General features: G+C 44.7%; 6 protein-coding genes, 2 long non-coding RNA genes and 1 other non-coding gene across 35 annotated transcripts; 3 read left to right on the top strand and 6 right to left on the bottom strand.

Moving 5' to 3' along the window:
• The first annotated feature begins 9,063 nt into the window (after positions 1 to 9,063).
• PGAM5 (PGAM family member 5, mitochondrial serine/threonine protein phosphatase) lies at positions 9,064 to 34,594 on the top strand. 4 transcript variants are annotated; one of them, XR_009556911.1, is made up of 7 exons: positions 9,064 to 9,548; positions 19,043 to 19,221; positions 22,137 to 22,262; positions 23,724 to 23,812; positions 24,470 to 24,603; positions 28,969 to 29,799; positions 30,361 to 34,594. XR_009556911.1 is itself a non-coding variant. In XM_035099328.2 (7 exons), the coding sequence occupies exons 1-6, from the start codon at positions 9,271 to 9,273 to the stop codon at positions 29,117 to 29,119; spliced, it is 957 nt and encodes a 318-aa protein (XP_034955219.2). In that variant the 5' UTR covers positions 9,064 to 9,270; the 3' UTR covers positions 29,120 to 29,164; positions 29,660 to 34,594. The 4 variants fall into 4 exon arrangements, 3 of the variants coding, with proteins under 3 accessions (XP_034955219.2, XP_060125492.1, XP_060125491.1); XM_035099328.2 differs by having other exon boundaries at positions 28,969 to 29,164; positions 29,660 to 34,594; XM_060269509.1 differs by having other exon boundaries at positions 24,473 to 24,603; positions 28,969 to 34,594.
• On the bottom strand, positions 30,726 to 56,673 carry ANKLE2 (ankyrin repeat and LEM domain containing 2). The gene is made up of 13 exons (XM_035099326.2): positions 56,182 to 56,673; positions 47,539 to 47,985; positions 45,709 to 45,900; positions 45,178 to 45,371; positions 43,759 to 43,947; positions 41,841 to 41,963; positions 41,501 to 41,567; positions 40,832 to 41,028; positions 38,074 to 38,180; positions 36,316 to 36,509; positions 33,818 to 34,553; positions 33,570 to 33,701; positions 30,726 to 32,842 (listed from the first exon to the last, which is right to left on the bottom strand). Exons 1-13 carry the CDS (start codon positions 56,456 to 56,458, stop codon positions 32,620 to 32,622), a joined length of 3,078 nt encoding a protein of 1,025 aa, XP_034955217.2. The 5' UTR covers positions 56,459 to 56,673; the 3' UTR covers positions 30,726 to 32,619.
• Positions 56,674 to 58,434: 1,761 nt separating this feature from the next.
• On the bottom strand, positions 58,435 to 116,436 carry GOLGA3 (golgin A3). Of its 8 annotated transcripts, none has more exons than XM_060269507.1 (26): positions 116,247 to 116,436; positions 114,790 to 114,864; positions 110,276 to 110,626; positions 108,915 to 109,187; positions 106,510 to 106,622; positions 105,021 to 105,474; positions 100,058 to 100,277; positions 97,719 to 97,830; positions 94,222 to 94,528; positions 93,198 to 93,400; positions 91,627 to 91,764; positions 88,279 to 88,440; positions 85,228 to 85,596; positions 84,743 to 84,820; positions 82,822 to 83,085; positions 81,576 to 81,670; positions 78,655 to 78,871; positions 77,960 to 78,103; positions 74,018 to 74,215; positions 72,632 to 72,748; positions 71,727 to 71,866; positions 69,424 to 69,556; positions 68,713 to 68,835; positions 68,236 to 68,400; positions 65,681 to 65,844; positions 58,436 to 64,160 (listed from the first exon to the last, which is right to left on the bottom strand). In XM_060269507.1, the coding sequence occupies exons 3-26, from the start codon at positions 110,394 to 110,396 to the stop codon at positions 63,953 to 63,955; spliced, it is 4,518 nt and encodes a 1,505-aa protein (XP_060125490.1). In that variant the 5' UTR covers positions 110,397 to 110,626; positions 114,790 to 114,864; positions 116,247 to 116,436; the 3' UTR covers positions 58,436 to 63,952. The 8 variants fall into 8 exon arrangements, with proteins under 8 accessions (XP_034955214.2, XP_060125490.1, XP_034955205.2 ...); XM_035099319.2 differs by lacking the exon at positions 114,790 to 114,864 and having other exon boundaries at positions 58,785 to 63,230; positions 63,916 to 64,160; XM_035099314.2 differs by lacking the exon at positions 114,790 to 114,864.
• A 16,497-nt stretch (positions 116,437 to 132,933) lies between these two features.
• LOC118075701 (uncharacterized) lies at positions 132,934 to 175,372 on the top strand. Of its 2 annotated transcripts, none has more exons than XM_035097859.2 (7): positions 132,934 to 133,144; positions 161,251 to 162,230; positions 167,990 to 168,041; positions 168,154 to 168,256; positions 169,604 to 169,767; positions 173,185 to 173,430; positions 174,248 to 175,372. In XM_035097859.2, exons 1-7 carry the CDS (start codon positions 133,055 to 133,057, stop codon positions 175,007 to 175,009), a joined length of 2,397 nt encoding a protein of 798 aa, XP_034953750.2. In that variant the 5' UTR covers positions 132,934 to 133,054; the 3' UTR covers positions 175,010 to 175,372. The 2 variants fall into 2 exon arrangements, with proteins under 2 accessions (XP_034953750.2, XP_034953751.2); XM_035097860.2 differs by lacking the exon at positions 132,934 to 133,144 and adding an exon at positions 133,440 to 133,942.
• Positions 175,373 to 178,141: 2,769 nt separating this feature from the next.
• CHFR (checkpoint with forkhead and ring finger domains) lies at positions 178,142 to 213,176 on the bottom strand. Of its 4 annotated transcripts, none has more exons than XM_035097858.2 (18): positions 212,737 to 213,012; positions 211,951 to 212,104; positions 209,298 to 209,397; positions 205,296 to 205,405; positions 204,127 to 204,186; positions 203,728 to 203,940; positions 202,905 to 202,997; positions 202,295 to 202,451; positions 200,755 to 200,909; positions 191,881 to 192,043; positions 190,368 to 190,510; positions 189,445 to 189,564; positions 188,631 to 188,714; positions 187,366 to 187,436; positions 187,120 to 187,207; positions 186,599 to 186,706; positions 185,658 to 185,730; positions 178,142 to 184,547 (listed from the first exon to the last, which is right to left on the bottom strand). In XM_035097858.2, exons 2-18 carry the CDS (start codon positions 212,090 to 212,092, stop codon positions 184,505 to 184,507), a joined length of 1,923 nt encoding a protein of 640 aa, XP_034953749.2. In that variant the 5' UTR covers positions 212,093 to 212,104; positions 212,737 to 213,012; the 3' UTR covers positions 178,142 to 184,504. The 4 variants fall into 4 exon arrangements, with proteins under 4 accessions (XP_034953749.2, XP_034953745.2, XP_034953744.2 ...); XM_035097854.2 differs by lacking the exon at positions 212,737 to 213,012 and adding an exon at positions 213,051 to 213,176 and having other exon boundaries at positions 178,143 to 184,547; positions 202,905 to 203,120; XM_035097853.2 differs by having other exon boundaries at positions 178,143 to 184,547; positions 202,905 to 203,120; positions 212,737 to 213,010.
• Positions 213,177 to 248,867: 35,691 nt separating this feature from the next.
• Positions 248,868 to 1,057,772, bottom strand: FBRSL1 (fibrosin like 1). Of its 13 annotated transcripts, none has more exons than XM_060269604.1 (21): positions 1,056,528 to 1,057,772; positions 824,024 to 824,224; positions 690,904 to 691,005; positions 675,733 to 675,768; positions 538,354 to 538,383; positions 415,411 to 415,464; positions 349,932 to 349,977; positions 300,212 to 300,608; positions 299,416 to 299,669; positions 291,529 to 291,755; positions 288,220 to 288,270; positions 284,401 to 284,496; positions 276,334 to 276,405; positions 276,184 to 276,222; positions 274,597 to 274,668; positions 274,189 to 274,272; positions 271,475 to 271,607; positions 261,345 to 261,428; positions 258,221 to 258,304; positions 255,365 to 255,593; positions 248,868 to 251,209 (listed from the first exon to the last, which is right to left on the bottom strand). In XM_060269604.1, the coding sequence occupies exons 1-21, from the start codon at positions 1,056,819 to 1,056,821 to the stop codon at positions 249,973 to 249,975; spliced, it is 3,822 nt and encodes a 1,273-aa protein (XP_060125587.1). In that variant the 5' UTR covers positions 1,056,822 to 1,057,772; the 3' UTR covers positions 248,868 to 249,972. The 13 variants fall into 13 exon arrangements, with proteins under 13 accessions (XP_060125587.1, XP_060125589.1, XP_060125588.1 ...); XM_060269606.1 differs by having other exon boundaries at positions 261,351 to 261,428; XM_060269605.1 differs by having other exon boundaries at positions 299,416 to 299,666.
• On the top strand, positions 292,806 to 301,493 carry LOC132591341 (uncharacterized). Its single transcript, XR_009556919.1, has 2 exons — positions 292,806 to 293,797; positions 300,832 to 301,493. It is a non-coding gene; the product is annotated as an uncharacterized LOC132591341 (long non-coding RNA).
• Positions 486,158 to 523,918, bottom strand: LOC132591340 (uncharacterized). The gene is made up of 2 exons (XR_009556917.1): positions 507,734 to 523,918; positions 486,158 to 501,915 (listed from the first exon to the last, which is right to left on the bottom strand). It is a non-coding gene; the product is annotated as an uncharacterized LOC132591340 (long non-coding RNA).
• On the bottom strand, positions 511,700 to 511,772 carry TRNAK-CUU (transfer RNA lysine (anticodon CUU)). Its single transcript has one exon. It is a non-coding gene; the product is annotated as a tRNA-Lys (tRNA).
• Positions 1,057,773 to 1,076,138: the final 18,366 nt, after the last annotated feature.

Here is a 1,076,138-nt window from a genome sequence, read left to right as displayed (position 1 = left end):
AATAGGTACTGCTCCGGCAGGAAGGTAAACGGCGTTTCCGTGCGCTGCTCTGGTGTCAGTGTTCCATTGCGCCAGAAGCGGCTTAGTCAGTCATTCTGGCTACATGACCCGGGGAAACTGTCTGCGGACAAACGCCAGCTCCCTTGGCCTGTAAAGCGAGATGAGCGCTGCAACCTCAGAGTCGTTTGTGACTGGACTTAACTGTCAGGGGTCCTTTTAAACTGAGAAAGTACAATATGACAGCAACAACAAAACCTGTTATATATTCAATAAAGCTGGACTAGACGGGCCTTTGGTCTGGTCCATATCGGGGCTCTTATTATGTTAAGTCAACTTTGCATAAGGAAGATCTTTTCGCCCCTGCAGCGCTAAAATACAGAAGCTGATTCTTCTAAAATCCCCTCTCCTGAACAACTGTTAAACCTACATGTTCTTAATCACAGCATCTGGTCCTCCTATTTGCAAAGGAGTCTTGCATCCTCGTCCTCCACCGGCTGTACTCCCATGCAACTTAATTGTGAGCACATGCTACTGAGTTCAGTTGAACATCTTTCTGAATAGATCTGTTCTGGGTTATGCCACAGTGCAGCCTTACAAGCATTTGAGCAAGCCCCACTGAAGTGTAGTGGACTAAGCCCTGCTGGACAAGGGTTCAAGTCTGCTCTCAGACATAACACTCACTGGGTGACCTCGAGGCTGTTACAGTCTCTTGAGCTAACCTACCTTGCAGGATTGTTGTGTGGAGAAAAAGGTGGATTATGGATGCAATGCAATGTAATGCAATAGACGTCAACGAGGCTTTTGAGCAAATGTTTTACAATTTTTAAATTTTGTAAGATGCTTTGTGGGATAAAGATAATACATCTAATGGAACAGGCTCATGCTCCACAGCTTCAGTCTCATGCATGCTTACCTGGGAGTAAGCACTATTGGACTCACCAAACCTTATGCCCCACCTGCTCCTTTCCGAATTCCTCTTCATCACAAAGCCCACTGTGATGCAACAGGAAGCAAAATTTAGCTAAGTACCAACCAGTTGCCCCCATTTGCCATAGCAACAGACTGCACCCCTTGCTTCCTACAAATATGAAAGGGAATGAACCTCTCTTTCAGATAAATTGGAGGTAGTAGATTTCACACACAGCAAAAAGTCCTTCTGAATATTTTCCCTCTCCTGTTTGCAATACACAGTCCTCCCCCCCCCCTAAAATAATGTTTAGCAGTACTCTCATTTTCCTACTCATATTGAAATACTGCCCCTCAATGAGGGCAAACTTAGATTCACAAAATGTTTAGGGGCTTGCGTACCTCCAGAAAAAAAGCACTGGCAAATCCATGGGAGTTTAAAAGGTAAAGGGACTCCTGACCATTAGGTCCAGTCACGGACGACTGTGGCGCTCATCTCTCTCTACTGGTCGAGGGAGCCGGCGTACAGCTTCCGGGTCATGTGGCCAGCATGACAAAGCCGCTTCTGCTGAACCAGAGCAGCGCACAGAAACGCTGTTTACCTTCCCGCCGGAGCGGTACCTATTTATCTATTTACACTTTGATGTGCTTTCGAACTGCTAGGTTGGCAGGAGCAGGGACCAAGCAATGGGAGATCACCCCGTCGTGGGGATTCAAACTGCCGGATCGGCAAGCCCTAGGCTCTGTGGTTTAACCCACAGCACCACCCGCTAAATTTAAATTGTTTATGTGGCTGTTAAATATCAAACCTCTAGGGGTCACTGTTGTTTTTAAAAAGAAGCAAGCGAAAGGAATTCTATAATTCCAGCTGAATTAAGCTAGCCTCCTGTTATGGTTTATTTATATACTGCTTCTTATTCCAACGCAACGCTCCTGAATAAAGAAGATCTACAAAATGGTTTGATCTTAGAAAACCACTCCTCTTGCGTCACCAGTGTTTTGTCATCATCTCTGGTACAGACTCTCTCTCTCCCAACCCTGTGTTTCGTTTCACATTCTTCATTTAAGGAAGTTCCAACATTAGAATACCAAACAAGAGAACCTGCAGCAGTAACCACCCTCTCTGGGTATCCTATATCATATTCTTGAGCCCCAAATCCAGCAAAGGTAGAAAAAAGGAACAGTAAGAAAGAAAGAGGAGGAAAGGTGAAGCAAGCCACAAAACACACTCAGAAATGCAGGGGGGGGGGAGAAGAGAGTTGGCCACACCTGCACCATATATTTAAAGCACTCTTATATCAAGGCTTCCCCAAAGGTACCCGGGAACTGTATTTGTTAATATTTCCCATGACCTCTATCTGCATTCTTTAAAAGACTACAGTTCCCAGGATTTTTGAGAGAAACCAGATTGTATAAGAGTGCATTAAATGTATGGTGTGATGTGACATGTTATCATCACACCTGTAAGATACTATTTGTTCTTTCACAAGCGCTGCAGCAAAATGTTGCAGTGCAGAGCACTCCTGTTCAGCTTATTCCACTCAGGCTACTGCTTCTCTCTCTCTCTCTCTTTTTAAAATTTAAAAATAGCTTTATTAAGATTCAACTTGAAACATGTAATACAAATAATACATCAAATTTAAATTATAACAACATAATCAAAACCAAATAATACAATATCAATAATGCATAATAAATCATAATACATAAAACATATTTCTCTCTGTTCTGTCACTTCCACTTGTTTACAGTTCGGTTATTTAGTAATTTTCGAAACTGCTATGTTGTTGTTTAGTCGTTTAGTCGTGTCCGACTCTTCGTGACCCCATGGACCAGAGCACGCCAGGCACTCCTGTCTTGCACTGCCTCCCGCAGTTTGGTCAAACTCATGTTCGTAGCTTCGAGAACACTGTCCAACCATCTTGTCCTCTGTCGTCCCCTTCTCCTAGTGCCCCCAATCTTTCCCAACATCAGGGTCTTTTCCAGGGAGTCTTCTCTTCTCATGAGGTGGCCAAAGTATTGGAGCCTCAGCTTCACGATCTGTCCTTCCAGGGAGCACTCAGGGCTGATTTCCTTAAGAATGGATAGGTTTGATCTTCTTGCAGTCCATGGGACTCTCAAGAGTCTCCTCCAGCACCATAATTCAAAAGCATCAATTCTTCGGCGATCAGCCTTCTTTATGGTCCAACTCTCACTTCCATACATCACTACTGGGAAAACCATAGCTTTAACTATACGGACCTTTGTCGGCAAGGTGATGTCTCTGCTTTTTAAGATGCTGTATATATATATATATATATATACTGCTATATATATATATATATATATATATATATATATATATATATATATACACATACATACATATATATATACATACATGTCTTATTCTCCTTTCGTATTCCTCTATTCGTTGTTTCCGGTGCCAATCTTTAGAAGTAAATCCAGGACTTAATTGTGGGGCATTGTAGTTTCATGTAATTTTTTCCAACTTTGTTCAAATTTCTGTTTGTTCCCTCCTCTTATTACTGCTTCTCATTCCTTTCTACTCCCCACCCCACCTGCTCTAGAATAAGGTCTGTGGTCTGTTCTCACTGAGTCCTCATTGGGCTGTTCTTGGGTTGTCAAGCTCTCTTATCCTTCCATCGAGCACTTCTGCAAACCTGAGGCCTCTTTCAAGGCTGCTGGTATCTCCCTCTTGAGCGTGGGTGGTGCTGTTTTGGCTTCACGAGCAACCACACCAATGGCACTCACAACCTGAATATTGGGATTTGATGAAATGATTTATGATTGGCTGATAAAGTGGCTGGGGAAATCCAGTCAGATGGGTGGGGTATAAATAATAAAATGGTTATTATTATTATTATTATTAGAGCTTGTTGACTGCATACACACCACAGATTCAAATCACAAACCCCCCAAGAGCCCTTGGGAAGTGTAGCTTGTTGCAGTTGCCTTGGAACTGTAGCTCTGGCACAAGTAAGTTATAGTTCTCAGGATTCTTCTGGGGGTGGGTGGGAGGAAAATCCCTTTAAATGTATGGTGTATATCAGGCTTCCTCAACCAGATGTTTTTGGCCTACAACTCCCATGATCCCTAGCTAGCAGGACCAGTGGTCAGGGATGATGGGAATTGTACTTTCAAAAAAATCTGGAGGGCCAAGGTTGAGGAAGCCTGTTGTATATAATTTCATCTAATTCCACTATTCAGCCAAAACCTTACCTGTGTAGTCTAGAGACTTTTCTTGTGTTTAGTGTCAGACATTAATTAATGGCAATCTTGGGTTGCCAGCTGCATTTTATTTATGATATAGTGGTTAGAATGTCAAACTAGGAACTGGTACACCAGGGTTCAAGTCCCCACTTGGCCATGAAGCTCACTGGGTGGCCTTGGGCCAGTCACTGCCTTTCAGCCTAACCTACCTCACAGGGTTGTTGTTGTGGCGGTGGTGATTAAATGAGATGGGAAACAATGTATGCCACATTGAGCTCCTTGGATGAGAGGGTGGGATATATATGCAACAAATAAATGCATTGACATTACAGTATTACAATTTTACTCTTTTATCGTTTTAACTTGTACAAGCCACTGAGACAGATTTGCAATACAGTAGTTGATATATGGTTTTTTTCTTTAAAAAATATTTAGGCATACTCTCATTTTGACGCAAGAAAATCACCATTTTATAGTTCAAATCGGGGAAAATAAATACAGTAAATGGACAAAAGTACAAAGATTCAAACAATGTTTAGGGATTATGCGTACCCCTGCGTACCCCCCAGGGAAAAAAGCACTGGGTATATAAATTCACTGATAAATAAATGCAGAGAGACCATAATTACCCAAGGGCCACCCTTACAGCTGTTTTTCTTACTTTTTGTGGGTTTCGCAAGCAACTGTAGCTCTTCCCACAAATGGAAGAATAGAAGAACTGAAAATAACCATAAGCTTTTCAGTTCTCTTTATTACACATGTACAATTCCACACCTTTGCAAAACAGAAAATCTTTCGCTCACGGAGGAAGGAGAGGGTGTAGAAGTTGTGACAAGCTGTGGAAAAAGAGTGAGAATATATTGAATGGATTGCATGCACAGCATTCACATGCCATTTTGCAAAGCTCATTCACAAAACAGTTTGCAATATAAAGTCAAGAATAGGTAGGAACAGTATTACAGTAATCTATTAAAATCAGGATAACAAATGCCACAGAGTATCCACGCTCTCGTAAAATCTCCCAGTTGGATTACCTGGAGTTGCTTGTGAAAACAATCTGGAGACTTGAGACTGGTCCAAAACAGGGTAGCAAGATTGGTAACCGAGACTGGAAGATACATCAATCTTTTGCCATCTGCACTGACTTCCTGTTTATTTCTGGACTCAATACAAAGTGCTGGCATTAACCTTTAAGTCCGCCGCCACCTGGTGGCTAAACTGTATATGACACGAACTGCACAGACTCAGTTTGCCAGCCCAAAGTACTTTAACTAATTTGACAGCCTGCTGGATCAAAGAGCCATTTCTCTAGTCCTGCCTGCAGTGGCGAAATAGGTGCTTATGGGAAACTCGCAAGTAGGACCTGAGTGCAATAGCACTCTCCACACTTTTAATTTCAGGCAGCTGGGACTCTCTGACAGTGGAGAGAGATGGCCTTCTTTTAAAGCCATCCAACTTGATGAGCATCATAGCATCCTGTGGCAGAGAGTTCCATAGCTTAACTAACTACCGGTACGTGCCCTTTTGCCTGCCCTGAATCTTCCACCATTCAGCTTCATTGGAGTTTCTACTATTATGAAATAAAGAGAGAAACTTCTCTCTAACCACTTTCTTGCTTAATTTTATGCACCTCTATCACCTCTATCACCCAGGTGGCGCTGTGGGTTAAACCACTGAGCCTAGGGCTTGCCGATCAGAAGGTCGGCGGTTCGAATCCCTGTGACGGGGTGAGCTCCCGTTGCTTGGTCCCAGCTCCTGCCAACCTAGCAGTTCGAAAGCGCGTCAAAATGCAAATAGATAAATAGGAACCTCTGCAGCGGGAAGGTAAACAGCGTTTCCATGTGCTGCTCTGGTTTGCCAGAAGCAGCTTTGTCATGCTGGCCACATGACCTGGAAGCTATACACCGGCTCCCTCGGCCAATAATGTGAGATGAGCGCAGAACCCCAGAGTCGGTCACGACTGGACCTAATGGTCAGGGGTCCCTTTACCTTTACCTTTATCACCGAAAAGCCACAAATGTTACAACAGTGAACAGAACTGAGCACAGTACTGTTGGTGTAATTTGGGGGCGAAATTACATCAGGTGCTTAGGGTATGTCTTAAGCATTCCACCCCCGTACACGCACGTCTGGATTCTGCTTAAAGACCCAGTTGCAACGGGGTGGCTAGAAACAGTTGAAGGTTAATGCCTAAAGCATGGCTCATCCACACAACCTTTCTTTAAGCAATCTGTGTACATGCAATATCATTGGCAAGAGTGTGAGGTATTTGCTTTGTGCAAGGCATCAGCAGTGAAGCTGAAGGTTACAAGCTATATGGTAGAGTATTGTGAGCTGGTATGGTAAAGTGCTAGTGGATCTTTCTGTAAACTTGTACATTTACAAGCTTTATTTCTAAAACCCAGAGGCGCCAGCTTGCGAAGGTTATGTCATGCACGTGATGTCGGGAGAGTCAGGGGAGGGCTGGCCCCCACCTTAAAAATATTGAGGGGGTCCAAAAGGGCTCGGCCCCCAAGAGCCGGCGCCCTTGCTAAAACCAGAAGAACTGTGCTATAGGAGATTAGTTCACGATGTACCAGCACCTCTTAAAGTTTATGTTGCTAGTGTGTTTTAAACTTGTCTTAAACACTTTATACTTTGAAGTGAACTGAGCAGGCAAGGAGTTTTCTTAACCAAGAACTCTGTACAAAATTGACTACTATACTGGAAAGCAGGGGCGAATCTACACTGGAAAGAACCACAGCAACACGTGGCTGGGTCAGCTAGTGTGTTATAAAAAGGTGACACCGGAGGGTGCTGTAGAACAGCGATCCTTTAACAATGGGAAATTGCTTTGAGAGCTACTGTATATTACATTGTTGTTTTTTACAGCATTTTTTACAGATCAGTGTAGATCCAGCCCAGGAAAACTCTGGTGTTCTGCTGGAAAACTCTGCTGGAGCTGTGCATGCACCACTGATCACAGTGGTTGAAGTGTGGCGTAGTAGCAACAGCAGACGATGGGCCTAGGTTTAACAGGTTATGGATCAACAGAGTCTAACAAATATTGTATTCCAAGAGCAGTCACACTTCGTGTAAGGCCATTATGATAGGGGCAGTCTCATTATCAATCACTTTTGTAATGATCCCTACCACAGAATTTATCTTCTTTGAAAAAATTACAGCTGCACATTGGGTCAGCATTTTCATTTAGCCATGAAAATTCCAAGTTGTGAAGTTCAGATTCTTTTGCCCCAATGTGCAGTACTTTACACTTGCTTACATTTCATCTTATTTGTTGTTTTAATTGCCCTTTCACCTACTTTGGAAATAATATTTTGGGGCTATATGTTATATATATGCATACATATACACATGGCAAATGAGGAGAAAGTACAGGATGGTGTTAATTGGCATTGAACTGCTAGAAGTACAGTCTATGACCCTGCAATTGAAATACTTTTCACAGCAGCAACAATTGTCAACACAATTGTCTTAGCATTACTGGAGTCAACCTTTAAAACCCAAATAAGGCATGGAAACCTTTCTTAGCCCTGTGGATTGTTGAGTAAATGCTGTGGCCATCACCTTCTTAAGCCACTTATCTGAGGGGAATAGGGGTTTCTCAACAACTTACAGCACCTTTAAAAAACTAGAGTTCCCAAGTCTTTGGAGAAAGCCATGACAATTTAAAGTGGTATGATATTGCCCTAAATCAGGGTCCCCAAACTAAGGCCCGGGGGCCAGATCCGGCCCAATCGCCTTCTAAACCCGGCCCATGGATGGTCCGGGAATCAGCATGTTTTTACATGAGTAGAATGTGTCCTTTTATTTAAATGCATCTCTGGGTTATTTGTGGGACATAGGAATTTGTTCATATTTCTTTTCAAAATACAGTCCGGCCTCCCACAAGGTCTGAGGGACAGTTTGCTGACCCCTGCCTTAAATGTATAGTGCTGATAAAGCCTAGAGAGGGGTTTTTGTTGCTGGTTCTGCTTTTTGTGTGATTTTTTATATTAGTTTTGCACTAACCATGCAGATCCACACGAAGCATTTAAATCACATTCAGTGCACGGTAATTTTCTGTCATACACATTTAAAGCAGAGGATTTCTCTCAAAGAATCGTGTGAACTGTACTTAGGAATGCTATGCATTGCAGCTGTGAGGGGAGAAACTACAGTTCCCAAATATTCTTCATGTTGTGTGCATTGCATGCATTCGAAACGCATGGCGTGGCTACGTTAAGTGTGTTTTGATGTACATATAGTACTGTACAGTAAGTGCTTTAAACCTACAGTAACTTTGAGAAATGTCGCCCAGAAAACTCCTGTTAGGAGGGGGAAAGAGCAGATGCAAATAAAGCAAGCAAACACGCTGGTAGAAATTCTTCGGGAAGTAGCTGAATGCTAACTTTTGTTTTTGAACAGTTGTTATTTTTATCTGCGAGCTGCCTCGAGTCCCGTCCGGGGAAAAAGGCGGCGTATAAAAGAAAAAAAATATAATTTCAACAACTAGTATTTTCCTGACTTCGGTTCCCCCCCCCCGGTCTTTTTCTCACGATTCGTTGGGGTGTGTGTGTTTTATTCTTTTTATCCTTTTTTATTTTGCTTTTCCAAAGTGTATATTCAGGTAAAACCGGTATTTGCGCTCACCCAACCACGCACCCACCCACTCCACCTTCATTTTGCATGCGCACATGACGTACGCGAGGCGAGGTGAGGCGTTTGGTCCGTTTCCTCCGATTAAAATAAAAGAAAAAGATTGGAGGACGAGTGTAATATAATAGAATGAGAAAAGGAAACGCGCAAAAACAAGAGAGGATAAGAGCGCGTGCGCGAGGAGTTTGGCGCCTCCCTCCCCTCCCGTTTCCTTCAGAAACGCTTTTCTCCTCAGGGACGGAGCAATCTTGTCCCACGCCGGGCACCGTCGACGGCGGGAGTCAGCTTGCCTGCCTGCCTGCCTGCCCGCCTCGGCAGGGCGGCGCTGTGAAGGGGGCGTGTGACGCCAGCTGCCGGCTGCTGCCTTTTCCTCCTGCTCCTTCCTCTCCTTCAGTCCGCCTTTCCTTCTCCGCTTATTTAGGCTCGGTCGCCGCTTTTCCGCGCCGCTTCCTCGCGCGCTTTCTTCTTCGTCGCCGCCTCCCTCCCTCCTTCCTTCCTCCCTTCATTCCTTCCATGGCATTCAGGCGGGTTGTTGCGGTGGCCGCGGCCGCCGCTTGCGGTTTGGCGGGAGGCTCTGTCTTCTTCTCTGCGGTGCCTCTCGGGAAGCAGCAGCAGCAGCAGGTGGTGGGTAAAAGCTCCGGCGACGCCCCGGTTCCCCTACCTCCGTCCGCGGCTCCTCCTCCGGGGCTGCTGCTTCTGTCTTCGCCGGCCAACGCAGCCTCCTGCCCCGCCACGGCACCTGGCTGGCTGGAGAAGCCCAACTGCGGCTATTGGGATGACAACTGGGACAGGTAAAGCGAAGCATCTTCAGGTCTCTTTGCTGGAGGGGGAAAAATCCCACCCACCCCCCAAAAAGAAAACACCTCCCCCAAGGTAATAGGAGCAGGCCAAGGTGCCGTAAGTTGGCAATCCTTCAAAAGCACAGGAGCACTCCAGGCTGCTCTCCGTTGGCAACCCCCGCCCTCCATGGACTTCACCATCGTCGTATTTTAATCATTCGGTTGTTTTATTATTTATATAACGTGCTTTCCCCATCACCAGAAAAGAAAATGAAAGTGAAAAATGAAGCGCTGACTCTTCCCGATTGTCGGAAGAGTTGCAATTCCAGACGATTTCGTGGGTTTGCAGTGTTGCTAAAGTGGGGGGTGGAGAGACTTACTCGGCCTTTGCTTTAAGGAGCTGCTGCCTCTTAATTACATGTATTTGAGGGCATGGAGTAGGGGATAGATCGTGTGCTTTGTAATATGTGTTTTGTGTTCTAAGGTTCTGGTATTTTAAGACATCGTGATACAGAAATACTTTGATAAATCAGAGTTGGTGGTACAACTTGATTGACTTTATCGTCTTTAGTACAGGGATGACAGACCATCATGTTAGTACAAAATATGGCGAGAAATCCCTCTTGGGGAATAAGGGAGAGACTTTTGTGAGTTGAAACTTGAGAACTTAGTCAAAAAGTGGAACATAAATCTGCTAAAATAAGGATTCTAAAAAGTCATTTACCGGTAGTCCATGTGTCTCAAAAAAGTCAGGTAAATGTCTCCAGGAAGCTGCAAAGCCCAAAGGTAATGCATAACTCCTGGGAATGCTATCTGGAAACAAGTAGTTGTGACTTAAGAGCTAGGAATCCAAATAAAAGTAAATTGTTTAAATAGAATTTCTCCATTTTGAATGGGGCTTAGTTGATGAAACTGCATGTGAGTAAACAATTCTGCAGGAAAGATGTATGTTTTAAGTGCCTGAACTTGTTGTAGCGGGCAATCTTCATTGTGGAGAGATGGGAAATCTCTCTCCGAATATACAACCCTTCCCTTCAGTACCTCTAATAAAGTACCTGTACAAGTTTTAAAATATCTGCCTAATTAAAGAAAAGCACATTCTTAACCTTAACACTTTGAGTAACTTTACTGAATTGCAATCTTGGAATGGATGATCTCCCTGTTTTTCCTGGAGAGTTACACAGTCTATACACACGATCTGTTTCCTACCACATTTGACTCCCTGCTTGCCATTCTTAACATTGATTATAAGGCCCATATTCTCACTGGGAGAGAATCCCAATCAATTCAGTGACTGCAAGATGTTAAAAAATACCTCAAAAAACAAACTTGTATTTTTTACAAGCAGGCTTTTCTCCCAGCTTTTCAGTGTTTAGTTATGGTTGTACATTCTAATTTGCATTAGTGCTGTGGTGTAAACCACTGAGCCTAGGGCTTCCCGATCGGAAGGTCGGCTGTTCGAATCGCCACTCCCGTTGCTTGGTCCCAGCTCCTGCCAACCTAGCAGTTCGAAAGCATGTCAAAGTGCAAGTAGATAAATAGGTACTGCTCCGGTGGGAAGGTAAACAGCGTTTCCATGCGCTGTTCTGGTTTCACCAGTAGCGGCTTAGTCTTGCTGGCCACATGACCTGGAAAAACTGTCTGCAGACAAACGTCAGCTCCCTCGGCCAGTAAAGCGAGATGAGCACCGCAACCCCAGAGTCATTCGCAACTAGGCTTAACTGTCAGGGGTCCTTTACCTTTACCTTTTTTACAGCACTAAATGGCTGTTGTTTTTCCTTACTAACACCTTGAGTGACTAGAGGTAAATGTGATCCAGTGTATTTATTGCCAAACATTTATTCCATTGTATCTGGATGTTCAGGGTGCCCAGAAACCTGATGGTCACATGTACTCAGCACTTGCTGCCCCACCCACCTCTGTCTGGCAAGAAGTTTTATATTTTCAACTATTTCTGCCACAGGTCAATATTAATCCCTAGTTGTGGCTTGTATTGGCTCGGATGGCTTCTTACGCAGCTTTTAACTACAGGCAGTGCTGAAATACACATGTATGTTACTGTGATTTAGACAGGCTTCTGGTAAATCTTGTGAGATGTGGTTGCTGAACTTATATATGAGAACCACACTTGTACTTCTTGCCACTTCCCTATGTTCACCTTAAGAAATGTTGAGAAACTTAATAGGAGAAGTTGCATTCAGTCTACCGAGTTTATGAAAGCTTAATGTGAACAAACCCTAATGGATGTCTGCCCCTGAACTGGTATTTATGCTTCACCCTTGTTTGCTGAAGCATAGCTGTGCCTGGGGTGGAAAATGAAAATTGAGGAGTATACCCAGCAATTTTCAGCAGGATGTGGATTCATTCTCTTAATATCCAAGGAGGTTTAAATTGGTGATGAGTCAAAATTATTAATTCAGCAATCACATTGTTAATAAACTCAAAACACTTTACCAAGCCACAACAATGCGAATATAATTCCCCATTTAACATATTTAGGTGATTATGTTGACTCCTGGCAGTTTACGAGAGTCTTCTACACCAGTATTGGATGTGAAAGGACATTTTAATAATTGGGGATAGAGAACCTTTGGAGAATCTTAAAATAATAGAAAGTTTCCTCATGAGATCAGGTATGTCTATTAAATAAAATATTTGAAAAGTTGTCAGAATGCATCTTTTCTCTCATTCTGATTAGTTGACCCTTGTGGTCCCTTCCAACTTTTTTTTTAATTTTAAAAAAACCCTTTATTTCTTTCTTTTAAAAAAGTACATAAAGAATCATCATATATAACCTAAATGCAAAGTAACATAGGTACACAAAGAACGTGAAATGAAGTCAAAAGGAACGAATACAAAAGAGAAATATAGCTATAAATTAAATATACAAAAACTGAAAAATATATACACTATATATATATATAAACACTGGACATATCCAAGATAAGGGAAAAAATGAAGGTAAAGGTAAAAACAGAAAAAAGAATATATAAATAAAAGATAATAATATAAAAAAGAAAAGAAAAAGAGAAAAGAAAAAGAAGGATAAAAAATGGATTTAAAAAAATGCTTCCGATTGTGGTCTCTTCCAACTTGAGAAGTTTATGATTCTATGATTCTGTATCCATATTAGTTACTTAAGCCATGTAACTCACCTACTGTATTAGCATAGTTGACTAAGAATTCCATGTAGGCAAGTAAGTGGTCTGCTTTCAGCACTGGTTGCAGAGGAAGGGATGTTCATCTTTCCCTTCTATTCCTCCTTCATCAGCCTGTTTTGGAGAGGGCAGTTTTTCCTAGTCTGCTAAGAGGCTAGTATCCTGTGTTTCCATACTGGCTGTGGAAGAGAAGGCTTCCTTCATGTGTAGCCAGCATGGACGTGCAGGCTAGTAAACATTTTTGCAGGCTAGCAATTTTTTGTGAAGTCTTTCCAAGACTGGGTTGCCATATTTCTTGATAAGCCATTTTTATTCTGATAACAATATGGTAGTGTTGCTTGGGCGCAAGATTTGAATCCTGTTTTCCAATTATACTTAGAGCAGAGTTGCAATTCATTTTTGCTGTTAGTTATCTTCAGTTGGAGTAATCCTTTCCAACCTGGTGCCAACCAGATGCTTTTAACTACAACTCCCTTCATGACCATTGCCGGTGCTGGCTGGGGCTGATGGTAGATGTAGTCTAAAACATCTGGAGAGTGCCAGGGTAGGGAAGGCTGAGCTAGAGGGAAGCGCTAAGTGTCTCACACTTCAAAGTCTATACTATCTAGCTTTTCTTCAAAGTTGTTCTGAAAGCAGTGAATAGGTAAGCTCAGAAGAGGTGCACAATCATGTGTCGGCTCATATGCTAGAATTGTAAACTTTGGTATTAAATTTTTGCCTTGCTAGCATGTTTCAATTTTTAGCATATTTAACCTTTATGCTGTGAACCACCCTGTGATCTTCAGATGAAAGACAGCATACAAATTTTATAAATAATGCTGTTGTTGTTTAGTCGTTTAGTCGTGTCTGACTCTTCGTGACCCCATGGACCATAGCACGCCAGGCACTCCTGTCTTGCACTGCCTCCCGCAGTTTGGTCAAACTCATGTTCGTAGCTTCGAGAACACTGTCCAACCATCTTGTCCTCTGACGTCCCCTTCTCCTAGTGCCCTCAATCTTTCCCAACATCAGGGTCTTTTCCAAGGATTCTTCTCTTCTCATGAGGTGGCCAAAGTATTGGAGCCTCAGCTTCACGATCTGTCCTTCCAGGGAGCACTCAGGGCTGATTTCCTTAAGAATGGATAGGTTTGATCTTCTTGCAGTCCATGGGACTCTCAAGAGTCTCCTCCAGCACCATAATTCAAAAGCATCAATTCTTCGGCGATCAGCCTTCTTTATGGTCCAGCTCTCACTTCCATACATCACTACTGGGAAAACCATAGCTTTAACTATACGGACCTTTGTCGGCAAGGTGATGTCTCTGCTTTTAATATATACTGTATAATAAATATTATTTGGGTCCCTGAGAACTTTGCAGAGAAGTTCCTTGGACCGGTGTGATAACAATGAACAATTAGGTATATTGCTTACCAGGCCAATATTTTTCATTTTGAAACTTCAGGTTTTCCCAATTTTTTTAATATTTATTTTTTAAGAGCTCTTCAAAATTAATTAGCCAGGCCAATGGTCCATCTAATTCAATATTGTCAACACTGATAGGCAGCAACTCTTCAGGGTTTCAGACTTGGACCTCCCTCCCCCCACACTATTTGGAGATACTGGGGATTGAACCTGGGACCTCCTATATGCTTTTCTGCTGAGCTATGTATGGCCCTTCCCCAAAGTTGTGAAGGCCATACATCATATCTGCCTTCTATTCTGTATCTCATACCTCTTATCTCATGGTTCTGCTTAAACTGATAAGTACTAAGATAACTTCTGTGTTGACTGGGACATAAGACTATCTGTAAATAAACCAAAGGAAATATGTGGGGTGGGTACAGTTCTGGCTTGTTTCTAACATCCAGACTTTGGAATTGCATTAAGTGGTGCATGTAATTGCAGTTGTGCTAGTGGTATCGTGGAAACTAAGTTGTTCCTATTGTAGCAACTTCATCAAGTAGCATTTACAATTTTTTTCCTTAAAAAAAATCTGATTCAACCTGGGTCAAGCTAAATTGGGTTAGTTTCTTAAGCACCAAATCGGGGTCTGAATCGAATCTAGTGGTTGGTGCACACCCCTACAAAATATGTGAGAAGAGAAATACTTGGTGCTGCTATATTGCTGTTGCTAAATGTATTAATAGCATAAACATCATCAAAATGATGTATCAGTATTTAATGTGTTTTGTGTGATAGGGCTGTCTTATATAGACTTTCTTTTGTGCTAGTCCACTTTGTCTTCCAGAAGTTAAAACAACTCTCTGACTCTTCTATAATATTCCAAAACTTTAAAAAAACACATTTGAGTACATAAGCTGATATTTACTGCCGAGAATTTCCCCTTTCACTTCTAAAAGCTGAGACAGCTGTGAGAAATCAGACATGCCTAAAGGAAAGAATAGGGAAATGTTCCAGATGGATGATGGGGGAAAACTACAATCTTGTACCCTGTTGGCAGAAAAGATCCAAAGATATTGGCTGAACTGGTGCATTAATGGACCAGTGAAAATACAGTGATAATTTCAGACACTGGAACGAAACTGAGAAACTTCAAATGGCTACTTCAGAAGATGTGTCTTGGTATAGAGCTGGTTCATGTACTAATGCAGTGGTTCCCAAACCCCTACCCACCACAGACCACTTAAAATTGCTGAGGATCTTGGCAGACCACTTAAGAAATTATCTGCCTGATGTAGTAGTAGTGCACTGTGCTTAGATGCACTACTGCCGAGAATTTCCCCTTTCACTTCTAAAAGCTGAGACAGCTGTGAGAAATCAGACATGCCTAAAGGAAAGAATAGGGAAATGTTCCAGATGGATGATGGGGGAAAACTACAATCTTGTACCCTGTTGGCAGAAAAGATCCAAAGATATTGGCTGAACTGGTGCATTAATGGACCAGTGAAAATACAGTGATAATTTCAGACACTGGAACGAAACTGAGAAACTTCAAATGGCTACTTCAGAAGATGTGTCTTGGTATAGAGCTGGTTCATGTACTAATGCAGTGGTTCCCAAACCCCTACCCACCACAGACCACTTAAAATTGCTGAGGATCTTGGCAGACCACTTAAGAAATTATCTGCCTGATGTAGTAGTAGTGCACTGTGCTTAGATGCTCTATGTATTTTTACGCACACATTGCAGACATGCCTCAGTTCTTTAGTATGTTTAAAAGTGTATCTTTGGGCACCAGTCATACCTCCAAATCTCTCATTGCACTAGACTCCCTAAGGCATTGCTGCCTTTTCTTTCTGACTTCACAAACTGCCGCCAAACTGCCTTTCTCAATGGGTGGAAATGAGACATTATGGAGATGTTGAACTTCTTAATGAGGGATTGTGTGGGGGATATAATGTGAGAATTGTTACAGTGGTACCTCTGGTTACAAACACTTCTGGTTATGAATGCTTCAGGTTACGAGCTCCGCTAACCCAGAAGTAGCTGCTCCTACCGTGTTTCTCATATTATAAGTCATGTCTTATATTAATTTTTTCTTCAAAAAAACACGACATGGCTTATTTTTGAGGGATGTCTTATTTTTTAATAAAGTGCACGCGGGCGCTGTTTGCCGGGCTTGTCAAGCCCAGCAAGGAGCGCCCGCCGATCTTCGGTGACAGGCGGGGATGGGGGGAGAGCGGAGAACGATCTCCGCTTCTCCCCCACCCCCGCCTGTCACACAGCACAGGGCCGAAGATCGGCGGGCGCTGTTTGCCGGGCTTGTCAAGCCCAGCAAACAGCGCCCGCCGATCTTTGGTGACAGGCGGGGGTGGGGGGAGAGCGGAGCACGATCTCCGCTTCCCCCCCACCCCCCCTGTCACACAGGACAGGTCCGAAGATCGGCGGGCGCTGTTTGCCGGGCTTGTCAAGCCCAGCAAGGAGCGCCCGCCGATCTTTGGTGACAGGCGGGGGTGGGGGGAGAGCGGAGAACGATCTCCGCTTCCCCCCCACCCCCGCCTGTCACACAGGACAGGTCCGAAGATCGGCGGGCGCTGTTTGCCGGGCTTGTCAAGCCCAGCAAACAGCGCCCGCCGATCTTCGGTGACAGGCGGGGGTGGGCGGAGAGCGGAGAACGATCTCCGCTTCCCCCCCACCCCGCCTGCCACACAGCACAGGTCGGCGGGCGCTGTTTGCCGGGCTTGTCAAGCCCAGCTAGGAGCGCCCGCCGATCTTCGGTGACAGGCGGGGGTGGGCGGAGAGCGGAGAACGATCTCCGCTTCTCCCCCACCCCCGCCTGTCACACAGGACAGGTCCGAAGATCGGCAGGCGCTGTTTGCCGGGCTTGTCAAGCCCAGCAAGGAGCGCCCGCCGATCTTTGGTGACAGGTGGGGGTGGGGGGAGAGCGGAGAACGATCTCCGCTTCCCCCCCCACCCCCGCCTGTCACACAGGACAGGTCCGAAGGTCGGCGGGCGCTGTTTGCCGGGCTTGTCAAGCCCAGCAAGGAGCGCCCGCCGATCTTTGGTGACAGGCGGGGGTGGGGGGAGAGCGGAGCACGATCTCCGCTTCCCCCCCACCCCCGCCTGTCACACAGGACAGGTCCGAAGATCGGCGGGCGCTGTTTGCCGGGCTTGTCAAGCCCAGCAAGGAGCGCCCGCCGATCTTTGGTGACAGGCGGGGGTGGGGGGAGAGCGGAGAACGATCTCCGCTTCTCGCCCACCCCCGCCTGTCACACAGCACAGGGCCGAAGATCGGCGGGCGCTGTTTGCCGGGCTTGTCAAGCCCAGCTAGGAGCGCCCGCCGATCTTCGGTGACAGGCGGGGGTGGGCGGAGAGCAGAGAACGATCTCCGCTTCCCCCCCCACCCCCGCCTGTCACACAGCACAGGTCGGCGGGTGCTGTTTGCCGGGCTTGTCAAGCCCAGCAAGGAGCGCCCGCCGATCTTTGGTGACAGGCGGGGGTGGGCGGAGAGCGGAGAACGATCTCCGCTTCTCCCCCACCCCCGCCTGTCACACAGCACAGGTCGGCGGGCGCTGTTTGCCGGGCTTGTCAAGCCCAGCAAGGAGCGCCCGCCGATCTTTGGTGACAGGCGGGGGTGGGGGGAGAGCGGAGAACGATCTCCGCTTCTCGCCCACCCCCGCCTGTCACACAGCACAGGGCCGAAGATCGGCGGGCGCTGTTTGCCGGGCTTGTCAAGCCCAGCTAGGAGCGCCCGCCGATCTTCGGTGACAGGCGGGGGTGGGCGGAGAGCAGAGAACGATCTCCGCTTCCCCCCCCACCCCCACCTGTCACACAGGACAGGTCCGAAGATCGGCGGGCGCTGTTTGCCGGGCTTGTCAAGCCCAGCAAACAGTGCCCGCCGATCTTTGGTGACAGGCGGGGGTGGGGGGAGAGCGGAGAACGATCTCCGCTTCCCCCCCACCCCCGCCTGTCACACAGGACAGGTCCGAAGATCGGCGGGCGCTGTTTGCCGGGCTTGTCAAGCCCAGCAAACAGCGCCCGCCGATCTTTGGTGACAGGCGGGGGTGGGGGGAGAGCGGAGAACGATCTCCGCTTCCCCCCCCCACCCCCGCCTGTCACACAGGACAGGTCCGAAGATCGGCGGGCGCTGTTTGCCGGGCTTGTCAAGCCCAGCAAGGAGCGCCCGCCGATCTTTGGTGACAGGCGGGGGTGGGGGGAGAGCGGAGAACGATCTCCGCTTCCCCCCACCCCTGCCTGTCACACAGCACAGGTCCGAAGATCGGCGGGCGCTGTTTGCCGGGCTTGTCAAGCCCAGCAAGGAGCGCCCTCCGATCTTCGGCTCTGTCCCCCGATGCGCGACGGCTCGGGGAAGCAGGCAGGGAGCTCCTGCTGGGTCCCGCGCCTTCGCCTCTCGCTCGGTCGGGGCTACACGACATGGCTTATTTTCGGGGTATGTCTTATTTTTCACCAACCCTTAGAAATCCTGTCATGGCTTATTTTTTGGGGATGCCTTAAAATATGAGAAACACGGTAGTTGCGAACTTTGCCTCAGGATGTGAATGGAAATTGCGCACCAGAGGCGCGCATGCAGCAGGAAGCCCCATTAGCAAAAGCGTGCCTCAGGATAGGAATGGTTTCAGCTTAAGAACAGATCTCCGGAACGAATTAAGTTCGTAACCAGAGGTACCACTGTAAATCTGAAGTTGATCTTGTCAAGCGAACACTTGGCACTGAATAGGATGTTGTTGGGTCACTTCATTTGTATATCCAGCTATCTTATTACAGGGGTATCTTAACATAGAGCTCTATGTATGTTGTTGGACTCCCCAATTCCCACGGGCCCCAGCCAGCATGACCAGTGATCAGGAATTATGGGCATTGTAGTCACACATCTGGTGAGCACTATGTTGGCTACCTCTGCCCCATCGTTTATTGATACAGAAAGATAAACTTCAAAATAATTTTCAGGAGAGAACCACTGGCTCTTATGAACCTGAAAAAGAAAAATGAAGAGACTGGGGAAGAGGAGGACTCATCTCATCTAGCCCACTACAAAGCAAAAGCTACCAGACACATATTCCTCATACGCCATTCTCAGTACAACACAGATGGCAACAGTGATAAAGAGAGAATTCTGACCAAGCTTGGTATGTATGACTGGCCCTTTCATACCTCAGAGCTGGGAGAGAAAGCAAACTTGTCAGTTTATTTACTGATTTGATTGCCGCTCAATCAAACAATCTCCAGGTGGCTCACAACTCATTAAAATGTGGGGTAGGGAAACTATTCAGTCACCCTTAGTACTTCGTGGCAGAGACCAGAGTGTTGTTATTTTTTCTTTTCTTTTTTCTCATTACAAATATACTTATAACATACAATTTACATAACATCTCTCCCTTCCTCCCTTTGGACTTCCCTCAACTTCCATTTCTGATTTATTATCCTCATTATTATATTCTGCTATTTTCTACAAATACTGTAACCATATTTTTCCTTTTATTACATTATTTATTCCCTATCCATAAAGTTGTGAATGTTTATTTAAATCCTACCATCAAGTCAATGTTCTTTGTTTCTGCAAATATAATATAAAGGGTTCCCACTCTTTTTCAAAATCCCCATTGTCCTTTTCCTGAAGTCAGTCTGTCAGCTTTGCCAACTCCACATAATTCATCAGTTTTTCTTCCCATTGTTCTTTTTTTGGAATTGCTCCAGTCTTCCAGTTCTGTGCTATCAATATTCTTGCCGTCGTCGTAGCATACATAAATAGTGTCCTTTTCTCTTTCGGCAGATCTTGTCCTAAAATACCCAACAGGAAGGCTTCTGGCTGCTTAACAAATGTCATTTTAAACATTTTTTTTAATTCATTGTATATCATTTCCCAGTATACCTTAACACTTTTACAATCCCAAAAGTCCCTTCAACCTCTTTGCACCTCCAACACTCCCTTTGTTCATTTTTACTGTATATATTTTGGCCAATTTCACCGGTGAGATATACCATCTATACATCATCTTCATATAATTTTCTTTTAACAATATACAGTCCATAAATTTCAAATTTACTTTCCAAAGTTTTATCCAATCTTTGAATTGTATATTGTGACCTCTATCTTGCACCCATTTGATCATAACTGATTTTACTTCCTCATCTTTCGTTTCCCATTCCAAGAGGATGTTGTACATTTTTTTTAGTAATTTTGAGTTCTCTTCTATTACCTCCTTTTGGAATTTAGAAACTGTATATAGAAAGCCTTTCTTATTGTCCTCTTTGAAAATATCTTTTAGCTGCCTGTGGTGCAACAAACTTTGAAGATGTTCCTTTATTTCATCATTTTTTAAAATTTTAATTTCCCTTCCTGTTCTACTAACAATTCTCTATATGTCAGCCATTCTCCCTTTTTTCCAGTGTTTTTAGTGATAATGCCTCAATAGGTGATAACCATCAAGGTGTCTTAGGTTCTAATAGGTCTTTATATTTGTCCCACACCTTGAACAACACTCTTCTTATTATATGATTTTGGAATCCTTTGTGGATTTTTGTTTTTCCATACCATAAATAGGCATGCCATCCAAACCTGTTGTCATGCCCTTCCAAGTCTGTTATCTCTTCTTTGTCAAGTTTGATCCAATCTCGGATCTATATTAGGGTTGCAGCTTCATAATAAAATTTTAAATCTGGAACCACCTCTCTCTTTCACATCTGTATCTTATTTTTTATCCTCAGTTTTTTCCCATTCGAGATAAATCTTGAGATTTCTTTTTGCCATTCTTTGAAGCATGCATTCCCTGCTATTATTAGTAGTGTCTGAAGGAGAAATAACGTTATTGGAAGTACATTCATTTTTATTGCTGCAATCCTTCCTAAAAGGGATAGACTCATCCAATTCCATATTTCAAGATTTCTTTTAAATTCTAGCCAAACTTTTTCGTAATTGTCCTTATATATATTGATATTTTTGCTGTTAACCATATACCCAAATTCTATACTTTTTTATGATCTTCTATTCCTAGCCTTTCTGTTATTTCTTTCTTTTCCTGTTCTTTAAGATTTTTTAATATCATCTTGGTCTTACTTTTATTTAATTAAATCCTGCCACTTGCCCAAACTCTTGAATTTTTTCCATTACTTTAGGGAGAGAGCTTTTTGGATCTTCTACAGTGATTACCAAATTGTCTGCAAAGGCCTTCAGTTTATGTTCACTCTTAGAGTGTTGTTCTTAACAGGTAGATTATTTCCATTGTGAATTGGCATTTTTTAGGCATTACAAAGTTTTGTTGGTCAGCTGTGTAAATAAATAGTTGCAGTAGCTGTGTCATTTCATCTCCGTCTGTTGTCCAGCCTTTTCTGCCCCCAATGCCTTCTCTGCAATGCTGGAAGAGCAATATTTGGCTAGTTTGCTGTTGCAGTAAGGAGCACAGCCATGGGGGAGCTGGACACATGATTTCTTTCCCTCTTCTCCAATATGACTGGCTTTTCTGATGCACAGGAAAACTTTATATTGCAGCATTTCTCTGTAGGTTCAATTGGTCTTGCCTGTTAATCAAATCGCTGTCTAGTGGCTTTCAAATCCCTCTTTACCTTGCTTCTCATCCCTTTGCTCTTATTTGCCCATGGCCTGTACTTGACCACCCTAATCCATGTGAAGGTTTCCTATTCTTTGAGAAGATCCCACCCTTGCTGATTGGTATGCTTTGAACTGCCTCCCAGAATACCTGTATGTTGCCCCCCCTTTCTTCAAAGCCCTCCTTTTCCATATAGTCTTTGGCTCAGCACCCTAGTTCTCATCTCCTAGCAACTATTCCTGTCGCCAAGGCTGAAACAAATACATATATTTTCTTTACACTTGCCTACGCTATCCTTCCCTTCTATTTATTTATCCTCTGTTGAATTTTAGATTATAATGTTGTAATGCTATAAATTTTATAATATATCCAATATTATTAAATAGTTCTACAAACAATGCAACCTTCTTTCTGGTTAAACAATCCCTTGATTAGCAAGGAGGCCCTAAATGTGTCAAAGAGACACATTACAATTTATACATCACCTTAATTTTCAGGTCGGGAACAAGCTGAGTTGACAGGGCAAAGGCTTGCAAGCTTGGGACTGAAATTTGATAAAATTGTCCATTCTTCTATGACCAGAGCAACTGAAACAACCAACATCATCAGCAAGCATCTTCCTGGTGAGTGAATGCTCTTGTTGAATCATAAATCATATTTTTTTCTAAATAGACTGTGAGGCTTTAATAAACACAGAGTGGGCCATGCAGACTAAGCTGGGTGCATTCTTGAATCAAAGCATTGACATATGGTGCCTGATTAAGCCCTTGCATAGGCATTTTAGATGGGGAATTTTAGTTGGAATTGGGTTGGGTTTTTTTGTTCCTAAGTTTTAGGAACACTACATTTGTGTGTTACGTGAATTGTTTGCCTGCTCTGGAATATTCTGATGAAGGCCTGTTAAATGATTTTGATAAACACCTCCCCTGTATTCCTAATATATTTACTGTTAATTTTAATTGTGTGAGAACCAATATTGACTGAAAAGTGGGAAATAACACATGGTGATTTGTTTAAGAGAACATTAGTACATAGAATAGTAGAAATGTATTGTACTGTTGGAAGAAACCACAAGGGTCATCTAGTGCAACCATGCAATGCAGGAATCTTTTGCTCAACATGGGGCTTGAACACACGACCCTGAAATTAAGTCTTATGGTCTACCGACTGAACTACCAAGGTGTTGCTGCAGAGGTTTGCCGAAATTCTTTCCTCTGTGTTAGTGGTGGGGAACCACTCTGATCTCCCATGTCTGGATGTCCTGAGATAAGAGCGCAAGTGCACTGGGTTACCATAGCAACAGAGCAAGCCCAAGTGTATGACTTGCTGAGTCGTTCACCCTTCCATTGGTTCAGGAGATATGCCTTTGAGTAGAGATGGGTATAATAGTCACTGGGGCATTGCTTTCATTATGTGATGTCTTCTCTGGTCCTGTTGCGCCTGTCCTGTTATTGTCAAGTTTGCTGTCAAGGTCTGACTGAATCTGTGAGAGTTGGGGGAAGAGGTTGTGGGTTTTACACAGCAGTGTTAGCAACATGGTGATCATGTTTGTGGGTCTGTACACATGTATCTTTATGTCAAGGACCAGAAGAACTGTACATAGTAGGTAGTAGAGCTTAACTTTTTCTTGTGTCTGGAGACAATAAACTCTCTGTTTCTTTGAACTGAGTGGGAGGTGTTTTTCCCTTAACTTGGAATTCTAGAAGAAACTGGCTGCTGGGAGCAGGAAATCTCTGAAGACTCTGCTGAGGGCTGCACATACTCTGCTGATACAGCACACTGGTTGAGATGTGAACTACCAATTGACTTCCACAAGTCACCAACAAGACCCTTTCTCTTAATCTCTGTCTCTTGACATGGTGCACGTTACTTGTACAAGGAGTACATTCTAGCACAAAACCTTCAGACCATGCACTATTCTTCCTTGCTTGTCATAACACGAGTTTATAACCAGGGTATTAAAAGATTGGCTGCACCTTTGATATGCTAACTTACTTTGTATAGATGCAGATCTAGAGTTTAATGTCAGAGATGGCCCTGGAGAAAAGGCTCTGAAATGCATGTCTTCATTTTTCTTCCCCCAGGGGTGAAGAAATCGAGCACTGACCTTCTGCGTGAAGGAGCTCCAATTGAACCAAATCCTCCTAGTTCCCACTGGAAGCCAGAAGCTGTGGTAAGATTTTTGTATAAGCAATTGCCTTAATGTTGTGTAATCTTTGGCTTTACTTGTACCGTAGCAATGTAGACCAGTTTCCTCAGGTTTCTTCTGTCTGCTATTCCACCCAAAGCGGCACATGCTGATTAACAGAATATTTTATTAAACTAGAATATTTTCATCCAACAGCAAAAGGAATTAACATTTCAGTATATCACTAGGGAGAGAATTCTAAAGAATGGGAGCCATAACAGCAAGGTCCTACATTTATTCTTTAATCATTCTGAACTCGGTGAATGAGGAAACACAGAACAAAGCCCAGCTTAATGACCTAATAAACACGATGATGCACAGTTAGTAGCACCTCCTATAAGTTATCCAGTGCGCAGGCCACATAGAGTTTAAAAGGCAAGACCCTGCACACTGAGTTGGGTCCAAAAGAGGTATGTTCTGTGCAGTCCATTTCTATTGATAAGATGGGCTTCAGATGGTGAAGAAAAATAGCCTTCAGTAGGGCAGTAATCCCAGCAGGTTATTGAGGTTGGATAATGACCCCTATATCTTGATCAGAAATGTAAAAATCCTTTTCTGTAGCCAACACTGATTGCAAGTTAAAGATGAAAAGATTGTGCATGTTTAAATATATACATCAATAACTAATTATCTGCCTTTTAGCAGTATTACGAAGATGGGGCTCGGATTGAAGCTGCCTTCCGAAACTACATTCATAGGGCTGATGTAAAGCAGGAAGAGGATAGCTATGAAATCTATGTCTGTCATGCTAATGTCATTCGTTACATAGTTTGCAGGTAACTATGGCATTGAAACAAACTGGTGGGTGTGGGAAACCTTCTGAAATAGTTTAGATTGGCTCTTCATGGCCAAAACAATGTGCTAACCCTCAACTTAAGCAATCAAATGCATTTAGCGGTTCTGAGTTATTTAGAGAGGGTGTGTGCACAGTAAAATGAGCAGCTGTCCTGAGAGCATATGACTGCCAGATTAACTTGAAGCTTTGCTCTAATCTCTATTTTTGAGTAGGGGATTTAAAAACAAATAGACCTTCCATACTAAACGTATTATGAAATTTAGAAATGGAAAAATGAGAATGCAGCTTATCTATTGCTCTGCTTGCAGAACTTCCAAATCCTAGACCAAAGTTTGGGTTAGCAAAACAAATTACTACTTAAATCCAAAGTAACTGTCTAGCAGGTCTTCTGCCCCCGAGCTGTGAAACTGGATTTCCCTTCTGGTATTGAATAAATGTTTTGAGAGATGTACAGTTGTCCCTCATGTTACATCCTGCTGAACTCTACCATTTTTGGTTGCATCTTCTAAGACAGTGTAACCTTGGTTTCTTTGAACTGTGCTGAAGACCTAATTGGGTTGAAATAAAGAGATGCTGAATTTAGTTAAATGCTTCTGTTTTGGAAGTGCAGCATGAGAACAGAACATACAGGCTTAAGCATCCATAACTAAACTGCACTTAGCCTGCACTGGATACTTGGGCTTTAATTGCTGAAGTTTGAGCTCCCTGGAATCAATTACAGTCATACCTTGGTTTTCAAACAGAATGCGTTCTGGAAGTCCGTTCGACTTCCGAGATATTCGGAAACAAAGGCGGGGCTTCCAATTGGCTGCAGGGAATCGGAAACTGCGGAAGCCACACCATAATTTGGCTTCCAAGGCAAAGTTCGCAAACCGGAATACCTACTTCTGCGTTTGCAGTGTTTGAGTTCCAAGTTGTTCGTGAACTAAGCTGTTCGAAAACCAAGGTACAACTGTACCATCCAAACTCATGATATTTAGGTGCCTACTGAAGAAATTTTTGTTTAAGAAGGATTTGGCCCAGGTTGTGACCCAGTCACGTATGGAATATCAATATTTTATATCTGAAAATGTAGTTTTGCTGCTTTTTTTCGTAGGGATGATTTTACTGTTTTTAGAGCTTGTTGAATTTATTTTTAGAGATTATGTTTTTATCTTTTTCACCACCTTGATGGCTTTATGCTATGAAGCAATTAATTATCTATTCACAGGTTCCATTGGGAGTGGTGTGTGCTCAGAATGGGTTTGCTATCCAGGAGGAGTGGTTGAAAATGTGTGCAGTGGTAGTTTTCTGGGAGGCTTAAACATTTCTGGGAGACATGGAGCCCAGTGTGCCATCCATATATTAGAGGAATTGAACATTATGAGCTCATAAAGTTGAGTATGATCAGAATTGCTTTGTTTGTGTAGGCAAGAAACATTAGGTAGGAATAGCTAGTATGAGATTAAATATTCCATCACAGCTCAACTGTTTTGAGCTGGACTATCGTGTTGCAAGCCTCATGCGCCCATCTGCATTTGTTTAACAGTGTACTGCAAACATGTAAGAAATGAGCTGGCAGTCAACATTGCAAAAGCAAATGAGACCTGAAATCTCAAAAGTTGATAAGATCACCTTCTTCTGGATAGGGATCTGTCCTAAGGAATGCCATATCATGTAGTGCAAGCCTGATAAGAGGCTGACCCTGTTCCTACAACCTTCCACATTGAAATGTGACTACTGCCACATAGAGAGGTTAAAAGCCTTCTTAGTTGCATATTAAAACCTAGGGTGTATGCTGACCTTTTGCTAGATTATAACCTCCATAACAACCTCTTGTGTAGCTTCCCTTTAATATTTAATATCCTGTCTAAATTAGTACACATCTGTTACCTTACATTTCTAATAGAGTGTGACATGTGTGCTTGTGCTGGCTAACTAGATTAACAGTGCAAGTCATAACGAGTAGTTTATGTATGAGCCATATTTCAGTGTATGTAGAAACAGATGGTACATTAAGCTCTTGGTATGGTTTCAGAGTTGTACTGATGTCTTTCTGCTGAACTTCTAACTATGAAGCTATGCCAACATCTGTTCATTTTTTGAAAGAGTGATTTGTACTTGAATCCATTGTAGTAAGTGACTTGCAAAAGATGGACACGGTTGTTGGACTTGAGGCAAGGTGGTTCTGTATTACACTAACTTAAAAGAACAGTTTACTTTAGTTTCTGGGACTACTGTTCAACTTAATGTATCTCTTTGGAATTCAGCTCAAAGGAAAGGAAAGATCATGCAGTTCTGCCTCCTTCAAAATTGTACACACTCATTTAAGTATTTATAGCCTGTACCTCTTAAAGCAATGAACCTTGTCTTTCCCCCTCCCACATTTCACCATTTATACAATCCCAAATGTTTGTTTTAATTTTGAAATTTAACAAATGTTACATGGGCACAATGAAATTCCATTTTTTACATTTCTGAAATTACATACATTATTGGTCTATGGTAGGACTTTTCTCCTGTGCGCATAAACACCTCTCTCGTTTGATATTGTTTCACATAAGGTTTGCTGACTACATTGTAACTTTGTTTGTCCTAACATATCACCAGGTCAGTGTTTTTTTAAATAAATGTAATGGACACAGATTTTATCATTGTGTTATAAGAAGACTAAAGGTACAGGGACCCCTGACTGTTAGGTCCAGTCACAGACGACTCTGGGGTTGCGGCGCTCATCTCGCTTTACTGACCGAGGGAGCCAGTGTACAGCTTCCAGGTCATGTGGCCAGCATGACTAAGCCGCTTCTGGCGAACCAGAGCAGCGCACAGAAATTCCGTTTACCTTCCTGCCAGAGCAGTACCTATTTATCCACTTGCACTTTGATGTGCTTTCGAACTGCTAGGTTGGCAGGAGCAGGGACCGAGCAACGGGGGCTCAGCCTGTTGCGGGGATTTGAACCGCCCACCTTCTGATCTGCAAGCCCTAGGCTTTGTGGTTTAACCTATAGGGTGGTTTAACCCATAGCACCACCCACGTCCCACTAGATAACTAGAAGACTGGATAACTTTAAATCTTCATCTGGCCTTTCATTGCAAAATCACAAATTACCTCCCCAGAGTATATTTTTCTTCCACGTTTACAATTAATAGGCAAAATAGCTTAGCCCGTCGTCTTACTGTGTGTGCTAGGTATTTTTTTGAATGTATTGGGCCTCTAAATCCAAGTAGGATTTTACTAATTGCTGGAAACCACAGGACAGGAGAGAGTTCTTGTGCTCAGATCCTGCTTGCTGGTTTCCCACAGGCATCTGGTTGGCCACTGTGAGAACAGGACACTGGTCTAGGTGGGCCATTGGCCTGATCTAGCAGACTTCTGTTCTTACGCTATCTCTGAGATCAGTTCCACTGATGCTCATGGTGATTTGTTATTTCCATCAGCTGTCTCTACTTCATACCTGGAAGTGATAATCTCATACAATGCAAGAGCCAAAAGGGCCTTTTGCTTGGAATAAGTTTGCTTTATGAATTGGGTTTGAGTCACTAGATGGTGAGGGATAGGTAAGCTGGCTTCACCTTTGTGTGATGCCTCTGGAAACTTATCTATGGACTTGCTGGGTGAAGTTTAAAATCCCTCTGTAAGCCTAAAAATGGAAATGAAAAATATCAAGTTGGCCCTGGCTGCCGATTAGGAAGCCCACTGGGAGCCTCAGGTTGAAGTTGGAACCCTTGATACTGAAGTGCAGTTCAGTAGATGGCCTTGTGCTGTGTACTGTAGAATCCCAGAGCAGGTTGCATTAATTTGCCTTTTATAGGAATTTCATTCCCAAGTACCTGCAACTTGCAAAGTGCTATGGTGAATTGTAGGAATGTTAATCAGTTTTGGATAACTACTGAGGCAAAGCAAGGTTCCCTGGAGGGGATTTTTAGCTTGTTAAGAGTAAGGTGGGATCTGTACAAGGCAGCACATGTTGAAGCAGGGATGTCAGCAAGTTAGCCATCAAAAGCAAGCACCAGGCAGATGTTTGCCGAAAGTGAAAGTAATATCTCTAAGCTTACTGTAATGCCAAGTGTGTAGGGTGGAAGCATGAGGGCAGAAGGACTCCATTGTGACTGAGACTTCAGGTTTGTAATCAGAAGGATTTTACTGTGCTTGCAATGTCATTTATTATTTTATTTCTGTAAAAAACAACACAAGCCACACCTTTTTTATTTCTCAATTGCAAAGGGTAGGAGAGTTTCTGTTCTGAATTTGCTATCGTGTATATATTGCAGCTGAAATGCTAATGTGTTTATGCAAAAAGAACAGTGAAAAGAAGCACGACTCATTTAAAAATGTTGAAGTAACTGCTTTCCTTATCTTTTTCAGAGCTTTACAATTTCCTCCCGAAGGTTGGCTTCGGATATCCCTCAACAATGGCAGCATCACCCACTTGGTCATCCGCCCTAGTGGCAAAGTGGCGCTTCGATTGCTCGGTGACACAGGCTTTATGCCTCCTGAGAAAATCACACGCACCTGAGTGGGCCTTTGCTGGTGCCGCTGTGGTGTACAAGGTTATGGCTTGGTAGGAAATTGCGTTTCACAGTGTACTCGGTGAATGCCTACTCTTTCCCCCACTTCATTTATCTGTAAATAGAAGGGCTGTTCAGCACTGCTGTGTTCATGGTGCATTTGGCACATTCCAGAAAGTACTTCTGCAGTACAGTCTCCTGCACCATTAAAATGAATGGAGACTTTACAGTTGTACTTAATGAACCTAAAACCAGAGAATCTACATACTTAACTCATGTGAGGGTGCCACTTCCCTGGCTGCAACAGGAAAGGTTCCCAGGCTACTTACCAAAGCATATTGCTGTGTGTAGAGATGATCCCCCCCCTCTCTTCCGTGGAAAGAGGATATAGAAATACCACAGGATTAGAAAGCAATTCTTTTCTTTGGTAATCGGCAAAATTATTTTTGCTAGATCAGTAAGAGGGGGGTGGGGCAGAGCGGTTTCAGCAACTACAATTGTGGCTGAGTTTTCATAACTTAATAATTTAGCTCCCTGTGTTACTTTAGAGCAAAGGTTGGAAGCTGAAGATGTTCCAAAGGCATGTATTAGAGGGATGGTGCCATACACACCAGTTGGTGGGAACGAAGGAGTAGAATATGATGCTGCAATGGCTGTTTGAAGAGCCTTTCTCACGATGGTATCCAAGGTGAAGAGAAACTATCTAAAAGGAGACTGGACTTTATTCTTTTCTTCTTGCCCTTCAATATCACATGATTGTTCTTATATGAAAATGAGTTTTCCCGTTTGCTTTACAAATGCCCCCCTCACACAATTAGTGTAAAAGTCTAAATTGAATCACTCCCCAAGGCCTGGACTTATTAGCAGTAGTTGTGGTTACATGTAATTTGTCATTATTCCCATTGAGGCAAAGTACACCTGAGGACATGGGTGCTAAACTAAATTTAGAAGTGAGCCTCATCTTTACCGCCCCCAAGAGCATAGCCTGCACTATTTCTTCAGCATGCTTAGTTGTCTTATAATGTATCAAAACTACTTTTTGAAATGGAATCTGCTGTTGGTGAAATGCTACCTGGAAAAAGGTGGTGGTCTGTCTTTCAATCAATGCAAACAAAGTTATCTTTGTAAAATATCTGCAAATATAGTTTTTTTAACTTTCACAAGGCTTCCTTGAAATTAAGAGTTGCTAGCACCAGGTACAGGGCCCCCACTGTTCTTGTTTATTTCTCCTGTTTTGTGTTGTATGTAGGAATGTGCAGACAATACCATCACTAAGGAACTATAATAAGCAGCAGTTAGCGTAAGCACTCTGCTGTATCAGACCAAACCAGTCCAGCATTTTCTCACAGCAGACAGACATGAAGGCAATGACACTCTTCCACTCATAACAAGCAGCTGGCGGTAGCTACCTTCAAACGTGGTGGGTATACGGGCATTACGACTAGTAGTTGTTGAGAGTCCTATCCTCTATGAATTGAGTGCAAGTTTATTATTTTTGAAGCCTGATTCTACCAGGTTGCTGACGATATTGCTCAGGGGCTGGGGGGCGAGAATGAAGTCCAATATGCAAAAGAAAATATTTGCAACACACAAGCACTAAATAGAGGCAAGAGCTTTTTAAATAAACAAATTTAATAAGATTGTTAAAAATTCACTTGAACACATTGACAAAAAGGACTTGAATGTGAATTCTAAACATTGATATGTTTCTAACACCAACCCTTTAGACACCCCCCCCCGGGCAAGTGTTACAAACTGATGGGCTTGTGCTGCTGCAACACAGGGTTATATCCAGTGTGAGTCATACTGAGAGTACACCCATTGAAATTAATGAGCGTGACTAACTTGGGTCCTTTAATTTCATTGGGTCTGCTCCAAGTATGACTTGGTCACTACAACCCCTACTCTTAAATACAAAAAGGTATGCATAACAAGGATAAAGCAAAGAAGTTACAACAAAACACTGTCAATTTCTTAAAGTTGGTTCTCTTCTAAAACCAACAGTCTGAAGATTCTAAGCAAGAATGCTCTTTATGCACCATAGAGAGCTTCACGTAAGGGAACAGTGGCATATATTCGCTTAAAGATCAGTGAGTGTTGAGAGCTTATTTTCAATATTGTGGAAGGCTTCGTACCTCAGTGTTTTTAGCAAGCTATTTTAAGTTGGTTTAGATTTCCTAGATAACTATATACCATGGTGAAAGATTTATAAAAGCTGACTTCTAAATTAAGCACATCTAAATATTCCACTACAAAAGTCAAGAAATTACTTCTATAGTCTCTTGTCAAAGTCATAGAAACCTATATTAGAAGGCAGCTTCAATATGTATATCTGTTGAACAGCACTCTAATTTATTGGAAAATTATACAGAAAAGAATAGTCATGTAAGGGAATTGAAGTGCACCCAAGAGAGGCTGTATATTTGCATGCCCATTTAAACAATGGGATTATGATAAAGACCCAGCCAATCTGGAAATATTTATTCTGTAATTTACATTTAGACCACCTACATTAAATATACAAAATAATAAATGGATGGTTACAGCATCTCTTCAAGTCTTTAAACTATAAGGGAACAGCTTAAAAAAACCTCCATCCAAAAGTGTTGGAAAGTTAAACATGGTTACTGCTTACATAAGAGAACAGCACTTATTAAAAAGCAAGATAAAAATGTTACAAAAGGCACTAATAAAACTGGAAGAATCTTAAGTGCGGTTCTGGAGTTTTGTACCAAAACATCATACAAAATGCTCACACTTGATATAAGGAAGCCACGAAAGCTCTATGTGCAGTAGAGATCTAGGCTACTAAAAAGGCTTGCAGTGAATACAGAAGGTCTGAAGAAGTCATTCCAAAATGTCAAAACTTCAGCTGCCCGAAGGTTGACATTTTAATGGCAGCTGCATTATCTATTCCAGAAGTCTCCAAAAGGGAATTAGTTTTCCTGTAGCTAACAAACTTAACTTTTAAATGAAAGGCCAATGCTAATGTGCCCCCCTCAACCCCGAAGAACAGCAAAATCTGCCCATGATATTCATTTCTATCATTAAGAACATAGGACACTAAAGTGTTTGGCTCTTTTAAAATATCTTTAATTAGATAAATTAACAAACCATAAATTTGCAGTCTACATACATAGAAAAGAGCTTTCCTCCTTTCAGCTCAACTGGAAGACCTTAAAACTTGACAACTTGCCTTGAGTTCCCTTTAGTCTACAGTGAAAGGGATCCCAGTGAGAAGCACTGTACAATTAGTAAAATGGACATGGATAAATGCCCAAGAAAAGTAGGTTCTAGGAAATTTAATTTATTCATCTGCAAATCACCAATAATCCGGTAAATGGAATAAAAAATATTTGCTACAAGCAGCCCTTTCTCTGACAATAATAAATAAAATGAGTCTGGGGTACATTATTTGTGTGTTTTAACACCCTATTTTACCCCTTCCTTTTAAAAATACTTAACTGAAATTTTTAAAAGAGTCACATTCTAATTGATGAGCGGGTGCTTAGAAGTGATGGCGCTTAGATAACATAACATAGTTCACATATGCTGGGCTGTACCATCCAGGGCTCCCAGAATCAGGTGAGAAGCTGGCAGCACCTACATTGTACTTCCCAGGACTACCAAATACTGGACTGCTCTTTCCTGGGCTACAGCATGCCAGACCACTTGAAGGGCTTGAAGCTATTTGAGACTTGAATCTTCCTTTTATTGATGGAGTTGACCAACTGGAAGAAAAGACAACACTTTTTATATATCAGGAAAATGTAACAAGGTGGGGAAATTTAATTGCTGTGAGAACCTTTGTTCTAGATATCAATATTAACACCCACATATAGTTGAGACATCATATTTAAATGGGAGCATTTATCACAGAGTATCATTTGTAAGTAAATTGGCTGTTGTCTTCTAAGAAAGACCTTGTCCAGGTGGTTATGCTTTGAGTACACAAATAAAACAGTTTAGTTGTTCTTAGTATTATGCAAGAGTTGACACTTGCTCCTCTAGCCTAGAGGTCAGCCAGGTTCTGGTGGGAAAAGTGGAGGGTTCATTAGTCTTGGAGCTGTGAACCCTTAAAGTAGCTGCAGAGTTTTGACCTGACCCTGTGTTTTCCTCTGTCCCATCTCCAAGCTGGAAGTAAACACTTCAGCTTGTACTTGCACACAACAGGATTGCCAACTGCCTGTCAAGTACAGAAGAAGGCACTATGCCTCTCCCTCATGTTTCAAGCTGAGGAGAGAAGGCAGAGGGAATTTCCTACCCTGCCAGTAAGAACTAGCTACTGGGGAAAGTTGGGAAACATACTGGCCAATTAGTTTGTTAGCAAGCATTATGCCACGCCACAGTCGCCACATTGTAAACCTATAAGCCCTTATCACACAGACCAGGTATAGTCCTTATAGCAAGCCATACCCATGGAGCACATCAGCTAACTTTTATTGAAACCAAGTATACCTTTGCCGGTCAGGAGGAGCGTAGGACTGAACGGACACACTCCACTTGTAAACAGCAGGGTATTTTTGTGGGTCAATCTCCAACCCATGTAATGCTGTTAACACATCATTGTCCAGCTTTGTAGGCTGCTCCCTAGAGACAGAAAGGGAACCAGATTAGGAAAACAGAATCTGGCAGTGCCACAATCCCCAATGATTATTGCCCACAAGACAAAAGGTCAGTTTGTTAAGCAACAGTCCATTTCATACCCTAAGAGAAACAGCTGCTTGGCTTTTTCATTTGAGGGTGAGACTTTGAGGAGACACTGCGAGGACATCTCGAACTGCAATTCAGAATTGCAAGACTGTTTTGTCTCCCCTCCCCAGACATCAGTTTCTGCTGACAGCCTCCCCGCTTCTAGTGGTGTTTTTTCTCCTGTCCTTATTTTTGTATCCTCAGCAGCTGCACCTGCCTTGAGAAGCGGTGAATAAGTCTTAGTGAGATGGTCCTTAGGTTTTCTAAGCTGCCTTGTACTTTCCATCTGAGCACTCCCACACCCGCTTTTTGTGGCAGCCTGGCTTGGCTTCTCTGGTGAACATTCTCCTGCCACCATCTGATCCTGACAAGACAGCTTATCAAATTCTTCCATTAAATTGGAGACCGGAGACTGAAGGCACTCTTCTCCTCGACTTGGGTGCCTCCTATGAGGATTTACTGTCCTATCACTGGTCACAGTGCTACACAATCCATTTTTACTGGCAGGAACTCCTTTCTCCAAGTGCCTATCAGAAGTTTCTGCTGTAGGCAATATGCTTTCAGTCCGCTCAATGGACAGGATGTCACACTCTGAGCTTCTGATGTCAGTGATGGTTGGTTCATTGGATGCAACGGTTCGGCTGCAATTTCTGGCAGCATTCTGCCTGTTCTTGACTTCTTCCAAACTCATATCATCATCATCAAGAAATGCCCCAACGGAAATAGAATTGCAGCTTTTTTTACTTTTGCCTTTAAAACAAAATAAAATAATTTTGGTGTGTGGCATCTCATCTGCCTGACTAGTCAGTTTTTAATAACAAACGTTCTATATTCCACTTTGTTTCATGTCAGATTCAAATAAACAATGTTACCCCACCCAGCACTGCAATATAAATACAGTGGTACCTCTACTTACGAATGTTTCTACTTATGAACGGAGCTCCGTCCACCATCTTGGATGCGGTTTAGATAGGATTTTTAGATAGGGTTGCTTCGACTTACGATTTTTTTCTTGCAATGCATTCCTATGGATTCGACTTACAATTTTTTTTGACTTACAAATGTGCGTACGGAACGCATTAAATTTGTAAGTAGAGGTACCACTGTAGCATTCTCCAATCAATACTGGAAATTGGAGATTTCCAGCTACCGGCTCACATGTCCTGGCTTCATTTTAGCTACCCTCACTCTATACCACGACTAGGAATGCAAGATGGGGCACAATCACCCTTTACCTGTCAGATACTGCTCCCTGAAAGATAAGGGCTGCTGACTTGAAATCTCTAACCAAAATAATGTCTGGAGTGATGCTGCCTTGGCTTGCACTCAAGCAGTAGCCATATTATATGAAAACCTAATTGAGGAAGCTTTGTACAAGTATCTGTTCAAAGTCTGATGCAGCTCCTTAGAGGTCAGAAAACTAGGGATGAGAGAGCTGGGCTGTACCTGCACAGATTGGAAAAGTTTTGGGGAAACATCTAGCCAGAATCTGGTAATGCTCAGTCACCCTTCCCTTATACCCAATGAGTGATATCCAACTAAGTCATAGCTGACTAAGAGCAGACCCTCTGAAATTAATGGACTTAAAGAGTGACTCATGTCCATCAATTTCAATGACCACTCTTGCGTATGACTGACTAGATATTGCCTATTACATTAAGTATGGGGACAGACTGAACACAACTCCAGTATTTTGCCATTTACACAGCTACAGCAATTCCTGTGCCTCATCCTTGTTGCAGATGGCATAAACCCAAATAATCCATCTACAAGCTCTTGCCTTCATAAAACTTGGGAGTTTCCCCCCTTAAGGTTACAAACAAAACTCATCACAGTTGGGGGGGGGGGAGAGATTTTATAAGAGAGACTGAAGTCTTCAAAAGAAATATTATTTACACTGTTTAGAATACAATCTATTAATTTGTTCAGCACCTCTACTATAAAACAGTGGGCAACTGTCACTTTGACCTAATTGTTCCAGGTGTAACAGTGGGAATGTCAGGAAGGCTACAGAGTTTAATTTGTAGCATGGAAGGAATTTCTGAAAGTCCCAGCAACATGAACGATTTTTAAATTCTTAGGTCCATACCCAAGAACCAGACATCTTAATTTCTGCATTTTTTTATTCCCAAATATACTACCAAACAGCGACCTTCCAGTTCAATACTGGCCTCAAGGATTGGCATGAATAGGCATTTGCCTAGAGTTCACATCCCAGCAGGGGCCCCATTAACAGGAGCCCCAGAGACTTACTGCAGGTGAGGAGGTATGTTTCACTGTGAGAGGGAGCCCCACAGAGAATGCCGTGCCCAAAGGCCCTAGAAAAGCTGCTGCCAACACTGCTCTAACTTATACTTCTAAAGTGTCCTGTGCTCAGCAACTAATCTAACACTGGCAAATCTCAAAACTTGAGAAATTTTTATTAGACTTATACTGGAATGTCTGAAAAATGATCTATTCAGTAATCAAACATTTTCTAACCTTCAACTACTAAGAGATGCTTTGCTCTTACCAGAAAGCTGTGGGGTTTTGTATCTGTTGTGGGTTTCATTCTCCCCTTTCTCTTGCTGAGCCTTATAGCTCATTTCCTGTTGACTCAGGTATGCTTCTAGCCTTTGTAACCCCTCCTGGGAAGACAGATCAACAAAACAGCCCAGAAATTCCCAGTATTCAACCCACGGGAACCCCAGTTCATGAGCTAACTCCCTGCAATAAACAAGATAGAACGAATCATTTGTGAAGACATAAAATTGACAAGTTTACTAAAACACATGTTTTAATTAGGCAGCCCCAAGCCTGTACAGCAACTGTAAAAATCCTTTTAACAAGCAAATTCTGCACCAAGCATGACCATAAGCCTTCACCAAATTCATTTTAATTTTTAGTTATAATTCCCGCATTTTCAAAAAACAATTCAGAATAATTTCCATCCCATCTTCCTTTCTATTATCGAAACATATGAGCAATCTCAACAGAAATTCTATTATTGAATGAAACGTTTAAAGACACATAAAATACTCCTAGCACAAAATGAATTAAGCATTCTATGAGAAATAAAGAGAGGAGCTTTCCAAAAACAGCACATGTAGATGTATGCAATGCACTGCAAAGTCTACTAGCATTGCTCCTGCTTCTGCAATGTATTTATTTGGCATTTACAAAACACAGATGATACAAATAAGGTCAGGTGGGAGGAAAACTGAAAACGTGTAGAAGAAATGTTTCGGGAAAGGCAAGATGCAGGAAAAATGGGGATTGCCTGACAAGTAGAGGATGTTCCAACATGAAAAAAGACATAAGCATGCAAGTGAAGGAAGAGTGGGAAGGAGAATAAGATAGGGAATGAGCCAAAGTTGCTAATGGACCAGAAGCTTGACACAGATTTGGAAAACATGGACCCAGGACAAAACAACACAGTGACTTCTGCACTGAAGACAGAATAAGCAAAATGAGGAAGAGGTTTTAATAAAGTAGGCTGTGTATTATTGCGTGAGCAAGACCAGAAAGGATAAAAATAACAGTGCAGAATTCAACATTCTTAGAATGTTGTTCATATGGTTGCAGAAGTCAGCTTTTGTTGGGACGCTATTTCAATTTAAGCACAGTGTTCACAATCCTGGATGCTGTGATGATCAGAGCATGGGCTAAGAGTTTTAGCAAAGGTTGGACATTTTAGTTGCAAAACAAAACGATTGGGAGTTTTTTGTCTTTTGAAACATTCTGGGCCCTTAAGGAGTGAGAGGGATGAAAAGCTGCCATGGATACATGTCATGGAGGTGCAATTGAAGAAGACAGAATGACAGACTGCATGGAAATCAGGAAACAGATGATGACAAATCTTATAGAGGTAGATTTGCAGACAGTCATCATCAAGTGATCCTCACAGAGTTGTTATAAAGTCATTTTAAGACCCAGAATATGCTTCAAAATGGACTCTTTAAAAAGCTTGTGTAAAAGTTAATTTTGTTTTGTTTTTATATTGTAAACTGCCCTGTGATCCTCGGATGAAGGGCAGTATAGAAATTTAAAAATAAACAAACAGTCAATTAAGTTAACAGAACACACTGCCACCTCCAAAGTTCCATCCTCCCTCTGACCTAATGCACAGACAGACCTAAACAGAAGCTGGGAGCTTTCTCAATAACTGCCTAAGCCTCTCCAGATGCAGTTTGTTCTCATCCACAGCATTTTACCAAGTTTTGGTATTTAATACAATTGAATATATTTTATTCCTGTTGCTATATTGTTTCATGCATTAATTCTGAAGTACCTTCCAACTCTTTCAACGCCTCTTTCCACATCAGATTTTCTGAGATTGTTAAAAAATCCTGCTCGCTCTCGAGGTGGAGTCTTCCAAAGTCTGTGGAACTCTTCTGCCTTTAAGGGAGGAGAATTGCATTCAGTTACTGTAGTTCTAGAGCAGGCTTCCCCAAACCTGGCCCTCCAGATGTTTTGAGACTACAATTCCCATCATCCCTGACCACTGGTCCTGCTAGCTAGGGATGATGGGAGTTGTAGGCCAAAAACATCGGGAGGGCAGTTTGAGGAAGCCTATTTTAGAGCAGGCATGGCCAAACCTGGCCCTCCAGCTGTTTTAGGACTACAATTCCCATCACCCCTGACCACTTGTCCTGTTAGCTAGGGATGATGGGAGTTGTAGTCCCAAAACACCTGGAGGGCCAAGCTTGGCCATGCCTGTTCTAGAGCATGCTAATTTTCTCTTCCTAAAAATCTGAAATGAGCATCTTTTAGTCTCCAGAACCATCCAGCTTTCATGCAAACTTCCAATCAACTTACATTCCATCTGATGTAACCCTTCTTTGTGATGCAGAATTTGCTTCAGCATAGTACAGCTCCCAACACCAAATAGCCTTGGGCCACATGGATGAGGCCCACAATGTAACTTCCAACAGCAACACAGCCCTAGTTTTGGAGAGAAGTTGTGCTAGCACTAGAGGAGCTGCAAGATTAGAATGTCCCAAGAAACATTACTTTTGCAACACCGGATTTCAGAAGCACAACTTCTACCGTATTTCCTACATTTTAACTGACTGTTTTTGAACAATTACACAAATGCAGCATAACACCTATTTTATTTGTTTTACCAAGTTAAAGCTATTCTTAGTGACGATCCATATAACCTCGTCAAAGGACACAGTTTACTTCAGTGTGTCCACCTTATCAGTGTTACTGTCTCTGTTATGAGAGTCTACTCATTAAACTATATTCAAAATGAGTTCTTACTCATTTATACAAAATACCAAGAGCAGGAACGTGGATGGCGCTGTAGGTTAAACCACAGAGCCTAGGGCTTGCCGATCAGGTAGTCAGCGGTTCGAATCCCCGCAGTGGGGTGAGCTCCGGTTGCTCGGTCCCTGCTCCTGCCAACCTAGCAGTTTTAAAGCATGTCAAAGTGCAATTAGATAAATAGGTACTGCTACAGCAGGAAGGTAAACGGTGTTTCCGTGTGCTGCTCTGGTTTGCCAGAAGCGGCTTTGTCATGCTGGCCACATGACCTGGAAGCTGTACGCCGGCTCCCTCGGCCAATAATGCGAGATGAGGGCCGCAACCCCAGAATCGGTCACAACTGGACCTAATGGTCAGGGGTCCCCTTTACCTTACCAAGAGCAAAGCAAGCTTTATTGACTTTTAAAAACTACAGAAGCTTACACTAGTTATCAGAGGTCTAGAAATTAAGAGCATAAAAATGGGTTGTTCCATTCCCCCCATCAATATAGCCATTACACTCTTCCCCCAAATACCTCTTTTTTGTATCTTGCTTGAGTTTGGTTTTTGTGAAATTTCAGTAATTTCAATAAGCTTGAAATGAAAAAATAAATTGAAAATATCTAATTATTTCCAACTACCTTTTCCATAGCTGACATCTGAGGACAGCAGTTATTTTCTATGTACTGTATTTTTGCATGTGTGCTTAAGATTATGACACTGAAGGGCAATTAATTCCTCTGAGCCAATATGGTGCTTGGCTACACAGATAAAATTGAGACCTCTAGGGAGCTATTATTTTGTTAGTTGCAAAGAGCACCCAGTGTGGCACTTTATAAATGTAGTCCTTTATAAACAAGCTGTACTTTCAGATCTATGTACTGACAAATAAACCTAAGTCCAATTTTAACATAACCAGAATTACTAGATTGGCTTGGGCTGCAAGAATGCACTGCCAGTACCACCTGCACACACTCAACTCCCCCTCCCCACAAAGTGAAATTGTTAGATAACCCATGCTAAAGTAAAATAAGTGCCAGACTGTAAAAGGGCCTGCACTACCCAGCAAAAGCTCTGCTGGATGGCACAATGAGGATGCAATGGAGGCAGCAAAGTATGCCTTCTTTGCTGCCTTCACTGCCACTAGGTAGGTTCAGTGATGAGTCCTCACTATGCTTTGATTGCATCCAACTGGAATTTTCCTCCACTCTCCTTCAATCAATCTCCCAGCTTTCTTCACTGCAAGTTCTCAAGTTCACCAAGGCTAGTTTTAGCCCAGATTGAGAAGTGTCACAGGAAATGTTAAACCCACAGAGTGGGGTGGGAAGAATTTCATGTGAGGAAGGTCTTTACAATATCTGGGTCTGAAGTAAGTACACTAACCTCACCTGTGCTCCAAAACCTGTAGACCAGGGGTAGGCAACCTAAGGCCTGGGACTCGGATGCAGCCCATTCACCTTCCCAATCTGGCCTGCGGACGGTCCGGGAATCAGCGTGTTTTTACATGAGTAGAATGTGTGCTTTTATTTAAAATGCATCTCTGGGTTATTTGTGGGGCATAGGAATTTGTTCACACACACACACCCCCTCAAATATAGTTCGGTCCACCACATGGTCTGAGGGACAGTGGACTGGCCCACGGCTGAAAAAGCTTGCTGACCTGTTGTAGACAGTTCTACAGAATGTACCCGATTCTGCACTTCTACAGGTGTACTTTATTTCATTTTAATCCAGGTTTATGATAGCCCGAAGTAACACCAAAAAGGAAGAACAAGACGAAATATTTTCTTGGTTTCTATTACCTTAGAAGGGCTCATTGGGCCTCCATAAGCCCTTACTGTCAACACAGGATCTTTGGGGCTGGCAAAATATCTGGGTAAAGAAGCATGAGGGCTATCTTCTGGCTGATCAGGTGACCAAGGTGCTCCAATCACAGGTGGTCCGATCACAGGTGGTGAGGCATTGTCTTCTGCTCTGAAGAGTGGCACATAACACTGACCTAGGTTACAAATAATTGAAAATGGTGTTAAGTTTCTAGGAATGTTCTGTTCAGCAGTGGAATTTGCTGTCAAGAAGTGTGGTGGAGTCTCCTTCTTTGGAGGTTTTTAAGCAGAGGCTTGACAGCCATATGTCAAGAATGCTTTGATGGTGTTTCCTGCTTGGCAGGGGGTTGGACTGGATGGCCCTCGTGGTCTCTTCCAACTCTATGATTCTAATGTTTATCATACACTTAAATACTACCGAGGCCTGTGGTTTCAATTTTCCTACAATTCAAAAATAAAACACCCACTTGATACTGGATCATTCTGTTTCTACTTCAGAGACCACGTAAGTTTTAATTAACACCCCAGTTGCATAAAATAATATATGCCATTTGTTTCTGGCGTCATCCAATAAAAAGTTAAATGATGATACAATTTTTGGTATTACATCTGCAGAACCTCTAAAGACAACCAAGATTAAATACAAACCTTTCAAGTCTTCCCTGATTTTCTCTTTCAGATCCACAGTTTTATTTTTACTTCTTTCACAAACAACCTGTTAGAAAAAAAAGCATCAAGGTATCGGTTAAAGAACAGAGAAGTTGCACATTTTGTACTGATCTATCCATTTGGAACAGCTCAATAGGCAGCACTTCTGTCCCAATAATTTATAGGTGTAACTAATAAAATGTTACTGCAGGCTACAAATAATTTGGGTAGGCTTTTGCCAACTTACATGGCAGAAAACTGTCAGAGAGTACCAAGGTAAAGAACAGTCACATTTAAACAAAAACCAAGGTGGTCATAACATGTTTTAAGGACAACTTACTTGTGATGGAGTTTGGTTGTACTTGTTCCTTGGGTTCTTTACAATATCTGGATGTGAAGCAAGCACACTAACAACATCTGCGTTCCCAAATTTGCAAGCAAAATGTAGTGGTGTATCAAATCCCTGCAAAAAGAAAAAAATCAATTATTTCCTTTTCTGGACCCTTGTTTTCACCTAAGTATATATGTGCATTTGGAGAAGCCGGTCCATTTGCATGGTTGAACAAGATCTATGTGATGCTCACTTGAGATATGTGGAGAGGTATGTGTATGAATAAATTAAGAGTTGGGATGCACATAACCATATATTAATCCCAATACTGCAGGAGTCCACTGATTGCCCCATTTGTGGGGCCAACTTTAACCATTAGTGTTCTCTATTATCCGACTAGACTTCTGGAATTTAATTACCTCTTGAGATCCACCGCGTTCAGACGCTTGCCTCATTTAGATGAACAATGAAGACTTTTCTTTTTAAGCAGGCTATTTTGGGGTTGTTGGTTTTTAATTTTTTTTAAAAAAACTTTGATAACTCATTTAAGTTGCAAAATACAGTGGTACCTCTGGTTAAGAACTTAATTCATTCCGGAGGTCCATTCTTAACCTGAAACTCTTCTTAACCTGAGACACCACTTTAGCTAATAGGGCCTCCTGCTGCTGCCGCACCGCCAGAAGATGATTTCTGTTCTCATCCTGAAGCAAAGTTCTTAACCTGAGGTACTATTTCTGGGTTAGCGGAGTTTGTAACCTGAAGCATTTGTAACCCGGAGTACCACTGTAGAGTATGGTTGTGTTCACCCATCACATAAACCCATAAATTAGTGTTTAACTATAGTTTAATAGTGCTGGAGTTTTATGTTTTATAGTTTTATGGTGCTGGAGGAGACTCTTGAGAGTCCCATGGAAGATCAAACCTATCCATTCTTAAGGAAATCAGCCCTGAGTGCTCCCTGGAAGGACAGATCGTGAAGCTGAGGCTCCAATACTTTGGCCACCTCATGAGAAGAGAAGAATCCTTGGAAAAGACCCTGATGTTGGGAAAGATTGAGGGCACTAGGAGAAGGGGACGTCAGAGGACAAGATGGTTGGACAGTGTTCTCGAAGCTACGAACATGAGTTTGACCAAACTGTGGGAGGCAGTGCAAGACAGGAGTGCCTGGCGTGCTATGGTCCATGGGGTCACGAAGAGTCGGACACGACTAAACGACTAAACAACAACATAGTTTAATACAAATGAGCAATGCATTGGTGGCCCACTGCTTAAATGTCCACATCTCAGTCCTCTCCAGCTCCTGGGTGCACAGGGAGTAACAAACCACATACTGCAGTTTGTTCTATCGTCCAAACCTGAGCTGGGTTAAGCTGCAAACCAGGCCTGTAACTCCCCAATTCTAAAACTACATACTGTATCTAAAAACATTACTGTATCTTGCCTGACAACAGGCCTCCACGGGATAATCAATAATAACAAAAACAAGAGATAAAAAATGTTGCTTTAAAAGGCAGTGGTGACTGAGGAAGGCAGGGGGAGGCAGTGATGTGGTATGTCACAGTATGTGGAGGTTGCTACTGCTGTCCCAACTGCTAATATGGCATGAAGTCGCACTGGCTTTTAATTAAGTTTGCGCTGGAGCTAGACTAAATTACTTGCACTTTATTTGTCTCAATGAGACAAATTAAGTCATGACTAACTTTTCACATTAGTCTAACGGAGCTATCTTTAGGCTGCAATCCAGTCCTCACTCACCTGGGCCTAAGTCCCCTAGAACTCAAAAGGGCTTAATTTCCAGTGGATATGCATTGGTAGCCTAGATCCAACCTCATATGTTCTTCATTTAAAATGACAGGCTAGTGATGTTATTCTTCAGTATCCAACACAAACAAAAAGAAAATGAAATCAGTTGGACACTGAAACTCACCACTTTATCTGGTGTGTTAAGATAAAGGTCAACAATGTATCCGATGCGTTTCTGTAACATTATCTCATCATCATCAGGATACATCAGTCGCATAAATTCAGGATTTTCCAAAGTGTCCAATAGCAACCGGCAGATACCAGCTTGATTCTCCTTGGCTGCAACATGCAGGACATTGTATCTACAGCCTTCCTAAAAAGAAATAGACACATATTCACTAAATATGAAATCTGAACGATTTGCTAAAGATGAATACTGTACACTTACAGCAATGTTGTTGTTTTCCCCCAGATCTTACATACACAAAAATTCAGGAAACACAAACATATAAAGCTTTCAGTCTACCTGGAGAACTCTATACCCTGTTTCTCATATTTTAAGACATACCCATAAAATAAGCCATAGCAGGATTTTTAAGCATTCAAGGAATATAAGCCATACCCCGAAAATAAGACATAGTGATAGGCGCAGCAGGAATGCCGGCCACGGCAGGAGGAGGAGGAAAAAAATAAGACATCCCTTGAAAATAAGCCATAGTGTGTTTTTTAGAGGAAAAAATAAATATAAGACATGTCTTATAATATGAGAAACACGGTACTAGCAAGCTGATGGTGTTAGGTCTCAGAGGGGAAATCTAAGTATTTGGAAAACAGCAAACATGGAGCATTTGGGGATACTAGTAAAGCCACACAACAATCTGCTCAGAGAAGAAGCCTCTCTCATGTTTATGCAAGTTATTGCTACCATTTGAGCCTGTATGTTCAGTTTTTGCAGCTTAAAGCAGGCATAGGCAAACTCGGCCCTCCCTCCAGATGTTTTGGGACTACAACTCCCACCATCCCTAGCTAACAGGAACAGTGGTCAGGGGTGATGGGAGTTGTAGTCCCAAAACATCTGGAGGGCCGAGTTTGCCTATGCCTGGCTTAAACTGTAGGGGGAGAGAGAGAGTAGAGCAAACCCATTTGTAACAAACAGGAACAAGATTCTGTGTTTTTTTTAGCACAATGTTGATTGAAAGGATTGTTGCAGATGGAAGATCTGCATCCCATGTATGTGTATTTGTGTGGCATCTCATTTCAGCATTTGACAACTTTTTTGGCATGTAGCACCCAGAAGGGAAGGTGTTGGTGGGGCCACAAAAGCTAGTCACCTCTTGGTTATAGGCTTTCCAAAAACAGCCAGCAAATTTAGATTTATTTTTTTACTGATTTTGTTTTCAATATCATTTTTTAAAGAAAGTGAAGCCCCAAAGTACTCTACATGAAAGAAAGCCTCCAGAAGCAGCACAAAAAACCACTGTAGAACTAACACTATGCCCATCTCTTGTGCAGATGAGTTTTGAAGCCATTTCCTCGGTTGGGGAAAGGATGCAAAGGGTTTAATTCAAACTTCATTTTGGCAAAGGCCAAACCATTCCCACACCTGAACAATTGTCGGGTTGTCTCCAGAGCCAATGAGATAGCGAGGATTACTCCAGATAAGTTCCAAGAATGCTGTTTCATCTCCTTTCTCAACTGCCTTCCGAAGCTTGGCAGTAAGATCCTGCGTACGGGGACTTTTATAACTGTTGGCTCTCTCTTTACTAACTGTTTCCATCTCAGGAGAGCATAAGCCGTCTATCAAAATAAAAATAGTATTCTAGTCATGATGTGATCTTTGCTCATGAAAGCGTGTCAGATTATTTTATAAGCAAACTCTGTATACTTATTGTTCAGAACTTCTAGGCAGGTAAATTAAGAACAGATCCTTCAGCATTAATTTTAAAATCAAGAATATTTATAAGCTTTAAAGCAGTTTAGGAATTCACATGATCCCTGTCATAATAAAGTTCTCAGAACTACATTTTAAAAGCAGAAAAAGAACAGCACCGGTATTCTAAGTATAAACTACACCAACTCCAAAAGCCACTTAAGTAGTTAAAGAATTGGAAAACATTTAAAAGCCCCCACTTACCTCTGTTGAACACTGAACAAACTTTCACAGGTGACAAAGATGAGGGCTTGTTTGGAGATGGGAAATAGTCGCATATGCCTTTGGCAAATTTCTCTGCATCTTCCCTATTTGTGAAAGCTTTAAATCTTGAACCTTTTATCATTTTAACAGCTTGCAAGGCTTCCTTTTTATCCTCATATACATGCACCCTCTCTGGAACAGAATCAAATCAAATTAGTTTATTTCCATCGTGGTAGTCTGCAGGAGAAAATGCTCAAATGAGCTCAAAATTGGCTTGGTGAATTTTACTTTCAGGAAAAGAGACTTAAATTCTTATACTTTTAAAAGCAAATTTGTAGTAATATGCCAAATTTTGGGGGTCTTACAGAGAAAGAGAACAATTGTGATAAGATTGCACTAATGCCTCAAATCTGGCTTATTACAAATCATTCTCATCATGGTTATGATACAACCCTAAACACTTTTTCATGAGCAAGCAAACAAAGGACAAGCAATTGAAAAAATCCCTACCAAACTACATCAATGTGACACTGTCAAAAATCTTTATTGAACACAGTTCTCATTGCCTAAGGCATGCATTCTCCCACTCCCATCCAGAATATCCTCTGCTACTATAATAAAAAATAACGATATATTGAGATAAACTAGGCTAATTCTCCAGTGAAGTTCTGATATTTGTACCCATCTGGTATTCTTGCAGCTTAAAAAAAGTATTTATATATTCTAGGACTGACTCCATAAATAGCATGAGTCTCCTAAATACTTAATCTCAAATCTAATCCCATACCAAGTAAGGGTGGAACTGAGATCAATCTTGAAATATTTTGAGCATCCCAAGAGCTGTTATGTCATCCTTGGTTGTCAGGGATTATGCGAGAGAACTAGTTACAGGTAGGTAGCCGTGTTGGTCAGAGTCGAAGCAAAATAGAAAAAAAGAAAAAAATAGAAAAAAGTATCTGAAGAAGTGTGCATGCACACGAAAGCTCATACCAAAATAAAAACTTAGTTGGTCTTTAAGGTGCTACTGAAGGAATTTTTTTCTATTTTGCTTCAAAGAGAGAACGTTAGATTCTCTAGTTTCAGGCTTGCAGCAGTGTTCGAAACTCCCATTGTATTAGGCACATTTTGCGACAGGGAATTTCATTACAGCAAGCAATTTCTGAGCTCTGGACGTAGCACTGTGCCTAAGATTTCAGATTAAAACTGCAGAGTGGAAGGAAAGGAGGACCCTTTTCTGCCTCCCCACTTCCAGCTACTCTCTAAAGACTGGAGAAAAGACCCTCTTAAGAATATTGGGGTGGGCAGGGGAAGGACTAGACCATGTGAAAAATGAACACAATATTTTAGCTGCAGTTCATTCATCCTCAGCTTTGAATTCTTGTTACAAAAAAAAAGTGTGCCTAGACATTTCATTGTTGTGCCCATAACTTAGGTTAAAGGTGCCATTTAGTTCCTTGCTTTCATCTTAGTTTCTAACACTGGCTTGCAGCACCTATTGAAAACTGCTTAACTGAAATAATTTCCTTTCAATTTACTTCCCAATGGAATGCTTATTAGTAGATTACCAACAAACTCCTCTACAGCAATAATGAATATTGAAAAAACCTAAAACTGGAAATATATGAAAAGGTTATATTTTTTAAAAATTTAAATGCCGGCTACCCTGGACATTTTATAAAAGAGTGGAGTATACATTTTAAATAAATAATCTGTAAAATAAATTAACCACAATTACTATTCTCCAATAGCACCCTTTTTCCTCCATGAAAGGTACATTTGCTTAACTTGATCTTTAACTACACTGCAATGGTAAAAATAAAAATAAATTACCATTTCTTGTCAATATATCATCATAAACCGGACATACACCATAGTATAGCAGAGGCTCCTTAGATGGAGTCTGAGAACTGATCAGAGAGTCATCATCTGCTTTGTGCATTAGAGCTTCCTCTTCTGGTGGGTTCAAACCCATATTGTACCCAAAATCACCATCCTCAGAGGAGCCTATGTGACCATTTTGATTCCTTGAAGGTTTCTTTGTTTGCAGTTGGCTGGCATCAGCTGCAGCAGTTCCAAGTGCACCATTCAAAAGCGAGTTTTTTGCCTCTAATTCTCCTTGCTGTTCCAATAGTGCCTGGGCCAATCTTTTTTCAAAAATTGATCTCGTTGTAAGTGTAAGAGGCCCACATTTCTGTCCAGCTTTAACGATCTCTTCTCTGAGCTCATCAGAAGTTAGCTGCTTTAATCGTGATAAAATAGCATCCATTGTTACCGTTCCTAGAGAGGAAAAAGACAACCACCACCAAATGAAAAGACAACCAAACAGATATTAGCTTTGAGGGCTCAAATACTGAAGAGCAATTTCTCCTAATATGTCAGCTCATTGTTATCAAAGAATAGGCAAGTGAAAGGTAAAGGGGTACCGTATTTTTCCATCTATAAGACACCCCCTATTTTTGGAGTCTCAAAATTTAGAAAATACTGTAGGGGGATTGAGCTTTTGGGGAGGATTATTTGGGGGGCTGCCAGCCATGGGAAGCCAGTGCAGCCCCTCTGTGGCCATGCTCTGACTAGAGCGGCCACGCGCTCTGCCTCGGCGGGCTGCTGCAGGTTTCCAGCAGGAGCGCTGCCTCCAGGAAAAATACCAGAAATATCAGAATGGAGAACCAAGATTTGTGAATTTATGGCAATGGCAAAATTCATGGCTTCAATTAGAGGCAACTCCAAGCAAAAAGTTAAGAGAGAGTGGGAGTGTGTAGAGACATATATGGAAAAATATGGAAATGGAAATAAATTTTAATATAAACATAAAAGGAAATACTTGCAAGGATACAAGATAATAGTACAAAGGATAAAATCATTAAGTACAAACAACTGTTAACACAACAAGAAACAATAATATAAATACCAATAAGATCGCACATGGGTGAGGGAAAGTTGAGAGGCAGGGAGGGAAATAGAAGGTGGTATCTAAAGAATTATTAAGAACCTTTAAGAACGTGATATAAAAGCAAAAATGATATATGTAATTGGAAACATGTTGATTGATTGTGGCTGTAAGCTTTTTATTTTCAAATAAAAATGAATAAAAATAAACAAATGAAACTTTGTAAGCTCTCAAGTTTACAAATGTTAACTATCAACAAGGCCAACATGTAATTAACAAATGTAGCTCGATGGCTCCATTGGTAAAGCATGAGACTTAATTTCAGGATTGTTGGTTCAAGCCCCGCACTGGGCTAAAGATTCCTCTTTGCAGGGGATGGACTAGAGGACCCTCAAGAGTCCCTTTCAACTCTACAATGCTATGATTCTAATTCAATAGAGGTGTACAGCACTAAGAAAGAAACCCCAGTATTAACCCCCTTCTCCATTTTTGTAATATTTCCTAATAATTTCAAAATTTTACAGGGAAATATTTAAAACAGTGGGGGTTTTTTCCATATATACCTACTGTCAATAACTGACAGAATTCAAAGCTATGATTCAGTAAGAGCCTCTTAGGAAACCTGTGTATTCAAATATATGAATTCCAGCCTCAAACAATTTACTCTGTAACTTCATAGAATCGTAGAGTTGGAAGGGACCCCAAGAGTCATCTGGTTCAACCCCCTGCAATGCAGGAATCTCAGCTAAAGCATCCAAGAGAGATGGCCCTCCAACCTCTGCTTAAAAACCCCCAAGGAAGAAGAGTCCACAACCTCCCAAAGGAGACTGTTCCTCTTGTATAGTAACTACACACAGTTTCTCAAACTTGAGTCTCCAGCTGTTGTTGGACTACAGCTCCCATTATCCCATCATCCCTAGCTAGCAGGACAAATGGTTAGGGATGTTGGGAGTTGTAGTCCAACAACAGCTGAAGACCCATGTTTGAGAAACACTGACTAATGTTAGCAGCAAGAATACTGAGCACCATTTCAGTACTTAGTCATTAAGCATCTGGCAGGAAGCTTTAGATCCACGTCTGCTCTTCTACTTAAAAAGAGAATGAAACAGATGCAAGAATTCAACCATAAAAGGAAAACGGGAAGTTTTAAAATACATGAGAATAAATGGAATATTTCAGTGGGATAAGAACATCAAATATACTCAACCATTTAACCTACTGCCTCTATTTTTAGGTCACAACAATCTTACTGCCCACGTTCCCAGTGAAGTTAATAATTTCAAACAAATTAGCTACTTATTAACATTCAAAGTAAACTAAATTTATTCTATCAAAGGAGAATTAACTTGTCTCAAAAGGGAATTTACTAAGAACATATTAGACAAAATCAATAAGCATGTGTTGTAAGAATTTACGAGAATTATCTAGGTAAAGGGTCCGATTTTTTTCAGATAAAAGAATAATTGGTTGTGCTTAGATTCATTTCATAGACATAACGGAAAAACTGATTTAGATTATTTGTAACTTAAGAGAAGCGTCAAAGCCACACAAAAAATGGAGGGGAGTCAAAGGTAGCAGGGATTCAAGTTTGTTTCGCAGAACAGAAAGAAAATGGCTGTAAGGAAAGAGAGATGAAAAGAAATACAAATGCAATTACTTTTCTGAGAACGTTGGAAATATTTTTTTCAGTGCTGTGGGAGAAAAAAAGGAACAAACACTCCATCATTGATACATCAGAAAAGGGGAGGGTTATACAGTGGTACGTCAACTTATGAAGACGATCTGTTCCACGGCGCTCTTCGTAAGTCAAGGTTATCGGATGTCGAAGCGCCCGTTCTGCGCATGCGCGATTTTGCACTTCTGCACATGCGTGGACCACATGTGCCACTTCTGCGCAGGTGCAGAGCGCACGCGGCGAAAAGACTTCCGGGGTTGTCGAAACCTTCGGAAGTCAAAGCATTCGTATGTCGAGGTACCACTGTACAGGATTAACATAGAGGTAATGCTTCGGGGGTGAAATGGTACATCCTGAGTACCCACTGGAAAAGGACAATAGAACCTTGGTTTGTATAGTCTGGAGCATTTTCTAAGCCCACCTGGACCAAAGGTACAAATCAGCGGTAGAATGAAGAGAAGACAGGATTTTCTATGAATTTCCAAGTGTGGAGGAGACCTTGTTTAGGTGCCTCCCCTTCCCATTCCTTAACAGTCCCCCATTCGGAGATAGATTTGCATTAAGGTTCTGAAAGAACAGCCCTAGATCTCAGTATCCTGTTGAAAGGGAAAACAAACAAACAAAAAACTACCCAAGAGATGAACTCAAAGTGGGAGTTCTGGGATATTTACCTCTGGAATGAATTTTGCATGTTAGATTTGGAATGATGGCCCAGCACTTGACCCTTTTGTTTTCTCAAGTAACCCCTGGAGTCAAGGACACATAAGGGTTTTTTCGTCAATGGTTCCAAGTTTTACATAAAGAAGTTTTAATTTAAGTTTCATGTGCAGAACATACTTTTGACACCTCTTAGTTAAAACCTCTTATTTCCTTCTCTTCTCTCTCTCTCTTTTTAAAGTTGACATACCCTCTGTGCATGTACAAAGTTCACTATTCAGAAATCTATTGTACCATTTAAAAGTGTACCATTTGAATAAAGGAAGGGTGAGGAGCAGATTTTAAAAATAGGGTTAGATTTAAAATGAAAACAGAAAGCCAGCAATTTACGCTTTCACCAAAACCAGCAATAAAAATTGGTCAAATTAAATTTCTGTTAACTCAGTGCTAATGAATCATCTTTCTTGCACCAAATAAACATACCTGCAACCCAGGCAAAGAAATTGGGAGCTACTGCCTCCTTTATGTACAGGAAATTGGGGTGCGGGTCTCTATTAAAAAATGTGGGCTATCATTATTTTGTGTGCTCTCCCTCTGGTCATTAGCGGAACAATCACCCACCCCCTTATGTATGGGTAAAATGCCCAGAGAGTCAGAATTCATAAAATTCAAAATTTCATTAGTAATTTCAGCCATGGGCAGACTAAATTCCCTGCCCCCCTTATGAATGGGGAAATGCCCAAAACTCATCCATCCTAATTATGAATTTTGTAGGTGCTTAAACTTTGGATAAATTTTGAAGTCTGAATTTTAAACAATAGACAAAACGATAAAAACTGTTAGATAATCACTCAAATGCTTGATATCACCAGCTCTGCTTGAAAACATCACTGCTTTAAACAATAGACAAAACGATAAAAACTGTTAGATAATCACTCAAATGCTTGATATCACCAGCTCTGCTTGAAAACATCACTGCTTTCACCTCTCACGCTTTAAAACTCTCCATTCTAAACTCTAAAAACCAATATTTCCATCTTTCCTTGCCAGAAAGCAAAGTTGGGCTGAATTTCAACCCATCACCACACCAGGATTTAAAAATTACCCTCCATTTCTTGCAGACACATTGCCTTTCACATAGCCATAACTGGCAGAGTTGGAAGGGACCCTGAGGTCACCTAGTCCAACCCTCTAAAATATAGGATTCATAGCAAGATTTGTACTACCAGAGACACACATACTTATGTACACAGACACAACTGGGGAAGGAAACACAAGCTATGAATCTATTATGCAAGCACGCACGTGTACTAAGGGCAAAATAAAAGTACCAACTTTATACCGAACCCATTAGCAGATCATAAGATAGTTTGAATGAGAGTTTACTTCCTTAGACTAAAGAGTGCAAGTTCCTTGAGAAATTTTCTTTAAAGGAAGATACAAGTGAACAGACAGTTTTCCTAAGATTAGATTAGATTAGTGAGTCTTTTATAAGGATAGCGTTAATTCAAGAGCTGATATAACCACCCCTTATAGTGTAGCAGGCAGGAAAGTTGCTGTGGGACCCTCGGCAATTGATGACCAGTTGGAGGGTTTCATAGCTATTTAGCAGCACCAGACAGCTCAGTAGCCAGGGTAGGCCAACGGCTGGGCCGCCTAGTAGTTAGCGCAAAGGAATAGTAGGCAGATCACAGCGGTGACTGTGGGATCTTAGATCCAAGGGTTAACGTGTCCAGGAGCTCATGGGTGCTGGCTTTATAGTAAGAGAACGGGAGGTTGTGATGGTAATAAGGGAGTTTGGGTAATGGGGCTTTTGGAAAGTGTTTAGGTAAAAATCAGAAGAGATCAGGTAAGATATTTTGAGGGAAGGCTGAGAGAAAAGGGTTACTATTTAGAGTGGATTGAGAATAAATGAGCAAAAAAATGGAAGAGAGCAGGAAACAGGAATCTGACTGGAATAAAACAGAGGATTTGCCAACTGATATGATTGCTAGGAAAGAGAGGAAATTTTTATCTGTTTCCTTGTTCTAAGAGGCTGAGGTGTTTTTTTTAAGTGTGGGTACCTCTTCAGCGGCAAAAGGAATAAGAAGATATAGTCCGGCCCCCCACAAGGTCTGAGGGACAGTGGATCGGCCCCCTGCTGAAAAAGTTTGCTGACTCCTGGTGAAAAGCATCACCTCTGTTCTACCAAACATTGTGCCAGTTGGTATAAGGTATATTCCAACAACATAATCAAGGTACAGCACTCTTGAGTAATATTCCACTGCACTTTTTCCTAGCACCTCAAGGATAAAGGCAATTCTTTTTTGCCTAAAAACAAAAGTAGAAAAATATTGTGGAAAACTTAAAATACAATATTTGAGTAAAACAGTGTAGGTGGCATGCCCCATACAAGAAAAAATCAATTTAAGAGCAAAGGGAAAAGAAATATGGTAAGGAGGGGCAGGTTGAGATCTGAGCTAACTTTTCTGGGCAAGGTTTCTACATTTAAAGAGTCTTAAGAAAGTATTCATGTCAATAAGAATTCCATGTGTAATAGAAAAGTCTCTCAAACTGTGAGTCAGTGCTGGCAGCTGGAATTCATCTTAATAAATGTATTGATGAGTAGGCAATTACTCTGCAAGTGGAATGTTCCCAGGAGTAGGCAGGCTTGCAGTGACAGTTCAGATGTATTAATAGAGATGTAACTATAAATACAGATCTCTTTACATAGGGATGTACATCAATTTGGGGGAAAGAATCATCAACACTTATTTATAAAATGCCCAAAATATATACTACTAGGTGAAGGTGAAGTACATCTGCAGGGCAGGCTTAAAAAAATTCTTTTAAAAAAAAGCAATTAGGAAATCTGCAACAACTGGCTAGGTGAGCCTAAAAACAAAAATCGAAAGGTTCAAATAGGAAAACTGAGAAATATTAAAGAAATCAAGGAAGAAATGCAAGAGAGAAAATATGAGACTACAGGATGTGATAAGACAGGCTATGCTGTACAAACTCATCAAGTGTAGTGAGATAAATTTCTGACAGGTTGAAATCTCAAGTTATTAGATCTGAATAAGCAGGGTGAAGTATTTTTCTCTTCCCTATCCCTAGTTCTCTCAATATTCAACAAAAAAATATGCATTCTCACTGCCAACAACAGGATCAGTATGGGGTATCTTGGGTCATATAACCATGTACTTTTAACCACCTATTTGGAATGTTATAGCATATTTTGCCTGGGGGGGATTTATTATTTATTGCAATATTTATATCCCCTTTCAGCTAGGTGTTCCTAGTGGCAACCCCCCCCCCTTTTTTTATCCAAACAACAACACTGCAGTGTGGGTTATGTAGAGAGACTATGACTGGCCCAAGGTCACCCAGTGAGATTCACTGCTGAGTAGAGATGTGAGCCCTGGTCTTCCAGGTCCTACCGGTAGTACCACAATCTCACCACTGTGCCCCACTAGCTCACTGCTTTAAGATGCAAGCTTGGCCAAACAAGCATAAATATAGCTATGGGTTAGTGGGGGGAAAGGGACCCCCCCAGATCCCTGGGCGTCAGGTCCTCCCCCCCCCCCCGCCCAGATTCTTGAGTGCTGCTGACAGGCTGAGCTTGTTTTTCTGCCAGACAGAATGACAAAGGGAGATGATGGTCCTGTTGCCATTAAACCACTGCAAAAGCCATCAAGTCAAAGATCCTACAGGTAACTGACTTTTACACAGATGATTTTCGCAAGGTGTTCTGGGAACAAGGAGGAAACTGGGCAGAAGTCCATGTGCACTGGCTGGGAGAAACTGCACCTCTTGAGCAGGGGGCCATGACTGACTGCTGGACCCAATCTTGCTGAAACTATGAGAGGAGCCATGAGACACTCTTGGGGTGTAACACTCTGCACCCCCCTCTACTGCAGGGTTCAGGTGTAAAATGTGTGTGAATAAACCATATTTCCTAGACACTGCAGACTCTGATGTGACTTGATCACAACGCTGGGTGGATGCTTGGAACCCCCTGGAATCTTGTTACCGCTGGGTAGAGATTGGGGTGGCATGTAACAATATAATGACACTCCTCTCCAACATGACAACTACTATGAGAATTATGCTAAATACTAGACACAAATTAAAAATAAGGTTGGACAACATTATGTTTTTGATTAATTAAAACAACTGTATGTTATTTCCACATTATCTGCACAGTACATGCTTACGCCAGTCTCCACGCAGCTTCCTCTTTTCTTTCTCCTGTTTGCTTCTCACATTAGAAGGATTTCCACTCTTGCGCTTTGTTAAATACCATACACATTTATTAGTTACAGGTAGGTAGCCGTGTTGGTCTGACGTAGTCAAAACAAAATTAAAAAGGTATGAGCTTTCGTGTGCATGCACACTTCTTCAGATACCTCAGGTATCTGAAGAAGTGTGCATGCACACGAAAGCTCATACCTATGACAAACTTAGTTGGTCTCTAAGGTGCTACTGGAAGGATTTATTTATTTATTTTGTCATACACATTTATGTCATTATTATTACTGAGTTTTAATTAAGCCATACATCCAATAATCATACTAAAATCAATTGTTAGCCATGGCAAACTTAAATTCATCGTTTTGTACACCGCCTTGAAGGCCTCTATTGCCCAAAAGCCTACAAATAACAAATGAGACACACAAAAAACCAAAACCACCATATATAATCCAGGCAACCCCAAACTCAGCCCTCAATATGTTTTGGGACTAAAACTCCCATCATCCCTAGCTAACAGGACCAGTGGTCAGGGATGATGGGAATTGTAGTCCCAAAACATCTGGAGGGCAGGAGTTTGGGGATGCCTAATATAATCCATCCTACTATTTTTTAAGACCAACGCTTAGGGCTTTTTTGCGTCATACAAACTTAAGAAAAACCACCAGGGGGAAATAAAGAAAACATAAAACCAGAGCCATGTCACAGGAGATAAGGACAATCTTAAATGACTATTAAATTTATTAAGTAAAACAAAGTATTAAAATGTAATTTGAGAAGGAAAACAGCACAATCGCATTTGTTGCCAGTTGTTAGCAAAGCACGGACTCCCCACGCACACCAGGGATCGTAACTCTACCGAGCCAAAACGAGATACAGTATATACTGTAATCGTTCAGAGACCCCCCTCCTTCCTCTCACCCTACAAGAAAGACGTGATGCTCAGATGTCAAATGTGCACATGCCATAAAGAGAAGAAGCCGCAGGAGCAGAGAGGTCTGTGGGGCGTCTCTCCCTCTCTCACCTTGGCGGGGGCTCCCGCGGCAGCGCGGCTTCTCCTCGGCAGCAGGAGGCGGCGGAGTTGAAGCGGCGGGCGAGGAGGCCCCCTTGGCGGCAGGTCCGGGGCCTTGGCAGCGGCGTCGGCCGCCGGGCCTCCTCTCCAGCAAGCGCAGCATCCAGCCTAGGGCGCCGATTACCGCGCAGGCGGCCAGCAGCTCCCAGGTCGGCCAGCGGGCCCACGAAGCCCCCCACAACCCGGCCCATCCCGGCCAGCCAGCAGCGGCCGCCGCCCAGCGCTCCATCGCTCCACTCTTCTTCCCCCTGGAACCGAACGAGGGAAGGAGGGATGAGGGAGCCAGTGCGCGCGCGTGCGCGTACGACTCCCACCGCCCCACCCCCTCCCGCAAAAGGGAAAAAAAACACACCAGGCCCTTTAAAGGGACAAGTCCAAGTACCTTAGGAAAAACCTCCCGGCTTCCGTCTCTTTCCCTCGCGCTTTTTTTTTCTCCCTCCCTCTCCTCGCGGAGGCGGCCCAGTGCGCAGGCGTCTTGCGCGCGAGGACCTACCCTGCAACGGCCGCTTGTCACCGAAACCCTCCCTACCCGCAAGAGGGCTGTCTAGTGTACTGCCTGGAAGGGATTTTTATAACAGTTTAGTACCTGGGGATGGGGGAAAAGGAAATTTCCTTCTCCCAAGTGGCGCTTAGCTTAGTTGAACGGGGAGCGTTTTATTTACACGGGCCCCGGCAAGATTCCTGCATTTGCGGAGGGTTGGACTAGATGACCCTTGGGTGTACCTTCCAATTCTCTATGGGGTGAAATTCTTATAACACGGAGCCGCTTCCTTACAGTGGCATTCACAGGTTTTGAGGCTGCCTGTTCTTGGTGTGACTGACTGGAAGGGGGAGAGATAAGCGAGGGCAAGGGACTGAGCGAGGGTAAAAATGTAAAGGATTTTGGCAAGACGCCCCCCCCCCCCCCGCGCCTGACAGGAATTCTTGACAGGAATTTCAACCCAAAGGAAAACAGATGAGGGAGCATCAGAAGCGATACCAAATCGCATCGAGCCACGTCATGGATGGGAGTGTTGCCGCGGCGCATGATGGGAAATGAAATTTCCCTCGGGAGTCCGGCGGCGGCCTTGAGCGAGGCCCCGCCCCTCAACTAATGCTAGAACTGCATTGATGGGAGGGAGGGAAGCGATGTGCAATACACATTCCCAGAAATAGATGGATTTCAAAGTGCCAGTTTTCATTTCTTTTTAATTTTATGTATCGTTTCCAGTTTTACAAGTTTGTACAGTATTTGAGCGAATACAAACCATACATTTATCACCGACTCCCCTTCTCCATGGTTCATTATATTAAGCCTTTACCGCTGCATATTCTAATTTTTCCATATTTTCTCTTTTTCAGTTTGGTTTCAGTATACAGTACTGTACTTCACGCTGCTAAATTTATTCTAATCCTGTCAATGTTTTAATATGTTTACAATGTTTTTTCAAATTATCTACAAATCTATTCCAATCTTCTTTACAGGTTCTTTCATCATGGTCTCTTAATCTACTCGCCAAATTAGCCATTTCTGGCAGTTGATCTAGTTCTAGTGTATCATAGCTGGGAAATTCACCTCTAGCCAGTGGCAGTGTTATGCCAAAAGAACTTCGATAAGGTTCCATTTGAGGCCCCTTCTTTGAAGTTGACACTTCACTAATGCTTTTGCTGTTCTGCTACTGAAGGGCCAGTACTTTTATTTAAGACACACATAATTGATATGAAAATAGTTGTATAGTATTTAGGATTCAAATACACAGCACATTGTATAGAGGGGCATGAAGTGAGACACAGGCAGGGGCCCCCATGGGCGTGTAGCTTGCAAACTGTTATCAAATGCCTGCCTTTCTCTACACGCCCAGTAAAGGAGGAGGGGAGTACAAGCTGGGTTCACAGGACCAGATAAGGGAGAAGGGTGTATGGCATTTGGAATACATGTGTTTTTGTAGTTAAGGAAATAAGGTGTTGGTCTGTTTTTGACTGTATAAAAGTATTGTAAATCCACAATTCTGTGCAGGTTGCGAGCTGATTGCACTGCACCATTTACTTAGCATATGCTGAGCAAATAAATCTTGTCGTATCCTGCCTGGCATGTTGCCTCTTTGTGTGGTTCCATTGCTCCTAATACCCGGGTGGGACTTAGGTCCTACACTACAGTTACAGACAGGATGTCATTATAAACCAGTTCAGTGAGAGGAACAGAGGTTCTTGGTGCCACGTCTCATCCTCACGGTGATATGATCCTACAGATGCAAGAACCTTTGACAAGAATTCAGATTATAGCCCATCCAGTTGCGTAGGTCAGTGTTTTTCAACCTTTTTGGGGCAAAGGCACACTTGTTTCATGAAAAAAATCACGAGGCACACCACCATTAGAAATTTTTTTTAAAAAATTAACTCTGTGCCTATATTGACTATATATAAATCGAATTTTTCCCACGGCACACCAGGCAACATCTCGCGGCACACTAGTGTGCCGCGGAACAGTGGTTGAAAAACACTGGCGTAGGTAACCCAGGGTGGTGTGTGTGTACAGTCTGCACCAGGTGGGGTGGCGGCATAGGGGGTCTGTACTGCAGCACATTGGATGCTGTGCGTCAGGGGTTGGGATTCTGGGTGGCAGGGGAGCTTGAGGGTGGGCGCTGTCTAAATTTTTTTTGACTTCCTAAAAAATGTTGCTATGCCGCTGGGCCCACCCTATTTTTAAAATACATATAGCTGATAAAGCCTGGATAGATACTCTTAACATCCTTCTAACTTCCCTTGTTTAAAACAGGAAAATGGTAGAATTTTTTGCAGTCTTGCGTTTCAATCCCTAACTTGATCTTGGACAACTCTCCATTCTTCTGTTGTCTTGGTGTACTGACCTTCATCAGCTTGTGCGTCATCTTCCCCGTTTCCTGTCCTTTAAAATGTACTTTTAGCTCTTTTAGCTTTCTTCAAAATTTGCTGTTGTCTTGAATCACCCCCCTCCCCATTTTACCATAATAAACAATGGAAACACTTTTTATGAAAAATAGTTTATTGCACAAAACCTGTTCAAGAACTTTTTATGTGCATCCTAATTATTATTTTTAATTAACATGCTTTTTAAAAAGGTCGCAGTCATGAATCCTTAAGTCAAAAACCTCATAACTCTTCTCTTGTTTGGAACTCCCAATTGAACTATGGATTCAAATATGAATTATGGAGGTGGTGCTTTTCCTTATCAACACAGCAACTGATTGAAACCTTTAAGATGTGACAGAATATGTATGAGAAAATTTCAGTATTATTTCTTCAAATAACTCTGTGCAGGTCCATTCAAGACAAGGCAGGTTTTCATAGAAAATTTCCTAGTGGCAAGAATGATATGCGCCACTGGGACATAAACCATCTAATTTCCAGCAGGTTAGCATTAACATTAACTCCGAGTTTTCAGGAGGAAGAGTAAACAGATCAGCACAGTTAGAGCCCTCTTATAAATAGAGTGACAGGGATTAACTGTTTTTAATGGTGTGTCTATCACAGCAAAGGATTTGATACATTTCGGTTTATAATGATCAGAGTTATCTACCTTTAATGCTCTCGTACTGATCAGCACACCTGCTTATAGATACTCCCACAAGTACTGAATTGTACATATTGAAGAAGCAGTAATGCGCAATACATCCAACATACATATGTCACTCTAGAAAACCGCTTGTCTTTATCGAAATAACTAATATTTTCCTGATAGGAAAAAAGAACATTGTCCTCCACAAGGAAAAGGAAGAAGTGTGTTAACAGAGTACCCAAGTCTCCAAACAACTCGGAAGACAGTGGAATTAATATGCAACAATCTGCAATAATGCAGACACTCAATTTTGAGAAGCATAAAACGTGCCTTTTTCTTTTTACTGTAACACTGAAGGACCACAGAAAATCCCTCAAACAATGCTCCAAAAGGAAGCATTTTTTAAACCAACCCTCTGCAATATTCAGACAGAGCATTTTGTGGTTTCTCCCCCATTTTGTAATTAAAAATATACATTAATAGGTATTGACCTCTAGGGATGAAGAAGCGAACAAAAAAAAAAGCACATTCCAATAATCTTATACAATGGATCCCCTCAAGATGATTCTTCCCATCTCTAAAAACATGCCAGTGTTAAATCGAGGCACCTGTCCACTTGGCTAATCTGTGGTTGCTCTGGAAGCTTTTCCTTGAACTATGGATTTAAAAGATAGCACCTTTTAAAAAGGGCACAGTATCTGAAGCCAGAGGGAGAGAACAATAAAAGTTCTGTAATTAGGTTTGTTGCTAGTTAAGTGTGCTCTCTTTTGCACTCTCAAGTTTAGACCCATTTCCTTCCTGGTCAAAATGGCAAGTTAATGGTAGATATAAACAAGGGAGGGGAGATGTCTTAAAAGAAAGGAAGGAAGCATTTTCAGCTGGGAAATAAGAAGAGAAATAAGATTTCCTTTCCCAAAGGAGAAAGACATACAAGGCTACATACTGCTTTATGAATATACAATCTGGTTCTGTTTTAAAGAGCTGGTCAGGAATTGGTAAAGGCCTGAAAGAGGTGTGTTACCTAATTTAGCATTTAGCACATAAATTGAAGTTGTCAAAATTTATAAATACCAGAATCATTCCTGTAAATAATACCGTGTGCTAAGTAGATCAGCAACATGAAAATTCCACTGGTGCAAATTGGGGAGCTGAATATATATTAATCATTACATAGTATTACCTTTGGTGTTTAAATACTATAGAATTTCTTCCTCTTTAAGTTAGCAAGTACATAAGCTTCAAGATTGTGAACAGCAGCAAAAAGAAATCACTCATTACTATTTACTCTGCAAAACAGACTTACTAGTAAAAGCTATTAGCATATCCGGGTTAATCAATAAAGCTTTCAATGTTTTATCTCGATAACAGTTTGATTAGTCTTATAAAATAGTCAATGTCACATTAACTGAAACAAAAAAACCATTTACATTTAAAAGTACATTTCCTTCATATACTATATGCAAATATTAAAATGTTTTACTGCAGTTTCAAAATTATGGTTCATAGTATTAAAAAAAGACTATGGGATGTTTCCAATAAATTATAACCAGAGTAGATCCATTGAAATTCATGGACCAAAGTTATTCATGTCCATTAATTTCAATACATCTGCTCTGAATATGATAAACATTGGATGCAAACCGTAGAAAAATCAAATCTTCAATATGAAGCCAGGGTTGTGGTGCGTGGGTTTTTTCTTTTCTTTTCTTAAAAGCAGCATGGGAATACCATACTCGGTACCTGATGGCAAGATGGTATCTGTATATTATCTGGAAGGAAACCCACAGTAAAACTATCTCTATCCAAAGACATTCCTTCCCTTCAATGTTTGTTTAAAATCGAGTCTAATATGCAATCTGAGAATGATGCAGAGGCCAAGACCCTCAAAGCCACTTACTCCAGAGTTTTGGTTTTTCCTATCAATCTACCCTGAAAGTCAGGTCAGAACTAAATACTAATGGAAGTGGCAATCATGCATCCAGTACCCTGTTTCCCCACTGTAATATCTAATATAGAAATCTTAAAAATTTTCAAAGCTGGGGTCCACCTTTAACCCCAGCTTGCAACATGGGTCACTTAAAAAAAAACACCCACCATAAGTGTCTATCTTGCTTTCCATTTTGCCTTCTCTGTTTCTTCCCCTTAAATCAACTACTGCTAAATGTTGTCACTGGTGTGACCCACCTTACGATGGGGGCATGATCAGCTGTGGCTCCTAGCCCACCCACTGAAGATCATCAGTCAGTAAAACACACCAACATCACTGATGAGCTGCATTTAATATTGCAGGAAATCTAAGGTTGCCCACATTTTCGGTAGTAGTTAGGTGTACACCATAATGTGATGTCGCAGAAGACCAGGGCAGGGTGGCAGTGGTAAGACAAGTAGCTATCATTTTCAAAACAGCTTTGTCTGCACCTTAACTTCTAGTTCCGGACTCTGCAATTGTTACATCCCAGATTTCGATATCTTTCAGTCAAGACTGCTGACAATCCGTTCATTCTCTAGCGGTATTTTTTCTCTAGAGCATCCTGGGGCAATATTCAAAACAGAAAGTAGATTAAGCCAAGTCAGTGTGCTTTGAAAACACAGCAAAGGTGGCTTTCGGTTGTCAGTAATGGGGCAGCGGGGATATAAAGAGAGAAAACCTAAGGCATGTTGTTTCAGCCTGCTAATAGCTCAGCAGGGTCTATCTGTAAAGGCAGCTACATGAGCACTAGGCTCCCAACTAGTCATTAGACCAGATGACATTGGACTCCAACTCCCATCAGCCACAGTCAGCATAGCCAATGGTTAGGGATGGTGGGTGTGGGAGTCTAATGACTTCTGAAGGACTACAGCAGGCTTCCTCAAACTCTGTCCTCCAGATGTTTCAAGACTACAATTCCCATCATCCCTGACGACTGGTCCTGCTAGCTAGGGATCAAGGGAGTTGTAGGCCAAAAACATCGGGAGGGCCGAGTTTGAGGAGGCCTGGACTACAGGGTCTGAATCCCTGCATAAGGAGAGGGGAGGGATTAAAGCCAACAAACAAGGGTTTACAGGCAGTATGACACTCATGTTTGAAATATACAGTAAGTAAATTTCTAAACTCGATACTTTAGGGGCTGGCTTTCTTTAGGCCCCAATCCAACCAAGATAGAAGATGCAAAAAGATTAACAAAGCAAAAATAAAACCCAACCCCTGGTGATTTGTAACTTACAGATACTCCAGGACAAGAACAGAGTTGAAGTATTTATATACACCCTGCACTGGAGAAGTCCTCAAAAGACTGGAACAACAACAACAAAAAAGGTGCAAAATGCATCTGCCAAAGTGAAATCAAAGCTCTCCAATGGCCTTTGGTTGTGGATCCTCAATCTATTTCCTTTGAAGTAGTCCCAATTGATGCAATGGAACTACTTCAGAGTCGGTGGTTTTGAGATTCATAGCCACCAAGAAGTTATCGGTTAGAACTGGTCATCTCTATCAATCAAGGGTGTGTCTCTAAAACAAAACAAAAAAAGAGATTCCATTACCAGCTTAGGGGGTGTGAAAGTTCTGGTTCATATTCTCATGTCTACAGCAGACCAAGTCATTAGCCCAAGTCATTCTGAATTCATAGAAAATGTACCATGTGAGCAGGGGTGGGAAGAAATGCACTCAGCTCCACTCACCCCTGTCATCCTTCTACTTATGGAGGGTGAAGCCCTAAAGCAGAGAGCTCAATTTAGAACCTCAGTCTCTGGCCCTGATTATGCAATCCACAAATAGAAAAGACTCATCCATTTCAAACCTTTGCCCTTCATGAGTTTGGGGGTGGGCGGGAGAAGGAGCTTAGTGTGCTCACCCCTGCTCGCATAGCTTTGAATATCAGCAAAATCCTCAGCCTTCTATATGACTTTTTTTTACTAACAACAACAACAACAACAAAAAGGTTGGAAGTGGCGTAATGAAGCCCACGTTCCTCTGCAACAAAAGTCACTTTAACCACTACTGAACAGATGAAAATGTATTATTGGAGACCAAACATCACATTTCTTTTTCCTCCAAGACAGATTAAAATGTATTTTAATATAGCATCATCTTCAAATGTTTCGCCTCTGACATTTTCCCCCTATTCAGAAGGAAGAACAGATGGAGATCTCTAAAACTTGGTTTCAAATAGGGCTGATGAACATGTTTCACATACTTCAAACAGCTGTGGAATGAAGCGACAGGCGACGAAGTCACTGCATCAGCTCTTCATTTCCCCCAGCACTTAGGTTATTATCCTTTAGGTCTACAACGGAGAGGCTCTGGTTGCCCGTCGTAGTTGCAGCAAAGTTAGATGTAAAGTCTGTTAGTTGCCCTTCTATCTGGCTCCATGAAGACATCGATTCATGGACTGTTATCGTATGCTCTTCCATCTGACGCTGAAGGCTGTCCATCTCCTGCCTTTGTTAAGCAGAAAGGAGCAAAAGGTGGGATAAGAACGTAATTATGAGCCCTAATGGATCAGACCAAAGTCCCATCTAGTCCAGCATCCAGTTTTCCACAGTGGCCAAGCAGATGCCTCCAAGAAGCCCACAATGGAAACAGCACCCCGCTTCCATCAATCAGGATTCAGTGGCAAACTGGCACTGAACATGGAAATTCTGATTTGTTGTTATCATCTATAGCATTTGCAATTCTCATAAGTGCCACTGTTCTTTACGTAGCTAAAATGATACCACCCACACAAGAGAATTATCAGCAGCCTTCGTGGAACACAAAGGCTTGTGGAAACAAAGCATCTTGGGGAAGGGAGAGGAACGTTATGAACCAAAGCTTATACATACACAGAAATCTCCCAACTTCACTACACCCTGCCATGTTGTCTACTTTGGACTGGAAAGGATGACTACTTTGGCACCATGTCTTGTTGGTATTTAGCAAGTGAAAAGAAAAGTATCAAAAAGCAGAACTGGGAGGAGAACATAGTGTTAGGTAAGAAGGTAGAACTGAATAGTGACAGAGGGCAATGTACATGGCAAAGAAAACATTTAAATTGTACGGATGGAGACTTCTACATTTAGAATCACAGAGATGGAGCACTTAGCCTGCAATCCTAACCACGTCTACTCAAAATTCTGATTCTGTACTCCAAAGCAAGTGTGAGTAGCATGGCAGCCTTGGTCTCTAACCCAATATCCTACTAGTTGTCATTTAATAATAATATATGTTAAAAGAAAAATGAAAAAATTCCTTCAGTAGCACCTTAAAGACCAACTACTGTAAGTTTTTATTTTGGTATGAGCTTTCGTGTGCATGCACACTTCGTCAGATACACTGAAACAGAATGTATAGAATGTATACAAGATCTCAAAGCAGCTGTTTTATTACAGAAAAATTTCAGAAACAGACAAGAAAGAGAAATTGCTGAATTGGGACTCATTACCAAGCTTAAAACCATGGAGCCACCTGGGATGAACAGAGATATCGGATTCTTATCTCATTATGCATGATCTAGCTTTCTTTTGTGCCTCATTATGCATGATCTAGCTTTCTTTTGTGCCTTGTCCCCCCCCCCCGCAGGACTAATTGCAGTCATCAGCAGTCGTTAACAGCCATCAACAGGTTCACCACTCCTATCAGCCCATCATCCATTCCCACCCCCCACCCCCACCCTCTTAATATAAATAAGGGTCTGGTTGATTCTGTTTCAGTGTATCTGACGAAGTGTGCATGCACACGAAAGCTCATACCAAAATAAAAACTTAGTTGGTCTTTAAGGTGCTACTGAAGGAATTTTTTTATTTTGCTTCTACTCAGACCAACACGGCTACCTACCTGTAATTAAAAGAAAAAGAAAGAAAAAGAAAACCCTAATAGCAGAACATGTTACTGTTCATAAAGCTGCTAAAATATTTATCAGTAGTAATAGGCAGGGTTTTTTTTAAAAAAAAATACCAGAGAGACAGCAGGATTTTACTCACTTGAGTTGCTGGAGGCAGCTGTTGAGGTTTTTCAAAGGCTCTTTATTCACAGCTGCTGAAGGTTTCAGCAGCTCTTCCAGCAAAGCTGCAGGGACGGGGCAATCAGGAATCTTCACTGGAGTCACCGGATTTGAAGGATTTGACTCTCCCTTCAGTGTTTTTCTCTTTTTGAAAGAATAAACAAATCAATCTACATGCAATAAGCAGCCGCTTTCTCTACTGTGAATACTTGAAGCACAATTCTTAAGAATTCAATCTTTCATCATGGCAGCAACTGCGCTTTGGAACTCCTGCTTAGTGATAGGAGGGCACCTTCACTGTACTCCTTTTGGCACCTCTTTAGACAAGCTGATCTAGATATCCAGAATGCGGATTTAGTTTATTGCTGGTTTTAAATTTTGAACGTCTTAAATAGTTGTTATAATCGTTTTTACCAATAATATTACTGTCTTTTTTGTAGGCTGTTTGAGGTTTCTTACAATCAAGTGGTAAATAAGTTTTATTAAATAACAGATAGATAGATAGATAGATAGATAGATAGATAGATAGATAGATAGATAGATAGATAGATAGATATAGATAGATAGATAGATATAGATAGATAGACAGACAGACAGACAGATAAAAAAGAACAAGAAGAAAATGTTTGTGTTCAATTGACTACACCCTTTAATAAAGTCGCCCCTTTCCTTTTGTGTAATTACACAAACAGTGAGGCATATGGTAGGACAGGACCTAAGGTCTACAGCACAGTTTGGCATGTGCAAAGCACATATTTTAATTATTATTATTTTCTTTTCCTTCGGCCTTTATATAAACTGCTACGGATCATAATTGCTGCCGATACACTGTATTTTTGGTGCTTGTTAAAATTATAATGGTTTTAGCATATACACTTTGACAAAATTTTGTTGGTGTATTCAGAGACAATTCTCAGCGTTTGATGTTTCATTTTTCATTTTCTGTAATTGCGTAATTATTTTTTAATAATCTTTAAAAATTGACTACGCTCTCACTAGACCCCCGAATACGGTCAAGACATTTAATCAGCCATGAATGCCACTGTATAAATCAGGCACCCCCAAACTTCGGCCCTCCAGATGTTTTGGACTACAATTCCCATCTTCCCCAACCACTGGTCCTGTTAGCTAGGGATCATGGGAGTTGTAGGCCAAAACATCTGGAGGGCTGAAGTTTGGGGATGCCTGGTATTAATGTTCAGCTTAGATTATTTCATTATTCGTTTCTCATTTCATCCAACTTAGGGCTATCAGCTTTGAAATAAGCCACAATCTTAAATCCACGGTTTGAGAGTTAGCTTAACATCCTGGCTTGTTCCGAAGCTGGCAACAACTGTTTTTCAGTTCATTAGAAGCTTCCTATTTTAACTGCAGCTTGTGAAAGTTCAATAAGCCAAGACAGATGGTTCAAAGCAGTTCATAATGCAATGCATTTGTACTGGGGCGGGGGGGGGCACTCTGTGCATCCTACCCTGTGTGCACAATCCCACTTCACTCAATGTACAACAATTACGAACCAATAAAAGCTGCAGTCTGTGACCAGTATAAAATGAAGCACGTCTCAATTTACCTTGCTTCTTCTTTAAACGAAACGACAACAGCTACTTCTAACACTTCACCAGGCATTTAAGCTTAACAGCCATAAATGCCACTGTGTATTTGTTTCAAATAAAAAGCAGCCATTGAAATTAATAGACATTACTCACTTAGGTCCATTAATTTCAGTAGGTCTAGGATGAGGTACAGCCAATGGTCTTGCTCTTATAGCTCAACTGTTCTCAGGGAAAAGCCCTTCTGTAGTTGTTTCTTAAGTACCATCAATTCCTGGGGAAGTTGCCTCTTTTGAGCTTAGAGGTAAGACTCTTAATTTCCGAGATGGTTACTGGGGGACAATTTGGAAGGTTACGTGTATTTACCTTTTTATTTTGGGCTGTAATAGCAAAGGTTATCTATCCCACTCCATCCTTGCTCTCAAAGGAATGAAACAGGGATGCATCTTTGCCCCTACTCTTTTTATATAAATTATTTGGCAGGAAGCTTACCAGTGGAACATACTCACTATCCTAGTCTGTCAAAAAAAACCTGCCAATTCTATTACAGCGGAACCTTGGTTTACGCCTACCTCCGTTTACGAACGCCTCCGTTTACGAATGCCGCAGACCCAGAAGTGTTTATATCCAGGTTCTGCGGCGTCGGATGCGCAGACGCAATCTGCGCAGCTCGCGCATGCGCAGAAGTGATCTGCGCAGTGCATGCGTGCGCAGAAGTACTCTATCGGCGCTTCGTGCATGCGCAGAAGCGTGCCTTCAGCGAGCAAACACCTCCGTGGAACGGATTGCGTTCGCAAACTGAGGTACCACTGTATATGCAGAAGATGTAGTACTTTTGTCTCTGACAAAAAGTGGGCTTGAGGCAATTGTTGAGAAGAGTTATTGCAAAAAAGGAACCATTACAAATTAATTATGATAAAACTAAGATTATTGTGTTCTCTAGGAAAAGGATGAAATACAGATGAAGACTGTGTTTCTCAAGTACCTTTTTCATCTTTCCATGCTTCAAGTCCAGCTTCAGTTGCTGGTTATGCTGTAGAAGAGTCTTCATGCTATTCTTGAGTTCAGTCACTTTTGCCTGAAGCATGATTTTATCTTTTTGGGTTAAGGACAAATCATCCCGAACCATCTCCAACTCTGTCTTGATATTCTAGAATGAAGAAGGATTGTTGGAGACATTGAGCTTCTGCATTAACCAAAGATCATTCCAAAAAAAAAGGAAAGATATTACTTCTTTTAGATGGCAAGCCTCTACCTATCTACTCAGAAGCAAGTTCCATTGAGTTCAATGTGGTTAACTCCCATGTGGAATTATAGGATTACAGCCGTAGTCTTACAAGTCTTATACTATCTGAACTCTGGTGGAGGCTTGGAACACTCATAAACCTTTTATTTCATTAGCATCTTATTATGTCTCATAACAGATCTTCCATGACAGCTGGCTGACAGTCCAATGAAATACCTGTAAAACGGCTTGTACTCCTTTCAACTCCTTCTGGTTACGTTGCTCAGTCAAGTCCAACTGCTGCTTCAGGGCTTGGATTTCTCTCTCCTTCTGCTCCACTTCCCACTTGAGATCTTCAACCTAAAAATGTGTATGGGGAGGGGGAGTATTTCAAAATATAATTACATAAGGAGCTGTAATATTGCAGGTCAATTAAATCACATTGAAGTCCATTGAGATTTAATAAAAACAGAAGAGGAGCCCAGTTGGGTCAGACTAAATGGTCTATTGTGCCCAACCAGATGCCTCTGCAAAGCTCACAATTTTGCATTTGCTAATTTATACATATTGAAGCAAAACCTAGAACCTAAAATGCCGCAGGAGGCAGGCTGGCAAATTCCCACTCCAGGTAAATTTTTCAATTATTTTGCTCCCAACTCCAACTCAGTCATTTTAAAATTCATTTACTCCCAATTAATTTCCCGTATAAATTCAGTTTGCCCTCAATTGCTCCCATTTATCCCCCCACCCCCACCATAATCTTTAGATTAGATAATTTTAAATTAAACATATTTCACCCAATTGGTGCCCTGTTTAATAACCTAGATTCACCCATCAAATCATTCCCCACTCAGAAAAAAAGATAATGTCAAATGTCACACCGCTAACAATGCCCCTGGATCGACATTCAAGTAAGGAAGCAGCGAATGAGCAATATGGATGCTTCACCTCTTGGTTTTCTGCAGGCTGCTTGCTAAGTTGCTCATCCAGCTGCTTCTGGAGGAGCTGAAGCTGAGAACGAGCTTCTGCCAGCTCTTCCTGGAACTGGGATACTTCTGCTGAATGCTTCCCATCTTCAACTCTAGAACAAAAAGACAGATTCACCCTATATACAGCGATCAATGGGAGAGAGACGTTTGAAAAGAAACCGGAGTTATTTCTATTAAGTATGGTTCCTGAAAATATTCCAGAGAACAAAAGAAATATATACCAGCGCAGCAGCTAGACTACTTATAGCTAACAATGGGGGGGGGGGACACCGACGATCCTTGAATGGCAGGAGAAACTAGTAGAGTTCATGAACTTGGCTAAGATGACTGCAGCAATTAGAAATATTCCCAAAGATAAATATATAATGGAATGGAAAAATGTAGAGGATTATTTGGTTAAAGAAATTTTTAACACTGATTTGGTGATTTGCCTAAATTGAAAGATGAGCAGGGAATTGTAGAAATTTTAGGGATAAGAAGGTATAGAGGGATATGTATAGAAATTTATATAAATAGCGAAATAGTTTTAGATATAGAATTTGGTAATTAAATGAAAGCAAGATTAGAAGAAAGCAAGAAAAGGGAAGTGATGTATGAACGGTAGGAAGTCAATTTTAATTAATATGTTTATTGTATTGATTGTAATATGTTGTTTTGTATCATTTGCTTTATATTATTGAGTATTATGAAGTATTATTTTGTGTTTTTCCTTTCTTCCACCTTTTGTTTTCCTTTTTGTAAATCTTGAATTTCTTTTTGTATTCCCTTTTCTCTCTCTCTTTTTTGTGTGCCATTCATTTTTATAGTTATTGTATTGTTTGCAAGAACTGAATTTTTTTAAAATATATATATATTAAAAAGGACAGATTCAGACCACTGTGAGGAGAGTGCGGCTCTCAGATTGTAGTGCACACCTCTCTTGAGGAGGCACAGCAAGAACACTGAGGGGAGAGAAAATAAACTGTACACGTTAAAGTTAGTTCAATACATTATCAACCAAGGATGCAATTATGCTAGAATGAAAATGGGGGACTGTAACCACCAAAGGCAGGGACCCAGGTGGCACTGTGGGTTCGAATCCCTGTGATGGGGTGAGCTCCCGTTGCTTGGTCCCAGCTCCTGCCAACCTAGCAGTTCGAAAGCACATCAAAATGCAAGTAGATAAATAGGAACCGCTACAGCGGGAAGGTAAACGGCGTTTCCATGTGCTGCTCTGGTTTGCCAGAAGCAGCTTTGTCATGCTGGCCACATGACCTGGAAGCTATATGCCGGCTCCCTCGGCCAATAATGCGAGATGAACACGCAACCCCAGTCGGTCACGACTGGACCTAATGGTCAGGGGTCCCTTTACCTTTACCTAACCACCAAAGGCAGCCAGCCAAAGGATCACAAAGTAGGAGAACTGCCGTGTCTTTTGCAGTAGGAGGCACAGAGCAACCAGCGGATAGAATTCTTTCAGAGCTAGCTTCACAGAGGATAAAGAGAGCCCCCTCCTGGGGATAAGGCAGATAAATGCATCCTTGCAGCTTCCTTCTGTCACCAGTGCTCCATTCTGGCTTCCAACACAGCTCAGCCACCTGACTCCATCCCTTGACCTCCACTTCTTGGGCAAAGTTCTGAAGTTCTGCACTTGTGCAGGCTCCTCCCTGCATAATAAAGGCTCCCAAATGTGTGGAAATCAGTGGGGTAGAACCAGGTGGGAGGTTGGGGGGCAGGCCCAGTGGCCCCCTCTCCCCTTATTAGGGAGCTGGGTATGTTTAGCCTGGAGAAGAGAAGGTTAAGGGGTGATATGATAGCCATGTTCAAATACATAAAAGGATGTCATATAGAGGAGGGAGAAAGGTTGTTTTCTGCTGCTCCAGAGAAGCGGACACGGAGCAATGGATTCAAACTACAAGAAAGAAGATTCCACCTAAACTTCCTGACAGTAAGAGCTGTTCGGCAGTGGAATTTGCTGCCAAGAAGTGTGGTGGAGTCTCCTTCTTTGGAGGTCTTTAAGCGGAGGCTTGACGGCCATATGTCAGGAATGCTTTGATGGTGTTTCCTGCTTGGCAGGGGGTTGGACTGGATGGCCCTTGTGGTCTCTTCCAACTCTATGATTCTATGTGTTAGCCCTTCATTCATGGTTAACCCATGAGGAGGCCTTGCAATTCCTCCTAAAACATATGGTTTTTTTAAAGCAGCCATGGGACCTCGTCAAAAAACGCCAAACTATACATATTTTTAATAGAGATGTAGCTTCAGTTTCCTTGTGATACTCACTGCAGTTTGTCCACTTCGGCCTGAAGGGCCCGGATAAGGACTTCTTTGGCCTGCAGCTCTCGTTTCACCTCGCCAAGTTCAAGGGCAGCTGCTTTATAATGACGGCGATTATGCGCTGCCTCAACTTTGACTGTTGCAACCTATAGCAGCAAAGAGCATATCAGTGTATAGATTATATCTCAGCAATCCTACCCATCCATTTCCCTGACCCTTTCCCCCATGTGTGCTGCATCTCGTATTTAAAGACCACAAGCCCACAACTAGAGACTGCCCCTTCTCCACTTTATTACTGGGCACCTGCGGTTTCTCTCTCACATTCCAGGCTGAGAAGCCTTTGGCCCTCCAGATGTTGCTGGACTACAACTCCCACCATCGCAGACAACTGGCCACACTGGCTGGGGCTGATTGGAATTGTAGTCCAAAAAACTTACATGCAATACCTTGGCAATCATAGCAAAAGCCTGTCAATGTGACAATTTTGGCATCCTCATGCTGCAGATAGAAATAGGGACTAGGGAGGTCTTAGCGTATCACAGGCCGCCCACTGAGCCTGTGGCTTCAGCCAAGATCTGAAATGGAGAGCTTTACAGCTCATTGCCATTTAACCGTAATCATGCAACAGTCCTTAAAGGCTGCTGCTCATTTATATGCATAACCACACACAGGGCCCTCTGCCCAGTTGTGCAGGCAAGTCTTAAAATGCTCGTGGTCTCAACAAATGAAACTGATCTGTAAAAATGTTACGAGAGACATTGCACATATTTCTGTAAATCAAGAAAATCCTTAATAATAATAATAATAATAATAATAATAATAATAATAATAATAAAGTACTGTACAGCGTAAAAAAAAACGCTCATGACGAAAAGTAACACACACACATACACACACACACCAGTTCTTACCTGTTCTTTAAGGCTGTTGACCTTTGTCTTCTCCTTTTCCAAGGCCATCTTCAAGGCTTGGATTAGTTGCTTCATTTGCTGGTCTTCCTCCTCTTTGCGCTTCAGAACTGCCTGGACCTGGGCCATCAACAAAACCCACAAGGTGAACCCTCCAGATACAAAGGACTTAAAGCTGGTGTCCTTGGGCCCCATATGCTCTTTAAAGCAGCATCATACTTGAAAAAAGTCAACATACCACTTGAAAACAGTCAACGATTCTCCCAAAGAATCATGGGAAGTGTAGTTTGTTAAGGTTTCCAAGAGTTGTTCTGAGACTCCCATTCCCCTCACAGAGCTACAGTTCCCACAGCACCCTGGGAAGAGGGATTGGCTGTTAAACCACTCTGGGAATTGTAGCTCGGTGAAGGGAACAGGGCTCTCTGAACAACTCTCAGAAACCTTAACAAACTGCATGCCCCATTGTTCAGATGTACGGTTCCTACTGACAAGGAGCTGTGCATTCAGCATTCTGGGACGTTTTGTGAAACAACTTTCCTGTTGAGGTTGATTTAAAGTGCTTTCCAGCAGGCTTTTAAATCAAACTCTGATTTTATAATGAGTTTTAGCTCATTTTTAGTCTTTGTGTATTGAGCCTCTTGTGCACCACTTAGAGCTGACAGTGATTAAATGACGGGGGGGGAATTAGACATGGAAATTATTAAAACTATACTGTACATATATACCAGGGGTCCCCAGACTTACTGGGCTTTGGGCCGGAGGGCGGGGGAGTGCACGCCCATGCGCATGCACGCACATACTTACTAGCGCGGTGGCACGCTTCCAGGTCAGAAAAAATCGCCAGAAATCTTTGTGCGCATGCGTATGGGCCTCCCCCGGCCCGGAAGTGCACCGGAAATGACCTCTTCTGGGTCGAGAGAGGCCCATATGCATGCACACAAACAATTTTCGGCGCTTTTTTACGATTTGGAAGATCGCCGCCGCGCTGCGCGCCGTAAGAGTGGGCGGCGGGGGTCGTCGCGGCCGGATTGGGAGGCCAATTGGGCCGCATCTGGCCCGCAGGCCGTAGTCTGGGGACGCCTGATATATACAATCTGCTTTAAACATACAAATAATTACAATAAAAACAGAACAGCACCAGCCTTTTCATTAAAAGCAGTCAGTTCCCCAAAGTCTGCTTGTTGGAACAAGAAGGTCTTCACTGGTCAGCAGAAGAGCAACAAGAAGGGAGCCAGTCTAGCTTCTCCAGGGAGGGAGTTCCAGAGCCTGGGAGCAGCCACCAAGAAGGCCTCTATGTACTATTCACAGACTGCTGACCAAGATGAATGAGAACCTAAGGGACTGAAACCGATTTATAGCACCAGCCCAGGCAGAAACAGCTCAGAGTACCTGAAGATTCAGCTGCACAAGGTCCGCCTCTCTCTTCGCTAGCGCTGCTTCGAGGATGCGGTTGTGTTCCCGCAGAGCTGCGTTGGACTGGCCAAGACCAGTGAGCTTCCCGCGTTCATGCTCTAGCTCAAGGGAGAGCTTCTTGTTCATCTCTTCCAGTCGCTTTATCTTTCTCCGGAAGCCCCTGGCTTCCTGAAGCTAAATGAACAATATGAACGATTACTGCAACCACTGAAAGGAATCACTTTGAAGGCTCACTGAATGTCACTGAGTAGCAAACAATAATAAATTAATAATAAAATTTTATTTATACCCCGCCCTCCCCAGTCAGAACCGGGCTCAGGGCTCAGAACCGGACCAATGAAATTACAATAAAACATAAAAAGCAATTAATAAAAATACAGATTAAAATACAGTATTAAAATTTAAAATGCAGCCTCATTTTGAGTAGTCAAATTCAAGCCATGAGGGAGGAAAAACGCAGGGGTCAGACTAAGTCCAACCCAAAGGCCAGGCGGAACAGCTCTGTCTTGCAGGCCCTGCGGAAAGATGACAAATCCCGCAGGGCCCTGGTCTCCTGTGAAAGAGCGTTCCACCAAGTTGGGGCCAATACTGAAAAAGCCCTGGCCCTAGTTGAGGCCAATCTAGCCACCTTATGGCTCGGGATCTCCAGAGTATTGTTGTTTGTGGACCTTAAGGTCCTCCGCGGGGCATACCAGGAGATGTATGAAGAAACACTGAAAGGGGCAAATGTTTATAAACCAATGAATTATCTGTTACAAGTACCCAGAACCTAAAGTCACCTTCAGAGGCACTTTTGCTCAAATCCCTGTCAGGTGGCTTCTAGGGAAAGGGTCTTTTCAGTAGCGGCACCTAGTTTGGGAACGCAGTGTCCAGAGAGGCCCACCTAGTACAGATTAAAATCTTTCTGGGTTCCATCTTTTGTGCTTTTAAAGTTCTTTGCTTTATTTCTGTTGCTGGCTTTATTCAGATGCTGTTTTATATCCAATGCTACTGCCGTAATTTGAGGCAGGATGCTTCTGAACACCAGTTGCTAGAAACCACAGGAGGAGAGAGTGGCATTGCACCCAGGCTTCCCATAGGCATCTGGAAGGCCACTGGGAAAACAGGATGCTGGACTGGATGGGCAATTGGTCTGATCCAGCAGGCTCTTCTTATATTCTTACTCATAGGAGACCCACGGAAAGTAATGGGCATGACTAACTTACATCCGGTAATGTCAATGGGTCTAATTCTGAGTAGGACTAAGCTGGATACGACACTAGAATCAGAGAGTTGGAAGGGACCCAGAGGATAATCTAGCCAAGGCATCCCCAAACTTTGGCCCTCCAGATGTTTTGGACTACAATTCCCATCTCCCCCGACCACTGGTCCTGTTAGCTAGGGATCATGGGAGTTGTAGGCCAAAACATCTAGAGGGCCGCAGTTTGGGGATGCCTGATCTAGCCCAGACCTCTGCAATGCAAGAATATGCAGTTGTCCCTTATGGAATCAACCCTGTAACCTTGGTGTTATCAGCACCAGGCTCTAACCAACCAACAAATGACTATGTTTGTTTGTTTCACTTCTTGGTTCCATCTTTTGTCTGTGCACTGCTCAGATAACTTTTTTTGGCTAAAGGGTGGTAGAGAAATGTCCCCACTGGGGAAGGACGTGTGGATCCAGAATTGGCCTCCACAGTCACTTACGGACCCATTGTTAAAACCGTGTTTATGGAAGACAATGCATTCCAGACTTGTATCCGTTTAGAATACTTGCCCAGATACACACAGCATAGAGGATTTAATTGATTTTTTTCAACCCAGCTTTTCAGGTTGTTTAAATACAAATCTAAAAGATTTGGGACAGTCATCTGTGGAGTTCCTACTTTTTAAATGAGCTGTAGAAATTCCCAGTGTTTTCAACTCAAAAATTATCACGCGTTAAAGAAAATCACTTCTCCCTGGAGGAGGAAAGCGAGATAACGAGTATATTTGTGTAACTGCAGAGTTGAGAAGTGTTGTGTAAAGCTGCAGAGCCTGGAGGCATCCTGGTCAAAACAATTTAAGGTACAGCTGTTGCATCAGGTTTACTTCAGCTGGTACACCTGCGAATCTAGTTCTGTCTGGACCTGAAGGAGGATGTCCTTACATCATCTGCATTCATTTCAATGTCCTATGCTGCACAGCTGAGCTTCCCGCATGGCAAAACTCACAAGTCAGTGCCCAGTCTAGAGCATCATAGTGCCTCGTGTTGCACTGGCTATCGTGCATTAACCAGAGAGCTAAGGAATCTGTTAGGCCTTGAACCCAAGCACCACATATGCCATTACAACAACAAGCATTTGTACAGCTTTATTCAGTGCTCAAGATGCTTCACATATACTACGTTATGGTAATGTGACAATGCTGGAAGGCAGAGCAGGATTGCCCCCATACTGCAGAAGAGACTTGTAAAGCATGGATTTGCCAAAGGCAGTGCAAGTTCCCTTGGGCAAGAGACTCTTAGCAGGGGACCCCTCCTGCTGGTTGCTGTTACTGCTGCATATTTACCTCCCTCCTTCTCTTGGCCTTAACAGGCACACACCTCCCAGGGGAGAGATAGGGCAGGGGAAAGCACACAGAGGTTATAGTCATTTGGAGAGAGCAGGTACATAGCAGGCAAAGAAGAAGAGCAGTGGCAGAAGAGCAAGGAGGCTGCTGGGAAACAGCAGTAGGGCCCTGGTGGAACATGGGCAGTGGGTGGCACGGGACACCAAGCCAAGGGGGAGCAAAACTGAGAAAACCCATAACTGAGAAGATCCATTGGGGGGCACCAAATTTTGGCCTTGCACGGGGCGCCATATTACAAAAGATTACCAAAGTCTACCCCTGCATGGACCTTAAAGGTAAAGGTACCCCTGACCATTAGGTCCAGTCGTGACCGACTCTGGGGTTGCGGCGCTCATCTCACTTTACTGGCCGAGGGAGCCGGCGTACAGCTTCCAGGTCATGTGGCCAGCATGACAAAGCCGCTTCTGGCGAAGTAGAGAAGCACATGGAAACACCGTTTATCTTCCCGCTGTAGCGGTATCTATTTATCTACTTGCACTTTGACGTGCTTTCAAACTGCTAGGTTGGCAGGAGCTGGGACCAAGCAACGGGAGCTCACCCCGTCACGGGGATTCGAACCGCCAACCTTCTGATCAGCAAGCCCTAGGCTCTGTGGTTTAACCCACAGCGCCACCTGCGTCCCTTAGCAGGTGCCCAACACTGCTGACCTTCTGTGCCAGCAATGGCAGAGTGAGCTCATGGCAGAGGTGAAATTTGAATCAGAGCTCCATAGTTCTGAGGCTGAGAACCTCAGGCGCAGGAACCAAATGCAGCCTTCCAAGTTTCTCTATCAGACCCTCAGTACTTTTCCAAGGCCACAATCTACTGCAGCTGCCTTGAGTGTTTTTATGTCTGGCTGGAAGCTATCCTTAAAATCTGATAATGCCTCATTTTTGCCTAGATAGAGAGGGGCATATACTGTATACGGACATTTTTTCATGTTTAATGTTTCATTATTATTTTATATATATATTGGAAGCCTCCCAGAGTGGCTGGGGCAACCCAGTCAGATGGGTGGGGTACAAATAATAATAATTTTGTTGTTGTTTTTGTTATTTGCCTCCTGTACAAACGTTAACATGTACATTCGTGGCTCCACCCACTTTAGTCTCTGGCCCCGCCCACCACCAGCATGTAGACCCCAGAAGGTTGCCCAGAAAGGAATGTGGCCCTCGGGCTGAGATATATTCCACACAACTGCTGTAGTTCATAGGTCAGTTTCTGCACCAGTCTGCCTCCACTAAACACATCTAGGCCAGTGCTGATCCTCAGAACTGGTTACATGCATCCAGCTTACAGAAGCAGCACCATATCAAGGAAATATATGATAACAAGAAGCCAACACAATTACCTCGTCCTCAAGTTCAAGGACTTTCTCTCTGTACTCCTCCAGTTCCTGGCTGGTGAGTGAGATCACTTCTTGCAGTTCCTTTTCTAGGACCATCTTACTGTGGCTGAGAACCTCCAGTTCTGTCTCCAGAGCCTGAATCCGTTCCTGAAGGCGAAAAGACAAAGTAAGTCTAGTTAGGCATCTCAGTTGGGGTAGGACTACAATTGCTTAAAGTTTGGGTGTGGAATATCGGCTCCACAAGCAACATTAGGCCCCACAAGGCCATTTCAGCGAGGCCATACCCACTTGCCATCATGTGTGTGTGTGTGTGTGTGTGGCTCAGCCAAAAGAGGTTTTGCAGGCCCTGTGCAAAGCACTCGGGTCATGCAGAGTCCATCACAAGTCACTCTGCAAAATCCAGCAATGAGCTGATTCTCAGAACTTGGAGAGTGCTTGGAAAGGCACTCTGAAAGGGCTCTGCAAAACTCAATGACCACTGGGTATTGCAAATAGCTGCAAGACATGTTTTGCCAGATGTGCATCTGCCCAAACAGTTTGATTTCAAACTGTGCAGCCCCCCCCCCAAATGGGTGTCTTCACCCACCAGTGGTCTCCAATGAGGGAAGGAGATAGACAACTGACTCACTGGTCCAGATCCAGTTCCCCACTCCTGTTTTAAGTGAGTGAAGTTAGGCATGCTCAGGAATTTTGCTTACTAGGCCAGCCTGGCTGTTTTCACTGTCAGATATTTGTGCCTTCAACTTGGCCAGCTCTGCTTCAGACGATTCTTTGGCCGAGAGGGCTTCCTGTAGCCGGCGACTGAGGATCCCAACTGCATTCTCATAAGCTTTGTGTTTTGCTTTCATCTCCTTCTGTGCTGTGCTCAAATCTGAGCCCAGTCGTTTCATTTTTTGCTTCTGTTCAGTAAAGGCCCTGAAAGTAATTTTTTTTAAAAAAAGTTATATAAAAAAACTAACTCAAAAAAAGAAGCTCCACATTAAGATGAACAAGTAGGGACGCGGGTGGCGCTGTGGTCTAAACCACAGAGACTAGGGCTTGCCGATCAGAAGGTCAGTAGTTTGAATCCCCGCGATGGGGCGAGCTCATGTTTCTCGGTCCCTGCTCCTGCCAACCTAGCAGTTTGAAAGCATGTCAAAGTGCAAGTAGATAAATAGGTACCGCTCCGGCAGGAAGGTAAACGGTGTTTCTGGGTGCGGCTCTGGTTCACCAGAAGCGGCTTAGTCATGCTGGCCACATGACCCGGAAAAACTGTCTGTGGACAAATGCCAGTTCCCTCGGCCTATAGAGCGAGATGAGCGCGCAACCCCAGAGTCGTTCACGACTGGACCTAATGGTCAGGGGTACGTTTACCTTTACCTTTACCCTTAAGATGAACAAGTAAGACCTCGCCTTCTGGACATTTAAAGGTTCCAGCCAACTATACACTCTTCCATGATGCGAATAGGCATGTTTCAATCTGAACTTATTCTACGGTTGATATAAAGTTAACATAACTTAATAGACAGGGGACCCTCCATTACAAACTTTCCTGGCCCTGGTACCAGTCTGATCTCAAGAAATGTAACCTGGAGGGCATTTAGAAACATCCAGAGCTTCTCATGCCTTGCATAAAGGTCAGCACGTGTAAATCTAGCTACCCTTAAAATCTACTTGACACCTGAATAGATGCCATCAAGATAATGGTGGGATATGTTGGAGACAGAAGGCAGACAAAGATGGCCAGTCTTATGTCATCATTCACTAGGACCACGTTCTCTTTCAACTGTTAATTAAGAGAAATGGGCAAAGTGGGAAATAGGCAGGAAACTCTGAAATAAATCCAACAGCACAATAACTAGGGAAATGATAGGAATTACTCTCTCAAAGTCCCTCTTCATTTAATCTGCACAACTAACCTATGATGTATAAACAAAATAAAAAAAATTCTTCCAGTAGTACCTTAGAGACTAACTAAGTTTTTCATTGGTATGAGCTTTCGTGTGCATGCACACTTCTTCAGATACACTGAAACAGAAGTCACCAGACCCTTAAACAGTGGTACCTCTACTTACGAATTTAATGCGTTCTGAATGCACATTCGTAAGCCGAAAAAAAATTGTAAGTCGAATCCCATAGGAATGCATTGGGAGAAAAAAATTCGTAAGTCAAAGAAACCCTATCTAAAAATTCGTAAGTAGAAAAAATCCTATCTAAACCGCATTCAAGATGGCGGACGGAGCTCCGTTCGTAAGTAGAAACATTCGTAAGTAGAGTTATTCATAAGTAGAGGTACCACTGTATATAGTGAGAGGGTGGGGAGGAGTATTACTCAGAAGGGTGGTGGGAATGGGTTATTGACTGATAGGAGTGGTAAACCTGTTGACGACTGTTAACGACTGCAATTGGTCTTACAGGAAAAAGCAAGGGTTGAGATGGCTAAAGATAGCTTTATCATGTACAATATAATGAGATAATAATCCAATGTCTTTATTCAGACCAGGTCTCTCCATGGTTTTAATTTGGTAATAAGTTGCAGTTCAGCAACTTCTCTTTCCAGTCTATTTCTGAAATTATTTTGTATGACAATCTTAATTGGTCTCTAAGGTGCTACTGGAAGGAATGTTTTTATTTTGTTTTGACTACATCAGACCAACACAGCTACCTACCTGTAACTAGAGTTAGGGCAAGAAGCAGTGATTTGCCCAAGGTCACCCAGTGAGCTTCATGGCCAAGTGGTGAATTGAACCATGGCCTACTAGGGCCTAATCTAGACTCTCCTACACAAGCTCATGCCCAAGCCTCATTGAAAGCAGGACTGCATTAAGCCCCAATGGGCTATATGCCTTAAGTCATATCAACCTTTATTCTGAACTGCTAGTTTAAGGACTACCCTAAGCCTGCCACGCTTTGCATCACAGATGTTGCAACAGAGTAGGTCCCCCGCTAGGAGGAAGGTGGGGGGGAGTCTACTTAAGACATTGGCTATCACTCTAAATTTAATCCAACCTGAATCTGACCCAGAAGACTGATATGACATTAGTGGTACACAGCATATGCTAAAGAACAAACAGCATTGAAAGCAGAATGTTGGCAATGTTCCCAACAATAATTCCACGGTAGTTTGGTACTAAAGAGGATTAAGTAGCAAATGGGATCACAAACATGCACCGCATTAACACAGGCAAGCAAATTAATCATACCACACAATTAGACAAAGGCATATTGTAAGAATCAAACCCACTCTTTTGGCTTTTATGCTTTTAAATCTGCCTTACATACATTTTTAGTCTCATTGGGCAAGAAAAGCTTAACTCATTTTAAAGGCAATTGAAGCGACACCAGACTACCCATTTACCTTTAATTAAAAGAGCAACTCCCATATAAATAGTGCGTGTTTGTGATCCCAACATGTCAAAAACTAATTTGGTGCTGCATTGTTCTTAGATTACCATTATGTGGCAAATGAAATCAATGCTATAGGAATCGGAAATCCTGATAAAAGGCAAAAAGAAGAATTTGCCCCCATTGGTAGATTGCAGATTCCCTCCCCCCCCCCTCCATGGGCACTCGATGAACAAAATCATTGAGTACTAGTTGCTGTGGCTATTCTAGGCAAGGCCTAATCTGTCATACTCACATTTTGGTTTCCTGCTGCATTTCATCAACCTGCCGTTTTAATACTTCATTCATTTCAGCTAGAGCAGACATCTGCTCTCTGTCAAACTGCAAAGTCTGAAAAGCAGGACAGGAGAACTGTAAGCTACATGTTCTTCTGTAATAAAAAGGTCTTAATTTTATATACTTGGCAAAGGTGACACATTCAGTGGGTGAACCCAAACAAAACTAATTTGTGGGCCTTTTATGGTCCACAAGCAATCCAATTGACTCTGGGATGCTAATTTATGAACTGCCTTTCTAGATCACTCCAACATCTATGCAGGTCAATGTTCTGGCAGCACCGCCCATTATAAACCATAGTTTATCATGATGGAAATGAGCCTTGCTTTCCCCCAGTCTCGTAGTTCTGTTCTTCCCCTCCATCCTACTCCATTGCAGGCACGAGGAATTAGGAAGGTCTCACTTGTGTTTTTTTAATGAACCACAGCTTGTTTTGCCAGCTGAACTGTGGTTAAATTTAACAATGGTTTATCTGAAACAAGGCAACTTCAAGCCACAGTTGGCTGACTTCAAATAATACATTGTTAAATATAATAATAATAGATTTGTAGAGTTGGAAGGAACCCCCGAGGGACATCTAGTCCATCCCCCTGCAATCCGGCAATCTCAGCGAAATCATATATGACAAATGGACATCCAACCGCTGCTTAAAGACCTCCAAGGAAGGAGAGTCCACCACTGCCCATAAAACAGGTTTCAAATAGTACACGAAACAATGATTGTAAAGGTAGTAAAAGATTATGATTTCCCCATTGTGGCCATGTTGAAGGGAGAAGCAGGAGATCATGAGAGCTTCGGGAAAGGCTAGGAAAAGTCAGCAACCTTTTTCAGCCATGGGCCGGTCCACCATCCCTCAGACCATGTGGTGGGCCGGACTATATTTTGGAAAAAAATAATAAATGAACAGATTCCTATGCCCTACAAATAACCCAGAGATGCATTATAAGTAAAAGCACACATTCTACTCATGTAAAAACATGCTGATTCCCGGACTGTCCGCGGGCCGGATTGAGAAGGCGATTGGGCCGCATCCAGCCCCTGGGCCTTAGGTTGCCTACCCCTGGGCTAGGCTCATTCCCATCATAGTTTAGCAGGGATGGAGAGCTTGTTGCCCTCCAAACGTCCACAGCATAGCTACTGTCTACGTATTCCAACAGGCTGGTCCGAAGCATTACTATGGACATTAAGAAGGACAACATCTGCACCTGCAACTCTCTCTCCATGTCATCTCGCTCTCTTTGGACTGCTTGCAACTGGCTTTCCAATTCCTCCATCTGCTGCTGAACTCGAGACACTTCCTTCCCCAACCTCGAGTTCTCAACCTCCACGGATTTCTTTTCACCCTGAAGCTGGAGCAGCTCTCGCCTTAACCCTTTCACTTCAGAGTCCAGCCTCTTCTTGGTGGACTTCAGTTCACTGATCAGCTGATCCTTTGAATTTGCATCTCTCCGGTAAGCTTCCACCATCACCTAGATAAGAAATTTATATGCTTAGCTTTATTATTATCATTATCATATATCATTACATATTTATTTACACCCCGTCTTTTCCCCTGATGGGACTCAAAGAGACTTACTGTACAGTTAAAAATAAGACCCACTAAAAAACAGGGGGGAAACCATTTTTTAAAAATGATGAAATATATGTATACAAAAACGTATGAAAACCAAACCAATAATTACAATAAAGACAGCACAGCACCAGCCCTTTCGTTAAAAGCAGTCAGTTACCAAAAGCCTGTTGGAACAAGAATGTGTTCACCTGCCGGTGAAGGAGGGAGCTAGTCTAGATTCTCTGGGTGCCTGAATCTGGGAACAGACAACGAAAAGGCCCTCTCCCCCATCCCTACCAAGTGAGCCTGTGAGGATGGCAGGACTAAGAGAAGGGCGTGCTCGTTTTAACAGCCATTACACTATATAAAACTACAGCAGGAGTGCTGACCCCTTTTCAGTTCAAGAGCCACATTCCCTTCTCGCCGGTATTCCAAAGGCCGTGGGTGTGGCCACAGGCAAAAGTGGGTGGAGCAAACAATGGAAATTTTTGCCTTTGTAAAGGAGGCAAGTTTCTACACACACATAGACACAAACAAACCTCTATTCTCCGTCCAGGTTCAAGGACATATTCAAGCACTCAAGGAGGAAGAGAAGTAGGGTTGGTGAGGTGTATGGTCTGTGAAGAGTTCTGAGAGCCAGACAGAAAGGCCTGGAGGGTGATATTTCGACTCCTAAGTTCCCCAGTCATAAGCCGACATCCTTAGGTAAAGGTAAAGGGAAACCTGACCATTTGGTCCAGTCGTGACCGACTCTGGGGTTGCAGCGCTCATCTTGCTTTACTGGTCGAGGGAGCTGGCATACAGCTTCCGGGTCATGTGGCCAGCATGACTAAGCTGCTTCTGGAGAACCAGAGCAGCTCACTAAAATGCCGTTTACCTTTCCGCTGTAGCGGTACCTATTTACTGTATCTACTTGCACTTTGACGTGCTTTCGAACTGCTAGGTTGGCAGGAGCTGGGACCGAGCAACGGGAGCTCACCCCGTCACAGGGATTCGAACTGCCGACCTTCTGATCGGCAAGCCCAAGAGGCTCAGTGGTTTAGACCACAGCGCCACCCTACAAGCTGACATCCTTATGAGTTAGTTATTTATTTACTTATTTTTATTACTGTACTTTTCTGTGTATAAGACTAGGTTATTTTATTTAAAAATCATGCTTAAAGGTAGGGGTTGTCTTATACATGGGTAGTGCATAGGGTGAACGTTTGATTGGTTGCTGCCGTGTCTGTCAGTGGCTATTGGGCGTGTTCTTGGTTGTTGCGTCAAGGGCTGGTGTTGATTGGCTGATGCTGCATCAATTGGGCAGGTGGCTGGCAGCTTCTGCTGGTGAGGGGACAGATGATAGGTGGATTTTGCGTTCTGTGCGGGTGAGTGATTTTTGGCAACCACCCCTAAAAAAAGCTTACCAACCTTGTCCAATCCCCCCCCCCCCAAAAAAGCTCAACAACTCTTGGCAATCATCCACAAAAAAAGCTCAACAACTCTGAGCCACCTCCCCCCATTTTATTAAATTTGAGTCCCCCAAAATAGACGGAAAATATACATGGAAAAGTACAGTATTTTAAAACACACACCTTTTGCTGAAGGAACTGCTCCTTGACCTTCTGGGTTTGCTTCTTGAGACTGGCACTCTCAAGCTGGAGATTTTCTACCTATCGAGGGGGGAAATAATAATATCAGTATTACTTGGGCACTGGACAAGGACTAGAGAAGTGAACTAGTTTTGTGGCATCCAGAGCAAGAATTTTCCCAGGTGTAATTTCTACAGCACATGATCCCAAAGTGCACTTGCCGTTTAATAGTAACAGTCGGAACAGGGGAAAAGAAGGGGAAAGTTGCTTAAAAGCCACTCTGGAACATAAATGGGCATATAAATTAATTAATATATATTTTTTATAATGGGAATTGTGGTCCGATAACACCTGCAAGGCACCACATCGGCCATCCCTGTTATAAAAGGTTTGTGAAGATTTGCTGTGCATTTTGCCCTGGCCTACAGGTGTGTTGATAACTATAAGTGCAGAAAAGAGCAGGAAAGCAATTAAGAAAAGTGTATTACCTGGCTTGACTTTACAACTATTTCTTGTCTCAGCTGCTCCAGAACTTCTGATGCCGCCTCGGTGCTTTCTCCTAAATGTTGGACTCCTTCCTTGAGTCCTTCTTTGCCGGCTTTGGCTACCTGCAGAGCCACCTCTAGGACAATCTTCTCATTCTGCAGATATTGGATAGCGTCGTCTTTTGAGGTGGCTTCCCCCTGCAACTCCGTCAGCCTGGCCTCCAGCTCATCGTAACGTGTCTGGAGGTCGCCCAGCGACTGTTCTCGGGTCTGTAGAGTCTCCTGGGTGGAAGTCAGCTGCTTCATGAGGTCCAGCTGCTCCTGCTGCAAAGCCTCAACCTGAAGATCTCGTTGATGCAATGTCAATTTCAGCTAAACGGAAGGGAAAATGTGTTAGGGCGCTCTCCCATTATGAATGCACACATCACATACCCAGCACTTAAGGTCTATAGAGTGGGAGTGAGGAACCCACAAACCCTCCAGGTGTTGCCAGACTACAGCTCTCATCATCCTTGACTGTTTGCCATGCTGGCTGGGGCTGAAGGGAACTGGAGATCAACAACATCTAGGCAAGCACAGGTTCCCCATACTTGAACATAGAGCAGTGTTTCTCAACCAGTGTGCCTCCAGATGTTTTGGGACTACAACTCCCATCATCCCTAGCTAGCAAGACCAGTGGTCAGGAATGATGGGAGTTGTAGTCCCAAAACATCTGGAGGCACACTGGTTGAGAAACACTGACCTAGAGTACTATCACCTATGGCAAAAGTAGCCAGCATGGTACCCCGAAATGTTGTTGGACTACAACTCCCATCATCTATGACTACTGGCCATGCTGACAAGGGCTGGTGTGAGTCGTAACCCAAAACCATCTGGAGGGAACCAAGTTGGCTTCCTCAAGGGATTAGGTCAGCGGCAGGAAGGAACAGAGCATTTCCTGGGCTTGCATTCTATGGAAGCCAAGGTGCAGAATTCAGCGGGCAAGATGCTCACCGGAGCAAGATAGTTTGAGCATATTACACAGATCCTGGTCCAACTGCACCGGCTACCAATTAGTTTCTGGGCCCAATTCAAAGTGCTGGTTTTGACCTATAAAGCCTTAAACAGCTCAGGACCGCAATGCCTCAAGGACTGCCACTTTCCATATGAACCTACCCGGACCCTGAGACCATCTCCTGAGGCCCTCCTTCGTGTGCCTCCTCTTCAAGAGGTCTGGAGCAGGCATCCCCAAACTGCGGCCCTCCAGATGTTTTGGCCTACAACTCCCATGATCCCTAGCTAACAAGACCAGTGGTCGGGGAAGATGGGAATTGTAGTCCAAAACATCTGGAGGGCCGAAGTTTGGGGATGCCTGGTCTGGAGGGTGGCAACATGAGAACGGACCTTCTCTGCAGTGGCTCCCCATCTGTGGAATGCTCTTCCCAGGGAAATTTGCGTGGCGCCTTCATTATATACCTTTCGGCGCCAGGCAAAAACGTTCCTTTTTAACCAGGCCTTTGGTTGATCTGATTTACATCCTATGCCATTTTAAAATGTGTGTTTTTGTGGGAGGGGGGGCTATTGGGGTTTTTTTTTAAATGTATTTTGTGGTTTTATATCTTGATTTTATTCTGTGAACTGCCCTGAGACCTCTGGGTCTAGGCCAGTATATACCGTATTTTTCTGTGTATAAGGGGACTTTTGGGGGACTTCAAATTAAGAAAACACCCCTCAGCACTACCCATGTATAAGACAAGCCCAATTTTAAACCTACTTTTCTGGTATAAAAAAACCCTTAGTCTTATACACTGAAAAATACAGTAAATTCAACATTACATGATGCAGCAGGCAGATAGCTCAACGAAAAATACAGTACAGTCATACCTCAGGTAAAGTACGCTTCAGGTTGAGTACTTTCAATTTAAATACTCCATGGACCTGTCTGGAACGGATTAACCCACTTTCCATTACTTTCAATGGGCAAGATCGCTTCAGGTTAAGTACGCTTCAGGTTAAGTACGGACTTCCAGAACCAATTAAGTACTTAACCTGAGGTACCACTGTAAATTCAATAAATAAATAAGGTGTAATACATTATACAGTGGTACCTCTACTTACGAACACGATCCATTTTGGGGTGCCGTTTGGACCCCGAAAAGTCTGTAAGTAGAGTGCCACTACTGTGCATGCGTGAGGCGCGATAGAGCACTTCTGCGCATGTGTGAAGCGTGCAGGTCACTTCTGCGCGTGCAGCGAAACCCGGAAGTATACACTTCCAGGTTTGCTGCGTTCAAAACCCGAAAATCCGCAACATGAAGCGAATGCAACCAGAGGTATGGCTATATAAGAAACAAAAGTAGTAATAAAAATACAGTTAAAAATCCTACAGCATCTAGCACAGTACATTGCAAATGTTACAAAAGACGGGGGATTACTGTAAGTGGTCCTCCTAGACCAGGCACCCCCAAACTGCAGCCCTCCAGATGTTTTGGCCTACAACTCCCATGATCCCTAGCTAACAGAACCAGGGTTCGGGGAAGATGGGAATTGTAGTCCAAAACATCTGGAGGGCCGAAGTTTGGGGATGCCTGTCCTAGACCTGCAGCAATTTTCATGCGGCTTGGAGTAGGGAACGGGAATTTGAAACCAGTGTGGTAGGAAAACAAGGACGATGTGGAACGTAGACGTGTAATAGATGGGAGACTCTAGGAAGCAGCAGTGGTGGGAATTAGGAAGCGAGAGAAGAACTGTATTCAAATAAAAACGCCTTTTGCTGCTACTACCAAATGGCTGGTTGATGGGTAGAGGCAGCTACCTTATCCTCACAGCTGGCTCGTCATGATCATTACATTCAATTTCGTTGTACTATGTACAATGACAATAAAGTATCTATCTATCTATCTATCTATTTGCCTTCCACCAGAATTTTCAAAAGCACTTTTAAAAGAACTGCTGTTCGCTGGGCTGCATCTCCTGCTTCCAGTTCTGTTTCTCTCCAGTCGTAAGATGCAAAGTATGAATAGGCATTTGCTAAGCTTTCTGTGAAAAGCTCTTTGCTCTACCTGTTGGATATACCTGTTCTAGCTCCTGCTCCAATACTGCTGCAGAATCCGCCATTTTCTGAAGCTGCTCCTTCTCATCCTCAAACTCCTCCAGTTTTCTCTGCAAGTCCTCTTCCACCATGGTCTTAGCCTCTTGGATCTGCAAGAAGGCTGCCTCCTGGTCTAACATGTCAGCCTGTCAGGAAGAAGCAGACAATTCTAATGAGTGAAAGAGGAAGTGGCCAACACAATACAGGCAGGAGTTTTGGAAATCAAACAATCCGGTCCTTCATTCTCTTAATAACCTTTATCAAGATTGCTGAGCTATAAAGAAATGACTCTTCAGGCCAGTGTTGATGTTAGGATATGCATATGGTTGATCTTCCACTTATTCATCACCCCAAATAGTTTTTTAATTAAATTAAACCCCACCCCAGATACCCCAAATCAGTTCAACTACTAAACCCACTACCCCAAATTAATTTCCCACCCAGGTGATCCAGAATCTGCTCCCAAAAAAAATCACTCACTTACCACATTACCCTCTCCAAATTCAATAAAGAATGTGCATTCTGATTCTTTTGGGTGGTATAGGGGGCAGGGGAAGTATTTTACGACAAGGTTGTCCTTTTATTCATTTAAAAAAATATTCAAACCAGAGGGCAAGCTAACAGCTGAACAACCACTGCTGAGCACCATGTGCTGTACTGCAAACTGAGACTGCAAATGCCCCTGGGAGGCAGAAAAATGATGTTGCTTCTTCATTTCCCCTTGGGCTTGCCCCACTAACTATGAATGGTGATTTTCAATCCACATGAAAACAGGCAGTGGCAACTAAAATCTCAGAGACCTGGCTTCTCTCCAAGTCTTCTACTCTGTAAGGGATTTTTGTTGTTTTGTTTAGTCGTCTTTGACTCTCCGTGACCCCATAAACCAGAGCATGCATTGGAAATTCTCACTTCCTTCTCAAAGCTTCTCCTTTTTTATGTCCACTGGAGTGGTTTGCCAGTTCCTTCTCCAGGTGGATCACATTTAGTCTAAACTCTCGGCTATGACTTGGGTGGCCCTGCACGGCATAGTTTCTTGGAGTTATTCAAGCCCCTTCGCCACAACAAGGCAGTGACCCATGGCTGTATGGGATGCGATCAAGCTAAAGCACTCATTAAGCAATGTGTAGCAGACACAGAGCGCCAACTGGATCTAGCTAGGACCCCAACTTTTATGGCCAATGAATCCATCAGGTGTTCTGCCTCCCCCATGGCATATCTAACTAATCTCGAAGTCCCTAAGCACCGGAGGGCCTTCACCCTGGCATGATGTCATGCCCTCCCCTCGGCTGTCACTGAAGGTCGATATAGGAAGATTGCTTACTCGGAGAGACAATGCCCCTGCGATTCTGGACAAATAGAAACAATAGACCATGTGCTTCTTCCAGTGCCTATATTATAGAGACATTTGTATTAGCCTCAGCTCCCCACTACTCCATAAGTACCCAGGACGCACAGGACAATTCTATACCTCCCTGCTGCTTTCAGATACCAACCCCGCTAGAACGTACAGTGGTACCTCGAGTTCCGAATGCCTCAACTTCCGAAGGTTTCGACTTACGAAGTCGGCAAACCTGGAAGTCTTTTCGCCGCGCACGGTCTGCGCATGCGCAAAGCGCAAAATCGCGCTTCGACATCCGAAGGTTTCGACTTACGAAGAGAGTCGTGGAACGGATCGCCTTCGTAAGTCGAGGCACCACTGTACAATGTTGCCAGGTTCTGCATAGCAGTGTTCAAAATTCGTCGGATGATGACCTGCGTCACAAACTAAATTTAATGAACATATCAGAGTGCTTTGTAAATTGACAGCCATAGCCTTTTATATACTAACCTTTTATACTCTTCCACATCTGTTGAATGCTCCTAACCCCCCTTCTTCTAGATTATTTTCGCCTTTTTTAGATTCTTATAGTCTTTTATATATACCTTCTGTTTAAATCCATTTAGCTTTCCAAAACGTTTTACAGATTTAAAATGATTGTTCCCCACCCTACTTATGCTGGTCTATGACCATAATAAATGATTTGATTTGGTGTTGCTTCTAATATTCCCAGGCACACCTGCAGTTTCCGTATGCAGTTCAGCACAAAGCAACGGCAACATCTGCTCAGGAAAACTGCACACTTGGTTTCGTGCTGGAGTCCCTGAGGTGCCTCCACCACACAGCTGGTGAGCTGCAGTAACACTTGGCTCCCAGCACCACCACAGCAGCTGCTGACAGACTCAGATGTGGGCCCCAAAGACACAGCAATTCATAAGCATATGTAAGAGGCAGGGAGTACAGGGACCCCCCCCCCCCGCCTCTAATCAGGAGCAGCTCATTGACCAGTAGTCATGAGAGCGCAGACTCGGCAGAGGCTAAGCAGGAAATAGGAAGAGGGGATCGGGGCTCTGACAACCTGGGAGAGCCTGAGCACCACAGCCAGGAACGGAGGGAGAGGAGCAGGGGGGAAAGGGAAAACGTGGAGCGCAGACCTTTACCCCCGGTTCCGGAATTAAGGAAAAGACGGAAAGGGAGGAGACTGTCCGTTCCGCGCCTTTTATGTTGGAAAAGGGGGCGGAGAGGGGCAGTCCCGGATTCTGGATCGGACTGAGAAGACACGTTTCCTGACACCATGTTACACTGTACATAGAATGCACCAATAAAGATTGTTTAAAGACAAGCAGGTGCAGAGTCGTTACTCTAGAGTAGCCGTAATAACCTCTGACAGCATATAAGAAGAGTTCTGTTGGATCATGTCAAAAGCCCATCTAGTCCAGCATTCTGTTCCAACAGCGGCCAACCAAATGCCTGAATGCAACAGCACTCTCCCCACTTGCAATTCCCAGCACAACTGGTATTCAGAGCCCCCTAATGACATCCTTAGGTGCAATTTGTTATCAGCTGTTACATAATTGTACAGCCTCTTATAACTGAATGCAAGCAAGCACTTGTTATGTGCTTGTGTTTTAGGCTAATGCACATTTTTTTAAAAACAAAAACAAAAACTTTCTTCCAAGTAAAGGAAGTTTTCAGATTATAGGTACAAATATTTATGTATTTATGTAGCTATGATAGGGTTGCCGTATTTCAATAAGTGAAAATCCGGACACAAGAGTTGTTGAGCTTTTTTGGACAAAGTTGAGCCTTAACAACCACCCTCCCCCCAGCTATTTTTTAAGGAAAACCATCAAAAAATTGGACATTTTAGCCATTTCCGCCCAGACACTGCTTCCGACTGCAGTATTCTGACAATGTCCAGGAAATTCTAAGCTATTACAATTCTGAAGTTTTGGAGATCCCCATATTACAGGAAATACTAAGAGAGTCCAAAGAAAATTCCTATGAAGTTTACCTCAATATTTTGCAACTGCGTAGCTATACGCTCCTTCTCTTTGATGGACCTGTGCTGAGTCTCCGTTAACTGATGAGAGAGTGTTACGTTCTCCAACTTGAGATGTTCCAACATGCCCACCTGGGTCATTTGACCAGCCTGTGGAAGACAGTAAGGGGAGAGGGGAAAAGCCATACTAAATGTTGGTTAACAGCAGTTCAAAGGGGAAGGGAACTTAACCAGTGGGGTTAGGATTCATGTCCTCTGTTCTGAAGAAATATATAAATATTTCATTTTATTGGACGTGCTTCAGAGGCTCTGCTCTCAGAGCCATCTCACGATATTTGAGAGATGGGAACAATCAACAGGGCTTTCTTTGGGGTGGTTCCATGGCCTTGGAATAACATCATGATCAAGGCTCCCCCCCCCCCATTCTGCCAGAAACTGAAGACACTCCTTTTCAGCAGGCCTTTCAACACAAAATTTTAGCTGCCGCCTGCTTGAATGGCATCAGGGCCAATGCTGGATACCACCGCTCCCAATTGGGAGACAACCATCTCTCACCTTCTTAAGAAGTTGGGATATGCATGAATCTTCTCCCTGCCAGCACAGCTTCCCTGCTCCACCCTTCACCCAAAGCCATGATTAAACCATGAAGCCTATAGTTCCTCATTTTGTCCAAACTTGGAAATGTGTTACCAGCTTCGGAACAAGCCACAATATTAAACTATGGGTTGAAGATGATTTTAATGTCCAACTTGTTCCAAAGCTGGTAGCCATAGTTTCCCGGGTCACACAAAACAGGGAACTAACTATGGTTAATCAGAGGCTTCCCTGTCTAATCATGGCTCCTGACAAAGGGAGGAGTGAAGGGGCTCTCATCTTAATTAAATGATCTTCAGGGTGTCCAACTAGAGTTGCACCACATCTTAGGTTTCTAAATGGCAAGGCACCAATTGTCTAATTCCATAGTGGCCTAATTTGGCCCCAAGTGCCAAATACATGGAATCACAGAATCGTAGAGTTGGAAGGGACTTTGAGTGTCAACTGGACCAATTCCCTGAAATGCAGACAGGACTGTCTTAAGCATATGAGGCACCAGGGTGCAAAGATCTGCCCTGTGCCCCCCACCCAGTTGCCCAATCCCAGGCGTGCAGGAGGGCTGAGCCAGCCGGCCGCCTCAGCATCTTGCTGGCTTGGTCGCCCCCAAACTCACGGCACAGAGCCACCCACAGCAGAAGAGTCTGCCACGGCGCTCCGACTGACGAGCGGGCTCTTCCCCGGACTCAACTCTCAGGCCCCGGACTCTCAACCTGGTGCCCCTGAGAGCTCTGCGCCTGGGTGCAGGAATCTCAGCTAAAGCACCCATGACAGATGGCCATCCAACCTCTGCTTAAAAACCTCCAAGGAAAGAGAGCCCACAACCTCCCGAGGGAAAGAGAGCCCACAACCTCCTGAGGGAGACAGTTCCACTGTTGAACAGCTCTTACTGTCAGAAGGTTTTTCCGTATGTTTAGTCGGAATCTCCCCTCTTCTAACTTGAAGTGCACCAAGAAGTACCACAGCAGCTAACAAGGGAGAGTCCCACTTACCTGTATGTTTGCCATCTCACTCTGCAGCCTAACCCTTGCCTCCTGGGCCACAACCAGCTGCTGCTGGTACCAGTGCCGCACTTTCTGCAGTGACGCGATCTCCGTTTGAGACGACTTCAGCTTATTGGTCAACGTGGTGCGGTCCAGTTGCACCTGCTGGAGCTGACTTTGCAACGAGGAAAGCTGCTGTCGGAGATCATGAACTAAGAAGCCAAGGGAAATCATTTGAAAGGTTAGGAAGGTCAATCAGCAGCAACGATCAAGCAACAACCATCTACTGTAATTTTATAGACATTTCCATCGCACCTTTAAAAACAATTACTGTAGTTCTTAACTTTTTTCATTACTATTTTTTTTATGCTTTGTTGCAGTTTCTCTCTGACTATAGGAGAGCTGCAGAAACTGCAGAAAAGGGCAACCCAAAAATATGATTGCTAAAGTGATTCAGGCACCTGTTGAAAATATTTTGTTTGTTTGTGTATTTATTTTTTTAAAGCTCCTCATCAGTCTTACCTTTGCTTTAATGACGATGGTTTTATAGATTTATTTGCATCTATCTATCTACCCTGTTTCTCATATTTTAAGACATACCCATAAAATAAGCCATAGCAGGAGTTTTAAGCATTCAAGGAATATAAGCCATACCCTGAAAATAAGACATAGTGATAGGCGCAGCAGCAATGCCGGCCGCGGCAGCAGGAGGAGGGAAAAAATAAGACATCCCTTGAAAATAAGCCATAGTGTGTTTTTTTGAGGAAAAAATAAATATAAGACGTGTCTTATAATATGAGAAACACAGTATCTATCTATCTATCTATCTATCTATCTATCTATCTATCTATCTATCTATCTACCTATTTTTAATCCATTTGTGGATTTTAGCTGTGTTTTCTCTACTGTTTTATTACCACACTGCTTGGAGGCCTTTTGGATCAAGCCATTTAATAAATATTTTAAATAAATTTACAAAGCGCCGCTCGATAAATAATGATTGTTAAGAATAAAGAGAGCAGCACCTACTCACCTGTGCTATCCTTGCTGAGGACACTTTTCTGCATGTCTTCCACCTTCCCCATCAGTCTTTGGTACTGCTCTTCTGCCACCTGCAGGTCGTTGTTGGAGGCAGCCAGGCTGGCGTTCTTGGCCTCCAAGGCAGCCTGAAGTTCCGCCATGGCTCTTTCCAGGTCCCAACAAGACTGCTTTAGAGAGGCCACCTCCGAGTTCAGCGAGTCTTGCTTCTGCTGGCTGCTCTGACTGTGCTCCATCTGGGACTGAAGCTTCATGTTCAAAGCAGCAAGCTGGGTTTGCAGTTCCGTCTTTTCTTTGAGAGCCTGAACAAAAAACAATGATTAAAAAATAATAATTTCAAAATGATGGTTTCACAAGGCACCGGGAAAATCAAATAATAATAATAATAATAATAATAATAATAATAATAATAATAAATTTTTATTTATACCCCGCCCTCCCCAGTCAAAACCGGGCTCAGGGCAGCTCACACCAATGACAATAAAACATAAAAAGCAATTAATTAAAATACAGATTAAAATACAATATTAAAATTTAAATTTTAAAATGCAGCCTCCTTTTAAGTAGTCCATAAATCCAAGCCATGAGGGAGGAAAATACAGGGGTCAGACTAAGTCCAACCCAAAGGCCAGGCGGAACAGCTCTGTCTTGCAGGCCCTGCGGAAAGATGACAAATCCCGCAGGGCCCTGGTCTGCTGTGAAAGAGCGTTCCACCAAGTTGGGACCAATACTGAAAAGTCCCTGGCCCTAGTAGAGGCCAATCTACCCACCTTATGGCTCGGGATCTCCAGAATATTGTTGTTTGTGGACCTTAATGTCCTCCGCGGGGCATACCAGGAGAGGTGGTCCCGTAGGTACGAGGGTCCTAAGCCGCATAGGGCTTTAAAGGTCAAAACCAAATGAGGTTCATAGGATTCTTCAAGTACCTCCTTAAAATCCAGCTTTTGCATAATCTTCTACAAATGTCACCCCCACCTGAAAAAGAAAACCCCACCCCACCCCACCCTAACCCCTCTACAACCTCTTTTCTCCTCGGTGTCAAACTATAGCTTGCAACCCCACAAACTATTTATTTTATTTATAGCCTGCCTTTCTCCCAGTGCAGAACCCAAGGTGGCTCACAACATGCAGCTGGAATGCACATCAATCTGTTATAAATATTGAAGAGCAATTAAATAAGCTATCATATAAAAACAACAACACCAAATCATAGAATAGAATCAGAGTTGGAAGAGACCACAAGGGCCATCCAGTCCAACCCCTGCCAAGCAAATCAAAACAACTTAGAACCATTTGCGCCACCCACCCTTAGAAGACCCTGCCACAAAAGCCAGTTAGCGGCCAAAGGCCTGTGGGAACAAAAAAGTGTTTGCCTGCTGGCAAAAGGAAAACAAAGAGGAGGCCAGGTGAGCCTCCGGTGGAAGGGGGTGCCACAATCTGGGAGCAGTGATGGAAAAGGCCCTCTCTCATATCCTCACCAAACGTACCTTATGTGGCTGGCGGAACTGAGAAAACCCAACATGCTCACAGAGGGAGATGCTGTCCTTCAGACAGCCTGGAATCAAGCTGTATAGGGCTTTGTAGGGAATAATCAGCATTTTGAATTGTGCCTAGAAACAGACATGCAGCCAATGGAGCTGTTGCAATAAGGTGCTGCAGTAAGGTTCTGCAATAATCTGCCTGCAGCATCTTGGACCACTTAAGTTTCTGAACACTTTCCAAAGGCAGACACACATACAGTGTTTTACAGTACAGTATCAACAACCTCAGGTATTCAGATGACACAACCTTGATGGCAGAAAGTGAGGAGGAATTAAAGAACCTTTTAATGAGGGTGAAAGAGGAGAGCGCAAAATATGGTCTGAAGCTCAACATCAAAAAAACCAAGATCATGGCCACTGGTCCCATCACCTCCTGGCAAATAGAAGGGGAAGAAATGGAGGCAGTGAGAGATTTTACTTTCTTGGGCTCCTTGATCACTGCAGATGGTGACAGTAGTCACGAAATTAAAAGACACCTGCTTCTTGGGAGAAAAGCAATGACAAACCTAGACAGCATCTTAAAAAGCAGAGACATCAGCTTGCCTACAAAGGTCCGTATAGTTAAAGCTATGGTTTTCCCAGTAGTGATGTATGGAAGTGAGAGCTGGACCATAAAGAAGGCTGATCGCTTTTGAATTATGGTGCTGGAGGAGACTCTTGAGAGTCCCATGGACTGCAAGAAGATCAAACCTATCCATTCTGAAGGAAATCAGCCCTGAGTGCTCACTGGAAGGACAGATCCTGAAGCTGAGGCTCCAATACTTTGGCCACCTCATGAGAAGAGAAGAATCATTGGAAAAGACCCTGATGTTGGGAAAGATTGAGGGCACTAGGAGAAGGGGACGACAGAGGACAAGATGGTTGGACAGTGTTCCCGAAGCTACGAACATGAGTTTGACCAAACTGCGGGAGGCAGTGCAAGACAGGAGTGCCTGGCGTGCTATGGTCCATGGGGTCACGAAGAGTCGGACATGACTAAACGACTAAACAACAACATACCAAATAACAACCACCACCACCACCACAACAATAATAACCATAATTATTTATATGCCACCCATCTGACTGGGTTGCCCCAGCCACTCAGGGCAGTTTCCAACAAATTAAAACATTAAGCACAGTAAAACATCAAACATTAAAAACTCCCCAGTACAGGGCTGCCTTGTGACTAAGGCATGTGTCACTGTTCCCAGATCAGACATCTCCAGGAACGGGTGCATAAGGTGCATTGGTTTTAAATATGCAAGCACACTCTCAGCTGCTGCCCAAACCTGGGCATCTACACTCAGGGTTGAATCTAAGAGTACAGTGGTACCTCGCAAGACAAATGCCCTGCAAGACGAATTTTTCGCAAGACGAATGCGTCTTGCGATCTGATGGTGACTTGCAAGACGAATTCATTTTGCGAAAAATTCGTCTTGCGAATCGCGGTTTCCCATAGGAATGCATTGAAATTTAATTAATGCGTTCCTATGGGCAAAAAAAAAAAGAAATTTCAATGCATTCCTATGGGAAACCACGATTTGCAAGATGAATTTTTCGCATAATGAATTGACTCGCGGAACGAATTAAATTCGTCTTGCGAGGCACCACTGTACAGCCAAGCTGCGAACCTGAGTTGTTAGACGAATGTCACCCCACCCAGCACAGGTTGATTCCAAATTCTCTGGTCTGCCTTTCCACCAACCAGGAGCACCTCTTTCTTGCTTAAACTTCAATTAAACCTCACCCTCGGCCAGCCCGTTACTGACACCAGACACTGATTTAAGCCCTGAAATAGCATTCTCACATTTAGATGAAAAAGAGAGAGATTGGTGTCATCAGCATACTGGTGGCACCGAACCCCAAAACTCTGGACATCCTCTCTCAGCAGTTTCATATGAAGGGTGCCCATTCCTGCTTTAAGTAGCCTCAGTAACATCCTGTACAGAAGGGGTGACGTCATTTGTACCTCATTGGCTTCCAATGACAGCGCTTCAAGCTGCCCTTCGAGACGCATCTTCTCTTTGAGGACCTGCAACATTTCATCATGCGTGCCTGCGATAGAACTCTCCATCGATATACTGGGGAGAGACAAAAGTGCGCGCACACTTTATCAATGTACACATTGTGCCAGTGACATACATGGCTATTTCGCAGCTCATGATATCGTCCCTATTATTTTCTTATTTGGAGCAATTGTACCTGGCTGTTCTTTTTTTTTAAAAAAAAAAAGGCTCCCAGAGTGGCTTACATACAATGAATTAAAACAAGACAGTCCCTGCCCACTGGTTTACAACCTAAAAGATTTGACACAAAAGGAAAAAGAGGATGGGAGAGGGGAGAAAAAGCAAAAGCAGGGACCAATTCTTTAAGTAAACGATAGGCCTTACTGAAATACCACCAGGATGGAAAGAGTACAAAGGCAGGAGCAACATGATGGAGCAGGTTTTTCAGCAGAGCTGACAGGATGGGCCTTGTTTCCCAATAGATTCTCCATAGCCCCAGCTGAGCTACTAAGGCAATCTGATTGTAGTCCAACCCTCCTTGCTGACCTGCCACTGCTGCTGCTGCCGCCACCACACCCCACTTTGAAAACATCAAAGTGACACTGTATCATGAGCCTGAAGCGGGGTGATGGCCCAGGATGATGACAACAATGCAATGTGGGCCATTGCTAAATGCCCTTGGGAACTCTTTACAGCCAACCTACACTTGCTCAGAAAATTTAGTCCCTTTTGAGCATGATGGAGAGTAGATTTTCTGAGCCCTGCAAATGGACACTTAAAAAAAACTATAGGGTGTTTAATATTTTTATTTCATTTCATTCAAATAACCTCCAAGCCAAAAGGATAACCTAAAAACTGGCCATCAATTTATAAGAAAGATGGAAGAGAAAGAACAGCAACCACAATCGGCACTGCGATATCGACCAATTCCCACTTGCTAATTCTATACTTGACCTGAAAGAGATGGGCACTGAGAAACTCATTATAGTATCATGGGTGAGTAAGCTTCTGAGAACCAACAAGTAATCCCATTCTTAAAATGGCTAAAGTGGATAAGTGCATCTAGGCAGGAACCCTGAGTCTCGTTAAGTGCTAAAAGCTGGAAAGATCTGTGCATGGATTAAATACTTAATGGGTTGTGTGAGGAAGATGGTGTAAGGTTCATAAACAGGGGGACACACTGAAGGAAGGTCCTCTTCTATGACATAATGCTGAATGGGATTCAGTCAACCACCTGACACAGAAAAAGGTCAACCCGCAGGGGCAGTCTGTGTGTATATTGTTCACTTATTACTAAAGGCATTTATAGCCAGCCCATTAGGCAAAAAGGCACTCAGAGTAGCTTCATACCGAGTCACACCACTGGTCATTCTGGCTCAGTATTATCCATACTGATTGGCAGCAGCTCCTGGAGATGCTGGGGATTGAACCGGCGACCTTCCTCATGGCAAAGTGGTTATTCTACCACTAAGCTCTGGCCCTTCCCCAATGCATTGCAACTACACTTACTCCATGCATATCCCACCTTTGTTTCATGATGGATCTCAAGGCAGCGTACATGAGGCATCTGTAGTTCTTGGGAAGAACTGCAAGCTCAGTAGCAGAGTGTAACACCTTGCATGATGAAAGTTGCAGGTTCAACTCCTGGTGTCCCCAGGTAGGGCAGGGAAAAGCTCCTGCCTGAAACCCTGGAGAGATGCTGCTGGTCAAAGCAGACAATGCAGGATGAACTAGGGCCAATGGTCTGACTTGGTATAAGGCTGCTTCCTACCTTCCCAGGGAGTCTCCCACCCAAGCTGCTGCCTACTAGCCATGATGGCTCAATGCTTGTGGGCTCCCCATGTGGCACCTGGCTGGCTGCTTTGGGGAATAGAGGGGCCTTTTGGTCGGACCTATCAGAACACTTCTTGAGAGCTGCTGTGAGTCAAGGTAGGCCAGGGATGGGGAGATCAGAGGCCGTCCAGATGTTGCTGGACTCCAACTTCCATCAGCCCCAACCAGCATGGCCAGTGGGGTCAAGTGTGATGGAAGCACACTTGGAGCACAACAACATTTGGAGGGAAACAAGCTCCCCATCCCTGGAGTGGACAGCACTGAGCTTGATAGACTTGCCAACCAAGTCAGCACAAAGCGCCTTCATATAACAGTCCAAGCTAATGCTCTTCCCAAGCTGACTGCACACTGCAGAAGATGCCACAGCACCTTTCACAGCCGAGAAAGAGGTATTCCTTCGCAGACAAGTCAAGGCAGGAAAATAATCCCTGGAGGTTCAAAAGTTGGAAAGCCATGGCAATGCACTTACCTGCTGGAAATGCTGTCCCTCCTGCTTCTCACTTCCCCATTGACTTCCTGATCGTCGGGGTGGTGCTCTGTCGCAGCAGCAGCCTGCAGCACTTCCCTGATGGAAGGAAACTGTCCAACTGCATCCAAAGGGACCTCCTGGCCATTTACAGTCAGCGAAGTGCCCTGCCTGCTTTCGGAATTGAGCAAAGCGCCATAGGGCCCCCTTCCCGATAAACTACCGTGTTTCTCATATTTTAAGGCATCCCCAAAAAATAAGCCATGACAGGATTTCTAAGGGTTGGTGAAAAATAAGACATACCCCGAAAATAAGCCATGTCGTGTAGCCCTGACCGAGCGAGAGGCGAAGGCGCGGGACCCAGCAGGAGCTCCCTGCCTGCTTCCCCGAGCCGTCGCGCATCGGGGGACAGAGCCGAAGATCGGCGGGCGCTCCTTGCTGGGCTTGACAAGCCCGGCAAACAGCGCCCGCCGATCTTCGGACCTGTCCTGTGTGACAGGCGGGGGTGGGGGGGGAAGCGGAGATCGTTCTCCGCTCTCCCCCCACCCCCGCCTGTCACCAAAGATCGGCGGGCGCTGCTTGCTGGGCTTGACAAGCCCGGCAAACAGCGCCCGCCGATCTTCGGACCTGTCCTGTGTGACAGGCGGGGGTGGGGGGGGAAGCGGAGATCGTTCTCCGCTCTCCCCCCACCCCCGCCTGTCACCAAAGATCGGCGGGCGCTGTTTGCTGGGCTTGACAAGCCCGGCAAACAGCGCCCGCCGATCTTCGGACCTGTCCTGTGTGACAGGCGGGGGTGGGGGGGGAAGCGGAGATCGTTCTCCGCTCTCCCCCCACCCCCGCCTGTCACCAAAGATCGGCGGGCGCTGTTTGCTGGGCTTGACAAGCCCGGCAAACAGCGCCCGCCGATCTTCGGACCTGTCCTGTGTGACAGGCGGGGGGGAAGCGGAGATCGTTCTCCGCTCTCCCCCCACCCCCGCCTGTCACCAAAGATCGGCGGGCGCTGTTTGCTGGGCTTGACAAGCCCGGCAAACAGCGCCCGCCGATCTTCGGACCTGTCCTGTGTGACAGGCGGGGGTGGGGGGGAAGCGGAGATCGTTCTCCGCTCTCCCCCCACCCCCGCCTGTCACCAAAGATCGGCGGGCGCTGTTTGCTGGGCTTGACAAGCCCGGCAAACAGCGCCCGCCGATCTTCGGACCTGTCCTGTGTGACAGGCGGGGGTGGGGGTGGGGAAGCGGAGATCGTTCTCCGCTCTCCCCCCACCCCCGCCTGTCACCAAAGATCGGCGGGCGCTGTTTGCTGGGCTTGACAAGCCCGGCAAACAGCGCCCGCCGATCTTCGGACCTGTCCTGTGTGACAGGCGGGGGGGAAGCGGAGATCGTTCTCCGCTCTCCCCCCACCCCCGCCTGTCACCAAAGATCGGCGGGCGCTGTTTGCTGGGCTTGACAAGCCCGGCAAACAGCGCCCGCCGATCTTCGGACCTGTCCTGTGTGACAGGCGGGGGTGGGGGGGGAAGCGGAGATCGTTCTCCGCTCTCCCCCCACCCCCGCCTGTCACCAAAGATCGGCGGGCGCTGTTTGCTGGGCTTGACAAGCCCGGCAAACAGCGCCCGCCGATCTTCGGACCTGTCCTGTGTGACAGGCGGGGGTGGGGGTGGGGAAGCGGAGATCGTTCTCCGCTCTCCCCCCACCCCCGCCTGTCACCAAAGATCGGCGGGCGCTGTTTGCTGGGCTTGACAAGCCCGGCAAACAGCGCCCGCCGATCTTCGGACCTGTCCTGTGTGACAGGCGGGGGTGGGGGGGGAAGCGGAGATCGTTCTCCGCTCTCCCCCCACCCCCGCCTGTCACCAAAGATCGGCGGGCGCTGTTTGCTGGGCTTGACAAGCCCGGCAAACAGCGCCCGCCGATCTTCGGACCTGTCCTGTGTGACAGGCGGGGGGGAAGCGGAGATCGTTCTCCGCTCTCCCCCCACCCCCGCCTGTCACCAAAGATCGGCGGGCGCTGTTTGCTGGGCTTGACAAGCCCGGCAAACAGCGCCCGCCGATCTTCGGACCTGTCCTGTGTGACAGGCGGGGGTGGGGGGGAAGCGGAGATCGTTCTCCGCTCTCCCCCCACCCCCGCCTGTCACCAAAGATCGGCGGGCGCTGTTTGCTGGGCTTGACAAGCCCGGCAAACAGCGCCCGCCGATCTTCGGACCTGTCCTGTGTGACAGGCGGGGGTGGGGGTGGGGAAGCGGAGATCGTTCTCCGCTCTCCCCCCACCCCCGCCTGTCACCAAAGATCGGCGGGCGCTGTTTGCTGGGCTTGACAAGCCCGGCAAACAGCGCCCGCTGATCTTCGGCCCTGTGCTGTGTGACAGGCGGGGGTGGGGGAGAAGCGGAGATCGTTCTCCGCTCTCCCCCCACCCCCTCCTGTCACCAAAGATCGGCGGGCGCTCCTTGCTGGGCTTGACAAGCCCGGCAAACAGCGCCCGCCGATCTTCGGACCTGTCCTGTGTGGCAGGCGGGGGTGGGGGAGAAGCGGAGATCGTTCTCCGCTCTCCCCCCATCCCCGCCTGTCACCGAAGATCGGCGGGCACTCCTAGCTGGGCTTGACAAGCCCGGCAAACAGCGCCCGCCGACCTGTGCTGTGTGACAGGCGGGGGTGGGGGGGAAGCGGAGATCGTTCTCCGCTCTCCGCCCACCCCCGCCTGTCACCGAAGATCGGCGGGCGCTGTTTGCTGGGCTTGACAAGCCCGGCAAACAGCGCCCGCCGATCTTCGGACCTGTCCTGTGTGACAGGCGGGGGTGGGGGGGGGAAGCGGAGATCGTTCTCCGCTCTCCCCCCACCCCCGCCTGTCACCAAAGATCGGCGGGCGCTCCTTGCTGGGCTTGACAAGCCCGGCAAACAGCGCCCGCCGATCTTCGGACCTGTCCTGTGTGACAGGCGGGGGTGGGGGGGAAGCGGAGATCGTGCTCCGCTCTCCCCCCACCCCCGCCTGTCACCAAAGATCGGCGGGCGCTGTTTGCTGGGCTTGACAAGCCCGGCAAACAGCGCCCGCCGATCTTCGGACCTGTCCTGTGTGACAGGCGGGGGTGGGGGGGAAGCGGAGATCGTTCTCCGCTCTCCCCCCACCCCCGCCTGTCACCAAAGATCGGCGGGCGCTCCTTGCTGGGCTTGACAAGCCCGGCAAACAGCGCCCGCCGATCTTCGGACCTGTCCTGTGTGACAGGCGGGGGTGGGGGGGAAGCGGAGATCGTGCTCCGCTCTCCCCCCACCCCCGCCTGTCACCAAAGATCGGCGGGCGCTGTTTGCTGGGCTTGACAAGCCCGGCAAACAGCGCCCGCCGATCTTCGGCCCTGTGCTGTGTGACAGGCGGGGGTGGGGGGGGAAGCGGAGATCGTTCTCCGCTCTTCCCCCATCCCCGCCTGTCACCGAAGATCGGCGGTCGCTCCTAGCTGGGCTTGACAAGCCCGGCAAACAGCGCCCGCCGACCTGTGCTGTGTGACAGGCGGGGGTGGGGGAGAAGCGGAGATCGTTCTCCGCTCTCCCCCCATCCCCGCCTGTCACCGAAGATCGGCGGGCGCTCCTAGCTGGGCTTGACAAGCCCGGCAAACAGCGCCCGCCGATCTTCGGACCTGTCCTGTGTGACAGGCGGGGGTGGGGGTGGGGAAGCGGAGATCGTTCTCCGCTCTCCCCCCACCCCCGCCTGTCACCAAAGATCGGCGGGCGCTGTTTGCTGGGCTTGACAAGCCCGGCAAACAGCGCCCGCCGATCTTCGGACCTGTCCTGTGTGACAGGCGGGGGTGGGGGGGGAAGCGGAGATCGTTCTCCGCTCTCCCCCCACCCCCGCCTGTCACCAAAGATCGGCGGGCGCTGTTTGCTGGGCTTGACAAGCCCGGCAAACAGCGCCCGCCGATCTTCGGCCCTGTGCTGTGTGACAGGCGGGGGTGGGGGAGAAGCGGAGATCGTTCTCCGCTCTCCCCCCACCCCCTCCTGTCACCAAAGATCGGCGGGCGCTCCTTGCTGGGCTTGACAAGCCCGGCAAACAGCGCCCGCCGATCTTCGGACCTGTCCTGTGTGGCAGGCGGGGGTGGGGGAGAAGCGGAGATCGTTCTCCGCTCTCCCCCCATCCCCGCCTGTCACCGAAGATCGGCGGGCGCTCCTAGCTGGGCTTGACAAGCCCGGCAAACAGCGCCCGCCGACCTGTGCTGTGTGACAGGCGGGGGTGGGGGAGAAGCGGAGATCGTTCTCCGCTCTCCGCCCACCCCCGCCTGTCACCGAAGATCGGCGGGCGCTCCTAGCTGGGCTTGACAAGTCCGGCAAACAGCGCCCGCCAACCTGTGCTGTGTGACAGGCGGGGGTGGGGGGGAAGCGGAGATCGTTCTCCGCTCTCCCCCCACCCCCGCCTGTCACCAAAGATCGGCGGGCGCTGTTTGCTGGGCTTGACAAGCCCGGCAAACAGCGCCCGCCGATCTTCGGCCCTGTGCTGTGTGACAGGCGGGGGTGGGGGGGGAAGTGGAGATCGTTCTCCGCTCTTCCCCCATCCCCGCCTGTCACCGAAGATCGGCGGTCGCTCCTAGCTGGGCTTGACAAGCCCGGCAAACAGCGCCCGCCGACCTGTGCTGTGTGACAGGCGGGGGTGGGGGAGAAGCGGAGATCGTTCTCCGCTCTCCCCCCATCCCCGCCTGTCACCGAAGATCGGCGGGCGCTCCTAGCTGGGCTTGACAAGCCCGGCAAACAGCGCCCGCCGACCTGTGCTGTGTGACAGGCGGGGGTGGGGGGAAGCGGAGATCGTTCTCCGCTCTCCGCCCACCCCCGCCTGTCACCGAAGATCGGCGGGCGCTGTTTGCTGGGCTTGACAAGCCCGGCAAACAGCGCCCGCGTGCACTTTATTAAAAAATAAGACATCCCTCAAAAATAAGCCATGTCGTGTTTTTTTGAAGAAAAAATTAATATAAGACATGACTTATAATATGAGAAACACGGTACTGTACGTAGAACTGTCGCTCTCGTTGCCGTCCAGCCTCAATCCTACTTCACTTCCGTCAATATCAGAGATGCTGTCTCCGGCCAGGGAGGAATTCTCCAGCTGGTCATCCGGATCGGGAGTTAGCCTGATCTCAGACACAACCGATGTCAGGCTGCTTCGATTCTGCTTCAGGGAGCCACTTGGTGAATCAAGCGGAACATGCCCCTCTGCATCTTCAGTTCTATAGTCTGCCAGAGACCGGATTCTACTTGACCTGTTGGATTTAGAACTTTTCCTTTCTTTTGATTGTGTCGGAAGCCCCAGGCTTCCCAGTTTTGGTCCCCGCGGGACGCTGGTTCGCAAGAATGAGTATTCTTTTGTCATAGACACAGTGCTGGCCCTCGGCAAAGTCTCTGGATGGAACATCAGCTCAGGATCGAGGGTACTGGAGGGGCGGCTTTTAGCTGTAGACTGCTTGGACAAGAAAAAGAAGGTGACCAGCAGTAGTATAAATGGAATACAATTTCTGATCACCAAAGTATTTTACTTTAAACCAATCAACTACCCGTCATGTAAACAAATGGAAATAACCACAGAACGGCAACCAAGGTTTCTTTTTGAGGTTCCTGAATGCAAAGGTCAGCCTCCTTCTTTCAGTGCGAGAACTTTAAATGTAATACTTCAAGTTTATATTTAAATTTAATATTTAAAGTTCCAGCTTATTCCTACTTCACCACCAGATTTAGGGATGGCAAACACCCCCGCCACATCGGTATGGTTAACACATCAAAATGGCTCTACCTGAACGAACAAGTGTCAGGCCCATCGGTTTTGTGAAAGATCCATGGGTGCACATCAGTCTGGTTCACACACCACACAAAGTCAAACCATAGCTAAGAACATGGGCTCTGAGAGAGTGAATCTCAGCCACTCTGCTCCTCCTCAGTCATTCAGCTGTTGTGCTTCACTGAGCTGAGCCAAGCCATGGCATGACTTACCGTGTGTTGTCTGAATGACATGCTACACCAAACGATGGCTTGGTTGAGTGCAGCAGACGAACACACAAGGAGACCACACATTCAAGTTAAGCTGTGGTTTGGCTTAGTGTTTAGTTGGAAACAGCTCATTGATTTGAGCCAAATACTGTTGTTTTCCGTTACCTGTGATTGTATGGAAGGGAAATAGGGAGTCTGTGGCCCTTGAGATGTTGCTGGACTGCAACTCCCATCAGCCCCAGCCAGCATGGCAAACGATCAACAATGGCAGGGGCTGGGAGTCCAGCAACAGGTTCCCTATTGGCACACCAGAGTGGAAGTCAAAGAAGCATCAGCCTCAATGGCAAATTGTCCGCTAGCTTTAAATATAGATGGGAGGGGAAAGTAACCTTCTAGGGCATGCACACTGTATATGCTCAGAGAATAAAGAGGGTGAATCCAAGGAGCAGTTTACAGGATTTCCCAAGTCATTAGAATTCATAAACACCAGAGAAAACACTTGTTAGGTTCTTACTCTCTCCTGATGCCTTTTTACACGGTACTGTTTGAGCTGTTCTTCAAGGCGCCTTCTTGCCTGAAGTCTGATTTGTTCTTCCTTCTCTAAAGGGAGAGAAGAATCGGCTGAACCTACAGGATGAAAGACAGGTTTTATGTATTTATGGCGTGTGTGTGTGTGTGTGTGTGTGTGTGTGTGTGTGTGTGTGTTACTAGGCTGGATAGAAATGTATGTTGCTTAGCAAAAATTAGGGAGAAGGTAAAAACAGCAAGAGAGGCAGAAAAGAGTGACAGTTCTTTCATTTCAATTACTAGACTGAATGGTTGCATGCTTTTTGGGGGGAAATGAAGCTAATTTAGTGAGCAGCCAATGAGGCTTCTATCTACCAAGGCTTAACAGTACCCATTCTGTACCCCTGCCCAGAATGGGACCCAGTACCTCAAACACACCAAGAGACAAAAAAAATTTGGGATGCACTGTGAGATTGTTAACAATTGGTCATGGAGAAGATGCAGCTCAAGGGAACAAGGACATCAGTTCCAGCTCTTGGGTTTGACTAGTCAGCAAGTCCCACCTCAGTGTATAATTTGGTTACATTTCAAGATTCTGCTTGCTTTAAATTGGACGTAAAGCAAAGCAAATAGGATGCAAAGCAAATTCAGAATCCTCCATTTTTGCATCCCCACAAGAGTCAGGTCAGCAGAGTCTCCTCTTACAAATGAGGAACTGAGGCACTGTGACAACCTCAGGTCACTGTGAGCTGAGCAGAGGCTTGGATCTAGATCCCCAGGCTTTTCCTCCAACTGGCTATCCACTGAAATGCATCATCTCCCGATATAAGTTGTTCATAAAAAGCTGGCTTCAGTCCCACTTATATGTGAATTGTGTGGCAGGACTGAGCTGGGCAACACCAAACCTATTTCCATAACTCAAGGGCTAACCAACATGGTGGACCTCCAGATGTTGCTGGATTCCAACTCCCATCAGCCCCAGCCATTGTGGCCAACAGTCAGGATGATGGGTGCTGGGAGTCCTGCAACATCTGGGGGCGGGGCATTATGTTGACTACCCCCTATCTCACAACTTACTACAATATTCATGCAGATAAGCAAAGCATGCGGTTTTAGCCAGGTGAGCGTGCAGCTGAAAAAAGTGCCCCAAACCCCAACACCTTGTGTAAGCATTGATATTAAGAGTGCACAGTTTAGAACCCACAGCTCTTTCAAGCAACTTATTCACAGCTCCCTCCAGATTAAGAATACTGCCTATTGCAGAACTCTTAATTGCCATACTTTTATTAGCACGAGGGAAGGGGTGGGCAGCCACGGGACAAGTTGACTGAACTGTGGTCTCACGGTTAGATTTGAAAACGGATTATTACAATCACTCTCAGTGGTGACTTCCCACTTGTAGAAAGCTCTCCACAAGGAAGGTTTGTCTGGCCTTACCAAAAGTTTTCCCCCCAAGTATTTTAATTATTTGCTTTTCTTCCCTGCCAATTGATATTTTTTTTAATGCTGCTTGTTTAATATTTGTTTCATTACATTAACTTTTAATATTATGGACCATTTTTAAAGGTGAGATATAAATGCCCACAGATAAATAACTAGCTAAACCTCAAGTGTTTGGGGCTTTTATCTAAACAGGTGATGTTGTGCATGGTACAGGCTTGTAAGTAAGTGCAACAAACAGTTATCAGCCTGCATATCTATATCTATATCTATATCTATCTATATCTATATATATCTATATATATCTATATCTATATATATCTATATATATATATACATATATATATACATACACACACACACACACACACACACACACACACACATATATATATATATATATATATATATATATATATATATATATATATATATATATATATACTGGTCTGCTAACAGCTAGTACAGTAGTCTGTATTCTCATGCTGGCCAAGGAGAAGATTCTAGTAGAAAAATATAGCTTTCTACCAAGTAGGCTAGAGACAGGGCAATTCATCTTGCCTCTGCCAGCACTTTTATCCACCTACATGGAATTCCTGGTTACCTATGGCACCTGTTAAAATACAAGGCTGGCTTTATACAATATAATTATTATGAATTTGCACATGTCTAACTGGAATGCAAAAAGAAAAAAAAGGAAAGCAATAAAGGTCCTTTATTTTTAACAGTGTTGTAATGCCAAAATTTATTCAGTCCAACAATGTTAAGTAAAGTAAGTGTGTTAAATACAGAGTCACAAGCATCAATTGCCACAGAGCACAATTACAGTATCAGATCAAGCTTTTTTTGAAGTGATATTTGGAGACAGAGTCTGCAAAGGCCAGGAGAGTAATGGAAAGTGGGGGAGGGTGCTTTCTTTTTTCTTGGAGCAAGAGAAAAAAACAGGGGGCTCCGCCATAAACAGATGCTTACACAATTTGGTTTCTTGCATGGGAAGGCTTAGTTTGAGGGACTGCAACGCTTCCTTCCTAAGCACTATGCCCTCAGCACTAGCTCCCTGAGACGACTTTAGGTTGTCATGGAAACCGGGCACACCTGGAGCTGGTACTTCCCCACGTGGGCTGCCGTTGGGGTCAGAAGAGGCAGGGTAGCGAGATGCTGGTCCATTCGCACATGGCACCTCGCTGCTGTTTGGAACCGGGCATTCCCCTTCAGCTGGCACTTTGCTGCCATTTACACTAGTCACTGGAAAAGAGTAGAATATTGGGTTGCACTAGGTTAATATCCCTCACAAACTTAGGGGTGGAAGGATGGGTCTCCAGTCTGTTTCCCCTTCCTATAAAGAGAGGATATCCTAGGTCTTTAAAGCATCCCCGCTAATAGAAATGCCTTGGGCAAAGGCCCACCTGGTTTGGCTAGCCTGGGACCTTTGGCTGCTCAGAAGAAGGGCACTGGGAACACAGGAAGCTGCATTATACGAAATCTGTCAAGGGCATTATCTACCCTGACTAGCTGCAGCTCTCTGGGTCCTCAAGCAGAGCTCTGTCAAATTGCCTGCTCCTGACCCTTCAACCAGACATGCTAGGGAAAGGATGGGGGGGAACTCAGGCACAGGGGCCTAACGCAGATGGCAATTTGGTCTTATCCAGCAGGGCTCACCTTATTTGATTTGATTGGGTTATTTAATTTCTATACCACTTAATACATTAAAAATATGTCTAAGGGATGTACAAAAAACCAAAGCAACAACGGACAACTTAAACAAAATATTACAAAAATACACAGCTACCCAAAAAAAGTGCATTAAAAATTTAAATATATGTTTATTTTCCTTCTGACACACCGTCACCCTCAGCCTCCGGGTTCTTAGCCAGGGTCTAAACCAACTCTCAGCTCACCAACCACAGCAGTGGTTCTCAAACTTTTTTCTCTGTGCCACCCTTTCAGAATGAAAATTTGCTCCCACCGCACCAAATTTATCACTTGACGCTCTTGCTCTCATTTTGAATATAAAAAACAGGTACTATACTATACTACACTGAAACATTTGAATGTTTCTTTGATGGTCCTTTAATCTTCCTGCCACCCTTGTCATCCTCTCCTGCCACACCAGCGTGGCACGCCATGCCCTTTGGGAACCACTGCACTAAAATCTCAAAACGAGGAGAGATCCTGGAAACAGTGGACTTCACCCGTGTCTCTCGGCAGGCCCAAAGAGGGATGGCACTTCCTCAGGTTGTCCACTGCCCGCCTTATGTCCTTAGCCTGACTGCGCTACCTTCGGAAACACATTCCTTGCAGCAACACAAATCTGATCTGCAGAAACGGCTTACCATGAAGGCCATCTCCTTCTGCTGGCCGCTCCAATTTGGCCTCCATCTCCACAGGCTGCTCAGAGCTGTAGGGGCCCCCGTTGCTGGCTTGCTTCTCCAGCAGGATCACCGAAGAGTCCATGGCAGATGCTATTAAGATGCAGGGGAAATATTTCCCCAGCTGAACAAAACTCACTTTTCAAGAGAACTGCCGAGTCCTGGTTCTATCCATCAGAAGAGCTGCCAGCAAGGAGACTGTGCAAGAGGACACAATACCAAGCTTCTCATCTGTAGTTTTACAGCAGGCAACTCAATTCAGTCCAAGTCCGGTCAGCAGGCAGCTCTGGATTTCCAGGACAGCATTACAGTAGCCTGCAAGGGGGGGGGGGAAGCAATTACTAAGTTGCATCACACTCTCAAGACAAAAAGGCATTTTAATTTTTGTACACACACACACACACACACACACACACAAAAACCATTCTGTTATGTTGGAGCAATCACATGCACTACTTAAACCAATAGCCAACTGGTTTTCTTTACAGTATTTGGACCTCATATAGGGAAAATGGCACCATCCATACAATAATAATAATAATAATAATAATAATAATAATAATAATAATAGTAAATTTTTATTTACGGTATACCTCACCCTCCCCAGTCGAAACTGGGCTCAGGGTGGCTAACACCAGTAAAATTACAATAAGACATAAAGAAAGAAAATTAGTTAAAATACAGGTTAAAATACAATTTACATTTAAATTTTTAAATGCTCATTTTTTAAAAGGCCCAGGTCAAAAACCATAAGGGAGGAAAACTTAGGGATCAGACTGAGTCCAGGCAGCTCTGGATTTCCAGGAGAGCATTACAGTACACAATTGGTTCCGGAAGTCTGTACTTAACCTGAAGCGAACTTTCCCATTGAAAGTAATGGAAAGTGGATTAATCCGTTCCAGATGGGTCCGCGGAGTACTCAACCTGAAGTATGAGTGTAATTGGTTCTGGAAGTCCATATTTAACCTGAAGCATACTTAACCTGAAACTAACTTTCCCATTGAAAGTAATGGAAAGTGGATTAATCCATTCCAGACGGGTCCGCGGAGTACTTAAACTGAAAGTACTCAAACCGAAGCATACTTAAACCGAGATATGACTGTAAATGAGATTCACTGCCACAAGTTATGTAGGTGGCCACCAAGATGCCTACAGGAAGCCCAGTAGCAGAAACTAAGCTCAGCAGCACCTCTCCCCAGTGGTGATCCCATTAACTGGTATTTAGAGTCATCCTGAAGATGCCGACCGAAGCAGAGCTTGGGCTTAGCCTTCATGAATTTGTCTACTCTTTTAAAGCCATCCGAGTTAGTGGCCATCAACTTGTGGGTGTAAATTCACTCCTATGGAGAAAAAGTAAAAAAGCACTGCACTTAAAGGGGAAATCTGCCCTCTCTTCTGAATTCTGCGTGGCTGGTCCATCATAGACAAAGATCCTATGGCCGACTATTTGTTCATCTGTTTATTTCGTATATATATACTGATTTTCCATTTCCAAAAATATCAAAGTGCTGCACAATCCAAACTAAAATAATTAAAATAAGCAAACAACCCTGATAATCATAGAACATAGTTGCAGCAACTACAGCAGCCGGAATCAACAATAACAACAAAACACCCTCCTTGAACTTGACTGGGTGGCTAATTGGCAGTACAGGTGTTGTACGAGTGCAGCAGATGCCCCACTGAGCTACCTAGCTGCAGCTTCTGAGCCAATCTCAAGGGTAGCTCTTCACAGAGCACATTACAGGAATCCAGTTGTGAGGTTACCCTCAAGGTTCCTAAGTATGAGTCACAGCAGCTTAGACTATCCCAGCCCAAGAATGGTATTAATGACTGGGTGATCATTATCACAGATCTCTGGCTTCTTTAGAAGCCGTTGCACAACCTCCTCTTTAAGGGTGGCTGGAGTAATAATGCACCCACCACTCGCTTGACCCACCTGCCTAATCTAAATGATGGGGAAGAACCGAAGGACACACGATACAGCAAATAGCTACAAGCATTGTGTCCTTTTAAAGTGGAGATGCCAGGGATCAAACTTGGGATGTTCTGCATGCCAAACAGGTGTGCTACCAGTGAACTACGGTCGCCCAGGAGGAAACAGAACCAGCTCTGATTTTTGTAGGTGTTTATAACCTCTCAGCTTGCGTGGTAATAATAATAATAATAATAAATTTTTATTTATACCCCGCCCTCCCCAGTCAAAAACCGGGCTCAGGGCGGCTGACACCAACAGAATTACAATAAAACATAAAAACAATTAATTAAAATACAGATTAAAATACAGTATTAAAATTTAAAGTGCAGCCTCATTTCAAGTAGTCCCTAAATCCAAGCCATGAGGGAGGAAAACACAGGGGTCAGGCTGAGTCTAACCCAAAGGCCAGGCGGAACAGCTCTGTCTTGCAGGCCCTGCGGAAAGATGACAAATCCCGCAGGGCCCTGGTCTCCTGTAAAAGAGCGTTCCACCAGGTTGGGGCCAGTACTGAAAAGGCCCTGGCTCTAGTAGAGGCCAATCTAGCCATCTTATAACTCGGGATCTCCAGAATATTATTGTTTGTGGACCTTAAGGTCCTCCGCGGGGCATACCAGGAGAGGCGGTCCCGTAGGTACGAGGGTCCCAAGTCGCATAGGGCTTTAAAGGTCAAAACCAGCACCTTAAACCTGATCCTGTACTCCACCGGGAGCCAGTGCAGCTGGTAAAGCACTGGATGAATGTGATCCCGCGGCTGGGACCCTGTAAGGAGCCTCGCCGCGGCATTCTGCACCCGCTGGAGTTTCTGGGTCAGCTTTAAGGGCAACCCTGCGTAGAGCGAGTTACAATAGTCAAGCCTGGAGGTGATCGTCGCATGGATCACAGTGGCCAGATCGGGGCGAGAGAGGTAAGGGACCAACTGCTTGATGCGGCGGAGATGGAAAAATGCCACCTTTGCTGTGGATGCAACCTGCGCCTCCATGGAAAGGTAGTATTTGGTTAGCTGCTAGCACAACACTCCCAATACTTAAATAAATATGCTAAAGGGCACTCCCTAGAAAGCAAGGTTTGCTTAGCCCACGCGTAGCATTCAGAGCATACTAGCATTACGCTATGCAAAGAAACAGCTAGAGAAATAAGCAAAATCATTCTAAGTGACCAGGTGGCTTGATATGACCCACTTCCTCACAAACTTCAGCTTCCCTGCTCTCCGTTCCTTAGGTGCAATAAGGAAATAATACTTACTTGCCTTACAAGGTTATTGTGAGGTAACATATATGAAGCACTTAAAACTAAACACATACCAATAATGAACAAACAAGGTACAAAAGCAGCCAACATAAGGTGCCTCCAGTAGCTCTTTAAAGCACAACCAGTGTGTCAAATGGGCAGCTACGTAATATAGGACTGCACTAAACAACCAGATTGGAAACGGCAGCACAGAGCTGTATCTGGAGTGTGGATGGTGAAATGAAGATGCAAGAAACAAAGCACCAGACAGGTGCAAGCCCCAAGTAACCCACCCACGCAAGAATTATGAGGTTACTGTGCATGAAACATATATCTGTACACTGACGGCACTAGCTGGATCAGAGCAATGATGAGCCTGCCCCTTGCAATAGGCATAAACTATTTTCATTTGCAATTTGTACTGCCAGTTGCCTTTTATTTTCACCATTCCCCATGACAGCTAGACTATTTTATCCTTCCGTGCCCAGACAGTTTCACTTACAGAACTAAGCACTTGTTTATTGAAGTCTTGTACATCTGGCAGAGCAACCAACACTCATATCATATTGCAGACGAATGAATTAGGACAAGAGTGGGCTGTGAGGAAGGTTTACTGCCATGCAAGGATGGTCAGATTGAAAAGAGAGGCATGATAGCAAAAGTTGCATTGGAGAGGAAAGAAGAACCAATGAAGGCCAAAGGGAACAACAGCTGGCGGATCACATGTTCTCCAGCTCTGTTTTAGGAAGATCAAATTGAATGAGAAGATAGATCATGAGTAGAAGTCATGAGCAGAGCTCATGATAGCTGTATTGCACCAAAAATAGCAATCCCTGTTGAAAATAATAGAACACTATTATGTGGCTTTGTTGTTTAGATATGGTTTGTGTGATCAAAAACCTTGCATACTCATACTTTTCATCAAGAATTAAAAGATCACTGTCATTTATAAATATTTTAAGTCTTTGGGACCAAAGCAGTTATTGTTGCCTACAAAGATATAAGGTAAAGGTAAAGGGACCCCTGACCATTAGGTCCAGTCATGACCGACTCTGGGGTTGTGCGCTCATCTCACATTATTGGCCGAGGGAGCCGGCATATAGCTTCCAGGTCATGTGGCCAGCATGACAAAGCCGCTTCTGGCAAACCAGAGCAGCACATGGAAACGACGTTTACCTTCCCGCTGTAGCGGTTCCTATTTATCTACTTGCATTTTGACGTGCTTTCGAACTGCTAGGTTGGCAGGAGCTGGGACCGAGCAACGGGAGCTCACCCCGTCACAGGGATTCGAACCGCCAACCTTCTGATCAGCAAGCCCTAGGCTCAGTGGTTTAACCCACCGCACCACCTGGGTATAAAGGTAAAGGTAAAGGTGAGGGTACTGAACAAAACAGAAAAACACAGGCTTTGTATCATTAAACCAGTGGTGTAGGTTTTCAGGAAATGTAGGGTAATTGCCATAGAGTAACTTGCATCAAAATATTTTCTGGTGCTCTAGGGTGATCTAAATTTAGCATTTTACTCAACCACTGACTCCCAATAATTCACTCAGACCCAAGGCTATGGTCTGAACCTCAGCAGGTTTGGATCTGATTATTTTTCCTGGATTGCCCAAGAACCCTGATGAACATTCCCTCAGGGTTTATGAATGAAGAAACTTGAGGCAGAAATGCAATGAAAAACCAACAACATACATTCAGTTCTGATACACTCAGACTTCCAAACACTGAGTTCCTTTCCATCCTAAAAGTTAGTAATTCGTTCCAGCCAGGCGCAGAACTCAGCCAAAATCTTCTCATGGAGCAACCTTGGGCCAGTCGCTCTGTTTCAACCTCTCAGGGTTGCAGTACATAATAAGAAAAGGGAGGGGCCATGTACAGTGCCCTGAACTCCTATTCAGAAGGCAGAAAAAAAAATCACATACAGTATAAGGGCATAAATAGATCTCCATTGCTCAAGTCTCCATCCTGTTATTTAGCCACCTGGATGCCTCTCTCCTACACACACACAATATTATATTGTTTTTGTGCAAAGAACTAAGAACTTCAAAGCACATTATTATTATTATTATTATTATTATTATTATTATTATTATTATTATTATTATTTTCATTCCAGGATACATAGCCCTTAGGCTGCAATCCTATGCCTACCTCACTGAATTAAGTAGGGCTTACTTCTGACAAGGCATGCATAGGATTGGGAATCAATATCTTAGATTTTTAAACATATTTATGCCACTGAGCATTCGAATATTTCCTTAAAATGCACGACATCCACTATTGCATCCTCTCCTTCATATACAGTATAATACACACACACACACACACACACACACACACACACACACACACACAAATATAATAATAGGATTGGTCTGCTATTGCCCTGGAATCCAAACACAGTGGCAGAGGCCATTCCAAATATTTCCCAAAATACATTAATATGCACTAATACGTTCCCTCTCTCACACATACACACACTACATAGACACACAGAGAAAAACAGAGAGGGGGGTCCCCTCCCTCTCCAGCTCAGCTGATCTCCTCCGCCCCCCTCCTCCTCCTCAAAACAAACATCTGCCTCCCACCTCCGGCCACCCCTGCCCTCCCCCCCTGGCAGCACCCACCAACCCCAAGACACCAAGCTGCTGTGGAGGGGCGGGGGTCCCAAGCCAATCCACCCTCCTCCCACCCACCCCGAGCCAGGCCCCATTCCCTCCCCACTGACCTGCCCGAGCTTGACTCCAATGTTTTCTCTCCCTCCCTCCTGCCCGAGACGTGGCGCTGCTACAGCATCTCCAGCCAAGCCAAAGCGGCGCGACGTTTTTTCCCGTCCCCCCGGAAACAACCGCCCGGGTTGTTGGGCCGAGAATCGTCGGCGCAGGGCTATGTGTGTGATGATCTCCCCTAGTTCCGCCAGCAAAAAAAGCACCTCCCGGATCCCGCCCCCTGTCACAGTGCGCCAAAGCTCGGAGGAAAAGACGGGGGTGGGGATGGGAAGGAGGGGAAGGAGAGGTGTCAAAACAAGGGTGGGGCCGTCCCGTGGGCGGAACCAGGAAAGGGAATCGGTGTTTCCCCACCACCGCTACGCGCACGGCGGCGGACGCTTTATGTGGTCGGACCTGCCGGGAGGGAAGTTGCTCGGGTGGTTTTGTGACGTTTGACTTTCTGCCACTCTCCCTGCCTTAAACATTTGTTTTGTTTTTTGGCACGGGGGTGGGGGAATCGCAGAATAGGAGCGGTTCAGTGTTTAGGGAACCAGATGCATAAGAGGACAGGGGTTTTAGTAGTACTATTCCCTTTTCTTTGCAACGGGGTAAATGTGCAGGAGCGCCTGGCCTCCCTACGCATTGTTCATGCATTGCTTTGTGTTGTTGTTTTTAAATATCTTTTATTGATTTTTTCTAAATAATAACTATCCCCCTCCCCATCCAACATTGTGCACTTCCCACCCCATACCCTCCAAACACAGGGTCCTTATAGGAAAACATTGTCCCAAAGTGATCAGGTGCAAGTGAGGTGGGTGGGTGCCATTGCGAATGATAATCCGTTGTGTGTGCAATAAAAAAGGATGTCATGTCATAAAGTTATCCTCTTACCCTTTTCCAGCTAATGCCATGTCTTCTTTAGTTTTTCAGAGACTTCCAGTGTCTGTGTTTTCTGTTTCCACTGTGGTAGCTGCAAATGTTCCAGTTTTCAGTATTGGTTCGTTGAGGGTGCTGAGAATTGAAGCTCTGTGAAGGGTGAACTACAGTTCCCATTATTCTTTATGGAGTGAGGAGCCATGGTGTATGCAGATGTGCAATGGGGTTAAGAAATTTCTTCATATGTGTTTGCTTCAGATCAATGCTTAACTGCGAAGGAGACCCCCAAAGAAAAAGGAATGAAGCATGTGAAAGCACATCTGCTTTGTATTGTTACAAAAGTTGGGTGCCTCCCCCTCTCTCTGCCGAGCAGAGGCAAGACTCCATGGGGTTCGCGGCACTCACCAAGGCTCTGTGGTCCTTGGAGAATTGAGACACAGCAGAGACTGTTGTAGCTTTAAGAAATATGTTTTATTCACCTATTTACAACTTCAGTCTGCATGGAGGGAGTCCAGATCTTACAGCATGGTCATTTCAAGAGGGGCTTCTACACCACAGAACCACAGCCCTAGAGTCCAAGGCATCTCTCCCAGCTAGCCTTCAGCCATCCTGCCTAAAGATGGATCCCAGACCACCTTATTCCTAGCAACAGCTGCTCAAAACTTTATTTTCCTGCCACCTCACACCCAGTTACCCTGGCAACCTTTCAAACTCAGTCCCTGTTCACACTTCAGGGCAGGGGAGGATAGTTCTCTTGCATTGCTAATGACTCTCAGTGGCCCTGTATTGTTCCTTAGTGGCCTAGCTTAGCCAGGTTGTTTTGCCCAGGAATTCCTCTGCAGTTTATATTTCTCCCTTCACACTTCAAATAATCAAAATCCTATGATTTATTAATTTCTAGAGTTTAGGGGGGGTTCCCCCAAGCTATCACAGTATGTAGAAGATCCCTCCCTGTTGTGGGAGTGGGGGCGTTACTGGTTTGTTTTTGTTCTTATTTAATTCTGTATTTTGTGTTCTCATTTTTTATTTTTATGTTTATGAAATCCTGGAGAGCTGCTGCCAGTCGGTTTACGTAACACTGAGGTAGATGAACCAGCAATCTGGCTTGAGTATAAGGCAGCTTCCTCTTTTCCTATGACTCACGATTTAAAAGCAGTTTTGATTTTATATTTCCTGCTGTAAGAATGGAAATAGTTGAAGTGTGGTGTCCAGGAGCAGGCGGAGGCTACAAGCCCCACCCCTATTTTCAAGAGGACCTTTCTTCAAGTCAGAAGACTGCTTCAAGCCAGAGATGCATTGCGGAGGCAAAACTAACCCCAAATGGAAGCCTAAAACAACTCACAAGTTTGGGCATAACAAAAGCAAATACAATCATTTTGCTTCAATTCAACATTTACAACTCCTGTAGACTTACTAGTTTACATGTTCCTACTTTCCTTTATGTTGGCTGGTCAACACGGAACAGAAAAAGAAAAAGGAAAGGTGAACCCCAAAGTGCTGAACACTGGTTTTCTTTGAAAAACACTTTAGCAAATGTGTTGTGGATGTGGTGCCTGACCCATTTTGAGTAGCTGCTGTCCATCAAAGGCAATATTGTCAACAAATGCCAGCTCCCTCTGCCTGAAAGCAAAGATGAGCGCCGCACCCCACAGTTGAATTCCACTGGACTTAACCGTCCAAGGGTCCTTTATCTTTACCTTTTACCATCAGAATCAATATTGTCTTATTTTCAGAATCTTGTTTTGATATGAGCATGTTTATTATTTATTTATTCATTTATTACTGAATTTATATATTGAAAATTAGAGAATACTTTATTCTTGCCTGTGATGAAGAACAATTGCACTTGAAACTCATTATGTTACAATACATTTAGTGGAGTGTTTTTCAAATAAGTCGGACTTCAGCACCTTGGGCTCGGCTCCTTTTCATAGAATCATAGAGTTGGAAGAGACCACAAGGGCCATCCAGTCCAACCCCCTGCCCCCTGTTGTTGTTTAGATCAATGCTAAGTTTGGGGTTGTTGGTTTTTTATTAAATTGATTCACCCCCATCTCCTTTTTACAGCATGGAGCAACCAAGTGCTTGATTAACAGTTACAAGGACTAAATAAACTGCACCACAGAAACTAGGCAATGTTCCCTGGCAGTCATCAAATGAGTCAAGTGGAAAATACCATGTGTATATACCATGGGCGGAATATATGAAAGAGCTAGAATTTATGTTTTAAGATGACCCATGACCTTTTGGTTCTGAAACAATAAATCCACTGCCTCCCCAAATGGGGTAGTGAAATTGTCATCTTAACAACTAATAATTTGTTGCCTTTTAATTTGCTGCTTGAGGCAATCCACCTCATGGCAGAACCAACCCTGACTTGTGTTTACAGCCAACTTTTCCTGCACTCTCAAATTCATGCCCCTTGTGCTACAAAATGTGGCCAGTAGAGGGCATCGTAAGTCTCTCAAATAAATTGTCGTGCACCTATTGAAATGGGCTTATGGCTCAATAAATGTAGTACAGTGAGTACTAACCATATCTACTCAGAAGTCCTTTTGGGGCTTACTCTCAGGTTAAGAGATGTTTGGATTGCCTTGGTCATTTTTGCAACAAAAGGGGGGGGGTTGGATATAAGCAGGAGAGAAAGGAATACATTAGCATTCATTTAGAACGTTTTGGGTCACTTACATAGCAGAGGCCATGCCCTTCCTCTAAATTTCTAATGAAATCATGATCCATCAAGAGAGGACTGTTAGTGCCAGTTCATATAATTGCTACACAAGTTAGCTCAGAGAGAGATGTAGCTTTTATACCTTGCATGAAAAAGGTCCCAAGTTGTCTCTGGCATCTCCGTATAAGAGTGGGGAAGACTCCTGGGTCTAAAACCCTAGAGAACTATTGCCAGGCAGTGTAGACGAGGGATGGTGGATCTCAGGCCTGGGAGACAATGCAGCCTTCCAAGTTTTCATCTGTTATGGCATAATCTATTTATTTGCCCAAACTGCGGGAGGCAGTGGAAGACAGGAGTGCCTGGCGTGCTCTGGTCCATGGGGTCACGAAGAGTCGGACACGACTAAACGACTAAACAACAACAACAAATTTATTTGTAACAGTATTGTAAGTCACTTTGAGACCTTTTGGTAACAAGTGACTAACAAATCTAATAAATAATAATAATAATATCACCATCATTATCATCATCATCTGGCCCTTGGGACTCTCCCCACCTCGCATCCTCTTACATCCCTCATTAGCCTTACTTTGGACCCTCCTTGGGTGTTTTTGCCTGGCTGGAATCTGTCCTTGAACTCTGATAAAGACCCTTGCCTGCATGAACGACAGAAGTGGCTCTGTGTTTGTAGAAAGTAGCCTACTGTACAAAGGTTAATTTTACATTCTTAGCCCTACCCACTTTCACCTCTGGTCCCGCACACCCCTGGCATGTGTTCACTGCAAAATGGTCCAGAAAGGAATGAAGCCCTCAAGCTAAAACTTCCCTCATCTCTGGAGTAGACAATACTGAGCTAGCTGGACCAACTGTTGGTGACTCAGTGCAAGTTAGTTCCTTTTGTTTGTGAGCAACTCCTACAGGCAAATTGTGCATGAATTTGTGGTGGTGTCTTAACACACCAAAGAGTCCAAATCTTTGTGCTATGACAGCTTAATCAGGAGCTGCCGCATGCTCAGAGTTAAACTGGCAACAACACACCTGGGAGTTCATGTAAGGTGACCCTTAATCTAGGGTTGAGACCATTTCATTTTCTTACAAGTTTTCCATGGCTTCAACAACTACCTGGCAGGCTTTGATTCAACAGGTGAAGCTCACCTGCATACCTGTGCTCCATCGCAGAACAGGCAATGAGGTGGAGGGGTGGCCATGTAACAGACGGAGGCAAGGTTACACCAAGAACATCATAATGCTCACTTCTAAACCTACCCATGCTTCTTAACCTGATGAGACAATACCACTGTACATCAGTGTACAGCTAGAGGATTGTGTTATAATTGCAACGGAAGCTCCACTAACCTCTAAAGGTAAAGGGGCCCCTGACCATCAGATCCAGTCGTGTCCGACTCTGGGGTTGCGGCGCTCATCTCGCTCTATAGGCTGAGGGAGCCGGCGTTTGTCCACAGACAGCTTCCGGGTCATGTGGCCAGCATGACAAAGCCGCTTCTGGCGAACCAGAGCAGCGCACGGAAACGCCGTTTACCTTCCCGCCGGAGCGGTCCCTATTTATCTACTTGCACTTTGGTGTGCTTTCGAACTGCTAGGTGGACAGGAGCTGGGACCGAGCAATGGGAGCTCACCCCGTTGCAGGGATTCGAACCGCCAACCTTCTGATCAGCAAGCCCTAGACTCTGTGGTTTAACCCACAGCGCCACCTGGGTCCCAATTCCACTAACCTCTACAAACTAGCAAATAAAAAAACCCAGGGGTGATGCTGAACCAAAAAAAATGGGGTTGGGATTTATTTATAAGAGTATTTCTATGCCAGTGCAGTATATCATAAAATGTCAGGGCAGTTCTACAATGTTAAAACATAAAACACAAATTATAAAAAAATACAAATAACAATTGAAGTGACTGGCTAATAAAAAAATTAAAAATTAAACAACTGCAAAAGTATGTCAGCATAAAAGGATCTTTTAAGAGAAGCTTGAAAGTCAGAAGCAAGGAAGCCTGTCAAATCTCTATTGGAAGAGATTCTGAGGCTAGTCTGTAACCTCTGGGGGAAACAAGCAGTGCCTCTCCATATGATCTCCGTGACTGAGCTGGGATATAAGGGCTCAGGTGGCCCTTAAGATATCCTGGAACCAAGTTCTTTTTTTGGGGGGGGGGGTATATATCAACACAAGAAACTGACCCAGTAGGATATAAGCAACCAGTGCTGATGTTTTGGAAGCGATGTCACATGCTATCAGCTTTGTGCCTGAAATGTGCTCAGGAGAAACATATGCTCTGGAATCCATAACATATTTTCCTACTGAAGGCCAGTTGAGAATTACACTCTATGAGCCTATCGACCTGCTGCCACTTCCACCTGCTGACCCAAGGTAGGTTTTGGGGAGAGGAGAAACAAAGTGATGGTCAGTTCCAAGGGGACAAACATAATGAAGGCAAATGTGATCTGCTTATAGCAGGCTATGCCTCCCTTGATTTTGCTAGCAGGATTTCAGTCAGAAGTGTCTAACTATGCATGTTCCTCTGCTTGAATTCATCTAATTTTCCTGGTAATCAAACATGCCTTTTTTTCCAGTTCTTAGTTCCTAAACTAAGCCAAAGGCGAAGCGGCATATTGTGGATTTCTCGGAGAGCCAGCAGGTGGCTACCTTTCCACATTAGCAGTTTGGGATTAAGTTAATGCTTTGCTGGCAAATAATTTCCCTTTTCAACAGGGACTAAGCACACAACCCAGTCAAATTTAAGCCTTTTTAAGCCCTATTTATTTCCACTGGAGACTTTTCAGCATGATTTTCTTGGTAAACGTGTGTAGAATCAAGTAGCACATCAAGGGATGGGGGTGGAGATCCAATTCAATTCTCATTTTAGGAGAATCCTAATTCTATATATATATTTTTTAATGTCCTGAAACAACTCTCAGAATTTGTACTTCTCAAAATTCCGCAACGCAGTTCTCCAGCCAAGTCATGTGTACAAAAATGTATTTACTAAGGTAAAGTTTGCATTACAGTGCATTTATTTGGTGAAAATAGCACACAAAGATTTATTATATTACAGAAAAGTGCTTGAAGAAACAAATATATATTCCTGTATATTCCTGCGTATAAGACTACTTTTTAACCCAGGAAAATCTTCTCAAACGTCGGGGGTCGTCTTATACGCCGGGTCGTATTTCTTATATGGCAAGTATATCCCAAACTCTATATTTTAACTGGAAAAGTTGGGGTCGTCTTATATGCCCAGTTCTCTTATACGCCAGAATATACGGTAGGTGTCAAAGAGCAAGCTGGCAGTAAAGCACACCATTCAAAGTTAAAGTTAACTATTAGCAAAAGCACAATCTTCACAGACTTGGCTGCATGAGCACAGCAGCTCATCCCTGGTAGGTCTGAACCCATGAATCAGTTGCCAAGACTGAAAGCCCCTGTCTCCTCACAAGAAGCCCTCCATGGCTTTTCCCAGGCAATCAGAGACTGGGCCTGCATGCAGTCTTCCACTGCTCCGCCTGTTTCTGCCCTCTTCTGGTTCTGGGAGACAAGGTAGGAGATGAGCATGTTGAAGCAGAAAGAGGAGACACCCGTGCCTTCCCATCACCTGCCTCACCTTTGAATTGGAGCCCGGAAACTAATGGGCAGCCAGTGCAGAGTAGGGTCAAGCAGATCTTGCCTGATATTTAGCTCCATGTGGGAAAACGCATAGGGACCACGCAGAGGCATTTTAAGACTGTCAGTAACTGTAAGACATGAACATAAGTAGAGCCCCGGTGGATCAGACCAAAGGCCTGTCTAGTCCAGCATCCTGTTTCTGAAAGAGGCTAACAAGATGCCTATGGGAAACCCACAAGCAGGGCATCTGATGGCCTTTAGCTAAGTGGAATTTCTGCCTGCTTCTGCATCAGTAGAGGAGATCTACTGCCTTCAAGCATTGTTCGTGGGCCTTCCAGAGAAGTCTATTTGGCCACTGAGTGAAATAGGATATTGAATTAGGTGGACATTTTGGTCTCATCCAGCACGGGTCTTTTTATGTTCATGAATTGAAATACAGTGGTACCTCGCAAGACGAATGCCCTGCAAGACGAATTTTTCGCAAGACGAATGCATCTTGCGATCTAATGGTGACTCGCAAGACAAATTCGTCTTGCGAAAAATTCATCTTGCGAATCGTGGTTTCCCATAGGAATGCATCGAAATTTAATTAATGCGTTCCTATGGGCAAAAAAAGAAATTTCAATGCATTCCTATGGGAAACCGCGATTCGCAAGACGAATTTTTCGCAAAACGAATTAACTTGCGGAACGAATTAAATTTGTCTTGCGAGGTACCACTGTATTCCAATGTTCATAGCTGGCCACAGACCCACAAACAACCAAGACAGGCATCCATATAACATGAAATAGAAATAATGCTTGTTTCAGTTAAAACATTCTGGTTTAAGTATATTGGACTGCTAAGGTGGGGAGACAATCCCAAAGTAAAGCTGAAACTCAACTGTCACATTGCCAACTAATGTGATTATTACAATGTCATGGTGGCTTTGAAGTTAGCTCTAAATCCTGGGAACAAAAAATAATAATAATAAATCTTAACTTCTAGATTTAAATATGTTTCTTTTACAGAGGAAGGAGGGCAGAGTTTGAACCATGCCCCATTTTTACCCAAAATGTAAGCAGAAGGGAAAAGGCTGTTCACAACACCATGCAACACAGGTGGTATTGAACCCCTAAATATATTTTAATCATCTTCATGGTGCGAAAGATTGATCAAAGGTGAAAGAGAGAGGAAAGCCTACAACATTTGAGACTCTTTTAGTTTAGATAAAATATGAGGAAGAGGAAGCGTGGATGGCTTATAATACTGTAATGTGAGAACATGTTGACATCCAATGAAGCTGAATACTGGAAGTCTCAGGACAAATGGGGGAAAGTACTTCTGTACGCAGCACATACTGCTATGGAACTCGCTCCCACAGGAGGCAGTGATGGCCACCAACATGGGTGACTTTAAGAGAGGGTTAGACAGTTTCGTAGAGGTAAAGGCTGCCAATGTCTTACGTCTGCTGTTAGGAGACAGCAAGCCTCCGAATGCCAATTGCTGGAAAATAACACTGGTCCCATCACCTCCTGGCAAATAGAAGGGGAAGAAATGGAGGCAGTGAGAGATTTTACTTTCTTGGGCTCCTTGATCACTGCAGATGGTGACAGCAGTCACGAAATTAAAAGACTCCTGCTTCTTGGGAGAAAAGCAATGACAAACCTAGACAGCATCTTCAAAAGCAGAGACATCACCTTGCCGACAAAGGTCCGTATAGTTAAAGCTATGGTTTTCCCAGTAGTGATGTATGGAAGTGAGAGCTGGACCATAAAGAAGGCTGATCGCCGAAGAATTGATGCTTTTGAATTATGGTGCTGGAGGAGACTCTTGAGAAGTCCCATGGACTGCAAGAAGATCAAACCGATCCATTCTGAAGGAAATCAGCCCTGAGTGCTCATTGGAAGGACAGATCGTGAAGCTGAGGCTCCAATACTTTGGCCACCTCATGAGAAGAGAAGACTCCCTGGAAAAGACCCTGATGCTGGGAAAGATGGAGGGCACTAGGAGAAGGGGACGACAGAGGACGAGATGGTTGGACAGTGTTCTCGAAGCTACGAACATGAGTTTGACCAAACTGCGGGAGGCAGTGCAAGACAGGAGTGCCTGGCGTGCTATGGTCCATGGGGTCACGAAGAGTCGGACACGACTAAACGACTCAACAACAACAAAGGCTGCCAATGTCTTACCTCTGCTGTTGGGAGGCAGCAAGCCTCCGAATGCCAATTGCTGGAAAATAACAAGCAGGTAAATGCGATGGATGAGCATCAGCCTGGGAAAACCTTCCACGATCAAGGTATCTCCCCTTCCAGGTAAGTAATGTGCTGCCTTTGGCACACTTAAGTGGGTGATTCAATAAGACCCTGGTTAATGAACAGCTGTGTCTGTGTGGAGCTGGAGCCATAATATATGTTGAATGTGTTCTTCTGTGCTGTAATGGTTGGTTCTCCCTCTACCAAGAGTTTATCTGACCTCCTAAAAAATGCCCGAGTTGCTCTAAGGGTCCAGTGCATCTGGTTGACCTTCTTCTTCTTCTTTGGCGACCACTCGTAGCCAACTAAGATTGTCTTCCAAGAACACGGTCTTAACAGTGAGTCCATAAGTTAAGGTTTTTTTTCAATGAACCCAGGGACACTTTTCATCTTCCTACTAAATAGATGGATTTTGTAGGAGCCTACAATACAAGATTGGCAGATTAAATTAATAGATTTCATGAGTATGGACAGAATGACCGCAGCAATTAGGAATAAACCAAAACAATTAATAAGCAGGAAATGGGAATTCGTAGAGGATTATTTTTAAAAAAAGGATATCAGAACGGAGCTAGGGATCTGTTTACTTTAAAGCAATGCGGGGAAAACTAGAGAAAGTTATTTGGAGGGGGAAGAATCATACTTTAGGTTTGAATTGTAAAGGATTAAAACCGCAAGAAATTGGAGTTAAGTATAGCTAAGCGGTGTGGGCGAGTTGGGAAGTTAATTTTATTTAATAATAGAGTGATAAGAATGTTAATGTAATATTTTTGTGTGAAATGTAATGAATTTTGGAAATGTGATTTTATGACAATGGAGGAAAGACTGTTTGCCTTTTGTTGTAACGATTTTTTAAACGTTTCAATAAAGTATTTTTTAAACCTTAAAAAAAATATAATAATAATAATAATAATAATAATAATAATAATAATAATAGATGGATTTTGTCAGGGGACTGATTTGTAAATCCGGAGACTATCCCCAGGAAACGGGGACGTCTGGTAACCTTACCGTAAGTGACTGTGGAGGCCAATTCTGGATCCACACGTCCTTCTACAGTGGGGACATTGGTTTCCGGGTGGGAGTTGATCATGGTGAGGGTTTGGCAAACGTGCCTTCCTCCTAGCACGTTTCTCCCTTTCGTCCTGGGTTCGAGCGTCTTCAAAGTCCACTTTGTGCAGAACTACGGTAGCCCACCCATGACGCAAGGTCAGGCAGCCACCTTGGGCAGCAGGATTCACAGGGCCAACAGATCCAGCCTCCCAAGAAATGCATTGCCCGTTGCTGCTGCTACTCTGTGACCTCTTGGCAAATAGGAGGCACTGATGTAGATATTTATTCCCCCTTGTGTCTGATGTAGATCTTCACTCACCAGCAGTTTCCTGGCAGGAGGCAGGTGCCATTTTGTGGTCGTCCTAAGATGCCAAAATGTCTTGGGACGGCCCAGGGTGCTGGATGGGGAGGGGGGCAACGTTGGTCTGATCCAGCAGGTTCTGCTTATGTTCTTATGAGAAGGTGGACATATTCACAATTCTGAGCTGTGTTAAATAAACAGGAGCTTATTTTCCAGTGCCTCTGTACTTAGCCCAGGTGATAGTAGGGTGATAGGGGAGGGCTTATCTCCCTAGGTGCCCAGCCTCCCACCTCAGCTGAAACCTCCCTGAAAATAGCCTCCAAAAACAATTAGAATCATAGAGTTGGAAGAGACCACAAGGGCCATCCAGTCCAACCCCCTGCCAAGCAGGAAACACCATCAAAGCATTCTTGACATATGCCTGTCAAGCCTCTGCTTAAAGACCTCCAAAGAAGGAGACTCCACCACACTTCTTGGCAGCAAATTCCACTGTCGAACAGCTCTTACTGTCAGGAAGTTCTTCCTAATGTTTAGGTGGAATCTTCTTTCTTGTAGTTTGAATCCATTGCTCCGTGTCTGTTTCTCTGGAGCAGCAGAAAACAATCTTTCACCCTCCTCTATATGACATCCTTTTATATATTTGAACATGGCTATCATATCACCCCCTAACCTTCTCTTCTCCAGGCTAAACATACCCAGCTCCCTAAGCCATTCCTCATAAGGCATTGTTTCCAAGCCTTTGACCATTTTGGTTGCCCTCTTCTGGACACGTTCCAGCTTGTCAGTATCCTTCTTGAACTGTGGTGCCCAGAACTGGACACAGTACTCCAAGTGAGGTCTGACCAGAGCAGAATACAGTGGTACTATTACTTCCCTTGATCTAGACGCTATACTCCTATTGATGCAGCCCAGAATTGCATTGGCTTTTTTAGCTGCTGCACCGCACTCTTGACTCATGTCAAGTTTGTGGTCTACCAGGACTCCTAGATCCTTTTCACATGTACTTTAGGCTTGAAAGCAGACTCCTATTGGAGCCAGTGAGATTTTTACTGCCTCAAGTCCAATTATTTATTTGTTATTGTTATTGTTATTATTACATTTATATGCAACCTTTCTTCCAAGGAGCTCAATGTGGTGAAAATTGTTCTCCCTCTCCACACTTTGTCCTCACAACAACAGCTTAGCCTGTGTGAGTTTCACGGCTGTGTGTGAGATTTGAATCCTGGTCTCCCAGGTCCTAGTCCAACACTCTGGTGCTGTGGTGGGGGAGGACGGAATTTGCCCACGGAGCGTTGCAGCACACAGAGAAGAGTTTGCCCTTAACTCCCCAGCTGTAAACTTTAATAAATATCCCCTCCATACATTAAGGAGGCATTGAAACATGGACTCCAGTGGAAGCTTAGCTGCACCCACATTGTGCATTTAAAGCACCCAGAAACCTGGGAACTTGTGTGCTGTGAAAGATACCAGAGGACAACCCCATATATGTTGCTCTTTGAAGGAAGATCTTCGTGGGAACATCTGCTCAGAAGTTCAGCGATGCTCCCTCAGAACCTCTCTTCTGCAAAAAAAAATCTCTGCACATGCTCTGATACTCAAGATTCTGTTGAAACAGAGCAATGTGAGCCATTCCAGAAGCTTGGGAGAGAGGGAGAGAGAGGGAGGGAGGGGGAGAGAGAGAATCCCCAGAGTTTCCTGGGGAAAGAGGTTGACTTTTAAACCACTCTGGGAACTGCGAGCGCAACAGGGGCCTCCTAACAATTATCAACAAACTACATTTCCCAGGAGGGGGGACCCAGGTGGCGCTGTGGGTTAAACCACTGAGCCTAGGGCTTGCCGATCAGAAGGTCGGCGGTTCGAATCCCTGCGACAGGGGTGAGCTCCCGTTGCTCGGTCCCTGCTCCTGCCAACCAAGCAGTTCGAAAGCACGTCAAAGTGCAAGTAGATAAATAGGTACCGCTACAGCGGGAAGGTAAACGGCGTTTCCGTGCGCTGCTCTGGTTCGCCAGAAGCAGCTTTGTCATGCTGGCCACATATGACCTGGAAACTGTACGCCGGCTCCCTCGGCCAATAACGCGAGATGAGCAGCGCAACCCCAGAGTCGGTCACGACGGGACCTAATGATCAGGGGTCCCTTTACCTTTACCTACATTTCCCAGGATTCTCTGGGGAAAAACCATGGATGTTTGAAGTGGTATGATACTGCTTTAAATGTATAGTTCAGATGGGGCCTAAGTCCCTACTCCTATGTGCCAAGAGACTTAAGAAACTGAAATAACGGCTTGTGAATACCGTGACTTATTGCTTTTTTAATCCTTAGGAATGGCCAAAGTGAAACTGGGTGGCAGGTGGAAGTCGAACCTGGTAAGAGGGAGGAATTACCAGCGAGGTGAAACTGGGTCTTTGGCAGCTTAAGCAAAGAGTGGGAAACAGCATGTGTTATATCAGTATGTAGCTCAATTTTAGTACAGCAGCAGAATTGGCATTTTCTTGAAGGGATTACGGGTGACTGTACTCAGATGACCTCTACAAAGGAATTCAGCTAACAGGGAGTCATAAGTTCCTAAAAAGAACGGAAATTTTAAACCTGCAGACTCCCCTCGTCTGCTCGCGCTATGTGCTTGACAGGTTATTCCAAGCACATTATGTGCTTGTCTGAGACTCCCTGCAGGCTTACATCCTAAAGATGTAAGAACACTAATCAGAATCTTTGCTACTGTCAGATTAAGGCTCTTGTTCAGAACTTCGTGAGTTCTTGTGGGTTTTTCTTTCTTTTCTAAATCCTTTCATATTTCTTGTCAGACAGATTTCCCCCCACCAAAAAACACACACACCCAACTTGTATTAACATTGACAATCACAGGGGGATTTAACTGCAAGAGCTGAGAAGCATCACAACTCAACTTCTCTTTCAAAATTCAGATTAAGGGCTGGGAAGAAGGGCTGTGTTTCATAAAACGCCATTGTCAGGTGACAGCAGTTTGGTAGCCAAAACAAGTGTATTTTGAACGACAGCCCTCAGAGAAATACACAGTAGGTGCAAGTCCGAAACTGTGTTGCTGGTTACACACCATCAACAGGCAATGGGGAGAGAAAGTTAAATAATTGTAACTTTTCAGAACTCGTTTTGATCTTGTGTTTTCCTCCTCCCTCCCTTTTCTTTTCCCTTGTATGCCATGTATTTTCTTATTATTGTTTTTATTTATTTTCATGGCTAACAAAGGCACATATAGCACCTCCGTTTTCAGTTCATAGAGTCCTATCTACAAGTCAGTTACATTTGGTGTGACACTCTGCTATCATAGGCATTGTGAAGTTGTGGGGGAGAAAGATGTGGGGAGGTTAAGTTATTTTGAGATTAAGAGTCTGAGGGAAGGGGCATCTACTTCTGCACCATATATTTAAAGCAGAAGATTCAATCTCTAGCTGGCAGGCAACTCTAGTTGAAATTGGGTAGGTATACAGCACAGCTAGGTCATTCAATCCTGCGCCCCTGCATTTCAAGTCATATGCTATACAGACCAGAGAGACGGCAGGGATGTCTTCTTCACACAATGCCCATTTCCTGATTTGTTTCCCTGTGCTGAAATCCAATTCACTGAAGCTTTCATCTGAGCATGTGCAATGGTTATCTGGAATGTACACACCTCATTTTAACTGCCGCTTCCATTTTCAAATAGGATAGGGAAAGTACATAGTTTTTGTTTTTTTAACATATTTTTATTAAAGATTTATTGGTTTACAAAAGTATGTGCAATGTCTCTTTTTTTTCAAGTTGCATTTCCACAGATCAGTTTCATTTGTTGAGACATTAGTGTTACATTAGGAAGAAAAGGGGGAAAGAGGTGAAGGGGGGAATGGTGAGCATAGCTGCCAAGTTTCTCGCGAGGAAGCCTATTCAGCATAAGGGAAAATCCCTTAAAAAAAGGGATAACTTGGCAGCTATGATGGTGAGTGGGATGGGGTAGGGTGGCAATGTTTCTATTCTACTTAATGTATGTGTGGGGTTTTGTGTCAGCATTGCTTGTGCAGGTTCTGATTGCTATTCACTTGTGTTTCTTTGGTGGTGAGAGAGGTTGGGGTTGGCCTAGGCCCGTGGTTGTTTGTTTGTTTGTTTGTGACTGGCTGTGGTGAACTTCAGTTTTCATGTGTGAGTGGGGTGGGAGTACAAAGCTCAGTTGATAGAACATGATACTCTTAATCTCAGGGTTGTGGGTCTGAGCCCCAAGTTGGGCAAAAATATTCCTGCATTGCAGGGGGTTGCACTAAATGCACAGCTATGATCAGCTAGCAGATGATGGGAAATATTTTGCCTGAGATGGTGGAGATTTGCTGCCAATCAGAATCAACATGAAAAAATTCCTTCAGTAGCACCTTAAAGACCAACTGAGTTTTTATTTTGGTATGAGCTTTCGTGTGCATGTATCTGAAGAAGTGTGCATGCACACGAAAGCTCATACCAAAATAAAAACTTAGTTGGTCTTTAAGGTGCTACTGAAGGAATTTTTTTATTTTGTTTCGACTCAGACCAACACGGCTACCTACCTGTAACTAGAATCAACATGATTAGGCTAAACAGACTTGGGGTGAGCAGAGGTTGACCAGTATCTATTGGTGTATCATCAAATGACTTGCTGCTGGTCTGCAAAGGATTTTGCCTCCACAATAGTGAGCAATTAGTACGTAAACTTTATTATCCCAATTTATCCAAACATAAATTTTATTAATCTCCCCCTCCACGCTGGCGATCAAAGCCATTTTGTATATATGCTCAGAGCACCAAACAGGCTATTAATGCATCAGGCCTGTGTTTTTCATTATATGGTGCTAGTTTTGACAGCGATGTGGCGCTGAAGGAAAAAAAAAACATTACTTGGTTTTTTTTATCCATTGTATTAGAAAGGCAAGAATACAATTATTAAAATATCACTTATGTGCTTTGATAGCCAGAATAAATAAAACAATAGTTTATTAAGTTGGCTACTCTAGCTTTGAGCAAATTTTAAGTGGTCAATGGCCATGCACACATAGAAGTTTGAAAGCTGCTTCCTCCTGTAACTTAGGAACATAGGAAACCTTATACCAAACATAGGAGCCAATATTTGAGGGGGCCAGCCCCCCCCCAGTTGATGGCCATTGCCATTCAAATGGTGTGTGCTTGTGCCACATCATGTGATCAGTTATTCAGGGTGTTGCTTACCTGAGGGCCCCCCACCCCATACTGTATTTTAGTCAAGTTGGCTCCCCTGATACCAAGCCAGAGCAGGTCAATATTGCCTACATACACTAACTGGCAGTGGGTCTCCAACATTTCAGGAAGGTGATCTCTCTAAACCTGGACCCCCATGTTCCTTTGACAAATATTTATCAGATCTGAAGTTGGAAGTCCAATAGATATCTGATTTGTTTGTCCCTGTAAGACAAGGCAGGTATTGGGTAAGGCAGATCATTTTGGACAGTTCTTCAATAGGGCAGGAAGATCCTCAACTTGGTAATTAAGCCTTATAGGGGCAATTGCAAAAATAAATAAATCTCCTCTGATCTTATTTTTTCTTCTTTTCAAAGTGGACAGGCTCAGTTGTTGAAAATTGGCTTTGTGGGTTGGATGGGAAGGGAAGAGAAGAGAACCCTTTTTAGACCTCTTTTTTGGGAGGGGGCATTGACGACACCACACAACAACAACCATCCATGAGTTTCTCCCACGAAATCCAGGCTGCTGCTGTGTGCATGCCCAGAATTCTTCCTGAGACCTAAATGGTGTTTGAGCAAAGGGAGGAAAAAACTCAACTTCCCCATCGTCTTCCACTCATCTCTGCTGCAGGTGATATACACCCTGAGGGTGTTTGTGTTTTTTTGGTGGGGGGGGGGAGAGTTTAGAGCGAAGAGAAAGTGGATGAGGGGAGGGAGAACAGGAGGAGAGAGTGAGTGGAGGAGGAGGAAAGGGGGAATGAGAGAGAGAGGGCGCAGAAGGAGGACCAATCTTGGGAGGGAAAGGTATTAGGAACAGCTGGTCTTGCTCCCGCTCCCTTCACAACGCACAAACCCGCTGCCAAAGCAGCTCCGGGAGCCAACAAGCATGGGCAAAAGTCCCCCTTTACCCCGCAGATCAGGCTGGCTCCATCTGTTGACAGCGGCGGCGTTCTGCATCTGGGGGTCAGAAGCCAAGGTAACCCCGTGGAGATGTTTACGCGGTGGGTGGGCGGGAGGGGAGGGGAGGGGGGGTGCTATCTTTCGGGTCCCCTTCCTTCCTTGCCTCAGGGTAGATTTCTGGTTGCTGCTTCTCCCTCTTAGTGGGGGGTGGGTGGCGGGCGGGGAACCCTTAAAACTCCCAACTCCAGCGGTAGTTGATGCGTGGGGAGTGGGGGGCTAATAATGCCGAGCCACAAAGTGTGCGTAATTGCGTTTTCTCTTCAACGGGGGTGGGGGGTGGGGACGGGGACGGGGGTTGGTTGGTGGGTTAGCTTGTCCAGACATGCCAGGATGTTTTTGTTTTTCCAGCGAGTGCTGGGGGATCTGGAAGAGAAGGAAACGCTTTGATTTGCAAATTGTGCCCATGTGTGAAAAATAAAAAAAGGTGGGTGGAGAGCGCGAGGCGGCTACCGCCTTTCAAGTCAGCGAGCGGAGATGTTTATGATTTTCTTTGCCGGAGAGTGGAGAGCAGCGTACACGGTCGCCTTTTATTCTCACCCCGTTGACTCTGGTCTTTTTCTGTTTATATACTGTATATATATATTTAAAAAAACAACTATGCTACGCGTAAATTTGGAGACGGGGTGGGGGTGGGCTATACAGCAAGGACACACGAGTGTGTTTTCCTCTTTGATCTGTCACGTGTACCCCTCCCCTCTCCCCGCCCCGCTCTCCTTTTAATTAAGTTGCAAGGAAGGACCTGACTACCTCGTAATCTAAAAGGCTTTTCACGCTCTGGAATCGGTGCCTTAGATTGAAATCCCGATTAAAACAGGTGAGGCGGGCGAGGTAGAGCTGCTCGGATGAGCCTGTTGAGCCAATTAATTTGGTCCTCTGGCCGTGGGGTAGCTTTTGCTTTGTTTTCAGGGACTCGGAGGTCTGAAACTGTACCTGCTACCTGCCTTCCTCCTACTTTCCCTTTTTAGGCAAACAGGTGCTTCAGGCTTTTGTACAGTTTCAAAAACCTGTGTGATCTGTTTGACTGCTGTTCTCATACTGTTGCTGCCAAGGTGGTGCAAACTCTGTTGCCCCACCAGGTATTTTGGGGGACAGTTTCCATTATCCCTGACTGTAGGTCATGCTTTATGAGGCTAATCAGAGGCGGACGTGGGTCATCTTTTGTAATGTGGTGCCCAGCGCAAGGCCAAAATTTGGCACCCCGAAATGGATTCCCCCCCCCAAGTTTGCACCCCTTGGCTTGGTGCCCTTTGGAGAGGAACAGCCTGCACTGCCCTAAATCTGGTGCTGGGCCAGCGAAGTGAGGAGTTGAATAACATCTGAATCATAGAATCATAGAGTTGGAAGAGACCACAAGGGCCATCCAGTCCAACCCCCTGCCAAGCAGGAAACACCATCAAAGCATTCTTGACATATGCATGTCAAGCCTCTGCTTAAAGACCTCCAAAGAAGGAGACTCCACCACACTCCTTGGTAGCAAATTCCACTGCCGAAGAGCTCTTATTGTCAGGAAGTTCTTCATAATGTTTAGGTGGAATCTTCTTGGGCCACTGGTTCTTGATTCCTGTCTTTAAAAAGATTGTAAGAGGCAAATGTCATAGGATAAGCATTTGTTCCATCGTTAAATTTGGCAGGGTGTGTGTGTGTGTGTGTGTGTTTAGTTTTTATACCATGTTACATTTCCAATAAGGCTTTCAGAGGCAACAGAAAATAAAACATTACAAATCAAAATAAAAATACAATAAAGATCCATGTTTAAAGCAGCACAATTAACAGGAAAAACTACAGTTCCCAAGATTCTTTGGGGGAAGCCATGTGTTTTAAAGGTGTGTTGGATGTGCTATAAAATGTATGGTGTGGGTCGGCCTACATGCTATTGGTGCAAGACATTTTGTCAACAGAACAAGTGGCTTTAACTTAGCTCTACCTTGGATACAACCTAATGGTCCAAACGATAAATGATGTTAGAGTACATGAGTTAATCTGCACTTTAAAAATAAATAAAAATGTAAACAGTAACCTCAGGAAAGCCTTAGCAACTTTGGGACTGTGAGGAATAAAATTTTAATTCTTTTCTATCCCTGACATGCTCCTGACAAAAATCCTCGCTCCAAAGCTGCTATTTGCATTTGAAGTGTCCATTGGCCCCATTCAGATGAAATGGAAGAAGCAGCTTCTGAGAGCCAATTTTGTCAGGATTTGGAAAGAAAGAGTTAAACTCCACTCCCTCCGCGCCAAAGAAATATCCCTGTTCAGGCTTCTCCCTCTGCTGCTGTTGATATAAACAAGCACACATGTCAATTGCATTAGCACAAGTAACACCTTGTCACTGGCCTAAAGTTCCTTGATTTTGACCATGTTTGCATAGGAACTCATTGGGTCTGCCTCAAGGGCACAACCTGCTTTAAGCTTCTAGAGTTGAATTTATTATCCCAGAGGAGTAAGTGAGTGATGTATTATTGGGTGGTAAGTGAAGTTGTGTTTTTTTGCTGCCAAGGGTCAGAGTCTGGATTATATTTTCTGAAGGGTTGTAAGCTTTATTAATACGACTCAGTGTAAGAGACTGAAACAGTTTACCGTGAGAAGATTTTTAGGGCCCACCCAATTTTTTTGATTGTACGCTGTTTCAAACTGTTTTTTAATACTGTGTTTAAATTGTTGTGATCTGCCCCAGTAACCTGCCCCAGGACTTTAGGGTGAAGAACAGATTAACAACAAGCAACGAACTATGTCCAACCGGGTGGGAGATGAGAAGGGAACATTTATATTGCTGTCTGTATGATGCTGTATTGCCCTAGATAGAGGTGGGTGAATTAACTGGTTGTATTTAATGCTGCCTAGGGTTTTTTGTATGCCAGATGTTAGCTTTGCAACAAATCGTTGGCTGCGTACTAGCTGTATTATGGGTACTGTAGTAGCTGGGAATAGTTGAGGGTGAGGTTTGTGTGCCGAGGACTGCCAATGATGTATTGGGGAGATGTTTTTGTAGGTGGGTAATGTGTGGGTCCAGCTCCTACCGCAATTATTTTGTTTACCCATGAATGGAGTTTGTCCTGTGTTTTCATATTTGATTTTTTAAAAAACTTTTTTACTTTTTCTGTTTAAGAGAACATTGCATTCCCCTTTAGAGAGCTACAATTCGCAGTCACTTAAGAAGCCACAGTTCCCAGGATTTTTTCCCGGGGAACTCATTGGCTTTGAATGTGCATCACACTCTATCAAGCGCCCATATGACTGGACAGATGGCTTTTGAAGAGGAGAAAGTAAGCAGTCTGGGGTCTTTTTTTGGCCTGCATGGTTTTGACAAGAAATAACATTGGCTTTTTTCCTTTTAAGACTTCACAAGCCATTAATCTTGTGGCTCTGAAGTTTTCTTTTTCTTTTTCTTTGTTGGAAACACAATCATTTTGAGTCATGAATATGATTTCAACACTGGTCTGTTTAAAGACCATTGCACAGCTTTGCAGCACATCTAAGCACGGCTCTGAGAGCTAAAAAATTAGTTTCTGTCGGAGACTTCTGATAGACCTCCCTATCCCTACTCAGACAAATACAAAAGTATAATTTCCTGCCTTGGAGCTTTGATTGGACAAACAACTAGGCCTGCAAATTTATTTTTAAAAGATTTATTGGCTAGGCCAGGGGTCAGCAAACTTTTTCAGCAGGTGGCCGGTCCACTGGCCCTCAGACCTTGTGGGGGGCCGGACTATATTTTGAAGGAAAAAAAATGAATGAATTCCTATGCCCCACAAATAACCCAGAGATGCATTTTAAATAAAAGCACACATTCTACTCATGTGAAAACACCAGGCAGGCCCCACAAATAACCCAGAGATGCATTTTAAATAAAAGCACACATTCTACTCATGTAAAAACATGCTGATTCCTGGACCATCCGAGGGCCGGGTTTAGAAGGTGATTGGGCCGCATCTGGCCCCCAGGCCTTAGTTTGGGGACTCCTGGGCTAGGCCTCTTTCCCACAGAGGTGGTAATCCTGTGTCTGGACTGTACTACTTTCAGTTGCAGGCAAGAATGCATATGATAGGATGTGAGGGTGATCTGGCTGCAACATCTGTCACCCCATTGATCACCAGGGTTGGTTTGGCTGATCTGGCTGGCTAGGCGGGTGTCCCCTCCCCCCCTCCCTGCTCCTTGGGCGCCCCTCCCGAAACTGCACGCTCGGTGGAAGAGGAAGACCACCCCAAATAGAAGGAGCCTACTGTTCTTCAGTCAAGGGTGTACGATAGAATGTAAGGTAAAGGTAAAGGGATCCCTAACCATTAGGTCCAGTCGCAGACGACTCTGGGGTTGCGGTGCTCATCTCGCTTTACTGGCCAAGGGAGCTGGCGTACAGCTTCTGGGTCATGTGGCCAGCATGACTAAGCTGCTTCTGGCAAACCAGAGCAGTGCACGGAAACGCCGTTTACCTTCCCTATTTATCTACTTGCACTTTGACATGCTTTTGAACTGCTAGGTTGCCAGGAGCAGGGGCTGAGCAATGGGAGCTCACCCCGTCATGGGGATTCGAACCGCCGACCTTCTGATCAGCAAGCCCTAGTTTCTGTGGTTTAATCCACAGCGCCACCCGCGTCCCTTACGATAGAATGTGCCTCCATGTAAAAATAAAAATCCTTTGTGTGCACAGAAAGCTAACATATCAGGGAGAAGACATGGCCAGAAACTTCCCTCCTGAAAGGCTACTGTTCTGTATGCATGGAGTTTTATATAACGGAACTTTCATTCATGAGAGCCCTCATCTGCATATCTAGGAAAACTGTCGTTTCCCCCCTCATGGGGCTAGAATTTGCAGTTCCCTTAGCAGACTACAGTTCCCAGGATTCTTTGGGAAAGTCATTGGCTTTAAATATATGGCATGGATCTGCCTGTTATTGCACAAGAGAATACATGAGCGGATTTCTGGCAGTTGCAAATAGATTGCAAATAGATTGTAGAATCTTCTGCACAACAAGTTTCTGCTAGGACAGCTGTTGTGTTGGATGCCCATCCACTAGTTTGCACAAGTCTGTATAGCATCCTTCCCCAAGTTGATGCCCTCCAAATGTTTTGGACTGTCACTCCTCTCTGGTGGAGACTGCCATATATAATAACACTGTACACCCCAATCTTATATGTGTGTAAAGGTAAAGGTAAAGGGACCCCTGACCATTAGGCCCAGTCATGACCGACTCTGGGGTTGTGGCGCTCATCTTGCTCTGTTGGCCGAGGGAGCCGGCGTACAGCTTCTGGGTCATGTGGCCAGCATGACTAAACTGCTTCTGGAGAACCAGAGCAGCGCACGGAAATGCCGTTTACCTTCCCTTCGGAGCGGTCCCTATTTATCTACTTGCACTTTGACGTGCTTTCGAACTGCTAGGTTGGCAGGAGCTGGGACCGAGCAACGGGAGCTCACCCCGTCACGGGGATTCGAACCGCCGACCTTCTGATCGGCAAGCCCTAGGCTCAGTGGTTTAACCCACAGCGCCACCCGCCTTGGCAGTAAACTCAAACAAGCCTATTCCCAGGTGCATAGGAGTGCAGCCCTAGTTATATCACCTTAATTTGGCTCTGAATATTGTTGCTTGTATATCTTTCCAAATAATATTGGCTACATGAGCTAGGTGGATCCTAATGAAAGATGCATTTGGAGACATCACCAGAGAAACCAGTCTCAAAGAACTTACCACATTCATCCCAGGTCATTGTGAAAATAAATTGGGCCAATAGATTGTACTGTATTTGATCAGCTGTAGCTCAGAGATAGGGTATCTGCTTTATGTGCAGGAAGTCCCAGGTCCATGTCTTTGCATCTCCAGGTAAGACCAGGGAAGATTCCTGCCTGAGACCCTGGACAACCAACCACAAACCATTGCTTCAACTTGTGGTTTGTTGAAAGTAAACACACTATAGTTAAGCCACTGGCAGCGTTCAGGCATAATGCTAAACCATAGTTTTGGGTTATGTGCAAACCAAACCACTGTGTACTGGACCCAGAAAATCCTGTTGGCACCACATACTCAGTGTAAACCCTGACAACATGAGTCAGAGTTTACAGTATTTCAACCCACTCCTTGCCAAAAAAAAAAAAAGGTCAGGTTAAATTTGTGGCTATACACATGCCACATAGTATATGCAAATTTGGCCAGTGCCCCAAGTCCATTAAGGGAGACCCTCCACACCCTAGGAGAAACAAGTAAGTCCCACAGAGATCCAGTAAGGCTATCCACTAGCATATGGATGTAGTTGCATCTTTATACAAGTGAAAATATCCTCACAATTTGTTTAGATCTGTGGTTCCCAAACTTTTCTTCCCACAGACCACAGGAAAATTGTTGAGGGTTTTGGTGGACCACTTGATGGTTTTTCTGGGTGGAATTCAACTAAGGTTTTACCCAGAGTAGTACCATCGAAATTAATGGGCCCAACTTAGCTGTGTTCATTAATTTCAGTATGTAGTTGCATACTAACCTCCGCCCGTCATAACAATTGCAATACTCTGTGCAACTGTATTTTGTTGCTTGTTTTGTTTATTGCCTGTTACTTTGCTGTATTTCAAATTGAATTCTGTAGCATTCAGGCTGTAACACAGCGGAATATTATGTGAGAAGCGAAGGAGGCAATGGATGAACAACTGCAAATCTATATGAATATTTAATATGATGGATGGGCTGTCTTCTGTCTTCAACCACAAATCCACAAAAACAGCATGGACCATGCATTGGTCCACAGGCCACAGTTTGGGAACCCCTGGTTTAGATGGTCTGGTGTGGTTTCTCATGCTCACAGTAGCCATATGATGTGGGTTACCGTGTTTCTCCAAAAATAAGACACCGTCTTATATTCATTTTTCCTTTAAAAAACCACTATGGCTTATTTTCGGGGTATGGCTTATATTCCTTGAATGCTTAAAATGCTTATTTTATGGCTACATCTTATTTTTGGAGAAACAGGGTAGGTCGAGAGGTGGGTGATCCTAAGGACACCCAGTGAGGTTGACAACCGAGCAGGAATTTGAAATCAGATTTCTCTTTCTATACGTCTCACTTTCCATATACCATGCTGCCTTAATTAGCAGAAGCAGTGCCATAATTGTGGAGCATAACGCTCTCTCTTTTTATGATCATGCCTCAAGGTTCATTTTTCTCTCCTCTGCCCCACTGAATGGCTGATTTGAAAACTGGGTCCAATTTGCTTTTTGGGAATTCTGTTTTTTATTAAGAAAAAAAATAAAAATAAAGCCACAATATGTTGATTCCAGGAGGAGGAAGCACATATGCATAGTTGAAATTAAATGCTTCCTGCTAGCTCCTAAGGATGGGGCGGTGTGTTATCTGGAGTGCAGGCTTTTAAGAAGCCTGATTCAAATCCCCCCAGGGACACCACTTAGGTAGGGCAGGAAATGCAGTCTCCCTCCACCTCCTTTCTTTCAGACAACATGCAACGATTTCTTAAAGGAGTCTGTACCTCTTTCTCTGGCTCTTGTGAACGTAATAGTCACTATAAATAAGATTGCAGAACTACTGGTAAATATATTTGCTAGGGAGTAAGTACAGTTGGAGCAAGGGGTGACATGAGAGAGACGTTTCTTTTCTCTTTCTCAAAGCACTAAAACTCATGGACATTTAAAGAAGCTGAATGTTGGAAGAACTTCATGCAGCACAGTTAAACTATCACTTGCTCCCACAGGAGACAGTGATGGCCACCAGCTTAGATGGGTGTAGACCAGGGGTTCCCAACAAAATTTTCTCGAGGACCCCTCATCGAGCAGCTATTGTGACAAGGACCCCCATTAATTCCTAATCCTAAAATTAAAAAGTGAGAGCCAAATTAAGAGTCTTTTTATAAGAGTCCAGGGAGGAGGGAGGGGAATGGAGAAGACAGGGTACCTGCGCAGTAGCGCACAAATGAAGCCGACGTGCGCAAAGCATCTTGGGGAGGTGAGCGTTAGTAGAATGCACGCGCTGCCTCTTTGCAAAACAGTAGTGTTTGTAAAGCGCCACCTAACGGCATACAGCAGAACTACTGCCTCATCTAATTCTAGTTTTGCGCTAGACTCTGCTCATGCAGGAAGCGGCCAAAACAAAAAATCTGTTATCATACGAAATATATTTAATATATTTTTTATTCTAATAGCATCTTTTGGACCCCTCTGGCATAGCTCGTGGACCCCTGGGGGTCCGCGGACCACCTGTTGGGAACCACTGGTTTAGACAAATTAATGGCAGAGAGGGCTATGATGGCTACTGGTCAAGATTGCTATGCTCTGCCTCCAAAGTCAAAGGCAGTAATGCTTCTGAATACCATTTGTTAAGAAACGCAGGAGGGGGAGAGTACTCTTGTGGATCCTGCTGGTGGGTTTCAAATGGGCATCTGGATGGTCTGATCCAGCAGGCTCCTCTTATGTTCTCAGACTCTCCAAGTTTCCCTATTTTCCAGGGACATCCTTGTTTTAGAGAAGCCGTCCCAGTTTCTGATTTGATTCTGGAATGTCCCACTTTTCCTTAGGATGTCCCTATTTTCATTGGAGAAATGTTGGAGGGTATGGAGTTATCCGACCCCTGAGCCATCTGAAGGAAATCCTGTATAGGGAAGGTTTTTATTAAAATGTTTAATGTTTAATTATTATTTTTATATATGTTGGAAGCTGCCCAGAGTGGTTGGGGCAACCCAGGAAGATGGGTGGGGTATAAATAGTAAAATTATCATTATGGAATGGGATGTCCCTATATATGAAAACAACGGTCAGGGTTGATGGGAGTTGTGGTCCAAAACATAGGGCTCAGCACAGGTTCCATATCCAGGCCTAAGGCAAAGGATGGGATAATAATGTAAATAACATGAAGCAGAAGAAAGAGGGAGAATGTCGCAAGCAGTCTAGGGCTGGTTGCACTTGAAACAAGAGAGAAAGTCCGCTGTGTATTTTTTTTTTTCATGACGGATCACTCCCGAGCTCAGTGAAGTATTAAAAAATTTCAACTCCGAAACTATGTCCATCAATTAGCAAAGAATGCAGTCTGATTAATAAAGTCTATGACATTTCAGCTATTAAGTCTGTAAAAGCAACTGGCAGTGGAGCCAGAATCACAGCTTGCCGTACCGAGGTCTCCTGCCAGATCAACCGACCAAATAATGCAAGTTGAATCTGTACGGTAAATGATGCAGCCAGAGGAACAAAATAGGTGCCTTGGCATGCAACTGCTGAAGCACCATTTATAGCCGGGAAACACTACCACAATTAGAAAATCTGGGGGGCGGACAGGGGAGGAATGGACGCTTCTCTTCCAGTATCTGCTGCTACACAAGTGAACTGTACCAAGTCATACTGTTTGGGGTTGTATGCAATGTACCACTCACTACCTTGAAATCACTTAGGGGTATAGTTGTGCTAACAGAACATTGTTGCACAAGGGAAAATACAAGTGCATTACCAAAGTTTACTGTTAAGCAGATTACACAACTGTTGTGTTGGGTTCCCTTGTGCACAACCTTTAAATGTTGCCATCTGCTGGTGCAACAAACAGACATTGGATACAGCTCTTTGTACATCTATCGCTATACTGACTGGCAGTGACTTTCCAGGGTCTCTGGGAGTGGAGGATATTACACCAGGGCAAATAGGACATTGCCCCAGCAACGTTTGCCTGCCGCTGTCACACTTGCCTTCTTGCAACCATTGCAGGAAATAAGAGCCGACTCCTAGGGGCTGAGGGGTCTTTGTACCCCCAATAAAATATTTGAGGGGGCCCAGACCCCCCCCAAGTTGATGGACATAGTGGGGCAGGGCTTACCTGCCCACCCCAATATTTTATTCAGGTTGGCACCCCTGGTGCAGGGGATGGCTATGCTAATCATTCGCTCTGGCTCCAGCTAGTGCTTGGTCTTCCTGCCTTCCTGCCCTGCCAGTCCCAATTCTATTGGCATTGGTGTTAGAGCTGAAGAGTCCCCAAATACAGCATGACTGGCATACCACATTTTTCAGTAAAGAGGGGAAGGACAACAAAGACCTAAGCCAAGCATTGCCTTCTGCGTGCAAAACAAGTATAAAACGCAGGCATAGTTAAAATTCACAATTAAAAAAAATCAGTCAAAGTGTTTAAAGGATCCATAATTTTAAAATGCAATAAAACAAGCCAGTTAAGAAGCATAGTAAGGAAAACAGTGTAAAAGGCAATTAAAACAATTAGATCACAAGTTGAAATTCAATGAAATGCTTGCATGTCTTCAGGAGCCGGCAGAATGCCAATACTGATGTGACCTCTCATATTTAAGCAGGAAGGGCATTCACCACCAGTTAAGAAGTCCAACTCTTTGTTACCGCAAGCCAATAATTGTCAATCTGTGGCAAAACTAACTGGGTTCCATTTGATAAGGTCCCAAAATTGTAATAACACAATCATCAGGCCAAAGGACCAGCACAAGCATGGTGTAGAATGGAATTGTAACTCCTTCCCCTCCCCTAAAGCAGAAGACTTATAAAACAAAAACCTTGGGGTTACATCAGATATGCTGGTACCTCCCCCACAATGGCCTTGTTTTGGCTGAAATCCTGTCAGCGCTCCCCACCTGAGTTTGTTATAGGAAGGAATGATAAGGAGCAAATACCAGTAATGTTCACTAAGGTACATTTTCTGGGGAGGAAAGAACACAGAAAAGGAGCATTTCAAATCTGAGGCTGCAATAGGGAGACCCGCAACTGGGAGCTGGGAAATGGAGACACTGGTGGTGCTTTCTGCAGGACAGATTAAAGAAGAAACATATTCTGCCTCCTTCTGGTTGACAGTTCTAGTTAGATAGATTTTTGCATCAACCACTGGCCTGTATAAGTTAAATATGAAGTACAAACTTAGAATCCTGGAACTGTATTAATGATGATGATGATGATGATGCTACCCACCCAAATGGCTGGTTTTCCCTGGCAACTCTGGGTGGATTCCAGCACTTATAAAAATATAATAAAAGATCAAACATTAAATAATAATAATAATAATAATAATAATAATATATTTATACCCCACCCATCTGGCTGGGGGAACTGATACTGTATTGTAGAGTTCATCTTGTATAAACAATTAAGCAAATCAAATGATCAAACTAAATTAAAACACCAGCTGTTACAATCTGTGTACAAATAAAAACACTACTTCACAGAGAAAGGTCCCAAACTCAATTAGAATTCTCTTACAACTGGCATATAGGCATGATGTTGACCATTTGAAGTTGCCTCCAACACAGAAAATGATCATATCCCACCAGCTATGACACTTGCATGTTTAGTGGACAGCAATGCCCATTAAAAATTCCAGTTTCTAGATGTGACTGTTGATAATAATAGTAATAAAAGTGGCCACTTGAAGTTGATCCACGTTTGGCTCCTCTCTGGTGATACCAAATTACATACTCTGGATTGAGAATGGAACTGTAGGTGTTTGCTTTTTTAGAATGTGGATTTATGTTTTGGGTTTCCTATCAAAGCTTGTTCATAGGAAGCTGCTTTATACAGAGTCAGACCGCCACCTAGCTCCATGACCTCTGGCATGCAAAGCAGAATCTCTACCCTGAGCTGCAACAAAGCAGACTCTCTACCACTGAGCTGCAACCCTTCCCTTGATAAGTGCCTAAGCACAACTTCCCGATGTATAGATGCCTGATGCTGATTTGCCATGACAGCTGCTTTAGGGAACGCAGTGTTTGGGGTATTCATGTCTCTGTTTTGGTGCCTAATGATTTGAGTGCATGAAGCATAGCAATACTCTCTAATGACGAAGGGAAAAGAGAATTTCTAAAATTGCAACCACTGACGTGTCTGTGTATTGTTATAACATACTAATTGCCTTTCTACCTCAGAAAGGGTAGCCGCTCTCTCTCTCTGTGTGTGTGTGTGTGTGTGTGTGTGTGAGAGAGAGAGAGAGAGAGAGAGAGAGAGAGAGAGAATTCAAAACAGCTAAAACAATTGGGAGACAAGAGCAGCATCAAAAACTCTGCAGCAGTTTCTTTTTAACTCTGAGAAAATACAAATCAGAAAAGTTTATAGTATGAAGTTGAACACCATTCAGTAAAATGTGTGTTGGCGTGCCTCCAGCCAGCGATAATAGTCAAAATCCTACTAAATAGATCTGATAGCACAAGAACTTCAGGCAGCATGAAGAAATATTCCCTCCTTTCCCATGCCCCCCTAAATCTGTTCTGAGGGTCCCCGCAAACCCTTGCATAGATTTGGGAAGGGCACAGAGGAAGTACCATTGCACAAGCAGAAATACAGTACTGTACTTGCACTAGCAGATCTATTTAGTTGGATACAGCTCGGTGAGTTTCAGAGCTAGGAACCATCACTTAGAACTAGGGATGTAAGAAGGCATAAATTTCCATTCCAACTGTGTTTCACCTGTGCAGTGCTGTTTCCGTTCTGCTGCAGTTCAGTTTCTGGCAAAATCCATGTTACTCGTCTTGCTGTCTGCAGTGGCAGAATTCAATGTAAGTGCTGTATTTTTCTGTGTATAAGACGCCCCCTGTTTTTGGGGACTCCAAATTAAGAAAATGCCCCTCAGCACTACCTGTGTATAAGACGAGTCCCAATTTTAAGCCAAAATTTTTGGTTAAAAAACCCTAGTCCAATGGTACATTGTTATTTAGTTACTCCATGCCACTTATTTCAGTTTGAAGGAAACACAATGGAAATGTGGGGTGTGGCATCATAATTACATATCATTTGCAGGCTGAAAACAACAACAGCAAATACCATTTGTATTCTTTTCCAGACTATGGGACAAATTCTGCAGACGTTGGCAACTCCTGTTTCCATTTCCATCCTAATTCTCTGATATCCCTACTTAGAGCAGGGTCAATGGGGAATCTGCAATCCTTCAGGTGTTAACATAAAAACATAAGAATAGTCTACTGTCCTGAATCTTGCAACATTCGGCTTCATTGGAGCTCCACGAGTTCTTGTGTTATGAGAGAGGGAGAAAAGCTCTTCTCTATTCACTCTCGCCATGTGATACATAATTTTATAAACTTCTATCGTGTTACCTCTAACTCACCTTTTCTCTAAACTAAAATGTCTCCAACACTTGGGGTTGCCATACATCCGGAAGTTGCCAGGATTCGGCTGTTGGAAATCTCTTTAATGTCCAGGAAAATATCAGAAGTGTATATTTTGGCGAATTTCCTTAAAAATAGCTCAAAAATTTGCAAAAAACAACAATCCCTCAACAACTTTTGTGTCTGGATTTTCACTTTTTGAAATATGGCAACCCTACCAGCGCTGCAACCTTCCTTTATAGGGCAGTTGCTCCATCCCCTTGATCTTTTTGGTGGCCTTTTTTCTGAACCTTTTCCAACTCGACAATATCTTTTTTGAGGTGAGGCAACCAGAAAATACTTGTATGATGGCATTACAATATTGGACATTTTATTTTCAATCACTTTCCAAATAATCCCTAGCATGGAATTTGCCTTTTTTTTAAAAAAAAAAAAGTCCCTGCATGTTGGGTCAACATCTACTGTGACCCCCAAGTCTTGCTTCTGATCTGTCACCTCCAGTTCAGACCCCATGAGCGTGTATGTGAAACTAATGAATTTTGCTCCAACATGCATCACTCTACACTTGGTTACATTGAATTGCATTTGCCATTTTACCACCCTTTCACTTCATCTGGAGGAGGTCCTCTTGGAGCTCTTTGCAACCTCTTTTTGTTTTAACAACCATGAACAATTCAGTGTCGTCAGCAAGCTTGGCCACTTCACTTCTAACTCTATCAGTGGTTCCCAATTAGCTAAGTACTGTGGACCCCCTGTTTTTCAATAGCCAAACTATGGACCTCCTACTTTTGAAAAATTTTGATATCTCTACGGTAGTTTTTGTTATGTGAATGGTTTGCCACAGAACCCCTGGGTTCCGAAAACCACCAACTGGGAACCACTGCTCTAGTCTAGATCATTTATGAACAGGTAAGCACAGGTCCCAGTACTGATCCTTGAAGCCTCCACTTTCTACTTCTCTCCATTTGGATAACTGTCCATTTATTCCTACTCTTTGCTTCCTGCAATTTAACCAATCCAAGATCCATGATGTTTGTTGTTGTTGTTTAGTCGTTTAGTCGTGTCCGACTCTTTGTGACCCCGTGGACCATAGCATGCCAGGCACTCCGGTCTTGCACTGCCTTCCGCAGTTTGGTCAAACTCATGTTCGTAGCTTGGAGAACACTGTCCAACCATCTCATCCTCTGCCGTCCGCTTCTCCTTGTGCCCTCAATCTTTCCCAACATCAGGGTATTTTCCAAGGATTCTTCTCTTCTCATGAGGTGGCCAAAGTATTGGAGCCTCAGCTTCACGATCTGTCCTTCCAGTGAGCACTCAGGGCTGATTTCCTTAAGAATGGATAGGTTTGACCTTCTTGCAGTCCATGGGACTCTCAAGAGTCTCCTCCAGCACCATGATGTTGCTAACTTCCAAATCCCACCAGCCACAACCTGCATAACGAATGGCCATGGAAAACTGGAGTTGTCATCTAGCAGTATTTCTGTTATTAAACCTTTTATATTTCCAAAAGTGTTATTTTTTTGCTAGCTGACTCTCCCACCGTATACAGCAATAATTCCACTTTTCTTTTTGACATTTCCAGGATAGACCTGGGTATTTTCTCTGTATTGTTATTAGGGTTAGATAAAACCAGATCACTACTTTGTTACAATCTCCCTTTACAATCTTTCCTTTATTTTCTGCATCAGTTTAATCATAAAATCCTTTACTTGCTTTAATTCTGTATCATATTTCAATACTAAATGGTATGATTTTTGACAATAAACAGTCATTTTGGTAATTAATTTTTTGTAATCCATTAACCTTCTTAAATTATCATTAATGATGGGATTTTTGATGTTTATGAAAACCTGGATGTGCTTAAAGGGTTTTCCTGGTTTAATCTGCTCTTGATTCTTTAATAATCGGGCTTCTCATCCTGAATAACCAAATCTCTATATCTAAGGAAGTTGTTTTTCCTCCAGATGTTCCAATTCTTCGGTCACCAGGCACTGGTTTCTGTGAAGAGACAGCTGGATTCATTAACTTTTTAAAATATATTTTTATATTTACCTCATATTCTTTACCAGTTAGATGTAAGAACATTATGATTATGAGGATAGCAGGGTTAAATGCTACCCTTGAGAGAAGATTCTCTATTTGTGTGATGTTCTTGTATTTTTAGATACACGGTTGACCAATATACATTGGATCTGGCACAGCAGAATAATTTGGGGAAAATAAATGGCTCGCTGGTAAGGACTCTGCAACAACAACTCTGCTGATCGGCCTTTCCTGTGACTGATGAACCAGTGCCATTTTCTCATTCCCATCCCTGCTGGGTCTCTATGCTTTGCAGTGATGCACAATTAAACGATAATACTATCCCTTTAATTCTGCTGTAACCTCGTTCCCTCTATCATTTAAGTGCTGCAAACAATTTGAGTTAGCAAGGCAAACACACTTGGTACACTTAGACCTGAGAAACCTAGGTAAGCTACCTTCGTTTATTATAAGTATTATAACTCTGTTTGGAGAAAACTACAAGTATTCCTGTAATAAGGATCATTATATTTTGTAAGAGGATCTATTATTTAAGTATAGACAAGCTTGTTGTACGTTATAAGCAATTTAAATCCTTATTTAGAAAGCAGATTATAAATTTGATGTGAGGTTGGTCACTCACAGATATATCAGTAATGTTTATTTAAATATAGTCTCTGTCCTTTTTATTTGTTATAACTTTATGTCTAGAGAGTTGAATGATTTTTCATTACAAGGAGAACTATTCTAAGATTTACGTTAACTTTTACATTCCAGCTGATGAAGAATAATCGAAACAGGGCCTTGTCCTGATGTTGATGTTTACTGGAATTTATCCTGAATAAAACTTTGTGAAGACTTTTTGAAATTATCCTTTTTGAAACTATCCTTTTTGGCCCGAGTTCTTGTCATTTATCGTTTCATTTTGCAGTGATGCACAGGCAATGAAGTGAAATTTACAAGCATCCTGCCCCCTGAAGTCCCGAGTAAACAATAGTCCCAGAATCTCCTCATCTTCCCCCAATCCCCCTTTACGATTTTTCTCCTTTGGGTAAGTTAGATTTTGAGGGCAGTCGTCGCAATTTTTAGCAATGACAGACTGATTTGCATGTTCTCTACTTCATGAGTGCTAGATCCAGGTAGTGACTCAAATGTGTGAACAAGCCAGATGACAGTTTAATTTGCATCATTTTCAAATCACCAATTCAGCTTTTCAGTGTAGGTTGTTTGTTTGTTTTTAAGTACCTGTGTAGGGTGTTGCTTTGGTATATGCATGGGTAGCCATTCCCTCTTATTGTACTCCTAACTCCCAGGTAGAGGAGTGAAAAGCATGGGCACAGGGATGTATTGGGATATAAGAGTGGAGAGGTAGGCAATTTGTCACTGAGCCCATCCAGACTTGTGTGTGTGTGTGAGAGAGAGTGAGAGAGAGATTCTGTAATGTGTCATCGATGTCATAAAAGTGAAATAGTTGAGGATTTATTCTGGACCATCCACACATCATACTGCAGACAGTATTGAAACTGGACGGTTAAGTCCAGTCAAAGGCAACTATGGGGTTGCGGCACTCATCTCGCTTTCAGGCCAAGGGAGCCGCCGTTTGCCCACAGACAGCTTTCCGGGTCATGTTGCCAGCATGACTAAACTGCTTCTGGCGCAATGGAACACCGTGATGGAAGCCAGAGCGCACGGAAACACCATTTACCTTCCCGTCACAGCAGTACGGTACCTATTTATCTACTTGCACTGGCATGCTTTCGAACTGCTAGGTTGGCATGAAGTGGGACAGAGCAATGAGAGCTCACCCTGTCGCGGGGATTCGAATTGCTGACCTTCTGATCAGCAAGCCCAAGAGGTTCAGTGGTTTAGACCACAGCGCCACCCGCTTGTGTATAACTGCCTTGATATCATCGTGACCACAAATAACCATGAATGCACTTTAAAAAAATTTTTAAAGGGTGTCTGGAAGAGCCCAGCATGGTTTTGCTCAAAGTGTTACCAGATGCTTTTGACAAAAGAACAGGATATTTTCCTTAATGACCTGCAATCTCTACCCACTCTTTGGAATAGGACACCCTTTAGCAAGTGAGAGGCATCAAGATATTAGCTAGAAGCAGTTGGCAGATTTCGGGCCAAAATGGTTTGAAGATATTACATTGATCCTGGTCCCAATTTTGTACTGGGTGCCAATTAGGTTTTGGGCCCTAGTCAAAGTGCTGGTTTTGACCTATCTACATTTTCATACACATTTACTTGGCTGGAGAACTGCGTTGCAAAATTCAGAGGAGTGCAAGTTTTGAAGGATGGGTGTATTTCAGCTCTCCTATTGTTTTAAAGGTAAAGGTAAAGGGAACCCCTGACCATTAGGTCCAGTCACGGATGACTCTGGGGTTGCGGCACTCATCTCACTTTACTGGCCGAGGGAGCTGGCATACAGCTGCTGGGTCATGTGGCCAGCATGACTAAGCCACTTCTGGCAAACCAGAGCAGCGCACGGAAACGCCGTTTACCGTCCCGCCGGAGCAGTACCTATTTATCTACTTGCACTTTGATGTGCTTTCGAACTGCTAGGTGGGCAGGAGCTGGGACCAAGCAACGGGAGCTCACCCCGTCGCGGGGATTCGAACTGCCGACCTTTTGATTGGCAAGCCCTAGGCTCTGTGGTTTAACCCACAGCGCCACCCGCGTTCCTTGTTTTAGAAAGCACAAATTAGGTAGGTTCACCTTTCAATGCAAAGTGAATCGAATTTCTCTCCACCTGTAGTATTAGAGAGATTCTAGTACTGTCTCATCCAAACTAATTTAGTGCCAGCATCCCTGGACTTCTGTAAAGCTCAGGAAAGTGAGAATCACTTAGCATTATAAATGGGACAGGGAGGGGGAGTGTATGGATCTGCTTCGAGGCTGGGGGCATTTTGGGAGGTCCACAGACTGAAGTAAGTCGTGGGAGAGACTTGTCTGCACGCTGTTCTTCCACATATGGATTGCTTTCAACCTCATATGGCTTTCTGCAGCACAGACATCCAACATGTGGAACATCCTACGAGTTCGCATAAAAGAAGATTTGCTTTGTAGTGTTGGAAAACAAAATTCCAAGCTGTTTTCATCTATGGGTTTAAAACAAATAGCTTTTTTTTCAAAAGGACTGAGAAGAAGCCAATTCAGCTCTGCAAAATTAGCCAACTCCACTCATTCTGTCCAGGCTAATAAGGCTGGAAAGAAACTTTCTCCTCCTGCATAGAGCTCAACCCCACCTCATAGGATTATTTTTTAAGTATGGAATTTAACTTCCCAGAAGCCAAATTTTGGATGCGAATTCATTCTGGAATTTCTTACTTAGCTAAGGACAGGCATCCCCAAACCGCGGCCCTCCAGATGTTTTGGCCTACAACTCCCATGATCCCTAGCTAACAGGACCAGTGGTCAGGGAAGATGGGAATTGTAGTCCAAAACATCGGGAGGGCCGAAGTTTGGGGATGCCTGGCTTAGGAGAAGGAGCTATCAACAACCCACTTTACCCCACCCCCCAAATCAGACATAGGCAAACTCGGCCTTCCAGATGTTTTGGACTACAACTCCCATCATCCTTAGCTAACAGGACCAGTGGTCAGGGATGATGGGAGTTGTAGTCCCAAAACATCTGGAGGGCCGAGTTTGCCTATGCCTGCCCCAAATCCTCTTTCTCACTTCACTCAAAACATTCTACCAAATGGCTTTATTTTTGTCCTAGAATTCTTGACCCTTTTGCTCTGCAAATATCCATTCCCATGTACCACTGAAACATCAACAAAGTGGGGATAATATTTCTAGAATGGGATAAACCAACGTCAGTAATCTTGGTGGAGATACTAGGATCCGTGCGTATAATGAACTGTTCAAAGTGATTATCTCACTCCCACGCCAAGGTAAATCCAGCAGTGTCAAGGGCTTTTGTGCAGTCGCAGTATAATTATGGGTATCTACTTTCATCATTTTAATTATTTAATGCAGAGTTGGCAAATGCCACTCCTGTCTGATAGTCGTTGTTGTTTAGTCGTGTTCGACTCTCCGTGACCCCATGAATCAGAGCATGCCTTGGAAACACTCACTTTCTTCTCAAAGCTTCTCCTTTTTTATGTCCATGGAGTTTTCCTGGCAAAATACTGGAGTGGGTTGCCAGTTCCTTCTCCAGGTGGATCACATTTAGTCTAAACTCTTGGCTATGACCTGTCCATCTTGGGTGGCCCTGCACGGCATAGCTCATAGCTTCTTGGAGTTATTCAAGCCCCTTTGCCACAACATGGCAGCGATCCATGAAGGTGGATAGTCATTATAGTCCCTTATTATTGGACACACTATCCTTTAGTTTTCAGAGCATGCCTGGCAAGGTAGATCAACAACAGTGGCAGAGCTTCATGCTCCAGCACTGGGGGCGGAGAGCAGGTGTGGGCGTGGCACGCTGCCCGCAGGGGCATGGCGTGCATCCTGGGGGCGTGGTGTGGCACCCAGCACGGAGGGGGCAGCCGCGATGGCACCCCACCGGGATTGTGGTGCTGGGGGCGATGCGCTCTCCCTGCCCCCCTCGTCCTCCACCAGTGATCAACAATGCTCTGTGTATTTGTTTGTTTAAAATGTCTACCACCACCCCAATCCTTATGTGTATGATGACAGACTCCCTCACTGAAGATGGGAGCTGGGGTAACGTGACCAATTTTCCAAGTGTTTAAAAAATCCAACTCTTCCCATTAACAACACTGGAGTGGTCTGTTTTAACTGCTTGTGTTAAGGTTTCTTTATTAAACTAAACTCAGGGGTTCTGCTTGAGTGAAGGATGTCATGCATCCACTTATCCCACAAAGCAATGAGGAGGCACTTCTGGAGCAAAACTAGACTTTTTTTATTGATTTGCACTCAGTGGGGTTTTTTTTCAACTTGGTTGGATACTCATGCGAGCCACAAATACTTGCTGTAGTTTAAGGCAGGCATAGGCAAACTCCGGCCTTCCAGACGTTTGGGGCTACAGTTCCCATCATCCCTGACCGCTGGTCCTGTTAGCTAGGGATGGTGGGAATTGTAGTCCCAAACATCTGGAGGGCCGGAGTTTGCCTATGCTTGGTTTAAGGCAAACACTATTTACAGAGAACTTGAAAACCTGAAGCAGCACTCTTGCTTAAATCTAGTCTCAGGATAGACTATTTCCACCTAGAATGGCTATTTGTGTTTCTACAAGAAGCAACAATCTCAAAGCCCCTTCTAAGACTTTTACTTTCCTCTCAGGGGATCAGATAGGGTTATCCTCCCGAGCTAACCCCAGTCTCTCTCTGAAGAAGGTCCCTATGTAAGTGACAGGCAATCCCAATCTAACCATTTAAAGGTCTGAATTTTTTAATTGTCAGTCCCTCCTGATTGGCTGATTTAAAAAAAAACAAAAAAAAGAAAAATGGGACATAAATGACACCCTGCATATCCGTTTTTCAAATCTCAAATTCAGTTCTCTGCCCTTCTGCAGCAATTTAAACATTTTAAAAAATCCTCGTGAAAATTCTCCAGTATCTTAGCGTACATTTCTCTTAACAAACATATTTTATATGCTGTTATGGAAAATGTGATTTTTTTTGCAAGCAACTTCTCCTAATGCAATGTCTTTTTGTGTGTTATTTCCACAAATATTTTCTTTTTTATGTACAATTTTCCCCATGTATCAGCTACAGTTCTGCTTGCAGCTTAGAGAGGAAGAGCAATGGCTGGAGAGTACTTAGAACCACCTCTCTACAAGCTGTCCATGGCATCAGCAAACAAATTCCCATAGTGGAAAAGCACAACTCCTTAAGTCAACAGGGAGGGAGGGAATGCATATTTTATTTTTTTTAGCCCAAAAGAAATTACTCATCCTGTTAGGTAACAGCAGTTTTACCATATGTAAATGATTAGTTAGCAATTTCCACGCTATAAAACATCAGTTCCAAGCAAAAGTATAACATTTCAACATGAGCTAGCATTAAAAGCTTTGGTTTCCTTAGGATCTATTCAATTTTGGGCTGCCTATACACCATATGGGATGCAGGTGGCGCTGTGGGTTAAACCACTGAGCCTAGGGCTTGCTGATCAGAAGGTTGGCAGGTTCGAATCCCTGCGACGGGGTGAGCTCCCGTTGTTCGGTCCCAGCTCCTGCCAACCTAGCAGTTCGAAAGCACGTCAAAGTGCAAGTAGATAAATAGGAATCGCTACAGCGGGAAGGTAAACGGCGTTTCCATGTGCTGCTCTGGTTCGCCAGAAGCGGCTTTGTCTTGCTGGCCACATGACCTGGAAGCTGTACGCCGGCTCCCTAGGCCAATAATGCGAGATGAGCGCGCAACCCCAGAGTCGGTCACGACTGGACCTAATGGTCAGGGGTCCCTTTACCTTTACACACCATATATTTAAAGTACATGACTCCCCCCCCCAAAAAAAAAGAATCCTAGGAACTGTTGTTTGTTAAGACAGCCCATGTACTTTTGCCTTTGCCTGATGATTATTGGCTTGTGGTAACCTAAAGGTAAAGGGACCCCTGACTGTTAGGTCCAGTCACAGACGACTCTGGGGTTGCGGTGCTCATCTCGCGTTATTGGCCGAGGGAGCCAGCGTACAGCTTCCTGGTCATGTGGCCAGCATGACAAAGCCACTTCTGGTGAAACCAGAGCATGAAATGCCGTTTACCTTCCTGCCGGAGTGGTTCCTATTTATCTATTTGCACTTTGACGTGCTTTTGAACTGCTAGGTGGGCAGGAGTAGGGACCAAGCAACGAGAGTTCACCCCGTTGTGGGGATTTGAACCGCCGACCTTCCGATCAGCAAGCCCTAGGCTCAGTGGTTTAGACCATAGCGCTATGCCCCATCAATGATGGCATTCCATTGGCTCCTGAGGACATACCTCTTTAAGCAAGCATTTCCCTGAAGTGAAATCAGGTTTTCTTTTTTCCTTTATTTCTTTATTATTATTATTTAATATGCACATACAACCAAACATATACTCACTTATTTCAAAAAACTTGAGTACAAACAAATACAAAGAATACAAAAATAAATACTACACCTATGTGACTTCCCTCCACCAGTGTACGTCATTTCTTATTCCTTAATATACTTATTTACCTTGCAATTTTTATCTCTCATCCTTATGAACATCAGGTTTTCTTGTTTTGACTGTTTGCTTTACAGCATAGCTTAACTAAGGATGTTTGAATGGCCCAGTGGATTGTTATTGTGTATTTTAATTATATATTGATTTTTACAGTTGTAAACAGTTCAGAAGCCATTTTGTTATGTAGGTGGTATATTAATATATCAATTAATTAATGATAATTGAAATTGCTGTGAGTTGTAGCTCTGTGAGGGGTAAAATGCAGATGCTTTGGGACACAGCTTTGATTTATGACAAAACAACTTGGAATTGAATCAAATGGCTGGAACCCTAAACAAAAGCACTCCATACTGCAACACTGTGTTGCAGATCCTACAAGTAGTCAGCAAAATACAGTATTGTAATAATAATTCTTATTAATTTTATTATTTGTACCCCAACCATCTGACTGGGCTGCCCCAGCCACTCTTAGCAGCTCTCTCAGACTGTATTATTTCTGCAAGCAGATTGGGGGTGGGGGGGGGGAGCACCTGAACATTGAATACTTTAGCACAGGCATCCCCAAACTGCGGCCCTCCAGATGTTTTGGCCTACAACTCCCATGATCCTTAGCTAACAGGACCAGTGGTCGGGGAATTGTAGTCCAAAACATCTGGAGGGCCAAAGTTTGGGGATGCCTGCTTCAACACATCAGGGAAGAAACTTACAGTATGGCATAGCCCACTAATTTATGAAGCTACCTCCCTTCGTGAAAAGAGCTACCTCACCCTGCATTCATAAGTGGTTCGGTCCTAGGATGATTTTACAACAAGGCTCTGCTGATTTGTGTACCCCAGTTTAAATTGGGGATAATGTTCTTCAGGGTTTAAAGGAAAAGCAACTGCAAGGGGGAATGTAAGAGGATAAGGCTAGGACCAGCTGCCTCATTAAGATAACCACAGCTGTGGACTATCAGAAATAAGAAGCCTTCAACAGATTGCACAATTATGCCATGAAGTCACCGTCCTCCACATGGTTTCTTCTTTGGCCAGAATTGTAGCTTGCAGGAATGAGGGTTGAAGCAAAAAATAAATGAGCAAATAAATATGGGTACTCAAGCAAAGACCAGGAGAACCAAGAAGGCACCAGATTTTTGCACAGATAAAAACATGCACACACCCCCATCTTAGTGCTTTCTTGAAAGGAGCACCTTTTCCAGCTTGCAAGCAAACAATCTCATGTTTTTGAAGACTCACAGACCAAAGCACCATTTCTCTGTAATTATCTGCAGAGCCCTATGACACCCCATGCTATAATCAGCGAATGCAAAAGATGACAACTACAAATGAGTAATTTGGTATATATTATTATGATACGCATTTACTTGCCGGTGTAATGAGAGCCAAAGAAAGGTCAGGACAACATTCTAGGTTACGGGATGCATCCAGCTAAGTCCAACTCAGAATAGACTCATTTAAATTGATAGACCTAAGCTAGTCAGGTCCATTAATTTTGAAGGGTCTACTCTGAAATGTACTGTATTGGATTGAATGCAACCCTATGCAGTACTGAGATTTTTCCGAACGCAGAGGCTACAGCTGCTCTGTAGATGGTCTGTACATTTTAAGCCTTTAATTGGACATTTGCTGGTTGCCGCCAGGTTGGTGATTGCTAGATACTGGAATGATTTGGAGGAGTGTCTGTCATGCCTTGGTAGTAAAAGTTTTGGCAGATTGCTCTAAGTGAAAAACTCAAATATAAGTTAAAAATGGCAGCAGAGGGGGAGGGGAGTCTACAGACAAGTTTGTAGTGGTGGAGGGAGAGATTTGCTAATTGTATTATTGGGCTAAATCTGATCATATAGTTTGCATTGTATAAATATGACTGTGTGACTTAGCCCCCATATTCCTGGGATGCTTTTCTCCTTAAAATGCTTTTCTCTTTGCCTCTGTGTCAAAGTGTAATGAAAACATTCAACAGTGAGACAGGATGCCCTGCTTGTTATCAAGGCCGAATAGCTGGCCTTGTCTGGAAGACAGAACGAGAAGCATAGAGGGGCTTATCAAGCGGATGATGCACTTCCAGCTTGACGCTGGAAGTTGCTAGCTTGATGCACAAACTAGCCTTACTGAAGGCTGAAGGCTTTGTTGAGTCAGCATGTGTTTATGAGAAGGACAGGACACAGGAAGATCCATATATGTATTTGTAACCTATGACCCTCTTGCGTGCGCACACTTATAAGAATCTTTGCAAATTTGTCTTTCTTTACTCTTGTCGTGAAGGTGATCACCAAGAGTCTCTCTATATAGAGATTAAACTCTTTCTCTGAATTGAATTCAACCCTCGGTGTCGTTATTGACTGTCTTTGTCCCTGCCTGGGTGCAACTTAAGGCAGTGTTTCTCAACCAGTGTGCCTCCAGATGTTTTGGGACTACAACTCCCATCATTCCTGACCACTGGTCTTGCTAGCTAGGGATGATGGGAGTTGTAGTCCAAAACATCTGGAGGCACACTGGTTGAGAAACACTGACTTAAGGAACCATTATTAAGCCAGTAAGGCTACAGTGGAACAGTATCACTTTATTACATATATGAACAAAAAGGGACTCTCTGTAGCATACAGAATATTTTGATCCGTTTAATTCTGGACACTAGGACATTATTCTATAAATTCTAGGACATTTTCTTTTTATCCTAACACATGTCAATCATGTAGAACAGGCACCCCCAAACTTCGGCCCTCCAGATGTTTTGGGCTACAATTCCCATCATCCCTGACCACTGGTTCTGTTAGCTAGGGATCATGGGAGTTGTAGGCCAAAACATCGGGAGGGCCACAGTTTGGGGATGGCTGATGTAGAACATGGCAGTTTTTATTCTTGGAAGAAGGGGCGTCTTTCGAGATTTTGTTGTTTCCGTTATTGTATGATGACAATCCTTTTTGTGTGGTTTGGAGGAAATCAATAAGAACATAATTAAAAACAACACAGCTGGTTAAATGAAGTGGGTGTTTGATCCAAAGATACACTGGGATTGAATTTTTAAATGCCCAATATATTTATTGGGTCCCTTTCAGACAATAACCCCCACAACACACACACCAGTAATGTCGGGCTAGCCCCCAATCAGCATTATCTTGCCCTTGTGCAGTGATCGTCTAAAAATGGATTCAAGGACTTAAGTAAAACATCTGACGGGCCCCCCTGGAAGCAGACTGTTGGTCTGATTCTGTATGACTGCTCTTATGTTCTCCTCCTCTTGTTGTGGCTTATTGTTTCCCCCACCCCCCACAGCATGCAATTCACCATTTGCAGTCAGCAAGCCATAAGCATGCACAGGTCAGTCATCTTGTGCTGTGGACACCCAGCTGATTTCCTGGGTCTGCTTCCGCCATCGCGTTTGTTTGCAGGGAAGCCTGATGATCATGTGTGACTGAGCAAGTGGGAAAGGGTCATAGCTCATTGGCACAGCATCTGCCTTGCATGCAAAAGGTCCCGGAAGGAGGTAAATATCTGGCATCAGTCAGGTGAGGCTGGGAGAAACTGCAAAACCTGTGCCAGTCAGTGCAAACAGTACTGAGCAGTATGGACCAATGGTCTTACTCAGTATAAGTATGCTGCTGTGTGTTATATCACACTTTCCACTGCATTTTCCCATCACAAGACGTGCATGTTCTTTTGGGGAAGTACATTTGTTGTGCAAGACCTCACAATCAGTGATAATTTTGCAACCTCAATTTGCCAATATGTGATTGAATCCTCTCTGAAAATAGTGACAGTCTAGATGTGCCAACAGCCGCCATAATAAACTGTTCACATTCAGTGGGATAGATTCCTTTCTCATATTTAATAGCACATTACAATTCAATATTATCAGTTGACCCCTCCTTCTGTCTCTCCTCCAGAAACTCCCTTTTCAGGCTTTAAATTTCTTTACCCCCCCCTTTTTTTTTCTTTTTGAAGCGGTCTTTTGATCTTCCTTGCATTTCCTCCTCCTTTGTCTTGTCGATGGAATACATTCATGAGTCTGCTCAGCCTTTCTGGCTATAATGAATAAATCATTGACTGCTGAGGTGACCTTTTCAGATATACTTTTTGTGAACAGAGCAGATTGTTGGGTTTGGCTGGTTTCCTCCCCGCTTCCTTTTGTTCCATTACCCCTTGCAGCCTTTCATATCAGTATTCCTTCTCAAAAGAAAGCCAATCAGCCTTCCTTCCAGATGTGGGTGGAGAGCGCCCTTCCCACAGGCCAAATTTGGTCTGACATAGTTTCCAGTTTGGCCCATTTCCTCAAATCATTCCCACCTTCCCTGCAGCTAGCATCACACAAGATATCAGGTGCACGGCGGTTAGAGATGCAAGTGGTTCAACTGCATGACTGAGTATCCCATAAGGAACTTGATAATACAGCTGATCGCTGCTGGAAGCAGGCTTGAAGTCACCACCTATCAGCTGATAGGTGGTGATTTCAATTCCGCTGGTCTGTGGTGGTTAAAGGACCACACGGGGTCAATGCAAGCCCCTATGTGGTGCTTTGAAGTCCCAGTGATCATCACCTGATGTTATTATGGTGGCAGGTGAGCCTATTCTGTCTTCCTCAACCCCAGGGTAGGAGAGATATGTATCTGGCCCACTGACCAGATCAGGTTCCCCACCCTGTCTTAGATTATAGGAATGTGAGAAAAAAATTAAAATTTAAACCTACACCTCTCATTTTACAAGTTTTCCACTGGAGAAAAGTGGAGTGGGAGGAAGAGAGACTTTAAAAAACTAATTTATGGTGTATTCCAAAGCCTTTAATTTCAGTGTGAGCCAAAGAGGGCCTGTTAGAGAGAAGGAATCTAGAATATTTTGACATGTGTGCCTATACACAGACTCTGTAAGATTTGTCTGTTGTCCTGCCAAGATCCTTTTTGTGTTTAAACAGACTGAAAATGACTTAATCCTTTTTGGTTTTGGTTTTAAAATAAACCCCCTTTCCTCCCCCATTAATGCCGGGGAATGAATGGTGCCTGCATAACAGCGACTGCCCTATTGATTTATAACTTTCCTCTTTTCAAGGCAGCAAGGAGGCGGCAGGATATTATATCCCTCAAGTTAATGCAGGGATTGCATTGATGTTTTCTGAATTGATTTATTTCCCCTAGATCCATGCAAAGGTCAACAGCACGCTCCTCCACTCGAAAACATTCCCAACAAACATACCAGTTTGATTATACCTTTAATAAAGAAAATTATGGACATGGCAGCCGCCTCAAATGTGAGCGAGGCAACAAGTAACATATCTAGGCCATTCACAATACAGTTGAATCCCACAAAAGGTGGTGTGTTGATCCATAGGGGGAAATCGCACAATCCTGTCAGTTTGCATTTCTTAGTGCAGAAAGTATTGATCTTTCCTATTCTACTTAATTCAAGAGGGTTCTGGAAGCTTCTGGAAGCTTCTCTGTGTGAAAGAAACAAGCAAAAGGGATGTGATGTTTGGGTTATTCCTTCAGAGAAGCTGAGTACAGCTGGTTTAAACTGGTTCTGTTACCTCTTTCTGTCAAGTTCATGCAGACTATAATAATAAGGCCAGAAGAAGCCTGAGTTTCACTCTTTCTATCTCTCTTTCCTTCTGGTGTGGTGTTTTGTACATAATATGCTTAGTGTTAAGGCTTAGTCTTATTATAAGTTATTGTAAGTTTAAGTTAAGTCTGCTGCAACTGGATTTCTTATGGACAGTGCCAGTCCTGAATGTATTGGATTTGTGACCATTATGTTCATTTGCCTTCAGTAGCAGTAAAACAATTGCCTCTGGTCTATACAGTCGTACCTCGGAAGTCAAACGGAATCCATTCCAGAAGTCCGTTAGACTTCCAAAACGTTTGAAAACCAGAACACAGCTTCTGATTGGCTGCAGGAAGCTCCCCTGGCAGCAAGGTGAGCAAACATTGATGCTTTTTTTGTTCAAAGCAACTAAGAAGTAATCTCCCCCCCTTTTAATTTCAGGTATACTATTCTTGCGGCGCACAGTTCAGCTTGTTGGAAAGAGGACTTATTTTATCACCTGGTTTCCCAAACAATTACTCATCGGGCATGCACTGTATTTGGCAGTTCTTTATCCCTGCTGGAACATACCTAATGTTGGAAATTTTTGACTTCGATGTGTTTGAAAGCATCAGCGAAAATCCACATGTCTGGGGTGGTTTCCTTTCCCTTCCAAAAAACACAAATGAGGAGCTTCCCCCCACTGAGGAAAATGCAGACCTCCCCAACACCATTCCTACTAAGGGTATAATTTTTGAAGAGTCTCACTCGAAGGATTTTTATAATTTTGATGATGATAGGTTTCCAGAGGCCACCTCTCAGAAACAGGAGTCCAAGCAATTCCAGCAAACACAAGAACCCAAAGAGTTAGCAGTTACTCAGCCTAGTGAACTGCCGTTAATGGGAGCCACCAATGTCACTTTGCCAGGACAAATTTTTGGTGGAGTACAAGGGGATCAAAACCCGAAGGACAAAATTATGTTTGCTCACCTTGCTGCCAGGGGAGGAAGCGAAGATTCAGAAGGCCCTAAACAACATTTAGGAAATGTGACTTTTGGAGAGGACGTGGCCATTTCAACGGTGGGCTTGCCAACAGATGCTTCCTCCACACCACCATCCTCAATTGATGTTTGTCCCCATGATGTCTTGTACGTCTCTGACCTCACTGCCTTCTCTTCTCGCTTCTGCGGAACAAATTCACCACTGAACAAGAACATGACTTTTGGGTCTTCTCTGAAGATGGTAGAAGTCATTGTGGAGCTGATCACGACCACGGATCGCGGGCGAGGCTTTGCGATGCTCTTTGAGTACAAGAACGATACAGAACTGGTTGCTGTGAGTGACTCAAACGAGGGGATAGAAAATATTATGATGCTGATGATAATAGCAGGGATAGTCTTCTTTGCACTTGTTCTTTTGTCCTCACTCTGTATAGCTTGCAGGTAGGTGCTGCTCTTGTTGACTCATTTTTGAACCCTTAACTAGGGATGGGGAAGAAGTTCAATTCAGTTCACATTTCAAGACCGACCTGCTGCATTTGCACTTTCTGAAATAATATCTGAACCAAAGCACAGCCATCCTAAATTTGCATTGCTCTGAATTTTGTGATGCAGTTCTCCAGCTAGGTAATAATGTGTACCAAAAATTGCATATACAGTGGTACCTCCGGCTAAAAACTTAATTCATTCCAGAGGTCCGTTCTTAACCTGAAATGGTTCTTAACCTGAGGTGTGCTTTTGCTAATGGGGCCTCCCGCTGCCGCCGGGCCGTCAGCGCGTGAATTCCGCTTGCATTCCGGGGCAAAGTTGGCTACCAGGAGCATCTACTTCCGGGTTAGTGGAGCTCGTTCGTAAGGAGGATGGTATGTAACCTGAGGTTCCACTGTATATTAGGGGAAAGTGTGCATTAAAATGCATATATTAGTGGTAATAACCTACAAAGTCGATTATATTTGGGGAAATTGCTTGTAAACAAGTCTGTATTGCTCAGCCTGGGTACAAAAATGTGGTTATTAGGATACTTTTGCACTAACAAGCTGACAAATGTTTTTTTAAAGATGTTTTAAAAATGCAAATTGCTGCAGAAATGTGGAGAACTGAATTTAAGATTGGAAAAATGAGGAACAGAGAACTGAAATTGAGAGATCCGTCGATCCCTACCCTTAACTTTCATTTAAGAATTATCGCTCTCAGCTGAGGGATGCCTTCCAATGAGGGATGCCAGGCGATAAGACTATTACTAAGCCATGTTTGATTACTTCATTAAATTAATAAATTTACAATATTTTAATTGATTTAAAAGGTACTCCAGACTAATGGGGCAGTAGAGTTCTTCTTAATTAAAAAACAAGTGCTTATATTAAACAAAAACCACCTGCACATACTATCTTTGAAGAGACATTGAAGAGAGAATACCTTGTAGGCAAATTTGTGCAGATTTTACTGATTTAATAAATTGACTGAAATCCATACGATTAATTTACTCTTTCCTTCATTGAGGGACATCTCCAAATGTAATCTTTGTGTCTGGTTGCACAGCATGCAAAGACGGAATAATTTACAACCAAGTGATTTTTGCCGTATATCAGAGTCATGGATGTCATATAGAGCATTTATTTATTTTTCCTACATTTTTATTCTACTTTTTATCTAAGGAGCTCAAGGTGGCATACATACTACTTTCCCTCCCCATTTTATCCTCACAAAACCCCTCTGAGACAGGTTAGGCTGAGAGCAAGTGACTGGCCCAAGGTCTTCTAGCATGCTTCAGGTCAAGTGGGGATTCGAACTCTGGCCTCCCAGGTCCTGGTCCAACACTGTAACCACAATGCCATGCTGGCTATCTTAAGCTGGATCCAACCTTACATCTTTTGCACCTGGCTCCAGTTGGTGAATCTCTTCTAATAAAACTACAAGGCTGTTAGAGTGAATTAGCCAATTCAGGAGGCAAATGCCAAGGGATGGAGAAGCAGACAGAACCATGTGAGTCATGTGGCTTGCTCAGCAACCCCTAAACTAGCATGCTGCCCCGAGGTGCAGTGGAGGACCCTGTCGCATGACTGGTGTTGAATAAAAAAGAGTTGGCTACAATTTGGATCATCTTTTATACAGTCGTACCTTGGATCTCAAATGCCTTGGCTCCTGAACAAATTGGCTCCCGAACGATCGAAACTTGGAAGTGAGTGTTCCCGTTTTCAAACGATTTTCGGAAGCCGAACATCTGGCACGGCTTCCGTGGCTTCCGATTGGCTGCAGGGTGCTCCTGCAGCCAATCGGAAGCCACGCTTTGGTTTTTGAATGGTTCCGGGAGTCGGAACGGACTCCCGGAACGCATTCTGTTTGAGAACCAAGGTACGACTGTACAGTGGACCCTCCGGAAATGAATTTAATTCGTTCCAGTGGTCCATGCGAACCCCAAAAATTTTGTAAGAAGAGGCGCCACTTCTGTGCATGCGCACAGCACAATAGAGTGCTTCTGCACATGCGCGAGGTGTGCAGAATGCTCTGCACATGCGGGCGTGACAAAACCCGGAAGTATACATTTCCGGATTTGCCACGTTCACAACCCGAAAGTTATGAACCCGAGGGTCCACTGTATATGGAATTGGGAAGGTGCCGTTTTATTTTATTTTTGCCTCAGGTAGCCAAACATCTTGGGCTGGACCTAGGGGGGGGGAACCCCAAAGTAAACACTCGGCAAGCCCCAAACCACTGCTGCAGGGTGTCTGAGCACCGAGGGGAAAGTGCTGTAGCAGAAACACTAATTATTCGTCTCTGTTACTGAAAACTGACTCTAGGCCCGCAGCGTTCAACCTCGGCTCTTCCCTAGCTCAACATCTCAAATTAGCTGGCGACCGTTTCTGTTGTAAAAGCCTGCACAAAAGAAGTGAATAACCGTGGGGTCCTCTGTTTTCTGAACGTGCCTTGCTTTCTCCTTCCCCTCACCGTGGCCTGTCCTTGGGAGAACCAGAACTTGGCTAGCCCTCACCTCATCTCTCCTATTCTTTATCATTACCATCCGTATTATTACTGCTTTTAATCTGCCGGTTGCTGGCTAAAAGTAGCAGCTCCCCACCCCTGCAGGCAGCCCGAAAGACGCAGGCCAAATCTAGCACCCTGGCACTCTTCTAATTGAGTGTGTGTGTGTATGTCTGTGTGTATCTGTGTGTGCCCGCTGGAGACACTCATTCCCTTCAGCCACAGAGAGCTCTCTGGGAAACTCCAAGATTTTGCCACACTGTTGCCTTTGTTTACTGGTTGGGGAAAGGAATGAAAGCCTCAGTTGTTGGTTGGCCAATAATTCTAATTACTTTTGGCCATGAAGCCCGGCCTGGGTTAGCAGCGAGGCTGTTTTTCACCCCTCTTCTTTCCCAAGCCCCCAAGAACAAGAGGCTCGTCCACCTTATTTAATTTGAATCGTGCCCTGCAGAGACCTGAGGGTTTGGGGGTCCCCCCCGCCCGCACTCTGTGGCTGTGAAGTATGAAGAGGCCTTGCAACAGAAACCAAGCTCTCTTGCAGCTCTGACCTGCCAAGGAGCCGTTTCTGACGGCAACCTCTGTGCCTTACCAGAAGAGAATGAGCTTGTTATTCCCTCTCGGCTCCTTGCAGGCAACCCCAAAGGCTGCCACCCCTGCTCTGTTTTTAAACTTAACCCAAAAATGAGGAACGCAGTAAGGCTGTATTCCTTAGAGCCCAAGCTGGCCTCACTCTGTGGGGTTGTGGAGCTCACTTGACCAGTTAAGAGCCAATATATTTGGTGACCAACGACTTGTGTGTCCCTGTACCCAGAATGTGTGTGTGTTTGTGTGTATTTGGGGCTCAAGTACCAAAAAGAGTCCCTTCCCCATTTGCCAACCATCTTGGACCCTACGATCAGCAGGTGAGGCCTTGTTGTTGCCGCCGCCACGGGGGGGGGAATTCATGGTTGCAATTAACCTGTGACAGGGCCTTCTTGGTGGTGGCTCCCCATTTGATGATTGTCCTCCCTGGTGAGGAGCTTACCTTCCCCTCTTTACTGACTTTCAGGAGGGATTTTTAAAACATTCCTGTTTTAATGGCTGAACCTGGCAGCCTTAGCTGAGATAATGTTTTTAGCATGCTTTTGCTATTGCACTGTTCATGTGTTCGCTGCTTTGGGCTCCTTTGGGAGGAAGGATGGGATATCAATTGAATAAATAAATGAGTGTGTGTTTGTGTGTGGATACCATGAGTAAGACAACAACTACTACTACTCAGTGCTTTCCCCCCAAAAAAGAATGTTTAGGGGCACTCTCATTTTCCTACTCATATTGAAATACTGCCACTCAATGAGGCCAAACTTAGATTCACAAAATGTTTAGGGTTATGTGTACCCCTGCGCCCCCAACCCCAGAAAAAAGTACTTCTACTACCACTACTTCTCAATGATAACTATAATATGTTCAGATGCTACAAATAGTGCAGAATTCAGCTGTGAGACTGTTGAATGAAGCAGGTACTAGGAATCCCCTAATACTGACTCAGAAAGATCTTCAATAGTTGCCTGTTCATTTCCAGGCTGAATTTTATGTGCTGGTGTTGACCTATAAAGCAAAGCTGGCACTTTTACCAATGTCACCTAACATTGTTCCACACTTGCTAGGAATTGACCCTTCAGTGTGACAGCACCTAAACTTTGGAACTCCCTGCCCCTTGATATTAAGTAGGTGCTTGCTAAAAATTAAGATTATTATTTAAGCAAGCATATCCAGACATATAAATACAACATTTATTTTAAAATGTAATTTTATTTCATAGTCTCTCTCTCTCTCTCTCTCTCTCTCTGTGTGTGTGTGTGTATGTGTGTCTGTATAGATATACATTTTATTAATTTTAATTTTAATCTGAAAATTTTTAGCCTAACTTGTTTTTAATGCTGGTTTTTATCAGTAATTTTAATTTTAAATTTTAATTAATTTTTAATTTTAATTTGATTTTAATGTATCTAAACTTGCTTGGAGGTTTTGATATTTAAGTGGCACATAAGTTCTGTTAAATAAAAACAAGTAAAATCAACATAAATGACTTGGAGCAGAGGTATCTAAATGAACAAATCTCACTGTGTGAGCCGGCCCAGGTCCTTAGATCAGTGGGAAAGGCCCTTCTCATAATCCCATCACCAAGGGAAACACAGCAGTGGGTGGTACAGGAACTTCTGTCATAGCACCACCATTGTTGAAATCCTCACCCCGAGAAGTACACCAAGTGCTGACATTTTTGATGCCAGGTTAAAACATGTCTGTTTTCCTGCGTGTTTATTATTATTATTATTATTATTATTATTATTATTATTATTATTAATCACCCACCATTCACCCTAAGATCCCAGGGTGAATTACAACATTAAAACACAATATCAAAAACGATTTAAAACAAGTTACAATTACAAAAATAAGGTGCGTTCTGAAAAGCCAGGGTTGAAAGCCAGGGTTAAAGAGATACATCTTCAGCATTTGCCGGAAGCTGTACAATGAAGCTGCCAGATGCACTCCTGCAGGGAGGGAGTTCCACAGCTTAGGGGCTGCCACCAAGAAGGCTCTCTCCTGGGCTGCCACCCTCTGCGCCTTTGAGGTTGGAGGAACTACCAAGAAAGCACCCTCTGCTGATCTTAGCACCCAAGAGGGTTTCTAGGGAAGGAGGCAGGTCTTTCAGATATTCATTGCTGTATTTGGGCGTCGTATTTCACTTCTGGGAATATAATGTGCAATTTTGCCCGCTCCAAAAATGGAACACCACTGTGGGTAGCCTGAATTTTTGGCTTTCTTTCTTCCTAGAAAGAGGTGTGGGACCTTTTTTCAAGCCAAGGGCCACATTCCTGTCCAAGCAGTCTTCTGAGAGCCACATACCAGTGGAGGGCGGGACCAGATGCCAAAGTGGGTGGAGCAATCCATGTACAGTAGGCTAGCTTCTACAAACATACACCTCTCTCTATGCTCCACCCATACAAACAAGAAACAGTATCAGAGCTCAAGGTCCAGCAAAAAGCAGAGCCTGTGGTGGGGTGTGGCCAGGGGAGAGTTCTAAGGCCAGGTAGAGAACCCCTGTGACAAAGGTTCCCATCTTCTGGTCTAGTAGGTGATGCTGAACTTCCAGCTGCAAGGGCTGCTGAAATGAGCATAAATGTGATGTTTCCTCTTGCCTCTTTCCCCCTCCCTCCCCTGCTCTCCCCACCCAACCCCTTCAGGAAGAAATTGTGTCCCAAAAGGAGTTCTTTGGATGCACGCAGTGACCGAGAGGTTAGTGCTAGTAGTTTGTGGTCTTGATGGTTTGTGCAGGTTCTTGGTTTTTTCTTTGATTCTTGTTGGTGTCTACCTGAAGATGTTGACTGGGGAATGTTTTGAGTTGTAGAATGGGATCCAGAATGCCGCTGTTGATATCAATGAGCTGCAGCTGGTGATGCCGAGTCAAGAGAATGAAAACAACAATCACTCTGTTGACGGAAATGGAGCAGGTAAGCAACAAATGCATAGGGTTTGCCACGGTACTCTCTCTCTCTCTTTAATTATGTTTATTAAAAAATTTCAACTTAAGATTACAAATCATATCATAATACTATATAGAAAAAAGAAAATAAAAAAGAAAAAAACAAATACAAAAATATAACAGAAAAGCTGGAGGAAATTCCAGGAAAAAAAGAAAAGAGAAAAAAAATCTCATTTTAATAACTTTGTCATAACTTCGGCTTCCCTGCTCCCCTCTCTCTCACTGGGAAAAATGATTCCTGGGCTTCCTCACACATTGGAGCTCCTTTGTTGTTACGTACCGTATGTCCTGTGCAACCTCTCTCACCGATTGCACTTCGATCGAAATCTGTAGCTCCTCTTGGTCTTCCTCCTTTACAACATTGATGTTTACAGCATCTATATCCTCAACCTGTGTCTCAAAATTGTCTGTGGGGAGAGGTTGGTGCTGAGTTTCAATCCATAACTTTGTAAGTCTTTTGTATTCTTTTACTCCTGTCAACACTTCTTGAACTTTTTCCCATACACTTTGTATCCCTTTCTCACACATCTCGTGGTGTTGTTTTGACTGTCTGTATCCTTTGTCTTCTCAAGTTACAATATGGCATATAGGCTGTTGTGCCAGAAACGAGTCCCAATGTTGGCCTACAGTTTCCCGTCACCGGTTACCGGAGAGCTCGTTAATATAAAGTTCCAATTTTTTACGGAGATCCACACAAATAAAGTAAATCGCCTTCCCTTGGCTTCGCTGCCACAGGGAAGGTGTCCAATTTGATTTTCAGAGAAATTCAAAGTCCCGTTTCAGCATAATGGCTGTAGGCTCGGTAATTGCATCTTGGTGTCTCGGTAGGGGGGGAAACGACCTCCGTTTTCTTTTGGATTCCCCTCCCAGGTCCAAATTCTTTTTCCAAATTGATTAAATAGATTTACTTACAAGTCCAAATCGATTTTTGGAGGCATCTGGCACTCAATTGAGACCGGCAAGGAGCTTTGCGCCTCAGAGTGAGCGAATTGTCCCAAGGCTCCGTCTCGCTCCGTCTGCTCTTGTCGCCCCCCAAAAGGGGGTTACCTGCAGCTCTGCTGGGTATCCATGTTCCTGGAAAGCCCAATCCAGGAGTTCTCCGGGAGGCCACTTCGCCCAAGCGGCTCTCCCCCCCCCCCCCGAGACGCAGGGAACCTCGGAGCCCGAGGTTTCCCTCGCCGATTTCTGATGGAGCCAGACCGGAAGTCCCTGCCACGGTACTCTCTATAGGACAGTACTGTTGCAAAACCAGCAACACCCTGATGGTATTATACTATAAATAATAGTTAATGACACATATTTGTGTTTTCTTTAGTCACTTCCTACGATGGCAGCATGGAGTGCTCTCCTCAGCAAACAGACCAGGATATACCTTCTTCAATGTCAGCAGTGACCACCGAGTCTGGAAGTGATGAGGTGTTTATTATTTCAGCCAGCCCTGGAGCTGGTGGCTTGAGTTTTACCTCCTACAGAATACAGGTAGAAGAATCCTTGGTGTGTTTTCAGTGAGACATTTTCAGTGAATGAAATCTTGGGCTGTGTTTTTCAGCATTTTTTTCTCTTCCAGTTGGGTTTGATTCACATGTGCATGTTCAACCAGTAGTTCTCAGATGTTTCAAAATCCAGGACACACCTATAACCTCAACATATAAGATGGGACTCACTTAACAATGTTTAGCTACAACTTGCAACCTTCCCATCATCCTACCCATTTGCCATACTGATGGGATATGGGACTCCAGCAACATTTTTGGGGCCACAGGGTTAGCCACCTTTAAATTATTTTGTTCTAACAAAAGGCAGCACATATTTTAAACCTGTGCTAGCCACACACACCACACACACACCAGGTGTAGCCATCTTGGTGCCCTCCTGATGTTGTAGACTACAATTCCAGTTATTCCTGATCATTGGGCCTTGCTGGCTGGGATTGATGTGGGTTATAGTACAAAACATCTGGAGGGCAATGTCTGCACAAATACATTGACTAAGAGAAAAGACAGATTTATATGAAATTCTGCGAGCATTTCGTCATACAGGAAAATACTGAAATAAATTATCCAAATTTCCTGGTGGTAGAATTGTGACTATAGTCTACTCCCTAGGATAGGAACATGCTCCCTATCCTAAATCAAGTCAGAACTTAGCAAATAAGTATTTGTTTTCCACTTAGTTGCTGCTGTTCTTTTCTTTTCTGGATGTTTTGCCAATGTTTATGGAGGTGTGAAATTTTGAACCTTGACAGTAAAAAAAGATCCCAGGATCACCTTCGTTTGAAATGCCTGTCTAGACTATGTGAACCCATAAGCGGAATTTTTTTGGGGGGGGGGAGATTATCTAAATCCTTTTAGTGAGAAGCAACTGTTGGTCAACAGTGGCTCCAGGATTCCTAGAGAGTGTGAGTCTGAGCTCTGATCATGGCAGGAGCCCAATGCTTCATGGATGAAAATAGGGACATGCTTGTAATTCCACTGTGCTCATAGCTAGGGTCAGCACCCAGCTGTCTTCTGTTGCATTTTTTTGTGTGTGTGTGTGTGATTTCATACCACCATTCTGCATAACATTCAGTGGCAGCTGGATCAAGCCACCATTTTAATTTCCCACAATGCCTCCAGTGAAAAATGGTGGTTAGGGCAGCCACATGGTATTGCTTGGGCACTGCCGCTCTCTGATGCTGTTGTCTACACCAGGTAACCCCCCCCCCAGCTGCCAAGTCTCCTGTTTTCCCCGGGAAATCCCCGTTTTTTCCAGCTGTTCCTAGCTGAAAAAATGGATTTTTTTGTTTATTCTGGCGCGGCGGCCATTTTGGAACTGGGTGGAGCATGCTCAGAAGCAAAATGGCTGCAGTGCGACTTCTGGCGTGGCGGCCATTTTGGAACTGGGCAAAGCAGCATCAAAAGTCACTTCTGAGCATGCTCCGCCCAGTTCCAAAATGGCGGCAACGCTACTTCCGGTCTGCTATTTCCGGCCCGGTCCCTTATTTCTCTGACAGCAACTTGGCAGGTATGCCCCCCCCCCCGCAGTATCCACTAACAGAGGAGGAGCTCACCAATTGAGCATATGGTGGTTGGATGTCTTTCTTTATAGAGGTCAGTCATCTATTTTTACAGCTGTCCATGATTTGCCATTACTAAGGAACAGGAAATAAGAGCTGTCTCTAGTAACTAAAGGTGGGATCTAACTAAATGCTACTTAGAGCAGACCCATTGAGATTATTGAACCCAAATTAGCAATGTCCATCAATTTCAATGTGTCTATTCCAAGTAGGACTAGCTTTGGATACAACCCATCCTTGGCCGCTTAATGGATTGCCAAAGGGGGGGGGAACACAAAATATTTGCATAACCTTTGCTAGTACATGTGGCTGCTCAGCCTCATATCCAGGAGCTAATTGTTGATGGGAACTTCAAATCCCCTCCTGCTCTCATTTGTTATAGTTATTGATCTTCAAACTGGATTTAGACTAGACAGCCCTTCAAACAGGACTTTCGCACAGAAGCCTGTCCTCTGACATCTCCACAAACAGAGGAATGTCCTCTATAAAGCACGAGATGTGGCCACCCTAAACAGGAGTAGTTGAGAGTTTATGCTTCCAGCAAGAAAGCTAATCCACCACTGTTGAGAGTCAAGAGTGTGTCTGTCTGGTAAATTATGAAGCATTATAAGGTGTTAATACTATGCCCAAGCCATTTGATGTATTTCCAGCTTTCTTTTATTTTCTATTTTTTTAAAGCAATTCACAAGTATTTGTGATTAAGACAATTGCTACTGCAAGAATCCTGGAACCAGCTTTGAGATGTAGGTCCCTGAGGGGAATAGGGGTCTCCTAACAACTCTCAGCACCCTTAGCAGTTCCCAGGATACTTCAGAGAAAGTCATGACTGTTTAAAATGGTATAAGACTTATTCAAATACATAGTGTAGATGGGGCTTGTGTATGTGTATACTGCAATTTTTAATCTGCAAGCACTATTTTAGGACTGAAGGTGCATGTGCTTGGCATGTAGAAGGTCCCTGGTTCTACGCGATTTGCAGGAGCAGGTAACTAGAGAGACTGGTGCCTGTGAACTTGGAGTGGAGTTACCAGTCTGAGGAGTCAGTGGTACAGCTAGGGCCCAGTCAGTATGGTCAATGTTCAGGGATTATGGGGACCGTCTTCCAACATCTGGAAGGCATACCTGCCAAGTTCCTCTCTGAAAAATAAGGGACCGGACCAAAAATAGCATACTGGAAGTAGCGCGGCGACCATTTGGGAACTGGGCAGAGCATGCTCAGAAGTGACTTTTGATGCTGCTGTGCCCAGTTCCAAAATGGCCACCGCACCAGAAGTCGTGCTGCAGCCATTTTGGAACTGGGCAGAGCAGCATCAAAAGTCGCTTCTGAGCATGCCCAGTTCCAAAATGGCCGCTGCGCCAGAATAAACTGGGGAAAAAATCCGTTTTTTCGGCTGGGGACAGCTGGAAAAACGGGGGTTTCCCAGGGGAAACGGGAGACTTGGCAGCTATGCTGGAAGGCACCACACTGGGGAAAGCTGATCCAGAAAAGAAGTATATGTTTTTGAGTCAGAACAATTGCTTTAATTCATATGCAAAATACTGTGAATTTAATCAATTGATTAATCAAGTAAAAGTCACAGAACCATAGAATTGTAGAGTTTGAAGGGACTATGAGGGTCATCTAGTCCAACCCCCTGCAATGCAGGAATATTTTGCCCAATGTGGGGCTTGAACCCACAACCCTGAGTTTAAGAGTCTCATGCTCTACCCGACTGAGCTATGAGATTTTAATTGGGCAAGAGCTTCAAGTATGGATTTTAGAATAAAATTCACTGGCCAACTGGATAAAGGTATCACATGCAGTATTTTTGTTTTGATTTATCTGTCTTTTTTTCCATTAGGACAGAAAACTGAAGAGAAGCATCACAAGTCCCGGCTCAGTTTCTGACTGGCTGACAGCAGGTCCAGTGGAATCTGGCATCAGTGCTACAAATATAGGGGTGGCACAAACAGAGAGCCATTGCCCAACTCAGCGAACATGGCGCGCTCGTACTTTTCATGACTTACTAGCTCCATTGCCTCAGCTACAGAAAAAGTGGTGCAGCTGGGCTACTAACAGCCCTTTCACCAAATTGGTTAACAGCAGCGTAAGTATTTGTAGAAAGCCCTGGGGGTGCAAGTTGAATGTGTCCTGCAGATCTGCTGTCAAAGTTTGATCAGTGGCTTCAGGTCTAGCCGGTTTCCCCTACCAGTACTGTCATGCCTGCATGCTAATAAGAATCTAGCACCTGCAAGTCAAGTAAGGACCGGTGTGGGTGGCCCATGGGGTCATTTTCACAGAGCCATGCCCATCTGTCGCACATGTAATGCCATCTATGGCATCGGGTGTGGGGCAGGTAAAGGCACAGCTGCAAAGGAAGCCTTTGCAGGAGCCTTAACAATTCGCTCCCAATTGTTCCTTGGCAAATGTGGCTTGCTGTCAACACCCAACAGCTGATAGGCACCAACAGCAAAGCCCCACTTGAGAACTCTGTAGGGCAACCAATCCCTGCCCAGCTAACCAGTGCTAACCAGCTGAGTGACACTTACAGCAAGCCCTGCATAGCCAATGGCCAGGATTGATGGGAGTTATAGTCCAGCAACAACTTGTGGGCCAGAAGTTCCCCATTCCTGACTTTGATTCTGTAATAGAAAAAAAGAAAGGAAGGAATGGCGGAGACCTTGTGAAATATTAACAGTTTTCTTACCTTCAGAACACTCCTTCCCACATGTGCATGTGTCTCCCCCCCTTTCTTTGCACTGACCTTCAAGTTGTGGGAAAGGCAATCATGAGCAAGGCACAGAGGGAAATGACAGTGAAGGAATAGAGCAAAATGACCTCTTTAACGACTTCTTAAAGAAATATTCACTTGTAGTTCCCTCAGATCTGATTATCAGAGTTGATGTTATGATTGCTCCTGCCAGGGCTTTTCTGCATCCACGAAAGACCAGACTGCAGCTACTCGGAAAGTAACTTCAGCTGCAGAAATAGACGGCATCTCCGAACCGGCTTACTTGGACTCATCGGCCAGCACTGCATCTTACCCACTGACGTATTCGGCACAGAAACAACGCAAGCTAAGCAGTAGCTGCAACTTGAAAAGATCCCGTTTCAGAAACCCTTACTTTGGGTTTTTAACAAGTTCTCCCGACTGTAACCAACCAAGGCTGTCTGATCATGCAAAGCATGTGGGCACAAGATCTCCAGTCAACAGTCCAGGCCAGGGTACCGAAGACCTCCTTGAAGGGCCCATCCAGCTCACAAGCAACATAGTCAATGGCTCAAAATCCAAGGCGCTCTCATTGGAATTGGATAAACCCAAACCTGTTTTTGTTATTTCTGAGGAAGGGGATGATCAGCAGCCTTTGGTTTTAGCAGAGCATGTGAATCAATGTGCAGATGCTTTATCTGAGCCAAATGTTATCCATAATAATATGGGGATGGGCATTGCAGATGAGCAGCCAGTGGACCCAACTCTTCAAGAAAGCTCAGTTGAGTCCACCAGTATCAGAGCAGACCTTGATCTTTGGGGAGAGTACCCAAATTCATACAGTGATTCCCTGAAGAGCTGCAGTGGTTACAAGGATAAAAACTATGGGCCTGTTTCAGACACCGGCACCACTAATTCTCATCCGAATTTTGATTCCTTGGCCTCTCACCAGTTGTGTCAAACCTCAGTTCAGTAACTCCTCCAAATATGGGTATCAAAACTGACACTGAACGTTGTAGGTTTGTGCAATTGGAAGCAATAAACATGTTCCTTTTGAGATGGAATGGAAACTGCATTGCACGTACAACGTGGAGAATGTGCTTGGGCAGCCCTGACTCTAAATGTTGGAATAGATTGTGTGTTAAGTTATACCCTATTGCATTGCCACCTCTTACTGAGCTGCATCTAATGACTGTTTTTTTGTTGGCTTATTGAGAGCTTATCAAGACTACCTGACTGGTACTTCTTACAAAGAAGACAGGCTTTCTTAAAGTGGCGTGATGAATATGGAGGCACTGTCTATTTCCATTCCATACCATACCAGGAAGCAAATGGTCAGGCTTGCATTGAAAAGAGGCATGCTGTTTTGGACATAATACTTTGAAACAGATCAACCAAATTCTAGTCACAGCTGGGGGAAATCGCACAATTCCTTACTGAAGTTTGATTGTGGCTTGGACAGGGAAGTGGCAGTGGGTAACAGTTAGAACTGTGTTTAGCAGAACACACACAAAGAAGTAAACGGTTAGCTACATGACCACAAAACAAAATGCACAGCACCTTTGCTTGGTTTTTTTTTTTTTGCTGCATTTGTGTGTAAAACTACATTAGATGTGAGACAGTTAGGATTGTCAAAAGTTTCATTAGCGATGGTAGTTCTGGCTATTCTTAAGGACTGCATTATAAAAGGATTGCTTCTTTCCTAAACCCTGCAGAAGGCTCTGCCACTTGGGGTAGGAGGATTTTCTCTTAATGTGATGCTCATACAGAAAGTACACTAATAGCATCATCTGGGGAAAGTGCTGGCAGCTTTGGAGAGATAAATGCACACTTTGGTAAAACATAACACTCTCATTGCACATTATTCAAAGAATACCAGCTGCAAGGTACTAGAACCTCATCAAACCTAGCTAACTACTGTTAGGGCAATTCACAGTGGCCAGGGCCAGTATGCTTGCCTCATATATGCCTGTTCTCACTGCAGCAATAAACACAGTTCCAAAGGTTGTCCCCTGCTTTCTTCGACACCCATTTTTGCCTCATACATGGTGTTCATTGTTGCAAAGATCATAAAGAGTGGAGATGCAACTTAAGGATGGGGGTGGGGGAAATCCCAACTGGCTTCAGTTCATTTCAGAGTATTTTACCTCTTGCAAATATATACATGGCAAAATGCTGGGTGGTAAATCATGAATAAAACGCATTGATGCGCACACATTCTCACAATCCCAAAAATGAATCACCAGGGACATTGCAAGTGCAACTTCCTGTTGAGTTAAACATCCATACAGATTTTGCAATCCTTGGTCTGGTGGTCTAGTTTTTTGGATGCCTAGGAAGTAAGTGTGTCTTTGAGGATATTTGGGGTATGCTTTGCTCACAGCCACAGCTGTCTCAAAAAGTTGCTTTGAGGTCCCCAGTATTCCTTGAGAAAGCAGGTCATGTTTGTCAAGTGCTTTAATAAGTTGCACCCTGGAGCTATTTTTAGCCTGTGATGAATATTCTGTTTGTACCGTGTTGTTTTTTAAACATCCAATCTAGCTAGTTATTGCTGATAAACACCTATTTGCTTCTTCAACCATTTTGTTTCCATTACTAAATAATGCATTTCTGTCACCACCAGGGCAGTCTAGAGACTTTTCAGCTTCAAGCAGCTGTGCAATTCTGATTCTAATGAAGTGTGTATTTTAAGGCTGAATGAAAGGAAAGCCTGCTAGTTTGATTATACCTAATAGCCCCTTAAGGATTTTAATTGCTTCCCAATGGTAACCTGGTAAGAAATGTATAATTACTTGCATTTCTTCAAAGGGCTTTTGCTATACACGAATGGAAGGGATCACATCTTGGGGAGCTCTCTGATTGCACCTGGTTTAGACAGCTGAGGAAGGCTTCCAAATATTTATTGCAAAGCAGATGCCCAGGAAGGAATGGGAAAAATCTAACCCTCCCTATCAAATGGAGCAATTTTTCATTTTTGCTATGCTTAGGGAGTCTTTAAGTCTGGCTCCTCCTAATATACTTAGTCCTGATTTTGCCCAGACTAATTTATGGTTTCACCTGCTGTTTAAATTTCCATCTGCTCTATCTTATCAGTATTGATAGCAGGTGTGGAGCATTTTGGGTGTGCGTGCATTTTAATCATGCATGTGGTCTCTATAGAAATATGAGCAATGGAGTTTAGCCATGGCTATTGACCAAGTATGAACCACATTTACAGTGCCTTTGAACTTGGAATTTTCATAATTTCTCCTCTTCATGATTAATGGGTAACACGCAGAAGTCAACAAGCAGTCTTTAGCTTTTTCTTTAACAAACCAATATTGTATGGCTCTGCAAAAACAAAACAAAACCCAAAACTGTTGGAGAAACCAAGAGGTCTATGACTGTTGCAGCCCCATGTTAAGGACAAGACCATAGCTGCCAAGTTATCCCTTTTTTAAGGGAAATTCCCTTATGCTTAATAGGCTTCCTCGCGAGAAAAGGGAAAACTTGGCAGCTATGGACAAGACATATGAATCACATTCTACTGTTGCAGTGAGGACAGAGGGATTGGTATTGTGTCTTATAAAATGGCTCAACAAATGGATTTGAAGCTAGGCAATGTAGGAGGTAAAGGTAAAGGTAAAGGGACCCCTGACCATTAGGTCCAGTCGTGACCGACTCTGGGGTTGTGCGCTCATCTCGCATTATTGGCCGAGGGAGCCGGCGTATAGCTTCCAGGTCATGTGGCCAGCATGACAAAGCCGCTTCTGGCAAACCAGAGCAGCACATGGAAATGCTGTTTACCTTTCCGCTGTAGCGGTTCCTATTTATCTACTTGCATTTTGACGTGCTTTCGAACTGCTAGGTTGGCAGGAGCTGGGACCAAGCAACGGGAGCTCACCCCGTCACAGGGATTCGAACCGCCGACCTTCTTATCAGCAAGCCCTAGGCTCTGTGGTTTAACCCACAGCACCACCTGCGTCGTAGCTTCCCCCAAAGACCTCTGAGACCTGTAGTTCGCTAAGAGTGCTGAAAGTTCTTTGGAGACCCCTTTTCCCCTCCTAGAGCAACAAAACCCAGAGTTCCCTGTGAAGAGGGATTGGTGGTTAAGCCACTCTGGGAGTTGTCATAGGTTGGCAGGAGCTGGGACCAAGCAACGGGAGCTCACCCCGTCACAGGGATTCGAACCACCGACCTTCTGATCGGCAAGCCCTAGGCTCAGTGGTTTAACCACAGCGCCACCTGGGTCCCCTAATGTAGGAGAGGTAGGTCTAAAACTTAATTGGTGCCAATCATATGCAGTCTACCTCCCCCCCGAGTTCAGTGGGGTAGACTCCCAAGGTTTGTTGCCCGAGATTGCAATCCTATACATGTTCTTAGCCCAATTGAACTTAGTGGCATTTACTTCTAAACAGACAGGCACATGACTGTGCTGTAACTAAACTAGATGCAAACTGTCTTCTTGACCTTTCCAAACAGTTCAGTCTTGCTTCTGTACTGTACATTAAGGTTGGCAGCTATGAGTAGCATGGGGGGCAGCATCACTTGGAATTAGGAGGGGGAAAGAGTGGGACTCGAGATTAGGATCACAGTGGGGTGGGAAGTGGGGTTAAGACAATGGAGGCAAAAAGTGTGGGGTTGCTACCCATCAGCTTACCTCGGGTACTTGAATGAGTGAACTAAGTTGGTAAATAAAGGTCTTTCCCTGCTCCCTTCCGACACGCATTCTGGACCGCAGAAAAGGAAAGTAGCTTCTAGATCCACCTTTTTTTTAGCTTTTTACCAAAAGATGTGGTTTGATGAGTCAACAGTGTAATGCAGCAGCAAAAAAAAGCTATCACTATTCAGAACACGGGCATTAATAGTACCACTCTATTTTGCCTTGGTCAGACCATACCTGGAATACTGTGTCCTGTTCTGAGCACCGCAATTTAGGAAGGATGCTGACAAGCTGGAACATGTGCAGAGGAGGGGTAACTAAGATGATCAAGGGCCTGGATACCAAGCCTTACAACGAGCACTTGAAGGAGCTGGGTAAGTTTAGCCTGGAAAAGAGACTGAGGGAAGATATGATAGCCTTGGAGGGTAGGACTCGAACCAATGGCTTCAAGTTGTGTGAGGGGTGTGGTTTTTTTGAAAAAATTTTTTTACGCCAGATCCCTCCCTGATTGGCAAGGTACACTTTGCCCTAATTTGATGCAATTCGGTTCAGCTGTTACAGTGTAAGGGTGTTATCTCCGCGCTTGCAGTGTCTACATTTTTATATATATAGATATATATGAAAGGAAATTAGATGTCATCATACACATGATATCACATGAAGTAGTCCAAAATTTGAGCTTTAATGGCAAAAGAAGGGAGGGAGCCAAGCTAAAATAGAAACTCAACAAAGAAAAAGACAATAGAAGCAGTTTTCATGAGTAAACTTTTTAATCCTTGACATTGCCACAAAAAAGGTTGGAAGAACTATTTGCCCACCTTCTTTACAGAAGAATATCCCAGAGAAGGAGACTAGGCCTTATTTAGCAATACACAATCCTCAGTTTTCCACATCTATCCTAAGAACAGACTATTCTCCAACTCCCAGTGTTTTGTCTCTCTCTCTCTTACAGAAGGGAGGTGAAGCCTGTACTTCAGAGAGGTTAAAATATGCCAAACCATTTACAGTTTTTAAACATCAAGTAAACTTTTAGAAGTTAACACATTAACTAAAAAACATCACCCGGCCAATCCATACAATTTGCTTTTTTGCTTTTTTTTGCTTTTTTAAAAAAGGACTAAAACATGTAAGAGTATGTAATACCCATGAACAATGGTGCTCTTCAATACTTAAAAGAGCATATTAAAGATTAAAGGTCAATTCAGCCCCACCAACATTGGCAATATTAATTATTTTCATTCTTTTAAAAAAGATACAGCGTATGCACAAAAAACCCTTTTCATTCCATTGCAATACTTCAATCGCCTAATGCATAGAAAAAGTAGATTTAGTGTGTATATATGTGTGTGTGAGAGGAGTGTGGTGGCATCAAATTCACAGCCCTCTGATGTGCAGCACAGCCGATTGCTTCAATTTCTTTTTATTCATAACATGGTTATTGATGTGCCCAGAGCAAGAATATACATGCCTAATGTGAACCATTACAAGTCAAGTATAAAGCACCATTTTTTCAGGGGAGTGAGGAGCCCATAATTTTCAACCCATCCAGCAATCAAAAGAAACTCTTTGCTGGATGCCAATTCTGAATACAGGAAGAAGCAACAGGGAATGCAAAGCATGCCCTGGAAACAGAAGTGCAAGGGGCTCCCCTTTTTCACATATGCAAAAAATGTGCTCACACGCACATGCTGAGCTGAAACAGAGACCAAGCAGCTGGAAATGCTCAGCCTTAGAGGATTCCGTAACTGCAGACTTTTACACTATTCCCCCCCCCCCCCAAGCTTTAAACACAAACACACACAACAGAAAACTCAAGTGTCAGAACTGAAACTAAATGCACATTTTCCATTTGTCAACTTCAAGGATTATTCCAGACCAGCTTTCCCCGTAAAAATAGGCCATTCCATACTATTTTGTAGGTACTAAACAGGCATCTTAAAAAGCCACCCATTCTTCCTGCAAAAGCTTTACAGATCCAAGTTCAAGATATACAACTTCACTCACCCTCTTCATCCCCAATATCATATACTCGCATTGCTAAATGTTAGTAACTCCCCCACTGATTGTGAGCTTGCAACTTGGCAAGTTATAGGCTGCAGTTTAAGTGAATCCTGTTACCACAGAAGAGATTAAGTGCAAGCTGCTAGATGACCTAAAACCAGAAGATAATTCCACTTTTAGTCTCCTGACTGCATGTTTGAGTACTCTCCCACAAAAAAAGTTCTCTTTATAAAGAAGAAAAGGTTAACCCCCTACTTCTGGCATGCTAATGTTTGTGATTATGGGAGAAGCATTGAGACATGGAAGTCACCATTGCAACCTGAAATGATACATGCTTGGAACAGCGTTACCCAAATGGATTATCCCAATTATAACAAACTTGTCCTTATGCTCTGGACTGACTTCTACTCTACCAAGTACAACAATACAGATATGCAGACACGTAATTGGGTACTATTACATAATTTATAATATTGCATATTTGTCTATCGTTTTCCTGGGTAAGTTTTAGGTCAGTTGGGTTGGGAAGCCTGTTTAAGCAAGGACTGCTCTAAGTTTAAATGTATACATGAAGAAAAAGCTGTTATTTCCCTTCTCAAGCACCATGCTATTTCCATGGCAGTAAGCTGCTTCTAGCCCTCTGTTGACGATAGTTGCCAGATTTGTGGTCCAGCACACCAGCAACAGTTCTTTAAGTGTAACATCTGGAGAGTTTGAGTTAAGACAACAGCAGTAATCGACTAAAAACATTCTTTTGTCCTGTGTATGTCTTCACCCTTTGCTTTCAGAATGAAATCCAGCAGTAATTCTGATTTCCCAAAAGGTAATGTATTTTACATTGTGCAGTATTGCCTTTTGGTCTTTCCAATGCCAGCACACCGTTAACATTATTTCAGGAAATGAAAGCACCACATAGTCCAAGAATACAACTTGACATCAGGCTGGGCTTGGGAATCTGTTTCAAACTTATGGTACTGATAACATAGAAACCACTTCCCTGTAGCAATTTCCCATGTTGGACTGGAGATGTGTAGGAGAGGTGGAAAGGACCTAAAAAAGTGTCACAGGTCAAATTGCAGTGGATAGACATAGCATGTGTTCTCCCCATCCTGCTCTCCTGCATCTTCAAGTCAGGGAAGTGGATACAGTTGTACCTTGGTTCTCGTACTTAATCCATTCCGGGAATCCATTTCACTCCCGAAACTGTTTAAAAAACCAAGGCGCGACTTCCAATTGGCTGCAGGAGCTTCCTGCACTCAGTCGGAAGCCGCGTTGGATGTATAGCTTTCGAAAAAGTTCAAAATCCGGAACACTCCTGGGTTTTTGGTGTTCAGGAGCCAAAACATCCGAGTTCCAATGTGTTTGAGAACCAAGGTACGGCTGTACAGGGAATTGGTTCCCGCACCACTAACAGGATTTATGGACAGGGTCCCCAGATCGTGAACCCAGACTTAAACCTACTAAGCCATGTTTAGGATGCAATCTAGAGCATCCAGTCAATTGACTGCATCAAGGTTTAAGGGCACCCCACTTAAAATTTTCCTATGGCTACAGTGAGCAGGCGCTCATTATGTTAGGTTGGCGTTTCGGGGTGGGGTGGGGTAGGGAATAAGTTTCTATTACAAATGGTTTGGATGTGGTTAGTAAACCATAACACTTTGGAAGCTCTATGTTTTTAAAGCCAGGAGTGAAATAACGTTTTTACACACTTAAAAGTGACAAATCCTTTTGTAAATGCCTTAGACCCACCCTTAAAGGACACTTGGGTAGGCAAACATCCTGGATTAGCCTGTTGGCTTTCTCTTTGGGTGAGTTCCCACATTACTGTTTTAGGGTATGGGAAGTTAATGTGTTGCACCATGCCCCATTATTACAAAAAGGAAGACTGTGCTCTTGGCATTATTAAATCTACCAGCACATTGATGTTTTTAAAAAGCAATCTTATGTTGTAAAAATGTACATTGCAAAGCATCATCTAGTGTATTGCTGAACAGTGGCATTGCTAATTTAGCAACATAATTCCAGAATTTGGGGGGGGGGGCGCCTGAGGAAGCAACTTATTTCTACATCCTACCCTGCTCAAGGCTGCCTTGATCCAACAGTTACAATCTGCAGCATAATTTGCAAAGTAGAAATGTTTTCATGCACAGATAATTTCAAAAGGCAATTCCTGATTTCAAAGGCAATTCCTATTATTTGTACTGCTTTGTGTGTAATTCTAAAGTCAAAAGGAGAGCTTAAAAATGCTTAGAATAAGATGCGCGATTCTACCACCATGCCTATCATATAAGCAGAGACAAAAACAACTTTCCTCTATGTGTAATGAAAAGAACGCAGGAAATATAAGACTAAGGGGAGGTCCAATCAAAATATGAAAAACCTTTAAAGTTATACTGACAGCACCAGCAACTAAAAGTTATTGACTTTGCTTGGATTGCGCCCATTCCGTACAACAACCTAGAGATCACCTTTATGGTCTAGGTAAGGAATAACAAGTCTCCAGTGTAACTGGGTTATAAGTAGGGGACAGCAAATGTCAACAATTGGAGGGGTTGCTCTAAAATATTACTTCCACTTCTCTCCCAATGGCTGTTAAAAAAGAAAAGAAAAGAAAGACTTGCATGAACACATTCGCTTTGTAAAACGAGGTCCAGGATTGCTGTTATTTTGATCTCAAAAGTCCAACGGTTGTCAAAACAAGAAGGTGACTGTCTTGCTATCCCTCTGGTCCCAAGACTGAAAAGCAAACGTATCTAAGGGGAGGAGAAGGGAGCAGAGCCTCAGGGATTCCAGGAAGAAGAGTTTGGATTTGATATCCCGCTTTATCACTACCCAAAGGAGTCTCAAAGCGGCGAACAATCTCCTTTCCCCTCCTCCCCCACAACAGACACCCTGTGAGGTGGGTGGGGATGAGAGACTTCAAAGAAGTGTGACTAGCCCAAGGTCACTCAGCAGCTGCATGTGGAGGAGCGGAGATGCGAACCCGGTTCCCCAGATTACAAGTCTGCCGCTCTTAACCACTACACCACACTGGCAAAAGCAAAAGACCTGACCAAAAAATAAAGAAAATAAAAAGAGATTGCTCCCATTTATCTCATCACCACCACAAATAAAAAGGGTACATTCCAGCTGCGCTGATTGGGCATTGCAGCACTCAGGAGCAAATGTTGCAAGAAAGGGCAGGGTATCACAAGTCGCCCCTGACAACTGGATAGGCCAGGCCAAATCCAGCTGTGATCTTTTTGACAGCCATGTTGATTGAAGGGCCATGCAATCGCCTTAGCAAGACCCTGTAGACACAGCCCCAACTGTCCTCCACTACACCACTTGGGTGGAGTGGGTAACTACTGCTGCCCATCTGTGTGTCAAGAAGGAGCTTATCGCTTGCCTAGCAACTTTTTGCACCCACCCTGTAGTCCTACTTCACCCCACAAACAATAGCTCTCAATATATTTGAACAGCGCAATTACTGCCACACAGCGTAGACTCCCCCTACTTTATTCAATGCCATTAGAATCCTTCAGTCCAATGATGATGTCATTAAGTCAAAAACATGATGAAGCAGGGGCAGACTAATCATGAATGAATTGCTTGTTCCACACTGTCTATTGAAGGAAAAGAAAAGAAAAAAAAGACACTGACCTGCTCATAAACTGTGAAAAATGTTTTACAAATCAAAAATATACACCAGAGCATCTGATGTAAAAAGAGTTACCAATTCCCTGCTATGAGGGAACAATGAAACAATAACTGTACGGTCAGTATTGCAGATTTAATTTTCCCCTCCTTTCCTACAGGCTGCGAGTATTCAGGCCAGTTAAAAAACCTTCAGTTTTTGAATCGTGTTTGTTCACAGATGTGATTGAATTTCCTGGAACAACAAAAGACTTGAGTTAAAATTTAGAAAACATAAGAGAAAACAAGCAAACAACAGTTGATGTGCTTTGTTTTGGCAAAGTTGTTGAGCTTCTTCTTCTTTGGCGGATGGGCGGGCATTTTTGAGCTGCTTTTAATGAAATTCGCCTTCCGAATTCTGGATTTTCCTGGACACAGTTTCCAACGAACAAATCCCACCTATCTCACCATTTTATAATCTTGAGTGCTATCCCCCACCTTTTGTTTTAAGTGAAGGCTCGCATTTTTAGGGTGGTTAATGTCAAATTTAAAGAAAAACACTATTGCCCCCACCCCACATGTGAACTGTTGAAACTGGCAGATTTCTGGGCAGCTCATGTTCTTATAATGTTCAAAGTGAGCTAGCACTGTCAAGTTTCCTTCCCACATTAGATGGGAAGTTTTTGTTGTTGATAAATTAATATTAAAACATACTATATTCAAATTATTAGCTGTTTTGAAATAATGCACTGGTTTGAATGCAACACTAAACATAGCATTGTGCTATGTGAATGAGTTTACCTGTAGTTTGCTCTGTAGTCCAAACTTAGGCAAACTGTGGTTAATGTTAACTTAACTATGATTAATTCAAAGTTGCCTGGTTTCCACTAATCACATTTGAAACTAAACACAGTTTACGGTTTCAGTGACATGATAAACTGTGGTTAAAGCAGAAACTTTCTATCACCTTTTTGTAGCTCTGCACTGGAAGACAGGAGAGCAGGCACGCAAGCCCAAGGAGACGCTGGTTTTATTCTTGCAACAGGGTTTAGTGCTATTTTTGAATGCAACCAATATCTAATACCTACACGGGGCTGCCTTTGAAGAGTACTCTAAAACGTCCATTGGTCCAGAACCCAGCTCCCAGAGTGCTGACTGGGCTTAAGTGCACAGAGCATATAATTCCAGTGCTGGAGTAACAGTTAGCATCATGAGAGGGAAATGATCTCTCATCAGAAGTATAGAAAAAGTTGTGCATACGTTTATTTTCCTGGTGGAACCATTACCCTGATCCTGAAATGCACACAGATTTACGTTCCTATAGAAAAGTATTTAGGGGATGAGGGTAGGGGCAGGGGCAACTCACATTGCGTGGTGAGCTTTGACCTGAGTCCGGCAATTGCGCCCCCAATAGCAATCAGGGCGTGACGTGACAGCCACTGTAAGAAAAAAACAACACCACATTTGATGCACAATTGATGTTAATTAAAAGCAGAGAGATTTGAGGGTGGGTGGGTGGGGGAGTCAGTCAATCAATGTTGTTCTAAAATAAGGTCCGGACAATTATTTGGTAGCAAGTGCAAAGCCATGTAAGTAGATTATCAGTTGGGGGACCAAACCAAACAACAACAATATGTATACGTGGAAATTATTGAAATTTAATAAGATACACCCGGTAATAGAAACAGCAACAGCAACATGTATTTTAAAATACTGATACTTAATGCTAGCATAGTGCATGCTAAGCTGTTACTGATGCGTATGCACATGGGTTAGTCTTGTCCTGGAATCTTAACACACACCATACAGTAAATATAGTCCTAATGCAGAGCAAACTGAATAGCCCTCCAAAACATTTGTATTGTGGAAGAGAAATAATGGGAGAGAATTACTGTAGGTTTCTTTTGCCCTTTGGTACAAGATTTAAAGATTCTCTCTACAATGAAGATTGAGTGACATACTTTCCAGCTCACATATGAGAGGGGGAAAGTTGTGAACGTGGGTTAGGGTCTGGCAGTCCTCAGCCATCTAAAACTGCTCAGAGTACTGCTGCTGTTACCTGCCCTTTCCAACTTCAGATTAGTAGCAACTTTATGTAGGTGTGGCACAGCTAATTGCCATCCCAAAATGCAGACTGACTGGCGACTGAATCACTCAGGAAATATAAATAGAAATATTTAACCAATGCTTCCAATTTTATTTAAAACTGATTTATTTCTAATGTTGTTTGTTGGCTTTTGTTATAAACCAGGGGGGAAAGGTGGGGAATAAATGAATGAATGAATGACAAAGACAGTTTTTCCATACCTGGCAATTCAGTAACAGGAATATTCTGCCTGTACTGATAAGCAAGCTCTCGGAAGCTGCGGAGGCCACAACAGTAACAGAGAACAGTTTCTCCAGTAATGCGGTAATCTGGAGGGCAGAGGAGAATCAGAGTTGCAGATAGTCAGGGGCCAAAAAAGCCATTTCATGAAATATTCGAAAAAGGCAGCAATTCGTCAAGAGTTCATATGCTTGCTGTAAGTTATCTGAAAGGCCTTGGTGAACTGAAAGGTGGTGAAAGGACCACAAAGATGGTGTCAGGCCAACGTCTCTGGGAAGGCTATCCCATAACCAGAGTGCCACCACTTAAAAGGCCTTCTCTTCTGGCAGTTAGCCAGTCACTTCACCTGGTGGAGATAGTTGCGGAACAGGGTTTCTGAAGAGGATAGGATCAAGGTTTGGGTAGGTACAAATGGGGAAATGTAATTTGCTTCCCTGAAAGCGCACAACACAGAAGATAAGCCTCTGGAAAGCTCAAGTCAGAGAGAAAAGATGGGGCTTACCTGGTAAAATAAAAACTCCTCTTTGAAGAGCTAGGAGACTTTCGTTTAACATATTTTTCCATGTTAAACCCCTGGATGCCAGGTAATCCTCAGATGAGAGAAAAGGGTAGTCAGCAGCATGTAAAAGAGATCCACTAAACAACTTGACCCACCCAACCACCCCATGGAAAGTAGTAAAAATGTATTCTGCAAACTAGGTTAAGCAGTTATAGTCTGTCAACTGATATACTTTAAAACTGAATATACCTTTAGAATGTCCGATTCATAGTTATTGCCATTAAGGACGCCATCTAAACACTTGTCACCAAGATTTATTTCTGTAAGGAAATGAAAAAGAGAGGGAAAATTATCCTTGCTCTGAAATACCCAAGAGGCGTCTTGTCTTTTCTCACCGCAAGGATGACCTTCAGTGCCTAGAAGTCATGATTTCAAGCTCACAGAACTGGAGTACTGGCTTCACTGAGATCAGAAGTATTAGTTTCCATGTGAAGGGCTGGAAATTGGATGCATGGGAATCCCCTCCTGCAGAAGGTAACACGCTCAACCAAGGGATAAAAAGTGTCTATCAACTGCTACTAGCCACAATGGCTATGTTCTCCCTCCACAACTGGAAGCAGGGAGCCTCTGAATGGCAGTTGCTGGGAGTCATAAGTGGGAGAGTGCTGTTTTGATCACGTCCTGCTTTCAGGCTTCCCATAGGCATTGGGATGGCCACATTGAGAACAAGATGGAGCAGACAGACCATTGGCCTGATGCAGCAGGACTATTCTTAGGTTCTCAAAGAGGATGCCACTAGAGTCCACATTAGGGATTGTGCTTTGCAGCATTGTCAGACAGAGCTTAGAATGCATGAATAGAAATGGGAACATTATAAATGGAAGCCATCGTGGATCTCATTCATGGTTCTCTACACCCTAAATCATGAATCTACCCAGCTCAGGGTCTTCTGTGGAGCACAATTTAGCTTTGTTTAGGAAGCCTTTTAATGGGCCTCGATTTCCCAGAGACCAGAAGCCTCCACCTGCCTGCAGAAGTTGCCAGCTCCAAGAATATTTATCAGTGCACGCTACAGGAATGCCTGCTTCCAACCCTCTCACCTGAAGTGCTCTTTCCCACCTGGAGAAAGGCATCACTGTCAATGGTAAGCCACCTCTTCCTGCACAATTTGTCTGAACCAGTAACCTCCACAGGGGCACAGAGGCTTCTCTCCATTGGGTGAGTTTAGTAAAATATTACAGTCTCAACCAGGACTGTGTTTTAAAATATGCCAAGGCCAACTTGGGTTGTGGAAAAACACTTTAAAGTTGATTACATTTACCAAGGTATGTATCAAACAGCTTAAGAGAAATTTCATGTGTTTGCTAATATTGCTGGGAGCCAAATTGTCTCAGCTTCCAATGGTCAGTGCTCCCAAATTCCTTAAGAGTTTTTGAGAAAATTCCATCAATAGCAATTCCTCCAACAGCAAAAAAAAAAAAAGACTCCTGGAGCGAGACAGTGGTCCAACCTACCACAGAATGGTGCCAAGCAACCAAAACATGCCACTCGAGTGCAACCCCAGTACATGTGACAGAAGGGTTGGAGACAGATGGTGCCTGTGAACACAGAGAGCAGAGAACATGTTGTGGCATCAGGCATCCAGAATATCAAGTAGTAAAGGACCCCAAATTCCTTATTAGCCATCAATGAACACACTTCCATTATATCTGTTGCATACAGTGAGTATCTTCACTCTCACTCAGCCAGTCAACCAACCACTACTTATAGGAAGTTGGGGGTGAGCATACAAGTAGCACCTTCCCAAAGTGACATCACTTCCTGATCAGCCAAGTAGAATAATTGGAAGTGGAAAGAGGGGAGGCAGAGGACCAGAAACCAAGGGAGGAACAACTCCCTTAAGGATGGGAAAGTGGTGCTCTGCAGTGCTCTTCCTACAGCAGGAAGAAAAGGCGAAACTGCACTCACCCCACTGGTGAAAAGGAAGGGCTTACATTCCTTCTTCAGTTCTTCCTACTGCACATTCCCCCAGCTCCCTTTACATAAATATATCCACAAGTAGTAGCCACCCACTATTTGAATCCCGAAGGAATTCTTGCACTGCCATGCGAGGGGAAGAAATTGGGTGGTGATATCTATTTAAACATATAGACCGTCCTGTTGCAAAGGTACACGTCATCAATATTTTTTTAAAAAACAGAATACTTCCCAACCCTTTGCCGGCTTAACTCTGCTCTCATGCCTCCATGGCAAAACCCTCCAAAAGATAGCAGTTTGGAACAAACAGCAAAAGTGCCTAACAGAGAAGGCAACCGGCTCGTAGCTCACATTGCTGGGGGGCGATATGCGGATTCTGTTCACGCTCTGCTCTGCGGTCTGGCATCGGCTGGAAACAGCAAGTGCATATCACGTGGCTTCCTTGAGAAGGACACACGTACTCCTGGACAGCTAGGTTGGGAGAAAATGACAGGGAGACACAGAAAGAGTTGGAGTGAAAACAGGGCATGGACAGTGAGCTTCATAGAATCTCAATGGTCAGGGTCAGGACCAGGGGCCACCCAATCCAGGGTAAATTAGACTTTTAGGGAATCCTTTCTGCATCAACCGACAGCTCTGTGCAACTGGCCCGAAAGCCCTGTTTGTTGCAGATGATTTGATCTTGATTGTTTAATTTCTATCTCATTTAATATTTTAAAAATATCTCTAAGCCATGTACAAAAAACTGAAGCAAAAACAGCCAGCTTAAACAAAATAGAAAGTTAGGGGTAATATAAAGTTACTAATATATAATTATCAATCATATTATCACTTAATAGAAATTCATTAGTCCATCTAGCTCAGTACTGTGTCCCAGCAGCAACCCAGGATTTCAGATAGGGAATCCCCCCCCCCAGTTGGTTCTAGAGATGCTGGGGATTGAACCTGGGACCGAGTTGTGGCCCTTCCCTGTAGATTGATCCAGCTGTTTGCTTGAAAGGTAGACCTATGAAAAATCAATATAACACCCTTGGCTAAGAATGCCAAGAAGCTCAAACATGACACTCTGGCTATATACACTTTTCCATGGGGAACAAGTTAACTGGTGATTACATCCTGACTGGCCTGGGGTAAGAGCCCATTGATAGTGTTGCCCCATTACAATGGAAGGAAGGAAGAGGAAACCTATTGGGGAGCAAAGAACTTGTCAGGCTAGACACAGCATGAAGGCCTCATGTTGCCACCCACTGACTGCATTCTTTCCCCACACTGACCTGTTGGAAAGTTGGCAGAGGTAGATGGTGCATCCCCTAAGGACTGCCGGGCTTCCGTTTCTCCTTCCTGGCCCGGAGAGGCAATGGCCGTAGCGGGTTGCCGACGATACCCCGGACACTGTCGGCACACAATGTATGGCTGACTGAAAAGACGGGTGCAGGTAGGTTATTGGAACTTGTGTGAAAGCCAATGTGAATTCAATCAGATTCAAGAGCCCCCACTGGACTGGGCCAGGAATTCCCACATCTTGTTTCCAACCGTGGCTTCTGAGAAACATTAGGAAGAACTTCCTGACAGTAAGAGCTGTTCGACAGTGGTATTTGCTGCCAAGAAGTGTGGTGGAGTCTCCTTCTTTGGAGGTCTTTAAGCAGAGGCTTGACAGTCATATGTCAAGAATGCTTTGATGGTGTTTCCTGCTTGGCAGGGGGTTGGACTGGATGGCCCTTGTGGTTCCTTCCAACTTTATGATTCTATGAAACTCAAGCCGGGCATGAAGACAGCAAAGCTGAATTACAGGATAGCGAAAGGTTATAAGAGGCTCAAGTTTAAGAGGGGCATGACCCTGACTGTCTAATTGGGATGAAAACATCGGGTAATCCTGGCACTCTTTAATAAGCAGCACACAGGTGAGATGTGGGCGTGTGAGAGAGATTTCTTTCATGGCTTTTGTGGACCCTTTCAAGAGCAGAAGGCTGAGTAGCTCCTGCAGCAGCAACAGCATCTAAAGCCCAAAGAGAGGAATTTTTTTACATCACTGGCCCCCTTCAAGTACCATGTTGGGCAGAAGATTCCTGCGTTGCAGAGGGTTGTACTATATGACCCTTGTGGTCCCTTCCAACTGTACAATTCTATGATATAATGCCCAGGATGAGAAGCCAATATGCCCCTGAACATCCATTATGGGCAACAATAGTGAGAGAAGAATACTACCTTCATGTCCTCCTTGTGAGCTACCCACACACCTCAAGCTGGTCACTGGGAAGAACAGGCTGCTGGACTAAACTGACTTTTAGCATGATTCAGCAGGGCCCTTATCTGTTAAGTTTTCCTCTTACTGTTAGCCACCTAAGATGTATGTAGGCAGGCAAAAAAGTGGAATAGTAATCTTTCAAAGCGGAGGTGGGGAACCTAGTTCAGCCCAAGGGCCACGATCCTTCATGGGAAGCCTCCTGGGGGCCGCATGCTAATTGGTGGTGAGTGGGGGCAAAAGGAAAAAAAACAGTAGGCCAACAGATGCAATTCTTACCTTAGTAGAATCCAACCATGCTACAATAAAAAACGTGTGTGTGTGTGTGTGTGTGTGTGCGCGCACACACACACACACACACACACACAGAGTTTACTCTGTCAAGGCAAGCAATAGATATCACAATTCAAGGGCAAATTCTAGGCAAGCAAAGGCACTGAAGGAGTCAGCATGGCCTGAGAAGTGTCTCAAAGGTAGATTCAAAATTCCATCCTGGTAGCAAGTCCCACAAAAAAAAATAATCCTATTGCCACAAACATACTCACCTAATATCAGAGGATTCGCTATCAACGTCAGACAGTTCCAGCAGATCTTCAGAACTTCCTTCTTCATCCGAAAGGGACCTTCGCACCTTTGGCTGAAGCATGTCTTGAGTGATTTTGTTCCGGGCATCCATGCTTCGCACATCTTCTTCACTGCGACACTTGTCTACAAACAGAGGAAACTTGACTAGCCTTTTGACCAGGAGTCGGTCCTGAGCTGCACAGGCTCCCATTCAAAAATGCATCTATGTTCATTTCGGAGTCACAGAACTTTCAAGGAATCCAGGAAGTCCTCTACGCTGGCTCTTAAAGTGGCTTTCAGTTCAAATGCATGTAAGAAGAGGAGGCGTTTTGGATTTGATATCCCGCTTTATCACTACCTGTGAGGGACAAGGGATACAGGGAAGTCCCTCCCATCTTAAGTTCCAGCCCATCACCAAGCGCTGGAGAGAGTAAGGAGAGCTCTGCCTCCAGCGGAGAGTCAGGAAGTGGTGTCCGAGGCTCAGGCAGGGTTGTGGAGCCCATGCCTCAGGTGGGACAGGAAGTTGGACGCACGGGGGGGAGGCCAATCCCCCCAACTCCCGAATTGCGGCGCAAACGTAGGGGGAAGAGGTTGGGTCTGCCAAAGTTGTGGTGCTGGAAGAAAACGCGCCAATCGCCATTCGGGAGTTCTGACACCTCACCTTAAGGATGCATTTTTACTGCTCTGAACACTGTAAATAATCAGCACTTAATAAAAGCCTTAAAAGACCATGCTGGAGTCGTTACTCTAGAGTAGCCATACCAGGCCCTCTGACAGCAACTCCCGAATCTTTTTTGGCTACTTTGGAGTGCAGCGATGAGCGCTCAAGAGGCTGAGCATTGGAGGCTGGAGGCTGAAGCAGCGAAGCAGGAGCTACAGACCCTCACAGCGCACGCACAGCAGCAATTGCATGCCGCTCAGGAGGAAGCGCGAGGGGCGCAGGAGGAGCTGAACAAGCTGGTGGACCAGGTGAGGACAAAAGAGGAGACTGAGAAACAGCTAAGGGTGATGGTATTAGACCTGCAGAAAAAGTTGGAAGAGGAGAAAGCCGCTAGAGGTGGGGGGGCACCCCAGCCGCAGCTAGTCCAAGTGAGAAGGGGACAGAGCCTAGTCACCAAGTTCAGCGGAGACCCGAGGGAGTACCTCGGATTCGAGACTGAGATAAATTATGCGCTGGAATTGCATGCAGCAGAATTCCCAGATGACGCGCACAGAGTCTACTTTATCATAGAGCATTTGACGGGGGCCGCCCGGGAATGGGTAAGACCGCTCATCGCGCAAAAAAATCCTTGCATGAAGAACGCAACTTTATTTCTAGAAGCTTTAAAATTAATGTACGCTAGCGACAGTGAAATGGAGGCCACTAAACAGGAGCTTCATGACCTAACACAAGGAAAATCGACAGTTAGAGACTACTGGGCGAAATTCACCATGCTGGTGCACAAACTGGGGTGGGATCTGAACAGTGAGCCAGTGAAATCAGCCTTCTACCTAGGTTTGCATGCAGACGTTAAGGATGAGCTGGCAAGAGGTCCTAGACCGCAGACTATGGATCAGCTCAGCAAAGCGGCGCTAGCGGTGGGGGTGAGGCAGGAATCCAGATGGTATGACAAACAAGCGGCGCGCGCAGCAAAACCTTGGTTCCCACGCTCTCAGGACAGACCACATCACCAAAACCCACCCCAGGGACCGCCCCCAGACCCGCCCAGACCAAGCCCAGAGCCGGAACCGATGGAGATCGGGGGAGCGCGCGCGCGGGCTTTTCAAACCCCGGCGGCGCCAAAACGCAAGGAGGGAAGAGGAGGGAATTGCTTTCTCTGCAACTCCCCCCGGCATCGCGTCAGAGACTGCCCTCATCGCAGGGAGTGGCAAGGAAAGGCGGGAACGGTTGTACCTTCCCCCACTGACGTAGCACCACAGCAGGGAAACGAGACAGCCTGGCTGCAGGAGACAAGGGGCAGCAGCCAGGCACAGTCAGCAGTGAACAGCCCCAGCCCGCCCACCCGCACAGAGAGGAGCAGAGCCAGCCCACCCCTCCCAGAGCAGGAGTGGTTCTAGAAGTCACGCTGACGCTCCCAAATGGCTACCCCCTGTCAGTCCTCGCCTTAATTGACAGTGGGGCATCTGCCAACTTCTTCTCGAGAAACTTTGCAGAAGAGCACCAAATCCAACTTCTGCAGCTGGATTTTCCCCTGCATGTGGCCACCATTGATGGCAGAGAGTTGCTGGGAGGGGCCATCACTCATCAAACCCCCCCCATGAGAATGACGGTGGGAAGGCACTCAGAGACACTGGCTTTCAACGTCACGACCATCTCAGACCCCCCCATCGTTTTGGGAATGAGCTGGCTGGCGCGCCACGACCCTTCCATAAGTTGGCACCAGAGATGCATCACGTTTGGGTCGGACTTTTGTCTGGAACATTGCATGCAGCACCAACCAGGGGAGGGGCCTCCGATAGCCACGGTGGCCACCATGCACGTCAAAGGGGGTGAGGCGATACCCAAGCCGTACTGGGACCTGCAGGAGGTCTTCAGCGAAGCGGAGTCCGACCACCTACCCCCACACAGGCCTTTTGACTGCCAGATCAACCTGGTGCCAGGGGCAACTATACCCCCAGCCAAGCTGTACGCCATGTCAGACCAGGAACTGGAGGATCTGCGCGCTTTCATCGACAAGAACCTCAAGCGGGGGTTCATCAGAGAAAGCAAGGCAGCAGGGGGCAGCCCGGTCTTCTGGGTGGACAAGAAAGACACGCAACAGCGCCGCCTGGTGGTGGATTTTAGACGGCTGAATTCGGTGACAGAGCCAGTGGCTTTCCCCATGCCCAGAGTGGATGATCTCCTGACAGCGGCACGCAGGGGCAAGATTTTCACCAAGCTAGACCTGAGGGGGGCGTACAACTTGATCAGGATCCGGGAAGGCGATGAATGGAAGACCACGATGTTCACGCCTCTGGGCTCTTTTGAATATCTGGTGATGCCCTTCGGGTTGCAAGGGGGCTCAGCCTGCTTCCAGGCCTTCATGCACCACGTCCTGGGGTCCCTCCTCTTCCAGAACTGCCTGGTCTTTCTGGATGACATCCTTATCTATTCCAATGACCCAGTGCAGCATGTGAAGGATGTCAGGGAGGTGTTGCAGCGCCTGAAGGACAACCACCTGTATGTGAAGCTGGAGAAGTGCAAGTTTCACACCAAGGAGGTGGACTTCTTGGGCTACAAGCTGTCAGACAAGGGACTGGCAATGGACAAGGACAAGGTGCAGACCATCCTGGACTGGCACAGCCCCAGGACGCGCAAAGATGCCCAACGACTACTAGGCTTCGCTAACTTCTACAGGAAGTTCATCCAGAACTTCTCTCGGGTCACGGCTCCCATCACCGACTGCCTGAGAGGCAAGCAGAAGTTCAAGTGGACACCAGAGGCACAAGCAGCGTTCGAAAGCCTCAAGAGGGTGTTCGCGTCAGACCAGCACCTGTTCCACGTGGTGCAGGATGCGCCCCTACGCCTGGAGACAGATGCTTCTGATAAAGCTGTGGGAGCGATTCTGTTGCAACTGGACGCCAACAGAGAGTGGAGACCCTGTGCCTTCTTCTCCAGGAAGCTGACCCAGCCTGAACGCAACTACACAGTGTTTGATAGGGAACTTCTCGCGATCCACGCGGCGTTCCAGCACTGGCGACACTTCCTGGTGGGCGCCAAGCACCCCATCCAGGTGTGCACAGACCACAAGAACCTGGAGTTCTGGAGAACGGCCAGGGTGCTCAACCAGCGGCAGATACGGTGGGCAGAGTTCTTCTCGAACTTCAACTTCTCCATCCACTACATCCCGGGGGAGCAGAACGTCAGGGCGGATGCCCTCTCCCGCAAGCCAGAGTACATGGAGGAGGAGTTGCCACCAGCACCCAGGCACGTTTTCCCCCCATCTGCATGGTCATGCGGTGCAGCAGTGGTGAGCGAGGCAGAACTCACAGCACTGACGGCAGCGGATGAATTTGCCACCCGCATCTTCAGAGACCTGAGAGGGGGGAGGGAGCAGGCCAAAGACTTTGAGGAGAAGAGGGGTTTGCTTTTTTACAGGGGAGCCCTGTACCTCCCGACCAAACAGCTGAGAGGTAAGGTTCTCAAGCAGATGCACGACAACCCAACGGCGGGTCATTTCGGAAGGGACAAAACCACTCACCTAGTCATGAGACACTTCTGGTGGCCAGGGGTGCGGGAGGATGTTCGGGATTATGTCAGGGGATGTGACACCTGCCAGCGAGCAAAGGTGGTCAGAGCGCCACCAGCAGGTTTGCTGGAGCCATTAGCCACACCGCACAGGCCGTGGGAAGTAGTGTCCATGGACTTCATCACAGACCTGCCGTCGTCCAGGGGCAAGACCGCAGTGTTGGTGGTGGTGGACCTCATGTCCAAAATGTGCCACTTTATACCGTGTGCCAGGGCGGTCTCGGCAGAAGAGACGGCCAAACTGTTTGTGGACCACGTATTCCGACTGCATGGATTGCCTTTAAGAGTTATTTCGGATCGTGGCCGCCAATTTGTTTCCAGGTTCTGGCGACGGCTCATGAACCTCCTGCAGGTGGAGGTCAGCTTGTCGACGGCTCGGCACCCGCAGACCAATGGACAGGCGGAGCGGGTCAACGCCATTCTGCAGCAGTACCTGAGATGTTACGTCAGCCAGAGGCAAACGGACTGGGTGGATCGCCTGCCACTGGCAGAATTTGCCTACAACAATGTGGTGCACGTCTCCACAGGGGTGTCGCCCTTTAAGGCCAACTATGGGCGCGACCTCAGATCTTTCCCGGAGAGGGAGGGGGAGGAGGAGGAAGAGGGCCCACAGGCCGAGGAGTGGGCAGAGGACCTGGAGACGGTGCACCAACAGCTCAGAGAACACTTGGAGAGGGCCAAGGAAGCGTATAAGAAGGGGGCAGATCGCCACAGGCGGCCGGGAGAGGTCATAAGGGTGGGGGACAAGGTTTGGTTATCCTCGGAAGGTCTTCCCACCAGGGGGCGATGCAGAAAGTTAGCACACAGGAGGCTGGGCCCCTTCACGGTCACGCAACAGGTCAACCCGGTAGCCTTCAGGCTAGCACTGCCGGAGGACATGAGAGTGCACCCAGTGTTTCATAGATCACTGCTGTCGCCGTACAGGGAAAGTACCAGGTTCAGGGACAGCGATCAGCCTCCAGAGGGAGGGGGGGAGACGGGAAACGCCCGACAGCTCAATGAGGCAACTGAGATTTTAGACTCAAGGAGAGGGGTGAGAGGACTGGAGTACCTGATAGCATGGGAGGACACTCCGCCATCCCACAATGAGTGGATACCGGCCACGGAAGTACCTGAGGAATTTTTAGTGGAAGAATTCCACGCCCTGTTCCCCCACAGGCCCAAGCCCTGGCACATGGAAAGGGAGGGAGAGGGGGAGGAGCAGGAGGAAGGGATAGCAGGCAGCAGCTCCCCATGGAGATGGGAAGCGGAATTTGAGGACACGGAAGAAGAGGTGTGGGTTTCACCGAGGTCAACGACGTCAGAGGCAGGAGAGGACTGGCAGAACATTTTTACTCCCACCAGCTCTGATGCCACTGACTTCTTGGGATTTCCGTCTTCTCAGGGGGAAGGAGAGAGATCGCAGGATTGGGGGGAAATTTTCACACCCACAGGCTCGGATGCCACAGACTTCTTGGGATTTCACTCGTCCCCAGCAAGCAGAGAGCCACTGGGGAGGAGGAGAGAGGAGCCTGGGAGGGGGGTGGATGTGAGGGACAAGGGATACAGGGAAGTCCCTCCCATCTTAAGTTCCAGCCCATCACCAAGCGCTGGAGAGAGTAAGGAGAGCTCTGCCTCCAGCGGAGAGTCAGGAAGTGGTGTCCGAGGCTCAGGCAGGGTTGTGGAGCCCATGCCTCAGGTGGGACAGGAAGTTGGACGCACGGGGGGGAGGCCAATCCCCCCAACTCCCGAATTGCGGCGCAAACGTAGGGGGAAGAGGTTGGGTCTGCCAAAGTTGTGGTGCTGGAAGAAAACGCGCCAATCGCCATTCGGGAGTTCTGACACCTCACCTTAAGGATGCATTTTTACTGCTCTGAACACTGTAAATAATCAGCACTTAATAAAAGCCTTAAAAGACCATGCTGGAGTCGTTACTCTAGAGTAGCCATACCAGGCCCTCTGACACTACCCTAAGGAGTCTCAAAGCGGTTAACGATCTCCATTCCCTTCCTCCCCCACAACAAACACTCTGGGAGGTGAGTGAGGCTGAGAGACTTTAGAGAAGTGTGACTAGCCCAAGGTCACCCAGCAGCTGCATGTGGAGGAGCGGGGAAGCAAACCCGGTTCACCAGATTACGAGTCCACCACTCCAACCATGTTGGCTCGTAAATAGTTACGAAAGTGAGAGACAAGTATGGCATTGTTTTATGGCCACTGACAGTTAGTATCACAGCCCAGGTTTCCAGCTTCTCCCTTTGAACCAGAGATGTGGAACTTCTGGGCCCTCCAGATGCTATTAGACTCCAACTCCCACCATCCTTGACCGCTAGGTGAAGCTGATGGAAATTGGAGTCCACCAGGTATCCTGTCTCCACTCTAAATGGTAGAAAGAGCTATGAATGGATTATTAGTATTATGATTTATTAGATTTATATACCGTCCATCACCACAAGATCTCAGGGCGGTTCACAGGATAATGGGGTTGGCTGGTGATAAAGATACCAGCTGCTCTTCAATCTGCAGTTTTCTGGTGCCTGGCTGGAAACTGATAACCTAGCCCATTTTGCAGTCTTTTCTCTCCAGGGGTAGCAGAAACGGATGCATTTAGAATCAGGAACTGGCCGAGGATGGAGACGTGTGTTGGATCAAAGGTGAACTGTTCCAGAAGCTCTGCAAATGCCTTCTTGGTAGTCAAGATAACCCCACAATCAATTGCAGTTGTTGCAATAATGAACTTGTGTATGTTTATATTCACTTGCTTTGATACAAGCTAATTAACTTGCTTTGATGTTATCCTTATCTGTGGGCTTGGGTGCTGGGCTCTGAGCCCAGAAAGCAGAACTATCAGTAAGTCTTGGATAGTTGCCACCTACATCAGGGTTCTCCAAGCTTTCCTTGCCTCGGGCCGGTGTCTCCAGCGATGATTGCGCGGCGGGCCGGAGGGCAGGGGAGCATGCGCCCACATGCTATTTCTTGCGCACTTCCGGGAGCACCGGAAATAGCTTGTGTGCATGCGCATGGGTCTCCTCCGACCCATATGTGCACCGGAAATAGCGTGTCCTCCGACCTGGAAGTGGGTCCCCGCACAGCCGGTAAGAGCGGGTAGCAGGGGTTGCCGCAGGCTGGATAAACGAGTCCATTGGGCCTTATCCGGCCCCCGGACCGTAGGTTGGTATCCCCTGACCTACAGGCTCTAAGGCATGGGTAGGCAAACTAAGGCCCGGGGGGCCAGATCTGGCCCAATTGCCTTCTAAATTCGGCCCGCGGACAGTCTGGGAATCAGCATGTTTTTACATGAGTAGAATATGTCCTTTTATTCAAAATGCATTTCTGGGTTATTTGTGGGACCTGCCTGGTATTTTTACGAGTAGAATGTGTGCTTTTATTTAAAATGCATCTCTGGGTTATTTGTGGGGCATAGGAATTCGTTCATTCCCCCCAAAAAATACATAGTCCGGCCCCCAAGGTCTGAAGGACAGTGGAACAGCCCCCTGCTGAAAAAGTTTGCTGACCCCTGCTCTAAGGGTCAGGTGGATTGATGAGAGGTTCTGGCCAAACTGATGTGTGCTGCTTTGTGTATAAAGGATGGATAAATGCTTGAGAGTGGACAAGCCATCTCCTTTCTGCGGTCTCACATCTGTAAAGGCTGGGAGACCTGGAAGGCTGATTTGCTGTGAGTCTACACCTTTAAGAAAGCACTAGAACTCATCCCTCTGCTGTTTTTGACACCCTTCTTTAGTTTCCCTGCACCCAACCACTCCACAAGACAACCCAAAGAAATGGCCCAACCAATGATCTGGAGAGTTGTTACCTACATTATATGATTAGCCCTGTGCCCTACCCCTCCCTTTGGCAATATTTCACTGTTAAAAGAGCTGGAGCCCTTGAGCTGGTGCATGCAAAGCCTAGCACTAGGCATACTGGATCAGGCTACAAGACTAGTACATACACCACCTGCCCCTTACATAGGAACAGAGGCATAGACATGGGCAAGCCCTGTTCAATCATTTGGTATGGGCGGGTATTGAATGCATGGAAGGGGTTTCGGAGAATGTGCCTGGCTGGTCCTGCATTCTGGATTTTGACTCACATTCCACCACCAATCCACACACCCATCTAGCCAACACACAGATTGCAACAGCCTCACCCATGTGTGCCTATCCACATAAGGGTGCAGTTGGGAAGGGCTCAATTCATGGAGATGCAATTTCTAGTGAACCAGGGTTCACCTCACTGTGGAGGGAGCCCTATTTGAATACACCCACATGCGCACAGATTGATGCCAATCGTGTCGGCCGAGGGGTATGGTTTGTATGCACGTCAGTGTCTGGGGGTGGGGCTAGCCAAATTCTCAGGAGCCCCTTGACGTGTTTGGTACCCTCAGCTACTAAATGACTGAATAAATTCACTGTGTGCAAGTGGAGTCGACTCACTATTTCCGAATGAATGCAGCTCATCTTGTTAGCCTGTACTTGATTACAGCACTATAGCGTTTGCCCCCACCTCCAACTGTGGTCTCTAGTATGACCAATTTTTAGATTGCAAGCTCCTTTGGGCAGGGACTTGTCCTCCCCCCACCCCTCTAAAGAGCCACGTAAATCTATCGTCAGCATCATCAACAAATATCTGCGGACAGTTTTCCACTTGCCTGGGTGCTGGATGAGGTAAGCTTCCACCAAATTGTTCAAAATATGGTTTTTACAGATACGTTCCACCGGACAGCGGCAAGTTGGACAGAGAGAGGAGCGTTCCATCCATCCTGAGTAACAAGCGGCACAGAAAGTGTGCATGCAGGGCTGCAAGCTGGAGAGAAAAGGGGAAACCTTGATATGAAGAGGAGGAGGAGGAGGAGGAGGAGGAGGAGGAGGAGGAGGATGTGCCTACAATCAAATGTGGTATTTCTCATTCTATGCAAACCATGGTTTCCAGAGTGTTCTCTCAAGTCATCAAACTGTGGTTTGACCAAACTAGAAAATGACCCATTAAGCTGATAATGTGCAGGCAGGAGGAAAGGGGAAGAGTAAGTGTGCAAATGCAAGGCTTCCTCCCAACACACCAAACCATTGTCTGCAGGATCAGAAATGTCACATCTCAGGCTGTGTTTATACTCCTGCTGGCTGTGTGTTCACCGATTTCGCAGCGCTGCATTTTTTAATCCATGTTCGCATGACCTTCTTCAAAATGCATAACATTATCCCATGGCTTTTATCCACATAATCAAATGCCAGCAAAGGTTCTGGGCTTTTATGTCAGCTCCAAATGCGTTTGAACACTTATGGAGAAAGGAATCAGTTCAACTTTCCTGAAATCAGCGACAGCTTTGGCCACATCCACACCACACATTTAAAGCACCCCTGTGCCATTTTAACAGCCACGACTTCCCCCAAAGAATCCTGGGAATTGTAGTTTGTCAAAGCTGCTGCCCTCACAGAGCACTTGTAACAAACCTCAGTTCCAAGAATTCCCCGTGACTAATAAGACATAAGACTGCTTTAAATGTATGACGTGCATGGGTTAGAGGAGCTTTGATTCTACTCAGTCTTGCCTCTCTGCGCTCTGCTGCTGGAGGCGTTTCTCTCCCCATCCTCAACCTTCTGTTTGGTGCTGAAACAGCTCTGCTGCATTGCTCTCAGGGCAGCAGAACCATGGAATATGGTTGGCGGAGCGGGTACGGTGGCTCGGAATGCTCATTGGCTTGCGGAACTGATGCAACAAGGGATGGATGCGGAGAAGGTGTTCTGAAGGAGCCAAGAGGGGCTGCACTTTCAGGGGCAAGAGAGCAGGAAGAGAAGAGAGGAGAGCTAGGGAGGCCGCTCAGAAAACTGGGCGGTGAAAGGAAATGGGATGTGGGGATAGGAGGTAATTGGAAGCAGGACTCAATACATCCTGCAGTATACCAATACCGAATTCCTTTGAGATTGCATGTGTGTGTGCTTCTCAGCGCTCCCTCTCCCACCAGCAAACATTTTCTCTCACTGGAAGAAAAATAGCGGGGGGGGGGAGCAAGTGTGCAGGACAGGGGGGGAACTGTTCCCCACCACTTCCCCTTCTCACCTGTCCCTAATGAGTTTTCAATCCCCCGCCACACGCATACTCTATAGGAACTCAGCAGTGAACTGATTCAAACACATTGGCCTACTGCCATTACTTCTGGTCTGGCCCACAGACACCAGGTCCCCCCCCCTTACCTGACACAGTCATACAGCAGCTCTTGGCAGATGATGCAGGTGAGTGTTTCTTCCATTTTGTCTGGCTTCACATTTGGTGACTTCGTGTCTTCAGTCCCTGTTTTAATTGCACATTCGTTTGGAGGAATCACCTGGAGATATGTGCTGGCGTCGCCAGCTGCAAGGGGCGGGAGGGAAACACACATCACAGCGCTGGGCACACACAATGGAACCCAAGACATTGTTGCTCAACAAACAAGACGCTGCCCAAGTCTTCCCTGCCCATTTTGAAGGCGTGGAGCTTCTCCGTGTCCTGCAGGGGATCTTCCCAGGCTAGGCTGGGGAAACAGCGGCCCTCCAGACCGTTGGCCATGTAATGGTTCCAAAGGGCATTCACTCATGGTAGTGGGGGGAAGTGGTTAAAACTGCCTTGCAGAGTTTGGCACCTTTCAGCTGGGTTGCAGAAGTTACACCAGGAACGGGTTTCAGGGAAGGGAAGATAAATTGCATGGAAGTTGTGGGGGGGGGGGGTAAGGGACAGTAAGGAATGCCCAAAGTTGCTAGGACGGAAAACCAACCAGATCTTGGACCACAGCCCTCTTAAAAAAAGAAATAACAGTTATTTATTAACCTGCTTTTATTTTCTTCCTGGCAGGCTCCAGGGCTTCCTCTTCATCCCTGCTTTTCAACTTGGGCATAGCCAACACGGTTTTCTCTTTATCCCCTGAAGAAGTGTCAGAAGTTTCAGTATTTACATTGGGCTGCTTGTGTTTAAGTGATGCTTCTGGACCACATGGTTCCAAGCCAGGCAGGGAAGGTGCAGGAATAAAGGCGTACGGTTGCGACCCTGCCCCCCCAAAAAGAAAGAAAGAAAGGGAAGCGCAGCACATCAGCAGAAAGCATTGCTCACTGATTGAACGCAAAGCGTTCCTGTACACAAGGGCAAGCAATGGCAGCTATGGTATTTATTGTTTGGTTAATATAGAGGGGTAGAACTGCCCCCTATTATAATGGATGTACTTGCTTGGTCTTGGGCAGGGGGTCAGCAAGGTTTTACTTACCTGGGCCAGTCAAGTCCCGCGGAGATCTCTGTGGGCTGGACCACGTGTGCGTGCACGATTTCAGGCGTCAGCGCATGCACAGACGTGATTTCCGCCGCCGTACTGCAGCAGTTTAGCGCAGCGCGTGGCGACTCGTCAAGCAGGCGGCTTGGTTCGGGGGGTGGCTTGTGGGCCGGCTAAATTGCCCCCATGGCCCACTTGCAACCCATGGGCCGCAGGTTGCCAACCCCTGGTCTTGGGATATAAAGAAAACCTAAAAAATAGCACTCCTCCTCCTTCTCCAAAGACTATTCTGGATTTCCACCCCCAATTTTTGCACAGCTTAGGCTTCAGCAGGAAGGCCAATGTGAAATGATCATTAGACACATGGGGCCAAGTGAACTGGGAATTTACCAGATGTTGAGGGATTATCCTGCTCCATGGATATGGACTCAGCGAGAGAGGTAGAAGCAGCATTAAAGAGGTTCGACGTGGAAGTGGATGGCTGTGGTTCGTCATAGCTAGCCTGGTTAGCAGACGGTGGCAATGCCGCCGAGGTCCCATCTTCGCTTTGTCTGGTACTTGAGGTATCTTTGGTCATATGGCACATGCTTTTGACAGTGGCTTCTGCAGAGGGGAAGGGAGCAAGGGGAGGGACGTGTCTCTGGGGCTGCCTCAACAGCTCAAGAGGCTTAGAGAAATCTCTGTTAACGGGATTCTGCAGAGCCGGGCAGCTTTAAAAGGGATGCAGCTAATCTTCACTGCTCATTCTCCCCTGCCTCCGCTGGCCTTGAGCTAATCGCTTTTACTTACCTACTGGCTCATTAGCTGGGTCCTGTTTTGGATTCAAGGATTCATAAAGATATGCAACATCTGAAGAGAGAGAAAATTGGTAAGGCCAATGGTTCCCAACAGGCAAGAAGTTGAGCTAGCTGGAAAAGGCCAATGGCCAATCTAGTCCAGCATCCTGTTCTTAAACCAGATGCCTATGGGAAGCCCACAAAAAGGACTTGAGTGTAACAGCACTTTTGCCGCTTGCGATTGCCAGCAACTGGCATTCAAAGGCAAACCGTGTCCAGCAGCTAAGGCAGAACATAATCATCATAGGTAGGAGCCACTGAGAGCTTTATCCTCCACAAATTTGTCTAATGCACCATTTAAAGCCACCAAAGTGGGTGGCCATCACTACTTCCTGTTAGAGTTCCCTAGTTTAATTACAGGTTGTATGAAGAAGTCCTGAATCTTCCAAGGAAAGATGGGTCTCTCCCTAAAGACAATTGTCTGGGGAGGTTCAGATGCCTCCCTGACACCCCCTCTTCCATTTCCAAAGTGCATCATTTCTTAGGCAGGAGGCAGTCTGCTAACCCAGTTTCCCTGCTTCCTCCCAACCAGCGCCATTGCAACAGCTCTGTGCTTCACTTATCGTTAGCGCTGGAATCTATCAAAAGCCAGTGTGCTCTAGTGGTGAGAGCACTGGCATAAGAGTGGGTAGGCCCAGGTTCAAATCCCTGCTCAGCCACGATGCTCACTCCATGACCTTAGGCCATTTACACTCTCTCTCTCTCTCTCCCCCTCATCTACTTCACACAGTTGCAGCGGGGATGGCAAGACAACCCTGGTCATGTGGCCCTACACCTTTCCTTAATGGCTAGGCTTTTGGCCCGGGAGTACAAGAGAGTACAAACAGATGCATCCCATATAAGCTTCACTTGGAGAAATACCGTTTGTTCTTTCATTTGTTTCTGCGCACATGCACACACGCTAACCCAGGGGTGAGGAACTCATGGCCCTCCAGATTATGTTGGACTCCAACTCCCATCAGGCCCAGCCAGCAGGGGTGCCGGGAATTGTAAGCTGGCAACGTCGGAGGGTGGCGCCAGCACAGGTTCCCTCTTCTTGCTCTAACCCAGTGATCTCCCACCCATCAGCCCCTGCACCAAAGAAGCCCATTAAAAAAAGAAGAAGAAGCAAAATCCCCTTACTGTTTTCTGGCTCATTTTTCCTGTAAATAACATAGATCACATCTCCAGTCTGTAATGGGCAAGTCTGCTTCTTCACCACCTTCTGTTTGTTAATAACCGTTCCATTAGTGCTATAAAATATAAACAAGGCCTTCTGGTGAGTAACAAGGGAGTAGGTGTGGGGTGGGCTACATAAGTGGCTAACCAGAAACCTGAAAGAAACTCTGAGGGTCATGTAGTCCAACCCTGCTGCTCATTGCAGGAATCTTGCAACGACAACATCCCAGATGGTTATCCAAGGCTCTGCTTAAATACCTCCAGTGGGGAAGAGCCCACCACCTTCCGAGGAATCTCCTTTAAAGCTGCTTATTCACAGCTAGCATAGACAGAGAGAGGACTGAGCAGGCACAGAGTTCACCTGTTCACAATCCTCCCCACTATGCCAAGATGTACTTTATTTAAGCTACTGCAATTGTTATATCATATGCTGGGAAATGATATAGAACGAATTGAAAAGGATGTTTAAAATAATGTTTGTAAAAAAATTTATAGGGACAGAACTACCTAAACCGTACAGAAACTTATTCATGTATGCTACTACAGCGGCAAGAATGTTACTCACCTCAAAATAAAAAGAAGCAGAAGTCCCAGCAAAGGAAGCATGGATAAAAAAAACTTATGGAATATGCAAAAATGGAGAAACTTACCAGAAAAATAAGAAATCAAGATAACAAACTTTTTATAAAAGAATGGAAATGGTTTATTGAACGTTTACAGATAAATTGTAAACAGATAAGAACATTGGCAGGATTATTGTAATAACCTGCAGTCTCATAAGAATATATATTTAAAGTAGATGAATAAATGAATAACGAATTAAGTTAATTTGGATATGCAGAAGATATTAAAAATAAATTTAAGGAACTGCAGAAAAAGGGGGAAGGAAGTCAAGTTTTGAAATGTTAAAATGATTGTAAAATTATTGAAATGTATAAACCTGAAAAGCATAAATAAAATTTAAAAAATAAACTACTGTGATTGTTTCTAAATTGGCACCTATACAGTATAAGTCAGCATGTGCAAATCTGTGCCCTCTTTAGTCCTTTTATTTTATTTTTTAACAATGTGTCTCCTCTTCTTTAGTTATGCCTAAACTGGCCACCCTAGTTGTAGTCAACTAATACGATTACTATTTTATTTTTTTACTTGACAGGTCATGATTAACTTTCAGGGGGAATTTTAAAACATTCCTATTCACCCAGGTATTTTGATGGTTGAAAGATAACTGTTCCTGGCAGCCTGGACAATTATTAAACTGCAAGAGCGACAGTTTTACATGATTTAGATTTTTTAAATGTTTAAATTGCTTTTAAATGTTTTAATCTTAGTTTAAATTGTAATGTTCTATCACCCAGGCTCTTCGGGGAAGAAGGGCAGGACGTCGTCCTCAGAACAGCAGCAGTTCTTGCACACAGTGATTCATATCAAAGTCTGGATGATAAAGTCTATCTAAGAAAAACAAACGGCCATTGCTGCCATCGGGTGGACAAACCCTGTCTTTACAAGATACTGAAGGGAAGGTGCTAGAATTGGGTAAGAAGAGCTGCCCCTAAACAGCAAGGAGGAGACAGAGGGAACCTCACGCATAAAATTCTGCCCCCCCCCACAGCATCCACATGTTATCTTCCTCATCAAAATGACATCCTGTATTATATCCATCCCCATTTAATATAGACTTATGCAAGAAACCTGACAAATAGAAACTGTAAATCCAAATTAAAGTCTGGGGAAAATATGGGATGGCATTTTAATGAGGATAATATAATTACCGAACAAAAAACCCCACCCTTGCTCTGCTCCCTCCTCTTCCAGAGCTTTGATCTCAAAGAAGCCCGCTTGTCTCAGCCCCATGGGGTCCCAGAGAGTCTAATACCAAGAACTGGGGAACACCAGAGTTAACACACTTTTTACTCAATGCACAATTTAACAAGATGCAAACTGGATTTTGTCACTGGGGTGTGAAGAAAGGTAAGCAACTTTGCAAGACAAGAGAGACCTTGTTAATTTACAGTTGCTGATTAAGGGAAAAGTGGGGGAGGGAGTTGCCAAGTGAGGAAAACAGTTTGCTAGCCTTTCTGATGCAGAAAGCAGGAAACCTTTTCCCCAAACTGGGAAACTGCAAAAAGGGGCATTGCTTTTGCATAACGCTCCCAATGCTACTTTTATGGGCCTTCTAAAAGAAATTGTATCCCCTCCCCTCAAACATAAGAGACTCCCAATTCATGTGCAAAATAATCCAAGTACTACTTTTTTACAGAAAGCTGTTGACTTTCTGCAGTAAAAATGCAAATTAAAGCTGCTTCCTAAACAGAGAATTGGGGGTGAGGGAAGATGCAAGAGAAATATAGAACAGGTATCTCAGCTAAATTTGGAAACATTTCTCTTGCTTATTTTTATTAGCATTACAGCTTGATCCTATGCATGTTTGTTCAGAAGTAAACGCCAGCTCCTTTAATGAAACTTTCTCCCAAGCAAACATGTATGGGATAGTAGCTTTAATTAGGCTACCCAACCTTGTTTTAGTAGTGCTGGAAAGCTAATCATTTAGCAGCAACCAGAAAAGCATGGCCAATGGTCAGGGGTGGCAGGAGCTGTGGTCAAACAACATTGGGAGGGTCAGAGGTTTCCCACCCTTGCTCTAAAAAGCACTGATGGATCTTTAAGATGGAAAGACAAGGATCCCATGCCCATTCATGTAAATCTGGGCTTCAGCTGGATTGAGTTCTGACAGCTCCAGCATAGCTGCCAAGTTATCCCTTTTTTAAAGGGATTTTCCCTTATGCTGAATAGGCTTCCTCGCGAGAAAAGGGAAAACTTGGCAGCTATGAGCTCCAGGTCGCCCTGAGTCAGGTTGGTTCACCCAGAGTGATTACACATGTGTCTGTGACTATTCCATACCTACCCTACTTGTAAGTGTTCCAATTACTAATGCTCTCCATCAAATCTTTTATCATCCTGCCAGCAAAACAGATTGTACTTTGGCTGCAATAATGTTGGCAGCTTGCTAGCTACAAAAGCCTGTGAGACCTCTTACTCTCTTATGGCCTGTTTACATTTTTAAATGGCTTCTGTATGCAAGCAAAGCAGACACATCATGAAGATGATGTCGAAATAGTTGAACGGATTACTTCAAAGAGAGGCGAAGTCACAAGTCATGCACACAGGATACAGCTTAGTCAATGCAATCCCTTCTTGTGAACTTCTTATAAGTTTTATTACAATCAAGTTGATATAAATTATATAAAAAGAAAAACAAGAAATAAAGTCAATCTTACAACATTCTGTGCATTCAGATACTCCGAAAAAAATATAGTGTGCTAAAAAAGAGAGGCAGCATACCAACTATATATTTAAAGCACATGGCTTACCCCAAATAAATATGGGATGTGTAGTTTACAAGGCTGCAATTCCCAGCACCTTAAACTAGTTTCCGGGGTTCTTCAAGGGAGGTCATGTGCTTTCAATGTATAGCAGCTTCTCTCTTTATTTAAAAAGTGTATGCAACCATAGAGAGACAACCCCCTTCCCACAACAACAAAAATCAACATCAGGGAAGTTGGCATGGAAATCCCTTCCATAGAAACAGAACACTAGAAATAGTTAAAAGCTCTGACGTCACAAAAGGGGCAGGAATTAGTACCAGAGGGTCTCAACCTTGTGGCAACCTAAGGAGCAATCGAGTCATCTCCCGTCCAAGGAACCTTGGGAACTGCAATCTCAGTTAACAATTTTAAGGACTAGATGATGGGATAATCACTATCCTCACAAAATTACAGTTTGCATACGGAAAGCACATTAAAAAATAAAACATGGTCCCGAGAGAGAAATGGGATGCAGAAAATAGCAACATATTGCCTTGTAGTCAAATAAGAACCACCAGGACACTCCCCCATGAACACTAACCAAACATTTTACTCAACAGAACCAGGCAGGGAAAGCAGAAAGGGCTCAGGCAAAACTGACCTGGTATCCTCCAGTGATACTTGACCAGATTCTTCATCCACCCTTATTTTACAGTGATCTCCAGATACCAGTTTGTTGCCAGGAAAGGACAGGTCGCAACCTTTGTGACAAAGATGTTAGTGTCATTAGATTTGCAGATATTCCTGGAAGAATTCGGCCTTACTGAGACCATCACAATTTCTGGGATGCTCACACACAGGGTATGAGAAGGCTGGCCATCCCCTTTTATTGGTACCCACTTTGTGCTCCTCAGGGATATACTGCCTCTGCATATGAAGTTTCTATTCTGCTATCACAGACGATTATTATTATTAGTAGTAGTATTAATTGAATTTATACACCACTTTATAGAGACGTGGATGGCGCTGTGGGTTAAAGCACTGAGCCTAGGGCTTGCCGATCAGAAGGTCGGCAGTTTGAATCCCTGTGATGGGGTGAGCTCCCGTTGCTCGGTCCCAGCTCCTGCCAACCTAGCAGTTCGAAAGCACGTCAAAGTGCAAGTAGATAAATAGGTACCGCTCCAGCGGGAAGGTAAACGGCATTTCCGTGCGCTGCTCTGGTTCGCCAGAAGCGGCTTTGTCATGCTAGCCACATGACCTGGAAGCTGTACGCCGGCTCCCTCGGCCAATAACGCAAGACGCAACCCCAGAGTCGGTCATGACTGGACCTAATGGTCAGGGGTCCCCTTTACCTTTACCCCTTTACCACCTTATACCTGGGTGTCTCAGGGCAGTTTACAGAATAAAATCAAGATATAAAACAACAAAATACATAAAAAAACAACCCAATAGCCCATAATTTGATAGCCACCCTCCACAAATTTGTGACACGCATTTTCAAAACCAGGACAAGTTTTTCATATATCACCAGAAATTCCAGGATAGCCAGTAACAGCTTTCTCCAGCAACATACCCTCCATACTATGCCTCATTGGCAATGCTAGATGGGGCTGACGGGAACTGTAGTCTAAATTAGCATTTGGAGGGCGCGAGTTTGCAGAACACTGGTCTATACTATTTTTGTTCCAGAGATGCTGCTGCTGACTTACAAAGCTCAGCCCAACTGCTAGACCATCCCTGTCCCATCCTATCCCCAAACCCATCAGCCCTACATATCTAAGAGTACTTACCATGAAATAATTTCCAAAAGGATAGCAGTGTGTAAGTCTTCTGGCACATTAAAAGGCTAGCAAATTTATTATGGCATGTGCTATTCCATGAATGTGAATCAGCACAGGTGAGGTTCCCACCTCCTGAACAGAGCAGGCCACTGGTGATTATTGAGAGGGGAGAGTCAAGGCATGGAGTGCTCAGTGCTGTGTGGCAAAGCCAATCCAGTGCTTCTGCTGTGATGCACAATGCCATGCTTTCCCCTCTCAGTAAGTGCCAGCTTACCATTTTATTGAAAAGCCAAGAGAGCAACAGAATCCCATCTATGCCACCTCACTGGTCACTGCTGAGCTCATTCTATGATGTTTTAGACTCGGTCTAAGGTGCCACAACACTCTTTTGACCATGAAGTAAGTCCCACTACATGTCTGAGGACTTATGCCAAGGAAATATGTGATCAATCAGGCTCTGAAAGGATCTTACCATCAGAGAACATACACCATCCAAAGGTCACATGCACACCACACATTTAAAGCACATGGGTTCCCGCAAAGAATCTCAAGAACTGTATTTTTATTAAGGGTGCTGGGAAGTTAAGTAGCTATGGTGGGGTAAAATACAATTTCCACACTACATAATTTTTTTTTGGGGGGGGGGAGCCATGTGCTTTAACGTACACGTTATTTGGATGCGTTCACAAGTGATCATAGTTTCTATATTTGTATTCATGCTTTTATGTATTTGCATTTGTATATCATGTGTGATTCTTCTTTAACATATATTGAAAGCAGCTTAAAAGGAAACTTTTCCTAAACTTTTCCTAACAGCATCTTACAGAGAAAGGCTTTATTAATTATATCAATGAAAGAGCACAAGTGGAAAAATTAAGTCAGAACTTGAATCCACATCAACAATTTTGACAGTTCATATAATGATTTACTATTCTCTCATACAAGCTGGAGGGTTTAGTACAACGTGCCTAACAACTACTTAGGCTGCAATTCTTTACGCAATTACCTGCGATTATGTCTAATGGGGCCTACTTCTAAAACAACATGTATCAGATTGCACAGTAAGCATCTTTCACTTTTTAATATAAAAAACTGAAATGAAAATAATGCCTTGCAAAAGCAACCAAATATTGCAGCTGTGAATCACAGAAAAATTGACTATTATGTCAACTTAGAAAAATGTATTACCCATGTTCTTTGGCTCAGTTTTCTTGAGAAAGTAAAACATGGAGTCCTAGCTTATTTTCCAAAACATAAAAAACAAAACAGCTTAGTGTACGAAACAGGAAGCCCGATAAAAACAGGCCCTTCAAAGGAAAGCTCCAAGTCTTTTGATTGTTGATGATTAACAAGAAACTAAGAAAGCCTTCTCAGCTCACCCGAAGAGAATACTACCAACAAAAATCCTCAACTGTGGGTTCCCTATGGCTGGGTAGAAAACTATAAACAAGGGAATGAACGATCAGCTTATGCATACCTCTCTGCCATCTTATAGCCCACACATCCACTGCACGACTATTTCTGGAACCATACCTTTTTTCCTCCCAATTGTCCACTCTTTCTTCAGCAACAAGAGGTGAGGCTCGGCTTCCTCTGCCCCCAAGCGGATCAGCTTTCCCCAAGGCTTCCGCTGCCTTTGCTGCTGTATTTGTCCTCTGACTTCCGAGTGCTCCATCTGGATTTACATCTGTAGAGTTTGGGACGGAAAGGAAAGTTAAGCGGCCGGGTGGGGGAAGTTTCATTTTAGCTCCATCTGCTAGCTTCTTGCAATTAAGATGTTTTTCGGGGGGGGGCGGAGGGGTTGGGGAGAAAAGCAGCATGCCAGTTACGACGAGAGGAAACAAGAAACAAACTCCTGAGGAAGCACGTGTTTGCAGTAAAATCTTACCGTCCGGTGGAACAATTCTTTTTAGGGGAGAGGAGGGAGCAGCTCGGTAGAGGTGCATTTTCACTCCCACCTGCTTCCCCACCTTCTGAGCAGTAAGTCAATGGGGGCTTAACACCCCCCCCCCAAAAAAACCTGTTTAGAATCTCAGCTTTGACCCTGTAAATTCCTCCCTAGCGTCTTCTCTCTCACACGCTCCCCCCCCCCATGTCCTTTGGGCGGTGGGTGGTTCTTCCTCCTTTTTAGTTTCCTTTAGTTGCTCAACTCCTCCGCCTTCTGTTGCGTTTCTAAGTTTTTTTTTAGACAACGTCCCTTTAGGCTTAGAAATTGGGGGAGGGGGTTGTATTTGTGGAAGAAAAGCTTTCTTTTAAAAAAGGGTGGGGGGGGGAAACGGGGAAGAGGAAGAATAAGAAATAGGGGCCTGTGCCAAATACCTCCCCCTTGCTGGCATCCAGGCTCCTCCAGAAGGCCTCTGCGAGGTCTGGGGGGAGAGCTGAGCCCGTGGGGTAAAGGGGGGCCTTTACAAGGCTGGAGTAACTCTTGCACAGCGCCCCATATTCACAGCGCCAGGATCCCACCTCCCTTCACTCCCCCACCGCCCAGCCCAGGAGGGAGAGCAGTGGGGAGAAGAGAGCCCCACTCAGTCCCCTCTCCTTCCTCTCCCCTTCCGCCCCCTGACCCAGCCCAAGAGGCTGAGCTCCCCCCCCCGCCTCACACCCTGGCAGCACCAGCCCCACCAGCCTCTTACGCCCGAGTCCTGCCGCTGAGGCTGCTGCTGTCAACAGACATTGCCAGACCTCAGCTGATCAGGCCCTGGGCGGAGCTCGCCAGGCCTCTTAAGGCCAGCCATTGGCCGGTCTACGTTCGAGCGTCACCATAGAGAGGAGTGCGGGTGAGGCCGGGAGAGAGGAAAGGAGAAAGGGAACCGGAAGGAAGAGGGCGCCGCCGCTATCTATGGCACGGGTGGCGGCTAGAGAGTCGCTCGCTGTGCTTACCATAGAGTCCTTGCCTATTATTATTATTATTATTCGCACTTTTCACTGACGGGGACTCAATGCAGGTTACATTACAGAAAAGGCGGTCTACAACAGAAATCTCAGTGCGTTGTTTATCTCCTGCCTGGCAAGTTACATGTTTACATTATCTAGGTTTGGGCCACTCTTTTGTTATTATAACTACTTAATTCCTGAATCCATGGGGTCAAGAAGAGTCGGACACGACTAAACAACAACAACAATTCCTGAATCTAGGTCACAGGCTCACACCCTGTTCATATCTTGAATGTGCCCTTAAGACAGGATTTGTGAGGAAAGAGACAGTGGGGAGGTTTCCCACTTTTACCTTGCAGAGAAATATTTGAGGTCAATTTATTCAGGACCTAATCTGTGGGGTTTCAGACATGTGGTTTATATATACAATACAGTTCAGAACATTTTTTAAAATATATATGACCTTAAAATTCTTATAACAATTTCTATATCTATATATATCATACACGCATCCCTATGTGTAGGATTGATACACAAGGCCTGTTTGGGTTTTAAATAGAGGTTTTGCCAAAAGAAAGAAGCTGCAGCTATACACCCCACACAGATAATTGGGTGGGATTGATGGCCGCTGTGAAATACACTATTAATACAAACAATTAAAAACAACAGCAACAATTGAATCTGAGAAGTAAATTAAAATCTGCTAAAACAATGCAATATACATATGACTTATGACTGGATAATTAAACACAACTGGGAGCCCAAAAAGAGTACATGGTGGCTAATATCGGTCTGGCGAATCTACCAAGTGTCATAATTAAAATGCATCTTGTATCTTTAAACTTTTTTTGTAGTTGGTAACTGCAATATGCAGAAGCACTAGGGCCTATTTCTGTATTTGGCAAGCTAGTAAATTACTGCTTACTAGTGATATTTATGCTTAGTATATATTCACATAAAACTGCCAGAGGCAAAGGTCGGCAGAGCAATCAATGCAGATTTCACCCTCCTACAGTAGGTTACTGGTAGTTTCTGTACCAACAAATAGGTTGGGGGCCTCTTCAAGACCTCAAGTAAAGGAATTTCAAATTTCATACCACTGCATTATAGTTCATTAAAATGTTCAATGCAAGTAATTTAGGTCAATTCCTGACCCACTGCAATTGTCAATTTAATCATAACTTCTAAAGCTGGTTGTGTGGTATCTGGTAAAGTGGACTCCAGTGCTGCGGGTGGGGTTGAGGTCCTCCAGAAGTGGTCCAGCTTCCACCCCAGCCAATCCCAGCCAGCAAAGCCAATGCTGGCTGCATGGATGCTATAATCTTAAAGCACTTATTTCACTCAAAGAATTCTGGTTGCTGCCTTGTTAATGGTTGCAGGCAATTGTAACTCTGTAAGGGGTAAACTAAAGTGCCCAGAATTTTCTGAAGGAAAGAATATATTATGAATGTGCTTTAAATGTATAGCATATACACAGCCCTAGTCCAACCACATCTGGAGGCCAGAGGTTCCCCACCCTTTATTTAAGGTGCCATAATAAAGCGAGAAAAACTAAACGCCACAACCCCAGAGTCGTTCACGACTGGACTTTACCTTTAAAATATTGCAATCTTAGCCCTGCTACCTGGGAGTAAACCCCACTGAATTCAATAGGATTTGCTTCTGAGTAGCCATGGTTATTTCCTTCTGAAAATTGTGTAAATCTCTGTAAATCTCTGTAACTGTGTTATGTGCTATATACACCTGAATGTCTCATACAGAATGAAGAAAGCCTCCAGTATTTATCACAGTTACGTACCACCGTTCTGTCATAGCACCTAAGGCAATTTTAAAATACTAAAACAAATGACTTTTTTAAAAAAATATGAGGGCCAATATGAGTGTTGGACTACGACAGGCATCCCCAAACTGCTGCCCTCCTGATGTTTTGGCCTACAACTCCCATGATCCCTAGCTAACAGGACCAGTGGTCGGGGAAGATGGGAATTGTTGTCCAAAACATCTGGAGGGCCGAAGTTTGGGGATGCCTGGACTAGGATCTTGGAGACCAGGGTTCAAATCCCCACTCAGCCATGAAGTTTACTGGGTGACCATGGGCCAGTCAGTGTTTCTCAGCCTGTAGTGGAAATGCTGAAGAATTGTAACTGAGGAGGTGTAGGTAGGATTGTGCAATTAACCCTTCATTTAATACAGACTTAGGTGCTTGCAGGTGCACTCCTATTCTTGGAGATGGCCCAGTTGTGGGTTGATTGCTTTGCAGCCAAGTGAGGGTAGTACCAGTCAAGCCAGGTGAAAGTAGCTGAGTCATTTAGCCTCATACCTGGAACAGATAAAAACCATAGGGCTTCAGGTAGCAAGGGGCAGGGGCTTAGAGATAAAAACAATAATTGTTTAAAACAGAAAAAAAATCATTAGAAAACAAACATTAAAAGAATTAAAACTATATGCATATAGAAAGTCTGCTTTAAAAATACAAATAAGTACAATAAAAACAGCTACAGCTCTTTAAGCCAGTTGAAGTTCCTCAGTACTTTTTTTACTGTGTACTTTCAGAGGCAGCCCCATGTAGAGTGTGTTACAGAAATCCCAATTTCTCAGACTCTACATACAAAAAGTCTGAACGCGGCTTAACAAAAACATTTATAGCACAATCTGAACGATGTTTAATCAGAAATAAGTATCAATGAATTTGATGGGGTTAGACTAGCCGGTTTAGTATGTCCCTCATCATTTTTATCTCTACAGTACTGTACGTCTGTTCCATGCGCAAAGAGGCATGTATTAGAAATTAAACACAGCTCTTCCGGTTCTCAAATGCAGCTGCTGTGAGTTTCCTCCATTGGCGGGGCAGGGGAATAATAGACAATGAGTTAAAGAAGCCAAATCCCATGGGGGTTCCTGCTGTTGCTTTACTGCACTCTCATTGGCTGCAGAGTAATTGGATTCAGGCTATTGAGAGTGGTTTTCTTTTATGAACTAGAGGTACAAAGGCAAAACTTTTTTTTTTAAAAAAAACCCCACTGCTCCTGTCTCCTATTGGTCCAAGTAAATTGTTATTCAGTTGGCAGAATTTTTGTTTTTGTTTTATTTTAAGTACTTTTAAAAATCCTGCCTTTTGGCCTACCAAATGGTCCCCCAAGGCAATTTTAAATAGCATTTTTAATTATCTTCAAGGTTGTTGTTTTTATTACTGTTTTACGCTGTATTTTATTTTTTGTTGCTTGGTGAAATGCCCATAGAACTCTTGGCTATCTAAATGTTAGGAATAAAATGAAAACAAACAAAGCCCAAATAAAATTCAAAATGCAACAGAAGAACAAAAGCAGAGATCGGAAGTTTATATACTCTGCTAGCAAATGAAAACAGACATAGCAAGGGAGATCAAGAAACCAAATAAACTTTTAGATTTGCTACAAAACAGTTACTTTGTTGGTGGCAGATGTTATTTTTGTCATTTAATCAGGGTTTGTATTTGCTCATTACCGGTAGCAGCCCAGTGAGAAAGGAGGTAAAGTGATAAAAGACCACACAGACTCAAGATTTTAACTGTAAACCATTTTAAAAGCCTCAGATAGAAGATAATGATATTATTAAATGTGAAAATAAACAGCAATATAGTACCTTTAGAAAACAATATGGACTAAGACCTTTAGAAGGCATCTCAAGGCAGCCCTGTTTAGGGAAGCTTTTAATGTTTGATGGATTTCTGTATTTTAGAATTTCTGTTTTTTTGGAAGCCGCCCAGAGTGGCTGGGGGAACCCGGCCAGATGGGCGGGGTATAAATAATAAATTATTATTATTATTATTATTAAGAATGGCATAAAAATAAAAGCTTGTTGTTTCCTCTGCTAACAGAATATTTCAGCCCCTTCTTTCTATTTTGATACAAACTCAAATCTTTTAAAGTCTCTAGCTCCTTCTTATTTGAGTGTCAGTTGCTTCCATGAGCAAGGAAGAATCAGCTCATTTAGTTTGGAGCCAAGGGCTCCCTTCCTGTCACCCTGTCCTTTCTTTTTTCTCTTTTGGGGCGTCGGGCCCATCGTCATTTAATGATGTTCTGAGCACTGGGTTGCATTTGTGTGTGTGGTCACAACTAGTACCGTAAATACACTGCTATGGCCATTAAGAAGAAAACTGGCCATAATTCAAGATGCTATATGGCTTCCATGTGCTGGAAGATTTCATATTAAAACCCCAGGAGGTCAAAAAGAAAATTGAAAATCTGAAAATGTTGGGTTTTCTGGTGGGGGGGGGGCTTTTCACATTTAATCACAAAGAATCTTGAGTTTTGTAGAGCTCTGGGGATTTGGGGGGGGGAGAGAAGGACATTAGAACATTGAGTTTGAAAACAGCTTTATGCAAATGAGTATTAGGTTTGTGGCTAACCATATCCTAAATGTGGAGGGAATGGTTTAATTCAGGCATCCCCAAACTTCGGCCCTCCAGATGTTCTGGACTACAATTCCCATCTTCCCTGACCACTGGTCCTGTTAGCTAGGGATCATGGGAGTTGTAGGCCAAAACATCTGGAGGGCCGCAGTTTGGGGATGCCTGATTTAATTGCTTCCATGTTAAGGGAGTAAGGATCTTGTGGGGAAGACAACAGTTTGAACTATACATAACAAGCAGGTTAGAAGACAAGCCACAATGCTCTTACGAATAAGCAGACTGGGCATGTGTTGCGTGCGCAGTATGACTGCAGTCTGTGGATTACATAGGAAACTGCCTTACACAGAGTCAGACCTTTGTGCCATCTAGCTCTGTATTGTGCCAGCAGGAGCTCTTGAGTTTCAGACAGTCTTTCCTAGCCCTATTTGGAAATGCTGGGGATTTGAACCTGGGACCTTCTACATGCCACTTTATGACTAAGGCCACAATCCTAACCCCACTTACAATAGGACTTGCTTCTGAATATACAGGGTTTCAACTGCACTGTTCCTCTTCATCCTTTGAATCAAGTTTGTCAGAGCTAAATGAACCGGCATGAATTCTGCAGCTACTTCACTTCCCAATAAGTGGGGCTTTACTTAGTTCTGCCATGAGAAAGGCTCCTATTTAAAATAAATGGCAGCCACTTCTATGATTAAGGCAGCTCTATTAAGGTCTAGAGACTCCAGTTTCTATTTCTGTTTCATCTGGTGGTGATGTGCGGGCCAGACGTTCATCGCTTTGAATTTTGGTGAACACAAGAGTACTTGATCGCTGCGGTTTTTGACAGATGGATAGAGGGAAAGGCACCTTCTTGTAAGTGATGGTATGTTAATCAGAGCCGCAGCTGTCTCCCTGAATACAAATTGTGGGCATCAAGGAATCACCTGCCTCCATTCTAAATATGGCACAGTACTCACAAAGAACCGTGTTGCCAGCAACTCGCTTATACAGATGGGTCAATTCAGGCTCTGTGTCCCCGTTACGCTTCAAAAATCGGATCAGGATGACCCCCTTATTAAAACCTCAAGGCAGTTTATTTAAGAGATTGGTTGGAGATAAACCTGTTTCTGTCCTAATTTTTCTTGTGGCAGAACCAATTCAACCTTGTCCTTCCCAGGCCGGTCTTTTCCATTTGATTTCAAATTGGATTTGGACCTCCGGGGATTTTTGATGTCAACCTCCCTAATGTAGTGTCAGCAGGAAGACACAGAGAGATAAAAAGTCAGTTTCACTTAAGAGCAGATTTATCCTTCACCCCTCCCTCTTCCAGCAGCCTAACCTGGATTTTCTTGGCCTCTCAGTCTCTTGCATTTGTCTGCTAACAACCAAAGTAAATAGGTTCAACAGAGATAAGGCCCTACTAAGGGCAGTCTTTGCTCATGGTGAAGCAAGGCAAGAATGCATCTGGAAGAGAGCTTCCTATATATTTATGTTCAGAGAACCAGGCTGTGTGCTTCAGTGTTTTTTAAATTATTGATTAATATTATGACTACTGTTGCTGATAATTTGATTTCTTACCCTCCCTTCACCATAAGGTCTCAGGGCAGATGACAAAAATTTAAAATTCAATGTTTAAAACAGTGTAAAAAAAAATTACAGCCACAGGAATAGGGTGGGCCCTGAAAATATATATCTCAGGCGTCAAAAGGCCAACATAAAGAGGCACGTCTTCCAAACAGGAGGAAAGAATATAATGAAGGTACCAGACACACTCCCCCCCCCATTAGTTTTATTAATTTCCACATAAAGCATATTACATACCGGTAGTTAAACATTTAGTTACATTACATTTGTTACATTTACAGTTTATCTTTTACATTTGTCCATATCTTTGTTTCCCAGTCTTCAGTCTCAGATTACCAATTCAATTTAAAAATTACAAACTTAAAATTACAAATTTGACTTCCACACTGCTTTCTTCTGCTATTTTTGGATTCATATATCTGGTTGCGAGGTATAACATTCCTTATAGTTTCAATCTATTTTCGCCTCTTTTCATATCATTATCAAACCTTTATCTTCTTACTTATATTCTGTACTTATATCCTCAGTTCTTAAACCCTATATATCATTTTTTTCCTTTTCTGTTTTTTGTTTGTTTATTGTACATTGTATTTGTGTTTTCTGTCTATAAATTCAATTAAGATTTCTGTGGGGAGGGAATTCCACAACCAAGCAGCTGCCACAGAGAATGCCCTCTCCCAGGCCATGATCTCCACACTGTTAGGTTTTTCCTTTAAGACTGATGTGGTCAATGGTGCTACACAGAGATGTGTGTTTGTAACCTTGATCTGAATATTAACACACCTGTGAGCTTTTGCTAATTTGAATAATTGAAGGTAGAGTTTGCTTACTGTAATGTGATTGGGAAATTGACTATTCTGAATTCTGTATTTAAGCTACCCAAATGGTTCATGGGTGTGGTGATGTATTGTGAAATGAGAGGAATGGAGTAGAGGAGTGTGGTGTATATAATTGTAAATAAAAGCAAGCAAAGATACTGAAGACGACTTTGTTATTTCGTCGACCCTGCCACTGTTGCCACTTGGTTAGTGCGTATTTTGCCCAACACATACAACCTTTGAGGGTTGGGGAGCTACCAAGAGTAAGTTTGCCATACATTTGCATTTTCCCAGACATATCCAGAATACAGCAGGCGACAGCAGCGTCTGGGCAGAAATCAGGTAAATGTCTTTGCTGATTTCCCATAAAAATAGCTCAAAAATGGCATTTTGTGTGTGATTTCCCCCCAAAAGCTCAACAATTTAGGCAACACAACAACAACAACAAAAACCACTCTCCTTTCACTCAGCATGCTCAATCTGCCCAACCAAAAAAGCTATGGCATGGTTAGTTTGGAAAGGTGCCAGCACAGAATAACACCTGTCATAAAAGGTAAAGGGGCCCCTGACCACCAGGTCCAGTCGTGTCCGACTCTGGGGTTGCGGCGCTCATCTCGCTCTATAGGCCGAGGGAGCCGGCGTTTGTCCGCAGATAGCTTCCGGGTCATGTGGCCAGCATGACAAAGCTTCTTCTGGCGAACCAGAGCAGCGCACGGAAACATCGTTTACCTTCCCGCCGGAGCAGTCCCTATTTATCTACTTGCACTTTGATGTGCTTTCGAACTGCTAGTGTGGAAGCCATTTCCCTCAGGTGGCAGATTCAATCCACTCCCTGGCCTCTTCCTGTTCCTGCCATTGGACCACTGCTCTCCCCATGCTACGAACACTGCACCATTGCCCTTGCTGCTGCCATACCCTCCAACATTTCTCTGGTGAAAATAGGGATGCCCTATTCCCTAATAATAATAATAATAATAATAATTTTACTATTTATACCCTGCCCATCGGACTGGGTCACTCCAGCAACTCTGGGCAGCTTTCAACATATTTAAAAGAACATAATAAAATATGAAATATGAAAAAACTTCCCTATACAGGGCTGCCTTCAGAAGTCTTCTAAAGGTTACATAGCTAGTTACCTCAAGAACCTCCAACATTTATCCGATGAAAATAGGGACATTTATGAGAAAATTTATTGGGCTGGCCCTGATTATAAGCCACATATTTGCACTCAAGAGGCTTAAGGCAACTGACGTAGTACAAATAAAAGAACAAATACATTTAAAATGGGTGGCGGCGGGGTTGTTGTTTTGTTTTGTTATTTATTACCCTGTATTTTTGTGCTGTGAACCACCCTGAGATCTACGGATGAAGGGCGGTATTTAATAATAAACATATGGGGACAGAAGAAGGGGGAAAGAGAGAAAAGCTGTTACAGAAGTGAATTTAAAAGAACCAGGGAGGAAGGGTGAAATAAACTAGCAGTTTTTGTTTGTTTGGCGGGGAGGGAGGCAGGAGGTACAGTACAAGGTGAGAGTGAAAGGAAAATGGGAGGAGAAATTACAGGAGATGGGTAAAAATACTTTGAGTGGTATGCAGGGGCGGGAAGGGAAAATATAAAAGAAAAAGCCCTTCCTACTTTGAGTTTCCAGATCAGCAAATGCTGCCTAAAGCAGAGAGGCTTTCTGAATAGCGGCAGAACACATGTTTGTAATTCGCTTGAGGAAAGCTGCTCTATGGACAATGAGAATTCGACGAAAAAGAATTTAGCATTTCCCAAAGATGGAATTGGATCTCAGCGCAAAACGATGTCAGCTCATTATGCCAAACTAAGCCTCCAGTTGCCACCATTTTGTGATTGGCTCTGCCCTTGCGCCACCATTTTGTGACTGATTGGACTCCATAATTATTAGTCATCTTAAATGGGCCCTGGAGGTGGAAAGTTCGACAAACTCACATCTATACTGATGTGGCAAAAGAAGATAAAAGCTGTAGAATTTATATTGTTTGGGGCAACCTTTTGGAAGTATGAGCCCAGAGGTTTGCCCTTCAAAGCACATCGTTGATTAGGCTTTAATAAATGGAGTCGTACCCTGATGCTGTGTTTATCCAGCGTCCCTTTCTTGGGGATAAACACTGACTGGCAGCAGTGTTTTGGGTTTCAGGCAGGAGGCTTCCGCACCTTTAACTGGAGATACTAGTGACTTAACATGGCATCTTTTCCATATAATGGATATGCTCTACCGCTAAGGCACTGGACTTTGTGTCAGAACTTCACAAACTCTGTAAATTAGAAAGAATTTAGTAGCTGGGTGTCTGTATTCTACTGAGCTGTGTTCGTGGATTGTTGTAGGGAAAAAATCTGCTTGGTTTTTCTTTTTCTTTTAAGAGCTTTTGTGTGTGTGTGTGTGTGTGTGAGAGAGAGAGAGAGAGAGAGAGAGAGAGAGAGAGAGTTCCCAAATGAATAATTCCAGATGTTTCACTGTAAGAGGCCCCCAAAGCTACCATTCCCACCCCCATTCTATCCCATAAATGCTGTGCAAGTGGTTGGAAATTTTTGGCACAGCTTCGTTTGTAGATCTGGAAATCACCCAGATACAAAGATTAACACCCTGATTCTTACTTGGCATTTTGATGGGATGATTTAACACAGCCCAAGCACCTATAATGGCCTTCTGAGCCAAGTATTTGCTGAACACCCACCCTGTTTGGCATAAAAGATAAGGCTGCAAGCTGTAGAGATAGGGAATGGGTGTCATTACAGCAATTCACAAAGCTCTAAAGGCACTGTGTCAATAGTAGGTGCTCTAAAAACAACTAATTAGAGAACACCAACAGCAGATTATGCCTTTTGGATTCAGGCACCCCAAGCAATTGCAAGGCATGTAATTTTAAAGGCATGACAAGCAATTTGCTGATTGGCAACAGTGGCTCTGCTTCTCACCTTTGGATTTTGCAGGATAGGCAGTTCCTGCCAACTGGCTTGTTGGCGCAAACTTCCTCCCGCACCAGCTGGTCTACTCTGGTGCAGGCTCAATGTTCCAGCCTTTGCTTCCAGTGCGGCCTGCCCACCTAAGACTGGCTCTTGTAGTTTATTTCCCACAGAACGGCTTCCAGTTTTTCACTTACTTCCACTAAGGATTGCCAATTTCTTTTTATATACAGCACTTCTATATGTATTTTGACAACTGCAAAGCAGGTATAAATCAACGGTGAACCTTTCCCCACGTTATGCAGACATAACACTAAACCATGGTTAGCACAAACCATGTTCGTTGCCTTTAACCTGGGTAAAGATACAGTAAAACTATGGTTTAGCATAGCATGTCATGCTATGCCTTCAGAGGGCCTATACAAAGAAATATGAATAAGCTACTGATAAAAAAAAAATCCTTCCAGCAGCACCTTAAAGACCAACTAAGTTTTTATTTTGGTATGAGCTTTCGTGTGCATGCACACTTCTTCAGATACACTGAAACAGAAGTCCCCAGGCGCTTATGTAGAGAAAGGGTGGGGAGGGGGTATCACTCAGAAGGGTGGTGGAAGTCTTTAAGGTGCTGCTGGAAGGAATTTTTTTATTTTGTTTCGACTACGTCAGACCAACACGGCTACCTACCTGTAAGCTATTGACGCGTGAGCAAACGGAGTATTTGTCAGTCAAAGCAAGCAAACCAGGATTAAGACATCTACACGGGTGCCTGCGTTATTTTAGATAGTTTTAACTAGTTTGGCGTAGACCAGTGATCCTGTGCCTTTAATAAAGAGACTTCTAGTATATCTCTCTAAGCAGAATTGATATAGCTATAACATTTAACACGATAGAGCTCTCAGATCTGAGGTTGAAGCTATTGGCAGGTTTTGTTTGTTCGTCTCATTTACACCTCATCATGTAGTTGAGCTGCAGGAGTGGGGGACTTTTTGCAGCCCGAGGGCCACATTATCTCCTAGACAGCCTTTAAGGGGCCACATGTGGGCGGGGCTGCAGGCTAAAGTTGGCAGAGCAATAAATGTGAATTCTGTGTTTGCCCGGTGAGCTGGTTTCTTGGCAAGCGGCTCCCTTCCCCTGTCTTCCATCCAGACAAGCAGGAAGCACTACCAGAGTGCAGGGACACATTCCAGAGCTGGTGAAGGGTTTGACTCTGGAGGCATGTAGCCTGGGGAATGCCCTGAGGGAAAAACAGAGAAGCTTTGAGAGTCAACTCCCCCCCCACACCGCTCCAAGGTTTCCTGTCCCCTGTATTCAACTTCCAGTGTGGTGCAGTGGTTAGAGTATCACCCTAGGACCTGGGAGAGCAGGGTTCAACTCCTCACTTGCCTCTAAAGCTTGCTGGGTGAACTTGCGCCAGTCACGGTCTCTCAGCCTAGCCTACCTCAGTGTTGTTGTAAGGATAAAATGGAGGCAGGAGAGCCATATATGCCACTGTGAACTCCTTGGAGGAAAGGGTGGGGTATAAATGCAATAATAAATAAGAATAAAATAAGTGTACAGAACAACACGGAAGAATGCCAAAACCAGCCAATACAATAGCGGCAGCAAAACAAGCAAAAGTGTATCCTGCTGAAAACTAACAAAGAAAAAGCGTTGTATGTGCGATATAACACTGTGCCACCAGATGGCAACGTGGAGTCCCGTTTTTTCTACCTGTTTTCCCTGTTTGCATTTACAACGCTTTGAAGCATTTACAACGCTTCTGAAGAAGTGTGCATGCACACGAAAGCTCATACTGTACTAATAACAAACTTAGTTGGTCTCTAAGGTGCTACTGGAAGGAATTTTTTATTTTGTTTCAACGCTTTGACTGAAACACTTCTTTGATGTGTCTAGATACAGCCTAAATGAGATATACAGTATAACGCATTATATATGAGCAGAGACTGGGCTATAGCTTTGTGGGATTCAGGGTTCAGAAAGATTATTGAGTGGGCAGTGGGCACCCAGACCTATATGAGATTGAGAGCCCCCTCCCTTGCCAATATTTACCAGTCTACTGTAGTTGGGAGTTATTTCTGTCCATCTCCTATGCTGGCCAATGATCTCAGGACACCACAGCCAATTGCAATCATCACTAAGTTCCCACCCCTGTTTCCAAGGTTAAAAAATGCCACCAAACCTACTATGTTACGGTAGATAGCAAATTTAAAACCCTTCTAGCAGGAATGTGCCTCTATTTTAATTCCCCCTTTAGCTTTTATCCCTTGGTTAGTTAGTCAGGAGTACCTCAGCAACCCATTGAAGGCGTTAGAAGGTTTGGTTGGGATTATGACCGTCCTCCCCAACCAATCAGATGTATTCATTTGCCACACCTGTTCTTTGAGGCTGTGCTGGTTTTTACCTCCTTTTGGAAACAGCAGGAGAAAGAAGTGTGATACTAACTTCAGCTAACAGTGTCTCTGTGAGTTTCTGGTGTTTATTACTTCTAGTGTGTGTGTGTAATATGTAAATAGAGCTCTATAGGAATGGTGGTATACTACGGTTATGGCCAGAGGCATGTGGGGAAAACATTTTAAAGCTGTTTTTTGGAGGGTTGGAAGAGCAGGTGTAATGGCGTTTCTGCTAATTTATCTTGTGTGGAGGCTGCACTGTTAATATCTGACTGTACTTGCTTAACTGAGCTCTTTTTCTCTTTTGTAGTGTAAGGTTTAAAAAACTAACTTTGGGAAAGGGGAACTGCGCTTTTCATAGCGGTATAATAAATTCAGGAATGAATTTTGACTTATACATAGAACAGGGTTTAGGAAAGCTGAGCAGCACCCAGAGCAAATTAAGGAATTGCAAAGCAAGAGCAAGAATTTCTCCACCTGCATTTGTGTCCTGCTGGATTCAGTGGGACTTACTCCAAAGCAAGTGTCTGTAGCATTGTAGCACCACAGCGCAATGCTAACTATGTCTAGCTAACTATGTCTAGAAGTAAACCCTATTGACTTCAGTAGGGCTTACTCCCTGATTAAGTGGAGTTAGGATTGCAGCCTTAGTATTTTATTATATTGTAGGCGCCTTGGGGGAGGCTGTTAGGTTGTTCTCTGGCCCTTCATATAGATTTTTCTATGCTAAAGCAATCTTGAATGGGCTAGAGGTAGTTAGTGCCGGATTTTATTGAACTTGTCCAGTGAACTAATGTTGTTTGGATTTTCTGCTTATCCGTTAAGTCTGTTACTTCAAGCAACATGCAACTTTTATAAGCGACTTTTTATTGCTTTTAGTTTTTTTAGTACAGGTATTCCTTTTTTAAAAAAAGGTACCAGTAGTGTTGGGAAGGAAAAGGATAGAATAATTAGTAGCTATTCAGCAGAGAAAGTTTAGGAAGGGCTATTTGACATGTTGTTGTTGTTGTTGTTTAGTCGTTTAGTCGTGTCCGACTCTTCGTGACCCCATGGACCATAGCACGCCAGGCACTCCTGTCTTGCACTGCCTCCCGCAGTTTGGTCAAACTCATGTTCGTAGCTTCGAGAACACTGTCCAACCATCTCGTCCTCTGTCGTCCCCTTCTCCTAGTGCCCTCCATCTTTCCCAACATCAGGGTCTTTTCCAGGGAGTCTTCTCTTCTCATGAGGTGGCCAAAGTATTGGAGCCTCAGCTTCACGATCTGTCCTTCCAGGGAGCACTCAGGGGTCAGTTTTGCACACCCTCATTCCTTTTCTAGTGATGAAGGAGCCCCTGTGGCTCATATATTCTACAGGAGCTCACTAAGCTGTCTTCCAACCCAGTTCAAGCCCAGAGTCCTGACACCTGTTGTATGAATCAGGAAGTCTCTAGTCTGTAGTTGTGACCAAAAAGTCGTGAATGCACTAGGTTTGCTTAGGTATGCCTATCTCTCTAAGCCTCAGATATGAAGATATGATAGATATGATACGCAATATGAAGATATGAGATACTAACGTGTTTTAGAGAGCTGTTGCAAGGATACAGAAAGATAATATATTTAATTAGTAGAGGCTGGCCCGCTAGGGTGAATGGGGCCTCCCTACCAACCTCCGTTTGCTCTTGGGCAGCTTCCTCCTTCTCCTCAATCTCGGTGTTGCCTGTGTAACACCTTCCTCATCGGGGAAGAGGTTTGGGATATAAAGCTTGAATTAGTTGGCTCTGGTTGTCATTGGCTCCACCTGCCCTCAGCCTCCCTGCTTTCCGCCCTACCAGCCCCAATTGTTGTTGTTGTTTAGTCGTTTAGTCGTGTCCGACTCTTCGTGACCCCATGGACCAGAGCACGCCAGGCACTCCTGTCTTGCACTGCCTCCCGCAGTTTGGTCAAACTCATGTTCGTAGCTTCGAGAACACTGTCCAACCATCTCGTCCTCTGTCGTCCCCTTCTCCTAGTGCCCTCAATCTTTCCCAACATCAGGGTCTTCTCTTCTCATGAGGTGGCCAAAGTATTGGAGCCTCAGCTTCACGATCTGTCCTTCCAGGGAGCACTCAGGGCTGATTTCCTTAAGAATGGATAGGTTTGATCTTCTTGCAGTCCATGGGACTCTCAAGAGTCTCCTCCAGCACCATAATTCAAAAGCATCAATTCTTCGGCGATCAGCCTTCTTTATGGTCCAGCTCTCACTTCCATACATCACTACTGGGAAAACCATAGCTTTAACACCTTATTCCCAAGTGGCGGAAATACCATCAATGTTACCATCTAATGTCATAGCCCTTGTGTGAACTTGGGAATGTTTCCAAGAAGTTGTCAGTCTTTCTGAGACACCCTTCAAGTATTTTTGTGGATACCCTGATTGGGCCGGAACGAACTTAAAGTTAGTTAATTTGCTCTGTAACTCCCTCCCATTATCTCCTTTGCACCACCAGCTTTCTGCCTTGTTATGCCTGTTGGTCACCAACTGCTACTGAAATAGGGCAAACATGTCCATGACATCAGTCAGTGAGTCAACAACAACCAGTATTGTCAATTACATCTATAATTCAGATTCCACTGCAGTAAAAGGCCCTTGGAAGCCAGCTACTTCGCCATGGAAGGTGTGGAAGGTGAGGGGATTCAGAGAAGAATTTCTGAAGAAGATCCGGATTCACATCCACATTTAAAGCACATTGCTTTCCCCCGCCCCAAAGAATCCCCAAGAACTGCAGTGTGTCAAGTGTGGTGGGAATTGTAGCTCTGTAAATCATAGTTCCCAGAATCCTTTGGGGAAACCAGGCGTTTTAGGTGTATGGTGTTCTTGTGGCTGTTAGTGGGCACATACTTTTGGGGAAACAGTCTTTTCTCCTCCAGTTGACATAACATCAATTATTTCCTCTGTCGCAAGACTCCATTCAGAGTGGATGGATCAGAGACCACCCTCCACTCCCAAGCACTAGCAGACCCTTCCAGGGACAGTCCCAGATTTAAATAAGCCTTCCTTGTTTCTGTCCTTGGGGTGTTGCTATTTTCTTTGGAGAAATGTTGGAGGGTATGGAGTTACCCAACCCCTGAGTCAAGAAGATAAGTAACTATACAACCTTTAGAAGACACCTGAAGGCAGTCCTGTATAGGGAAGTTTTTCAGTGTTTAATGATGGTTTTATATATGTTGGAAGCCACCCAGTCAAAATTGTTGTTTTTGTTGTTATTGAATATGACATCACTATTTTCATTGGAGAAATGTTGGAGGGTATGATGAAGTTTATATCTATGTGCCATGGGTGCTGACCGGGGCTGATGGAATTTGACTGTCACAAGGTGACAGTCTAGCGATAACCTCAGATTACAAAGCTGAGCTAAGTCTGACTGTAGTGCTTTGACACTAGATGGCAATGTTGGACTTTAGGAACAGCATTTCTGTTTCTCTCTCCCCGCCCCCGCCCCCATTTTCTCTGTCTGAAAATTTGGCACAGGCAGATAACTTAGAGATTTCAGTTTAGCTGCTTTGTGCCTGCCACTGTTATCTCCAGCCGTCCCCCTCCCGGGCTCTTGTAAACTCTTTGTAAGCCCTCAGGCTGTTTTACAGATAAAATGCGGAAAGGGGGGGGAGGAAGCCACAACGGCTTTCATTATCACACCTCTCTAACAACTACAGCTTTTGCCTTTCTTTTCAAATTGGATTTTACCCCGATTGTCTGCAAAATAAAGCTTGAGCCTCCAGACTGACAACTGGACTGACATGCATTAATGGCAAGCTGCAAAAAAAGGGGGGGGAGCCTGGTGCATTGGAGATGCACACAAAGGGGCTGGCGATGTCTGTTTGGGCTGCTGTGGAGCTGTAGCGACTCAAGGAAGACCCTCAATAGGGCTGTTGGTGGCTGTCTAGCGCAGCATTTTGTCAGGGACGGTGCTTGCGGTACAGCAGGTGATGGAAAGGGCTTTCCCAGCTTGGCAGGACCACCTGGGATGGCTAGAACAGCCATTGCGCCCCAAAGGAGGAGGAGAAGGCTCTGTTCTTTCTCCTCTTCCTGCCTCTGAATGCCAGTTGCAAGGAATTGCAAGGGAGGAAAGCACTTTAGCTCTCCGTTGCTGCATCACTGCCTGCGTGTGGGCTCCCTGTGGGTATTTGGTCGACTTATTTTGAGAACAGGATGATGGGCTTGGTTGGGCCTACGGCCTGATCCAGCAGGATCTTTTGCTCTAAATGCTTATGAGGCTTCTTTCTTTTGGAGGTTTTTGGCACAGGAGGGTGTACAGGGTCAGTTAAGTGTTGGGGAAATATTCTGGGTTTAAAAATAAAAAAGCCTGCTCTTAATTTAAGGGGTTTGGGCTGTCCGCAAACTTTGAGTCTCCTATCACTGTAGAGGAGGGAAACTGGTTTTTATTAAAATGAAACCTGAGATTCGTAGGAATCTATCTATCTATCTATCTATCTATCTATCTATCTATCTATCATCTGTCTGTCTGTCTGTCTGTCTGTCTATCTATCACCTATTTTGCCCTTCTCCACAAGGTCCCAGGATGGTTCACAGCAATGCAAAAACACATTAAAATCAGTAAAAATGGTGTCTAGGTCTGACTGATATCCCTTTTTTCTGAAATGAGGTATTACAACTTTCTTGTTGCTGTTTAAAACCTTTCTTTAGACCGAAAACAAGATTCTTACCAAGCTGACTGCATGGTGGGTTGCCCCCCCCCACCCCGCGTGCAGTAAACTAGCTTTATCTCTCTGCTCACAAGTGCAGCTTGTTTTTGTTTTCACCTCCGGACTCCTTTTTAGTGTTTCCAGGTTTCATCTGCTTAGTGGACATCTGGATTGTAGATTATTCTTCCTCTTCCCCCTCAGAGATGTAGTTTTTGCCATTCTATTGCAACTTAAAATTCATTTCTGTCCTAATGTATAGCTTCCTTAGTTGCCAAGGTGTTAATCTTCTCTCCTTTTAGTATAATCTGCACATTTCATCAGCCTTCCTGACTCTACCCCTTGGTGCCGAAATGCTGCTTTTAAAATAACAATAGGGAAAGGCGTTTTGTACTTGCAGTGGATGCTGTAAGTCATTTAAGCATAGTCATTTGCCCTGAGCGCCCTCCAAATTAAATTCTAAGGAGTACACAAATTTTCTACATAGAAAGCGCTTCAGTATGTGAAGAGCATACAGTACTGCCTTTTTAAAATAGAGGAAGATTTGAGTGAGGGCTGTAGCTCAGCCTCACCGTAGACAATACAAGGTTTTATGGTTTGACTCAGTAGAAAGGAGCTTCTTGTTAGGAGAAGAGCTGTAGTAGCTCAGTGGTAGAGCATCTGCTTTGCATGCAGAATATCCTAGTTGATGATGATGACGATAGAATTGCTATACCACCCTTCATCCAATTTAATGAAGAAGTAATACTGTGGGGGGGGGCTGTTTCGTTCCTATGCTGTGTCTTTTTTTTGTGTTTTATATTGCGATCCTTGGATGAAGGGTGGTGTAGAAATTAAATAAATATCCAGGTAAGCTGCGGGGACGGGGGACGGGACACGGGACACGACAACTCCTTTCTGAAATGCTGTAGAGCTGCTGCCAATCAGTGTTGACAATGCTGAGCCAAACTGGCCAATTGTCTTATTTTGTAGAAGGCAGAATCCTGCTTTCCTCATATTCTATCACTTTAGCATCCTACTTGCATTCTGTAGTGCAGGCATCACCAAACTGCGGCCCTCCAGATGTTTTGGCCTACAACTTCCATGATCCCTAGCTAGCAGGACCAGTGGTCAGGGAAGATGGGAATTGTAGTCCAAAACATCTGGAGGGCCGAAGTTTGGGAATACCTGCTGTAGTGCATCACAAGTGATACAAATAGAAGAAGACGCCTTCACCCTGGTATGGCTCCCCTTTATCACATACACAGCCCAACAGAGAAACCAGTAGGAGAACACTTCAATCTCCCAGGACATTCTATACAAGATCTCAAAGCAGCTGTTTTATTACAGAAAAATTCAGAAACAGACTGGAAAGAGAAGTTGCTGAATTGCAACTCATTAGCAAGCTTAAAACTATGGAGCCACCTGGAATGAACAGAAACACAGGATTCTTATCTCATTATACATGATCAAGCTTTCCTTAGCACCTCAGCCCTTGCTTCCCCCCCCCCAAGACCAATTGCAGTCATTAACAGTCGTTAACAGTCATCAACAGGTTTACCACTCCTATCAGCTCATCACCCATTCCCATCACCCCACCCCCCACCCTCTGAATATACATAAGGGTCTGGTGACTTCTGCTTTAGTGTATCTGACGAAGTGTGCATGCACACGAAAGTTCATACCAAAATAAAAACTTAGTTGGTCTTTAAGGTGCTACTGAAGGAATTTTTTTGTTTTGTTTCGACTCAGACCAACACGGCTACCTACCTGTAAACAGCCCAACAAGACAGTGACAAAAATCCACCAACAGCATACAAATCAATATGGCTAACCTGATCCAAAACACCCACCCACCCCACTCACACGTGAAAACAAAGCTTACCACAGCCAATCACATACTAACAACCACACCCTAGGCCAACCCCAACCTCTCTCACCACCAAAGGAACACAAGTGAATAGCAGAGAACCTGCACAAGCGACACTGACACAAAACCCCACACATATCCACATGTTTGTGGATTACGGGAGTGGGGGGAGAGATGGGCGGAGTTGAGCCAGCTTCCTCCCTATCATCAGTCTTCTGTTAGGAGGAGGAAGGTATTAGTTGAGGAATCTGGGAGGCGTGTTGGATAAAAAACAAACAAACAAGAGATCAGCGATAAGGTAGAGTCTCTTTGGTGCATAATTGCCTTAAATGAAAGCCTGTTGGAGTCTAATGTCGGTGTGTGTTTTGATGTGCTCTGTGGCTCCCTGCTTCACCACCCCAGGGCGACATTAATTCCCAGTGATGGCATGCCGGAATGACAGACATTGTCAGGAAGGGGCAGTGGGGAAACTGAGAGAGTACGATTGGGGGTGGTTTGGAATGGACAAGTTCCCCTGTTATTCTTTGTGGCAGGCAGCGAACTTGTCCATACAGCCGGATCCTCTGTCAAGACACATTTAAGAATCTCCTCCAATGACACTCCCAGGCAAGCTGACGACTGCCTCAAAGTCACCTTCCTTTCCCTGTAAATGATGTGCCATGTCTCTTTGCCGCTCCATCAGGCGAAGGAGAGCCGCTTGTTGCCTGCCGCTCCAATCCTGAAGGATTAAGCTGCGGCAGCGCAATAAACCTTTTGTCGCTGGGGAATCTCAAACCCAGGGGCCACACAGAAGCATGGTTGGCTTCTTTCCATACTGGTTATTGTAGGTTGGAGGGAGAGGGGAGTAAAAAAGGAAAGGTTGTTGTTGTTGGTGGTGGTGAGCTTGGTTGTCAGGGCCAAAACTAGGCTTTCTGTCACCCGGGTCAAAGACCCAGTTTGGCACCTCCCTCCCTGATGCATTTTTGCATACCTACATACATACCTACCGTATATTCCAGCGTATAAGATGACCCCCAAACTTTTCCAGTTAAAATATAGAGTTTGGGATATACTCGTCGTATAAGAAATACGACCCGGCGTATAAGATGACCCCCGACTTTTGAGAAGATTTTTCTGGGTTAAAAGTAGTCTTATACGCAGGAAGAAGTATGCATGCACACGAAAGCTCATACCAATGATAAACTTAGTTGGTCTCTAAGGTGCTACTGGAAGGATTTTTAAAATTTTGTTTCGACTACATCAGACCAAAACGGCTACCTACCTGTAACTATACATACATACAAACACCCACCTCTCAACACATTTATTCATAAAGGGCATAAAAAGTAGGCAAAATATCATTTGAATACAAAGCAATCCTTAGAAGTACAGTAGTATGACTTTATGATCAAAGGGAAAAAATGAGCATCCCTTCCAGTGGAAGCAACTTGTTTGTCAAAAGTAGAACTTCCACGTGCAGCAACGGTCTACCTGAGGTCAGGTTTTGAATTGGATTTATTTGGTCACAGGATCATTAAAAGACTGCATTTCCATAAGATCAGCCGAGACCCTCTGGTTTCCTTTTACTGTAAAATGGTTTTTGCCCTCCTGCTCCGGCTTCAAGATTCCTTTCGATTTTATTTTTGTTTGATGACTCATTTCAGGAAATGATAATTTTGTAGTCATTTTAGGTTCCATTTAAGGGGGGGGAACCCCAAAGTTGTTGACCTTTTTAAGAAAAGGTTCCCCAGCAGAGTTGTTGACCTGAACTTGGGAATTCCACAGATTTCACTACAGGGAAGGAAGGGCAAGAGCTGGGGGTTGGGGGGAACCTACCCCTTCCTTTACTGGATGAAACGAGAGAGAGAAAGTGGTGAAGGGAGAGATTTGCCAATTGTGTTATTGAGCTGAATCTGATCATATAGTTTGCATTGTATAATTCTGATTGTATGGCTTAGCCCCCCCATATCCCTAAAATGCTTCTTAAAATGCTTTCCTTTTTGCCTCTGCGTCTGTGCACCAAAGTGGGCCAAAGTGCATTCAATAGCAAGACCCATTCAATAGCAAGCCCTGCTAAGCTATCAAGGCCGGATGACTGTCTTGTCTGATGCTAGCAGTCTGACGCAAAGAGCAGGCAAGATAGATAGGAATTCAAGCCCCCACTCAAGGCTGAGTGAGGACGCTTCCGGGGTAGCATGAGTCAGCATGTGTTTATGCACAGGACCAGACACGGATCTTCCTTGTATGTACTTGTGACCCCCTTCGTGTTTATGAGAAGGATGGGATATGGATTTTCCTAATATGGATTTGTAACCTGTGACCCCCTTGCATGCGCACATTTACAGAGGAGGGGGAAAGGAGCCCAAGAAGTGTATAAGAAGCTTTGCAAATTTGTGTTTCTTTACTCTTGTCATGGAGCTGATCACCAAGAGTCTCTTAAATTTAAGAATTCAATTCTTTCTCTGGATTCAACCCTCGGTGTCATTATTGGCTATCTCTGTCCCTGCCTGGGCGCAACTTAAAGGACCCTTAGTAGCTAATAAGGCTACAGTGGGACAGAGGAAAGCAGAAAGGAGAGGGCATTTAACCCACCGACGGAGAGGAGAGGAGGGTGCTGGTCAGGAAGCTGAGCCGGGGTAGAAATAGCGTGGCTCCTCCTGCAGCCAAGAAGGAAGGACAGCAGAAGGGTTTTAACACAAACACACAGGCCAACCCCAGTTGCTCCCTGATCCCCTCGAAGTGAGTGGGTGCGTGGGTGCAGCGGGACAGCAGCAGATTGTCCTCACCCACGACCACACACACAACATATGGGGTGTGCGTGTGCAGCCCGCTGCATTTCGCAATGCTACTTAAAGGGAGAAATAAAGGTGTACTTGGGCACAGCTAAGGGCAGGTCTGCTTCCCTTCTGCCTGCCGAGAAGCCGCCGCACCGAAAAGGGAGAGACGGGGTCCTCGCTTGCTGGTGGGGAGCTTTGACAGGGAGCTGCTGGGAGAGGCTCCAGCGTCCCCATTGAAACCGTTCCGACTCGCCTCTTTGGGGCTTCCCTCCTGCACTCCTGCCATGCACAGGAGACTTGGGAGGCAAGCTGCACGCCCAGCCACGCAACTGAGCAAAGGAGAGCGCAGCTAGGAAAGAGGGAGGAGCAGGAGGGCAAAAACAAGCCGGCGGCGTGACTGAGAGAGCGAGTGCAGCACAGGGGAAAGGAGGAGGAGGAAGAGGAGCCTCACGTGATCCTCCTTTCGTTTCATTCCCATCCCCAAGAAGGCCTTGGCTCCCAAAGAGGGCGCGCGAGGGGAGGGTTGCCGTGTGCTGCGCTCGCTCAGCCACCCAGTTTAGATAAGTGTGTGTGCGCACACACACACACAACCTCACAACACCGCCAGCGAGCAACTATTGCATCGCCCAGGATGCAGGAGCACTGTGCATGCACCAGGCAAGCGAATTCTAGGAAAAGAGGGCGCCCCTGAGAGGCCGGCGCTGTGGTGTAATGCGTCACTAAGCCCTATAGGAAAGCCCTCTGGTGTAGATAGTCTGCAAAATGACTCAACCTTAGCTATTTAAACACATTCAAAGTTCTGAAGGAATCATAGAATTGTACTGTAGTTGGAAGAAGGATCATCTATTGTAGTTGGAAGAAGGATCATCTAGTCCAACTGATTCTCTTCCTCGGTTTCCTGCCCCTCCCTCCATCCCTCCAGAATTTTTCCTTACACAGTAGAAAAAACAGGAGACCCTATCTTCTGCTTCACTGGGGAGAGCCATGCAGCCTCTCCAGATTTCTTCAGCTTCATGGGGAAAGGGGAATGATGGAGCTCGCAGTTGCTGTTCACTTTTTCATCTTTCTCTCTGGCTGAAGCCCAGACATGCTGGGAAGCTAGAAGCCTCGATGGCACCCCTCTGGAGGCTTCACCTGGGGCAGAAACCCTGGCTAGAACCCCCCCCCCCAAGCTATGGCTCTGGGGTTGTTTAGGGCTTTAGACACTTAAGCCTCACAAATCTGAAAAAAATGGCCTCCTTCCTCTACAGACCTTTCTGGGTATTACTATAAGAGGGGACCATCTTGGTGCGTTTCGGGCGGTGGGCAACCCAGAAGAGGGCATTCTCTGTGGCAGCCCCAAAGCTGTTGAGTTTCCTCCCCACAGAGTTGCGTCCGGGAACACTTGCAATGTGTAGTTTATTTGGATTCTCTTTGTTAGGCTAGGTTGGGGAAGCTCTTCTTTGCAATCCAATTCAGACGAAATAGATGATAGGAACATAGGAAGCGGTGTTGTTATGAAGTCAGGCCGTTGGTCCACGTACCTCAGGGTTGTCTGCACTGACCGGCAGCAGTTCTTCAGGGTTTCAGACAGTGACATTCCCTACCTGGAGATGCTGTGGGCTGAACCTTCGGTGTGCAAGGCAGATGCTGTACCACTGAACTACAGCCTGTATGGCTTATTTGTAATGGTATGAAGTGGTACAGGAAGTAAGAAGAAAGCGAAATTAGATCCTTTACAGATACATGTTTTATAAAGTAAAATCCCCCCCACCCCCGAGTGCTTTTCTGAGACCTGTTTGCAGATTAGTGTGTGCTTACCTATTTTAGACAATTCGCTATGTTTGGTAGTCATGTGATGCAAAGGCCCATGAGCCTGTAAACTACTGGAAAACCGATTTCTGGCTTCTGAGAGGCCTATTTTTTCAGTCTGTCCTTGTAGCCCTAAGGATTAGTCCTTGCTTTTTGAATGGAAGCTGTGATTCTGAGGATGCCAAGTTCAGACATTTGGGCTATCTGTGTGTTGCATCAGAGCCTTTTTTTGGGAAGCAGTACTGTGTTAGGAAACTCAGTTTCAGAGGTGGCCTTGAAAGGGCCTTCTCTTCCAGGACTGTATTAGTGAAACAGATTTGTGTTTTTTTTCAGGAAATGAAAAAGAAAAATTCTTCCTGGACGCATCTCCTGACCTGATTACGATAGCTTTTTATCTCTCTTTAACTTGCCCTGCGCTCCGTGTAACACATGAATGGGGGGGGGTTAGATGCTGTCTGAAATTAACTAATGGCATATGACACGACAAGGGCTTCTCCCCCCTGCCTCCTTTATTTTATTTTATTTTAAAAAAAACAAGATTAAGAAATCTCCTAGGGTAGCAGGAATCCTCTGGATATGCTATTAACTCATGATAACCACACCTTTGAAATTGCTTTATTGCTTTAATAACGAGGAGGAGAAAAGTAAGTGGGGTGGGGATGCACCACATTTATTATTTACTAGTATCATGAAGCCCGTTAAATTAACGGGTGCTAGAACATATGTGGTGAAACATTTGTAATAACAGCTCTTTTAAATTTGGAAAGTACGGTGCACGATTCCCCCCTCCCATTGCCACTTTCTCTCTTCCTTCTTTTCTCCACCCACATGCCTCCCTGCATCCCTTTATGGCTGCTCTGCACGTGCGCATTGCTGCGACGCTCTTCCAGTCTTTCCCTGCGCCGTGGGAGGTAAGTGCCCCCTCCCCCGCTTAGTCCCTCCACTTGGCCGCTTCAACACTTCCACCCGGCCGTCACCAAAGCAAGAGGGAAACCAAAGCCTACTGAAACCCTCTTTGTAATTTTATTTTTTGGGGTGCTATTCGATTGTTAAGCCCCGCCGCTCCCTCAATATATATACAGTATATATTTTTAAGCACCCATACAGTCACGAAAGGGACCCTCCCTGTGGCAACATAAAAACACACACACACACACACACACACACACACACACACACACACACGACTCACCGGTTCCTCACAGGGTCACTCCTCGCCGTGCCTCCATCCATCCGCCTGGTGACGGCTGGGAGTAGTTATCCGCTGCCCCTTTCCCTCTTAAGGCGCTGCTCCGCTTCCCCGCTCCCCTCCTTGTCCCCGTCCCCCCAAAAAGCCCGCAAGGGGCAGCGGGGCGAGAAGTGGCCACTCAGCCTCCTCTTCCCCCCTCAGAGGTACGGAAAAGCGCCCCCCGCTCAAGACCTGAGCCGGGTGGCGATGAGATAGGGGAGCGCGTGAGCGCGTGAGTGAGCAAGGGCGAGCGCTGGCGAGCGCTCTGTGTTATTATAGAGGATGCCAGTAAAAGGTTACCATTTTTTTTAAAAGACTTCAGCAAAATGGGAAAAGCCTCATATTTACTGCATCATCTACAACATCTATAAACGCCCCTGTCCAGCTTGGCATGGGGCAAATTAGCAAATCGGCTTCCTTGACCTTGTAGGAAGGAGCATGGCTCAGTGGTGGAGCCTCTGCTTCTCATGCACAAAGTTTTGGGTTCAGTCCCTGACATCAGGGATAGCTCACTCAGTAGAGCATGTGACTCCATGCAAAATTCAGTCGCTTGACTGGTATATGTGACTGTTTGCCGAGTGTTCAGAGTCCATCTCAATATTTAGCCAAAGCTTCAGCAGCCTGAATAAATGAAGCAAATTAGCTGGAGCAAAGGGGGAGAGGTGTGTGTGTGTGAGAGAGAGAGAGAGAGAGAGAGAGAATCTGGTAGACTTTCACGATGGATACTGTTCTGACTCCCTCTGTTGTGTCCATCTTGCAGAGAAGGAATATGCTGTTTAGGGCTGCCTTATCAGTGTTTATAGGTGTAGGAGTTCTGCTCCATGTAGCAGAACCCCAAGCTCTTTTTAAACCTTGACATCAATACAGGCAGTGATAAGATAAGACCTGCTTATCCTGTCCTGGCTATTCTGAATAAGATAAGCCGCTTTTAAAAAATCAAAACAAGCCTCAGAGTTTTTGCTGTGTGTGTGTGCGCTGGGCAACCTCCAGTCAGGCTCAGAGCCAACAAACTGAAACCCCCCCCCCCAAACCAGCGGTCTGGGAGTCCTTGACATTGCTTATGAGACCAGCTCTGTCAGCTCAGGCAGGGACACTGCTGAGCAGTGAGGCAGGCGCTAAACCAGCAGAATACCTAATATTTCCCAATTGCCCAACGCCAGGAACACACGCCCTAGGTTCCACAACTCCCCTTCCCTGACCCTCAAGTATTTCCTGATGCTGCACCGAGTACCCAGGTGGTCACAGCTGGGTGAGACCGGCTCCACCTTGCTCACCTACCCACGTCTCAGTGCTACAGACCAGATCAGCCTCTCCGCATCCATAATCAGATAATGCATATGAGAGGTCTTACTCAGAGCTAACCTGGCATTCAGCAACAGCAGCTGCAGACCTGAGGGCTGGCTGATAGGACAACCACAGTTTCCCAGGTTGGAAGAGGGACTGGCACATGGCACAGTCAATGCCTGTCTCGTGTGCCCCTTATCTGGCCTGCTCCACCCTCCATGCCATACCTCCCCTTGCCCAGAACCACTGCGATTTTGGTCATCCCTGCTCTCTCTATCTCAGGGGTCCCCAAACTTACCCGGCTTTGGGCTGGATGCCCGCCGCGCCGACCTGGAAAGCGCCGGAAATAGCTTGTGCGCATGTGCAGAAACCTCCTCTGACCCGGAAGTACACCGGAAATGACGCTTGTGCGTGCGCACAAGCTATTTCCGTCGCTTTTCCGGGTCAGAAGTCGGCAGCCGCGCCACACTGTGCCGGTAGGAGCGGGCGGCGGCAGCGGGCGGCGGGGGTCCCCGGGGGGCGCATAAAAGAGCCTCGGGGGCCGTATGTGGCCCCCGAGCCGTAGTCTGGGGACCCCTGCTCTAGCTCCTCTCTTTTCCAGGCACATCCTAATTCCATCTACAGTATTTAAAAAAACTACAACAACCCCCATCTTTTTAAAGAAAACAAAGTTTTTTAAAAAATTAAAACATTTTAAGCCCCCGGGCTTCTTCAGCAGCCTGATCGCTGCCTCTTGGCCCCCCTCCTCTCCAGCCTCCACTTCTGCCTCTGATTCTGGACTGCCTTCTGCCACTGCCTCTCCCTGCTCACTAAACTCTGTTGCCTCTTCTCCTTCTGACACCTCCTCCCAGTTTGCTCCTTCATCATTCTCTGACCACTCATCATTGTCCCACCACCAATCCCCTGGCTCTGAGCCGTCTTCCCAGCTGGTGCCTCAAACCACTCTTCTGCATCCTGCCAAGTGTCGTGACTTGCCTAGCTAGTGATAACACACAGTGTGGCCATTTAAAGAGTTTATGTGGCACCCTTGGCATACTGTAGCATGGCTTATCCAAACAGAAAAAGAATGGAGATGAATGAATGTGGACTGGCCATTTTGGCCAGGAAATAATTTTGCTTTTAATTAGGGAAGAAGAAGGGCCAAAAGGGGAGGGGAATGGGGGAGTATTTTCTCTTGCAAGGAGACAAGACTAATGAATTTACAGCTCTGGGAGATGACCTCTGAGCAGCCTTCTCCAAAGCACTTGTGCAGAAGTGTTTTCCTTTGTTTAAAAAGTTCAACAGCCTTGTATTATTTTTTAAAAAACCACAGCAGAATGAAGGGAAACATCTGATGAGGGAGGCTTCAGACAGCTGCTGTCTGTTCCAGCAGGCTCTAACAGTCTGCAGACACACCAGCACAGCTTTCCAAAAGGGGGAGAAAAGCAACACACGTTTTTCTTTCTTTCTTGAGCTGGAATAGCGCTGTGTGTAAATAATGTCACGATGAAGCTTTGAGTTCTGCTTCCTCTCATCATGCTTCCCAGGATTCAAGAAGGAATGCGTGGGAGTGCATCTCAATCGCTATTAGGGATGGGTGAATATGTCATTCTCAGTCCCTCATTTTCCCCAAACTTAAATTCATCTCTCTACAATTCCACATCATCTTGTACATTTTTTTTCTTCAAAAACACCTTATGAAAACTCACCAGCTTTTTAGCATGATGTAGTAAAATTTAAGCTGGTTCCTATGAACCCAGAGAAATGGATCCTGACCCAGGGAGCGCCCAAGGATCCAGGCAAGCAGACAAATTTAAGCGTCTCCTGCCCACCAAATAACAGAGACCAAACCAGGACGTACGAAGCAAGGCACTTTTATTTCGCTGTTGCAACAGGGTCCTTCCTCTCACACAGGAGAACAAGGAAGGCCCCCAAACAAAGGTGTCCTGTCCTTAAAAAGAAATTTGAAATTGGTTTCAGCCCACCCCCCAGAAGCATCATCCATATGTCACAGAAGGGGTGTAGCCCAAGACCCCCCCTCCCTAGATTCATCATAGGTACATCATGAAAGGGGAGGTCTGGTGGCAGTAATCTGAGCATCCTGGACCCTGCCCCCTGCCCCCAAAACCTAATCAACAAAAAAGAGAGATATTTACATTTCCCTGTTTCCCAGCCAAGTTAATCACACCCTTTTGTCTGGCACTCAGGTATCAGGATGCCAGGGATTATCACTTTAATTCCTGAGACAATGAGAAGGTTCCCCCCACCTTCTTCCTTGCAGAGGAACCCCAGGTCTGAGAGAGTCAAAATGGTGTCAGAAAGGCCTGTCTTCCTGTGGTGCTTCAGACATGTGCCTGTACTGTACATTCATGTACATGTTTTTATGAACAATTATTATATATATATATATGACCTCAAAATTCTTATAACAATGACTTTCTCCTAACATACACATTTTTGTGTGTGCAAATTTGACCAACATACACATTTTTGCAAAGCAATTTCTCAGTGTGTTTTTGTATGTTATTTTCACAAATGCATGCACTTGCTTCACCTTTCCTATAGAGTGGTACCTCGTGTTGCGTAACCTCCAGGTTACGGAATCTTCTGGTTACGGCTGCAGCAAACCTGGAAGTGGGTTTGCCGCTCGCGCGTGTGCAGCAGAAGCAGTCCTCTGGTTACGAAATTTTCAGGATACAGCCGGGCCTCCGGAACAGATCCCGTTTGTAACCGAAGGTACCACTGTATATGCATTTGGTACTAGAGAACTGCACCGCAAAATTCAGAGAAGTGCAAATTTCAAAAGAAGGCTGTGTTACAGTTCCAAAATTGTTACGGAAATGGAGGATTAGGGAGGTTTGGATTAAAAAGTGAACTGGATCGAATTTTTACCCTTCCCCCTATGGAAGCACTTTTATTGTTGCTTTTGTTAGCAATTTCCAATCCCCTCACACTTACCTGTCAGTTTTGTTGCTGCATACAACATCACCATGCACCTCTTTTAGGGACTGGCTCTGCCCCATAGCTGCCAAGTCTCCCGTTTTCCCCGGGAAATCCCCGTTTTTCCAGCTGTTCCTAGCTGAAAAAATGGATTTTTTTGTTTTCCCCTGGTTTATTCTGGCGTGACGGCCATTTTGGAACTGGGCGGAGCATGCTCAGAAGCGACTTTTGATGCTGCTCCGCCCAGTTCCAAAATGGCGCCAGCGCTACTTCCGGCCTGCTATTTCCGGCCCGGTCCCTTATTTCTCTGACAGCAACTTGGCAGGTATGCTCTGCCCATGTTTCCACCATATTCACAGCACCTGTTTCATTAGGATGCTTATTTTAGTGGTCTTGCAGGGTGCAGTACCCATGCATGGTGGTGGTCTCTCTTAAAGTGTGTTGCTTCCCATATATATCCAGCCTTTTCCCCCTATGGTTGTGGAATTCTTAACACGGCCCTCCTCTTTCCCCCCCACCCCATAAAGCTTTTCTGGTGTTATATTCTAAGCCATTGTTCCTACAGCGCCGGCATTGCGGGGGGGGGGCGCACCCTGCTGAGCTGACAGCTGTGTAGCTTGAAACAATGGTGTGTGAGTTAATGGGCCAAAAGGCTCATCAGTGTTTTTCCCATTAAAAGTATTTTCGAAAATACATATAAATAATGTGATGACCATAACTTTTCTCTCTCCACTCAAGTATCGAGTAAATTATTGCTGCGTTATCCTGTTGTAAATGAGACCACAGGATCATAAACTTTTGTTAGTTTTGGCTGCTCTCTGGTTTGTCAGCCCATTAAACCAATTCATTATTAGTGCGAGTGCAGAGGTGCAGGTCCTTTTTTTTGGGGGGGGGAGAGGCTTCGTGAGCTAATGTGAAAGCTTTGTCTGCCAAGTAAGGTGGCTATAATCTGAATGGCTTTTTGTGCACGTGTCTTTGACTGGGTTGACAGTGTGGGCCACAAACAAAGCTTGGGTATGGATTTCAGATGCCTAGGTTCATGTGTCCTCTATGGCTGTTGAGCAGCCACCTGAGCAGGTAGGGCATGTCATAGTAGAGTGACCAAGACTGTACCATTTGAAGCTGCCCGTGAAGGGGCTGTAGGGGAAAGGGACCATATAGCTCAGTGGCAGAGCATCTGCTTTGCAGGCAGAAGGTCCCAAATTCATATCCAGGTAGGGCTGTGTGATGGTCCCTTGTCTGAAACCTTGGAAAGATGCTCCCAGACAGTGTAAAGAGCTTGGGGGGGGGGCGGGGAGGAGGAGGAGGAGAAGAGGGAGAAACCAGTGGTCTGACTCTATAAGCCAGCTTCCTATACCCTTTGATTTTATTTTTTTACCACACCCAGAATCTCCCTTCTTATAGAAGGCAAGCATGTAAAGGGTGAGCTGGTTAGTAGAGCATGGTGCTGATAACACCAAGGTTGCAGGTTCAATCCCTGTATGGGCAAGGTGATTGAGTAAGTGGTTGCTGAATAACTCCAGGCACGCCTGGAAGAAGCGGACCATTTGGGATCCCTTCTAGTCGGGATTCAGGCCTCGCCATGGGACTGAAACTGCCTTGGTCGCACTGGTTGATGATCTCCGGTGGGCTAGGGACAAAGGTGAGAGCTGTTTCCTAGTTCTGCTGGATCTCCCAGCGGCTTTTGACACAATCGACCATAACATCCTTCTGGACCGTCTAGAGGGGTTGGGAGCTGGGGGCACTGTCATACAGTGGTTCTGCTCCTTCCTCCTGGGCCGTGTTCAGAAAGTGGTGGTGGAGGATGAGTATTCAGACCCCTGGGCTCTCACTTAGAATCATAGAATCATAGAGTTGGAAGAGACCACAAGGGCCATCCAGTCCAACCCCCTGCCAATCAGGAAACACCATCAAAGCATTCTTGACATATGCCTGTCAAGCCTCTGCTAAAAGACCTCCAAAGAAGGAGACTCCACCACACTCCTTGGTGTGGTGTGGTGCCTCAGGGTTCTGTCCTCTCCCCCATGCTTTTTAACATCTACATGCAGCCGCTGGGAGAGATAATCAGGGGGTTTGGGCTGGGTGTTCATCAGTATGCGGATGATACCCAGCTCTACCTCTCTTTCAAATCAGAACCAGTGAAGGCGGTGAAGGTCCTGTGTGAGTGGCTGGAGGCGGTCAGAGGATGGGTGGCGGTTAACAGATTGAGGTTGAATCCTGACAAGACAGAAGTACTGTTTGTGGGGGACAGGAGGCGGGCAGGTGTGGAGGACTCCCTGGTCCTGAATGGGGTAACTATGCCACTGAAGCACCAGGTGTGCAGCCTGGGAGTCATTTTGGAGTCTCAGCTGTCCATGGAGGCGCAGGTTAATTCTGTGTCCAGGGCAGCTGTCTATCAGCTCCATCTGGTACGCAGGCTGAGACCCTACCTGCCTGCAGAATGTCTCACCCAAGTGGTGCATGCTCTAGTTTTCTCTCGCTTGGACTACCTGTACTGCAATGCGTTCTACGTGGGGCTACATTTGAAGGTGCCCTGGAAACTACAACTAATCCAGAATGCAGCAGCTAGACTGGTCACTGGGAGCGGCCACTGAGACCACCGGTCTTGAAAGACCTACATTTGCTCCCAGTATGTTTCCGAGCACAATTCAAAGTGTTGGTGCTGACCTTTAAAGCCCTAAACGGCCTCGGTCCAGTATACCTGAAGGAGCGTCTCCACCCCCATCATTCTGCCCAGACACTGAGGTCCAGCGCCGAGGGCCTTCTGGCGGTTCCCTTGTTGCGAGAAGCCAAGTTGGAAGGAACCAGGCAGAGGGCCTTCTCGGTAGTGGCGCCTGTCCTGTGGAACGCCCTCCCATCAGATGTCAAAGAGAAAGACAACTACCAGATTTTTAGAAAACATCTGAAGGCAGCCCTGTTAAGGGAGGCTTTTAATGTTTAATAGATAATTGTATTTTATTTTTCTGTTGGAAGTCACCCAGAGTGGCTGGGGAAACCCAGCCAGATGGGCGGGGGATAAATATATATTATTATTATTATTATTATTATTATTATTATTATTATTATTAGACAACTGCATATCCCTGCATTGCAGGGGGTCAGACTGGATGACCCTCAGAGTCCCTTCCAACTGTACAATTCTGTATCAGCAGGATAGCTCAATTGGGTAGTGTGGTGCAAACACAAGTGTTGCAGGTTTGATCCCTGTAAGGGACAGCTGCAAATTCTTACATTGCAATGGGTTGTACTGATTCACAGGGTCCCTTCCAACTCCTGTTCTGTTCTATTCTGGTACTTCTGGAATTCTTGGGGATTTTTTTTTCACATGAAGAAACGTGCATATATCCTTCTACTTTGAACCACTATATTCATCTGCATGTGGAGCTCAGTTAGGGTTGCCATATTTCAAAATCAGGACACAAATTAAGTTGTTGAGGGCCCCCCCCCCCGCACATTTCAGCATTTTCTGGCCCCAGACACTGTTTCTGACAGCCGAATCCTGGCTATGTCTGGGCAATTCTGGATGTATTGCAACCTTATTAGTACTCCACAGTTCCCCTGCCTTGGGGCTCCCCCATGGGGGTTGGGCTGGTGGTGGTAGGAGGGAGCTTGTTTCATTGTCGTAGTCCCCCCCCCCCCGCCTAGGTGCCCTGCAAATCTCCCTCCTCCTGTTGTAAAACACAGTCTGGCACTGGGGAGATCTAGTTAGCATGTGGCTGTAGTAAAATATGCCTGACTGAAATGAAATGTGAATTGTAACTGCCTACCCCAAAGCATGCACTGCTCCATCATGTCCCCCCGCCCCACCCCCCTGAATAAAATGCACTGTGGGATTTTTGTGTGTGTGTAGCCAGGGTGTTGACAGCTGGGCTTCGGGATTTCTTCAGGACCTGCTGCTCCAGCGGCTTCTTGTTGGAGGAGTAATCCTTGTGTCACTTGTCAGGATGTCGGCTGCTCGCCACCACAGTAATAGAGCTCCTGGGCGCAGCTGGTGAAAAGCCAACCTTTCCCTGTCATCTCCTGCAAAGTGCTCCGAAGGATCAAATGTTTCAGCCAGCAACGCGAGAACAACAACAAAAAAAAACTAAAACGGACCACGTGGCCCTTCTGCAGGAAAGGGTGGCACTCATATCCCACTGGGTGACAGCGTTCCATTATCCAGGAAAAGGGGCCAGCCACCGCTTCCACCTTTTTGCTGGGAAATGGTGTTCGCAGACCCTGCTAGGAACCCTGATTTAGCAGCAGGTTTTCCAGCAGGCAATGGTCTGGGGCAGCTCCATCACCGCTGGTTATCTGTTTGGTAGAGGAAGGTCTACTTCAGGTATCCCCAAACTTCGGCCCTCCAGATGTTTTGGACTACAATTCCCATCATCCCTGACCACTGGTTCTGTTAGCTAGGGATCATGGGAGTTGTAGGCCAAAATGTCTGGAGGGCCACAGTTTGGGGATGCCTGGTCTACTTGGAGGTGCCTTCCTGGCAAAGAGATCTGCACAAGCAAACAGGCTGACTCAGCTAATTGGCTTTGGCAGGTGAATCCAGTAGCTAACCCAGGCTAACTGAAAAGCCAGGCAGGGCAATCTGTGCCCAGCCAGTTGGCAACCTCACTGCTAACAGAGAGGAACTGATAAATAATTAGCAAGGTGGCATTCGTGTCCCATTTCACAGGTTCTTCCAGTGCTCATTACTCTGGGGCTGGCTCTGGTCAAGGGCTGTTTGGTGAGGGTTTTGCTGCGGCTCTTGAAAGTCAAAATGGCCCTTGCGGAAATGCCAGTAAATGAACACACAAAATTAAAACAAGATTGCACCCAGATACATAAACAAACCTCCTACCAATGGGCCTCAAATTGCACACATCTTGAATCCTGCGATACATGTTTTAGTTGAAGCAAAGGAGGGGATAACTGTGTAAGCCTGAGGGAGGAGACTTGTAAGGTGACCTCACTCGCAGCTTTGCCAGCACATGTTAAAGGATCAGTCTGCACAGATTACGTTTAAGTGCTCTTTCAACAGCAGGTGCCAGAAGTAACAGAAGGTAACTCCTTTTCTTAAGCTTGCATGTGGCTTTGATGGTTTATTCTTTTTTACAGGGATGTTTGCCCCTCCTGTTCTCTTTCTCTCACTTCTGCCCACCCCACCCCCCAGCCTTGCATCAGTTAAGGCCTCAAACCACAGTTTGGATTTTCCATTATGTTCTGAAATGGTAGCCTGTAATTTCACCTTGTCATTTCCACACAAACACACGCAGCCCCTCTCTTCCTTGTAACACGTTGTGTTGCTAGAAAATGGCGTATTGCTGATAAAATATTGATCGTGGAAGCTTTACGGGGTTGTGAACTCAGCAGGGGCAATGTCCTTTGAAGTTTCTCTGATTTCCTTCAGGATTTTCTTGGGCAAAAAAAACTAAGCGGATTCCAGATGCAGAATTGCTCAGCCTGCAAAAAAACCCCCCTACCCCACCCCTTAAAAAAAACAACCTTCACCCTCTTTTTGTGAGGACCCTGCACTGTGAATTCGCGTCTCTCCTTGCAGAGAGTAATAATGCAAACAGAGAGCAAATGCTTATGATAAGAACTGCAGAAAAGGTGGCTGGACATGGTGTATATTATAGTTCACTGCTGTTAGTGTCTGTCTCTTGCCACATCTCCTCCCAATTTTATCTACTTCACAAATTAGACCAAATGGAATTGTAGGACAAGTTAACTCTCACCCCACACTCCAGTCTGAATACAACTGCTTAACAAGTGAGGCTATTCTTGGATGTCCTTTAGGAGGTGGAAGTTTACACAATCTGGTTGTGTATGAGTATATTTTTGGTGTGTGGGGGGACTTAAGATTAATTGCCCCCTTCCACCCCCGCCCCCACCAAACTAGCTGTTCATTGGAAACTTGTGCTTAGGGGGACGGATACATGATTTTTGCGCCTCCCCACCCGTTCTATTCGTGTGTAGCGTGGTACATCAAACTCAGCCAAGATTCCACGACTCTCCCATATGCAACATGGGCCATGAGCATCTTTGAACCAGGGAGACTGCAAGAGAAGAACCAGCAGATGCTCAGCTGAGCCACATGACTCTTTAACGTCCAAATTTGCCAAAGGTTTAGTGCCGTTAATAGGCTGAGCACGTTCATCAATAAACCATTTACTCTCCCTCTCGCTCCCGGCAGTCGCTCTGACTAGATCTGACACACAAACACTTAACTACCTTTTTCATCCAAAATCAATGCTATATTTATCTTCAATGATCTACAAAGAAACCAAATGTTTAAAATTACAAGGCAGGGAAAAGGGTATTTGCCGGGTGGGGGTAGGGAGGAAGGAAAGGAAATAGTGTCGAGAGAAGAAAACATCAGCAGATGTTTGAATTAACTAGAAAGCAGAAACCCAGAATAATATAAAAATGTGAATACTGGATATATGGAAGGAAGGGGCACAATGCCTATATATCCTTAGCAGGATGAGGGGTCTGGTCTGGTATAAATACAACTAGGGGCTGCATATGCATTTTCCTTCTCTGAGCCAGATCCGTGCAGAGCCCTTCCAAGCTAAGTCTATAAAGTTTTCCACTTGGGTGTTCTATCTCCCTGCTCTGCTTTTCCTGCCCTGTTGAACTGGGCCATAGCAAAATTCACATACGAAAAGCAATATTATAAATCAAATGGTGGCCAAATAAAGCAGCAGCAACACAAGGCCAAACTCAGATGGAAACAAGCATTTGAATATGGTCATTGCAAACTTCGGGTGAACGTGTTAAGTATCTTAAATTAACCCTTTGGACTTCTTCCCCCCAATGCCTTAATATTTTTTATAAACCCATAGGGATCCACAGGAGAGAGTGCTTCCTTGCTCACGTGCCTGGCATTGACGAAGGAAGGCAGCCCACTCCCCCTACTCTCCGGCAGGGGAGGGAAGTGGAGCAAGAGAAAGGGATTTGTCGCATATTGCTGTGTCAGTCGTGTCTGTGTAGCAGAAACTTCAGTAATAAGATAACCTGGATCTTTTCCTTACGTTTATTGAACATCCGTGTGTTAGGCACACAAAACAAAATTGAAATTATGATTTAGATAAACACTGTAGGGTTTGTTTTGCGGTAGAACAAGTTTCCTCTTCCCGTAACGATCGCCCTTTTCCTACGAAGCTGCATGCTTACATTGAATGCATTTGGGGCGGTTTTTCAGGGTGTGTGTGTATATTTTTGTAAATGCTTTTTTGCCTACCCTCACATCAACCAGGACCTGCCTCCAAGTTATTTTGCATAGTTGAAGGTTTTGTGCCATAGTTGGGGTTCTTTGTTTGTTTTCAAAGACAGTGACAATGATGTGTTGGAATAATGTTAACAAATAACCAGAGAGTGGTTCTAAAAACCATTTTTTATAAAGTCTACCTATGTTAAGAATTCAATATTGGTGTACATTTATATTAACAGAATATTTACATATTGTTTTCTTTTTTGTTGTTTAAAACAAGAAGTCAAAAAAAATTCATTTCTCCATAATATAAGGCAAAACCAAACAATTTTGTACATTATTATTAATTATTATTATTATTTTAATATATATCTGTAACTTCAGTTCCAAAGTACCAAGAGAAAGTGAGTGGCCTCAATTGGGAACCTCACAGTGGACTGTACAAAACTACAGTATTTCCATAAATAATACTTTCAGAAACCCTGGGTGTGTATTTTGTATTTACTTAAGGATCTGAGGCCATTAAAATTTAAACTAAAAAAAAAGCAGCTCTTTATGTAAATAAAGAGCACACAAAATTTAACAAAAAAATACAAATTCATTAAAAATGCTTCTCACATTTGGGAAAAAATGTACAAACCTGGTAATATTTTAACTCAGCACAGAAGCAAAAACAAAACGGAGAAATAAAGACCTATATATTAAATTTCAATTTTCAGTAACCATTTGCTTGGAAGGTTCGTAACCTATAACCCTCCTGCTCCCCAATTATTAATGGAACTGTGCTTAATTTCTACAAATTTTACAGTTTAAAAAAAGTTTACAGCAGTGCATTTTTAAAAGGTCTCTTCCCCCCCTCCCTCTTTTATATTTACAGGTGAGTTTTAAAATTCATCCTGTTTGTTTGTTAGGGACTATCGTGCCTCTACTTCTTTGGGGTTCCTAGAAGGAGAATAGTCTCTCGATTCAGAGTTTGTGAGTGGCGTAGTCCGGCGGGGGGAGGGTGGTCTTGTACTACTAGCTGGTACCAAAGGAGGCGGGGCACTCAAAGCGGCTGTTGGTGGGTTCCTATTCAAGATTCCATTGTGCATGGCAGCTGAGGGGCTGAGTCTGGGATAATGCATCCCACTGAGATGAGGCATGAAAGATGGCACATGTGCCAGGTGGCTTTCAATAGGGGACGAGTGCAAGTGATGCATCCTGGCACGCTCAAGTTCTTCCCGTAAGTGCAACCTCTCTCTCTCCTCCGCTTGCCTGAGTCGCTCCTGCTCACGCCGTGCTTCAAGAAGATTCTCATGGTTGTAGTCGTGGGGTTCTCTGTCTCGGTAAGAGCGCTCGTGGTCATAGAACCCAGCGGCGGTGGGGAACCTATGGATGGGATCAGCGCGGAGCTGGAAGTCCATCCGACGGTGCAGGTCCAAGCTCCGGTAAGCATCTCGCAACGGGTCCCTCACGGGGTCCCAGGAGAACCCAGGATGGGGCAGTCGCTCCCTTCCCGGCAATGGATTCATGCCCATTAGAGGGGTCATCATTCTGCTACGATCCAGGACATTCATATTGCTCATCTGATGGACAGCGCCCATGGAGATGGGCATGGTGGCTGCCATTGTGTGGGGCAATGGTAACCCATGCAAAGAAGGTGGTGGTGGGTGTTCAACAGTTCTGGAATGCTGTGAAGGTTCTGAGCTCACAACCATCACGTCACTGTCCTCCTTGCGCTCCTCTTTGACCTTGATATCATTCTTGATCTTCTGAAGGTCTGCTGGAAGCTCTGGCTTTCTTTCAATATCCTTGTTCATTAGATTGCTGAGTTTTAAACTCTCGCTCAGTGCAGGTTTGCTATAGGGAGATACAGACTGGATTACTGGCTTGGTGTTGTCCTCTGAGGATCTTTTTTCATGGCTTGGTGGTTCTTTCACTGGGGAGCGGCTCTCTTTGATCTTGTGCTCCACAATTGGAGGAGGATCCCTTAGCCGGTCAGAAATATCTCTCTCCGGTTCCTTAGGCCTTTCTCTTTCACTGAGGCCAACTTGCCTGGTGAGATCACTGGAGGTCTGACTGTTGCTGCGAATGAGGTTGCTAATCTGGTGAGTCACTGGGGCTGAAGCTGGCGAAGATCTATTTGAATGCCTATTTTTATCCAGAAGGTCCCTGCAGGAAAATATATCATATTGTGAATATGTTGCTGTCTTCTAACAATTTTGTGTTATTTTTATGCATCTGTGGCAATACTGTCATTATTTAACAAAAGTATCAGTCATTTCATCATCAGACCGTGGTTCAAATTTTCCACTCGGCCATGAAACTCATAAAGTAACCTCGGACCAGTCACAACCTCTCAACTGAACCTACTTCACAGGGTTGTTGTGAGGATAAAACGGGGGGGGGCACTGATGCCACCTGGAGCACCTTGGGGGACAGGTGGGATATAAATGTAATAATAAATACTGTATGTCACATTGTCTGGAAATGCTGAATGCCGGAAGCTTTCAGAAAGATTAACATGGAAAAAATGTCCTCTATGCCAGTGTTTCCCAACCTTGTGCCTCCAGATGTTTTGGGACTACAACTCCCATCATCCCTAGCTAGCAAGACCAGTGGTCAGGAATGATGGGAATTGTAGTCCGAAAACATCTGGAGGCACAAGGTTGGGTGGGAAACACTGCTCTATGCAACTCTGGATAGATTTAATAGTTATTTGTTTGTCTATTTGGGCCTGGACGTTATTCCAATCACCCTTCGGCTACTGCTTCTATCCAATTCTTACAGACCCTTGAGCTTTTTAAAGCCTTCTAACTAATCAAGTGATGCCAGCAACCCATGAACATCCTGTATTGAACAAGCAGATGGTGAACCACAGAAACTTTACCTACGTATCCTCAAATCCCCTTTCTTATTTGGCATTTAACTTTCATCATTCACTCTGATCACACAGCTGGATTTCCTTAGGAAACTCAACTGCTGTGATCAGAGTGAATAATAAAAAATATATGCCAGGTGAGTTATTCTTTTTTTCTTTTTATTAAAGATTTTTCTTGATTAACAGAAATATATGCAATGTCTCTTGTAACATTTTTACAAATCGGTTTCATTTGTTGAGACATTCGGGAAGAAAGAGGGGGATAGAAGTAGATGGGGGAAGATGGGAGGGTCAGGTGACAATGTTTCTATTTTAGTTAATATATGTGGGGGGTTTGTCAGCGTCACTTGTGCAGGTTCTCTGTTGTCCCCTTGTGTTCCTTTGGTGGTGAGAGAGGTTGGGGTTGGCCTAGGTATGGTTGTTCATTTGTGGTTGGCTGTAGTGGTCTTTGTTTCGTGTGTGGTGGGTGGGTGTTTTGGATCAGGTTAGCCATATTGATCTGTATGCTGTTGGTAGATTTTTGTCATTGTCTTGTTGGGCTGTGTATGTGATAAAGGGGAGCCATACCGGGGTGAAGTCTTCTTCTATTTGTCCCCGTGTCAGTTTCAGCTTATTGGTTAATTTTTCTAGTAGGGCTGTTTCCCTTACTATTTGGTACCATTGGTCCATGCTTACTCCTGACAGGTCTTTCCAGTGTCTGGTTATGGTGCTTCTGGTTGCTGAGAGTAAGTGAGTTATGAGTTCTTTGTAGTGTACTTGGGCATTATTGTCTTGGAAAAGGTTTAGTAAGGCCAATTCTGGGGTCATTTCTAATGTTTGCTTGGTTATTTTACTTATTTCCCATATGGTTGTTGTCCAGAATAGTTGGATTTTGGGGCACTCCCACCACATGTGGACATATGTGCCTGTTAAGGTGAACCCTCTCCAGCATTTTGGTGAGGTTCCTGGGCGTATTAGCACTAGTTTTCTTGGTGCTAGGTATCACCTGTAGGTGAGTTTCAGACTTGAGTTCTTTCCTTTTTGTTGATATGGATTTAAAGGGGGGGTTTAGACCACTGAGTGGGATTAATTTTGTAGCCTATGTCGTCTTCCCATTGTCTTTTGATTGTGTCTAGGGGACTTATGGGATTTTGGAGTAGTATTTAATATATTGCAGATACCATCCCTTTGCCATGTCGTTAGGAGGAGGTTTTTGAAGGTTGTCAGGGGCCTAGTTGCTGCTGATTTTACTGCTGGATTGTCTAGGAGGGCATGTAGTTGGTGTTGTGCTAACCAGGGTATTTGGGTGTTTTTTAGTTTATCTTGTATTTCTTGTGTTGATAGAGGTTTGCTATTTTTATAAAAGTCTGCTAGGCGATATAAGCCTTTGGTTTGCCAGGTTTTTATCTGGAGGTTTTGTGCTGCATGGTGGAATAATGGGTGGTAAGCCAGGGGGGTTAGTGGGGTTGGGGATAGTTTGCCTGTTTCTGTTTTCCATGCTTTGAACATGGTTTGTGTGTACCTATTAAGTGTTATGGGAATTTTCCTAAGTTTGTTTGGGAGGAATGGGTATGCTGTGGTACAGATACTTTCGACTGATCCCTCTCTAGGTGTATCCATTGTTTTGTCTCGTCTTCTAGTGTGTATGGGATTATATGGTGTATTTGGTTGGCTCTGTAATATGTTTCTATGCTGGGGATGCCCCATCCTCCTGCTGAGGTGGGGAGGTGTAGGTATTTGGCGCTTATTCTTGGTTTTTTATGTGAGAAGATAAAAAAGTGTAGTTTTCTCTGCCATCTGCGAAGTTGGGTTGGGAGGATCCAGATTGGGAGGGTTTGGAATAGGTAGGTTAGTTTTGCGAGGGTAATCCAGGTGAGTTATTCTGAGATCTGTTTAACTTAACTCTGCCAGAAATATTTGTGTGTTTTGCTGGGTTCCTTTTGAGAAGGACCAAGGCAGTCACATCACTGACACTCATGCTTTTAAGACGGTATTGGGTGATACGGAGCAAGTTTATACAGCAACGTTTTTTGAGGACATCAGTTAGAAATCATCCTATAGCTCAGCTGGCAGAGCATGAGACTCTTAATCTCTGGGTTGTGGGTTTGAGCCCCACATTGGGCAAAGAGATTCTTACACTGTAGTGAGAATCTTACTGCATGATCCTTGGGGTCCCTTCCATCTCTTAACAATTCTATTAAATCAGAGAAGTTTCCCAACATTTGCAGGAAAAAAGGGCCCCAGAAACCCACAAAATTTCCATTAAAAACATATACTGGGTACGAAGTGAACTTATCCATGTTTATAAAAAGGAACTGCAAGACAAGAGTGAGAAAAGCCGAATGACGGGAGGGAGGGAAGTCACAGCTCGGCGGAGCGAAAGGCTGAGATGAGGGAACACACACACACACACACACATATATATACTGGGTAGCTATACAAATTATGTGATGCTATGAATCGGGGCCAAGTGGGTTCCAGCACCAGGATTTTGCTACAGGTTGACTCAAAGGGCAGTGCCTAATTAAGTCCTCAGAAGCAATATAGGAAGCCTGGGCTCTGCTGACCACACACTTCCTAATGGATCTCATGGGATGAATGTTGGCTATAGTATCAGCAATGCCAATCAGTATCCAATGTGGCACCAGTTTGCTGCAACAATATGTTGATGGAGGCAAGAACAGTGGGGAGGCTGAGCCTGGGCACCACAATCATGGGGATCCCAGCTCCACAGGGATCAGATGACTTTCAGGAGAGGACCTGATCAGGAGGATTAAAAAAAGCAAGTTGGCTGGAATATAAACCTTGGGCCAATGGTGATATCCTAGGGCCTGGCAGGAGAACATTGCAGCAGCACCCAGGAGACTGCCACCTTCACTCTCCTGACCAGAAACCTTTCAGGAGGAGCTGAGTTGTGCTCACCTGTCTCTTCCTCCACCAGTTCCCATCCTCATGCCTTCCCCCCCTCCCTTTACAGGCCGGTTAGCATGCTATGGTATATGGCGGTGAAACTATTGTAATAACTCACCACGGGACTGCCTGATTTATCAGGCAATTTTTCAGTATGTTCCCCAAATGTTTCCTTTTAGTTCGCTATGATAGCAAGGGGAACTGGCCAATCAGAAAGGTTGCGGTATATCATGGTCAGGGAACCTGCCACCCTCCAGTTGTTACTGGACTCTCAGCTCCCATGACCATGGGACATGCTGCCTGGAGGATGATGGGAGTTGAAGTCCAGCAGCAACTCGAATACTCAAAGGCTTCGCACCCCTGGCAAATGCAAACTATACACCCCATGATGCTTCTATACCACTTTAAAGGTTGAATTCAGGCTCCTGACTATTAATTACGCCATATGATATTTCTGACGTGGTTCTGCTTAATAACACTCTAAGTGGAACATATCCGTTTGCAGAGAGGTAAGTTTCACTCTGCCCAATCTGCAGTAGGCGGCCTCCCTTCCTCACCTGTCCTTATCTCTGTCTTCTTTACTTGAAGATATCTCTCTCTTCTCTGACTCTCGGTCTCTGTCGTGGTTTGTCACAGAGGAGCTTCGCTCAGAGTCGCCGGGCTTTGGCCACTGTGGAGGTGTTGGGAACGATGGTGGCGTCCGGTGGAGTCTGTTCCATGGCTCATGGGGGTTGTTGAAGCTCTGGACATTGGGTCCTTCTTTGTGAGCAAAAATGCTATTGTGACCTAGAATTGGGAGGAAAGGGGAAAAGACTAGGTTAGTTCTCTTTGTGTGCCCCTCTTCGAACAAAAGACTTTTTGTCCCAAATAGGTTCTGCACAAGTGCCAATTATGAGCTCAGTTATCCTTTCAAGGCTGGATAATATAAAAAGAGGGAGAGAGAGACAGACACTGAAAAAACAGTAATTAACTGTGGAATGAAATAGTAGCCGTTTAAAGTCTCTGCAGAAAAAAAGGCTAACTGCAGATCTGAGTAACTTTGTGGAAGTAATGAGGCCGTTTGCTTTGAAGATAAGAGGCGACTCCCAAATCTGCCTGTTTCCCCCCACTGTGATATCCATGGCTCAACTGGCACTGTTGCCACAGCCACTCAGATTAACTAAGAGGATGCAGCTAGTTAATAACAATCAGCCACCTGCAGTGGGAAGCAGTGAGTTGAGATCTTTGATTAGGGAATGAACAGGCTGAGCTTGAATGTAGCAAATCTCCCTGGGCATAAATCAGTCAATTTGATTAGTTCACCAACAATGCTCCTCTACAAAAACTCCCACCAGCAACTGTGTTGAGCAACTGCATGTAGCTAACTTTTTTTAAAAAAAAGAAAGAAAGAAAGAAAGAAAGAAAGAAAGAAAGAAAGAAATTGGGGTACTCTTTTTAACTCTGAAAACAACTTCCAGAATGCCGTGAGTTCTGTGGCGTGTAAAAGTAATGGAGTGCCACTTTCAAGGCGTACAAGATAATGCAACATTGTTTAAAATTCACATTTTTTCATTGTGAATCTTTGACTAAATACAAAGCAACAATTTCTATCAATTATTATACATTATGCAAGAGGCAATGCATGTTACAGTACTCTTCCCACCCCCACCAACTTCCCTTCTTCCAGTGTAATGCATACCAATCTAGCAGGCTCTCTGTCCAGAAAGTTTGGTTCAGCTTAGTGAATCGTCTTGTATCACCTTTGTGTCTCAAGGTGCTACTACCATCTAAATTTGGAATATGCAGATTTGCTCTTTGGAGCACAGAGACAGTTTGAAAGCCATAAATATGTAAGACTGAAATTAAAATATCCTTGCCCATCTTTATATGTTGCTCTCAATGCAATTAGTAGTTGTGGTTTCCATCTCCCAAGGAACATAGAAGTGTTGCCTAAGGATCATAGCTGCCAAGTTATCCCTTTTTTACAGGGATTTTCCCTTATGCTGAATAGGCTTCCTCGCGAGAAAAGCGAAAACTTGGCAGCTATGCTAAGGATGGAGATGAATCTGAGTAGCAGTAGATTTTAGTGTGTTAAAAAATGGGGGACTCAACCATTGCTTGTTTCTTTGTCTCAGCAGTCCTAAGTACACCTGCACAGTGCCCGGTAGCGCGTAAATAAGTAATTTCCCACAATTCATTTTAAGACTGTGTCTAAATGCAGACCCCATAGTGCCAACAAGAAGCCAGATTTCGCTTCCCCCCTGCTGCTTTGCTAAACATCCACCTGAAGGGTTGGTGGAGGACTCAAATTGTTGGTGCAGGACATAATTGCATCAAGCAATAAATTGCACTGGATTAGCCAATGGAAATGCTATAGGCTGAGTTGTAGGACACATGCTTCCCATACGAAAGGTCCCAGGTTCAATCTTTGGCATCTCTGTGTGAGGATGGAAAAACAATCCTGTCTTGAGATCCTGGAGTGCTGCTGTCAGTCAGTGTAGACAATACTAAGATAGATGGACTTCAATAAGCAGATTCCCATGTTCCTAGGATTGCTTCCCATAGAAGTATCTTGAAAAAGCTACATAAATAGCCCATCTTGATGTACTTTCCCCCTGGATTTTATTCATGTGAATAAAAACCGCTTTGAGGTTTTATTACAATCAAATGGTATATAAATGTTGTGAAATAAATAAATAGTACAAAAAGTCACTGCATGAGCACCAATCATTAGCTGTGATCTGAAACAGGGAAACAGATGCAAAATCAGTGCTTCACATGGGTGTTTCAAAGAACTGAAAAGTCCAGTGCAGAAGCCATCTGGCTACATTGATTACTGGGAGGAGGAAGAAAATTTAGCTGTCTATAATCTTGTCTGCCTCTTAATAAAATGACTAGTGTTATTCAAGGTGCTCCTGGATCATAGGTGTTCAGCTCCGAGAAATGCACCACAGCACCCATTTTGTGCTCTTTTCCCCTGTCGGATCTGAGCTTGATGTGTTTGAATAAACCCTCAAAAAAGAGGAGGCGATGCATGTATGGTAAGAGTTAGCATGGCCTCTCTCAAAAATGGCATTTCCAGGGCTCTTTGTGGCGACTCCATGCCTTTCACAAACAGTGAGAGAAGTGGCTCTGAGAGACGTGAAGAAGATTAAGGGGATTAAGGTTTTACTGGCCCCTGTTTTCTCTGGAAATAGAGTGCAAGCAACCAAGTACAGTTGCCACTGGGTGGGAGAACACATTATGGGGAAGCTCCTGCCACAGAGACCTGGAACACTTAGGTGCAGTGTTTTGTTTTGTTCTCAAAAGGAGAATGGAGGTTAGGAAATGAAGGTTTTGCTCTATTTTAAACAACCTACCACCAGCTGCTTTCAATGTGAGCATGTGGTTTCTCTGGAGAGGAGGTTTGTCTACAGAACCCAGCCAGTACTTACTCAGAGTATGACTGCCTAATCCTCCAAAGGCATTGCTGCCTAAGTTCCCAAGGCCGCTGAAGGTGCTTGACCTGCTAAATGGATCTGGAAAGGCAAACAGGGTTTTAGCCGGCATTTAGCCAAGAATGTTGGAGAATGAAATGCACCCCTTTCTCCCCTCCCCCTCTTTATATATATATATTTTAATGGTCTGAATCCAAGTAGGGATTAGGCCAGACTTTAAGCTGATCCTTCTCACTGCAAGGTTCTTTGCACAGAAAATTCCCAGCGTGTTAAAAATGGAGAAGGGATTTGAGAACTTGCTCTGCAAAACAGGTGCTGGAGTTAAGCTCTGTGCGTGCCAAGCGAGAGGGAAGCTGAAAGTTAACAGCCCAGGAGCCAAAATTGATGGGTGCAGCTACCAAGCTGATACCTGATCCACCTGGAATAGCAACAACAAAATGAAAAGCTGAAAGCTGATTTCTGATGTGATTGTGATTTTTTTTTTTGCGGGGAGGTGGCAAACAGGTAGGAGGAGATGCCAAGGCAAGAAGCTCAGGCAGGCATAAAGTGGCTTTTTGATACATATACTAATCCTCTCTCTTTATCCCTCTGCTTTGGATTATGTAGGCTAACAAATTTTACACATAGTATATTCCTGCGTATAAGACTACTTTTTATCCAGGAAAATCTTTGCAAAAGTTGGGGGTCGTCTTATATGCCGGGTCGTATATCTTATATGGCGAGTATATCCCAAACTCTATATTTTAACTGGAAAAGTTGGGGTCGTCTTATACACCCAGTCGTCTTATACGCCGGAATATACAGTATCTACTCACAAGCAAGCCCCAGGGACTTGCTCCCAGGTGAGCATGTCTAGGAGTACAGCCTTCATTACACTATATAGGCCTAGCTACGAAGCTAAAATTTGACATAACCTAGGAACTCCCACATCAAAGTGTTACTGCATTAATTTGACACCCCATTCCCTGGAAATATGTGTTAGCCATTTTCATCTGTATATTTCATTTGCTTTCCTTGTCCTTTGCTTATGGAACCCACAAGTTCTGAGAGCTGCTAAAACTCTGGAAAGGGCTGCTTGACCTTAGAGGAATCCATGGGCAAAAACATACTATTTGCTCTAGCAGAACAAACAGGCATAATATATGTGAGTTGTATACTCTTCTTTTAATGAGTTACTAGCTAAAATGGCACCATGACCTGGACTCCTGATTAAATACTCTTTTAAGTTACAAAACACTACTCATGGATGAGAGTGAGAGTCACAGACATCTAATACCACGCCCACAACGGCATATTATGGGCATGAATATTGTAGCACCTCTTGGTCAACTCTAGAACCCTAAATGGATAGCTCTAATAATGTGTTAATAATAATAATAATAATAATAATAATAATAATAATAATAATTTTTAATTCATACCCCGCCCTTCCCTATTATGGAATTATGTAAACACTATGCTTAATTTAAGGATTATCTAGGAGTTGAGTTCGCACCATCTCAGCAAACTCCGCGAGAGACTGCAACCGACTGACTGACTAGGAAGATTTTTGGATGACTCAGATTAGTTTAATTGCTCTAGCAGTGTGGGTTAATTACTGTACTCCATTGCCTGCCCCATACTGGAAACAACTGGAAAAGGCTCAAGTGTTGTCTAGCAGTTTTTTACCAATGTGGTCACTAGCTCAAATCAGAATGAGTCAACACAGCTACAAGTGTGAGTTTCTATCTATAACAGAGATGGGTGACTTGCTCAGCACTGAAAACGTTATTGCAAACTTCAAATCACTTGTTCAGATCTGCTTCTTCCAGTATGAGGGAAAGAAGAAATCAAGATGAAGATTATCAGAATTGTAACTTGGCAAATTAATACAAGGATGGGTGCAGCCAGGGCTTTTTTTCCAGCAGCACCTCTCAGGTGGGCAGGATTGCCATTATAAGAGAACAAGGGAGGTGTTGAGGGTGAGTTCTGACACCTCTTTTTCTAGGAAAAATAGCACTGGGTGCAGCAATGGCTACTGCCCAGGAGAGTTAAGAACAGGGAGCTCCAAAATGAGAGGCAATATATTTCTGATAACCTGATGCTGGAGACAAAGCAATAAGATATGGCTATCACTGTCATGTCCTGCTTGTGAGCTTCTCAGAGATACCTGAGCGGCCAGAGGCTAGAAGGACCTTTTGGTCAAATCTGACAAGGCAGTTCTTTGGTTTTTAGTTCATGGTGTATAGTGAAGAACACGCTCTGGGAGCTTGTGTACAGTCCACAGTCCCTGCATTGCCCACCCTGATCTTCAGCACACTTCCAGGGGACAATTTAGGGAGCACAAAAAAGCCATTTGTGCACCAGCTAATATTTGTCTTTGGTGATTTCAAATGTTTTCTTTTTCCCCCTTGCCAGCCCTGTGAAAACTGGAAGATGGCACAATTGAGCTAATTCATCCCTGTATCAGTCCTGTATGTACTGTTGTAGACACAATGCCCGGTCTTGTTCTCTCTTATGTCCTTTAAACATTCAAGTTTTTCCAAGAAAAAAACTCATGGCTCTCTTGTACTGCCTGGCAAGTAATAACTGGTAACACTATTACACACAACCCAGTATTTCAGCTTTGGAAGGACAGAAATTGCCACTCTGGGTTTCTTGGAAACACTGGTGGATCTTCCAATGAGAAATGAATCTGATTTGACATGAAACTGCTATCTCTGAAACTTTTATCAGATGTATATGGAAGGCAGCCTGAAAACCAATGCAGCTTCGGAGGATACTTCTGTCTCTTCCAATTCTCTTATATAAACAGCACCCCCTCCCCTCCTATTTCTTGTGGGGAATGTTGCTTAGGAATTGCCCTTATTGTAGAGCAGGCATCCCCAAACCGCGGCCCTCCAGGTGTTTTGGTCTGCAACTCCCATGATCCCTACTTAACAGTACCAGTGGTCGGGGAAGATGGGGATTGTAGTCCAAAACATCTGGAGGGCCGAAGTTTGGGGATGCCTGTTGTAGAGGCTAAACCTCCTGCTCTGCTTTTAGACAATTTTTTAAAAACAAAACAAAAAACATTGCTAATGCACAGGAAGCCAAGACACATATACAGCATTATTGATAAAAGATGAAAGAGTTTACTTACACCTACCTGCCAAGTGGTTAGTAGGCAGGAAGCTGCTGTGATGAGGTGAAGGGCCGAAAGGAGTGGCGGTTGAGTGGGCAGAACCTGTGGATGCAAGAAAGAAGAGATCTTTATATTTAAAAAATGTCTGCAGAATACCCACAGGAAGAAAAAAGTACCTAATGGGTCAACACTTAAGTGTTACTAATGTGGGATACAACCCCAAGTCAGTTGTTGCCATGCATCTGTCTCGAGACACAATGGAATGAGTGTGCCTCTGAGAGTGAAGTCAGCACCAAAGTGACCTCCTTGGGGCACAAGCCTGGGCAGTAGGTATGGAGGTCTTGTGCTGCCCAGACAACAAGACCTCCTCTCAGCCTCGCTGATGCAGTCCAAAGGTTCAATGTGGCTGCAGCAAGTTAAGAACTGGCATATTAGCTAGGTAGGCTGGATCACTATCCGTGTGTGTGTGTCCATGATCCATTGCAACATACATAGACAAACACGGGCCCAGGCCAATGTCATGAAGTGAAGCTTTCATGACAACACTTCACATTTATGTAGTGATTTCAAGTGTTCAAAGTGCTTTCACAGCAACCATTGCAGTAGCATTCAATGGCAGACCAGTATCCGCATGCGACGAATTGGGGTAAGGTGTTTTGGGGCCATGTTGAGCTAACCCATTGTGTGAGTAGAAGCCAGCGCAGCTTCCCAAATCTGTTCCAGTGCATCAGGAGAACCTCCAGAACAGTGTGCCGAGAGGAGAAGGGAGATCATTCCAGCAGGCAAGCAGAAATGCAATCTCCTAAATGCCACTTTGAGTTTGTAGCTGGTATGTGATTTGAACCAGAAACTCCTTCCCTCACAGCACCTTTTTTTAGCCACTCTACTAGCATCATCAGCTCTGGTTGCTGACTGGCGTAGGGTTCCAGGTTTCGTTTTTGGTATTTAGGTTGCAGAGAAATAGTTGGGAGAAATGATATTTCTGCTAATGCTTCATGTAGTATGGGGCAGGGGAGAAGCATTTTTTTTAAAGTTACAAAAATCATGACAGTAGGGCATTTCTGAGCACAGGTTCTCTTGGCGTGGGATGGGTAAATATGGACTTGGAGGGCCCAGCAACTAAGCAGCCCTCAGTTGAGTGTTATTTCCTCCTCCTGCTCGACTAGCTGAGAATTCCTGTTTGCCAGGCTGAATTTTACTGGGCTTGAAAAATCCCACGACACCTAACATCTAACAAATCTGAAAAAACTTTGGGTTCTCTCCAATCTACCCCTATCAAGGAGATGGAATCTATCTATCTATCTATCTATCTATCTATCTATCTATCTATCTATCTATCTGTACAGTATATGTATATGTATGTGTGTGTGTGGTGTGTTGTTGTTGTTTAGTCATTTAGTCGTGTCCGACTCTTCGTGACCCCATGGACCAGAGCATGCCATATATATATTTAGCCTTATCATTTACTCATTAATCTGCTTTCCGACACACAGTGTGTTGTCTCTATTCACAGTCAGCTGCGTGCTGGAGCTCTTTTCACACCCCTCCTGGCTGCCAGAAGGCCATCGTGTAAATCTAGCAGATGTGGGAAAATGCCTTCCAAGATCAAACACAATATTCCTACAGCACATACTGTGAAGTCATGCAAAATGCAGTTTACAGGAGGCCAAAAGACAAGTTGAGCAGCTCTCACACTGGGAATGGTCATATGTGGTTTTGTTTTATTATTCGTAATTTATCATATGGTGAGACTTCAAATGAACAGGATCATGGCACAGGCATTAGTGGAAAAGGGAAGGTCATTCAAAATGGAGAGGGAAGCACTTTTCTCTTATTCCTGTTGGAAAATGGAGGTGGAATATATATATAATGGCATGCCTTTCTGCAGTGAAGCAGGATTTCAACTCAGCAGGAGGAGTGTCAAAGCAGCACCCTTTTATCAGCATTAGGCAGAATCTAATATGCAAGTTAAAAAGCATGGATGCATAGATGATAAATGGTACATCATGCTCAGTAATCTTTTGGCTCTCTCTCTCTCTCTCCCCCTCCCTGCAACTTTTTGAAGTTTATCTACCATCTCGTACTTTGCATTTATTCTGGTCATTTCCATTTCTGTTTCTCTTCATGGAGATTCCTAAAACAATGTCGGCAGCAGTTCAGGTAAGTGTGAACAAGTAGCAAGAATTGGAGTAGCATCCGACAAAGTTGTCTCTTTGCACAGAGACTTCATCTTCTGCAGTGGGGGACCCCCCCCCCAAAAGAAACCATCTCCGGAGGGTCAGAACAGAATTGAGGGGGAGGCAGGAGAAGGAGGGGAAACTCCACTGTACAAAGCATAAGTTGTTGTGTGAATGGAACAACTTTGTTGGATGAAACCCTTTTGACTCTTACAAACAATGGTGATATGGAGACCTAGTTATAAACATGTGTCTAGCCGTTTCAGTAAGCTGGAAGAGGTGTAGTATTGGGCAATTCAAATTTGTAGGTGTGAGATTACAATGGACTGCTCTGAAACTTGTCGTTCTAAATTTTGGAGTGGGAAAGGGAAGGAAGGTCAGGTGAATATTTCAGTTTCGTTTGCTTGTTTTAATTACAATAGGCCGAGAACATAAGAAAAGCCTGCTGGATTGGGCCACTTGCAAATGTACTCCAAGCATCCTGTTCTCGGAGTGGCCAACCATATGCCCATGGAAAGTCCAAAAGCATTTTTGTTGTTATTGCAGGAGATTCTGCACAGCTGTGTCTGCACACCAAGGTTGGTGTCCGTTATTGGCCAAGCATGCAAGCTCATGTTCTAGAGAGGCAGTCTCTACAGGTGTGAGACATTCTGGGATATTTAGACTCTACTGTCAAAAGGAGAAGGTTGGTCTAGGTTTGGACAAAGGAGAAGGCATGTTGCCAAGAGTTCCTTCAAATTGGAGCAAGTCCTGGGTACAAATAGATTTAAGCTGCCTGCCCTAGAACACACCCAAGCCTTTCCGGTGACTATATGTTGCAGGGGAAGACAAGCCCTTGATAAGCATTCTGATGAACCTCTGGGTTCCTAGGAACATGATATGGAAACCACTGGCTCACCATGAAATGACTGAAAAGTGATCGAGTGAATTGGCTCTAAGCAACCAGAAAACGAGATAAGGAAACTCCAGAGAGAAATGCTGCCATGGCTAGCGGGACGCGATGTTATCTATAAACATAGCAACTTGCTCGACTGCTTTGAGACAGATGGAGGCTGTCATCTCTCTAATCCTCTAGGATTTCAGAAGGTGTATAACGGATGGGAGATTTCTTCAAAGGAGACAGCTTACAAACTTGACTACATGGGGCTGATAATAATAAGAATTAAAAAAAGAAAAAAGAAAAAGAAAACCTTTGGCGAAAGCCAGGGACAATATTGTGGGCTGTCGGGGAGTTATTAAATATAATGTCTGCCAGGCAGCGGAACATTCATCCCAAAGCCAGGTGGGCCTAAGATAACTTACGTCTTTGCAGTAACAAGGCAATACGGCAGACACCATGATTCACCCCAACTATACTCTTGTTCCATAAAGTGACTAGAAAGCCTTAGATACTGTAAAGTAAAAGATTTATTCATCTCTCTATAGGAGTCACAATGTTTGTTCATCCCGCTCTCCTCCGATAACCAACTTTATTGAGATTTACAGTCCAATCCCTCTTGTGATTAATATACTCACAGGTGGGTTGGGGTCCTTTATCTGGGACTGAAATGAAGGCTTCCTTTAATCTGTTGCCTATGCTCTGCAACCCTATACATGTTTACTCAAATGTAAGCCCCACCGTATTCAGTGGAGCTTATTTCCTAAGAAGTGTGCATAGAGCTGAAGCCTTAATAGATCTATTTCTCTGTCAAAGCACCCCAATTGTGGAACTCCCTTCTCACTGGAGATACGAATGGGCATCCTCCATATTGTCTTCTCATAGACATCTTGTGAGGGACAGGGGATATCGCGAAGTCCCTCCCCTCCTGAGTTCAAGCCCGTCCCCGAGCAAAGGGGAAAGCAGGGAGAGTTCCGATTCCAGTGGGGAAGCAGGAAGTCGTGTCCGAGGCTCAGGCAAGGTAGAGGAGCCAGGGTCCCAGGTGGGACAGGAAGGGGCAAGCAAGGGGGGAAGACCCATCCCCCCAACTCCAGAATTACGCAGGAAGAGGAGGGGCAAGAGGATGGGTCTGCCAAAGCTTTTGTGTTGGAGAAAGACGCGCCAAAAGCCATTAGGAGGTTCTGAAACCGACTGACCACATCACTCAGTGTAAATAGCAATGACTTGAGCACTGTAAATACGCAGCACCAATAAAAGAATAAAATGCAGAGCTGCGTGGCGTCGTTACTCTGAAGTAGTCCACTCCGGCCACCGTGACAGCAACCTCCTAATCATTTTTGGGCTACTTTGGAGTTGCCGGGATGAGCGTGTCAGAGGCGGAGAAGTGGCGGCAGATCGCGGAGCAAGCCCAGCTAGAACTGCAGCAGCTGTCGCTGCAGGCGCAGGGAGAATTGAAGGCAGCTAAAGAGGAGACTAAGAAGGTCCAGGACGACCGGCTACAACTTGCGGAACAGGTGAGAGAGCTTCAGGAAAAAGAGCAGCAATTAAGGGCGGTGGCGGTAGACCTCCAAAACAAGCTGGATGCAGAGAAAAACAAGGCGGGAGGGGCACCCCAAGTCCAAGTGCTGCCAGGAAGGAGAGCTGGGACCCTAGTTAGCAAGTTCAATGGAGACCCGAAGGAATTTCAAGGCTTTGAGACTGAGATTGTGTATGCTCTTGAGCTGCACCACGATGAGTTCCCTGATGATGAGCACAGAGTAGCGTTTATTGTGGAGCACCTTACCGGGGCAGCCAGGGAGTGGCTAAGACCGTTAATTGCAACAAGGAATCCTTGCATGAAGAATGTCAAACTATTTCTAGAAGGTTTGAAAACGATGTATTCGTCCGATAGTCATATGGACCAGACTAAGGAGGAACTTCATAATTTACGCCAAGGAAATATGACAGTTCGCGCGTATTGGGCGAAATTCACCATGCTGGTGCACAGATTGGGGTGGGAACTGGGGTCCCCCCCAATGCAAGCGGCGTTCTACTTGGGGTTGCATGAGGAGGTGAAGGATGAGCTCTCGAGAGGTCCAAAGCCCAGTGATATGGATCAGCTGAGCAAAGCGGCTCTGGCGGTGGGGGTGAGACAGGAATCCCGGTGGAGCGACAAACAAGCAACGCGCGCAAAGCGGGCTTGGTTCCCACGGTCGCAGGAGAAACCACTCCCCCAACAACCCTTTCAAGCCACGCCTGGGGCCAGCCAGGACCAGGAACCCATGCAGATTGATAGCGCGCGCGCGCGGGCTTTTCAAACCCCAGCGGCGCCAAGACGCAAGGAGGGAAAGGGCGGGAATTGCTTTCTCTGCAACTCCCCCCAGCATCTCGTCAGAGACTGCCCACATCGCAGGGAGTGGCAAGGAAGGGCGGGAACGGTGGTGCCCTCCCCCACTGACGCAGCACCACAGCAGGGAAACGGGAAAGCCTGGCTGCAGGAGACAAGGGGCAGCAGCCAGGCACAGTCAGCAGACAACAGCCCCAGCCCACCCACCCGCGCAGAGAGGAGCAGAGCCAGCCCACCCCTCCCAGAGCAGGAGTGATTCTAGAAGTCACGCTAACGCTCCCAAATGGCTATCCCCTGACAGTCCTTGCCTTAATTGACAGTGGTGCCTCAGCGAACTTCTTCTCGAGAAACTTTGCAGAAGAGCACCAGATCCAGCTTCTGCAGCTGGATTTTCCCCTTCACGTGGCAACCATTGACGGCAGAGAGCTGCTGGGGGGGGCCATCACTCATCAAACCCCCCCCATGAGAATGACGGTGGGAAGGCACTCAGAGACACTGGCATTCAACGTCACCACCATCTCAGACCCCCCCATCGTCTTGGGCATGAGCTGGCTGGCGCGCCACGACCCCTCCATCAGTTGGCACCAGAGATGCATCACTTTTGGATCGGACTTTTGCCTGGAACATTGCATGCAGCACCAACCAGGGGAGGGGCCTCCGATAGCCACGGTGGCCACCATGCACGTCAAAGGGGGTGAGGCGATACCCAAGCCGTACTGGGACCTGCAGGAGGTCTTCAGCGAAGCGGAGTCCGACCACCTACCCCCACACAGGCCTTTTGACTGCCAGATCAACCTGGTGCCAGGGGCAACTATACCCCCAGCCAAGCTGTACGCCATGTCAGACCAGGAACTGGAGGATCTGCGCGCTTTCATCGACAAGAACCTCAAGCGGGGGTTCATCAGAGAAAGCAAGGCAGCAGGGGGCAGCCCGGTCTTCTGGGTGGACAAGAAAGACACGCAACAGCGCCGCCTGGTGGTGGATTTTAGACGGCTGAATTCGGTGACAGAGCCAGTGGCTTTCCCCATGCCCAGAGTGGATGATCTCCTGACAGCAGCACGCAGGGGCAAGATTTTCACCAAGCTAGACCTGAGGGGGGCGTACAACTTGATCAGGATCCGGGAAGGCGATGAATGGAAGACCACGATGTTCACGCCTCTGGGCTCTTTTGAATATCTGGTGATGCCCTTCGGGTTGCAAGGGGGCTCAGCCTGCTTCCAGGCCTTCATGCACCACGTCCTGGGGTCCCTCCTCTTCAAGAACTGCCTGGTCTTTCTGGATGACATCCTTATCTATTCCAATGACCCAGTGCAGCATGTGAAAGATGTCAGGGAAGTGTTGCAGCGCCTGAAGGAGAACCACCTGTATGTGAAGCTGGAGAAGTGCAAGTTTCACACCAAGGAGGTGGACTTCCTGGGCTACAAGCTGTCAGACAAGGGGCTGGCGATGGACAAGGACAAGGTGCAGGCCATCCTGGACTGGCACAGCCCCAGGACGCGCAAAGATGCCCAACGCCTACTAGGCTTCGCCAACTTCTACAGGAAGTTCATCAAGAACTTCTCTCGCGTTACGGCTCCCATCACTGACTGCCTGAGAGGCAAGCAGAAGTTCAGGTGGACACCAGAGGCGCAAGCAGCGTTCGAAAGCCTCAAGAGGGTGTTCGCCTCGGACCAGAACCTGTTCCACGTGGTCCAGGACGCGCCCCTACGCATTGAGACAGATGCTTCTGAGAAAGCTGTGGGCGCCATTTTGTTGCAACTGGACGCCAACAGGGAGTGGAGACCCTGTGCCTTCTTCTCCAGGAAGTTGACACAGCCCGAGCGCAACTACACCGTGTTTGACAAAGAACTTCTTGCGATCCACGCTGCGTTCAAACATTGGAGACACTTCCTGGTGGGCGCCAAGCACCCCATCCAGGTGTGCACAGACCACAAGAACCTGGAGTTCTGGAGAACTGCCAGGGTGCTCAACCAGCGGCAGATACGGTGGGCAGAGTTCTTCTCGAACTTCAACTTCTCCATACACTACATCCCGGGAGAGCAGAACGTCAGGGCGGATGCCCTCTCCCGCAAGCCAGAGTACATGGAGGAGGAGGAGCCACCAGCCCCAAGGCACATTTTCCCCCCGTCGGCATGGTCCTGCGGAGCAGCAGTGGTGAGCGAGGCAGAACTCACAGCACTGACGGCAGCGGATGACTTTGCCAACCGCATCTTCAGAGAACTGAGAGGGGGGAGGGAGCAGGCAAAAGACTTTGCAGAACGCAGAGGGCTGCTTTTCTACAAGGGGGCACTGTACCTGCCCACCACCCAGCTCAGACGTACGGTCCTCAAACAGATGCACGACAACCCAACGGCGGGGCATTTTGGAAGGGACAAGACCACTCACCTAGTCATGAGACACTTCTGGTGGCCAGGGGTGAGGGAAGATGTTCGAGACTATGTACGGGGCTGTGACACCTGCCAGCGGGCAAAGGTGGTCAGAGCAGCGCCACCAGGGTTGCTGGAGCCCTTAGCCACGCCACACAGGCCGTGGGAAGTGCTGTCCATGGACTTCATCACAGATCTGCCTTCTTCCCGGGGTAAGACCGCAGTGTTGGTGGTGGTGGACCTCATGTCCAAAATGTGCCACTTTATACCGTGTGCCAGGGCAGTCTCTGCAGAAGAGACAGCCAAACTGTTTGTTGATCACGTTTTCAGACTGCATGGATTACCTTTAAGGGTTATTTCGGATCGTGGCCGCCAATTTGTTTCCAGGTTCTGGCGGCGGCTCATGAACCTCCTGCAGGTGGAGGTCAGCTTGTCGACGGCTAGACACCCGCAGACCAACGGACAAGCGGAGAGGGTCAACGCCATTCTGCAGCAGTACCTGAGATGTTACGTCAGCCAGAGGCAAACGGACTGGGTGGATCGCCTGCCACTAGCAGAATTTGCCTACAACAATGCAGTGCACGTCTCCACAGGGGTGTCGCCCTTTAAGGCCAATTACGGGCGCGACCTCAGATCTTTCCCAGAGAGGGAGGGGGAGGAGGGGGAGGAGGGCCCACAGGCTGAGGATTGGGCAGAGGAACTGGAGACGGTGCACCAGCAGCTCAGAGAACACTTGGAGAGGGCCAAGGAAGCGTACAAAAAGGGGGCAGATCGCCACAGGCGACTAGGGGAGGTCATCAGGGTGGGGGACAAGGTGTGGTTGTCCTCGGAGGGCCTTCCCACCAGAGGGAGGTGCAAAAAGCTGGCACCCAAAAGGCTGGGCCCCTTCACGGTCACGCAACAGGTAAACCCGGTGGCATACAGGCTGGCACTGCCAGAGGACATGAGGGTGCATCCAGTGTTTCATAGATCGCTGCTGTCGCCGTACAGGGAAAGCAGCAGGCTCCGAGACAGCGAACAAACCCCCGAGGGAGGGGGGGAGAGGGAAGGCAGGGAGCAACTCAATGAGGCCACGGCCATCCTGGATTCAAGGTGGGGGGTGGGGGGACTGGAGTACCTCATGGCATGGGAGGATGCTCCACCGTCCCAGAATGAATGGGTCCCAGCCACTCAGATACAGGAGGAATTCTTGGTGGAAGAATTTCACGCCCTCTTTCCCCACAGACCCAAGCCCTGGCACATGGAAAGGGAGGGGGAGGAGGAGGAGGCACGGGAGAGCAGCTCACCATGGCGCTGGGAAGCGGAGTTTGAGGAACCAGAGGATGAGGTATGGGTGTCACCGAGATCCACCCAGTCAGAGGAAGGAGCAGATTGGCAGAACGTTTTTACCCCCACCAGCTCTGACGCCACGGACTTTTTGGGATTCCCGTCCGCCCAGGCGGGAGGGGGGGGCTCGCAGGACTGGGGGGAGGTATTCACACCAACGGGCTCGGAGAGCACTGAGTTCTTAGGCTTCCAGTCGTCACCGACACATGGGGGGGGCCTGGGGAGGGGTGAAGGAGAGCTTGGGAGGGGGGTGGATGTGAGGGACAGGGGATATCGCGAAGTCCCTCCCCTCCTGAGTTCAAGCCCGTCCCCGAGCAAAGGGGAAAGCAGGGAGAGTTCCGATTCCAGTGGGGAAGCAGGAAGTCGTGTCCGAGGCTCAGGCAAGGTAGAGGAGCCAGGGTCCCAGGTGGGACAGGAAGGGGCAAGCAAGGGGGGAAGACCCATCCCCCCAACTCCAGAATTACGCAGGAAGAGGAGGGGCAAGAGGATGGGTCTGCCAAAGCTTTTGTGTTGGAGAAAGACGCGCCAAAAGCCATTAGGAGGTTCTGAAACCGACTGACCACATCACTCAGTGTAAATAGCAATGACTTGAGCACTGTAAATACGCAGCACCAATAAAAGAATAAAATGCAGAGCTGCGTGGCGTCGTTACTCTGAAGTAGTCCACTCCGGCCACCGTGACACATCTGAAAGTACGTTTACTTAATTTAGGCTTCCGGAAGAAATTAACAATCTATGCCATACGATATTCAGAATTCATTGAGACAGTGTCTGTTTTACATCTGTATGCCATTTATTCTTATTTTAGGTATAATGTGTGAGAGAGAATTACTTTGATTTGTGAAGTAGGAAAGGATCCAGCCAAACTTGAGTCTGCACAGGGTTATTTGGGTGATTGGGCGTTTTGGTCCAAGGCTTCAATGTTTATAAAACTAGTGGTTTTAAGAGGAAGAAAGCTTTCTGGCCATGTGTGCACACATATTGATGATTACAAAATTTTGCACAGAGTAAAAGGGAGGGGAAGAGAACAATTAAACACATATGTCCATACTTATTCAACACTCATTCCTCCTCACCTGTGGTGGAAAAGAGTGGCCGGGCGAGATCTTGAGTATAATGGAACCCTGGGAACACACCAGGGGCAGGAGGTCTGCTGAACAGGTCAAGTTTCCCACCTATCTCTAGCTTGTGGGGATCCAGTTGCATTTGCTGTCAAAGGATACAAAAAAAAAATCTCATTATACATTTTTCTTTCTTTTACTACAGAGAAAAGGGTTAGGGGGGGAAGCAGTAAAAGGGCTCGTACTTCACGCCTGTGTTAGCACCGCCAGGGAGAGTTAGCCAGAGTGATGGCAGCATCTGAGGTCTCATACTGAGAATCATGCTCTGACAGTAGCCTCTATGAGGCCATTTCACTCCACAGCTTCTCAGCTGCCTGCCTGCCTGCCTCCTCCTCCATGAATAAGTTCTGAAATGAGCTCTTAGCCCCGTGGCATTAACTCAGCAGGAGAATGCAATGTGATATGCTGAGTGAGTCGTGCGCCCCTCGGATCAGTCTGCAGCCTCAGCCCGGCACAAACATATTCCACAGGCTGAAAGCTGCAGACAGAACTAACCCTCAAAGAGTTGGATGACAAGAGTCGCATGCTTGGTTGCTTCAGTTCAGTTCACAGAGAGGGAGACGGAAAAAGACAGAGGCTTGTGGAGGCTATTCCCTTTCCTGGGGCAAAGAAAGCGCAGCATGAAAGACTCATGGAAAAGGAAGAGGATGAGGGAAGAATCTGCTCCCTGCATTCAGAGCACTACACAGCCCTGTTTATTTCAATATGTTTTGAGGATGGAGCATCCTTTCACGTGCTGATAAAAACTAGCCTAGGACAAAGTGTGCAAAAACAGTGCCCATTTGTTAGGAGGACACTCAAGTTTATCCATGGAGGTTAAGCAGAAGCTTCATACTTTCCTCATAAGGAACAACAGCTATAAATGACCTATGAAAGGATGGCATAAATTCCATGACCGCAGAGAGCATAAGTAATGGAATAATAAACAAAACTTTGTGGGAGCTGAAAGGCTGCTACAAAAAGGAGCAGCCCAACCTCTCTTCTTCCTCTCCTGGTAATGTGAAAGGCAGGGGCAATCAATATGGTTCCCTCCTGATGTTGCTGCACTCCCAACTCCCATCAACCTCAGACAGCATAGCCAATGGAAAGAGACAATGGGAGCTCCAGTTCACAGCTTCCGGAGGGGACCACACTGGCTACTCCTGGGGTAGGAAAACGAAAAACATGAACTGATGGCATTTCATGTTTCCCCCTCACTCCACTGACTGTTCTTTACAAGGGTGGGGAAACTCCCAGCATGATGATTATCCTGTCATACAATTTTTATTAGACGTTAATTGGGGAGGTGGCAGGGAGAAGGGGCCACTGTTTCTGACATCTGCTGCACATTGCCTGTAATGTCTAGTTCCACCCAGACTGTCAAGCAAAACGACCTTATGTTTGATACCAAGAACGATCTTACACAAAATCAGCATAGTAAGGTATCTACTTTTAAAGAGCCTCAGGTGGAGGTCTTGCTCAGCCCAGCCACCTGACAGCATGTAGCTAGAGCTATCAGGAAGTCAAGCTGTGGCACCTCAACCATGCAAAGGAAATGGTTGGGCACTGAGTTATGACCCTGGCTGCTGAACATATTGGTCCTGACACTCCCTTAATATATAAAAGCTAGTGTACCTTAACCACTACAGCAAGACTGTAAAAGCAGGTAATATTGAAGTATGGAAGGTTGTTAGAAAAGCAGATTTCCATTTCCAGGCTTATTAGTTGCTACCAAAGTGTGCGGCTCTTAAATGGTTTCTGCTTAAAATAACGGTATACTCATTGAACCTGATTAACGTGCGCAGTCCAGCTCTATTAAAATGAAGGGTTACTTGCCACTTCTGTAACGCGTTGTGGACTGGCCACATTTCTGCCTTTCCCCCTGACATTAGTTACTAAGCTATGGCAGTAAATACCTGTGATGGATTAATGAGCAAAGCACAAGGTGGTTGTGGTGATGATAATGAAGAGAGGGGCATAAAAACAAGTAATTTGGCTCTTAAATCAAAACTTTAAAATCTATTCAAGGCATCTAGGATCCTATGGTTCTGCAACTCCCAAATACATGTGCCTTGTAAAACTTCTACAGAAATTAATCGACCACAGAGTGTTCAGCATTTGTATCCGTGGTTGTTGCTAAACCGAGATTTTGAAGCACAGGTAGTGTTGTGGCCGATCTGTTATTTAGTTTCTTCCGTTAGAAGCTAACAGCTTAACAACTCCTGCTAATGGACTTCCCCATTTGCATGGACACTACTTCTGCCTCCCCTATATCACCCGAAATATTCATAGCTGCCTCCCAAGAGTTTCACCGAAATTCTGCAACATGGTAATGAAATGTCTATGGCTTTAATTGCGCTTATTGGTGCATATTATAAAAGATGTTCTAGCTAGCACACTTTGGGTCTCAGTGTGGAATTTAACTCCCGTCTGACTCAATAAAACCCCCCCATGAGAAGTGCCTTTAGCATCACTGAGATCACTCAGTGAAGTGCCTTGAAAACTGACATCTGGAATCTTCCAAGTGCTGGATTCTAAGGGCTTTAGACGAATTGCTTGGGCAAAGGTGAACCATCTCCTAACATTCTCACCTCTCCAGTTCCAGTCTCCCCCCATCCCTCCCCTCCACACAATACCACAAAATAAAAAACCCCAGGCACCTCTGACACAATGACTGTCATTCTACTCGCCTGCTCTATGTTTTGTAAAATGTCCTTCACCGTACCGCTCATTTCACTCTGAACAGGATAGCACTCCATATTCCACAGGAGGTACTAGTGCAGAAGGGAAATGATATTAAACACGTGTGCTTTGTACGCCCCCACCGTCCCCACAAGCCTCCCAGCTGATCTCCTTTCGGTTGCATATTTTATACCTTTGGCTTGTTTTGCTACCAGTCTGCCCTGCCCCACCAGACAAGCACAACCAATTAAAGCTCTACGGTAGATGTTAAAAGACAGAAAGGCTTAATTAATTTCACACCTTACAAACTGAAGCTACGCCGTGAGAAGCTACTTATTTATCAGGTGGGAGTAGCAGGGGGAACATATCATGTAAGCCGAAAGACTCATCATCTCTGAATAAATATGCTCATTTACCTTTATCTTCTGCTGGTGATGGTAGATCTGCCAGGCAATCTGTACGTGAACAGCACACCACTTGCCAGGCTTCTGCAAGCAAATGGATTTTAAAAATGGAGGTTTAACTTAAAATACCAGCAATCTGGAGCCATTCCCCCCCCCCCCTGACAATACTCAGCGCGTGAAAAGAGACTAGTCATTCATGATTGTTTTGTGGAAGAATAGAAGCCTTTTTTGGCGTATTTAAAGAAATATTGTACTATGATAAATTCGTGAGCAGGATTTGAACCATGAGCAACAGAAGGAATGAGACTGTATGGTGGTCATGACATAAGAGAGAGAAGACTGAGTGCATCAAGGGGGAGAAATTAAAAACACCACAGAAAACGGGTGGGGAATAAAAAAAAATCAAAGAAAAATTATGTTTTGGAGTGTATATGTGAAATTTTTGAAATTTAATAGAATATAATAATTAAGAGGACTAGTCATTCACAGTGCTGGATATTGATTTGGTTCGTATAATTTAGAAATATGCAGTATTGTTTTCATGTGAGGGAAGATTACTTCTAACAAATTCCTCCTTTGTGCAGCTTGGAGAGCATCAGATCATAGGATGCAATCCCACCCTGTTCAAAGATCTGTTAGTGAAGCTCAGGGTATCATGTGTGTTTTGGATGCAAGATTAGCACCCACAAGGTACAGGGACTTTTTAGGTTAGGTGCCCCTATAAGCTTCATTTACAACCCCCCCCCCAATATTTGCCTCCCTTAGGAGACAGGTAAAGCATTTTGTTATTCTCATGCCTTTGAAAAACAGGCTCCTGCTTATGGCTCAGAAGTGAAGGACAATCACACCATTGCTGATCTGTTGAATTTCGCTGGTCTCATAGTTTTTACTAGATTGCACTTTTGAAATGTAGTTTTGTCAATCAGATAATGGGGGGGGGGAGGAGTATAAAAACCATGGGGCGTGAATAAGAAGAGCCCTCTTGGATCAGGCCAAAGTTAATTTAGTTCACCATCTTATTTTCATGAGCAGGGCATGAAGGCAATAACTCTGTCACTGTTGTCCCCCCCCCCCCCGGAACTGGTGTTCAGAGGTACAGCCATGATGACTAATCACTATGTCTTCTTCACTCTCAATGGAAAATCCCTTAAGAGGAAAGAGCATGGATAGGCCTGATAAATATATAAAATAAACATATAAAGAAGCTTGAGTCGGGAGAAGCATATTTTATTCTTCCCACAATCCAGAGCATTGCACATGCATTGATTTTTTTCATCCTTAATTCATGAAGGAGAAGCCTCCTTTGCATTGCAGGCTCTAAGAAATGGTGTGATTGAAATTGTGAAAATTTGTTTAGTACTGCAAATGCTTCATTTGCATAATTTATGCAGGTAGCAGAATCTAGCTTTTCCTACTGTAGAATTTGGGCTAACTTGGAAAGTTGAAGCAGAAAGTGAATGTGACGTACAAAACAAGAGTATTATTTAATCAACTTCAAAAGAAGTGCCAAGGCAGATTTATGTGACATGCATGTACATTTTTACATTTACACAAATCATATTTTAAGAAAAGGTAGATTAAAAAAAATCACTGACAAACCTTACTTACTCGTACTGGAGCCCGATAGGGGTCAGACACCTAAGGAAAATATGGAAAAACAGATCAGTTTGGAAAATTCGGTCATACACATACAGAGGAAAAGGAATTTATTTCGAGAGATAGATGGCAATAAACGAAGGAAATAAATACCCCTGGCGTCTTTTGCAGAAGAGTATGGTGTACTGCTCCTGGTCTACTCGCTACATCAATAGGATTTGAAGTCTGCAATGAAAGGAGAAGACAATAAATAAAAGTTCCACTGCTCCAGCCATGATTTAATGTGACCCTGTTAAAACATAAAGCTTGTAAATTTGCAGACTTAGTAGTATGGTAGCTTAGTATGTTTTTGTAGGAAGTGTTTCAGTTAAACACCCTCTGAGAACTCATATTTGCTATTTGGTGCTCATGGACCTAAGCCTTAGGCCTGGATTTTTAGACCTCTGTTGTAGCTAGGAGCACCTTTGCACAACCAAGATTGATTCACTGGCTCTGTCCTTTCCTGGAACCTCCCAGCCTGGCCACAGTGATTCATGCCTTAGTTGGCTGTTGTTCGGATTATTGTTAACAGCCTGTGTGTGGGACTGCCTCTGAAGAGACGTGGAAACTTCAGCTGGTTCTGAATTCTGCAGCCAGACTTCTTATGGGGTTGGGATATAGGACATATGTTGTACTAACTCCTTTGGCTGCCTAGTTGCTGTCACTACATAAATAAGCGAGTGGCTCTTGAACCGGGTTAATGTGGTGCTACTTTTAGTTCACCCTGTCTTGTTGTGGAATGAGGTGCTCACAAAAAATGATATGACTTGCTTAGCAAGTGGCAGAGCTAGGGACAGATCCTGTTCTGACCAAGGTGGGGATGAGAGAGGAGTTCTCACCCCCTGGCATGTTTAATTGGGTGCATAGGCTTTATCCTGAGAATCCCAATTGTAAAAGCATCCAGTGCTCACGACTGTAGAGATAATCCTGGAAATGTGGTAGAAAAGTATAAACGGGCATATGATGATAAATAGTTTGTGCCTCTGTGTCCCAAACTTTCTTAAAGTTGACTTCTGAATAGGTTCACCATGGGATAGGGACCCATCATACTCAGCAGGAAGCAATTTGCTGCCTCAGGCGGAACAGCAAAAAGCACCCTCAGAACAGTCAAAGGAGTGCAGTAACCAAGGTCAGTTAAGATATTTAGGCAGCCGGCACTGAACATCTCACAAGCTCCTTTCCCCCCTCCCTGGTGGTATCAATACAAGAACAATAATAAAAGTGAATAGCAATTTGCTGCCCTTTCATAACCCCCCAAGCAGCTGCCTCGTGGCAATCTGTGCAACGTTCAGTGCTCTTCCCACAGTTAACATATAGCCTGTGGCTAGAAACCAGGGATGTGGAACCTTTATTAGTCTGCAGGCAGCATTCCCCTCGTGTGCCACCTTCCAGGGGTCAGATGCTAATGGGGGCCGGGGGGGGGGGAAGGCAAAAGGCAGGTCGAGCAACCAATGCAAATCTTTGCTTTGCACAGTTCCAGCTATACAAAAGTTTGGGGTTTCTACACCCCACCTCTCGTCCAGGTAAGCAGGAGGATTTAGCACTGTTCAGTGACACATTCCAGCCAGGCAAAATTGCCTTCAAGTTTGGGTGAGGGGTTTGTGGCCTAGGGTTGCACAGAGATACAGTCCTAGGAAAGCCGCATTTGGCCCCAGACTAGAAGTTCCCCACCCCTGCTATAGACTCTTAGAAGCAGCCACATTTGTTTTGCTCCCCCCCCCTTTTGGACATAAATGTATTTTTTTAAAAAAAATGTTTTATTTTGGCTGTCAACTTTGGATGGTACAGCCCATTTTACATGTAAGTCAGGATGTGTGCTACACTTTCTGGCTTCTTTGTGCAAAAAAGGTTTTGCCTCATTAAAGGGAGATGAGCACACATATTCTTGTGCATTCTTCTCTTCCTAGCAACAATGCTGCCCCTCCTTCACTGAAGACACATTTTTGCCTTTTATACATGTGAAATTGCACCACTGAGCTTGTACATCCATTTGCCTTGGGACCTTGCTAATTCCCTCTATTATTTTAGCAGGAGCGATAGCTGTTTATGGATGCAACTGTGCATGTTTAAAGGCTGTTGTTCTGAAACTTAGATTTATTTTTTAAGTGGCCTGTAAATCTATGAGGAAGTAGGAAAACCAGAAATCACACTATAGCGTATGATTGGATAGAACACCAAAAGGTGTTTTGTTTTTTGTTATTGCCTGGGGTGCAATTCTGCACAGTAGTTAACCAAGCCCTGAGGTTATACATCCAACTTGGCATGATCGGTCCCAAGTCTTGGCTTGTTGGAGGGAATGGGGCTCTGAGCCAGCAATCAGTCTTTTCCTTCCCATGGCACTGCACCTGTTGTTCCTCAAGATGAGCGCAGAAAGTTTAGCTAATTCCCTAGCTAGGCAGTTAACCGATTAAATGGGCCAAACTGCTGTCAGATTTCAAACAAGGAGGCTTAAGGAGAAACCTGCAAACATACTTCTGTAACTTAAGTATGAGAGGTCAAGGATGGTTTTAAAAGTTGAAAGAAAAAGAACAAAAGGATGCAACGAAAGAATCCTGAGTTGTGTGTGCAAAGGAGAGGGTGGGGGAAGATTCCCCCATGAGCGGAAGGGCTGTCAGGCCCCTTTTGTGAACTGATGGGCAGGGAGGCAAAAATAACAGCTATGATGCATTTTAAGGTCACATCACATTAATAGTGTGAGTGATAGAGTGCCCTTTGGTCCTTCTGTCCCCCTGAAGACAGATGGAAATGCTTCCTTCGGCAAAGTAAATTGAATACTTTTGACCTTTTCAAGTTCTTAGCTCATGAGAAATGGCCTTTGGGAAAGTAGCTAAGAAGTTTGCAGTCAGGTTGGATTCATGTGGTGGGGATTTACATATGAGGCCTCGGGGAAGTGACATGAGAAGTGGGGAGGGAAACAAAAACAAACTCCTTGCTTCACAGGGCAAGGAGGACAGAATTCATTATGCCATGGTCAGCCACCGAATGTGTCTGTCATGATGATCTAGGGCTTAAGGCAGTCACATGGGAGGAAGAGGAAAGTTTGAGAAGAAAAAGGTTAGGATGATTTGTGTGGATTTCAGCTTTATCTTTTCTCCAAGGAGATGAATCATCATCGCTGCAAGTTTGGGATAATTTAGGTGCGTCCACATGCTCCCCATTCAGTCAAATATAGCAACACGTTGTTGTAAATCTGGGGGACTGCTTTCCACCTTGGGGAAGGTTCATGTGCTGTTAGAGAATACTAGCTATGCATCTCCTGTACACACAGTACAGCAGGGGGTGAGGATCCTACAACCTTGCGGCCAAACACACCCCTTGCTATCTGGCCTTTGGGACTTCCCCCAGGCCATGTTACTGACTGCCCTGCTCTGTGCCCTCCTTGGGCGCTTTTGCCTCCTTGGGATATGTCTTTGAACTGTGCATGCAGCCTTCTACCCAAAGGCCGGTGTTACATTTCTTATTTGTCTGACTTTTGCCTCTGGCCTCACCCACCACTGATACATGCTCCCCACTCCGAAGGTTACCCATGACGGAATGTGGCCCTCGGGCTGATAAAAGACCCCCCATCTCTATGGTACAGAATCATTCAGAGCTAATTTATCCACTGACTACATTCATACAACCAGTTGCCTCACGTTGATTAGAGTCTGGTTGTTGGGAAGTGGGGTGGGGTAAGGTGGGGGAACTCAAACTGACTAGATAAAAGCCCTAAAAGGCTGTCCGAGTTCCATTTATTTAAGAACGCCAGTATCCTACCATTTCAGTTCAAAACTGAACCAACCAGGGCATCTTAATGCACATTTAAGCAAACAAGAAAACACAAACCACTCTGGTGGAGTGACCACAGGGGAGAGAAATGGGAGAAGAGAAGAGCAGGTAGTGGGGGAGTGGAGTGACCAAGGTGGCATGGGGCAGGGGAGCAGAAAGCCCAGGGTGCATGGACGTAGCCCTAAATCAAGTACATACTGGTAAATAGAAATACTTAACTAATTAAGGTTCTGCCCTCCCAACATAAAGCTTGCCTCCTGACAAAAATCCTGGCTATGCCCATGCAAGGGTGCATGGGGAATGGGGGTGGAATGAGAAAATTAACTGGACAGGGTGGCAAGGGGGGAGGTAGCCTCATGGGGGGCACCTTGACCAGGGCCCTTCAAACCTGGCAATAATACTGGGGTGGGAGCATAGCTGCCAAGTTTTCCCTTTTCTCGCGAGGAAGCCTATTCAGCATAAGGGAAAATCCCTGTAAAAAAGGGATAACTTGGCAGCTATGGGTGGGAGTAGGGACCCACTAATCTAATCTGGACTGTGCTCATAAAATGGAGTCTCACAACGGCTGGAGCGCATTGCAGAAGAATATGGAAAACAAGTTTGGGCCGACAGAGGAAGCAGTGGTTGTCTTGGACCAATTTTATGAGGTGTGAAGAGGGTGGATTTTCTAGTCAAATTCCTTCCTTCTAAATAGTGGCTTAAATGAAATTGCAAGAAATCCCTAAGCCCACTCTATATTGCTGGTGTGCATCTAATGATGAAACCAAGCAGAAAACAGCAATCTGGAGCAAAGAACCGTGCAATCAGGCTGTGAAGCAGCCCACAAATTTGCAAAATTAATATATAAACAAGAAAATTAAAAACAGCAAAAAAACTAGATTCAAAGTCCCAACGACTGCACTAGGCTTGCTGAACAACTGGTCTGACTTAGCATGAAACAGCTTGGTAATAAAGACAGAAACCAAAGGATGACTATTGTCTAGTGCAGGGGTTGTCAACCTGGTCCCTACCGCCCACTAGTGGGTGTTTCAGGATTCTAGGTGGGCTGTAGGGGGGCTCTATGGCGCAAGCTGAATCCTCCCTCCATCGAGCACTGGTGGGCGGTAAGGAAATTTTACCATCAAGAGAGATGCATTAGTGGGCGGTAGGTATAAAAATGTTGACTACCCCTGGTCTAGGTGCATCAGCTGTTGTCCTAAAGGTTTGGAAGCTGTTGTATTAACTGGCATTACTCCATCAAGAAATGAAGACCCCTGATTGAGTCAATCCAGTTGGTTCTGCAGGGAAGCGGCAACCACAGTTATTAAGAGGCATCCTCTTCCTCCAAACCCACATCCTGCGCTAAAACTGAGTGGGGAAAAATGGCTGTGCAAGGATCATCCCTTTGGGCACGCATTCTGCATGCCAGCAGAGGGTAAACAGGGTTACAACCAGTGAGGGACAGCTCAGAATCAGACCCACTGTGCCACAGCAAACAGGGTGTTGGACTTGGACCAGGAAAGCTTGTGAACAAACCTCTGTTTAATCATGAGGCTCATTAGGTGACCTTAAGCCACTCGCCATTTTTCAGTCTAACTTACTCTCACAGGCTTGCTATGGGGGGAACCGTCCTGCAAGCTCCTTGGGCAATAAATGCACAGAAAGTTATGTTAAGATCAGGAATGCTTTTGAAAATTAGAGATGGGAGCATGGAAATACAGGCACTTACATCACTGTCTCCCACAAACGTTGTCATTCCCACTCATGTATGCAAGTTCACAAAAGAAAGGCTCCACCTGAACCCTAAGCTTATCGTTCGTACTGCAGACTACAATTTTATGTATATTTGCAATGCAGATAGCAAGGCTGCCTCTTCGGCAAATGCTCTTCCTTTTATCTCTGCATGGAGATATGTCTGCAGAAGCCGCTGGTGCTTTGGGGGGGTTACATTTCCTCTCCCTTCTAAAATTCTACAATCCTACACTACAATTCTATACCCACTTACCCAGGATTAAGTCCCACTGAATTCAGTGGGGTTTACTTTTTACAGCTCGGATCACATTACTCATGTTTCTATAAAGACTTTACAAATGGAAAGAAAGGAATCTGAAGCATGGCACCATGAGAGCTTTTAAGCAACAAACATAGTAAGAGAGACGGTAAAAAACTAGCTGAGCCTACTACTGCAACACTATTAGGGCCACTCTCCATGCTATATGTAGGGTTTGTTGTTTGCTAACATTGGGTGGGGGGGGGTGCCAGTGTTTAAGGGGTACAGGGTCACCCTCAGATGCCTAAATCTCTTGGTGCTATTGGAGATCTCAGCCCCCTAAAAATAACAAACAGAAATCTGTGTGGTTTGTTTGTTGGGTTGTTTCTGCAATATCAGTGGAGCAAAACCACTCCTTTGGCCTGGCCCCGTTTCCCGCTCCAGAGCATGGAGGGTAAGTTATCTCTTTACACCGACACTAGGAGCCCTACTGCAGAATAATGTGGTCTTTTTCTTCTGCACAGCAATTTCAGAAGTTGTCCAGAATTTTAAGTGTTAGTTGACATGTCTGCAAAACTGCTTCAGGATTTGGGTGTCTGCAAGAGACAACAGGGATGCCACACAGGCTACCGGTAATCTGTCTAAGCACATATTAGTTTGCTTAAGTTTTTTTAAAAAAATCTTATTTGAAGTGTAGCACTCTCTTCTGATAAACAGCCAGCATCTACTCCAGCCCCTCCAAGCCACATTTCTACGAAACAGTTGGGGCTGCCTACATTATTTTCACTTGGCTTCCCTATATGATGCTAGTTACCCAGTGGTGAGGGAAAGGCTAATTGCAAACAGAGGCTGCAGCCTAGCTGATCAGTTTCACAGATGGTGTAGGTTCTGCTGGTGAGTTTCATTGCAACTGTCTGATGACCAATTTGAGAGTGGCTGCAGTTTCAGAACCATTTGGTATGCAGAGTCTTTTGCTACGGAGGTGTAAGGGGGGAAAAGTTGTATGCTAGGTGTGTGCACGGGCCCAACAATTCGCCTTATATGCGTATCTGTGTGTTTTAAAACTCAACTGTTCTGTCTCCATTTCAGTCTGTAATTCAGGCTCAAAGGCACTTTGTATAAAATGAAGCTTTGCATTCCCCATTCACTATAATGGGGAATGTAAAAATGGCTATGACATTTTCCTGTTTGACGAAAGTGGATGAAATGTTTGCAGAGTTCTGAAGGGTTCTGCTTTGTTTTTTGGATAGAGCAAAGCAACACAGGATTTAAAACAAAATAAAAGAAAGCCCCCTGAAAGGAATCTTTTAATTTGTACAAAAATTCCCCATGGATGTGCTTTAGCAAAATAAACGAACAAACCCAGAGCTCTTTGGTGCTCGACAGGCAGTATTATGGGCAGCTTCACTTTTTGCAAAGCCCATGGACCCTGGGAAACATAGGAAACTAAGACAACACTAGAGTTTGTGGGGATTCTGAACAACAAAGTGTTATTGACATCACACTTTGACTCGGGGGGAGGGGAGACCCCTGATTCACCTCATCATTTGACCCTCACACAGAACTGATGCACGCCCCTATTGTATACCCATATACCGCACCATGCAAAAAGACACTGCACTTGGCTATTTTTGCCCCATGTGCACACATCCAGAATTCTTACAGTGTACACACACAATAAAATACTCACATGAAGAAAAAGAGCTCCATCCCTCAAATACCTGCCTATAGAAAAAAGGTATTGCAAAGCAGCTGTGGAGCCCAATCCAGAAGCTATTGGGGAGACCTGTTTGCTGCCAACTAACATCACCTATGCAGCTTCTACTAAAAGAATTGTGTAAGGTCATCACAGTCAATGCTTCCCCCAAATGACCCCCAATTCTCTTCCCACTTGCAAGAGGTGGGCTGAGTGCAATGACACGTTCCTTTATTTTTTAAAGGCAGGTGTGGAGAACCTTTGGCCCTCCAGATTTTGCTGAACTACAACAACTACAACTCCCATTGCCCCTAGCATTGGCCCTGCTTGTTGGTGATAATGGGAGGTGTAGTTGAACAACATCTGGAGGGCCAAAGGTTCCCCATCTGGAGGGCAGTATGGTACCCTTGACTACAATTTCCATAGTCCTCAAACACTGGAGCCGATGAGAGAGACGGAGTCCAAAATATCTGGAGAGCACCACAATGGCTACCTGTGTACTAGGGAGACCTAGCTCAGCAGCAGCAAGAGATTCCACCTCCCTCCCTGAAAAAAAAAAGCTACTTTCTTTAACAATCAAACAAATTGCAAAAGGGTAACAGATGCGCCTAGTCAAAATAATAATTTGATCAAGAAATACACATGTGTGTTTATATTGCAGCAACATTTTAACCATGCTTTCTTTTGTATGGGCAACAACAACAAAAATGAGCCTGTGGAAAAAAATGAAACCATAATAAAGTTGTACCTTCGGCTGAAATGCTCCCTGAAGTGACCCGAAAGGACCTGAATGTGGAAGCAGAGGTGGCATCCCAGGCATTGCTGGAGGATAGCTTGGAAAGAACTAGGAAGAGAGAAAAGGAGAGAGGTTATTACATTACAGATAAGTAATAGATGTGAGAGACAAGTTTGGTGCAAATCGTGGGAACTTTTTCCAAAACAAAAATTAACAAATCTATTTTCAAGCCCTTTATTGGTTAGGCGCTGGGGGAGCTTGCCTAACTCACGATTCCTTCAAGAGCTCGTATTTAGCAAACAAAGAACTCGCCCACTTTAATTTTGCTGTATCATTTAAGAAGGAGAAGACTATTTTAAAGGAATATACCATTATCATGCACTCACTCAAATCACATTTACAAATATTTTGATTGCAAGCTTGGTGATCTGCTATCCAATCTCTAAAGAGGATGCATTTCTACTTCTGAGTAACACACAAGTCTTCTGCATTTGGCCGCTTCTGAGAGACTTGGTTTGTATCAATGATGAATTTACCCAGTGTGTTCAGCAGCTCCCAGCACTAAAATGTATGTGGCCTTTCTAGTGAACCACAAATGTTACCCTTACTGTGGCTCAGGGGTGGGAAACCTTAAGCCAGGAGCCTAAATCTGCCTTTCTAGCTGGATGTTGGGAATCCCTATAAGCCTTGCCCCCTCCCAAGGTCACATCCCTCTGCACCCTAGAATAACAGAATTGAAGAGTTGGAAGGGACCACGGGGGTCATTTAGTCCACCCCTCTGCAGTGCAGGAATGAGCCGCATGTTGAGCAAAAGATTCCTGCATGACCCTGAGGTTAAGAGTCTCATGCTCTATCAATGGATAGAAGCACCCTCCTTGAGTGCTTGTGCCTTGCTTGAACTATAATGCCTTTCATTTCCTGGATGGAGGTGTGTGTGTGTGTGTGTGTGTGGAAAACGACTCACTTTTGTGTAGTTGTAATGTGGCCTACTATACAGAGGTAAAAGTCACATGTATTGACCTGCCCACTTTGCCTCTTTCCCCACCCATCAATGTTATATTGCCACTGGAAGGTTCCCTGTGACAAAATGCGGCTCTTGGGCTCAAAAGAGTTTCCCACCTCTGCTACAGATCACTTACAAAATCCTTCATTGGAATCATGGCATCAGCAAGAGGTGTTCAGGAAGGGCTACCACAATCAGTGTGTGATATGAAGGACATATTGCATTAGCATTATACGATGCCCTAGACATCACACCATCAAGGCAAGCAGGGTCGGCTCTAGGTAGACCCCCGGTGGTGCGGTGTGCCAGGGCGCCGGGCCGGTAGGCCGGGACCATGTTGCGCCCTGCGAGGGCGGGGGCGCTGGAGCGATCTCTGCCCCTCAGTGCCAGGGCGCGCGACCTGCTCAAGACTGCCCTGAAGGCAAGCTACAGGTAGTTGTTGAAGAAGAGTATTTCCTTATTCAGCTCGAGAGACCTAAAGAGAAGGACGCAGTGCTCTAAAGACTACATTTCCATCCTTAGACAATGGGAGCAGGCCTGCTGTGTGCAGCCACTGTAGTTTATCCATATATTTTTTAGTTTTATCTTTGGAGCATTAAGTGCTAGAAAATTGGTTGTTGTTTTTAACAAACGAAAGCAGAGATTCTCAGAATGAGCAATCCTATGTTTGTGATTGCTGTCCAACTGCACAGAACTGCTTATGCACCTGATTATACAGCCTGAAACTTTTTGTAATGGTCCTGCTTTTGCCAGAGCAGGATGTCACTGTAGTAACAGCTGTCAAGCCTCTTTTCTACATACATATTCAAGGTGGGGTTGCCAGTCCTCAAGAAAGCATTAAATGCTTTTCTCAGGGGCGGGGGGAGGAGACATTTCCAATAGATGTCTATAAGAAGCAAAAGGTCCATGGGACAATGGATGCTCTTTTGAGAAGAAAGGAAAGCTTTCATTTTTACCAGAGGGGGGAAATTAGCCTCTGCTACCATTCTTAATTCTGCTATTATAGCTCTCCTGCAAACATGCCACTTTAAGCAAGTGTGAAAGCAGCCAGCTTGGCATCTTTAATCTTTATCTGCCTCCCAGTTACAAGGTAATTACCACAGTTGCCAACCATGAAGTCCACTATTATCAGCACACTTTTAATTTTCCACAGTATGCGGTCCCAGGATGCTGCTTCTGATGCAGCAACTGATAAAAAGGAACAGCAGAGCAAGGGCAGGCAGTAAGTGTACCAACAGGCAAACAATTCTAGAGTGTTGCTGAAAGGCTTGAATTCAGACACTATCATTTATATCAGGATGACTGGCTGAAGAATCTTGTTTAGCGTGAAAGCTCATTTATTTTTACTGTGACAAAACTGGCCCAATTAAAGAAACAACCACCAGACATGCCATTATTGCTTCTGCATAGAGTAATCTCTAACACTAGCATGGCAGTGGCTGTTTGCATCATTTTTTGGCTTCTTATCAATGAGCGTTTTTGAAGTGACAGGTGAGAAATTTTATTTTTTTAAGACTGGCAGGATATTTTGGTGTACAAGCTAGTTCCCATCTTGAGAGAAGATTTCGATAATGAGTTGTCACAATGTCGGGAAAGCTGATAACGTATTTCCATGTGGCATTTCGTTAGGGTAACTGAACAGAACTGGACTAGACAGCAGTGGCTATGTGGAATGGATTCACAAATGTCTGAAAGAATCAGCTTAAGAAATAATTACAATGCATGGCTGTCATCTCAGAAAGAGCTATCAACTGGAATTTCACAAGTGTCTATTATGCCCATGGACCACTTTTGTTCAATCTTATAATTAGAGATTTACATACTGTATATAGTTTTATCAAATGTGCCGAGGATATAAAGCCAGGAGGAGGTGCAAACACTTTGGATGACAGCATCAATAATTCAGAACACCTACACTAAATTTGGGGGGGGGGAGCCAAAAATGACAAAAAAAAAATCTTATAGACAAGTTATTGGAATTAGGTGAGCTATGTCCAGTAAATTAGTACAAAAAATGCATAAAATGGAGAATAATGGTGACAGATCTATTCCTAGGGAATAGCAGTACTGAACAAGGCCAGCAGAGTTAAAACTGGATATATAAGTGAGCTAGTGCATGCCTGTTTGGTCTTCTAACACTTTCTAACCACAGGACAAAAGTGAGCCCCTTTACTTAGCCCTGGCTAGTCTACAGCTGAACTACTGTGTTATGCTTGAGTCACTAAATTTGAAGGAAGATGTGCAAAGACTGGAAGACACTGGCTTACGTTCTCATTGTGGTGGTATAACAGGTGCTGGGCTGTAACACTTCAGCCTATAGCTCACATGATTCAGAACTCCTTCATATCAAAGACTAGTTGTCAATGAGAAGGGTTCTAGCATAGTCTTCTTCTGGATATGTTCGTTTTTATATGTGCGGGGAATGCTTTTGGATGAAGAGGTATTCATGTGAGTTCCAGCCCAGAATCAGAAGTGGTATTGTACTTAGCATTTCTTTTGCAATCCTACTCAGAAGCAAGCTTCAATGGGCAATACTCCCAAGCAAATGGGTATAGGATTGCAGCCTGGCAAACAGGTGTCAGAAAGCAGCAACCAACACTGAATTAGAGGAAGAACATTTGATGAGTGATTGAATTAAAGGAATTTTACGGTGTTATTGTAGTAGGTAAAAATAAACTTAAGGGAAGGGAATTCACTTAAAAACAACAACACAGAAACAAGAGCTAAAGCTTACATCAAATACATGCAAAGAAAGCCACCAGCAAGTTCAAACATAAGACACCAAAACGAAATAAAAACTAAAAACCCAAACCCACAAATGCACTCACGTTGGAATGTCGAAAATAAGGGTTATCAAGTTTGGGAGCGTACTTGTCGAACTGGAAGAAAAAGAGAGATAAGAGAAAAACAAATGAGAATATATTTCTTCAGCACTGGGTTGCAATCTAAGCACAATGAAGCATGCTCCCAGGTGTACAGGATCCAGTTCAGCTAGTGGTTTTTTTTTGGGGGGGGGAGGTGGCAGTGGGGAGTTTTATTTTAAGGCCACGTGTATATTTTCCAAACTTCACAGCCTCTTAAACCTGCACCTTTGCAATGGGGAAGCAGCAAGTTCAGACACCTAGCACATAAATCTTTATCATCACCTACAAACTTCCTCAAGAAGCCAGTCAACACCCTAAATCATTTCTAAAAGTTAGATTTTATGATACAGCTGTATGAGCTGCAGCAGAATTCAAGATAATCTACCAGCACTTATCTCATTTTTTAAAATCAAACAACCCTTACTTAGCTCAACCAGCTCCTTGAAAAAAAGGCATAAGAAAAATCAGGCAAGATTGCAAGGTAGATCCACCCACTGTGGATTTGCCCCCATGTTTTTTTGTCCTGCCGTTTTGTCCCCTTGCACTGTGCACCTGACCTGTGCCCCCATCAGTATTCTTTCCATGCCCTGTGAAGAATGTGCACATTCCAATCTTAAGCAAAAGGGGGATGTGTTGAGGGAAGGCGCAGAATGGTGAGCAATGACCCCTTTGAAATGCCACTCGTTCAGCAAGCCAGCTGTTGTGTGCTCTCCTCCATACAGGAGAGCAGATTTGCAATTGTGTTAATTACAGTTATTACCGGAGTCATGTACCCTCCAGTGTAAATACTATAAATTACTAAAACACATGCAGCTGGCGGTTTCAACGCCACCCGCTCTGGCATTAGGATTAATAAACCCATTTAGTGGAATATAAGAAGATGGGAGCTCAAGCACAACAAAAGAGGGCACGGCAAAGCTGTTTTCACTCTTTAGCTTGACATCAACAGGGCGTGGGTGGGCAGGAAGGGAACTTTTTTTCCAGCAAGATCAGATATCAGGATTTTTAAACAACATGCCAGGCCTTCAAGGAAAAGTTCTGAGATTGCTTTATGAGGAAGGGGAGGAGGGAGGTATTTGCACGTTGCTTAAACACCTGTGGATGGACATTGGGGGAGGCAGAAATCGCTCTCATTGTCCTGCAGTTAAGCGGATTAGAAGCGAACAATGTCGTCATACCATCAGCCAGTGTGGTAAAGAAAGGCAAGAAATGTCATTTCCTATGAGCTTGCCCCACAGTGCCTGTTTTGGAACATTTGCTCCTTTGCTTCAAAAGAAAGCAGTGCGTTCCTTCAAAAAGAGAGAAAATACTGAATCTTGCTTTATGCAATGTACCAAAAAACAAAACAAAACATTGCGTTGTGTGAAAAAAAGGCTGTTTGAAGAATTTACAAAACTGATAACAGCAGCAGTGGAAAATGTGCAAAACCAAATGGCATCGCTGTCAAACCTGAGAGCCAAGGAGGCAGGAAAAGCTCTAGCTTTTCTGCAGGATTGGGACCCTGCTAAAGTTTTGTTGTCCCACCAAACAAACCCTTGCTGGAATGGCCAATGACAGGATCTGAGAAGTTGGTAAAAGGGTGGAGCTTTCAGCCATGGATGGATGGTATTATTTAAAAGCAACTCGAATGTTCCAGCTATCCTGTCTGGGAAGAAGCTGTAAAGCCTGAAGAAGTCCCTCACCCTTTTGGAAAATTGGCATGTATTTATTGTGCCTTGAGTTGCCCAGTCAAATGTTGAGTTAGTGAGTGGGTGGTACAGCAATAGATGGCACTGATGCAAAAATATTGGAACCAAGCAGCACAGGCAAATTATTATGGCAAGGCAGGAGTCAGAATGATCAACCAGTGTGGCCATAGGTCTATTGCACAATGATGTTGACCTCTCTTGTGTGTTAACAAAACAATCAACTTATTGCAATAAAAGCTATCTCCTGCCCTCTCAACTCTTACTTTCATAGAAGATTCTCGCTTTGCTGCGAGTCCTGCAAGATCTGCTCCTTGTTTTGCTGGCCTATTTCCACTTGGCCTGGGAAGGGTGGGGGCATGACTGACCAGCTACAACAACTGCTGCTTCTGCTTAAGGGGCCAGAGACCATTCTACCTGTGAGTCCTGAAAGACCTGCTGCTCAGAATGCTATTGTATGTGTGTGTGTGTGGGGGGGTATTGTTTGGAGTTTTAGCTGGAGTCAAGATTTAATTTTGGATATACAGTAGTACCTCTGGTTGAGAACGGGATCTGTTCTGGAGGCCCGTTCGCAACATGAAAAGCCCGCAACTTGAAGTGCCGTATCTGCGCAGGTGCGCGGTGCGATCTGGCACTTGTGTGCATGCGCAAAGTGCGATTTAGCGCTACTGTGCATGCGTGAGTGGTAAAACCCGGAAGTAACCCTTTCCGGTACTTCTGGGTTGCTGCGGGACGCAACTTGAAAAAACGTAACATGAAGCAAATGTAACATGAGGTATGACTGTATTAAATTTCTGCTGTTATGAAATATTGTTTGATTTTATTGTATACCTACTGAGCTGTTTCCATTTATTGTTTGTGACTACGAAAATGTTGTTGCATTTTGCTAATTATGTAAATCTTTTCATGCCATAAGCCATTTTGAGCATGGTTCAACAATGGAAGGTGGCATACGAAATTTTTACACCCTGCCCTTTCTGTCATAGTCGGAACATGCTTATCTGTGGGGTGCCCTTCCCATCTTACTTTTATGATATAAGCAGTGCTTTTTTTCTTTAAAAAAATGTTTAGGGGGTACTCTCATTTTCCTACTCATATTGAAATACTGCCCCTCAATGAGGCCAAACGTAGATTCACAAAATGTTTAGGGGGATGCATACTCCTGCGTCCCCCGCCCCAGAAAAAAAAGCACTGGATATAAGAATCAATGCCCATGTTGCAATAAGTGTGTGAGATATAGGAAATCCTATACATATGCCCAGATGCTATTATGTCAGCTGCCTGAAAAACAGAAACTTGCATGACCACCCCACGTTACATGTTGCACACCCTTCTCTAGAAACAGAGCTTGGCGAAAGGTTTGCAGAAAAGTAGCATTGTGGTGGGGCCCATTGAGAAGAAGCAGCAGGTTGCAACCTACGAAAACTTAACTGTATTAAATGCTAGTTTGAAAACAGTGCAACTGAAGGTGACAACTCTAAACAAACGCATCCTTACAAGGATGCACTCTTCACAGAAAAGTGTCCCATCTCAAAGAGCTGGTGCTGGCATGGTTGTTTTGGCCAGAGGTGTCTCTACTTATCCTCACATTTTGGGAGGGGGCACGCAGCAGGGGAGGTGCAGTGGGCGGCATCTGGGGCAGGCTGGATGGGAAATGGCTGAATGTGTGCTGGTGGGTGTGTTGGTGCTGGTGGGTGTGTTGGTGCTGGTGGAACTCCGCCCTCAGCAGCGGCACCGGGCCAAGAGAGGCACCGGTCCTGTCCGAACTCTGAACCAAAAAACGATTATTCAGCTCTTGCCTGAGCAGCTCGTGATCTAGAAGAGGGAGAGAGAGAGGGGGAGAGGGGACGGGGAAAAGACACAAGGGCACAAGGGCCTGTGAGTTTCACAAAAGACGTAGAAGAAAAAAGAGTCAAGATATTCACCTGGCATTCCCTGTTTCTGCAGGTCATGCTGTGGTGGTTTTCTACGTGAGGACTCATTGGTGGAGGTAAGAGAGATGCCTGTGACAAAGTACCAATCAGAATCCCCGAATGAGGCTGGCAATACATGATTGGTTGGTTGAATGATATCAACAGGCTGGTATCTAAAGACAAGAGAGAACACCATGAGTCATCACAGCAGAAAACATACTGGGGCGTTATCAACAAAGTGTCCCTTCCCCTGCCCTCCTCCCAGCCCAACAAACACTCATGATAGGATTTATTAGACCCTAAGTGGGGGGTGGGGGGGTCATCAACTTTCCCCGTTTTCCTTTCCATCCCACCAGCATGTCTATCTCTACATTCAGAAGCATTTCACACTGACATTTTCCATACACATATATAATATCCACGTAGCAAAACTCTCAAGCACACTGTCACTTATGAAGCAAACGACCTGTAGTTTGTGTCCTGTGGAACAGCTGAAAAATAATATTTCTGTAAATAAAGAAAAGATGAATACAAAGGTAGACCTTCCTTTTTAAAAACAAAAACAAAAACACCCACAAACCTGTCCCCCACTATTGAATTGGTTCCCATGGAAGCTTATAAAAAGTTTAAAATTATAATTAATATAATAAAACACATAGGGATCAGGATTTGAAATCAGCAGGGCACCAGGTAAATTTTGCACCTAAAGATTCTCCATTTGCGAGCACCTCAAAAAGTCTGGGTGCCATTTTTTTTGCTCCTTGCTGACACTCAAGGATTACTGAAATGTATGTGCTTTGAAGCCTCAAAGCTTTGAAGCCTCAAAGTGTACGTTAAGAATAGACAATATGTTAAGGAGTTTAACAATAAAGAGTAGAGTGTTTTGAAAACTGAAGTATGGTGGCAATATTTTTACTGTAAACACCAAATTAAACATGTATTAACAATTTATGCTAAAAATGTGGTATTAACAATGTGTCACTTATGTGAATTGCGCATTAGTTGATGCTTATCAAAACAATAGGAAATGTTACTGACCCCCCCCCCCCAAAATGGCGAGTAGACATTCTGTTTTGGCACCCACAACCCAGGTCCCAGAAACGATTTGGCTCCCAGCTTTTCTATCCCAGTTTCTAACATTGATAGGGATGTATCCAATGTTAGAACAGATCCACTGAAATTAATTGGCATGACTCACATAGGTCAACTAATTTCAGTGGGTCCACTCAGACCTTGTGGGGGGCTGGACTATATATTTTTTTTTGGGGGGGGGGGAATGAACCAATTCCTATGCCGCACAAATAACCCAGAGATGCATTTTAAATAAAAGCACAAATTCTGCTCATGTAAAAACACACTGATTCCTGGACCGTCCACGGGCCGGATTTAGAAGGCGATTGGGCCGGATCCGGCCCCTAGTTTGCCTACCCATGGTCCTAAGCTTTTATTTTTAAGGTCCTCTCCCCACCTGCTTTATGTGTTACTGGGGTGAACTTGTTTATTATTTTTCTCTGAATGTACTGATTATTAACTTACAGTCATACCTCGGTTTAAGTACGCCTTGGTTTGATTATTTTCAGTTTAAGTACTCAAACGGCCCGTCTGGAACGGATTAATCCACTTTCCATTACTTTCAATGGGAAAGTACAGACTTCCAGAACCAATTGTGTTTGTAAACAGAGGTACCACTGTATAATAAAAATTGTGTGTGTGTGTGTGTAGAATCTGCCCTGTTTTAAGACACTGGATACTTCTGTTTAGATTAAAGATAATCCAATTTGTTTTTCCCCTCGGGGCATTGCCGGAGAGGAATGGATTTAAAAGTGGGCAGCTGGGTATCGAGTTTCCTTAAAAGACTTGGAGCTGGCCTGGTGGATCTGGCAGCTGACTCCAGACTTCAGTGTGACACAGCAGCTTCGTCTTTATCAGCAAAGAGAACAAAAAGTGAGTGTCTGGGTGGGGTGGGGTGGGGCATAAATAGCAGCAACTGCAGTGGCAAAGCAGTTAAACCAAGGGATTGTAACAGGAACGCAAGATGGCAGGCGGAACACACACGGTCCATCTGTTATCTAAAGCAGCTGACAGTGGCTTCTTCAGAGACTGTTACCCTCACCTGCTGAATGGATTCCAGCCTCAGAGGAAGACCTCTGTGCTGGAGCACATGCTATGTTATTATTTTAACTAGTGGTGCCAGTGCAATGAAACCATGCATTCTACTTCTCCCTAAATACAGCAGTTGTTGTTGAGTATTGGATACTTTTGAATTATGGTGCTGGAGGAGACTCTTGAGAGTCCCATGGACTGCAAGAAGATCAAACCTATCCATTCTTAAGGAAATCAGCCCTGAGTGCTCCCTGGAAGGACAGATCGTGAAGCTGAGGCTCCAATACTTTGGCCACCTCATGAGAAGAGAAGACCCTGATGTTGGGAAAGATTGAGGGCACTAGGAGAAGGGGACGACAGAGGACGAGATGGTTGGACAGTGTTCTCGAAGCTACAAACATGAGTTTGACCAAACTGCGGGAGGCAGTGCAAGACAGGAGTGCCTGGCGTGCTCTGGTCCATGGGGTCACGAAGAGTCGGACACGACTAAACGACTAAACCACAACAACAATTGGGGCTGGTAGGGCGGAAAGCAGGGAGGCTGAGGGCAGGTGGAGCCAATGACAACCAGAGCCAACTAATTCAAGCTTTATATCCCAAACCTCTTCCCCGATAAGGAAGGTGTTACACAGGCAACACCGAGATTGAGGAGAAGGAGGAAGCTGCCCAAGAGCAAACGGAGGTTGGTAGGGAGGCCCCATTCACCCTAGCGGGCCAGCCTCTACTAATTAAATATATTATCTTTCTGTATCCTTGCAACAGCTCTCTAAAACACGTTAGTATCTCATATCTTCATATTGCGTATCATATCTATCATATCTTCATATCTGAGGCTTAGAGAGATAGGTATACCTAAGCAAACCTAGTGCATTCACGACTTTTTGGTCACAACTACAGACTAGAGACTTCTTGATTCATACAACAGGTGTCAGGACTCTGGGCTGGGGGTGGAAGACAGCCTCTAGTGAGCTCCTGTAGAATATATGAGCTTCAGGGGCTCCTTCATCACTAGAAAAGGAATGAGGGTGTGCAAAACTGACCCCTGTGATTGGACAGCAGTATGAAGCCTCTTGATTGGTCAGGCCTGGTTATAAATATTAGAAGAAACTTTTGTTGATGATATTTTGGTCAGTGAAGCAGTTTCTTCTGCTTGCTGAACTCCAGGCAATAGCATACCCAACTTGTACCTCAAAGTCACTTTAAAGATGAGCTTTAAAGCATTATTTAAATTGAATTAGAAGTAGTTATAAACTGTCCTTCACCTGAAGGTTCCAGGACGCAGAAACATTAAAATCAAACTTAACAAAAAAATTCATAAAAACAGCATGAAAAAAACAAAATTAAAGGACTGCAACACTAATCGCAAACATACAAATTCCCAGTAAAGGGAAGGGCTGGATCTCCCTTGCAGATCTTAAAACTTAAGGCAGGTCAGAATGGAAAGAGAAACTCTCTCAGATATTTGGGGCCTAGCATCTAAAATGTCAGCATAAGCACCTTCAACTAGGCCTGGAAAATAATAGGCAACCAATTCAATTGTTTCAGAATTGATGTCATGCCCACTCACTCACTGGCTCCCTATGTTGCGCAAGTTGCAACTTTAGGACAGTTATCAAAGATTTATGCTGGGAGGGCAGGTTTTATGTTGGGGTGGGTGGGTCATAACCTCAGTTAGTTAAGTGCCATATTTTTTAATAGATTTACTTGATTTTTTTGGGGGGGGGGTAGCTGTCCTCCCTGCCTGTGCCCATGCCTCTCACAATAGCTCATTACAGTAACCCAGCATTGAAGTTAGCAGAGCATGGATAACTGTGGCTAGACTGTCTCTTTCCAGGAATGGAGATAGCTGGCAGACCAGCTGTATCCGAGGAAAGGAACTTCTAGCCACAAAAACTACATGGACTTCAAGTGACCTGGATGATTCAAGTACCCTCAAGGTTCCTGTTTCTTCAGGAGGAATGAGCCCCATTTAGAACAGGGTGCCTCACCAATTCCTAGACCCAAAAACTGCCAGCCCAGAGCATCTCTGTCTTGTCTGGATTCAGTTTCAATTGAGTGGCCCACATCCAGCCCATTGCTGCCTCCAAACATTGGTTCATCCCCTGCATATAGATATTAGCATGACTCTTGTGGCTTTGGCCCAGCCCAGCTGCATGATAAAGGCTCAGTTCAGAAATCATGCCAAACCAAGGTATGAATTATAACCACACTGTGTGTTGAGCAGTAAAGCCGTGGTTCACAGCTTCCTGTCTGCTTTTATATGCCATCTGCTCAGTGCTCAGTTTCTCAAGTTCATTTTTGTCTCTATAATGTGCAGCAGCCCCCCGAGATGGAGCCTTGGCCCTGACTGTGATGGGTCAAAGGTTTGTGAATTCAGACCTAACAGCAAACCTCAGTTAGCACAAACATTGGCTTGCAAACCAGCTTTGAACTATGGCAGATATTTCTACCATTTTTGCCCCACACCATACATTTAAATCACATTTAAAGCAGATGGCTTCCCCCAAATCATCATTGGGGACTGTAGTTTGTTGTGGGTAACTGAAAGAATCGCTGTGAGTGGTAAACTAGTTTTCAGGTTCCTTTGGGGTAAGCCTTGTCCTTTAAATGTATGCTATGGATGTGTAAGGACTCTCAGGATGCTTTTTCACGAGTAACGACACGCAGCTGCCTTGAATGGATTTTACAAGGCTTTATTTACAACTATGTACATCAGAGTGACAAAAGTCAATGACTTCTCAGTCCGAGTCAGAATCCGGAAGTGGCACGCATCTAGATTGCCGCCAACATAGTAACTTTGGACCCCTCGGTTTCCGCCTCTGCTCCTGGCGTTTGTCCTCCCCCTGCGCTCCTGAGTTGAAGGGGCGGGAACATTCCCTTCGCCCCCCGAACTGCTAAACTGTTGAGTAGGTTCTCTGGCCCCTGACACCTCCCCCCTCCACAGCGCTCAGGTCCGGCGCTTCAGACCTTCCCCGGTGAGACTGTGAGCTGTCAGCACCCCAAGACTCCCTCTCCACTTCGGGAGCCTCAACACCACCTCCTGGAGACCTGGCACCGCTCCGCTGGGCTCCCCGCTGACCCCTGGTGGTCCCCTAACAGGATGTGATCCTAGTTATAACATTATCTAGTAGTTTTTTCTACTAAATTTCAAAGCCTTTTTTTGCCTTTAACATACAATCAAGTTACTCCAGCTTCTCGGTCTCTGGAATCTCAGACAGCAGCTTGAAGCCAGTTCCTTGATCAGATGGTTTAGCCTAAAGCAATATTTGGCCAGTTCCATTTCCCTTTTCGCACATTTTACGTTTGGAACTTTCCAAAAGGGAAACACAGGACAAAATGGAAGGCATCACTACTTTCAACAGCTAGAAATCCCCCACCCTCTTTCTCGTTTGTTAATTGGATTTTGTAGGAAACAGAAAGGGGGTGTTGGTGTAAATGTGTGTCCGATTCAATCCCTGTTGGGTTAGTTACAGAGTCAAATGCCAGATCAAAAGGGGTGGAAGCACCACAGAAATCTCCAGCTGCCACAGGAACAGCTGTGGGAAAAGGAGAAAACTAAATGGTGTGTTTCAGAGGCTGAAGCACAAATGTATGTACAGTATATTTAAGGATATACAGGGAACTTCTGAAATGTAGCTAAGAAAAAAATAAAAGTTATTAACCACCTGTGATTGCTAGGCTCCCTGCCCCCTCCAGAAAGTGTCCTGATATGTAGGGGGGGGGGGGTTATCTGAAGAAAATGGCACAGGACATTACTACACACATATATGTAGAATATGGGATCTATTTGCCTTTTGCTGGTAGGATTATTGTCTGCTATCCTGGGTTTTAGTAGGAGAGTCTTGCTAGCTCAGCTGTGCCTATACTTCAGGGTTCTCCCAGATGCAAATTCCTTCCTCCCTCCTTAGTAGAAGGAATGTCTCACAGGACAATGCACCCTCTGCTCCTTTCCCCAACTGGATCTTCTTCCAGAATCTGCTCTGCAACTGAAAACGTATTGCAAAGAGCATTGCAGCTCTCTTTTGTGTGATGGTGAAGCAACAAGTGAATGCAAAGAGCAAAATTACTGATGAACACTCTTGGGGGGGGGAACATTAATAAGAAGTATGTTTGGGAAATGTGGGGATGTTTCCAAAGAAATGTTGTGCACCCAACACCAAGAGTGGAACAACAAGATAAGGTCTTCTTGTTGTTGCTGGTGGCTGCCCAGTGCACTGACCCATGACAGGGCTTTTTCAGTGGTGGCCTCCCAGTTGTGAAATGCCCTCCCTGGTGGTGTAGGAGTCTTCAGTATTTGATTCATGTGCAGTTCAGGAAGGGACATAGCTTGCTGCTAGAGACCATGTTTGCCTGCAGAAGGTCTCAGGTTCAATACCTGGCATCTCCAGTTAAAGCTATCAGAGATCGGATGACAAGACCCTGGAGACCCCGGAGAAGCACTTGCACTCGGAGGAGACAATCCCAGGCTAGATGACAACTTGGCTGACCTGGTGCAAGACAGCATACTCTGCATTTCTGTCTTCTCTTCTCATATTTTTGAGCCACTTCTAATATAACCATCAGAGACACACACACACACACACACACACACACACACACACACACACACATACTTTCAACAGAAAGATAAACACTTCTATTTGAAAAGGCATACTTTCATTTGTTTCTTTATGCCCCTCTGTAACATTTAGAGCAGGGATAGCCAAAATGGATAGCAGGGATTCTCCACGTTGTAGAATGCAACTCCCATCAGCCCCAGACGACATGGCCATCTGTCAGGAGTTGTGGAAGTCATAGTCCAAAACAACAGGAGGGCACCCCCTGATTTAGGGGGATGACTTCAGCTTGAATTCCTAACATTCTCCAGAAGAATATGTTCTCCAATTCACGGGCAATGTATAGAGTGAATACTTGTCTTGGAGGTCTAGTTTAGTATCTGTTACCAGTTACAATCATGTACCTGTTCATAGCTGCCAAGTCTCCCATTTTTCCCGGGAAACCCCCTTTTTCCAGCTGTCCCCAGCCGAAAAAATGGATTTTTTGGTTTCCCCCCGGTTTATTCTGGCGCGGCAGCCATTTTTGAACTGGGCGGAGCATGCTCAGAAGCGACTTTTGATGCTGCTCTTCCCAGCTCCAAAATGGCTGCAGCGCGACTTCTGGTGCGGCGGCCATTTTGGAACTGGGCACAGCGGCATCAAAAGTCACTTCTGAGCATGCCCCGCCCAGTTCAAAAATGGCCGCCGCGCTACTTCCGGTATGCTACTTCCGGTCCGGTCCCTTATTTTTCAGAGAGGAACTTGGCAGGTATGACCTGTTGCTTTTAAAAGGCCACCAAAGCAGGTGGTTTCCTTTTGATTTTGCCTCACCTTAACCACATCCTGCAAGTAATGGGCTTTACAGAGCGTGACTAGGGGAATAAATCTCAGTGCAAAACCCAGATGAGGGATGATAGGACCTACCTGCGGGGTGACCAGGGATCACAAGGCTGTTGGTGGGTAACGCTGGAGGAGGTGGCAGCGTAGGAGGGGTGGCAAACATGGCCGGATGGTGCTGGTGTTGGGACTGCGATCTGAGAGGGAAATGCGAGGCAGCAAGGTTAGAGATGGAGAGGGGTAAAGCTGGGCCGGAGGAATGATGGGGAGGGATTTGGGGGGAGATGGGGAGGTGTTTCGGAAGGCTAATACTTGTTGCACTGCTGGCGCTGCTGCTTCTGCTGTGGAAATATAAAAAAAAATGCAGGGAGTGGGGAGAGAAAGTGTCATTAGAAAGACTGCAGAGCTGCAAAATAACCAAAGCATTTGTAAAAGTGTCCCAGCAAAAACACTGTCAAAAGATATTTTGACCCATCTACTATCCAGCAGAGATCCTAAGGGATGTTCCCAATCTGAGCTAGGGTAGCAACCCCCTGAATGACATTCAATTTCATTTTCACATAAGCTATCGCTGGGCTTCTCCTCCCTCTTCAACATGTCTTGAGATATTCCCTGCCCACCCCCAGCGTCTTCTAATACACTTTTCAGCCACGGTGTCCTAAATCTCCCGTTGTTGAAGACTACTGCAAACCACTCCTCATTGTCTCCTTCTGAAATAAGTAATTGCAAGCATGAACAAAATGGGAATTGACCCCATATCACAACAATATGTGGCCCTGCAGATATTGCTGGACTGGAAAACACTGCCTGAGGCTGATGGTTCCCCATCACTGCACTAGAAGATTATAGAGATCAGAGCACTAAATGAGCACGGTCTACCCACCTGATATTATTGAGTCCGTTGTGGGCCACCTGGTGAAGCCCTGGGTAACTGAGAGGAGGGGGGATGTGGCTTGGAGGTTGGGTCCGGAGGTCAGGCAGCAGCTGAGGCTGTGACTGAGGTCGAGGTTGAGGTTGCGACTGAGGCCGAGGCTGTGGCTGAGGGGTGAGTCTTGGTGGTGCTGGTGCTGAGATCAATGGCTCTTTCTTCAACAGCGGGCTTGCCCGAGCACTCGACGTGGGTGCAGAGGAGGTGGAAGTCACTACAACAGTGTTTGGCGGGGGGCTGTGGATTGGCAGCACAAAGGGCACTTCAGTGCTCAGTTCCTGACTGCGCTCCAGCCCGGACACCTTGGGGATGCTCCCTGCTTTTGCTTCGGCCTTGTCATTCAAGGCTGGACCTTCAAGAACAAGGAACAAGGCAAAAGTTAGGTGGCAAAACATCCTGATGATGCATTTGGATCTCAGCGTGCTAAGCAGGAAAGGAGGTGGAAAGGATTTAAAGCGTATTGTCTAGCAATAGCATGTTGTTATTTACCACCAAGACTATCTCAAGGGTATGAATTCTGGATTTACTTGGCTGTTTTTTTCCATTAACCCAGAGATATTTTAATTCACTTGCAGCATCCCTTGTTGTCCCCTCAAACTGAGGTATAGAACAAGAGGTTGGCTCAAGTTTTCCTCGGTTGGGGACATGGACTCTTTTCCCTGCTGCACCTCTTATGGTTGGCTCAAGTGGATCTAAGCAACTGGAAAGAAGCAAGTTCTTCCTTCAACAGGAGGACGGCAAAAGAAATGGTGGCAGAGAACTGAAGTAAACTGACATTATATTAACTGTCCCAGATTCTTTTATAGTGAGAAATTCACGGGAGAACTGGTACCATTCCTTAGATAATGGAATACAACCAATTTATTTGAAAATGTAAGTCAAAATTTGCTCAATGTGGTATATAATGCTGATTATGTTAAACAGATTATAGGAGATAATTCTGATGATTGCTAGTTCTTTGAATCCCATTTGATGGCTACTCTTTTTTAAAAATAAATTATAAGAATAATTGAACGGCCCTTTGCCAGACATCATATCTGTTCCCTTCATATGTTTTGCCATTTCTTTGTTAGTTTTTTTAAAATAGACATTATAAAACTGCACAGTTCCCCTTTCCCAAATCACCATGGTTGAATTTTCCAAAACTGGTTTTTAGTATCTCTTCAGTGAGACTAACATCCTATTTTAGATTTCACTTGTGACACCACTGCCTCGCCAGGTCTACCACCAAATTCCATTTTCGGTAGAAAAAAGTAGCAACACTAGACAAGACACACATTTCCTTTCCATCAGGAATGCCCACTGCTCTTCTAGATAGCTAACATTGTACTGTGTCAGTTTCAGTAATGCTCACATTTACCTTGGATTTTTGCACCCACCAATAAAGTGCATTTTATTAAAACGTACAGTTCTGGTCTTGATAATAAATATAAATGTCACCAAGGACACACTTTTTGTTTGGCTGGCCCTTCAAAAGCTGTAATTTTAAAAAAAGAATCTGTATGTAATATATCAAACTTCAGCGGCATGGTAACTAGCAGCTACATAAATATATTTTTCCAGCAAACATTTTCTCGATGTAAATACTCATTCAGCTATGGCCACAATGAGCCAGACTTATTCAGTGAACCAAAGATTGGACCTTGCCTGAACTCCCACATTAGCCAAGGAAATGTTGGGAGCTTTGGAATACTCAAGTCTTGGTTCCCATCCCAACCTGTAAAATGGGAATTTAAAGACCCACTCCTTAAATCTGTGGTGTTGCTAAATGAGATTATGCCTAATTCCTGCTGGGTATGGGGGCTTCCCCTAATTTGCACCACCTGAATCAATTCACATACTGAAATAATAGAACTGTAAAATTGGAAGGGACCTTGAGGGTCATCTAGTCCAACCCTTTGCAATGCGGGAATCTCATGTGAAATTTCCACACCTCAAATTTTGTGTTGTTCTTCTTCAACTAAGAAGTGTGTACGATTTATTTATTTATGTTTATAAAAATGTCTATATACTGCTCTATCATAAAAAGCACAGCAGTTTACAACAATATAAAAACTTATGGACCCAAAACATTTGTGTGTGTGTGTGTGTGTGTGTGTGTGTACAGGTAAGGAAATTAGAGAACTGAATTTTAGACTGGAAAAATGAGAATCCAAATCTGAAAAATTAATCCATCCATCTGTCCTTGTGACCGTAGGTGCAATATGACAGAATGTTCTTCCCTAAAAGGTGAGATTTTTGTTCAATCACAGCACCCTCCCTCCATACAAAAAATGCTTAGGAAACGAGCAAGTTGTGGAGAGGGCAAGGCAAGAACCAGTCTTCCTACAGCAATAGTTTATCTGGTATGGATCACCATTCAGACAGTTATGTGAGCTCCTACCTGCTGTCTAAACTGGGAAAACTCAGACACCATTTCCCCACCTCAGCAACAAATAGACCAAAGACTAAGACAGCTAAAACGGATTTAAATGATTCATTAAAAATTCAGCGATGCCTATTTGGGTGGTTTGAGAATGATGCTGTACAAGAAGAGTAGCCATGTACAGTAATGTAGCTTTAATAATCTCTAATACTTTGGGGGACTCAGAAGCATGCCAACAGCTATAATAGAAGGCCCCTTGAAAGTACCAGTAACACAATCTCTTGGGAAGTGTTTATTCCCCACCCCACCCCCTTATTTTAACTTTTGCCAATCATGCAACCCACACTCTCAGCATCAGGCTGCTGTATCTTGGTGGGCACCTATCTGGTGTCTTTACTCTTACCACCTGTCATTGGCACTCTCTATCCATAACCAAACAGCTCCACTTGAGAATTGAAGGTGGAGGTTGAACATGATTCAATGTGGCTAACGCCATTGCACAAAACCACTGCAGCTATCATAAAGACTTGCTACAAATGAATCGGCGTAAGCATTCCACATGGAAAACCTGATGAGCTATTTTTCACTGATGTGACAAGAGTCCCAGAACAAGTAAAATTACCATAAAGAAGAGAGGGCCTCTGGGCACGTTCCTTCGTGATTTGATAAGCACAGGCAATGCTAATGCATAGAAAGCTGCCTTATACAGAGTGAAAGCATTGGCCCATAATTTAGTATCAGCTACACCAGCAGTTCTCAAGCTTCCTATTTTCCTTGAAAATGGCTGAGGGCCTCAGCAAACCACTTAACAAACTCTGTGTCAGATTACAGGTAGGTAGCCGTGTTGGTCTGACGTAGTCGAAACAAAATAAAAAAATTCCTTCCAGCAGCACCTTAGAGACCAACTAAGTTTGTCATTGGTATGAGCTTTTGTGTGCATGCACACTTCTTCAGATACACTCTGTGTCAGATGTTGACCTTTGGCCCCTGATATAAACAACCGTGATATTCACCACCCTATACTGGAACATTCCAATGATAGAAATGTGTTTATTTTTACCAAGTTCTAGAGTAGTTAATTTTCATGCCTCATGATAACAGGCTGAGCCAATTTGCCTAAGACTCAACAGTCAGCTCCAATATTTCAACCTTAATTAAAGCTGAACTCACGTCAGCTTAGCTCTTTCCTTCACAGAGTATCTGACATTTACAATTATTTGTGTATCTGCCGAGCCACACTGAAGGCTAGATCGCATTAGCCCTTTCCCACTCCCCCCACAACCAGACACAACACTGCCCCCCCCTTTTAGCATGCTGACTTTGCTTGTTTTCTAACTAGAATCCCAGGATGCAAAAGGTTCCTTAACAAAGGGCATAACAGTCTCTCATTATAGAAACATTTGTGTACAACAGCCCGCGAGGTATCCATCACACAGTCTTACATGATCCTGCCTCCTTTTATTGCAATATCTGAACATTTCCAAACCATTAATGCATTTGTCCTTGTGACTATCCTGTAAGGCATAAAAGTGCTATAATTCTTATTCTACACATGGGAGAACAACGGCATTCAAGGCCATCTCATCTGCTGCATGAATGGGGCCTATGTCCTGGGTGCTAGCCTTGAGATGGATGCCCAGCTATCATAATTTATTGGACGTGCTTTGCTGTATTTCCTGAATAAGGCTGAAACCGCAGCAGCACTCCTCCTCCTCCTAAGTACTTTACTCCTTAGATAAGGGCACCAGCATGGAAAATGAAAGATGGAGACGATATGAAGACCAGGGGTCAAGCTGTACACAGCCAAGAGTGGAAGGATGAGTGGCAAGACCATCGTGAAGAAGATGGCCCTGTAGACCAGGTCCCATCAAGCATCCAGTAACAGCAGCGTTTCTCAACCGCTGTTCCGCGGCACACTAGTGTGCCGCGAGACGCTGGCTGGTGTGCCGCGACGTGCGGCAACGAGAAGGGCGATTTGCATTGTCACGTGCCTGGCGGCCGCCAATAATCAGCACTAACCCGCCGGAAAGCAATATTTGGCAAGTGTTTCTTACAGTCATAATTATAATATAGGGCGGCACAGAGTTAAATTTTTTAACTTTTTTAATGGTGGTGTGCCTCGTGATTTTTTTCACGGAACAAGTGTGCCGTGGCCCAAAAAAGGTTGAGAAACACTGAGTAACAGCATGCATCGCATGAAAGACAAAGCCAAAATTGTGGGAGCCTGCATCCAGTTCCAATAGGAAACAACAGGGGGGAGACACCTGTAAGTCTCTCAGTGGCTTTACACCTATTCACAACCCCCCTACCAGAACAATAATAAAATAATGCAGCAGTTAAGATAAGAGCATGCCAATGCATTAGTTGCAACATGTCGTTAAGTGCAACTGAGCAGACAAGATGGGGAAAGACAACCAATGCCAGAACTTATATTATGCCACTAAAAGCCCAGGTAAACAGGGCAGATTTTCCCCTAGTCCAAAAAAGGTAACACAGAAAAGGCACCAGAGGATAGGGATGAAATTTTCTAGAAATATCAGTGTTGGGCTTATGCACGCAGATTCTTTTTCCAATTCATGTCTCACTCCCTGATCTGAATGAGAAGAGGGTTGTTTTCTAACCAGTTCCACTAAAAATAGGAACATTATTTGGATATAATTTTTGTAAATGTAAAGGGACCCCTGACCATTAGGTCCAGTTGTGACCGACTTTGGGGTTGCGGCCCTCATCTCACTCTATTGGCCGAGGGAGCTGGCGTACAGCTTCCAGGTCATGTGGCCAGCATGACTAAGCCGCTTCTGGCGAACCAGAGCAGCACACGGAAACGTCGTTTATCTTCCCGCCGGAGCGGTACCTATTTATCTACTAGCACTTCGACGTGCTTTTGAACTGCTAGGTGGGCAGGAGCTGGGACCGAGCAAGGAACTCACCCTGTCACAGGGATTCGAACCGCCGACCTTCTGATCGGCAAGCCCTAGGCTCTGTGGTTTAACCCACAGCACCACCCGCATCCCACTATAATTTTTGTATATAAATGTAAATATATACAATAATGTTTATGAGAGCCAGTGTGGTGTAGTGGTTAAGAGCTGTAGACTCATAATCTGGTGAACCAGCTTCGCGTCCCTGCTCCTCCACATGCAGCTGCTGAGTGACCTTGGGTTAGTCACACTTCTCTGAAGTCTTTCAGCCCCACCCACCTCACAGAGTGTTTGTTATGGGGGAGGAAGGGAAAGGAGAATGTTAGCCGCTTTGAGACTCCTTAGGGTAGCTCCTAAGGGACCCAGGTGGCGCTGTGGGCTAAACCACTGAGCCTAGGGATTGCTGATTAGAAGGTCGGCAGTTCGAATCCCTGTGACGGTGTGAGCTCCCGTTGCTTGGTCCCAGCTCCTGCCAACGTTGCAGTTTGAAAGCACATCAAAATGCAAGTAGATAAATAGGAACCGCTATAGCGGGAAGGTAAATGGCGTTTCCATGTGCTGCACTGGTTTGCCAGAAGCGGCTTTGTCATGCTGGCCACATGACCTGGAAGCTATACGCCGGCTCCCTCGGCCAATATTGCGAGATGAGCGCACAACCCCAGAGTCAGTCACGACTGGACCTAATGGTCAGGGGTCTCTTTACCTTTACCTTAGGGTAGTGATAAAGCAGGATATCAAATCCAAACACTTCTTCTTCTTCTTCTTCTTCTGCTTCTACTACTATGTATAATGCTTAGCTGCGTTGTAACTGCTGAATTCTATATATAAAGTCCTTTAAAACAGATCCCTTTCCCATCCCTACTAGGGAATCTAGAGGGAGTTTCATTAACAGAATGCCACCACAGAAAATGTAATACAGTGGACCCTCGGGTTATGTAAATTTTGGGTTGCGACAGCGTCAAACCTGGAAGTGGGTTTGACACGCGTGCGCAGAAGCGGTCCTCCGATTACGGAATTTTCGGGATATGGCTGGACCTCTGGAACGGATCCCGTTCATAACCGGAGGTACCACTGTATCCCTGGTTGTCACCTAATTTTCACAGGTGATGGCACTTAGAGATTTCAGGTGGTGGGGAGGCTCATATGGGATGCAGCTTTATGGTCAAAGCTAAGGAGCTTCAGTCCTGTAAATTGCCTATGTAGCAGAGTGCATGGGAATCACGTGTGCCACTCTGAGCTCCTCAGAAGAACAGTGGGGTACAATAAAATAAGCAAATGTCTACTATCCCTACTGATAAGGTCTGCAGCCAACCTATGGCTTTACCGAAGAGGGTGTGCATAAATATGTGCTGGAATGAGGAACATGCTACCTCCTTTTGCAATACCTCTGAACATTTGAAGGAGCCTTCTATCAAGTCAAATTATTGGTTCATTTGGCTCACTAAAGACCTTACACTTTTGCAAAATGCCCCGAAGTCAAGATCCTTAGCTTGACTTGTCTGAACAGAAATAATGAACAAAAACTATTATCCTAACTTACTGTGTTTCTCCAAAAATAAGACACCGTCTTATCTTTATTTTTCCTTTTAAAAACCCCCCCACAGTGGCTTATTTTCAGGGGATGTCTTATTTTTTTATTACGCGTCCATCCTCGCCTCTTCCTTGGGGCTCTCCAGAACTGCGTCTATCACTATGTCTTATTGTCTGGGTATGGCTTATATTGCACAAATGCTTAGAAATCCTGCTATGGCTTATTTTATGGGTATGTCTTATTTTAGGAGAAGCAGGGTAGAAGTGCACAAAGCGGATTATGCTATTACTTTCAAGGACATTCAGTAACTCTGATTTAAGATTCCACAGATTTGTGAGCGGAGGATGGACGCTAGCTAGCCTGTTATGCTGACTTCTCAGCAGAAAGCAAATTCTTCAAGGGCTTAGCTAAGTATAAAGGAAAACTGCTGAGTGTAGCTGATGGGAAATCAACTTGGGGTATTTAAAACTGGCTCTAAACTTTTTGCACAGAGAGAGAGAAAAGCACAAGTCTTTCTCTGCCACTGGTACCCCCTCCTGCCACTCTTAACTGACATGCGCCAACAAGTCATACACACCAGTAGGCTGAACACAGTGCCCCTCCCAGAAAAGGGCCTGACACAAATTAAACCTGTTCTGTTAGAGGAATTTGCTTCAAAGCTGATTAAGTGTTGCTCAAGTGCAAGAGATTAAAATCCACAAAAGCCGCTCTTTGAGGACTCCAATAAGCAGTTGCTGAGTTATGCAAACAGCACTCGGGGCAAAATCACTTCCAGACCTGCAGCCCTTTCTCCCTCTCACTCACTAGGGAGGTGCATGTTCTTTGCAATCTGTTCATCAATACATAAAAAATAATGATTGGAAAGAATCAAATATTTTCTTCCTTGTTTCTTGATAAAAGGAAAAGCTGTGCCTCTGTGTCCCCCTGCACTGCACTGCCTTTTACTCTCTGTAATGTGTGTGTGGCCTTCACCCCTTCCTTAAAACTACTGTAGCTGCAGCACACATCTAATAACACTACAATGAAGTTAGTACTAGATGGCCAAAGAAAAAAGCAGGCTGTGGCATGACCACTGTCATATGTTATGAGAAGACTCCCTGCCCTTTGCCCTGGGTGACTTTGAAATGTATACCTTCTGACACACTGTGCCTTACTATAAAGAAATACTGGAGCTCATAAGGAAGATCCTAGCCTAGCAGTTGGTCAAAGAATGGGCCCATGTTTGAATAAGGTATAGGCAAGATGTGGGTGAATGGCAGTGGGCACAAGTAGGATGGATGATGATGAAACAGTGTATCTTCAGCCTGGCACTATGAAGAGATTTAAGTGTTTAATTCCCAATGCTTAGTGGTCTTGGCCCTGATATGGTGTCTGCCAGGAGTAAAGCTCAGTGGCATGATGGTTAATGAAGACTGTAGCTACATCTGCCTGGCTTGGTGTTTCTTTTCACAGAGATGGGCCACCATGCTACATGCTGGACTGGATCAACTTTAGGGAAGGGCTCATAGCTCAACACTGGAGCTATGCCTCACATACAGAATGCTTCAGGCATACTTCTCAGCATCTCCTATTTAAAAGGATCTCAAGTACGACAAATGGGAAAGAGACAGACCTTGGAGAACTATTGCAAGTCAGAATACCAAATATTGGACTAGATGGATCAATGGTCTGATTCATTGTCGTTGCAGCTGCCAATATTTATTTGCTTCCCCCCTACAGAAGTGACTCAGAGCAACTTACAGTGTAAAAACAAACACTAAAATCAAGTGTAAGAAGAATAAACTGAGAAGCTAAAATACAGTATAAGGCAGCTTCCTATATTCTCTCAGAGTAAGAGATATGCTAGTTATTTAACGACTTGCTGAAACTTTGCTTTATTTTCTTTTTAGAATGTATTTACTTTAAGACCACTCTTCCAAAACAAAATGCCAAAAGTAGCATATTTTTCCTCAATGTTTATTGAGAAATTAACCAAACATGGCAGTCACTTTTTATTATGCAAGTTATGCTGCTTGATTTTTTTTTTAAAAAAACTTTCCTTTAATCATTGGAGATGTTTGAGAAATGTCTAAATAATACGACATCTGGAGTACCCTGACCCTTTTGCATTTAGGCAAAATGACAAGTACAACACTAATCTTTCAGGAAAGCAAAAGAGAGCAGCTGCATTTTGTGGGAGATTTTGGAGGGGGTATCACCTTTTCCTTAACTCCAACCCCCATATCTATATTGTGTTTTAAAAACAGTGTCATTCAAAAGCAGAAAATGTCAACTGTGTAATTTTGGCTTTCCCCTTCCAGTGCAAAAAGTCTAAGGCTGACACTGGAGATGTGGAAATATCTTAATTTTTGAAAATCATTCTTTATCTCGCTATTTAGGTATCACTCCAGTCCATAGCTGCCAAGTTATCCCTTTTTTAAGGGATTTTCCCTTATGCTGAATAGGCTTCCTCGCGAGAAAAGGGAAAACTTGGCAGCTATGCTCCAGTCGTAGGCAGAACAATAACTACTATTAATGTGAAGGTTCTAATTTCCCTTGAATGGTTTTGTTATTTCATAGAATCAAAGAGGGTTAGCTAGTCAAACTTCCTGCAGGAATCTCAACTAAAGCATCATTACAGATGGCAACCTCTGCTTAAAAACCTCCAAGGATTCTATAACTTCCCAAGGGAGACTGTTCCACTGTCCAACAGCTCTTATTGTCAGAAAGTTTTTTTTTTGTATGTTTAGTCAGAATCACCTTACTTGCAATTTGAAGTCATTGGTTCAAGTCTTGCCCTCCAGAGCAGGAGAAAGCAAGCTTGTTCCCTCTTCCATGTGACAGTCCTTTAGATATTTGAAGATGGCTATTACATCTCCTCTCAGTCTCCTCTTATCCAGGCTAAATATGCCTAGCTTTTGCAACCATTCCTCATAAAGCTTGGTTTCCAGACCCTTGATCATCTTGGTTGTCCTCCACTGCACATGTTCCAGTTTGTCAATATCGTTCTTAAATTGTGGTGCACAGAACTGGACAAAGAACTCCAGGTGTAAGTCTCACCAAGGCAGAATAGAGTAGGACAATTACTTGGCTTGATTGGGACGCTATACTTCTGTTGATGCAGTCTAGAATAGCATTAGTTTTTTGCTGCTGCTGTCTCAGGTTAACCTTGTGGTCTACTAACACCTCCTTTTCACATGTACTACTGGCAAGTCAGGTGTCCTCCATCTTATATTTGTGCTGCTGATTCATCCTGTCTAAGTGTAGAACCTGGCATTTGTCCTTATTGAAATTTATTTTGTTAGTTTGGGCCCAGTTTTTCAATCTGTTAAAATAATCTTGAATTCCGATTCTATCTTCCTGCTGCATTGGCTACCCCTCCCACCTTAGTGTCATTTACATATTTGACAAGCACCCCTTCAATTCCTTTATCTAAGTCCAATAATTAGGGGTCAGTTTAATAAAACGATCAAGCAAGTGAGCCAAGCCAAACTAAGCAAGCAAACCTGCTCATCAGACCCTTTAGGATAATCCATGTAAGTCTTCCAAATATTGATTGAAAGACTGATTTTGAACATGAGAGGCTGGTTCATAGCAGGCATTAGAACCAATGGTCAAGGGGAAGGAAGGGCTGTAAATCAATGGCAGAACATCTGCTCTGGAAGCAGATGGTCCCATGTGGAATCCCTGGCATCTCCAGATAGGGCTGGGAGAGACACCTGTCTGCAATCCTGCCAGTCACTGTAAACAATACTGAGTCTGATGGACCTATGGATCGACTCAGTATATGGCAATTTCCTATGGTCCTATAAACTTTGCATGCATGAACAGCAGTAAAGGTAAATGCACAATATTCTGCTAATGACACCTATTTCCCCCAATAAGGTCAAACTCGCCCCTGCAATTGTGATTTCATTCTCCAACACTTGCAACACCCCAATTCTAATACACTATCCATGTTCCTCCTCAGACCGTTGCACATTCCTGAAACCTCTTATTTGTTGGTGTTTGCCGTATTTGTTCATTCTACAACAGACTGTTCATCAAAGTCTGAAGAGAAAGTGCTTGCTTTTTCTGGCTATACTTGAGAAAGACATTCAATATGTTATCAGCAATTTAAAATATACCTCGGAAGCTGCAGTGTGTAAAATTAACTTCTAGAGAGCCTGGGACAGAGGGGAGATGAACCCTGAAGAATGAAAACATTAAGCACTCACACTAAACATTTTTGCAAGCCAGCCCACAAAGACAAAAATATGGACAGTGGTTTACCAGGAACAGGTGCAAGAAAATAGGGTTGTTTCTGGAAAATAAGGGTCAGAAAATACGGACAGTTGGATCATAGGAGCTGTAGCCAATGCTAGTCCTACTCAGAGTAAACTCACTTAAATTGATGCACACAACTAATTTAGGCACATTCATTTCAATTGGTCTACTCTAAGTAGAACTCAGTTGGATACAGCCTTATGCTTACATGTACTCCACAGCCATTTAGGTATCAAACAACATTCAGCATCTTACATCTTGAAAACAAAACAAATCACAATTTGGAGCAAAGGGCACTTTGCAACTCCTAGTGTCAACAGATCCAAACTTAGGTCTTCCCTAGCAATTTTTTTGGTTTTTTTTTGCTTGCTCTCTTTTTCAACAGGAAGCTGCTTCCGCAAGGACTTGGATCCAGGCCCTCTCACTTCAGTTCGTTGGTCTGTCTGTCAAGTCAAATCGTCTTGCAACAATCTAAAACACCCTCAGAACAGCTGCCACTGTCAATTATTCTCTCCGACAGCCTTGACTATCAGGAAAAGAACTGGAGCGAGCACTTGCCAGTTTTAATAAACTGTGTTGCCCAAGTCATTTAACCTGCTAGATTGCTGTACGCTGGGGCTGTAACAAGCCTTCAAGCTTCTTGAGGAAAGGAACTGTGGCAAAGGGCTGGCAGCTCGGTCCTTGGAATCTGCTTCCAAGTGCACCCAGTTTCTTTCTCTTTGGAGGCACCCAGGTTTTGAAAAAGCATAATTTCAAGACTTCTGCACAGTGTTTTGTGATGCGAAAGTGCCTACCGTTTATCTCTATTACGTCTGCACCTTCCCCTTCCTCCCAGTAGCTCAGAGCAGTTTTTTAGCCTGGAAACCACTCTCTGAGGTGGGTTAGAATGAGCGAGTGTGATTTGCCCAAGGCCACCCAGGGAGCTTAATAGCGGAGCACAATTTAAAGTTGAGTTTTTCAACACTCTAGCCAGTACCCCATACTGGTTTTCAAAACAGCTTTCAAAATTACCTAAGTGAATTAGGACCCTGAGTCTGCATGCTTCAAAAGACTGTATTTTAGAATTACCCCACTCACTTAAATGACACTATGTAGGAGCATGTGGTTTTTGGAGAAACACACCAGATTTTAAATTAAGGCCACAATCTTTACTTTAATAATTGCTAAATCAATTAAAACCCTTTTAAGGTTTAGGTGTAATTAGATAAACTAAACCAATTTTTAAGTTTACTAAAAGGATACATGATTCAGACAATTCCTCCTCTTAAAAAAAAACCAAGAGCTTAAAGTATTTTTTAAAAATGAAATCTGCAGGTGGCAGGAGCATCTTATAACGCGGCATCGTATACATGCACCATCTAGAAACAAATAGTGCTTTTTATTCAAAACTATTGGCTTAGCCACAAAAATTATGATTAAATGAATTTATTTAATTAACTGGATATTAAATGTGAGCTTCCCTTGTGGACAATCTACTCAAAGAGAAAAAGAATGCTTCACAATTTATTTCTGGGCCCAATTCAAGATGCTCAAGGTGTTCACATTAATGCTATTGAGTTATATCCGGTCCTGAAAGACAATGGAGTGGGCGCAAAGTCAAACTGCTGCTTTTCTGCATTAGCAGCACTGAAGTGACCTATCTGGGGCAAAGGGCGGTGTGTATGGACTGGGCTGCCCAAACAAGATGCCCTCACGGTCACAATGATTGTCGTTGAAAGGAAAGCAGAGCAATACATTTGGGGCCAGCTTGGCTGCCAATGGAATTGGATGTTAACATCAGCAGAGGGAATTCCGTCACCTTATGAGGTGTGGGGAACGGTGACCCAGGAGAGGGTTTTCTCTGTGGCAACTCCTAAATTCTGAAACTCCTTTGCCACCATCTTTGACCTGCAGTTTATGCCATATGCTGAAGATGCACCTGGCCTTAGACAATCAACTTACTTTGTTTTGCAGGACTCACCTCTTGTACTGAATGTATGCATTTGGAACAGTTTTATATCATTGTCATAGATTTATTCATTTGCTTCATAACTGTATATTATATTGTTATCACCTGCCTTGGGACCTTATGGTGAAGGGCAGACAAATAATTGCTAATAAATGTACAAACAAATAGCCCACCTTTAAACCATTTCCTAAAATTCCTACTGCCTGCCCCCATGAAACTTTGTTTTATTCAATGGGTTTTACATGTGGTCCTTGGTAGTCCTGGCCTGAGCCATCTGCATTAGCAGCCTTGAGCAGACTAAAGTACCGGTATCTTAAACCCCACTGGGATTATGTGTCACAACGATCAAATATATATCACTTCCTTATAAGCTTTACCTTTGAAACAACAAACAATTAAATATGTTTGCAACCTAAATGGACAGCAACTCCACTACCAAGTAGCTTTGAGGAAAGTCACTATAGAAAACTGAAGCATTTCAGAGTTCTTTATTCCTAAAAAAAGAAGACGCTTGATTGGATTGGGAAAATGTCCAGCACAAAGAGTGAGAATTTCGTTGCAGAAAAGGACCCCGACAGTGTTAAAACCGAATCGACGGGATGGTGATTTGTTGCTTTTGTGGTTCTTTAATAAGATGGTTTGATTCCTGGATTCTGACATGCTATATCTAGGAGTGTTAGCTGTAAGCATGCATGACGACATGCCAAAGCTACAAAAAGATGAATGGAAATGGGCCCTGAACTGAAGGTTTGGGGCCAAGAAATAAAGGTAAGAATTGCCGTTCAAATCCCCAGAAAAGTAAGTCACGGTGCATTTGCATAGCAAGGCGGCTGTTGGCAGTGGTCCAAGGCAAAACCGAAACAGGATTTTCAACCAAGGCACCTACTGTGGATGCTGGTTCTGTAATGAGATTGGAAGTTTCATGCAGGCTTTTAATCTTGGGCTCTAACATTGGATCAAACACAGCAGAGTTAAATCCCTTCAGTCCTGCTCCTAAGCCTGACCGATGACGTAAGAGGCAATCTATAGCTTTGACCACAAAAAGATACAAAAGCTTTTTTGTATTTACTAAGGAGGGCCTTATGCAGTGCAGGCAAAACAATACATGGAGGAGGAGGAGGTTCTTAGGCCCTCTTAAAGTATCTGAAGCATTTTTAAAATCCAACTTTATTCAAGTATTCAGGCCAATGTCTGGACCTTTTAAAATGACACAGCGCTCCTATATATCAAATGATGCCGTGCTTTTAATTAGTCAAGTAAGTGCAAATAACAAACTGTCAGTTGCCACATTATAGCAGGAAAATATGCTACTTTCTGCTGTTTGAAATCCATATTGATTCCTGCCCCACTGCTGTGAGTTATTAATCACTCCAATTAAATCCCAAACACAACTCTTTGCTCTAAAATTGAACCCACAGCACTTGATCAATAGCACAAACCTCCAAGAGCAATTACTGCTCATCGTAATAGAACAGACTGTTCTTTGGGAAACCTGAAGGCAGCCATTCTTCAGCTGAAACTCGAGCCACTTTTTACGCACATAGCAAACAAACTGGGCCATCTGTTCTCTTAAGCAGATGTAGATGCATTCACACACAACCACCCAGGGAGGGAGGGATATATCCTTTACTAAACTGAGACGTGTGTGTGTGTGTGTGTGTGTGGAGGGGCAATGATCCCTTGGAAATGAGCCACTGAGTGACCTCAATTCTTAACCCCAAACTTTCCCCTGGCAGAACCCATTGCAGAGTTGGGATACGGAAGGACGGGGCCGTTTTGAGGGGCCCTTTGACAAAGCAACCTCAGTGGGTGAGCTGACCTTGTAACACAACAGAGGAGTATGCACACCTGCCCACACCCTTTTAACAGTAAGGAGGGGCAAATATTCTGTGAGCAGCTGTCTCCCAGCATCTGCCATTCTGTTTCCCCCATGATCCCATAGCTGCATTGCTCAAGGGCAGGGGTCAGCAATTTTTTTCAGCAGGGGGTCGGTCCACTGTCCCTCAGACCTTGTGGGGGGCCGGACTATATTTTGAAGGAAAAAAAAAAGTGAACAAATCCCTATGCCCCACAAATAACCCAGAGATACATTTTAAATAAAATCACACATTCTACTCATGTAAAAATACCAGGCAGGCCCTACAAATAACCCAGAGATGCATTTTAAATAAAAGGACACATTCTACTCATGTAAAAACATGCTGATTCCCGGACCGTCCACGGGCCGGATTTCGAAGGCGATTGGGCCGCATCTGGCCCCCGGGCCTTAGTTTGGGGGACCCCTACTCAAGGGGATTGTGGGAAATGCCAGTGCTCTCAGAATTATTTTGCAGAAAGAGGATTCCAAGTGAGACATGAGAGACACAGTTGAATGGGGAAGAAGTGGTGGCCCATAATGTAACTAGAGCCAAAAGAAGAGAAAGAAAAGGCTGTTTCAGAACGTCACTTAAGAACTACATCAATGCAAAGGAAGGGTTTTTGAGAGGGTCAGATGTATGGCAGTAGTTAGTTGCTCAATTGGCATGCTATTCTCTCTCTCTCTCCACTGCCCCCACCCCCACAAATTTAGCAGATGATAGTTCTTCAAGGTCAGACTGGTATATTACAGAATTCATATTGGTTCAAGGATGTGTATGAGTCTATGATTCAGCCCCCGCTCCAAAAGGTAATATAAGGAGAAACACAAGCAACTCTTACATCTGAAAAAAGTAATGTGTGAACTTGTCCTTGTTTGGAATGTCAATGAATAAAAAATAAACTTTTCAAAACAAATAGGCACCTGTCAAGGCTCAGCTAATTTCTTGCATGTGGGAGGAGGAAAACCCCCACACAACCACCATCCGTCTCCCAAGGTCAATCAGGAGACACAACTGTACATTTATCACAATTTGTTATTCCGGCAAAGCTCCGATAAGACCGAGCTACTGATGTTAACACCTGGTTTAATTTCGAGAGGTTAAATGCTAAATCCTTTTCTTATTGCTACACTGAATGGATTTGCCAGGCTGCCTTAAAACCCAGTGTGGACTAGAGCAGCAATTCTGTTCCAACTGAAGATGCCTACTCAACCTTCCTCCCCCTTTAATGGCATCAGGAACATTTAGGAGGTTTAGAGCTCTACAGAATAGCAGCATTCCCATTACCAGAAGACATCCTCATTGGAATTTTTTAAATTTGTCGTCTTGAGGAGCATACACTGCCTAAACAAACCTCAGTCCCCACCTGCCCGCTTTCCTACTGATAACCAGCTTCCTTCTCCTTGGTCTCCCTGTCACTCTTGTAGAACTCACCAGGGTGGAGGATGGGGACAAAACAGAAAGTAGTAGTTGGCTCTGCCTGTCATTGGCTATGGCTTAAATTACTGTTTGAGCTCCCTGTCTTCTGCCCCACCAATCTCAATGGGCACCAGCTACCTCTGGAAGCATATGGACATACCTTTAAAATAAGACACTACATCCTTTGGGTTGAGTTCTGCTCCTCATGCCCTCCCCACTTTCTAATGTTTTTGACAAATGCACTTAATCTATTTAGCCACATAAATGGGCAACAGTTCTCCAGGGGCTCAGGCAGAGTGTGTTCCTCTTCACATGCTATTTGATTCTTTGTAATTGGAGATGCCAGGGATTGAACGTGGGGCCTTCTGCATGCACAGCATAATAGTGGTTACTCCTTCCACTATTCTGGTGAGTATACTGTACGTATGTGCCTTTAAAGGTAAAGGGGCCCCTGACCATCAGGTCCAGTCGTGTCCGACTCTGGGGTTGCGGCGCTCATCTCGCTCTATAGGCCGAGGGAGCCAGCGTTTGTCCGCATACAGCTTCCGGGTCATGTGGCCAGCATGACAAAGCTGCTTCTGGCGAACCAGAGCAGCGCACGGAAACGCTGTTTACCTTCCCGCTGGAACGGTCCCTATTTATCTACTTGTACTTTGATGTACTTTCAAACTGCTAGGTAGGCAGGAGCTGGGACCGAGCAATGGGAGCTCACCCCATTGCAGGGATTCGAACTGCCGACCTTCTGATCAGCAAGGCCTAGACTCTGTGGTTTAACCCACAGCGCCACCTGGGTCCCTTATCCACCCCAGGTAATCTAGCAAGCCCAATTCACGCAGCCTGACTCTTCAGTGCACCAAAGTAAACATCTGGCAGTGAGACCTAATCTCTGCTAGGCAAATCGGATTTTATGGCTTTCCTTTGACTACATCAGGGGTGTTTACACCATGGAGGCCTGGAAAACAGCTGGCAAAAGGTGTAAAGTCCTCCCTGTGTGCTTTGACTCTTGCTCATGTAGAGGCAGCCCAAGGACTCCACAATGCTTTAGTAACATGCTGATAGTAATATAAGACATTTGCACATGTGGGTGTTTTTGTGGGTTTTGTTTTGCTTTGTATCATCTGCTTAAATGCTGGGGCCAACTGGAGTTCCTTGATAAATGCACATGCATGATCACCACACATTAAGACATATGCACAGGTTGCATGATATTTACTATACTGAAATGCCTTCCATGTAGGAATTTCAATAGCAAGTGAAGCTGCCCTAAGATGTAAGCTGCTGCCATGCTGCTTAACCTCCAGGAATCTTCATGATGGTCACATTGCTGCAGGCTTTCCTTCCTGCCAGCTTCTGATTGGTTCATCCTTCTCAGCAAACTCTGTGTTCCATCTATCATCCTTCATTAGGAAAGCTATTGGCAGCCAATTAAGTAGCGATGGACGTAAGCCATGAAGCTAATCAAGATGAGTTCAGGCCGCAGGCGGCTGGCTCACCGCAATGAGGAGTGTCACATTGATTTTTCTTACCCTTTGTGGGTTCTCCTTGGGTCTGTCAAGACAGATTTGGAAAGAACTAGAGTGGAGTTGCTGAATTCTAACAAATATCATTGATGACAAAATCAGACCACAGGAAGGTACGGTAATAGGATAAAGAGCTTGGTTTGTCTACCACAATATGCAGGAGGTCTGAAATTTAAGAAAGGGAATAAAGGGGTGGGGTTGGGGAGAGGCTTTTGAGACATAAAAAAATAGAATGACATTTTAATTAATTTTGCATTATCTCTGCCATGCCTTTCTGTTATCTGTATGAAGGTCAGTCTTGGTTTCTGTACTATCCTATACTATACTGTACTATCCTGTACTATTTTGAAGTTTCTGTGTTGTATCATTCCAGGTGAAATAAAAGTTAATAAAACGCAGGAATAAGGAATGTATGAAGCATACGTTACAAATACTATGAGAGCATACGTTTGTATCCAACCAATTTTTATTCAGAGTAGACTCATTTAAATTAATAAACATATGACTAACTTGGGTCCATTAATTTTAGTGAGTCTACTCTGAATAAAAATTGTGGATACAACCCACAGTGCGTAAATTGGCAATGTGTGAAACTGGTAGTGTTTATTTTGTAGTTGTTCCAAAATTTTATCTTCTGGGTTTATTTGTTTTCCTCTAGGAGGAAGGAGATTAAATGACAAGATTAATGAAATTCCATGTTCATGCTGCTATGTTTTTTTTGGGACATGAAGCTTATATTCCAACCATTTAGTTTTAAAGGATTTTAGTTACAAATTGTGTAACAGAACTGGATTTCCTGTTCCCACCACACAAAAAACTTAGCCAAATTGTGAATGACATGATTGACAATATGATATATTTATGGCCAGAACCAGAGGGTTATATATCCCACCTTTCTTATTAGAGGTCTTAAAAGGCATAGGATGCTTAATTTCTATCTGGTTACTAACAAGAGTTGGTCAGATAAACATCTAATAATAACCTCCCGTGACAGCACTTCTCTCAAGCCTTTAACAGCACAACACTTATCTCTTAATTGATTGACTGCAACATGACTACATGGTTATTAGTCTGCTTCCTAACATAGCATTCAAAGCTCTTTCTTTCCTTTCTGCTCCATCCAGTTCTCTAGCACAGGAGTGAGGGATCTCCCCAAAGTTCAAAATGTTGCCAGAACAGTGCAACTCGTGTAAAACTCTTCAAATTAACATATTTTCATCCCAAACTAGTAAGTCTGGAATAACTGCCGTATCTGGATTCTGCATTCACTATCAATCATGACCAGCATTGCCATCACAACCCGAAGGGTAAACAATGGCAATCTTTGCCAAGTGGTGTGCAGGTGGGAAGGTGGCTGACTCAAGTGGTGATGTGAATCATACCACTCATCCACATCCAATTGGAAATATGGGGAAATGAAACTTCCGGTGTCCTGAGCAGCTGCCTATCCGCAGCTTTCCATGCTGCTTGCTTCATCCTCCTGATATACCCTGCTGTGAGCTCTAAAGACAGGATTGCCATACCTTTAAAGTGGTAAACTGCTGGTCTTTATTTCTGTTTCCCTGGTGATAGAATAATCACTTTATCATGCCACCCAAAGTTGATAAAAAGAATGCTACTGAGGACTATCCAGTTACCTGCCTCCCTGCCCTCAACCTCCAAGGGAGAATCAGATGAAAGCATTATCCAACTCCTTTAAAAGACAGTTGCTGATTTAACAATCCTCACTATTTCTAGTTCTATTGATACCATCGCCATATCTGATCACGCATCTCCAACTGGATAACTTTCCCAGAAATTGAAGACAGATGGAAACCGAAGATGTACCTCCTCAGTGAACTGGTGTTTGTAAAGAAAATGAAGAAGGGATTTTTTGGGGGGAGGGGGGGCGGTGAGGGTTTCTTTAAATGAAGGCTCACTATTCTCCAAGACCACAACATGAGAAGTGTGTAAAGCAGGCATGGCCAAACTTGGCCCTCCAGCTGTTTTGGGACTACAACTCCCATCATCCCTAGCTAACAGGACCAGTGGTCAGGGATGATGGGAACTGTAGTCCCGAAACATCTGTAGGGCCGAGTTTGCCTATGCCTGGTCTAACAGCTCTTGCTGTCAGAAAGCTTTTCCTGATCTTGTAACTTAAATCCATAGGTTAAGGTTCCTAACCTCTGAAGGAAGAGTAAACAAGCATGCTCCACCCTCCACCAGTGGTCAGGGATGATGGGAACTGTAGTCCCAAAACAGCTGGAGGGCCAGGTTTGGCTATGCCTGGTGTAAAGTATCTATTATTTTTATGAGGCTCTATTATAGCGTATGCAGCCACATAAAAATAAATAGCAAAACAAACAATGACAGGAACGGGGGAAAACAGGTGATAATTCTGTTGACGCACTATGCCTCACATCAAACTGCTAACCTACACAAGCCAAATATGATTTAAACAGACACTATGCTGTTCCCCTGTGGAATTCATGCTGGCATGTATAAAACAACAATACTGTTAAAGGGGTGAGTGTGCCAGGAAGTTCCTGGCACATTGTCTGGAACCTCTGAAGAGATGACATTTTACTCCAGCCAGTAAGGATGCACAGAACAAAATTCATGTGACTCCGCCAGGCATCAATACACAATTCCTACAGTTTTATTCAAAATCGTACCCCAAAGAGATTAACCCAAGTGACACAGATACTGCAAACTTCCTGGATGGCATCAGACCAACTCATATTTCAGAAATACAAAAGGGATTTCCCCACCCCACCCCCTACAGTTGGAAGAAATTCAAATGGCAATTATACATTTGTCCAGTTCCAAACCACCAAAGCCTGATGGATTTCTAGCAGAATGGTATATGCAGTATTCTGAGATTCTAGCACCCAGGCTTTGGGAGATACATACAGAGGCACTGGAATCGTCACTCACTCTCAAATAGAAGCAAAGGTATCTATTCTCCTTAAACCCCATAAATATCCTCTGCTCCACCTGCAGGCCAATATGTCTTGTAAATGTTGAAGCTAAGGCATTAACATCAGTCTTTGCAAAAAAGACTGCAGAGAGTAATCTCTTCCCTAATCCACCAGGACCAGGTAGGATTCATCATGAAACAAGGAGCAGATACGGTAATATTGTTACATGCTACCACCAATCTCAGAGCGGCAGGGCCTAGGCACTTACCCAGGGTTCGTGTTTCCTTTGGAAATGAGGTACTGCAGAGATGTGGTGCCTTTATGATATGGTTAACTTACACATATCATAGAATTGTATAGTTGGAAGGGACCCCAAGGGTCATCTAGTCCAACCCTCTGCAATACAGGAAACTCAGCTAAAGCATCCAATGAGAGATGGCCACCCAACCTCTGCTTAAAAACCTAGAAGGAAGGAGGGTCCACAACCTCCCAAGGGATACTGTTCCACTGTCGAACAGCTCTTACTGTCAGAAAGATGTTTAGTTGGAATCTCCTTTCTTGTAACTTGAAGCCATTGGTTCGAGTCCTACCCTCCAGAGCAGGATAAAACAAGCTTGTTCCCTCTTCTATGTGAGAGCCCTTGAGATATTTGAAGATGGCTACCATAACTCCTCTCAGTCTCCTCTTTTCCAGGCTAAACATACCCACCTTCTTCAACTGTTCCTCAAAAGGCTTGGCTTCTAGACCCTTGATCATCTTAGTTGCCCTCTTCTGACAGTCATGAGTCTGGGGTATAATCATAACAATAACAACAACAACAATTTATCTATCTATCAGTCAATGGAATACTAGACCTACACTGCTGGCCTTGTGCCACAGGACTCTGCTTTCTCAACTACTATTCTCTATTTACAGAGGAATGGGCCTTGGCTCGGTGGTAGAACACATGCTCTGTATGTGGAGAGTTCCAAGTGAAATCCCCAGCTCCCCCAATTAAAATAATCAAGTTGGTGGTGGGAAACCTCTGGCTGCTACTCTGGAGAGCTGCTTCCAGGCAGCTCTTCATATGCATTTAGTCTTCTTACTGGTTTTAGTAGCTCTGCAAAATGATGAGCAAGAATGTCCTGGGGCAAGGTGAGAAATAAAAAGCTTCTGCCAACTATGTTAGAAAGAAGAGAGCTTAGAGTGATTAGCATCCAGTTTCTATAACCTGATATACTGACCAGTAAGTGCTTGGGAACAGCTATGTTGGGGCAAGGTCAAAAACCACAAGGCTCTAATGATAGCGCAATGATACTGCAGGCAGGTATGCCAAGGATTTTGTTGGAGAGAAACCTGTTCCCGCCAGAAAGCGGTGATGGGGAAAAAAATTACTGGAGAAAGGCAAGATAGTTTAATGGACCTTGAATTTAAAATATTGCCATTACTGAAGCTTTCACTGATGCAGTGGGAATTGTATAAATAAATAATACAGGGTCGCACCCTTTACAATCTTTTGCCACCTTAGACAAATTGAGTTTCATCGTAGGTTGGATGTTTATTTGAATTTTTAAAAATGAATAACCACCTCTGGTCTCATTATGGATCTCAACATTTCTTCGAGAAAATTGGAAAGGCATGTTTACTCAGCTGCGTAACATCATATAGAGCTGAAAGCTGCCTCTGTGTAATCATACTCTCCTTCCCTTCACCATACTATTCCCTCAAATTCTGCAGAGTTTTGATGGTTAATACTAAAAAAAAAAAAGGCACCCAGACCAGGCCTTTATTAAACAACCTGCAGAAATGTTTTTTCTTTCTTTCTTTCTTTCTTTCTTTCTTTCTTTCTTTCTTTCTTTCTTTCTTTCTTTCTTTCTTGCTAGTTTCTTCAATTTCTATCCTGACTCTTGGGTACATATGAACTCCCTTACTCTGGTCAGGGCCAGTCCAAGAAATGTTGTTGCCTGAAGCAAAGGGCAAGATGACACTCCATGTACACAAGCCAACTGGGCTGGAGGATGGATCTTACTTCTACACTGAAGATGAGATAAACCACTTGAGACCAGCGGCTAGTTAAGGATAGGCCACAGAGCACATGCAGTTTTGTCTTCCATAGAGGACAATGGCCATGGGGCTCAGAAAGGACTGCTGTTGCTCTCCCTCAGCACCTGCTACTTGAGACAATCACTTCACCCTACCTAATAGCAGGGCTGGCCCTCGGTCCATTTTACTCTGACTGGTAGCAGCTGTCCAAAAGCTCTGTCCGATCTAGCCCTGAAACCTGTGAGTTATCTATAAGTTTCAATTGTGTCATCTCACATGTGAAATGCCCTCTTTAGGAAGGCTTGCCTGATGTCAAATCTGAGGTCCTTTTAATGCCAGGTGAATAGATTTTTCCTTGGTCCAGATAGAGATGGAAATTTTTTGAAAAGTCATGGAGAAAAATTACCACTCCTGGGGAAAATGGGAATTTTGGAGAAAAGAATGAAAAAAATGCAATACAGTACTATATACCTTTCAAAATGTAGAAAGTAACTTTGTTAGTTTAGGAACATAAAATACATTATGCGTAGCTTTGTTTATATATCATGCCCGGTATATTAAAAGTAATTTGTTCAGACCATGACTACAAACTAACTTTATTCTTTCAAGTTTTTGTTACAAATGGAACTGCAAGGTGCCATATAGAGCCAGCAACTCTGCCAGTTTTATGAGCTAATAATGATTTATTCTGAAAATTATGTCTCCTCTAGTCCTCCACAGTGTTAAGCAGACATAAAGCACTCATTTCAGCTGGGAAAAAGAGGGGAAGGGAAACAAATTCAATGAACACTCTCATGAAATTTAATCATTCTCTTTTTCTAAGCTATCACTATCAGTTTCTGTTTCTTCACACTTGTCATATTTATCATGGACTTCTAAAAACAGGAGGTTTGCCTAGATTGAAACAACCTTTTAAACTTTCACATGTCAGTTTATTTCTTGATTTGGTGTATATCAAAACATAGACCTTTCTCCCCCCCCCCATGCTGCAGAAGATGGAAGAATCTGAAATAAGAAGCAAGAGGTGCCAGAGGCAGTGTTGTTAAAAGGCCTGGCCAGCATGTTGCAGGAGGAATATGCATTCCTTGGCCAAATACCTGAAAATGTTCTGTACTCTACAATGTTAAAAAAGTACCTTTCCAGCATCAAGCCCTAACTATGCTGCTTGCTTTTGTAATCCAATAAAATGCAGACACAGTGCTATCATCACTTATATTTCTGCCTTTGGATCTTGGATCCAACAGATGTGCAGCACCATGAATACGATGGCAGCAAAATTATGCTGCCCTGTACTTTCAGAGGCCTAGAGTACAGAAATATCCAAAAACTATACCAATAAGAAGGAGGCACTGTTTTAGATGCTCTAGCTCAGAGGTGGGGACTACAAATCCCATCAGCTTTGATTAATGGCTATGCTTGCTGGGGCTGATGGGGGATGTAGTTCAGCAACAACTGGAGGACCAAAGGTGCCCCAGTCCTGCTCCAGCTGTAATCTGCAGACACACATGCATGCCAAGCTATTACTGTACACACATGCAACTCAGGACCTCTCAGTCCAGTCAAAATGCCTACAAAATCTGGGTGTAAAGGTTCAAAGAAGCATTAATGTCTTCCCTATTAACTGTTTATGCTCTGTAGAGGAGTCCTAATACCGTATGTTTGAGAATCCTGCAGATTGGACAAGGCCATCTACTAGCCTCTTAAAAACAGTAATGCTTAAAACACTCAAAAGGAAAGCTGGAACTTAACTACACACATAACAAGGCACCAAACTGTATGTGCCCCTTGCAGTCAGTTCCCATGGCAACCAAATATTCGATCCAAAAGGATGCACAGGAAAGATCATGGCAAATGTTCCTTGCTGTGATGCCTCAATTCAACTTAATAAGTTCAGGATATACTTGCAGCTATCAACAAACAGAGGAAACTGGGAAACATTTGTTTAAAAATGGCATAATGAGGGTGCAGGATGCCTTTGGCGACTCACTACTGAGAAGTGCATTCTCCCTGTAAATGCATTTGCCAGGAAGATGGGAGATACTAATGTAATGCAAACTCTCAAACACCTGAGCAGAAACGCCACCTGACATTTCAGAATCAATTGTGCTGCTGAATGTTTGAATGCGTGCGTACACACACACACACAGAAACTAGCATGTCGATGAGGAAAAGTCTAGCCTAGAACCTTCTCCTTGACATGTTTATTTTGTAGGGTACATAGGAAATTTAGAAAACCTATGGCCCTCCAGATTGGCATCCACCTCTTATCATCCCTGACCATTGGCTGGGCTGCTGTAACTTAGGGGTCCCACAACACACAGAGGCCCAAAGGCTCACCACACATGCCTTCTGCATGAACTGCAAGCAAGAAAACTCAAAATAGCTCTTTGTGAGGGTGAGAAAGAGGGTTAGATGCATTCATGGAGGATAAAGCAATCAATGGCTGCTACTCACAATGGCTGTATGGAACCTCTAAGTTCAGAGGTAGGGTGTCCTGAACACTAGATGTCCGGAAACAGCGGCCAGAAGGGGGGCTACTACTTTCAAGTGTTGCTCATGGGCTTCCCAGAGGCATCAGATTGGCTACTGTGTGCAGGAGGATGTTGGAATAAATGGGCTTTTTCTTATTGTTAACTCTGGGTGCCCAGTCTTCTACAGCTGAGTGCCTGTCATATGTTTGGCTTATCTTTATCTCATTTTCTGACACAGCCCACTAGATTGCTCCTGGGCTGGATCACAGCTTCCCACAAACTACTCCCCCAAATCCGCAAGTAGCAGTTCCAGAAGCAACAACAAACAATCTCTTTCACATCCCAAATGACAGGGTCTGAAGTATAAGTAGGTGGGCACTCTGGCCATGCTGACTGCGTTCCCAACTGGTAAACCAAGAAAAATAACCGTACATTAGCGTGCAAGGTAAATAAAAGGTTTCTGGCTAAAGTATAATCACAGAATGCACTTCCAAGTAAATTGATGCCTATTTATTTATTTTGGATGAAAGGAATATGCTGGAAAACCGGTTGTTTTGGGCTCCCAGTGGTCTCAGGATGATAATTTCAGTGCAATATGAATGGTACGCTCTTAAGTACAAGTTGTAAGTAGGATCAGCTGTTTGCCGCATGAGCTAACAAATTATATTTTGGTTGAAACATTTGAAAATACCAGAGTTTTAAAAAATTCAGTTCTGAGAAAACAGGATGACATGCTTGGATGGTAAGATAATTAACTGTATGCTGAACACAGAAGCTGTGAGTAAATGAACTCATTATGTAGCCCTTCAAAGGCTGCTTACCCAGGCTACTGTTTGTTTTCATTACATCCTGAGGTTCTGAGATAATTCTTCTACCATTCATCATTAGCAAATTCAACCCATCTTGTGCTATGTTGTCTGATGTAAGGCTATACAACTGTTGTGCTACACCCATTGGCAACTGCGTAGTATGGATTGCCAGTGCCCAGAGGGTGAACAGAGCCTGCCACAGCAGCCCAGCCTTTGCTGCCAAAGCACCTCCTCCCCTCAACTAGAGCCAAGAAGGGCTGGACTGCACCACCTGCTACAGGCATGGGTAGGCAAACTAAAGCCCAGGGGCCGGATGCGGCCCAATCGTCTTCTAAATCCAGCCCGCGGATGGTCCGGGAATCAGCGTGTTTTTACATGAGCAGAATGTGTGCTTTTATTTAAAATGCATCTCTGGGTTATTTGTGGGGCCTGTCTGGTGTTTTTACATGAGTAGAATGTGTGCTTTTATTTAAAATGCATCTCTGGGTTATTTGTGGGGCATAGAAATTTGTTCATCCCCCCCCCCCAAATATGGTCCGGCCCCCCACAAGGTCTGAGGGACAGTGGACCGGCCCCCTGCTGAAAAAGTTTGCTAACCTCTTATCTTGTTCTTCTCTGCTGCCATACAAGGCAATGGTAGCTACTGGATATTTCAAAGCCCACAATGTAAACAGTCTTCCCTTGTTGGTAGTTCCCTGGAAGCAGCTCCCACTGAAGCCCTCTGAGGCAAGGCAGTGGGATTGAACAGCTGGGTATTGCTGAGCAAGTACCTGTTTACTTGGCAGGTAAGTTCATGTGCAAAGGGTTCCCCAAGCATCAAAGGTCTGAAAACTGTAGCATTTCTTGACAAGCAAACCAGCTTCTTGACATGCAGTCCTCTTGACATGTAAACCGATGTTTCCTTAGCATGCAATCCTAATATGAGCCTTACTAGGAGAGGCTTAAACACTAGCCTCACCTAGGGTGGGTAGATTAATCATTGCCACAGCCCTACAGTGCTTTCCACAGTTACCGTAGCTGGAAGCAAATTAGGAAGTTTAACCCATACACTAAATACCAATGTGGTGCAATTGCTCTGTCTGGTTCAAGCCCACCCAGGGACGGCTGTGGGCAGAATTCCTGCATTGCAGGGGGCTAGACTAGAGTTCCCATCCAACTCTACCATTCTGTGATTCTACCATTCCTGAAACTTGATGCCCTCCACATGGTATGGATTAGAACTCCCATCATCCCTGATCACAGACTATGGTGACTGGGGCAGATGGGCACCTCGGAGGCTCCCTGCTCCTGTCGTAACCTAAGCTGCTACAGGATTCTTGTACATGAATAAATGAATATGAATGGTGAAGTGCCAATAGCAAGCATGTGAGCAGGTCATGTGAATACACCATTAAGTTGCTCTCCCCTTGCATTTGAAGAACTGCAAAATCTCCTAACACGAATGGCTTTTCCAAAGCCTGTGCTTTTAAAACTGAACCGAGAAGGAAAGGGCTCCTCCATTTCACAGATGGCAAGCAGTCAGAACGCAAGTGATTACTTTTCAAAGATGGCAAAGCAGGGACAGAATCAAAGCATTACCGTCTCAGCCTCATTGCAGCTTTCACATAGAAGACGTAGGGAGCCTGCCTCATATGAGGTCAGACTAGCTATTCACATAGCCCAGTGTTGTCCACACAGATTAGCAGCAACTTGCCAAGATCTTCAGAGGTCTTTCCCACTACCCCCTATCTGATCCTTTTAATTGGAGATACCAAGGACGAAACCTGGGGGCTCTACCAAATGTGCTCATCCTTTTAGTCAAAATACAGTATGCTTATTTCTTTTCAGGATAAGAAGCAAGTCCTTCAGCTCTTTTCCTTGTGAAACAAGCCATGCTCTGATTTCCAAATCAGGATGCTTGAAGTCCACTGTATACCATGTTCTTCCTCTCTATTGGGACTGACTCTCCCATGTTTAATAAAACACTAGAAACAAGACATCCAAATGTTCAAATGTAATTTGAAGAGTATGTTCATGCCTCGGGCATTTTGATGCTCTACAAGGAAAGAAACAAAACAACTTCTTTTAACACTCCTCTCCCCTTGGGTATTTCTTGTCCTTGCTCATCCCTCAGGAATTCCAAAACAAGAATTCTTGTTGCTCTACCCTCCTTTGTTACTTTCCTTTATAAATAATAATAAAAAGGACCAAGATAGGATTAGAAAAAAGGAAAGGAAGCGGCTAAGAAAGGTAGAATAATTTTATTTTTAAAGGAAATGTTGAAAATAAAATTATTTGTTTGCACAGCCTTTTTAAGCACACAGAGATGAAATTCTGGATGCTGAGCACACCTGCTGTTTTGGTGTGTGGGTTCAGAATATCACCACAGAGTGAATCTGGATGATGCAGATCTGAGAAAGGAGGAAGACAGCTACATTTCCTGCATCATCAAGGAAAAAGACAAGTCTCTGCTTGCACATTTACAGACAAATTTTATTAACTGCTTGGCTCCCTGAAGGGTAAATGTAGGTTCCCAGCTTCTCCAGTGGAACCAGAAGCCCTGAGGCTTCCAAATACTCTTTCAATGTGGTTTGTTTTCACTGCTGAAAGAAAAAGGAAAAAGGAGGGGAAAAATCAAGCCAATCTCCCTTCTGCACCCCACACCCTACTTTTCAGGCTGAGGGAAACAACCTCAGCAAGGATAAGGCTATATATACAGAATTGCAGTGATTATGATCAAGATTGTGGAGCAGCACCTGTAGGGCACAGCTTCAGCAAACTGGCTATGCTGTGTCAGCGTTCAACAACTGGACGTTGTTGCTATTGTTTTGAAATGAAAGGTGGGGCGAGCATTAAAGCGTTGAAAGAGTACCCCCTCATTGGCCTTGCAAAATTGTTGCCGTGGCACAATGGTCTTTCTTTCGTTCTACAGGACTGGGCTGATGACACTAACAGCCCAATTTATTGTTGTCAAAAGAGCTTCCTCTACTGGGAATGACCAAGAATGCTCTCACAGATGATATAAGAGATCTAGGTGGGATATAAGGGTTCAGGTGAACCCTTAGGGCTCAGTACAAGAACCTTGAACCTGGCTCAGTAGCAGATGGGCAGTCAGTGCACAATGGTGTCACATGTTCTCCACCAGACGCTCCCATCAGCAATCTGGTTGCAGTATTCTGCACCAGCTGGAGCTTCCGAACAAGACCCAATGGTAGCCCCACATAGAGTGCATTACAGTAATCTAGCCTTGAGGTTACCAATGCATGAACTACAGTGGTAAGGCTATACCTGTCCAGGAATGGCACTAGTTGGTAGACTAGATGAAGCTGGTAAAAGGCACTCTGAGTCACAGAAGACACCTGGGTATTTAGTGACAAAGATGTATCCAGGAATACCTTCAAACTATGCACTTGCACCTTCAGAACAGGCAATTTGCCAATTTCCTGAAGGTGGGAGCCACCTACCCAAACAGCTTCTGTCTTCCCAGGATTCAAACACCATTTATTGGCCCTCACCCAGTCTACCATTGCATTCAGACACTGGTCCAAAGCTTTCACAGCCTCTCCTGATTCAGATGTTATGCTGAAGTAGAGCTGTTGTGTCATCAGCATACTGATGACACCTCGCTCCAAAACTCCTAATGACCACACCCAACAGCTTCATATAAATATTAAATAGCACTGGGGAGAGAACAGTACCATATGGAACCCCATGGCACAAACGACGAGGAACATTCACCCAGTGGTACTCTATGGACATGACCTTAAAAGATACAAACAGCATCACTGTAATACAGTGCCTCCAATACCAATCTTGCTAAGTTGGTCCAGGAGGATACCTTGGTCAAAATGGTATTCTGAGAGATCGTCTGAAGTTAACAGGCTAACACTTCCCCTTGTCCCTCTCACGATAAAGGTCAAGCTACAGTCAAGCAGTGTTGCTGAGATCATAGAAATCGTAGAATTGTAGTGTTGGAAGTGATCCCAAGGATCATTGAGTTCAACCCCCCCCCCCCCCGTGAATAGACAATTCTGTTGTGTCAACCGCAACCTAGGTTTAAGGTGCCATTTTGTGCCTAGCTTATATATCTGAGTTTCTAACACTGCCCTTGCCTTTATAGACATCTCACAACCTCCTCTGTTCTCTGCAGCCTCAAATGCCAGATAGTCATGTCAATGGTGCCTCAAATGCCGGTGGCCACTGACTCAGAGCAAGACCACAACCCCTGCATTCTCCTCTCTGAAGCCAAAGTGACTGTACAGAGCCTTTGGAAGCCCACCTGATGCTGCTAGACCATAGCATTTTGAATAAATCATGCCAAGTAATTTGGTCTGAGCTGGGTGTGTGTAGATCTGAAGGACATCTTAGGTTCCAGTGAAACTGAGGCATACCTCCGATGATTGGACCATGCATACATTTTTGTAAAGCTAAAATTCTACCAATCCCGGAGTATTAAATTGCCTAATTTTTAAATTCTAATTGACCGTGACAATTTCATCCACTTAGTAGTGTTCTTTTGTTTATATTTTGTACACAAATTGCAATTACTGGTCTTTTAATTTATCTGTATCTGTTTGTATTTGATCAAAGCAAAGGCTACTGATTGATGCAAATATCTACATATATATCTACAAATATCTACAAATACCTAACAACTGTCCAGGCCACTGGATGCATATGGACTATCACAATACATTGACATGTCTATAAGTTGGCATAGGAATATTTACTGTTTTGGTTACATGCGAACATGACTACTCTTCTAGAAAAGCAAGTTACAGCATGGCACACCTGTACATTAGTTCTGAAATGGATTTCTGGAGGTGTCGATACGACAGTGATTCTTCTATGCCTCTGTTAATCTGCACACCAGTGCAGAGGACAAATATCAATCATCAGCATCTACCATGTCACTTGCACAACCAGGTATGCACAATCCCTTCTGATGTGACGCTTCCTCTTTGCTTCAGGTTGAATATTACAGTACTAAATGCAAACAGAAAGCTGCAATATCCTCACTCAATCCTGAGCTTACGTTGGAATGGGAAACAATGTTCAAAACTCCTATTTAAAATGTGTCCTTTATAAATGTCCCTGAATACCATGGGCTACAACCAATCTCTTTGGGAGGATATAAAAGTCAGTCTTCATCACTATACCCAAGCTTCATAAATACCAAGGCCCCCTTTTCCCTGGGAACCGAATATGCAAGCACTGTTAAAATATTTATGTCCTACAACAACACTTGAAAGTGAACAGTTGCCTTTGTTACTGGCCTCTAACATCTCTGGATGCAAGGACAGCATACATTTTTTTAACATTCTTATTTACTTAATCAATATACCCACCACAATCTGGTTCTACATTCACAATCACTAATGCTCATTAATTCTGCCACAAACACACTAAAAGAGGGATGGATGGAAGGAGGAAACCCCTTTGCCATTGTTTAACCTCAACTGACAGTAGAAACGGATACTTAAATTGTAATTAATCCACAATTTGAAATATGCACCAGGGCATGGGTAACAAATATCTATGATGGGGGCTTAATAGACACACTTAAAATAGCTTTAAAACACTATGCATAATATCTACAGGTCTGAATTTGACAGGAAATTCTTACAACTCATCATAAATAAGCAAGGCCTGGGCACTCTAGTATTTTTGAACAGCCTGCTTACGGTATCATGCTTGGCTTCTGAAGCAAGCAATGGTACAAGGACTGTGACTATGGAAACCCGCAAATGAGTTGAGAGAGCTACCGCCAGACAGGACACAAGAGGCACCAGACCCAAAGGAGAGGCAGGATGCAGTTGGAATCCGCAGACCTTGCAGAATGTTAAATCCGATACACTCTTCCCACATTGCCTATTCCAGGCCTGATGAGTGGGGCATTTCCTCAAACTGCTTCTCTCCCTCTCTACATTGGTGTCACAGGCAACTCCCTTTTCCTAAACCAAAGCTGAAATGTACCATGCGTTCAAAAAGCCACAGGAGTTAGAATGGGCTAGACATTACACTGTGTGGCTCCTCCGCACAAATCATTGCTTGCCTCCAGTGTTCCTCTCTGAAACCCAATAAGGCACCGGTGGGAAAGAGAGCACATGCGAAATTAATTACTGTAAAATTAAACTGGATTGTCTTTTTCCTCTTCCTTCGCTCCCCTATCCAACAAAGCCCTTCCTGAAATCTCTCCAAGGTGTGTATATTTTATTTAAGTCACCAGAGCCCAAGCAGAACAGCCAAGACATTCACAGAAGTCAAGAAAGAGGAGGGCATGTGAGCACAATAGCTCCTTAAGAGAGCTCGCTCCCCCTCTGTCCCTCAAGCCTTCCCTTGCTCCAATGAACGTTTGGTGTCTGTCCATGAAAAACAAACATCAATCAGGCAACAGGCTGCTCCCCCCCCCCCAATTCCTGGTCTGAAATAACAGACGTCCCCCACTGGGCTGGGAACGCCACTTCCCGGTCCAGCGCACATAGGGGATAATAACAGGGGAGCGGGGGGGGGGGGGAATGAAATCCCGCTCCAAGGTGCCAGAATACACAGTGAACTGTGCTTTTCAGAGCCAGAGAAAACTTTGGAACACAACAGCTTTTGATTCCCCTCGTCCCATTGGGCACGTTAATTATTTAATAGCTGGCTCGTGCATTTTCAGCGGTGATCTAGGAGGAGGAGGAGGAGAGGAGGGAAGCAGGCGTTTCTCTCTCTCGCACACGCAGACTGGTCTAGCAGTGTATCTGTCCCCAGAAGGCATGTTGTGCTTCTTGGATGAAATAGTAAGAGGTGAGAGTTTCCAAAACTGGACAGAGGGAAGCGGTTTCCCATTAGGTAGCCGCAGAGTTCACAGTACGAGGCAAAGCAAATGAGACTTGCATGAGGTCTGGGGGTGTGCCCCAACCGTGGATTTCTCTGAAACGGAAACTTGAGAAATGTCGGTTTCTCTCTGCCCCACTTTTCAGATGCAAAGGGAATGCATGCTTATATGTTTACTGTTGCCCAGCGCCCAGAATATGAAACGATGTCAAGAATTTTTTCTGAGCAGCAGCAGTTCCTCTGGCATGGCTGGACGGTGAAATCTGCAACCTTGTTGGCAGCTCAAGCATTTTCATGGGCAATCAGCAATGGTGCCAGTCAAAGCTTTGGAGAAATCAGATCTGACTGGTCTTGTTCACAAAAGAGAGGGAGGCGGGGGGAGACAGAATATGCATCTGGGTATAAATAAAATAAGGCACCCAACCTCGTCTGCCAGCCTGCCTGCATACCATCTAACACCACTTGATGGGAAACCCCTCCAAAATGACAACACCCTGCTCTGTTTGTTTAAAATTACACATAGGAAGCCTGGCAGGAAAGCACAAAGGCAACCTTGCCAGCAGCAACAGAAGTAGACTCAGCAAGCTGCTGATCTATGCTAAACACCTGGGTGGCATCTTTAACCGTACAGGCCCACAGGGTGAGGAAAGGAGAACATTTCCTTGGCTAAGTAAGTGCTTGAAGTAGGCGTGCATTCGAATTCACACATTTGGAACCAAAGAGGTGGTCTGTTTGTGGTTGTTGTTTTCTTTAAAGATGAAAACATCTGTCTATGGGTCTACTAGAAAGACAGCTTTGCTTATTATTAAAGCACAGAATGTCTGTGACCCAATGACTGAGAGCTGTGCAAGAAAGCAGGGCTCTCCCACAGGCGAGTGTCTCCTGCACTCCACAGAATTATAGTGTTGGAAGGGACCCCAAGGGTCTTCTAGTCCAACCACCTTGCAGAGCTCCACTTGCCCCAGCTGACTATGGAAGTCCTGCCTGTGAGCACATGAAGCTACAAGACTCAACCCAGTAAGATTCCTACACCACACGTAACAGAGTTTGGACCGTGGCTGATATGCCACCTGCATTCAGTGCAACTATCGTTAGTAGTTATGTGGCCACAAACCACAGTAGCTATAAGTCATAGTTAGAACTAATGTGGCAGGACAGAATTTTCACAGCCAAAGCTGCTCTCATATCACCTATGGTAGGAGAAGGACACAATGTACACAACTATTTATGACTATTGTAGAATTGCTACTGGAACTAACTCTACTGAGGAGTCAAAACTTGTCCTTTTTATTTATTTAAAAGGTCTAAAACCTGCTTGACTTTTATTGTGTGTACATAAGGTAATTTTAAACAATAAAAACACAGTGTTTAAATACTGAATAAATTTAATTTACTATTATTGATTTCACTAGGATGGGGCAGTTTTTCTAACCTCAGACACTCAAATGTGGATTTGGATCCAATGTCATGCAGGGCTTGTCCAAGACTATTTGCTGCTTGAGGGAAAGCAACAATCACACCCCCACCCCCACCCCACCCCCAACCAAAGTCAAGATCAGTCAACTTGTTCTGGCAATTGGGGCAGAAAATCTCACAATAATGTCTCCAAGTCCGAGCAAAGTTACAAGATAGTGATGACCTGTTCCTCCAGATCAGCGGCACAGCAATGGGCACCCGCATGGCCCCACAGTATGCCAACATCTTCATGGCAGATTTAGAACAACGTTTCCTAAACTCCTACCCACACAAACCTCTCTTGTACCTGCGATACATTGACAATATTTTTATTATCTGGACACATGGTCAACAGACCCTGGACACCTTCCACCAGACATTCAATGACTTTCACCCCACCATCAACCTAACAATGAACCAATCTATGCGAGAAATACATTTTTTGGACACTACTATAAAAATACTGTACATGATGGGCATATAGACACCACCTTATACCGTAAACCAACTGACCGACAAACGTATCTACATGCTTCTAGCTACCATCCCAAACAATCCATTGTATATAGCCAGGCCCTATGTTACAGCCGCATCCGTTCCAACTCTACGGACAGAGACTCTCACCTAAGAGATCTACAGCAAACCTTTTTAGAACTGAAATATCCGCCTGATGAAGTTAAACAACAGATCAACAGAGCCAGACTGATACCCAGAGAGAACTTGCTGCAAGACAGACCCAAAAAAGAAAATAACTGACCACTACCGTAGTAATCACATACAGCTCCCAAGTTTAAACAGTACAACACATCATCAGAGATCTACAACATCTCCTAGACAATGACAGTTCTCTTTCTCAAGCTCTGGGAGGAAGACCTTTCATTGCCTACAGACAGCCACCCAATCTTAAACAACTCCTCACCCACAATAATACAACCACCAGACTTAACATGGACACTGGTATCAAAGCCTGCAATAAACCCAGATGCCAACTTTGCTGCCACATACACCCGGACAATACCATTACTGGCCCCAACAACATCAAACATACCATCTCAGGGCTATTTAATTGCTCATCTTCTAACAGTGTATGTCATCAAATGCCAACAGTGCCCTTCAGCTCTCTATATTGGACAAACAGGCCAAACCCTACGCCAAAGGATAAATGGACATAAATCTGACATCAGGAATCACAAGACAGAGAAACCAGTAGGAGAACACTTCAATATCCCAGGACATTCTATACAAGATCTCAAAGTAGCTGTCTTATTACAAAAGAATTTCAGAAACAGACTGGAAAGAGAAGTTGATGAATTGCAACTTATTACCAAAATTAAAACCATGGAGAGACCTGGTCTGAATAGAGACATTGGATTCTTATCTCATTATACATGATACAGCTATTTTTAGCCATCTCACCCATTGCTTTTTCCTGTAACACCAATTGCAGTCGTTAACAGTAGTCAACAAGTTTACTACACTTATCAGCCAATCACCCATTTCCACCACCCTTCTGAGTAATACCCCTCCCCACCCTCTCACTATATATAAGGGTCTGGTGACTTCTGTTTTAGTGTATCTGAAGAAGTGTGCGTGCACACGAAAGCTCATACCAATGACAAACTTAGTTGGTCTCTAAGGTGATACTGGAAGGAATTTTTTTATTTTGTTTCGACTATGTCAGACCAACACAGCTACCTACCTGTAACTAAAGTTACAAGAGTAAGTACGGTACATAATACTTTGCAGTCCTTTTATGACACCCCAAATCTCACCTTGCCTCATATCTCAAGAGAGCCTTCTCAGTGGCTGCTCCCAGACTTTGAAATGCCCTTCCTAGAGAAAGTAGAGGGGCTCCTTCCTTGTTGTCCCTCTGCTGGCAGGTGGAAACTTCCTTGTTCCAAAAGGCTTTTGGGAACTGACTATTTTTAAGGAAAGGGCTGGTGCTGTTAGGTTTTTGTTTTTATTGTAATGATCTGTATGTTGTAATAGATCTTATACACACATACACAAACATTCTATTAACGGCTAATTGTATTTTAATTATTGTTTTTTTCTATGTTTTTAGCTGTTTCTATTTTAGCTGTAGGGCACTTTTGAGTTCCTATCAGGGGAAAAGGTGGGATATAAATAAATAGAAGCAGCAGCAGCAGCAGCAGCAGCAACAACAACAACAACAACAACAACAACAACAACAACAACAACAGGGCCTGCCCTGCCATCATGATTCAAGAACACAATTACATACAATGGACAAATCCAGGTTGCATGCTCCATTTCTGCACCTTTGGTATCTAGGAAGGTGTATCACCGACAGCAGGAATGTTCCACATGATCAATTTTATATCTGATGAAATTGTTTCATTGTTTTCAGAGACTGTATGGACAGTTTTATTGTTTGAGTTTGTTGTAATGATTTTATTGTTTTTGTTGCTTGTACAACTGCGGGATTTGACATCTTTCCGCAGGGCCTGCAAGACAGAGCTGTTCCGCCTGGCCTTCGGCTTAGACTCACTCTGACCCCTTATATGGGATTTGGTATATAAATTGTCCCTTGGCTTTTTTGCTGGCCCATGTAGGAACAGCATGGATAGCTGGCTCGGGTGAATATCTGATGTTTCCTCCCTTTATGGTCTTGATATATGGGCTACTACTAAAATGAAGCTGTATTTTAAGCTGTATTTTAATTAACTGTTTGTTTGTTTGTTTGTTTGTTGTTTCTATTACGTTTTATTGTAATTCATATTTGGTGTTAGCCGCCCTGAGCCCAGCCCTGGCCGGGGAGGGCAGGCTAAACATAAAATAATAATAATAATAATAATAATAATAATAATAATAAATAATTATTATTATCACTGTGTTTTATTCTGTTTTTACCACATACACCGCTATAAAGGCTTTATGCTGTGAAGTGGTCTAGAAATTTGTTTTACAACAACCACCCGTTTAATCTATGCTGTCCAAATATTGCTCAGGCGATGCTGCAGGGAACTACAGTAGAAACCACACCATCTTAGGAGCGACATGCAGCAGCCCACAGACAATGCTCTTGCATGGCGGCCAAGGAGGAACGAGCATCTTTCAAAACTGCCCGTGCCATTTTGAAAAACTTGTCCTTTCACAGTAGAAAGGTATGGAATTAACAGCATCAACTTAACAGTGTTGTAAATTTCAGGCAGAAGAGCAATCAGATAAACAGTGACTGAAGCTTATATTGTGTGTGTGTGTGTGTGTGTGTGTGTGTGCGCGCATGAGTATGCATTTCTAGGGTGACTTATACGCAAAAATGAAATTGCAGGAGTTGTCAGGGCATGAAGGATGCCCCCACGATCCAACCTCATTCACTCAGGATAGGACAGGACAGGCTGCTGTGAGCAATATAGGGATTTACACATCTCAAAATGAAGCTAATATAAAAATCAATTACTGAAACATACCACATGTCAACCCTGGGATTGCTGTGGAGAATGAACTATTACTGCTCATCGCACAGATTGATCGGGAGAGAGCGCTTCTTGCTCATCAACCGCACGCCCCATGATTCCAAGATTGGGGGAAGGTTTCAGGGGAAAGAACTGTGCATCAGTCTGCAGGGGGGCTGAAACGGCAGCTTGTTAATAGTATTCTCTCTGCTCCAGCTGACCTCACTTCCACAAGGAGGAAATCACTGATTCACAAGAATTTTAGACAGCATCAGGTTCGCACACAAAAGGGAAACTGGACCCATCTGCAATTAAAGTGTGTGCTGCAGTTGCATTGATCACTTTCATTGATTGAGCAGAAGGAAACACAAGATGACCTGGGTGGTGGTGGTGGGGCAACTCCAGTACCCCCTTCTTCGTATCCAGGCACCCCCAAAGCTCCCCCCCCTGACTTGTCAAATTACTTGTCAATTGCTCGTCTGGCCTCTATTACGCCAGTGACCTGCACCAAGCACAGGGTTACTCTGCCTGCCTGCAGGAATCCCTAATGGGCTATTATACAACTAAAGGCAGATTAATATTGATAACTTGTCCAACTGTTGTCTCAAAAGTTAAGTGTGTGGCTGTAAGAGCGCAAAAGATAAGCAGGGAACAGAGAATGCAGTGGCATTAAAAAAAAGAGAGTTACAAATACACAAAGCATCAGAATGCATCTGCCTTTCAATAGCAGCAGTGAGTGTAAATGGAGGTTTTGATGGGTGTGGGTGTTTGCAGATGAGTCCTGGCTGCACACTCTGGGTGTAATTCACGGGCAGGCCACTACTGGAGCTACATAAATAACATGATTTATGTCTACACTGACTGGCAGCAGCTCTCCAGGGTTTTCAGAGAGGGTTCTCTTCCAGCCCTACTTGGGAGATGCCAGGTATTGAACCTGGGACTTTCTGCATGCAAAGCAGATGCTCTGCCACTGAGCTGCAGCCCTTCCTAAACTGTAAATCTAAACTCGGGAGCACAAAGGGAGTCTAGCCAGAAGCAAATGTTTATTGAAACGAATGAGAGGGAAAGGTAAACAATCATGGGAAAAGATGAAGAGCCCATTCAGTTTCTCTTTTTAAAAATTCTTTAGCCCAAGGTAATATAAACTGTTATTAGTCAAAGGTTGGAATTATTTATTAAAACGCCTTTGCTCATAACCCGATAGCCTCTTTTAATTGACTTTCACACAAACCGAACATGTAAAACTTGTCTGCTGAGGCAGAACCGTGCATGTTGGTTATTTTTCTCTCCTCGTTACAAGACCCCCTCAGAACCCTCCCAATATATACTATATAATTAAAGAAAACAAACCATTCTTTCTATAACATTTATACTAGCGAGAAGAAATGGTTTATTGGTTAAGGGCTTTCCCTCCCTCCTTTTAAGCCCTCACACGCTGTTAATGTTCCGGAATATTTAATTGTGCTGCATTTAAAATGTGAAATATTTTCAGGAAATGAACCAATTTTTACCAAGGAATGGCAGTTGTACAGAGACATTTATGCTACCCTAGGTAATGGGATGAGCACGTAGCTTCTCTCTCAACTCCAAAAACGCAGCCGTGGCTTGGACGCTTTAAATCAAAAAGCAATTTCAGTCTGTAATGCTCAAATAAATAATTAAGTGCATTCTATCTCCCGCAGTATTGCTTCTATTTATTCTCACCCCAGTGACAGGAATGTAGCAGCGTACCCCAATAACCTTAAAATAACAGACCTGCCACCCACCAGAGAGCGCAGAAATGTTTACAACTCAACTTTTCACCCTGAATACTACAAAGGAACACTGTATACCAGCTTAACAGTGGAAAATACTCAGCTGGCGACGGCTGGGTTAAGTTGCGGAGAGGTTCGATATTGCTGTCTTGTCTTAGACAATACTAGATTGGTGTTGATATTAAAACCATAAATTGCTTCTCTCCCTCAGCTGTTGGTCCTGATGACATTTTTTGCCCATGTAAGTTGAGCTTTCCTGACATGAGACAAACGGCACCGATTGAAAACTGACCTCAGTGTGTGGCTGTGAATTTTCCACTGGGCCTTAACACAGAGTGGTATGAGTCGCGAGAGTTGGTGAATAAATAGTGCAGGGAATCTTGGTGTTAATGTACAGGATTGGGCTGCAGATCTAAGTGCCTTCAGAAGAGACAGGGGACCTATGGCCAGCCACATGTTGCTAGACCCCATCAGCCACAGCCACTGAGTCCATTGGTCAGGGAAGATGGGATTTGTAGGGAAACAATATATGGAGGGCTGCAGGTTCCCCAGCTCTGCTTTAGGTCCTCATGTGACTGGCTGTGCAGCCACAGAATATGAAGAAGGTGAAGAATTGATTTATGGAATTCACTGCCACGAGATCACACTAATCCAGAGAGGAGATGTTTCTCAACATGGAGCTTTCTATGTTTGGGATTCTATGGCTCTGAATTCCAGTTGATGGTGAGCATTAGAGAGGGAGGTTGAAGATCTTCCTGTGGGCTTCCCAGAGGCATCTTATTGGCCATTGTGGGAAGCAGAACACTTGACTAGATGGACCTATGGTCTGACCTAGCAGCACTTTTCTTATGCTTCCACAATGGACCAGTGAAGAGTGATGGAGCTACAGCTTTAGGAGCTGGGCCCTATGATCAATACTGGATTGTGATGTAAAGCAACGAATCCTTATGGCCTATTTTGGTTGTCATACTTTCAGTATGAATAAGCCTTTCCTGGATATCAGTCACAAACACACAGAATGGTGTTCCTTGGTTCTTGAGAGTTCTTGCAAACTGGAACCCAAGTGAGCATAGCTGCCAAGTTTTCCCTTTTCTCGCGAGGAAGCCTATTCAGCATAATGGAATTTCCCTTTAAAAAAGGGAGAACTTGGCAGCTATGCAAGTGAGTGTGACACAGCAAGGAGGCACTCTGATAAGATGATATCCAGTGTGGAAATTCTACATCCCTAGGATGCTTCACATCTTCTAGAGATGAACAGACAAACATCTGTGCCACACATGTATCTGCAGCATTTCTCACAACATGAGAAACGCATACCTCTCTCTCTTGTCTCGCCTTAATGTCTTCCACAGGAATATGAATCCATGTACAGATACAAACAAGGACGCGGGTGGCTCTGTGGGTTAAACTACAGAGCCTAGGGCATGCCGATAAGAAGACTGGTGGCAAATCCCCGCGACGGGGTGAGCTCCCATTGCTCGGTCCCAGCTTCTGCCAACCTAGCAGTTCGAAAGCACGCCGAAGTGCCAGTAGATAAATAGGAACCGCTACAGCGGGAAGGTAAACGGCATTTCCATGTGCTGCTCTGGTTTGCCAGAAGCGGCTTTGTCATGCTGGCCACATGACCTGGAAGCTGTACGCCGGCTCCCTCGGCCAATAACGCTAGATGAGCACTGCAACCCCAGAGTCGGTCACAACTGGACCTAATGGTCAGGGGTCCCTTTACCTTTACAGATACAAACGATGGGGATGGCTATGAAAAAACGCAAAAACACATATACACAGCAACCACTGAGCCTAGGGCTTGCTGATCAGAAGGTTGGCGGTTCGAATCCCTGTGACGGGGTGAGCTCCCGTTGCTTGGTCCCAGCTCCTGCCAACCTAGCAGTTCGAAAGCACGTCAAAATGCAAGTAGATAAATAGGAACCGCTACAGCGGGAAGGTAAACGGCGTTTCCATGTGCTGCTCTGGTTTGCCAGAAGTGGCTTTGTCATGCTGGCCACATGACCTGGAAGCTATACGCCGGCTCCCTCGGCCAATAATGCGAGATGAGCGCGCAACCCCAGAGTCGGTCACGACTGGACCTAATGGTCAGGGGTCCCTTTACCTTACCTTTACCTTTACCTACAATTTCTGTGAAATGGAACTGGACTTTAAAAATCAGGAGAAGGCAGATAAAGTATTGGTTGCTTATTATTATTTTTTCCTCGTCCAAATTTTATCCCCAAAACAACCCTGTAAAGTTGGCTAGGCTGAGAAATATTAACTGTTCCAAGGTCAATGCACTTCATATACCTGAACAAAGTTCTGAACCCGGGTTGTCCTGTTTCATGACACCACACCAGCTCTCCTTACTTTCCACATAAAGAGACTCACTGATTCTGTGCATCCACTTCTCGCACTTGATCAACCAGCTGCCCAAGAGATTTCTCAAGCTTTAATCAGACAATATAGTACTCGGACCATTAAAAGGCAGGCCTGAAAGGGGTGGCTCCCACACATTTAGTGGTGGAACAGCTGCTAATTATGACCGACTGTTTTCATTTGTGTGTTTTTTCAGATTACTTTTCATTTGTGTAAACTGAGATCCAACAAGAACCACCCACTCCCGGCCAAAAGGAAATCTAATTAGCCATCTCCATTACTGGTTGGCCTCAATAAAATATTTCATCTCGCTGACGAATTCCATGCCTCTAAGGAAGACACGAGAAACAAGTGGGGGAGGAACAGAGAGGAAATGCAGAAGCAAAGGAACTTGCCCAGGGTCAGACCACAGGCAGCAGCAGGGGCATAGCCTGGATCTCTTTCCTCCAAGCTCATTTCCCTAGACAAAAACAGAAGGCTGCAGAGTACTGTATATGCTGAGAGCAGCTTCGCCTGTGTTAGTTTCCACTTCACTGGAAGCCTGCCGGGAGCCAGGTGAAGTAACCATCCATTTCCAAACCCTCCCACGCCCCCAAGTCCTTCTTGAAATAATAAGGTATCCATTCTGAAGCAGCATGCCCTATCTCTGGAGGTTTTGCATTTCTAGTTTTTAAAATGATTTACTATGACAGTTTAGCACAGCAGGGAAGGAAAGGGGAGTGGGAGGAACATAGGAAAACACTCAGCCCCCTTAAGGCAACAGAATTATGCAGCCCTGATCTCCAAAGAACACAGTCTCTTTTCTGGATCAGACATGCTAGTCAAAACCTCAGCGTCCTCTTAACAAGAAATCTCTCTTGCTGGCCTGAGGCACTATTCTGTGGCCAGGAAGACAAAATAAAAGAGACAATAAAATAAAAGGCAGAGACTTCAAAAGGACTGCAAGCTGTTAGCCCACATGGGCAGGCAGTTGCAGATCATCCCAAGTTGACAATTAGAGACTACCTGGTGAGGAAATGTGGTTTCTGCTCAACAAAGGCTGTAATGACTGGTCAGATTCTTTTTAAGCCCATTAATCTGAAGGGTTTAAGTAGCTCCAAGAAGCTGGGTTTTTTCCCTAGTAAAGGGTGCCTATCAAGCTCTATGGAATTAAAATGCTCTGGAACAATGATGATCCTTTTAATACATTAAGTGGACAATGCTAAAAGAGATGATGGCGCAGCCTTTACAGGTTTTTTCTTTCTGGGGTTGGGTGGTCCACAGTCGTCAAGAAGTGACAGCACATCAGACTTTAATACCAGTGATGACAGTGAATGGAAAGTGTGTGTGGAAACCAGTGTGTGTGTAGGACAAAATCAAATAAAACTACTAATTCTGCCATATGCAATTTTGGCAGTTAGCAGCAAGGACTACCAACTACTGTGCCTTGCAGTCAGAACTTCATTTATATTCAAACCAACATACCAGTTCAAAACCCGACTCAGCTGTTTGCCCCAGTGATCTCTAGGGGCTGTAGTTTTGCAAGCGGTCAAGAGATTCCCTGCTCCATCACAAATCTATGGTGCTTAGGCAGGGCTACTTGGATAAAACTTATGAAAGTTAAACCAGTTTGAAATGTTTGAGGAACTGGACATGGAGGAAAGCGTCAACTTCCTTCATGGGCATAAATCACCCTATATATGAAATAAAACCAACAGGTTCGTGGTCAGCCAAGCTACCGTGTTTCCCCCTTTTTAAGGCGTAGTCATAAAATAAGCCATAGCAGCATTTCTAAGCATTTGAGAAATATAAACCGTACCCCGAAAATAAGCCATAGTGATAGGCGCTGTGTGGAAGAGAGCACTGAGCTCCCCGAGTCAGCAGCAGCAACGCCGGCCGCAGCAGTGTTTGCTGAGTCCTTTCTTGCTTTTGGGACTTGGTTACTGTGCTGGCTTGGGATGGTGTGTGTGCAATTGCTGTTGCTGCTTCGTGTTTTTCAGCTGGATTCTCTGGGTTCTAAGCACTTTCCCCCGTTTGTTTGCGAAGCAGCACTCGGCTGCAGCCCCTGCCTCTCCCGGCGGCTGCATCGATCCCCAGGAGGCTGCATTTGATCGCTATCTCCTTTTCTATTTCTTTTGTCTTTGAGCACCCGGCCCCGCCCCCTCTCCCCTTCGTGGAATGAAGAACGGAGTTTTAGCAGCATTTCCTCATTATAAAAAAAAGGTCAGGAACTTTTACTTTAACCTCAAAAATGGGATATTTCCTCTCTCTAAAAACAACTCTGACCTGAACACCAATAAAACGGGGGTAGATCACCTCCAGTTTATAAATCCGCAAGTAGATCGCAGTCTCCTGGAAGTTGGGCTCTATACTTTGGCTGATTGCAAGCCTTTGCATCTTTAAAAAACAAAAACCATGCGCTTCTCAGTCTTAATTTTCCTTTAATTCATCCCCCTATACCCTCCTCCAACCATTGCCTCCTTCCATTCCTTACCCCCCTCCCTCTCTCCCCACTTCCCTCACTCCTGTGCGATCTCATTTAGTCATATACTTGCTTTTTCTGTTGTGTTGTCTATTTTATATTTAATATTATTACCCTTTATGATGTTTTTTTTTCCCTTGCGATAATTATTTATTTTTTATCTTTAACTAACTTTCCTTTCCATATTTTTCCATATATAACTCAACACTTTCCCATTCCTTCTTAACTCTTTGGATAGAGTGCCCCCCCCCCATTATTGTTGTTAATTTTACAATTCCTGGATTTTTTATGGAACCGAACAGCTTGGGTGCTTCAGAATGTGCCTTCTGTTGCTACAGGGCTATGGGGCTTCACTATTTGACCCCCCCCCCCAGGTTGGGATTTTTAAAGTAGTTCTGTGGGTCCCAGGGTGCAGTATCACCCCCGATCCTTTCCTTTGTCTAAACAGACCTCTTCCCCCCTGACTTTGGAAGGCTGTGCTTCAAGGGTGATACCAGGGGTTTTTTAAGACCTGCGCCTCTTAAGGATTGTTACGGTCCATAACTTCCATTGCTTTCTACAGGGTTGGGGGTTTAAAGCACTGCCACCCCCACCCCACCCTGCAGGCGCTCGGAACTGGCAGCGCCAACAACGCGCCCAGCAGCGCGCAGAAGAGAGCACCGAGCGTCCTGAGCCAGTGGGTCCCAGTTGTACCAGCACTTTTTTTAAAAAAAGACACCCCCTGAAAATAAGCCACTGTGTGTTTTTTTGAGGGAAAAAAGTTATAAGACGGTGTCTTAAAAAAGGGGAAACACGGTAGTTAATATGGCAATGGCCAAGTGATTATAGCATGTCAAATCATTAGCGAGTCTTGAGAAGGGAGTCACAGTCTGTGTTGTGTCTTAAATGGCTGTGTGGTGAATGGAACTGGGGGCAACACGTCTGCTGCATGGGTATGTCACCTAAGATTCCCAACATGACATTCTGAAAGTCATAGTATTTGGAAACTATATTTAGATAGTCTAAAGCTCAGAGAGTCCATCCTCTCTACAATAGGAGTAAAAAAAACATTAACAGGAAGTAGCCACAACTCACTAAAATCAGAGACTTATTGGCCCTTTTTTACAGTAGATCCCCAAAGATGTTAGAGGTACTCTATGAGCTGGTCACTCGATTCAAAGCCCTTTGGTAGGGCTTTTTCACACGAAGGGCATCAGACTTTTAGGCAGCTTTATATTTAAGCCTGTTAGCCATTATGGCCAGGAATTGCATGCAAGTGAGTGGATGGCTGGAATGGAATGAGAGAGGTGGAATCCTTGATCTTTCTTCTGCACCCAGCAAGAAACCAGGCAGGCAAGTAGATGAGAGAAGCCCCGTCTTCTCACCCTACCTAGAAATATAGCTTTCCATCACTCCTCTATCAGTCCAGAGGATGATGATGAATAATTATTATTTCCATGAAGTAAATTTGGGGATCTTATCTACAAGGCCATTAAAATATATATTTATTGATTTTTAAATATTAAACAAGTATAACAACGAACAACAAACATATTCATTATTGCAGCATGCAAAACTACAAGGCTGGTTTGAGTGCAAGCCAGTTAGGTACAAAAACAGTGTCAAGCCAAAATCTGTCAGCTGTTATCTACGCCTACTTATTTTGCTGTGGAAAAATAAGAAAGGCATTTCAGCAATTTTCCAGGTGAGCCACCAGCAGTGGCGATGTCTTTGGCCTATCACCACATGAGTTATTACATTTAGGTTTGAACAAAGGAAAGGACATACTGAGGCAATGTTTGCTTGAAAATAATCTGTCTGCAATGAGAAAATTGAGTCCTTAGTACGACTTGTTTCCCAGCTACTCCTCTTGATATGGTAGCATTGTATCAACAAGATCTAACATACCGGTCGACCTGAATATACTTTATTGAGTGCACAACTGAATGTGCCTGGCTTCAGCAGTAAACATTATAAGAGAACCCCAATTACAAAATTGGATATGTTCATGTGGAAATGGAAGTGTCAAAACTGTGGCTGATATTTTGTTGTTTGCCTCTTTGTGTGAAGATCTGCATAAAGAGTTAATCACTTTGTTTTTAGAGTCTCAACCTGGGAGCCTAGGCGCTTATTACATGGCTTTTCTCCTTGGAGATAAAGACAGCAAAAACTGCAGTGCCCCGAGTTTTAAACTACGTAATTTTTTAATTCTGATTGAGTTTGGTAATTTTATCTGCACAGTGGTGTTTCTATGTTTATATCAGCACACAAATTGCAATGACTGATGTTTTAATTTAGTCTGGTAATTTTACCTGCTTAGTTGTTTATATACATATCTTTGATTTTTATTTTTATTTTACACTCTTAATTGCAAAGCCCATTGGATGATGCGAACAAATACCGTATCTAACACCAGCTGCATAGCACATTTCTCATGCTAGCGGTGTGGACAGGGCTTTGGGGGAAAGGGATGGCACCCCCCATCTCCCCCCCCCAATTATTATTATTGTTATCTGTCCTTCACCAGTAAGTCCCAGAGTAGGTTACAATAACCTAAAATCAGAATCAAAAACAGTTAAAATAAATGGTAGTCACAGGGATAGAGTGGGTCCCGAACACACATCTCAGGTGCCAGTGGGAAAGAGGTTCCCCTTCAGTATTCACGAAAAGCTATATAAAGAAAGTAGCAGACACACCTCTGTGGGGAGGAAATTCCAAAACTTGGAGGCTATGGGAAAGAATGCTCTCTTCTAGGCTGCCACCACCCTGAGATTCTGACCAAGGCCAGAACAACCAAGAGGGCCCTCAGCTGATCTTAACACCCGGGAGAGTCTGTAGGGAAGGAGGTGGTCTATCAGATATATGGGGCCTAAATTGCTTAGGGTTTTAAATACAAGCATGTGTACCTTGAATTGGGTCCAGAAAATAACTGGCAGCTCAATGCCCCTCTAAGAAATATCCCTTGCTCAGAATGCCCTAGAATAGTGATGATACAACATCCTACTGAGCAAGGCTTCATGGTCATGCAGCATTATGGCAATGGACATTTGGGATGGGGTGGCTAAGAGGAACCCGCCACAAGCATACGTGGCAGCTGCAAAACACCACCACATGAAAGAGCAGAGTGGTTTCGGCCCTGAAACCTCACACAGCACAATACCATCATGATGTACCACAATACCATCATGAGTCTCCTTCTTTGGAGGTCTTTAAGCGGAGGCTTGACAGGCATATGTCAAGAATGCTTTGGTGGTGTTTCCTGCTTGGCAGGGGGTTGGACTGGATGGCCCTTGTGGTCTCTTCCAACTCTATGATTCTATGTTCAGCAGTGGAATGTGAGAAGTCCCTTAAGAAGTCTGTGGATGGTGTCCTCAGAATGCAGTCAAGGGGAGAGCATTTAACTTCTAAACAGAGAGGCCCCAAGGCTCAGACCTGCATGGGAATCACACCCTAGGGCCCGGAAGGAATTCATCATAAGTATTTTGTGACAGTTGCTCAGTGGCTTGCTGGACATGCTCCAAGGCACTTTCCTTTACAGAAGCAGCACCTGTGGCTAAAGACGAGGAGTGGTATCAAGTGGGCCAGGTTTGATGGAGCAGTGGCAGGGCCACACAGGACTCCAGCACGGTACCCCCCCCCAAAAAAAAAATACTTCTGGAGCTTCAAGTACAGAAAGCAGCAGATAAAGAGATAGGTAGTTCCAAGGCAAGGTTCCTTAAGGTTCTGGCTGCTGATGGAAAGGAGGGAGCTGTACCACATAGAGAATGGGGTAGCCAACATGGTGCCCTCCAGTTGTTGTTGGACTGCAGCTCCCATCATCCCTGGACATTGGTTACACTGGCTGGGCTGATGGGAGTTACAGTCCCACAACATTCAGAAGGCACTACGTTGGCTACACCTGCTGTAGAGCCTCAGTAACCTTCTTTCCCATGTGGCCTGAAGTAAATGGCTGGTCTTTCAGACAGAAAATTGGAAGGGGGTGGGGAGAAGGAGAGAGAGAGAGAGAGAGAGAGAGAGAGAGAGAGAGAGAGAGAGAGAGAGAGAGAGAGAGAGAGAAGAATATGAAAGAGGGACTGTCTTAGAGACCAATGTGTGTGAATGCTGGGTGCCAAAACAAACAGCCTTTTCTTATTTGTCCATTGATTTATTCGCAGGGAGGATATATTGTAAAGGCCTCAACAGTGAATACTTCACTCCCTTTGCACCAGGAAGAAATGTCTGCAGTGCCTCGTGCCAAGAAACAGCAAAGAAACAGCTGCTGTTCACCACCCTCAGATGAGGACCTCTCTATACTTTTTTATGTTTAATGATTGTTTCCTGGCAGGGAGCAAGGCTGGGGAAGGGAAGAGGACAAAATCTGGCAGAAAGCCATTTGAACCAAGCCCATTTCATGGTTTTGTGGACAGTTAAAGCCACACTGGAAAACAAAACACCTCCCACCATATGCCCACCGGAAACCTATGGTTATCTGTTGTTTTGAGTTTGTTTCCCACCTTCAAATATTGGCATTTTGTATACAAAATAATAAATATGTACAAGACTTTTGTCAAACTTTTCAGACTCAACAAAAAAGGTATTGGGACTCACAAAATCACTCGAATCCTATTCATCATGCTTATTTGGAGCACAGGCCCGCTGTGTTCAGTGTAGGTTCACTCGGAGCTAAGCATGAATTAAGGCTGCAGTCTTAGGGTTGAAACCAACTAAGTTTTATTCGGGGGCAGACCCACTGAAATTAATGGACCTAAGTTTTACTATTTTCAGCAGGTCTGTTCAGAGTAGGATTCACATTGGCAGCAATAAATAAATAAATAAATAAATAAATAAATAAATAAATAAATATATACTGCCTTTGTAAGAAAAAAAAGCTTACAACAAAATCCACAGCAAGCTGACACAACAACAGATACGTGATAACGCAGGATCCCGGAAAAGTCCTCCAAAAGCCCACTTAATTTTTTTATAAATAAGTTTGCATAAATACATATAAAGTAAAATAAAATGTATGCCCGTCTACCCCTTGTGCACGTGCTTGTCTTCCCTTTTTCTCCCTCTAAAACCCTAGAAAGATGGGTGGAAGGGTGCTGCCCTAGGGCGGAAAAGCACGATCCACTTGAGCATTGGAACAAGATAGTTTTACAACAATTAAGTAATCAACAACAACAACAACAAAATCATGGCTGACCCGGAGAAAAGAGTGGGCAAAAGGAAACAACGGGGCAGTGGGAAGGGTGCACCCCCACCCCCGCTGCCTCTTGAGATTTCTTACAGGGCAAACTGAGCGATCCAAAGCTCAGCTGCCTCTTAAGCCCAGTATTGCTAGGTATTCCTGGATGGATAAGGCATCTTGTAGTTTTCATGCCCTAGAAATATGTCTTCAGATGAACAACAAGCAGCTCAACAAAGCATCAGGGAAGTATTTCTTCAAAATTACCTACCTTTAGTTGCTGCAGGGGAGAACAGTTTCTCTGAGCCTTCAGAAGCCTGAAAAGAACAAAAGAAAGAGGGTTAACTAAATGAGAGTTTATGATTTCCCAACAGCAATAACAACACAAATCAGTCTGAGGTCGAAGACTGCAGTTATGTGTCACACCTGGAGGGTGCAATGTTGTGCCATTAGAAAAAATAGACCCAAGGATGGAGAAGCTGGTGAGGAGAGGAAGCATGTGAAAATCTTTCCTATCCATCCATGCAACACCTAAGCTTTAAATTCAATAATTCTTCCCACTGATCTCTTGTTGAATAAGGAAGGACAGAACTGGGGGTGGCAGAGATATAGGAAAAAAAGAGGCCATATTGTACCAAAACACAGGCCCTCTCATTTCTTCCCTCACCACTGTGCTTAGCAGATTTATTAACAAAGCTGCTTTCTCCCATTTATATCCAGGCTGTATCCAGGCTTTTTGAACTTCAGCCATGCTGTAACTTCTGCCCTGGGAAGTAGTTAAGAAATCCAATTAACCTAAACCTTGTAAACAGCTTCATAGTAATCAGGGGCACTGGGTTTCAGCCAGGATAATAGCAACACGCACTGTTTTTTTTTTAAAAAAAGAGGAAAATCCATGTACTGTACATAAAGGTTTTCTTAAATAAAATCTTTCAAGGGTTCTTCCCACTCCATTAAACAAGAAAAGCTCATGGGGCAAATATAAAGGCTAAATAGTCATTATTTTGGGGTTCTGATATTTATTCAATTACTCAGTTAACTGAATTTTAATTTCCTAAATGCGGCCCCAGATTAACTGGCTGATGTATTTAAATTATTTTTAATAGTTGCCCTTATAACAACTTTAGATGTCAAGTGCCATCTTAAAAGAGGCATTTCTGTTCTGTGTGGCAGTGGGGAATCCGGTACCATTTGATGATAAGCTACCATCTAAAAGCCAAGAAAGTGTATTTTCTTTAGACCTGTTAGTTTTTCACTCAAAAGCAAATTTGAAACTGACACGGGCACAAATAGAAGAAGACGGCTTCACCCTGGTATGGCTCCCCTTTATCACATACACAGCCCAACAAGACAATGACAAAAATCCACCAACAGCATACAAATCAATATGGCTAACCTGATCCAAAAACCTCACCCACCCCACTCACACATGAAACAAAGACCACCATAGCCAACCACAAATGAACAATCATACCCTAGGCCAACCCCTACATCTCTCACCACCAAAGGAACAAAAGCGAACAACAGAGAACCTGCATAAGCGACGTTGACAAAAAAACCCACATATACTAAGTAAAATAGATACATTGTCACCTGAACCCACCCCCACCCATCTTTCCCCCATCTACAGTGGTGCCTCGCTAGACGAATTTAATTCGTTCCACAGGTCTTTTCTTATAACGAAAAATTCGTCTAGCGAATCCCATAGGACCGCATTGATTTTTTTTTTTGCCCATAGGAACGCATTAATTGAATTTCAATGCATTCCTATGGGAAACCGCGATTTGCTAGAAGAATTTTTCGTAAAACGAATTCGTCTAGCGAGGCAACCTCCGCTAGAAAAAACCTTTCGTTAAGCGAAAATTTTGTTAGGCAGGGCATTCGTTAAGCGAGGCACCAATGTACCTCTTTTTCCCCTTTCCTTCTCAATGTTTCAACAAATGAAACTGAGTTGTAAAAATGTTATGAGAGACATTGCACATATTTTTGTAAACCAAGAAAATCTTTAATAATAATAATAATAATAATAATAATAATAATAATAATAATAATAATACAGTAAAAGCAAATTTGACCTCTTGGTCGATTAAATGATCAAAACTAATACGAATAATTGACTTTAAATCCCCTAACTGCTTGACAGCCCTGCTTATTTTAAAGGACTGCACCATACTATTCTGAAATGTGCTGCTGAAAGAGGGTAATCGAGGGGACCCTGAAAGAGGGTAAGAGAGTAGCCTGCAGGTCTTTTGTTTTTACCTGTAGGGCAGGGATGGCCAATAGGTAGATCGTGAGGGCTCTGTGGTAGATAGCGGTAGGGTAGATCGCTGCCCCTCCCCATTTTTTTAAAAAAACTGAACAAGCCTGACCTCCCCCAAAAAACGCTCAACAACTTTGGTACATCATGGCTGTTTTTTTTTAACAGTGGGATTAGATCTGTCTCTTGAAAGTTAGACATGCCTGGTGTAGGGGAATTCCTTCACAAGACAAAAGTTTTCACCATTCCAAGTGGGCTAGATCCATTATATAAAAGAATGTGCAAGGCTTATTCCAAAGTAAGGGTGAAATTCAAACTTAAGTCACCATCTGGAGAAGCTTAGCAAAGTAATGGAGCCTCCATGTCTGCAGCCCTGCTAAGTCAGAGAGCAGGCAAACTGCTGAACCACCTTGAAGCTGGTAGAGCAACCAGGGCCAGATTGGACCTGGTGCAGTCATATGACAGCGGTGGGGCTGGCTCATCCCTTTCCCCGGAAGGCCGCATGTTTTCAGGCTTTCCATAGGCTGCTGCCAGGGACAGAAGTTCTGCCGACCTATTCACTAAGTGGAATGAGGCTGAACTGGCTGAGTGACAATGGCATCACTCGGTAGCCAGAGGCTGGGGGGGGGGCAGGTCCATGCAATCCAACCCCCCCCCTCCCCAGCATGGCACAGAGAGGGTTTAGATTGCATTGCTAATGTGTTAAAGACTGCAACCTGTGTGTCTAACAGGAAAGAGTTTAGAACTGTGGTTAATTTATTTATTTATTTATTTATTTAAAAAAATTCAACTCATGGCTGAGCTAAGTTGATTTTCTTTCCAACCTCATTGATTTTATTCTGCCACTCCCCGGAAAGCTTGCATTATTAAGTGTCTCGTTAATTGTACTGCAACACTGCATATTTCATAGCCAAAGATTTCGGAAGCAAAAAAACCCCAAACCAAAACCAGAGAAACATAACCGGATTTGCTAGAACACTGGGCCCTGACCCAAAAGGATCACCGGAATCAATGGGAGCTTATTTTTTCTTGCTTCAATGGCCTTTGGGCTGGGCCTTTTACAGGCAGTAAAAAAAAGAATACTCTCTATCAAGAGTTACTTCTGAGTGACAAGGGCTTATAAGCGGCAGGATCTTACTGAATGCAGCTGCCTTTAGAGAGAGAGAGAGAGAGAGAGAGAGAGAGAGAGAGAGAGAGAGAGAGAGAGAGAGAGAGAGGTAAACAACCAGTGGATGATGAGGCAGAACCCACAAGATAAAGAACTGTTTAGCCATACATTTCCCCCAAGGTTGCCTCTGGTCATTGAACAAAATAACCCATGAAATCCTTTGGGAGATGGAGAATCTCTTGTGGATGCAATTCTGCTCCGGGGTTATTATGTTTAAATCATCTTTTGCAGCAGAAGTGAAACAAAGGTCAGTCGCCATTCCTAGCCAAGCTTTTGGTTATTTATTTACTGCAGACCAGCCCTGTGATGCTGACAAGCATATTAAAAAGGCTCCTGACAATTCACTTTTCCCATTCCCTGAAAAGAACAAAACCTCAAAAGCCCCCGTCTACCCAACAAACCCTTTCTTTATCAACAAACTAAGGAGCAAACATACGGTATATCGTGTCCAGCTAAGTCCTACTGAAATTAATGGACCCAAGTTAGTCGTGTGCATTAATTTAAATGGGTATACTCTGAGTAGGATTAACAATGGTTGCAACCTACAGCATCTAGATCCTTAAAACAATGAGTTTTCACTAGATCTTCTAGATGCCCCTGGAAGCAAACAACTAGACTGACTAGTGCTGAATGTAAATCCCAGGCTAAATGGGGCCAATACAATCAGACCACACACACTCTTTTTGCTGTGCCAACCTCACCCATCATCACCCCAGTACCTGCCCCACAGACAATTCCACTTCTCCTGCTAATTCAGTACCAGGCCAAAAGTTGCTTGATATCAATTTTACATTGTGTGTGTATAGACAGTTTAAAAACTTGAACATGCTCATTATTTACAGCTGCATCCAAAATATTAGCAAAAAGAGATGGAACAGGGAAGGGCAGAAAGTAGACTGGGTTCTATCCCCAAATTATGACTTCACCCCCAAATTATATTGCTGAAATGAAGGAAGTGGTGTTTGCATGTGTGCAACTAGGAGTGCCCTTTTCTGCGGAAGGACGTGCACTCAGTTCGGCCCTGGTACTCAAAACAAATTCCTTGGATCAGAATTATTTAATCTTAAATGCATATATTTGTGTGTGCCTGCCTCCAGTTAGTGTATCTCAGGATTCCGGTTAAAAAACCCAACAAGATCTACTGCCTCTGTAAGCAGCAATCTCGATTCACTTAACTTGATGAACAAGTCACACAACAGCTCAGTTCTTGCAGATGTCCCAGTTCCCTTCCCCATCTGCATTGCATGCAAGGGACTCTCGCAAATTTGCAGCAACCATGAATTATTTCATTGCACTGTATCACAGCGTCCTGCCTTCCTTCTATGGAAGGACAACAACATGGAGTTAACTGCATATCAGTATACCATAGTGTCGTTGAATTTTCATATCTGAGTCAACTGTGTGTGCGTGTGCATCAGTGTTCTTGTATGATTGTGCACAACACTGGTAGCCTTCAGTTCCAATTGTGTTACTTCATTGTGTGTGTGTGTGATTTATCAATGGACTTATCTACTGAAACTGTTCAATTGTTCAGTGCATAATGCAGAATGAAACAACATCAATAAACCTTACCCTCTGAACCTTGGATAAAGGACCAAAAGGGACATGGGGAGGGATATTTAAAGAAGAAGAATATACAAAAACTAAAGGCTTGGCTCAGTCAATAATTCCAGTGTCCAATACAAAGGATTTTCACCCACATATGTACTAACAATGAAGTTAAGCTCCTGCAGAAAAATCTGTCCCCAGAACAATCCCAATTTCACCACATTTAACACACAGTGTCCATAGTAAGTCTTTGATATTGCTAATGTAGGCAATGTATTTTCTGGTGCCTTAAACAGGCCTATATGAAAGCATCACATTATGATTACACATAAATCCAAATACTGTTTGCTTACCAAAACTGAAACCCCATGTCATGAGTTTTCAGTGAGAACGGTGTGACAAAATACTGTTTGCATGTTGTCAGGACCGTCCAGGAATCATTGTTAATATTAAGTATAGTCAAGTTTCAATAAGCCACTGTTAGTGGTTGGCTGCCTTGAAACTAACCATAGTTAATCACAGTTTATCCCGCCAGATAATATAACAAACTACAGTTAACCAAAACAAAGAGCAGAAGCTTCTGAATTGTCCTCCACAGCAGGAGGAGAGGGGATGGGGAGCAGGAGCACACAAGCCACACACTCACAATAGCTTTTCTCTCCCCCACCAACCCACTTATTTTGTTTCTAGTTCGTACATGTTGCACTAAACCACAGCTTAGTGTGATGGATGAACATAGCCACTGCCTTTACCTTTGTTTTAAATCTGAAAAAAGACTTTTCGTAATTGGTAGTGCAAATGAGGAAGGGAAGACTTGTACTGCACCTCACAAATAAAATATGCACAATCACATTCTGCACAACAACCACAATAGCAACAAATGTGACATTAGGGGAAGAGTTGCGTTTTCCCAGGTTTGAAACAGCAAGCTTTGGGGAATGCCCAGAAAATGGGGTATCTCCACAGAAGGGGAGGGATGGACACACACACAGAGAGAGACATGTGGACCATGCAGAAAAATAGGAAACAAATGTGTGTTTATTATCCAATAGAGAAATACATTGAAAGAAATTGCAGCCCATAGCAATTCTCCTCCTGTTTTCTGCTACCCCAAGCAATCTGTTTACATTTTTTTGTAGAAAGGAGGGAGATGTGGGAGGTCATATTCCAAAGACACTGGGGAACTTGAGCCCTTCTTGTAGACAGAGTAAGGAAGCACCTCAAACAGTAGCTTTGGGTGTCCACAAAGGGCACCAATCTGTCAGATATTTTATTGTCCTATCTTTACAACACAGAAAGGGAGGCATCTTCAGCCTTAGGCACTAAAAGGCCTGTGTTGGCCTCTCTACTGGACTAAGGCCAGTGTTATTTTTCTAGAAAAAGAGGTGCTAGAACTCACCACGAACACCTCCCTTGTTCTCTTATAATGTCAATAGTTTGTTATGGTTGCTGAGAGTTGTTAGAAGACCCCTATTCCCTTCCCAGAGCTACAATTGCTCAGGTTTCCTCTTCTGGGAAGAGGGCTTAATTATTAAACCACTCTGGGAACTGTGGCTCTGTGACAGGGATATGAATCTTCTAACAACTCTCAGCACCCTTAACAAACTACAGATCCTAAGATGCTTTGGGCTGAAATGTTAAATAATTCACTGACTTCCACTCTGTAGACCCCTTTCCTCCCACCCTCCCCCAGCTACCAGTAGCAAAGTCTTATAAAATGGGGCACAAGGCATGGAATGGTTTCATGTACCCTTGAGTGTTTTGCTGCTTGTATGAGATTCCCACCCCCTGCTCCCATCGTCACTGCCATCCACTGGTAGATGGAGGCAAACAAGTCCAGCCCAAAGTTTTGGGATGGAAGATAATTCTATTTTTGATGGCGCATTTGGGCCTGTCTTCTTCCCTTTGACTGCTCCTTACTTTCACCCCCATGTTCTATTCACCAGATCCAAAGGAAGGTATTTTTCACGAAAGATGTCGTGTTTGTTAAAAGGGCAGGAGGGGAAACTTTCCTTTCCTGGATTTTTTTTAAGGTTTGAATTTTCTCTTTTGTAGAAAGAACAGACAAGATGGAATGGGACACACTTGAAGGCGATGAAGGACAGCCTTCAAGGTAGCTCTGCACCAAATAGTGAAGAACTTTTTTTAAAAGTCACACACAAAAATCCACATTCTAGCTTATTTTCAAAAGGTTTGGAGGCTTGCCACATATTCTCATTCCCAATCTTTTTAAAAGTTTGTTTCCCAGAAGGGCCAACAACTTCAATTCACTGCTTTTATGTTCTGGCCTCATCTTCTGACTGTTCTTACTTCCCACACAGCAAGCAGTCACCTACATAGAAGACTCCGCTCCAAAACGGACTGGAAATGCTATGAATTAGATCCATGTGTGTATCAATTTTTCCTTCTTGGGAAATACAAAGCTCTCATGGGACCCTACTCTTCCCAAGGTAAATACAGCAAACTGAACCCTCTATGGTATATGATTTTCAACTGCCTCTAACAGCTGAAATAGTATCACAGCTGAAATAGTGTTTGCTTTAATAAAGCATAGAGGAAACACACCCCTTTTTTATAAGGACAAGTACACTGGGACATAATAGAAACCTAGTTTGCACATAACACTAAGTCATGTTGCTTGTTTTTAAACAAAGACAAACCATGGTTTGTTTCTCCAAAGCTCTTGCCTCGTGCCTATGTAAGTGGCATGGCCAAAAAAATCATGTTTATAGACAGGGGCTGAGTTAGAGCATACTGTTAATGCACAGTCAAATAAACCAAGGTTTTTAAGTCAACAACATAAATAGCTTAAGATAGTGTTTGTTAGCAGATGACAAACTGCTGGGCAGGGTTCAGATGATGAAACAAGCCATGGTTGAATAAACCATAGTTGAATAAGCCATGTGTGAATCAGGCCAGAGTTTCTAGCTCATTTCTCTTGATTAAATCTAACAGCGGGCAGATGAAAGTGTAGCCTTGTGACAAATTAACAATTACAGACTCCCAAAACAACTACCAGAGGCAAGAAGGACAATGTTTTTCCTTTTTCCTTAAGCAACAAGCATTCTACAGATAAGAATGACGTTCAATCATATGCTGCTATTATTTAGTTGGTTTCTTTACATACATCTCAAGGCGACGTGCAAAATGCAATAAAACAATCTAAAAACCAACAAACAGCAAATAAAAAACAATACCAAGTAGACACCTGGGGAAAGGACCTAATCATCCAGCTAGGAAGGATAGTTTGTGCAAAAATATATTCAATTGTTTCTGGAAAGTGCAGGTAGTGAGTGCTTGTTTATCAAATGCTGTTCCACAGAATGGGGGCAGCCACAATAAAAGCCCTCCTCAGAGTTAATGGTATACAAATGCTTTGCAACTGTTAAGACCCCTGGATCCAGAAGCAATCCTGAAAGAGAGTTGGAAGCTGCAGAGGCAACAGCTAAGGAGCCAGATTGAGTTCAAGGCTCTGAGTTGGCAGCTGAGTAGTCAGGAGGCTACTGTAGTTGAGGCTGGCAGACAGGAACCCCCAGAACAATTCCCAAGGGAACAATAGTAACTAAACGATCTTAGTCCATCCCTCACACCCTGAAGAAAAGATGCTCTGGAAGGGGGTGATTTGGAATAAGGAATAAATAAGCTAGAAGTGCTGCACCTATCTTTTACCCACTGCAAATGGTCCTTTCCTGAACAGGCCTTTGCTGAATGAACAAAGGCTGCCAAAGATAGGTCATATACATTTTGCATCAAACTCAAGCTTGGACTTGCCAACATACAGTGTTTTCCCACAGGTCAGACAGGCTAATTAGGATCCTATCTTCCCTGTGGAGCACAGCTTGGCTCACCCACTTGAGTCATCTGGAATCATTTGCCATGTTTATTGCTCTCTGCTAACAGCATGAATAAAATTGGAATTGTGTCTGTGGGTTAATGGAAGCAGAGACTTGACTCAATGGATAGTAGCATTCAGTGTCGCTGGTAAAACGACAGTTGTGCAGAAGCTCCTTCTGGTTGTACAGGAAAAAAACACTGGATGCTCCCCCCCCCCAAACCAGCATTTCTTCTTACCATAAAATTTTAAGTGGTGTACACACTATATCTTTAAAGCATACCAAAACACATTCTTATGCTCAAAGAATTCTGGGCATTGTAGTTCACCCCCATCAAGATCCAATTGCCAGCAACCCTTAACAGACTACTGTACACTGCACATAATTATTTAAGGGAAGGAAATGTGCTTTAAAGGTATATTATCTACACTGTCTTGGTTTTGAACACATTGACATTTAACCATCCTGATGACAACTTTATTAACCCTGTTTAAAACTACAGTAAGAACAACCAAAACAGCACATTTAAATGCTGCATCAAGTATGTAAAGGAAATAAATTAAACTATCCTACATAGCAAATACCTCCCCCAAACCCTAAACCCTTTGAAAGACTGTAAGAACTAATGAGAAAAAGCATATGAGAGGAACAATAAAAATGGAATGAAAGGGAGGAAAGAAGACAAGAAAATGGGATTAAGGAAGAAAGAAGACTGAAGAATACTTATTATTATAATTTTTAGCAATTCTGGTATGTTTGCCATGCTTTCATACAGCAGTTAAAAGGCCCTCCACAAACACTTTAAAAGCACTCTTCAACACAATGAAAACAACTTGTTTCCTATTTATATTTTAAGTGCCGCAAATATAATACAACATAACCCCCCCCCACCTGTCCTCAAAGAGTCCACTCTACAGAACGCAGCGCAAGAGTACTGCTGGGATAAACAGTACCTTTAATTCTGGAGCTAAGGCGGCCACCCAGATATCCCCTCCTATCCTTAAGCTGCAAACAACAGTCTGCCTGATCCGGTGTCCTGGGGAACAACCAGGATGTCTGACCTACAAGCATGGCTGTTATCATAGCCTCACGACAGAGGCCCTTTGCATTCCCGTTCTCTTCCCTAGAGAGCCGCCTACAAGGCCCACGGCTTGGCTTACCCTTTCCCTCCATTAGCCCTCCTTTCATGATTCAGCTTCTGCTCAGAGGCTTGCGACCTCTTGGAAGGTGTTGCTTCCATTTCCTCCCCTTCCCCTCCATCTTCTTCAGCAAGTGAATTAAAAATGTGTTCTTTCTTCTTCTTCTTTTAAACAGGTAGCGGAGGCCTCTCCAGCTATGAATGCTCCCCTTCAGCTTGGTCCTGCTGACAGCGTCCAGGGAGGAACGGTCCCAGCTGTGTCTATTAAACACGGCCAAAAAGACCTTACAACACAACTTTCTGCATCCTTGTTTATTTCACATCAAAATACCAGCCCGAAATTTCTCAGCAGCTACTATATTAGCGACAACTTACATAAACACTTGGGTTACCATATTTTCACACCCCAATTCCTGCCTACCTTTATGGCCTTACTGGCCCTTTTAACAAGCAAAGCTGGTTCCGATTCTTTTCTTGTCCACTTACACAGTTCTGAAAGAGGCCATTGTTACTCCCATTTCACGAGTGGTGAGAACTGATGCCAAAGGAAAGTGTTTCACTCAAAAGTCACCCTTTGTAGGCTTGGACCTATGGCTTGCTTTACTCATGCTGATTGGGTGGGAGGCACTGCAAGAAGGTTCGAAGTTGCCTTTGAGGCGGTAGATTTCTAAAGTAATTACTTTACCTCTTCAGTTTCATAGAATCATAGAGTAAGAAGTGATCCCAAGGGTCATCTACTCCAACCCCCTGTAATGCAGCAATCTGAATTAGATCATACATGACAGATGCCCATTCAACATCTGCTTAAAAACACCCAAGGAAGGAGAGTCTGTTCTACTGTCTCTAACACAGGCATAGGCAAACTAGGCCCTCCAGGTCTTTTGGGACTACAACTCCCATCATCCCATCATCCCTAGCTAACAGGACCAGCGGTCAGGGATAATCCGAATTGTAGTCCCAAAACATCTGTAGGGCCGAGTTTGCCTATGCCTGGTCTAACAGCTCTTGCTGTCAGAAAGTTTTCCCTGATCTTGTAACTTAAATCCATAGGTTAGGGTTCCTAACCTCTGAAGGAAGAGTAAACAAGCATGCTCAACCCTCCATGTGACAGCAGTTGCCTCTTTACCAGGCTAAGCATACCCAATTTCCTCAACCATTTCTCATCTTGGGACACCCTCCTCTGCACATGCTCCAGTTCGTCAATACCCTTCTTAAATTGTGACACCCAGAACTGGACACAGAACTCCAGGTGTAGTCTAACCAAGAGAGAATAGAGTAAGATTATTACCCTTGATCAGGACACGGATGCAGCCTGTTTTTGCTGCTACATCACACTGTTGACTCATGTTCAGCTTGTGGTGTAGTAAGACCCTTAAATCCTGTTCACATGCAAGCCGGGTGTGTCCCCCATCTTATATTCATTTTGTTAGTTTTCACCCAGTTCTCCAATTTGTTAAGATCATCTTGAATCCCGATTCTGTCACCTGAAACATTAGCTATTTGATGAGCATCCTCTCAATTCCTTCATGCAAGTTGTTTATAAAAATGTTATAAACAACAGGCCCAGGACACAACCCTTCAGCGCCCCACTTTTTTCCAGGATAAGGAACCATTAGTGAGCAGTCTTTGGGTTGGGCCAGTCAACCAGCTACAAATTCACCTAACAGTTACATTGTCTGGCCCAAATTTTGCCAGCTTCTCTGCAAGAATATCATGGAGAACTTTGTCAAAAACCTTACTGAAATCAAGATACGCCATGTCCACAACATCCCCCCAATCCACCAAGATTGTAACTTTAACAAAAAAGGAATGAGATTCAATTGGCATGACTTGTTTTTGAAAAACCCATGCTGGGTCTTAATAACCACAGCATCCTTTTTCCAAGTGCTTGCAGACATGAGAGGCTTGCATGAAATTGTCCCCCAGGAAAACTGCTTCGAATTGTGTGCTACCTTTATGACAGGTTTGCCTCACAAAGCACCAGCCCTGAGGTGGTTTCTCCTCCTCCCTGCTATAACATTCAGGACCTCTTACCGTGGGACTCTGCGCTCATTGTTTTAAACCCTTTTTCTGCTGTTTTGAGTATTTTAATTGTTGTTTGGGTTTAACGGGCTTGTTTTATCGCACATTTTAATAGTGGATGTTCATTTTAATGTTTTGATGGAACTGTTAATTGTGTATTTTAATTGCCGCTTTATCAACTAAGTGGTGAATAAATTAAACAACAACAATAATATATGGAGCTGAATATCCCCACTTCAGCCAGCAGTTACCATTTTTAGACTGTAAATTCATTAAGGGCAGGGAACACATTGATGTTACTAAATAAATAAATACGGGATGTGAAAGAGAGGTAGAAATTGGCAAAGATGTGACAGAGCAAAGGCACACAGTAATAGACTTTAAATATCTCTCTCTCTCTCTCTCTCTCACACACACACACACACACACGAGGAATGCTGGATAACTATGGCAAAAGTACAGTTCGGTCCTTCAATCACGTGAGGCTAGGGACATTTACAGAGAGGACTTGATTATCTCAGAAATGGTGGTGTGAATTTGATTTGCGGTAGCCAAAATACACCAGAGAAGGACCACAAAGACAATGTTGCTGTATTTTAGATTAACCATGGTTGTGGGGCAAGAAGCAGCAAGGGCACACAACCTACTATCCATAATATTGCCATTGGGTAATTTGAGGTTTCTGTGCTTTTCATAGGCGTTCAAATTTCCAGAATGTTATCCCTACAATATTATGGGAAGCAAAGAACTGTATCCATTTCAGAAGCCCGCCCTGAACCAGCACCAACCAAGTTCACGCCCCACATTCTGTACAAGTGAATCACAATGGCTCACGATACATTACATCCCTCTTCTGCTTGGCACTAATTTTATTTATCAGGCCGCCATTTGCCGTGCTTTGCCCCTTCCCCTGACAAAGAATATGACAGATCATCAGAAGAAAAGCTGTGAAACAAGACTGGTTTGCTCCTTTCTCTCTCCCACCCAGCTCTGTTTCTAGCAGGCAATTACCATGTGTGTAAATATTTTTGAAGGGAGAATATTTCAAAGAAAGCCGGGGTTTTTGGATCTCTTCTTGTGTAGATAGATCTCTATAGCTGGATGCCAAGCTGATGTCAAAGACTACAATTACTGAGGGAGCCCAATAAAGGTTTACTTTGGCAACTGCGGCAGACCTGTACAATTTTCGCTGTTGATTTTATCCCATTAAAATATTAGCCTACACTGTATTGACATCTCGCTATAAATGGGCCAGGTCACATTATTCCCCAACCATCCTTCCCTTTTAGGTATTTTGCCTCCCCCCCCCCCCGCCAGAGTCTGCACACATCCTTCCCACATACCCCTGCTGAGAGTGTCAGGTTGTGACCCAACTCAGCTGGATCCAAGTCAAGGGAGGACACAGCAGCAGCAGTTCTTGGATATGTTGAGAGAGAGAGGGAGAGAGGGAGGCGGCTGGGTAGATGGAAAGAACACAGCTGAACTTCAGAGCCACCGAGGAAAAGAACAGAAGCAACAGGGTCAAGAGTTTAAATTGTGACAGCTGGATCAAGACGATCTGAAAGTTATAGCCACTGTCCCTTAACTGACCGCAGGTCAATCAGGGGCAGGGCCAACATGGGGGTGTATGTATGGGTCACCATCATTAGGCACCTGCCAAGGCCCACACATCCTTGGGGATGAGCAATGCTTACCTCCCCCCCCCCTCCAGCAGTGCCGGATTTACGTATAAGCTAAACAAGCTATAGCTTAGGGCCCCAATCTATTGGGTGTCCCCCCCAAAATTTAAAGGAAACAAAAACTGGATGTACGACTACACAACAACAACATTTCCAAAATATAAAAGACAAATAAAATAAAGCCTACATACAGCAACAGTGTTTTGTGTTGTTACATCCTATGATGTAAGTAATGGGCCCAGCGTACTAGCCTGCTCCCTAAAATATCACTGGTTTGCTCATTTCTATATATAGGGTACCATATATATACCGTAGGGTACCATATATATATTCAACACAAAAATCAGTGACAATTTGTTGTTGACAAAGGACAGCTGGACCTAGAAAGGGCCCCATTACCTTCAGTAGCTTAGGGCCTCATCAAATCTAAATCCGGCCCTGCCCCTGAGCCTCTTGGCTTTGCAGTTCCTTCTTCTTCGTGTTCTCACCTCTTCAGATACCTTCTCTGAACATGCACTAGTTACAGGTAGGTAGCCGTGTTGGTCTGATGCAGTCAAAACAAAATAAAAAAAATCCTTCCAGTAGCACCTTAGAGACCAACTAAGTTTGTCATAGGTATGAGCTTTCGTGTGCATGCCCACTTCTTCAGGATTTTTTAAAATTTTGTTCTGAACATGCAGTGTGACTCTGACCAGAGTGAAAAGATGGAGCAACATCCTTCACTCTCTGCTGGCTCTCTCTGAGCAATTCCTCAGACTGGGCCTAGGGCAGAGGTGGGGAACCTCCAGCCCACAGGGCTAATTGGGCCTGGTATGGGTTGCAATTGGGTCTGTGAGGCACCACATTTGAACATCACCAAGGGAAGAGGAAGTTGCAGTCCAGCATTTGGGGGGCGGCCACAGGTTTCTCACAATTGCCCCACACTGTCTCTACTTCTGTCCCCACACTGGCTGCACTTCTTGATCCACAGAGGTACATCCTTGACTTGTGCCACACGAAAGACCCAGGGCTGTTGCAAGGTCAAAATGAGAGATAGGAGGGCGCTATGTATGTCCTCTTGAGCTCCTTGAAGCAAAGGCTGGATATAAATATAGTACTGTAAAATGAAGTTGTCATGAAGAACTTATTCAGAACCAGGAGGGCCTCTTTACTGAGAAGTCTCTGTCATTGTTCCCACCTCTGCGCAGAGGCAACATTTTGTATGAACAAGATCTGCAAAATATTATTTTGAATATTTATCCTTTCATGCTGAAGCTCTTCAGCTAAACCATCTATTTGGCTGGGCTGCTATATATTTGCTGGGAAAGCAGAAGGAACAGAAAGTGCAGAGCTTTATGAAGTGTATTGGAAATCTAAACGCTTTGAGGAAGGGGGAAAGAAGGAAGGGAGCAGGTAGCTGCTGGGCAGGGGAGGAAAGGTGGCAGACAATTCTCTTTTGAATGCTACAGCTACCTTGTTTATCATCATATCAGGACTTTCATTCTCTCTCCCCCCCCCCCAAAAAAAACCCCCTCTGCACAGGATGGATGTGGACATAAAATCACACCTCGTATCTTCATTTCTGTCAAGCTGAGTAAGAGTGCGAACGCTGGCACTGACAGGGAATGCCAAACAGGGCTTGGCATGCTACAACAAACTCCCAACTGTGGTCCTTGCCAAGTACCTGCATTTATCATTGTAATGGCCTGCCAGACGGGACTTGGCAAAAGATGAAGAGGAGGAGGGAGGGGAGGAGGAAAGGAAAAGAGCCAGGGCAATGCTGCCAAGCAATTCATTTTAGGCACCTCCTGCTATCGCTGTACCTGCAGGGGAACCTTCATTTCATTTCATCTTTTTCCGGCTTATTTATAGGAGCACCAAAATCCCGCTTGTCCGGAATCATTTCCCCTAGTGAAAGTGCTGCACCACCAAGCACAAGGAAGACAAGATACTTGTGAAAAATGTCTGAATAGCTTTCTCATTTGCTCTCATCCTTGGCTTGAAAGCATTTCTGCAATCCCAGGAGGTTTCAAGTGCAACATACTGTATACAGATGTACAATGGAAGAATAGCATAGAAAGCATCAAGTCCACCTATCCAAATGGCTCTAAAGCAGTGCTCAAATTACAGGTTGGAGAAGAGGGTTCTCCCCAATCTATCTCCCTTCCTACTAAAAAAGCAACTACTAGTACAGTGGGATTATGTGGCTAAAATTGGAGGGACAGGAGGAGTGTGGGTTTGTAGATTTTATTAACTATTTCAACCCCGATAATCTGAGCCCCAGGTACCCTGACTCACTCTTGAATAGCTCAAATGGTTCAGTTCTGAAACGTTGGCCAATATATATAATTGAAGCATAGTTTTGTTTCATATGTATTTGCTGCATGAAAAGAGACATGTGGGACACTGATCTGCATAAACATATACTGGTTTCAGATGTGTGCACATTACAGATATTCACACAACATTACTCCTTGCTGTTCCTGATCTATTTTTCATTTTCCATGTGTACTGCCAACTGGAAAAAGAAATAAATTTCCTGCTAGACAAACCTATGTTGAATTTCTGGTAAATCTTATTTCTTTTGTATTTTAAAGGAGAGGGAGGGAGTGTGTGTGAGAGAGAGTGAGAGAGAGAAAGAAAGAAAGAAAGAAAGAAAGAAAGAAAGAAAGAAAGAAAGGGGGAAAGACAATTTATTTACAGTTTTAATATGCTCAGTGTTATTTGTCTGCTGTACAAAAATGCTGTGTGTGTTGTCATGCAATAGATGCTACATCAGTTCAAAATTAAGTGACATGTTAAGAGTAGATTCTTTATACTGAATAGTTTGATGTCCTGAAAATCAGAAAACACACTCTGCATAATCTTAGCCTGTGCAGGTGCAATGCCCATGCTCAAGGGGTTGGTTCCTTGAGCCCTGTGTTTAATTCTTCTCGGTGCTCTGGCAGCTGGGTCCAGCTATTTTTATGAAATGGCTTTCGGAGAGGGGGGATTTTAAGTGGAAAAGTGACAGACAGAGGGTACTTAACCTTTTCACTGTCTGCTTTCCCCCCTTTTCTTTTCCTTTTGCTCCAAATTGCACAAGGTTCCAAATGTGTGTTTTGAACAATGCCCCAGCCCAACACATTAGGCACCCTGCAGGTGGAAAATTCCACTTGAAGGGGGCAAAGGAGAAAAAGTGGGCAGAGAAACCGGTACTCGGCTGAGACTGTTCCTCTGTTTTCTCCCTAGCTGTTCTTGTCACTTAGTCACATGCATTTACATGTAATATGTCATTATCCCGTAAGCCAGCTCATTAAGTGGCTTAACAGCATGATTCTATGCATATTTACTTAGAAGTAAATCCCACTGTGTTCAATGGGGCTTATGTTTGGGTAAGGGTAGTCTTCCAGAACAAGGGTGGTATTAACGTTAGGTTTTTTTACTTCCCTCAAATCCTTCCTTACCACCTATCTTTTCCATTAAGTCTTTAGCACAATTCCTTACTTCTCATCCCCTAACTTTTTCAGCAGGGGGCCGGTCCACTGTCCCTCAGACCTTGAAAAAAACTATATTTTGAAAAAAAAAAAGAATTCCTATGCCCCACAAATAACCCAGAGATGCATGTTAAATAAAAGGACACATTCTACTCATGTAAAAACATGCTGATTCCCGGACTGTCCGCGGGCTGGATTTAGAAGGTGATTAGGCTGCATCCGGCCCCCGGGCCTTAGTTTGGAGACCCCTGCCCTACAGCAAATCAGCCTGTACTAAGCCTTAGTACGGTGCAACTGCAGGTGCAATTGCCATCTACCCAAATGTTCATCCCTTGCCCAATGACTTGCAGGTTCTATGCACTTTCAGTGTCCTTTTCATACGGCCAATGCCAGAGTAGCATTGGCGAGTTCTGCTAACTTAATTTAGGGTTACCAGACGTCCCCGTTTCCCGGGGACAGTCCCTGGATTTGCATATTTGTCCCTAGACAAATTCCACCCCCAGATTTCATCTAATGTCCCCGGGAAACGTGGCAGCAGCAGCAGCAGTTTCAGCAGCCAGCCTGGTAGCGCGGTTGGCTCTGGCTAGCTTCAGGAGCTGCCCACTACCATGGTGCCCGCCATTTTGCCTCATTGGAAGTCCCCATATGATGTGTTGTGCACAAGACACATCATATGGGGACTCAAGAGTAGGGGCTGAAGACATGGTGCTGGGTGCCACTGCCGGGCAAAAGATGCGTGGGGTCGTTGAGCTTGGTGCGCTGCTGCAACTTGGCGCTCAGCTCACCGTTGGGCTCCGGCTCAGTCTCCAGGTGGTACTTGGGCTGCTGCGGCTGCTGCTCAGCTTCACCATTGTGCTCCTTGACTTGCAAGCGGCGGTTCAGCTTGTTAGCCAGCTCATCATTGGCCATTGCGGACGAGAGGCAAGCACAAGACGAGCTGATCCGGACCAAGCGCGCCTCCTCCCGCTTGCTCGCCACTGGCTCTGCCCTGGACCTGCTGACTGGGCATGCCACGGCGCGGGTGGGTGGCCGCTGGACGATGCCTGCACAGGAGATGCCCATACAGACGGGCAGGGCAGCAGCAGGAGGAGGGGGTTCTGCTAACACTTACTCCCAAGTAAGCCTGTAGGGGATCGCAGTGCAAGGAGGGGGGGGGAAGCACGGCTAGTGCTCCAAGAAAGGCCGGGACCCAGAGGAAGGCCGCACAACAGGAGACCACAGAAGAGAAGATATTACTTTTTATTTTTAAAAATAACCTTTTCCCTTTTTTATTTTAAAAAATATTGATTGATTGATTGATTGTTTCCCCGGATTCATTGAAATAAATCTGGTAACCTTAACTTAATTCCACCTATGACTGCTGGGAGCCTTCCAGGAGCTGTGCGGTACCATTCCCATCTATATTATACCATTGCCATCTATATTATTCCCAGCGTTGCATGTACAACTGGAGAGAGGTTGCCAGCTTATTTGAAAGAAAACAAAGCCCCCCCCCCCACCTTTAATCTTCAAGTAGGTTATTAGGTTAGATGCCCAGCATTGGAAACAAAATTTGTAGTTATTCTTTATTATGAGAAAAGGAGGGGCTAACCCCTTGAATTTTATGTTTCTAAGCCATTCTACTAGTGTTTTTTGTTCTCCAGCTTGCAATGAAGTACTTTAAAAATGGCAGAAATGACACCTGTACTATACCTGCATTAACTACCTCTCTTTTCTATGGAAGTGACCATTCTTTGTTATCCTCTCCTGATATATTACATAACATCTGATAGTGAAAAATAGGCATGCTAACAGCGTAATCCTATATATATGGTATCTACTCAGAAGCAAGTCCCACTTATGTCAATGGAGCTGAGTCCCAGGTAAGGGGTACAGGACTGCAAGGTGAGTGTGCACCAGCAAGCACACTTTGGGCAGGTCGCAGCTCCCAGGCTTCCTTGTGACTCAGGCAGAGTGAGGGGGAGCCACTTGAAACCAACAGAGAAGAGGCAGTGAGCCTTGCAGCCAATTTAAAAGGAGAGGGCAGCGGGCAACATCTCGACATAAAGCAGGAGTGGGGTTGGAATGGGGAGTTCCAGGTTCATCCTTAACAAAAGACCCTCTCCTCTTCCTCCTTGTGGTGGTGGGGAGAAGAGTGAGTCAGCAGCTGGAGCACAAACAGGATGAGTCTGGTGGAATTTACCTGACAGAAGCCAAGCCCAAGCAACAAGGCACCACTCTCACCTGGTGGCAAATGCTGGGCCCGGTAGCAACCTACTCTGAGACATCAAGCCCCACAAACTTCCTCTCCCTTCCCTGCTCCTGAAGGCATTGTTGTGTTAACTTCCTGTCTCACGGGTCAGAGTTTTCCTTGGCTGTCTCCCATCAAGTTAGCCTGGCATCCAGCACCCTTTGTCTAGTTTTAGGCACCAGGCAAAACCTTTCCTTTTTACCCAGACTTTTGTGTAACCTGTATTTTATTTGTATATGTATGTGTTTTGCCTGGGTTTGTTGTTGCTGTTGTTGTTGTTGATGATGATGATGATTGGAATTGATTTTTTGTGTATAAAGATCAAAATGAAATGTAGTGTGAACAGCAAAAGAAGCTGGCAGTCGGAGCCCCATCATGCCACTTTAAACAGACATGGTTTATGCCAAAGAATCTTGGGAGCTATAGTTTAAGAGTGGTGAGAGGTGTGAGACAAACCCTATTCCCCTCACGGAGTTACAATTCCCAGAGCTCTGATTGACCGTTAAACTGCTTTGGAGATTGTAGCAAGAATGCTTGGTATGACTCAAGAGGCAGTGTGTCTAGCATGGGAAGCTTGGAGAGGGAGCATGAGCGATGGCTGATTCTACTGTTCTCACTTCCAGTCAAACATGCAAACATGCATCCTTGAGGATGTCCCCCACTGTGAGATCTGAGAGCCCCGGATGACCTCTGGAATGCACATGACAGCAGAAACTGTAATTGCTTGCCCTTCTGCTGGGAACATCCAAACTGACTAAAGAGGCATTCTAAAACTCAGCAGTCCCTATCATGTGACCATACACTCTAGCTTCTTAGCAGAGAAGATCTCAAGGAAGGCTCCAGTAATCCTTGAAGTACTGTGCAAGTGCCCTGGAGTCTCACTCTGTGTCCAGGAGTATATGTTATTTACTTCATCCAGGTAAAGGTAAAAAGGTACCCCTGACCATTAGGTCCAATTGCAGACGACTCTGGGGTTGGGGCGCTCATCTTGCTCTGTACGCCGAGGGAGCCGGCTTTTATCCGCAGACAGCTTCCGGGTCACGTTGCCAGCATGACTAAGCCACTTCTGGTGAACCAGAGCAGAGCACGGAAACGCAGTGTACCTTCCCGCCAGTAAAGGTAAAGGTACCCCTGACCATTAGGTCCAGTCGTGACTGACTCGGGTTGCGGTGCTCATCTCGCTCTATTGGCCGACGGAGCCGGCGTACAGCTCCGGGTCATGTGGCCAGCATGACTAAGCCACTTCTGGCGAACCAGAGCAACACACGGAAATGCCGTTTACCTTCCCGCCAGAGCGGTCCCTATTTATCTACTTGCACCTTGATGTGCTTTCAAACTGCTAGGTTGGCAGGAGCAGGGACCGAGCAATGGGAGCTCATCCCATCGCGGGGATTCGAACTGCCGACCTTCTGATCGGCAAGCCCTAGGCTCTGTGGTTTAACCCACAGCGCCTTCCTGCTGGAGCGGTACCTATTTATCTACTTGCACTTCCAGGCGCAGCATTAAAAAAGCAAAGCAATGAACTTTTGCTTGTTCTCTGCTTACCCCACTAAAATGATTTTTTTTTTTTGCAGTAGGAGGAGGTCAGCTCACCACCCACCCACCCACCAGTTATTTGCTCCTTTCTACTTCAATGCTCCCAAATAGTTTTGGCCATCTCCCAGGCTAGAGCCTTATCTGTGCCATCCCCCATGGCAGACGCTCAGCAGCTGTTGAGGCTTATCACAGGCTGCCTGTCCACAGAGTTTACAAATTAACACCCTATCGAGGCTCCCCAAAGGCTGATTAATCAGAGTGAGGCAGTCTGAGGGCCTTTATCAAGGCAAGCGGCTGCTGGAGAGAAGGAACAAATCTCTCAGGAGGGTGGAGATGCCTTACAAATGAAAGAGACAGGGAGAGAAGCAGAATAGTAAAAGGAGCAGATTTTGTTGAGATAGTAGATGGCAGAGCTAATGGATTGAGGGACAGGGAGAGGGAGGGGACGGTGGGCTAGAGGGCAATGCAAGAACATCATGGCAGTAAAAAAAAAAAGAGATAATTAATAACCTAGACCTCATGATTCTAGATGTCTCCCCCGCAAGGCTGCAGCAGCCTTGCTCCAGAGGGCAATTTCTAATACCTTATGTTGAACACATTGCTGTGATATACAGAACAATTCTCCCTTTAGTGAAATAACTTCTTTTCATGGCAGCTTAAAAAGAGGCCCAATTTAATATAAAGGAGGATAACCCAGAGATGTTTATGCAGAAACATCCTTTTGGTTCAGCCAAGTTTGCCCTTCAATAAGCCCTGCATTTTCATATTGCATCCACCTGTTATGCCACAGTGTTATTAATAAGCAGTATGAATCCAACAAGTTTGATCTAGAGGCTGCTCCATGTTTAAAAAGCCAATGCTTATTTAATTTCTACTACAAAAATCAAGGCCTGGGACGAGGACCAGCAAGGCATGGTGTTCTTAGTTCCCACATTAGAAATCAACAGGATGCTCAATGCTCCCTACCCTTTCCAGTTTCCAAAAGGTATTCATCGGTGTCACCCATTGCCACACTTTCTAAGAAAATGCTCAGACTCTCTCCTTGAGACTCCAAAGCTGCCAACACTTTCCCATAAGCCAGTGTGTTTCTGGAAGGCCCCCATCTATCCAATTTCTTAAGGAATTTTGGACTCTTGCAGTTGCGATGCACACTCCTAAACCTCCAAATCCAGACTAAGTCTCAGCAGCCCCCAACTCACTATCCACAAATGTCTGAGTCAATAACACTTGTCACGAGCAGCTTCCAAAACAAATTTGGCCATAATCTACATTAGGTCTCCCTTCTCTGTGGACAATGTTTAGTTTCAAGTGATGATACAGTCGGCTTATCATGGCTGTGAGACTGGGAAGACCTGCTCCTGCCTTGCAAGCTTTATTTCACCTGGCCTGGGAGAGTGGGGCTCTGATTTGACTTGAGCTACAAAAGCTGAGGCTGCTGAATAGGCCAGAGACTGACCGACTTGGCAGTCTCTTAGGGCAGACCCAGGTCATCGAGCCTGAGCTTCCAGTGTTGTCGTCTGCCATGAGCCATCATTGGCAGGATTGCTAGCAACAGCATCAGATATGTTCTGTGCTTATGATAATATTTTATTCTTTTGTTAATTGTGCTGTTTTAAAGATGTTACATATCTTTAGGCACCAGGCAAAAACATTCCTCTTCTCCCAGGCCTTTGGCTAATTAAGCAATCATTGATCTTTTAAACTGTGGGTGGGTGGGTGTTATTGTTTGTTATTATGTTATGCACCTTTGTGTTTTTATTGTAAACCACCCTGTGATCCTCGGATGAAGGGAGGTGTAGAAATTTAGTAAATAATAACAATCCCCAAACTTCCTGCTCCTATTGACAGCTTCACTAACAACTCTTCTCTCCTGTGCAGTGTTTGCCTTTTAGGTCTATTTCTGAATTTTGATTTGGCAAGAAGGGAGAGGGGCAATTTCTCTGTATTTTTTTGGGGGGGGGTGTTATTTGGTTGCTTCTGTTTTTTATTTTAATTATGTTTTCTGGGTTTTTTATTGTAATTTTATCATGTGAACCGCCCTGAGACCTGAAGATATAGGGCAGTATATAAATGTAACAATTAATAATAAATAATAAACAATGCATTTTTGGAGCACATGGGTTCCACAGAGTGCACACAGTTCAAGCCCATGGGTCAAAACAATGAACAAATCTTTGGATAGGTGTACTGGTATTCCACTTTCTTCCATTCAAGGTTTCAACTTTCTTCCATTCCACTATCTCCAGAACACCCTTAAGCTGCAGAACTCTTCCCAGGTTACAATTTTGCATGGCAGCTGAAAAACACTGGCCGTATTTGCTGGAAGCCCACGTGACAAGAAACCACTGGCACATAACCACTACAGTACTTTTAAGTTGTAATGCACACCTCATTCCCTTCTGAAGCATAAGAATATAGGAAGCTGCCATATATGGAGTCAGACCATTGGTCCATCTAGCTCAGTCATGTCTGCACCAGGGGTAGTCAATGTGGTGCCCGCAGGCTGTTGCTGGACTACTACTCCTCGCAGCCCCAATCAGGTATGGCCAATGGTCAGGGATGATGGGCGCTGTAGTTCAGCAACCTATGGAGGGCACCGCACTGGCTACCCCTGATCTACACTGACTGGCAATAGTCATCCAGAGTTTAAGGCAGGAATTCTTTCCCAGCCCTAACTGGAGATGCTGGGGATAAAACCTAGGATCTTCTGTGTGCAAAGCAGATGCCTCTACCACTGAGCTACAGCCACACACACACTCTCTGCACACAGAGAGAGTTCTGTAACCTGAGGGCTCACAGTCCACCATGGCTCATCAGTGGAAGCTTGGCAGTTACTTCCTTTTAGATGTCTCCTAAAAACAGTGTTGGGACCCAGGTGGCGCTGTGGTTAAACCACTGAGCCTAGAGCTTGCTGATCAGAAGGTCGGCGGTTCAAATCCCTGTGACGGGGTGAGCTCCCGTTGCTTGGTCCCAGCTCCTGCCAACCTAGCAGTTCGAAAGCACGTCAAAATGCAAGTAGATAAATAGGAACCGCTACAGCGGGAAGGTAAACGGCATTTCCATGTGCTGCTCTGGTTTGCCAGAAGCGGCTTTGTCATGCTGGCCACATGACCTGGAAGCTATACGCCGGCTCCCTCGGCCAATAATGCGAGATGAGCGCGCAACCCCAGAGTCGGTCACGACTGGACCTAATGGTCAGGGGTCCCTTTACCTTTACCTTTTAAAAACAGTGTTATTCAAACAGGCTTTCACAATGTGAATTTTCACCAATCAGTACCTACTGCTGTTTACATTGTCATTTTGTATGGTGTACACCACCTTGATGCATTTTAAAAAATGAAAGTGTGGTTTATAAATATTTAAATAAACAATTTTCTCCCTGGTTGCTGCTCCTCCAAATCCAGTAGAAAGGAGAGCAGAAATAAACTGCTAGTCATATGCTCTGGAGGGGCTAAACAAAAATATAGCGTATCAGCTCTGCAAAAATAATCTCTGCCACTGAACTACAAAAGAAAAAGAAGAAGAAAAACAGAAAAAAGAGGCCACTCCTGATCTCTTGCTCATACACGGCATCTCTCAACTTACATCCTTTTGAAAGAAATGTTTTGTTTTGTTGCCTTCCAAAGCAGTCCTGCAATCTGTCAACCAATTACGAGTGACGCTTCAGCAACAAAAGTGTGGTGGATCCATTTACTTTCATACTGAAATAATGCAAATGAATCTGACTTTTGGCTCCAGTCCCGCTGCTTTCAAAGCTGGGACTCCATGCATTTCCAATTCCTGCCCTTTCCTCTCCTCCCCCCCTCTGCGTTCCCCCTTCTGCTACAAAATGTCACCAATTTATTTTAGCCCGGGGGCCCATTTCGAGTTTTACCGCTAATATATGAGAAATGCATTTTTCAAGCTGTTACCACTTAACTGAACTGATATCAGCCACTCAGGGGACACAATATTGTTTACACATCCTGCTCTATGGAATAAGTGCGGATGCCAAAATCTCTGCCTGGGCTCTGGAAGGAGACGTTTACTCTCTGTTTTATGAGATTTTCTCGATTTGTGGCTGTCTCAATGGTCGTAAAAACAGCTGTAAATCAAAAGAGCACAACAAAATTGCAATAACAACTGTCGAACCTAGCTCTAAAGAGCATAACTCCCAGCAACAGAAGGTGGAAGACTTTCTGCTGATTTAATACCAGGTGTGAGGGAGTCCTCACAGGCCCCTGCACAGCGCAGTGTATTGAATAACACCAAGCCTTATTTGCATGCCAAGAGACAATATCCTACACCACCACATGGCTCTCATATTGCCTCTCCTCATTTCCACGCTTGGGGCCGCCTCTTCGCCTCTTCTCCACTCAATTTTCCTTCACATAGGGCTTTCAAATACAGCGGAGAGTGCTTAAACAAATAACTGCTAAACACATAATGCTGTTTAAAGCATTAACGGGGTGAGGAGAGAAGCCAACCTAAAGTCCTCATAAAAAAAAACCTGGGACCACTTGCCGTGCAGCACGGTCAATAGTTTTAACAGATCGCTTCAGCCATTCATAGGAGCACGGCTTTCCCCCCTCAGAGGATATTTCAATCTTCACGTGAACCTTGGGCACCCCTGTTCCTGCCTCAACCAGAGCCCACACTCCTTCTGCCCCCCCCCCCGACACACACATAATCATTAATCACATCAGTCTCTTTGAAATCCGTTTTCAGTCTCTGGTGATCAGTCAGATGCAAGCCTGTGCAAGCAAACATCCAATAAGGAATCAATGTGCGCTGTTAAGTCCCAACCCTGTATCCAGGAGGATGCCCCGACACAAACCACAATTCCTTCCCTTGCAGAGAAAACTTAAGACAGGGTGTCTGGAGTCACCGCTCCTTCGGTCGCCCTCCAGATTGCTAACATTTAGGAGTCCTTCAGCAGTTTGGTGTTAATACAGGGCGGACCTAAACAACAACACCGGCCAATCCAGCTGCAGGGTTTTCCAATCCAGCAGTTCACACCAGCTCCCCTAACCAATCCAGTTGCAGAATTTTGGAGGCGCTGGAGCAGAGCCAATGATTACAAAGTATATTAGTACAGTCATAGCAGTGTGAGTCTCCTTATTAAATTATTTTTTATAATAGAACCTTCCTTCCTCCCTCCCTTCCCTATTCTCTGGCCACCTTCTTTCCCCTGGAAGTGCCTTTTCTTGAACCCATGCAACTCACTCTCTCTCTCCTTCTCCTTCCTTCTTTTCCCTTACTGACACTGGTTAGTCACTGCTATTAGCTTCCCTTCTGCACTCTCTCCAGAATTACCTTAGAAAGAGCCAACTGCTCTATATTTTTCCTCTTCCTCCCTCCCAAATACATTGGGAATGGAACCTCAGGCCAGAGCGCTAAATGTGGCCCTCCAAGCCTTTCTACCTGGCTCTTGAGACTCTCACTAGGCCACACCACTCACCTGCTCCCCTTCTCAGCCTCTAGTTTTTTTGTACCTTGCTGAAATGTGCCCTTTCTCTGATAATGCTTCTTGCTTGTCTAGACAGAGGACAGAGGTACTGTACAGTATTAAGAGTATGTGTAGAAACTAGCCTTCTGTACTCTCCCATTCCTCTCCTTTGGTGTACAGCAGTCCTAGCTTGTGGTTTTATTGCGCTTTACCTACTTTGTCTAAATTAACCTTCAATTTTTATTTTTATTTGAGTGAGAGAAACAATCTAACAGTCAAACTACATATTCAGGAAAGTCAAGAGATAATAAAATTGTTATTGAACACCCTCCCTTCAGATGCGAAGGAGATAAAGAACTACATAACTTTTAGAAGACATCTGAATGCCGCCCTGTATCGGGAAATTTTCAATGTTTGATGCTTTACTGTTTTATATATGCTGCAAGCTGCCCAGAGTGGTTGGGGAAACCCAGCCAGATGGACGGGGTATTATTATTAATAAATAATAAAATAATAATAATAATAATAATAATAATAATAATAATAATAATAATAATAATAATATTGATACAACCATACCAGAAATGTACAACTTCGAGCCTGCGGGTGGATGATCTTTTAATGCTCCTTGCCAACATATAAAATAGCCGCAACACATGGTGAGGAGAGGTTAGGTAGGAGTCATTATCTTTTTGTTGTGATAACATTCAACAGTATATGCAGGACTATATGTTCAATTGTGTTCAATATGTTCGATTGTGAGATTTCCCCACCTGTATTCTAAAAGACATATAGTCATACGATGGCTGTCCTGTGGGAAATTTCTGACAGTATAATTCCATCCTTCAAAGCACAGGCAAAAAGAATCTAGAAAAACTGACTCCAGAACAACAGGGTTTGTTGTCCTCTCTTACCATTTTTATATTTCCAAAAATCTAACCCCTTAATCCTCATCTTCAAAGAACTGCTTTAAACACAATACCTCCAACCTTATTTCATTTTCTTTATAGAAAATTTTGCCAGGCTTGTTTTGCACTGTTGTTGTCACTGTTTAACTCTCTTCTTGCTTGTTTTTCAACCTCAGTGCTTGTAAATGAGCAGTGTTTAATTGATTTAATTACATTAAATCTATTGTAATGGACAGGTGTAAAGACACACACCAAAAGCAATACAGTGGTACCTCAGGTTACAAACGCTTCAGGTTACAAATGATTCAGGTTACAAACTCTGCTAACCCAGAAATAGTACCTCGGGTTAAAAACTTTGTTTCAGGATGAGAACAGAAATCGTGCTCCAGCGGCACGGCGGCAGCAGGAAGCCTCATTAGCTAAAGTGGTACCTCAGGTTAAGAACAGTTTCAGGTTAAGAAATGACCTCCGGAACGAATTAAGCTCTTAACCAGAGGTACCACTGTACAAATCTACATATGGATGGAAGGTGGTGTTGGCCCTATTCTTTTTAAAAAATAACTTTTCTCTATATAGCCAGGCTAACAGTCCCCTTGATAAATCCTCATCTCCAGATGCTCTGCTGACACCATACTAGAAAAATAACTAAACAGAGAGGTGAGTCTCATCTCCTTCACAGTCCCCCAAACCCAGGCTCAATCTCTCATCCAATCTCCCCTTTCATCATTCATTTCATCCTATTTCCCTTGCAGCTGTTGTGATACCTAAAATGGGCAAACATTGCCTTTTCAGGCGTGTGAACATACACCTATAAGACAAGAGAAGGGAAACAATAATAAATAATTATAATTATTATAAAGCACTCTCAAGATACAACTATATTTGTAGCTGCTCTTTTTATATTCCCAGTGCTCACCCCATGCTACCACATGCAACTCCCTCTGGGCAGGAATATCATCTTATGGAAATAATAAAGCTGTGTGTATGTTTATGGTGCAACATCGCGGCTTTTACTATTTTTTGCCCATTGATGCTGAGTTATCAAGTAAGGGTGACAGAAAGAAGGTGGAACTACTCAATTCTTACTTTGCCTCTGTCTTCACCCAAAAGGAAAGCAGTGCCCAGCCTGAAGATAATACAATAAATGATATAAGGAGGGAGCTGCAGCCCATTACAGGAAAAGAAGTGGTAGAGGAACACTTAGCTACCTTAAACAAATTCAAATCTCCAGGGCCTGATGAGCTGCACCCAAGGACATTGCAGATGTAATCTCAGACCCTCTGTCTATAATATTTGAGAATTCTTTGAGAATGGGCAATTTTTGTCTCCATCTTCAAAAAGGGGGAAAGAGAAGACCCAAGAAGAAGACCACTATAACTACCAACCCATCAGCTTGACATCAATACTAGAAAAGGTCCTAGCACGGGTTACTCAAAAACAAGTCATACCAGACGGATTATATATATACCTGTGTGTGTGTGTGTGTGTGTGTGTGTGTGTGTGTGTGTGTATGAGAATATGAGAATTACAAGTTTGGTGTATTCCAACAGGCAAGGTGACAACAGGGGCATAAATGGTGACAGACTGCAGGATCAGGGAGGGTACTTACTTGGTGAGGGAGGTACAACACTGGAAAATATAACAGAAGCCAGTTAAAATATGCCCTCCGATAAGATTCACGCCCTCTGTTGCTGCACTGACATGACAGTACTATCAAGCAAAGCTTCAACACAACCGTAAATGCAATTCCAATAGCCCACCCTGGCTAAATTAATGATGTTTGTGTGCTAGACAATGCCACAGGTGGTGCCTGAGAGACCCAGTAATTACAGAGGTATCTTAGTAGCAGCAATTGCTTCAAAAGGTCTAAATTCTCCATTGCTGGTCTTCTGCTCTTGGGAACAGCATTTTGTGGATAGGTGGCAGGCATATAACTATAAACACATGACTAACTTCAATAGCAACACTGACGTAGAAGGAAAAATGCCAACTGCCAACAGTGAAGTGTCTAGAAACATGCCTACAATGTTTGCCCATGAACCCTATTAAGTGTAGTTTGCATACTTTTGACCCTTTACTTCTCTCTTTTTATACTGACATCATTTCAGAGTCCAGCAAGCTCTTGTGAGTCAGCAGCTAATATTTTTTTCCAGTTTTCAGCCTTACTTGAATTGTGTCCAGAGTACACCGAGAAGTGTGGCTTTGTCAAATGCTGGGTCAGATTTGAATCAAAATAATTTTACCCTGAAGCATCACAGCTCTAACATGTATTTGCTATTCCAGGGAATCGTTGTTGCTGTTGGCATCTATCTTGAGAGACAATGGAGTGTGCCTCTGGGGGTGAAGTCAAACCGCTGAGTTAGCAGCACTGAAGTGACCTCCCCAGGGCACAAGCTTGGGCAGTGTGTATGGAGATCCTGGGTTGTCCAGATGACACAACACAATCAGCCTCGCTCATGTGGTCCAAAGGAAAGCAGAGCTCTATGTTTCACACCAGCTTGGCTGCAGGAGTTGCCAGAAGGAGGCATACAAGGTGCCACCCAGCCATCTTAGGGACTCCACTCCAGATTTGCTGGCTCCTGGAAAAATTGGGTGAGACCACTTGCTGCTGTGTCTTTGAAGGTAATTTGGGAAGTAAGAAGTAAATTATTTTTAGCAATAAACATCTACAGTGGTTTGAGGATGACCTTGAAGATGAACTAGAAATCTTTCAAAGTTCTAACCCAGATCTAATTTAATTCACATTCAGTTCACCTGAAAATTATAGGAACCTCTTCCAGATGCAACTCAGAGATCTATTAACTAATTTGGGGAACTTGGGTTAAACCAAACAAGCTCATTCCAAGCACTGGGTTTTACATATAAACATGGATAAAACTACAACAGTGGAGTAGATTTCACAACCCCTGGTCATTCTTTTACACATTTTTTTTTTACTCTTTAGTTTCTTTGGGCCTTTAAGCTTAATTGTTGGTTGGGAAAGCAAAATCTAACCATTCACATTTCACTGTGTATGTGCTGATGTTCCCTTAGTTTTCTTAAGTTTATTTTATCCTTCAGCACAGAGGCTTGTAACATTCTGAATGCTGACTTTTTTTTGCCAATGATAATTTGGATGAACACGAACTGTGAACTGAACATGAACGGAATTAGTTTGTTTTTAAATGGGATAAATGTGAACTGGAATCAGTTCCTTAAAAAAAACTAAACTTCCCAAGCTCTGATAAAACCTTAAAACAGGATGGGAAGTGGGAGAGTATTGCCAGTTGTTTCCTGACCTGATGGTGCAAGAAGAATATAGCCTTCTCATTCTACCTGCAGTCAGGGGATGGGAAGCTTGCTGACAAGCTGAATGTATGCTGTGACCCTATTAACACACGTCAAGCATCTCAATTCCAAGGCTGCTCTGTGAGCATCATACAAAACAGCCATCACATAAAATATATTAATGTCTAAAATGTCCATTAGACAAAGTTAATGGGCCAGAGATTCCTCATCATCACCAGTTTATTCTGAAACTGTGATCCCACACCAAAGCTTTACTGCATAAAGATAAAATTCAATAATGGTAAGGGTAAAAGGAATGTAAATATGCGTTTTACATGCATTACTTTTTGCACCCCCAATATTAACCATTATGATTTGTTGAAACACATATATTGTTTACTGAACTACAGCATTGTCATTTTAAAGGTGCCCCTAAAAGAATCAAATAAAACATGTGAAGCAGCTGCACAAACCTACTCTCATTATAAATAACCACCTATATTGCATATTTTACATGCAAGCTGTTTTACAATGCATTTCTCAACCACCCTCACCACTGACATTACAGCTCTGATTTTAATGTCATAAAACAGGTGCTGAAACATTGTGGTCTGTCATGAGGTCATCCAGGGAGGCTGTGGCTAAATTCAGAATTGGATTGAGAGCTTTCAAGCCTATGACTCAGGACTGAATCAATATTTGGCGGGGACTTCTGCAAACTGCACCCTGGTGAGTCTCTTCCTACATCACTGGGGACTCTGAGGCCATGGGGCTGACTTGGTGATGGCACTCTGAAAGAGACACCCTTTAAATTTCCCTGAGTGCCCAATGCTCCGGAGCATTGTCCATTAGTCGTGTCCGACTCTTCGTGACCCCGTGGACCAGAGCACGCCAGGCACTCCTGTCTTCCACTGCCTCCCAGAGTTTGGTCAAACTCATGTTTGTAGCTTCGAGAACACTGTCCAACCATCTCGTCCTCTGTCGTCCCCTTCTCCTTGTGCCCTCCATCTTTCCCAACATCAGGGTCTTTTCCAGGGAGTCTTCTCTTCTCAAGAGGTGGCCAAAGTATTGGAGCCTCAGCTTCAGGATCTGTCCTTCCAGTGAGCACTCAAGACCAGCCAGTACTGGGTCTCAATAATATATACTGGATGAGCATTTGTACTCTTATGTCTAATTTTGTTTTCCCTCTACACTGAATCAAAGAGACACAATTTGCAGAGGCTCTAACACAATATCTCTGTGGTTAACAATTGCAAAGACAAGGATACAAAACGGCGAATAATGGCTCTATATAGTAAAGGAAAGCTGGTTTCCCAAGCTAACGACCTCCATCGCTCAATGCTCCCTCTGGAATCCTAGTCATCATCAACTGAAAGTCAAAATTGATCGCTGGTCTTTTAAAAATAATGCCAGCTATACCTTGATGGATCTGGCACCCCGTAGTCAACCCATCTGTTCTACGGTGCTGGGGCAGAGTGCGGAAAATAGGATTCTCCTTTTCACACTGGCCTTATACACTCATCATTTCTCTTCCCCAAAGTCACTAGCTTGCTAGGTTACTATCATTGCTCCTCTGCCTCCCTCACTGATTGCTTCTTAAGCACTCCAGCAGCTACAACAAGCTCATCTCAGCATCTTCAGAGCAGCTGAAGTAGGAACAGGAACGATTTTCTACCCAGTGAGCCAAAGCCAGATTTCTACTCAAGTCAAAGCTATTTTCCACGCATCTTAAAACACACATTTGGGCGAAAACGGATGTAGGACTAAGAAGGAGGAAAACTCAAGCTCACAAATATTATTTTCAAAGAGATGCCTGACTTGCACTCGTCTTCTGCAATGACCACATTTGTGCCTCTGATTAATTTTCTCCCCATGCAAAATTCTGTAACACAGCCACCCACAAACTGATGCCCCTCCAGATATTTTGGGCTACAGTTCCTAGCAGCCCCAGCCAGCATGGCCATTGGCATGAAAACTACTGCAATGCATTGTGGGAAACATATGAGGTCGATGTGCTCTTTAACATTTGTGCTCTTTAACATTTGTTTGTTTGTTTTGATGTATATTCCGCCCTCTTCTACCCATGGCACTCGGCACTCAGTGTGGCTTTTAGACATTACAACAGTGGTACTGGAGTTACTTTACTATGAGTAATATTTGAAACCCCGTCGCCAAAGCTAGCAGGGTTAGTCATGTGCGTTGAAGAGACACACTATAGATGGAATGGGCAACCTCCAGCCCTCCAGATGTTTCTGGACTCCCAACTCCCATCAGCTGTAACCAGCATGGCCAATAGTCAGGGGTGATGGGAGTTGGAGTCCAGCAACATTTGAAGGGCCACAGGAACCTCATCCCTGGACCATTTTCTCTGTGTTAGAGCATATGCTTTGCAAGCAGAATGTCCCAGGTTCATTTTCTGGCACATCCAGTTAAAAGCATCAGGTAGCAGGTGACATCAAATACCCCCCTGCTGCTCATCAGAGTAAATAATAGTAGGTAGGATAGGTAAATGGGATGTGGGTGGTGCTGTGGTATAAACCAGAGCCTAGGGCTTGCTGATCGGAAGGTCGGCGGTTCGAATCCCCGTGACGGGGTGAGCTCCCGTTGTTCGGTCCCTGCTCCTGCCCACCTAGCAATTCAAAAGCACGTCAAAGTGCAAGTAGATAAATAGGTACCTTCTCTGGCGGGAAGGTAAACGGTGTTTCTGTGCACTGCTCTGGTTCGCCAGAAGCGGCTTACTCATGCTGGCCACATGACCCAGAAGCTGTCTGCGGACAAACGCTGGCTCCCTTGTCCTATAGAGCGAGATGACTGCGACTGGACCTAATGGTACTTTTACCTTTACCTTTAGGATAGGTAAATTGACCTGGTATAAGGCCACTTTCTATGTTCTCTGTCCTGAGCACACAAGGTTGGCCTCCCGTTTTACCATGGTGCCTCAGGTTACAGACTCCGCTAACCCGGAAGTAGTACCTCGGGTAAAGAACTTTACCTCAGGAAGAGAACAGAAATTGTTTGGCGGCAGCATGGCCGCAGCGGAAGGCCCCATTAACTAAAGTGGTACCTCAGGTTAAGAACAGTTTCAGGTTAAGAACGGACCTCCAGAACAAATTAAGTTCTTAACCAGAGGTACCACTGTACTGCAATCTCTAGTGCTGAGGTGGACTTCAGTCTTGAGAGGCCCACATTTTTGCTTACTTGGATTCTCCATGACCCACTGAATGCTTAGATCATGATTTAGCTTTCTGTCCACCATTGCCATGGAACAACCTTCCCTCAACCTGGTGCCATTGAGATATTGCTAAACTCCCATCATCCCTGACCATTGGCTATGCTGGCTGAAGCTGATGGGAGCTGTAATCCAAAACATGTCAAGGAAACCAGGTTGGGTAAAGCTATCCTAGAAGCATGTCCTTTTTAATTATTCCCAGTTAACAGTAGTGAAAGCGTACACCTGACCTTAAGATTCCCCACTGTCCTATTTTATTTCAACTTCAAGCTTGTATTTTAACTGGCTCTGTCAGGACCAAGTCCAACACCAAGGAATAATCCTTACAAAGAACACACAGCGGCTGAAACAGAGGAAAACAGGCACTTCACCCCCTCTCCCACCAAACAAAAAACCAGCGCTCACTTCACCGTTCAATGCACATACTATGCTTAGTGCATGAAATGGCTTGGTTTTTACCGAGCAGGCATCCTTTAGTTGGTTTACATTCCTTTTTATCTCTATAAATATTTATATATATTATTCCATATGTAACAGCCGCCACACATTAAGAGGGTTGCAATTTCCCCTTCCCCCCTTTCTTTTGCACAGTCAATCCAACAGAAGGCCAGATGGTTTTGTTTCAGAAAGTAGAATGTTTTGAAGTTATTTATTTGTTCCGTACGCTGATGTTTATTCCCCCGAGGGAACCTAGTGTCTCCTTTGATAGCACGGTGTCACTTTAATAAACTCAAACTGAAGCAAAGTTGCACAGAAAACTGGTGTAGCAGAGTGTCTGGAACGTTGCATGGGGTGCAATTCAAACCCCTACTCAGTTGTGAAACTCACTGAACAGCCCTGCCACTGCCATCCCCCCCCCAAAAAATCCTAGGAACTATGGTTTGTTAAGAGCGCTGGGAACTGTAGCTCTGCGATTGAGTAAACCACATTTCCCAGGATTCTTTGGAGCATGCCATGCACTTTAAATGAGCTTTAGAGGGTGGTTGTCTGTTGAACTAAAAAAAATCCTTTGTATAGTTTATTTGAGAGTAACCCCATCAAACCTACAAAGTCTAACTTCTGCATGACCCACAAATGATTGTGAAATTTACCCTAAACCACGGCTGAAAGTGAAGCAGGACAGAATTTATTCCAGGTTGGTTAATCCAGAATACTTTTGTCTTTGGCTCTGCCTATTGTCAGCTCTGGCCTCGCTCACTCTCGGCACACCGGGGCCCTGACAGCTTACGTCGGAGGGAATTTATCCCTCAACAGAAAAAATGCATTGCCACCTCCACTATACACCGTCCTGACCTCAAGTGAATGAAAGCTGCATTAAAATAATTATAAAAGATAAGACTCCTTGCTTTCACTTCCCACAAAGATGATTGATTGTGTGTTTAACACATACATTACACATGTAGTGGTTCCTCAACTTACGAATTTAATCCGTTCCGAATGCACATTCATAAGTCGAAAAACTCGTAAGTAGAAAAAAGCAGTTTCCCATAGGAATGCATTGGAAATGGAAAAATTCGTAAGTCAAGTAAACCGCACCTAAAATTCGTAAGTCGAAAAACCCCATCTAAACCGCAATGGTTTCCCTTCCGAATGTCGAAAAAAAGTAAGCGTGCGGCCATTTTTTTCATTCGTAACTCGAAATTTCGTAAGTCGAGTACTTTGTAAGTCAAGGGACCACTGTATGTGCAGCTTTCTCTCCTGTATATATGTACTTACAGATATATGCATGTATAAAGTAAAATCTATGAGGTATTGGGGCATGTGGGGTGGGGAGAGCCATCAGGGGCAACAGACTGTTCTCAATAGTTCACCCACCCACCAAAGCTTTCTTTAAAAATAAAAATAAAAAAAATGAAAGGATTTTAAGACTCTGCCATGACCCTTACAGATATGAGGTTACATCTCTGCTCAACAAGCCTGTTTGCCAAAAAGGAGAGAAAAGCAGAATCCCACTACAGACTAGAAAGGCCACAAAAACTACACACCCGCCAGCTATGGTGTTATATTGATTTGGTGTTTGCTACTTAATCTGAATGAATGTCAGTGTCACTGAGGCAATGGAACACAAAAGGAAATCTTGCGGTATCAGTTTTATACAATCCTAGTTACGCAGGCAATTAAACTAGATATTTAGCTCAATTAAGTGCTTCCTTTGTGTTAAAAAAAGAGGAGGGGGAATATATCTGGCCTAATCAATCAGTGCTGGAAGGGAAGGGAAGAAATGCTTTATAGTTTTATTCTCTAAAGCAGGGGTAGTCAATGTCTTGCCTTCAAGATACTGTTGGAATGTAACTCCCATCAGCCCCTGCCAGCATGTCCAGCGGTGATGGAGGATGGGAGTTGTAGTCCAACAACATGTGGAGAACACCATGTTATAACTGGCCAAAATGCCTCTTTTTTTGGAGCCATGCCCAGCAGATGATATCTGAGGAGAGAGTACTACTTAATCCCCCCTGGTGGCCTATCTAAAGAGGCATGGTGGTATCATATTCTATGACTAGTTGACTGTAGTTCATGCACATTGTTCTCTACTTCACGTGACCTTGCCTTGTCTGTTGGGACTGGGAAGACAGAACGGAGCAAGCTGATCCACAGAAATGTGTGGAATTGAAAAACAACAGGAGGAACCAAGGATATGGACTTGAAAAGGAACAGTTCACTAAAACATACCACTGGACATTCCAGCGCACTATCTTCTGTACTCTGGCTGGCAGCAGCTCCCCAGGGTCTCCAGCAAAGAAGGGTCTTCCTTATTACATGCTAACTGATACTTTAGTTTTTGATGCTGGGGACCAAAACTAAGACCTTCTGCAGGCAAAGCATATCCTTGTCTACTGAGGTAGAAGGATGACTTATGACAATTTCCGTAGTGGTTTACCAGCAAGAGCTTAACTGTGCACGTGCACATGTGTGTGTGTAATCAGAAAACACTTTTGTACCTACAGATAAACTCTATACTGCAGGAGTGGATGAAGTGATGGCTGGTGCCCATTAAGACTAGCAGGGCAGGAAGGCAGAGAGGTTAAGCAGTAGATGAAGCCAGAGCCAGCAGCAGACGGAGTCAACTAATTCTAGCTTTGTCCCCATCCTCCTCCCAGTTGAGTTCTACAAGGGCAACAGTAAGACTAAGGAGAAGGAAGCTGATAGACACAACTCCCTCCCTGGACTGCTTGTAAGGAGGGCAGGCAAGTGAGGGCTGGTTGAGAGCAGATTGAAGTTTCTGGGGCAGTGCCCCATTTGCCCTGCTGGACCAAGTCCCACTGCCAGTGGCTCTCCAGTTAATCTAAATCCCATCAGATGCCAATCAGCATGGCCAATGGTCAGAGAAGACAGGAGGAGTAATCCAATGGCATCCTAAAAACCACAGGCTAGCCACCCCTGCTATACTAAATTAATCCTAGTTCTGGAGACTACCTTCTCAAGTGCGGACAAGGAACTTGAGGTCTTCCAGTTGCTGTTGGACTACAACTCCCACCAGCCCTTTCCATTACTCATGTTGGCTGGGGCTGATGGGAGTTGGCATCCAATAGCACAAGAAGGACCATGGGCCCCCCATTATTAACATATTCAGAACCACAGACTGGACCTACACACTGGCTACTCCCTTCATGGCTCAGTGAATGTTTAGAAGGAGCATGACACAATCCAACCAGTCAAGCCCTATAAACTGCCTGCATAGAAGTTTACCCCAGAAACCCATGTTAACTATTCTGAGCTCTTCAAATGAAGATCAAAGCATGTGTGTAATAAATAAAGTTGATAACAAGGTCAAGGTCCCAAATGCAATGCCTCCAGCAGAGATAACCCCTACCCACAACTGCACTCTCAGCGAGGTTCTGTGGCGAAGGCCAACAAAATGAAAACAGACCTTGCTGATTACGCAGCTGCACCGCGGCCTTCTTAAAAAGTATGGTGACTCAGGTCAGCATTTCTATTAACTTTCTGCAACCCCTTCCCACTGCTTCTGCGACCTCACAGTCTGTAATCTGGGAAACATGATGGTCATCCCACAGAACCAGGTACAGGTAGTGGGTAAGGAAAGGTGGCCTACAATTCATAAGGCACTCACAACAATCAGCAAATAGGAGGCAGAAAGCACAGCAACGGTTTGCAGTGCCATGTGTTCCACTTTCCACCAATAAGCCCTATTTGCTGTGCAATGTGAAAGACCAGAAAACCCCAAGTGCAATGTGCCTCTGTAGACGAAGCAAAAAGGCAAAGCAAAAAGCAACTATGCTCCAATGCCTTGCCGCCAGGTGCTTCTAAGTACACCAAGCACCAACCAAGGAAAGCCGATAAAGCGCAAGTCCAAGCTGCTCAAGTGCATTGCCACGCTTTCCGATGGGCACAGCCTCTTCCATGATAACATGGCACTCCTGGAAATACTGCTGCGAAGTAGAGGGCAGCAGGGAAAATAAATGAAGTACAGTAGAGGTTGGAGGATCATTACTCGCAGACCCCTTGGGATATCTCCACCAGCACAGGCTGGGTTGGGGACAAGGTCTAAAAGCATGCAGAGAGCCTCCACAATTACGGAGTCTCTGCTTTCCACTTCTGATAGCTAGCCTGTTCCCACCCCACTCCAACTTGTCTAATTAACCTATTATATGGGTTGTGTTGTACGATCAGGGCTAGGTTGCCACTATTTTAAAACAGCCTTGTGTATCTGGACATCTTTCCATTCTATACAGCTCTGAATGACAAGTGCACAAGTAGCAAGATGTGTCAAAAAGAAACATGGTGCATGAAAGTTTTTCTCCTTCTTCCCAAAGCCACCTCTGTGGTCTGGATGGCATCCATATTATAGATTTAACTCACAATGCTTTCCCCAAAGAATGCCGGGAACTTGTAGTTTACACCTGACAGAGAAACAATTCATGTAGCCTTGGTGAACTACAGTTCCCAGGATTCTTTTAGAGAAGCCATGCACTTTAAATGTGCTTGAAACGTGCAGCATGGATGTGACCAAAATTGAAACACAATGAAATTCCCTCCACTTGGAACCTCTATGGCACATCAACTTCTGAAACCCTACCCCCGCTTAGGATGAAAGCAGATGACAGCAAACCAAGAAACATTTAAAAATGTAGAAACGTCTAAAAATATACAACAAGCACAAGCCAACCGACATCTAAAATAACCTTAGACCCAATCCAACTGCCATCTTAAATGAAAATGTTCCTTCTTGCCCCTGGAAAACACCCATGGCTCTGGTTTTGACAGCTTTCCAAAGGAAGTTCGTTCTACATTTGGGGAACAAGACCCCTCTTTACAAGCTTTCACTGCTCATCATCACCATTCATTTATTTGCAGGCCACTTTCCCACAAGATTGTGCCAAAAGCCACAACAAATCAAATGCAATAAATATAACAAATCCAAAACAAGTAATAGGAACAATCCCAAATAACCATAGCGTTAAGGAAGGAAATACACATGAAAGTAGCACTCCACAGGATATTGTACAAAGCAATGCAAATAAGCTGACCAGATCCAGCAACTTAATTTTTTTTAATAAAAAAAACACCTTCTCCAACCTTGTGCCCCAAATCATGCCATTATCAAAGAAGCGTGTAAGTTAAAAACAACTGTATGTGAATGAGACAGAACACACTCATTGTTGATGTATTTGGAAACTGCATGGTGCAAGGAACAACTTGTGTGCCGTTCAACTGCAAGGCTTAAATTTTTAATTTGCTGTTTTTTTCACACTGGGGGAGATTAAAATGAAAGGCAGGCAGCCATGAGGGAAGGACTATTGCTCTTTGAATGTGTTATCTGTAGTCCTTCAGGCTTCCAGGAGCGTTGGCTGAAGGTGGATGGAACTCTTTTTTGGGGGGGGTGTTTTGGAGTGGAGGGGGAGTTGCTGTGGCAGAACTATATTATGTTGCTCCCTAGGAGGTGAAGCAAAACAATAAAGAACACTTAATCTCTTCTCTAATTCTGCTCTGCGGGGCAGCTCCTTCAGCCAGCAGTACCAGGCTCTGTCTACCTGGGAAGGGGTCATTTTCCTTCAGCTTCCCTCCATCCCAGGGAGTGCTGTGTACCCCTGCTGCATCTTTCAATGGCTTTATCAGAGCTTGCACCAAGTCGAGCGTGAAAAGCAGCTCTGGGCTCAGCAGGCAAGAGGTGGTGTGCGTCTGTGAGTGTGTTTATGTGTGTGTTGTATGGGTTTCTGGGGTGGGGGAGAGAGGGAGAGACCGCAGGAGGAAATGTTATTCTGTCCTTTGTCTTTTCAACAATTTCTCTTTCTTTCTCTCTCTCTCTCTCTCTCTTTTTAATGCAACTTGCAGGGAAAGTATAATTAGGGGTCTTGCCGAGCAGGCTTAAACTCTGGAGTAACCCTTCTAAGGACCTCAGCAATGGATAATCAGGTGCGCGGCTGTGGGGCTCAGCACGCCTCCCCACCCGCAGAGCATCTCGGCCTCGTAATTAGAAGCCTCCACACTCCGCTGCATAAAGGCAGATTGCGACGACAGCGTGAAGTCCTTGTTTGAAGCTTGGGGGCACTAGGATTTCTGCTGCCTGTGATGGAGAGAAACAAAGAGACTCCAGCACAAATGGAAAGCTTTCAGCAGCCTCAGAAATACTTGGCAGCGAGGATGTCATTTTTTTTTAAAGGGGTGCTCTTTGAAGGGCCAAAGATTGTGCACGTTTGCTTCCTTCCGTTCTAAATTCCTTCACAGCCTGTTAAGAAAGGGGATGCCCCCCCTTTTTTTGAGAGGGCAAAAAATCATCCCCCCACCTTTACACTGTTCCGACCAGATATCGTATCTATCTCTTAATTCCTAGAGAATGAGGAAAGCATCCACACATTTCTGCCAAAGCCTAGAGAAACTCTCTTTTGCTCACCAAAAGATTTAAGAACTGAAAAATCTCTGGGAAACTGCTTTGAGGCTTTCAGCCATATTTTTTAAGCAAGTGAGAAAACCTGCCAATCCATGAACTTCAGGGGAATTCTGGGAGCCCAGCTAGAAGAGATATTTTGTTGGCCTGCACTGATGCTACAAATATGCATGTTTTTTAGACAATTTCCTGGCTCACTCCTTACACATGATTCTACTACGCAAGTAAGGGTGCCAAACACTGGAAGCACCTCTGATAAATGGGAAGGTCCATGGTTAAAAGGTAGAGTATCTGCTTGGCGTGCACAAGGGCCTGGGTTCAATACCCAGCATCTCCAGGTTGGGCTGGGAATGTCCTCATTCTGAAACCCGGGACAGCTCCTACCAGCCAGTGCAGACAACACTGGACTAAATGGACCAATGGTCTGACTAATGGTCAGTACAAGGCGCCTTTCTATGTTCCTAAATACTTCCTGCAGAATGTTCCCTGTTCATGATTCCCGACACTCCATTCCATTTCTGCCCCAGCCCTACAACCAGTCAGTATTCCATATCTACTGAGTGTGCTCAGTCTTTATAGTGCTGCTCCGCTGTTGCCCACCCACAACACAAGGGCTTTTCGCCTCTCTATCTCTCTGCCCATCACTTCTACAAGCCTTGGTGTGTCCGCCCCCCCCCCGAGTGTTGATCCCTCTCCATCTTGGGTATGCATGGTGTTGCTTTGCCTACAAGGAGGCTAGCATTCAGGACAGACCAAAGGGAAACACCAAGCTTCTTCGCACAGTGCATAGATAAACTATGGAATTCACTCCCACAAGATGTAATGATGGGCACCAACTGGAAGGATTAGACACATTCATGCCGCTAAAGCATAGCTGCCAAGTCTCCCGCTGAAAAATGTGGGATCAGCAGCGGCGCGGCACCGGAAGTCGCTTCTACGCATGTCCGGACATGCGTAGAAGCAACTTCTGGCGCCACCCGATTTCTGGTGCCCATACATGGGTAGCGCGGCACCGGAAGTCGCTTCTACGCATGTTCGGACATGCATAGAAGCGACTTCTGGTGCCGCGCTACCCATGTATGGGCACCGGAAATCAGGTGGCGCCAGGACCCAAAATGGAGCCTCCCTGGCAGGTACTGAAATCCAGGGGATTTACGGGATTTTTTCCAATCCAGGCTGCCAGCGGGGAACTGTTTAAAATACGGGGGTTTCCCGCGAAAAACGGGAGTCTTGGCAGCTATGCGCTAAAGGCTGGCAATGGCTACTAGCCATGAATATCAATTGATGGGATATTCACTGTGAGAACAGAATGTTGGCCTATGACAGTTCTTCGACAGTCTTCGAAATCTCCCAGGCGCTAGGTGCGTTTTGCAACTGGCGCAGGTCCAACTGCAACCACATGGAGATCTCTGGATGCCATCTCTGGGTGGCAACTAACATCTCTACCTGGCTGGCCCCTCCAGCTTTTTTAGGCAGGTAAGCAGAAGAGCTTATTTACTGCATTTATATCCCACCTTTTTCTCTAAGGAGTACATGCTTCACTGTACATGCTTCACTGTAGTTAATCCCTACAACAACCCTGTGAGGTAGGTTAAGAGGCTGTGACAGACTCCAAGATCACCCAGTGAGCTTCATGACTGAGTGGGGATTTGAACCCTGATCTCCCAGGTCCTACTCTAACCACTGCACCACACTGACTGCCTGGAGTACATCTGTTATGGGGCAGTTATATAAATTAAGTAGGAGAATAATTTTTGGGAAAGCAAAATGCCACTTAGAGAAGGATCTGAAATATTTTGCTTGAAGCTTGAATTTGTTTTATTCTGGATTGTTTTATTTGATGTATTAAAGCATTGTAAACTGCTCTGAGTGGTTTTTTCTTCAAAATATAAAGTGGTGTTGAAATGAAATGAGTGAAAACAAAACAACAACAACAACAACAACAACAACAACAACAACTGTAAAAAAATGGCACCTGAACATTGTGTTGTGGCTACCATGACCTAGGTTTAAGGTGCCATTTGACGGTTAGCTTATATATCTGACCGTGTTTCCTCTTTTTAAAGACACCGTCTTATAACTTTTTTTCCTCAAAAAAACACAGGGTGGCTTGTCGGTGGGATGTCTTTTATTATTATTATTACCGGTATGGTTTTTACGGCTCAGGGCGCTGCTGGGCTCTCTTGAGTGTTAGGTGCTGCAGCAGCCACCGGTTCCGGATGGTGGGGCGGCAGGCGTCCTTGGCCGGGCCAGGTGGAGGCCGCTGGCTTAGGCGCTCCGCCTGCCGCTGCAGGGTGCTCCAAGCTCCTTGGCCGGGCCAGGCAAGGAAGAAGCAGTGAGCCCAGCGGTGGCGGCAAGCACGGAAGCGGCAGGGACGGCGGTGGATGAGAAGGCGGAGCGCGGGGATGCAGCCAGCAAGGTGGGAGCGCGATCAGCTGTTAAGCAGAGCTCTTGGAGCGCCGCTTCACAGCTGATCACGCTCCTGCAGTGCCGGCCACATGGAGTGACTCTGTGAGTGGAGGTGCTTGTGGGGGTTGGTTTCCGCGACGCAGAAGTATGGCTTATTTTCGGGGTATGTCTTATATTTCTCAAATGCTTAAAAACCCTGCCATGGCTTACTTTATGACTACGTATTAAAAAAGGGGAAACAGGGTGAGTTTCTAACAATAGACTCTTTGGTCAGATTCAGCAAGGCTCTTCTCAGTTTCCTAAAACTTCAATTACTGAGATCACTACTAGTATATAGAATAACGTTTTCATTCTCCAGCCAAATCCTCAGCCCAAGGCCCCATCTAAGGCTGCTCAAAGGCCTTCAGCCCAGTATGTTTTTTTTTAAAAAAGAAAGTCTTTGGGCTCACTTAGGATTCATTTCAGACAGAGTGACGAGTATAAGCCAGCAGGCAAAGCTAGTAGAAACCCCGAAGGACAATGAAAGAAATATGGCAAGGGCCACAAGAGGCACGATTGGGTCTTTCCAGGGGGTGAAAGCAGCCTCTCAGAAACATAAGGAAAGCTTGCCATTCTGAAGTGTTGCGTGCTTTTCTCACTTGGCATGAAATTGCTGGGTTATTTCCTTGGTATGCGAAAAGGAAATTGAAGGTAGAGCCTGGGTGGCTTTGCCGGGGGACATCTGCAACGTGTCTGGCCAATTCCCAAATTCAAGCTCTTGTGAATACCCATTTGTAGATATTTAAAGCCTAGGAAGATCATTAAGCAAGCTAATAGAGCCACTAGCAAGGGAGTGCTAACTTGGACTCGCTAATGTGTCTCATTCCTGAATAATGAAAGGGCAAAAGTATCCACAGACGCCTATCTGGCTACCACTGAAATTGCTATCACAGGGGAAAGTGCAATTTGAGTCTGCTCCCCAGCCTCCCTCTTTCCTCTTGACTACCACAAGGCTACAATACAAGAGAGCTATTCTCAACTCTATTTCTTATTCTGCCTTCATTGCACATATATTCTCTCTCTCTCTCCCTCTCCCTCTCTCTCTCTCTGACATTTTGCATTCATAGCTTGACTCCTACAATCAAACACATAAGAATAAAAGAAGAGCCCGGCTACATCAGACCAAGTGGTTCATCTAGGCTAGCATTGTATTTTCCACAGTGCTCAGCCTGATGCCTCTGCAAAGCCCACAGAGCATGCAGTCAGGACCACCAGCCCCCTCTTGGCTGCTGAAGCTGACCACATGATCAAGCTATATTCCATGAGTTTGTCTAATCTCCTTTTAGAGCCTTATAAACTAACGGTTAAAGCCATTTCTTGCAAAAGGATATGCATGCATGACCACATGAAAATGGTTCCCTTGAACAGACCACCCTGCCACTTTCCCCAAGATGATTCAAAGGGAGCCATCCCATCTGCACCCTTAAAATTCCAAATCAATGGCAGGGATTACTCTATCTGGCCCTTGGGATTCTCCCTAGGTCATACCACCCCTCTCCCTAGTCGGCATCCCTCTCCAGCACATGCTCCTTGAGAGCATTTATTCATTCCGTTCCATTCCTCATCAAACAAGATCTCAGATAGGTGCATATGGTAAAACAGAGTTAATAATAAATAATCATTAACATACAAAACTCTTCCAAACAAAATCATGATCCTAACACTGTTTATAGTTTCCTGTAGCTTTCACTTGGGGAAACAGTAAATATGTAAATAAATAAATGCACTGCTGACATCTTATCCATTAGACCACTGGTTTTCAACTGGTGCATCGCAACATGAGCACTACCACCAAGCAAACATATGGCAAATGATTAAGAAATGGGTCCTCAAATGCCTGTTTGGGTTAAAAGTGGGTCCTGTGTCTGAAAAAGTTGAAGATACTTGCATTAGAAGTAGCTTACTCTGGCACAGAGGCCAGATTTTCCCTGGCTTGAATGTGTGCTTGAACTGCAGTGCAACACAATGACTCCCATTTGCCTGGATGGAGGGGTGTGTGTGAGCAAACACATGCGCACCTGTGAAGAATTTTGCATTACTGGAATGTATGCTACTGTACCAAAGGCTAAGTGTCACATTAGTTGAGTTGTCCATTTTAGCCTCTGGTCCTGCCTACCACCGACATTTTTTCCTGGAAGGTATCCCATGGGGAAATATAGGCCAGGAGTAGAATAAAATATGCAATTCCATTCCAGGAGTGCGGAACATTTTTATTTTTATTTTGTAGCCCAAGGGCCACAGTCCCTCCTGTGTAAGCTTCTGGGAGCTGCATGCTCCTTCTGGGAGGGCATGACCAGAAATAAAAACATGCGTGGAGCAACAGGTGCATCTCTTCTGCTACAGTAGGCTGCATCCAGTTTCTAAACACAACTTTTCACCATCCAAGCAAGCATCACAGTTTGAGGACACATTTAAGCCAGGCAAGCACTCGAGGAGGAGGTGGAGCAGGACCTATGAGGGGTGTGGCATGGGAAGAGTCCCAAGGGCCAGACAAAAATGACTTGGGGGCCGCATTTGGCCTCTAGGCCTGAGGTTCTCCAACTTCATTCTGGCTCTATGGAGACTCATTGATCCCCAACCCACCCACAAACACTGGTTTCAACTTACTTGAACAGATATCCTTTCTCTACCCACCCTCCCGCTTTTCAGCATTGCTACTGTATTGATAAAGGCAAGCAATGCCAAACTAAAAACCACAATATGGAACTTTGTGAACCTCTCCAGCTGAATTGGAGCCGGCAAGCATCCCAGAAGGCTTATAAAGATGCAAGTTCAAGCTTTCTCATGTGCTGTCTTCTCCTTCAGTTAAGTGTGTGTTGCTTGTAAAAAAAAGACTTAATAATTAATTAATTTTTTATTACATAATAACTCTGCAGAGCTCGTATTCTCCCCCCCAATCCCATCTCTGTTTCCTTCCCCCTCTAAAGAATTCTGGCTATAATTTGCAGCATTAAAGAAATATAGTCATTGGAATAGTTTCCCAAGAATTTCCATATAAGGCCTGACCATGGTAGTGACATCCGGGCAGGGGTTTGGGGCAGGAGGCCAAGGCGACACTCAGCAAGAGGGTCCCCAAAGACAGCAGGGTGAGCTTACCATAAGTGAAGTAATATGCATTACCACACATTGCACTGCCCCATAAGACCACTGTCCAGAGTCTAAAATTACATAATTGCACCACTAATTCACCTCGGCTATAATGCTGCATGCCCTTAGCTGCTTAGAGGAGCTTATGAGACCAGATAAATTACAAATATTGTCAGCCAGCATAAGGGCTTCTGCATTAGTGGATAGATCGAGTTTGTTGTGCGGCAGAGGAATCCAGCACATCAATTGCACTAGTGGAAATGCGTTGTGCAACTAAGTTAGCAGCAACCTGTGTACAGTGGAACCTCGGTTTATGAACACCTCGGTTTATCAATTTTCGGTTTATGAACGCCACGGACCCATCTGGAACGGATTAATTCATTTTCCATTACTTTCAATGGGAAAGTTTGCTTCAGTTTATGAACGCTTCAGTTTATGAACAGACTTCCGGAACCAATTACACCCATGCTTCAGTTTATGAACGCTTCAGTTTAAGTACTCCACGGACCCGTCTGGAACGGATTAATCCACTTTCCATTACTTTCAATGGGAAAGTTTGCTTCAGTTTATGAACGCTTACTCCGCGGACCATCTGGAACGGATTAATTCACTTTCCATTACTTTCAATGGGAAAGTTCGCTTCAGTTTATGAACGCTTCAGTTTATGAACAGACTTCCGGAACCAATTGTGTTCATAAACCGAGGTACCACTGTATACATTTTCTTTCACAACAATGTTCTGCTGCTGCAAAAAGTTTCTCCAGCAGAACACTAAACTTAGCAAAACATTGGAGACAACACAGAGTAATCTGTCCTCTTCCATTAACATGCTTCTTTAGATGTTCACAGGCTATCTAGAGACCAAATTGCCATCTTGGAAAGTGGCAACTAATGGTCTTAAGAGATTTTGCCTCTTTTGACACTGACAAGAAGTGTCCCCCCCCCCTGTGGTTTCATTTAAACGGGGCTTGCCTATTACCACCAGGGGAAAGTGTGCTTATTATAGGGTGGAGACTTGTGGAACCACCATAGCCTTGCCAAAATGTCCCCCACCTACTCTCACTGCTTTTGTCATTGAAGTCAACGCCGACAGCATGGCTATGGTGGCTTGGGCTATGTGAATTGTAGCCCAGCAACACACATCTGGATGGTACCAGGTTGCCCCAAAGCCTCCTGCCATTGAGAAAGGGCTGAAGATCAGTGGTACAACATCTGCTTTTCACACAGGAAGTCCCCGTTTCAATCCGAGAAATCTCCAGGTAAGGCTGTGACAGAATCATGCCTGAAACTCTGAAGAGCCACTCTAATCAGTGTGGACAATGCTGAGTTAGATGGACCAATGGTGGGGGACATTTTGGCAAGGCCATGGTGGTTCCACAAGTCTCCACCCTATAATAAGCACACTTGACTTGCTTACATAAGGCAGCTTTCTATATTCCTAACATCCTGATCAGAGTTGAAATTATTATTAATTTAATCAAGAGTATGATCCCCCTCCTTCCTGATGATCTCCAGGGTTCCGTTCTACGTTTAAGGGCAGATTTTGACTGATGGCAGCCTCTTCCTGAGAACTGGGCTTGGGGGCTTTCTGTGCCCTTTTGCCAGTCACTGCACTTGCAGGGATGATGCACTTAAAAAACAAAGCACCATTCCTTTTCCTATGGGGAAATAAATCCTGCCTCCCATTTATCATTCAAATGATGCCGATTAAGAGAGGCTCATAATTTCAAGGGAGGGCAGACTTTTAGATGACAACAAAAGCCAAGCACAAGACATTAGAGAAGGTAATGTTCCACATTTCAGAACACAGCATGCCATTTTCCTCTAGCAAATCTCTCATGGTCGTATCCCTGCAATTTTTTGTTTTAATATATTTCAAACTGCTGAGAGCCGCATGCCTGCTGCTGATGTCTGATGCAGCGTAAGAAAACGAGATAGGAAAACGAAAGGGATAGAAGTCCTTAGTGAGGAAACGTTCAAAACAAAACAAAACAAAACAAGAAGTGTCTTATCAACAATCTCAAGGCCTATTCAGAAAGCCCACAGCTAAATTGTTTGAGGGTGGGCGGCAGGACCAAGCAGTAACTTCCAACTCATCTGCTTTTCTGGACACCCTGGGGACCGCACCACAGCAGACTACAATTTCTAGTAAATATATCCCAGGGACATAATTAGTTTTTCAGCTGGGGGCATGATAAATTGGGCATGCATAATTCAAGGCCAGAGCAGGCTGGAATATAAACTGTTCCATGACAGCTTCCAACTCCCCAACAGGAGAATGTAAACTGAACTCTCTGGCAACCAAAGTTGATGGACGCAGCTAATACCGTGGGTTTCATTTTACAGCTCAGCTTCTTCCTTTTGTCGGCCTAAGTGCACAATACATCTCCCTCTATACTACTCTCTCTTCACTTCCTCTACAAACAGAGCGGAGCCCTAATCCTCCCCACAATATAACCTCTCCATATCTGCCTTTTATTTGTTTTTTAAGCTGAAGTCAAACCACAAGCCTTTAAAAAAAAACCCTTATGGATTCATCTCCCCATCTGAAAACCTGCATTTGTGGCCCTGGACTCAGTTAATGCTTTTGTTTCAGGAATCCTGGGGAAGTTTAAAGGACAACGCTTTAGATTAAGAAGGGGCTCGTGGCTTGACTTGCTTACATAAATCTTTGGTGCTATGACTGAACACTTCTGTATTGTCATTGTGATATTTCTGTACTTTGGGTTCTATCTAATGTTAGTTCTACTCTGAGCACACCCATTGAAATTCATGGACATGGCTAACTTTAGATCCATTAATTTGAATAGTACTACTCTAGAACCTAGTTGGATGCAACCTTTTGGTTCCAGTCTTTGTGGGTATACAGTACACCATGAGTGCCTTCAAAAGTGAAATTACATGAAGGAAAGCATCATGAGATGGACACACGGCTGGCCTTGTCCCCACTGTACATCAGATAGTATCCAATGCTAGTCCTACTCAAGAGTAGACTCACTGAAGTTAATGTTCCAGAAAAGCCCTTCTGGAACATCCCCAGGGTCCATCTAGTCCAGCTTCCTCTTCTCACAGTGGCAAACCTGATGTCAATGGGAAGCCCACAATCAGGGCAGGTACACAACAGCAAAACTCCCACATACTCACTTATGCTCCTCAGAAACCAGAGGCATATCACCAGTGATATTGGAGATAGTAAACAGTCATTGTGACTAGTCACCATTGATAGCCCTATCCTTCATGAATTTAAAGCCATCTGAGGTGGTGGCCATTGCTACATCTTGCAGTACAGTAGTGAATTTCATATGCATCCTGTTACTTCCCTTTTGTCTGGCCTGAATCTCCCAACATTCAGTTTCATTGAAAGACCCTAGGTTGAAAGTGTTGGGACTACAATTCCCATCATCCATGACCACTGGCTAAACCGACAGTGGATGATGGACGTTGTAGTCCAACAGCGCCTGGAGGCCCAAGATTGAAGAACTCTTTCCCTGTGTATAAATATATTTGGTGGTGGTGGAGAATCCCTTATATAATTTGCTTCATTTATAAAGGTAGTTCCAAATATCAAAACCTAAAGGTGCCAACAAAATCCCCAGCTCAACATTTCAAAAGTAAAGGGAGCAAGGCAAAAGCCATAGCCCAGTTGATAATCTGATTTTCATGCAGATGGTCCCAGCTTCAATCCCCAGCATCTCCAGGTAAGGCTGAGATAAATCTCCCCCTGAAACCCTAGAGAGCCGCTGCCACTCAGTGCACACCAATGGCCTCACACAGTGTAAAGTAAATTCCAGTGTTTGAACTCTTGATGCCTGGTTGATAGAGCGTTGTTGAGCTGGCCTGGAAAATTTATTACATTCCATGGGGATGCAGTGCAGAAGGAATGCTTTTATTCAAAATGGAAAACCTTTGGCATAATATGGCAAGTGCAGTGCTAAAAACCATTTTCTGAAAACAGTCAGATAACCGCAAATGGTTTGGAGCTGAGGAGGCTCACGGAGGGATATTGACTCCTGTCAAGTTCAGATATAGTTGTTGTCCACAAATTGTAATGTCAGGTTTTATTTGCTCAGTTACTCGTATATTGCATGGAGTGGACCTCACTGTCTTTCTCAAACCCTCTAGACGTGGCTTTTCACCTCTCTGGCATGATGACAGCCGAATGGCATAAACAGATGACACACAGGGTCCTTTCCAACTCTACAATTCACACACACACACACACACACACACACACACACACACACCCCCTCTCTGTGTACACTGTCAAATCCAAGGCTGTTAAGGGAATTAGTCTCATGGGAAATGTGACTATATAAATCTACATTTCTACTTCATCCTTCTAGCAAATTTGCTCCATACGTGCTTGAAGTGGGAGATAGCTAGCTGATTTTTCTTTTCTCTCCTCCAAATAAGCTTAACACTAACAACAGCAGTGCTTTTTGAATTCACCTCATAAGCAGCAAGCATGCAGACTGCCGTCGGCATGGATCTGATCTGCTATGTTGCCCATCTGTTGCACTCCTGTTCTAAATTATTACTACTATATTGCAACTGCTATAGTAGTCCAGGTACTCAGAGGCGGGTAAAGTAGCTACCTCTCTGTGGTCAAACACCATTCTGAGTGTTGCAAGGACAGTGTCCAACCCTGACCCAAACCAGCTGTTTCCATTTGTGTGCAATGGCTTTCCACTGCACTGCTTGTTTCCAATGTAACAACAGCAGTTTGTGGCGCATGATGGGGTTCGCACAGAAAGACCAGCTCTCATCCTACACAGGATCTCCTGAAGCTCCATCCCTGGGAGACCCAGGAAGCTGGGCCTTGCAGTCAGAGCTGAAGGGGCGTACTGTGGCCTTGTAGTCTCTAAACATTTGGGAGATTGAATCAGGGGGCAAAGCCTGGCTGTGAATGGTGACTCAAGGGCGAAGTCTGATGTTTAAGAGTGTAGGGTCAACAACAAACTCTCTTAAGGGTTATCTACAAACCCCACCACTCTGACTCCTTAACCTAAGTTTTTACATCTTTCACTAGAGACCCAGAGGAGGAGTCTAAAACCTTGAGATCAAACCTCAAGGCATATTAGTCTTAAACCTAAATGCTGATTTGCTGGCCCACAATTAAAAGAGGGAGCCCTGTGCCAAGCTTCCCACCACACTGCAATGTCTCGTGCAACATACTGACAGCTGGACATTATTGTGCTATGTTTCTGATGTGTGTGTGGCTTGCTTTGCATCACTGGCTGCTGCAGGCAAGGCTGCAGAAGCCAATGGAGCAATGGTGTCAGGACATGGGAAATGCTGTACTCTGGAAGAGGTTGTTCAACATGGAGCCGCCATTTTCAGCTGCAACCTTCTACTTCTTGTAATGCTTATTTTAAGTTCCTCACAGGGCTTGACGGGACCTCCATGGATGCACGATCTCATTCAGCTGTTAATTCTAAGCCATCTTGCATATGCATTCAAAGGTACTCAGCTGCAACACAGAGCCGTTTATATTCTTTACTTAAACAAGCCATTCCCAGTGTACACAGCAATGGCTATATGCAGTCGTACAGGCATTTACAAGACTAGAAAAATTAAAACAGCAGTTTTGCTGTCAAGATCATAAAACAGATACATCCCAGCAAGCCAAAAACAAAACAAAACACAAAACCACTGCAGAGGCTCCAAGAGCAATTTCTTCTAAGGGTTTTCCTTGTAGATCATTAAAAGCATATTAAAACAGAAAACACCCACGTAGGTTGAAAGAAAAAACATGTTTAAAAATGGAAAGAAGCTTCCACTTTGGAACCAGTAACAAAAAAAAACCCTTTTAAAAATATACATTTATTAACACTAATCTCAGATCATTAGCCAATTTGGCAACGGACCAGAGCAGAGGGGGGGAAATTATCCTTGTCATGCTGCAACATCAGCTTTCATCCAGAAATACTAATTTTGGTAAAATGAATACTGTGTGGGCTTTGCATTCTGCTCCGCTTTTGGCTCCATACAACCTTGTTAAAAGCCTGGGAGCCAGCCATATAGTTAAACTGCACAGATGTTCAACAATCTGTACTAGTGTTAATTACCCTAATGTGAGCAGAAACTCAACAGATCCCTGCTAATGAAGGAGAAAGTTTTCCAGCGCAACTACCTTATGTTGCATTGTCACTATATTACTGGGCTCCCCCTCCCTCCTTCCCCAGCCCAGCCTCCTATTCTCTCCTGCGTCCCCATGCGTTTACACATTGCCTGCCTAGCTCTGTGCGCATGAATTGGACCAACTAATGACTGCATACTTGCAATGTGGCAGGCGCCATTAGTCTGATCAGCAGCACGACTCTTGCATGTTAACACAAGACAATTTTAAACAGGGAGGGGGGGGGCAGAAGAAAGAAACAACAGATATGGCCAGAGCTCTGGTTTGCTCTGTCCCCACCCATCTGCCTGTGTGGCTTAGTCCTTAGCAGAACTGCAGCCAAAAGCACACAAGTACTCGAACATGGTGTCCTCCAGATGTTGTGGACTACTTTTCCCATCCGCCCCAGCTAGTATGGCTGGTGTTCGAGAGCCCTAGGAACTGTAGCCCACAATATCTGGAGGGTGCATTGTTGGGTAGCCTAGAATTACTGAGTTGCAAAAATAACGGGGTGTGGATTGGAACGTGTGTGTACATGACAAATGCTGAGTATGGACACAGCATCAACCTGGGGTTTCTGTGCCACTTCTCCTCCAGGGGAAGGATGGTAATGAAAACAACTGTAGGTGTTGCAACCATCACCAACTGCCTAGCTAGTGACTTCTAAGTGTGAGATTGTTAAAATGCCAATGGGAAGCCTGAACACAACAAAGCAGAAGGTGCACTAACCAAGCTTTTCAGTTAAGGTGGAGCATTATTTATTGTGGCTGTTCTTCCTTCTTGGCAGGCAGCACTATTACGTCTTCAAATATATTGTATGCTTAGCCCACATAAAAAGGGTAGCGTTGCTGAACTTCATATTGTTTCAAAACCACAAGAGAGCCAAACAAGCTGGTGCTGCAGCATAACTTTGCACACATGCCCATTGGGGGTGGAAGAGGGAGATTCAAGAAGCCCATTCTGAAACCTGACCTGGAAGGTTCTGTGATGGAAAAAAAACAACCTCAGGCTCAGTATAGCTACCTTACATGACCGATCTGCAGTGGTACCTTGGTTTGCATACGTCTTGGTTTGCATACGACATACGTTTTGGATTACAAACATGTCAAACCCGGAAGTGCGTGTCCTGGTTTGCAACCTTTTTTCTGTTTTATTACAACCCTTTTTGGGGGGATTACAAACAGTTGTTTTTTTTGGAGGCCCCATTGGCAAAAGAGCGCCTTGGGTTACAACCTGTTTTGGTTTACAAACAGACCTCCAGAATGGATTATGGTTGTAAACCAAGGTACCACTATACCCCACTTAACACATGTCTCCAAAGGGCAGCTTCTCGCCCTTCTATCTTCTTCTACTTTGCCTCCTGCAGTGAAAACTCTTAGCATGATTATCCTAGCACATAGTAGGGAACCTCTAGCCCACAGGCCACCATGGGGTCCAAGCTGGCCTGCACCACCACTCCCACAAAATCATGCCCAACTGAGGTCTACATTTAAAAACAAAACCATGAATACACCATATCATTAAAAACCCATATAAAACATTTGCACTCTCATATGAACACCTAGAATTCATATACACAGAGAGAGACAACTTGATTTGTTTGCAGGAAGATGGGACAATGTTGGCTATTTAATGAAGATTTTTATTTGTTTGCAGGGAGGTTGGATGCCGTTGCATCAAAGCAAATGTTCTGCCACACTTTCAGTGAATCTTCCAGTCACCTTCCTTATCACAAAACATCAGTTATTTGGGGGAAGTGGGCTTGTTGCACAGGACAACTCTAATTGCGCAACCTGAGTTTGCTGGCAGGTGACTGAATCTCAACCAAAAGGAGTGACAGTCTGGAGGCACCCACTCTTAACACAGCATGAAGTTAATTTTTCTGAGATTTGCCTGTCCCACAAGGGCTGCACTGAAACAGTCAGCCAAGTGATTTTGCCCCCAAAGCATTCCCATTGTGTGTGAGGAATAGCTACTGAATGACAATCACAGTCAACCAGCAATGAACACAGGAAGGTATATTATACGATTGGTCTATCTAACTCAGCTAAGTGGTGGCAGCTCTAGGGTTCCGGACAGAAGAGCCTTTCCCAGCTCTGCTGGGGCCTCCTGCATGCAGAACACGTTCCTTACTCCTGAGCCTCCAACAAGCTCAGCTGTTACTCTTTGCTTGGCCATGCACTAATACTTTCTTTGTACTGATTTTGAAGAAAGTTTTCACATGAAAAGTAAATTACATGGGAGGGCAGGAGGCACAGTTGGAGATTTGGCAGGGGAAAGTGGAAATGATTTTAGAACATGCCTTTGCGCTCTTTATTTCCCTACATATTTATCACAAATGTTGGAAGCAGCACAGCTGCATAATGGCAACTTCAGGCGCCCATGGGCCAGGCAGTCAACGTTTCCCACACTTAAATAACATTGAGCAGATTCAAAATTACTGCACTTAATACTAACAAAAGATGTCTCAATTTAATCTTCAAACAACCCTCCAAGATCAAAACACAGCTGGGCTGAATAACAAGACAGGCCTGGGTCAGCACAAGGAGAAGGACCAATTTCCTCCAATAGCTCCATCCACTCCTAGCACAAGTGGGAAGGAACTCTTGTGTGTTGCAACATAACCCTAACCCCCTTCTGTTTATATGTCTGGGGATGAAGGGAAGGGAAAGCACAGCAAATTGATTCAGAGATGCAACATGCGAATGGAATTACCTGAAGTTTGGGAGTGGAAAAGAACCAATGCTAAGGCCTTTTGTTTTCCTAATCCTTGCAGATGATTAAGAATGGATCAAGATTAAAGTTGCCCAAGGACAATGGAAAGCACCTGCCACTATTGTCTTCTTTTTGGAGCTGGATAAATTGAGATGGCTCATTAAGGGATGCCCTCAGGGCAAAGCTCTTGAAAGGAATTCACAAGCACTCTGGGTTGTTCTCCTCCCTGCTTTCCTGTTTCCCTGTTCAGGTGCAAGAAGGAACATGCACTCTGGGCAAAAGAAGTGACCCCTTGGTTTCTCAAACATTTCTAAGAAGCACGTAAAGAATGTTGCTAGGTTATGAAGCATTTTATTTCTGGAATGGCTCTCTGTTCATTGGCTATTACAGCCAAGCCACTGACCTAATTATTTTAAGGAATGTGACATTTCCGTTGAATTTTATTACTTTTAAAGGTTTCTTCAATCTATACAATTACAAGATATGTTAATTAAGATTAGGCTTTGCAAGATACTGAAAATGCTGGATAGCAAGTAAAAGTGGCTTAGAAAGATATACAATTTACTGTGGCTAAGTTTGTGACCAATAAAAAAAGTCTCTAAGGAATGTATGTATTTTGGAAAGTTGTTTGTCTGTTTGCTAGGCACCTGGCAACTCTTAAGATATCCTAACCAAATTTTGCATGATGGCTCCTGAGATCAAGGAGCAGGTTTACATCTCTGTATTGATACAATTGAATGTACCATTTTAAATCAAGATGGTGGGCTGAACCTTTCAAAATAGCAGATTTTAACCACTGATTTCAAAGCTGCACTGGGTTTTAGTTCCATACAATTGTTTAATTTGATTTTTAAAAATAGGAGACCTCTATCCCCCCCCTCCAGAGTTACAGTTCCAGATTGGCTGAACAGATCAAGCATTCTTTCCAAGAAACTCTGCAAACTGTAGCACTATAGGGGGCAAGAGGAATAGGGGTCTCCTAACAACTGTCAGCACCCATAACAAGCTACAGGTCCCAGGATTCTTTGGAGATAGCCAGAACTATCAAAGTTGTATAATGGTGCTTTAAATGTATCGTGCAGAAGTGTCCTCAACGACAACCCCTTAATAGTCATCCTTGTTGCTTCTACATGCTGCTACTGAATGACAGAAATCCAGTGTGTTGCAGTGATTAGAAGGGCAGGCTAGGACCTGGGAGACCAGGGTTCAAATCCCCACTCAGTCATGAAGCTCACTGGGTGAGCCTGGACCAATCACAGCCTCTCAGCCTGACTTTCCTCATAGGGTTATTTTGAGGATGAAATGAGGAGGGGAAGAACTATGTATACCACCTTGAGCTTCTTGGGAAAAGGTGGGCTATTCATGAAATTACACACACACACACACACACACACACACACACACACACACCCCTCTACCTTTCCCTATGCCCCAATACCTTTCTAGAGAACACCACCAGGTATTCCTTTTCCTTAGCACAGTCTGTTTGAGCTTGTTTAGGCAATTCATAAACTGCTCTTTAAAGGACACACCTTTACGTGGGATTTTCAAGTTTCGACTTAAAATGCTTGGATTATATTTTTACCGCAGTGGTTACGGGTTCTTTGTTTGCGTTAAGTAAAGCAATACAAAGAGTGCAGCCACCAGCACAATGGAGGGTATTAGCGTTTAAAAAAATAAAAACCCTCCTTTTCATGAACGTACACATCCTATTTCAGGCTGTTCTCCCACCCACCAGCCCATCCCCATTACTCTGCTGCTTGAGAAAAGCAGCTCTTAAGTTTTCCAACAGAGCAAACAAAAGTTTTGAATTTCATCCCATGCTAAAGAGAACCCACAATGTTATAAAAGAGAAAAAAGCAAGAACTCCCCCCCCCCCTCCGACAAACTCAGATGGCCACCCGTGTTTCCCCCTTCCTTCACGTTTAATATAATTCCCTCCTCTCCACCAAAGCCTGATTGATTCCCAATTTCAATGCACGGTAATAAGCTAGTAAATTCTACAAAGAAAGGAAGACGTCTACCTTTTTTAACAGCAAAAGGTCCCTTGTGACCTCAGCTTGCCTCACTCACACCTGCTGCCTCCTCTCCAGTAAAAAAAGGTAAAGGGACCCCTGACCATTAGGTCCAGTCGTGACCGACTCTGGGGTTACGTGCTCATCTCGCATTATTGGCCGAGGGAGCCGGCGTATAGCTTCCAGGTCATGTGGCCAGCATGACAAAGCTGCTTCTGGCAAACCAGAGCAGCACATGGAAACGCCGTTTACCTTCCCGCTGTAGCGGTTCCTATTTATCTACTTGCATTTTGACGTGCTTTCGAACTGCTAGGTTGGCAGGAGCTGGGACCAAGCAACAGGAGCTCACCCCGTCACAGGGATTCGAACCGCCGACCTTCTGATCAGCAAGCCCTAGGCTCAGTGGTTTAACCACAGCACCACCTGGGTCCCTCTCCTCTCCAGTAACCTGATCCAATTCTAACCCTACCAAGACTTGTTCACTTCCACTTGTTTGCATGCAGTAGTTACTTCCCCCCCCCCCCCTTAAATCATCTTTTTCCGCCTTGAACAAAATGGAAACCCTGTACTTGCTTAGAGAACAGGGATGGGAGGCCCTCCAGATGCAAACTGTACTACAACTCCCATCATCCTTGACCACTGGTGTTGCTAACTAGGGCCGATGGGAGGTGTTGTCTAACAGAGCCATCCCTGCTTTAAACACACTTTGGCATTAATATTTGGTTTTTTAAATAATAATTTTATTAGCATTTTTTCAGAATAGAAAATTAACACAAAAAGAAAACACTACAATAACAACAATAGAAAAGAAAATAAACACACAAAATCAAATTACTTATTCCTTTTTCCTTCACATTATATTAATATTAATATAATTAATATTTGGACCTGGTCTCTGCCAATATGGCAATCCTTTAATGAGATTACCCTAGCTGGGTGGGGGCCAGTTATCTGGCAGTGGCTTCTCCTGGCTGGGACACCATCTAAAGGACTCAACTATATGGGTGGGGGCCCAACTGTGTGGGTCTTTTTCATTGAATGGACATATGCCGGCGGTGGGGTGGGGGTGGAACAGCACTGAAACTGGTGGGGTGGAAGGGAGGGAGGCCAACACTAGGTAGAGCCATTGCCACTGCCAGGCAGAGCCTCTTATTTATAGTCCGTCCGTCCCCCCAATCCTTCTCTCTGTTAAGATCTACAAAGGCAACATTGAGACTAAGGGGGAGAAAGCCGAAAGCCAGGAGGACCACCCTCTGGGCTGCTTGTAAGGCAAGCAGGTGGGGAACTGCCCCATTTGCCCTAAAGGGGCAGCCCCTGTGACTGCAAAGGTGTCACACGCAAAGATCTTGAGGCCCTCTGAATGGATGAAGGGGCTTAAAGATAGTCATTTCGGTGTCCCTGTGTGTGTGTGTGTGTGTGTGTGTGTGTGTTTACATACGCTCCCTCTCTCCTCCCACCCACCACTCTCTGCCATTGTTCAGCTAGAAGAAACCAGGATTATAAATACCATTTGTCTTTGCAGAGCAGTGGAGGATAGATGAAATATGCGCCTTAGGCTTATCAGCTCCAGCACTGCTAAAGGGAAAGCTGGCTTCTGAGGCCTTGGACGGCGGCTGTCCTTTTCAGAAAAGAATCAAAGGTCTCAGGAGAGGGAGGAACATAATGGAGTGACCTTCAGCTAATAAAGCCCACCCCAGAGTCCATGGAAGCTTGGGGAATATTGACAAAAGTTCATATTTACAACAGCCTGGATGCCTTCCAAGAAACCATTACCAATTTAGAGAGCCAGAGGCTGGCAGGCATCTCTCTCCCCCTCTCTTTGAGGGGAAAGAATAAGTAAAAGAACAGAAAATATCTCATCTTCCTTCCTTTTCCCCTTTCCCTCATGCGAGCTGAAAAATGAGATGGAGCACAGTAATTCTTCATTAATGAGGCCCATATGCTTTCCTCCCTATAATGAAGCTAGGGGTTGGTGTTTTGTTTTGCAGAGAAATACAATGAAAATCTGCTGGCACACCAACAACAATGCAGAACCCTTGGACTTTAAAAAGAGGGTATCTTGCAGTCTTTATGACAGATCTCTCAGGCATTAAAGTGACCAGAAAAAAGAAGGAAGGAAAAATCCACCACTGGTAGGATTGGGGCAAGAGTTTCAAAGAGGGCCCAGGGTCATATATGGCAATGCCCCGTGTTGCATAAAAAGAGAGATCTCTCTTTTAGGAACAGCAAAATTATTTGCACGGTGCAAGGAAAGGGAAGCTTGGCACCAGATCACACATGAATCCGTACATCAGATGAACCCTGAAACTGAATCCATTTCTGTACTAGATACACTTGTGCAAACTGGGGCAGTTCCATAAGGGCAGTTCCATAACCAAACTTAAGCCTCATCTTAAATCAGTATAACCAGGATAGGGAACCTCTGGCTTGTGGGCTGAATGGAGCCTCCCATGCATCCTCTCCCTGTTGCCCTCAAAACTCAACTTTTGCCAGGTTGGAATGTATCCCTGAACTGTGATAGTGACTCTTTGTTTGTATGGATGGAAGAAAGAAAGATGTTGGCAGGAAATCTCTGGATTTTGTTATCTGAAATGTAGCCTACTGTTAAAGAGTTACAGCCACTGCTCCACCCAGTCTTGCCTCTGGCATCACCTACTACAGGCACATGGCACCTGGAAGTTTGTCCATGAGGGAAGGTGGCTGAGAGTTGTTAGGAGACCGCCATTACTCTCCCAGAGCTACAATTCCCAAAGTTCACTGGGAAGAGGAATTGATTGTTAAACCGCTCTAGGAATTATAGCTCTGTAAGGGGAATACGAATCTCCCAATAACTCTCGGCACCCTTAACAAACTACAGTTCCCAATATGTTTTGTGGGACGCCATGACTGTTTAAACTGATAAAAATGATCCTTCAAGGGTACCCTGATTCAAAGCTGTATATACAACAAAACAGCACATTGAACTTAGTAATGATACCATTTGTAGACTGTCCCTCTTACAAGTATGAATGCCAGTTGTTGCAGAACATCAATCACTGGGGGGTGTCTGCCGTTCCTCCAGTGGTGCAACATCTTTCCCACTACCTAAGTGCGTCTGATTTCTGCAGTTCATGTGCACTCTCCCTATAGGAGTTAATTAAAACAAGGCAGGTGGTTTGTCAACAGTGTTAAAACAGCTGTCAGATAACAGTGTGTGCGAAGCCTTTGATATCTCTTAAGAGAGGAACTGTGCAGTTGCCACTACCATTTGTAGCCTCTGTCGAAAATTTGACAACATCAACCCTGGAGGTTTCCCTTCTACTCTCTTTTCCAATTAGACCTAGTTCTCACTGAGATGGCAAAGCTGCGCCTGGAATCTACCACTGCAGACAGGAGGCCAACATGTCAGTCTCTTACACACAAAGAACAATCACGGGACAGTGGTCTTCCATTGGTGTTATATGGTTAACGCACAACATTAAAAGGAGGAACTATAACTCAGCAGTAGTCTGCTAGCGCACATAGCCTTGAATGAATAAGGTCCCAGGTTCAATCTTCAACCAGCAAGTGTGCTGAGGCAGTGGGGCTAACATGACCTCCAGTCGGCTGCATCACTGTTGTTTAATGGGAGGTAGAGAGGAATGGACAAGGTGGGCTCATTGCATAATCCAGCACTCCCACTGTAGAGTTTGCACCATGCCTACTTTCTCTCCCGCCCCCCCTCTCCACCTCCTGGTAAGCAGAAGCAACACTACAGACTGAGGTTAGGGGAGCACCACCCACCCCCCATGCTGGCACTACTGTCCCTGACATCTCCATTCAAGAAAAAGATCAGGAAAGCAGATGATAGGCAAAACCCTGGAGAGCGGAACTTGGTCAGAGTAGACAACACTTGAGCTTGAGGAACAGTCGACCTGATATAAGGCAGCTTCCCTGTTCCTATTGAATGCTGATATACAGCACGTCAGCTGTGTCTCACAATAGCAAACCAGTAATGGTTGTGGTTCAGTTATTCACTACATCCTCAGCCTCATGTTCAAACAAGCAAGCTAGCATAGCAGGGGGTTCAAACATGAGTGTTTAAGCTGTTTAAGACCAATGGATTTAATACCAGCTCAGTCCAAATGGGTGTGGCTGTTTAGTCCAGAGAGTTCGTCCTGCATGACTAGAAAGGCTTTTGCTTAAGGTTTCCCCCCCCTCTTTTCCCTTCCTTGAGCAACTGCTTGGGTAAAATATAGCACACCCTACCCATAAAGTCCTTTGTTACAACATCTTTGCCATAAAGCTGCAAAACCTTGGCTCCCAAGTACATTAAATTCTTATAAACCTGCCTTCATTTTAAGCATGCAATATTTCAACACACAAAGCGCCTCTTCTGAAAAGATAGCACTTTAATGAGGAGACAGGTAAAACATATAAACCAAAGCTCATTATGGCATAATTTCTGGGAGATGACCAAGCTGTTATAAAAAGGAAGTTGTGGCAGTCACATTTCACTGGAGCTTGAAGCTAAAAACATGAAGAGAAGGCCACAGCATGGTGCAGGACAGGTCTGCAAAACCTGTTTACTGCTGAAGGCGAATGGCTGCATCCTATTTATGCAAAGAAAGGCTCTTACAAGACTGTCACAGAACAGGAGAAGCACGTAAAAACATTGCAGAAGAAGACTTCAAGTGGTTAGAATAGACGTGGTCAAACAGTGACCTCCAGATGTTGTGAACTAAACCTCCCATCAGCCCCAACCAGCATGGGCAACAATATCTGAAAGGGTACCAGTTTGGCTGCCTCAAGAATTAGAATGGTCAAACTGAGAATTCTTGGGACCATTGACTATACACCCATCCCTAAGGCACAATAATCATCGACATGCGGATGATACCCAGTTCTACCTCTCGTTTAAATTGAAACCAGCGAGGACAGTGAAGGTCTTATGTGAGTGTCTGGAGGTGGTTGGAGGATGGATGGCGGCTAACGGATTGAAGTTTAATCCTGACAAGACAGAAGTACTGTTTTGGGGGACAGGGGACGGGCTGGTGTGGAGGACTCCCTGGTCCTGAACAGGGTAACTGTGCCCCTGAAGGACTAGGTACATAGCCTGGGAGTCATTTTGGACTCACAGCTGTCCATAGAGGCGCAGGTCAATTCTGTGTCCAGGGCAGCTGTCTACCAGCTCCATCTGGTGCGCAGGCTGAGACCCTACCTGCCTGAGGACTGTCTGGCCAGAGTGGTGCATGCTCTAGTTATCTCCCGCTTGGGCTACTGCAATGTGCTTTGAAGGTGACTCGGAAACTGCAATTAATCCAGAATGCGGCAGCTAGATTGGTGACTGGGAGTGGCTGCCGGGACCATATAACACCAGTCCTGAAAGACTTACAATAGCTTCCAAGTACATTTCCAAGCACAATTCAAAGTGTTAGTGCTGACCTTTAAAGCCCTAAACGGCCTCGGTCCTGTATACCTGAAGGAGCGTCTCCACCCCCATTGTTCAGCCCGGATACTGAGATCCAGCACTGAGGGCCTTCTGGCGGTTCCCTCACTGCGAAAAGTGAGATTACAGGGAACCAGGCAGAGGGCCTTCTCGGTAGTGGTGCTGCCCTGTGGAACGCCTTCCCATCAGATGTCAAGGGAAGTTTATAATATTTAACGCTGTATTATGTTTTTAATATTCGATTGGGAGCCGGCTGGGGAAACTCAGCCAGATGGACAGGATATAAATAATAATAATTATTTTTAATTAAATGTGCCCATGCACTTCCACCCTGAAGGAAATCCAGTAGGTGGCCATGAACGAGATGTAGCAGGTTTGTTAGGCAGAACCGTGAATTAGGCATTTGCCACAAGTCGCCTGGGCATGATTCAGCACCGGATATAACAATTCCACTACCTGGGCAGAGATAAGTGTTGTGGTTCTGCCTTAGGCCCCAATGCCTGTTTGCCCAGAATGAGGTTCCAAGCCAACACAGATGCCGCCGAGAGACTTGCCCTAGTCTGAATGGGTAAGCCTGCATTAATAAGCAGCTGGGGGGGGGGGGGAAGATATGCTCCTTCCAGCCCAGAATTCCATTTATCATGAGCTTACAGCAAAGAGATAAAGGGAAATAATTATCTTAACGTAGTTCCAGTCATCAGTAACAGTGTCAAGGTTTTGCCCTGCTGCTGACCCGGAACATGTGACTGTAACACAAGAGAGAGGGCTGCTGTCAGCTGAAACGGTGACCCTCCTACATTATTGTCAAAAAAGCAGAACAAAAGATCCTTTTGTTTTATTGTTTTTGCTGGGTTTAATTTTCTTACAACGGCTGGGCAATCAGGAGGTCCTTCTTCTCCAATAACAGATGTACCTCCAGGTTTGAATCAAAGACACAGGCAAGTGAATTCTCCAGCTGAGATTGTGTTTGTGTGTGTGTGTGTGTGTGTGTGTGTGTGTGTGTGTGTGTTGTTTTTTGCTTCCATCTAAACTAGCTTCCTCTTTTGCTCCTTTTACGCTCATCTTTTCACATCCCCTCTCCTTTATTGACTACAGTAAATTACCTAATCATTGTTAAACATTCATTTTGGCAATCTCCGTCGGCAAATGGGAATGCACAAATTATAATCAATGACAGCATCTTGATTAAATTAAAATGGGGGTGAGGAGAGTTTCTTAAACTCATGCTTCACAAAGTGTGAAGCAAGTCTTCCATGGTTACGTTGTGAACCGCCCCGAGATCTAGGAGCAGTATACAAATTTAATAAATAAATAAATAAATAAAAGGACCAGGCCTACAGTTTGCATTATTCCTTTGATTTCCAATGTTTGGAGGTGAGTGCTGTTGGTTATGAACAGCAGAGGCTCACCAGGTGGGGAAGGAGCCATTACACTAGGCTTCCCAGCAGACGGGTCACTGTTGCTTATTGAGAGATGGGTCAGGCAGCAGAGAGGTTACTGTGGTGCAAACGTACTGGCAGGGGTGTCCCACTGGCTCAACTAGTGTGTTTGCACCACACCAACTCCCCTGCTACATGAGCTCTGCCCCACCCAGCAAGCCGCTTCTGGATATGAAACTAAAACAGCTCTACCCATGCACAAGAGAGAGTCTTGATGGGTCTTCAAGGGTTACAGAAGTACAAAAGATTTTTTTTGGGGGGGGACCCCTAAACATCAGAATGAGCATGCTCAGTGATCACAGAATGTTGATTTGAGTGTTGCGAGGAGATATGGGAAATTGAGTAGCAACGGGAATGGAATGGGGTGTCTGGGTTTGGGAAGGACAGGGAAAGCAGCTCTGTGGTACAACATCTATACTGCATGCAGAAATCCCCAGGTTTAGTCCCCAGCATCTCCATGTAGGGCTGGGAGAAACTCCCTCCCTGAAACCCTGAAGAGATGCTGCCAGTCCGTGGAGCTGAATGGCCAGCTAACAGGGACACTCTACATTGCAGCATCCACCAAGGCCAGGGCTACAGTCTGAAAACACACAAAGCAATGAACATGCTAAAACTAAGTAGTTCTTAGTCTATAGTAACTGCCTGAATGGAAGACCTCTTGTGAATCTTCTATATGCCGCATTGAATTCCACGATGGAAGTACGGTGGGATATGCAATTTAAAATAAACGAATCACTTCTAGTTTTTTTAAAAAAATAAAATCTAATTGCCATTTAAATTTGGTTCATATATATATTGTCTCATAAAAACCCTACAACATTTTTTCAAGGCAGACTATAACTACAGAATGAAAATAAGAACACAAAACCAGAACAAATGTAAAGCAAAAAGCAGCACAGCAGCGAATAAAAACAGGTGCTATGGTCTTAATTTCACTTGCATTGCAAACCTGCAATGTGCAGAATCCACGCAACCCCTGCCTAGACTTTTAATGTATTTTTAATCTTTTGTTGGAAGCCGCCTAGAGTGGCTGGGGAAACCCTGCCAGAAGGGCGGGGTATAAATAAATGATGATGATGATGATGATGAGGTTACTAACTCTGGATTTTGCCATCCTCAGTTTGCCTTGAAAATATTATTTCTTGAAACCTACAGTGAAAGTACAACAGACTTCCTGACCCTCAAGTCATGCAGAACAGGCACCCCCAAACTTCGGCCCTCCAGATGTTTTGGACTACAATGCCCATCTTCCCCGACCACTGGTCCTGTTAGCTAGGGATCACGGGAGTTGTAGGCCAAAACATCTGGAGGGCCGCAGTTTGGGGATGCCTGATGTAGAACATACTTCAGCACGTAATATTTCCATAGGCAAATAGTGTGGTTTGGATAGGCCTGAATAAGCCTGTCAGTAATAACAACAAAGTGATCCCCAAGCACATGCACACACAAAGCCTAGCCATGGAAGTCTATAAAGCACAATTCAATAATAATTTGCTTTCTTCTTCTAATTGTATAATTAAGTTGGAAAATGAAATTTTATAACACATGTGCACTTTTTGGATCTAAAACAATGGAATTTGGAAGCTTGGCAGCATAGCTGGGGAGGGAAGGAGGTGCCACAGAATTGCAGGGATGGGGACATACAAAAGAGCACAGGCCTTTTAACAGAAATAAAGGAAGCACCAGAGCAGGGTTGGGGGAACCTGTGGCCTGCTAGGTTTGTTGGACTACAACTCCCATCATTCCTAACAATTCTCCATGCTGGCTGGGGCTGATGGAAGTTGCAGTCGAACGACACTTGGTGGGCCTAGGCTGCCCAACTTTGCACTAGAGAAAGAAAACGAAAGACAAAAGCAGAAGAAGAGACTGCAACTCAGTTCAGGCATCCCAACACCACACACACACACACACACACACACACACACACACACACACACAACCAGCCCCAGATGCCCATTTGGAGACACTTGATCTCATACCTTGCTTGCTACCAAGCCACTCCTGATACGAGGCAGCTCCAGGTCCGCTGAGTTCTACAGACAAAACAAAAAGTTCTGTTCACAATCAAACACTTTTAACAGAAATCTCTTTTTCACCTTGGCAAAAGGGGGTAATTTCATGGATCTGAGTCCGCCTCTGCCCCTTCATTTCTTGAAAGAGGTAGGGGTCTAACTAATAAAATGGGCAGCAAATTAGACTAGTGAGTGGTCCCTATCATTAACATTTATTGCATTTCTATCCTGCCTTTCTTCCACAGAGGTCAAATAAGTATACACAGGATACTCTTGCAATGACTTCTGTGAAGATACCACAAAGGAAGTTGACTGGACTAACCAATGGGCTATTGATTCTCTTAAGAGTAGGAAAAGGGATAGCCAATTTGGTGCCCCCAGGCTGTTGCTGGACTATGACACCCATCAGCCTCAGCCAGCACAACCAACGGTCATGGACATGGGAATTGCAGTCCAACAGCATCTGGAGGGCACCACCATGGCTACACCTTGAGTTGGTGGTGAGGCCCTGGTGCCATTTGCTGACACAGTGAGGTTTCCTTTAGGAACACAGATCATTGGTTCATCTAGCTCTGGACTGTCCATACATAATGGTAGCTGACTTTTTGCGCAGAGAAGTGGCTTTTGGCAACCCCTGTATTAGGCTGTTATAAATTCTCCACTGCTCGTTGTATGGGTAGCTAGAATGGAGGTGAGGGGATTTTTGAGAGGATCCACAACAGCAACAACAATATTTATTACCTACAACAATGTTCTTCAACCTTGGGTCCCCAGATAATGTTGAACTACAACTCCCACCACCCCCAGCAATGGTCAGGGGATGATGAACACTGGCCTAGAGAGTGGACATTTTCTATTGCCCCTGGCTTAGGCCTTCAGCAGTCATCCCTGTCACCAGGAAGGACCAAGAGGTGTGGTTTGTCTAGTTGCCTTTCCATCCATTTTAATATTTCATTTTAATATTAATTAAAGCAAGGGCAATACATAAAAAAGTGGGCATGTTGCAATCTCCCATAGAAATTTGCTGTTGTAAGCTTATGTTGTAGTTTATCTGGGTCTGAATTAACTTCTGTTGACATTATCTTCATCCTGTTAAAATGTGTTTTGTGATGGTCTGACAACTAGATAGAAACAAATGAATCTCCTCTGCTTAAACGGCCTTAAAAGAGTCACCTTTTCAAGGTGAATCTGCAAGTATTTGCTTTAAAAGTATAGGCATGGAGAGAAGTTCCTCTTTATGTATAAAGACTTTTAGTGAAAAGTTCGACAGCTTTGCCTTAACTTGACTCTGCTCTAACACGCGGCATACTAGAAGCCAATGTCAGTGATAAAAGTGGCCCAACACAATATTCAGTACACCACTTAAGTAAAATAGGAATCACAGATGACAAAGAAAGAAATTACAATGCAACTCAATGGATGTGAATATTTTTCCATTATCTCAACGCGCTCTGAATGAATCCCAAGAAACTGTCAGGTTGGTAGGTCAATATTACAATGGCTTTAGAAAGGGTAAAGGATTGAAAAGACGTGCTATTGGGTGATGCAGAGTCAGATCAATGAAGATGAGGGATGAGAAAAAACAAAAATAAATCGTGTGTTTAAGTGAAATGAGCTGTCTAGGCATATATTTCCCTATTGCAGAAGAGGGTAGGTGGTGGTATAAAGGGCATTGTACCTTAGAGGGTGCAAAATGATTATTTAGCAAGTGATAAAAGATAGTGTGATAAGGTTAGAACATTTGAAGACGCCTTATACAGTCCATTTAGCTCAGTATTATTATATGAGCTTTCCACAAATTCATACCAGTGTATTTTTCAGTCCTACCTAAAACTGCTGGGGATTGTACCTGTGGCTTTTAACAAGCAAAGCATATTATTATTAGGTTTGTTACTCGCCCTTCCACAGGCAGGTTACAGTAATATAAAATACTGCATTAAAAACAGCTTAAAGCAAATTAAAACCACTGCCATAGTGGGCCCACTTGATTAAACAATACAGTCACATATCTGTGATTAGATAAATATTTCTAAAGCCCCAGCGGGTCTTTTCTTTTTAAAATATACTTTTAAAATATTTTTAATTACTTTTTTCACTTCTTTTAAAATAAAATATTACAAGTGGTGCTTTGGTTATGATTTGCTTATATAAAATTCTGATTTTGCAGATTCATATTTGTTTTTATGCTGAACAGTGGTTACGAACATAGTACAGAGATCACCAAGGAAGAAGACTAAGGGCAAAAGGCATTTGGGTTTTCTCGGTATTTCCTGAGTTATAATTGTCTATACTGCTGACATTTCGTCAGCATACACTACTGTTGCTCTGAAACAAACTAGTCCACATTGTTTTGTTTTTCAATTTCCATTTGAGCCTATGTAATGTTCATTTATATATCGAGCTGTTTATGTCAGCTTGTAAGAGTTAACTTTGGGGTCCTCCTTTTCGTCACACAGAGAAGCACATCCCCTCCTTGCAAATGCCTTCCTAGGCTCTTCCTCTGCCTTCGCCCAGCAAACAGCTGCCAATGGCTCCTGGCAGCAAGCAAGTCCAATTGAATTTTAAAAGATTTTCCATTCTACTGCACTATTTAGCGAGCACAGAAAGGAGGCTGGGGGTGGGGGGGGTGGAACTTGTGTGTTGCTTCACCATTTATGTTGTGTAAATCTGAGATAACAGATCTTCTGCCTAATCCTAATGAGGCCTCCCCATTAAAATCTTTATTAGCTTCCAGCACAGTGGATTGCCAAAAAGCTTGTCAGTCCCCTCCCCTCCCCCCATCCCACTATCTCCCTGTACCAAGATCTGCTTTAACTTTTACAAATAGCTCTAAGATATTTCCCCTGCTTATCAGCATTGCCAAGCAGCTTGCCTTATCACTGCTATTGCAGATAAAATAAATGAGCTACGAATGATATGAATAATGGCATTTTCTGTAGGCTGGTTTCCCATTACATTCTCAACAGATTGTAGATTTAAACTTCAGCACAAAAGAGGCAAGGAGGAGAAAGAGAAGGTTTCCCCCCTCCACCGCCAAATTACCTTCCTTTTGCTCAACAGCTTCAGATTCCTGGATGTATTTTAAGCCTACCTGAACTGAGGAGGCAATTAATTTTGAAAGGGACAAGAAGAAAGACAAGGTTCGGCTTCTCAGAAAATCCCCAGGACTAGCTGTTCTGTGACTCTTAGAGGGTTGCTGCATTCGGCTGGGGGGGGGGGGGGCTTCAAGGCTACACAGGGCCTGATAAAGCTGTCTTCATTAGACATCCTTCCCCCACCCCACCCCACCCTCTAGCTGTGTACAAGCCTGGAATCATGAACAGGACAATGGAATCATGGAAAAGGAAGCAAAGACTTGATACAGAATAATACATTTCTTGCTACCAATACACACCTGATCAGATTTTGCCGGATGTGGTACATTAGCAGTGTAGGCAGGGCCACAGAAAAAAGGGTGATAACAGTAAGGAGGGGGTGGGTAACCTGTTTCAGCCCAAGGGCCCCCCATGCCAGTGGTGGGTCGGACGAAAAGTCAGTGGAGTAATTAATGGGAATTTTACCTTTGCAAAGAAGCAGGCTAATTTCTAAACTGGTCAGAGTTCAAGGACACAGTCGTCCCAGGCAAAAACTGTGGAGGTTTGTGTGAAGCAGGGCCAGTGAGGTGTGTGGCCTGACGGAAAGAGGGTATGGCCTGAGGGGATGTGGCCTGGCGAGTGTTTCCCGGGCCAGAGGTCTGAAATGGTCTGAGGTTCCCCACCTCTGCAGTAAGAGATCAGAAAGTCCTACTGGTACAACAGGTAAATGGGTGGACTTGGGCGAGGAAGCCAGAGCTGGCAAACCTCGCCCTGCAATAAACAACTAAGGGCCTTTAGCTCAGTGACAGGGTGTCTGCTTTGCAAAGCGGAAAGCCCTAGGTTAAATACCTGGCACTGCTGGAAGTATCCCCTACCCGAAACCCTAGAGAGCTGCTGCCTGTCAGCGTAGACCAGTGTAGCCAACCTCGGCGCTCCAGATGTTTTGGGACTACAATTCTCATCATCCCTGACCACTGGTTCTGTTTAGCTAGGGATGATGGGAGTTGTAGTCTCAAAACATCTGGAGGGCCGAGGTTGGCCACCAATGGTATAGACAATATTGAGCTAAATGGATCAGTGGTTTGACCCAGTGTAAGGCACCTTCCTATATTCAAACTGGGCATGTCCTTTGAGGGAAACTGCTACAGAAATGATAAAATATCTTCTAAAGGGGAAGAAGATTCTTTGCCACAGTAGAGATGACATCCTCAGGGCTGTGATGTAAATAAGTGGTGGTAGTGGTAGGGTTGTCAGCATACTCTGGCTTACAACAGTGGTTCCTAACAGCATCTGCCATATTCGTTTTCCTCTGTCATAATCCTATTATTTTAAATTGCTAATGCACCACTCCCATGATGGAACTCAAAGCAGTGTACATGAAGGTTCCCTGGTAGTGTCCTACTCAAGCACTGGCCAGGTCCAGACCTGCTTAGCTTCAGCAAGGTTTGCTGCATCATATATCTTCAGGCTATACCCTGGGATGACTCACACTTATTCCTCCCTGCTTGTGGATTACATTAAGATGCTTCTATACACTGGAGTGTATGAAAAGCTCTACAGTGTGATGATAACACTCACACATAATCCAGGAGCTGAGAAGCAATGAATGCCTATTATCATGGAGGTTTAGACAGTGGAAGGTGGCCGATTAGGAGACACACAACACTGTCACACCAATCTCAACCTGTCCCCACTGGCCTGCTTTCCTACTTACAATTTTATTTATTGCATTTATATCCCACCTTTTCTCCAAGGAGCTCATGCTTCCTCATTTAGGTCACCCAGCAAGCTTCATGGGTGAGCAGGAATTCAAACCCTTGTCTCCCAGACCATAGTCCAATACTCTAGCCATTACACTACCACTGGCTCTCAAAACGAACTCAACTTACAACCAACCCTAACAGCTCCATCATCTTCAGCTCCTCTTTGCTAATCAAGGAAGGAGACAAAATTGGAACTAGCTGGTGCTGTCTATCATTCATTGTATGTGGTTGTGCTTATCATTGTCTATGGCTCCAGCTACTGTTGACCTCCCTGCCTTCCACTCTGGTCACCAGCCACCACTGGATTTAGATCTCGAGTCATATCAACCATCACTATTTCCCACTTGCTCATCCATGCTGATCCTGCTAATATCAGTACATAAGACAGCTGGGTGTTCAGCTGTGCCAATAGCTGCCAACCACAAAAGCACCACAGTCACTATCCGGAAACATCCTTAAACTCTTCCACTGAACTGAACAGACCCAGGGAGATGACAGCAACTGATTAAAGTAATCAATATCCAAGTCTTCCCCACCAACACCCTCCTCCCATCTCCCATCTCTGTCCTAGGGGCCGGATCCAGCATTCTGTTGTGCTAGAAGGCAGGTGAGTTTTAATGATGTGCACCAGTAGAACAAGTTAAAGTTACTCTTACTTTGCACTATATTGGATACAACCACAGCTTGGGCATGAACCCCACTGAAACCAACAGGACTTGTTTTGGTTGGCTGGACCAAAAAAACCCTGGCCAGATGGAAATGTAAAACTCAGCAACACCTGTCTTGTATTTTCTGGACACTTAATCTACCAGATACATGTAGCTATGAGTAACACACCATTTGCTGACTGCCATACTATGAACTCCTTGGTTCCATCATGTTACAAAAGTGTGTCTACAACATTTGACAGAGTCAAGCGAAAATGGTCTTCTCTCACTAACCTTTTTTCTTTCTTTTTGGCCTTCTGCTACCAGCACAGCAGGGTTAAATGATTTTCCATTCCCCCACAATCCTAGCCCTGTCACTGTATCAAGGTTATCTATTATTGGCAGTGACAGGTGAAAATTAATCTCCTAATTATTTCTTGCTGCGTAATCTCCACTGAAGAAGTAACATAAAAGGATTACAGTGCAGCCTTCGTGGAAGGCTTTTCGGGAGCCAATCATACGGTTCTAAGGGAGGCATGTGTTGGAGAGGTATTTATGGAGGATTTCTAATCATCTGAAGACACACACACATATACACACACACAACTGCTTTAGGACCAACACACTCTGGACTAAGGAGCCACTTGGAGGTCTCTTAGTGGCACAAAAGAAACAATCTTTCACTCTCTTGCCAACAACTCAAGGGAGAATAGCAGGTTAAACACACAACATGTTTCCGCTGTTGCTTGCCGTTTGTTTTGTCAAGTGTTCAAAACATGCCTCCAACAGCACCAGAAGGAAATTAATTTTTCCCTGCAGACAGATTTTTTTAAAACACACACACACACCAATGTTAGACTGGCATTCTGTTATTTATTGCTTAGCCCAGCCTTCCACTCCCAGCTGAGTGCAATTCAAAGAAACAAATCAGACTGGCAAAAAGATGTCCCAGCATGGAATGTTCCCGTTCAGGATTCCAGCCAGCCACTTTCTTTCCTGGGCTATTCCATTCCGTCTTCTGATCACAATGAGCCTGCTCAATCCTCACTGAACTACTTTGGGTTCTCAACACCGAGCCAAAGAATTTTTCAAAGTATTTTTTTCTACTTCTGCAAACCTTTGGGCTTCCCTGCAAGGCCGATACCACCCACTTGTGCATGGATGGTGCCATTTTGGATACATAAGGAGCCTCACCTGGGTCACACCCACACTATATATGTGAAGTACTCTTAAAGCAATTTAATGGTGACAGCTCCCCCACCTAAGAAAGAAACCGGAGAACTGTAGTTTGCTGAGGGTGCTGGGAATTAGGGATTCTTTGTGGGGAAACAAGAACTCTTAAAGTGTTTAAAAATGTGCTTTGAATGTATGGTGTGTATGTGAGATTGGAAAATGAGTTCGCTATTACTATACAGGAGGTTGCGGAAGGAGAGCCAGCTGCACTCTCTGCAATGCACACAGGACCCACTCCTGCATTGTGTTTCCTCTTAATGGAAATGACAAAGAAGAAGAAGAAACCCACCCAACTGGATGCCATAGCAGACATCATGCTTTGGAAGGGGGTTGGACCAAATGATATTTTGGGTCCTTTCCCATTTTATGATTTTAGGATTGCATGGCAAAGTTCCCATAGTTTGGTCACTCACCCTAACCTCTGTAACTGGCAATGGTTCTCCAAGGTCTCAGACCAAAGGAAGGTCCTTCTCAGACCCTCAACCTGAGATGAGACCAGGGAATGAACCTAAGAACTTTTGTATGAAAAGCTTAAGGTTATAACTGAGCTGTGGGCCCTGAACTACAATACGTTGGGTTGTATCAAATGTTAGTCTTGCTCAGAGTGGACCCAATGGAATTAATGGACCCAAGTCCACTCTGAGTAGGACAAGCATTGGCTACATTCCTAAGAGCCAAAGGTTTGCTGTCCCTTTTCTAGATGACCAACCCTGTTAAACCACCAAACTTGGATTTAAACCAGCTGGATCCTCTCAGTTCAGCATCTTAAATGCAAGTAAAGGGAAAGGTAAAGGGACCCCGGAGTATTAGGTCCAGTCGTGACCGACTCTGGGGTTGTGGCTCTCATCTCGCATTATTGGCCAAGGGAGCCGGCGTACAGCTTCCAGGTCATGTGGCCAGCATAGTAAAGCTGCTTCTGGCGAACCAGAGCAGCACACGGAAACGCCGTTTACCTTCCCGCTGTATTTATCTATTTGCCCTTTGACATGCTTTCAAACTACTAGGTTGGCAGGAGCTGGGACCAAGAAACGGGAGCTCACCCCGTCGTGAGGATTTGAACCGCTGACCTTCTGATTGGCAAGCCCTAGGCTCTGTGGTTTAACCCACAGCACCACCCACGTCCCTTCTAAAATGCAAGTAAATTGACTTAAATGAGTTTACAGCAGGCTGCAGGAGAACATTCATTCCCATAGAAATACTGTTTTGCTGCTTTAAGGCAGAAAGCAAAAGGAGTCCAACTTAAATTTGAAGGAAAAAACTGACAGAATTTGAAGGGAAAATAATATAAAACTGGTTGAACAACCCAATGTACACCACACAAAGAAAACTAGCCGTAAGATCTGGGTGATGAAATAGTCTGACCACAGCTCCAATTACTCTGCCTAAGGACGGATCTGTTTTTATCAGGTTCTTTCTACTCTTCACTAAGGGTGCAGACAGACAGACATTCTAAAGTGCTGTGGAAAGTGGTCTGAACATAAATGTTCTTGCCCTGAAAGCCACTTTGTTTTTAAAATGTGCTGTCTTGAACTGTACTATAGTGGTGAATACTGCATCACGACAGCCCCAGTAGTTGCAATGAGACTTCAAAATATGCAGGCAGCTGCGTGGATCCATTATATATTATTGCCACACATATGCAGAGATACATAGATCAAAGAGCAGCAGAACATGTAATACCCAGGGACTGCAACCCTATCTATTCTGCAAGTAAGCTCCAACTTCTGGCTATATAGGCTTAAGCTTGCAAAACAGCCTTAGCTTTAAACAAAAGGTTCTTGGAAGCTGAACTGCAACCTTTAGCTTTTTAATTCAGAATGGAAACAATCTCCCACAGGTGTGTTGCCATTTAAACTGCTAACCCAAAGAAGGAATCCTGCCAAAGAAAAGAAATATACAACCTCCTCTTATTTTCCTCATTCTCTGACCTGTATGCACACAAACCTGAAAGCTTCATTCTTACTTTATTTATTTGTCATAGCAAAGAAATTCCCACAATCACATGGACCCTCTGGCAGATGATGTAATCACTCCTGCTCTGGAAAAAATGTCTTGGACCTGCACTCCTCTGTTCATTATGGCACTGCTGCTCAGTCTTGGAGAAAGGTCTATGCCTTCCTGAGTTTTCTTATATAAATTCGGCCTGAAGTTTTGGGTCTTCTATCACCGCTCTTAAGGGACCCAGGTGGCGCTGTGGGTTAAACCACGGAGTTTAGGGCTTGCTGATCAGAAGTTCGGATCCCTGCAATGGGGTGAGCTCCCGTTGCTCGGTCCCAGCTCCTGCCCACCTAGCAGTTTGAAAGCACATCAAAGTGCAAATAGATAAATAGGACAAATGCTGGCTCCCTCAGCCTATAGAGCGAGATAGGCGCCGCAACCCCAGAGTCGGACACGACTGGCATAGCTGCCAAGTTATCCCTTTTTTACAGGGATTTTCCCTTATGCTGAATAGGCTTCCTCGCGAGAAAAGGGAAAACTTGGCAGCTATGACAACTGGACCTGATGGTCAGGGGCCCCTTTACCTTTATCACCGCTCTTATTTAGGGTTGCCAGACTCAATAGAGGACAGGACTTCTGTGCCTTTAATTGCCCTGCTCTCTTTTGCGTCTGGAAACCTTAAAGGGAAACCAGCAGACCCTTTGTTTAATTTCCAAGCAAAGGGTCTGCTGGTTTCTCTTTAAGGTTTCCAGACTCAAAAGAGAGCAGGGCAATAAAGGCACAGAAGTCCTGTCCTCTATTGAGTCTGGCAACCCTACTCTTATTTCTCACGTATTGAACCTAACTAGGAGCACAGCATGAGTATTCAAAAGATGAGCTGGTGAAACTGGGTCTCAAAGGCCATCAAATTGGACAACATAGGATTAATGTTTATAGTCTACAAAAACTTGCCTGCTTCTCTTAAACAGAAGCTCTTTATGTCTGGCTGTTAACCAGAAACTTGGTGGTTTGAGTGGACAGCTGTGGGCAGAATTCCTGCATTGCAGGGGGTTGGACTAGATGATCCTTAGGGTCCCTTCCACCTCTACAATTCTATGGAGGTAATCAATATAGCCATGACCAATTCCAGCCTGAAGACACAAGAAGCCCATGATTCAATATTGCATCAGGAGCTGTGTCACCTAGGCAATTCATGCAAAGAAAAAAACTCACACCACACGCCTGCCTCCTGATAATCAACAAACCATATATACTTGTGATACTGTCATGTACTTAAGTAACCACAAGATGGCATACAAATTATTGCAAAAATAAATATTTAAAAAAATGTGATTTGATGAGGAAATTCAAGTAAGTCAAGAGCAAGTATTGTATATCAAAAGGAGCACAGCTATGGAGGTCATCATTACCAAAACCACCACCAGAGGTCACTGTGCTACTTTTGTGCCCCTAAAAAAGGAATGAAAGGTGATGGTATTTTTAAATAAAATTATTTCTAGGGTGGTGGATGGAGAAACACAAACACCCATTTGCTCCTCTTTTGGCAACAAGCTTTATTGATGCTCCTGGAATGAGAGGAATTTGTGAGTATTAAATTAGCATTCAGATGGAAGTATTTTCTCATCTGCCTGAAAATTTTTACAGCTCCTATTCATCTGCTGGTTTGAATATATCTAAATCCACTTTTAACAGCAAATGCTGTACTTTAATAGCCTGGATTTTCAGCTTCCATTAAAGAGGTTAAGAGGCCCTGCTAGAGGGCAACACAGAAGTGCCATCACTGGGCCGAGGAAAGAAGGGACGGAAGACTTAAGCCTGATTAATGCAAACATTGTTGAGTATCTACAAAAATAGGCAGACAGTATCAAATATCATATTGTTTTCCATGCAAAATTTGATGCACCCTTTCCTGGGTGACTCTGCAGATTAGGTGCAAGGCAGCAGCGTTTAGACTAGATGATTCATTAAACCCAACAAGTTACATAAAAAAGTACTTGGGGACTTAAATATATAGTTAACGAGGGGAGGGGGGGCTATAAATGCAATAAATCTAAATGCAAAAAAGAAAGTTTTGCCCCTGTAAGGAAACAACTGGCCGAGTTTTACTGCTGGGTAATACGGGGATTTTCCTTCCATTTGACTGCAGCTGCAGTAGATAAACTGAAATAACTAAACGAAAGCTGAGACAGAAGCATAAGCCTTTAATGTTTTGTATCTTCAGCATTAAGCCTGTCACACAGAATTAAGATTTTTGTCGTTCTGCCATCTTGGGATATTTGTGTGTATGTGTGTGCGCACGCAAAATAAAATGATTACCAAACCTCTGACAAAACACACATCATTGCACATTAACAGACCTCTCTCTAATGGCTCCACACCTCCATCTCCAGCATTCCCACCCTCCAGTTCCCCCCACCCCTCTGCATATGGACACTATTGATATAAATTTGTGTGCATAGACATTTCAAGACAATGATTCTCCTTATATGACACAGAAATTCCGAGGTATTAGTTAAGGTATACAGCGGTATTAAAGGTAAAGGGGCCCCTGATCATTAGGTCCAGTCGTGACAGACTTTGGGGTTGCGGCACTCATCTCACTGTTTTGGCCGAGGGAGCCGGCGTACAGCTTCCAGGTAATGTGGCCAGCATGACTAAGCTGCTTCTGGCGCACCAGAGCAGTGCACGGAAATGCCGTTTACCTTCCCTTCGGAGCGGTACCTATTTATCTACTTGCACTTTGACGTGCTTTCGAACTGCTAGGTTGGAACAGCGGTATTAGGTAAGGACAATTCCTCTCTCGCTCATTACATCCTCTGATGTAATGGTTTCTGGATAGATCCATTTGCTTGATATTAGGGTCCCATCCAAACAGTGAAAGACTCTTACCGGTAAGAAGCAATGATCTGTCCACCTTGGGAGTCCCTTGATCTATTGGCAGTTTTAAATAAGCAATGTGATATGCACAATGAATGTAGCCTTGTGCGCTTGGTACACAGCCAGTCTGTATTTCTATAGCCAGTCATCGAATTTCACTGCTTTGCACTATCTTTATAAACAGGTGATCAAGGGGACAACATATACAATGGTGCTTCTGCAGGCTGCATCCTTGACTGTGCTGCCTTCTAGACATGCTGACATCTAGGAAGCCACCATGTGAATACTGATGCCACAAGCAGATTCTACGCTTGACTTCTTGGAGGGTGAGGCAGGAAGCATATAACTGAGCTGCAAAATAAGTGGATGGCAGATACAACGGTTCAGTTCTGGATATCACTAGGCGTACAGATCCTGCACAGCAGGGCTACAGAAGAGTTCCCTCCTGGAGGGACCGCTGTCAGCATAAGTAGACACCACTGAGCAAGATGGAGCAACAGTGTGTGTTGGACCAGTACAACCAGTATGGGGGTTGTGGCTTTAAGTGTTTGTTAGACTAGGGTCTGGGGAAAATTTTTTAACACTGTTTGGCTATAAACCTCATCTTGGTCCAGTCATAGTCTCTCAGACTAACTTACCTCACAGGATTGTTGTGAGGATAAGTGATTAAGTTTCCTTAATAATGGTTTAGTGCAATGCCTGAGAAGAACCATTGTGACTTGAACCATAATCTGGTCCCAGCTTATTCACTGGCACAATGCAGCATCAAGCAGCCATAGGCTCGATTTGCACAACATGCCAAATTTTAGGTCTGTTACATTTTGTGTTTGCATTGAAAATGATTTTATACACAAACACACCACGCACGCACGCACGCACGCACACAATTGTTTTATGCTGCCTGGAGATGCTCCGTATACATAACTCTCCTTGGAAAGCTCATGAAAAAAGCTTGTTTGCATTTAATTCTGCGTATGCAGAAAGGTGATCTATGTTAACATTTGCATGCAGTGAGTGGTATGATGGAAGACAACACAGGGTGGCTTTAAAAGATATAGCTCCCAAGTACTGGTTAAAAAAAAAGAAGACCTGCAAAAATTCATTTTACTGGCTACTTTTGTGCAACATTTTGACACCACAAGCTAATGAAGACCAATCACCACTACCATCACACCCACAAAGCAAAAACTCATTTGCAATGCAAACATGGTGATGGCAAGGATGAGGTAAGGTGCTGCTCTCACACACCTGTCTCAAAGGGTAACAATGAGAGGACAGCTGGAAAAAAAAATAGATGCAAATGCAATTTACAGCAGGGAAAAATGTGTCTGGGGAGTGTTTTAACATCACACAAACAGAGGGGCGGGCGGGCTGCAAAGGCCTTTATGGAAATTCGTAATATTCATGGATGGCTAGGAGTCATATTTATTTCTCGGCAGAAGCAAGGTTTGAACTAGGAACCCCAGGCTCTCATGTCTTCTCCAGCAATACTCCTTCAACACTATTCTGATAAAAATCAATATAATATCCCCCTGAGGTTGTTTTGTTTGCAAAGGTAACCAAACATGTCTATTCTCTGCCAATTCCCCCCCTTTCACATTCAGCAGTCTTCATGCAAAATAACTATCGCTCTCATGTAGAATGGCCAAATACAGACCATAGAATTGCCTATACTTAGAGAAGGTAGGTTTACATTTATGCATGTGAATTTTAAGAAGAGCAGCTCCAAAACTTTCTGGTATTCCTTGCTGCACACAAACTGCCTTTACCATCAAATCTGCATCAGGCCTAAACAGAAATCTATATAAAAGACTTCCTTTATCCCAGTGACATTAAAATGCCTAGTTTCCCCTCTCCCTGAAGAAAGATGAACAGAACAGGTTTGAGATCCTACAGTGGCTGATCTTACTTCGTTTAGAAAGCCAAGCAGATATGGTGGTGAAGAGCATAGCATTTTTAAGACATTAATGTACCACCAAGGTCCTAACAAAGCTTTTCTGCCACCTAAGTCTGTATGTGGAGAAAATCGGATTTAATGCATAAACATAAACCCCTGGAGTAAAATTCTGAGCAGGGATGACCAGAGGTTTAACTTCTTAGGAATGAGAGCCGGCAGGTTCGGCTAGCATATAATACCTTAACAATCTTTTCCAGCTAAGACAGACATTCTTCCAAGAGTGGATAATACAGTAAATAATTCCTGCTCCCACAGTAGAGAAAACAGTGCTTCAGGATTTGTGTAATAGGCAGCTTTCATGACCCCTCCAGCAATCAATAAGGACAACAAATGTTCCCCCCTTTATCTCTCTGTAAACATCCCCACTGAAACTGTTTATCCCCCCCCCCAAAAAAAAGTAAAATAGGATTTTGGCACCATTTATGCACAGAGGAATGAAATATACATTTCGGAGGCACACACATACAGCTTCTGCAGTACTTAGTCATTCCTTTAAAATGTTTCATTCCTGCAAGGTGGCCAATTTTTACTTTTTACTTAAAATCCTTTTCTCCCCCACGATCCTACCAAGGTTTCTGCTTTTCTTGCAGCCACAAAAACCAAAGGAAAATAGAAAGCTGCTTTATACAGAATAGGATCATTGGCCCATCTAGCTTAATATTGTCAATACCGATTGGCGGCAGATCCATTGGATTTCAGGCAGAGGCATCTCCCAACCCTACCTGAAGACGCAGGGAATTGAACCTGCATGCAGAACAGATGCTCTGCTTCTGAGCTATGGCCCTGTTTGCTCAGTGATGGGGGGAAAGCTCATTTCACACTACAAAATTTGCACTTTTTAAAAGAGCTGCTTTTAAATGTCTAATAGTTCCAAATGTTAATTTCAAATGAAGTGGAAGAGGTGGTTGGCAGGAGGGGGAAATGCAGGAGATTCAACCATGGCTTTCCTTGCAAGCCTGGAATGCATATTTTGTTACTTTATTTTATCATTTGTGAAAACATTTGTTGACCTTCTTTCATATAAAATAAAAGGCAGCTGACAGAATAAAGTCAGTGCAAAAAACAATACACACAAATACTACAGATATCCAGAATTTCTAATAAAACCAGCATTATGTATGTATTAATATGCTAATGTGATTCACCTAGCTTTGGAATGCTTTTGAGATCCCACTGCCACCATGTTATACTGGAAAGGTCCCTAGAGATCATTTTTAACTTGTTAACCTGGCGTGAGCTGATTTTTTGGACCTTGCGCTGAAACCCCCACCTTGGACAAGCATAGAAAACAAAACTGCACACGGTGTGGTAATTAATTACTATCTTGTTTTACTTTAAGATATTACTCTCAACTTTTATGTTTCAGTTAATACTAATCTTTTACAAATTCAAGACTCTTTCACCTTTGTGCTTTATGTTACCGACCTGTGTGGATGAGTAAACATGAAACGTTATCAGTACAATGCCACATCTGCCAAAGAAATTGCCCAAGAGATCTGCAACTTAGATCTAGAAACTGCAAGTGTGTACGCCCGCATGGAAAAGGGTAAGAGACAAAAGGCAGAAAAAGGAAAAAGCATTTCAGGAACATGGAATATTAAAACATCCACTGCCTCATTTCACACATCCACTGCCTCTCATGTATGTCAGTTCCTTCAGTTTATCTTAACAAGAATTTAATTCATTAGTTTAGGACTCCAGACTATCAGCCCTCAGGTTATCATCTTCCCTTTGAGAAGGTGAAGCACACCTTTGTGAATTACAGGGCTGTGTGCATGTGTGAGCATGCTAAGAATCTGCTAATGGGATGCGAGAGAAAATTTGTCTTGGCTTCTGTGGTTTCTTTTCTCATTCCCTTTTGCTGTAGTCATTTTGGTTTTATAACTTTCTCTGCCAGAATCCTAAACATTCTCCATACAAACCAATACATTTGCCCCCTTCTCCAGAAGTCTAAGAAAACCAGACACCCTAAAGAGACTGATATTTTCACAATCTCCATTCCATCTGCAAGGCTGAAACCCCATCCCATATGCATCTAACTCAGAAGCAAAGCTCCCTCAGCTAAACTCCCAATAACTTTGGCACAAGATCCAGTTCAATTGCTCCAATTCTAAGCACTCTTAATGCGCCGTTCAAAACCTGATTTAAATCCTGGTAATTATTTTTCAAGTCAAATTTATCCTATTGACTTCCAATGTGGCTAAACACAGCGTAAATCCAGACGCTTTGGTTTTTAAAGTATGTGCATGCCAGGTTGGAGAAATCACATATATCACACTCACAAAACTATTCAGATTTAAGTCCCACTGAACCCAGAGGGAGAGACATCCTTCCTAGCAAGTGTGCAGGTTTAAAATTGCAGTAATGGCTGTTTCCAAGAACACTCACTTGGGAGTTAAGTTGTCCTGGAAGATCTCCAGGCTTGCCTCAAAGTTAGTATTATTAAATAATAATAATAATAATAATAATAATAATAATAATATTTATTATTATTATTATTATTATAAACAAAGACCAGCTTCACTGAGTGGGCCAATCACCTCCTTTTGTGGTGTGTCAAGTTATTACACCAGACCCTTGTTAGTTCCAGATTCATCCAATTTTTGTTGGTCTTCTGCTCTGGAAAATAGTCTGGATTTCCCCTGTCCAGCTCCACCCATGAATGCAACCATTCAAAGTTTAGTATTTCCCCTTTCCTCCTGTGCTGTGTACAAAATGAAAGCAGACATGTACGGTATAATGAGGTTTTTTTTGGGGGGGGAGGAGATGCTCACTTTCCCAGAGCAGGCTAGGCTCCCATCATTTCAGAACGTCTCCACTGCTTTAAAAGCTCCGCTTTGAATACATTTTTAACCCAATTGCTAATATTCTGTATTGAGAACTGTCACATATTTACCGCTCACTTAAACAATTGGGAAGGCAGTATCCTCCTTAGTAATATCTCGCTATTATTCAGTTTGTCCTGGTGCCTTAACAAATACCATTTTTGGAGGTGGGGGAGGTGGAAAGAGTGCAATTTTAATAATAAAGAACGGCCGGGTAGGGGGAAAGAGAAAGGAAGCCAAAGGCCGAGGAAAATACGGCAAACGGTGGGGAGTAATGTAACCAGTTCGTCAATTCCACCGAAAGCAGGCGAGAAGAAAAAGACCAATTCACCGGCAGTGTGCGCGCGCGCGCAAGACACACGGCAGTTCCCCTTTTTGCGCCTGTCCAGCTCGCAATTGGGGCCCACAGCAAATCCCAGCTGCGCTCACCAAGAACCAGAGAGGGAGGGAGGGAGGGAGAGGAAATCTAAAAAGGCACCGATCCGGCTGCTTTTTTTTGTTTTTTTAAAGGGTGGTGGCGGAGGGGAAATTAAACGTGGATCTCCCCCTCTCCCCGGCCCACCTTGCAACCCAAACGGCTGGCTGTTTCGTTGTTCATTCGCGTCGTCATTAATATTACTATTGTTTTACTTACCCCCCTCCCCGACCACGCTGCTGTCCAAGCGAGGCGGGTCTTTAAAATGCAATCAAAAGCACAGTTGGCAACTTGGCGGTGGAGGAAGGGAAGAGAGATAATCCACAAGGCGGAGAGGGGAGAGGAGCGCAGGGAACAAGGGAAGCCTCCCGAAAGGCGCGCGCACAGACACACTCACACGCGCGAGGCGCGGATCGAGGGAGAGACGGAGGGGATGGGGTGGGGGCTGGCGGATCAAGTCTTTAATCCATAGGCGAGATGGGTTTGATCGGCTTCGGCGGGCGATCAAGGGAAAGCCAGCTTCTTTGGCACAAAGGAACATCCATCCACACAACAAGGACGGCAACTACAACACCCTGCAGGCGGAGGCGGGAGAGCGAAAGAGGATCGGATAGAGCCCGGCAGCTCGCTTTCTTTTCCAGCCGACTAAACAATCCCTTTGCCGAGGCAAGCGGCGGCGGGAGGAAGAGACAGACCTCCCTCGTCTCTCCTTTTTCCCCTTGCAAAAGGAAGAGAGATAGATATATGGATATACACACATGTATGTGTATCTTTGCTCGCTTTTCTTCCAGTCGCTCCGCCGTTGCTTGAATGCAGGCAGATTCTAGGTGGACGCCGGAGGGAGAAACACAGGTCTTCAGAGTACGGAAAATATATATGTGGGGGTGGGGGGGAGTGTATTAAAGGTGCCTTTAAAAGAAAATAAAGTTTTCCCCTCCTTTTTTGCTTCTCCACTTGCTTTGCTGGTCTCGCTTCCTCTTGCTTTCCTTTTTCTTCCTTCCTTCTCAACCCCGCTCTCGACCCAGAAGATCAAACCACCACAATCGAAGGCAACGAGAAAACTAACAAAACCTTCCGCTCAAAAGCCAAACGCAGGAATCATTTCTCCCCCTCCGATCCCAGACTGCGGGGTCATCATAGCCAGAGAAGGCACAGGAGGAGGAAACGCGGCTCCTCCGATCGGCATCAATAAAGCAACGAGCTGGGGGAGGGGGAATTTTTAAAAAACAACAACAAAAGCAATAAAAAAGCAAAAACAAGTCACAGCTGCCCCCCTGGCACCATCACAGCCAGAGACAAGTCCCCCCCGGCTTTGGAGAGGTCTCGTTTTTTCTTCCTCTCTTTCTTCCTCTCTTTCTTCTTGTTCAAGTCTTGGTAGCCATCATTCCCAACCATGGAAAAATAAAAAAGGCGGAGGAATGAATTTAAAAGAAGAACAAGACGTTTGGAAAACCTCAAAAGCTGCTTCTTTTTCCTTCCCCTCCTACTGAGGAGGCGGCGGCAGCGGCAGGAGCAACACGCCCAGGCGAGTGAGCGAGCGAGCGAGCGAGGATCCCCTTCGCTTTCCTCCCGCCGCGGTTCCCTTTTCCCAGCTAGCGCTTCTTAAGCAAAGCCGCTCCGAGCGGCGACTGCTCTGCGCGCAGGCGATTGCGAGCGACTAAAATGTAGCAGAGAGAGAGAGAGAGAGACGGAGAGAGAGGAGATCCAGGCGAGAGTAATCAAGCCAAGAGAAGCAGATCCTCTCTGTGTGTGTGTCCCCGCACCTCGCCCAGAGGCTGGGGTGGACCCTGTTGCAGCAGGCACAGCAGCAGCTAGTCTACAGCCGCCTAACCGTGTCCCCCCCCCCACCTGCCCCGCTCTCCAGAACAAACCTTCGCCCGCTCCCACCCCAGCTGCGTCCTCCCCTTCCCTCTGGGGGCTGGGAGGCAGAGCCAGATTTGTTATCTCAGTTATAGCTGGAAAGGGGGCGGGCGGGCGGGGAGGACTGTGTTGCAACTCAAGCACAGCCTTGTGTCAGAGTTTAACGGGTGGAGGGGGGGCAGGGGGAAGAACTGCTGCTCAGTTCAATAAAAGGAGATATGTCAGAAGAAGGGGAAATTTGGACAAATGAACCCACAACGTTGCCGCCCAGCCTTAAGGGTCTTGGTCAAAGGGGGGGGGGCAGCCAGCCCAAGCATTGTGGCTGCTGAAGCCAACCACAAAATGGTCTCTCCCTCCCTCCCCAGGAAAGAGAGGCTGCTGTAGAGGTGGCAAGGAGGAGGAGGCTGTCAGGGAGGCAGCAGATCTGGCCTCCAAGGAGCAGCAGCTGGCAATTCATTCCTTGGAGGCCAGATCTGCTTGCCTCTGTAGACCCTGCCATCTGAGGTGGATGTCTCACCTTGGCTGATGGGTGGGCCGGCCCTGATCCCTGTAACTAATTGGTGGGAGGGTTGTATATCTTTGGCTTCCTGTCACCTTCCAAAATAATGATAAATGAAAGAATCTGGCTCAGATGCAAGACAAAGAGCAGAAGAAATCCCTTGGGAACATGTCTCCATAACCTTCATCCAATGTATCCTTCTGGTTTCCTTTATCCCTGTGCAGTTAAAGGCTATGGCGGGCATAGGCAACCTTGGGCTCTCCAGATGTTTTGGAACTACAACTCCCATGATCCCTAGCTAACAGGACCAGTGGTCAGGGATAATGGGAGTTGTAGTTCCAAAACATCTGGAGAGCCAAGGTTGCCTATGCCTGGGCTATGGCGATACATCCTACCTGGGGCTGCCTTTGAAGGCTACTCCCAAATTGCAAAACTATAGCTGTCTGGCTGCTGACTAGGATGATTACAAATGCTTCTGCAAGTGCAATGGCTAAACTTTGGTTTCCAAGCTCAAAGGGATGGTGCTCACCTTTACAGTCCCAAAAGGATCAGAATCCCAGATATCTGAAAGACCACTTTCTCTCAGTGTACATGCCCTTACATCAAATAGCATTGCTCTGCCTTTAGCATGCCTTCTAGAGATGCTTGCCTGGTACCAGTTCTTAGTTCATTTTGGCATTGTGACATTTTAATTTTTTTTAAAAAAAACTTTTGATTGAAGTTCGTTTTATGCTGCTTGCTGCAATTTGATTTTTTCCTGCTTTATTTGTTGATATATTATTTTTATTATTTGAGGTCATTTGTTTATGTTTTTGCAGGCCATGCTGGAAGCAGTGATGCTGATCTGGCGAGCATCTTCAGTGACGTATTTTTTTGCAGCAATTAAGACCATTTCTGTCCACACAAAGCATTTTATGGGACCCTAATTCCTCTGTCTAGTAATTCCATGTTTACAGTTTTATTGCATATTTATGAAATCTGTACAGTACATGGTTAAATTTATGTATTTATTTGATTCCACTTATGAATCGCTTCCCACAAAATATCTTGAAGCGATTTTACTGTTGTACACCGCTTTTGATACTTATTTGGAAAGTAGCACAAAAGCCTTGAAATTAAATTTAAAAAAAAAAACCAAAATAAATAAACCAGCAATGGAAAAGAGGCATTTTGATGTAGCTGCTGGCCCAGGTAGTCACGAAGCATGGACACCTGGCAGGTTGAGGTTTCCAGTAACTGCTGCTGTGCCACTCATATTTTGTCTACATAGCCCATGTAAACAAAGGAGACACGGCATGTTCATATGCGTGTACAACCAAATATGAAATCAAATGCATTAAAACACATGCCACAATTATTACCCTGGACCAGGATATTGATGTCAAATCTAGTTTTCTTGAACAAGGCAGTTCCAATGTAGTTAATAATCACTGTAAGGTTCCCAGTCACTGCTGGGCAGTAAAAGTGTCTGAAACCCTTTACCCAAGTCCAGGTCACAGAGGTTCCTGAATTTATTGGCAAGGCTGCTCATGAAACTGCAGATGTTGGAAGGAGTCCACATCTGTCTCTTTACGGTGGGAGAGCAGGATGCCAATCAGGGTTAATTTGGGATAAATTTACAAGAGCACACAGTGTGACCTCTAGAGTACTTCTTTATGGTTCTACTAGCAGTCTGCTAAATAGATTGCCCTGCCGTAGCACAGAAAGCAGCCTGGGCCTACAAATTCAAAATGAGTTTTACAGGAAGACCTAGTGATTGCAGTAAGGAGAAAACTGGTGTCACAAATGACATCCAGATGAGAGCAAACTGTAAATACAAACATCAAAAGGGTCAAGCTTCGCCGTCTGGGGAGGATAGAGGGGAAACGTCTTTCAGTTTGGAATTTTTTAATATAAATCTTTCAAGGAGGAAGGAAGATCTTGCTGTCCCCTATGTACCAAACAAATTCCTACTGACTTTAGGCAAAAGCCTACAGTAATGATCACATCACCTTCTTATGCAATGACCTCATGAAAATGAGTGGTGAGTAGCTTTGGAAGGAATAACAACAATAGTAATATTAATAGACCTTTGTTTTTAGCAACTTAAGCCAAGAGTATTAGTCGTCCTTTTTTTTTTTTAACCATACAGTGCTTTTTAGTGGACCAAAGGCTTCACACATCCTTGCAACAACCCTGTGAGGTAGGTTATGATGAAATCCCCCTGTGAGCCTCACAGGTTAAAAAAAGAGTGGGGTAACTTTTTCAGCTTGAGGGCTGCATTCCTTTCTGGGCAGCCTTCCAGGGGCTACAAGACGTGTTATATTGAGCCAGGCAAAAACATTCAAGCTGCGTGTGCACGCACAAAACAGGACGTTTGGAGGAGGGTCCTGAGGGCCAGACAGGGAGCGCTGGAAGGTCACATTCGGCCCCCAGGCCTGTGGTTCACCACCTCTGGATTATAGCTGTCAAGTTCTCCCTTTTTTATAGGGAAATTACCTTATGCTGAATAGGCTTCCTCGCGAGAAAAGGGAAAACTTGACAACTATGCTCTGGATTGCAATATGGCAACTCAGTGGTTGACTGGTCTATCAAGGCAAATGGGCCACCGCCCCACCAACCTCAGCCTGCCCTCAGTCAGTTCCCACCTGCCTGCCTTCTTATTTAAATCCAGTCCAAGGTGCGGTCCTGGATTTGTTCTTGCAACCAGTTGCAATTGGTTGGGCAGAAACAAGCCACAAGCTCTGGCTCAGGCATAATGCTATGCCAGCAATTCTATGGTTTGTTCCCCTGCTTAACTAACAGAGGAGCAGAGTGAAAGCGCTGGCCTGTGTGCACCAGCATGCAGTTTGTGGATAACACAGTTAAACAAACCATACTCTGTAACTTTTGTGTTATGTGTAAATGCAGCCAGTGTTTCAGAGACACACAAAGTATTTATAGCATGGTGTGCTGTGCTATTTCATGTATAATTGCTGACTTTGAAATGAAATGAGATCATGAAAAATGACTTCCATGTTCATTAAGCCTTGATGACTTCAGAGCTTACAATGGCCAAGGTAGTGTAGGGTCACAAACACACATTTAGGTCTGTAGTTTCTGCAAATTAACACCTACAATGTATTTCTTTTGCTAGATTGGTTTACTACTAAATTTCATGTCTAGCTGTTCCAGATTGTGCTGCAGTTGGGAGTCTGCCATTCTTTTCGAGCATGGTAGCAGACATACTTCACGTGCAAAAGGTCCTAGGCTTAACCCTTGGCATCTTTGGGTAGGGCTGAGAAAGACTCTTACCTGCAACCCTAGGGAACCACTGCTAGTAAGTGTAGATAATACTGAGCTAATACGCTTGGAAGTACAGCTACTGCCACTGATTTTAAGAAATGAATTCATTTATCTTATACATATGCACATATGCTCTATTGTTTTCAATAAGAAATCTCAATAGGGGAGAAACAGCAATGTATAGAGGCTACAACAAAACAGAACCTGCCTCTTGCCTACTGTCAGGGCAAAAAAATGGAAGAAAAAAGCATGGGGTGTGCCCTGTGGTACTAAAGGGCAGCACCCCGATCTTCTGCAAAGGCATAGGATCATAGTTAGATCATTGGCCATCTTTACACTTAGACCATTGGCCCATTTTGCTCGGTATTGTCTACATACACTGATGGTCAACAAAAGAGGTTTAAAGACTATCTCAAGACAAATCTAAAAAAAAGTAGTATAAACACTGACAACTGGGAGTAAAAACACTGGCCTGCGAGCGCTCCAGTTGGAGAAGAGCCTTTACCAAAGGTGTCGTGGGCTTTGAAGACACTCAAACTCAGGACGCAAGGGAGAAACGTGCTAAGAGGAAGGCACGCTTGGCAAATCCACCCCGTGATGAACTCCCACCCAGAAACCAATACCGTATCCCCACTGTGGAAGGACATGTGGATCCAGAACTGGTCTCCAGTCACTTACGGACTCATTGTTAAAACCGTGTTTATGGAAGACAATCTTACCCAGCTACGAGTGATCACCGAAGAAGAAGAAGAAGAAGAAGAAGAAGAAGAAGAAGAAGAAGAAGAAGAAGAAGAACATGCACTGACTGGCTTTCCAGGGTTTCAGGCAAGAGTCTCTCCCAGTCCTACCTTGAGATGCCAAGGATTGAACCTAGGAACCCCCTGCATACAAAGCTGATGTTCTGCTATTGAGCTATGACAGGAGGGATTGAAGAATCAACAGTGCAACAGAGGTTGCAGCCTAAGAGATCTCTCCAAGCTTTGAATGTACAAATCTAGGTGTAAGATTGGGTGGTATTTGTTTAACCTCTCACCTTCACACTGGGTGGTCAGGCATCAGGCTGGAGGAGCAACTCTGAAGTGGCTATCAAATAATCAGGTTTTTATTTTTACTCTTGGACTGGTTGGGCACTGCAGAAAGCACTGTAGTTTAGAACAGGATGGATGGAAGTCTTCAGCCTAAGCCATATATCAAAGCCTTCATATAGCCATGAAAATACTTCCCATTCTTCTTCATAACCTCCATTGGCTTGGCTGCTTCCTTCTCCTCCTTCTAATTAGCTGACCATCATTGGGAGCCCTAACTGTCTAAGCTGTCCTGACATAAATGCAATCCAAAACCCCAAAGCACTTGGGGCTGCAGTTTTTCCTCCACCTAGATGCTAGGTTTCTTCTTCTGAAACTTCTTCCCTCCTTAGGAGGATGACATTCACTTGGTTCTCTACGGTAATAGTCCTTGAAGGGATGCTGCAATGGGACAAATGTGCCATTTGTTCAGAAGATGGCTTGTTCTTCCAGATGGTCTTATTCATACTTCCTCCTGGGCATTTCTAGGACTCAGCATGTTCTTTCAAAAGGGGAATGAAAGATGTAATTGAATCTCTAGCACTGCCCTACTGCCAGGCCAAGATTATAAGCATGAAAGGCCGAAGCATAATAAAAGGGAACCTAAGCAGTATGTAAAAGGGACGCGGGTGGTGCTGTGGGTTAAACCACAGAGCCTAGGGCTTGCCGATCAGAAGGTTGGCGGTTCAAATCCCCACGACGGGGTGAGTTCCCGTTGCTCGGTCCCAGCTCCTGACAATCTAGCAGTTCGAAAGCACGTCAAAGTGCAAGTAGATAAATAAGCTACAGCTTAACAAGGGAGGCAGATGGAAAGGTGGCATAGCTGCCAAGTTATCCCTTATTTTAAGGGATTTTCCCTTATGCTGAATAGGCTTCCTCACGAGAAAAGGGAAAACTTGGCAGCTATGAAAGGTGGAAAACCACTGCCTCACATCATTTGGGGTCTTTGTGTTTCACATGGTGGAGTAAGGTGGGGAAATGTTCAGGAAGACAATCTTTCTCTGAATATTCTGAAATGTTCTCAAGTCTCAGGACCGCTAAAGCTATGGCTCTCATTAGTGGCAGTGTTGGAATATGGAGGTGGCTTGATTGCTTTTGCCTAGGGCAGCTCAGCTTCATGAATAAACACCCATTCACTTCTGCTCAATTAACCATTTGTTTTCAGGACCCTTTGAAGAGCTTTCTCCTTTGAAAATGTTGCTGCTATGGTGGGAAACTGGGCATTATGGAGGCAGCTGTCTGAAGTTACTTCATTCCATTCAAGGAAGCACACTGTTGGCTATTTAATTTCAAAGGCATCATTTTAACATTTACTATCCCACCTTAATGCAGCTAACAGATCAATAATGAAAACGGTAAAACAAAGCACAATCACACACACACACACACACACACACACAATCTCATCACATGGTTAAAATAATTATATAACAATATCTGGCAGATCGAACAATTCCAGCAGCAGAAGATAAAACAAAAAATCTAAGCCAGTGGCGGGTCACTTCATTAACTAAAGGAGTTTGTAAAGAACCAGGTATTTACCAGCCACCTTAAGCGAAACAGTGATGGGACCGGATTGGCTTCATTCCATTAGGCACTCCACAAAACATGAGGCACATAAGAAAAGGCCTTACCCCTAGCTGATGCCAGCCTCACTTCACAATGTTATATCAGGGCCTCAACTGGCAATCGAGCATACGAGAAGGGACATCCTTTAGTATTATTTCAATACTTATTTCAGGAGGTTTGTTGTGTCTTGCGTTTTGAGGTCAGACTGTGCCCTGGAACAGCTCCTCTCACCTGCATGGTCACTTCATTGCTAAAATGGAGCCCTTAACACTATTTCTGTGTGACTGAGTTTGTTCTGTGTTTATAACATCATATCTCATTTGGCCCAGAGAACTAGACCTTTAGTGGCACACTAGACTAGGCCTGCATTAAGAGGAACAAGGAAATCTGCCCTACAATAGGCAAGAATAATGGTGCATCTGGCCCAGTATTCAGGTGAAGGTCCAGAGCTCGGTGTTAGAGCAGCTGCTTTGCATGCAGAAGGTTTCAGGTTCAACCCCTGACACCTCCAGTTAGGGCTGGGAATGCCCCTTGTATTAAACCATGGAAAGCCACGGCCAGTCAGTGTAGACCAGGCATCCCCAAACTTCGGCCCTCCAGATGTTTTGGACTACAACTCCCATCATCCTTGACCACTGGTCCTGTTAGCTAGGGATCATGGGAGTTGTAGGCCAAAACATCTGGAGGGCCGCAGTTTGGGAATGCCTCATGTAGACCATGCTGTGGTAGAGCAATGGAGCAACGGCCTGGCTTGGTATAAGGCAGTTTCCTATGTATTGCCTGCTTGGAGTGGCAGTGGCTCTCTGCTTAGGCAGAGACAGCCATAGGCTACCTGATCCTTTTAAGAGAGATGCTTGGAAGGAAATGAGCCTGGTGCCTCCTGTATGCAAAGCAGATGCTCTGCCCTAGAGCTATGGTTCCTCCCCATACCGGTAGTTATAGCTGCTTATTCATACTGGGGGGAAGCATTAAATGAATAGCTAATGGAACCTAATACACATGAAATGGAAAAATAAATATATGTAATATGAATACTTGGCAAAATTCAAAAAAGCACGAATGAAGTGAACATATGGCAAAATGTGTTAAACAATGACAGAAGCGCTCATCAGCTGTGCTATGAAGCCTTTGTACCACAGATGATGCTTAATTTCACTTCTGTCATTGTTTATTGACTTATACCAAGTATTTGTAATACATATATTTATTATTCTGTTATTTATGTATTAGGATTTCATTAGCTATTCATTGTTTTAATGTTCATTAGGGTTGTTCTCTCTCTCTCTCTATATGTGTCCCTGCCCCTTTGCTGAAGTGGGAACATGTTCCTTTATTTTCCCTTCTGTTCCTCTTCTCCACCGTGCTTATTGCTTCTGCTTGGAAGTAATATTTAGGCAAGGGAGGAAAGAAAAGAAGATAAAAGATAAGAAGGGGGAATTTGTTGCCCTCGCTATATATTGCTGGACTAAAGGTTGCATGTGCTGCCCTGGGCACCCAAGCAGTAGCTATACCACTGTGTGATTCAGCAATGTCTGTGGAGCTACACGTTCCTCTTCTATGACTTATAATGGATATGAGGGACCTTTGGCCCTCCAGAGGTTGCTGAACTACAACTCCCATTATCCCTGGTGACTGCCCATGCTTGCTGGGGCTGAGCTGCAGTTCAGCAACATATAGAGGCCTACAGGTTCCTCTTCCCTGGTTTTGTATGGCTAGGAAGTGTCTGATGAGCAACTTCAAGAGCACTCCATTGTGTGATCTAAATAAATAACTTAGTGGACTAGACTTAGGGTGACCATGTGCTCTGCTTTACGCAAGACATTCATTATTCTACTTGAAAGCCAATTTGGGCCAAGTCCAGTTTGAAGAAAGGACCATAATAAGAAGGGAAAGGAGGGGTTGTGAAGTTGTCTATCAACAGGGAGCACCTGGTCAGCAGATTGAGCAGGCACACAGTTCACCTGGTAACAGTCTTTCCACTATAGGAAGATGTATTGCATTTCTATGTAAAATGTAATTATTTCTAAACTTGTATATATATATATACACATGCTAGCATATGCAAATTTTATATAAATTCATCTGTTTTAGTCTCCCCTCACCCATTTTTGGGGGTGATGCATTTCTTCTTTTTGGACCTTCTGCAAGTGACCACCCAAATTATCTTCCTCTTAAGTCTCTGGAATAATGTATATTGTAACATATACAGGGTGTGATTATAGTCTCCTAATTATCACATATCTTTAGAGCTGCTTCTGTTTCTTCTTGCAGTGGCAATATCTATCTATAATCACTGCCTGTTTTGTTCTTTTTTTGCATCCGATTGTGAACCTTGAAAATATGCAGCCCACTTTCCAGGTGCCTCTCTTTGTTTACCACACACACACATAAGCCATTGGATCAATCTTTGTATGCACAGGCTGTGCAGGTTGGCTTGGGAAGCTGGAGAGAAAGGAAGCAGCTGGTGGAGGGGGCCAAACTTAGTCCTTCAAGACCCACCTTCAGGCAAAATAAAAAAATTCCTTCAGTAGCACCTTAAAGACCAACTAAGTTTATATTTTGGTATGAGCTTTCGTGTGCATGCACACTTCTTCAGATACGGTATCTGAAGAAGTGTGCATGCACACGAAAGCTCATACCAAAATATAAACTTAGTTGGTCTTTAAGGTGCTACTGAAGGAATTTTTTTATTTTGCTTCGACTCAGACCAACACGGCTACCTACCTGTAACTAGAACTATGGAAGGCACCTTCAGGCAGTTAGGGAGACCAGGGTGCAACTCGTAATTCAGAATGCACACAGAGTAGGGGTGCGGGGAAAATTCAATTACGGTAAGTTCACATTTAAAGGCAAACCTACAAAATTTGCACTCTCTGAAACAATATGTGAACCAGAACACATCCATCCTTTGAAATTACCCATCTCCAAATTTTGCAGTGCAGTTCTCCAGTCAAATAATATGTACAAGGCACATGGTATGGTAAAATGTGCATTATTAGTGAAACATGCATGGAAATTGCTTTGTAAAATGTTTGTTAGGCAAAATTGCATATAAAAATGTATATATTAGTATAAATTTGCACCAAAACGCAGATAACTTTTCATGAGTTAAAATTAATAAATACAGTACTGTGAAACGCTGAAAAAATGTGGAGAACTGAATTTATGACTGGAAAAATTAGAAACACATAGATGTGAAATGGACTGATCCATCTATCCTTAGCCATGAGACAGGGGCGTAGGAAGATAGGGGTGGGGGTGGGGCCGCCCCGAGCAGCGAGCTCCAAGGGGCGTCATCACGGGCGCCCACCCCACCCCCGGAACGCGTGTCATGCCAATACGGGAGGCGCGCTATGCCCCCGGAACGCATGCTACGCCCCTCCGGGAGGCGCATCCCACCCCCAGAACGCATGCCCCACCCCGGAACACATGCTCCGCCGCTCCGGGAGGCATGCCCTGCCCCCAGAACGGGCACCAGCCCTGCCCCCGGTGCCGGAGCATGAGGCTCCGCCACTGCCCTGAGATATAGTAAATTGATCCCAGGTAGCAGAGCGGTCCCATAATAAGCTTCCTTTTTATCCTCCTCCGGGAGATCCCCTTGTCTCCATGGAAGGTCAAGTGAAAAAGTGAGGTGAGAAGGAGAGACCCAGAAAAGACACTCTGCTTCATTGGGGCTGATACATAAGAATAAGTAGCATTATGGTGCTGTGGCTCAATTTGGTTTTTTAAAAACTTTGGTTACAAACCTTTCACTAGTTTTAAATTGGTTTAACTGCTTCTAAACTGGTTTATTATGTGGGTCTGTTAGGACAATTCTTATAACATATAAATATACATTTTTTTGTGTGTGTGTTTTAAAAGGTTACCATTGTGTGGTGGCTTCTGAAATCAGTTTGATGCTGTTTTCTAGATCAGTTATCATACGGAAGCCACCTCAGGAGTGTATTAAAGCTAGCTAATAAATATTGTAAACAAACAAACAAACAAACAAACAAACGGCTTTGCATGCAGAAGGTCCCAGGTTCGATCCCCCTGGCATCTCCCGGCAGGGATGGGAAAGATCCCTTGTTTGAAAGCTGGAGGAGTTGCTGCTAGTCAGCGTAGGTAACAGTGAGCTCGATGGACCACTGGTTTCACCCAGTATAAGGCAGCTTCCTATCCTATGTTCCTAACACCGTGCTCCACAACAGCTGCCCCCTCAATGCAAGCTGTTTGTCTGGCACAACCTGCCACGCAATCTACTGCCACCACAGACCCACATTTCTGTGGTGGTGGAAGTAAGTGGCACAATGCTTCACAGCACAGCAGGCCACTTTGTATGAATGGCTTGCCGTACTGAGGCAGCCACCAAAGGGAAGTGATTTAAAATGGCCTCCAAGCAGCAACCGTGTGTGTATTGACCCTTAGACGGCCTTTTAAAATATTGTTTTCACCATGTTTTGATTCCATCAATAGAGCTGACAAGCCAGCTAGGGCCAGCGGGGCGGGGGGGGGGGAGAGAGTTCACATCCTGCTCTTGATGAATGCTGGAGAGGGAGGGGGAAGCTGGAGCTGACATTTCAGCAGGATGCCTTATCTAGTGCATCGAAACTAGTACTTAGGACCACCTGCTATTTGTGGTCACCTGAGTCAGTCAGCCCAGCCATGATTGCCCATCTCCTCTGTATTAATTTGGGCTCTAGCAGCTGGCCACCTGCCTAATGCACTTCCAGCTACCCACCGGCCTATCCGACTGTGTAAATTGCATTGCAATGGATGTGCTATCGGTGGCTGAAAAGCCAAGCATGGAAGATTCTTTGTTTATTTTAAATGTGCAAGAAACATCAAGCTCAATTGTTTGTGGACCATATAGAGAGTGGGGGCTGCTGCCGGTGTTTATTTGGCTTGGGAGTTTGTAGCTGCATTGATCCAACAGAATGGGAGATCCAAACTCAAGCAACCAGTTAAGGTGTTGAATTCAACAGGGAGAAAGCCACCATGGGGGTAAGCGATTTCTTTTTGCCTGGTGATCATATGTGTGAGTGCTCCTTCCCAGAGCACACAAATGGTAAAATCTTGTTTCTGTTTCAATCCAAATTTCATTATTCCTTTCTCTCTTTCCTCCCCCTACCTCTCTATATAAAGGGCTCTACCTCCTGTGGGTGTTTACAGTGGCCCGCATAATTGAGCCCAAAGCCGTTTCGGCTTCTTAAAACATAGGAGGAAGGTGACTGTGAGAGGCAGGAGCGACACACATAAAGTGAAACATCAAAGCCTCTTTGTTTTTAAGTCCAGTGTAATAAAAATTGCATTTCCCGTTAGCACTCTGCATGAGGAAATATGTATTACTAAAGGCAAGATATTAACAGAAACCCATCCTCAGCTTGCTGCCGCTGCCAAAATGATGTATTTCAAAATCATGCTGGGTACACTAATGATCTGCAAGGTAATAGAAGGCAATCTCAGAGAAAAAGTCCTTGGGTGCAACCACAGTGCACCTCTCATGTTAAGCAGTCAATTTCCTTCTACCCACCATAAAGAGATTTTTAACGACATGTTTCATTCTGCAGAACCCTATGGCTCCAGCTTGCATTTTCTCCAGAAATAATTTCAGTGCACAATACCCTTCACTTACGTCCTATGGGCTTACTAAAAACAACAACAACAACAACAACAACAGTTGCTTATTTCGGATAAAGGCTAGCAACCATATGCTAAGCCACGATGAATTCTCACAAGACCGTGGAGTTGGAAGGGACCCCAAGGGTCATCGAGTCCAACCCACTGCAATGCAGGAATCACAGCCATCCAGCCTCTGTTGAAAAAGCTCCAATGAAAGAGAGTCCGCCACCTCCCACAGTGCTGCGCTGAGGTTACTAGGTATCCTACATTTGGCACACCTGCCTTGCTGCACTCTCCCGCCACTTACAGGACCATTAGAAGAAATTACCAAAACATTACATTTACTTTACATTACATTGCAGCGGTACATTTTTGTTAAGTGGAAGGAGTGACTGGTGACAGTGGCTGATGATTGAGTGGGAGATAATGGGAGTGCCCAGGTGGGTGGTGTGCTTGTCTGTACTGATGGATGTGCATGAGGTGTGGGAGCAGAATGTGATGAGTGATACTGAATGAGTGGCTGCTATTGTATGATTTGTGTAAGGCAGGATTTGGGTATGATTAATATGTGCTGGGTAGGGCAAAGTGTTGTATTTTGTGGGTCGGGGTGTGCCTTGGCATGAGGGAGGATGAAAAGGGGACCCCAAACCCTAGAGATGATGTTACAAAATGTGCTGCTTGTTTGGGGCGCATTTTTATTATTGTGTTGCATTGTAGTCTTTCAGATTCATTGTTTAGTTATATATACACACATGGTATCTGCTATTCTGAAAACCACTTATGTATATAAATGTTAAATAAGCAAACAAAACATATTGGGTGTGTTGATTTGTGCCAGCCATTTATGGGTTGCCAAAAGGTCTTCCTAACGACATATATATGAGCCACTTCCAGATCTGCCCAATGGTACTGCTGCGCCATTTGCTTGGTTCTCTGTCAATCAGTAGTGATGACACAACATTATGAGCTTGGGAGCTGAAAGGTTTAAAGAGGGAGCCCTGTGAATCAGGTACTGGCTCCTTGTACTGCTGGGACTACTGGTTAAGGGATAGAACCGTAGGCCATTCTAACCTGGAAATCATGAGGGCAGGACTGGAAGATCCAGTCAGCTGCTACTGGGGGAGTGGGTGGCTAAAGACGAGCAGGCTCTCTGACTTCCATTTGATCAAGCTGTTGTCACTTGGAAGAGACTGCTTTGTCCTCTCTTTGTTCCTCCAGCCACTGTAGGAACACAGGAAGCTGGCTTATAACAGGTCATACTGTTTGTCCATCAAGCTCATTAGTGTCCACTCTAAATGACAGCAGCTCTTCATGTAAGGTAAGCAAAGGCCTTTTTCATCACTTGCAGGATGCATACTACTGTTCTAAAATGCATCTTGCTCTATCACAAAACCATTCCGTAAAATGGCATTTGCCCATCATTGTCACCATAAGGTTACATCCAATATAAGACTATTTATTTCATGTATTTATTACATTTATATCCCTCCCTTTTCTCCAATGAATTTATGATGGTGTACATGGTTCTCCCCCTCCTCATTTCACAACAAGCCTGTGAGGCAGGCTAGGCTGAAAGGCAGTGACTGGTCCAAGGTCACCCAGTGATCTTCATGGATGAGCAGGGATTTGAACCCTGGTCTCTGAGGTCCTAGTCCGACACTCTAACCACTACACCACACTGATGCTAAATAGGTTGTTCCCACACATGCCCAGTACCCTCCCCAGATCTGCTGTAGAGGGCTGGAAGAAATCCCAGAACACATTTAGGGGACGTGGATGAACGAGGGGGGGGGACGTACTATTGCACTTGTGTAAACCCTTCTGCTAAAAGAACAAGCACATTGGATACCACCCATAGTCCCCAGTTTACAATGGGTGGCTGATGGAATAAGGTGTGGAACTTAGAACTAGTGGAAAAATTAATACAACAACAAAGACCGCAGAAGGTTAATAGAATCCGAGATATTTATTGGAACATGGTGGTCACTCCAATGCTTATGAATCAGGATGAGTGCACTAAAATGCTCACCATCCCCGTTCAGTCTAGTCTAATTCAGTGGTGGTGAGCCAGTTCAGGTTTGCCGTTGGCATCTAATTTAGAGCTGGTGAGTTTGGTATTAGCTTCTCTCTCTCCATTTGTTCTGGTGCTTTGTAACTTTGTATACTACCAAGCTATTGATTTTGTGTTTTATTTGTATGTTTTTGTTACTTGTTAATGGTTAATACTGTTAATACTTGTTAAAAAAATTAAGGTTTTAAGTGTTAACGGTTCGCAAGAAACTAAAGCAGGGGTAGGTCAACCTGGTGTTCTCCAATATGTTGCTGAACATCCATTGATCAACACTTGGAGGGCGAAAGTTTTTTGAGATGGCAGCTTGCAATATAGCTGCTCTGTTGAAACACTGTCATTTCTAGAGCCTTGAGCTTCTGGATCTGACACTTTAAACAAACACTGTAACTCTGTTTAATGGCACCAAACAGACTGAGGCTTTCCCCACCCCCACCCCAAAGTTATGCTCACTCACTCACTCACACACACAAAGAAACTTCTGTTTACACAAAGAGCCCAGGCTTAAAATCTACAGTTTGCGAAGCTGTAATTTGTGGTTGGCAATTGTGGTTCGTTTAACAAAGGAAGTCTTCTAGTTTGCAATACGCGCAGCGCTTGCTTCCCACTCCCGTCACCACATAAACTATTGTAGCAACAGCCTTTCGCCATGGCAAATATATGATGATCCAGCAACGTGGCACCCTTCCAAACTCCTATTTCATGGTACACCATACACACAGAAACACTACATCAGTTCTGCTGGAGCACAGGCCTGTAATTAGGGCTGGCAAGCTACTAATTACATACTGCCATCAAATCTAACAATTTTCCCAATAAAAAGAAATAACTACTTTGGTGCAGGGTATGGCAAATACAATTACACACACGTGTTTTACATTTAATAGATATGCACGTATACAGTACACTCATGCTGTATGCATAAAATGTGGGGTTTAAGATGGCTGGACAGATTAGCATCTTCCTAAGGTTCTGGCTTTATTGTGTGATGCATACAACGTCAGAAGCCTACCAATTTGTACTCAGACAGGCTGGGGAGAGAGGAGAAACTTTAGTTTCCCCAAACCATACAACCCAGAAAAAGAAAAAGAAAAACACTGCTCCTTCCAATTATTCTGTAGTTCCACAGAAAGCGGGGGCATTTTAAAATCCAGGAAAAACTGAGGACAAAGTGAACAGGAAGGAAGGAACCCTGATGGGATGGAAGAATGGGGCAGCTTCAGGAGGGTTTGAATCAAAGAAGGTGGAGGGCATTAGGCCTAATTTTCACCAGCTTTTTTTTTTACTTTTGAAAAAAAAAGTGGACAATAACTCCTCAGATTCATCCACCAATAAATACAGGACTTGTGCCATTCTCTTCAACATAATTCTGCTGTGATATTTTGCCATTATTCTAATATTTTGCTCCACAGATTTTGCTTTAATCTTTCCATCTCCACATTCTGGATAACCAAAGGCATTTGTTACAGGACTGTTCTTCACACAGTGCACATGGAATTCTCTCCCACAAAAGGCAGCGATCCCTACTAGCTTAGAAGGCTTTAAAGGAGGATTAGATTCACAGAGGATAAGGCTATCAATGGCTACTAACCCTGGATGGCTATGCTCCACTGACTATGTTCCGCTTGCACTGTTGGAGGCAGTGTGCTTCTGAATACTAGTCATTGGAAACTGCAGGAAGGGAGAGATGTACTCGGCACCTGCTTGATGGATGGCTACTGTGAGAGCAGGATGCAGGACCAGGTGGGCCACTGCTTGATCGAGCAGGGTGTGATAATGTTCTTACGTTCTTATAACTTGCAATATATCCTTTCTACAGTATGTTCCTTAACCAGGGCAGTTCAGGACATCCATTCAAGAGTGGTAAATAGCTTTTAAAAATCTTTATACATAGGGGTATCTTCCACATTTTTTTAAAATAAAAAAACACCGCTTTCCCCATGCACCAGATCAGGCTAGAGACATTTCATGCCTTTTATAAGGAGGTCCCAGGATGGAGTGCAATATACCAGCACAATGCCATAACTTCGGGCACTGTGCTAGAGTTACAAATCAACTTGCAAATGCCATGCTGATGCAATGATTTAGGTTGGCATTATTGTACTGGCAACTGCCACAACTTCCAGATGTAGTATTGCACAAACAGCATTAGAAGAAGTGTATCCTTATTCATATGAAGACCCATCTGGTCTGGCCTATGAGAAGCCTGCAAGCAGAACTGGAATGCAGCAGCAGCTCTCCCCACTTGTGAGTTCCCGCAAGTATCTTTCCTCTTCGTTTTGGACCCACTCTCTTCCATTTCCAAAGGCAACTTAGGTAGTCACCAGAATGAAGCAATGGAGAGGCAGCTTAGGCATCTGAAAAGCCAGAGCACCAAAGGTGGGGGCTACCACCTGTCAATCTTGCAGCAAACAGCGATTCTCCGTTAGAAGATGTTCCAATCAGCTACTGCTGCAGGCCCTGCCCACAAAGAAATATGAGGATTCAGCTCAATTTGATCTAGAATCATGTCATATTTTCCATTGTGAGGGATTGTGGCACAGTGATTAGAGAAGCCTTTTCTCAACGTGGTTCCCTCCAGATGTGTTGGACTACATCTCACATCATCCCTGACCATTGGGCCTGCTGCCTGGGATTGATGGGAACTCTAGTCCAAAGGGTACCAGGCTGTGGGAAGTTGCAATACAGCCAAGGAGATGCATTGTAGTCCTGTCCCTACTAAAAATCAAAATATCCGATTGACAACAATATGTTACAGCTTTGCAATACAATTCTCATTTTTGAAGGCAAGTATCGTGTCAAGACGGACCTTCACTGGGGATTGCCTGTCACAGTTGCCTCACAAGAAAATCCCTTTTACCTACAACCCATCTTGAAAATTTCATAGATACCTGGGGGAAAAAAGCTCAACGTTTTTATTTTATTTTACAGGTATGAGATTCACTCAGCATGAATAACAACCAGGAAAGGAGATTTTCCCTGTCTACTTACAGGTTTGCAATGATCAGAGCTGGGGATTAGCTAGCTAACACAGCATCTTTGTAGAGAGATACATTTCCCCCCCACAGCGAGGGCAGCTTAGCTAGTTCATGCACCAGACTCTGCAAAGGTTAGGCAGATTCTTATGTCAATATGAGACTCTGCTATTTATCCATTTAGAAGGTCTTTACTGCAAGTTGCTGAGCACTTGAGATTGATTTTTTTTTTTAGAGCTCCTGTTTGTTAGTCACATGTTTACATGGCTCTCCTTTGGTGTTCTCTGGCCACCTGTCTCTCTCTCACACACACATCATAGGGCTCAGACGAAAGGACTCAGTATGTCCCAAACAAAAAGGAAACATTGAGCGAGATCAGCAATGTGTGATTTGTTCACTTAGGAAGGGCAGTGGCAGAACATATGCTTTGCATGCAGAATGTTCCCGGTTCAATCCTCAGCACCATCAGGTAAGGCTGGGAAAGACCACTCTGCCTGAAACCCTGGTAAACCCCAGCCAGTGTGAACAATACTGAACTACCGGTAGATGGACTAATGGCATGACTTAGTATAAGGCAGTTTCCTATGTTCCCATGGTGGAACACATCGGATTGCAGCCAAACCTCCTGAATACAATTAAGCTCCAATTGTATAAGAGACAAAAACGGTTATTATACCTATAAAGTGAACCTCTATATTGGGGATGTGGAATCCTGTGGCCCTACAGGGGTTGTTTGACTGTACTTCCCATCAGTGCAAGTCAGCCTGACCAATGGTCAGGAACAAGGGGAGTTGCAGCCCATCAACATCCAGAGGGTGATAGGTTCCTCCATCCTTTTCTGTGCAAAACCAAGAGCAGGAGAGAGTCCTCAGAATGTGCTGTGAGTGCCCAGGGTGAGTTCTGGGTTTTTCTGCTTGTACCAAATGGATAAAAGAACTGTACTAAGGTTTCTCAGTCTGTATTCCTACTTGGTATGGAGTTAGAAAGAGGATTAGAAAAGAGATCCATTGACACTGGACCTAAGGGCTCCTGAATTCCTGTGACATACACAATGTGCAGAGGTACAATATCCACACCTGAGCACACAGACATGTACTCGCGCAACCTTTCCTACACAGAGGTCCTTGGTTCCTTCTGTTGCCCAAAACCTATAGCCTGCTTCTTATCAACATATTGGTCTAAATATTTTTGTTCAACCACTGCTCATTTTTCCTTTGTGCTACCACATCTGCTGGGTTAAATCACCATGAAGGCACGAACCCCTCCTGCCCCAGCATGCCCACCCCACTCCTGCACCTCCCCAGGCCAAAGCAATACTACTTCAACAAAACACGTTATAAACAGCAAGCTGCACAGCCTTTGCCAAACCACTCCATCAGCAATTTCTGGAGTGCATGCTTCCCTCTCAAATGTATGGCACATTGTTAAGAGTAGGTAGCAATGGAAAATTATAGTCTTGCGTCCATGTTGGGACTGAGCATCAAAGGCAGTGCTATCTTGTGCCCCACCTGCAAGATCATCAAGGCTACATCCACCCTCCTCCCTCTCTGCTCATGCATCTGTCAGTCCCCGAGGGCTGTAATTCAGCTATCCTTCTCTCACTCTATCCATCACATTTACACAAATTCCCAAGGTGGACTGCCTTCTAAATGTCTTTACCTTGCGCATTATCCTGGGGCTTAACAATCCAATATTGGTGCAGCCAAGCATAATTACTCTCCATTGATGATAAAACACCCTGAATCCTGTCAGGCTTGGCTATTTGCATCTTACAGTGCTGAGGATCAATAACTACAACAAAGGAGTGAAGCCTGATTAGATGCTGGCTGCCTCTCCACAGAAAGGAGAGAGCTGGCTGCTTTGCAAGACGGAAACTCTGGTTAAGAGAGAAACAGACCAATCCCCTTACAATGCAGTCTCTGAGGTCTTGCTTTGAGAGTCTGCAGCTTGAATAAGCAAAAATGCACACCTAAAGAGAGAAGATGGTGCTCAGATATCTTTGATCACTTGCTTCTTGGTGAAGGAGAGGGTGTTGGAGACCAGGATTTTTGTGGGTTGCTACATCATTTTCTTCTTTTTCCAAACTTCAAAGCTGAGTGTTGATGCTAATGTAATCAAAACCATGCACAAGGAGGAGGCATTATCAAGTTTGGGGGAACCTCAAGATTTGCAAATGTTCAAGAAACAACAACCCACACAATGCTTTTTTTGGGGGGGGGGGAAGGGAGAGGGAAAAAAAATATCAAAAACCAGGTAGGAGAGAGAATGAAATGGGGTATGTGTATGGCTGGCTGAATGAAGCACTGAATAGGAGCATTCCACACTGCAACATTTTGCTGCAGGTTCTACTTGTTTTATAAATGTCAGGTGTAGCATCTAAATACAAAAAGATTTTCTCATGAATTGTTGCTGTACCCGCTACCTGAATTAGCAGGCTGGGACACCTAGCTGATTTAGTTGTTGAACCTGCTATTTGAAACAGCAGTCTGGGTTGCCAATTCTCAAGTAGACTTGACCACCAGCAGACATCTCAGTTTGCCACATAGATGCACTCAGAGGACAGTGTCCAGCCATTGTATAGAACATTGTTGGAAAATTTATCCCTCTTTCATATAACACTGACATACAGTGATACCTCCAGTTGCAAACGGGATCCGTTCTGGAGCTCCGGTTGGATCCCGAGGAATTCGCAACCGGAGGTGCCGCTTCTGTGCATGCGCGCGGCACGTAGAGCACTTCTGCGCATGCGCGTGTGACGAAACCCGGAAAATTAATTCCGGATTTGCCACGTTTGCATCCTGAAAGATATGCAACCAGAGGTGTGCGTATCCAGAGGTACCACTGTACTCATAACAAAACACAGAACTGGAGCCATAATCAGGCCCTGGATAAGCTGGGAACTGCATCAGTGACTGTCATGGGACACATCCTGCAGAAAGGAAAGAGCTGGTAAATTTAATATTCTGCTATGAGAACAAATTTGTGTCCTTTCCCCCACTCCTGGTGGCATAAACCTATTTTAACAGTGTCCCAGAATCTTCAGCAACCGTGATTTGTATAAAGGAGGGCATTTCTTGAAAAGCTTGCTTCTTATCTGAAGCCACCAGCATGTACTCTTCACTGACAGTGTGGCCATCCCGGATCCACTTTATATCTTGAGAATTCATCATTCATCATGAAGAAAGGGACATGATTATGGCTTTCCACCTGTCAGTCCAAAGTGAAATGTAACTTTATATTGGTCTCTGCACTCTGCAGTCAGGCATGGAAGATTTAGCACTCACAGCTATATTTTTGAAGGGGACGAAATTGAAACAAAGCTGCTGTGTCATGAGAACAGGAGCCAATCTTGCCAGCCATTTCTCTCTAGGGGGAGAAAGAACCCTCCACTTACATGCCTCTCTATGCACCTGGGTGCAATTGATTCCTTCAGATTTCCAACACACTTAAACCATCTCAAACCACCAGAGAGGAGCATTGATTTGTTCTGCAGCAGAGAACAGAATGGATATAATGGAGATTATATTTTTTAAGGCGATGATTGCTAAGGGAGGATGAAGATAAAACTGTATTAAATAAGAGGCCATTAGGTCTTAAAACAGAGCCACTCAGCCATCCATCCCTGCCCTCTGCAAGGAAGGGTGATAACTCTGTCACATGCCTCCAACACAGGTGAACAGAAGTGTAATGAATTCACAGGATGTAATAAACCTGATAGAAATTGGCTTAAAATAGACTTGTTGCAATAATGAATCCTCTTTACAGCACAGTGCACTCAAGGACTCTGTCCTCATCAAAACGACATTACGGATAGTGGGAGAAAATGGAAGGAGGCCTGTAAAGGCTGGGGCCCTTCTAAACAGACATGACAGGTCCTGAAAGCTGACCAATGGTATCCTATCAAAGAAAATGATGTTGAACTCTGCAAAGCAAAGTGGAAATGGAAAAGCCATCCACCGCATATGTGAGTGAGAGCAAGGGCGTACCCACCATGGGGCAAGTTAGGGCAGCTGCCCTACTCTAGAAGCAGGGCTGGTGGGCAGAGGCAGAGCACAGCCCGGCGGAGCGCGAGTTCACCATTCCCGCCGTGCCGCGCCGCACCCTCCCTCCAGCTCCCCGGCGCGCCCTCAGGCAAGGCCAAGCGCGGCGGGGAACCAGGGAGCGCGGCGCGGTGGGCGGGAACGCCGAACTCGCGCTCCGCTGGGCTGGGCTCCGCCTCCGCCCACCAGCCCTGCTTCTAGGGAGGGGCACAGCCCGGCGGAGCGCGAGTTCGCCGTTCCCGCCCGCCGCACTGCGCCCTCCCTCCAGCTCCCCGTCGCGCCCTCTGGCAAGGCCAAGCGCGGTGGGGAACCAGAGAGCGCGGCGCGGCGGGCGGGAACGCTGAACTCGCGCTCCGCTGGGCTGGGCTCCGCCTCCGCCCACCAGCCCTGCTTCTAGGGAGGGGCACAGCCCGGCGGAGCGCGAGTTCGCCGTTCCCGCCCGCCGCGCTGCGCCCTCCCTCCAGCTCCCCGTCGCGCCCTCTGGCAAGGCCAAGCGCGGCGGGGAACCAGAGAGCGCGGCGCGGCGCGGCGGGCGGGAACGCTGAACTCGCGCTCCGCTGGGCTGGGCTCCGCTTCCGCCCACCAGCCCTGCTTCTAGGGAGGGGCACAGCCCGGCGGAGCGCGAGCTCGCCGTTCCCGCCCACTTTGTGGCCCCTCCCCTTCCGTGCCTTGGCCCCTCCCCTTGCCCCCCCCTAGTTTTGATCCTGGGTACGCCCATGAGTGAGAGGCAACCAAACAGGAAGGTAACGAGCATTGTTAGAACTCCGTTTGAACTCCAAAGAGCAGGCATAGGCAACTTGGCTCTCCAAATGTTTTGGAACTACAACTCCCATGATCCCTGACCACTGGCCTTGTTAGCTAGGGATCATGGGAGTTGTAGTTCCAAAACATCTGGAGAGCCAAGGTTGCCTATGCCTGTACTTGAGGAACAATCCTGTGCAATGTTGGTGCATGAAAGCTTTCAAAACAGCTGAAGATTAAAGTGAAAAGATATTGGCTCCCAGGGCTGCATCCAGGGAGGGGGATCACCAGAGTATTGGAAATAATGTTTCTTTGGAGGCTCCTATTTTTCATCCGTGGTGGCAATGTCCTTCAGTAGATGTGTTTTGGGATGATGTCATTACTGAGCTAATCCTCATTATCTGCTCCTCCACAGTTAAAGCCTTTGCTTGTTGCCCATATTATCTGGTGATGATGTGGAAGCGCCTTCAAAGGACTTAATGATGTTTATGATTATGGCAGCATGCGAGTGATTATTGCACACCACTGGAAAAAATGTTTTGAGACTGAATACTCAGAGCTGGCACACCAAACTCTGGAACCTGGCAACAATTGAGAAACTAACACAGTCACTAACATCAAAGGCTACAGACTGACTCTCTCAACAACTTGGAGTGACTTTGTTTTTGTTACTCAGGAAGATGGTGAGACACAGTCCCAACATGGTACCCATGGATATGGGACGCATAGATTGTTCATTCAAATTTTTAACAGCAGTTCAGAGCTGAGATATGTTACTTTTAAGAATGGTCTCCAATATGACCTAAATGTGAGAGAAACACAAAAATGTAATATAGAAATCATATTACATTTGCACTTTGGATTTGCTCTTATCATGCATTTTTATATAGAGCTATACTGTTTAGATGGACCCAGGTGGCACTGTGGGTTAAACCACTGAGCCTAGGGCTTGCTGATCAGAAGGTCGGCGGTTTGAATCCCTGTGACGGGGTGAGCTCCCATTGCTTGGTCCCAGCTCTTGCCAACCTAGCAGTTTGAAAGCACGTCAAAATGCAAGTAGATAAATAGGAACCGCTACAGCGGGAAGGTAAACAGCGTTTCCATGTGCTGCTCTGGTTTCCCAGAAGTGGCTTTGTCATGCTGGCCACATGACCTGGAAGCTGTACGCCGGCTCCCACGGCCAATAATGCGAGATGAGCGCGCAACCCCAGAGTCGGTCACGACTGGACCTAATGGTCAGGGGTCCTTTTACATTTACCTTTATACTGTTTAGATGTATTTAAACTGTATATGCTATTTTGGAATCTTGTTTCTTATAATAAAATCTATCTATCTATCTATCATCTATCGGAGTCCCTAAGTTGCATATTTTGAATGATGTGGTCAATGTAGCCATGAATATCTAGAGCAGGCATCCCCAAACTGCGGCCCTCCATATGTTTTGGCCTACAACTCCCATGATCCCTAGCTAACAGGACTAGTGGTCAGGGATGATGGGAATTGTAGTACAAAACATCTGGAGGGCCGAAGTTTGGGGATGCCTGGTATGGGCTCATCCACACTTCTGCTTCTCGCATGCGTAGAAACCATGGATCCGAGCAGTTTCCCATATGTCCCATGCTTTCTAGGCACAGGTCTGAGTGGTTTTCTGTTTGCCCCACAGCTTTCCCCTGAAAAATCCACTCATTAGTCCTGAATTGGCGCAAATGTCAATCTACAGAAAACCAAATTGATGTTTGTTCTGATTCAGCGCTAAAGAGTGGATTTTTCAGGGGAGGGGAGGAGTGGAGGACGTTTGATGCCTTCCCTTGCTTTGGGAAGGAGGTGTGAGGCTCTGACAGGGTCCTAGAGCCCTGTTAGACTATTAGGGCAAATGGGGCACTGCCCCCCAACTGCAAGCTGCCCTCAGCCATTCTCTGCTTTCATGCCTTCTTACTTGCAACCAGTCTGGTGAGCAGCACCGATTGCCACCTTCCTCCTCCTTAGTCCCAATGTTGCTGGGAGGAGAGTGGAGGCAAAACTAGGATTGGTTAGCTCTGCCTAGTTAGCTTTGGTTAGCTTTGACTCTGCCTATCATTGGCCCTGGCTTCACCTACTGTTTGGGCTCCCTGCCTTCTGCTCTACTGGTCCCCATGGACCCCAACCTCCACTGCTGGGGCAGAGCGGGGAGGGGGAGAGTGATCCCTCCCTCATATACCTTTCTCCCTGCCATGGTTACTTCCATGATCAGAGCCCTCCTGGGGAGGGGGAGGTAGAATCTGAGTGATGGACTGCACAGAGGTAAGTGGCTGTTGCTATTCCTCACTCTGCACCCCCTTTGTTCTTTAAACTAGCCCCTGCCATGCTTTGCATATGACTGGGGCAGATCTCGCTGTAAACAGAGGCCTGCTGCTGCCTGCAGTTTTGACCAAAACAACATGTACACAAAGACACCTTGTAGGCATTGGATGCTGCATACAACAAATGCCATTTCAAGCATCATTTATTATGCTGCCTTTCACAGGCTTTTTTACAATCCTCAATATGGTTAGCAATTCCGCCTGACTCGTAAAGCGACCTTAAAATTCATCATTTAAAAGAATGTTTATCTGCTTGTTTTTCCCTTTCCTCCTGTCAACCCTCTGCAGTCTGGGAGCAAAATAAAAAAGGGGGGGGCTAGTTTTAAAAATTAGAAACGTTCCAAAAGACAGGGAGAAAAAGAAGGGGCATCTTTCATTTTGTTTGGAAGAGAATATAACTTGCGATATGAAAAATTTAATGAGTTTAGAAAACTAAAAAGGAAATGAAGTGGGAATAGATTATCAAGAGAAATAAAGCCAACCACTGGAGAATATGCTAGTATTAAATATTAGGTTTCTAAACCAAATATATATATAATCCATTTAGGGACTTAATGGTAGTTCTCAGAAGCACATTTGTCTGCTGCTTATGGTTCAACAACCAATATTATAACTCCATTTGTCATCGTTAAGCAAGGGGGTTGGAAGTCAGAGACATGAGGGTCAACACAGGGGGAGAGATGCTATATTGACAGAAGGACACGTCCGCAACGCGCCACACTTGTATTCTAGAATCCTTCTAGCAGTGGGAATCTCTCTCTGTCTTTCTGTCTGCCGCTCTTTTAGAACCATGATGAAGCAGTAACATTCATGGATGGAGAGCACATCTGAAGTCAATGACAAATCCCCTACTCATTTCAAGCCATTTATAATCACCCCCTTAGCATATATATTTATGTGTGCAAAGTTGTGTGTGTATATATATATATAAAAGATACCGTGGGGGTACTCTCTTTGTGCAAGCGTTTATGTTGCCCCGTAAGATGTCAATCAAATAGAAGGAAACGTCACAGGACTGCAGGAAAAGCTTGTTGCTGGGGAAAACCTGTTGCCCTCCCCCTTTTCCCCATTAACTGCAGCTTGCCCAACACAGGGCCTGTCTGCACTATGCATTTAAAGCTACGTTAAACAGCCATGACTTCCCTTAAAGCATCCTGGGAACAGGAGTTTGTTGTGTACCCAGTATTCCCAATTCCCATCACCCCAACTGGCATGGTCAATGGTTCAGGAATGATGAGATCTGCAGCTGTAGCAGATGTTAAGAAAGAACTCTGCAAAAGAGAACAGCCACTACTAGCAGGCATGGGCAACCTTGGCTCTCCAGATGTTTTTGAACTACAACTCCCATGATCCCTGACCACTGGCCCTGTTAGCTAGGGATCACGGGAGTTGTAGTTCCAAAACATCTGGAGAGCCAAGGTTGCCTATGCCTGCGCTACTAGTCAGAGTAGGCAATATTAAGCTAGACCATGCACCCGCAAACTGCGGCCCTCCAGATGTTTTGGCCTACAACTCCCATGATCCCTAGCTAACAGGACCAGTGGTCAGGGATGATGGGAATTGTAGTCCAAAACATCTGGAGGGCCGAAGTTTGGGGATGCCTGAGCTAGACAGACAGAGAGCAGGCCTTTTTAGCTGTGGCACTCCAGCTATGGATTTTCCTCCCCAAGCTCACCTGGTGCCAAACTTGTTATTCTTTAGCTGCTGGGCAAACTCCTTTTTATCCACCCTCTGCACTGGCTGTAAGAAACTAGTAAGGTGAGTATTAGCTGAGAGCAGACTGTAGTTGGAGGGCAATGCCCCATTTGTCCTAGTGATCAGCCTCCTCCGCATTGCTTTAAATCAAGAGGGGAGGGATTTTGTGTTTACACTGGCTTTTAAATGGTTCCCCCCTTCTGCTGTTTTGTATTGTTTGTAATTGGTTTTATTGTTTTATTGAAGTTTGGATTGTATTTTGTACTTTCTAATAAGTTGCAAACCACACAGAGAGAACTGAATTATTTGGGCAGCATATAAATTAAGTAAACAAATAAATAAATGAAATGCCGTAAGTAAGTAAAATACAATGAGTTGGGGGGGGGCAATGGGTTTATTGCAATGATCAGTAATTACAGTCCTTGGGCTACTTAGCCAACCCATTTTGCCTGACTCTGGCTTGCCTGATTAATTTCACACCCTCTTTCACTTTACTGGTCCATTTCACACAGAGGCTGCAACTTTAAGTCTGGCACTAATTGACTTTCTCATTGAAAGCAGGAAGACATTCCTATAGTGAAGAGGCTGTCAGGACAATACAAATGCACTTATTCAAGGTTGTCATGTTGGTCTTGAGAGGATTGGGGTGGGTAGAGAGAGAGAGAAATGTTGTAAGCAGAGTTAGATTTTCCATTCCAAGTAATTATACTATTATTATTATTAATTATTATTATTATTATTATTATTATTATTATTATTATTATTATTATTATCTATATATCTAAAAATGTAGGCATTGCACGCGCGGAGGTCACAGCCTTTCTCTGTAACTGCTGAACCGTAATGTAACAAATTTGGCCACAACGTTCCATGCCCATCAGGGAGGGATCTGACATAATTCCCCCCCAAAAAACCCACACCTTTCACACCTAAAATAATGATTAAACACAAAAAAGTGGCGCCCAAATTAGACGTCACTACCAGAAGCTCTGAAAACTCCAGCAGCATCCAATAGAAAGGTAGATTGCACCCTGCCGTCTTCACAGCTGCGCCGCCAGATGACACCACAAAATTCCACAGCAACCAACTGAAAACAGTCCTTTTGCAGCAACAAGGCCCAGCTTTTTCAATAGGCCGCAGCATCACCAAGCAGGGAAAACTCAGTAGGCCACAGGCAAAAACAAACAGAATAGGGCCTTCCACAACAGGGGGCGGGGCACAGGGATGAGGCACAACAAAGGGAGGGGGGAAACACATAGTCATGGGGGGGGGGAGAGGAAAAACCCTGAGTCAGCCAAAGCAGTGGGGGGTGGGGTGGGACAGGGAAAACTGAGTAGGCGTCACCTTTGCCCAGTAGGCCACAGGCAAAAACAAACAGAATATGGGCCTTTCACAGGGATGAGGTACAACAATGGGAGAGGGGGCTCACAGGGATTAGACACAACAAAGGGAGGGGGGAAACACATAGCCATGGGGGGGAGGTAGGACCCTGAGTCAGCCAAAGCAGTGGACGGGTGGGGACATTTTCAGGAACACGCGTGGGTAGGGGAGTCTTATTTTTGAAACTTACAGTAGGGGAGTCAGGGTTGGGACAGGGCAGGTGAGGAGACTCTGAAGGGAGACTCTGAAGGTCAATTTAACAAAAAAAGGTCCATTTAACACAAAAACCCACAGCAATGCGTGGCCGGGCCAGCTAGTTATTATATAAATGTTTAACATATATCTAATCAGGGCCAATTTGCACATGGGTTCAATGTGCCAACCAGCCCTCCACTTCTTGATCATATGTAGCTACCTTAAACTGAATCAGGCCATTGGTGCATCTAGACCAGCCTTGCTACCTGAATGCAAGAAGCTGCCTTATATATCAGGGTAGGATATTCATCCAGACTGCCCAGCTGGTATTGATCCATGGCAAGGCCTTTTCAGTGGTGGTCCCCTGCTTTGTGGAATGTCCTCCCTGGTGAAGTGCAGCTGTCTCTATCATTATTGAGGGGGAGGGGGCATTTAATGGCTGAAAGATACTGTTCTTTGCAACCCTGAAATCACAGGTGAAGAGAACAGTTTTTAGAATGTTTTATTATTATTATTTACTAATTAATAATATGAATGCCGTGTCTCCTATTTTGGAGGGAGGACAGGATACATGTTAAATAAAATTTATACTGTATATTCCTGCGTATAAGACTACTTTTTAACCCAGGAAAATCTTCTCAAAAGTCGGGGGTCGTCTTAAACGCCAGGACGCATTTCTTATACGGTGAGTATATCTCAGACTCTATATTTTAACTGGAAAAGTCGGGGGTCGTCTTATACGCCCAGTCATCTTATACGCCAGAATATACGGTATGTGTTTGTGTGCATGTGTGTGTGTGTCAAGGATAGGAAATATCAAACCTGTGGGCCTTGAACTAGGGATGGAAGGATCTGTCAATTTTGGTTCTCCCCACTTCTTGTTCTTCCAGTCTTAACTCCTGCTCTCCATTACTGCAGTGATTTGCAAATTTTCTTTTTTCTTTCTTTCTTTTTTTAAAAAAAATCCTCATGGAAATTCTTCAGGGTTTAAGTGTGAATTTCTCCTAATAAACACAATGTTGTATGCAGTTTTGACAATGTTTTTGGCAAGCAATTTTTCCTAATACAATCCATTTTTGTATGTTATTTTAAAAAAATGTTTTCATTTTTAGGCATATTTCGTACCTACCATATACATTTTTGTAAACATCAGTTAGTTGGAGAACTTCATAGCAAAATCCAGATAAGTGTGAACGTTGAATGGCTATATTTTGGCTCTTGTGGTTTCATGGGAAGAGGAGGAGAGAGGTGACTAGTAATAGTAATAGATGATGGCATGGTTTGGTGGTATGCAGTTATGTGGGACCACCAAGAGAAGTCCTCAGTCACTGAGGTGGAACATTAAAAAAACAAAAACAACCGGCAGTCCTCAAAGTACTTTTAGGCGCAAGTGGTTTACAGCTTTGTGAATTAACACAAGAACCCTAAACCTGGTCTGATTGCCAATTGGCAACCAATAATGCTCTCTCATCATAGCTTTTGAGATATACAAGAGATTATTATACTACTGTTGCAGCGAGTATAGCATCACACAGTCTTGACCCAGAACCTTATGGTGAAGGGTAGATAAGAAATCCTACCGGTCAATCAAAACATGCACAAGCTAGTATTAGTAATGCTGTTCACCTTCCATTGGACTCACACTCCACGTAAACAGGGATTCGTATAATCACTGGTGAAATGCCACTCCTGCCAATCTTACTCATGTGCCATGCATAGTTACAGCTCTCCCTGATCTTGCTCCTTTGGAAGCTTATACATGACCAAGGCAGAAAAGAATTCCCTTATCTTGAAATAGTCTCTGAAGCTATTAAAAAAAATTCTTTGATGCTTAGGAAAAACAGGAAACTACACACCAAATAAGAAAAGCCACCCCCTCTTTCTCATTTTAAAAGGAAAGGGAAAAGAAAATCTAATTTAAAGGCATCTGCTAATTGGAACACCAGGGGAGAACCCTATATTCATTAAAAAGGCAACAAATGTATAATGCCAGCACTGCCTTATTAATGAGAAAGAAGAGGAATGCAGTTAGATTTTTTTTAAACCATCCGTAATGAGAATCTTTTGCTTTCTGTATAAGGCTGTTGTTGATGATTAGCTGTGTATTTCTGCATAGCTAACATCCATTTGCAGAATCTTGCAGAAGCCAACTGAATCATTTCTGTCAACTTCTACGGGCAGTGCTCATCAAAATGGAGCCAGCAGTACCTCAATGAAAATCCAGATAACACGAGGTTCTCAAACTGTAGTCTGTGAGCTCCTTTCAGGTGGTCCACAGAAAGCCTGCGGTTTGCCCACCCCTTCCCCCCCCCCGATAATAGAGACCAAAGCCATTTTGGCTGAGGAAAGACTAGCTCTGTTGCAGGACAATGATTTTAATAATAGGGCACCTAAGAACATAAGAGGAGCCTGCTGGATCAAGCCAATTGCTCATCTAGTCCAGCATTCTGGTCTCAGAGTCACCAATCAGATGCCCGAGTGCAAAAGTACTCTCTGCACTTGTGACTCCCAGTTAAATGGCATTTGGAGGTATACTGCCTTTGGCAATGGAAGTAGAACGCAGCCATTGCAGCTCATGGCCACAGATAGCTTTATCTACAAACACAGTCTAGTCATTTTCCCCATAGCATTTATCAGTTGACTTAGTGATCTTATGAGGTGGGAAACCTTTCTTCACATGGTAATGCTCATTCTGCTCAGTGGGGCACTGGATTTCCACCCCAAAGTCCTGTGCTAAGAGTACTACTGAGCCCAGGGCTCCTCCCAAGGCGCTAAGAAAAACCTAAGCAACTGAAGCCTCTGCAACAAGAAGCAAACAACCTGCATATAGCATTGAGCAAAAACAAACAAACAAACAAACAAACAAACAAACAAACAACACCCTCTTCCAAGAATCAGTAATCCCATTTGCAAAGGTGAGACTTCTTCCATTTATTTCATTCCAAGGGACACAACACCATCATTTCTCCAGCAATATTTCATGAAAGGCTGCCTCAGCCAACGATTGTATCTAATGTTTTGTATAAACATGCAAATCTCATGGCTGTGTAGGCGTAAAAGAAACAAGATGACAAGGACAACAGTGTAAATGATATCTATTCCCTCTGCCATTAATTACTGCCTGGCTTTTCTTGTTTTCTCCCTACTATAAAATTTGGGGAAGCAGCTACTCATATTAAGTGGAGGAGCTTGGCCCCAGTTCCTGTAGCCAACCTGAAAGGAGGTCACAGTTGGCATTCAGATCCAGCAAATGTAAAATGTAAAGCACACAGTACTGTCATCATTGTCACTCAGGGAACCTGGGAGAGGAGAGGCAGACTCTAGAGGCCTGCTGTACTTTGCTGTCATATTCATTTTGGGCTCAGAGGAGTCGATATGTGTTAGTGTTATAGGGAGAGACCACAGCAGAGTGGCAGAACGCTGCTTTGCCTGCAAAAGTTCCCAGATTCAATCCCCAGCATCTCCTGTTAAAAAGGGTGAGGCAGCGGCATTGGTGGCTGGTGCCCTTTGGGAAATGGTTGGGGTGGAAAGCAGGGAGCCCAACCATGGATGGAGCCAGAGCCAGGGACAGGCAGAGCCAACCAATTCCACTCTTGTCCCCACCCTCCTCCCTGCCGAGTCCTACTAAGGGCAACACAGAGGGTAAGGAGTTGGAAGCTGACAGCCAATGCCACCCTCTGAATTGAATGTAAATAAGAAGGTATGCAGATTTAGGCATGCTGAGGTTGTGGGAGTGGCACCCCATTTGTCCTAATGGACCAGTCTCCACTGGGTAGTACATGATAAGGGAGAACTCCATATAAGACAACTGCCTGGTGGATGGGTGTTATTAAGTCTGCCATATGTGGTATATGTACAGACCTGCTTCGCTTCAGCATGCTTGATGCATCAAGAGCTTTCTGTCCTGTTCTGTGAGATCTTGAGGCTCACAGGGGAAGCCCAGCAGTTTTGCATAAAGTCAATAGTTTGAGTCAGGAATTCAAAGCAGGAATCCAAGAAAGCACCTGCAGGACCTTGGAGAGCTCCCAGAATCCTGCTGAGTTAGTCATGCAACTGTTGTCTCCCCACCCATCTACTAACTACAGGATGATGAATCCTTATATGTGTTGAGTGGACCTGTAGTGTACTAAGCCCCATCTCCCCAGAGGAGCTGGCTGGTTGCTAAAGAGCCCTTGCGTTATATTACAATCCAGCTCCCATGGGGCTGGGGAGTTAAGGAGGGGTAGTGTGGGAGACTCCTCTTCTGAATCAGAGGAGGGTGAAAGGCCTGTGTCCTCCACCTGGAAAAGTGCCAAAGAAGGTCTGGCGGTTCTTCCTCCAGCAATGGAGACACAGCCTCACCCTTCTCTGAGTCCCCTGTTGTACAGTGCATGATTCCCAGGTTGTGGGTTATGATACTATCCAACTGTGCCTTGGAAATCAAGTGCCTCCCCACCATACTCTGGTACTATAATACAGCAATCAAATCTATCTCCATAAATATAACTTATTTTCTTTGATAAAGACATGGAAGGATTTTCCAAAATATGTGTTGTTGGAAAGGCAAAAACTGACTGAGATGCAAAGCAATGAAGGATTATGCTGTAGGCTCCTCAAGAAAGCAGCAGAGTCCCCAAACGTCCTGATTTAGTCTACATCTGGCAAAGCCATTTTGTATTGGACAGGAAATCACTGGAAGACACAGGAATACTCTTTGCCAAGAGCAAGTGAAGATGACAGCAGCCTTCCAAGGAATCACGTCTTTGCAAAGGATGGGGGGAGGAGGAAGAGTGCAGGTCAAAGACTCAAGATGTCTATCTGTACAACTTGCCAAAATTTGGGGAGGTGGGATGTAGGCCAACAAATCCTCACCCCATAAGCTTTTCTGAAAGTAATGCCAGTAAAACTACAGCAGGTACTTCTGAACAAGTCCAAGTATACTGAAATGTCATTCTATAGATCTATCAAAACCAGAAAACATTGGAACAACTTCATATTGGAAAATGGTGGTGATAGAAGCAGGCTTTGGCTTTTGCACACATGGATCTTTTGCCTCTCGTCCATCCAATTCAGTGGAAGGAAGGACTTTATGTGCACACAGACCAGGTTTATTTGTTGCATTGTAACCTCACCTTTCCCCTAGGATGGGCACCTATGGGATAGCTGAACAACACAAAACAATTTATTGGAGGATGGTAAATACAGTAAGTGGCAGAAAAGTAGATCAACACTTCTAATGGTAGTAGTTTCATGTCTTTCCAAGAGGTAAAGGACCCCTGACCATTAGGTCCAGTCGTGACCGACTCTGGGGTTGCGCGCTCATCTCGCATTATTGGCCGAGGGAGCCGGCATACAGCTTCCAGGTCATGTGGCCAGCATGACAAAGCCGCTTCTGGCTAACCAGAGCAGCACATGGAAATGCCATTTACCTTCCCGCTATATTCCTCCTATTTATCTACTTGCATTCCCGCTATATTCCTCCTATTTATCTACTTGCATTTTGACGTGCTTTCGAACTGCTAGGTTGGCAGGAGCTGGGACCAAGCAACGGGAGCTCATCCCGTCACAGGGATTCGAACCGCCGACCTTCTGATCAGCAAGCCCTAGGCTCAGTGGTTTAACCACAGCACCACCTGGGTCCCTTTCCAAGAGGTAACAATGCCAAATTAATATCTGCAAAGCAGTGATAGGCTAAAAAATAATGCTCTCCCCTTTTTTTGCTCACTTTAAAATGTATGTTGTGTTATTAGTTTCTTATGTTGACTTCATTACCATCCCCCACCCCAGCCTTCCTACTTAACTGTTTCCTCTGAAATCAGAGGGTAAGATTAAACCTGTTGTAGCGGAGAACCTTATAACGGCCCTGACAGACATTGTTTTTCCTAGGCCTCACGATCTGGGAGCTAACTAGCAGAGCCCTTGAAAGCCAACCAGGTCAGCTCTTTTTAGTTGGGGTTTTTGTGTCTAATCAGCCAGGAAGAAGGAGGCCTCAGGTCACACATGGAAATCACTAGAGCTATTTAAGTTGCCAGAGGTTATTAATAAATCTCCCACTATTTCCTTAAGTAAATAATTGGAGGCCCATCTTTCAAACGAGTTATGTCTGGCTGGGTTATGGTACCAATTTTATCCTTCCTTTTTCCCGTCACCAAGCAGGAAGCACAAATCTCTGGTGACAACAATGGCAAAACTGTGAATTATAAACATCCATGTGTCTCTCATTTGAATGCCTCCTCAAGTTTCCTTGACAGCTGGGAGTAAGAGAGAGAGAGAGACTTAGCCTCTCTCTACAGAGACCCCACCACCAGCCGCTTGCTGAAAAACAATGGAGTTTGTGGCCAAGTCAAGCCGTTTCAGCAGCTTCATACAAGGAAGCTTTAAGTACTGGGTGAAATGTGAGACACTTCATTTTGGTCACGCACTTGCAGTGAGCAGAGTTCAACAACTTCTTTTAAAGTGGGTCTGCAAACGAACTTCCTGAGCTTTGGTTTTGGTGGTACGTGGTACGCAAAACCAGAGGACACAGAAGCCATGTTCCCAGGGGAGGGGGAATGACACACAGGATGAGTCTGCAGCAAAGCTGAATCCTTAAGATACCTTTCATTTCGATTGACTTACTAGACAGCTTTTATTGCTTGGGATTACAGGCTGATTTGATTGGGTTATATCCAATGTAGAGCTGAAGTCACTTACAGTAGTGGTATACTTCTGGTGAAATGTTTTGTGCCAGTGGAATGTTGTTGCACAACAGAATGCATAAGCATGTTTCTGGTAACAATGTTGCACAATCTGTTGCACAACAGTTTCCACTAGAGCAGCTATTGTGTTGGATAGCTCTGCTGCACAGTATCAAAACTCACCCATTCAATAGTGCAAGAACCCTTGTGCTGGCCAAGGAGAGAACACTGGATAATGCCTTTTGTTTGTTTGTTAAACGGGCGCTGGCTTTTTACTATGTTTTTAGGCTCTATCTATTCTCTTTAATAGGGACCCAGGTGGCACTGTGATTAAATCACAGAGCCTAGGGCTTGCTGATCAGAAGGTCGGTGGTTCGAATCCCTGTGACAGAGTGAGCTCCCAAAGCATGTTTGGGTTTAGAATGAGAACAGAGTCTGACCACCACATCTTTCCTTCTGGGAATTGGGGGCACCACTTCACTTGGTGATTGTGGGTTGTATCCAGTGCTCAGGGCTGGCCAAAGACATTTCGGCACCTGAGGCAAATCACAAAATGGCTCCTCCCCAGCCAGGGTGTGAAGAACTACCTCAAGAAAGAGGGGGAGGATGAAATAAAGATCAGCGTTGCAAACAGGGGCTGGGAGGGCACAAATAGTGTCTCCTGTTCAATAGAGACTGCTGTTGGGGTGGGGTAAGGAGACTGCTGGGACCCAGGTAGCGCTGTGGTTAAACCACTGAGCCTAGGGCTTGCTGATCAGAAGGTCGGCGGTTCGAATCCCTGTGACGGGGTGAGCTCCCGTTGCTTGGTCCCAGCTCCTGCCAACCTAGCAGTTCGAAAGCACGTCAAAATGCAAGTAGATAAATAGGAACCGCTACAGCGGGAAGGTAAACGGCGTTTCCATGTGCTGCTCTGGTTTGCCAGAAGCGGCTTTGTCATGCTGGCCACATGACCTGGAAGCTATACGCCGGCTCCCTCGGCCAATAATGCGAGATGAGCGCACAACCCCAGAGTCGGTCACGACTGGACCTAATGGTCAGGGGTCCCTTTACCTTTTTATGCTCTTTAATATATATGTATATATGTTAGTAGCCATATTTAATTTAATTAGAAAAATGTCAGGATAAACATTGTCCAATAAACATATTACCTAAATGGGCTCTGAAACCCACTTCTACAGTGGGAAGGAGTCAGGAAGTGGCAGGAACCAAACCTATGGCAACAGGAGTAAATCTGAATCCTTCTCCTGCAAATGGCCAATGGCCAATTCGAGCACTAACAGTGCAATGTATATTTACTAAGAATTGAATTCCACTGAGCTCAATGTTATTCATGTCCCCTTGTTAATATGCATGTGACGGCAGCCTTACTGTGCAATCCTAACCATGTTTACTTAGAAGTAAGGCGCTCAAAATTCAATGGGACTTACTTCTTTGTATGTTTGCAAATGATTGTAGTTCCAATGTGATGTAATGGATTTAGAGATTAACTTGGACTGGGGAGATCTTAAGCCAATACCCAATATCTTGCAGCTCAACCACCTGCCTCACAAGTTTGTTTTGAAGATAAAACAGGGAGCAATCTTCACGTAAGTCAGAACTTCTCAGAGAAAAGGTAGGACAGAAATGACATCATCATCATCATCATCATCAACAACAACAACAACAACGATGTATGTTGATTTTAAAATGGGTTCTCTTCTGCTTCCCATTTTTAATTGAAAATATGCATGCCCTTAAAACCATATGCCAAAAGTGGGAAAACCTGTGACCCTTCAGATATTGCTGGACTACAACTCCCATCATCCCACCAAACATGCTGTTTGGGGCTGAAGGGAGCTGCAGTCCAACAACATTTGGCAGGTGACGGGTTCCCCATCCTTGCCATAGGCTGTTATCAAGAACACAGCAGAAGATAAGCATGGAAAGAGGCTGACCACAGAACAAAGCTAGCCACAAAATCAGGAATTTCAAGATGGAGCAGGGCAGAGGCACTGCTGAAGTTTGGCTATGCTTGAGAACATGTAAGTAGTGATGTAAGCCAGCACCAAATTCAAAGGGACTGACAACTCCTTACGCTGAAGCTAAATTTGCACTGTCCTACTGGAGACCCCCAAATGGCTTGCTCTCCATATGGGATTATTTCAAGTTAAAAGGAAAGAGCAGATGACTGCTTTTTGTTAAGCATAAACATATCAATCATCTGCTCATATGTGCATAAGCATAAAACACTTCTTTGTGGATTAAAAACATGTGCTGATATTCACAGATCATCCTTCAAATAGCAGTAAGGGAAGGGACAATCGATTCTACTGGCATTTAAGGGTCAAAGCAGATATGACATGGGTGACTGGCAATCAGATCTTCCAGTTTTTCTGTCTTTTAATCAGAAGTTTCTGGCAAAGGTGTAAAGTACATCGAGGAAGCAAATGAAGTGATGCTTTATTTGCGAGGCAGCAGTTAGGAGTTACCAGTCTCTGCAACCACAGCAGGAGCTGTGATTCTCCAGTGGTTTGACTTTACCTCCAGAGGTGCATTCCATTGTCTCTAAAGACAGACTGATGCCAACAATATTATTATTGCCCAGCCTTCACCAGCAAGTCCCAGGGAAGGCTACAACAATTTAAAATTCAGAATTAGCAACAGTGAAAACCGATTACAGTCAGAAGGGCCAGGGTAAAGAGGTGTGACTTCTAAACATTATCTGTGGCTTAGGTATTTTTATGAGGACAGAGAAGGTATTGATCACAGTGGTGCACCATATCTAAGAAACTATGCGTCCGGGTGGAAAAAGAGGGGCTGAGGTGGGCTACCTGGAAGCGGGGGGTGGGTTGGTGGCTGTGGATATTGACTTTGGGGGCCTTACAAAGGCTTTGAACTCTGAATCTGAAATTCGGCCTGTTGCAGCCTACACAGGATTGTCAAGCAAAAGGATACCACAGGTGTCATTTTGTTTTGTTTTCCTCACTTACAGAAGAGGGCCATAGCTCAGCAGCAGAACATTTGCTTTGCATGCAGATGGTACCAGGTTAAGTCCACAGCATCTCCAGGTAGGGATGAGAAAGACCCCTGTCTGAAACCCCGGAGAGTTGCTTCCAGAAAGTGCCAACACTACTGAGCTAGATGGACCACTGGCCTGACTCAGTGTATGGCAGCTTCCGATGTAACACAAGGCATTCAATTCTCCTACAGTCTTCCTGGTCATAAGGAGGGAGTGTTGGATAGGCAGAGGTTCAGACTTTGATATTTTCTGAGCAAGCAGCCTTGTCCAAGATAACATATTGTCTGCAAGCGTGTGAACATATGAGGGAAGGAGTGAGGGAAGCGGGGGGGGGGGTGAGAGTTGAAAAGCTCCACTCTTCAAGCACCCATCCTGTCAACGAGGGAGAGCTGATGTGGGCACAAGAGGGACTTGCTTGCCAATCTTTCTGGCAGGAGAAATATTGCTACAGATGGCAGCTGCCAGCAGGGGAGCAGCGAGTGAAAATAGAGGAATTTCGTGACAAGAAATTGCCAGGGAGACAGGGAGGGGGAGCCTTTCAAACCTATCCATTTTATCTTGAGTGTTAAGGCAAAACCAGACATCAAACAGTCAAACAAACAGAACGGGCCCAGATGGTGTAGATTGGCATTGACTTCAATAAAGAGACATTAATGTATGTGAGAGGAGGGAGAAGCTACCTGTCTCTAGGCCAGTTTGAAAAGAACCTTGGCGGTTTCACACTTTTTCAAAGTGACAGGAGGAGCAGAATATGACTTCCAGAGCAATTGTAGGTGGCTGCCTTATAGCTGGTTGTGTTGTGGTAAATCCTGAAGTGCAGGTGCTCATCTTGACAGCCCCTACATCCATGCCCCACAGGAGAGTCCCAAAATGCAGGCAGCTGCATTGACCCATTTTAATGCATGTATGCCTCCCCCCAAAGAGCAGCAGTAAAAAGCATAACGTTCGATTTTTAGGATCAGTGTGGCTGAAATGCATTGTATAGTTTACTGGGTGAAAGCTCCTACTTTTGACTGCAGAGGTTCCACTTGAAAAACACACTGAGCTGTAACAAAATACCTTCAAGCCAGCTCAAATGCAACCTTTTAAGCTTTAACTCAGAAATGCAAGCAATCCTGCAAGGAAGCATTGTCCTTTAAGCTGCTAGTATGAAGTAGGAACCTTGTCAAAGAAATAGAAAGCAATATCCACCCTCTCCTTGATTATTTTCCTCATTCTGTCTTCCTCTCTGCTAACTTGTCCCAAACATATCTGAAAGTTTCACCAACTCATTCATGTGCAAGTGAAAGCAGGTCCCACTACTTACCCTGCCCCTTCTTTGAATGAAGTCATTGCTCCTGCTCTTTAAAAAAAAAAAGTACTGGGACTGTGCTGCCCCACATTTCCCCTCTGTTACACCCCTTCTTATGTAAGTTCAGATCATTTGTGCATCTGAGACTTAAATGGATATAGCTCTGCATGGTTTACCAGGTTCCAGATCATGAGATTTCTGGCTGGACCCTGGATCCCCTGGCACAAAAATCGCCATGCAAAGCTGTAGATGCAAAAGCAAATGTCAGAGGGTAGAGTGGAGGAGAGCATAAGCAACTTCGTTTTCCCAAAGAAAATGCAATCCGTCAAGTAAAGATGCTTAAAATGAGTTACTAGGCGCTGGCCACTCAATCCTTTAAGCCCCGTCAACACTTTTCTATGATTAGTTAGTAAATCTGGAAAGACCTGTGTTTGTTCACTGCTTATTGATAGAAGGGTATTGATAAAGCAATATCCAAGCTGGGTTTGGAGGGAGGGCGGGGGGAGGGGAGGGGAGTACAACAGACCACACACTCTGTTTACTCTTTCAAGCCTTAAACAAAAAGCACCCAAGTTCTCCCCCTTCCGTCCCCAACATGAATTCATATTCAAGAAACAAAAGCTAAGAAAAAAAAGTGAGGTTTTTGAGATCACAGTTCTTCTCTCATTGTTCAATAATTATTAATCGACTGGAGAGACATTAAACACTGGCGAGGGAAACCAGGACACACAAATCATTTCCTGTGTAGGTTTCCGAGCTGACAATGTAGGGGCCGGGGGCTTATAAGTGGGAAGAGCAGCTCCTTGGGGAACTTCTCTTTTATTTATTTCTCCCTCATTTGTTTCCTCCTCTCCCACCCCCTGCCCCAAGGGATGCTGTGTGGTGCTGATAGAGCTGTCCATCTTCAGCTCCCGTAGCTTCTGTGCTTTAATCACTCGCTTTTCCTATACCCACGAGAATCTGTGTCACAGTCACCATCTTCTGGAAGAGAACAACTGACTACCAGGCCTCCCTTTGGAACCTGTTAGCACCAAGTCATCGATCAGTCAGAGGGGGCCTGCAGTGACCAAGAGAGGAAAGGAAACCGAATCTGGTTTTCACCAAAGATGACTGCTGGAGAACAGTGGGGAGTATGAATTGGGACTTGCTGTGTTGTAAGCGCATTTGGAGCAGCTGAAAGGACAGAATGCTGGGGGGGGGGGGCGGCTAACAAACAGGAGCCAGGAGAATATGCCACCATCACTCTCTCCTGCTACTCTTTCAGCTGGAAGCAGGTGCAAACTTTAGCAGGAAGCAAAGAAGAGAGAGACTGTGAGATTTGCTGCAGATACAATGAATGCTGTGCTGATCTTTTAAAATAATCTGAAACTGTGGCTTTAATTTGGGGTGGAGGTTAAGGTTGAAAAGGGGTGGGTGGGAGGAACTGCATACCCTCTTCAGCATTTCAGGGGTGTAAATACTAACAGGCAGGTTCGTGGAACATCTGTGGTCCCCTTTTAGCCATTTGTTTCGCTCCAACTTTCTGAGAAATATACTATAACATGATGTTGGCTTCTTCTAGGGCATTTCAGAAACTGGGGGCGGGGGAGAGGAGGGATGGTAGGTGCAAGCAGCAAAGAGAATGTGGCAGCACCGAGTTCCGTTCCCAACCCATGAAATGTACCCCCCCCCCCAAAAAAAAAATTAGGATGGCAACAAGGGTGGGGAAACTACAGCTCTCCAGATATTACTAGACTTCAATTCCCACTAACCTAGCCAGCCTGCCCAATGGTCAGGGATGGTGGGAGATGCAGTACAGCCACAACCAGAGAGTCACAGGTTCCTCATTCCCTGATTTGCTGCAAAAAATATATATCATTGGGTGGACCCCAAGTTCCAGTCTTAAGAGTGCCCCAATATTATACTGACTCTTAATTTGAAGCGTTACCCCAACCGTACCAAATAAACACCAAATGTTCATTGTAGATGTCACTGGAAAATCTTTTCATAAATTTCCATGAATACACCTTTGAGATCCTACCAGGCTGGCCTACAGCCAGACACATTTGCCTTTGGGAAGGGAGACTGTGTGCAGTTCTTAACACACACACACACACACACACACACACACACACAAAAGAATAGGCTTCTGTTTGACATCAACTGCAAACCAGCATGACTGGGAAGCAACACAATTCCTCCTTAGGCTGGCATATTATGCAGCCTGGGTCACTGAGAGGCATCTCCAATAACTCACCTGATGCCCTCAGGGACTGCTGTCTTTTGCGCAACCCCCAACACACAAACACCACACCTGTTGCTATCTAGGTCACTTGGGACTGCAGTGTGAGACCTGCTTTGATTTCACCAGCATGCTAAACTGTGTGGGCGAGAGAAGATGTTGCAGAGAGTATTCCCATTATTGTCACAGATTGCATCTGAAAGCCATCAAACAACCTCACAGACAAGAAGGATTATGTTTCCAAGCTACATGTGTAGCGCTAGAATCTGTACGGGAGATGGATGTGGAAATGAGCCTTTTTATCATCCCTAGGGAGGGAGCACAACATTTGTAAAACAAGAGAGGGAGATAGAGACACAGAAGAGGAGAATTTTCTCTCTCTCCCCCCCCCCCCCATTCCTCCTCCTTTCTTTCCTTTCCCTGGCTCCTTTCCTCTTCCAATTTCACCCTGGTTGCACATGACTAAACATCAATTTTGACACTAATGTGGAGTGTTGCTCTCCTCAAGGTTTGGTCACCTGATTTGTTGAGCGATTGTAAAATCGTTAATGGTGTGTTTTACACCCCATTTTTAAAAGCCACTTCTTACCAAAGGAGAAATTATTCAACTCTGGGTTTCCAACCCCCACCCTCACTCTACAGACCCTGATACAGGCATACAGGGCTTCACACACTGATGTGCACTTAAGAAAAAGGAACCTAACCTGCGTAAACCCATATCGGGAAACTGTACTCTGTGAAATGGCCTTTAAACATCATGTATATCTTAAACACACACAATCTTGTGTGCAAATAATATAAAAACGGAATCAAAATCTTGAACATATGTGCTTATGTCTGTTTCCTCCACCACCAGCACCTCGCTCCCCCAGCCTGAAATGACAAAGCAAAGTTTGGCAAGGCAATAAAGGAAGGGCTACAAATCAGTCAGGATTATCTGGCTTCCTTTAAGAATGCCATAAATTGTTTACAGCAGGCTTGGTCTTTAATGGAGTGGGGAGGGGAGGGAGAAAGGTCGAAGGAGAGGAAAGCTTTAATCTAACAATTTCAACACATTTGGAGAAGTCCCTTCTTGCAGCTTGCAATTAAAATGTGCCGTTCCCACCCCCACCCCCACCCCGCCAAAGTCTCTAAAGGCCAAAGTCCCAAAGCATTTTATTATTGGGAGGAAGGTTAAATTAAAGTTAATTTAACTGAAAGTTCTAAAGGCTTATTTCACTACTGGCTTTGTGAACACACATTCCCATCTCCCAAAAGAATTCATCTCCGCATATTACTCAACCTAGACTTGTCAGCCCTTTGACAAGGTTACCCCACCAGGGTAGCCAAGGATTTGGAAGTTGCCCTTAGCAGGCATCCAAGAACAACTGTCAGGTTGGCCAGTTCCCCAATAATATACAGATCCCCTCCCATTCTGGAACTCTTGATTGGGGTTTGATTTGGAGAAAGAAGAAAAGTGTGTTAGTCTCATATGAGCGGTGGAAGAGACTCCTGTTTAGTCTTACTCACAACACCCTAGTGCAAATAAGAGAAGAGCACAACTCTACCTAAAATAAAGAGGCTTCTTGAGAAGAAGAGAGGAGGTGTTGGTGGCAGCCACACAAAAAACGGGCTAACTCAGGGATAACCAACTTGGTGCCCCCTGGATATTGCTGGACTGCAATTCCCATCACCCCTGATCATTGGCCATGCCAGCTGTGGCGGATGGGAGATGGATTGAAGCAACATCTGGAGGTCCATAGGTTCCTCATCTGTGCACTATAGGAATAAGAAGAACCCTGCTGGATCTGAACAAAAGTCCATTGAGTCTAGCATCTGTGGCCAGCCAGATGCTTCTGGGAAGAAGACATAAAGGCAATATAGATACTGGAGGGGGGTGGGAAATGTAGTGAATTCAGTGTTGGACTAGGACCTTGAGGACTTGGGTTTAATATTCCCATTCAGTCAATAAGTCCATTGGATGACCCTGGGTCTGTTAGTCTCTCTTCCAGGGTTATTATCAGGGCTGAATTAAGAGCTTTAGGGGCCTTAAACACTTAAAAGATTTTGGGGCCCCCATATATATCTAATTCAATATACAAACTATAATAAATGGTAAAATATTTTTTGTTTTTTGAAATGGAACAAAACCTGTATATTTGTATAAATAATGTTTATTTATTTTTTTGCTCAGCTGCACCATATGGTAAACCCAGCAATGGAAATTTTTCATGGTGCCCTCCTTCCCTTGACACCCTACGCACATGCTTATTTTGCTTAATGCTTAACCCAGTCGTGGTTGTTGTGGTAATAAAACGAAGGGCTGCGCATGTCACCTGCTTTGTTTAATGTTCCCATCCCAGTACTTTCATTCCTTCTTAGGGCCAGAGGCATTCTTCTGAGGGGCCCCCAAACATGCTTTTCACCAGAAAGCTGCAGCTGCCATATTACTCCTGTGGATATTTTAAAAAGATACAGGCAGGCACTGCCTCCCTGTTGTATTTTTGAGCAGGGGTAGCCAATGTGGTGCCGTCTTGATGCAGCCGAACTTCCATTCATCCCTGACCATTGGCCATGATGCTGGATGAAGCATTTTGGAAGGATGTATGCAACTTGGGATCAGGTTATGCGAAGAGCTGCCTGCTGCTGCTGCATGGACCCATCGTATCATTTAGATAAGGTGGGGATATTCCTACTTCTGGTGCTGCACCCTAGAGAATACCATAGGATGAATACCGAAAACGGGCACTATTGCCCCTAGCTATAGAATGCCCTTCCCTTTGTCACGTATGAAGCAACCAAGCACCAGCTGCTCCAAACATTGTGCAAAGACTTATCTTTTTGCCCAGGCTTTCCCCGACTGATAAGATCGGACCGTAATTTTATTTGTTTGAATTCCGGTTTTGGTATGCTTCTATATAACCATTGGTTTACTGGTTTTATGTTGGAATTTTAATTATTTTATTTATTGCTTTTACACTGAATGCCACTTAAAGAGATTTTTTAAAAAAATATTAAGCAGTTTATAAATGCTTTTAAATAAATAAATAAATAAATAAATAAATAAAGGATATAAACATGCACTCAGAAGTTAAGTTTAATTGAATTTATGAATTAAATCCCATAAGTGGGTATAGGGCTGCAGCCTTAGGCAGCAATCGTATATTCACTAACTTGGGAGTGAGCCCCCCTGAACTTAGTGGGGCTCACTTCTGAGTACCTACATATTGCACAAGGCTCTGCTGTTAGTCTATTTAAAAATGAAACAAAGCAAGTCAAACTTTGGATCACATGCCCAAGCCATTTGGACATGCTGAGAGTAAAAATACTCTTTCGATCTAAGAGCTGGCATCCTTTCCAAACCTGTGTTTCTCATTTCCTGACAGGGGGAACTACAACCCAGGTTTTCCTTTTCATCCTCATCGTTCTTAAGCTCTCTGTCCCAGGACAGAAATAAATAATAAGAATGGTTACCATCTCTAAAGTCCCAATTGTGCTGCAATTTTTCTTTGTAGTCTTACAACCTAGTATCCTGTGCTTAGAAACAAACCTCTGTAACAGTATGGCCCCATACCGTACATCCCTACTCAGGAGACAACCCAACTCCCAGGGTATAGTGGGTATAGGATTTCAGTCAAAGGCCTTGTTTACATGTCACAATAAACTACAGATTATCTTAAACCATGGTTTAATTGTGAACATGCCTCTCCCCTGTGAAAGAATCGTTCTCCTGGTGCATGACTGAAGCAAGCCATGTTATGGTTTGTTGTGCCATCCAATTAGACCATGGTTTGTTCATTTGTTTCAAGCAAACGTGTATAAGTTTATTTTTGACTTGGTTTACAAACAAACCATGGCACAAGAGCCATCTTCTGGGGGTCATGGGGGCTGTGGCCCCCACAATAAGATATTTGAGGGGGCCCCCAGGTGATGGGCATTTCTATTCAGATAGTGTGTGTAACACTATGTCATGTGATCGATTATGCGGGATGGGGGTTACCTGGGCCCCCACAATATTTCATTCAAGTTGGCGCCCCTGAACCACGATCTGGGTTTGGAAGATACGACAAGAGACATTATGGCTTGTTTCCACTGCACGGAGGTTGGAGGAGAGTGAAAGGGAAGCTGTGTGAGAACCCCGAATGGCAGGGGGCAAGTGAGATCACAATAGAACCATGGTTTAAGGCAAACTGTGACTTACTATGACGGGCCTAAGAGTAATTTATAAAGCTGTCTCTCTCTCTCTCTCTCTCTAAACCTTAGTCATGTAATGAGCTTAAACTCATATGCTTAAGATGTTGATTAAATTTATGCAACTATAAAAATATAGTTCTGAAGCAGAAAGAATGCTTCCTTTGGCTTCAGATGGTGCACACATTCCATGTCTGTATAAGAGAAAAGGGAAATGCCTCTTACTGTACTCTGGTATTTGCCCTTTGCAGTTTTTATAGGTACAGTACATGCATTAATATATTATGGAACTCTTTGCCCAGGGACGTTCAACTGATTCCCTCTCTAGCAGTATTTTGCCATATGGCAAAAACCTTTCTGTTTAGGCAGGCATTTGCTTTGTCCCATAGACCGGTTTTTTTAAAAAATGAGTGCTTTTATTTAAATTGGCTGTACTGTTTTTATTACACCATGGGTTTTTTTTTTGGGGGGGGGACACTCGTATTGCATTTTATTGTTGATTTTAAGTGTTGTCAGCATCCCTGAGTGGTGTGTAGGCACCAGAAGAATGGGACGTACATTTTTATATATTTTATATTATATTATATTCATTTATATTTATTGAGCAGCACATTTAAATACATCACCTCATCTCCCTGCAAACAAATGAGGATGAATGCTCAATACACAGGTCTTGAAATGCTCTGAGGAGACACACAGGTCATCTGGACACATTCTTCCACTTTATGGCAAGATGCATGCAATCTCTACTTAAATTATAGTTATTGTTTCTAAATTTACAACTATACATATATATCAGCATACATAAATTTGTATGCCATTTTATGCCATTCTGTCCTCTCTTTTTGGCAGTGCTTAAGTGCCTACTCTCTTAGTAGCGAAATGTGGGGTTATTTGGAACAGGACTTCTAAATGATTTCAAATTGTCAGTTTTTGTATGTATTATACACACATACACACATACCCTATTGTGAGGTGTACTATCCCTAATGGATTCCTGATGAATGCATGCCCGGGGTTTTCTGGAAAACTTTCAAGAATGAAGGCTGCAGATCTTTCCCAGCCTGCTTATTCTATTGCTAGGCTGCTTTTTTTTTTAACCTGGAAAGTTTCCCCTAATAACCAATGTCTACATCGAGGCTAAGGAGCCTGTGACCCTCCAGTCTCATCAACCCTGACCACTGGCTATGATGCTTGGGGCTGATGGGGGGCTGGAGTCCAACAGCATCTGCAGACCTGCAGGTTCCCCAGTCCTGATCAACCTATTTTACAGCAGAAAACCATTGTTCCTTGCGCTATACTTAGCAGGCAGCATGAACAACTTGTTTTCTTCTCTGGTATCACAGTTTTTAAACAAATATCACCTAAACATAATGACGAGAGCTACAAACATACGATTAAACAATTCAAAAGCTGAAAGATTCCAAAATCTGACAGAGGCACCAGCTTTTGTGCTCTCCTGTGAAATTATGGCTGCCATCCTGCACATACTTACCTGAGTGATAAGTCTTGCTGCATTCAATGGGTCTGTAACTTCTGGGTAGGCATGTGCAAGATTGCTTTCGACACTGTAAATCGTAATGCCCTGTGGACTGTCCTCCTGAAAGTTGGATGCCCAGATAAATTTGTAAACATCATTCGGCTCCTCCATGATAATATGACAGCAACAATCGCAGATAACAATGGCTCTCAAAGTGAACCATTCACAGTGGGATCAGGTGTTAAACAGGGTTGTGTTATTGCCCCAACATTTAACAGTGGTTAAATGTTCCACATCTTCTGCCATCCCTCTGTCTTGACCCTACCTTTCCTGCCACTGGGCATTTGGGGTGGGGTGGAATGGGGTATCTCAGAAAGGACATGGCTGGCTGGCTGGAACATTGAACAAGAACATTCCACACTGCATCATTTTGTGGCATCCTGTGTTGTTTTATATTGCACACTCGGTGAGGTTAGCAATCTGTACCTGAATCTAAATTTAACCAATTTATTAATGGATGGGTTGATTAAAATCCAGGGGAGTAGCCGTTTGGATGGGCTGACTGCTCTGTGTCTTTGTGTAAAAAAGTATGGACTAGTTTCAGTGTTTTCTGTAGAACTGCACTGCTCTTGTGACCTTTGCCGACATGCTTCCTGACAGTGTCAGGAACGTTCAGTTTGACTGAGCACTATGCGTTGCACCACAGGGGTGGGTTGGTGACCAAGCTCCCCCCTCCATTTACTTCTTTTCATCTATTTTCCAACCTCCTTCAAAACTAAGAGCTCCATGCAACTCCTTCAAGGTCTTAATTATCCTTCAAGGACTACAGTTGGAAAATCCGGGAAGGAAATGCTGGAGAAATATGATGTGTTGAGCCTCAGCCTAATTACAAAGCATTGCCACTCTTCCTGGGTAAGGCTGCCTCACATTTTAGAAGCCTTCTTTTCCTCCTCTGCTTCTTCATGGTATCACACTAAAACAACACACTAAAACAAATCGTTCTCTAATCAAACAACAACAATGAAGTCAACTTGGACCTTTCTTATCCCCACCCCTTTTGCAATTTTAACTTGGTCACTTGGACAGTCATAATGCTTAGGTGGGATTCAATTGCATACTGGCAAATTCAGATTGCAGAATTGTAGTTGATTGGGAAGTCTTTGCATTTCAGAAGGTCTTAGGTTGCCTAGCATTTCAGAAGGTCTTAGGTTCAATCACCTACATCTCCAGGTATGCTTAGGAAAGATTCCCTATCTGAAATCCTGGAAAGCGCCTTCCAGTCAGTGTAGACAATGCTGACATACCGGTAGATGAACCAATGGTCTGACTTGGTAGGCAGACTCCCATGTTCCTAAAAAACCTGCTTCCCCAAAAGATTGGACTTTTTGAGATAAGGAAAGTGACAAGAAAACACACTGGCAAGTGTGGGATAAAGCCTGTTTTGATGCAGTGTCATCTAACCTCCCCACAAACGAACTGGAACAAATGCTCAATAAACAGTCAACATTGTCTGATCTCCCTGCAAACAAATCAGGATGACACTCAATAAATAGGTCATCTGGAAGCACCCCTTGTTGCTGAAGGATGTCTAAAATTGTTCACAATAATATTTCTTTGTAAAAACAAAAACACCCAAAAAACCTAAAACAACATTTCTCTACGTAATTGAGCCTGTGCTCTTGAATCAGACATTCTATGCTAATTTGGAGTCCTGTCTTATCACATTACATACATGCAACTGGGGCCTCCGTTACACCGAGAGCAACAAAATAGCTACACTCGGCATTATTAATGAAGTAGATGGATTAATTTCCTATTTATGAGAAGCTAACCAACTGGCTAGCTTGCTGACAGCACTATTAATGATCCTTAATGCCCCACAGGCGGTAATGGGTCCCACTGGGAGATGCAGAAACTCTGCAATTTGTATTGAGGATTTAGACATAACAAAAAAAGGGGGGGGGAGGAAAGGAAAAGAAAGCACTCTTGGGAGCAGGCAGTTGATCAGCGGGCGCCCCAGCGGAACACAGCAGACAAATAATAAATGACAGCCTTGCGATTAAATCAAACCTTCTACTTTAAGTGTTAAAGTGTCTGACTGTCACTAACAATCTAGAGCTTGTTAAAGCCTCCCGAGGCCCCCAGGAACAGAGGCAGTGAGCTGGAAGGTAGAGAGAGAGAGAGAGAAAGAAATGAGGCGGCAGCAGTAGCAGGAGGGGCCCTACGATCTTGACAAGTGAAACTGCTTTAAATAGCAGGAAAGTGGGGAGAAACAGACACCACCTTACCCTGGATTTAAAGGCAACGGCAGCCTGGGAAGCAAGGGCCTGGCTAACTACGGTAGCTTGCTAGGGCGTAACTGCGAGCATCTTTAGTCATCAGTAACCCATCTTTAAAGCTTCATCTGTGCAAGCTGATAAACAGTGGTGTGCATAGCTGCCAAGTTATCCCTTTTTTAAAGGGATTTTCCCTTATGCTGAATAGGCTTCCTCGTGAGAAAATGGAAAACTTGGCAGCTATGGTGGTGTGTTGTTGTTTTTAAAGAAGCTGAAATGACTGGATTTTACTAGAGGGCTGTGGCTGTTCTGACTGAGTAAGCAGTTTGGATTATTGGGTCTATGGACCATAAACAACATGCAGATTGTGCCTTTTAAAAGAAGGGTATAACAAAATTCAGGATCAAAAATACAGACAATTTTTACTTGGATCCTCCCTTTAACAATTGTGTTCTAGGACTACAGAAAGAAACCTACCCATATTTTCTGTAATTTTAGGGTTGGAGTTTGTCAATAAAACTGAAACATAAAATTCACCTGAGTCCCTCAATTGTAAAAGAAAGGATTGGGGAGATAAATGGCTGCGACCATTTAAATTCAGTAAGAGAGAGTCAGCCAACTTATGGGTAGAAGCTCCTCCAAGTAACATTTCATTCTGGATTCATTCCAGTTCAATTTCAACATTGTCACAAAATTCCACAACTAATTCCCATTCACATTCATCCATTTACGAAACAAACTAGTTGGGATCACTACAAAATTCAAGTTCCTCCAAATAATTCTCAGCAATCCTCTCCTCTCCACATAATAGAATATTATAAACTGCTGTGATGAAGTATAAAATATTCCAGTCAACCCTTTCTGCCAATCCCCTCCTGCCAAGGCTGTTGGTGGGCACTGCTCACACCTTAAAACTTGGATATTATTTCCAGCCAGGGTGAGACTTGTAGTTTCTTATGCCTCAAGGCCCAATTCAAAACTTAGTCATTGGGAAGAAGCAGGAATTGGTGAAGAGGATTTGGCTTCTCTGAGTTTTCTTGGAAAAAAGTTTGAGAAAACCAAACCAAACACCAGTGAGCTTTCCCCCCTGAGAACATTAAGAAAACTCAAGTTTATTTTGAGGAGAGCTGGGCTGGGGTGTTATGAAATTGTACAGTCCCAAGATGGTTGTACCTTGTGCTCTGTTTTTGTTTTCCCCCTGAACTGCTGTAAGTCTCATTGATAGCCTTATCTTGAATATTAGCTTGATATGGTGCATATAATTTGTGGTTGCCCTGTAAAAGACAGGAACTCTGGGATACATTTCAACCAGCTAACACAAGGAACATAAAAACATGTCCTTATCAAATCATGCCTCATAACATCAGGGTGTTCCAGGAACAGGATACATCCAATAAAAGAGAGTTAGGATCAAACAGTATTTCTGTTTTCCTTTCCACAGACGCCCAAAAATATACAACATCCTAAAAGGGAGGTACTGTAGTCTTTCCCCACTTTTTATAACCACTTACAATTTAATCAGGAAAAGATTTTCTTTTGGGGTGTGTGTGAAGGAGTGTCAATATGCTTTGAAATACCCTGATTTATTTATTTTTTTGCACAGTGAGGAAGCAATAGCTTGCTTGTTTTGCTTGCCTGAAAATCATAATGTTGCACACATTTACTCTCTAATTAACATCACTGTACACACAGCTGGCAAGACATCCCGTTTTTGAGAATTGCAAATCGGGTTGGGTAAGACTTGGGTTAATCTGCCTACATAGCATTCTGGAGAAATGCTGGCCAGAAAGCTACTTACTTTGGACCAGTTCTGAATATCAAATACTTGGTGATAATCTTTTGTGTGTGAGAGAGATTTGCCATAAAAGGCAGAGGATGGGTGGACTTGCCTTGTTCAGATAAGCAGTGGACCATCCAGTTTTCAATTTTATTTTTGGCTTCATGTCAGTTGTGGCAATAAGCATCTCCTCAGGATTGGAGGGTGAGTCTATCCTCTAGCTGATCAATGGTTTTTTAAAGTTTCCAACAAGGCCAGTGTTGAGGATTGGCACTATCAGGCGCCTGCTGAGACCGCCTGCCAATTCTAGGAGTCTCCACCTCCTCGCTTCTGTTGCCTGTTCATCTGTCCTTCCCAAACAAGCAAGGAGAGGAGTGATGAAAGAAGGAACTTTAACCCCAGCACACCTTAGCCTCCATCTGGGAGGTGGTATAGTTTGGGGCCAGGGGGAGAGGCAAACAAATGTTCAGTGGGAGTACAGCAGGGAGGGGGAGAAGATGAGGCCACCTGGAGGGCCATACTGAGAGCACTTTGCCCAATCCCACCCCCAAATCTGGATTTGTAGTTTTAGCAGGGGATTCTGATGAAAACCCCTGGAAAAAAGGAACAAATAAAGGACCTCTACTATCAACATCCTACTGCTATAGATGTATGGAAGGACAGCACAGAAAAAGTCCTGATGTTATATAGGGCATTAATCACTTCTTTTATTCAGTGGTATCTTTGCTCGGCCTTTTTCTGATAATGTGCTGAAGACAATAAACAACAAGGTGGGAATAAATATGTTGTCAGGACAAATGACAGGAATTGCAGAAGCCTGCAGATTTGTTAATCCTCTTTTAGTTGAGGAAATTGTTGAAAATGACTAATTTAATTTGGATAAAAGAAGGAGTATCTTCTAATTAAAATAGTTTAAATGTATTCGAAATGGAGCAATAATTATTTTAGTGGTACAGATAATATAGAAGCATTTCTTGCTCCTTAAATTATGAATGTGTGTTAAAAGTATAATTTATGTGACTTAGGGGGTGTGTGTGTGTGTGTGTGTGTGTGTGTGTTAAGTGCACCATCTCTGTTGAGATCTATGGTTTTTTTGCAGTTTTATGTCTATGTGAATAAAAATAAATGCAAATAATAGAGCTGCAAGGTTTAATTGATTATATTAATCAAGGCATCCTAATTAATTCAGCAGCATTTCCACACAAGTATTCATTAAAACTGCAGATGGGAAGTACCTTGCTAAAAGAGGCATTCCTCCTTCTTTCCCAAATAGGAGAGAATGCCTCCTCTAGAATTATACCTGTTGCAACATGTGTGCGAAGTACTTCTTTTTGCTTCAATATGATTTGTTTAAATATAAGATATGTATTACAAACAAAACATATAAAACCAACTTTAAAAACAGGTGTTACAGGGTATGACTGATTTACCTGCATATGAGTAAAATATTCAAGTTTATGCAAATTTAACTGATTAATCAAATTAAACTCATACAACTCTCCAATGACAGTGCTAATTGCTCCCACTAATTCTGAAGTTCAGAGGTGAGTGCCAGTATTTGGATAGCCAAATCAACAAGATGGAGGCATCAGCAGGCGTGGGGCAGTCCCAAAATTTGCAGCAGTTCAAAGTATATTTAAGGGAAAAGCTGGCTGTGCAGAAGAGACTCAAAACAGCTCAACAAGGACTAAACATCCTCAGTGGCCACAAAATGAATGACTAGTGGAAGAAAAGTAGAAACTTAGGCAGGATGAAGAATGCAATGGAGTATCTGGGGTGGGGTGGGGGTGGGGAGCCACACTTTGCATGGCAAGTTTTTGTTGTAGGGTCCCACTTGCAACAATAATGTTTGTCCTGGCAAAAATTGTCCTGGTAGACAATTTACTTCACATGCAGAAGGTCTCAGATTCAATCCCAAGCATCTCCAGGTAGTGACGGGAATGTCCCCTGTGGCCACTTGTGTAGAAAATACTGATCTGGATTAATAGTCTGAGTCAGTAGAAGGCAGCTTTTGATATTCCTAAATACACCCACACATCACTACTAAAAAGCTGCAATAGGAAAACCTACTTTCATTTAGGGCAGGCATGTCCAAAGTCCGTTTTGGGGGCCTAATCCAGCCCACCGGTCAGTTTAATCCAGCCCCTGTGGCAGTTTATTTCCTGGGGTAAAATCAACAAATTCAACCCTAAAAAAAGGTTGACAACTTTTGGTTGGTCAGCCCTCATGGCCCTTCACTTCCATCAAATCTGGCCCTCTTTGAAAAAAAGTTTGGACACCACTGATTTAGGGAGAGGACTTAGCACAGTGGCGGAGTGTTCAATTCCTGGATAGGGCTTGGGAGAGAGCCTTGCCTCAAACCCTGGAGAGACACTGCCAATCAGTGTAGATGACACTGAGCTTAATGGACCAATGGACAAGTATAAAGCAGCTTCCTCTGTTCCGAGAAGACAAGGGCACTTTTCTTTGGGGCAGTCCAGCACCCCCAAAGTGAGGACCCAACCAAGCGCAGTTTATACCCCATGCCAGTGTCACGCTAATCCCTGCAAATTAGGGAGAGCATTCTGGTCTAACTATAGGTGCCCGGCGCTCTAAACACAATATGTGCCCATGCATCAAAGTCTTAGACATTTAATCTCTCTTCGTTGTATAACATCCGTAGGAAATTATACCCTGAGCCCTGTCTGCTTGATCACATTCTGCCTCCTTTGCCCTCCCCCATCCTCTTCAAGTCAGTGCAGAAGGGAAAAATAATAGTGACAGGCCCCTTGGGAGAGCCAAGAGGCCTGAGCAAAGTGCAGTGGGGAAACAAACGCGCCTGCTCACTCATCACATTTAGCATTCGTTCTGCCACTTGCTGTCAAATTAAAACACGGCCAACAACTCATTTCTCCTGCTCTCGCAGTTACAAATTAGTCCATTAAGCTGTCTGCAGCAAGCCTTTTTTCCTCTTCCCAGTAATGGCCTCCGAGAATTCCTTCATAATCGCCAAGTTCTCCTGGGATGCCCATGGAAAGCAGATGGGGTGGCTGCCGGGTAATACATGGCACTTTTTAATGACACAACATGCTGCGTCTCTCTCTCTCTCTCTCTCCCTCTCCCTCTCCCTCTCCCTACCCCTGCCTCCCATATCCCTGTTACTTTGCCACATAGACATGCATGTACCATTTCCTTTACCAGGACGAATATGAATTTAAGGAAGGGTTGGTATTGTGATGGGTGGGTGGGTAGGTGGGAGAATGACAAAAAAATAGGCAGAAGAAATATAAGAGGGACGAGAAAATTTTAAACTGATTTTAGGAAGGAGGAAGATGCTGGAATCACATTTGTACTTATGTACGGTAGTAGTAGAAATGTTAGCAGAGAGCTGCATTTCTCTGCAATCAGGCTGTAGCTCAATCAATCCCCAACTGGGAGAGATCCCTGCTCAAAACCCTGGCGAGCTGCTGCCAGCCGATACCGAGCTCGATGGATCCAAGGTCCGACTCAGCAGCTTTTTATATATTCAACTGCTGCTTGATGAATGAAAAGTCTTCATTTCTGGACCACAGTGCTTGGAGTTGCAACCTTCTTGGTTGCACTGAGATGCACAGAAGCATGTAATAGAATTCGGCAGGGCTCTCAGCAATGATATTCCTTTGAAAGGAAGAAAAATCCATTAAGAAAATTTGAGGCAGTAACATTATCCAGTTGTTGAAGAGGTATAGAATGAGTTTCAATCCTGCATCGTGGTTTCAGTTGTCTCTACACAAATGCACAGAGTATGGGAAACAAAAAAGATGAACTGGAGCTTTTAATACAGGATGGCAAATACGATCTGGTAGGCATTACAGAAACCTGGTAAGATGAGGCTCATGACTGGAATGTAGGAATTGAGGGGTATAACCTGTGCAAAAGGAAGAGATGAAATAGGAAGGGAGAAGGAGTAGCATTATATATAAAGGATTTGTATACTTGTAAAGAAATCCATGAAAAGCAGATTGAGAGTAAATGGGTAAAAATTGTAGGAGAGAGAAACAATGGTGACCTTACTGTAGCTGTCTGCTATAGACCACCAAGTCAGACTGAAGACTGGATGATGCCTACTAGAGTAGAGTAGATTACCAAATATTCAAAAAGGAGAGAAATAGTAATCATGGGGGACTTCAAAATGACCTTAACAGATTGGAGAAATGAATGAATTTCAATAGGGACAAATGTAAGGTTCTGCACTTAGCCAAGATGGCCGCTGCCATGTGGCCACCACCAAGATAGCCGCTGGGCATGCGTAGAAGTGACTTCCGGTGCCGCTCTGCCCTATTTCCGGTGCCCACACATGGTCAGAGCGGCACCGGAAGTTACTTCTACGCAACTTCCAGTGCCGCGCCGCTGCTCATCCCACATTTTTCAGCGGGAGACTTGGCAGGTATGTGCAGAGGAGGGTAACCAAGATGATCAAGGGTCTGGAAACTAAGCCTTATGAGGAGCTTGAAGGAGCTGGGTATGTTTAGCCTGGAAAAGACGAGACTGAGAGGGGATGTGATAGCTAACTTCAAATATCTTAAAGGCTGTCACACAGAGGAGGGAGCATGCTTGTTTTCTCTTGCTCTAGAGGGTAGGACTTGAACAAATGACTTCAAGTTGCAAGAAAGTCACCGGAGTTAAGAATTATATTAATATAAACATGTAGACAGACTGCTATGTGAGCAACATTGCACTTTCCCAAACAATACAGCACATGTAAACAATAACACAGTTCTCCAAATGATCATAGAATCATAGTTGGAAGGGACACCAATGGTCATCTAGTCCAACCCCCTGCAATGCAGGAATCTCATCTAAAGCATCCATAACAGATGGCCTTCCAACCTCTGTTTAAAAACCTCTAAGGAAGGAGAGTCCACCACCTCTTGTGGGAGTCTGTTCCACTGCTGGACAGCTCTTACTGTCAGAAAGTTTTTCTGAATGTTTAGTCGGAATCTCCTTTGTCTTTTTTTTACTGACTCAGTATGTGGCAGCTTCCTATTTTCCAAAGATATCCTCTTTATTGCTTTCACAAATCAAACCGCACCCCCTCCATCCTCTGTTCTTTTGCCAGCACTGGCCTTTCTAGAAGATTATTATTTGTGGCAGAGTAAGTTGCTTAATGCTGGATCCTCTTGTCTTAAGACAGGCATCCCCAAACTGTGGCCCTCCAGATGTTTTGGCCTATAACTCCCATGATCCCTAGCTAAGAGGACCAGTGGTCAGGGATGATGGGAACTGTAGTCCAAAACATCTGGAGGGCCGAAGTTTGGGGATGCCTGTCTTAAGAGATGGCCCAAAGATCCAAAAAGGCTTGCCACAGAAAAGATCTGCCTTACATGCACAGCTGAGAGCAGGTTTCTTTGCTCTCTCTTATATAGAGCACCTCAGAATACAACGGGGAGTATAAGAGAGGGACATAATAAATACTACTACTGCTACTACTATTAACAATCCTCTGGAGTGCATTACACACATTGTCTTATTGTAATTTGTGCAAAATAATAAATTGCATGGAAATTGGCTTAATTTGAATAATTTATGCATTTTGCAGCATTTCATACCTTCCATCACTTCACAGTTGAAAATAGGGACATATCTGTAATATCACTATTCTCCTACCAAAGATCATTGTCAGAGCCCCTGCTTATTATGCATTACTGAAGGCTATGCTGCCTCTTGTATTTGCTGTATTTATAGCCCATCTCCCACTGATTTAAAAGCCAAGGCACTGTTTGTTATTCTGACTAAAGATAAACATAATGGCCTGATAATATGCTATCACCGTTCAAAATATACCTCAACATTTGCAATATGTGACATGGCAAGCGGCACACAGCGCCTTTGTGTTCATGGGTGTGCATTTATTTATTTGTATGCACAGAAGAAACAAGTCCCCCCCCCACTCCATCAGATATTTAACTGTTAGAAACCATGTAGAGGGAGCTGGCTCCTGATCAAGGGGCACTGCTATGTCTTAAAAGAAAAAGAAAATGTTCATAGCACAAATCTGGCTACGCAATCTTTTTGGGGCCAATGAGCTACAACAGAATGCTTCCTTCAGGCCTAATGCCAGCAGAGGGAGGGGAGCTTGTTGGTGCAAGGGAAGGGATCTGTGCCTAGGTGCCAACTCCCTGGAATCCTGGGTGCCTGAGCACCCAAAGAATTCCCCATGAAGGGGCCAGGAACTCACAAATTTTGGAGTCAGAGCCATGCACGCTGCATGGCACCCACGGCCCTGGGCACCCACGGTCGCGGGCCCAAGCTGGCATTCCTGCCTTTGTATGCTGTTGACCCCTGCACTGATTTATATGTATAGATGCAAACTGAAGAAGTTTTAGAGGGAAAACAACTGTGTAAGCTTTTTCTCTGGCGGTGGTGAAGGTAAGAGATCCAGGGCTTGATGTAAAAGATGTCCGCTGAACTTCCCCCTGCCTGCTTTCTTCCTCCACACCCTTTCCCTACATATTGTTTTTCTTCTGGTTATTTGAATCTTGGTGCTGGGGAGGAGGAGGAGGAGGAGGAAGAGGAAGAGATTAATCTATTTCAACGTTCTGCTCTCACAGTGGTCAACCAGAATCCTGTGGAAAACTTGCAAACATGTATTGAGCCTGGAAGAGGAAGATGATGGCAACCAGCCTGGGGAGCGGTCAGCAGAAGCATTTAGCATCCCACCCGTCTGCATACCTTCCAACATTTCTCCGATGAAAATAGGGACGTCCCATTCCATAATGATAATTTTACTATTTATACCCCATACATCTTACTAGGTTTCCCCAGCCGCTCTGGGAAGCTGCCAACATTAAAATAAATAAATAACTGAACATTAAACATTAAAAAATAAACTTCCCTATACAGGATTGCCTTCAGACGGTTCAGGGGTTGGATAACTCCATACCCTACAACATTTCTCCAATGAAAATAGGGGCATCCTAAGGAAAAGTGGGACATTCCAGGATCAAATCAGAAACCAGGACGGCTTCTCTAAATCAAGGACATCCCTGGAAAATAGGGACACTTGGAGGGTCTGCATCTGTGCTATTCGGTCTGAAATTGTCCCCGCCCTACTGCTTTATAACTCTTCAGCTGTGAGCCACTTTCAAAGAAATGGGGTGCTACTGTGATGTGCATTTTAGCCTTCGACAGGCTGCCTTTGAACTTCCCACTGCTAGGGCAAATGGGACGATAATGCCTCCCTATACAGTATACATATAAAGGGAGGAAGGTGGTGGTGTGGGAAGTCTTGGTGCATGAAATAGAAGCCAATTTGCTACTGGCCAAGTCAGTTTGAAGACCTGGAATGCTTCCCTGCCTCTCCACCCCCACTTTCCCACCTGCATAGCAAGTCCAACAAGTTAGAACAACCCCAGCTTCTGGCTTCTTCGTTCCCCCTCTTAAAAACCCTGAGTTGGGCTTGGCAGCTGTCCTGCACTACTCAGCTCAGGCTTGCTTTTGAGTGACAGGCGTGCCATGCTAACACTTTCCTGGTGAACGGCCAAGAGTTTTCACGGAACTCATTCCTAGACAGGCCGTGCTAAGGCTGTTTTCATGGCTATACACACGAAAGGCGAGTTATAAAAGGAAAGCGGGAGGGAGGGAAAGTTTACAGTCCCACTGTTACTTGTAAAGAATGCAGAGTGTGCCAAAGGGCAGGAGTGGGGTTGGGCTGTGGTGTGTTCCATTAAAACTGTGCACGCATGCACACACCAAGTGGAGAAAATCCAGGCCCACATGATTAAAGTGGGGAGGGATTGGTTGTCTCTGGCCAAGATGGAAAGACAGAGGCAGGATTTGTTTTTGTTTTTAAAAAAAGGCTAGGTGGCTCAGGATTCAAATTCCTCTATCCTTTTTTTTTAAAAAAAAAAGAGGTAAGGTGTGTGTCCACATTTTATCCTTCTGGGAAGGGTAAAACAGAGATGGCAGTGTGCATTTACACAGTATTCCTACATGAAATTATTTATTATTCTGACAAGAAAATAGGCAGTTTCCTTGAAAAGGTAGATGATTCCTTAGACAGTAATTCCTACTGGGAGAGCACAGAAAATACCCAGACTTTTCATGGAATAATACAGCTCTCTCCATGTTTGGCTCGCGCAGCCGTGGCACAGCTCATTTAGCCTTTCCCTCAAAACATAAAGATGCCTTTCTTGAATAAGAACAGGCTGCTTAGGGCCCATCAAGAAGTCACATTGGCCTGTGATTCCTAACCTTTGACACTAGTTCCTTTTGGAGCACTGGTGGCTGCTCCAACTTTCACTTAATATTGTTGTTGTTGTTGTTTAGTGGTTTAGTCGTGTCCGACTCTTCGTGACCCCATGGACCATAGCACGCCAGGCACTCCTGTCTTCCACTGCCTCCCACAGTTTGGTCAAACTCATGTTGGTAGCTTCGAGAACACTGTCCAACCACCTCGTCCCCTTCTCCTTGTGCCCTCCATCTTTCCCAACATCAAGTTCTTTTCCAGGGAGTCTTCTCTTCTCATGAGATGGCCAAAGTATTGGAGCCTCAGCTTCAGGATCTGTCCTTCCAGTGAGCACTCGGGGCTGATTTCCTTCAGAATGGATAGGTTTGATCTCCTTGCAGTCCATGGGACTCTTGAGTCTCCTCCAGCACCATAATTCAAAAGCATCCATTCTTCAGCAATCAGCCTTCCTTATGGTCCAGCTCTCACTTCCATACATCACTACTGGGAAAACCATAGCTTTAACTATATGGACCTTTGTTGGCAAGGTGATGTCTCTGCTTTTTAAGATGCTGTCTAGGTTTGTCATTCACTTAATATTAGGAATGCTTATAAAACCATTTCCATTGGAAGTTTCCCAAAATATGCTGCTGTTCCACTGAAACAATCCACACAAACCATCTGGGACATCTTTTGATTCCTTCCCTGCATCTTGCAACAAGTCAGACTACCAGCAGCGACTTGGACATGAAAAGGAGACAGCAGAGGCGGTAGCAGTACTAAGCATAGGAACCCCAGATCTGGGTATTGGACATTGTCCCACAATCCAGGCCAGTGTGAGGATGAATGAACCATCCTTACAACATTCTCAACATCCAAGCTAGCTGTCTGTTGGTTATTTTAATCTAAACAACGGTGCCCTAGATTAGGCTGTGCAGCTATGAACATTATTTATTAGAGAGAAATTCCACTTCTGAGGCATACTTCCAAGCAAATTTTTTAGGATTAGTGTGCTGATTGTACTTTACTTACAGTCTTCTGAAAATACTATGTCTCTCTGTGTATATATGTACCTCTAATCACATGGCAAGTGTGATGACGCTGTGGCACTCCATAGCCAATCAGATTTAACTATCTGATGACATCACAAGGACAAATCAGAGTAGTAGCAATAAATTATACCCTCACTCTGAATGAACATTTTTTGTCACATTTTGCAGTCCCTGCAATGAAATATCACCAAAATGAGTGGGTTTGTTTCAAATGGGATGGAAATTTTAGCAAAAAAGAAAAGTAAAGAAAAGAAGTTCATTCCCATGCTAAATTTGGCTCAGCCTTTGTTTAGTGTGTGTGCATGCCTAGGACAGTTCAGCTGTTTTGTTAACAAATTACCCACTGATGGTAACCATTCCTTTTAGGCGAATAACTTTTTTTTTTTTACATGCAGTTGGGCAGGGCTGGCCAAATGTTTATGTAGGTCAGAACATTTTTTTTTTGGAGGAGGTAGGTGGGTAAGTCATCTGTAAAACAGAAATAGCTGTACTGTAAGTAGAATATACTACGTATTACTTCCAAGTATGTAGATTGTAAATCATGACTGTAAAACCTAATGCTATAAAGACTGAACTCTCGGCAGTTCGCAATTTCTAATCATTGAAGAGAAACGACAAGGCATTTTCAGGCAGTGCATATGTGAGTAACTGCATTGTTTTAAAGAGCTGGCCTCTGGTTTCCATAAAGTTTTCAAAACCAATGTGTATCCATTCAGGACAAAAATGTGGACAGCATATTTTCCATTCCACCCCCCCCCCCTCTTTTTAAAGTACATGTGGGGAGTGTGTCTGTGAAGTTGCAGCTCAGTAGTTCTCTGTCTGCGTTACTTGGAAACATGTCTCAATGGCTTCTTGAAATCCCTCTTACCCCCCTGCCCCCCTCCCCGTACCCCTGTCTGAAACTGATTTCTTTAATATGCAAATATTAAGAGAAAGGAAGCTTTATGTTTCCTCTTAGGATCCTTCACAATCCAGACACGATTAGGATGGAAAATTAAAACTCTGCTAGCAGTTTGCTGGCTCCCCTGAGCAACAGTCACTCTGTGATCATAACACTTTGCTTCCAGCTATGATATTCTAAAATTTGCATCTCTTTCACTTTGGGATTGTTTCATTTGGGGGGGGGGGAGGTAAACAGAGCAGAGCCAGAACCCTTTCAAAACAACCATTTTGTCTTACAATCTGAGCTCTGTCTCTTTCTGAAGATGAAAAGTGAGGATGGGGAGATGAGTTTTGCAATGTGCCAGAGCAAAAGAGGCACTTTTCAGATGCTACTTATTCCATTCTGAGGCCATTTCTGATGTAACATTTTGCATCTCTGTGACAGCTCCTGGAGGGATTCCCACAGGAGTAGACATGTGAACACATTCAATGGGAATGTGTCATCCATTCAATCTGCTGCTTCCAAAAACCATCTTGCAAGCTAGATCATGGCAATCCAGCCTCCGTCTCACGGAAGGATCATCTTTTAACAAATTGAGGCCATGACCCATTCTAGCAAATGAGAGTTTTATGTGTGGATAAGCATGGGAAACAAAAGTCATCCTGGCAATGCAAAAGCCTAAAGTAGGAACTGGCTTTTCAAGATGCAGACATTGAGAAATATCACACCTACAAGTGGGACCTACAACAAAATGTTGCAGTGGGGAGTGTTCAGGTTTCCAGCAAGCCAACCATATCCTTTTCCAGGACAGAGACATACGATATAAGGAAGCTGTGTTATACCAAGTCAGACCACTGGTCCATTTGGCGCAGTATGTTCTACTGACTGGTAGTGGCTTGCCAGCATTTCAGGTGGAATTATCTCCCTGGCTTACCTGGAGATGCTGGGGACTGAATGTGGGGCCTTCTGCATGCCAAGCAGATGCACTAGTCTTAGATGCAGCCCTTCCCCTTCTTCTGCATTTCATTGCTCCCTCTATAGTAAATCTGTGTTGCATACCCATTAAGCATGTCCTAGTCTTGATTGGGCTGTTATGGCATATCCCACTTGAGAATGTTTTCCTCCTTAAAGGTGTTTTTTGGGGGGAGGAGGGGGGGTATGTCTGAATACTTCGGATCTCATTGAACCTGCTGATACCTCCTCTCTCCTATACCGGTATCTGGTTGGTGTCACACTGGCTGCATAAGGACCCACGCTTGGAGAATGGATTCGTTAGGACTATATAAGATGTTACGGAAGTTTTATCTGCGGAAGCAGCAGTGGAACGTGATAGCAGAATCTTCTGTGTCCTTTCCATCTATCTCTGCTTTTTTGTGTCTGCAACACAGCTTGAGCCTTGAGGCTCCTTTGAAAGAAAGAAAGAAAGAAAGAAAGAAAGAAAGAAAGAAAGAAAGAAAGAAAGAAAGAAAGCAAGCTCAAGCAGTGAACCGAAACGGGGAAAGGCGGGGGGAACAAGAGAAGATTTAACAAGCTCCAAGCCATAGATTATAAGCCGCTGCTCAAAATTTATGGACGTTTGGATCTTTGCCATGCAGAACAGATTGGCAAGCTGATCAGAATCGCAGCAGGCTGCCTAATGAGTCCCACACAATTTTTCACCCCATATTTTTCCAATAAAAAAGCAGTTAAATACCAACCGCAGCCACAGCAGAGCCTGCCATCTGGCTCCTTTTTTCTCCAGCCATCATTAAAATGGTTCTTGGCAGTTTACACCTCGCTTCTTTCTTTTCTCTCTCTCTCTTCCCCCCTCCTTTTCTCTGTACAGATGTGGAACGAATTTTCTGACAACCCTTGGATGAAACAAGGGACTTTATTGAGCTTTACAGATTAACTGCCTAACTTCTGGGTCTAATTTTAAGTGTCTTTAGCACACCAGCGGCATCACTTTAAGTGAGCTAATTGTAAGGATGTGAGCCCACTGGCAACATTTGGGCAAGCCCAAGTGAATTTGGAAAATTAGCATTTAAAGGGGCTATGTAAACCAGTCCTAACATACTCAGAGAAGGCTGGTCCACAGTCTTTCATTCCAGGGGGATGATACATACACACTTACTTTAGTCCATAGAATCAAATTGTAATACAATACAATATAAAAGAAATAATACAAATGTAATTAAAAATCAATATGAATAGGAAATGTGATAGATGTGTCATCTCTTATCTTCAGCCACAAATCCACAGACATTCAGAAGCACCTGAATGAAGCTCGGTTTGGGAACTCAACAGGTACCAGTAATTCATTGGTTTAGAGACATTTCCTTTCCTACGTCCAGGTTTCAACAGACTTTAAAAAAAGAACCTGTGGAGGGAGAACCTGAGCTAGATGGACAAATGGCCAGACATTGGTCACATTATGCAACATGCATCAAAGCACATTTGACACACCTTTAAAACACATAGCTTTCCCCAAAGAATCCTGGGAACTGCATTTTACCCAATCACAGTGCTACAATTCCCAGTACCTTTAACAAACTACAGTTCCCAATATTCTTTGGGCAAGGTCATGTGCTTTGAATGTATGTTAATAAAGTACCTTCCTGTATTCCTAACTATCAAGATAATTCCCTTTAGGAGACTAAAAAAAATGCACTACTAAAAGCCAATCCAAAGAAGGAATTTTTGAGAAACATCTTCTTTTGTAGTTCATACAAAAAAAAATTGTATTTGCTGAATAGCCTCTAAGAAAAACTTTATTTATGCTTCTTTCTTCCAAAGACAACTAAGAACATAGGAGCAATTAATTATCCTAAGTCACAGAATACACACAGGGGGCATATACTTCAAAGTAGTGGAAATCAATCCCTCGGTTATAAGTGGGAAATATTTTGATAAGGATTGGAAACTTTGTAAGAATTTGACCCCAAAAAAGTCTAGAATGGTTTGAGGTTTCTTTGGGGAGGCTGTAGGGTCTTGCCAAACTCCTTGCAAAGTGCAGCGCCCAACAAGCAAGCTCATTGGTTGTGTCTGCAAACTCTCTTCTGGCTCAGCCAGATCTTTTTATTTCCCCACACCTGATACCATGTTGGGCATGGCTGAAAATGGTCATGTGGGCCCCAAGTGGAGCCTGGCAAGTAGGTCATGGGCCAGAGGCTCCCCATCCCTGTTCTACAAAAAAGGTAACCTTTGGGAGATACCCCAGATACTGCAAAATGAGCCTCTTGGTCTTGCCGATCAGAAGGTTGGCAGTTTGAATCTGTGCGTTGGGGTGAGGTCCCATTGCTCTGTCCCAGCTTCTGCCAACCTAACAGTTCAAAGGCATACCAGTGCAACTAGATAAATAGGTACCGCTGTGGTTTCCAAAAGGTATGTGACTGGAAGCAGCAGAAGACCCATAGGGGCCCAAAAGCAAGCTGATCAAACTCCTGCCTGTATGTCAGCCAGATAGTGCATCTGCAAATAACATGAATAAATGGATCCATGAAATGAGCAACCTGACCTCATCTTTCTCAAAGCCAATTGCTCCCAAACCAGGAAGGAACGATCAAAATGGAGTTTGTTAATCTTTATATACAAAAGCCACAACTGGCTTTTGTATATATATGACCCTGGCTGCCAAAATACAGCCCATATTTTTCTTCTTCTCTGTCAATATGACTTGTTTTTGATTGAAATAGTAATAATCTACCTTCATTGTAATATCTCTGACACAGGGTCAATCAACTCGTAGGCACCAAGACACAATATGTGTGGTTGTGCATGTGCTTTGGGGAATTCTGAGATGCCCACATTTTTGTCTTTGCTTTCCAAAAAGTAAGCTGCCATGTGTAGAAGGGGGGAAAATGAAGGTGGGACTGCCAAATTAGGGGGCATCCAAATAAAATGGCCAAATTAAGTCTCATGAGTCCCAATGAGTTCCATATTTCAATATTATAGTAATTTCTCATTATGAATATGTTTGTGTGTACATCATATACACACTTTCCTGGGAGTATGTCACCCTGCAATAATGGGACTTACTTCTGGGTAAACATGCATAGAAAGGTTCATACTGCATGACATGTCCAACACCCTATATTTCTAACAAGGCTACAAAAAGAGACCCATGTCTTTCTCCCCATGGTATTTACACAGTTCTTTTACAGCATACAGGTACCACAAGGGAAACTGAAAAATAAAATACAGAAGTAAACACAGAACACTATGATATTAAAATCCATTAGGTCTCTGTCATTACCATGCATCAATGCTGGCTAAAATGGAACACTGTGTTTTGCCAATTTGACATTGCCATTCTTTTAGATAACAATGTCTGAAGGACTTTAGCCAAGAATCAGATAAATACACCCACCCACCTTTAGCACTGAACATGACTAGGCTGGTTATTGTAGGAGTCACTGAAAAAATAAACCCTGTTGTAGTCAGGTCATTTCCTAATGTGAGAGACTTTTTTAAAAATTCCAAATTTACTAAAGACTGGCCAATCATGGTGGTAACACTCAAGACACGTGTTAGTTTGAGTCAACAAAGAAGACAACACAGGGATAGAGTGCTCACTGTGTACTATAGTTCCTCATCTATGAAATAGTGTGATTAATAATAATATAAGAGGCCTGCTGGATCAGGCCAAAGACCCAATTTGTCCTGCATCCTGTTCTCAAAGTGTCCAACCTGATGCCTGTGGGAAGCCTGCGAGATGGGCTTGAGCTCAACAGAGCTCTCCTCTCCCTACTCTCCCAAGATGGCTTCCCTTCAATCCTGAAATGCAACCCCCCCACAATAACGAGCTGAACACAAAGCCATCATATGGTAATAAAGAATATAAAATGTAACAAAGAAAGAATCTAAAACAACCAATCCCAGCCATACCTTTAAAAACCCTCTATATAGCCAATTAAATTGCTATATGGGGCCACAGAATATTTAGCCCGAATAACTGTTGCAAAATCTGAAGACAATGCCCTTACAGGCATGATTCCCATTGGATTGTAGTCAACTAAGGGCACTTCCAGAGGACCTATTTATTGAGTGTTCATCCTTATCTGTTTGCAAGGAGATTAGGCAACATTAGTTATTTAGCAAGCAATCATTCTGATTTGCTTGCAAGGTAGTTAGATGATGTGGTGTCAGTGAGTGTTATTCCACACTTTGCAGTGCATTTCCCCATTACTTTTGGTATTGCAAGAAGTTGGGTCTTTGGGTTTGTTGTGCAAGAGCACCAAACCTAACCAAACCTACTTTAAATATGTGCCCCGAATTCACCAGTACAGTATGTGCAGTGGCATCGCTAGCCTTCTGGTTGCCCGGGGTGGCAAACTCAAAGGCACCCCACCGGGGGGCGGGGCGTCCAGCACGCGTCATGACGCACAATGCGTGCGCGCGCAGGAGGCCTACAATGCGGCACTGCAGCAAACCCTGCAAGCAAGCCGCGGAGTGAGGCAGTCTCGCTTGCATCTTGGCTTAAGTCCTCGATGGTGGCGGCTGTGTGGCGGCAGCCGTCCGAGGTGGTTAGCCCCGTCCAGCTTGCTGCCCCCCGCCCAGCCTGCTGCCCGGGGCAGCACGCCCCCAACACCCCCATCTTAATATGCCACTGAGTATGTGGCTGAATCCCACCTGAAAACAGTGACAGTCCAGAAGCACACTAAGTTTTCCTCAGAGTAAACCTACTGAATTTAGTCAACCTAAGTTAGTCATGTTCATCAATTTCAGTAGGTCTGCTCTGAATATGGCTAACTTTGGATACAATACAGTCATTCTAGGTCAAGGGTCAGCAAACGTTTTCAGCAGGGGGCTGGTCCACTGTCCCTCAGACCTTGTGGACTATGCTATCTATCTATCTATTGGGGGGGGGGAACGAATTCCTATGCCCCACAAATAACCCAGAGATGCATTTTAAATAAAGGCACACATTCTACTCATGTAAAAACGCGCTGATTCCCGGACCATCCGCGGGTCGGATTTAGAAGGGCTGGATCCAGCCCCCGGGCCTTAATTTGCCTACCCATGTTCTAGGTTGTGGCCTTTGGTTGTAATCAGTGCTTTTTTCTAAAAAAAAATGTTTAGGGGTACTCTCATTTTCCTACTTATATTGAAATACTGCCCCTCAATGAGGCCAAGACTGGGTATAATTTTCTGCACTGTCTACTGAAAAAGCAAATTAAGAATATGCACAACAGATATATACCACACAAATCTGCCTGTTAAAACAAGTTTACAAATGTGTGAGGGTTTCCCCTCCCCTTGCTGTTACAAAATTCCTGCATGTATATAAAATCTTCTTGACTTTTGCACTCTTTTCCTATAAACATTTTTACAATATTCCATAACCTCGGGACAAACCGGCTAATAGGCCCATTGCAAAAGCTGGTAACAATCAAGTTTGGCTCCTCAATGTTTTTTCTTTTTCTTTTTGGCCCAGCAGGATGGCCAACTGGGCAGTAAAGCTACCCATCAGCCAGGATTGTCTCTGCCTTCTTCCTCCTGTGCTGGGACCCACTATGATACCGCGATGTGGAAATAGATTCCGTGGCCAAGCAGCTAATGTGGGTGGGGGCAGAATTCTTAAGTTTCAAGCTGTGTTTCCTTCAGCTATTTTGGAATATCCATATACAACCTCCCCCCCCCCCCCGAGAGTGCACGTTCTTTCTACCCACCCCCTTTCTATCGTGCTCTCTACCAACCACAACATTTCGCTTTCTTAATGTGGTTAGGGAGTAAGACTACTACAAGGGAGGAAAGAAAACTGTCTGTTCTTAAATGGTTTCCATCCAATCACAATTACGTTGCCGGAAGGCGTTCCTTCCCACAATAGGGTTTGCGCGACTTGTGAGCTCTCATCCTACCCCCTTTGGCGGCTGCTCAGCCAACAAAGGGAGTGCAGAGATTACTGCGAATTTGACCGTGATCCAATTTCCATTGCACTTATCTCTCTTTTTCTCTAAGAATTATTACAGCCCCGTGCTTTCTAGGCGGTGGTGGTGCATGCATACTGCAAAATAGCCCTTTCTTTTATAGACTCCAAAGGCCCTAGTTTTGCAACTTGGGGGCGTTTTAAGAAAGGAAAGAGTTTCATAACTGGAGCCAGGCCAAAAAGCACGTTTCCCGTTCAGTACGTTTGCCCCATGTGGCAAATCTGGTACAACCCCACGAAGAAGAAATGTTTGAGCGAAGTAACAAAAGAACAACGACAAAACACCCCAACCCTTAAACAATAGCTGCCTGTTTCTGCAGCACCCCAAACTATACACAAGCAAAACAATGTACTGTACTGTACAAATACACACACCTGGCTATTAGGGTCCCTAAGCTTCACGTAATAGGGTCCCAGAGTTGCTCCTGGGTTTCAGCTAAGTTTATTTTTATTACTTAGCACCACTGGGCTTTGTAACTGCTGTGTTACCTTTATGGATTATCCAGGTACAGTACTGGCCAAAGTAAGTGCTGTTACATTATAGGACTGCAAGGGACCTGTGAGGGACAGGGGATATCGCGAAGTCCCTCCCCTCCTGAGTTCAAGCCCGTCCCCGAGCAAAGGGGAAAGCAGGGAGAGTTCCGATTCCAGTGGGGAAGCAGGAAGTCGTGTCCGAGGCTCAGGCAAGGTAGAGGAGCCAGGGTCCCAGGTGGGACAGGAAGGGGCAAGCAAGGGGGGAAGACCCATCCCTCCAACTCCAGAATTACGCAGGAAGAGGAGGGGCAAGAGGATGGGTCTGCCAAAGCTTTTGTGTTGGAGAAAGACGCGCCAAAAGCCATTAGGAGGTTCTGAAACCGACTGACAACATCGCTCCGTGTAAATAGCAATGACTTGAGCACTGTAAATACGCAGCACCAATAAAAGAATAAAATGCAGAGCTGCGTAGCGTCGTCACTCTGAAGTAGTCCACTCCGGCCACTGTGACAGCAACCTCCTAATCATTTTTGGGCTACTTCGGAGTTGCCGGGATGAGCGTGTCCGAGGCGGAGAAGTGGCGGCAGATCGCTGAGCAAGCCCAGCTAGAACTGCAACAGCTGTCGCTGCAGGCGCAGGGAGAATTGAAGGCAGCTAAAGAGGAGACTAAGAAGGTCCAGGACGACCGGCTACAACTTGCGGAACAGGTGAGAGAGCTCCAGGAAAAAGAGCAGCATTTAAGGGCGGTGGCGGTAGACCTCCAAAACAAGCTGGATGCAGAGAAAAACAAGGCGGGAGGGGCTCCCCAAGTCCAAGTGCTGCCAGGAAGGAGAGCAGGGACCCTTGTAAGCAAGTTCAATGGAGACCCGAAGGAGTTTCAGGGCTTTGAGACTGAGATCGTGTATGCTCTTGAGCTGCACCAGAATGAGTTCCCCGATGATGAGCACAGAGTAGCGTTTATTGTGGAACATCTCACCGGAGCAGCCAGGGAGTGGCTAAGACCATTAATCGCAACCAAGAATCCTTGCATGAAAAATGTCCAACAATTTCTAGAAGGTTTGAGGACGATGTATTCGTCCGATAGTCATTTGGACCAGACTAAGGAGGAACTGCATAATTTACGCCAAGGAAATATGACAGTTCGCGCATATTGGGCGAAATTCACCATGCTGGTGCACAGACTGGGGTGGGTGTTGGATTCGCCTCCCATGCAAGCTGCGTTTTACTTGGGTTTGAGCGAGGAGGTGAAGGATGAACTCTCGAGAGGTCCAAAGCCCAGTACTATGGATCAGCTGAGCAAAGCAGCTCTGGCGGTGGGGGTGAGGCAGGAATCCCGGTGGAACGACAAGCAAGCGACGCGCGCAAAGCGGGCTTGGTTCCCACGGTCGCAGGAGAAGCCACTCCCTCAACAACCCTTTCAGGCCACGCCTGGAGCCAGCCAGGACCAGGAGCCCATGCAGATTGATAGCGCGCGCGCGCGGGCTTTTCAAACCCCAGCGGCGCCAAGACGCAAGGAGGGAAGGGGCGGGAATTGCTTTCTCTGCAACTCACCCCAGCATCTCGTCAGAGACTGCCCACATCGCAGGGAGTGGCAAGGAAAGGCGGGAACGGTGGTGCCCTCCCCCACTGACGCAGCACCACAGCAGGGAAACGGGAAAGCCTGGCTGCAGGAGACAAGGGGCAGCAGCCAGGCACAGGCAGCAGACAACAGCCCCAGCCCGCCCACCCGCACAGAGAGGTGCAGAGCCAGCCCACCCCTCCCAGAGCAGGAGTGGTTCTAGAAGTGACGCTAACGCTCCCAAATGGCTATCCCCTGACGGTCCTCGCCTTAATTGACAGTGGGGCGTCCGCCAACTTCTTCTCGAGAAGCTTTGCAGAAGAGCACCAAATCCAGCTTTTGCAGTTGGATTTTCCTCTGCACGTAGCAACCATTGACGGCAGGGAGCTGCTGGGAGGGGCCATCACACATCAAACCCCCCCCATGAGAATGACGGTGGGAAGGCACTCAGAGACACTGGCGTTCAACGTCACCACCATCTCAGACCCCCCCATCGTCTTGGGCATGAGCTGGCTGGCGCGCCACGACCCCTCCATCAGTTGGCACCAGAGGTGCATCACGTTTGGGTCAGACTTTTGTCTGGAACATTGCATGCAGCACCAACCAGGGGAGGGGCCTCCGATAGCCACGGTGGCCACCATGCATATCAAAGGGGGTGAGGCAATACCCAAGCAGTACTGGGACCTGCAGGAGGTCTTCAGCGAAGCGGAGTCCGACCACCTACCCCCGCACAGGCCTTTTGACTGCCAGATCAACCTGGTGCCAGGGGCGACGATACCCCCAGCCAAGCTGTACGCCATGTCAGACCAGGAGCTGGAGGATCTGCGCGCTTTCATCGACAAGAACCTCAAGCGGGGGTTCATAAGGGAAAGCAAGGCAGCAGGGGGCAGCCCGGTCTTCTGGGTGGACAAGAAAGACACGCAACAGCGCCGTCTTGTGGTGGACTTTAGACGGCTGAATTCGGTGACAGAGCCCGTGGCTTTCCCCATGCCCAGAGTGGATGATCTCCTGACAGCGGCACGCAGGGGCAAGATTTTCACCAAGCTGGACCTAAGGGGGGCGTACAACTTGATCAGGATCCGGGAAGGAGATGAATGGAAAACCACGATGTTCACGCCTCTGGGCTCTTTTGAATATCTGGTGATGCCCTTCGGTTTGCAAGGGGGCTCAGCATGCTTCCAGGCCTTCATGCACCACGTCCTGGGGTCCCTCCTCTTCAGGAAATGCTTGGTCTTCCTAGATGACATCCTTATCTACTCGAATGACCCAGTGCAGCATGTGAAAGATGTCAGAGAGGTGTTGCAACGCCTGAAGGAGAACCACCTGTATGTGAAGCTGGAGAAGTGCAAGTTTCACACCAAAGAGGTGGACTTCCTGGGCTACAAGCTGTCAGACAAGGGGCTGGCGATGGACAAGGACAAGGTGCAGGCCATCCTGGACTGGCACAGCCCCAGGACGCGCAAAGATGCCCAACGCCTACTAGGCTTCGCTAACTTCTACAGGAAGTTCATCAAGAACTTCTCTCGCGTTACGGCTCCCATCACGGACTGCCTGAGAGGCAAGCAGAAGTTCAAGTGGACACCAGAGGCGCAAGCAGCGTTCGAAAGCCTCAAGAGAGTGTTCGCCTCAGACCAAAACCTGTTCCATGTGGTGCAGGACGCGCCCCTACGCATTGAGACAGATGCTTCTGAAAAAGCTGTGGGCGCAATTTTGTTGCAACTGGACGCCAACAGGGAGTGGAGACCCTGTGCCTTCTTCTCCAGGAAGCTGACACAGCCTGAACGCAACTACACAGTGTTTGATAGGGAACTTCTTGCGATCTACGCTGCGTTCCAGCACTGGCGACACTTCCTGGTGGGCGCGAAGCACCCCATCCAGGTGTGCACAGACCACAAGAACCTGGAGTTCTGGAGAACTGCCAGGGTGCTCAACCAGCGGCAGATACGGTGGGCAGAGTTCTTCTCGAACTTCAACTTCTCCATCCACTACATCCCGGGGGAGCAGAATGTCAGGGCGGATGCCCTCTCCCGCAAGCCGGAGTACATGGAGGAGGAGGCGCCACCAGCCCCAAGGCACATTTTCCCCCCGTCGGCATGGTCCTGCGGAGCAGCTGTGGTGAGCGAGGCAGAACTCACAGCACTGACGGCAGCGGATGAATTTGCCAACCGCATCTTCAGAGAACTGAGAGGGGGGAGGGAGCAGGCAAAAGACTTTGCAGAACGCAGAGGGCTGCTTTTCTACAAGGGTGCGCTGTACCTACCCACCACCCAGCTTCGACGTACGGTCCTCAAGCAGATGCACGACAACCCTACAGCGGGGCATTTTGGAAGGGACAAAACCGCTCACCTAGTCATGAGACACTTCTGGTGGCCAGGGGTGCGGGAAGATGTTCGAGACTATGTAAGGGGCTGTACCACCTGCCAGCGGGCGAAGGTGGTCAGAGCAGCGCCACCAGGGTTGCTGGAGCCCTTAGCCACACCACACAGGCCGTGGGAAGTGGTGTCCATGGACTTCATCACAGATCTGCCTTCGTCCAGGGGTAAGACTGCAGTGTTGGTGGTGGTGGACCTTATGTCCAAAATGTGTCACTTTATACCGTGTGCCAGGGCAGTCTCGGCAGAAGAGACAGCCAAACTGTTTGTTGATCACATTTTCAGACTGCATGGATTACCTTTAAGGGTTATTTCGGATCGTGGCCGCCAATTTGTTTCCAGGTTCTGGCGGCGGCTCATGAACCTCCTGCAGGTGGAGGTCAGCTTGTCGACGGCTAGACACCCGCAGACCAACGGACAAGCGGAGAGGGTCAACGCCATTCTGCAGCAGTACCTGAGATGCTACGTCAGCCAGCGGCAAACGGACTGGGTGGATCGCTTGCCACTAGCAGAATTTGCCTACAACAATGCAGTGCACGTCTCCACAGGGGTGTCGCCCTTTAAGGCCAATTACGGGCGCGACCTCAGATCTTTCCCAGAGAGGGAGAGGGAGGAGGAGGAGGAGGAGGGCCCACAGGCTGAGGATTGGGCAGAGGAACTGGAGACGGTGCACCAGCAGCTCAGAGAACACTTGGAGAGGGCCAAGGAAGCGTACAAAAAGGGGGCAGATCGCCACAGGCGACAAGGGGAGGTCATCAGGGTGGGGGACAAGGTGTGGTTGTCCTCGGAGGGCCTTCCCACCAGAGGGAGGTGCAAAAAGCTGGCACCCAAAAGGCTGGGCCCCTTCACGGTCACGCAACAGGTAAACCCGGTGGCATACAGGCTGGCACTGCCAGAGGACATGAGGGTGCATCCAGTGTTTCATAGATCGCTGCTGTCGCCGTACAGGGAAAGCAGCAGGCTCCGAGACGGCGAACAAACCCCCGAGGGAGGGGGGGAGAGGGAAGGCAGGGAGCAACTCAATGAGGCCACGGCCATCCTGGATTCAAGGTGGGGGGTGGGGGGACTGGAGTACCTCATGGCATGGGAGGATGCTCCACCGTCCCAGAATGAATGGGTCCCAGCCACTCAGATACAGGAGGAATTCTTGGTGGAAGAATTTCACGCCCTCTTTCCCCACAGACCCAAGCCCTGGCACATGGAAAGGGAGGGGGAGGAGGAGGAGGCACGGGAGAGCAGCTCACCATGGCGCTGGGAAGCGGAGTTTGAGGAACCAGAGGATGAGGTATGGGTGTCACCGAGATCCACCCAGTCAGAGGAAGGAGCAGATTGGCAGAACGTTTTTACCCCCACCAGCTCTGACGCCACGGACTTTTTGGGATTCCCGTCCGCCCAGGCGGAAGGGGGGGGCTCGCAGGACTGGGGGGAGGTATTCACACCAACGGGCTCGGAGAGCACTGAGTTCTTAGGCTTCCAGTCGTCACCGACACATGGGGGGGGCCTGGGGAGGGGTGAAGGAGAGCTTGGGAGGGGGGTGGATGTGAGGGACAGGGGATATCGCGAAGTCCCTCCCCTCCTGAGTTCAAGCCCGTCCCCGAGCAAAGGGGAAAGCAGGGAGAGTTCCGATTCCAGTGGGGAAGCAGGAAGTCGTGTCCGAGGCTCAGGCAAGGTAGAGGAGCCAGGGTCCCAGGTGGGACAGGAAGGGGCAAGCAAGGGGGGAAGACCCATCCCTCCAACTCCAGAATTACGCAGGAAGAGGAGGGGCAAGAGGATGGGTCTGCCAAAGCTTTTGTGTTGGAGAAAGACGCGCCAAAAGCCATTAGGAGGTTCTGAAACCGACTGACAACATCGCTCCGTGTAAATAGCAATGACTTGAGCACTGTAAATACGCAGCACCAATAAAAGAATAAAATGCAGAGCTGCGTAGCGTCGTCACTCTGAAGTAGTCCACTCCGGCCACTGTGACAGGACCCTTAGCCCCTCCTTGGTTTTCTAAATGGCTTACAACCTCATCGTAAATCTTTTGCTCTGAACTAAAAAATTATTGCACAAGGACTGACTTTAAAGTGTCTAAACCACACATTAATCCACACATAACAAACGACGCTGCTGTGAGGACGCAAGAGGGAAGAACATGAATCCCGAGAAGCCTTCCTCTTGTCATTATGTGCCTCCTGGTCCTGAGTCTGCAAGACAGTCCAACCTTTCAGCAGACTCATTAACTATGCAACAGAGGAGGGGCTTAATATGTCTGTAGCCATGCTGCCCCGGCCCCTTCAGTCAGCCTAATCCCAACTATTCTGCAGATCTGTCCAGAAAACATACCTGTATAGAATTAACCTGCAGAAGAGGGAGAGTCAGGATTGTACCTCTGGGCTCTGCTCTCCATGTCCATTGCTACTCCTCCAATAAAAGAAGGTTGGGTAAGAGAGAAAATGTGTGAGAGAAAATATCCCAAAGGTGCACTAGAAATGTTTTATTCGGACTGATGCATGGAAAGGCTTGTGCCTCCTAACCAGGAACAACTAGGATTAATCCATTCAAAGAAGAGCTAAATTCTTTTTTTATACTTCCGAGTCAGTCTGGAAGTCTGCTTTGTTTCATCCTCCTCTTAACTGATTTGAACCAATTCTGTCTGAAGAAGAGTAGCAAAACTCAAAGTGTGGCAAAGTGCAGTTATGGAAATAAATTTCATTACAGGTCAACATGTGGAGAAGTACAACCTGACCTCCATTACAAAGAATTGACTATTTTTCTTCTGGTGGCGCAGAACTGGAAAGGACTGGAACACCTGCATATATCTCACTGGAAACAGATAGTATGGACGATTGCTGTATCAAAACAAACAAACAGACTACACATATTGAACAAGAGACACAGATGACTTCATTTAAATTTGGCATCTCAGCTCCTGCTGGTGGATTTTCTGGTTGGGCACTGTGAGAACAGGAAGCTGGACTAGATGGACCATTGGCCTGATCCAGCGGGCTCCTTTTATATTATTAGGAGTATTTGGCAAATTGTGGGTGAGAATCAGCACTTCGAAGTTGAAAGGAAGAGTAACAGAAGCAGACAAAACAAGAGAGCTAAGACCTTTTGGTTGGAGTTAGCTAAAATTGAATGTGCAGCCCAAAATGCTATTGGAGCGATACGGTTGCTTGCAGCAGGAGTGCCTGCTTGCTTCCATGTATGCTCTGGGTGGTGCTTTTTGTAAATAAAACAAATATTACAAAGATACTATAAGGCCCCGTGGCTCTCTTGTGTAAAAGAAACCAAATCCAGCAGCACTGCTCCTGGAACCTGCCACCACTCAAAAGAAGTGGGAAGCATGCAACTACACACACACACACACACACACACACAGAGAGAGAGAGAGAGAGAGAGAGAGAGAGAGAGAGAGAGAGAGAGAGACTCTGTTTCTGATCTCCTTCCTTTGTGCATATTTGATTGGTACCAACCCAATAACTGTAATAGCTAACAGCAGGGCTGGGCATGATGGAGCGGAATAAGCATCCATCTGATTTGGCAAATTAAGCCTCTGTGTCTTGAGGATGCCATGTGCATTTAGGTGCCAAATTTCAAATACAGCAGAGTGACCTGACCTTCTGACCCCGACCCTTTGTCCCAGAAACTTGAATGGGGTCTCCAGTGCATTTCAGGCCTGAAGGAGAACAGCCAAATTTAAAGGGGTGGTGGTGGTGTTATTTACGATGGAACATTTGTTTTCATCTATGTAGAAATCTAAGCAAAGCCTTTGTAAGGGTACAAAGAAATCAGTCTTGTTTTACGAAGGCTATTGCTATTTCTCCCCAACAGGTGCCTGGGCCCTTTTGTTAAAACGCTTTGGTTAATAGTAAGATCTCAAACCTAGTGAATGCCATTTAAAAACAGAACGGAACACATTCACAGTTCTACCAGTTGAACTATTTGGGGCTTGTAACCAACTACTCTCCCGCACCACCCCAGTAAAAGCAAATGAGCCCCCCCCTTGCCACATATTTAATAACATCCATGAACTGAGACTTCATATTACTAACACCTCAATGTTTTGTTTTATTCTCAAACCTCAAATGGTTTATAAGCGTCATATGAATAATTTACACCACACTTGTCAGAGAACGTACGTGTGTGTGTGTGTGTGTGTGTGTTGACAGGGGGGGAGGGAGACGACAGCTTTTCTTCTATTTCCCCAAAGCACTTCTTTGAAAATGATTATTGTTATTTTATCCTTTAAAGGGGTTCCCTACCCACAACCATTTTTATACAGCAGGAAAAAAAATCCTACCCCAAATTTACGACCAAATTCATGAGGCAAGAACAATTTCAATAGGGTTGACTAACAAACTAAGCTTTTTAAAACAGGGTGGCCGTGTGCCCCAATATATAGAGACTCCTTTATTTGAATAAGTTATTTATTTGAAAAGTCATGAGTCCAAGTCCGGCTGAAACCTAAGGAACCCAAAGAAGGGAGCAGGTGCTTTGAAGCTGCCCACCTACATTTCACCTGGACAGCATTCTGAGCATGAACAGAAGTTGCCTCTGGCTGCAGCCTTCTCCACTATGCTGAAATGCATTGCGTTTCTTCTTAAATTATAGAAGAAGAAGAAAAAAGGTAAAGGACCCCTGACTGTTAAGTCCAGTTGCGAACGACTCTGGGGTTGTGGCGCTCATCTTGCTTTACTGGCCGAGAGAGCCGACGTTTGTCTGCAGACAGTTTTTCCAGGTCATGTGGCCAGCATGACTACCGGTAAGCTACTTCTGGCGAAACCAGAGCAGTGCACGGAAACGCCGTTTACCTTCCTGCCAGAGTGGTACCTATTTATTGACTTGCACTTTGACATGCTTTTGAACTGCTAGGTTGGCAGGAGCAGGGGCCGAGCAATGGGAGCTCACCCCATCATGGGGATTCGAACTGCCGACCTTCTGATCAGCAAGCCCTAGGCTCAGTGGTTTAGACCACAGCACCACCCGCACCCCGCCTAAATTATAGTAACTCTTTCTAAATGTGCATCCTCTTTTTTCCTATTGTGCATTTTCTCTTTGAGGGCAGCCAGTGCATAAAAGGCCGTGGTATTTTAATAGGTAGACTGTTCCCGATGCTAACATGCCAAAAGTGTTGCTTTCTGCAAGGAGGCTAAGAAATAATAAAAAAGATTATATTAATTGCCAAATACTGGTTCATAGGTGAAGTGATATAAAGATGTGCAGATTGATTTTGCCCTTGTGCAGGTTGCTCTGCCTCAGCTTTCTCCAGAAAGTTGGGACTACAGCTCCCACTATCCCTGAATATTACCTATGCTGACTGGAGCTGGTGAGGGCTGTAGTCCAACAACATCCAAAGGGCATAATGTTGGGGAAGGCTGCCTAACAATACATTTGGAGGAGTTTTCCATAAATGCTCTCTTGTGGATGAACATGGGTCATTTTCAGGTCACCACCTCTCCCTATGGAACTATGAAATCCATTCTCCAGAGAGATCAACCCAACCACTGTTTACAATATTATTTTATGGGATTAAAAACAGATGTGGATCAAGTGCCACTAATATGCAGGTGCAGCTACGCTCTGCAGGTGAGGGCCTCCTGCAGAAACCATTTTATCAGGAGGTCTGTTCAACAATAGAGTGGCCTTTAGGGTTGTGGCAACTAAACTTTGGAATTCCTTCCTCCTTGAATATCAGGCAGGCAACAACATTGTTGTTGTTTTTGGGTGCCTATTGCAAAATTGTTTTATCACTTGTTTGCTGCCCTATCATTTGACTCTCTTGGCTATCTATTTACTGATTCTGCATTTAACTCACTCTTATTCCAAGGAGCTGGGACCGAGCAATGGGAGGTCACCCCGTCACGGGGATTTGAACCGCCGACCTTCCGATTGGCAAGCCCACGTGGCTCAGTGGTTTATACCACAGCACCACCCGTGTCCCTAAAAATTCTGCGCCCAACGTGGGGCCCGAACCCACAACCCTGAGATTAAGAGTCTCATGCTCTACCAACTGAGCTAGCCGGGCATTTTTGATGTGAGGTGACCAGAATTGTGTACAGTATTTCATATGCAACTGCGCTACAGATTTGTATAATGGCATTATGATATTGATGCTTTTATTTTCAGTCCCTTTCCTAATGATCCCTAGCATGGCATTTGCCTTTTTCACAGCTGCTGCACACTGGGGTCAACACTTTCATCAAGCTATCCATTATGACCCCAAGGTCTTGCCCCTGGTCAGTCATCTGCCCAACCAGTTTATAGCTATACTTGTTTTTTACTGAGTTTAAGTCGAACTGAAAGCTGGAACTTTCAGCTGAGACTTTTTTTAAAAACCTACATTAAAAGCCTAACCTTTTTAACCTAGGAAAACTGAGGGTGTTTCTGAAAGGCTAAGCCCACCCTTTTAAAATCTAAACTGACCCTTTGGCTAGCTATATCTATATTGGCTGGAACTGTATATATTATTTGAGAAGCCCTACCTGTCAGGGAGGCGGGTGGTGCTGTGGGTTAAACCACAGAGCCTAGGGCTTGCCGATCATAAGGTCGGCGGTTCGAATCCCCACAGCGGGGTGAGCTCCCGTTGCTTGGTCCCAGCTCCTGCCAACCTAGCAGTTCGAATGCACATCAAAGTGCCAGTAGATAAATAGGTACCGCTCCGGCGGGAAGGTAAACGTCGTTTCCGTGTGCTGCTCTGGTTTTGCCAGAAGCGGCTTAGCCATGCTGGCCACATGACCCAGAAAAACTGTCTGCAGACAAACGCCGGCTCCTGTAAAGCGAGAGCACCGCAACCCAGAGTTGTTCGCGACTGGACTTAACTGTCAGGGGTCCTTTACTTTTTATACATCAAAAAGTATATTGTGGAGTTGGGAAAAGATTCAGAAAAGGGCAATCCAAATGATCGAGGGGATCGAACATGAGGAAAGGTTGCAGTGTCTGGGACTTTTTCATTTAGGGAAAAGGCAAGTAAAAGGAGGTGGGACAGAAATATATAAAACTATGCAAGGCATGGAGAAAGCAGATAGAGATAGGTTCTTCTCTCTCTATCCTAAATCTGGGACTTGGGGACATCCAATGAGCCTGGATGTTGGAAGATTCAGGATAGTCAAAAGAAAATACTTCTTCCCAGTTCCCATTTCACGGCTAAACAATGGAATTTGCTCCCACAAGAGGCAGTGATGGCCACCAACTCGGATGTCTTTAAAAGAGGAATGGACAAAATCATGGAGGAGAAGGCTATCAGGAGCAACTAGCCATTATGACCATAATGCTTCTGAATACCAGTGGCTGGAAACAGTAGGAGGGAAGAGTGCTCTCATCCTTGGGTTTTGCTTCTGGGCTTCCCAAAAGCACCTGGTTGGCCCCTGTGAGAACAGAATGCTGGATTTGATGGGCCACTGGCCTGATTCAGCAGGGCTGTTGTTATGTTTTTAACTTTGGGAGTACAGTTCGTAACCCGAAAACGCCGTTTTGCGCATGCGCAAAGCGCTATTTTCACGCTTTGCGCATGCGCAAATGCGTGTGGGGCTTCTGCGCATGCGGCGAAAATACTTCCGGGTTTGCGCAGTTCGTAACCCGGGTTGTTCGTAACCCGAGGTGTTCGCAACCCGAGGTACGACTGTACTGTGAATGTTTTTGTTTTTCCATTTATGTAGCTTTTTATTTAATGCCTTAATTGTATTTAACTTATTTATTGTAAGTAAAGCAAATAACTTTATGTCTGGGGGGTGGCATACAAATGCTGTAAACCAACGGACAGCCAAACTTCTCCCAGTACGCAAGGGTATAGCTGTATCCCCACTGCAATACGGACTGATAGATTGTGGGGGGGGATGGGGGGCTCGTTGAATCTCACTGTAAACAAGTGGTACAGTGACAATAAAGTATTTCTATAATGGTACTTGTATCGCCCAAATTTCAGTGCTGTGTGAACAACAGCACTACCACTGAACCTGCTGTTGCAAATATCTTCTCTCAGCATCACTCTGCTTTCCAGCAGTAGGCTAAAGCAGCAATTAAAAAACAGCCGCTGTGCTTTGCAAGCCTTCACTCCTTGTCTCAGGCCCCCGTCCAGCTATTTATTAGATAATCCAATTACTCCAGCATGACCTTATTCTGTGCAACTGTCTCTGCTCCAACTGGAGGGAGAGCCTGTCAACCGAAGCATCTCTCCTACAGGAACTCCTTGCTGTAAACTCTAGCCCTGCACTTTTTACAGAGTTTGTACAGAGATTGCAGCTACCATCCAAAATGATTATTTTCCTCTCCTGTCTTCTTCATGAAGCATTTAGCAACTGTTTGGTGGGCTATTTTAAACAGGGCTGGGCATACAAATTTGCACACTATGCAGTTTCATTACGCTGGATGCCACAGCCAGCAGCTCAAATGTTTTTCCCCTTAAACCCTTTCACCAAGTATTCTGTTTAACACCATAGGGAAACAGAAAACAGCCTTGTACCAAGTCAGATGACCTGTGCATCAAACCCTGGCAGCAGCTCTCTAGAGCAGGCACCCCCAAACTGCGTCCCTCCAGATGTTTTGGCCTACAACTCCCATGATCCCTAGCTAAGAGGACCAGTGGTCAGGGATGATGGGAATTGTAGTCCAAAACATCTGGAGGGCCGAAGTTTGGGGATGCCTGCTCTAGAGTTTCAGGCAGAAAGACCAGCTGCTATGTCATCGTTTTAATGGCAGTGGGGACACAAGGTTGGGAAAGGCTGCTCTAACAACTGCACCACATTGGCTCTCCTATGTAAAAGAAACTTTAGCCTACAGTCAGTTCCAGAACCTTACCTGAATAACCATGCTCAGTCCTGGAATGTGCCAAGTAATAAAAAAAGAGAATCTCTAAAATTATGCAGAGTGTTTATTCTAGGCCAAAATATAATCCTCCCAATTTTTAGATCTAGATGAAGGAAAAGAGTGACCAAGTCAAAATAATTTTGTATAAATTTATATGCACTATTAGATTTGTCCAGAGGTTTTCCTCTTAGAGATCCTGAAGCTGAGGCTCCAATACTTTGGCTACCTCATGAGAAGAGAAGACTCCCTGGAAAAGCCCCTAATGTTGGGAAAGATTGAGGGCACAAGGAGAAGGGGATGACAGAGGACAAGATGGTTGGACAATGTTCTTGAGGCTACTAACATGAGTTTGACCAAACTGCGGGAGGCAGTGGAAGACAGGAGTGCCTGGTGTGCTCTGGTCCATGGGGTCACGAAGAGTCGGACATGACTAAACAACTAAACAACAACAACAATTCCTCTTAGGCCTTGATTAACAGCACTGACTGTGATCTCACTGGCTTTATCCAATCATGTCAGGCTTTGCTGGATTATCTGTATGCTTGGATAGTATTGGCTGGAGGACATTAACACCAAGACAGATGCCTTTTGAATTTTGACACTGAGATTGCCTTTAGGCAAGTCACCATGCTTTTTCCTTCCTCATTTAGAAGGATGCTGTGAGGATAAATGTAGCCAAGATACTGATGTCCTCGTGTATTATGGTAATAAAGAGCATCTAAGCACCTGAGATAGGTAGCTCAACAGGGATTCCTGCTGTGGATTGGCAGTTTCAGGATCAAAGGCAGAAACTCAGCTGTGACAAGAGTTCTCTCTGAGGTTCAAAAGCTCTACTTATGTAAATGTTGGGCTTTTCCTTTTCCTTTTAGAGCAGTGCTTTTGAAACACTGGTCATAGATTTGGAATAAGGGATGCCTTCCCACTTAATCCACCTCATGCCCTAAGGCAGTGACATGATAAAACTGAGATTCTCAAACTGTATTTACAGAGAGGCCAAATTCAAATATCCGGGCACTTGTCACTGAAAATCTCTTCCCATGGCGGTCAGGGCACCACACAGCTGATGGAATGAATTAATTCACTGCAGACTTGGGTAGTGAATTAATATACTACCTCTGTGGGTCTCCCAGGTGATCAGCGGCACTGTTAGGCAATTTTAGACACCGGACTTAATGGTCTTACCATTTTTAGATGTTAATGTGTATTGCTTCATTACTTCCAAATGTGATAAGTCAGGGCTGCTGTGTTGGGAGGCCCTCCAGCTCATTCAGTTGAGTGGGGTCCTAGAGTTCTATCCCCAAAGCACTACCCAAACAGCAGCACTGCAGGTGATAGAGGGAAAAACCACCAGTAGGGCACTAACAACTAAAACAAAGACTGTGGGACATTGCCTAGGGCAGTGATGGGCAACCTTTTGAGCTTGGTGTGTCAAAATTCACCAAACAACCAAGCATAACTCGGGTGGTGTGTCACTTTGAGAAAAAAAAACATAATTCCGCGATATTTATAGTTTAAATAACAAAAATGTATAATTGTAATATATAACTGTATTTAATAAACCAAAAACTAATTATTTAACCAAACCAAACCAAAAACCCCTTATTTATCACAAAGTGCCCAGAGTTGTTGAGCTTTTAGGGGAGAGCAGCTAACCAAAGTTTTGGAGGTTTTGTTGGGGTGTGTATGCAAAAGTTGCTTTGCTTTTGGGGGGGATGCCCCAAAGCTGCTGCACTTTTTGGGGGGGAAAGAGAACAGAAATAAATGACGAATAATACCTTCGCTGGAACTAACATGCAGCACCGACATAGTCTGCCAAAGCGCCAAAAAAAACCCCAGCACAGAACGGGTTAAAAAACAAACGCTGTTACACCCAATCATCGTCTGCCAAAGCGCCAGAAAAAACAGCACAGAAAGGGTTAAAAACCAATCTCTGGCTACCAGCAACAACAACAAAAAAGGATCTGTGTTTTAACAGCGGAGACAAGCTGTAGTGGAGACAAGCTGTAGGAGGAGCGGGAGAACAAATGGGGGTGGGGAGAACAACAACAGTGTGAATGGGCCGATGGGGCACGTGCCAGCAGTGAGGGCTCTGCGTGTCACGTCTGACACGCATGTCATAGGTTCGCCATCACTGGCCTAGGGTGATCTGTGGGCCTGTTCATCCTTTTCACCAAGAGCTGTGAGTTTACAGTATGTCAGAACATTTCATATAGCTAAATATCTAAAGAACTTGACAGTGGTCAACTACCACAGACTTTTTACCAAGGCCAGACTGAATGTGTTTCCTTCCAAAATGCTCTGAGGCAGATATGCGGGTATTCCTTACTCTGCTAGATTATGCCCCTGTACAAACCAACAAATATTCCTTTAATTGCAAACCTTCCACGAAGACCTGCACAATTTTGTGTTAGGTACCTTAGAGGGGATGGCATTCCCAGCGTATCTTTGGTAGTTGCAAAGTTTCTTATTGAGGAGGTCAGGATCAGAGAGCACTTTTTTAAAGGTCTGAAATAAGCTTAGTTTTATCTGATGTCCAAGTAGTGTATATATATGCTTTTTTGTATTTTTATGTACTGGAATCTATTTGTGGGTCTTTGGACTGCAATAAAATTAATAAAAATAAATAAAACAGTGCAGTCCATGCCTACCCATGTCTACTAAGAGGCAATTTCCGCTGGGGGTTCAATGTTGTGTTTTAATTGTTGGGATCCGCCCTGCAACCCTAGGCTGAAAGGCAGGTGGTAACAACATAAACTGTTGATGGGTAACTTCAAGGCCCCCACTACCCTCCTTTCTTAAGGTTCCTAGACTTTAAACCAAACATGGAGCAGACAGCCCTTCAAAAAGCAGGGCGTCCTCAGAGAGAAGGGCTGTCTCTTTGGGCACATGGCCATCATAGCTGTCCCTGCTTTTGTTTAACTGGAGGGTGCCAGGAACTGAACCTAGGACTGTCCCCATGCAAAGCTTGTACTCTACCCCAGTGCTCTGCAATTAAAAAGCCTCTCAGTAGCTGAATGTTTGGATCAGCAGCCCCAAGACTCCCAAGCAAAAGCAGAGTGTGTGTAATTCTGCCCTTAGAACTGTCTGCATAAATCTAGCTGGGAGATTTGTTATGTTTCCCTGGTGAGGCCTGACAGGAGGAAAACTAGGATCTATTGCAATGCTTCAATATATGTTTCTATTGTAATATCCTAGGACATGCTTCCAGAAGAGGAGTTTGCAGCGGGGGTGGGGGTGGGGAGAGAGAATAAACTTGTAGGGTCAGAGAGATAATATCTCTTCTGCTAAAGAGAATGCAGATGCCTGTGAGTGCATGTCCCATGGCTGATCCTGGCACTGAAAACAGGTTCTGGGGAATGGCCCTGGCTCAAATTAAGCCCTGCAGCAGCCTTGGAAAAAGGAAGGCGACTGATCAGACAAGGAATCTCAATAATCCAATCAGTTCAATGCGCTTGACAGCCCCCTTATGTGTAATAAAGGTACCAGGCATGTATTTCTGTGGATGTTTTAAACGATGTGTAAAAGCAGCTGCACTACTTGGTTGGGATCACTTGAGCTGTAATGTTGGAACAGGGACTGATCACTTTTAACTTTGAGGCATCTCTGGGAGAATTTTTCCTGCCAGCAGGCCTTTGTAACTATTTTTTTTAATAAAAAAAAATTATAGATATTCTTAATGGTTACCTGCATTGTTTTTAAATGGTGTTTTATGTTTCAATGTTGCATAAAGGTAAACTGTAAAGGGACCCCTGACCATTAGGTCCAGTCGTGACCGACTCTGGGGTTGCGCGCTCATCTCGCATTATTGGCCGAGGGAGCCAGCGTACAGCTTCCAGGTCATGTGGCCAGCATGACAAAGCCGCTTCTAGTGAACCAGAGCAGCACACGGAAACGCTGTTTACCTTCCCGCTGTAGCGGTACCTATTTATCTATTTGCACTTTGACATGCTTTTGAACTGCTAGGTTGGCAGGAGCTGGGACTGAGCAACGGGAGCTCACCCCGTCGCGGGGATTCGGACCGCCGACCTTCTGATCAGCTAGGCTCTGTGGTTTAACCCACAGCGCCACCCGCATCCCTTCAATGTTGTATACCATCCTGATACTTCTGTAATGTCCTATCAGAAAATAAATAACAATGAACTTGCCCCATCCTTTTGTGGTGTCACATTGGATTTAAAATGAGAGAAACATGCATTCTGAATCATGGTTTGTGCATTAACTGAAACCAGGTGGGGTGGGGGACAGATTCCCAAGTAAAGGTCTAAGTGCTTCAAAAACACATGTATGATTTTGGCTTGATGGGAAAAGAAGGGGTGGCAGTGACCCTTTTCTCCATACAAAGGATCATCCTTCAGGGATTGAAGGTCTTAGCGGGCAGGGATGCTGAGTGCCTCCAGCCCCAACTAAAGATGATGGCTCTCAATGTTTTACAGTCAATGAACAAAAAGGATAAAGAAAATGGTGGGCAATTTATCCGGCACTCACGAGAGCCCCGCCAAAGAAATCTGTAATGTGTTTGGATTTAATCCTTCTACTGAGAGCTGTACCAAATGCATCTCGTGCAGGAAAGAGTGTCCATGTGGTTTCTGTTTGCTTGTTTTTGAACTTCCATTTTATAAGTTGTGGGTTGTTGGTTTGTTTGTTTTTTTGCTTTGCAAGTCATCTTCTTACTTGACATGCAATATCTAATTAGTGTTAGGTTGCTGTTCTTTCAAGCTTTTGTTTTTCTCATCTGACATTTTGCCTAAGCTTAATGCTACAAGATCTTTCTCCCCGCCCCCATTTCCCTCTAAACCATAATAGTTTTAGGTGGGCTTTTGTTTTGTTTATGTTTTAGCCTCATTTGAGTACTTTCTAACACCAAGGTGTTTAAATATGGTTGTTGTTTTTTAAACCTAAGTAAAAGAAACATACATTCCGTTGCATTTCAAAAAGAAAAGGAAAGTCTCCTGCACATTTTAGCTGCAAGATTACGCGTGTTTACTTGGGAGTAAACCTCAATGGGACCAGCTTCTAAGTTAGTGTGTGTAAGACTGCAACCCCATGCCCATTTACCTGGAAATAAGTACCATCAAATACAGTGCGATTTAGTTCTGATTAAAAGTACTGATAAGACACTTAAATTTACCTAAGCAAAATATCTCTTGAAACTTCAGAACTAAGAGGGGAGAGGACAGGAGGAAATCTACTAATTGAAGTGAAATACCTCATTTGTCTTAATTTCTGAAGCCATGGTTTCTTAGCTGGGTTACTTGCTATCTCCTGCTTACCCCAAAGGCTGTAACCTAAGCGACTTCAATGCTATGCAGTCATTTGATCAAAATCTGCACCTTATTTAAGGGCCAACAATATGCAAGCAATTACAGTGTGGGTCACATTTATTGAATAAAACCACTTAGGCATTATGTTTACAAAGTTGAAGAAACATTAAAATCCAGTGAAAAACAATTATTTTTACAGGATACATCTGCAAGCAATTTTTCCCCCTGGAGTGATCTTTTTTTAAAAAAAAGAGAGAAAAATTGCTAAATCTGTCCCTAATAGACTTTGTCGGTGGTGTGGAAAATGTCCACATCACAGCGGTGAATTATTTTTGAAATGCCAAACTTAATGAATATATATATATATATATATATATATATATATATATATATATGCGCGCAAATATCACAGGCCTTCAAAAAGCCAAAACAGTCATGGTTTCCTGACTAGTCAATCCTCTTAGTCTTGGCAGAATGCTTCAGACTAATCAGGAAGAGTTAGACAAATAGTTATTTTATTACAGAGACTGTCAAATAAGTCAGGATGTGGCTGACAACTATTTCTGATCCCTGCAGTCTGGCTGACTAGTTTGTTGTTTAAAAAAATCTGTAGAAAAACTGTTACATACAGATCTCTGTGTGCGACTTTTTGTAGAAAAACATGTCAGCCTCAAGACTCTAAACAAAACTCACTCCAAACCTAGCCTAGCATTTTTCTTGGCCTCCTCCAACACCTGGGCGATGCAGCGTGGCTCATGCAGGACTGTGGGTGTTTTATAACCCACTAAATGCAATCAAACCTGTTATTCTTAAAGAGGAACTTTTGAATAACTTCATGCTGAAAAGGTAATTTAAATTAAATGCCTGCTCTCTCTCTTTGGTTTCATTTTATAAATGACCCTGTCAATTTAATTAGGCCTCAGAGCTGACCTGCTTTGACATTAAGATTCTTTGTTGCTGTTAGTTTTATGACTGCTGTCCCCCCCCCTTCAAAAAGACAAATCATAAGCTTTGCACAAGTTCCAAGAAGGGCTAAAGACTATCTAATGCAGGGGTAGGCAACCTAAGGCCCAGGGGCCGGATGCAGCCTAATCGTCTTCTCAATTCGGCCTGTGGATGGTCTGGGAATCAGCGTGTTTTTACCTGAGTAGAATGTGTCCTTTTATTTAAAATGCATCTCTGGGTTATTTGTGGGGCATAGGAATTTGTTCATCCCCCCTAAAAAAAATAGTCTGGCCCACCGCATTGTCTGAGGGACGGTAGACCGGCCCACGGCTGAAAAAGGTTGCTGACCCCTGATCTAATGCATGAATTTAAGAATGCTGTCAGTGAAAGCATGTCTGACATGCTATGTACTTCACTGAAAATAAAATGGGTATACATTATGAGGTTTAACCTGAACAACCTGAATAACTGAATAATATTTTAATTAGGGGAGCTGAAGACCCCTTGGACCCTAGAGGTTGGTTCCTATGGCCGTACCCCCTTCCATGCCTGTCCCATGGTGTGAACCCAAACAAAATGAAGCTGACCTGAATGGCATGGAGGAAGAGCTGTGAAAAGCACCAAAAAGCACCAGTTTAATTGCCTATTAAGTGGGCAATATGAACACACCCGTTGGGGACGCGGGTGGCACTGTGTGTTAAAGCACAGAGCCTAGGGCTTGCCGATCAGAAGGTTGGCGGTTCGAATCCCCGTGACGGGGTGAGCTCCCTTTGTTTGGTCCCAGCTGCTGCCCAGACCTAGCAGTTCAAAAGCACGTCAAAATGCAAGTAGATAAATAGGTACTGCTCTGGCGGGAAGGTAAACGGGGTTTTCGTGCGCTGCTCTGGTTCGTCAGAAGTGGCTTAGTCATGCTGGCCACATGTCCCAGAAGCTGTACGCCAGCTCCCTCGGCCAGTAAAGCGAGATGAGCGCCGCAACCCGAGTCGGTCACGACTGGACCTAATGGTCAGGGGTCCCTTTACCCTTTACCTTTTATGAACACATCCATAGGCACTCCTGAACCAAATGGGAAACCTGACAAACCTGCTCACCCTACAGGAGGCCTCACACCTTGTAGATTGCCTTCCTTGGCAAGTAATCAGTTGGTGTGATAAGAAGAAATGGCCTATCAGAGCTGAGGTTCACACAGTCAAGCTACTGCAAATAATTGCAATAAATGTCCTTATGACATGTGGAGGAGGAGCAGCAAGTAATGCCTGAATTACTTCAAGGCCTATAAATAATAAGAAAAGCAGAAGTGTTTTTGGCTGGGAGAGCAAACACTCCCTGTCCGCTACAGAGTTACTGCTTCAATAAAACCCCATTGACTTTCTCTACTTGCACTATGACTTGCATTACACTCTGCTAATTACAGAGCTGTTATTCTGGGCCATAAAATAAAGGAGTATTGATACCAACTGCTACTCAAAAGGAAATAGGCAGGCAGTAAATGAAACTTTAGGGCAGCCTTGCTCAAACTGATGCCCTCTGGATGTTTTGGGCTACAGCTTCCATATATGTTCAAATTATCTAGAAGGTATCTGGTTAAGGAAGGCTGTCAGGCCTCCTCTTTCACTGCATGTTTGATATTCGCAAATTAATTAACATTACATGAGAAATGTGTGTGTGTGTCAGGCCAGGGTGGAACTTTACAAAGGCTTGAGACCATCACTGAGCTTGCAGTGAAATATTTGTGACTGGTATAGGGGGATTGGATGAAGGGCTATATTCCTCTTAGGTTGGTATGTTAACAGTCTAAGTACAACCATCTTTGGAAATACTCTTTTTTCCCCTAAAGGACCTAGGTGAAGGCAAGCAGGGATACAATTTAGTTCACAGAGTATTGGCAATGCTTATAATCCTTCACTGTCAAGCGGCCTGCAGGGATGAGCGTACATGTCATCATCACTGAGTGCCCAGTCAATATAAAATGTATAAACTATCCATTTGTCCTAAGTTTGAGAGGTTGCCAAGGCTGGGGTTTCTGAATGGAACTTTGGAACCAATAAAGATCAGCAAGTGGTTCATTGAAAGCAAAAACAAACAAGCAAACATAAAACATCCTGCTGATGTTTCTAGCAAGCTTATGAAAGAGCAGAATAAGATAATATTAGCGGTTAAGAGATGGCCTGGGCTCCTCCTCCTGTTTCCGGCCAGACAATCCATTTATAATGCATCATGTGTGCAAAGTTTGCTTTTTTGTTTGTTGGGATCAAAAGTGGGAACTTCAAGAGTGTGCTTCTGGTTTGGGAGGATTTATTTTTTTTCCTGATTTCAAATTACAATCGCCACATTTGCATGTCTCTGTAAACCATAAAGCAGGGGTAGGCAACCTAAGGCCTGTGGGCCAGATGCGGCCCAATCGGCTTCTCAATCAGGCCTGTGGACAGTCCGGGAATCAACGTGTTTTTACCTGAGTAGAATGTGTCCTTTTATTTAAAATGCATCTCTGGGTTATTCGTGGGGCATAGGAATTTGTTTATTCCCCCCCTCAAAATATAGTCTGGCCCACCATATGGTCTGAGGGATGGTGGACTGGCCTACGGCTGAAAAAGGTTGCTGATCCCTGCCATAAAACATGCTTAAGTTCATAAGTGAATCACACCTGCTTAGCACCTCCTGACTTGAACAGGAAGTAAGCATTACCACAACCCCTGGTTTGAATATAACACTAAGGCAGCAATAATACGATAATAGAACCATACCGGTAGAATTTTAGAGTTGGAAGGGATCCTAAGGGTCATCTAGCCCAACCCCCTGCAATCATCCCTTGGTAGGCTCAAATCACCAACCTACTTGTTAACACTGATCCATTGTGAGCATTTATTTCCTCTATTAAATATTGTTTACCATGGTGTGTGAGTACGACAAGGAGTACGACAAGGTTGTATATTGTCTCCCTGCTTATTTAACTTATATGCAGAATTCATCATGCGAAAGGCTGGACTGGATGAATCCCAAGCTGGAATTAAGATTGCCGGAAGAAATATCAACAACCTCAGGTATGCAGATGACACAACCTTGATGGCAGAAAGTGAGGAGGAATTAAAGAACCTTTTAATGAGGGTGAAAGAGGAGAGCACAAAATATGGTCTGAAGCTCAACATCAAAAAAACCAAGATCATGGCCACTGGTCCCATCACCTCCTGGCAAATAGAAGGGGAAGAAATGGAGGTAGTGAGAGATTTTACTTTCTTGGGCTCGTTGATCACTGCAGATGGTGACAGCAGTCACGAAATTAAAAGATGCCTGCTTCTTGGGAGAAAAGCAATGACAAACCTAGACAGCATCTTAAAAAGCAGAGACATCACCTTGCCTACAAAGGTCCGTATAGTTAAAGCTATGGTTTTCCCAGTAGTGATGTATGGAAGTGAGAGCTGGACCATGAAGAAGGCTGTTCGCCGAAGAATTGATGCTTTTGAATTATGGTGCTGGAGGAGACTCTTGAGAGTCCCATGGACTGCAAGAAGATCAAACCTATCCATTCTTCAGGAAATCAGCCCTAAGTGCTCACTGGAAGGACAGATCGTGAAGCTGAGGCTCCAATACTTTGGCCACCTCATGAGAAGAGAAGACTCCCTGGAAAAGACCCTGATGTTGGGAAAGATTGAGGGAAGTAGGAGAAGGGGACGACGGAGGATGAGATGGTTGGACAGTGTTCTCGAAGCTACGGACATGAGTTTGACCAAACTGCGGGAGGCAGTGCAAGACAGGAGTGCCTGGCGTGCTATGGTCCATGGGGTCACGAAGAGTCGGACACGACTAAACGACTAAACAACAACATGGTGTGTGAACTGGGCCACTGTGGACGTGGGGAAATGCAATTATTTCCCTAGGGAGAGGGGGAAGGTAAGTGTGTGAGTGGAGGTTTTTCCTTGTCCCTCACTTCTCTCTCTGCTTCTGTAAGATGGTGGTGATGTTTGGCCCCAATGAGGTCAATTTCCACTATTGGGCAGAGGGAGATCATCGCAGGCAAACTAACAGCTACCCTTTTGCAAATAAAATAAATACATAGAGAGCAGTGCTGTGTCCTTGGATGTGATTTTAAAGGTATTTCCCCCCTTCTCTATGAAAGGAAGAAGAAGGGTTAGCGAATGAGTCTTTAAACTCTCCTTTCTTAAGACTTAATAATTCACATTGTCATGGGGGAAAGGAATTAAAAGTGCCAGCAGCTATCCAGATAGATTTTTAAATCTCCTTTTTTGCCCCTCACTCCCTCCTTCTCCTGCTGCATCCCTCAGCTTCAGAGAATATTTTCCCCACAAATTGGTTTTAAATTAAAGGAGGTGATGAAGGCAATGTGCCGTCTCAGCATTTTCCCAGGTGCACTTAATCTAATTTCATTAAGGAGATCAGAACTGATGATTGCTACAGCCGAAACATTAAGTCTGTCCATTTTTGTATAAAAACCATTAACTCTGTCAAAGTATCTGTGGGTGGGCTGTTTATTATTGGAGATGAAGGCACACTTTGCTTCCCCAATAAACTGTCAGGAGCAGTAAGCCACAAATTAAGTCAGCTGCTGACAAAGATTTAGGCAAAAGGCCTTCAACTAGTTTTGACACAGGTATACAGGAAGCCTTGGGAGAGGGACCTTTAAAGCAGCCTGCAAATGTGGGGAGGCACCCTTCAGAAAAATGGGCAGGGGGGGGGACTTGAGGTTTAGTTTCACAGCCTGCTAATGGCAGAAATGATCATGGCTATTGCCCACTGAACATGGTTGTGTTATTTAATGTCTGTGGCTCACATTTGAGTCCAAGTGCATTAATGATGTGTGATTATATTTTATTACTTATGTTTGGAGATATTCACTGTTTCTTAACTAGGTTACTGCTTAGAGATTTCTGTTGAAATATGAAGTGGCATACATGTTGAATAGTAAATATGCTATTTTAAATGTTATGCACCTGCTCTTCCATTGCCAAGGCAATCTTAGGGCAAGTGACTCTAAAATTAATACAAAATAATATTAAAACAAAAGGAGTTAAAGTCAACAGCAACAGCTTGACCAGAAGGAGGCCAAGTAAGTGATGCAGTACCACTGCACTGTTTGCTACGAAGACGACTTCAATTGCCAGGGCAAATACATGAGCTGAAAACACCATGGAGTTGGCAGCAGCCATACATGAGAGGGAAGGGAATGCCATAAATCGGGCACTGATACTGAAATAATTATTTTGCTAATATAGTGTAAACCTGGCAAGCCACATTTTTCTTCTACAAAACTATTAAAAGGTGCTGGGGCCCTGACCTCTATTATAGCTAGCCACCCTAGTATACATGACACTGAAGATTGCAAGGGTTCTTGCCTGGAGGGACTTGCGATCTAAAACTCAGCACAAGAAGGGAGGAATGTGGAGGCAGGGTTAACAAAGTAATGATGTGTGACTGATCTGGTTCGGATTAATACCCTGGGATATGACCAACCCTTTCCCACATACATGCTGCCCTGTCCTCTTGAGCTATGATTAAACCAGGAAGTGACCAACCATAGTTTTCCAATCCTATTTCATCTGGAATTAGGAAACTATGGTTACCAATTTTGGAAGAAGCTAGAATTTCTATCCTGCCTTCCTCCGAAACTGGTGGCTATCGTTTCCAAGTTCAGATGAAATGGGGAACTATGGTTAATTGGAGGCTTCCTGGTTTAAACAGGAACTATAATTAACTGAAGACTTCCTCAAAGTATACTATAGCACATGAAGTGCTATTTTTCTAGAAAAAGAGGTGCTGAAACTCACCATGAACACCTCCCTCATTCCCTTAGAATGGCAATGGTGCCCACCTGAGAATTGCCAGAAGTGAGTTCCTGTGAATTACCCCTGGAAAAAAGCTCTGAGCACATGTAATTGAAAAGCCAGTCAGGGGGCGAGTTTTCACCGTAAATACAACAATGTAGGTGCCAGACAAGCCTCTCTGGGAAGGGCATTCCATAACTAGGGCACTGCCACCAAATAGGCCCTTTCCACAGAAACCAGCCATATCACCTCATTTAGTGGGAGACAAAGAAGGCATCTGAGGAAGCCTTCCCCTGTCTTGTGCCCTCCGTATCTTTGGGCCTACAGTTCCCATTTGCCCCAGCCAGCATGGCCACTAGTCAAGGAAGATGGGGGTTGCTTGTTGAAATTGAGCTTGTTTGTCTTACTCCTGTTTTCCACGCCTTACACTGTTACCCTTGGTGAGTTAGGGACTTCCCCTGCATGTGAAGACAAGACCACATGGTCAAGAAAGCCGTTTCTGCATGTGACATAGAGGGAAGTGAGGGGCAGATGGGGCTTGTCAACCTGGGAAGGTAGCACATCTAGGAGAAGGAAAACTCTAATCCTAAACCTCCACTGCCTTGCGAGAAGAAAAGGCTAAGGAGTAAACCCTATACAAAATCAGATTGGAGTCCCTAAGACGGCTGCAGCCCAGCTGGTGCCAAATGTATTGCTCTGCTTTTCTTTGGACCACATCAGTGAGGCCGAGAGGGGGGTCTTGTCGTCTGGGCAGTCCTCCATGCACACTCCCCAGGCTTGCGCCCCGGGGAGGTCAGTTCAGTGCTAACACAGCTGTTTAACTTAACCGCTGGAGGCACACTCCATTACCTCTTGAGAGAGATGGATGCCAACAGCAACAGCATTGTTACCTCCCTTCTCAACATGGGCCTGTCACATAAACATAAGCTTTCAGGTTCCCCTCCTCCACTCTCTTTTTTCTAAATCTGCTTTATTGATTCTGCAGACAGCTCCTCTTCATCATGCGTATATGTATTTAGAGGCATTAAAAAAGCAACAGCAGTGGATTATTGATCAGGGAGTTGATGCAAAGGTTCCTCTTCTCTCAGCAGCAAAGTAATAGCGACGTGGGCAAACATAGAGAAATGCTACTTAGTGCAACATTAATGCCAATATGTTGCAGACTCCAATCTTCTGATGAAAACAGCTCACATTTGTGCTGTTTCAGTGCTTCATTCCAATGCTCACTTCTTTTAAAGCCAACTAGACACTTGCCCGTATTTAACTCTGGATATTCTTCCAATAGGGTTTAACTCTACTAGGGCCAGGGCCTTTTCAGTATTGGCCCCAACTTGGTGGAATGCTCTTTCACAGGAGACCAGGGCCCTGCGGGATTTGTCATCTTTCCGCAGGGCCTGCAAGACAGAGCTGTTCTGCATGGCCTTTGGGTTGGACTTAGTCTGACCCCTGTGTTTTCCTCCCTCGTGGCTTGGATTTATGGACTACTTAAAATCAGGCTGCATTTTAAATTTAAATTTTAATACTGTATTTTAATCTGTATTTTAATCAATTGCTTTTTATGTTTTATTGTAATTTTATTGGTGTGAGCTGCCCTGAGCCCGGTTTTGACTGGGGAGGGCGGGGTATAAATAAAATTTATTATTATTATTATTATTATTATTATTATTATTATTACAATGTCCATTACCAAAAGCACCAGTGGCATTTTGCAACCATTTTGTAGTGGCAAACTTATGAATTAAGAGCAGCCCTGCTGGATCAAACTAAAGCTTCATCTACTGCACAGCACCCGGCTTTTCAAAATGACCAGCCAGATACTCCCAGGGAATCAAGAAAGGTATCAAGGCAATAGCTCCCTGTCACTGTTGATCTCTTGCAGCTGGTATTCCAGCAACCAAGCATGCATTTTGCTGCTATTATGACATATGAGCAGCAACACTTCACAATTAGACTAAAGAAGGGCAGCCAATCTGTTGACAAACCTGGGTTCACGAAGGAACTCCATTGCTGCAATAATAATAATAATAATAATAATAATAATAATTTATTATTTATACCCCGCCCATCTGGCCGGGTTCCCCCAGCCACTCTGGGCGGCTTCCAAAAAAACAAATTCTAAAATACAGAAATCTATCAAACATTAAAAGCTTCCCTAAACAAGTCAGTGTGCAGTCAGAAAAAGCCTTATGGAGAACCAGCTCAATGTCTGCACCCAACCCTGTATTTCCCCCGGGTATACATCCTGATAGTTATTACCTGGAGAAGTGCCAAGGATAGAATACAGGACCTCATCCATGTCAAAACATATGCTATATCCCGGAATGGCAGCCACTCTTCCAACAAGACCATCATAGCTGAGTTTGCAATTGACCACTTGGTCACAGCGATCAACCGAATCCACTCCAAGATAGCAAATAAACTTTTCACTTTTTAACTAATATTGAATTAGTTACTTTTATATACGAAGTAAAAAGCAAATTGAGCAATTGAGGAACTTTGACATATACCTGCTGGATAGAACTCGTGAGTATAAGCTCAGGGCAATGGGCTCATGGTCTTCCTGACCTGGATAAGCTTCTAAATACTGAGCAAGTTTCTGAATACCAGTTGCTGGGAATCACAACTGGAAACAGTGCTATTGCATTCAGGTTCTGTTTTCTGGATTACCACAGGTATCTGGTTGGCTGCCATGACAATAAGATGCTGAACTAGATGGCACTGGTCTGATTAAGCAGGGGTCTTCTAACATCAATTTTTTAAATTTTTATTTGTGGTCAGTGCACTGCAAATAAATTGAATTAGAATAATCCTTCCCGAGTGATTATAGTTATTATGTTCATCTTGTTTACAGTATTATGTCACTAAGAGGCTACAATGCTACTCTAAACATAATATTGTGACCATGTAATAAAGAAAACAGATGCTTTCAATATAGAGACATTGCTGCATCTGTGAAACCAAGGCTCTCCTTTATTAAACCAGCCACCTTTATCCAGGCATTAAACAGATGTCAGTTTTCTAACTCTTATTGTTTTGTCCTTCAGCTAATATCTCCGGGTTCTCAACTTTTTAATCTTTAGGAGCCAGGAAGTCTGCTGCATTCAGGAGGATCACATACCTTAACTGTGTGTGATTCCCCCCCCCCTTTTGTGTGCCTATGAAGACACTAAAACCAAACACACATTCTTGCAGCGCTAAGAGGAATCAGAGAACAGGAAATGCTCATTGAGGTGCCTTGAATAAGCAGAGACAGGAAGATGCTCACTTTGTTCTTCCAACAGAAGTATGACAAATGATAGACAATTTGTCAACTGCAAAAAAATGTGCTGTTGCAATTGATACCTCACCTTTCTTTATAAATATAACGATCGAGGCTTATATAAAAAACAACATTACATAAGGTAAGAACATACAATCTAAATTTCAGATGGAATACATATGAATAACTTACAAAAATCAATCCCAAAGTGTAGCAGCACGAAACAACAAAAGCTTTCTGAAATGGTCATGTTTCAAACTGAAGGCTATAGCAATACTGTGTCAATGTCGGGGCCTGGTAAATCTTCTTAGGGAGGGGGTGCCACAGACACCACAAACTGGTTCGCTAATTGTGATCTGCGATCCTCCAAAATACAGTAGATAAATATACTTTGCAGAGCACAATGGCACATTCAGCAGGTAATCCTTCAGTTCCTAGTTTTGTATATAAATAATTTTATTGGCAACAGTAACATACCATACTGCCTGCACTGAGAGGCAGCAGCTATCCAGTGTTTCAGACTATCCTTTCCAGCCATAAAGCATTTTCCATGTTAAGGCATATCCCACAGAGCCACGAACTTTCCCCACAGATGGAAACTGGTATCCTAAGGCTTGGACATGAAAGCCAGCAGAACAGAAGTTATGAGAGAGAGAGAGAGAGAGAGAGAGAAGGACAAGAATGGTAAGCCTCTGAAAGGAAAGCCTGAAATTTTCTTTTGATAGGTGAATGATTGTGTCTAGAATCTGGCACAGAGGGCTGTGCCATTTGGGGAAAACATCATGTTTCTAAAGGTTCTTCCATGTCACCCTAAAGGAGCACAGGTCGGTCATGGCTCAGAGGATGGTTTCAAAGTAGGGTGGTTATCCTATTAGAAAAATCTTAATAAATTAATCATATGAGTTTAACCCGATTCATCCATTAAATCCCAATCATTCTAAGAAAGAAAGAAAGAAAGAAAGAAAGAAAGAAAGAAAGAAAGAAAGAAAGAAAGAAAGAAAGAAAGAAAGAAAGAAAGACCTGTCCCTTTTAAAGACTCCGTAGTAGATCAGTAGTATAGATAGGGAGGGCTGGGAAAGGCCTCACTGCCTGAACCTTTGAGAATCCATTGCTGCTCAGTACCGACAATGCTGAGCAAATGGACCTGGGCATTCACCTGGTATAAACAGCTTCCTGTGTCCCTAACCATGGAACAACTATGCAGGAACGCCAACCAGTACCAAACTCTGATCAGGTGCCACTGAAGAAAGGCTGCCACATAAGGGTGTTTAGGCATTATGTCAATTAAACCATGTGTTTTTTTAGGCATTTCAGCAATGACCCCAGGGAGGAATTTCCTCCCAATGCAAACGGGAAGAGGGATTTGCCTCAGGACCACAGCAGGGGAGAAAATGGTTAAATTCTCTCTCCATGCCTGCTCTGGCCTCTGATCCTATTAATTATGCTGGAAACTTGTATTTCCAACTTGTATTTTATCCGAAATCTGTAGTTTACCCTCTCACAGGGCTACCATTTCGAGCTCCCTTGAACATAATGCAGTTCCTCGGCTTCTTTTACACAGGGGTGGATTAATTTTCTAAGAAAACACTGAATTATCTGACGCCAAAGTCCATGTTCATTATATGAGGCAGCCATGTCATAAAAACTTTAGTACTGAAAACTAAGGGCTGCCTTTGGTGGGAAGCAGGTGCACACAGAACCCCACCCCTTTTCATTTCAGCTCTAGGTCTTAGCTACTTGAGGTTTTAAGCTTCTTCCTGCCACCATTGTAACACAAAATCAAACCACAGCATAAATATGCAGAGAACGTTTAATTAACTTAGAAGTGCAATGCCATTTGCACCCCTACCCCCTCCTCCTTCCTCAGTGTCTTATTTAGTAAATGAAGAAATGCCTGATATCTAACCCTTGATTTGTAGAGCTCGCTTATGCTCTGGGTCCATACAATTAAACTGACAACCCATAATTTCACTCGCAGCAGTTGGGAGCCCAAGAATGAAAGAGCACGAATGTTGAATTACTTTGAGAGAAGGTAATAGTTTCTCCCCCTCCCCCCCCCCCCACCGACCCACATCCCACATTTTATACTTAATACTGCTCCAAACATTGTTATTAGCAAAAGTCTCAGCAACATTTTGGAATAATGATGAGAAGGAATTAGTCATTCCCTTGTTTTACGCAACTTGACTTTTGGCTTTTCGCAGAATGCCATTTAGCAGGAGCACATTACCAAGCTGCTTGCCTCTTTTCATCTGAACGCTAAAGCAGGTAAGAGACAATAAGAGGAACTGTTGATGGTTTATATTACTCTATTATGTTAATGTTCACTAAAGTATGCCATAAGCTCTCTCATTACATGTGTATAAACCAATTCTCTGTGGTGTTATTCCTGTGCTAAATGCTATAACTACATAAATCTTGAATTAATGGAGACTTTATAGTTCCTGAAAATGAAGGGTAATTGCTGTCTGTTAATGCTGTTGTAGCTAGTAAAGGAAGTATATATTTTCAGTAGCAATGTTTATGGGCCGTCAGAGCAATGCCACCGTCACTGCTACGTGCTGCAGAAGATCTCAAGACAAACTGGGAGTCCCTGTCTTTTCCCCCTCCGAGGCAAATAAAAAGCAAAGCAAAAACAAGGGAGGGACAGAGGGAAGACATAGGAGGCTACTTCCTATTGTTCATCTATCTCAGTGTTGTGTATGCTGAGAGGCAGCAGATTTCCAGGGTTTCAGGCAGGGAACACTCCCTGGCCTTTCTGCATGCAAAGCAGCTGCTCTACCACTGAGCTACAGCCCCATGCAACACTGTCACAGATGCTCTAGGATAGTGGTTTTCAACCAATGTGCCGTGGCACCCTGGAGTGCCTTAAATGATGGTTAGGGCTGGTGCAGGCAACACTGGTCTCTGCCCCTCTTTCCTTCCCTCCCTCCTCTGATGTCCTCTCGCGTCTCTGCCTCCCAAAGGTTTGCACAGCTGTTTATTGCAGCACCCTGGGAGGCACCTCTCTTTGGGGTGGGGTGGGGGCAGCTCAGAGAAAAGGGATGGCAGTAGCAGCTGCCTGGAACACTCCACAAGGGAGGGTGTTCAAACAAGGGTGAGAGGCTACCAGCTCGGGAAGCAGAGTGAGAAAATTCCCGCCGCCACAGCTGCTCAAAAGCAGCCGGACTCTGCCCCCCCCCAGCAAGCCCTATTGGCCAGCTGAGGGGCTTAACACGGAGGTGAGGAGGGGCTGGTGCAGGGGGCCGAACATGCCCCCTGCAGGCGTGGGAGGCTGGCCCTGCCTGCAACTCCTCCCCTCTGGAATGGAGGAGAGGCTAGGAAACAAAACAAAAGCACCTCCAGATTCTGCTAAACACCTTCCCTCAAAATCAATAAAGCTCTCCCTCCTTTCCCTTTGTTTTAAACAAAAAAGGGTGGGGGTGCACTGAATGCAAGACAGAAGATCTGTCAAGCAGATTTGTCACTGTGACAGTCATTTGGAACAACATTTTAATACTGCAATTATGGGCCCATTCTCTGATCCCAGCTGGTATTGCAGTAGTATGAGTACCTGTGAACTCTTTCATCCCATCCTTTATTAAACTGGATTAAGAAAAAGACAGAGGGCACTCTAGGGAAAAAAGGACCAAGGGTTGGTTGGGCTGTATTCATGAATGGGACCTGAGACATCAGTCTCCAAGCCTCTGTAAGCTTCAGAGAACATTATTTTCTAAGGTCTCCAGGGCACATGGGCACCCCTGCATCCCACAGGATGTGGCCTAGGGCAGGTGCACCTGAGGCAACAAATCAGCATCACCAGCCAAAACACTGCTGCATCCAGGAACTGAGGCAGGGGCTCAGGCCTCTTCTTACAGTGATGTGATGCATGCATTTGTCTTTACTGTCATAGAATATAGTCCTGTTTAGAGGCAGAGACCTACTTAAAGAAACTGATGCCTTGCTTTTTGTCTTTACAGATCAAGAAAGCAATACAGAGAAAAGACACAGAGGCATTCTCTCTTCATTTTTGTCTGTGCAAAGGATCGTTGGTTAGTCCATAAGTTGAAATGAAGCGTGACGGCCATCTCCACCCCCCACCCTGCTCTCAAATATCATCTGTACAGAATGATATAATATTCTTCCTTTTCTGAGAAGGACAGTTAGGTTACAAGCCATACGCAATGCAGCTTCCTCTGAAGGTAACCTCAGATCCCACATTCTGAAAGCTAATCAATGTTGTTCAGATTTCAATTTCTTCACTACAAGGTGAAGTCAAACCTAATCTAACAAACGTCAGTCTCAGATGTAATGCTGCTAGCCAGGCCTACCCAGTGTAATTTAGATAATCATTAATAGCATAGCTGTATACTAAAACTACATGTCACTTACAACTTCATCTGAGCACTGACTGGCAGATCTTTCAAGTAGTTTTTCTAAATGATTGCTTTTTTGCCTTCTTTGATTGGGGAAATGCGAGAAATACTGTGATTTAGCTTCGGAAATAATATGAGAGAATTGAGTCTCACCATGTTCACCCATGTAACACTACCCTCTGTTATCAGGAATCTAGACGGGGCAGACAGAAACCTAAAATATACACAGTAAAGAATAATATGGAGAGACTAAAAGAAAGGAAAAAAGAATGCATTTCACAGAAGAACTTAACTCTGGCAGAGAACAGCTACTTGTGTGGCACAGCAAGTTCCTGGCTATCTCTACCAAGCAGCAGCTACAAATTTTGGCAGGCACCAACACTTATCATTTAGATGACAGGTTAAGATCCTTTCATTCTCCAAGGCTATTAATGGGTGATTGGTGCTGGCTGCTGCTTTTATCCGTCTGTTTATTTAGACTTCATCGCTTGTTGATACTGCTGTGTACATTTGTTCTTTCACGATGTCTTCTTAATTAAATTATGAGAAACTTTCTGTGTATTTATTGTAGACATTTCTATATTCACCTTCAGCCACAGGCTCCCAGTTGGTTCACTCTATAGAGCCACGCAATAAAAGCTCAAGCAATCCAAACACCAAAACAAACAGGTAAAAAGCTGCAGATCAAGTGGTCACAGCTCAAATATTTGAGAGCCTGGGAAAATAAACCTTAAGTATAACAAAGTGGGCAGCCCTTTGAAAGAAGGCCCGCTGCTCCCAAGGGGCCATCACTGTGGAGACCCTCTCTCTGCCCAACACCCACTTCACTTCAGATGGTAGAGGCAACCAATGCTGTTCTTCCACTGTGCATTTGCACAGAGTGGATCTCTCCCCACCTTGCCCCTCCTGCTCTCCTTCTCAGCAAGCAGCAGTGACTTCTACTACAGGTAAGCACCCATCATTCCACCATCCGACTGCTACTGTTGATGTGAGAACAGGCACCAAGCTGTGTGGGGCTTTGCTGCCAAAAGATTAGGAAATTTTTAACACAAAACCTAACATACCATAAAAGCAAATCAAAAAGGGGAGAGTTCATGCACCACTGCTGGGAGATAAATAGGGGATGGCAGCGTTTTCTGCCCATTGCAGACACTGGATGTCACGTAGCAATAATGTGATGGATTTATGCTAGCACAGGCCACTACAGCTCTTCACACTGGCGTGAAATGGTTGTGCTTGCACCAGGTAGACTCAGCCCTGTCAGTCCCTCTTCCGCTTTTGGCCTCAGCTACTTGACTGTGGCAACCGAGAAAATATCAACACACACCATAATACAAGCTGTTGTTGCTTGATCCAGCCCTCTGCCTTATGGCTTATGTGTCAAAACACATCTGTGATTTCATCTGGGGCAACTTTAAACATGCAGCAAGACTTTTAAAAGAAGGCAGTGAAAGGATGAAAGGCAAAAATACATTTTCCTGATTTTGAACAGATGGGGCAAATCTGCTTTATTAGTGTAGGCTTCCCAGGTATCTTCCTGCATTTGTGGTATTTTTTACCTCCTGTGGTTTTAGCAGAGGTCAAACAGAAATACTTTATAACCCTGTAAGCCAAATGACAACCCAATTCTAAATTTGGAAATGTGCAAATTTTCTGCATCTCTCTGTTAGTTTTATAATTTGATTTTTTAAATAAAACTTTATTATTATTATTATTATTATTATTATTATTATTATTATTATTATTATTATATTTTGAGGTGGATATCTTGTTCAGCAGTGAGGACTGCACAAAGCTTTCACTATCCCACCATTCATAATGATATCTGCAACACTGATAGCTAGTCAGATGGGGAACATGTCAAAGGAAATTTGAAATCAATAGGGTTTAACTATGAGTTTAAGCACCTTTCTGTGACTTAAGTCAGCCCAACGTTTTCTGGAATGCACCCAGTCTTTGTAAGATGAGAAAGTGGAATTCTAAAGGATGTTGGGACTTACAGAATCATGGATCCCAGTTTGCCCATTCCTAGCTTAACTGAAAACCAACTACCAAAGCTGGTCCCCCCCCCGCAATTCCCCCCCCCACTTACAGTGGAACCATGGTTTTCGAACTTAATCCGTTCTGGAAGTCCGTTCAATTTCCAAAATGTTTGAAAACCAAGGCAGGGCTTCCGATTGGTGCAGGTGCCCTGGAAACAATAGCCGGCAGCTGCATCAGACATTCAGCTGCCGAAAAAAGTTCGCAAACCAAAGCATTCATTTCCCGGTTTGCGGCGTTTGGGTTTTGATTTGTTTGTCAACGAAGCCGTTCAAAGACCAAGTTTCCACTGTATTCTAAATATTTTAAATCTTGCATTAGAGACCAAAATGTTTATTGTGGCATAAACTTTGGAGGACTCGAGCCTTCTCTTTCAAATAATACTTTTGGAGAGATGAATGTTGAAGCTTCTATGGAAGGGACTTGAAAAATGACACCCTATTATATTGGCATCTGTGCTATGACCAAGTGAGGGGCCGATACTGTATTGTAAAAGGTAGGACCCGTTCTACCCAAGCAGCGGTCCACAGCACTCTTGTTTATGAAAAAGTCCCCCGCTACCCTGAGACTGTGCCTGGACTTTTTTGGATGCCAAAGAGGTTCCACAGCAAATTATCTCCATCCCAAGACAGTGATGCAGGGCAGAAACTGGGTACTTTAGCCACATGGTGTGGAGCTGCCCAGCTGCAAGCCCCTTTTGGGGTTAATCTTCCTGTTGTTTAAGAATTTACCACCAGTTATACATGCATGAGACCCAGCCAAATGTACAGTGCTTCAACACTGGAGGGGGAATATGGTGCCTTCCATGTAACACCTTCTCGGTGGCAGCACCTCAGCTCTAGAACTCCTCTCCTTCTAAGATACAAAGGGTGGCGATTCTATTCAACTTCTGGTGCAAGGTAAAGACTTGGTTAACGGTACTGTATATCAGATCTGGCGTTTCCTGGATTCATCTATAATTCATCTGCCTTGTTTTAACCTCTATAATGCTGTCACTTATGCTGTTTTGTGTATATGTTATGGTTACCCACCCAGAAATTATTTTTGCAGCGAAGAGTGGGAGAGAAACGTTTTAATTAAATAAAAGCATTTAACAACCAATTTGTCTTTATCTGAACTGGAAATGTATTGATGTGAGCGCAAAGAAGATAGATATGAAAACATTTGATCAACATTTCTTGAGAGTTATGACAGCTCAATAATATTTGTACAGTATTTCTAATTTATATGGTCAAAACAACTTCCATATTTTAACACTCCCTTTTTGTCTGAATGTTACTTTTAATTGTATTCTTCCAAAATTGCAGTAAAAACTTCAGCCCACTCAAAGAAAGAGCCAAGGCAGCTGTAAATGTCAGCATGGCCTGAGACTAATATCTGATGAACTTGAAGGTTATTTACAGGCAATAAATTTTTCTTTTAACACAATGTCAGACTGCAGCTCACAATGCAATTCAACATAGTCTCATAGCGGTCTTACTGTAGTCAGTGAGAGTGCTTCAGAGTCACGGTAAGTGATGTTATTTAAACTTGCCTCTTCTATAGGTGGGGCATTTTTAGGTCAGTGGAGGTCACTGGGTTTAAACAAGAACCCATACATTCATCTCTCCCCATCCCAAACATCCGACTATAATCTCCCAATGACTAATGCGAGTATCAAGCAAAAGGGTCAGGGGTAAAAAAATCTTTGCTGCATGATAAATATGTATGCATGAAGCCAAAATATACATTGACAGTTACAACATCATCTGCAAAGACAGGTTACTGGTTGTCCATCTTCGAAATCCATTACGGAAACTGACATATTCAAAAGTCATTATAAATAAAATATTGCCTTTCAAGCAGTTACTGAGGGAAGTCTTCCTCCAAAATAACATGATAGGAATGCTATTGCAGTCTTGAGTGCTCTTCCAATCAGAGCACATTAATCAAATAAGGTCGTCATGTTAGCAACAACAAACCCTATTTTATGTACATAGTAAAGCCCAAGGGAACAGACGTCTTGTATAGTGACCCAAGGCATTCGAGGTTTAGCAACCACTATTTCTAAAATCTGGCATAAAAGCAGATAGAAATCCCCCCTTACTTTCCTGGAAAAAGAGTTTCCAAGCTTCAGGAAGGCAGTAGAGTCAAAACAAAAAGGAAAGGAAAGGAAATTTGGTCTTACCTTATCGTCAATGTCACTCTCACTGTCACACTATAGATTAAAAAGAAAGAAATAGAAGGCTCTGTTAGGAAAAGATGCAGAAATTATACATATCAACATATACAACTCAAAGCTTTCTCAGCACTAAGTGCCTCATAAGATATGTAGCAGAATTACAAGGGGCTACAAAAACCTCCACATTTATTTGAATTTTAGAATTCTTTGAGAGTATTGGTAAGCATGTAGATAATGAGGACCCAGTACAGTAAATGAGTTGCAGATGCATTTATTTTTATATAGTCACCAGACTAGCAAAAGTGTAAATCTTTGAGGGTCCCCCCCCCAATGAACTAGTGTGTAAATTTTATGAAAATACTTATCTGTATGAAAGAAACACCAGGTAATATCAATAAAAAATGTCACAGACTCCCTCCATTTTTATTTTTACAATAGAATCAGAATTTTGAATTTCTCAGGCAAATCACATCATTTCCCTTTAAAAATATATTCCCTATTTTAACACTGAAATAAATATTCTCAGCATGTTAAAATGAACTAAAATAACATACCCAAATTATGCTATTTAAAATTGGATAAATACACAAACATCCCAGGAGATAGGCATTAGCTGCCCAGAGATTTGGAAAAGTGAGATATTTTGGGCTGGTTAAAAGGCCATTTGATGAAGTCCTTCACTAAAGGTTCCTGGCATATGAAGGCAAATGTTCCTCCTGTGTATAGTGGTACCTCGGTCTAAGAACAGCCCTGTTTACAAACGATTCAGTTTACGAATTCTGCAAAACTGGAAGTAGTGTCCAGGTTTGCGAACTTTACCTCGGTCTAAGAACAGAATCTGAACGGTGGAAGGGCACCGGGAGGCCTTATTAGGGAAAGCACACCTCTGTTTAAGAACGGCTTTGGTTTAAGAACGGACTTCTGGAACGGATTAAGTTCGTAAACCGAGGTACCACTGTATTGGAAACTGGTCTGAGAGCAGGCTTTAACACCCAGTAAGGTTCATCCCTAAGAATCTGCATTGAGATCAGGACAATTTAACTCACTCATAAATTATTTGGATTTAGAGATGAGTAACTTGCAGCAGCAAACTTTGCAGATGACACAAATTATTAAGGACAGTGAAGTCCTGAGTGGACTGTGAGGATCTCAAAAATGATTTTTCCAAACTGGCTGCCTGGGCAACAGAATGGCAGAAGTGTCTCAATGTCTGTAAGGGCAAAGTGGGACATAAACATTGACTCTTCTCTGCTGTTCTTTTGGCTAGTTAGCCAATTTGGAGAGATTTTTCTACAGATCCTCCTTACAGTCCATTTGGGACTTTACTATATTGATTCAATGTCGAGATGGGTACATTGGGACAGAGAATCCAAAATACATATACAGTATATTGACTCGGGGACAGGGGAAACCTAATTTGGCTGTTACTGTTCAGGTTTGGGATCAGTGGACGACCTTGGGGTCTCAGAGTTCAGCGGCACCCTGTGTGGTGCTAAAACTTGGCGCCCTCATCTCTTGCCTTCCATTCTACAACATACTTTAGTTGTCGTGCCCCCTGCAGCGCCCCCAGGGCTCCGCCCCCAGTATGACCGAACCAGTCACACTTCCATGAATCCGCTTCTGTTGGGATCATAGCAGAAAGCTTACTAAAAATGCTGGCTGTATGATTTCTATCCATTGCCAGGATGTGACCCTCAAATGCCTTTGAGGGAATGAAACCCTCAACAGAAAGAAAGTGTTGCCCACTTCAATGTGATTCTACTGGGAAAGAGCTATCTTTATTCATTCATTTCACATATTTATAAACCGCTTCACAGGCAAAAGCTGTTGAAGTGGGGTACAGTGATATAAAATGCAAAAGACTTAAAGACTGTGGGGCATGCAATACTCTCAGCAGTCCCCTAGAGCTAAGGAGCACAGTTGCTGGCAAGGACAGCAGCAGAGGAAGAGGCACACCTAGGAGCGGGGTGAGCCACCCATAGGGGCAGGGCAAGAGTGGGGTGCACCGCAGGGCCTCCAGAGTCTGCCTACCTCCTCCCACTAAGACACCCTACAGCTGGGGGCGGAGGCAGTGGGCGGATCGTTTGGGGCAACGCAGAGCCTGCGAGCAACCAAGCCAGTGTGGTGTAGTGGTTAAGAGCGGTAGACTCGTAATCTGGGAAGCCGGGTTCGCTTCCCCGCTCCTCCACATGCAGCTGCTGGGTGACCTTGGGCTAGTCACACTTCTTTGAAGTCTCTCAGCCCCACCCACCTCACAGGGAGTCTGTTGTGGGGGAGGAGGGGAAAGGAGATTGTTAGCTGCTTTGAGACTCCTTCGGGTAGTGATAAAGCGGGATATCAAATCCAAATCCAAACTGCGTCACTCCCAGGAGAGAAGCATGGCTCGGGTGCTCTACAGGCCCCGCGGTGAGTGCCGCCCGGCATTTTGCCACCCTCCTCACTGGTGACACCCGGGGCAGCCCGCACCCACCGCACTCCCCTTCCTCCACCCCTGGGCAAGGATATATGGGGCAATGCAGTCCCTTAAGTAACCTGGTCTCAAGTTTATCCATTTGTAGTGCAGTTGCTCTCCTGTGGTTAAAATCTTAGGAGACTAAAGTTCTTAAAACATTTTCTAGATGGGAAAATATCCGTAAAGCCAAGAAGAAGAAAGGGTGGCAGCAGTAGGGGGAATGCACTGAAGTCGTTTTACATTGGACATACTTGCTGGCTTTGAAAATGGAATAGTTCTATTTTCAGCTGTACATATAGTAGGATAATGACACCTTGGAATGTTTAGGGATGCATAGATCTCACTGGCTGGAGATGAGAAAACATTACCATTGCAAAGTACAAATGAAGCTATCGCAGCCTTCTCTATGGGCAGAAAATGACCTCAAAAGCAGCAGGGGGGTGGTTTCTACATTAAAACAGGGAATATCATCTTCCCTGCAAAATATATTATGGCACGTTTCGTCAGTTGCCCACCAAGGGCTGCTTCTCAAGTTACATTATTTTAGACAGAGGATATGAATTGGTTGACTTTGGATTTTGCGGTCAAAGCACTAGCAACCAGTGGGAAAGAGATTTGATCTTTGGCATCTTACACTGGTTCTCCCTCTGAGGGATACTCCAGACGTCTGCTTCTATCAAAATGGACAGAAGGACCTCTAAAACCTAGGAGCAGTTATTTGCATGCCATTTCCACTTCCTGGTTTGTCTGAAGGCATGTGAGGCAGCTGCCTCAGGCAGCTAATTCTGAGTATCTAGAAAGGGCATCAAATGTTCATTATTGTTGTTGTTATCCAAACACAATGAGTTCTATGGAAAGAGTTTGTTAGGTGAGTGTTCGCATAACAAGTCAACGATTTCCACTGATTCCTAAGGGGAATTTTCTAATGCATTCCTGACCACAAAATGTTGGAAACCCCCCCCCCAGCTCATCACGCCCCCTGGAAAACTGTTCTCTGATTTGTCCTATTCAGGGCCACCTTACCCATAGGTGCTAGGGGTGCAGGGCACCCAGGCGCCGGGCTCTCAGGGGTGCCAGGCCAAGAGTACGAGGCCGGAGAGTTGAGTCCAGGGAAGAGCCCGCCCGTCGGTCGGAGCGCCACGGCAGGCTTTTCTGCTTTGGGCAGCTCTGTGCCATGAGTTCGGGGGTGACCGAGCCAGCGAGATGCTGAGGCGGCCGGCTGGCTCTGCCCTCCTGTGTGCCTGGGACTGGGCAACCGGGGAGGGGCCGCCAGGATGCAAGAGTGTGTGTAGAAACAAAGGTAAGATGGACATTAATTGTTCTGCTCACATTTGCCTCACATTGAGCTGCAGGTGACCCCCAAAAGGTTGCCCAGAAGATAATGTGGCCCCTAGAATGAAAAGGTTTCCCCATACCTGATGTAAGAAATTTAGAACACTAAAAATATTAAGGCAAAATAATAATAATCAGAAAATGCCTTATGGCTGCAACTTCACCTTACATATCTTTTTTAAATTGACGCAAATCAGAAGAATGGTTAATAATGTACATTATAGTACTTTAACATGTACTTTGTTAGTTACAGGTAGGTAGCCGCGTTGGTCTGACATAGTCGGAAAAAAAAAAATCCCTTCCAGTATCACCTTAGAGACCAACTAAGTTTGTCATAGGTATGAGCTTTTGTGTGCATGCACACTTCTTCATACATTGAAACAGAAGTCACCAGACCCTTATGTATAGTTAGAGGGTGGGGAGGGGTATTACTCAGAAGGGTGGTGGGAATGGGTGATTGGCTGAGAGGAGTGGTAAACCTGTTGACGACTGTTAACGACTGTTAATGACCGCAATTGGTCTTGCAGGAAAAAGCAAGGGGTGAGATGGCTAAAGAAAGCTTTATCATGTATAATGAGATAAGAATCCAATGCCCTTATTCAGACCAGGTCTCTCCATGGTTTTAAGCTTGGTAATGAGTTGCAATTCAGCAACTTCTCTTTCCAGTCTCTTTCCGAAAATTTTCTGTATTAAGACAGCTACTTTGAGATCTTATATAGAATGTCCTGGGAGATTGAAGTGTCTGTATTCTTTGTTAACCATTGTTATGATTGATATTCCTTTAAATAAAGATCTAGAGCATTCCTCAGCAGGAGTAAAAGGGAAATTTGTGGTCTGGTTCACACATGTGGTACTGTCTAAGTATATTCATGTACAGTTTTTAATGCAAGACTAACAGGGATTTGATTTGCTTCTGGATTAAATAGGTAATTTCTGTGTTGTTTGCAGACTAAATTTTCTGGGCATGAGTGATTAGTCCTGGATTTCCTTTGATTTGTTTTCCTGCCTCACTGAACTATGGGAAGCTATCCCCTAATCCTTTGAAGAGGTGGGTTTTGGGATTTTTTTAAGGACATACATTGCTTGCCAAGGAAATAGGGGTCCCCGGACTACTTTTTCTTTCCTCTTCTTGAACAGTCCCCTCTAAATGGATGTGTCAGTTTAGATGCATTCTGGGGACAACAGCTAATGTACCATTTAACTTTTGACACACATTTAAAACACGATGTATCTAAACCAGGGGTCCCCAGACTTACCGGCGTTTGGGCCGGTTCCCACCGCGGGCCGCAGCGGGCCGGAGGGCGGGGGGAGCGTGCGCCTGTGTGGGCCGGCGGACGGGGGAGTGCACGCCCGTGCGCATGCGCACGGGCGCTTACTGGCGCGACGGCGCGCTTCCAGGGTGGAAAAAGCGCCGAAAATCCGTTGTGCGCATGCGTATGGGCCTCCCCCGACCTGGAAGTGCACCAGAAATGACCTCTTCCGGGTCGGGAGAGGCCCATACGCATGCGCACAAAGGATTTTCGGCGTTTTTTTCCCAACCCGGAAGAGCGCTGCCGCGCTGTAAGAGCGGGCGTCGGCGTCGGCGCGGGCCGGATTGGCAGGCCAATTGGGCCGCATCCGGCCCCCGGGCCGTAGTCCGGGGACCCCTGATCTAAACCATTGATACCCAGGAACATTTTCTATCATATAAATATTATTTATGTGTATATTATTAGTATTAGTATTGAAATGTATATTCCACCAGCACATATACATAAGAGACATCTTATACTGTAAAATTCTCCAGAGGAGTAGCTGTCTTAGTCTCTTGCAGCAAAAGCAATGAGGGTTTTTGTAGCACCTTAAAGGCAAACACATTTGTTACGGCATGAGTTTCTGTGGACACAAGGTGAACTTGCAAGTGATGAAGTGGGCTGGAATCCATGAAAGTTTTATACCATAGCAAATCCGTAAGTCTAAGATGCCACAACACATGGTTTTAATAAACTACAGTTTAGCTTATTGTGATGTGTGCAAACAAGTGTCTTACAGGTGGATCTGCTGGGTCTACTGAAGTTGCCACTGTATCATCAAAAACCCTTAAAAGTAATGGTAAGAATTTTTGAATGTGGAATAGGAGAGAATATCTGAAGACACACACACACACACACACACACACATTAAAGGGGTAAACTAGGTGAGACCTGCGGCTAAAGGGCAGTATACAAATTTAATTAATAAATAATAATAATATAACTATATTAATATACTAGAGTATATTGCTGATGCCCAATACCTCCCGAGTGTGTGTAATTCATGAGAACCCAAGCCCCAGAAACACATTGGTTCTGAGTCATCCTGCTGTGCAACTATTATTTGGAAAATTAGAGAAGCAGCACATTCAGAGGAGCGGGGGAACAAAAACCAAGGCGAGAGTTTGCTGGTTTAAGCCATGCAACAAGCTTTTCTTACAGAATGTGAGCCATGAAGGAATTTAAAGGGTGGAGGGAGAAGAGAAAGCTCTCCACATCTTCACCTCCCACGCAGCTGTTGTCAATGGGACAAAAGCCCTTGTCAAAATACACAGTTAAAGAAATGTGAGGAATGGCAACTGCTGACAGCTATGGGGGCTCATTTAAAGACAAAAGCCTCAATTACCTGAATTTTCCTACAGGCCTGTTAACACGCCAGGTCTATAAGTAAATCTGTAAACAGCCTATTGTGTTGTGTTCATAAAGGCTTGTAAAGGGATTACTGGCAGAGTTGTGCCAATTGCCTCTTAATTCCTCCAAGAATGTTTGCAAAGGAGATCCTAATTGCCCCACTTTTTTTACTTTTTTTTTGTAAAAACAGTTTGGGGGCAGAGGCAGGTTTAAGCCTGAATCTTGCTAGTGGCAAGTAAGCTTTTAAAAAATGAAATCCCAAACAAACAATACTTTCTGGAGTTTGCTTGATCTGCTATCAACGAGCTGGTTGTTGCCAAGTGTGCACTGGAAGTGAAGACAAGGCTGATCTTTCTAGGGGCGAGACACAGAGAAAGAGAGAGTCCCACATTAGAGTTCCCAAGTGTCCTTGAAAATCAAGAAAGGCCTTGATTTGGACCTCATTTAAACCTTAATTATTAAATGTTTCTGATTTTCAAGATGTTGCATTGACCCTCTTGATTTACAAGCAACAATGTCTAAAGGCACTGCTTTTTTCTATTAAAAAAACACGTTTAGGGGTACTCTCATTTTCCTACTCATATTGAAATACTGCCCCTCAATGAGGCCAAACTTAAGATTCACAAAATGTTTAGGGGCATGTGTACCCTCCAGGGGAAAAAAACTGTCTAAAGGTATTGTTTTCCTAATAGAAAAAAGTAAACCAGTTTCAAGCTGCTTGAACTGTCATAATCCCCCCCCCAAGGAAATAAATAAAATCAGCAGTTATAAAAATAGAAATTATAAAATAATATACTCAGCACCCATGAATAGTGCAGTTATCAAGTGATAAAAATGTAACTTTGCCTGAATCTAGATGACCTCAAAAGCTTTCCCTTATTGTAGAAAGCAATAAACATGATAGCAAAAAGTACCATACCTTAGCTGAAACATCTTCCAAAGTTGTGCAGAGCAAACAACGTTCTACAACAATGCAATAATTCGTAGCAAACCTTTAGAAGCTGGAGATGGCAGTAATCCAAAACGGTCTCTTAGAGTGGCCTCTTGTTGGGGGTTATACTATAGGGCATACAGGGAGGTCACTGGATCATCATAAGGGCAGCCTCTGAAAGCATGGCAAACACTCACCTGACCCTTGGACAGCTGAGATGCGGCTGCTTATTGGGAAGGAGAGGGATGATGTGGCAAAAAGGTCGACACAACACGGGCGCACCACTTGAGCCAATCTGCCACACCTGTTGGGTGCATTTGGACCATGCCGAACTCCTTGCTGCTTCACCCCACCCCACCATCAGAGTAAGGAGCAGATGACTTAGTGTTAGGTGGTCAGGTGAGCCCTCCTGCTACACCATGTCATCCACTACCGTGTAAGAGTCTCTATTGGTTGTATCCAACTACAGTTATACTCAAAGATGACCCGCTAAAATCGATGGCTCTACATTAATCATGCTTATTATTTTCAATGGGTGCATTCTGAGCAGGACTAGCATTGGCTATAACCCTATACATATATATTTGCAAACATACAACAATATTGTATTATGCGCAGTACATGAAACTTTTGCAGAAGTTTGCATGATTCTTAAATACATTTTCATGTTCATTAAATAACCTTGTTAATCTAAACTAGGTTACAAATTCTTTGTTTATAGCCTGATTTCTGGTGGCATTATGATTTAGTAAGTATTCTGTTTTATGTTCTGTTATGGTCAATGGTCCAATAAACTGAAACGAACACATTCCTGTGCTTATTTTTAAACAGCCTTTTTCATTTAATAGTGGTTAATGCTGAATGGATGCATTTCTGTACTGTTCAGATTAAAGGTAGTACTATCTGCTCTCTCTCCTAATCTTGGAAATGCAACAGCAGGGATCAATCAGTTTGTAGGTGTTAATTCTGTTAATCTTAAAGTCAACTAACCAAGAAGGGGGATGGGTTGAGGTGGTGCTTAGCAACCAAGCAGAGTGGTGTGATATTCACAAAGGGTAGCAAGCGCCTGGATTGGCTGTGTAGTTCTGAGGGAGTTTTTCCTTTGTATGTTTAGCTGAATAGCACCCTGCTACTTACAAGGCCTGGACCAGAAAACAAAACAAAACCTCTCTGTTCCTTTCTTCTCAAATTACATACCTGTAGTTTTCATTCACTTTCATTACTAAAGTGTTATCAGGCCTTGTTTTCTGGACTTCATTTGCATTATTTAAGTGACCTTGACATTTTCCAATACTATATTCGAATGGAATCTAAACCAAATGAATTACATATTTCATCTTCTGCCACTTATTTATCTCAGGTAGTGGGGAACAGTATCAGGGTTTTATTTCAGTTAGCTACACAGAGGGATTGGTGCCAGCTTGCATAGCTACTGATCCTACAGTTGACTGGACAAGACTTGTTTGTTAAAAGCCACATTTCCTCTTTTTCATCTTCTTTCATGGTCCTGTTCTATTCCCTTAGTCCTCCGTCCTATAATACCACAGTGAAAGTAAACCGTTTATATAGCAGGGTCTGGGATTACAGAGGATTCTCATATGGTACAAGGGAGAAAATAAAAGCATTGTAAAAGTAATGTAGGGAGAACCACTGTGTAAAAAAACAACATAATTTGCTGCTTTAAATATATAGCAGACATATACTTCACATATGCATATATTACTAGAATCGGTGTTAAATATTTAAAACCAGAAATGGTTTGGGGCTGCCTGGAAGGCAGGTACAGTACTTTCACAGCCACTTAATGCAGATACATTCAAGCTGTACCACGGATTCTCCACTGGAGGGGGGAGGCAAAGGTGACTATAGCTGCAGTGCTTGAGGCCCATGGAGCAAGGCTTTGGGGCATAGCTGCCAAGTTTTCCCTTTTCTCGCGAGGAAGCCTATTCAGCATAAGGGAAAATCCCTTTAAAAAAGGGATAACTTGGCAGCTATGCTTTGGGGCAATATACCAGGAGCATTGCCTGCAGCAGCAAGCAGTAGCTAACAGGCACTAAGGAGCCAGCAGAAACAACTACAGGGTTTTGCATTGTTCCTAAAAATCACAGACACTGCTTCATCAAATCAGAGATTAAACTAACGCTTGAGTATTGGACTAGCCCGAGGACAGCCCAATGATTATGTGCAAACTGGAAATAAATAAATAAATAAATAAATAAATAAATAGGCCTATTTGGCATGGGTCCTTTTAACCCAATGTCTCTGAATGTCTTCCAGAGCAGTGTTTTTCAACTAGCCAGGATAGCTCTATCGGTAGAGCATGAGACTCTTAATCTGTGGACCCACCTGGAACCCATGAGTACATGCCCCGGGTGTGTGTGAGCGGTGCAACTGCACTCCCTAGGGCCTAGGCCGATAAGAGGAAGGAAAATGCAGGCTCAGTTTTCCAGTTATAAGGGCGGAAGGAAGCAGTGATGGAGGCATTGTCACAATCCACCTGAGGTGTAATGTAGCCTAATTGTGGAAGGCCAATGCTCTAGTCAGAAGCAGCAGTTGGGTGAGGGCTAAGCATCCTAAGGTGGTTGGTGTGGAAGGAGGTTTGAGGTCACTTTGCTTGATCAGTCTTAGAAGCAAATTCAGAGAACAAGGCCATGGGGCTCTCTGAGAACATGGGGCCAAACTCCTCTACCTTAGCACCATTACTTAAGGTGTTTGAGAGCTGAGGAATGACATCACCCTTTTCAGTGGCAGTGACAGAAGAGGACAAAATGTGCATTGGCGCTGGGCAAGGTTTAAATTGAGGTTTCATTCTGTGGAATCCAAGGTTCAAGTGTGTTATGTAGTTTCATAAACACTCTCCAACTTTCCCTGACACAATATCTGCTTACATATAACTCCCGCTTCTGCCCAATCACTGCATGTGCAAACTGGAAAATTCTAGGAAGCTGTCTTACATTAGATAGGCTATATATTCATTCTAGACCAATACTGTCTGCTCTGACCGGAAGCTGCTTTCCAGGGTTCATGAAGGTGGCCTTTTGCAGCCCCTGTTACCTGCTCCTTTTTACTGGAAATGTCAGGATTTTGAACACAAAGCATGTGCTGTCCTATGTAGTTAAAGGTAAAGGTAAAGGGACCCCTGACCATGAGGTCCAGTCGTGACCGACTCTGAGGTTGCGGCGCTCATCTTGCATTATTGGCCAAGGGAGCCGGCGTACAGCTTCCAGGTCATGTGGCCAGCATGACAAAGCCGCTTCTGGCGAACCAGAGCAATACATGGAAACGCCATTTACCTTCCCGCTGGAGTGGTACCTATTTATCTACTTGCACTTTGACGTGCTTTCAAACTGCTAGGTTGGCAGGAGCAGGGACCGAGCAACGGGAGCTCACCCTGTCACGGGGATTTGAACCACCGACCTTCTGATCGGCAAACCCTAGGCTCAGTGGTTTAACCCACAGCGCCACCCGCGTCCCCCTAAAGAGACATAAAAAGAAAAGAAAAGGAAGGAAGGAAAACCTAGACATCCTTTTATTCCAGAGCAACAGTTGGACTGCCCAGAGAACACAAATGACTCCTGAGTCGTGCCTCAGTCCACCCTTGTAACATTTTTGAAAAAAGAAACATCAGACTCAAACTTACAATTAAGCTATTTCCAGGTGTGGGTGCATAGGCCTTGATTTGTACCAAAATGCAGCCATTAAACGAACACAAGTGTCTCTGAACATGTGCGGAGTGCCCTTCCTCCCTTCCAGCTACCCCAAACCTGGGATTATGTGATGAGTCTTTAGTGGCAAGACATAGGAATCCGCCTTATATCATTTCAAACTATCTGCCCTATCTGCCCATTCAGAGCAGCATTGGCTACTACACTTCAGAGTCTCGGGCAGAGTTTCACCCCCATCCCTAGCAACCTGAACTGTTTAACTGGGGATGAAGGGGATTGTGTTTATGATTTAACATGCAAAACACATACTCCAACCACTGAGCTATGGGCCTTCCCCCTAACATTCAAGCAGGCTTGAGCTGCAGGCCGTTCCTTTCGGAACTCTAGAAGTATGTGAGCACTGGTTGCATTTACAAAGCAGCATGGAAAAGGCACTCTGCACTTCCTCATAAAAGTTTGCTGCTATTTCGCATCTTTTAAAGCTGAACAGGTCCTGGGGTTCATATGGTTTTGAGGCCTAGCTGACGGAGCCCCCTGCTCTCTGCACCTCACAATGATTTAGTGGTAGCAATGGTGGTATGGTGTGTGTGTGTGTGTGTGTGTGTGTGTGTGTGTGTGTGTGTGTGTGTAAGGGATGGGGGTGGTTGGGTCCCTCTGCTACATACTCAGGTTTGGCATCATTTTAAAGTCTGCAGGGTGTTGCTTAAGAAGATGGGAAGAACGAGCTTTATCATGAGCCAAGCTGACAGTAAAGCCCACTAATGGGACTTGAGGCTTTACGCGCAGAAATAAAAATAAAAACAAGAAAAAAAGGGAAGAAACTGCCAAAACATTAAGCTTCCGCCAAGTGTCGAAGGGCTACTGATTTATTGCAGCAATTTTGCCACTGTGTCCTTTATAAGGTCCCCCGAGTCTTTTCCCACTGGCAAAAAAACTGTGAGCTGTTGCGGCTCAGGGAGAAGCGTAGAAGCTAGCCAAGAGCCTTTTGCGGGGTGGGGGGGGCTCGGGGAGGGAGGGAGAAGATAGAAAGGAAGGGGGAGGAAATTGAATGTTGACTTGAACTTGCCCCAGGCAGGAGAGAGTCCTCTTAGCTCCACTAGCTCTTTGACAGCTTGATGAAATGAGTCCAGGGCCTCCCCATGGCTAGACCAGCTCTGGCTTCCGAAAGCTGAGGGGGAGCAGGGTGGAGGTGGGGGGGGGGTAGAGCTGTAAGAAACAGACTGAGCCCCAGGGCAGCAATTTCCTTCTTCACCACTACCCCCCCTTTCTTTTCTCAGCATTTGGCTGGGAGAGGGAGGTCATAAGCACTATACATGTATAAACTGAGCTTTCTTTCACACACACACACCCTCTTTCAATCTTAGTGGTGGCAATTTGGCAACTGAGGATAGCCCTGAGCGCTATAACTAATTTTGAGAGGCAATGATGCATCAACATAGCTGGTGCAGGCTGAGCTAAAGGTGTGTGAATGGTGTGTGGGGGTGTTGTTGTTGTGGAGGCCATTTTCTTAAGTGACCAACAGCTGTCACCTGCAAGCTGAGAGAAGGGAAATCTCTCTCTCCCTCCCCGTGTGTCTCACATGAGGGAAATTAGGGTGGATTTTTCTACCGTTCCCCCTTTACCTCAGAGCACGTTAATCTTCCAATCGACCACTGTTTTAGCACAAAACAATAAAAAAGGAGAGAAAAAGAGACAGAGAAAGGAAAGGCCCAGTGTTCGCACAGGAGGCTGTTCCTTGCTGGACTCTTATTATTGTCTCTGCACCCCCAAAGCTGCCTCCTTGTGTTACTTCCATGGGTCAAGGAGCCAACGGTTTAAAAAACACTATTTAAAAGTCTCTTTTCATTCCACAAAAGTGAGTTGATCTGCTACAGCTAGGGGTCGATTCCCAACGGGCCTCTGTATTCCCCTACCCCCCCCAAGCCCCCTTTTCTCTTCTCTTTTCCTTAGTCTTCATAAATTAATCAGGAAGGCCCTGACTAAGTCATTTCATGCTGTACAACATAAAAGGAAGTCCCCTGATGCTCCAACCTAGGATCTATTAAAAGCAGAGAGAGGAGGGAGGAAAAGCAGGGGGGGGGGAGAGAAAAGCAGCGGAGGGAGGGGAGGGGAAGGGGAAGAAAACCCTTCAACCTTTTTGATTTTTTGTTAGGATAAAAGCTGGAGGACTTTGTTACAAATTCTAGCCTACATCAAAACACCTTAAATAATTCAAAGAACATGTTTAAAGGGAAGAAACTGGATGTTGCTCTGATGTTCAGTTGCTGCAAACGCAGAATATTACCCCCAAACAGCATAGCCTGTTAAGGGAGGCAGACGGGGTGGGGGGAGCAGCCTTGAGCATTCTAGTTCTTTAGAAAAAATGTCAAAACCTGTAAAAATCATAATTTCCAGCAACTCCCCCCCCAATGTGTGTCTGTTTGCGCGCATGATATAAACTCAGCGAGACTGAAATGTAGGTTCCTGACAAGCTGTTAACAAGACAACTTTCGAAAATTCTAGTCTGGAGCTCTCTGGGAGATGGGCTGCCATTTCACTGTTCTGAGGAAGTTCATGACATGACAAGCAAAAATCAGGAAACAGAGACCTAAAAACCACGGTGTAATTTTCATTTGCTTCTGTCGTGAAAGAATTCAGGCAGAAATATTAGGAGGCTGAACAAAAAAGAAAAGAAAAAGAAAAAAGACGAGCATGTGTGTGTGTGAGAGAGAATGAACTGGAAAATAATTGTTGGGATTTAACAAGCAGATCATTTATACTTAAAAAAATTATGTTAAGAGAGGGGATTCTATTACTTGTGTGTGTGTGTGCTCGCGCACGCCTGGTGCCAGTGGTAGGCCAGGTTGGGTACTGGTGCCACTGGCAAAGGGCTACAGCAGCTCAGAAGGACCGTTACTGCCCTGTTCATCAGGCTCCCAAGGTGGCTGTTTTAGCATTGGGTGGGTAGCAGCACTCCTTCTAGATGGGAGCCACCTGCAGCAGCTGCATTGTGTGGGGTCTGTGTGTGTTGGGCCCCATTTGCGGCCCCGTACCAAGAGCCCTCTGAAGTCCAATGCCAGGCCTGACAATGAGTGGCAGCTTCTAATTTACTAGAGGGCAATGTTGGCGGATGCTCTTGTACCTGCGGAAGCTTTAATAATAATAATAGGTGGATAATAATGTGGATAATAATAATGGATAATAATAATAATAATAAGGATGATAATAATAATAATAATAATAATAATAATAATAATAATAACAATAATAATAATTTATTATTTATACCCCGCCCATCTGGCTGGGCTTCCCCTGCCACTCTGGGCGGCTTCCAAAAAACATTAAAATACATCAAATATCACAGATTAAAAACTTTCCTAAACAAGGCTGCCTTTAGGTATTTTCTAAATGTCAGGTACAGTCGTACCTCAGGTTGCGAACACCTCGGGTTACGAACAACCCGGGTTACGAACTTCGCAAACCCGGAAGTATTTTCGCCGCGAGCGCGTGCGCAGAAGCGCCATGCACCTTTGCGCATGCGCAAAGCGCGAATATAGCACTTTGCGCATGCGCAAAACGGCGGTTCGGGCCCTTTTCGGGTTACAAACTTTTCGGGTTACGAACTGCGACCCGGAACGGATCGCGTTCGTAACCCGAGGTACCACTGTAGTTGTTTATCTCTCTGACCTCTGATGGGAGGGTGTTCCACAGGGCGGGTGCCACTACCGAGAAGGCCTTCTGCCTGGTTCCCTGTAGCTTGGCTTCTCGCAGTGAGGGAACCGCCAGAAGGCCCTCGGCGCTGGACCTCAGTGTCCGGGCAGAACGATGGGGGTGGAGACGCTCCTTCAGGTATACTGGACCGAGGCCATTTAGGGCTTTAAAGGTCAGCACCAACACTTTGAATTGTGCTCGGAAACGTACTGGTAGCCAATGTAGGTCTTTCAAGACCGGTGTTATGTGGTCTCGGCGGCTGCTCCCAGTCACCAGTCTAGCTGCCACATTCTGGATTAGTTGTAGTTTCTGGGTCACTCTCAAAGGTAGCCCCACATAGAGCGCATTGCAGTAATCCAAGCGGGAGATAACCAGAGCATAATAAAATAATATTGCTAGTATTGTTTTAGAGGGTGTAAGGAACCAGGTTCTGATGCAACTGAAAATCAATGGCATAAACCACACTAAAGACAGGCAGTTTTTCCAGTCCTTTAAAAAATGCTAGGAAGTCTGCAGATTTGATAATAAATGGATGGATGAACAGAGATATATAGATAGAGAAATAGAGATATGGTAGAGGTGGCCAAACTGTGGTTCATGAGCCATACAGGGCTCCTGGGAAATTTAGGGAAATGAATAAAAAGCAGGATGAAACGAAGCAATCCTTAGTGTACACTTGAGGCACAATGAAAACCTAAGCCTTCCTCCCTACTCCCCCCACACCATGCAGTTTTCCAAGCCACACTCTGAGACTAAGAATAGGGATTGTGATCTGGCCACACAAAGAAAGAAAGAAAGAAAGAAAGAAAGAAAGAAAGAAAGAAAGAAAGAAAGAAAGAAAGAGGAAGAGAGAGAGAGAGAGAGAGAGAGAGAGAGAAGGGGAGAATTATGTGTCAATCTGAACAACAGAAGTGTAGCAAGATTAAATGGGTTTAAGAGATTGTAGCGGGGGGATCTAATGTAGGGTTGGAAAGATTGGTGGGAAACTGGATAGTCTCACTCATTAAATATTAACCCGAGATAAAATTATTAGACAACAGTGCAGGCCCAATACATTTTCCTGCCTGAAGCGGAGATGAAATGCTTTCCCTGGTCTGAACCAAAGGCCAAATGGAATCTTACCACAGGGCTCAACATTTAAAAGTTCTTGCTGCACCATTCAGACAAGTCCTGCTCTCATCTATACACCTCCCCACCCCTACAAGCAAAAACAATATTTAGCTAGGATATTTGGGTAATTGCGTTATCACCAGCTGATGCTATTATGGATAGCATTGTCAACATGTTTATTTTGCACAGATTTTGACTTTACAGTGATTGAATTGTCATAAACTGCACATTTTGTATTTTATTGTCCTCTGACCCCACTGTTAAAAATGTTTTCATATTGTCCTTCATCCAAGGATCATAGGGCACTTTACAATATTATTTTCTCTCTACACTCTATTATATTTTCTCCCTCTACATCAAGGACAGGGAATTTGGGCCTCCAGATGTTGCTGGACTCTCAATGGCTCTAGCCAACATGGCCAATGACCTGAGATTACGGGGGTTACGGACCAACACCATCTAGAGTGCCACAGGTTCCATAACTGCTAAGCATAGATAACACTTCATACATCTGATGACGTGGACTCTAGTTCATGAACGCTTACCCATTCATAAATTTGTTTTAGCAAAACTAATGGAGTAAACTATTTAGATATAGCCGACATGGTGCTCCTCAGAGGTTGTTGGACAACTCCCATCATCCTAGACTCATTGGTCATGTTTGCTGGGGCTGATAGGAGTCCAACAAAATCTAGAGGACACCATGCTACCTACTCCTGTACTATAGCTTCATAGAGTCAATTCTTTTTCTTTAGTTGCTAAAATGTTCTATGGAAGTGAAGCACCAAAGATTAGCATAGGCTACAGTTAAATCAGACAGAATATTGTCTGCAAAATACTAAAAACAACTAGAAGTCCCAACTGAATGGTATGTCACAGTGTGAGAATGTGCACCAGTGTCAAAATGAAGGAGTGCAAGTTAGTGTAGGATAAAGGTAAAGGTAAAGGGACCCCTGACCATTAGGTCCAGTCGTGGCCGACTCTGGGGTTGCGCGCTCATCTCGCGTTATTGGCCGAGGGAGCCGGCGTTCAGCTTCCAGTTCATGTGGCCAGCATGACAAAGCCGCTTCTGGCAAACCAGAGCAGCACATGGAAACGCCGTTTACCTTCCCGCTGTAGCGGTTCCTATTTATCTACTTGCATTTTGACGTGCTTTCGAACTGCTAGGTGGGCAGGAGCTGGGACCAAGCAACGGGAGCTCACCCCGTCACAGGGATTCGAACCGCCGACCTTCTGATCAGCAAGCCCTAGGCTCAGTGGTTTAACCACAGCGCCACCTGGGTCCAGTGTAGGATAGGCAAAGCAAAAAATAATTTGCGATATACAGCTTTTATACTAATCTTCTCCAACTTGGTGTCCTGCAGCCCCAGCCACCATTGCCAATAGTCACAGATGATGAGAGTTGTAATCCAATACATATGGAGGGCACCAGGCTGGGGAAGGCTGTTTTATATACTTCTGGAATGCAATGTATTAGGCACATACAGTAATAGGATTTGTTTCAGTTTGTTGGAAGTAATTGTTCATGCTGACATTTGTATAAATGTGGCACAATCTGGTCCCACCCACAGTGACAATGACCGCACATGCATTCCTGTTGGGCTCAATAGAGCCTTGCTTCCCCCGCTGGTGTGCTTGCAATCAGCACAACCTGCTATTAAAGGAAACTAGCAGCTGTTATAGGGAACCAACAGACAAACAAACAACTTTCCAAAATATACAGGAGATTGTAAGGATTACTGAGATGTGTTGTTATTTAGTACTCCTGGTGTGATAGAGAACATTGAAATTATATAGCCCTTCTATGTGTCAGATGGAGATAAAAGAAATTAATGTGGTTAAAGAAGATGAGATGGGAAACCAATAATTTTAAAATGACTCTCTGGGCAGTGAAAAGTAGCATCCTGCAAGAAGCTGATAGCATGATAACAGAGGGGGAAATACAGCTCTTTGTCCTATGATATAAAATAAACTTTCCTAAGATTAAGTCACAGTATCTCAGCCTGTTCTACAGCCACTGACTTAGCATATTTTCTTAAAGGAAGGAGGGCCATTTTTTTAATAAGGATAATATTAATGGCTTCAAGTGCACTTTTTTGTATTGCTGAAATTTCCTACAGCAGTTTCCTGCCAGCTCATAATAGCCTTGTGCTGAGAAAAACAACAACTAAGCATGTTCTCTGCTGAATAAATATGTTAATGAAGTCCCAAACAAAGCTGCATGACAGGCAGTGAGAGAGAGCCAAGAAAAGTTTAAATGTATTCTAGGAAGAATAGCTGCAACATTATATATAACAAAACCCATGTTGCCTCTAAGCATTAATGAGTTTTAACCTGCTGACAGGAACACAGATCTCACACTTATTCCTGGCCTGCGCTTAAGGAGACTCAGCTTAAAGGAACTGTTGCTGTGAATTGGGTGGTTGTTTGAATGGCTACTGTGAAGCCTGTTATGTACACACACAGTAGCCCTCATAATTTTATTTATTTAGTTAGCTTTTTTATCCATCCTTCAGCACAAGGGCCCATCAATGCAATGCTGCCCATGAAGTGCATAATTTGCTTATAACTTGTAAGACGAAACAACTGGAAATTAAAGTATCTTTGAGGAAGGCAGGTAAATGCATTTTTTTAACAATGCTTGCGTTTATTTCATTTTATAGAGATATGGGAAATGATCAATAGCTATATTAAAACTTAAAACTAAACATTTGGGCCACAGTCCAGCCGTAGTGCTGACCGTGTGCCATTTGCATCATGCATCATGCCTCACTCAGAGGAAACTTGCTCTGCCTATTTGCAGCCAAAATGGCTGTGCTTCAGTGCTGAATGGCTGTTGCGCATGTCAGTTAAAAAGCAAACTCCCCTCCCCTTGCTCAGAACAGTTTTACAAGCTCACATCACATCAGAAAAACTTTCCAACTGTTCCTAGTCACAGATAGGTCGGCATGCAGCCCGAAAGGGTCTGGTTCTAACCGTTGGGACCGAAAGACGATACTGAATTTTGACATTTTTTATAAACTCTCCTCCGTCCACACTGCTTTCTTCTTCATGAAGTAGAAATCTAATTCAGGCTGGACCCCTTTGTTAGCTCAGCCGTTTAATGAAAAACTGCCACAATTACTACAACAAGAAGCCTGTTTCCCCATTCCTTGACACCATTTTTCATTTGCAGGGATTTAAAAGAACAGGCTGATCTTGAAACCATGACTATTTTTCCCTAACCAAAAGAAGAAAGAAAGAAAAAAGAACTCTTCCTAGCAACAGCAATTATGATACTTTCATGTCAAATGAATTATATTACTGAAAATAAATCTTTCTAAGATGCACAAGAGGGTTATCTGGCTCCAGTCAGACTTATGCATTACTGGTTTTATATGTTGTACTCTAGTTGATTAATATAGGTAATCAAATTATATAGCTTTCCACTGTGCTCTCAAATTCAAGGCTATAATGTTTTCAATGACAAAGTTCATAGAGTTGTATAAAAATGTACCTCGTGCTGTACCAGGCCTTTATTACTGTAGTAAAACACCATTTTCAATTTAGTAATAAGTGATATAAAACAGAGTGTCTTGATTGGCAGGGTTGTATTCATTATATGGGACATGAAGACAAGGTGCTAAGGTTACTGACGTGAGGCCATCAAAATCTGGGGCAAAATTATATGGCCCACCACCCTGGAAGGTGAAGAGATGCTGGGAACAAATGTGTGCATTCAATGTTCTCCGCCCACTAGTGCAAAGGTGAGTTTTAATGTTGCTCAACAGAGGAGCTCAACACAACAGCTGAGCTGACAGAAACCCATTGCACAACAGATTGCACAATCTCTTGTGCAGCAAAGTTTCCAGCAGAAACAACAACAAGAACAAGAACAAGAACAAGAACAACAACAACACTCTGCCCAGCCACTCTGGGCAGCTTCCAGCAAGATATAAAAACATAATAAAATGCCAAACATTAAGAACTTCCTGATACAGGGCTGCCTTCAAATGTCTTTTAAAAGTTGTGTAGTTATTGATCTCTCTGATGGGAGGGCGCCACTGCAGAGAAGGCCCTCTGCCTGGTTCCCTGTAACTTCACTTCTCACATCGAGGGAACCACCAGAAAACCCTCAGAGGTGGATCTCAGAGAGTAATCTACGAAGTGACTATAACTTAGCACTAAATTGGGTTTAACCCTTTGCTTTGTTCCCAGCATCTCACTTTCTAGGAATGAAATGATGTGCTACATACTGGACAGTGGATTAGGAGTCCCCTCCTTCATAAAAATGGACAACTCCCTTTACTAATACACTCACTACGGCCAGGAGCTCTCAGGACTAGTAGCAGCAGCCCATGGTTCTTGGTAGGACTGTTGACAGCACTCCCTAGACCAGGGGTAGGAAGCCTCAGGCCTGGGGGCCAAATGTGTCCCTCACAAAGGAGATGCAAAGGAATAATCCTGCGCGCACCTATACATATGCTCCCTATTCTTTCTTTGAAGTTGAATCACTTGATATAATATGGAGGATCTGTCAGTTCCCCACTCCTGCTTTGTTGTGTTCAAACCACTCCTCTTCCCCACCCATGCACACAATGACTTCAGAAAAACGCATAATGTAATTAGAAACAAAGAAATGTATACAACGAAGTCCTATTAAGAGAAAACCAATTTAAAATAATGGGCCTAAGCTAGCCATGCCTGCTAATTTCATTGGGTCTACCCCAAGAATGGCTAGCTTTGGATATAACCCAAATACTTATAGAGCTCGTTTTAGGGGAGTTGTGTTTCTGTTTTATTCTTCTCGGCCAATCTGCCTGTTCTCATGTAAATAATTTATTGTTTGGTGAGCTTTTTGTTTATTTGTTTGTTTGTTTAAATCAGCTTCTTCAAGGTGGCTCTCCTCAAATAGTTAGGTCTCTGAATATCAGCTTAAGAAAAAATGAGTTGTTTCTAACTTTGGGGCTTCCCAGAATCATCTGGTTAGCCACCATAGAAAGCAGGACACGGACTAGATGGATTTCTCTTAGGGACCATAACAGCTGGAGCTTGATACATTTCCAAAGCTCTTCAGATGCTCCTTTGCTGTGCCTGGATTCCCAGCTGTTCATGTGACATTTTGCTGCTTGAGGAAGAGCATCAAATAGTGACACTCCCACCACACCTGCAAATAAAGGTGTGTATTGTTGTTGTTGTTGTTTAGTCGTTTAGTCGTGTCAGACTCTTCGTGACCCCATGGACCAAAGCACGCCAGGCACTCCTGTCTTCCACTGCCTCCCGCAGTTTGGTCAAAGGTGTGTATTGCCTAAGAATATCCCATCTAGTTTAGCATCCTGTTCTCACTGTGGCCAACCAAGTGCATCCCAAAAGCGGGGGGGTGAGCACAATAGCACTCTGCCCACTTGTGATGCACACTGACTCTTAGTGTAGTGATAGAACTCTCATTCTTTTTTGGCCTTTCATGATGTCCAGACTCTTCCTCTGTCTAATTAATTATTTTATTCATTTATTGACTTTATATCCCACCTTTTCCTCCAACGTGCTCAATGTGGCATAAATTCCTCCCCTTTCCTCATTTAATCCCGACAACCCTGAGAGGTTCACACTGAGAGGCAGTAGTGACTGCCCCCCAAGGTCACCCAGTGAACTTCATGGCCAAGTGGGGATTTGAACCCTGGTCCCACAGGTCCTAGCCTGACACTCTCAACTACTGCACCACACAGGGTACATTCAGCCATCCATACCTTACACCAAACAGGCCTGAGAAATGGCCTAGCCCTAGTGCCTTTTTGGTACCATGTGACTCAGGCAGGCAGGTGAAAGGCTCTATGTCTATGGCAGTGGTTCCCAACAGGTGGTCCGGGGACCCCCAGGGGTCCGCGAGCTATGCCAGAGGGGTCCGCAAGATGCTATTAGAATAAAAAATATATTAAATATATTTCGTATGATAACAGATTTTTGTTTTGGCCGCTTCCTGCATGAGCAGAGTCTAGCGCAAAACTAGAATTAGATAGAGGCAGTAGTTCTGCTGTATGCCGTTAGGTGGCGCTTTACAAACACTACTGTTTTGCAAAGAGGCAGCGCACGCATTCTACTAACGCTCACCTCCCCAAGATGCTTTGCGCGCGTCTGCTTCATTTGTGTGCTACTGCGCAGGTACCCTGTCTTCTCCATTCCCCTCCCTCCTCCCTGGACTCTTATAAAAAGACTCTTAATTTGGCTCTCACTTTTTAATTTTAGGATTAGGAATTAATGGGGGTCCTTGTCACAATAGCGGCTCGATGAGGGGTCCTCGATAAAATTTTGTTGGGAACCCCTGGTCTATGGAGTTGCTATTGACACCCTCAAATCCTTAGGAGCTCGGCCGTGTGGTTCTTGACACATTCCCTCAGTTGTCAATTAAAATTAATCTTTCACTAGCACCTTTATTCAGCTGACTGATGTCTGGGGGCAGGGGGGCTCAGAAGGAAGAGGAGGAGGAGGAGGAGGAGGAGGAGGAGGAGGAGGAGGAGGAGGAGGAGGAGGAGGAGGAGGAGGAGGAGAAAAGACAGCTTCCAAACAGGCTTCCATTATATACTCATCTCTGAAGGAGGTGTTTACTCCACTAAATGAGTATTAAAGGGTGAACAAGGGATCTACTGTGTGCATATGAAATGAATGAAATAAAGTTGCAAGTGGTTTCTGAAAACATTTTAAGGGTTATTTTGATAAGCCTCATTAAACCAGGATCTTCTCCCCCCCCCAAAACCCCCCCCCCACAGCATATGTAAAGTGATACATAATATTGCCAGAAATTAATAGGGTTTTTTCTGCCTTGTTTCCTTGGCAACTTGGCCTTTCAAAATGTTTCCAAAGATATTATTTCTGTTTGTGTTTGTGTGTGTGTGTGTGTGTGTGTGTGTATATATATATATATATATATATATATATATTCATATATGTATGAATGAAACATATCCCTCCCAAATCATACCACAATAATCTTGTGATTAAAAGCACCGCCAGAATGTGGCCTTGCCGCAAGATGGAGAATTAATGACTCTGTATTAAATGATCCACTGATGTTAAATCAAATTAAAGTAGCCTTGCAAGAATATTTAACGCTTAATGATAGCCTCTGTATCAGAGCAGGTTTAATCTAGGATGCAGCTATAGATGTCATGAAAAGGAATTAATCAGCATTGCTCCCACTAAAACAGAAATGCAAAATTGCTGAACAGAATGAATTAGAAACAGATTAGAGAACTAGGACTTAAACATAAAAGAAACTAAGCTGATGCCACCCTCAGAGAGCTAATTTGATATACAGGAGAACTTAATTTGCCTTTAACGGTGGAATCAGACTGTTTGATGTTATTAGAAGAGGAGCCTACATTATGAAGCTGGGAAGGGGCACAGATATTCCTTTCCTTGTCAACTGAAATGAAAACCCATCCAAAATATCAGGGGCTGAATAATAATAATAATAAGCCAGATGAATGTGGTTATTGCTGCCTAAGGGACTACCAGAATATCCTATGCTGAACTCTTGCTAAAAACCGTGGGCTGCAAGAAGTTTTATTCATATAAAACATCTTAAGAGCATGTTTGCAGCAGATTCACAAGCAAAACCCTGCAGTGACAGAGAACTCTGTATTAAGGGACCATATATGCATGTAGCTGATGCCTGAGGTAGTATGGGAAAGTGAAATCTGATTCCAGTGCATTCTGGATAATTTGCTAAAAAATCTATTACATAAAGGGTTCTGTACTTTTGCAGTAAAGGCATAGTGCATACAGATAATTTGAGAAGGGGTGCTGACCAGAGCTATGCCAAGCACAATTAATTTCATCCATTCCTTATCAGCAGTTCTCCTTAAACCTGCAAATTTGTTTTGAATTCCCCTGAATTTAGAGAGGAGCCTGGGGGGTGGGGATGAAAAGACACCTCCAGTCTATTGGTGCTTTGGTTTATTAAAAGTGCTCATCTTTCTGCCTCAATCTGAGATACTCTAGTCTAGGCAGCTCATAAGCACATCCACACCATACACTCTTGTAAGGCTCAAGGATGTGGCCAAGGTGCCTGGATCAGTCTGGGCGGCCACTTGTGCTCAAGACCCTTGCCCCTCTTGGCTGATAAAAACCAGCAGGGAGATAACAGTGGGCTGGGCCAGGGAGGTGACCAATGCCTCTTTACAAGAGGGGGTGGTTGCTGCCTGTCTGAAGGAGGCAGTGGTAAAATCTTCCCTGGATTTGGAAAACCTAACTAATTACTGGCCAGTTGCTAATCTCTCTTTCCTGAGCAAGGTCCTGGAGCGAGCAGTCACAGACCAGATCCAGGCACTTTTGGAAGAAACTGGTTTTCTGGATCCATTTCAGTCGGGGTTTAGGCCCGGTTTTGGCACAGAGACTGCTTTGGTCACCCTATATGATGACCTCTGTCAAAAGAGAGACCAAGGGAACCGTGTCCCTGTTAATTCTTCTCGACCTCTCAGCGGCTTTCGATACCATCAACCATGGTATCCTTCTGGAAAGACTCTCTGAACTAGGAGTGGGTGTCATCAATTTGCAGTGGTTCCAGTCCTACTTGGATGGTCGTTCCCAGAGGGTGTTGCTTTGGGAATGCATTTCAGCCCCATGGGACCTTCAATGTGGGGTTCTGCAGGGCTCAATCCTATCCCCCACGTTGCTTAACATCTACATGAAACCGCTGGGTGGGGTTATTCAGAGGTTTGGAGTACGTTGTCAGCAGTATGTTGATGACACTCCGCTCTATTTCTCCTTTACATCTGCAAGTGAGGCAGTGGAAGTGCTGAACCAGTGTCTTGCCTCGGTAATGGACTGGATGAGAGGCGGCAAACTGAAACTCAATCCAGATAAGACTGATTAGTGGGTGATTCCCTAGACCAGATGGGTGGGAGATCGCCTGCTCTTGATGGAGTTACACTTTCTCTAAAGGAGCAGGTTCATTGCTTGGGGTACTCCAGGATCCTTTGCTGTCGCTTGAGGCTCGGGTGGCCTCAGTGGTCCGAAGGGCCTTCTATCAGCCTTGGCTACTGGGCCAGCTACGCCCCTGTCTGGAGAGGTATAGCCTAACTACTGATCTGGTAATCTCAAGGTTAGATAACTGCAATGCGTTATACATAGGACTGCCTCTGAAGACAGTATGAAAACTTCAGCTAGTGCAGAATTCAGCCGTCAGGTTGCTCACCAGGGCAAGATGGTTTGAGCATATTACACCAATCCTGCTTCGGTTGCTCTGGCTACCAATTAGTTTCCGGGCCCAACTCAAAGTGCTGTTTTTGACCTATAAAGCCTTAAACAGCTCAGGACTGCAACACCTCAAGGACCACCTCTTTCCATATGAAACTACTCAGACTCTGAGATCATCTTCTGAGGCCCTTCTTCATGTGCCTCCTCCTCGAGAGGTCTGGAGGATGGCAACACAAGAATGGGCCTTTTCTGCAGTGGCTCCCCGTCTGTGGAATGCTCTCCCCAGGGAAGTTTGCCTAGTGCCTTCATTATACACCTTTAGGTACCAGGCAAAAATGTTCCTTTTTAACCAGGTCTTTGGTTGATTTGATTGACATCTTTTAAAATGTGGTTCTTTTGGGGGGGGGTTATTGGGTTGTTGTTTTTATTTTAATTGTATATTTTGTGGTTTTGTGTTCCGGTTTTGTTCTGTGAGCCACCCTGAGACCTCTCTCTTTATATATAAACCAGGGATCAAGTGACAGAGAAGAGCTTATTCCCCTTTTCCTGCCAAATGCAGCTCACACATTGAGGGACCATGCAACAAGGTATTTCCCAATTACCTCAGGGAACAGGCAACGTAGCCTGGAAGCATGCAGTCCTTTAAGTATTCTGGTCCAAAGCCATATAGGACAAACAAGGTTATTAATCAGCACTTTGAATTGGGCCCAGAAACAAGCCAGCAGATGATGTAACAGAGGAGTTTGGTAATTGGTTCTAGTCAAAAGATGTGCAGCTGTGTTATGTACTAACTGAAATGCCTGGACACTCTTCAAAGGCAGCCCCAAGTAGAAAGGGTTATAATAAACCTTCCTCAATGTAACTAACTATTTAAAGTTGCAGCATACCACTTGAAACAGTCATGTGTTCCCCAAAGAATTCTGGGAGCTGTAGTTTGTTAAGGGTGCTGGGAACTGTTAGTAAAGCTCCCCACCCCCACCCCCCTCACAGGGCTACAATTCCCAGAGTGGTTTAACAATCAATCCCTCTTCCCAGGGAAATCTGGGAATCGTAGCTCCGTGAGGGGATTTGTGACCTCCTAACAACTTCCAGGAACCTTAACAAACTACAGTTCTTGGGATTCTTGGGGGGAAGTTTGTAGTCGGGACATAAATCAGTGACTATAGTTAGGTAAGTGTACTAAATCTGATGCACATGTCACATATCTCCAAGTCATAGTTGAAAAAATGCAAATAAATATTGTTCTGAAGCACCGGTACAGCTGCACGTGATTTCTTCAGTGTTAACTTTTTCTGAACCTTGAGGACAATTTTGATTGATGCGCCCAAGCAAGTCTAGACTGTAGTTTGAGGCAGTACGAAGTAGAGGTGCTCAGATCTGTATTGCAATACAGTGGTACCTCGGGTTACAGACGCTTCAGGTTACAGACTCCGCTAACCCAAAAATAGTGCCTCAGGTTAAGAACCTTGCTTCAGGATGAGAACAGAAATCGTATGGTGGTGGCGCGGCAGCAGTGGAAGGCCCTATTAGCTAAATTGGTACCTCAGGTTAAGAACAGTTTCAGGTTAAGAATGGACCTCCAGAACTAAATTAAGTTCTTAACCCGAGGTACCACTATACTCAAGGAATTCCCCCTTCAATGATTTGCACCTAATTCACTCAACCAGGAAATAGGCAGGGAATTTCTAGGAATCAGGAGTTGTGCCAGGGAGTCATCTGAGGAGCAACAAGACAAACTGCCTTCCCCTCCATTGCCTGGTAAGTGCACCAAATGGCACCCAAAAAGTTTTGTCACAGACTGATGGTCATCCACTTGCAGTATCACCAAGGCAGGGGTTTTCGTTGGTGAAATAGGAGAGGCGCCATCAGTACTGGCATTCCACCAACTACTGAAGACACATACATAACTGCTTAAATGAACGTTCTCCTGATCTCCTGACTTGAACCTCCTGTTTTAATTGTGCTGCTTTTTTGTATATTTTAATTGTGGATGTTTGTTGTAATGTTTTGATGAAATTGTTTTATTGTGTTTTTTATTAGGGGTGGCCAACTCTCAAGAGACTGTGATCTACTTTCAGAATTAAAAACTGGCAGTGATCTACCCCCATTTTCGGGGGGTTCAGCTCGAAGTTATTGAGCTTTTTTTTAGGGAGGAGAAAAGCCCCCTTTTCTAGGGGTTAAAAAAAACCCTTTTTTGGGGGGGGGGTTAAAGGCAAGGGGAAAAGGGGTAAGGTCACTCACAATAAGATCACTATGGATGAAAAAAGCAGCACAGAGAAAGCTCTTCCCTTCCAGAGATCAAACAACAATTGAGGGTGGGCCGAGGGGGCGGGGAAGGAGTCAGTTTTAGTGAAGCTAAGGAAAGGGAGCCAGAGACCGACCGCGATCTACCAAAACCTCATGGGGATCTACCAGTAGATCGTGATCGACCTGTTGGACATCCCTGGATCTATAGATAGCTTTATCATTGTAGACTGCTTAGTAGCCACCCTGGCATTTCAGTGCAATATCAATTATAAAAGGATGGCTCTTGCCATCTGCAGTTGTCACGAGTAGTTATATTAAAAATCACTCAGACATCTGTTAACAAATTAATTGGGGGCAACTTTCTGATCAAAATGGTTGGAATCAATTAGCCACTCTGCCAGCAGCACAACTGTATGTCTACTCAAAGGTAAGTCCCACTGAGTTCAATAGGGTTTAATCCCAGGTAAAAGATTGTGGCTTAGTTGTATTGCCTTTATACAAATGGTTTGTAATGTGTGGTGCATGTCTCCATAACAGGGATAGACAACATGGTGCCCTCCAGATATTGGTGGACTCCAAGACCCATCATCCCTGATGACTCGTTATGTTGGATGGGGCTGACGGGTGTTGTAGTTCAACAATATTTGGAAACATAGCTGCCAAGTTTTCCCTTTTCTCGCGAGGAAGCCTATTCAGCATAAGGGAATTTCCCTTTAAAAAAGGGAGAACTTGGCAGCTATGTTTGGAAAGCACCATGTTGGTCTATAAGGAGGCACAGACGGTTGCTCAAGTTCCCTCCTTGACCCTTCTGTTACCTTTAATATTCAAAAGAAGGGATGCTGCTAGGTACTTAAAAACAACAACAACAACAACAACAACAACAACAACAACAACAACAACATTTGGACTGACTTTCAGAGTAGAAAACTCTGGCTCTTGTTAGCATGGCTTAAATTGCCTCCGAGCAAATTAAGTGTCTGGACAGCATGCCCAACTGTCCTGTAAACAAAGTTATTAAGAAATTAAATTTAAAAAGTAAGTTTTTTTTCCAAAAAAAGGGCTTCAGTCCCTGGGCATTCTCCCAACTACAGCCCTTTAAAAGATATTTACTCAGAAGCAGAAGAAAGTGGGAAGTAGGGGACTCTTTAGGAACCATACTTGCCTTAGCAGCTGAGAAAGCAAAATAACACACCATAATTCCAAAACACAACAGAGAAGAAACAGGAACTCTTTGATTAATCTTTTTTAAAAAATAAAAATCAAAGGACTATCATAGTATTTCCAAAGCTCTGGTCATCAGTGTGAAAGGTTGTAATGCACAGCACACAACAAAGAATATGCAAGTCAGTATAAAATTCAGCGTGATTAATATAAGATTAGCTAATGTTTGTACAGAGCTTTGAAGATGTAAAGTACTAATTAGAATTTCTAGATTAGCTCGATTTATGCCCCCAATGCAATCCAAATCAGTAAATAAAATGTGCCAAGATTTAAACACACGCTGGCCCATAGATTAGGGCACCCAGGAGGCATTATGAAACACTTTAATTTTTAAGCGGATAACCAAAAATTAATAAGAGAGAAACTGGAGTCAGAAAGTAGCAAAGAAAGACAGAGAAGCCAAGGCTAGTAATATTGCAGAAATCTACTACTTGAGCGAAAGTCTCTTCCAATTATGATACCATCTTAGAACAGGCATTATGTCCCTTCTTTTACACCTGGTAGAGAAATGCCTATTTTTATATTGTGGCATTATGATACAAAATCATAAAAAGCCCCATAAAGAAAATATGTGCTTTGATTCAAAGTTATGGCATTATTCCCTAGAAAATGTATGCAGATACAATCAACTTATCCGTTAAATCTAGCACAATTAACCGACCCAGGTTCCTTTAATCAGAAGGACATGCCTAATTTAAAGAGCAAAGACCTTAAAAGAGTAGGGAAATGTATCAACAAATGTGTGCAGGGGTGAGAGCGAAGCTGGCACGAATACGACCAAGGAAATAAAGGTACCTAACTAGCGTTTTCAGAAAGAAGCCAGCTGAAAGCATGTAGCATGTCACTTTTGTCAGACAGACAGTTCAGGACAGAAGCAGGATGCCATCCAACAGAGAGATGTTGTCTCTGCCACCAATCTGGCCTTTTCCTGCTTAATTAAAGCTGCCGAACACTTGAGCTGGAAAACTGTAATCCCCATTAAACTGTCATTTTAGCTGTAGGTGATCAGACCTTTCAAGCTACACTAAGTAATTATGCTAGCAGGAACCGTGTGCAGTATTAACGGCAATACAGGACAGCCACAAATGTGAAGGCTCATTGTTGCTCGGTAGCTCTGCTTAGCAAAGCCAGCAATAAGGCGGTTTCTGTTACACCCCCAAAATCAGCACTTAAGACACCATTTTTGTTGTCCCATCACTCAAGGAGGACAACACCAGTTTCATGTACAGTACACCCAACATGGACATTTTCATGCCCCTGTGGAAATGGAAAATTCAGGAAGCACAACTTGTAATGCAATGTCATTGTACTACCAAGTTTTGAAAAGCCCCACCTGTCAATCCTATAAAGGACAAGAGCCCAACTGCTGAAAGGTTGGGCAACTTTGACTTTCAGGAGAAGGCGGACACAATGCAGGCAGTATTTGAAGTGAACTAATGAAGATTAATTCATTCACTGAGCTAATTCAAACGTCTCAGAATTACATCTGAAAGTTGTTTCTATGATTTCTGGGTGAACTAAGTTATTTTGTGGGGGAGTTTGGAATTGAATTAAAAATCACCCATTTTAATCTGAATTCAATAATTTATCTCTATAATTAGAGATTTAATCACACTTAACTCTGTGTTTGATTGTGATAATTGCATTTACCATTTTTACCTTTCTGAAAAGTGATGAAGCTGTTTAGGCTTAAAGATCATCATGGTTGCAAAAAAATAAATAAAGCAATTGTTGACATTATACTGTGTGTGCATCTGTGTGTGTTCTGATGTTTTCACCTTGCAGTCCTAGGGAGGGTTACACAATTTAAAAATACAATGATCCAAAAGTTAAAACAAATTACAATTTGGCGAATAAGTGCCACAGGCCCAGGTAAAGAGCTGAGTGCTATGCAATGAAGGCGCCAGACACACCTCTGTGGGGAGGGAGTGCCACAGCTTAGGGGCTGTCCCACAGAGTGCTCTTGTCTAGGCCGCTGCCCCCCCCAAAAAAATCCTGAGGGTGGTGGAACTACGAAGAGGGCACCCCTCTGATGCCTTAACACCTGAGAGCAGGGGTAGGCAACCTAAGGCCCGTGGGCCGGATGCAGCCCAATTGCCTTCTAAATCCGGTCTGCAGACGGTCCGGGAATTAGTGTGTTTTTACATGAGTAGAATGTGTCCTTTTAATTAAAATGCATCTCTTGATTATTTGTGGGGCCTGCCTGGTGTTTTTACATGAATAGAATGTGTGCTGTTCTTTAAAATGCATCTCTGGCTTATTTGTGGGGTATAGGAATTAATTCATCCCCCCCCAAAAAAAAATAGTCCAGCCCACCACATGGTCTGAGGGATGGTGAACCGGCCCACGGCTGAAAAAGGCTGCTGACCCCTGCCTGAGAGGGTCAGTAAGGAAAGACCTCCATATGGAGGCTGCATACACATCCTCCTTCACTGGGATGAACAGGATGGTTCTTTCGTGAGCCTTTGCAGTTGTGCAAATCACAGCAGTCATGTGCACAGATAAACAAATGTAACCTCACTCAGACCTAAGCTCAGCAGTAACAACCCCACGTGCTCCCTTAGGTTCCCCACATGGACAAAGGTAAGTGTGGAAAGAAGAGAGGATTTGACATATCTCCTTCCAATTGCTTTGTGCTACAACTCCAAGTTGGCAGGCATACAGGGTTTTATGTCAAATATTTAATTGCAAATATTTTGCAAAGCATCTTGGAGCATTTATTTTGTTGGGCATAAAAGAACCCTAGTGCACAGTATTCCCCCCCCCCCAGTAAGTGGGTGTAGAATGCGCACTGCACGAATCCTTATAATTAAAAAAATAGCAAATCATTGTCATTAATGCACAAGCAAGATCATAAATGAATGCATTATTAAGTCCTACTGAATTAATGTTTAACTGCAATAGAGTTGAAATTGAATGAGGCAATTAATCAGAGTAAGGATGGGGAGGGGAGAGAAAAGACACATCTGTCTTGCTTCAAATGCTTTGAGCAAAACAACCTTCAGGATGGCACTGTCAATCAAGGCAAGCTGCCTACCATTTTGGCGGTCCTGATGCCACCACAAGGGGGGATGGCGACTTTAGTCCATATGAGATAAAGACAATGCTTCACCTCTGAACTGCCTGAGTGGCCCAGAGGGGACAAAATCTGGCACCTCAAGGACCTCATGCTATAAAGCAGAGGTGAAGAACCTGCTGCCTTCCAGCTAGTTGTTTGCTTTATAGATTGAAAAACCACTTCACAACCGAAAGCTACGTATTGAAGTGGTGCACAATAAAATAAAATGAGATAAAATGCAAAGCTACAAATGCTGAAATAATGTGTTGTATCCAATGCTAGTCCTACTCAAAGTAGACCCATTGAAATTAATGAACACAACTAACTTGGGTCCATTAATTTCACTCGGTCTACTCTAAGTAAAACTTAGTTGAACACATCCCAATAAACCAATCTTCTATAGTATTTCATAAAATAACTGGGTCACACTGGGGAAAGCCTTTATGAAACAAAAAAGGCCACCTGAATATCAAGATGCTAAAATAGTTGGACTCCAGCTCCCATTAGCCCAGTGGCCAACAGTCAGGATAGATGGAAACTGGAGTTCTTCAGATTGGCAGAGGAATTATTGCTTGCTGTGTGGAGAAAAGGGATGGGGACTTTATGGTAATTTTACTCGGATGGTGGAACTCCCTCCCCTTAGAGGCATGAGTGGCTGAGTTTTTGATGGACTTCCATCACCTAATGAAAAAGCACTTCTTCTCCCAGTCTTTTGGAAGACTTGGTTGACATTGCTTTGGTGCTTAAAGGCTATGGGTTGTATTCAACTAAGTTAGAGTAGATGCACTGAATTATTATGGCAGCTTTTAACCATTACTTCTGTTTTCACTGATTTGTCCGTTTTCTTTGGGTTGGAAACAGGTTTGGGATCACAAATAAAATCCTTTAAATAAACAATAGCGTAACATCATCTGGAGGGCTAAAGGTCCCCAACCCCTGCTCTAAGTGCAAGGAAATGTAGATACTAAAGATTGGATCTGCTGCAGATACAAACCACTAGTAGTCAAATATTCCAGTAGACTTTCATTCATTATCATCACCATAGCCTTCACACTGGCCCAAAGTGATTTATCATGTTTGTCTCAGTGATCCTCTCAATACCCTGTGATGCAGGTCAATGCAGGTCACTCTACAGATAAGTACTGTACCTAGAATGTGGATGGAGAGAGGGACAGAGAGAAAATGAGAGAATTGGAGGAGGGGGCAGCAAAGGACCAAGGTTACCCATGAGTTTGTGGATGAGTTTGTGGACAAGTAGGAAGAACTTGGAATCAGGTTGTGAGTTAGCAGGAATGTGAATTCAGAACTCTCAGATCCATGGCCAGAAACTGGGATTATATGAATTTGCTGCAAACTAGGCGTGTACAGTGGAACCTCGGTTTATGAATTTTCGGTTTACGAACGCCGCGGACCCATCTGGAACGGATTAATTCACTTTCCATTACTTTCAATGGGAAAGTTTACTTCAGTTTATGAACGCTTCAGTTTATGAACAGACTTCCGGAACCAATTGTGTTCATAAACCGAGGTACCACTGTAACTAATTAAGACAGGCATCCTCAAACCTCGGCCCCCCAGATGTTTTGGACTACAATTCCCATCTTCCCCGACCACTGGTCCTGTTAGCTAGGGATCATGGGAGTTGTAGGCCAAAACATCTGGAGGGCCGCAGTTTGGGGATGCCTGAATTAAGAGGATGCTGACGGCAAGATATATACAGCTTTTTTTAAAAAAAAAAAAAAGTTAAAAGCGGTAAAGAAAAAATAAATAAAATTAGTGCTCTATAAAGAGTTATAATGAAATGGCACCTCCCCTTTATGGTTATCAGCACATTTCAAAACCACTAAAACAATTTATCTTGAAACTTTAAATATATATATTAATATTTTCCCCTCAAAATCTTTTAACACCAATTGTTAGTATTAGTGTATATTTTATCCCTTCCTTCCTTCCTTCCTTCCTTCCTTCCTCCCTTTCTTTCTTTTTTGTTTGTTTGTTTATTTGCTTGCTTGCTTGCTTGGTGAGGGTCCCCCCCCCATTTTGGTTAAAGCAAATTAATAGCGACTTGTCAGAGTTCCAATTGTCTTCCTCCTTAGTGGATTGCCGGAGAGACTAGTGCAATGAAGATAATCAGCATATTCATTTCCACCAAGGACTAGGTTCAAGGCATGCTATTAAAGACGTCTGCTCTGATATACTTTGATGAATCAACTAATTATTGCAGCTAAAGGGGGGGAAAGTTACTAAGATGTTATCCTTTTCTTAAAGGAAAATAGTTATCCATCAAGTTTCTGTTCTCACGAAGCATCCAACTGATACACATTTCCCTGACTAATATGTAGATCAGAACACAGTTACCCTTCATTATTATTTTTTGCACTTCCCTAAGTAATCAATAAGAACATAAGAAAAACCCTTCTGGATCAAGACAAGGGCCCACTTAGAACCAGATGCTCCAGTGTGCGAGCAAAACCTAAGCATAACAGCATTCTCCCCACCTGTGATTTCCAGAAACTGGCATTCCAAGAAACTAGCTGCCAACCATGATGGTTATGTTCTTCATCTACTGTTGGAGGCAGCATGCTGAGTGCCAGTTGCTGGAAACAGCAGAAGGGGAGTGTGCTCTTGTGTTTTGGTCCTGCTTTCGGGTTTCCCACAGGCATCTGGTTGGCCACTGTGAGAAAACAGGAGGCTGAACTAGACAGGCCATTGGTGTGATCCAGCAGGCTGCTCTTATGTTAGATCCCTCAGCTCCATTAGGCTTCTTCCCAAGACAAAACCAGTGGACATCAGCCTGGTTACCAAATTGTATTTTTCCTTAGCTGTGGCATTACAATTTTGCTCCTTGCACTATTGATTCCGAGGCTACAATTTGTGTGTGTGTGTGTGTGTGTGTGTGTGTGTGTGTGTGTGAGAGAGAGAGAGAGAGAGAGAGAGAGAGAGAGAGAGAGAGAGAGAGAGTACAGCATAATGCCTCATGGGAAGAGAGAAGAGCATGCAGAGCATGGAATTGGTACCAACTTTTCTAAGGAGTGGGAGGCAGAGCAAAGGTTTGGACAGCAGCCTTTCCTCGCAGCTTGAAGAAGGCAGTTGAATTCAGGGTTTCCCTGCAGCGACTCTAATTCAGGGTTTCCCTGAAGAGGCTCTGCTAGCCAAAAGAGGAGCGACTTGACAAGTGGAAGAAAGAGGCTGAGCGGCACCGAAGCAGCTGTGGGATCAATTATTGTTCATTATATGAGCACGTCAATAATTATAAGGCTGTCAGGACCTCTGGCAGAAGGGAGTCTTGGAGCTGGGTTCTTCTAGGAGTGGGAACCTTGGCTCTCATCGCTTCAAGCTGATGCCACAACAAATCTGTTACAGCAGTTCCACACCAACCATTTAAAGCATACCCAATGCGCATTTAAAGCACATGGCTCCCTCCAAAGAATCCAGGGAACTGTAGTTTTCTCCTCACAGAGCTACAATTTCCAGCACCCTTCCAGCACAAAGGACAGTTCCTAGGATTGTTTGGGGGAAGTCACATACTTGGAATGAGCTTTAAATGCATGGTTTGGATTTGCCCAAAGTGCCTCATGACTTTACGGGCTAGATTCCATCTTCCATACACATGGAGGGGAGCATGAGCATTCCTCCTCCACCTCAGACACCCCTAGATGTTCGTGTATGCCCAACTCCCATTCACCCAAACCAGCATGGTGTTTTGTGATGAGAATGGTAGCCCAACACATACTGAGGTCACCAAGCTGAATTCATGGAGTAGAAGGGCGACGGCTGGCCATGATAGTTCTGCTCTGCTTCCACAGCTGGAAGAAGTAATGCTTGCAAATACTAGTTGCAAATACTAGCGAACAAGGGGATAGTGCTTGTGTGCTTGGGTCTGGCATGAAGGCTTTCCACAGGCATCTGATTGGTCACTGTGAGAACAGGATGCTGGACCAGACAGGCCATTATCCTGATCCAGCAGTCTCTTCTTATGTTCTTAAGACGACTACCCCTGGTATATATGCTGATATGAAATTCAGTTATCTGAATGTGGATCCTTATTTAGCCCCAAATGGCAACATCCATGCAGAAGACAAAAGTACCAGCAGGCTTGGGAGAACCCCAAGGTTTGCAGAAGTAAAAAATAAAAAAGTGTAGGTGGAGGGAGTCCAAAATATCAAAATGAACACTGTTCTGCAGGCAGAAAGTTTCAGGTTCAATCCCTAGCATTTCCATGTAGGGTTAGGAAAGAATCCTGTCTGAAATCCTGGAGACCCATTGGAAGTCAGTGCAGACAGTATTGCACTAGATGGTAGAAGGCAGCTTCAAATTAGGGGAAGGGCCATAGCTCAGTGGTACAAGAAGGTACCCAAACCTAAACCCCGAAGAGCTGCTGCAAGTCAGTGTTTACAATGCTGAACTAGTTGGACCAATGATGAGATTCAGTGTAAACACTCGGGAACACTCTCTCTCTCTCTCTCTCTCTCTCTCTCTCTCTCTCTCTCTCTCTCTCTCTCTCTCTCTCTCTCTCTCTCTCACACACACACACACACACACACACACACACACAAAAGATAAAAATCAGCAAAGCAATTAAGCTTCAACAAAAACAAGACAAGGTTCTCCCCACCCTCAACAAAGTGAATGTTAATTACTACGCTTTACAGGAGAGATAACAAGAGGGGTTTTCCCCCCCTTTTCCCCCTAAGAAGCATTTTTCAAACAAAGAAATGAAAAATTCATGAGCAGGGGGAAACCTTAGTGCTATGCTTTAGCTTTCTTGTCAAATAGTTCAGCTCTAGAGGACCAGAGGAACTTACAGAGTAAGAGCCGAGCCTTAAAGACAGCTGTCAGGTGGGCCAGGAAACAACTGGAATGACAAAGGCCACGGATGACAACCGCCAACATTTATTCACTGGCTAAATGCATCTCAGCCACAATCGAGTCCCAGTCCCATCAGTGCAAGGATTTCTGCTTGTGCGCCAGGAGCTCCCCTCCCCTCTATCAAGATTAGGACTTGGGAATGACAACTTGTTTAGGTTGGCAGGATTTGGGGACCATTGTTTTGGCATGGAAGAGGATCTTGGAATGCAAGCCATGACATGTGGGAAGAAGTCCAAAAGGCTATGGCAGCAGGTGGTTCAGTGTGACTGGATACAGTTTTTGTGGGTGTGGGGCAAATAAACTTGCTTTATTTGATAGGTATGATCTGAAAGTGGTAATATTAAAGCAAAGCAATCAGGGAGAGAAATCCTGCCATTTTTCAAGTTGCTGCTTTTTAAAGAAAAAAAATAAAAATAAAAATATCAGGACTTTTTATCCTTAATAGCTAAAAAAAAGGCTTTTATGCACATTATAAAGAAGTCAAGAAGACCACAAGTGTTCCTCACATCCATTTCCAAGTTAGCTGTGATTACTACACTACAACCTTTGATTCTTAAACATACTTGCCTAGGTGAAGAAGAAGAAGAAGAAGAAGCATGTTCAATGCCGTGGGGTGGAAATACTAAAAGACTAGTAAACAGCCCTTCTGGTTTCACCAGCTCCTTATCTTGGGCTAATGACAAGGTAAAAGCAAGTACATTTAACCTCAACATGTTCCTCTTCAGCACACACAGCAAACTATTCTCTGCAGCTGTAACCACTGCAATGTTCTCAGCTAACCACACACTTGAGGCTTTCACATCGCAATACTGAGCCACTTAAGAGATGAAGCACAGCCTTCTTAACCACCATTTTCCACTCTTTGTGCCTTCAACAAGCTCCCCTCCATGTGTATGGCCACTTGTCCTTTACTGCTGCAGCATTCCCTGGACATCCACATTTATGCAATCACACACTATTTGAAATGTATGCATATCCTCACTTTCCTCTCCATCCACCCCTATGAAACCACAAGCTGATCCATCTTGGCTGCAAAAAGAAGAACCTCATAAACAGATTGCACTTGAAGTGGGGGGGGGGGGAGAGAAGAGAGAGGTAAAAGTGCTTTTGTGTCTCTGTGTGGCTGGTTGTTGATATGGCAGTCATTCCCCAGGCCACGGGTAGGCACACTAAGGCCTGGGGGCTGTATCCGGCCCAATTGCCTTCTAAATCCGGCCCGTGGACGGTCTAGGAATCAGAGTGTTTTTACATGAGTAGAATGTGTCCTTTTATTTAAAATGCATCTCTGGGTTATTTGTGGGGCATAGGAATTCGTTCATTTTCCCCCCTTCAAAATATAGTCCGCTCCCCCCCACAAGGTCTGAGGGACAGTGGACCAGTCCCCTGCTGAAAAAGTTTGCTGACCCCTGCCCCAGGCAGCATCCAAGCCAGTGAGATAACTGGCTTAAAACACTTGGGGAGGAAGCAATAGGGCAAGAGCCGAACTATGTGACAGCCAGCAAAAGATTATAATGCCACCTTGAAAAGCAGGGGGCTAGAAAACCTACCTGCAATGATGGTGGGATATCTGGTACCCACCATCCCATCCCCTGGCAGCACACAGAGAATGTGCTGCTGTTTGGCAGCCTAGCTGCACCAGGTGACCTGAGGAACTAATAGGTGCCTGATTGGCCACATAGTACTCCAGGTTGCTCCAGGTTTGGTTGTTCATCTCACAGAACAGCCACACAACCTTTTTGCAATCTGACCGACAGCTTCTCTTTGACCATGCCATTGCCCATGGCATGCATAGTAGATATGCAACAGCCTTTACAAATTTAGCTCAGGGTAGCCAACCTGGTGTTGTTAAACTACAGCTCTTGCCAGCTTTACCTGGCATCACTCTGGGATGATGGGAATTGCAGTCCAACATCATTTGGTGGAATCACAATGGCTTCCCCTGCTCTAACTTAGAGGCTTTTTGTTTTCCAATCAAGCAATATATAAATATTAAATAATAAGTAAACAAATACCTAAACTGAAAATTATCCTGATAATAACAAAATAATTAATCATTTCAAACTTTTAGCTGCTTTCCAAAAACACACAAACACCAAAACTAAAGATTCCCACCCCACACAAAATAGATAATTTGTTTCTACTGCTTATTCAAAACAGGTAACCTAATCTCTGTTATTTGACTTACTGGTACTTTTGTTAGTGAAGGAGATTCAAAACAACAATGATATCTTTATAGGAATAATATTTCATAAGGGAAGCCATGAGCTTACAATGAAAGATTCAAACTTGTAACAATTTAGTTAAAAGTTCAGTGAAGTTGTTGCGAGTCTGAGAAAATGGCTGAAGAGAGGTGAAAGAACATTTATTTAAAGGTCAGGAAGATACTTTATTTGATGGAACTGCTGGTTTAGGACAAATGTGTTCAAACTGCCTTAAGATACTCACACAAATAATATACACAGATTTTTAAAAAACGACTACACGGTTCTGTGATTTCTATTCAGCACCTTGGACGATGCACATAAGCAAAAACAGCAACAAACTCACAAACAATTGCACAACTTGGCACCCCAAGTAAAGCTGGCAAACCAAGGCTTAAAACACTGTTGTGGTGGTCGTGTGTCAGGATGATACCACAGTGGGAAGGCTTACTCAGCAGCTGCATGTGTGATGTGCCCTGGTTCTTTCACCCTCTCTCACTTTCATGAGAACCAAAATCCAGCCTCCCACACATTTGCCACAAACAGGAAGAGCTCCAGAGAAAGCAGAGCAGGTTGCAGCTGTACTGTATGTGGAAACTTGGGCAGTTTGTTCTTAGATGAAAGAGGCAGAGCACCTGCAAATTTGACAAGGCAGTCCAGTGGCCAAGCCTTCATTACCTGCACCCCTAATTGCCAAGCACTTGACCACCATATTGCTACTATCTACTGGGGAACTATCTACCCATGGTACATTGCTACTATCTACCCATGGACTGCAAGAAGATCAAACCTATCCATTCTTAAGGGAATCAGCCCTGAGTGCTCACTGGAAGGACAGAACGTGAAGCTGAGGCTCCAATACTTTGGCCACCTCATGAGAAGAGAAGAATCCTTGGAAAAGACCTTGATGTTGGGAAAGATGGAGGGCACTAGGAGATGGGGAAGACAGAGGACGATATGGTTGGACAGTGTTCTCGAAGCTACGAACATGAGTTTGACCAAACTGCGGGAGGCAGTGGAAGACAGGAGTGTCTGGCGTGCTATGGTCCATGGGGTCACGAAGAGTCGGACACGACTAAATGACTAAACAACAACAACAACTGGGGAAAACACGGCCATTGCCCAATTTCCATGACATCACACTGCAACATTTCACAGAGGTAAATAGCGACACATTTTATTTTATTTTAATGTCCAACACACTACACTTTGCTTCCAGTATAAGTTTGCTAAATTTGGATGCTTTGTTCGGAAACCTGCTTTGATCAAATTGGATTTTATTATTATTATTATTTTTAAAAAAAGCAAGGACCGTTGTGGTTAGCTGCTCATTTTCCAAATAGCCTCCAAAATAAAAAAGGTTGCCTTTACATGGAAACCACAAACTGATTTGGCATCTGTTGTACTAATCTTATTTGTGTTTATTCATTCATTGGTGCTTGCTTCCCACATAAATGTGCACTGCAGCTTTTCTCAATGCATGGATTGCGTACACACCATACATTTAAAGCACATACCTCCCTCTAAACTATCCTGGAAATTGCAGCATACCTGTCAGGGGACCTCAGTACAGGGAGCCTCTGCCCATCCTTCACACCAGCACCTCGACCAGTGAGAGCGGCAGCAGTGGGTCAGGTGGGGGAACTGAGAAAGTGAGCAGGATGGAGCAGTTGAGGCTCAGCAATGTAGGAGGACCCTTGCACCACCCTGACCAACAGGTGGAGGGAAGCAGGCAGCCGCTTCCGTCGCCTGATTTAAGGCGCGCACCGAAACACAAGAGTGGGGGAGGGCGGCATTTTAGGGTTCCCAAGCTCTTATGCTGGACACGTAGCAGGAAGCGTCCACTCCCAGGTTCTGTGAGTGACTGAGAGGTCATGTTCTTTACCATCTTTGCACTGTAAATACTATGCACAATAAAACTTTTAAAAACAGAGCAGACTTGGACGTTGTTACTCAAGAGTAGCCGTAACAGCACCCTTACAATACCCCTCACATTGCTACAATTCCCAGCACCATTAACACACTGCAATTCCCAGGATTCCTTGGGAGAAGTCAATGTGGTTTGAATGTAGTCATAGACTCCTGCTATTTATAATATCCAGGAATCAAGAGGTGGCTGCTCACAGGCTCTTTCTGGAAAAGTATGAGTGTGTGCATGTGGGTGTGTAAAGAATCTGCTCTAGCAATTATACATTTTCCTCCATTTGTTATTGTTTTGTTACAGCTTTCACATACGATACTTGATCAGTAATTTCTTTTAGAAAAGCCAGTCAACAGGCCCCTAGTTGTGCAGTACCTCTGCAAATCTCAACCAGTGTTCGAAATTCCCATTGTTCTAGGCACATTTTGTGACAGGGAATTTCATTAGCGCGAGCAGTTTCTGAGCTCCAGGCGCAGTACTCCGTCTAAGATTTCAGATTAAAACTGCAGAGTGGAAGGAAAATGGGACCTTTTTCTGCCTCTCTACTTCCAGCTACTCTCTGAAGACTGGAGAAGAGACCCTCTTAAGAATATTAGAGGGGTGGGCAGGAGGAGGACTAGACCATGTGCAAAATGAACACAATATTTTAGATGCAGTTCATTCATTTTCAGCTTTGTATTCTTGTTACAAAAAAGTGCGCCTAGACATTCTGTTCTTGCGCCCATAACCTAGGTTTATGGTGTCCTTTTGTTGGCTGGAAAGGTCCTTGATGTCTCTTGTTTGCCTGGATGGCGGATGCGTAGAGGTGTGTGTTGAACACTTAACTTTTGTGTGGCTGCCAGTCTACTGTATCAGGAGCCTAGAAATATAAATTCTCATTCAGGAGTAAGACATTTAAAATGAGATTAATCTTGCAGTGAACAAATTATTCAGAGGAGGACAGATGAAGATAGGTGTCACATGAACAAGCCAGTTCCATATAGAAGTAAGACAATGGGCTATCCACTGACAGTGGTAGAGGAACAATAAGGTATATACTAAATTCATTCTCCATTCATGCTCTTTTAAGGGAAGTGAACCACAGCAGCTGAATTTTTAACCCTTGCTTCCCCTTGAGGTTATCAAAGCCAGGTTATATATATGTTTTGCATAACAGGCAGGTTTAAAAGCACCACAGATCCCATCTCCATAAGATAGGAAGGGCACAGCAGAAGGCACACAGCTCAACTCATTATTATATTTAAAATGTTTCAGAAACCTCAAAAACAGATTAAGTAATGCAATAATAAAACTCTCAGTGAACCTGAGCAATAAAATCCATCAACAGAGGAGACGGGTAATATAATCTCTTTAGGAGGAAAAAAAAATCTCCTCTCTGCCTCAATTACCTCTTGCAGCACAAGATAGAGGATTTAGACTATAGCGATGGATTGAAATCTCTCTTTAGGGACATCCTTCTCATAATTGTACATTCATGCCTCTCTCCCCAGTAGTAGCCTAAATACAATTTACCCTTGCACACACTTTTATAGGGTTTTCTGTAAATCCCCCACTTTATTACCACCCTGGTTATAATGGGGAGGGGGCACACGGCAATTCCTGAGGGCTCGCTAACTGTGCAAGATATTAAGTGTGAATAAAAAAAAAAGAATCAAAAGAAGGTCTATCTGCAATTTATAGTTCTCCATAAAGGACCTTGGGGAACTGCAATTTGAAGGTGAAAAGTAAATGGAAAGCAGATTTTAGGCCGGAAAATTCCATATGATCGATGCAAAGGGATTACGAGCTGGAATTAGCCAGAAAAGGGGTTTCAAAGGTGGGCTTAGAATTAAAACACATATCTTCAAATTATACATGAACCACAGGAGGTGCCTCAGTGTTGATTAAGCACATTGGTAATATGAAAATGCTCCATTAACCAATATGTGTGTGTGTGTGTGTTTTATATATAAAAAGCAAAACATACAGGTTAGTGAAGAGATCCCAATTATTCTCCCAGGCCCCATATAAATAACCGAATTCCATCCACAGAAAGCGGTAATTATCAGCTGTGGTAATTTTTTTCACAGTTCGTATACATATTTCTCCAGAGGGACAATAACAATCCATTCGACACACAGGGGAAAGATCACTGCTGCTCAGTGGAAGCAGCAAAGTTTCGGGGAAGGGTTGGGGAAGATGCCCTAAGAGTAGGCAGCGGCAGAGAACCCGATCTCAGCCCAAGGGACTCATTCTCTTCTGAGCAACCTTCCATGAGACAAATACCAGTGGTGGGCAGGGGTAAAGGCAAAAGTGGGCAGAACAAGGGTATCTTTGTACAGCAGCTTAGTTTCTGTATACCCCTCTATGTCCTCCACCCAGGGAAGCAAGAGGCACTTTTCAGGGGCACATTCTAGCCAGACAAAAACACTCAAGAAGTGTGTGGGCAGTGAGAGGTACACCCTTGGGAGGCAAGGGATTGGCTAGGGAGTGGGTTATGGCCTGGGGATAGTCTCAAGGGAAATGCAGAGAGGCCTGGAGATGGTAGTGATCAACCAGATGCTCCTGGGAAGCTCACAAGCAGGACCCAAGGCCAACAGCACTCTCCTGTCCATGTTCACCATCAACTGGTATTCATGAAGAAGGTAATATATAGCATTGTGACTAGTACCCTTATTGTCTATGAATTTATCTAATCCCCTTTTAAATACATCACTACAAACCTACGGTTCTGATCTTCCCTGTGTTGTTACAACTGTTCTTTTTTTTAAAAAAAAGGACGCACAATCTATTTTAATAGTAAGTCTTCCTCATACAGTAAATTCTTCTACTTTGGCGATCACTCGTAGCCGAGTAAGATTGTCTTCCATAAACACGGTTTTAACAATGGGTCCGTAAGTGACTGTGGAGGCCAATTCTGGATCCACACGTCCTTCCACAGTGGGGACATTGGTTTCCAGGCAGGAGTTGATCACAGTGTGGATTTGCCAAGCGTGCCTTCCTCTTAGCACGTTTCTCCCTTGCGTCCTGAGATCAAGTGTCTTCAAAGCCCATGACACCTTTGGTAAAGGCTGTTCTCCAACTGGAGCTTCTGCAGGCCAGTGTTTCCCAGTTGTCGGTGTTTATACTACATTTTTAAAGATTTGCCTTGAGACAGTCTTTAAATCTCTTTTGTTGACCACCAGCATTACGCTTTCTATTTTAAACTTCGGAATAGAGTAGTTGCTTTGGAAGACGATCATCAGGCATCTGCACAACATGACCAGACCAACGAAGTTGATGTTGAAGAATTATTGCTTCAACACTGGTGATCTTTGCTTCTTCCAGTACACTGATATTAGTTCGCCTGTCTTCCCAAGTGATGTGTAAATTTTTTCGGAGACACCGTTGATGTAATCTTTCGAGGAGTTGGAAATGGCGTTTATAAGTGGTCCAGGTTTCACAAGCATATAGTAAGGTTGGTAGTACAATAGCTTTGTAAACAAGCATTTTGGTTTCCCTGCGAATGTCCCGGTCCTCAAACACTCTGCACTTTAATCGGGAGAAAGCCGCACTCGCAGAGCTCAGGCGATGCTGGATTTCGGCATCAATGTTGGCCCTTGTGGAAAGCCAATTGCCTAGGTAGAAGAAGTGATCAACATTTTCCAACATTACACCACTAAGTTGGATTTGTGATGCTGCAGAGGGGTTATTTTGTACTTGTTGGTGCAGCACTTTGGTTTTTTGGATGTTGAGTGATAGGCCAAGCTTTTTGTAAGCTTCTGCAAATATATTTGGGATGGTTTGGAGGTCATCCTCTGAGCGTGCACACACTACATTGTCATCAGCATACTGAAGCTCTATGGCGGAAGTTATGGTAACCTTTCTTTTTGCTTTCAGCCTGCTCAGATTGAAGAGCTTTCCATCTGTTCGATATATGATTTCTACTCTGGTGGGGTGTTTCCCGTCGACAAAGTGTAGGATCATGGCAATGAAAATAATGAATAGAGTTGGGGCAGTAACACAACCCTGTTTAACACGATCCCACTGTGAATGGTTCACTTTGAGAGCCGTTGCTATCTGTGATTGTTGCTGTCATATTATCATGGAGGAGGCAAATGATGTTTACAAAATTATCTGGGCAGCCAATTTTCAGAAGGACAGTCCACAGGGCATTACGATTTACAGTGTCGAAAGCTTTAGTCAGGTCAATAAACGCCATATACAGGGGTTGGTTTTGCTCTCTGCATTTTTCTTGAAGCTGTCGAGTTTTCCTCCTCACACAGTTAAAAGTCCTGGTCCACTTTGAGACATCAGGTGTGGGTAATGCATGCATGATGAACTTTTGCCCCTTATTTTACTTTATACAGATGGGATAAAATGAGCCAAAGGGAGCAGGCTAAGCAGCTGAAATAGTGTCATAATGGTACAAACAAAACTGGACCTATAGCAAGTCAAATCCTAGTTCCCTATACTTCCCTTACCAGATCACTTCCTCTGTTTATGCTATCTGATACCTATTAATCCATAGGAAAATAATACTATAGTGGCACAGCACATCTGCCTTTTGAAGCTTTTGAGTGGCTTTCAGGATTTGGCAACTTGAACTTTAAGGTAGGAGGAAAATGTTCTGTTGTTGATAAATCTTGAAGTTTATTTCCTGAAAGTGTGAACTGCTTCCATTTTTTCTCCAAGTAACTTTAAGCCTTTTAATGTAAACACTGATATGCAGGCTTGAGTCAGGAATTAAGTCTGGGGCATATACACATTATGTCAAATGCTCTTAAGGAAGACCAGCATTCCAGCTTAAAAGGCAGTTATGGAGTCTACTTTATTTATTGTTGAGAGTGCATAGCCCAGCGCCTTGTTCAGTAGATGTGGACTTAGGAACAACATATTCAACTGCCTTATACCAAGTCAGTCCATCTAACTTAGTACTTTCTACACTGACTGGCAGCAGCTCTCCAGGGTTTCAGACAGGTGTCTCTCATAGCCCTACCTGGAGATGCCAGGGATTGAACCTGCAACCTTCTGCATTTCAAGCGGATACTCTACCAATCAGTTACAGAGAGCCCATCCATTAGAAGAGCAAATAGGTTTCAAAACCCTGATTGGACATGGATTGCAAGGTTGGTTAAGCCCCTACTGCTCTTTTCTCTCGTATGTGAAATGGGAACAGAAATGTCCTTCCTGACAAATGTTGAGATGATAACATATTAAGATGTGCTACTGGATTAAATAAATCCTTGAGATTTTTTTGGGGGGGGCTCCTTTCATTAGCCCAAGTCAGCATGACCAATGGCCAGGGATGATGGGAGTTGCCCAAAACACATGGAGGGTATAAGATTAAGGAAAGGCTGGTCCCAGTGATGTCATTTCCCCCCACTACAGTCAAATGCATAGGCTTTTTTGCCAGTCCAGAGGTGGGTTGACAGCACCAAGCTCAGCTACGGTGCTCTACAAGCACAGTAGAAGACCTGCTGCTCAGTGGCGGAGCACATGCTTTGCCATCCACACAGTCCTAGACTGAATCTTCAGTGGCAAATCTGGGAGAGAACGAAGGCCTTGGAAAGCTACCTCCTATCAGAGGAGGCAATATTTGCTAGAAGGGCCAATTACCTGACTTTGTATAAGGCACCCTCTTGCATTATCCATTAGTCTCACTGGAAGACCCATGGTTGTGGCTCCCACAATGAAAGTAAGGAACCGCATAAGCTTGCCCTCAAAGAGCAACATAGCCTGCTTCCTGCTTCCCAAGCCTTGCCTAGAATCACACACTCTTGGATAATGGCCAGTTGTGAAAAGGGGGATGAAGGGCAGATACATATTTTGCTTTTGAATGAAGACATGATTCCTAGACAACTTGTCAGTCACTGACCTTTTCTTACCACATTTAGTTGTCTTTTATGTCAGTTTTCATATCCAAAGGGCAAATTACATGCTCAGTTGCATTATGATAAGGCCATTGGTTTTGAAGGGAGCTACAGGATAATTTTTGACTACATGGATATTATATTTCACTTAGAGGGGAAAGCTAAATTGCATTTCCTCCCCACAAAAAACAAGAAAACAAAAAAAATGTATCTAAGGTGCTCTTTTGATATTGATAAACCCATAATCAAAATACAGAAAGGAGCACAATTCTTTCTTTCAATATTGTGCTTTTTTCTGTGTTTTGATTTGGGGGTGATGAAAAGGCCATCTCACAAAGCTGCTATTTGTAGATTTGGCAAAATGGAAGGCTGCCAAGATTAGTACAAGCTAGGGTTGATGGGGTGGGGTTTTTTCTTTGACAGTAAAAGCCTTTTCCCAAGCTTTTCCTTTTCTTTAAAAAATATTGTTCTATCTTTAAAGGAAACAAGTGTTCTGACAAATGTCAGTTTTTATTCTGATTAACTGATAGCTTAAAGACTGGTGACATTTGCAGGAGAACCCTCCTACCCCAAGTTTATGCCAGAAACATGAAGTGAGAAGCAGTGGATTTTGGGTATCCCCCCCCCTGCTAGTAAATCTATATTATTATATTGTCAGATTCATAATGCAAGCCTATATATGGCTACTCAGAAGCAAGCCCCATCAAGTCCAATCTCCTGCTTAATCAAATACAGGATCTACAATGTAGGATACAACTGCAACATCCTTAACAGCCATCTGTAGTTCTAGTCCTGGTCTCTGGAGCAAGAGAACACATTTGCTCCATCTGCAGGAGGTGCCAAGGCTGGTAACACAAGATGGGCCTTCTCAGTGGTGGCTCCCCATTTATGGAATGCTAGCCCCAGGGTGGCACACCTGGCACCATCATTATTTTTCAGTTAAGCTGTTTGGAAGACCCTTTGGGTGGCAAGTGACTAGTAAGTTAAAATGAATGAATGAATGAATGAATGAATGAATGAATGAATGAATGAATGAATGCTCTCTATTTTTAGGTGTTAGGCAAAAACATGGTTCCTTTGTTCCATGTTTTTAGGCACCAGGCACAAACAGGCCATAAACCTATTAAACATTTTATGGCCTTTTACTTGTGTCTGGGGGGAGGTATACTGTTTTTTGTTATTATGTTAGTATTTTGTGTTTCTATCTTGTAAATTGCCCTGTGAACTTCAGGTGAAGGTGGTATATAAATAATAATAATAATAATTACTTTCTTCAAAATGTGGTAAGCTAGGCCTGGCAGGGGGACCCAATGACACCATTGAGTGTGTGATAGATAGATAGATAGATAGATAGATAGATAGATAGATAGATAGATAGATAGATAGATAGATAATGTTAGCATATGTTGATACATAATTGCTTTATCCTGAGATAATAAGATCTAACATCACGTCAATAATTCCTAGTCTAGACAAGGCCTGTGGCTCACACCAGCTCAGAGATTTTTCACTACAGTACAAGTAAAAGAAAGACAGAAGCAAGACAGAACGACAGACAAATAAATATTTTAAGAGCTCGTGAAGATTTTCCATCATGGCTTTCCCCCATCCTTAAAAGTTGGTTTCCGTTTTCTGTTTAGAAGATTAACAACCCACAGTGTGAGATGTTGACATTTAAAAGCAATGGAAAAGAACTAATGAACACAAGTGTTTTACACAGAGACATTAGAGTTTCTGTCTGGCTTTATAGTGTTAAAAGGGATTTAATGTGATCCTGCTTCTCACCCCCCTCCCTTCCTCGCCTAGTATGCTGAACCGTAATCCCCCAAAGCGTCATTGCTGCCAATTAACACTAGCTTTGGCCAATATTATTTTGTATTCTATTTTTGCAAGGTAGGTGATCCCTTCCTACTGCTAGCTACTTAAGAGCACATAATAAGGCAGCACTAGTTAAGATGGGCCTGTGACCTGGAATCAACACTTAATGTCCCATTGACATCTGGCACAGTTTCACAGATTTCTCTCTTCCCCTGCCCAGAGCTCTTTTTGTTTCCAATACTTTTTCCCTCCCCGGGTGGAGGAATTACATAATATAAGGCCGCCCCCAGCGGCCTGGCTGGCAGCATTCCTTGGAGTGGTCTTTTGGGGGTGTCAGTTATAAATTTCCACTTCCCTTCCACCTGCAGAGCTCTTCACGGCGGCCAAGAATGGAGGAGAGACTAAAATGTCTCAGTTTCGTTTACTTAAGGCCAATTAACACAGCCACCTTGAGCTAATTTTTGTGAAAGCAGAGTCAACTTCCGTTATTTTCCCCAGGTGGAGAAATGGTCATGAGATTGTTTCAACATGTCTCCAAGCACGCAAGGAAATATGCCCCTGCAAAGCAGGTTGGGTGCAGATCTGTGACTTGGAGGTGTGTCAAAACACAGCCAGCTCATCACCTGCAGAGAGAGCGAGAGAAGTCGCCTGGTGTTGACATCAATGTATCGTAAAATGAAAGGGTGGTATGAATCAGCCCATTCTGGGAGAGGCATGCAAAAGGCCACAAAGACAAGTGCAACAGTGGAGGTTGCTCCATTAGGGTGATGGGGCACCAACTCCAGTCTGCTGTCAACCAACTGTCTGCCTTCTATGACTCACAACGAATCCCAGGAGATGGGGCCTGCTACATGCAAGCTGCTACAACCCCTTCTCATATTCCTGAGAGTTGTTGATGTTATTCCTGGGAGGCAGGGGGAAGCAGCCTCCCAGGGGCCTTTAATCTCTGGCCGAGTGTACTTCCCTTCTGCAATAACCTTTTGCCAAAAAATAAAAAATAGAGGAGAGGAAAAAGCTACCTCTGGAAGGATATTGCCTTCCAAGTGAGAATGGTGAACCGTCTCCCAACCACACTTCTGAGCATGAATCAATTTTCCTTCCGTCGATAACTAGCACAAAGGTTCTAACCTTCATTTGCGCTCCAAATACTCAATCTGGGATGTAGAACACATACCAATTAAGCAATTCAGCTAAAATAAGGAGGCCGTGAACCAACATCATTGCTGCTGCTGCCCCTGAGGGATCGAGGGTTATCAGCTTGGGGAAAAGGTAATTTATTGAGCTTAATACTCTGCGAAATATTCTCATGATAATAAGATTGTAAGATCGTTTTAATATCTGAAGTCATGTTGAAAAGGTCATTCCTCATCTTTTACGCCTACCTAAGTTATGTAAATTAGAGCTACTCAAACAGAGTTGAGGATGTTTGCTGCCGGATTCTTTAATTTTTTTTATTTTTTTTGGTTTGGATGAAGGACAAGAGAAGGTCATTGGCCACAGGTCAAACCAGATCAGCCCCAATTGCAGCAGCTCTATCAAGTTACTCTTTGAGACTATCTCAGATTTATTTAAGTAATTATTTCCACTGCTTCTGAAGCAGAAAACTTATTTTCACTTATTAGACATATAAAATCGCAGTTACGTTATGTATGCCAGAGAGTTGGAGCCATAACATCGGACTGCCAGACAGTCTCTTACTGAGAAGGCCCAGGGATTGGCAGAAGAACAGGACAAGGCTTTTGCCTATTTCCAAAATTCCCCAAGAGAGCCAATTTGGATATCCTCCTCCTCCTCCACTTTTTAGGCAAGAAATCATGCACTTTTTATTGCTACTGTGCAAGTTTACCAATATGCTGAAGCTGTATTCCTTTTCAGGTACTTCCTTATTCATGCCAGAGGTGGGGAACCTCAGGCCTAGGGTCCAAATGTGGCCCTATTTATCTACCCCATGGGAGTCTCCCCAGGTCATGCCCTTCATGGGCACTGCTCTGTTCCCTCAAGTACTTTTGTCTGGCTGGAATGTGTCCCTGAACTCTGGCAATGTCTCTTGCTTGCTTGTTTGTGTGGATGGGAGGGATGTGTGAGTGTAGGAAGAAACCTCTCACTTTTGTCTGGCCTACCTTACAGGGGACGCGGGTGGCGCTGTGGGTTAAACCACAGAGCCTAGGGTTTGCGAATCCCCATGAGGGGGTGAGCTCCCGTTGTTCGGTCCCAGCTCCTGCCAACCTAGCAGTTCAAAAGCATGTCAAAGTGCAAGTAGATAAATAGGTACCGCTCTGGCGGGAAGGTAAACGGCGTTTCCGTGCGCTGCTCTGGTTGCCAGAAGTGGCTTTGTCATGCTGGCCACATGACCTGGAAGCTGTATGCCAGCTCCCTCGGCTAGTAAAGCAAGATGAGCGCAGCAACCCCAGAGTCGTCCGCAACTGGACCTAACGGTTAGGGGTCCAAGGGCGTACCCACCGCGGGGCAGGGAGGGGCCGCTGCCCTACTCTAGAGGCAGGGCCGGTCGGGCAGCTGCGGGCAAGAGTGGCGCTGCCGGCGGGGCTGGTGGGCAGAGGCGGAGGACAGCCCAGCGGAGCGCGAGTTCGGCGCCCGCAGCAGTCTCTTGCGCCCGAGCCGTGCGGAGTCCACACAGCCGCGCTGTGTGGGAGGGGGCAAGGGCTGACGCTCCCGACGTTCGGGAGACCTTTGCGCATGCGCAAAGCGGGGCGCATGCGCACAGCGCGGCTGTGGACTCCGGCGGCCGCCGTGCAGGGCGCATGCGCACAGCGCGGCTGTGCTCAAAGGTCTCCCGAACGTCGGGAGTCGTTCAGCGCCTGAGACCGCTGCAGCAACGGAGCCTCGGATAGCTTCGCGGAGGCCGGGGCTTTGCTCCAGACCTCCGCGGAGGCCCCGATCCAAGCCTGGTTCCCTTCTCTCCCCCCCCCCCGCCCACCCCCAGACTTCCCTCTTCTCCTCTAGGCGGCCGCTGGTTTTCTCCCCTTCGCCGCCGTCGCTTCAGGTTTATTTTGATTTCACCTGGGCTCTGTAGCCCCGCCCACATTCCCACTTTGTGGCCCCTCCCCTCCCGTGCCTTGGCCCCCCCCCTTGCCCCCCCCTAGTTTTGATCCTGGGTACGCCCCTGTAGGGGTCCCTTTACCTTTACCTTTTACCACACAAGGGGAAAAGTCATAGCTGTTGTTGCTCTATCCACTTTCACCTCTGGCCCCATACACCACAGGCATGCAGTCCTAGGACTGAAGAGGGGTCCTCATCCCCGAACCATGCAATGAACGTTTTGTGGAAAAGGAAGTACGGAGAAGCATGGGCACTCCACAAGTGGAGGGAGCGGTCTGAAGCAGGGAGCTTGCTCTATTCATGTAGGGATCCTCCTGAGTTTTAGAACCCTGATCTTGTAGAGGCAGCAAAGACTGACATACCCATCCCTGTTTCCCCTACTGCTGTCATGACCCCAAGAGTCCAGAAGCAATTATGGTTCAGCTGGAGGCTGTGGAGTCTTTCAGCTAAGGAGCTGGACCAGGTTCAGGGCTCTGCCACTGGAGATCAACAGACCACCGAGTCTTGAGTAAAACAGGCAGGCCCCCCCAGAACAGCCACCTATTGAATTACGGCTTGGAGGGACAGGATCATAACACTCACAGGCACATTGCTGTGAACCTGAAGAACCAAATACCTCCCACAGTACCTCATTAGCCCTGCAGTGGAGAGAGCACACCAGGCAGGAGGCTACAGAATGGAGAAGGAGCAATGGAATAAAACGTTTACATTTATTTCAGCCATTATAGCAGCAATGTGTGTTTGGATACTGGACTGGCACCCCAAGTCCACTAATGTGGACAGCTCCTATTTGTCCCAAGTATCTGGTACTTTGAGGGTAATGTAACTGAAGATTCAACTATCTTGATAATAGCTGGAGCCATTGGACCAACCGGGAATAGCTCTCCTGGATCTCAGCCAGAGGTTTTTCCTAGCTCTGCAAACCAGGAATCTTTTTGATCTGGGGAATGAGCATAAGCTCTTTCTACTTCCTATGTACTCCTCTTAGTAATGGGTAGGACTTTGAGACGGGTATGTGTGAAAGATATGACAAACATTGTTCTCACTCTCAAGTCTTGTATGTGCGAAAATTCACAGTCTACTCCACTTTTTAGCTTGCAGCTAAACAGTCTCTGTGGTTAAGCATAATTTTGGGTAAAACCTCAAATCGTGCTCCAGTGACAGTGGTCTGATGTCATCACAATTTCTTTTTCATATACACTGACATGCAACCACAAATACCAAAGACAAATACATCGAGATCTCACCTTACTGTGGTCTCTTCTCACTTTAGAAGCTACAGCCAAAACCGTTTTAATGCAACGTTTACTCAGGGACTAAATATTATTCAGAACAGTTGTCCATGGACTGCAGAGCTGAAGGGCAGCAGGCTTTGGGAAATGTAGCTCTATGATGTGTAATCTACACTTCCCATGATTCTTTAGGGGAAGCCATGTGTTTTAAATGTATGGTGTGTTAAAAAAAAACTTTTAAAAATTAACATGAGGTTTGGGGTGGTCATTAGTGCTTATCCCAAAACTACTTACTGAATCATGTCACTTTTTATACCACAAATGCTCTGCTTTATTTTTCTTTTGCTTTTGTTGTCCTTTAGCCCTTCTAATCAGCAGTAATGTGGCCACATTAGGGAAACATCACAGAACAAACTAAAGCAGAATATATCTAGCACTAACATATTACTACTGTGTCAAGAACATGTCGCAGAATACACTTGCAATAAGACACCAGTCTGAAGGGGCCGTACACAAACAAATAATGATTCCACCCACGGGAATGCATGCCGCCCAGGCCAAACACATCTTATTGTATATGTAGTGAAGGGAAAGACCAAAACTGTTATGTCACAATGGAGCTTCTCTAGCATAGTTAATATATGCCTGTTGTCTTTGTCCATGAACAAAGTATTTCACACATACAAACCTAGACAGCATCTTAAAAAGCAGAGACATCACCTTGCCGACAAAGGTCCGCACAGTTAAAGCAATGGTTTTCCCAGTAGTGATGTATGGAAGTGAGAGCTGGACCATAAAGAAGGCTGATCGCCGAAGAATTGATGCTTTTGAATTATGGTGCTGGAGGAGACTCTTGAGAGTCCCATGGGCTGCAAGAAGATCAAACCTATCCATTCTTAAGGAAATCAGCCCTGAGTGCTCACTGGAAGGACAGATTGTGAAGCTGAGGCTCCAATACTTTGGCCACCTCATGAGAAGAGAAGATTCCCTGGAAAAGACCCTGATGTTGGGAAAGATTGAGGGAACTAAGAGAAGGGGATGACAGAAGACGAGATGGTTTGACAGTGTTCTCGAAGCTACTAACATGAGTTTGACCAAACTGCGGGAGGCAGTGGAAAACAGGAGTGCCTGGCGTGCTATGGTCCATGGGGTCACGAAGAGTCAGACACGACTAAACGACTAAACAACAACAACAGCATAGTTAATAATGTACAGGGATGTTGGGGGGAATGAATGAATGAACGAGGAAACATTCAGTGATTTGATCCCCCTACTGCATTTTGCTCTGGACCAGTATAGATAAGAACTTAAGAAGAGCTCAGCTGGATAAGGCCAAAGGCCCACCTAGTTCAGCATTCTGTTCTCACAGTGACCAAACAGATGTCACCAGGAAGCTCTCAAGTAGGACCTGAGCACCAGTCCTCTCTGCACTTGTGATTTCCAGCAAATGCTATTCAAAGGCACACTACTTCCAACACTGAACATAGCCATCATGGCTAGCAGCCATTGATAGTCTTATCCTCAATGAATTTGGCTAATCCCCTTAAGAACATAAGCAGAAGCTGGCTGGATCAGGCGAAAGCCCCATCTAGTCCACAATCATTTCCCCACAGTGATCAAACAGATGCCCCTGGGAAGCACCCAATCAGGGTTTGAGTGCAGCAGCGCTCTTCCCACTTGCGATTCCCATCAACCAACATTCAGAGCCATGCTGCCTCCAACAGTGGTGATATATCAGGAGAGGCTTCCAGTTTTTGTCTTGTATCTCCATACATATCATACTAGTAGCAACCCAGTCTGTTGTGTGGTATCACCAAACTCCGTACCTTGCAACACCTGGCATCCTGACACAACAATCTCAAACCTGAAAGTTTCCTCCTCTACCCTCTGGGACATTTGGGGCTGTTCGATGGGACCAAGTCATATATAAAGGAGTTTACTTATTTTCAAATAGAAGATCTATAAAAATGTGTGCATTCTCCTGAGGTCTCTCAAGACTTTATTTTATTCTGTAACTCTCCTCTCCAATCTGCCTACCTGATGCAACTGCTAGGGAAAAAAAGAATTATAATACTGTAAAAGGTTGATTAATTATGTGCAATAACCTGGACAGCATATCATGAAAATTCCATTCTTGTTTACTCAGCTAATTCACTTTTTATGAGTGTTTAGGCTTTAAAGCAAAACAAAGCACTAATTACCCAATTAACGAGCAATTAAGTTACTGCAGCCTAATAGCCTCTACAGTGGCTGCCTTTATGAGTCTGATGGTGAGTTAAGACACCCATTAAACAAATTTATACACAGCTGTAGCAAACACTACATTTCCGGAGACGTTACATTACATGCTAATATTTTTTTCACAGCCCAGCCCACCCCTTCAACATCGCGCCTGTTTTAGAGAAGGCAATTTTCTGTTTTAAGGAGCCAGTGTCTGCTTAAAGGAAATATGCATGTTTTTGTTTAGCAAAGTGACCATCAAAAAGAGGGATGGTGGACAAGTAAGAAAGGGCATATTGGATGGCCTGTCAGAATATCCAGCTGTTTTAATGCAGCTGTGCATCATTCATCATTGCCCTAGAAAAAAAAGCTGGGCAGTGGTTCTTATGCTCTGGAGACCAGCAAATTGCCATTAATCCTTGGAATTTCTCATTTGGACCATCTGTTCCTGGTTTCAAAGTCCTAGGCTGAGTGCAGGAAGGATCCAAATGTATGTCAGTGGTTGCCCATCCTTCTGGGAGAATGATTACCACCATTGTCCATTGTTTGGTCTCTCTAGAAAGTGAAGAATTTGTCTGAAGACAACTTATTCTTGGCAAATGTCTACACACCAGTGCCTTTCAACCCTTGGGAATCCTCCTCAAAGATCCTTTGGTGGTAATTAGGGGTGGGCTTTGGCAATCTTTCATAATATGGCCTAATATGTTCTAGTTCAAATTCTTAACCTATCTAATTCCAGTTCATCCAGCAAAAACAGTAACTACTTTCTGTTCTAGTTCAGATTTTTGGACTAATCCAGTTAAATTGTTTTTACATACCTTGTCCATTTGTTTCCTATGCATTTGGGCAGCTCTTAAGATATCATAACCCTATTTCACATGATGCTTCCTGAAATAAAGGATCAGATTTTTCATCTATGTTTAGGTACATTTTGATGCCATTTGGATTCAAGATGGTGGACTGAACCTTTAAGAACTGCACTGATTCTTTGGGTTTCTTAGAATTCTGATCAACGCTGGGTACAAGGCTGCTTGCAGGCAATAGAGGAAGAAGCCTTACACCAAGCCAGACTAACAGTCTGTCTAGCAAGCCTAGTATGGGCATCAGATTTCCAGGATCTTGAGTAGAGATATGCAAAGCAAGTGCACTACTTCTGAGCTATGGTCCCTCTGCATATGCACACCCAATGCACATCTGTGCTTGCTTCTATTGTCCCTCATGCTTCTCTGGCAAAGCCAGCCTGTTGGTTAAGAAGACATACTGCTCAGCGTCATACCTAGCTGAGCAAGTCCACGTTCTCTCTTCCCCCTCCCCCCAAAGTCATTTCAGAGAGCGGGTGTCAGATATCAAACCCAATATCCTTTTTCTCATTAGCGCTTCTTCCCGTTGCAGACCTTCAAATGTGGTAATAATTAATGAGTCTGTGTCAGAAAATGAATAAAAGATGGCTCAGATGCTTCACCATTCAGGGCTGACCTTTCGCTGAGTCTACTGTATTAATATATTCTTGTGTTGTCGGACTCGGGGAAAAAAAAGAGAGGAGCTAACTGCCTTATGAATTATTTATCAACACAAAAAGTCTTAACCAGAAACAGTGTTAACATTAATTCCTAACCCTCTGTGTCACAGCAAAGCCTGCCTGCGCTGAATAATTGAATTTTAGTTTTAGACAAGCAATCAAAGCACAAGGCGCTGTTGTCGTCAGTGCGGGCAGGAGGGGCTTATCTTTTGCACATCTGGTGGCACCATGCAACGCCAGGGAGGCAGTCAGACATGGAAAGCTGTCAGCAAGCTCACTGTGGAGCTCTGTGGTGATCCTCGAGTGGACACAGAGGCAGCTTTTCTCAGAATTCCCCTTGTGCTACCAAGAAACAGCCCCATCTATGGCTCCAAAGCCATGTTGTTTAGGCGATTAGTTGTGTCCGACTCTTCATGACCCCATGGACCAGAACACGCCAGGCACTCCTGTCTTCCACTGCCTCCTGCAGTTTGGTCAAACTCATGTTAGTAGCTTCGAGAACACTGTCAAACCATCTCGTCCTCTGTCGTCCCCTTCTCTTAGTTCCCTCAATCTTTCCCAACATCAGGGTCTTTTCCAGGGAATCTTCTCTTCTCATGAGGTGGCCAAAGTATTGGAGCCTCAGCTTCAGGACCTGTCCTTCCAGTGAGCGCTCAGGGTTGATTTCCTTCAGAATGCATAGGTTTGATCTTCTAGCAGTCCATGGGACTCTCAAGAGTCTCCTCCAGCACAATTCAAAAGCATCAATTCTCTGGCGATCAGCTTTCTATACAGATCTTTGTCAACAAGGTCTCTGATTTTTGAGATGCTGTCTAGGTTTTTCAGCGCTTTTCTCCCAAGAAGCAGGAATCTTTTAATTTTGTGACTGCTGTCACCACCTGCTGTGATCATGGAGCCCAAGAAGGTAAAATCTGTCACTGCTTCCATTTCTTCCCCTTCCAAAGCCAGAGAAAATATTAAGCTATATGCTTAGTACTGTCTACACTGCCCAACAGCAGCTCTACTGGATTTCAGACAGTGATCTCTCCTAGCCCTACTTGGAGATGCCAGGAATTGAACCCGAGACCTTCAGCATGCAAAGTTCTGGCCCTTTCCCCAATCTATGTTATGGCTTTATTCCCATGCCTTAGGGCCTAAGGCTTAGGCCATGTCAGCCTATTTGTCTGTCTAGCCCAGTTTTGTCCAGTCCAGGTGTGCGGAACCACAGGAATTAGAGCAAAATGTGAGCCTCCAAGGCTCTTCAGACAATCACCAGGCCCCATTCCTCACCAGCCTTGTGTCAGGAGCGAGCCAGCAGTAAACCACACCGTGCAAGTTGGTGTTAACCCAAAGAAGAGTGGACTAGATGGTCCTAGGGGTCACTTCCAATTCTACAGTTCTATGACTATTCAAGTTTACTTTTTTTTTAAGGAATGGCCATAGCTCAATAGTAGAATATCTGACTTGCATACAGAAGGTTCCAGGTTCAATCCCCAGCATCTCCGGGCAGGCTACTGTCTGAAACTCTGGAGAGCTACTTCCAATCCGTGTCAACAATACTGAGCTAGATGGATCAATTTGGTCTGACTTGGTATAAGTCAGATTCCTATGCCCCTAACATCACTTGCCCTTTACCCTCAGCACCTCCAGCACAACCTGATTTTGAAGTGCAAAGCTACGGTTTTAGCAGTTGCTGGAAACCACAGGAAGTGAGACTGTTGCGCTCAGGTCCTGCTCTGCAAGATTCCCATAGGCATCTAGTTGGCTACTGTGAGAAAAAGATGCTGAAGTAGTTAGTTGAGCCATTGGCCTGATCCAGCAGGGCCCTTCTCACCTGCTTACATTATGACTTTCATCTTTCTTGTTCTCTTGTGTACCCTAAGAAGGGACATCAAGGGCCTTGAAGTTGCCCATCAACGGTTCTATATTGACAGGAGACTATGCAGGCCCAAAGGTCACCTGGTCACAACCTTCCATACTATAGTGAGAAGCTTTGTACTCCATTTAAATATGGGAACTATTTCTACAGTTGCATCTACACAAATTACTACGTATATGGAAATTTTATGCAAACTAGTGCCCTCTTTTCTCTGCTTTTATAAGTGACACATTTCCTCTTTTGGTGCAATGTGTAATTGGTCACCTTAACCCAGTCTCACTTCTTATGATCCAATATGCCATTGGAAATTTTTCTATTTACCAAGTGCTGCTTATGAATGTTCACAGCAATTTCAACGGGATATCAAAGGCAGAGCAAAGCACCATTTCAGTGAGATTAGGTGTTAGCCCAAGTCTCTGCTTAAGGTCAGTATTTATTAGGTCCTTTCTCCCAAATACATCCATTTCCTTTGCTTGGGACCATGTTATATAAAAGATGCCTGGCTGGGCCATTCAAAAGTTGAGAGCTTTATGTACAACCCCAATAAATGGGGTTTAGCATTGACTGCTATGCAGAGATTGACTTTTGTCCAATAAAAAAAAAAGCCTTAAGGCAAGCAGCTTCCATTTCTCATACACTGCAGAAATTTGTAAATGGGTAAAAACAGCTCTTCAGTTTGTCACTGTTCACAGACCCAGTGACCTGCTTGCTATTCTAGTGTCTTCAGTGCCTAAAAACACTCACTGTTTGATGCATACGAGTGGGGATTTGACAGGGGAGGGGAGTGAAAATTCCCATTTCAATATACCAAAGCAAGCTGGTAAAAAGAAAGGGAGAGAGACCAGTCATGCTCTTTTAAAACAACTAAACACCCACTCTTGCAGTTACGACATAACCTGGCAGATTTTTCATGTTACTTTGCTGTTTTAAGTGCCTTCCTCAATGTGAATCCAATTACCAAAAAGCCTTTGTTTTCTCTAACAAAGGGACTGTGTTTTGAGGGGCTCTGGCTTGGTCTGGCATTAATCAGTTCTCAGCTGGGGAACTCCATAACAACCACCTTGGGGTGCGTTTTATGACAGATGTACAAAGGCAGGGTGATTTGAAGAGTGTGGGAGCAACACAATTCCCTCTTGACTCCTCCACATTTTTCCTGAGAAGTGTATAAAACACCCAAGGCCTTATGTGAGGTGTGTGTGTGTGTGTGTGTGTGTGTGTGTGTGTGTGTGTGCCCTGCATAGTGACCAAAGCTCACATACCTCCCCAAGGCACATGTTGCCTCCACCAAAAAAAGCAACACTGGAAATCTCTCTCTCTCTCTCTCTCTCTCTCTCTCTCTCTCTCTCTCTCTCTCTCTCTCTCTCACACACACACACACACACACACACACACACACACACAGAGATCAAAGGTGGGGGGGGATTCAGCCTGAGGGCCGCATTCTCCTCTGGGCAACCTTCTGAGGGTCATATGCTAGTGGTGGATGGGGCTGGAGGCAAAGGTGGGCAGAGCAACAAACATATTTTTCCCCTTCATACAGCACAGCCATTTCTACCTTCCATCCAGGCAAGTAAGAGGCCCCATCAGAGTTCAAAGACACATTCCAGCCAGGTAAAAACACCTGAGGAGGGTGCAAAGCAAGCCTACTGAAAGGTGGCATAGGGACAGTTCAGAGGGCTAAGCATATTGAACATTTTAGATATCACCCAGGAAAAGTGTTAATCTCAATCCGGGAACCTGCAGGATGTTAGGCAGGGATTCACCCTACATTGCCACCACCCAGATCTGGCCAAAGGAAGGAGTTTCAAGGAGATCAATCAAGACAGTCAATGAAACCTCTCTGTCCTAATAGGCCACAGTGAATCCTGGCTCAATCTTGCTTGCTACTACAAATCATCACTTCCTTTGCTTCACTCACCTCAATCCACCCTCCAGTACACAAGAGCTGGCTCTGACAACCACTGGTATAAATTTTGGTCATGCACATGTCTCTCTCTGCTCTCTGGCTGGTGTTACAGTCAGCCTTATTTATTTATCTATCTGCACACTCCATGCTGAGAGAGATAAACACTGGATCCGAAAGCACAGCTGACAACGGCATACAAATCATTGTGCTTTATGCCACTTAGGTAACAACCCAGCCAGCATGATTTACTTTTACAGGAACCACCATGCATTTCACTTTGATTTACTAAGTCCAGCATCGAGTCCCAGAACTAGATGGCAATACAGCAACAAAAACACAAACTCTGGAGCACAGCTGCATGGGCTCAGTGCCCCAGTACGGACCAGAATCTGCAGGGAGACTGCAGACCATTCTAAGTCTATTTGCAGCTTCGCCCGCTGGCTTGGGAGTGAGTTCTATGGGGATTCACGGGAAATGGAAAATGAGGGTGAGGGGAATGGAGTAGAATATCCTGAAATATGCCATTGTTGGCTGGCGAGCAGCCTGAACAGAGCACCCCACCACTACAATATTTTGCTGCAGGTCCCACTTAACAGTTATGACAAGCAACAATGAAGGGTTTACAACTATCCCATTGGCCAGGCAATCCAATCTGATGTATTTTGTCCGACATTGCTGTAATTTACATTAGGTGTAGATTGTATTATTTTTATCTTTTGTTTTGATTCTATGCCACTTGGGACACACATTGGCCAGAAAAGTGGAATATAAATATTTTTTAAAATACTTTAAATAATAACAATAATGTGCACATGGTTAGATGCCAGAACACATGATTGGAACAGCAATGTGGTAAAGCTTAAGAGGGGGGCTCCATCATTTTAGCTGAGGGACTGAAACAGCTCAAGTCAAGCCAATAGAAGATCCATACACCCATAGAAAGCCTATGGTTTTATGAGTCTAGCTTGGATTTAAGAAGCCATGATTTTCTGGTCCAGCAATGAAAGTAAAAGATGGAAATTTAAAATGGACAAAAAATTCCACTGGTGAATCAATTGCAGTGAAAATAATAGAAGCATTTTGTTCCACAGTACAGTACAATAAACTGCTCAACCGGCTGGATAACTTGGGATTCAGATTATGATTTTCCATGGATTGGTTTCCCCTTAACACACTTCCTCTACTTCTTTATCTCTCTTCCAAGTGCATGTTTACAGGTGAAATTGCAATGATGTTTTCCGAGTGTGATTTTCAGGCAACCTCTAGATTGTGTGGCAGTGGGTATTCACAAAGAAGTATGGCTCAGAGGGTTAATTCCCTTGTCTTCTTATAAAAGGAGGGGTGTCAGGTTTTGTTGTTGCATTGAAGCCTCCAAAATTATTCAGAAACCAGATTGAGCGGGCTGAATCACTGATGACTTATACTGCCTGAGTCTCATACTACTACCTTCAAGTGGAATTTCCCTCTTTGAGATTTACATGACCACAAAGCCAGATGCTGGGGGAGAGAGTGGAAAGGTCTGACTCTAATTTGGTCTAATGGGATGACAAATTGCAAAACAAGACAAAATTACCAGCAGTCTCAAGTAACAGAGTATAGATTGAGGCTAAGTAAAGTCTGACTAAGAACTCTTCTGTCCCTGTGTGTTCAGCCTTATTTGTTTAAAGTTTGTTTAAGTTTATTCATTCATTGATTGCATTTTTATTCAATCCTCCCTGAAAGGAATCTACCGTAGGACATGCAAAGCAAGACTAAATTATCGGCGGCCTCAAGTAATGCAAGATACATCTGGGGAGAGAGAACATTTTGAACAGAGAGGGCTTCTAACCAACCTTTTCTCGGGGGGGGGGGCATGCCAGTGGTTGGTGGGGCCAGAGGCAAAAGTGGGCAGAGCAAGAGATGGGAATTTTACATTTGAATAGGCTAGCTTCTATACACTCAGGCACACTCAGGCTGGTGAGGGGTGTGGCTCAGGAGGGTGTGGCCTGGGGAGAGTATCGCAAGCCAGGCAGAAAGCCCTGGAGTGCGGCATTGGCCTCTGGGCCTGAGGTGTCAGGATTAGTAGCCAAGACTTACCAATGCTTACTAATCCTGATGGTTCTACCTCCAATGCCAGAGGCAGCAAATGCTTCTGAATGCCAGTTCCTGGGAATCACAAGTGGGGAGAGGGCTGGTGTGTTCAGGTCCTACTTGTGGGCTTCCCAATGGCATCTGGTCAGCCACTTTGAGAACAGGATGCTGGACTAGATGGGCCACTGGCCTGATCCAGCAGGACTCTGCTTATGTTCTTATGATAAAACACACTCCCACCAGACAGGAAACACGCTGCCTCATGTTAGATCAGGCATCCCCAAACTGTGGCCCTCCAGATGTTTTGGCCTACAACTCCCATGAACCCTAGCTAACAGGACCAGTGGTCAGGGATGATGGGAATTGTAGTCCAAAACATCTGGAGGGCCGAAGTTTGGGGATGCCTGTGTTAGATTCTCACAGTCACCCAGCATCTTAAGGTTCTTTATCTCTGAAACAGACTTAAACCAGACAGGCTTTTAAACAGATAACTCCTTCAAACAAAGGGCTGTGAAACAGGGCACAAAGCCACCCTATGGGCAGGCCAAGCATCTTCTCGAAGAGAAATATTTTCACAGGGCCATTAAAGGAAGGGGCAAAGCAAATCTCCTAAAGAGGAATTGCCAAAACCTGTGCACTCACCAAGAAGGCCCTCTTCCACAACCCAACCAAATGAATCTGGCAGATTTGAAAAGTGCTATCTTGGATTTGAACAGACAAACCCATAACTTTGATCTGGGCCGGAAACAAACCAGAATAATGCATCCATAGTGCTTATGAATACACCAATAAAACCATGTCGAAAGAAGATGCTTTGGTGCCTAATGAAGAAAAACCTATTATTATTTTGTCACCACTTTCATGACTCCCAGAACAATTTAGAAGACAAATATCCATCTGGAAAGAGCATCCCTGAAGGAACATGAGTGACTGTCTCTCTGCATCACGGAGGCGCCTCTGCAAAGCCCTTTCTCCTGCCATTATGTGGAATGTTTTGGGTGGCTTGTTTGTGAGCCAAATGAAAAATAGCTCAAACATCTGGAACCAAAATCTGCAGTTTTAACAAAGAGAGGTCCAGTAAAAAGAATCCACAGCTAACCAATATTGAACACACACACAGACACACCAAATTCTAGATGGGGCATATTAATAAAATTTAGAGAACTATTAAGTTCAAAGGAACCTGCCTTCCTATGGAGCAACAGCTGGTCTCCCTTGGAGGCGGTGTGGGTAGGAAAGTAAACTGGAGTAGAGGCAGAGATCAGAATAGGTGGAGAAAGCAGGAAGTGGGGGCACTTTGGTCACATCCACACCATAGTCTTAAAGCACTATGATACCACTTTTAAACAGCCATACTCCTCCCCCACCCCCACCAAAAATCCTGAGAGCTATGGTTTGTTAAGGGTGGTGAGAGTGGCTAATAGACCCCTATATTCTCCCCTCAAAGGTACAATTCCCAGAGTAATTTAACAACAAATCTCTCTTTCTAGGGAACTCTGGGAAATGACAACTCTCAGCACCCTTAACAAAATAAATTTCCCAGGATCCTTTAGGAAAAGCCATGTTAGAGGAAGTATAAGTGTTTGAAAGGTATGGTAATAATAATAATAATAATAATAATAATAATAATAATAATAATAATAATAATAATAATAATTTATTATTTATACCCCGCCCATCTGGCCGGGTTCCCCCAGCCACTCTGGGCGGCTTCCAACAAAACATTAAAATACAGAAATCAAACATTAAAAGCTTCCCTAAACAGGGCTGCCTTGAGATGCCTTCTAAAGGTCTGGTAATTGTTGTTCTCTTTGACCTCTGGTGGGAGGGCATTCCACAGGGTGGGTGCCACTACCGAGAAGGCCATGGCACATGGATGTGATCTTTCCCCTCACTTTTTCAACTAGCCCCACTCCTGTACTTTTAACAGCACCCTGGCCTGCAGAAATTAAACAGGTGAAGCTACTCATGGCATGGCTATATCAATGGTAGAGGGAAATATCCAGCCAGAACATGTATACAGTAAGCCCGTTGTGATCAAGAATATTTACTCCTTATTGGAGATAGCCAACATGGTGTCCTCCAGATGTTTTTTGGACTCCAACCCCCCCATCAGCCCTTGCCGGCATTACCAATGATCAGGGATGATGGGAGTTGTAGTCCAGCAACATATGGAAGGCACCACACTGGCTACCTATGCCATAGGGCAGGCATGTCAAACCTGCGGCCCTCCAGATGTTTTGGCCTACAACTCCCATGATCCCTAGCTAGCAGGACCAGTGGTTGGGGAAGATGGGAATTGTAGTCCAAAACATCTGGAGGGCCGCAGGTTTGACATGCCTGTCATAGGGAATAGGATTGCAGCATTGATTGGTGTACTTTGCACCCTATCAGGGTGCTGCTAAACTTTCCTAGGTTTTGCATTTCTGTCAATGGCTCAACTTCTGTTGCATCTGACATCTGTTACACACAATCAGAGCTGGTGAAGAGGCAACGAGATCCACCATGGTCTCACTAGCAGCTTTAAACCAGCACCCAGCAAAAAAATAAAATAAAATAAAATATTGGCAGTCCTGCTGCTGTCATATAGCCTAGAAAGATGCCTCAGGTTGTGTATCTGTAGGAACAAGGAGGCGTGAGGCCTCAATGAAAGGTGGAGTAACTGTGCTAAATAAATGACAGAGGTAAGATGCTTGGTTGTTTGCCCTTGCATGGAAATAAAGAAAAATCTAGGCGGTATAGGCAACCCCGAATTCTATGTGGAGCACAGGAAGTGAATACTGCTGCCAAAATGATTAGAAAAAGTGATATCCAGATGGGAAGTGTTGGCTCTGAGGCTTCTCCCTAGGAGACAGAGTAATGCTGTATCTGGAAGATAGCTTTAGGGGGCTGAGCGAGGATAAGGAGAGCTCTGGAAGGAGAGAGAATTGCAGACGATTCTTTGTGGATGCTCAGACCAGATATTCCCCCAGCAGCCATATGTGGCTCATTTCAGATGCTGACGTTTGGGGTTTGGAATGGACACACTTTATGGTTTACCAGGGGGGTAGAGAAACTACATTTGCATTTCTCTGCCATAAAAGACCTATATATTGACTCTACTTCCTGAGGAGAGAGAAGCCCTGAGTGCCACTACTTCCCATCTGGATATCTGTTTGAAGACTGTAAAATAAATTAATGGAGGAATCTAAAAAAAAAATATTAAAATGATAAAGATCCCCCACTGAACAGGTGTTCCCCCTCCCAATCTCTCCTCCATTCCCCACCTCCCCCCGCGTCCGCCAAATTACAAGTTGCCAGAAAAAGACGTGGGCCCAGCTCGTTTTTATTTCACTCCCAGCTCCTTCCATTAAAATAATAACAGGCTTTATGTTCCTGAAGCTGTAATTAAACAAGTGCTTTGGGAGGAAGTCCTAAAGCTTGTTGTACTGGAAATAAAGGGGAAGGCAGAAGCTGGGTAGCTTCCGATTGGCTGGTCCCAATTCAATTCCGCTATTGTAACGTGACTGGGAAATCAGGCACTCATTTTTTAAACAGTTCTGTGTGCTCTAAATGGATCCCTGCATATCAATCAGCAAGGTATAGTTTCTAACTAGGGTTTAAAAGGAAACTGCAGAAATATCAGGCCTTCAAAGAGCCCCACAGATGAGATGCTGCATTTAGTTAAGACAAAAGCAGGCTTTTAATGGTGTGCATTCATTACCCTTCTGGGTCTAGCAGCGATGATTGTACCAATTATGTCTGATATTGATCTTCACTCTTCAAGTATGAAGAGTTTAGTTCTGTCTAGAAAGAGTCAGTCATATCAGGAAGAAAAAAATCTTGGCTCCTGTTGGGCCAGAAGTTTCACTGCTGTATTATTAACATGGGGGAATTCAGAACTTGTTCTCAACAGCCTTAGAGTGAATTAAGGCAAGGTTACCAGATGTTTTTCAATGAATCTGTGGACACAACAAACAAACAAACAAACAAACACTACACGTTCGGGACGTTGATGCTGCAGTGATGGTGGTGGCAGAGGGGTGGCTGCCGCCTTGACCTAAACTGCCATGTTTCCCCTTCCTCCGAGGCTTCTATCTCCTTTTTCCATGAGCCTGAATAGCCCCAAGTTGTTGGTTCTTCGGTGGTGGTGGTGGTGGGGAAGTGGTGCGCGGTGGGTCAGGCATGGAAGGCGGAGGAGGAGGGCCAAGAGCAGCGGTGGCAAGGCTCGGGCAGTGTGATGCCTCCCTTCCCATCGGAGCAGCCCCAATCCCATTCCAACTTGTGTGCAAGCAGGAGGGGGGTGGGGATCCCTCAACTGGGAAGGGAGGCTTCCCCAGTTGCCTAACTGAGAGATCCCTGCCCCCTCCTGCTTACATGCAAGGAGGGAGGCTGCTCTGATAGGCAGCATGAAGCCTCCCTTCACAGCTTAGTTGCTGGGGTCAGGGAAGGTGAAGGCAGCCCGGAAGCTGCATCTTAGAGCCCCTGAACCACCATCATATGGGGACTTCCAAGCAGCTCCTGAAGCCAGCCAGAGTCAACTGCTCCAAGCTTGCTGAGACTGCCGCTGCTGTGTTTCCCAGGGACATTAGATGAAATTTGGGGACATTCCGGGGATGGAATTTGTCCGGGGACTTATTCGCAAATCCGGGGACTGTCTCTGGGAAACGGGGACATCTGGTAACCCTAAATTAAGGTGAAGTAATGAATTAGGGGCAAATGTTACAGAGAGGTGACTGCTGGTTCATACTGCCCTGCTGAGTGTGATGTCAAAGAACGTTCACAGACATTCTAACTGAGGAAGGAGAAGGGTCACTCGTCTAATCCTGAAAAACCATTTGGATGTTGTGAGACTCTGGGTATGTGTGGAATATGTGTTCTATTGGTTTAAAGAGGTTTGGTAAAAGGAATGCATATACTGATTTAAAATAAGCAACCAAGGCCTCTACTTCCGAGTGCATAGTATAAGCAGTGGGCTGCTAGGGGCTTGTGATAATAGTTTGTAAATTGCTAAAGAGCAGCAATAACTCACACATCAATACAGAAGAGTGCCTTGCCCCAAATGTCCCCCTCTAATAGGTGATGTGCATTAAGTAGCAGGAATTATGGTGAACTGCATGTCAATGGGAACACTTCACCATTGATAAGCACATTTGACTTTTTGGGGTGGTGTGGGGAAAATGTAATTGGAGAGGCGAGTGGAGGTTTGAGCATGTCTCAAGGCATAGCACGTGGCATGGAAATGAGGGGCAAGCTCTTGTCACAGCTACATGGAGAGAAGGAGATCTGTTCAGACGGTGTAATTTAGTGTTGTCATTTTCAATGAAACATAAAAGAGAGTTTTGAAACCTAAGCCGTGTAAAAGTGCCTAAATTTATAGTTTTGCCTTGAGACTGTGCCATGATGCCCTAAACACAGGAAAGCCATTCCAATTAAATTTCTAGGTTGCCACGCCCAGTTTTGTTTATCACATTGTATCTTAGGTCTTCCTGCAAGGCAGCGGAGAATCATTCTCCTAACACAAGGGAGGGAGGGAGGTTTGTGGGGGTGGAGAACAGTGATTTGTCACAGGGCTTGTTCAGATATCATGCTAAACTTTAGCATGAGATCTGAAACCATACTTTTAGCATTACAGGAAGAATACCACCTGTCCCCTTCCCCCAGTTGGGCTCCTATGCTTCAGTCTTCTGTCTCTCCTTCCAACACAGGCATGCAGAGGAGAACAGAAGCTTTTCCCCATGATTCCTTAAGAACAGCTTGTTGGACAAACTGTGGTTCATCTAAGCCACTCTTCTCCAACCTGTTCTGCCCATCAGGTCCATCCAGCATGGACAATGTTAAAAACATCTGGAGGCCACCAGGTTGGTTGTTATTTTTTGGGGTGGGGGCGGGGGGAAGCCAACTCCAAACCATGAGTTAGGAAGATAGCTCATTTCTTTAAGGGCTCACAACACCACTCTCTCCCACACAGAGGCATTAACCACTCTCTGAGCTAGCCAGTCAATCTCCTTTGGTTAGGTTTAATAAGCTATGGCAGGTAAAGGTTGACAGGTATTAAAAGATATTTACCACTAGTTTGGAGGAAGGTTAACTGGCTTCACCAAATCCTGATCAGAGGAGGCATGGAGCAGGAGCAAATTGCTTTTCCAATTCTTCTTCCTTACCACCCGCATTGGAGTGATGCCCCCAACCCCTTCCACCCAATGCCCCCAAAACATGGTGCTATTTCTTCATTTACTAATGAGGCAAATACAGTGAGCACTATCAATTAGGATCACACCCCACTTCTCATCTCAGATGCAAATACTGTGTGCTCTTCTCTATCTCTCACCCAAGGGAACTCAACCTTCTGCCGCCACCTTTCTCCTTGTGGCCTAACACCATACACTTGTAAATACAAGGAGAGAGAAAATCAACTCCAAGCAATAATAGACTAACTGTCCCTTTGCACAAAACAACAACAACCAGATACAAAAAAAGAAAAGAAAGAAAAAAAGACTTCCCTGAAGTGAATTTCCCATTGGGGCTGATCCATTAGGATGGCCTGTTGGCAGTGAACTGACAGCTACAGATGATGTTAAAATTGCTCCTGAACTACCGAGGACCACCCACCGTAGTTGCTTCTGCCGCCTCTCTGCTGAGCTGGATACTCAGGAGACCAGTGGGCCAGTGAAACCTTAACTAAACACACAAAACTACATGTCCTTGCTCATCTACGACATGGGTAGGCAAACTAAGGCCCGGGGTCTGGATCCGGCCTAATCGCCTTCTAAATGCAACCCGCAGACAGTCTGGGAATCAGAGTGTTTTTACATGAGTAGAATGTGTGCTTTTATTTAAAATGCACCTCTGGGTTATTTGGAATTCATTCATTCCCACCCCAAAAATATAGTCCAGCCCCCACACAAGGTCTGAGGGACAGTGGACTGGCCCCCTGCTGAAAAAGTTTGCTGACCCCTGATCTACGACAACTACACTAACAGGTATTGGGAGATGGGAGAAAAGGAACAGCAAAAGAGGCTGTGGAATATGTTATATTTCTAATCACGAAATACGTTGCCTCATTCAGAGTGGCCCTTGAGAAATGGTATCTCAAAATCAGAAGAGGAAGGCTTGCAAATGAAAAGTTAATCTTTTAAAAATCCTTTGTTTTGATTTAACCCAAAAGTGATGACACTGAACTTCTTGATGAATTGCAATGCAACTGTGTTCTTCCTTTTAATCTCCTTTGTTCTGAATGGGCCACCTGAAGATCAGTTACAGAGTGCCTTGGAAAGCCGAAACGTTCCCCCACTGTTTTGGGGTTTCTGCCATTTCTGGTGTCAGATTTGTGTTCATTTATTGTTTTGCGTAAAGGCTGGCCTGTCTGTCCAATGTAGAATGCAGAAGGGCACTGCTGGCATAAATCAGATTGGAAGATGAGCAGGTGAATGGAGAGACATGCTGTGGGAGCTGAACTTGCTTTGCTTCGGTTTTCTTTCCTCCCTGTACATGAAAGAAAGGTGCTTGGAGGCCATACTAATCAGATCAAGCTTCTGCGACCTTTTGACAGACAAGCCTTTTTACAGCTACCTTGGCAGCAGGTAGAGTCAGGATAAAACTGTAGCTGTTGAACTGAAAAGGAAGTCACTGCATGAACATTTTTGAGTGCAAGAAAACTCAGTATCCAGGAGGCAAGTCTTAAAAAATGCTGCAACTGCTATGCTTGCAATATGGCCATCAAAAATTTAAGTGCCAGACAAAGGACTCCCAGTTCCATTTCTGCCAAAGTGTTCAATCCATAAATCAGATAGTACATAGGCCAAGGCACTGATTAGATTGTTTATAAAGGTATAATTAACTGGCTAAGTGCTGGCTAAGATGCTGATCCAAAAAAATGATATGCCCCCTGCATCTTCCATTTAAAGAGCTGGGCAGGTAGCAAGAGCTCTTAGTGCAGCAAGTGGATGGAGTCTCAGGATGGGCAAGTAAATGGTAAAGGGTAAAGGGACCCCTGATCATTAGGTCCAGTCGTGACCGGATCTGGGGTTGCGGTGCTCATCTCAAGTTATTGGCAGAGGGAGCCGGCATACAGCTTCCAGGTCATGTGGCCAGCATGACTAAGCCACTTCTGGCGAACCAGAGCAGCACACGGAAACGCCGTTTACCTTCCCGCTGTACCTATTTATCAACTTGCACTTTGACGTGCTTTCAAACTGCTAGGTTGGCAGGAGTAAATGGTAGTTATTGCCAAAGAAGAAAGCCTGACCCACTCTGTCGGGACATTATCTTTGGTTAGCTTGTAAAGCAGCAAAACAGCACATCTCTACACTTGGTGTCACTTAGTGGTTAGGGACCACAAGTCTCTGCATCTCAGCCCAAATACATATGTATGAACACCACAGACACACATTTGCAACATGAGGAAAAACAAAACAGACTCAGCTGTTGTAAAGATTACAGAGATGGTATATGCCAAGTGCTCTAAATAATCTATACCAGGCATCCCCAAACTGCGGCCCTCCAGATGTTTTGGCCTACAACTCCCATGATCCCTAGCTAACAGGACCAGTGGTCAGGGATGATGGGAATTGTAGTCCAAAACATCTGGAGGGCTGAAGTTTGGGGATGCCTGATCTAGACTGTATACTAGTCCTACTCAGTCAGAGTAGACCCATTGAAACTAAGGTATATGACTAAGTTGGGTCCTCAGTTTCACAGGGTTTGCTCTGAGTAGCTTTATGCACACCCTACATTTATAGCACAAGACATTCCCTCCCCCAGAGAATCTAGGGAACTGTGGTTTACCACTCAAAGAGCTACAATTTCCAGCACCCTTAACAAACTGCAGTTCCCAGGATTCTTTGAAATATGTTGTGTACTTTAAATGCATTGTGTGTATGCAGCCTCAGTTGGAAATATCCTTGTGTAAATTGTTGTTGTTGTTCCTAACCTTAAGTATTCATTCCCCAGTTGCAGAGGCTCACTGGAACAGGCCATCAAAGAGGCAAATCAGTCTCATTTCTAATTAACACTCTCCCCCCCGCCCCCAATGCCTTTTAGGAAAGTGCCTTCTAAAATGTCACACAGTTCAAAGGAAAGCTGGCAAAGGAGAGAAATAGCGACTCATTTATCAATCTGATTATTAAAATGACTTTATATAATCTGTGCTTCACATTGCGGGCTGTCAAAACGGCCAGGTAATCATATTAATGAGATGGACTGAAGAGGAGAACAGCACAGTTAGTGTCTGTTGCTTTGGGGGATATACAGTACATTGGATATGCTTACATGCTCCAGGTTGGTGGCATTGGAATGCAGAGGTTTAAGCCTGACACACAAAATCCAAGGAGCGACAGCTCACTGTGACACTGCAGGCAGTAACAACATGTACGGTTCTTCTGCGCTTGAAATATAATGTATAACAACAACACTTCATAGCTAAGAAGCTGCCCTATACCAAGTCGGATCGTGGTCCACCTAGGTCAATACTGTCTACACTGACTGGCAGCATCTCTCCAAGGTTTTAGGCAGCGGGTGTTCCCAGTACAGCAGGGGGCACTGAGGGCTGAACCTGGGACCTCCTGCATGCAAGACAAGTGCTCTACCATGGAGCTAAAGCCCTTGCCAGCTCTGAATTAATTTACCGTAACAATTAAGCTGCATATGTGCTCCAGTGTCTGCTTTTCTAAAGGCCCTGTTTTGTAACAACCTGATTTTGTTTCAGCAGGGCAGGTCCTACCATTAGGCAGAGGGAGGGAACTGTTTCGAGCAGCGGGTGCTGGGGGGGGGGCACTCAGCTTCAGCAGCATTGCCAATTGTTCCTCCTGAGTCACACACACACACACTGGTTATTTCCACCTGCCTGAGGACAGAGATATATGCCCCACATCTGCCCTGCACCAGCTAAGCTAAGCTAACCTGCTGCCTTTAGAAGCAATGCAGCATGCTGTTCCATAGGCACTGCTTGAAGTAACATTCATCTAGTAGTCCAGTAAGCTTCTGAGTGTGGCATAGAGGGTGGTCTTGAGGGGAAGGGCCACAGCACAACGGCAGAGCATCACTCTCACACACAAGCAGTAGGGATGGGGGAAAAATTAGATGTGGTTTGCATTTATAGATGAAGTGACCTAATTTGCACTTTCCAAAACAAAACATGAAGTGAAAAGCAGACGTCCTTCAAAATCCGCACTTCTCTGGATTTTGCAATGCAGTTCCCTGGCTGAGTAATTTGTACACTGATGCATGTACTAGGCTGAAGTGTGCATAAAAATGCATATATTTGTGAAAATAGCATACAAAAACGCATTACATAAGGGGGAATGGCTTTGCAAAGATGTGTACATAAAGGCAAAATTGCACACAAATATGTGTATACTAGGAAAAATTATGAGTAAAATGCTGGTGGAATTTTGTAAGGATTCTTTTCAAAGTTGCAAACTGATGTGAACTTGAAGAGTGTGCAAATGTGAAACTGAAGAGAAACCAAAATTGACAGATTCATCCATCCCTGGGAAGTAGAAAAGGAGACTATTCTTGGGAGAGTCATTGACTGACGAACCTTGTTAAGATATGGCCAGCAACGCAAGTAAGCTAATCAGGTCTTGGCTAGTATTAAGTCTAAAACAATTTCCAGCAGAAATGTGATTAATCCATGCATGACAGCTTAAAGGTCAAAGCTAGAAATGCAGTCCTTCTTGACTGCAAGGAAAGAACTGACTTATTTTTATCTCTTCTTTAAAAATTACAGCAGCCATGAAGTGGCTCAAGGAGCAGAGTAATGAATGCCATAAACCTGCCTCATAAAAATGGCATTCATGCGGTAATACAGCGGGTCAGATGAGCAGGGAACATTTCATTAAAAATTCCCCTTTCTTGCCTACCCAAGAGAGGCTTAAAACTAATCATATAAAATGGCTGAGTGACACCATTAACGAGCATTAATATTTTAAAGCTTTAATAGTACAACAGAGCGGGGCTGTTATATCAAAATTATACAGCCTTATTAGATGGTGCACTTGGCTGTATTACACTTGAAGTGTCAGTGTCTCTGGAAGAAAATATTGAGGTACCCATGAGCCATGGCATAAATGTTTTAAGGTTTCTGTTTGTGTGCATGTTTGGGCTCCGGAGGTGGCGACAAATCCCTGATGTGAGCCAACTTATGATCACTTGTTTAGTGTAGCAGAAAGCGTGAGAGAAATGCATAAAGCTTTGTTGTGAAGGTTGAAGGCACAGTCCAGACCTCTGATCCAGCACCCTGTGAAGGGTTAGTTAGATGGGGTGGCATTCTCCCTCCACCAAGCCCAGGACATCTCTGCCAACCTCCAGCCATGGAGTGATGCCATACCTCCCTTGCTCTAGCAAGTGAATGAGGAGATAATGAGTCTTTCAAGTTGGTTTGTTACAGATTAGCATAGAGAATGTCAGAAAATGAGGGAAATAATTAAACCAAGGCTGGATACTTCTTTCTTTCTGTTTTGACATTGATTGTACTCACACAAGCAATTTAAATGGCAAGACTTCTTTGCAAGATTACATTTCTAATTAAAAACTAAAGGTTGCATTTAATCTGGCTAAAGTGCGATGTGTTTTACAAATTGAACTGATGCAGTCAGAAGTACGCATCACTAAGTTTGATGGAGCTTACACTCCCAGGGAACTGTGCACAGGATTACAAACGCTGGCTCCCTTGGCCTATAGAGCGAGATGAGCGCCGCAACCCCAGAATCGTCTGTGACTGGACCTAATGGTCAGGGGTACCTTTACCTTTACCTTTTTACGTTTTTAGAATTTCTGCAGCATTTCGCCAGCTGCTGTTTTGCAAGGATGGGAAGTCTGGTGCATGATGGCTTCATATACAATTGAAACCGAAGTTCAATTGTATAACGACAAAGTAGTCTCAGTTCAAACATTTGGTGAAACTGCTAAGAGCTCGGTCAGCGTTCTTATTTGGATAGCTTGCAGCACTAATCTGATCTTATTGATTGCAGAATTTTCCCTGTGGTCCTTTTCCCCTGCCTTAAACTTTTATGATTTGTAGGGTAGCAATTAGCCTACGCTGACAATAACATTTACAGTACGCTACCTCCTTAAGCGAGCATTCTGCTTAGGGAACATCTGAAAGCTCAGCAAAGTTATCATTTAAGAGCACCTCTTAATTACTTTGGCATTATAATGAAGGCTCCTCACATAGGCACCCAGCTGTTTTGTTTCGCCTTGTATAAAGACAAAAAGTGGAGAATTGCTCAACAGCTCCCTGAGTGATAAGACACTAGGATTCTTGAGATTGAAGAGATAATACTGATAACTTTGGGCTATTTCCTCTCTCTCTCTCTTTTCTGTCTAAATGCTATAATTTTAGTGAGCAATTTCAGAGTGCAGGCAGCAATGTCAGGTGTCAGCACAGTGCATGTTACTTAGACAAAGCTTATAGTCAACAGATCCTATGATTTCGCAAGTGTGTGTTTGGGGGGGGGGGGTCAATCAAAACACAAAGAAAAGAAAATAAGCCATATGTTTTGAGTACTCCTGCTTTTTTAAAAAAGCTCCCTGTACAGGGAAAGCTAGCACAATAAACATATAGCCTGGTCATCTCTCTAGTGCTAGATTTCCACATCCAGAGGCTTGTGAAAGTGGATACCAAACACTCAAAATATCATCTTCGCAACTGTGCAACATTCTTCCTGGAGTCAGAGTGAAGTAAGCGAACCTTCAAGAAGAATTTTTAAAACCAAGAATTTTTAAAACTATCCAACAGATAGTTTTAGCAGGTTGCTTCCACAGCTATAAATCATAGTACGGTATATATTAGGGGACCCAGGTAGCACTGTGGTTAAACCACTGAGCCTAGGGCTTGCTGATCAGAAGGTCGGTGGTTCTAATCCCTGTGACGGGGTGAGCTCCCGTTGCTTGGTCCCAGCTCCTGCCAACCTAGCAGTTCGAAAGCACGTCAAAATGCAAGTAGATAAATAGGAACCGCTACAGTGGGAAGGTAAACGGCGTTTCCATGTGCTGCTCTGGTTTGCCAGAAGCGGCTTTGTCATGCTGGCCACATGACCTGGAAGCTATACGCCGGCTCCCTCGGCCAATAATGTGAGATGAGCGCGCAACCCCAGAGTCGGTCACGACTGGACCTAATGGTCAGGGGTCCCTTTACCTTTACGGTATATATTAAGGCCCTTTATAGCATGAATTTAAAGCCTTGCTCCCAGAACAATGGTCTTTGCCATCTTTCTTTCTTTCTTTCTTTCTTTCTTTCTTTCTTTCTTTCTTTCTTTCTTTCTTTCTTTCTTTCTTTCTTTCTTTCTTTCTTGAGCCGCTACTGTTTAAGACTATGATTTTTCTTCCCTTTGTGATAATCTGTGCTTTAATTGAAAACAAAACCAAAATAAAAACAGCAACAAGTATACTAACAGCAAACCCAGTTCTCTATCCACAATGGCACAATCATTGCTCAAGAAGAAGGCTTGGGGAAAACCCAGAGATTTGCATCCCCACATACAATAGTTGGGGAAACAGCCTAAAAACAGCCCACAGAAGACAGTGGGCATAGCATGCTGATTGGCTCTTGTGGAACAGAATGAAGTACAGTACTTGTGGAAAAGGGCATGGCCGCCATGAATCCTGAATGAAGCACTCTGCACATAGCTGCCAAGTTCTCCCTTTTTTTAAAGGGAAATTCCCTTATGCTGAATAGGCTTCCTCGTGAGAAAAGGGAAAACTTGGCAGCTATGACTCTGCAATGAAGCATTTTGTTCCAGTTTTCACTTGAAAATTGCATATATAGAATTAGAAACCAACTCAAAAATAACTATATAAAAAGGCAGACAAAAACCGAATTTGTATTAATAAAAACATTTTGTGAAAGGGCTTCATCTCGGCATAAATAGATTGTTAAGATTCTCAAAAACTCCTCCCTGCCAAAGACCACTTGAACATTTCTGAGAGTCTTGGCAGACCACTTAATGATTTTTTCTACCTGTTCTTCAGCAATGTGACATGATGGGTGCTAAAGGAACTATTATTGTATAATATGGAATTTAAATTTTAATAGAATAGAATAGGCAATAAAATAAAAATAAAAAACCAGTATGGATCAATATAAACTGACAACTCCTGCTCTGAGCCTCTCCCTTTCTCTTGCACACAGTTTCTCTTAGCTTCTTCCCCACTTTCTCGCTGTTCCCTTTGTTCCCATGTACTGACTCTCCACTCCTTGCAAGTGCCTGTCAGACCTTGAAGACCTGACGCTCGAGAATCACTAACGGTCTTGTTCTCTGTCATTCTGTGTTCTTAGATTGTTGTAACGCCTATGTACTGCAGCCACCTTGCAGATTTTGGATGAACAAGCTGGATCTGACCAAAGCAGTCATCTGCAAGCAAGAAAGTTATCTGCTATTATCTCGTTGTCTTCAAATGTAAGAACTGACAATATTTCATAGGGTAGCTGTTTGGTTTCCCCATTCAGTACTTACTTTGGGAGAATGATTGCCTACGCTTGGGGGTGTTGTGGCGAACTCCTTGTGCAGGTAAAGCTTTCTCCTTGGCATGGGCATAGCCAAGGGGGGGGACAGGGAGGGGCAACTGCCCCCCTAAATCAATATAAATACATAGCAAACTGAGGTTCTGCCCCCCTAACAAAAATCCTGGCTACACCCCTGCTTCTTGGTGCTGTTTTAAGAGATGCAATTGCTTGGTTTCTAGCCCAGTGGTATAGTGGTGAATTTTGAAGTGCAGGAGTTCATCATGTCAGCCCCTATAACATACTGACCTAAGTGATGCTTACTTCGCACAAACTGCCTAGGTTCACCTTATGAAACACAGCAGGCTACAGTAAAATATCTGCCGCCAACTGAAATGCAACCTTCTAATTAGAAACATAAACCCTCTTGCAATCTTACTATTTCAACTGATAGCGTGAAGTATGAACCACGTCAAAGAAAAGGAAAGAAGCATCCAGCATCTGCTTATTTTCCCCTTCTCCAAAATACCTCCTTGCTCATCTGTCACAAGCACCCTTGAAAGCTCATTGTCACCTCATTCACTAGATCAGGGGTGTGGAACCTCAGGGGTCCAAATGCAGCCCCCTGGCCTCTTTCCTTGGCCCTTGGAACTCTCCCCAAGCAGCACACCCTCTGGCCAGACCACTTGGCACCTCAGTTTTTTGCCTGGCTGAAATGCTTCCTTGTTGTTTAGTCGTGTCCGACTCTTCGTGACCCCATGGACCAGAGCACGCCAGGCACTCCTGTCTTGCACTGCCTCCCGCAGTTTGGTCAAACTCATGTTCGTAGCTTCGAGAACACTGTCCAACCATCTTGTCCTCTGACGTCCCCTTCTCCTAGTGCCCTCAATCTTTCCCAACATCAGGGTCTTTTCCAAGGATTCTTCTCTTCTCATGAGGTGGCCAAAGTATTGGAGCCTCAGCTTCACGATCTGTCCTTCCAGGGAGCACTCAGGGCTGATTTCCTTAAGAATGGATAGGTTTGATCTTCTTGCAGTCCATGGGACTCTCAAGAGTCTCCTCCAGCACCATAATTCAAAAGCATCAATTCTTCGGCGATCAGCCTTCTTTATGGTCCAGCTCTCACTTCCATACATCACTACTGGGAAAACCATAGCTTTAACTATACGGACCTTTGTCGGCAAGGTGATGTCTCTGCTTTTTAAGATGCTGTCTAGGTTTCTCATTGCTTTTCTCCCAAGAAGCAGGCGTCTTTTAATTTCGTGACTGCTGTCACCATCTGCAGTGATCAAGGAGCCCAAGAAGGTGAAATCTCTCACTGCCTCCATTTCTTCCCCTTCTATTTGCCAGGAGGTGATGGGACCAGTGGCCATGATCTTGGGTTTTTTGATGTTGAGCCTCAGACCATATTTTGCGCTCTCCTCTTTCACCCTCATTAAAAGGTTCTTTAATTCCTCCTCACTTTCTGCCATCAAGGTTGTGTCATCTGCATATCTGAGGTTGTTGATATTTCTTCCGGCAATCTTAATTCCGGCTTGGGATTCATCTAGTCCAGCCTTTCGCATGATGAATTCTGCATATAAGTTAAATAAGCAGGGAGACAATATACAACCTTGTCGTACTCCTTTCCCAATTTTGAACCAATCAGTTGTTCCATATCCAGTTCTAACTGTAGCTTCTTGTCCCACATAGAGATTTCTCAGGAGACACATGAGGTGATCAGGCACTCCCATTTCTTTAAGAACTTGCCATAGTTTGCTATGGTCGACACAGTCAAAGGCTTTTGCATAGTCAATGAAGCAGAAGTAGACGTTTTTCTGGAACTCTCTAGCTTTCTCCATAATCCAGCGCATGTTTGCTATTTGGTCTCCGGTTCCTCTGCCCTTTCGAAATCCAGCTTGCACTTCTGGGAGTTCTCGGTCCACATACTGCTTAAGCCTGCCTTGTAGAATTTTAAGCATAACCTTGCTAGCGTGTGAAATGAGCGCAATTGTGCGGTAGTTGGGAAATGCTTCCTTAACCCCCAGTAATTACTCTTGCTTGCTGTGTTGAGCACAAAGGGATGTGTGTGACTATGTGTATAGAAACTACCTTACTGTGCAAAGTTAAAGCACACGTTTGTTGCTTCGCCCACTTTTGGCTCTGTCCTCACCCACCACTGGCATATGGCCCTCAGAAGGCTACCTATTAAGGGAATGTGGCCCTTGGGCTGAAAAGGGTCCCTCAACCCTGCACCAGAGCAGCAGGTGGTTGGTGCTCATTGGGGCAGAGTGCTCAGAGCCAATGAGAGGCTGTGCCACCCTGCTGGACTGGGTGTAAATCAGGAAAGAGCTGGCTGAGAGCTGGCTGAGGTTGGTGGGGCAGTGGCCCAATTGTCCTAATGGAACAGCTTTCGCCGCACTAGAACAAAATAAAGATCCACTGACCACCTGACTTAGGTACTTTAGTTAAGATTCCTGCACTGAAGGGGGTTGGACTAGATGACCCTTGGGGGTCCCTTCCAGTTCTACAATTCTATGATTACTCCGGTGCTCCAACAGATGACCTCATTGCTCGTACTATTAAAATAAAGAACTCCCAGCACTCCACTTTCCTGCGTTCCACTATACCACTGTTTTTAGTCTTAGCAAATCCAAAGATAAATCACCACAGCCTTTACTTTCTGTCTGAGCCACCAAACTGTATAAGAAAGCAGCACATCCTGAGGCAAATGTTTTATTTCAGTCTCCCTTATCAGTTGAGGAACATCGCTGTTGCTCTAAGGATTCGTGTTTTCTTCCCTTCCCAGCCCAGAGGCCACTCATCTCTCATTTAGACCTGTGGAAGAACACCTCTGCCCGCTATCTGCAAACATCTGGAGATTTGACAAAGGATCTTTGCAGTTGGAAATGGCGTCAATTTATTAGCAATTGGCATGCTGTTCTCTTCTTTGATAGCCCTTTGGTTATTCTGAAGATACATCCCTCTTTCTTCACATTTGAATCAGAGGCTCTTTCCCCTTATGAGAAAAAGCTTTTTTCCCAAAAACTCAAACCATCCTCTCCTTCTCTCCCTCCCTTTGATTGACACCCAAGTCCTAGCACAATGTAGCTATACAATCCTTTGAGCACAGAGGAAGCCTCATAAACTCTGGGCAGATTCCATTCTGCGAGTTTCACTTCCTTTTATTATTTCTGTCCAGCCCTAAGCTGTTATCAGCAGGCCTAGCAAGATATTGCTAAGGACAACCTCATCTCTTCCCTATCAAGAAGAGAAAAATGAAGAAAAATCAGATGTGCAAAGATAGCATGTGCAACCCCCCTTGCCCCCCACCACCCCCGCCAAATGGCTACACACAGTGGGCATAGATCAGGTCTGAACAAATTATTTAAAAAAAAAACTAGGCTGAATAATGTGATGATGACTTCACCTGCAAGGCACAAACCACTTAATCCAGAAAAGTTGCAAAAACACTCTTGAGTGGGAGGTTTTGATGTCTGCATTTATTTGAGGTTATAGTAGAGCCCCATCTATCTCAAGTGCTGATGGCAGGAAAAAGCCTTGGTGGGTGGCAGTCGGGCCAGTCCTGCCATAGAGTGAGTTGACTGTATCATGTGACTGATTTGGGTTGGCATGAAAGGGCAGCAAGTCCTCAGCCATTTAATTTATTATTGTATTTTTACTGCTGAGGTGTGGGGAGAACTTTATGGGGTTCCCTGCCTCAGGTTCCCAAACAAGTTGGCTAGCAACTTGGCCCTATTTGGATGCTCAGATTACTCACAAGTAAACATACGTGGGCAGCACTGTTATGACAGTGGCAGAGGCGGAGCTGGCTGCTCCGGCACCCCGAGCGGCGCACATGCCCACAGCGAGCATCTCGGGGGGGGGTGCCGCCTCCAGCGAGTGTCCGGGGGAGGGGTTTGCTGCTTCCGGCGAGCGTCCCGGAGGCGGCGCAGCACTGTCACCCCTACCCCAGGGATGACACCCGGGGCGAGCCGCCCCCACCGCACCCCCCTTCCTCTGCCAGTGGAGAGTGGAGTCAGATTCTTCAGGGGATGACGGCAAGCACTCTGAAGCAGAAGGGCTTCTTAGGTCAACTTCAGGGGCCAGAGCCCCCTCTCCCCAAGGATGTGGGCACTGTCATCCTCTACATCAGGGGGCTGCACTGTAGAAGACCCAGGAAGACCTGAGGTTGCCCCCCCCCCCTCACAGCTGGAGATTATGGGAGAAGGCTTGGCCCCTTTGAGTTAAGCAGCACCTTACAGAGCAGGTAGTGATAACAATTAAGCTGCCCCTGCTATATGCAGCCTCAGTTGCAGCATTTTTCCTTGCTGGAGCAACTTCAGAGTTCTGTGTTCCTCAGAGCACATCCTGAACTCTGTCTTGTCTCATATCCCACCTAAACCATGTCCAATCTTGTGTTGCCTTGCCTTGCACCCTGCCTGGACTTTGCTGCACCACAGAACTTAACAAGTGGACAGCCAAGACCCACCCCAGTCTGATGTTTCCCCTACATCCTGTTTACAGCCCAGTCTGAGATCAAAAGTATGGAGTCGGAAGCCTTCTGTATCTATCCAATCAGGTTCTAAATTATGTCCCCAAATAGAAGAGCCCCCCCCCCTGTTTCAATCCTTTGTCCTCAAAATGAGGGCATATACGTGCCATATCAGGTGGTGCTTGACAGCGTGCCCCTCTCCACCATTCCTATTTGCCTGTCTGATTGTTACCAAATGAGTAATCTTGTTGGCCACTGGGAAGCAGGCTGATGGACTAGATAAGAGCTTTCCAAAATGTGTGTCACAACACGTTAGAGTGTGTCGGTTGCAGTGGGTAGGTGTGTCACACGAACTCCTCCCCATGTTCCTCTGGTTTGCTAGGGAAACTGAATTACTGTGTCACGAAATGATGCTGCATGTCTTAAAAGTGTGTCACCAACATGAAAAGTTTGGAAAGCTCTGGACTAGATGAATCTTGTGGTCTGATGTGTCAGGACACATGTTTCTCTTTCCTACAATGTGACTACAGAGCTAGCGGGGGGCTGTTAAATGCTGAATTAATTAATCTGGTGTAAAAGGAACATCTGTTAACCAGAGTGAGAAATAAAATGATTACAGTATATCAATCTACATTAGAGGAACTAAAACCATTTTCTACTAACACCAGACCTGCCAATCTCAGCTGGTCATTAGCCAGCCCTCATCTGTTACCGGTACCTACAGATCCAGCAACTGGAATGCATCATGTTGGCTACCCTTTGCTTACAGGGAACACCCCAAGCAATGGAGGCTGGGCCACTGGAGCAAATGGGGCACTGACCCACCAACCTCAGATGGCCCTCAACCAGCTGTCTTCTTATTAACAACCAACCCAGGGGGTGACCCTGTTTGTTAACTTCCTCCTTCTCAGTCTCAGTGTTGCCCTTGTAGAACCCAGCAGATAGGAAGATGGGGATCAAACTAGAATTAGTTGGCTCTGCCTGTCATTGGCTCTTGCACCACCTACTGTTGGTCTCCCTGCCTTCCCACCTTCCACATGCAAATGGGCACCAACCATAATAGACCAACAACTCTCACCCTGCTCTCTTTTATCTGAGCTACCAGACACCCCTTTCGATAAGTAGCTGAGAATCTGCTTTACACTTCCATAGCCTGGGGTTTGCCAAACTTATCTCCCAAAAAGAATTGAGGCATATCTTAAAACCAGTCTCTTGATCTGATTAGCCTGGATTTGAGAACACGAAGATATGTTTTATATAGAGATATAACATCACAGAAAGGAATGAGAGGTGCTGTTTGGGACTTGGCAGCAGCTCTGAGTTGAATTGAGGAGCTCTGGGGGGGAATGGAAGGAATTTCTTACAGTTACACTCGTTCATCTTGCCATGAGACTCTGATATGGAAATGCAAAACTCCAGCTGGCCTGGTAGTTAAATCACTATGACTGTTATGAACCTCATCTTGTATAGCAAGAGGCAGGTAAAATATGCCCATTGGTTCAAAGAGCTGCTCTCTTCCATGTGCCAAACTACAGTGTATCTGGAGGACATTTTGCAAATAATTGCTGGCAATAATTGTAAATGGCTACACATGATGAAATGCTAGTAATCTGTGTGAGATACAGTGCAGTGTTAGGCAGTCAAGCAATCAGGGTGTGGTGTACTGTATGTGTTTGAGGTGGGGACAGGGACAGGGAGGGAGATAGACAATAAATATTTTGTAAAGCAATGTGAAATCCTCATTCAGATGCAATGCTAAACTGTGTTTCAACATTAGATAGACAAGTCTCAGGTCTTCCAAGCTGCAACCTTCTTTCTTTTCCTCTGGCTGCAAGGTAGCGAAGAGAAACATTTGTTCTTGATTCAAACTAACCACAGTTACCTGTTTTGTTTGAACCCAGATGAACTGTAGTTCGTTCTTAAATATGGGAGTAGGGGAGAAAGCCAGCTTCAAATCATGGTTTACAATCCAGGCTTGTTTCCCCAAGCCAAAGTCAATATTAACCCTAGTTCCAGGTTGGATGTAACAATAAGCCACAGTTGACTGAAAGTAGCAAAAGCTTCCGATCTGCTCATAGCGGCCACACCAGAGGAGGAAGCAGAAAGCGCATGGACCTAAGATTCATGCATGTGATATTAAAATAGGAGAGGAGTATACAGTCCTTTTCTGTTGAGGGCTGCAATCCCACTGGTGGTGGTGAGACAGAATAAAAAATGGACAGGGTCAGAAAGACAGGTAAGGCCACCACCTTTTCACTCTCTTTCTGCCACTTCTCTCTCTCTCTTCCATCTCCTTCTCCTCTCTCTTTTCTTTATGCTATCCCTTTCCCCCTTGTTATTTTCCCATAGATCTGCTGGTCTTCTAGGTCCTGGTTTGACACGCTAACCATTTCATCACACCAAAGTTCTGTCTACATGACCTTTCTTGGCGAGGAGTGGGATTAGATATGCATACATAGCCCAGCCTAGCCCAGCCTTGCAGTCCTTATGCATTCAGTACATAATGGTTAAGAACTTAATTTGTTCTGCAGGTCCGTTCTTAACCTGAAACTGTTCTTAACCTGAAGCACCACTTTAAAAGTGGTCCTAAATGGCCTCGGTCTAGTATACCTGAAGGAGCGTCTCCACCCCCATCGTTCTGCCCGGACACTGAGGTCCAGCGCCGAGGGTCTTCTGGCGGTTCCCTCGCTACGAGAAGCCAAGTTACAGGGAACCAGGCAGAGGGCCTTCTCAGTAGTGGCACCCACCCTGTGGAATGCCCTCCCACCAGAGGTCAAAGAGAACAACAATTACCAGACCTTTAGAAGGCATCTCAAGGCAGCCCTGTTTAGGGAAGCTTTTAATGTTTGATTTCTGTATTTTAATATTTTGTTGGAAGCCGCCCAGAGTGGCTGGGGGAACCCAGCCAGATGGGCGGGGTATAAATAAGAAATTATTATTATTATTATTATTATTATTATTATTATTATTATTATAGCTAATAGGGCCTCCTGCTGCCGCCGCGCCGCCACCGCACAATTTCTGTTCTCATCCTGAAGCAAAGTTCTTAACCTGAGGTACTATTTCTGGGTTAGCGGAGTTTGTAACCTGAAGCGTTTGTAGCCCAAGGTACCACTGTATTCATTTGTTTGTTTCAGAATGTACAAACTGCTCTACATTCAAGCATGTACAGAATATATGTTTGATATATAGGAGGCACACTCCTTAATTTCATCATATCTCTGTAGCATTTCAAATAAAGGTCAATGCCAGACTGCCAAAATGAACTGTGAGTCTCAAAGGGCATATCTGTACTACTTAAAATAATAGCTCAGCAGTAATTCCTTCTTCCCAAGGAACCCTATGAACTGTAGCTCTGTAGAGGAGGAGAGGGACAGGTAGGTGGATCTGTAATAAAGAATTCTTCAATTCCCACTGGGGAAAAGCCATGGCACACCCCTTTAAGATACATCAAAAAGCCTTCAAGAGACGCATGAAAGTTAAAATCAAGGATGCTTGCTGAATCTCTGCTGGAAGAGTGTTCCTGCTATGGTGTGTGATGGGCAACACTAAATGCCTGACTTTGGATTGAAGCCAGCCTGGCCTCTGTGCCGTAACATGGGGAGAACTAACAGCGCCCCTCTGGATGATATCAGTGATATAAGAGCTCAGGAGGTCCTTATGATACTCTGGACTCCAGTTGTTCAGGGATTTGTATTATCAACAAAGAAGCCATGAACCTGGCCCATAGCTTTGTTTCTCCATTCTTAAGCAGAATAAAACAAGAGTTTTGCAAAAGTGCAGAGTCAGTTTCAATGGCATTCAGTTTCTGCGGATGATCTTGTAAAAGGCAAGGCTCAAGGGTGGTGAACTCTTTGTTCATCCCCCAAGCCCCACACTTTTTTTCTCTTTTTATTAACTTAAGAGATAGCATCTACACATCACTGTTTTGTTCATGGAAGCTCAAGACCTTCCTAGATATATATAATATCCCCATTAGCCGCCACTCAGCTTTTTATATTTATTTCTTTAAATTAACAACTGAATTCCTCCTGTGAAGCTCTGGGGCTCAGCTTAAGGATGTGTGTGTGAGAGAGGGTGTATATGCTTCAACATTTCCCCTTCAACATACTCCTTTATCTAATAAATCAAGTCAGGCCTTTGTGAGCAAAAGTGATGTTCTTCGTCAAAGAGTGAAGGACTGCCTAATTTGAAGACACGTGAAAGGATGTAGGGTGGAGAGTTTGTGGGTGGGGGGAAACAGAGGGAACCCTTGGATGTGCCTTTAAAGTTGTGGGATGGAGTGGGGAGGGGTAGAGCCATCTTAGTGTCAAGGTGACACTCTGTGTAAAGAAGCGAGTGGGGGGTGGGGGCAGTGGCAGATTGGTATTCTGCAACCCTCCACACGGCTGACTGACACGGAGATCCTTCGGAATTGAGGGAGTCTCACTCCATTAATTCAAAAACTGATTTGAGGCGGAGGGGGGAAGGCAGAACAATATGCATTAGGTATTTGTTACAAAACTATTGTGTCAAAGCAATATTTAGTGGTAAATTATGACACTATCGAGAGTACGATGCCACGTACATAAATCAATTGGTCTCCCATACCTGGCAGGAGTGTGACAAAAAGATAAGAACTAATCAGTGATATTATTTCACTTGGCTAGGAGAGGAGAGAGAGAGAGTTGCGGAGGGGGGGAGACCTGAGATCAGAAAGCTTAGGGAGATGCAGGGAGGGGAACCAAGCACAGCCACTGACTGCAAGTGACAAAATCTAGGAAGGTCTTGAGCTTCCATGAACAAAACAGTGCTCTTTCTTTAGTTAAAAAGAGAGAGAGAAAAAAGTGTGGGGTGGGGAGAGCCAAAGGAATGGTCACATACCCCCTTGTGGGAGAGGGACAGAAAAAAAGAGGATGGAGGAAAAGGAACTGAATCTATTAATTTATTTCCCCTCCACGCAAAACCCATATATAACAAGGGCAGCTTGAAAAAAATGTGAGGATTAAAAACAATAATATTTGCTCTGCCAGAAGAGGCGAGGAGAGAGGGAAAGTAGAGAGCTTTGTCTAGATAGAATAAAGGCAAGTGCAAAGCCGGCATACAGCAAAATGGTAATTATGTCTTTATGGAAATATCTTGTTAATTACTACGGCAGATTTTTGTTTTGTTTTTTGTTTTGTTGTTGTATGATTTACAATTCTATTGTCAATTTGCAGTTAATTTAGCCCCTGTCAACCTATTAGCTATTTACAAATCACGCAATCGCTCAAGTGGGAGAAGTATTTGGCCGGTGGGCAACAGCTGCCATCTTGGGAGTGCCAAAGGGTACCAGTCTCCTGCAAACACCAGTTACTGACTGAAACAGCCTTGGGCGCCCAGGTTGTAAATTGGGTGGGGAGAGAGAGGAGAGGAGAGAGAGCGCTTTAGTAGAAGATTAGCTAGCCATTCAATTTCTTAACAATAAAGTAAACTAATGGTTCTCTTTGTGTATTTAAGCAACCCCAAACTCTCTTTGCCCTCTGATCAGTCTACACCAGTGGCTTCTGGGCAACTCTGGAGCTTTCCAGAAGCTCAAGAGGAGGTTCTTCAACAGATTGTGATGGGTCAAGATGTGTCTGGCGCTGGGTTGCCACCATCCTTTCAAGTACCTTGCCTTAAAAGGGGGGGGGGTATTTGCAACCAAGTGGCAGTTCTTAAATACCTGGGGTTTGTGGGGGGTTTTCTACGGAGCAGCTACTCTACCACTTCATTCAGGGTGGCAGGCACCACCCTGTCTCCTAACAACGCACTCACTATAAACTTTACTGCCATAATGGGCAAGAAGAAAACTGAGAAGGTAACAAGTAACAAGCACCTTCACCTCATCCCTGGGCCTTGAGAGCTAAAAACAATTCTACAAAATCTGACGAGACGGTGCAATGGACACTTCATTAGGACCTGTCAAAAGAAGGGTGCCTAAGTTGTCATGGAGGTGAGCAATTTTATGCTCAAAGTGCTTAGCAAACAAGTTGCAGCAGGATTTTGAGGGCTATAAAGTTTCATCTGCTGAGTAAGATGTCAAACCCACCCACCATTCAGAAAAAATGTGCTGGGCAGGTACTTGAGGATGCAATGGAGGCTGTAAAGAAGGCTCTGGTTGCAGCTAAGGTAGGTAGCCATGTTGGTCTGCCGTAGTCGAAACAAAATTTTAAAAAAATCCTTCCAGTAGCACCTTAGAGACCAACTATGTTTGTCATTGGTATGAGCTTTCGTCTGCATGCACACTTCTTCAGATACTTCTATTTGCAGCCTTCACTGTCACACAATAGCCTTAATGTTTTTCATCACTGCTTCCTGTTGAATGGTGTGGCTCAGGAAAAGAGAGGAGGATACTGGAAGTAAACCACTGGCTGTGCAGATGGTGTTATCAGAAAAGGTTTGGTATGGCAATACATCTTAAGAACACAGAGAAATTAAAAGTGATGCCGACACAATTCTTGAGCCTTTGTCTATCAGCATGAGGCCTAGCAACTTGGAAATGGCAAACTTCCAGTATTCTGTGGCCCCCACCTCGTGATGAATGGGACACACTTGGCTATGCCTATTCCCTGTTCATAGTCTCTCCTCCTTCTAAGGAGAAACACGTGCTGCAGTGCCTTCTGTTGCAAGCACAACACATAAACGGCTGCCAATGGGGGAATTCTTCTTACAGAACCACCTCAATGATGTTAGGGTAGATAAGCCTTTTTCTAGTTAATATTCGTCCCCAGCCACATTCTAACTTTATAGACTATCATTTCTCTTTAATAAAGGGGAAAACCCAAGTCCCCTAGGTTTGGCTGGTGATGGATCTTTCATTTATTTTGTTGCAAGAAACCAAATTAAGAAAATTACTTTCTAACTAATTCTATAGTGCTAGAGAATACCAAATGATGTGCTAGGGAAAAGCTTCAAGCTCTCCAGATGAAGCCGTTAAAGAAAGAAGTAATAATTGGAAATTGACTATGAATAAATCTTGGCAAAATTAAAGCAGCATTTAAAATATGTGCAATAGTTCTGAACAGGTCAAAACATCAAATGGCAGACATCTGAAAACATCTAGGGTTACATGTGAAGAAGAAATAAATAAACCTCCAACAAAATTCACTGCTACTTCCAAGCTCAAACCTTGAAAAAGCTTAATACTGTATGTGTTATGAGAACACTGTCCATGGACATTTACGAAGGTGCATGGAAATGTGGCTATAAAAATGGGCTACACCTGAGTGGCTGGGCAAGTTCTGGTTGCTGCTAACCTATGAAAATTCACATTTATACCTGATCATTTGATTCTAAGTTTGTTAAGCATGGTGGTATTTGCCCTTTGGTCACTAGATTTGAGACATGAGTGGGGATTGGCTGCTGCTGTCATTAAGGCACCGAAGGCTCCTCTAAAGCAGCTGTATTATTTATTCCACTCTCCTTTTCCTCCAAGAAGCACAGAGCAGCACACATTTTCTTCCCTTCGTCCATTATTTTACCCTTGTGTGGTGTAGTGGTTAAGAGTGGTAGACTCATAATCTGGGGAACTGGGTTCATGTCTCCACTCCTCCACATGCAGCTGCTGGGTGACCTTGGGCTAGTCACACTTCTTTGAAGTCTCTCAGCCCCACTCACCTCACAGAGTGTTTGTTGTGGGGGAGGAAGGGAAAGGAGAATGTTAGCCGCTTTGAGACTCCTTCGGGTAGTGATAAAGCGGGATATCAAATCCAAACTCTTCTTCTTCTTCCTTACAACAACCTTGTAAGGTAGAATGCCCAGGTTTCAGCAGTGCCATCTGCACAGTGAAGGCTAGTGTGCCAACTGCATCCATTCCCTGAAATGTTGGCTCTAACCATGATAACACTTGTCTTTGCAGCTTCTTGTTTGGACCACTGCAATGCACCAAACCCTACTGTATATCAAGTAGAAAATGATGGGAAAGTCTCCTATCTGAAACCTCAGACAGCTGCTACTGCTGCCAGTCAGAGATGGCAATGCTGGTCGGGATGGAGCAACGACTCAGTATAAGGCAGCTTTATATGCTGCCGAGGATCACTTGCTCAGTGGTAGAGCACCTGTTTTGCATACAGATGGCATCTCCAGTTTAAAAACACAACAAAGAAATCTTGAACTGCTGCCAGTAAGGTCCTTCTGTTGGTGTAACTGGACCAGAGCTTCCGAAGGAATTGTTTGATTTGTTTATGTATGCTACAATGGTGGCAAGAATAGTTTATGCGCAAAAATGGAAAGAAGTCCCAACGAAAGAAGATTGGCTTATGAAGATGACAGAATATGCTGAGATGGCTAAACTGACTGTGAGAATTAAAGAACAGAATGAAGATTTTTTTAAAAAAATTAAGAATGGAAATGTTTTGTGTGATATTTGAAAAAAAATGGTTATGTTAAAATGTATGCAAGGATTTGAAGTATAGCAGCAGATGAGAATTGCAGTTTAATATTTTTTTAATTAATGTATTTAATGGTAGCGCCTTAAAGACCAACTAAGTTTTTATTTTGGTATGAGCTTTCGTGTGCATGCATGAAACATCTGTTTCAGTGTATCTGAAGAAGTGTGCATGCACACGAAAGCTCATACCAAAATAAAAACTTAGTTGGTCTTTAAGGTGCTACTGAAGGACATTTTTATTTTGTTTCGACTCAGACCAACATGGCTACCTACCTGTAACTGTATTTAATGGGTAAAATATAAGTAGTATAGCAGCTCTGTAAGATAATAACACACACACACACACACACACACACACACACACACACATGAATGAACTGGTGCTAGTATAAGTACACCAGGGAATCAGAGGTTGCAGTCTTCCAAATGTCGATGGACTCCAAACTCCCAATGGCCCCAGCTAGAACACCCAGTGGCTGGGCATGATGGGAGTTGTAGGTAAACCACGTCTGAAGCGACACCGCTCCTCAATCCATGGAGTAGAGAATGGTAGGCTGGTATAAGACAAGTGTTGTCTAATCTACCTATGAAAACTTAAGCCAACAATACATTTTTAAAAAGACGAAACCTTTTCATCACCCACTGCTGAACTTTTTTAAAAAAAATCATAACAGTAAAAGGAAGGGAAGTTGGGGGTGGAAGGATTTAAAGCCAAGCCAAGAAATATTTGTGCACAAATGGCTACACAATCTGTGAACAATCTGCATCTAGCGCACAAACACCGCAATGAGAGAGAAGTGGGAGAACAAATATGGCAAACCATATGGGCAAATTCCCTCTGAGGCTGGAGCTTAGTTTGGAACTACATCAGGGCTGCCTTTGTAGACATCGCACGCGCTTGTGCATCTTTCAGAGTTCTGGGGTGGAGTGCAGTGGAAGAAGTGGAGATACTACTGAAGGTTTGAGTGCTCAATGAAGATATTACAATTTAAGCCACAGGGAGGGAGGGGAGGGGAGGGAGGGAGAACACCGTCTTCTCAAGGAAAACCTTAGCAGGAAAGAACTTACGTTTCTTTCCAAAAAAACACACCATCTAAAGCAGGTGCATGCTCTCTGTACTTTTGTGGGATTAAACAACATACATCTGCTCAAAATGTACGTATTAACGGCTGCTAGTTCATGCCTTTCTTGTGTGTTGTATTTATTACTGAGAAAATAGAAAACTCACCCTGCTGATTCTGATATTTTCATACTATTTTTTAAAAAACAACCACAAACAAACAAACACCCTGCACCTTTTCTGAAAGTAACGCTTGCTGAGTAATGCTTCGGGGGTCAGAAAAAATAAACCTATAACACAGGGAGAGGAAACCTTTTTGACTTAGTGGGTCAAAATTTTATCTTCCTGCCCCTGCAACCACCATGGGCTAACAATGACAGGTATGCTTGAGGTGTCCATCAGCTGATGCCATAATGACATCAACTATTATTACCTGCCCATCAAGGTAATGCCACTTGACTGACAGCTGGCTGTGGCTTCAAAAAGATGGCTTCACGGGCCAAGCTGGAACCCCTGGCAGACCAAGGTCATCCTCTGGGCCAAAGCCTTCCCATCCCTGTTGTAACAGAAAACTGTGGAGGGGCTCTGGAACGTGATGTTTCACCTAAAGGCTTAAAGCGCCTTTATCAAGCTCATTACTCTCAATGCCTAAAATTTATAACAGTGGACAGCAGTCCTCTGAATAAGAGGTGTTATGGGAAAGAAAAGGGGAGATTGAAGGTGTTCCCATAAATTGGAACGAAGCACTAGTTTATGGATAATTGTGTACATCTGTGCAAAGTGGGACTTTCTACTTGGAGTTCTAGGTAAGACTCATGAGGCTTCAGGAAAATGTGTCCGTTTCTAACATCATGAAAGCTAGGATGGCTTCATATAACTAACAGGGGCGGCTCATACATACATACATACATACATACATACATACATACATACATACATACATACATACATACATAATTTTAGATGTATGCTGCCTTTCCACAGTTCAAACCGTGCTCAAGGCAGCTTGCAAGATGAAAAATTACGTAACTACAACATACTGTAACAAAAGCAGTCATACACAATAAACAAAACATTTTTTAAAAATACATAACCAAACTGAACAATTTCCACATAAACCAGAATTTTTTAAAAAACAAATATACAAAACAACAACAGCAACAACCCCTGCCCCTCAACAAAACATTCAAAACACCCCAGGAGTTCCAGGGCAAAGGCATGAAGCCACTAGAGCTCACATGTGCAAAAGGGATTTCTTTATTAACTTTTACATGGGGGCAACATGTAGAAATGGGACTATTCTCAACCCCTAATTGGAGTGCTCTTATTTAGAATATACTTGCAAGCCAGTCAAGCCCTCCTGCAGGATACTTTAAAGCTGTTTCTATCTCTCTTTATCTACCTACCCACCCACATTTGATAGATACTGAATATAATCCTCAAGCGCATGTGTCTTCCATAGGCATAGCCGGGGGGGGGGCAGCTGCCCCCCATCAAGTAAATCAATAAAAAGCACTTAACTGAAGCCTGCCCCCCTAACATAAATCCTGGCTATGTCCATTTTTCAAAAACTTTTTTCATGTCTACAGACCTTGAGTTTTCCTTGAGCATATTTATACCTCCCTTCTTGTTTCTCGGTGGCTCATTTCTGCCAATAGAGGGGATGATCCAATTCCCCCCCCCAGCTCTCTAGAAAACACACTCGAGCTGCTCCAGAGCCATGTGCAGCTCACGAGCCATGGGTTATCCTCTGCCCATTGCTCTAACTTCCATCTGCCTCACCTTAAATACTATTGAAAACTTCTGGCATCAAGATCAGGTATTCTGCAGGCCATTTAGCATTCATTTAATGTCCGCCTGCAATAAAGTATTATGGGGAAATAACACACATGTTCTTGGACGAGGTGATTACAGTACGGAGCTGATTGTATAATGAAGACGTTTCCTCTGAAAGGTGTTTTCCATTGTTAGGTGCTTCTCTGCACTCTTTTGCGGCAAAAATGCTCTTTGTTTTGACAAGCAAACTGAAAATTCTGCTTATTGCTTTAACAGCAACATTTTAACTGTCAGTCTCGGAGAGAGTAAAACACTCAGAAGTTCAAAAACACACAAGCTTTGGGAATAATTTGGACAGGCTTTCAATACTGTTTACATACATCTTTTTTTAAAAACTACCAAAATGCACAATCAGCTTGGCAGGCTACATTTCCTATCTGAGCTGGTAGAGAAATTCCTAGCAGAGTGCAGAGTTTCTCAAGGGGCGTGTCAGGTCACACACTACATTCTCCTTACACTGAATGTGCTAATGCAAAGCCCCTAAAAGAAAGCTGCCTAACACGGAAATATTGTGACTCCTAGAAGACTGTGTGTGATGGACAGAATGCCCAACATTCACCATCCATGCTAGCTCAGGATTTAATATTGGTGGGATGCAATCCCTGCTGCTATACTTTTGGGTTTTAAGAAATTACAATAATTTTTAATGGGTTGACAGTATTTTTTTGTTGTTAAAAGAGGCAAACGACATTTGCAAAATAAATTAATAAGTAAAAACAAGCCAGAACAGCTAGGGTCCTTCGCTGTAACAGAAAATAAAAACTTCCTTATGTCTCCTGGAAATCTAGGTGCCAGAGTAGTGCCCTTACTACATAGCCTTTACAAAATGAGACATACGGGTCCATTTATTAGATTGGACTGGTTGGCCGAGCAGATGCTGTATTAAATCTCAATGCATAGAGCCAATCAGCAAAATGAACGGGATCCAATTTCTATCAGCGAAGGAAATCTGACCATAAACTCGAAGTGGGGTTTCCACATTCCTGCTTTGAAAAGGGACAAGGCTTGGGTTTGCTCCCTACATGCTCCAGCCCCGGCCCCCACCCGTCTTCCGTAGATCATCATTTCACAAGTAATGCTATGGATGCTTTGACTTAATGAAGCCAATGGTGTGAATAATTAAAATTAGCTGATGAAAGCGAAATCAAGCAACACCTTTTCTCATAAACTTTGAGGGGAGCTATGTGATCTTAATGAAGAACTAAACAGACTGAAAAGGGAATTATATTTTACCCTTTTAAAAAAAGCTATTTCAGAAAGCTATAGAAATCACATTATAAGCGACTATCTGCATTTAATCAAGGATCACGGTAAACGCTCTGCTTGAATCACACACAGCCATTTTGTGAGTAGGTCTGTGCACTGTATCTTTCCAAACTGCCTTCTGACAAATAATAGGAAGCATCAAGGAAGGAAACGACTTTTAACGTCACCAGCAAAGCTGTGGTGATGACAAAGAACATATGTCTAATTAGCTGTGAAGACAGTTGTATAAACACTGCTGTGGAGAAGACAGTTGTCTCTAAACAATTAAATCCGGGGAATTCTTTAACCAAACCATTGCTAAAGCTGGTTTTTGGTCTGAACGCCAAACACGTTTAGTGCATTGCCTGAGCCCTCTTACAGCAATGAAATCATTTAGCAAGCAATGAATGTGCGACCTGATGGCACATGGCACTTTTCTGCCCACCTTTGCAGATAAAGCAAAGGAAGTTGGGATCCACTGGTTGATTTCCTAGACCAGGCATAGGCAAACTCGACCCTCCAGATGTTTGGGACTTCAACTCCCAACATCCCTAGCAAACAGGACCAGTGGTCAGGGATGGTGGGAGTTGTAGTCCCAAAACATCTGGAGGGTCAAGTTTGCCTATGCCTGTCCTAGACTCTTGAATGCTTAAAAGGAAGCTCAATGGCCGCATTCCACCCTAGGAAGCCTCCAAGGGCCACATGCCAGTGGTGGGCAGGGCAAGAGGCAAAGTTGGGAAGAGCAACAAATTCAATGTTCATTTTTGTACAGTAGGCGAGTCAGAGCTGGCCCAAGACATTTGGGCATCTGCAGCAAACTACAAAATGCTCCCCCACCCCCAGAGAAGAAGGAAGGAGTGAAGTTCTGCATCAGGAACAAGGGTGGACCAGTCCTGAGGCTAGTTTCTCCACACACTCCCACATCCCTCCCTGTCCTCCATCCAGACAAGCAAGAGGAATTACTGGAGCTTAAGGGCACCATTATAGATCTGTGATGCACAATTAGATATTACTTTACAACATATCAAGATCAGTTGATCCAAGATCAATAAAGAAAATGGGAATATTATTTTCACAGAAGCAAAGAGGGCTAATAGTAATGAATATTCACATGTAATCTGTACCAAATAGAATCAAATTTGGTAGAAACACACCAGCTATGAGCCTGTTTTTTTTTAAAAATATACATCAAAAACATTCCCCATTCTATGGCGTAGTCCACTGGGCATAGCAGTGCTTTGTGAAACACGTATTTAATGAATCTCTCCCCCCACCCCTGAAACTGCAATATGCAGAGCCTTATTAAATCAGATATTAAGGGGAAAGTTCACATTTTAATGAGAACTTACCAAATTTGCTCTTCTTGAACCAATACACAAACCCAAATGCAGCTCTGCTTTTTATTATTTTATTTAACATCTCCCCCACCCCGAAAGAATAGGAACTACAAACAAGTAGCAAGGAATATACTAGCATGACTTATCAAATCATGAGAATGAATACATTAATATATTATAGAATATTATATCAGAATAAATGCATTGCTTTTATGAACATTTAGGCTAGTACAAACACTTCTAATTTGCTCTAATTCCACTTTTATCATACAAGCACAGCTCTCCTTTGAAATTCACACTTCTTCAAATTTTGTGATGCAGTTCTCTAACCATACATACAAATTGCCACGCTGGCTTGAAAAGCACACAGAGAAATGTAGGCCTATGTGGAAACGGGTGAGTCAAATTTAAGACTGGAAGAAACGACAAACTGAGAGAAAGGAAAATGACAGCCTCATGTACTCTCTGCTTGCTGCCCTCAGATATGACAATTAGGGAAAGTTTGATTCCTGCATTGCAGGGGATTGGACTAGATGACCCTTGTTTCTCTACAATTTTATGAGTCTAGGTAAAAAGTTAAATTAAGAACAAAACTAACTACAGTGGTGCCTCGAATTACGAATTTAATCAGTTCTGAAGGCACCTTCGTAGATCGAAAAATTTGTAAGTCGAAAAGCGCCATTGGAAACGCGATTTCCCATGGGAATGCATTAGAAAATTCGTAAGTCGAAGCAAACCCCATCTAAAAATTTGTAAGTCGAAAAAACCCTATCTAAAACCGCTGCGGTTTCCGTTCAGATGCCGAGGAATCCGTAAGCGTGCGGCCATTCGCCCCATTCTTAAGTCGAAAGATTCGGTTGTCGAGTCGTTCGTAAGTCGAGGTACCACTGTAAATCACCAGGGAGGGATGGTCAAATCAAAGACAGAGATCAGAGGTCAAGGCCAGAAATGCTGTGGTTTTTAAAATGCAACTTTAAGGGACACATCTGAAAGAAATCTGTTATTAAGGAGTTCCATTTGAACACAGAAAATACTTGGATACTGTCTAGTGTCTCCCACACATGTATATGCCTGCATATACCTGACATGATATTTGTGTGCACAAGACACTCTTTATATTGGAAAGCAATGTATGAACTGACAGGTGAAAGAAACAGCCACAATCAATGTAGCAGAATCAACCCTAATGCACTTTGAATGAGGGAACAGAAAAGGTCTACTATTATAAAATGTGGTTTTTATAGTGAGCATTCTCCTACAGTATGAAGAATTAGAGTCCCCTTCTATCCACTTATTCCTGAATTGTGAGTGAACATGACCTTAATATCACCTTGAAAAAATTGGGGATGATAACAATGTATAGGACAAAAGCATACGAATTTCGTTTTTTTCTCTAGCAAACAACTTTAAAAGCAGATAATTCCTAAAAGCAGTAAACTCACGGTAATTTTATTCCTACTGAATATGCAAAGAGTCACTATTGTTGCGTCAAGGACAGTTATTTACCAAAAGCAGATTGCTAAGGTGTTGCATCCAAATGTAATAATCTTCTAATGCAAAAAACCATTAGGACTTTTAACTTGGGAAATTTCAAAATCTAATGCATCCAACTACATCTGGTAAATTGCAATTTAAGTTACTGTGGGTTCAGAGGTCTCATTTCTATATCAAAAAGGGAAATTTGCAGGAGATTAGAAGCTGCTTACAAATGATCAGGTGACCAATGTTCTGCAAACCTACTGTATTCACATGCAAAATGGTCAGATGCAAACTAATGCAAACTTAGTACTTGCAAAATTTCAGAGGGAGAAGATGGCAAAGATCAAGGGTTCATTGACCACATCAAGGTACCTACATGTCAAGATTATTTGGTTGATGTTTGTATTAAACTCCCCCCCACCTGCTAGACATACCGGTAAAGTCTCTGTCTTTCTCTAACAGCAGATTAACCAGTTCAAGTATCAGCTTTCATTGATTGCAATGGGTTTGCTCTGAATATTAGAATCCATAATTAACAAACAAGTACAAAAAAAACCAATCACACACTATGATATAATGTTTGGTATTTCTGTTGATTTTCACTGTTGGACAAAAAACACCCTTGGTGAAATTTAAAATATGTGAGCCTTCTCCAAACTGGTGCCTTTCATAGGTTTTAGACCACAGCCAGCAGCCCTGCCCATTAGCCATGCTGAGTGTGAATTCATTTAGCAATCTTTTGAATTTACCAATATATCCCCACCTTCCTCCCAAAGGGGTCCAGTGTAGAAAGCACACCCACATTTTCTTTTAAAAAGCAACAAGCATACTAAAACAATTAAACCATTCTAAAAACAGTTACAGCTAAAAACCTGTAATCTAGCTGCAGTCCAAAACTTCTGCAGTAATTCAAAACTTATATATAATTTAAAAGATAATTTAATGCAGAATGTAATGCAACAGCCTGTGCTGAATTCTATTTATTCTATCAAAAGTTACAGTGGTACCTCGTGTTACAAACTTAATTCGTTCAGGAGGTCCGTTCTTAACCCAAAACTGTTCTTAACCTGAGGCATGCTTTTGCTAATGGGGCGCTGCCAGTGCACAATTTCTGTTCTCATCCTGGGGCAAAGTTCTCAACCCAAGGTACTACTTCCAGGTTAGCATAGTTTGTAACCCGAAGTGTTTGTAACCTGAAGCGTTTGTAACCTGTGCTTACATAACAGGAAGGGGATTTCCTTAACTCAAAACTGACCAATGACAAACAGAGTGAAAAGAGTTGACTTGTCACCTAGAAAGAAATGTAATAGCCCTTACCTGAATCTAATAGAAAATATGTAGAGCAGATTAAAGAAACTTGTTAGTCAGAAGCAACCAAGGAATAAAGCAAAATTGGCAGAAGCAATCATACAATCTACGTTTCACATTATAACACCTGACAAATTGAAATCCTTGGTTTACTCCATGGGGCATGTTTGTAGGGCTGTAATTGCAGCAAAAGGTTTCACACTACTGTAAGTACCAACAGAAATGGTGGGAAGTTATGAAATACTCATTATCATGGTTATTTTGTGTATAGGGTTTTTTATTTGGCTATAGACTTTGATAGAATAAAGTTTCTTCCATTAAATTCTGCATTAAATTATATTTCTAATGACATATAATTTTATGGTATTATTCTAGAAAAGACTGATGTTATGAAACATTGCAGGGGTTTGACTAGATGACCCTTGGGTCCCTTCCAACTCTACAATTCTATGATTCTATGAAAACTCAGAAATACATATTTTCCAATTTTGGCCACTAGGGTCAATTGTACAAAGCACACCATGGTCCAGCTATTCATTAGTGCCTTAACATGATGAAACTGTTCAATCAGTTTGCAAAATTGTGTGCCACCCATAATTAAAACTGTCCAATGAGCTTTCAAGATTTGGTTTGCCATCTATAATTTACACACACACCCCTTTTGCTATAATGCAATTTCCACTTGGCCCAAAGGGGGTACTATGTGATCAGTATTAGCACTTTACTTTGTAAATTAATCAGAATCACCTAGCAAATAATTACAGTCCTCTCTTCCAAATCTATTATCTTCCAGCTTAAATTTGAGCAGATGGCTAGCTTGGGGGTATGTATTATTCGAGGTATGGAATTAATTGAGGAATTCTTACATTGCAAATAGAGAGTATTTTATTATTGTTGAACAGCACTCATACTTTGCTTTCTTCTTTTGTTTTGCTCTCATGCTAGGTAAACATCTCAGATCAGAGTGAGGAAGATTCATTGTTAAATGCTCAGACCAGAGCTTTCCAAAGTGTGTGTTGTGACCCGTTAGTGTGTCGGCTGCAGTATGTAGGTGTGTCGCACGATATGTGTCCGTATCTCTTATAAGGGGTTATAGTTTAACCTCTGGTTTGCTAGTAAAAGTAAAACTGAATTAATGTGTCACAAAATGATGCATGTCTAAAAAGTGTGTCACCAACATGAAAAGCTTGGAAAGCTCTGGATTAGACAGTTTTGGTTGGGAAACAGGAATTTTTTCCTTCAGTTTTCAACAGCCTTCATGATTTGAATAGCTTTCGAGAAACCTACTTCAGCTGGTTGCAGGGCCTTAGTTTTCAGGGAAAAGGTGCCAGGACCATCCTCGGGTTTCAGGTGACTGTCAGCAAAATGTCCACTAGGAAGATCCTCTCCTACATCTGTGGGTCTCCATGGCAGTAGGGTGGCCTTTGTCAAACTCTACCAAGGACAGTGCTCTCTTTGGAGGGCTGTCTGGATGCCCATGTATCTTGCTTTATAGGAGAGAGCCCTCTATTTGTCCAAGAACAGTTCTCTGAAGACACCCTTAGGAAGCTGTCCTATGTCTGGTTTAAATAATCCAGTAAATCACAATCAGTTCTGCATGCAAAGCCACCTTACCTTTTTTTTTTTTAAAAAAAAATGCTATTCTTCTCAAAGCCTGTTCTCCTAGTGTTGGCAAGAGGAGAGGCGTGTGCTACATAAATCATGACAGCAACAACAAGTTCTGGGAGCTCATTCCTAGCTTCCTTCCTCGATTATTTTTCTTTATAACTTCCCTGCTTGGACTCTTTCTTGTTTCATAATACACAAAGGGAAAACAGAGCTCAAAAGCAGCAATATATGTGGCTGCTTCTCCTCCCCACCCCCCAACAACCTTTTGTCCATGTGCCAAAGAAATAAAAGAGAAAGAAACTGAAAATCCATGAGCCACTTTTTCCTGGCTGGACTAAAGCAAGATGATCTGTTATCAATTTATAACACCTTTTGTTCCGATAAAGCGTTTCTTGTGGCTTGCTGTCAATATTGCATGATGAAATTCTAAATTCATGGGTGAGGATTACAACGCTGAACTTGCTATGAAATGCTTCTCTTTACTCTCAGCGAAAGCAATCAATGCAGAGGTAACTACACTGTGCAGGGCAGTTAAATTGGCCATGGCGAAAATAGAAGGCTTTGGTTTCCTTTTAAATTTTGCTGAGCAACTGTTGTCCACAACAATTGTTGAATGAGCAAGTTTTAGAACCATTAATGTGCCCTCTTGAAGTGCACAGTTCAAACTTTTTTGGGGGGATGTATTTTTGTTGCAGGAATATTGTATTTTACCCAGTACTGTACTAGGAAATTTCCCAGTACCATATTTTGAATCTGGGAAACAAAGATTGGGTAATTGATAGGTGGAATTTTAACTTCACAAAAGTAACTGGCACCTGGTCCCATCACCTCCTGGCAAATAGAAGGGGAAGAAATGGAGGCAGTGAGACATTTTACTTTCTTGGGTTCCATGATCACTGCAGATGGTGACAGCAGCCATGAAATTAAAAGAAGCCTGCTTCTTGGGAGAAAAACAATGACAAACCTAGACAGCATCTTAAAAAGCAGAGACATCACCTTGCTGACAAAGGTCCGTATAGTTAAAGCTATGGTTTTCCCAGTAGTGATGTATGGAAGTGAGAGCTGGACCATGAAGAAGGCTGATCGCCGAAGAATTGATGCTTTTGAATTATGGTGCTGGAGGAGACTCTTGAGAGTCCCATGGACTGCAAAAAGATCAAACCTATCTATTCTGAAGGAAATCAGCCTTGAGTACTCACTGGAAGGACAGGTCCAGAAGCTGAGGCTCCAGTACTTTGGCCACCTCATGAGAAGAGAAGATTCCCTGGAAAAGACCCTGATGTTGGGAAAGATTGAGGGAACTAAGAGAAGGGGACGACAGAAGACGAGATGGTTTGACAGTGTTCTCAAAGCTACTAACATGAGTTTGACCAAACTGCAGGAGGCAGTGGAAGACAGGAGTGCCTGGCATGTTCTGGTCCATGGGGTCATGAAGAGTTGGACACGAACGATTAAATGACAACAACAACAGGAGCTAAACTACAGTTCCCATGATTATTTGGGAGAAATAATGTGCTATAAATGTACTGTATGTACTTAGCCTTAGAATATCAAACTTCAGCAGAGTACCCTCACTTTACTCCTCCACATTTGAGCAAGATACCCCCAGCTAGGAATGTCCTGCCACTCTTACTGTTTTTTGTGTGTCTGTTTTTTACTTCTTTAAGGCTATGGGGTTCCTGGCTCCAGGTTGAAGACTGTACCTTTTTTTCTCCATGTAACTACCAGCAATGGATAGATAGATTGGATGCATTGATCTAATGTTTAAAAAGAAGCAAAATAAATCCAGGACCTTTGTTTCCTGACCATGTTAATCCTTGAGAATATATATATATATATATATATATATATATATATATATATATATATATATATATATGAGAAAGTCACACAGTTCTGCCTTAATGCAATAATTAAAGGGTTAATTATATGTGCCATAAAAACTAAGCCCTGTGATTTATGGTGCACACCCACCCCCTATAATCTGGTCATAAATAAAAGGGCTGGTGATAAGGAAAAGCTGCAGGCAGGAGAGCAACTCACCATCTTTAATGGGCAGTTATATGACATGCTTCTAGTACATTGGCAGTAAATCAGCAGAAACATCTTTTATAGAGTTCTGGGTTTTATGATGTCATTAACTTTCCTCCTTATACTTAAGGGATAATGAAATAAAGTTGTGAGGAGGGATCAAAGGATGAGCCTGTGCTGTGTAAGATTGAGGTTGCCACAGGAGAGCTGGGCTCATTCCTCCTTGCAGGCAAAGATCGTGGTAGTGCTAGTGGTAAAGAACTGGGTGATTTGGGGAGGGGAGGGGAGCGAGAAGGAGGTGAAAGACCACAAACTTTTGGCAAACTCTGAATAGCGCACAGAACATTAATGAGCAGTTTTATGGGAAGCAACTCTTTAATCAATGGTCTGTGGCTTCCAAACGTTGCAATTTAGCCTGGATTTTTAACATGCTAGATGGCAAGATCAACCTGAAGTTCAAAGCCGTTTTCAGTCACAGAAGCTGCATTTTAAATTGAAGGTTAACGTGACAGTCTCAGAAGGATAAGCATCTGCAACAGTGTAGTCTCGTAAAGCAGCTAGAGATAGTGGCGTCTTGGCAGACTGTTTCAGAAACCTAGCTTTTTCGCAAAACACAGTTGAGGATCTCAGGAGTTAAACCCACTCTAGGAGATGACAAATTCCATCAGTTGCACCATTTTTTCTCTCTCATGAAAGACAGTGAATTCTGATGTGTTTGGAGAGGAGGGAAATCATGTAGCAGATAATGCTAACAATCCTGCCGACATCTTGCACAGGTTTTTATTTTTTAACTTCACAACCCCTTTTCAGAAGTTTGACGTGAGCACAGCAAATGTGTAAAGCAGGCATCCCCAAACTGCAGCCCTGCAGATGTTTTGGCCTGCAATTCCCATGATCCCTAGCTAACAGGACCATTGGTCGGGGAAGATGGGAACTGTAGTCCAAAACATCTGGAGGGCCAAAGTTTGGGGATGCCTGGTGTAAAGCGAAGAGTGTGTGCACCCTGTCACATGCATTTGCAAGCAGACTCAGTTTACACATGAAACAAAAAAAACATGTAAGTCTAACAGTAAAGCCATATATAAACAATGAAACAGAATGAAAGCCTAGAAACACGTGTGTGTTTGTGTGTGTGTGTGTGTGATGATGATGATGATGATGATGAACTAACACAACCCACACAAGTAAAATAGGCAAGAAAGAGGCCACAGGTTGTTGTTGTTGTTTAGTCGTGTCCGACTCTTCATGACCCCATGGACCATAGCACGCCAGGCACTCCTATCTTCCACTGCCTCCTGCAGTTTGGTCAAACTCATGTTCGTAGCTTCGAGAACACTGTCCAACCATCTCGTCCTCTGTCGTCCCCTTCTCCTAGTGCCCTCAATCTTTCCCAACATCAGGGTCTTTTCCAAGGATTCTTCTCTTCTCATGAGGTGGCCAAAGTATTGGAGCCTCAGCTTCACGATCTGTCCTTCCAGTGAGCACTCAGGGCTGATTTCCTGAAGAATGGATAGGTTTGATCTTCTTGCAGTCCATGGGACTCTCAAGAGTCTCCTCCAGCACGATAATTCAAAAGCATCAATTCTTCAGCGATCAGCCTTCTTTATGGTCCAGCTCTCACTTCCATACATCACTACTGGGAAAACCATAGCTTTAACTATACGGACCTTTGTAGGCAAGGTGATGTCTCTGCTTTTTAAGATGCTGTCTAGGTTTGTCATTGCTTTTCTCCCAAGAAAACTCCATGGACAAACAAAAGCTCATACCAAAATAAAAACTTAGTTGGTCTTTAAGGTGCTACTGAAGGAATTTTTATTTTTATTTTCCATGGACAAAGACAACAGGCCACATGTATACCCTTCAAATTCAAGTCCGAAAGCCTGGGTGTAAAGAAACGTGCCTAAATATAGTATATATAATATTATAATGAGGGTGCCAGGTGTGCCTTCCTGGGGAGAGGATTCCACAACTACAGTGGTACCTCAGGTTACAAACGCTTCAGGTTACAAACTCCGCTAACCCAGAAATAGTACCCCAGGTTAAGAACTTTGCTTCAGGATGAGAACAGAAATCGTGGTCTGGCAGCGCGGCGGCAGCAGGACGCTCCATTAGCTAAAGTGGTGCTTCAGGTTAAGAACAGTTTCAGGTTAAGAATGGACCTCCGGAACGAATTAAGTTGTTAACCAGAGGTACCACTGTAGTCAGCCACCACTGAAAAGGCTTGTGCTCCCACCCTTTATACCCCTCTCAGAGGGGGCACACAGAGAAAAGGCTTAGATAACAAATGCAAGGTCGAGCTTGGCTCATGTGGGGAAAGGCTTTAAAGATAAACTAAACTATAAAACCTGCAAAAATGACAATGATCACAATGCACAGTAGTTGGCTGACACAGATGGAGTGGGCCATGGATATGAGCTGACGCCAAGCAGGCTGGATGGGAAATCAGTGGGAAGTGGTTGTGCTGGATTGTTCCAATAGCAGAAGACAAGAGACAATATTTGCATTACAGGAGTGGCAAGTGGTCTCCTCTGTGGCCCAACTCATAAAGCGGGCACCCAAGTCCAAGGCCATTTGGGGCAGGAATAGCCAAGGTTGTGCCCTCCATATGTTTTGGGACACCAGCTCCCATAAGCCTCAGCCAGCATGGCCAGTAGTCATGGATGATGGAAATTGTAGTCCAATAACATTTGGAGGACACAAAAAGCAATATGGAAGGGACTGACAAAGTGATCTAACCTTACTGGAACAGTGTGGTATTAGAGCTGTGCCTATAATGTAGAAACTGATCAAATTATGTTCTTTCAGAGGGTGAAGAGCCTGGGATACCAAAGCATATTATTATATTTTAATTATGCCAGAAAATATCCTTTATTAAGTATCGGGAATGCATTTGGTTAGCAGGCGTGAAGCTTAGGCTGCTGTTACTCATCACTTTATTAACAAGAACTGACTTTGCTTGAAATATGAATGTCATAGCTCAACTGAAGAGCACACAGCCTTGTTTCACAATGAATGATAATGGCCTAAACCAAACGTGACCATCTATCTCTTGCCTATCAGTATGCACCTTCTTGGTGCTATGGTTTTAACTCTCATCAAGCAACTGCATGGATGAAAGGTATGTTTTGTGAGGTTATTAACAAAATAGAGAGGGAGGGAAGGAGGGAAGGAAGGAAGGAAGGAAGGAAGGAAGGTGGATAATCTTGTGTACTGTGACACCGCCTTAAAATAAGAAAATTTGTTATGGCAATGTTTCTTAGAGAGCTTTATGCATTCAAATATCTCTAAATGAAGGGCTGCTCCTTGCATTGAACATAACAATCTAGATGATTGTATACCATTACCGAAAATTGAACTCAGCCTGTATAACCTATGCAGAGCTCCAATTTATCACGAGAAACATTTCACCAGCCTATTCACATAATGAGTGTGGATATAAAGTTAGCACCAAGGAAGATGAGAACCCCTCTGGGTTGTTTAACTCAGCCTCTTCTGTCATTCCCTGCATTATTCTTCAGGAAATATGTGGAGGAAAAGAAACCACAGGGACCTTGCTGTGAAAACACCAGGAAGAGGAGTGATTGGTGCGAGAAGGGTAAGTGAAGTGCCTACAGTAGGATTTTGTAAAATCGAATGTAAATTAAGGGAATTATGTTATCCAGTTCCAAAAACATCCCCCCAACTACTCTTTTGATTATGCAGTAATATACAATAGATGGACACAATAACATCCATAAAGAAAAACATCTAAATGTCCTCTCTCCTCTTATCAGAAGCTGGATGAGTATTCTTATTCAAATTCTATTGCATGATCTCTGCTCCTATTTGTTTAGCATCTATTTTTCACTCAAATGAGTTATTATACCCATGAACATAGTTTTAACAAAGGTTATGCATCAGGAAGTCCAGATCTGTACTGTGCACTTACACAGTCAGACATAGTAACATGTGTAACAAATGGCCACCAACTGGCATAGAAAGTGTCTGGTTTCTTTTATCCCTTCAATACTGCTACACCATGATGTACCTAAAACAATTTTTTATACACGCAGCTATCTAAAAAATTAAAGCTTAATCCTATGCACTTTTATTTAAAAATCAGCTCATTGTTTCATGGGACTCCTACGGAGGATGAAGTACAAATTGCAATCTAAGAATTAGGTTGGGACTTCTGCACAAGCAAACACTGCTCCTCGATTGCAAATGTCATAAGATATTTAACACCCAGGGTTCTCCTTGGATGCATGTGACACTCTACTCAGTTGATTACTCAATTTTTTTACACATGAAATTGACTCTGAAAAGTGTTAAGCAACTTATACTGGTTCAAAGTGTAGGTTGCTAGATGGTAAGTGGAGCTCACCAGTGACTGCATCTCTCCAGTACTGAAATAACTTCATTGCTTATCCATTTGTTTATGGGAATAATTCAATGTGCTGTTGCTGATCAAAAATGCCCCTAAATCCAACTCTACAATTCTAGGATACCATTTTGGCCGCCTTTTTGGCTGAGGAGCACAGATGCTCTAAAATATAAATACAGTGGTACCTCTACTTACGAATGCTTCTACTTACGAATGGAGCTCCGTCCGCCATATTGGATGCGGTTTAGATAGGATTTTTTCTACTTACGAATTTTTAGATAGGGTTGCTTCTACTTACGAATTTTTTCTCCCAATGCATTCCTATGGGATTCGACTTACGTTTTTTTTTTTTTTACTTATGAATGTGCGTTCGGAACGCATTAAATTCGTAAGTAGAGGTACCACTGTAAATAAATATTTTAAGGGCCTGTTCTAGACACACCACCTTCAGGTGGGTAGCTTCTGGTTAGGGTGGCCCTGTGCCCTATTTTACAGTTCTCTATTTAAGGAAGTCTTCTATCTGAAGGGCTGGCCAGTTTAAAAATAAAGAAACATTAGAAGGAAATGTAGCAGGCTTTGAAGTTTCCATCAGTAGTTAGGACCTGGACAGTACGACTGAGCAGGCAGCTGGTCATATTCTTCCCCACTATGGTGAGATGCACTGCACATCTGTATAATTATGGTGAATATTTCTGATGCATATCTATTCATATAAATTGGCATAGACAAAATTCATAGAAATTTCATTTTTAAAAATGATTTTAGACCTTCCTGGGGTGACAACCTGATTCTGGAATTCTCTCTCCAGCAGGGCTAGTATAGTACATTTTGCTGTCTGTGGCAGCTGCTTCAAATTGCCTAATGTTATGGCAAGCACAGCTCCACAGGGAGATTCTAAGAATCATAGAATTATAGAATTGGAAGTGTCCCCAGGGGTAATCTAGTCCAACTCTCTGAAATGCACAAATCTCCACTAAAACATCCATGGCAGATGAAGGGGAGTCGTCCACAACCACTCAAGGGAGTCTGTTCCACTGTCAAACAGCTCTTACTGTCAGAAAGTTATTCCTGATGTTTAGTCAGAATCTCCTTTCTTGCAACTTGAAGCCATTGGTTCACTTGCTCCATCTTCTGTGTATAGCCCTTTTGATATTTGAAGATGACTATAATATCTCCTCTCAATCTCCTCTTTTCTGAGCTAAACATACTTAGCTCCCTTAACTGTTCCTCATAAGGCTTGGTTTCCAGACACTTGATCATCTTGGTTGCCCTCCTCTGCACATGTTCCAGCTTGTCAATATCCTTCTTAAATTGTATTCCAGGTGTGGTCTGACCAAGACAGAATACTTCTCTTCATCTGGACACTGTACTTCTGTTGATGCAGCATTAGCTTGTTGTTGTTGCTGCATCTCATGACTCACGTTAAACTTGTGGTCTACTTGTGGTCTACTAAGACCCCTAGATCCTTCTCACATGTACTACTAGTAAGCCCAGTGTCCCCCATCTTATATTTGTGCAGTTGCTCTTCTTGCCTAAGTGTAGAACAGTGATGGCCAAACTTGGCCCTCCAGCTTTGGGACTACAACTCCCATCATCCCTAGCTAACAGGACCAGTGGTCAGGGATGATGGGAATTGTAGTCCCAAAACAGCTGGAGGGCCAAGTTTGGCCATCACTGGTATAGAACCTTACATTTGTTCACACTGAAATTGTTAGTTTGGGCCCAGTTCTCCAATTGTTAAGGTCATCTTCAATCCCAAGTCTGTCTTCCGCAGTGTTAGCAACTCCTCCCAGTTTGGTGGCATCTGCAGATTTGATGAGCCTCCCCTCAATTCCTTCATTCAAGTCATTTATACAGATGTTGGACAACAATGGGCCCAGGACAGAACCCTGCGGCACCCCACCTGTCACTTTCTCCAGGATGATGAGGAACCATTAATGAGTACTCTTTGGGTTTGGTCAGTTAACCAGCTACAAATCCACCTAATGGTTGCCTTGTCCAACTCACATTTTACCAACTTCCCCATAGGTCAGTGATAGAGTGTCTGGTGTTCATGCAGAAGGTCCCAGGTTCAATCCCCAACAACTTCATGTAGCATGAGAGGAACTCCCTGCCTGAAACCTTGGGAGTGCTGCTGTCAATACTAAGCTAGATGGACCAATGGCCTGATTCGATATAAGGCAGCTCCCTGTTCCCCAGGTGCCTTCATTATTACTGTTTTGGTGCCAGATTACTTCCATGCTATTTACTAGAGCTTTTAATTAACATGTAATGATTTTTGGTAGCTTTCATTCTGTATTGCTATATTATCTGTTCTTGTAGCTTTATTTTACTATTGCTAGGTTTAGGATATTTTATTGTTATTATTTTTAGTGTCTATTGTAAGTCACCTTGAGGCTTTTTTTTGTAGTGGAGAAGCACTGTAAAATTGAATTAAAATAAATAATCAATCTTTATAGGTGAATATTTAAGAAATGCATTTAGTGGCCCCAAATTTAGAACAGTGAGAAAATAACTACCCTTGAGAGGAATATGTACCAGTTGGTCAATATTAATGATCAAAAGATTTTATCATTTTCATGTTACTCAAATCTGCAATACAGCTAAATTGCATTCAATCATCTCTCCTCTGAAGGATTAGTGACTTGGAAGAACAAAATCCACAACCACCAGGCTTTGAGCATCATAATTTCTCATGGCTATGCTGCAGAACATTAAGACAGGATGAGGAATTAGCAGTGCCAAGGAGAAAATTTGCTACTGTCAAAGTTATTTAGTCTTTCATTTACAAATACGATGTGATGGAACCAAAGAAGGGGGAAGGGAGGAGATATATTAACCAGCCAATGTTAAAAATTGTAATTCAATATATGGTTATAAATCTTTTTAATAATGCAAGGTTGGGGGTGATCTTATTTTTATATATTAAGTATGAGATACTGGTTTTTATTTAAATTAACAGAAGTCCAGAGATATTTAAATACTTGATAGGGTTGACATTTCCTAGAAGGAAGGTGGAGTTTATTTAGTGCCCCACCCTTAAAAACAACAACAAACCAACTTATTAACTCAGACCATTAATGTGGCCTGCTGGGCGTATTTTGCATTTAACCACTGAACAGTTATTTATTATTCTTCCCCTGAAATTTTCACAGTGCCTCTTTCATCAGTTAAATTCCTCCTTTTGAAACAGGCAACATTTGAACAAAAACAGTCTTTCTCTACCCACCCCACTCTTTCTTTCTTTAAGAATCAAAGCATTCCCCCCCCTTTCTACTGAAATTAAGTTTTCTGGACTGAATTACCCAGCTTACACCATAGCAAGTTCAGCCACTGGAAATTATTTAGAAATAGCCAAACTAGAGGGCCAAAGGCCTCAGGCCTTTATCTTAGACTACATGATTGATGTGTTGTGGGCCCTGCTGTGTTTAACAGTGATTTCTATCTGTTGCTAGCGGCAACAGTCAGGGTCTCAGCATGAGGCCAGCATCAGCAGGCCTCGCTGCAGCAGCAGGGCCGCACACAGGGACAGACAAATAGTCTTTTCAGCTGGACAGGTCTCATGGGGGGGTTTGACATAAAGGGCCCTTTGGAAAAGCTGGAATTGTCAGTCCTTTGATGGCCCCATGCTGGGCCATTAGCTTCTGTTACTAATTTGCAGCGTATGTGCGAGGGCAGAGCGGCAGGAACACCTGCAAGCTGCTCAAATGCATTGTGGGAAGGATTTTATGGGGAGAGCAAAAAAAAAAAAAAAAGAAGGAAGAAAGGAAGAGGCATAACCCCCTCCATATACAAGGGCGTTTGACACTGCCTATTATCATGTTAAGCCATCAAAAGATGACTGTGAACTAGCAACAAGGGCTCTAACTGAAACTGGAAAAGCAGAAAAGCAGCAAGGAAAGAGAGGGAAACGCTTTTTGGATTTTTATTTTTATTTAAAGGCCAGCCACCTTAACACAATGAGAGGTTTTTCAGGATTCCCCCCCCTCCCCTTTTCAGGCGGAGGAGGCAATCTTATATAGGCCAAAATACCCAGCTAGAGTGGAGTTTATTAGGAACAGAATTTCTAAATTAAAGCTCAATCTCCTTGCTTAACTTTCTTTGCTTCACTAATTCCACACCTGGAAACAATATTAAGCTAAAGCTGAAGATCAAAATGTCGAGGAGCAAAATGTTAGGAGGCAGATTCTTTGAGACACGTATTTTTAAACAGGAAGGGACAATTCAGTCCTGAAGATTTTTAAACAGGAAGAACACTTAAGTTCTGAGGATTCAAGTGTGAAAAACTGAAAGTGTCCAGCTACTTAATGGAAGGAAATTTCTAAGGAACTCTACACTGGACGCTGCTAGACATCCAGGACTGCTCAAAGCAATGCATCACCAACAGACATTATTTTAATACTTGGAAACCTGGGGTATGATATAGAACCCCCATAATGCATGGGGTACATAATATTGTGCATGATAACAGGTATGTGGGAAATGTTTGTGGAAATCCCAATTTCCGATGGAAAACCTCTGTGTCCAAGAAAACCTGTCGAGTGCCCACACCAAATACAGTACCGGTATCTTATACACAAACCTTCCTTTCATTTTGTGTTGATATGCAGGATTAGAAAACAATAACCCTTCCAAGATTGCAGCTTTAGCAGGCAGAAGATGTCACTTTTTTGTTTTCAGTAAATGACTAAAATAATATCAAGCACATGCTGTAAAACAATGAACTAATTCTGTCCCTCCCCACTCAAAATGGCTAATGAAAATGTTTGTTCTCAGGCTGACTTGCCCTCCAGAGTGCATTTTTTCCCTACCAAGCTATAAAACATGGGTGCATAATTGAGTCACTGACAGCGCTTGCAGTACAGCAGTGCTCACAGATGTCTGTTTAATAAAAACAAATGGTAATAAGGGGATCAATAGAATGCCAAAAATAATCCTGACTTTTACAATGTTTAGAAAACCATAAGCCACATTTTCCTGCTCTCACAACTTCTTCTGTGATCACAACACTCCAGTTCCTCACAAAGAGAGTTTTATAAATATATGTAGCGCAGACGCCTTTCTTTACCCTTTCTGTAAATCCCTAGAAGTCATTTCCTTATTGTGTTGTGAATCTCCTTCCTGGTGGGTTCTCCCTCTCTCTGTCTCTCTGATATATTGGGGCCTGTTCAGATACTACTGTACTGCACTTCAAGCTAATGCAGTGGTGAGGAGACCAACTGGTTAGCTAATTAAATTGTGAACCAAATTCTAATTTCACTTCAGCATGTGGCCTTCTGCAAGCCCCTTAATTTCAGGCCACTCTGCCCAGTTCCACCCCTACCTGCTGTTAAGATACTGATCTTGGCCAACTTAATAGATTCACACTGTATGGTAGGGCAGTGTTTCTCAACCAGTGTCCCTCCAGATGTTTGGGAACTACAACTCCCATCATTCCTGACCACTGGTCTTGCTAGCTAGGGATGATGGGAGTTGTAGTCCCAAAACATCTGGAGGCACACTGGTTGAGAAACACTGTGGTAGGGAATCTGCAATCCTCCAGACATTAGACTGCAGTGAGCCTGTGCCAAACGGTTGATGGGAAAGGTGGGTCTTTGAGAGGCAGGGTTGGAAGCAAATGAGAGGTGACATTCACAAAGGTGTTCTGGGAAAGAGTTTCATACATAAAGGGCAGCAAGGGAGAATGAACCTACGGTAAGTCATTTTGAGGGAGAAAGATTTGAACCTAAGTCTCTCCAGTCAACACTCTTACCCAGTGTGCCACCCTGGCTCTCAAAGAGGCTAAAGCTCTTACACTTAGGAGAGAAATTTGGAAATTTCACAGTCTGGAAAAGTTTACACTATATTGTTTGGCTTGGGTTCCTACCATTTTCTTTTATAATGTCAGCTGAAGAGTGAGTTTCTCTTCAAAACTGGGATCACCGGGGTCCAGTCATGTTTGCTACAGCCGCTCTGCTGCTCCCAAGAATCCCCTTGCGTCAGATATAATGGAAATATATTATTAATTGTAATATTGTACTTATTTTGATGATACTAGAGTACTGCTTTCATGTACTGTATGACTTGTAATAGTGGGTACATTGTGACGAATACATTTGTTGTACTTTGCTTGCCATATATTCTTTGTATGCTAGCCCGAACCCCTGTTTTCCCCCCCTATTTGTGTATGTACCTATACAGTGGGTTTCTTATTTTTGTGCTTACTGCTTGAACAGTGGCCAGCCTTGGGGTCTCAGATTTCAGCAGTGCCCTGTGCGACGCCAAAATTTGGCGCTCCCCACCTCTCGCCTTCCATTCTACAAAAATAGAATTTCTTGAAATATCAAATTTCATTTTTTCGGCAAGCAGGGGAGTTTTATGTTTATGTTTTTGTTATTTCTGGGGAAAGCAGGGCTCACTTTGCCATGTCTGGCAAGGCTTTCTATTTTAAGGGAAATATTTGACAGAAACAGACACACATGTGCTGACAACAGTTGCCACTATTTCGGTGAGTGCAAGTAGAGTAAGCAGACGCCACAAGGGTGTCAGCGGAGCTGCGTGAACATGCGGAAATGAGGCTCCAAGGAGAAGATGCACATTTAGTAAGGCTCAAACCGATCGAAAGGATTGTTGGCCAGGAGATAGAACAGCGTGTCATTCTGGAAGGGGAGGCAGATGGCCTTTTTGGCATCCTGGCATTGGAAAATATTTGTGGATTTTCCATCACATTCAAGATGTCAGCTGGTGGAAACGAAGAGTTGTATCGAACATTAGTCGTACTTTGAGCAGACCCCTTGAAATTAATGGATCTGTGTGAGTTGGGTCTATTAAAGCCAATGGTTCTACTTTAAGTATAACTTAGCTGAGCATAGGCCCAAAGAACAAATAAGTCTCTGGAGAGGGGAAGGGGAGAAGCTGCAACCTTCTAGAATAGCGCTCACTAATGGAACAGACCTAGCAATAGCTGTTCCTCATCCTTGTAGCCAGAAATAGAAAGAACACCTTCACATGGTTGGCCACTGGTGTGGTGGACCCACCCTCTCAAGGACAAGGAGAATTGGAAGCTGAACATATAATAAATAATTTGTGTTTTTTTTTTTCCTCTTAGACAACTGGTTCCGTTTGCTTGTCTTTTTTTTTTTATAATATATTTATTGAAATTTTTACAATAAAAGGTAGAGCACAAAAAAAAAACAGAAACAAAGAAAAAATCCTAAGAGAAAAAAAAAGAGGAAAAAATGAAAAAAGAAAGAGAAAAAAATACATAATAAAAACATATAGTTGACTTAAACTTATTAATATCTTTCCATCGACTTCCTCGTCCCTCCCTTTCCCGATTCTTATCATTAACTTATTCGCAGCAATCTTATTACATGCAAAATTACTCAACAATTTCATATTCTTCATATAATCCTATTTCTTTTAAACTTTTAACTTCTTCCAGTTATTTCCTTTAGCCTCTATTTACTCCCTAAAGAATATATCATTTTCCCCAATCCTTATTTCACATAAATCTTCACAAATCATTCTTTTATTTTCCCCCTCCCTCTCCTGGGTAGCAATTCCCTCATCACCACCACCAGGTCCATAATCCTTAATCCTTAATCTTTAATCCATACCATATCTCAAACCTCAAAAATCTGTCCTTTAATTGGTATTTTGTAAAAAGTTTTTCACCCCACTCCCTCCCTTGCACACTCCCTCCCATACCATTTCCCCCATCTCTCCTTTTGTTGATTCAGATGATCTGCCCATCTCCCTCCCTCCTCTTCATTTTCCTTGTCCCCTATCATCATGAAACTTTTGTCTGGGTTGTGTCTCCCCTCTCTCACTAGAGAGGCACAAACCCAGTCCCAAACACCTTTTTCCGTCACCACTTGATTGTCACTAACTGGGGCCCGGTCTCCCTCTCTCACTGGCAGTCCAGGACCCCATGTTTCTTCTTGGTCTGGAGAGTTTTGCATCAAGTAAAAGTCTTTCAAAACCTCTCTCACAGGTTGTTCTTCATCCAACTGCTCCTTCTTCTCTTCTTCCTGTGGATTTTCCTCTTTATCTTCTTCTTTCTCCTGTTCTTGTGGTTGTAAAATTGTCATTAAGGGCTGCAAGTTCCTGTTGGGGTTACACAGCTCTTGAGTCATCTCCTGGATAAAATCCAGAATCTGTTGTGTGCTGACTTCCTCAGGCTGCATGTCGGATATTTAGTCTATCTTGTCTTCTCATATTACAACAGCAGACACGTAATATGGTGCCAGGGGTGGTACTATTCTCTTTTGTTCACTCCGTCCATTTTGTCCATAATACATGCACCTTTTAACTTCTAAAACCAAGGACTTTTCCCATTCCAAAGTTTCAAACCAGTTCAAATCGCAACTATATATCCGAAATTCACAATACTTGATACAGTCTTTCCCTTCATCTCGTCATCTCGTCACTAATGCCGCTGGTAGTGGCTTCAAGGGTCCCGCTCCCAGGATACGTGGGGGGGGGAATCTTTTGATCTCACTATGCCTTGCAGAGTTCCCAAATTAAAGTACTCTCTCCCCCTGGCTCTGCAACCTGAGGGGAGGGTTCGAGTTCACCTTCTTAAGAGAGTTCTTAGCCTTACGCAAACTGGCTGCAGGCTAGTTAGCTGCTGATTGTTATATCGGTGGGGGGGGGGAGCGACCTCCGTTCCCTCGTATTTTTAACTCCCCTCTCGTGGCCAAATTCAAATAGCTCAAATCTTGCTTCTTTTTACTCACGACCAAATTCTTTTTCTCGGAGGTATCTGCCGCTCATTCGTCTCCGGATCGGAACTTTCCGCCAACCAAGTAGCACTGGACCCAAGGCTCCGTCGCGCTCTCTCCGCTCTCGGCGCCCCCAAAAGGGGGTTTCCGGGCAGCGAACACGACTTTATGGGGCACAGCTGGGAAATCCAAGCCCCCAGAACGCTCAATCTGGGATTTTACGGGTGGTCGCGGCGCTCACGCGACCCTCCCCCTTCTTGGTGGCGGTGGGAGTCTCGGAGACCGAGACGAACCCCGCCGAACGACGATGGCGGCAAACCGGAAGTCATATAATAAATAATTTGTTGGCTTCTTCTCACTTCCAAATTCCTTGTGCCTCAAGGTATGTGCCCTGCTTTACTTACTGTCTCCTCTGTGTCTGTAAATCTAAGCAACATTATTAGACCAGGCAGGCTATTATTCATCCCATCATAATTTTGTACCATAATTAATGGGAACCTTCTATTTACCAGGAGGCACTTCAGACACAGTCTCTTTGTGCCCCCCTCCCTCCCAAGTTCAAATTCCAAGGGAATTCTACAATGAGCATGGTAAATACCTTATTACTGGATTTTTTTATTTTTTTTAAAAAAGCACAATAAACTAGAAGCTTCCAGACATTTAATTACAAAATATATGCAAATGAAAGACATCAACAAGCCTACAGGAAGATTCCTGCTTCAGTATTCTAGAGAAGCCTCAATAAATATTTCAAGGTTTCAAATGGATGCTTTGCAATCGTATGCTTTTCATTTGCATGAGTGCCGGAAGGAAGCGTTCAAAACCGCCTCAGAGCAAACACAGAGTATTTTCCTGTAAAACTTTAATTGGGAAACTGACACTATATAATCTGTACATCATTGCCTCTGAGCTGTTGTTAAAAAATTAAAGCAGCATCAAAGAGCTGCTTTGTTAAATTAACACATGTTGTATATCCCAGACGTGCTCTGTGCCACAGAAGGAGATTGCTTTGAGCCAGCCGTAAACAATTTGACTAGGAAAGCTGGCAGGGCAGAGGTAGCAAAATCATATAAATAAGAGGTTCAAAGCTGAGGATATCAAGAGCCCATAGGTCACAAGTAAATGGGCAATCGGTTGTGGTTTTGTATGGTTATGTAAAACAGGTAATTTTTTAAAGGAAAAACAATGTATGCAAGAAAGATGCATTAACAGTTTCCTAAATGTGCTTCAAAAACAAATGTCCTCGCCAGGGGAAACCACTCAAAATGAATTATGAAACCATGTTCTGATTGAGTTCAGTCTCCTCCAGCTTTACTCTAAAGCAAATAGACATGCAATACAACCCTATAAATGGCTTGTTAGTCTTATTCAGAGAAGACCCATTGAAAGTTAGTGATATGACTAACTAATTTCAGTGGAGCATATACAGTGGTACCTCGGGTTACAAACGCTTCAGGTTACAGACTCCGCTAACCCAGAAATAGTACCTCAGGTCAAGAACTTTGCTTCAGGATGAGAACAAATTATGCCCCGGTGGCGCGGCGGCAGCAGGAGGCCCTATTAACTAAAGTGGTGCTTCAGGTTAAGAACAGTTTCAGGTTAAGAACAGACCTCCGGAACGAATTAAGTTGTTAACCAGAGGTACCACTGTAATTTCAAGGGGGCAGTCACAAATTATGCAGTCGAGTTTCCTCTATTTGGAGAAATCACATGGGATCAACACACCTGCAGTGCACTGGATAACTTCAATCTGAGTAAAACTTACTTGGATGCAACCTTATATCTACTCAAGCCCCATTGAGTTCAGTAGGGTAGGTGAGAATAGGATTGCAGCCTTACTCAGCAGTTGCAAGAAATAATTCAGTTCAAGTTTAATAGACAGGGATAGGGAAGGTGCTCTCTAGAGTAGGGGTTGTCAACCTGGTCCCTACCACCCACTGGTGGGCATTTCAGGATTCTAGGTGGCCGGTAGGGGGTTCTATGGCACAAGCTGAATCCTCCTTCCATCAAGCACTGGTGGGTGGTAAGGAAATTTTACCATCAAGAAAGATGCATTAGTGGGTGGTAGGTATAAAAAGGTTGACTACCCTTGTTCTAGACTAGAGGATACTGAATGCAACCAGGAATACTGATTTCATAATTTCTGTGTTGCGTAGTTTCATACAGGGATGACATTTGTGCTAAAAATTCACTGGAAAATCTCAAATGCACGCCTCTTCCAAAATCTCCTTTCCATCTAGTCACTTGGGCTTCTCTTGATTTCTCTTCTTTCAAATACAGATGCCACGAAAAGATGGGTGCTACCTCTAAACCTGTGCTAAATTTTTGTCTTGGGCTCAATAAACCAGAAGGCTTCCTTCCTCAATCTGGTTGTCCATTTCTGCGCACTTTTCCAACTCTACAATATCCTTTTTTATATGTCGCAACCACATCTGTTCACAGTAGTCTGCTGGCACTGGTAGCGAGGTAGCAGTGGGATAAGCTAAATATTCCAGGAGTTTAAGGAAACTGGCTGGCAAAGCTGTTTTATGGCCTGAAAATCGACAACTGAGCTGAGATGTCACAAACTTTTATATCCTCAAAGTCTATGTGCTGGGCACCGTGGCTCAAATTCTGCTATTTGCAAAAGATCAATGTCTCAGATCTTTGTTGTCAATTGAGAAGTTAACCATGCCACTATAGGCTATAGACCTCTGGTAGCTAACACAGTGTCCTCCAGATGTTGATGGCTTACAACTTCCATTATCCCTGACAATTGGACCATGCTGGCTGGGGCTGCTGGGAGTTGGGAGCTGAGCAACATCTGGAGGGTACTCCATCGACTATCCACATGGTCCATGAAGTTGGTTTAAGAGTTTTGCATCTTAAGACAAGACAAGCTAATGAAGGGCTTATGGTCAGTACTGCTGAAAAAGACTAACCAAGCAACTGTTACAGGTAGGTAGCCATGTTGGTCTGCCATGGTCAAAACAAAATAAAAAAATTCCTTCCAGTAGCACCTTAGAGACCAACTAAGTTTGCCATTGGTATGAGCTTTCGTGTGCATGCACACCAATGACAAACTTAGTTGGTCTCTGTGGTGCTACTGGAAGAAATAAGATAAGTATTTTATCTCCAACCCCACACTGTAAAACCCTGTGGGAGGTTAAAAGCAAATGTCTTCCACACATAAATGAGAGTGCTCATATAATTTTATCAGCCTCTCTGGAGTGACCAGCTATTCCTGTCAAAACCACTCAAATATATCTCTTCCTTGCCATTACTAGAATCCACCAGGCAACTAGAAACACTACTCAACTGCACAGCTTAACTGATTAAGTGGGTGGGAACTGATGCCAGATCAGCACAAAAGTGTCTCTCTGCTAACCAGAAACCAGCCGCAAGCTGTGTCAGGGGACTGACCGCAGATATCATGCTGATAGCAAAGAGGCTTGAAATTACAACTTCCTGTTTCAGTGCTCTCACGGTCACATGCAACCTCAGAGAGGAAACGCTAGCAGGAAGAGAAACGCCTTCAGATGGTCAGACAACTGCTTAGTGTGATACATGTCCCTGTGGTTCATTTTCTAGCAGTGATCATTCACCGCAAGACGGAGGTGACACAGTTAAAATGTGTCATGATACGCCTCTCTCTCTGTCCAGAAATACACATGCACAAATCGATTTGAGTAGAGCCAATCAAGGTGGGGAGAATATATATATATATACATATATATATATATATAGAGAGAGAGAGAGAGAGAGAGAGCAATCTAAAAGTGTGGGGAAATTGCACCAGAGATGGAACTACTATTTTTAATCATGTTTCCACAGCTGTTGATTGTCAGGTGAAAAGACGTGCGTGTTCAAAGAAAGAGAAAAAAATGCCAAAATAATACTTGTACACTGTGAGGTGCTTCTGTGTATGCTTGTGTGTGTGTGTGTGTGTGTGTGTGTGTGTGTGTGTGTGTGTGTGTTGAACTGCGGTCTGCGGCGCTTCACCTTCTGAAGTACCAGCATGTGCTCTGGGTCCTCAGGAGGCCAGACAGATTAGGTTTTAGGGGAAATGTGTGATATAGGCTGCAGTTCAAGCTGGGGAGAGTCAGCTGCCCTCCCAGCTTGATAGCGTCAGCTGACACTCCAACTCAATCAGGACACACCAAGCCCTAAAAAGTTCTTGCCACCAAGCCAAGTTCAACCAAGAGTCCCGAGGAAGACTCTTCTGCTGTCTTCTCCTGACTACTGTCTCACATTTTAATTCCTGCCTGCATTTCACTCTGGATCCTTCAATCTTCTATATCACGCTCTTGAAACCTGACTTTCTGCCTGGCTTCAACTTTGCACTTGCTACTCATCTTCCTGAGCTGGTGCCTGAATTCCGGACCATCTATGACCACATCTGTTGCTCTTCTGATCCTCATCCTCTTGCATCTGAGCTGAACTCCAGCCACAGTGCATCTCTGAACTAGGCCAAGGCCTGACGTCTCATCACATACACAGGACATGATTAGCTAGGTGGCCCCAGTAGCAGAGAAAGGGGGGGGGAAGAAAGGGGCAGGGCACACTGGGTGGCACTTACCTTGGGGTGGCACACCAAACCCCAAGGTGCAGCGCCATCCAGGTGCAACCTGCCCTCCAGCAGAAGGGCGCCCAGGAGGGACACAACGCCTCAGCCCCGCACTGTTTTTGCGGGCAACATGCACGCACATCATGTCCCCCTCACTGCCCTCCAAGTGGAGGGGACCAGGGAGGGACGCACCTCCAGTGGTGTGTCCGGCCCCCGGGATGCACCACCCTATGGAGCTGTGTGCATGCGACAGCATGTGTACTCACCCCGGGTGTCACCGGGGTTCTCTACGCCACTGGGAGGCGCTGTGACATCATCATGCTGGATACATGTTCTCTGATCAGTGGCATCATACAGATAACGGAAAGGGGGGAAGTGTCAAAGCAACTGGAAGGGGCTATTGTGATGGCCACTGGCTATAAACAAAAAAAATCTACTGACTGACAACTGAAAGGGGCGACAAACAAGACCAAAACAGAGTGCAAAAATGTGTGCAGAGTGTCTTTCAAACAACTTGGGGGGGGGGTTTACTCCCTATTTTGCACCAAAATAACCCTGCAAAAATTCGCCTGAGATTTAGTCCTTGCAGTGAAAAATAAAAGCCAGCCTGCCTAGCTTTGACCTAACATCTGCCTCTGGCCACCCTTTACCTTTTATTGCTGTCTTGGAACTTGAGTTTTGCCTAGCTCCGATTCCACAATAGCCTCTGGCCTTTCAATCCTCATCTGCCTGATTCAGTGTGTGAATCCTAGTCTATTTCTGACCATGTCTGTTGCCCTTCTGATCCTCACCAGCCTGCACTTGGATTGGATCCCTAGCTGAAGTCCATTTTGGAATTAGGCTGACGCACAGGCAACCAAGTATTTTTGTTGAAATCATAACTCGGCTGCATGAAGAGAGAAATGGCAGAAATTTCAAAAGGAAGTGGAAGAGAGAGAGAAAGAGAGAAAGAGAGAAAGAGAGAAAGAGAGAAAGAAATGGTCCAGTGTTGACTGCTGTAGTTAAAAGTACGTCTGAATTTTTTTAAAAGCTGAAGACCACTGGTCTAAGTGGTCTTTCTTCAGAAAATGTTGCAAAACTTATTCAAAGCAGGGCAATCTGGATATATCATCAATCATCAATCTAGTTTAACTCAACAAAATCCACAGGGAAAAGTCAAAGTGAGTAAACCTTGCCCTGCTAATTATTTTCAAGTACATAGTTCAGTGTAAGCTGTCCCTAATAAGAAGAGGGGGGAAACTAGCATCTTAGTGGGCAGCATTCATTTCCATCTCCTCAGAACACAAAGTCAGAAATCCAATGATGAATCTCCCATCAATCAATTATGCAGTTGTCTATGATGCGCAAATGAGATTATATATAAAAGCAAACGGATATTTGCCCTTCAGTGGGCATGGTCCTCTTTGTAGAGAAATGTTTGCAAATTTACCTATGCACATAAAACAGTATTGTAAATAAACCCACAAAACTTATTATCCCACAATTTTATTTTATTTGAGTGGACTGCTAAGAGGTTAGCAGTCTACATTACCATGCTGGTCAGAGAGGAGGCGAAGTTCACTTTTCTACAGGCAGCATGGAAACAGGGCTACCAACTCTTAGCAGGCTAGTGCAGAAATTTGCCTTCTACCAAGCAGACTGGTGGAGGAGTGATACAGCAACCCCCATTCCCCCTCTGTCCCTCAATTTCTTACCACCAACCCAATGCCAGGTTCCATCTCCAGTTAAAATGAACAGGTAGCAGGTGGTGACCCTTGGTCCCAAGCAATAAATACCGTAGTTGTTGACAGTCAGGATCTGTGCTTTTTAACTTGTTCATGAATTTTGGATTAACAGTGAGATGGGCCAAGTTTGCTGATGACGCCCAGTTGTTCAGGGTAGTTGAAACACAAAAGGGATTACAAGGATTTCTGAACTGGGCAGTAAAATAACAAATGCAATTCAGTGTAAGCAGATCTAAAATGATCCACATTTGAGTACTAACTTCACACATATGCTAATTGGGTTTGAGCTGGCAGTGAGCGACTGGTTAAGAGACCTTGGGGTCCTAGTGGAGAGCTGAAAAAACATGCCAACCCAGTGTGCAGCAGCTGTGAAAAGGGCAAATGCCCTGTTAGGGATCATTAGGAAAGGTGCTGAAAATAAAACTGCCAAGGTCATAATGCCACTATACAAACCTGGGGTGCAACTACACATGGAATACGGTGCACATTTCTGGTTGCAGTGCTTCAAAGAGGTTATTGTAGAAATGGGAATAAAAGTTGAGAAACAGGCAACCAAAACAATCAAGGTTCCAAGCAACTTCCTCGTGAGGAAAGTTTACAGCATTTGGAGCGTTTTCATTTAGAAAAAAAAAAGGCGAGTAAGTGGTGGGGGGCATGATAGGGGCATGAAGGATTATGCATGGTGTGGAGATGGAAAGAATAATCCCACTCTCCCTCCTTCCTAAAACTAGAATTTGGGAATCCAGTGCTGCTGAATGTTGGAAGATTCAGGTCAGACAAAAGGAAGGATTTCTTCACATGTCACATAAACTATGGAATTTGGTCCTATGTGATGTAGTACCGGTACTGGCAGATCTCTTGCGCCCTTGGCAAGAAGGTGTATTGGCACCCCACCCCACTCCTGATTGTTTACATGACCCAAGTACTCAAAGTGTCTGGAGTGTCCCAGCACGGCAAGCCTGGGAGTTGTAGCCCAAAACATCTAGAGGGCACCAGGTTGGTGAAGGCTGATCGCTGAGACGATACACAAGGGAAGAGGTGGTATGCATGTGCTGCGGGGTGTGTGTGTGTGAGTACTTTCCTCTTTATTGGAACCTTAGGACCCTGGCTGAAATTAGCTTTCAACACACATTTACTTGGGAGTAAGTCCCATTGGACTCAACAGCGGCTTACATCTGAGTAGACACAAATAGGATTGCACTGTCAACTCTGCATTCATTTCCCAAACACACCATTGCTCAGGAAAGTCTCTCCCCATGCCTAAAACAGCTTTTTAAAAAAAAAAATACATTTGGTGTGCAATTATTGAAAATAACAGCAACCACACTGTGCTCTGCCAATAGCCACCAATTTGCACGGCTTTAAAGGGACGCGGGTGAAGCTGTGGGTTAAACCACAGAGCCTAGGGCTTTCCGCTCAGAAGGTTGGCAGTTTGAATCCCCGTGACAGGGTGAGCTCCCGTTGCTCGGTCCCTGCTCCTGCCAACCTAGCAGTTCGGAAGCACGAAGTGCAAGTAGATAAATAGGTACCGCTCTGGCGGGAAGGTAAACGGCGTTTCCGTGTGCTGCTCTGGTTCGCCAGAAGCGGCTTAGTCATGCTGGCCACATGACCCAGAAGCTGTACACCGGCTCCCTTGGCCAGTAAAGCGAGATGAGCGCCGCAACCCCAGGGTCATTCGCGACTGGACCTAACGGTCAGGGGTACCTTTACCTTTAAAGAAGGATTAGACAATTTCAATTTCATTCTACCAATGGCTAGTTCTACCTCCACTATTGGAGCCAGGGTATTTCTCAACATCAACTACAAGCAGGGCAGAGTGTGCTGTTACATTCAGGTCCTGCTTATGAGCCCCCCATAGTACAAGATGCTTGAATAATGAGATTTTGGACTGATTTACAGGGATCTTCTTAAATAGGCAACATACCTCGTATAAGAAAGCAAATAGGTAGCCTGATGCATGATTGGGGGGCAAGGCCCAGAGTGGTCAAGTTTGCATCTAAAGCAAGTAGCAAAGTTGCATTCGTACGTCATGAGAAGAGTCATGTCGTGACTCTTATTGAGATTGTTACATTCAACTCGACTCTTAAATATACAGTACATCCTGAATAGCAGACTTGTTACTCTAGGCTATGTCTCCTGAGGGTGAACAACAAGCCCTTTGTGAGAACCTAGAGGAAAGGAAAGCTGGTGATTTAACAAGGAGGAAAATGTGTAGTATCAAAACAGCTCTCTTGTGACTTGCTCCTCACTTCTGTTCATGCCTGACCAGCTTGTTTTTAGTGAGCATCTTGACTATTACATCTTCCCTTTGCACCGTAAATCCCAGCTGGAAAATGCAAGAGAAAATGTGGAAGGCAACAATTTCAATAAATCAGAAACGTGGACACAAAAATTATTGGGAGAAGCTGCAGGCAGAAATAAACAAAGATGTGACATATACAATTGGATTGTTCTAGGTTCAGCATTCTAAGTAAAATTGTTCACACATATGTTTAAATCCTGGAAAGGCCTCCATACCTACAAAGCTAATGTACTTGAAAGGTGAGCGAGAGATGCAAGCAGAGCAGGAATACAAAGCTCAGCATCTTTCCCTAGATAAAAGTTTTTGATGCTGAAGAATGAGGTTAATAATGTAGCTATGTGCAAGGACTCCTCCCACCATCCTCCACTTTCTCTCTCAGGGTAATGAATGAGTTTGGGTTTTAAAGAGACCCTGGAGTTGCAAGCATCCTTGTGGCATGCCATACAAGTACATTCCTATCAAAATAAAGAGTGTACTAACTAAAATGTTGTGGGTGCAACTGAAAGCAGCTCAGGGGCAGTGTTGGCTGGTGCCCATTGTGGCTGGCAAGGAGGAAGAAGGCAGGAACTGAAGCCCAAAAGTAGTTGGCGCCAGAGCCAATGGAAAGCAGATCTAACTAATTCTTATTTTGTCTCCATCATCCACTCTGCTTATTTCTATAAGGGGGAAACACCAAGACAGAGGAGGAAGCTGATAAGCAGGCAGGCAGGTGGGCAAGTGATTAAGGGCAGACTGAGGTTGGTAGGGCAGTGTCCCAATCAGCATTTTGCCTGACTCCACTGCTCAGGGGGATTTTTTCCACGCCAGCAGGCTGGTTGTGAAGCCATTCTGTTAATGAGCAACATTTTTTACCAAAGAGCTAAAGAAAACCCCAGTTGAAAAAAAATAGCTTTATAAAACCACAATGTCTCTTTTAACTGTTGCCCAGGGATGGGCTGCAAAGATGAGGCAGCCGCTGTAATTGGAGGGCCTGTGAGCACAACAGCTACAAGCAGTTGCTGGGAAAGCTTAGACTAGCTTTTTGAAGCTGGCAATAAGAGGTGCCTCATGAACTCAGCCTGGCACCTCCAGAAGATTCGTTTTTCCAAACAATGGGGTTCACAGTAACCTAACAGCTGTTCGGCTTCCTGGTTGCCATGCTTGTGAGCCTCACAGCTGATAATAATGTGAGCCATTTCAACATAGGATGGTTAGCAGCAGGAAGTGAAGATGCAGTGGGGATGAATTGTGGCATGTCAGCAAAGTCACTTAAATAATGCAGACGGGAGACCAGAGTGAAAATCCTGAGGAAACTGAACAAATCGAAACTGTTTAACTTGAGGAGAAAGAAACAGAAGTTTTTGTCTTTTTTTTACTTCAGGCCTTGTACATAGCAGGGAGACATTCAACCAACCATAGAGACGGAAAACACAGAACTAAAGTGTCAATCACAGCATGTGCTACCACATGAAAGACCCTACCACTCTGCCTGGTTGCGATAATAAGCAATATCTCAACCCCATGGTTAGCTGACTAACTGATAAGAGAATTAACCCTTAAATTACAGCTGAATGATCCCTGCTGTTGCACTCTCAACATGGTATAGTGTTTCACATCCCTACTTTCAACCCCATGCACTGAATGCACTGTTGCTACCGGTAGTAGTCAAGTGGCCTTAGTGACATATAGTGCCTTTCACCAGCCAAAGCTGCTTGTGTCGAGGTGTGGCCCTACTGGAACACACAGGGCCTGGTTACAGTTATCCATGTTCTGGCAACCTCCAGGTTAGACTGCTGCGATGCGTTGTACATTGGACTGCCTTTGAAGACTGGCCAACAACTGCAGTTTGTCCAAAGCACAGTTATCGAGCTACTAACTGAGATCAAGCACAGGGAACACATACAGTCAGCCTACAACTTGTGGGGGGTTATGTTCTGGAGATTGCGCCTAAAGCCAAAATCACGTGTTGTCAAAACACATTAGGTTCAATGGTGGGTGCGATTGCCAAAGTCATTTGTCCTGGAACTCCACCCCCTTTCCACCCATTTTATTTTATTTTATTGTCACACACATAAAGCTGAATGTGCACAAGTTAAAGGCAAGTAAGTTGCGAGCTTACTGTATCACCAAAATTTAAAGAGCTCCACTAGTTCCTGACCCATTTATGAGCACAATTCAAAATGCTGGTGGCTTACTTTTACAGCTCTATCTTGTCCTTTGCAGGCCTTGGCTTTTAATCTCTGCTATGAGACTCTTAATCTCAGGGTCATTCTGTTGTGATTGCTTTAAGCATTTGCTTTTATTAGTTTTTTTCTTATATGTAAAACAAGTGTACATAAATAGTGTACATTTTTATTATAAAATATGCAGTGTTTAACTAACCGAACCTGCTACTAGTGACTGCCTTTCTTACCAAGTCTTGGTACTAATGACATGAAATTCAACTGTGTATTCTACCCAGACATCTTAGCTCAGTCCGAGTCTAAAAATAAAGAGGAATGAGGTGGTTAGAATAAATCCCCTTCAAACTAAGGATTGGGGGGGGGGGCATCACTTTTGAATGGAGGTGATGACGATGACTCAATGATTCAATATTGCCACATCATGCTGCTGCATATGTTGGACACCGTAGATTTAAGCAACCCCCTTGCCCCAAAATCCTGGGGAATGTAGCTCTGTAAACTATAATTCCTGATACCAATCCAATCCAAATAACCAAATAAATAGCCATTGGCCATGACAAATCTGAAACCAAAAGAAATAGAAGCAAAAGTTGTGCTGAGCCACAAATTAAAGTCTTTATTTGGATGTCTGTGTCTCCCATTCAGTTCACTGTTATGTCTTCTTTTTGATCTTTTTGGCCGCAAAAGCAAAAAGGGTGACTTTATGAGTCACTGAACCGTTTATATCACTAAGAAGCCATGGGACTTTCTCTGCCGTGCAGAGACATCTTTCCTGTATGTTCAGTAAGGTGAGAAATCGCCTCCTGGGTCCAAAGTATAGTGAGCAATGTAGTAAACTGTGCAAGATGTCTTCCACCTGCGGTTGCCCACATGTGATATATCTACTACCTTTCTCATTCATATCATTTCTTCTGTACTTACAGTAATCTAGAAGAACAAGACACCTGTAGTTTCCCCAGGGCCTGTTCTGTACTATTATTCCACTCTGATTCTCATATCGGGAAACTATCTTAGCACATGGAAATGATGGGAATCCTTTGGTCATGCACTTACTGAACAGTCTAGATGTCCCTTTTGGTCTTTGCAGTACAAATCCAGTGCACAGAAACATAGGAAGCTGCCTTATGGGTCCATCTAGTTTAGTATTGTCTACACTCCAATGGCTCTCCAGGGTTTTAGGCAGTAGACATTGCTAGTCCTACCTAGAGATGTCACGGGTTGAACGTTGGACCTTCTGCATGCAATGCGCAGTTGCTCTGCCACTGAGCTAAACCCCTTACAGGTGTGAGAATTGCAACTAGATAATGTATACAAAGCAGACCATGGGTTGAGCTAGCTTAGTGTTGTCTACACTGAACGGTAATAGCTGACAGGGTTCTGCCAGGGATTGGAAACTGGGACCTTCTGCATGCACAGAGAATGTTCTACCAGTAAGCTATGGCCCTTCCCCAAAAGTCTCTGCCTCTGGTATTTCCCTTGTTCTTGCAACCTTTTCATTTCATAGTTAATCAGGCCAACACAGCACACCATTTACACCCTTTCTGCTCAACCTCAGCTGCTGTTGTCCAGTGTTGTTCCAACTTTAATGAACGCAGGAAGAGAAACTGAAGTGGTGGTGGTAGGGACAAGCAAAATACAGAACAAAAACTAGCAAAGCATGGCACCCCCGCATGTTAATTTTCTATTGTGAGTCCGTCACAGCATGTGTACAACGAACAGAGCACGGCTGCCTTTGCGTCATTAGCGGAAAAAGAAGCTAGGTACCAAGAACCTTTGCCTGGGTGGTCATAGCTCATGTTGACAACACGGACTTTGGACAGCAGGAAATAAATGGAGAAACACAAAGCCTCAGCTAGCCCCACCTGAGCCTGCTTTAGAGGCAACATCAAATAGCAGTGCTGGCTTGCTGAGAAAGGAGGGCTTCCTCTGTTTCCTGTAATGCTTTTGTTTAGGAGGGAAAGAGAGAGGGAGCAAGCAACACACACAAGTAAGACACATCGTTCTCAGAGTCTGTGTCTGCACCAGCACTTGTTCAAAGGTCAGCATTGATTTGAGGCAGGCATTAACGTGCACTGCCTGAACTAACAGTGTATGGGAATTGGCATATACACAGTGGTGTTAAAAACAGCATTGACCCAACCATACCTGTTTGATGGGGGCAAGTTTGCTGGCTTCCCTTTCTACCTTTAGCAGAAAGGTTTGGGTGTGGAAATACTTTAATTCCTGCAAATTGTGTTAACCACAACTTTTCTATTTTCTTTTGGGGCTAGGAGAGAACTTAAGAGGGAGAATGAAGGCCAGAAACTTATGGTTACACTTGCTTAGAGAGCAGCTAAGTTGCACAGCAAATGGACAGGGGATGAACTGGCTGACTGACCGAACCCAAAGGGTGCTCATCAATGGCTCCTCCTCATCCTGGAGAGTAGTGACTAGTGGGGTGCCACAGGGTTCTGTCTTGGGACCAGTCTTATTCAACATCTTTATCAATGACTTGGATGATGGGCTTGAGGGCATCCTGAGCAAGTTTGCAGATGACACCAAATTGGGAGGGGTGGCTAATACCCCAGAGGACAGGATCACACTTCAAAATGACCTTAACAGATTAGACAACTAGGCCAAAGCAAACAAGATGATTTTTTTACAGGGAGAAATGTAAAGTACTACACTTGGGCAAAAATAAAATAAAAAATGAAAGGCACAAATACAGGATGGGTGACCCCTGGCTTGAGAGCAGTACATGTGAAAAGATCTAGGAATCTTGGTAGACCACAAACTTGACATGCGTCAACAGTGTAATGTAGCAGCTAAAAAGCCAATGCAATTCTGGGCTGCATCAATAGGAGTATAGCATCTAGATCAAGGGAAGTAATAGTATCACTGTATTCTGCTCTGGTCAGACCTCACCTGGAGTACTGTGTCCAGTTCTGGGCACCACAGTTCAAGAAGGATACTGACAAGCTGGAATGTGTCCAGAAGAGGGCAACCAAAATGGTCAAAGGCCTGGAAACGATGCCTTAAGAGGAACAGCTTAGGGAGCTGGGTATGTTTAGCCTGGAGAAGAGAAGGTTAAGGGGTGGTATGGTAGCCATGTTCAAATATATAAAAGAATGTCATATAGAGGAGGGAGAAAGGTTGTTTTCTGCTGCTCCAGAGAAGCGGACACAGAGCAATGGATTCAAACTACAAGAAAGAAGATTCCACCTAAACATTAGGAAGAACTTCCTGACAGTAAGAGCTGTTTGGCAGTGGAATTTGCTACCAAGGAGTGTGGTGGAGTCTCCTTCTTTGGTGGTCTTTAAGCAGATAATAATAATAATTTATTATTTATACCCCACCCATCCGGCTGGGTTTCCCCAGCCACTCTGGGCGGCTTCCAACAGAGATTAAAATACATTAAAACATCACACATTAAAAACTTCCCTAAACAGGGCTGCCTTCAGATGTTTTCTGAATGTCAGGTACACTAGTTGTTTATCTCTTTAACATCTGATGGGAGGGCATTCCACAGGGTGGGTGCCAATATCGAGAAGGCCCTCTGCTTGGTTCCCTGTAGCTTTGCTTCTCACAGTGAGGGAACCGCCAGAAGGCCCTCCGCGCTGAACCTCAGTGGTCTAGACAACCATCGTGGTCTAGAACAGAGCTATTTATTCCCACAGCAAACCTTCAGCAATGGATTTTGGGAGCCTTTGTGAAGATGTGCTTGTCTTAAAATAACAGCTTTCTTTATAGACAACTTACAGATGAGGTTCCCCTCTCCCTGCCCTAACTTCCTCCCTTTAAAATGGTGTGGTAAAAGAAAGAAAGAAAGAAATCAGAAAAGGAGTCACATACCATCCATACCTTGAAGGGTTTCAAGATCACCATGTCAAAAAGGCTACATTTGCATGAAAACTTGAAGGTTTATGTAAATCAAAATCATCCAATTATGCTCAGGCATAATAAACAAAGGCGTGTGTGTTGTATATCTATTACCGGCAGAAGCATCTGCCTCAGCAAAACAGCCTTTTACTAATGTCTCAAAATGCTGAGAGTGATGTGGATACCCAGATTTGGGGAAAGGGGAGGGGAGAGTCTCTCTCTCTCTGTCTCTCTGTCTCTCTGTCTCTCTGTCTCTCTCTCTCTCTCTCTCTCTCTCTGTGTGTGTGTGTGTGTGTGTGATTTTGGGGATGAGTGACAATTTATGGGACAATTGATCATTATTAAAAGCAGAGCACAGTTTAATTGGAAACAGAGGGAGGTTATTTTGAAAGAGAATTAATGCAACCAATAAACCAAAAATACATTTTATGAGAGACGTAGCAGGGTCCACATGTCTACTTGCATAATGCAAAGAACACTCCGCCTGGCACTAGGCCTGGGACACAGCAGCAGCCTCAGAGCTTCATTTTTATTTTATTTTTGCATTCTTCTAGTCTTTATGGTTCCCCCTGCAGAAGCTATACAAGCAGTATCTCATAGCGTATAGCGACTCCAGACCATCCTATCGAGAGCAAGGAGCGCAGCGCCAAAGCCCAGTATTGCTACCTGGGTTCTCTTCCCCCATAGCTTCTGTTTCCTGACTGCTTGCTCAATGGTAGAGCATCCTGGGCCTTATGAAGTTATACTTCTAAGTTATGCAGTTAGTTTTCTAAGACAAGCATGATTTGAGTGGCATTGTATTGCCGGGGTGGGGTCGCATTATATTATTTATTTTTGTTTCTGTCATTTATTGATTCTAGAGGAACTGGGTTTATTTATTTTAAAAAAGAAAGATGTGGTACAATTTAAAACAAACAAACAAACATTACTTTAGTCTTTTCTGGATTAAGATTTGTTTGCTTGGCTCCCCTAAAGGCGGCAATCCCTATGGGCACTGAGGATGCACAGATATTGCAGTTTGGGAAGGAGCAACCAAGCATAGCTGGAAGAGAAATCAACAAAGCACCTTTATATCAGTTTGCAATGTGTGTAAAGAGAAGGTGTTTCACTGAAGTGAGAACTGAGTGGATGGAGTGATGAGGTAGGTACAAGGAGACTAAAGGTATTGTGAATGTGGGAGTTGTGGGTGTTTGGGTTGGTTTTGTGCAGTGTGAATGTGGAAGCTGAATGGTTTTGGCGACTGTATTAGATTTTTTAAAAAATATATATTTATGTATTTGATGAGATACTGTATTTTATGATCTAGTGTAATTACACTGAATTTTGATGCACGCTTTGATGCTTTGTATATGATTTTTGTGGTTCCTAGGTTTTTTCTGTACATTTTTTAGATATATTTATTATGTTAACTAAAGTGTGTAATTATGGGTAGTTTGTTTGATTTTGAACGTGGATTTTAAAAAAATATATTTCTTATACTGATTCCTTTTTCTTGTGATTTGTAAACCACTTAAGAGGTTTTTGTTGAAATATGAAGCAGTATGTGAATTAGCTATGAATTAGCTATATAAAATAAATAAGTACATTTGTATTATGACACTCTTCATCTAGCTCTGTGCAAAATGCAGGCAGGCCACAACATGTAGAACTGCAAAAGTTGCAAGTGTAACTGTGGTTGCCCTCAAGTTCTACATTTTATGCTATGCTTCTTGCAGTAATGTCTGGCAAGGAGCAGCATATTTTAGGGACCTTGAGAATGTCACTGTTAAAAAAAGTGACTTGATACTTAAGGCGACAGAAAAAACGCAAACAAAACAAAAAAACAAAAAACCGAACCTAACTCCAAAATATCAGAAGAATGAACCCCTCTATATTATCTTCAGAGTTCCTTATGGAATTGAATGGTAGTTAGACCTGGCGGCATCAGAGAAATAATGGATTCTTGCCTTATGACAGATCCATTTAGAAACGGTGCCAAACTCCAGAAGTAAACAGCTTCCTCAACAGCTGTCCCATGATCAGGCAGAAGGTAGTTTAATGGAGAAGCAACACATTTTGTACACCAGCAGTTTCTCAACCTCTCAGACCTAATGGTGGAGGTGGGTAGTTTTAGACTCTGGACTTAATGGTACTGTTTATCCCACTCCATATTTCAACAGCAACAAATATTGCTTTACACATTTCAGTGTACAGTTACAATGTACATTACAATGGTACAATATATAATATATAGGGCTGGCTTTGAATGTGTTAAACCAGGAATGCTGCAAAATGTGATAATGGACATTTATCTATTGCATAATATATATATATATATACTGCTTGACTGCAAGAAAGAAAGAAAAAAACTCAAAGCAATTTACAAAAAGAACAAAACAATAAAATTATCAATACAACAGTTAAAACATTCAAATAATAATTAAAATCAACAATGGACTAAAAACAAATTAAAACACATGCCAACATTCTACATATCTTGGTAGGCTTGCCTAAACATATGTGTTTTTCATTGAATCATAGAACTGTAGAATTGGAAGGGAAGGTACATTGAGGTTTCATCTAGACAAACCCCCAGTAATACAGATATCGTTTTGCCTGACACGCTCAAACCCACAATCCTGAGATTAAGAGTCTCGTGCTCTACTGACTGAGCTATCCCATGTTGGGATAGCAGGCAGTGAAAGGGGCACACGGAAGAGGCATGCCGGATGTCATGACATCATAGAATTGAAGAGTTAGAAGGGATCCTGAGGGTCATCTAGTCTATCCCTTGCAATGCTAGAATCTCAACTAGATCATACATGACAGATGGCCATCCAACCTCTGCTTAAAACCTCTAAGGGTGAAGAGTCCACCACCTGTTGTGGAAGTCCGTTCCCCTGTTGAACAGCTCTTACTGTCAGAAAGCTTTTCCTGATGTTTAGTCGGAATCTCCTTTCTTCTATTCTAACTTCTACCCATTGGTTTGGGTCATAGTGTCCGGAGCAGAAGGGAACAAGCGTTGTTCCATCCTCTATGTGACAGCCCCTTAGATATCTGAAGATGGCTATCTGCTCTCAGTCTCCTCTTTACGAAACAGGCAGGGAGCACTGAAGGGTGAGTGCTGCCGCACTAAAATATTGATTTCTGAGAAATGTGGATCATGTATTTTGAGGCACCTGTATCAGTGCCAATTCACAGACTGCAGCAGTTGGGTAGACAGATATGCGATAAGGCAATCTTGCAAGTGAACAGGTCCAAAGTTGTTAAGGGCTTTATATACTAATAGTAACACCTTGAACTTGGCCCAGTAGCAAATCAGCAACCAGTCACTGAGCACAGGTGTTACATGCTGACAGTGTCTCACGCCTGTCAACAATAATGCTGCAATAACAGTAGCTTCTTGATCACAAGTGCATTGCATTCCCTTTATATTGAAATGAATGGCATGGAATAACATGATAACAATTTAATTTAAGTATGTTATGTGATTAGTTATGCAAATTCAGCAAGTTATGTAATTTTGCCACAGCAGACAGCGGGACAAATGATGTACGGTACTTTTTCATAGAAGATGAACTGGGCACATTATTTTTTCATCACTATTCAAAACGCCCCATGGCTCAGATTAGTAGCAACAAATTTATACACACTAGTTAGTGTAGAAAATAAAAGAAAGAATGTGTATGGCAGGTGGTGAGAGGGAAACAATCTATGACCTTAATTCTACCCTTAAATTCCCTCACACTCACACACAAACTGAATTCTTCCTACCTCGCAGAAACTTACCAGGTTCCTTACTGATGCTGAATTCTAATTTCACAAGCAATGGAAATGATGGGAAAGGAAGTGGAGGTGATAAGGGGATTGTTATGTGAAATTGTTTACCCCCTTGGAAACAATATCAATTTTTGCAATTTTTGGAGAGAGGGACTACAAAACTATATGAAAATATTCACCTATTCCCAAGTGAGAGCAGGAAATATTGCCCTCACTTTGACTTGGCTTTGTTACATCACCATACTAGCTATGTTATTCTTGACAAATTGAACTGCATAATCAGCAAGAAGGATCTTGTTATTGAAATGAAGTATGACCAAAACAGCTGCTTAAAGCAGGTGAAAACAAAAGCAACAAAATGAAACAAAAATCAAGACAAACAAAAAAAAGACCTGGAATGAAAAAGGAAATGTTTTATGGTTTGGCAGAACATTTTCAGGCCCATGAAATGCCTTTTTTGCATCAAGGAAGTTCACACATACACCTTATGCTCAGAAGATGGGTGAACCTTAACGCTCACAGCCCACTTTGGGGTGTGTGTGTGTGTGTGTGCGCGATCTCTACAGACCACAGTTTGAGATATCAGTGCTTATTACTCAAACTCTTTATGGCCCAGCAATCAAGAAACAAACTTATCAGAACTCCAGTGGCTTTCAGATAAACAGCTCTATACTTCTACATGCCTGTTTGTTCAGCAGATCAAAAGGAACTTCTCATGAAGGGAGATAAAAAATGCCTGCCCAAGATTTATTAACACCAGGGTGGTGGCAAGGCCTCTGACCTTTTTTCATTAAGCTCCCTCTCTCTCTCTCTCTCTCTCTCTCTCTCTCTCTCTCTCTCTCTCTCTCTCTCTCTCTCTCTCTCTCTCTCACACACACACACACACTTAGGGTTGCCAGACTCAATAGAGGACAGGACTTCTGTGCCTTTAATTGCCCTGCTCTCTTTTGAGTCTGGTAACCTTAAAGATAAACCAGCAGACCCTTTGCTTGGAAATTAAAAAAAGGGTCTGCTGGTTTCTCTTTAAGGTTTCCAGACTCAAAAGAGAGCAGGGCAATTAAAGGCACAGAAGTCCTGTCCACGATTGAGTCTGGCAACCCTACTCACACATACACACACGGGGGGGGGGAGAGAAGGGGGGAGAGAGAGAGACTTTACAAGTGGAGTTGTTCCTCCCACATTTCTCAGATTCACATTCAGTCACTCAAACATAAACTGAAAACCTGACCACAATTATTCTGCTTTGCATACTGTTGGCAATTGGTGCTTGAGGAAAAAAGCCACCACCACCCACCCAAATAAAAAAAAAATCAGGATATAAGCTTGAATGTTTCCCTGGTAGATACAATGATTTCAAAATTCCCGCCAGATGCAAATCATGTCCATCTTGCAGACTCAAGAATTCTCTAAAAACATTCAAAACCCATACTTAATGATGAGTGATGCTGTGAGAGGTTGTGCTGCTGCCATTCACCATACTAAGATAGTCCATGCAGGCATCATTCCAAGCGCTGGCCATCTGAAATATGTACCCCGAATTGTAAAAAACACAGACCTTTTCCAATGACAGCTTTTGCATCCACGGTTACTACAGTACTGGCAATTAGAAATGCTAAAAGGAATTAAGATTTCCTTCTCTCTCTCTTTTTTCACACTGGCAAGGGAATTAATTTAAGGCTTCAGTGACAGCAGTCAAAAGGAGACAGGACTTGTCTGATGCTATTTGGCAGTCAACTTTGGTTCACTTCGCTCAGTGCTATCCGCTTCTCCTTCTCTTTTTAAGAAAGCTACTATGATCAAAATTTAGATTCAGAAGCACAAGTAAGAATCCAGACAATATTTGCTTTATCTGGCAATTATGATTTCAAACCATCTCATCCCTTCCCTCTGTATGAGCAACCACACACAGCAATTTCACAAAATACTAGTGGAAGCGAATATAGTTCCAGCTGTATAGGTTGAATTACAGAATACCACCTTGTTCTTACACCACTATTTATTTACTAAGTATGTGTTCAGTAGCAATCTGCCTGGGTACAGAGTGTTCTTTTACTTTACTTAAAAAAAGGGGGGGGGAATCAAAGAATCAAGAACAGCTCCAGAATCACACAATGGTAACGCTTGAGTTGATGGCCAGATATTTATGAACGTTATTATTATGACAAACATTTTTGAACCTGGTTCTATCACATGGCATTGCACATTTGTCAAGTCAAAATCTGAAAGTCAGAATGTTTATCTAAATGTATTTTTATTCTGCCCTTCATCAAAAATTGATTTCATGGCAGTTTGCAAGGCAGTGGCCCATTCTGCACATAACACTGGACCATACTAGAGTAGTAGCAAGCCCCAGGCCCACACACTTCCCCTCCTCCTCTAGTGTGGCTGTGAGGAGAACAGAATTATCTGTTTTCTGTTTGAAACTAATCAGTGTCTGTTGTTTCATACAAACTGGGGGGGGGGTGGACTCTGGTTAGTTTAAACCTGGAACAGGGACTCCTGCTCCCATCAACTTCAGCCAGGATGGCCCATGGTCAGGAATGATGGGAGCTGTTGTACAAAAATCTCTAGAAAGCCACAGATTCCCCACCTGCAATTTAGAGAAACTGTGGTTTGTTGAAACAACTCGGGATCAAAGAACACTAGATTGCAAGAGGGGGGAGTACACAACTCCAAGACTCGTTCATGTAACACAAAACTATGGTTTAGTAATCCAATATGGCTAACGTGATCCAGAAGAACACACCCACCCCACTCACACATGAAAACAAAGTTCACCACAGCCAATCACAAAGAAACAACCACACCCTAGGCCAACACCAACCTCTCTCACCACCAAAGGAATACAAGCGAATAGTAAAGAGGACCCACACAAGTGATGCTGACACAAAACCCCACACATACCCCAACCAGAATAGAAGCATTGCCACCCAACCTCACCCCACTTACCATGCCCCCCTCAACCTCTTTTCCCATTTTCTTCCTACTCTAACACTAATGTCTTAACCATAGCTGCCAAGTCTCCCATTGAAAAATCTGGGATCAGCAGCGGCGCGGCACCGGAAGTCACTTCTACGCATGTCTGGACATGCGTAGAAGCAACTTCTGGTGCCGGCACTGCCTGATTTCCGGTGCCCAGACATGGGCAGAGCGGCACCTGAAATCGGTTCTGCGCATGTCCAGACATGTGCAGAAGGAGCCTCCCTGGCAGGTAGGAGATTGGGGGATTTACGGGATTTTTTCTATTCGGGATAACAGTGGGAAACAGATTAAAATCTGGTGGTTTCCCACGAAAAACAGGAGACTTGGCAGCTATGGTCTTAACAAATGAAACGGATCTGTAGAAAATGTAACTTTACAAAGAGACATTGTGCATACTTAGTATTATGTCTGAAATAAGCCAATAGTTTTGAAGCAAGACTGTTTCAGAAATAACAAGTCCAGGTTGTAGTCTGTAAGTACTGTTACTTTCGGGAAAGAAAACACCTTTGTACAAGCACTTTCAGGCAAAAACAAAATCAAGTGAACTCCATCACACCTGACTGATTCTTTCATCTCCATTTTTGGAGTTGGAGAGAATTCACATGAATTGGTGAAGCCAAGGGCGTACCCACCACGGGGCAAGTTAGGGCAGCTGCCCTACTCTAGAAGCCAGCTGCCCGCCCGCCCCAAGCTAAAAAGAAAGAAATCTCAATGCAAAAAGTGGGGTGCGCGGCCCCAGCCAGAAAGAAACAGACCAGCCCTCCCCCCTTTCCCCTTTCCCCTTTCCATAACCCATCGCACTTTCTCCTCTCCCCCTCCCACTATCGAGCTGCAAAAGCGGTGGGGTGTAAACGTAAGAGACGGAGGGAAACAGCGCACCCGGGGGATGGGGCGAGCTGCCCAGAGGGGCGACCAGTGCCGTGGGCAGGGGGGCAGGAGGGGGCAATTGCCCCCCAGAAGCAAAAGGCTAAGGGGCGCAGCGTGGCAGCCCCAGGCTCCGGCTCCCAGCGCAAAGCTCCAGAGGCGCGAGGGGAGCGTAAGCGGAGGAGCGCTAAGCGGGAGCGGGGAGTGTAAGTGGAGGAGGCAGCCACAGGCTCGCGTTCCCCGCGCACCTCTGGAGCTTCGCGCCGGGAACGGGAGCTTGGGGCCGCCTCCTTGGAAGACCTGGGAGGTGCGGAGGAGGCAGCCCCAGGCTTGCGTTCCCCGCGCGCCTCTGGAGCTTCGCGCCGGGAACAAGAGCCTGGGGCTGCCTCCTCAGAAGAGCTGGGAGGACACAGGCCACGTAGCCCCGCCCATATTCCCACTGTGGCCCCTCCCCTCCCGCCCCTTGCCCCCGCCCCTTGCCCTCCCTAATTTTGATCCTGGGTACGCCCCTGGGTGAAGCCAACATTCTAGTCAAACGTATGTGCATATGTTCAATTGGACATAAAATGTAACATGGCAAAATGGGACAATAAAAGGCTGATTTGGCCTTACACCGAGAAAGTCAAAGGTATGCTGCAGGCAATCTATGATCTTTGGATTTGTAGCTACATGGTTAGCATGAATGGAAAAGCAGAACAATAAAACCGGAGAGGCTCAGAAAACAAACTGTTTTAATACTCTCTCATGCAGAGAGTGGAGGTTTAGCAACGTGGCTGCACTTTTTCAAAGCCTCTTTTGCATGCTCTGTATTCCCACAGCGTACATGAACATGTAACAGGTAATGTAATCTTCCACAATCAAACAGTGATAGAAGTGAAATCGAATAATTAGCTATAAGGTGACTTACCGAATAACCTTTTCCTGAAAGTGATTGAGCAGAACTCTGTGGAAAGAAAAGGTACATCAGTATAAGTAACAAAGGGAGTTATGCATAATGCCATGAAAAATTGCAAGCTTCTCTCTCCATGCAATTGCAAAGTGCCATTTCCTAGGTAACTCTTATCAAGATCCAGGAATGCTGCTGCCAATCACACCACACTTGTAAAAAGATGCACATTTACATGCAGGTCTTCTTTGACTCAGACTCAGGTTTTGCCAAGGAAGCAGGCCCAATATCCCTTGAACATGCATAGCTTCATAAAGCAGACTGCTACATAGTAAGGTCATTGGTTCATCTAGTCCAGTGATCATCTTCTACAATTCACAGCTGGTCTCCAATGAAGTCTCAGCTACAGGTCTTTCCTAGGCAACAGTTGATGTAAGTTCATGGCTCAGTGGTAGAGCAGATGCTTTACATGCAAGTGGTCCCAGGTTCAATATCCAGGTAGATAACTGAGATAGACCCCTGTCTGAATCCATGCAGAGCTGTTGCCAATGAGTGCAGGTGAGGTAGTAGGGAATCTATGGCCCTCCAAATTTCATTTGACTCCCATCAGCGCCAGTAAACATGGCCAATGACCAGGTTGTGTGGAGTTGTAGTCTAGCAAAATCTGGAAGGTCACAGTTCCCTACCCCGGTATAGAAAACAGTGATGGTCTGACTCAATAAGAGGCTGCTTCCTTTAAATATCTATCACTGTGGGGAGTTGGTTGGAATAGAACATGTTGCCTTATACTGAATTAATTCTAGCCAGGTACCGTGCATTCTCGCTCTCCCATGATCATTCCCATTTGTGAAACCAGAGACTGGCTTGGAGGCATCCTGTAGACTACGGATCTAATTCGGGACCTCCTACTCACTTCTATGGGACGCAGGTGGCGCTGTGGGTTAAACCACGGAGCCTAGGGCTTGCCGATCAGAAGGTCAGCGGTCCGAATCCCTGCGACAGGGTGAGCTCCTGTTGCTCGGTCCCTGCTCCTGCCAACCTAGCAGTTCGAAAGCACCTCAAAGTGCAAGTAGATAATTAAACAGCGGGAAGGTAAACGGCGTTTCCGTGTGCTGCTCTGGTTCACCAGAAGCGGCTTTGTCATGCTGGCCACATGACCTGGAAGCTGTATGCCGGCTCCTTCGGCCAATAACGCGAGATGAGCGCCGCAACCCCAGAGTCGGTCACGACTGGACCTAATGATCGGGGTCCCTTTACCTTTACTCACTTCTATAGTTCAGGCCTAATCCCTATAGTAACCCTTTCCATTTTTCCAGCTACTACAATCCTTGTAGTAGGTGATCCTACCCATCTGGCACCAACCCCATTAATGGGTTGTATCCAATTAAGGCCTACTCACTAGACCTACTCACTAGACCTATTAAAATTCATAGACCAAAGTTAGTTAGGACTGCCTTGCTGGACATCTTCAGGAGAAGAAAAGGCTAAGAAGTAAAGTCTACACAAATCTCTAATGGAGTCCCTAAGACAGTTGGATGTCTTCTTGTATGTCTCCTTCCAGCAACTCCAGCAGCCAAGCTGGTGTCAAATGCATTGTTCCACTTTCCTTTGGACTACATCAGCAAGGCTGAGAGGAGGGTCTTATCATATGGCCAGCTCTGGTCCTCCATACACATTGTCCAGGCTTGTGCTCCAGAGAGCTCATTCTGGAGCTATTAACACAGAAAAAACAATGTGGGAAACAGCAGTTACGAGTTACTGGTCTCTGTAGTCAAAGTGGACGCTGTGATTCTCTAGCAATTTGACTTTGCCCCTGGAGGTACAATCCTTTTGAAACAGACAGATGCCAACAACAACAAACTCTGAGTAGGACAAACACTGGACACAATCATTTATTTTTCTGGGCATTCATGAAATACCAACAATATTATATTCTATTGTTAACTTATTTTATTTTGTGTGTGTAATTTTATTACAGTCAAACCTCGGTTCTCGAACGTAATCCGTTCTGGAAGACCATTCAACTTCTGAAACGTTTGACAACCGAGGCACGGCTTCCGATTGGTTGCAAGAGCTTCTTGCACTCAAGTGGAAGCTGCGTTGGAAGTTCAGGTTCCAAAAAACGTTCGAAAACCGGAACCTCCAGGTTTTCAGCATTCAGGAGCCAAAACATTTGAAAATGGAGCCGTTTGAGAACCAAGGTTTCACTGAATTATATTTTCTTTTATTTGCAAATTGCTTTAGGGCTTCTTAGTAGAAAGTAACATCCCTGGATAGCTCAGCTGATTAGAGTGTGGTGCTGATAATGGCAAGGTTGCAGGTTCAAATCCCCGTATGGGACAGCTGCCTTGCAGGGGGTTGGAATGGATGATCATCAGGGTGCCTTCCAACTCTACAATTTTTTTAATTCTATGAAATTTAATAGTGTAGCACCTCGGCTTACGTTACCCTCGGGTAACGTAAACTTCGGGTTGTGAAAGCGGCACCCCTGGAAGTGTTTTGCGGCATGCGCAGAAGCACTCTACTGTGCCACACATATGCACAGAAGTTGCAGAAACCTAGGGATCTGACCGGAGCTCCAGAACAGATCCCGTCTGCAACCGGAGGTACCACTATAGTAACCTAACACCATCTTTTTAAAAAGAAAAGGGGAGAGGGAGTGTGGTAAGAATTCACCTCTACACCACCTTGTTTGTTACCCAGGTGAGGATCAACCACCTTTTGAATAAACCACAGAACCATTTTCAAGTCCAGCATCCAGATTTAGGGATCCAGCTAAAGAATTGGAGTAACAGTGGCACAATTGTGGGGCTATTAAAGCTCATACTGAGAGTACTCAGTTCCTACACCAGGAGGAAAAAGAAAATCCCTGGAGATTACTATTGTCTGGGCTGGTCCACTTTAAAGTGTAATTAGAATAATTGCATAGTGGAATACTGCCACATTGGGGGAAAGAGGGAAATCTTGAACGTATAAAACTGGCATGCCAAAGAGAAAGTGAGGCTAGAACCCTCCCATTTAATGTTACAACCACCCCATTGCAGTCCCAAGTGCTACAGCCTAGACAAGAGTTCAACACCTGGTTTGGTTTGTCTTCCGAGCTGACAGTTTAAATATTCAGAATTTGTAACTCTTTTAAAGATTTGTTCCTTGCAATATTTCCGCTTTACTTCAGCCACTTCAGTTTAAAACTATCAATGGTTAACAGGACAGAGAGCGAGTAAAAGGAAATAGCATGTCAGCCTGGTTTATTGCTGGTTGGACCTGTTTAAAAGCTATTAAAGCATATTAAGGCTAACACATATCCAATACAGGTTCCATTATGCAGCTATTTACAAGTCTAGTCAAAATGCAAGATTCCCATCACCTCCCTTCCAAATCTACTTTACAACATGGCAGTGTTCCAAAATGTTTTTTATTGATTTTGTCATATTCACTCATGTTGTTGAAATGGACATGGTTTTTCTGTCATGCAGCGAAGAAGAATGACCAGATGGAGTCAACTAGTCGATGGGGTTAAGAAAAGGAGATGAAGTGGCCAGCAAGCTGAACCAAGTTCTTAAATCTTCTTTAGACTGCTACTCAAAACTGAAATGTACATTGAATATGTAAGAAGAGCCTGCTGCCAGCGACCTATCAAAGCCCAGCAGTGGTCAACCAGATGCTTCTAGGAAGCCTGAAAGAAGGACCTCAGCACAAAAGCGGCTTCCAGGAAGTGGTATTCAGAGGAAATACTCATAAGGACATATTCACAAGCACAGCTTTATTCTACACGGACTATATTTTAAAGATACAAGTTGGTGCCTATCACTATCTTTTGTGGGAGATAATTCCATAGTTTAAACTTTGTGCTGCATGAATCAGCAAACATAAGAAGAGTTATGCTGAATCAGGACAAAGGAATATTGTGATATATTGATATATTGCAATGTTTAAAGGTAAAGGGACTCATGACAATTAGGTCCAGTCGTGACCGACTCTGGGGTTGCGGCGCTCATCTCGCGTTATTGGCCGAGGGAGCCGGCGTACAGCTTCCGGGTCATGTGGCCAGCATGACAAAGCAGCTTCTGGCGAACCAGAGCAATGCACGGAAACGCTGTTTACCTTCCCGCTGTAGTGGTACCTATTTATCTACTTGCACTTTGAGGTGCTTTCAAACTGCTAGGTTGGCAGGAGCAGGGACCGAGCAACGGGAGCTCACCCCATTGCGGGGATTCGAACCGCCGACCTTCTGATCGGCAAGCCGTAGGCTCTGTGGTTTAACCCACAGCGCCACCCGCATCCCTTCATTGCAATGTTTAGCTGGTAATACATTGAGATATTGAAAACCAGTTATTGCCCAGCCCTAATCCACACCATAGGGTTAAACCACAGAGTCTAGGGCTTGCTGATCAGAAGGTCAGCGGTTCGAATCCCTGCAACGGGGTGAGCTCCCGTTGCTCGGTCCCAGCTCCTGCCCACCTAGCAGTTCGAAAGCACATCAAAGTGCAAATAGATAAATAGGGACCGCTCTGACGGGAAGGTAAACCGCCTTTCCGTGCGCTGCTCTGGTTCGCCAGAAGCAGCTTTGTCATGCTGGCCATATGACTTGGAAGCTGTCTGCGGACAAACGCCGGCTCCCTCGGCCTATAGAGCGAGATGAGCGCCACAACCCCAGAGTCGGACACGACTGGACCTGATGGTCAAGGGCCCCTTTAATCCACACCATACATTCAAAGCATAGCTTCCCCAAAGAATCTGGGAACTGTAGTTTGTTAAATGTACTGGCAATTATGGCTGTGTGACATGTAAACTATGGATCCCAGGATTCTTTGGGGGGAAAGCCATGTGCTTTAAACATCCTCCTGGAGAGCAATGTACAGCCTCTTCGCCCTTCTCTAGTCCTTTTTGCTGATGTGCCACAATAAACTAAGCCAAGGTTTGCAGCAGAAATTTTCAGGCCATAGCGTGGGGACAGGACAGGACTTCCTATTGGCCACTGTAAGAACCAGATGGGTCATTGGCTATTGTGGTTCTTAAATCAGTTGAAATTACTTCTGAGAAAATACACATACGGTAAGACTGAAATTACAAGGTATAAGTAAAAGAGGGGAGCGGAGGGGGACAAAATCCAGCTATTTTATTCCTAATTCCCTGCTGGGATTTTAAACACAGCCTGCAGAGTCCTTTAAAAGGTAGACTTGGCACAATACTTTGCAACACATGCAACTTTCTTTAGGGTTTTCAGAGGTAAAAGTTCCCTATGAAGATGAATATATTTTCCCTGTTTAAGATTAACATTTCCTGGAACTCAACACTGGATGCTTTTCTTTTGAACAGGATTTGTTATTGCTGTGTAAAGCTAGTAAAAGTGGTGTTCTTGTGGATCCAGCTCTTTAAAACCTTTTCCAACAGTTGGACTGACTGAGAGCAAACATTCCTTCCAGAAAAGCCCATACATGCTGCTTCTTGCACATCAAGTGCCGTCGACGAGTTTTGAAATGAACGTGTGCTTGCTCTACATAAAGTTCTTTTAGAAGAAGAAGAAGAAGAAGAAGAAGAAGAAGAAGAAGAAGAAGAAGAAGAAGAAGAAGAAGAAGAAGAAGAAGAAGAAGAAGTGCAGTCCACACTGAAGCCAATCCAAAAGGAAAAAGCATGTGCTAGGTAGAAACGATCTGGAAAATTATTTCCATTAGTACTACCAAGGGATGCTTGAGGAATTCAGTCTGTGTGTATTCCAGAACAAATTGACCTGATTCACAATTCCTGTTCCCCAAATATTCCAACACAGTGCATAGGTCATTTTTTTTTAAAAAAAAAATCCATAGTCTGCAACAAAGTATTCATTTAAACATGGGATTGCATCCAACTTACTTCGAAATAATTGATTTCAATGGAGCTACTCTGATACAACCTATGTATTTAAAAGCATTTAAAAAAAATAAATGATCTGCAGATCAATGTTGCATGCAGGACAGAGACGATCTCTGAGAACATGACACAGGCCCCAACAGTATGGTACCTTTAAAGCACTATCATATCACTTCAAACAGTCATAAAGGTAAAGGGACCCCTGACCATTAGGTCCAGTCGTGACCGACTCTTGGGGTTGCACGCTCATCTCGCATTATTGGCCGAGGGAGCCGGCGTACAGCTTCCAGGTCATGTGGCCAGCATGACAAAGCCGCTTCTGGCAAACCAGAGCAGCACATGGAAACGCCGTTTACCTTCCCGCTGTAGCGGTTCCTATTTATCTACTTGCATTTTGACATGCTTTCGAACTGCTAGGTTGGCAGGAGCTGGGACCAAGCAACGGGAGCTCACCCCGTCACAGGGATTCGAACCACCGACCTTCTGATCAGCAAGCCCTAGGCTCAGTGATTTAACCCACAGCGCCACCTGGGTCCTTTTAAACAGTCATGGCTTCCCTCAAAGCATCCCTATTCCCCTGAGAGAGCCACAATTCCCAGAGTTCCCTGGGAAGAAGAACTGATGTAAAACCATTCTGGGAAATGTAGTTCTGTGAGGGGAATGGGGGGGGGGGCAGTTCTCCTAACAACTCTCAGCACTCTTAACAAATTAAAGTTCCCATAATTCTTTGGGGGAAGCCATTACTGATTAAAGTGGCATAATAGTATTTTAAATGTACGTTATACAGTATGGTGCAGATGGGGCCACAGACTAGGGGAGGGGAACCTGGGTCATTCTTTAGATTTACCCAGGCTCACCTTTCATGCACTCCTAATCAATTCATGCATTACCAAAGCAGTATGGGAATCATTTTCTCATGATCAGGCCCCACACCACTCTCATAGGAACTCTAGAGAGGAACCAAACAACCTGGGTGAATAATATTCTGTCTAATGAATATTTTTCCTCTCCCTGGTCTGGAAAGGAACCATGTCACTCATTCATCCCAGTGCCTATAAAACCTAAAACCTAGGAGTGACTTGCAATCTGCCAGGATTCAGAGAATCAACAGTTAAGGTGCAAAATGTTCCTTCAGCCTCTTTAACCGAAAGGGTTCCTGGCCTCCCTCCTATAGAGAAGGTACCAATTACCATTAAGTGTGATGTGCTGGCGCCTTCATAACTGCAGACACCTTGCCATAAAGGAACCAACAGTTCTTTTCATGTAGACGAGCCATTAGATGCCTTTTGGTAATTTTACCAACCCGGGCTGAATTTGACCCACTGAGGACTTAAGAGTTAAAAGGCTTCATTATCCAATTACCAAGGCTCTTGAGACAGCCCTTCAGCCTGTAATTTTGGTCTTTTTTTTAAAAAAAAAAAACACAACCCACAAGATCTCCCCTCAATTTCTTAAAGGGGGGGGGAACCCTAACCAACAACTTTCTCTGCTTGTAATTTGGAGGGCGGGGGGGGGGGAGAAAATAACTTGCTAGTAAAGGCAGAGCTGAACTGCGGGGGTTTCAAAGCTGATGTTTTACAAGCAGCTATGGCAAGTTATTTCATTTATAATAAGATGCAATGTAGAAATTTTTGCACTGTGTGTCTGGGAGAAAGCAAAAAAGCAAAACAAAAGGGAATGTGATTTAGTGTGCAAAGGCAAGCTCCACTAAATTCAAGTCTGTGCTTAGGTATCAAGAAATATACCCAAATAAAATGTTGACACAGCTTTCAATCAAGTACCTTGTGTAGGAAGCAGAGTGTTGCATCCAACAAAGTTGCCCAGTCTTGATAACTGGCTGTTTATATCTGGAGCAGCCTCCTAAAATTCACTTGCAATATGGGCAATTTGCACTAATCCCTGAGGAGTGCCCCTTTGGGGGGGGGGGAATTATGCCAGATCCCTCACTGATGGGCATGGAACATTGTGCCCAAATTCGTTAAATTACAGTTCAGCGGTTTTGGAGAAAGGCTGTGACCTCTGTGCACGCAATGCCTACATTTTTATATATATAGATGCATCTCTGGGTTATTTGTGGGGCATAGGAATTCATTCACCCCCTATATATATATGGTCCGGCCCCCCACAAGGTCTGAGGGACAGTGGACCGACCCCTGCTGAAAAAGTTTGCTGACCCCTGGTTTAGAACAAGGATTAAAAAATATGTGGCCTTGAGGGCAATATGTGTCCCTTGGCCTAATTTCATGCAGCCCTAGGCCTAACTAGGCGCAGGTGGTAAGGAGGAGGGAACTGTGGGGTAGCCAGGAAGAGGGAAAATGTACTCTTTGGGCACTGGTCCTGCCCATTTTTTATTTTTTATTAGTTTTAGTTTCTCCTACCATTGGTTCCAGCTCCTCCTACCATTGGTTCTAGCTCCTCCCACCATTGGCTCCAGCCACACCCACTGCTGGCTTTCAGGCCCCCAGAAATTACCCCCAAAGCATGTAAGACCTTGAGAGAGAAAAAGTTACCCTGCTGCACGGTGGGGCTGTGCCTCGTGCCCCAGATGAGCTTCTGCCCTTACTGATGGTGAATGAACTGAAAGGGGTTTACTAAAATATCTGTTTCTTTTCCTTTTCCTTTTTTTAAATTTCAAAACAAGCATCAAATTCAAAATTTCAAAAACACAACAAGATGGAAGAAGTGAAATACTGAGATCACAACATGGGCGAAGGGGAGTGGGGGGCATGTGGGAATCTATAATATTCAGGCATCCCCAAACTGCGGCCCTCCAGATGTTTTGGCCTACAACTCCCATGATCCCTAGCTAACAGGACCAGTGGTTGGGGAAGATGGCAATTGTAGTCCAAAACATCTGGAGGTGCCTGCTCCAGACCATACCCACTTTAAATTGAGGCTCTGCTGCTAGGAGGATGAGATCACCTACACAGGAGGGCTTTTCTTTTCCCCATGGCCATGCAGACACGGTCCCTCTCCCATGTTTCCAGAGGGATACCGGCTGACATGTCTACATCCTCAGGAATGCATCAAAAACTTAGCCCCGCTCAGAGGTCAGGGCCTGACCTTGGAAACCACAAGAGATGGGGCAGCCCCCGTTACTATCTTTACACTTAGGAAACTTTGAAATGTCATTTCTCCACTTCAGTTCATGTGCCTGAACAAACAAAAGAAACCTCGCAATGTTGCTATCCCCGGCAAAACATACAACCCATTCTCCTCAGCCACTCTAAAATGAAAGGGGATTAAAAGTGCTGGGAAGTGTATGACTCCTGGTTTTTAAAAATGAAAAAGAAAAGAAAGAAGGACCAAAAACACACAAGGAGGTGGAGGGGATGGTTAGGGAGAAGAAAACTACTAACACATCGTGAGTGATCCCTGGAGGGAGAAGCTCAGGTAAGGTGAGGCCTAGTCTTCTGAGGCTCAGACCCAGCCCAGGCCACACCTATGCCATACACCTAGAGCACTATTGTGCCACTTTAACAGTCATGGCTTCCCCTAAAGAATTGTGGGAGTTGTAGTACGATAAGTGGTGCCTATTCCCCTTACATAGGGTTGCCATATTTGAAAATTTGAGCTTTTAGGAAACCATCATGATTGTTGACCTTTTTTTAATGCCCTCACGGAGCTGCAGTTCTCATAGTTAGTTAACAATCAATCCCTCTTCTTAAGGAACTCTGGGAATTGTTGTTCTGTAAGGAGCTCTGTAAAGTGAGTTAGACCCGCAGCCAAATATGGGGTGGGTGTGTGTGTCCAGAGCTCCCTCACACTATCGCTCTCTCTTTTTCACAGACAAACATCCAGCCAGCCATTCACAGGTTCCCAATTATTTCACCTTCTCTCTTCTCCACCTCCTAAACCCTCTGTCACCTAAGAGGTATCATTGTTAAATAAGATTTTGAACCTGAGCCGTAAAAGTGGAGGACGATGTCTTATAATTTCTGGTTTCCACTCCTTCGCCGCCAGGTAGATTTCTCCTTACCCCCAATAACATTTTAAAAAGTCACTTCATCCAACCTGACGGAAGAGAGCTAGAACGAGCGAAAGAAAGAGAGTCTAAAATGGAGCCTGTGAATTCTAACATTTTTATTTTTATTTTTAAAACGTTAAATAAACACCCAGCACTCTTATCTATGTCTCCATCCATCCATCCAAAGTGGCCAACACCTCTTGCAACATATTTCCTAATCAGCTGGTATTTATGGTTGATATTTTATATTTCCAATTTCCCCCTCAGGGCTCATGAGAACGCTGCACACCTGCCAACCTTTTCGACTGGGTCCATAATTGCCAATTTGCTCTTTGCCTTAGTATATCACTCAATTTAGCCCTTGCTGTGCCCCGCATACATCCTCATTCATCTAGATGCCCCCCATGACAATTAGAGTGTTAGCTTCAGCTAACTAGGGCAACTATTCTACTAGGGCTGGGAGACAATTATTAGTCTATTTTCCCATCTTGGGGGCAACAAAATTGAGAATCCATGACAATTACATCCAGCAATTCCACACTCGGCGGCTGCCTTCTCCTCCTTTCCCTCCCCTTCCCCATCTTCCATACATTTCAAATTAACGCAGCTCTACCACCACATTCAAATGTTCAGTGTTTGTGGGGAATGAGGGTCCTATTTAAATGATAATGAGGAACGATCCATTCAATTTAGTGACGGAGAAAATCCATTAAAAAACGCAGGCAGTTCTTAAGCTGATGGGTCAAGAAAAAGATAAACCCTTTTTTAAAAGCCATTATGTACGGCTCTGTGTGGATTTTTTACACTGTTCAGGACATCAGGAAAGATTAGGACAATTATGGAACAAGGAGCAGGGAGGGAGGGGTGGGAGGCAAAACAGAACACCCTCTTTCCCTCCCGGGACCACCCCAAACCACCCTCTATTTAATTTCAATCAAAATAAAGCACAGGAATATTCTGCCTTTTAATTCTCCCTTAATACCATGTGTCTGACTGTGAGGGAGAGGATAATTTTTTTTTGTTCGTTTTTGTAAAAGTAGCTGGTGGTTCTACCAATAGTTACATTGGATAATTTTTCAGCCACGTGTCATAGGGACTAAAAAGGGATTTTTGCATAGGTGTGGCAATTTGCTGACAAGAACACAAGGGCAAAAGAAGAAAGAGCAGTGCTAAATCAGACCAAAGGCTTATCCTGTTCTACCGCTCCTCTTGGCGGCAGCAATGCTACTAGAGCAGGCATCCCCAAACTGCGGCCCTCCAGATGTTTTGGCCTACAACTCCCATGATCCCTAGCTAACGGGACCAGTAGTCAGGGATTATGGGAACTGTAGTCCAAAACATCTGGAGAGCTGAAGGTTGGGGATGCCTGTACTAGAGGCTTCACCAGGGGCAAAAAACCTGGCTAGCAGCCCCCTCCCCATAGTTACGGCTCTGGCTTCTGAATACCAGTTGCTGGAAACAGAGTGCTTTTGAACTCAGATCTTGGTCACTGTGAGAACAGGATGTTGGACTAGATGGGCCTTTGGCTTGATCCACCAGTCTCTTCTTATGCTCTGATGGACAATGGCCATAGGTGGTAGAACCTGCAGCCCAAAGTTCCTCATCTTTGGTTGGCTCTGACTAGCAACAACTGTCCAAGGTCTATGGCGGATACCATTCTCAGCCCTGCTAGCAAAGACTCTTTAACTGAGGAGCAAGTGATTTTTTTCCAGTCTTGGTGGTGGGGGGCACATTCCCTTCTGGGCAAACAAAAGAAAGGACTTATTCGTACAGTGCACATGGAACTCACTACCACAAGATAGAGTGATGGCGACCAAACTAAATAGTTCCAAAAAAGGATTAGACAGATTCATGGGGAGAAAACTGTCCATGGTCCCAAGGCACAGATCCTTGGGATCACAAGTAGGGAAAGTGCTGCTACACTCGGGTCCTACTTTAGGCCTTACAGAAGCACCTGGTTGACTACTGTGAGAAAAGGACTCAGGACTAGACCAGGCATCCCCAAACTTCGGCCCTCCAGATGTTTTGGACTACAATTCCCATCTTCCCTGACCACTGGTCCTGTTAGCTAGGGATCATGAGAGTTGTAGGCCAAAACATCTGGAGGGCCGCAGTTTTGGGATGCCTGGACTAGATGGTCCTGTCGCCTGATCCAGGCAGGGCTTTTCCAAGAGATGGTGCTAAAATAAATGAATGAGGACCCAATTATTGAAAGGGATGAAAGAGATTGGAAATGGACATTTTAGCGCAAGTTCTACCTATTCTAGGCCAACTTGTTCTGAACATCTGGTTTTTATTGATACTGTATTTTTAATGTGTGTTTTATATTGTTTTACGTGAGCCACATAGATGTTTTGGTGATTAAGCGGTATGTAAATCCTGTAACATAAAACAAGATAAACCAATAGGCGTTTGTGGCCTGAATCAAGAAAAAAAGCCAACATTTTAAAAAATCCTTGAAGGGTGAGCACACTAAAGGTGACCAAGCTACTTTAAAATGTAAAATTGGTATTCCCAGGAGTGTGTGTTAGTGTGTGTGTGTGTGTGTGTGGGTGGGTGGGTGAGAGAGAGAGAGAGAGAGAGAGAGAGAGAGAGAGAGTGACAGAGAGAAGCAGACAGCGGAAATCTGCCTTTTCTAAGGATGCTGTGCAATACAGTGCCTAATATGGTAGCAGTGTGTGATGCGAGCATGTCCTGCGGCATGTGTGCACAGCCACCAGGGAATTTTGAGGGGGTCCAGCCCACTCATTGAAATTTTTGGGGGGCCCTTGGTCCCCCAGCCCTCCAGCAGATGGAGCACCTGCTCACAAGCATGTGTATATGAGCGGAAAGAAGGACAGCCAAACGGCTGTGCTGCCATGATTCACCACTTCTGCTGCCACTGGAATGCCCCCTCTCACTGAACTTGCTGAGAGGGGCATGTTCCAGCAGCGGCAGAAGCAGTGGGGAGGCGCCTGCCTGAGGCACCTGCTTCACCCTAGAATCATAGAATTGTGGAGTTGGAAGGGACCCCAAGGGTCACCCAGTCCAAACCCCTGCAATGCAGTAATCTCAGCACACAGTCCTATTTGAAGCCATACTGGACCCTGCTCTGCTTTGCAAATCTGCTAGCAGTGTGTGTGTGTGTGTGTGTACACATACGTACACACATCTATGTGCATACAGAACAACTTGTGGAGAGTGGGAGTTCATTTAGGTAGCTTTAACGGAGGATTAGGCACACCCTCCCATCAGATGTCAAAGAAACAAACAACTATCTGACATTTAGAAGACATCTGAAGGCAGTCCTGTTTAGGGAAGTTTATAATAACTGATGTTTTAATGTATTTTAAATCTTTTGTTGCCCAGAGTGGCTGGGGAAACCCAGCCAGATGGGTGGGTATAAATATTATTATTATTATTATTATTATTATTATTATTATTATTATTCACGTCTGCATCCAAGATCAGAGGCAGCATTCTGTAACTGGATTCCCCTGTAACATTAAGGGGAATCCAGTTATTGGCCGAGGGAGCCGGCGTACAGCTTCCCGGTCATGTGGCCAGCAGGACAAAGCCGCTTCTGGCGAACCAGAGCAGCACACGGAAAGGCCGTTTACCTTCCCGCTTGGAGCGGTACCTATTTATCTACTTGCACTTTGATGTGCTTTCAAACTGCTAGGTGGGTAGGAGCTGGGACTGAGCAACGGGAGCTCACCCCATCATGGGGATTCGAACCGCCGACCTTCTGATCGGCAAGCCCTAGGCTCAGTGGTTTAACCCACAGCGCCACCCCGCCTCCTAGAGTAAACAGGGTGTTGGAATAAATACACCTTTTGGTGTGGGTGAGAGAGACAGAGAAAGAGGGAGGGAGAGAAGCCATACAGTAGCTGCTGCATGCATAGTGCGGGTGAAGAGGAAACAATTGTTGTTTTGAGGAGGAAAAAACACAACTGCATCAACAACAACCCAAACCCAAACTAATGCTGGATAAACAAAATCATTTACCCCAAAGGTAAATCCACCCCCCCCCCACTTCCCTCTATCCGCTTTCCTTTCTGATCCACACATTTTATCTTTCCTGGAATCAGATCAGAGGTACAGGGGTGGGATTTCCCCACCCCACCCCTCTTATTTCTTCCCACACTACACAGGATGTTTATAGCACCCCATTCCTGCTCAAAACATGTAGTGTGAATTCCACACGCACACCCTACAACACCAACACCATCACATTTTGCTGTCAGAGCTGTCAAGCTGAATCCCGCTTTAATCTGCCAAAAGCACTTTTCTGCTGACATTTTTAATAAATACTTTCAGCTTTTAAACACATTTGTGGGAGCCATTTTGCCCCCTCCTCTCTCCCTTCCTCTTCTCCTCCTTCAGGAGAATGAGCTCTGAAAGCCTTAATAGCAAATACATTATGCTTATCAAAGGCTTCCTCCCCCTTCCTTTTTTGCATCCTGAAGCAGAGGTAGTGTTTTCAATTTTAAAGCTAAATTAACTGTCCAATTGAATTTGGCTGGTGTGAGCTGCTTTTTCCTGTGACAGGTTTTAGTTATGAAGCATATTTCACATTAATAGAACGGAACATGAAAACCCCACTCTCTGGGATGTAACTGTGGCTCACCATTGAAATGTTAAATTTAATATTTCAGACATGACTCGTGCCAGTGTTTGATTATTGTTTGTCATTTAAATCTCTCCTAACGGGGGAAGGTCCTAATTAGCAAAAAAAATCATGTTTTAATGAAGGCAAAATGCTAATTGCTAACACAAAAAAGCCTTCACATGAAATTATCCCAGCACTTCCATTGATTTCTTGGTGATTTAAAAAAAGTAAAAATAAAATAAAGAGCCCATTTGTGTGTTTATACACTTAGACGTCGTTTCGCACCGGGTTTATCATAACATTTCATTCAAAAGCAGCGTTTCCATTCACCCCCTAACCCTGCCCCAAGACTCACAACCTACCCCACAATCTACCCCAATTCAGAGCAGGAGGCATCAAAACAGGTGAGTTAACCCATGCAGCCTAGAGTAATTGGAACAACAAATGGTTGTTTTTTAAAGTACCAAAAAAATAATAATCCGCGTACACCCCAGCGCCCCCACAACTTTCCCCCTCAAAGTAATCATCTTGAGCCATCTTTTGCTCCCAGGAAGCACAATTCCGTTTTGTTTTCCCTGCCTCTGATCTTTCACTTATCATATTATTTGCGCTATGATTATAGTGTTTGCAAGGGAGCTCAACCACTTATGCCATAACACTCAATCATGACATGGGGGGGGAGGTGGGAGAAGAGAAAGTTATTACACAGTGACCTCTGGATGCCAACGTTTGTTCAGCAAGATTTATGAAATTGCCACAACTCCCGATTCTCACTGGTACTCACATCGCTGAGGCAGTCCCTGGAGCTGCTGAGCTGGGAGCTGGTGGCTTCCCGGATGCTGTCGTCCTCGCTGTTCCTGCCCCTTCGCTTCATGGGGACTTTCATCTGCAATGATCAAAAAACATCACCCCGTTGAAACAGGTATTTTATATTCTAACATAAGCCTATTACATAGATTACCTGAATTAAAATATACACAATTACTACTCTAGGCTTCCCTTTACTACACAGTTAGAAATTTTATATTATAAATAGTATCAGGCATCCCCAAACTTCGGCCCTCCAGATGTTTTGGACTACAATTCCCATCTATCCTGACCACTGGTCCTGTTAGGTAGGGATCATGGGAGTTGTAGGCCAAAACATCTGGAGGGCCGCAGTTTGGGGATGCCTGAATATTATAGATTCCCACATGCCCCCCACTCCCCTTCGCCCATGTTGTGATCTCAGTATTTCACTTCTTCCATCTTGTTGTGTTTTTGAAATTTTGAATTTGATGCTTGTTTTGAAATTTAAAAAAAGGAAAAGGAAAAGAAACATATATTTTAGTAAACCCCTTTCAGTTCATTCACCATCAGTAAGGGCAGAAGCTCATCTGGGGCACGAGGCACAGCCCCACCGTGCAGCAGGGTAACTTTTTCTCTCTCAAGGTCTTACATGCTTTGGGGGTAATTTCTGGGGGCCTGAAAGCCAGCAGTGGGTGTGGCTGGAGCCAATGGTGGGAGGAGCTAGAACCAATGGTAGGAGGAGCTGGAACCAATGGTAGGAGAAACTAAAACTAATAAAAAATAAAAAATGGGCAGGACCAGTGCCCAAAGAGTACATTTTCCCTCTTCCTGGCTACCCCACAGTTCCCTCCTCCTTACCACCTGCGCCTAGTTAGGCCTAGGGCTGCATGAAATTAGGCCAAGGGACACATATTGCCCTCAAGGCCACATATTTTTTAATCCTTGTTCTAAACCAGGGGTGTGAGGGACAAGGGATACAGGGAAGTCCCTCCCATCTTAAGTTCCAGCCCATCCCCAAGCGCTGGAGAGAGTAAGGAGAGCTCTGCCTCCAGCGGAGAGTCAGGAAGTGGTGTCCGAGGCTCAGGCAAGGTTGTGGAGCCCAGGCCGCAGGGGGGACAGGAAGTTGGACGCACGGGGGGGGGGAGGCCAATCCCCCCAACTCCCGAATTGCGACGCAAACGTAGGGGGAAGAGGTTGGGTCTGCCAAAGCTGTGGTGCTGGAAGAAAACGCGCCAATCGCCATTCGGGAGTTCTGACACCTCACCTTAAGGATGCATTTTTACTGCTCTGAACACTGTAAATAATCAGCACTTAATAAAAGCCTTAAAAGACCATGCTGGAGTCGTTACTCTAGAGTAGCCATACCAGGCCCTCTGACAGCAACTCCCGAATCTTTTTTTGGCTACTTTGGAGTGCAGCGATGAGCGCTCAAGAGGCTGAGCATTGGAGGCTGGAGGCCGAAGCAGCGAAGCAGGAGCTGCAGAACCTCACAGCGCACGCACAGCAGCAATTGCATGCCGCTCAGGAGGAAGCGCGAGGGGCGCAGGAGGAGCTGAACAAGCTGGTGGACCAGGTGAGGACAAAAGAGGAGACTGAGAAACAGCTAAGGGTGATGGTATTGGACCTGCAGAAAAAGTTGGAAGAGGAGAAAGCCGCTAGAGGTGGGGGGGCGCCCCAGCCGCAGCTAGTCCAAGTGAGAAGGGGACAGAGCCTAGTCACCAAGTTCAGCGGCGACCCGAGGGAGTACCTAGGATTCGAGACAGAAATAAATTATGCGCTGGAATTGCATGCAGCAGAATTCCCAGATGACGCGCACAGAGTCTCCTTTATCATAGAGCATTTGACGGGGGCCGCCCGGGAATGGGTAAGACCGCTCATCGCGCAAAAAAATCCTTGCATGAAGAACGCAAAATTATTTCTAGAAGCCTTAAAAATAATGTACGCCAGCGACAGTGAAATGGAGGCCACTAAACAGGAGCTTCATAACTTAACACAAGGAAAATCGACAGTTAGGGACTACTGGGCGAGATTCACCATGCTGGTGCACAAACTGGGGTGGGATCTGCAAAGTGAGCCAGTGAAATCAGCCTTCTACCTGGGTTTGCACGCAGACGTTAAGGATGAGCTGGCAAGAGGTCCTAGACCGCAGACTATGGATCAGTTAAGCAAAGCGGCGCTAGCGGTGGGGGTGAGACAGGAATCCAGATGGTATGACAAACAAGCGACGCGCGCAGCAAAACCTTGGTTCCCACGCTCCCAGGACAGACCACATCACCAAACCCCACCCCAGGGACCGCCCCCAGACCCGCCCAGACCAAGCCCAGAGCCGGAACCGATGGAGATCGGGGGAGCGCGCGCGCGGGCTTTTCAAACCCCGGCGGCGCCAAGACGCAAGGAGGGAAGAGGCGGGAATTGCTTTCTCTGCAACTCCCCCCGGCATCGCGTCAGAGACTGCCCTCATCGCAGAGAGTGGCAAGGAAAGGCGGGAACGGTTGTACCTTCCCCCGCTGACGCAGCACCACAGCAGGGAAACGAGACAGCCTGGCTGCAGGAGACAAGGGGCAGCAGCCAGGCACAGTCAGCAGACAACAGCCCCAGCCCGCCCACCCGCACAGAGAGGAGCAGAGCCAGCCCACCCCTCCCAGAGCAGGAGTGGTTCTAGAAGTCACGCTAACGCTCCCAAATGGCTATCCCCTGACAGTCCTCGCCTTAATTGACAGTGGTGCCTCAGCCAACTTCTTCTCGAGAAACTTTGCAGAAGAGCACCAGATCCAACTTCTGCAGCTGGATTTTCCCCTGCACGTGGCCACCATTGACGGCAGAGAGTTGCTGGGAGGGGCCATCACTCATCAACCCCCCCCCATGAGAATGACGGTGGGAAGGCACTCAGAGACACTGGCTTTCAATGTCACAACCATCTCAGACCCCCCCCATCGTTTTGGGAATGAGCTGGCTGGCGCGCCACGACCCCTCCATAAGTTGGCACCAGAGATGCATCACGTTTGGGTCGGACTTTTGTCTGGAACATTGCATGCAGCACCAACCAGGGGAGGGGCCTCCGATAGCCACGGTGGCCACCATGCATGTCAAAGGGGGTGAGGCGATACCCAAGCCGTACTGGGACCTGCAGGAGGTCTTCAGCGAAGCGGAGTCCGACCACCTACCCCCACACAGGCCTTTTGACTGCCAGATCAACCTGGTGCCAGGGGCAACGATACCCCCAGCCAAGCTGTACGCCATGTCAGATCAGGAACTGGAGGATCTGCGCGCTTTCATCGACAAGAACCTCAAGCGGGGGTTCATCAGAGAAAGCAAGGCAGCAGGGGGCAGCCCGGTCTTCTGGGTGGACAAGAAAGACACGCAACAGCGCCGTCTTGTGGTGGATTTTAGACGACTGAATTCAGTGACAGAGCCAGTGGCTTTCCCCATGCCCAGAGTGGATGATCTCCTGACAGCGGCACGCAGGGGCAAGATTTTCACCAAGCTAGACCTAAGAGGGGCGTACAACTTGATCAGGATCCGGGAGGGCGATGAATGGAAAACCACGATGTTCACGCCTCTGGGCTCTTTTGAATATCTGGTGATGCCCTTCGGGTTGCAAGGGGGCTCAGCATGCTTCCAGGCCTTCATGCACCACGTCCTGGGGTCCCTCCTCTTCAAGAACTGCTTGGTCTTCCTAGATGACATCCTTATCTATTCCAATGACCCAGTGCAGCATGTGAAGGATGTCAGGGAGGTGTTGCAGCGCCTGAAGGACAACCACCTGTATGTGAAGCTGGAGAAGTGCAAGTTTCACACCAAAGAGGTGGACTTCCTGGGCTACAAGCTGTCAGACAAGGGGCTGGCGATGGACAAGGACAAGGTGCAGGCCATCCTGGACTGGCACAGCCCCAGGACGCGCAAAGATGCCCAACGCCTACTAGGCTTCGCTAACTTCTACAGGAAGTTCATCAAGAACTTCTCTCGTGTCACGGCTCCTATCACCGACTGCCTGAGAGGCAAGCAGAAGTTCCGGTGGACACCAGAGGCGCAAGCAGCGTTCGAAAGCCTCAAGAGGGTATTCGCTTCAGACCAGCACCTGTTCCACGTGGTGCAGGATGCGCCCCTACGCCTGGAGACAGATGCTTCGGACAAGGCTCTGGGAGCGATTCTGTTGCAACTGGACGCCAACAGAGAGTGGAGACCCTGTGCCTTCTTCTCCAGGAAGCTGACCCAGCCAGAACGCAACTACACAGTGTTTGATAGGGAACTTCTCGCGATCCACGCTGCGTTCCAGCACTGGCGACACTTCCTGGTGGGCGCCAAGCACCCCATCCAGGTGTGCACAGACCACAAGAACCTGGAGTTCTGGAGAACTGCCAGGGTGCTCAACCAGCGGCAGATACGGTGGGCAGAGTTCTTCTCGAACTTCAACTTCTCCATCCACTACATCCCGGGGGAGCAGAATGTCAGGGCGGATGCCCTCTCCCGCAAGCCAGAGTACATGGAGGAGGAGTTGCCACCAGCACCCAGGCACATTTTCCCCCCATCAGCATGGTCATGCGGAGCAGCAGTGGTGAGCGAGGCAGAACTCACAGCACTGACAGCAGCTGATGAATTTGCCACCCGCATCTTCAGAGAACTGAGAGGGGGGAGGGAGCAGGCCAAAGACTTTGAGGAAAGGAGGGGTTTGCTTTTTTACAGGGGAGCCCTGTACCTGCCAACCAAACAGCTGAGAGGTAAGGCCCTCAAGCAGATGCACGACAACGCAACGGCGGGTCATTTCGGAAGGGACAAAACCACTCACCTAGTCATGAGACACTTCTGGTGGCCAGGGGTGCGGGAGGATGTTCGGGATTATGTAAGGGGATGTGACACCTGCCAGCGAGCAAAGGTGGTCAGAGCGCCACCAGCAGGTTTGCTGGAGCCATTAGCCACACCGCACAGGCCGTGGGAAGTAGTGTCCATGGACTTCATCACAGACCTGCCGTCGTCCAGGGGCAAGACCGCAGTGTTGGTGGTGGTGGACCTCATGTCCAAAATGTGCCACTTTATACCGTGTGCCAGGGCGGTCTCGGCAGAAGAGACGGCCAAACTGTTTGTTGACCACGTATTCAGACTGCATGGATTGCCTTTAAGAGTTATTTCGGATCGTGGCCGCCAATTTGTTTCCAGTTTCTGGCGGCGGCTAATGAACCTCCTGCAGGTGGAGGTCAGTTTGTCTACGGCTCGGCACCCGCAGACCAATGGACAGGCGGAGCGGGTCAACGCCATTCTGCAGCAGTACCTGAGATGTTACGTCAGCCAGAGGCAAACGGACTGGGTGGATCGCCTGCCACTGGCAGAATTTGCCTACAACAATGCGGTGCACGTCTCCACAGGGGTGTCGCCCTTTAAGGCCAACTACGGGCGCGACCTCAGATCTTTCCCTGAGAGGGAGGGGGAGGAGGAGGAAGAGGGCCCACAGGCAGAGGATTGGGCAGAGGACCTGGAGACGGTGCACCAGCAGCTCAGAGAACACTTGGAGAGGGCCAAGGAAGCGTACAAGAAGGGGGAAGATCGCCACAGGCGACCGGGAGAGGTCATCAGGGTGGGGGACAAGGTTTGGTTATCCTCGGAAGGTCTTCCCACCAGGGGGCGATGCAAAAAGTTAGCACCCAGGAGGCTGGGCCCCTTCACGGTCACGCAACAGGTCAACCCGGTAGCCTTCAGGCTAGCACTGCCGGAGGACATGAGAGTGCACCCAGTGTTTCATAGATCACTGCTGTCGCCGTACAGGGAAAGTACCAGGTTCAGGGACAGCGATCAGCCTCCAGAGGGAGGGGGGGAGACCCAGAGATGCATCTATATATATAAAAATGTAGGCATTGCGTGCACAGAGGTCACAGCCTTTCTCCATAACCGCTGAACTGTAATTTAACGAATTTGGCCACAATGTTCCATGCCCATCAGTGAGGGATCTGGCATAATCCCCCCCCCAAAAGCAAACCTTTCATACCTAAAATAATTATTAAATACAAAAAAGTGGCGCCCAAATTAGACATCACCAGCAGACGCTCTGAAAACTCCAGCAGTATCCAATAGAAAGACAGATCGCCACTGCTGCCTCGAAAGCCGCGCCACCAGATGACATCACAAAATTCCACAGCAAGCAACTGAACCCCCCCCTTTTGCAGCAACAAGGCTCAACCAACTGAAAACAGGCCTTTTGCAGCAACAAGGCCCAACATTGCCAAGTGGAGGAGGGGCCTGCCTGGGGAGATGGGGGGCCGAATAGGGGGCAGGGATAGGTAATAGGTCAGAACAGGGTGGGGGAGACACAGGGATGAAACCTGCCCTCTCCACAGTATCTTGCCTCGGGCTTTGCAGACTAGGCTGAGTGGATTTAGGGGCCTGCCTGGGGGCGGGATGGGGGGGGCAAATAGGCTGCAGCATAGAATCAACTGAATATGGGCCTTTTACAGGGCCGTGCCTTTGGGTAAAATAAATGTTATTTCACATAACACACGTGGGGAGTCAGGGTTGGGACAGGGCAAAATTTTACAGAACATGCGCATTGGGGGAATGATTGTGTGCAAAATGAACAGGTCACAGGGATAACCCGGGGGGGGGGGTTGGATGGAGGAGAGGAGGGAAATCACAGGGGTAAGTGGGGGGGTAGGGGGAGGAGAGGGGGAAATCACAGGGATAAGCCAGGGGTGGGGGAAAGAGGGGGCATAATAGGTCATGGATCAGGACAGAGTTGGGGGATTCACAGGGATGAGGGAGGGGGATGAGGGGGCAATCACAGGGATAAGCCGGGGGTGTGTGAGGGGAGGAGTGGGGGAATCACAGGGATACGTCATGAATCAGCACAGGGTAGGGAAAATCACACAAATAACCTACAGCAACCCGTGGCACGGCCAGCTAGTTTTAAATAAAAGGACACATTCTACTCATGTAAAAACACGCTGATTCCTAGACCATCCGTAGGCTGGATTTAGAAGGCGATTGGGCCGGATCCAGCCCCTGGGCCTTAGTTTGCCTACCCATGTTCTAAAAAACTAAACCATTGTAGAAGAAAAATGGGGGCAGTTGATTGTCTGAAAGGGACCTGTGGGCAAATGTCTGTCCAGGCAAACATATTATATTCTGTATATTTTTAATGAATTGCATGTGTTTTTGTAGGGTGGTGTCAGTTGTTGTTGTTTTGTCGTTTCCGACTCTTCGTGACCCCCATGGACCAGAGCACGCCAGGCACTCCTGTCTTCCACTGCCTCCCACAGCTTGGTCAAACTTGGTCAACCAGGTTGTGTCAGTACGGTATTGTAATTTATTTACGTTCATTTTTAATATGCTGTAAGGCCCTTTGGAAACTAAACGAAAGAAGTGTCTCCCAACACACACAATGACAACAAATAAATTGGGATCAGAAAAATAAAATGATACTGGTAAAATAATGAAAGTTTGTAACATAAATGTATTCATCAATAAAACTTAAGTGTAAAAGACTAAACAGATTTTTTTCAGTTGTCACGGGTGTATGAATGAGTAAACATACATGCTATCTGGCATTCATACATTAATGAAAACTGAACAAGATTTTTTGGTCAAAATATGTTTGGTCTTTTGCATTTATACTGGTATTTGTGTTTAGGGTTCTTAATAGAATCACAGAATTTTAGAGTTGGAAGGGATGGCAAGGGTCATCTAGTCAAACCCCCTGCAGTGCACGAATCACAGCTTCATTGGAGGTTTTAAACCAGAGGTAGGATAGTCATCTTTCAGAGATACTTTAGCTGAACCAGTTTCCAAAGCATAGTCCATCCACTGCAATAATCTAATCTGGAGGTTATGAGAGGATGGAGTACAGTGGCCAAGTCATCTCAATCCAAAAAGCATCAACAGCTGGCAAACTAGCGATAGCTGGAAACAGGCAGTCTTGGACACAGAGGCTGTCCAAGCCTCCAGTAGCAACACTGGATCCAGGAGTAACCCCAATCTAGGCACCTGCTGCTTCCAAGGAGGCACAGTCCTCTATCTAGAGCAAGCTGTCTCCTCAATTATTGGACCCAATAACTCAGATCATATAACACCTCCATCTTGTCTAGATTTAGCTTGAATTTTTTGGCCAAATCCAGCCCATCACCACTTCCAGGCACCCATCTAGCACCTGAACCACCTCTCCTAATTCAGATGTTACAGAGAGAGTTGCATACTATTTGCATGTTGGTGACACCTCACTCCAAATCTCCTGAAGATATCTCACGACAGCTTCATATTGGTGTTAAACGGCATGTGACACAAGATGGATTCCTGTGGAATGCTACAGGGTAGTTGCCATGGCTCCAAGTAATACCCCCCATTGCTATTCTAGAGAAGCAACCCTGGCATAAGAAGCTGAACCACCATAAAACAGTTGTGTATCCTTGGTAGCGTATCCTCTAGTAGAGGATGCAATGGTAGCCAGTGTGGTGTAGTGGTTAAGAGTGGTAGACTTGTAATCTGGGTTCGCCTCTCCCCTCCTCCACATGCAGCTGCTGGGTGACCTTGGGCTAGTCACACTTCTCTGAAGTCTCTCAGCAGCCCCAACCAGCTCAGAGGAGCGTCCTTCCATGGTTCAATCCTGTCCTTTACACGAGTGAATACACCTGAGAAAGCCAGTGTGGTGTAGTGGTTAAAAGCAGTAGACTTGTAATCTGGGGAACCGGGTTCGCGTCTCCGCTCCTCCACATGCAGCTGCTAGGTGACCTTGGGCTAGTCACACTTCTCTGAAGTCTCTCAGCCCCAACCACCTCACAGGGTGTCTGTTGTGGGGGAGGAGGGGAGAGGAGATTGTTAGCTGCTTTGAGAATCCTTCGGGTAGTGATAAAGCGGGATATCAAATCCAAACTCTTCTTCTTCTTCTAGCAGAAAAGTAAGCTTTCTTCACCACCATCAATAGGTGCAAGAATGTGCTGGGTCAAATTCAGATTGTGCTCCTGCCATTGACCTTCCTTCTTCATCATGCACAGGTCTCTGGAGTACCATGGAGGTTTGCGTACAGCACAGCATCAGTGACGATACTCAGGTGCAATCATACGGATGGCCCTACACATCTCCTGGCTCCACAGTGAGACAAGGACCTCAACAGGAACCCTAGCAAACAATACATCTCAAACAAACACTGGATTTCTGAGGGGGTATGTGCTGACACTCACAGGAATCATGTTGATGACCATGGCATTACAGAGCCTTGCAACTGTATGCAAGTTTGTTGAGACTCATTTAACAAAGTCAGCTGCTCTCTGCTGCTTTATCACGTCTCCTAGCCCACAGATTGCGATGCTAGCCTAACCACTCTAATATCTCCTTTGGGATTAGACAATCCTTAAAACAGCAGTACGTGGCAGGCCAGTTTTCCTCATTTTTCATATGTTCAAACACAGGATGCTGCTGCCTTATACCAAATCAGACTTTTTGTCGGGCAGTGGATTTCAAGCAGTTAGTCTCTTGCATGCCCTGCTAACTAAGATCCTGGTAATGGGAGAGGCCAGAGAATGAACCCAGGACCTTTGCATGCTCTACCACAGAGCTAAGTACCTTCTCCAATTTTATAGTCCCTGGTGCATTGCTGTCCCTAATTTCACCCTGTCTTTGCCTTTTGGAGACTCCTTGTTACTGTGAGTTGCTGGAGTTGCCACCCTCCGGAACTCAGCTCCACCCCCCCCCCATCAGTATTTAAATATTTTAGAGTGGGGTGGATGGATGGGTGTGGATGCATTTTTGGCTCTAATGCGCCTTGCATGTGTGTGAACATTAAGATAGCATGTCATACACAGCCTGACACTTCGCACAATGGGGAGGCTCGTTCTCAACTGCTGATAACAGGTTGTAGGGCAATTATGCTATTCCTGGCCTATTTTTAACTGAAGGAACACACAGAGACACATGCAGATGCAGACACAGTGCCAACTTTTAAATCAGTAGAAGGACAGGCTGTTGCAGAATAAGTGAGTGCAGGATTCTGAAAGAGAAGCTCAATCTTAATTTATGTGGAAGGGCTCATCTTTGAAGGACCAAAAGCAACACTACAAAAGTGACGGCTATTTTCATCACTGAAATGTTGGGGTGGGAGTTAGAATATTAAAAGGAAGATGCCTTATACCAAATTAGATCATTAGTCCCACCGGGCTCAGTTCTGTCTAAACTAACCAGCAGCAGCTCTCTAATGTCTCAGGCAGGGAGTCTTTCCCAGCCCTACCTGGAGAAGCTGGGGATCAAACGTGGGATTTTCTGTATGCAAAACTGGGACCCCATCACTGAACTATGCCTGAAATACAGTGGCTTGCTTAAGGCTACCTACTAAGTCAGACACCCCCAACCTGCAGCCCTCCAGATGTTTTGGCCTACAACTCCCATGATCCCTAGCTAACGGGACCAGTAGTCAGGGATTATGGGAACTGTAGTCCAAAACATCTGGAGGGCTGAAGGTTGGGGAGGTCTGTACTAAGTTCATTACCATAGTGTGAACTGAAATAGGAAAACTGGGGCAGAGCATATGCTTTGTCTGCAGAAGGTCCCAGGTTCCATCTCAGGCAACCCTGTCTGAAATCCTGGAGAACTGCTGTCAGGCAGTATAAGTAATGCTGCATTAGGTGGTCCAGCAATGACATATAAGAAAGCAAGCTTCAATACACAGATTCAAAATGCATGCATGCAGGTCATGTGTGCAGCTTGCGACCTCAGCCTTGCCCATCCCATGCACAGAGCCAACATACTTTGAAGGTATGAATGGGGTTCCAGAGCACAAACTGCAAGCTTTCCTCTGCAAAGATGGAACCACTGTAATTACTTCAAAGCTATCAGTAAACATGGCTAAGTGCAAAGTCGTTTGCAACTGAGAAGCCTCCATATCACATTTCCTTCTCAACAGCATCATGTGGACTTGTGCTGTGTCTTGGTTTATGGCAGCTTCCTATGTATATATATCCACAGAAGAGCGGAAGAAAGTTATAACTGAGTGCATGTAAAACTGGTATGGGACAGAAATAGGCTCATCCATCTCTCTCTCTCTCCCCACATACATATCTATATAAATCTTTACACATGCATGCATGCATGCATGCACGCACACACACACACACACGCACGCACACACACATGCACACACGCACACTCTTAACAGGATGGATGGATTCCTCTGTTCCGTGTGATTTTAGCATGCATTCAATCATAAGTCATACAAAATGTGCATTTAAATCATATACATTTTCCCCAATACTGTATACACAATTTTGTATGCACTTTCCTCCAAAAGAAGCATTTTCTATTTCCCATGTCCCTCCATACATACTTTTGGATATTTTTTCTATGCATCCTCCCTAAAAATACTCATTTATACAGTACAGTATATGTATTCTCCTTGTGAAGCATCCATTAAAAAAACAAGCAAACCCACTGTCACAAAAATCTGAAGAAGTGCTCCATCCAATTGATAACTGCATTATGATTTACCTCTATGTTTGGGAACGGGAAATTATAGGTCAGTTGACTTTAAAAATGTGGACCTGATGAAATTCTCTTCCATCTTCATTAACTCATCAGCTGCTTTTTATGGTTTTATTTCAATCAAATGACATGAGAAGGTGCTTTGGGGCAGGGCAGTAATCTCTTTCCTGTCTCTCCTCTTTCCAAAGTTTGCATTTGGAAAAACAACTGTGCACTTCCAATTCGCACACAGAAGTAAATGGAGAGAATCTGACCTAACAAGGTCTTGCGTGGGCAAGCAAATTAGAAGCATCACTGCTGCCATTAACCTTTCAGAGTAAATATCAATTATGAAAACTTGCTTCAGTACCTATGTCCCCTGTTTGCTGCCGTGAATTAAGAGGGTCATCAGCCTTTTCGACAGATCTTGTTCATTTACACCTGCTGCCTGCCAGCAGGGGAGCCCACACCCCCGCCGCCAGTGCACTGAGCCAACCTGCTTTAATTCATTGGTAATTATCTTAATGAGACACACGCAGGACTGAACTAGGAGGACAACTTGTTCTGCTAAATGGGATGTGCTGGTTTCGGGGGGTACCCCTTGGCACAGCTGGGCGTTGTAAATGAAGTTTGTTTCTTCAAAGCTGATCCTTGCTCGCTTGTTGAAATTTGACAGATCTCCCTGTCATTTGGAGAAGGTCCCAGGTCCAATCTCTGACATATCCAAGTAGGGCTGCAAAAGACCCCTGTCTGAAACCCTGGAGAGCTGCTGCCTGTTACTGTAGAAAATACCTAACTGGATGGACTCAGCAGAAGCCAGCTTCTTATTAGGGAAAGGGCTATAGCTCCATAGCAGAACCTGTTTTGCATGCAGATTCTCCCAGGTTCAGCTCCTTCCTAATGTTTTTACATCACTTCTTTACATCCACTGCCACAATATTTAGTGATGGCCACCAACTTGGAAGGTTTCAATATAGCATTAAACAAATTCATGGAGAATGAGGCCATCAGTGTCTACTAACCCTGATGTTTGTGTCCTACCTCCACCGTCGGAGGCAGTATGCCTCTGAGTGCCAGTTGCCAGAAATCACAAGGACTGCTGTTGTGCGCAGGTCCTTCTTTTGGACTTCCCATAGGCACTGGGTTGACCACAGTGAGAATAGGATGCTAGAGTATGATGGATCCAGGAGGGCTGTTATGTTCTTAACACCAACATGGTGTCTTTCAAGATTTGAACTAAATGGGCATAGGTTCTGGTCCTAGCCCCCCCACCTGCTATTCCATTTCAGGTCCACCTGGTTTTAAAGAATAAATATAGAGCCTATAATATAAATATATGGAAGGAAAACCGATTGTACTATGTGAAATATTTCCACAAAGATGGACAACCCCTTTCTATTAATGAGATGCAAATTCAATTGGGAAATGTTCAAAAACCATTAAGGTCCTTTTAAACAAAGTCCTAGGTTAGAAATGGAGGGAAATAGTGAAAGAAAATATAATGACAAAAGGACTAATATCATCTTTGTATAAAACCATTAAAGGTAAAGGGACCCCTGACCATTAGGTCCAGTTACAGACGACTCTGGGGTTGCGGCACTCATCTTGCTTTACTGGCCAAGGGAGCCGGCGTACAGCTTCCGGGTTCTGTGACCAGCATGACTAAGCCACTTCTGGCGAACTAGAGCAGTGCACAGAAACGCCGTTTACCTTCCCGCTGTAGCGGTACCTATTCATCTACTTGCACTTTGACGTGCTTTTGAACTGCTAGGTTGGCAGGAGCCGGGACCGAGGAACGGGAGCTCACCCTGCCACAGGGATTCAAACTGCCAACCTTCTGATCGGCAAGTTCTAGGCTCTGTGGTTTAGACTACAGCGCCACCAGCGTCCCCATAAAACCATTACAGAGGTTCAGTTTTGTCCACAGCAAAATTTGAGACGGTGATGGGAAGTGAATTGGGATTTAGAAACTTAAGAAGATGATGCAACAAACGGTGGACAAAAGCGCCATACAATGCCAATAGAAAACAACCAGAGAAATAAAGCTTTAATGCAACCTTTAAGAACCTAGTGACCTCCAAATGTATTAGACTACAACTACTGATATGAGTTGCAGTCTAAGATATTTGGAGGGCACCATGTTTAACAAATGGACCATGTTTAACAAAGGGACCCAGGTGGCGCTGTGGTTAAACCACTGAGCCTAGGGCTTGCTGATCAGAAGGTCAGCGGTTCGAATCCCTGTGACGGGGTGAGCTCCCGTTGCTTGGTCCCAGCTCCTGCCAACCTAGCAGTTCGAAAGCACGTCAAAATGCAAGTAGATAAATAGGAACTGCTACAGTGGGAAGGTAAACGGCGTTTCCGTGTGCTGCTCTGGTTTGCCAGAAGTGGCTTTGTCATGCTGGCCACATGACCTGGAAGCTATACGCCGGCTCCCTCGGCCAATAATGCAAGATGAGCGCGCAACCCCAGAGTCGGTCATGACTGGACCTAATGGTCAGGGGTCCCTTTACCTTTACCTTATGTTTAACAAATAATGCTTTTTTACAGGGATGGGAATCCATGTCCCCAGATGTTGCTGGAGCACAACTCCCATCACCGCTGATCATTGGAGGCTGATGGAAACTGGAGTCCAACAACAACTGCAGGGCCAAAGATTGCCCAGGAATGCTTTAGTATGTGTTACGTGCAGGTGAATATATGCAGATGTAGCTATAAAATGGTCAATAAAATGAGTATCATCCAATATTATCTCTAATTCAGGCCCTCCTATGTGAACCAGAGGGGAAAACCGGCAAAGCTTGAACCGCTCCAACCTGCTCACAGGCTCCAGGTGCTTGTGAGTGATCCCAAACCACAGTGCCAGCCAAGAATCATGAGCCACATGCCACTGGATATCATGTCCCGTGATTAAACATCATAACTCATTCCAACCATAACTTCTGCTTGTTATATTCTAGCTTTCATTTTCCTTTCCTGCCATGGCTCTTTGTTCTTCCCTGAACAGTAATTTATTTTATTTAATTTTATTTTCATTTATTTGAAGTGGATTGGGAAGGACAGGAAAGGACAGGAAATGTAAAAGTGTTTTCACCCCGAAAACCCAGTATCTCTGCCACCACCACCAGCACCACTCAACTTCCACTTCATCCAAACAACTCAACTCTCCAGTTAAAGCAAGAGTCTCCTCCCAGCTCCCAGGTCATCAGAAAGATTATTTTTATTTAGGTTTGCATCTATTTTCAACTTGCAAGCATTTCCCCCACCCCCACCCCCACTGCTCATTATTAATAAATACACTTCAATTTATCAAAAGCTCCCTTTCTAGTGCTACTGGGAGCCCTGGGGCAAAAGGAGACAAATTCTTTTCTTAAGTTGTTCTGAAAGGTGCTGGGCTCAGCGACCCTCACCCCCATTAACCTACCAAAGCTAGTTCACTCCTACTGGGAGCTCTGCAGCTTGCACAGCGGCAAACTCAAACTGATCTTGTGCCATCTCAATATATTTGTTCATTATCTTGCGCACACACAGAAGCATTTGGAAATGTACTTGGGGCACAGGCCAAATTGAATCATCTGCCTTCATTTTCTACACGATCTGAAGCTACAGCTGCTACAACAGGCTGTGGGATTTCTCCCCCCACCCCAATTTCTCCCTCCCTGACCCTCCTCCATCTCTCTCTTAAAGCCACATCCATCTGTTTTTGTTTGGTTCTTTTTAAGCACTTTATAAAGTTTGATTCTTAGCATACTTTTTTTCAAAAAAGATTCCCTTTTTTTGCAGCAGCAGAAAGGAGAGAGAAAAGAAGCAGGTGAGGGAAACTGTGTGCCTGCCCCCATGAGATAATCCATATGCAGAATCTTTGTACTGCAAAGTTTACAAAGGAGACAAGTACAAAATGTGTACCGGAATCGGATGCTTCCAGGCGATGCATTTTTCTCCAAGTATTGTTGTAGGGGCAAACGTTGTTGATTATCATCATGCTCATTATCATTTAATTTTTTTGCCTGCACTTCAACCTAAGGTCCTGGGGTGGGTTGCAGCATTAAGACTCAACATTCCATAACACAGTATTTAAAAGTAAAAAAGTAAAAAGTAAAAATAGTTACAGAAATAAGCTGGGTTGTAAAAAAAAAATACACCTCAAGCCACAAACCAAGGCAAAGAAGCTCCATAATGAAGGTGCAGGGGTCAGCAAACTTTTTCAGCAGGGGGGGGGCGGTCCACTGTCCCTCAGACCTTGTGGGGGGCCGGACTATATTTTGAAATGAATATGAACGAATTCCTATGCCCCACAAATAACCCAGAGAGGCATTTGAAATAAAATCACACATTCTACTTATGTAAAAACACCAGGCAGGCCCCACAAATAACCCAGAGGTGCATTTTAAATAAAAGGACACATTCTACTCATGTAAAAACATGCTGATTCCTGGATCGTCCGTGGGCCCGATTTAGAAGGTGATTGGGCTGGATCTGGTCCCTGGGCCTTATTTTGCCTACCCATAGCCTAGAGGTACCTCTGTAGGGAGTTAGTTCCACAACTTTAGGGGCTGCTGCAGAAAAGGCCCTCTCCTGGGGCCCCACCTCCACAAGCTTCTGAAGGCAGAAGAGACTACCAAGAGGAACTCTGCCAATCTGGCTCTGTAGGGAAGGAGATGCTCTCTCAGGTATCTGGGGCCCGAGTTTTGGGGCTTTGAACACTACTCCAAGCATCCTGAATTGGGCCCAGAAGCAAATTGGAAACTAGAATAGCTGTTTCATGAGATGGAAATGGAACTCCAGCCAGTAATCTGGCTGCTGCACTTTGGACCAATTGGAGTGTCTGAGTCTTCTCCAAGGGCAGCCCCACGCAGAGCACATTGCAGTAATCCAGTTTGGAAGTCGACAGCTCCTGACTTCTCAGATCACTGCTCATGCTAGCAGGGGCTGACTCGTGTATATAGCCATAACATTTCTCAAGAGTCACAAATGGGACTACCGTAAACATTGGAAGAGCCCTGCTGAATCTTATCTATGCCAGGTACAATACAAGGAAGGTTACAGCATTTGCTTTGCACTCAGAAGGCCCCAAGCTCAGTCCCTGGCCTCTCCAGGTAGGGCTGGGAGAGGCCCCACCTTGAAATCCCAGAGAGCTACTGCCAGTGAGTTCAAAACAGGGAAGAAGAACCTGTGGCCCTCCAGATATTGCTGCACTACAGCCAGAACCAGTCCACCCATAAGGTGAGGTGAAGCAGCCGCCTCAGGTAGCAGAAGTGCAAGAGGTGGTGCTCCACCTGCCCAACTACCGTGTTTCCCCTTTTTTAAGACACCGTCTTATAACTTTTTTTCCTCAAAAAAACACACGGTGGCTTATTTTCAGGGGGTGTCTTTTGTTTTAAGTGCTGGTACAACTGGGTCCCACTGGCTCAGGACACTCGGTGCTCTCTTCCGCGCACATTATAAACACCACACTCTAGCCTACTGTGCTATCCAGGTTTTACTGTCAACCAGGCTGGCAGCAGCTCTCCAGAATTTCAAACTTGGGGGTACCTGGGGGTTAAACCTGGGATCCTTCTGCTCCCTGGGCTCTCTCACGCCGGCCGAGGAATGAGGAGGGAGGCCGTGACCCGTCCCGCTCTGAGATGCTTGTGAGGGAAGCGCGAGGGGGACGAGGCTTGGGCCCATGCCCCTGGCGCGCGCGCGCGCGGCTGAATGACGAGCCGAAGCGGAACCTTTTCTCTGTGGGGGGGGGGAGACGCGCGCGCGCAAACACACACACACACACACACACACACACACTGAGAGAGAGACACGCACAGGGAGAGAAAGAAAGAGACGCGCGCACACACACACACACACAGAGAGACGCACGGGGGAGAGAGAGAAAGAGACGCGCGCACACACACACAGAGAGAGACGGACGCACGGGGAGAGAAAGAAAGAGACGCGCACAAACACACACAGAGAGAGACGCACGGGGGGGAGAGAGAGAGAGACGCGCGCACACACACACACACACACACACACACACAGACGGACGCACAGGAAGAGAAAGAAAGAGACGCGCGCACACAGAGAGACGCACGGGGGAGAGAGAGAAAGAGACGCACGCACACACACACAGAGAGAGAGACGGACGCACAGGGAGAGAAAGAAAGAGACGCGCGCGCACACACACACAGAGAGAGACGCACGGGGGAGAGAGAGAAAGAGACGCGCACACACACACACAGAGAGAGAGACGGACGCACAGGGAGAGAAAGAAAGAGACGCGCGCGCACACACACACAGAGAGAGACGCACGGGGGAGAGAGAGAAAGAGACGCGCACACACACACAGAGAGAGAGAGACGGACGCACAGGGAGAGAAAGAAAGAGACGCGCGCGCACACACACACACACAGAGACGCACGGGGGAGAGAGAGAAAGAGACACGAGCACACACACACAGAGAGAGACGGACGCACAGGGAGAGAAAGAAAGAGACGCGCGCGCACACACACACACACAGAGACGCACGGGGGAGAGAGAGATAGAGACGCGCGCGCACACACACACACACAGAGACGGATGCACGGGGAGAGAAAGAAAGAGACGCGCACAAACACACACACAGAGAGAGAGACGCACGGGGGAGAGAGAGAGAGACGCGCACGCACACGCACACACAGAGAGAGACGGACGCACAGGGAGAGAAAGAAAGAGACGCGCGCACACACAGAGAGCGTGCGGCTGCAGCACACACAGAGAGCGTGCGGCTGCAGCGCTCACGAAGCAGCGCTGCACTTAGGGGAAGATGGCCAGGGAGGGGGGCTGCGGGGTCAAGGCAACGCGTGAAAGGGAGGGATGGCGAGGAAGAAGTGGGGAGTGAAGTGATCGGGGCTTTAACATGCCCGCACGCGCAAAAGGGAGGCTCGGAATGTGGAGATCGGTTCTGGCTGCTTCTCTTAAAGTGCCGCAAGTAACGAGCCTCTCTCTCTTTCCTCCTGCCGCTCGTGCCCTTGGTGCTTCGTGCGGCGCTGCTTCACGCTTTGTCAGCGCTGCAGCCGCCACCGCTTCTGGGCACCCACCCGACCCCGCAGGCTTCCTCCTCCTGCCGCGGCCGGCATTGCAGGAGCTGGGTCCTGCTGGCTGGTGCTCCGTGCGGCACTGCTGCACGCTTTATTGGCACTAAAGCAGCCACCGCCGCTTCCGGGCACTGACCCGACCCGGCAGGCTTCCTCCTCCTGTCGCGGCCGGCATGCTGGGTCCTGCTAGCTGGTGCGGAAGTATGGCTTATTTTCGGGGTATGTCTTATAGCTCTCAAATGGTTAAAAACCCTGCCATGGCTTACTTTCTGACTACGTATTAAAAAAGGGGAAACACGGTACTTCCACTGCTGGCGAGGAGGCACACGGTGTTGCCGCTTGTCTTCCCTGCCCCTGGGGGAGAAGTTCAGTGGCAATGCTTGGAGAAGCGCCCCAGCGCTCAACAAGTTGGGTGAGAACTGGGGCATTCCTGTGTGCCATGTTGCTGATCAGCTTCTCTCCACCTAGGGGAGAAGCCAAGTGGCAACATGTAGAGGAGCATTCTGGCTCCCACTGAGTTTAGCGAGAGCAGGAACATGGCAGCAGAAAAGGGCGGGTGTGGTGGCAGGGGGCAGGAGGCAGCAATTCCTGTTTTGTCTCCGGTGGCAAAATGGGAGGCTGCCCCTGACTACAACTCCCATGGTGTCTGCGGCTGATGGCAGCTGGGAGTCCGACAATATCTGACGGGCCAAAGGTTCCCCATGCCTGGTCTAGACCAGGGGTTCCCAAACTAAGGCCCAGGGGCCGGATGCGGCCCAATCGCCTTCTAAATCCGGCCCGCGGACGGTCCGGGAATAAGCATGTTTTTACATGAGTAGAATGTATCCTTTTATTTAAAATGCATCTGGGTTATTTGTGGGGCATAGGAATTCATTCATATTTTTTCCAAAATATAATCCGGCCCCCCACAAGGTCTGAGGGACAATGGACCGGCCCCCTGCTGAAAAAGTTTGCTGACCCCTGCTCTAGACAATATTGAGCTAGGTGGAGCAGCAGTCTGACTCCATATAAGCAGCTTCCAATGTTCCTGATCTGCTCCCATAGCGACCAACCAGCAAGATAGTAGTCTCCTAACAGGCAACTGGTATTTAGAGGCATACTGCCTCTTATACTGGGGGTGACATAGCCACTGACTCGTAAAAGGTAAAGGTAAAAGCAGTGCTTTTTTCTGGGGGATGCAGGGGTACGCATACCCTTAAACCGGGTGTCAGCAATGTTTTCCAGCCGTGGGCCGGATCATTCCCATGGACGATTGTCTGTGGGCTGGACATGAGCAGAAGCATTTTTCGATGCCATGCCGCCCATGTCCGGGGCGCCGGAAATTGCTTCTGTGCATGCCCGGAAGCCAGAAATCGCTTCTGCGCATGCCCAGAAGCCGAAAATCTCGCCTGCGCAGAAGCGATTTTTCGGCGTCTGGGCATGTGCAAATGCAGTTTCGGGCATCTGCATGTGCACAGATGCCATTTCCGGCACCACTCGATGAGTCCCCGCGCTGTGCCGGTTTAGCGCAACGCTTGGACTTGCCAAGCGGGCGGCTTGGTGACCGGGAAGCTCGTGGGCTGGATAAACGGCCTCCGTGGGGCGGATGCAGCCCATGGGCCAGAGGTTGCCGACCTCTGCCCTAAACATTTTGTGAATCTTTGTACATTCGTAACTCGGGTTACGAACACCTCGGTTTGCGAACAGTTCGGGTTACAAACTGCGCAATCCCGGAAGTGTTTTCGTCACGGACGCGGTCTGCGCATGCGCAAAATGGCGCTGCACGTCGCGTTCGGTTTACGAACTAGTCGGGTTACGAACTGCGATCCGGAACGGATCGCGTTCGTAACCCGAGGTATTACTGTACTTTTGTCCATTTACTGTATTTATTTCTCCCTGTTTGAACTATAAAATGGTGAAAGTACCCCTAAACATTTTTTTAGAAGGAAAAAAAAAGCAAGCACTGGGTAAAAGACCCAGCTGTATGGTCAAGTCCAGTCAAAGGCGACTATGAGGTGCAGTGCTCATCACGCTTTCAGGCCGAGGGAGCCGGCGTTTGCCCACAGACAGCTTTCTCGGTCATGTGGCCAGCAGGACTAAACCGCTTCCGGCACAATGGAACACCATGACGGAAACCAGAGCACACGGAAATGCTGTTTAATTACGGTAATAGCCTTACCCTCTTTTTAAAGCCATCCGAGCTGGGGACCACCAACGCAGATTGTGGTAGCAAATTCGATATGTGGTTGGACTATGCACTACGTAAAGAAGCACTTACTTTTGCCTCCTCCAAATCTCTCACCCTTTAGCTCCATGGGATGACCCCACATTCCAGTACAGTCATACCTTGGTTTGCGAACGTGATCTGTGCAGGAGGCGTGTTCGCAACCCACAGCATTCGCAACCCGCAGCACCGCATCTGCACACGCGCGTGATGCAATTCGGTGCTTCTGCGCATGCGCAAGTTCCGAAACCCAGAAGCAACCCGTTCTGGTACTTCCAGGTTCGCCATGGTCCGTAACCCAAAAACGTGCAACCCACAGCGTTCACAACCCGAGGTATGACTGTATTACGAAATTATTCTCCTGTCTACTTTTCCTTTTTGTGGGATAACACAGCCCCCATGCTTTCCTAACATTAGGAGATTTAAATACGCACAACTTGTAGTAAGTCATTGCTAGTGCCCAGTCTACTTTAAAATGTCTAGGAAATTAGGTGAAAGCCTATTGTCCAGGTGAAGCCATTAGGATTGCGCTCACAGTTGAGTCAGAAAATTATGAGCAAGAGAGCTTTAAGTGGCAGGCTATGCTCAGCTGATGTGCAGAAGGTGCCAAAATTATAAATGCCTCTTCTTGTCAGAATGTGGTAAAAGTCAGTGAGCTGCCTTCATTTTTAAAGTTTGAAGCAAACAAAACCATTTGGCTTTATAAATGCATTTCTTTGACTCTTACAAAAATAAAAAAGGACCTATGTATCAAAACAAGATGGAATCATATTGCATCTGACTTGTTTCCTTGAAAATCCAGCCCTAATGCATTCTAACAGAATTTATCTATCCCAAGCATACCTCATAATGAGATCAACTGGGAAAAATATCAGCCTTGTTTGTATATTTTATACGTGCTCTAACTTGGCAGTTTGGAGATTATGTATTCCCCAGGTCCCTCCTTAAATCGCTTCACACACTGCAATTTGATTTTCTTTGCTTGCCCTTTTCCACAATTTCTCCCCCTTACATTTCATTGAGTTCTGGCTCACAGGGCAACATTCCCTTTGAATTAAGGGTGCAATCTTTTTTCCTCTCAATAAGGATATGTGGCACGAAAAAGCAACGTTACGGTTTGAAGATTTTATGATTGAAAGAGGACTCTGGTGTGCGCATGCTTTCGTGGACGTTTGTTTTGTTTTAAATCCAATGAAAAGGCAAATCCTGCAATTCTAAGAAAGGTCTGTAGATGTGTGTGCCTTCTGATCTCACCAGACAACAGAGATGTGATTCTGCATGTTTGCAAACAGAGCACACCCCACACACGATTTCTGTAGCAAAGCTGCAAAACACATGCATTGGACATAGGTATCACACTACGTGAGACTAATCATTCTAAATTGATGGATTATGCAGCTGACAGTTAAATTTGCAAAAAAAGGTGGTCATAGGGCTAAAGAGTGTGAAGTCAATGTAAACACTGCTTAATTCCCATAGAATGCAATGTACGGCTGGATGAAGTTATAGCAAGGTGACTGAAACCACTTTTTAAACCTCCAAGGGAAAAAGAGAGACACTTAAACCATGAGTTTGAATTCCAATTCTTTAAATAATGCACTTCCTGAACAAGAGTACAAAATAAGTGTTGGTGTAACAGCTGAACACCATGTTCACTTACGAATAAATAAAACAAACTACCTAGGAGCATGAGTCAAAAACTAGGATCATGTATGCTACCATGTTAGCATTTTTTGTGTTTTTATACTGTAAACTGCCCTGTGATCCTAGGATGAAGGGCAGTATAGAAATTAGCTAGCTAGCGAACTAATATATCTCCCTGCTCTGCACCTTCTTGAGTGCTTTTACTGCACGGGAAATTGAGAGGTATTTGGGCAGGTGTGTAGAAATCTATGGGTTTGAGTGGATGGAGTGTAGCCTGTTGTGCAAAAAGAAAAAAGAAAAAGAAAAGGACTCACATCCATTATTGCACTCAGTTTGGCCATGCCCACTGCTAGTCTAGAAGGCTGTCCCTGAGTGAATGTGGGCCTCGTCGGGCTGAAATGGGTCTGAAAATAGGCCTTAAACTGCTTCAAACCCACAACTAAGCTTTATTTCACCGTGATCAAAGACCCAGTTTGGCACCTCCCATGCACATTTGTGTACACACACACACACACACACACACACACACACACACGCACAAAATGGTGCCCCTCTGGAGGCTTCACCTGGAGCAAAAAAACTGGCTAGCTCCCACTTCCACCCCCACAGCTATGGATTGTCGAACATATTATGAAACACACAGCATTTAAGCTGCTTAAGGAAGCCCGGAGGCACAAGATGCACCCATCAAACATTTTGTTAAGAAAATTCCCAGGTCGGTGAAAAATTAGGACCAAAAAGAATTGGGATAGATGGTACAAGACGATCCAACTTTCCCACAGGAAACCACTTTTTAAAAGCCTATTTATCCCATGTGTTTCTGGCTAAAAAGGCTCCCAGTGTGCCTTTACGATCAATAAAACAACAACAAGACAGTCTTTGCCCTCAGGCTTACAATCTAAAAGACACAACACAAAAGGGATGGGAAAAGGCTCTAGGTATCAAACACTGCCTCAGGGATTGGAGCCTGTGCAGAAGAGTGTGGTCTTGTAAATAAGCCCAAAGTTACTATTCTGTATAAATCTTTACTTGGTTGCTGGGTATTAATGTTTCTGGGTCCAACAACAGGCACAGAAGAGTAGTTTTATAAAAAGAAGCTTTAGAGTAGCCTCTAAGACCCTCTGCTAGAACTGAAAATTGAGGCCGGAGGAATTGTCTGGGTCACGTGAATCCAGGGCAAGCCCTCAAACTCCCAAGTCCTTAACATTAAGGTAGAGTCCACAATTTACAAGCTCTATCCTTATACTGGGGGCTAGGGATGCCCGAGAATTCTGAAGAAAACAGAGACAGGAACAGAAATTGCCTATATTCACTTCATTTATGTGCCCCATGTTCAGAAATCAATCCAGCAAATCTGCCGTTGTTCTTCCTTTCAGTCCACAAATATGCAATTGATTACGTTTACTGCAGACACGCCATTTGCACTGTGTTTCCTTGTCACTGAAACTGATGGGGTGGAGTAGCATAATGACAACGTAATTATGCAAATCACATAAGTTACATGATTTCACCACAGTGGACTGCAAGATGGCTTGTGTAGTTTTCAAGGGAAGATGAACTGTAGCAGAATGGAAGCAGTGATGCATAGAGGTTGGAGTGGAAAGTGATGTCTTCTTACATCCCTACTGGGGACCAACAGGAGAAGGAAGGAAGGAAAGATTTGTCCCTCCTGCAACATCCCACCATTTTTCTAAGCTGGGGGCAGAGGAGGGGACTCCCCTCCTCTGGCAGCCCACTTGTCCCCTGTGCTTGGCATTGAGGTGTAATGAAACATTCCATCTCTCCCTTGTCAACCCACTCACTTGCCCAAATGGATTTTCTTTTCACCTATGGATACCAGGCTAGTATTTAAATCAGGGATGGGGAACCCGTGGCCTTCCACATGTTCATGTTTCTGAACAGCCTGAGCCCACACACGTTTTAAAACTCTGGTTACTGGGAAGCAAGTATTGTCAAATACAACACAAGCCACTGATAGACTGAGGTTGAACTGAGCAAGGCGCAAGATGATGTGTTAGTATGAGACTCAGAGAGCAAGCTAGACTAGGTTTACACAGTGTTTCCTCCCCAACATCACACAGGGAAGCGATGAGAACCGGCAGCTTTAATGTTGCTGTCATCTACACATAAAGATACCATCTATTAAAGGCTAATATCAAACAGCTGGGATCTTCAAAGCAACTGTAAATTTAATATACATATTAAATTTTCCAAATGCAGGATGCGGCGTCTCATAATGATACGGAACCAAAGAAGAAAAACTATCCTTCAATTTTGCTGATGTGTTTCCTTGATGCAAATGAATAGTCATTCATCAAATGCTAGTAGCTGTGAATAAAAACAAAACAAAAAACCCAGCATGTGTACACACACAAACATACACGGACATCTGGAAAAGAGCTATACTAAGAAGATCTGTAATCCTGGACTTGGATCAAGAAGTGTCACGGGCAGCTCCCAAGGTTTGAGTGGACACAGAAGGCTTTGCACAGAAGAACACAGGCACAGTCTACACAAGAGCTTAGATTGGGAAACAAGCCGTGTTTGGATGGATGGGTTGGCAAACAGGCTCTTCCTGCTTCCTTTTGCTGGGCTTCTGGGAGGCTAGGGGCCAAATGGAGCAGAGCACAGCTGGAGGTAATTTAGGTAGACAGAGCCTAGCCAACGTCCAGTGAGACCGACTTGAGGAGTGATAGCTGGCAGGGAGATTATTACAAAACGCATAATGGATAAAATACGTGCTTAAGAGTAATTGAGAATGAGCTGAAACAAGAGGGGATTTGGGAAGCAACTCCACTAGAGACAGTGATCCAGCTTCTATCTCTTGATCACAATAGCCGGAATTTTGTTCCTTCCTCTTTCAGGTCCAGAACTTCAAAGAAGTCAGCGACTTACTGTACAGTATTCTGGCCAGGCTACAAGCCCTTTCCACTAAGACAGACCTGGGCCACATCCGTACCAAAAATTTAAAGCACTATGATGTCTGTCATGGCTTTCCCCAAAAGATCCTGGGAAGTGTTGTTTGCAAAGGGTGCTGAGAATTGCTAAAAGAACCCCCCCCCTTTTCCCCTTACAGAGCTGCAATTTCCAGAGTTTCTTGGGAAGAGGGATTGATTGTTAAACCATTCCTTTAAAGTAATATGGGGTCTTTAAATAACTCTCAGCACCCTTTACAAATTACAGTTCACAGGAGTATTTGGGGGGGGGGCATTAGTATTTTAAGTGATATGATACTGTTTTAAATTTATAGTGCAGATGGGGCCTCAGTCTGATTTACCTTGAGAGCAGTGGCAGATTAAAATTTATGATTAAATCATACATTTGTAGTTTAAACATATAGTGTGGGTGTGGCCCTGGGCTCCACCAGATATCACACAGCAACATAGGTTGGAAGCAGTTCCAAGGTAGAGCAGTCAGGCTCTGCAGAACCAAGGAGAGATTCCAGTTTAGAGCTTCTGGAGAAGGCTAGATGTTGATCCAGCAGATTCTAAAGTCAACTGAGCCTGCCTGTACTGTTTTTAATTTTGAATAAACAAATAAATCATTCTTTATATATTCTTAATTGTTATTCTCTGCCCTTTGGCAGAGAATTGGCAGAATTGTTATTCTCTGTTCCTTTGGGAAGAAGAGGATAAACATCTCACAGCCATCACAACAATAATGGGTCTCAAGCAGAGCTTGAGAAGGGGCTCATGTACCTTCTCCATTAGGGATTTATTTAGTTATTATTTTAGACCCAGGTGGCGCTGTGGTTAAACCACAGAGCCTAGGGCTTGCTGATCAGAAGGTCGGCGGTTCGAATCCCTGTGACGGGGTGAGCTCCCGTTGCTTGGTCCCAGCTCCTGCCAACCTAGCAGTTCGAAAGCACGTCAAAATGCAAGTAGATAAATAGGAACCGCTACAGCGGGAAGGTAAACGGCGTTTCCATGTGCTGCTCTGGTTTGCCAGAAGCGGCTTTGTCATGCTGGCCACATGACCTGGAAGCTATACGCCGGCTCCCTCGGCCAATAATGCGAGATGAGCGCGCAACCCCAGAGTCGGTCACGACTGGACCTAATGGCCAGGGGTCCCTTTACCTTTTTATATAGCTTAATGCCACAGTTTCTATGTGTACAATTAGCTCAGCACATGGGCTGCAAAAGGGATGCCACATAAAAATTGGAGGGGGGGGGACTTACTTAAATATATGCTGAAATAATAATTTTAAAAGTCACAAAGCATTGGAAATATAAATGAGAAAATGCCCAGGTCAAAACTTCTAGGTCAATAAAAGGCAATATGCTGCTGCCTTATGGAACCATTTACATAAATCTGTAGAATAAATTATATAATTGTTCAACATAAGGAAATTGTATTTCCAAGGACACACACCACTTCTATCATTCTACCATTTAACATTTTCAAACATAATTTATGTATTTGTGATACTGAAATGCTAATAAGCTCAACATTTAGATCATCTGAGTCTCTGGTGCCTTTAAAAAAAAGAAGAAGCCTTGAACATCAGCTCTGACCATTCAATCCTAGCCAGAAGAATATGCAAATACCAAAAACTTTTCCCTACTCTCAAGCTGGTTCACTATAACATCATCTCATTATACGTTTACAGCCCAAATGGACCCAGAAAAAAGCTCCACTGCATCCAATGGGCTTATTCTCCATTACGTGTACCATATTTAGGACCACAGTTTTATCTTCTCATTGAGTGAGTCATTTAGGATTGCAGCGTTAGCTTCTGACCTGTGAGTTGTGGAAGACATACTGCTCAGGAGGATCCCTAGAGAGAGACTATCAGGGTGGGGGTATTATTTAGGATATTTTGTTGGAGTCAATATTTAATTTTGGAGACAATTTTTGTTCTCATTGCTATTTTTGTATCTTTGTTGTTAGACCTCAACCCGAATTATGTGAGGATTGTCTAATCTTTTTATGTTGTTGTTGTTGTTGTTGTTGTTGTTGTTGTTGTTGTTGTTGTTTAGTCGTTTAGTCGTGTCCGACTCTTCGTGACCCCATGGACCATAGCATGCCAGGCACTCCTGTCTTGCACTGCCTCCCGCAGTTTGGTCAAACTCATGTTCGTAGCTTCGAGAACACTGTCCAACCATCTCATCTCTTCTCATGAGGTGGCCAAAGTATTGGAGCCTCAGCTTCAGGATCTGTCCTTCCAGTGAGCTCTCAGGGCTGATTTCCTTAAGAATGGATAGGTTTGATCTTCTTGCAGGCCATGGGACTCTCAAGAGTCTCCTCCAGCACCATAATTCAAAAGCATCAATTATTCGGCGATCAGCCTTCTTTATGGTCCAGCTCTCACTTCCATACATCACTACTGGGAAAACCATAGCTTTAATTATACGGACCTTTGTCGGCAAGGTGATATTTGACCACATCCAGCTTACCATTATCCATGGTTCTTACATTCCAGGTTCCTATACAATATTTTTCTTTACAGCATTGGACTTTCCTTTCGCTTCCAGGCATATCCGCAACTGAGCGACCTTTCGGCTTTGGCCCAGCCGCTTCATCATCTCTGAATCTACTTGTACTTGTCCTCCGCTCTTCCTCAGTAGCATGTTGGACGCCTTCCGACCTGAGGGGCTCATCTTCCAGCGTCATAACTTTTATATGCCTGTTTATATTGTTGCACATACTCAAATGTGGCAAGAGACTCAAGGAGCGCAAGCGCTTACCCCAGGGGTTTGCTTTTCTTAGAATGAACGTCAATGGAGACTGCAGTGTCTTTAGGCTATATGGTTTTATATCCTGAGCATAGGGTGGAAGGGCTCACGGCATTAGTCATTTGTCTCTAAGGCACCTCTTTAGGGTGCTATGTCATTAACTTACAAAGAAACTGGGTTGGACCAGATCAACAGGTTTCTTCTACTACAAACACAGCCTTGGTTGGGGCCCACAGATAACATCCAGATCAGCCCCACAAGCCTGTAACAATATACTTACTGAGATGTTTTCATGCACTGTTTATGACTACTTAACTTTTGTTATATATTTTTTAATTATGAAACTCCTGAAAATCCCTGGTGCGTAAACACACATATGCCTGAGGCATAGGAGACCAATAACAGAGAAATCAACCCAAGTTTCTGACTCATAAATCTCATATATTCTGAGAAAAATTCTTTCTAGAATCTAAACTGACTTTGCTTTGTGTTAGCTTCTGGGACCTTGAACTTGTTATGAACACACAAGCTGTTCCCCTGACAAGAGTCTACAGCAGAGCTTTCCAAAGTGTGTCACGACATGCAGTGTGTAGGTGTGTTGTGCGAACACTCCCCGTGCTCTTCCCAGGGCTGGAAAGACCTCCGGTCTAAAAAGTGTGTCACCAAGATAAAAAGTTTGGAAAGCTCTGGTCTACAGAAGTAAAAATTGTTGCAATAAATGGCAGGTTTCCTTCCTGGTACTGTAGTGTATTCTATCAAGATTTTATTAGTTCCAACATACACATATGTATGCACACGCTTATAAAGCTTCCATATGGAATATGTCTGTATGTGCATGTGCAAATAGGTGTGTGGGGGGATTATTTGCCACACAGACAGACTAATATATAAAAGGGTTCTTGTTTAAACAGAAGTCCAACATATTCCGATCAGAAATACAGCAAAAAAATTCCAGACAAATGCTTGACATTTTGAACAGAACGATCCTTTTGCTGCCATGCTCACCCAGTTCTAGCCGTCTCTCTTTGGCCCCATCAGCGCTTTATATTTAAAGCACAGTGGTGCCACTTTGAACAGTTATGGCTTGCCCACAAAGAACTCTGGGAACTCCCCCCACAGAGCTACAATCTACTAAGAGCTTTAACCATTGATCCCTTTTCCCAGGGAATTTTGAGAAGTGTAGTTCTGTGAGACAAATAGGGATTTGATGGAAAAAAAAAGAACACAGGCAAGTCTCCCTCGGGCCATTCCATAGCCACAGTTTTTTCTAGTTCTGCTGGGTCTGCTCTGAAAGAACATGAGACCACAACTTTGCTGAAGTTGAGCAAGTCAGGGTTTGGTCAGTGCTTGGAGACTTCCTGGGAAGCAAAAATATGCCACCTTCCTTCGTTTCCATGGTGGAAGACAAGTGGGATATAAATCTATGAAAATAATTGTTTTTCCTCTGCAATTTTCTCTGTTCCATTTAAAAATAATTTCACTCATACCAAGTGGGTGTGTAGTACATGGAGAGTGGGAGGATCTGCACCTCAGGGTTTGAATACCTGCTATGCATGTAAAGGGTCACAGGTTAAATCCCCGGCTTCTCCAGCTAAGGCTGGGAAAGTTTCTTGCTTGAATCCTGACCGAGCTGATGCCAGGCAGCATAGACAACCCTGAGACAGATGGGCATGTGGTCTCACCTGGTATAAGGCAAACATTCTGTTTGTAAGCACAATAAGGGAGAGCGGGAGCTGTCCTAGACTGGCTTGGATGCAGAAGAGTGGTAGGAGGCACCAGCTGGGAACCCCCCTAGGGAACCCCCAGGGGAAGAAAGCTCAGGTCCAGGTGAGTGGCAGTGGGAGGCATTGGAAGCTGGAGGGGTAATAGGGTGAGCAAGAAGAGTGTGCGACAGAGTGCAGTTCAGATTGTGAGGCTGAAGCAGAGGCTGGAGAGGAGAAGGGTCAAGACGCTGCTGAAGAATCCAGATGAATAAAAAGAGCAGGACAGAGATTAGCTGTGTGCAGATGCAGTTTGAGACTGTGTGGGAAAAACCTGGGAAAGGAGGAGCCTTGGAGAGGGGTAAGACATCCGAGGAAGAGTTGCTGAGACCACTAGGCCTAAGCTGTGGCCCCTTTTCCTTGAATAAATATTTAACTTCACTGGCCTTGAGTGGTTTATTTTTTGTTGTAGAACTATGCCTGACTCAAGCCCTGACAGGAGCGTGCTGGCAAGCCCCTACCTTCTCCAGCATGTCACTATCTTCCTTTTGCATCTCTCAACCAGCTGGGAGGAGCTTCCTCTACTTCATGAAGTTGTCTTCTGACTCACAGAGGGCTAAAAAATAAGACAATGCCAATGTGGGGAGAGGAGGGTTTGTCGACAAGCTCACACTGTACCTTGCATGACTGTTATTTCATGTAGGAACAAACTCGTGTGGAAGGATTATTCTTACTGTATGGAGGACTATTATATCATGTTTCCCTTCACCTAACAATCTGAGATTACCACCTCAGTGAGGAACAGGCCTATGATTTGTTAGACCAGGGGTGGAGGACTGTACTCTAAGGGCCATGTTCCGTTCTGGGCAGGGTCCCAAGGGCCACATGCCAGCGCTGGGTGGGGAAACAAATGTAAATTTTATCCTACAGATTGCATGCATCCCTACCTCTCTATCCTCCATCCAGGTGAGTAAGAGGTGTTACCAGAGTTTGAAGACACACTCCAACCAGGCCAGGCAAAAACAAAACAACCCTCAAAAAGGGTGCCCAGCAGGACCAGTCAGGGGAGAGGGTGCGTGGCTGAGGAGGAAAGCCCCAAAGAGGGCTGGAGGGCCACACTCTGCCCCTATGCCTGAGGTTCCCCATCCCTGTGTAAGACAGTTGCCATGGATACTTTCTGTGAGACAGGAGTGAGAAGCGATGCTTAGTTCCTCACTCTTGCCATTGATGTGTTTGGGCTCTCATAATAAAGCTGGCTCCATTAGGAATCACATAGACAAATTCCCTGGAATACCTCAGGGGCACATCCTGTTTTTTGTTTTCTTCCTGCCGGGGGGGGGGGGGGGGAGGGACACCCTGAACCACATGAATTATTTATGCCCCAGCATTTCAGGTGAAGTCACTTGATAATGTTCTGCCCTGAATAGCTAAAAATGGGGTGGGCAATTGTTTCTGTTAATTATTGCCGTGTTTTGCTTGGTGATTAACATTCACGGCTGAGGAATAGGAAATACATTCCCACCCACACCCACCCCGAAGTCGCGCTGCGATAAGGACATACACGGGGGCCCTGTGGAATTCTTCTTTATCACTTAATATAGAAAACGTATCAGCTGAATTACCCAAAGAGCCAAGGAACAAACAAAAGCTGGGAAGGCTGGATGCTGTGATTCGACAACAACCATTCATGTCCTGCTACTGTGCAACTGGGGGGGGGGGTGTGTGTGTCAGAACTTTGCCCTCCAGCCACTAGGACTGACTACTAAATCTTGCTACATACCACATCGTTTGAAACTAATTGTGAGCTTTGTCATCGTAAGGCAGAACTGGGAAACCTTCTCCAGTCCAAGGCCCACATTCCCTTCTGGGCAACCTTTCGGAGGCCGCATGCCAGCATCACAAGGGGAAAGAGACAGAAAGAAGTGTGTTTAGGACCACAGTGTACACAACTGCCCATTGCTTCAGCTGGTTTTCAATATGACGTCTGACAAGACTGTTGTCAATAAATCTGAACAAGTTAATGCCACAGGGCCCCCCAAGACTGGTGGCTTTTTCTTACGTTTTCGCAGGTGTATTCCACAAAAGATCAGAGATACCGGTAGTCCATTAGGAAGCTGTTTTATACTGAGTCAGAGCACTGACCCTCCCCCCTAGCTGACTGGCAGAAGATCTCCAGGATTTCGGACAGGGGTCCAGGGATAGAACCAGAGACCTTCTTTTAAAAATAAAATAAAAATGATTTTCTTCTTAGAGATTGAAGAACAACATTTATACAGCAAAAGAAACCCTTAGTAACTATGATGACAACACAGAATAAAGCCAAGTTACCATAACACAGCAAAGGAAAACGCGAGTCCCAATTATTCTGCACAATAAAAGAAAAAACAGCCCAATATCAGGAACCAAACCAGCCAAAAGTTTATGTATGCTGTAGTAGAAAATCCCTTGTGGTCCATCTTGTTCATATGCGTAACCAAACAGTTCCAGTCCACTGTGAATTTGTCTCTGGCCTTTTCCTTTCTCTCCCTTGCCATTTTAGCTTTCATTCAGAGCCATCTGTCAAATCCTTTGGTACTACAGAGTGCTTTTCTTCTAGAAAAAAAATATGCCAGTACTGTGTACCCTTGAGTACCTTCAGGAAGAAGGGGGGAAAAAACCTAAATGCACTGGTGCTATGCCATAGGAGGCGCTCCTTCTAACCCCTTCAAAAATCTGGCCGCTAAATATCCAACCAACGGTTTAAGGTGAACATTCCAGTTTTCACCTTGAAAATAAATTCAACAGGCTAGCTCGCTTGTGTTTTAGGACTGGGGACTTTTTTGCACCCGAAGTAGATCTACTACAGAGGTAGGATCTTCCCCTTCATCTTCCATGTAGCAAGGGTCCATGGAGTTAGCCGTACTGCTGTAGATATATTTGCTCAATGGCAGCAGGGGAATAACAATCATAAATATAATATTGCTAACTTTATTATAAGGCAGGAGGTACTGTCCAGACTGGGATTCTGAGTCAGACGAATCTGTAACAGATTGTCCTATTACAGTACAATCAAATGTGAGGTGGTAGGGCCCAGCTCAGGCTATTCCCACATGTCCTTCCCGCAACTGAAATCTTCCCCACTTAATATCAAATTGTCAGTGCCCTGTGTTATATACACAGATATCCCTCCATCCTGCACAGTTTGACCTCAGCTGAATATTTCTCTGCCACACAGCAGGCAGGCATCTGCCTTGCCTAGCGCACTTTTCTGCTAGCACTTTTTAGATTAAATACCGCCCACATTATACCTGTGAATCTGCAAATCAAAGCAATATCAGTGCTAAAGGAAACCATTAGCACAGGGTGATGGGAAACAGCCTGCCTCAGAGAGCCAACTGTGTTACCTCCCCAAAACAAAGCAATTAACATCTGAGTTTACAGGGAAATATGTTAGCACAACAGATGTGTGCGCATGTTTTCTCGGCCCTTTGGTAAAAGGCACTGTTTTGGGGGCCAGATGTTTTCGTTCATGCCAAAGAAGAATCCAGCTGCATCAAGCTGTGAAAATTTCTTCTGATCTGTCAAAGCCTGCCATGAAAAGGAGGGGGAGGGTGGGGGAGAGAGAGAACGAACCTAAGTTTGAAATAGAAGCCTGTTCCCCATCGGGAATTCCTCCACCATCTGTATATCTGTATTTAAAAGCTTTCGACTACTTGAAGCCTTCTGCAGAAGTTTGGAATGCACTTGGTAAAACACACACACACACACACACACACACACACATTCTTCCACCATCCCCTTCCCTAAAATATTACAGCAATGCTTCAATAAATGATGCAGTATATGTGGGCTTGCCTTTTTATAGGTTTTAATTTGAAAGCCCATCTAATTTTATTTGTGAACTTGAGGGAACTGCACACAAACTAGAACGTCTAATTCCCGAATCCCTCCAACTGAGTAATATATTTTCACCTCTTGCCAGCTTCCTTACAGGCCCAATTTGATTGTAATGCCAGGCAAGCTAAAATAATAATAATAATAAATTGCTTACCTGTGAAGCATTCAGTGCAGCTGCTTCACATTTTAACATGCCCTGAGCTCTGTCACAGGTCTAGAATTAGCATTCTATGGACACAGAACCCCGGGCATGTGTTGTACCACATATGGGACACAACAGCCCAAGGTCTGACTTACACCATATAATAATAATAAGTAAATAATAACAAATGTTTATTTATACCCCACCTTCCCTGGCCAGAACCAGGCTCAGGGCAGCTAATACCAATAAAATTACAATAAAACATAAAAGCAAAAGCAAAAACAGTTAATTTTTTACGGGTTAAAATACAATTTAAAATGCAGCCTCATTTTAGTAGTAGCCCATAAATCAAAGCCATAAGGGGAGGGAAACATAAGGGTCAGACTGAGTCCAAGCCAAAGGCCAGGCGGAACAGCTCCGTCTTGCAGGCCCTGCGGAAAGATGTCAAATCCCACAGGGCCCTGGTCTCTTGTGACAGAGCGTTCCACCAAGTCGGGGCCAGTACTGAAAAGGCCCTGGCCCTAGTTGAGACCAATCTAATCACCTTGCGGCTCGGGACCTCCAAAGTGTTGTTATTTGTGGACCTTAAGGTCCTCAACGGGGCATACCAGGAAAGGCAGTCCCGTAGGCACGAGGGTCCTAAGCCACATAGGGCTTTAAAGGTCAAAACCAGCACCTTAAACCTGACCCTGTACTCCACCGGGAGCCAGTGCAGCTGATAAAGCACTGGATGAATGTGGTCCCGCGGCAGGGACCCCGTAAGGAGCCTCGCCGCGGAATTCTGCACCCGCTGGAGTTTCTGGGTCAGCTTCAAGGGCAGCCCCATGTAGAGCGAGTTACAATAATTAAGCCTGGAGGTGACCGTCGCATGGATCACTGTGGCCAGATCAGGACGATAAAGGTAAGGGACCAACTGCTTGATACGGCGGAGATGGAAAAATGCCACCTTTGCTGTGGATGCAACCTGTGCCTCCATGGAAAGGGAGGCATTGAAGGTTACACCCAAGCTCTTGACAGAAGGCGCTGGCACTAATTGAGCACGTGCAAGAGATGGGAGTTGGCCCCCCGTATCCACACCATACATAGAAAGCACAAGAATCCTGGACACTATAGTTTGTTAAGGGTGCTGAGAATCATAGTTCTGTGAGGGGGAAACAACAGTTCCCAGGATTCTTTTTTTGGGGGGTGGGGTGGGGGTCATGTGTACATTTCCACAGTTCTGCAGGTCATTAACACACAATTTCTCCACTTTTTATGTATTAGCATTCCGCTATCTGCCCTGCTTGTTCCAGATGTGCCTTTCAGATTTCTCCCCTCTTGCAGACTTATCTCTTTGGTGGGGAATTAAACACAAGTCACTACAAAGATCATCACGATGGAGTTTCTTAGGAAGAAGGCGGGTGCCTCTGATGGACAATTTAGGTTCCACCTGGTGCTTCTAAGAAGATTTGCAGCTCAAATTATTAATCAGCACCTCACACAGCCGGTGCTGAGAACACACTGCTGGTGCTACATGTCATCAGCTGTTAAATCTGGATTCGAGAGCAGACTCAGGAGAAAACGAGGCATGATTGCAAAAATGGATGTTTTTAAACTGGCAAGGGGAGCTGGTACTTCTTCTCTCAAAGAAGGAAATGATGGGTAGGGCAGGTGGAGAAACATACAGGGCAACTGCCCTTTGACACTCTCTTGCAAAGACCAGAAGTGTTTACTTTTCCCATGATGACAATTGCCGTTTCAAAAGTTTCTGCAGGAAATGAAGAATTTAGTTATAATAACCACTTTTGCACAATGCAGCTCCTGTTAATCACACATAATCATGCTGTGAGTGCCTCAATTTGCATCGGGCTACCTGTAAGTATTACTTTAGTTGACCTTTCCATTTAATCTGTCCCTAGGAAAATCTACAGAGTTACACTTTAAAATCAGCACCTGTGAAAGGGAGGGAAAGAGAGGGGGTGGGTGAAATCTTTCCCAGGAAGTGATGCAAATATTTTAAGCAAACAAACCCTGAAGCTAATGGTTACAGGTAGGTAGCCGTGTTGGTCTGGATCGAAGTAAAATAAAAAAAATTCCTTCAGTAGCACCTTAAAGACCAACTAAGTTTTTATTTTGGTATGAGCTTTCGTGTGCATGCACACTGAAAGCTCATACCAAAATAAAAACTTAGTTGGTCTTTAAGGTGCTACTGAAGGAATTTTTTTTATTTTACCTGAAGCTAATGTTTAACACATAACAGACTGTGTCCAGCATACCAGGGTATCTTTTCCCTTAGCATTAGGACCAGATCAGAAGAGCAGCTCTGTTCTGCCACCTGGGGAAGGTTGAGAAAAGCAGGACCTTTCTCCACTGGCCTCTAAACCAGGCATAGGCAACCTTGGCTCTCCAGATGTTTTGGAACTACAATTCCCATGATCCCTAGCTAACAGGGCCACTGGTCAAGGATCATGGGAGTTGTAGTTCCAAAACATCTGGAGAGCTAAGGTTGCCTATGCCTGCTCTAAACCATGGGTAGGCAAACTTAGGCCCGGGGGCTGGATCCGGCTCAATAGCCTTCTAAATCCAGACGGTCCAGGAATCAATGTGTTTTTACATGAGTAGAATGTGTCCTTTTATTTAAAATGCATCTCTGGGTTATTTGTGGGGCCTACCCGGTGTTTTCACATGAGTAGAATGTGTGCTTTTATTTAAAATGCGCCTCTGGGTTATTTGTGGGGCATAGGAATTCATTTTTTTCTTTTTCTTTTTCAAAATATAGTCCGCCCCCCACAAGGTCTGAGGGACAGTGGACCAGCCCCCTGCTGAAAAAGTTTGCTGACCCTTGGTCTAAACTGTGCAGCTACTTTCTAAGAGAAACTCAGCTGATTCGGACATTCTGTGCTTTCAGAAAACATATTGAAGGTTCACATTCATTTGACATTCTTATAGCTTTTGGATGGGCTAGGCTGAATGTCTACCCCCCCCTTTTTTTTTAGTTCTTGGACTAGCATACCCAACATTTATCCGATGAAAATAGGGACATCCCATTCCATAATGATAATTTACTATTTATACCCCACACATCTTATTGCAGGCATCCCCAAACTGCGGCCCTCCAGATGTTTTAGCCTACAACTCCCACGATCCCTAGCTAACAGGACCAGTGGTCAGGGATGATGGGAATTGTAGTCAAAAACATCTGGAGGGCCGAAGTTTGGGGATGCCTGTCTTATTGCCTTGTCCCACTCTGGGCAGCTTCCAACATACTGTATATAAAACACACAATGAAACATTAAACATTTACAAAAACTTCCCTATACAGGATTGCCTTCAGACAGCTTGGGAGTCAAATAACGCCATATCCCCCAACATTTCTCCAATGAAAATAGGAAAACCCTAAGGAAAAGTGGGACATTCCGGGATCAAATCAGAAACCAGGACGGCTTCTCTAAATCAGGGATGTCCCTGGAAAATAGGGACACTTGGAGGATCTGGAGTACCCAAACTAGCTTCCTGGTTACAGAAAAACAAAAAAGGGCTAACCACCCCACCTCCCGCTATGGCTCTGCAAAAAGTTGAATGATGTGAGCTAGAAAAAAAAGGAAGGCTTTTCAAGATATGTAATCTTTTCATTAGCCTCCTTTAATTCATACCAGTAGTTCAGTGTGGTTAGGGCACTTTGTATAGGGTTAGTGTTAGTGTTGTGCTGAACCAGATTCTCCAATTTCTGGAAAGCTTTGTTCCCCTTTGGAGGAGGGTCCAATTTCACTACCCTATTTTCAGGGAAATTTAGAATGTCTGTGGGTGTGGGGCTACAGCATATTTCATTGCTGTGAGGTCGCCATGGGCGGCAGGGATATGTATCAAAGGGCGGGGTGGGGTGGGGGAGAGAAATACAATACTCTAAAACATACAAAAAGTTGAAATACTGAACAGATTAAAATGCACACCAGCATTTCTAAACCTCTGGGTAGGCTTGCCTAAACAAGAACATTTATAGCAGGCTCCAAAAAGTGAAGGTGCCTGCTTGATATCAAGTGGCAGGGAGTTCCAAGGTTTAGGTGCTGCCGAAATGATCAAGTCCTTACCCATGCGGAATGGGTATTATGTGGCCCCTGTAGTGCCAATTCCACCAATCAAAGTGGCTGAATGGGCACATGTGGGATAAAGCGATCTTGGAAGTAAACTGGTCACAATATAGTAAGGGTTTTTAGCAGATCAGCAACCAGTGCTCATCACCGGTGTTATATACTGCCAAGGCCTCACTCCTGCCAACAATCGTGCTGTAGTTTGTTGATGGTGCTGGGAGTAAGCTACAGTCCCTACAATTCTTTAGTGGGAAGCCATGTGCTATAAATGTACTTCAAACGTATAATGTGTACTCTGCCACCCCCCCATTGTCTCCTTTCTGCTTTCCTCTCCCCAAAGTTTTAGACAGAGTCACATGGCAAATCACCAACAGCCTTGATAAAGGAGTGCTAATTTTTTTCATTACAATCTTTCTCCCGAGGTTTGGCATTTTAATAATTTGTTCCGTATAAAATTTAACATGTGGGAAAACTGTTCCACGCAACCTTTCCAGATGCTCGCTTCCCCCCCCTCCTACTGCTAATCATGTGAGCTCCATGGCTAAAGAAGTAGATTTAGGCCATAATTAAAACTTTATGCTCTTTTGTAGTTATATTCAACACACGATTATATTTATATGAGGAACACGCCACATTTGCAAATTCTTGTTTTACTAGGGATTGCCTTTCAAAAAAGCGTTGAGCTCCATCCCTCTCTGCTCTTGATCTGTCATGAAATAGGATTCTTTTTTTGCTAAGAGCGGCTGCAGTCATGTCAGAAAACACAGGATATGCTGTGAAATCTTTTTCAGCCTCCTTAGAATGGATCAAGGGCCATTGCTTACGGAACACTTTTGCAATCTTCGGTGCTAGACACATGTAAGGGCGGACTTTCTGGGTGAGACTTCCCGGGCAGCCTTCTGGGGGCCACATTCCAGTGGTGGGTGGGGCCAGAGGCAAAAGTAAATGAAATATCTGGAAAACAACAGCTTGGGAAAGGCTGAAAAACATTGTTAGTCCAAAACAGATCTACTGGGGAGAAAAGCACCACCAGACCCTCCAAATGTCCCTGTTTTTCAAGGACATCCCTGATTCAGAGAAGCCATTCCATTTCTGATTTGATCCCGGAATGTCCCGCTTTTCCTTGGGACATCCCTATTTTCATTGGAAAAATGTTAGAGGGTATGGTAGCATGTCCCTATTTTCATTGGAAAAATGTTAGAGGGCATGGAGTCATTTGACTCCTGAGCTGTCTAAAAGCAATCCAGTATCAGGAAGCTGCCCAGAGCGGCTGGGGGACTCATTACCAAGCTTAAAACCATGGAGCCACCTGGGATGAACAAAGACATTGGATTCTTATCTCATTATGCATGATCAAGCTTTCTTTAGCGCCTCAGCCCTTGCTTTCCCCCCGCAGGACCAATTGCAGTCATCAACAGTCGTTAACAGCCATCTACAGGTTTACCACTCCCATCAGCCCATCACCCATTCCCACCACCCCACCACCACCCTCTGTATATACATAAGGGTCTGACTCTTCTTTTCCAAGTGTATCTGAAGAAGTGTGCATGCACACGAAAGCTCATACCAAAATAAAAAACTTAGTTGGTCTTTAAGGTGCTACTGAAGGAATTTTTTTTATTTTGCTTCGACTCAGACCAACACGGCTACCTACCTGTAACTGGGGCAGCCCAGTAAGATGTGTGGGGTATAAATAGTAAAAACATCATTATGGAATGGGGCGTCCTTATTTTCATCGGAGAAATGTGGGAGGGTATATGCACCACTGAGCAAAATGTAATTTCCTTCTGAGTAAATGTGACAGGGATTGTGCTGCAAGTGCACGATGAAATCAGGGCTGCTTCATACGTTGGGTTTTCAGTACATTTAAATGGCAGCTGCACTCCATTTCCCCCCCATGTAGACAGGAAGACATGGTAAGTCTTGTACATGCCCCGGAGGTGTACAGAGGAAGAGAACCCACACTGCATGTACACAAAGCAAGTCCTTGTCTACCATGACTTATGAAGCAGACTGAATGGACTCAGGTAAAACACTGAAGGACAGGTAGCTGAAGCACGCTTAATGCCAAAGCACATTAAAATCACCAGAGACTTCGGTGCTTGATTGATTCTGCTGTTCGGTTGTTCGGCTATGAGAAACTGGGTCTCTCAACACCCAAGCACAACACTTTGCGGGTGAGGCAGCGTGGCCTCTCAACAAAACAGTATGCAAATGTTTTATTTAAGGACTGTACACTTCTATATAACTAGAGAAGACAGCATACCTCCGTCGTGTCCTTTAGTATTAGGATTCTGGGTTTGTATCTGAAACATTGTGGCAATGCTATACCATATACAGCAAAGCATCCTCTATCTAATCTACTTACACTGCACATAGACAAAATATCCTCGAGCCTTTTTGGGTTCTGGTTACACACACCAGAGCACTCACATAGTTATGTGTCATGGAGCAGCTTTAACTTATTACTTGTGTAGAGAAGTCACACTATTGAAAAGACTTGTGTGTGTGTGTGTGTGTGTACGCGCGCGCACACACTAGGGGTAGTCAACATGATTAAGGCCGAACAGGAAAAATCTAGTTACGGTTGATGGGCATCAATGATGATACGGTACGACAGTTACATGATTTGGGGGTGGGTGACCATCCCTAAAGGGTGAAAGCTAAGTTGTGGGCAAGCTCTAAACCAGGGTTTCCCAAGCTTGGGTCTCCAGGTTTTTTGTTTTTTTGTTTACACTACAAATCCCATCATCCCTGATCACTGGTCCTCCTAGCTGAGGATGATGGGAGTTGTAGTCCAACAGCAGCTGCAGACCCAAGTTTGGCAAACCCTGCTCTAAAACCAAGGACATGCCCATGACAATTTGTCGCAAACCAGAAAATGGAGTTCCCCATCATTGCTGCTTCCACCATGAACGTCTGAGGCAACTGGAGGCAGACCAGAGAAGGCCAGGTGCTCTGAAGGAAGCAGGGGAGGAAAAAAAGGAGGCAGGAGAAGAGCCAGAGGCAGCAGCAACTGACTGTGCTTTTCTCAAGCAGTGGCCACAAGCATCAAGCACCGGAGGAAGCAAGTAGTGTGCCGCTTGGGAGCCCCTCCAAGCTGTCCCCAGCCTGCCACCTGAGGCAACTGCCTCTCCAAAGCTAATGTATGGCTAATAGAAATAAATTAACTAAGTTGCTTTATTTTAAAAAAAGTGAAAAGGAAGTCATAGAGCCAAATCATAGCTGAAGCCACACCTCCTGGCACCAGAAGACCTACAGTACACTATAATCCCAGATATCTATGTGAGCAGCCTTTGTTTGCTTCGTGGTGAAAGACATGCTCCCTTAACAGACTAAAGCTCCCCAAATTCTTTGGGGGAAGCCGTGACTGTTCAAAGTGGAACCATGGTGCTTTAAATGTGTGGTATGAATGCGGCCAGAGTGTCATAGGCCAAGGCTGCAATCTAAACCATGTCTGGAATTAAATTCTATTGAATTCAGTGGAGCTTCCTCCCAAGCAGCTTTGGGGCAAGGACTTTAGCAGCCCTAGTTGTTTCTGATGTGGTGAAATCGGTCCCTGGACTGAACTTCACGTGGAATATGGGGACCACATGATTTACCATTTTGGGAATCAAGCCCCGTCCTCAGAAACTGGGTATACTGGGATTATACAAAAAGAACTAGTATGCTAGAACAGAGTGTCCTGATAGGCTCGCTTGCCTTGCAATTTATTTATTTTGTGTATAGAATAATATTCCGTCATAGCAGCCCACACCTTCAATCTCATGGGGGACATGCCAGACACAGGTTCCCCCACCTGCATGAAAACTAGAGCTTTGTTGGAAGCAGAAGCTAGCAAGCAGTCCAAGAGCATCAAGAGGGCACCATGTTGCCTATTCCTGCCTTAAATTGTTGAAAAGATTTACAGACCTGGGTGTAAGAGAATAAAATCTGCCAGGGAAGGGAGTGGATCGTTCACTTCTCGGCACCCAGAGAAGTGTTGTGAGATGAAAATCTATGGAAACAGCTACAACACTGCAATGAGAACCTGGTTTATTTTACAGTGGTACCTTGGTTTACAACCATAATCCGTTCCGGAGGTCTGTTTGTAAACCAAAACAGGTTGTAACCCAAGGCATGCTTTCGCCCATGGGGCCTCCCAAAAAAATTTTTGTTCGTAATCCAAAAAAAAAAAAGGTTGTAATAATAATAATAAAAAGGTTGCAAACTGGGACACACACTTCCGGGTTTGACATGTTTGTAATCCAAGACATATGCAAACCAAGGTACCATTGTATTTTTTTGGGTTGGGAGGGTGAATTATTCTACCCTAGAGCAGTGTTTCCCAACCAGTGTGCCTCCAGATGTTTTGGGACTACAACTCCCATCATTCCTGACCACTGGTCTTGCTAGCTAGGGATGATGGGAGTTGTAGTCCCAAAACATCTGGAGGCACACTGGTTGGGAAACACTGCCCTAGAGTAATGGCAACTACCTGAAACAGTAGAAGCTGTCCCAGCATGGTCAATTTTTTTTTCATTTTAAACAAAGCTGCCCTGGGGTACCGAAACCAGGGGGTATGGGTGGGAAAGCTAGGAATATCTGCCACAAAACCGACTGGGTTTGTGTAAGCCTTAGTCCAACTGGAGGTGCCCTGACGTACAGCCACAACTAAAGAGATGCCAGTAGCGTGTGAGACAGGCACTGACTGAATGCTGCACTCTTCACTTTGCTGATGAATATAAAAATGACCTCGAACTAAGAAATCACGACCTTGGAAGGTGAGCACTGATTTCTAGCTTTATCCACCTTTAATATCACAGCTTAAACTAAATCAACAGTGCATTTTAAAATCTATATTGTATCCTTCCAAATCTATTTGAGAAACGCTGAAAGTCTTGAAATGTCATTTGTAGGAGAGGGGAGCTTATGGTAGGTCAGAACTGTATGTGTCTTTGAACTCGTTATGAATGTCACTTAAACTTTCTGATGCTTGGCCAGGGAAGCAAACCCCATTTACTGCAAAATGGTTATTTTTTTGGTGGTGGTGGTAGTGGTGGGGAAGTAGGGTGACATTTATTTTTAAAATGTAATTCTGTAGTTGCTTAATGCTCGCCAAGTTTTTGTGGAAGTTGTGGTTTGGTGTATTGCAGCAGGCCCAAACCCCAGATGTGTATGTGGGCAAGCTCTGGTTACGTATGCAATCTACACATAATCAGAGAAACTCCTCCACTATGTCTGTCTAGATTCCTTGCTGTTTATTTTCCTTTTTCTCCTCACCTCTAAAAAGAGTTAGGCCTTCTTTTGGCTTTTTCTCCTATCTCCACATGCTGCACCCCTGTGCTTCTCGCCTCCCCCCCCCGCCCCCCACTTATCTGAGCTTCTGTGACTTCACACTATCTCAGCCAATGGCAGGAGGACTATACAGTGGTACCTCGGTTTAAGTACACAATTGGTTCCAGAAGTCTGTACTTAACCTGAAGCGTACTTAACTTGAAGCGAACTTTCCCATTGAAAGTAATGGAAAGTGGATTAATCCGTTCCAGACGGGTCCGCAGAGTACTCAACCTGAAGCGTACTTAACCCAAAGTATGAGTGCAATTGGCAATCCGTACTTAACCTGAATTGTACTTAACCTGAAGCAAACTTTCCCATTGAAAGTAATGGGAAGTGGATTAATCCGTTCCAGATGGGTCCGCGGAGTACTTAAACTGAAAGTACTCAAACCGAAGCGTACTTAAACCGAGGTATGACTATACAGTACAGATCTTTCAAGAGCTGAGGCCTGACAGTGAAAACGGGTTCTTAAGTCTCTGGAACTCCTCAATAGATTGAGTGGAGTGATAAAAAGACATCAGGCACGCATATAGTGTTTTTGCTCTCTGTTGAAACCAGCTCAGTGGTGGAGTATCTGCTTTGCACGCAGAAGATCCCAAATTCAATCCCTGGTATTCCCAGGTGGGGCTTGGAAAGATCCCTGGCTGAAACCCTCTCAGTCACTATTGACAACATGGAGCAAGATGCACAAATGGTCTGACTCTGTTCCAGGTTGGAGTAGCTCTGACTATCTCATCACCGACTTGATCAGTCAATGGCAAACATTTCCTGGGAGCTTAACTTGGCAACTCAACCATATGCTACGTTGAAACAAGACAATTAAGCTTGGTTGTCCAAATTCCCCCAACAGTTCACTCAACACAAAGGTATTTTGTGAGCTTAGATCCATCTCCTGCAGATAAGGCCCACGGGAAATAAAGGCGACAAGAATACAGAATTTACTAATAGGCATTATTTCTCTGATAGCAGCAAGCTAAATCTGTGTATAGCTTGGCAACGAAACTGTTCTAGACCTGATAAAAGAATAAATGCATAAAAGGAATAATCCCCCCCAGATCCAAGGAACATTCCAAGGGTATTTATTCACTGTTTTTCTGAAGGCTCCGTGCTAACTTGAGCAGAAACTGTGGCTCAAGAAACAGCTGCCCACATCCAAACCAAGCATTCACACACACACACACACACACAAAGGATCCTGTTACAAGTAATTTTTTTATATATAAAAAGCCCAATCACCACATAACAAACTGCAAACTTGACAGTCTGTCCGTCTGAATTAATGTCAATGGCCATGTGTCATTTATTTCTGCAGAAAGATAGCTGTTATCTGTGAGTTACACACGGCAGAGAGAATTGCTTTATTGGAGGGATGCCAGTCCTGCTACAGCGAACACCTGGTGTAACAATGTGGGCAGGCTCTAGTCTGCTGACACAAAGGACACCAACCTCCTTGTGTCTGCACATGCACAAACACTCTCTCTCTTTATCCCCCAACCCCCTGCTCTCACACACATAGGGCCAGTGTGGAGTAGTAGTAAAGAGTCAGACTAGGCTAGGGCCTAGGAAACCATGGTTTGAACCATGGTTATGAAGCTCACTGGGTAACCCTGGTCAAGTCATGAACTCTCAAGCCTAACCTACTTCACAGGGTTGTTGCGAGGATAAAATGGGGAGGAGGAGAACAATGCTTTGAGCTCCTCGGAGGAAAGGTGGAATGGAAATGCAATAAAATAAACCAATGAAATATATACACACCTCTCAGTGAGATTCATTGCAAGTGGGACCTGCAAGACAATGCTGCACAGTCAACTACTCCTGTTCAGGGTGCCAGCCAGTCGCCCATGCCCTTTAGCAGGCTACCATTCCATCCTGTCTCCCATTCACCCCAATTTTCCATTTCATTTTTACTCAGCCGCTTGTGAGGTAGTTCTGTTTTCTGTGGTCGTGGCAAATTTGAGAGCACTGCCGAGACAGCGTGGTGAATTGTTAATAGTAGGTTTTAGTTTATGTTGGGTAGATTGTGTCCGTCTGGAGAGTATGGGTTTTTTTTTCCTTTTTTTAAAAAAAATATATATTATGAGCTGTGGTTGGTTTTAACGTTTTAAAATTGCATTTGTATTGGTTGCTATTTATATAACAGTTTGTGGGGATTTATTCCTTTAAAAGTGGGTTATACATTTATCAGGCTTAAAAACAGCACTGTATGTAGACTTCAGGGGATAGTAATAACAGTCTTCGATAGATGTGCACAGTGTTTCACATTTGCTCTATGGCTGAGGGCTATGGCTAAAGACTAAAACAGATTCATATTTCACTGGCATACACCATGAGTCCCGGATAAAGAGTTAGTATTTCTTGAGCACAAAACTTTGGTATTAGAAACCATCCTGGTTATATAGCTAACCTCAGCGGACTGAGGTTTCCTATTTTCCATTCATCATGTACAGTGCTTAGTGGGTGCAGCAGAATGAAAATCCCAGGGACTAGAAGCATGCTCCCCTTTACAATGCAGAAGCCCTGTTCCTTCCCGCCCCCCACCTCCCAAATGCTTCCGAGGAGTATCAGCGAAATTCACTCAGAAATTTTGTTTGAGAGGGGCTTGGACTAGAGCTGGAAAGATCCAGGTTCCACTTTTCTGGGTGACCTCTGATCATTCTCCCTCTGGCTCTCTTGCTGTAACCCCTTTCTAACCTACCTCAAGGCTTGTTGCGAGAAGGGATCCCAAGGGTCATCTAATCTAACCCCCTGCAATTCAGGAATCAAGCTAAGAATTGTAATCACTGAAAACCTTTCTATTTTTTCCTCGCTCTAACCTACCTCACGGGGGTTGGGGGGTTGGGAGGAGAATCAGAGAATTGTAAAGCACTTTATATGGCAAACACGACTGGGAGGGGCAACTGAACAACCGTATGGATGCAATGAAAAAAAGCTAATGGTGTTTGCCAGCCAGCATGTAAAACGAAAGCTGCTATCTGCCGAATTGCACAAAATAAAATGGGAAGAGGACAGATGCAAAGCAGTTCCAGTGAAGCTGTAAACTAGGAAGCGCTGGCTCCGATCTGCATGTTCATTGGTCACTTTGCTCATAATCTTTCATCAGAGGAACATCTAAACCAAGAAAGCTTTAGGGCATACTCTATTCATTTAGCAGGAAGAATATTCATTAAATCTTATTAAATGGCTTCAGAACGTGAGGCGTGCGTCTCTTAAAGCCAGTGGATTTGTTCAAACGAAGGGGAATGTCGGCATTTTAGATGATTTCTGTTTGTTAAACCATTTTCTTTTATCGTCTGCTTTAAATGAATATGTATTTCTAAGCGGGGCTAGAACTTCCCTCTTTGTTCTGTTTGCTAAGAGAGCAAAACACAACAAAATGAAACAAATTTATGATGCTATTGCTGTGAAATGTCGGCAAGCGGCAGAGGGGAGGGGGGGTACGACTCCTCTCCTCTCGTTTAACCAGTGGGTTTTGAGGGACAGAGGGAGGCAGGGAAGAGAATGCACTTAACCCATTTTCTAAATATTCACCCTCAAAGCAAAAATATGGAAAGAGGGAGAGAGAGTGCCCTTTCCAACCATTACTAAACTGGGAACAGAACATAAAAAGCTGCCTTATACTGGTCCATCTAACTCAGTGTTGTCTACACTGACTGACAGTGCCATATCTGGAGTTTCAACCTGGGACTTTCTGCATCAAAAGAAAGATGCTCTACTGTTGATCTATTGCCCATCCTCTGCCACTTAGTCAAACTTGCCCCCCCCCCCGCCTGCATCCTGTGGAGCTATGGTCAGTTCCTTGTACCCAAATGACAAATGCTAATGTTTTGCTACTCCTTTTTTGTTTTGTTTGTCCTGAGACCTGTGATATCAGTTGACAGTTAAAACACACCCAGCAAGCGTTCACAACTTCTTAGGAGTTCCAACACTTAGCAATTGATATATATATTGATAGATATATTGATTCAATTCAGATAACTGGGTCAGTTACCGACTGAAACACTTACATTGTGTACAGCGAGCTGGGTTTGTTAGTGAATCTAGGTTAGAGATTAGACTTTACCTGTTGCAATCACATCCACAGGCAGAGGTGCTTGCTGGTAAGAAAATAACAGAGTTGTTTATTGCAGGAAACACATAACATGGTTTAGAAAGTTTGTAGTTCCACTCATACTAACTAGTTCAGAGAAGAACAAGGCAGCTATGCTTGCTCACCTTGAGGTCTGAAAAAGAAATGTGAGGAGGAGGAAGTTGTAAGTGGGGATGCAGCCTAAGATGAATCAGTCTAAGCAACAAGGAGATACAAAAGTAAGCCAATAGGTTAAAAGTACAGGGATAGTGTGGGAGCATGTATGTACTTTCCTCTATCAATTTTAACATGCAAACTCCTCTTCTGTGGTAGCATTATCCTCCATGAATTCCACCTTTTCCACAGCTGCTAGACACTGGGTCAATATTCAGCAATCTCTGACACTGGACACACACACACATATATATATGGGCAGAGTTTCTAGGTAAGCCTGAAAAAAGCCTTCGGAGAAACCTATTCAGCCTGAGGGCCATATTTCATTCTGCATAACCTTCCAGGGGCCACATGCCAGTGATGGGCAGGGTCAGGTGCATACGTGGGTCCAGTAATAAATGTGTATCTTACTTTTGTACACTAGGCTAGTTTCCACCCACACATGCACACTCTCCTCTCTGTCTTCCAGCTAGACAAGCAAGAAGCAAGAATGTTCCAGCCAGGCAAAAACATTCAAGGAGGGTGCAAAGCAGGGCTGGTGAGGTGGGTGGTCTGAGGCATAGGAGCCAACTCCTAGGGTCCGAGGGGTTTTGACCCCCCCTAAAATGTTTGAAGGGGGCATATGCCATTCAAATGGTGTGTGTGCACTGCGTCATGTGATTGATTATGCGGGGTGGGGCTTACCTGCCCCCAATTTTTTTATTCAAGTTGGCACTTCTGATGTGAGGAGAGTTCTGATGCCTGGAATTTGAATAGTATTTCTATCTAGGGGCCTGAAGTTCACTATGCCTGGTAAATCCCACTGGCTCTCTAAAGCCCATCGAAGGTGCTAAAGGAATTCACTAAAGGAAAGTGCTAGGGGAAGTGCCTAAGGAGTGAGGAACCCTGGGAAAATCATCCCAGGTGACATTTTGAATGATAAACTGCCTTGTGTTCCCAAATTAACACACACACACCACTGCCTCCATGCAACGTCACAATCAAACATTGTGCTTTTGGTCCATTATCAGTATGTACTATGGCATGGCATCAAGGAGGAATTCAGTATATCTGGTCGGAACAAAGAGATAGAATAAATGTCCTTATCGTTCCATTTTACTGTAAATAACCCTTAAGTGCAAAGTCAAATAACAGCTATACTCAGCGCGGCATCATAACAAAACAGGCACTGTTAACCTCCTGGTCCCAAACTGTGCAACTCTTAATTAACATCTGACGCGTATCCTCTTTTGTAATCACCCATTACTGATTAAATGACAAGATGCAGAGTCAGATGCTTAATCCGATTGGGTAGCTGCTAAGTTACCAAGGTGCTACAGTGGGGTTTTTTCAATGTTTTTTTTTGTTTTTTTTAAATTGCCTTCCGAATTGATTTCTTTTATTGAATTAATAAGTGTTATCATACTGTACAGAAGGCAAAATTGCTGCTGAATGTGAGCGATAACATATAATTACAGAAAATCAAATCCTAATCTACAAAGCTAAACCAGGTGTCAACATTTTAATTGTAGTTAGGGGAGTGCAGTTAGCTGGAGCTGTGCGGGGAGAATTCCACGGGTGTCAAAGGCAAGAGAAAAGTGCAAGAGAAAAGTGCGGTCTTCAAAACAGCCTGGGAATGAGGTCACTTAAACCTCCAGAGGGGTGTTAACAACCCACAGATAATAGGAAGCTTTGTATTTAAGTTTCTTTCCTTAGTGTGTGTGTGCAGGGGGGAGATGTTTACATTTGTGAAAACCTAGCTACTAAGTACTAACCAGCCTGATTAATCCTTGGTTAATTAATAATAAAGCACTGCCTTTGGGCAGAGAAAGCTGCTCGTAGGGTTCAAGGTTCCCCCCTCCCTATGCATTTACACTGCAGCTGATAATTTGCACAGCATGCTTAATTTGCTAAGTGCTTTACATTCTTTGTTGCATTCACACTTTACAACAACTCTGCTGAGGAAGGGCTTCGTGGTTTCTGTTTTACAGTTGGGGGGGGGGAAACTGGGGAGAGAGGCTGATAGAGGCGGCTTTGCGCAGGCTCTGTGTGTTTGTCTGATGTATCCCACCCCACAGGTATTTAATCAAAGCAGGCTGGAGGAGTGAGCCGCAGTCGTGTCCTGCAAGCCATTAACCAGCGAGGAAGAGAACATACCAGCGAGATGCGAACATTCAAAGAATTCAGACAAGGGGCAGGAGGTATTACCAAATACCAAAATGACAATACAGGAACTATATTTTTGTCACCTGAATACAAGTTTGCGCCTGTATTAAAATACAGTGGTGCCTCGCTTAACGAATGCCCTGCTTAACGAAATTTCCGCTTAACGAAAGGATTTTTTGAGCGGAGCTTGCCTCGCTAGACGAATGCGTTTTACGAAAAATTTGTTTAACGAATCGCGGTTTCCCATAGGAATGCAGTGAAATTCAATTAATGCGTTCCTATGGGCAAAAAAAAAAAGTCGAAAAAAATTCAGTGCATTCCTATGGGATTCGCTAGATGAATTTTTCGCTATAAGAAAAGACCCGTGGAACGAATTAATTTCGTCTAGCAAGGCACCACTGTATCCTGTTATTCAAAGAGGGAGGGAGGGAGGGAGGGAGGGAGAGAAAGGGAGGAAGCCTACCCCATCCTGGAAAAGATTCATCAGCCAGTTGTCTTCATGGCAACATGGTCACTCTTTAGTCATGCAGATAGGATGCTTATAGGCCCAGCCAGGGCCATCAACTTAACTAAGAAACTGGCCTGACTAGCCTGGCATGTTCCCTCTACTACAGACTACAGTCTTGCAGATACAAAAATACAGGCTGGGTTGGGAACCTCGGTCTAAACCAACCCCCAATCCTATAATGATAGTATTGGCAAATTGCTTTGATTCACTGTATCTAGAAGTAGTACCTCAAGTATGTAAGGAGGGGGCTGGAGGGGAAGCAGCAATGCATGCCCTCCAAATCGAAAACAGACCCCGAAAGAAAAAGAGGAACTGCTTGGGAAATGTTGAATTGTACCCAACATTTCTCATACTCAAAGCTGACCCACTGAATTGAAGGAGCATGACTAACTTAAGTCTATTAATTTCTATGGATCTGCTCTGAGTAAAACGTGATTGGCTACCCCCCAAAACCATTTAAAAGCAAATAACTATTGCTAGGAAGCACTGAGAGTGTTTTAGACTTCTTCTTTCAAACACACTTTGGAAGAGGTAGCTAACAGTATAGAAATATCTGTAGTAAATAAATAAAATGCCAAGTTCTGGAGGGCAGGACTTCACACCCGGAGGGGATGGATGCAGAGCATGTCCCAGAGATGCTGCTAGCACAGGAACCTGTGGGTGCCACTGGCGCCCCAACCCAAGGATGTTTCAATTCCATCCTCTGACTCAGAGGGCTCCACTATAAAAGGCCCAGGAAGACCCGAGGCTTCCCCAATCTTGTCACAGTCCCTGAGCCATTTTCTGTCTCAGGCTGAAGACTCACTTCCAGCAATACGGTGTGTTCCAGATGACTTTAAATCTCCCTCTAGGAATGGCACACTTGTTGGTAGAGGGAAAGAGCGCAAGGTTGTACCAGTGACGACAGTTTCTAGTCTAAACCCAGAAGACAAATTGATTTGATAACTAACTTAGCTAAATCGTTTTCTAAATTGGTGCAATTAGTAGCTCAACCACTTTTGCGGGCACTCAAATCAGTTTAAGTGGGTCAGGGAGAGATATTGATTTTTGCTTTCTTTGGCTAAAACAATCCTTTTACTTGGATCTGATTTAAGAGCTCATGCTAGTTGGTCATGCAGATTTTAGCTACAAACACACACAAAACAAAACAAAACAAAACATGGTAATTATTTAGTTGTATTTAATTTTTTCACATTACTCCAAGGGCTGAGGGCAAGGTTACAAGATAAATATCACCATGTTAAAAAGTAAAGGTAAAGGGACCCCTGACCATTAGGTCCAGTCGTGACCGACTCTGGGGTTGCGTGCTCATCTCGCATTATTGGCCGAGGGAGCCGGCGTACAGCTTCCAGGTCATGTGGCCAGCATGACAAAGCCGCTTCTGGCAAGCCAGAGCAGCACATGGAAATGCTGTTTACCTTCCCACTGTAGTGGTTCCTATTTATCTACTTGCATTTTGACATGCTTTTGAACTGCTAGGTTGGCAGGAGCTGGGACCGAGCAACGGGAGCTCACCCCGTCACAGGGATTCGAACCGCCGACCTTCTGATCAGCAAGCCCTAGGCTCAGTGGTTTAACCACAGTGCCACCTGGGTCCTTTCACCATGTTAGGGTAGGTTAATTAACATAACTCAGGGCACTGTGAGAAATTAGAATGGCACCCAACCAGCACTGAACGGGATGTTGCTTCCCCCTGTGGCATCACCAGGTAAACCCACTGTAGGGGTCAGCTGAGGGCACTTTGCCAAGGCTCTTTTCAAACTTGGAGCTGGCTCTGGGAGGGGAATTAAAAAGCAGCCCTACATTGGTATAGACCAGTGCTCCCCAACCTTTTTATCGCCGCGGACCAGTCAACGTTTGATCATTTTACCGCGGCCCGCTGGGGGGGGGCGTTGATTGTTTATATTTTATTTAGATTGTTTTAATTAAATTGTATTTAAATGTTCCTTGGGCAGCCCGGTACCAATTGATCCACGGTCCGTGGCCCGGGGGTTGAGGACCACTGGTATAGACCACCACAAGTAGATACATACGTAATAATTTATTTGTTCAGCTATAAGCCACAACCAAACAGAAAACGAAAGCCACAACGAGCTGAACCACAAATTTAGCTCTTAATTTCCTGGCTGCCACCACAAGTAAAGAAACACGAAAAGTAACATCGTTCTCATTATCAAACGACGAAAAATCATACAAACTCACTGTCACTCCAGTAGTTGTTTTTCTACGAGGAACTTTTTAAAGTGGGTACAGAGTAATATAACGGGCATTATCCTCTGCAGAAGTTTTACAAAATGCGTCAGATGCTGTTCCAAGGGAACAGAGAAACCCACCTAACCTACCTCACAGGATTGTTGTAAGGATAAAACAGCAGCAGAAGGGGTATGTATGCCCCTTTCAGCTGCTTGGAGGAAATGTGGAGAACAACAACAACAACAACAACAACAACAACAACAACAACAACAACCAATACCTTGTTGCAAGTACAAATAGCTTTCTTCTTTTGAATGGCCTACAAGCTGTGGTCCTCCACATGTCAGACTCCAACTCCCATCAGCCCCAGTCGTCATGGCCAGTGGTCAAGAACGATGGGATGTGTAGTCTAGCAACTCCCCGAAAGCCACAGATCCCTCACCCCTGCTCTAAGGTCTCAAGCAGAGGCTGGCAGACAGTATGCCAAATGCACCTTTCCTCTGCTCCTTATCACAAGTCCTTTCTTGCTTGCTTATGGTGCTACAATAAACCAGGTTGTTGCTGCAAAGCACAAACCACTAGCAATTAATCCAGGCGGGTGCCCCTCTGGCTTCTGAAATGTCACCAAACATTTCCACATCCAAAAGGGCTAAAACATAAAGGCCAGAGTGTCACTGGGTGGGGGCAGGAGTACCACCTTGGGCTCCTTGGAGGAGAAAGTGGTACGTATATGAATTTGATAAAATAAAGAAATAACCGTGAGCGTTTTGTCTTTAAAAGAAACCCCCAAGATTTCCACGATACCAAAAGCTCCCCACAACGCCAGCATCACAGCAGTCTCCTTCCAGATTTCATTCTAGCAAATGCATCAGAACCTCCTTCCCCACACATCGTTCTGCCCATTGTGCACCACCTCCAAGTTTTTACAGGGCTTGGAATCTTCTTTGCTGGTGTTTCTTTTTCCAGCCTTAAAGCCAGCTGGCAAAGCTGGAAGGTTAACCTCACAGCTGATGATCAACATGGGCTGGCCAAATAAAATGTAGCCTTTTAAACATAATTTGCACTTGGCACCAAATGCATTGAGGGGAAAGGCACAGCAATTTGTACTTTGGGCCGGCTACTAACCCTGCATCAGTGCTCTTTGATGCCCCCAATTTGCATCTGACAGGCCTAATGCATCTTGGAAAGCGGCAATGAGAGGAAGAGGCCCCAGAGCTAATCAGAACTGATGTATGAAAACTGAAAACACCTAATTGGCTCTAATTTGTTGTTAACATTCGGCTTGCTCTCTTGCTAAAAATAACATATAAAAAAAGAAATTAAAAAGGTATAACAAGGAGAAAAAGAGAGAGAGCGTAAGCACCAAACAGAGTGTTCCTCATGATTATGACCTTGTATTGGCTTTACTTAGATTTTAAAAAGTAAATCCAAAGGGAAAATTTCCGCAGCGGGGGGTTGGGGGTGGGCGGGTAGCAGAGAACACAGTGAAGCCCTTGCTTTTCTAACTGATGGTCTTGCTAAACTAAGGCTATTTTGGACTCCCCAATATAGGACCATAAAGAAGGCTGATTGCCGAGGAATTGATGCTTTTGAATTATGGTGCTGGAGGAGACTCTTGAGAGTCCCATGGACTGCAAGAAGATCAAACCTATCTGTTCTGAAGGAAATCAGCCCTGAGTGCTCACTGGAAGGACAGATCGTGAAGCTGAGGCTCCAATACTTTGGCCACCTCATGAGAAGAGAAGACTCCCTGGAAAAGACCTGGAAAAGATTGAGGGCACAAGGAGAAGGGGACGACAGAGGACGAGATGGTTGTACAGTGTTCTCGAAGCTATGAACATGAGTTTGACCAAACTGCGGGAGGCAGTGGAAGACAGGAGTGCCTGGCATGCTCTGGTCCATGGGGTCACGAAGAGTCGGACACGACTGAACGACTAAACAACAACAACAACAACAACAATTGGACTCCCCCTTAGCTGGGTAGGGCTAACTGAAACAGCAGCACAGTCCTATGCATGACTACAGTACAGTGGAACCTCAGTTTATGAACACCTTGGTTTACGAATTTTCGGTTTACGAACGCCGCAGACCCATCTGGAACGGATTAATTCACTTTCAATTACTTTCAATAGGAAAGTTCGCTTCAGTTTATGAACGCTTCAGTTTATGAACAGACTTCCGGAACCAATTACACCCATGCTTCGGGTTAAGTACGCTTCAGGTTGAGTACTCCGCGGACCCGTCTGGAACAGATTAATCCACTTTCCATTACTTTCAATGGGAAAGTTCGCTTCAGTTTATGAACAGACTTCCGGTACCAATTGTGCTCATAAACCGAGGTACCACTGTACTATAAAATAAGTCCTACTGAGTTCAATAGGACTTACTCCCCAGATTGCAGTCTCAAGCCCCATGGAGCTCAATGGGGCTGTGATAAGACTGCTGCTCTACTCCAACTTGCTAGGATTGCTCTGTTAAGCTGAAATCCCATGCAGAGTGACCTGGAACTAAACCCCATACAATTCAGTAGAACTAGTTTCTGAGTAAACATATATAGAAAGCTTGTGCCATACATTTGGGGGCTAGATACATGGGATGCGGGTGGCACTGTGGTCTAAACCACTGAGCCCCTTGGGCTTGCTGAGCAGAAGGTCAACAGTTCGAATCCCTCGATGGGGTGAGCTCCTGTTGCTCTGTCCCAGCTCCTGCCAACCTAGCAGTTCAAAAGCATGCCAGTACAAGTAGATAGATGATAGATGATAGATAGATAGATAGATAGATAGATAGATAGATAGATAGATAGATAGATACCAACCACTATACCACTGCAGTGGGAAGGTAATTGGTGTTTCCGTGCACTCTGGCTTCTGTCGCGGTGTTCCATTGCACCAGAAGTGGTTTAGTCCTGCTGGCCACATGACCCGGAAAGCTGTCTGTGGACAAACACCATCTCCCTCAGTCTGAAAGCAAGTTGAGTGCCGCAACCCCATAGCTGCCTTTGACTGGTCAACCATCCAGGGGGTCCTTTACACCCCAACACCCTGGCATCAGCAAAGAAACAGCAGAGAAGAGTGAAAGAATCACAGAATTGTAGAGTTGGAAGGGACCACGAGGGTCATCTAGTCCAAACCCCATCAATGCTGGAATCTTTTGCCTGACATGGGGCTCAAATCCACGTCCCTGAGTTTAAGAGTCCCACACACTACCAGCTGAGCTATTCCCTCCTTCATCTGCCAAGACACTCCTTCAGACAATGGTTGTGGTGGGGGAGCGAGATATGAAAGGGACACAGGGTGCGTGTGCAGAGGTTAAACAAGCAGCCCACAACGCTTGAAAGGTAGGCCTTGCAGTGTTTCAACATGAAACACAGCTGTACCGGTGCCAAGTGAGGATGGAAAACAGAGATACCTTCAATATGTGAAGGATTTCATATTTTAATGCAACGCAGATGCAAACCTCTGAATGAATCACTCTCTGCCTATAATTAAAAGAGATTCTTCTGATGTCTGAAGGCTCTTCCTGTTCAGAAAGCCTCCTGGACGGCATTTCATCTCTTGTCTTCTTAAGTCTGATCCGAATTTGGAAGAGGAAAGGAGTCCAAAAGTGTGATGTCACCCCAAACACCACTCGCAATTCCCCTTCTCCCCTTCTGAGGAACTTGATTCTTATTGTCTGTCCATTGCCTCCTTTGATAGCTCCCTCAAGAGCCCTCAGAGCTAAATGAGAGCAAGCAAAGATCTAAGCAGAACAGCATTCCTATGGAATCCAAGGCAATCCAAGGCATTTTTTCATGCAAGGCAACACCAGCTCCTTAGTGATTTAGTGGCAGGACTAAGCCACCCCCATTCCCTTTATACTGGTTATTTTTTAAAAAAGTTATGAAGTCATTTTAGAAAGCAGTGGTTCCAGCTAAAAACCCAGAGCTTTTTGCATGACGGGGGGGGGGGCTTTTTGTTTCGTTTCGTTCTTTAACCCCATCTGTGCTCCATTTTGTGAAAAACTGGAGCAGGGTATTTAAGCATATTTGCTCAAAATAAATCATTTTCCAAAAAGCTGGAACAGATTTTTATGTCACACTGAACCTACGTTTCCATCAGACTGCTACATAAAGAACAAGCCAAAGTCAACATCTGAGCTCAGGATATATTCTCATTTTCGATCTTAATAAGGTCCATCTCACACTCTGAGCACAGTAATGTGAAATAAAACTACAGAAAAGGAGGAGGTCTTGGATTGGGTGCAAACACTATAGCAGAGCCCCGTGTTAAGATGCACTTTGCGAAGCCTGAGCTGACACCAAGCAATTTTACAAGGTGGTCTCGCAAAACCTTAACTTTGTCTGCAGCAAGTGAGCTTAATAGGAAATGCATAGACCCAGGTTTACCAACGATAACACCAATACAGTAGTCTTAAATCTACAGTATGGCCTTAAAAGAATACCAGTCTGAAGTGTCTCAATATTTTGCCTTTAAACACAACAGCACACAACATTCGTTTGTTTGCTTGCTTGCTTTACTTGCACCCTGGGCCAAATAGGGGGGTGAGGGCTTCAAAGTCACAAGGAGGGACCAGATGCAGAGTGCTTCGCTTGCTAAAGGTCACATGTTCAATCCCTGGCACCTCCAGTTAGAAAGCAGGAGAAAGGAAAGACCTGTCTCTGCCCCTGGAGAGCTGCTGCCAGTCAGAGCAGACCACACTGGGCTAGACAGACTAATAGTCCGATCTGGTGTAATGCAGCTTCCTAGAAACCTTAATCTTGTTGCTTTGCATTTCCAGAAGCTGTCAGGTAGTAGAGTGCATGCACGTCCCACTTACCAAACACAATATGTTCCCAGAAAATTGTTTGTTAGAAAAGCGTTCCCATAGCGAGCTGACAATTTTCATTCTCTCCTATGGGAACATTTCTAATTCGTGATCTCTTCCCCGCCCCCTGCTCGCACTAGGGTTTCTTCTTGAAATGGCTGCAGCCAGCCAGCCAGCCAAAGACAGACAAAGGAAAAACTGATTTGTCTGATCTCTCCTGCTCTCTGAATTGTCCGATCTCTCTCTCCGTAGCTGCTGCCCCAAAATGGCTGCAACCAACCAGCAAAAAATAAACAAGCAAGGAAGTGGGCAAACCCTGTCTGTTTGCATATCTGAATCAGCCGTGTGTGTAGCAAGGTTTGGTTATAATTCTTTGTGTTCAGATAAGTGCATTTTCCCATAACAAGTGGGTGGATAGCGGGACCTATGCTTATTCAAGCAACATCGTAGCAGCAAATACTCCTTCATAAAATGTGGGTTGTATCCTGCATTATTTGCCTGTTAGTGCAAGGGCTCTTGTGTTAGAAGACAGGCAAGTTTTAATGTTGCACAAACAGAGGAATCAAATGTGATGGTTGCACTAGCAGGAACTTGTTGCAGAATCTATTGCGCAACAAAGTTAAACGCAATCTGCTGACTGCATGCCCTTGCGCGGTGATGTTTTGCTGGTGCAAGTACTGTGTACTGCTAAGTGGCTTTAACTTAGCACTAAATTGGATATAATTCTACCCTTCAAAGCCAGGGGCTTTTCTGCAAATGCACCACCTTTTCTAAGAGCTCCATTTCATTCCAGACTGAGAATCATCTTTGTTGTAGATTAAATTTGAATCCGTCCAGATGCTTCTGCCAGATAAATGATATTTTAGGTGCTGCTTAATTATCAATGCTTCTTCCAACTGCTGGGCTGAAGACTTTGCCGTACAACGTGCCCTTCACAATTACAAAGTTCACTGAGAGCTACTCACGTGTGACAATGCTGTTTAAGCCAGAGATGGTATCTGTGGAAGGACTGTACTGTAGTAAAGTCTATGAATGGCAATAGCATTTCACTAGCAGGATAGCTCCGCTGAAACCACTGTTTTCCTTGAAGGAAAGGCAGGAACGTAAGAAGCTACCTTATATTGAACTGAACCACTTCATCCAGTTCAGCATCATCTACACCGGGAATTGCCAAACTGTGGTCCTTGAGCTTCATTCAGGTGGCCCACAACACATCCCCTTTAAACTTTATTTTTAATTGTATTTTTATTGCTTCCTTGATTTCTTCTGCAATGCAACCAAATACAGTATAAGAAAGGAAGGGAACAATCAAACACAATTAAAAACCATACAGCATTTAGCACAGTGCACTGCAACTGCGACAAGAAGGAGTAAAATCATGGTCTGCCAGAACCATTGGCAATTTTAAAGTGGTCCAAGCCGGGGGGGGGGGGGGAGAGAGAGAGCGAGAGAGAGAGAATGAGTTATGGAACCACTAGTCTACACACACTGGCAGAGGCTTGCCATGGTTTCAGACAGGTAAACTTTCCAGCCTGATCTGAAGATACCACAGAATGAACCTGAGACCTTTTGCATTCCAAGCATGTGCTCTGTCACTGAACCATGAAGGACTCATGGTCTAATAATTCCCACTTGGTTATAAACCTCTGTCTCGATTGTATTGTTTCAGATTACAGAGAGGGGCTCCCATGCTCCCTATATCAAATGGTGCACCAGGTGAGAAAGGCCTTCAACACCTGCTTCCATTCACTGCACAGTCCTAGCACTTGCATTTGAAGCTCTTTCCATGGCTCTGATGCATGGTTTGCACTGCATAGTTTACCCACGTTGCGGAGGCTGATAAATCTGCATGCATTCATCCCATCACAATCACTCAGATATGCAGCAATCGGCAAATGGAACACGGATGTTATAAATCAGCCTTCCCCCAACTGCTGTCCTCCTAATGTGTTGAACTAGAAACCCCATCATCACTGACCACTGATAATGAGGGTTGGGACTTGTATTCCGAGATTTATGGTGAGCACCAGTTTGGAGAAGGGTGCTGTAAATGTTTATCTGAATCAAAACACACAAACATCTCACTAACACTAACAAAGCTCTGGCTGTGTGGGTCAGTGTTGACAGCTTTACAAATAAAGGTGAACTGGACTGGTTTTATCCTTGGTTTCAGGTGTTGAGCGGACATTTGAGTAGATGGCCTGCTATGGACTCCTCCCCATTCCACCACACCTCAATTCAACACCTCATGGAGTTGTCTGGGTTGTCTACTCCTAAATCTGACCTTAGATACTCCTCTATCCATCTACAGTGGTACCTCTACTTACGAATGCTTCTACTTACGAATGGAGCTCCGTCCGCCATCTTGGATGCGGTTTAGATAGGATTTTTTCTACTTATGAATTTTTAGATAGGGTTGCTTCTACTTACGAATTTTTTCTCCCAATGCATTCCTATGGGATTCGACTTACAATTTTTTTCTACTTAAAAATGTGTGTTTGGAACGCATTAAATTCGTAAGTAGAGGTACCACTCTACATTTCCAGGAAGGGGAAAACTAGATCCCTACCTTTCTATGAAGAACACTCAGTGATATGAGCACATGGGTAGGCAAAATAAGGCCTGGGGACCGGATTCAGCCCAATCGCTCTCTAAATTCGGCCTGCGGACGGTCTGAGAATCAGCGTGTTTTTACATGAGTAGAATGTGTCCTTTTATTTAAAGTGCATCTCTGGGATATTTGTGGGGCATAGAAATTCGTTCATATTTTTTTCTTCAAAATATAGCCCAGCCCCCCAGGTATGTCCGAAACCCTGGAGAGCTGCTGCCAGTCAGCACAGACAATAATGAAATAGATGTACTAATGGTTTGGCGAAATATAAGTCAGGCATGTTCCTACCGAAGGCGATGCATAAACACTTGCCAGATCCTGCTTCAAGGGCACAAATGTTCTTCAAGACACTCAAGTGAATTCTCTGCTTTCGCAGCATCTTCCTTGCCTCTGGGCACAAGATGTAATGAAGGATTTCAAAAGCGGGCTATAAAAAACACCACCAAAAAAAATCTATCCACTGTTCTCAAAATGATTTATGCCTTTCCAAATGCCTCTCAATTCACCGAAATCGGAGAGAGATCACCCTCGAGGAGGCAGCCCTGACCCTAGATCTCCCTCTGCCATAGGAGCACTTATCTTATTGCTGTATTTTGGTGAACAGTAGCAATCAGGTGTGTGTGTGTATTTATATATTTGTGGAGGGACTAGCCAAGAAAATACAAATATTTTGACAGCCAGAAAACCTAGAAGTGTGGGAAATGTGTGTGCGAAAGAGGGAGGGAGATTCTCGCTGCAAGAGAAACACACCAAAATCCATATTAGTCCTAACATGTGGCTCAGCAGATATGTGTTATCTGGGGCTCACCAGCCAGCTCCTGCAAGTCCAAGATCAGAGTGCCACGGTTAACACTCCACGGGCTCTATCATTCTCAGGAACACAGTGCTTGCCTTTAAATGCATTCGTTCCGGAAATCATGTCACATCCCTTCGCAAGGAAAACACACAACTGGTTATCGCTGGATGACACACCAGGCAATGCTGCCCTTCCAGTGGGGTCACTTGTCTAGGCCCGGCTTCACAGCGAGCGTTTTCGACATGGGTAACTTCAGATTAATGTTTTTCCTCCACCCGTCCTGCCTCCCCCTACCACGCTTTCTTCTGCAGAGCGAAATCTAGCCTTGCCAGCTCTCCCAGATATATGTATCCATCTGGCAATGTGGAATTCACACACAGGCGTAAGGATTAGCATCCCTTGACACACTTCTCGGGATATCTGTTTTAAATGCAGGCAGATTTGAGGTGCTGCTTCTGACAAATGCACAGAATATTAAAGTGGGTATCATGTTAAAAGAGTTTGATTATGTTCCTTTTGGCAACGGTGAAAATGGAAATAGCCCAGCAACAGAATTGTGGCTCTGTTTTTACACAGAAGTAAAGTTTGGATTTTTAGATTATAATAAAAAAACTGGCCCAACAAAGCAAGTGGATGATTTATCAAGTCCGACTCATTTGAAATCACATGGTGGCCCCTCTTCACTTCCTTACCCATCCTGGTTGTACCAGTAGAGACCTCAAAATATCCATATTATCTTCCAATATACTGTATTAATTTGAAAACACCGTCTTGTATTTATACTTAGTTTTATTATATGTTTGTTTGTTTCTGGATACATTTTTTAATGAATCGTTTTCCATTGCTTCGGATCTGGATTTTGAAATTAGTTTTTGCAATTCAGACTGTATGTGCAACCTTGTATGTGATGGATTTAGTGTTTTGTTTTGTTTTTTTGTTAAGGGGAGGGAATTCCCCCTTTCCTTATTTTTGGGTATACAGTGGTACCTCTACTTACAAATAACTCTACTTACGAATTTTTCTACTTACAAATGGAGCTCCGTCCGCCATCTTGGATGCGGTTTAGATAGGATTTTTTCTACTTACGAATTTTTAGATAGGGTTGCTTCGACTTACGAATTTTTTCTTCCAATGCATTCCTATGGGATTCGACTTACAAATGTGTGTTCGGAACGCATTAAATTCGTAAGTAGAGGTACCACTGTAGTTTAAAACTAATAAGATAAATTTTAAAAAGAAGAAGATAAGAATGCTATATTTAATTGAATATTGCAAGAGGAAGAAGTTAGTGCAAATACAGGTTCTGAGTTCACAATATATTGATATGAATTAGGACAATAGCTGGGCTAATAATTATAGGTCTTATCATATAGCAGGTATGGTGAACCTGTGGCACAATGGATGCTGTTGGACTCCAACTCCCATCAGCCCCAGCCAGTATGCCCAATGGTCAGAGATGATGAGAGGTGTTGCCCAACATCCAGAGGGTCACAGGTTTCCCACCTGTTAAATAGCATTATGGCGCTGTGGTTAAACCACTGAGCCTAGGGCTTGCTGATCAGAAGGTCGGCGGTTCGAATCCCTGTGACGGGGTGAGCTCCTGTTGCTTGGTCCCAGCTCCTGCCAACCTAGCAGTTCGAAAGCACGTCAAAATGCAAGTAGATAAATAGGAACCGCTACAGCGGGAAGGTAAACGGCGTTTCCATGTGCTGCTCTGGTTTGCCAGAAGCGGCTTTGTCATGCTGGCCACATGACCTGGAAGCTATACGCCGGCTCCCTCAGCCAATAACGCGAGATGAGTGCGCAACCCCAGAGTCGGTCACGACTGGACCTAATGGTCAGGGGTCCTTTTACCTTTTATTATTATGATTAACAGCTTTGCCTCTTTGGATATAGAGCAAGAGAAACATTAATATACCGGTATGTCCTTTTTGTTGTTCTGTTTTATTTTCTACATGGGTACTATTTATTTTCTTTTTCTTCTTTTTGTTTCTTATCTTACTCTGTGCAATTGTAATTTTTTAAAATCTTTCAATAAGGAATAAAAAATAAAAAATGACTGACAGCAGCATAATATATTCAGCAAAGGAATAGAAATCAGGCAAATTTGCATATAATTTAAACTAACTGCAACATCCAGCTTTTCTGGAGGACTTAAGTTTAACCTGGCACCAGAATGTTGATTTACTTTTAAAGCACCAACTGTAGACATCCCTAAATGCTAACTGAGAGCAGCTCTCCAAATTTTATGCCAAAGTCTTTCACGGTCCAGCTACCTGACAAGACTCTATATAGAGATTCCAGAGACTGAAACTGGAACGCTTATATGTAAAACATGTGTGCTATGAGTGAATTCATAGTCCTTCATAAAGTTTTTGGAGTGCCATGACACTAGACCTCATGGAAATGGTTGAGTGGCAAATACTTTGTCTGCTTAATGTAACCAGTTTTGCAACAAGGTGCCCTCCAGCTGTTCCTATCATCTCTGACTACTGAACACAGTGGCTGGAGGTGATTATGGGTTCAAAACATCTGGAGGGCACCAGATTGCCTACTGCTGGTCTACACGCACAAGCAGCAGCTCTCCAGAATTTCAGACAGGAGTCTTTACCTGGAGATACCAGGTACTGAACTTGAGGGATGTGCTCTGTACTGCAGTCCTTGTCCTGAACTCCCACATGGTGAAACTATTTTAATCCAGGGTGGATGCTACCAAGAAGTTGTGTGTACAAGGTATTGTGTGTTGGATGCAAACTGACCATACTGGTGCACACACTGCAGAGCTTGCAATCAGTGTGGGTCCCTCCTTCTCCCCCCCCCCCCCTTTGCTAATTGATAACAAATGGTTTGGGTAGAGGGTCCTTTTCCTGTGTTCCTTGGAGATTCAGATCCATATACAATTTACAGAAATCCTCATCTACACCACAGCATTTAGGCTCCAAATATGAAATGGAATCCCCTCCCCTCTTCCATCTGTAAGAATAGCTATCACCTCCCCACCCCCAAACTCATTTGTCACTGGTTCTGTGCAGCTTTGTGCCATAATTTAACCACCTGCCTTAATCTATATTCAGGTTGTCAGTCTCTTTCTACATGTGGGGGTTCTCCTACCCCCAATTTGTGTCAGCGCTTGAACTGAGATTTAATACAGAGATGACAGATCACCTTCTTACTTCTAAAATAATTTCTAGAAACAGATTTGCAGTGCTCTTTCACTCCCTTCCTCCCTCTCTCAATCTCAGGCGCACACACAAGGATAGCACTGAAGCAAAATAAAGATGACAGCACATTTGAACAAGGCAGCAATAAAACAGTGATAGTAATAAAGAATAAAAACGCTATATCAGGTTGCCATGGGAACTAGTATTCAAGGACTCCAGGTAATGCTGTAAAACACGCTATTGAGCATAAAGCACTAAGCAGGTTAAGAGGTTATTTATTATGTTACAACATGCCATACAGTGCCCTCTGGTGTGTGTGCAAGACAGAAATATGTGCTTTAAAAACAACAACAACAACAACAACAACAACAACATCCCAAACTCTTCTGTAGCCTTTATAAGGAATGGGCGCTTGCACACTGAAATAAAGGTGTTTATCAAAGGCAATTGTCAACTATGCACTTAAGTGGATTCACAAAAAGAGAACAGATAAAAAGGAAGACCTAGGATTCTTGCACTGTCTACAGGTGACCAAATGTTTTGATCAAACCAGCAAGCATTAGCTGTGGCAGGCAGATGCACGAGGGACTGACTTCCTTGCAGATACTGGGAAGCAAGCAGAAGTGCACTGAATTAAAACAGAGCACCACAAGACTTTCCGGCAATAAGGTGTGTTTATTTCAACTTAACATTGGTTTAGGGCCAGTTAGAATGTTGGACATGAAAGATGGGGGATCTCAGTGGTGGACCCATATCTATGGAACTCTTTATTTCCCAAGAGCAGAGGAACGAAATATCTGGCCTGTGAACTCAAAAGTGGGCATTGAAACCTCTCTACCTAGCCTTTGGGATACTCTCCTGAGCCACAGCCCTACTCTTCCTTGCCTTTCTTGAGTGCTTTTGTCCCTGGAGAATGTACCCTTGAACTCTTGATCATCTCTCTCGCTTGCCTGGATTTAGCAGAGAGGTGGTAGATGTGGGTGGGTGGAGAAACTAGCCTAGTGTGTGTAGAAATGTAGCTCTACAGGCCTCTCTTATCTGCCCCTCTCCAAGCCACACACTCTCCTGAGTCAAATTCCTGCTCAACACCCTCTTTGATTGCTTTTGCCAGATTAGAATGTGTCAATGTACTGTGATCATGTCTTGTTTGCCCAAATGGTCAGATTAACATATGAGAATTAAAAGGGATCTGAATTTTGCACAGTTGGAATTTTCTTTCTTCTTCTTCTTCTTCTTAAACAAAAACCTTTAAAAGATGTTGGCAATAGCCTCAGTGGGGCGCTGGCTAACATTACCCTCTTCACCAAGACTGTTATTGCCATGGTAAGGCCCCCTCCTCTCCCCAAACGATGTGATTCACATGACATCCTTCTCTCATTTTGGAATCGGCCCCCATTGTTCACTCCACCGGTCAAATTCTGAAATGTTACACCAGCTCTAGTATGTATAAGCAACGGTGGAGTGGGAAGAAAACTCGTGTGATTCTGATCTTCCATTTATACATGGAAAACAAGCAAACAACAAGAGATATCCAATGTTAGTTATACTCTGAATATGACTAACTCCCTGCATTGCAGGGGGTTGGACTAGGGGGTCTCTTCCAACTGTACAGTTCTGTAACTTATGTCCACCCAAAAGTAAATCAGATTAAATTGGGTGGGGCTTATTCCCAGTTAAGTGGGATCAGGGTTGAAGCCGTAGGTGGATATCACACAGAGTTTGCCAACCTAACTTTAATTGTATTTGGAGAATCTTTTTCTAAGCCCAGTGTAGCTGCTTTAACAAAAATAAAATAATGTCGAATCTAACTTTCTTAGAATATCTATATTCTACTTGGAGAAAGTGACTGGACAAATATATATTTCCTTTCTGAGCAATTAAGACACATCTCAGACTATTATGAGTGTTCGCCCTCTGGAGCCTCTCCCAGAGGCTGCAGTGCACATCTAGAAATATACTGCTTGTCAGATCCTATTACTTAATTAAGATTTGGGCTTTGTTACTATCGCCTTGCCCATCAGAAGGTTCAGAATCTGTAAATATGTTCCCCATTTATAAAGTAAACACAGGATTTAGTGGTTTTTATTAAGGTCAGCCAGGGGGGGAAAGCAAACATGACGGGGCTGCCTTATATGAATCAGACCATTGGGTCCATTTAGCTCTATATTGTCTGCACTGATTGGCAGTGGCTCTCCAAAGATTTCAGGCAGGGATCTATTCAAGCTCTGCCTGGACATGCAGAGGGTTAAATCTGGCGCTTTCTTCATGCAAAGCAGATGCTCTGTTATTGAGCTATGAACAACAACAACAACAACAACAACAACAACAACCCAAACAGTCCACAAGGCTATATACATCTTTAAAGTGCATTCAAAATACCGGTACGTACATTTCCCCCCTTAAATAACTGGGCACTGTAGTTTGTTAAGGTTTGCTGGGAATTATAACTCTGTAAAGGGTAAACTACAGTGCCCAGAATTATTTGAGGGGGGGGGGAAGGTGCTTTGAATGCGCCTTAAGGTATAATGTGCACACAGCTTTTGCATTCACAGCAGCAGGACCAAAACCATTTTGGGGAGGTTATTAATGAAGTTTACTACAAAGAGAAGGAGAAGGAGAAATTTTCAGCAAAACAATGTTCATATGAGGGCCAGCAATAGTATAGACTCTCATCAAGAATAACCTGACACTCACCCTGAAATGTCTTCAAATTAAGCTTTGGAGTCACCTGATCTTCTAGATAAGAATGACAAAAAGCTCAAAGAATGCAGTGTTCCCTCAGCTCCTGCTGGGGAAGCCTTCACCCAGTTTAAGAAAACTTCAGTTCAGTTGTCCCCCCACTAAGTGGCACCAATGCACCACGAACCACAGTGAGCAGGGGGGGGGGAGAGACTCATGATGGGCATTCCGTCTCATTTTGCCTCTTTTGCGCCTAGCTGGCTGTCAGTGAACGAGAACAGACATAACATAAGTTAAACGCTTTCTGACAGAGGCTGTGTTCTTCAGCAAGTGAGAAAAGCAGCCAGAATTAGCAACTATGTCCCATACTTTCTTTTTTGGCAATTGTAGACTGAAGAGGTTTTCACCCATTTTTCACCCAGCACCCTAGTAGCTCTTGAATGGCACCAGCCACCATTCTGAAATTGCTTAACAATGGAAGGAGCTGAAAAATATTTACATGTACATGATTAATGCAATTTTGCGCCACTGCCCAACGAGAGGGAGGGATGTTATTCCAGAACAACCCTTTGATTATATCCCACTCACACAGACAAGGGAACAGTAGCTTTTCCTTTGAACCCACTTATTTTAAAGATGTGGGGTGCACTTTTTATAGTTAGAACTTTGTTTGGAGGAGGAGTAATGATTATGAGGATGAAAAATATCCTGTTATACATGATCCAACCACATATCCATAAGGGCAGGTACTGTCTACTTCAGAGGTCGTTGGGCTCCCAAGTTCCATCAGATTCCTTAGGGAAGGAAGTGAAAATAAAACTGCTGAGAACACGATGCCATTGTACAAACGAGGCATTCACTTCCTTCCCTAATGTACAAACGAGTTTGTACAATCTGGAGTTTGACCACGCTTGGGAGTTTTGAGAACCCCACCTCCAAAAGGACATTGTAGAGTCGGAAAAGATTCAGAAACAAGCAACCAAAATGATCGAGGAGATGGAGCAACTCCCCTATGAGGAAAGATTGCAGCATTTGGTGGCATCTTGAAAGTTGGCATCTTCCAGTCAGTGTAGATAGGTTCAAAAAAAAAAAAAGAGAGAGAAGAGACGAAAAGGACCCCTGGACTGTTAAGTCCAGTCCAAAGCAACTATGAGGTTGTGGCTCTCATCTCGCTTTTAGGCCGAGGGAGCTGGTGTTTGTTCACAGACTGCTTTCTGGGTCAGGTGGCCAGCATGACTAAACCACTTCTGGCACAACGGAACGCCATGATGGAAACCAGACCACACGGAAACGCTGTTTACCTTCCCGCTGTAGCAGTATCTATTTATCTACTTGCACTTTGATGTGCTTTCGAACTGCTGGGTTGGCAGGAGCTGGGGCAGAGCAACGGGGAGCTCCGTCACGGGGCTGACCTTCTGATCGGCAAGCCCAAGAGGCTCAGTGGTTTAGACCACAGCGCCACCCGTATCCCATTCACTTTAATGTGTTTATCTGAATCCAGGATTCCACACACACACACACACACCCGGTCAAGACCCTACCTGGATCAGAGTTCAGGATGGGCAACTGCATGAGAGGACTGGGGTAAGGGGCTGTGCACACATTTTTGCCAACCTCTCCATGTGTTTCTAGTGCTTAGAAGGATGCATTCCCAATCCCCAAGGGGTCCCCTGCTTGGGTGGCAGGATCCACAACCCCAGGCAGTCTGTTAGATCTTCATCTTTCTTTATTACTTCACCTCTTAATCCCTCTCCCTCCTTTTGGCACTTGATCCAGAGCCTGATTATTTTGTTGTTTGCAGTCAGCTGAAGTAATTAAACCTAACCCTCCTCCTGTGGGAGTCCCGCAGAAGGTTAGTGATCCACAGGCAAGGCATGCTGTTATTTATAGCTGATTAAGCCCCATTCATCTCCATTTAAATGTTCCAGGAGATGGGAGAGATCCCAATACACATCTGTGCTTGATTAGAAACACCAGCTGTGTGTGGTAGCCTAGTCCCCATTGTGGAAAGGGAGGCGAGAGAGAAGCAGTGCTCCTTGGCATATCTAAACAAACCAACATGGCTTTAGCCATAGTTTACATTGCTAAGAGCCAAGCCTTTGTTATGGAGCTGATACCACAAGAAACCCAAGCTGGCGTGCGGATGTGGGGGGAGGTATTATACAAGGCTTCTCCATCTGTACGATGCTTCGGGTCCAGCCTATGTGGTTTTCACTGGAAACAAAAAAAGGGGGGCAGGAATTTAACACTGTTGAAGAGGACATTTTTTAACAATGGCTTAACTCAGTAAAGCAAAGCAGCAGTACAATCAGAGGAGGAGCCACTATCTACTCCCCTGGAACCTGCATGCTCACAAGCTCCTGCTAAACCATGGTTTAGCTTAGCGTGATGTGTGAACCAGGCCAAGGTGTTTAGTTGTACATTCGCATAAACCTGTGTTTTCTTCTCCCACCAGCAAGCAAGACAATTTGGCCTTGGATCTGAAGCCTGCCAAATGTTGGGCTGTGCTGTTCGTGTCAAACTTTAATCAAGATTAGGAACATCTGAGTGAGGCATAGTAGCTCTCTACAGACAAGCAGGGAAGGAAATAAAAGTGTGTCTGAGAAACATTCTCTATCATTTTGTAGAGTTTTCTTTTTGCCTTTGGCAAACATTCCTTCCTTAACATCTGCAAAGCCCTTGACGATCCTTGCATTAAGGTGCTATTTAAGTGCAAGGCCTTTGATGGCTGCGATTATTTAGAAGGCTGGAGGGTTCAACAAAACCTATTAAAAAGCCTCTTGCAGGCATGAGTCAAATGGGTTTCTACGCAAAGCCTTCTTCCACAGTAAAAATGCAAACGGAATCATGTAAATGCTTCTAGCACAGTAATACTCAGGAAGAAACAGTCATATCTACTGGGTGGGCTGAGCACAATGAACACTTCACCTGGAAGTAAGTCTACTGAGTTCAAAGGGACTTACTTTTGAGTAGATATCCATTGGATCGCACTATAAGTTAGCTGCAGCTGCCCAAGCCTGCAGTCTAAGGATGGGGGGAAATTATAGGATTCCAACTCTCATCAGCTCCAACTAGCATGGGCAAGGTTAAGCAATGGTGGGGGTTGTAGCTGGGGGGGGGGGTAGCATGTTAGCAACCTGGAAGTACAGCGTGGGAGTGTCAGGATCTTTGTGGAAGTGTCATCCATAGCTTAGGGGTAGAGCAACTCCCCTGCATGCAAAAGCTCCAATTTCCACCTCCTCCTGATAAGGCTAGGAGAGACCACCCTCAACCACCCAAAACCTAGAACGACTGCTGTCAGCGCAGACAATACTGAGCTAGGTGGACCAATGGTCTTACTCAATATAAGGCAGCTTCCTACATATCTTCACTTTTTCATGGTGCATTTCAGAGGTAATACACTGCACCCTGATCTAGAAGACTAGAGCTCCCTGCTATGAATTCTGTTTTTGTTTTTTGTTTTTAATTTATTAAATTAGTATACTGCCCTTCATCCGTATATCTCAGGGCTGTTCATAGCAAAAAAAATGCAAAATATGTAATAAAAAGAACAAGAACAAAACAAACGACTACTGCCCCTCTAGATCAGTGTTTCCCAACCTTGTGCCTCCAGCTGTTTTCGTACTACAATTCCCATCATTCCTGACCACTGGTCTTGCTAGCTAGGGATGATGGGAGTAGTAGTCCCAAAACATCTGGAGGCACAAGGTTGGGAAACACTGCTCTAGATGACTCAATTTCAACTCTGTAAAATTTCAACTCTGTAAAATCCCAACCTTAGTCTTGTATCTCTAGGCACAAAGACAAAAATAGCCAAATTCTATGACTGTTAAAAAAATTATTGAAGATTCAGTCATTTTAATGACTGCTCTGTACTGTTTTTAATGGCTATGTTTTTTTTTGTTGCTATATTTTGTGAGGGCAGTATATGAATGCTTTAATAAACAAAATAAAAATTATAAATAAAAACCAGCTTGAAAAATACAAGGAAAATTTCACAATGCAAAATATAGTTAAACAGCCAAACAAATCATTATTACAACTGAAAATCAACTAGAAAATACAGAGTTGTATGCAAGTTAGTTATGTTAGCTGTGTCCATTAATTTCGATTGCCCTGCTTTGAGTAGGACTAGCATTTGATCAACACATAAATTCCATATTTTAAAACATCATTACTGACAGTTCTGTCCCAGAGCCCTGCGCAGACAGCACCACTGGGGCTATGCGGAGGGGAATAACCTTCACTGGCTACCACACATTCCAATCAGCAAAAGCAAAGCCTTGAACCCGGGGACAATGGTGCCGTACAACCAACGCTTCCCACACTGCGTTCCATATGCTCCACCTATCATGACAATGGCCATTTTTGCTAGTTATCAGCAGCACAGAGTCAAAACCGATTCTAATCACGTCATTTTAAATTTACTTGGAAGAGTTTTGCTGTTTCTTCCACCTCCCCTCAGTGCAAAATGCCAAAAAGTGTTTCGTGATGCACAGTGAGCTGCTATTCCTGCTCTTGGCTACTCTAAGTTTTCTTCCCCCCTCCCTCTCTTTGCTGTTTCTAAGTTCAAGCTACAGCATAGAGACTGAGGAAAGTGGTCAGTGCCCTTACATCCCTCTGAGCTTCATCTCTGTGGAGTTTGAAAATGAAACTGGACTTTTGCCGTCCTGGCCATTTTCAGTACCACTATGTGATTGGCAGCTATTTTGAAATATATATTTTGCTTGCCCAACCTCAGGACAAGAGTTTCCTTTGCCAAGCAGAAATCTGCAAGTAACTCAGTGGTTTGGTTCACACATAACACTACACCATAGTTCAGTTAACCATGGCTTCACAGTTAAACTATGGTTTATAAGCCATGGTTAAAAAATGCTCAGTCTATGTTTTTTTGTTGGTTTATAAACCTTGGTCAATGTTGATTGTAACTTAGTGTTATGTGTGAACCCAGACCTCCTCCGTAACAGTGGTTAAAGAAGCTATCTGAGGCGGAAAGCTCAGCTAGACCAGCATTTGGTGATGCAGTGCAGAGTGCTGGGTTTGAGTCTCTCTGATTGGCTGCAGGTACAGCTAGTCAAGGGAGCATAGCTGCCAAGTTTTCCCTTTTCTCGCGAGGAAGCCTATTCAGCATAAGGGAAAATCCCTTTAAAAAAGGGATAACTTGGCAGCTATGCAAGGGAGTGGGTAGCGCTGTGGTCTAAACCACTGAGCCTCCTGGGCTTGCTAATTGGAAGGTCAGCAGTTTGAATCCCCACAACAGAGTTGCTCTGTCCCAGCTCCTGCCAACCTAGCAGTTCAAAAGCACACCAGTGCAAGTACATAAATAGGTACCACTGTAGCGGGAAGGTAACGGCATTTCTGTGCGCTCTGGCACTCATCACGGTGTCCTGTTGCACCAGAAGCGGTTTATTCATTCTGGCCTCATGGCCTGGAAAGCTGTCTGCAGACAAACGTTGACTCCCTCAGCCTGAAGTGAAATGAGTGCCACACCCCAAAGTCAAGTTTGATTGGACTTAACCGTCCAGGGATCCTTTACCTTTTTACCTACAGCTAGCCAGCGGGAGGGTGGACTCAGCACTTTGGGTGGGAGGGAGGGGGGAAGCAGTAGAGAGAGTTAAAAAGAAGAGAGTTGAGAGTTGGGGAATTTTGGTATTCAGCTGGTTATAGCTCCCATGTGTTAATATCCACTCTGAGGAAAATATTGGTAGCCAGAGAAGGAAGTCTCTGATCTCAGTTTGAAAGACTGTGTCTAGTATCTTATTCGGAGTAATCAGACTATATAGAACAACTGGGAAGCTGAATTTCAGCAAGGAGGGGCCAGAGCTTCTAGAGAAAGAAGAATCTCAAACCAGTTAGGGTTGTGGAGATCCCCTGGGCCTGTTATACTGCTAAAGGAGCCTCAGCAGTGATATTTAAAGAAGGTTGGGAAGCTGACAGAAAGTACCACCTTGTTTAAGAACCCAAGTATTAAAACTTACACTGTATACAATTAAGCTTAATGAACTGAAGTGAAATAACCCAAAAGAAGCTGTGTGTTTACCACCTCGATTAAAAGCCTGTAACATCTACTGAATTTATTATCTATAAGTTAGCTGTTTCTTGAAAGAATTATATCTCCTCTTTCGTTTGACCAATTTTTGGTTCTGTAAAATAAATCCCTTTTTTTAAATTTAACTTCCCTAAGTCTCCAGAATTTTTTCTTCATTAAAAACAACAACAAAGTAGTAGTAAAGAGGGGGTTTGCTGCATTGTCACAGCCCAAAGATTTGCTCAAATGAATATTACAGAGCTATTTAAAAAACAAACAAACTCAGGACAGGAATGATACTCCGTTCCCCCTATTCTATTCTATTCTATTCTCTTTTCCTTGCCTGACAAAAGAGCATAATTAGGCATTGACCCAAATGATATGAGCTGAGCAGCAAACTTTGTCCAGTTGTTGCCTCCATTTCTGATTCAGGATCTCAGAGTTGAGAGAGACCCCCCCCCCAAAAAAAACCCCACCAAACTGCAACACTAACAAACAACTCCCTACCTCATTGCAAATGTCAAGGGATCCTGACCAAACCATAACACTCTCACTTTCCACCTTGCAAGTGAATTTTTCTGAAGCAGGGAACCCTGACTTAGAATATATGGATTCAAGCAATGGAGATTTATTTGTTGATTACACAAACAACCGACTTCTGATGCCAAAACATGGACCTGGAGCAGCCATGGCATCGCTATAGTTAACAACTTATTCTAATTCTTTATAGTCACTACTATATGCTGTACACAGGCAAGTCAAACCATGTAAGCAATAAAGAAAAGGAGTAGAATCAACTTTGTATTAAATCCCACACTATCAACATCTGCTTCAACAAAGATAATTTCCCCCTCCCCTAAAAAAAAATAAAATCATGCAAACGGAGGAGGGCATTCAGAGGATTTATAAAAACACATTTTGAAGAGGTCGATTTAAACTCACTTACGGGAAGGGAGCGAAAAGTATTCCACGAGGGAGAGAAACAGAAAGATTCAGGCAAGGTCCAAAACGATTCCACTCCCAGGAAGCGGAAACACTTTTCAACTGGTTGCTGTAATCGGCAGAACCTTATCAAGAGCTTTATCTTTTTTCAGCGCTTATCTAAACCAAACAATCAGTAGAACAGCAGCTGATAAGGCTTCCCGACAAGGTAATTTCAGCAATTAAAACTCTACCAGGCCACAACTGAGACCAAGTGCACATTGTTTCCATTTTCAGCCTGTGAAGTCTCTTCTCCTCAAGCTGTTGATTTCTTTCCTCTGCTAGAACTCTTTTGCTTTTAAGAGAATCCCCAGCCATTATTCAAAGGACATCAACAGGTGCCCTGTGTTCACTACCATGTTTTTTGCTTCACCAGAGCCAGGTGCTATAACCTAAGAAGGCAGGACAATACTCAAGAGTCACTTTGAGCGGCCTTTGAGCTTTATTTCAGGGATGGGGAACCTCAAGCCCTGAATGTGGCCTTTGGGATTATCGTCTAGCGACACACCCATCACTAGCCACACCTGCTCACAGTCCTGCTTAACATTTTTGCCTAGCTAGAATGTTTCATGAGCTCTGGTGATGGTTCTTGTTTCCTGGATGGAGGAGGACAGAGAGAGGGGTTGGTGAGTGTGTCAAAAAGAACCATGCTGCACAAAGGCAAGTGTGGGGCTGGTGGGTGTGGTTTGGAGCAAATGGCCTCACAAGTCCAATTTGGCCCATGAGCTAGAGCAGGCATGCATCCCCAAACTGTGGCCCTCCAGATGTTTTGGCCTACAACTCCCATGATCCCTAGCTAACAGGACCAATGGTCGGGGAAGATGGGAATTGTAGTCCAAAACATCTGAGGGCTGAAGTTTGGGGATGCCTGAGCTAGAGGTTCGCCACCACTGATGATAGACTTTTCTCTCCCTGGTCCATGCTTACTCTAAGTGAATCACTTCCTCTAAGTCAGGGGTCGGCAACCTGCCACAAGCGGCCCATGGGGGTCATTGAAACGGCCCATGAGCTGCCCCCGAACCGAGCCGCCTGCTCGATGAGTCCCTTGCGCACTATGTTAAATCAGCACAGCGCTGAGTGGGGACTCGCTTTTGTGGCCCAGGAAATCACAGCCCACGGAGCGATCTCCACGGGAGTGAACTGACCCAGGTGATGTAAACCTTGCCAATCCCTGCTCTAAGTACACCACCACAAACACAACAGCCTTATCAAAGGGGCACAGGGACAGCGCATTTGGTGTGCTGTCTGCCAGCCTCTGCCCGAGACCTTAAAGCAGGTTTGGAGGAATCATGTACAATTAGACAGTATATGCTTTACAGGAAGACACAGAATACAGAATTTTGCATTGTTGCGAGTAAAGATGCGTGATGTGTGTGAAGTGACATGCTTTCTAAAAGAAAGCGCGGCCTCAAATTCTTTCACATCAAAAAAAACCACACAAAAAAACCAGGCACATCTTTCTCACGGCTGAATGGCCATAACTCAGCAGCCCCTAGACACAGCAAGTGTGAACCTGACTTTGAAATTTAGAAGCCATGGAATTCTAGATTTTATAGGCTATCAACCAAGTCTTGTTTTGTTTCATTTCATTTAGGGGATGGAAGGGGGGAGATGGAGAGAAAGATAAATCCCAAATAGACAAAAGCAGCAGAAAAGCAATCACTCTGGCTGGTGAGTGTTGTGGGATTTTCCTACAACTTTTTTTTTTTCAATCAAAATTTAATGAATCAAGAAACAGAAACAGATGTGGAAAACTGTTTCCCTTAATAAATCATGATGCATGCACTTGGCATGTGAAATGCAAACTAATCTGTTTAAATTACAAGAGTTAATGTGCTTATAAAAAATAATAGGATGTCTTCATGGTTTTAATCACAAAAATGTATCTTGAATTTCAGGAAAGATTACCCAGCTCAAGTATCAGATTTTACAGCTGAACACTCGTCATAGTAAGTTCCATAAACATCCACTAAGCAAATCTATTTTTCCTTATAACTCAAAGCGTATAATTTACCTTTCAACCAATCTTGAATTACAGGTTATATTATGAATTTCACCACCTCATGGGATACAGAGGTACATCTTTTGCTTCTTTTTAATAACTATGGGTTCTCTTATTTCTTTTGAGTCAATACTCATTAAAACAAAAACTCCATTTAGGCAACTTTACAACTACAAATCCCACAATTCACTGCAATGATGAAAAACCACATGAACGAAAACCAAATGACTACAAAAACCTATGATACAACGTGACTGTGAGTGAAATATACACATGTAACAGTAAAAATTACCTATAATGGAAGCAAGGTAAAGGTAAAGGGACCCCTGACCATTAGGTCCAGTTGTGACCGACTCTGGGGTTGCGGCGCTCATCTCGCATTATAGGCCGAGGGAGCCGGCGTACAGCTTCCAGGTCATGTGACCAGCATGACTAAGCCGCTTCTGGCGAATCAGAGCAGCACATGGAAACATCATTTACCTTCCCGCTGTAGCGGTACCTATTTATCTACTTGCACTTTGACGTGCTTTCGAACTGCTAGGTTGGCAGGAGCTGGGACCGAGCAAGGGGAGCTCACCCCGTCACGGGGATTCGAACTGCCGACCTTCTGATTGGCAAGCCCTAGGCTCTGTGGTTTAACCCACAGCGTCACCCACATCCCTTCATGGAAACAAGGTACCCACTGTTAACACAAACAGTTTGGTTTTATGGAGCTTTGTTTGTTTATTTGTGATGCTATGAGCAAAGGAAATGGACTCACTGATAGTACTCCTCAAAAGCTTTTAAACACCCTTGGTTTCTTTAGCTTTACTTTACTATGTTGCTTGCTAATGCTGCAGTCTAGTACTCTATTCTGTTATAATATACCCTGTCAAGTACTACTCTACTGATGTATCCCCAAATGTTCAGTAGGAGTGCCAATGAGTTAATGTGAGTCGGAGCAGGATTCACTTTCCAAATGCATGGAAAGGGCCTTGGCCACTGGCTCCTTCCCCTATGTGCCAGAGCACCTCAGACTGGCAAAATGCACACCAAGGGAAAATAGCTCTTAAATGTCTACTTCTGCTACCACTAGAGGAACACAGGAAAAATCCAGAATATAGGCAATTGCTGTTCAGAGCACCCAATCTACGTGCCATAAACTGTCACTGTGAACATTTATGGTAGGCCATAAACACATATTTATCGTAGGGCAATTGCACCCTGTAGCCCAACCTATGGAGCAATGCTACTTATTGTGTCAAAAGCTTAGCAGGGAGCCTAGAAAAACACACATAACGCCTTTTGCTACCACTGCCTTGTTACCAATTGCGGTTTGCCTGCTTTCAATTAAAAGCAGTGTTTCAGGGAGCCCAAAGATCATGTCATGTCATTATCATGATCATGCCATTATTAGTTTAAAGCAGATTTCTCCAACCTGGTGCCCTCCAGATATTTTGAACTGGAGCTCCCGTCAGCCCAACTGTGTTGGCTGGGGCTGATGGGAGTTGCAATCTAAAATACGTGGAGGGCACCAGGTTGGGGAAAGCTGCTTCAAAAGTTTCCCCAATGAAAGTTATACAGTAATGCTTTTGAAGCTGCTCTTCTGGGTCTGGGTGTTTTCATACCTGCTGTGTCCTTGTGACAGTGGGGGTGTAATACCCACCTCACTCTGGGGCACCCCCACCTTAGTGGTGTGAATGATATTCTGGGGCTGTCAATGCTACATCCCCCCCACAGTAAGTGGAGCCTGATCTATTAGAGCCATCAACTTCAATCTGCTCTCAGTCAGCCCTCACTGGCTTACATGCAACCAGTTCAGGGGGTAGTGCTGCCTGCCTGCTTCCGCTTCCTTAGTCTCTTGAATAAATCAACAGGGAAGATGATGGGATCAAAGTTGGTTCTGCCTCTCATTGACTCTGGCACCATCGATTGTCAGACTCTCTGCCTTCTGCTCCCCCAGTTTCAATGAGTACCAGCCACCGCTGAGTAAGACTGATGGGATCCCCAAGTGATGCGATGATTTATGGAAATATATCTGACGGATGGATGAGAAGAATTCAGATTTCTTATTTTCTCTCTCTGTTCAGCCAAATGCAGGAGGCGGCACCCTTGCTTTTCCAAGTCGTCCAGCTGTGCTGATTGTTGGCTCGCCCCTAAATCGTCATGTTCCTAGAAGACATCTAGGGGAGTGATGCTCAGGCACAGATGAGAAGTGGGAGGAGGTTGTCATGCGGGTCACAAGTCTGTCTGAAGCCCAGACTTTCAGGGAGAGCACCTCATTTGAATGTAGAAGGCCCCAGGTTAAATCAAGAGCACCTCCAGTTGTGGCTGGAAGAGGCTCAAACTACATAATGCCGACATTCCTGGATCAGGGATGAGGAACATTTTTCAGCCTGAGGGCCGCAATCCCTGCCGGGCAGACTTCCAAGGGGTACGGGCAGAGGTGGGCCAGCCCCAGAAGCAAAAGTGGGAGGAGCAACAAATGCAAATGTTACCTTGGTACAGTAAACTAGTTCCACACATGCTTACAAATAGGGTTGCCAGACTCAATAGAGGACAGGACTTCTGTGCCTTTAATTGCCCTGCTCTCTTTTGAGTCTGGAAACCTTAAAGAGAAACCAGCAGACCCTTTGCTTGGAAATTAAACAAAGGGTCCGCTGGTTTCTCTTTAAGGTTTCCAGACTCAAAAGAGAGCAGGGCAATTAAAGGCACAGAAGTCCTGTCCTCTATTGAGTCTGGCAACCCTACTTACAAATCCCTCTATCTTCCATCGAGGAGAATAGAGGCGTTTTTAGCATTCAAGGGCACATTCCAACCAGGCAAAAAACACTGGAGCAAGCCTGCAGAGTCTCAAAAACCAGGTGTGTGTGTGGGGAGGGGAGCATTTGGCCTAAGGTTCCCCACCACTGTCCTGGAGGAGGGAAGAGGATCTTGGAGCCTTTCTGATTAGCAGCAGGGAATGCTGAGCAGATGCTTGCCTGTTACTATGAAGGCTGGTGATTTTGGGAAGTATGTAAGTGAAGTAATGGATACCAATTGCACAACATCGCACTGCTGTGGCTTCCTTCTCTGTAATGCCTAGGCAGAAGCTGGATTTCAGGGGCAAAGGGCTTCATGTTGCTCACAGAGTACACTTAAAGCTGCTAAAGCCCCTTCCTCTGCGCTTCCTGACTTCTGCAGAAAAGAGAAGGTGCACACACAGAAGGGCGGGGGGAGGGCGGAAATAGTATATCTAGAGATGCCAGATCAAATGCTTGCAGCATTTATTGGCTGATGGCAGGAAAGTGTTTAAAGCAGTCCAGATGGATCATAGGGGAAGGGCCGTAGCTCATGGTAAAAAAATTGGTTTGCATGCAGAGTGTTTCAGGTTCAACCCCAGGTGTCTCCAGGCAGGGCTTGGAAACACTACCTCTCTGAAACCTGCAGCTGCTGCCAATCAGTGTAGACAATTCTGAACTAGGTGAACCAATGATCTGACTTCATACAAGGCAGCTTCCTACATTCCTCTGCTATCCAACAAGTACTTAAGCCATTACCTACAAAGCAAAGCAATGAATACCCCTTCTGGCTTGATAGCCTCTCTGCTTTTCGACTGACTGCAGGGTCACATAGCAATGCCCAACCACCAAGCCTATCCCAAATAAAGGTTTATTGGCAAATTGGCACAGATTCACTCTGGCTCAAGATTTCACCTCTGCCAGACTAAGAACCAGGAGGGGAACTTGCAGCATATGGCTTAGTGCGCATTTTCCTTTTAAACCCAAACATTTTTGCATGTGTCATCTTTATGCACACAGGTTAACAATGTTTGCTGCTGTTATCGGGGCAGGGTTAAATTTAGCTTGAGTAAAAGGAATTGTAGTGCTGTGAAGTCATAAACACAAACCTCCCATGAAAATGAAGCAATAAAAACCTGGCCTTTATTGACACAAAGGAAACATGGCATGCTAAAAACTCTCTCTCTGTGTGTGTGTGTTGTGTATTGCTCTAAGTTTTGATAAACTGAAGCAAATTGATTTTTTTCCTTCTTATTTCTTACCTACCGTGTTTCCCCTTTTTTAATACGTAGTCAAAAAGTAAGGCATGGCAGGGTTTTTAATCATTTGAGAAATGTAAGACATACCCCGAAAATAAGCCATACTTGTGCGACGTGCGGAGCAAGACCACCGAGCGCCCCAGCCAGCTAGCGGGACCCAGCACGGTGACCGCAACAGGAGGAGGAAGCCTGCCGGGTTGGGTCAGTGCCCGGAAGCGGCGGCGGCTGCTGCAGTGCCAATAAAGCATGCAGCAGTGCCGCATGGAGCACTGAGGGCACAAGCCAGCAGGACCCAGCTCCTGCAATGCCGGCCGTGGCAGGAGGAGGAAGCCTGCCAGGTCGCGTTGGCGTTCAGAAGCGGCAGCGGCTACAGCGCTGACAAAGCGCGAAGCAGCGCCGCACTCTCTGTATGTGCATGTCCGTCCCTTTCTCTGTGCGCGTGCGCGTCTCTCTCTCTCTCTCCCCGTGCGTCTTTCTCTCTCTCTCCCCGTGTGCGCGCCTGTCTCTCTCTGTATTTTTGTGATCGCGTCTCTCTCTCTCTCTCCCCCCCCCCGACAGAGAAAGGGTGCCACGCAGGTTCCTCTTTGGCTCGTCATTCAGCTGCCCCGGCCTCCTCGCCGAGAGCTGACGCCGCTCCTCTCCCCCTCCTTCCCTTTCCCCCTCCCTTCCCTTCCTTCTGTCAGTCTGTCAGTTCGGGTTAGAGGCGCAGGCCCAAGCCTCGTCCCCCTCGCGCTTCCCTCACGAGCGTCTCGGAGCGGGACGGGTCCCGGCCTCCCTCCTCATTCCCCGGCCAGCGTGAGAGAGCCTGGGGAGCAGCCTCTATACCTCCGCGCGCACACACACCCAGCCGCCGCCGCCTTCAAAGCCATGGGAGATGAGCAGCCTCCCAGTGCTCCCACCCAACCGCAAGTGCTTCGACTGCGACCAGCGCAGTCCCACCTACACTGACATGACAGTGGGCAGCTTCATGTATACCTCCTGCTCCGGCATCCTACGAGGTTTAAATCCACCTCACAGAGTGAGGTGTCTGTCTCCTAGGCAGGTGGCCATCCAGCCTCTGCTTAGAAGCCTCCAAGGAAGGAGAGCCCTTGATTCAGGACGGGGAGGAGGGGAAACGGAGAGAATAGAAGAGGCATAAAATGTGCGCAGAAGAGAGCGCCAAGCGTCCTGAGCCAGTGGGACCCAGTTGTACCGGCACTTAAAAAAAAAGACACCCCCTGAAAATAAGCCACCGTGTGTTTTTTTGAGGAAAAAAAGTTGTAAGACGGTGTCTTAAAAAAGGGGAAACACGGTACCTACCTCCTTCCCTTCGCCCCTGCTTCTCTGCCCATAAAAGCAGCCTGGCCTGCCAATTTAGCAGGGGAAGGTTTTCCTGGTAGGGAAGAGCTTCACACATTAAATTTCTCTGTAAGCCCAGGAAGACAAGCACTCTGTTCTCCTGCTACTGTTTCCCTTCCTTCATTGGGCCAAACAAGGTAATGGTGAATGAATCCAGATACCATCTGCTGGAAATGGGCAATAAGGATCAGGGCTATCAGCAGGTGGGGAGGCAAGGTTCAACATTTCCCTCTGTTGCTGTACTCCTGATGGAAATGGCTCCTCTCTAGCAGCTCCAGCGGAAGGGGGAGCTCCTTCTTACTAAATGGGGTTGCTCCCCCCCAGGTGTGCACTAGGGCAGTGGTCCTCAACCTTGGGCCTCCAGATGTTTTGAGACTACAATTCCCATCATCCCTGACCACTGGTCCTGCTAGCTAGGGACCATGGGAGTTGTAGGCCAAAAACATCTGGAGGCCCAAGGTTGAGGACCACTGCACTAGGGGAGCAAAGCATTAAACCTCCTACCCTCACCTGCTGCAGTCACAATAATCATCAATCCACACGCACACCCTACTGATGCTATTTACATTTCTTTTAAAAAAAACCCCCACACACTGCGTGTTAAATTCAAAGCCAGTGGAGGCTGCTCCATTACAGTGAATGGGTCACTGCACCACCATCCTCAGTCTACCCTCAGCCAGATTCCCCCTCCCCCACCTTGCAGAACTGCCTCCTTTCTTCCTCCTTAGTCTCAGTGTTGCCCCTCAGAACTCAACAGGGGGAAGCAGGAGGTCAAAACTATAATAAGCTGGCTTTGTCTTTCTTCTTCTTCTTTGATCATTCGTACCAGAGTAAGATTGTCTTCCATGAACACGGAGTCCATAAGTGAACACGGAGTCCATAAGAGGCCAGTTCTGGATCCACACATCCTTCCACAGTGGGGACATAGGTTTCTTGGTGGGAGTTGATAACGGCAAGGGTTTGCCAAGCGTGCCTTCTTCTTAGCACATTTCTTCCTTTCATCCTGAGTTTGAGCATCTTCAAAGCCCATGACACCTTTGGTAAAGGTTGTTCTCCAATTGGAGCGCTCGCAGGCTAATGTTTCCCAGTTGTCGGTGTTTATACTACATTTTTTAAAGATTTGCATTGAGAGTGTCTTTAAACCATTTTTGTTGACCACAAGCGTTACACTTTCCATTTTTAAGTTCAAGGTTGGTAGTACAGTAGCTTTGTAAACAAGCATTTTGGTTTCCCTGTGAATGTCCCAGTCCTCAAACACTCTGCACTTCAATCGGGAGAAAGCCACACTCGCAGAGCTCAGGCGATGCTGGATTTCAGCATCAATGTCGGCCCTTGTGGAAAGATAACTGCCCAGGTAGGAGAAGTGATCAACGTTTTCCAACATTACACCATTGAGTTGGATTTGTGGCACTGCAGAGGGGTTGTTTTGTGCTTGTTGGTGCAGCACTTTGGTTTTTTTTCGATGTTGAGCGACAGGCTAAGCTTTCCGTAAGCTTCTGTGAAGATATTTAGGATGGTTTGGAGGTCATCCTCTGAGTGTGTGCACACACTATGTTGTCATCAGCATACTTCTCCCTGCCTGCCTGCCACCCTACTAGTTCCAATGGACAGCAGCCACTCCAAGCAAAGATGCATGCAATGTCAGAGCCAGCTTGGCTCTCACTCATTCCTCCTCCTCAGTGGTACTATGGGGGGGAAAACTTTGGGGAAGTAGTCCAGAGCTCCACGCAGCATAATGAACAGGAGGACACCCCACCAAATGCAGACTGGCAGCAGCTTCTTCAAGGTTTCTGGTAGAGGACATTCTAGTAGAGGATGCTCCCAGCTGTTCCTGGAAGTGTTGGGGATCAATCCTGCCCCCCCTGCATGCAAACAGATGCTCTACCACTAAGCTATGGCCTTTGCCACTTGTTCTCTCATTGCTCAGCTATGGAGTCCTCCTTGCTTGGCCTCAATGCCTGAGCTTCCTTTGTTCAATTCCAGATTTCATATTGTACTACCTGCTTCCTCTGGGAGAAAAATATAAATTCCATCTATGCTAGTGAGAACCCAAGGGGAGGGTGGAAATGGCACAATTTGCCCTATTAAAAAGTCTCACAATCCTAGAGCCTTCCACAGCTAATTATCACACAACGGGTGACCCATATTTCCTCTAATATTTTGCATCAGGCAGTATTTCTTGGTCAGTAAGGATGCAATTCCCAAATGGGCAAAAGATCTGGAGCCATGACTTACATCTCATTCCTGCAGGAGGGCTGAGATGGCTGCATTGTGGAGAGCTTAAATCTTTCCTCGGGGAAACAGAATGTTAACTAGTTCATTTCAATTCAGTGGCCAACCTAACGTATCCGATGATTTCGGTACTGCCGATTTACTGCGCTGTTAATGAGATACTGAAACACAGTTGAGGCGACAGCCTTTTAACACGTTCCCTGTCACAGCACTCTTGGGAGACCAGAATTGCTCCAATTGTCACAATTGTCATTTTACAGATATGGAAACGAGGCCCACAGAGACTAACGATACTTTCGCATGGCTGATTAGCTCTGAATTATCCCATCATGAAGCAGGTATTCTGTTATGATTATTCTTCAACTGTGCAGCCAACACACACACACACACACACACACACACACACACACACACACACATATATTAAAAATGCAACCATGGGCAGGTGTTTGAAAAATCACTCAAAATTTAAGAATGGACACCCTTGCTCAGTAGTGGCATGCAGAAGGTCTCAAGTTCAGATCCTGCCATCTTCAGTTAACAGATATTCAGCTGACAGCTGAGCTAGGAAAGACTCAAGATCCTAGAGAGCTATTTCCACGTAGAAGACAGGATTGAGTCGGATCAACTCACGGGCAAGATTTGCAGATAACATTAAGCTATGGTTTGCTTTTACAGTCTACAAACTATGGTTGGTTTGTGGTTAACAAACCAGAATATGAAAAAAATGGTTTGAACTTGGCTTATGGATCTCTGTTTGCATGAACCATGGTTTCTCATGTCATGCCCAAGCCTTGGGGGGGTTCTCAATTCCCAGACTCTCAGCTGGCTACAAGAACACAACGATAATGATAACAATAATTTATTATTTGTACCCCACCCATCTGGCTGGGTTTCCCCAGCCACTCTGGGCGGCTTCCAACAAAGATTAAAAATACATTAAAATAAAGGAAGAGCAAGGAGAAAACCAAGCCAATGTTAAGTGAAACAAGTCATGGTTACTTTTGGGAGTGTAGCTCAGTTGTACAGAATCTGCTTTGTATGCAGAAGGTCCCAGGTTCAATCTCTAGTAACCCCAGACAGTCTGGGAAGGACGCCTCCCACCCCGCCATAATCTCAGAGAATGGCTGATTGTCAGTGTAGACCAGTGGTTTTCAACCAGTGTGCTGTGGCACCTTGGTGTGCCTTGAATGATGGTCAGGGATGCTACGGACAATACTGGCCTCTGCCCCTCTTTCCTTCCCTCCCTCTTCTGATGCCCTCTTGCCTCCCAAAGACTTGCACAGCTGTTTGTTGCAGCAGCCCTGTCTACAAGCTCCCCAGGTGAATGGTGCCTCTGGAGCTGGCCAATTGGTGCTTCCCAGGCCCCTGTGGGGCAGTTGTGATGAGGCATCTCTTTTTGGGGCAGGGGGGCAGCTCAGAGACTAGAGGCGGCAGCTGAAGCTGCCCAGAGGACTCCCAAGGCAAGGGGTGACATAACTGGGCTCCCGAGTCCCACAGGGGTGCTTCAGAAAGAATGTAGTTGGTCATGGGAGCCGTGGAACCAAAAAGGTTGAAAACCTCTAGTGTAGACAATAGTGAGCTAGATGGACCAATAGTCTCACTTGGTGTTAAGGCACTTCCCATGTTATGCAAAACTGATTGTAGCTTGTACAGGAAACTATGGTAAAAACAAACCATAGCTCAGCCCCCACACCCAACTGCCTCCCAAACCTCATGGAAGTTTAATCAAAAGTTTCAGAGAACACAAAAGTAGCTTATTGGGGCTTTGTTGAAATATGACAATGGGCAGATGCATAATTTTAGCATCTTATACGTCATCTGTGCTTCCCCAGATTAGGAATTGTAAGCTATTGTTTTATTTCTAAAAGAGAAGTGCTAGCATAGTATTTTTTTTTTAATATAGTACTGTAATAAGATCATCTACCCACAAAGGCAACAATTGACTTTTTGTGAGTGAAAAGCCCAAAACTATAAAGTCTGAACTCATAATATCAAACATCAAAAAGAATAATAATAATTTAATGACATGACAGTTTATTCAATTTGGAAATCTTATTGATTTTTTTAAAGGTAAAAATTCAGGGTCATTTCCACTGCCTTATCTTATCACTTCTGGTGGAATATTAACAAGTCAGGCCTAGAAGATGCCAGCAAGTCCTGATTTTGCCATGGAATAGAACAATTAAAGGTAAAGGGACCCCTGACCGTTAGGTCCAGTCGTGGACGACTCTGGGGTTGCGGCGCTCATCTCGCTTTACTGGCCGAGGGAGCCGGCGTACAGCTTCCAGGTCATGTGGCCAGCATAACTAAGCCACTTCTGGCAAACCAGAGCAGCGTACGGAAACGCCGTTTACCTTCCCACCACCGCCCACTCTTAACAGCACAGCGCGGCTGCCCACTTCCGGGTCACTGGAGTGTCGGAAATAGCTTGTGCGCATGCGCAAGCATCATTTCCGGCGCACTTCCGGGCCGGAGGAGGCCCATGCGCACAAGCTATTTCCAGTGTTCCGGTGACCCGGAAGTATGCCGAAAATCGCGTGTGCACACGTGTATGGGTGTGCGCTCCGGCCCACAGCGCAATCAGCGCTGGCGGCACCAGCCCTCAGTGAGGTAAGTTTGCTAACCCCTGTTCTAGGAGGCCATAGGAAATGTTCAGCTTAACTTGGGTTTAAATATTAGAGATGAGGAAGCTGTGACCCTCTAGATACTGGCGACATGGTGTGTGTTGGACTATGACTTGGAAGACCCAGGTTTAAATCCCCACTTGGCCACAAAGCTCACTTGGGCCAGCCACTGCCTTTCAGCCTAGCCTACCTCATAGGGTTGTTGTGGAGATTAAATGAGGAGGGGGGGGAACCATGTATGCCGCATTTAGCTGCTTGGAGAAAAAGGTAGGATATAAATGCAATAAGCAAATAAACATATAAATAATAGCCTACAACTCCCATCATCCCCAATAGTTTTGTATGATGGCATTTGTAGTCCACTGGAAGGTGGCAGGTTCCCCATCCATGCCATAGATCAGAAGCTGATGGACTGCAACTCCCATACTTTTCACTGTTTTAATGTTTTGATTAAAGTGATTTATTGTGTATTTTTAATTATGTGTGGATATATTTTTTAAAATTGGTTTTACCCCTGTAAACTGGATATATTTTTTATAATTGGTTTTACCCTTGTAAATTGCTTAGAAGCCATTTTGGCAAGCAAGCAGTATATAAGTTAATAAAACATCATCTTTCTTGGCTACTCCTCTGCTGACTGGGGCTGATTAACTCTCATCAGCTCTCTGGCAACATCTGGAGTCTAGCAACATCTGGAGGGTGCCACACTGGCTATTCCTGGTATAGTGTTGTGGCTATTATGACCCCACAGAAAAGAAACATAAAAGTAGTAAAGTGAATTTTCTTACTGGAACTTACGTTGATTAAAAAGATAGAGGAATGTATAAGCTTTCAAATTACACAAAATGTCTTTTTTGATGCTTGCTATGGCGTGCAATGGTAAGAATTCAGAACTTTAAAAGCCATGGAAGTTTGTGTCAGAAAATTCTGACCTTCACTTGTAAAACAGCAAAGCCAACTTAGCTGTCTTCAGAAAATTCCCCTCCCTTTATTTCAATCAATAAAGGCATTTACTGTGCTGCAGGTGTAAATATCAATACAACCCTGATAATACAAATGTCTCCTAGCGTTTCTTGCTGGACCTAAAAAAATCCCAGGAGTAGCTCATCAACGAGCACATTCATCACATTTCTGACATTTACTGTACCACATGCCTGACACTCAGCAAAGTAGACTGTTGCCTGCAATAAAAATAATAGCTCTCAGATCCCATTATTCCCATCCTAATTCAAGGGAGAGGAGAGTCAACAAAAAAAGGTGAGTTTATCCACCAGGGTTGGTTATCCTATTCATTTCTAAATAGGCACCTGATCTTCGGTGGAGGTTCCGTCTTTTGCATTTAAATGATACCCTCCCAAATTATGGACACAATGAATGTGAATGTCTAAATTTGGAGTGCCTTGTAGCTGCCGACTAAGCATGCTTCTTCTCTTTAAGAATTTACTATAGGTCAAACTAGACATGCCATTAAACGTAAAACTATATTTAAAATGTTTGGTGCTTTTTTCCTCTGCTAAATAAATGGGGCACGATCAGGATTAGGACTGTAGTACATGGGAAGGAATTGTAGAGTTGGAAGAGACTCCAAGGGTCATCTAATCCAACCCCCTGCAATGCAGGAATCACAACTACGGTAAGGCATCCATGACAGATGACCATCCAACTTCTACTTAAAAACCTCCAAAGAAGGAATCCACAATCTCCCGAGGGAGGCTGTTCCACTGTCAAACAGCTCTTACTGTCGAAAAGTTCTTTCTGATGTTTAATCGGAATCTTCTTTCTTGCAACTTGAAGCCATTGGCTCGAGTCCTACCCTCCAGAGCAGGAAAAAAAACAAGATTGTTCCCTCTTTCTCATGTGGCAGTTCTTGAGATATTTGAAGAAGGCTATCATAACTGTCCTCAATCTCCTCTTTTCTGGGCTAAACATACCTAGTTCCCTCAACCATTCCCCGTAAGGCTTGGTTTCCAGACCCTTGATCATCTTGGTTGCCCTCCTCTGTGCATGTTCCAGTTTGTCAGCATCCTTCTTAAATCGTGGTGCCCAGAATTGGACACAGTATTCCAAGTGTGGTCTGACTAAGGCAGAATAGAGTGGTACTATTACTTCCCTTGATTTGGACACTATACTTCTATTGATGCAGCCTAGAATAGCATTAGTCTTTTTTTGCTGCTTCATCACATTGTTGACTCATATTAAGCATGTGGTCCACCAAGACCCCTATATCCTTTTCACATGTACTGCTAGTAAGCCAGGTGTCCCCCATCTTATATTTGTGCATCTGGTTTTTCCTGCCTAAGTGCAGAACTGTACATTTGTCCCTATTGAAATTCATTTTGTTACCTAGGGCCCAATTCTTCAAACTGCTGTCATTCTGAATTCTGGATCTGTTTTCTGTGGCATTAGCTACCCCACCAGTTTGGTGTCATCTGCAAATTTCTTCTCTTTTCTTTTCTTCTTTTTGGTCAAGCACATAAAACTGAATGAGCAGAAGTTAAATGTGTGTTAAATTGCAGGCTCATTGTACTTGAAATAAATCCTGCTATCCAAAGCCTGTTGCCACACACCTTAGCTTCGGATTGTGTTAGATCTCTAGACTTAAGTCAACCTCACTGCTGGAATGTGCCCCATCGGCCCATTCGCGCTGTTGTTGTTGTCGCCCCCCCCATTTGTTCTCCCGCTCTTCCTCATGCTACAGCTTGTCTCCGCTGTTAAAACCCGGATCCTTTTGTTGCTGTTGTTGTTGCTGGTAGCCAGAGATTGGTTTTTTAACCCTTTCTGTGTTGTTTTTTTCTGGCATTTTGGCAGACTATGTCGGTGCTGCGTGTTAGTTCCAGCGAAGGTATTATTCATCATTTATTTCTGTTCTCTTTTCCTCCCCAAAAAGCACAGGAGCTTTGGGGCCTCCCCCCCAAAAAAGCAAAGCAACTTTTGCACCACCACCCCAAAAAAAACCTCCCAAACTTTGGTCAGCAGCTCCCCCCCCAAAAAAGCTCAACAACTCTGGGCACTTTGTGATAAATAAGGGTTTTTTGGTTTGGTTAAATAATTAGTTTTTGGTTTATTAAATACAGTTATATATTTCAATTACAGTATACATTTTTGTTATTTAAACTATAAATATCGCAAAATTATGTTTTTTTTCATCGAAGTAACCACCCGAGTTATGCTCGGTTTTTTGGTGAATTTTGACACGCCAAGCTCAAAAGGTTGCCCATCACTGACCTAGGCCAACTGAACTTGGAGAGAATTCCCAGGGAAAAAATGGTGGTGAAGAAAGATTTCACATTGCAATAACCAAGTTCACATGTGACTGGGATGGGTAAGGGCAGAGAAGGGATGCAATCACAGACTTCCCTGATCAAGGCCGGGGCAGCAGATCAGGAAGAATGAATAACGGTAATTTATAGGACTTGTCTACTTGGCTGCTTATGGCACGTAGGCAGTCAAGTATATTTAGGAACACAGGAAGCTGTCTTGTACTTGGTAATCTCCCCTGCAAACAAATCTGAATGAATGCTCAGGATATTTAAAAAAATGAGTGTCTGGAAGCAGCTAAAGAGCTGTGGCAGGGGGACATGCTATTTAATGGGTAAATGAACTGAATGTATGCTAGGCAGAGTGTGGTTTAAGGCAGTGGCTTCCTGTTCTCTTTACACATGAAGGCAGGATTGGAACCATCAGGGCACAATAAAACAGTCTGAATTTTGACGGAAGGTTCTGGGATTATGGTTTAAGAATCAATGTGGAATTGATTCATACAGGACTTTTTTTTTTCTTCCAGTGGCTGAGTCCAAAACCACATGATTAAGATGAATGGGTGAAACGGGTAAACACACACAAAAAATTGCCATGTATCCTTCCAAGAATGTTTCACGCAGAACTGCCAATTGAAAATCTTTGCGGTGTCTCTGGCAATTTAACCCTGGCATTCAAGAGGCTTTCCCTTAATTTTTAATTCCTTAAGCATGAAACACTCCCTTCAATAAATAAATAAATTCTGCACTTTGGGAGAAAAATAACTGTCTTCACAGCTTACTTGACTCACAACTCTAAACTTGGCTATCCCCTTTGGGCCGAAAACTATATTACTATAATATTATTCTTTATTTGTTGCTTTATTTGTTGCCAAAAAGAAAGGTCTCACGGAAACTTACAACGTCATAAAACACAAAAAGAGCAAAAATCAGTTAAAAACCAGATACAGTAATAATAAGAAAGGGGGGAAAGAAAACTACAGTAACAAATATTTCCTAAAGTGCTCAAACAAGCAAGGAGAAATCCTATCCTGAATTTTATGTTAAATCTATTTATGCACTGCATTTGCTGTGAGCCCAAGGTGACATTCTCACAACAACTCTCTGAAGCTATGAAAGAAAGATCACACAGTGAGCTTCCTAGCAGGGCCAGGACTTGAACTTAAATTTCCCTGACCCATACCCAAGACCAGGGGTCAGCAAACTTTTTCAGCAGGGGGCCGGTCCACAGTCCCTCAGACCTTGTGGGGGGCCGGACTATATTTTGAAAAAAAATATGAACGGATTCCTACGCCCCACAAATAACCCAGAGAGGCATTTGAAATAAAATCACACATTCTACTTATGTAAAAACACCAGGCAGGCCCCACAAATAACCCAGAGATGCATTTTAAATAAAAGGACACATTCTACTCATGTGAAAACATGCTGATTTCCGGACCATCCGCGGGCCGGATTTAGAAGGTGATTGGGCCGCATCCGGCTCCCGGGCCTTAGTCTGGGGACCCTTGCCCAATACTCTCCTACTACATTAAAGCTGCTCATTGCACCTGTAGGAAAAGGAATGTGATTAGGCATTCATTCACTGGAAGGAATATTTCTGGGTGGGGAGGCAGACTGTTGGCATCCATCTGTCTTGGAGACAGTGGGAAAGGGTGCTGTCGGAAGTAAAGTGAAAACACTGGAGAGTTACAGTGCCTGCTGTGGCTGCAGAGACCGATACAGGAGGAGAGACATGTTTTATTGCAGGTGGGGTAGATGAAGGCTGACACAACTGCGCCACAGCATTTCTTCTCTCTGTGCTCCTCCTGGCAGTCCTTCCACCTCTAGTCACTGCTGTGGATACACAACCTGACTGTCTATCTCCAGGCACTGCAATCGTCCCATACAGCCTACGTGTCATGTTTGCAGGCATCTCTGTAACACAGAGCTGGTTTGCCAACAGGCCTAGTGCCTGAAACCAGCTCCCCATAGAACATGTCCTCAGGAAACCTGATTCTGTGGACGTGACCAAGCCAGCATGAATCTATCCAGGAACAGTTGCAGGGTGGCACTGTGGAGCCAGCATCCCAACAGCGGCATTCCTGGTGCATACACAGGGCAGGGTGGTCCTGAGGTTTAGGTGGTGCAGGCACACTGGCAGGAGTGCCAGAGTGACTCCACCAGTGTACCCACCTCGCCACTGCCCTGTCCTGCCCTGCATCTGCCCTGTCCTGGTAAGTGGCAGTGCTAACGCTGTGATGAGGCCCACGGACAACTCCTGCATCTAGCTCAGTATTCTCTAACCTGGAAGGCGGCTGCCGATTTGACACCGGGGGCATGATACAAAAAGACCTGGAATATGGCACTTGTAGAAAAACTTAAGGCGCTAAAAGAAACACGAAACAAAGACAATTTTGAGAAAACATAGTTCAACACACCAGAAACACCAACAGGGGCAAGGTCATCGCTGTTGATTCATGGCAATCTCTAGAGTAATCTGCTAAGACAATGCACGTGTTTGCATGTGGTTTCTTAAATAACTTACCTTTGATATATACAAATGGAATGCATGAGGAGGAGGGAGGAGCGAATAGAGGGCCCATCAGTTTTGTTGAATTAATTAAATGGTTTTAATTGAACTTTGAAGAAATGTGCAATTAAGGGTTACTGCTTTGAATTTTGTTGTGCAATTATGTTCCTTAGTAGGCTGAGAAAACCACTATTTTTATAGTTTTTATAGGGTAGGGCAGGGGGCACTGGGGATTAGTTTGTGGAACCAGGGGGGGGGTGGCCCAAAAATGTTTGGGAACCACGGGTCTACACTGACTAGAAGCAGCTCTCCAGGGATTTCAGCTGAAATCTTAACCCCATTTACCAGGAGTAAATGAATTGAACTGGACTTACTCCTGAGCACAATTGCAGGTGTGTTTCTCAAGCCCTCCCAAGAGGTACCAGGGATTGAACCTGGGACCTTCTGCATGCAAAGCCCATGCTCTAGTGCTGAGCTGTGACCCTTCCCTGCAAGTACCTTTCAAGAAAAAGAGTCAGACCCAACCACCTCCTTAAAAGGTAGAAGCAGAGCTGCAGATATCAGTCACCAACTTTCATTTAAATGTGTGCTGCTGGCCTGATTTCTCTAAATGGCCATGGACGAATACGTTTCTCATTTATTAATCATTCCACATGAAATCCATTTCCAGAACAATTTTATTGCAAGTTCGCAATGCGTTTGAAAATTCAGAAACCCATGGAAGGGGAAATGATCCAGTAGACAGTAAACCCCCAAAAGCAAGAGCTTGACGCAAGTAATTGTATCTGTCTGTTTTAACAAAACAAAAAAAAACCAGCATGCATAATTGGATCCAATCCTGAAACCACTTTAAAATTAAAATTAAAAGCTTACTTTCGTAAATGGTGATGGGGAAAGGGTGGGGGTGTTCCCTTAAGTTAGCTATTATAATGGCTTGTAAGTAGCTTTTGGTAAAAGACAATAAATGAGACAGATGGTCGAAATGTGCTTGTCTCTCTCCCTCTCTCTGCCCTCCCACCCCTTTTATTAATAGATAGATGGGCTACTCTTCAACAGCTGAATGAACAAACACTTTGACTCAGCTGCTAATAGCCATTTTTTCCCCTGTTTTATAACAAAAGAAGAGAGTGGTACAATTTTTTTAAAACAAAGCCGGGGGTGGGGGGCCGACCCTTGTGCAATTTTTAATTACCGGTATATGGATGCAGGAAGTCTTAGATAAGAAAGATAGGCGTGGTAGGATAAACCATGCTTTGAATACTTTGAATACTTGCAGGCACCTATGGAACCAAGCCCCGGAAATTGTTCAAGCCTTTGGACACACCCCACCACCTCCCTGCAAGTAAACAACTACCAGTAATACGGTAGTTAGAACCTTCTTTCTTGTAATTTGAATCCATTGGTTTGAGTCCTACCCTCTGGAGCAGCAGAAATCAACCTTGCTCCATCTTCCATGTGTCAGCCTTTCAAATCTTTGGAGATGGCTGTCATGTCATGTATGCCATAATCAGGAATCTGAACAACATTACCAGTCCAATGAAGTTGATGTTAAAGAATCATTGCTTCAACACTGGTGATCGTTGCTTCTTCCAATATACTGGCATTAGTTCGTCTGTCTTCCCAGGGCAGTCAGTGCCTAAGGAAAATGAGGCCCAGGTCCTCCTAACTTTTCAAAAGAACAGCAGGACAAAAACTATACTCACCTAGCAATGACTTTATAACAATTGCATCTGGGCAGAAATGCCAGCTGGGATTCTCAAGCACCACCACCTGTATTTAACCTCATATTAAACTATAAGTGGGTGTCCACTTGGTAGCTCGACCTTCTGATGCAATTTCAAGGAGTAGCAGACCTATTAACAGGAGTGCACGAACCACCAAGAGTGTGTCTGTGGAGGCGGGAGCAGCCTTCCAAGAAAAAAGAGAAGCCACAAGAGGCATCTGAAATGAAGCTATTCTAGCAGCAGAAAAGTCTTCAGAGAGGTGGGGGAAGGAGAAGAATGTCTCTTCCAATGCTGATTTTAAAATAAGTTATTTGCATCAGAATTAAGTCACAGGCCTGGTTTAGCATATTAATAGCTTTGCTTGCTGGAGAGCCAAGCACTTTTCAATAAACAGCAGCCACAGAAGGGTTTAAGTGACTTGTTTTAACTGCCCGTTAAGTAGTCTTGACAAGGAGAATCCTGCCTCTGAAGATGTGCTTAACACACTCCACTAACAGGCTGCAGGTCTCAGGGAAAAAGAGCTTGCCACTTATGAAGCACAGCACTTTGCAAATCCAAAAGCTGCTAATCTTCAAACCTGCAAGGAGCTCAATCTGCAGGAGATTAGATCCTTGATTATATCAGTTCCTACTGATATTTCAAAATTAAGACAAGGACACTCCAGCTCCACTAAATTCATTTTTTTTGGGGGGGAGAGCAGAATTTGGAATATGTGTGTCAATTGCACATGTGTGTATGCTTGTGTGTGTGTGCACTGTCAATTGCAATCAATTGTACTATACTCTATAAATTGTTTTTAAACAAAACATTAAAAAGCATTCACAATTAAAATGTACAATAAAGCCGATTAATACAACACAAACATAAAAAATGTTAAAACAGCAATTAAAGATGGAGGTTCAACTCAGCAGATCAGGGGAATGCTTGTGCCTTCAAGAGACGGCGGAATGCCAATATTGATGGGACCTCTCCTAGTTGAATCCAAGCCCATCTTGAAGGAATTCAAACATGAACATCCCTAGGCTCCCTAGGATAAAGGGCACTTTGGCAAAGGGCCACACCTGCTATGGTTCATACGAGGCCTGGTGGGCCTACTTTAATAATAGATGGGGAAGGTGCTCCCCATCGCCATTTTTGTTTCCAACAACATCCCAGAATTTGTTGTTGTTCCTTTTAAAAAGCAGCCCTGCTGATATCAGGAGTGAGCTCGCCATCTGAGGTTCCTAGTTAACCTGCCATCCAGATACATAACCAGGTCTGGACTTGCTTAGTTTCTGGAATTGAACCACTTCAGGCATCTTTTGGACCACCCCTTCATCCAATCACATCTCCCTTTCTGTCAGTGGAATGCCAGGTGGCATACATAAGACTGCTGAATGGAAAACCAGGGATCTGCATAGCTGCACATGGATTTAAACACGGGTCTACTTAGTCCACTACACCACATTAACTTCTCTGATTTTCTTCTTTGATCTTCATACTCCTTATGGCAGTAGTGGGAACCTCTGATCTTCCAGCTATTGCTGGACAACAACTCCCATCATCTCTGACCATCGGCCATGTTGGCTGGGGCTGATGGGAGATGGAATCCCACAATATATAAGAGGCCAGAGTTTCTCTACCCCTGTGAAAAACAATACAATTAATGTCATCTATTAGAAGCTATTCCACTTGCCTGTAGCAGAGAAGTCGTAGCTTACTGGTACATCAGCTGCTTTACATGCAAAACATCCTAGGTTTAATCCCTGGGATTTCCAAGTAGGGCTGGGAAAAGACTTCTGTCTGAAACCCTGAAGAGGAGCTTCCAGTCAGTAAAGACCACAAGTTCCCAAATTGTGGTCTGCGAGCATCCTTCAGGGGTTCCACGCCATTTCTGCTCCAGGAGGACATGCTTGGAGAACCATTGGTACAGACAATAAATACTGAGCTAGATGGAGCGATGGTCTAACTCAGTACATGACAGCTCCCTGTGTTCCTATGTATTGTATGGCTCAATTCACTAGGGTTGGCAGGTACCTACTGCCAGAGGCAAAGAAAAACTGATGTCACTATGAAAAAAGTTATTGTTTTTCCTCTCCCCTTCTTTCCCCCTCCCTTCTCCATTTTATATCATGCCTATTAGACTGTAAGTCTGTCAGCAGACACTATACATTTAAGGTCCGAAAAAGCAAATTAAAGAAAATGTTAGTACATAGGAGTAGTAATGTACAACCATCCCTCAATCAATAGAATAGCCATGCTGAAATGGTGGATGTTGTTGTTTAGTCGTTTAGTCGTGTCCGACTCTTCGTAACCCCATGGTCCAGAGCACGCCAGGCACTCCTGTCTTGCACTGCCTCCCGCAGTTTGGTCAAACTCATGTTGGCAGCTTCGAGAACACTGTCCAACCATCTCGTCCTCTGTCGTCCCCTTCTCCTAGTGCCCTCCATCTTTCCCAACATCAGGGTCTTTTCCAAGGATTCTTCTCTTCTCATGAGGTGGCCAAAGTATTGGAGCCTCAGCTTCACGATAAGCCAATGGGTCATGGCAACCTAGTGAGTGGTTTATGAAGCTGCTTTAGGAATCTTGGATAAATTTAATTAAGTCCCACAGAGTTTAATTCATTCAGAATGACCAAGTATTCTTTGTTGGCAAGAACAGAACAAAGGGGGAAAGCCAATATGCTTTCCTCCTTCAGTAAAACATGCTAGTAAATGAACACACGTTCGTGTTTATATCTGGAATCTTCTTACGGAGGAATAAAACAAATCAAACTTTTCTGAAAACCAAAGAGGGAGGGGGTGGATGAAAAGTCTGTGGTTATGTTTCACTTCTCTAAACAAAAACAAGTAGTTTTCAAAAATGCATTCTGTTAACTAAAAATGAAACATTACCTCACTGAGGAATATGAGGACAATTTGCAGAATAAAACAAGCAACACCCTGTCAGCTGTGACAAAAAAGAGGAAGACGCTGTAAATGAACAAGCTGCTGTCTACTCAAAATTTCTCCGTCTTATTCAATCAACTGAAATGTCTCTAGTTGCCATTGCTCCCACTGGACTAATGCTGGCTGAAACACACACACACACACACACACACACACACACACACACACCCCTCTGCAGGGAAAGTGAAGAAAAGAGGAAGTGGTAATTTGTTTGACCTTTGCTCCAAACCCACAGCACCTCTGCGGTACCCGCAGAGCCACCCAGGTCAGGCTGTGTTCCCTTGATCTGAAAGCGATCCATTGCCCATGAAAGCCAAAGCTGCAGTTACTATCAAAACTGCACTGCAAATATTTCCCATCCTTTGTCATTTGGTGTGTCCAAAAATATTTATTTCTAATTCTTTTCTTTTTTGCATAAAAAAAGTCTATCACTGTGCACAGTCACCTGCAGTTTCTTTCCCCTTCTCACCAACACCACCCATTCTCTGCTCCCGCCCCCAACTCTCCTCTTCCACACTGCAGGAAAAGCCCCACCAGCTTCTCCATCATAGCTGCTGCTTCCATCTAGCCAGTATGGTGTAGAGGTGAAATTGTCGGAGGAGGATGTGGGAGACCAGGGTTCAAATCCTCATTCAGCTTGAGGCTTGCTAGGTGGTCAGTCACTGTCTCCCTGCCTCACCTACCTCACAGGGCTGTTGGAAGGATAAAATGGAGAGGGGGAGAACCATACAGGCTGTCTGAATGGCTCCCCCAATGTGTTTACACCGCAATGACCTCGCCACTCCCTCATCCCTCCCGCTTCCCCTCCCAGTAAGCCACAATGATGCCCATGACAGAAAGTCAGGTAAGACTCGCTACCACCGCCTACCCGCCTGGGCCCTGAATCTGGGGCCTTCTGCCTCTGAGTTGTGGCCTCACTCCAGTACTTCATGTGCTGCTGATATTTTTGTGCAACCGAGAAGGAAAACTGCTTTTTTGGGGGGGGGTGAACAGAAAGAAAAACGATACGCTATATCCGATGTTCTCCGTCCACTCTTGTGCTAGATGGCTAAGTTTGAATGTTCACAGAATTGTAGACTTGGAAGTTGGAAGGGACTCTAGTCCAACCCCTGCAATGCAAGGCTCATGGCTAAATGCTTCAACACAGGAATTCTGTGCTTGTAAAAAGTCACTGCGAAGTGTTCTCTAGCAGGACACATATACCCGGAAGTGGCTTTAACTTATACCCTATATTGGATGCAGATGAAAACTTTAACTGAGGATGAAGTTTGCTCTGGAACCTTGTCATTAGCTAGCTGCATCCCACCCCCAACTCTACATGCTGCTAGTACAAAAACCTGTGTTCCAATGTTTTGGGGGACAGGGGGTGGGCGGGGTTGGGTGGGACTCCCTGGTCCTGAATAGGGCAATTGTGCCCCTGAAGGAGCAGGTGTGCAGCCTGGGAGTCATTTTGGATTCACAGCTGTCTATGGAGATGCAGGTCAATTCTGTGTCCAGGACAGCTATCTATCAGCTCCATCTGGTACGCAGGCTGAGACCCTACCTGCCCGCAGACTGTCTCACCAGAATGGTGCATACTCTAGTTATCTCCTGCTTGGAATACTGCAACACACTCTACGTTGGGGCTACCTTTGAAGGTGACCTGGAAACTGCAACTAATTCAAAATGCGGCAGCTAGACCAGTGACTGGGAGTGGCCGCCAAGACCATATAACACCGGTCCTGAAAGTCCTACACTGGCTCCCAGTACGTTTCCGAGCACAATTCAAAGTGTAGGTGCTGACCTTTAAAGCCCTGAACAGCCTTGGCCCAGTATACCTGAAGGAGCATCTCCACCCCCATCGTTCTGCCCGGACACTGAGATCCAGTTCCAAGGGCCTTCTGGCAGTTCCCTCACTGTGAGAAGTGTAGCTACAGGGAACCAGGCAGAGGGCCTTCTCAGTAATGGCACCTGCCCTGTGGAATGCCCTCCCATCAGATGTCAAGGAAATAAACAACTATCCGACTCTTAGAAGATATCTGAAGGCAGCCCTGTTTAGGGGAGTTTTTAATGTTGGAAGTTTTATTCTGTTTTAATGTTCTGTTGAAAGCTGCCCAGTCTGTTACTCTAGCCTAGCTCACAGCTAAAATCCAATCCCACCGAAAACAATGCCCCCCCCCCCACTGGACGGCCCTTAATTGCTAATGCACTGAACAGTGCCCTTTAATTTATTTATTTTTTAACAATCTGGGGCGTTTCCTCTTTTTTTAAACAAAAACAAAAAAAACCAAGATTGCACTTCTCCTCTGCTGTTAGACCTGGAACGGAGGTGGAATTATATTAGCTTGACTTGAAATCGATTAGACCTGTTCCTAAGAGTCCAAAACCCATTAGGAATGCAGCATTCAGACACTGGAAAGGAGGAGAAGGTCTAAACGGATTAAAGTTTGGTAGGAAATAAGCTGTATCTGGACTGCACTGCTTCTAGGCTTAGGGAGGAACCAAGCAGAGAACTCTCTGTGTTAAGAGGCAGACAGTATTCTGACTGATGGAACTGAACACATACTGAGGATGTGTTCAGAATGCAGACATCTTAGGATCCTAAGAAGAGCATTGCTGCTGGATCCGGTCAGAGGCCCATCGAGCCCAGTTTCCCATTAGGAACATGGGAAGAAGAGGCGGTTTTAGGGTAGTGCAACTGGTTTGGCTGCACTGGGAGCCGCACTGCATGGGGCACCACCACAATGCTGTAGAATGGAGTGAGAGAGATGGGAGTGTGCCGAATTTTAGCGTCCCACAGGGCACCGCTGAAATTTGAGGGCCCAAAGTCTGCCACTGCAGAAAGCTGCCTTACACATAGACCACCCCATTCAGTGTTGTGTACACTGACAGCCGGTGACTCTCCAGGGTTTCAGACAAGGGGACAGTCCTAGAGTTATCTGGAGATGCTGAGGATTGAACCAGGGACCTCCTACATGCAAAGCAAGTGCTCTACCACTGAGCTATGTCTCTCCCCTTAAAGGATTTGCTGGAAGCCAAGATCAAAACAGGGACCTTCAGATCATGGGTCGGCAAAGTTTACCGGCCATGGGCCGGATCACTCCCACGGAAATAGTCCGTGGGCCGAACTAGCGCAGCACAACGCCAGAAATTGCATCTGCGCATGTCCGCAGCACTGGAAATTGCTTCTGTGCCTGCCCAGGCGCCAAAAATTGCGCCTGCGCAGAAGCAATTTTCAGCATCTGGACATGTGTGCGCAGACTCAATTTCTGGTGCCGCTCGGTAAGTCCCCACGCCGTGCTGCGCCGGTTCAGCGTGCAGGGGACTCACTGAGTGTGCGGCTCAGTTCAGGGCCGGCTCGTGGGCTGGTAAAACGGTCTCTGTGGGCTGCATCCGGCCCATGGGCTACACGTTGCTGACCCCTGCTTTAGATCATCCGTCAAATGCTCTCCCAGCTGAGCTACCGGTATTTCAGGCACTGCTCTCACAGTGGCCAACCAGATGCTTTTGGGGAGCTCACAAACTTCTTGTTCACACGTTCCCCCCCTTCTTCCGAGAAAGGAGCATGCGGTATATTGGGGTCTCACTAATACTTCCTTTTGGGAGTCTTTCATAATTTATTTCAAAGTATTTATAAGCTGTTCCTTATCCTCAGATTACAGGGCAGGGAGCAACAAAGGTATATTAAAACATGTTGTTTTTTTTAAATAAAACAACGGCAATAACAAAATCATACTTAGCCTTTCAACAACCCAATTGCAGAATGAACTAAGAGCTGCAACTGAACCATTTAAGAACTATCAAGTGAATGACCAAGAACTATCAACTTAGGCAGTGTCCGGGGGGGGGGGGGAGAGGTAGTTTCTTTCCTAATATCAAAGGGAAGATAGTTCCAGATCTGGAGTCACCGATGGTTTGAAAAGGGAGGAATGTTTTGTACAGGCTGCTTTAGATTCCTGATTGTGATCCAATTAATGAAAGGAAGCAGGAATGCAGCAGACCAGGAAATGGTGATGGAGAAGACCCAAATAGTGCTCAAGAGTTCTTATATTATAGGTGAGATGTGTAATTAGCTATGACAAAATGAACAGGTCCTCTCAATCATCCTATGTTTTCTACCATTCTGAAAAAGTTCAGTCCTTTGCAATCTTGGCTACTGTACTGTATAAGCCCTCTTGGTTTTCCCAAACCAGGAACTGCCTGGTTTCTGTTCTGTGTTCAAGTTATAGTTTATAGTTTATACTACCGTGTTTCTCATATTATAAGACACGTCTTATATTTATTTTTTCCTCAAAAAAACACACTATGGCTTATTTTCAAGGGGTGTCTTATTTTTTTCCTCCTCCTCCTCCTCCTGCCGCGGCCGGCATTGCTGCTGTGCCTATCACTATGTCTTATTTTCGGGGTATGGCTTATATTCCTTGAATGCTTAAAAATCCTGCTATGGCTTATTTTATGGGTATGTCCTAAAATATGAGAAACAGGGTAGTGTTATAGTTTCTGTTCTGTGTTCAAGGCAGCAGCTTACCACATGATTTTTCCTTCCACAAACCGTTTTGCATTAAAGTCATTTTTGTTGCGCAACCTCTGTGTGACCTCCTCTTCAGAACACTTTTCAGCAGTGGTGGTTGGTGAAGGCAGGGAGACCAACAGTAGGGGCACCCTGCAATCATCATTGCAGGCCCTTCTTTGTGTGCCTCTTTCAGAAGAGGTTTTGAGGATGGTGACATGCATAGCTGTCAAGTTCTCCCCCTTTTTAAGGGAAATTCCCTTATGCTGAATAAGCTTCCTCACGAGAAAAGGGTCAGAACCTAGGGCAGGTGGAGGCAACTGATCCTAGATTCAGCTAGGCAACATTGAGACTAAGGAGGAGGAATCAACAGCCAGTGACACCCCCTGGACTGTCTGTAAGTAAAAGGCAGGCAAGTGGGGGCTGGTGAAGTTTGTTGCGGCACCTGCTCCATTCGCTCTATCGTTCCAGCCTCCCTTGCTTCGCAACTGCCTCAGTGTTCAAGCTTGATCCGGGATTTTGTTTTTATTCGCTAACGACAGCAATGCTTGTTTATAGGTTATGTATTAACCCGCCGACCGGGCACGTAATGGCAAAACCAACGGGAGCATTCTGGACAGAGTCCAGCTACTCTCCACTGAGGGGGAGGGGGGGAAAGCCTCGGCAGCTCCAGATGCCAACAATGTAAATGTTGTCTGGATGAATATTCCTTCATCCCGAAATTACCCAGCAGAGGGCACTTTTGATTCGCAGACCACACAAGGATTTTTTGTGCATGGAGAGGGAAACTGTGCCGAAGCAAAGGTGGTGCTGTCTGCTCAGAAATGAAGATGTTATAGATTTTGGTTCTCCTTCCTCTTTTTCCCTGTTCAAGTTTTATTAAGTTCTCATCTTTAATTCATGCCTGCAGCAGGGTTGATGTCATATATATATATTATATATATATATATATATATATATATATATATATATATATATATATCCACAAAGCATAGTGTTAAGGCCGGCAGTGGTATCTTCCTTGCCTTCTGCTTCTCCCTCCTTATTTCTGACTTCAATGATTTGTTAACATTTGACTAACATCAAAAGAGAGAAATCTATTCTGGCAGGAAGCAGGGCGGCAAGAGCTTAAGAGAGAACAAACTCCTATTAGATCGCTAAGTCTCCTCTCCCTACGAAAGGGCACGAGACGCAGCCCACCTGCATATTAAATTCATCCATCGTCCTCTGCGAGAACGGCAGTATTCCCCCTCCCCAACCCCTGCAACTGAAAATAAAGAACTGACAGGTTCGATTCCCAGAACCTGCAGCTGGGAGAGACCCATGAAAGAAGAATCCTGGACAGCCATGGCAATATTGAGCTGGATGGACCACTGGTCTGAAAGCAGCCTCCAATGTTGCTGCTGTCATAAGCCTGCAAAGCCTTTTTTGCTCAAAGGAGAAATGTAGAAGTGTACAAAGGTGACATTTTGGGGCCCTCAAGGTTGTGGATGATGTACCAAGAATTTCAGCACAAGGATTACGAACCTTGCTCATGTTGGGAATGCTAAGTGGTGGTTAACTGAGGGGTTGAACATGTTGCTCACAGGCAAAGAGATGGCCCATTAAGCCTGGCTGCATATATTTTAAGTAAGGGTTCTGCTATACACACCCACCCACCCCTTCCATATTTAACTTGATTGAACAGGGATAGCCCCTTGCTGATTTGGCTGCTAGCAGTGTGGGCAAGTCCAAACATGCCCACTTCAGAAGCAAAGGAGAGGCTATCACTTCAATATGCAGGATGCAAAAACAGAGCAGCACCTGCTTTGCATGTGCATTGGCACATCCAATGCCATCACCACACCCTCCCATGAGCAGCCTTCTCCTGCTCCGTAAACTCTCTTGCAGGGGAAAGTGCCTCACAGGTTGTTGTTGTTTAGTCGTGTCCGACTCTTCGTGACCCCATGGACCATAGCACGCCAGGCATTCCTGTCTTCCCCTGCCTCCCGCAGTTTGGTCAAACTCATGTTCGTAGCTTCGAGAACACTGTCCAACCATCTCGTCCTATGTCGTCCCCTTCTCCTTGTGCCCTCCATCTCTTCCAACATCAGGGTCTTTTCCAGGGAGTCTTCTCTTCTCATGAGGTGGCCAAAGTATTGGAGCCTCAGCTTCACAATCTGTCCTTCCAGTGGGCCTGGAGAAGGAACTGGCAAACCACTCCAGTATTTTGCCAAGAAAACTCGATGGACAAAGACAACAGGCATCACAGGTTATAGGCATAGCTGCCAAGTTATCCCTTATTTTAAGGGATTTTCCCTTATGCTGAATAGGCTTCCTCGCGAGAAAAGGGAAAACTTGGCAGCTATGGTTATAGGACCACAAATGAAGCTGACTGAGTGACCTTTGGCCAGCTTAACCTACATCACAGGATTGTCATAAGAGTAAAAGACAGGGAATCATGTTTGCCAACCAGAGCTTCTTTGGGGGGATATAAATGTAATATTATCCACATCTATATCTATATCTATATCCATACCTATCTATTTGCATTTACCACAGTCACACTTCTTACAACAGTTATTCTAAGAAGGGTAAGATGACACTGTCAAACCAGCTGACATGAAAAAGGACGGACAGTTTTAGTAGGAAGGTCCAAACTTGGCAATTCTGAAGCACCCACGGAGAAGCCCCCTGTCTGAAAGTTTTAGTTATTTAATGATACTTTCTGAAACTTGGGGGGGGGGCTTCCAGACTGTCATTATTTTCAGGTAAGACTCAATAGCATACTGTACCAGCAAATTCAGGTTGTGCAATTATAGCTGATTGAGAGTTCTGATGCAACAAACCTGCTTCCCCAAGACTTTTTGCAATAAGGAAAGTGACTTCCTTTTATGCAACACCATCTAACTTCCCTGCAAACAAACTGGAACAACTATCCTTTATGAAGCCAAGTCATCTAAAAGAATGCTCAAGAAAAAGGTCAAATGGAAGTGTCCTGTATATGACTGGCATTTTCAAAGGCCGGAGAAGACCTTCCTTTTAATGACGTGAGCTCCTTCTTGATGTAGGCCTTCATTGGGCCAGAAGGGAGAGCACCACTGCCCCCCCTTCCCGAACAGCTGTGGAAGATGCCCACATCATAAAGCACAGAATCACAGTCACCTACTTCTGACTCCTGGCAATAGAGCAAGTCCACTGCAACAGCACCCCTCAGTCATGGACTTCCTTTTAAAAGCTTTAATAAAGGAGAGGTTTTTCCTAAAGTTTAATCAAACTCTCTTTTAATGTGAACCCGTTCATTCAAGTCTCACTCTCCAGATGGGGCAGCAGTGGTACAGCATTTGCTTTGCCTGCAAAAGGTCCCATCACTGGCATCTCTAAGCAGGACTGGGAATGTCCCCTGTCTGAACCCGGGAGAGCTGCTGCCAGTCAGTGTGGACAATACTGAGCTAGATGGCCAATGTTCTGGCACAGTATAAGGCAGTTTCCTATGTTCCTGTGTGGGGCAACAGAAAACATTTCATCATCCATGTGACAGCCTTCCAAATATTTGAAGATGGCTGTCGTATTGCCTTTCAAGTCACATATCCAATTTCCCCAAGCCTTCCTTAGTGGACTTGGTCTCTAGGCCCCTCACCATCTTCTGGCAGATCTTAGGAAGACACATGTCCCGCCATCAAAAAAAAAAAAAAAAAGCTCAGCTCTTCCTAGGGGTGGCTAAGGCCCACTGTGACTAGTGGGGCGGAATGCTAGGAGCCCAAAGAATAGGTGGACTCAGACCTAATGACAGGCAGAGCCAGTACATTCTTGTTTTGGCCCCATCATCCTGCTTGCTGAGTTCTACTGAGGAGAAGGAAGCTAATGATGGTTGGAAGCAAGAAGTGAGGCCAATGGGGATGGTTGAGGGCCGACTGTGGTTGGCGGGGCAGTTTTCCATTTGCCTTTAAGAGCTAGCCTGCACTGGCTTTTTCCTTCCTTGAGACTGCCTCCTTGTCTGTCTCAGCTTGATTCTGATTGGTGGTTGCTGCTGTTTTTAATCCACTTGGATGTTCCGTTAAGACAGCTATAAGATAGCAGGAAGAGACGACTTCTAGCTGATAGCTCTGTGCTTATAAGCACTGGGACACACCATCTCTATAAACCGTCCACTTCTTCTTAAAGTACACTTGAGAGAGGAATAAACACACACCACACACCACGACAAACCCATGATCATGATACGAAACTGTTAAATTTGTCACATCTGCACCTTACAATTTATAACACTTTCTGGGCTAGCATCACTATATTGCCTGGGCCCATCTATCGTCCTTCCCATGCTGCCAGTGGCTTTAAGTGGAGGCAGTTTAGATAAAAGGCCAGAAAATTGTGAGCTCATGAACTTGAGCTAATTGCCTCTTAGCTTTTGAGTCTGAACCTTTCCTTCAGTTCCACAATAGGCAAGGTGGAATCATTTTCAATATGTTGCTTAATAGCCAGGATTCCTTTCCAAACCCCATCCAGTCAAATAACATCTATATATCTGCAGCAAGAAGATTCAAGTTTCCCCAGAAAGAGGTTTCAATGGGTAAGGAGTGGATAATTTATTGCACACAGCGAATCAAGTGTTTCTTGCTTTTATTACAGTTAACCAATTCCCCCCTCCCTTCTCCAGGAACATGGCAATGAGTAGAATGGAGCACAAAGGCAGGGGAAATAAAAGAGGGGGAAAGGAACAATTGATCCTGCCTCAAGAGAAGCAGGCATGAGTCCCTCAGAAGAAAACCAGGCTATAAAAAAAAGTATTTGATGTCTTTTGCGGTATTTACTACATTAAGTTCCCTGCAATGGACCTCTTTTTAACGGTGGTAAATTCTGATGCTTTACTAAGGGAGCATGAGAGATCCATTAAGATTTGCAAGAAAAGAGCAACATATTTTGCAAACCAAATTGGTTGAGTGGGCATATATAGGGCAAGGTGGTGGGATATAAATGCAATAAAAAATGTAATAAAATTTAAAGATAAACATTGGTAAAGAAAGGAACCACACAGTTAATCCCTACAAGTGTAAGTGGGGTGCCCCGTTTCTCTCCCCACCCACCATGCATAGCTGTCAAGTTCTCCCTTTTTTTAAGGGAAATTCCCTTATGCTGAATAGGCTTCCTCGCGAGAAAAGGGAAAACTTGACAGCTATGCCACCATGCCAAATTTTATATGGTAAGCTCATTGAGGCAGGGATCTAGTTCCCTTGTACTCTATACAGCAGCACTTATGGGCATCATATTATTATTATTAGCCGAATTAATATTAGCACTGAAATTCAAAACAATAATTCATTCTTATTATTAACCAGGATTAATAATTGCTACTCATCCCATTTAAAACAATAATCAATAGCCTACAACCGATCTTGGACAATGACTTTTCCCTCCCAGAGGCCTTGGGTGGCAGCCCTGTAATTGATTACAGGGGGTTTCCCCATCCTAATGCTACTTGCCACCATCAACACACCACAGGAATATAATAGGGAGCTGCCTTAAACTGAGTCAGCCCGTCGGTCCATCTAGCTCAGTACTATCTACACCAGGCATCCCCAAACTTCGGCCCTCCAGATGTTTTGGACTACAATTCCCATCTTCCCCGACCACTGGTCCTGTTAGCTAGGGATCATGGGAGTTGTAGGACAAAACATCTGGAGGGCCGGAGTTTGGGGATGCCTGGTCTAACTTATGCCATTATCCACCAGCAATGTCTTTCTGCACTCTATACAGGCCTGGCAGGCGAGTCTCTGTGCAAAATAATAAAAGGACAAAAATTTGACATCAGAAATGGCAACAACAACAACAACAACAACAACAACAACAACAACAAATGGTGTGTGTGTGTGTGTGTGTGTGTGGACATTTCAACCTCCTGGGACTCTCTGGAACTGACTTTAAGGTGGCCTTGGCAAAGGGAAACTACAATGTGAAACTGCTCAGTTACGACGCATCAAGAGGTTCAGGGCTATCACTTGTGGTTTGAATTGGAACAACTGAGTTTTATTGCCCTCCATGTGTTAACTGGCTTACCAATACCAATATGTATGTATGCATTACCAACAACTTTCCCCATGAATGGCCACTGTTAATCATGTAATTTTCTGCATTTCATTTTCTTCCAACCTCACTGTTCACAACTCCCTCTCCTCTATCTATCCATACATCTACCCATCTCTGCCTAACCCCCCCTCCAAGAATAAACACTTCATGCATCTGATAAATTATAGTCCGCAAAGGTTTTCTAAGAAGACAAAAACCATATCCAGCTATGTTAGAATACAAACACTGAAATTAATCCCTCCCATTATTTTCATCGGGCCTACTCTGAGTAGTAGTAACAATGGATGCAACACAGTGGACTCCAAGAGGCCAAAAAAAAAAAAAAGCAGCAGAACAATTAAGCGGCACTCTTAAAAAACAACAACAAAAACCCTTTTTAACCCAATTTGTTAAACCCACTGGATTAAAAGAGGTTTAGTGTGGTTTAGTGTAACTCATGCTGGAATAAGGTGGATATAAAATTAGAATAAAACAATCTAAATGAACCAGCCAAATGAGAATTTAATCTCCTTTAATTAAAAATAAGAACCCTTTTAAAAAACAACCCAGAAAGCTTTTGGCAGAGGAGCAAACAGAAACCAGAGCACCCAGTGTGCTAGGATAAAAAGCACACCCACCTTACTTCTACATAGCCTGTCTTTAGATGCCTTTGAAAGAGGATTAGACAAATTCTGGGAGGATAAGGCTATCAATGGCTACTACAGTAGCCATGAAGGCTGTTGTACTCTGGTCGGGGAAGATGGGAATTGTAGTCCAAAACATCTGGAGGGCCGAAGTTTGGGGATGCCTAATCTAGTAGGTTCTTCTGATGCTCTTATGGAAAACTACAACAGCATTTGGGGATACTGTGTACAGTTCTGGTCCACCTTACCTCCAAAAAGATATAGTATAACTGGAAAAAGGTTCAGCAAAGGGCAACCAAACGGAACAAGGGTGTGGAGAAACTTCCCTATGAGGAGAAGTTGCAATATTGGGGGCTTTTTAGCTTAGGGAAATGGTGCAAGGGGTGACATGCTGGAAGATGTGTATTACAATTATGCACGGCATGGAGAAAGAGGCTAGAGAAAAGCTTATCTCCATCCCCCAGAACACCAGAACCTGTGGACGTTTGTCATTGAGTTATGGTCAGTGGCTGGCTGGAATGTGAGGAGCCCAACAGTAGGTGGCGACAGAGCGAACGACAAGCAGAGTCATCTGATTCTCGTTTTTTGTCCCCATCCTCCTCCTTGCTGAGCTACACAAGAGGCAACTCTGAGACTAAGCAAGAGGGAGTAGACAGGCAATGCCACCCCCTGAACTGGTTGTTAAGGAGGAAGGAAGGCACCCGGGGACTGACTTAGGGCAGACTGAGGCTGGTGGGGCAGTGCCTTATTTGCCCTAATGGACATAGCTGCCAAGTCTCCCGTTTTCCCCGGGAAACCCCCTTTTTTATTACCTTTTCCCGGTGGTCCCCCGTATCACTTCGTCTCCCGTTTTTCTCCATTATTTCTCCTGCCGGCAGCCATTTTTTTTCTTTCCGATTTGCCCTTCTATGGGCACCAAAAATGGCCGCCGCCAGCTTCAAAAGTTGCATCTACGCATGTCCGGAAGTGCATAGACGTGACTTCCGGTCTTGGCGGTGGCCATTTTGGTGCCCACAGATGGGCGAAGCGACACCAGAAGTTGCGTCGGCACACTTCCTGACATGCGTACAAGCGACTTTTGAAGCTGGCGGTGGCCATTTTGGGTGCCCATAGAAGGGCAAAGCAACACCGGAAGTTACATCGACGCAACTTCCGGTGTAAAATGGCTGCCGGTCCCGGATTCTGCAGTCCGGAACTTGGAAGGTAAGCCTAATGGATCAGCCTCCACTAGCTCAGGTCTTTCTGCATACATTGACACCCTTCCTGAATTATTACGCACCCAGAATGGGCCCATTTATTTATTTATTTATTGAACCTAGCCACAATGAATTGTTACTGCCGAGAGGGGAGGGAGGGAGAGGAAGAATTGTGATTTTCATTTTCTCTTTAGATGCTTTAACAGAATGCTTTCCCCAGAGGAACGTGTTCTTCCTTTGGTCTCTGTCCCATAGGAATTATTCTTTATATAGAGTGGATGTTTCCCCCCCCCCTTGGGGCATCTTGGTAGAGTTTTGCTTTCAGTGTGATTCCTTATGTTATTGTCATACACCCCCACCCCCACCCCCACCCAGCAAACAGCACCCACAGTATTCCACTTTAGAGCTCTCAGATTGATTTCCCTACTCTTCCAGTCATAGCTCAAATGCCTCTTCTTGCTTGCATTTAGTGCTACAAATAGTTACTTAAGCCAGGATGGAGAACCCTGAACACTTTGCAAGACAGCAGCAGAGCACACACAAAAGGAGCCACAAGGGTTTTGTTCCTTTGCCAGGTAGAAGTCTGCATATTGATATGTGTTTCAGTATTGGCAGATAAGGCAGCCCAGTTGTAGAACACAAAGTACTGCCAGGAAGAACACAAAGCAAATCTAAATGAATGAATGTTGTTGTTGCAAGTGAGGAAGCTCGGAGAGCTTTGTCTGTAGTGCTTCGCTGAACTGATCAAAGGGTCTCGGGGTAAAAATGCATGCAGGAGCTGGAAGGTCACACATTTGCAGAGAGCTGTCGGGAAAGAAAGAAAAAACCCAGCACTTGCACCCTTGGTTCTCGCAGAACTGGACAGAGCAAAAAGGAAAAGGGAAACTTTATCACCAGGTTGCCCTCAAAACCTTGATCAAGGTTACAGGACCATTAGTCTTAGGTGGCCTTAAAGGTTTTTGGTAGTGAGGTGATTACCCAAATGCTTTGCGGTGTGGAAATATGGGGCACAGATTCTAATTCCATCAAAGCTTCAGAAATAGTGCAGAATCTTTTCCAGAAACTTTATTCTCTTCTTGAGGAATCTTGGGCGCTCTCTTACATACAGAATAGGGGTGGCCAACACTCAAGGCTAGGGCTGACTTCAGCCAGCTAGGGATCAAAACTCCAGGTAAGATTATGCTGGCACCATGCAGAAGATAAATGGTGCTATCAACAAAAGCAACAGAATTCCTAGGCAAGGGCATTTTGTCTCACCATATTCTTAAACATAGCTAACATCTGCCAAAAGGCTACAAGGGCTTACAACAACAACAACAACAACAACAACAACAACAACAACAACAACAACAACAACAACAACAACAACAACAGTCATTTAGAATAATTAAGACCAGGGTTTCCGAAACTTGGGTCTCCAGCTGTTGATAGACTACAACTCCCATCATCACTAGCTAGCAGGACCAATGGTCAAGGATGGTGGGAACTGTAGTCCAAAAACAGTTGGAGAACCAAGTTTGGAAAACCTTACTTAAGACTATGGAAGCTATAATGCTCCGTTAATCAGTAGTCACACTTTGGCTGTCCCTGAACTCAGCCTTCGTTAAAGTGACTAGGAATGGATATGGAAGGGGTTAAAAAGAAAAACTCTACTGCAGCCAACACACATCCAAGCACATGGTGTTACTTAAGCCTTGCCTCAGAAATATAAACCACGAAACGTTTTAATATAAAATGTATTAGCAACATCCTTTGACCGCTAAAGCTTATTTTAAAACCTTCATCTTTGTTCTTTTATGACTGACTAGAATTTGCTTTCAAGCTCTTAGCTGGGTCAGGAAGCAAAGAGGTGATGTTTAAAAACCTGTGAAAGCAAGGCTGAAATATTTCACAGAACAGGCAGCTAGCCAAATCAAAGTGACCATAATATCATCTCGAAAAGCATTCAGGTGGGACAGCTCAAGCTCAGGTACAGCCGATGAAAGATGACTTCATCAATAAAAGATACCCTATTGTCCTGAGATGTGAAGCTGAGGCAGATCAAATTTTTAACACACTCACAGGGAAAGGTCACAGAAATGGAAGTCTGAATCTGTCAGCTTGGTTTCTCTCAGTTTCTCATTTTTCCAATCTTACGGTAAATCCAGTCCTACATTTCCCAATCGTCTGCAAAAAAATTCTCATAAAAACCCATCCACTATTTTTTCCTGATACACACATCTTTGCAAAGTAATTTCCTCACATATATGTTATATTCACCAATATATGCATTTTAATGTACACTCTACCTTAGTATAAACACTTCTGTGCACATTATGTGGGCAGAGAGCTGCACCACAAAAATTCAGAGAAGTGTGAATCTCAAAGGACGGTTCTGTGTTTGGTTCTTGTAATGTTTCAGAAAGTGCAAATTTGGCAGCTTCTTCTTTAAACCTGAACTGGATCAAATTTCTCCTCCATCCCTAGTCACAGAAGAAGCTCCTTTCCCCCTTTGGCAATTATCATCTTCAGGAAGCTATTGCTAGAGAAGCACCCACTTAAAAAGGCAGCACCGAGCCAAACACAGCTGGGCTGAAAGATGGCATTAATTCTCCACTGAGCTGCTGAAAAATGTTATCCCTTGGCAAGGCAGCCCTTGGGCAGCCTCCTTCCTAAACTGCAAATCAGCTTCATGCCCGTTTTACGATTCAGGGCTGCGTGGCCAGGTGGAGCAGTTTCAAGGTTGTGTGGCAACTGAGCTTTCCTTCGACTGGTTAGAAGTGGCATTTCCCTGCAACCTCCTGAGAACAGGTTACTAAAGAAGGAACACCACAAATTATATGCTCAAGTGTATTTCCAGCCAAACCATTTCCCCATCTGGAAGCCTCTGGTCTTGACAAAAACGATAATAGTTTCTTTCCAATTTTTTTTTAAAAATTATGGACACTGCTGCATTCATCATCTGAGGCCCTTCTTCATGTGCCCCCTTCAAAGAAGGTGCAGAGGTTTGTTGAGCTTTTCAGTGGTGTCCCTTTGTATAATATTTTATCCAGGAAAGCACATCTGGTGCTACCGATGTCTCTTTTTAGCTGCCAGGCAAACATATCCTTATGGGACGCAGGTGGTGCTGTGGGTTAAAGCACAGAGCCTAGGGCTTGCTGATCAGAAGGTCGGCGGTTTGAATCCCTGCGATGGGGTGAGCTCCCGTTGCTCGGTCCCAGCTCCTGCCAACCTAGCAGTTCGAAAGCACATCAAAGTGCAAGTAGATAAATAGGTACCGCTCCAAGCGGGAAGGTAAACGGCATTTCCGTGCGCTGCTCTGGTTTGCCAGAAGCAGCTTTGTCATGCTGGCCACGTGACCTGGAAGCTGTACGCCGGCTCCCTTGGCCAATAATGTGAGATGAGCGCCGCAACCCCAGAGTCAGTCATGACTGAACCTAATGGTCAGGGGTCTCTTTACCTTAAACATATCCTTATGTAACAAAGGCTTGTGGTTGCTGATTGGGAGGATAGATAGATATGTCCAAGGCCTCTGTCCAAGGCCTCTGTTGTACTCTTCAAGTGGGTTAGGTAGGACTTATTCTTTTTAAAAGATATACAGTGGTACCTCTGGTTAAGAACTTAATTCGTTCTGGAGGTCCGTTCTTAACCTGAAACTGTTCTTAACCTGAAGTCCTTTAGCTAATGGGGCCTCCCGCTGCCGCCGTGCAATTTCTGTTCTCATCCTGAAGCAAAGTTCTTAACCCGAGGTACTATTTCTGGGTTAGCGGAGTCTGTAACCTGAAGCATCTGTAACCTAAAGCATTTGTAACCTGAGGTACCGCTGTAGTTGGATAAGCATTCAAGTTTTTGTCTGTTGCTGATTTCCATATCTTTGCTATTCTATTTTAACAGCAAATTACTTTGAGGGGATAAGAACAAATAATATATATGCAAAGAAAAGCATTATTAGACCCTCCGAGAGCGTTTTATTTACTGGATCTCAAGGAGCTCAGCCTCCTTCCATTTCTCCAGGCCCGGATACTGAAAATTCCCATTGGTGTGGGTGTTCTGTGTCTCTTAACTGTCTTTTTAAGAAAAAAACCATACCCCAAAAACTGCTGAACTGGAAGTCCCAAGATTTACAAGCTGGGGAAACTATACAGTCATACCTTGGTTCTTGAATGCCTTGGTACTCGTATGTTTTGGTTCCTGAACGCCGCAAACCCGGAAGTGAGCGTTCTGATTTGCGAACGTTCTTTGGAACCCGAACCTCGGACATTGCTTCCACGGCTTCCAGTTGGCTGCAGGAGCTTCCTGCAGCTATTCAGAAGCCACACCTTGGTTTCCAAATATTCTGAAAGTTGAACGGACTTCCAGAATGGATTCTGTTTGACTTCCGAGGTACGACTGTAGTTCAGTGGTAGAACATCCGCTTTGCATGCAGAAGGTGAACAATCCCTTGCATCTCCAGGTAGGCGTTCTGATCTTTGTCAGTATAAATCCGATTCCTATGTCCGTAAAGCAGTCCTTTATTACGAACCATCAGGAATGGAATCCTATTTTAATTTTAGGGGAAGCAGCATAGTTCAGTGGTAGAGCACTTGTTTCACATGCTGAAGGCCCTATTCAACCCCTGACACCTCCAGGTGTAAATGCCCCCAGTCTCAAATCCTGGACAGCTACTGCAAGCCAGTGTCAGCAAAACATGGGCCACTGCTCTGACTCAGTAGCTTCCTGTGTTCCTATTGCCACCCTTCTCTCTCCCACATCAAGACAACTCAATAACCCTAGGCTCAGCGGAAAAGGTTTTACCCTTTTGCAGCTGAAATAATTTGCCAAAATGGCCTCATATCTTCACGACCTCTTCTTTCAGCGAACGACCCGAGCTAGTAATTTCGTCAAAAGGTTCAGGTAAGAACCATCTGAAAACTCCTTGACTTTGGGGCTTTGCCTCGGGGTTAAAAACTTATTTCAGATGACCCCAGGTCAGCAGACAGTAATTTGAGTTCCCACAATAAAATCAAACTACACAACATGTTCCTTTTCTTTTCCTTTGGACAATGCAGACTCTTTATTACATTTGTGATTACAACGTGGCTATAACAATGTTCTCTAACAGGCAAGCCTCGGGTCAAATGAGTCCCTTGATCAATTTATCAGAGGTCCCTGGTTGCTGCTGCGGATAGGCTATGTCTGAACACTATCTTTTATTCTCTCCATTTGGCTGGAACAATAGGCTGTAGGAGCACATTTGCTAAGGTTGTTGTTGTTGTTCTCTGTCTCCCACTCCCACCCCTTACTTCTGTGTGCATTTTGAACAATTTGGGAAAAGAGGAAACTTGTGCTCTGCTTGAAATGAAATTATGAATTCACACATACTCTTAATTTGCAAAGTAACTAAGGGTGTATGGTTGGGAAAATGAAATGCTTACATTTAAAGCACTTTGATACAACTTTAAACTGCCACGATTTCCCCCAAAGTATTCTGGATGCTGAAGTTTTTTAAGGTTGCTGAGAGTTGTTAGGAGACCCCCTACTCCCCTCACAGAGCTACAATTCCCAGAGTTCCCTGGGAAGAGGGACTGATTTTTTAAAAGCAAGGGAGAGAGAGAATGTACAACATCAGCCCTCAGTAGACTCTGCCACAACAGGCAGTAAGAGGCCAAAAGTTGGTATGAAAAAAGAAATATTTGACTGCTGGCAAAAAGAAAAAAAGAGAGAGAGAAACATCATAACCAGACACTGGAGAGACCAGTCAGGAGTAAGCATGAACAAATGGTATCAAAAATTATGGGAAACAGCCTTATTAGAAAAACTAACCAACAAACTGAAACTGACACCGGCATAAATAGAAGAAGACGCCTTCACCCCGGTATGGCTCCCCTTTATCACACACACAGCCCAGCGAGAAAATGACAAGAATCCGCCAATAGCATACAAATCAATATGGCTAACCTGATTCAAAAATACCCACCCACCCCACTCACACATGAAAACAAAGTTCACCACAGCCAATCACAAAGAAACAACCACACCCTAGGCCAACTGCCAACCTCTCTCACCACCAAAGAAATGCAAGTAAATAGTAAAGTGATGCTGACACAAGATACCTTGGAAATTCAGTTATATAAGGCAGTGTTTCTCAACCTTTTTTGGGCCACGGCACACTTGTTCCGTGAAAAAAATCACGAGGCACACCACCATTAAAAAAGTTAAAAAAATTAACTCTGTGCCGCCCTATATTATAATTATGACTGTAAGAAACACTTGCCAAATATTGCTTTCCGGCGGGTCAGCGCTGCCGAGTTCTTAAAAGATCCGGGTTTCTGATCCACCCCACCCGACCCCGCCGTCCCGTATCTTACCCTGTGCGTGTTCTCGGACTTGTGAGAGGACGATTTGGTCTTCATGCCTCTGTGAATTAGCAACAAACTACCTTTTGAATGATGGAGATTGAATATTTTAAAAGTAGCTACTTGAAGTCCGCTCGATTTTCCAAAAAAGAGACACGCGTGCGGCACTATTAGCTGCTGGGGGCTGCCATCTTGGCTAAAGGATTCTGGGATGATCCTGTCACGTGAGGCATGGGGAAAATGGAAGTAATGAAAGCTTATTGGTCTGTGGAAACTAGAAGGGGCGAAGAAATAGGACGCCCAGGGAGGTGGAGTTTGCAGCTGCAAAATCGCCCTTCTCGTCGCCGCACGTCGCGGCACACCAGCCAGTGTCTCGCGGCACACTAGTGTGCCGCGGAACAGCGGTTGAGAAACGCTGATATAAGGGAAATGTATATTTGGGTACAATCAGATTGAAGGTATCATGCATTATTTGCTGCTCAGTCATTTGTATCCTGGAAATTGCCATCTATTCTTCAGTAGTATCTCTCTCAACACACACACACACACACACACACACACACCCCAGGAGCAGGAAGTAACTAAATCTGATAGCAGTACTAAATAATCTGTGTACTTTACAATACTATGTTTATTTTTGGAGGCTCACTTCATTATGGGGTAGAGATGCCATTCTGATCCTTTTCCAACTCTTTGGGCTGTACGATATAAATATATGTTGCAAGGGATTGCAGTTCAATCTGCAAAATTAGTTAACAAATCTCTTACTCCAAAGGATTAGTGCAAAACCACACAATACAATTCAAGGCACTCAGGCACTAGGCAACAAGCCTTTCTAATGCCTGCTGTGCTGTCGGCAATTTTCATATGAAAATTGGCTAAAGCATCAATGCAAGAAATAACCCCCGCCATAGTTGATAATGGTCTCCTATCTCCTAATCCTCTGCCAATACTCCACACATATAAATGAGTAAAAAATTATTTTATTCTTTGCGGGGTGGGGTGGCGGGTTGCCGTTTTGCAAAGGAAGTTACACACAGGCAAAATATTCCACCAATTAGAAATAATTATTGCAATACAGATTAAATTTTAATGTTCTTTACCTTTGTAGGACATCAGTCTTCTCATTCTTATGCTTTTAAGCTCAAGGTGACTGGTGATGTTAAACAAACCAGTGTTTTATTGTGACTTGTTTGCTGGGTCAAACTTCACATTCAACATTTTGAAGTTCTTTTTAAAAAAATCCTGCTATGTCCTTTAAAAACTATAGTGAATAAGGAACAATACCTGTTATGCAGAAGTCACTGGGGATATGCGCATGTCTTTTCTCCTAGTGTTTATACTTCCAAAGATAACCGATTTAATTTATTGCTTTGTCCCTTGAGGAACATTTTGTAACTGGAACCCGCACCAGCAAGGCCTATGTTTTAATCAGATTAACATGGTGTCCGCATTAATTAACCTTCTGTCTTGCTGACTTGAAAGGCCACAGGCATGAGTAGGTAAACTGTAGTCTAGCAATCTTAACGCAGATTTCCCTTTTGTTTCTTACGCTAAACACCTAAAACCTGATTTATTTCCGCCCCAGATGGCACCAAACTTTGCTTCCAGCCTTTTAAGCACTGGAAGAGCAATTAGAGCCAGGGGTTGCCAACCTTTGGGAGACTGTGGGCACATGTGCAAAGCAGATGAATGGTTATGAGCACCACGAGTGCCACAATTACCCCCCTCTGTTATAACCCACCTGAAATTGCCCCCACACTGCAATTAGGCTTTAGAAAAGCTTTCTATGGGCTACAAAAGGCTTATTTCAATTTAAGCAGGGGTGAGGCACTGTGGTTGCCAGGTAAAAAATACATGGGCAGACATGTGCCCGTGAGTGTCATGTGACCTGTGAGCTGCAGGCAGTGGTCAAATAGCCTTGAAGTGTCTAAATTCTGGTGTTGGCTAGCTAATGAAATGTAATGCACTTATTTTCTAAATAATAATAATAATGATAATAATATATTATTATTTATACCCCACCCATCTGGCTGGGCTTTCCCTGCCACTCTGGGCGGCTTCCAACAAACATTAAAATACAGCAAATATCACAGATTAAAAACTTCCCTAAACAAGGCTGCCTTTAGGTATTTTCTAAATGTCAGGTACCCTGTTTCTCATATTTTAAGACATACCCATAAAATAAGCCATAGCAGGATTTTTAAGCATTCAAGGAATATAAGCCATACCCCGAAAATAAGACATAGTGATAGGCGCAGCAGCAATGCCGGCTGCGGCAGGAGGAGGAGGAAAAAAATAAGACATCCCTTGAAAATAAGCCATAGTGTGTTTTTTTTGAGGAAAAAATAAATATAAGACATGTCTTATAATATGAGAAACACGGTAGTTGTTTATCTCTCTGACCTCTCATGGGAGGGTGTTATAAGAATTTCAAGGTCAATATCAGAGGGTGTTCCACAGGGCGGGTGCCACTACCAAGAAGGCCCTCAGCGCTGGACCTTAGTGTCTGGGCAGAACGTTGGGGGTGGAGACGCTCCATCAGGTATACTGGACCGAGACCATTTAGGGCTTTAAAGGTCAGCACCAACACTTTGAATTGTGCTCGGAAACGTACTGGGAGCCCATGTAGGTCTTTCAAGACCGGTGTTATGTGGTCTCGGCGGCCACTCCCAGTCACCAGTCTAGCTGCCGCATTCTGGATTAGTTGTAGTTTCCGGGTCACCTTCAAAGGTAGCCCCACACAGAGCGCATTGCAGTCATCCAAGCGGGAGATAACCAGAGCATGCACCACTCCGGTGAGGCAGTCCGCAGGCAGGTAGGGTCTCAGCCTTCGTAGCAGATGTAGCTGATAGAATTAATGCAATGCAACACCAAAGTCAGAGATGCTCAGTATCAATCAGATCATTTCTGTCATTTAAGTAAAACAAGGACCGAGAACACTTCGTGCTTTTAAACCTGAAAGTTTAAGCTTTCTTCTCTCTGCACCCCATCTGTGAATAGAAGCTGTAATTCAATGTTTTGCTAGCACAGAACCAGTCTAGGGTCCCCCTTGCTTTCCTTATCCGTTGGCACCGAGCAGCACTGCCTTCTGAAGAAGACCAGGAGAACTTCAAAGGAAGAGAAAGAGTAACTCAAAGACAGGCAGTAGAAAATGAAACTTTGCTTAAAACTGCCTGTTGCCATGGTGCTGCAAATGCAGATAAGAACATGTTTTTGCAAACCAATGAAAACGTATACATGAGGTGTCCACATGTTTTGTTACCCAGTTATATTGCTTGAAAGAGATCGTTCACAAGTTAGTCAGAAGTTATAAAAGTGTCTTCAATTTTGTATTCTCAGCCCAGCTTTTTGGAGCGACCCTCTGGGCCACTCTTGCAGCTCCATGAATAAAAATGAGTTCCTTCCATGCGCTGTTATGTCTTCATTTGGCCTGGAGAACCGGGGTGAACTAAAACCCCTTTTGCAGAGTAACAGGTCGAGGACCTGGGAGACCAGGGTTCAAATCCTCACTCAGTCATGAAGCTCACTGGGTGACCCTGGGCCAGTCACAACCTCTTAACCGACCTCACAGGGTCATTGTAGGGATTAACTGAGGGTGTGTGTGGTGTGTGTGTGAACCATGTACTACTTGGAGGAAAAGGTGGGATATAAATGCAGGAAATAAGTTCTTCTGCTTACCAATTTAAGAAAGCTGGAGGGGCCAGACAGATGGAGATGTCTGTTGCCAACCTGGCATCCAGAGATGTCCACATGATCACAATTGGACCCGCGCTAGTTGCAAAATGCGCCTGGCAGCTGGGGAATTTCGAACTGCTCAGAAGTTTCCATTTCTGGGTTTTCTGCAGGCTGCTACCACTTTTTACTATCAGCAGGCAGAATGGGGAACTCAGTGCCAGCGGAGTGACTTTAGCCTAGCACAGCTGCTCTAGGTGGGGTGAAAGGAGAGCACCACATCCAAACTCTCCCAACCCTAAAGATTGGTGCAATAAACCAAGATATCAATGAGCTTGCACCCTAAGATAGCTGGGAACAGCAAGTTCAAATCTATTGCTTGCAGCCTGAATTGAGATAATGGGTTAAACCACAGAGCCTAGGGCTTGCTGATCAGAAGGTCGGCGGTTCGAATCCCCGCGATGGGGTGAGCTCCCGTTGCTCAGTCCCTGCTCCTGCCAACCTAGCAGTTTGAAAGCACGAAGTGGAAGTAGATAAATAGGTACTGCCCCGACGGGAAGGTAAACGGCGTTTCCGTGCGCTGCTCTAGTTCAGCAGAAGCGGCTTAGTCATGCTGGCCACATGACCTGGAAGCTGTACGCCGGCTCCCTCGGCCAGTAAAGCGAGATGAGCGTCGCAACACCAGAGTCATCCGCGAATAGACCTAATGGCCAGGGTCCCTTTACCCCTTAACCTTTACTGTTGTTAAATAGCTTACCAACATTAGAATGTATGTGCTATCACAGTCACTGATATGGGATTGGTCGCTGTAATTGTTTTACATACATTTATGCTCTAATACAGTTGTTACAGTCTGTAATTCTTGCAGTTTATCCCCCCCTCCTGTGCATATATGTATATACCTGCCAACTTAGGTAGATAACACTTACTTATTTCCCAAAATTGATTGTAATAAAACCAGGCTAGATCAAAGCGGTTTACAAAAAGAATAAAACAATAAAATTAGCAGTAAAAATGAAACAGAAAAACAACCATTTAAGATATTCAAAAAGTAATCAAAATCAGTGATAAGGTGAACCCTAGATTAAAACGCATGTTAATATTCAACGTTCATAATGCATCTGATGAAACAGACCCTAGTCTTTTAAAGGTTATACTATAATAAATTTGTTGCTGATGCCACAAGATTGTTGTTTTGACACGAATGTTTCTAACTCAAAGCTAAACATTTGCTCAACAAACAAGCATCTTCACCCTCAAGAATCCTTCTTGCTCTGAGAGTCTTGCTCTGAGAGGGGAGTGTTGTGACCCGACCCCTCCTCCATGGTTTCAGCTGGTTTCCAGGCCTTCCTCCTTCACACAGAAGAGGGTTTGGAGAGCTGACTTTGCTTAACAAATAGCCCAAAGGCATCATCTCTCCACTGCCCTTGTGGTGACAAGTAACCTTGCTAGAAGGACCACATGAAAAACAGAGGGTGTGGGTTGTTGTTTTTTTAACCTAAAAGCTGTCCTGAAATCAAGAGATGTGCTTAGTCAAGCTGTGTGTATTCTCAACAGTTCATGTAAACCATCAATCAGTTAGCAGTATGAAAATTGGCTCCCTGAAGAATCACAGTTCTGGAAATGGAAATGTAAGGAGGAGGGGGGGAGGGGGTGTGTGTGGGGTGTGAGGGAAGTGGGAATACAGTAGTATTGCCTTGAGCTGCATTTTGCAGCGCAAGCACCACCGAGCGCTGGAAAACAAGCCTCTCTTTTGTACGCTTCTGTGAGAAAACCCAGCAGAGTCAGACCCACATCATTAAAAGGCTTTAAACATGAGCTGGCTAGGACCATCTCTTTCTTCCTCTCTTCTGGTGTAGCTCATGATGTGGCAGTTCAGACATACCGAACCACTGCTTTTCCTCACAGGACTGTGTGTGTGGGGGGGGGGGGGAACCGGGATCACTGGTCAGGAATAGATGTACTGTTTGTTCTCTTTACAGAGCAAGAAAGGAGATTTATTCTCTCTCAGGGGCAATCTCTCCATGGCGGTAACATCATTTCCCCCTAACTGTCCAGGTTAGGGGTTGCAGCGCTCATCTCGCTTTATTCCCCAAGCGAGCCAGCGTACAGCTTCCGGGTCATGTGGCCAGCATGACTAAGCAGTTTCTGGCGAACCAGAGCAGCGCACGGAAACGCCGTTTACCTTCCTGCCGGAGCGGTACCTATTTATCTACTTCCACTTTGATATGCTTTCGAACTGCTGCTAGGTTGGCAGGAGCTGGGACCGAGCAACGGGAGCTCACCTTGTCACGGGGATTCGAACTGCCGACCTTCTGATCGGCAAGCCCTAGGCTCTGTGGTTTAACCCACAGCGCCACCCGCGTCCCTTAGTTATTAATTATAAGTTCTCAAATAGGGCCTGAGCTCTGTGACAATTTGTGGAAAGACATCAATGAGATTTGGCAATCTGCTCATAAAAGGTTGATGGAAGCTTCTCAGATTATTACTATATCGTGTCTCTTGAATATCGCTGCTCAGTCTGTGAGACCATTTCAGCCTTTTCACACCTGCCATATCTCCGTACGCTCTTGCAGAGTTGGTTGCTGCTATGCGTTCTAAAGCAGTGCTCCCCAACCTTTTTATCACCGCGGACCAGTCAACGTTTGATAATTTCACTGTGGCCCGCTGAGGGGGGGGCGTTTATTGTTTATATTTTATTTAGATTGTTTTGATTTAATAATTTTAATTTAATTGTATTTAATGATCCTTAGGCGGCCCGGTACCAATTGATCCACAGACCGCTACCGGTCCGTGGCCCGGGGGTTGAAGACCACTGTTCTAAAGGACATACTATGGTCATTGATACTGGAAAGTGGTCACTTCCTGTTCATTCTAACACTTCAAAGGAGTTCACAAAACTGAATAAAGAAGGAGAGACTATAATATGACTGACAGCACTTATACCATGTTTGTTCAAATAAGTGCACTGACCTTTAGATATGTCTACAGGACTACCGTGAAGAATAAATAAATTAGGCTGGAATACGAATTCCAACAATTTCAGGCCCTGTGCATTATATTTCTTGTCCAAATAACAGCGTGAGGTTAAGAAAATATATTCCAAGTGTAAGCCTTAAAGACCCTCTGTAGTTCCTCCAATTTGGGCATTAAAATCCCCACAATAAGTATAAATCCGCTCCTGTAGGGATGTTAGATCTGACCAAATCTTGGTGGTCAGTGATAGACTATTAGTAGGGGTAAGGTAGGCGTTTATACAGACTAGAAAGATTCCTAATTTAGCTTTGATCTGTACTGAAAAAAAGATAATTATTCCAAAATCTGCTATCAAATCTTCTTTTATCAAATAAAGTGATATTAAGGTAGTCAAGCCCTTACTTACTTGCAATAAGGGAAATGGTGGGAAAATGCACTGCAATGTGTTTGTTGCAACATTGTCTAATACTTCCAGAAAATGGGTGGATTGCACTTGGAAGCATCATCTTTCTCACAAGGTTGTTATGAGGACAAAATGGAGGGAGGGAGGGAGGGAGGGAGGGAGGGAGGGAGAGAGAGAGAGAGAGCATGCCACTTTGAGTTCCTTGGAGGAAAGGTGGAATATAAATGTAATAATAATAAATAAATAATTGAATCTTTAATGGAGCTTTATACTTCTGCTGCATTATATTTGAATGCTGTGTGTTGCCCTGATTCTTCCAAGAAAAATATTGATTCAGCAATAATAACATAGGCTCCCACCCCCCACCCCGAAACAGGGCATATAAAAAACATCTTTACATAAACAAATACTAATCATTGCAAAGTTGACATTCCAAACATATAAAACCGAAAATATTCAAAATAAATAAACCGTGATTGGGATTCCAAGGTAGAAAGATTAGTAAGCATTCTCTCTCCTCCCCCCCTCCCCCGAATTGTTAAGGCAGTGGTGTTAATTCTGTCCTTAACAGCAGACTTAAAAACATGACTTCGAAAAATCTAACTGGCTGAATTACCAAATAAAAAATAAAAAATCAGTTGGATTAAAGCCAACATAAAAGTCCTTTTAAAGGCAGGGAAGGGAGGACCAGTCAAGCCTCACTTGATAATCTGTTCCATCATTAGAGAAAGAATCCTTTCTTAATAACTGTGGTCAAGAAACACCAGGCGACTCAAGGCATCAGAGTGGATGGAGGGTGGCACTTCAGAAACCTGTAGGCCATATGCGCCCCCCTTCCTTCAAGGGCACATATTAATCTACTGTGAACCAGAGTAGATTGTAATGCAGCCTTCTCTTTTCTTAAAGGTTTCCACAAATGGATGCACCACAGTTCAATGGACTAAAAAGAATGCTGCTGCCAACACTTTGCTTATAGCCGCTGCACAGATGAATGTAAGAGAAAAGGTTCAGAAGGCAGGAGAAGAGGGAGAGAGGGAGGCAGAGAAAAGAAACCTCAGACTATTATTCTCCCCCCACCACCACCACCCTAAACACTATCATTATTTTTAATCCCATCCTATAATTTGTGGTTGCAGTTGACACAGATCTTTTGAATGCTTGAGGTTAATAATACTGCCACAGCACACAGTCCTGGACGATTCCCAATAGCTTCCTGTCCTCAAGAGAGCACTTTCAGCTGCAGTATCGCAGCTCCACAGCTAGATTGTAAAAAAATTTTTGCATAGTATTTTAAAGTTCACCAGGAAGCAGAGAACACAGAACAACCCTATTTATTATTTAATCTCTTATTGCATCTATGCTCCAAGAAGTGGGGTGTTGCTTGGCAACGAAGAAGAGTGGCATGAGCTTCACTGAGGGAGTACCTGTTTTGACTGGCTGTGTAGTTTTAAGGGAGTTTTTCTTCTGAGTTTTTCGGTTGAATGCCATTCTGCTCTGTACCAAGGCCTAAGGAAACATCTCTGTTCCTTTCTTAAATTATACACTGTTTTTGTTCCATCTGCTTTATATTTAAATAGCTTTGCTAACAATATGAATTCTGGGAAGGAGAATGTGGCATTTGCATAGATGCACTGCGACATCACAATGGGTCAACCCCCTTGCAGTCATGCAGAAGATGGAGTAGGCTTGTTCTGTGTCGCTCCAAAGAGTAAGACAAAGAACTAATGGATGGAAAATGTAGAGAAGCATATTTTGTTGTAACATTAGGAGAAGCTCCCTAATGGTAAGAGACTGTCTCAGGAGGTGGTGGGCTCTCCTTTGCTGGGAGAATTTAAGCAGAAGTGGACTGTTAAGGGTCAGTGCAGCTAAATCCTGCATTAAGAATGCTGCAATGAGCAGCAGGTTAAATTGGCCTCCAAGATCCCTTCCAAGGCTATGATTCTATAACATATACAGTCAACAGGCACTGATCATGCCCTTAACGGTAGGAGTCATAACTCAGTGGTACAGCACATGGCTTTCATGAAGAAGGTTCCATGTTCAGTTGTTGGCATCCCATCTAAAAAAGGATGGGATGGTGGAAAACACATTCTGCTCAAGACCCCAGAGAACTGCTGCAAGAGTAGTAGGCCATACTGGGCTAGATGGTGAAAATAAGGCAGCTGCTTATATGGAACTATGTACCTAATTGTAAAACTGGTTTGTTTGTTTTCAAGGCTGTTAGCATTGTCCAATTTGATGTCCGACAGATGTTTTCGACTACAACTCTCATCATCCCCAGTCTGTGTGAGCAGTGGTCAGGGATGATGGGAGTTGCGGTCCAAACTTTCTGGAGGGGACCAGGATGGGAGATATTTAAAAAATGATCAAGTAGACGCATTCCTAGCAGGAAAATTTTGTTAGGCTTCGTACAAGCTTTTTCAGTTAACTCAGAACTACTGTAATTACTAGAGAGAACACAAAGGGCCTCTACATTTATAAGCAAGCTACGGTAATTTCTTCCATTTCAACTACTGAACAGCTGAGCATCATGGTGCAGCAACTTCCTGCAAAACAAGCCCGCCCTATTCAATGATAACTTCTTGTTTATTTTGTGGTTTTTTTTATTATCTGAGGCCAAGGTGACATAACAGAAGGCGCCTGCCTTTTCCTCCCAAATAAAGAAAGGATTTTGCATACAACAAAGAGGGTGGAGGGAAGCTGCAAGGCTGGTGTACTGAGTTTGCCAATTAAATCCAAGGGAAGGAGAGAGTCTGAGATACAATTACGGCTTTCTGTAAATTACTTCATGTAATTAAATCTGCTTCCCTAAATTACAAACCATTTAGCTCTTCTTTTATAATAATGTAAGCAATGACCAACAACAACCTTTTTATGGAGCCTGATGTCATAAAAATTGTTAGCAACAAAATTCTCTGTCTCCTCATTTCAAAGCAGTCATTGTAATGAGATCCATTTTATGTCTACACAGAAAGCTGCTCTGAGGATGAGAGGGAGAGGGAGCACTTTGTTCTTCAAGACACTGCTCCAGGGCTGGGACAGTATTTGATGAACCATGGCCTGTTTGGAGTTTGCTACTGATCAGCTAATGAGCAGGCACGGGAGTTAAAGGTGTTTTGCAAAAGAGGTTCCGTCAAAAGGAAGATTTTGTTTTATTTTATGTGCAGTATAACAGAGGTTCAACAACTCTCCTCTCCTCCCATTCACAAAATTGATGGCTCATATCTCAGTAGCACAGCATGTGGTTTGCATGAAGAACATTCCAGTTTCAATCTCTGACCACTCCATGTAAACGCGTCAGGTAACAGGTGATGAGAAAGACCTATCTCTGCCCAAGACCTTGTCATAAACAATACTGGCCTATGGCTGTACACACCCTATACCTTTAAAGCATATTTGAAACACATTTACCACCCCAAAGAATTATGGGCATTGTAGTTTGCTAAGGTTTGCTTGGAATTTTAACTCTCTGTGGGTAAAACTAACATGCACAGACTTCTTTTGAGTGTCAATGTGCTTCAAAAGTGTGCACTGAAGTTATATAGCAGGGGTAGGCAGCCTAAGGCCCGTGGGCCGGATGCGGCCCAATCACCTTCTCAATCCGGCCCGCGGACGGTCCAGGAATCAGCATGTTTTTTACTCGAGTAGAATGTGTCATTTTGTTTAAAATGCAACTCAGGGTTATTTGTGGGGCATAGGAATTCGTTCATTATTATTATTTTCAAAATATAGTCTAGCCCACCACATGGTCTGAGGGACAGTGGACCTGCCCACGGCTGAAAAATGTTGCTGACCCGTGTTATATAGCATGTGCACATGGCTACAAAGTTCACTGGGCAGCCTTGGAAGTCCCAGGCTGTGTACACACCATACATCTAAAGCACATTACTTTACCCAAAGAATCTTGGGAACTGTAGCTACAATTCTCAGCACCCTTAACAAACTACAGTTCCCAGGATGCTCTGGATAAAGTCATGTGTCTGGGTTTGGTCATTGGGGAGGTTGAGGTTTTCTTTTAAATCCCCAGAAACAACCAAATCCTATGCACACTTTTCTGGGGGCAAGCTCCTCTGAACCATAATAAGTCCTTTTTTACCCAAGTAAAAATTCTCATTTGCAAGGTCCTCAAACTGCAGTTAATTTGCAAAGTTCTGGGGCTTTCACTCTGATTGGAATCAAAGCATTTTAGGGTTGGAACAGACTTTTGAAATAATCAGGTCCAATTAGTGCTCGACAACACTGAACAAATACATTAAAAAAAGGATGGAGAGGGGGTAATGTGCGTGGACAGTTTCTGTTTCACCTCAGGCAGCAAAATGTCTTGGGCTAGTCTGGGCTGTGTCTGTGGGTCCTCTATTATAAGGGAGCACAGGACACAAAGGGACTTCCCAGTAAATATACGTAAGATTGTGCTGTTCACTAGGTTATACAGTGGTGGGTACAAAAGAGATCTGATGTTGCACCAAAGGCTATTGGGGTAAAGTCAACACAGCTGCTCTCCATTCTGATTAAAAAAAAGAAGCTAGCAATTATTCAATCCTGTCTAGAACTAGAACTCAGGTACGGGAAAGGATGCCTGACAGATGGGGCCCTAACTTTCAAATTTCCCAACTCCCTTGTCTAACCTGACAGGAGGCGCAAGGCCCAGAAAGGGGTTGCTTAGCAACCATGCTACTCTCTAGCATGGGGGAAATGGATGTGGTAGGCCCAGATGTGTAGCAGGGAGAACCCTTAGCCCCTGAAATGCCATCTCCAGAAGCAAACAGCTATGTGTGTGTGTGTGTGTGTGTGTGTGTGTGTGTGTGTGTATCTCTAGGGGATGACGACAAATTAAAACAATGAAAGTGGGGGAGGCAGCAGGATAGTTTCTCAGAAAAAAATGAAAAAAAATAGTGCATGTACATTTTGCCTTATAGCTCAAATTCTAGAAAATATTCTTTTTAAAAAAGAATGAATGAATGAATGAAAGTTACCTCCATAATGGACGGCAATGCGAACAGCCCCCTTTGCCTCTAGGCAACCTGTACCTGTTGCTATTCCTCTCAATGTTGCTGTCCCACCCCTTCAAACAAATGCTTAAACAAGGAAGAACCATGTATTTAGCAAGCCGAGCATCGCTTACTTCTTTTTCCCCCACAGACGTGCCGCAGAGCTGTGTGCTCAGGGCTGGCAGTAAGAAGCTTTAACACACCAGGATAAGCTCTGTTAAAATGACAGGGTTTCCCCCTTACTCGGTTGTTTTCTAACTCCCTGCCTGCTGCCAGCGCCGCACCGTGCCCAACAGTTCCCCTGCACTTTGTATTCTGCTTTCGGCATCAAAATGCCTAACCGGGACTTAAAGCAGATTTTTAAATTAGTTCCTGACAGTGCAAACAGATTGCTATTGATTGAAATGAGCCTTATTTTAGTTCTTTAGATGAGCGGCCCTAATGACTAAATACTGTATTGCCCATTTCAACACTTTGTGCTGGGGCTCCCCAGTGGTTTCTTAGGCAGCTGCGAATTCTCTGTGCCTTGCAGATTACTAGGAACAAACAGGAGAGAGCCATCTGTGACTTCAGAGCATGTGGCAGCGGCTTTCAGGCTGAGCTAAGAACTTAACAATGGAGAACATCACCCTCCTCGGCCCCTCTGAAACAGGCATATTGCTGGGTGCCATTTTGAAAGCTCTGAACTCGCATGTCCAAAGTCTGTTTCGGGGACCTAATTTGGCCCCCGTGGCAGTTTATTTCGTGGGTAAAATCCTAAAAAAAAAAAACCTCAACAACTTCAATCCTAAAAAAACTTTGGTTGGCCCTCACGGCCTTTCACTTCATCAAATCTGGCCCTCTTTGAAAAAAGTTTGGACACCACTGCAACCAAATAGGACCATACTTTTCTTGAATGAAACTCACAGGACTAACAAATTTGCTATGGCATAACCATTTGTGGCGCTGTGGTTAAACCACTGAGCCTAGGGCTTGCTGATCAGAAGGTCGGCGGTTCGAATCCCTGTGACGGGGTGAGCTCCCGTTGCTTGGTCCCAGCTCCTGCCAACCTAGCAGTTCGAAAACACGTCAAAATGCAAGTAGATAAATAGGAACCGCTACAGCGGGAAGGTAAATGGCGTTTCCATGTGCTGCTCTGGTTTGCCAGAAGTGGCTTTGTCATGCTGGCCACATGACCTGGAAGCTATACGCCGGTTCCCTTGGCCAATAATGCGAGATGAGCATGCAACCCCAGAGTCGATCATGACTGGACCTAATGGTCAGGGGTCCCTTTACCTTTACCTTTTAACCTTTTGTGGGCTACTCACTCCACTTCATCAGATGCAATTTGCTAGTCTTTAAAGCAGGGGGTCACCAAAAGAGTGCCTATGGGGGCAATAGGGCCCTTGAGGTCTTCCCCTGGAGTACACAAATTCCCTGAGGTCCTTCTCTGCCCCCTTGGTCAGGAGGTGCTTACAGAAGTTGTCTTTTTCTCCACTAAAAAGTACATACCAGTAGAGCTGAAGGAGGAAGTTGGAACAACACTATTTCCCACTTTCTCTTTCCTCCATTCCGCTTGACTTTACATTTAAGCTGAACTTCACTAGCTTAGCCAGGACTTTCTTTCCTGCCGGGCTGCATTTACAGTTCTATATAGGATGCTTAACTGCAGGAGGAGCAGTCAAGGAGAAGCGAAAAGGGCAGAAAGGGTGCCAGCAGCAGCTGCATGTTTCTCAAATCAGGCAAAGTGTCTAAACTGGGAGGGAGAAAGCTAGTCTCAGAGATTTGCCTCCACCAGCTTGCTTGCTGTTTTAAAAGTGTGCTTCAGGGTGAAAACCAACCAGATGGAAAACCCGCTTTAAAAACATGTAAGAAAAACCCCATTGGCAAGCCTGATGAAGTTCTGCTGTATATATAAACCAAGTGGGATCTGCAACAAAATGTTGCAGTGTGGAGTACTGTTTACGTGAAAATAGAGAGCAGTTTCATAGACTATCTTCAGCTTTCTTTATCGGCGGTTGTAACCACCATTTTCCACATGCCTAATACCCTAGAACAAGCACCCCCAAACTGTGGCCCTCCAGATGTTTTGGACTACAATTCCCATCATCCCTGACCACTGGTCCTCTTAGATAGGGATCATGGGAGTTGTAGGCCAAAACATCTGGAGGGCCACAGTTTGGGGATGCCTGCCATAGAATGAGGCCTAGGTTTAGGGCTGGCTGGTTCCCATTGAGACTGGTAGGGCTGAAGGGAAAGAGAACAAGGTCACAATTACACCATGCATGTAAAATGCATTTAAACCACATAGCTTTTCTCAAAGAATCTTGGCAACTGTAGTTCATTGAGAGTGGTGAGAAATGGAGCTCTGTGAGGCAGTAAACTACAGTTCCCATTATTATTTGGAGGAAGCTATGTGCTTTAATAGTGTGTTAATTGTACTTTAAAGGTATGGTGTGGATGTGACTCAATAATAGGTGTTGCCAGAGCCAGGCAGAGCCAATTAATTTTACTTTGGTCTCCATCCTCTTCCCCAATTAGTTCAAGAAGGGAAACACTGAAACAAAGGGAGATCTGCCTACCAACAGCATGTGGCCCCTGGAAAGTTGCCCAGAAGGGAATGTGGCCCCCACAGGCTGTGTGTGTAAAAATATTTCTGTGAGACAAAACGCATTTGCAATCCAGGTCCATACCTCTTTCCTTCCTTTGCTCCTTCCCCCACCTCTTCCTATTAATTGGTGTTTTTTTTAAACTATCGTACTAATTTTATATAAAAAAAATGTAAGTAAAAATATCTCCCCCTCCCCCACCCACCAGTTTCTCTACCCACAGATAAAGTGGAGGATTTCTGGAGGCTATTTTAGCCCAGCTTTTCTCTCTTATCAGGAACAGCAAGTGAGGAAACCTTTGCTGCTAGCAATACAAATGCTGCCTCGGCCATGGAACTATCAAGCTGATGACTGAGCACCAAGTTCCCCCTGCAAACATCCCAGATGAGCAGCTGTAAGTGATAAATGGCCTGCCACCCCCCTGGTGCTTTTCTCTCTTCACCTCCTTAGCTTTGAACAAACATGTTAGTTCAAGCAAAGGCTGCTGGGGCAGCCCCCATTGTGTATGACTGGCAGGCTAGACTACTGCCATCTCAGGAGTTTGTTAAATGCATTGTCAAATTTTGAATGCATGGGGGAAACGGCTGGAGGCCTCGAGCAGGCAGGGGCGGGAGGGGAGAGGGGGAACAGCCCAAATCGGTATGCCTCTCACATTCTCCAGCACTCCTTGCCTCTCTCTCTCTCTTTGCAGCTCTAAATTCCCCGCCAGGCACCACACAGGAGAAAGTCGAATCACAGAAAGCATACGAAAATTGTGTTTGTTAACCACACCACACACACGCTCACATCGGTCGGGGCGTTGCAGTTGCACCCAGCAGTGCAGATACTGCTTTGAGCAGGTTCTTAGACACAACAGCTTCTAAGCAGGGATGGACAAACCTGTTTGGTTTGGTTTCTCTGTTTCTTATTTTTCCATTCTTAAGTTTGGACCCCCACATTTCCACACCAATTTGAATTTTTTTTAAAAGTGAAAATCCAGCAGCATTTTAGTGCAAACTTCTCCTGATAATAATTGTATTTGCAAGATACTGTATTTGCAAAGCGGTTTCCCCCTGTAAAATGCATTTTTAAACATTAGTTTCACTAATGTAGACATTTTGTACACATTGCATGGCTAGAGAACTGCATTCCAAGATTTAGAGAAACACGAATTTTGAGGGGTGGCTGTGTTTCAATTTGTGTATGGTTTTGGAAGGTATGAACTAGCTAGGCTAGCTAGGCTTTAAATGCCAAGTGAATCTTATTTCTCCCACATCCCTACCAGCAAGTTCCCACAGGTTATATCCAACATTAGAACGGGCCTTTTCATTGGTGGCTCCCACATGCAGTTGAACCCACGGAGGAGGGCATCTTGTCAAAGAACCCTCCAAAAGTGGGAGATGCCCTTCTTGTGATGATGCCCACAAGGGAGAAGGCAAGCCATTTCCCTCAAAGCATCTAAGGTGGCCCTGAGGACAATCTTTAAAAGTTAATCTAACCATGACCTGGTTCCCTATGTTTCTAAATTTTGAGGGACAGCCAAAGAAGCAGAATGCAGAAAGAATTAGGAATTCTACTTACACTTTAGATGAATAATTTTTCTTCATAGCACCGGAAAAAAATACTTGTGTTGCCAAAAATCACCACCTGAACTATCCACAAATAGTTGCTCTTCCCAAAGTCCTCAGCCAAGTCACTCAGCAGGGAGACATGTCACAATGGAGGACATGACACCATTAGCTACCTTGCTTTACAAGAGGCATGGCTCCCCTTAATATTCATTTTTTCAAATATATCTTTCAGTGGGTTAAGTGGTTTTATTCAATTTATTCAGAAAAGATCTAGAGCTGGCTTCATCTCGCACGGTGCATTTCTGGACAGAACAGGATACACCTTGCAAACACACACACTTTTCAACATGGCGGGGGTCATCAAGGGAAAACACTTCTGGCCTAGACGATGGCTGCTGTTTCTCACTTAATAGTTAAAAACAACCCCTCTCAACACCCTGTAGTAATCTGTCCAGTATTATGATGGACAGGAGCAAGACTTCACCCTTAGACCTCCTCATCACCCTGTTTCTTTCAGTTTCTTCCTGTGTTCTGCCAATAAACAGCTTTCCTTAGGCTGCAAGGAAGTGAAATGTCATGAGTTTGTGGGTGCCAGACTCCCCTGTGTCATGAGTTTCTGGGTGCCAGGCACTGAACCCCTGGACAGGGGTTCAATCTGTTCAATCTGAGGAGTTGATCTAAGCCTTGTTTAAATACACCATATATTTGATATTTTGCTATTATAAACTGGTCGAAACCATTTTATTTCATTCACAAAAGAAAATCTAACGTGATTATGATAAAGGTTTATATAATAAAGGTTTATTGATCCTTTTTGTAAGTTGTTACCTGTCTACTTTAATGTAGGCTTGCCTGGCGCACTTGTTACATATCTTTAGGCAGTCTTTGGCTTTTACCTATCTAGGTCCTTTACGCATGGGTGGGATGTTTTAATTGTTGTTGTTTTCAATGCTGGTTTTAATGTATGTATATATATATATATATATATACATACATTACACACAGATGTATATATACATTACATGTGTGGGTGGTGGTGGGTGGTGGGTGGGGGTGTGTTTATGTCCATGTGTTAGTTTTTTGCTTAAAATGCTCTGTCGCTTTGAATTGCAGTGGTAAAAAAAGTGACCAATAAATTTAACAAATAAAAACAATAAAGTTCTAATCAGAGTAGACCTGTTGAAATTGAGGAACGTAAGCCAGCTATGTTTCTTAACTGCAACAGGTCTGTTCTGAGTAGGATACACGGTATTGTATTACAAAATATTCATACCCTGCCCTTCCATTCTTCCTTCCCCAACAACAAAAGCAACATTTCCCCAGGAGTGCTTACAACAACAAAAAACATAATTTCAAGAGGGGTAATAATATAAAAATGAGCAACCATAAGCAATCATAATCAAGGCAAAAGAAAAAAACACACAGTAAAACCACTAGATGTGTGGACAGCTTCAAATTACTAGACACAGGAGACTGGCAATTAAATACCTCAGAAAATGACACAGGAGAAGAAAAAAGGCAAGCCTCTGGAGGAACACCACCAAGAAGGCCCTTTCCCAGAAGGAGGGCCACTGACAATGATCTCAACTCAAAGGCAGGCTAAACTATCAAATATCCTAGTCCCAAACTGTGAAGAGCTTCAAAGATACGCACCAGCTGCCTGAATTGGTCCTGAAATGAAGCAGGAGACAATGCAGATGCTTCAATTTCCTTCCTAGAATTTGACTCCGCTTCATTGCATTGGCAACTACCTACAGTCTGGTTCTCCACAGGCAGCAAGAGGTATATGGTGGATTTCACATTTGGAACTTTGAAAGCCACAGCCAGGCCACAAACACCGCCATTTTTTTTAAAAAGGTAAACCACAAGAAACAACTGAGATAATTTGCGTCAGATATGTTCAGGTACACCAGTGAAACTAAGCCAGCAGAGAGACAAAATGGCAAATACCAAAATTGTAACCCCCACCCCACCCCACTTAATTCTTGAAATAAACACTTTTCTAAAGCAGGGGTGGAGGTCTTGTGGCACTCCAGATGATGTGGGCTCCCAACTCTCAACAGCCCTAGTAAGCATGGATAATGTTCAGGAATAATGGGAGGTCTAGTTCAGCAACGTCTGAGGACCAGAACCTGGGGAACACGACTCAAACGAAACAAGCCTAAGGTCCACAATTTCCCTGAGTGTGGCACACCCACAAACATCTGGACCATTCTGTATTAATCTTAAGTTCAATGCAAATAATATTACACCCCCCCAAAAATATTAATAGCAGCAAGTCCAAAGCAAATAACAACAATATTAACACTTGCCTCTCCCCCCAAGGAACCACCCGCACCAAAGGTGGGAGATAACCTTTGTCCTACCTGAGTGTGGATTTTCAAGGGGATTTTCTTCTTCACCCTCTCCTTCCCTCGATCCGTCTCTCTCCCCGAACTCATGGCATCGTTATTGTGGCCATTTTCGCTTGGCTCAGCTGACACACAGTGTTCAGATTCTCTGGGTTTCTTTCCTGGATGTCTCTCCCATTTTTCCTTTCTCTCTTGTGGCTTCAATGACATGTCCTTCTGTAGAAAAAAAAGGGGGGAGGGGTAAAATCAGAAAGAGGAAGTGAAAAAAAGGTATTCCATAAAACAATACTGGCTACTTTGCCTTCTCACTGTTTTAATCCGGACCACTTGGCCCCCTATTACATTAAATGCACATATTTACATTTAAAGTATCCCTGCTCTGCACTATCTGTCTCAAGGTGTGGCAACCAGAAATGCACACAGTATTCCAAATGTGCTGGTACCAAAGATTTGTATAACGGTGTTACAATATTGGCAACTTTACTTTCAATTCCTTTCCCAATGATTTCTCACATGGAATTTGTTCGGTGGACAACTGTAGGGGATGCTCTCGTTCTGGGTCTCCTGCACTGAGCGGGAAACTAGTCTGCTTAGCCTACAAGACCCCTCCAACTCTACCATTTCAACCATAAGATATTGTTGCCATTGAAGAAGCATTGAGAAAGACACTGGAGAAGAGGGAAGGGGCAAAGACAGAGACCAGAGTGATGCCTATATGACCATCAAAATGGCACCCTGGACCTCTCCCATATTCCCTTATTCACTGCAAGGTGAAGTACCATGCTTGTCTGTACAACATGCAGCAAACAAAGAAAAACGCATGATAAACCAGGAGCATAACCACAAAACCATATGGAAGGAGTAGGGAACCCTTTTCAACTGGAGAGCATCATTCACTTCTAGGCAACCTTAAGAGGGCCATATGCCAGAAGCAAACATATAGGGAGCAACCCATGTTCATTTTACCTTTGTACTCAAATCTCACCCTCCCTCCTGGGCAATCCAGAAGAATGGTCAGAGTTCATTCTAATGAGGCAAAAGCACCCGAGGAGGGTAAAAAGGAGGCCCATTGAGGGGTGTGGCCTGGGGAAAATCCAAGGGCCAGACAAAGCACCCTAGAGGGCCGCATTCAGCCTGAGGTTCCCCATCCTAAGTCCTCCTAGGCCAATCTCAACACTCAACACCACATTGTATGAGCTCTCTTCAAACATAATAAAATAAAATATCATCAGAAACGTAAAAAGCTCTATAATATCTCATCTATGAAACAGGAGTAATGCTATTATCCACAACCATCTCCAGGAATACTGAGAGGATAGTGAACTGCAAAACGTTGCAAGCATTTTTATTTTTTTAAAGTACATTAAATGTTCTGCAATTGCCGTTTTGTCTCAGACACAACAGCGACATCTCTATTCAGTCTCTGCACAAAGTGGAGGCTGCAACAGAAACCCATTTGTTCATTTCGTGCTCGCTGTTGCACTCTTTAAGTCCATGGAAACCTGAAAGTAAAGAACTGGGAACTAAGATGAAATGCTTTGCTGGCTGCACTATGCTAGTTTCTCCCCCCCCCCCCCAGTTTTTAATTAACAGATCGTTGCACACATAGGAGGCCACATAGGTTCGGCACCAAAAAAGAAGAAAAAAGAAGGCTTATTTATTTATTTAGGCAGACACAGCAAAGCTATATACACACTGACATTTTAGAGCGGTTCATTATCACCTACAATGACATTTTATTTTGCTGCAAGCAGCTAATTCGTTTATGCAGCATCTGGTCATATAGCAAAGTGATTTTTTTTGGCAAGGGAAACCCCATTCCTCTGCAAGCAAAGCATGGATATAGAATTGTTGTGCAACATGGTATAGGCTATATAGATCATTCAGACTGTGCATGTATGTGTGCACAGCATGACAACTTTGCAAGCAGAACCAAATGACAACTGGTCAGTTGCAGCCACTCCTTATTGAATTTGATGGTGGGGAACATCAGATCGAAAACCCAGGTGAGCTGGGAAGCTCCCTTGATGGCTGTAGGCGAGAAATTCTCTCTCAGTATGAGTTGCACTGGTCCTACCAGTCAGTGTGGTGTTGTGGTTAGAGAATGAGTGGCTGAACAGGGCCGTCTTACCCATAGGCGCTAGGGGTCCGGGGCACCCGGGCGCCAGGCTCTCAGAGGCGCCAGGCTGAGAGTCCGGGGCCCAAGAGTTGAGTCCAGGGAAGAGCCCGCCCGTCAGTCGGAGCACCACAGTGGGCTCTTCTGCTGCGAGCGGCTCTGCGTCACGAGTTCGGGGGTGACCGAGCCAGCGAGACGCTGAGGCATCCGGCCAGCTCCGCCCTCCTGCGCACCTGGGACTGGGCAACCGAGGGGGGCGCCAGGTGGATATTTGCACCCCAGCGCTGCATATGCTTAAGACAGCCCTGTGGCTGACCTATAGACCGCAAGCCACACCTGGCCACCAAGCTGCAGGAAGTGACCCACCAGCCCTCACAGTAGTGGTGTGGGAAGAAATACTGCCTTTTACTCTTAAAGAGCTGTCATGGGGCTTATCTCCAGTCTCAGTTCTAAGCACCACAACACCAAGATGGAGATAAAGCCCCCCCCCCCCCGGTCTGCTTATTTGGAGCAAAAGGATTCCTCCAACCCACTGCTGGAGTGAGGAGGGCTGGAGAAGTCACTGGTTAGTCTTAAAAGGGCAGACAGGGGCTTTGGCTCTGTCTCAGTGCCGTGCTGCTTAGTGCTGAAATAAGATATTTAAAAAATAATGTTGTAGTTTGCTCTGTTTAGAGCAGTGATGGGCAACCTTTTGAGCTTGGTGTGTCAAAGTTCGCCAAAAAACCGAGCATAACTTGGGTGGTGTGTCACTTCAAGAAAAAAAACCCATAATTTTGTGATATTTATAGTTTAAATAACAAAAATGTATAATTGTAATATATAACTGTCTTTAATAAATAAAAAACGAATTATTTAACCAAACCAAACCAAAAACCCCTTATTTATTACAAAGTGCCCAGAGTTGTTGAGCTTTTTGGGAGGAGCTGCTGGCCAAAGTTTGGGAGGTTTATTTGGGGGGGTGCAAAAGTTGCTTTGCTTTTGGGGGGGGTGCCCCAAAGCTGCTGCGCTTTTGGGGGGGAATAGAACAGAAATAAATGACGAATAATACCTTTGCTGGAACTAACAAGAAGCACTGACATAGTCTGCCAAAGCGCCCAAAAAACCAGCACAGAACGGGCTAAAAAATGAACGCTGTTACACCCAATCATCGTCTGCCAAAGCGCCAGAAACAACAGCACAGAAAGGGTTAAAAAACCAATCTCTGGCTACCAGCAACAACAAAAAAGGATCCGGGTTTTAACACAGCGGAGACAAGCTGTAGCATGAGGAGGAGCGGGAGAACAAATTGGGGGGGGGGGACAACAACAGCGCGAATGGGCTGATGGGGCACCTGCCAGCAGTGAGGGCTCTGTGTGTCACGTCTGACACGCGTGTCATAGGTTTGCCATCACTGGTTTAGAGCATCCAACTATACACCCATGTTCAAATCCCTACTTCGTCACCTATTGCTCATTCTAACCCACCTCACAGAGTGTTTGTGACAATACAATGTAAAAGAGATAAAATAAATGAAACAACAGCAGCAGCAGCAATACCCCTGCTGCCTCCGGTTGGTAGATGTCAAGTGGCATTTAGACAGATAAAGCAAGCCCGTGATCACAGAGTCTATCAGGCAACTTTCCTGGTTCAAGATCAATGTATTTATTTGCTTTCTTAAATATTTTCAACCTGCTTCTCAGTTTAACACTCTTGCGTCAGCTAATGGCATTTTTACAACAACAGCTGTATTAATGTCACGGCAACCAGAACACAATAAAATGTTGTAACACTGAAAACAGACTCAACCAGCAGCTGGCAATACCCTCTCCTCCTAAAAGAAGTGTTTATAGTTCCAGAGAGACATCTCCTCTGGGATACTACCGTGTTTCTCATATTATAAGACATGTCTTATATTTATTTTTTCCTCAAAAAAACACACTATGGCTTATTTTCAAGGGATGTCTTATTTTTTCCTCCTCCTCCTGCCGCGGCCGGCATTGCTGCTGCGCCTATCACTATGTCTTATTTTCGGGGTATGGCTTATATTCCTTGAATGCTTAAAAATCCTGCTATGGCTTATTTTATGGGTATGTCTTAAAATATGAGAAACAGGGTATATTGCAAGGGACTTGAGCAGGGCATCCCGTCCCTCTGCCAAAACAGGCACAGGCAACTAATTGCATTTGGTCCCCCTGCTCCTCCCTGATGCGTTCTACAAAGGTAAACCTGAGACTAAGGAGGAGGAAGCTGACAGCCAGGGCCACTCCCCCCCCCCCATTGAATGTAAGTAATAAGACAGGACCGACTGAAGTTGGTAGGGCAATGCCTCATTCTCCCTAAAGGACCAGCCTCCACTGCCATGACTGACCAATGTGTGCTGAAAAGGTGAATGGATCAGATAGGAGGTGCATGAGAATGTTTGTTGCAAGGACAAAATATGATAACACAAAATGTATTACATGCTCACCTGGGAGCTCTTGCTGTTGATACTCATACAATGAACTGGGCAGCTTCCCATAGAAACTTGACTGATGCAGTCCTATGCTTTCCAGGAATACAACATTTATATATGTGCCTTAACTGTGGCTCCATGAGATGTAAAGGGACGTAACTCAAGACCGGAGCTTATTGCAATCTATCAATAAGAAATCATTTTGTTCTTTTTAATTGGAGGCCCTGGCTTTGAGGCAACCACCCTCCCACCCACCAATAGCTTCTCACAGGTCAGAAATCTCACTGTTTGCTCAGCCCAGGTTTAAACCCTTCCCTAATCTTCTCTTGTTTACACAGCTTATTGAGATTCCAGAGCGTGAAGGAGGAGTAATATCTTTGGGGCTTTGCAGAAGTGTGTGCCATGACTATATCTACTTTAGCAGTCCCAATGCACAGTTCATGGCTGGGAGAGTCATGATTTCACTGTCTAACTACAGTGCGCAGACCAGTGCTTTCTGCTTCAGTCATCACATGAGGAAGCTCACAGCATTAAGGCCACATGTACCGGTATTTGACCAAATGCTGTAGGGGGAATAGCCACATATTCATTTCCAGAGCAGTTAATTGGAGAAATGGAATTCCAGAGTGGCAATTAACATATGCTGGTTTACAGCCCACCCTATAAATCGGGGTGAGAATCCGGTAGCCCTCCAGATGCTCTTAAGACTCCAGCTTGCTCTAGCCAAAATGTCCAATGGTCAGGGGTGCTGAAGTCCAGCAATATCTAGTGCCCATCAATGTTAGGCAAGGAACAATAAAGTCTGAATCTGCACAAGTTTAAATTAGAAGTGATGTACGTAATTCTTCAATGTATAATATAGCCATTTGAACAAACGTCTTAAAGAGTGATTACCTGAAATCATAATTCTTGAGGAAACTCAATTTTAAAAGAAGTTGATTACAGTGGTACCTTGGATTACAGACACTTCAGGTTACAGACTCCGCTAACCCAGAAATAGTACCCCGGGTTAAGAACTTAGTTTCAGGATGAGAACAGAAATTGCACGGCGGCGGCAGGAGGCCCTATTAGCTAAAGTGGCACCTCAGATTAAGAACAGTTTCAGGTTAAGAACAGACCTCCAGAACGAATTAAGTTCTTAACCTGAGGTACCACTGTATACTGAAAGAAACTGAGAGAGAGAGAGAGAATGAGAATCTGTTTGTGAAAATAGAAGAATAGCTAAATGTGGACTATCACACCATTGGTCTTTTAAATCTTAGCCATACAGTTCCACTGAAAGAAACCTCTCCCCTCCTCACCCTGCAGCACCACAACATTTCCTTAACCTCAGCCTTAACATTTCCACAACAGCAGCTGACATATTCCAGATCAGCCTATGTCTTGCTTTTAAAAACAGTGTGACTTTTGCTCTCTGACCCTGTCAAAATAAGATGCCCTGCCTGATAAACTGACAGCTTTGGGAAGGTTAAGATGTTTGACGCTGCAAGCAGGCTTGCAGGTGTGCGATACTAAAATACAAAAAGAGATTCAAAGAAACTCTGCTATGCAAAGTTGTTCCTGACACACCCATGGCACAAAAAAATTTATTGTTGCGTACAAATCACCAATGGGGAAGCTCTGACCATCCAGCTGTTGTTGGACTACAAATCCCATCATCCCTGACCATTGGTCATGTTGGCTGCAGCTGATGAGAGTTAGCTGATGAGAGTTAGAATGTTAGCTGCTTTGCAGGGGCGTATCAAGCCAGTCGGGCGTCCTGGTGCGGAGATTGCTCCGCCCCCCCCGCCCTGGCGGGCGGGCGCAGCGCGGCTTTGCCGCGCACTGCCCTCCTGCTGGCCCGGCGCCCCGGCGCCCCACGCCACCGAGACTACCCCTTAGAGCCGGGCCTGCTGCTTTGAGACTCCTTCGGGTAGTGATAAAGCGGGTTATCAAATCCAAACTCTTCTTCTTCTTAAGAAATTACACACACACACACACACCACAAAGCAACAGTTAAGCAGTACACAGAGTCACTAGCAGAAGCACAAACTATGCACATGGAAACCACTCTCTTAATGTAATCTCATATTTATACACAGCAGGAAATACTAGTCAAAAATCCCCACAAACAAGAAAAACAGAAGGGATTCCTTTCCCTTGTGTGTGTTTGTGTGTGTGTGTGTGCGCGCACACACACACACACACACACACACACACACTGGCTGCCACTATCTGTGCTCTGGTAGCAGCTACACTCATCTACTGTAACATGCTCATGTTAAAAGATGGTTTGGATTTTCAGCTGGTTGAATACATGGCTGCAAGATTAACACAGGCATGCTGGTTTGAACATACCTCACCCGTAATTTTTCCAAGGGCACACTGGTTATACCAGTTTGTTTTAGGCTCAATTCAAAGTGCTGGTTTGAACCTTTAAAGCAACATTGCGAGAAAAGCCCAGAAGTGTCACTACTTTGCAAAAAATGTACTAGCCTGCCAAGCCTGTCAGGGAAGGAAGGGAACTGGGGGCCCTTTATATCCTCCAACAGCTGCTGCTGCATTTCTACACTGATCATGAAGGAAGGGGATTTCCCTCCTCCGACACCTCTTACCTGGGTCCAGAGGAGGGACATGGGTGCTCAGGCCCTCCTCCGCCAGCCCATTAAGCTTGCCAGCATGGAATTTACATGTACTCGCCTGCATGGAATTCCGTGTCGCCCATGGCGACCAGGTGAGTCCTTGAATACAAAGCTGCTTGAAAGCCCTAAGCAAGCTTAGGGCATGCTACGTAAAGGACAGTCTGCTCTCATGGAAGCCTGCCTGACCTTTGTAGTAATCTTCTGAGGCTCTTCTCCCCAGGCTTGTGAGGGAAGGCGGGTGGCTGTCAGAGAGGAGCAGGCCTTTTCACTGATGATGAACCATCTTTGCAATGACCTCCCCGAACAGATTCAGGGGGCACTTTCTCTGCTGACCTTTTGGTGACAAGTTAAAACCTTAAAAAACAAACAGACCTCAAGGCTTTTTAATTGACTGCTCTGATGTTTTACAGATTTAAATGATGCTCCGTGACTGTTCTGCTGCTAGTTTATTTTATTTTATTAAGAAAAGGCAGCTTAGCAAAGTAATGCTGTAATATTATTACATGTTTAACGGGAAAAATCTTCCAGTATTGGGCAGAGCAATATTAGAGGTGGTTTGGATGAGGATAAAGGTGTTTTCCAGCAGCCTTCTCTGGGTCCACCAGCCTCCACCACTATGGGAAGTCAGCAGGGAGAAACCCAATACATCTGCCCAAACAGCAGGCAGGAGCTATTGGAATCACCACTGGAGATTCTGCAGTAGCCAACAGAAAACCCCCAAATGGGACAGGGGGTTGGGGTCAGCCCTGCTGGCAGAATGCAACAGCAATGGGCCCGATTCCAGGCCTCTTTGCTGCACAAAACTGAGAACTGGCACCATGAACAGGCGTTTTTCTTCTTCGCCTGCCTCCCGTTCCCTCCTATGACCTGGATAAACGGCAGGAATACAGAAGCAGTGGTGGCTATGCCCTACCTGCCAGATGGTGAACTTCAATGACTGCCCTCCCCAGACAATTAGAAATCATAGAATTGTATTGTTAGAAGGGATCCCCAAGGGTCATCTAGCCAAACCCCCTGCAATGCATGAATCGTGCCCACAAATGTCACTGGGTGGGCTTAAACCACCAACCTTCTGGTTAACAGCCAGACACACTGACCCATTGCACCACAGGCTGCTGAAAAAAAGATTCATGCTACATCTATTTTAACTTGGTATCTTGGTACGTATCTATTTTCACTTGGCTCAAAAGGTTCACCCCAAAATAGGCTGTTTCCCAAATGGGTGTTGTGCTGCACAAAATACACTTATGTCCCCGTAGAAGACTCATCTGCACTGCTAAAGTCTCAGGAAAGTTGTTCAATAAACATTAAAAGGGAAGTGTTCCTGCCAAGTAAGCTTTTGCTATAATAATCCTGGCTATGGAAACTTTCACATTAAAAACCTATAAAGCAGTTCAACTATTCATTTGATTCCAATTCACCTTGAGTATCATTCATTTCATTTTTTTAAAAAAAAATATATTTTTATTGGTTTTATAACAAATACAGAAAAAAATATGAGAAAATATAAGTACAAAAAAAACAGAAGAAAAAAACGAAAAACCATTTCTTTAACATTTGTCAGATACATTTCTTACTCTGTCGAGTACCATTCCTTTCAATAACAAACTCAAGTGGTGAGTGCCAATGGAAATGGAGGTCCACATAACTACCAAATCCTCCTATTGCATCTCAAGTTGTAGGAAACCGACTCAGTGCAATCCTTTCATAATTCAGCTAAGTCATTGTGCTTTCAATAGTAGGAATAGTGAGTATGACCTAATGCCCCTCCCAATATTTTGTCATCCCATGCAAGCTATTTCTTTGATGGGAATGCCGACAACTACCCAAGGCTGCAATGAGAACCACTAAATCAGAGATGGGGAGCGTGTGGCTCTCCTTGTGTTGTTGGGGCTTCAACTTCCCCCATCCCTGTCCCTTTGCCATGTTGGCTGGGACTGAGGGAAGTCCAAAGACACCCAGAAGGTCACAGGTTCCTCAACTCTGCCCTAAATGCATCTCTGATCTATACTGGGATTTCTCATTCATGCCACTCAAAGAAAGACAACTTAATTCCAGGCAAGTGAGAGGAGCTAAGGAGGGAAGCTAAGGAGAGGAGCTAAGGAGGGAGTGTATGAGAAAAGATATATATTATGGGGAAGCCTAAAAGAGAAAGAGAGGGGAGGTACATTTCCCCAGCTACATTCCCCAGATCTCTCCAGAGAGAGATTTCTTATAAATCCTCTGCTGCTGCTGCAGCTGCATATACTCCTCCTCCTTTTTCTTTTCTTTTCTCTTGCTCATTCTCCATTCCCAGGTCTCCCAGTAGGCTCTCACAGCTTGCAAGCACCTCACTGCAGGGCGATTGCTCACATCTCCTGCACTGCCTTCCTGACAGGCGCTCCACACGGCTATTAAAACTCCCACAGGTGCCGGCTGTCCGTCAGGAAGGAAATGATCCCACTTTAAGCCATCAGTATTTCCTCTGGTGATGGCAGTAAGTGCCCGGCGAGCGCTCGCAGAATTACTGACAGCGGAAAAGCGTGTCAGGGAGCAAGGGAGCTTAAATGATTGAAGGCGAGCCAGGGCGCCTTTTGCAGGTAGATGAAATGAAGCATATTGTCAGACCCAACCTGCCTGGCTTTGGCTGTCTGCACAGAAGCTGAGAGACAGAGAGATCTTCATTCAACTAGACACCAGGAGGCCAAGCCTGCCTATCTTTTGATAGCATGTTCACTTTTTTTTTATTTTTTTTAGGATGCTTTGGGTTGGAACTCTTTTTAAAGCAGGGGCTCAGATTTCAGCTGGACCAGTCCTGCAGAGTGTATAAAGACAAAAATTAGAGTCCCATCCACCCCAATTGGCAAACAAGAAAATATCTATACTATTATATGCGGACGATGCCCTGATACTGTCTAGGACCCCTGTCGGATTACGACGGGCACTTCGCTCTTGGGCAGGATATTGTCAAGAGAACCTCCTTACGATTAATTATCAAAAGACCAAAATAATGTCCTTCGCAAAACGTCCCAGAATTCGAACGTGGTCTATAAATGGTCGAAGGATTGAACAAGTACATAGTTTTAAGTATTTAGGAGTAGTCTTCCATGATAAAGGTTTAACAAAAGCCCATACATTATAACTCGTGTAACAACAGAAGCTAACAAAACTGCTCTTGCTATTATAAGATTTCTAAGAACAAAAGGCGCCCATTACATTCCGGCGGCATTAAAGCTTTATACGGCGAAGGCACAGGCTCAACTACTCTATGGGGCTCCACTATATGCCCCTATCCCAAGTTTAATCCAATTAGAAACAGTCCAGTCAAAGTTTATTAGAGAGGTTCTCCAAACACCTCCCTGTGTGTCAAATGCCACCTTACGGTTAGAAACAGGAATGATACGGGTGGAGGCAAAAATCTTGATACAAGTGTGCAATCTATGGCAATCTATGGCTAGGGTTGCCAGACTCAATAGAGGACAGGACTTCTGTGCCTTTAATTGCCCTGCTCTCTTTTGAGTCTGGAAACCTTAAAGAGAAACCATAGTGCTCCCAGATAGAAGGGCCCCGACACCAAAACAGCAAGCTCCACAGTCTGCTGCCTCTATAATTATGCTAACATCATCGTGCATTTCCAAAGGCGCTAACAAAGGGCTCTCAGTCACTTCTTGACCTCTCTTCTGAGATGGTCAACAATGGTGCTAAATAGCATCCACCCCAATTCTGGAGTTCATCCACTGTAAATTTGGACCTATAGCCAACATCAGCTTGTTGGTAATGAATAGATGAAGAGGTGAAGAGCATCACTTATGCAGGGACTTCTCTCCAGGGCACCTCAGTTGGAACAGCATGAGGCTCTTAATCTCAGGGTTGTGGGTTCGAGTCCCACATTGGGCAAAAAATCCCTGCATTGCAGGGGGCTGGACTAGATGACCCTCATGGTTCCATCCAACTTGACAATTCTATGAATCTATAAATTCAGGAGCGGCAGGAGCCTTGCTTCCAATCTGTAATACCATCCACTTACTCTTTTACTTGCAAGAAGTGAGCATATAACCTCATGGTACATCCCAAGTTTTATTTATTTCCATTTCTATCCTGCTTTCCTTTCAATTAGCCCAAGGCGGCATTGCATGGTTCTTCCCAGTCATATTTTATCTTCACAATAATTCTGTGAGGTAGGTTAGGCTGAGAGGTAATAACTTGTTCAAGTGGGGATTTGAATTCAGATCTCTGCAACCTGCTAACCACTACACCACTGTGAATTTGCCCGTGAGAAGGTCCTAGGAACAATCCTTATTCCTCTCCAGTTAAAAAGGATCTCACACGGCAGGCTTGGAAAAATCTTTGAAGAAGAGCTAGGCAGACTAGGCACTACTAGGACAGAAAGATCTGGTCTGACTCATTACAGAAGGAGCTTCATTTGTTCAATGTTTTCATCTATTTATTTGCAATTACATTTTTAGGGTGCTGTCCCACGCAAGAGTCCTTCAAAAATTGAAGCAGTAAACCCAGGGAAGCAACATGTAATTCAAGACCTGAAGGTCCAACGAAAATGAAAGAGTTTGCAGAGTGCCTCAAGGCCTGTAAGCATGAGGGCTAGATAGATACCAGGGAGAAGAACTTCTAGAACCTAGGTTCCCCTACCAAAGGATTATCACCTATGGCAAAAGTAAACTTTTTGCTGAACATCTCAAGTGGGCATATTTGTACAGGAGAAGGTTGGTCCAAACAATACAGGGAGGTGCCAGCTTCACTAAATAATGGAGCCCTTTGTTCTGTTTTCAAGAGTAGAGATGGGGAAGCTGTGGAGCTCTAGATGTCCTCGTGACTCTAACTCCCATCATCCCCTGCCAGCATAGCCAGTTGCTAGGGATGATGGGAGTTTTGGTTACCTAGAGCAGCGTTTCTCAACCGCTGTTCCGCGGCACAGTAGTGTGCCGCGAGACGGGGGCTGGTGTGCCGTGGCATGCGGCGACGAGAAGGGCGATTTGCTGCCTTGTCACGTGCCTGGCGGCCGCCATTATAACAAATGCCAGAAAGACAAAAGACATGCAATGGGGGCATTTCAATGGGTAGGCGCCGCAACACGAAAGGTCTGACTCCCACATTGCACAGAATGGGCCTCTTGTTAAGATGGTATCTGCAGGAAGCTGTCAGCTGTACAGAGCAGTGATGGGTTGGATATATATGGGGTCAGACTATCTTTTAGGTATCATGGTCCCAAGCTGCATGGAGTTTTATACACCACCAGCACAGCTGGAACTTTGCCCAGTAGCTGTGACAGAAGAGCCTGCAGAGGTATGCTGAGCGAGTCCTGCCTTTCCCGCACTCGTCTCCTGAAGCACTTTTAGTGCTAAATACATATTACATAAAGTTTTGTATTCAGTATGAATTCAGAAACTTATGATTATGTCCCTCTGCATGCCTCTTTAAACAACACTGCGTCATTCAACTAAAAGGTACAAATGGCACGACAATTTATTATCTCGCCACATTAAACAGTCAGGAGGGCTGCTGCCTTCCATTTATTTTTAGAGTTTTCCTTTTTAAAATGCAGCCATGAAATACAGTAATTCCCCGAAGAATGCATCACATACGGGCACAAAGTCAAACCTCTCACAATGAAGCCTGCTTTATTGCTCCAACAGTTCCCTGGACTGTAACAAGAGACCATACACCTTGATGTAAGGGGCGGCAAATTTTATTATATAAAACACACAAGCTGCAGCTCATTTGTCTACATGGAACTATGTGGGGAGACAGGAAAAGCAAACCAAGAGAACACGCCAAGACAAAGAGCTGGGAGATGAGATGGGAGCAGAGGAATAAAAGGCAGGTAGAGAGCCAGGGATACGGGATAAATTTGATTCAGTTCCCATTTAAAGACAAACCCACAGCTGGAAGTTTGGGCACAACTCGGCTTGCAGAAGAGAATTCTGCATAGAGTTAAGACAGATAGAGCTAGGAACTATCCCCATACCTTCATCTTTATGCTGACTTCTCTATCATTTTGTTGTTTAGACTGATACATCCTGCTTACAACTCCTTCTCCTCTCTTGGACCTCAAGATGAGAGATTACACTGGAGACCAAAGGAACAAAGGACTGCCTTTGTCTTCTTGAGATTAGTTAGGTTAGAGGTAGAATTTTTTTCTGTGGGCTTTCTACATTAAATGTGGGCTTGAAAATTTTCCAAAATGCAACGTTTTCCAGTGCTTTATTTTTCCATGGAAAATGCTCTGTTTCCTAAGTTCATTAGCAACAGAGGATGGATGCCAACTGCAAAGGCAATTATTAGGCATGCTTGGCAGTTTCAAAGTTTTTAGCTTTGTTTACTAAATACAAGTAAAACAAACATGCTAAATTAAATCACTCTCTAGGACATCAGAACATTTTCTGCTGCAAACTGATTCTCCCCCCTCTGCCCGATATGCAAACTAGCCTAATCTGCATAGGAAAAATTTCCAGTACAATTTTTCTGCTCCCCCAGAGAACCCACTTCCCTGGCAATATGCTGATGACACACAACTCTACTTCTCCTTTCCATCTGCAGCTGTGACAGTGGATGTGCTGGACCAAAGTTTGGAAACTTCGGCTGGTGAAAAATTCAGCATCCAGGTTGCTCACCAGGGCAAGGCGGTTTGAGCATATAATGCCAATTCTGGCCTGATTGCACTGACTGCCAATTAGTTTCCGGGCCCAATTCAAAGTGCTTGTTCAATCAAAATTTTATTGCGGTCCAAAGACCCACAAAACAATTTCAAAACTAGATACAGTTAAAATGACCAGACAGACAGATGGAAGAAACCAAGGCAGTCCTTTTATCTAGGCCATAATGATCTTTGTTTCTTATAACCTCTGAAAGAAACTTTGCCACGGCCAGTGTAATATCATTTGACCTGTCTTCCAAAACATATTTAATATGGGAGGCTTCGGATTTTCCCGGCAAATTTGCCAGTAAGGGTTTGATCAGTTGGTCCCTTGCTTGCTCATACTGCCCGCAATGCAGTACTGTATTGTATACTTCATACAATCAACGTCCTGAGAACATAAACAAAGCCTATTCTGGTAGGGGATGCCTCTCAGTCTGCCATTTAGAACTTCTGAGGGAAATACATTTAGTCTGGATTTGGTAAATAAATGCCGATAGGTAGGTACAGACAAATTCCTAAGGTATGAGGATATCTGAAAGTCCTGCCCGTATTGGATTCCAGCTGCAACTGGGCTACAAATTACATAAGATTGGGATCGCAGTTCGCTATGTGAGATGTCCCAAAGCCATCTCAGGGATTCAAGGGCAGTGTTGTAACCCAGATGATATAAGAGGGATGATGGCAGTCCAATTGAGGTGGCTTTTCTGGCCAAAGTTTTCAGCCATAGTTTTCAGTGCTTGTTTGATCTATAAAGCCTTAAATGGCAAATATGGCTGGGATAAGGTTACCAGACGTCGCCGTTTCCCGGGAACAGTCCCCAGATTTACAAATCAGTCCCCTGACAAAATCTATCTATTTAGTAGGAAGTTGAAAAGTGTCCCCGGATTCATTGAAAAAAAATCTGGTAACCTTAGGCTGGGACAGACTCCTGCCTGAAACTCTGAAGAGCCACTGCAAGTCAGGGTAGACAGCAATACCTTAAGGACCCCATATTAATTGAAGCAGACCCTGGGTTCCTCATCTGAGACCCTTTGTTTGTGTGCCTCATCTGCAAGATTTCTGGAGGGTAGCAACACAAATACAGGCCTTTTCTGTGGTGACTACCTGTTTGTGGAATGATCTCTCTAGGGAGGCTCACCTGGCACCTTCATTACAGATCTTTAGGTGCCAGGCAAAAACGTTCCTCTTCTCCCAGGCGTTTGGCTAATTAAACAATCTATGGCATTTTAAACTGTGTGTGGTTTTTGTTTGTTATTATGGTATATATTTTTGTATGTTTATTCTGCAATCTGCCCTGTGATCTTCAGATGAGGGGTGGTATAGAAATTTAATTAATAATTATATTTATTATCATTTGTGAGGATGAGGGACTTTGGATCCCTTGAATGGATCTGGCCTTGGCTTGGCTTCACAAAGTTGCCGTAACTCCCATTAATGTGTTTTCTGCACTGTTCCAGCTTTCTACCCTCTTATTGGCCCAAAGAGCAATAAGGTTAACAGTACTGTACTAACTCGGGTTAGTGGGTAGAGTGGCGGGGTTCAAGAGAATTCTGCTACCATACAGAACAATTTCTCTATTTTCACATTTTATCTAGGTGTCAAGTGGTCAGTGGCAGAGCACACACTTTGCATGCAAAAAACCCCAGGTTTAGTCCCTAGCAGGTTCAATCCAGGTAGGACAGAGACAGGAGATGTCTGAAACCCCAGAGAGTTACTAAGGAATGGCTGTAGCTCAGTGGTAAAACATCTGCTTTGCAAACAGAATGCCCCAGGTTCAATCTGTGGCATCATCAAGTAGGACTAGGAGAGACTCCTTGTCTGAACCTTGAAGAGCCACTGCCAGCCAGGGTAAACCATACCAAGTTAAATGGACAGGACAGATCCAGCTCCTATTATGATGCTCTTCATGCTGATCTGCCACCTCTTCCTAGATCAGGGGTCAGCAACCTTTTTCAGCGGTGGGCCGGTCTACCGTCCCTCAGACCATGTGGTGGGCCAGACTATATTTTGGGGAAAAAATATGAACGAATTCCTATGCCCCACAAATAACCCAGAGATGCATTTTAAATAAAAGGACACATTCTACTCATGTAAAAACACGCTGGTTCCCGGACCATCCGCGGGCCGGATTGAGAAGGCGATTGGGCCACATCCGGCCCACGGGCCTTAGGTTGCCTACCCCTGTTCTAGATGAAGCATTGACTTGCTAACATTCAGAATGAGAGCAGGCCAAGACTTGATACTCAACAGTCTCAAAATGGCAGCCCTCTGTTTCGCTCACCCCTAAGCAACTTTTGGCTAACTTTGCTATTTTGTTTTCCCCGACCCTAGGTGTTACATAGCAAAAATTCTGCTCTGACTTGGAAACAGGGTGCGATGGCAGATAGCATCGCCCGAGAACTTCCCTGGCTCAGAACCTCCGAAAGAGAAAAGGAAACATAATGTTTCGCAGCTGTATCAGTTTCTGCCTCCCCGTTGCAGGTGCTATTCTCTCACAGAGTTGTTAGCACACTGCCTTTTAATAGTAAGACAGCACACATTCAATAGGAAAGCACTGAGGGTCATTAGCAGATTACCAGTTGTTTACCAGACATCCATTTCAAGCTATGTGATTTTAGAACTGCTATGTAAGTGTCCACAGGCTCCCAGCTGTTATCTTGACATCCAAAGATGGGCACAGGGCAAGGTTCTCCTTGCTCTCGCTCTCTCCTTTAGGACTCCGCTGTCATTTAAAAAGCCTTGCATGCTGCATCCAGTAACCCAAGCCATCTATTAAATTCTATTTACACTCACACTGCTTCTAAAAACTGTTTATTAGCACACCGGGGAGGACTAAGGGAAAATCTTCTTTGCCAAAGGAGACTGACAATTTTAGAGAAAGCAAGCAGAGGTTATTCTTTTCAAAGTGGCAAAGCTGCCAGGCAGTTGCTGTGTCTCTCTCTCTCTCTCTCTCTCTCTCTCTCTCTCTCTCTCTCTCTCTCTCTCTCTCTCTCTCTCTCTCCCTCCCTCCCTCCCTCCCCCGCCCCACCCCAAGCCAGCCTTCATCTCGAATCACTGATTTACAAGAGCGACTCTCTCAAGAAGAACAACTGTGTCTCATTAACACCGCGCCAGCTGGTGCCATGTATAGCTTTCAGTCCCAATTTTGCCTAAGTGCTTCATAGATCCTTAACGTTTCGTTGGCGATGTCTGGCCAAAATCACAATCTTTAATTCCCTAATTAAAGATTGTGATTTTGGCCAGACATCTCCAACAAAATAGGCTGTGTGTGTGTGTGTGTGTGTGTGTGTGTGTGTGTGTGTGTGTTTGCGTATAAAGACTCCATTCTCCACCTGAGAATGTCTTGCATTACACAAACTCTCAGGGTCAGTTCACACATGCAAGATGGCCCAGACCCAGATGTAGGATCACATTGAGAAGTAGCAACAGAAAGGCCCCTGGAAAATGGTGCAGCCACTAGCAATGGGCTACATTTTCCGTGGCAGCAGGAGGACTTCTTTGTATGTCAAGTTCACTAGAATCCCAATGCAAAAGCACAGTATGATGGGCTGATGCACTGAGCAGAGAATGCATTACCAGATAACTCTGGGCCAGGCTTCCTCAACCTCAGCCCTCCAGATGTTTTGAGACTACAGTTCCCATCATCCCTGACCACTGGTCCTGCTAGCTAGGGATCATGGGAGTTGTAGGCCAAAAACACCTAGAGGGCCGAGGTTGAGGAGGCCTGCTCTGGGCCAACCACTAAAAACGGGGTGGGTAGGAGGAGATAGAAAACCCGGGCTTGTTTGAGGATAGGGTTGCCAGACTCAATAGAGGACAGGACTTCTGTGCCTTTAATTGCCCTTAGAGAGAAACCAGCAGACCCTTTGTTTAATTTCCAAGCAAAGGGTCTGCTGGTTTCTCTTTAAGGTTTCCAGACTCAGAGCAGGGCAATTAAAGGCACAGAAGTCCTGTCCTCTATTGAGTCTGGCAACCCTAGCTCTACCTGTTTGGTGAAACCTTTGAGCATGGCAGCTAACGGATTGAGGTTGAATCCTGACAAGACAGAAGTACTGTTTTGGGGGGACAGGAGGCGGGCAGGTGTGGAGGACTCCCTGGTCCCGAATGGGGTAACTGTGCTCCTGAAAGACCAGGTGCGCAGCCTGGGAGTCATTTTGGACTCACAGCTGTCCATGGAGGCACAGGTTAATTCTGTGTCCAGGGCGGCTGTCTACCAGCTCCATCTGGTACGCAGGCTGAGACCCTGCCTGCCTGCAGACTGTCTCGCCAGAGTGGTGCATGCTCTGGTTATCTCCCGCTTGGACTACTGCAATGCGCTCTACGTGGGGCTACCTTTGAAGGTGACCCGGAAACTGCAATTAATCCAGAATGCGGCAGCTAGACTAGTGATTGGGAGTGGCCGCCGGGACTACATAACACCGGTCCTGAGAGATCTACACTGGCTCCCAGTACGTTTCTGAGCACAATTCAAAGCGTTGGTACTGACCTTTAAAGCCCTAAACAGCCTCGGTCCTGTATACCTGAAGGAGCGTCTCCACCCCCACAATTCACCCCGACACTTAGATCCAGAGCCGAGGGCCTTCTGGCGGTTCCCTCATTGCGAGAAGTGAGGTTACAGGGAACCAGACAGAGGGCCTTCTCGGTAGTGGCACCCGCCCTGTGGAACACCCTCCCAGCAGATGTCAAGGCAATAAACAACTATTTTACATTTAGAAGACAACTGAAGGCGGCCCTGTTTAGGGAAGTTTTTAATGTTTGATGCTGTACTGTTTTTAATATTCGGTTGGAAGCTGCCCAGAGTGGCTGGGAAAACCCAGCTAGATGAGCGGGGTATAAATATTATTATTATTATTATTATTATTATTATTATTATTATTATTATATGTCAGGAACCTGCTATTTGTTCTTTCTGGAAACAGCTGAAGACATTTTTGTTTGGGCAACCTCTTGCAGCTGGACAAAAAGGCTTCAGCTGTTTATTTTCTATTGCTTTAAAATCTGCCATTAGGTCTTTTTGCACTGCTTTAGAAAATATGTTTAGTTGTTTTAGGGTATATTTGGAAATTGCCTCGACACTCATGTGATATAAGGATGATTTTAATAATAATAATAATAATAATAATAATAATAATAATAATAAGCTTTCCTTTTGATTCTCTATCCCATTTGTGTCCTGCCCTACCTTCAAGACGGGGAATGGGGGGGTTAATTATATCACCCATGTAATCCTTTAAAAAACGACATCTACACTCCTGTAAGGAAGGGATGAGGAACTTTGATTCCTCAAAGTTTTGTTCAACTTCAACCGCCATCGGCCTCACCCAGCAAGGCCAATGTTCAGGGATGATGGGAGTTGTAGTCTGATAAAAGTTAGAGGACCAGAGGTCCCTCATTCCTATGGTAAGTGAAGCTGAGCTTGTCACAGGCAGTATGCCTCTGAATACCACTTGCTGGGAATCACAGGTAGGGAGAGTGCTGTTCCACTCAAGTCACAGAATCATAAAACCATAGAACTGGAATTGGAAGGGACCGCAAGGGTCATCAAGTTCAACCCCCTGCAATACAGGAATCTCAGCTAAAGCACCCATGACAGATGGCCATCCAACCTCTGCTTAAAAACCTCCAAGGAAGGAGAATCCGCCACCTTCCGAGGGAGTTCGTTCCATTGTCAAACAGTTCTTATTCCATGTGACAGCCCTTTAGATATTTGAAGATGGTTAATATCCTATCTCTTCTCAGCCTCCTCTTTTCCAGGCTAAACATACCCAATTCCCTCAGCCGTTCTTCATAAGGATTGGTTTCCAGACCCTTGATCATCTTTTGGTTGTCCTCCTCTGCACGTGTTCCAGCTTGTCGGTATCCTTTTTAAATTGTGGCGCCCAGAACCGGAACAGGAAATAAATGACCGCTGGGGGAAGAAACGCCATGGTGCATCTGCAGCAGCGCAACTTCATCTGCCTCAGCTGCAACAAAACATGTCTCCAACTCTACAGCCGGTGCTGCAACCTTCCTACAGCTTGACTTCACCCGCAAAGGTACACTCCTGCATTGTCTCCCGAGACAGTCGGATGCCAATACAGACACACACATGGTTCTAACTCTACCAATGCTTTTTAGTAGTTCTTATTTTTATCTCCAAGCTGTCTTGAGTCCCACCAAGGCAAAAAGGTGGGATATAAATAAATATACAGTGGTACCTCTACTTACGAATGATTCTACTTACGACTGTTTCTACTTATGGATGGAGTTCCGTCCGCCATCTTGGATGCTGTTTAGATTTTTTCTACTTACGAATTTTTAGATAGGGTTGCTTCTACTTACAATTTTTTTCTCCCAATGCATTCCTATGGGATTCAACTTACAATTTTTTTCTACTCACAAATGTGCATTCGGAACGCATTAAATTCGTAAGTAGTACAGTATAACAGCAGCAGCAGCAGCAACAACAACAACAACACTGGGAGTGGGGAAGCATCACAATTTGGGGGATGGAGCCCGTGGCTCAGGTCCACATACACACACCAAAAAAGACCCCACAACCCTCTAAACCCCATATTAATGTGCAGCACCTTCACACAAGGACCACCACTTATCACAAAACTGCGGAGGGGTTTTTCATTGCCCCATTCTGACATTCTTGGAGGGCACGATGCACACAAAGCAATCACCAGCACACCAACTGCCTTCGGAGAGCATTAGCCCCCTTAAACACCTTTTTAAAAATGTGAATAACGAGCTCCTTCTCTCTCTCTCTCCCTGAGCCTGATGAGGTATTATTATTATTATTATTATTATTATTATTATTATTATTATTATTATTATTATTAAAAATTGCCTCAAGGAGGGCAAATGAAATTGGGAAATAATAATAGTAATAATAAACTTGTCCAAGTTTGCCTCTCCAGATTGACAGTCCGAGGAGAATCTCTGTAAGTGGGCCCAGCAGGCCTTCCTTCTCCAATCTCCATCTCAGCAGAGCCTGTTGCTAAGCAACTAAGTGGGCCTTATCTGGCAAATGCATCCCTCCCTTTCCTAACAGGCTAGGAGAGCTGCCTTGAGTATTTCCAAGTGCAGGTTCCTTCTCCCCCCCCCCCAAATGCTTCTAATTTTTGTGAATCTTAATCACTTGACGCACAAGGAGCCACCAACTTCCGAGTGGACACTGGGGTGCAATGATTACAACTGGGAAGAGAAGGCTGAGGAGAGAGGAGCCCGGCGGCTCCAAACAATAAAAAATAAACCCTGCAAAAGCAGAGGAGGAGGAGGAGGAGGAGGAGAATGGGGAGGGGGGGTCTGTGTCAGGGTCAAATATGGAGAGATTAAAGGATCCCTTTGAACAAGGGAAGTTTATAGAGCTGCTTTAAATGGAGATAGGGGGCATCAGGGATAGAATCAGAGGGTATCTATGAACGATTGGCCAGGGGCCATGTAAACACGAAGGCTTGTGAGTACAAATACTACCCTGCACTGTGAAGTTCAAAGGAGCGTCTCTGCTTTATCAGCAGCCAGAGACTATGCTCTTAAAGGCTTAAACACACACACACACAGCAAGGCCACAACTTTTCTTTTTAAAGCCAGCCTGCTCTTTGTAAGCAGAGAGGGGAGAGAGGCTGGAGGCAGAATGATAAATACATGAATCAAAAGGTATTTCCTTCCTCTCATCCCCTCCCCTTTCCCAACAGAACCTCAAACTAGACTTTAATCTGCCGCTTAACAGGGGGGGAGGTTTGTGGGCTTTTATCTCTTCTTCTTCTTCTTCTTCTTCTTCTTCTTCTTCTTCTTCTTCTTCTTCTTCTTCTTCTTCTTCTTCTTCTTCTTCTTCCTCGAGGACCAAAGGAAGGAATCTGCAAGATTAGGAAGAGACGCAACAGGGTAGACCAGAGACAGCCAATGTGTTGCCTTCCAGGTGGTTCTTGTACTACAACTCCCATAATCCTTGGCCCCTGGCCATACTGACTAGGGTGGAAGGGAACTGTAGTCTAAGAACGTATCACAGGCAACACAGTGGGTACTCTTGAGAAAGCCCCATTGGAGTGCCTACAAAGAACTAGGTGGTGTATCTAAAGTGAAAATGGGGCACATGCTCTGTCCTCAGGTTTACAGTCTAAAGAGCAGAGCAACCCTAGGCATATGTGTTCAGAAACAAGTCTCACCAAGCTCAATGAGACTTACCGAGTAAAGGTAAAGGTAAAGATAAAGGTAAAGGGACCCCTGACCATTAGGTCCAGTCGTGACCGACTCTGGGGTTGCGCGCTCATCTCGCATTATTGGCCGAGGGAGCCGGCGTATAGCTTCCAGGTCATGTGGTCAGCATGACAAAGCCGCTTCTGGCAAACCAGAGCAGCACATGGAAACGCCGTTTACCTTCCCGCTGTAGCGGTTCCTATTTATCTACTTGCACTTTGATGTGCTTTCGAACTGCTAGGTTGGCAGGAGCTGGGACCAAGCAACGGGAGCTCACCCCGTCACAGGGATTCGAACCGCCGACCTTCGGATCAGCAAGCCCTAGGCTCAGTGGTTTTAACCACAGCGCCACCGAGTAAAGGTACTGCGGCCCAAAAAGGAAGGTGAGGAGAGAGGAAATCAGGTTATAACTGCACTATGTATTTAAAGCAGTGCCATGTCACTGTAAACAGTCATGGGTTCACCCAAAGAATCCTGGGAGCTGTAGTTTGTTAAGGGTGCTGACAGTCGGTAGAAGACAACTCTCGCAGAGTTACAGTTCACAGCATTCCCCGGGAAGAGGGATTGATGGTTATGTTAAACTGCTCTGGGACTTGTAGACCTGCAAGTTGAAAGTGGTGTGGTGCAAAGGTGAGCTCAGTTAAATGGAAGGGTGAAGGAGCAGAAGGAATGCATTCCAATGGTAGGGAGCTATGCTGGTGAACTTCAGGAAAATTAGGCTACACTTGTCTTGTATATCTGGAAGACAGTCCCACTGAACTCAACTTCTGAGTAGAGACATATAGAACTGTATCATGAGAAAATAATTTAGGGCTTAAGGGAGAGCAAGAGAACCAGGGAGGTGAAGACAGCAAGAAGGAACATAGAGAAACGGATGTGGGCAGAAAGATATGCGGCAGCAAGAGGGTGAACACACCTGAAAGTCCATATAAGCAGGAAAGTAGCCTGGCAGTGATAGCTGGTCCCCATTGATTGTAGTAGGATAGAAAGCAAGGAGCCCAACAGTAGGCGGCACTAGTGACACTGACAGAGCCAACTAATTCCTCCTCCCTGCTGAGTTCTACAAGGGTAAAATTGAGACTAAGGAGGAGGAAGCTGACAGGCAGGGCCACCCCCTAGACAGGTTGGGGGTGGCTAGCTGCAGTGCCCCATTTGCCCTAATGCAGGGGTGGCCAACTCCCAAGAGACTGCAATCTACTCACAGAGTTAAAAACTGGCACTGATCTACCCCTTGGGGGGGGGCTTTTGGAGCTTTTTTTAGGGAAGAGGAAAGCCCGTTTTTTAGGGGTTTAGGTCAAAGTTGTTGAACTTCTTTTAGGGAGGGAGAAAGCCATATTTTTAGGGGTGCAGGGCAGAAATGATGAGCTTTTTTTTAGGGGAGCCAAACTTGTTGAGCTTCTTTGGGGGGAGCCAGTGGACTACCAGTGATCTACCACAGATGCCCAGTGATCTACCGGTAGATCATGATCTACCTGTTGGATGTGCCTGCCCTAATGGACTGGCCACCACCACTGCTTTCTGGCCATGTTCAATGAACCAGCAGCACAGTTCGTATGCCCCAAACCATACTGTTACCTACTGTATACACATATAATTTCCTATACAGAGAGAGTTTTGATTATTATTTCTATGGAAGAGTATTCCATTATGTGAGGTGACACATGCAGTCTAAATTGGTGCAACCCAGACTCAAGCTTTCTGCCTTAATGGGAGCTTGATCTAAAGTTCCACAATCCCTGAACATTGTTGTTTTGTTGTCTGATTAACACAGGGGAAGGTTATTTCCCCCTTTGTCCCCTATCTGAGGATTCTGTTACAGAGAGGGGGAAACACGGCAACTTTCCTCCTCTCAATGTTTGGGGGAAAGCTCAGTGACGGAGCATCTGCATTGCATGCGGAAGATTCCAATCCCCGGCATTTCCAGGTAGGGCTGAGAGAGATCACTGTCCGAAATCCTGGACAGTCACTGTCAGTCAGCGTAAAGAATGCAGAGCAATGTGAGCTGATGGTTTGACTCAGTATAAGGCAGCTTGCTATGTTCCTATGTCCTGTTAACGTCTCCTCTGGATTGTAAGGCAAGTGTTCTGGAAAAAGGGAATTTCTGTTTCTGTTCTCTGTTGATGCATGGAACAGTAGCAATGAACACTAAAGCACAAAGGGATGCCAAAACACAGAACTGGCTTGTTCTCTGGAGGATAGTATGCAAACAAAGGACAAAGTGTTCTCCTTCTCCAAGATTTGGGAGGGTGCAAACTCCTTCTACTGACAGCCATGCATAGGGCAAATCCAAGCTCGAACAACGCCACAAACGCAAAGCAACTCCAAAAATAAGTGACAGGAAAGGGAAGCCGCATTCTGGACAAATTTCTCCATTAGTGTTGAGGGAGCCAACATATTTAAGCTTGCTGTTAACAATGTTGTGGCTAGAATCGGAGCCCAGGAGTCAGTACATGGTCACAGCTGGTATTTAAATTATGACAAGGACTGTTGTAAAATAGATTCCAGTGAATTGTTTTGCTCATATAATGAACAAGTTTACTATGTGTGTGACTTGTACTCTGTTTTAGGAAAACAGTATGGTTTTAGGTTAACAATATGGTTTTGGGGTAAACAATATTGGGGGGGGGGGAGCTAGTAAAATCCAGATTTTGAAAGGCTTTCGCTGCTGTAGTCTGTTTCATGGTTCTGCCCATCAGAACTCCCAACCTTAGCCTGCCAGGTTTTGGGTGCCTCTGCCCCCCCCCACAAGCTACGGTTCTGTTGTTGGACAACCTACTATGATGCACAGCTTGTGAGCATGTGGTGTAGTGGTTAGTGTGTTAGGTTAGGATTTGGGAGACCAGGGTTCAAATCCCCACTCAGCCATGAAGCTCACTGGATGACTTTGGGCCAGTCAGTGTTTCTTAGCCTAACTTACACCACAGGAAATTTGTGGGGGGGGGCATGCAACCAACCTTGCTTGGACAAAAAGTGGGATCAAACACAGGGATGATGATAACACAGCTGCAGAAGGTGCTACTGTGATTTCACCCCAGGTACGCCATCCACAGTGCCAATATATATCTATGCACACACAATATATATCTATCACACACACACACACATATGCAAATTCTAAAGAATGCAAGGAGGAAATCACAAACAAACAAGAACCACAAGAATCAACACTGGAACTATCATATGAACGCTAGCCCCCTCAAAAGTCTAAATGCAAGCTAAAACTGATCAGTCTCGGACAGTTTAAAATTAGAGGTGTTAAAATAACATAAAACGTGTGTATGTACAGAGTAAACAATACCCTCCAACACTGCTCCGATGAAAATAGGGACATCCCATTCATTCTCTCTTTGCCTTGGGGGATCACATAATTCCATACCCTCTAACATTTCTCCGAAGAAAATAGGGACATCATTCCAGGATCAAATCAGAAACCAGGATGGTTTCTTTAAATCCGGGACTGTGCCTGGAAAATAGGGACACTTGGAGGGTCTGGTATACAAAGGTCTTTATCTGGAAAGTAGGTGCCCGGTCGAACTCTTCAGGGAGAGCATTCCTTCAAGGGAACACCAGCACCATTTGCAATCCCTGCCCCTTTTATTGCCACCCTCCATGCTTCAGAATGAAGTAGCTCAGGGGAGGAACAGCCAAAGGGGGTCACTGCCAGTCAGAGCAGACAGTACTGTGCTTAGGAGATAAAGAGTCTGAGTCTGTATGAGGTAACTTGATGAGTCTAGAGTACTGCCGCCTTTTGCAAAAAAGGGGAGAAGTTGAGAGGTGATGGTGGTGGGGAAAGCTGAAGAAGAAACAGAGCAGCAGGTCTCTTTAACACCTGGAGCATAATAAAACTATTCACTGTGGTTGTTTAGTTGCATATGTGAGCCTTGGCGCCAATACTTTCTGGCAGGGTCGCTCTGATATCCAAACTCCTGCCATTGTGGCGCAGTCAAATAAGGAAGCTGGAATGCACTTAACAAGAAGCAGCTACCGAATTTTTCTTAAGCCAGCCTCTGAAGGGAACGTTTGTGCAGCCTGTAACATACACCCCAAGGGGAAAGCCTATTAGCTGCACTCTCGTATTAATGCCGCACAAGATGAAGCAATCTGGACTTTTCCCAATGAGAGGGAAAGGGAACACTGCCCGTCTTTTGAAATCAAATCCCCCTGCCATGCAAAGCACGGGTTTTATTTATTTATTTTCCACCCCCCTTCAGCACGCAGAGAAAAGATTAGCATCAGTGCTTGCTACTGGCAGAGAGGAAGGAGGAAACCCACCACACATGGGTCCTGTTCCAATGCACGAGAGCCAGAGATGGCTTGATAGGAGCGGAAAAGCATGTGGCAATTGTGGAGAATAAGCTTGTACAGAAAGCGGGTGGGATGAGCAGGTTGCAATTCCATACTGGGGGCAACAGGGAACCCCTGAGAATTGGGTGTGGGTTTTCTTTTTCAAAACAAAGGTTTGTGGGTTCTTGGGTTTTTTAAAAAAAAATCTGAGCATTGCCAGCCTGCCAGAATTCTTCCACTGCCCAGTGAAATGGGATCAATTTGGGAATAACTTAAAAAGACCCCTGCTGGATCAGTCCAATGGCCCGTCATCTAATACAGCATCCTGTTCTCACAAGGGGCCGATCAGGTGCCTGTTGGAAGCCTGCAAGCAGCACACAAGTGCAACAGCACTCTCCTGACCTGTGATTCCCAGCGACTGGCACACCTTCTAAATGCCCTGCTGAAAAAATGTTCAACCTCATCTTCAGCAACAGCGAACTTCGGTTTGATTTGGAAAGAGATAAATGGCTCCTTTGGGCCAATACAGCAGCTGTCCTAGGCAGTAAAGCCTGGCAGGTAAAAAAGCAAGATCCCAGTGTAACCTTACAAGAAAACCAACAAAGGCATCTTGCAGCTTTCAAGGTATTTCAAGCCCCTCTGTTCATTTTGCTGCAACAGATGAACATGGGGAAAAGGCTATGGGGTTGCGCCTAGAAGTTCAACAGGTATGGGGCTATATATATATACAGTGGAACCTCTACTCACAACCACAATCCGTTCCGGAGGCCCGTCCTTATGGTGAAATGGGTCGCAGAGAGAGGCGCTGTTGTGTGCAGGTGTGGGCGGCAATTGCCCGCTTCTGCACATGCGTGAACGGCGATCACCGCTCCTGCACAGGCGGGAACGCAAATGGCGGCAAACCTACTGGTTACTTCCAGGTTTGCCATGGTCGGTACTTGGAACGTCCGCGAGTGGAGGCAGTTGTAAGTAGAATATTGTGGCACCCTAAAGACCAACAACTTTACTATGGCATAAGCTTTCATTGTCTAGACTCTAGAACTCACTTCATCTGAAGACAGCCCTGTATCAAGATTTTTTGAAATGTCTGATGTTTTTATGTGCCTCATGAGGCTGGAGGAACATTGCCCGGCTATTGTTTTATTGATTGATTGATTGATTGATTGATATGCTGTAAACCGCTTTGAGATTTTTATTACAAATATAAAGCAGTATAGAAATCAATCAATCAATCAATCAGGAGAGAGAGAGAGAGAGAGAATGTCAGCAGTGCGTTAAAAAGACAATGAAATGCAAAAAAAGTGTAGCCTGTGACAATTCAATTAAAACTTAAAACATATGCAATAATAATACGTAATAATAATAATATCACAGTTGTGAACATTCATCGCAGATGCAGCATGCAACCTCAAACTAAAGTGTTAGAAACCCATGTAAGACTTCATAGGTTTGTTTACTGCTACAATAAAGCATCTGTCATTGTGGGGTGGGGGAAGTATTTTATTTTCCTTCCCAGGACAGCAAGACTAAGAGTGAATTTGTGCATCCAAAGAGACACACTGGGAACGTGGACTGCCTTCTCTCTGAAGTCTTCTGGGCTGATTTGTATTTCAATGGTGATGCGTTGTTATATTGTTTATTTCTTTGAACATTACAAGAAAAGCAGTAGGGAAACAGCTTGACAGGTCACAGGGCATGATTTTTCACATGGGGGGGGGGGGGAGAGGAACAAGCAGGTTGTTGCATAAGAAGTGGGGCTGCAGGGAGCAGGCATCACCAGGCACCCGCCAAAGCCCACCCAAGTGGGAGAGTGTAAGGAAAAGAGGAGCTAGGAGTAGGGGTAGAAAGCTGAATTGGTTTGCACTTTTCAATACAGTCATACCTCGGTTTAAGTATGCTTCGGTTTGAGTACTTTCAGTTTAAGTACTCCACGGACCCGTCTGGAACGGATTAATCCACTTTCCATTACTTTCAATGGGAAAGTTCGCTTCAGGTTAAGTACGCTTCAGGTTAAGTACAGACTTCCGGAACCAATTGTGTACTTAAACCGAAGTACCACTGTACTGTACAATGCAGGAACTGAAACCCAGCCATCCTGACAAATTTGCACTTAGAACCATAGAACCGCCGAGATGGAAGAGGTCGCGTCACCTAGTCCAACTCCCTGCAATGCCAGAATCATGGCTAAATTATCCCTGGCAGATGGTCACTCAGTTTAAAAACCTCCAATGAAGGAGAGTCCGCCACCTTCTGAGGTGTTCTGTTCCACTGCCCTACTATTTAGTCATAATCTATGTTTCTAGAAATTCTTATATTTATCTGTAAGCAGCCATCCCGTCAGGGGAAAAGGTGGGGTATAAATAAATATAAAACACCAACAACAACAACCTTTTTTTGTAATTTGAATCCACCAGTTCGGATGGATTCCAACTCCATGTTCCATGTGATAATAGTCCTTCAGATCTTTGAAGATCTGCCACTTTGAGAATCCTACTTTCCAGGCTAAACATACCTAGCTCCCTCAACTGTTCCTCATAATTCTTGGCTTCTAGACCCATAACCATCTTGGTTGTCTACTTCTGCACACATTCCAACTTGTCAATATCCTTCTTGAACTGTGCAGCCTAGAACGGGACCCAGTACTCCAGCTGGAGCCTGACTAAGGGAGAACAAAGGGGTACTGGTTCATCCCTTGATCAGCGCACTATACTTCTGTTGATGTAACCTTTTCTTTTCTTTCTTTTCTTTTTTGCTGCTGCTGCATCACACTGTTCAGAAATGCATATATGGGTGCAAAGTGTGCATTTAAAAAAGTGCATTCATGAAAACAGCATGCAAAGTGTATTATTTGAGGCTAAAGTGCAGGCAGAAAAATATAAATGTACATTAAAATGCTGATGAGGACTTCTGATGATGCACTGATGTGGAAAATGTGGAAAACTGAACTTCAAAACTTAAAAATTTGAAGCTGAAATTGATATATTCACCCATCTGTAGGAGCAGCAACTGCCACATCCTTTGTCCTCCCCCTCCTTTTCTTTCTCTCTCTGTCTTGCTCTCTGGGAGGTAGTGCCAACTCAGGGTGCCTCCAGACTGCCAATATTTCACAGGAGGGATTCAATCGCATACCAGCACTTTAGGTTTGCGCAGTGAAAGTGGATTAAAAGCACTTTGTTGCCCTCGTGGAACAAATCCAATTGAAAAGTGGGGGAAAATATAATGAAACTGTGTGGGCTGAACGAATGATTAACAGGAAAACACGTAAACATCCCCAGAAGCAAATCAGGATGAAGGTCCATTGTTGGGTAACCACCCTGGAAACAAACGCTCAGTAAAGACCAGAGGTAGCCCAACTTGTGTACAAGGCAAATCAGGATGAATTTTCAACCAACAGGTTGTCTGCAGGAATCCCTGCTAGATGAGACCAAAGGCCTCTCTAGCCCAGCCCTGCAAGCTACAGTAATCATAGTCCCTTTCCTGCTGTTGTTCTCCAGCAACTCATAGAGGCATGCTGCTTTTAATCCTGCAGGAGCACATAACCATCACGATTATTTGCAATTGACACACACAACCTCCACAAATGCATTTACAGTGGTACCTCTACTTACAAATTTAATGCGTTCTGAACGCACATTCGTAAGTCGAAAAAATTTGTAAGTTGAATCCCATAGGAATGCACTGGGAGAAAAAATTCGTAAGAAGCAACCCTATCTAAAAATTCATAAGTAGAAAAAAATCCTATCTAAACCGCATCCAAGATGGCGGACGGAGCTCCATTCGTAAGTAGAAACATTCGTAAGTAGAGTTATTCGTAAGTAGAGGTACCACTGTAATCTTTTAAAGCTGTCTAAATTGGCGGCCATCATCCCTTCGCGTCACGGTAAGAAATGTAAACACCATGCTCATAACCACCTCAGAAACAAATCAGACCTCAACAAATGCCAAACATAAGTCTAACCTCCCCGTAAGCTTTATGTAAGAAACCAGGAAGGATGCTGAGTGAGTGGGAAATCTAGAGCTGCCCTGGGCCTACAGAAGGAGACAAGCAAAAGGATAGTGGCAATGAGAAATGGGTGCGCTAAGGGGGAGAGTCTCACTGGAGTGGGAGAGTCTCATGTACCCCCACCTCCCCCCCCCAAAAAAATGGAAATGACACTCACTGGGGAAATGACTAGGCTGGATCAGGGTAGGGAAATTGGGTGAATCTCACAGGCGTTTGGTGATTTCCGTGCTGTGTTTTTTGCATGCATGTGGGAGAGAGTTGCATGTGCACTTACCACATCATGGGTTGCATCATGCAAGGTTCATGCCAGCCCATGCATTTGTACAAAGGAATTTCCATACCAGACCCTTTATGAGTGGAAAGCTCCTGGAGGCATGCGATGCACGGGCACAGCCAAACCGTAAAACTTTCACCAAGGCTTAAGAGAAGGGAAGGATGGAAAATGCTAGACAGCAGGAGCTGCCAATCTTTTTAAAACCAGTGAACACGTTTAGATTTTTTTTGATCGCCGTGGGCCTCATACACAGAACGGCTGCTGTGCGGGCATGGCACAACACAACACAACACAACATGGCTGCCACATCTACAGGAACAGAAAAAGAGATGGGACCACAAAATGGGGTAAAGGTGTGCCCCCCCGCCCCAGGCAAAAGGCTCCTACATCGGCCACCGCTGACTGTCTTTTGTTCAGGAAGAAGCGTGGGTGTCTAATCCTGGCACCCAATGAAATGTGGGCACGATTAAGGGGGTACATTTCATGGAGGAGAGGCTGAGATAATGCAAACAGGAGCTAAGCAGGAAGAGCCAACAGTGCCCATGGATGCTGTGTTAAGAGTTTTAAAGAATGGAAAAAGTTGAGAGCCGACACAGCCACTGGGGAAATATGCTTTACCGGAGAGTGGTGGTCTGAGGGAGGAGGAAGCCAGCAATCTCGATGTGAATTTAGTGTTTCCCAGGCTGCCAGTAATGAGGCTTTCCCTGTCACTTTGCTCACTCGCTCGCTCCCTCCCTGTCAGATGCTGATAAGCACGTCTGTCACAGCCAAGGCAAAGCTAGAGCTGGTGGTGACAAATCACAGGGAGTATGTGTCAAGACAATCCACCGCCAGCCCAAAGACAGACAGCTGGCACTTGAAATTCCGCAGCCGGCAATGGAATTTGCAAAATAAAACCATTAATAATAGTAATAATAGTAATAATAACTCCAAATCATTTTAAGCAGCAGCAGCAGCAGCAGCAGCAATGACCTCTTGGCAGTCAGCCGCAAAGCACTAAAAATAACCAGCCGAAGGCCTTGCTCCAGCATCAACAAAACTGCCTGGTAAACTGGAAATCCAACCTGTCTACTGCCAATCAGCAGCCCCTCCAAGGAAATTAATAAAAGGCAGGCCTACTAGATGAGCAGTACCCAGGGTTAGCCTGCAAGGGATGCTAAGTCGATTGCTATGGATGCCTCCAATCCTATAACAACATTGCCTTCTACTTTTCATTTATTTAAAAATGTATACCCACTTTTCATAGGTGTCTCAAAGGGGCTTACAAAGGAAAAAAATATATAATTTGAAAACCAGATGGCCCCATCTGAGCTTTACATTTAAAGCAGTATTATTCTGCTATAAATTGCCACTGGCTTCCCACAAAGCATCCTGGGAACTGCAGCTTGTTAAGGGCGCCGAAAAGTTGATAGGCCCCCACTGCCTACACAGCATCCCTATTGCCTGGAAGCTTTGGGAATTGTTGCAAGATTGGCCCACAGGCCAGAGGTTCCGCACCCCTTACCTAGCCCAGTATCACCTGCTCTTGCTAAGCAGAGCATCCTAGCACTCGCTGCCAGATAAACAGCATGATTTTGCAGTCCTGTTTCTGATGAAATCTTTAATGTGTAAATCAGATGGATATATAGGCAAGCGTTGCAAGGCCCAGCAGGTGAACGGCACTGGCTGAGCGCAAGAAAGATGCTGATCCAACAGTGACATCATGCCCTTCCTTTGGAGTTGGCTGGGGTCTTGGGACTAGGCAAGTGAACAGGTGTTCCTCCGAGTGGGTTGAATCTGTTGAGCAGGCATCCCCCCGACTTCGGCCCTCCAGATGCTTTGGACTACAATTCCCATCATCCCTGACCACTGGTCCTGTTAGCTAGGGATCATGGGAGTTGTAGGCCAAAACATCTGGAGGGCCACAGTTTGGGGATGCCTGCTGTGGAGTTTGTTTGTGCTGGTCCTGCCACCTCCTGTTTGACAGAGGTGTAGTCAGAGTTGACTGGTATCTGACTGACCTCCCCAACAACAGCAAGGCCCTTCATTGACAGGAGTTGCTGGAGTCCGCCGCAGGTCAGCAATAAAACACCTAGAGTGGGTGAAGTTCCCAGTAGGTCTTCCCAGTAGGTCTTCCTCCAATGAAGCCGTTGTGAGGACCGAAGGTCCCTCCTTCCCACTGCTCTTTCATCTTGCCTCTCTTTGCTCCACCAACATCATTCCTCTGCCGGGAGGGGAGCTGGTCACAGCGGCCTGCCTCATCTCTGTCTCCTGGTCCACCTCCTCTCCTGCTTCTGAGTCTGAACCGCTCTCTGCAACAGACTCTCCCTACTCACAAAACCGTTACCTCTTCTGCTTCCAACACACCCTCTTCCCAGTCTGCTCCCTCTTCCCCCTCTGACCTTTCATCGCCATCCCTTCACGACTCCTCTGAGCCTTCATCCCTGGGGGTTCCCTTGGGGGTCCCCCAGGTTGTGCCTCCCACCACTCCTCGGCATCCAGCCAGTCCAGGACAGATACCTGGCTAGAGGAATCTAATATCTAAGGAGCAGGACACTTCTCTACCAACCCTCTCGATCCAGCTCCTTACGCCCTGCCTCACCAGTCCCCTCCTCAGACGCAAACATTTCTTGGGGTTCTGCTTTGGCTTCCCTAACTCACTAGGATCTTCCTTCCGAGTTGCCCAGCTCCAACTCTCTGAGCTCCTCCCACTCATCCTCAGGATTGGGCCATCCCTTCCATGGCTCCTCCATGGGGCTCATGACAAAGTGGTTCTGAAGGGTCTTGGTCAGAGGCCTTTGCCAGTAGCAGATCTTTTAGCCAAATATCCCGGGGGTCGTCGAACCAAGGGCTCCCTGGAGGCAAGGCATGTGCTCTATCACTACCCCATTCCTTCTCTCCGTTTCTGGCAAACAGCATCCCAAACCAAACAGCCCTTCTAATAAACCGCCACTGAAAACAAAATGAAACAGCAGCAACAAAAGCCAAAAGGAGGTTGAAGCGTGCTTGTGCCTTTGAAGCAGTCGGCCTCTTGCATTCGCACTCCGCTCTGCAGGGCAAACTTAACATGACGGAATTGGATTCCTTTAACATTAAAGATAATCTTAAGTGCAAAGGGAACAATGTCCGCCAAATGGGAACGGCAGGAGTGTTTAAAGGAACACACAAGGCATGCCCCATTACTTGCATAGTCTTAATCAGCCTTTGTCTCTATTGATCCTGCTTGGTTAGGGAGCCTTCTGTCTAACCCTGCCTGCCAAGCCGTGCGTGGTGGGACTAGCTTTCCTCGCTAAATTAAGTGGCAGAACAAATAAGAACGCATTAAAAAGAGAAGTGTTCTTTTCATATATCCTTTACTCGCAAGGGCTGATTCGCTTTCAGGGCTCCTACAGGAGTGTGTTGGGTGCAGAAGAGGCTCTTGCCAGGCCCCTACACAGTGAAAATCGGATGTGGAAGAATGTTTGACCCTCCAAGTATTGCTGAGCTGCAATTCCCAATATCCTTGGCTATTAGCCTTGTTGTCCGGGGCTGACGGGAACAGTTTTACAGTCTGCCTCCTGCTACCAGTTCTTCACTTGTGCAATTAAATATGCATTTTGGACTGATGGTTCTGTAGATAGTACAGTGGTACCTCTGTTGTTTGTTGTTTAGTCGTTTAGTCGTGTCCGACTCTTCGTGACCCCATGGACCCCAAGTGGTACCTCTACTTACGAATAACTCTACTTACGAATGGAGCTCCATCCGCCATCTTGGATGCGGTTTAGATAGGATTTTTTCTACTTACGAATTTTTAGATAGGGTTGCTTCGACTTACGGATTTTTTCTCCCAATGCATTCCTATGGGATTCGACTTACAATTTTTTTCTACTTACAAATGTGCGTTCGGAACGCATTAAATTCATAAGTAGAGGTACCACTGTTATTGCAATTGCAAAGAGTGAATTTCTTATTAATTAATATTTGCTGATATTTTAAGAATTAATTTTATTGTGATTATATTCCAATGGATTATTGAATATTACTTTATTTGATATACAGTAAGTTGTTTTATTTTAAAGTTATGTTTATATTATTACTTTTTTGCATTGGATAAGATCTTTACAAGGTGTGTGATATCTGTTGTATATTCTGTTGTTGTAAAGTGCCCTGTGTATAGTAATCTAGTAAGGTGGCATACAAAGCGGAAGTGAAAATGGAAAACGAAATGCCTTGTTCAAGTTTCCTGACAACTTTTCCTTTTGAACTTGTGAGGTGATCAAACAGTAAGCTTCCGGTCTAAAGGAATTTGTATGTGCCCAGAAATGGAAGACACTATAGGATTGAAAACACTGCTCATTCTGGTACAAGAATATGTGGACTCTGACTACTGCTGAAGGAAATAATTAACAAATGGTGCATTCACAATAAGCTTTGTTTCCTCCTCCTCCTCCTCCTCCTCCTCCTCCTCCTCCTCCTCCTCCTCCTCCATCATCATTATATGTTCTCCATTTGGAAAACACAACCTGTGCATTGCTCCTATGTTTTCTAACTTTGATTACTATTACTGCATTTTTTACGTTAATAAAGAATACCCAAAAGATATGCATTTCGGCAGGAATGGGGAACTCTGTTGTTATAGACCAGGTATAGGCAAACTCTGCCCTCCAGATGTTTTGGGACTAAAACTCCCACGATCCCTAGCTAACAGGACCAGTGGTCAGGGATGATGGGAATTGTAGCCCCAAAACATCTGGAGGGCCGAGTTTGCCTATGCCTGTAATATAGACAATACTGAACTGGACGGGCCAATATGACCTATGTTCCTAAATCAGGGCTGGGAAATTTTTTCCAGCCAAAGGCCCACATTCCCTTCTGGGGGCCACATGCCAGTAGGGGGCAGGGCTAGAAGCAAAAGTGGGTGGAGCAATGAATGTAAATTTCACATTTGCACAGTGGGCTAGTTTACACACACACACACACACACACACACACACACACACACACACACACACACCCCTCGGCTCCATCCAGGTAAGGAAAAGGCATTATCAGAGTTCAAGGATGCATTCCAAGTGGGAAAAACCACTCAAGGTATGTGTGAAGCAGGGCCAGTCAAGTGTGTAGGGAGTGTGGACTGGGGAAAAGTCCTGTGGGAGAAACAGAGAGACTTGGAGGAGTGAAGGAGGAGTGAATTAGGCTCCTAGGGCCCCAAGTTCCCCTATATTATTACCGCCTATTTGCAAATGTGGTGGGTTGGGCAGAAACCAATCCTTCTGTACCTTTGGGCAAACTCTGTGGAAGCCAGCAAATCAGACCTCTGATGTTTTCCCACACACAAACCTCAGGAAGACTTTGCAATCACCCTCATAAATATTTAGCTGGCGGAATAGACCAATTCTACCCTTGCTTGTACAGCTTGCTTCCCTGCCACCTTTTAATCCTTAATCCCTTTGTACTATCTTTCTTGTCTCTTAACCTGCAGAGGACTCTGATGGGTTGCATTTAATTCTTCTTACACATGCCCTGGAGCACAAAAAGGCTTGTCAGGATAAAAATAAAGAGAAGACGCTCAACCACCAGTAAGGTAACCGGCCTTCTCCCCCCCCCCCCAAATATCAGCGCAAGCTAACACGTCTTGGCTTTCTGTAACCCATGAGGGAATGAACCGACGGGCAAATGATTTCTTCTGCATTTCCCTTTTCATCTCTGTGTTTAGTCATCTGTGGGAGCAGAACTTTGCAGCCTGAGAGGTGGCGTTATTTGGCATTCCTTTTAAAAAAAAACCCCACCCTACTCTTATCGCCATTTGTAACTGAGCAGGTTTAGTTGTATGCTGTGCATCACAAATGCATTTCAGTGGTGGAGGAGGTCTGAGTATTGCAGCGATGGGGAATCTGTTGTCCTGTTTGGGGCAAAGACAAGGCAGGATGAGTGCTACAGGACAAGTCAATCAGCAGTCCTAGGTCTGGGCAACCAGATAACCAGCAGACCAGGCAAGGATGAAAGCCTCACCCACCAATAGTACCAGTATGTGTCCTCCACCCGCTGCCACCCAGGGTGGAATGCGGCGGGGGAAAAATGGTCCCCACTCTTGCACTAGGGATTTAGGAAGCACTGGGTGAAGCAGTGGGGGAGATAAATGACAACATTAAACTCCCATTTTGTAGCTGCCGGCTCCAGGAAAAATGCATTTGGACTTTCCTTTCCTCCGAACTCCAGCATGCTCTCTTCATAAACACCCCAACCCAATGAGTACCCAGTGGAGCAGTCAAGATATATACTAGAAGCCTGAGGCCAAAGAATTGGCTGGTTAGCTCAAATCAGTACAGTCACAATTCAGCTCCCTCACCTGCTCATTACTGCTTAGGGCTTGATGCCCCTGCCAGGAAAGCCACATCTGGTAGGATTTACCACGTCTGTTGTTCTGAAAAACCACGGCAGCCCTGCTATGGTCCTGGGTTGGAGGAGCTCTGCCCTCGCTTGCCTCTCTCGCTCACAAGCCTGCAAACCCTCCTTGCATGTCAGCGGCACAGCTGGAGTGTTTGTGAGCAATACCATACCATCTATACCAGCCCAGCCATTTGGTGTTAAGAACCTTTGCTGCCAGAACTGAGCAAATAGGTGCTAGCCGAACCATGAAGCAGGTTAGGCAACCACCTCAGGCGGCAGGATCCATAGGGGCAGCAGATCTAGTCTCCAAGAAATGCATCACCCGCTGCCATTGTGGCAACAACATCTGTGGCGCTCCTTGGGAGGCCAGATCTGCCATCTCTTTGGCAGCCCCCCCCCCCACCGAATGTTGCCTCTACAGCAGCCTTGGCCAATCAGAGGCACTGCTGATCTGCTCCCACCCTTATTCCTAGCATTTCGTGGCTTGCCTCAGGTGCCCACATGTCTTGGGGCAGCCCTTTAAAAACTGCCAACACTTTCTATCTCATGCCTCCAGCAGCAGAAGCCTTGCTTTTAAATGCAGGTCGTGAGCTCAACACAACTTAGAAGTAGCCAAGGAGCAGCCTATTGTTTCCCCTGCTACAATGCCTCCCAACTTTCCCTTTCCTTTGCAAAAGAAAATTTTTTGGCATGCATTGTTGTTGGCTGGAATCACTGTGACAATCCAGTTCTTTCTGAGCAGGCCAACCGTCTGTTTAGAAAGCATCCCAGAGCAGTTGCCGTCAGCCCTAAGTTATGTCGAAAGCAGGCACTACAGTTCAGACAACCTCAGTGTGTGCGATATTTGTCCCCTGTGACATCTACCCCTAGGCAAATGGCTTTTGCATTATTTTAGGCTCTAGCAATCCATGAGGGAAAACTCTGTTGGAAGAACTGCCCTGTTCCTCCTTGTCTGGAGGGTGTCGCCTGCTCTGATCCTAGACCTAAATCTGGAGTAGGCAGAGTTCTTCAAGGGAAGGACTGCTCTTTATTCAGTGGAAAGGTAGCTAGAACCACCAATGACATCAGCTGTCAAGAACTAGTGCTTGAGCTTGCTTTTTCCTCCTCCCGCCCCTTCCCTCTTCCTCTTGTGCCGTGTCCTTTTAGATTGTGAACCTGAGGGCAGGGGCCACCTTAGTGGTTCTTTTTATAAGCTGCTCTGATAGCCTTGTTGGCTAAAGGGCAAGTTATGAATGCTGTAAGCAAGCAAGTAAATAAATAAATAAAGTCAGGCTCCCATAACCAGTTAGTGTACAATTCTTGCACTGGTGACGGGGGGAGGAATGAAGAACTTCAGTGGGGAGCACACTATTTTTCTTTCTCTTTCTTTGAAATAGCAAGATCAAGCATGACAACTTGCAAAGGGGGACAGGTGTTTTAATAGATAGGAGGGCCAGAATCAGCACCAGGGAACTTTGGTTTCATGCCAGGGCTCCAGCAGAACCCACAGTGATGCTTTCCCTGGGCCTCTTTCCTCTCCCTTTTTTTTTTTGCTCCATCTCTGCTTATGGGAGGCAGAGGTTCTCTGAATACCGGCCGCTGGGAACCACAACCCCTCTGCCCACTTTAACCAATCCATGTCTACCTGCTCTGCACCCGATGTGATATATGCCCAGCTGTGAGCAGGTAAAAACATGGTTGGGCCAAAGGGAGCCTGCAAAGCCCTTCTGCACAGCACTTAGCAAGCCCTGCTAGTCCACTGGTTATTGGTGCTTGCAAGCCCCTGCAGCACTGTGCTTTGCAAGCAACATCCAGCTAGTGCGGTGCACAGCTCTTTGCAAGGCTGGGTGACGAAGGCAGCTTCCGACATTCCTCCCAGAAGTAATTTCAATTATACTTTTCTTAACAATGCACATCCCGTTTGCAGAAAGGAGAATGACCCAGGACACGAGATTGAATCTGAGCCCAAAGCCTTTGACGGCAGCCTCTAATTTGCTCAGCAGCAGCAAGCCGATGGTTATCTGCATGTCAGGCAAGGGCAAAGAACACATGAACCCCAGAAGAAGAGAGGCGGCTTTGTTTTCATTTAAGTAACCTTGGGGATAAAGCAAAACACACACACACACACACACACACACACACACAAAAATACATGCCGAGAAATAACGCAGGCCAATCTCCACAAGCCAATCTTTCCTAAAGTGGAGAGGAAGAGCAACACAGCATGCCTTCCTTCTTGAGATTAGAAAAATAAGAATAGAAGCCAAAGCACATTCAGATCGAGCACATGACACTGTGTTTCTTCTAAGCTAAGGGTGACAGGACAGAAGGCTGAAAATTAAGTCTTCATGGAGTGACATATCTTGATCCTGCCATCTTCCAATAGAGCTGCACCGACACAAGAACACTATTACCGGTATGCTGCCCAGTTGTTTTCCAGAGGTGGATCTTAGAACTGTTTTCCAACCCACCCCAGCTATGAAGACCCGAAGACAATGAAATGAAAAGCTGCACATGCACAACAACAACAGCAGCAACAACAACAACCCATAATCCTCAAGTTTGGGTGGTTGTTATTCTTGCTGTATGTATTGCATTGCATTGCATTGCATTGCACTGCACTGCACTGCACTGCACTGCACTGCATTGCATTGATATACTGCCTTTCCTTCTGAGAGCTTACATAACTCTCCTTCCACCCATCTTACTTTCACAACTACCCAGTGATTTTCATAGTTGCGTGAAGGTTTGAACCCTGGTCTCCCAGGTCCCAGCCCAACATTCCAACCGCTATAATAAATAAATAAATTATTTATTTATTTATTTATTTATTTATACCCCACCCATCTGGCTGGGTTTCCCCAGCCACTCTGGGCAGCTTCCAACCGAATATTAAAAACAAAACACAGCATCAAACATTAAAAACTTCCCTAAACAGGGCTACCTTCAAAGTCAGATAGTTGCTTATTGCCTTGACATTTGATGGGAAGGCGTTCCACAGGGTAGGCGCCACTACCGAGAAGGCCCTCTGCCTGGGTCCCTGTAACCTCACTTCTCGCAGTGAGGGAACCACCAGAAGGCCCTCGGAGCTGGACCTCAGTGTCCGGGCTGAATGATGGGGATGCAGACACTCCTTCAGATATACTGGTCCGAGGCTGATTAGGGCTTTAAAGGTCAGCACCGACACTTTGAATTGTGCTCAGAAATGTACTGGGAGCCAATGCAGATCTCTCAGGACCGGTGTTATAAATGGTTCACCACTGATCAGCCAAGCCCAGTCACATGGGAGGAGGTATGTGCTGGGAAGGCAAGATTGTTTCTGGTATGGCCTGTTTAGGGATACCCATCACGTTATACTGCAGCCCAAGCCCTGACCGGAAGCCACTTGGCTGCTTTGGAGCAGACCGGAGAGAGACCCCCTTCCCTCTGGTCCATTCCCAAGCTAGAAACTGATGCCCTGGCCAGGCTTAATTCTAAACAGCAGGGCTCTATTTGGCTGCATCACAAAGATCATTCAGATTTACCCCTATAACAAGCAGCTTGCTGATCACACATTCCCTCCAAAACACAATAAAAATTGTATATTGCTCTCAGACCACAGACATAATGTGAATACTCAACAACAGATTTAAGTGTCCCTAAATACACAGAAAAAAGATGGATTGCCTATTAAGGAAAACACACACAAGTCCCTAAATACATGTGTACACTGTATTGCACATTCTAAGCAGTCCTGGAGTGTGAATTTAAATGGTAGCGAGAAACACACACACCCCTTTAAAAAGAAGACATCTTGACAGAGGGCTCATTATCCACTGGATAAATAATACATCATTTAGAACAAACTCTCTGGACTGCCGTGAAAGGCTCTTCTGTCATCATTAAAAGAATAAAGGAAATTAGCACACATATACAAAATATAAATAGTGTGAGAACTCCATCTCGGGGAGGTGAAAGAAAGCCTGGGCACGCTTCTTGTCCAAGGGTTGCTCAATAGCATGTGCATCATGCAATGCAAATTGTACCTGCCACAGGATGCTGCAATATTGATAAGCTGGAAGCCCAGGCCTCCTCTGGAATATTCCATGTCCATTTACCCTCTCTAAAAGTCTCAAATACTCCTCTACAGGTTCTGCTCCTTAAGCTGACTTAGACCTCCCTTGTGTGCGGATGGTAAATGATGGAGCAGCGCTCAGTGAACTGAGGCTGATAGAAGGATTGACAGACAGATTTAGCAGGAGGGAAGGGGTTTGGGGAACAGGAACCTGGAAAATAGCAGGTTAACTAATGTTTTGGAGACATGTTATACACACACACACACACACACACACACACACACACACCCTTTACTAATTTTCTAATTTGCTAATTTAAGTAAACATTAAGCCACAGGCATTCATGCAATCTTTTCCTGCTTTGTAAGTCGGGCAATTAGTCCGATTCACCCCATGCAAAGCCACCAGAAGATCCTTTGAAAAGTGTTTATTGATCACAGACAATTTTAGACCAATTGTTGCTGTTATTAGACTAATGACCTATCTTTCAATTATTGCCTGTGCAAAGGTGCTCATGATTAGCTTGTTAGCGGATTGATTTGGTTAGCAAATTATGACCCGGCGGTTAATTTTTAATTTCATAAAATTATTGTTATTGGTTCTTTTGTGTCTTTGCTAACATCGACTCTTGAGTTTTGTATCGATCTGCAGCCTTGTGCTGCTTTTATTTTCCTTTCAACAGTTCTTGCAAAAATGACAGTAAAACGGCTGGGGACGTTTTGGCGTGTGTACCTAAAGGTTCTTTTTCCGTGGTCATGCAGGGCAGCTGCCTTAAGATTCGGTCCTGGCTGCTAACGTCTTAATTCCGGCATTGCTTCCAGTAGCTAGCAGTTGGAAACACTTTCCCACAAAAGTACCCCCGGCTAGCATGTCAAGCGGCCAGAGGTTATGGCAACTTTAGTCCAAATGTTCATTAATAAATAGCACAGAGAGAAAAGTGTGTGCTGACATTTGGCCTCTGGACCTCACCGAGGCAGAGAACCTGAATAGCAAGCGTCCCCAACCTGGTAATCTCCCGATATTTTGGATCAAAGCGCCAATCAATATTGCCGATAGGCAGGGATAATGCAAGTTGTAGTTCAATGACTTCTGGATGGCCAAAGCCTCCCTCGCTTGACTTCCATGGCCCTTTATTTATCATTCCTTGCAATAGGAAATTCAAGTTTTGATCACTGAAAGGACTAGATCCGAAACAGAGACACTGTGAAATAAGGAGATACCTCAAGGTGTGGAGAAGTAATGTTTGTTGTCCCCCGCCCCGAAAAACAGCTACAGTGGAACCTCGGTTTATGAACACCTTGGTTTATGAATTTTCGGTTTACGAACGCCGCAGACCCATCTGGAACGGATTAATTCACTTTCCATTACTTTCAATGGGAAAGTTCACTTCAGTTTATGAACGCTTCAGTTTATGAACAGACTTCCGGAACCAATTTCACCCATGCTTCGGGTTAAGTACGCTTCGGGTTGAGCACTCTGCGGACCCGTCTGGAACGGATTAATCCACTTTCCATTACTTTCAATGGGAAAGTTCGCTTCAGTTTATGAACGCTTCAGTTTAAGTACTCCGCAGACCATCTGGAACAGATTAATCCACTTTCCATTACTTTCAATGGGAAAGTTCGCTTCAGTTTATGAATGCTTCAGTTTATGAACAGACTTCCAGAACCAATTGTGTTCATAAACCGAGGTACCACTGTACTATAAAGGGGGGGGGGGAGTAAAGCACAAACCAGAGACAAAAACAGGGAACTTAGCAGGGTTTGCCATCCATTTTAGGCCAGTGGACACATTTGAAACTGCAAGAAAGTGCCATGAGCGCCAGTCACAACATGGCTGCTGTGGAGCCCATGGCATTACACAAAATGGCTGCCACATCGAAAAGAGCAGAAAGAGATGGGGCAACAAAATGGTGCAGGCCCACATCCCATTGACTCTGGGTGTATGGCGTTATGTGTGTGCTTGCTTTCGTGTGCATGCACACTTCTTCATCTGAAGAACTTAGCTAGTCTCTAAGGTGCTGCTGGAAGGAAATTTTTTTATTTTGTTTCGACTACGTCAGACCAACACGGCTACCTACCTGTAACTTGCTCAGAGAGATAAACTTTCTGCACCTCACCTCAGTTCAGGATGGAAGGAAGGGTGGCTGTCCTATCCTGACCTCCAATGAAATGTGGGCATTTCATGCAAAGCGTTCAATGTAGGAGAGGCCGAGCCCATGGAAGCAGGAACTCAGCTGGATGTCTCTCATGCACTGTGCAATTTTGAGAGGATATTTACTAAAAACTTTTGTGGGCACCTGTGTGTGCTGCATTAACAACCCCCTAATTTATGCCATACTAATTTCTTTAATACTGTATATTCCTGCGTATAAGACTACTTTTAAACCCAGGAAAATCTTCTCAAAAGTCGGGAGTCGTCTTATACGCCGGGTCATATTTCTTATACGGCGAGTATATCCCAAACTCTATATTTTAACTGGAAAAGCTGGGGGTCGTCTTATACGCCCAGTCGTTTTATAAGCCAGAATATACGGTATATATAATTCACTTTATATATCATCCTCCCTTTGCAGTTCTTAATGAGGATTTACACCTTTCCCACTGTTTGACTCTTATTTTAATAAACTTTCAATTGACTTCATTTTCGGTGCATTTCCAGCTCTCCAGCCACTCTCTGCATGTTCACTGGAGCAAACTGATAAGAGGCAGAAACAGAGAACAGGTTCCCGCCCCCCCCCTCGGTTTTTCTCTGCAAGGAATCTCTCCCCCCCCCCCCCTTTTAAGGCTCATTGTTCAAAAGCCAAGCGGATGGATAGATAGATAGATGATAGATAGATAGATAGATAGATGATAGATAGATAGATAGATAGATAGATAGATAGATGGCTCTTCCACAGCACCTGGTGTGTAGAATATAACAGTTTGCTACGAAGACTGCAGCTCCGCTGTCATCAAATGCTGGTTCCTTCAGAGAGGCGGGCAAGCAGCTTCACAGCCAAGTGCCTTACGTAACCAAGCCCTCAGGAGGGTGTCATCTGGAAACAGAGTCAGCGACTTGGCTCCGGATGTTATTTACATGGTTTCCACCACAGAGCAAAAAATAGGAGCTGAATTGTTGAGAGGACAGAGCAGTGGCAAGTTGGAACACTAGACAAGAAGCTAAAATGACGCCTGCCCACCCAAAGTCTGTGCATGCCACGTCCACCCAAACCACTGCAATTATGAAGGGGACTGGGGGTAGGGGTAAGTGGGTGGGTGGGTGTAAAACTATGAGCCAGTGGTTAGTGTGTCAGACTAGGACCTGGGAGACCAGGGTTTAAATCCCCACTCAGCCATGGAACTCACTGGGTGGCCTTGGGTCATTCAAAGCCTCTTAGCCTACCTCACGGGGTCATTTCAGGGGTTAAATGAGGAAGGGGGTGAACCATGTACTCCTTGGAGAAAAAGGTGGTATTTAAGTACTGTAAATAAGCTCTTTGACTAACCTGCTGGAGGGGCCAGCCAGAGATCCAGAGATCTCCATGTAGTTGCAATTGGACCCGCACCAGTTGCAAAATGCACCTTGTGCCTGGGGAACTTCAAACACTGTTCATGACCTACTGTAAATTGTCCTCGAATACTTCAACTGAAGGTTAGTTCATGATTTATCAACTGAATAAATTTTGTATCTTAAGTGAAAGCTGATGCCTCCTCTCTTGGCCAGGCATAGGCAAACTCGGCCCTCCAGATGTTTTGGGACTAGAGCTCCCATCATCCCTGACCACTGGTCCTGTTAGTTAGGGATCATGGGAGTTGCAGTCCCAAAACATCTGGAGGGCCGAGTTTGCCTGTGCCTGCTCTTGGCTAATCTTTTTTTCAACAAGATTCACATTGAAATGAATGGGTCTATGCTGAGTAAAACTTAGTTGTATCCCGGGACTTCCGGTTCGTCGCGGCGGTGAGAAGGACGCAGGGACTTTCGCGTGCCGAGGTCCCTGGCTTCTCGGAGGGGGGGGAAGTCCGCAGAGCGAGCGGACTCCCCGTAAAAACATCGGATCGAGAGTTCCGATGACTCAGGAGCCCAGCGGCCGCTCCGTTTGGCGGATCCCCCGCCGCCCGAGAGCTCAATAGAGCGATCGTGAGCCGGCGGGGTTGAACCGCGGGAGCCATTTTGGGCCACATCTTGCCTCCGGGAAGCGAAGCTCCGAGTCCTGACCCGGCAAGCGGCGGATTCTTCCGATTTGAAACTAAAGATTCCTAAAGAAGTAAGTGGAACTTTGATTTGGACCTTAAATTTGCTGATTGGAAAATAGGAGAGACTTTAAAGAAACGGAAGCCGGTCTCTTCCTAATGGGAAACTGGGAGGCGTTTGGAAAAAAAAAAATCCTAAGCCGAATAACAAAAGAATTTGAAACTGTGGACCCGAGAGGGAAAAAAGACTTTTTGGAACCATTTCAGCCCCTGAGTCCGGCACCCCTTGAGGTACAGCGGTATTAAAGAGAAGAGCGTTTTGACAGCTGTCAAAAGCTGTCAAACTGTCAAAAGACCGGGTGGATTGATTGCACTGCTGTGAACAGGAAAAATTGTTTGGAATTGTCAAAGAATTACTTAAATTGGAAGTAAGAATGGATTTGGGACTGAGTTAAGAACTAAGAAAAAGAACAGCCAAAATGGAGTCGATCGTCTGAGAAAGGAATTTTCCAGTACCCATTGTTCCCTACACCCTGTTTATCTGCGGTTACGAGAGGTATGAAAACAAAACTTTCTCGAGCCTTCCAGGAGACTGTGCTGAACTACTTGCTGTCATGGGAAGATTTTTACAAGGAACGGCAACATCCCAGCTCACCACCAGTTGAGATTGAAGTCCAAGTCCAGGACTTAGAGGTTAATTCAAATTTGGAGATTATTGATTCTGAGACTGTGGGTGATAAGAAACAATTTGAAGAGGACTTGGACTATGACAAATTTGTTTGGGATGAAGCAAAAGATGACCTCCAAAAGGGAGAAAAACAAGCAGAACAAGAAGATGAGAGACAAAGGGACTTAAAGTCTAATGGAATTGAAGATCCTGGAAGGGTTAAAATGTGGAGTGGGGTTTTTGTGGGATGGGAAGGACAGGGGCAAAGGGGGGCAAAGGTCTGGAGATGGATCTGGGAAAGAATGGGTGTGGGGTAAAAACTTTAGTTAAAAGGTATTGTTTTGGTCTCTGAAAGACGGTTTTCGAAATCTTGGCTTGACAATGGAAACGCTGAACCAATTGGGGGAAAAAGACTTGGGGAGAGGAAATGGAATGTAAAAAGAAAGGGGAAAAAAAGTTATGTTTCCTTAAGGGAGTATAAGAATGGTTGGGAAAGAACTTTTAAGTGATTGTAAATTATTGCAGGTTAAGTGAGGTGTTTAGGCAGAAAGCTGCCCACCCTCCTCTTCTTATTCTGAAGCACTCAGTGGCAGGGGGTGCCCAGATGGGTGAGGAGGAAATGGAACCTTGGAAGTGCTGTTACCCTGCAGGTACCTCTTGTGGCAGGAGGGGACCTGTGGGGGGACAGCATGAAAAAGGAGGAGGATTGAGTTAATATTATAAGATTAAGATTTGAAACTGAGTTGGAAAATTCGCCACAAGTAATCAGTTTTTGTTGGAAAACCATGAGGAAGACCACCGAGGGAGTCGCAATTAAGATGTTAAAATAATAAGAACTGGGAAGTTTGAATTCTTCCCAATTTTCTTTTCTTCTGCTTTTTCTTTTGTTTTTTCTTTCTTTCTTTCTCTTTTAGGTTTGTTAATATGATTAAGAAAGAGTTGGGGGATGCAGATCCCCATAACTCTTCCCTACCTGTTCTCTCAGTGGCAGGGGGGGGATATGGGGGGAGGAGGGAGGGGGGAAGCAGAACTCAATTCATAATTGGACCCCTTTGATTCTTAAAGCACACGGGTCCTACTGGTGGCAGAAGTGGACCGGGGTGTGGAGGGAAAACGAAGGGACAGGGTTATACTGTATGTTTTGTTCTGTAAAATCAATAAAAATTTCTTTAAAAAAAAAAAACTTAGTTGTATCCCACCCTTTAGATATGCAGAGAAAATTAGCTGAGGATAAAAAGATTCTTACACTGCCATATGAAAAAGGAGGGAGATAACAAATACGCTTCAGAATTAAACGAAAGACAATACAGTGGTACCTTGGTTTATGAACAGAATTGGTTCCGGAAGTCTGTTCGTAAACTGAAGCGTTCATAAACTGAAGCGAACTTTCCCATTGAAAGTAATGGAAAGTGGATTAATCTGTTCCAGACGGGTCCGCGGAGTACAGTGGTACCTCTACTTACGAATAACTCTACTTACGAATGTTTCTACTTACGAATGGAGCTCCGTCATCTTGGATGCGGTTTAGATAGGATTTTTTCTACTCACGAATTTTTAGATAGGATTTTTTCTACTTACGAATTTTTTCTACTTACAAATGTGCGTTTGGAACGCATTAAATTCGTAAGTAGAGGTACCACTGTACTTAAACTGAAGTGTTCATAAACTGAAGCGAACTTTCCCATTGAAAGTAATGGAAAGTGGATTAATCCGTTCCAGACGGGTCCACGGAGTACTCAACCTGAAGCGTACTTAACCCGAAGCATGGGTGTAATTGGTTCCGGAAGTCTGCTCATAAACTGAAGCATTCATAAACTGAAGCGAACTTTCCCATTGAAAGTAATGGAAAGTGAATTAATCAGTTCCAGATGGGTCCGCAGCGTTCGCAAACCGAAAATTCATAAACCGAGGTGTTCATAAACCGAGGTTCCACTGCAATGAAAATGGTATTGGATCTTCCGCAAATTTTTGGTTCCCAAAAGAAGTAAAAAGCAGCCACCTCTCAACAAATTTGTTTTTCTCCCTGACATTCACTCTTGCACGAATATAACAAGTCGATGTATACATATTAAAACACAGCTTTTGCCAGACTAAAAGTGCCTTCAAAGAGCAGGAGCACAAGGAGCCAAGACTAACAATCGATAAATTAAATTAAGCAGTGAGAGAATTAGAGGCTTGTTTAAAAGAGAAATGTGTTCAGCTGCTAGCAGAACACAAATAGAGAGGAAGAGAAACTCTTGGGTTTACTTTAGGGGGTTTCGTGCAAGGGAAACTACCACAGAGAAAGGCCTCTCACAAATTGCCACCAAGTCTATCTCAAAAGGCACAGGCAAAAATGCCATTTGGCCCTTGCAACATTCCTCGGGTCACAAAACCTTTCCGGGCCACACCTCTCAGCAGCCCCGCTTTGTACCTTCCTCAGGTGTTTGTGACCTTTCAGTTAAGAGATCAGATCAGGGGGAGACGCCATAATTGCCACTTGTGAAATGGCAGGCTGGGCCCTATATTGGCGCCTTAATGATCATGCGCATCCATTCATTTGCATGCGCACAACAGATAAGATGTGGAAGGGTCGTAGCTCAGTGGCAGCCCTGAGCTAGATGGAACATTGGCCTGACTTTGTGTAAGTTGGCTTTCTATGTTCTTTGGGGAAGGAGCAGAACCCTGAAGAACAAGTCTAGTCCTGGGATGCCTCCAGACTGTCATGAGTTTCAGGGAGACATTCAAGCACACACCAAAAATTTAGGGTAGCACAATTAAAGTGGATTGAAACACTCTTGTCACCCTAGAGCAGCCCATCTCAACTCTGGGTCCCCAGATGCTGGTGCAGACTAAAACTCCCATCATCCCTGAGTGTTGGTCTTGTTAGCTAGGGGGTGATGGGAGTTGTAGTCCACCTGGAGACCCAAGGTTGATAAAGACTACCTTAGAGCAGTGTTTCTCAACCAGTGTGCCTCCAGATGTTTTGGGACTACAACTCCCATCATCCCTAGCTAGCAAGACCAGTGGTCAGGAATGATGGGAGTTGTAGTCCCAAAACATCTGGAGGCACACTGGTTGAGAAACACTGCCTTAGAGCACCAAATCTACTTAGAAAAACCCTACAAGATCTTTTACGGTTTGAAATGTGATGAGGAACTGCTCTGAAAAGTGCAGGCTGAATAATAATAATAATAATAATAATAATAATAATAATAATAATATCTTATTATTTACACCCTGCCCATCTGGCAGAGTTTCCCCAGCCACTCTGGGCGACTTCCAACAAAACATTAAAATACAATAATCCACGGGTGTCAAACACAAGGCCCGGGGGCCAAATCCAGCCCGCCAGACCTTGTCATGTGGCCCGCCGAGCACCCCAGCCAGCGGGACCCAGCAGCGGGACCTTGCTGCTGAAGCGCCGCGCCGACAAAGCGCAGACAAACAGCTGGGGCGGGGGGGGGTAGAAAGGCGGCCAGAGCAGCGCTGCGTGGAGCGCCCCGAGCCACAGTGATGCAGCAGTGCTCTGTAGCACTTTGAATCCTCCTCCTCCTGCCACGGCTCGGCGCCTGGAAACGGCTGCTGCTGCTGCTGCTGAAGCACAGACAAAGCACCCAGCAGCGCCGTGTGGAGGAGGAGGAGGATTCAAAGTGCTACAGAGCACTGCTGCGTCCCAGAGGCTCGGGACTCTCCGCACGGCACTGCCGGGCACAGACCCAGCAAGCCGCCGCCTCCGCCTCCTCTTGCCTCACCTCCTCCTCCTCCTGCCGCGGCTCAGCCTCACGAACGTGCAACTCTGAGGCTTTACGCACTTCTCCTAAAACGGACACCCGCTGCCTCACGCTGCACAGGAAATGCTTTTTGCCCCTGGGTCCCTTCATGCTCTTTTCTGGAGCTGAATCAAGGCGGCGACCCCCCCTCCCTTTCTTTCTTCCTCTCTCTCGTTCTTTTTCTTTCTTTCCCTCTCCTTCCTTCCTTCTTTATCTCTGTCTTCGCTCCCTCTTTCTTTTTCTTTCCTTCTTTATTCCTTCTTTCCTACTCTTCTTTCTCTCACCTCTTTCCTTCCTCTCTCCCTCCTGCTCCCTCTTTTCTTCCTTCCTTCCTTCCTTCCTTCCTTCCTTCCTTCCTTCCTTCCGTCCTTCCCATCTTTCTTCCTCTCCCTCATTCTTCTTCTTTCTTTCCCTCTACTTCCTTCCTTCTTTCTCCCTTTCCGTCTTCTCTCCCTCTTTCTTTTTCTTTTCTTCTTTATTCCCTTCCTTATTTCCTACTCTTCTTTCTCTCCCCTCTTTCCTTCCTTCCTCTCTCCCTCCCACTCCCTCTTTTCTTCCTTCCTTCCTTCCTCCCTCCCCTCCCTCTCCCTCTCCTCAAAAACATAGGATGCTGCTTTATACTTCTGGCCGTTAAACCCTGGAACCAGGAGAGCAGCTCCAGTGAGTCAACCTCAGCCAGTCCCTTTGGTGAAGGGTGGTGGCTCACTGGCAGAACATCTGTTCTGCATGCAGAACGACCCCAGCACCTCCAGGTACTAGTAGCTCTGCAAAGGTCCTGCATGAAACCCTAGCAAGCCTCCACCACCCAGTGCAGTTACCAAAAATCATTTTTCAATAAATTGTACAATAATTGTACATTTGAATATCTACTTGCCATTATTCTGACTATGTTTCTGCTTTCAGAGCTAGTTATTACTTACATTATTACAAAAAACAGTAATAATTGAATGCAGTGACAATAATTTATGATAATAAAGAGTGGACACATAGTCCTACAGATACAACCGGCCCTTTGAGGGTGACCAATCTGCTGATGCGGCCCCCGATGAATTTGAGTTTGACACCCCTGCAATAATCTATTAAACATTAGAATAACATCTATTAAACAGGGCTGCCTTCAGATGTCTCCTAAAAATCTGGTACAGTGGTACCTCTACTTACGAATTTAATGCGTTCCAAACACACATTTGTAAGTAGAAAAAAATTGTAAGTCGAATCCCATAGGAATGCATTGGGATAAGAAATTCGTAAGTAGAAAAAATCTAAACCGCATCCAAGATGGCGGACGGAGCTCCATTCGTAAGTAGAAACATTCGTATGTAGAGTTATTCGTAAGTAGAGGTACCACTGTAGTTGTTTTTCTCTTTGACATCTGGTGGGAGGGCGTTCCACAGGGCAGGTGCCACTACTGAGAAGGCCCTCTGCCCGGTTCCTTGTAACTTGGCTTCTCCAGCGAGTGAATCGCCAGAAGGCCCTCGGCACTGGAATGAATGGCTAATAGGAAGACGTATGAACTCCCCACCAGCAAACCAGGATGAATGCTCACGGTCACGTAATCGTCCTGCACACATATCAGAACGAATAGTCAGTAAAGACTGGATGTAGTATAACCTTTGTGCAAGCAAATTAGGATTTATGCTCAATAGACAGGACTTCTGGGAGAGCCCTTCTACTACAAATGTTAACAAGGAGCTGAGATTTATATGGGGCAGGTAAGCGAATATAGGAAATGGTACCCGGCTAAGCTGGGAGCCTGTGAAATTGGTATTGTTCTCTAGCCTGTGCCCCCACTTTCCCACACACTGCAAAGTTGATTGTTGCTACATTTCAGTGTTTGCATTCAAATGCCACTTTGCAGCTATGCTTCTATTATCGAGCCTTGCTCTCTCAAGCAATTACAGTGATGAAAACACCTTGCCAATGAGCTAACTCTAATTAAAGGCAGAGCAGAACAGACACTCTCGCTAAATGCATTCACCATTCGGTACTACCAGGCTGACAGCAAACCTCCCATTACTCACAGAACGAGGGCTCTGGGTTGCTTACTGGAGAAATGCGGGTGGGGGGGACAGGGTGAGCTGGGGAAAGAGAGGATAAACAGTCTTTTCAGGAATTAACGATGGTAAGGACCCGACCGACACCCCCCCCCCCAAATACAAGGCCCCTGCTGACGACAAGATATTATAGCGCAGGTTAATGGAAACCAAATACCAATTTAACATTACCAACCCTGAGCAAATTGAGTTCAGCTCATCAAAAGCCCTCCAAGAGGTACTTTGAACTAAGATGATGGTTTGCAAGGGAGGGAGAGTCATTAACACAAGATGGCAGAAAAAGAATGGCTTGTAATAACTCCCTTTTGAAGGGATTATTTGGGGGATATGAATGGATGGTTAAGGAATGGGATTTCTTGACAAAGAGGTCTGGGTGGATTTCTTAAGAGAAAGGAATTTTGCCACAAAGAAGCCCTTAGTGAACTCAAGAGAAGGAAACAGACCTCCACGGCACCCTTAAAAAGACTCTTGTCTTTGATTCACACATTCCCTAGTAGACATTAATTAATTAATATACTGCCCACACGCTAGAATGCTTTCCGAGTGTTTTAAAAGCATAAAATCAATCATAAAACCCTTACTTAATTAAAATAATATTTTTCAATTTCAACAAAACTTTAAGAACACTCATATTAAAATATACTGTACAATAAAGACAATTAAAACAGTTGGATCAAGAAGTTCAGATTAGGTAGAGGGACGCACTTCCCTAAACAGGTGTGTCTTCAAGAACCGGTGGAATGCCAATACAGATGGGGGCCTCTCGTGTTTCACCAAGGAGGACACCCTCCAGCAATGATCCCCACAGGACCTCTGTGGTCCATTCCAACGCTACAATTCTGTGATTCTGTGATTCATCACTCCCAGGCAACTGTGAATTCCTATGGCCAATGGCTAATGGCTCTGCTGCAGACTTGCATTTGTCAAGTTAACTGTGCATACATACAGCAGTTGCAATTGGGGATTTTGATCTGTTTGATTCCCAGAATATTACCTGGCACAAAAAAAAAACCCAACCAACCACCCCTCCTGGAGGTTAGTGTTGGCAGGGGGCTTAGAGCTGTGCTCTTTACGTCCCTCCAGCAATTAGCCTGTTAATATTTCTCCATGCTATTTGGAGAAGAGGAGATATGGAAAGCTCTCCCCATGCTTCAGAGGAAAAGCAAAACTAAGAAATCTATATGTAAGGAAGAAGGCTTAAAACTGATATTTGGGGGTGGGGGTGGGGGCAGAGACAGAGAGACAGAGACTTGGATGGCTTCCAAAACTTAGAAACAGCAGCCGCGTAAAAAATGTTATACCAGAAAAATTGCCTGAAAGTGGATCCCCGACTCACACACAAGCTGCTTTCTCTTAGTAGACACTCGCCTGTATTCTGAGACACATCACTGGCCCATTTAGACCAGTACTGCTGGCACTGGCAGGCAGCGACTTGCCAGGATTTCAGACAGGGGTCTCTCCCAGCCCTGCCTGGGGATGCTAGGAATTGTATCTGAGAACTTTTGCATGCAAAGCCAAACCATGTGTTAGCACAAATGTGCTGGCTGTCAGAGAGGAGATTGAGGCTACCTTTCTCATCTGCCACCCATTCTGTTGCTGCACTGCATTAAACTAAGCCAGGGTTTGCCTTGGCTCGTCACCCGAACTCGGGCTTGCGGTTTAGCTCTCTGGATAAACCACAAGTAAAAAACCATGGGACTAAACCTTGGTTACAGCTCATGGTTAGCTGGAGGTTCTTCATCATTGCAATAACAAGTGTTCTTTTAGAGTCAGTGTTATGCAGTGATTAAGGTGCTGGACTCAGGTTCAAATCTTGACTTAGTCACCAGGTAACCTTGTGTCAGTCCCTCTCTGCATCTCAGGGCTATTGTGAAGGCCAAGGACAGGAGTGTGTGTCAGCTACAGGCTGACACAGAAGAAAATACATTTTAGATTTGCCTAGTGAAATGTTGGTGCTTGATTTCCAGTTTAAGAATGTGAAGGAAGAAAAAAAAACAATTTGCATGATGAGAACAAGTTAGGCACAAATGGGGTTTTGCATGCCTTTGATTAAGTGTAAACTTGGTTATGTAAATCTATTTCATTTCCTCCTCCTTTGTTATTCTGGAAGTGCACATGCTATTGTCAACTGGGATGATAATGCAGTGCAAAAAAGGTTGGGGAGCGGAGGGGGAACTGAACAGCACAATACTCGTGAGCCATTCACTTTGTCAAATAATAATAATAATAATTTTTTTAAAAAAGGATTGTTCATTTGCAATCTTAACTTGGTTAAATTAGCGGCAATTTGAGCTCTCTTCATTTTCTGGGAAATGATTTGCAGAAGGAGAAAACACACACACACACACAGAGAGAGAGACCTATGATGTTCTTGATAAAGAATATGCAGCTCATCCTTGCTCCATGAGTGAGATTCCCACTCACACCACTCCACTCCAATGTATCAAGGTCCATTAAACAGGAATTTAGAGATGCCATTATCGAAGTCACTCATTGGTTCATTTTACCAAATTTGTGGTAGTTTGTGGGTGGTTGTTGTGTTTTAGCTTAAATAACATGAACTTTTGTGTGTGTGTGTTTTTCAATTTTAAGCAGTCTACAAACCACAAAGCCACATATCTTTTAAAAAGCCTTCTATATTTAGGCTTGTCCATTAGATAAACACAATACCAACGAGTATTAATTTCAATGGGTCTACTCTGAGTAAACAACACCCCATATATTCAACATACACACTTGTATAGATGCGTTTTAATGGTGGATTATAATTTTTAATGCTTGTTTCTCTATTTTGTTAGCAGCTTTGAGCAGCTCCTTTTTCATACAGGAAAACTGGGGTTTAAATGCTAGTATAAATAAATCCTTATGTCCATGCCAGCTGGATGAAAAGGTAACAAAGCCTTTTGTCAAAACAGGGGGGCGTGTTTGCAATGCGATCCTACTCAGAAGCCAGTTCCACTGAGTTCAATTGGTAGCTGTGTCCAGGGGCGTAGCCAGGATGAAAATTAGGGGGGCAAGGGGCGGGACCAAGGGGCGGGGGGAGGGGCCACAGTGGGGCAAGGAAAGATCCCTTCTCCCTTGCCAGCTTTCCCTCCACCCGCCCCGGCGATCGCGGAGGGGGAGGAGGGGATCGGAGCAGCCCGATTTCGGGCTGCTCCGACCCCCTCCTACCCCTCCGCGATCGACAGGGGCGAGGGGGCACCAGGATCAGCCCAAAATCGGGCTGCTCCGACTCCCTCCTCACCCTCCACGATCAGCAGGGGCGAGGGGGCGCCAGGATCAGCCCGAAATCGGGCTGCTCCGATCCCCTCCTCCCCCTCTGCGATCGCCGGGGCGGGCGGAGGGAAAGCCCCAGAGCCGCGCAAAGCATTTGGCTGGCTTTCCCTCCGCCCGCCCCACAGCCAGCCGGCTAGAAGGGACGTCTCCCTTCTCCCTTGCTGGCTATGGGGCGGGCGGAGGGAAAGCCAACCAAACGCTTTGCGCGGCTCTGGGGCTTTCCCTCCGCCCACCCCACAGCCAGCCAGGGAGAAGGGAGACGGCACCGGGCGGGCAGCGGAGCAGGCTGGCCAGCGGCCCTGCTTCTATGGGGGGGGCAATTGCCCCCTCCTGCCCCCCCTGCCTACGCCCATGGCTGTGTCTTAGGATTGTGATTCTGACCCCTTACTTGCATGCCCTGTCCATTGACATTAGGGAGGCTTTGTTTTGAAGATTTTAATAACATATTCAGGAACAGTATTTCCTGATTAAAAATCATTGGGAATCCTATCATCATTTGTATGGCGGCAACAGTGCATTAAGCACACAGCCAATTCACTTTGATTTTGTCAGCAAATGCAAGATCAAATTGAAAGGCTTGGAACAAGTCCCAACAATGGCTTGGCTGGACCAGTCCATAATAGCAAGTTATTAACATTGCAACAGCCAAAAAAAACCCCAGAGAGTCGGGTTGTTTTTTCCCCTTCCCTCTTTAAACAATAGATGGTTCTGTAGTTCATTCTCTTCATTAAAATTAAATATTGTTTAATCTGTAGAAGAAAGCTGGCTTTGAACAAAATGTGAGTTTGCTTCCCGAGAGGCCAGGAAAAGCTAGGAGCAGATAGTCATTCTGGGATAGTTTCTTTTAGGGCAGAGAACCTCATGCCAGGGGGCCCTCGGAATTCTCCACAGCATATGCCCCCCAAATGGTGGTTAAAACACACAGAGAGAGCGCACTAAGTGGGATCATGACAAGAGCACACACACACACCCTGCTGCACTTGCTCTGAAGCCTTGTTGGGAATGAGAGAGGGAATGTGCCAACCAGCAGCCAGTAGGACAATTGGCCCCTGTTCACCACCAATATGTCTGCCCGCAAACACCTTCCCCTGCAAGCTTTCCTACCTGCTAGAGGTGTGTGGGGCCAGGAGCAATTAATCTGAATTTTAACTTTATAGGATAAGTTTTCACACACTTCTCTATCCTGGCAAGCAAGAAGCATCATCAGAGTTCATAGAATCATAGAGTTGGAAGAGACCACAAGGGCCATCCAGTCCAACCCCCTGCCAAGCAGGAAACACCATCAAAGCATTCCTGGCATATGCCTGTCAAGCCTCTGCTTAAAAGACCTCCAAAGAAGGAGACTCCACCACACTCCTTGGCAGCAAATCCCACTGTCGAACAGCTCTTAATGTCAGGAAGTTCTTCCTAATGTTTAGGTGGAATCTTCTTTCTTGTACTGTAGTTTGAATCTATTGCTCTGTGTCCGCTTCTCTGGAGCAGCAGAAAACAACCTTACTCCCTCCTCTATATGGCATCCTTTAATATATTTGAACATGGCTATCATATCACCCCTTAACCTTCTCTTCTCCAGGCTAAACATGCCCAGCTCCCTAAGCTGTTCTTCATAAGGCCAGTTTCTGGCAAAAACAGGAAGAAGGTGCAAAGCAGGCCTGGTGAGTGGAATAGCCTCTGGAGAGATAAGAGTGGCCCTTCTGAGGGCCAAACAGAAAAATGTGGCGGTCCGTATTTGGCCCCTGGACCTGAGATCCCAAAGCCATGCCCTACAGACTGACGAGTCATGCTCAGAGTGGAAGGTGTATGTTGGCTTAGTCTTCATATATTATTTCCGCACTGATGTTCTGAAAACCGAATTGGTCTCAACAGTGAGAAAGGGAGATGGACCTTCCAAAGAACGACACCTCACATGTGGAGAGTTTTCTATAATCAGGCAGCAAACAATGTGAGATACCGAAGGTGCTAAATTACGGAGAACAATTGTTTTCTGCACTGCAGCCTTTTTAAAAAAAATGGCAAGAAAAACAGAAATCTGGAGCCGAAGATTAAGACCGATAAATGGAAGGCCTTCCCTTCAGAATTCCACTCACACTTCAGAGACCTTCTTGATAACACACGGCTGGTGTGTTGCATGTTCACTCTGCTGATGTGATAAAACTTTCTTCTCTTCATAATAATATTAATATTAATATTAATAATAATTTATTATTTATACCCCCGCCCATCTGGCTGGGTTTCCCCAGCCACTCTGGGCGGCTTCCAACAGAAATATTAAAATACACTAATTTCTTAAAGATTAAAAGCTTCCCTAAACAGGGCTGCCTGCCTGCTTTCACACACACACACACACACACACACACACACACACACACACACACACACCGCTTTTTGACATCATAGTATAGTGTCAAGTCCCAGCAGTAAATAATGTAGGGTTAGAAACTATGGCAAAACGGGCACAGCTGCTCCTGACAACATTATCAATGTTGTAATTATTATATGGCACACAGTTGGCTTGGCTGATATGCAGAGGGCAGTGGGGGAGCGAATGAAGATAAAGACGGTTCCAACTCATTTCGGGACAGTGCTTCTTGCTGCGATGTTAGCCGTGGTTCTTTCTTTTGTAATTTTCTTTTGCCACGCCTGTTCAGAGGTGCAACACATGCAAAACCCACTGGCCGGCCTCGCAGCAAAATGGGTAGCAGCTTTTAGATTTAGGTTTACACCTGCACTCTTAAACCACTTGTTGGTAACAGGTATGGCTTTCCCCCAAAGTATCCTGGGAACTGTGGTTTCTTAATGGCGCTGAGAGTACAGCATCTAGATCAAGGGAAGTAATAGTACCACTCTGGTCAGACCTCACCTGGAGTACTGTGTCCAGTTCTGGGCACCACAGTTCAAGAAGGATACTGAAAAGCTGGAACGTGTCCAGAGGAGGGCAACCAAAATGGTCAATGGCCTGGAAACGATGCCTTATGAGGAACGGCTTAGGGAGCTGGGTATGTTTAGCCTGGAGAAGAGAAGGTTAAGGGGTGATATGATAGCCATGTTCAAATATATACAGTGGTGCCTCGCAAGACAAATGCCCTGCAAGACGAATTTTTCGCAAGACAAATGCGTCTTGCAATCTGATGGTGACTCGCAAGACGAATTCGTTTTGTGAAAAATTCGTCTTGCGAATCGCGGTTTCCCATAGGAATGCATTGAAATTTAATTAATGCGTTCCTATGAGCAAAAAAAGAAATTTCAATGCATTCCTATGGGAAACCGCAATTCGCAAGACGAATTTTTCGCAAAACGAATTGACTCGTGGAAGGAATTAAATTCGTCTTGCGAGGCACCACTGTAAAAGGATGTCATATGGAGGAGGGAGAAAGGTTGTTTTCTGCTGCTCCAGAGAAGCGGACACAGAGCAATGGATTCAAACTACAAGAAATAAGATTCCACCTAACCATTAGGAAGAACTTCCTGACATTAAGAGCTGTTCGACAGTGGAATTTGCTGCCAAGGAGTGTGGTAGAGTCTCCTTCTTTGGAGGTCTTTAAGCGGAGACTTGACAGGCATATGTCAAGAATGCTTTGATGGTGTTTCCTGCTTGGCAGGGGGTTGGACTGGATGGCCCTTGTGGTCTCTTCCAACTCTATGATTCTATGAGTTCCCCCCGCTCTCCATTCCCCTCACTGGGTTGCAATTCTCAGAGCAGCTGAACAATAAATCCCTCTTCCCAGCGAGCTCTGGGAATTGTAGCTCTGTGAGGTGAGTCAGGGTGGGGAACCTCAGGCCCTTCCAGGCCACACTCCTTAGCAGAATTGAATCTTCCTCCAGAGATTTTGCCAGGCTAGCAGTGTCATTGAACCTCTTTGCTTGCTTGGATGGAGAGTCAACGAAACTTCTCACTAGTGTGTGGCTGGAATGAGTCACATCTACCCCCCCCCCGCCCCACCTTCCCCTCTGGGTCTGCTCACCCCTGACATGCGACCCATTCCCAATCAAACAGCCAGACTTCCCCCCCTCCCCAGTTGCAGATAAGGAGACTGGCCAAGACAGCAGTTAAAGACCCACTGGGTTGTGAACAAACAGAACAGAAAGCAAAGGAATGATGTGGCTTCAAGGAAAACGAACCGCTGTAACTTCAGTTCCTTTCACTTAATCCTCTCTAATTCTTATTGCAACAGGTGCTTTACTCTGGAGCCAATCTGGAGCTCACACTGGGGTGGAGAGAAGGGGGGGTGGGGGGTTAAAATGTCAGTAATCCGATTCCTTACTTCAGCCAGCAATACATGATACTCTTTCTAATCCAGAGATGAGGGAAAGAAAAACAAAAAAAGGAGAGAGAAGAGAAGAAGCAATTTGCTAGCTTAGCGCTGGAATCCAGGAGGGAACTGGTTCAGCCTTGCAGCAAAAGATGAAACGTAATGGTGGAGGGGGGGGGTCTGGATTTGTCTTGGGGGCCAGGAGAGGCTGACCTTTCGCACATCAGGGAATGTCACAGACACACAATGTTGTGGAAGGGGGCTTTCGAGTCAAGGCCAAAAGCCTTGCATTCTCCACACCACTAACTGGAAGAGGTTTCGGGGTGGGGTGGGAGAACATAGAACATGGGTACGCAAACTAAGGCCCGGGAGCTGGAGCTGGCCCAATCACCTTCTAAATCCGGCCCGTGGACAGTCTGGGAATCAGTGTGTTTTTACATGAGTAGAATGTGTCCTTTTATTTAAAATGCATCTGTGGGTTATTTGTGGAGCATAGAAATTCATTCATATATTTTTTCCAAGATATAGTCCGGCCCCTCACAAGGCCTGAGGGACACTGAAAAAGTTTGCTGACCCCTGTCTTAGACGGAAGGGATAAACCCTGCATTTAAAGGGCACATCAAAGACATGAAAAAGGGTGAACAACAGGGCGTTCCTCACCCGGGATGCTGTCTCATCCCGAGCTGGCCCCGCCCAGAGACCACATTGCTGGACTCCTAACATCCCAGGAGGTCACTGCCCACCCGGGGCCTTTCGTGGGTCTGCAACCCTGACACATTCGGAGAGAAGCAGTGCAGTGGAAACTGCAACTCAGATTCTGTTTATTCCCCAGCTAGTTGGCTCAGCCTCGTGCCCAAAGTCACTGTATTTTTCAGCCAGCTCCCCTTTGATTAATGTGTCGCACTGAACAGCCCTTTAAAAACCTAATAAATATGGTAGGAGTATCTCATAATTGTCCCTCTGATCCGAGCCAGAAACATGTGCTTAAAAAAAAGAAAGGAAGCTCTCAATAGCAAAACCGTTCTGCTTCAAAGAATGATGGTACTAATATTTCTTACACCTTAGCTACTTGTGAACAAAAGCCTAATTATTACCAATTAAGTTGGGAGAACCTTTTTGTAAAAAAAATAAAAAATAGCCACCTAGTCGCTTGAGAGTCCCATGGACTGCAAGAAGATCAAACCTATCCATTCTTAAGGAAATCAGCCCTGAGTGCTCACTGGAAGGACAGATCCTGAAGCTGAGGCTCCAATACTTTGGCCACCTCATGAGAAGAGAAGACTCCCTGGGAAAGACCCTGATGTTGGGAAAGATTGAGGGCACTAGGAAAAGGGGACGACAGAGGACGAGATGGTTGGACAGTGTTCTCGAAGCTACGAACATGAGTTTGACCAAACTGCGGGAGGCAGTGGAAGACAGGAGTGCCTGGCGTGCTCTGGTCCATGGGGTCACGAAGAGTCGGACACGACTAAACGACTCAACAACAAAAGTTTCCTGCATGGTTTGCCTAATTCCTTGATTCCTCCCCGCTTCCCTCTGCAATGAATGAGTAATAATGCTAATTTTTTACATATCACTTTTCATAACGTACAAGGGCTTTTCTACATCAGGATGAGGATAGCAATCTATGATAAGATTGAAGGGAGCAGGGTAGAAGCAGAAATGCAAGAGGGTCCCAATCCTGCTGGAGTGAAACACGGTGTGGTGGCTTCCTCTCTAGGGTAAAGAGAGACACCAGTTTGCATCATCACAAAAGCTCTTCTCGCCAAGGAACACAAAATAGACAGTTTCCACTCAGACATAATGATTCCCCCCCCCTTCCTTGAGCAGAATAAAGCCACAGAAATAATTAATTCCGGGCCAGGGGGGGGGGAGGCAATGAAATCTGCAGCCACAGGCGCTTAGCTGCCTGCTTGGGTCTCAGCAAGATGGAATTTACAAGTCACCCTGGGAACCAAAACAAAAGATGTGGCGTTCTAAGATGCTTGGGAAAGATTATAAAACCATTCCTCAGCCAAGAAAGAGTCAAGCACTTGCTAAGGCGTATGTGGCGCTTTTATCAGGACTAATTGCAAACCTTTTGTCTGAGCACCCCTTAGCGGCGTTGCCCGCCTTCCTGTCTGCCAGCCAGCAGTTCCGGTTACTGCTGTTATCTTTCTCTCTCTCTTTTTTTACCCTGACAGTGCACCAAGAGCTCTGTGTTTTGTAGGGTTTTCTGATCACCTTTCCACAGCCATCAATGCCCACGATGGTGTATTACAATGATAAAAATGCATTTATCTGCTATTTGCACTCCAGCCTTCTACCAATAGGAACTGTTTCCAGAGAAGTAGCTGTGTTAAGTCTGCTGTTGTAGCAACTTGGCACTATTTATATGATAAGGGTGGTGAGCCACACTTTCAGAATAAAAATTTGCTCGCACCACACAGAATTTTTCGTTGATAAGAAACACAATGGGAAACAAAAAAGAAATAGCACCTAGCAGTGCTTGATTTATAACGTGGAACACAACCACCTTATAACATGATCACAAGACATTCAGAAAGTATAAAACATTGCAGCTGCAGAAGAATCTGAATCATTCTCAAAATATGATTATAAACAAGCCTCTTACATAGGTACCTTGAGTATGTATTGAGTATGTACTCAATGAGAGGGGTGAGCTTGCAGTATCTCTTGTTGCTCATGCTCTCATTTTGAAAATATTATCTATCGATATTCTGCAAACAAAATTACACACACATACAAACACACACACACTATACTACACTGAAATGTTTAAATGTTTCTTTGAACCTTCCTACCACGCTTGCCATCCTCTCCTGCCACACCCTTTAAGAACCACTGGTGTATGGAGAGCAAGAGGCCAGGAGCTAGTCTCACCTGGAGCTGGGAAGATGCTCTGAGTGCTTCCAGACATGTCACAATTTTGGGGTGGGGTTCAATCACCTGCCAACAAATTCAGACTACACAATTACAGCTTATTTGGAGCTCCTGAACAAAATACCTCCTCCTCCTCCTCCTCCTTGCAATAAGGGAAGTGTGGGATCACACTGGCTTTGACGCAAAGTCATTTAATCTACCCACAAACAAATGAGGCCGAACAGCTCATCTGGAAATGACCGCAGATGCCTGACTAGTTGTCTGTGCTAAAACCAAAACTAATTTGGGGGGGGGATCAAGATCTGCTGGACTGTTGATGCTCAGAGCCCCTCCATCTTATGCTCAGCCTGTGTATATGTGTACATAAAGCCATCAATCAAAAAGGCAGCACAGTCTCTGGTAACCTTCATACCAAAGAAACCAAACCATGTGCTGGTGCTACTGAATGTCCCACTGCTTCAAGATTGGGGTATACATTGTTGGCACCCATTTGTCTCACTAGGTGAAGTCAAACCGCTGCATCAGCAGCACCTAAGTGACCCCCCTACCTGGGCACAAGTCTAACAGCACCTTTAAAATGTTGGGGATTGGTGTGTGTGTGTGTGTGTGTGTGTGTGTGTGTGTGTGTGTGCAGAGAGAGAGAGACAGAGAGGGAGGGCAGTAGGGAGCGAGCAGGGGATTGCAGAAATAAATAATCTGATTAACTGTTGGTTTTGAGAATACACAAACGTAAGATCTATTACTCTAAACAAAGCCATTCTGTATACAAGCTTAAAGGTAAAGGTAAAGTACCCCTGACAGTTAAGTCCAGTTGCAGACGACTCTGGGGTTGCGGCGCTCATCTTGCTTTACAGGCCGAGGGAGCCGGCGTTTGTCCGCAGACAGTTTTTCCGGGTCATGTGGCCAGCATGACTAAGCCGCTTCTGGCAAAACCAGAGCAGCCCATGGAAACGCCGTTTACCTTCCCGCCGGAGCGGGACCTATTTACCTACTTGCACTTTGACGTGCTTTTGAACTGCTAGGTTGGCAGAAGCTGGAACCGAGCAACGGGAGCTCACCCCGTCGCGGGGATTTGAACCACTGACCTTCTGATCGGCAAGCCCAAGAGGCTCAGTGGTTTGGACCACAGCGCCACCCGCGTCCCAGTATACAAGCTTACATATGGTGGTATAATGGCGTCATGAGGTTAAGAAAAGGTCTGAGCTAGAGAAGCAACAGGAAGGAAGTGTAATCAACAATCAACACAAGAAGGAACCAGTGAAGGAAGAACTGGTTACATCTTTCTCTCTATCCCTCCCTGTACAGTAGTACCTCAGGTTACGAACTTAATTCATTCCAGAGGTCTGTTCTAAAGCTGAAATCGTTCTTATCCTGAGGCATGCTTTGGCTAATGGGGCCTCCGGCGCGTGATTTCTGTTCGCATCCTGGGGCAAAGTTCGCAACCAAGAGCAACTACTTCCAGGTTAGCGGAGTTTGTAACCTGAAGCGTTTATAACCAGAAGCGTTTGCAACCAAAGGTACCACTGTACAGGTAACTTGTTGCAAGCATTGTTGCTTTACTCTCATTTAAAAGACTCACCAAGTTATTAGGGCACGTTTCTTTATGGAACTCAGTCTGCTCAAAGGGCAGCTGCTGTTGCTTCAAAACATAAAACAAAAATATGTAATACCAAAAAAATGTAATACCATGAATAACCTAAAGCTAGCAATCAGAAATTAAGAGATTTTAGGTATTTGCAATTATGCTCTATTCCTAAGCGTCCTGGGCTTTTATTCGGTATCAGGGTCTAGTTGCATTCCAGCATGTTTATTCCTTGGTTTGAAGTTGTAAAACTATGGAAACGTAGAATTGTGGAGTTGGATGGGACTCCAAGGGGTCAGCTAGTCTAACTCCCTGCAACACTGTTAAAATTAATGTAATTCACACTTCTCTGCACCACCCTGGAATCTTTAGATGATTGGTGATTAAGAAATATTTATAAAAAATAAAATAAAGAAAGAAATAACATTAATTACTAGATTATGCACAAGCAAGGAACAGTGCTTGTCCAGCGACACCTTTTGGCCCTAGAATCATTATCATCATGCCCACCTTTCTTGGGCTTTGTGCAAAAATAACAAAATAAAATCCAGCCCTGTGTCAAGCTACCTTTCCTCTTGTCGTCATTTAAGCTGACATGAGTTTTAAGGAACTTATCAGGAGCTCCTTGTTACAACAAGCTGAACTCTGACATTCAATACCTCTGATGTGAAGATTCATTCAACCTCTAACCGGCAATAATCCCCCAAAATGCGGCTTGCCTTCCTAATGTGCACCGTGTACTTTAAACCAAATGGCGGCGGCTGTTAGCGCCGAGATCCCTCGTGACATTTAGATATTTTACTTAATGTCATCTTCATAACGCGGTGAGATAAAACAGCTAAATGTCGGTACCATGCCCAACAGAGGCTAAATCAAATTCGGCATCAGCAGCAAACACTTTCCCCCATGTCTTATAGCTACTAGCTGCTAATTAGAGCTATTTATCTCTCTGCAGCCGCCACCCCCCCCCCAAAAAAACACCAGTACCACTGTTTGTATTGTTCCACCTTTGCAGTGAGGTGAAGGAAGGGTGGAAACCAATAGGATTTACAAGGTCAGGATGATCTTTAAACATTTTAAATATATATATACACAGGCAGTATTATTCCATTTTCAGCCACTAAATTGCTCTAGCAATTTGGGAGCAACGGAACAATGGTACTTGCTATTAAAAAACAGCAACTCCCGTCACCTAAGGGGGTCAAAATGTAAAAGATGCTTTCAACAGTTCACTCTGCCACAGGGCATTTTAGAAAAAAGATATATTTGGAGATACTGGGGGCAGCAGCCCCACAGTAACACAGGATTCTGGTGCTATGAACCCCATTGACTATTCTCCACCTCCACAGTCCTGAATGCCAGTCGCTGGAAGCTGCAGGAGAGCAGAGTGCTGTTGAACTCAGGTCCCGCTTGCAGATTTCCCACAGGAACCTGAATGGTCACTGTGAGAACAGGATGCTGGACTAGACCAGTGTTTCTCAACCTTTTTTGGGCCAAGGCACACTTGTTACATGAAAAAAATCATGAGGCACACCTTGAAGAAAGTTCCCCTCTGCCGCTCATTCCGGCGCCCCTAGAAGCAGCGGCTGCGGCTCCAGCACGCTCGTCTCCGCTAGCCTGAAAGGGAGAGGGGCTTCGGAGGATCTACCACTTACGGAGCTTCCGGACGAACGGCGACAAGGACAGCTCCGTCGGAGGAGACGACGAGGCAGTGGAGCGCGCTGCCATCGCCGCCACCGCCCCACATTCAACCACCGCGCCACAAGCGAGCGCGAACTTGCAAGAGGTGGGGTTGGGGAACAGAGCGGCACCGGGCCATCTCGCGATAGCAAGCGGCGAGAACAGTTGCCCGAAAGGAGTCCCTGGGAACTGTAGTCCTTTCTCTGGCTCCCTTTCCCTCAACGGCGTGCAGGGGTGGCGGAAGTGGAGCTTTCTCTCGTCAGCCAGGTTTGCGCTCTCGCGAGCCTTGAGCCGAGGCTTCCGGCTGGTGAGGGTTTGCCGTTGCCTGGGAAACAAGCCGCACGTCACGGCACACCAGCCAGCGTCTCGCGGCACAGTAGTGTGCCGCGGAACAGCGGTTGAGAAACGCTGGACTAGACAGGCCACTGGCCACATCCAGCAGGCCCTTCTTATGTTCTTCTGCTGGAAGAAGAAAGTGGAAGCCTAAGTAGGGGATGAAACCACAAGGGAAGCAGAAGTGTAACCACAGATGCAGATGCAAACTGGCACCCACGGGCAGCCAATTTCCTTGATGCCTCCTTATAACCACAGACCATATGGGACGAAGCGCTATTGTACCTCGGTAGAGAGGCATCTGCCTTGCAATGCAGAAGGCCCCAGCTTCAATCCCCACCATCTCCAGGTAGGGTTTCCTGGAATCTTGGAAAGTCACAGAGAGTCACTGTGGGCAAAGCTGAGCTAGATGAAGGGATAGCTCAGTAGGTCAAGCATGAGACTCAATCTCAAGTTTGTGGGTTCGAGCCCCGCATAGGGCAAGAGATTCCTGGGCTGGCTGACCCTTTATGGTCCCCTCCAATACTATGATTCTATTATTCTACTGATTGCATTGAAGGCAGCTTCCAGTGTTCTATCTACTCATGCACAATGCTCACCCAACCCTCTCTCACACAGTGATTTAACTATATGGCACAACAAGGCAAACCACCCAGTTCAGTGTAGACATCTAGAAAAAGGTTGTCTAGATCCTTGTGTGCATTCTGCGTCTAGCACAGAGGGTGGGGTGGGGGGGCTCCTACTGTGATTCAAGCTCAACCAATGTCTTCCAGACGTTGTCGGACTCCAACTTCTATGACCATTGGTCATCCTGACTGGGGCTGGTGGGAGTTGGAGTCTATCCTGAGGACACCAGACAGGGGGAAGGCTGATCTAGGCATTGAGACAGGTTAAGACATCCTGAGACGGATACCAGGCTCGGCCACACAAAAGCTGATTCTGTCGTCGTAGACAGAAAGCTATAAACTCTGCTTATTTGAATATACTGTGTTTATTTCAGTACGGCAGCTCCCTGGCCACCCAATGTGTCCCTAGCATAAGCAATCTATTCCTGCCCCAACAGCTACACTTGTCTGAAATGCAGTGGTACCATGGAATGCTCAAGGACAGTCCAACTTCTAAGGGGGAAGGTACTGGAAGTATACACTCAGCACACTGCAGAGGAGAAGCGGCTAATAGACTAGGATTAGACCACATGAAAGTGGTGAGGATAGACTCGGCTAATAGACCATTGATTTCATATTTCACCTCTCAGCTCAGCCCAGGCCCTCCTCGTTCCCACGCTGCTTTTTGCCCATTTACAGATAACACGTGCAAAGGTCTACAGAAAACATAAATATATAAACCTTCAGGATTTACCCTGAACAGTTGCATGAAGAAGAGAAAATGAGAAGGGGCTCCTTCAATCTCAGTTCTGCCATATAGTCTCCCTTTTCACAGAATCACAGAACTTTAGAGTTGGAAGGGACCCCAAAAGTCATCTAGCCCACGCGGCAGCACAAATATTATACCTACAAAAAGGGCGTGATGAGGTGGAACCAACCGAAGAAGGATGGCAGCTGAAATTGGTAGAATTGGCAGGTATGACGTGTAAAAATTAAGAGATCAGAAAGAGACTGTTTTTTTAAAAGAAGAATGGAAAATGTTTACAGAATACTTGAAGGCTCTGTAAAAAAGTTAGAACGCAAATAGGATTTGAGTAAGAACAGCAGAGCGGATTAACTTTTGGGTTTTTTTGTTTTTGTTGTGAGATAAGGAGAAGGTAGAAGTGTAACTATAATGGGGGGGGCTTGGAGGGAGGGAGAGGAAGTCATAGGTGGAATGACTGATGGCTAAATTTGAAACGTTGTTGAATTGCTTCTTTGTTAAAAAAAATTATAAATAACATTATTTAAAAGGGTCATCTAGTCCAACCCCCTGCAATGCAGGAATCACAGCTACCAGTAAATCACATAGGAATTACATCCCTTTGGGATGCTGAACAGCCTTTTCCCACCTCCTAGGAGAGAGGGAAGAAATAGGGGGAGACAAACACACAAACACTTCCTTTAACAATATTTTGCTGGTTTGTTTACTACCCTCATCAAGAAGTTTGTACCAACTTGGTGTTATGTTCCTGTTCATATTTTTTGAACTTAAAAGTTGACAGACAACCTTTATTACTAATAATATGTAATGTACTTTACAATGTTCCTGATATATATTTCGGCTTCCTGGATTCCCCCCCCCCAAAAAAAATCTGGCCTTCAGATATGAAAGGCAGAGTGATTTAACACCTGTTTAGATTTGTCATCCATGTGATGAAATGAAAAGTATGCCGTTTGCAATAGACTTTGAACAAAATAGTTAATTTGCATTTAATTTAATTTGCATTTAATTTTAATGGTTCAAAGAACGTCCAGCAAAATGGTTGGCTCTCAAGCATATTCACTTCATCAAATCTGTCCCTCTTTGAAAAATTTTTGGACACCCTGTCCTTGAGTGTATGTGCACATGATTCAACCTTTATTGAATGGAGCAGATGATGGGAGGGGTGAGCATGAATTTATCGGCCCCCTCCCTATCCATGATATACTGCTCTATCACCTTTCATTCTCAAGTTGAAGTGTCTTCACAAAGGCTCAAAAAGCAGCAGTGCTACGCACTTAATTGAATTGCCTGCATATCCTGCTTGCTATTATCCAAATCCTTCAAGAGAACTAACAATAAGGGGGCTCCTCTGGTGAAACCTGATCTCAGGAACTTCACACATTTTAAAAAAGAAAAGAAAAGAAAAGAAAGCCGTGAATGGGTATATGAAAGCTTAAACGTTTCTGGTTCAGGTGGTGGTGGAATCCAATAAAAACCAAGGAACTGAGTTACAGGCAATAGATTTTATGTGAAATATTGTATGGGTCATGAAAGTATGATTTAAAAACTGCAGGGCTAGACAAGCTGGAGAATAAAAAGCATTACGAAGGGTGTGCTGGATAAAAGGTAATTGAAGGCAGCGAACCAGGAGTGTTTTTTCTGAGTTAATATGGGGGAAACCAGGCTGCCTTATGCCAGTGGAATCTGCCTGCGGAGCCATTAGTCAAGGAGATTAAATTAGATAATCGATCCAATTTACGGTCTGCAGACAAAGGGGTCAACTTAGACCAACCTTCCCAAACCTGTGCTGGCTGGGGCTGATGGGGTATGAAGTCCAGGACACCTGGAGGGCATTAGACCATAACATCAGAAGGGCCTGATCCTGTCCTCACAGTGACCATGGGAAGCCTGCAAGCAGGACCTGAGCAGGACAGCAATCAACCTCTTGAGATTTCCAGCCAAATGGTATTCGGAAGCATAAAGCCTCAGAAAAAGGAGGTAGAACATATCAACCAATAGATTGCTAATAATCATAAAACCACAGAGTTGGAAGGGACCACGAGAGCCATCTAGTCCAACCCCCTGCAATGCAGGAATCATTTGCCCAACGTGGGGCTCGAAACCACAGCCCTGAGATTCAGAGTCTCATGTTCTTCTGAATCGGCTATCCCAGGCTCAGAGTAGCACAACATTGACATTTGTTGTGTCACAGCACGCCCACTGGCATGAATGAAATTGAGCATGGCATGCTGGCATATTGGCCAAACATGTCTGAACGTACGTATCCTACAGCTCCCAGTGTCCCATGCTGCTGGGAGTTATGGGAGCCAGAGTCCAGAAATGTCTGGAAGGCCACAAGATAAGGTAGGTTGTATTAGAAGATTCTGTGTAGCTTCCTGGCTAAGTCTTCCATGACTGAATAATCTGCCCATTCTGAACCGTTCCTGGACTCAAAGTGAGACACAGACACACGCTTTTGCACTCTTTATTGTGACCCTTTCCTCTCTTTCCCTCCTTCCCATCTGTTAAAAGGTAAAGGTCAAGGGACCCCTGACCGTTAAATCCAGTCATGAACAACTCTGGGGTTGCGGCGCTCATCTCACTTTACTGGCCGAGGGAGCCGGCGTACAGCTTCCGGGTCATGTGGCCAGCATGACAGAGCTGCTTCTGGCGAACCAGAGCAGCGCACAGAAACGCCGTTTACCTTCCCGCCAGAGCAGTACCTATTTATCTACTTGCACTCCGTGCTTTCGAACTGCTAGGCTGGCAGGAGCAGGGACCGAGCAACGGTAGCTCACCCCGTCACGGGGATTCGAACCGCCAACCTTCTGATCTGCAAGCCCTAGGCTCTGTGGTTTAGACCACAGCACCACCCGCATCCCTCCCATCTGTTAGATCCCCTCATTTTTAACAGAAACACTGATTACACATCTTGGAAATACTGTTCTCTCTCTCTCTCTCCATCCATCCAGTGGCAGGGCTGTTTAAAGGTAGGTATTTTCTGTTTGTTTGTTTGTTTGTTTGTTTGTTTGGTGAACTGGCAACTTACTTTTTAATACTGTATATGGTCCCAATCCTATTTTTAAAAAATATATTTGTTTCTGACAAAATCATTGTTAGCAGTGCATGGCTAGAACAAGTAAATATTTAATAAAATAACACAAAACTCATAAACATCTCATCCTTCATCACTGGAAGTCCACAAAACGCCCTCAGGAAGAGAAACATGATTGGTAGGCGGGGTGGGGTGGGGAAGAGAAGAAGAGAGAGAGAGAGAGAGAGAAAGAGAAAGAGAGAGAGAGAGGAGCAGAAACAGTTTTGACAAACTCAAGAGTCAAATAAATTGAATTGTAGGAATAAATCAAATTGTGGGCAGAAGGGGAAAACCCCTAAGCAGGATCCTGGGAGATAAAGAGTTGTTGACATGAAATTGTCAACCTGGAGCAGGTCTCAAAAGCCCTGTGGCTAAAGAACATAAGAAGAATCACAGAATCGTAGAATGGCAGAGTTGGAAGGGGCATCTCTAGCCCAACCCCCTGCAATGTAGTAATATTTTGCCGAACGTGGGGCTCGAACCCACGACTCTGAGAATAAGAGCCTCATGCTCTACCAACAGAGCTTGCCCAGGAAGCCTAGCCACTGGATCAGGCCAAAGACTAGCAGCCCATTCTCACAGTGGCCAACCAGATGCTTCTGGGAAACCCACAAGCATAACCTGAGTGGAGCCCTGCTCTCCTCACCTGCAATTCCCGGCAGCTCTGGGGGTTCAGAGACTAACTGCCTGAAACAGCGGAGGAAGAATTGTAGCTAGTAGCTAATGGTAGCCCCATGGATTTGTCCATTTCCCCGAAGAACATAAGAAGAGCCTGCTGGATCAGACCAAAGGCCCATCTAGTCCAGCATCCTGTTCCCACAGTGGCCTTTGGGGAAGTCTGCAAGCATAATAATAATAATAATAATAATAATAATAATAATAATACATTATTTATACCCCGCCCATCCGGCCGGGTTCCCCCAGCCACTCTGGGCGGCTTCCAACAAAATATTAAAATACAGAAATCCATCAAACATTAAACAACCTGACTCCCAAGTGTTTCTGCCTGGTTGGAATGTGCCTCTTGCTTCTCTGAATAGAAGGCAGGAGCTGCTGCAGAAACAAGCCTACGGTACAAAGGTAATAATATCTGTTGCTCTGCCCTGCCCACTTTTGCCTCTGGCCCCACCCACCTGGCCCCCCAGGTCATGGCCAGAATGGCCCCCAGGCTTTGTTCTAACCCGCTGCATTGGAAATGTAAACAGACTGCATCTGTGTAGACCGTTAAAAGGTTTTTAAAAGGGTTCCGCTCAAGCTTCCCTCGCCGCCTTAAAATCGGGGGTAGGTAGTGGTGGCGGTGGAGGAGGTTTCAAAGCTTGTAGGCGAGTTAAACACAGGAGAAGCCAGGGCACAGAACACGGACGGAAACCTAAATAGCCCGTTTGCATCATAAAAATAGCTCACCATCTTTCTACTCCTCCCACCCCCTTTCGGCCGGCCTTTAAATTTATTTATTTTATTTTATTTTAAAAAAACAGCAACCCGGAACAAACACCCACTACAAAAGTTCCATTCAGGCAGCTGAGAGCAGCGTTCGCCTTCCATTGCAGATGTGCGTCTCTGTTCACACAATGGCCGCCTGCAGCCCTGGCTTCCGTCCAGAGCCTGCTGAGCGATGGCAACAAAAGGCTGATCTGGAAACCCCTCGGCTGCAGCGCGCCTCCAAATGATTTAGTAGCCGCAGCGTCCAGGCCTTGGCAGCAGCTGCAGTAGCTTTTGAGGGGGGGGTCTCGCCTCCTCCTAGGCTGACGAAAACCTGAGTGATTCCTGCAGTGGCAAGGTACTGAAGCCGCAAGCCTCCTTGCCGTTACCTATATGAAAACACACACAGAGACACACACACACATGTGCATATGCACAAAACATTTTAAAGGTTGGAACCAGTATCCTGCCCATGAAACAAACCAGCAGCCACTGCAGATCTCACCAGACATATAAGACTGAGTCCCCACCCCCTGGCTGGCCTTTTACTGTGAGTGTATTTGGCAACAACAACAATATAATAATAATATTAAAGGTAAAGGTAAAGGGACCCCTGACCATTAGGTCCAGTCGTGACCGACTCTGGGGTTGCGCGCTCATCTCGCATTATTGGCCGAGGGAGCTGGCGTACAGCTTCCAGGTCATGTGGCCAGCATGACTAAGCTGCTTCTGGCAAACCAGAGCAGCACACGGAAACGCCGTTTACCTTCCCGCTGTGGCGGTTCCTATTTATCTACTTGCATTTTGACGTGATTTCGAACTGCTAGGTTGGCAGGAGCTGGGACCAAGCAACGGGAGCTCACCCCATCACAGGGATTCAAACCGCCGACCTTCTGATCAGCAAGCCCTAGGCTCAGTGGTTTAACCACAGCGCCACCTGGGTCCCAATAATAATATTAACCCGCAGCAATAGTCGTTCTGCTATGCTTCTCCACCTCAATAGCATCATGTACACGAATAATTGTGAATGTACAATGGGAAAAATGTCCAGAGGAGCCCTCAAAAGGTTGAACACGCAGCAGCCTCTAGCTACAGTATTTTGCGCCAAGTTGCAATTTTCACCCACTTTTCAAGGGCAACTCCATTAAGAGCCTGTTGCCGTAATCTAATCCAGAGGTCAGAAATACATGAATGACCACATGAAGATCCAGTTTAATTAGGAAGGGACGTTATTGACAATCCAGCTGAAGCTGGAGAAATGCACCCCTTGCCACCAACAAGCATATACAGTGGTACCTCGGGTTAAGTACTTAATTGGTTCCGGAAGTCCGTACTTAAACTGAAGCGAACTTAAACTGAAGCGAACTTTCCCATTGAAAGTAAGGGAAAGTGGATTAATCCGTTCCAGACGATGAAAAACACCCCCTAAAACAGCAATTTAACACGATTTTTTACTGTCTATTGAGACCATTGATCCATAAAATGAAGGCAATAATCAATGTACTGTACAGTGGTGCCTCGCTAGACGAATTTAATTCGTTCCACGGGTCTTTTCTTATAACGAAAAATTCGTCTAGCGAATCCCGTAGGAATGCATTGAAATTTTTTTGAAATTGTTTTTGCCCATAGGAACACATTAATTGAATTTCAATGCATTCCTATGGGAAACCGCGATTCGCTAGACAAATTTTTCATAAAACGAATTCGTCTAGCAAGGCAACCTCTGCTCAAAAAATCCTTTCGTTACGCGGAAATTTCGTTAAGCAGGGCATTCGTTAAGCGAGGCACCACTGTACTATAAAACAATTAATACAGCATTGTAGATGATAAAAAATAAAATTATTACAGTGGTACCTCAGGTTAAGTACTTACTTGGTTCCGGGGTGCCATTCGCACCCCGAAAAGTACTTAATCTGAGCGGCAATAGTGTGTGTGTGCGAAGCGCCGATAGAGTGCTTCTGCACATGCGCGAAGCGCGATCGCTTTTGCACATGCACACGCTGCAGAGCCCAGAAGTAAACACTTCCGGGTCCGCGGAGTACTTAAACTGAAAGTACTCAAACCGAAGCGTACTTAAACCGAGGTATGCCTGTATAGCCTCTTCCTCTCTTGCTCTCTCTATCTCACATGTACACATTTGCATACCTTCGGTTCCAAGAAGGGGCTTTGTGAGTGGCGCCAAGTGCAGCCTATTAGCAAGGTGCAAGGTGAGAAGAGAGGCGAAGAGGGAACACAGTGAGTGGCATGATTGACCCAACAAGGCAGCCAATGGTTTCTTCTCAGAAGAAAGTCCCCTCCTTCCCAGTCTGGGTAAGGAAATGGAACATGCAGCCCAAATACAGCTGTGCGCTCCTGTCATGGGTTTGCCAATGAAATAGTGTACATCTGGTGCACCTGTAAGTGCTGGATGTAGCAGTGTGGGTGGCACAGGAGAACAAAGAGCAAAAGAGGCCCTGGTGGTTAACTCCTGGAAGAATTCCCTTCTTGTGCTGAGATGAACGCACATCCCTCACTTGCAGAGAAATGGAAAGTGCCATTCCATGCTGACTTCAGTTACGACCCTGCAGTATGAATCTTGCCCGGGGCCTGCTAATGCGGCAAGGGCTTAGCTCAGTAGAAGAAGATCCCTGATTTGATCTTCAACATCTTTAGGTAATGCTGAGAACGTTCCCCCTCTGAAACCCTAGAGAGAGACACTGACTGGCAGTGTAGACCAGTGTTTCTCAACCTTTTTTGGGCCACGGCACACTTTTCGATGGAAAAAAATCCCGCGGCACACCAACTCTGTGCCGCCCTATATTTAGTTTAGTTTGGAGGGGAGACGTACCGGTAAAGCATGCCACTGAAGAACTGCTGCGCAGAGCCTGCGGAGCGAGCGGGAACAGACCCCAGGCGGGCAGACACGGGCGCGCAGCTGCCGCCACCTCCCTCCCAGCCGCCCCAGGCAGCCGCCGTCGCTCTGGCCCGGCGAAGGGAAGCCCTGTGCAGCCTTCCCCGCCTGCCTCCTCCTCCCCAGGAGGGCGATTTGCATTGTCACGTGCCTGGCGGCCGCCAATAAACAGTGCTGACCCGCCAGAAGGGAAGCCGGCCGGGTCACGACGCGGGCGCTCGCCTCGCGTCGTGACCCGGCCGGCTTCCTTTCTGGCGGGTCAGCGACGTGACTGTGCAAATCGCCCTTCTCGTCGCGGCACACCAGCCAGTGTTTCGCGGCACAGTAGTGTGCCGCGGAACACCGGTTGAGAAACGCTGGTGTAGACAACACCGAGTTATATGGACCATTGGTAGAAAGCAGCTTCCTATGTCCTTAAAGATAGATTTCGTGGGCGGGGGGAGGAGAGTCATAGCCATGTGCCAGAATGTCTGCTTTGCATGCAAAAGGGCCTGGATTTAACCAGTGTAAGGCACTCTAGGATTCCAAGTAACTAAGCTTCCTATGCCTGTCTGCTCAGGCTAATGGCTCTAGCCACCCGTTGATGGGTGAAAACTATGGCACTCCAAGCAGGCAGAGGAACCAGTTGGCACTATGTGGTGCAGGAGGTAGAATGAGCTGGGATTACTGAGCAGAATGTAGCACCATTCTGCCTTTCCCCTGATTTGATGGATGCCAGCGCTTGATGGACACACTCGGAAAATTCTGGCGGAGGGAAAGCAATGCCGGTTGAAGTTACGCCAGCTGAAGTGGTTGGCACCTCATGCCCCAGGATGAATAACCTGGAAAAAATACAGTTAACATAGGAAGGTATTTGCATGTCAGTGCGCAACTTGGCTCCGGACACACTAAGCTATTCCAGGATTCTCAGCACACTTGAGTGCAAAACCGCTAGTAAGAGCAGCTTAGAAAGCCTTTCCACATGTTGACGACGGTGAACATTTGGGTAACTTGCACATTATTTCTACTTCAGAGATCTTTTGTAGGTCATGACTTTCAAATTGTCAAAACTTTAACATTCAAGGGAAGTAACTGCACTTCTCTGTTCTGCCCTGGTCAGACCCCACCTTGTCAGACTCCAGTACTGTGTCCAGTTCTGGGCTCCACAGTTTAAGAAGGATATTGACAAGCTGGAATGTGTGCAGAGGAGGGGAGCCTTATGAGGAACAGTTGAGAGAGTCGCATCTGTTTAGCCTGGAGAAGACGGAGAGATGTGATATGATAGCCATCTTCAAAAATCCAAAGGGCTTTCACATGGAAAATGCAGTAAGCTTCATACCTGCTGTTCCAGAGGGTAGGACCAAAACCAATGGATTTAAGTGATAAGAAAGGAGATTCTGACCAAACACCAGGAAGAATTTTCTGATGGTAAGAGCTGTTTGACAGTGGAACGGAATCCCTTGGAAGGTGGTGGACTCTCCTTCCTTATAGGTTTATAAACAAATACTCGAAGGGCATCTGCAAGGGATTCCTTAGCTGTAATTTTTGCATTGCAGGGGGTTGGAATAGATGACATTTGGGATCCCTTATTGACGATATGTGCCTTTTGGGTTTTGTTTTTTTAAAAGAATTTCACATTTTTAAGATTGCGGTTAGTTTTATTGATATATTGGTTTTTATTATTGCCAGAGTGGCATGGTAATTAGAGCCTTGTTACTAGGAACTTCCTGCCAACCTAGCAGTTCAAAAGCACCCAAAAAAAGTGCAAGTAGATAAATAGGTACCACTCCGGTGGGAAGGTAAACAGCGTTTCCGTGCGCTGCTCTGTTTTCGCCAGAAGCGGCTTAGTCAAGCTGGCCACATGACCCGGAAAAACTGTCGGCAGACAAATGCCGGCTCCCTCGGCGAATAAAGCAAGATGAGCGCCGCAATCCTAGAGTTGTTCGCGACTAGACTTAACTGTCAGCAGTCCTTTACCTTTACTAGGAACTAGGTAAATAGGGTGACCTTGGGCCAGTCACATCATCTCAGCCTAACTTACCTTACAGTGTTATTGTGAGTGGGGAAATGAGGAAGAGGAAAAAATTATACTCCACACTGAGCTCCTTTGAGGAAATGTAGGATATAAATGTAAAAAATAAATATTGTTTCGGGGTTGTATACAGTGTTAGCCCTACTTAGAGGAAACACATTTAAATTAATTCAGTTTACTAACTTGGGTTCATTTATTTCAGACTAAACTTACGTTGGATACCACCCTCTGTTCTGTCCTGTCTTATTTTATTTTTTATCATCACAAAGTTTTTAATTAAACTGTGATGGAAACACCAATTTAAAAACAGCCGACAACAACAACAACAACAAACAACAACAACAACAACAACGGTTATAATCAGATTACTATGTCATAGCGAAAGGGAATATACAACAGGAAGTACTGGAAGAAAAGCCAATTAAAAAAAACGGAACAAAGCAATAGAATTGAGCAGGTTTCATAACAGATTCTGCTCTTTTTTATCACTATTACAGGTTAAAAAGCTGCAATGAGAAAGTGCTCGGGCTAATTAAAGAGTGCGTCAAACATAAAGGAAAAAGAAAAGCCAGGTCAACCAGATTATGTCATATCATGCGTCAATTTTTTTTGCCACACACACAAAATAAACAGATGCCAAATTGCATAATGCTTCGCGAGTTTTGATTTGCCTCTCGTAGACCTTCCATTATTAGTGACCTTTTCTAGCTGAGCTGTATCAGGTGCCCTACCTTTGACCAGACCCAATGATGTCTACCCTGGCGGGCAGCAGCCCTCTGGGATCACAGACAGAAAGGGCCATTCTCATCACCTGCTACCGTTCTTTCTTTTAATTGGAGATGCTGGGAACTGAACTGAGCTAAGCTATTGGTTGAGAACTTTGGGGAGGTCGCTTTCCGCAATTTACACTGGGTGACATCAAGATGGACAGCACCAATTGCATTAATGCACCATGGTTGCATGACATTCATAAATTGCCCTTCCTTCCTTCCTTCCTTCCTTCCTTCCTTCCTTCCTTCCTACCTTCCCCAAAGAGTTTTGTGGGCGTGCTTGGGAAAGGGGGAGGGTTTTAAAAAAACGAAACAAAACAAAACAAAACCTTGCAACAGCAGAGGAGGCTCTGAGTGTAGAGGCCCCAAAAAACCTCCTAACAGGCAAATGTATTTTTAAACCAAATTCTGTTTCTATAAATATTACAAAGGCTTCCTGCTAGTTGGAAGCCGCTCGGCTCCCTCCGCTGCTGACATTACTGTGACATTTAAGAAGGCCTTCGCCTTGCCCCGCTGCCTTTCGCATGCCGGTTTTGTTCTAGGGATCAGAGAGACAGAAGACGACAAGAGCTGCTTATTCAAGCCTCACTCGCTCACTGACCTACTGCTCACGCGGGAGTTGGGAGCACAAAGGGCCCTCTCCATGTCAACCGCGCTGCCGGTTGCTGCCTCCACCACTGTGGCATGCATATAAATGCCAAAAGGAGCAGAATGTTAACCCCGAGGTGCTGCTCGCTTGGAAGATCCGCGGCCCAGCGTGCAGCACTGTGAGTGTTTCTCTTAGGACTCTGCCTAATGCGCGATCTGGACATGCGCTGATTACCTACTGTTGTCTATGCTCTGGTAACCTCTAGGTTAGATTGCTGCAACGCGTTCTAGGTAGGGCTGCCTCTGAAGACATTTCAGAAACCTCAACTGGTGCAGAATTCAGCGGGGCAAGAGAGTTTGGGCAAACTACACTGGTCCTGGCTCAACTGCACTGCACTGCCAATCAGTTTCTGGGCTAAATTCAAAGTGTTGGCTTTGTCCTTAAACAGCTCAGGTCTGCGATACCTCAAGGACCACCTCTCTCCATATGAACCTACCCAGACCCTGAGATCAATCATCATCTGAGGCTCTTCTTTGTGTGCCTCCTCCAAGAGATGTCCAGAGGTTGGCAACATGAGAACGGACGGGCCTTTTCTGTGGTGGCTCCCCGTTTGTGGAATGCTCTCCTCAGAGTGTTATGGCTGGTACCTTCATTATGCACCTTTAGGTGCCAGGTGAAAAAGTTCCTCTTCAACCTGGCCTTTGATTTGATTGACATCTGATGCCCTTTTAAATGTGTTGTGGAAGGGTGGATTATTGGTTTGTATAGTTTGTTCTTGTTTTTTTATTATTATAAAGGTAAAGGGGCCCCTGACCATAAAGTCCAGTCTGTCTGACTCTGGGGTTCCAGCGCTCATCTCGCTCTATAGGCCGAGGGAGCCAGCATTTGTCCGCAGACAGCTTCCGGGTCATGTGGCCAGCATGACAAAGCTGCTTCTGGCAAACCATAGCAGCGCACGGAAACGCCGTTTACCTTCCCGCCGGAGCAGTCCCTACTTATCTACTTGCACTTTGATGTGCTTTCGAACTGCTAGGTGGGCAGGAGCTGGGACCGAGCAACGGGAGCTCACCCCGTTGCAGGGATTCGAACCGCCGACCTTCTGATCAGCAAGCCCTAGACTCTGTGGTTTAACCCACAGCGCCACCTGGGTCCCCTTATTATTATATTTTAATGTAATTTCATGCTGTAGAAGGGTGGACTACAAATTTAATAAATAAATGGGTAAAAATAATTCTGCAGAGTTCGTTCAGCTCAGTCTACACCAGGGGTCAGCAACCTTTTTCAGCCGTGGGCTGGTCCACTGTCCCTCAGACCATGTGGTAGGCTGGACTATTTTTTTGGGGGGGGGATGAACGAATTCCTATGCCCCACAAATGCATTTTAAATAAATGCATTTTAAATAAAAGGACACACTCTACTCATGTAAAAACACGCTGATTCCGGAACCGTCCATGGGCTGGATTGAGAAGGCGATTGGGCCACATCCGGCCCCTGGTCTACATCAGGCATCCCCAAACTTCGGCCCTCCATATGTTTTGGACTACAATTCCCATCCTCCCCGACCACTGGTCCTGTTAGCTAGGGATCATGGGAGTTGTAGGCCAAAACATCTGGAGGGCCGCAGTTTGGGGGTGCCTGGTCTGCATCATGGAAGGGGGAGGAAGGGAACTGTGGCATTCCAGGGGCTTTTGAACTGCAACGACCATCATTTCTTGCTGCTGGCCATGTTGCCTGGCAATTACAACAGATCACCTGGGAAGGGTGCTTAGTCTCAGGAGAGCTGAGAGGTTGAATGGCAGGCAACACAAGGCTGAAAGACAGTGCATGCCTTCGGGTTTCTGCAATTCAGTAAGGCATTGGACTCACTCTGTTCCAGGGCAGGGGATCCTCAAGACTAGTGGCTGAATGCAGCTCCCTCTATCTGGTCCTCAAAACCCTACCCTCGCTGGCTCTGCTTCAAATCCCTGAGCGTTTTTGCCTGGCAGGAATGTGCCCTTGGACTCTGACCAATGCATTATGGTTCCTAGACGGAGGACAGAGGGGAGTGTGTGCAGAAATGAGCCTGACACGTGTCTAGTTTTGTGCAAAGAGGTTTTGTGCTAAATGTAAAATGTACAGGCAATGTTCCACCCATCATTCACAACATTCCCTTGGAACTTTGCCCAGAAAGAAATGTGACTCTCGGGCAGAAAAAAAATGCTCTCCACCCCTGCACTGCATGTTAGCTGCCAGTACGGGGGATTGGTGGAGAAACCTCCTGGTTTTAATAAGCTTTCTTGTTTCCCTTCTGGGAAGCTAAAAGCATTATCAGAAAGAACCCCCCAGCCTTCCAGTCTGGCTGGTGGACCTTCCCCCCTGATTTTGTCTCATTTATATATCGGGGCAGAAAGATTTTTTTTTACAGCAGTTATAAGCTTGGACACAAGTCAGTGATTGCCACTTTCTGGGCCAAATCCTGCCCCCTCCGAGGGGAGTCACCCCACTGCCCTGCATTGCCACCCAGGGGGTGTAAGTACGTGTAGAGGGGACAGTATGTTTGGATCCACAGCAGTATAGGTTCACAGAATCATAGAGCTGTATAGTGTTGGGAGGGACGCCAGGGGTCATCTAGTCCAACCCCCTGCAATGCAGGAATATCACCAGGCGGCCACCGATCCAATTAGAGACCATACTGGACCCTGCATAGCTTATTAACCCCCTCCATCTCTGCTGGATTCAAAGCAGATCTTTAAATGTGATCTTCTAACACCCCCACCCCACAGATTCCCAAAACACCCTTCATAATTGTGCTTATTCGTTTGCTGAAAGATAAAGGATGACTGAAACTACAACTGGAGGGCCAGAGGATCCCCGTTTCTGCCTGAAATGATTGACAGTGCACAGTAGTCCTGGGCATAGCCAGAGGGGGCAAGGAGGGGCAGCTGCCCCCCCCAAATCAATACAAATACATAGCAAGCAGAGGTTCTGCCCAACTAACAAAAGGCCTGCCCCCTCTAACATGACAGGCTTACCCCCATGACAGTAGTGGAGCCCTTCCCTACTGTTGCTGGATGGAACAGGGAGAAAGCTTAGCCTCTGGGCATCTACTGGCAGAACTTTTGGAAATCCTTGACTTACAGCATCACAAGGAGGACAGTAAACAACCCCTGAGACTCCATGACACAACCTATCTGCCGAAACCTACTGAAAGGCAATTTACTCCATCTGTAGGGATATGATTCTCCCGCCTCCTGTAAAACAGCCTGACAAGTTTAACATATCCTTTGACAGGCTAAAAGGATTTTGAAAGTCAGAAGGAAGGAAGGAATCAGAGGAAATCTGTATCTCTTTAAGGAGGATTCAACAGCAAAAACAACAAAAACTCATGTCGTACCTTGCAGCAGAGAGAGAGAGAGAGAGAGAGAGAGAGAGAGAGAGAGAGAGAGAGAGTATCTCAGGGATGAGAACTGTTATTATTTGACCCTTTGCCCCAAATCAAAAAAAAGCAACAGCTGCATAGATGATCTACAGAGACTTCAAAACAAACAAATTCGTTTCTTGTTTTTCTGGTTTTTTTTTTTTAAAGAAGCAGATTTGTAAGGCAATAAATTTCCCAGGACTTAACGATCAGCTTGCGCTATGAGAGCCAATGTTGTAATTCCCAATTGATTGTAGATGTTAATCTTCCAAGACTCTTGTTCTTACACTGTGATTTATTAGCCACATTAATGACGGATTGCACAGCTTAAATGAAAGGCTGCTGTTTTACACGGCATCACAGGGAGCTCTCCCCAACAGGGTCAGGGCACAGGGGTTGCTGTGTACGGCGAACCAATAAACCAGAGACAACGAAGAAACACCTGACCGCTTCGCACCCCCCCCCAAAAAAAACACCAGTGTGCCTGTTCAAGCGTTCATTGCAGAAACACAGGGAATTTCTAACAGCAGGGATGGGAAATCTCAGGCCTCGGGAGGCTAAAAGCAGCCTCTCCCTAGCTGGCCCTTGGGGCTCTTGCTGGGCCACACATGGTTTCTGTGCCACTGAGTCGCAGCACTGAAAATTCTCAAATGCAGCAGGGGATTCAGTCCCAGGGGCAATTCTACCCATGCACGGAACAAGGTTCTGCTACGGAGGCCACAGGGATGTGGCACACCCTCTTAGGAAGGGGTTTTCCTGTCTGGTGACAGTTTCTTCCCTCTGCTGTGGACCTGAAACCAAGCAGATCCTTATCAGGGGCCTCTTCCCTGGTGAACCATCAATGATGCTAAGTGCAACCCATTCCCACTGAAAAACCACTTGAGGTCCTATTCTTAGCGCCTCCCGCCTCAACCTTCTTGTCTCATCCCCTGCGAAGTGAACACAACACACACCGCTGGAGTCCGGGGAAAGCACTTTGGAAAAGATGCAATGAAAGCAAGAGGAAGCGGGCGCCGGGTCCTAACACAGCAAACCTCCAAGCAGGTGTAATTCGCACACAGCCACCTCCGAGGAGACTCGGTGGGCCCAACAGTTGCCCGCTGCATTTGCTTATTAAAAACTGGCCCCGGCCATCTGTTGGTGGTCAGGCTCCGTGAGGTGGCAATCAATTACAGCTGTTATCTCATCCTAGCTTTGACAGATGTTTCCCCCTTTCACTGTACAGTAATTACTGGTTAGCAGTCAGCAGGATCTCAGGCTTTAATTATGGTGCTAATTTGAAACAAAGGGGAGAGAGGGAGAGGGGGAGAGAGAGAGAGAGAGAGAGAGAGAGAGAGAGAGAGAGAGAGAGAGAGAGAGAGAGAGAGATGGAGAGTGACAAAAAGAAAGAAAGAAGATAGCTGTATCAAAAGCAGAATTGCAGGGAGATACCGCTAGATGAAAACTCGTCTTTGACACACACACACACACACACACACACACACGTGCCAGCCTAAAAAATAGCAAGGTTATGAATTACACAGGTGGCCTAGTTCAAAATGGCAACCGGGAGGTCGCTGGTTTGCTTAAGAGAATTTTCAAAAACTCCAACTTTGCCAATCTTAGGACTACTTGCTTCCAATACCTCTGTTTCCTGCCTGCCAATGAACTTTATGCTGGGAATGTAGGTAAAAAGGTAAAGGACCCCTGGATGGTTAAGTCCAGTCAAAGGCGACTATGGGAGCTAGCATTTGTCCACAGACAGGTTTCTGGGTCATGTGGCCAGCATGACTAAACCGCTTCTGGCAAACCAGAGCAGCGCATGGAAACGCCATTTCCCTTCTTGCCGCAGCGGTACTTATTTATCTACTTGCACTGGCATGGCTTGCACAGCATCACGACTCCACACGGAAACATCTATTCACAAAGCACACAAGGCTGAGGACATCCAACGGACATGCAGCACAGCACAACGGAGCTGGGTGGGAACCTGTGGGGTCATCTAGTCCAACCCCCCTGCAATGCAGGAATAGGCAGCTGTTCCATAGGGACATTTTCCTTTGCAACATGTGTAGACCATCAAGACATGGAGGTGGGATAAAGCCCCAGGCGGCAGGCTTGAGATGCAGCAAGCTATGAAGAAGACTTCAAGAAGCCAATATGACGTATGTATTTAGGCAATCTGGTTACCAACCCAGTCAACTGGCGATAATTGCGCTGTAGACAAGCCTTTGGAGATGAAAATATGTTCTCTCTCAGCTTAGCCTACCTCACAGGATTGTTGTGAGGGTAAAATTGCAGGTGGTGGTGGGGAGAACCAAGTATGCCAGCCTGAGCTCCTTGAAGGAACAAAAATAAATAACATTCCAATAATAATAATAATAATAATAATAATAATAATAATAATAGTAATTTATTTATTATTTATACCCCACCCATCTGGCCGGGTTCCCCCAGCCACTCTGGGCGGCTGCCAACAAAATCCCAAAAAACAGTGCCCCCAAACAATTAATTATTACTCTATTTTTGAGAGAGAGAGAGCGCTGTTGTAAGCCACGTGAAATAAATAAACAGATGGCAATTGTTCAAGGCTCGGCTCCACCTTGCACTCATTTGTTCTGCCGTGGCCTGGCCTGCTGCATTTTCAAATACAAGAAGCGAGCAGTTTCTGAGCTCTGGGCTCAGAACCGCGTCTAAGATTTCAGATTAAAACTGCAGAGTGGGAGGAAAGGAGGACGTTTTTCTGCCTCCCCACTTCCAGCTACTCTCTGAAGACTGGAGAAGATATTAGGGGTTGGGGGGGGGTGGGGAGGGGAAAGGCCTAGACCACGTGAAAAATGATAATAATATTTCAGCTGCAGTTCGTTCATTTTCAGCTTTGCATTCTCATTATAAAAAAAGTGTGCCTAGGCATTCCGTTGTTGCTCCCATAACCTAGGTTTAAGATGACGTTTAGCTCCTAGCTTTCCTATCTAACACTGGTGGAACGTAGGCCAGGCACTATGTGGTGCCTTCTTGCTCCTGCACACTCATGTGCACTAGAGACAAAATGTGCTGCATGAAAAGAACAAAGTTTTGCAGTTCACACTTACAAAAGGCAGCTCCCCACTCACACCCCTGCAAAAATAAAACAAAAATAGATTCCAAATAAGGGTAGCCATTTACCAGGAACGTGCATTCCAGAAAACAGCAACTCATAGCATCATACTTTGCAAGCACTACAGATTTATAAAATGTGGGGTGTACCTGGCTTCCAGTTTTCGGAGTGCCTTGACCTTTAATTGAGAAACTTTCTCTCTACACCAACTTATGTGATGAAGGGAGGACACCATGCAGCTCTGTAAAGGAGCACTCATCTTTATCTACCGTATATACAGTGGTACCTCTACTTACGAATAACTCTACTTACGAATGTTCTACTTACGAATGGAGCTCCGCCCGCCATCTTGGATGCGGTTTAGATTTTTTTCTACTTACGAATTTTTAGATAGGGTTGCTTCTACTTAGGAATTTTTTCTCCCAATGCATTCCTATGGGATTCGACTTGTACCTTTTTTCGACTTACGGATGTACGTTCGGAACGCATTAAATTCATAAGTAGAGATACCACTGTATATAAAAATGTAGGCTGACCCTGTTTGAATGGTCACAAAAAACCACTGGACCAATACTCCTCAGCTTTGGCCACAACCTCACTTGCCACTATGGGAATGACACCATCCCCTTTCTGTGGTCAGATGCCATACCTGTGCCGAAAAAACACCGTTTTCGGCAAATTTCGGAACCCACCACTCAGATACCTGGGGAAGCTGGGAATTATTCCAAATAATCTGCATCTGACCATGCCCCCACCCAAGCTCCAGTGCAAACCTCGCCAGGACGCCATTTCCAACCGTCGGAGTCACCACCACAGGCCTCAGAACAGAGGCCTCCCCCCTCCCCCCGCCACATCCTCCGGGGGAAACACACCACCCCGACGTCGTCACTGAAACCCCCATGGCCTGACGACATGACTGCCGACACACGGTCACTCAAAGGGAACCGGGGACTGGGGGTAGGAGAGGACACGATACGTCAAACCACCGGACACAGTGTGCGGGGGGGGGGGGGAGACCAGGAATGACTCAGGGGAAAGGGAACGGAATACTTCATACCTCAACACAGGGGGAGGAGAATCACAAGGAGGACCCGCGGACCTGGGAGAGGAGGGGACGGGAGACCTCATCCATTGGACAACCCTGGGGGGGAATGATCACCCACACCAACCGAATGGAGGTGGGGACTTACCTGGGGGGGGGACTTGGGGGGGTCCGAATACCTCATGGTTCAGGACAGGGTGACCCCAATCACAGGGATGACCTGGGGGTGGGGGGAAGAGGGGATGGGATAACTAATGGATCGGAACAGGGTGGGGGGACTGTTTAAACATAACACCTGTAAAACGGGGACTCTGAGACCCAGGGGGATCTGAAGGGGGCCTATTGCCCTCCATTTGACAGACTAACGCACAGCAACATGTGCCAGGGCCAGCTAGTTATTTCATATATTCCAACACTGAGCCTTGCCTTAACTTAAATACTGTCAGATGTTGAAGAGTGTTCTGCAATCTTTAGTGCCACAAGTTAATAACACCAGTGATGACGGTTTTTTTTTAAAAAAAAAAAAGTTAGGTGCCTCTATAGCTCCAAGCAAGGATTAATAGTTTTATTACTTTGTCAAGCTGCCAGGATTTCTCACATTACTCTGAATGTTAGAGGTTTCTGAGGTTGGTGGCGTAATTAGGGCTGGGGAGAACAGCCGAAGGAGTTTCTTAACTTTCTGTGGAGGCTTTCATTTTTGTGGACCTAAAGACACGAGGGTCAGGGGCTGCCACAGACGTAACAGATGTAACAGGCAGTGTTCCCTGAAGGCAGCCTCTTCAACCAGTTTTGGGTACACAAGCCAAAGAATGGACCTTAAGTTTTAAAATGAGATTTTACAAGTGGGGCGTGCAGGAAAAATGTATTCTGTCATTCTGCATAGATGGTATTAGTTATCAGTTGCACACTGCTCACCCGTCCCGATTTAAGGGGGACACCCTGGAATTACAGAAGCCAAGATGTGGATGGTGATGTGGTCTAAACCACTGAGCCTCTTGGGCTTGCCAATGAGAAGGTCGACAGTTTTAATCCCCGCAATGGGGTGAGCTCCCGTTGCTCGGTCCCAGCTCCTGGCAACCTAGCAGTTTGAAAGCACACCAGTGCAAGAAGATAAATAGGTACCGCTCCGGTGAAAAGGTAAATGGCGTTTCCGTGCGCTCTGGTTTCCATCACGGTGTCCTGTTGCGCCAGAAACAGTTTAATCATGCTGGCGACATGACCTGGAAAGATTTCTGTGGATGAACGCCAGCTCCCTCGGCCCGAAGGCGGAGATGAGCGCTGCGCCCCATAGTCACCTTTGGGTGGACTTAACCGTCCAGGGGGCCTTTACCTTTTACCTTACAGAAGACATGCGCTGCTTCCCAGAATGTTCCTTGCGGGTGTGTGTGTGTGTCTGGCACTCTGACACGCGATAAGAAGCATGTGTTTTTTGGTGCTCTGGTGCGAGTCAGCTGGCTCCCGTGAGAGCTCAGCACACACAAAAACAAGTGATCCACTTATCACCCGGACATTGGAGAACATGCAAACAGGATACCTGCAACATGGAATGATAACTTCTGTTGCACAGGCTCCTGCCATGGGTGTGTATTTTGTTTTGTTTTTGTTTGTTTGTTTATTAAAAAAACCCATAGGTTTTAAAAACTATTTTCGGGCTGTTTTCCTTGTTTTTCTGAAGATACTTCTGAAGATGCTAATCATGTCTATTCTAGTGAACAGACGAATCAGGGACTTAAGTTCATTATTCTGCCACAGTCAGCTCCAAGGTGTTGGGCTAAGCTAGAAGTAAAGAATGGGATACCATGCCTTATACAGTGGTACCTCAGTTTACAAACACAATTGGTTCCGAAAGTCCGTACTTAACCTGAAGCGTACTTAACCTGAAGCGAACTTTCCCATTGAAAGTAATGGAAAGTGGATTAATCTGTTCCAGACAGGTCCACGGAGTACTTAAACTGAAAATACTCCAACCGAGGTGTACTTAAACCACGGTATGACTATATCTGTTGCTTAAATAAAGTTTCTCTTAAGGATTTGGCTCTAACAGCTGTGATACCCCAGCATTTTGAACATTGAGTGAAGTTTTGAACACAATTATCTTAAACTGAAATGTTGTTGTTGTTTTTTGGAGGGGGGTGTTTATTGAAAACTTAGAAAATAGGTGCTGCACCTGTTAAATTAAATCAGTACAGTTGGAGGATATGCCTCAGCAGTTCTTAAAAGAGGGTTAAAATAACAGTTGCAGCTGCATATAGTGCTCAGTATGAATGGATTTGGTTAACAGGACCAGCTGTGATTAAGTAGATCCATAACAAACACATGTAACTGTAACCAATGGGCTATCAGTGGTGTAATTCACTAGAGAGTAATTATTTGCACTTGTGAATGTAGAAATACTGCATTTGCTTACTCAGTTCTTACTACTAGGGTTTATTGCTACTGTTTATTTATTTTAAAAACTATTTTTATTGCTACTTTTTCAGCACAGAAATAAGAAATGTGTGAAGAAGCACAATAAACACACACACACAAACACACACACCATGGTTTATGAATATAAAATTAACTGCTTTCCGGCTCATCCTTCCATTCCAGATCAAACAGAAAACTCCACAACGCGTTAATGACTACAGTTCTATACAGAGTAAGCCTCCCTTTTCAGAATATTATCCCACGAGATTGGCTCTGTACACACATGGTCTGTGTTAGACAATGGAGAGGTCTGAAATTGTTTCGAGTACGCAAAGGTCAATCGACACGAGGCACAGATCAGACATGAGGCACAAGTAACAGTGGGTTAAAAGATTAATATCTTTAATAGATAAACAAAAATGGCATAAAGTAGTGAGCAAGCTTTTGAGCTCCACATATTAAGGCCAGGTGTTAAGCAAGGAGAGAGAGAGAGAGAGAGAGAGAGAGAGAGAGAGAGAGAGAGAGAGAGAGAGAGAGAGAGAGAGAGAGAGAGAGAGAAAGAAAGAAAGAAAGAAAGAAAGAAAGTAGACTTGATGGGGAAAACTCAAACTCAAGATTCTGCAGGAAGTGAAGAAGTATCTATGACCAGCAGTTGGCATGGGGATGGGGGTTAAAGGTAATAATAATAATAATAATAATAATAATAATAATAATAATAATAATAATTTATTTATACCCCGCCCATCTGGCTGGGTTTCCCCAGCCACTCTGGGCGGCTTCCAACAGAAATATTAGAATACACTAATTTCTTAAAGATTAAAAGCTTCCCTAAACAGGGCTTCCTTCAGATGTCCTCTAAAAGTCTGGTAGTTGTTTTTCTCTTTGACATCTGGTGGGAGGGCATTCCACAGGGCAGGTGCCACTATCGAGAAGGCCCTCTGCCTGGTTCCCTGTAACTTGGCTTCTCACAGCGAGGGAACCGCCAGAAGGCCCTCGGCACTGGACCTCATTGTCCGGGCAGAGCGATGGAGGTGGAGACGCTCCTTCAGGTATACTGGACCGAGGCCGTTTAGGGCTTTAAAGGTCAGCACCAACACTTTGAATTGTGCTCGAAAACGTACTGGGAGTCAATGCAGGTAGAGCCCAAGGCTAGGAAGATCTGGAGCTGAATTGGGAAGTTCTGGAGCAGCAGTTGCAGGGTGCTCAAAGTGGTGTGTCAAGACTGAGCACAATAATAAACTTACATAGTCTATCTGGTGCTCTGCTGAGTCATTGCTTGATGGCTCTTCTCCCTCCACCCCAATAGACCCCTGGTGATAGAGCTTTCTAGCAACTGAACATTACTTCTCTAGAAACTCTGGGCTTCCCATCAGGTCCACGGCCACCTTAGCTCCTGAGGTCATGGGTGGGTGGGTGCTGAAGGATTGATGCAAGATCCAGGAAGTAGTTGGAGATGTTATTGGGGAGGTGGGGCATCCCTGAGATAAGGGTCTTCAGGCTGCCCGTGGACCACTGAGGAGGTCTTCATTTGGAGTGGGGTTCTCCACAGGGCTCTGAACCTCTTCCTCCCCCCAGAGGCCTCACCGGGGGGTCTGGGTCAGACAGAATCCCAACATTAAGATTAGATTGTGCTGAGTGCAAAACAGATTTCAGGCTGCATGCAGAACTACTGGGGGAAATAAATATCATAGTCACTGTGCCTTAGAACAATAGCCCTTAACCTTTTCAGACCAATGCCCAAACATGCATTGGAAGAGTTCCAGTTTTTAATTTTACACTATTTGTACAGTAGTGGCCATATGACTGTTGCAACCCTCTCAAGTTAGGCTATGACTCAGCAGTGGGTCCCAGTCCCAGCAACGGGTCCCAGTTCCAATGTTTTAGAAAACATAAAGCTGGTGGTTTTGTATACCTGCTTCTCCAGACTCCAGTGCTTAGCAGAATAAGCCAGGCAGCTGAAGTAAAAACAAAAGTTTGGAAGTCCTTACATGGACACAAAGCTGGAAATTCATTTTAGGTTGGTGCAATGAAGAATCAACAGTAGCCAAACTGAAAGTGGGTCTTGAGCAGGAAACGCTGGTGGAAGGGGTAAGACTATGAGCAGCTCTTTACAGACACCCAGGATTGCCTCTCTGGACTGTGTGTAAAGCTCTGCTCCCCACTTCCATGCCTGTTTGTTGGCATTCCTGCAGTGTGTCTGTGGCCAGACAAGCAGATAAGGAACATGAGAGGAGCTCTGCTGGATCTGGCTAATGGTCCACCTAGTCCAGCATCCAACCCAATGCCTGAAGGAAACCTGGAAGCAGGACCTGAGCACAAGAGCCGTCTCCCCTCCTGTGGCTTCCAGCAACTAGCATTCAGAAGCATTCCTGCCTCCCACCATGAAGGCAGAGCATAGCCATCATGGTTAAATGTGCCAACAAATGCACATAAAGTTGTGGCCATATCTCAAGTGGGTAGAGCACCTGCTTTGCATGCAAAAGGTCCCTGTTTCAATCCCCAGGTAGGATTGGGAGAGAATGCTTTCTGAAACATTGCTGGTCCGTGCGAACAATACTGAGTGAGATAGGCCGATGGTTACGCTCGGTGTAAGACAGCTTTCTATGTTCCTAGCAACCCTTTGCAGCAACTGTGCACCACCCACCCACTCACTGAATGTCCCGAGAGCGGGACAACGAGCTGAGCAATAGCTCAGTTGGCAGAGCAAGAGACTCTTCATCTCAGGGTCGTGGGTTCGAGTCCCGCGTTGGGCGAAAGATTCCTGAGTTGCAGGGGGTTGTACTAGATGATCCTCTACGATTCTATGATTCTAAGAGGAGAGCCTCTGCAAAGGACTTGTGCGATTCATAAAAATAAAAGGACAGGAAGAATTGTCATTGCATACAGTGCCTCCACTGTATGCACTGACATACTCCAGGTGGCGCTGTGGTTAAACCACTGAGCCTAGGGCTTGCTGATCAGAAGGTCGGCGGTTCGAATCCCTGTGACGGGGTGAGCTCCTGTTGCTTGGTCCCAGCTCCTGCCAACCTAGCAGTTCGAAAGCACGTCAAAATGCAAGTAGATAAATAGGAACCGCTACAGCGGGAAGGTAAACGGCATTTCCATGTGCTGCTCTGGTTTGCCAGAAGCGGATTTGTCATGCTGGCCACATGACCTGGAAGCTGTATGCCGGCTCCCTCGGCCAATAATGTGAGATGAGCGCGCAACCCCAGAGTCGGTCACGACTGGACTAATGGTCAGGGGTCCCTTTACCTTTACAGTGCCTCCATAGAAGACCCCTCCCCAAATTGCCACAAGCTGAAATCCTGTTCCAGGCCAGGGCCAGTCCGCAACGCTGCCTCATTAGCAATTATTCCCCTGTATCATTGCCAACTGCTTTTTTGTCTTTCTTTCACTCTCTCACTCACACACAAAATTCACACACACACACACCCCAAGGCCTTCAAGACAAACTGCATGGGCTCTTGAACCATATCCCTCCACAAGCATGACCTTCAGTTCTAATTAAAGTCTCCTTCGCTCACACCGCAGAAAGTCTATTACAGCTGCTTTGTCCCACGGCATTATCATTTCCACTTACTTAGCACATCACTCAGCAGGCAGCGAGAGAAAAGGGAAGCCTCTGGCCTGTTCCTCTCCAGGGCTGGCTGGGCCTCAGGACGTAGAAAGTAATTAAGTCCTAGCTAATGTGGAGGATTTGAGAAAGGAGGTGTGGGGGGGGTGGAGGCGATGGAAGGGGGAGAGGAGAAACAAGGCCCAGCTGCCGAAACTTTAATTCCTCCTCAAAGGATCAGAGCTGAAATGTTTGAAATAATTTCCTAACAAAACAAAGGAGGCTGTTGAGGAGAATAACATTATGACAGCTGTCGGGAGAGAGAGAGTCAATGATGGGTGAAAACTTGGGCCACAATGCAGAGCTTGTAGCCTTCAGGAAACTGCAGAAGAGAAGTTCATTCCCCCTCCTGGTTCTTCCTAACTAGGGCAGGTTTGGGAAGTTTCCCTGTTCTACTTCTGCACGTTTCTTCTCTGGGGGGGCCTTTCTCTCAACAGTGGGCATTGCTTCAATAGCTTGGGGGGGGGGGGAGAATGTAGTTTGGCTTCAGTTCCAAGTCCCCTTCAAACCAACCGCAACTCAAGATCACTTAAGCAGAAATTATTTGCTCTGGAACACTCTTCAATCACCTTCTTGTGCTCACAATAAAGGTTACAGAATACTGTACTAAAAATCAACGGAGAGAGATACTAGACTTCTCTGTCTAGTATCCCCACCAGGGAGGATTCTGGGCTCTTGGGAAAAGTTGTTGTTGTTGTTGTTGTTGTTTTCATTATATCCCTCACATATTTATGTCTGGGACTACAGCAGCAAGGATTCTCAATGCACAGAAATGAAAGGAAGGGAGGACACCCCCAAAGGAAGAATGGTTGATGAAAATCTTGGAATACGCAAAGATGGCAAAACTGATAATAAAGAAGACTGGAAACCCTTTCTGGTCTGTTTATAAAGGTATTCCCCATACGCGAAAACCATAGCGGGGTTTGAAGTGTAAGAAACATGTTAAAGAGGATGCAGTTGGATAAGACAGAACCTTAAAACACAATTGCATGCAACCTGGGTTATGAACATCGAGCTCGAAGTCACTACAGTGGTACCTCTACTTACGAATAACTCTACTTACGAATGGAGCTCTGTCCGCCATCTTGGATGTGGTTTAGATAGGATTTTTTTCTACTTACGAATTTTTTCTCCCAATGCATTCCTATGGGATTCGACTTACAATTTTTTTCGACTTACGAATGTGCGTTCGAAACGCATTAAATTCGTAAGTAGAGGTACCACTGTACTTTTGTTGAACTGGGATACAACTGTTGAGAGTAAACAGATTATGTAACAAATAAAAAATAAAAATAAAAATAAAAAAGAACAGAAAAGAAGTAACAATATTAACAAAAAGAACTGCAAAAATAAAAACATACCTCAAAAATACTCTAATGGACAATATATTTTAACCAAGTTTCAAATCCATTTTCTTTTATGACTTCCTTCATCCTCTACGCAGGTCTAATATCAACCATAACAATCTGCTTCCTTTTTTCTCTTCTTTTTAACTCTCTTTATATTTCTTTATAATTATTTTGTTCTTACCATTAGGCTCATGGCCATTATTTGGAGGCACCCACTGAGAAGTGGTTTGCCGGGTGGCATGGCACACGCCTTCCAGAAAGCGGGTCCTTGTTACTTACTGGGAAAGAGAGGGGAGGGAGAGGCAAGGCAGTGAGGAGGTTGGAACAGTGCAGATGCACTTGCGGGGGCTTCAGATTGTGTTCGCACCACACCAACCTCCCCGCTGCCTTGCCCCTCTTCCTCCAGGTAAGCAACAGTGACCAACTTGCCAGGAAGTGGCTCCGCCATCCAGTGGATAGACTTTCTGGTCCAAATCCAATTTAAAGATGAAGAACCATAAAAAGGGATAGCAAGGGTACTGAGTTGTCTATCAACAGTTAGCAGCTGGCATGCCACCTTATGGTCTCTTTAAGGTAAAGGTAAAGGGACCCCTGACCATTAGGTCCAGTCGTGACCGACTCTGGGGTTGCGCGCTCATCTCGCATTATTGGCCGAGGGAGCCGGCGTACAGCTTCCAGGTCATGTGGCCAGCATGACAAAGCCACTTCTGGCGAACCAGAGCAGCACATGGGAACGCCGTTTACCTTCCCGCTATAGCGGTTCCTATTTATCTACTTGCATTTTGACGTGCTTTCGAACTGCTAGGTTGGCAGGAGCTGGGACCAAGCAACGGGAGCTCACCCCGTCACAGGGATTCAAACCACTGACCTTCTGATCAGCAAGCCCTAGGCTCTGTGGTTTAACCACAGCGCCACCTGGGTCCCTTATGGTCTCTTTAAATAACAGCAATTTCTAAATCTGATCCAATACATATAAATGAGCACGTGCAACATTTATGCAAGTTTGCGTCTCATCCACTTTTTGTGTGTGGTATATCCCCAGTGGTTAAACTAGAAGGGTTCAGAATTGGCCTATCCATGTTTTCTTGAATCTGAATATGCAAATATATGAGGAGTCACATACGAAAGGGGAGTGACCACCACATTTTGGACGTACACCAACTAACATGGATTAGAATGCAACTTCTTTGAAATGGTTATTTAACAACTCAAAAAGTCTCTTCCCACGCCTCTTTGGAACAATAATTTTGCAACTAATGGCTGCAGGTCATTTAAGGAAAGGTCCAGGGTGGGAAATTAATTCTCCTCCAGACAGTATCCTAACCTAATGCTCCCTTTCCTGGGTCTCCAAAACTCTGGAGCAATAACAGTATCCTCGAGGGTAAAATAAATGACAAATGGCCTACAGAGAATTATAATTAACTGTCAGTAACTTGTATGATGTATATTTAATTAGAGGTTGTGTATATATATCTGCACACTTATTTCAAGAGCCACATCTGGGAAACCGCTCTCCACATGATGCAACAACCCATGGTGCTCTGTAAAAAAGATTTTTTTTAAGTGTAGCAAATTATTTGATAAAGAAAAGCATACTGTTCCGTTTCCATCTTGTTTCTGTAAGAAAAAGTGTCTTGATTTACAGAACACAAGCAGAAGCCAATAGCATGAGACTTACTTTTTGTTCCCTAGCACTCAAAACAGGGCTGTGGGATAGCTGTGAGGGTCTGTCTTCTCAACTTGAAAATGAAACAAACATAGATAGCTGACAGAATGAGTGAAGAGGCTTCTATGAAAGATACGTCAATTCATGTTAAATGCAAAAGTTGCAACTAGCAACAATATAAAGTATTTATGGGAAACGGAATAATCAAAGGCTATCAAGTCAAATGCTAGAGGCATCATTATTTTTGGAAGAATTTGTAATCAATCAAATTGCAATTTTATTTTAGATAACTCCATCTGAACTTGTTTATATTTAATAGTGTCCAATTCACAGATGGTGAAATGTGGAGAACAATTCAGAAGGGTGGCGGAGGAGGGCTTTTTGTTTTATCTGGAAGCCCTTAAAGCGATGCTCGTGCCATTCTAGTGGGTTAAAATAAAATAAAATAAAATATTCCTCCCGGTGGACACCTTTAAAAATACATTTCTCGAGGGTTCCGGTTTCCGCCTGCAGGAATGGCGGACCTGTTTTCCATCTCTCTGACCTTCGTAAGGAATTTGGCGGTTGCTAGGGGAGTAAATGGCAACCCCCTACCCTCTCCGGGGGTTACGGAGAGGGGCCGCTGGCCCGCGATGCCCCCAGACCCACTCCGACTGTTTTTGGAGTGGGGGGAGCTTGGGCTGAGCACTTACGACGGCCAGGACTCCCGGACGCTAATCTGCATGGCGGGGATTTCCATGGTTAAAGAAGATAATTAGGCTTAAATCTATGGACATACTTCAGAAGGAGGGGAAGAAGCGCTGTTTACTGCTGAGAATTTTATGCTGCTGAGCGAGAGGAGTCAAAGAATGTACGGCATCTGGAAGAAGGATTGATGGGGACGGAGCGATAAGGGAAGCAAGTTTTTATTTTTTCTTCATATTGTTGCCTCGTATCTTCCCGGACGCGATGTCCTGGCTTGTTTGGAGTGAAAGAGAAGCAAAAGACTGTGTGAGTTGAACTTTATAGCTGTTGTTACTGAGCATATTTCTTAAAGATGTGAAGTTGCCGATGAGAAAAGCCCCCCCCTAGTCAGACGGAAGGAGTTCTGGACGCGTTCGGAGGATTTATGAGCTGTGACGCACTTTAAATTGGAGCAGCGACCTGAAGCTAAGTTCAGCTATAGGGCAAGGAGATCCATTAATTTACCAAGAGTTCATGGTTGGATGTTTGGGTCTCCTGCCTGAAAAAGCTGTAAATTCTATAAAGATAAATAAATCGTAAATCTTCATGGCTATGAGAGAAAATGAAAGTGATTTGAGCCTTTTAAGATGGCGCTGCTACTCCGTCGCAACAGGGAGCTCCACTAAGAAGATTTATGGGGAGGCTGGACTGATTAACTCACACAGGAGAAAGAACATCTGTGAAACTTCGTTTGACATTTATCTCAGCAGCTGGAACAATCGGATGAAAGTGGAAAACATCTAGGTGACTGTAAGGGGAAGATTTGGAATATTATGAGCTTGGAGGACGATTTGAACTTTAGAAATAAGACGGCAGTGGACAGTTGCGAGGAATTCCCAATTTCTTGAAGCATGGGAACCCAAAAATAAATTATTTAGATGATTTGGCATAACATTCGGTTTGATTGATATATATATGTGTATAATTTGAAATATTGAATGTGATATAATTGGTTTTAATTGGAAAATTAATAAAAATATTTTTTTTTAAAAAAAAAAATACATTTCTCTATCACCGAAAAATAAAAGACAGAGAAACCAGTAGGAGAAGACTTCAATCTCCCAGGACATTGTATACAAGATCTCAAAGCAGCTGTTTTATTACAGAAAAATTTCAGAAACAGACTGGAAAGAGAAGTTGCTGAATTGCAACTCATTAGCAAGCTTAAAACGATGGAGCCACCTGGAATGAACAGAGACATATGATTCTCATCTCATTATACATGATCAAGCTTTCCTTAGCACTGCAGCCCTTGCTCCCCCCCCCCCGCAAGACCAATTGCAGTCATTAACAGTCGTTAACAGTCATCAACAGGTTTACCACTCCTATCAGCCCATCACCCATTCCCATCACCCCCACCCCCCACCCTCTGAATAAGGGTCTGGTTACTTCTGTTTCAGTGTATCTGATGAAGTGTGCATGCACACGAAAGCTCATAGCAAAATAAAAACTTAGTTGGTCTTTAAGGTGCTACTGAAGGAATTTTTTTATTTTGTTTCGGAAAATAAAAGTTTCACTCCATTGTAACTTTCATTGCAGCCCTTAAACTCAGACTGTGAATACCCAATTTTTAATCAATCCTAGCAGACCAATTCTGACAATCAAAGAGATGAAGGAGGCATAACAAGAGACACAGTGTGATAAAAATTGACTTGTAAACAACTAGAAATGAGGCATTTCTGAAGTTCCAAGTCTAACACAACAGAAGAAGCAGAACCCAGGAAATTCTCTCCTGCTAGATGCAAGCACATGTCCTCCCAAAGCAAGGCTGTAGGGGACGTGTTAATAGCTGGCTCTGAAGGAGGGGAGCACTGGAGACTTTGAACTCCTAATGTCTAGACATCACAGCAGGCCAGGGAAAGAAGCTGAAGCCTGCGGCAATGAGGGGAATGAGGCAACAGAGAGCAGGAAGAAGGCAGAGAAATAAGCCACAAGGTCTGTATTCCGTTACTCCTCTACAAGCCAGACTTTAGCTGGGACTGAACTAGTTACTAGCCAGGCTTTTGAGTATGTGAAACTCCTTAACCATTTGGACCACGTGGCAGAAGGAAAAAAGGAGAATAGAGTTTGGTGCAATGGTTTCAAACACAAAAACAGAGTAACAAGACACTACTTCTTAGCATGAACAAAATTCCCCGATTCTCAAAAATAACATCCCATAAGGCAGACTTCGCCTGCTTCCCTTGTTCCGGGGTCCCTCAAACTTTGGTCTCCAGCTGTTTTTTGACTACAAATCCCATTGTCTCTAGTCAAGGATGATAGGAATTGTTGTCCAAAAACGGCTGGAGACACAAATTTGGGAAAACCTGCCTTGTTCCATTGATCATCTTGGCAGCTTTTGTGAGAGGCCACACTATACATAAACAACAGATGACAGTTCTTTATTTCAGGGATAGGGAATCTCCAGTTGTTTTTGGACCCGCAACACACACCAGCCCCAGCCAAAACGGCCAATGATCAGGGACCATAGAATCTTAGAATTGTAGAGCTGGAAGGACTCCAAGAGTCATCTAGTCCAACCCCGGCAATCTAGGAATCTCAACACACAGCTGCCACACCAATTTGAAACCACACCAGACCCTGCTTAGCTTTTGCAAAAATGTGTTAGCGGTTTTACTGCAGCACTTGATGGGAATTGTATTTCAGTGACATGGGGGGGGGGAACCAGGTTCCCCACTTCTGTTGTGCTTGAAAGGCTAGCTCAAGGCCTGTTTAAAGATGAAGAACCCTATGGTGGGAGAGGAGATGCTTTGAAGTTGCCCATCAACGATGAGCACCTGAACAGCAGATCGAGCAGGTACACACAACTCACCTGGTCACAGTTTCCCCCACTACTGTATTGCAATTTAAATTACAGAAACTGCTTCTATGTTTGCATCTAGACCTATAAATTAGCATGGGATGTGAAGTATTTATGCAAATATGCCCTCATTTGTCCTTTGAGGTGGGCACCTTGCACGGATAAAACACCTCCATGTGTGCTGAACATTTGCTCCATTTCCGGCTGCTATGACCCTCAAAGAGCAAAGAAGTAAAAGCATAGCCGATTTTAAAAAAGCAATTCCAGGATTAACAGAGCAAAAAAAACCACAACTGTGTAATATTTGCTACGGGGGTAAGCTCTTCTCATTTATTTTAAGATATTTATACCCTCCCTTTCAACAGTTATCAAGCAGCAGCCATCCTTTGAGCAGTGCCCAGTAGCACAGAGCAGAAGAAGTCTCTGTAGGTCAAGGAACAGAGATGGACACCTCAGAGTTGCCGCTACAAATACTGAAGAATAGCAGACAACTGATTGCTCTCTTGATTTGGATCACTCAGTTTGGGTTTTAACCTGGAAATCCTGGAGAAGAGGCTGGCACTCTGGAAATGCGGGTGAAACCCTGAAACCTGCCTCCACGTGCCTAGAGAAAATTGCACCTGGAGGGATGATAAGCATCTGATGTAGCTCTTAATCACAAACCAAAATGTACCTAGGAGTATTCTTCTTCTTGATGAATTCTCAGTGCCTAAGCTCTTGCAGAAACCGGGAGGAGCTCCAGTTTCTCACAACCTCCACATCTACAATAAACTATGAAGTTTTACCAGCCATGAGGCTGATAAGAAGTTGAAGGAACCCCCACCCACACCAGCATTATCAACAATCCCCAAAGAGATCAGCTAACAAATTGGTGGCTTATAAAAAGCCGAAACTGTATGCACATTGCGAAAGCACACACACACAGGAGCCCCACCAAATAAACAAAGCCAAGAATGAGTTATGCTACATTATCTGACAAGTGAATCTGTCTTAATAGTTTATGAATCAGCTCAGCACCCAGGAATGTGCAGCAAAAGCAACGAATATCCAGAGATGTCAGTACAACGGTAATTATTATATATAAAAACAAAAAATACGAATATATAAAAACAATTCCATTAAAAAACAACAACACACAGTTTAGGATACAGTAGTTCCAATAAAGCAGGGGTGACCAATTTCCAAGAGACGGCGATCTACTCACAGAGTTGAAAACTGGCAATGATCTGCCCCCCTTTTTGGGGTTCAGGTCAAAGTTGTTGAGCTATTTTTTAAGAAGGAAAGCCCTGTTTTGGGGGGTTCACGTAAAAGTTGTTGAGCTTCTTTAGGGAAGAAAGCAACGCTGAGCTTTTTTTTAGGAAGGAAAGCCCTGTATTTTTGTGGTTCAGGTCATTTTAGGCGTGCAGGACAAAGATGTCGAGCTTTTTTTTAGGGCAGGTGGATCACGATCTACCTGTTGGACATGCCTGCAATAAAGATACAGACTGGAATGTTAAGCCTCTTGGGAAACTCAATTCTGTGCTCCTTTACCATGCCTGATGCCAGCCTTCCTAACCCTACCATCCAGATGTTTTACAACCACCCACCCCAAAAAATCTGTTAGTCGTTAATAATAGTAATAATAATTTCATTATTTGTACCCCACCCAGGCACTTTAGGCAGCCAAAAGACTTTTAAGACTTTGAGGTGCCAAAAGACTCATTATTGGTTTTCCAGCTTTTAAATCATTCTTCCAGCAAGCAGAATTGGTTGGCTGAGAACAGAGACGACTGAGAACAAGTCTTGGCCTGTTTCTCGAATTATCTACCCAACACACAAATTCCCTCTCTGCCTCGCCTTGCAAAGAAGCTTGTCCACTTGTTTATATTTGAGAGCCCCTTTCATTCATAATGCTTACTACAGCGTAAGTTCTGCAGAGCACCGCAAGGGGAATCCGCCGAGCTTGGGAGAGAGACACAGAAAAGCAGAGCAGCTGTAAGTAAATAATAAATACCACTAATAACCGTGGTGAGATTATAATCATTAATAATTAACACTAATATATGTTTCTGCTCGGCTTTCAGGGCCTGCTCAGACCGCACAGTGTAAGATTGAGAACATCTGCTGCGTTGCAGCTTTCTTTTTGCCGCTCAGATAGGCAGACCAGGAGAGTACTTCTCATTTAGGGGGGAGGTCAAGGGCCTGCCAAGTTTTACGATGTCAGCAGCCAGGGCATAGCAAGTCTACTCCTGCTCTAAGTGGCCTACGTAGGAAGCTGCCTTACACTGGGTCAAGGCCATTGGTCCTTCTTGCTTAGCTCTGTCTGCACTGATTGGCAGCAGCTCTGCAGGATTTCTGGGGGAGATGTCGCTCCCAGCCCTATGCCTGGGATTGAACCAGGGACCTTCTGCATGCAAAGCAGATAGTCACTGAGCTACAGCCCTTCCCCCAGAAAAAAAATGTCACTAGGGCAAGCTTTTGACAGACATGGAAGGCCTGATTACGTGAAATCACAAGCACCCACTGTAATTTTCTGGGTTACTGCACATCTTATGTGAATTTTCAGTGAAACCAGGATCAAATGAACTAAAAAAACCTATCCAGCTATGGCAGTATTAGGGCTGCAAGCTTTAATCAGTTTAATCCATGGATCAACCAGTTAAGAAACTGCCTTATTCCAGGTCAGTACAGATTGCACTGGCCGGCAGCATCTTTGGGAAAGATCCTTCTCAACACCTGTGTTGAAACAAAAGGTGAGCTGTTCCAGAAGCAAACGCCATCTTGGTAGTCAATATAACCCCACAAATAATTGGTAGTTGTCGTAGCCATGAGCTCATATATGATTGTATTCACTTGCTTTCATGTGGGTTTAATTGGCTAGCTTTGATGCTATCCTTATCTGGGGGCTTGGGGTGCTGGGCTCTGAGCCCAGAAAGGGGAGCTACCCTGTTTCTCATATTTTAAGACATACCCATAAAATAAGCCGTAGCAGGATTTTTAAGCTCTCAAGGAATATAAGCCATACCCCAAAAATAAGACATAGTGATAGGCGCAGCAGCAATGCCGGCCGCGGCAGGAGGAGGAGGAAAAAAATAAGACATCCCTTGAAAATAAGCCATAGTGTGTTTTTTTGAGGAAAAAATAAATATAAGACGTGTCTTATAATATGAGAAACACGGTACCTGTAAGATTTGGGCATTTGCCACCTATGCCCTCATCTGATCAGGTGAAGTGACATTTGCTGCTTTGTGTACAAAGAAGGTATAAACGCTCACTTGTGTGCGGACAAGACATCTCCTTGCTGCGGTGTCTGTTCTGTGCCTGAAAAAGCTGGGAGACCTGGCAGGCCGATATTCTTTAATAAAGCACTAGAACTGATCTCTGGCAATTTTGGCACCCTTCTTGGGTTTCCCTGCACCCAACCACTCCCGCGAGCCATTCCTTTGGGCCTGCTGCTCAGAATAACACCTGCTACCTGATCTAATTTGACTAGGAATGGTACGAACTGAACTCAGGACCTTTTGAAGGAAAAACATGTGTGCTACCATTGAGCTCTCCCTACAGCAGGGGGGGGGGACTCTGGACCATGGGCAAGATTTGGCCCAATCACCTGATGGGCTAGACAGATCAGCTCCATGACCATCTTACCCAAGTCCCCCACGGGGAACTAGATTGCACAGCCAGAAAAAGCAGGCTCGAAGGCATTGCCTGACGGGCTCTTTGGAAGAATGGGTGCTTTGAAATCCTGGCAATCATCAGCTGGCATCACGTGGAGGTTAACTGATTGACAGGTGGGCGGGCGGTCCTCCCCACCTGGAAAATTTGGCTGGCGAGGGGTAGGAGGATTCAGCCCACTGGCGAGACACAGTTCCCCACCCCTGCCTTACACCTTCCTCAAAAACAGGAGGCTTGCAGTGTAAGCAGTCCAGCTGTGTGTAAAAGCTCCACTGAAATGGATGGAAACCGCACAGGATCAGAGGGTTGGGGTGGATCTTTCAGGCAGACTGGTGGCCCGGAAAGGGCAGGTCGTTGCCAAAAAGGGTTGGCTCTGCATTCCCAAATGTAAACCTGATATACACATGCAGGAGAACATTTCAGGTGGCATGGGAGGGAGAATGGAAACAACATTTTTTTAATGGCTGCTGGTGTGAAAACTCTCTCGTGGCTCGGAAAATCACCACCGTAGGCTAAGGGCTGTGACAAAGCTTTTCCTCCTGCTCTGTTAGTTTTGCGGTTGCAGGAAGTTTTTAATGTGGGGAGGAACAACAAACACGACTCCCGCATCTGATGGCAAGAGCTTCGTGACAATGCAGCAGCATGTCTCAGGAGGAGTAAGCTCTGAAAGCATTTTAGCAGAGGCTTGACAGCCATCTGTCAAGGCTACTGGAGTCTCTTCCTGTATTGCAGATTTGGCAGTGAACAACCCTCCAGATTCTATGGCCCAGGCATCGTTCTCCAAATCTGACATTCCCATTACGTTGTCATAAAAACACGCAGGTGCGTCTGAATTATACTACGTGTACTCAATAAAATTCGCAGAAGTTCATCGGGTGACACTTAAAATGAAAGCCAGACCAAGCGGTTGTGTATTTCCAAGCCCGACAACACAGCAATCATCTTTGTAAATGATCCATTGGCCAAGAAAGGCAAGGGCTTCCACTTAACTTGGCTTCTTGGTATTTAATTGGGCTGTTTGTTTGTAACATGATAGCTCCAATTGCAGGGTGGTGCGTTTCCAGTACAAACCTCATCTCAACACATCACAACTCTTTTCCAGACCGGGGGGGGGGGGGGGGCAGGGGAGGGGAGGAAAAATGAAATGCACAAGACAAGGGGCTGCCCTTGCCAGCAAAATTAAAGCCGGTATGCTTGTCTAGGGGCCAATCCAGACTAGTGTTTTGTTGCCAGTGGATTCTGCAACATGTTCCTGACCCAGTTATAGTGGATTAGTGCTGCCGATTGGAAGGGCCAAAGCGGGACATTAAAAGCGGGACAAAAAATAAACCTAGACCGCTTGGGGTATAAACAGTTAGTAAATTCCAACAGAAAGTTGCGGGGTATGTATTGATCGGAAGCGGTGGGCCCAAACCAAAGGTTTCGTAGGCACAAACAGTATTTGAAAGCAGGATCACGTGTGACCATGAGCACAAATAATAATGAGTGTGCAATAAAAAGGAATCCTGGAGGAGCATCAAGACAGAGACCAATGTTTTACATTCACACCCCAGCTCTTTCATCGTTCATGTTCTCAAGAGAGCCAGGAGCTAGTGAGGCTTCTCAAATAGAGTTGCCAACTGTCCTTTAAAATACAGATTTGTTCCGTTTTGGGGGCACAGAGTCCCCTGTTCCACTTGGGATGCCTTTTGTCATGTTTCTGAAGTCATAAAAAATAAAATGTAAAAGTTTTAGGCCGCGTTCTTTTGATGAGATGCCCATTTTACCCATTTCCACGAGTGCTGCAATGTGGGAGGAAAAAAGCACAAGCCGTTTTTGTTTGTGAAATAAGATAACTATTTGTGAATTAACCGCATGCTCATGCCTTTCTTCCGCCACATTGAAAGACTAGTATTCATTAACGCCGAGGTAACACTATGTATATTGCTATGTGAGTTTCCATTTTAGGATTAATAATGCGCATTATTAGCACTATTAAGTATAAATCGAAAGTGACATTCAAAAGTGGGTCTTGGATGTGGACCAGTCGAAGACCACTGCCCCGAAGGATCTCTTGCGGTTGGATTAGCAACCATCTTAATATTAAAATATATTTCTGAACAAAAGCATGCTCCTTTCATAAATTCAAAACATTCTTTTGCTTTCCCAATAATTTTCTTTTTGATGAAAGCAAGAAGGAACAAGACTCGGAGCAGTAAAGAAAGAATGCAAGTCAGATGCTCCGCTGCTTCTGATCTTTAATGATGCTCAGACTTTTATTGCTCTGTAATTTTAAGAGCTAATTATGAAATTACTGGCTGCATTCAGAAAGAATTCCCTTCCAACCAGAGTTTAAATTCCCTATAAACATCCTAAACCATCCGAAGTCTGGAGAGAGAAAGGGCCTTGTGTTAAATGGGGAGGTAATTACGGGCTCTGACCATTTCCCAAGGTTATCTGGCATTGCACCAATAATGCAGTCAGTTTATGATCATTCTCAGAAACCAGAGGTTAAACAAAACACATATGCTGTGTTAATATTAAAGCAGGCTTTGACAACTCTAAACACAACACAGCAAGTATGCAGTCGGCTGGCTAGCTATTCCTTTGCCTTGTTGCAGTAACCAAGCTAAATAAATAAATTAAAAAAAACCTCTTCTCGCCAAATTGGAACCGACAACAGGAGTCTCTCGGCTGGTCTGAGCTCGTATTCTGCCGAGACATCAATTGTGGGTTTCGTGCCAAGGAAAAAGACTTCATGATTCAGTCAGAAGAGAAAAGAAAAACGGGCAAGGATAAGAGGGCATGAACTAAGAATGGATTGGGAAAGCCCAATAGCCTAACTAGGCACTAGCGCCCAAGGATGGTGTGGGAAATTTAGGCCTCAAAGGTTGCCAGGGGCAACCATGAAATTCATTTTGAGAGGAAAAGCCTGCGGGCTGCTGAAGGGGGAAAGCAAGCTGTATGCCAAGAAAGATTTTGAGTGTTTTTACACCTGTAATGCAGGGGTAGCCAATACGAAGCTCTCCAGATATTGCTAGAGACTACAGCTCCCATCATTCCTGACCCTTGGCCATGTTGGCCGGGGGTCGCTTTATTCTGACAGCACCTTGTGGGCACCATGTTGGCTATGCCTGCTGTAATGTTATGCTGCTCACAAGGAGGAACCTTTCCGAGAGGCTGTCGAAGAAACTCCCAGCAATCTACTGTCAAGGAATGTTCGCTCAAAATTTTGGACCATAGCTGCCAAGTTATCCCTTTTTTTAAGGGATTTTCCCTTATGCTGAATAGGCTTCCTCACGAGAAAAGGGAAAACTTGGCAGCTATGTTTTGGACACTGCTAAAGCAGGTAAGTTGAATCATATATTCACAAAACATGTTTGCATGTTTGCATTTATATGGCAAGACTCTGCTTTCAAAGAACCCAAAAATAACGTGTGCGAAACATTCCATTACCACCACAAATCTGATGGGGTATTATGCAAGTTTAAGTTAGACTAGCTTCCCCTTTCTGACTGCCTGGGAACCCAACATATAAATTTCCTGGGTCAGGTCAGTCAGTTCAACAGGTGCAGCTCCCCACTTTCTCGGCTTTTAGCTTGTGTTTTGCCCCCAGATAACTAGCCCACATTTCCTTATTTGCAATATTTCCTACCTGCCCTTCACCTTAAGGTCCCAGGGCGGGTCAAAACACTACAATATACAATTACAAAAGAACAGACAAAACCGTTAGCGTGATAAAGCAAGCGAAACCATTCTAAGTGGAACAGAACTTAGAAATTATTTTAAATTCTGTAGGATGTGACAAGCGAGTTCTGATTAGATCAGGGGCCAGCAGACTTTTTCAGCAGGGGGCCGGGCCACTGTCCCTCAGACCTTGTAGGGGGCCGGACTATATTTTGGAGAGAGAAAGAAAGAAGAACGAATTCCTACGACGCACAAATAATCCAGAGATGCATTTTAAATAAAAGCACACATTCTACTCATGTAAAAACACGCTGATTCCCGGACCGTCTGCAAGCCGGATTTAGAAGGTGACTGGGCCAGATCCAGCCCCCGGGCCTTAGTTTTGTCTTCTCATGGATTAGATGCTCCCTTTGCAGAAAGTTCCACTTATGGAACAGGATGGCAGCCTTCAGTTGATTTCAAAATAGTGGAGTAAAAAGGTGCATCTTCAGCATATGACAAAAGTCGTGAGGAGGGTTTGCCACATGTCCATAGCTCTTTCACCTCTAAATCAATGCCAAAATGAGGTCCACAGCCAATTCCCAGGTGAGCAACTGATGAGGAATACTCCAAGCACCTTGACACCTGGTGCAGGAATAATCTCATACTGCTTCGGTTCCAGCCATCTGAAATTATGGGTTCATCCATCAGGGAATTCTCTCGAAGACCATGGGATGAGGGTTTAGACTCCGTATGCATATAAATTCTCCCTTCAGTCCCAAGTTATTAAACAAGATTTAAAGCCTTCAAATGACAATTCGGTGAGAATAGTTCTTAAGAGTGATTCATGCGTTTCTCTTTCAAGTGCAGGGAAGCTATTCCTCCTCTCCTACATCAAACTGCCGGAGGGGACTAGACGATGCTCTGATCCACAGCTACGGTATTACAGCATTTGTGAGGGGAGGCAGAGGCAGAGGCAGGGAGAGTGAAGTGAAAAATACTTGTGTTAAGAAGCCAATGGCTTGCGATCTTCAGTGCCAGTCACCAAAATTAAAATAGGTGGAGATTCCATCACCTGTTCTACTTTTTATAACCCCCTCCTCTACAGAGGAACATACACCAAGGCCACCATCACCTTCAGGTATCAGCTGGCAAATTATGGGTTAATAAGTGAGGCTTATAAAAAGGGATGCAGGTGGCGCTGTGGTCTAAACCACTGAGCCTAGGGCTTGCCGATCAAAAGGTCGGTGGTTTGAATCCCCATGACGGGGTGAGCTCCTGTTGCTCGGTCCCAGCTCCTGCCAACCTAGCAGTTCGAAAGCACGTCAAAGTTCAAGTACAGTAGATAAATAGGTACCACTCCAGCGGGAAGGTAAACAGCATTTCCGTGCGCTGCTCTGGTTTCACCAGAAACGGCTTAGTCATGCTGGCCACATGACCCGGAAAAAACTGTCTGCGGACAAACGCCGCCTCCCTCGGCCAGTAAAGCGAGATGAGCGTCACAACCCCAGAGCCGTTTGCGACTGGACTTAACTATCAGGGGTCCTTTACCTTTTTAAGTGAGGCTTGTGAATAATAAGGAAAAGACAATGGAAAATGAACTTCAAAGAGAGATACAAAGGAGTAGATAAAAATCTACAAACAATACTGACCTCTCCACCCCAACTAAAGGTAGAAACAAACAGGAGCAATATTTTCAAGAGCAGTAACAAATTGGAAATAAATCTACAGGAGGTGTCTGGAAATCTTTATATAAAGGGGCAGTTAATAGTTAAACGATTAATCTCTCTACTACGAGATGTGGTTTATGGGCACCAGTGCAGGTAGCTTTAAACAAGGATTAGCCAAATTCAGGGAGGATAAGGCAATCAATTGCTACCCATGCCCACGAATGCCAGTTGCAAGGATAGGCCTATTGCTCTAGTGTCCTGCTTTTAGGCTTCCTGTAGGCATCTGATTGGCTACTACAGGAAACAGGATGCTGGACTAAATACAAATTTATATCCTGCTTTTTACCATGGAGGTCTCTAAGTGGCATACAACAATAAAACCTGCAAAACTTAAAATCTCAAGAATGCCACATCTAAAGAAAGAAAGTGAAACACCTGAGAAGCATTGAGGGTGTGAAGGTCCCCTGAAATAAACAAGGTTTGAAAAGGCACCTGAAACTCCATAGGGATGATGTCAGTGTCTAATTTATTGCCCTTAAGAGACCCACTTTGGGTATACAAGTTAAGGCGGTCCTTAAGGTATTCTAGGCTTTTTAAACCAGGGATTTGTACACCAGGTACAAGACAGTGCAGGCCTTAAAACACCGGTGTCTTATGTTGATGGTAGTCTGGTCCCATCACCAGTCTAGGTGCAGCATTCTGCCCTAGCTCCAACTCCCAGACCAGACCCAAGGTCAACCCTGCATAAAACACACTACAGTGGAACCTCGGTTTATGAACACCTCGATTTACTAATTTTCGGTTTACGAACACCGCGGACCCATCTGGAACATATTAATTCACTTTCCATTACTTTCAAGGAGAAAGTTCGCTTGTTTATGAACGCTTCAGTTTATGAACAGACTTCCAGAACCAATTACACCCATGCTTCGGGTTAAGTACGCTTCAGGTGAGTACTCCGCGGACCCGTCTGGAACAGATTAATCCACTTTCCATTACTTTCAATGGGAAAGTTCACTTCAGTTTATGAACGCTTCAGTTTATGAACAGACTTCCGGAACCAATTGTGTTCATAAACCGCGGTACCACTGCTCATCCAGTCTTTTAGCATGAGCTACAGCACTCAGGTTTTCTCTACCCAGGAATGGCCACAGCTGAAGCTTTCAAAAGGCTCTCCTAAGGGACAATGATGGTTCAAGAGTACCCCAAAATTATGTACCTGCACCTTCAGATTTGCTCAACTTCTTCCAAGGTTTCTTGGGACTAAATTGATTCTCAGACTCCCCCTTCTGCTTACCTGGGAAACCTAAACACATGCTATATGAGTCAGGGCAATCTCAAATAAGCATAGGACTTCCTTACACTGATCAGTAAATTCTCTGCTTCCCTGTATTTTGGCTCCTAGTTCCCCTTGCATTTTACTTGTCACCTGTTCCAACTTACAACCCGTAGTCCTCCTCCCGGTGCTAGAAGACTCGCCACACTGGAGTTATTTGTGGTGATGCTGGAGGCCACCATGCAATTATTCTTCTCAATTACTCCCTGATGAGGACTTGAGTACCCCCAAATGGTAGCAAGTATTCCATGTTGGAAACCACCAGCTTAGACGGATCATAGCCCCTGCCCAAGGCTGCTTCTGTTTAAATTAAATCAAAGAAGCACAAAAGCGGGGTGGAGGGAGGGAGAGGCTGATTTAGCTTGTCTGCCTGGCACAGCTCAAAATCTCACTGAGATTTTCCAGTCTTGAATTAACGCTTTAAAGTAATTCCCCGACACAGCAAGTCATCCTTCATACGGAACGATACTAATCCCTTTGCATTTCATGGGCCAGATAAGATTTATATCCTGAACCGATATCTCAACTAGTTTTGTATTCCCCGAGATCCAAATGCAGCTCTGCTCTTAGATTCAAGGCAGCACATGAATTTTCTCAACGGGCTGCAGAAACAGCCAGGTGGCTTTTTTTTAAAAAAAAACACTACCCAAAAAACCCTGCTCTCCAAGCATAGCGCATTAATGACAGGAGGTAATCTTATTTACCAGACTATCAGCATTATCCCGTTCCATTGACAGTTACACAGTGCCTTCTGCTGAGCCAGAAGCGGAGTGTGAAAATTTGCCCCAATTAGCTTCCATTTAAAATTACTTTTGCGTTTTCAGTACTGGGTTGGAAAGCACACATTATGTCATCGCTCCAGCCTCAAGCTAGGATGAGCTGGCCAAGTCCAGGGCTGCTGTGCAACTGGCTGGCGGGGGGACGGGGGACGGGATGGGACGACTAGACTGGGCTCCTGGTCCTAAGCCAGAGGCTGTTGGTCAATAGCTCGCCAACAATGGAGGTGATGAATAAGGGTTTGCAGAACCTGAACCCACAGAGAGCCAGAGGCAGGACTTGCAGGAGAACTTCAAGCAGGCATCTTCTTCCAGGAAAGACTTTCTTGCAGTGGTGTAAAGTAGGCAGGGAGGGAGGGAGGGAGGGAGGGAGGGAGGGAGGGAAGGAGCAAGCATCAACATTTTTTTCCAACACATTTTTTCACAGCAGGAGTGGTGACATCATCTCCTGGAGTGCTATTTGCCAACGCCTGTGCATGCCAAATAAATAATCCTCTCTGAGAGAGAAACTCATCCAACAAGCCAAACAAAGGAGAAGATGGAGGGAGGGAGAGATAGAGGTGGGGGGGGGGAGGGGGGAGATGTTCTAAATTAGTCCCTATGGAAATACTTCACAGGGCTATTTCTTTTTTGGCAGGGGTGGGGAGTCAAGTGGTCTGTGACCCTGACCAGAAAATGCATTGGTGCAACTCCTGATAAGCTCAACTTCCATGCACAGGAATCCCTCAGGAAACCCATTAACCCGTTATTCACCACTTCCCCCATCCCTTAAAAAAATGGGAGAACTTTGACTCCAAAAAGCTTACCCAGGCAGCTGTTGTGACAACAGCCATGACCACAGAAACAGAATGTGTACAGTGGTATCTCGGGTTACAAACGCTTCGGGTTACAAATGCTTTGGGTTACAAACTCCGCTAACCCGGAAGTAGTACCTCAGGTTGCGAACTTTGCCCCAGGATGAGAACAAAAATCGCGCAGTGGCGGTGCGGCGGCAGCGGGAGGCCCCATTAGCGAAAGTGCTGCTCAGGTTAAAAACGGTTTCGGGTTAAGAATGGACCTCCCGAATGAAATAAGTTCGTAACCAGAGGTACCCCTGTACATACAAACACCTCCCCCCACCTGCCCAGCATCTAGTTGACCTTGGATTGCTTGCTAAGTTGAGGTCATCCCCCCCCCCACCTCACTTCCACCTCCAATGCTGTTGCTGTTCCTTAATTATTTATTAATTAAGGTAGATAATTTATTTGCACCAGCCATTGCAATCTGTGTGGAAAGTGCAAGCAAGTATTAATTAAGTAAACGAAAATGTCCTTCATAGGATTCCCATTACCAGCTCAGTTGGAGAGATTACATTAGCACGGACACTGGAGGTTTAGAATGCTAGTTTGGTTGGTGTGTGTGTGTGTGTGTGTGTGTGTGTGTTTGGGGTGGGGGAGAGGGTATATTTAAAATGCACAATCGGGAAGCACTTTTATTATCCCCAACCAAAATGTCACAACAAAGTGATCAAGTGCTTATTACTAGTACGAATATGCTTGTATCACACCTTTCCTCCATGGAGCTCAGGAGGGCATACACAATTCTGCTGCCCCCCATTTTATATTCACAACAACCCTGAGAGGTAGGCTGAGAGACTGTAGTCTTAGAAGAGGCACAGCTTTTGGGGAGCGGGGGTTTACATGGGCAAGGGTCTCATGACGAGAACCTGTAATTCAGAAGTTACCCCCACATCACTGGTCAAGTGCCCATCTTCAGGCCAGGGAGCTGGCCTCTTAAGACTCTCCAGTCTTCCAGAGCATAGGAGGGGTGGTCCAAAGGCAGAGGCTCAGTAAGGCCTCTGTTCATCTCCAGGCTTCTCCATAGGAAGATGCTCACTACTAGATGCTCGCTTCATAGGAAGATGTAGTAGCCACTAGTCAACCTTGCTGCTTTCCCTACCTCGCAAGACCAAGCTACGAACAGATGAAATAAATAAAACTGCAAGTTGAGCTTTGAGTCAAACTTAGCTATCCATTTAGTTACAGGTAGGCAGCCGTGTTGGTCTGACGTAGTCGCATAGTCGAAACAAAATTTAAAAATTCATTCTAGGAAGGAATTTTTAAATTTTGTTTTAGCTATCCATTACCCATGTTCGCTATGCCCCTTTGGTTCACCTTATCCTTATACAACTCCTTGCAAGCACTGATGTCTGTTACACTCTGACACTGATATCCTGGGAAAACTGGCCTGGGATCACTCTGCCAAGAAAGGAGAGCTTTCACAAATCTCCTTCCCTCCTAAAGAAGTGCACTGCAAGACTCCTTGTTTTAATGAAAGGGAAGGGCCACAGCTCAGTGGTAGAGCAACTGCTTTGCATACAGGAGGTCTCGGGTTCAATCTCTGGCATCTCCAAGTAGGGCTGGGAGAGAGCCCTTCCTGAAATTCTGGGAGGCTGCTGCCAGTTGATGCAGACAATACTGACATGGTGTAAGCCAGCTTCCTTTCCCCCCCGAATTTTGTTAATGCAAGGGCAAGAGATGGAATCGTTGAAAAAAGGGGGAGGGTTACTCTTGGATCCGTCTGATCAGGGGCACCAGCTCCTGGGGGCTGAGCTGCTTTGGGCACACACACACACAAAAATTCAGGAGGGGCTGCCCCCCCACCAATGTTGAGGAGGCGGTGGAGGCTGAGCACGGAGCTCAGCATGGAGCCAAGCATGGCATGGGTCCAGTGGCCAGCTCCTCCTCTTCCTGCCATGGAGGGGAAGGAGGGTGGAAGCAGCCTCCTGCTGGTGGCGGGGCCAAGAGGAGGCAGAGGAGGAGACTCTGTCCGTCGAAGTTGCATGGCCACTGTGTTTAGCTCTACCCAAGGCTCCTCCCAACGTCCTGACGTCACACATGACACCCCCCACCCCCATCACCCTTGCAAGCTGGCTCCTCTGTGTCTGGCCATTATATCTTCCTTTCTTTTCTTCTAATCAATTCCAGTATCCAGGGAAACAGCTTCTTATTGACAGCCCAATTTCAATTTGCTGCACGCAAGTACAGTGTATTTCAAATGTGTAGAGTTGACTCCCAACTTAGGCCAGGGTTATGTTCTGGGGATAGCAGATAAAGCCAAACCCGTGTATAGTCAGAACACATTCTCCCTGCACCTCTGAATGTTCTCCCAAGGCGAGTGCAATGGTGGGTATGATTGCAGACTTCCCCACCCCCACCCCACCCCCAGGTGCCTGCTCCATTTTCTAATATTTTCTAATGTTTTATGTAAGCCAAGTGCATAGAGCTTAATTCGTACAAATTAAATGTGCATAAGTTGTAAGTCAACTCTACAGTGTTTGCAATAGCACAGAAACAGCAACTCTTGATTCCTCTCTACTGCTCATCATTTAACTACTAGGGGCAGATTTCCCATTAGCAGAATATGCATTCCCAGGTGGACAGAGAAGCTACTTCCAGGAGCAGCAACAGCCATTCCATCAACTGTTTTCTTCAGCATGAGACATTTTAATTCTCCCTTGTCCTTCCTTGACCCAATGATGTCACTCAGCAAGAGTTTTGGATTTCAAGAGCACGAAATGCACAGATTGCAAGTAATGGAGCTTTATACATAAATAAGAATATTTATTTATTCTTATTGCCCTTCCTAGGCTGTGTGTTGACAGAGCTAACAAAACCCACTAAGGGTTGTATCCAACACTAGTTATACTCAGAGTAAAATAAAAAGGTAAAGGTACCCCTGATAGTTAGGTCCAGTCGCAGACAACTCTGGGGTTGCACGCTCATCTCACTCTATAGGCCGAGGGGCTTCCGGGTCATATGGCCAGCATGATTAAGCCACTTCTGGCGAACCAGAGCAGCGCACCGTTTACCTTCCCGCCGGAGCGGTACCTATTTATCTAATTGCACTTTGACATGCTTTCGAACTGCTAGGTTGGCAGTTCAAAAGAGTAAATCCACCAAAATTAATGTACATGACTAACTTGGATCCATTAATTTCAATGGATCCACTCTGATTATGACATAGCTGGATAAAACCCTAAGGCTCAGAATCATAGAATCATAGAATCATAGAGTTGGAAGAGACCACAAGGGCCATCCAGTCCAACCCCCTGCCAAGCAGGAAACACCATCAAAGCATTCCTGACAGATGGCTGTCAAGCCTCTGCTTAAAGACCTCCATAGAATCATAGAATCATAGAGTTGGAACACATCAAACGATGGTTTTCTACTCACCACAGTTTAGAACTCACCATGGATTAAGAACTTTTTTTAGCATACAAGCAAACCATGATTTAAATTTGTTTGCTATTAAATGCTCAGCACTCTAATTCCTATGATGTTGCTGTCTCTGCAGGCTGTGTTACTGCTATAGCCCATATTTACCCTTCCAGGTATCAAATGAAATGGTAAGTTAAAACAAACCAGAGCTGCAGACCCACTTCAAACCATGTTTTCTCTCCTGGCTTCTTAGACCACGGTTTGTCAAATGTGACCTGTGCCAAATCATGGTTCACATACCTTTAACCACAGCTTGCCAAGATGCCTCAATTTAGATCGAATTTGCTCCTTATTTGACAGATTGATCCCCAAAATGTCCAGTTCCGGTTAACAATCTTGCAATCGGCTCAACTATCTGCTCCGTAGCTGAAACAGCACAAACAGCTCCTCCTCATTTTTAAAGATGGCAGTACCAGCAACTCTCTAAGCAGTGTTGTGTTTATGTCCCACCCCCACCCCCCCAATTGTTTTTCTCAGAAAAAAAATGTACATTTTTTTAATAGAACGGGGATAAATCATGCATGCAGACTGTGCATCAGTTTTGTGAATCAGATTGTCGTTGTTAGCACCCATCTGTCTTGAGAGACAATGGAGTTTGCCTCCTGGGGTGCAGTCAAATTATTGTGTTAGCAGCACTGAAGTGACCTTCCTGGGGCACAAGCCTGGGCAGTGTGTGTGGAGGTCCTGCGCTGCCCAGACGACAAGACCCCCCTCACTGATGTAGTCCAAAGGAAAACACAGAAATATGTTTGGCACCAGCTTGGCTGCAGGAGTTGCCAGAAGGTGCCATTCAACTGTCTTAGGAATTCCGCTCCAGATCTGTGTAAGGCAGGCATCCCCAAACTGTGGCCCTCCAAGAGGTTTTGGCCTACAACTCCCATGATCCCTAGCTAACAGGACCAGTGGTCAGGGGTGATGGGTATTGTAGTCCAAAACATCTGGAGGGCTGAAGTTTGGGGATGCCTGGTGTAAGGTTTACTCCTTAGCCCTTTCTTTTCCAAAAGAGAAGAAGGCAGAGGAGATTTAGGATCAAGAGTTTCCCCTTTGCTAGATGGGCTACCTTCCCAGGTTGACAACTCTCACCTGCCCCTCACTTCCCTCTACAGCATGTGCAGAAAACACCTTCTTTATGGTTAGACCCACTATTGATCTCATCCACTCAATCTGCCAGACTCTGTCTTCAAATGCAGGGCAAGTCCCTGACTCCCTGAGGGTTTGAGACCCACCAGCCATCCTCACCTTGTTTTGCCGGCCACTTGAAGCTGTTCCGGTGATGTAGCTACTGCTGCACGCAGACTGTTTCTGGAAGCAACAGGTGAGAGCTGAGTGCAAGGTGGGGAGCAAAGGTGGGCAAACTACTCCAGAAGGGGCACAGCATGTCCCCCACCAAAGGTAATACCCTTCCAGCCGATTCACCCAGTCTAAAAATGCAATAAAACAACGAGATGCTCAAAATGTAAAGATGTGGACATATGGAGGGAGCAGGGAGTGCTCTTTGGTCTAGGACTGGTTCCGCTCACTGGAGCCTGAGGTTCACATTCCCTTCTGGGGGGGGGGGTCACATGCCAGTGGCGGGCAGGGCCAGAGAAAAAAGAGGACAGAGAAACACATGTAAGTTCTCCATAGGCTAGTTTCTACACACACTCCATGCAGGAAAATAAGAGGCATTAATAGAGTTCCAGGACATATTTCAGCCAGGCAAAAACACAAAAGGAGGGCCAGTGAGGAGTGTGTCTCGGGACAGAGGGTGTGGGCATTCAGAGAGTCCCACTTGGGCCAGATAAAGAGGTCTAGAGGGCCAAATTCAGCCTACGTTTCCCCATCCCTGCACTAGCTGAACGGGTGCTCCCAGCCAGTAAGTGGTCTTTGTCCATCCCAAGGCAGTGAAAGAAATCCCACAAGGGCTAATTCGCCTAAAGGACACTTAATCTCCAGGCAGGAAAAAAAAAGTTAAGACATTGTAATTTTCTACTTATCAAGGAAGAATGGAAACTGTGAGGCTGACTCCTTTGCTGTAATAATTCCTGCCGACACCCTCTGATGGTTAACACTGAAGCAGGAGGAAGAGCAGGAGCAGGAGGAGGAGGAAGAAGAGAAAATAAATGTCTAAAACTAAACTTTAAAGAAAATTAAATCCCTGCGTATTTAATAATACTAATCCCGGAGCAGAATTCCAAAATAAAATAAAATAAAGGGCTTTAGCACACTTTGCAGAAGAGCTGAAGGGCACAGCTAACAGACCGGAAACAATGGCCCATTACGCCAGCAGCACCAAAGGGACAGAAGTGCTTCCAGAGCTCATTTTAATTACTTTACAAGTATTAATCCTTATTAAGCATCAATTAGAAGTGGTTCTCCCCCCCCCCCCAATCGCTTGGTTGAAGTGCACTGCAGTGCATAAAATATTTTCCAGTAAGAGGAAAATAGGATCATAGGATCTGGAATGACCAAACAGACAGGGACATCCACCCGCCCACCCACCCACCCGCTGGGCCAGGGCGTTCCTACTACCTCATATGCAGCATAAATGGCACAAAATGCCTTTTCACCACTTAAGTGGGGCCTCTCCTTGACAAATATATCCTGGCCTCAGTTATTCATGCCCCAGTAATGAAGCAACACCACTGTACTTGGGGCTACTTTGAAGAACGCTCAGAAGGTTCGAATGAGACCAAACCACAACTGCTACATGTAGGGATGCGTCTACAGACCTCCATATACTATTGGACTCCCAATTCCCATCATCACCCATGACTGCTCGCCATCTTGGTTGGAGCTGATGGGAGTTGCAGTCCGCAGCTGCAGCTGTGACCCCCTCCTCCTATCTTATTGAGATTCAATCTCAGTTTATTGGCTCTCGTCCAGTCCACTGCTAGTTCCAGACCTGCACAGCCTGGCCCAACTCCAATGACAAGCAGAAACATGTGCATCTCAGCTATCTCTGGGAAGCCCACAAACAGGACATGGAAGCAATAGGCTTCATCCACTTTTCTTCCCCAGCAACTAGTATTCAGAGGCAACTTGTCTCCAGTACTGGTCCATCTACCTCAGTATTACCCACATTGACTGAAAACCAAGCCTTATGAGGAATGGCTGAGAGAGCTGGGTATGTTTAGCCTGGAAAAGAGGAGATGTGATAGCCACATTCAATTATCTAAAGGGCTGACGCATGGAAGATGGAACACACATGTTTTCTCCTGTTCTGGAGGGTACGACCTAAACCAATGGATCCAAATGACAAGAAAAGGGGTTCTGACTAAACATCAGGAAGAACTTTCTGACGTTAAGTACTGTTCAGCAGTGGAACAGTCTCCCTAGGAAGGTGGTGGTGGTGGTGGTTTTTAAGCAGAGGTTAGAGCTGAGTGCAAGGTGGGGATGCTTTAGTTGAGATTATTGCATTGCCAGAGGCTGGATCATCACCACCACCAACATCATCATAAAGATCTGCCTATCTGACTGGGTTGCCCCAGCCACTCTGGGTGGCTCACAACAAAATATTAAAAACACAATAACTAGATCAGTGTTTCCCAACCTTGTGCCTCCAGCTGTTTTCGGACTACAATTCCCATCATTCCTGACCACTGGTCTTCCTAGCTAGGGATGATGGGAGTTGTAGTCCCAAAACATCTGGAGGCACAAGGTTGGGAAACACTGAACTAGATGACCCTCAGGGTCCCTTCCACTTCTATGATTCTATGAAATCATGGTTTGCCTTTACCTCTGAATTGTGTCTCTCCCCCCCCCCCCCACTTCCCCTTGCAAATTAGCTAGTAGCCCAGTTGGGGGTCCCAGTCCAACAGTTGGAAGTCCAAGATGATGCTGTGTTTGCTGTTTTGATTGCCGAAATCCTTGGGTCCTTTCTACAAAACCATCTGCTTCAAAAAGCACGGGGAAAGGATTTCTGGTACAAACTGTATTCAAACATATCCAGCTCTCTAAAATATGCTATGCTAATGGATCCCACTTTGTCTGAGATGCATGCCAAACCAATCTGCAAAGAAACTGCGTCCTGGTGCCTTCATGCCCGCCTTTCGCTTTTCCGTATGCGAGCAAAGTTAAAACGGCAAGTTTATTTTCAGTCTGAAGCCACCTGTCTGTGCTAAGCATATGCAAATCTTGTAACAAGCACCACAAGCAATTGTGAGAGCAAGACAGGAAAAGTGGGGAGGGGGGAGGGAAACCAAAGAAACCAAACATCTGTCCTCTGCGTTGCACTTGATAAAACCGGCAAGGTAACGTTTCACAAAGATTAACAGACATCTGCTCAATTATAGTCAAGGACTGGGATGGCAAGCTAACAAAACAAGGAACACGACATCTTTGAAGAGCCCTTGTACATCCCACAGTGAGCTTGTAGGAATGCTCTGGTGTTCACCTGAGCTGAAAAAGCCTCTCCACCCCATCCCTTTTGCGAGATAATGGCTCCCTTTTTTCTTATTAGGATGCATTTTGGCAAACGTGTGAAATTTATGTAGCAAATCTGCACCACTGAGGCAGAAGAGTACAGTCTAGTTAACGAGACATTCCCAACTAAACATCGAGAAGAACTTTCTGACAGTAAGAGCTGTTCAACAGTGGAACGGTTTCTCTGGGGAGGTGGTGGACTCTACTTGCCTGGGAGGTTTTTCAAGCAGAGCTTGGATAGCCTTCTGTCATGTTTGTGTTGGCTGAGATTCCTGCATTTGCAGGGGGTTGGACTAGATGACCTTTGAGGTCACTACCAACACTACAATTCTCAGATTCTATTATTCCTTGCTTGCCCAGATGAAAAGCTATTTATGCAAACAGCAAAGTATTGCAGAAAGAGAACTTTGACAAACGAGCCAAGTCAGATGTTGACTTGACACCAGTTCCATGGTAAAATGAATGTTTTAAACTATATTTGTATTGGTTGTGTATTTTGATTTGTATATCTTTGCACTTCCTTGAATTCCGTTTCAGTCCAGTATTATTACCTCACAGCATAGTCTTCCTGTTGTTGCTGCTAAGAGTATCCCTCAGATCTCCAGGGATTTATTTAACAAGCTCAATGCTAAAAGGATGCCAGGGAACAAACACATATGAAAAAAGCTGACTTCGTTCCTTTGCAATAGCAGAGTTCTCTTGTGTACTCCCTGGTCTTGAATTAGTGTACATTTTCCCACCCTGCAGGAACTCAAGAATCCCCAGTTGTCCCTATTTGAACTCTTGGGGGGGGGCAATCCACCTGTCATTGATTGGCTGGTAAAGCTGTAGTGTTGGTCCTCTACTAACTGTGGTTATTGAAAAGCCAAGTTGGGGGTCCTTTCCTGCACACCCTACCCAATCTATAGGAAAAAGTGTCTATTTCTCAACCACGGTTTGCCAGAATGAACAATAACCATGGTTAAGGCTATGCAGAGCTTCCCTTAAGATCTTAAGGTGAGTGGCAGTGCCATATTTCAGGCTGGGCCTGGTGCTTATGACAGACATTCCCAGACCCATGTTAAAAAGGGAAGTGGAAAATTAAAACACGGAAGTAGTAGGGTAGAGGAGCATGAAAGCCTGGGCCGATAAGTAAACCATGGTTAGCATTTGAGTAGCACTACCACTTAGGTTCCTTCAAGTTTTTCTGTACACACATGTGCAAATGAGGATTACTCTAAAGCAGGGGTACTCAAATGTGGTACTGCGCATGCTTAGGACTTCAATTTCCATCATCCCCAGCCAGTACGGCCAATTGTCAGAGATGATGGGAACTGTATTCCATATCAATGCCTGGAGGGCACCAACCTGGCTTCCTCTGCTTTAAAGAGGTTCCACTCAAAACAAGAGCATGTCACTATTGGGAACATTCGGCGAAAGTTGCCAGCCCCCCGAAATGTGGCCACACTAACAGGAGCTGGATGCTAGCCCAGCAGACTGCAGCTGCTTGGTTCCAGGTGCGGCATGCCAGTTTCTGCTGCGGCATTTTTTATCACTACCAAGGGCATAAAACACGTGATGTATGTAGCACAGAGTTCCTTGTGGTGCTCAGTTGTTGCTGGAACACGTCTGTCTTCATCCCTATGCGTTGGCCGTGCTAGGGCAGGTACTGATGGAATTGTAGTCAAAGACCCTTTTGCGCACCCCCAGTTCATAGAACTTTGCAGGTAGCATGTAGCTTCCCAGATTCTTTTTTTGGAGGGGGGGGACGCCAAGTTATCCCTTTTTTAAAGGGATTTTCCCTTATGCTGAATAGGCTTCCTCGCGAGAAAAGGGAAAACTTGGCAGCTATGGGGCCATAGCTGCCAAGTCTCCCGTATTCCCTGGGAAACCCCCTTTCCCAGCTGTTCCCAGCCGAAAAAAACCAGATTTCTTTGTTTTCCCCCAGTTTATTCTGGTGCGATGTCCATTTTGGAACTGGGCGGAGCATGCTCAGAAGCGACTTTTGATGCTGCTTTGCCCAGTTCCAAAATGGCTGCAGCGCGACTTCTGGTGCGGCGGCCATTTTGGAACAGGGCAGAGCAGCATCAAAAGTAGCTTCTGAACATGCTCCGCCCAGTTCCAAAATGGCGGCAGCGCTACTTCCGGCCTGCTACTTCCGGTCCAGTCCCTTATTTCTCAGGCCAGAACTTGGCAGCTATGCCTAGGGCTGATGGGATCTGGAGTACAACAATGGTTTAATGGTGCCACATTGGCTTGGTCGGTAGAGCATGCGGTTCTTGATATCAGGGCTGTGGGTTCGAGCCCCACACTGGGCAAAATGATCCCTGCACTTCAGGGGGTTGGACTAGATGACCCTGGGGGACCCCTTCCGACTCTACGGTTCTATAGCTCCTTCCACCCAATGGTGTCATTTTATAATGATCTTTTTCTGCTTTTCTTTTTACAAAATAAAAAGGGAGAAATCATTCACAGGTGGTATGTGCATGTAAGCAGGCAACCCTTCTGTGAATGAGCTCGGCAGAGGCACTAAAAATAGCGAGAGCGTGAAAACAAGGGCCTCTCCGCTGATGTACTGTCCTGTCAATGAGCTGTCAAGGAAGCCAATCCAGTTTTCCAGTGAACTAGAGGAACAGTGACGGGTCAATGCTAGTCACTCACTCATTTTTCAGCTCTGAATGCACAGTACGCTCAAATCAGCTATACAAAAAAAACAGCAGCAGGATTCAGGACTTTTTTTTTTAAAAAAAGGCAGACAGTCAGACAAGCCATGCATGAAATAGGAACTGGGCATGCAGCAGAACCTGAAATGGAAGCATGGGAAGCTCCCATATATCGTCAGGCCATTGTTCCATTTCCTCCATATTGTCAGCACTGACTGGCAGCAGCGATTTATAGCATTTCAAAAAGGTGTCTCCCCACCCCCACCCCAGCCCTATCTGGAGATAGCAGGGATTGAACTGGGGCCTTCAAAGCTCTACCACTGACCTAGGGCCCTTCCCCAGAAACAGTGAGGTTTGGTTCTGAAATTCCACCTGAAGTCCGTAGGAAGAAAAACAACAACACCACAAAAGAGCCTGCGAGCAGTTGGCCACTCTGCTCCAGAAGGAGGCGAATAATGTCATGATGGATGCGCAACGAAACTACATTAGGAGGAAATTGGAAAGAGGAGGCTGTCACTCAGCTTGCTGCTGCTCAGTCCAAAGCCTGTGACATTCGAGTTTTTTTGCAGCTTTCCTTCTGGGCTCAGGAAGACATTCAAAGCCAAGAAAGATTATGCCTGTGAGTCATCAGCACCACCAGGAGCCTATTATGAAGTGGGAGCTAATTAGGGATTCCACAGAGGCTCCGAGCAAGGCAAGGGTATAGTTACCTTAATAACAGCTTTCTGCCGAGGGATAAAAAAGAATATCCTCATTTTCTAGCCTGCCTTGGAAGACAGGTGAAGAATGGGAGAGCAATAAAGATCAGGAAACCATCCTTTCAAATGATGAGGCGAGCAGCAAGTTCAGCGGTTCCCGTCCTCTTCTCCAAAACCTTTATCTTAAAACATTTACGGCTAAGAAAAGTTCCTAGAGGTATGTGGCTGCATGACCATTATAAGCAAGGCTGGTTTATTTTGCTCAGTCTCAGAGATGGGGTGGGAAATGCGGAGTTTGCCACCCCCAGTTAACAAGACTCTGCAACCCTGAATAAAGGTATAGGTATGTTAAAGGTGTGTTGCAGGGATGGGGAAACTCGGAAGCTACAACTAATCCAGAATGCGGCTGCTCGACTGGTGACTGGGAGCAGCAGCCGGGACCAGATAACACTGGTCCTAAAAGGTCTACCGTACATTGGCTGTCTAGCTCAAACAAACCAGTTCTGTTTAACACAGCAAAGTTTGCACTAAAAGCCTCTCAGTTGAGGAAAGGCCTAGAGTCCTGCCCTGTGCCTGGAGTTTCCCGCAATTTCTGTGAAATACTTTATAATGTTTTTATTCTATGTGCTGTATTATGGTTTTGAGACTTCTCTGTTTTTATCTGTCTGTTCTTGGCATAGCTGCCAAGTTTTCCCTTTTCTCGCGAGGAAGCCTATTCAGCATAATGGAATTTCCCTTAAAAAAAGGGATAACTTGGCAGCTATGGTTCTTGGCCATAACCTGCATTTGGTTGACCAATAAAATCTGATTTACGTTGGCTCCCAGTTCGTTTCCAAGCACAATTCAGTGTGTTGGTTTTGACCATTTAAGCCCTAAATGGCCTCAGCCTAGTATACCTGAAGGAGTGTCTCCACCCCTATCCATAGCTGCCAAGTACCCCATTTTCCCCGGGAAACCCTCGTTTTCTTCTTACCTTTTCCCGGCAGTCCCCCGTATCACTTCGTCTCCCATTATTCTCCCTTATATTCTCCTGCTGGTGGCCATTTTTTTTCCTGATTTGCCCATCTATGGGCACCAAAAATGGCTGCTGCCGGCTTCAAAAGTCGTGTCTACGCATGTCCGGAAGTGCGTAGACGCGACTTCCAGTGTCGGTGTCGGCCATTTTTGGTGCCCATAGATGGGCAGAGCGACACCGGAAGTTGTGTCTACGCACTTCCGGACATGCGTAGACGCGACTTTCGAAGCTGGTGGCGGCCATTTTTGGTGCCCATAGATGGGCAAAGCGACACCGGAAATTGCATCTACGCAACCTCCAGTGTCACGCGGCTGCCGGTCCCGGATTCTGCAGTCCGGGACTTGGCAGGTATGCCCCTATCATCCAGCCTGGACACTGAGGTCCAGCTCCGAGGGCCTTCAGGGAGTTCCCTCACTGCAGGAAGTGAAGTTACAGGGAATCTGGCTGAGGGTCTTCTCGGTAGTGGTGCCTACCCTGTGGAATGCCCTCCCATCCGATGTCAAAGGGAAGTTTTAAATGTCTGGCATTTTTGCTGTGCTTTTATGGTGCTGGAAGCAGCCGAGAAGAAATGGCTTCCACACCCATTTTCACCTTCCAGTCAAGCAAGCAAGATGCATTTTCCAAGTTCAAAGGCGCATTCTAGTTAAGCAGCTGCACTGAAGGAGGGTGCAAAACAGGGCTGATAAAAGGTTTGGTTCAGGCAGGTGTGTCCTCTGGAGACCTTGCTTCTGTTTCCCCTCTGGATTATCAAGTTTAACAGCCTCAAAATTCATGCCCAATATGCCAAGGCTGCCTCAAGGCCAGGTCCCCCATTCTAAATAATCCTAATTATCGGCTTTTCGAAATGATTCAGGCTGCTTCTAATCACATAAGCTAGCGACACAGAGCATCGCAGTTCAACTCTCTTTTGGGTGGGTGGGTGGGTGGGTGGAAGTCAATGGAAAGAATGCAAAAGGAGCGAACGAGAGAGGCAGCCGGGGGTGGGGGGAATCAACAGCCTCTGAATTAATCGTATCCTAGCTTCCATCTCTGCTTTCTTCAGATGATTTCTGTTTGCAACGAGACCTCTTTCGATTAAAAGAAGAAACGCAGGAGAGAAGAGTGTTGCAGGGCCACCACTTAACATCTTGAGCTCTCCACGCAGCCTAGACGACCTTCAAGTATGGAAGTGTTTGTTTTCTCTCTCAAAGGCAAAGGTAAGAGAAGGCCACCCCCACCCCGCCACCCCTCTCTTTGCAGCTTCAAATACTTGAGCATGTTCAGCTCTCACACTTGAACTTTCCCAGCCCCATCACCACCACTCCCACAACACAACTAAAGTTCTGTGGCTTACCACAAGTATCTGATCGGACACTCAAGAAGCAGAAGCAACACTACTCGGGGCTGTTGAGTGTGCTTAAAACACAAAGTTGGGGTGGGGGGTGGGGAGAGAGGTGGCAAGTTTGAAATGGATCCATCAAGTGGCGAAATACCTGAGAGCTTTCTGATCTGAAATTAAAAGTGGTCAGCATGCACAAAGATCAATGGAGAGGGAGGAAGACCACAGGGAGCTGACGTATGCTGAAACAGAGCATTGCCCCATTTGGGTGGGTGGTGGTTGTTGTTGTTGTTGATGATGTTGTTGTTTGTATCTTTATTTTTTAGCTCCTATTAGAGTTTATGCGGAAATTGTGTACTTCTTGACGTGTTTTACTTATTGTTTATGGCTACAGTGGTGCCTCGCTAGATGAATTTAATTTGTTCCACGGGTCTTTTCTTATAACGAAAAATTTGTCTAGCGAATCCCATAGGAATGCATTGAATTTTTTTTTTGCCCATAGGAACACATTAATTGAATTTCAATGCATTCCTATGGGAAACCGCGATTCGCTAGACGAATTTTTCGTAAAACGAATTCGTCTAGCGAGGCAACCTCTGCTAGAAAAAAGCTTTTGTTAAGCGGAAATTTCGTTAAGCAGGGCATTCGTTAAGCGAGGCACCACTGTACTTTTGCACTCTTACAAGTTGGTTCATGTTGTAAGCAGCTTGGAGCATGGCTTTAGCTGTGGGAAGTCAGCAAACAAATAAAATGATGCTAGTGCTGCAGCAGCTGGTCAGCCTCTCCTCCCCGCCCCCCCATCACCGCCCCCAACTCCTTCCCCCTGTCTTGCCACCAGCTATGGCTTTAGTACTCTGAAACAGAGCCCCCTCAGTGCTATAGCCATGTGGTAGAGCATCTGTTTTGCACGCAAAAGGCTTTAAGGTTAACTCCCAGGCATCTCCTGATAGGCGTGGGGAAAAGTCTTGCCTGAGACTCTGAGGAGCTACTGCCAGTCAGTGTAGACAACACTGAGCTAGATGGTCTGGACTTGGTATAAGGCAGCTTCCTACGTTCCTGTTTCTCTCCTAGTAACTTCCATGGATCCACCTGGAATGAAGCTCATGGACCACTGGTGGTCCACAGACCACACTTTGGAGAACCCCTAGTATAAACAAGAGTTGGAACTGTCTGCCTCGGGAAGTTGCAGGCTCTCCTTCATTGGAGGTTTTTAAAACAGAGGTTGGGTGGTCTACGCCCAACCATGCATCCTTATCCACACAAACACATCTCCCAAACCCACATATCCTTATTCCCAATCTAAGCATGTGTTTGAAATTGAGGAAATGGCCACCACAATGCTGTTTTTCCCAGAAGCCCACCTAATGGGACTTTGGCAGAAGATAACTCTATTTCACAGGAAGGAGAGAAAGGGAGGGGGGCACGAATCGTAATTGTTGGCATGCCTTCAGCATCCAATATGCTTTAGCAACATATAGATTTGATTAAAAACATTTGCTTCCTGTCCAAAACCAGGAGGGAGAAAATGAATGGGGCTCTCTATGAACCAATCAATCTTTCCCAACTTGTCCATTTGCCAGATGGTGCCACACTTCATCGTGGGGGTCGGGGGGGGGGGAATGAATGAGTGCAGAGTCAGTCATCGCAGCAAGCTTGCTTACAACCATTTAATCTGCACGAACTGGAGCGGGTGGAGGGGTGATGGGAAGAATATTAATGGGCTGATCACTTGGCACAAGTCGTTCTACTGAGGAGTCAGGGAGCAAGGGCAGGCAGAATCATTACATTCAGGAGACAGGGAACAGCAATAATCAAACAATAGGTTCTGGTTTGCAGCCAGCTTTTTAAGGGTAGGGTGAGGATCTAGGGACACTTTAATGCAGGAAGCTGCCTCCCACCAAGACTGCAGTCACACAGCACTTTATTCTGTCTCCCCAACATTTCTTTGCTTATTTTATGCAAATCTTTCACACAATCCAATTGATTTCCAAAAGCTGCTACTGGAAATCAAGCAGAAGTTCAGGTGCTCATTTCCGTGTTTTGGTTATTTCCAGAGATGATCCTCCTGCACTCCTGCTAACCTGGAAAACGGCAAAGAGCTTTGCACTTCAATTTCCCCACTGTTTTCACGGATCACACCATGTGACACACACACACAAAAAAAAATCAGTGGTATCCCAAGCACACGGTTCTTTCCTGCCATTTTCATGGGCAAATCATGCATGGAGCAGAATCATGCATGGGCATGAAGAGTGGAAACATGCCCAACAATGTCCGCTGAGTGAATATTTCATGTGGCATGGTGGGATATCCATCAAAAAGCCACAGGTAGGTGCAGTGTTAAAGGAACTGGGACAGCAGTGCTAGCTAGCATTCTGGAAGATGAATGCAACAGTAGGACCACTGTCCATTTAGTTCAGTATATTCAGACTGATGGGAAACAGTTCTCCAGGATTTCATACAGGAGTCGTTCTCGCACCTGCTTGGAGATGCTGCCTGTCCAGGTGGATTGTAACTCTACAAGTCCTGCTAGCTAGGGACGATGGGAGTTGTAGTCCAACAACAGCTGGAGACCCAAGTTTGAGAACCACTTCATTGGGGAGTCTCTGACTCCCAGCATGGTGAAGAGGCAGTGCCCGCCCCACCCCCACAAGGTTTTATGAGAGGTACACACAAACACATGGTTTTGCAGTCAACAGCTGCATTCACATGACGGTTTATTCCATTTGCTCGATGTTTCCCTCTCAATTTCCACATTATATTTGAGCTTTCACATGACAGGAAGGCCACTTCCAGAAAATGAATGGGAAGTGCTACGTGTTGGTACTCATTTCTGTGCTATTTGGCTCCAGATAAAATCGGTTTGCAGCCGCCTTAACCCAGAAAATCATGGAAGTAAAGCGGCAACATACTGGCATGCAATTCTTTCCTGCTCTTTCCATATGGGAATCACGGGAGAATAGAAGTGAGTGCACAGATGTGCGCAAAAGGGTGGAAGAATAGCGATGTTGTCCAATGATGTTGCTTGCTGTGTCACACCCCGCTCACTAGTGTGAATGAAATTTAGCACCACACGCTAAATTGCTCAAAAAGTCACAGTTCCAGAGCACGACAGGAATTGCAGTGTGAAAGGAATGTTAGAAAGCAGGGCAGGAATACTAACACAATATACCCCATGTCTAAATGCCCCCACTGTCTTTGATAATGCACATTTACCTCACTGTAAACATACAGACCCAAGGGTCCCAAGCAGCAGCATTTTTTACACCTAGTCACCACAACCCTTTATGTATTTTTTTTAAAATTAGAAGTTCACACACAGAGAGAGTCTATTACTTAAAGAGAGGGAGAGGTGGAACATGGCAGCCTGTTCTAAAAACATATTTAGCAGTGGATAGTATGCTCCACGGGTGGCGCTGTGGGTTAAACCACAGAGCCTAGGGCTTGCTGATCAGAAGGTCGGCGGTTCGAATCCCAGTGTTGGGGTGAGCTCCCGTTGCTCGGTCCCAGCTCCTGCCAACCTAGCAGTTCAAAAGCACGTCAAAGTGCAAGTAGATAAACAGTGGGAAGGTAAACGGCGTTTCCGTGGGCTGCTCTGGTTCGCCAGAAGCAGCTTTGTCATGCTGGCCACATGACCTGGAAGCTGTACGCCGGCTCCCTCGGCCAATAATGCGAGATGAGCACCGCAACCCCAGAGTCGGTCACGACTGGACCTAATGGTCAAGGGTCCCTTTACATTTACCTAGTGTGCTCCACACAAAAGAAATTCCTGAGAATGGTTTATTGTTACTTTGGGAGTTTCTTTCCCTATCCCTTTTTATGAATGAATTAAAAGAAGAAGGGCAGGACACGAGGAGGGGAGTCAGATTGTGGCAAAAAAAGGGGTGGGGGAGGCAGAAAGAATAAAAGGAGAAGAGAGAATGTATCGGATTGTCAATCTGCCAAGAAATCCCAGCGCTCTGTTAATCCCATCAGCCTCTTGCCACATCTCACATTGTTTAAAAACACTGTGATGTAGACTCCGAAGAATTCGGGGAGGTGAAAGCCAAGCCAAAAGGCTTTGTGTTTTTCACTCTATGTGTGTGTGTTTCAAAAGGAAAGGAAAGAGGGAGGAGGAGAAGGCACAGGAAAAATGCTCAGCCATACGGATTTAATAGACTTCTGCACCAAAGCACACCTGCAACCTCTCCAATTTATTGCGGTGCCTCTATAATTTATGGGTTGCACTTTACGCTGGTTGCCCTGCCTCTTAGGCGCCTATCTGTGGCTCAGAGAAGGCCTGCTGACCATAAGCAGTCATGGCCTTCAAGGAGGAGTCCCTTCCGCTTAACCCTTCGAGTCTTGGCCTTTTTCGTCCCCACGTTCAAAAAGAAATGTGGCCGGGGGTTAGGAAGCCTTACCCTGGTTCCTCCTCTCACTGGAAACCCTGGAGGAGAAAACCCAATCTCTCACCTTTTGCCTACAGATTCCCTGGCTTTTGGAAAGCCACACTGTCGTTTCTTTAGTATTTTCACAGCTGGCTAGCAGCACGGCAACATCTCTTTCTCACATTAAATGGAACGCTTATCGGCCTGAAGTGCTTTAGAAACTGAAATCCAAGCGCAGAAATGAATCGCACTGCGGGCTGACTAAAGCAGGAGATGGAAACCAGCTTGTGGTAATATCCTATGGCTGCTGAGAACGGGTTGGGGGGGGGGAGGAGAGGAAGGAGACAAAACCATAGAACATGTTTGCTCTGGCGCCAACGACTGACTTAAAATGCCCCGCAGCAGCAGCAGCAGCACAGTTCAGGAATGGGGGCTGGGGTGGGCCCACACCCTGGGCAGATGGGAAATTTGGTTCCCTCTCTTTCTGGCTCTTAGAAGAGCAGGGGAGACCTTTCTGCTTCACCAGCCTTTGGGACTGCATCACAATTGATTGTTCTCCAGCTCAGTAGCAGAGTAGGAACTTAAGAATAGACAGCTGGATCAGGCAAATGGCCCACCTACAGTAGTCTAGCATCCTGTTCCCACAGGGGACAACCATAGGCCAGTGGGAAGCCCGCAAGCAGGTCCTGAATACAAGAGCCTCTCCCCTCCCATGGTTTCCAGCAACCATGTTTCCAGCAAGCGTCACTGCCTCCAACTGTGGAGGTAGAGCATTTGTCTAATCCTCTTTTAAAGCCATCTGAGTTGGTGGCCATCACTGACTTGATGTTTTAATGTGTTGTAAACCGCTTTGAGATTTGTCCTTTACAATATAAAGCAGTATATAAAAAGGAAATAAGTATAGTAAAGGTAAAGGGACCCCTGACCATTAGTTCCAGTCGTGACCGACTCTGGGGTTGCGCGCTCATCTCGCATTATTGGCCGAGGGAGCCGGCGTACAGCTTCCAGGTCATGTGGCCAGCATGACAAAGCCGCTTCTGGCAAACCAGAGCAGCACATGGAAACGCCGTTTACCTTCCCGCTGTAGCGGTTCCTATTTATCTACTTGCATTTTGACGTGCTTTCGAACTGCTAGGTTGGCAGGAGCAGGGACCGAGCAACGGGAGCTCACCCCGTCACAGGGATTCGAACCGCCAACCTTCTGATTGGCAAGCCCTAGGCTCAGTGGTTTAGCCCACAATGCCACCTGGGTCAGTGCCACCTTTACAATATAAAGCAGTATATAAAAAGGAAATAAATATAGTAGCAACAACAAACAAGCAAAATCCCATCAGGGGGAGGCACCTAGACATGCCATTGTGGTGACTGCAGCCTAGGTTTCAGGTGCCATTTGGCAATTAGATTATATATCTGAATTTCTAAAACTGTGGGAGAGGAACACGTAATAAGATTATTGCACCAAAACTGGAGGGTTCCCTGACAATCAGTAACAAAACAGGCTTATTTTGCTATCCTATTTTGCTTTGGCAGCTGTTTAAATCTCACCAAAACACTCTACACATCCACACATGGGTATGGAAAACTTGCCACCTGAGGTCAACACTTAGCGTTCTGCTAATTGAGTTTTTGAGAAAACTGCTTCATTGTTGGGTCGTTCCTTGAGTGAATTTCTATTTCAGTAAATGTTGCCTTTCTTGTGCTTAATGCATTTTGTAGACTCTGACATTTGTAATGGCTCATAGCCAAGACAAATAGACTTGGGCTGGACTGACAAAACAGAACAAGGAGAAACACAAGAGAAAGCGTGATTTAAGATGTTAGGCTCCAGCTACTGATAAGAGCACACTTTTTCTTTCTTTTTCTCTCTTGACATAAGAATTGAAATAGGATCTTCTTTCCCCACAGGTTCTTCTGATATGATAAAAGGAGCTTTATTCATTTTCAAAGTGGTGACTTCCTTTCACGGAGCCTCAGAGTGGATGAATGCAGTGGTTCAACTTACTTCATTCCTGGAAAATTAACAACCATCACTTCTAAACCACTGAAGAGGACCCAAGGGTTCAAAAAACACATCCAGCAAATGGAACCATAGCTCAGCAAACAGATGGAGGAGGAGGACTATAGCTTTGGGCTGGATTGGCCAACATGGTGGCCTTCAGCTGTTGCTCCCATCCCATTATCCTTGACTATGCTAGCTGGGGCCAATGGGAACTGGAGTCCAACATCATCTGGAGGAAGCCAGCTTCCTGGTTTAGTGGCACAGGTTTTTCAAGCCAGTTTCTGTCTCTGGCATCCCCAGTCATATCTGGAAACCAAGGTTGGTTGCTGGCTTCCCACCTGTGTTTTGTTTGGGAGAAGTAGTTTAGCTTATGGCCACCAAGTTGGGTGGCTTTAAAGGGAGTTCAGACGATGTCGCGGAGGAGAATAAGCCTGTCAACGACTACTAATCACGATGGCAAAGTTCTCTTTCCACCATTGGAGGCAAGTAAGCCTCTGAATGTCAGCTGCTGGGAATCAAGAGAGAGGGGAGAGCTGTTGCACTTGAGTGTGCCCACAGGATTCCCATAGGCATATGGTTGGCCACTGTGGGAGATCAGATAGAGCTTTTTTTTTCTGATCCAGGGCGTTTCTTAAATTCTTATGCCTGCCATCAATGCTTATCAGAAAAAAAAACGCTTAGTAAAATACTTGCTTTTAAGCAGCAGCGGCCAACCTGTGACCAACCAGATGTTCTATAACTCTCATCAGCCACACAGAATATGATCAGTGGTCACAGATGATGGGAACTAAAGTCAAACTATCTCTGGAAGGCCACAGGTTAGACACCCTCTGCGCACTGAAATATTACGATTTGATTTTAATGCCTTAGGACACATTTTTTGTATTTGTACATTGATTCCAAAAACGTTATCATGTGCATTTATTTTTGAATCTTTGCGGTATAAAAATATTTTGGCTTTACTTTTTAAACCTTGACTTTATATTTTAAGTATTTATAAACACAGGAAGCTGCCTTATAAGCCAGACAGACCCTTGGCGTATCTAGCTCAGCACAGTCCACACTAACTGACAATGGCTCTCCACAGTCCCAGGCAGGGGTTTATCCCCACCTAGAGATGCTGCGGACTGAACCTGCAGCCTTCTGCATGCCAAGCAGCTGCTCCACCACTGAGCTATTGGTGATGTTAGGGGGTTGGGCAAAAATATTTCTCTGCTTCTATACCTATTGCACCATTATAGACAGTGGACGTTCTGGAATCCAAACGACTCAGGCAAAAACTTCATTCTGCTAACCTACCTATTACAGTCGTACCTTGGTTGACGAGCGCCTTGCGACTCAAACGTTTTGGCTCCCGAACGCCGCAAACCCGGAAGTGAGTGTTCTGGTTTGCAAACGTTCTTTGGAACCCGAATGGCCAACGCGGCTTCCACAGCTTCCGATTGGCTGCAGGAGCTTCCTGCAGCCAATCAGAATCCACGCCTTGGTTTTTGAACATATTGGAAGACGAACGGACTTCCGGAATGGATTCCATTCGACCTCCGAGGTACGAATGTAGCTGACAAACCAGTTAACTTAAATTCATACAGGATAGAATTATTGCCTATCCTATAAATCCTGGCAGGCCTTTGTGCAGATAACACATTTTATGGCCATACAGTATCGTTTTATATCTTTCTCACAGCGTCTTGTTCTTCTGTATCCATAATTATATTTTACTTGCTGGAATTATACTTATCCATCACTGTCAGGCCAAGATGGTTCCAGGTCACCCCGACATTCAACAGACAAACAGCATGGACTCTACTGGACTGTTTCTTTATTTGCTTCATTGTCAACCGATAGCACCAAGTGGGGTGTCCCTGTCCCCCACCCCAATTCAGCATGAAATCAACACAGCCTTGTTATGAAGCTCCATGAGTCGCTAGCCTGTTTGTTTTTACTCACACACTTTTTTTCATTCATAAGACAGAACCCACTTACACAATGTAGGTGAGGAAAATCAAGCAGATGAGCAAAACAATTTGCAGGCTATAAACTCTGCTGTGTTCCTTGCTTCTACTCCTCTCTCACTGCCCTGATAACTTAATTCTTCTCTCCCACCCTCCAGCTGAAACAAAACCTTTCCCCATCGCCTCCCTTTAAAACATTTACAAGAGCACGCCCCCTTACAAAAGTTCTGCCCAGGTCCTTTTGGGCCCAGAAGTACTCTGGGATACATTAAATATATATATATGGCAGACACAAGTAGGGATGACTCAGATGGCAGCTTCAGGGAAGTTGCTCAGTGCTCTGTGTTTGTTTTGACAGCACAATCCCTCACCCGAAGGAAATTCACACACTTGGCTTGCATGGAATTCCTGGCTGCCAATGGTGATGACCAGGAAATTGGTTCAAGACAAGAGCAACATGAATGTAATTTTTATAATGGTCCGTGATGACCCATCAATACACTTACTTTGCACAATGGCCATGTTCTATCTCCACTGCTCTGTATGGCTCTGAATGTCATTTACTGGGAACCACAAATGGGGAGAGCGCTGTTGCACTCAGGCAGGCCCTGTTTGCAAAGTTCCCAGAAATATATTTAGTATGATCTATACAAACATGTATGCATTGGCATGCTGCCCAGAAGGCAACGTGGCCCCAGAGCTGAAAGGGGTTTCCCCACCTCTGACCTACACGATCAAATACAGTACAGTGGTACTTCTACTTACGAATAACTCTACTTACGAATATTTCTACTTACGAATGGAGCTCTGTCTGCCATCTTGGATGCAGTTTAGATTGCAGTTTAGGGTTGCTTCTACTTACGAATTTTTTCGCCCAATGCATTCCTATGGGATTCGACTTACAATTTTTTTTGACTTATAAATGTGCGTTCGGAACGCATTAAATTCGTAAGTAGAGGTACCACTGTACTATACAAATTGCAGAAGCTAACAAGCCAGCAGCAAATATGAAAGCTAAAGCCAGCAGCCACACCACAGAAACTGAAAAATCGGAATCTCAAAATGCCTGCCAGTTTTTTTAAAATTTTAAAGGCACTTCATGTCAAAAGGACAACATGGTTGCTAGGAAGTTCCCCTAGAGAGAGCATTTCATCGCTTGAGGGGACACCACTGAAAGGCCTCTCTTTGTTATGGTCACTGACAGGAATGAGCCAGCAGTAAATCACACCATTCAAGTTGGAGTTAACACTTTATTAGCAAGAATACAATCTGCACAGACTTCGTGGGGTGTCAGGCCTACTGAGCAAAGCATCTCATCCCTGGTAGGTCTTACCCCCTGGATCAGTTGCTGAGACTCAGAGTCCCTGCCTCCTCACAGTCTTCTAAGTCCTTTCCTCTCAAGCAACTGGAAACTGTGCCTGCGTGAAACCAACCTTTCATCTGCCCTTCTCATGCCTCTTCTGGTTCTGGGAGACCAGTGGGGAGAGGGGCTTGTTCCAGCAGGAGGGGAGACACCAGTGACTCTTCACCAGCCAAACTCATCTCTGCCTCTTGGCCTCACTCCTCCCCTGCTTCAGCTTCTGCCCCTGATTCTGGACTCCTCTCTGCCACAGACTCTCCTGGTTTACTAAGCTCTGTTGCCTCTTCAGCTTCCGACATCTCCTCTTCCCAGTCTTCTCCCTCTGACTACTCATTATCATCCCTCCACCAACCCCTGGGCTCTGAACCTTCCTCCTTTGGTGGTTCCGCAGCTGGCTCCTCCCACGATTCCTATGCGTCCAACCATTCCCTGGCATTCACCTTCAAAACTTTAGAATGACAGAGCACTCAGAGAAGATTCAACACACACACACTTTGTCCAGGTAGGCTAGTATGTCTACTCTGGAAGTACCTCTCCATGTTTTCGGGCAGAGGCAGGTCTTTCCTATCACTAGTGATCTCATCCATTTAGCTGGAGACAGACAGATGTCAACAGCAACCAGGAATTGAACTTGCGATCTTCTGCATGCAAAGCAGGTGCTATCCACTAAGACAGAGTTTCCTCCCTAGTATAGAAAAAGGAGTCAAGAGAGATGCCTGCAGGGTTAAAGTAGAGGTATTGTACTAATCTGTTGGAGGGTGATGTGAGACCTAGTGAAATCTTTCATTGTGTCTCAGGGAGCTGTGAAGTATTTCTCAAAGCTTCCCAAACTCCTGCAAGCTTAAAATTCTGATACCCATTAATTAATTACTGCAGGCGAAAGGGTAAATCTTCTGAAATACAGTTTCCTGTTACTGCATATGTTCTTGACTGCAGGGGCAGTGCACCATGGCCCCCAGGGCTCTCAGATGTATTTTTGGTTGGATTTGCTCGCAAGATAAATTATTGTTGCTGCTGTTCTGGTACGGAATGCATTGCTCCTTACCTGTTACTTCTGTAAGCAAAAACTGCAGGCATGTTCAGATTATTATTTTAAGTTTATTATCAAAATTAAGTATCTTAAAAAATTAATAATAATTACTGGAGGTTTTAAATAAGGCGGCTTTTTAGGACAAGCCATCAGCTTGCACAGAACTATTGTTTTGACTTCCCATTTCATATAAGTCATTCCCCTCCCTTCCAATCAATGCAGTCCATTGCGGAGACTTCTCCAGCATGCTTATCTCAAGTTGCTGCCAAGTGTGACCTCGCCCTGGCCTAGAAAACATGGAGGGAGTGCTGACCAGCTGGTGTCATGAAGCATCGCCCTGCCCCACTCATATTTCACGCAAGGCATGAAAAGGGCAGGGTAATGGGAATGAAAGCCGCTCATCTGTAGGTCACCAGCTCCTTCGCCTGACATTCTGTTCAGCAGCAGAAGTGTCAACAGGAATTTACTTGGAGCGCATGAACTCTGAAAGCCTGCGAGGGCTTTTGGGCTTGACCCAGCACCTTATGGAAAGGCTCAGGGGTGAGGAACCTTTTGCAGACTGAAGGCCACATTCCCTTCTGAGCACTGCAACATGCCTATGGTGGGAGGGGCTGGAGGTAAAAGTAGGTGGAACAGGAAATGCAAATGTTAACCTTGTGCTGTAGGGCTAGTTTTCACCCACATCCCTCTCTGTCCTCCATCCAGGCAAGCAAGAGGCATGATCAGAGTTCAAGGGCACATGTCAGCCAGGCGAAAGCACATGGGGTGCAAAGCAAGACTACCAAGGGGCATGACCAAGAAAACTGGGGGGGGGGGCAGACAGAGAGCTCTGGAGGTTCCCCACCATGGGTACCCATTCACCTGAGATACTCCTTATCTGAGAAGGAGCATCAACTGCTGCATGTTTCCCCCTCTCCCTCTGGAGATGGTGTGGATTGGGCCAAGAGGAAAAGGCAAGTGAATGGGCAGCTGCTACCACATACTTCTCCAAAGCATCTTAATGGGCGAGGCAACCATTGGGGTTGTGTTTTAATAATGTATAGCAATTACAATTCCTCTCAGAGACTGAGGGGCTCAGTTGCTAACCACTAGGTCTTACTGTATCAGGTTTGCACAGTTCCATAATGGCAATTGTCCTGCTTTTTCCAGTTTTCCCTTATACCAGTGGTTCCCAATTAAGCTTTTGAAAATCTTGGTATCTATATTGTAGTTTTTGTTATGTGAATAGTGCCACGGACTCCCTGGGTGGGTTTCATGGACCACCTGTGGTTTGTAGACCACCAGTTGGCACAATTATCGTGTGCACACAAGAGACAGGGGAAAGGCAGAAAATGCACCTTGCTATTTCCGAGATGCACAAGTTTGTTGTTTATGTTGTTTTATGGCTGGGGAAGAACAAAGGAAGAAGAGCTTGCTTTGCTAAATGTTCTGTTCTCTGACCCACCGAGAGAGACATTTGGCCTCAGGTGAGAGGCAAGCCCCTGTGTGCACATCCCTGTCTTGTTTAGACATGCAAGATCTCCATCACCAGCACTGCAGGAGAAAAAACGCTTATTGTTTTACATGTTTACAAACAGCCCTTTCAGATCTCTGTCCCCTGAGGAGGCGTGCATTGTAATAAATTCACAGTTCGCATGATGATGATTTAAACAGCTTTGGAGTGGCATGTTTTTAATGACTTGTTCCAATTTGTCTGCCTCTCCTGCCTGTCAACTCCCCCCGCTGGCAGGAAGCCTGTTCCTGTTGCATAAACATTTATCAGCCAGATGAAGGAGTTGTACTTTTTCGTTGTTTTGCTTTGTGGTTTTGAGGAGGGAAGGGGAGAAGAGAGAGGAGGGACAAATTAGCAGCGGTGTCATTTAATCTCAATGCCCAAGCCTGGTCAACACCCAACCACCAGCGGAAACAGACTCTCACTGCATAAAGCTGGGGCTGCAGCTGAAACAATGCTTTTTTTCTCCCTCTCTCGTATTGCTAAAACTCAATGAAGCCTCCTCATCCTGGAACTTTCTGGATTAAAAGTACAGTCATACCTCGGAAGTCAAACGCCTTGTGACTCGAACGTTTTGGCTCCCAAACACCACAACTCCAGAAGTTTGCGAACGTTCTTTGGAACCCGAACGTCCGGTGTGGGTTCCGCAGCTTCCAATTGGCTGTAGGAGCTTCCTGCAGCCAATCGGGACCCACGCCCTGGTTTCCGAACGTTTTAGAAGTCAAACGGACTTCCAGAATGGAATCCGTTCAACTTCCGAGGTATGACTGTACTTCTTCCAGATGTAGTGATGACCACCAACTTGGAAGGCTTTGAAAGAGGATCAGAGAAACTCGTGGAGGAGGAAAAAGCCATCAAGGGCTAACAGCCAGAATAGTTCTGTTCTACCTCTACTGTTGGAAGCACCATGCCTCTAAATGTCACTCACTGGGAAACACAAGTGGGAGAAGAGTACTCTTATAATCAGTTTGTGGGCTTCCTGTTGGCATCTAGTTGGCCACTGTGAAAATAGGACGTTGGCCTAGATGGGCCTTCAGCTTGATCCAGCAGGCTCTCCGTTGGTTCCTAATGCTGCTAGCGGATAGCTAGTATCCACTATTGACTGAAACTCAACTGTCCAAAGCTTTCGTTGACCCAGATGTTGTTTGACTACAGCTGTCATCAGCTGATATTTAGGGGTGATGTCAGTTGTGATCCAGTAATACCTGGAAGGGCCACAGTCCTGTGTTAGGTACCAGCACTGAAACTGTTGGTACCTGGGATTATTCCAGTATAGCCTAATACTAATCTCCTCTTCAGAGAAATGAAGAGGCTTCTGGAACTGTCAACGCAAGGCTGCCATTATAACAGCATTTGCTCCCTGCAAATCCTTAGCTGCATGCAAGCTGCATGCATGGCAAGGGAGGGGAGGGTGGAGGATACTTTGCTCCTAATACAGCCTGCCTAGAAAGCTGCATTTTAAAGAACCCAGCCAAAACACTTCAATGCAGTGCAATCTAAACATTTTCCTAGCATACCCCCCCCAGCTCTTCAGAATGTTGTGAATAAAGAAAGGCGCCTAGCATTGCAGAATTTTTATATTCCTCACTAAATGTTGTTACTATGCGGTACCAATAAAATGACTGCAGTAAACAGAGCATGGAGAGATAAAAGTAATTATAACTTGCCAAACAAGAATCCTCCTTAACTGGGGTTGCTAAATGAGGGCTCCATTGCTAAAGCTCAGCTAGTTCTCACACCACCCATAGGGAGCACCAAATTATCACCATCCATTCTGTTTTGACTATCCTTTCACCTACGTAGCTTGTCCATTAACCGGTTTGGCATTACCGCTGACCGGGTCCTTCCTTGTCTATCCAGACTTTTGCATTTGATATTCCTATGTTGAAGAGGGAACTAACCTCTTGCTATCCTGGAAACACATAACTCCAATAGCCTTCAGCATCCAACTTACATGCATGGGGGAAGAGCAAGAGGTTTCTTTGTATTTTTGGTGCAGCTGCTCGTGCTGCTTAAGAAGCAAGCTGATTTACAGTATAAAATGAAGGCTTGCCTTTTCAGCAAGGTAAGCGGCTATAGCAGAACCTTTAGAAGGGTGTACTTTTGTGCACTTTTGTAAAGAAAAATTGGCTTCATTAAAAGTCACTTAAGCAAAGATTAGATGTACATTCTGGACACAATGGCTTTTTTTCTACTTATGCTGTCACAGGCAATAGCAGTGCTTTTTTTTTTCTAGATAAAGAGGTGAAGGTACTCCCCATGAAGTTGTTACAGTAAGTGCCACACTTTTTAACAACAGCAAAATGAGGTGCCGGTACTGCGCACCATTGAGTACCCCCTGGAAGAAGACAAAAGCACTGGGCTGGGAATCACGAGTGGCTTGAGTGCTGTTGGGATTACCTGACAATCTAGTTTCAAGGAGGAGAATTAATCTCCGCAAGCCTGTTCCTCAAGCTTTAGCCAAACCACTTGACCAGCTACTTATGAAAAAGCTTGTGAAGAAGTGGCCACACCAATGATAGATGCCTACAGTTAAGAGAAACTCTGAAATTGCAGCAATATGTCATGTGCCCTAAGAACAGAGCTTTGAAGGGAGCTGTTTTGCCTGTGGGCAGTGTCTCCATATAACGGGAGCTTTCTCTGTGACTGGGGTGGCTACTTGGTGCATGAGTTGAAACACAATGCATCTCCAAACTGAAATTCTTCTCAGCTGTCGTTTTTGTGGGGACAAGAGGGACTGAGCCCTGAAAGTGTTCAACTACAGGACTTCACAGGCAGTGCTCAAAACTGGGTTGCATTTTTCAATTGAGTCAACCACCTAGAGCCAGGCATGGCCATACCTGGCCCTCCAGCTGTTTTGGGACTACAACACCCATCATCCCTAGCTAACAGGACCAGTGGTCAGGGATGATGGGAACTATAGTCCCAAAACAGCTGGAGGGCCAAGTTTGGCCATGCCTGAGCTAGACCAAGTTCTTGGTTCTAAGCCCTGTTGGGTATGGGGAATATAAAGGCAATAAATAGGGAGCAGGCATTTGTAACTGGAGCAAAAAGCAGTATCAACAGAAAATGATGCAGCTGGACCTCATCCAGAACGCTGGTACACTATGGATTAGGGAAGGGCAGTAGCTCAGTGGCAGAGCATCTGCTTTGCATGCTGAAGGTCCCAGGTTCAATTCCTACCGCAGCATCTCCAGCTAGGGCTGGGAGGGAGACACTCTGTTTGAAATCTTGGAGAACTGCTTCATGTCAGTGTAGATAATACTTAGCTAGATAAACCAACGGTCTGAACTCGGTATAAGACGGCTCCCTACAGATGGGTCTCTGATCTTGCATTTGTCCCATTCATGCAATTAAGAGTTTTGAGGTATCTCACAATCTAGCCCAGTCCTTTGCCATTGCAGAAAATCCACTATCACAGCATCTCCCTCCTTCCTTCCCCTTGTACTCCCGCCCAAAGCTTGAGAGAATTTCACAAGAAACAGAAGCAGCTTCGCCTTTGCGTTCCATCTCAGTTGCCCAGCGTTCTTACCCTTCCCTTTAGATAGCACAGCTGCACGTGGGACTGTAGAAGCCTTCTTGGAGCACCTACAAGATCTTCCCCGCTTTCTGAAATTAGGCTCCGAAGAAGAATTTTATTGTAGACAGTAGAACAGCTTGCAGGGTGTATTTCACTGCAGCGCAGGTTGTGACGACGAGAGTTTATCCAGTTTGCAAATGTGCCCATGGTCCCAAGAATGATGGCGACACGGGCTTCTGAGCCGCCTCATTCGCTCCACGAAGCTGTTTTATTCAAACTGAAGTTCTACGTTGCCTATGCGTATGCATCCACACCTGCATGTATATACAGCAGGTCACCAGCACCTCCCTCAAAAGGACAACACTTTTAATTAAATGAGCGGCCAGGTGATACACTTAGTGCCAAGCTTAACATATGTTTTAGCTGATAAGCAGTGTTGTGTTGGCAGGGTACGAATGCTGAATTCAGAGTTAAGATATATGTATTTTTTTCCCATCCTTCTCTTAACAACAGACTACTAGTAAAGCAGAGGACATACTTCAGATTCCCCACATTGGTACTGCTTTCTGGCAGGCAAAAGATCTAGACTGCTCCTTCCCCAAGTTTTACCCTGACATCAGTCCTTTTCAGGTGTGTTAGGCTGGGATAGCTTTGAGCAGCAGTGGAGTGTTAAAATCTAGCTAAAATGTGGCTCGCTGTCATGTTCCGGGTGTTACTGCCAGGGGCTAGAGATCCGGTTACAGGAAATACAAGCCTCTCAGCAAGGTACTCACCAATGGGAGCAGGGCTGCAGATATGACACAGTCCAAGCAAACCAAGGTCAAGCACAGAGAATCTGTCTACCTCCAAAAAATGACACAGTGATAAAGTCAGGAAACAGCCTAAGGTCAAAATCACAGGGACAGCCAGAGATCTGGATTGTTTCCAGCACCTGGAAGGCTCAGAGGAAAACCTCTGGCCTCCTAAACCACACTGCTGGAAGCGAGGGGTCATCAGTAATTGCTTAAATCTGGGTCTAGCGGTGCATACTGCACCCAGACACAAAGTTTTTGGCAACGGCGCTCTCAAGGACTGGGGAGAGGGGCTGTTGCTCCAGCTCCACCTCTTTGCAGAAGTTCTTCATCAGGTGTTAGCCCAGAGAGCCCATCAAGGGGATCCTTGGCACTGCACTCAGGAGGCCTTGTCTTCTGCTACAATGGGGTGTCTGGTTGACTCTCCAAGGTTAGGGCTAGGCAGGATACCCACAAGGCTGGTTCCCCCCAAACTACACCTATTCTCCCTGCACTTAAGGATGTGTGAGACAGAAAGCATGATGCGGCTGCAGAGAAACAATTAAGAATGTTCCTTGGAGAATCAGGGCCGGTAACTCTATGCCTCTAGGTCTACTGAGGAGCTTGGTACTGTCCACTTTGACTGGCCGTGGCTCTACAGGCCTTCAGACGAGGAATCTCTCCCAGGGCAGATGGAAATTCCGGATGTAAAGCAGATGCTCTGCCAACTGCTTTTCTTCCAAGGAGCTCAAGGCAGTGTGCATGTGTCTACCCCATTCGTTGCATCCTCACAATAGCAATGTGAGGTACAGAATAAATAGACATGCCAGGAGGACCTAAACCACCAGCACGTATAAGCACATAAAGAGAGTGAGTTTGTGTGCGCACACACATGGGAGCATGTGCCACCGATTATAAATTTTATTTGTTATTTATTTATGTATTACCGCTTGTATATCATCCCACCTTTCTTCCGTGGAGCAGAAGGTGACATGCATACACTTGCTTTCTCAATTTTCTGCCCCACAACAACCCTGTCCAGTTGGGGAGCCTGAGAGATACCAAGGTGACCCCTGGTGGGGTTTTTGAACCCTGGTCTGTCACACCCTGGCTGGACACTCTAATCGCGACACCACCCGGCTCTGAAAGTCAATCCTAGCCAATGCACACACATTAATTAAGCCAGAGCACCTTATTACATTAAACACACACACAAAATAAAAACTTGATGGGCATTGGGCACTATTATTTATCAAGCACACAGGCAACAGCACTGATCGATCGTTAACAAGTCTGATTGATTAGACAGGCAAAATGGGCATCCGTTTCCATTCCCTGGGATTACCATATGTTTCTTCTTAATCATCGGAGGAGGAGGAGGAGGAGGAGGAGGAGGAGGAGGAGGAGGAGGAGGAGGAGGAAGAGAAAAGGCTCTGTGGTGTGTGTTTTCCCCCTTGAGTAACCTAACAGGTGTTGAAGCAAATCCTTAATGCTTTGAGTTTCGCCTCCTTTGAAGCAGATGGGGTGGGTGGATGAGTGGGAAAGGAGAGAGAGATTAGATTCTAGCCTCTCATTTTCTCTGACCTCAGGTCAAGAGCTCCAAAGAAGACTTGGCTATTAATCGTTAAAATGTTCATTTGATGTGAAAAAGGGACGCCCTGCCCCCTTAAGACTAAGAAGTGAAGTAATGCTTTCCTTCACAAATATAATGTTCCTTTCTCTTTTTTCGCACGGGGGGGGGGGGTTCTTTTATATTCTTAAGAATATAAAACAAACTTCCTCATCATCTTAGGCCCCTAAGAGGGAAAGGCAGGGGGTCAGGTTGGAGATAGTGGTGTGGTTCATACACAGTGCTTAACCATGGTTAACACAAACCATAGTCAACACTGAAATGTATGGCAGAGAACTGCTTAAACTTTGGTTTATTAATTTACCAAATAGTTAAAAGCTCCAGGAAGAACAGATGAGTCTTCAGAGTGGTTTGCATTTTTTGCAGCTCTTCAGCTTTGGGGTGAACTACAGCTAAGCCCCCAGGCTCTGCTCATACTCCTAACCATGGCTTACCGTAATGTGTGGAACAGGCCAGTGTGAATTCCTCAGCTAAGAGTACAATAAAATAAAGACACCAGAAATCCGTCGCCTCGTCACCTGAAGTCTCAAATCAAGGCCCTATGCCAAAGTATGCAATTCTGAGAACAGAAAGCAAAAATGCAGGTGTTTTAACACGAGAGGGCAAACGCTTTATTGCAGTAACTAGGAAATGCCACCTCCGATAATTACACATCCATCCATTTACAGCAATAGGATATGATTGTGGAAGGAGGGGCAGAGGGCTTGTCAAAAGGCTGCTCAGATCAAAAGGTCTCCCTCAGGTTTAAACATGGAAATTAACACTGCTGCGTTAAAATGTTCTAACCCCACTAAGTCAACTTTCATTTCTCTGCAACGTTTTACTGCTTTTGCCTGCGCCTGGGTGTCCTGTGACCTGTGCTTTCAAGCTAATGCATGTTACCTTTGCGTTCTTCCCTTCCATACAGTTTCCATTAGCCAGATGAGGTAGGAAGCGAACAAGAAGAGAATGCAAATTATCATATATTTTACCTCTCTGGCTGAAAGTCACCTCCATGACAAGGGGAAGAAGAAGCAGAGCCGGTTTTGGGTGCCCAGGTGTATGTCAGAACCTGCAACTTCCAACATTCGCCTTCGTTGGATGGCCCCAAGTTCAAGTATAATGAAAGGTTCAAAGTAATGTACTTGGCACACTCTCCTTGTGTTGAAGAGTCGTTTTCACAGGGAAAACATGTCTTACAAAAACGAGATAATGCTATTCAGCATCTAGTTTGACAGGGGGGAGCGAGGAAGAGAGAGCAGGAGTCCTCACAAACTGCAGTACGCTGCAAATAATTTCTGTTTTTAGCTATCTGCTGATTTTAATGAGTTTTGATTTAAAAAAAATACTAGTTTTAATTGATTTTAATTTTTTTCTCTCTCCCCCCACTTTCTCCATGCAATGCATCGTTTTATACATTTCTAGCATATCACCTATTATTCGCCTTTTCTTTAAAGAGTCCCAAATGGCAGCACACCGGCCCATCTAGCTCAGTACTGTCTACACTGACTGGCAGCAGCTCTCTGGGGTTTCAGGCAGGGAGCCCCTCCCACCCCTACCTGGAGATGTAAGGTGGTTCTTTTTAATGAGATTCAGAAGCAATACAAACACAGGTGAGTGAGAAGATTGAAGGTTTGGGTCTAAACAGCAAGCATATTATACATTACCAAGCAAGGACTTCGATCTGCCACTGGGAAGCCCTCAAGAAGTGGCAAAGTGACACCCCCAGGTGGTCTCAGGTTTTACGACCCTCCGGCCATGAGTTTGCACACGAGTTGCACAGAAGTCCTGCCCAACACCATCTGATTTATAGCAAACCAAGTCTGTTAGCCTATGTGCCTTGCCGGAATAGCTAGTGCTGATTATTAATTAGCTAGCCCCCTCTTCCAATAACCCACATTCCTCCATACAATGTCTAACATCAAAGAAGGTCAGACAGTTCCCTGCATTATCACTTCTTCCTTCCACCAGATTATACATTATAGGCTGCTCTCAGCCACCAAAGAGCAGAACAAGAGAAAGAGGGGAAGTAAACAGAGGCAGGAAGAGGTAACTGTAAAGGTAAAGGACCCCAGGACGGTTAAGTCCAGTCAAAGGTGATTATGGGGTTGTGGAACTCAGCTTTCAGGCCGAGGGAGCCGGCGTTTGTTCACAGACAGCTTTCCGGGCCACGTGGCCAGCATGCCTAAACCGCTTCTGGTGCAACGGGACACCGTGACGGAAACCAGAGCACACAGAAATGCTGTTTACCTTCCCACTGCAGCGGTACCTATTTATCTACTTGCGCTGGTGTGCTTTCGAACTGCTAGGTTGGCAGGAGCTGGGACAGAGCAATGGGAGCTCACTCAGTCACGGGGATTCGAACCACCAACCTTCCAATCGGCAAGCCCAAGAGGCTCAGTGGTTTAGAACCACAGTGCCACCCGCGTCCCGGGCAGGAAGAAATGGCCATGTCAGATCACTAAACACCTCGAAATACAATTGTCTTCTAGTTAGATTGCCCCTACAGTGAGGGACTGAACCTGAAGCTTTCTGCGATGCAAAGGCAGGTGCTTTATACCACTGAGCTACAGCCCCATCAAACTTTAGATATGACTTACTGTGATGGTTCCCTAAGATGTATTTGCAAGCTGGGGGGGAGGATCAGCCAGACAGATGAGTGGCAGGTGCCAATCCTGACTAGAACAAAACAAACTGACTGGTGTGAGGCTTAAATGCCTTTCCCAAGAACTGCTTATTTCAAGGTTTGTCTCCTCCGCTTCTGAGGGGTTTTTTCTTTTGCCTCCATCACCGCAGATTGCTCAGCACTTCTCAGCTCCCCAACCCCGCCCCCCCCTTAAGTACCTGGAGACATGCTGCAGCTGGGAGCAGGCAAGTGGAAGTTACAGCTTGACAAGAACCAAGAAATGCAACTGCTGTTATACCAAAAAGAAGTAGTAGTTTGCAAGGCAGAAGGTGAAAATAAAACCTTGGCTTTTTTTTTTAAGGCAAGAGTTTCTGATTCTGGTAAAAAGCAGTCTCTTAATATGCCGATGTGCCGTTTTTTTTCTCTCTCTCTCCTCTCTCCCCAAAATGAAGTAGTCAGGGGAAAGCGTTTTATTTTTAGAAAGGCAACGTGCTCCTTTTGTCCGCTTCAGCAGACACCGCTGCATCACAGTAAGGCGATCCCATTGCAGCCGCAACGTGAACCGCATAGTCAAACACAGGAAGTTCCTAGGCCAGTGATGGGCAACCTTTTGAGCTTGGTGTGTCAAAATTCGCCAAAAAACCGAGCATAACTTGGGTGGTGTGTCACTTCAAGAAAAAAACCCCTAATTTTGCGATATTTATAGTTTAAATAACAAAAATGTATAATTGTAATATATAACTGTATTTAATAAACCAAAAATTAATTATTTAACCAAACCAAACAAAAAATCGCTTATTTATCACAAAGTGTCCAGAGTTGTTGAGCTTTTTGGGGGGAGCTGCTAACCAAAGTTTTGGAGGTTTTTTGGGGGGTGCAAAAGTTGCTTTGCTTTTTGGGGGGGAGTGCCCCAAAGCTGCTGCGCTTTTTTGGGGTGAAAGAGAAGAGAAATAAATGACGAATAATACCTTCGCTGGAACTAACACACAGCACTGACATAGTTTGCCACAAAGTGCCAAAAAACCCAGCACAGAACGGGTTAAAAAACGAACGCTGTTACACCCAATCATAGTCTGCCAAAGCGCCAGGAAAAACAACACAGAAAGGGTTAAAAAACCAATCTCTGGCTACCAGCAACAGCTGAGAAAAGCTGTAGGAGACAAGTTGGAGGAGTGGGAGAACAAATGGGGGGGAGGACAACAACAACAGCGCAAATGGGCCGGTGGGTTGTGTGCCAGCAGTGAGGGCTCTGCGTGTCACGTCTGACACGCGTGTCATAGGTTCGCCATCACTGTCCTAGGCGATGTGAAAAGGCATTTACTGCGCTGTGAAGTCCTGACATGATGGTTATACATGTCAGGTTTCTAAAAAAGAAATTAAGAGGTGGGAGGAAAACACCAGGTACACTGTCATATAACGGGACTGCAGTTTCCATGTCAGAAGGGTAACTAAAACCAGCTTTGCAGGTAGAAAACAGGTGAGGCTATACCTGCCATGCCTAAAGTAAAGCACACTTCAAGACTAATAAATGTTTTGTAGGATTCGCTTTCATGGAAGAGCACCCTGCTACCTGGGCTGTATTAATGGTTTTATCTTTTTTAATTATTGTCACAATGGTTCTAGATGTATTTGTTTTTATGCGTTGTTTAAGTTCGTTTGTTTTTAATTGGACAGTGCATTTTAGCAGTGTCTTGCATCCAGTGTTATTTGTACATTGCTTAGAGAGCTTTTCGATTAAGTAGTTTATAAATCTAATAAACAAACAAGATGTTTTGTGCAGTTCCCCATGTAGCAACCAACTCTGCGGGAGATAACGTTGGAAGTCCTACTTCCCAACACTGTCAGTATTGTATTTCAGTGGCCAAAAGGGTGGTCTCTCTCTCTCTCTCTCTCTCTCTCTCTCTCTCACTCTTCAGCTGTTTGCTACTGCAATGGAATCCTTGGCATGGGCTGCTAAAAGCTACCTCACTTCCTAAGAGCAAAAGCTGAGGACCTGGCTGAGACCAGATGCAAACAGGCTCTTCCCCTCCCAGAACTGCCTGCATTCCACCACCACAGTATATATGTACATACACAGAAAGGACAGTCTCTTGACAGAGGATGTGGTCCTTTGTGTTAAGAATATTAATGCTTCCAGTTATGATGAACGATCAATGATTTAGCTCCATATGGCACAACTTCTGCCAATGAACTTAATGTCATGAAAGACAAAAGCAGGGATGTGGGTATTCATTCTCTCTCTCTCTCTCTCTCTCTCTCTCTCTCTCTCTCTCTCTCTCTCACACACACACACACACACACACAAACACACGCACACTACATGGTCTCATGCTCAGGTATCCTGTTGTTCGCTTTGCTTTTTTTCCTCTTAAACCAAGTTTCTTGCTATAACTGCAAATGCTGAGATGCACATGGGTGACACCCCCACCCCACCCAAATTCCTGAGCAGGGAATGGGCAGGACTTTTGTGGTCCCCCCCTTGCCTTGTCCGAGGCCAGCATATGAGATTGGCTGTAAACCAAAAAATAATTGCAGGAGGGTTGGACAAACATACACATGGACTCCAAAAGTTGTATGGAAATGCCATTACATTAAGGCCATGCTTCAGTTGTTGCCGTTTACACAGTGAACAGGTGCCCTTTCAGAATATGCTCCCGGGGGGGGGGGGGACGGGACGGGTAAAGACGCTTTGCAGCACAAGGTGGGTGGTTTTTCATATGGGTGCTTTCATTCAACACACACTGGTTTGTGAACTGCTATTGTCCCAGGGATGACTGTGCCATCTTGGGTTGGGGCATGTTAAAACCAGCCTCCAGGCAGTGAGCTTCCCATCACAGGGAGTTTGAGCACAATGTCCCCTTTCCTTGTTATGCCTCCTAGTCTCCATCTACCTTCCTCCCAAGAATGTTTTCCACCGAACACACAGGCTGCTAAGCTGCCAGCAATCATACCCAAGAGCAGGTCAGAACTCAAGAGTGGCAGAGCCTCATCAAATCAGACTCGCTGACAAAGGAAACCGTGTCTTGGGCTTCCTACAAAATGTAGGCTAAAATACCACCCATTTGCTTTCCGACCCATGCACTAAAAGATGATTTCCGCTGGCTAATTCTTCTGCTAAAACCCCCACAGGCCAGCTCTAATCCTTTTAAATAGCTTCAAGATTTCTGCTCATCTCTCCCAAATCTAGCGATCAAACGAACGAGCATGAACGAGGAAAAGGAAAGAGGAACTCCCTTTAATTTGTATTTTGAGACTTTTTGAAGGTGGTGCGTGGAATACAAGGCAATGTATGGGGGAAGGGAGACTGAAGCTGGGCCTTCAGCGGGTAGGAATGCAGTCGTGTGCCATTTCTACATCAGTCTGACAGCTATATTGTTAAAATACATGGAGCCATCATGGAAACGTAGGAAGTTGCCTTATAACAAGTCAAACTCTTGGGCATATCTAGCTCAGAAGTTCTCCAGGTTTTCAGATCGGGGGCTAGGGTCTCTCCCTGTTTTGCTTAAGGAGTAGGGCGGATACAGTGTCTAAAAACTGACACTATCGCTATAACATTCAGCCTAATTGGTGCCTTTTTTTGTGTACACACACACACACACACACACACACACACACACACACACACACGGTCTCTCCCCCTCTCTTCTTTGCTAAATAAACTCAAGACCTTGCCACTATTTTGTGAAGTTCTAGTTGTCCCTGGTAAAGGTACTGTACCAAACGCTGCTTGGCAATGCTAACAAATAAAAAAGTTTTTTGAAATTGGTGGTTCAAAATGGCGCCATTTTGAAATGTTCTAAGTCCGCCATATTGATTTCAAAATGACATCAGGAGGCATTATGCACAATTCATTGTAAGACGTCCAAATGCTTAGAGAACAGACAAATCAACAACTTCCCAAAGTATATACAGTGGTACCTCTGGTTACGAACTTAATACGTTCCAGAGGTCCATTCTTAACCTGAAGCCGTTCTTAACTTGAGGTACCACTTTAGCTAATAGGGCGTCCCACTGCCACCGTTCTGCCAGCGCGCGATTTCTGTTCCCATCCTGAGGTAAAGTTCTTAACCTGAGGTACTACTTCCGGGTTAGCAGAGTCTGTAACCCAAAGTGTTTGTAACCCGAGGTACCACTGTAATAGATTGCCCAACTGTGAAATTTAGAGCTGTTGCTGGTTGTTTTCTTAATAGAGCAACATGGCCACCCCTTTTGTGTGCGCATGTGTGTGTTTTAATGCAGTGTGTGTAACTGTGGGCTTTTTACAAGCTGTGCACGTTCCTTTCGTAGCAGCCATCAGGCATTCCAGCGGAATAAAAAAAGAGAAACCTATTAGCAGCAGCATCCAAAGTGGTGATCAGCCAATTAGTTTTAATAGTTATGCTTTTAAAAGTTATCAAAACCGAGGCATTAATAGCAAGAGATTTTCTTGATTTTTTTTGTAATAAGGTTAGGAAATGGGCCCCCTCTACTTTCTGCAAACAGATGCTAGCAGCCCTGATCTGAATCATTCTGTTAAATATATCATTAGCCAAACAAAGTTCTGTTAATGACACACGGCACACCCATCATCCTCGCCCAACTCTGCCAAGCCCCGGTGACGAAAACTTCCTAATTTTAGATATCTCTGTTTGGCTCACAAGTGGGCAGAAATGGGGTTTTGTAAGATTTTCAGCCCCCAGCCCTGGCTATCCTGACCTAAGAGAGCTTTGGTGGTTGGGCAACAAAATTCGTACATAAGTATCCTATCTAATTTATGTAGCTAGTAGATGTACTTTTTTGCTGTTTATATGTTTTAATGTTCATACTATATGGAAATCTTAAAGTATGCAAATTTTCATGTGTGGTTTAAAAACAACCATTTTTTAAAAAAAATAATCCAAGCGTTGGAATGGATTCATATATGAGAGAGAGAGAGAGAGAGAGAGAGAGAGAGAGAGAGAGGGAGAGGGAGAGAGAGAATCTATATCAACACACACACACACACACACACACACACACACACACACACACACGAAAGAGACACTGACTGGTTCATTTATCACTTCATTCGGAGATTGTTTTAACCTGGTTTTAAAGTTGCATTTTAAATCGCTGTTTAAATAATAATGATGACTTTACCCCAAAAGATGTTCACACAGAAAAGAAAGTTTTCTGTTAAAATTCTTTTCTGCCTTATTATCCCTCCCACCCACCACCCACCCCGGTTCCAAGAAAGAGTGTTAAGACCTTTCTAGATGTTTTCTAGTCAGTTACGGTACCTTAGAGAGGAGCAGAAGGTATCATAATTTGCTTTTCTATAATTACCTATAGTCCTTGGGCTTATCTTGAGCATTTGTTAACAGATAATCCCTTTGATCTCTGGAAAGTAGATTGCTAGCAGGGTAGGAGTTTGAGGCCTCTAACCTGGAGATGTTTCTTCCAATACCTGCACATTCAGGCCAATATAACTGATATTCCTTTCTTGTCTATTGGAATGTATCTGGATATTATTTGGATAGGTGACAAAGGCAGGATTCTTATAGCTCAATAACTTTCTTCTCCTTTCCAGACTGTGATTCCCTTTCTCTAGTCAGTACAGGTTATTTGGACCACCTTTTAATTTGAAAAACAGCTCTCTGTCAGTGAACATATGAATTAGAGACCAGAATTTATCCCATACATCAGGATCCTGAAAGGTTAGCTCTCTAGCCAAAATTAGACAGGCATTTACAACGTAAACCATTTCCTAAAACCAGGGAAACCCCTACAATGGATTGAATTCCTGCTTGCAGTTCAGATTCTGTTTTAATTATTCTGCTGGGTTTTTCCACTGGTCAGTTATGAATGACGACCCCCCTCATTCACAAGCTTTCAAAGTATGTTTTTTTAGCCATCATTCGATGCCTTTTCCTCCCATCTGTGCTGTAGGGCAGGAAATGTGGAGTGCTGCCCCGAAGCCTTCAGAGTTCCATCGAAAGACGCCAGCTTGTACAAATTAGATTAGGTGACAGACCCAGATCATTTCCTTGGAATGTAGCAAGTGGATTATTACCATACTCATCCCCTATCAGTAGCCTTGTATCTGAAGGAGTAAAGAGACAAAATGGGAAACGACTCCTCCAAGTCCGTCTCATGAACATGCATACTGGCGTAAAAGCAGGTTTCTGAGTTCAAGTTCCAATCTTGATAGGTGTAAATTTAATTGTTTGGCTACTGAATTTGATAGGGATTTGGTGAACTCAGACCTATGTATCTCCATCTTTGATGTATCTTCAAACCATCAATAAACTCAGTTTCTGTGTGGGTAGGTGTCACCTATGGGCTACAGTTAGAATTCCTATCTCCTCTAACCAAACCAGTGTACCAATTATGGCATTCAAAGCCAAAACTTCCTTTTCTAATGTGTCAATTCTACTAAACATACCCTCTGCTGCAGGGCTGTCTTAAGGTCATTGGGCGCCCTGGTGCAGGGATCCCTCGGGCGCGCCCCCCCCACTCTTTTTTTAAAAAAAGGAAAACTCTTACCTGGCGTGCCGGGCGGCGGGAGCCTCACGGCGGCCCCCACACCTCACAGCAGGGCCGCGCTGTGCCAGAGGCCACCTGCCTGTCCGATGCCGCCGGATTGAGTGGGGGAGGGGGCACCGCTGCCCCGCGCAGCCTTCCTCCCTTCTCCCAGCGGAGCGGGGTGCCTGGGCAGGCCGGGCCATGCCGGGTTCCTTCCCGCCAACAGGGCGCTGCGTTTCATTGGTAGAGGTGCTGCCATGTGGCGTCACCTCTACCAATGAAACGCAGCGCCAGGGTGAGGGATGACCCTGGCGCTGCAGAGCGGAACAGGGTCCTAGTGCCCCTGTTCCGCTCACTTCCCTCCCTGCTCTTGCGGTGCGGCTGGTGGAGGGAAAAAGGAGGCTGCCGAGAAACTCTTCCACTTGCTGGGGCGCCCCTCAGCGCCCCCTGATTGCCCAGGCGCCGTGGTGCGTTGCACCACTAGAGTCAATGGGCGAGCCGGGCCTGCTCTGCTGTTTGTTTAAACAGGAGACACTGGTCATACAAAAGTTCCCAGACTGAGAAACTTTCAGTCTCTGTTGCAGCCAAGTCTTTTATGTCAAGATGCTCATTGTACATGGATGACCGTTAGATGGATTAAGCTGGAGTTGCCTGGGAGCATATATATCACTTCCTAGCAAGTCCAGATCAACCGACCAGTTAGCTAAGCTTTCATTAAAGGAATATGTAGCAAAACCTCTTACTTGGGATAAGGCATCTCCAGGGCTGTCCATGTAAGACATTATTAACTTTATCTTTCCACAACTGCTTTGCCAATACCTGCATCTTCCTTGCCAAGTCACAATAGTCCAACACAGATTTCTGGACTAAATCTGGCAAAGGAGTTCTGGGCACTTTATCTGAAGCACTGTAGTCCTGTGCTTATGTAATAACTGCGGAGTACCCTTCAGTCAAGATGGACGTCTAAACATTTCTCATCAGTTAAAAATGCTGAGCCAAAACAGCTGCTCCCCTATCGCCTGTCCTCCATTTAAAATATGTGGTTTTTTAAGCCCACGCAGGAGTAAAACAGATAAAAACAGATATGTTCCTTGCTTGCATGTGGCAATTATCATTAACAGCTGATCCAACTGGCTTTAAAACCATTCGAGATAAAATAAATTAAAACAAGAACAGACCGCAAACCTCAAGGACAAACAGCCTTACTTGTCACCATCTCCACCTGAAAAAGGCCAGCATCCTGAATAAGCAGCGGATTGCCTTTATCAAGGGTAGCCAACATGGTGCCCATTAACAGCAGGGACAATGATCAGAGATGATGGGAGCTGTAGTCTAGCAAGCTCTGGAGTGCACCATGTAGGACACCCCCTAGCCTATATCAATGCAAGAATCTACAAAAATGCAAGCGCAACACACTGGCTAATAACTGTTAGTGAATATATAATGATGTATATATCATACAACACACCTCACAAAATATACAAGTAACTACAAGTATATAGAGTAGTTATATAGATCAGAGTATATGCAGAGTATATACTGTCCTTTTGAGACTTCTGAGAAACGTCTTCCTTTGAGACTTTTGTGAGACGTCTTCCTTTGAGAGACGGCTTGGCGTTTCTCGCTATTCATTGATCTGTTTGATTATTTGTTTGACTCTGATATATATAACTGCTTGTAGTTACTTGTATATTTTGTGAGGTGTGTTGTATGATACCGTATATACATCATTTTGAAGGGGCTTAATCGTATATTTTGAATGATATCATAACCAATTATATATTCACTAACAGTTATTAGCCAGCGTGTTGTGCGTTTGCATTTTTGTAGAGTGTTACATTTTGCAACACAGGGGGTTGAGTTTGTTCAGATTACAGTGGAACCTCGGTTTATGAACACCTCGGTTTACAAAATTTCGGTTTACGAACACCGCGGATCCATCTGGAACGGATTAATTCACTTTCCATTACTTTCAATGGGAAAGTTCGCTTCAGTTTATGAACGCTTCAGTTTATGAACAGACTTTCAGGACCAATTACATCCATGCTTCGGGTTAAGTACACTTCAGGTTGAGTACTCTGCGGACCCGTCTGGAACGGATTAATCCACTTTCCATTACTTTCAATGGGAAAGTTTGCTTCAGTTTATGAACAGACTTCCGGAACCAATTGTGTTCATAAACCGAGGTACCACTGTATTGTATCAATGCAAGGCATCCCCTCTCAATTATTACAGTCGTGCTACATAGATCCTACTTGCTGGTGTTTCTTTGTTAAAGAAGAAAGCTCAGTTGCTAGAAAATGTTTTTTCCCCCAAGGAATGAATGACAAGTGAGACCACAGAGTTCTTGCTGGGTGCTTGATGGTCCTCTGTTCTTTGGGTGCAAAATGCATGCAGCACCAACCACATATATCTACATACCTCTCCAAGTGCTTTCTTAACTTCCTCGCTCTCCCCTTCCTGCCCCCCCCCCCAAAAATGCTATTGCAAATTGACTCCAGCTGCACTTCATGGCTTTTTGCCTGGTTGCTTTTCTCAGACCCTCTACCAGACCATTTTTCCAAGGAAGGGGGAAAACGATAAAGCAAAGTGGCAGCGCCACTTGGCATACGGACAACCTCCCACATCGGGGGAAGCAACTGTGCCACAAGGTTCTGCTCCCAAGAACAAAAGCCCACTTCTAAGTGGGGGCAACTTCGTTGAAGATCCCAGCAGAGGAAACCACCAGTTTAAAAGGACATAGCTCAGCAGTAGAGCACCTGTGTTCAATCCCTGGCATTCTCCAGGTACGGCTAGGAATGCACAACATCCGAAATCCTGGAGAGCTGCTGCAGGCCCATGCAGAGAACACTGAGCTAGGCAGACCAATGGCCTCACTCAAGAGACACAAAAAGCTTGAAAATCTCTCGCTGCCGTTTACAAGAAACTACAGTGGTTTTCATGGCAAACATCTGATTGATTTTGCTTCATTTCTGTTGCTGATGCCTTATTGTTTCATCTTTTGTTCCCTACTTTGAACCCTGGAGAAGTGTCTCATGGGTAAGTGTAACTTTTATACTTGGTGCTTTCTGGTGAGCATCGCTATGCACAATGTTAGGGATTTTAAGTACAGTAGTACCTCTACTTACAAATAACTCTACTTACGAATTTTTCTACTTACAAATGGAGCTCCGTCCGCCATCTTGGATGGAGTTTAGATTTTTTTTCTACTTACGAATTTTTAGATAGGGTTGCTTCGACTTACGAATTTTTTCTCCCAATGCATTCCTATGGGATTCGACTTACAATTTTTTTCAACTTACAAATGTGTGTTCGGAACGCATTAAATTCGTAAGTAGAGGTACCACTGTATCATTATTAGTAGCATGACAATTGAATTTATGACTCCACCTTTCTATAAAAGTACGAAAGGCATCTTACACAAAATCCAAAATGAATTTTTGGATTTGACTCTGATGAATTAAAATGCTTTGGGGATCCTTAAACATTTCTACCCTCTGAAAGACTTCAGGAAGAGGCAGAAGCTAAATGCATGAGTTGGCCAACAGAGTATTTATTTTAAATTGTGTAAAAGATGCCACTGGGGAGTTCTGATTAAATACCACCACTTACAGGCAGTATACTGGATGGCAACCTCGAGCGGAGTCAACCTGAGGAGTGACAGTTCCTTTGGGATAAGAAAATCAAAAGCCTTTTCGGTGAAATGTTTATGAAACACAGACGAGGCTTTTCGCAGCAGAAAAGTGAATGAGGGTTGGCATGTATGTAAGTTGCCTGCCTTCCCTGTATGAATTGTTTGTGACACGCTAAGGGATAAAAAATGGCTTAGGGAATACTTCAGTTACATAGCTGTATTTGCTCTCTTTTTGGGTGGGTGGGGGTGTTCATGCAAGACTTTTTTATTTATTTTTGCAAGAACGAATATTCTTCCAGATCAGTTACTGTGTCTCTTGTAAAGTGATGGAGTTTGCAGGGGGGGGGAAGAACAGGATAATTTTTCAAGCGTTAGCAAGGAAGCACATTGTGCCAAATGTGAAGAGTTACTCCAACCACAATGAAAACAGAGAGGGCCTAATATAGATTAGATTAGACCACTGCTAGGAGCTCCCAGCCTCTGTGGTTACTTGCCCAGAAATTTAGCTGGTGTTTACTTTGAGAAAACTGAAACTGGGAGCAGCCAGAGCAAAATGCCTGGTTGGCTGATTAAAGTTAAGTATCCTTTCCTTCCTGCCGATGCCTGTAGAAGCCCACGGTGTATTGATCTAAGGCTTCAGATGAAGTTTAGACAGAGCTCCCCACCACTTATCAATGCTGGTAGGAAGCAGGGAAACAAAACCACTGGGTTTCACACTGGTCTTCCAATAATTTGGATGTTATTCTTTAAAATGCATGCCAACATTCGTAGAAAAGGGATGGGGGTCGTGCTAGAGAGAGGCACTGCTTGTATTTTAAGAGATCAGCATGAGGCTTTTCTTACAATTGCTGGACGACAGAGTTTTCGCCTTCATGGTAATACTTGGAGAAACTCTTGTAGCACAATCCTAGGCAGCTCTACTCAGATTTAACACCAATGAAGTCATATAGGAATTGCTGGCAGGCAAGTGCTATATGTTTCAAGCCACAAGGAAGCCAAAGCTATGAATTCACACCCTTTCAATTTTTAGTCATGAATCCTTCGTCCTTTAAAGCTCTCACCTGATCTTTTCAGATTGGGGGTAGGGAAAAGATAGATTAGGATCTCATGGAAGATCCCTGGATAATTTGCAGTAGATCAGCAAGAGTTTAAAAATAGCAACAAAAGGCTTTCTCCCTTCTGAATCAGGGACCTGGAATCTCTGATTTGCAGTAATTCAACTCTAGTCTGAATATTAAAATCTCTGATCTGTTTTTTTTTAAAAAAAGGTCAAATGTAGATTTGTATTGGATTAAGGTCATCCCAGTACTTGGCTCAAAACGTACAGGAGCTAAGGGGCTCCATCTCCTGAGCCACCACTTCATGTCTGGCCCTGTTTGGTGGGTCTCAGGGTTCTATTTAAAAACAAAGTAGATATTTAAAACCAGGAGTCGTCTCTGCAATTTCTCTACGAATGAGTGAAGGAAAAAGCCACCTAGACAGGCTGCCAAAACCATCTCCTCCTCCCCATCCTCTGAAGTCTAAGTAAACATTGGGAAGAGGCACAAATTCAGAATGAGGCTCTGTGATTAAACTTAGGCTACCAGGCAAAACGGGATGCGGGTGGCACTGTGGGTTAAACCAGTGTTTCTCAACTAGTGTGCCTCCAGATGTTTTGGGACTACAACTCCCATCATCCCTAGCTAGCAAGACCAGTGGTCAGGAATGATGGGAGTTGTAGTCCCAAAACATCTGGAGGCACACTGGTTGAGAAACACTGGGTTAAACCACTGAGCCTAGGGCTTGCCGATCAGGTCAGCGGTTCGAATCCCCGTAACGGGTTGAGCTCCCGTTGCTCTGTCCCAGCTCCTGCCAACCTAGCGGTTCGAAAGCACCTCAAAGTGCAAGTAGATAAATAGGTATCGCTACAGCGGGAAGGTAAACGCCGTTTCCGTGTGCTGCTCTGGTTCGCCAGAAGCGGCTTTGTCATGCTGGCCACATGACCTGGAAGCTGTACGCTGGCTCCCTTGGCCAATAACGCAAGATGAGCGCCGCAACCCTAGAGTCGGTCACGACTGGACCTAATGGTCAGGGGTCCCTTTACCTTTTCAGGCTAAAACCTATGTGCTGGCAGTCTTCCAGGCACAGGGAATGTGTCGTTGCAGGAATAAAAGCCAAACTGGGTTGCCCTCCAGATGTCGTTGTACTCAAGATGAAGATCATCCCTAACCACTGGTCATGCTGTCTGGAGCTGATGGGAGTCGGGAGTCCATAAACATCTGGAGGGCACTACACTGGATAACCCTGTTGTAGGGCAACAATCCACTTTAAATTGCACAACCACCTTTAATCTGAGTTTACAATGTGTACTTGGATCTCTCTTACAAAGGAGTGACAATCCAATCACCCTCACAAAGGGAATCAGCCCAGAGCCTTCTTCATGAGAAGATGCTTCTGCAACCACTAGTAGTCGTTGTTGCTAAACACAGACCGCCATGGTAGGAAACATGGGGTGATGCCTTATGCTGAATCAGACCACAGTACTTCATCTAGCTCAGTGTTATTTCCAGCAGTTTTCCATGGTTTCAGGCATGAGTTCTCTCCCAGTCCTATCTGGAGGTGCTGGGGATTGAACCTGGGACCTGTTCCGTGCAAAGCAGATGCTCTAGCACTGAGCCATGGCCCCAATTCCATCCACACATTCAGAGGCAGTGTGCCAACAAGTATCAGTTGCTGGGTGTAGCAGCATGAGAAAGATGCTGCTTGATGCTGGACTGGATGGACTTGCAGTTTGATTCAACAAGAGACAAGAGAATCCAGTTTGTGCAGCTGATCTCACGCAGCCTTTCATTTAGCTACCTGCAAAACAGTCCACATCCCTTGAGTGTGTGTCTTGCCCTTTTACACACACACACACACACACACACACACACACACACACACCCTCCTCCTATCTGGATGCAGAAGAGAAAAATCTCCACATCCTGCTCAAAGAAGCCAAAATGAAGGTTATCAGTAGCAAAGTGGTTTCAGGCCCCTGTGGCTGCTTGTCAGCTTTCTGATGCCTCTATCTTTTCTTAAGTCTCCATATAACAGGATGAGATGAGATGTCGTAGCTCAGTGACACAGACAGAATAGAATTAAGGGCTGACACTTGTCTGCTCGCAGCGGATGCAGCCAAGCCTAGACAGCCTGGCTCGAAAGAGTCCAATTACAGCATACGCAATAGCTAGCAAAGGCTGGCTTGCAAAATATGTGTCTTTCTTCCCCATTTCCACCCCCCTGTCAAGGAGGTAGCCGGTGAACAGCCACAGGAGAGGTTTATTGCCTTCACGCACTATTTGAGAGCTTCGTGGATGCCCACTGTGGAAAGCAAAGTGCTCGAATGGCATGAGCCTTTTGCGTAAGTAATTCAGGGACATAGGGAAGCTGCCTAATTCTGAGTCAGGCTACTGACTCATTTAGTATTGTGCATAATGACCAGCAGTGGCCGTCCAGGGTTTCAGGCAAGGATCTCTCCCAGCTCTACTTGGATATACTGGGAAATGGAACATAGAACTTTTTGCATGCAAAGCACATGCTTTACCACTAAGCCAAACTCCCTCTGAATATTCAGCAGCGCTCATATTCTTAGGGCCCAGTTCCAGACGTGGAAGGTACAATTCATAAACTTGCCACCCAGCTGTGGAAGTGTCCATAAGTCAAGTGCTAAAAGGCTAAAACCAGGAGGTAAAAGTGAGGGATCCATACCCGGGGCACCCCTGGGAGATGCTGCAGGTATTTCAGGTTAGGCAGAGTAAACTCCTCAGACCAGCAAAGTCAAGTGATTGTGTTTTAATAACAGGTAGGTAGCCATGTTGGTCTGCTGTAGTCGAAACAAAATATAAAATACCTTCCAGTAGCACCTTAGAGACCAAACTAAGTTTGTTATTGGTATGAGCATGCACACGAAAGCTCATACCAATAACAAACTTAGTTGGTCTCTAAGGTGCTACTGGAAGGGATTTTTTTAAATTGTGTTTTAATAGCATTGTTTTATTGTCCATTTATTGAGGGTCGTATTTTAATGTTTGTGTAGCTCATTTTCATATTTTGCAAACTGCTTAGAAGCCTATTTTGGCATTTGTAAGAAGTAAATAATAGTTTTCCAACTATTTTCCAGTAATTTTCCAGTTCCACCTATTAGCACCTCTGGGGATTGGCTGCTATTTTCTTCACTCTGCACAACTAGTTATGTCATTTATTACACCTTTCTCCAAAGAAATGGGGGCCCCGGGGAGCATAAGTTTTCTCCCCACTGCATTCATTTTATTATCGAAGCAGCCTTGCGGGGTATGCTAGGGTAAGAGTGTGCAGCTGGCCTAAGGACAATCAGAGAGTTTCATGGCTGAGTGTGGCTTTGAGCCTAGTCTTCCCTGGTTCTAGTGCAACACCCCAGGAAGTACACCACTCAGGCTCCAAAACATAGGCCTCATGCAGATTAGTCAGCGTTTTACTGCTAATTTATCCAAACACACGTTTGAATGCACCTTTACCTAATATACACATTTTTGGACAGCAATTTCCCTGAAGATTATGCATTTTTGTATTATGGTTTTTAGAAATATGTATTTTTCTATGCACACCATACCGTAGTTTATGAAATTTTGCACTGCAAAATTCAGAGACGTTTGAATTTCAAAGAGTGGCTGGATTTCGGTTCATGAACTCTTTTATAGAATGCAAATTTCATAGGTTCATATTTAATGAGACGTTCTCCTCCATCCCTGCTCCCAGTGATTGAACTTGAAATCTGAAGAATTTACTTCTGTGCAAAACTACTTGCTACTCATCCAGCAGCGGTGTGCTTGGATTTAGGAGAACTTTAAGCACTGTATGTTTTGTTCAAGACTTCTGAAATGGAACTCAACCAGCCATGAGTTGCCCGGGGGGGGGGGGGGTGAAGTAGATTTTATCTTATGGGTATTGCATTTCTCCTGCTTCAATGGTTTTATTTGATCACTTAATCTCAGGAAGCTTTCTAAGGAGTGCATCTACGGGCACTTAAATCTGCTTTGGATAGCAGTATTTCTAATCCATAATTCACTCTTTCACTGGAAACAAGAAACAAGGGCATCTACGCAACAAAAAGAAGCGTCTCTTCAAATCTTACAGGCCCACCTTCAGTGCCGACTGCTCAGGACACCCCAGAGAAGTGCTTCCACCAGCCTTTCCCCCAACTCTGGATTATTTTGCAGCTTAGGCAATAAGGCAGCAAAACAATTTCCTGATGAAGTAGGAAATGAGCTTTGGAATGAGTTCAGGAACCTTCAGAACAGGGATTTAATTGAAAGCGCTTGGAGCTCAACAGCCTTACCAAGAAGCAAGTGTGCCATTTCTGAAAGCACAGCCATCAATGCATGTTTCATAGCCCAGGCTACCACTCTTAAGAAATTATATTACTACTACAACTACTACTACTACTATTATTACAGATTTTCAAAATGGCACTGTTATGAGGCACAAAAAAGGGTGAAATTGGGCCCTGAAGCTCTCCTATTGAGAAGCTAAGTTTACAACACGCAGTAAGGTCCCAAGACTGACATAAGAAAATGCTATAGCACCCTACCATTAGAAGGCCCTTCTTCCCAGGCAATGCCCATTTCTGACTGTGCTTTGCACATTCCTTGAGTGTTTCTTTCCTCTTGGGACGTGATCCTGAACTCTGATAACATTTCTAGTTTGCCTGAATAGAAGACAGTTGGGCGTGGAAATTCACCTACTGCGCAAAAAGGTTGACTTAAAAATTGCTGCACCACCCACTTTTGCTACTGCGCCCGCCCACTGCTAGCATGTGGCCCCCAAAAGGTTGCCATGAGGGGAATGTGGCCCTTAGGCTGAAAAGGGTTTACCCATGCCTGTTGCATGGGTTTGGGGTTTTTTGGGAGATGGAAGTTCTGCAGGGCCAGCCTGAGACATTTTGCTGCTTGAAGCAAATAAGAAGCAGCAAGTGAAACGGGTGGTTTATTAACATATTCATGGACTATATTTGTATGTAAAATATTTCAAGGTGGTACACAACCTAAAGTCAAATCTTACTTCCAACAATGGGGACAAGACAGTGTCCTTCATGGCACCAGAGGACAGACTATCTTATGGGATTATGGAGAGACCATGTGGCACATTCACCATCACCCAGCTACCATGCCTGTCCCCTCCCTCCCTCTGCCTAATGGTAGGGTTGGTCCTCAAGCAACCAGAAGGTCAGCTTCCTCTATTAACCCTTCAGTTACAAACTGAATCCCCACTGCTGTACTTCCAAAAACAATAACCCAATCTAGCCACAGACGGTGAAAAAGCTGCAGTGCATGCTATAACTCAAGCGGTGCCTCGTCAAATTGATACTGAGGGTTCACATCATTAGCTTGGAGTTTATCAGGGTAGGAACAGAAGTTGGAAATATTATATATGGATCCAGATAGTACCACATACAAACTCTAATGATTATACTCCTGAGAAGCTGCTAGTAGGGAAAGATAAATTATTGGCAGGTCTGAGCTACTATAAAAGCTCTTTTTCAACCACAGCATTTGAAAAATAGCTCCCTGTACTCTATTTCGAACCAGTAGCACACAGCAGAGTGCTTGGACAAAGCAATATTTCAGCCTGTGGGATCCATCTTGAATTCCTTGGGAAGCTAAGGTACTGTTTAGTTCCAAGCACAGCTGCTGAAATATTTGAAAATGGTTGGTGGGATGGGGAAAGGAAGAGAGTTCGGCCCATAAGGACACCCTTGGTTCCAAGTGTATTTGAAATTCTGTTGGAAGAAGAAAGGGGTTCACTTGGCCAAACGGGAGATGTGGAGCTATGACGGAACGAAACATGCACAAAGGAATCTGCTGTTGAAGCAAAGATAAAGAACTTGGTGCAAATTGAGATGTTCCTACTCTTCTGAACACATACGGTGAACACAAAGGACATATCAATCCAGGATATGCTGGCTGGGATACTGTAGTGACCAAGAGTGTAAAGGCAGTGAAGTCCTCAGTTCAATTTGCATCTCTAACACACAACTCTGTAGAAGCAGTCTTAGACAAGCTGATATATCTGCAATATGATGGCAATACCAGCGTGCCTTGGGCTTGCACTGGAAGTTGGTCCATTAGGGCAGCTTGGGTATTGCCCCACCAACTTCAGTCTGCCCTCAGCCATCCCCTGCCTGCCTTTCAGGGCTGTTGTAAAGATCCAGTAAGTGTGCTGGACACTCAAAAGCACTACATAAAAATGCTAGACACAGTGTGTGTGTGTGTGTGTGTGTGTGTGTGTGTGTGTGTGTGTGTTAAGAACCCACCCTCTAATTCAGAAGTGCAGAATTTCAGACCCAGGGGCCAAATGCCTCTTTGTTTGGTCCTTGAGGAAACTGACATGCCATATCCCCTCTCCTGAAGCCTCGACCCTCTGCAGTCTGGTTCCACACCTTACTTGAATGCTTTTGCCTGGCTTGAATGTGTCTTTGAACCAACTTGGTAGACCACAATTCCCATCATCCCAGCTTGCTTTCCCACGATGTTGCTGGACTACAACTCCCTTCATCCCAGACCACTGGGGCTGATGGGAGTTGGGAGTCCAACATCCTCTAGGAAGCATCACATCAGAACGTCCAGCGTAGTCATGGAAGAAGATCGGGGTTTCAAATGCCTACTCAGCCACAAAGCTTACTGGGTGACCTTGGATCAATCGCTATAAGGTCACCCTCTCTAGGCCTAGCGTACAAGAGGGCTATTGTGAACAGAAATGGAGAGGAGAAGGCAAGCATTTATACACTGATAGAAGCAATGGATAAAAACCATGCATTTTTTTCACCCTCTCTCATAGCACTAGAAGTTGTGGACTTCCAATGAAGCTGAACGTTGGAAGGTTGACGACAGACAACAGAAAACAACTTCTTCAGACAGCAGTGCGTAGAAGAACTCTGAAACCTCATTCATTCCATGAGGGCTAGCAACGGCCATCAATTGGGTTGGCTTTAACTGGGGATTAGGCAAATGCATGGCAAATGGGGCTATTGATGGCTACTAAGCTGAAGGGTATGTTCTACCTGCAGACAGAGACGGTATGCTTCTGAAATACCAGTTGCTGAGTCCCTATCATGCTGAAAGACTTGCATTTTACTTGCAATATAAACATGCCAGCATTTAGATTTCGCTGATACATATTGCGAACCTATTTTGATTCATGGTGGTCATACCATGCAAATTACTAGTTCTTCCCACGCCATTTGCACAGAAATTGCCCAACAAAAAAGAAAGAGAGGGGCCTAGACAAGGCATGGCATGTGTCGTCGTTGTCGTTGTCGTCCCCCCGGAAAGGAGGAGCGACAGATCTCCACACTAGTCGTTGCTAGGAAACGCAAGGACCAGCCCTCCCCGCTGCCTACGGCACAGCACAACTCCTTGTTTTGTCTTATTAACATGGTTTACATTATCAGCCGTGAAGCAAGAGCTGCACTCTGACAGATTAACAAGAACGCAAAGAGAGGAATCACTTCGGAACTTCTGTGAATAAGGAGGCAGCTGACACTGCTGGCTTTTGAAGGACTCCTGCAAAGCCGTCTCTGTTTCCCACTAACAAAGGGGCCTGCAAACACAAACACTGAAACGTCAACAACAGCTGCATTTATAAGAAAGGGCCGTATTCCCTTCTTGGGGGGGGCACACTTCCAGTGGTGGGTGGTGCCAAAGGCAAACGTGGACACAGCAGCAATGCACATCTTCCCCTTTGTATAGTACTCAAGTTTCCAGAGAGAGAGAGAGAGAGAGAGAGAGAGAGGGAGGGAGAGGGAGAGGGAGAGGGAGAGGGAGAGGGAGAGGGAGAGGGAGAGGGAGAGGGAGAGGGAGAGGGAGATATATATATATCCCCCATCTGGGCAAGCAAAAGGCATTATCAGAGTTCAACCGACACATTCCACCCAGGTAGGAAAACTCAAGCAGGGCTTTTGAGGAGTGTGGAGTAGGAATAGCCCCAAGGGCCAGAAAGACGGGCTTTGAGGGCCACATTTGTCCCATAGGGCTGAAGTTCACCACTCCCTGACATAATACATAGCATACTTGGGATAAGTTACAGGTGGCCGTGTATCTGAAGAAGTGTACATGCACACCAAAGCTCATACCAATGACAAACTTACGATAGTTTGTCTCTACGGTGCTACTGGAAGGAATTTTCATACAGTACTTGGGATAACTCAGTCGGTAAGCTCAGGGTTGAAGGTTTGAGCCCTATGTTCGGCAAAAGATTCGTGCCTTGCAGGGGATTGGACTAGATGACTCTTGTGGTCCCTCCCAACCCTGCAATTCTATGATTCTATGTAGGGGCTCCACAGAGTACAGGGACGAGTACCAGCTTAAACTGCTGTAAAAAGCAGATTGGACAAACTGGATGAGGCCTGGAAAAGGAACCGCTAGGTGAACAGCCAGGGGATGAGGATAGGCTGTTGCTTCTGTGCTCTCATCCAGCAGGACACTCTCTAGGTTATGATTTAGAGTAGAGAAGTAGAGCAGAGATCAAACATTTAAATCAGACACACACACACACACACACACACACACACACACACCCCGCACACAAGCAAAGAATTCCGAGAGGTGTAATTTGTTATGGGTACTGGGAACTGTAAGCTATAGTTCACAGCATTCTTTTCTGGGATGCTGTGTACATTCAAACTGTCAGAAAACCTGAAACAGCAGCTTGCGGGAGAAGGGTGGCTTGGAGCAGGAAAGCAGTGAGTAGGAAAGAGTTTAAGAAGCAGTACACCACTTCCCAGCTCTAACTCACTTTGGAGCAATTTAAAATGCCACTTTCGGAATGTAGGAACACTCCGGGAATGTATTATCTCGGCTGGCCCCGAGACACGCCAAACTGATCTCCCTTTCAGTGGGCCAAACAGAAGTTTAACATACATTATAAGCTTTCAAGACCAGCCAAGATTCTTTAAGGAACAGTGTGTCCTAAAACCACACTCATGTGAGCTTGTTGTTATTTGAGCTTAAGGAACTCCCAATGCAATTTAATACCCGTTATCAAGCAAAGTGAAAGAGAGTAAAGGAGGCACTTTTATAAAAGGAGATGGGCTCTCTCTCTCTCTCTCTCTGTGTGTGTGTGTGTGTGTGTGTGTGTGTTGGTTTGAACCTTAGCTTTGTGCTGCATTTTCCAGGATCTTTTAACACTGCCAGGAAAAAGGTCTGTTCCAGCAAATCACAGGAGGTCTCCGTCTACGAAGACGACAACTTACTTCCTCTCTGGAAAAGCAGAGCAGACAAATTGGAGGATTCTCTCACTAGGATTGCTGACCAGCCAAAATCATGCTGCCTGGGCCAGAAATATCACGGTCCTGATCAATGAGTAGCAAAGGTGGCACCCTCTAGATCAGGCATGTCAAACCTGCGGCCCTCCAGATGTTTTGGACTACAATTCCCATCTTCCCCAACCACTGGTCCTGCTAGCTAGGCATCATGGAAGTTGTAGGCCAAAACATCTGGAGGGCCGCAGGTTTGACATGCCTGATCTAGATGTTGTTGGACTGCAAATCCCATCATCTCTGACCACTGGTCATGCTGGATGGGAATGATGGGAACTGGAGTCTAACAACCAACAGCATCCGGCTGACTGCTGCCAGAAGAGTAGAGAGTATGCCTTGTAGAGGACATGCCTTGTACGCAGGAGATCCCAGGTTCACTCTCAAGCATAGCTCAGTCAGTACAGCATGAGCCTCTTAATCTCAGGGTTATGGGTTAAAGTCCCACGTTGGGCAAAAGATTCCTGCATTGCAAGGGGTTTTACCCTTCCAACCTAAGCAGGGAACTACCCTTGCCTGAAACTCTGGAGAGCCGCTTCCAGTTGAAATACACAATAGTGAGCTAGCTGGACCAACAGTCTAACTTGGAAGAAGGCAAAATTAAAAAATTCCTTCAGTAGCACCTTAAAGACCAACTAAGTTTTTATTTTGGTATGAGCTTTCGTGTGCATGCTTCGACTCAGACCAACACGGCTACCTACCTGTAATTGGAAGAAGGCAGCTTCCTATGTTCCTTTGAATATGTAAATCGGGGAGTAAAAGTATGTTTTGTGCCTAACTTTATTAGCATACTAGCTAATGAATGCTGCCAGGCTTATGCAGGCGATTAAGGTAACAATGTCTGTAATAGCTGGGTGCTCTTTGTTATTGTTGTTGTTTGTTTCAGTGGGTTTTATAGCTGAAAATGGGCTCACACAAGTTGACCAACATGGCTGGGTGGGAGGGAGAGGGAGAGGGAGAGGGAGAGATCTGGAAAGGGGACATTCATGCACGCACGCACATCTTTGAATTTTTGTGGGGTGTGTTCTGCCTCTAACCCCAGCCACAAAGCAACATTCTGTTAAGTTACACTATAGCTATCGGGATTTTGACCAAGCCTTGGGCTGGCAGGCGGGTAGGGAATTTGCAGTAGCAAGCAGGGACACGAGTTTGAAAAATTGGGACAGACTTGTACACACATGTGATTTCCCCTTTCACTACACCATACAACCCTCAGACTGGGAGAGGAGGAAGTTTCATTGGCGGTGTTCTTGACAAGCTGTGCATGTTCTATTATTATTAATGAAGAGAGGTCCACAAACTTTGCCTGGCCTTGGTAACCAGCCAAGATGTTTGCTCAACACAACCCAGCCTCCACATCCCTTGCATAGGAAGGTCAGGGACTTCTTTAATGTCATACCTAGGGAGGCCTAGGGAGACAGGAGTGGGGAGGGGGACTGCTGGGAAAAGTGAAGACTCACCCCTCCTGTGCCAAACCTCAGAGATGCTCAGGAAGCAGCAGAAGTTCTTGGTACTTTCCAAAGGTCTCCAAGGCTCAACACAGGGAGAGTTCCTGCTCTTCTGCTGGCTCAGGAGAAGTAGAGGACATCTCAACGCTGCACTCACCAAGTTGAAAGGTAAACTCACAAATGTCAAGTGTTACTGTGGATCCCTCGTACCTACGGGACCGCCTCTCCTGGTATGCCTCGCGGAGGACCTTAAGGTTCACAAATAACAACATTCTGGAGATTCCGAGCCATAAGGTGGTTAGATTGGTCTTAACTAGGGCCAGGGCCTTTTCAGTACTGGCCCCGACTTGGTGGAACGTTCATCACAGGAGACCAGGGCCCTGAGGAATTGTCATCTTTCCGGAGGGCCTGCAAGACAGAGCTGTTCCGCCTGGCCTTTGGGTTGGATTCAGTCTGACCCCTGTGTTTTCCTCCCTCATGGTTTGGATTTATGGACTACTTAAAATGAGGCTGCATTTTAAATTTTAAATTTCAATATTGTATTTTAATTAATTCTTTTCTTTTCTTTTATGTCTTATTATAATTTTATTGGTGTTAGCTGCCCTGAGCCCAGTTTTGACTGGGGAGGGTGGGGTATAAATAAAAATGTATTATATTATTATTTATTATGATGATGATTAATAACAATAACAATGACCCCAGCTGAAGGAAACTTGCGGATAATAAATCATTGCCTTCTCATGCTACTAACATTCATAATATGATGAAGACTAATCCATTCCAACCGTTCCTCCTCCATTATCTTCTGAGACAGGCGGATGCCAACCTAGTTTACACATTCACAAGCGCTATGCAAATCTTAGTAGCAACACTACCATCTTCACAGTCAAATATTAAATTTCCCCCAAAGCTGGAAGTATAACAACTCTGCATTAACACAACAGTGTGTCCCTTGGCCCATGGCTCTGGCAGATGCCAATTCTAAAGCAGGCAGGCATCCCATAGTTTTCTGGATTAATTCTCCATCACTATCCCCACCCCTACCAAAACTTAGGAATTTCTTAACAAAATTTGCAACCTTTGTATTAAAAAACAAACAAGCCCTCTTACGTCTCCAGTCATTTGCTTTTGATTAGGCCATTGGTATTTTCAGTGAATATCTGAGATGTTACAACAGGCTACATCTACTCTCTCTCTCTCTCTCTCATTTCCTCTGTTTCTGTCTCTCTCCTGCGCTTTTGCCTCTCACTAAGTAGGAATGTGAAAAATGTTACCAGGCTTTCTGGAAAAAGCGTCAATGCATCTCAATTTGGTGCTTTCATGAAGCAATGCAAATGTTGTTATATTTCATACTCCAGCTCTCAGGCAGCTTCCGGCAAAAGGATCATAAAAAAAAAAGAACAAGTTGTATTGCGGGGAAAGAAGAAAAATGAAATATGCTCAGACATTCCTTGACAAGCACCCATACAAATAACTTCACTTTGCCTGCAACTTTCAAGCAGTGAGCTCTTGGTCTTGCGGAAGACGGGAGCAGCAGCAGCGTTGGAATAAAAGGGAGGGAGAAGCAAAGAAATCCCAGCTGATATATACCCTTAAAAGTGGGACAGAAAATCCATTAAATAATATAAAAAGTTGGACAGTCTCATATGAGAGTCCTTATAGATACCTGGTACTAGAGCTTCATATGAGCTCTGAATGTTTGCATGCCTGCTTTTTGATGCAATGGGTGGCTTGTTGGCAAGGAGGGCACAGTGAACTGCAAAGGAAGCTGTCTCATACAGGATCAGGTCATTGGTCCATGCAAGTCAGCTCTCCAGCATTTCAAATAGCCTTTCCCAGCCGTACCTAGAGTAGGGGTTGGCAAACTATGGTCCAGAGGCCGGATACAGCCCACCAGGCTCGTAAATCCAGCCTGAGGACCCTGCCACCTGCTTGGTCAGTCCCCATGCTGAGCTAAACCGGCGTGGCATGGCGTTTCCTTGAAAAGAAGCTGTGGGCGCCTTGCCACGTGGGGAATGACTTCTGCAACGCCGGCATGCCTTCGGATTGGCTGCAGGAAGTTACTGCAGCCTATCCGAAGCACGGACGTCTCTGGTTGGCTGGCGGCGCTGGCACGGCTTCGGATTGGCTGCAGGAAGTTCCTGCAGCCAATCTGAAGCCTCGCCACCTGCGCACTGAGGTAAACCCGGTGGAGAGGCCAGCCAGCGGGCGGTGGGTCTGGGCCGCGCCTTGGGCGCATCACAGGGCTTCAGCCGGAGTTTGGCGCACTTACTGGCCCTGTGCCTCCCACCCGGCTTGGCACCGTTGGTGGTGGTGCGCTCGGCGGCAGCGCTAGAGCAGCTGGAGGGCGAGCTGTACACCGCTTGCCCGGCGCTCTGCATGTGCGGCCTGGCCTCAGACGACAGGCCACAGCGCGTGGTGCACACTGTCTGGGAGCTCCACAGGGATGGGCCAATGGAGCGGCTGCTGCTCGTCAACAACTCCGGTGGGTGGGTGGCACCAAGAAGCACTCCTGAGCGCGTGCGAAGTGTGTTCCTCCTCCAGGTCTGGAGGCAGCTGCAGGACCCGCTGGCAGGGTATTTATATTTTTCAAAATATAGTCCGGCCCTCCACAAGGTCTGAGGGACAGTGGACAGGCCCCCTGATGAAAAAGTTTGCTGGCCCCTTGCTAGAGATTGGACTTGCGATCAACTACAGCAGGCATCCCCAAACGTTGGCCCTCCAGATGTTTTGGACTACAATTCCCATCATCCCTGACCACCTCTTAGCTTGGGGTTATGGGAGTTGTAGGCCAAAACATCTGGAGGGACGCAGTTCGGGGTTGCCTGATCTACAGCATGCAAACCAAATGTTCTACCAATGAACTACAGGACAATGCATCTGATAGGAACATAGGAACCTGCCTTACACCAAATGAGAACCCATCTTTCATGTAGCTCAGTACTCTCTACAATGGCTTACATTCAAGCATCTCCAGCTTTTCACGTAGCAATCTTGTTCAGCCATACTTAGAGACACCTGAACCTAGAACCTCCTGAACGCAGAGCCAAGCATAGCTAACACATGAATTACCATTTTATCTTGTATCAAACTCGTACAATGTATGCATGTAAGCTATCGCACATTGCAGCTTTCTAACACATGATCTGGTTGTGCCCTTGGATTCAAACATTTGGAGAGGTGTCAGTTTAAGATTTTTACGAGGAGACCATTTATCCTATCTTGCACGATCCTCCGAAAACATCACAGGAATTTCTAAAGGATGATATTGAGATGGACAATTTTGACTTGGCACTGAATTCATTAGTAGCTGGCAGAATGTGCATCACCACTTATTATTTGGAGAAATCTTGCTGTACCATCAACTTCAAATGGATCAGAAACACCTGGGGTGCCAAATTATTAACTAAATCTCCCGCCCCCAGGAGCCATTACACAAATCAAATGACGACTTTGTGCAAAAAAAAATGTTCTGAAGCAGTACTTTTCAAGGTAAGGTACAACCTTGCATCTTTCTCTCTCTCAATGATGTACTTAATCATCTTGAATTTTCATTCTATTTCTGCACCTGCATTTCAACATTAAGAAAAATACACTCATATAAATGCATGATAGCAAGTTAGCTATTACTGTGACAGAAAGTGGTGTGTGTGTGTGTGTGTGTGTGTGTGTGTGTGTGTGTGTGTGTGTATCGAGGACCTCCGCACCACAAGGAGGGATGAGTGCAAGACCCATGCGCTCTATACGCAGCGACAACTTGCACATTCACCCAACTCCTGGACCCCTTTGACTAAAACCTTTTGAAAATCAAATGCATCACAGTGCAAGCCAAAAACCCTGCTCTCTGAGACACATCATGAAAGGATTTGGCAGGAGGTGGCAGTGGTTAGGTTTCCTTTCATGTAGCTCCAACCCTGAACGCAGATACGAAGATCAAACATAGGAGAAACTCCATCCAAATGCTCTCAAGTCTGTTCAAACCTATACTTTTATGGATCCGTGGGCCTGCTTTTAAAGAAACCCTCCCCATTGTCTATTAATAGGATGCATGTTCAGGTGAGCTTCCTTTCTTTAAAAACAACAACAAAGCACACACACACCCCAATAAAATCAGCAGAAAATATTGGAATCGGATTCCTTAATTGAGCTTTTAATCTTGTCCTCTCCCCTGTGCAACCAACTCCCCCTGCTCCTGCCTAAATTATCAAGCCTGTTTCTGTAACATTTGGAAGCACCACTATGCCAATCACCATGGAAACCTTTAACCAGGCAAACGGTGCACAACCAACAGGACGTCAATTCCAATAATCTCCTTACAAGACTTTGAGAGCATGAGCAGCATAAAAAGTAATTAAGCAGTAATTAACAGGACATCACAGGTATAGGTGGCTTGTTTGTCCCTAATCTGACCTCTGGAGGGGAAAAAAATCCCAATATCAACACAACGGGCTATTAATAATAATAATAATTTAAAAGCTGGTAAATGTTTTCTCTTCTTTAAATTATCAGTTGTTACTGTTTGCCTATGTACGGCTTGTATGTTTTTAATTTTGTTTTTTGAAGTTTGGCTTTGGTTTAAGTCATCCTAAAAGATTTAGGAAATTATCCTAAAAAGTAGCATGTACACACACAGAAAAACCTGCACATTTCTCCCATTCTGGTAGTGAATGACATCAATTTGCAAAAGCCACATATCTACTGAAAAGTGTTTCCAGATGAACAGGGAAAAGGACAGTGGAAGAGCATCTGCTTTGCATGCAGGTCCCAGGTTCAATCCCTAGAACATGAAGACCTAGGAATATCACCTATCTGAATCCCTGGAGAGCTACTGCCAATCATAGAATAATAGAATTATAGAATCATAGAATTGGAAGGGTCTTTAAGATTCATTTAGTCCAATCCCCTGCAATGCAGCAATCTCAGCTGAAACATCCATGACAAATGGCCACCCAACCTCTGCTTTAAAACTCCCAACGAAGGGAAGTCCAAAACCTCCCGGGGGAGTCCATTCCACTGCTGAACAGCTCTTACTGTCAGAAAGTTCTTCCTGGCGTTTAGTTGGAATCTCCTTCCTTGTAACTCAGATCCATTGGCTCGGATAGTGGCCTCTAGAGCAGGAAAAGCAAGCTTGCTCCATCTTCCACGTTGACAACCCTTTAGCAGGGTTTGAAATTAGCAGGGCGCCAGGCACATTTTGCGCCTAAAGGTTCTCCATTTGCGAGCACCTCAAAAAGTCTGAGTGCCATTTCTTTGCGCCCGGCTAACACTCAAAGGATTACTGAAATGTATGTGCTTTGAAGCCTCAAAGTATACATTAAGGACTGACAATATGTTAAGGAGTTTAACAATAAAGAGTAGAGTGTTTTGAAAACTAAAGTATGGCACCGATTATTTTTTATTGTAAACACCAAATTAAACATGTATTAACAATTTCTGATAACAGAACATTTTTTCAGAGTGCAGTTAAAGGCTTTCTTGTCTGCAACAACATTTGATGCCTGCATCTACTTTAACTAACTGAGATTCATGTTATTAAACCTAAATGCACTGTCTCATATGGGATGAGGCCAGAAAACTGCAAGTAAACAATGAACGGAAAAGTCTAAAGGACCCCACCCCCCACCCGAGTGCAAACAATAACCTGAAATATTCTACCCTCCACCACCAACTCTGACCATCTCCAAGGACACTGACAATTTTCTCTTTTAAATGTTCTATTCATAAAAGGGGCAACTATTTCAAAGCAGAATGTGCAGAACTTCATCCACCTTAGTTTGGCTTTCCCTAGGTTAAAGGGAATGAAATGCAAATTACAGCGACATGAATTACAGGTGCAATTAACTGCTGTCCTAGAGCTCATGATTCATTTCCCACATGGCAGTTAGTGCCAAACACGTTGTCTGCCCCGTTCCACAGTTTGCACTTACAAAATCTCCTATGGGAACAGAGTGTGTTTTTGTAGTCTAGGTTGATGGAGAGAGAACTGGCACTCAGAACAGACGTAGGGCCAGATCAGCACATGCAGAAACACACACAGAGAGTTTGTCTGTTGAGTTTAAAACTTGGCCTTTGCTGCTGCTGTGTGTACTGGCACGGAGGAGCCATCATACAGAGTGTCCGGTACCCAGATAAAGCATTGGGCCAGATGCAATTCAACACTGCCTTTTAGGGGACAGTCAACTGGGGTTGTGGCTATATTTTCAGTGGTTTCTCAAATATTATTTTGGGCTGCACAACCCCAGCTCCTTGTTGACTTCTGCTTATCTTGACCATTAAGGACATTACAGTGGTACCTCTACTTACGAATAACTCTACTTACAAATGTTTCTACTTACGAATGGAGCTCCGTCCACCATCTTGGATGCGGTTTAGATAGGATTTTTTCTACTTACGAATTTTTTCTCCCAATGCATTCCTATGGGATTAGACTTACAATTTTTTTCTACTTGCAAATGTGTGTTTGGAACGCATTAAATTCGTAAGTAGAGGTACCACTGTACTATATTAAAGTATGTTAATATACTCTATCCTAAAAACATGCAAAAAGTTAGTCTCCGACATCCATTATCAACCTTCAAGATGGTGGCGCGTGCAGACGCTGCGGCTGAGAGCTCCCTGGAGAGGAGTCAGGGTTTGTTAGGGCGAATTATTTATGTATAGGTGGGATGGGAAGTGAGTCGATATGCATTTTTTGGATAGTAGGCTGATGGATAGTAGGATGGTGTTGTAAGTTTGATGTAGATTCTCAATTTCGTTGTTCTGCATGGGACAATGACAATAAAGATTTGCATCGTATCGTATCGTATCATTTTATGGAGGCAGGAAATAGCTGCTGCTGGAGGGTGGCTGGCAGCCATTTTGAAAAATGGCTCCCAGAGACTTATGACAACCTGCGCATGATGACTACCCATTCTCTCCCACACACTCCAACCTATGCCTTCCAGATCAGGAGTGAGGAGCCTGTGACCAACTGCAAGGGATGGTGAGATTTGTAGTTCAGTAACAGGTTCCTCGACCCCCCTATTATATGACAACCCACTGGAACTCGCAACCCCCAACTACCTTCCTGTCGAAATCAATAGGCAATATTAATAAACTGTGGGATTTGCTGCCCCAAGATGTGACACTGGGCACCAGTTTGGGTGGCTTTAAAGCAGGATTTGACAATTTACAAAGCATGGGGCTGCCAGTGGCTAATAAGCTGTTATCACCATGTGCTACTTCCAGGATCAGAGACTAAATGCCTGTGAATGCGAGTCACAACAGCAGTGGGAGGCTATGCATAAAATCATAGATCTGTACCGTTGGAAGGGACCCTGAGGACCACCAAGTCTAACCCCCTGCAATGCAGGACTATGCTACTGTCCCATACGAAGATCGAACCTGTAGCCTTGGTGTTTTCAGTACCATGCTCTAACCAACTGAGCTATTGTACTCGTGTCTTGCTTGTTGGCTTCTCGTTGTTATCTGGTTGACGGTAAACAAAATCCTAGATCAGATAAAAACTGGGGAGATTGTGTAGGACACTTCAGGCTCAGGGGCCAAAAGCAGCTCTTCAAAACACCTTATCTGGTCCTTGTGTCTCTCCTCAGACAAACCCCTCCTTCCCAGACCAGACCCCGCTCCGACCCTGAGCCATGCCCCCGCCTGAGTGTTTTTGCCTGGCAGGAATGTGTCTTTAAGCTGTGACAATGCCTCTTGCTCGCTTACATGAATGATAGAGAAGGGTTTGCATGAGAGCAGAAACTAGCCTCCTGCGCAAACGTAAAATCTGCACCCACTGTTGTGTGGCCCCCCATTAGGTTGCCCAAAAGCAAGCGTGGCTCTTGGGCTGAAGGTAAGCTTTTGGTCTGGGGTTTTCTTATCGATGCTGGCTAATGAATTATTTCCCCAAACCTCTCCCAGACAGGAACATCCCCCATTCAATTAAAAATGAAAACCGGGCACGTGGTCCTGCTGAAGCAAGCCACATTCTCCTCCCCCCTAGCCAGCAGTTTACACCCTTCCCCCTTGCAATTATCCCCACCCAACAGTCAGGCTGCCATCACTATTATAGGATCCATGTGATCAGAAGACTGGAAGAGAACAGCTAAGTGCAGACATTGATCAGGCTGCTGTGACACAGCTATTAAGAGCGCAATCCTTGCCTGCAGAGACCTCACAGCCTCCCGGTTCGTTGGTTTGCATTTTTTCGGCTATGCCTTGGAGTCAGGCTCACCCCAGGATGGGGTTGCTTCCCCTCTTTGGAGCATTGCCCTGCAGCAAGGATGGGGAGCGTCAAGCCCAGAGGGGTCAAATGCAGCCCCCTGCCCGGCTCTTCCGAGTTTGAGCCCTCTGAGCTCTCCCAACATGACAACTACATTTTTCCAGGCCATGTCCCCTGGCACCAAACACACTCGGTTCCCTCCTTGGGTCCCTTTTACAAGCAGGAATGTGTCCAGCAATGCCTCTTGCTTTGCCTGGATGTGTGAAACCGCTGGTGTTTGCATGGATGGGATATAGCTGAACAAAGGTTAAGAGCAGGGGTCAGCGAACTTTTTCAGCAGGGGGCCAGTCCACTGTCCCTCAGACCTTGTGGGGGGCCGGACTATATTTTGAAAAATATAAATACCCTGCAAGCAGGTCCCGCAGCTACCTCCAATATATACCTCCAAAATATGAACGAATCCCTATGCCCCACAAATAACCCAGAGATGCATTTTAAATAAAAGGACACATTCTACTCATGTAAAAACACCAGGCAGGCCCCACAAATAACCCAGAGATGCATTTTAAATAAAAGGACACATTCTACTCATGTAAAAACATGCAGATTCCCGGACCGTCCGCGGGCCAGATTTAGAAGGGGATTGGGCCGCATCCGGCCCCCGGGCCTTAGTTTGGGGACCCCTGATTAAGAGTCACATCCATGCTCCTCACTGTCTTATACATATTTAAATTATTAACATCCTCATCCTCCTCATCAATTAAATTTGTACACCACCCTTCAAGATGTCCAGTTCGATAAAAGATTCTGCAGATGCACGCAAAACAAATGCACACTTCAATCTCATGGTGGCACATTGTCCAGCATTGCTTAAGAGTTAGGACGTAGGATGCTGCTGACCAAAAAAATACCACTGTTTAGATAGTTTGATAGGCCCCCAGGCCAACCTCAGTGGGTACTCACCAAGGTCTTGCAATATTACCAGCCCACGAAGATCTTGCATCTCCCAAGTCCCCTTTTAAAACGATTAGTAATCCTATCACATCTCTGGAGTCTGCCTCCCAAGTTTGGGCACAGAGCAAAACAGAAGTCTGCCAAAGGTCTAACACAGAAGAAGAAGAAGCGCTGGGGGGGGGGGGAGAGAGGCAGGCGGGAGAAAAGGCAGAGGAAAAAGCAAAAGCTGCTCTTTACACCCAGTGACTGACTCAACTGTAACATGACCTGGGCTGCGTCTTGCTGTTGAGAACATTAACTGGGAACAGCTTCCATTCAGCTCCCCCTGCCAAAACGCAAACAGGGCCTGCATCTCTGGTGGTTTGCTGGGCTCTCTTCCTCTCCTCCCATGCTAATGGGTTTCCTTCCCTTGTGCTTCTTTTAAAGCCTGCTGGTTACTGCGTGCATCAAGCTCCTTAGTCCCACACATCTCCTCCCTTATCTCCATCTCTCATTGGTTTCATCGCAGGAAATCCATGTGATTAAGAGAGAGCCTTACTTCAGTTGCCAAGCAGTGCTTGGCCATTATTCTAAAATATGTCCTGGTCTCCCTGCATGCCTCTTTTCTTTTAGGGGGGAAAAGACCCAAAAGCAAAGACTATGCAGATTGGCTAGCAGGAATTGACACTGTGACATTGAACATAAGCCTTCTGATCTTCTGTACACAGAGTTGGCAATGTATGCTAAAGCAGGGTTGGCCAATGTGCTGTCCTCCAGATGCTGGATAATCATCTTTGACCACTGGTGAGGCTAGATGGGACTGATGGGAACTGGAGTCCACCAATGTCCATCATCCTAAGAAGGAACAAACACTTTCATTCATTCATTCCTTACTGGAATTCAGGGTACAGCTGCAATGCCCCCAAATTCCCCCAAGTAAGGGGCATTCTACCTAGCTAGCAAAGAGGGTAAGACAGCAAACAAACATCAAAACAGCTATTGTAATATGGCCCGAGAATTTCACCCAGCAGCTTAAAAAAAAAGCAAGAACGAAACATGCTTTCCCCATGTATTGTTGCTAACAAATATCCTGCAGACCCTGTGGAGTTTTGCAAACGGTTTACAGGAGAGGCTTATATCCTGTCGGCTTGAAAGGTTATATCTGAAAAGCAGAAAAAGGGAAGGGGGAGAATGGGCATCTTCAGATTATATTTAAAGCAGCAACACTTCTTTATACCTTAAGCCCCCATCTTCAGCACTGGTGCAGAGGGTTGGGGGGGGAGGCTGAAGCAAAGCAATATTGTTCAGGAAATAAGGTGCAGAACAGGACTGTGGATCCTCAGGCTTGGGGTTTTGAATGTGGCCCTCTAGACCTCTCTGTGTGGCCCTCAGAAGTCTTCCTGGGCCATGCCCCTCACCGGTCCTGTTTCACAGCCCAAGAAGGGTTTTTGCCTGGGTGGAATGTGTGCTTGAAACTCTTGTCTTTATGGGGGAGATTGTGTGTGTGTGTGTGTGTGTGTGTGTGTGTGTGTGTGTGTGTGTGTGTGTGTAGAGAAACCAGCCTACAGCAAAAAGGTAAAATTTGCATAATGTGGTCCTCGGGCTGAAATGTTCTAGACATTTGGACCCAGGCAGAGTCAAAGACAGACTAAAGGCACCCCAACACACCAAGAGTTCAGTTCTGAGTACTGGTGTGGGACAATCCTGAATACACGGTGTGACGCAAGAAGAAAACATCCAAACCCTAGCCTTCCACACTAATCAGTTAAATGGGAGTTATATGAATGGAGGGACGGATTCAGTAACCTGGACTAGATGAACAATAGTCTAACCTGGTTAAAGGTAGCATCTTACAATGTCCGTGCTCAAATCAGCACACCTGGGCATTTTTGTTGACGGTAACAGGGACATTAATAGGTACTGAATCTCAGAGGTTTTAGCTGCGGGCAGGCACTTCTCCCTTTGACTTGCAGCAAATCTCTCTATTTTGGAGAAGCCCAGACCTAGAAAACTTCAGCAGCCAGGCTCCCTTGTTCTGCTATTCACATTTTTGCCACAGATGGAAACTGCTTTAAACTCAGCAGCTCAAGGGCTCTGTGTCAAGGTTTTAGCTAAGTTATCCAGAGATTTCGAGAAAGGCCAAGGAAGTGAACAGGGGGAGGAAAATGAATTCTTATTAATATTTCATCGTTCAAACATGATTGCAACGAACAGGGTGGATGAGGAAGGAGAAGTCCCTGAGGTCAGATGCATTACTTACAAGCGCTATTTCTGACTCAACAGTGGAGAGAGCAGTCAAGACAACTACTCGCCTAAGGCATGGAACAATCCCCACCTGGGCAAGGAGGAGACTCGAACATTTGAACCAGGCATGGCCCTCCAGCTGTTTTGGGACTACAATCCCATCATCCCTGATCACTGGTCCTGTTAGCTAGGGATGATGGGAGTTGTAGTCCCAAAACAGCTGGAGGGCCAAGTTTGGCCATGCCTAGTTTGAACCATCAAGGAATATTGGGGGAGCAGGCAGGGGACGACAGATTACTGAAGACTAAACTGGATAGTGTCCTACCAGCAAATGCAAACAATGTATTGTGCCCCATCCTGGGGAAAGGGTTGTATCTCAGTGGTGGAGCTTTGCTTGGGGAAAGCCCTAGGATAAGTAAGTAAGTGGCACCATAAATGGTTAGAGGGATCAGGAAGCAATTGGTGGGCAGGATGAACTGCTGCCTGTAAGAACAGACGATACAGAGCTTAGATGAACGAAGAATATGAAGCTGGCATAAGGCTGCTTTCTATGTTCCCAAAGATACTGTGCCCCGTCGTAGGTATGCTTGCTCATCAAACATCCCACTAAGTTCCACAGAGCTTGCGCCTACGCAATCGTAGGTAGGATTGCAGCCCTAATCTTCTAATATTAAGGTTCAGAAAAGGGCAACACTGAAAGGATCAAGAGGATGGAGTGAATCCCTGATGGAGAAAAAGGTTGCTGTGTTTAGGACTTTTCAGTTTAGAGAAAATTGCGAAGGGTACGTTACACGACAGAAGATAGATCAGCTAAATCGCATGTGTCCTGGAGTGGGGTGGGTGGGCGGGCGACAGCCACAGCTGGCATGCAACCCTCAGAAGGTTACTTGAGAGTGAATGTGGCCCTTGCCCCCCCCCCAAAATAAGTCACCCTGGGTGTAAAGTCTCTATTGCTGCATGGTTGAAGGTGCTGTCTTTGATGTACAAAGCCCTATACAGCTCAGGACGAGGACACCCGAACGATTGCCATATCCCCTCTGTAGCCAGCCAATCACTACATTCTGCAAGGAGAGCATCCTGCAGATACCATCCTATTCCACACAATGTTGGATTAGGGCCTTTGGAACTCCCTGCCTCTGCATTTCAGACAGGTTTTCTCAGCACCCGCTCAAGGCATTCCTCTGTCAATAAGCCATCTAAAACCTTTATTCCCAGTTGGTATCTGTCTTGGATTTGAAATGATTTTATGTATATCTCGCTGCTGTTCCAACCTGTTTATATATTTATAATTGGGGTTTTATTTAACCATCACTTTTATATATGCAATTGTTTTGACTGTCTTACACATGAATGTGTTTTGCATATGTTGCTGTTGTGAAAATTGCTTTGGGGGGCCTCAAGGGAAGTGATTCATAAATGAAACAAATGCATGGCGCATTTGCAAATGCACCCCACATTTTGCATTTGTATATCACTTTGTATTGATCGTCTTTCTGGAAACCTAACCCCAGCCCTCTCAGGCAAGTGAATGCAACCCAAAGCAGTGGTCAAGACTGAGAGGGCAGCTTCATCAAAATCCACGTACTAAATTCACAGAAGAGGCAATACTTCCCTAGCCAGAGACTGATAACACCTGCATCAGTCATGCAAAACGACAGGCATACCCAGTGAGGCTCTGCAATATTCATGCTAAATCCGTCCACCCGCATTCCAGTTGTTTCTAAGCATTCCAGAGTGAACAGAAGCCTCGACCCCCCCAGGGATAAATAAATTTTAAAAAGCAGCTCCTTGTGCCACCAACAAACAAACCAGTTTAACCAAGCAGAACAAATTAAATAACACAAAGACCTAAACAAACAAGGGAAGAGAAGGAGGGCTGGCGGAGGGAAGGGAGAGACAGGAATCCTGACAAACAAATTGAGACTTGAGCAAAGGGTGAAGCTGGAGACACACGTTAATGAAGGTGGCAAGAGTTTTGTTCTCAGACTCATTTTTCCATGTGTTTCAGAGGTCATAAATAAAGGCGGCAAAACAACATCAGATTCAATTTCTTGCAGAACACCTGCGATCCCCAAAGGGTGTGTGTGTGTGTGTGTGTGTGTGGCTTGCTTGACTGTTATTAGAATATTGGGGAAGGGGGTGTTGCTTCAACACACACACACACACAAACAAACAATACAATACTTGTGCATGCAGCATGCCACTCAGAACACAACTCTGGCATTGCAAAAGCTGCTGCGATGGTTTAATTAAAATCACTTTAAGGTTTGTACAGGCACAATCACCCAATATTGTCTTCTCCCTGACTGTGCTGGAGGAGCCAAAACGTGCCTTTGCAGACAATGAGTACAAAATCTGCCTGACGCCGTTTGCTCTAAAAATAAACAGTGCATGTTAAGTAGCATCAGAACTAGCATATCAAGTTGGGGTGGGTGGAGTGGAGGAGAGAGGAGAGAAAGGGGGAAGAAATGTTCTAAAACAAGAATGCAAATAATAATAATAATGTAACCAAGAATCCTAGGGGATTAAGAACAAAGCAAATTGTGCACATTCAGCCAGGAAAAAATATATATTAGAGGCATTCTGCGTGTCCAGATACTTCGTGCACAAACACGCTGAATGAATTAGCCACTTATTACATCCATTTACTTTAGAAGGTTTTAAAAATGGGGAGCTGCTAGCCCAGGGACAGGGAATTCCTGTACAGTAGATGTTTATTGGACTGCAACTCCCATAATCCCTGATCAACAGCCATGCTGGTTGGGGCTAATGGAAGCTGTGAACCCAACAACACTTGGAGGACTTTAGGTTGCTTGAAACGTCCTGCCAGCAGGATCTCTGAAGCACCCCTTTCTCCCAAAGAGACAAAGAGTTCCCTCCTCCCATCTGATATGCTACATGCAACAGGGCCTTTTGTGGTAGTTGCACCCAAATTTTGGAGCCCCCTACCACAAGACTCTTGACTGCACCCTATTAATGGCTTAGAGATAGAAGCTTGAGACCTTGCTTATTCCTTTTTTATTTTTTTATTTATTAGCCAGTTTGGGGACCAAGAAAAGGGGGAGCATACAATAGGGAGACAAGAACATTTCTTCTTTCAGAGGCTGTTGGGAATGACAGCCAAATATCAATTTCTCTTGCTCTGTTTCTTCACTGATTTTGTCAATGCAGTTATTTTTTAAAATCTGTATTATGCTGACATTTTTTAAAAAATAAATTAAAAATTAACTGCATTGACAAATTCAGATTTTTTTAAAAAAATCTGTATTATGCTGACATTGGGACGTGGGTGGCGCTGTGGTGTAAACCACTGAGCCTTCGGCTTGCCAATCGGAAGGTCAGCGGTTTGAATCCCCACGACGGGGTGAGCTCCCGTTGTTCAGTCCCAGCTCCTGCCCACCTAGCAGTTCAAAAGACGCTAAAAAGTGCAAGTAGATAAATAGGTACCACTCCGACGGAAAGGTAAACGGCGTTTCCGTGTGCTGCTCTGGTTCGCCAGAAGTGGCTTAGTCATGCTGGACACATGACCCGGAAAAACTGTCTGTGGACAAACGTCGGCTCCCTCGGCCAATAAAGCAAGATGAGCGACGCAACCCGAGTCGTTCATGACTGGACCTAACGGTTGGGGTCCCTTTACCTTTATGCTGACATTTAGATGCCCAGTGGATGGTGTAGAATAGGGAAGGAAGAGCATACACATTTTAAATAATGCAAGGGAAGCAGGGCAAGAGATTTCAGCCTTGGTTCACTTCAAACCCTGCCAACCATCTCCATGCACACTGCCCAGGCTTGTGCCCCAGGAAGGTCATAGCTAATTGAGTCGTCTGACTTCACCCCCAGAGGAACACTCCATTGTCTCTCGAGACAGATGGCTGCCAACAACAAAACAACAACAACAACTTCAATTCCAGTCGGTGCATATTCTGTTAACAACTCATGAATTCCCATTCAACAAAAGTTCCGGTTTCGGTTTCTTGCCCCACTTTTCTTGTGCTATAGCCCCTCCAGGCAGCAACAATGTGGTAGCAGAAAAATTAAAAGTCAGCATTAATCCATCACTGTTATTGTGGCAGAATAGACTTGTAATGAAACACTAGCCTGGAGTGACCCTGAGCCTCTCATGTCAGTGTCATAGAGATCCTGGGCTGCCCAAACGACAAGACCCTCACTCTCAGCCTCGCTCATGCGGTCCAAAGGAAAGCAGAGCAATACATTTGGCACCAGCTTGGCTTCAGGAGTTGCCAGTAGGCAGCATACAAGACGGTAGTCTTAGGGACTCCATTCCGGATTTGTGTAGGGTTTACTCCTTAGCCTTTTCTTCTCCTGAAGATATCCCGCAAGGCAGCAGAGGTTTAGGATCAGAGTTTTCCTTCCCCTAGTTGGGCTACCTTTACAGGTTAATAAGCCCCACCTGCCCTTCACGTCTGCCTACAGCAGATGCAGAAACTACCTTCTTGACTGTTGGGTCTCCTCTACCGCAAGACAGCTAGAACGTTATTGTCTATTAACTTTCTTCCTGCCATGTGCTTACGTATTCACGTGTATCATTTCGTTTGCAATGTTGAAGTTACCCTGTCTTTGCTAAAATGCTAAAATTGTTCTTGGAATTCCTCGATGTGTTTTGTAAACTGCTTTCTCTCCCCCAAGCCCTGCTCATTTTTTAAATATTTTTTTGTTTTATTTTGTATTTAGTATTTGGTAGTGAGTGGATGACTGTTGTAAGCCACTTTGATTTGATTTTGCTTGCTATTGCTCAGTCAGTAAGGATGGCACATATAATGCATGTGACATGAAGATTAAGCACCATACAAATGCCAAGAATTGCTGTTTCATATTTTGTTTTTGTTTTCTGATAATTATTTTCTTACGATCACTCTCTTTCCTCCTCCTTGTTCATCACCATCTTATTCTGTGGGTGAAAAAATGGTTAGGGGTAATCATATACTCTGTGCAAAGTGGTTGCTGTTTGAGTCGAGGAGGAGAAATCAGCCTCGGCTGGATTATTATTTTCAGTAGATGAAGCAGAGCTAAGCAAAAGAGGCCTGAGCTTGGGGGGTGGGGTGGGGGAATGGTATTTAGAGTACAAGGGTCTACAGCTTAGTTTCACGGCCATTAAGTTCCCAAAATGAATTTTTCACTGGGGACAGCCAATGGAGCACCAGGTATCCGCAACAGGACTTCTTTCAAGGCTAAAGGGGTGGGGAGGGGAGAAAGAGATTTTAAAAGGGATGGAACTTCTGCACCACTGTAACACTCCCCAAGGGCCAGTTTAGATGCATCGTTTGGCATGGACAGGTTGGCTTCTTGGAAGAGTTCGCATCAGGGTGCATGTCGGAAAAACGCTGCCATAATGGGTCACTTTATATTGCACCCCTCCACTGAGCTTTTACTAGGCACATAAATCTGTTTGCTCGTGAAAGTGCAAGGGTGTGCAGCTTGAGGTGGCGTGTACGTGTGCATTTAAGCACGCCACAGATTTACAGCTGTTCTACTGCAAATTGTACTCTTCTTGGGTTGTACTCCATGTTAGGTAAAGGAAAAGGACCCTTGGACAGTTTAGTCCAGTCAAAGGCAACTATGGGGTTGCTGTGCTCATCTCGCTTTCAGAGCGCACGGAAACACCATTTTACCTTCCCGCCACAGCGGTACCTATTTATCTACTTGCACTGGCGTGCTTTCGAACTGCTAGGTTGGCAGGAGCTGGGACAGAGCAATGGGAACTCACCCTGTAGTGGGGATTCGAACCAACAACCTTCTAATCGGCAAGCCCAAAAGGCTCAGTGGTTTAGACCACAGCACCACCCGCATCCCTGCCTCCGTGTTAGCCCTACTCAGAGCAGACCCATTGAAACGACCAACATAGACCCATTAATTTCAGTGGGTCTGCTCTGAGTATAACTTAGCTAGAGACAACCCAACGGAAACGGACTTATACCTGGTAAGACTGTTTGTACGCCTACTCCTGTTGTCCAGAGAGTTATCTACTCTCTGGGGAACCAGGCAGAGGACTGTCTCATCACCCAACTATTTTAATCAAGGATGCCAGGGTCTTTTCCTTGCAGCTGGCATGCAAGTCTTGGAATGTTGGCCCAGATGGCCATGTGGCCCTTGGTCTGCAAAAGCTTCCCCGCCCCATGGGTGAAGCAGTGGCTTCCTGCTAAAAACAATAATGTAGATACACACAATACCAGTGCTGGTATAAGAGTCTGTCCTTGGTAACAATTCCCAATAACGGCATGGTCTGGCCAAAAGGCTAGGAGTTCGCCACACTTCCTACGGCACTTGTGGCCCATAGCCAATGCTCCACGTACCGATGGTGCTCTACAAGTTAACAGAATAATTGACACGTAAACACTTCTTTCTGGCAGGAAGCTAACGGTGAGTGACAAACTACTAGCATATAACAGACTGTCAACAACAACAACGAAACCACGGGCCGCCTAGGAGAGGCCCCAGAGCCGGCCTAGTTGGGAGACTGCATAACAGTGGTTATGAAATTTTCATTATTGGGTTATGGCTGCAGCAGGATTTTGATTTAGTGCTTGAGTTTCCTTACTGCCCCTCCAGGCATTACAGTTAAGCGTTCTGCAGATTCATAGCGCATTCTGTCTCGTCCTCCCAGATGACATAAATATTAGCCGAACCTGCACTTGCTGCTTCTTTTTTTATATATAAAAAGGAGGAAACGGAGGCTCTGACTAGCTAGCTCAAGGAAACGATGACTCTAATGGATTCTTCTTCCACCCTGCTACACCCGGCAGTAGGGGCATGTGGTTAGATAGGCTTTTTCACTTTGCCTCCTCCCCTCCAGCACTCTAAATTACCCTCCTTGCACTAAGGCTTCTTATGATGCTGAGAGAGGGAGAGAGAAAAGGAAAGGAAAGGAATGCAAGAGGGGGGGGGGAAAACCCTACGCCATGAAAGCAGAGACAGATGTTCAGGCCGATTCTGTGGGTGTTCTTTAACTCACAGACGGCAAAAGCCGCCGCTCCTGTTTTGAGCAACTAGGTCAGTCACACAAAATGCCCTGCTGCCCTGTCTCCAAGCTCTGCAAGAAAAATTATCTTCATCTGCTGGGTATCAAAACTTAAACCCCACTTTATCTGCTTATTCAGTTTGTGGAAGGCTGAGCACATTTTGCACTGCAGGAAGGAGGGCGGTTCAAGATGCATTGGCCCTGCCAATTCATTCAGACAAGCTCTTCATTCCCTTGGTCAGCGTGGAATGAAACTAAATCTTCGGTCAAGAGATTTTGCTATGCACCTCCTCCTGTTTTCCCCCCGAGACTTGGCCTAAAGGCCAGATGAGCATCTGAGGCAGTGTGTCTCAAACTTGGGTCTCCAGCTGTTGTTGGACTACAACTCCCATAACCCCTAGCTAGCAGGACCAGTGGCCAAGGATGATGGGATTCTGAGCATGTGTGTAATGCAAAAGGTTGTAGTTAGCCTGCTTGACTGTCATTCAAGTTGATTGATGAAACTTATACTGTATCTGAGATGACCAAATGAAAGAACAGTCTGCTGAAGATGGCTTAGAGCACGAGTGGAGGAATCTGTGGCCCATCAGGCCTCTCTTATCTGGCCCTTGGGGTGCTCAAGAGGGGGCTATGCTGTGGGTGAGATTCATCAGGCCCGGGGATCGCCCTAAAGAAGCATTAACCAAAATGGCGCCCTCCAAACATGGTTGGATTCCAGCTCCCATAAGCCCCAGCTGTCACGGTCAACAGTCTGGAGTGATGGGAGTCACAGTCCAACAAGATCCAGAGGACACAGACCTTGAACAACCTTGAGTTGGGGTATTTTTCTTATGTGTTTGCATGTGAGGAGCTAGTTACAGGCACCAGGCCTGTTGGCAGTCAGCTCTGCGCTACAAAAATGTCTGCAAACATGACATAAAGGGAATCCCTTGCAGACAACCACAGCGCCTGGTGACAATTGGTCAGGTCGTGTATCCACAGTAGTGACCAGAGGAGGAATGACCCCGGGAGGAGCACAGTGAGAAGAAATTCTGGATTCCTTCGTCTGCCCCAGCTGCAACAAAACGTGTCTCTCCCATATACCGTAGGTCTCTACAGACACAGTCTTCCAACAGTTTGACTTCACCCGCAAAGGGGCACACCTCCATTGCCTCCCGAGACAGACGGATGCCAACCTTGCATGCACATGAATGTCCGTTTTCAAAACCTTAAAGAAACTTTGAATGAACATTACCACACACACAACCTTTCCACTTCCTTATAGCCCTGTAAGCCCCGTTTATTAGCTGTTATAACCATTCACTAGAGATAAAACTTGCCCTTTTTATAACAGGGTGTTGACACTGCGGGTTAAGTGATTAGATACCCGCTGTACTAAAGCAGGAATCTAAAAAGGAGCACGGAAGGTTCTGTAAGAGGGGGGCTTGCAAAACAGGCAGCATTTTTATCTTTTTAGGTTTTTACTCTGCAAGTAGCTCTTAGAAAAGCTGGAACATTCTGGGGGGGGGGAAGGACGTGACTAACCACAAGTCTCAGAAAGCAGGGCTGAGGAACAGTTTTCAATCTGAGGGCCACATTCCCATCTCGGCAAATGTCCAGGGGGCCGCATGGGAGTGGTGTGCTGAGCAATGAATGTAAATTTCACTACAGTAGAGCTAGTTTCCACACAAACGCCTCTCTATCCTCCATGCAGGCAACCAAGAATCATAGAACCGTAGAGCTGGAAGGGACCCATGGGTCATCTAGCCCAACCCCCTGCAATGCAGGAATCTCAGCTATAGCATCCATGACAGATTGCCCTCCAACCTCTGCTTAAAAACCTCCAAGGAAGGAGAGTCCACAATTTCCCAAGGGAGACTGTTTCCACCAGGCATCCCCAAACTTCGGCCCTCCAGATGTTTTGGACTACAATTCCCATCATCCCTGACCACTGGTCCTGTTAGCTAGGGATCATGGGAGTTGTAGGCCAAAACATCGGGAGGGCCGCAGTTTGGGGCTGCCTGGTTTCCAATGTCAAACAGCTCTTACTGTCAGAAAGTTCTTCCTGATGTTTAGCAGGAATCTCCTGTAACTTGAAGCCATTGGTTCGAGTCCTACCTTCCAGAAGCAGGAGAAAACAGAGCAAGCAGCATTGGTAGAGTTCAGGACACATCCCAAAGGTGAAGCAGGGCAGTGAGCAAGAGTTCTGAGGATTAAATAGAGACAGGTCTTGATGGTTGCATCTGGCCTTTCAAGCCCATGTTCCCCAATCACTTGCATAGAGAATAACAACTTTAATTCTCAGGACCTTTTAAACAAGCAACTGCACCCATCAGTGCCTTTCGTTTCTATGCTGCCTAGGTGTCATCTATAGCTGACATCTAGATTTTGTGGAACTCAGGCTCACGGCACCTTCCTGATCTCTTCTGAGGCTCTAGCCGTGCTTAGCATTTGTTAATCACGGATCTACCTATTCAAGCAGGAACATTGGAAGCTGCTTTATATTGGGTCAGGTGCTCACCAGAGTTCTGGACAGGGGTATCTCCCAGCCCTACCTGAAGAAGCTGGGGATTGAACCTGGATTGAACAACTTCCACTTAATTTAAAAGTTAATTTTTTAATAAAAACAGAGATTTGAAATTTATTAAGGTTCACTGCTATCAAGCTTCTCCATCTAGGGACCTAAGAAAATACGTTAGTGGAGAATAGCTATTTCAGTTTTTGTTTTGTTTTTTGTTCCAGGAACTCTGGGGGGGGGGGAATGGGTGGGCAGAGGAGCAAACCCTTTTGCAGAAAGGCTCCGCCTGACATTACACTGTGCAAGTCTTGTGGCTGGAAGAACAATGCCCCCCATTCTCTCAGCTTGTTCCAAGAAAGCTTCAGCACAGAGCACGTCCTGTTGGGAGATCGGCTGGCGCAGAAGTCTTGGCCGGTATAGTGTTACCCCGCTTGAGCAGCAGATAGTGCAAAGCTCGCTACTTGGTCAGCACGCCAGAGCTTTATTGTCCATGCACCCTTTAGAGGAAGCAAAGCACTGAAATGAGTTTGCTGTAAAGCTCCCAACACGTCTTGAGTCTTTATCAGAGATCGTTATGGCACATTTTAATTTATTTGTATCAGGCGTTTCCCCTCCAAGGGGCTCAAGGCAGCATATACATGGTTGCCACCCACCCCTCTGAGCTTCATCCTCACTAAGAGGGCCGAGACACAGTGGCTGGCCCACTCAATGAGCTTCATGGCCAAGTGTGGATTTGAGCCCTGGTTTCCAAGGAACCCAGGTGGCGCTGTGGATTAAACCACTGAGCCTAGGGCTGGCTGATCAGAAGGTCGGCGGTTCGAATCCCTGTGACGGGGTGAGCTCCCGTTGCTTGGTCCCAGCTCCTGTCAACCTAGCAGTTCGAAAGCACGTCAAAATGCAAGTAGATAAATAGGAACCGCTACAGCGGGAAGGTAAACGGTGTTTCCATGTGCTGCTCTGGTTTGCCAGAAGCGGCTTTGTCATGCTGGCCACATGACCTGGAAGCTATACGCCGGCTCCCTCGGCCAATAATGCGAGATGAGCGCACAACCCCAGAGTCGGTCACGACTGGACCTAATGGTCAGGGGTCCCTTTACCTTCCAAGGTCTAACACTCTAATCACTATACCGGTAACTCACCGTCTCACCTACGAAAACCAGTACAATTGAAAACCAGTCGAGCCACTCCCTACCTTCCTTAGCACAGTCAGCCTCAACTTACGGTATGTGGAGGTTACGTTCCAGGGGCTGCGCAGAAAGCCAAAATTACGCATAGTCAAAACACACGGTGGGTATGACTGCCAGTCACTTTTTTTTCCAGAACCCAGACAACTTTTAATCCCCCCCTTTTTAAATTTGCCAAACATGTAAAGCTCAATGCACTCAAGTTAAATGTGTGCAAGTTGCAGGCTTAGTGTACATGAACATGATTTAAAAAAAAAAAAGTAGTCCCCAGGTTTATGCAAGCAGTAGAACCCACAGCTGCAGTCTAGCAACATCTGGTTGGAGATGGCTGATAAGGAGGCAACACTGGGTAAATTACGGTAAGCCAGCTTGCAGGGAGAGACTGGCCACATGCCACTTTGAAGAAATTAAAGGAAGGGGATAGAAAATGTCTCCGCAAGTGGGGTCTTTGGCCCTCCTTGCCCAAGCAGTAGCAGAAACAAAGCCAGAATCAATTCCTCCTCCTTCCCTCTCTGATGAAAAGCAGCTCGCAATTTGCCTTGCCCCATTCTCCCCCTTTCCAGAGCTTGCTTGACATGAAGGATAAATCTGTAACTTTGAAAGCATTGCTGCTATAGATCGCGACTAGGAGGTACTTGTGTGTTATCATGATGCCTCAAAAAGCCTTACAGCGCCGGGAAGAGAATTCCACCACCTTCCCCTCCCCGCTGTCAGAACTGCTTCTATCTGGCTGTCATTTCGGCTCAAATCTCATGTGACAAGAAAAGGCAGCTTGTGAGTTTCCCTTGTGCTGTGACGCCGTGTGATGAGCAGAGCGATATGGAGAATTACTTTTGAAGGAAAGAGGCGGGAGCCAGAGGGAGGAGGGAATTATCAGGGGGCAAGCCAAGGTGGGAGCCATGACACCCCACACAACGTATACCAATTAAGTGTTAAGATGGTGCCTGTCCTAGAAAGCCCACCCCCCCACCCCTTTTATGGTGCTTTTTTCCAGCTTGATTCAGGGATGCCCTTGAGGCAAGAAGTACATTTATTCAGACTTGCCCTGAAGGGGCGGAATGTGTGTTTTCAAAATGCATTGCGCTTATTTATTGCAAACATTTCTATCCCACCGTTCCATGTATAAAATAAAAATAAAAAGCTCAAAGTAGCTGTTGTTGTCGTTTAGTCGTTTAGTCGTGTCTGACTCTTCGTGACCCCATGGACTAGAGCACGCCAGGCACTCCTGTCTTGCACTGCCTCCCGCAGTTTGGTCAAACTCATGTTCGTAGCTTCGAGAACACTGTCCAACCATCTCGTCCTCTGTCGTCCCCTTCTCCTAGTGCCCTCGATCTTTCCCAACATCAGGGTCTTCTCTTCTCATGAGGTGGCCAAAGTACTGGAGCCTCAGCTTCAGGATCTGTCCTTCCAGTGAGCACTCAGGGTTGATTTCCTTAAGAATGGATAGGTTTGATCTTCTTGCAGTCCATGGGACTCTCAAGAGTCTCCTCCAGCACCATAATTCAAAAGCATCAATTATTCGGCGATCAGCCTTCTTTATGGTCCAGCTCTCACTTCCATACATCACTACTGGGAAAACCATAGCTTTAACTATATGGACCTTTGTAGGCAAGGTGATGTCTCTGCTTTTTAAGATGCTGTCAAAGCAGCTAACACACATTAAAAACAACCCAAAGCCTGTCAGCATTAAGTATGTGTAAATGAGTAAAACTTAGGAACAACATGAGATGATTGCTATTTCTTTTACCGGTAGAAGTGGCTGGTCCTCTTACTGGGATGCTCTCATCTGTTCTACTGTTGCATAGCCCTGGTGGAACTACCGTAGGAACATAAGAGTCCTGCTGGATGAGGCCAAGGTCCCATTCATTCATTCATTCATTCATTCATTCTCTATACCACCCTTCATCAGAGGGGTTTACAATTTTTTAAAAAAAACCCATAAAATAGCAACAAAGAAAAACAAGGCCATAAGGCCATAGATGTTTTAATTAGCTGAATTAATCTAGTTCAGCATCCTGTTCTCACAGTGGCCAACCAGATGTTTGGAGGAAGCCCAAAAGCACTACCTGAGCACAACATTTGCGATTCCCAGCAAATGGTATTCTGAGACAAACAGTCTCCAGTGGTGGAGGAATAACATAGCCACTGCGTCAAGTAGCTGTTAATAGACTTATCCTTGATCCATTTGTCTAAAGCTGTCGAAGTTGGTGGCCATCGCTACATCTTGTGGAAGTGAACCTCCAAGTTCCACTGCGCTGCATGAAGTCTCTTTTGGCTGTCCCCAAATCTTCCAACATTCAGCTTCAGCCGAGTGTAACTAACCAGCTAATCCATAATGTTCATTGGGATTCTGAAACAAGATTCTTTCTGCAAATCAACTCAACGGCAGAGTGGCACACAAGAAGCATCACACAAGACACGCATGACATGTCACTTGAATGTTTTCCGCTTCATTTCTTACACGTTAGCTTGTTTTGCAGAACTATGGTTGTTTCAAGCCATAACACCGCATCCAAAATACAATAATGCCGGAAAAATGCAAAAGCCCTTTCAAACCTGTCAGGGGGCGGCTCAGGGAGGCGTCGGAGCCCAGGCACTGTCCCAGCCAGCAAGGGGAAGAAGGGACACCGCTCCTTCTGGTGCCCGAATTGAGGTGCGCGCCCAAACGCAGGGTGAAGGGGCGGCGTTTCGGGGTGCCCCGGTTATTATTTATTATGCTGGCCATGAAGCCGACGGACGCCATTGCCAGGTTCTGAGAGTGACTTGGCGGTCATGTTTTCTGCTATCTCTGCACTGTAAATAGCATGCAGAATAAAAACCTTTAAAGATACAACGGACTGGAACGTCTTTACTCGGGAGTAGCCACAACAACTTCCTGACAAAACCTTTTACACATTAAAATCAGTTATGTGACGCTCAACAGCTTCAGCTTGAAACTCTTCTCAATGTCATTGAAAATGAAGCAACTCTAGGTTTGCTACCATGCCAAGTTTAGGGTATTTCCTATTAGATATTACATACAAAGCCCTGAACAGCTTGGGAACCAGGTTGTTGTTATTTATAGCATGTATGAATCCCTTCCTACGATGTTCCGAGGCAATTTCTCAATACAATAGGCATGCATATAAAACACTTGCATGCATAAAACAGTTTTAAAAATTATACACAGAAACAAACTAATACAATGCTGATAACCAACTAGGATAGCGGAAACTCTCCAACAAGCACCAAAAACGCAACCACAATGGGTGCTTGATATGTAACAGCAGGAAATTCCTAAGGGATCTTGTACACTAAAGACTCAGTTCTGACATTATATGGAACAGACCTCCTGATACAATGGTACCCTCTCCTGCAAAGTGTAGTGATCCATTGGGTATTTAATGAATAAAATGATATTTTAGGTTACCTCAAGGAATGCCTTACAGCTTGGTTTAATACATAGATCTAAATTTATGGTTGATTTTATGCTGTTAACACAGCATAAATATTGGTAGCATAGACTTTTTCCCAAATGAAATAAATAAACCAACACCGCCTATTTAGAGTTGTGAGGTGGAATAGTGCCTACTTTTTGTTAATGATCTCCAGAACGTAACTTCTCCATTTTACAAATGGGCAGTCTAACAGATAAGGAAAGTCTTCCATTGTACTACTTCACTACAACAGCAAAGACAGAAAATACATAGCATTTTGCAAAATGTGCCATCTAAACACATGCATGGCATCATCTCGAATCACAGTGCAAATTCTCTTCTCAGGTGGAACTCATCAAATCATAAATAAGCATTCCTCTAAATCATAGTTCTGTGCAACAGGTTATTTTGTCAAGACACCTATATTAGCTAAAGCTGAGGAAACCAAGACAGAAATCTGCCTAGTATTACTGAAGTGCACAATGTTATGACACATATATAATGTAAAAGGGGCTTGTGTGTTGGTCTCCACCTCTCATCAAAACCGCTTGACCAATGCCAATGAAATTTGGACACATGCGAATAAACGAGTGTCCACATACCATTTGCGTACACAGATGACACCCCAGCGCAAGGTAAACCCCATTTTGTGGACCTCAAAACTCAGACCGCAGACACTGCCGGGAATGTTGGGAAATAGAACCCAGAAGCTTCGTCTCCAAGGGCGGGACAGAGTGCATCCTGGGAAATAGAAGGCCAAACCTGCGTCTCAGCAACCAATATGCTATAACTGCCAAAACGACCATTCCTCCACAAAGGGCCACGCCGGGATCCTGCCCCTAGCCACCCACACCCCAAAACACGTCAGCTCAGGTTTGCAAGGAACGGAGCTGGGGACTCGCTTGCGTTGCAGCTGGGGGCAGGACGGGGACGGAATAGCTCAGGTTTGCAGTAAATGGAGGTAGGGACTCGCCTGCATTGCGGGTGGGGGCAGGACGGGGACGGGATAGCTCAGGTTTACAGAGAACGGAACTGGGGACCCACAGCAACGCGTGGCAGGGCCAGCTAGTGATCAATAAAAACCAAGGCAAATAATGGCAACAGGATTACAATCTAGAAGACATGACACAAAAGGAAGAAGGGATGAGGAGGGGAGAGGAGAGGGGAAACAAGTTCCGGTATCAATCGTTAAAATTCAATAGTAGCTAATGACCGGCTGGAATGGAAACAATTTGGTGACAGATGATGCTAGTCTTTCCAGAGAACTGATGAAATGCAGCTGCTTCCCATCTCCCCCCCTCTTTGCTTGGGAATATTTTGGAAAAAAACTTTATGCGTATTTTATTTAATTAACTAATTTATATTGTAAACCACCCTGTGATCTTTGGATGAAGGTCGGTATAGAAAAGCACAAAAATACATAGCACGGTAACAAACAAAAACAATGCCTGGTAGAACGAACGTCTGTAAATCCCAAGCTATGAAAAGGCATCACTGTGGTGCTTCTTCATGATTCAGAACCCAAGGAGGAGGAAGAGAAATCACCGCTCTGGGTAGTAAGCTGCGTGATGTGCAAAGCTCTGACTTCTCTTCCAAATTCTGAATGCACAAGTGAGTGGAAGTTTCCTTGCAGGGAGAAGGAATATGATATGAAGTGCTTTAATACACACAAAAAGGGAGAAAGTTGTCACAAGAACATCAAGCCCCTTGTCAAAGGCAAAACACCGGCTTTGTTCTGCCGCTGTCTCCACTTTCCTCTTGATGAATTAATGAGGGAAGGGTTGCTGTTGTTTTTTAATCATTCTGGTGCATGACAGTAGATCACAGAAGGCAGAGAAAGAGAGGCTTCAGAAGGAAGACAAGAGAGTGTTGATCAGCAAAGCCTCTTTGGCACTTGCAACTGAACACCTGGAGAGAAGAGCTACTTAAGCAGCAATTGTAGCCACAAACCTTTATATATAAAGGTAATGAATTACCTCATTAACATGAAACATAAATGAAAGGGGTAGCTTGCAGGAAGTGCTGGTGACTCACCAGCCACTTGAAGGCTTTCCTTGGGTGGCATTTGCATCCTCTTTTGTTTACGCAAATGGAAACTTGCTTATCCTGTGAATGTGCCACACGCATAACTTATCCAGCCCTACACAGCAGAAGGGCTTCCAGGGTGCCATCATTTTCAGATGGGATGCAATCGCACAGCAGCCAGTTCAGGTTGTGCAATTAAAGTCGACTTGCCACTCTTCCCCCCAACACTTCGGGCCATTGCTAACTTCTGGAAAGGTCTTAAAAGGGGAAACTTTAAAATCTTTGCATACATTTTATTGACATGCACGAATGAAGATACTGTAATACAAATGTACCAAGGGAAGGAGTAGAGGGAAGTAATCCCACAATGTGGATTTAATATTGATTGCATATACAGTTTTATAAATGTTTCATTTTATGTTTCTTTTTCTTTTGTGTGTGTGTGTGTGTGTGTATGTGTGTGTGTAAAGCTAACACACAAGTTGTAACAGGCAAGATGGACAGAACACAAGGACACTTTTGCTAGAGAGTAGTGGAACTTTTATTAACTTTGCAAATACAGTACACCAGAAAGTGGAAGGCCCAGCCTTAAGGTTTATACTTCCATATGGCTTTCATAACAGAGTTTTATATCTACCGTGTTTCCCCCTTTTTAAGACACCGTCTTATAACTTTTTTTCGTCAAAAAAACACACGGTGTCTTATTTTCAGGGGATGTCTTAAGGCTTGGTGATTTCAGCTTGCCTCCCTGCCACCCGGAACCAGGTGGAGCGCCCAGCAACACGGACGGAGTGCTCAGCAGCACCAGGAGGAGTGCCCCACCGTGCCGGGCGGCGGGGTGGCAGGCTTCCTTGGCAGGGCCAGGAAGAGACGAGGCCGCTGGCTCGGGCGCTCCTGAGTCCTGACCCCAGCCGCTTCCACACGGCAGCAGCAAAAGAGCCGTGCGGCCACATGGAGAGGCGAGCGCCCGAGTGGGAAACGCGCTCTCTGCAAAGCTCTGCACTCATTTCATCCGCCCGACGGGAAAGCGAAGTGGGGAAGAGAAAAAGAGCCGCTTCGGTTTTTTCTCTTTTTCTCTTCCCCACTTCGCTTTCCCGTCGGGCGGATGAAGTGAGTGCAGAGCATTGCAGAGCGCGCGTCTCCCACTCGGGCGCTCGCCTCTCCAAGCTCTGCACTCACTTCATCCGCCCGACGGGAAAGCGAAGTGGGGAAGAGAAAAAGGGAAAAAACCGAAGCGGCTCTTTTTCTCTTTCCCACTTCGCTTTCCCGTCGGGCGGATGAAGCGAGTGCAGAGCTTGGAGAGGCGAGCACCCGAGTGGGAGACGCGCGCTCTGCAAAGCTCTGCACTCACTTCATCCGCCCGACGGGAAAGCGAAGTGGGGAAGAGAAAAAGAGCCGCTTCGGTTTTTTCTCTTTTTCTCTTCCCCACTTCGCTTTCCCGTCGGGCGGATGAAGTGAGTGCAGAGCTTTGCAGAGAGCGCGTTTCCTGCTCGGGCGCTCGCCTCTCCATGTGGCCGCACGGCTCTTATGCTGCTGCCGTGTGGAAGCGGCTGGGGTCAGGACTCAGGAGCGCCCGAGCCAGCGGCCTCGTCTTTTCCTGGCCCTGCCAAGGAAGCCTGCCACCCCGCCGCCCAGCACGGTGGGGCACTCCTCCTGGTGCTGCTGAGTGCTCCGTCCGTGTTGCTGGGCGCTCCACCTGGGCGCTGCTGGGTGCTCCGCCCGGCGCTGCTGAGCGCTCCGCGCTGCAGCAGCCGGTTCCGGGTGGCATGGAGGCAAGCTGAAATCACTTCGAAAGGCGTTTTTAAACGCCATTTTCCCTCAGGGCTGACTTCACTAGGCGCGTGCTACAGGAGCCAGGAACAGCTGATTTCCCCGCTACAACTTATCTGTATCTCCGCGCTCTGCTTCCTTGCTTTGCCCGCCGCTGCTGAGCGTTCCACGCTGCAGCAGCTGGTTCCAGGCCCCCAGCTGGCAGGCATGGAGGTATGGCTTATTTTCGGGGTATGTCTTATATTTCTCAAATGCTTAAAATGGCTGCCCTGGCTTACTTTTTGACTACGTATTAAAAAAGGGGAAACACGGTAGCTCTCTGTTATGGGGTCACGAAGAGTCGGACACGACTAAACGACTAAACAACAACATATCTAGCTCTCATTTATAGTGACTGTTAGCTATGCAAAACTGGTACGATAGGGCTTGAAAAGTTGCACTTTTAATAAATAATAATAATCATTTTATTGTTTAAACAGACTAACACAACATTCAGTCCTCACGGTGGCCTCACTGGGGCAAAGCTTTACCGGGAAGAGCTGCTCTGCTCACTAGGCCTGAGCTGTTTTGTTTCTCTGAATAAAGAGAGCTAACTTCACTGGGCAATGTGTGAGTTAGTGCCGATCTACTCCTGACACCTGCCCTGACATCTCAATGTTATCTCAATATTACAGACTTTCCTCACCTAGGTATCTTTCTCCAAGGTTTAAAGAAGGTTGTTGCTAACTCTGCAAGTCTGCCATTTGTAATCAATCCTATATGTCTGGCATTTATACTGCCCCTTGCGTACTGGTCATTGTTTGTGCTACCTTTTCCCATCTTCCGAACTCAATTTTTTAAAAAATTAGATTATGGTTTCAGTCTTGCTCCTAATGCTGTATTTCTGGGTCTTGCAGGCTGCTCCAGTGTGCTGCTCCTTTTCTAGGAGCAGGATATGCAAAACAATACACTACCTATCTGAAGAAGTGTGCATGCACACGAAAGCTTATACCCAAAAAAAACAACTTAGGGCCAGCTCTACAGCCAGGCTGGGTGGCGCCGGCCCGCCGCAGGGGGGGGGGCCGCGCAGCAAGCTTGCCCGCCCGGCGCGCAGCAGCGCTCTCGGCGACGAGCCCGGCTGCCCGCCCGCCCGTTGCACTGGAAAACGGGGCGGCGGGGGCGGTGGAGGGATCCGTCGCACCACGGCGCCAGGGCGCCGAAGGTGCTTAAGACGGCCCTGAACTTAGTTGGTCTTTAAGGTGCTAATGAAGGATTTTTTTTTTATTTTGAATACACTACCTAGTTATTTGTTACATTTGTATCCCACCATTATTCCAATAAGCTCAAGGTGTATACAGTTCTACTTCCTATTTAATCCTCATTGGTAGGTCAGTATATGAGACAATGACCGGTATCTGAAGAAGTGTGCATGCACACGAAAGCTCATACCAATGACAAACTTAGTTGGTCTCTAAGGTGCTACTGGAAGGAATTTTTTATTGTGTTTCGACTATGGCAGACCAACATGGCTACCCACCTGTAAGTGGTACCTCTGTTTAAGAACAGTCCTGTTCACGAACTATTCGGTTTACGAACTCTGCAAACTTTACTTCAGTCTACGAACGGAAGCTGAACGGTGGAAGGGCACAGGTGGCGGGAGGCCTCATTAGGGAAAGTGCGCCTTGGTTTAAGAATGGGTTTGGTTTAAGAACAGACTTCAGGAACGGATTAAGTTCGTAAACCGAGGTACCACTGTACTTATGATATGCTTTTTCTCTGTGAGCAGTGATGGATAAACCGTGCTCCTCCAGGTTTTACTGGACTACAACTCCCAGGCCGATGAATGTTGGAGTCAAATGACACCTGAGAGAGCCACAAATTCCCTACCCCCTGTCTTTGAGTCAGAGATTACCATTTGCACTATGCAGAAATTTAGCCATCTACCTGCTCTGTTGCTGGTTGCTACCTGGAGGAGCTCTTAATGAGGAAGTCAGAATATTCTTACTAAAAGGAATTCAGGGCCACCCAAGCTTTGCTTTTTTTTTTAAAGTAATGCACTTCTGAACCTTCTGTATGAGTGAACGGTAGTATCTATTGCTTAAACTGAGCACTACAACAAAAGGAAACGCTGGTTGCTGATATATTCATTTGATGCAATGTTATAAAGGAAATCATTCAGCTCTTTTTTCCATGCCAGAGACAGACTACCATCAGAGCTACTCAAACCAACACCGATGGCAAAGAAATACATTTATGAGGCTTCCAATTGGGGGGGGGGGGAATGGAATGTGCAAAGTTAAAAAGACAGACCAGCCGCTAGCATGGAATATTTTAAGCCTCAGCACCCCCTGCTTGGAAGGTTAGCATCTCAGACTGCTGTGAAGATTCACAGCATGATAGAGGGATATGCCCAGGTGAAAATGAGGACTCTACTAAGAGTGTGAAAAATGCTTTACATTTTACCTGCTAAGGCACAGATCACAGAAAATGGCAGGATTTTATTAGGTTCTTTCAGGTGGGCCATGGAAGATTTACTTCACATCATCTTAAAAGGAGGATAATTAAAGACCAGCCTTGGCCAACCTGCTGCTCCCCAAAGGTTTTTTTAAAGGTTGGTCAAGGCAAATTCTATCAGGTTCGCCCTGGGGAGCAGGATTCTAGTTTAGATGGACCTTTGGGGTCTGATCCTGCAGGGATTTTGATCATTTGATGTTGCAACATTACCTCTTTTAGGGAAGGGGAAATTGCAGTCTCTCCTGATGTTCACAGACTAAAGCTCACATCTTCTCTGGCCATGGGCTCCCCATCCTTTTTTCAGGACTTTTTTTTGAGCAAAACCAAACAGCATGAATTGTCCTCAACAGCCAGCACAGGTGCAGCAATAAGCTCCCCATGACCCCAAGTCCATCAACAAGCTAGACTGCAGTTGCAGCCCCATATCTTCCTACCAGTGCCACTTCCAAATCTTTATACTATGTACACAAGTGGCCTCACTGTGTCAATGAGGCGGCTTGTCTGGCTGCAGTATTTCGAGCTGGCAGCTCTAGGAGCCAGAGAGGCGCACAGCCAAGAACTGGCTGAAGGGCTGCAAATTAGCTTCCGGCGAATGCTCAGGACAAAGCTGAGGGTGCTGGCATTTGTATAGGCTGCGTATATTTCAATAAAAAGGCCACACAGAAAGGAGGAGAGAGAAAGAGAGAGAGTACTTCAACCTGAGAGCTTCTAACCTAAGCTTCTGCAACCTAAGGCCCATGGACCGGAAACGGCCCAGAGAGGTTTTTTGACCAGCCCACGAACTGCCCACGCACCAAGTTGCCCGTGCGCTGCTCTAAACCAGCATGGCGTGGGGACTTGCTTCCACGGTGCCTGAAATCACATCTGTGCAGATGCAGACGCTGAAAATCACGCTCACAATCCAGCCCACAGAGGGATCTCCGCGGGACCAATCCGGCCCAGGCAAGATAAACCTTGCCGACCCCTGTTCTATTGGCCACATACTCCATGCTCTGGTAACTTCCATAGTGGATTACTGCAATGTGCTTTATGTGGGGCTGCCCTTGGAGGCAACTGCAAAATCCAGTCAGTCCAAAATGCAGCGGCCAGATTCCTGGCTTCGATTCTGTTCAGGTCTCATATAGCTGCTGTTTCAAAACAGCTGCCCCAATTCTAGGTGCTCACGTTAAGCGTTCAAAGCTCTAAATAACCCAGGCCCCCAATATCTGAAAGTTGGCCTCCTTCCCTACAGACCTTTCCAAGTGCTAAGATCAGCAAAGGTTTCCTTGGCCGTTCCTCCACCCAAGGGATGGCGTTCTCTGTGGCAGCCCCTAAGTTCCAGAAGGTGGCTTTCAGCTGATGTAAGTAAGCAATTGCTCCTTCCTATGCACCCAGAAGTCAAGTGTGTGAATTCATGAAGATCTACCAATCTGGGGACAAGAAAACTGTAGCACGCCAGGCGGGGGTTTACTCCAGGCTCTCATCAGCCCCAACCAGCATGATTGATGGTCTGATCACCAGTAAACTCCTACCCCCTGGTATGACAATTGAGTCCATATTCCCCTCCTTGGAATTGTTTCCTTTTGCACAGGAAATAAATGGCTACCAGCTTCCTTTCAAACAAGTTCAAGAATCTGGTCCTTCCCTTCTGCATATCAACTACAGCAGTGTTTCTCAACCTTTTTTGGGCCAAGGCACACTTGTTCCATGAAAAAAATCACGAGGCACACCACCATTAAAAAAGTTAAAAAATTTAACTCTGTGCCGCCCTATATTGACTATATAATTATGACTGTAAGAAACACTTGCCAATTGCTGTGTTGGTTGCAATCTCCTGTAATAAGGCTTCACAAGCCGCTGATTTCTCTGCCAGCACAATCCTTTGCTCAGCAAGTTTGAGGTTGAGCTCATCCAGCCAGCTTCTTTAAGTTTGTCTAAAACCACCCTCCCGTGGTGGTGGCTGTTGAGAGCTGCGCTCGCTCCGCGTCGTGACCCGGCCGGCTTCCTTTCCGGCGGGTCAGCACTGCCTATTGGCGGCCGGCAGGCACGTGACAATGCAAATCGCCCTTCTCGTCGCCGCACGTCGCGGCACACCAGCCAGCGTCTCGCGGCACACTAGTGTGCCGCGGAACAGCGGTTGAGAAACGCTGAACTACAGCAACCATCTAATGCACGAACAAGGCAAAACAAAAGTTTGAACATATTCTATGGGGGGCTTCTTTCCTGCTTCGTTTAACGCTTTTGACTACTGCTAAAGTGCCCCCCCAACCACATTTCTTACTTTTATTTTTAATTGTTTATTTTAAAGATTCATATCCTGTTCAGAGGAATCCAGTGTAGCAGCCACACTAGCAGAAACTCATGCAACAGAGTCACCAACAATCGGCTTGTGCATTTTCTTGTGCAACCATGATGTACGACAAAAACAAAACCCCTGTGTTGCAATACAAATACAATACTGTTGGAGATTATCTATTGAAAGCCACTCTGCCTGCTTTGTGGTGTTCCCTGACAGCAATTCATTACATTGATTATTTCTTGTTTATGGACTTATACGTACATTATGTAATGATGTTAATGATTTGTAAATTTTGGGTTATATTCTAACTACTAATACATTTACCATACTTATTAGCCACATGTTGCAGCTGTATTTGAGCAAAACATCTTGTCAGCAGACAAGTATACTGCTATGCTATGCACCAACAACCACCCCCCTAGTTGTGGGTTAAGTACTAGACTACTGCCCTGCCCCATCCTATTCCCAGATATCTTTTAATATCTCCATCCAACACCCTCTTATATTTTTGACAACGCCAGCAAGTGTTAAAATCTGTATCTTTTGTTTGGTATCTCCAATAAGCCCTTCTGGTATCACTTTTCCTTTTTCCCCGTTTTTGCCTTTGAATACTATTTTATTAAAGTTTTTATTTCCACACAGCTGGTACCTCTCCTGCACATGTATTTCCATAAATCAGCCAACACAATACTTTTGCAATCTCTCACCTTACTTGTATTTATCATTTCAGAGCATCAGTCAAGCTGCTCTCTCTCTCTCTCTCTCTCTCTCTCTCTCTCTCTCTCTCTCTCTCTCTCTCTCTCTTTAAACAGAGACCTCTGCAAGATTTAAAAGTTTAGCAAACCGGGCTTCAAACTCCATCCACTCTCAGTGTGTCAGAATCCCTGTGGGCATCACATTTCTTCAATACTCTGCTAGTATTGAAGGAAGAAAGGATACAAGCATTGCATTTTGTTCCTCACATCAGAATGTGTCATAAATCTGCTCACAATATGTAAATCAATAACTTGTTAAATTGGCCTTTTCCCCTGTCAGTAAATTACTTACTTCTCTCTGGCAACTAAGAGAGAGAGAGAGAGAGAGAGAAATCTATGTAGTATATTAAAGAAGCCAGAAGCTGTGCTGCTGCCAGATCGCTTTTGCATTTATATCCCGCATTCTGAAACTGGAGCATTTGCAAACCTTCATGGTCATGAATCAAATTATTTGAGGACTATCCTGCTCTATATTCCAGATCTAAAATTCCAGAGTGATTTAATAACCAAACCCTTTCCCCAGCAAAATCTGGGAATTGTAGCTCTGGGAGGGGAATTGCTAAAGTGGTACTACAGTGCTCTAGATGTGCTTTAGTACCAAGGGGAACCCCTGAAGTTTGCACATGTTTGGGGCAAAACACGTGCAAACTTCAGTGCCAGTGAGGGCGGCACATATTTGCATACTCTGCCATTGTGATCCGTGAAGATAAGATAAGATATCTTTATTGTCATTGTCCCCTTGCGGGAACAACGAAATTACTCGGTTGCTACATAAACTCAGATAAAGCATTCCGCATAATCAAAAATTACAAAAAGCTAATTAAAAACAGTAATTATACTACAAAATAACAAGTAAAATAAGATGACTTCAAAGTCCGGGCTTTCCATTTAAGGCCAAAATTGCTCTAGAGAAGAAACTGTTCCTGAGACGGCTCGTTCTTGCCTGCATTGTTCTATATCTCCGTCCCGATGGCAGGAGCTGAAAGAAATGGTGACCAGGGTGCGTTGGATCTCTTGATATGTCTAGTGCTTTTCTATGGCACCTGGTGGTGTAAATTTGTTCTAAGGTGGTGAGTGAGCAGCCAATAATGCTCTCTGCTGTTTTAATAATTCTACACAGCCCTGCTCTGTCCTGGGAAGTACAGCTTCCGTACCACACACATAAACCGTACGTGAGCACGCTCTGTATGGCACAGTGATAGAAGGCAAGCAGCAGCTTTTGTGGAAGATGGTTTTTCCTTAAAATTCTCAAAAAATACAGTCTCTGCTGCGCCTTCTTCACAAGCCCCCTTGTATTAACACTCCAGGACAGATCCTCCTGTAACTCAATGCCTAGAAATCTAAACGTTGTTACCCTCTCCACACAAATTCCGGCACTGTTACAGATGCCACAAAATATTCATTCCACAATTGTACAAAATTAAAACTTTTAACAAGGCAGGACCCCCACTTTGGAAATCCCTGCCTATTGACATCAGGCAGTACTTTCTCTGCACTTTTTGGCAACTGCTAAAATTCTTGTTCAGACAAGCCGTGTAAAAGTTGGTGTGTGTGTGTGTGTGTGTGTGTGTGTGTGTGTGTGTTTAAAATTTAACCATTGGTTTTATATATACTCTGATTTTTTTTTAAAAAAAATATTTTTAACAAAAGAAAGTAAATCTGATGTGCAGGAGCAAGAGATACGTAACAGAGTATCCTGGAGCAGGGGGGGGGGGGGATTGCTGTCTGACACACCAAACTGAAGCACTATTAGAAAGCGAAGACAATGTTTTGGTGGAAGTCCCAATAATTGAGAGCAGCTAACATACCTTCAAGTAATGTATTGATTATGGGTGCCTTATTATATTATTCCACATGAAATGGTTTAAGGAAGAATAGAAACACAATTTCCCCGAGGTTTTTTTTTTAACACTAATACCCAAGGGGTTTGTTTGGTGGTGCCATCGTCTCTTCAATTTTTGCCATGAAAATTCTTTCCAAACTTGATGAATTCAGTATTGACCATCCATTTCTGCCTTGTTCCACTAAATGATCCATGCTGCCTTTAATAAACCCACCAGCATCATTTAATAATTCTTACCCCAAGGTGTCTTATATCCTTGTCTTTCTACAGTGCCACAAATATCCTCTTAATTACATATTTCATTTTCTCAACTATACCCAAACCTATAATCTGATTTGAATTGACTGCGGTAATTGCTGGATACAAAATCAAATTCCATTAATGTTGCTGTTAGCTTTCTTGGATATGTCTTGGGGCTTTATTCTCCATCCAATGGTATTATTTTTCATATCATACAATCTTTGAAGTCCCTTCTAGCTGCTTTCTTGTATGCCTGAATTTAACAGTTTATAATCTTCCACAAAGTACCAATGCAAACATACAGATTTTTTTGCAGTTATTATTATATTATTATGATTTATATAGCACCCTATATTAGAAGATTCCAGGGTGATGGTACATGTTACAGAGTCTAGAGTTATTCCTGACACCTGCAAAGTTGTTAAGCTTTCCGAGCTGTTTCCACTGCCTTTTCCCATCACATTGCCATACGTCCGGGTTTCCCCTGACATTTTGCCAATTCAGCAGAATTCCTCCATAACCAGGACATGTAAGGAATTTTCCTGACATATGGCAAGCCTATTACAGACCATAATAATAAAAGCATAATAATAGATAGCATACTAAAAAATAGGCATAATAACAGTCCCCCTTCCCCTTGCTTTAACAGGCTATAGATTATTTATTGGACAAAGGCGTGGGGTAAAGAGGGATGTTAGTAAACTATGTAACATATCACCTATACTTTGCTCTATTATATTTATTGCAATATTCAAGGTTCAACAGGAGGACAGGATGTAACCATGCATCCTTGATAGGATTTGAATTTTTAAATTGTCATAACCCACCTTAGGGTGACGGGTGGATGAGCAGTATTATTGTTATCAACCTCTATTCAACACTTCCCATTTTTTGCTATTCAAACAATTTAAAAGTCCAATCTTTACATTCTTTATTAAAAATTATACTTTTATCTGGACTTGATGCCTTGTTTTTTCTACAAACTTCACTAAATAGGACCAAACTTTCTTAAATCCTTCTAAAAGGACAGGAATATCTAGTCTGCATCTTGTTTTGTCTACTTGAATTTGATATATCATCAAGTCTAGTACAATTAGGAAATTCTGATCTCTCATCATCTGTAGTGATGACATATTCTCCTTTAATTTAGGGGTACTGGGGTATATTTTGCTTCTGTCAATCCACTACCCAGCTTTATTTCAATAAAATGTGTTTTCATAGCATCTGCTAATCTTCAGCTTATCTATAGTAGGCTCTATCTCCCCCTCCTTATTTCTATCTTGTTTGCTTATCCTGTTTTTCTAAGCTTTACATTTCTTTTAAGAGCATCTGTTACTCTTTTTGTGACATATCAATACGTACCATATGCAGGTCTTAAAATGTTTCCCAGCGTATACTTAACACTATTGAAAAACAGAACCCTTCAGAAAATTCGTCCAACTATAGCTTCCTTCAAGTGTAAAAAGAAAACATTCCAACTTCAAATCGCTCCACCAACCCATTCCTTTTCCACATTCATCCTGTGAATTGTGCATGTTCTGCACAGAAGTTAGTGCCACTCAAGAGAAACTTTTAAAGATCGTGTTTGGTGGAATAAGTCAAACAAAGGACTATTTATGATGGCATATCTATACAGCTTGATTATGACACCATCACCCAAACATTCATTTATCACAGGCAATGGCAATGGAGCAAAGAAGAATTAAACCAAAGGGAAGTTCAGTCTCTGGAAGGAACAATAGGATCTCAGAATAGCTGCTCTCGTGGGAATCAAAAACGTGTCCAGTTTACTTTGGATTTGAACACCAAATACTCACCATTCCCAATTTTACTAGTCATTGCCAAAAAGGCTTTTGACAATGTCAATGACACAGTTGGCTGCAATTTGATGTGGGTGTTGTTTTTCCTCTTCATATTGTCTATGTCTTCTAAACTGTCACTGATTTTTCTCAACTACAGTGGTACCTTGGTTCTCAAACCTAATCCGTTCGAAAACCAAGGCACAGCTTCTGATTGGCTGCAGGAACTTCCTGCACTCAAACAGAAGCCGCGTTGGACGTTTGGCTTCCGAAAAACGTTTGCAAACCGCAACACTTACTTCCGGGTTTGCGGCATTAGGAAACCGATTTGTTCAACAACTAAGCTGTTCAGGAACCAAAGGACTACTGTACTTCTTCACACACAAAATCTGATAGTAAACTCCTAGTTTAATTTGCTCATCTTTACTGAAACCAGCCTACTAGTTTTAATTTAATATTAGCTTTTAAGAGTCTTTGTCCATAACATCTATATTCTCCTCTGGAGTGGCTGGACATTTAACCAATTTTCCTTGTTACCTCACTACAGATTTAATCATCTCTTACATTAATTTAGCTTAGTTACCATAACATTCTGAATTTCCTTTAGCTTGGTGTTATTCCTTCCCTTAGTTATATTTAGTTTCTAGTTCTTTATACTGCTGGCACTCATGGCCATGTGTTCCAATAACACGCAATAGATTTTTTCATGTTATTGCATTTTCAACTTGTTTAAATTATGAAGATTATACTGGCTAACCCCCAATAGTCATTAAGACCATCTGAACTACAATTTCTTACAAATCTAAGCCAGCCAGATCTCAGGCCATATACACAAGGTCCAGTCAAATTCATTAACTGCCACTGATTTATCTAAGCCACAGTAGTTTTGGGATCAAAATTCAACTTAACAGTTTAACCAATTAATTCATTAACCATGTTCACTAATTAAAAATGAATATCTTTATTCTTGTTATAAAGGTAAAGGTAAAGAACCCCCGACAGTTAAATCCAAGAACTCTGGGGCTGAGGCGCTCATCTCGCTTTACTGGCCGAGGGAGCCGACGTTTGTCCGCAGACAGTTTTTCCGGGTCATGTGGCCAGCATGACTAAGCCGCTTTTGGTGAAACCAGAGCAGCGCACAGAAACGCCATTTACCTTCCCGCCGGAGCGGTACCTATTTATCTACTTGCACTTTGACGTGCTTTCAAACCGCGAGGTTGGCAGGACCAGGGACTGAGCAACAGGATCTCACCCCTTCGCGGGGATTCGAACCACGGACCTTCTGATCGGCAAGCCCTAGGCTCTGTGGTTTAACCTTCAAATAAAGCTTCCCCTATACAGGAAGGAGTTCTGTATACATCTCATTTGGCACATCGATTAATATAATAGCTATCATTCAGAGCTGTTTAAAAAGCATAACAAAAAACAACATAAGTCTAACTAAATCAACAAATCTAGGGTCAAACCCATTGCAATGCCAACAAGAGATAGTCAAGTCTTCATATAGTGGCATCTATGAGTCTTTTCTAAAAGTAGCCATAGGTCTTTCCTGCTTGTGGAATCAGCTCATTATGACAGCTAACACCAACCAAGAATAGAAATCTTAGACTCCTGGGCAACCCTAAAACAAAAACAGATCAATGTGACCAGCTCTGTTCTTACAGAAGAACACGCCGTGATCCCACTAAAAAGGTTACATAACATGCACTGTAACCACTAGATCTCACTTGGTGTTTAGAAATTTAAACATAGAGTTCAAAATTCCCAAGGCGCCATGCACATTTTGCAACTGGCGCGGGTCCAACTGCGACCGCGTGGAGATCTCTGGGTGCCAGGTTGACAACTGACATCTCCATGTTGGGCCCCTCCAGCTTTCTTAAGCAGGTTAGCAGAAGAGCTTGCTTCCTGCATTTATATCTCACCTTTTCCCGCAAGGAGTATATGGTTCACACACACCCTCTTTTGCAGCATTTCCCAGCATTTTCACCCCCCTCCTCAATTAATTCCTACAATGACCCTTTGAGGGTCAGTTAAGAGGCTGTGACTGGCCCAAGGTCAACCAGTGAGCTTCATGACTGAGTGGGGATTTGAACCCTCATCACCCAGGTCCTAGTCCGTCACTCTAGCCACAACACCACAACGGCTTCCTAGATTATGTCTGCTATGAGGCAGCTATATAAATTAAGTAGGTAAATAAATATGGGGGAAACAAAATGTCACTTAGAGGAGGATCTGAAATATTTCCCTTGAAGCTTGGTTTTGTTTTATTCTGGATTGTTTTATTTGATGTATTAATGCATTATAAATTGCCCTGAGTTGTTTATTCTTTAAAATATAAAGCAGTATAGAAAAGAAACGAAATAAATAATAATCATAAATCATAATAGTAATCACAATAAGAATAATAATAAATTCCACCTCAAAAACAATAATAAATGACACCCTAGACATTCCATTGCGATGACCACAACCTCGGTTTAAGGTGCCATTTGACGATTAAGCTTAGATATCCGAGTTTCTAACACGGACACAGACACACACTCTGAAACCTGCCTCTGGCAGACCAGATGAGATCTTGCACTCACTGCCTTGCCCTCCTATGTCCATCTAGGGCAAGGAACCTGCAGCCCTCCAGAGGCTGTCAAACTACACCTCCCATCATCCCCTCCCATTGGCCATGCTGGCTGGGGCTAATGGGAGCTGGAGTCCAACAGCATCTGGAGGGACACAGGTCCTCTATCACTGCTCCACTGAGAAAGGGGAGCCCCCTTGGTTTTGCTCTGCTTCCGGAAAAGATGCAGAGGGATTATGCTACTCTCTGAAGCTCATGAGTTCCTATTAAGGGGAAGGGGCTGTAGCTCAGTGGTGGAGCATCTTCTTTACTTGCAGAAGACTGCAAGTCCAATCCCTGGCATATCCAGGTAGCCCTGGGAGAGACCCCGTCAATTGCTGAACAGCTTCTGCCAGTCAGCGCAGGCAATGCTGAGCTAGATGGACCAATCGCCTGGTTTGGTACAAAGGCAGCTTCCCAAGATCCTTAATTCCCACTACCGTGATTGTATTAGCATAGACGAGGCAGCAAAAGTCTGTAGGTGCATAAATGAAGAACATATAAAATGCAGATTCAAAAAAGGTTTTTAAATGAGGCAAAAAGGAAGAGGTTCCCTTTTTCTCCACTCGGAGGGGGGATCCTCCAGAAAACTCTTCTAGGAATTAGGAATCCTGGGGTTCCCTGTGCCCATGATAAGCTGTTTTTTGCAAGTTCTCAGAGTCCTCAATTATGGAAAAATGCCTGGTTATCCATGCTTAACCATCTATTAAGGTCTGGCTAACACAGCTCAGGGGAAAGCACTACTGCACCTCACATCTAGCAAAGCCTGAGCACCGGGACTGCAAAGATCGCCAGCACTGTTGAATCGCTGAATTTGGAGTGGCCCTTGCATTTGGGAGAGTCACGGAAACCTTCAGCGAGCTTGCTCGGAAATAAGTCAGCAGGCTCTGGGGTTAAACCCTGCCTCGCATCATCAAAGCCCAAGCCTCCTACTTGTTTTTCCCCCTCCCCGAGACCTTGGCCAGCCTCCAGCTGTTCTGTTTCCCTTTCTGTGTCACCCGATGAATGCAGCTGCGTTGCCAGAGCTGGGATTTGGCACAGACACGCTTGGATTAAAAATGCATTCTGCCCAGATGTGGTAATCTCTTGTGGCAGCCCACTTTACTGCGCACACAACACCCAGCAGCAAATGCTGACAAGGTCAGCATCCGAGGTGTCTGTGGGGGGTACCAATTCACACTCTCGCCCTGTGTGTTAAGAGCAGAGCAAGGCAGGTATTGGGAACAAAAGCTTGCAACAATGATCGCAAGCATGCATTTAATTACAGTTGTTTGGAGTTGTCTGCATGCTTTCCTCATTAAAAACTTAACGCAGAAATAGAAAAAAATATCCAAGTCCTTAAGAAAGGAAAGTGGAAGGAAGTTACAACTTTGGGTCTGTTTAGGTTAGGCAAAAGACAAGGGAGGGAAGGGCATAATGGAGGTTTGGTGCATTTTATCCTCACAACAACCCTGTGACATGTTGTTATTGTTGTTGTTTAGTCGTGTCCGACTCTTCGTGACCCCATGGACCATAGCACGCCAGGCACTCCTGTCTTGCACTGCCTCCCGCAGTTTGGTCAAACTCATGTTCGTAGCTTCGAGAACACTGTCCAACCATCTCGTCCTCTGTCGTCCCCTTCTCCTAGTGTGCTCCATCTTTCCCAACATCAAGGTCTTTTCCATGGAGTCTTCTCTTCTCATGAGGTGGCCAAAGTATTGGAGCCTCAGCTTCACGATCTGTCCTTCCAGTGAGCACTCAGGGCTGATTTCCTTCAGAATGGATAGGTTTGATCTTCTTGCAGTCCATGGGACTCTCAAGAGTCTCCTCCAGCACCATAAGGTGCAAGGTGATGTCTCTGCTTTTTAAGATGCTGTCTATGTTTGTCATTGCTTTTCTCCCAAAAAGCAGGCGTCTTTTAATTTCGTGACTGCTGTGACATAGGTTAAGCCATTTGTTTTCAACCAGTGTGCCGTGGCGCCCTGGGGTGCCTTGAATGATGGCCATTCCCTCCCTCCTCTGATGCCCTCTCACGTCTCTGCCTCCCAAAGGCTTGCATAGCTGTTTGTTGCAGCAGCCCTGGCTACAAGCTCCCCAGGCAAATGGTGTCTTTGGAGCTGGCCAACTGGTGCCCTGTGGGGCAGTTGTGACAAGGCACTTCTCTTTGGGGGGGGGCAGCTCAGAGACCAGGGGCAGCGGCTGTGGCTGCCCAGAGGACACCCAATAAGAGGGGAGAAAAGAGGAGGCTGAGGGAACACTCCACAAGGGAGGGTGGGTGTTCAAAAAGAGGTGAGGGGCCGCTTGCTCTGCAGGCAAGGGGTGACATAATTGGGCTTCTGAGCCCCAGAGGGGTGCCGCAGAAAGAATGTAGTTGGTCAAGGGAGCCGTGGACTCAAAAAGGTTGAAAACCTCTGGGTTAGGCTAAGAGACTGTGACTGGGCCAAAGTCACCTAGTCTCATGCCTGAGGAGGAATTTGAACCCAGATCTCCCTAGTCCTGATCCCACATCCTATCCACTACACCCTAGCTCTCAAAGAACTGGGGATTCTACCGGTGCAACCCATCTCAGATCAGGATATGTTCCGCTTGGAGGCCCCAATGAGTTCACCTAGCCATTTCGTTGTACAGAAGTGGACCCTGAATCTCCTGGAGTACAAAAGCAACAAACCTGCACCCCAAATCTTGCAGAAATTCCACACTGAATATGTGACGGCGTGAGGGAGGGGGAGAAACTCTTCCCCATCAAGCGATCTGCAAGAGCAAGAACTGCTAATACTGTCAAATGGGAGGCTGGAAAAATCTCAAAACAACCACAAGCAGCCAAGTGTACAGGGGAAAACCAACATCACTGTTTTTAATTTGCAGTGATTCCATCAGCAACCTTGTTAAAATGGAGGGGGGTGGGGCCCTTAGGCTCAAAGGTGGCCAAGAAATCTCCTTGCCTCAAAGTTGTAATAAAACCACCACCACCACTTTCAAGATCCGTTGCTTTAATGGTCTCCTTCCCCGTTGCAATAGTCCTTTACTTTGCTCTTTCCAAGAAATTTACTACAACTCTCGTGAAGAATTGCAGGAGGTTAATTCTGCTCCTCTTGGCACATCAAGGGCCCTTCCATACATCCTTTTTCTGTGCATTTATTATTCGTACTCCTGACACTATTGGGCCAGTTATACCCCAATCTTCCTTTGCCCCTATTTCCCCTGGTGTAGCTCTTCCCTCACCCCCTTTTTCCTTGGGGTCCGGGCTCAAGTGCCCAAACACCTTGGACCACCCCCTACTGCTCCCAATACTGTTTTGTGCCATGCAGGCGTTTTGGGGAGGTCGCTCAGCTTCATTTCTGACCAATTCACATCCTTCCTGTCACTTTTCATACCACCAATATTCTGGGCTGGGTGTTTTTTTTTTCCCCTTCCACTTTTGTGGAGAGAAATAATCTGGCAGAACTGGGAAATGCCGCAGGACAACTGAAAAAGCAGAATAAATCCACCACAAATGTACAAGTTATGTTGTTAAAAACACTGAGCAAACTATACCACAATGGAACACCAGGTCTGAAGGGTGGTGCAGGCAGTTCCCCCGCACAGGACACCAAGCCGAGGGGGCACAAAACAGCAATAATCCTATATTTATACGGGTACCTACTCATTTTGAGGACACTAAATTTTGTCCTTGCTCAGGGTGCAAAGCTTGCCCCCGTGGAGGGTCCCCCAAAACAGGACCTGCTAAAAGAGACAGACACCCCCAGCATGAGCAGTAATGGATCCAAACACACACCTACTCTTCCATTAAGAGCAGCTTGCTCCTGAGTGTCAACACACCTCTGTTCATGAGAACTTGGGAATTACCCAGCAATGGTGACATATCACACGGTTTTTAAGCACCAGCAGACACTATCTGTTGCCTCTCAATGCACTCCTTCCTTTTGCTGTTGAGGCTTCCCAGCTCGTCTCAGCGGCTGAACACAAGAGAACAGGTGAACTGGAGAACACTAGGCATCAAGGTGCTGCAAGCCCGCTGGACAAGAACTCTGAAAAACACACTGGAAATGCACAGATAGCTTTCAGAGCAGTTAAAATTCTGCTCCACAGCCTTAAAAGCTTCCAGTCAGGTTGCTGTGAGCCTGTTGCGACAGCAGCACGAATGAAATCTCACAGCACAATTTCATATCCTCCAGGCTCTTCATTCTTGAAGCTGCTGGCTCAAATATCTTTTTCAGAAGAAACTTGCAACAGCGGCAGGACTTCCACTGGAAGTCACTGAGGCTACAGCTCCCAGTTGCCAACCCCAAATAATTTTCAACATCATCCTTGGTTAATACCTACCACAGCCAGTTTCCATTTGAAATTTGTATTTGCAATGAGCATCAGGATCAGAATTGTTGATGGTTTAAATACATTCGTTATTATTAACAGAGTTAATAATACTCAGCCAAATCTTTTTCTTGGCAGTCGGGTGCCTATCATGAAACTGTGCAGTTAGGGCTCAAACTAAATTTCTTAAGGACTATTTACAGATCTGGGTGGGTCACGAGAGTCTTGAGCATGCTAAATTGAGGCTGTGGAAGTACAGGCAAGGGATGTGTGTGGTTCTGCAACTAGATAAGATATTTTTCCTTCTCCTTAATAGTGTTTCTCCTCACCACCACAACCCCAAAAACCCTAGCCCCATATGATTTTTACATAGAAAAGTCTCTCTCTAATTTCAGTCTCTTCTCCAAGAGATAAAGGTCCTTCAAGATCAGTTCTAGTTAAATGGCGAGGGGGGGGGTTGTCTTCTATTGCAGATACAAGCTCATTCAGTGTGCTTCCAAACTGTTGCTATTTTGGGGGTGGGATCAGGGCCAGTGCTATCACTGGGACAACTAGGCAGCTGCCTAGAGCGCAGTTCGTATCCTGGCTCAATTCAAGATGCTCACAAGAGCTTTAAAGCCCTAAATAGCTTGAGACCCAAATATCTGAGAGGCAGTGGAGATGTGGCCAAATAGATCTGCTATGACAGCAAGTTCTATAGGCTTGGAGCAGCAATGGAGAAAAACCACTTGTGCCCTGGGGCTGGTGCACCTCAAATGGTAGCAGGTTGTGCTGAAGTCTCTCTTCCCCACCCAGTTCACCAGAGTCATGGTGTAACCTCACAATATACCACCAGTGTTATAACAAGGGCAGCAAGGAAGGAGATGGACAAGACCTCCCAAAGAACACAAACTAGAAAGACTTACTTGTATGTCCTACTGCTGACAAGTGGAAGCTCTTCAAACCAAAATTACTCTTCTCCAAGTTCAAGGCTTCAACAGCAATCATGTGATTTTAAAAACAACACCAAACCCTTTTCTGCACTCCTAAATAATTATAAGGAAAAACAAAAACTGTTGCGTCCATTCCCTAGCTGATACCAGTTGCAAAAGCTGCCTCGACACTCTAAAAATAACTAGGCTAATTGGAAACAGTAAACACACCAGTGGGTACATCAAGGTAAAGAGCAGACGATGAGCGCACACCATTGAGGGATACCTGCGCAAGCCATTAAACAAGCCCAATAATCCAATTGCAGGTGCCTAATTACATTAGCCGAGGACACAATGACAAACAAAACATACAGCCAGCTTCTCCTGGCCGTTTCCAGACTTCCCATTTAAGGGAAGTCATAGATGCCATAAGCTCAGTAGCAGAGCACACTTGCTTTGCACTCCACGCACTGCCACATAGTGTTGGGAAGGGAGAATGTCTGAAAACTGGGAAAGCTGCCAGTCAGTGTAGAGCAGATGTAGGGAGCCTTTTTCAGCCTGAGGGCCGCATTCCATTCTGGGCAACCTCCTGTGGGCCACATTCCAATGTTGGGTGGCACCAGAGGCGAAAGTGGGAGGATCTCCACGTGGCCACGATTGGACCTATGCCAGTCACAAAATGCGCTGGCTAATTATGAACACTGCCTACCCAATGAGCCACTTCCGGTTGCTGTTTGTTGGACCCATCCAGGCTTCATTCACATGGCAGTTTATTCCATTTCCCTGTCGATTAATACCCACATTGCATTTCATCTTTCACCTGATGTAGAAGCTACTTCTGGAAAACAGGTGGAATATGGTTCGTGTCCATTTATTTGATTCCAGGAAAAAAATTGTTTGCAGCCCCCTTATAACCCAGAAAATCGCATGGGTAAAGTGATGAAATTTGGGGTGGTATACCAACGTAGAATTCCTTCCTGCAGTTTTCATGGGGGGACAGAAACACACATGTGCAGAAATGGTGGGGGAGCAGCATCATTGCCCAATGATGTTCACTGGTGTGAATGAACTATAGCATGACATGCTGGCACATTAGACAAAAAGCCACAGTTCCACAACGTAACAGGTGCTGCAGAGTGAAAGGGACATTAGAAAACAGGACAGAAGAGTTAGCATTAAAATCAGGGAAAATGAAATGATATTCCTTAAGTCCAAGTGCACCCTGAATGTTTAAATCGTAACTGGGCAGGACTAACCACAAAAAAACCAGTGACCATGTGCTATAATCAACACATGTGGCTGAACAGGAAGTCAGTTTCTGCTCACAACTAACCAAAATTTTTGCTCCGTAAAGAGGAGGGGGGCAATGCTCTCATTCTGTCACGTATGTATGCATCGTGGCATGCTATTCACAGCTAGATAAAAGCAAACAGCAAATTAAAAATCCTTGCTCAAGGTTACGGCAGAAAGGCAGACAAGAGAATCAAAAGAGAAAAGTGTTAATTAACTTTCTGTTCTCCTTTTCTCAAGGCAGATGTGGGCAATTTAGACCGGAAAAAGCTACAGCTCAAGTTTTTGCTATCCCATTCACGTACATCTTGTCCCAACATTGCCCAAGGGAGTGGAAGGATGCTCTGCCACTAACCACAAAACAAGGGAGTACCACCCATTAGCCAAAAAAAATGAGCATCAAAAGGATGGCCAAGTAGTTATTAAAACACCTTTCTACACTGACAGCTGGCATCCTGAGGGTTTCAAAAAGAATCAGAAACCATACTACTCCATTTGCAACTATTTCTCTGCCACCACTGTGACTTGTCTCAATTGCCTGCTATTTGCATTATTAGGAAGTTTGCTTCTCTGAAGGGGGCAGGTCCAAAGGCCTTTGGCAGTCTTCCCAAGCCACATACATCCAGTATCCCTGCTTTGCACCCCAAGTGTTTCCTCCTGGCTGAAATGGGTCCTTAAACTCTGAGAATGCCTCCTGCCTGCCCTCACAAAGGACAGAGAAGGGTATGTTTGAGCATGTGTAGAAGCTAGCCTACTATGTAAAATTCACATTCTTCCCTCCACTCACTTTTGCCCCAGAAAGGCATCACCCTGCACTATATAAAGCACAATTGCTCTGTTAGAAACACGGTTCGATGAGCAGAAGTCACCACTGGAATTCTTGTGTTATCAGCTCACCATCCCCCCCGCCTCCACAATTTTTATTAAATGGATGTTGATACAAAGCAATTATTGGACTAACCTCCTTTTATTTCTCTTTGTTATTAGACACTGCACAAAGTAATTGGAAAGCGCAGGCGAAATCCTGAGCTCCTCTTTATACATTTGAACTTTCCCCCCTTTCGGGTCCCCCCCCCTCCCTCTTTGCGCCATGATTTCCTTTTTATGTCTCTTTCAATAATCATATAATTATACAATTCCTAAAGTACATGCTGGCAACACTTCAGGGGATTTTAATCATTACAGGTGACAAGGTTCTTCTCTTGCATTACGTGTGAGAGGATTAACGTCCACTGTATTCCCTTATACAAGCTTCTCGGCCACCTCTAGGCGACCCCCCCTAGAAGCTACAGATTTCCAAAGATTGAACTGAAAGACCCAACTGCTTTTAACAAATGTTCAAAACAGCCCCCAGAATGAAATGCCGTGAACCTGAATCGGAATGGGAAGGTTAAAAAGGGGAAAAAATTAAGTGGCCCATCATCTCCAAGACACAATGTCCCAACTATTTTTAATGGATTTCAACAGCCTTTATTTAATTTTACGAATCTGACAGAAAACGCCAGGAAACTCACAACGCTGCAATTATATTTCTTCCAATGGCTGTGAGTTATTAACAGACTGTCAAAACACCATAATTATTTCATACCAAGTCTGACTGATTCCATAAGCCATCTCTTTGACTCTGTAGCATCTTTCAATCTTCCCATTCAATTACCGTGGTCGTGGGCGAGGCTCTGGGCAAGGCTGGGGAGGGGGTGGCTATTTAAAGGGTGTTTTGCCTTCCCCTATTAGGCATTCAGACTAAAGCCACAGTCGATTTCCAAGTCAAAGATACCACATTAGCCAAGGCTTAGCCTTCTGCCTTCAAAGGCACCAACAGCTGAAGAAAGTAAAGGGTCTTATTTTAGCTCATCATTTTTATAAGAAGGGGAGGGTGGAGGAAAAGATAGAACTACCCAAGCTTTAACAAATAGCTGGGTGAGAATGGAACTTCTATGCCCTCTAAAAAATCAGGAGATGGGAGGCCACCATGTCTCCATATCAGAAAAGGCCCAGTAGAAGTGGCCATAACAATTCTATTTTCAGGAGCCGACATTGGCACTAGGTTGTCTATATATTTTTTAAGTAAAGTACAGTGGTGCCTCGCTAGACGAATTTAATTCGTTCCACGGGTCTTTTCTTATAACGAAAAATTCGTCTAGCGAATCCCATAGGAATGCATTGAATCTTTTTTTGCCCATAGGAACACATTAATTGAATTTCAATGCATTCCTATGCGAAACCGAGATTCGCTGGACGAATTTTCCATAAAACAAATTCGTCTAGCGAGGCAACCTCCGCTCGAAAAATCCTTTCGTTAAGCGGAAATTTCGTTAAGCAGGGCATTCGTTAAGCGAGGCACCACTGTAAAGCTCTTGAGACTTCCAGCTTTGGGACAGAACACTGGGCATGAGCCCAATGGGATCAATGTTCACAACTCAAATGTGCAGTTATTGTGCAAGCAGGACTGCAATACTCTGTTCCCATGCATGCGTACACACACACACACAGCGCGCAAAAGTGGGAATATTCCTGAAAAGATAGTCTCATCCCTTATATACCCAGCCAATCACTGTCCTGCAGGAGAGGGAAACATGCAGGGGCCAACTTCCCATAAAGAAGTTGTGCACAATGTCAGAAGCGGACCGTTAGTGTGATGGTAGCTACCCTTTGGAAATCCCTACCATTACATGTAGGAATGTAACAAGCTGGCTTATGCAGAATCAGACCATTAGTCCATCTAGCTCATCTTGCCACAGCTCTACAGGATTTCAGGCAGGGAATCTCTCCTAGCTCTACCTTCAGATGCTAGAAACTGAGACGTTCTGCATGTAAAGCAGATCCCTGAATTGCATTTTACGGTGGCGTAAATTCCTGTTTCGCCGCCAGCATCTCTGGAAATCATTGCGATCCCTACCAATCTTCTAACCCATGGGTAAGGCAAACTATGGCCCGGATCTGCCCCAATTGCCTTCTAAATCCGGCCCACGGACTGTCTGGGAATCAGGGTGTTTTTACATGAGTAGAATGTGTGCTTTTATTTAAAATGCATCTCTGGGTTATTTGTGGGGCATAGGAATTCGTTCCCTTTTTTTCGTTTTCAAAATATAGTCCAGCCCCCCACAAGGTCTGAGGGATAGTGGACCGGCCCCCTGCTGAAAAAGTTTGCTGACCCCTGTTCTAAGCTATATTAAAGTTGCAACCTCACTAATGCAACTTTTATTCTAGCCAAGCCCATCTCCATTTGATAGTCTCAAACCAAGTCCTGGTAAACCACACCGTTCAAAAAGCTCTGCTTAAGTGCACTGCAATTTGCATGCTTCCTTCCTCTCCTCAAAACACACACAGAGAGAGAGAAAGCAGTGGTGCTGAACTTGTGTTTTGAAGCTTTAAAATGGAGCGTTGTGTCATTCCAATCATCCTTGCCCAGTGGCCATGCTGGTTATAGTTGATAGGAACTGGAGTCCAACAATATTAATATTGGCAAAGCCACAGATTTATCATTCCTGCTATAAATAGAGAATGGTGAACCAAAACCACACCTTGATTCACAGGTCATAGTTTGTCTGGACCAAGGCAAACCATGAATCAGAGTTTGAAGCAACACAAGTCAAACCACAGTTTAGCCCTGGGTAGCGTGGCAACAGCAGGACAGGGAACAAGTACAATGGCCATGACCTTCTCTTCAAACACTTGCTTGAGAAACCGTGGCTTAGCATTACATGCAAGCTGGGTCACAGTTGCAAAAATAGCATTTAGATCTTTTATAAACATGCAGGAGAGAAGTCTGATTTTAACAATAACAAAGAATAACTTTGCCAGAGACAGAGAGAGAATTGCAAGTCTGCTCACTGAATTTTGTTTGTTTGTTTGTGTTTAAGACAATGGTCTGGTGTTCTCCCAAGAGATAGACTGTTCCCAGTCAACCAGTGTTCTGGCTCATTCTGTGCAGGGAGGCACTGCTAAAATGTTCTCATGTTCTGCTACAAAAAGAAACAAAACAACAGTTCCACTACAACAGGGGTGGCCAACTCCTAAGAGACTGCGATCTACTCTCAGTGTTAAAAACCGGCAATGATCTACCCCCTTTGGGGGGCTCCAGGTCAAAGTTGTTGAGCTTCTTTTAGGGAAGAGGAAGGCCCATTTTTTAGGGGTTCAGGTCTAAATTGCATAGCTTTTTTTAGGGAGGAGAAAAGCCAGTGATCTTCCAGTGATCTACCTCAGACGTCCAGTGATCTACCAGTAGATCACGATCTACCTGTTGGACGTGCCTGCACTACAAGAACCATTTGAGAACTCATTTATATATTAGGCTATGATAAACTAGGAACATTAACATGCAATTATCAAGGGGTAACAGGTGTTTGACCACAGAACACAGGCATGGGCTGTGCCTATCGTGTTAAGGAACTCTTAAAATAAGACTTCATTGCTCACCAGGAATGTACAAACATATACCAACACAATACAGCACAAGCAATGTAGCAAATCCTGAACATGATCCTTTGGAAGATTAAACAGGGAAGCACACTGCTTAAAGATCATGGTAAAGAATAATCAACAACTAAGAAACAGAAATGGGATTTTTTAAAAAAGTTGCCCAACTGCCAATGGCATTCAAATCTAATTTATAGTGACTTAAGATTTGTGCCCAAGTCTGGCACTATTGCAATTGGGACACAGTACAAAATGGGAACAGGGTGGACTGACAGCAGGAATTCAAGAGACGCATGCAATCATCCTTGCTTAAAACTGAGGGCCAGTACTTGAAAGAGGTTGCCTTCAGGGAATGACAGAAGGGAAGGCTGCCTTGGACAGGTTTATTAATGAAGGAACACGGGAGATTAGAGTGAATTGTTAACAACTGATAGTAGTTTGGGGGCATCACAAAAGTGGTCCAAAATCTTTTCCCAGCACCTGCTACTTTAGCCCTTTAAAAAAAACCCAAAACCATACAATACTGTAAGCAACGTACACTTACAGGCAATGTTAGAAACTCAGATATATAAACCAGGTGCCAAATCTCCTTAAACCAGGGTTACAGTCGCCAAAACAGAATGCCTAGTTGCCATTTGGGGACCAGACGGCTCTAAAGTCTTATTTTCCAATACGACTTTTTGGTTCCTGAAATTCATTTTGGTTGTGCAGATAAAATATAACAGGCAGAATTATACAGGATGTGTTGTTAGTGTGTGAAAACAGTCAAGATCCTAGGATCCCTAAGCATGCACCTCCACATGGTAGAGACGTAAGGCAGACTCAGGCACCATCCTGGCATCTGGGCATCTTCACTTGGTTGCAATTGGCTGATACCCACGTGCAAAATGTGCCTGGCACCTGGTGAATTTTGAACGCTGCTTACAGGATGTTGTTACTTGTCAACTTACATGTAGTGCATAGGGCAGTACATAAAATGGGTAAGATCTAAGGACATTCAGAGCAGCATGTTGGATCAGGCAAACGGCCTATGCCAGGCATCGGCAACCTCCGGCCCATGGGCCAGATATGGCCCATGGAGGACATTTATCCGGCCCACAGAACTGAGCCGCCCACTGGGCAAGTCCCCCCCGCGCTGCGGTAAACTAGCGCAGTGCGGGAATTCGCCGAGCAACGCCGGAAATTGCTTCTGCGAAGCCGCGGGCATACGCAGAAGCAATTTCTGGTGCTGTGCTGCCCATTTCCAAAATGTCCGCAGCACCACTGGAAATCGCTTCTGCGCTTGTGCGGCCCATGTCTGGCCCACGGACGATAGTCCATGGGAATCCTCTGGCCCACGGGAAGAAAAGGTTGCCAACGCCTGGCCTATGCAGTGCAGCATCCTGTTCTCACAATGGCCAGACAACCAGATCCCTGCAGGAACCATTGGCTCACAGCCACAGGCAGCCCTTTCCTCCATGAATTGGTCTAATCCTCTTTTGGAGCCATCCAAGTTGGTGGCCACCACTGCTTTCTATGGGAGTGAGTTCCATAGTTTTAACTATGCACTGTGTAAAGAAGTCCTTTCTTTAATCTGCCTTGAATCTTCCAACCTGCAGATTCATTGGGTGTCTGCCAAGTTCTCATGTTGGGAGTGAGAAAAACTTCCATCCACCTTTCTCCAGGTCATGTATAATTTTAGGAACTTGTCTCACATCACCTCTTACTCTCCTTTTGCCTAAACCAGAAAGTCCTGAACGCTGCATTTTTATCTCTTATAAAGTCATGAAGCAGTCCCAGACAGCCTAAACCAGTGTTCCCCAAACTTGGGTCTCCAGCTGCTTCTGGACTACAACTCCCCTAGCTAGCAGGACCAGTGGCCATGGATGGTGGGAATTGTAGTTCAAAAAGAGCTGGAGAACCAAGGAAACACTGGCCTACACTGGTACACTGAAAAGAGAAGAGAAGAACAGGAGAAGCACAGTCAATGTAGACAAATATTGAGCTAGATAGACCAATGGCAGCTTGCTATATTCCTATGCTATGGTCTTATGTCCCCTCCAAATTTATTAGCCCACACTACTCCATGAATCTACATATCAGTGCAACCTCCAAAGAAGACTTGGCAATCCTCTCCCTAGGAAGCAACTGTTACTTGCTTCCAGTCCAGTTGCCAATGGAAGTCTCTCTCTCTGAAGTGTGCACACAACTGGGCAAGCACAGCCAAGAATACTAAGCAAAACTCAGGAGCAGATTCTTCACCATCCTAATTATGAATAGTTAAAGTGACTGAATTTAAAACTGAGCCAACTTTATCCTTTTTTCCCCGTAGGCTTCTCTGAACAAGCCACAATATACTGCAGTATTCAGCAGGGGCCATTATCGCAATTATATCTCTTTAGTAGTACACCGGGAAGACTCATCAAGTTTTCAGCAGCCAGTCAGTAGAACAAACGAGGACTTATAAAAATTAACTAGCAAAAACGCCCGTCATTTTGGAGAACAGGGTGCACACATTCATGTATTCTTGCAGACAAAGCACGCGGTTATCAAAATATGGAATCTGGAGCCACACGATGTGAGGGTCGCAATCCTGGTTGTCCTTACAGAGGAGATTATAGGAATTCATGGGGAATGACAAAGCTATCAGTCGCTACAGGTCATGACAACTTTACCCTACCTCCAGTATCAGAGATTCTGAAACTTAGTTGCTAGGGAACACCACCAGACTAATTGCCGTTGTGCCCTGCCTACAGACTTCCCATAGGCATCTGATTGGCCACCATTGGAGACAAGATGCTCGAATAGAGAAGTCTTCCATCAGATCCACCAGGGCTCTTGTACCCTTTCATCGTACACATACCATAGCACCTACAGATTACCTGTCAGTAAGGACCAAGCCACTGAGTGTCGCTGGTAAGATGGGGTAATGTTCACCGGCACTTTCAACGTAGCTGCCAAGTATCCCGCTTTTCATGGGAAACCCCCGGATTTTAATCCGTTTCCCGCTGTTCTCCCGAATGGAGAAAAATCCCGGATATCCCCCGGATTTCCTACCTGCCAGGGAGCCTCCATTTTGGGTGCCGCTCTTCCCATGTGTGGGCACTGGAAATCGGGCAGAGTGGCACCGGAAGTCGCTTCTATGCATGCCCGGCGGCCATCTTGGTTGCTGGGCATGCGTAGAAGCGACTTCCGGGGCCACTCTGCCCGATTTCCGGTGCCCACACATGGGAAGAGCGGCCCCGGAAGTTGCTTCTACGCCGCTGCTGATCCCGCATTTTTCAGCGGGAGACTTGGCAGGTATTACTTTCAGCAGTGCCCACAAGGCCATGTTCAAGTTCTTTACCTCCCACACCAAGGCAGGAAGGGAAGAGGTGCACATGTAAACCTCACTAGGACCTCATGGCACCTGTATAGCCCCAACATGGGCTCCATTCCTTGATCATGTTATGAGTGTGACAGGTATTGGAAGCAGGCTGATGGAGTCTTCAGTGTGGTATCTTCCAATAAGCATCACTAAACCGACCAACCTTTCACATGCAATTGCTTTGGGTGGTTGAATTTTTAAAATCCTGAAGGCACTCAAAGATGGGAGAAAGCATCCTTTGAGCTGGGATAGGGAACATCAATCCCAGGGGTCAAATGTGTCCCTCTAGGCCTTTTTGGCTCTGTGGACTCTTACTGGACTTTCTTTGCAACACCACCCACAACTGTTTTTGCATGGCTGGAATGTTTCACTTAACTCCTGACAATGCTTCTTGCTTGCCATGATGGGAAGCTAGAAAGGAGTGTGTGACAGCATCAGGAGTTTTCCAAGGTGATGCACATGTTTCAAGGAATGGAATAAAGGCAGTGCTCGGATCACTGGCAACCTCCCCTTCTAGCTATAAGGTAAGTAGCAATTAACATACATCTTGACAGTGCCCTGCAACTAGCATTATCTGTGTAACGCAGAGGCTCTTCGCTATGGAACAGTTACACTTCATTACAACGTTAAAAAAAATAAATGACTACTGTTCAATGGCTCACTCTCATGTAACAATGTCCATTGATATTTGCTGTGCTCAGGCTGTAAGAGGAGGTCTTGCTGATGAGATATAGATTCCCAATACTGGCAGCCGGCCTTGATCCTTACTCATTATGAACTCCCTGCATAATTAGATTTGCACTAAGCCCATATTCCACCACTGGGACTTACAGTGGTCCGGCAGCTAGTCCTGCCAGTCAGCTCAGGAAGTTGTCTTAGACAAAGTCATGGGGTGCACCTACCCTGACTGACAAGAGACTCTCTAGGGTTTCAGGCAATGCCTCACTCCCCAGCCCTAGCTGGAGAAGGCGAGGAATGAATATTGCACCATCAAGCATGTGAACCAGATGTTCTACCACTAAGCTTAAGCCTTGTATTAGCAAGGGGTTGCCCACCTTCGGTGTGCCAAATGCCTCCTTAAACCAAGGTTACAGTCACCAAAACAGAATACGTAGTTGCCATCTTGGGGCAAGACTGCTCTAAGGTCTGAGTTTTCAAATGATGGATTAGCTGTGATTATCAGTTAAACATCTGGCTAGCTCAGATGACAACGTTGGACTAGTTTGAGAGCTTTGAGAACTTAAAGTAGAAAAGTCACTTGATCTAGGGACAGTCCACATTTATATTGGCCTATTCAGACTTCTTTTTCTTAAAGGTGACATGGACCATTCATAATGCAAGAATATTCTTCACAACTGAACAGAGCAGTGAGGCGGGGTAAATGAAGGCAAGCTACGACAATTAACTATAAGGTTGCTCACCGCTCCTGCTGCACAGAAAAAAGCATTTTGGTTCCTGAAATTCGTTTCGATTGTGCAGATAAAATACAACAGATAGAATTTGACAGGATGGGTTGTTTGTGTGAGAAAACAGTTCAGATCCAATGATTCCCAGGCATGCACCTCCAGATAGTGGAGATGCCAGGCACCTTCCTGGCCCCCATGCACCTTCACTTGGTCGCAAGTAGCGGATAGCCAGGTGCAAAATGCGACTGGCGCCTGGCTAATTTAGAACACTGTGCCCCCTTTAGAAGCTGCTTGCTGCAAAGGTCTGGGGTCAGGCTCTGCTCCAACATCTTATGCCCAGCGGAGCTGAGAGGAGACTGCAAACAGCAGCAATCAATTGTGGGTGGCAATACTAGATCAGCTGGCTTAGCAGATAGGAGCAGAGCCACAGAAGAATGCCTGAAACGTGCACGGAAATATTTCCATGAAAACTGAAACCCAGTGACACAAAGCTTCCCAGGTTGCCATGTTACCACTGGCCCCCCAAGGACTAGAACATGCATTTTGCATGCAGAAGATACCAGGGGCAATTCCGGGCATCAGCAGAGAGCGCTGGGAAGGGCACAGAGGGCAAGACTGGCCAACCAACTGCCCTCCAGATGATGCTGGATTACAGCAGCCACTGCCAGTCAAATTTAGTCAATACTGAGCTAGATGGACTTGGTATGAGGCAGCTTCAACAGATCACAGGTTCTGCAAACATCCAAAGAGAACAGAGAAAGCACATGCTGCTTTGGAGGTCACCTTGAGAGAAGGATACATATTTTTTTAAAAACCTACAGGCCTATGCCGCCCTACCCAATGGGTTTGCCATTAAAACTGGGTGAAATTCTGCTCTCCAAGAGCACATTTCTATTTTTTTTTCCCAAGCAGCTTCTCTTCTTTGGGAAGTGAAGCACAAGGTAATCGAACTCTAACGAAGTTGAAGAAATAAACAAAAGGGCCTTAGAACTGGGCTCATGCAGGTTCACTGCCATAAAAAAAAACAAAAAACAGGACAGGCTTCTAGATTAAGTAGTGTGATACTTAGCACTGGCACTGAATTGAATCCCAGGCACCCTCAGGCCCCATCTGCAATCTGCATTCACAGCAATATTGTACCACTTTAAGCAAATGTGGCTTTCTCCGCAAAATTATGGGAACTGTAGCCTGTTGAAGGAGCTCAGAGCTGTCAGAAGACACCAATTCCCCTCACCAACAGCTAAAATTCCAGGTGTCCCTGGGCAGAGAGAGGGACTGACTATCAAAGCACTCTGAATACCGTTAGAACTCTGGAAGTTTTCTGGTAGCAATAGGGGTCTCCTAACAACTCTGAGCACCCTTAACAAACTACAGCTCCCAGAAATCTCTGGGGGGGGAGCCACAATGCGGATAACGCTGCTAGCCATAGCAACCTGGTTTGCTTACTGAAGCTAATCTGCAGAAGAGTTTAGAGTCTGGTAAGTTCTAAACTGTGTGCCATGAGAAAACTGCTAGCAGACTATAAGCCATGAATAAATGCCATATTGAAACCAGCATCCGCATGCAGCAAGGAGGACACCCACTGCATCTCTGAGTTAATGTAATCATTCCATGCATCTTCCAGTCAAGGAGTATGCTTGCCCAGTGGCTCACAGAGGTTAGGAAAATAGAATAGGCATTCCGTTTGTAATTTAGGCACTTTACTGAGGCCCAACAAACACCAGTTTAGCCAGCAGCAGCAACAGCATGTGCTACTGAAGGAGCAGCAAATTTACCTTGAAAATTATTGTAAGACTTCCCTCCAAATCAAATTCAGTAGCAGTGAGTAGCATCAGAGCTGAGGTAGCTAATCTCTTCTGGACTGAGGGCTTCACTGACTCAAGTTCAACTCCGAGGGGGGGGGGTGACTGTTCAGTGTCACACACACAAACACAAATATAAGGGTGTCTTGTGGCCCACACTAAATTTCTTGCAAGGAGATATGGCTCATGGGTTAGCCAACCCTGGATTAAAGCGCTGAATGAGGACTGGAGAAGCCCCCATGATCATATAACCTTCATGATGCTTGCCCCTTCTCTCTGCTAAATTTTGCAGGTTTTTTGTGAAGATAAAACTAGGAGTGGGGGGGGGCTTCCTTATCTCCAATGGGCAATGCTTCTTCCATGGTTGTTTTTCTTTCCTATTCTATTTCCCAGGTCTGTATCTTGGGCACCTTAGCTACAAGCTGGAAGAGAAAAGTATTTCTGACTCTTGGGGCTCTCCCCCACACAGCCTCCCCAAATCAGGGGCAGCGGGTCTCGTTTTGTCACCCAAGACTAAACGAGAAACGGCTGCGCTGCCCTGCTACCAAAGTCTCCCTTACCTGGGTTGCATGGTGGTGCCTGCGAAGCAGCGCTGGCAACATCTCCCAGGATTCTTCTGATATCTCACTGGAAACCACTGCTGCATGAGACAGCTGGCCAGCCCTGCCTCAAATCATAGGCCACAGTATTGCAGGCACCCTGGTGACCTGTTCCATTTTTTATTTTTAATTTACGTGGTGGTCATTTCTGCCAAACACCCTGGCTGTATGAAGAGACCACCGTGCTGATCCTACAGACAACATGGTCACCCAAAGCAGAGGAGATGAAAAACACTCGGTCAGAAGGAGAAAGCTGTTTGCACAAGAGCCTGTGGCCAAATCACAAGGCAGGCACACACACACACCCTCTCCCCGACTTAATTGTAACAAAAACAACCCAGAGCTTTGTTAAAATGTGCTGAGTTGACTGCAAGAGACCACTGTACAAAGCTATACCAGTTCCACAGCTCCCTACTTACTGCTTTCCCTTCCAACATCCAATTAATTATTCTGACAAGCTTCCTTTTTTTAGTGCTATTTTTACACTTTTGGAGGGGAGAGGCAGAACCGCCATGATTGCACCCAGTCTAAGTTATGAGAATGGCTGTGCCAGGCCAGTTGCAATAATTCAGGAAGAGGTCCGTCTTGCTGTCATGGTGGAAAACTTTGTATTCCTGCTAAGCGTATGCCATGTAGCCTGGTGGATTCTGTTGTAAAGCTAGAGGAAGTCTTATCACCAAAAGCAGTACCAAAAATGTACTGCCTGAATCGTTTTTTAGCTCTTAAATCTATTTTACATACGAACACTCACCTGGTAATCTCTGATACAGATGTTGAAGATGTTGCCCCCAAGGCAAACTGGCATACGATCTAGTTAAGGTGCACAGAACCCTATCGCTAGTCATTCAAATGCAGCAATTCAAAATGGCAACTTAAGTTTACACATAACCCAGGAGGCTACTTTTTCATTTAAAAGCAAGTCCCTGGAGCAAATTCTCAGTGTTCACTCCTCCCACTGCCGTTAACTGTTCCTTTCTGCAAGTTTTCCCTCTATAATTTAATTCCTTTCCCACAGACTCTGCAAGCAAGCTCTCTCTCTCAATTTTTGACATGTTTCTTAGTCCCAGTGCCTAGAAACTTCCCTGCAAAGTGGAAATCCCAGAGGATAGCTTTTTCCCAAGGCACCAAACACTATAAAACTGCACTTTGTCCAACCAGCTCTGACATGATCACTGTTATTTGGGAGGATAATTACTTTCATGGTGTGAGGAACATATATTTAGAAAGAACAAGTTCAGCTCTTGCCATTCCCATCTCTTATAAGAGATTATCACCGATGAATGTCAGGTAGGCAGTTCTTCGACACAGGTGTGCAGAAGCCAGTTAAAGTTAGCTGCATGAAACTCCATTTACTCAAAACTCCTTTGCAGGTATGTATGTGTCTCTATAATGGCCCCCTCTCCCCAATTACTTGTATGCTGAGCAGTTGTCTTAGCATACACACATGCACGGGCAAATTGCCAGGACCTTACACAAATTAAAGGTTTTAAGGCTGCAGTCTCCGAGTGGGATGAACTGTGTCGCAATGTAGTAAACCAAAGACTTAAGATTACATTTTGAGCGCTGGTTCCTAATTGTCCAGTCAACCTGTGTTGGTTGAAAGCACCGGGAGGGAAGGATAAATACTGTAAACTCCCAAGGAAGCCTGAGAAAATTATAAGACTCTGGATTTCTCAAATCTGCTAGGGTGAACAGCTGTGTGAAAAGGAATGCACGCAACACTGTACTTTCAAGAACATTAAAGGTTACTGTGGTAACTTTGAAGAGACAAGGGAAATTCCCAATACGTACCGGAGATAAAACCAAAACGTACCTTCCATCCTTCCAGCACCACAAATATCCATCTCAACACACACATACAGAGCAATTTAGAACTTACAGGGGGGAAACCCAAGCCATACAGCTCCTCCGTTTTCCTAATCGCTGGTTCTTATAAAGCAAACTTTTAAAAAGTGGTGCACAGCAACAAGATTAGAACACAGCACGTAAGACTGCCATGTGAACAGCCATTCAAGCTTAGTTGCCAAAGAAAATTATGACACGAACTCACGAACATGGGGAAGACCCACTTAAAAAGGAGCACTGGAGATTTCAGCAGGTCTCCATCTTTTCTGCTATGTCTACAAGTATTCATTATCAAGAGTTTAGGAAATTGCCTTATTATACCAAGGGAGGGTTTTTATCCACTTAGGCGAGTGTTGTCAACTCTGGCCAGCAGCAGCTCTCCATGGGTCCCAGGCAGGGGATGAGAGGTGGTTTCAATCACAAGCAGACTGTAGACACTTTAGCTGGAGGTGCCAAGGACTGAAACGGGAACCTTCCCCCACACAAAGCAGGATAAGTGGACTATGATTCTTCTTCCCCCTCACAAACACAGTGGCCCATTTCTCAACTTTCTTTGGAGTCTAAACTTTTGTGTATGTACATATTTTGACCTGCACACCAAAATAAATAATGCATCCTATATAAAGTGGCCCATAATGTGAATGCAATAAATTTGCTAATCTCTAAGGCGGAACAAGGCTTACTTATTGCTGCAACAGAGAAACGTGGCTAACTTTTTTTTTTTAAAGGGATAGCAGGAAAGCATCTCTACATTGTCAATATGAGCCCCACCAAGTCTCTCTCTTTTTTTAAGAAACAAAATTGTGGACTATGACGTAAATTGGGCATATGTTAGCTTAAGAGATTTTTATCTTGGTAATCCCCTTTACTAATGTTAACATCAGAAGCCTGGCTGGCAAGTCCCACACTCAGATGCACCAATTGCTCCTTGGTAAGGAAAAACCCACTGGTGTGTCCCTGGTGATTTTTGCTTTGCTTTGTTACTGGAATTTAAAAAAGAAGAAGAAAACCTACGCACATCTTACACAAACACAGATTGCCACTTTGGCTTCTGAAAGCACCTTGAGTACTGCAGGCACTCTTCCCCCGCTCAACACATGAAAGGAAACAAGTGAATTCTGCTTATCCTATTTATTCTGATGAGCCAATTAAAAACCCAAGATGCTGCAAGTGAAGGTGCTCTCTTGAATGTTGATACACAGTGCACAAAGCTGCTGTGGTCTGGTTTCAGAGGGTCACTTCCTCACCAGGCTACTTGCCCACACAAATTTCCCAGTTTCTGCACAACCCAGGACCGACTAAGCCTTTCTGCCACGGTGCAGGGAAATGTGTCCATGCTTATCATACCTAGCGAATATTTCTTATTTCTTATTATTATTAATGATATCCCTCAGTCACGTTTTTGCATTCAAGCGTGCCTAAGACTACTTGCACAGTAAAAACAGAACCAAGGCATTAAAATCAGATTACTATTTTTAAAAAGCAACAAACAAAGACTAAAATGCTCAGCTGAGAATGTGTTTAAAAGGGACAAGAGCCCATACAACCCAAAGGTTGAGCACAATAAGGGCTGCCGACATATCGATCTCCACTCCCGATTAAAAACCAATGAGCCAGGGTAAATGGGAATGTTGCTGTCTGATCCCCAACCAGAAATGGAGATTGCAAATGGGGGAGCCACTGCTGAAGAAGCCCACTCTCGTGTTAATAATAACAACAACTTTATTATTTGTATCCTGCCCAACAGACTGGGTTGACACCCTCCACACCTCATTTTGGAGAGAACACACAAAGGAGGTACCTGGGTTGATTCATACATTGTAAGGCAGCCTTTAAGGCAAGGAGGTTATATTCCTTGCGTTTTTATCCCACTATTCCACCAAAGATGTCAGGGAACCACACAATTTTATCTTCACAACCTTGCAAGGTAGCGTAGGCTGAGAAAGAGTGACTGGGTCCAAGCTCACCCTGTGGATCCAGGGAACGGAATGAGGGCACATGATGCTAAAAACTAGGCAGATCTAAGTCTAGGTTGCGCTTGGAAGGGCACCTATCTGGGAACATCGACATATATCAACTTGAATTCCATGGCAGGAAGTAAGCCAGTTAAATACACAAATAAATGGCCATGGGGAGATTTGAACCTGCATCTGCCCAGCCCCAGTTGGAACCCATAACCACAGCAGAAGTGTGTGTCTGCATGTAAGTGAAGCAGACTAAGTGTGCTAGAACATGATAACATTTAAAGCCATTAGCTGAATGACTAGCACAACTTCGACCTTTGAACTCAGCTGGACATCTTTACTCAAACTGCTCTGTAAGAGTCAGTGCTCTCATCTTTAAAATGGGGATAAATAACCATCCTAACGTTGAGAGTCCCATGGACTGCAAGAAGATCAAACCAATCCATTCTGAAGGAAATCCGCCTTGAGTGCTCACTGGAAGGACAGATCCTGAAGCTGAGGCTCCAATACTTTGGCCACCTTATGAGAAGACTCCCTGGGAAAGACCCTGATGCTGGGAAAGATGGAGGGCACAAGGAGAAGGGGATGACAGAGGACGAGATGGTTGGACAATGTTATAGAAGCTACCAACGTGAGTCTGACCAAACTGCGGGAGGCAGTGGAAGACAGGAGTGTCTGGCATGCTCTGGTCCATGGGGTCACGAAGAGTCAGACACGGCTAAACAAACAAACAACAACATTGAAACACTACACAGAAGCAGCATCTACATAGAGAAACTGTCACCAAGGGATTATGTCTTTGGGCAAAATGATTCTGTGTGGGTAGGAACTTTTACTTGCCAATTGCAAGAGCATCACTCTCTAGTCAAAAGTCACAGGATGAATAGTTAACGTACTTTGTGTGGTGCTACAGAACCTCCCCACACATTCCTTTGGTCCCAGGACAAGTCTGAAAGCATACAATGTGGCAGCCTTGCTTTAAACTGAACAGAGACCAATTAGTAGCCCTCAATACAGTCCACCAGGAAGGAATGTCTTAAATGAAATAAGACTTCACCCAAAATGAAGATGTTCACTATTGCTCCAGGTTAAAGGAAGGCTGATGAATGAGCAGAGAGAACAGAGGTGGACTGAAAGGATTCAAGAATTAAACACCCAAGAGATAAGGTGGCTTGTACAGACACCAAAATTTGTCCTTCCCAATCCAAAGCCCCTCCATCATACTAAAAAGGAATCATGTAGCTACTTGTCTTTACAGTGGGGTGTTTTATCTAGGTCACTACCTTATGACAGTCTTGCTAGAAAGGCCTAAATGGTACTAGTTCATCTACATGCATTAGCCATTTTGAAAGAAAAACCAACTACAGTATCTCAGTTTTCAACCACCACCAGAGCTTCCATATCCAGTCACCTGGAAGAGCTACCTAGGTCCTAGCATCTACAGATGACCATATGGAGAAGCAGTTTTGGAAGCTTGTTTTATGGCTTTCCTCCTTGTACTTCATTGAGAGAATCATTAGAGGGAATCTTTCCCCTAGCTGATTTTGCATCCCCCACCCCCACAAGCAAGGCCACCAGTATTCCAGCTATTCGTGATTGACAGATGGAAACTATTTTCCATTGTTTCCTTCTACATTTGTATGTTTCTCCTCTGGAGCAAGCAGAGGCTTACCTCTGTCAGATGCAGGATACTGACCATCACTGTAACATACCATTAAAAAAAAAAGTTTTAATGAAGCAACCATCAAGACATATTTCATTGCCCAAAGAGGTAACGGATTTGTCTATTCGTCAATGACAATTCTGAAGACTAATTGGCTCAACTGGCTTTGAACTTCAGCGCCTGACAAGTTTCATGACAATGCCCAGGAAAAAGTGAGAGACTTTAGCAGAAAACAGGTATAGCAAAAGGAAGCAAACGTGACAGAGGTAGGTATGAGGCCTGGGGCCACCAATAAGAAGGAAAGGCAAACTGAAGCGTTCTCCAAAAAAAAGTCTTGGCTCCAGGTCTTGACCACCTGATGTACAACGAAACTTGCTTCTTCAAAGAAGCATCTTTTGCCAGAAAATCTCATGCATGAACTTCACTATATAGCCTTTTCCTGCATTCATTAAATCTCCAATAATTTCAGATTTCAAACAAACAAACAAAAAGCCGAGGATTTAAAAACAAAAAAATTGAAACACTTAAATGAGTCTGAAGCCATAGCAGATAGGATATCCATTTCCTTTGAGACGCCTCACAAGTAAGTAAAACTTGCTACAATAAATGAAACTCCTGTTCCAGAGAACGAGAGACAGTAGCCAGAAGACTCTGATGGGAAGATGCAACCCATGGACTCCCACACATATTCACAGTGCATCGCTGAAAAAGTTTGGAGCAAACATGTTATATTCACAGATAAACAGCAAGCCTGCCGACATCCAAACCAACTCTTCACTCCTGTGAATTAGTCAGGTACCCGACGTGAGTAAACATATCAGCCAACATTTTTTTAAAAAGCATATTAAGAGTGGACAAAATGACTAACTTTAACAGGGTAACAACACACTTACCAGAAAGTCTCTTAGCGCCTCAGACTTTCCCATCACATCAAGAGGGACACACAAAAAACACCAAGAGACACCCAAAATCCCCTAGCTTGAACACATTAAAATTTTCTCTGCTGTCTAACTTCACTCAGACAAAACAAGCAGTATTGGCACAGCAAATGTTTTTCACAATAAGTCCGACATGCAATTATTTTTTTCGCCAACTGATTAACACCAAGAAAATATAGTTCACCAGCAATGAGAAATCTATTTGATATCTGCAAGCCTTTAAAAACAATTTTTGAAATCAGGAACAAAATGATAATTCTCTCGCGGAACATCTCCCCTTCCACCACTGTTCCCCATCCCCACGAAATCAAAAACATTAACTATTTGGTTCTTACATTCTCCAGAGACACATATGGGGGAAATGACAACACCAAACAAAAAATACGTGAGATTTCAATTTCCAAAAAAGAAAATTACTTGGGCAGCAGTGCACACACATTTTAAGCAATTCGAAACACGCCTGGTGACACCCTTCCTCCAACATGCAAAAGGGAGAAGACCCAAAAAACCCGAGAACTTTTTGTGCTTCTCCCCGTAGACTCGCCAGCCAATTAGAATTCCAAACAAACATTGAAAACCAGCTCTGAGCAACTCAAGTTGGTTTATCAGCTCAAAAAGAGCTATCCACATGCCTCGGCCTACACATCAACTCAGGGGAAGCAGCCCCAACAAGTACACCCAGGATGCAGCCAGAGGCTCTGCACCTTAGGACCACATCTGCACACACCCCAAACAAGGCACAGGCTTCCACATCCAACAACGCCTTTTGCCTCTTTATTCCTCCAGGCTTGAATATTCATCGCTCATGTGCGAGAAGTTAATTGATATTGACAAGGAAGCAAAAAGGGGGAGGGGTGGATGGCTGGATCCAGCCAAACCCAACAGATACACCCCAAGCTCTTCCCTCGCTCTCTCCCCCACCCCACCCAAATCCCTATAACATAAGCCCATGAAAAGAGAGCAACCCGTTCTGATCCTTACCTCCAAGGCTTCCATCGTACTGAAGCTGGCGATCGCAAATCCATCAATTAAATCCTCTTCCTGAGAGCTGGATTCTCGCCTCCTCCGCCTCGGAGGTCTGGCGTTCCTGGCTGCAGAAGCCTGGCTCTTAGGATTTGGGCAATTTTGGCTCGTGTTTTCCTTGCCCGGGCTGTGTTCTCTCTCGGATGCCGAGGAAGGGCTCTGATTCGGGCGGTCCCTGCCATTTGGATCCCTTCGCCTCACGCGGTCCCTTTGGGACCGAGATTTCCTGCTCTGTCTGATTTTCCCATCCATTTCAAAGATGCAAAAACAAACACACAAAAAAACACCTCGAAAATTTATTTCAGATCGAAGTGTGGTGGGTCTTTTCTCTCTAAAAATACCACCCTAATATAATCCAGCCTGTCTCTCTCTTTTCTCTCTCTTCTCCTTCAGGCTTATAAAATCCAAAGGAAGGGGGCGGGAGGTGGGGGGGGGGGTTAGAAGAGAGAAATGTAATCCAGCAGACCTCTGTGGAAAGGAAAGGGTGATCCGATGGAGGGCAGAGAAGGAAGAAGGGGGTGGGGGAATTAAAAGAGATCCAGAAGAAAAGAAAAACGTAAATCCAGACGAAGTGACCTTGACAAATCTTTTTCCCCCTCCCTTGCAAAAAAATAAAATTAAAAATTAAAGAGAGGCAAGCCACGCAGCCAAACAGTGCGATTGATCTCCAGTTCGGATCCGGTGGAAGAGAGAAAGAGCCAAGCTTCCCCCCCCCCACTCACACACACCCCGTCCAATAATAATAATAAAATAATAATAATAAAAATCACCCCCCCAAAAAAACTGAAACGCAAGAGACAAATCCAGGAGGTCGAATCCAGGCTTGGGAAAAGGAAAATAATAAATCCAGGACACCAGCAGAGCCGATGCGAAGAAACAGAAGCAGCGGTGGTGGTGGTGGCGGCGGCTGCTCCTCCGCGACGAACCCTCCCCCCTTCTCCTCCCCCCTCTCTTTTTTTTTAACTCCCTCCCGCCCCGGGGCAAGCAGCGCCCCGCCCCGGGTTCGAATCCTGCCGAGAGACGAAAATGGCAACAAGAGGGTTCCGGATCCCGCGCTGGCGCGCGCGCCGCAACTTTCTCACGAGGAAGGCGAAGAGAAATTCCCTGGCGCAGCCTCCTCCTCCTCCTCCTCTTCGGCTGCTGCTGCTGCTGATGATCCTCCTGCCGCCGCCGCCGCCGCCCCCCTTCAGCTCTCCGCCGCCGCCCCCTCCTCCTTCTCCTCCTCCTCCTGCAGCCGGGCCCGGCTGCTCCCCTCCTTCCCCAACTTTCCCACCCGCGGCCGGCGAGCCTCTCCGCCCTGCCCTCCTCCCGAAGCCGGCCACCCTCCTTCTCCCTCCGCCGCCGCCGCCACCAGCAGCAGCCGCCCTGCCCGCCTGCCTGCCTTGTCACCCGGAGAAGCTGCGCCTGCCTCTCCGCTGCCTCGCCTCCTCCTCCTTCTCCTCCTTCTCCTCCTTCCCTCGCGCGCCCGCTTCCCTTTCTCTCTCAGGCTGCTGCGCCGCGGCGCCGGCTGCTGCTGCTCCTGCTCTCCCTCAAGCTTCTCCTGCTCGCATTCCGCCCCATTCTCATTCTCCCTCTCGCTTCTTTTTTTTTTTCCTCCTCCTCCTCTTCTCCCCCCACCCACCCCACCCCACCTCCCGAGCAGGCTCAGGCTTTAAGCACCGCCCGGCCGGCCGCGCATGAGCAGGGCTGCCAGCTGCGCGTCATTCCCCGGCGCAGGCCCCGAGCCGGCGGCTTCTCTCTCTCACGCGCTCGCTCGCTCGCTTGCTTCCCACTCGCACGCACGCACTCCCCCTCTCTCTCTCCAACCCGCCCCCCCGCCCCCACGACACACAATTCAACTCCCCTCCAACAAACCTGACGGGCTCTCGCTCTCTCGCTGACCTTACCAACTCCCCAAGGAGGGGAGGGGAGGAAAGGTTAAGAGGACCCGCGTTAAAAGGGGGAGGGGGGGAGGTAAAAGAAAGAAATGTGGTAATTGGTGTCGTCGCCCCCCCCCCAGGTTGGGGAAATAGAGTAAAAATAGGGGAGGGCAAGCGCGCGCACACACACACGACACCCGTCTTGCCTTTAGCATTTCTGCAGCCTCCCTGGTTGCAGTCGTTTCTGTATACGAAAGGGGGACGGCACGCAAAATCATACAATTCCTCGAAATTGACTCCCCCCCCCCCAAAAAAAACACGTTAGGAAAGGGGAAAGAGAAGGAAAGCGCCAAACTACTCTCTCTCTCTCTCCCCGAACCCACTTTGCGATCTCTGCAGCTTCCTCCTCATTGCAATCATTCCCTTCATCTTGCAATCCCAGGCTGCCATCCCAAACTCACTTAACCTGAGAGTCTTAATCCCACTGAACTCAAAGAACAGAGGGACAGCTGTCATTTTAGACTTGCGCTTGTGAGGGTCTTTACAGGGGAGGCGGGCGCTGGACTTTTCACTGGCTTCAGTAGGTGTGTGGCCATTGAGAGGCCCCCCTACTCCTACCCTGGGGGTGGGAGTGGCTTGGGTTTCTGCCCCACCATGTTCTGCCCTGAGGACACCACTGTCAGTGGAATCAGAATTGTAGAGCTGGGAGGGTTCCCAGGGGTCATCTAGTCCAACCCCCTGCAATGCAGGAATCTCAACTCGTTCCCCATCCAATTTCAAACCATACCCAACACTGCTTAGCTTTGCAAATGTGCTACCAGTTTTATTCCTGCAGGAGCCAAGTAGATCTTACAGAATTGCATAAGAAAGCCAGCCTCCTTTTAGCTGCAAATTTAGAAAATGTGAAAGGGAGCAGGGGAAGAAGAGAGTAAAAACAAAACACACACACCCCCAGCCCACAATATTGGTGATAACTAGGTATTTAGAAGAATAAATTCTTTGCAAAAATGTTTTTCCTATGGAGGAATTGCAATTTTTGCTATAACAGAGGTGTCACACTGGGAGAGAAATACTACCCTTTTCCTTCCCTTCCTCATGGGGGAGAGTTGCCAAGATTACACCCACCCTCCTCTGCAATAAATGACACATTTACAGTGTTGGGGTGGGGTGGGGAAGAGAAGTGACAACCTCCTCTCTCTGCCAACTGTATTAAGTGGCACATTTGTTTCAGAAGACATCAAGCCAACCACTGCAGATACTGGAGCTATCTAAATGGGGGAGTGGGGTGTGGAAAACTACAATAAAAAGCAAGCAAGCATTTGGGGAGGACAGATAATACTACACAAACGCACACACCCTGACACACTGCAAATCTTTGTTATATGCCATTGACAGCCACCTCAACAAGGAAGGGGGCATAGGAGACTGCAATTTTTCTTGTAAGGGAGATGTCTCCAGTCAGGTGAGGGGTAAAAACAAACGAACTATTGCTCAGCTGTAGCCATTAATACTCCATGGGGAAGAAGAGGAGCATTTAAGGTCAGTATTCATACGGGGAGGTAACCACTCCCTTGCAATTTGCTCATTCCTTCACTGAGTAGTTCTTTGGTTTCATTTTGTTTACATAAATGCTTCCACCCCTGTCTAAAACAATGCTGCCCTTATGGAATTCAGCAGGGAGAATGGGGATACAACTAGTTGGCTCTACCTGTCATTGGCTCCACATGTTGGGCTCCCTATTGTCTGCTCTGCCAGTCCTAATGGGCACCAGGCACCGCTGGAGAGACTTGTCTTTGCAGTTAAGAGTTAAGGGTCTGGGGCGCTTGTACGGTTGCTTCTATCCTTAGGACACCTTCACGCTTCAGGGGACTTCATGCACTCAAGACAAAACTTCTCCTTTGTAAGACCCTCCTGTGGAGTGGAGCCTTTCTCCCTTGGGCTCCTGTAGCCTGTCTTCTAGGGAGAAGCAAATGTCACACCCCCTGTACCCAGCACCCATAAAAGCCCAAGAGCACATCCACACTTTGCATTGAAAGCATTAGGGTACCACTTTAAGTGGCTGTGGGTTTTCCCCAAAGCATCATGGGAGCTGTAGTTTGTTAAGGGTGCTGATAGTGGTTTGGAAACCCCTGTTCTCTTTAGAGAGCTACAGTTCTTAGAGTGGTCACAAGGGGAAACTGGGAACTGCAGCTCTGTGAAGGAAAATGGGGGTCTCCTAATAACTCTCAGCACTCTTAAACTACACTTTTTAGGATTCTTGGAGGAAGCCATGACTGCTTAAAATTGGGCATTGTAGTGCTTTAAATGTTTGGTGTGGTTGGGGGTTATACACATTTCCTTGGAAATAAACCCCACTGAAACCCCAGGGACTTAAAAATGTACACTGGAGCTATTATGAAAGAGAAGCAGCTTTCTGCATAGCAGATAGCTTGTTTGCAAAAAAACCCCTTCATCCCTAGATTGTGATCAACCTCAGATTCCTATACAGCTGTAACGACTTACCAGTCCATGGAAGGAACGTGGCTCTACAGTATTGTCCAAAATCTGCTTTGCATACAGTTGGTCTCGGGTTCAATCTGTGGGATCTTCAGCCAGGATTGGGAGAGAATCCATCTGAAATCCTGTGCCCTGCTACTAGTTGGTACATAGAAAATGCTGATTTAAATGGACCTCGCCATTTTAACTCTGTATAAAGTAGCATCCTATAGTAATCGCCTTCCAAACCAGTAAGCAAGGAGCAAATCATTGGCTATAGATGTAAGCACTCTCCTTCCTTTTGTTGTTGTTGTTGTTGTTGTTTAGTTGTTTAGTCGTGTCTGACTCTTTGTGACGCCATGGACCAGAGCACGCCAGGCACTCCTGTCTTGCACTGCCTCCCGCAGTTTGGTCAAACTCATGTTAGTAGCTTCGAGAACACTGTCCAACCATCTCGCCCTCTGTCGTCCCCTTCTCCTAGTGCCCCCCATCTTTCCCAACATCAGGGTCTTTTCCAGGGAGTCTTCTCTTCTCATGAGGTGGCCAAAGTATTGGAGCCTCAGCTTCACGATCTGTCCTTCCAGTGTGCACTCAGGGCTGATTTCCTTCAGAATGGATAGGTTTGATCTTCTTGCAGTCCATGGGACTCTCAAGAGTCTCCTCCAGCACCAGCTTCCTTTATATAGCTTCCTTTATACTCCTCCAGCTTCCTTTATATTGCTTAAAAGGGGGTGGAGTGGCAGCCATAAGGAATGTTGGGTAAAAAGGGCTGGGCTTGAAGCATAAAGACAAGCTGTTCAACAGGTGTACCTATTTCTCCTTATAATTGGATTGAGTTGAGGTGTGTTGCTTCTATTTATTTAGAGGTCAAAGTCTTGCTCATTGATAACTTGATCAATGGTTGTGTTTGAACTAAAAATGGCTTTCCTTACTCAACATACAAGGTTTGTGGGCTGGTTTTTGCTACTGTTCTCAAGTCCTTGTTCGACAAGTTGCTTGTAAACAGCATGCAAATAACAAAAGTAGCTAAAATAAGGGTGAATATTCCCCCCTTACCTGGTTGGTACATGTTTATTATGGGTGAAGTAAGAATTCTAATTTATGTAGGCCAGGGGCCCCCAAACTAAGGCCCAGGGGCCGGATGGGCCCAATCGCCTTCTCAATCCGGCCCGCGGATGGTCCGGGAATCAGCATGTTTTTACATGAGTAGAATGTGTCCTTTTATTTAAAATGCATCTCTGGGTTATTTGTGGGGCATAGGAATTCGTTCATATTTTTTTCACAAAGTATAGTCCGGCCCCCCCACAAGGTCTGAGGTACAGTGGACCGGCCCCCTGCTGAAAAAGTTTGCTGACCCCTGATGTAGGCAGTTGGGTTTAGACCCAGGGGCTGTAATTATTTTGCATTAATTCATTTGGAGTGTAAGCATTTGGTACATCTTAACACCAGGGACCTAGGTGGTGCTGTGGGTTAAACCACTGAGCCTAGGGCTTGCTGATCAGAATGTCAGTGGTTCGAATCCCTGTGACGGGGTGAGCTCCCGTTGCTTGGTCCCAGCTCCTGCCAACCTAGCAGTTCAAAAGCACGTCAAAATGCAAGTAGATAAATAGGTATACCGCTACAGCGGGAAGGTAAGCGGTGTTTCCGTGTGCTGCTCTGGTTCGTCAGAAGTGCCTTTGTCATGCTGGCCACATGACCTGGAAGCTATATGCCGGCTCCCTCGGCCAATAATGCGAGATGAGCACACAACCCCAGAGTCGGTCACAACTGGACCTAATGGTCAGGGGTCCCTTTACTTTTACCTTAACAGCAGGACATGTTTGGAGAGCTCTGCCATCACCAGTATTTGTAGTCCAGAGCAGTCATAGCTCCAGAGCAGTCATAGCCCCTGTTTGGTTTGACACACTCATTCCATGTTATATAGTAACTTCTGTAGTTTAGATAAGGTTGGTGTGGGTGTCTAGGACCAGATCTATAGAAAAGAAATGGAACAGGGGAAGATGCTATCCAGAAAAGCATACCCAAGGGATAGCAGTCAATACCTCTTGTTGGTTCCCTTTCCCCTCTCCACTTGAATGCAAGGCTCTTAACTATTTTTATTTAAGAACACAAAGAGAGCTCCCGTTGTTGTTGTTTAAAAAAACCTTACAGATTTCACTTCTGCCAACGGTGCCTTAGGCAATTACCGTAGTAACACTTATTGATAGATAGATTGATTGATACATTGATTTTTTAAAAATAGTAGTACTTAGCTTTGTGCAGCATGCCAGGGTGTTCAAATTGTCTTGCGATGTCTCGGAATCCAAACAGCCTTGCAAGGTAGGGCAGTGTGTTGTTACCCTCCCGCTGCAGATGGAGTGCTATGGGTCAGTGAGACAAAAAAAAAAAGGCAGAGGTACATTTTTGAAGTTGGGAGCAACTGACTCACTGATTGGACTTGTAGTATTTATGCTGTGCTGGCCAAATATACTTGGAATTACCAAAACTTGCAAGCTCAGAATATTGCTGCTGTTTTGCTTCCTAAACCAGCATCTGGGGGGAAATCTCACTTCTTTGTGCTGCTTCTGACCACATATGTGAGACTGCTGGGAAAGGATTTTCCCCAGACTAAAATTGTCCAGTGACAAGCGGAGCTAGTAAAGGATGTAGCCTGAGGAGCTGGTTTGGTGGGAGCCCCAAGGGGCCACATAGAAAAAGGCTTGACAGGCTGTATTGCCCCCTCTCCCCCCTCCCCCACTTAAGGTTTCCTCACCCCTATGCTACAAGATTTATTATTTTTTTAAAAAAATGCTGGGAATTCTGGAGTGTTGAACGCTAGGCCCTTCTTAGAGAAACACACCACCCTGGCTCATTGTATTTGCCACTCGACAAGCACGTGTCGTTGAGTGTGTTAATTCGAAAGTGGAGGCAGAAGTTGTGCTCCTCAGTCTGTTAGGGGGCAAATCGGCGTTTTGTGTGCAGCTTAGCCAAAAATCACACATGCCCTCCAGTGTCATCTGTCCTGCAACAAATCCTATAATCATTTTGGGCCCAATTAAGCAAGAAAGACAACCGACTCTCTAACCACATCCTTTGGTAATTGCAGGCTAGCAGGAACTGGCCATTTATCTGCTCATGGGCTTGGCTGGACTCTCAGATGATGGGATTTCCTCCTCCCCCACCCTCAATCGCCCTTTCTGCCTGTGTCTTTGAAGTGTTTTGGCTCAGAAGGCTTTTTTTAAAAAAAGGAAAAGTCAACGAGGTTTGCAATGCTTGACCTGCAAAGGCTATGAAGGGTCATCAAAAGGGTGAAGGAACTAGACCTTGAAGCCAAAGTGTAGGGAATCTTTACATGCACTTAAGACATAAAATAAGCTTCATTTATTATTGCCAGAGCATAATACAGTTTGTATAAGGATGCCCTCTGACTCAGTATTTTGCAGGAGAGCAACACAAGAACTTTAGGTTTCCACCTTCAAAGTGGATTAAAGTGCTCTGCTGTTCTGACACAACAAATCCACTTTTGTTGTGGCTGTTAAAAGGAGGACTTCTTCCAGATGTATTTTCCAATGCATCTTTCTACAGCACTGTAGAAAGTGTAGAATGAAGAAATGATTAACAGGAAGATGTGTAAACAACCTACAGGTAAGTCAGGACTGCAAACCAATCATAACAAACGTTCAGTGAAGACATATTCTAACCAGCATGGTGGGTGGGTGTGGGGGACTCTCTGGTCCCCGAAGGACCAGGTGTGCAGCCTGGGAGTCATTTGTGAGGCACAGGTCAATTCTGTGTCCATAACAGCTGTCTACCAGCTCCATCTGGTACACCGGCTGAGACCCTACCTGCTTATGCACTGTCTCACCAGAGTGGCAGATGCTCTAGTTATCTCCCACTTGGACTACTGCAGTGTGCTCTACGTGGGGCTACCTTTGAAGGTGACTCAGAAACTACAACTATTGCAGAATGTGGCAGCTAGACTGGTAACTGGGAGTGGCAGCTGAGACCATATAACACCAGTCCTAAAGGATCTACGCTGGCTCCCAGTACTTTTCTGAGCACAAGTCAAAGTGTTGGTGCTGACCTTTAAAGCCCTAAACGGACTTGGCCAAGTATACCTGAAGGAGCGTCTCCTCCACACTCATCATTCAGCCTGGACACCAAGGGCTTTCTGGTGGTTCCCTCACTGTAGGAAGTGAAGTTACAGGGAACCAGGCAGAGGGCCTTTTTGGTAGTGGTGCCATCCCTGTGGAACGCCCTCCCATCAAATGTCAAGGAGATAAAGAACTACTCAACTTTAGAAGACATCTGAAGGCAGCCCTGTTTAGAGAAGTTTATAATGTTGGCAGTGCAAGACAGGAGTGCCTGGCGTGCTATGGTCCATGGGGTCACGAAGAGTCGGACACGACTAAACGACTAAACAACAACAACATAATGTTGGATACTGTATTGTGTTTTTAATATTTGGTTGGAAGCTGCCCAGAGTGGCTGGGGCAACCCAGCCAGATGGGCAGGATATAAATAATAAAATTATTATCATTATTACTGGGGTGAGTGCTGAATAAACAGGTTGTCTGATTTGCAAAACAGTGAGGAGGATCCAGTTTGGAACTGAGAAACGGGATTAAACCCTCACCTCCTGCTGCCACCTTTCCCCTCTGCAACTTACACCCTCCTCTGGAGTGATTTCTACTAAGAAAGGCAGAGTTAAGGACTATTTCTCCCTTGCAAATAATGCCTAGTGACATCAGCAATAGGGAAGGGTGAAGCATCTCTCCCCTGCTTGTTTCTCCTCGCAAACTCTTCTCTGTTCCCCAGCTGCAGTAATTTTGGCAGTTCACCTTGGTTCCCACATTGCCAGCTGCTGTGCATTTTGTCTGACATCCAAAGACCTGAGGGTGTGAGAAATAATAAGAGCGAAGAGCCTGGGCATGCACTCTGCCTCTCCTTTGCCAATGAGGATCATGTCACACATCCCATTTTTAGACACACACTTAAAACATGTTGCATTTAATTTGCTAGCAGCGGAAGGTATATTTGCAAGCGCAGGCCATGGAGCAGGGAACTTGTGGCCCTCAGTTGCTGCTGGACTTCCAACTCCCATCAGCCAGCAGATAAGTGGAAATGAGAGCGGAGCGTGTGCCATATTCCACTTACTGTTCCACAAGTGGCTTTTACATTGCGTGAAAGCTCAAATGCAATGTGGAAGTGAGTGACTAGTGTCCTGAAAATGGAACAAACTGCCAGGCGAATGCAGCCATTGTCAAGGACGGATCCCAGCGAGGCAAAGACATTCGAGGAGGCTGAAAAGCAGAGCTGGTGATTGGTGTGGCTTAGGAGGGTGTGTGGTCTGGGGAGAGCCCCAAGGCCAGATAGAGGGGACTGCATTTGGCCCCTGTTCCGGATCCTCTGGCATGTCTAATGGCCTGGTTTTGCTTCTTTGTTCAGAAATTAAGCAGTGTCTCCATGGTAGCAGGGTACTAGCTGTTTAGACAATGGCATGCACACCCCACAATGCGCAGCTCTTAAGGGGGAGCATTGCTGTCCTCTGATCTGAGGGGCTCCATCACAGTGAGATCAGAGTCTCTCCTGTTGTGTTGTAGTAGAATGCCATGCCCAAGAAATACAGGGAGATAAATCACAGATTTACAGAGTTGTTTAATTTGTGTTGTAGTTGAAGGCTGATGGAGCGGTCTGGGACCTTTTAATTATTATCACTATTATTAATTAAATCATTATTATGAATTAAATCTGTTAGCCACTTTATCTCGCCGAAGGCAACCCAAGGCAACAAAATAACAAACATCCCCCCTCCCCGCAATACATTAAAACCAAGGGAAGAAATACATTACAAACGTTAAAATACAGTCCTACCTCTGTTTGCATTTGCTTCATGTTGTGGATTTTCGGGTTGTGAACGTGGCAAACCCGGAAGTGTATACTTCCGGGTTTTGCCGCACGCACAGAAGCGATCTGCGCACTTTGCACATGTGCAGAAATGCTGCATTGCGCTTCGCGCATGCGCAGTAGTGCCACTCTACTTATGGACTTTTCAGGGTGCAAACGGCACCCCAAAACGGATCACATTCATAAGTAGAGGTACCACTTTACATTAAAAATATCCCACCTGTTAAGGGATAAATTAAAAAGGAAGCAATGGGTATTGCTGATTAGCAGGGAGCTCTGGGAATCTGAGGCATGGGAGTCCGAAAAAAATTAAGTATAATTGGCTATAATTGGAATGTTTTCTTTAATTGGAATTGTATGATTAATTTGGATTTGTAATAATGTAATTGGGAAAAATTTCAATGTGATTTGATGTGTTTTAATTGGAAAATTTAATAAAAAGTATTTTTTTTAAAAAAAGCATCCCACCTGTTTCTAATGGTCCATAGTTAAAGGCAAACCGGAATTATAGTCTCAAAACATCTGGCGGGCCAAGGTTAAGGAAGCCTGTGTTAGAAGAGGGGGGGGGGTAATTGTGACAGGGCAGCCAGCTGAAACGTTGTCACTGTCTCAGAGACATTTGACCACAAGTCAAAGAGACATTTGACCACAAACCATTTGGCCTGGTTATAAAGGAAAGTTTTTGTCTGGTGCGTAAATATTTGTAGTGAAGGTGCCAGGTGAGCCTTCCTTGGGAGAGAATTTCACAAATGAAGACATCTGAAGGCAGCTCTGTTTTTATAGGGAAGATTTTTTTATGTTTAATGTTTTAATATGTTTTTATATACTGTATGTTGAAAGCCTCCTAGAGTGGCTGGGGCAACCCATTTGGATTGGTGGGATATAAACAATGTTCTTCTTCTTCTTCTTCTTCTTATTATTATTATTATTATTATTATTATTATTAAATAGGATGTCCCTATTTTCATTGGAGAAATGTTGGAGGGTATTCTCAAGTCTTCGGGAAAGCTGTCCCTCCCCCGGTTACAACAAGAGCAGAAAAAAAGGAGAGTCCTTTTTAATGGGTTTATTCAATCACAATAGTGAGAGACAAAAGAACCCAGCAAGCCCTAACAATGGCGTTGCTCCAAAACGAGCTCCTCCTCCCTCCCTCCCTCCCTCATAGAAACAGCATCTTCCCTTTAAGGTGGCAACTTGTGGTCAAATGTCTCTGAGACAGTGACAATGTTTCAGCTGGCTACCCTGTCACAATTACCCCCCCTTCTAACACAGGCTTCCTCAACCTTGGCCCGCCAGATGCTTTGAGACTATAATTCCAATCATCCCTGACCACTGGTCCTGCTAGTTAGGGATCATGAGAGTTGTAGGCCAAATACATCTGGAGGGCCAAGCTTGAGGAAGCCTGTTCTAACACTTCCCAACACTTCCTCAAACCCCTGCTGTAAATCTATGCTGCATCCCTCTTCTCCTGCAGCGTCAGGAGAAGGTGCTGTGTGTGTGTGTGTGTGTGTGTGTGTGTGTGTGTGTGTGTGATCTCCACCAATTCTCCTCCATCTCACCCTCTTGAGTCCAATCCCTGATAGGTATGTGTATCAGGCCAAAGGCCCATCTAGTCTGGCATCCTATTTTCACAGTGGCTAATCTGGTCCCCCAATGGAAAGTCCACTGAGAGTCAGTGTGGTGTAGTGGTTAAGAGCGGTAGACTCGTAATCTGGGGAACCGGGTTCGCGTCTCCGCTCCTCCACATGCAGCTGCTGGGTGACCTTGGGCTAGTCACACTTCTCTGAAGTCTCTCAGCCCCACTCACCTCACAGAGTGTTTGTTGTGGGGGAGGAAGGGAAAGGAGAATGTTAGCCGCTTTGAGACTCCTTTGGGTAGTGATAAAGCGGGATATCAAATCCAAACTCTTAATAATAATAATAATAATAAGTTGTCCCTGAGTGCAAGAGGGCACTTCCCACTTCTGAATCCCAGCAACTGGTACCCAGAGGAACCCTGCCTCCCACGGCGGAGGAAGAACATAGTCATCATGGTTAGTCGTCATTCACAGCCTTGTCCTTCATGAATTTGTCTAATCCTCTTTTAAAGCCATCCAAGTTGGTAGCAATCACTACCTCTTGTGGGAGCAAATTCCATAGTTAATCTATGCACTGCGTGAAGTCCTTTCTTTTGTCTGTGCGTAATCTTCCATCATTCAGCTTTACTGGATGAACTCAGGTTTTGAATGGCTAAAGCCCCCCCCCCAGGTCATTCTCTTCTCCTCCTATGCCCCTGCCCTTCCATTCTGGAGGCACAGTTCAGCTGTTGACCCTAAATCAAGCTCCTCATTTATGGTAGGTGCCAAGGCCCACGATAGCAGACGACAAAAAGAATCAACCTGACCCAAATCCCACAGCTACACACCTGTGCCTGGTTATATTCCAGGCCATTTGCAGCAAGAAATCTGCACATTTTCTTGGACGGAAAGTGAGATGTGCTAGAGAACTGACAGGAATGACTGCAAATCTCCACGGCACAAACAAGGCCTCAAGACTTTGACCCAGCCAAATTGCAGTTGCAATTATTATCTATCTTGCATCGCTGAACTCCTAATCTTTCAGCCTTTTCAGTCTCAAAAAGAGAGACTTTCCATTCATTGCCACTGCTCAAGAAGACTGCTGCTAGGTTTTAAAAAGCTGTAGGCTAAAAAGCTTCCTTTTTTGTGAAATTCAAGTGTATATATCTCTATCTATCTATCTATCTATCTATCTATCTATCTATCTTTAATAAAATGTATGTAGCCATTATGAAACTGAATGACCAGCCTTTGCAGTAGCCAAGAGTGTCCAGATTTGTGGCAGCGATTGTCTGTTTTAAACCCTTGTCCATTTCCACTCACTCTGATCTATTACAATTCACCTGGAATTACAATATGATGAATATCACTGTGTAAAACTTAGTTTGATGGATGGACAAAGGCTTGGTGGAGAGAATTCTTGCCTTCTACCAAAAGAGTAAAAATTGATTGGATTGGAGGAGAACCTGCTATTAATTAACGGTGTGGGGTGTTGTTGTTTTTTTTGTTGGTCCTTTATGCTTGATATTTAAACAACAGTAACAAAACACAGTTCATTTGTTACTGTTACGTTATTGCCACGGCTAATGTTTGCTAGGTATCCAACAAGCAGCTTAAGCGAAGTTTAATTCCCTGTCAAAAAACTTACCATAAAAGATAAGGAGGAAAGCAAACCGGAGTAAGGAGGAAAAGCAAGCAAGCAAATGCAGAGCACTCCTGCATAGTTGGACACCATTCAAGGGTATGGTATACAGGAGATGTTAAGGTGGGGGAAAGTACTCTTCATGGAGATTAGAGGAGGTGGAGGGGTAGTACCTCTGGTGGGGGACATGTTGCGCTCCTCCTGGGGTAGTTTGTCCACCTTTGGTCAGCTCTTACCTGTGGCTCCTAGAAGCTGTCAGCATCCAACAACAGCCACCCCCTGGGAATGGCTTCAACTGGCCAGCTAAGCGAGGGGAGGGGAGACGATAGGTCTCAAACCCTTGGGGAGTTAGATGGAGTTTATGGAACTGGCTGAGATGACCGGAAGTATCCATAACCGGGAGAAAGAAGTGATAGAAGAAGAGTGGAAAGACTTTAAACTGTATTCAAAAAAATATACAAAAGTTATATATCAAGATTAGAAGTAGGCTGAAATTAAACTGTGGAAATGAAGAATATGTAAGATGCAAATTTTAAAATAAGATAAGACAAGGTGAACAAATTGGTATATAAATTGCTAAAATAGTCTATGTTAAAGAACCACAGTGGATGGGGGCCCGAGGAGGTCCATAGTTATAAAATGTGAGAGGAAATTAAGTATAGAAATTTCTCCCTTTTTTTGTTATGTTTTTTATTTCATTGTAGTGTTTGTAGTGTTTGCTGTGTTTCTTTTCTGTTTGTGGTTTTTTTTGTATTTTGGAAAAAACTGTAATAAAAATTATATATTTATATATTTAAAAATCAAACCCTTGGGGAATTAGGGACTTCCCCTGCATACAGAGACAAGGCTCTGGCACAGGCATCCCCAAACTTTGGCCCTCCAGATGTTTTGGACTACAATTCCCATCTCCCCCGAAGACTGGTCCCGTTAGCTAGGGATCATGGGAGTTGTAGGCCAAAACGTCTGGAGGGCCGCAGTTTGGGGATGCCTGCTCTGGCAGATTGAACAGACAAGACCAAGAGTGGGTCCAGCAGTCAAGAAGGAGGTTTCTGCACATGTTGGAGAGAGAAGTGGGGAGCAGATGGGGCTCGTCAACCTGGGAAGGTAGCTCACCCAGGAGAAGGAAAACTCTGTTCCTAAACCTCCACTGCCTTGCAGGGTATCTTCAGGAGAAGAAAAGGCTTAGGAGTAAACCCTGCACAAATCTGGAGTGGAGTCCCTAAGGCGTTTGGATGGCGTCTTTTATGCTGCCTTCCGACAACCCCTGCAGCCAAGCTTGCTCCAAACATATTGCTCTGCTTCCCTTTGGACCACATCAGCAACCTCCTGCAATGCAGGAATTTGCAGCTGTCCCATACTGACCTATCCAGGCTTGATTGTGTATGTATTTACTGTATTCTATTTTATAACCCACACTCCTTCCAAGGAGCTGAGGAGGGTGGTGTGTATGGTTCTTCCTCCATTTTGTCCCCACATCAACCCTGCAAAGTAGGTTATGCTGAGAGAGGGAAGCTGTTCCAAGGGTTATCCAGTGAGCTTCATGGCTGAATGAGGATTTGAACCCAGTATTGCACCCAATCCCTCTAACCCTAAGCATAACTGCTGACATTACAGACATCTCTGAGGAAGGACAGCCTTAGAACTATAAAGTTTTGATCTTGTGATTAATAATAATTGGGTTGTATCCAGCTGTGAATTTCTGCTTGCAAAACCCTTCATCCAGAGAAGGGTTCGGAGATATCCTGAATGACAACACTGCATGACTTAAATGCATGAGAAAGTTAAAAAGAGCAAACCCACCAATTGGGCTTAAGAAAAGGGAGCAGGAGCTCACCTTAAGTGCTGAACCATAATCTTTCCCCAAATTCTTGCACCTATAAATAAGTACCTTCATATTCTTTCCTCTGCTAAACTTGGCTGCTTGAAATAGTGTGGTGCATGTACCGGTAGTACTTGTGTGTTTAAAAAGAACCCAAGCCTCTCTAGAGACCTAGAAAGCATATACTGTAAAATGATGTATTTGCTGTACATTAACTTTTTCCACTCTATTAGTGGATGTTGCTTTAAAAAAAGAAAAAGAGGAGAGCTAGTAAAAAAAGAAAATTAATTTAGAGTAGGCAATTCTAGTAGCAGGCATTTCCCCCCCAGACATATTTCCAGAGGACTTGACCATGGAGTGTGAAAATAATTTCATAAGTGGTCAAGCTTCTTATGATAAAAGGTGCTAAGGCATTTGTACTGTATTCACCAGAATTTTTATTTCTTTAAACTGCTGTAGTTGCTAGATGTTCTGAATTACTGAATGAGGACCCCCCCTCCCCACTCTCTGGCAGCTGGCAGGTGAAAAAACAGCCACCGCCATGTGTAAAACTGGACTTCATGAGCAACAATCTTAGCTTGCCACTGTCACGGTCCAGTCGGCGGGCGGTTGAAGTCCTGGCTGAGGACGTCAGGACCAGAGGCAAGATGGTGGTGTAGAAGCAGGAACAGGTGCAGAGCTGAGGGTCCAGCAGCAGGCAGTCGCAGGGTCAAGGAGCAAGGCAGAGGTGAAGGTCTGGGAGTCAAGGAGCAAGGCGCCGGCAAGGCAGAGGTCCAAGGGTCGAGGATCAAGGCGTCGGCAAAGCGAAGGTCCAAGGAGCAAGGTGAAGGATCGAGGAGCAAGAGGCCAGATGCAACCAGGCAGGGATCGCGTTGCTGTGGCAAAGAGTTGAAGGGAAATGCTGAGCTTTTATCCCTCCCAGCTCCTGCCACCAGGTGCAGTGAGTATCAAGTGCCCTCACCTGAGTGGCCACTCCTTGCTTCTCCAGCACAAGCTGAGGCCTCACCTGAGTGGCCACTCCTTGCTTCTCCAGCACAAGCTGAGGCAGGCCCCAGTCCTGCAAAGCACTACAGGCCCTAGAGCCTGACTCCTGCCCATACTCCTGACAGCCACTGGTGGTCTGTGCTAGCATATAGAGCAGGCTTCCTCAAACTCAGCCCTCTGGATGTTTTTGGCCTACAACTCACATGATCCCTAGCTAGTAGGATCAGTGGTCAGGGATGATGGGAATTGTAGTCTCAAAACATTTGGAGGGCCGGGTTTGAGGAAGCCTGATATAGAGTCTACCGTATTTGCAGCAGTAGAAGTAAACGTGAGTTAAATGAATCCTTACTCAGAGCACACCTTTAGTTGAAAGTTAGACTGAGACTAGGTATAAGACAAGACAGTGTATACTTATTAAAGGAGGTAGAAGCAGGAAGTTGTCAAACTGGACATAACCCAAGATTCATCAGTCTAAACACCCAAGAGATAGAGAGATGTCAGCATAGAGATGAAGTTATAGGAAGAGTGTGGGAATGTGCTGCTTTGTCTCTCATGACCCGTGCAAAACTCATTTTAGCAAGCTGCACCCAAACTTCCAACAGTTTTGTAGACTGAAGGCTTGCATTTGCAACTTGTAGTGCTAGTTTACTGTTCATACAGCACTGCTCCCTCAGAGATGCTTCAAGGGGACAATTTGTTTCAGTTCACATTTAAGGGCGGACATACCCAGTTCACAATTCCCAATATAATGTGCAGCCAGAATTTGCACTTTTCTGAATTTTGCAATGCAGTTCTCCAGCCAAGTGATGTCTACAGAAATGCATATACCAGGGTAAGTGTGCATTAAAGTGTAAATAGCATAAGTGCATTATACTGTATTGGGGAAAATTGTTCTGCAAAACTGTGGATATTAGGTAAAATTACATGCAAAAATGTGTGTACTGCATTAGGAGAAATTCATGCTTATAAGCTGTTGAATTTTGATGAGGACCTGCTTCCCTGCATACATATGTTGAATTCTACCCTATGTCTGACTTTTAGTGAGAGACTACCTAATTTGCTCCTGCCAACCTAGCAGTTTAAAAGCACGTCAAAGTGCAAGTAGATAAATAGTGGGAAGGTAAACGGCGTTTCCGTGTGCTGCTCTGGTTCGCCAGAAGCGGCTTTGTCATGCTGGCCACATGACCTGGAAGCTATACACCGGCTCCCTCGGCCAATAACGTGAGATGAGCACCGCAACCCCAGAGTTGGTCACGACTGGACCTAATGGTCAGGGGTCCCTTTACCTTTACCTAATTTGCATTTCTCAAAACCAATACATGAATTGAAACATAACTATCCTTTGAAATTTGCATTCTTCCAAATTTTGTGGTGCAGTTCTCTAACCAATGAGAACAAAATGCAAGCATTAGGAAAACATGTACATCAAAATACGTATTAGTGAAAGCAACGTATGAAATGTACTGCATTAGGGGAAATTACTTGGGGGAAAGGTGTCTATTAATCATTATAAACATCAGCAAATTTATCGTACTAGCCTTGACAACTTTCAAATACACTACAAAAAAAATTCCAGGTATATTGGCAGTAAAGTAGAAATGAACAATGAATAATGAACGCATGGAATACAATGATTATATAAAACCTTTGATGCAATATGGTAAAACATACTGTAATTTAATCTGAAATTGAATTTAGCACACTCTTAAAACCCCTGAGATGTGTCCTGCCACTCTGTGTTCTCTCTGTTCAGAGTTTCCTTGCAGCTAAAATTGCCAGAGTCATCCAGCCCTAGTCATAACTCAGCGGTAAAGCATGCAAAAGGCCACTAGTTTACAGTTTGGCATCTCCTGGTAGGAACACCCCCTGCCTGATGTCTTGCAGAACTGCTGCCAATCAGTGTAGACAGTACTGAGCTGCACAGAGGAATGGCCTTACTCAGTGTAGCAGCTTCCTCTCATGTCTTCCCACCAAGCCTGTTGAGCAGCAGAATCTGCCAGGTGTATTTAGATCTCTGCTTTTGTAGTTTGGAGCACTGGACCCCTAACAACCAATCCATTATTATTATTATTATTTTTAAAAAGAGGAAATGTGAGCTGCTATCACATTTCTCACTACATTATGTACATGTTAATCAAGGTGAAATTGCACTTCATCATCTCTAAATGGAGCAAGCATGTGCTTTGCGAATACTCAAGCTGAGGTCAGCCGTGAACCAGTCTCCTGGCAATAGGTCCCAGAGAGTTTCCTGGCACTCGATTGGCTGCGGACGAGAGCCTCCAGAAGATTCCTTGGCTGCCAGCAGGTTTAGCTTGCTGTTGGCAGGAGTGCTTGCTTTGACACATGGAAGGGATAAGAGATGAGAGGAAAAGGAAGCACAGTGCCTGGTCAAAGCAGGAAATTTGCCGCCACCTGTTCCCACACCTGCTGTCACAAAGGAAAGGGGTGTCCTTTGTTGGGGTAGATGTGGGGGAACGGTGATCTTCTCTCCCATGTGCAAATCTTGGGGATGGAGCCTGTTCTGCAAAAGAGCAGGGCAAAGAGACCTGTTATTGCATCACCATGGCTGACTGCTATTTCTTTTTGTAATACAGTGGTGCCTCGCAAGACGAATTTAATTCATTCTGTGAGTCAATTCGTTTTGCGAAAAATTCGTCTTGCGAATCCCATAGGAATGCATTGGGAAATTTTTTTTTCGCCCATAGGAACACATTAATTGAATTTCAATGCATTCCTATGGGAAACCGCGATTCGCTAGACGAATTTTTCACAAAATGAATTCATCTTGCGAGGCAACCTCCGATCGCAAAACCCATTCGTCTACCGAAAAATTCATCTAGCAGGGCATTTGTTTAGTGAGGTACCACTGTATCTGTATCTAGTATAATTACAGTTGACTAGATATTATTATTGCAAATGTTGCTCATAGCAGCAACCACAGTTATGGTTATTACAATTGCAATCATTGATTGGCCATTATTACATTTGCTAGTGCTAATTGTTTATCTGATTCATGAATTGCTTCCCTTCAAATATATCGGAGTGAGTTCATAGAAAAAGCACCAACATTAAAAACTATACAATAAATAAAAACTATACAATGAAAATCTGTACATAAAACGATCGAAAACAATTGCACATATGGAAATGATGTATCCATATCCACACCTATATCTCACCATTACTTATCTGTTACTGCTGTTTATTTGTAGATCACTTCCCACTGAATATCTCCAAGCAATTTTGCACTAACATTTAAACTTGGACTGGGGTAAAAGCTTGGGACCAGGAATGACAGAGACAGGCCAATCTAACCCACCACCCCCAAAGTTGGAAACAATCCCTCTGT

Source organism: Zootoca vivipara, chromosome 17 (genome assembly GCF_963506605.1).
Source record: "Zootoca vivipara chromosome 17, rZooViv1.1, whole genome shotgun sequence".
NCBI classification, from domain to species: Eukaryota; Metazoa; Chordata; class Lepidosauria; order Squamata; family Lacertidae; genus Zootoca; species Zootoca vivipara.
The sequence above is the reverse complement of the archived record's forward strand: the minus strand, read 5'-3'. Positions and strand labels throughout refer to the sequence as shown.

Excerpts from the sequence above, each read along its gene's own strand:
- PGAM5 (XM_035099328.2), top strand. The coding sequence starts at position 9,271 with ATGGCATTCAGGCGGGTTGTTGCGGTGGCCGCGGCCGCCGCTTGCGGT. Across the intron at positions 19,222-22,136 it reads GAGAATTCTGACCAAGCTTG|GTCGGGAACAAGCTGAGTTG; the intron begins GTATGTATGACT and ends CTTAATTTTCAG. Across the intron at positions 23,813-24,469 it reads ACTGGAAGCCAGAAGCTGTG|CAGTATTACGAAGATGGGGC; the intron begins GTAAGATTTTTG and ends TCTGCCTTTTAG.
- ANKLE2 (XM_035099326.2), bottom strand. The coding sequence starts at position 56,458 with ATGGAGCGCTGGGCGGCGGCCGCTGCTGGCTGGCCGGGATGGGCCGGG. Across the intron at positions 45,372-45,708 it reads TTGTTCAGTGTTCAACAGAG|ACGGCTTATGCTCTCCTGAG; the intron begins GTAAGTGGGGGC and ends TTATTTTGATAG. Across the intron at positions 38,181-40,831 it reads GCCCAATGAGCCCTTCTAAG|GCAGAAGAGTTCCACAGACT; the intron begins GTAATAGAAACC and ends CCTCCCTTAAAG.
- GOLGA3 (XM_060269507.1), bottom strand. The coding sequence starts at position 110,396 with ATGGACTCTTCGGTGATCCTGCTGGAGAAGCAAGCCAGCAACGGGGGC. Across the intron at positions 105,475-106,509 it reads TAAAAAGGCATCAGGAGAGA|CAGTCTACAGCTAAAAGCCG; the intron begins GTAAGAACCTAA and ends TTCTTGTCCAAG. Across the intron at positions 71,867-72,631 it reads TCAACAGCCTTAAAGAACAG|GTTGCAACAGTCAAAGTTGA; the intron begins GTAAGAACTGGT and ends TTGCTGCTATAG.
- LOC118075701 (XM_035097859.2), top strand. The coding sequence starts at position 133,055 with ATGGGCAAAAGTCCCCCTTTACCCCGCAGATCAGGCTGGCTCCATCTG. Across the intron at positions 162,231-167,989 it reads TCACTCTGTATAGCTTGCAG|GAAGAAATTGTGTCCCAAAA; the intron begins GTAGGTGCTGCT and ends CAACCCCTTCAG. Across the intron at positions 173,431-174,247 it reads CCAAATTGGTTAACAGCAGC|GGCTTTTCTGCATCCACGAA; the intron begins GTAAGTATTTGT and ends TGCTCCTGCCAG.
- CHFR (XM_035097854.2), bottom strand. The coding sequence starts at position 212,092 with ATGGAGCACTCGGAAGTCAGAGGACAAATACAGCAGCAAAGGCAGCGG. Across the intron at positions 202,452-202,904 it reads CAGGAAGAAAATAAAAGCAG|CTGGCGACGCCAGCACATAT; the intron begins GTTAATAAATAA and ends CGCCCCTTGCAG. Across the intron at positions 187,437-188,630 it reads TTGCTTGGCACCATTCTGTG|AAATAAATCTTGGTGACAAG; the intron begins GTAGGTTGGACC and ends ATTTCCTTACAG.
- FBRSL1 (XM_060269604.1), bottom strand. The coding sequence starts at position 1,056,821 with ATGGATGGGAAAATCAGACAGAGCAGGAAATCTCGGTCCCAAAGGGAC. Across the intron at positions 415,465-538,353 it reads AGAGTGACATTGACGATAAG|AACTCAGCGGACCTGGAGCT; the intron begins GTAAGACCAAAT and ends TTTTGTCTGTAG. Across the intron at positions 274,273-274,596 it reads ATCACCAGCAGAAGATAAAG|TACCTCCTGTGGAATATGGA; the intron begins GTAAATGAGCAT and ends CTTCTGCACTAG.